At 39.4% G+C, this 1153433-nt stretch overlaps 6 protein-coding genes, 2 long non-coding RNA genes, 6 other non-coding genes and 2 pseudogenes across 26 annotated transcripts; 7 read left to right on the forward strand and 9 right to left on the reverse strand.

Moving 5' to 3' along the window:
* The first annotated feature begins 13481 nt into the window (after window positions 1-13481).
* LOC105081401 (large ribosomal subunit protein uL30 pseudogene) lies at window positions 13482-16708 on the forward strand (annotated as a pseudogene).
* A 9906-nt stretch (window positions 16709-26614) lies between these two features.
* LOC141579404 (uncharacterized) lies at window positions 26615-54162 on the reverse strand. Of its 2 annotated transcripts, none has more exons than XR_012510655.1 (2): window positions 53353-54162; window positions 26615-27142 (listed from the first exon to the last, which is right to left on the reverse strand). It is a non-coding gene; the product is annotated as an uncharacterized LOC141579404 (long non-coding RNA). The 2 variants fall into 2 exon arrangements; XR_012510656.1 differs by lacking the exon at window positions 53353-54162 and adding an exon at window positions 39954-42799.
* Window positions 29356-29461, forward strand: LOC123612987 (U6 spliceosomal RNA). Its single transcript, XR_006720314.1, has one exon. It is a non-coding gene; the product is annotated as a U6 spliceosomal RNA (small nuclear RNA).
* A 67872-nt stretch (window positions 54163-122034) lies between the features above and the next one.
* LLPH (LLP homolog, long-term synaptic facilitation factor) lies at window positions 122035-126554 on the reverse strand. The gene is made up of 3 exons (XM_010970508.3): window positions 126400-126554; window positions 124355-124566; window positions 122035-122402 (listed from the first exon to the last, which is right to left on the reverse strand). The coding sequence occupies exons 2-3, from the start codon at window positions 124557-124559 to the stop codon at window positions 122224-122226; spliced, it is 384 nt and encodes a 127-aa protein (XP_010968810.1). The 5' UTR covers window positions 124560-124566; window positions 126400-126554; the 3' UTR covers window positions 122035-122223.
* A 4503-nt stretch (window positions 126555-131057) lies between these two features.
* TMBIM4 (transmembrane BAX inhibitor motif containing 4) lies at window positions 131058-150993 on the reverse strand. The gene is made up of 7 exons (XM_010970507.3): window positions 150793-150993; window positions 141913-142021; window positions 140735-140840; window positions 139615-139648; window positions 137675-137792; window positions 131860-131905; window positions 131058-131325 (listed from the first exon to the last, which is right to left on the reverse strand). Exons 1-7 carry the CDS (start codon window positions 150887-150889, stop codon window positions 131119-131121), a joined length of 717 nt encoding a protein of 238 aa, XP_010968809.1. The 5' UTR covers window positions 150890-150993; the 3' UTR covers window positions 131058-131118.
* A 9457-nt stretch (window positions 150994-160450) lies between these two features.
* IRAK3 (interleukin 1 receptor associated kinase 3) lies at window positions 160451-207775 on the forward strand. Of its 2 annotated transcripts, none has more exons than XM_074375080.1 (12): window positions 160451-160848; window positions 173134-173313; window positions 177686-177750; window positions 178376-178430; window positions 179846-179997; window positions 183625-183689; window positions 187020-187134; window positions 187969-188087; window positions 200196-200394; window positions 200716-200778; window positions 200873-201037; window positions 201775-207775. In XM_074375080.1, exons 1-12 carry the CDS (start codon window positions 160704-160706, stop codon window positions 202288-202290), a joined length of 1839 nt encoding a protein of 612 aa, XP_074231181.1. In that variant the 5' UTR covers window positions 160451-160703; the 3' UTR covers window positions 202291-207775. The 2 variants fall into 2 exon arrangements, with proteins under 2 accessions (XP_074231181.1, XP_074231180.1); XM_074375079.1 differs by having other exon boundaries at window positions 160452-160848; window positions 173131-173313.
* Window positions 207776-236666: 28891 nt separating this feature from the next.
* Window positions 236667-236739, reverse strand: TRNAA-AGC (transfer RNA alanine (anticodon AGC)). Its single transcript has one exon. It is a non-coding gene; the product is annotated as a tRNA-Ala (tRNA).
* Window positions 236740-242401: 5662 nt separating this feature from the next.
* HELB (DNA helicase B) lies at window positions 242402-272510 on the forward strand. 4 transcript variants are annotated; one of them, XM_045507010.2, is made up of 13 exons: window positions 242402-242884; window positions 244317-244727; window positions 245619-245788; window positions 247747-248625; window positions 251382-251556; window positions 252705-252846; window positions 255335-255489; window positions 258765-258846; window positions 259218-259277; window positions 260451-260679; window positions 261478-261621; window positions 265535-265620; window positions 266608-266824. In XM_045507010.2, the coding sequence occupies exons 1-13, from the start codon at window positions 242698-242700 to the stop codon at window positions 266684-266686; spliced, it is 2799 nt and encodes a 932-aa protein (XP_045362966.1). In that variant the 5' UTR covers window positions 242402-242697; the 3' UTR covers window positions 266687-266824. The 4 variants fall into 4 exon arrangements, 3 of the variants coding, with proteins under 3 accessions (XP_045362966.1, XP_045362967.1, XP_010968807.2); XR_012510657.1 differs by lacking the exon at window positions 265535-265620 and adding an exon at window positions 266274-266493 and having other exon boundaries at window positions 242403-242884; window positions 266608-266742; XM_010970505.3 differs by lacking the exon at window positions 265535-265620 and adding an exon at window positions 272122-272510 and having other exon boundaries at window positions 242405-242884; window positions 266608-267102.
* Window positions 272511-278426: 5916 nt separating this feature from the next.
* On the reverse strand, window positions 278427-893565 carry GRIP1 (glutamate receptor interacting protein 1). 8 transcript variants are annotated; one of them, XM_074375088.1, is made up of 25 exons: window positions 892793-893565; window positions 460968-461048; window positions 432290-432425; window positions 430060-430205; window positions 423486-423569; window positions 418103-418178; window positions 415769-415914; window positions 388031-388178; window positions 386189-386358; window positions 380276-380431; window positions 379432-379584; window positions 369788-369974; window positions 368961-369106; window positions 357234-357314; window positions 349416-349485; window positions 347479-347624; window positions 338114-338258; window positions 335875-336014; window positions 335507-335701; window positions 324937-325093; window positions 323863-323974; window positions 323687-323731; window positions 318939-319172; window positions 293168-293314; window positions 278427-280381 (listed from the first exon to the last, which is right to left on the reverse strand). In XM_074375088.1, exons 1-25 carry the CDS (start codon window positions 892848-892850, stop codon window positions 280154-280156), a joined length of 3387 nt encoding a protein of 1128 aa, XP_074231189.1. In that variant the 5' UTR covers window positions 892851-893565; the 3' UTR covers window positions 278427-280153. The 8 variants fall into 8 exon arrangements, with proteins under 8 accessions (XP_074231189.1, XP_074231188.1, XP_074231193.1 ...); XM_074375087.1 differs by having other exon boundaries at window positions 379432-379587; XM_074375092.1 differs by lacking the exon at window positions 380276-380431.
* TRNAA-GGC (transfer RNA alanine (anticodon GGC)) lies at window positions 387043-387116 on the reverse strand. The gene has a single exon. It is a non-coding gene; the product is annotated as a tRNA-Ala (tRNA).
* On the reverse strand, window positions 483628-483785 carry LOC123612992 (U1 spliceosomal RNA). The gene has a single exon (XR_006720318.1). It is a non-coding gene; the product is annotated as a U1 spliceosomal RNA (small nuclear RNA).
* On the reverse strand, window positions 666430-666536 carry LOC123612993 (U6 spliceosomal RNA). The gene has a single exon (XR_006720319.1). It is a non-coding gene; the product is annotated as a U6 spliceosomal RNA (small nuclear RNA).
* Window positions 777734-777806, forward strand: TRNAA-UGC (transfer RNA alanine (anticodon UGC)). Its single transcript has one exon. It is a non-coding gene; the product is annotated as a tRNA-Ala (tRNA).
* A 45844-nt stretch (window positions 893566-939409) lies between the features above and the next one.
* Window positions 939410-940385, forward strand: LOC105081400 (DNA repair nuclease/redox regulator APEX1 pseudogene; annotated as a pseudogene).
* Window positions 940386-1030647: 90262 nt separating this feature from the next.
* LOC123612983 (uncharacterized) lies at window positions 1030648-1058684 on the reverse strand. The gene is made up of 3 exons (XR_006720310.2): window positions 1058086-1058684; window positions 1035859-1036007; window positions 1030648-1031072 (listed from the first exon to the last, which is right to left on the reverse strand). It is a non-coding gene; the product is annotated as an uncharacterized LOC123612983 (long non-coding RNA).
* A 73-nt stretch (window positions 1058685-1058757) lies between these two features.
* CAND1 (cullin associated and neddylation dissociated 1) lies at window positions 1058758-1105229 on the forward strand. The gene is made up of 15 exons (XM_010970502.3): window positions 1058758-1059149; window positions 1069073-1069216; window positions 1082370-1082524; window positions 1084275-1084398; window positions 1085664-1085920; window positions 1086006-1086111; window positions 1087318-1087463; window positions 1090674-1090966; window positions 1092489-1092630; window positions 1092982-1094475; window positions 1095245-1095340; window positions 1097644-1097813; window positions 1097898-1098062; window positions 1099161-1099268; window positions 1100271-1105229. The coding sequence occupies exons 1-15, from the start codon at window positions 1059082-1059084 to the stop codon at window positions 1100493-1100495; spliced, it is 3693 nt and encodes a 1230-aa protein (XP_010968804.1). The 5' UTR covers window positions 1058758-1059081; the 3' UTR covers window positions 1100496-1105229.
* Window positions 1105230-1153433: the final 48204 nt, after the last annotated feature.

The following is a 1153433-nucleotide window of genomic DNA, read 5'->3' on the forward strand; positions in this document are numbered from 1 at the left end:
AATTCACCTTTCACAGTCTGACATTTAACTCTACAAAGATGACCTTAGAAGAAATGTCAAGGAAGAACAGGCGAGAGTTTAAAACTAGACCGTTCCACGTCAGGCCTGTGTGTACGAAGTTTGTAAGGGGAGTAACTGACACATCAGTTACCTCTGAATTAACATCTGTAGAGGTCTGACTGTGTGGTGAAAAGAGTAAGAAATGAAAGGCATACAGTGTCAACTGGATAGGAATATTTTCATTCTATAAAAACCATAAACAGTCAGAATTACTCCACCAAGTTCAAGATCATCTTTACGCCTCTGCTGCCGATCTTGAATAAATCCAGGATTTTTAAAAGCTAAATCCTCTGGGTTGTGCTGCCACCTTTGTCACTGAAACCCTCTTTGTTTAGTTTCTTAGGAAGGACTTGCTCATTTTAAGACATCTCCTGTCAGGAAATTTATTGTCAAGTGTGCTACTTCGTTCGTGCATTCATTTCTTTTCACAGCCTATATATTTTGTGAGTGCCTATTTTGTGCTTAAGCCCCAGACCAGGAGGCCTTTCAAAATATTATCTCCTTGGGAGAAAAATCATGCAGGTGCAGAAATACAGGCAGCATATGAAAAGAACCAAGTCAATTGTTCAGGCAACAAGTTGCAAGAATTTAGAGGCGGGAAAGCCATTTCCTGCTGGGGTGGATTGTTAGTTCAGCCTAATAATAGACGGGCCAAATGCCTTTAATATAACCCATATTTAGCTCTTCGTTTTTATTAATAGAGAAAAGCACATAAGAAGAAATTACTTCCTGAAAATGAAAATAAACAAGCTAAGAGAGAATCTTTGGCTTGAAAAAGAAAGAGTAAGAAAGGACATATTACGTCCAGAACAGGGTAAGTAGACAGACAGGGTAACAATTTTACCATATTTTGGAGTGGATGCTCACTAAACGATCTCTGAATGAGGTTTTCTTCCATTTATTTTTAGAAAAGTTAAAGGATTGTTTTCACACAATAAGGAGTACATGTGGGACAATTATTATGGGAAGAAATCTCTTATGTTTAAACCTAAGTTCATCTTACATTTAAATCTAGGTTCAAGGAGGGTGTCCAAAACACTCAGCCAATGCATTCAAATAACAGAGGAGCCTCTTAAGATGTTCTGGGTATGATTTGGGGCAATAAAGGTAAATGAGATGTCATCCCTGTCTACAGAAAGCCAAAACTTCTCATGAGGGAGCCGGACTTGAGGGAGAGCTGTGTAAACAGAACCTCACTGAGTTACCCTGAAAGTGGCTGGAGGCATCCTGAACGCTGCCAGTCTGAGACAAATCGCAGGTCCTCTCACAAAAGGGCTGTAAGTGCCACCAGCGGAGAGGGATCCTGGAGCTGCAGGGACAGTGTGGCTTAGCCAAGGGCTAGGGGTACTCAACTCTGGTGAATTCTGGAATGGTAAGTGGTTTGGGTGTCTGGGTAATAAGAAAAACAGTACTACAGAATGAAAAACATTCTCGTCAGTGGGCCGTGATGCAAGCTGAGACTGCAGATTAGTGAATGAAACCTCAGAAAAGGAAAACAGTAAGAAGCCTGAGAATAGACACAAGGCAGCATGTAATCTGCCCTAATCCTAGATTCAGCATACATTCCTGGAAACCCGCAGTAACAACATTTGGGGTAGGGAGATAAATTGGGAGTTCAGAATTTGCAGATACTAACTACTATGTATAAAATAAACAACAAGGTCCTACTGTAGAGCACAGAGAACTATATTCAATACCTTGTAATAGCCAATAATGAAAAAGAATATGAAAAGGAATACATATATGTATAACCGAATCACTATGCTGTACACCAGAAATTAACAGAACATTGTAAACCAACTATTCTTCAACAAAAAAAGAGAAAATGCTTCAGTACCAGAACCTAGATGGGGTGGGGCGGGTACCTACCCAGGAAGAAACTTGCTACTGGAGGAAAATGGTAGATGCCCTTCTGGCCCTAATGGTCTGCTTCCTCTGAGAACCCAGAGAGGTGGGAGGAAAGAGGGGTCCCGTAACAGACGGCCACAACTTCTCCCTGAACACTCAAGATCCCAGAAGCTCCAGTGTCCTCGCAAGCCATGTCACTGATCATTGTCTGCTGTTCTTCTGGCCATGTCAGCCAAGTCACAGAGGAACCTAAGGAAGAGAGTTGTCATTTAAGCAGCATCACCGCAGGGAGGTAGCTCAACCTCCCTTCAAAGGCAATGATGACTAGGGACACAGGACAAGATATTCCATTGCCCTCATATGATGCAAAAGGTGTAGACTCTGTAACTAGCCTGCCTGGGTTTGAATCCCTGCTCTGTCACTAACTGGCAAGTCACATAACCGTTCTGGGATTTTTTTTTTTTTCATTTCTAAATAGAAATAACAGCATTTACCTTAAAGGTTGTTGTGAGGATTAAATAAGCCAATATATGTGAAATGCTGAAAAGCACTTGGCATATAGAAGGTGCTGTACAGGGTTAGCTGTTACTTCTGTTACCTGGTCTCCAGCTGCTGAGTGGGAGAAAAGCTACCACAGTTTCCTTTAGTTTCTACCATTATTTGATCTTTGCATGGAGGGGTATCCACAGATCATGGTCAGAAAGCTATCAAGGTTTTCAAACACCATTTTGGTTGTACATTCCATGCGTGGGAATCATTCACATGTGTACAGACTCCTTTTTCCCCTTGTGGTTTGCATTCTGTTTGATCTCAACGGATTTGTTTACTAAAAGGAATCACTCCTGAAAAATCGGAAAAATGCAGATTGCCTCGATTACAGTGATGGTCTTAGGGGTCCCCGATGCCCTGCAGCTTCATTCGCTTGTGGGGACGCTCAGTGGCTGCCCCTCAGTCCAGCCCTCAGCCCTGGCTGCTCCAGGCTCCTGACTTTGTTCTTGGTTGGAATTATCACCGTGTTGGAGTAGCGTGCTTCTTGGTGGTCTTCCTCCCCCTGGACCACAGCACCCGACCCTGGTTCTTCCTCCAGATTCCAGCCTCCAGCCGTAATGAAGCTAAACTAAATGCACTCCCGCAGCCAGTCTTTGTCCCCTTCCTTCTCAGTAGCACACTTCAGGCTGCCTAATTGTGCTCTCCGGCCCAGTCCTCTTCCACTGAACTCTGTATCCCCTTAGATGTCCCTTTGGTCACCTAAAGACACCAGTCTCCTTGGACCAGTCAGGAATAACTGACTACTTAGTGGAATTCTAGAAGAGAAAAAGAGTAAACAAGGAGACTGTTTGCGATTTTCCCTGCTGACTGAGCTGGTGATGTGGAGAAGAGCCAGTCCTGTGGGAAACGTGAAATGGGTGTTGGCCCAAGGAAAAATCCTCATGCACTTCTGGAAGGGAAATCGGACGCAGGAGGGGGGAGAGGCAGCAGCCGCCTGTTACCGTGGCACAGCCAGCAGCGCTCACTGAACAACCGGAAAGCGAAAGGGGGGCAATGTGAGCAGGGATCCGTCAAGTCGCACACTTCATCATCAGCATGAATCCAAGAGCAATACGCTAAGAGTTGCCCATCAGGCAGTAGGCTTCGCCAGAAGGGGCAAGAAAGAGACCTTGTTTCAAGGCACTGAATTGTTGCTATTTGTCACCACGGCACAATTCAGCCTCTCTTGACTGAAGCAACTAATGACAATTCTTTTAGCATCCTCATTTTTCACTTACAAAGCTCTTTCACAGATTTCATTTTTTTTCGTCTTCAGCATCCTGCTGGGCGATGAAACAGGTATTATTATTATTATTAATTATAATTATAATAATAATAATAATAATAATAATTATTATTATTATTATTATTATTATTATTATTATTATTATTATTATTATTATTATATTTACTTTACAAATGGGTTAACTGAGGCTCCGAAGGCATAAGTGACTGGCTTGGGAGACAGAGGTAATAAATGGCAGCACCGTAAGCCCCCGACTCGAGTTCCACGCTCCCTTCTCTAGACTCTCCTACATCCTTAGGCCATCCTATCAATCGATGATCAGTATAAACCTTCTGTTGGATGCACATCCCTGACATATTTAATTCCAGCTTCCCAGGCTCAAATTCAATTTTGCAAGGCTGGTTCTCCAGGAGACCACCTTCATTACAACACACTCGGTCCAGAGTCTTCGCCCCCACATCAGTTGGAATTCTTCCGCTGCATTGCAGAGCGTCTAAACCTGGCTATTCATCCCATTCATCAATCCAAGAATGTAGTTCCGGAGTCCACTTGTATAAACTCTAACAGATTTAAGGGATTATCTAAATTGTAGCGAGCAAGCCGGCTGGGGGACCCAGAACATTCTGAAGGGCCACTAGAGTTTAAAGTCCCATTCCTTTATCTTTAGTTTAGTCACCAAATCTGTAGGCTCAAAAAAGTTCCCTGTGGCCTTCCGCTCTTAAATCAGGCACTTGGCAGACTGATACGTGGTCATTATTTATTACAATGGGATACATGTAGCCATAAAACAATTATATTCAGCCTAATCCCCAGCCAATTTAATACTGTCATGGAAAACCTACAATTCAACCAGCTAATGAAAATGTGAAACTCTCACAAATCCACAGGTGTACTGTACTGCCCGTCCAACTATTGACAAAGTCATCTTTCCAAACCTAAGAAGTTCATATTCCTCTTGAACGTGGCTGCTTTCTCTCCATCTCTGTTGCTACTTCTACAGTCCAGGCCATGGTTACCTCTCTACACTCTGGCTGTGTAGTCTCACCCCACCTCAATTCCTTCCATACCCACAGAAAGTGAGATCTTTCTAAAAACACAAATCACATCACAAATCTAACGCTCTCTGATGAAATTCAGCATCTCTCCAATGGCCTGAATCGTGTGGCCTGGCCCGGCCCCAGCCTCGTCCTCCAGCCTAAGCTCTCACCAGCCTTCCCCACATGCTGCCCCCCGCCCCCACCTCACTGGCCTTCCTGGGAAGGCTTGGAATGCACCGTTCTCTTTTCTATAACTTTGAGCACCTTCTCCCAGACTCTAGTACCCTCTGCCTGGGGTTCTTTCTTTTCTCCTGGCTCCTCTTCCATCCTAGCAAATCTCCTCCTCGCATTGCAAGTCTCAGTTTAAATGTCACTCTAGGCGCCTTCTCTGCCTTTCTCGTGGCCCACGTCCTCCACACAGTCAGGTCCTCTGCGGACACTCTGCACTGCTCCCTGGGAGCAATTCCTGCAGCTGTCACTCACCTTTGTGTCACGAGCCTGCAGTGGATGATAAGGGCAGATCTGTCTTAACACCTCTGCATCCCTAGCACTGGGCACAGCAGCTGGCCACAGCAGCCCCTCCCAAAAATGTGTGAATGAATGAGCCAACCATGCAGGGTCTCCACCAGGCTGAGCAGCTAGCCCAGTGGAGACCGGCGGCTTCTCTTATGGACTTTGCCTAGATCTCTCCCCCACTGAAACTTTGTTCAGGCCTCATTTTCCTCCCCTGCACAGGGTTCTGCCCCCTAAACCTCTCCCTGTTGCCTTCCATCACTCCCTCAACACATCCGATATAATCTCTCCTTGACCCATTTCTGTCAGTTCAACTTTTGGCCAACATGTTTGTTTTGAAAAAAAACCAACTGGTAAGCCAATGAATTAACAATAGATGCTACCCAGGCAAACATCTAGCACGGTGTCTCAGACATAGTACGCACCTGAAGCAGACAGTGTGGCTTAAAACGACTCGGTATCTGTCTTACCTTCCTTGGGCAACAGTGCTTGTTCTTTTTTTTTTTTTTTTTTTTTTTTAATTTAATTTTTTTGGGGGAAAGGTAATTCGGTTTATTTATTATTCATTTTAATGGAGGTACTGGGGATTGAACCCAGGACCTCGGGCATGCTAAGCACCCACTCTGCCACTGAGCTAGAATCTTCCCCTATTTTTCAATTTTTTTTTTTTTTTTTTTGAGTGAATTCCTCTCCCTCACTCTCAGCCTATGGGATTCAGCAGGGGCAGCAGACATCCACTCCAGGGGCAGGGGAGAGCACACGACTTAGGGGAGGCCCTGTATTTTGACCCTCTGATTGGGGTTCAGGCCCAGGCACTTGACCCAAGGCAAACCCATGAGGCTTAAAGCCAGCAGTTTTCTGGGACTAACTAGGAAAGCGCACTTTTCTCACGCTGGTGAAATTAAAGCTAGTAGGATGCATGCCTGTAAGTTCTGAGGGAAGGATGGTGACGAGGAAGGCATGTGGCCACAGCACTGGACGAGCCCACCCGAGAAGGAAGCCAGCACAGAGGACACCAAGACAAGATGTGGAGACAGTGCAAGAGTGGAAGACATTATTTCAGCTCCTGGATCCTCCTGTGCCCAAAAGCGAATAAAATTTCTTCTTTTCTCGAAATATGTCAGAATTGGGCTTTTCTCACTCTCACCCAGAAGAATCCCAACTATGCCATAAAAAGTGAATAAATGAACGAACGCAGTGAGAGTCAGAAGTGACCTTCAGAAGGTCTAGATTCCCCGGGTCTACAAATCTCAGAGTGTGAACCCTTGAACAGCGTCTGAGTTCCAGTTTCCTTATCTGTAGACGGAGTATGGTGGTTGGGACAGATCTTTACTATTCCTAGGTTTAAAATGCTAGGATTCTGTGATCCTAAGATGTCCACAAGCCTAAACACAAAGGAATTCATTCCAACCATGGAGAATTTAGAATAAGAGCCTGTGAAGGAAGTCGTGCTGGATGAGGGGAAACGTCCCCGCTCTCCCAGATCTCACGTGTGCACCATCTCCTGTTATATTTCCAGGTCAGAGAGACAAGGAAGTTCCTGGACTGATAACAGAACCTACTGGAGTTTGAAACCAACAGGTAGTAAAATAGCAACCTCATAGTCAAAAATAATTGTGCTAAGCCAAGACACGGAAGCAACCTAAATGTCCACTGCCAGATGACTGGATAAAGAAGTTGTAGTAAATATCTGTACAATGGAATACTACACAGTCACTGCAGATGTATGTGTGTGTATATATATAATCATATACGCATGTATATATGTATAACATGTATATGTGTAACTTTCAGTTAAACATGTCCTTCCTTAAATTTAGAGACAGTCATTCATAATTAAGTGTAAATAATAATAACAACAACATGCAATTCCAACTAAGGTCTAGTAAACAAAGTAGAGCTAGTGAAGACAGCAAATGAATATATCACATATTATCACACATGGATAAATGAAAGATAATGTGGCTGCTACTCTGGTAATAGATTTGTGACCAACACTGCTTCACCTGGTAACTAAATATGTCTAGGGAACACCACTCAAGTCAAAGATACATTCTGCTTAACAGAAGTACTTATTTTTTACAAAAGAAACAACTGCCATGTGAAAACAGACATTGAGCCAGAGCCCAATCTTGTATAAATCAATGAAAATTCTCCCACAATTATTATCAATAGCATCCTGATTTATCCATTTTCCCTCAGACTAACATAAACTGAAAATCTAGCATCACACATAAAACACAGAAGCCATCAAAGTAGAGTAATTTTTTCTCTTTTCTCTTTGATTTGCTGTTCTTTTGCCTGAGGTAAAACATGTCATCTTGCCCAATTTCCCAATAATCACAGAACGGCCTTAAACAATCATCTTTCAACTAGCCTTAGATTAAAATTTTAAAACCACATTTAAAGTTCTCTTTCAGCTTTTTCATACCATTTTTGAGGGCATTCTGTGCATATTAGCTCAGGTCCAACGAAGAGCAGTAGAAAAAGCATGAAATAATAACTAGGATTCTTCCTGAGCATCTCATGCCCCAGCTGAGGAGGGGAGGGAGGAGGGGGCGGTATTGAAAACATTTTTGCCTCACATAATTCAGAACCCGATCTCATGAGTGATAAGGTAAGTTAAATTTTCAATGTGGTCTTTGTTAACTGTTATTCAAAGGCTCTGAAGAAATAGGAAGACATAAGAACGTTCCCTCACCTATTTGTCAAGCCATAAATAAGAGGCTGGCTTATAGCATGTGGCACAAACCATTCTGAAAGCATTTTACTTTCTTCTTTCATGAGGCTATAAAATTATATGGTGCATTCTCAATTTCGGAAATTGCTGGAGGAAGAGAGCTTGGGAGAGATTCATTTCCTACAGAGCACAGGAAATATGCACAGCCCTCTCCCTATCTCTAGTTCCCTTCACTTCTGGATGGAGGCCAACAGTATTTAACTCCTTAGCCTTTGATTCAGTGATTGTTAAGCACAGCTGTGCAGTTGTTTTGGTCGTTATTTTTCACACATACTCAGTAGGTACAAACAAATGGAACTGTATACAGTGATGGTGGCTTTCATTCATTCATTCATTCATCCACCAAATGGTTATTGAGTGCCTACTGTGTACCAGGACATGATGCTATGTGCTGGAGCTAGCAAGACAAAAGGTTCAGTCCCTGTGCCACTGGAGCATAAGGTCCAGCACAGGAGACCAGAAATAAATGGCAGCAACAACGCAGTCTATGGAGTACGTGTCAGAGGGACCCTCTGGGAGCAGCAGGAGGGGTGGGATCCCCATTCAAGGGGTGTCACTGTGAAGAAAGGCTTCTCCAGGGAACAGCTAAACTGAAGAGCAGAGAGATAGAAAGGAGTTTAGCCAAGCTAAAAGGAAAAGGGAAGGAGGCGTTGCTCCCATCAGATCCAGAGCACAGTCTAAACACAAGGAGCATCCAAACAAAAAAAAAAAACTGTGCTAAGCCAAGACACGGAAACAACCTAAATGTCCACTGACAGATGACTGGATAAAGAAGTTGTAGTAAATATCTGTACAATAGAATACTACTCAGTCATAAAAAAAAAATAATGTCATTTGCAGCAACATGGATGGACCTAGAGATCGTCATTCTAAGTGAAGTAAGCCAGAAAGAGAAAGAAAAATACCATGTGATATCACTCATATGTGGAATCTAAAAAAATGACATGAATGAACTTATTTACAAAACAGAAACAGACTCACTGACATTAAAAACAAACTTATGGTTACCAGGAGGGAAAGGGGGAGGAGTGCAGGGATAAATTGGGAGTTCGGGATTTGCAGATACTAACTACTGTATATAAAATAGATAAGCAACAAGGTTGTACTGTACAGCACAGAGAACTATACTGAACATCCTGTAATAAACCATAATGGAAAAGAATCTGAAAAGGAATACAGACATACGTACAACTGCATCACTATGTTGTACACAGAAACTAAGACAACATTGTAAACTGACTATACATCAATAAAAAAAATTGTGCTAAAAGGATTTTTTTTTAACAACTATCAATGTTTCGATTTCACCTCTGCAATTATGGAAGAATGATTTGCAGTGGCAATGGCTCCGTGTGTTCCTGAACAAGTGATGGATGACGTCCCAACAGAATATCTGGGCACAGACAGGAGGAAGCAGATCAGAGCTGAGGGCCAAAAATGACTCTGTCAGAGGCCACTTCATGTTGTGAAAATCCCATAAATTTCCTGAAACAAAGAGCACTTACGCTTCAGATGAACAGACTGAAAGAGAAATATGGAATGGAAGAAGGGTGGCGGGAGAGCCAGCAGATGACACTGACAGATGTTTCCAAAAGAGCTTGTGCACATTTTCCCTTCACTTTCTACAGTTCCTGTTGACAAGCACTTCTGCAGTTCTACGAGGATTTCCTAATAAATAAAAACTTTAAACAATTATTGCATGATGCTTTTCTTCTTGCATTTTAAGGACATGAGGAGGCATATCACATTCATGTCTTTGTTATGAGCATTGAGAAGCAGAATGTATTCAGTTGAGCTTGCGTGACTAAATATACCTAGGGATCGAGGGTTTTTTTTTCTCTTTTTAGGTTAAATCCAGATGTTTTCAATCCATATAAAAAAGATAACAGATATGTAATACTTTGTTCAATAATCAATATAAAGCTTAGCACAATGCCTAGCATGTAATAAGTGCTCAATAAATGTTAGCTATTATTATTGTTGATACGATATATTTACAGTAAATACAAAATGTTTTCTAAGACATATACACTCTTTAAAAAATAAATAAATAGTGCAGGCGCATATGAAAAAAGCAGAGTCTGCAAAAACTTATAATGAAAGTCAACAGGGACTTGCCTCTTCCCTCCCCTGCTCTCCCATCTGATTTCTCAGATGAAATTAAGTGCCTGTAACTTGTAGCCGCTGCTTCAGGTGACTGACTTACATTTCTAAATTATAGGCTTATATATCATTTTTTTGAGAATCCAGTTGGAGGCATTATCAACTGACTTCTTTCCACAGCAGATGAGGATTTAGAACTCTAGAATCATTTACTTCTTCATTCACTCAACAAATAATTATTGAACACTGATGGTGCCAAGCAGTGAGCAGGCGATGAGGATGCCACATCAGGTGACACAACAGACAACATTCCTTGCCGGCAGGGAGCTTACATTCCAACCGGAAGAGAGACATTAAACAAACAAGCAAAATACATTGGATGTGGTTGTAGTTCAATGGAGAACTGTTAAGGAAGGAGGGGCTGGGTGGAGGGGCTCCAGTTCACATGGGTTGGTCCGGGAATATTTCACTGAGAAGTTGATTATTTGACTGTCATCTTGGGAAATTTTCTTATATTGTTTCTTTGATAATTTCTTCACCTTTGGTTTCTCTAGTCTATCTTTTTGGACACCCTATTGATCAGATGTTGATTCTGCTGGTTTAATCTTCTACACTGCCTGGATATTTTAAATATGTTTTTTAAATTCATCTTTTTGTTTTGTTCTCTGGGAGACTTTCTTGATTTTACTGTTATAACTCCTCATACACAGGTATGTGGAGCTCCTTTTTTTCTGAGAGTCTTTAGGTCTCCTGGGACGTCACCTCTGACTTCTAGGCTCGGAATAGAAACCCAAAGGCTAATAACATTTTATACCCTAGGAAATGAATGGCAGACCCATTTAGTCACCCTGTTTTCAGCCCTAAACCTACATACCACCCACTACTCTATTTGGCATCCCCGAATCCTAAGCCTTTCTGGGATTCCTCTGGGCAAATCTGATTTGTCTCTATCTCCCTGTGTGTGCAGTAGAAGAGGCAGCTTCTGCTCTGCTAAATTTGTTAAATCTGTATCCCAGAAATATGTGGAAATCTCTTATTTTCTATTGACTCCAGTCACATCATTTTTTCCCTTGTGGACCTATAGCTTTTACATGCCTTTACTATGATTCTGATGGGATCTAGGGAAGAAGAGGAAATCAATGCATTGGCTAATCTGCTGTCTATGGTTGGATATCCATGTACAATTTTTTAAAGCATATATTGTTGTAATTTCCACCATATGTATGTATACATTTCTGTACAGTTCCCATACATTTTTCTCCAGTATATTTATCTGTGTGTGTGTACCCACAAACATACGTATGTATGTGTGGGTGCGGGTGCGTATCTATATGTATTTGCGTTTGCATGGGTATACTCTTTTTCCCATCATTCCACTCTTTTGGAATTAAGAAACGTAAACTCAAGAACTATCATCAATCTCAAAGATGTAAAGTCCTATACATTAGGTGTCAAGGTGAAAAGAGCACGGCATGTTTAAGGCTTGCAAGAATGGCTGGAGTGTGGGTTTGTTTTGGGAAGAGGGCAATGGTCACAGAAGGCACTGGAGGAATATTTTTTAAAACAGCGCCAGATCCTGAAGGGCCCCGTAAGCAAAGTTAAGAAGTTTGAAGTTTACCCTATGATCTATAGAGAACCACTGAATACGTTGAGCAGAGGATGATGTAATCAGATTGATATTTTAGAAAAACCACTGACTACAGCAGAAAGAATTGAGTAGGGGGCAAAACGGAGATAAGGATCAGCCCTCTGGTGGTTGCAATGATGTAAGCGAGAGATAAAGGTGGCCTGAACAGAGGCAGCGGCAGCAGAGAGGGAGAGAACTGGAGCCATCTGAGAACTATTTAGGAAGTAGAGTTGATGACTCTTGGTGTTTGTAGACTTGAACAGCCGTAAAAGTATTACATATAAGAACGTACGGGGTATAGCTAAAGTGGGTCTTAAATATAAATTTATAGCCTCAAATATTTCTTTAAAAGAGAATTGAAGTGAATAAGCATTTACTTCAAGAAAGTGCATTAAGTCACTCAAAAAAAGACACCAAAGTAAGATCTCATCTTTTTTTTTTATACAAAACATTATTGGGTGTATTTTACCATAATAAAAAATGGGGGGAAGAAGAACATTATTGGTTATATAAACAAACACCCATTTGCCCAAGTAAAATTTCTATCAGCCAAGTAGTAAAAATGCTGATTTCATTCAGTCTGCCCTCTTTGCTTTTTTATATCTGTATTGATCAAAAACTTCAATGGGTTAGTAGAAATTCGGCTTTCTCGTGGATATTATGTATATAAACATCTATATGTATATGCAATATGATTCTCTGTATGTATATATCATAGTCCAAAGTGGACATTTTGCCTCTAAATAGAAAACAGCTCTGAGAGAAGCAATATATCAGGAATAAATAAGGTCATGCGCCCGGGGTCAGACAGCCCTCAATTCGTCTCCACTTTTCCTCGGATTACCTGGGTGACTTTGGCACATCTACGTCACCTCTGAAGACTTCGGTCTCCTTCTCTGCAGATGACAGTTGTGATGACATTGATGCCAGCCACTGATGACTGTGGTGAAGATTACCAGTTCCTGTGTCCTCAGTGCTGACCCTGCTGCCCAGCAAAGCCAGCGACCCTTAAACAGGAAGCCACCGGAATTATAAAAGGGACAACCATACTTTAATGATGGAGGGGAACTTTCCATTTTGACGAGCACTGCAATGTACACTTTCCTTGGGCTTTTGATGTTTGTAATACTCCATGAGATAGGTCTGTTCAGGCCTTATTCCCATTTTATAGACAGAGCAGCTAAGCCCTAAAAAGCTGAAGTGTTTTGTCTAAAGCTGCAGAACTATTTAGTATCAGAACCCTGATTTCATGACTCCCCAGTTCCCTGATCTTCCTATGATTTATCACAACAGGGAAGCTACTTAGACAGCTCCTGTGGGAAAAAAACGAACAAAAAAAACCCCTTTATTTTATTAGTTTAAGTGGGACACGGGTTCTCTTAAGACAGTAGGATTAATACTCTATAAAAATATAGACCTAGGATGGGACCTTTGGAACAAAAAGACCTGTAGAATCTGTGCACATTCTTTTTTTAAATTAATATATGATCTACATAGAGTAAAAATTTACCCTTTCCAGCTCAGCTTCGTGGGTTTTGACAAACACCTGCAGCTGTGTAACCATCACTGCAATCAAGATACAGAACAGTTCCAAGAGCCCCAAAATGCCCCGTGTCACTATGTAGTCAACTCATTCCCCCATCCCCGGTCCTTGGCAACCACAGATCTGCTTTCTCTCCCCATAATTTTGTCTTGTTCAGAATGTCACAAAATGAATACAGTCTGAAGCCTTTTGAGTTTGGCTTCCTTCTCTTAGCATTGTGCATTAGAAACTCATCCATATTGGTACTTACAGCGGTCCATTCCTTTTTTGTTCCATTTTGTGAGTGTCCCAGTTGAGGAATATTTGGGTGGTTTGCAGTCTTGGTGATTACAAACAAAGCCACCATAACCATTCACGTACAGGTTTTCATGAGAACATCAGTTTTCCTTTCTCTTGGGTAAATACCTGGAGGCAGGATTGCTCTACGTTAACCTTCCGAGGACCGTCAGCCTGTTTTGCAGAGTGGCTGCACCATTTGCATTCTGACCAGCAATGCGTGAGAATTCCAGTTGCTCTAATTCTTACAAGCACTTGGTATTATGGGGGGTGGGGAGGAAGGAGAGGAAGGGTTGTGTTTTCTTGTTTGTTTGGTTTTTTTAACCATTCTAATAGGCGTTAAGTGACATTATGTTATACTAAGAGACGGCTACAAACTGAAGCTTTGTGTCCTCCAAAATTCATATGTTGAAAATACTAGCCCACAGCATGATGATATTTAGAGTTGGGGCCCTTGGGGGTGACTAGGTCACAAAGGTGTAGCCCTCATGAATGGATCAGTGCCTTTGTAAACAGACCTCAGAGAGATCCGTCGGCCCTTCCTCCACTGTGAGTTCATAGTGAGAAGATGAACGTCTCTGAACCAGGAAGCGAATTCTCTCTCATCAGATACTGAGAATCTGCCAGCACCTTAATCCTGGATTTCCCAACCTCCATAATTGTGAGAAACAAAGTTCTGTTGTTTATAGGCTACCCAGTTGATGGCATCATGGTATACAGCCCGAACGGACCAAGACAGAGACAGTAGTAATGACAACAACCCAAGGATCCCTGTTCAAACAAATAGCTCTTCTAGCTGACGAGACCCTAGGCAATAACCTCGCTAGTTGTTTTTCCTTCTTATCCAACTAGGTGTATCGCTTAAGCGTACATGTGGGTGCACAAACATACACAGACATGTGAGCAAGTCTCACCGCTTTTGTCAAGTGCACCCTTTTGGACTATCACAGGAGATTTTCTTCTAGTGCCTGAAGAACAGTGTGTGCCCTTCTACACTTTTCCAAAGAGGAATAAGCAAGACTTGTAAGGTTTGGTGGGCAGAAATATGACTCCCAAAGATGCCCACGTCCTAATCTACTGAACCTGCGAGTGTGTTACAATATGTTACGTTTCGTGGCAAGGGGGACTTAACGTTGCAGATGGAATTACGGTTGCCGATCTGCAGGTCTTGAAATGAGGACAATTTCCTCAGTCATCCAAGTGAGCCCAATGTAATCACAAGGGATCTGTAGAAGTTAAAGCAGGAGAGAGACTCCGTGTCAGAGTGACGCAGCCTGAGAAGAACTCAACTTGTCATTTGCTGGTTTTGAAGATGGAGGAAGGTCACACACGAAGAAATGTGGGCAGCCTTTAAAAGCCAGAAAAATGCAAGGAAATAGATTCTCCCCTAAGCCTTCAGAAGGCTTACCAATGCCTTAATTTTAACCTAATGAGACCAATTTTGGATTTCTGACCTCCAGAAACTCAAAAGAATAAATTTGTGTTGTTTCAGGCCCCTGAGTTCGTGCTAACGTGTTACAGTGGTAGGAGGAAACTAATACATAAGAGTCTTTTCCATGAAGAAAGACTGGGTGGCCACGAACTGGATACATTTCTGAAAGGACTTTCTTCCCATTACTCCACAAAATCCTGACTATTAAATGTTTGTGATCCTTGCCTTTGTTACAGTTTCTCAGGATTCGGTCCGGCACATCTTCTCGGCCCTCTGTGTCCTCCCTGTCTCTCTAACTTCATCCACACTCATGGAATCAGATACTGTTTTTATATGGGGCTGAGTCACAGGTTTGTGTCTCTCACTTATCCCTCCTTTCAGAGCTCCATTCCAGAATATCCCCCCTTGAGTATCTCACAAGGATCTCAAACTTAATGGGTCCAACACGGAACTCTTCATTTTCTGCCCCCCACTCCCCATCCTCACATCCCCAGCCTGCCTTTCCCTAGACTCCCCCAATTGCTCATGATAGAAACTAGTCAAAAAACATTTTGCACCTTTTCTCAACCTTTGATTACCAAGTTTTGTCAAGTCTGTCCTTAAATCTGCCTCTGATTTATCCAATTTTCTCTACCTTTTGTCACCACCCGAGACCAAACTATCATCATCTCTTCCCTGATGCACTGTAACAGCCTCCTAATGCCACTGCTTCCCCCAGCGCCCCTCTGGTTCAGTCTCCACACTGTAGTCAGAGCGATCTTTTCAAATATGAATAAGTGGGGAGGGTACAGCTCAGTGGTAGAGTGAGTGCTTAGTATGCACAGGGTCCTGGGTTCAATCCCCAGTACCTCTATTAAAATAAATAAATAAATAAATAAACCAAATTACCGCCCCCTCAACCAAAAAAAACATTAAAAAAAAAAAAAACATGAATGAGATGATCCATGCTTCTGCTTAAGAGCCTTTAACGGCTTCCTGTTGCTTGTACAAGGATTCCACATCCGCTCTTCTCGGCTGGAGTCATGGAGGGTGCAGAAGAGAGGAAAACGGAGGTTCCTGCTGTACCAGAAACCCTTAAGAAAAAGAGAAGGAATTTTGCAGACTGAAGATCAAGCACCTGAGAAAGAAGTTTGCCCAAAAGATGGTTTGAAAGGCAAAGAGGAAGCTTATCAATGAAAGACCTAAGCACCATTACAAGGAGTACAGGCAGACGTACAGACGTGAGATTTGAATGGCTAGGAGGGCAAGAAAAACCGGCAACTTCTGTGTGCCTGTAACCCAAATTGGCATTTGCCATCAGGACCAAAGGTATCAATGGTGTAAGCCCGAAGGTCCAAGAGGTGTTGCAGCTTCTTTGCCTCCTCCAGGTCTTCAGTGGCACCGTTGTGAAGCTCAACAAGGCTTCAGTTGACATGCTGACAACTGTGGAACCATGTATTGCATGGGGTACCCAACCCTAAAGTCAGTAAATGAACTGATCTCCAAGCGTGGTTATGGCAAAATCAACAAGAAGTGAATTGCACTGACAGATAACACATGGATTGCCCCATCTCTTGGTCATTATGGTACCATCTGCACAGAAGGTCTGATTCATGACATCTATTCTGTTGGAAAACATTTCAGAGAAGCAAACAAATTCCCGTGGCACTTTGAATTGTCTTCTCAACAAGATGGAATGAAGAAAAAGACCACCCATTTTGTAGAAGGTGAAGATGCTGGCACCAGATCAACAGGCTTATTAGAAGGAGGAACTAAGAAGGTATCTACTGTGATTATTTTTGTAACCTGGTCAGTTAATGAACAGTGACTGCTTTCAAATTGGAAAAAAGAAAAGAAGAAGAAAAGCAAAATCCAAATCCTTGAGCATGGCTTAAAAGGCCTGCCTGATCCTCTCCTATCTCTCTAAATCTATCTCACGCCACTACCCCTGTGCAGCCACACTGACCTTCTTTGAATTCCTTGAACATTCCAACCTCCTTCCAATGTCAGGGATTTCATACAAACTGTTCCTTCTGCCTGGAACACCTTTCTCCCAACTTCCCACACGACTCTTCATTCTCCAGATTTCATCTTATCAGAGAGATCGCCCCCGATTTAAAGTAGTTCTCATAACAACCTGCTGCAGTCTTGCATAGTTCTTATCAAAATCTTTAATTATACGTGCACTTGTCATTGAATTCCTGTAACCCTTACTAGTCTGCACGTTCCCTAGACCACATCTATTGTGTCCATCTCTGCATTGCTCATTCCAGGCGCAGCGTCTGACACATAGTACATGCTCAGTGATGTTTGATAAAGGAATAAATTCATAAATGAATGATGATTTGGGGGCAAACAGTTTTAAAAACTTCCCATCCTTTCACCTTCTAGAAATTATTTCTCCCTCTGTTCTCCCACCAAACTATCTTTGCCACTTCCTCCTCCCTTCCCTAGCCAGTGCCATATACTAGAAAACCTTTCTGCAATATCAAAATACATCTATCCTGTCACATTCCCACAGGGACTCTGCCCTCTTCTGGCCAATATGGGAACCAATTCCATTTTAACGGAGCTTGAGGACTATTTTTTTTCTTCTCAGATATTATTTTATCAGCAACTTCTGGAAAACTGAAAGCTTGCCCCCAGATAAAGACACCAAATCCATTCCTGTTTAGTAAAGTAGATAAATTAAGTCCATTACTAAACTCATGAGCAATGAATCCTAAATATAACCCTGGCAGATATCTTTTGTTAATTCAACACCTATTAACTATCTACTCTGGCTGTGAAGCTTGGGACTTTTTTCAAGGAGCTCCAGAACTAGTGGGAAGAAATGATATTATAAAAAAGATATTACTAAAGGAATGAAGCTGTCCCCGGTGTAGACAATGTCCATCTCACCTCTCCCAGACCAAGACACCGGGGAGGCGGATGATCCCTCGCTAAAAATGTAATCAGCTCCTATACATTACGCAGGTATAAGACCTTCTCATATTTCCATCATACTTGAGAGAATGTCATTTCTAACAAAGGGTAGAGGTAGGATCAAGGAAAAGAGCTAATATACTCTGCAAGACTCCAGGGGGATGCTTGGAAAATCATTTCTTTCTTACAGGCCTAGACGACATTGTCTCCAGAACTGTTAGTACTTATATGTGTGTAATCCAACAGTTCATTGTGGGACAAGAGGAAACGCTTGCTGGACAGGGTGTCTGCCACTCACCCAGCAGGGTGATCAGAAAAGTGGTCTGGACTTGAAATACCCACATCTACCTCGGGCTGCTCTGAGGCGCTCGGAACATCAGCGGCCACCTCGGACTGCCCTGCTGGTGCCACCCCTTCTCATCCCTCACTCCACCCCAACCCCTGAGTAACTCATACTTGGGGAAATGCAATGCTAGGGAAGTGGACCCAGGAATAAAACCAAATCCTGTGTGTAAGGGTAGGATTTCCCCAAAGGTGGATAGAGTTTCTCCCATAGGAGTTTAGAAAAAAGAGGCATATTTTTTAAGAGAGGCACAGAGGCATAAGGTTGGATGTGGAACATCAATGAGGAGCACCCTGTGAATTGCTCAACTTCTTGGACTGTTTTCTCTTAGACTGTGGGAAATGTATTTAGTGTACAGTTTTAGAGTATTTACTATTAAATTATTATTATATTATATAATTGTCATGTTACATTAGCATAAGAATACTAAAGGGGTCAGGGTATAGCTCGGTGGTAGAGTGTGTGCTTGGCATGCACAGGGTCCTGAGTTCAATCCCCAGTACTGTAATTAATAATAATAAAGTAAAATAAATTTTAAAAAATAATATTAATACATGATATCAGATTATTACCATTACCCTCCATGTGGCAATTCTTTTTAGATATACCAAATCTTCAGTAGAAGTTGATTGACTCGTAAATCTTTGTATGAGAATGTTGGGTAAATATAGATGGTAATGCAGAATAATTCTGTTCATAAGAATCTTTTGATGGCTACAAATCAAATTGGCTTTACGGGAAAAGTGAATTCATTTGCTCGTTGGACTGAAAATCCAGGTGCTCAAATAAAATATTCAAGAATCTCTCTTTCCTTCTCTTAAGTGCAGTTTCCTCTGTGTTGTCTTTATTTCAAGCAGTTTCTCCTACAAACGGGTGGAATGGCTACTGATAGCTCCAGTTTAGCAACTCCAACAAAATCAGAGCTTCTATCTCCAAAATGACTCTGAAATGGCACTAGGTAGATATTTGTTCGCTCCACTTGTCTAATCTCAAACCACGCACTGTGGACAGCACCCATCAAACCTGGGTAAGATGTCCATCTCCAGAAACAGGGGGTTAAGTCTGACTTAGGCCCCTGAACTACATAGACCAAATCTAAAAAAACAGCTCTGGATGACAGGCACAAAGCATTAAAAGATAGATTTGTTAGATCAGGATTGCCAAGTCTTCTAAATTAAAAAAAAAATACTGTCTACAGCCATACCATCCTGAACACATCCAATCTCATCTAAATTTTTTTAAAAATTACTTATTTTCTAAATAAAAATATAACGAAGTAAAGGAATAGAGGAGGACAAAGTTTTCTTTTTAGAAAAGGTCAGTAGAGAATGAGGTTGGGACTAGTGGTCAACTCTCTGACACAGAATGTTCCAGGTTGGAAGAAGGAGAAGGGCAAATGCTCTGAGGGCAGCTGGAACACAGCAAGCAAGGAGTAAATGGCAGATGAAGGAAGAGAGGCAGAGAGGAGGCAAGTGACGGACAGACTTCGAGACCATGGCAAAGACCGTAGAATTTATTCTCAATGTAACAGGAAGGCATTGAAGTAAGTTGAGCATAGGAGTGACATACAGTTACTTGTATTTTAAGAGGATGGCTGCCTACTGTTATAGACTTTAGGAGGCATCAGGGAGGGGAGAGAGGAAGCAGATGAGCGAGGAGGCTCAGAGCACCAACAAAAGATGAAAGGTAACAGTGGCTTGCGTTACAAAGGTGGTGTAGGCGCTGGATGCACAGTCAGATTCAAGAATTATCTTTGAAGTTAATGCCAATAGGATTACGGGATGGACTTGACATAGGATGTGAGAGAAAGAAAGGAGTCCAGAATGATTTCAAGGTTGCATGCCCGGGGAAGCGAGGGTTCTATGGCGGTAACAATACGTAAGGAACACTGGCAGCATCTCACAACACCACACACACACGTTTGCTTGAAGAGCTCATGAACTCTGTTACCTACGATCTGATCCTTGATGCCTGCATGTGCCTGGCAATCCTAAACACTGCTCTCGAGACTGTCATCCTTCAGGCCCACAGGGAAACACCTCTTCGTATCTCTTGCCTCATATCCTTGAGCCATAAGCATATGACTGTCCTGAAGATGTCTAGGTTGTGCTCTTGCCAGTGCCGGAGATGAAACACTGCTTTGAGTGAGAAGAGGATTTGAGCAGTGGAAGTTCTCAGGTAAGAGAGAAGGACAAATGACCTTGTCAAACCTCCCCTCTTATGTAGAAATAGCATCATTTCCCAGCAGTACTGAGCATCACTTTTCCTGCTTCTCTTGATGTTCCAATTTGTGGCCTGGGAAATACCCACCAATTATCTCGTTATTCAAAACTTTTGCATATGGTTTCTGAAAAAAACAATTTGCAACATTTAAAAAATTGACATTACTTTTAAATTTATTTATGTAGACTGAGAGCTAACTAACGCATGAACTATAATACTGATTTACATTGGTAATTCAATTGAACATTGAACACTAGATTTGCAAGTCGTTTTACTTTTATAAAAATATCTAATAAGCTTTCATTAACTTTTCCAAAAAAATTAAATTTAAATATATGCAAACTAGGCACAGAGCCCTGCAGAGGTAAGCTTTGAACTTTAGTTCTGTACAGTGATCAGCTGCATTTCTTTATCCATGCTCAATCCGATAAGGGCACCCGAGCACCAGTCCACTGGGTATGAACATTTTTTAGAGATGGACCTGTTTTCGTTTAATAATTTTGATTTTAAATGTTGATATGCATTAATACCATATATATTTTTCCCTTTTGATTTTATAGACAATTTTAACTATTTAGAAGAAATAACTTTTTTAAAAATACAAAAATAACTTTAATTTTTAAATTTACACTAATTTTAATATGCACTCATGAGATATATCTAATTTTGTACCCATTGAATACAGCCATATTTTATTGTTTAATCCTTTAGAGTCTAACTGCCAATATAACACAAATGAAATGAAACTCTTTATTACAGCATGATAAATGATTTTGCTAAGCCAAGAAAACTCTATTTTATGGAATAACTGTGTAAAAATGTACACAATAATATGTAATAACGGGTGAATTACGTACATCTTTTTTACTACTCATCTAAATATTTCCAGCCTTTACATTAAATGGTGTTAGTAATGACAAATTGAATTCAGGCATCTTCAATGTTTTGCCAAATTTCAGTCTTACAAAAGTAATGTTTTATTCTGTTATTACTATAGAACATTTGACAAGGAAAGAAGATAGAACATATTTTATTCAACCAGATTGGTTCAATTTATAACTTAAGCATTTGGACATTTGGACATGTGGTATGTGGGTGTCCATCGGGGCTCTTGCCTGGGTCCTGTAAATGATAGGGCAGCTTTGTTTAAAACACCAGGAGAGCACCAAGAAGAGTGTGATTAACTCTGGAAGGTCAAGAAAGGTTCCACTGAGGAACTGGCACTTGACTGGACCATCAAGGATGGTTAGGAGCTCATTAGGCAAAGGAGGAAGGAAAGGCATTCAGACAGTAGGACCCACACATGCAAAGCTGAGTGATCCTGTGCTGTGACATGCAGTAAGCTTGACAGGTTTGGGCACAGTTTCATGGAGATAAGGGAATGGTTAGGCATGGAGCTAGGTCTAAGACTTGGAGAAGGACTTCTAGAACTGATATCTTTTGTTGGCACTCATCATCCACTGCTTTTATTCATTCAGAAATATGTGTCAGGCACTAGGCTGGATGCTGGAGGTACAACTACAAAACAGGCACCAATTTTGCTCTCCAGGAGTTCATGGAGAGAGTCTAGTGGAGGAAGATGTTCTGTAACAGTCACTACGCATGTCTTAGGGAGCACCTTAAGTAACGGATCCTGGTACAAATATCTTTGCAATTCTACCCAGCCCAGGATCTTATATCAAGTACTCTACAAATAATTGCTGAATTGAAGTGAAAAGATTACTGCTGGCATATTTGAATTTATTCTTAAGGCTACATTGGAGGAAGCACACTTGTGAACTAGTCTCAAAGGTCTCAAGTCTGAGTGATGTAGGGACTCCACAGCTCACTATTAGAAATGCTTTGAGGGAGTTGAAGTCTTGCAAACAATAAAATATTAATACAATTTAAAATAATAACAAATCATGATTACCAATCAATAGTTGCCATTCATCAGTCATTTAGTATGTGCTGATCACTATTTTAAGTGCTCTGCCTGAATGAGCTCTACCATCTCTTGATGCTCACACCAACCCTATGACATAGATGGAGACACTGAAGGGCAACAGAATGAATTAACCTGCCCTGATACAGCTAATAAGCAACAGATCAGAAGTTCAAATCCAGGTCTGCCTGGATCTAGAGAGACCTGGAAGGTGTCCTTTACACACACACACACACACACACACACACACACACACACACACATACACAGAACAGATAGAGCTTTTAAAATAGTCCAAAGAACTGTGATCACCCTCAAAATGCACCGCCTTGTGGTTTTTTTCTCTCCTGGCAATTTTACAAGATTTGGACAATGGCCACATCTATATAATAAACAGATGGAACCTGGACCTTTTCCATCTGGCCCATCTCTAAAACATGCTCATCTCAGTGGATTGGTGCTGGGGTTTCTGTGGTGGGTTAAGGGACCCTCCAGCCAATAAGGAAACACAGTTACTCAACTGACAGAGCTAAGTGATAAGGGTTTCCTTCTGCAGAGTTCTTAAGTCCTGTTAGTGTGAGTCTACTTGTCCTACCAAGAAATAGTTGAGAGACACATTTTTCCCCCAAATTGGAAGCATTTGCTTCTGCTAGAAATGTTTAGAAGAATGTAAATATTCAGAGAAGGGAAAGAACTACTTCTCAGGATCCAAAAGCTTAATGAAGAAATTTCCCTACAGATGAATCTTAATCACTAAGAGCCAGAAGATGACGGGAGAGTTTGCTGAAGGAAGTAAAGCTGAGGGAGCTAGGCTGCCATGTACGGCTGTGCAGGTTGTTCACAGGTTCTTATAATAAGCTTTAATGGAAAAGAATCTGAAAATATATGTATATATGTATGTATATGTATAACTGAATCACTTTGCTGTACACCACCTGAAACTAACATTATAAATTAACTATACTTCAATAAAAAATAAAATTAAAAAAACCAAAAACAGCACAAAAAAAAGGTGTAGTATATATATATACACAATGGAATACTATTCAGCCATTACAAAAAATGAAATAATGCCATTTGCAGCAACATGGATAGACCCAGAGATTATCATATTAAGGGAAGTAAGTCAGAGAAAACAAATATCATATGATATCACTTATATGTGGAATCTAAAAAAAGATACAAATTTTATTTACAAACCAGAAATAGACTCATGGACGTAGAAAGCAAACCTGTGGTTACCAAAGGGGGCGGGGTGGGAAAGAGGATGGAGAGAAATAAATTGAAAGTTCAGGATTAGCAGATACAAACTATAAAATAGATAAACAAAAGGTCCTACTTGATAGCACAGAGAACTATATTCAATATCCTGGAATAGCCTATAATGAAAAAGAATGTGAAAAGGAATATTTATATATATATAAAACAAATCACTATGCTGTACACCAGAATCTAGCACAAAATTGTGGATTGTCTACACTTCAATTAAAAAAAAAGAGGGAGAGAGAAATCTAGACTCAGTTGACTACCCTAATCCATGCGAGTTCTGGAATTACCTAACACAGAGCCTAGCACACCGTACTTGGTCAAAAGGCTTCTTCCTTGTTCCTCTTTCTCTCTCTCCCTTCATCACCCCAATCTGTTTCCAGGATTCTTCTGGCTAAAAAATATTTTATTTTCGTGTTCTGATAAAACAGGGAGGCATGGTCTTAAGCCATAGGTTGTTCTTCCCTGAGAAAAAGTTTAATGAATGTTTAATAAGTCCAGGACATTGTCCAGAAATCAAAGGAGATACAAAGACAGATGAGCCTTGAGTGTGCCTTCGACGAGTTTCAGTCTAGAGGAAGACCTCAGACGGGTGTTCAATCATTGAACAAGTATTTATTAAATGCCTACTATATTCTAAACATCGGGGAAGCCACAGGGAACAAAGTAAAGACATTGCTATCATGCTCAAATTCTGGAGAAGGGAGATTGACAAGAAAGAAATAATTATTTAATGTGTCTGCTATCATAGTGCCAACGTAGTGCTGTTCCCCAAATAGCGCTGGTTGTCTGCCTGCTGTGCACATGGTGACAGCACTCTTCCCTTCCCCTTCTGGATTTAGATGTGGTCATGTGACCTGGTAGTGCCAAAAACACAGGAGCAGAAATTACTTGTGTCACTTGCCAGCAGAAGCTTTAGGAGTCTGGACACAGACTACCACATTCCCTTACCACTGCTACCGTAATTGTGGAAGCAACATGTTAAACGAAGCCTCATCACCCTGAGACCCTGAGTGCCTGCCACAAGTGGAGCCCCCTGCTGGTCTGCAGTGACACGCTGCATGAGTAAGACACATTTTTGCTATGTTTAGCCACTAAACGTTTGGGGATTATCATTACCACAGAATAATCAGAACTTTTCTGAAAAGAGGGAATGGCTCAGTATTCTGCAGAAAAATCAAGCAGAATTAAGGGTATTTTTAAAATGAGACAAGAAGAAGCGGTTTTTATTTCAGATAGAGTAGTTATAGGAGTCCCCTCTGATAAATTGATTTTTGGTCAGAAACACTGAAAGAAATCAGAGTGTCAGCCATGAGGATATCTGGGTGGAGAGCATTACAGGCAGATGGAACAGGTAAGTGCAAAGGGCCTGAGACAGGAGCGTGCTTGGCGTGTCTGAGGTGATCAGTATGGCCAAAGCACGAGGAGCAAGGGGAGAGTGGTAGGACATGAATTTGGAAAGGTTGGTTGGTTGGGGGGGGGGGTGTGCAGACAAGGAGGGCTTTGTGGTCCACATGGATTATATGTAGGGGTCAGGGGCAATGGAAAGTTAGAGACATGAGAGACGATAGCAGGTGGATGAATGGTACTTGAGCTGGTCATCTTTGACTCTTACCTCTACCTCACCTCTCATATCTAACTCATGATCAAGTCTTAATTATATCTTGGATCTCTTCATGCCCTGCCCCAACCCCAATGCCACTACTTTGGTTCCAGCCTTCTTAGCCTTGACGTGAACCACCACCGCAGTAATTTTCTAACTGGCCAAGTCCTTTCATTCTCATAGTCAAAATGAATAGTCTATGTTACAGACACTCCCTCCAGGAACTTAGCCTTCAAAAACTCCAACATGATGAAGTCACACAGCTTGGTTATAACACATCAGTGGCAGCTCCTTAGCATGAAATCTGAGGCCCTCCAACATACGTCAGCCCATAGGTCCTCCTTTCCGTTCCTGACTCTCACCTTCGCCCTCTCCACCTCTCTTCCAGAATGACCTCACTCCTTATGGCTCCCTAAGCGCCATGTTGTTTCACATCTCCGTGTCTTCGCACAGCCATTCTCTTGCCTTTCCCACATCCTTATCTGCCAGCATCACTCTAAACCCTGCTTAATCATGACTTCCTCTTCAAAACTTTTCACGACACTGCCCCCACAGTGGGTGCAATGAGGTGAGGTTCCTCTCTCTTCTACCTTAGCATTTTGGAGATTACATCCACAACTGTAGCTAAGATGTAGTATATATTTATCTCTTTATGTGACTGTCTTTTCTTCTGGTGTAGTTCATTCTTTGAGGATGAAACCTTGTGATTCACCTCTCTGATCAGGGCTGGGCCATGTACAGCTCTCCCCGCATCGCAGGGTCATTGCGAGATCTCCTTCAAAGGCATTCTCTGAAGGCTTTTCCCAGGACTCGCCTCCTAAACCTGTTCTGGGCCCAGTTGCTCACTCTTCTTCCAACTCTTAGTTTTAGTCTTCGTTATCTGCTTTGGGCTTCATAGTTTATTGCTGTCCATGTTTCCAGCCCCAGACTTTGCTTTGAACACAAAAAACTTACCGTCTTATGCCTGCTTGGATCAATCCTGGTAAATGGACAGCCACCAAAGCCAGGGTCCTGTCCCCTAATTCAGCCAGTAGGTGGGCACTGCTCACCTCTGTACACAACAGCTGTTCCATGCAGGGTGGCAGCGTGAGCTGACCTCCCCCTGCAGAAGGGGCTACACCTTCCTTTTTCTTTGCTGTGTACCCCTCACCCCTGCCAAACTCTACCTCAATAGGAGCAAAGTTTCAAAAGGTTTGTAAGGCATGAGGCGGCAGCTGCCCTCAGGAGCTTGGGTGGCCTCTCTGGAGCCCACCAGGCTTATCTAACCCCCTCCCCACTACCTCCCCATCTCTTTTCTCCCTCAAGTAGCTGGAAATGCCTCTGGAGCCATCACTTAGCAATAGAATTAGTAGAATTTGTCCAAGCCTGCCTGAAATAGGGGTACAAAAACCACAAGAATGAAGTTGTGTGCTTTTTTTATTTAATACTTGGCAATTCTTCTCAAACAGGCATCCTGATATGGGTGAGGGGTCGGAATGAGTTGTACTCCTTGTCAGACTTTGTTATGTTAGCACGAATCTCCTCCTGGGGCCATTTTGCCTCAAAGAGTGTGTTTTGAATCTTCTCTGTCTTGGAAAAACCCACAGGAGCTGTGAGTAAGGATGGTGGCATGCAGGGCCTGGGTGTGGGCTGGGATGGCTTTTGCCTGCCAGCTCCAGAGTTTCTGGGAAAGCATAATTGTGGTAGGAAGAATTTCTAGGCAATACTGATTTCAGAGAATAAAGGTAGAACTGAAGAGAGAATAAAGCTCAGAAATGAAAATTACAAAAAAAAAAAAGGAAGAAGAAAGAAAAGAAAAGAAGTGAAAATGAAGGATCAAGGGACCCATCCTCTTCAATGGCCTGTTAAGGTCATTACTTCCTGTTTGATGCAAAGAGGATCCAGTGTAGGGGTTCTGAGCTTGTGCTGTCCATGGTGGCTTCATATCTAGACGGTAAAAAAAAAAGTTGTCAGGTCCCCAGTTGGAAGAAAGGGCACTTAAGCCGATCAGGGATCTCACAGTTAGATCCAGATCTCACAGAAGGAAGAGAAGGCCTGGCCGTGTCCACGCAGGCCTCTTCTATTAATAGCCTTACCGTGGCCTAAAAACATATACGAGGAGACTTCAAATGGCAGATGACCGAGCACTTGACATCTTCTCTGCTGTCTTATCCTGGCATGGATTAAGGGCTCGTGATACTGTTTGACAGTGCTTTATTAAAACCAGAACTAACTTCCCTTGAGTTCTGGCTATGGGTGAGGTTTGTTCAGGGACCACTGAGAATGGGAAGATTCAATTGGAAAGGTGTACAAGCTTGTTTTCACACAGGGCCTCGTGCTCTCAATATTTGAAATAAGGTCCTAACCCCAGAGTAAAGTGATTTCCAGGTCACCCCAGGGAGCACGGGAGAGACAGGAGAAGCTAAGGAGAGAGCTCCTCTGAGACTCGGTCAGGAGGCTGGGCCTGTGTTTCATAACACATTGAGATCACTTGAAAGTGTTTAAGCTCCCAGAGAAGAAAGATCAGCTCAAGAGGTTCCTAAATGGAAAACTGGAGCAATTACTAGGGTAGCTGCGATACAGCTGCTGCCTCAACTGGAAGGTGAAAGGGAGATATGCAATATCAAAATTTTAATTTATATTCACTTAATATAAGAAATACAGTAAATTAATAATTTATATATTAATATATCATTAATATTGATTTAATTCTACAAAATCACATTTTTATATTAATATAGCATATTAATATTAATTATATTAATTTAATATTTAACATCGACTTTATTAGATATATGTTTAATCTAGTGTGTGTGTATGCGTGTGTCTGTGTGTGTGTATATATATGTGTGTGTGTGTGTGTGTATATATATATATATATATATATATTACTGGATCAGATGTCACCAAACCTTCAAAGACCATATAACACCAGTTCTGAAGACTAAAAATAAGGAGAAGCTCCCCAATTCCTTTTATGAAACTAAAAATGCTGATATTAAAACTCCACATGGGCAGTATATCATGAGAGGCATTATATGCTAAGCATAGCTATGAACATAATCGCACAAACTTCTGGTAAAATGTAACATTTATTCATTAATTTTTTACAAAAGAAAGTAGAGAAGAGAAAGAGGGAAGGAAGAGAGAAAGAAAAAGAGAGAAAAGGGAGGAGGAGAACAAAAAGGAAGAAAGAAAAAAAAACTGTAAATGCAGAATAAAATGTTCTTAATCTGATATAGGTACCCGCCAACAATCTAAAACAAACATCATACTAAACGTGAAACATTAGAAGCATGCCCTTTTTTTAATTGAGATGTAATTGACGTATAACATTATATTAGTTTCAGGTGTACAACATCACAGGCTCATTACCTCTAAAGTCAGGGACAGAGGAAGGATGCTCACTATTACCACTTCTATTCAGGACAGAAATCCAGAACAGGGAGAGAGAGAGAGAAGACTGGAAAAGTCAATATTGGCCAATGATATGGTTCTCTACAGAGAAAGCTAAAGATAATTCATAATTGGTTCAATAAAATTAACGACAGCTCATCAAAGTTGCTGGATATAGAAGTAATATTTTAAAATAGTAGCTTCATTATACCTAATAAACAGCCATTTAGAAAATGTAACCAAAGGTAAGACCCCATTCACAGTGGCAGCAAAAAGATATAAGGCAGATAATAAGCTTAACCAAAGATGTAAAATATCTTAAGGAAAATATAAAAATGTGTTCAAGGACATAAAACCAATCAATGGGGACGTATAAAACGTTAATAAATGGAAAGAATATTGTAAGAATATTAATTTTTCCTAAATTAATCTATAAATTTATTGTAATTCCCTATTTTAACAGGTTTTTGACTAAATTTGACAAGCTAATCCTAAAATTCATATGGAAGGATAAAGGACCAAGAGCAAGCAAGACAATTTTGAAAAATAAAAATACAGAGGGGGACATCTTGTCCTCCCAAATATCAAGATGTATTATGAAGCTTTGGTCCTAAAACAGAGTGATATTAGCTGGAGGACAAATAGATGGACTAGCGGAACAGGATAGAAAACCCCAAAATAGACATTCACATACTGGGTACTCAGTATATGTACTTCTGGTGCCAAGGGGCCCATGAAAGTAACATAGTAAACAGTGGGGGAAAGTGTTCGCTGCTGCAGCACATATACTAAGATTGGAACAATACAGAGCAGATAGCATGGCCCCTGCACAACAACGACATGCAAATTTATGAAGCACTCCATATTAACAAAAAAATTGTGGGGAAAGAATGGGCTGTCTAATGAGGCAAGAAAACTGATTACCTTTATTTTTAAAAATGAATTCCACATATAAAAATGAACTCCAGGTTAATAAAAAGCCTAACTATGAAATGCAAAAGTTTAAAATTATGAGAAGACAATGTGGAGAGTATCAAGAAATATAAGAATGTCTTTATGACCCTGTAGTAAAAGAATTTCTTAAATAAAACACAAAATTTAACTCATGAAAGCAATTGAATTCTTCTATATGACAAAGATCAGCTAAATAAAATGCAAAGACACACTACTGGAAGATGTTGATGACATAGTTAAGAAAACATTAGTACAAGAATGCACATTTTAAAAATCTATAAATTAATAAGAAAAAGACCATAAAATAGAAAGATGGGCAACGATCTGAACAAGCCATTCACAAAGAAAGGAAACCAAATGGCAAGTAACCACATAGACTGTTCCACTTCCCTGGTAATTAGGATTAAACAAAAGTGAGATAGCATTTTATGCTAAGTAATTTGGCAAAGATTAAGAAATCTGACAACACAGGTGTTATATAAGCCCCAATCAGGCATGAGTTACAGTGCCGTTGCTGTGAGTTCAATGTTAGTGAATCAACAACATACATTAAATAAGATGTCTTTAAACAGAAACACATAAGACAGGTGATGCACTGATTGGCTGATAAAAATGTAACCAGAGGATCACAGGAACGTTACCCTATATTTCACCTAAGAGCAATGGTTTGATACTCATTAACTTAGTGTTTCCAGGAACATTATAGAGCATAACTACTGTGGACAATGAGAACTAACTGTTTATTTTAAATCTAAGGAATGGGTATGTGAACATATTTTTAAATTTTATGTGTGTAAAAAGCATAAGACTTTTTTGTGTATAATAAATATTTCATAATTGTAAAACACACAAAAAATAATAAATAAAAGACCAGTGGGGCCAAAGCTAGTGAATGAGGAGACTGAGGAAGCAGGAAGGGGCATGGTCATGAAGGAGCAGCAGGCAAAAATATTAAGTCTGAATTTTATTGAGAACTAGAATAAGTAACTAATACTAGCAAAAGATTGTGCAAGATAATTTGTTCTTTTCTTCTCTAGTCTCTCTTCCTCTCTCTTCCTACAACTTTCCCACCCAGCTCTCAAGAGGTCCAAATAGCTGGAAAATCATCTTCAGTGTGACTTCCCAAGGATATACTACTTTAATAAGGATTCTGACTTTGTTTTTTGGCCAGCCTGCTGACAGCTTGTAAGCCTCGCCTCTCTCTCTTTCCCTTTGCCCCACGTCTGGGCAAGCTGATAAGAAAGCCTGGGTGTCCTCTCCTTTGGCACTGATGGGAGTACAAACTACACAAGTCCCCACTCAGGCACAGAAACCCTCAGCCTGGACCTGCCCCTAAACACCCAACCTAGTCTTCTTTCTTTGCTCTCTCGAGACATTTTCAGACCTGCTTGGTGTCTCTACCCTGCTCTCCCCAGAAAAGCCTCTGTTGGGTAAATAATAAACCTTTTCATATCCTCTTGGTGTTCCTCCATATTGGAACCAAATTATGGGAGGGGGTCATTCTTCTTTTTACAAATGGCTAAACACTTTTAATTCAGAAAAATTATTCCAGGATTAAGAAGGAATTAATATGCTTGAGGGCCTTGGGGAAATAAATATGTCGAGAGACTAATAAGACTAAGTACAAATTTTAGAATAACCAAAGCAAAACAACTTCTTTGGTGAGTGATGTATAAATAAATAAATAAATAAATAAATAAATAAATAAATAAATAAATAAATAAATAAATAACAGACATTTGTTATTTGGTCTTATTTTAAACGCATTGCGTTTTAACCTGGATAGCATCTTATTCTTGTGTTACAGTTAAAGATAAATAGGAGTTTAAACTATTTATTACTTGTCTGGTGTTATTATTTTTCTTACTCATTATAGAGTCCCGTATCTGTGGACAGAAAGACAAACACCATTAAGCACAGGCGTAAAAGGAAGATTTAAAGCTGAGAATGAAATAGACATTGAGAAAAACATTCCGGCAAACCGCTCCCCATCCTAAACACAAGGTAATGCTACCAGCTGACGCTCGTGGTACAATGAGGGCAACCATAGCAAGAAGATAACCCAAATCCAGCCCTACTGTCTAGGTTGACAATCTCACACTGGCAAAAATAGGAGGCATGCCTATTACAAGGCACACTGTTTACTTCAGTCTACATTCCTCTACATAAAATATCCAGCTTTCAACCAAAAACTGCAAGACACACAGAGCAGCAAATAAAACCTGTACACTATTAAGAGACAAAACAATCAAGAGAATCACATTCAAATAATAAAGAGATGTTAGAACTATCAGACAGCGACTTTAAGCTCCCTTAAGAAGCTCCCTCAGGAAGAAATAGGTAACTAGTCCTGTATCGTTTAAAGAAATTGAATTTCTAATTAAAAGCCTTCCAAAAAGGAAAATTCCAGGCCCAGATGACTTCATGGCAAGTTTTATCAAATGTTTAAGAAAGAAATAATAACAGCTTTGTACAAACTCTTCCAGAATATAGAAGGGATGGGAAAAATTTCCAACTCATTTAATGAAGCAGGCATTTTTTTCTATACCAAAACCAGATGAAGATGTTGTAAGAAAAGTACAGACCAATATTTCTCTTGAACAAAGATGAAAAAGATCCTCAACAAAAACTGAGAAAACTAGGAATAACAGGCAACATCTATAACCTAACACAGGGCATCTACCAAAAACTTATAGCTTATATCACAATTAATGGTAAGAAATTGGATGTTTTCCTCCTAAGACTGGGAACAAGGCAAGGATGTCCCCTTCTATCACTCCTATTTAACATCATATTAGACATCCTAGCCAATGCAATAAGGCAAAAAAATAAAAGAAAAAGAAATAAAATGCATATGGATGGGAAAGGAAGAAATAAACTGGTCAAGAGCCATAAAAAGGGTCTGAAATTTGACCCTACTTGCAAATTAACAAGTTAGCCTGCTCCAGTTTATGGATACTGGCAGAGGGGACAAGATTCCTGGGTCAGAGAAAAGAACTTTATTACTTACAGCAATATGAGCATTTTCTTGTGCTAGTAATTCTAATCCCACAGGGCAGCCTGAAGAGGGCCAGATGATATCTGCAAATGGTTAGGGAGCCCAGATATTTTATACTGGTTGTCACTGATTTCCAGAAACTGAGGTTGAAGGGAGAATTTGACCACAAAGAGGCACATAAAAATTTTCTGGTGTGATGGAACTGTTCTATATTTTTAATATGCTGGAGTTACATGACTGTATTCACTTGACACAACTCATACAACTTCACACTAAAAATGGTAAATTTTGCTGTACCTAAACTACACTATTTTTAAAGAAAAAAATTATGGAGGGGGATACAGATAAAAGTGTTATCTAAAATAATACGGACCCCCATTCCAGAAGTTGTTTAATTATTTCACATTAATGGTCATCATTTTCTATACTTGCTTCAGTTTTGACTCTTTGTTCTGGGTTTCATAACTATTTGATTTTTGTATGTGAAGGCTGGATTTTTTGTGTGATATACCTAAGTAATTATTTTTAGATATAACTTAACAAAAATTTAGTAAAAATTATTTTTGTTGTACTAACTTGACTTCATGAGCATTTTTCTAACGACTTTACAAGCACCATTACGGCTGTCCCCACAACTCCATGAAGAAGGGAGGAAAATGCAACCTGAGACACAAAAGTTAAATAATTTTCCCAGCCTCATGCTAAGTTGACCAGTTCAAATCAGTTCAACTGTAAGTCGAGGGTCTTGAGTCTCATGTGCTGTACTCTTATGGTTGGATTAACAGGATCCAGCTACTATTCAAGGTCAAAAATACACAACTCCAAACTGCCAGGCCAGGAGAGAAAGTCGGAGTTGGAGTATGATTACCAGGCCAGTGCTAGACAAAGATGAAAATCTGAGATAAGGCAGACACAGCCAACGGGAAGCAAGGAAGGCCAAAAGCTTTGGGAATTTAACCAGGCCTTCGAGCCATGGTGGGACAAGCCAGTGGTCAAAGGGGACACTTGGAGAAAATGCAACCCTTTAGACTTTCTAGCTGAAAAAGGACAGGGTCAGGGAGTCCAACTGCCAGGTGAGAGGAGAGAGCCTGAGGCTGAAAACCCACTTCAGCTTGGGGTATCTTATGCCCTTTCCAGTCCAGGTTCACAGATTAACTCTTGCATGCTCGCTTCACCCACCTTGTCCCGCTGCAAGATCCAGAATTTATCAGTCAACTCAGCCAGCTGATTTTGCAGAGTGAAAAAGCCAAACCAGTTGATTGAATTGATAATGCCAGCAATTTATCAGGTGTTCTGGTGCCTTTGGGGCAAGGCTATACACCAGTAACATTGTTGATATTTCAGAGTAATCTTACGCTACAGGAGTCACAGACCCAAAGGCCAACGGAGGTCTATGAGTAAATGAGACAAGTAGCCCAGTGTCATGGTTAAAGAGTGGGGAAAATTATCACGGAGGTCCATGAGTAAATGAGACAAGTAGCCCAGTGTCACGGTTAAAGAGTGGGGAAAATTATCAAAATTTAAACTGTCTCTATAAAATGTGCAACCACCACCATTTCCAGCTGATGTTGCTGGAGGACGTGTCAATGTGAACAGATCTGATTTTTCAAGAGAAGCTGAAATCTGAATTTTGACATGAAATCAAGTGATTTTCCAGATAAAATGATGCCAATTCTGCCTAGGAAACTTCATTGTGCATGTCCTGGAGGGTTTTAGAAGATTCCATTTTTAAAAAACAGTAGCAGAAACAACCCTTAATCCTTTTTCACTTTCTAACTTGAAGATATTTTAAGAATTGCAAAATGCCAAATGGCAAAGATTTCTAACTTTTTTTTTTTTTGTAACTACAATTGTTATCCCACATCAAAGAATTTAGAGCTCAGCTGGTAGATCCTGTAATTTGTGGAGAAGCTACAATACGGCTGGAGTAAGGATGGCTTAGAGGGAATCGGGTGCACTCACCCTTACGGCTTCCAGCCTATCTCACCAAAGCACTGCCACAGTTTGCTGGGGCAGATTTTGCATTCTCTCTTGACGCAGCTGAATGAGACAGCACATCTGTGAAGTGTTTGCCAGCATGTCCAGAGTAACAGGACTCTTGAAGCCATTTCAAACGTCATGCCAATCCTTGTGCATAACATCTTTGAAAAGATTGTTGCTCAAGAGATCTTAATATTTAAAAAAAAAATGAAATGCAATACTTTCAGCCACTTAAATGTGGAGTTATTTTTCATGAAGCCAAGTTGAACTTTTCAAACTTCTTTTTACCAAATAAGCTTTATTTTTATTTTATTTTATTTTTTTGCTAGGGAGCAAATACGTTAGCATGAGGGTTCTAAGTGCTCTTAAAATCATTTTGCTATAGATCTGTGCACTGTTTATAATTCTTGAATAAAGCTAAAAGTAAAGAAAGCCTTTCTCTGAAGGTTTATGAGCATTTTTCCATGAAGCAGAAGTCAAACAGATCAAAGAGACCTAACAAAATGTTTTAAACTTGGGATAGGGTGGGCTGAAGGCCCATGAATAGAAACCAACCTCTCCAGATAGCTGGGGAGATATCTCCTGTTATTTCAAAATAAAAACAAAACTAAAACATGATAGTCTGAATGTATCGAACTGACGTTTCTGAACAATGTTGTTTAAAGCATCAGTCTTTGATATTTTACCTACAGCATCAAAGACATTTTAAAAGAGGCTAGACAAATGTTTTACCAAGTGGCAAATATGAATAAAATCAAGTAAATTCCTGATCCTCTGCTCCTAATAGCCATTCTTTCTGGGCTTCTCTGAGTCTTTCTGCAAAAAGGTAGACATTACCCGGTTCACAAAGAATTCATGTACAGTCTTGAATTGTCTCAAGCAGTAAAATGTATTCTATATATTTTGAATACTTATTAATTGAGGCTTTAGCCTTTGATCCACTACCAATTTAAATGCCTACTAACCATTTACTTTAAAATAGAAAAATAAACAAAAAAAAAATAAAATGAATATATTTGCTGGAAAGGCATGAATCTGTCCAGCCATAATTAAACCCTCAATAAATCTGCTTCTAATCATCCATTGGTATTTAAATACAGAGTAACTACTCTATGAAATTTAATTATCTCTATTTAATGACAGTTATTTTAAATTTAATGACAGTTATTTGAAATATATACCCACAGATTATAAACAACATTTTAACAAGATTTTTAAACCAAGGAACGCAAGTATGAATCCATCAAATGTCAATAAATCAATTATTACTTAATGTAGACTGTCTGAATTGTTAAATCGAAGCATACCCAAGTGAGAATGCTTTGAAAATATTTCAATGAAAAATAATTTGCCAGGGGGGGAGAAAATCCATCTGTGAACTCCTAGGACTATTTCAGCATAAAATTAAGGATATATAACTTTAAAACATATTTATTTTGTATGAAAATATGCATTTGGTGAGGTGCATTAAATTTTCTTGATTAGGAGTTGATTTTAACCAGAGTACCATTTTAACAATATAAGTCAAGTGGTTTTAATTTTTCTGTTGCCAATTAAATATGTGCTAAAAATATTACATACTATTTTATTCCGGGGATTCACAACCAGGTTTTTACAAAACATTCCTTTATATTGAATGTAAGAAAAACCTTTCTCAAGTAATGGTGCCCACCAAGTCACCATCCCTCAAACAAAACATGGTTCTTAATCCAAATAATTCTGTTTCTGCCTATTGGCTGGTGTGCTTCCCGTCAGAAGGACCGGCTACCATACATTTCTGGTGAGTATGAACGGCCCAGGCCATTCTTGCATGGCCTTGCCCTTCCAGTCATCCTCTTCCACATCACTGGGGCATTTATTGGGATCAGAAACACAGACTGGCAAGTTTGTGTGACGTAAGAATCCCAACCTATAAAGCACATCAGTAGACACTTTGTAGCATGTGCCGTTTATTAGGGTTTCCATTAAAAGTATTACGTTTCCATACTTTACAACCATAAAAGAGTAAATAATTTCAAAGGATTGCTTGATAGGAGACTTCTGTTTTAAATGGAACTTGGAAATATCTGGGAAATCACTGGAATAAATGTACTTAATAGATCCAATGCTGTGAAGTTCTTTTTAACTGTTTTCTTAAGCACATAAAAAGATACACCATTTCCTCCAACATTTTTTGAAATAGGTTTTGGTTTGGGGTTTTTCTCTGTAACATCTGACTTATAAATATTTCTTACAATGCTTCCATTGTTCTATTTCTTGCTTTCTTTTTCTTCTAGTGCTGACGCTGACTTCTTAACACCAACAGATTCTGCCTCCCTCCACTACTCTAACCTGTAGGATAAGTTAGAACTTAAAACCAGAAAACCTGCCACACCACTTGATAAGTTGGAAAATGTATAACAAATGCCCCTATTGAGATATTTCCCTTTTTAGAGGAAACAAATTCCATCCATGGGACAAAGCAAATATTTCATCAATCTGGGCTGTGTGAGAAGTCAATACACCATTCACTGTGTGGAAAGATTAGATCAGGTCAGTTTCAGACTAAGATCATTTTTTAAAAATATTGCTATTATCAAACATTTTAAGAAAAGTTCAGTTGTCTATAAAATATTAACATGTTATAATCCAATTAAAATCGTCCAGCTTGGCTGTCTCTACAATCTTATTCCCCAGGACACTACATGAACTTCTCTTGATTTTGTCTATGTAGATATGGCATTAGATAGAACACTGTGTTTTTTCAGGATTGTTGTTCAAAGGATGAAGTGAAACATTTCTGAGCACTAACAACACCACCCATCAGAGGTGAGCTGATGAGCAGATAATGTTGAAGGTAAAATCATTTGATTATCTAACTGTACAAATGAGAGGTCTCAAAAAGGTGGAGATCAACTTTTTTAAGCCCAAAAATGTAAGCCTCCAGTAACAACCCTGGGAACTGTGAGTGAGCACAGTATTCTCAGGTAGGTTCCCTAGACTTGGTGAAGAGGACACCAGCCCTTGAGAATAGTGACTCCCAGAATCACATGCCGGGCTCTATACTGAATTCTTGGCCCACCTCATATCACTTAATTCTTACCACCCCTCCTCATCTTCATTTGACAGAAGAGAAAACTGAGGCTCAGAGAGGTTAAGTCACTTGCCCAAGCTCACAGAGTTGGGTAGCACGGTTGGGAATGTTAACCCAAGTCTGGATGAGTCCAAAGTATATGCCCTTTACTGTAATGCCCAATATTTATCCTGCTTCTGAGTCAGACAGGGCCAGGGGACAGAAGGCAGAGCCATATGTAGAGAGAAGCTTGATTCTTAGGAGGTGATAATGCCCTGAAGTCAAGAAGGAGGTCACTCATTGGCTGTTCACAGAACCAAAGCCTCCTACTGCAGAGCAGGTCTGGCTGGCGGAAAGAATAAATGGATGATGGATGCATGGACAGCCTCTTGCATCTGGGCTCAAGACTTTAATTTCTGAATATATGCAAATGATGCAACTGACAAGGGCTTAATTTCCAGAATATGCAAAACAGCTCATACAACTCAAAAACAAAGAAAAAAAAAAACCACCCAATCCCAAAACGGGCAGAAGACTGAAACAAACATTTCCCCAATGAAAACATACGAATGGCCAATAGGCATATGAAAAAATGCTCAGTATCACTATCATTTTCTTTCTCAGAGAAATGCAAATCAGAACTACAACGAGGTATCACCTCACACCAGTCAGAATGGCCATCATTCAAAAGTCCACAAACGACTTTTCTCCATGTGGAGAAAAGGGAACCCTCCTATACTGTTGGTGGGAGTGTAATTTGGTGCAGCCATTATGGAAAAGAGTATGGAGTTTCCTTAAAAAACTGAAAATAGACTTACTCTATGATCCAGCAATCCCACTCCTGGGCATACACCTAGAGGGAACTCTAATTTGAAAAGATACATGCACCCCAATGTTCATAGCAGCACTATTTACAACAGCCAAGATAATGGAAGGAATCTAAATGTCCATCAACAGATAAAGAAGCTGTGGTGTATATATATACACACAATGAAATACTACCCAGCCACAAAAAAAAGAGTAAAATAATGTCATTTGCAGCAACATGGATGGATCTAGAGATTGCCATACTAAGTGAAGAAAGCCAGAAAGGGAAAGAAAAATACCATATGATATCACTTATATGTGGAATCTAAAAAAATGACAGAATGAACCTATTTACAAAACAGAAACAGACTCACATAGAAAGCAAACCTGTGGCTTCCAAGGGGGAAAGGGGAGAGTGGAGGGATAAATTGGGAGTTTGGGACTTGCAGATACTAACTACTATATATAAAATAGATAAACAGCAAAGTTCTACTGTATAGCACAGGGAACTATATTCTATGCCTTGTCGTAGCCTATAATGAAAAAGAATATGAAAAGGAATATGTATAACTGAATCACTATGCTGCACACTAGAAATTAACACAACATTGTAAACCGACTAAACTTCAATTTAAAAAAAAAGACTTAATTTCTGTACTCAATTACATGGGAGATGAGTCAAAGTTACCAGCCTCCCTATGGTACTGAGCTTGGGTGGTGGAGAGCTGGTGGATCTATCCAGCCGAGGGAGGCAAATAAAGAGGAATAAAGTCTGGAAATGACAACCCATGGCACATCTTAAGGTGACCTGGTCCTTGCCCTTCCCATCCAAGTCATGCAGCCTCACTAAATGAGGACACTATTTGGAAGAGGCTGGGAAAGGGAGCCGAAGAGGAATCCAGGGCAATTAATCACCTTGCCTGCCGAGGAGGTGGAACTGAGAAGCAAAGGGGAAAACAGGGCTTGCTTCCACAAAGCACTTCAACCTCCTGAAAGAGCATAAATAGAGTCATGTTTGCCAATGAAGGTTTCTAAATGTTTAAACTAGCCAGTAACGCCGCACAGATGGAGAAACTAACGCTTGCGGAAGTTCATGATTTGTACCGAAGTCACTCAGCGAGTTGGAGATAGAGCAGATGTGAACCCCCAATCTCTTGACTCCCAGATCTGCACATAAACCATCAAAAATACAAACCTTCTAGCCCTGAAATCTGCCCAGCCCTTTGTCTACTGTGTGGTCCCCTGTCAGCCTTCAACACTGCACTACACAGAAGGGATTTCTTTCCCCGTACACAGTCTGTAAGTCTTAGTGAGCTACATAACTGTGTCTTCATGTTTTTCTTTTATCCTTTCATTCATTTAACAAATATTTATTGAGTGCTTACTACGCGTCAGGCAGTGTTCTAGATGCGGGGATACAGTGATGGATAAGACAAAGACTTTGTTTCCTGGAGTGCAGCTCTTAGGAGGGGCAGGCAGACTGTGAAGAACTAACAAACAAGAAAGTATCAGAGCATGCCATGCAGAAAATAAAGCAGCAGGACGGGATGGAAAGTGACAGCAGGAAATACCTTAGACTCAGTACACTGGGAAGGCCTCTCAGAGGAGAAGAATCTTGAGCTGAGACCTTAATGATTAAAAAAAAAAAAAAAAAGGCAGCCATGTGAAAACCAGAGGAAAGCAGATTTTTCAGCCAAAACACACTCTTATAGGCTTCCCCCAGTTACGCTATTTTTTTAAACCTGTTTGTTCCTTCTACCCAACATAACTTATTAGATCGCAAATAGGTGAAAGTGTCATCCTACTAAGAATAAAGCAAAATGTTTTATTCTGAATTTTAAAGTTTCATTAGTTAGCTTTGATACTCTGACTAACGTTAATATTTATTTTGATTAATATGAAATTCCCGAAATGCTTCACAACAGATTAAGACACAGCGGTGTCCTGTATCAGAGACGCTGATGTACAAAGGAATCCAGAGGTACATGGAAGAGCTCAACGGAATGACAAAGGCCACATCCAGAGTATTCTCAAATTCACCTGCACAGTAGTTCACCACCATCACCATCTCTCCCCATTTTATGTGGCAGCCTTCTAACTGGGTTCCCAGCTTCTCAGCAACCAAAGTGATCCTTTCGAAAAGAAAGTCTGATCACATCTCTCCACTGCCCACCTCACTCTGACAAATACCCGAGATTGTGGATTGTCATGGGTAGAACTGTGTCCCACCGAAATGTATACATTGACGCCCTGACTCCCAATGTAAATTTATTTGGAGATAGGTCCTTTAAGGAGGTAATTAAGGCTACAAGAGGTTAGTAGGGTGAGCCCTAATCTGATAGACTGGTGTCCTCATAAGCAGAGGAAGAGACACCAGAGATCTCTCTCACCCCAGGGCGCACAGAGGAAAGGCTATGAGGAGTCACAGCAAGAAGGTCGTCACCGGCAAACCAGGAAGAGAGGTCTCACCAGAAATCACCCCAGGCAGCACCGTGATTGTGGACTTCCAGCCTCCAGAACTGGGAGGAAGTCAGTTTCTGTTGCTTAAGGCTCCCAGCCGCTGGCACTGTGTCACGGCGCCCAGGCGGACAGGTCCACGGATGCTCCCCGGCGGCCCACCTCACTTTCCCCTCTGACTCAGCCCCTGCTGGGCTCCCTCTCCCACTTTGGACAGCCACCCAGCTGTCCCCCTTGGTCCTCGTGCTCCAGACGCTCCTCCGCAGGGATCCGCATGCCTCTCTCCCTTCCTCCTTCAGGGCTTTGCTCAAACGTCCCTTCCCAGTGAGACCCTTTCTGACCACTTCTATTTAAAATCATAAAACGCCCTCTCCCCCGTGGCTCATTGCATTTCCTTGCTTTATTTTCCCTCATAGCACTTACCACCCTCCAACATAATAGTTAACTGACAGGCTCGTTTTGGTGTGTTATCTGTCTCTCCCCACTATTATGCAAACTCTGAGAAGGCAGGGATGGTTCACTGTTTTATACTCTGCCAGATGGGGACAGGATGGGGAGTGTGGAGTGTGCGGGTGTGTAAGTGTGAAAAAGTGTTGGGGCAGAGAGAGAGAGAAGAGCATCAGTCTGATCTTGCGCCCACTAGGGGAGTTCTGTTGTGTTCTTTGACCAAGTTCCCTAGACTTTGAGTTGTAAATGCTAACAAAATTAAATAATAAAAATAGTGTCAAGAGTTAAAAATGCCGTGCAGAGGTACTACTCACTGCATAGCACCCGGCAGAGGGCCTCTTGCAAACAGATATTCAGTAATTATTTTTTGAACCGAATAGTCACTGTTACTATGACCATTACCTCCACAATCTAGTAACCCTCCCAACTACTGTCTTCTGATTATGGAAAACATTTTTTTTTAATCATCTGAAAATGTATGTGCTGACAGTGCCTAGAACAATGTCTGACTTGTAGTGGGTGCTCAGTAAATATTTGGAATTAATTGAATGAATTCTAAAATGATAGAAAAATCTAAAACTCCTTTTAGAAATGAGCTTTCTTCATTCTGCTTGGCTCCAAGCATAATGTTTAAATCAATCTATGTACAAAAAGACACTAGACTTTGACCTTTAGAACTAAGAAAACGCAGTTTCTTATGTAATGGGATAGGAAAAATGTCACCACAAAACGTAGGAATAGCAGTTCACAAGTTGCAGAAGACACACGAAGTACATCTACCAAAACTCTGTTCTAAAATTTAACTTTTTAAGTGAAATTTTTTTGAGATTTTAATCTGTTTTATTTTTTGCTTTTTTTTTTCTCCAGTTTTATTGAGTGAACTACTTTTTAATGCAATAGAAAAGATTATTGACTTAAACAGCAACAACAAAGAAAAAAAGATTAAGAAGGAACTTGGGTAAAACAAAAACTATCTGCAAATAACCATCCTTTAATTAGTCCTCAGGACTGAGGAAGATTTCGTTTGTTTGTTGACTTATTTTGTTGCTGTTTTTGTTTTATGTTAAGTGATTTTTAAATTGTGATATACATACAGCATTATATAAGTTTTAGGTGTATAACATAATGATTTGACATACATATAAACTGCAAAATGATCACCACAGTAAGTTTAAAGGCTATACCGTACAGTTATAAATTTGTGTGTGTGTGTGAAATGAGAACTTCTAAGATCTACTTTCTTAGTGACTTTCAAATATAAAATACAGTATTGCTACCTGAAACTAACAAAACATTATAAATCAACTATATTTCAATTTAAAATAAAACTACCATAAGCATAAAGAAGAAAATTAAAAATCAGCATAGTGTAAAAAATAACAATAATAAAAATAAAATATAGTATTGTTAACTAGAATCGTCAAGCTGTATATCATACTTATAACTGGAAGTTTGTACCTTTTGACAACCTTCATTCACTTTGCCCACCCCTCCCTGATCCTCTGCCTCTGACAATCACCAAACTGTTCTCTGTTATCTATGAGTCAGTTTGGTTCTTTTTAGATTCCACATATAATTTTTCTTAGATTCCACACAGTATTTGTCTTTTTCTGTCTGTTTGACTTATTTCACTAAGCATACTGCCCTCAAGGTCCATCCATGTTGTCATAAATGTCAGGATGTCTTTCTTTTTTATGGCTGAGTAATATTCCACTGTATATATGTGTGTGTGTGTGTGTGTGTGTATCACATTTTCTTTATCCGTTCATCCAGTGACAGATAGTTAGGTTGTTTCTGTGTCTTGGTTTTTGTAAATAATGCTACAATGAATACAGGAGTGTAGATAGCTTTTTTCCTAATAAGAATTTAAATTGTTTTCTTTAAAAATCTTCAAGATATACAAATATAGTATTTATTTTCTTCTTAAATGTCATTTTTAACCTTTAGCTATTCTTAAAATTTTATTTCAGTATATTGTTTCTAATCATATCTCCAATCTACAATTATTAAAATTCAAATTAAAAAATACTAGGAAAATGTTTCTCTGGATTCCAGTGGAGTTTTCTAAAGTTCACCACTAGCAACAATATGCTGAATATTATTTCAGAGTTTTCCCCTGCATATTTTAAATTTATCTTTTTTGAAAAAGTTTTATGTAATACAAATCTTTAAGCAGTCTTACAGAGAATACAAATTTGTGGGTCCCAGAGGGGAGTGGGGTGGGAAGGGACAGACTGGGAGTCTGAAATTTGTAGATACTGACAGGTATATATAGAAGAGATAAACAAGTTTATACTTGCTATACAAGTATAGCACAGGGAAATATACACAAGACCTTGCAGTAGCTCACGGTGAGAAAGAATGTGACGATGAATATATGTATGTTCACGTATGACTGAAAAATTGTGCTCTATGCTGGAAATTGACACAACATTGTAAACTGACTATAACTCAATAAATTAAAAAAATTTTTTTAAGTCTTATAGAAGGAATAAAATTTTAAAAAAAAGTGACTCTTTCATTACCTCATTTCTTCATTTGTGTGTCCTTCTAGACATTATCTTGTATTATTCAGGGACGTGTGTGTATGTATGCTCTGTGTCTTTATTTTCTGCAAGAATGGTATCAAACTGTTTGGAGGACTCGCAAAGGGACATATCTTGGGTGGCTATTCAGGTCTTCTGTAATTAAAAACAAGTTTGCAGAGAAATATGTATTATACTTCCACACATGTGTAAGTTAATTTGTAGAGTAAATTCCAAGAAATTGCTGGATCAACAGGTAAACATTTTAAATGTGGGGAATCACTGCCAGTTAACAAAACACAAAAACATGGACATGTTTCCTCAACCCTTGTATACACCATGTGGTTCTGGGACTTTTTTTTTTTCCTGCCAATTTGTTAAACACACATCTGCTTTTAGGGTTAGTAATTTCTTTTTCTTCACATAAATACCCAGGAGTGGAGTTGCTGGATCATATTGTAGTTCTATTTTGAATTTTTTGAGGAACATCCACACTGGTCTCCATAGTGGCTGCTCCAATTTACATTCCCCTCAACAGTGTACAAGATTTTTCTCTTCTCCACATCCTTACCTACACTTGTCTCTCGTCTCTTTGATAATAGCCATTCTAATAGGTATGCAATGATCTCTCAAGCGATTTCTCTTAGATAAGTTTAACATTGGAATCAGCTTCATTGCCTACATCACGGTCAATTATCAGATAATTGCCTGCCTGTTAGATTAGGGGCTTTTATTCTCTCCACACCTCTCTGCAAACCCCACCCACTGCCAGTGCCTGAATATGTTCCTGAGCATCTCCACCAGAGAGCAATGCAACCAGTGAACACAAATCCAAGGGAGTGAAAAGCATAGGGGTCAGCAGTCAAAAACTGCTGACCAGAAATGAAATGCTCTGATATTTCTCTGTGGATTCCCATGAACCTGGGGATCTAACCCATTGAGCAGGAAAACTGAGTTATACTGGTATACACATCTTTGCAGAGGGTAGAGTGGTTTCTCAGTAAATCTAGTAGAATTATATTACTAAATCTGCAACATGATAAATATAACAATTTTATATTTTCTACTTTGAGAGACTGCAGGTTTAGATATTAATGTGTTTCCTGTTTTGTGTGTTGTTTAAGCAAAATCAATAAACTGATTTTATTGACATAGTATTTGTTGGAATTTTATCTATCTCGGGAACATTTATCCAGTGGTGTTAGTATTAAAACACCAGAAAAAGCAAAATAAAAATATATAAACACTCATCCTTGAGACATTGGTTTTAAGTAACAGAAAAAGCCAACTTCTGCACCTAAAAGCAGAGAAATGAAGAAAAGAAGTAACAGAAAAGTGAGTGTGGGCTGAGACCACTTGAGGGCACATACACATTTTAGCTGGGGAAGTGGCGTAGGTAAAAAGTTGGCCTGTCTTTGAAGACCAGAAAACCACATGAATCGAGGAGGCACCTTTCACACCTGTCAGAGTTTATTTTGGAATTTTTTTCACATCCTTCTGATAACAGTTTAGAAAGAGATCAAAGTTGAAACTATTAGGTAAATAATCAAAATAAGTCAGGAAGTTATTAAATATCACATCCCAGTTATTAAAAATTGAAACACCATGTGAAAAAAAGAAAGGAAACGCAATACACAATGGGATTATATGAATCTCCAGACTCCCATGTTTGCAAATAGCTCTCCACATATTCTTAAATCTAAGTAACCTCCTAGCAAGACATCTCCCAAACAAAGTGAGACTGAAAACAGAAAGCTGAAATACATAAAAAAAAAAAAAAAAAAAAAAAAAGGCTTTGGGTATTTGCTTTGTCTGGAATTTATTAAGAAGCAGAAATGCCACCAAAATGGAAACTGCACACAGGGAAAAAAAAATCCCACCATCCTTTTATCCAGATAGGTTGGAAGTGATGTAATAAAGGCACCATAATTTATGTACATAAATGTGTGGGTAACTCATTCAGGGAGTGACAAATGCAGAATTCTAGTGGAAAAAAAGCAATGGACATCAAAGAAATTTGACCAGCTGCCAACAACCATGAATCTCTTCATGACCCTTTTAATATAGAGATGCCAAATAGAGCTTGTCATTTTATTCCAACCTCAAAGCAATACATTCTTATTACGAAGTTCTGAGAGTATAACATTATATTTCATTTGATACATCCAGAAAGTGTACGACAACCTTGAGAAGATTTCATTCTTAAAAATGAAGACGTTGATAAATCAACAGCCATACACCTCAGCGATAATGGTTTAAGTCTGACTATAGTCCCCGACTTAATGTGACTGTGATCTTCATTCATCTTGCCGTGATCAGCAAACCACATCACAGAAGCCACTGTATGTGATACGTCACCAAGAGCCAGCTCGCTAAGCAGGAGAGACTTCAAATAAAGATAGCATTGAATTGTTTCAGATGCGGAGGCATGAGAAAAATCTTCAGAATTATGACAGAGTATATTAAATACCACACTAAAAGAAAACATTTGTGTAGTTGTATAGAAAACCTAGGAGTTGTTGGCTGTAGTTACCACAGAATTATAGCATTCCACGTGCTAACACTTTTAAGTGATAAACCTTTCCAGTGATGTGGCTTCACCAGAAGCCGCTAAGCACTCTTCTTATTCACAGCTTGATCGGTTTCCATGGAGAGCTTCCCTTCAAGTCATTTCCTTCTCTGGACTTCTACAATTCTATATCTTACACACCTCAGCAATAAAACACAATGTGTTACTTAATACTTCTTCTGAAATGAGTAACCAATATTTTCCACCTTGAAATGCTACTTCAACAAAGTCTAGGTCAAATTATTTCTGCTTCTTTGGACATGAATGGAAGAGGCCTCACAAATAATAGTTCAAAATTCACTCAAATCATGGTCTAGCTGTGTTATTGTCCCTCCCACTGCAACCTCAATAAATATTTAGAAGGAGAAGTGTGTGTGGGTAGGTGGGTGTGAGAGAGAAAACAGAAAGAGACAGACAGAGACCGTAAATCATGAGATCAAGATTTTGCCCACTGGAGGAAATTCTATTGAGTTCTTTGATCAAGTTCCCTAGACACCAACTTATAAATCCTAATAAAATAAAATAACAAAAACTACTTTAAAGGTTTCACAATGCAATGAAAATATACTACTCCTCAGTACCTGGCAGAAAGCCTTTCACAAAGTGGAGTTTCAATAAAAATTTTATGAACCAATCAGTCATTGTTAGCATAACCATCTTCCTAATCTAGTAACCCATCTCCCCTCAACCGCTATCCTCTGATCATGGAAAAGTTTTTCATCATCTGGAAACTTCACTGGCCGAGCAGAGCAGGGTCTGATGTGTTAACATTGGCCTGCTCTTAGTAACCAGCCCTGCTGGCCTTGAAAAAATGAATTTCCCTGTCTTCTTCAAAATGATCCCAAAATGATATCACTTAAAACCTTGTAAGAAAGTTAGGAACATAAACAATGAGCCATATTCTCCCCTTGTTTCCATTAGGAGAACAGAGCAGAGTCAGAGAATAGAATCTGATTCCAAGCCTCCTAAAACACTCTAATCTTGGATCTGCAGAGAGCAGACAAGGTGACGAAACTTGCTGTCACCCTTCCAGGTTCGACTCTGCTGGAGCATCAACCAATTCTCAGTGGTCACCCTGTAGAGCTGTATCTTCCAGGAGGCAAGAGGAAAAATGAGGCCAACAAAACCAGTATCACCTACCAGTTCCTCAGAACTAGTCCCTGCTCTCTTTCTCTTCGTTAGTGACTATTTCTGACAGTTCCTAAAACCAACACAGCCGATGTCATCACTGTGGAAATCTGGCACTCAAAAAGCATCCAGCTGGGGGCTATATATTAGCAAGCACCAGGGACAGAAGACAGAGACCCAGAATGGGCCAAAGATGGCAAATCATGCCCTGGAGTCAAAAATGGATCTAACAAGGGACTGAGAGAATGATGGCCTTCTCCTGGGAGCATCCTCTCTCAGAACACAGGGCCCCTCAGATTTATGCATCTGTTTTGACAAAACTGGTTGGTTCCTGCCATCCAGGGCACTGGAAGGGTCCCCCATGGGAGGCAAACAATTTAGATAGGGCAAATTTTAAGAGGTTTCAGCAGCCTGAGATGTTCAAAGTGCAGAGTCAACAGTCATACCTCAAGCCCTAGTGCACCTGGACCCACAAAGACTCCCATCCAAGCTCTGACACTCTGCCATGGCCTCTAATTCAGCGTTAGGAGAGTCAGCTCCTCTACTGGCCACAACAAAGCCAGTTGGTGTCAATTTGCTGCTGCTCACTGGATTTTAATTCTGTTTTTAAATTATACATTTATGTGAACTCTTTTCATGCTCACAGCCCAAAATTTACTTACTCAGTAATTTCTTAATATCCCAGACTAAGAGAGCAGTGAATTCACATGGTTCAATTACCGAGTAATTCTTAAAATCTCATTACTAGAGTGCGACATTTATCTAAACTTAAATCTACAAAGAAAAAAAAAAGATGTGATGGTAATAAACTACTACTGAAACAGAATCGTAAAGTCGAACGTCAAACAATAGGGTATTGTAAATGATACCCTCCCAAAAAGGTTCTCTCTGATATCCACAGCTAAGGAAAACATATGATAACAATAAATACGATTTCCACAACGCCACAGTCCTTTCAGCACTTGGTCCGTGTGGGGATGATATGCGATAGTTCTGCTCTGCATTTTTGGTTAAAAAAGAAATTCTTTCTTGCAAATAATAAATTTATAGCAAGAGAATGTCTTTGTGACTCAGGCTTCTATTTCCTTAACTCACTGGTTTTATGGACATAAATTCTATTAGCCTACGTGTGGAAAGTTCGTTAGGGCAACTTGGGATCTTTGGGAATTGGTAAATGTCTTATTGTTTAAGAGAAAAACATACCATTCACTTCAGAATCTTTTCAGCTCTCCACAATATTCCTGGCTATTTCAACCTAATATGTGTATTAAGACTACTTCAGTCCACTCTGGATTAGGCAATAGTCCACATGAATTCATGATATTTGGGTAAAGAAAGAGCAGTTAAAAAAAAAAAAAACACAGCATACATGAATGTGTGCATCATATCAGTTGCATATGGATTTCAGAATCCCATGCCTTTATTTAGATTTTAGAAACTGTTTCATTCTCAAAATGATTTCAGTGCAAAACAGATTCATTCTTCCAGGGTCTGAGTACAAACAGGACCCATATGATACCAGAGATACTCCATGTCTACAGTTTATTTTACTTAAGCAAACACTTCAGTGATTTTTGTAAATCAGCAGTACACAGCCAATTAAATATATTCTTTCAAAAGAAAAGAACACATTAATTATACAATGAGACCAAATTATTTAAAAAATACCAGAATTGATCTCCCTGTCTGTATTTCAAGAGTACATTAATGGCTCTGAATGTAAACAACTGAAACTATTTTCCTTTTCCTTTTGTTCCTCAGCACACAGACCATCTAAACTGGTGCTGCCTGATGGACAGTGCTGGTCCCTGAGCTGCCTGTCACCACACTACAATGAGTTAAGCACAGAAACCGACAGCAAGCACTCAGATACTTTTAGAGCAGTTCGATGGGTCATTTTTTGCATATTAAATCTAATATTAAATATTAGAGGCTTGCATTTTGCATGATTCGGGGTGTTTTTTAATTCAATTTTTCTTGTAATTCATTTTTGTTATATTTCACAAAAACATCAGTCATGACTGGTTGGAAATTTTCAAACTGGTCCTTTGCCACAGGTGGTTTGAGAAGCATTGTTTTAAACTACAAAATGATCTGGATAGTCAGGTAACTGCCTTGTGAATTAAATGTACAACTTTCATGCATATATATATTTAAATTATATATATACACACATATATATATACATATACACACACACACACACACACACACACACACAGGCCTTATCTATACGACAGAACAATCAATTCAGCAAAAACAAAGCTCAGAGCTCTGTGAACTCATTTCCTCAGTCTTTCCAGATGTGCCACAGCTGAGGAGATTGTTCAGAAAGAGAATGATTTGATTAGATGATTGAAACAACTGAATTTGTTATCCCTTAATTCTTTTTCTCCCTTCCTTCCTTCCTTCCTTCCTTCCTTCCTTCCTTCCTCCCTTTCTCCCTCCCTCCCCTTTCTTTTTTATATAGAGACAATGTCATCTTCTTCTCTCTCTTTAGAGAGTAAAACCAAGAGCCTGTGTTCACACATATCAATAAAATACATCAATAAAACTCACTGAGGTGGAAGAAGGAGAAAAAGCCCGCAGGGACACATGGAGAAGCAAAACCACGGATGGGAAGCTCGGGTATGTCAGGATCTAGAGAAAAGCGTCCACAACAAACAAAAGGAGCATTCCTCCATGAATCCCCAGACATTTTTTTCTGAATTAAGTCACCTTTTACTAATATGTTTTAATTGTCTAAAAAAGGGATTTTCGATCTGAATTTTTGAAGAACTCTTCATTGTTCACCCGTGAAAATCCAAAGAAATTTCTTCTGAGTCATTAATAGACATTCCTTTAGACTCTTTTGGAAAGAGAACTGGTGAAGCCATTCCCCCTGCGGCTCCCCCCTCACCCCAGCTGAACTGCTGCAGACCACAGAACTTTCATTGGACCAAAGTCATTTCTCCTAGTCTCTGAAATATTGATGGTTAAAAACAGGACGCCAAAACAACCGTATTTCCTTCCACCATGCTGCCCTTTTATGTACTCAAGACAATGCAGATTTGTTCTGCCTCACCTGTGTCTAATGTTAGACACTTGCCCAAGAATCTCTGACAACTTCTGCGTTTCATTTCACAATCAAGGAAATGTACTGCCCAGGCTCACGAGAAAACACAGAGAAATGAATCTAGATCCCTTAAGCTTTGCAATTCATTTTTCTTCTTTGTCTGTTCTGAAAACTGAATTCCCTGGGTCAGAGTTTTATACTACAATTTTGTCTTCTGCCCTTTTCTCTACTCCCCCTTCCCCCCATGGGGTCTTTGGCTCCAAATCAAAACAGCTTTCAAGTGGCCAGGACAAAGTTCCAAAGCTACTACGTTTCCTAGAGATTTTCCTTCTTTCCCAGATTTTCCTAAGCCCCAATCTTTGTAGGAGGGCATAACTCCAGGTAGGGCTCTGACTGTAAGTATTGTGCCTGGGCCCCCATCCTGCCTGCAGAAGTTTATTTGAAGTATGTTACTCTTTGCCTGCTTCTTAACTTGAGGCCCGATAGTCTTACAATGTCATTTTTTCCCCCATACTGTAATTCAAGAGACAGCTGTCTTTGGAATAAATTCCAAATAGTTGGTCTGGAAATGAACTTCGCAGTGGGTCCCTCCTCCATTCTGGCTGACATTCCCCCATTAATTTCTTTTTCTCTTTCATCCATTCATTGGCTGATGAGTCTATAAATACACCTCATCTGCTTTTACTTTGCTTTTTAAGAATAAACTGATACCAAACACACTGTCTTAATTACATCCACAGGCAAAAGCATAACAAGTTTAAATGTTGTCACAATATAGTTTAAAAACTTGACATTGTTAATTATGCCAGTGGTGATTAAGCTGGCAAATGAAAATCCTAATTTGAATGTGTAAATGAGTAATTCATCTGAAAAGGCCTTTTTAACATTAATAAACGAAAATACCCAGAAATCTACTAAGCAAAAGGAGAGAGCTGGGCAGGAAACTGCTAAGTGGATTGGTAAGGAAGCAGGAAGACATGGCCCCCATGTCCCTGGGTCACCACACTTCTGAAATTAAGCCAATCAGTCCTCCCAAATTCAAATCAGACCAGGGGAAACATGGTCCCTGTTCCCCTGAGTGTCCACATTATGAGATGGCTCCTCATTCGCGAGGGTCTGAATCCTAGGGGTACAACAGGAAGGAAGGCCTGGGACAGATTCTGATTCACTCTCAGAAGATAGTAAGTTTTGAGATGCAGACAAAATTAAAGAAAAGCATTAGGTGAAAATTTTGACAAGGTATTCCCAGAGAATCTGCCCTATACGCAAGCCAGTGTCCCAAGCCACCTTCTTTCTGTGGTTGTATTTCTTTTCTATCCTTTTTTGTTTGTTCAAGTGCCGTCTATAAATTTATCCACAAAAATCATTATCTCTTCCTTTTCCTCTTCCACTGGATGCAGAAAGGGGAGATCTCACTACCAGTCTAGAAGAAATGCTTTTAATCTTCAATCAGGTTAAATAATTATGATTTATTGTATGTCCTATTTTTCATTCAAGTTAAAAACCTTTCAAGTTATTGACCTCAATAGTATTTATTTCTTTTTCTGATACAAGAGAAATGCAAATCAAAATTATAATGAGATATCACTTGACACTGGTCAGAATGGCCATCATTAAAAAGTCTACAAACAAATGCTGGAGAGGATGAGGAGAAAAGGGAACCCTCCGACACTGTTACTGGGAATGTAGTTCGGTGCAACCACTATGGGAAACAGTATGGAGGTTCCTTAAAAAACTAAAAATAGTTACTATATAATGCAGCAATCCCATGCCTGGGCATATATCCGGAGAAAACTCTAATTTGAAAAGAGACACACACCCCCAATGTTCACAGCAGCACTATTTACAGTAGCCAAGACACAGAAGCAACTTAAATGTCCATCAACAGATGATTGGCCAAAGAAGCTATGATATATATCACACAATGGACTACTACTCAGCAATAAAAAAGAATGAAATAATGCCATTTGCAGCAACATGGATGGACCTAGAGATTATCATACTAAGTGAAATAAGTCAGACAGAGAAAGACAAACATCATATGTTATCACTTACATGTGGAATCTTAAAAAAATGAGACAAATGAACTCATTTACAAAACAGAAAGAGACTCACAGACATAGAAAACAAACCATGGTTACCAAAGGGGAAAGGGTGAGAGGGATAAATTAGGAGTTTGGGATTAGCAGATACAAACTACTATTTTTTAAATAGGTAAACAACAAGGTCTTACTGTGTAGCACAAGGAACTACATTCAATATCTTGTAATAACCTAGAATGGAAAAGAATATACATATGTATGTATAATTGAATCATGATGTTGTACGCCAGAAACTAACACAACATTGTAGATCAACTATACTTCAATTAAAAAATTAATAGATAAAATGTTCTAATATAAATAATGATCATAAAAGCAAGTATCACTCATACGTTCTTGATAGAAAATATTGGTTATGATGGTATAGCTGATAATTTTCAGATAACAGTTGGCCATTGTGATAAATTAATATTCTGAATGTTGTAAACAAATCTTTGTTTTCCTGACATATTATCACATAATACACATTCTTATTTGAGAGAGAGTACTTTGAAGAAATGAACATCCATTTTTGAATGGGAAATAAAAGTCAATGGAAGCTTTCTCAAGAACGAGATTATTATAATGCTCAATTTTCACACACAAAAATCCACAAGAAAATAGCAGTTAATACACTTAGAGTCATATGTGAAAACCGCTACACATACCATAAAAGTTTTAAGTGAGCTTAAAGAAGAAAAGACTTACAGATGGTCAAATGGTCTTGACATTGATGGAGAAGTATAGGAAGAGAGACAATCAGATGTTTCACTCTCTCTACAAGGAAAATTCAAAATGAGTATGATGAAACTGTAAAAAAATCAAATCTGGCAACCTATAGGAAATTTCAGAGTAGCTGAAACCCATTCATCACTAGAAAAGTTTACTAAAGGAGACTGTGAAAGAATCTTTTTCTTTGAAAAGAATATTGCTTTTCTCGAGAAAAAAGAAAAGAAAAGAAAACCAGTGTCTGTGCTGCCAGTTCTCAAACTTCATTGCATCAGAATCACCTGGAAGGATTTGTTAAAACACAAATTGCTGGCCCCATCCCCAGAGTTTCTGATTCAGTAGGTCTGGGGTGAAACCCAATCATTTATCTCTGCCAAGTTCCAAGATGATGCCAACGACGCTGGTCTGGTTGTTGCACTGTGTGAACCACCAGACAGTGAAAACTCAGTTCTAGGCATTGTAACTTAACTTTTCCCTGGCTCTTTGCAACAACTCAGACGTAGATGTAACTTTGAGAGATGGATATACAGATAGCTCACAGTTTTCATTCAGCTCTCATATATCATGCGTGGATGGCAATAAACTGCTTACTATACACCCAAACCACCCTTTCGTACATCAGTTGATGAACAAACTTTTTGAGAGACCCCCTGGTGGCTACCTACTGGCTACAATTCAGTTTGGTCAGCAATGCTGTCAGGCAGGGACAATGTGATGGGTTCACCAAACCATTCTGTTTCTCTCCTGGACAGAAAGGAAAATGATATCTCTTATTCTTCTCACATCTAGATGAGATCTTGTGACAATTTATGGACAATGGAATATGAGCAGATGTGATGTACAGACTTACAAGCCTGGCCCTGAAAAGGCCCAGGAGATTCTCCTCATTCTTTGTCTTTGTGGATCAGCTAGCTAAATAGGAACAGATCCAGCAGAGGACCCCCAAGGGGGCCCAAATGGGTGACAGAGCCACCCAGGGAAGATGCCAGGACCCCCGAGTCCCATCTCGGAGAAGAACTGCTCAAGCATTGGACTCTAGGTGAGCAAAACAATAAACCAAGCCACTGAGGTTGGGGGCTTCTGTGTAGCAACGGCTAACAGTAACTAACTACCCCAATAAGTAACTTCTGTGGATAGAGCAATCCAAACAAAGTTCAGTATTTGTGCAGTTATTTATAAATTTGAATATTTTATTGCTATATATCATTATTTTCTTTTAAGTGGTGAAAAATAGAAAAAGTATAAATACCAGTAAGTAATAGGAGTATCACAAACTTAATATGACCCAGAAAAGGATGAAAAATTGCTCAGCCTGTTGAAAATGATACATCTCTAACCTCAACCAGATTCTCACTTGAACAGGCTACTTGTTCAGTTGCAAAGAAAAACAAAATTAAAGAACACAGGCGAGAGGCTAGAATTTAAATCATTAAATATTGTGTCTAAAAAGCAAAACTTACATGGAAACAGGATCCCTCACCTGTTAAATCCATTGTTTCACTATCATACAATCGACTTACGGCTATGTTTTAAGGATCAAAAGTGCAAAAGCACCTATTTCCTCATTTTTGAATATGAGAAAATTAGGAATCAGGGAGCTTGAACAAGTCTCTCCAAGTCATGTTAATAAATAATAGAACCAAAACTCATTCCAAGATTTGCGTCGGCCTACAATACAGCCTTGCTTTTCTTCATTGTATCTCACTGCCTCTCAGCTCTGTAAAAATTTGGATGTCTGCCTATCTTTGAAGAAGAAAAGACATAAAATGATCTTAAAGTGCCCCCTTTGAGCACTTTGATTCTAAAGATATTCCCATAACTTCCTAATCCTGTGAACGCAGGAACCCTGTGAAAAATGTCCCTTTGCTACCCAGGTGGATAAGGCCCAGAGATAAGGCCCTGGTTGGCTATGCCATGCTGTCTCTTCAAAAAAACATTTCTAGAAAGTGTTTCTGTTCATTTCACATGGAAAACAAAGTTACAACAACGTCGACGAGCACCCTACGGTCTCATACTCTGACAGTGTGAAACTCGGCCTCTGTTCCTGCATTCTGCCTCAAACACATCTCAGGAGGAAGGAATTCTTCCCATCACTCCACAGCAGCCCCTTCTGCTTAACTCAGACTCCTACAGATGGCTGATGAGGAGGACAAAAGGCTTCCAAAGACAGAACTGGCAAACAAAAAGCCTGGAGACACCCCAGCTCTTGAGGAGAAGAAAATTAATTATTTATTTATTAACATAATAATGATGCTTAGAAGAAGGTCATAGAAAGCATCCGTTGTCACCAGTGCCATATCAAAGCAAATGTGTATGCAATACCGTAATTGGAAAAAACACTTTTCATTGACCATCCAACAACTTTGACGTCATACAGTATTTTGAGAGCCCACTTTTACAGTAAATCAGTGCCATAGTCTTTTGGACCCAATAAAATGCATATGCAGTGTAGTGGTTAGACTTCTGCTTGTGAGTGGTACTGATGTAAAAATAAGCTTTAATAAAGTTACTAACATCCATGTACCTCTGCACCCACAACATGGAAACAGGATCTTCCATGCCTCCAGTCCTGCCAAGATTCTTGCTTCAGGAGGGTTTCCTGTGAAGGTTCCCCTGTCCTCCCACCCATGACACTTGCCTATGACCTGCACAGGAAGAGAAGCAGCCACTAGGAGAAATTATTAGTCAAGTGGCCCTCCAGAGTCAATCAGAAGTTGGAGCTTAGGGGAAAAAAAAGTTATGGGTGGGAATATGAAAAAGAATATATACATGTAAAACGAAATCACTATGCTGTACACCAGAAACTAATCAACATTGGAAATCAACTATTCTTCAATTAAAAAAAAAAAGAAGTCGGGGCTTTTGTTTATGGTATCAGTGCCATGCGAAAGCCCAGTGGCCCATCCACTTCTCCGCAAACCAGCTGGCCCTCCTTGCTCACGTCTTTGAGCTGGGTCCAAAATGGGAAAATGAAACATGATGATGGATGGGAGGAAAGGAGAGTTCTTGGGGTGAATATTCATATCAACACAATGGAATTCTACAAGTGAAAATCTTGCTGCTTAAATCACTCCTGAAGAGAAAGTTGGGCACACCAGGAAGTGTGTTAGAGATCATGGACACTAGCAGGAAGTGTGTACCCAACAGGAAGTGGTGTCATGTAAACCAGTGTTTCCCAAACTTTAATATGCATGAGTCACCTGGGATCATACTAAAATGCAGGTGCTGACTCAGTAGGTTTGGAGTGAGATCTAAGATGCCACCTTTCTAACAGACATGAAGGTGATGGATGATGCTTTGAAGAGCAAGGGTATAGTAGGTAAGACCACAAAGTCCGATTTCAGAACATATGAGCCATGAGACCTTAGGCTTCAGTCTTCTTCTCTGTGAAATGGAGATTATTATGAGCACTGAATGGGATGATAGCATCTACCTGGCACATTAACAAGGACTCAATGCATTGACTACCATCAATATTTTATTTTTACGGCTCTGAGCATTAGGGCAGCTTGCAAAAAAAAAAAAATGATGCCCATTGTCAACTTGGTTTTTTAATGGTGAGACCAAGGTGTGCAGGGTGAGGTGAAATGTTTCTGAGTAAGGATGTGGTGTGGGTGGGTGGAGAAGGTGGGCTAAACAGAAAACCCAGGTAGAAATAAAATGAGGGTCCCCACCCATACCTCCATTCATGCTTAGATACAAACTAGCCCAGTAACAAAAGCATCTTCGTGAAATTACACTAGGATAGTTATTTCCTGGAGAAGGTGAAGGACAAGCTTTGGGTTTTTTAATTCCAAAACCAAAGACACTGAAGTAAGACTGCAGCTACCAAAACGCCACATGGCTTTAATCCTTTTACTTGTGATTCTCACAGGACATTTCCACCAAAGGGAGAGCCTAGACTTATCAACTGAATAAAAGAAAGTTAACCAAATTATACTAATGCCTGCCCAGAGTACACCACCAAAATTTTAGTCAGGTGCTTAATGCTTAAACCTTTCCTCAGTTCTCAGAGAGGCAGAGAGTAGGAGCTCATTTGTGAAAATAAGGCATCAAAACGAGCTCCAATTTAATAAGCATTTGTGAAGTGCTTCCTATGTCAGGCTATGTACTAATCACTCAGATATAAGACATGGTTCTTTCCCATGAACAGTTTTAATCTAGTTGGGAAGACATATATACCAACAAAAAATCATAATACATTTTAGTAAGTGTAACAAAGATACCCACTGAGTATTATGAGAGCACAAATGAAGAATACCTAAAATACTATTTGTATCCTGGTGGCCCAAAGGCCATGGGTATAATACACACAGGACTTTTTGGTTCAGTTTGATGAGTCGATTACATCAAAATAAAGGAAGAGTTGTGCTCAATTTCCTCCCCCTAAAAAAATCAGCCAAAGCTGAGTGATGGATGTTCCTTTTAAATGAGACATACATTCTTGAGTTTATCACTGTCCCCACTATTTCTCATAATCATACACAGGCTTCACTCACTTACCTAATCAATCTGGCTCATAGAGGGTGTTGAGTTTGACCTAAGGAGACCTGGTAAAGAAGTACAGAGTTTCTTCTTAGAAGGATGGATAGGTGTGAAAGAGATGAAAAATGAGAAGAAAAAAAAATGTCTTTTTATATTTACCCACATATTTATCATCTGGATTGCTCTTTACTTCCTTCTGTAGATCTAAATTCCCATCTGGTATCATTTTCCTTCTGCTGAAAGAGCTTATTTTAACAGTTCTTACAGTGAAAGGCTCTTACCTTTTACTGACCTGAAAAGGTTTTCATTTTACCTTCATTTTTGAAAAATACCTTCACTGGGTATAGAATTCAAAGTTGGCAGTTTCTTCTTTCAGCACTTAATGATACCATTGTACTGCTTTTAGGCACGTATGGTTTATGACAGAAGTCAATTATGATTATTATCTTTGTTCCTCTTTGTTCCTACTTGTACATAATATATCTTTTTTTTCCTGCTAGTTGCTATTTAGATTTTCTCTTGGGCATTGGTTTCAGAAATTTAATTATGATGTACCTTGAGGTGGCTTTCTTTATGTTCCTTCTGTATGGAGTTTATTGAGGGTCTTGGATCTATGGGTTTATATTTTTCATGAAATTCGGATAATTTTCAGCCTTTACTCCTTCAAAGACTGTTTCCATTTCTCCAACACCACATTTCTAGGACTCCAGTCACACATATACAGCATAGCTTAATACGGTCCCAGAGCTCACTGAGGCTCTGTTTCTGTGTATGCTTGTCTTCAGTTTTGTTTTTAGTCTTTTTTTACGGGTGCTTCATTTTGGGTGTTTTCTGTTACTATGTCTTCAGGTTGGGTGATCTTCTCTTGTGCATCGTATAATATGCTGCTAATCCTAGCCAGTGTTTAAAAATTTCATATATTTTCATCTCTATAGATTACATTTGGGCCTTCTTTATATCGTTTAGCCTCTTTTTATCATGTTTATGTTTTCTTTTACATCCTTAAGCATAAGAATAACCTTTGTAACAGTACTGTGAAAGTCCTTATCCACTAATTCCATGATCGCTGCCTTTCTCAGCCTGTTTCTATTGACTAATTTTTCTTGTTATAAATACTATTTTCACACTTCTTGGCATGTCTAGTAATTCCTTTCTGAATTTACATATTATGAATTTTATTTTGTTGAATGCTGGATTTTACTCTTTTCCTTTAAAAAATGTTGGATTCTATAGCAGATTAGAGATGTTGGCTTTCAAGATTTTTATGGTGGGTCGGCAGCAGCTTTTCTTCAAGGACTAATACAGCCCGCCTACTAAGGCTTGCCCCTTCTGAGGATTCCACCCAATGCCCTATGGATTTTGAAGTTTCTTCACACAGGCTGGTGGAAACAGAAATTCTTCCCAATTCTCTGTGAGCTCCAGGGATTGTTCAGCTCAGTGCACTCTTTCCCCCATGTTGGTGGTTTCTTCACATGCACGTGCAGATGATATTCAGCCAAACACTTCGGGTAAACTCTGCAGATCTCCAGAGTCCCCTTTCTATTTAGCTCCCTCCTTTCTGGAAGTGTGCCTTGCAAATACTGGCCTCCTTGGTCTTCCCAGACTTTGATCTCTGCCTGCTCAACTCAGTGAGACCACTGGGCTCTGTTTTGGTTCCCCCACCCTGGGGAAGTGGCTTGGAAGCTGCCTCCAAGCAGTAAGCTCTGGCAGTAACAGGGCTCACCTTATTTGCTTCCTTATTCATGGGGATAAAATCTTGTTGTCCAATAGCTGACATTGTGTCTGATTCCTAAATGTTTACAGTGGGATGGCAATTGCTAGTAGCTAATCTGTAGCAGAAGCAGGAGTTAGCATAGTTGCAGAAAGCATGTCAGGCAGGAATGGTCACAGAAGCCAAGGAAAACAGGTGAGAAACAACAATCATGAGTTCGGGGGAGTAACAATTTGGTGTTGCTGTACCATAAACTAAATGCAGGAAGGGACAAGGCTGATGCTGGGATCCAGGGCCTGAATCTGGGGCCTCAGAGATCTTGTTACTGAGAAGTGTGGGACAGGAAGGAAAACCATGGACAAAGAGTTAGGAGACCTGGGTTCGAGTGCTAGCCTATTATTAGCTGTGTAACCTGATGCAATTTTTTTGGGTTTTAGTTTTCTCATTCATAAAATAAGAGGCCTTCACCAATTCTTATCCATTTTCAAGGCTGAAAATAATTGAGCTTAGTGGAGGTCAAGGACACTTCAGGCTGAGATCTTTAGAGAAAATAGGTTATTGATAAATAGTATTCTTGATCACCCACCACATGCCAAGATTTATGCTTAGAGTTTTAAATACAGTGTCTTTAATCCTGACAACAACCCCATCTCACAGATGAGAAAAGAAAGAGGTTAACAGCTTGTCAAATGGTATATATCTAAAAATGGTGCAGACGAGTCTGGATGACTACATTTTGCTGGGCCCAATGTCTTTAAAGCCTTGTCTTTAAAGTTCTTCTGGGTGATTCTAGTGTGCATCTACGGTCACGAGACACCTATTACAAAGGTTAAAAGTAGGTTTGAGATATCCACCTTAATAACAAGTAACGCCTTCCACAGTGTTTCCCCTCTCCTGTTACACCAGTCTAGACACACTGTAATCAGACCTATACTACATCTCAACCCTCTAAGGAGCTGGGAGGTGGGTGGATGAATAAAGCTTTAATTTTCTGGAAAAGGATGCATTCAAGAGGTGATCTCTTCTTGGACCTTCTGGTCAGTTTTACCATCTAGTCTTCTAGTGCTCTTTGCAACAGCACAGATTGACTGAAAATATATTATTTATTAACATTGGAGTAAACTGACCCCATATTTTATGCAATTTAATTTTTGCAGCATATTGATGGCATTAAGGCGAGATTGTACTGTACTCAGAGCAAACAAATGAAATTTTCCTAGGGTCTACGTACCAGGTTGAGCACTCTATGTGTGTTATCTTGGTTAATTCTCACAACAATCTCATGAGGTCTGTACAGTGACTATTCCTGTTTTACAGGAAACTAAGGCCCAAAGTTAAACAGCGGATCATCCAGAAATGAGGCCAAGCAGTCTGGCTCCAGAGCCACAGGTCTCAGCCCTGCATCGTGTTACTCCTCTCCTCGCAATGGTTCCTGTTGGGAGCGAGATGTTCTTTATTTCTTTTTCAGTTGTAAATAATGAAACTAGGACAGTCAAAAGGCTTAAAAAACGTTGTTGTATTGTCCTTTTAAAAGGTAGACTAGAACGGAAAAGGAAACTTTTGATACCCTGAGCCCAGACTCTTACATTCTTCTGGTCTATCGTAGGTGAAACCTCATTTTTGGCACACGGGTCATTGCTCAAAAGCAATGTGTGCCTTTATCTTTTTGATCTGTGTGTGGTCTCAGTCATGTACACGTGTTATGGGCCGTGCCACAAACCTGGCTCTCCCTTCGCTGGCAAGGATTTTACTATGCAGACCACGTTAACGTAGGAAACCTGGAACAAAGAGGAACTTTGACTAGCAGCACTGTGTTCACGGCTAAATGGGCAACGTGATGTATCATCCATTGATAAGAAAAACAATTTTAAAACGTTTTCTTTCAGGATGGGAATCACCAACATCTACTCAGAGTTGAGTGCTTAAAAGATCTGAGGAGGTGGGAAGCCGGTGAGCACGAGTGTGTGGCCATGTGTAGCTCTTTAATATAAAGCAAAATGTTCTCTAGAAAGCAAGTCTACCTGAGATAAGTCTAGACTATCCGCCAGAGAACAGGCTTCTGCAAACTTCAGGGGACAAGTAGGCATTTTTCCACCAGCATGTGAAGTGACTTTTCATACTCCTAAAAGAAAGAGATTGGGAAAGAAGCTGCTTTCTGAGGACCCACCAATCATAGATTTTTACCCCTCAGTAAGATTGGCAGTGAAAACAGCATGTATAAGAAAAATGCATAAATGACACTATTGTTTAATTTAGGTATTAGTCTCAACTTCCCTCAGACAAACAAAACTCTTTGAACAAGCTTATAACAAAATATGAAAATTAACATATCATTCCACACATACCCCAGCTCTAAGCTGGAAGAGCTAACAAAACCAACAGAAACAGAAGCCAGATCCAGCATAATATCAGATAAGATAACGGCCCAGAATAATAGCTGGTCAACCTTACATTTCTATCATTTTCTGTTTAAGAAGCCTTTGATCCAGTGTACAGATTATTTATTCTATCAAACCCTGAAAGCCGTGCCTGCTCTGTCCCAGGGCATACTCAGTGTCAGGATTGTAGAAGGAATTTCCCCATCGGGCAGGAGTTTGGACTAAATGATTCTGGGTGTTGGATTTCACATGCTGACTTTGCTGATGAACAGATCCATCCAGGGGCAGAGGAAAGCCTGCACCTGAGCAAGAGCTGTTGAAATACTTCTGATACAGTTTCCCTGCAGCCACTGGAGAGAAGCTAGTTCCTTCTGAAGTGAAAACAGGCATCTCAACAAAATATTAGCAAACCAAATCCAACAACACATAAAAACGATCATACACCACGATCAAGCTGGATTCATCCCAAGGACACAACAACGGTTCCACATACGCAAATCCATCAGCGTGATACACCACATGGACAAAAGAAAGGACAGAAAATCACACGACCATCTCAATAGATGCAGAAAGGAGCATCTGATAAAATTCAACATCCATTCATGATAAAAACTCTTACCAAAGTGGGGATAGAGGGAATATATCTCAACATAATAAAAGCAACTTACGAGAAACCCACAGCCAACAGTGAAAAGTTGAAAGCTTTCCTGCTAAAATCTGGAACAAGACAAGGATGTTCACTCTCATGACTTCTATTCAACATAGTACTGGAAGTCCTAGCCATAGCAATCAGAGAATAAAAATAAATAAAAGGGATCCAAATTGGAAGAGCAGAGATAAAACTGTCACTATAGGCAGATGACATGATACTATGTATAGAAAACCCTAAGGACCCCACATAAAAACTACTAGAGCTGATAAACAAACTCAGCAAGGCAGCAGGACACAAGGTTAATGTACAAAAATCTGCTGCATTTCTTTATACAAATAATGAAATATCAGAAAAGGAAAGAGAAAAATAATCCCTTTTAAAATCACATCCAAAACAAAAAAACAGGAAACAAACAGGAATAAAGCTGACCGAGGAGGTGAAAATCACCATGCACCCCCTGAGTGTGTCCCAGTGAACACCGGGGACACGGGGGGTCATGGGGCGTAAACAGCCCCAGAGACCGTGCTGAGGCTTATTCTGCTGCTCTCTGTGGTCTGCTGGCAAAGGCCAAGGTCCTGGGCTGCACTGAGGCAATAGCCCCTTCAGTAACTCAAACCCTCATATCCTCGTTTCCCATCCAACAAGTGGGAGGTCTTTTCTGGGTCTCTAATCTATGGAATCTGAAGCAAAGCAATGTCCACCTCCAGCAGAACACTGTGATGCTGTAGGCTGCAGAGAAGATGTCCCCAGGCCCTACCTGTCTGCGTAGTTTTAACAGCTGGGATTCCTATGGTGCTGTTTCCCACTTCCCATTGGAGATCAGAGAAGCCTGCCAGCAGGACCAAATCAGTTCAGATTTCCCAGATTAAAACCTGAAAACCCTCTGAATACAGTCCTGTGAATATTTTCTTTTGGTCTTAAGTTTTAAAACATTTTAAATCATTATTAAACTTAAAAAAAACCTAATAATGGCTTTATTCATCTAAACTGGTAGCTTGAGTTTTACAATTCCCTCTGTTACAGATGCAGGAGCTCCAAATCCTACTTGAAATCTAACTACGACCTGCAGAGAGCCCAGGACTTTGCTGCCATCAGAGGCCGGCTGGCAGCTGCACACATCAGAGGACACACTTCTCCTCCTTTCCCTGTGCAGACAGCGTGCAGGGCTGCGAGGGAAGCAGTATGTGTCCAAGCCGATGATGAGAGCTTTCCTGTGCGTTTCATCAAAACTGAAGCCAAGTCCAAAGGGTCATGTCAAGGAAATCACATTAGACAGTGCCCTTTCAACATCTAAACGCCTGCGCCTTTAAAACACTGAATAGAATTGATGATCCCCCCCCCCCCCGAAGCTATTTGTTCTAAGTTCACAAGGAACACAAGAAAAACCATCTCTTTTCTCTTGTTTGCAAGCAGCACTGGATGCAAAAGAAAGGCAAGAATCAGTAGGGGGTGCTCTGCTAGCAGACAACACTGAGACAGCACAAAAGGAAATATGTTGTGCTATTCTTATTTCCGGCTGTCAGTGGTAGCAATTGGAAATAATAAAAGTAAAATAAATGCAGTTGGTGGTGGTGAGAGTGAATGGGGGCCCAGTGTGGAAGGAATTCTCTTTCTGATGCTTTGCTATTGCTAAACAGCTAGAAACTGCTCCAGAACATTGCTTCTGCCTTTCCTGGCCACACCCTCTCTCCTTTTATAGGCAGCAGAGTGAGATGGTTAATGGAAAAGTCACTTCAGGCTTCAGAGAGACCTAAGTTCTAGGCTCAGCTCTGCCACCACACTGTTTATACTTGTGCTTATGACCTTGGGCAGTAATAAAAATAAGTAACATTTACAGAGTACCTACTAGGTGCTGCGGACTCTTCCCATGGCTTTGTGTCTATTAATTTAATCATCTCAATGGCAGTAAGTATTATTTTCACACCATTTTATAGATGAGACAGCAATTAAGTCATTTACCCAATGTCAGGCAGCTCAGAAGTGGGGGATCACAAGCTCTTAACAGTGACACTATCTCATCTATCTAAGCCCCTGTGTTCTCATCCATAAAAATGTAGACCATGAACCTCAGAGATGTATTGTATTAGTTAAATGAGATGCTGTATGCACTCATCGCAGATACCCCCGGGGCGGGCTATAAGCAACAAAAATTGCCAGCTGTTATTTTTTTGCTTATCTTTCCTTCTCCTTTCAGCCCAGAACCAAAGAGGTGGGACCAGCAGGGAAGACTTGAAGAAACCATGCCTGTTTCTAGAAAAGAAACTCCCTGTCCAGAGAGTCCTGCGTCCATATCCTATCGCGCTATACTCCTAATACTCACAGGAATGATAATGAGGTCACCGGGGGCCACGAACATGCTAGGCATTCTGCAAAACCTGTCACTCTACAGGACCTGTTTGCTTTCCAAGCCTGCCCAGTCTCTGCTGAGCGGGTTTAAGATTACTAGCAATATATCCATTGCAAACCCTTTTAGTCAAGAGGGTCTGCTGCTTTGTCTTTAAGGCTTTGTCTCTGCAAGAATACAAGACTCTTTTATTTCAGCTGCAAGGGTGTTTGGGTAGCAGCCAGAGTCTGTAACATTTGGGGTCCTTAAGCCTTTATGCATCTGTTGTTTGGCCATCACAATTGACTGTATTGACTTGGTTGGAATTACAACTCAATTTACACCCTATAATTTCCCTTTACTCATTCTGCATCATACAGGTCTTGAGATTTAACAGCATTTCTTTGACTTTCTGGCCTCCTCTCAAGACTTTATTTGATTTCTACAAGCCATATAACAGTGTTCTCCACAGCCAATAATAAGTCTTCAATTGGACATTCTAGCCAGGCTCTTTCCCTTGGCAAGAAGCTCTAGCAGCCTCCTCTTCTGTCCCGCAGGCAAAGACAGACAATTCCATTTTTAGAGCGAGGCAAAAGCTAGCTCAACAGGTGAAAGAAAGCTGACTTTCATCAAAGAGGGAAGGGCGGTTCCTCTGAGAGAAAACCCTACCCCTGTAGGTACTTGATTCCTTAGGAAGTGATAAGGCCAAATAACTGGGTGTAACCCAGGCATCGAGTGTAGTTCCTGCTGCTCACTGTCACGTGACTTGAGGCAAACCTGTTTGCTTCTCTAGGACTCAGTTTTCACATCTGTAGAATAACATTCTCTGGCATCCTTACCACAGAGCTTAAAGCATTTCGCCATATGTTACCCCTTTACTTCTCACAGTTCCGTAGTCAGGCACAGATTACTCTGCTTTAGGAAACAGAGGACAAAGAAATGCGTGGACTTGCCTACAGTTGCAATACAGCTGGGATAGGAATTCACACTGCTTGTCTTAGTGCTAAGAGCTGTCGTTCCTAGAAATGTCTTTGCCACAAAATGGAATTCTTGACATAAAAATAAATCACCTTGCTGGCAAGTCACTTGAATTGGGTATTTAAATAAACTTTGGGGATTTGAAAACTCAACCTAACAGAAAACATTATGCTTAACTGGGGGAAAAAAATAGGTCCAACAGAGTTTCACATTATAGAAGTATTTTAATACTCGGGGTCTACCACCTTGAAACTCTGACTACTTAATCCGCACAGTTACCTTGTGAAATACATTATTAGTCATTATTAGTTCCATTTTACAGCTGGAGGAACTAAGGAAGAGTGTTCAAATGGCTTCTCTGGGGCCTCAGAGGAAGTCAGTCCTGCACGGGAGAAATTCTTGGAGTTGCTCTCTCTCTCTTCCTCACGCAAATAGAGAAAACAGGTTGTCTGGAGAAATTCTCACAGCTGAAATCATTCCTGCAACTAGAGGCACACACACATCACGCCAGCTTTGGGGTACAGTAGCAGCTATAGGGTTTCTAAAATACACAATGAAAACAAATGTAAGTTCCATATTGGGAAAACACCCTTGAGGCTGTGTTTCTTTAATGGGAGTCACTGGGCTGCCAGGAATTCGGGAGGACCCTCAAGCATTCACAGACTCTGACATATGTTCTCTTATTCATGAATTAACAATATATTTGTTAATTCAATTAAAAGATGATGTCTTCTTATGCATATCTTAATCAAAAATAGTGCCAGACTTCCCACTGCTTTTCAAGATTTGGGGTATTTGTGTGTGGTGGTGAAGACAGTGTGTGTGTGTATATAATGTCAAAAATTAGGCATTTACTGAGCATTAACTACCTATCAAGCACAGAGCCTACCTGTTGGGAAACAGAAATAAAAGTATTCTCTCTCCCTAAGGAACTTGAAATTTAGGTAAGGAAACAAAACACAATAAACTAGGCTCTGATAAAACCTGGAGTTTAAATATATGTTATTTTTAATTTTGCTGAACTCCATATTTCTTTAACTTTTTGAATCCCGAAAAAGTTTTTTTTTCCAAAAAGCACCTAATAATGCCACTCTAATTCATTCCTTTACATTTGAAAATTATTTTTTTAATCTCCTAATCAATGTTCAAAGTTCAGGTTTAGAACTTCCTAAAAGGTAATTTATTGTACTTGAGCTCTCTTATAAAGCCATTACATCATTAAAATGCAAAAAAAAACCTGCTTAATTTACATTTATAGTCCATTATTTTAGATTAAATGGGGGCCTCCTATCCGCAAGGCACTATGCTAAACCCCTGATCGCAGCACAGTGAGGTGGACTCTGGATGACAATATACAATATATGACCAGCGCCTGGAGATCAGCCACACTACCACGTGGGGTACATGGGGTTGGACGGAGGGAAGGGAGGCTTTATGGAGGAAGTGATGTTTGAGCGGTTCTGAAAGAACAGAAGGTCCCCAAGAGGAGGATGAGGACTTTTCCAGGCAAAAGGAGAAGCATGTGCAAAGGCAAAATGGCATGATTTGGGAGTCTCCCGGGGGTCTACCAATCAAGAGAAAACCTCCTGAGAAGGTTGGGAAGTAGGGCAGTGTCTGTAGGGGGCTTTGCACGGCGAGCTGAGTCAGACACCAGACCGCTTCAGCTAATGAAATCTGCGGCCAGCATCTTCTCCCCTACCCTCGCCCGCAGTCTCCGGGACACCCCTAACCGCTCTTCTGTCTCTCCTTCTTTTTCTTGCAAATAATGGTAGTGTCTGCTTCTAAATTCTCCAGCATGTGATAAAAGACCTGAGCAGCACCAGTGGGAAGACCAGATAAACAGCAATAAGTCATAGGTGCTGGTGTCTTTATTAGCCTCACGAAAGAGCTTCGTCAATCATTTATAGTCCAAATTCCAGAGCCTGGTTCCTTAATGTGTGTATCAGCCAAGTTTTCAATATTTCTTCCTTATGCTATTTACCATTTGTCTATTTTCACTGTCTCTTGACATTTATGACCACAATTGGTCGTGGGATGCCACTCTGTCAGCTAATGGTACTTCTCAGGGTGATAGCAGTTAAAATGGAAGTGTGCAGTAAAATCTGAGAATAATCTGTGGACTTTCTGTTTTCAGTTTATTTCACAGGAAATCAAGATACTTGTTTTATTTTATGAAAAATTAATGTTACTGTCAAAATGTTCTTTTACAGTGTTTTTTGGTGGAAAATATTTTTAGCTGGTCTCCAGAGTTGTTGGATGGCTATAATTCTGGCAAAGACAAAAATCATAATATTATATCACTATGTATTGAGCAATTACTAAGTGCCAGGCACTATACTAAGTGTTCAACGTAAATATTATTTCATTTAATCCTCTTGGTAACCCCTTAGGGTAAGTTTATCATCCCCCTTTTTTATAGGGGAGAGTCAGAGAGATAAAGAAAATTTGTCAGAGTTTATTATAACTAACAATACATGGAGCCAAGTTTTGAACTCAGGAATGTCTAATTCCAAAGACTTGTCTCTTAGGTAATAAACACACTAACAGAAGAGCCACTTATAGCAGATACTCAGCCCTGGTTGATAATATGGTAACACATCATCTTACAGTTTACAAAATGTTTTTATATATATTAGAACTTGTAATCTCTGACAACAACCCTTAAGGTAGGTCCTATTAATTCTTTTTTAGAGCTAAGTACACTGAGGCTCAAAGAAATTAAGGCAATTACCTAAAGTTATCCAACCAGTATGAAGCAGAATGAAGGCTGGAAGTCAGGTCTTTCTTCTGGTTTTAAATTCTCTACTATTATGGCAAAGCCACTCTTACTCCAAACAGGTAGAAAGAGAAGTGATGGAAAGTTTACTCTACACAACATATATGCACATACACTCAACAAATGAGGTATGTGTCTTTGTGCTGCTAAAATGATCATTTGAATTAAAACACGTCAATTTTTTTTTTTAACAAAAATTTTGTCACAATTGAAAAGTTAAGCCTAACAACGAAGGCCAAAAGGATCAAATATTGATCAATTCTCATCAAATGTTAAGACTTTACTAATTGTAAGATATATTTTTCTTAGTTTGTCTACCTAATCAATTTTCAAAGACTGGAGACTTCTTTAAATTATAGAAAAGGACTTTAAATCATTTTCATTGTAGGTGAAAACCAAAACAAACCCCCTAAAAAGGAGTAATTCATTATCTACCTGTTCTAATCTGAAAAAGGGGAAATTTTTCTAAAATGAACTGTTAATGAAAAGTCCGAAAAGATAATGAACCAGCAGACCTTTGGATCTTGTCAGTTCTTGAAGTTGAAATTTTTACATTTAAAATGGAGAGGAAAGAGTAAAAATGTAGCCCTCTGAAGGATGCTTAGAGGATAATATCATTCAAAAAGTCAGTGCCAACAACAATTTATACACAGCATGAAGAGCAACAAATTCCGCTTCTGTGGTTTGTATCTGGAGAGGAAAACAAGTCAAAAGGAAAAATTCCAAAGAAGGTTCAAATTTATTCTCCAACCTCAGAGTCTAGTTCAGGTTTGCCTGTGTGGTTTTATTGCTTAGTTCACACACACAAATTAGCACTGCAGAGCCTTAAAGCCAGCTTAAAAAAAAAAGAAAGAAAGAAAGAAAGAAAATCTTTTGCTCCTGGTGTTGATGAAAGAAAACACTCTTTCTCAAAAATGTGATTATTTGGTTCCTCACAAATTCAAGATGTGTGAAAAGAGAGAGGGGCGTTTCTTTAAAAAGAACTTCCTTCTACCACGTTTTAAAATGTTGCTCTTTGCCAATGATGGGCAATCAGGGGCTTCTAAAAGCAAAGAAACATAATGGTATCTTTCAAAATAGTCAACAGGGAACCTGGTGTCAAATTATGGATAGAACCAGAATACCTCGGAGTTGCTTTCCATAGTTACTCCTTTAGAGGGGAAAAAAATACAATAATTTACATTTTTTTCGTTGGAATTTAACAGTGACTTTTACTACAGTAAAATCCCATTGAAAAAAAGATCGTGCTACAACATTCCCTCAAGAATAACTTTTTATAGTTACAGCCAGATAAAATATGATTTGCCTGTAAGATGAAAGCTACTACTATGCCCTAACATCTGCATTATATATTACTATGAGCTTATACTGAAGTTATATTGAAATAAGTATTAGAATAAGACCAATTGTCTAACCAAAGAAAACATTCACAAATCTAACAGTTTAAAAAAGGATATGAGAAATGTAAGTTACAAAATGTGTATTTTGCTTAAGTCATATAACACACTGATCAGGGAGAAGTGTGCAAATTGCCTAAAAGTCCAGGAGTTTAATTTCCCATGTTAAGCTCCAGGATGGGTAGAGTCAGTCTCTATGCCCTAGTAGAAGCGTGTGAGTTACTTGTGTACACACCATGTGCATTAGTGCTTGAACTTTATCTAATACCTTTCAACACTTCAGAGGCCACTGCCAATCAAACTAGTTTTTAAAAGTACCTATTGACTCTTTTTTTCTTGATCAACTTAGTAAAGTATTTTTGTTTTTGTTTCTGGTAATTTTGCACATGGTGACATTCACAGTGTTGCATGGGTTTGAGATAAGGAAAAATCTTAGAACTCATTTGTTTCCTCCTTAAAAGAGTTGTTCATTTCCTCTGATTTTATCTTAGACCTTTTTCACATTTTGTAGCTGAAAATTCTCTTCGTGATTTAACATTGTCAAAAGATAGAACTTCTGTTATATATGAGGATTTTGAAGCTGCCCTCTAAATTAAAAAGTATGATTTACATTCCCAAGAATGTTCTAAATGTTTTTTAAAAATTAAAAAGTTAAAAAAATTCCAAGATGTACCAATATGCCCACTTTAAAGTATTTTAAATAAATCTAAGTTTTAAATGATTAAAATACCTAACCAAGTCCCTTTGGCTGAACCTCATGTGACCACCTACTCTGGGTAGATGTAATGAAGTTGAGGTATTGGGGTACGACATCTGGCAAGGACTTGCGAATTACAATTTTCTTTTACAACTGAAAACCATATCCTGGTCAGGTCTCAGTGGGGTTTAATGCTGTCAGAGCACACAAGGTTTGTTTTGATCTGTTATGGAGTAACACACATAGCTTTCAGTTCACACTAATAACATCCCTGTGTCTGGTATACACCAATCCAGAGGCTACTAATTAAAGGTTGGAATTAACCAAACACAGTTTCACTACAAAACATGTGAAACTTATTAAAACTTAAAAGTAACTGCTGATTCTCAATACAGGCAGAACTAAAGAATGTGGGAGTCTTGTGAGGTTACTTAAGCAAAAATTTTAAAGCACATTCAAGATGCTTTGGGTCTGCCTATTCAGTACACAATGTGTTAACATAAGAGAAAAATGTGCTAAACTTTTGAGATTACTGAAAACTAGACATGAAAAGGATTCAACAAGGAAACAGACCATCTCCCTCACCAGGGTTAAATCCTACTGTATCCTTGGTCTAACAAATAATTCTATATGCAGTTGTTGGAATAATTACCTTACCATTTCCTCACCAGAAAACTGTTTGTTGATTTGGAAATGAAAGGGGGCGCAGGGACCAGAGGAAGATGGCAGAGAGGAGGTAAGTTTCAGCAGCTAAGTTATGTAATTCAATATAAGACTACAGCTTTTTTTTTTTTTTAACTATGTGTAACATACATACAGAAAAATTTCAGGAGTATACAGTTTGCTGAATTTTCACAAACTGGATTTATCCACATAGCAAGTACCCAGATCAAGAAACAGAATATTCTCAACACTCTTACAGACTTCTTTAAACTTAGCAATGTGTCTTCATCCACAGCAGACATTTAGATCTTTCTCTATATTGTGATTTGAAAGAATAGCGAATCCCTGAAGCTGGAAAGCAATTGCTGGAAACTGACAATAGCCAGCACTGAGTTCCTTCTGTTTGTGGTTTTGACAAGGCTTCTGGGTCCCACCATGGGATGTGTGGCACCAACTGCTCAAGCTGGAGCCAAGCAAGGCACGGAAGACAGGAAAAACACTTCAATTAAGGCTCTTTTCCTCAAAACTGAGGTTTATAAAAGTTGTAAAAGCACTGTGGTTTGGGGACTAAGATCCCAGATTCTGAAATCAGAGACACCATCTCAACACACTAGAAGGAAGACCTAGTCCAAGTTATTTTATCTCTCTGAGCCTCAGGGGCTCCATCAATAAAATAAAGGTGAGCCCATCTCACTGAGTTATTGAGAGGATCAAATGAGATCTCCTACAGCTGCATGTGGCAAGTGCTGAACACAAAGAAGTAATCACAAGATGGCATTTATCATTATTATTGTTATTACAATGCCCCAAAAATTGATTCATCCATTGGGGAAGAGACCTCCTGACTTTCTCCTCTGTTGAATATCAGTTTACCCTTGGCATGTGGATTTTGTTTTCTCTTAGCCTATTAGAACCAAATTTAAGACTAAAGAGTGAGCGACCCCTATTGGTGAAAGAACCAGTGTATTCCATTCTATCCCTTCATGTCTGGACTTGTCTAAATTTTTAAACAAATACCTCCAAATAATATTTACTGTACACAAGGTTTTCGAACTCTGGTATGCTTAAATGTCACCTGGATTTAGGGGGGCCCATACCTAAATATTCTCTTTCAGTAGATCTGGGGTTGGGCCCAGGAATCTGCATGTTAATCAGTGCCTACATAATTCTTACATAGGTGGTCTCTGGACCACCCTTTCAGAAACACAGAACCTCTGAGTCTCAGGACCTCAGAGATTATAAAGAGCATCTGTTGAAGCAGAGGAACACTCACTGATTCTATTTTCCATGCTGAGTAGACAGTATCCACAGTTGACACTTCCAAACATTAAAGGAATTTTCCAAGGGAAAAAAAAAAAATCTCCAAATATGTGGGTTTCTGGCCTTCACTTCAGATAGATGATTTGCATATCATTAAAAGTTCTAAGAAGAAATAGGATGTTAATGAAATTTGTTGAGTCAAATCAATGCAACATTAAAATTCATGGAAGCAAAAATAAGATTCATGCTAATGTATAAATGTAACATTTTTCTCATTATGGTTTTTTATTTCTTGAGCATATTTCTTGGCATCTGACATTCCCTATTTTTTGGCATTTTCAGTTCCTCCTATTTTTTTCTAAAAATAAGTCCATCAGCCCAAGACATTTTTGTGAAAAATTTCATTTGCACATAGACACTCAAAGACATGTATTTATATGTAGACTAATATATATATTCATTGAGATAAGCATAATGCTTTGTTAAATGAATAATTCTTCCTGGTCTTCACATTTTGCTACTTTCGTGTTGTCATCATCATCACTATCTCCTCATCCAGTACATATTAAATCATGTCCACATTCACTTAAAAAATATACCCCTTAACTAAATTCAATTGTAATTCTTCCAGGATAACCATTTGATATTCTTAAATGAGATTTCAGTCCAGATTATAAATTTGGTTTTCTTTAGTTGCACTCAATAAGCATTTATATAGGACCTACCATGTGCCCAATTCTATTAGGCGAGGTTGGTTATTTTCACAAGTTGATAGGGGAATGGAAACCACATTGTGGTGGAACACAAGTTGGAATAAAGACAAGGTACCACTTCTCTCCACCAAAGAAGCCCTGGAGCAAATCTGAGCTACAGATAGATAGATCATTTGGCCCCTGATATATCTGAATTTGCTTTTATGGAACAGATCATTTTCATTTCCCTTCTGAGACAACCCCGCCCACAAATTCCTGCCCAGAGAGCAGAGTTGTTGGAAATTCTTCCCTTATACAGTTCTAGTCTACTCAACCCTGTCAAATGCGCTTGCCTTTCTAAGAGGACGTGAGCCAACCCATTTCTAAGAAAGCACCTGCTGATGTGAGAAAGGAAAGATTTGGGGCCAGATGAAAATACCAACAACAGTGCTTGTCTTCAGAGGCAGGGGTCATTAAGAGTGATTTTTTTTTCATGTTCTCAAAATTTTCCATTATTGAGGTGTTACTTTCATAACTGGATAAAGTAACTTAGAAAAAGAATAAGGAAAGGGTCTCTTAAACTGGGCTGCCCTACCATTACAAAACAAAGCCATTGTTACTGGTGCTATTATCAGATATTCTCATTTATATTTTAAATTCAAGTGCAGATTCAGTTCAAAAATGTAGTCACTTTGAAAAAGGACCCTCAACAGAATACACAATTGCTTTTTTCTCGGATGTCAAGATGTCAGGCATGAATAAGACTGAAGATGGTTTTGCTTTCTTTTTTTCCCTTCAAGTTTTCTAAAATAAGCACAAACAATGTTTATAATTAGAAACATACCAATAAATGTTATTATTTGAAAAGAAGATTTTAGACTTGAAGTCCACAGATATTCAGGCTTTGCCCAAATTTATTTCTACCCTACAGGAATCCACTTAACTGCTTCCAGTGTGGTGGACAATTTCTTAGAATAACATTCAATAAATTCATTTGCTTTAATGATTTTATAATTAGATATCTTGCAAATATTCTTAATTTTTCAGTTTGTCTGGTGTGGTTATGAACTGAATCCAGGAAATGGTACAATCAACAAAATTCAATCTCCTTTCGATAGGGTCTTTTAAATAAACAAGCATCAGATTTATAATGTGGGACTTGTGAAAATGTCTCATTACCTGGGATTATCATAATCCTGGAAATTACAAATTTTTAAATTTGTAGATTCATTTTAAGACCACAGAGAAGGCTGAAAGAAGGAGCCTATATTTATTGTGACCAGGTGTTCCTGGCCCACTATCTTTAATAGCCAAGACCACATTGCTCTATCCCCAGAGCTCTGTTCAGGAAGGCATAAAAGATATGAACGTTTAAGAGGGCCTGGTAAACTCTTCACCCTAACTGCTCAAAGTGTACCTCATTCTTGGGGTAGAATTTAGAGGCTTCCAACTAAAGGTGAGAAGTGCTAAGATTTCTAAAAACAGATGTTGCAGTCAGTAAACTCAGTCTATGTCCAACACACCATCTCCCCAGACCAAACAGGAGTATAAGAAATTGAATTCACTCAAACAAACAAACATGAGAAGGCAAACAGACATGAAAAGACAAATAACAGAACTGGCTAATTCTAGCCTCAGCCTGGGTAGATTCATCATAGAAATCATTTTTATTCTTATGTTTCCTCTTAGAGGCCCATATTTAATATTGAAAATAAATTTAAGACATCTCATACTTTAAAATAATACCAATCAGAAAAAGGAGGAAGAGGCATACATCTGTCTGGATTCATTTACAGGGTCCATATTTGAAAGCTGAAAAAGAGATTATGGGTTTTAAATACAACTAAAAATGGTTTTCTTCAATGGAACCATCACTGAAAAGAAAGCTTTCTTATTGTTTTATCCTGGAAACAACTTTTTTCCCCATCAAGATTGAATGGAGCTCTGAAGGTTATTACTTTAAGCAGCAAAGCGTCTAGTGAAGGGCACATGGGCAGACTGTTCTCTAACACTGAGATCCAGAGGCCACCACCGGCTGCCTTGCAAGGTTCTCCAATAATGTGCACATTCCTTGGCTTTGAGCTGTACAGGTCCTCTCTGTAGTTCACTCTGCACAGACTAGGGCTTGATGCGCAGTGGAGCATAGCAGTCAAGGGCTAGCACTACTTGGGGGCCAGAATGCTGGGGTTCAAATCCCAGCTCCCTTGTTTACCTGCTTGTGCCCTTGGATGATTTATTTTAGTTCCTTCTGCCTGTTTCCTTTAACGATGATACTACTACTCTATCATAAGGTTATTGTAAGGTGTCAATAAACTCAACCCATGTAAAGTTCTTAGAGCAACGCAAGGAACATAGTAAATTGTAAGTATTAACTGTATTCATAAATCCAGTCAGCGTGAAGATGGAAGTAAGAGAAAATTCAAGAAGGAAGAAAGAACAATTACCAAATGCTATTGTGAACATTGTTTTTGAAAAATTAGAAATTATGTGCAAAGCTTTCATCGTTCTGTGTTACAGTTTTGGAGTTTAGTTTTTTCTTATACCTGGATGATAGTCTCCTGGAAGTGTGAGGGGAAACTTCTATATTATCATCCAAACTTTGCCATAAGCAAAAATCAATCTCCCCCAAGGTTGAGATTGTGTTTTTAAAGAAAGAGCAGTCACTTGTGAAACATTTTCACCTATAAAAGTAACGGCCAAAACTTGTTCTCAATTTTACTTAGAACCCATTGTGTTAAGAAGTGAATCTCTTGGGGAGCAAACATCAATTGCCTGCCTGTGGAAAAAGTGTTTTTTAATCGCAGGTGGCCAGTGGAAAATGGTAGAGAAGAACGAGGAGGTTATCTAATGAATGGGAAGCACAATGATGAGTCCAATTCAACAGATTTCTCAAAAGGTCTTTCCAACAGCTAGTACAGCAGCCAAATGAAGGGGGAGGTAACAGTGGATTATTACCTTTCACTCAACACTTCTCCCGCTGCCAAGAATTTTTTTAAATGTCACAGGAATATAATTCACATGCTTCACAGGTTGTGAACAATTTTCTCTAAATCTTCCACCAGGTATGCATTGGCAGCACCTAAGCTCCACATCATTTGAGCACAACAGCAAATGGCCAACACACCATCTGCTCCACCACTCCAGCGCCCCCCGGGGTATGGAGGAGAGGACACCGGGCGGCTTTTGCTTGCAGGGGAGGGAAAACCAGTGCTGCTGGGGAGGAGGCACGGTGAACAAACGGCAACTCTGCCAAAACACTGGAAAAGCTGGGAGCCATCACACAGCGTGAGCGCAACGAGAAACTCCCACTGACGGGCATTTTATCAACTTGGTGGGCTGCAGGAGGGGTGAGGTACCCTGGCGCATTGCAGTGCCCATCATTCACAAGCCACGGACTCGCCAGAGTGAGCACCACCTCTTTTTCATCTTTGGATGGCCAGAGTTTGACACGGTTCCTGACACGTCAAAATAAAGATAATCACTAACATGGCTGAAGGCTTACCGTATGCCAGGCACTGTGCCAAAAGCTTTACTCCAAGTATTACCTCATTTAATCCTTAGAACCCTATTTTACATTTATGGAAAGTGAGGCACATGGAGGTTAAGTGTTTTATCCAGTGTCATCCAAGGGCAATTGTGTCTTACATAATCAATACTCAACATGTATTTAAATGAATAAGTCAACTGAATGCATTTCAAGGTAGGAGTCTAGCTTCCTAACACACAAATTCAGTAGGTATGCACATGTTACTCGAACTGAAGGAAAGGACACCAAAAAAAAAAAGGGGGGGGTGGGATGAGGAATCTTTGAAAATTACTAGGATTGCTTAACATAATCAGGAAGAAGCATTATTGCATCCTGCAGAGAAATACAGTTATCATCACACACTTTTCTTAGTTATCTTTTTTTTTTTTAAATGTCCCATGAATGTGCTTAAGGTGGCTTTTAACTGTTCTGAATAACCATGATCATTACTGCTGTTTTGTTGGAGCTAACAGTTTACTGGTCTCCAATACAAGGTAGCAACCCCCGCCCTCCTCTAGCAGTACCCATCTAGTGGTCATCCAAGCACTCATTTGTTCATTCATTCATTCTGCAAATATTCATGGAGCATCTATAGTGTGTCAGGCTCTGGGGATACGGTGGTGAATGAGACACAGTCCTGCTCTAAGGATCTTGCAGTCCAGTAAGGAAAGCCTAATGGTAAATGAGGAATTGCCCAAACAGTGCAAATTATAATCAGGATGCATGCTCTCAAGGAGAGATACATCATACATGAGAACCTTTGCGGTGGTACTTGCCCAGACTGGAGGAATCAAGGAAGACTTCACTGACAGGATGTTTATGCTGAGACCTGAATAGAAAATATGAAAAATGTATGGAAGTTTGCCCTGGGAAGGGGGCTGGGAAGATAACAGGTAAAAAATTTTCCAAGTGGGGCAAACAGTATGTGACAGCACACATAAAGGCCCTGAGGAGGGAAAGAGCTAGAAGAAGTATGGGTATTTGTTTTAACTATTAAATAATTAACACTTCATGAGTTGGTAATAGAGGAGTACCTTCTAGAAACTGCGACATAAGCTGAGCACTAGAAAGTAGGATACTACAAGGCAGACCAAGAAAAGTATTCAAACCCTCAACAATCACACCATTGGCCATTCTTTGGAAACTATTTGGAACTAGGAAATTCTTTGGAACTATTTGGTCCAGGAGCAACCTCTGCAGTGTTCATGAGTCTACCCTAGAGATCCTATTGTGTCTCTCAGGCCCTGCCTGCCCCATCTCCCACCATACAGAATGAGAGAGAGAGAGTCCTACAGAAGAGCCTCTTCCAAAACCTTCATCTGATGCCTATTCAGATCTCCCAGCAAAGCAAAACAGGGTGGCAGCCGGCCCCACCGCATTTCCATTTTCTTTCCCCACACACTTCCTTCCCTGAATGCCTCCACCCACCTTTCACTTAGACTTATGCATCTGCCAAAGCAAACAGAGATGCCTTAGAAAGAGGGAAAAAAGAAAAAGAAGTAGAAGAGGGAAAAAAGGAGGAGGAAAATAAATCCCTTCAGGACTTTCTGCACTTTGGGATCCACACAGCAAAACTATCTGAATGCCACCCTGATTCCCATAGCTTTTCAAAGCACACAACAACCCGGTCACCCAGCTTAAGTGGCATAAAAAGCAGACCCACCAACTGATTGCATTCACAGTGTGTGGTCCAGAAAATCAATCTGTTTGGAGGACAAAGCCCACACCTCTACTTTGCAAGTTCATTTGGTTTCCTCACTTATTGTTTTCTCCAGGTAATGCCTGCAACCTAAGTAGGATCAGTAAAGTAAGTAGCCCTGATAAAGTACAGGAAACACGGGTGGGAGGGAAAGGGTGGAGGGGAGTACAGAGGGGGAGCAGGAGAGCCTCCATTATCCTGGGACCCAAGGGAAAGTCTGAACAGAGCCTTCAGGTGCCTGAGTGTCCTCTCAAGGTATGGGTAGCGTAGCACAGAGCTAAAAGTTACTCCATCTTTACTTATAAATTAATATAAAGCTCAATCACAGATTACTCGGCATTCTCCTAATTTTGAATCCATAGAGACCTCTCTGGCTAAAACACTCCCTCTCTGGTGTGGAAATGGGGTAAGTGCCTCCCAGAACACGTGGGCTTTGTGACAATCTCAAGCCTTTTCAAGAGGCTGAGCAGGGATTTCATTTTGCCCATCTCTCTACACAGAACCAATCACCGTTTATGATTGGTTTTTAAAGGGGAATTCTGAACAAACTGCACACTGTTTAAGCTTATCCTTAGTTCTATTTTGAGTTTTCGAGCATCTCACTGTTTTAACGAAACAAAAAAGTTTTGATTTGAGCAAAATAACTAAGTGCCACTTGAAAAATAGATGTAAGCTGTAGATCGGATTTGCTCTTCTTCAGATTTCCTCTCTGTCCATAGCTCCTAAAGCAGGAAAAGGCAGAGCCTGCTGGGTAATAGTCTCATTTGCATTTTGCCCTCCCCTCAGTCTCCGCAGGCGATAGAGCCAAGCTGCTAGGTGGCACCGACTTTTTGGAAACCATAGTGTGGACGGTGCAAGGTAGAAGAACTGTCCCAAAGGTCTACCAAGGTAAGGGGCTGCAGAACATTCAAGAACATTAGCCTGATGTGCACCCACTTCTGCGTTTACCCAGTGCATCTTCTAACCACTCTCCAAAATGATTCTTTGGTCACAAACGTCCCATGGTGGGAGGGGAAGCAGGGCCAAGCGAGAAACGAGTTTATTAGAAACACACATTCAGCTATCCTGCTGAGCCACCATGGCCTTGAAGAAGCCTAAAAGCCACTCCTCCTTTGCATCTTCTTAAAATGAAGTACTTCTCACTGAGTGCCATTTCAGCCACCCTCCTTGTGAGCATCACGCAAAGATTCACAGGACTCTCCGTTAGTCTTAAACAGTTGAGACCTTGGGTTTCTTGCATCTCTTAGTTTCTTATTTCCCCTAAGCTTTTGCTGTTCAGAGAGGGACACCTCTTGGGCAGCAGCACAACTTCTACTGATAAAGTTAAATTGACCCTATGATACAGGGCAATCTGAACTTAACAAAGAACTCAAACTAAGCAGGATAAGGTAAGGTGCTTGGAAGCTTAATGGCTTGGCTTTTGAACGCTCAGTTCCCAGGCTCTACTCCCGGGAGTATCAGACTTCCAGGACACTTAATATGCTAGCAAAGGTCCACTGCGTCAGCAATGGGCTGTTTACTGTACAGGGAACCAGAGAAAAACAATTTTCCCCGGAAGTGTGGGGGAATGCAAAGATACATTTAATAATAATATTCAATGGGGGTGGAGAAAGAGCCTTTTTTTTTTTTTCTAGGAGAACTTTCCTCGGCACCAGAAAATTAAAGGATTTTCTAACCCTGTCTTCTTTTCGTCTTTCCCAGAGGAGGAAATTGTAAAGGCCGACCCTTGAAAAATAATATAGTAAAATCTAACTTTATTCCCCTAATCTCTTAATAATGCTGCAGCTGGCCATGATCTATTTAGCATAACACAAAAATAATGTATTTGTACCAAGCAGATTTGAAATGCTTTCAAATAGTGAAAGCTATTTACTTGATTGATTAAGTTAAAGTGTTTACATAAAAGTGTCGTATTTTGACATCAGTCATACAACACCACATCTGGTACTTCTAATTAAATTGTGTGAAAAAGACGACATTTTTTATTCAGTCACAACAATATGGCTAACGGAAAGTACAACCGTATTCGTCATGCCCAGAGCCTGGGATCCGCAGTATGGCATGTGGCTGCGAAAATCCCCAGATTTGGATTTTGCAAAGCTTTCATAGCCTCCAACACATGTTTTGCCTGAACAAAGACTAAGAAACTGGGCCCCACCTCTGTGAGTCAACGGTTATTATTTTTCCTATTTTGATTTAAACCTCTCCAAGCGCCATCAGTGAACTAAAATGTAATGAGAATTAGAATAAAGTTATCTTAAGGAATTGGTGCTCCGAGCCCAGGTAAGGCGCTTTGTTTTGTTAAGCTTTATTCCTGCAGACTAGGAAATAAACTCGAGAAACTTTAATGGGGGACCAGGGGAGCACAGCCCTATTATTCATTCAGAGCAGAAGCTCATTTGTATCTTCGCTGAAGTGTGGAACTCAGACCTACCTTAGAAATGGCCTGCTCCTGACTGAAAGCACTTGATTTAAACCACTGATCTTTTTTTTCCTTCCAAAATTAAGATGAAATATTTTTAAATATAACAAATAAAGGACAAAATGGCTTGGCTTGTTAAAGCATGCTTACTTCACTTTTAATATACAAATAATACTTCAAAATCCTCATTTAATTTTTTTAAGTTAAATTATGTCCACCCCATGTGCAGATTCAATTTACTGACTAAGTACACAACCAAATCTAGCCTCCCTGGGAACCATCCATTTGCTTAAGAAGGTGGAGGAGACACTGCTGTATTTTCTTAAAGAGATTCCTGGCATTTTTTTCCTCCTTCGTTTCGCCTTAAAGACTACCTTGAGAAATGTTGCCCAGCAGTAAAAGGAAAATGAGTTCAAGCTTCAAAATCAGGAAATTTGGGTAGTAAAAATGTAAGTTATAAAGTCAATGTTGATCGGAAAATAAATCGAGCTCTTTTAAATGGGTTAAGTGTCAGCCCTGAGAAGTAAAGGCCATCCGACCTCCTATAGAATTATTCATCCTTCCTCAGGCGAACGCCGCCTCCAAAAGGCTCTTAAGCTGCAAAAGGAAACGTTAGACCAAGATGGTAAAGTATTTGAACACGCATATGGGGTATGCCACTTATTTACCATGTACTATGTTCAATTTAAAGAAAATAAACGTGAAGGCAGGAACCATGAACAAATCGAAGGCCCGGTTTCCTATAATTGCAAGGAGGCTTAGGTAATGCTCTATGCGGTGTTTGATTTAAAATGTTAAAATATTAACAGAAGTTTTCTATAGCAGAGTGTTCCTATCACAGTGAAATGACTCATAAGAATGCTAAATTCAAACCAGATGGGCACAAACATTAACTTAAAAAAAAATCAGATTTTTATTTTAAGGGTCAGCGTGGGTCTTCATAAAAATGAAGACCTTGTCTGAGTTAGTGAAAAATGAACTTTCAGTGATAAAAAAGAAAACAAGAGAAAATATTAGTGACTTTATTTTAATTATGCAAGCCACTGTCAATTAGATGAACTAACATTTACAAAACTTTACATTGCCATTTTAATTTGAAAAAGATGACTATGGTAATCTTGAGACTTAGGATAAACAGGGACTTTTGTGTCTCCTGTACAGCCCTAGTCAGGGACACATGAGTTCAGCTGTGTGCCACACTAATATTCTGCAAGGATCTCCTTGCTTCCACCAAGAAGTAACCCTCACTGAAGATTTGTGTGGTATAGAAACCTCCAACCTTCGGCCCACGGCATGCTGCCAGCCTCTGTTCTTCTTTCAACAGACCACAGAGGAAAATTCTCATTGCCGGGTCAGACACCCCACCAAACCTCTGCTCTCTTGTTAAAAAATATGTTCCCTTGCATTTCTTCCTTTTTGTTTCTTTCCTCCAGAGCTCTTTACCATTTGCAGATTGTCTGCAACATGTGCTGTGTTTAAATGTGTACATACCCTACAAGAAGAAAAATATGTGGGCTCAGAATTAATATTGTTTTTGACTTATAGGGAAATTCCAGTTGTGTTTAACTTGGACTGTGGGATCCAGGAACTTTACTGAGAGGAGAAACGAATGTGTTTTGAGCAAAAAAATGTGTATGGGGAGTTCCCTACTGTTTTGTTGCTGGAATCTTGGACAACACAGGGAAAAATGACAAGCACATAATTTAGTCTGGCAGCCACACCACTTGGTGCTGTGAGCCTGTCAGTTCTGACTAGCTAAGTAAGGACTGGCCTGCTTTGGTGCAAGGCTGAGAGACCTCCCAGGAACAAGTAGGTACTTCAGGAAGTGGTGTTTCTCATTCAGTAGGTGGCCTCTCCTCTCCGGGTCTGTGTGAATCGATGCCCCGCGTGGTGTTGGGGCACTGTGCTACACTGAGATGTTTACCTTCTGGATGAAACCTAAAACCACAGACCTAACCATTTGTGGTCACCAGAGATCCGATGGCAGACTTTCTAAGAGCAGTTGTGTTAACTCCGGAATCCTGGCCCCGGTCCAACTAAAGTAATTACATTCTGCCTCCCGAAAATTCCCCCTGCAGTTTCAATTGAACATGATAGTCTCAACCCTCCACCTCGCCGCGTTGCTGGGCACGGGGGTTAGCATTCCACGCAGGCGCGGCCTGGAACTCCGCGCCGGAAGATGTGATCCCCGGTCCCCACCAAGGTGCGGTGACGCTTAATTAATTAGAGTTCATAAAAGCAAGTGGAGAACCTCAGTTTAAAAGTGCTCCTGGTATGCAAAGGGACAGGAATGTTCATTTGTCCTTTTGTCCATTATAGCCAGCGGTCAATATGCTATCAGACTGTTTTAATGGAAGTACAAACTCAGGACAGAAGAAGTAGAGTTAGGGTCCCACTGCCCTCCGACCTGGTAATATCACACCTGGGGTACCGTATTTCAATTCTGGAGACGCATAGAAGACGGACACCTTATCCAAGTGCAGCATGTCTTCAGAGGCCACCAGAATGATGAAGGGTCTAGAAATGACGCTGTGACATGCCTAAAGGAATAGGGGATGTTTAACCAAAAGAGAGGAAGGGAGGGAGGGAGAGAGGGAGAGAGAAATGAAGGAGGGAAGGAAGGAAGGACTGACGTTTGAAGAGCAAACATATTTTGCAGCCCCACAGAACAGAACCAGGACCAGTGAATGGAAGTCACAAAGAGGCAGAGAAAAGCCTTTCCTCCCAGCCTGAGCCTAGAATATGTTTTCCTACTACCTCTGGGCATCACTTCAACTCCTACCCATTCACCAAGACTAAGTTCAAGCCTATCACCAGATGAAATTCATGCCACCAAAAACTTATCTAATACCAAACTCACTCAGTACTTACTGTCTGTAGCACTAATTTGGCCCTTGTCACAGGCTTTCAGTGGTTATCTCATTAATTCTAAATCTCTTTTCTTATCAATATATCTGTAAGATTTATCAGAGCAAGAACCACACATTATATCTCTCCACATCTGCAATAGTGGTAAGCAAAGTACATTCAGCCTAGTTCTTCACAACAGCTATTCATTAAGAGACTATGATGTGTAGTGGTGTACAAAGATGAATAAGACAAACCTACCATCAGTGGTGAACTCCCACTGTATGACATAAACTATTTTTTAAATAAAGGAAGAAAAAAAAACCCCATTAAAATGGAAGGTTCAGGAAAGATCTTCAGGTAGAGGTGGTCTTTGAGGTGGCTCTTGACAAAAGAATGTCTTTTTCATAGACCACAGTGTTATGGGAAGACATTTTACAGGGAAGGAAAGTTAAAAGCAAAGGCTTGGAAATGAGGAAATGTCTTGGAACTAAAGATGTTTCTTTAAATGAGATATAAATTAGGGGGAAAGCAGGAAACAAAAGGAATGGCTAGTTGGAAATACATTTTGGAAGACCCTATGAAATTAATCAATTTGTAAATAACAGCAGGCTACTGAAGATTTTACCTTCATTTTCAATGGGAGAAATATTAAAATGAGACTTATGCTTTAAAATGTTGATAGCATAAGGCTGTGTTAGGTGAATTCCAGGGCTGAAGGCTGGAGTCTAGGTCAAGATAATTACAAATCTAACCAGGGAATGGGCTATGGTGCTAAAGATCACAGAACTTTAACAAGTTTGCCATGGGGATATAAAAGGAGATCTCTAGGTTAGAAACTAGATTTTAAAAAAAAAACAGAAATAAAGTAATCAGGAGAGGGACCTGGTTTCCGTGGGGGGATGATTAATTTATTTTTTCACATATTAAGTTCAAGGACTTGTGCTAAATCCAGGTAGAGATTCCTAGCAGGTAGTTAGCAATGCAACACTGATCCCACGGAAAAAGGACAGAGTGAGATATGGATGTATATAAATACAGACTCTGTCCACGAGGGGGAGGTGCAAGGTACAGAGCCTATAGGAAAGAGGAATCCTCAAAAAGCAGAGGCAGTCAGCAACGCCATCTGGTGCATGGAGGTCAGACATGAAAACACAGCATATGACTTGATGATGAGAAAGTCACTGGTGACCTTCAAGAGTAGATTTCAGTAGACAATTGAAGGTGCAACATCTCAGGAGAAAGTAAAATGGGAATTCATATAAATATCAGGTTCTAGGAGATTTAGAAAAGCTGCCATAAAGCATATGATCAAAATAGAATCAACAAGAGATGGATTTTGAAATGCTAAGCAATAGTGAGTGACATTTGGAAGTTATCCTAAAGATACTGTACACACCAAAAACAAAACAAAAATGTAAAACGCTGGCTAATGGTTTCTGACATAAATCTCAGCAATGTTCTCCGAGGGCAGTCTACCCAGGCAGTAGAAATAAGAGCAAAAATAAACAAATGAGACCTAATTAAACTTACAAGCTTTTGCACAGCAAAGGAAGCCATAAACAAAACAAAACAACAACTTCGGAACAGGAGAAAATATTTGCAAATGATGAGACTGACAAGGGCTTAATTTCCAGAATATAAAAACAGCTCATACAACTTAATAACAAAAAGCCAAGCAACCCAATCCAAAAATGAGCAGAAGACCTAAACAAGCAATTCTCCAATGAAGACATATAAATCGCCAATAGGCACATGAAAAAATGCTCAATATCACTAATTAACAGGGAAATGCAAATCAATACTACAATGAGGTATCACCTCACACCAGTCAGAACAGCCATCATGCAAAAGTCAACAAACGATAAATGCTGGAGAGAGTGTGGAGAAAAGGGAATCCTCCTACACTGCTGGTGGGAATGTAGTTTGGTGCAGCCATTATATATATGGAATATTTCTCAGCCATAAAAAATAAAATAATGCCATTTGCAGGAACATGGATGGACCTGGAGATCATCATTCTAAGTGAAGTAAGTCAAAAAGAGAAAGAAAAATACCATATGATGTATCTCATATGTGGAATCTAAAAAAAAAAGACACAAACTTATTTACAGAAACAGACTCACAGACATAGAAAACAAACTCATGGTTACCAGGGGAGGTGGGAAGGGATAATTTGGGAGTTCAAGATTTGCAGATACTACTATATATAAAATAGATAAACAATAAGTTTAGACTGATAGTACTGTATATTCAATATCTTGCAGTAACCTATAATGAAAAAGAATATGAAAAGGCATATATATATGTATACATATGACTGAAACATTATGCTGTACACCAGAAATTGATACATTATACACTGACTATACTTCAATTTAAAAAAAGCTCTCTGCCTTCTAGGTTAGAAACTAGATTGAAAAAATTTGAAAATAATAAAAAAAAATGCTGAGTAATAGTGATTGATGTTTAGAAGTTATCCTAAAGATACTGTACACACCAATAACAAAACACAAATGTAAAACACTGGCTAATGGTTTTTCTTAGCAGCGCACTGCATCCTGTTAGTTCACTGAGAAGACAGTAAGTAAGGGTTGAGCTGGGTGCAACTTGGTTATTAGGGAACCAGGAAGTATGAGTTACTAGCAGGTGCAACATGAAATTGACTCTCTAGGATGGACTCTTACTCTGGTGGTTAGCCTGGCCACATAATCAGGTTAAGTAGAAATAAGAAGGAGGGAGTGGCAGATGCATTTGCAGAACCTATCCAGCACCCTGGGAAGTGCCAGGGGTATAGAGATGGAGATCCACGTTCAAGGAGGGAATGTTCAAAGTGGAAGAGCAGGAAACACTGGCACTGATGATGATGTACAGGAATGATGATCAAACCCAGACCGCCACTTACCAGCTATGTCACCCTAAGCAAGTAACTTAACCTCTAAGCCTCAGTTTCCTAGTCTGTAAAATGAGGGTGGCAACCTACCTCACAGGGTTGTTACAAAAATTAAATAAAATAATCCACATGCTTGGCTCAAAGTAAGCACCAAATGAATGAATTTCACCAAGTTGCCATGTTCTCTTTCACCTGCTCCAATCTTCAGCATCCTTCACCCTCTCCCCTCGTCGTAGGTGATTCCATGCTGGGTCACCAGCCTCACCCTCTGTGAAACCCACTCCCATCCCAGACAGGCTAACTGTATGGTACACCCAGGCTTATAAGCCTCAGCCCTACCGAATCTTGGTGAATTTTCCAGCCTTTTATCTCTGTCCCTCCAACCAGAAGCAGATGAATAGCTGAGGGACTGTACCTAAGTTGGGATGGGGGAAGTGGATTCTCTCTTTAGTTGCTGGGCTTGGCTCCAAGATTTCTCTTACCTCAGTGGGACACCTTAGCTATGAGTCATTGCTCAGGACCATTTCCTTAGGGAATCTGGAGAGGAAAGAACATGAGAAGAAAGCCCCTTAGAGATGGCTGTAGCCAAAGAATAGAGGAGGAGGAAGAAATCCACACATGGTGGGGGATCCCAGTCCCTCCACTTACTGCTTCTCTTGGGTCTGGAGGCTTTTCCTTCACAAACAGTGCCATCTATACATCAGGAGGGTAGGAATCTAGCTCTTCACTGCACTTTGAAGAGACCATGGTGTATTTTGCCTTAAAAAGAAGTCCCCAAATTTTACCAATCTCACAATCTTTCTATTCCACTTTCAAATGAAAATGAAAAAAAAATGTTTTTAATTGAATGAAATCAACAAATGTTCCTACTTTTTTGGCATAAGTTGAGACTTGTCCCAGTGATTTGGCAAATTACTATCTCTAAATTCTAGGAAGCTGTTTTTACAGCTCCCCTGTTTTTTTCTGGAGATTATAAATAGCCCAAAGATACAAACTGACTAAATGTCTTATCAAGAGAAGAGACAGAATAAGGGCCCTTCAAAAAGGGTTCAAGACCAGAAGGAAAAATAACCCAAAGTTGTATTCTGCCTTATACCAGCACTCAAACTTGACCAGCTGTAAGCTTCCTTTTGAAGAGCCACAGGCAGGCTGGAAGATCCCCTTATGCCAACACCTTCACTTTACAGGTGAGGAACATAAAAGTGAAAGAAATTTTCTTAAGCTTCATTATAAAAACTAGATTTGTAGGGAGGGATTAGGCACAATACGACTTGTATAGTCCTAAGGGTTAGTTCATTGAACCTATGTTTTGTTGGCCTAGTAACTATAAACACAAATGCAAGACAGCCAGTACACACTAGATCCTTGAACATGCAAAAGTATTTAATGATAATGAAAGGAGAAGAGGTCAAGATTTATCCATTACAAACTGTTAGCATTATCTCATTTTAGTCTCTTAGTATCCTTCTGAGAATGGCATGATCGCCATGTTATAAAGATGGGAAAACCTATTTGCCTAAAGTCACACAACTCATAAAACATGAAATGAAATATATCTGGCTTCCAAGCCGAGTTTTTGTTTGTTTACTCGTTTGTTTGTTTGTTTGTGTTACAACACATTTTTTTCCATGTTGATTTCCCATCAATCCTGGGTCTACATGTCAAAATTCCATTTTAGGAACAGTTCACATCTTGAACTGTGTGTGTATGGCCTTTGCAACATGGATGCTTCTGCCTCGCTTTTGATGAGGTTGAACTGAAATGGGCTCCAGTTCTTGAACTGTCTGCACAAGGCTTATTAAGCTATAGGATTTTTATAAGGATGACCTTGAATGCATTATATTACTTGATTAACCATTTGATTCAAATATAGGGCATGTTCAAAGAGAATCAAAACTATTAGCAACCTGGTAACTTTGGTCTTAAGAGGGCTCCAAGAGAGTTCCAAGAGAGCTCTCTCAGGTTAACAGCTAGGCTAAGAATAGCTCCAGCTCACTGGTTTCCTGGAGGGTTAGTTTACAACAGACCTGACTGAAAGGCTAAGCCTTAGAAACATAGCTTTGGCCCCTTGATGCTAGATACCCTAGCCACAGCATGACCTTCAGAGCACTCTAGAATCTGACCCAACATACCTTTCCAACCTTGTGATTACATCCTAACCTCAAACTTCTGCTCCACTTTTCCTCACCTTGCACTGGCTCCTGTGCTTCCTTTTTCCCTTAAAGGAAATGTGATGAATAACAGTTCTAAATCTCTTTGGTTCAAAAGACAGAAACTGACTCAAATTAGCCTAAGAAAAAGAAAAGACATTTGATTGGCTTATAGAAGTGAAGTGTAGTCTATTATCAGGCACAGCTGAGTCCACAAACTCTGATAATAACATTAGAACTGATTCTTGCTTTTAACTCTATTTTATGTATCTATATAACTCAGTGTTATATCTCCATTCTCACAAACTCTGCCCTCATGACAACAAGACAGTTACCAGTATTCCAGGAGTACAGTCCATCTTCTCTACCACCTCAGTGGAAAGGGAGATTTTCTCTTAAAGCTGCTTTGGTAAAAGTTCTGAAATTGAGGTTTATAGATCTGATTCGGTTGTGTGTCCCCCACCAACAGCATTCACTAAGACCGAAGCAATGCAATGTTCCGACTGGTAAGTCCTGAACCACTTGCCCACCCTGGAAGCCAGGGATTGCCCATCCCACAATCCACCTGGGATAAGAAGGGAGATAGGAAATTAGGGCACTGTAGTCAGGAAAAAGGAGCCTGGATGCTGAGAGGGTGAAACAAAAACTGATGTCCACTACGAAGATAGGATATACATACAAATAGATAATGACCAATCTTGGAAGTCCTACGGTTCTTAATATTTCTCAAAAGGTACATCTGTGCAATAATTATTACCAAGAATTTATTTTATTTCACTGCTATGTTATGAATTGCTGCTATTTGAGGCAGAAAAACAAAAACTGGTTTCTTGGTGTCCAATTCAATAATAAAAAATTGTTTTAATTTGAGGGGAAAAATACACATAATTCCAACCCTGAAAACTATTTTCTTTTTTTGTAATTTTAGGTCCTTGTTTTTATGGATAAATATATTTTATAGTTGAAATCTTGGTGATAAAACATTTTGTAGTCAATCTTGTAAAAGTTATATAATTATAAGCATCATTCTGTGTTTTTACAAAAACAACTTAATGATCTGGTTCAGTGATTGCATAGTGTTCCACTGAGTAAATCTCTGATGGTTCCCTTAACCATTCTCCTATTGTAAGAAATACATAGTTTGGTTTCCAAATATTTACTATTATACATTCCATTGCAATAAACTTCTGTGTATATGTAGCTTTTTTCTAAAGAATTGCTTCCTTAGGTTACATTTCCTAAAGTAGGATTACTTGGACAAAAAGTTAAAGTATACAAAGAAGGTTAAAAACATGGTATTTGGAGTCAGATATCCTTGAGTTCAAATCCCAACTCTGTCACCTGTACGTGACCTGAGACATATCACCTAGCCTTTCTGAATTTCTGTTTCCCATATAATAGGGATGAAGATATCTATTGTCTCAGGGTTGTTTGATCATATAAAATAATTCATATAAAGTATTTAGTCTGACACACAAAAAACACCTCCCGAATTGCAGCTGATGTTGGGACTGTTGTCATATATTCTTGATAATATATTGCTACTGATGGAGAGGATGATGATGTGGTACAGTGAGAGATGAAAAGCTCATTAATACTTGGTCACAGAATAATTGATTTCTCCATCTCTTCCCTGATCCAGTGATAGAAATGAACTACAAGCACACAAGGCCATGGATGGCGCCAAACTCAAAGGGCCTCTTTTCACATAGAGTCAGTGATTAGGCCCAGGTGAAAACAAAGGAGAGGGTTCAGTAAATTAAAAGCCCAGTGGAATGAGCAAGAAGTAGGAGAAGAGCAGCTCATGGGAGGAGGGAGGCAAAGGGCTTCCAAGCAGAGTAAAACAGTGTGAATCACTGAGGGAAAAAAAATAGGTAATGTTAGTGCCTTTTTGTCCATTGCCATCCCAGAAAGAGAAATCTATATTGAGTTTCTAAGTTAATCAACTAGCCTTATAACACTGACTCCCCAACACTAATACCACCAGCCTTCATTCAGGATGGGGAATAAGCAGTTAATTTCTGTAGATTATACACAATGAAGATTAAACTGGGTAGCCCCTGAGGTGGAAGCGGAGTTGAGATCTTAGGGGACTTTGAGCTTCTCTGAGACTGGGGAATAAATGAGGGACAAAGTGGTAGGGGTAGCACTGCTCTACATAGAGGGATGGCTAATTGAGATGCTGAGTCTGTGGTCAGGGGAGGATTACTGGGAGAAGCATCTTTAAACCTGGCCAGAGCATCATGGCTGAAGAGACAGAAGGCAGAGCCTAGTCTTCTGACAATTGCATGTTACTCCTCATTTATATTTAGTTTTTGGTTTACAGATAACATTTTCTGAATTGAGCACATATCTATACCCATTTTCAGAATCAAATTTATTATAAACTAGAGCATTAGGAGACCTCCAAAGATGAGAAAACTAAGTCATTAGATCAATCTTCCCACTGAAGAAAAACTAAAAGAGCAGAAGTATCTTCTTGAAAGCATCAGAGAGCTAACAAAATAAGGGAGAATCACTGGACCAAAATCCAGGTGAAGACAAGAAGACCCCAGAGAGGTGAGCCCAGCACACAAAGCTGCTTTGCCCTGAGGACATTTGTTGATAAATAAGAAACAGTTTTGAAACTAAGCTGTGCTTTGAGTGGGCTTCAAGGATGGAGAGGATAAAAATAAAAGCCTGGGGTATGACTGAAACATTATGCTTACACCAGAAATTGACACAACATTATAAACTGACTATACTTCAATTTTAAAAAAAGAGTGCAAACAAACAAACAAACAAAGCAAAAGCCTCAGACCTCCCAAAGGCAAAGACTCTGATCAACTCTCTCTTACTTTAAGGTCAGCATAAAAATGAGCTGGAAGTAGCCCAGCCTTCACACGGATTTACAGCCAGCATCATGTGGGTTGTTTAGGAAAGTTTAAGTGTTGAAAGTAGATTTTGATGTCCCCCGATGTGTAATGCCCCCAGGCTCCTGGCTGAAGCAAAATAATATGCCTCTAGAGGAAGAGAGATTTTTAGCCCTCAAAAGAGTCCTAAATGTGGTGCCTAGCACATAGACAAAAATAATCAGGCACCCGAGAAAACAAGACACTTCAAATGAAGGCTGGAAGAAATAACAGATAACAGATGCATAAACATTTGAGATATTGAAATTATCAGATGACAACTACCAAACAATTATGCTTATGTTGTACAAAGAAATAAAAGCTTAGTCTGAACATTTTATCAGGGAGCTGGAAACTATAAGAAGTGATAGAGAAGATCTGAAAAGGAACCGAGTCGATATTTTACAAATTAAGAATATACTACTAAAAACAGACTAAATCAAGGCATTAGACAAACATAAGGAACTATCTGTATCAGATGCAGGAAAGACTATGGTACTGCCCTTCCTCCAGATTAACAAATTTCTGCAGCAATAATTCTTGCAGCCAAAAGAATTCAATTAATTCTTCCAGCTATTACTGATAGTTGGTACACAGCCAAAGGCCAGCATGAAAAAATACTGCCTATGTGCAACAGGGAATGTACTCTGTTGAACAGCAGAACTTTACCTTACTTTTGTTTGAATTCCTCTCTTTCTCTCTCTCTCTCTCTCTCTTTTTCCCTCAAATAATAAATTATTTCTGTTAACTAGAGTAGAAAGCCAAGTCCACACCATTGAGCTGTCCTCTGACCAGAGGCAGTGGCTGGCAAATGTAGAACCCCTAAATACACAGTCATTTTAAGGAGCAGTTCCATCATAGGATGTTGGGCCAAAGTCCCTGCTAATGACTTGTTTCTATAAGGCATTTTATTTTAGAAGGGTCCAGAAGAAATATAGAAAGAATAACAATGAAAACACACAAAAGAAATCCAACAGTATATCTCTTCCCTTCTTTCTCTTTAAGATAATAAGGATGATCTTTCACCATGTTTTTGCTGAGGGAAGAATAAGCTCTGTGTTCAGCGGACCTTGCAGATTATCTCTTGCACATTGCCTTCCTCAGTCTCTGAGGAAAACAGCTTCTCCCCCATGACACAAAGTCCTGAACCAGCACCTAGGGCATAAATAACTATGGAAAAAATTGATAAGCCATGCATAGAATATAGCAGGCTTTCAATAAATATTTTTCAGTACAAATGATAGTATTTCTACATTCATTGCTAACATACTTTCATTTGATCTTTGCAGGAGATATGATTGTCCAACAAAGGCTCAGCGAAGTTAAACAACTTGTTGACAATCACACAGTATTTTTTGGAGCATCAGCTCAAAGCCAGACCTGATACCACTAGCTAGAACTACACAAAGACACTTCTTTGTTGAATGAACTGAATAAACTCCCAGACTTCCCAACATCTCTAGCTCCCCTGTGAAGTGGAAAGAATCAGACTTAGCTTGTTTTAGCCATTTAGAAGCAATTAGGTATGTTTTCTCTCTGTGCTTTCTCCCCTTAAAAATCTTAAACATTCCTGTGGACACTAAAGCAATATTGCTCTCATGATTAACTGTTTGTTGGAACAATAGCCTGGTCCCTTTTTGTGTGTTTCAGGCAATTCCTCAACAGTCTTCATATTACTTTTTATGGTTTGCCATTTGAAATATCTTGGAAGACTGAAAATAAAACTGCTTCTCCCACAGACAAGTTTCTGTTTCCATTTGGTAAACTCTAATATTTCTTTCTCCTCATATTTTGAATTCAGCTAAAGTTAACATGGCTTCGCTCTTGGTCTCTATTTTCATCCTCGTGCGCCAAGATCAGTGAGCTCATGAAAATGTGCCTGCCTCAGGGAAGGGTGACATAAAGACCCCTAAAGCCAACTACATTTGGCTTCCAAATACCACATGCAAAAGTGCTTCCCCCAATAGATCAGCCAGTAGGTCCTGGCAACACGCGAAACCTCTATCACTGCTAACATTAGGCCTTGGGCATGATGCCTTGGACTCGGATTTCTCTCCTTCTACAGGTCCAACCTGTCCTTCTCTTCCACTCAACTTCCTGAAGGCTTTCCCCAAACCAACCTGCAACCCAAATGACTGAAATTCCCCTAGGAACCCAACACTAGCTCACCCTCTCTGGACATCCAGGATTCCTCCTCCCCCTCTATCCAAAGTTACCTCAAAGAATAACTATTTTATTTTCTGCAAGATATAACTATGTCAAAGCTGGAAATTAAGTAGGTTCTGAAGTCAATTTTTGTGATTAAGAAGAAATCAATGTCTGTCAGACACATGTAAAAAAAAAAAAAGAGTGCCATTTAAAAAGGGCAAAGAGGCATCCTTGAAGGCAGATCTTACATCTTCATTTACTTATTTATTTTTGGAGGTTTTCCGTTAGCGGGGAGAGGTAATTATGTTTATTTATTTATTTATTTTTAATGGCGGTACTGGGGATTGAACCCAGGACCTCGTGCATGACAAGCACATGCTCTACCCCTGACTATACCCTCCCCCTCAGATCTTGTATCTTCAAATGGAACATAACAACAGTGTTCATCCCAGAAGCTAATCTTGTACCCCTGCTCACAAATTCTAGCTGCCATGTGTGTGCACCTTTCATCTTGAGTCTTGAATGTTCCCAGTTTCTCCTTTTACATGTGCCTTTGGAACTCTGCTCTCTCATTAATACCCTTCTGATAATTGACCCCAAATTTGCTGCTGCTCCAAATACAGTTTTGGCATTTGACTTCAGTCTTAGACCCCTTAATCTGCCCTGTGGTTTTTCGCCTGTCTCTATCACATTTTGTTGGACTGCTTATCCAGCACGGAGAATATCCACGAAGAGACAGTTGAAAGTTTTGTTTAGACTTCCGCCCAAAGCAATGGCTTGTTTAGTTAAGGGATAACCACTCTTCCGAATGCTATACCTACAACTGAATTCTAAGAGTCATTTCCTACTCGGAAACCTTCAGGTCTGGGGGTGGAGCAGAGTCTGAAACGGGGGTGACATTCCTATTCTAAACCATATCCATCTATTTCTTAATCTTGATCAAGAGCTATATGTGTTTGTGTGCATATCTTTGTGTGCATTACAGATGCATTCGTTGAAATAAAAACATTTATTTATGTTGTTCTTTTAAAAAGTACACAATGTGTTACACTGCATTTCTATGAATGAGTTTCTTTCACAGGGGTATTGGATCGTGAAAAATATTCTCCTGAGTTTTACTGAGCAATGGTATGACAAATAACCACTAAACCTCACATTAAGAAAAAGTTAGCTTAAATAAGAAATAGAAAAATCTGCCTGCAAATAATACTGTAAAAGTTTACAGTCCATCCTAACCATCAAGGATACTTTCCGTAACTTTAGGGTTTGATAGTAAAATATATACACACACATATGTATGTTTCTAATAACAAAGCACTAAAGTAAAATAAACCTGCTTGTCCAAATACGGCTGCGTTTCAGTCAAAGTTTTGCTTAATATTTTGAGAAGAGCTTTGAGAAGATAAATATTCTCAGCCTTGGATCTGATATCAGATGCTCATGGTGCCATCTACCGGCCATTAGACTGAGAAACCTGGCTTTGGAAAGTTGTGTTTTCAGGATAAAGCAAACTTCATGTTGCCATATATCCACAGCTCTAATGGTGGCCCGATTTTATGACAAAATGCCCAGCTGGGTTGACTTCCTCTTTCACAAAGAGACATCCAAATTGTTGAGTGTCAGCAGAATTCTTGGGCATCTCGTTTTTGCACAGCAATATTTCTAATAATACAAAGTTTAAGCTACATTCTGCACCAGAACTATAGATGGCCATCTATCTGTGGCAAAATGCCTTGCTGTGTCTAAGCTTCAGGTTGAGGGAGGGGAGCTGTCCTGGCCAAATGCGTCTTCATGGAAACAGCACAGAATGTTCCCAGCAGAGTGAAGCTGATGAGACGAGAGGGGAGGTGTTGGGTGTATGTGCTAAATGATTATCTCTCTGTAAGGAGGGAGGAGCTGACAGATGTTGTTCCTCCCTTCAGAAGTCACAAGGTTCCTGCGGGTCACAAGAGGTGGCTCACCTCTACCAGTGACTTTCTGAGCAAGTTCTCTTGGGGCCCGTTCCTGGAGAGCAGGTCCAATGTCTTCTTCCTTCATCATCTCCCCACTGAGTGTGTGTTCTTTTCATGACATCTTTCTACTTCTCAGCAGCTAAGCTTGTTCTCCTCTCTAATGTTTTCTGTGTCTCAAGAGCAAAAGGCCTTTGTGGCTAATCCACACATCACTAATGAGCCCATTTATCATTCTGCCCGGCCTCTAGTGGAGCTATTCTGAGTTTGGAGCTCCCAGGGGCCTGGATGATTTCAAATGTAAGCCCACATCAGCCACAGCAGGCGGGCTTCAGAGCCACCTCTGCTGTTGTTTAAGGCCGGGACTGAGCAGCCATGATTCTTTTACACAAATCATGAAGTGTCCCATAGGTTTCTGCTTGGAGACCACATGATCAGACTTCCGAAATCTCTTTTTTATTAAAAAAAAAAAAATCTATGAAAAAAGTATTTTCCAAGAATTAAGTTAAATTCCTAACCTGATGTATATTTTGAGGCTAGAATCCAAGATTCTGGGAGGAGGGTAGGGTCCCTCTTGAACTAAATATCAACCTGGCCCCTTTCAAATGCTATGGTTATCTGAGATCTCTAAAAAAGATGGTGTGGAAAATTCGGTAGACATTAGGAATCAAAGACAATTCTTTACCCCTTCACATCAAACACAAGTCTAGCTGTATGTCCTCAAATATACTGGTATGAGTTAATGCAACAATACTGGAAGTATATTGATGATTTTAGCAATCAGCCTCTCCTGAGAATCAAAAATGGAAAACTGAAAGACTCTAAGTGTTTACAAGAGCACACAGCACTAAGTCCCAGACCACGACAAGAGTTTAAAACAACAGGTTCTACAAGCATGAGTGATTTTTAAAATAAAGGTTGTACCCAAACATTGTTTTATTTTCAAAGGCCAGTCTCACTTCAGTTGGTATAGAAAAGGTCCTAGGGGAAAAAAAATGGTTGTTTCTGAAAGAAAATCTAAAGACATTCTGCTAAAATCCAACTGATACCTGTGTACCAGTAGATAAATGGAAGATTCATTACCCAAAACACAAGTCATTTTTCTACCTGAGATATCCAGATTGTACATACAGGAAGCCTTTTTTAGGAAAGGATAAGTCCTCAATAATATAACTAAAATGAGAGGATAGAATATAGATTTGTGACACACAGAGAAAGAATACAAGATAAAATAGTGGCATCATTGACAGTGTCTGTTCAGGGCCCAAATCCAGCCGACGAAATTTGTGAATTTTCTATTTGATATACTCACAGAGGTATAAGGTTTGGTCTTGGTTTTTTGAGGATCAACTGTCTTGTTTCAAACCAATTTGTAAGTGCTATTTTTATTATAGGAAGGAACCTAGATGATTCTAGAAGGGCACCCAAAACACGGCACACCCAAGAAACACAGCATCTATTGAATCAGAGCCTCAGTCAGATCTGCACCGATAGAGATGAGATTATCTTGCATCTCAAAGAAACTGAGATAATTTAATTTCAGTGCCAAACTCCTAACTATCCCAAATGTTCGTGCCTCTTCTTTAAAAGACATATACCACTCCATTCCGAATTTCCTCTGATCAATCCTGTTATTTTTCAAGGATCTACTTGTATTCAAACAGTGCAGCACAGGGAAAATAAGAGGTGATGAGTTCAACGAAACAAAGAAAAAGGAAAGGGTGAGGGAAAGAGGGAGAGGAGAGAACATTCAGAGAAAAGATACGGAAAGCGAGAAGTGGCAGAGAAGAAAGAGGGTGACCAGAAGGGGTGGGGGTGGGGTAACAAGAGATTGAACGGACAGAGACAGGAAATGGAAGGATGGAGGAAGGGAAGTAAGGGGTGGAGGAGGCAGGAGGGACTAGAGCACAAGAAAGGTGAGAAAGGAAAAAGAAAAAGAGCAAGAGAGAAAGGCTAGAAAAAGAGAAAAGGGGATACAAAATTACAAAGGGGGAATTAAAGAGTCATAGAAGGGAGGTGGGGGACAGATTCCAGGAGAGGTCGAGGAACAAAGATAATAACCTGTCACCCAGCCACTGAGAAACTCAGCAGGTCTGAGCTGGAAGGAATATTCGAGAACAACCCGAATACAGAGTCAGAAATGGAGGGCCGGGGAGGAAGTCACACAGTAAGATATCTCTGTCGAAAAAAGTTACAGACACAAAATAAATAGTCACTTAACCGCAGCTTTTCAGTAATGAAATAAATGTTTGAGCAGCCTCTCCGCGCTGCAGGCAGAGGTTGGGCCAGTCCGAGAAACGGGACAGAGCAACCGGCAGCAGGAGGCGGTCCGCGTGCGGGGAGGATGCAGAAGCAACTGTGATCCAGCATCCTCTGAGGTCATTACTCGGCTGGAAGTGAACTCCCAGTGCAACCGGCAGCTCCACAATCAAACAGAAGTATCAAAAACATAAGAGCAGTAGTAACAAAACTCTAATCCCTCTGGTACTTAGAGGAGGATACGAGCTTGAACTCCAGGGTCAGGCTCCCTCCGTGTGAATCCTCGCTGAGCCGCTGTCCAGTGACCTTAGCAAAGTATTTTCTTTACCTCAGTTTCCTAGTCCATAAATTGAGATAATAATAGTATTTGCCACCCAATATTGCTGTAAGGATTAATTAAAACAATCCGTTTAGTGTGTTGATGACAGTACCCTACACACCAAACACAAGTCCTTTGGGATTTCTCGTTGGACTATTTCAGCTTCAACGCCACCCAGCTGTGTCTAAAGCAAGGAACTGACTGTATTTCATGTTTGTAAAATACTTGATTATGAAATACCTTTGGCATTTCTTTTGAATGAAGGAGGAGGGACAGCACTAGGCTGGCATCAAGCTGCTTAAACCTCTCTCCGAGAGGACCACTTGATGAGGTCTGCCCAGCACTAGTTACCTATTTTTTAAGACTCCAATGTCCAGTGTCTTCAGTCTTAGTTATGAAGGATAAACCTAATTTGGCATTTGACTTGATTGGCTGGAGACCTGCTGAATGCTGTTTGTTTTGAAATGAAAACGCTAAACTTAAACAAAGGCGGGGCTTATTAACTTACAAACATTAATGCTGATCTGTTGCTTTCGCTATTAAAATAGCCTCAGATCGATTTCAGCAGAGGTGCTGATCCCTGTGTGACCACCCCCACAACTTTAATGTCACTTCTGAGTGCTCTTTTATTACAGGAAGTGAAGTAAATCAGTGGGGAGGCTGACTAGAATCCCTGTTAGAGGCAAGTGGATAAAAATGAGATTACGGAATGTGAATGCATCCCTCAATCACTGCACTTGACCAAACCAATTACATTTAAATATGCCTTCTCCTTCATTCCAAAGGAGTAAGCAGTGAGTGACTCAGGAAAAAAAGAGACTCAAACTCTGAGAGGTAAGCTGTAATCACTGGCTTCACACACACACACCACACAACACATACACACACACACACACACACACACACACACAGAGTATGCATGATTTTCCTCACGTGAAATAGTATTTTCCCTCTGTAAAACTTCTCCAGATGTTCCTAGATCTGCTTTCCAATAACAATACTTCCTATTTATGGTGCACATTCCTGGGCACTGGGCTGGCAGTTTTACATATGTAATTTCATTTAATCTTCACAATAACTCTGTGACATGGATAGTGTTGCCCCATTAGAGATGAGGAAATGGAAGCTCAGAGAATAATAATATTAATAATAATAGTTACTTTTAAAAATATTTACACATGCTAGAGGTTTTACACATACTGCTTCATCTAATCTTTAATGATTCTATGAGAAAGATTTTTGTCCCCATTTTAAAGGTGAGGAGATTGTGGCTCATAATTATTCATAATACCTATCATTTATTACATACTAATTGTGCACCAGGCACTGAGTCACATCTCTTAAATACAGCACATTATCTTTTTAATTCTTACAACCTCGTAACATAAATCTTATCATCTCCACTTTACAAATGAGTAAATGAGGGCATGGCAAGGCAGACAACTTGCCCAAGATCATTCAACTAAGAGAGGATAAAGCCAGGAACTTAATCAAGATCTAGGTAATTTCAAAGCCTGAATACTTACCTTGCGCCATGCACTATCCCTACTAAGTTGATTTTCGAATTTTGCATTTATTTTTTCCTTATCTCTATTTAACATAATGTAAGTGATGTAATGAAAGAAACTTCAGATCCAGAAGACATGGATTCAAAACCAACTTGAAGGGGCTCCTACTGTCCAAATCTGGGATAATCTGAGCATCAGAATAAATTATGACAGTAAAGGGTTATAATCCATTTGGCAAGTAGGAATTCGTGAATCCACATTGATATGAATGAATAAATGAAGAGAAGGGAACGCTTTTCCCTAAAGTCAAAAGCCAGCCAATAAATACAGATAGAATGATGGGGTTAGAAAACCGCCGTAGTGGCAGTCACCGCGTAAGTGGAATGAGAAACACAGTACATACAGTCTCAAAGTATCTCCCCACAAAATATTCATTAATACAAGGGGGAAAATAATTTTACAATAGAGAGACGGACACCACAATCTTAATCAACAGGTCAAAGTTAACACCACCAGTCACAGGACAGACAGACACCACATGCCTCTCAATAAGATACTATGAAAAGCACACAGCACCCATGATATCTTAACCAAAAATGCATACTGGGGTCTTGTCATGAGAAAATGTCAGGAAAAAAAACAGAGGGCCAGTCTACAAAATGGCAGGTATATAATCTTCAAAAATGTCACGGTCACGAAAGGACTGAGGACGTGTTCCAGAGTAATGAGACTGGAAACAACTGAGTGCAACAAATGTTCTTGGATTCGATTCTTTACTGGGAAAACAGGCAACATTTACACAGGGTCTCTGGGTGAAGAATATAGATCTCTTTGTACCACTCTTGCAACTTTTCTTTAAGTTTGAAATCTGTCAAATAAAAAATATTTTTTTAAGAAACTCAACCGCTTTCTATATGACCTTGGGCAAGTCAATGAACTTTCCTGACTTTGTTTTTTGTTCTGTAAAAGTGGGGAAATAATTCATTAGTTTCATCAGGACCATGAATAAGATGGTGCATGCAAAACACTCAGCATTTATCAGGGGATCTATAAATACTTGTTTCCTTTTTCTTTTCAACCTGCTTATCTAATACGTTGAACTTGATCTGTTGGGGGTGGGGCTGGAAGGAAGAGCTTATGCTTTATGCTTTGTTTTACAAGGTGAACTAGTAACAGTGTTAGAAACATCACAGACGCTTCAAGCTCAGTGCTTTACTTTGAGTGACCTTATGAACTGCTTGGGAATTATCATTCCCAAATTGGAGTCCAGGGATGTCTTCTGGGAAGTCCAGAGAGTTTTCTGGAGCAATTTTTGTGTGTTTTCATTTAAATTAAAATTAAAAAATAAGTTAATCTTATCAGCATGATCATTTTTAACTGAGTGACTTCAGTGTCCATGTTTGCGACTGTTTTTGAAATTTCAAAGCCCACATTTACAATAGTGTTTACAGTTGCTTAGAAAACAAACAGTCCTGCTTTTATTACCATGGGCTAATGAGAAAAAGAAGAGGATTCTATAAGTAGTTTATGAATTTGCACCAAATGAAGGCTACTGCTAGCAAATACAGAGCCCTTGTGTGAAAACAAAAAAGATGTCTCTTCCCTAAGACATCTTATCTCCATCTGCCCAACAAGTTTTCCTACTGTAAACAGTAAGCATTATAAACTAGCAAATGATATACTGTTAGACGGGGACAAGTGCTGTGGAAAAAGAAAAAGTAGAGCAAGTTAAGGGGAATCAGGAGGACTGGATCAGGACTGGGAGAGGTTATCAGGATCAGTATTAAATACACTGGCCAGAGTTGGTCCACTGGGAAGGTGGCATTTGAACCAAGACTGGATAGAGGTGAGGGAGATTCCTGGGGCAGGTGTCTGAGAGGAGCAGGTATCTGGAGGAGGAGTTGAGAAGAGAAAGCCAAGTCACCAAGACAAGAGCACGCCTCATGAGTTCAAGGAACAGGGAGGCCAGAAGGGGGAGAGGAGAGTGAGAAAGAATGGCAGGAGACGACTGTCAGAGAAGGGCGGAGGGCAGATGATGTACAGTGTTGTAGGTCACTGCAAGGATTTGGGCTTTCAGTTTGGGTGAAATGGAGTTTTGAGCACAAGAGTAACTTGTGGTGAGTTACATTTCGAAAGAATTACTCTGAACAGACTGTAGGTGGCAAAAGCAGAAGCAGAGAGACCTGTTAGGAAGCTGGCTATCTTAGTGGTCCAGGAGAGAGATGACCATGGCTCAGAGATCCAGGGTAGTCTGTGACAGTGGTCAGAAGTGGCAAGATTCTGGGTCTCTTCTGAAGGTAGAACCAACTGTATTTGCTTAGAGACTGGATGAGGATGTGAGAGAAAGACAAGACTCAGTGATGACTCAGAGGTTAGCAAACGGAAAGACTGGAAGGTGGATTTTCCAATCACTGAAAGAGAGAAGGCTGTACGTAGAGCAGTGTTACAGAGGACATACTGAGTTTGAGATGTCTGCTAGGCATCTGGAGCTCAGAACCGGTTGGAGATGAAAGTGTGGGTGTCCTCGGTAGTGACAGCCCTGAGTCTGCAACATGGTGAAAAGGGAATACAAGCAAACAGAGGAAAACACAAAGGAATGAGCGCTGGGAATCTCTGACACTCTATGCTTGGGGAGAGAAGGAGCCACCAAAGAAACTTAGAAGGAATATCTAGTGAGGCAAGCAGAAAATCATGAGTAAGATGGCTTGGAAGCAGGATGAAGATAGAGATTATTGGTCCAATTTTCACTCACCTGTAATAGGACCGTAAGTCCATACCACTTGCCATGTAACCCTGTAGTGCCCTCCCACTGTGGGCGGGGGTATTTCCCCACCTCCACTGGGCTTGGGCACATGACTTAAATTCGGTGGGTGTGACTGAAGCAGAGGCTTGAGGTGGACTTGCATGGTTTGTTCTATCCCTTGCATTCCTGGCATTTTCCATGAGAAAAACATGTTCTGCACGGCTGCTGGTTGAAGGAAAATGAAAGACTCATGGAGCACACCTGAACCCAACCTACAGCCCAAGCGGATCTACCCCAGCTAGCTTGCAGACCTGTGAGCACAGGAAATAAACTTACTATTACAAGTCACCAAGCTGGTGACACAGCATCACTGCAGCAAAGGCTGACCATCACAACCACACACAAGTCCCCAGGAACACGTATGCAACTCAAAGGGAAGGGAGTCCCCTGACCTTGGGCAGAACTTTCATGTGATTTAGATAAATGATGTGACATTTCTTGCACCTGCATGATGTGGTGTAAATTCATCCCTGCTTGTGTGCGTGTGTGTGCACGGGTGTGTATTTTAATATTTCTCAGTCAGTGTTCACGGCCCAGCTCAGGAACCTCTAGACTAAATGACCTCTAAGGTTTCTTCTGAATCTCAAACTTCATGATGCTAAACAATCCAGCTGGTGCCATTTGTTCACTGTGTCACATGTAGCCCCTCCATTCTGGCAGCTTCTGCTTTGAGTCAAGCAGAGATCACTGGGTGCGCCTATGTTTAATGTCATTACTTCTAAGGTCCTTTGCAACCAGCAAATACAAGAGGCCTCCAACTTTCCAGAGGCTTATGGCACAGCCTTTAGAGGAGGGGGAAGGAGGTGAGTACAGAGAGGGAACGGGATGAGGTGTGAGTTACTGTGCAGCCCCGGAGGAGCAGTGAAGACAGTGAGTGCTGCAGGATCCCTGGGCTCTAGATCAGTGGGCTGTTTGCAGTAGATTGGGAGGTGGGTCTGGAAACAGGGCAAAATTTGGTTAATAGCACAAATGTGGAACTGAAAGTACCATACTGGACACATTGGAGAGATATTAACACTTAACAGATACTTGGTCAATTTGTCATTTAAATAGAAAAACCTAAGATAAAGGAAAAATGAAACTATGTGGAATATTTGAAAGCCTCATCATCACAGATATTCCACTGATGTACTGGAAATTCCTAGACAGGGCCTGACCTTAAATGTGGGTGAACAGTGGGGGGAAAAAACGGCTACATTCTCTCCCTCTTTGTCTCCCTGAAACTTCTGGGGAGCGTACAAAGTTAACAGGAGGTAAATTCCATCATTTGGGGAACTCTCAAGCACTTTTAAAGTTGTAATTCATCTTAATAAGGTGTCAACATAGAAAGCAGACCAGTAATCACATCAGCCCTGAAAGAACTCTTCCTATTCAAAGAAACTGAGGTTTACTGGATTAGAAAGGAATTTCCCTCTTTATCTTTAGAGATTTTAGAATTTCTTCTTTTATTATTATTTCCTTCTCTCTCCTGGGTGGCTACTCTGTTTCTACTTTTTTCTTACTGACCCACCCATTTCATCCTACTCCAAATAAAGAGAGTTGAGGTTTAGACAGACCACAGACTACATTTCATGGCTCAACTACTGTAAAAGAAGCAAAAAGACCCTGTAAGCATTGCTAACTTTTCTTAAACATCTTTAGTAACTTTCCTAGGTAACTTTTAATTCTAGTTCAAGTGGGATGTGTGTGTGCAGGCACATGTGAGAAGTGGTAATATACTTTCAAAACAAAACAACTTTCTTCAAAAATGTACCTACTGTGAGGTGACTCTGGGAGGCCACACATTTATTCCCGGTTTGAGGCATCTGTTCATCTAAAGACTGGCCATGTTGATGGGAATATAGTCATTTGACAATGTTATCTCTGTTGGATTCATCAATCTCAGTTAAATAAATACATCAGTTAAATAAATCAATTTCAGCTAAACAAAATTATGGTGCAAAACATACAATGGAAAGTATTCCCAACTCAGTAGCTGTTAAAAAGAATTATTTAGCTCACTTCCAAAATACATTATTAAGTGAAAAAAGACAGACGTAACTGTGTGTAGTGTGTTACCATTTATATAAGGGGAAAAAAGATGTATACGTTTATAAAAGCACAGAATATACATCACATCAACAAGAGAAAGGACAAAAACCACATGATCGTCTCAATAGAGGCAGAAAAAGCATTTGATAAAATTCAACACCCATTTATGATAAAAACTCTCACCAAAGTGGTTATAGAGGGAACATATCTCAACAGAATAAAAGCTATACATGACAAACCTACAGCCAGCATAGTACTCAACGGTGAAAAACTCAAAAGCTTCCCACTAAAATCTGGGACAAGACAAGGCTGCCCACTATCACCACTCCTATTCAACATAAACTTGGAAGTCCTAGCCACAGCAATCAGGCAAGAGAGAGAAATAAAAGGGATCCAAATTGGAAAAGAAGAGGTAAAAGTGTCACTATATGCCAACGGCATGTTACTATATATAGAAAACCCTAAAAGGTCCCCACAAAAACTACTAGAGCTGATCAAAGAATTCAGCAAGGTAGCAGGTTACAAGATTAATGTTCGAAAATCAGTTGCATTTCTTTACACTAACGATGAATTAACAAAAAAAGAAAGTAAAGAAACAATCCCCTTTAAAACAGCACCCAAAGTAATAAAATATCTGGGAATAAATCTAACCAAGGAGGTGAAAGAATTATACACAAAAAACTATAAACCATTGATGAAGGAAATTAAAGAAGACTTTAAAAAATGGAAAGATATCCCATGCTCCTGGATTGGAAGAATCGATATTGTTTAAATGGTCACACTGCCCAAGGCAATCTACAGATTTCATGCAATCCCTATCAAATTACCCAGGACATATTTCACAGAACTAGATAGAACAAATCATAATAAAATTTATATGGAACCATCAAAGACCTAAGATTGCCAAAGCATTACTGAAGAGAAAGAAAGAGGCTGGAGGAATAACTCTCTCAGACTTCAGACAATACTACAGAGCTACAGTCATTAAGACAGCATGGTATTGGTACAAAAACAGACATAAAGACCAATGGAACAGAATACAGAGCCCAGAAATGAACCCACAACTTTTGGCCAACTAATCTTTGACAAAGTAGGCAAGAATATACAATGGAATAAAGACAGTCTCTTCAGCAAACGGTGTTGGGAAAACTGGACAGCAGCATGTAAAGCAATGAAGCTAGAACACTCCCTTACACCATACACAAAAATAAACTCAAAATGGATCAAAGACTTAAACATAAGACAAGATACAATAAACCTCCCGGAGGAAAATATAGGCAAAACATTATCTGACATACATCTCAAAAATGTTCTCCTAGGGCAGTCTACTCAAGCAATAGAAATAAAAGCAAGAATAAACAAATGGGACCTAATGAAACTTACAAGCTTCTGCACAGCAAAGGAAACCATAAGTAAAACAAAATGACAACCTACGGAATGGGAGAAAATTTTTGCAAATGAAACTGGCAAAGGCTTGATCTCCAGAATATATAAGCAGCTCATACAACTTAATAAGAAACAACCAAACAACCCAATCCAAAAATGGGCAAAAGACCTAAACAAGCAATTCTCCAAGGAAGACATACAAATGATCAATAGGCACATGAAAAAAATGCTCAGTATCACTAATTATCAGAGAAATGCAAATCAAAACTACAATGAGGTATCACCTCACACCAGTCAGAATGGCCATCATTCAAAAATCCACAAATGACAAATGCTGGAGAGGCTGTGGAGAAAGGGGAACCCTCCTACACTGCTGCTGGGAATGCAGTTTTGTGCAGCCACTGTGGAAAACAGTATGGAGATTCCTCAAAAGACTAGGAATAGACTTAGCGTATGACCCAGGAATCCTGCTCCTGGTCATATATCCAGAAGGAACCCTACTTCAGGATGACACCTGCATCCCAGTGTTCATAGCAGCACTATTTACAATAGCCAAGACATGGAAACAGCCTAAATGTCCATCAACAGATGACTGGATAAAGAAGAGGTGGTATATTTATACAATGGAATACTACTCAGCCATAAAAACCGACAACATAATGCCATTTGCAGCAACATGGATGCTCCTGGAGAATGTCATTCTAAGTGAAGTAAGCCAGAAAGAGAAAGAAAAATACCATATGAGATCGCTCATATGTGGAATCTAAAAAAAAAAAAAAAAAAAAAAAAAAACCACACAAACAAAAAAATACAAAACAGAAACAGACTCATAGACATAGGATACAAACTTGTGGTTGCCAAGGGGGCAGAAGGTGGGAAGGGATGGACTGGGATTTCAAAATTGTAGAATAGGTAACAAGATTATACTGTATAGCACAGGGAAATATATACAAGATCTTATGGTAGCCTACAGAGAAAAAAATGTGACAATGAATATATACATGTTTATGTATAACTGAAAAATTGTGCTCTACACTAAAATTTGATACATTGTAAAATGATTATAAATCAATAAAAAAAGTCATAAAAAAACCACAATATTTCTGAAAGAAAACACAGGAAACTTTGTGGTGGGGAGTGGGAGTGTGGCCGGCGGAGGAGGCATAGACAGACAGAAGCCTATTTGTGACTCTTTCTTTGAATTTATCATGCATGTGTTTCACCCATTAACAACAAGGCAAAATGATAAGAAGGAAGTCTCCCTCGGTCTCCTTTCTAGTAGTCATTCGGTAGAGGGTTCTACTGACACAAGGTTGAGTTTTGGGGTCAGCCAGGTTAAGACTTGAATCCACATGCTCACTGAGAGACTTCCTGTGGGTCCTTTAACTTCCCTGAAGTTCTCTTCTCTGTGAAATGGGGGAAATAACAACTTTAAGGGTTGCCTTGGGATTAAAGAAAACATGGAATTACAAAGCACAGTAGGCCCTCAGAAGACCTAGCCCCGATATGCTCCCTGCCTGTAGGACAGGACCTGCTTTGGTTATCAAATGCTCGTAATCATTGTTAAGGAGCTGACTGCAGCCTGTTCTTGTCCATCTCTGCCACACCCACAGCTGTAACCAAACCTTTATGAGGAACGGCTCACTATGCCACAGGGAGCAGACCTCAGCGCCTCAAAATCAAGATCCTGACTGAGGCATTTCCGTGAGGGGATGGTGGGTTTGAAAAAAAAAAGAGGGGAAGGAATAGGTGCGGGGTACAGCTCAGTGATAGAGTGCATGCTTAGCACGCATGAGGTCCTGGGTTCGGCCCCCAGTACCTCCATTAACAAAAAAGAGAGAGAGAGAGAAAGGAGCTTTTATTACTCGTCTTGGTACATGAAATTACACCATTAAGTTTCTCTTTTATATCCCAGTGGCTAGTAAATCCCTAGCAGCCTTGGTGTAGATGATATTTAAGCCTCACCTGCTAGCATTTTGCAGGGAATTTGTTTAAGTAATTAAAATCTTTCCCTTCCCCAAACAACACCAACCCATAAAAGAGGGCCGGTAAAAGGCGAGGCCAAGCAGCCTCTAGTCCAGTCCAAACTGCAAGCGAATGCGACCTAAGAAGTAACTCTCTCTTCAAGACCCTTTACTGCCACCTGTTGGATGGCAGGTATCAACTGTCCAGGTTGTCCATGACTACGAAACAGCACCCCCTGGAACCGTAAGACACAAAGCCAGCACAACTGTGAGCAACACCCCCAAGCAGGCTTCACAGTTTTGCCAAGGCACTACTCCTGCAGCACAGGCACCACTGACAAGTGGCTAGCACCCTCAGGTGCGTGTCCCGCGTGAATTCTTCCCTGCAAGGACTCTTCTGGCCCACCCGTGGTACTGGACTGAATGTTGCTCCCTTTTCCCAGAACCTCTGGACTGGGAATATCTGCAGGGCCCCTTCAGATCATTCTAAAGACCCCTTCAGGGGTCCATGACCTCCACAGGTGAAAAAGTTTTTAAGGAGTGTGAATTCATCCTTCCATCATTGCTTGAGGCAGCACCATAAATTGTGACCATCAAGCAAGGTCCAATGGAGTGCAGCATTGCATGCAAGCTCTGTGAATGGGAAACAGATCTGACTAGGTGCCATCAAAACCAGGAACTGGCCATTAGTAACTCTGCTGAGGTCTCGGGTGCTGGGGAGCAGGGAGAGGAGAGAAGGGGAAAGAAGTCCTGTGGGGCTCACACAGCCGGCCAGCTCCTCATCTCAAAGACAGAAATGAGGTTTGGCTTCATTTCAGCCCACTGATTGCTTTATTTCAAATTACCCTAACTACTTAGCATGGTAAATTAAGTTGAAACCCCCAAAACTTTGCAGAGGATGTCATCTAATCTGATTAAAAGGAATATTCCCGTCACAAGCGAGGGAGGAAATGGAAATTACTCTGAGTGCACTGCTATTAAATAATTTGCATAGACTTGCATATGCTATACATAAGAAAAGCATATGCTGTTTAGATTTAATGAAATAATTTTCCCTCTCTAAAGACTGTTATAGTCTCTGTCCTTCCCTTTTTTTCTCTTCTCATCGGTCTCTTTTTGAATGTTAAAATTATTTCATGGGAAGTCATGGGAAGAGTACATGGCTATGCACAAATTACATGAAATATGCTAATAATCTTCCTGCTGGCAGGGCTGGGAGGTCCTGAAACTGCACTGCCAAACTTCCCACGTGCCCTCCCTCTCATTCCCCTCATACAATTAAAGGCTCCCTTTACAGCTCTTAAAAGGTTCAACTTGATTCATCTGGGGCTTCCACTGATGGGGGGAAAAAGGTTCAACTTGATTCATTTGGGGCTTCCACTGATGGGGGAAGGTGGTTTAAAACCAATCCTTTGGCTCTACTTTCCAAGTGATGTCTTCCTAACCCTAAGGAATAGCATCTAAATCAAAAGGAAAACGAAAGGAAAAATCTCCAACCAGCTCGTATCATCCCTGTCTGTTGAGTCTATGATGCTGCCATTGGGGTTGCACGTGTACAATAATCATCCTTGAAAGATTTTTGTGCTTGCTCTGCTTCTCAAGGTCCAAAACCCTTGACGAATGTTGGCTGCTGTTAAAGCATCACCCCCGTTTTTATCAATGGAGACAAGGAAGCCCAGTTGGATGAACATGATGCCTTAGTGGCAGAGGGGTGGGAAGCGGGATGAAATCTATCTATTTTTGTAGTCTCTATGGATATTCACTAGTTTGGGGTAATATTTTAGCAGATCTCATGTTCGGTTGTAATGTAGCCAACAGTGGAATTCTAGTGAATTCCCCAACAAAATTACATTAGGATCAAATGTGATCGTTATAAACACTATCCAGATGTTGGGGATGGACTGGATATAACTCTTTAAGCCCCAAATTACAGTATAATAAATGCAAGCATGGGGATCTGCCAATACATCTGAACTTCGTGTCGGAAACCAGGTCTGACCTTAATTTAACTCTATAAGGAACTAAGAGTTTCCCCACTTGCATAGTTAGGATGCATCCAAATATCTCCAAGTGCTATATTATCACGAATTTTATCACTTACTTGAAGAATGACCATATCAGATTCTGGAGACAAGCCAATCTTAATGCAAGCATTTTATTAACACATTTAGAAAGGAAACAGAATTGCAAATAGATATTACTATCGAGGTTATGAAACAAACCTGTGAAATGAAATACAATATAATATTAAGATCACATTTGTCCTTGGTAAATCTCAGGGAGTTAAGATGCTATAATAAGCACTCAAACATTTTACAACATAAACCAGGGATGCAAACTAGCACAGCTCACAGAGAAAGAAAATTTAGCAAGGAAAAACTTCATCCTCTGCCCCCGAAATTTTTTTTCTATCTGCAGAGCTGATATAAATGGATAACTCTGTATTATAGCTCAACATCAGTATTGAATGTATCCTAATTAAAATGTCAGTGGTTATAAGGGAAGATGGATATTTCAAACATTTTAGTGTCAATTTTTTTTCAAAAGCAGGCACTTTGGAAAGATGGAATCCATAGACTAACCAACTTGTTAAACAGTAAACTATAGCATGCCTACTAGCTGCATGATATTGTGATGGATGTTGCTGGAAGAAACAGAAAGTAAAAGGAAATGACTTAAGGAGTGCCAAGTATGCATCAAATTCTTTAAGAAATGTATGGTCTTTATCTGGATCTACAAAACCACAAAAATGGACTCCTCTCTGGAGAAACTTAAAATAGAGTGCCAAAGACATGAGATATGCAACCCCCAAATTCAGAAGTTAGATCACCAAACAAAATAACAGATGTCACAAGTCAGCCTAAGTACAACACTGAGGGGCTCTGTGTATCTCCTACCATGAAATTCCCAAACAAAAAAAAAAAAGCTATATGCAGCAGCCAAAAAGTATTCAAAAACACATGAAATCAGCTACCAAAGAAAAAAGTGAAGCCTACAGCATTATTATAACTGTCAATTAAGAATATTTTTAAAAATCATACATGTGTTTGCAAAAAAGAAATAAAGATCAGGAAAAAAAAGTAGAGAAAAAATGAATTGTAGATTTATCACTATCACATTTATACGGTCTGTGAGCTCTCCCTCTGCTCCTTCCCCACCTCCTTCCCCAAGATTTTCATCACTCAGTATATGACTTTGAGGAAGACAAAGGATATAGACAAAGGAGTTTCAAGAGGGAAGGTTGTCTGAGAATGGAGAACTTAGTTGCACAGGCACCATGGGCCTCAAGATATTCTCAGCAAAACAACCTAAATGTCCATCAATGGATGAATGAATAAACAACATGTGGTACATCCATACAACAGAATATTATTCAGCCATTAAAATGAATGAAATCCTGACACATGCCACAACCTTGAAAACATCATGCTAAGTGAAAGAAGCCAGACACAGAAGGACAAATGCTGTATAACTCCACTTGTATGAGGTATACTTAGAATAGGTAAATTCAGAGAGACAGAAAGTCAAACAATGGTTACTGGAAGCTGAGGGGAGGGTGGAGTGGGGAGTTTATTGTTTAACAGGGACAGAGTTTGTTTAAGACGGTGAAAATTTTCTGGAAATGGACAGTGGTGATGGTTGCACGACACTGACTGTACTTAATGCCACTGAACTGTACACTTAAAAATGATTTAAATGGCAAATTGTATGTATTTTTTACCATAAAAAAAGATATTCCCAGGGGGCAAGCCAGTGGAAGCCAAGAAGCCTGGCGGTGATAGGCCCGGAGCACACCAGGCAAAGATGACTGAGTGTGGGTAGACCAGGTTTGCAGGAAGCAGTCAGGAAACTGTGGAAAACGATGGGTTGTAGGGATGACTGTGAGAACTCAGAAGTGCCTGACCCACCTAAAAGCAATATTCAGTTAAAAACCAAAGCAAAGTATCTGCAGAGTGAGGGTACCAATTTTTCACTCCTCATATCAAACATCGAGGTGATGTTAAACCTACAACAAATACCTATTATGAGGCTTCTACTTCTAGGCTTATCTTACCTGAAACTGGAGGTAGAACTTGGGGAGTGAAGGAGAGAGAAAAGATGATGTGTAACAACCAAAGCACCACTACCATTTAGAGCAAGCTTCCTGTGTCCCAGGTAGGCACTAGAGGTGTTCTTACATATATTTTTATTTAATCCCCACCACCACCTATGAGGTAGGAACTACAATTATCCCCGTGTTACAGATGCAAAACAGGCATAGAGAGGTTAGGTCTCTTGCAGGCTGACAAGCGGAGGAGCCAGTTGGCCGCCTGGTTCCAGTTCAGGGTCCCTGCCTTTGAGGCATAAAAAAATGGGTAACCAGTAATCCTCAAACTGGAAACCATTTTCAAACACACAGGGTTAAAAGAGACATAATATTTAAAGCTGTGAGAGAAAGCAAAGTTGGCAAAGGTAAGCAAGTAACAAAGGAGAAAATGAGGTCAGAAGCTCATTTTATATGCATACTGAGTGGAAAACGAAGAAAGAGAATGCAGTGGAGACTGAGGATTTTTAGAGATAGAGGAAAATACCAAGAGTGTGAATGGCAGCAAGTCAAAGGAAAAGAGGGTTTCAAGAATTTTAATAATATCAAAAGCTACAGAGAAAGACAGACCGAGGCTGGGCTCGTGCCACTAGGTGAGAGAGCAGTAACAAACCACCCCGCACCTTGGGCATTAGAAAAGCGAAGTCTAACTCTTGTTCACGATACACACCCATCACGGGGTGATTGGGGATTCCTCTCCACATTTTCTTTCTCTAGGACCCAGGCTCGTGGTACAACCATCCGTAGCTTTGCCCTTTGAACCTGAGAGAGAACAGGACAGTGGCTGACCAAGGCCTACCTCTTAAAGAGATTTTGCAAGTAAATGCACGGCTCTTCCACTCATAGCTCATTGGTGGAAGTCAGTCACGTGACCACATTCAAAGTCAGAGGGTGAGGAAGTGAAATTCTACCATGAGCCTAAAAGGAATCAGCACTATTTGGTGAGCAGCACTAATAACTACCACACTGCTCCAACAGGAGCCTCAATGACAGTACACTTCCTAACGTTTACCCAGTGTTCCACAGATTAAAAGCACTTCTTACCTATGTTATCTCACGAGAGCCCCACAAATCAAGGTCTGCTTTATTATTTCCATTTTAAAGCTGAGGCAACAGGCTTAAAGAAATTAAGTTACTTGCCCAAGGTCACATACTATTAAGTGGCAGGGCTGGGATTTGAACGCTAGTTTCCTGACACTTAGTCCATCTAGGACTGTTTCCTTGATGCCTCCAGGCAGACAGACAGTGGCAGATGCCAAATTGCAGTAGTTGAGAGATCAGTTGGAAGTGAAAAAATGGAGCGTCCACATTAAGAAGCTTAGATCTGATCTTGCAGCCAAGGGAAGTTTCCTAGCTGGAGAGTGACATATAGAAAGGAATGTTTTAAAAGCTTAATTTACAGCCCTTACAGTGTGCCCCAGACAGGCAGTCACATGCTCCTGGAAGGATTTTTAATTGTTTCAGCCTTTCAGTAAAGTGGGTTGGCAATATGGATCAGGAGTCTTTTTAAGAAGAGTTCATTCTCTTCTAGAACTCTTCTATAAGAATATAGCGAATAAGGGGTAGTAAGGCCATTAATATTACAGGAAAGTAATTTAATCACACACACAATAATAGCTTGGAAAAAACTTGTGAGTCCAAAGATAGGCAAACAAGAAAATGCAGTTTACCCACAAGACAGAATACGAGGGAACTTTTTCAAACACTTTCAAAGATTCTTCAGTGGCTTGGATAGGGAAGAGCCTCACCATGTAAAGTTAAGAAAGCAGAATATAAAACGATACAATGTTGAGACAATTATGAAAATATAGACACATATACATATTCTCTGGGTAGTTGGATTATGAATGATTATATTTCATTTACTTTGCTGGGTTTTCTAATTTTCTACAACATACATGTGTTACTTTTATGAGAAAAAAATGACGAAATGTAAAAAGAAATTGATAACCACACAGGGTGAATTAGAAGAGAGTAGAAGCAAACAAAATCCATCCTTTTATGAGGGCACAGGGCAAAATAAGTTTGTTATTGGGTTGTTTTAACTAAAAGATGTTACACTGCCTGTGAGGTAAGGAGGCCGTCACCAGTGGGGAAAGCATGGCTATTAGCCACAGCAGAAACAGAGCTGCAAAAAAAGATGACTCATCACACCATCACCTTGTTAAGCAGCCACTCTTTTTATAGGAAGAATAGAATTACTCCTGACAGTCAGAATGTTACATTTGTGTGGCTGGTTGTCATCGCTTTATGATTTAGAAAACGACTGGTCTGAGAGTAAAGAGATCTGCACTCTGGATGGTGTCATGAACTCCTAATACCTTGGGAAAGCTGGGACCTCAACAGTTTCCTCATCTGTTAAAAAGCACAGGGTTAAAATAGGTGAACTCTAAAACATTTTTCAGCCTTAACTCTTCTGACTATTTTAGCCCATATTAATTTCATGCTAATGAAACCAACCTGTCAGAGTGTTTGTGTAAAATATTTTCAGCTAGGCCACCCACCAAATAAAAATAAGTTAGAATGCTTTTTCTATGTACCAGGATTCGAGGTGCCATATTAAATTAAGAGTCCTTTCTGCAAGATCTAACATTTCCAAAAATGGTTTGTAGACTTAAAGGAAAAGTTAGCTATGAGATTTTTGAAAAGTCTTATAATGAATTGTCTTTTTTTCCCCCCCAAAACTAAAGAGTCCAGTAGGAGGTAGAAGGTGGGGAACACATCTAACACACAGACATTCACACCACATACAACAACCTTTTGGTGTTTCCTACTTTGCTTTGATAGTCAGGAGGGTAAGCTTAATTGTCTTTTTTCTTTTGGATAACACTGCCTTTTAAGTAAGAAATTTGGGAGAAATTTGCAAATATAAAATGCAACTTAATTTCATTAAGTAGGGAAACAACAGATCAAACTCACCTGAATTTCCAGATAAAGAACAAAAGCCTTTGTTTAAAAAATACAGAAGATATTTTAAAGCAGGATTTAGCAAACTTTTTTCTTAAAGGCCAGATGGTAAATGTTTTGAGCTTTTCACGCCAGAGAAAGGTCTCCTTCATAAGTATGCAACTCTGCCTTTGTAGCACAAAAGCAGAGAAAATACACTAGTAAGTGGGTGTGGCTACATTCCAATAAAGCTTTATTTACAAAAACAGATGTCCAACCAATCGGCTTGCCCCTGTTGTAAAGCATATTTTCTCTTTATGCACTCAGTTAAGGTTAGAAGATGAGGGTGGAAAGGCAGAGGAAGAAAAACAGTAAGTGGAAAGACTGAGATGAACGGGGAAGAGCCAAGTGAGGAGGTAAGAGACAAAATGCAAGAAGGGCAGTGATTTAAACTAAGGAGAAAATTGAATATCCCCAGAAGCCAGTGTGGAAACTAAAAACAAAAAAACAGGAAGAGAGAAAGACAGGGATGAAGAAAAGCAGGAAATCTATTTCTAGCATTGTCACTAGACCACAAACAAAAATGCCAGGGGTCAATTATAAACAAAAGACCTTACAACTGAACTTGGTGGGATTTCTGTTCCCTAAGAAGTAAATAATGTTTGACTCAGAGCTCTATGTTTTTATTTAAAAAAAATTTTTTTACATTATATATGCAAGAAAAACAGACTGAAGGAATTCAAAGAAAAGGGAGGTGTAAAAGAGTACCAAATGGGGACAGGACAGGGTGGTGACAGCCAGGAAAAAGAAGGAAAGGGTAAACTTTCCCCGTCCTCTCAGTCTCTGCTCTCTGGAATTTAAAGAGCCAAGCCTGATCTGCAACCCTCTGGTCTTGCTGGAGATTTCCTGGAAAAAATATTTAGCTGGCACATGCCCAGCAGTGACATGGTGGCCATACCCTTCCCCCACCTCTTGAACCCATCCCAGGTGGTCTCAGCCTACCAACCACTTGCCTTTCCAGAAACTGCTCAATGTCAAATTCCTCCCTGGCACTATGAGCTCAATGTGCACACTGGGCTTTAATAACGGGTGGAAAATCAACCCTGGGTCAATTTCCTCATCCACTGGTCACACCTCAGCATTTCCTTTCAATTAAGAATTACACCAAAAGGATCTCCAGACCTAGGGGTCCTCTGGAACTTTAGTTCTCATGACTAAAGTACACTCACCAGGGCTGACCTTTTAAACCTCAAAACCTGAGACGTGAGAAAAGAGAATAAAGAGTTCATACTGTTGGGCAGAATTACATTTAAACTACCTCAACTAAGTGGGGATCTCCCACTCTCCGCCCTCTTCCATTCCTCTCTAGCACTCTCTCTCCTCCAGAGAGACAGTTCAACAGCATCTTCTCAATCCTTATCTGGCTTTAAATAACTCACATTCAGGAAGTTCTTCTTTACATTTAACCCAAATCCCTTCTGCTACAGTTAAAACCCATTTCGTCAATGGAGATTTGGAACAGCTGGTTCCCATTCTCTTTATGGCAACTCCTCTTAAAGATTCATAGGCTTATAAAGGACATCCATACCAACTTCACCCAAGGCATACAGCTTCCTTTGCTTAAGTGTTTTCCAAAAATATTTTACTATACAGTTATCAATAACCAACTGCCTAGTTTGTGGAGGGCTTACCCACTGAGCAAATTCCTACCGCTGAAGAAAGACAATAGCCCCTATCCAATTACTCAAGGGATTGCCTGCATTAATAAATACCTATGCTTTTGTGAAGACAGTATTAGTTTGAAGTTTGGGACAGAACAAAGACTAAACCTAGAGCAGAATGTTTATGTCTGAGTAGGGAAGCATGTAGGAATGACCAATCTTTGGCCAAATGCCTACAGCTCTGCTCAAAAATATCACCTCTTTGTGTGAGCAAGATGAGGCATTTTAGAACTTTGACAAATAGCACCCAATGTTGGTCTCCCACTGAAATTTGTAATTCTATCTTCCCCCATTACATATCTCAAACTGTTTCTTCTCTAAAGCATTAAAAGGGGAAAAAAAAAAAAAACCTGGAGCAATACAAAAGATCTTCAGCTGACTTTAGGAGCAAACAACATATGTTCCTGAACATCTGTGCTTTTCCCAAGCTATTTTTTTTCCACTATTGTCAAGAGAAAAGAAGTTTAGTGGAATGTTTCTCCACAGAGGCACAAGTCTACAATACTCCTTGTTGATTACATATAAAAGACACAAAATATTAGTTTATTAAAAGCAGCTTCAACAATTGCTGTACAAAGCAGTTCTCTGATGGAACAGATTTATGAAGTAACAGCTGAAAGGTATGCAGATCACAAGATACATGACAAATGTACTTTATTACACGGATCAGAAATACCATATGTACTAGCAGTTACTGTACAGTGATCCACAACACCCAACCAAGACTATTTAAAGGTTTTGCTGATATTGAAAACTATAAAGACACTATGCGAGAGAAAGTGTTTCATAAGATAGCATAATGCCAAGGCAAGTCATCGCTTTAGGAAATTAAATACACTCTGCATATTATAAACTTAATGTGTTGTAAAACTATGCCATTCTTTAAATTAAAATGCGAAGGACTTTACCCATTCATTGTTTAAAGCAGATGTTTATAACGTTTTTCCATACTTCCAAGTGGAACTTCACAGAATGAATGCCAGACTTAACAATATTAACAAATATAAGATTTCAGATCTTGTTATTTCCACCAGAAAGATACTTAAGTCTGCAATCACGGGGTGCCAAAAGACTATAAGGGCAAAATAAGCACAATACGTTTCAACATGCCAACTTCCTGCAAGGCACTTCTTAGCTGGAAAGGATTTCTGCCTGAAATTCCAAGTGTTACGTTCCAACCAAGTGGCCATCTAGCCTTAGCTTGAGAGGACAGTCCTCCCAAGGCTGTTTGTTTCATCTCCCAGCTTCTTGGTTAAAAGGGTCTTCCTTAGACTGAATCAATAGTACCTGTGTCTGAAGCTTCCCATCAGAGGCAATCATCCTACACTACACTAGTGGCCTCGCTCACTACTTAATACTTGCATAGCTTTGTGCGAGTTTACTTACCTCTTCAAAGCTGTTGCCTCCCCTGAAAATAGAGATAAGAGTATTGATCCCACAGTATTGTTTTAAGGATTAAATGAAATAATACAGGAAAAGCATTTAACTCAGTAAGCATTCTCTAAATGTTGGCTGTTATTTCTACTATTTTTAGGAAATGAGTCTTGACATCACATCCTTTTTTCCTCCTGCTCTAAAATAGGTGGAGATTCTTGGCGTTCAACTATGTAAAATTAGGGGTTTTCGTCAGCAGGACAAACTTGGTCCAGGCCCACCTGGGACAGGGCCCTAGGAACAGGAGAGTGGCCTTTAACCTGGCATGAGTATTAACAGTTTCCTACTCCCCCTCAACACTTCCTTGTTAAAGTGGTATGTGTCTGCTGCAGTGGCTGGCAAATACAGGGAAAAAGCATTATATTTTGTGCCTAGCATGAATCTTAATCACTCTGCCACGTGGCATCAGAAGTTAGTCATTTAGCTAGTAAGCTTAGTCAACAACCCACCATCTGCATCTCAATTATAGTATTCATAAATTTGGAAATTTAAATCGAGTCATCTATAGCAAAATTAGCAAACTCCTAAAAATCATATCCCAGATACACTAGTCCAAATTTTGAAAATATTCGTATTTCCTCATAAGCAAATGTATTCTGCTGCATATTTATTCTAGGCAGCATGTCAACCAGTCGGGGGAGAAAATGTATCTACAATGTGACATTAGAAAAAAAAAGATGTGGTCAAAACTACTTGATTCTACCTTTAGAGCTTCAACTGCAGTTCACACTTCTTCTCCAATTAGTAGCTTGGGCACTGCTGACTGTGGGCTGAAGCTTTAGGATGGATGGGGTCAGCCCATTCAAAGGGGTGCTACCTAAGGAATTCCAGTCTGGTTTGGGCCCAGAGATTTGAGAAGGGGCCTATAAACTGAAACCTACTCTTTATCTGATCCTGAGTCCACAAAATGGACTGAACCAAAAATAGGTATTTACCCTAAAACTACCATTTTCTCTTAGCAAGAGTTTGCAGATCCTTGAGAGGCAGAGTGGCAATTACAAGGGTATAGGCTCTGAAGCTTGACTGTATGAATTTGAATCCCACTTCTCCTGGTTTTAGTTATATGGCCCATGTGCCTCAGTTTCCCCTTGTGTAAACAAAGATATTAGTACCAAACTCATAGGATTGCTGGGAGGATTAAATGAGTTAACACTTCAATTAGAGTTTAGGATTAAATAATTTAGACCAAGGCCTGATATGCAAAGCAACCGATAAATGAAAGCATTTTGATTATCCTTAGATATTTTAATTTTAAATTTAATTTCTTAAAAACAAAAATGTCACATTCAGTTCCCGATATGCCCATTCCATCTAATTCTAAAAAATGATTTGGTGTTTAGCTTGAGCTCCATCTGGTGGCTTTACAGAATTCTCGGGAAAACATCCCTCAGATAAAAAGATGACAAATTTTACACAGGCAAGCTAATCATTTAAGAGATTAAAGGGCTATGCTACACTTCCTAATTTACAATCTTTAGGAAAAAAAGCAACAAAGTGATCATATGCTGCACTCATTTTGGAACGCTAGTCTAAATTTCCCACCAAAATTTTGAGCAAAATTTGGAGGTGGGAAGAATCCTGCTGGCCATGCAGGTCAGGAATTCAGTGACCTTAGAGACCTCAATCACAATCTATCCATGACAGTTTCTCTTTAATAGCCACCCTGCCAGAGGCCATAGGACACTTGAGAACATGTCTCTCAAATACATTTTTGACAGTGGTATTTTGATTTTTGACCCTGTTAACTTTTAAGTTAAATCCTGACTGTATAAACTTCATGACTAGACAAAACATAAGTGAACTTCCTAACACTACCGACAAGCCTTGGATGGAAGCTCAAAGCTACTACCGTTGGAGTCAAATCAGAGGTTATCAGCCTCAGAAAACATATCCCTGGCATTGACCTCTGACCTCAACTTAAAGAAAATCCAGCAAAGACATACCTGACAACGCTGCCAAATTTTAAATAAGCACCAAGTGTATAAAATCACTGAGGTAGACAATTCCTATGATGGAAAAAAAAAAGTAAATAATTTAGCTGTTATGTTTAGCCTAATATTGTCATGGCTTACTTGGATAATGTTGGCAACTTTTTATTTCATTAATAAACATTTACGTATTTGCCTTTTCCTCACAAATTCTATTTGTTGTTCAGAACTATACCAAAGGGCAAAAAAAGGCCATGAACTCTTCTGAACTTTTCAACTCACACCTTGTTAGCTTCCTTAAGTATTTAAAAATAACCCACTTTTTGGTGAACTAACCGAGCAAACTGAGAAAAGTCTATTATATAAAATGATTCTAAGATTTTACTGGCATTAAAATTCAGATTCAAATCTCCTAAAAGATTTGAGCCGTGTCCTACTTATCTCTATATTGTGTCCTGGTCTAGCAATGTGCCCAATACAAAATTTGTGTCCTGATGACTAAGTGATCTTATTCTAACAAGTCTCACTTTTAACTTGGTTTTCCTCTGAAGCTAACAGCCTCTTCTGGGTAGATACTCATGAGAGGGCAGACACTTCATCTTATTCCCTGGGTCCCTAGCACCTGGAAAAGTCCCCAGCACACAACAGGCACTCAATAAATACCTGTTGTTCTAGTGAACACATAATGATGCTTAATATGATTACAGTGAAATTTTAGAAAGAATGCTAAGTTTAAATTGCTTACCTAAAAGTAAACTTAAATAAGCATGAAATTAGTAAACTGTAGCAAGACAGATTTAACAAAAATCATTTCATTATACTAGCATTTCCAACAGTATATCCTACTCTTCAGAATACTAATTTCAAGGGGTCAAGGTTAAAAAGGTCTCTTTATTGCTAGATCTCAGTAAAACTATATACATATACCTGGTTTTATTACATTTTGCACATACTTTTTTTTTTTAATAAACTGAAGGTCTGTGGCAACCCTGTGTCAGTCTATCAGCACCATTTTTCTAACAGCATTATTTTTTAAGGTATGTATATTGTTGTTTTACATATAATGCCATTGCACACTTAATAGACTGCAGTATAATATGAACATAATTTTTACATCCACTGGGAAACCAAAAAACTCATGCGACCCGTTTTACTGCAGTGGTCTGGAACCAAACCTGCACTATCTCTGATGTATGCCTGTACTAATACTAAGCTGGTATTTTTTTTGAATCTTCAACTATGTAGCATTTCACAAATTGATGGGGCCATGGATTTCTTCACCATGCATCCAGAAAAGCTAATTCTGAGAACCATACTCTGAGAAGTGTTGCATTATTTTAGGCTGCAAATATAAAAACTGAAGAACATAAAACTAGTTTGCAGGATGTTCTATACTCCTAAAAAGATGGAGCATACTAATTTGTACATGTTAACATTTTACCTAAAAACTTTGAATCTTCCAAAAATTAACTGAAGAATCTGGTCTTCTCTAATACTAGGAAACCTTAAGGATATATGAAAGAAGAGATCTTCAGGATTTAGACAGACTCTCTTTTACTCTGAATTATATAAAATCAAAACTCCAAACAAGTACTGCTTACATATCATTTGAAAATATGTCAGTGGATCATGTAACAGTTTATTTTAAATCTGAGTTAGCTCAAATTTGTCAGTATAATATCATGTTTTATCTTTACTAAGACCGAACAATTACAACCACACTAATACCTGAGAGAATTCTGATGTCTGATGATCCCTGAATATTGGACGGCATTCAATTAAACTATCAGTATAGCTCTCATTCATCAAAAAAAAAAATTTTATTCAGGTTACTGAAACAAATTTTGAGGAGTTGCATTGAGTTTGAATTGAAGAAAAAGGCCAAGCTAAAAAAATGGAAACCAAGTTTTCATTTGGTGGAAGCTGAAATCAAGGTATACATCCAAATTAAAGATCAGCCCCATGTGGGGTTTTCCAAGTTTTGCAGAGTCTACCAGGCCAAACCCTTCGCTGCCTTCATGGCTTTTGCTTTGCTCTTCCCCTTCTTTTTCTCTCGAGTTGCTTTCAGCCTTTTTCTTTGCCTCTGGTTCATCCATATAGGGTACTGTCCATGCTGGTCTAGAAGAGTCTTTTTGTTTCTCTTAATATCAGTCTCCATTTTCATGTCATCTAAATAAAAAAGGGAAAAACTATTGCTACTCACAAATGAAGAAACAACCCCATGAAAAAGCGTATTAATGCAACAGGACATCAGATTTAAAAGTGGCATGAAATTGCAAATGCAAAAAAAAAATCTATTTGTGTAATGTTGTTTGACTAACATTCGAAAAACTCCTTACAGCACATTCAGTGCAATCACATACATGCTGCCATGTGTTCCTACAACATGAAAGACCTAAAAAGTATCTATGAGGAACTAGAGACATCATCTATTTAGTCACTAAGAAACTTTCTAAAGAATGTTGTTATGATTGATTGTCCTCTGGAAGAGTCGAAGTTAAACTGGAAACATTTAGGAGATATGGGTTTGAATTACCACATTAGGGATAACTGTGTGGACCTGAACACATGAGAGTTAATAAAGCACTTCTCAGGTTAGGTGCTTTTTTGGGCTAAATGAAACAGCTGTGCCAATGAGAAGCACACCCGCACTTCTAATAGACAGGCCTTAGACTTAAACTATTAGGATAATGACTGGCCACTTTCAATGAAGTATACTTGGAAGAGCCACAGTAGTAAGCAACAAGCTTCTGATGACAGAGAAGACCTAGATATATCCTGGCGCCGATACATTTTTTTTATCCAGGTAACACCCAGAGATCCAGCCCTACTAACAGAAGACTCAGCAGGAAGCTCAGAGCGGTCATGCTGCGGTCCATTATCATGGACATGTCCAGAACACCCCTCTCTGGGAACTTACCAGCGTATACAGGTCTCCCATGATCTCTGCTGCCTGACATTACATTAATTCATTTACCTGGTTTTCTTTCTGTCTCTTCCAATATGATGTAAATCCCACGAGGATGGAGGCCATTTCTGTTACTCATCACTGTTGCCTCAATACCTAGACTAGTCCCTGGTATACATTAGCCATTCAATAACTGGTCTTGAATGATTATTTTAGGTGCTGTTCTAGGTTCTGGGGATACAGTTGCCCAAATAAACTGCTTGCTTTCATGGAGTTCTCAATGTTCTCTTGAGCAGAGAATAACAAAGCAAACTTCAGCCTGTGGTCAGAGGCTTTTTAAAGAAAAGTATCAAAACCAGACTAAGTAGGACTAGGAACGCTGTGATAAGCAATGTGTTGGTTTAAGCAGAGGAATGACATCACTGATGTGTTGATTTAAGCATGGGAATGACACAACTGATTTATATTCTGAAAAGATTATACTGGGTGATATGTCAAAAATAAATCAGAAATGAGCAAGAGCTGAAGAGAGAAGTAAAATGACTACTACTGTGGCTCAGGCAAGAGTTAATGGTCACCAAAGTGAAAGCACGAAAGCAGGAGAAAAATGGGTAGATTCCTGATGTATTTTTGGAGATACTCAAGAAGACATGCTAGCGGTTTACAGGCAGGGGGATAAAGGAATGAGGAATCAAGGATAATGACTATTACACACATTACACAGCCTTCAACTTTACACTATGATTAAAACAGAGGTACCTAGAATCTGTCAAAATCAAATACAAGGAAACTGATCTTATCAGGACAATATAAGGGCAAAGGACTCTCAAAATAAAATCTGGATCTTACAAAGGGTAAAATAAAGAAAGATCTCCTTCTATCCTGCCTAGTTCCTGACTGCAGTGTAGCCTTCCAATGAGACAGTGTCTAGGTTTGCCTCCTCCTGCAGTACTATTTTCTGAGACACTTAGGCTACTGTATAAGCACCAAAGGCTCACTCTTGATAATCCAAAACATGCCTATTCACATGAACAGGCTTTGAAACGGCATAGGCACAGAATCTCTAGTAGCATCTCCAAAGAATTATGCGGGTATGACAGGAGGTTTGTAGAGAAGCATGTGTAAGAGAGAATGGAAGGCAGTCAAAAAGGAGGAAAGAGTCAAAAAGGAAGTTGACATACATATATTTTTTAAATGAAACACATGAACTCACCTGTTTCTTCTTTCACCAAACACTGCGTTTTCTCTTGACAATGTTTAGGTTCCACCACAGTTACTATCTCTTGAACGTCTTTCATTAAAACATCACTATCTACTTTAAGAATACTTTTAAGTCTGCTGAGCTCCTTTGGGGCATTCTTTTTTCTCTTTTCAGCACGCATCTTTCTTTTCCACTTACTCCGTAAACTTTTAGCCATATTTTACCTAGAAAGTTAACAAAAATACACATTCAAAAGCAACTTTATTATCCAAAAAAAAAAAAAAAAAGTGGGGGGGGTGAGAATCCTTGGAAAACCACATCAAGAGGTTTCTCTACAGAACATGAACAAACGAAGTAAACTCTTCACTCTGTTCATGATTTATGACGGCATAATGTGCTAATTATGTGAGGATCAACATGGCATACACAACCACTCAGTAACAATTAAGAACACCAAACCAAACTCCCTGTGGCCACTGACACACTGTAAGTCAAGCCAATTCTGAAAGCTCCTATAGTTTCCATACAAGATGAAGAAATTTAATTTCCTCCCAAATGCAAAGAGCACCATAACCTTACACTGATGCAACAACTTAAAATTACAATGTTTTATAAATCTTTTAACTGAACCTTGATTTCCCCTAAGCCTACAGGAGACCCCACCCACCTCAATCTTCTTCATTATCCACCCCCTCAAGTCAATCTAGCTATTTTAAACTTGTCTATTCCCACCCTTGCTTTCTCTCTCCCCTTTAGTCCCAGCCCTAAGTCCTCCACAAGGTGGTCAGTGTGAGCTTTTAAAAACGTAACTGGGTGGGGGGGGGGGGCGGTTAAGACTATAGTTCAGTGGTAGAGTGCCTGCTTAGCAGGCATGAGGCCCTGGGTTCAATGCCCAGTACTTCCATTAAAAATAAACAAATAAACCTAATTACCTCCCCTCAAAAAATAATTTAAAAGAAAAAAACACCTTAAAGAGCATATCACTGTCTTTCTTGGAATTAATGACTTTCCACCTCATATATTCAGACTCTACAAGGTTATTTGTGACCTGGCCCCTGCCTCCTTAAACTCTTGTCTTAGCTCCATTCCATCTGAAAAACGTCCAATCAATGACAACCTAGCGACAGTGTGAGGATGTGATGAGTGGTGGGAAGGAATTATAGGGATTATAAAGAGTTTAGAGGGAAACTTTTGGGAGTGATTTATAACATCTTGACTGTGCTGATGGATTTACGTCTGTGTGATACACACACATACATAATCTCAAAACATTTTACACGCGGTTTATTGTGTTAAATATACATCAATAAAGCAGTTAAACAAACCATTATTTAGGGGGAAATTATTTAGGACATTATTTTAGGGGAAAAACAAAGAAAAACAAAAACGTCCAAACAACGTCCCCTTCAGTACTTTTATATTCGCTGTTTCTATGTCTGGGAACTGATCCTTCCCTTCATTACGTCAGAAAGGGCTTCTCTGACCCCTGTAAACTCCCCTCCTTTTACTCTCTGCCATATCACCTTTTTCTCCCCTTTTTAATACGTGTTACAATCTGAAATTATTTAGTTTATTTTCTGTCATCCCCCGGGGACTGTGCGCGCCACAAAGGCAGGGGCTAAATAGGTCTTATTCACCACTGGCTTCCCCCAACGAGTAGCGCTTTGCACATCGTAAAGTTTAAACAAACACTTGCTCAACGAGAGACATTTTTTGGACGCCAGCAACCGCAAACTAACTCTGTTCCCCTGGGCACAACAACCTAAGCCCTACGAGGGTAAGCGAGAAAAAGGCCGCGGTACCCAACCTTGAGGGCCGAAGTCACCTGAGCGAGGCTGACCGACCAAGGACTCCACTTCCCATACAGCACGGGGAAGCCCGAAGGCCGCCACCAAGACCACGGGATACCCTGGCCCTTGAGGAGGCCTGCGTCTCTGCGCCGGGCTCAAGCTCCCCCAGAGAGGAACGAGGCTGAAGACGAGACTACCCTAGGGCGGCAAAATCGAGTCCCGTGTCCCAAGCCACACCCGACTTGAGCCAGGAGGTACAGAACTCACCAGACAGCGGGTTCGGGAACTCAGACGCCGCAAGCCACTCACGCCGCGAGCAACCTCCTCACTTCCGCCTTCCTGAAGCGACAGGCTCCACTGCCCCCGCCCCCTGGGCAGCGCGCTGCACGCCGGGATCCAAAATGCCCGGATCTCCTCGAGAGGCGGGGTCATCTGAAGCCCTGAGCTGACGCACTTCCTGCCTTCGGTGAGAGGGCGGACCTAGAAGCTTGGCCCCTCCCACATAGGTTCGGAAGTCGGACTTGCAGAATGCGGAAGAGAACCTGGGTGGAGCGTCCGCTAGGCCTACTTCCCGATTGTGGGCGGGGTAGTCCCCCGACCGACCCGAGGAGTGGTCTTGGCCGGGCGACCCTGTCTGGCCGGTAGGGAGCTCAGAGCCGACCTTTACATTTCAAGTAAAGTCCGGCCTTACAGTTCCTACGATATTCGTCACCCGACGTGTTCTCCTAGAAGCTGAATTAAGATCATTATTTACAACCATGATATTTTCCCATACTGGGTGATGGTCTCACGGTTGTATACATATGTCAAAACTTGTCAAACTGTATCTAAATATGTGCAATTCGTTTTATGTCAGTTATACCTCAAAGCTGTTAACCAAAAACAAAAAACCCCGTCCCAAAGACAGGTTCGTACTAATGTAGTTCAACCAGTGTTTACCTGGCTAATCATTTAATATACACCAGACACAATGCTAAGCCTAGGACTCTTAGATGACCGTCAGATTGATCACAAATAACACCAGTTCTTTTGATAATTATTTTACATGTGCTCCTAACAGCACGGGGTTTGGAAGCAGACAAGTCTGTGGTATTTATGATTCGAATACTTCTTGTGAGTGATATAATCTAATACTAGGTAGGGGATATAAGAGCTTAAGGAATGGTTGCTCTTATCATTTTTACATAATAATTTCAAACATGCATAGGACTATCTGTAAGCACTATTTTCTAGAAATACGTAACATATACCAAAAAACAGGAAATAAATTGTCTTTAATCATGGTCAAGAAAACTCATCTTATTACTAGTAAGAGAAGTTCTTCCAGAGACAATTTGTGGGTATCTTTTTTCTTCACATTTGTGTCCTTGAAGAAATCGTGCATCATATGGAAATTACTAAACTCAGAATACAGCAAGTTTTTTTTTTTAAAGAGGCTGAAAAAAAGCTCATAACGTGGTATATTTTTTAAAAAGCATGCATGAAAAACCTGCTTTCTTTAAATTGGAGATTAAGTTCCTATAGAGCAAACGAATTTCTATTTTACACATTAACCATATATTAGATTTTAGCTAACCTCTCCCAAAAATCATGTTCACATTACATTTTAAATTAAAGAAAGCTCACTTTCAGATAGTCCAAACTGACTGCATCTTACTTAAAACACTAGGCCAAAACTTTTGAGTAGACACCTGGCACAAGAAAAGAGAAAAAAATTTATTATGAAAATGTCATAGTTAAATATATGCCATAATTCTGCATTACTAAGGCTTTAAAAGGCTGAATCCTAGATTGCACAGAGAAAAAACCTTTCTAACTTACATTGCTCACCAGTTTGTATAAAAGCAGTTCTAACAGAATAGTTAAATGACCTTGGTATATTTAAAAATCCTTAATTCATTCCTTCAATCATACATTTGAGTATGTATTCTGTGAGAGGTACTATGCTAGGTATACAAAAATGTTGGGAACTAACCTACTGTCTTCAAGAAACTTTAACCCTTCAAACCAAGGACAAAGCTTAAGCATTAAACTGGACATTGCTTCAGCTCCATCACAGAGCTAGAAGCCTATAGGATTGGAGGCACAGTGGGTAGCACTGAATACCTGACAGGAAGCAGAATGGTTCCCCATCACAAAACTATGCACCAGCTACCAGCGTCAGCTAATGGGGCCTCTGCAGCCAGGCCTCACCTAGGGAACTCCCTATCTGAATAATCACTTTGTAACCTGCAGGAAGACACCTGAGATTCAAATGGTGACTCCATGTTGCCCAGACACTAGGTGATGGGGACTTAAAAACAAAGATTTACAAAGATGAATAAGCAAAAAGAACCTAACTTCCCAGCTATTCCAAAAATGCCTGCAGTTGGCTGATAATACCACTAATCCCCAGAAGTGGAACAAGTGGATAAAAGCCAGGTGTGAGGTCTGCAGAAAAGAATTGAAGGCAGGTAGTCATTTCTTTCCCCAAATTACATCCAATAAAAACAGTTCTCAGATACTGCTCTTTCCATTTTCCTCCTCCCTCCCTGGCTATACTGTGTACGTTGCACATGGAATGGCCTGTTACTCTACCTAGTCTTGCTAATTCCACTTTTTAAAATATTTGTGGACTCCACATATTTTCACATTTACCTGATGCAAAAAAATTGAGGTTGCTCGGGCCCTTTTACCCAGCAATCCTGCTTCCAGGTATATTCCCTACGCAGGCAAATTCTCATATCTGTGCACCCTGGGACACACACAAGGACGTACGTGGCAGTACTGATTGTGATAGTAAAAAAGGAGCGACCATATAAAATGCATTGTAAGAAGAATGTATGAATAACTATGGTTGATTTACAAAATATAATACTCTGTACCAGTAGTTTTCAAATTTCTTGGTCTTGTGATCTCTTTACACTCTTACAGTATTTGTCATATCAGAAGTAAGTTTTTAAAGTTTGCCTGTCATTTAAAAAAGATTAATTACATGTCATATATGATTTTTATTAAAGAAACTGTATTTCCCAAACCAAACAAAATTTTGCTGGAAAAAGAAATGGCACTGCTTTACATTTTTTAAATGTCAAATCTGCATTTGCTTATTTAATATCTTTAGTCACAATTTGGACTGACAACAGTAACATTAATTAATAACAACATCTGACATTAACAAAGCACTTATTTTATATGATGTATCCATCTCATTTAATCCTTGTATCAGCTCAATAAAGTAGGTGTCTTTATTCCCATTATAAAGATAAGGTAAAAGATCTAAGAAGGATACGTAACTTGCCAAAGATCTCATAATCAGTTGGTTGCATAGTAAGGATTCCATTTATATGCTCTTACCTGTGATGCTATGTTAAACTTGAGTACATCATCATGCATTTGGTATTCAATAATCAACTGATAGTGATGGAATCAAATTTACATCTAAAACTCACCAAAGGCTAAATCTATATACCACTAATTTATTTCTAAAGTTTAATAGTTGGGAAATGATGCTTAGTGAATGTTATGGGCTGAGTTGTATCCCCTAAAAATTCATATGATAAAGTCTGTCTTAGTCTATTCAGGCAGCCATAGCAAAACACTAGAGATTGGGTTGTTTATAAACAATAGAAATACATTTCTCACAGTTCTAGAGGCTAGTAAGTCCAAGATCAAAGTGCAGGCATATTCTGTATCTAGTTAAAGGTCCTCTTTCTGATTCACAGATGGTGTCTTTTGGCTGTCACCACAAGTAGCAGAAAGAGTGAGAGATCTCTATGGGGTCTCTTTTATGAGAGCACTAATCTCATTTGTGAGAACTCTATCCTTATGATCTAAGTACATCCCAAAAGCCCTACCTCCTCACACCATCACAGTGGGCATTAGGTTTCAACAAATTGTTCTGGGGGACACAAACATTCAGACCACTGAAAATCCTAACCCCCAGGACCTGAGGATGTGACTGTATTTGGAAATGGTCTTTAAAGAGGTAATTAAAGTAAAATGCGGTCATTAGGGTGGGCCCTAATCCAACAGGACTGGTGTCCTTATAAGAAGAGGAAATTTGGACACAGACAGGTGCAGAGAGAAGTCCGTGTGAAGATACAGGGAGATGACCATCTACCAGCCAAAGAGAGACCTCAGATCCAACCCAGCTGACACCTTTGACCTCACACTTCTAGCCTCCAGAGCTGTAAGAAAATTAATTTCTGTTCAAGCCACACAGTCCGTGATACTTTGTTATGGCACCTCAGCAATCTAATGCAGTCAGGAATTGGCCAAAGTTTCCCTGGCCACCAGTATACTGCTATAATTTTTATATGAAACCTGTACTTAAAAAAAAACTAATAATGTTAAATTAAATTTTATGTCAAAATATGACTGTCAAGCAGACTTCATTTTATAATGAAATGTCATTAACATTTTAATATAATTTTATTGTAATACTGAATAATTCTCTGTGGAATTTCTTTTATACTTTTTCCTTTCCAAGTAAGATCAAAATCTCCCAGTAAAAGGAGACTTACACTTTATAATGGTAAGGACACAAGTACTTTAAAATCAAAATCAAGTCTAATATTACTTAATTAAGGGAAAATTTAGATAAAATCACTAGACAAAGAAATTGACAGTCTTAATTTTATCTACTCATAACATTATTTTTGAATTGCAAATGAAAATCTATATATGGCAAGTTTAGGATTGAAAAAAATTGAAAAACAGAATTTTGGTATCTCTTCAGATTCTAAATGAAGGATTTAAAACTAAGATACCATAAAAAACAGTAAGATTTATATTACTGTCATATAATCTAGTTATTATATATTTAATATAATATATATTACAGGTAATTATAACTAGTATTATATAATACTAATACATGTATTACTATGATATTGTAGTAATAGCTCAGAAGTACAAAGCATACAAATAAAATCATAAAAGTATTCGATGGTTAATTATATCTCAAACTTTATTAGTGAATCCATTTCTACATACTGCTTTCAATCACTTTTTATTAACTGCTTCCAAAATCCGCAACAGATGCAGGAACAGATTGATGATATCCAAGTAGAGGCTGATGGCAGCTAATACGTACTCTTCGGGTGACAGCCTGTGCATCAGTGAGTGGGTGTCATAGATGATGAATCCGCAGAAAAGAAGGGCTCCTACACCAGCCAAGAGCAACTCCACCGTCTCACTGTAAAAAAATAACTACAGGCAACAGATTAATAATTTTATATTTAAGAACAGCATTATGGATACTTAAGTTACTTGCTCTTAAGTTACATGTGCTACATATATATTTAACAATGCTGAACAATTTTTAATACAAATGTTAAAAGCCAAAAAAATAAGGCAGCTCCACCCTCACTTCTGTTGGATAAGAGAGTAAATGGGGGAATCAGTGGATATCTTCCTTTTCTATTAAATTACCCACCTGACTTTAAACAGTAGCATTCCAATCATAAATTTTTTAAAAATATATTTCTTTTCCAGAATTACATGTGCCACTTGAAGGTTAGCAATTACAAGTGAGGGCCTCTTTCTATGTAATTTAACTCATTGGTTCATTTATCTTTATTTCAATCAAAAATAGTGATTAAAATAAGACCTTGATTTTTAAAACATAGCATTTTAAATCATTCTATATACAATGTTCCTTAAGTGTCCTAACCTAAGAAGCTTCTTACAGCTTTTTGAGATTATTTATATTATATTTCAAGTTACCATTCCAAAAGAACTTACCCTCAAGATTCCTGATAAGCACAAAATCCACAAAACAGCAAATAGTCTGTAAAAACAAAATATTAACAATTTAGAATATTGTTCCTAACCAAAAAACTTAGTAAGCCCATTCAACGTTTTCTAAAGAAATAAACCTATCTTGATATTTGCCAAAGAATAACTGAATAGTAAGAATTCTTAAATATACAATGAATACTGTAGAATATCCAGAAATTGAGAGAACAGCTATCTACTCAACACCTGCTTTTATGGTATACAAAACTAGTTAAGAGTATCATTTTAAAGCTTTCACAACTGGAACACAAAGAAAATACTGATGTAAGCTAAATATCATTAGAAGTATTTTAATTCAGAGCTATAAAACTCCTAGAAAATAGGTAAATGAACAAATGAAACATAATTGCATTTTTACTCCAAATAACAATAACAAATTACTCTGTGAACATGCACATTCATTATAGTTCCCAATATACTCTCTATTTTATTCTGCTATATTAAAAAACTTATTTTATGTACATAAATTTGCCACTACTATAATTTTATAAATTACCATTCATATTTATATATATATAAAGTATAATTATAAATTATTTATAAAATTTAATTATATGACAAAGTCATATAGAAGTCAATCTTTTGTTATCTGAGACTTGGGAACCTGAATATACATCTGCTGCCTCAGGCCAAAGGAAGTACATGGACAAAATTTACCCTCCCTTCTTGAATAAAAACCAGGCAAAATACATGAAACAACATTTTCCAGACAATGGACAGCAAGCAGCACAGGACAGCGACTCCTGAGAAAAAGGAAACACAGGAGGTGAGCTCTACAAGTAACCCAGCTAGAGAGTTTCCAGGCCGCAATGTAGGGACAGGAATCCATATGGAGCCTTGTGGTTTCCTTGAGTTGAAGAAACAAGAATTTAGAGATCAGAGAAGCCAAAGTGGCTAGAATTTGCAGGACAAAGATCCAGAGAGGAGAGAGCTACACTGAGAGCTAGCAAGCTCTGGTGGTATGCAGAGGGTTCCCCTCGAGACTTTTTTTTTCCTTTTTAAAAAATTTTTTTCATTTTTCAGTTTTATTAGGTAGAATTGTTTCAATTAGACTGCACGTATACAATGTATTGCATGTAAATACATATACACAACACACTGCACGTATTTTTAAAATTTACATAAATGTACTGTTCATTGTTTCTAAGAACATTTAGAGCTTTACCTTTTTAAACTTACATAGTTACCAAAGGGATAATGCAAACCACAAAATAAGAATTAATTCAAAAAGATACATACACCCCACTATTAACAGCAACATTATTTATAATTACCAAGATATAGAAGTATCATAAGTGCACATCAATAGATGAATGGATAAAGAAGATGCAGCATACATATGTCATGGAATACAACTCACCCATAAGAAAGAAGGATATTTTGCCATTTGCAGCCCTTCATTCACTTTTTTTTCCACTTCAAAAGCCAGAATTTTACAACTGGCATAAATATTTCCATTGCATCGAAAAGAACAAAATACCTAGAAATAAACTTAACCAAGGAGGTTACCTATACTCTGAAAACTGTAAAACACTGATGAAGGAAATTGAAGATGATAAAAAGAAATGGAAAGATATCGTATGCTCTTGGATTGGAAGAATCAGTACTATCAAGATGGCCACACTACCCAAAGCAATGTACAGATCCAACGCAATCCCTGTCAAAATACTCAGGACGTTCTCCACAGAACTACAACAAACCCAAATTTTACATGGAACCATAAAAGACCCTGAACTGCCAAAGTAATGTTTTGTATGTCTTTTTTTTTTCCTCTTTCTTCTTTTTGTTCTCTTTTCTTATGGTTTGAAGATTAGAGAAGGTCCTTTAACATTTGTTGTAAAACTGGTTTGGTGGTGCTGAATTCTTTTAGCTTTTGTTTACCTGTGAAGCTTTTGATTTCTCCATCAAGTCTGACCGAGAGCCTTGCTGGATAGAGTATTCTTGGCTGTAAGTTTTCCCCTTTCATCATTTTAAATATAGTGTGCCACTCCCTTCTGGCCTGAAGAGTTTCTACTGAAAAATCAGCTGATAACCTTATGGGAGTTCCCTTGTATGTTATTTTTTGCTTTTCTCTTGCTAATTTTAATATTTTCTCCTTATCCTTAATTGTTGTCAATTTGATGGCTGTGTGCCTTGGTGTGTTTCTCTTTGGGTTGATTCTGTGTGGCACTTTCTGTGCTTCCTGGACTTGGGTGACTATTTCCTTTCCCCAACTGGGGAAGTTTTCAGTTATTATCTCTTCAAAAATTTTTTCAGGTTCTTTCTCTCTCTTCTCTTTCTGGGACCCCTATGATGCAAATATTTATGTTCTTCATGTTGTCCCAGAGTTCTCTTAAACTATCCTCATTTCTTTTCATTCTTTTTTCTGTTCTGCATTAGTGATTTCCACTAATCTGTCTTCTAGCTCATTGATCTGTTCTTCTGCCTCATTTAGTCTATTCTTGGTTCCTTCTAGTGTGTTATTCATTTCAGTGATTTTATTCTTCAACTCTGTTTCAGTATTCTTTATATTTTCCAGTTCTTTGTTAAAAACTTCACTCTCTGCACCTATACTCATCTTGTGTTCTCTGAACATCTTCGCCATCATTACTTTAAACTCTTTCTCAGATAAATTGCCTATGTCCTCATCACTTATTTCTTCTGGGATTTCATCTTGTGCCTTGGCCTGGGAGATATTAGTCGGCTGCCTCATATTGTTTATCTTTCTATTTGTATTTTTAGGTAGGTAAGTTATGTTTCTCAACCTTGGGGAGGTGGTCCTCTGTAGGAGATGTTCTATGTGTCCCAGCAGTACACTCCTCTCTTGTCACCCAAGGGCGAGGGGCCAGCCAGTCCTAGTGTAGAGTCTGGCCTGTATTTGTGGATTCCTTCCACAGGCTTTGGGATTACTGTTTTCTTATTTCTGGTATCTGCCCCTGGTGCATCAGGCTGGACTAGAGGCTTGTGCAGGTTTCCTGGCAGGAGGAGCCAGTGCCTGCCCATTGCTGGGTGAAGCTTGGTCCTTAACCTCTGGTGTCTAGAGGCGTTTGTGGCGTAGGAAGTCTGCTGATGGGTGGGCTGTGTTCCCACCCAGTATATTTTGCCTGAGGCTTCCCAGCCCTTAAGCCTACAGGCTGTTGGGTGGGGCTAGGTCTTGGAGCTATTGATCCAATCAAGATGTCAGCCTCCAGGAAAGCTCATGTAGATGAACACTCCCAGAATGTCCGCCACCAGCTTTTTTATGTCCCCTGGGTGAGCCACAGCCGTCCCCTACGTCTCCAGGAGACCCTCCAAAACCAGCAGGCAGGCCTGGCCCAGGTTCCTATGAAATCACTGCCTGGGCCCATGGACCTGGCACATGCGAGAGTCTGTGTACACTTCCCAAGAAAGTAAAGTCTCCATTTCCCCCAGTCCCGTGGGGCTCCCGGAGCCAAGACCCCCTGGCCTTCAAAACCAGATGTCCGGGGGTCTCCTCCTCCTCCCGATGCCGGGACCCCAGGCTGTGCGTGACGTGGGGCTTAGAGCGCTCACTCCTGTGGGAGGGCCTCTGCGACTTAATTACTCTTCAGCTTGTGGGTCGCCCACCCGCAGGATATGGGGCCCAGTGATACCACAAGCACGCCCCTCCTACCATCCTGTTGTGGTTCCCTCTTCATGTTTCTAGTTGAAGATGATCTTCTTTGCTAGGTTCCAGTCTTTTTTCGATGGTTGTCTAACAGTCAGTTGTGGTTTCGTTGTAGTTGCAAGGAGAGGCTTCCCTCAAGACTTTAGCTGAGTACTTAATGCATACATGTGAGGAAGTGATAATGGCGGGAGAAAGAAGTACCATGGAGAAGTAGGCAGAACAATCCTCAGAGCTCACACAGGGCCAGGAATAGTCTGCATTCGCACCAGCCAAAGTGGAAAAACCTAAGACATAGAACTCTGAGTAATCCTCAGAAGGCTACTGTCTCAACAGTGGGGCCAAATTAGCCCTAAACTAAAAGCTGTTCTGGACCCAGTTAACAGAACTTAAAAGCAAACCTCAAAAGGTTCAGAGAGTTTCCAAAGAACTTAACTGCTTCCTAGAAGAACATAGCCAAACATATTTAATATAACACTCCGATCAACAATGTAAAATTTACAATGACCAGCATCCAATCAGAAATTATAAAGGCATGCAAAAAAAAATCAAGGAAATATGACCAAGGAGAAAAATCAATCAATAGAAACAAATTCAAAAATGATACAATGATAGAATTAGTAAACAATGTCATTAAAAAATATATTTCTTAAGTTCAAGGAGGTAGAGGAATAGTAGCTGGGTGTCAAGGGAGTAAAGAAAGATAGAGAGATAGAAGGACAGGAGGTTGAAGAAAGAGAATGAGACACTGACATCTGAGATTTCAGCAACGGAACAATCCCTAGTGATGACAAGGGTCCACAGTGTGGCCATGGCAGGGAGATGAAAGTTGCTGGAGTAGAAGGGATCCAGAGATATTGAGAAGCTAAGGTGATGGATGGGACTAACGTGGTTTGATGCTCAAATCTTTATAAAGCATGAGGAAGTTTGACCAAAAACAGAATGAGTGACATTACTGAGAAAGAGCAGGAAGTACACAGCCAGACAGCATAAACCTTAAAGCAATGAATGTTCAACATGTTGAAGGAATAATGAAAGAAGCACAAGGGACTGAAGCAGTTTTCAACACTAAGTCCCACACAAACAACACAGGGTGTGGGAGAACGAGCAGCTAGAGAACAGCATTCTCAGCAAGGAATCGAGTTTCAGCTGAGATAAGGAAGAAGAAAATCTATTCTGAAGAGGCTGAAATATAGGAGAGATTGTTTACTTGAACAGTAGTTCTAGGGACTATAGCAGAGTGGATGGGGGAAGGAATACAGCTGAAGAAGCAGCAGAGAGCAAATCCTTCATTATACATACCATACAAATATGTATAAAACATCCCTCCCCCACACATACACATACAAAACAGGAAACAAACAAATAAAAAGTTGCCTCTCCCTAAATCAAATTCCATTCTAATCCAACTATGTAAGCATCTTGCACAATTGTCAGTATTGGGTGACTAACTATATTTTATCCCAGTAGTGACTTCTGGTAATCTAGATTACCAGGGGGAGGAAAGAAACTTGTGCAAGAGTAGACCATTTGTAAATTTTTAGTGTTGTAACAGCAAAAAGAACAGAAAATGTTTGGGTGATTATGTGCCAACAGGAAGCCACTGTGAGCTTATTAGGAAAGTCTATTCATTGTTTCCAAGGTGAAGACAATACAGTACCATTACTCAAACAGAAAAAGGATCGTTCCCTATGTTTATTAGTTTGAAGAAGGATACAGGTTAATTTGGATGGATCAAGAAGATTTTAAAGTTCACACAGACATCGCCAGCACCTTGGTCAATTATCGTGCTTTTGCACAAAGATGTGGATGTAACATTTGGTAACATTTACATCAAGACAAAGACCTTAATAATTTAGGTAAACTTCATACCATCTGTAAAGCACGCAAGCCTCGCTTCCCTAAAAAGCTTCCCTAAAAAGCTGATTTTTTTGGCATTCACTTCTTTTTTAAATACACAGGGGAAGCAAATGACTCAAAGCCACTTTTCATCTCCTAGTATGCTCCGGGAGAGTAGGGCCTGGCCCTAGTACTCAGAGAGATGACCTCTCATTATCCTCCAGTTTAAAAGTATCCAAAGCTAACAGTATAGCACTTCTCTCAAAACTAAGTAGTATTAAGATACCTACCTATCATAGCCATGACATATATATAACTTACCCTCCTCCAAACTTGCTGAAGTCTCTCTTAGATTGTAGAGTATATACAGTCAAACCAAGAAATACTGCAGTTGTCAGTATAAAAGCTTGCAGAACAATATTCACATCATAGAAAGTAACTGTAAAATTATAAAACACTGATTAAAGATATATATAAACATACTCAATATAAAAGTTTGTTTCTGTCATTTCATAGAAGTGCTCTATTTTTTGTCATATACTACTTGCCAATAAAAACAATTATGAAAAGATTCCTTATTTAGCCTTGAATATTGATACAGTAAAACCACACTCATAACACAATAAACAGGCTCCAAAGTATATGACATAAGGGGGTCACATTATTATGAAGTTAAAGGAATGACTGGAGTGGTATTACACAGCTAGCTGGTTAGGGGTTTGGGGGATCTGGTGAAATGATTCTCATCCTTCCCTGTCCCAGCTGCAGTTTATCATCAACTGTGGCTTAAATATCAATAGGGGTGATTCTGGGTCCTGTGGCTGGCTGGGAATTCCTGGGCCAGAAAAACACTGGGGCTGTCTGGGGTTGTCTGCCATTCACCAACCCCAAAGGGAACAGAGAGAGAGAGAGAGAGAGAGCGCGCACACGCAACCATTGATTGCTTCATACCCAAATCTGCATTTATCGTGGAGTACCTTATTGGGGGTTTACTGAATATATACCAAATTCCCTTCTGTAATTTTAGAATAATCATCTGGATTGACTATGGCTGTTGTAATACAACTGCTTAATATTTTAACAAGAATGTTAAATTATAACCTCTTAAAGGAAGTTAAGTGCTTTGAACCCAAAACCATTAAGTAATTTTTAATTTGGGGGGAATTATTATCCAAGTTTTTTCTATCCCTAAATGCTAAACAGTTGGAATTTCTCTATGCATTACAGGATTAGGAAGGTGAACACAGAAAAGATAAAACATGAAATCATTTTTGCTTCTTGTCAGAAATTTGAGTGTAAGATTAGGTGGATTCCAATTACCCTGAAATAAATCTCTCTCGTACATCCCTTACAAATGGTGAGAGCCAGGGAGGACAGAGATGGACCAGATAATAACATTAATAGTAAGTAACATTAATAGAGAATAACACTAATAATAAGTAAATATTAATAATACCTCTTCTCTGTGCTAAGAAATTTCAATGCTATTTATTTTAGTGGTTATTATTATTTATTCATATTCTTATTCTTTTGTAAAAGGAAGAGATAGACTACCAAACAACATAGATTCTATGTAACTGGCATAAAAAAGTTAAAACCAGTAATGACAAAACAGGAAGAGACAAATATATTAACCATAAGGATTAACAATTTACTGTTATTGAGAGTCATAGTCAATTCCTCTCTATTTGGTACCCCATATTAATCATTTTGAGACAATTAGAATTTTTACTGTTAATGAATCACAAAATTTTTTATGTGAGTCATTACATAGGTACACCAAGTGATTATAACAGACATTTCCTTTCAAATACATACGTAATACAAAATACAAACCAGAAATTGCCACTGTTTCTTGTAGTGCCATGTGACAAAATATGAGGATATAATAATAAAGCAGAGTTCAATGCAGGCAATTAGAGATGCTGAGCTCATGTGATAAGTACATGGCTCAAAACATGTTATCAGTTCTTCTAAGATCCCTTTAAATTAGGGAAAAGATTAGCTACTGCTGTCTTATTTTTACAAATGGATAAACAAAATGGATACTGTTCTCCATTTCTACTGTTTTCCCAATTCTTCTCTACTTCCTCTGAACTCAGCTGAATTACATAAACATTTAATTTGTGCTTATATTTCAGGAATTCCTCATTCTATGCCACATTTTTGAATATGGCATTCCGTGATATTAAGCTTTAGCCCCAACATCTTTTTACCCAAACAATTTATCCACATTAAAAAAAAGCACAATTATAGCTTACCAACAAAGGCCACAGTCAGAGCTTCCAACAGTGTCTAAGAAAAAGAAACTGAAATTACATAAATGCAAGTAAAGTTTACACTATGTCATGTACATGTTCTAATATCCAGGCGTTGAAGGTGATTCTATATGCATGATCTCATTTTAGCTTCAGGGGCAGCCTTGGGAAGTATATGACCCACCATAATGAAACGGAAACTTCAGTGTATTGAGTAAGAATATTTAGATTGAAATTGTGATCCCATCACTCCTTAAACTCAACTAGATTTTTCATATCTATAACAGGAAGATTCTAGAAATAATATAGAAAATTCTATTTTTCTCACTCTAATAAATAAAAATGAAATTGCAAATTACATGCACATTAATAAAAACATCACTATCTCACACAAACAAATACAGGAGGAATAAAATATCTAGGTAGTATTTTGTGTGGCAGTCTTGAAACTGTCTTCCAGTATTTATCCTCTCTTTCTTCCCTAGTAACAGAATTTTTACCTGAACACATAGCTGTTCAGATTAAACAATACATTTTTCAGCCTCCCTTGCAGCTAGATCTGGTCACAAGACTGCATTCTAGTCAATAGAGTAGCAAGGCAGGTACACAATCTCAAAAAGCAAAGAAGCCTACTCTCCTCTTTCTCTTTTTGTTTTTTAAAATAAATGGATAGAATGTGGATATGGCAGTGAGCTCTCTTGTACTATGCAAACACTTAAGAAATGTCTTAACTATAGTAGATGTCTGGGTCCCTGACACTTCATTAAACCTTCAAATTTTTACCTGAAAGAGAAGTTAACCCATCCTGTTTAGGCCATTGTTATCTTGTCATTGTTTAAGCCATGTCATAAGTAACTGAACTCATATGCTAAATAAAACATTTAGGGATATCAAGCTTCATCCTCTAGGTTCTCTTTTCCTTAATTACATATCTTTGTTTTATGTGCTTACTCTAGTTAGATTTTATCCACCAACTGATAGGCCATTATAAACGTAAAGCCTTGAATTTTAAAAAAAACTCATTAATTTTGTTCTGTTACATATGTATATGCATTCAACTAAATAAAAAAGTTTAACACTCAGGAACAAATGTTAAAGGAACAGATATTGTCAAAGTACTCACAAATCCAAAAAGCAGGTACAGGTTAAGGGGATGCTTATGTCTGTTTAAAGTCAGGGCGAAAATCAAACCCAAAGATCCAAGGGCAAACACCAAAATTAAGGCAGGACTGAAAGACAAAACATTAAAACCATTCCCAAGTTTAAAAATACCATAAATAGTATTATCCAATTTAATAAAATTTATCTGTGTATTTATGAAAGTATAGGGGGAAAAAATCTGGAAGGCTCTACACCAAACTATCAAAAGAAATATTTTTCAAAAAAAAAATTATTTTTCCTTGTAGAAAACTTGAGGAGTGTGAGATGAGGAGGAGCAGGACAAAGAATCTTCCCCACAATGAATGGGGAAGACTTGGCCTTTTTACTTCATGAACTTCTATCATATTTGAATAATGTTTGCAATTACTGCTTTTTTTAAACTAAAATACAATAAAGAATAAGTATTCAAATAATAGTTATTATTAAAGAAATAAAGAAAAACCAATAAATTAACAAATTTGATACATATTTTTTAGAGTATTTACTATCCAGCTGTGATTTAAGTTGAAGAACTTTACTTCAAGTAGCAAACAAATAGTTCATGACTTCCCTTTTGTAAAGAGACGTAGGACAGAAAGTATCTACTGCTAAGAAAATGTTCATTCTTTATTTTTCCTTTCTTTGAATACAAAAAAACCCTATATTACTTTTAGCCATGGAAATAATTATTTTGGAGGTCAGATCTTAAACAAATTAGGGATGAATCATACGGAATTCCTCTGAAAACTTTTCAGTGAAATTTTCCTCGTTTGAGTCAACCATAAGATAAATTAAATCTTTTTTTTTTTTTTAACTATCTTTACTTTTCAAGTACTGTCTTAGGCTTTGGAGACAGGGCATAAGTCTAATATATGCAAAAAAATGAAGACTTAAAAAACTGCATGCACTGAAAATTCTTAATACTACTCCATGAGATGAGAGTTGAACCCTATGAAACTGTAAGCTAAAATGTTCAGAGGTAAATACCATGTTGTAGAACATTTTCCTTATCAAAACTTATTTAGAAGAGTTAGTAATGAACATTTTTTACATTCTAACTGCAAAGGTTAATAGAAAAAAAAAACCTAACTTTGCTCATATTATGCCCTTTCAGTCATATGCAGTGGCTGAAAATGATTCAGAATCACATCATTACCTTACCTTTCATGTACAAATGTCCGTATGGAATCAAAGTATAAAAAAAATGCAGATGTCACCGTAGTTAAGAGAACTTGCAGAGAAAGGATGCTGTAGACTTTTCTTAGAAAGGCTGAAAGAGAAAAAAATTACACATGACTATTTTCTTAAGCATTTACCAGAGAACAGCAAGATCAAATTTCTTCTTAGAAACATTAAACTGTTGTATGTGTTCCTTCTTAAATCTCAATCCCAATAATGTAGTCTGCAACTAAAACTGAAAAAACGAAACGCCTCCAAAGAAATCCAAAATTGTAAGTGGTAACTATCCTCCTCCAGGAAGCATGAGCTTAAAAAACATTAAGAGGCCAGAATATAAATGTTTTCATCAAAATAAAAAGACAGTGTTGAATGCATATTTGTACAACATAAAATAAAGCAAAAGATTAAAAACAGAACACTTTAAAGAACAAATCTATCTTGAAACTGCAAAGCTGGAATAGGAAGCATATGGTCAGATATAAATTTTTAAAAGAAATCTTCATTTCCAAGCAGTACAAATGTCTCCCCAAAATGAAGTTTATCCTTTCAAGGCAAACAATATATAAACTTACTTTCACTCACCTACTTTTATTTCTCACTTCTACAACCTCTGCTTCTAGTTTCTATGTGAGAAATGCTTACCAACATCCATAAATCAACTCCAAGGCCTAATGATTAAAAAATACTTATTACGGTCTTCTGATATGCAGATGATAAAAATAATACAGCAAACACCCAACTCACCACCAGCTTCAGAAATAAAATATTGACAACAGTTCCCACCTCCTCCATGTACACAGACTGATAATATCCTCCCCTCACCCCCTTAACAAACTGCTCATCATCTTTCAAGACTTTGCCTTTCTCAGTTCCTCAGTCTGAACTAGATGGTCCTCCTTATGTTCCCAAGGGACCCTAACATGCTTCTAATCACTTTATTTCCTAAGTGAGAAGTCTACTTGCCCTTCACTCCTATTAGACTATACAGACTAAAAAGGCTCCTAATAATAGGGAGCATGACTTATTCATTCTCAGGCTCCTAGCACCCAGCCAAGAGGATGGCACAGAATACTCATTAAATTTTATTTGCTTTTAAATAAATTTATATTGAATTAATGAAAGGTGAATTTTGCCAGTCAGGGAAGAGAAAGAGCGTTACTCTGAAACAATAATGGAGCCACATAACTCACATGGAGTACTGTGCTTAGGTAGGCAAGAAAACTACTGCTGAATGACTTTTACCCAACAAAAGGTATGATATTGTCTCTTGCTCCTCATGACAATGTGCATATAAAAAAGGTTCTCTTTGAAAAAAATTCCTACTGAAGACCTAAATTCTCAAGAAAGGATGAAGTACATTGATAGCACGTCTGCCAAATTAATAAATATTTTATAAGAATAAGAGAATTTTCATAAATACTGAAGATTTACTCCTTAAAAGGCCCCCAATTTAAATCTTAATCAATGTTTCCTTCTGGCACCCTTTCCATAACATCCAGGGAGTTGTTCCTAATGTCCTAAACAGCTTTTACTGAACATGTAAACCAATGACTCAGTCACAGGATCAGTTCTGTTTTGGCCTAGGCAGAGGTATTTATCTTGAACCAAAAGCAGACAGTGTTCATCTCCACAGCACATCTACAACGTACTTTCTTAAAAACACCCTGATATCTGCAAGCTTTGGGAGGTCATTTCCACCTTTTTCACAAAAGTAGAAAAAAAAATATATTACTGCCATGAACAACATTTTTTGGGCTACCTTTCTGCAACTTTAATTACTAAACCAGAGGTCAAACCATTATTCCTCCAAGGGATATTTCTGGAGTAAAAAAAAAAATCACATATTTTAATTTGATACCCTACTCTACACCTTATGTAACTCAAACCCATTCCACATAATATATATTCTCAATTAAGCAGCGGAAGTCAGTGTTAATACTTACCATTTTATGTTTATTCATACTTGTGTGTGTGTACAAGCGCATATGTGATAAAAGACTGAAAGAATACACACAAAGGTGTTAATAATGGTTTTTTCTGAGCAGTATGACTGAGGATGATTTCCATGTTCAATTCTTTGCTAATCTGTGTTTTTTTAATATAACACCAATAAATACTTATTACTTTTGTAATAGAAAAATACTTTAAAGAAACCTACGCTAAGCCAATAAATTCATCATAAAAATAATCCTTATGCAGATACTCTAGATCACAACTTTTAAAAATAGGGACTTAAATCCCATGAAAAAACATTTGATATCCACTTTGAATAACTTATATAACAGGTGGCATAAGATATACATATGCAGCTCACAGGGAAAAATAAAAGATGGGACATGAGACGAATACAAGCCAAACAGCAATCTTTCTATTTTCTTCTCGAGCCCTTATTTCTGCCCTTCTACTTCCCCCTTTCTACTGCTATTTCTCCCCTATCTACTCAGACTTAGGCTAAAACAGGAGCTCTTCATTTCTACCTAAATGTGTCACCAGCACCAACATCCCCCAAGCCCAAAACGTAAGGAGTCATCTCCGCTTCCCCTCCCTTCTCCCAATCCATCAGCAACTACTGTAGCTTCCACCTTCAGAGCCCAGCATGCCCACTCTTGGGTCTCCTCTGCTACCTCCGCAGTCAGTCTGTGTGACCTCCCACCTGGCCTATGAAAGCAGACTTCTAATTGGTCGCCATGCTTTCACTGGTCCCACCTATTGTCTCAATTCACTCTCCACACAGCTGTCAGAGATCTTTCTCTAAAGTAATCCATATTGTCTGACTCCCTGCTTAAATACTTTTATTTCCCTTACACTTAGAATAAAATTTTCAAGGTTTTATGGGCCCCACAAGATACAGAGCCTTTCTAACCTCATCTCACACCACTCTTCCCTTTCCTCACTGTGTTTTACCCACACTAGCTACCCCTCGTTCCCCAAACATGCCAAATCCTTCTTTTGCCCTTGCTGTTTCCTCTGCCTGGAGTGCCCTTATCGTTCTTTACATGAACTGATGGTTTAAAATAACTCCATAACTTTTGACACTCCCTTCAAGTGACTCACCTCTAACAAAAAGAGTAACGCAGAAGTAACAGTGTGTGTTATTTCTAAGACTGTCATAAAAGGCAGTACCTGTCAATTATAGCTCAATTTAAAAAAAACTTTTAAGGCACTGTGACTACCTACTTGCTCTTTCTTAGATCACTTGCTCTAAAGCAGTATTTCTCAACCTTTTTTTCATCACTGCCCATCTAAGAAGCCTTCTGGATATTGTTTTCCTAATAGCTCTCCAATAAAATTTTAATGCCACTCATACAGTGTACATCTGTTTATGTCCCACAGACCTCTGAAAGGCTGAAACCATTGAAATATCAGATTTCTGCCCTCCACCTCAAGAACTAATTTTCACCCTCTTGGAGGCCATACTGTCCCCACTGAGAATAAATGCTCTAGGAGATGCCATGTAGTGAGAAATCTCAAGTATTCCTAAGGAAAGGTCCATGAGGTGGGAGAGTGAGGTCTTCGGCCAAGAGCCAGGGAGACTGAAGCCTTCTGCGAACAATGATGAGTGAATATCCCTCAGCACCAGGCAGGCCTTCAAATGACTGCAGGCCCAGCCAACATCTTGACCACAACCTACGACAAACCCTGAGCTAGAATCACTCAGATACCTGGCTCTTAGAAACTGATAATGAACATTTATTCAAGCCACTAAGCTTTGTGGTAATTTGTTACACAGCAATGGAAACTAACACGGATTTTGGTGCCTGGAAGTGGGGTGCTGCTGTACCAAAAACCTAAAATGTGGAAGAGGCTTTGGAATCAACGAGTGGGCAGAAGCTGGCAGGTCTTTGAGGCAGAAGTTTAAAGAGCCTTAAAGAAACTGGAGAAGGATGATGCCTTTGAGGAGGCTGCAGGTAAGGACTTAGAGTGAGGAAAATCTTACAGAAACTGGAAGAAAAAGAATTCTCATTAAGTACTGGCAAAAAATTTAGAAACACTGTCACCTGTGGGAATACATGAAGTAAAAAATGTGCCTAATCAAACGGGTGATGAAACTAAGGAGATTTCCAGACAGAGCATGCACTTGTTGGCTTCTCACTGTTCATACTAAAATGCAAAAGGAGACAGAGGATGTGATTATAAAATCCTTTGTTAAAACCCCACAAATATTCAACATTGCCCCTCAGAAAAATCATCCAAACAACAGGACTTCTGAGAGGCTTGAGGAAAGTCACCCATCAGTCTTGGCCAAAGCTCACTCTAAGACATGTGGTTGTGGCTTTTACCTATTAGAGTGAACCTCAGTAAGAATTGTAGGATACTCAACACAGTTTTCTGAATGATTTTACTGGAAAAAAACACCACCAAATTACATCCATCCTACCACTGGATGTCGTGTGTGTGGACACAGGTAATTAAAAAATTCTTTAGTTTCACAGTCTGTGAGAGAAAATGTACTCAGAGGAGCTACACTTAAGGAATCACACCCAAGGAGCCTCACCCATCCCTGAATTTGATTTAGATCACAAGATTCTGAACTTTGAGCTGATTTAAGGGAGATGTGATGATGTGTGTGATTACCATGAATAGGTCATAAAAGACACTACACTGTGGCTTCCTCGTTAGTCTCTCATGGATCACCTGCTCTTGGGGAAGCCAGCCACCATGCCATGAGAACACTCATACAGCCTATGGAGAGGGTCATGTGGCAAGGAACTAAGGCCTTCTGCCAACATCCACATGAATGAGGTTTCCAGGAAGGAGATCCTCCAGTCCAGTCAAGCCTTCAGCTGACTGCAGTCCCAGCCCACCCACATCTTGAGTGGACACTCAGGAGACACTGAGTCAGAACCAGCTAGCTAAGCCTCTCCCAGATTCCTGACTCTCATTAACTATGTGAGATAAGAACTATTTCTTGTTTTAAGCTAATAAATTTGAGAGTAATTTTTAATAAAGCAGTAAGTAACTAATACACCTGGCTAGCTCCTCCTCCGACAACATAACTGACAGCTCCTTTAAGAGTTCTTTCCCTGCCTACTCCTTAACTAAAATAGCTGCTATTCTAAACCCTAGTCTTTATTCCATCACTGATTCTTTTCTTCAGAGAACGTATCACAGCTAGCAGTCTACTTATTTGCTTACTACTTTAGGGTCTGTTACCCCCCACTGCCCCACCCAAATAGCAACTCTTGAGGACTGAAATATTATCTGGTTATTGCTATATCCTTAATATCAGTAGGGAACCCAACAAAGTTTTGTTAAAAAAAAAAAAAAGTTAACCATCACACACCTAGCTAAAGGAATGCAGATTAAAACAAGATAACATTTTTATACCTACCACAAGAGTCAGCAAACTATGGCCAAGAGCCAAATCCAGCACGTTACCTGATTTTGTAAGCAAAAGTTTTACTGGGCATGGTCGCATTCTCTCCTTTATGTGTCCTCTACTGCTTTTGCACTATAATGGCAAAGGTGAGTAACTGGCATAGAGACCTTACAGCCCCACAAAGCTGAAAATATTTACTATTTGGCCCTCTGCAGAAAATGTTTGCCAACCTCTGATCTACCAGATTGCCAAATATTAAAAAGTTTGATGATCTCAGTGTTGGTGAGGGTGCAAAAAACGGTGCCCTCATATACTGTTTGCTGGAGAGTCAACAGGTGCAATCTCTTTGGAAGATAGTTGATGACATCAAATTTTAAATGCACATACTCTTTGGACCCTATAATTTCACTTCTAAAAATTTATCCTAGAGCAATACTTGGGGAAATTCACAGAAATATGTAAGAATGTTCCCTAAAGCACTATTTGAAGGAATAAAAAGAAACAAAAGTACTAATCTAAATATCCGTCAGATGATTAAACAGATTATGGTACATACGTACTATGGAAGATCACTGTAGTTTAAAATAATATGATAAAACTGTATATACTGCTGTTTTTTAAATGCAAGATATATTAAGTGAAAATACATGGTTGCAGAAAAGTATGTATAAAATAATCCCACAGATCATAATGCTGTGCTTCTGAGTCTACAAAACAGTATGTCTCAGTGTTTCAAAAAAATAAATTAGCATATTGCTAAAACAGACTAGTTTAATAGACTATTATACATTATATATACAACAATTATATATACTAGCTTAATTGGCACCATAAAAATGTTCAAGGTAGAGGCTGTACTCAGATTCCATTCTCACATAATTTTTCTGTAGCTTCATGATTTGTTGTTTTCTACCAATGAGCCCTGACATTTTAAATGTATAATATTTCAAAAGTATTTTCCAGAAAATGTACATTTTCAAAGCAACCCCTTTTTACTACATGTAAAGGCAACGAGAAAGCAGAAGTCATAACTGCTCTCCTTAAGGCATTAGGTTAGCCAGCACAATTGGCTTACAAAACGGGGGGGTGGGGGGGGAGCATTATTGTTTTATCTTTTAATTAGCAAAAAAAAAAAACAGAGACAGATGAGACATTACTTTCCTTATTTATCTATTTTATTTATTTTTTTTTACTGGAGGTACTGGGGATTGAACCCCGGATCTCATGCATGCTAAGCATGTGCTCTTACCACTGAGCCATCCCCTCCCCTAGACATTACTTTCTAATACAGGTTGGGCTTAGTTACCAGCCCAATTTTCCTGACACAGGGTTCCTGAAACCCTTGTAACTTCCTGGGTGATAGAAGTGTCTTTTGTTCTAATGAGGTAACTCTGGGTGGACTCCAGGAGAGCTGCCTTTGGAAAGAAGGAGCCATGACTAGAAGCTTGGAAGTTTCAGCCCTGCACCCTACTCTCTTGAGATGGGAGAAGGGTTGAAAATGGAGTTAACGATCGATCATGCCTATGTGAAGAAGTCTCCATAAAACCCCAATAATATGGGACATGGAGAGGGTGATGCACCCCAACACCATGAGGACAGAAGCTCCTGTGCTTGGGACCCTCCCAGACCTCACCCTCTATCTCTTCATCTGGCTGTTGATCTGTATCCTTTAATAAAATGGTAAACCTAAGTGTTTCCCTGAATTATGTGAGCCACACTCAAAAGGAATCAAACCCAAGGAAGGGTCATGGGAAACTCCCATTTATAGCCAACTCTGACAGACGCTGTGAGTAACCTAGGGACCTACTACTTGCAATAGGCATGTGAAGTAGCATGGGCACAGTCTTGTGGGACAGACCTTGACCCACGGGGATTTGACACTATCTCCTAGTGCTCCATAGTGTCAGAGTTGAGTTAAATTGTAGGACACCCAGCTGGTGCCCTGGAGAATTGCTTCAAGTGGGGAAAACTCCCCACACTTTTGTTGACCAGAAGTGCCAGAAGTGGAGTACCCTGTGTGAGTAGTAAAGGAGAAATACAGGAGGGAAAAACTCAGGTTTTTCACTAAAACATACATGATCCAGCAATTCCACTTTGGGGCATATTATCAAAAAGGACAGTAGGGTCACAAAGGGATATTTGTACACCCACGTTTATGGCAACATTATTCAGAGTCAAGTGGAAGCAACCCAAGTGTCCACCAACAAATGAATGAATAAACGAAATGTGGTTTATACATACAAGGGAAATTATTCAGCCTTAAAAAGGAAAGACATTCTGACAAATGCTACAAAATGAATGCACCCTGAAAACATGCTAATTGAAATATGCCAGTCACAAAATGACAAGTACAGTATGACTCCACTTATGTGAAGTATCCCGAGTGGCCAAATTCATAAAAAAGAAAAGCATAATAGAGACTGCCTGGGGCTTAGGGGAGAGGAAAGCAGGAAGTTGATGGTACAGTTTCAGTCTTGCAAGATGAAAAAGTTCTGGCGATTAGTCGCAGAACAATGCGAATATACTTAACACTGCACACTGAACTGTACACTTAAAAATGGTTAAGAAGGTAAAATTTTAATGTTATGTGTATTTTACCAGAATTAAAATTTCTCTAATTAAAAAAACTAAGCTCACTTGCCAAAATAATTCCAAAATTCAATTCCAGAAATATAGATGCTGGGGGATCAAGATTCTTAGTGCATAAGCGCTATATAACTCCTCTTCCCAACAAGTTCCAGCTGTCGGATACAATGAAAATCCGGGGCAGCTTTTGCGATCAATTGGCTAAACTAGAGCGGACAATGAATTCCACTTACATGAAGCTGAGCATTTTAAATTCAAAATAATTTCTGCCCACTGCATACTGCATAACTTACAGCTAACATGGCATGTTGATTGACTTGGGAAACTTCCATTCCCAACAACCGCCTCAGTAACCCACCTACGTTGAGTCCTGCAGTGAGAAAAGAACTATGAGATAGATAATGGTCCCTGCCCTCACTGAACTTACAATCCAGGGAAGGAAACCGACAAGGACACAGAAACTTGAAACGCGTCCACATCCCCCTAAACCGAAAACATTCAAGCAGTTAACTCCATTCAGATGTACGTCACAATGATCGTATATTAAACTGATTTTCACCGAAAAATAACCCGTGCTTTTTTTTTTCTTTTTAATTGAAAGATGCCAAATTCAGGCTGCTGAGGTTTTCAGCCGTCCCCTTCTACCCCGAAGAAGACACGGTTCCGGCAGGATGGGCTCCAGGTTAGGTTTCTGAGCGCACAGCTGGGGTACCGTTCCGCCTGTCCCTCTGAGCTCCTGCCTGGGGACGACGCCCTTCCTCCGAGCCGGAGGGCCAGCAGGAGTCGGGAAGGCTGCCCTCTGAGCCCCAGGAGACCTGCGCTCTCCCACGATCCCCGCTGGGGAGAGAGAGGTCGGCTCGGCTCGGCTCGGAAGCCGGACACCCGCCCCCAGGGGCCAGCGGCGCGGCGGGACCGACCAGCGGCGGCCGGGAGGGGCCGGACAAGGGGTGTCGTACCCATTCGGATGTGCACGCTGGCGGAGGCCACGCAGCTGCCATAGTTGAAGTCGTCCTCGATCGAGGAGCAGGGGTAGCGGGGGTCCTGGTCAGCCATGTTGGCACAGACCCCCACAAAGCCGCCCCGCGGAGCTAGGGACACGACGCCGGCACAACGGCCTCCGAGCCACTTCCGCAGGAAGCAGCCCAGCCCCGACCAGCCGAGCGGCCGCCGCCAGGAAGCCGCGGCTAATCGATGGCCCCGCCTCACAGCTTCAGTGAGGCTGCGAGGAAGGCGATCGCTTTAGGTGAGGTGGGAGAGACAACAGGAAGGTGAGGTGTAGATATACGCAAAGAGCCCAGGGCCCCTTGGAATTTTTTTGACGAGTTTACTTTGATCTACCCACAATTGCCATCCCCACTTTAACCATAACATTCAAAAGACTTAAAAAGTGTAACTCAGAATAGCTGTGGAACTGCCTATTGTGAAACTAAGTCCTTAAACTTGATGTTATTGGAAGCTTTTGTCAAGAGAACTAACCTAACTTCCATAAAGACAAGCAAAAAACTTACCTTTTATGATTTTACACACATTTCAAAAACACGTGACTAATTTTAACATAAAGCCACAATAGGATTTATTATACAGAACAAACTGGAGTTGGACTGGGAACCCATCATTTTACTGACTGAAAACAGCATTAGCAAAGTTTGATCCCCCACCGATTATAAAATATGTAAACTTCAGATGGATTGTGGATCTAAACGTGAAAGATAAAACAATAAAACTCAGATGATGATATAGGAGAATATCTTTATGATTTGGAGGAAAGCAGCTTCTGAAAACAGACATAAACTAGCAGCTAACCCTAAAGGAAAAGACTGACAAAGTAAACTATTTTAACATTAGGAACTTCTGGTAATCAAAATATACTATAAAAGCATAAAAAGCAAGTCATTGAATGGAGGAAGTTATCTGCTACATGTTTCCAGAAGAATATAAGAACAACTGTTACAAATCAAGAAAAAGAGAAGAGAGACAGACAGGCAGCCAAGAGAAAAACAGACAAACAGGAATATCACACACATACACATACACACACCCCAGATGACTAATAAACATAAAAAGATGCTTATCCTCATTAATATTCAGAGAAATGAAAATAAATACCACAATGAAATATCACTACTTACTCACCAAATGGCTAAAATCAAGAGGTTGACAATACCAAGAGTTAAAAAGCTTGTGGATTAACTGGAACTCTTAAACCAGAACTGGCTTCATACTGTAACCTGTGCAATTGCACAAGGCCCTGCTTTCAGAAGGACATTGCACTTGATTAAATGCTCAGTTGTCACTATTTTGAAATTCTTAATAATTTTGCCTTTGAAATTGTGTTTTATAGGTGAAAGCACAGCGAAGCATAAGCAGAAGAGGTACACACAATATATGAGTGTGCACACCCTTCCTTGCCAACCATTTGCATTTAGCATTCAGGATGCCCCAGAAACACAGAATTCTATTGGACCTGCAATGCATGGAAGTTAGCTAGATTCAAAACCAGTACAAGATAAATGTGTTACATCTACAACTTAGTAAAGGGAAGGAGGAGAAAGGGTGCAGACAGCCTCAAGAGGCCAAGCTTTCCTTACTAATCAGAACACTTTGAATGCAGAAAGAAGACAATGCTGTTCTAAGAAACATGAATAACGAGAGAATCCCATCATAACTTCTTATATTTTGTGTTACTTCCCAGCATTAGCCAACCACTTACACAAAAAATGAAGGTTATAGAAGGAAAGGGAGAGCTAGCACAACCATAGTTTCTTTTTTTTTCAGTCCATCCTTATCAGAAAGCTCAAGGTAGAGAGTGTCGGTAGATTGTGCACATACCAGGAAATGAAATAAAAATATCTGAGTTAGTTTCCTGTAACTTTTCCACAGTTGTAGTAAGAATAAAATACATATGTATGTATGAGTTATGGAATACAAATTGTGTAATTTTGGTGATTTCACACATGAGATTGCCTTTAGCTTTTTTTTTCTTTTGTTAATGGAGGTACTGGGGATTGAACCCAGAACCTTGTGCATGCTAAATATGAACTCGACCACTGAGCTATACCCCTCACCTGAGCTTGCACATAAACTGTCATTGCACAATGGAAAGATCAATGGTGAAATGTGTGCTAACACCTTTAAATAGTATATGTATTTTTTTTACTTAAAATGATATTAAATAGCAAGTTAAAAAATCACAGCAAGCCAACATACTGCAAAAGAAATGAAAAAGCTTTATGTTTTAGTACTTGTAGTATTTAGACTTTTCCCTGCTTTTTAAATGAGACCCCACATTTTTATTTTGCACTGGGCCCCACAAATTATGTAGCCAGCTCTGCTAGTGGGAATGTAAATGGAGTAACCCCTTTGGAAAATTGTTTGCCAGTATCTACCAAAGCGGAACATACACAACAAGGTCTACGACTCAGTCATTCCACTCCTACATAGGGTATACACCCAACAGAAATTCTTGCATATGTTTATAAAAGATACACACATAGCAGCAGTATTCATAATAGCCAAAAAAATAGAAACAACTCAACTGTCCACTATTGGCAAAATAGATAAGTATACTGTGGTATATTCATATAACTGCTTGCTTCCTACAATGAAAATGAACAAATTACCACAACACACGACTTGGATGAACCTCACAAACTTAATGCTAAGCAAAAGAAATCCAGACACAAAGAACATATACTATAAGATTCCATGTAAAGTTGAAAAGCAAGCAAAATAAATCTATGGTCTTAGATACCAGGAAATTATCTTTGGAGGGAAGAAGGGATAATAATTGGGAGGAGGCACCTAGAAGGACTTCTGGGATTCTGATAATGTTTTAGTTCCTGGCTGATTACATATGTTTATTTGTGATAATGTAGCAAGCTGTTTGTGCTGAGGGTTTGTGTACTGTTCTGTCTATTGTACAAAAATTTTAAATTGTGTTTTAAAAAGTGAAAAAAAAGTTATTTTTTGCTTCCTTTCAGTTTAGATAAGAAAGTTATGACAATAAAGCATTTACTTACACATATGGAATCCAGTAACTCAGTATCCTCTATTTATTTAAAGTTGCAGTTTCAAGGACATTGTTTTGTAAATAAACTCATTAATCTGAAGAAATTTTAGTGGTTTTAAAGACCTGTCTGCATCTTTCCTCTTCCTGCTTCTTTCCTCTTCCTTCTCACTGTCTCTTCATCATTCTCCCTCCTTTTCATCTAAAACATTTGTTCTACCCAGACTCATAGACATAGAATACAAAATTGTGGTTGCCAAGGGAGATGGGGGTGGGAAGGGACAGACTGGGATTTCAAAATGTAGAATAGATAAACAAGATTATACTGTATAGCACAGGGAAATATATACAAGATCTTGTGGTAGCCCACAGTGAAAAAAAAATGTGACAATGAATATATGTATGTTCATGTATAACTGAAAAATTGTGCTCTACACTGGAATTTGACACAACATTGTAAAATGACTATAACTCAATAAAAAATGTTTTAAAAATAAAAATAAAATGCTTTGGAAAAGAAAAATAAATAAATAAACAAACAAATAAATAAATAAAACAATAAAACATTTGTTCTACCAACTCCAGACCAAAATCTCCCCTAGACTATTCTCAGACTATAATAATTCTATCCTTATTCCTGGATTAACTAGAAAAACTTTTTTTTTGCTTGTTGATAATCATCTGCATTCAATGTTGAAGGAAATGGAGACTTACGCTACTATCTTTAATCTATTTTTCATCTATAGAGCTTTATCTACAACTTATCTTTAGGTACCAGAACAGTAGTGGTTTACAAATCTCATGGATTACTTAAAAAGAGCATGTGCTTTTTAGAGCTAAATAAATGAGTCTGAATTCTAGTTCACTCATTCACTAATTTTCTTTTTTTTTTAATTCTCATTTTTTATTGAAGTGTAGTTGATTTACAATGTTAGTTTCAGGTGTACAGCAAAGTGATTCAGTTATATATATACATACATATATATTTTCTTTCAGATTCTTTTCCATTACAGCTCATTACAAGGAATTGAATATAGTTCCCTGTGCTATACAGTGGGTCCTTGTTTATCTATTTTATATATAGTAATGTGTATCTATTAATCCCAAACTCCTAATCTATCCCTTCCCCTCCCTTTCCCCCAGTAACCACAGTTTGTTTTCTATGTCCAACTCGCTAACTTTTAAGCACCCAAATTTGTACCTCCAGGCCTAGGTTTTTTTCTACTATAAACTAAGAATAAGAATACCTAAACAGTGGGGTTGTTGGAGTATGAACATACGCAAAGTTGGAGGCAACATCTGGAAAGCACTTAGATCTGTGATAGCAGGTGCTCTACTATCTCTCCCTTTAGTAAACATGCAAGGACAGGTGGGATTTGACAGCTATTGAGGAACTGGGAAAATACTAGAAGGAGGAAGGAAAAGTAGGCGACAAGAATGGCCAGAGGTAGGAATGAATGCAACCACCATGGAATGCACTTTAGAGAACCCTGAAGAGCAGAATTTTATTATGTGATAGACAGCAATAAAGATTTTGTTTGTGGATAAAGTAATGCGATGAAAACTCTATTTAATGTAGATTAATTTGGAAATAAAATGGACTGGGAGAAGGTTGGGCTAGAGAGGCAGCATAGTTCTGAGCGTAAGCCTCGGTTTCCTTATCTGTAAAATGCAGATGACACTGATACCTACTTCAAAGAGTCCTCATATGATAAAATGTATGGTATAATACAAAATGTTGTGTCTTTGTGCCCAGTTCCAGGCACAGAGTTTCAAAAACTCTGGTAATTCCTGGAGAGATCAAAGCGTCTTTTATTATTCACAATGAGCCCCTTTCCTCTTTATTTCAATTTATTTTAATTCATGAGGTAACTTAAGGTGAGCTTTGAGATTGTTATAATGAAGGGGCTGGCCTGCCAGAAAGACCAAGCATGTGATTGAAGGGTTGGAACTTTTCAGCCACACCCTCCTAGTGACTGAGTTCAATCAAGTGGTCAATGATTTACTCAATTATGCTTATGTAACAAAGCCCTAGATAAAAAGTCTGAAACAGTGAGGCTCTGGGAGCTTCCTGGTTGATGAAAGAATCAACTAGCTGGGAGGATGGCACCCCTGGAGGGACTAGGGAAGGTAGTCATAAGTAAAGAGCTTTCCTGAGTTCTGTAAGTCATTCGAGGGAATCATTGAATATGGGAGACCAGATCGTGGGAAGCCCTAAAGGTGTAGTCCGACAAGCATAAGTACAGGTAGCCTGGGGATACCTGAGACTTGCAGCTGTCATCTGAAGTGGGGACAGTCGTGAGGGACTGAGTCCTTACTTTAGAGGATCTGTATTAATTCTAGGTAGTTAGTGTCAGAAATGAAAGCCTTTGACCTTATTTGGCAGTGTCTATGCTAACTCCAGTAGTGAGTGTTAGAATCAGACTGAATTATAGGTCACCCAGTTGGTGTTGGCAAATTATAGTTGAAACATAGTACGTACAGTGCCCAGTACAGAGTAAGTCCTCAATAAATGACAGCCGTAATTATTATTGGCTAGAGGCAAAGTCACTACTTTTTTTATTCACTAGACATTTGTAGAGTACTTACCTGTGCCAAGCAGTATGCTAAGTACTCAGAAATGGCTAGGACTCCCCCACACTTCAACCGTCAACACGCCTGTGGGGAACTAACAACAAGAAGATATGACAGAAATAAGTACTGAGTGCTATGGAACCAAGAAAGAAATGGGTAACTTTGGGGAGATTTTAAATGGCTTCACGGCGTGTTTTAGCTTCCTAGAGCTTCTGTAACAAATTACCACACACTGGGTGGCTTAAAACAAAAGAAATTTCTTCTCTCACAGTGCTGGAGGCCACAAATCTGAAATCAAGTTGTCAGCTGGGTTGGTTCCTTCTCGAGGTTCTAAGAGAGCATCTGTTTTTTGCCTCTCTGGTGCCTTCTGGTGTCTACCAGCATCCTTGGATTTCCTTGGCCGTGGCTGCATCACTTCAGTCTCTGCCTTCATTGTTGCTAGGCCTTCTACCCTCTGTGTCTCTATGTCCAAACCTCCTTTTTCTTATAAGGACACCAGTCATTGGATAAAAAGGCCCACCCTCATACAACATGACCTCACCTTTCAAAAGTTCAGAACAATGAAAGGATAAGTCTGGCTGCAGTGTTGAGGGAAACCTGTAGGAAGCGACAGTGGAAGCCACTTTCAGTTAGGAGACAACTAGAATGACCCCGACGAGACGGGGTGATGGCTCAAACCAGGGTGACAGCAGCGGAGGTGGAGAAAAGTGTCAGATTCTAAATATATCTGAAATAGAGTTAGCAGGATTTGCTGGTGTGTTGAGCATGGGCTGTGAAGAAACAGAAGAGCCAAGGATGACCCTCTAGTTTTTGGTTCAAGCAACTGGAAGGATGGTGTAAACTAGATGAGGAAGAATGCCAAAGAGCAAGTTCAATGGGGGCGGGTATGGTTCAGTGGCAGAGCACATGCTTAGCATGCACAAGGTCCTGAGTTCAATCCCCAGCACCTCCATTAAAATAAATAAATAAACCTAATTACCTCCCCTGCCAAAAATAATCATGATAAAAATTAAAAAAAAAAACAAACCAGAGCAGGTTCAGGAAGCACAATTAAGGGTTTGATTCTGGACATGAGTCTGAAGTTTAAGAGAGAGGTCTGGGCTAAATGTGTATATTTGGCAGTTCTGGGTAGATAGTTGGTCTTTAAAGCCTTGAGACTAGCTGAGATCACCAAGGGAGTAGGTGTGGATCGAGAGAACTGTGGACTGAGCCCCAGGGCACTCCAATAGTAAGAGATGAGAGATAAGTAGAAGGACAGCAAGGGAAGCCGAGGAGTGACCAAAGAAGCAGGTGAAAATGTAAGAGAAAGTGGGAGACAATTGAAGAAAGTATCCAAGAAGGAGGGGGTGATCAGCTGTGTCAAAAATTCATAGGCCAAGTAAGACAGGGACTGAAATTTAACTATTGTATTTGGCAATAACGTGGACATAGGTGACCCTGAAGAGAGCAGTTTCCATGGAGTAAAGTGGGACAGATGGCTCCAGTTACAGTCACTTTGAGAAAATAAAAGGAGAAAAAATAGTCAACTCTTTACTACAAAAAAAAGCAAAGAAATGGGATGACTGTGGCATAAAAGGGGAAAACGTCATCAAACAAGTTTTTGGGTTTGTTTTAGGATGGAATAAATAACAGCATATTTGTATGCTAATAGAATTGATTCAGTGAACAGTGAGAAACTGATGATGTAACAGACCATGAGAAGAGCTGCCCTTAAGGTCTCTGAGTAGGGGACAGGAAATGGGGTCTAGCGCCCAAGTGAAGGGATTAGATATAGGTGCCTAGACAACTGAGCCCTGGAAAAGTCGGGGGTTGGGCGGGGTGTGAGTGTTGGTACAGATGCTAGTAGGTAGGCTGATGTGGTAATGAGACTCTGTGGAAGATTTTCCCTGGTGCATCAGTATTCTTAAGATCATCAACTGAGCATGAAGATGGAGGGGAGAAGGTGAAGGGATTCAGGAGAAAAGAAAAGGCATAAAACGGTTGTCAAGGAGATCAGAAGAGTAAATGGACTAAAGGTCCATGGCGTGACTGCCGGCAGTGTAAAGAATCCACTTGAGAGCCAGGGCTTTGATTTTAAGTTGAGTCCAATTAACAGGGTTTTTCCCCCACCCTGTCCAGCTACACACAGGTGCGTGGGTACAGAGTCAAAAATCGGAAAATTAGATTTCATCAGGATGATAGATTTGCTAAGAGAGTTCAACAAAGTGAGAGGGGAGCAGGGAATGGAGAGCATATGCAAGGGAGGGACTACAATAACTGAGTGTGGACTTTATGGAGAAGGAGAAAAGTGAGAATGTCAAGAGGGTGGGGCCAGAGAGTAGGTGGCAAGATTCTGGATTTGGTATCCCGGTGGGGGGTAGGGCTTGTTGGGGTCAGAGTACTAGAGGGAATGCACTAGAAGAGTATGAGATGAGGTCAGAGAGCAGATTCATGAAACAGAAATTACAGATGGGGTGCAGTTATCGATAATGACAAGTTCTACCGGACGAGTGAGCGTCTGAAATAGAGTGGGGCATAAACTCACTGGAGGGGAAGACAAGTCAAGGAACTGAGGGTCTAGGGAATTAGAAAGATCATCATCTATTCTACGTATATTTCCAATCACCAAGGATTAAGACAGAATTAGCATTGGAGAGAATTACAGTCAGCAGGAGCTATAGAATCTAAAAATGAGGAAGAGGAATTGAGGTGGGGGAGACCAGTGGATGATGATGGCAACAGTAAGGAGCAGTGACTGATACAACCTGATGACGTAAAAGTCAAAAGTCAAAGGCAGTTTAGGCAACAGGGAGGAAGCATGGTCTGACACAAGAAATTTCACATGATCTATATAGATTTCACATAATCAGGCTTTCACATAAAATTCTTGCTTCTCTGTAAATCAGAAGATCTGGCAAAGCAGGCCTTGCTGACTGCTTCACTCAGCCAACGATTTCCTGGCTCCTTTGTGTATATGAGTTTGGCTTCCCTGTTCCAGCAATTCAAGAGCTACCAAATAATTAGATTTTTGCCTCTATGCTAGGCTTATTCAGGTAGTCCCTTTGAGAAGTACAGAGCTTCTTAAACTTGTACAGATTGACAATAAAATTTAGCCATTTGAACAATATGAACACTGGAAAAATGGAACACAGAAACTCTGCCCAAATTATAACGGGCTTTATCAATTTTCAAATATATCCTGTGGACTACCTTAGTTGAAAAGGGCTTGGCAATTCAGGTAGGTACGAAACGACTGTGCATCATCACTGTTGATCCCCAGGGGGCGCCATTCCCAAAGAGTACAAATCTGAATGGTTTCAAGTAGGTGCTGATATTTTTCAGTTGATAGCCATTGGCCACTCTTCAGTCCTTAAGGTTGGGATTTGTCTCACCCCTTTCGAAGCATCTCCTCTTTTTTGTCAGTGTCATTTGTGTCATGCCTGCGGTGGGATATTACAGCATAAACAGTAGAAGATTTCAAAACAATAGTGCATTCTACTTAAACCTCTCCCGTTGACAGCAAGAGGAAGAGTCTGGAAGCACTCTGAGGAAGGAAAAAGTGGTCGAAGGATGTTTCGTCAGGGAAGCCCAGGGAGAAAAGAAGGCAGTAAAACCAAACAGCAGTATGGAGAAGGGATGGTCTCGTGAAGAAAACGACCAGTTTTATTCCACTTCATTCCTTCTTCTGTTTTTGGTATCTACGTTCGTCTTTTCGAATTATTTCAGACATGCACGTTTAACTTCAGTAAAATTTGGGAGGAAAATGTGCCCAACGTTTAGAGCGGTTGTCCTCAGCTGAGTAGGGGCCATGAGTGATTCTTTTCTCCTTTCACCTTTTCTGGGTTTTCCAAGTGTTCCTCAAGGAACAGAATAAAATGGGGAAAAAATGTTTTTAAAGAAGTCGTAACAGAGCATCTCATATTCATCCAGGCAAGGCCGAGGGGGTGGTGGACTCTGCATCAGTTCTGCGCTTCTGGTCTTTCTCCAGCTCTCACTCTATGCTTTGCCTCTTCAGTCACGTCCCCAGACTCAAAGGACTGTTGAATACTGAAAGCCAACGAGAAGGCAGAAGCCGCGGCCGGCGAGCCCGCGGCCAGGCCGGCGTCCGCGGGGCCATCTCCGGCGAGCGGCGCTGTGCGTCACGGGGGGCCCGCCCCCTGCACGGCCCGGGCTCGGCGTGTGCGGCCGTCCTGGCCGCCGTCGTGGAAGCAGGATTTCCGCGGTTGTGTAACGGCACCGCGCGGGCGTGGAGAGGCCTGGGCGCCGCATCCCTCCCCGGCCCGGCCCCCGGTCTCCGGCAGCCCGGCCATGGCCTGGACGGCGGCGGGGAGCGCCGAGGCCCGCGGCGCGCTCTCAGCGCACACGCTCCTGTTCGACCTGCCGCCCGTGCTGCTGGGCGAGTTCTGCGCGGTCCTGGACAGCTGCGACGGCGCGCTCGGCTGGCGCGGCCTCGGTGAGTGCGGCCCGGGCGCGGGGCGCGGGGCGGCGGGCGGCGGGGCGGCGCGCACGCTCCGTCCGACGTCCTCCCGGCGCGGCCTCCGGGCTTCCGACCGCCAACCTGCCCTTTTCTCGCTCGCCCTGGGAAGGGGCGCGGATACTCCCCGAGACCCACCCGAGAGCTCCCCCTCTTTTGTCAAGGAAACTTAAGGAGTTGCTACAAGATTAAGTGAGCGGAGCCTTGGGAAAAACCAGCTACCGGCGTGAAACCGTCTAATGTTTCTCCACGATTCCTGTCTTGCTTGGTTCGAAATAATTTGAGTAAGAACGCCCACGGTGTCTTCTGGTCGTTGTAAAATGACCCCTTGAATATAAGTTTCATATGAAGACATTTTTATACCTTTAAAATGCTTATCCCGTAGTGTTTTCAATGCACTCACCTTAACTTCAGGTGAAATGCCCAAGTGCCCACATTAACTACATTTCATGTGAAATGCTAAAATAAAATATCATTTGTAGTTAACGTGGCTCCCAGTTTTCTTAGTGAAATATATCTTGATTATTTACCCAATCTAGTGGAATGAAGGTTTAGGCTAGAGTGGCTTTTTGATTTAATCTAGAAAGTTGGCTACAAAACTCCATTTTATGGAGACTTTGGAAAATTAAGCAGCTGCCTTTTGGAAGCTTTGAGTTTGATAATCAGAAATAATTCGGACAAAGTAGATAAACAACAGGGTCCTACAGTATAGCACAGGGAACTACATTGAATATCTTGTAATGGCCTATAATGAAAAAGAATATTAAAAAGAATATATATGTACAACTGAATCACTATGCTGTATACCAGAAAATTAACACATTGTATACCGACTATATTTCAGAAGAAAAGAACTCAGACAAAAATCAATCTTAACTACACAGGTTTATGGTTAGATTTGATATTCCATGTTGTCTGCTTAGTTGAAAATAAATACAAACATGTCCAAACAACTTTGCTTTAGTTCTCTGAAATAGCTATTATTCTTACCAAGAATAGCAGAAGATCAAGGAGGAAAAAAGTTTTGTTGCTGGTGAAGAATATGGCCACACTTTCTGGAATGTGGCATTGGGTTTCTAGTTACATAAAAATGGTTTATGTATTATAAGCTCTGTAATTTTAAATTATAGCCTTTAAGTAAAAATCAGAAAACTCTGATTTCTGGAAAGCATGGAGATTTCCAGTATGCATTTGACAGATAAGATCCCTCCCACACCATATCTGTTTGAAATAGATGATACATGGCAGTTTTTGCATCCATTGATTTCCTGGAATTTGTAACTCTTTCTCTCTCTCCCCTCTCTTTCCCTCCCTCCCTTCCCCACCCCTCTTACTTAGCACTGAAAATTGGATATTCGTGCTTTACATGGGTTGTCTTACAAACCTTTCCAACCCCCCTGTCAGGCAGGTGCTATTACCAGTATCAGTGTTTGGACAGGTGAAACTGTGCTGCAAGTTGGTTAGGTAAGGGGCCCAAGCTGACAAACGTGCATTGCATAGCGGTCTGGATCCAGGGCCTGTGCCCTTACCCACAGCCACTCTTCACTTCCCCCCGTGACTTCCTCAGGGTCACAAATACTATTGTGTCCTTTCAGCTACATCTCACAGCCTCCCTGAAGTACAGCCAGTTCTACCATGAAAGAACCATTCAGTGAGCCATTTCAAACATGCAGCCCTATTTTCCTAGTAGTGGAAATAAATGAGGGTCACCCAGATGAGAACAAGCAAAGGCTACTTATTCAAAGCAAGAGAGTGAGCCCCCATCACTTGCATTTGACAGAGATGCAAAGGCAAGCAGAGGATTGGAAAAGCTGTATAAAGGAAAAAGAGAAGGCTTCGGGAATGCCCTGCTTGGAGGCTGTTGGCTTAGGGAAGCTGTACGCAGGCCAACTAGAAACGGGGTATTCTGTGTGATTGCTTAGGGTACATGTTTGGCTTTCTCTACTTGGCTCTAAGTTGGAATCAGGGGCAAAAATTAGGGAATCTGTTAGTTATTAATGAAGCCCTGGCCATTTTGGGTCTCAATTGCTGTAAGGGTTATTGTTTGGCTTCCTGGACTAGTTCCTACAGAGAGTAATTTGACTTTCTGGACTGGTTACTCCGCATAGTACATTGGCTTCCTGGGCTGGCTGATGCACATTGTGGGTCAGAGTTCTATTTTTATATGTAGTTTGGTCATTGTTCCTTTGTATATTTCTTCTCTCATAGGGGAGGAATCTAAACTGTTTACTCCTTCATACTCCACCTGTAATTCACCGTGCAGGGGGTTGTGTCTGCCCCTGACTCTGGACCACAGCTTTGAAAGGAGACCTGAAACGGACCAGCTGCTTCATGAATTGCTGGCCCAGCAGGAAGGAAAGGCTGGCTAGCTTCTGGGTGGCTGAGGGTGACTGCGTGTGCTACATAGGCCGAGTTCCCCTATTGGCACAGTGAAAGGAAAAAGGAGGGAAAGAGCTGCAGGGAGAGAAAACTTGACCTTAGGGGAGAGAGTGTGGAGGACTGAATCAAGGAGACAGTTTCTTTTATGCTCAGGACAGCCAAAAGCCTGAAAATACAGAGGGTATCAGAAGATATAGAAAGCAACTGTGATAGTAATAGGCAAGAGAAGAGAAAAGCAGTAGGAAAGATTAACCAAACTCAGCGTTGGTTCTCACTTGAGCTGATCATGATTCTTGATGGTGGTGAATATCAAGCTATGTTTGCAAAGGCAGCTCCGACAAAGGCATATCATATGGCAGTGAGTATGATATGATCAGTGTATACAGGATAAGGTAGACTGGTCATTAACAAATGGGAATCACCTGTGCAATCTTTTAAAGCTACAGATGCCCAGGCCCCACCCCTGGAGCTGTTGATTCAAGGGTCCAGCAGCTTTTGGTTTTTTCCCAAGCCCCAGGGGTGAATCGGATGCGCAGTCTGGTTTGGGAGCCATTTGTTTAGACCAAATTCTCTTCTTTAATAGCATGTTAATATAACAGTTACTTTAGTTTTTCACTACTCCATTTAATTCTTTTTATCTTTAAATACATTCTACATCTTTCTTTAAATCACTTTTATTGTTATTAAAAATAGAGTAATTACAAGATAATATATTCTCTGGTTGATATTGATAATTTTATGCCTTTAAAATGAAAGTTGGAACCCAAATTGGAGAATACTAATTATCTTATACTACTTTACAGACAAAATAACATATACACAAAGCCTCTGGTGACAATTCATTATGTTACCGTGAGCTAGTATTTAAATTGTTTGGAGCAGCTCGCCCTGCAAAACTTTTCAACACTTATAATGCAATGAGCAAGAAACCCTTCTGACAGATACTATGTGATAGATTGTATTCAGTTTTTTTCTCTCAAAAGAGGGAAAATTATCATAGAAATTATTATTAATCACTTTAAGACAAATTAAATGTAAAATCACATTAAATGTGTATTTGAGTATTTAATCAAGATTTAAAATAATAGTAATACTACTACTAATAATTGCCACGTCTGTTGAGTGCTGACTGTTTGCCAGAGACTCTGTGCTAAGTACTTTTCATGAATTATCTCATTATTTATCACAAAAATTCTGTAAGATAGGCACTCTTCTTATTTCCATTTTATAGATAAGAAAACTGATTCTCAGAGAATTTAAGTAACTTACTTTAAATCATAGTCTAGTAAGTCACAGACTAGGATTCTAACCAGATGATCAGACTTCAAAGTCTATGTTGTTTTTTTTAAATTTTAAATAGACTTTATTGTTTAGAACAGTTTTAAATTTATAGAAAAATTTAGAAGATAGTGCAGAGAGTCCTCATATACGCTATCCTTCTTGTATACTCTGCACCCAGGTTCCCCTACTATTAACATCTTACGTTAGTGTGGTTCATTTGTTACAGTGTTGATATATTATTATTAAATACCATCATATGGTATTCAGAGGTCCTTCATTTTTACCCAATGTCCCTTCTGTTCTTCCAGGATCCCGTCCAGGGTATCACATTACATTTGGTCATCATGTAACCGTTGGCTCCTCTTGGCTATGATGGTTTCTCAGACTTTTCTAGTTTTTGATGACCTTGACAGTTTTGAGGAGTACTGGTTAGTACTGGCCTGCTGTTTTATAGAATGCCCCTCAACAGAGATCTGTCTGATGTTTTTCTCATGACTAGACTGAGAGTGTGGATTTTGGGGAATTAGCCCACAAGAAGTAGAGTACCATTTTCATTACATCATATCAGTGGTACACATTATTTACATGATTGGCACTGTTGAGGTTAGCCCTGGCTGGAGTAGTCCCTGTCAGGTTTCTACAGTTTTTTACCCCCTCTTTCCATATTGTGCTCTTTGGAAGGGAGTTGCTATGTATGGCCCATACTTAAAGAAGAGCTCCCCCTCCCTGAAGGTGGAGTAGAGCCCATGTTCCTTTGACCACCATGTTATTTCTCCCATCTTACAATGTTCTGTCTAGATCAAACTTTCACACTTAAGTTTACCACCCCTTTCTCTGTTCTACTTTTTGGTACAATTCCTCAAAAGGTCTGTTTATACTCCAGTTTCTCCATTCTCCCTTGAACCTACGCCAGACGGGCTTTCATTCTGGCTGCTCCTTTGAAATTCTTCTTGACCAAGGTCACCGTTAGCTGAATTCAGTGGTCAGTTCTCAGTCTTCATCTTATTTAACACAATTGATCACTCCTTTCTCCTGAAAGCTTTACTTCTAGAACAGTACACTCTATTTTTTGCTCTTCTTACGGGTTCTTCTTTCTCTGTTTGATCTCTTAGAGTGCCCCTCGGATTGGTCCATGAATGTCTCCTCTTCTGTTGATCTACTGTACCCACTCTCTTGTCATTCCATCTATATGCTCATAAAGCCCAGATTTCTCACCTGGGTCTCTCTCCTGAACATTAGCACCATCCACCTATTTGCCTAGTTGATAGACATATCCAATTTAACAGTCCAGAAGTGCTCTCCTCCCCTAAAGTTCTTCCCCAGCTCAGTTAATGGGAGCTCCATCCTTCATTTGTTCAGGCCAAAACTATTCGTTTTCTGTGACTTCTTGTTTTCTCTCACAAACCACATCCTGTCTCTCAGTAAATTCTGTTGACTCTGCCTTCTGGATCTATCTAGTAATCTGACCACTTCTTACCACTGCCACCACAGCCATCCTGATCCAAACCACCATCAGATCCAACCTGGATAATTTCAGCAGTCTCCTAACTGGGCTCCCTGCCCCTGCCCCTGCCCTGGTTGAGTTCTTTTTCAACACAGCAGCCAGTGAGCCTGTTAAACATGTGAACATATTTACCATTATTCAATTCAGAGCCCTCCAGCAGCTTCCCATCTCACCAGTCCTATAGTGCTTTTCTCATTTCCTTCTACTTTGCTCAACTCTAGCTAAACTGGCCTCCTTGGACATGCAAGGAACCTTTTCCCTTCAGGTGATGTGGAGGCTTAGTTCTTCACCTCCTTCATATTTTTGATTAACTATTACCCACCCCAACTACACTTTTAAAATTGATACCCCTTTATGCTCCTTTACTGCTTCATTTTTCTCTGTATCACTTATCCCTCATATACTTACATACATATATACACTTTGTTTATTTGTTTATTGTCTATCTAGAAATAAGCTTCATGAGGGTGAGGATTTTTACTTGCCTTGTTTCTTGCTTACTCCTCTAACATCTAAACTTCAACCTGGTACAGAGAAGTTATTCAGTAAATATCTGTTGATTGGATAAATTAATGAATGAACAGATGTCTGTTAAACATCCAGAAACTTGTTGGGCAGAATCATAGGCAAAACATTGTGCTAGATACAACATCATGGTCCCTGCTTGTAAGGATTTTCCAGTGTAATGCAGGCAACAGACCGATTCAGATGCTATAAAGTTGAACAAGGGAAGGAAGTATGTGGAAATAGTTCTGAATTACCAGAGTATGGAATTATACAGCTTCTGAGTTCCAGACTGAAATGTTGGTGTTGTGAGTGAACTGTTCTTAAATTATCTCCCAGAGGTAGTTAATGTTAGGTCCTTTCCTGGGTCTCGGGTTGTGAGAGCAGGACAGATGGAAGGATCCCTGAAAAATCAAGAATAGGCCTTCCCAGTTCTGGAATATGAATCCTACTTAGGTATGGGGTAAAAACATGTAAACTCAAATATGAATGAATATTATTTCTTATAAACTGTGTTAGCTAGTGGGTGTAAATGCTATCGTCTTTTAAGAGGAGTTGAGCTAACTTAAAATTTTGAGTTTTGTTTTACTTCTTTTGGAATTAAAAATATCTTTTCAGTTGTAAAGTTTTTTTTTTTTTTTTTTTTTGATTGCCTAATTTGTTTGTGTGCTTTGTGGGAAAAGAAGAAGAAAGGCGTCTTCTCCTTTTCCCATTTTGTTATCTCAAAACAAACTTTGCAAGAACACAGAATTTCCTAGGGGTTTTGGCATGTGGTCATATGCAAATATTAAGATTCCAAATAAGGTATATTGCGTTATTCTGAAAAACCCCTTCAGAGACATATTTGCATATAGAGAGTGATTTCTGCACCTGAATTCCCCAGTGGTTAGCACTACCTAGATAGTCCTGCCTTCTGAAAACAAAGCCTCCAAGGACCTTTGAGCACTGAATAATTATTAATCTATCAATATCTCCAGATTGATTTATTTCTGAACCTCTCAGTGGACTTTTTTTGGCTTATATTATGCTGAGATGGCTTTCAAACAAAAAAACTGCGTTCCAAAAAAATGGCTTTAAACAGTGTTTAACTGTAGCATTTTTTTCCTTATTTATCTTTTCATTTAGAATGCGCTTAACTTTAGCAACACAGCAGTCACTGAGAAGTTCATTCTTTGTTTAGTACTGTTACACAAAGTTCTGTGTTCTGCAAGGAAGCAAGGAAGGATTAGAGAAAACTTTGTTGCATAATATAACAGGAATCAAGAGTTTGCTTTCCTGTCACATCAAATTGAAGCTATCCTACAGGATTTGATCTAAATGAATTATACGTTTTATGGATGCTAATAATATTTGTTACTGGTGTTTCTATTCAGAATGCATCATCCTTGGAGAAAAACTATTAAGGTTGTACTGTGAATCACCAGTTAGAGAAAGAGAAAACATTTCATTTCCAGTCCTGAAAGCAACCCATGCTTTCAGGATCCATTTAAACAGAGCTGGATCAGTTTCAACACCGTCACCTATTTACTGTTCAAGAAATGCCTTTGTCTAATCTAGCTTTCCTTAGACTTGGTGCAAACACAGAAACCTTTGCCCCTGCAGACAGTGTCAGGGAACTATAAAAAGCCCAGCTGATTTGGCATTCGTTCATTCAGCCTCCAGCTAAATCTCAGAAATGTGCTCAAGAGAGAGCATCTTCTGTTAGCAGTTTCTCAGCCAAGTCACAGGATGGGAGAGCACAGAATCATGGCCTGTTACATTTTTAAAAAGGAAATTCAGGAGTTAAAAAAAAAAAAAGAAAGAAAGAAACGGGGACTAGAATTAGGTGGGAAATCTGACATCCCCTGGAACTTGGAACATTAACTCCAGATAGCCTTAATAGTTATAAGGGTTTCTTTCCTGCTGTGAGAATTGTGAGCTATAAAATGTTTATACCTTTTCATGTGCAAATACTGTACAAGGGACTCCTGCTACTGTTACCGCCAGATTGATCTTCTAAAAACAAAAGCATCCACCTTTGCATCACCTTCTTAGAAATCTTAGATTGGTCCCTTTTACTTTGATGATAAAGTTCTAAATTCCTATGCTAAGACTCGGGGCCTGTCTGTCATTCAGGAAATACGTATTGAACATCTGCTGTGTGCTCAGCACATTCCTATGAAGGTAACATGGAAACTTCACAGAGCTCGTTCAGCTTTTCTCTAACTTAAACGCTCTGCCCTGGGCAGACCGGTCTCCTCTTTGCCCCCTCATGCTCTTTTCTTCATTTCTGAAACAATTCCCCATCTGACAGGCTCTTCCCTCATCCGATTTAAATCTCACTCCAAAATCCATCCCTGTTGCAAACTTAGCTGATGTCCCACCACCCCATGCTTCTCCCTGGCTGTGGTAGCCCATGTGGCATCTTCTTTCTTCACCCCTGGTAAGTTACGTGTGTGTCTTACCCCAGAGATTCAAAGCAGAAGGGGAACTGTTTTGAAGGAAAAAAAAAAAAAGAAGAAGCCTGTTGTATGTTATATAAATATTAATTGTTAATTTATATGAATGCCTAGTACTCTCTAAATGTTAGCCAGTTGATTTACTAATGGATGAAGTAGAAATCTAAACTTGGTCTTTGCTGAAATTTGATATTTAGCATTTCCTTATTAGAATGCTGCTTTGGAGACCGGGAAGTATTTCAAAGACTGGAGATGTCTTAGGCTCAGTGCTTATCTAATTAGCAGGCCAGGGAGGGGCAACCAGATTTCATGTCTGTTTTGGGAAGGACTGTTGGTCAAAGGACATTCACTTGGAAGAGAAGTCTGAAATTGCTTAGTGAGGCTGTGACTTGTCTGGAGTTGTACCAGAGGTTGGCGACAGAGCCACCACTAAACCCACATGTTCCAACACGAACCCAGGGAGGGGAGAGGCCACGATGCTCTGTCTGGACTGGTGACTTTTCTTCTTAGAAGAGAGTCTACGGGGCTCAGAGTTCATTCTTTTGTCTTGTTTTCAAACCAGAAGTTTAGTGGTTTTTTTCTCCCCAGGACGGTGTACCCTATACGGTTATTCCTTAAGAACTGTCCTCTCTTGAGAAATACTCATAGTTTTAAACTTGGCTCAGTCTCCAGAAACCACTCCTCTAGGAAGCCTTCTATGATGGCCCCGTCTTTAGTTAGGGACCCTTCTTCATGCTCTACTTATACTTTCTGTGTGCGGTTACAGTACTGCTGGCACACAGTAGATGCTGAACAAGTGTTTGAACTACACTGATCTACAGAATTTTTTTCCAGGAGCTTTTAGAAATAAAATGTTTATTAAAAAAAATGTGCCTCAACCAGATAGGTAGATTACATCATCAAAAAAAAGTACATTAAAATAGAGTTACCATGTCTGGATAAACATTTTTGCTTTGAAGTTCCCCTTCAATTTTTTTTTTTAGTGATACTCTATCTAAATATATTTTGGCATCTGGATAGTCCTTGCCCCTTCATAAGACATCATCTCTTCAAAGAGATGTAAAATGGAGATATTCTTGCCAAAACTTAAAATATGGAGGAAGGGTAAAGACATTCCAACTCAATGAATGTGTCGATATTTTGTAGCAACTGTTTTTCCCCCATAGCCTTAGCATGGATTCAAATTGAAGGTTTCAACTTTATTATCCCTTGTTTGATATGTGCTCACCAGAGCTGCCACTTTCCTTTCACTCTTTTTAGATACAGGATGTGACTGAAATAAGAGAAATTCAAGATAAAAAAAACTTTGTGTGTATTGGTTAGGTTAGACTAAGATGTACTGCAAAATCTCAGCGGTTAACATAGCAGAAGCTTACTTTTTCCTTGTAGGAAAATCCCTGAGAGTCCAGGACAGCTGATCTCCATGTGGTGGTCCAGCATTCCAGGCAGCTTCCATCTTGGGGCACCCCCTCCATCTCAACATGTGCTTCTACCATTACTGTGGCAGAGATGGGAACCTGGTGAATTACACCCTGGCTGTTCTGTATTTCTGGCTGGAAGAGACACAAGGGCATAACCAACCTAAAGCAGGAAAATCTAATCCTCTCTGATGGGGTAGAGGACTGGAAATATTGGTGGGCACTAGCAATGTCTACCAAGTCATTTTTTACTCAGAAAGAGGGGCAGTCATCATATCATAATGTGATCTCTTTCAGCTTTCAGGATTTACTTATAGGCTCAGCAGGAACATAAAGTAGAAGGAAATTGAATAGTCCAGCAAACCTTTGTAGGACTGAAAATGTGGGGGGATAGGATAACATATTAAACAGAAGACATTGCCTTTCTGATGTCTTGATTCATATACTATAACTGGTGTAGTAGTTCATTAAGAAAATTTTAAAAACCAAGTATTCTGAAACAGACTGAACAAGAGATAATTCCCTAGGGCTTTTTGCTTTTCTCAGACCTGAGTGCCTGTTCACCTTTTAAAAGGACATCAACCTTTGGTGAACATCATTGGTGAATAAGTGAGTCCTTCAATGAGGTTACCTTAGTTACTACTGGAAAGCAGCTTCCAAATTTATATGTGTGAAAGAGGGAGAGGGGGCTGATGCCCATAACCAGATATGGTGATGTGTTGGGGGAGTCCCCATGACCACTCTCAGGTGACAGCTGGATTTTAATCTATAGACCTGTATCTGTCTTCCCAAATTTTTTAGACTTTCTGGAGGATAAACGTATGAAGGGTGCTGCTGTCACCATCAGTGGTCCCCAAACACATTGCTAATTTCAGTGCTCAAGATGACTGGGCTAATCCAGGGACAAGAAAGCTATGCTTTTGATTTGTCATTTGCTTTCTTTCTCCCTCCTTTGCCTTAAGATACACTTCAAAATTTGGAAGTTATGTGGAAAGACCATAATTTTTTACCTGAGGAATCCTCTTATCTCAGAGTGAGATTAAAGGGTCATATACTTTCAGCACAGCTTTAAGATAGTTATACCAGACCCTAAATAAGTCATATACACTGTTTTTGAGTAATTAAAATCCTATCAGCCCAGTAGAACATTTTCCTGACCCCACCCAGATATCAACTTTTAATTGCTCAAAAATGTTCAGCAGCAAGACAGACTAGAAAACATTTAAAACAGTATTCCGTAAAAACTTGAGCAAATGAACCTGCACGCATTATCAGTGAGTAACCACACTGAAGAGAATGAAGAAGAAAAGAACGAACCTACATAACTTTGGAAAACAGGCTCTTGCCAGAATACTTAGGCTGAGGACAGAAAAAGTTGTCCCTAAGTGCTTTAATTTGGTTAGTTAATGTGTTTCTCACAGGGGTATGGGTTAGTCATTCTGAAAGGACCTTATGTAGAACTGAACAAACAAGTAAATATGTCATAGATAATGAGAGCAAAGTTTCTCACTGTCAGAGAATGAAGTTGTAAGTGAGGAAGGGCTAACCTGTGCCGTATGGTATTGACCTGGATTAGAGGTTTCAGTAGAAAGCCATGGCATTTAATACGTGTACAGACAGAAATACAGATGCATAGGTGAGAGCACATACTTATATTTCTAGCTCTGTCTGCCTGGAGGACCTAGAAACAATGGAATCCTGGCAGCAGTGAGCACATCTAGTATCTAGATCTTGTTTTCTAAACACCATTATCCAAAAAAAGGAACCAGGACTCCCTGGAAAGGTGATTAAATCAAGGGCTAGGGCAGGGGAAATACAAAATGAGTGTGGAGCATCTTGTATGGCCAGAAATAAGGAAGTGTTATCAAAAATGAAAGGGCTTGTCAAAACAATGTAGAAGCCAGCCCGAATGGACAAAGTTGGGGCAATTTTAGCAACAAAATAAGTACAGTATTGGGTTTTAACCTATAGAATAAAATAAATATCCATGAGTCCACACTGATATAGACAAATTAGTTACCTAAATAAATGAGAAAGAAGAGATGGCACTTTTTTTAGAGAAGAATTATAGTTAAAGAACACAGAAGGAAAAAGGGCAAACAGAAAGACACCATTAAGCAAACCCCACAGTAATAAGTATGATAAACGAGAACCATTGATAGATGCAAATATCTGTAGGCAAAATCTGAGGGGCAGGATATTTCCATAGTCTCAAAGTACCTCCCCCAACATAGTTATTAATTTGAAATAATAATAATTTTATAGTGACAAAGCCTGCAGACACCAGGTTAACCAACGGATTAAGATTAACATCACCCGTGGTAAGACATGTTGTGAACCTCTTCATATTATGCGCTGAGAAGGGCACAGTAGCATTTCACTGCCCTGAAAGATAAGGAAAGACTGAGGAACATCAGACTAGTGCAGACTGAGGAGAAGTTATAACTAATTGTAACGTGGGAAACTGGATAGGATCTTAGGAAAAAAAGACACCACTAGAAAAACTGGTGAAATTAGAATAAGTTCTGAAGTTGAGTAATCACTGGGTCTGATCATTGTATTGTGGTTATATAAGATGTTAACAGTAGGGGAAGTTGGGTGAGGCGTACATGCTAAATTAGTTCAAAATAAAACATTTTAAAATGTTTAAAATGAAATAAAACATAGAAGGTACACAAAAACAAGGATCCAATAAACGTTAACTACTTTTTGGTTCTCCCTATTTTAATTTCCACAGCAGAGCGACTTTCAAGCAGCTGGCTGGATGTTCGTCACATTGAAAAATATGTAGACCAAGGTAAAAGTGGAACAAGAGAATTACTTTGGTCCTGGGCACAGAAAAACAAGACCATCGGTGACCTTTTACAGATTCTCCAGGAGATGGGCCATCACCGGGCTATCCACTTAATTGCAAATTACGGTAAACATTGATTCTTGTGATGTGGCTCTCAGTTCATTTTATAGGATTGTAATTTGTAAATGTAAAGATTGTATTTTATTCAGGACATTAGCTGGTACTGCTATATATCAGTGATTCCTTACCTGTGGCTTTTATCTGAAGGGGGTTTAGCAGCTTCACATTTTTGTGTGTGACACTTAATTTTCTTAATGCCTAACTTATACAGTACCTTCCTTTCCACTGCTTTATGGTTGGGTTTTAAAAAAATATTTATTTACAGACTACACTTTATAAAATGTTCATTCCTAGCTAAGAGAATTAGCTCTTTGTCCAAAACTCTGAAACTCAGAATCATAAACATAATCCGAACCACAATATGAGTAAAATATAAATAATGCTATAATTTGTTTTGCCATATGATTAGAAGTTAAAAATAAATTGGATTTCCCTGTGTTTTAGTGCAAATGATACCTCCACAATAACCCTGGGATTTCTGTTATTGTCACTGCTGTTTTTAATGCCATGGTCTCTAACTCTGTCTGCCTTGTTTACTGTCCGTTTCGCAGTGGCCTGACTCTTCTCTCTGTCATGTCTCTTTCTGATGCTGTGTCATGCTTTACACTTAGAGTATCCTCATAAGTAAAGCTCATGAAGTTTTTTCCATTCATTCTTTGGCAATCCCCTAGTGTCACCCATTCTGTTTATTCCACTTTATTCACTTCAACAAGGATGATCTTGAGTGATCTTGGGTCTTATGTCATAGATGCAGGTCTTCTGATTGGAAACTTTTAAATCAGCATCTTTATTCTTTGGCTTTTTCATCCAGACATATTTGTAGTTCTGTATATTTGCACATATGCTCTTCACTCAAGCCTCTGCCTCATCACCCAGAGAAGCTTTGCTCACACAGAGAAGAAATCCTGTGAGATTTGTACCAGAAGATTAGCTTCAGATTGACTTTTAAAGATTTTCCATGTTAATGAGATATTAGACAGTTGCCAATAGGTTTCTACCATGATATTATCTGTATAACTTGGCTAATCCCTTTCATCTGTTGAACACCATTTCTTCACTTAGTTTCATACAGCAGAATGCTTCTCTAGGAAGCTGACAGATTGAGTAAAATGCGGTGAGTCTCTGGGAACTGTAAATGTGGTGCCTTTTTATTATCTGAGCCTTTTCCAGCCACTGAAAACACCCACATGACTTGTTCACAATATAAACTCACACCAATTTGATGGGACACAGGGGTATATTTAATACTTCAGTGTTCTGAAGGCTGATTTCAGGGCATTTTTTCACACCCTAAGTTGTTTATTTATGCAGCAGGGAATTACGTGGACAAAAATTCCACATTCTTGATTGACTCCTAGTCTGTTGCATATGCAAATTCACTTCCTTTTTTTTTTTAAATGAGAGATTTGTTGATTGGTTGAAAGACAGTTATTTACTGCCCTAATGCCAGGAGATAGATAAATCTAAGACAGGAGGATAGTTCCTTGTTCTGAATCCTTTGCTAAGGAAAATAGCATTATTTAATTGCAGTTTTTTGAGTTAATGCTTTGAATTATAACCTAAAAAAAACTAATCATACAGCTTATTAAAAGCAGCCACAGTGGTGGTTCATCAGAAACATTTAAGTGTAACCCGCTGCACAGGTGTCTCCTGTGATAGCTACTCCCTGAATTAGGAGTTGGAGCTCCTGATTGAAAGTGCATACAGATTTTGTCTTTCTTGTTGCTGCTGTGAATAGAGTTGTCACTTAACCAAATTATCTGTTTTTGCCTACCTTTCCTTAAAATTGTTCAGTTTGGTGGGATGTTTTTCATTTTAGAGGATATTTTGCCTTTCATATTGCAGCAACCAAAGATCACTTTATAAATGTGGGTTTTCTTATGAGTGCTACTAAGAAAGACCTTGTATTTCCTCCCAGAACTATTCCTGCAATTCAGGTGGCTGCCACTAGGTAATTTCTTCACATCCATAAAACATTCCCTCAAATCTTGGGACATAACTAAGTTGTTCAAGAAACTAGAATCTTTACTTGCTGTCATTATATTTCTGGTATGCATGTCCTTACATACCACATTTTGCATATGTATCTCAGTGATTAGCAATTGGTTTCTGATTTTGACATGAAATCCACAGCATTCTGCTGGCTTCTCAGGAGAGCCATTTTGAATCTTACATTTTATACAACAATGAAGTATTGTCTCTCTTTTTATGAACAACAAAAGGACAATAACTTTCAATGCCCTTGCAGTCCCCAGACTTCAAATTTTGTTCTACACAACAATACCTTATTCAGGATGTTTGTTACTTCTTTTTCTTGCCTAACTGCCCTGGCTGGAACCTCTAGAATAATGTTGAGTAAAAGTGGCAAGGCCAGACATCCTTTTCTTGTTCCTGATCTAAAGGGGAAACATTGTCTTTTACCATTATGGATGATGTTAACTATAAGTTTTTCACAGGTGCCCTTTATCAAATTGAGGAAAATTTCTTCTAGCCTGAGGGGTTTTATCATGATTGATTATTGGATTTTATGGATTTTGTTTATTTTATTAATGTGGTATATTACATTATTTTTCAGCTATTAAGCCAACCTTGGATTCCTAGGATGAATCCCACTTGATCATGATATCTAATCTTTCTTATATGTTTCTGGATTTGGTTTGCTAATATTTTGGTGAAGATTTTTGCATCTGTATTCATACAGGATATTGGTCTGTAGTTTTTTTGTGATGCTTTGTCTGGCTTTGATATTAGGCTAATATTGGCCTCAAAGAATGATTTGGAATTTGTTCCCTCCTCTTCTATTTTGGAAGAATTTGTGAAGAACTGGTGTTAAATCTTTAAATGTTTGGTAGAATTCACCTGTGAAGCCATTTGGGCCTGGGCTTTTCTTTACAGGAAGTCTTAAAATATTAATTAAATCTCTTGTTACAGATCCATTCAGATTGTTTATTTCTTCTTCAACTAGTTTTGGTAGTTCATGTCTTCCTAAGAGTCTGTCTATATCACTTAGGTTATCTAGTTTTTTGATGTATAGTTGTTGACAGTATTGCCTTATAATTCCTTTTATTTCTGTGGGGTTGGTACGTCTTCTCTTTTGTCTTAATTTTAGTAATTTGAGTCTCCTCTTTCTTTCTTGGTCAGTCTAACTAAAGGATTATCAGTTTTGTTCATATTTTCAAAGAACTAACTTCTGTTTTATTGATTTTCTCTTCTATTTTTCTTTTCTCTATTCATTCATTTCTACTCCAGTCTTAATTCTTCCTTTCTTCTGCTTCCTTTGGTTTAGTTTTCTCTTCTTTTTTAGTTCCTTAGGGCAAAGGTTTAGTTTTTTTATTTGATATCTTTCTTCTTCTTAAAGATAGACACTTATAGCAATAAATTTCCCTTTGAGCACTGCTTTTGCTGCATGCCATAAGTTTTGATATGTTGTGTGTTTTTCATTGTATAGTATTTTCTCATTTTCCTTGTGATTTCTTCTTTGACTCCTGATTACTTATGCATTTGTTGTTTAATTTCCCTGTATTTGTCAGTTTCCCTAATTTCCTTTTGTTACTGATCTACTTTAATTCCATGTAGACAAAGAATATGCTTTATATGATTCAATCCTTCCAAATTTATTGAGGCTCATTTTATTGCCTAACATATGATCTATTCTGGAGAATATTCAGTGTATACTTGTGAAGTATGTGTGTCTTTGGATAGAATGTTCTATAGATGTCTATTAGGTCTAATTGGTTTATAATGTTCAAAGAGATTTGTTATTATATTTTGTTGCTAGTCTTCTAAACAAAATAATTAAAGAACATTAGAATATAATCTAAGGAAAAATACAATTTTTCTGAAGTCTGAATCAAAATTTTGCAGAGTTTTAATTTTTTTGTAGGAAGCTGCATACTCTTGCTTAGTTCAGCCAAAACTGTAACAGACAGAAGTAATAGTCTTCAACTGGGGAGGAGTGGTGGGCATTTGTGGTTAACACACACACACACCTCTAATACCTTATGACACAAGATGGAATAAAAAATAACCCAGAGAAATCTAACCCCATAATTATAACAATTTAAAATACGTGTGAAAAAACTTGACAACAGTGTTACTTTTTTCCTGTTAGTCTTCTCCTTCATACTTTAATGTTTTTAGTGAAATCTAATAATAAGTGTTCATGTTTTGAGTGAACAAAAGTATGTTTGTATAATATTTGATCATTAGAAAACTATTTCACTTATGGAAGTGTATAACCATTCAATGGGAATGAAACTGAGCTTTAAAAATGAACCTTACTAGCGAGGTATTTATTGTCACAGTCTAAGGGAGAAAAAAAAAAGTTTATTAGAGACATAACATTTTTTGTATCTAGCTCCCCTTATTTCTCTTTCAGGAGCAGTCTTGAAGCCTTCAGAGCAGAGTCATCAGAGAGAAGCATTTCCAAACGTGTTATCCAAGGTAGAGTGTGTATGCACAGATGATGACCCTTGAACTCTGCTGCATATGTAACTGAGCATAAGGGATGAAGTTATCAGGCAGAAGGATGCCGTATTTGTGCTACTTTTGTGAAGCCAGGAAAGCTTTAGCTCTCATTATGCTTCCTTTATTTGGGGATTCTAGAAATTGGAGATTCGTTAATGTTTGAAGAGTCAAAAGCTTTCTCCTCTTAGTGGTCTGTCAGAGGTGAGACTTTGAACTATTAAGAGTGCTGTGGGTTACACATTTATCTTAACTCAGCTTTTAATTTTCCTGTTTTAGTTGGTGTTTTGCATGTTAATGTTAGTTTTAGTTAAAGCAATTAGTGGTGATCATTTTTACAGCAATAGAATCATTTAAAATTGACCGTGAGTGATTATGACATTGATACTTGAGTTTTACTGTTAGTATGGAAGCCTTATATATATATGACAGTGAATACTGTTGAATAAAATAAAGTAACTTTGCCTTCTACTAGCTCTCTTCTAAATTAGATTCCACCCTATTGTACTCTATAGTCCCAGGGGAGCTTCAGATTTCTGTTGAGGTTCTGTTTTTTTCTAGACTTATGAAATCGAATTACTTTAACATGTATTTCTTCTCTTAGGAAACAGCCAGTGTCACAGTGGATAATGTTCTTATTCCTGAACGTAAAGAAAAAGGTAAAAAAAAAAAAAGCCCAACTTTTCTTTAAATCATACTTTCCTTTAAGTGAATTTAAAGGGAGAAATAGCCAATAAAAATATTAACTATTTATTAATATGCAGATTCAGGATAAATTCATAGCTGTCAAAATATTCTCAGTTTTGACTGACACGTAGTTCTGATGGATGATACATTATTGTCATATTAAAAATTCATTGGCCAATAAAGAGCGTAATTGTAGTCTCTTCATTTTGGAGTATTTCTCATTTTTCTGTCAGTCACATTTGCTATTTTTATGTGTTATACGAAGACATTTAAAAATTATGTTGGGTTTAATATAGTGTTAAAAATTTTCATAGAACTTGCAGAGAAATCTTTAGAGATGATTGTAGAGTAATGCTGAAGGTCACTATGAAAATCAGTTACTTTCCATACCAGCTTTCCTGCTCTATCAGCAGGGGGAATAATTTAGTTCTACCTGGGAATCATTCTGATCAACTTTAATGGCTATTTAAGGCTGCTTTGCCTAATCTTCGCCACTAGATCTGCTGCTTCTTTGATTCAAAAGAGAATTAGAAAAGTTAGCTAAGGTTATGGTCCTTTAAGATTTAGCAAGAAGGTCTAAATCAAACACTAAATGTGGAAATGCAGCCAACATTGGTCTCTGAAGGATCCAGCCAGGCTTTTCCCTTTGAATTTGTACTTGATTACCTTTGAAGTCTTTCCTCCCGATCTCTTCTTCAGGTGACTTTTTTTTTTTTTTTTTTTTAAAGCTGAAGCATCTTCTTAATTTACTCTGAGAAAGTAAGGTAGGAATTTAGAGGCTTTGGCTCATGAAAAACATTTCTACCAGTCATGCTTTGAGAATATTATTTAGTCACATCGAGATTTCCACTTCTATAATTTCTTTCACTGGTTTTAGGCTCATAGTGGGTCAACAGCAATCCATTGATCTAATGACAAGAAAACGGAATCTTGGAAAAGTTTCCCCAACTAAGTTCTCTGGCTGATCTCTTTAGAAACTTGATAGAATCACAGTGCTGTTCTTTGAATATCTAAAAAGCCGCTCTGTGGGATGGTGGGAGCCAGGCCCAAGTAAATGCACAGGGAGCACATGATGGGCTTGGTTCCTGGGCCTTTCTTGACTGACTTTCCACTGGGCTCTGGTGTGTTTCTCTTTTGTTTGTTTGTTTAATCTTTTTTTGTTTGGTTTTGGGCGGGAAGGTAATCAGGTTTATATTTATTTATTATTTTTAATTAATGGATTGAACCCAGGACCTCGTGGGTGCTAAGCATGTGCTCTGCCACTGAGCTATACCCTGCCCCTCTGATGTGTTTTGAATGTGGAAGTCTTGTCTTAGTTCTTTATCATGGTGGTTGATTCTTAAAAAGACCAAACGTAATTTGTCTTCTCTCTACTTTCCTTCCTAAGGAGTATTGCCTAAATCCTCCATCAGCCTTCAAAACATCATAGAAGGAACCAAAAATTTCCACAAAGATTTTTTAATTGGAGAAGGGGAGATTTTTGAGGTATACAGAGTGGAAATCCAAAACCAAACATATGCCATTAAATTATTTAAACAGGTATGGAAAGAATTACTATCACAGGATATCGATTCCATTTAGTTCCTCATATTTCATATTAAAATGTGTCATTTTTCATCAGCATTGAAAGGAGGTGTACTTGAAAGTAAAATTTCATAAATGGAAATAAGATATATGACCTCAGGTGACTGGAAGAATGACTGAGAAGTGAAACCTGTCTTGCAGGCATGTGGAAGTTGAAGCCTTCCGATCCCCAGATGTATGGCCTGAGAAAGGCTTTTTCTGAAAAGCCTCACAGGACCATTGGAACTTTGCTTACGACGGTCAGATTGTGCTGGTCGGCTCTAGTGTTCCTGGCTTTTTAGGATGGGCAGTGCCCTCTCCAGGCAGCTTCACAGGCTAAGCCACAGACTGATATTCAGTGCTACTTTATGTATTGCCTTCAGTCACTGTCCAGAGTGGGAAAAACGAGGCTTCCAGTAGGAGCAGCAAGGCAACAATCAGAGTAGGGGGTTAGAATACAGCTGAGTGGTTGCAGCCAGGAAAGCAGTATTCACGTTCTTCATTGGTGGTCAACGGCCAGCAAACATTTACTGAACTCCTTCTCTGGGCTGGGCACAGGGCAGAGATGGACAAAGCGTAGTTGCATCCTCCAGGAACTCACAGTCTTGTGGGGAAAACAGGTAGAGAGAAGGTTAAACTGCAGCATGATAAATACTGTAGCAGAGATTTGCCCAAAAGGTCGTGGGAGCACATAAAAGATAGCCAGAGTGGGGCTGGTACCTCCAGCACCCAGAAGAGTGCCTGGCACAGAGTAACCACTCAGTAAACATTTATGCAGTAAACAAATGGAAAAGTGGATGAACAGAATTGTCCTCTCAGCTGAATTTTGAAGGATAAGTAGAACTTCGGCAGGCAGCAAGGGAAGTATTTTTTGGATAGAGGGGATAGCAGGTACCAAGGCCTAGAGGCGCATGCATGAAAGCACACATCTTACTCATGAATAACAGGTAGTTTGATGGAGGAAGGTTTAGTGTGGGAGGGTGGGTATGTAGTGGCAGAAGATGATACTGGCAAGATAGGTGAAGTCCATGGATGGTTTATTAATAGAATAATGAAAGACTAATGTTTTGAAATGTAACTCTGAATACAGGTTAGATGATGCGCTGGAAATTGGCAGGGGCATTGAAGGGAAGATAGCAAGGACTAGACTGGAGGTAGAAAGACCTGGTAGAGGGATATTTCAGATGTGTAAACTAAGAAATGAGTAGGGCTGGCACCAGTGTTCTCCACTCTAACATTAGAATCACCCAGGAAGTTTTTTTAAAAATGAGCCCCATAGCATCTGGCTAGGTCAGAGGAGCAGTGGTGGTGACAGGCATCGCCAGGTGGTTCAGAAGCATGGCCAGTGTTGATAACCACCGTAAGCCAGGGCAGAGGCGGTAGGGATGGCAGGGAGAAAGTACTGTGTCTAAGAGGTGAGGTGAAATGGAGCAAATCCAGTGATCTGGTAGACGGGTCTAGGGAAATAGGGGAGAAGGGGGGATCTCAGTTGGTTCTGATTTTGCAGCTTAGATTACAGGGCCTTTTAAAATTATCATTTCCCCACGTTGCATTTACCCCACTGATTCTATGCAGACGTCTCAAGATTCCTGAGAAGATGAATGATAAGAAAACGAAACAACCTACGGGTACAGCCATTCAGCACAAAGAACGTGTTGACTCTAGAGGTGGCCTGACTGAAGCCTGCTGCTCGGGGCCAGCGTGTCCCTGGCGCCATTTGGGTATTCTCTTATGGTCGAGCCCCAGGGCCACCACCTCAAAGACTCCATCTGTCTACTTTTCTTTCTGCAGCTGCCACCAACTCACACTCCCTCTTGGGAGTTGTCCTTCTAGGAGTCTGGCTTCAGAATGAGATGTCTTTTCCTCTATTTCTCGTTCCCTTCTTTTCCCAAAGACAGTGATCATTTCCTCAGTTGCTTCCGACCCCTCCAGGATGGTTTTGGTGGCCCTCCTCTGTGCAGCCACAGCAAAACAGCACCATCTCATAGTATTGATTTCTTCATCTACCTCTCCCTGTGGACTGGATGGTTTTCTTTAAAGAGCTCTTGTTTATCTTTGTATCCCAATGCCTTATTACAGAGCCTGGCCCAGAGAAGTTGCTCAGTAAATGTTTGTTGGGTGAATTGAATGAAGTACACATGCTCTTTTCATGAATTTAGTTGCTATTTACTATTAGTAAAAAGACAGGAAGTAGCAAAGTTACCTAAGACTTAGAGATTATACAAAGTCCTACACACACACACACACACACACACACACACCAGGAAAAATGAGATGATTTAATGAATCCTTAGCCACAGAGCATTTTTTACAAGAAATGTGGTTCTGTAACATTGGGACCCTCATAGAGGGACTGAGGCTGGGAAATGCACTAGAGGTGTTACATTAGCACAGCCAGACCACCTGGACGCCTTCCAGCGCAGGTTCTGATTCAGCACATTTGGTTTGGGACCTGAGATTCAGCCTTTCCCACCCGCTCCCCAAGAAAGCTGAGGTTCCTTGTGCACACAACACACTTTTGAGCAGCAGGAGCGCTAGGAGAGCATGAACACAAAAACTAACCCCTTCACTTTTTCAGATTAAGAAAACTGCCACCCCAGGGAGGGTGAGTAAGAAAAAGCCACAAATAGTGAGTGTTAGAGGTGGGCCTGAGACCCAATCTACTTGGCTCCCAGGACACTTTTTTAAAATATAAACTCTCATAGTATGGTCCTTGAAAAAGATTTGTTAGCCTAGTTCATTGTTTCTGACATCTTGAGTTAACTTGGAAAATGGCTCCCAGAATTCCTGTTGGATTTTTCTCCCTATATTCCTGAGGACAGAGGGCTCTAAAAACTGCCCTGTCTAACAATTTGCAAATGACAGAACCTTCTAACCAGTGGGACCTAAGAGCACTCTTAATTTAACCCTTTTGTGGTAGAAGTTAGAAATTTGAGATTCAGAGATGTGCAGCGACGTAAGGTGTGTGAAGCCATCGAGAACAGTGTCTGATACAGTGGAGGTGCTCAGAACAATATCATTGAATTCACTTAATTTATTCATACGTCAGGCATTGGGCTAGCTTCTGAAGCTGCCTTGAAGTAAGGAGTTATATTTTTCACTTTCTTAGTGAGCCCATCTTTTCACAATTAATACAAAGGTAAACTTGAGCCGACATCTAAATAACCCAGGTCATAAATGCGAAATTATTGAAATCACTTCTAATCAGAATACAACCATCCCAACCTTTGAGATGGTTCTTTGAGATCAAGTGAGGAATTTCTAACTGTCATGGGATTTTCTTTGGATACATAAAACATCGTTGAATTCATGTAAATGTGTACAAAATATGGTGAGAGGGTTTGAATATAAAATATGGCAACATGATACATTTCATGAAAAACTTCTAATTCAAGAGCAGTGGTTCCAAGTCTGCTTTGCGGTTAGTGGATTTTTGAAAGTCTGATGCAAGCTAAGGGTCCTCCCCCCAGAAAAATGTTCATATGCATTTATACCAAAAAGTCTATGTAATTTCAGGGAGACTAGAAACCCTAGGTTAAGAATCTCAGAAGTAGAGAGATCCTTTCTTTACTTTTTTTTCTTGTTTTTCTCTATGATATTTAGGAGAAAAAAATGCAATGTAAGAAACAATGGAAGAGGTTTTTGTCTGAGCTTGAAGTTTTACTTCTGTGAGTATTTTGCCTTGGATTTCTCCCCTTGGCCTGCTTTTCATCTGCTCATCTTTGACTCTACAGCACAGAGCTTGGCGTAGTTGGCATTTAATGAATGTGGGTTTGGATGTTAGAACATGGGTAAATTTTTGACATCTGCTTTAGTATATTCCTTAGAGTACATTTTAAAATAGACCATTTACATAATTCACTTGAATGTATTTTAAGAAGAAACCGTCACAAAGAAGTGGGTTAAATCATGTGTGACTAACATGACTGAATGTAAAATAATTCTTAGAACATTAGACTTGTGTATGTTTCACCGTTTCCCCCCCTTTCTTAGAGACATTCCAGTCAAGAAACCATTTCATCAGTATAACCCTCTTCTGGACAAGAGTTTTAGACAAAGAAATCGGGTGCTTTTGATGTGCATGTTATTTTCTGGAAATCCATTCATGAGCCTGAAAGTCCTTGGAGACAAACTAAAATGCCTCCTTTTTCATATATATTCATATCTGCAGCTGTGCACAGCGAAGCCTGCCCTGTAGAGTTCAGTCATCACCCTTTACAAATAGAAAATGTTCTTTTCAGATGTTTTCTAAACCAATATGTGAGTTGAGGGGAGGGAGGTATTATACTAAATCCTTCTCCTTTTATACCCAGGACCAGAAATCAAAATGTTAGAGGCTAAGTATAAAAACAATTTATCATTTAGTCAACGAGAAACTAAAACCAACATTGTAATAAGAAGGTTGTTATATTCAAGCTTTATTTCTTTGCTTATGCATAAGGATTAAGTTCAAACGCTTCAAAATTCCAAAAGTGCAAAAGGGTAAACCAAGAAAAGATTTCCTTCCATTGTTCTCATCCAGCCATGCAGCTGATTTTCCCAAAGGCAGCAGAGTTTTCAGTTTCTTGTGTATCTTTTCAGAGATATTTTCTGTGTAGCCATCTATGTATTTTGTTTTCTTACTTTCCTCTTCTCGCGCAAGAGGTAGCATAAATACATTGTTCACTTTGCCTATGTTAGTATTGCGTTGTGTGCCATGCTGTAATTTAATCAACCATTTTCCTATTGATGCATTTTTAGATTTTTTCCTAACCTTTTATTTTTAAAAAATAATGCTACAACAAGAAAACCTTGTAGATATGTTATTTCATACCTATTGGAGTATATCTAATAAAACTTCATTTTTATTTTATAAATAAAACTGTGGAGTCAAATGGTTACATAATGGTATGTTATATATTACCAAATTGTCCTCCAGTAGAAGTTATACCAATTTATGCTTACACTAGTCGTATATTAGAGTGCCTTATTCCCCGTATTCCTGCCAACATAGCATTTATTCTTTTAATTTTTTCTGATCTGCTAAGTGGAAATGGTTTAAATTTCTTTTTCTATGGTGAATGAATCTTCTCATATTAAGAGATGTATTTCCTTTTCTATGAAATATCTTAATATTTCTTTGTCCAGTTTTTAAATTATGTTGTTGGATTTTTTTCTTAGTGGTTAGTAAGAGCATTTTATATATTAGAGAAAATTAGCCCTAATTTTTGTTATGAGATCAAATCGATAATTTTTTTTTAACCAGATTTTTGTTTGCCTTTGCTTATTTTAGTTTTTGCCACGTGGAAATTGTTTTCATATAGTTGGATTTAATCTATGTTTTCTTTTATGAGTTCTAGGTTTTATATTATGGTTTAAGAGGCCTCCACCACTGAGAAATTATAATTCTGCCCTTTTTTTCAAGTACTTTTATGGTTTAACTTTTACATTTGTATATCTGATCCATTTGGACTTACTCTGCTGAGGCATTTGTGTGTTGCTTTGGAGAGAATGAACAACTCTGTGACGTTGAATGTTTCTGGTGTGCCATCATTATCATTTATGTTGCTAATATTTCTTTAGTCTTTTAGTTTTACTACAGAATTGACTTATATTAATTCTTTATTCCTTACAACAATCTTTTGAGATGAGTCCTGCTATTATCCCCATTTTGCAGATGAGGAAACTGAGACAGAGCCTGCTGTTTTTTCATAAGATCCAACTTTTTTCCTAAATCATCCTCAGCCTCTCTCTTCTCAGACATTTGCTAGTAAATAGGTCAGAGACAGCCTTCTCGTCTTAGAATGTAGTTTACAGTAGGGTTAGGAGAGAAGTACACAGCAAACAGGCAATTGCAGTAAGTTAAATAATAAGACAGAAGTACAGAGTGCTGAGGGAGGAGGAAATGGTAATTGGAGGGGGGTGGGCGGCAGAGTAGGCGTCTTGGAAAAAGTAACATCTAAGCTGAGACCTGAGTATGAGTTTTTTTTGGTTTAATATTAAGGAAACAACTTAAGGGATCGTGTAGTGTTTATGTACACACACACACACACACACACACACACACACATGCATTCTCTTTCTTGATGAAGGAGGAACAGAGGTAAGTTTTGCGACTGAAGAAATGAATAATAGGACTTTCTATTTAGCACCCTTTTTTGAAAAATATATTTATTTCAATATCCTCAAGCATGCTTAAGACATAGGAGGTGTTCAATAAATGATTGTTGAATTGAACTGAGTTCACAGTATGTGAATTTCATGTGCTTTATATTTCCTAGTTGTTACCTGGGTTCTGTTGGTTTTCACAGTAAGGACACATGCATCTAAGAAATAAGAGGTTTTCTTTAAAAAGGAGCCTGAAAAATGTATATGATACTGACATATAATTCTGTGATTAAAAAATCAGTAATATGTTTTTCAGCATCAAACTTTACTAGTCACTTGGAGTTTGGGTAACAATACAAGGTTTGTGAAGACATTGAATGTCTCTTAGCTGTGTGGCTGGGGCCTACTACAGTACCTGATATAGTAACAGTCAGTAAAATGGATGAATGAAAACAGTCTTCTGTTCTCTTCTATTTTGGTGACTTTAGTTACACATGTATAGCTAAAGCAATGAAATAGATAATTTTAGTTGCATTATCGTTATTTATTTAATAAATAAGTCATACTGGGTTTCATGTTGATAAAAATAAGTTAATATCAAATATTGTTTTCTATTTATTATAAAGTTCCCAATACACCAAATCTTAAGAACTGTTTACTTTCTTAAATTTTCTGTCATATATGTGGATATTGGCCAACATTTGTTAGAACACTTTAGACCAATGTAGAAGGCAAATCTGTGTCATGTGTCCAGTGAAAGTCCTTCTCCCTTGGCCACATTTCTATTCTGTTTTAAACCCATTCCCCAGCCCACCTTCCCACCCACAAAACAGAGTGTTTTTCGTTTCCCATTGGAAATGAAATTCATTGGAATAAACAATTTGATGGATTTAAAAATCTTTTGTTTTAAGGTTTCATCATCCAAACATACTGGAGTTGATGGCATATTTTACAGAGGGTGAGAAGTTTTGCCTGGTTTATCCGTATATGAGAAATGGATCACTCTTTGACAGATTGCAGTGTGTAGTAAGTCATATCCGTTACTCTGCCTGATACTCTGACCCTCTAAAGCCCTGGGGAGGTGGTGCTGCCGAAACCTTCCAAGAGAACCAAGAGGCCAACATGTGTTCACATGAAGGGACAGCCAAGAGTGGGTTCACAAGGAAATAGAGGACTTCTCCATGAATTAATTTCTTGCTTTTAGAAGGCTGCATAAGTACTAAGCTATTGTGTGTTGTGCAACATGGTGGCCACAAGAGTGGCTGGGTCCTCACTCCTCGCTGATAACATGTCTCATGTGAGTTCACATCAGCTACCCTTATTTCTCAGATAATTGTTACTTGCATAACCTTACACAAAGTAACCATTCAATACAAAGGATAGACGTAAAAGTGATACAGACTCTTTAAAGAGAAGGAGGGTGAATAAATGCCCTGGTTTCTTTTGTGATTTTTTTTTTGAAAGAAAAGTTTAAAAATTGATTCCTCATTGGTTAAATTTCAGTTAAGATGAGAAAAAAACAGATTATTCTCAATCCCCCACACTGTTGTGCCACAAATAATTTAAAAATCTTATTTAGTGAACTCTGAAACATAGTTATCTTATTGGCCATATTTCAATTAAGCTAATGTTAAAAATGCTTAGATATTTTCATTGCCTGTAAAGGGACATAGAACCAGCATCGGCAGCACAGGAAAACCTGTCTGGAATTAAAAATAGATTATGGTCAACTCAAATGTTGATTCACCCACCTCTCCCCACCTCATGAAAGTTTATTCTGACAACATCTACGTGATGAATACAAACATGGATTGTTTTTCTCAGAAAATACAACCAAACCAACTACTCTTGTCTTTTTAGGGTAACACAGCCCCACTCTCTTGGCACGTTCGAATCAGTGTATTAATTGGAACATCCAGAGCCGTGCAGTACTTGCACAGCGCCGAGCCGTGCTCCGTCATCTGTGGCAGTATATCGAGGTAAATCATCCCAGGGCTTTAGGTTACACCTGGAAGCCCCTTTTGTCATCACAGGAGGGTCGGACCTCACCCCATTTTCTGTCTAGTTCCCCTGGCATGTTTCTGCGTTTGTTAAGAACTCTCATCAAAGTACTTAAAATCTTAACCTTTTTATTAATGAAAACATGTCTACCAAATTTTTAAAGCTACATTTATGTTGCCAATGGGAGAGTTTATGTTATCTTTGGGGATTATTAATGAACAATGTAGGATAGACAGTTTTGTGTGTTTTATTAATTTTATCTCATAGCACACTGCGAAATGAACCTGTATTCATCTCATGTTTTAAAAAAAAAGAAAGCTGAGGTCTAAGGAAGGGCTGAGTGGCTTATACGGGGATTCCTCACAAGAGGACAGTAGTAATGGGCGATTTAAATCCTTTGTCCTTGAGTCTCCGGTGCCTTTCGAGTCCAGCGAGCCGGCTGCCTCGTAGCTTTATGTGTTCACCTGTGACAGGCCGGGCAGCAATTACTGTGCATGTTTGAGATGTGAGAAAATGAGAAGCAACGTCTTCCATCTCTCTTCTTCTTTAGCAGACATAAAGAATCCCCCAGGCGGAGAGTAGGTACCCTGTAGCAAAACCCCCCTGTGAATATTTCCCGTGTGCCCTGCGTCATGAACCTGTCCAAAAGTGCGTAAATACACCTTTGCTGAACAGCAGGGAAGACTGCATTTAAAAGGCTCTCCCTCTTCTGAACCATCACCCAGTATTTTGAAAAAAGCTTTTAGTGTGCTTTCAAGTTGAGCAGGAGAGGGACTGATTGCTTTATTTTTCTGGTGAAATGAACTCCATGTAAAAAGACTTCTAGGTTTTACTTTTTCCTGGGGGGATGGGGGTGCAGGTGCGGGGGGAGGTGGAGAGGGGAACCACCCGTGCATATCTGCTCCTGTTGCAGTGTGGTTAATTCATCAACTGCTAGTGGCCTTATAGAATCAGCATAAAATTTGTGTACCCTCATAGGACCTGGGACAAGATGGACAGTCAGAGCCTCAGGGAGCAGTGGAATCACCCATTGGGGTTGCTTCCAAAGGGCTGAGGTGCCACCATCAACCTAGAACAACCCCCCTTCCTCCTAGCTCGCAGCCAGCTCAGCACAGCGAGGTAGTGCCAAATGTGCGTTCTAACTGAGTAAATAAATCAGTAAGTATCTGGAGTTTGCTGTGCCTGTTCTTCCTTTGATTTAAACTTAAAGTGAGCATGAATTTATTTTTAATCCCAAGAAGTAATCTATTAGTCTTTAAAAATTTCCTTTTGTGTGACTGATTTATCAAGTCCTTTCCTGAAAGCAGAGCTCCAGGCAGAGGTTTGCCTGCAGGGGATTTTTCTGAGAGTGCTCTCAGGAATAACAGTAGGGAGGGAGGGTGGAGGAAGGCAGAACTGGGCAGTTGGGGAAGCTGAGCTGGGCTGTTGCAGTGGAGGCCTCGGCAGACGCCACGAGGACTGCTGTAGCTGGGGTGGCCCGTCAAAGCTGGTCCCTCGGGAGGCAGGGCGCTTGGGGTTTTGCTCCCCTGTATCCAACCAGCCCTGAGTGGGGCTGTAACGGGTGAGGCAGCTCCCTTCTGCCATGGGCAGTTCCCAGGCTGGGGCTTAGCTGTGAGCCATCAGCTGCCACCCCTCCCCAGCTGGAGGATGAATGAGTGCCCCCCTGGATCCTGAAGGGGCCACAGCACTGCCCCACCACCACCACCAAGATTAGGAGGATGGCTCTCTGCAAAATGTGACCACATGATTTTTCTGTTTCATATACTTCCCTCCCCGCCCTCTTGCTGTCCTTTCCTTTTAGTTCAGTGTCCACAGTTGTTTAAATCAGAGAGATCAGGTTTAAGAAGCGAACTTTCCACTTAAAGTGTGATCCTGAGCAAATTGCTTAACCTCTTTAAGCCTTAGTTTTTTCCTTCTGCAAAATGCTAATAAAAGAATAGTAGCTTCTGTCTCTTGGGGTTAAATGACAGATCGTATATGGTGCTTGGCAGAGAGTGTTCACTCGTTCGATGGCCAGTCCTATTCTAATGGTCAAGAAGTGGTAGGAAGCAGAGGCAGAGGCTAAGAGAGGTGATGGCCAACCAGCCTTTTTACTTAGCCATTTGGGCTGCTGTAGCAGAAATAATTTGAGTAGCTTACAAACTACACACATTTATTTCTCACATTTCTGAAGTCTGGGAATTCTAAGATCGTGGCAGTAGCCAATTCTGTGTCCGGTGAGAGTCACTGTCTGGTTCATAGACGGTCGTCTTTTCTCTGTGTCCTCCCGTGGTGGAAGGGATGAAGGATCTCTCTGCGGTCTTTTTTATAAGGCGCTACTCTCATTCATCACAGGGAGCTCTTATGGCCTAATCACCTCCCAGGGGACCTACTTCCCAATACCATCACTTTGGGGGTTAAGATTTCAACATACAGGTTTTGGGAGAACACAAATATTCAGTCCATAGTACTTATCTCTGTCTTCAATTCATTATGTTTGAAAAGTGGACCCACAAGCTAAGCTCTATTTTAATAAAAATCGCTTCTATGTTAACATGTTTACAGAACATTCTGAAAACCACATTCATCTTAGTTCACAAATATTTATGGAACGTCTGTTGTGTGCAGAGCGTTGTCTTAGACCACAGTTGGGGGAAGACACTGACGATCATAGCCTTGACCTTGAAGCTTCAAGCTGGTGATTAGACAGATAAGGAAAGCATGGAAAATACATAGTGCAGCTCTGAATACACACAGTGTGTGAGTGGTCTGAGAAACCTACTTCTAATTAGATAGTCCTAGCCAAGTCTTGCAGGAGATAGGTCACAGCCATAGATTGGTTCAAAGAAGGGAAGAGAATATTCTTGGTGGAGGCTGTATGTTTAAAGGGGCCGAGGAAAGAATTGCCAGGTGTATAATGAAAGCAGGACAAGTTGGTTGGTTGGAGAGGAAAGGATGAGGTTGGAGAATAAGGAACAATAAGACTGGAGAAAGTAAAGAAAATGGTGGGGAGGGAGTTGGATGGAGCCCTGATTGCTTACTAGGCTGAGGACCTGAGTTTGAGAAGCTAGGCTCTTGCAAGGAACTCCGAGGCTTCTCTCTGGGTACAGAGAGAGCAGGAAGGTTCTGGAGTCTCCTAGGTGTTCTCACAGTTTAAAAGGAGGCCATTTCTTCCAGGCCATTATCCCAGGTACTTGTCTGGATGTGCAGATTGATCAAATCATTTAAATAACACTGCTAGACAGAATGGCCAAGAGGTAATATCAATACAGAGTCCCAAGAGAGAGCGGATCAGAAGAAGGGAGAATTTCATGGAAGAGGCAGGGTTGGAGCTGGAAATCCAGCCAGCAGTGTATTTTTTTTAGTGGGTGAAAAGGCTGCTGCTGATTGTTGCCTTTCTGGGTTTTCCAGAGGGTTCGAAGACTCAAACAGAACCATCCACAGATGACACCCACCCAGGCCTGTATCAGGGCGTGGAGTTCTAGGACTATGGACAATGATTCGAGAACTGTGGTTTCAGAAGTGTTCATCCGTGTTTCCCTGTCTGTTCCAAAGCAAATCAGCCCCCTCTGCAGCCACTGAATTCTTGGCCTTTCTGCTGGGCCTGCCAGGAAAAGATGTTAATTAGTGCCAACTATAGCAGTAGACTTCCCCCTATGCTTTGCATACCTGCTCTCCAGAAACTGGAATGAGACCAACTCATTTCACTCAGGGCACTGAACATCTGTCAGATATTTATGACGCTCAGTCCCCAGCAGTCTTGGCCAAACGTGAATTGGCTGACCTAGATTACCCTCCTGCATCTCCTTTAAATGAATCCTTTACTTTGCTCTAAACTTGGGCCTCCCTGATTCTTGGTCCCTTTGTGTGCAGCCTAGTGCTTTCAGGAAGGTCGGAAATCCCTACTCTTCTGCCTTTGTCATATTAATTTTATCATTCTTTGCAAGGAAAGGAAACTTGTAGGAGAGAGGTTATTTTATCATGCAGCCCTGATAATTGGCTGAAAAAAAGGATCTCAAACTGTGTTAAATGGTGACCTTTTCTATGGCTAGGTCAGGGCTCTGTTTTTGTTGAAGTGAGAAATGGAAAATAGTATTACCTTTATTTTCATTTCTGCATTTGGGCCTCAGACTGATGACTCACAGAAGGGTTTATCATGCGTCATTTGACATTTTTAAACGTTTTTTTAATTGTATGAAGCAATATGGAACAATGTACATCAAGTGATAGTAAATGAAAAAAGCCAAACTGTAAGCACACAACAATAATTTTGTAGACCTACAAATTCCTGAATTAAAAAAAAGAGATTAAAAGTGAAATATGCCAAAATATAAATAAGGCTTTAATTAGGTGGAGAGACTGTGGATTTTCACATAATAGCTTATTTTTTTTTTTACTTTATGTTTTTAAAATTCTTGCTTAAGGATTATGTCTACTCTTACAATAAAAATAAAATTTATTAGAAGAAAATAACTTGGCATCAGACCTTTCTACCTCAAACCAGGGAATCAGAAGTTCCAAGAAGGAGTCTCTGGTTACTGAATGGTATCCCAAAGTTTCATTTCAGTCATTCTCTGTAATTAATTCTGTCTACAGAGAAGCTTGATAATCTTACACCTCTGTGGTTTTTGGAATAATTTGTGAAGATTGTACAGTTATTCTTCAGCAGGCTGGTGCCCAAAGTATGAGCAGCACCTTTTGTCTCAGTGACAGGCAGTGCTGTTACTGGGGGTGACATGCAGAGAGCACAGGAAGTCTGGGGTCCAGCCCAGGTCCTGCCTCACGCTCTCAGGCCAAGTTTCTCACTTGTACATTCAGAGCCAACTAGGGTGACCTGAGGCTGGACCTCTTCTTGCTTTCAAATGCTTTGCCATTACAACTGCCTATTTTTGTACTGTGCTCTATACTTGCCGACCTGGGAGTTGTGCAGGGGAATGACGTGGCCCCACATTTTCTTAAACCTTGGCCACGCTTTACCCTGATTAGCTTTGGGGTGAGGATGAGCCCAGATATGTTTCGGGAGGCACCTCCAGACACCTGCTCACCCTTGAGCAGGTTAGCAAAGTCCTAACAGGCCTGTTTTCCAGAAACATCCCTCCCCAGTCTCTTCCCTGTCCTTCCCCTTTTCCAGCAAGCACCCCGTGATCTCATTGCTGCCCCCACCCCGCCCCCGTCTCTTGTCACTGGTTAAGGGTGTGGCCTTTGGGGTCTCTCAGATCTCAATACAAGTCCCCGCTTTACCACCTTCCAGCAGTGTGAGCTTGGGTAAACTACTTAAACCCCCTGAGGCTGAGTTTCCTTGTCTGGAACTGAAACCACTGCACTTCTTCCCAGGGTCGTGAGGGTGAAATGAGATCATCTCCGTAAAGCACAGCCCAGGGTCTGGCAATGAGTGTGGTTCCTCCCGCCTCATGGAGACTCAAGTATCTCATCCAGCCTGTGCGTGGACCCTTGCACAGCACGTATTAGAGCTCTACTTGGGTGCCCCCCGCCCCGTGTTAAGCTAAAATGCATCTTCGGGTGACTCACCCATTAGCCACCACTTTGCCACCAGAATGATCTATGTACAGCTAAAGAGAAGAAGGGAGAAAACTCATTTCATTTCTGCTTTGTAATTGGCAGTTTCTTAATCTTTTATGAGTAGCTGAATAAAAAGATGTTTCTTTCAGTTACCTGTAGTAAATTGAAAGAGCACTGAACAGGGAAATAGGAGGGCTAGGCTTTAGCGCGAGCTGTTTTGCATAGAACAAGTCGCTTCAACCAGCTGGGGCTCATTTACCTCATCTGAAAAAAAGCGATTCTACTCTAGCAGCGATGACAAATCACTTTCGTCTCACATTCCATCTTTGATTGTTTGGTAACGGCTTTCCATGTGCTGTGTGGAAAGGGAATCTGGGGAGGGTATGTTCTAAGCTCAATTAGTGATGTCTGTCAAGAATGGGAGGGTGTGTTGGCAACATTTGGGCCACATATTTGCCATATGTTGGGTGCTCTAAGGCTGCCTACAGGCTTCAAATCCTCTGAATTTACCAACTGATTATATCATCAGATGTTTACTTAGTATCTTCTGTAGATTCAGCATTATGCTTGTGTAAACAGTGTAAGCTGGTCTTTGAGGAAGTGCCAAATGGTACAGTGAAGGGCGTACAGTAGGCACTTGGAAAGGAGTTCAGCGCAGTGGACTGAAAGCTTCGTGGAGGAAGTGAATCAAGCTGCATAGAGGAGTTGGGTAAAAATAAGTGGGAGGAGAGTGTTCTGCAGGTAAGGGAACAACATAAAGAAAGCCCCCAGACAGCAATAAGCAGTCTGGTAAATGTTAATACAGTCAAGGTTGCTGATAGGCTGCAGACATATTGGGGAGCTTAGTGAAAGCCAGGGGATGTCAGGCTTGACATGACAACCCACTGAATAACTTACCAATTTCTCCTAACAACCCTGAGTTTATGCATCATTGGTCTTATTGTCGTTGTGACAGAGGGGAAAGCTGAGACTTACAGAGGTTAGCTACCTGCCTCAGTCACAGGTCTGCAGGTGGAGGAGAGCAGGTGGGGTCCATGCTCTTGTGGGTCCAACAGACATGCTCTTATTAGGAAATTAAGCGTTCCTGACCAGGACTCCTACGAGCATGTTGCCTTCATCAGCAGAGACAGGGAAATGGGGCAGGAGAGGAGGACATAATTAGTATGTGTAAATTTGGAAACACTGACATCGGACTCCTAGTGAAATGGCAGCAGGTGCCCGACTTTGAGGGGGAGGTTAGGCCTGAGGGTCTGCCTTCAGAAGCCTCACCTTGTTCAAGCAGAGAGAGCAAAAAGTCTTCTAAGGAAGACACTGTCAAGGATGCAGCTGCAGAACACCCAGGGAGGGAGCCGTGCCCACAGTTCAAAGGTATTGTTGAGAAGTCTGCTGGTTTAGTTAGGCCAAAAATGTCTTAGTAATCTGAACTCTTCAAAGAGAATATCATAAAAACAAAATTCATTTCCAGATGGTGGAATTTGAGGAGGAAAAGAATTTAAGGGAAAGACTCTTGAAGAGTTGAAGTCTCTGTTCTTGGCAAAGGACCCTTACATTTTTATTGGGGAAACGAGGATGTTTTTGAATTACAGGATCACATAAAAGCATCTGAAAGCAGTAATTTGTTATTTGCATCGTATCCCTTAGAGAGCTTAATTGTTTTCACATTTATGAATAATTTTAAGTTGAAATGCATTTTTATCCTCGACATTTTTCATCCCAGACATTCTTGTTCTTGTTAATATTGCCAAAGCGAGGAGATAATCTTGGTGAACACTTCTAACGTTTCCTATAAGATCGTGTCCTCTCATCAGTACGGCCGTCTCCTGCCAAATGAAACAGTCTTTCGTACACGGGAGGTGGTCTAAGAAAGAAAGGAAGGAAGAAGCCATTTGCTTAAAAATGAATTTTTTTAAGAGTGGAAATTGATCAGAGATGTGTGGTCATAGTAAGGCAATGGAGAATTTCCTTTGTGGGGAAGAGTGGGAGAGCCACAGATTGGCTCCTTCCCATGACCCTGTCACCCTTGCGGCCAGCCCCAGGCTCCTCCTGTCTTTGCCCCCAGACGTGATGTGTGTGGCGAGGCCACCGGGCTCCAGCTCAGCGTTTAGCTGGGACGAACAGCCTGCAAGGAATGCAGATGTTTGTCTGACTGATGGTTTGATTAACCAGTCTCCTCCCTCTCCTTCTCCACCCACAAATACTACTTTTGTCTTTCAGAAACAGTTTAGATATAAGCAATTGTTTTTCCTCAGATTTTCCTATTTTCCCATCAGTGCCTGCTTTCTTCTAAAATATCCAGATATGTTCATTTTTCCCCTAAGGGATACCAAAACAAATAGTACATAAATTAAAATTTCCCCTATCAATTTTACTTACCACTGCTGTCTCTAAACCCCAATATTCATTTATTTATATACACGGATAAATGCATATATGCCAAACAATATGTATATTTTTTTCTCCATGTCTTAAAACATCTGGGAATATTAGTTCGGTCAGGTTCTTCCAGAACTTCTCTGGAACTATTTTGAAACTCAATTGATGCCTTGAACCCAAGAGTCCTCAGATTTCCAGGGTTATCCTGCAACCCCCTGTACCTTTGTTACATCCAATTGGGTGTTCTTGGACTTCTTGAGACACCCAACAAAGTCCTGTGGGACTTAAAGTTGCGGTGGTGGGTGTAGGATGGATGATGGCCAGCTGCATCCTTCAGGGCACATTTCCAGGCCCTCTCTGTGCATCAGGCACTCTGATTATGTTTTCTCATTAACCCTTATAACAACCCTGTGAGGTAAGAGTCATCAAATGTTTTTATCTACAAGGAAACTGGGGCTTAGGGAAGCTGTGCTAGTTTGGTTAGCGATAAAATTTCACAATTATTGGAGAAACACTCCTTATTGACTGGGACTTCACGCAGCCTAGGACTCATAAGGCATCAGTAAAGCCAAAAACATGCTATAATACTATCTCTGAGTGCTGCCTGGGTCCAGTGGGAAAGAGAGAGAGAGCTGCGCGATCCAAGGGGGAATAAAGGGTTTCAGCATTACTGCATGCTGAAGTGGGGAGGGTGTGTATGCCTTTCTCCAGCAATCTGCAGGTTCCTGGAGAAATCATGTCTTGCCTCATCTGGTGAGGGGTTAGTATTGCGACAGCATTAACACAGACAGCAAGCTGTCCTGTTGCTTCAGGCTGTCATGGAGAGCACAGTGGGTGCTCTTTATCTCTGGGGCCAATTGAGTGAAGTCTGGATTTTTCCTAAGAGTTGCCAGGCATTCGGGGGCTAGGCTACTGAGTACCAATAACTCTCCCTAAAATTAAAAAAAAAAAAACGTATATATATGTATATACGTATGTGTGTATGTGTGTGTATATCTTTAAAAACCAATCATGCTCTTACATGTCAAACATGATATTTGCACTTAAAGTCAGATCCTGCATTATAGTCTGGGTGTATCATCTTGCTTTAAATCCAAGGCCCTTAGGCTTCAACTGTAATGAAATTAAGAGACAAACGTGAACAAAGAAACCAATTCTCATATCCTTTGGGGGGTGTTTAGGTTCCCAAAAAGAATTGTCCTAGAGACCCCTAGCAATAGAGAGATGAAGTAACACCCCCATAATCAGAGTATAGAGTCACCACTTTGTGTAGGATTTTCCCCATTACCTTAGTGTACCACTGCTAGTCCTTCTGCTGGAAGAGTTATCTAGAGAGGTGATGGTCTCTGCTGCAGTAAGCAGCCTTGTGGGAAAGAAGAAAAGACACTGGTTGTAGAAACACTAAACTGAAGGTGTAGGCCATTGGATGTTTCTCTTCTGTCTCTTTGGCTGCTGCCCTCTTGTTGCATTATATTGTTACATGATGTTAGTTATTTGATGCTGCCTTAATTTTGTTAGTCTGTTTTTATGCTCCCCCTCCAGAATAAATATATTCAGTTGACCTGCATGGTAGCTGAAGGCACTCTGTGTTTGAACATTGTATTTAAAGTTGAGGCAGAGGCAAGAATTCGGGTAGAATTCATTGTTGAAGGGCCTTTTGCAATCCCCACTTTCCTAAAACAGAACATCCTTCTTCCTCAGCTACCATTAACCTTTATTTAGGACAGAGTAAATCTCTGGTCTCAAAATTTATGTTACACACTAAAGCTTGCTAGTAAACAACTTGTCTTTTCACCAAGTATCATTAGTCAAAGTGTAAATCAGTGCCCCGGAACAATTTCGCATTCTTATTGATGGCCTCTCACTGACCCGAAGTCGTCTGTGGGTTTTATTGTGTAACGTGCTGTGGTTACTCAGCTCCCCTCTGCCCAGCTCTTACAGAAACATGAGTCACCAGTGGCTGAAAACTTCACACCAGTTGTAATCAAGGTCAGATACATGGATTACATTATGAGTGTTGCTGTTTTTTTCTGTACTCAGAAAAGACCCATTCTTCAGGGGTTCTATGTATTTCAAAAATTCAGCTTTTTTGCATTCTCAAATTTTAAGTTGTGGCTTTATGCCCTTTTTAAAGCTGGGATTGAGGAAGAAGAGGACAGGATGTTTGACATTGAAAATCTGACATTAAGATCTTTGCTATCCTCCTCTTATGCCAAAATAAAGTGGCAGAGGGCAGTGGGGTGGAAGAGAGCCAGGCTCTCAGGGTGGCAGAAGCTGGAGGGGCAGAAGCTTGGGTCCTGGTAACAAGAGTTAATGAACTTCTCTGCCCACCTCCTTTTCTGGCACACCTGGCAAAGTCCTGCATTAAATACCGCAGGACTCTGAGATGGTCAGGGCATCTCCAGAAGCCCCAGCCTTGACGTGAACAAGTGAGGTGTACACCTGTGGAAGAAGTCACCGTGAACTAAATGTCTGTTCTTATCTAGAGCTGCAGCGAAGGTAGATCTGGCTCTGGCGTGTTCCTCACCTTCAGAGGTTCAGGATAGCCAGTACTGTTCTCCAAGCGAGAACACAACAGAACGGGCAAGGAGTAACATAGACGGCTCCCTGTGAGACCCCAGCTGGCCTTAGAAGCTGCTAGGTTTAAAGTATCCGGGGAGGAAAATGAGGACTGTGCTTAGTGATACAAGCCTCAAGGGCCAGGCCCTCTCTGACTTTCTCTTCCTAAATGCAAGTGTTGCACAACAGGTAAGGGCCCTCGGGCTTAGGCATGTGGTAGGCTCTTTGGATTTTGCAATTCTCCTGCCACTTGTAGAGCGGGGAGAATGAAATCAAGTTTAGAGCACATCTTTCTCTATCCTTAAGGGCCCTGGAGCGTCCTGTCATTTTTGTCTGTTATCAACTCAGTCTTGGACAAAGTCTGGACTAGAATTCTCAAGGCCTTAGTGTCAGGTCCTCTAAATAGAAGTAGGACTCAGAATAGTCTGAATCATAATAACACCTGTAGTTCAGACCTTAGAACTAGGATCTGCTGTGGGCCTACTAGTGTGGGGACAGCAGGAACTTCTGGGACTTCCATGAAATCGAGTACTTGTTCCAGATTAAGAATATCTTGTTCTTATCCTGCAGCTATTACCACGTTTAATAACAATGTGTGGTGCTGCAAATATCCCACGTGGCATTTTGGATGGGTAGACCTACTGTTAGAAGCTTCAGTTTCAGGGGAAAAAAAGCAAGCTCGGAACAGCCCTAAGTGGAAAAGTTGGTGACTTTCTCACGGGTCCACCCACTTCTTTTATCAGTATCCATCTGCCCTCTTACGACAAGCTGCTGGTCTTCATCTCAGCTACCAGTACTGAGCACTCCCATGTGCCAGGCTGTCTACATGCCCCCGTATCAGTTCTGTGAGTTCTGTTGTTTTCTTCATGTCCTGTGTGAGGAAAGATGACATTGAGGTTTGCAGGATGAAGCAACTGATGGGCCAGGAAAAGGCAGAGCTGGGACTCACCCCAGGTATGTGCCCTGTGAAAAGCTTATCCCTTCCTGTCCCTGCTGAGACCGCCCTTCGAAGATTAAAGGAGCCGCTGCTTACTCTCAGCAAAGATGTCAAGTGATTATGGCGGCTCCTGTGTGCCAAGGAGCAAAAACCGGACTTCGAGCACTTTGCCTTTGCCTCTGCGGGTTATTTGTATTTTAAAAAAGACTCAAAGGTAAAACAGCTGTAGGGCTGGAACAATGGAATAGGGTCATCAGGAAGGCAGAGGCTACCAAAAATTCCTCAGATAATTGCAGGTTAGCGGCTCTAAGCGGAGCATTCCACAACACAGCCCTGTGCACATAACAGACAATTGTTAGCTGATTAAAACTCAGTTAATGTCCTCACTACAAGTAAGAAGAATGCAAGGAAAGCGGCGTGCTTTAACTTTCATTTCTCCTGTTGACAAAGCATCAGCTTTATCCATCACCTCCTTACACGTGCCTGTAAATTGGAAATGCCTGCTGTTCCTAGGTCAGGTTTTTGTTATAGGTTGCATACAATACTTGGATTTATATTTTAAGAAAGGTGAGGAAATGTCCTGAAAAAAGTTCATGGAAAATTTAGGTAATGGCTTTGTTTGGAACTAATCAGGTATGAAGGTGAGCTTATCCTGTTGCTTTTCACAGAGGTGCCTCTATGATGTTTGTGTCTTGTTTGTCCTTGATCACAATTTCAGTGCAAACATACTTCTGGATGATCAGTTTCAACCCAAACTAACTGATTTTGCCATGGCACACTTCCGACCCCACCTGGAACATCAGAGCTCTACCATAAGCATGACCAGCAGTAGCAGTAAACATCTGTGGTACATGCCAGAAGAGTACATCAGGCAGGGCAAACTTTCCGTTAAAACCGACGTCTACAGCTTTGGAATTGTGAGTACCAACTACCAGTTAACAAAGGAGGGGGGCTGATTGCCAGGAAAGCTCTAAATTCTAAGAATGATTTTAAAGGCTTTAACTTTTAGACCTATTAATTTCTGGTTGCTCATTGTCTTACACGTTAATTTTGTGTAATCAGTCAAGTAATAAAATATAACATCATTAATTAGAGTGAACTAAATTCATTATTGAAGTTAATAGTCATAACTAATTATGTGTATGTATTTAAGATTTTAGTAATATTTGTAATAATGTAATCATTTTGTGTGTATAATATTAATGGCATTGGGCTGACTTTCTCTATGTCCTTTGTAGGTAATAATGGAAGTTCTGACGGGTTGCAAAGTGGTGTTAGATGACCCAAAGCACGTCCAGCTGGTAAGAACTGTCTCCATTTCTGCCCCTGTCTCTTAGTCACTTATCTGTTAGATTCTGAGTTCTAAATAATGAGGTGGTTTTCCTCTCTTCCTAGAGGGATCTCCTTATAGAATTGATGGAGAAGAGAGGCCTCGATTCCTGTATCTCATTTCTGGATAAGAGAGTGCATCCCTGTCCTCAGAATTTTTCCACCAAGCTGTTCTCCTTGGCAGGCCAGTGTGCTGCGACACGGGCAAAGCTAAGACCGTCGATGGATGAAGTGCGTATACAAGTGGCTTTATTAAAAACTGACTCCATGGAACCATGGAAAATCTAAATTGGATAAATTACGTATCTAAATGAAATCTTTGCCAGTGAGACAAGTCTAGCCCCTAACGGAGAATTTCTCAAATAACAGCTTTTCCAGGTCAAAAAGCCACATCGTTTGGTACTCTGGTAGAGGGGATTATTGGGTGGAACCAGGGCAGCCACAGAAAATTTAATGAAAAGATGTGAGTAACTTGGAGAGAGTATTTTATTCAACATTCATTATGAGATCTGGCATGTTAAAAATGCAGCATGTATTTCCCTTATTGATTTTTTTAAAATTTTACTCATTTGTCCATCAGTTTAATTATCTATTCATTTATTTGCTTATCATAAACAAATATTTATTAGTGTACCTCCAGTCCTCCACATAATAAGGTTGAAGTAAAAAATGGTAAGAGATTCATCCAAGGTCACAAAGTAGTTGGTGGCAAATCTAGGCCTAAAGTCAGGTCTCCTGATAGTTAATTCAGTGCGGTTTCTTTTCTACTTTGCTTCAAGTCACTGAATTTGCTTATTAACATAAAGAAGTTTAGCTAATCCTTAATTCCTTCTCATTCTGAATTCTATGGTTAAATTTATTTCATGAGAATAAGAGAATATTCCTTAATGGTAGACAGGAAAAAAAAAAGGTAAAAGGAAAGATGATTCAAGCTTCACTCCATGTTTATTTGCTTCTTGGTTAATTAGGTCCTAACTATTCTTGAAAGTACTCAAGCCAGCTTGTATTTTGCGGAAGATCCTCCCACGTCCCTGAAGTCCTTCAGGAGCCCTTCTCCTCTGTTCTTTGACAATGTACCGAGTATTCCAGTGGAAGATGATGAAAGCCAGAATAATCAACTGCTGCCTCATGGTAAAGATTCAAGGGAAGATGAAGAGACTCAGAAAACTCCCTTTGAATGCAGCCAGTCTGAGGTTACATTTCTGGGCTTTGACAGGAAGACAGGGAGTAGGAGAAATGAGGATGTTTGCCACATGCCCAGTTCTCCTTGTGGAGAAAGCTGGTCTCCAAAGCATGCAGCTCCAGGCCAGGACTCGGGGGCTCCTGGGGTGATTCTGGACCCTTCTGCAGAAGCTCCAGGCCAGCCCCACCAGAGCAGGCCAGTGGAGACAAGCTGTTCTTGCAGACTTTCCTGGAATGAGTGTGAACAGTACAAAAAAGAATCAGTTTCACCAAGAGATAAAGAAGAAAGCGAGGATCGCTGAGGCGCCTAAGTACAGGTCTCATCTTGGGAAGACGCTGTCTTCATAAGTCATGCCAAGAGGGTGACTGATGGTGAGTTTGGGTAATGCAGATTAACAGTCTCAACAATTCCATTCCATCCCTTCCTTTCCAACTCACAGAAAAGAGTGGCTTAAAACTTTGTTTTAGCGGGATCACTGCCTCACGATCACACATGGGGTAAATTAGAACCATCCAAAATTACATAAGATCATGGACGCTGACTTCAGACAATCAACACAATGAAAATTTACCAGAAAGGAACTGTTTTCCAACATCTTCTCCATCAACATCCATGTAAGTCCTGGAGCCTCCAGTCTGCTAAGTACGTTCAGTTCCGTTGGGTTCCATTGCTTTGGTTTAGCTTGCTTGCAGAGGTTGTGGGAAATGTCTTATCTGTAAATGTTAATAGATGCCTTTTTAAAGAGTTGCCATTTTGCTTATTTTGATTGACTTTGAGGATATTTCTGTTCATCCCTATTAAGTCAGCCTGCCTGAACATGAGCTGGGGTTACCCTTGGCCAAGACATGCCCAAGATCTGTATTTTTGTATTTAAACTCTTAGGATAGTTTATCTCATATAATGTAGTTGTTGACTATTATTACAATTTTTTTTACATACTTAGATGCTATTATATCCTGAGTAGAATGTATGAAATACATTGGTTTTAAAACCAAGTAATTTTTGTTCCTAATGGCTGGTCATAAAGGCCTAGGTCAGCTTTTTGTTTAATTCTGTACCGTCTAATTCTGTGCCTTTATTCCTGCTGTGTACTAGATCTCCCCCTTTTGCACCCGTACTAAATCTTGCGGGGCCCACCACAACTACCATCCTCCAGGAAGCTCTCCTAATCTCTCCAGCCAACATTACTCACTTTAATCAGCATTTCCATAGAAATTTCTTTGTCTTTCTGTTTTATACTTGTCACTTTCTGAATTATATCAAAGTTGCCTATGTTATCTGTCTTACTAGATTGTCAGCTCCCTGTATTAGTTTCCTATTGTTGCTGTAACAAATTAGCACACATTTAGTGAGTTAAAACAATAAATTAACTCATGTTACCGTCCTGGAGGTCAGAAGTCCTCGGCATTCCTTCTGGAGGCTCTAGGGGAGAATTTGTTCCCTTGCCTTTTCTAGTTTCTAGAGGCTGTCTGCATTCTTTGGTTCATGGCTTCTTCCTTTACCCTTAAAGCCAACAACATAACATCTTTAAATCTACATCTCTCTCTTTCTCTCTCTCTGAACTCTTCTTCATCACTTCTTTCTCTTCCTTTGGCTTCCAAAGAATCGTTGTAATTGCTTTGGTCCCACTCAGATAATCCAGGAAAATCTCTGCATCTTAAGATCCTTAATGTAATCACATCTGCAGTATCCCTTTTCTCCTATAAAGTCATATATTCACTAGTTTCTGGGATCAGGACATGGACATCTATGGGGAGCCATTACTCTGTCTCATTCTTTGAGTGTGTAGGGTCCATCTCTTCAGGGCCTAGCATGTTATCATATATAGAGCAGGTGTTTCCTTATAAGTTAAATTGAGTTACATTATCTCTATGAACCCACATAATCAAAAATTCAGCTATAGTAAACATTCCTGAGTAAATTAACAAAGTAGGGACAATGACTGTCTTTATGTTGATGGACAGAAGTACTCCACAAAAACCATTCCCAGAGGATTTACAGTGTCTCCCTCTCCAGGGTGTTTATAATAAAAGGGCAGACCTCTAGTTTTCTGTGCATCAAAGGAATAGGCCTATACCTTTTTTTTTTTTTTTTCTGGTGAGTCAGTATGGTTGGGTTAATCACAATCAGATTGGGGTCCAGATTCAAAAACAATTAATCTAAGAAGGAAGTCATCAGAAATCCGGGTCAGGTTACAGACCAAAGTCAGAAACATGGAGCTACGATTCTGGGAAAAAGGATCTTATGGCAGGAAGTAAGGTTCAAAACACAATAAATAATCTGATTGACAGGCCAAATAAAAACTCCAGGCAATAAGTTGGGAGAGGCCCAGCCTGAGGGCTGGTCTGGGGGGGGCCTGGCTGCCCATTGCTGTCTTTCCCATCTGATCATGAAGTGTGTGTTCACAATGTTCCAAAACTACTGATGTGCGAAGACTATCGGGAGAAAGGGTTGCACTGAACTTCAAGTGATTTTACTCCTTGTGACCTGTCCTAGTTTGGCAACTCTTGATTATGCATGTTAATCAAAGGAAGCAGTAAAAGTCTTCAACATTTGGCTTTATATATCGCCAACCATTCTGAGGCCGATTTAGCTTATGGAATCTGAAAGTATTTCATCTGAATGGGGCAAATTAGCCTGAAATCGTGTGAAGTTCCACTAATATTGCAAACGAGGAAATCAAGGTAATCAAGAACTGACTCTGTTCAACTGTTCTTCACTTTGAATCTGGGTCGCCCAGTACCTCCAATGCAAGATCATTAAGACAGCTTTGATTGACGCCAGGCCCACACCATTATTCAGCACACGTGTAATCTGTTGGTATGATGTTGATTTGAACTTGCGTAGTTGACTTAAAGCAGTGTTTCTCAAACTCAACGTGCATCAAAATGATGTAGAAGGCTTGTTAAAAACACAGATCGCTAGCCCCCACCCTATTACTTAGGATTTTGCTTAGCATTGAGTAGAAGCCCTAGAAATATTATTCAGTGGTCTTTTTGACTAGATCACCTTGGTAGGGTGTGACTCTTCTGGACATCTTTAAGACAGAAGTCAGATTAGCTGGCAATAACCTGGTTAATGAGGTGGTAAGCAGATACCACTGTGGCTGGAAATTACCAGAATTTTCTATTGAGTGATCCAGTCCTCCTGACTACATCTAACTTCCAGTGCATTCATTACTAAATGTCATTTGAGAGGAGTTAAATCTTGTATACTGTCATGGGCAATAAGAGGATACCTCTGTGGCTTCAAGGTATGAAGACAAAGGCACATGAAGAGACCAAGAATGAGCCCCCAGGTCCTTCCTCAGATTAGCAAACATGGATCAGTCAGCAACTTCACACATCTTCACCCTTATAACAGCGCGCCATGGGCATTCCCCCAGGCAGACCTTATTTACTTGACAGGTTTTTTTCCCCATTTTACAGTTCCCCAAAACATGGAGAAGGCGTTTTGTTGACTTGCAAATTAGGTATGGAATCAAGGAGAATGAGGGTCGGAGAAGTCGACTCTTACCCTGAGTCACACTGCTGATGCAGCAGGGCTCCTCACTGAAAACTCTTTACTTAAGCCCAGGAAATGTCTGTTCTGAAAAGGAGTAACTTAAAAAATTAAAAGTATCCCCTAGTTGAAAATGAAAACAGCTAATAAATACATGTGTGTGTTTATTATTTTTAAAATATTATTAACTTTGGCCTCCCAGATGGGCAAAGATTAAAGCCATTGGCAGGAATATAAGCAAATGGGCATTCTTATTTACTGCTGCAAATTCTTATGTACTGTTGGAGGAGTGGAAATTGGTACAGCCTTTCTAGAAGGCGATATATACCAAAACTTTAAATGGTGATACACTTTTACCCAGCAATTTGTTTAGGAATTTATCCTAATGAATAAAAATTTCACAAGTGTGTAAACATGAGGGCCAAGATGTACTTTTTAATGTTTATGATATTAAAATATTAGAAACAGCTTAAATATCCTCCAAAGAGGATGGGTTAAATAAATTATAGCCCAAATATACAATTGAGTCGTATGCAACTGTCTAATTAAAAATTGTTTAGATCTGTGTTTATTGCTATAGAAAATTTGTCCCTGGAATATTATTGAATGAAAAAGCAGACTACAGAATAGCATGTTTAATATGGGCCCATTCGTAAGATTAGATATTTTTAAATAATATGTGTTTCATAGAGAGATCTTTGCTAAAAAGTTAATGATGGTTTCTGGGCTGTGATGTTTGCGTGATCGTTACTTTTTTTAGACTTTTATGTATTTGAAAATCTTATAATGAGCATGTATCACTGTTATTATCAAAAAACAAAGCTATTTTTATTTTGGAAAAAAAAATTCTCTACATTTCTACATTTGCCCAGCTCTTTGCTCAGCTGTGCCCATGGTAACAACTGGCAGCTGGTAATAATGCTTTTATTCCAATGCCCTTTATTATTTCTATCTCTAAGCTTAGTGACTGACGCCTTCACATAGATCTGTCTGCTGTATCCCCTGAGTAACGTATTTTGAGAGGGCTTATGAAAAAGCAGTCCAAGAGGCAAAAACCAGACAAGCTGAAATGCAAGAATGGAGATGAGATCACAGTACACAACTGAGAATATTTGTAATTAAGTATTAGTTGATTTTGGTAAAATCCTTAAAAGTTACCCTTAAGATCTGTACTTACAAACCAGTACTTCAAGAAGGAACTTATACTTAAAGATCTTTGGGGAGATGAATTTATCACCCTAAAGTATCCATACCCCAGACTTGTCCCCCACTATCCCTTTTTAGCCTACATAAAATTTTTTAACTTGCTGAATTTAGTAGACTCCGGTTACAGTTATCAATTGAAAGTAAAACTTGCAACAGTGCAAAGAAAGTGTGACTGAATACAGGGCTTTTCTCTAACAGGTAGAGATGGAGGCTATGTAACAATGCTAGTGGGATCCACAAGAATGCATTAATTATAAAGGGAAAAAGCAAAGTATACTCAGGGTAAAATTCTAATTCTAATGAGTTCTATTCGGAAGGACTGTTGCAGACATAACTAAGTTACAGAGTTTGTAAATACAAAAACACTAGGCAGATCCAGCTAAAAGATAAATGAGTGCTGGCTTCTTAAAAGCATAACACAGCCACAAAGTTGGTTCTTTTGATGCCAAATTAATGTGTTGGTGCAAACATTTTTATGTTTCCTAGAAGATAAATGCCAGGTAATACCAAAGTTACCATCATTGCAAAGATTTCAGCAAAACAGAAAGAAGGAATCCAGTCTATAAATACAGTGTAAAATGGAATCGTTCTGAACAGCATGTTGGAGTGAGGTATAAATGACTTCTGGTAGTCTTCTTAATCCTATTATTCACTAAATGATAATTTCATGTCATTTGAAAGTGTCCAGGTGAAGTATACTATACTTGTGGGACCGTGAAACACTGGATTTGTGATTTTTTTCTTTTATGTTTGTAACACAGGATTTTAAAAAAGAGCTGCAATGACTTCAGCCAAGGGCAAATATTCATCAATGACCTTTTATTGTTTCTATTTTATAAACCTGGAGGAAAATGTGTGCTTACCTTCCAGTCTGCTTACAAAGCCAAACATGCGTGTTTATATTAACTCACTGCCGGCAGCTCTAAGGCTAATGCTTGTGACAGGAGGCAGAGCAATCTCTGACATTTTCATTATGCATTTGTCTAGCAGTTTGAAGAGGGAGAAATAATTCATGTGATTACTAGTACTCTGTCTTGGGCATTCAAATGTATTTCCCTAATAAAAAAATTATTACCATATTTTAGAAGATGTAGTCTGACATGTCTTCATCTTTTCCCCCACCTCATATCCTGGCATCGTCGCCCCTGATTTCTGTAGTCATGTGAGTGAACCAAGTTGCATCACTGCATCACAGTTAAAAGATCTCATCAATTATAGTGAAACTATCCACCACTTCCCTTCACCCACTGTCCCCAAGGCCACACAAGTCTGACCCTGTCACACCTGAAACTGCTACACATCAGAAATCATAGGATGCTGTCCCTGACTTCATAAAAAATCCCATTATCTGATCTCTCCATTTCATCCTAGCCTACCTATGACCATCCTCTTCCTCTCCCATCTACTCCATTTGCTTTTTCTTTGCACACCGTGGACCATGGGTTTGCCAGTATCAGTGATTGTCCTTATGGAGAAATAGAACCCCTACTACGAGCTTTGAACAGATAGAATTTAATATGGGAACTGTCTATCAAAGGGTTGGAAAGCCTAGAACAAAAAGAGGAAAATGTGAAGTTATCCTGAGATGAATAACTCCAGGAAGCCATTCTCACTCTTATGGATGAAGGAAAACAAAGGGAACACTTGCAGTAAGTGTCCATGACCACTGTCTGCCGAGGCTGCTGAGAACTCACTGCTGATGCTTCTGGAGCAGTGTTGCCAAGGAGAAAAGCAGGAACGTGGACTGGACCGGCACCTGTGCTGCTGCCGCTGTCACTGCCAGGGGCCCAAAAAGAAGCAGAGAAAGAAAAAGCTCCGTTTCTTCCACATTCCATAATGAGAAGTTAGCTGCCGAGGGCAGCTGGGAAATACAGTTTTGTCTGAACTAGAGAGGAAAGCACAGAGGGGTGAGAATGGGGCTAAGAGCCAATAGACAAATCCTATTTCTTGGCTCCCCAGCATTTATTCTCACCCTTCTGCCCTATATTTAAACTTCCAGTAACAATAACAGTATCATACAAATATCTCTAAAATAATTCAAGATGCTGTCGCTCTCCCTAAAGAGGAGACACAAGATCTCATCAGTCATCGTTTCCATCTCTAGGTGGTCGTAATTTTTCTTCCACCTGGATTTTCTAAGAATAAAGGTAATCGTCACCAACATTTTTTCTATAACAATAGGAGAAAAGAGAGGGGAAAATAAATAATTGGTTAATTAACACAAATAAATACAAGAGAAATATACGTGGTTGCTACTGTCTTTGTTTCCGTAACTTGTCACAAGGCTGCAATTTGTATTCATAATGTGCTTTTTTAAAGTCTCCTTCCGTGTTCCCTTGGCTCTCAGCCAGCGCCCTGGTTGTCTGTGTTTTCTTCCCTGATGGTGTGCACCAAACCTTCATTCCTGCAGGGCTGAGTCCTCAGTGGCCTTGCCTTTATTGGCATGTGATGACTACACATTAACTCTCACCACTGTGGAACTCTTAGCACACAGAATTCTCTGGATTCCAAATATAAACCTTCCTGCCCTCCTTATGCTCGCCAATCTGATTTCCCCTTGATGACTGTAATCAGTACCTAGAGCCAGTATAACAACCCACTTCTTTCTTCCCTGGTTCAGTGGCATGAAGCCCCCAAAATGCAGCCCCTCTGCTTCCAGTTCAGTGAAACCCTGGTTGTGTCCATATGGGATCAGTTCTCACTTGAGACCTAGGATCTTTCAATTGGCAGAGCTCAGAGTTAAAGTTTGGAAGCCAAAAACATATGTGAGTGGGTATTTTTATTTTTCACAGCATCCTGGTCATTGAAAAATAGGGGAGAATTTAAATCACCAATAACCCTCTCAAAGTGTATCATACTTTGTGTATATTTAATACTTTAAGTGTGGTAGATAAAAAAGAATGTTAGTTTTTTTCTGGCATTTAATTTGGGTATGTTACTGTTAATTTAGTCTAAGTTTGTGCCAAGAGCAGGTACATGCATGCCCATATGTGTATGTATGTGTGTGTGTATGTATGTGTGTGTGTATGCATCTGTGTCTGGAATTCATTTTAAAGTAGCTCTTCTTGAGCTTGTGGGTCTACCAACACCTTGAGTTTTTTGGGTTGTTTTTTTTTTTTTTTCACATAAACGACTGATCGCACACCTCTCTTTCATCCTTTCTTTGTGTAATTGGTTTTTATGAAATAAAACCAGAGCGTATTACATCTGTATTGTTATAACACTATCCAGCCACTTTTAAATGACTTTGTATGCATCATGGTTCAATACCAATTTGTTTGTTTTGATTTATCAATCCCACCTTTTGGGGTAGCCTCTGGCCAACTCTCCATTTCTCTCCACCCTTGGTTCTTATCCCTCTCAACAGTCAGCCCCAGCCTTGCTAGCCTTCTTGCATGCCCAGCTCCTTCCCATCATGGGCTTTCTTATTTGCTGTTCCCCTGCCTACAACTCTCTTCCCCCAGAACTTCTCCCTGGGCTGTTACTCTCTATCACCTTTTGCACTGCATCTGTTTCCTTCAATTCATTTGTCAGTGCGTGACATTACATCATGTATTTACTTGTTTATCATCAATCTTCTCTAGAATATAAAATCCTCAAGGCCAAGAATGTTCCCTTGTTCACTGCTGGATCCCCACTGCACTTAGAAAATTTCCTGAAACAAAACAGATGCTCTCATAAATGTTTTTAAATATATGAATCAGCTAGTGTTTAACATTTTAATTTAATCATCTGATATTTTACTTCTGTATCATTGGCCAATTTGATGAGGTTGCTTTCTCCATTCACTAAACTGTTGGTAAGAAGTGCGCTACAGAGTAAGGCCAGTTTCAGAACTATGTGACACTCCACCAAGTACTTTCTTTAAGGTTAATGTCTTTCCAATAATTTTTAGAAATTTAGGAATATATTCAACCAACTGATTTCATCTTAATTTCCAACATATATTTTTCTATCTTGAATGCAAGATATGATCGCTCTAAAGTTATTTTTTTATTTATTTATTATGTATTTATTTTTTGGTTTATTGGGGAGGTTAGGTTTATTTATTTATTTACTTATTTTTAATGGAGGTGCTGGGAATTGAACCCAGTACTATGCATGCCAGGCACACACTCTATCACTGAGCTATACCCTCCCCCCTCTAAAGTTCTTTAAATTAGTGCAAGAGGCCTTTGCAAACTGGTCCCAAATTATTTTCCCGTCATTTGTATAAACCATCATTTACCCGCTTCCTGCCTCCTTTCCACAGACTTTGTACTCTTTGTTCTAGTTCCATGAAATTTGTTATGGTTCTTGAAGCATGCCATGTCCCTTCTCATGTCCATGCCTTAGCGCGTGCCGTTCCAGCTATCTGGAATGCCCTCCTCTCCCCATGCCCACCTTCAGGTAGGCACATCCTTATACACCATCCATGACCTAGCATCAGTATCCCTCTCTCCATGAATCCTTCCCAAACTTCCCTGAGTGATTACTCACCCCCTCCCCTGTTCTCCCTCAGTAATTTAGATGTCTGTCTGCTTTTGCATTTTGCCTATTGTTTGTAATCATTACTGTATTATTTATAAGTCTCTTTTCAGTGTTAAGATAGTGATTTCTTCCAGGTATGAAGTTACTCACTGATATCTACTGAATAAATGAAAAACATAATGAAATATTTAGTTCATTGCTTGTTGCAGTTCAAAGAAAGCAGGTCATGCCCAAGAGAACTGGCTTCCATCAAGGTGGCACTCACCTTGGTGAGTTTTGGGGATCCATCTTAGACTTGCCATTGGACAGACCTCAATTCCTTAGTCCCTTTGGAATGGACTTACTCTCAGTGGCAGAACTGCATTGACCAAGTTCATGGAAGTTTATAAAAATCAGCATGCTAGTTTTCTACTTTCTAATGAAAAATATACTGTCCAGAGAACTGAAATTTTCAAGTCAACCTATGAGTGCATTGTCTCCCTGGAGGCAAGTTCTACATGAAACAATATGATATGGCCTGGGGGAATTCATTGATCTTAAGTGTTTCTCAAAGGAGGAAGCTTGAGACTGTCTCATGCCCTAGATTCTCTCCAGGGGACCTTGACTCTTAACCAAGACTCCCATCCCCTGGGCAGGGCCAGAGGAATCACTTTCAACTTGTCTGCTAACTCTCCATTTCCTTTGCAGCTGTGGTCAACCAACATCTCTTGGTCAGGACAGGGCTTAAAGAAATTTCACTAAATGTCTGGTGACCAAGTTATGTTTGTATCTGAGTTCCCATTCTTCTCATTTATATAATCATGGACACTCTCCTGGTTTGTTCCTGTTCATATTTATTGTGTGTACATTTAACTAATTTAACTCCAAGGACAATTGTATTTCCGCCTTATTGCCAACCCCGTTTAATGACAAGACCTCAAAGGGTTGAGCGACTAATGAAGGTCTTATAACTTGCCAGTGAAAGAGGCAGAAGTTTAACCCTGGTCTTGTTGCTCTAATCTGGCATGCTTTCTCTTATTCTTCTCATGTGGAAGTCCCTAATAATCATTCAAGCAGGACTAGTTCTTAGCTTTTCCCACCTGATTAAAAATATTTTTTTCAAAAAGCTTGAAAACTTTGACACATTATTGACAATTTATGAATCTATCCTATGAAAATCATATCCTATGGAGGTACAAAAAATTATAGCTAGAAGGATATTCATTGCTACATGGTTTATAATAGTAAACAGCTGAAAAGTACCTAGATGTTCAACAACAGGAAATTTGTGAAATAAATTATACCTAAATATAGTCATTAACATAATGTTATAGTGTTCATCCTACTTTGTTAAGTGAGAAATGGCAGATGGCTAAATATTGTGTAAAATAGGATCCTACTTTTTGCAAAAAGAAAATGTATGGCTACATAACTAGAAAAAGGACTAGAAGAAAATAAACAAAAATACTAAAAGAAAGCAAGTAGGATTATATTGATGCCCCCCTCACCCCTGGAGGTTTTCTATTTTTTCTAAATTTTCTACAATGAAAATGTATTACTTAAATTTTTTTAAATGATTCCCATTATTAGAATAGTTAAAAATTAGTTTTTGTAACCTTATTTGATGGGGTTTGAATAGAAAATAAAAACCATATGCAACAATATATCAGCATTTTCATTATGTAGCTTTCTATGCAAGAAAGCTGCTTTTTTCTTTCTACTTCACATGTTATTAATTTCCTGTAGTGATATTCCACTACAGGAGCTATTTAAACTTATTAATTGCCTGTATTTCTCTCTGTATAAATGCAGACAAGTCTTTTTCATTGTTGTTTGTCTGTGGGAGAGAATATTAAAAGATAGTGAGGATAATGACCCCAAGCAAATATTCAAGGGACTGGGCTGAATTTGTTGCACTACTACTGTGATGTGATAACAATTATGATTTTGTTTCCAGTGTGGGAGGGTGGGCTGTATATGAAAGCTGCAGAATGCACCTCTTCCTAGTCCGTCCCCCACAAATCTTGTGTCGAGTGGAATGGAGACCACAGGAGAACACGCAGACCAGCATGAAATAGCCTCCCACTGGTCAACCAGTCATACCATGTTTGTAGGTGAAGTGCAGTAGCAGTTGCATCAAGGAATGTTAATATTTCATTGTAAGTCAATTAAAATTTAATTTAATTTCTAAGTTCAGAGGATTTAAAACCAGCATAATGAACTGGAATAAAATGTAAAGTCCTCTAGTATCTATTCTCTCTCATCTTCTCGTCCTCACACACCTGCCTTCCCTCCAGGGTTTGCTTACTCACTGCCGACCTCTCTCCCAGACAGCTCTGCTCTGTCCAGAGGAATGTTGATTTGCTTGCAAGGAAACGTCTCTTCATTCTCAGCCTGCCCTTTATCTTATGGAAACCTGGCTCTCATCTAGAACACTGCTTTGCTTCCTTTACAGTTCTGCCCAGAGCAGAGTGCTCATTCTTCCATGAACCTTCCACGAGCTCCTCTAGAGATGGGAGGAGGAGGGCTGACCTTCTTAAGCTGCATGTCGCGGCTCCTACACCAGTCACCTCCCAGCCCAGGCTGGCTTCGTGGGCATCTGTCCAGTGCAGTCACACGGGGCCCCGTGCTGCACAGAAGTGTCCCGTGCTTGGGGGTTTATGCTCTGCAGTGGTCATCTTGAAACTCTTGATTATTATGAGCTGAATTGTTATGTCCCCCCCAAAATTCATATTTTGAAGTCCTAACCCTCAATAACTCAGAATGTGACTATATTTGAAAATAGGATCCTTTAAAGACCTTTTACTTAATAAGATTAAATGACATTATTGGTGTGGGCCCTAGTCCAATAGGATTGGTAAGAAAAGGTGCCTAATCTTATAAGATTCATGATAAGAAGAGGAGATAAGAACACAGACACAGAGGAAAGTGTATGTCAAGACAAAGGGAGAAAACGGTCCCCTTTAAGCCAAGGAGAGAGGCCTCAGGAGAAACTAAACCTGCCAATATCTTGATCTCAAGCTTCTGGCTTCCAGAAATATGATGATATAAATGTCTGTTGTTCAAACCGTTCAGTCGGTAGCTCTTTGTTACAGCAGGCCTAGCAGACTAACGTAACAGTTTTACCTTTTAATTCGTATTTTCTAAGTGAGGTCCTATGGAACAGTGGCACCTGCAGCAGGGGCTTGGAGCTCCGGCTCACAGTGGGTTCCACCTCCCACCGCCTCCCACCGCCTCCCATGCTCCCCTTCCCCAACTTCCAGCACCCTGGGGCCCACCCAGCCTTCCCCTTTCTGTCCCCTTCTTGGGACAGTGATTGGGTCATGTCAGCGGAGTAAGCCTATGTGTGTCCCGCTGCTGCCCTCTGCCCCTGGCGAGGGACTGGATGCAGGCACAGGCAGGGTCAAAGTCAGGGGAACACCACCCTGTGCCGTCTTCAGGGAGGGCATGGAAGCACCATCTCCTCTCCAGGCTGGCAGTGCCACTCTGTGTGTTTGAGTCTCCTGCCCACCCTAATCCAGGCACCAAGTATGGGGGTGTTCCTTCACGGCTGCCCTTCTGCTCTGGCTTGGGGTGGTGGGCTGATTTCTTTGCCTTCGGCTGGGGTGCAGCATCTCAGGGAAGGTTGGAAGCTGGTGGGCCATGCCCTGAGTCATTGGACAGAGCCCCCCAGGTGTCTGTAAGGGTCTGCACTCTGCAGGATTTCCCTGTGTCCAAGGAATCAAGACATGAAATAGTAATAAAAACACCATGACAGGTCAAGAGAGAGCAACTGCAGGAAAAAGAGAATTTTTTTTTTTTTTTATATTTCAGTACCATTAACAGCACTATATTTGAACAAAGGCCTTCACATTTTCATTTTGTACAGGGCCCCACAAATTGTATAGCTAGCTCTGCCCAGCCCCCCACACAAAAAGTCAGAACTTTTAGGGCTCATACAGTCTGGCTATTTCACCCTCTCCTCAATTCTCTTGCTTCTGTATATAAAATTTACTTCCTTGGTGTATGCTCAGGCCACCCAAGATGGCTGTCCACTTGCTCTCTGTACCTCCCCTGCTCGACCAGCTCCTGCTTCACCTGCACCTACTCACAGGACTGACCTTCCTACTTACTTGCCCCAGGCCACAGCTAGTGGTTGTTCTAACCTTTCAATCAGAACATCTCCACCATGGTAGCTTATCAAAGGGGCAGTGAGGGGCAAGCCCGGCTGTTAGTTTCCCTGGTAACCAGACAACCTGAAGTCAATTCTCTCTGTAACTGGTAACCCCCACCTCCCAAACCCCTCGCCCCCAGTGAAGATTGCCACCATGTCCTGCCTGCCACCTGCTGCACATGGTGCTGTGTCGCTGCAGGATTTTGCTTCAGATGTGTAAGATCCCCACCTCCGAAGGCCACTAAACCATTGATGCCTCTGTCTTGAAGCTGGGCAAGTACAGGCCTTGCAGGCCTGCGGGGCACAGCCCAACACTCGGCTAGTATCTTTATTCCTGCTTCTAGCTATCATGGTGTGGTAATCCACTGCTAACGTGTGGCACCCATCTACACCTAGCTCTCTATTTCACTGATCTTCACATTCGGTCTAGGGGAAGGAATTCGCCCACCCTGTGCTTTGCATCACCCAGCTGCTCCACCTCTCAACATCAGCGTCATGATTTGATCCCTAAACTTCGGGGCAAATCAACTAGCTGGGTGATAACTGCTGTATCTGAGCCTCAGCTGCTTCACCTGCAAAATGAAGTAATGTTAACTTACTAGGGTTGCTATACTGTTAAGTAAAATATCCAGGATGTGCTTTGCATGGTGCCTGGAGCACAGGTGTTCTCACTAAATGGCTAGCGTTTCCCCCTCGGATCACACATGCCTATCTTGCCGGCTCTCACCGGCTTACTCCGGTCAAACTGGCCTGCAACACCGAGATCTCCAGACTCTCAGTTTCTCCCTTTTCTGTCAGTTTATCATGACCACTCCTCATCCCCAGGCTTCCCTTCCCTTGAAAAAAAATATCGTGTAGGCATTCTCGTCCTTTTCTACTATATCTAATCTGTGAAAAAAGGTCTGGCTCCTCCCCGGTGCCCCGTGATCTGCTTTCTCTGCGCCTGCAGCCAGGTGAGCCCGGTCAAGGGCCCCGCGCCACCGCGCAGACGCGGGCCTGCGCACCAGCGGTCTCCGCTTCGGCCCGCCCCTCGTGCCGCGCGCCATCTTCAGTGGGCTCGGGTCGTCCGTCCGTCACTTCCAGGCCCAGCAGCGCTTGTTGGAAGGCTTTTCTCCAAGCCACCTTTCCTGGCTTCTGATTCTAAGCCACTGTCTTTGCTTCCTGCTTGCGAGGGAAGAAACAGGCAGCGAGCTTGCCTCCGCGCTCCTGACGGGCAGCCCGGCGTATCCTGCGCTCTCCCCCCCCCCCTTCCTCCTCCTCCATCTGTCTTCTTGGCCTGTTCCTTCTATGCTCTGGACCCCCTTTCTCCCCTTTACTCGGTCAGTTATACTTTGTACTTCACCTTCAGCCTCTTGCTGTGTCGGCTTCTCTTCAGCATAGAAACTTGTTCATACATTTTCCCCCCAGTGTTTAGGGGGGAAACCCCTTAGACCATGTCTTCTCTAACTTCCTGTTCTTCTCGGCCAGGCTCTTTGATAAATCAGATTGCACTGGCTCGCTCCCTTCCTTTATTTCCTGTTTGTTCCTCAGTTCCTTGAAGAGAGGGTTTGCCCTCCTTTCCACGAAAAATTCTCTCGGACAATCAGTGGCCTTCTAACCGCCAATTCTGGTAATCAACGTTGACTTCACACACTTGATTCCTCTGTGGCGTCCGACATTGGAATTCTGCTTCCTTCTGGAAAGGTCCTCTCCTTCCCCCTCTCTCCCTCCCCCTCTCTCCCTCCCCCTCTCTCCCTCCCCCTCTCTCCCTCCCCCTCTCCCCCTCTGTCTCCCCCCTCCCCGTCTCTCTGCCCCCTCTTCCAAGGTATGGCTCTCTCCGTTATATTTCTACCATTTTATCCTCTCCCTCTCTGCTTTCCCCTTCTCCTCTCCCTTCTCCTCCCCCACCTCCCTGCTATTCCCTCAGGTGTTGCCATTCTGGGCTTCCACCTCTGCCCCTCTCACCACCTCTGCCCCTCTCACCACCTCTGCCCCTCTCACCACCTCTGCCCCTCTCACAGCCTCCCTTGATGAATTCACTTGCTCTCTTGGCTTTAACCACCCTCGATTTTCTGATGAGCCCACAGTGCTGGGCTCCAGGCCCACTGGACCAGAGTAGCATGGTGGATTCCACATTGATCAGTGACACCGCGTACCAGCTGAATGGACTGGGATCCAACTGGTTAACCCAGGTAAGTCTCAGCTTCCTCATTTGTACCATGAGATGAACGATATATATCTTAAGGGCTTATTGTGAGGATTCAGATAACCCAGTAACAGCACAGTTCCTGGCACGAGTAAATGGCAGCGGTCCTGCTGCTGCTAACGGTGATGCTGTTTAAGGGTAACAGCTGCTCAAACCCTGCTGGCTGTCTATAAGACTCACCCATACATGCTTCCTCCTATCAGTTCAGAGCATTAAGTGTGGACACTTTCGTAGCACACTGGCTCCTCTTCCTCTCCTTGATCACAGCTTCTGAAACTGCTCTGCGCTTTCCACTTCCTCTCATGTCTTCCCTGTCTTTACTTCCTGGCTTGAATAATCTGTCTGGCTCAGTCTTTCTAAGATCTGCAAACTAGAAGAAGCCCATTTTTTTCCCTAGTCTTTTTTGGGGGGTGGGTAGGTAATTAGGTCTATTTATTTAATTATTTAATGGCGGTATTGGGAATTGAACCCAGGACCTCATGCATGCTGAGCATGCGCTGTACCACTTGAGAGATGTCCTCCCCGACCAAAGAAGCCTGTTTTTAAACAGCTTCCGATACTGTGTAAGGCCTAGTGAATACTGACATTCTCTGCATGTTTCTGTGCAGTATTTGTTACAACTCTGTTTATCTCTGCCAGTGTGGGGGACACTATCCAACAGGATAAAGGCGGGTCCTTGCCTACTTCTTTTACTCACCTTAGCCACTGTCCTGTAAGAGCTCATGCCTCACCAAATGAAACCACTGACAATTTCCAGAAAGTAGGAGGCTGCTCCAGCTTCTCCATCTGAATAGCCCATCTCCACCTGTACCCTCCTTTGTGCAGCTGCCCCTGTCTCTCCCCAGCCAGCCCCTTGCCAAATTAGGCATTTCCACTTTGCCTGTCCCACAGCTCTGATCAATCTTTTCTATAAGTGTTTGCCTCTCAGCATTTTTCAGTCGTGTTTTTGTCCCTAGAGCCTAGCACAATGCCTGGCACACAGGTGATCTTCAGCATCTAGTCAGGGATAGAGATGAAAAAAGTTGGAGAACTGCTTCATCAAAATTCCACTAGAGGTCACTTTCTCTACATTTTAGGAAGAAACACTGTAGGCACTTAGTAAATCAATTCTTTATGAAAAATTCAGCTATGTGTTTAAATTTTTAAAGTCATTTGTTGTTTATTTAATGGAAACTGAAATTCTGCCGTGTTGTACAAGCCTTGAAGCACTGTGTGGTCGCCAGCTCTTTCTGATCCTACGGATAATGTCAATATTCATGTTTGTGTAAAAAACAAAATTGCACATGGCATTTAATTTTACACATTAAGAATTCAGATCACTGAATAAATTATGAAAGTTGATTCCATATTTTTTGGTTAATATCCTTGGATAAGGTTAACATTTATTTAGTTCATTTCAAATATGTTTTTTAAAGATTATCCCAAAGGCTTCTTCTTCTAAACCTTTATTTCTTTACCACACTTATTCTCATTCAACCTCAGTTGCAAGACTAATGATATATTCCTACTGATTATCTTGATCTACCTCATACCACAGAGATCTTAAGAAGGGAAGCTAAAGGAGGAGAAACGGATTTTACTGGCAATTAATAGCCACTTAAATACAGTGCAGATACACCTAGCATAGATATAATGCTTTAATATTTTAGTTACTCTTTCAAACATAGTATGTTTGACTGCCCTCCAAAGCAGCCATGGCTTCAAGATTCTATTCTTAAGGGAAAATACTGTTCTTAGCTACACTGAAAGCATAGAAGCACAGCTGGTGGTCAGACATTGAGTTTGTACTGGCTGTCAGCCTTCTCGGACACAGAAGCATCAACAGATAATTGAATACCAAGAGATAAGTACATGGACAGTACCTGCAGCAAGCGCATGGGAGCGCAGGGGAGGAGTTAGCTGAAGGACACGTTCTTGATCGAAAGGGTTGTGAGGAGTCTTTCCGGTCGGCTTGGGGAAAGTTTATGAAAAGTCTCCATCCCATAGCAGAAGTTTCCGTCTCTGTGACTGCATAGAGGTGTGGGCCTTTTCTCCATAGTATGTCAGGGAAACTTGACGTAAACTGAGCATGTGTGAAAGCATATTTCATAGGGTTTTGGTATCGGGAATGGTCACACCACTTTGGAAAACCCTCAGCATTCAGTGAGCTGGAGGAAGGCCTTGCTTCTTCCACGTGCCTCTTTGCTGGTCCCTAAGCTGATTCTGGAAAGAATTCCTGGACTACCCTGGCCTACATGAGCACCTCTTACCAGCTCTACTCTGAATCATGAAAGCATGTATTTTCTTTTTCTTTTTTTAATTGAAGTGTGGTTAGTTACAATGTGTCAATTTCTGGTGTACAGCACAATGTCCCAGTCATGCATATACATACATATATTCCATATATTCATCTTCATTAAAGATTATTACAAGTTATCAGAGTTCTCAGTGCTATACAGAAGAAATTTTTTAAAAGTTATAGTGGCTAACATTTGCAAATCTCAAACTCCCAAATTGATCCATTCCCACCCCCTTTCTCTCAGTAACCATAGATTGTTTACTATGTATGCTAGTCTGTTTCTGTTTTGTAGGTGAGTTCATAGTGTCCTTTTGTTCCTTTTTTTTTTTTTTTTAGATTCCACATATGAGTGATAGCATATGGTATTTTTCTTTCTCTTTCAGGCTTCACTTAGAATGATGATCTCCAGGTCTATCCATGTTGCTGCAAATGGCATTATTTTATTCCTTTTTATGGCTGAGTAGTATTCCATTGTATAAATATACCACAACTCTGGTCTTGAAGAGATTTTTTTTTAAAAGATGATGTGTTCCTGTGTAGAATGTGCACCCCTGATAATTTTGTTGTGAGGTCTGTTTTTAGTATGGATGGTTTCCACATCTTTCTTCCATGTATGTTGGCTTTTAAACCTTTGATTGGGGGTATTGTGACCAGAGCCTTGCCCTGGTTGTTGAGTGGGACCTTCTTTATGTTCGGTTGTCACAGCCCTGACTGGGACCAGGTCTGTTCCTCTTTTGTTGGAATGGAGGCTTCCAGACCTGTTTCTGATCTGTGGTGCATAGTACACGGTGTTGGAGTGCTTTAAATACTCTGTTTACTTTGCCTTTGTCCCTGGTTTAGCCGTGGGAATGTCAGTGCACTGCTCTGGTGTCCCCTAGGTTCTCTGCCCTCAGACCTACCAGTGCAGTTCCGCCAACTTCTGGGTCACACACCTGGATCATGGCACACCATTGGGTCAGCGCTGTCCTCAGCACCAAATGCTGCCCAGAGCATGTATTTTCTCACATGATGGGAGGCCATTTCTGTGTCCTCTGCCTGGAACGTTTTACCTGCCCACAACGGAGTGAACTCTTCTTCTTCTGGACATAAACTGAAGAGTGACTGAGATTTTGTTTCAGTCTTTTCTTCAGAGAAAACCTTGCCTGACCTCTCAGATTAGGTCCAACTTCTGTTTTTAGTCCTCTTTTAGCTCTAAATACTACTCTTTTGCAGCCCTTATCACTATTGCAATTTTGCATTGCTTTTCTGGTGTTCAAGGATGAATTGAGGCATATTAAAAATTGTAAGAGTTTATTCAAGCAAAAGTAGATGAGAAACAGGCAGCCACAAACCCTAAGTGGTTAGGAGAGCTCCACCTACAGGAGGTAGAGAAGACATTTTTATAGAAAAGGTGGAAGCAAATGAGGAAATTGATTGGTTATGGCTTAAAGCTATAAAGTTGGCTGTTTGTGATTGGTTGTCCTTATGTTTCAATTTTATAACCTTGAGGCATTTATAGGTTGGAATTTTATTGACGTATAGTTGATTTACAGTGTTTCAGATGTACAGCAAAGTGATTCAGTTATACATATATATGTAAATCTACTTTGGATTCTTTTTCCTTATAGGTTATTACAAGATATTGAATATAACTTCCCTGTACTCTACAGTAGGCTCTTGTTGGTTATGTATTTTATATCTGTTAATCCAAACTCCTAATTTATGCCTCCCTTTAGACTTTGGTTTACTTATGCAGGCCACTCGACATTAGAACCCCCTCAGTCTAATGGCCTCTTGGTTTAGTTAATTTAACAGTAATTATTTGGTTAGTCACTGACTCTCAGACTCAGCTCCAGGAGAGCTCCACTACCCAGCAGTGTCTGGTGTGAAATAAGCGTTCAATAAATATTTGTTGAGTAAATAAATGCACTTCATTTTAATTTGGCTACACAGTCCCAGACTTTTATTTCTAAGACACTGTAAGCCTACACTGTTACCTGTAACTTCCTTTATTAAAGGCTGGAAGGAAATAGAGCAGAATTACTAAACAGAATAGGAAATTTAGACTCAGATATCAGATGTTCCCTTCCTCCCACTGGTCTGACTGGCCAGCCTCCTTGGCCTGGCCAACTGGTAGATATGTTCTCATGTACAGTACATCTTACCTTGCTCCTCTCGCCATGCGTTAAGACCCCAACCCTCTGTCCTCAGCCCCTTCCTCAAACCACTTATCCAGAAAAGTCCCCCAAGGACCCTGCCCTTTTCCACTTGACCTACAACAGTCTTATGTCCTTATGTTTAATATTTCTCATTCTTGCTAGTCTCTGCATTTTGTCTTTGCATAGCCAAGAATTTCCCCAAAGCTGTTCTGTCTCCCAGATGAACTCTGTTGCACTTTTCGAACAGTAATTTTTTTCCTTCCTCCTATTCATACTCTTTTTGATGAGAAAACAGAAGCCCTCCTATCCTAAGTGTTTTCAAAGTTGCATAGCCTTTCACTGATAGATTTCAGATCAGAATTTTTTTTTTCTGAGACTTACTTGAATTCAGTATACTTTTGGTATAAATCTGTCTCATCTTCTAGCCTGGGAGTTCCTTAAGGGTGTGGAATTGTTAGCTGGCTCGGCACAGTGCCTGGAACATAGTAAGATTATGTGCCATGACTGTTGAGTGAACAAGCTTTACCACAATCCCTCAACATTTTTTTTAGACTCAAGCTATCTGGCCTTTCCCTCTGGCGCCAGTGACCAACTGCGACCATTAGAGGGTAGCAGAGGTGCAAAAAGCATCCTGGAGGGGGTGGTTGACATGTTGCAACCAAGTCAGTCAGAAACATCAGAAACAGAAATGTTATGGAGTGCGGGGTTGTCAGATTTAGCAAATAAGAGTACAGGACGCTTTGTGAATATTCATGTTAAACAGTATTCTTAGTTCGTGTGAAATGTGAATTATGGTGTGTCCTGTATTTCACTTGGCAACTCTAACAAGTGCCATTGCACATGAACCTGATGCTCAAGACGTGGCCTTGGTCCTTATTCGGAACCTGTTGGAAGGAACTTGATGGGGAAGGTGTTGGTGAGTTTCAGAAATTAAATGCAAGTGCTCATCATACAGGGAACTGGCTAATTCAGGGTCAGCCAATACTAAAGTTTGCCCTGGAGAAGACTCTGGAATGGAACCTGGAGTGATCAGGGTGACAGGCCCTTCCTCTGTCCCTTCTTGCCTATGATGGCAACAGATGGTGACAGTTAAAAGAGGATGTGCAACATCTCAATTTGTGGGCATAGATTGGGTAACAGTTGTTCGGCCCCACACAGTGACGGTTGTAACTTGTATCGCCCTCCCTCCTTGATTTTGTGGTCTGTCAACTTGCATCACAATCCAATTCTCTTATTCCAGAATCTGCCATTTTTCACGTATTTTTTCCTATAACATTTCTTCTCCTCTAAGGCTCATTTTCTTTTTAGAGATCTCCTGAAATTTCACTTAAGTGTACCTTTCTCTAATTAAATGGAGACATCCATTCTTTTTTATTTATTTAAGTACAGTTGGTTACAGTATGTCAACTTCTGATGTACAGCACAATGTCCCAGTCATGCATATATGTATATGTATTCATTTTCATATTCTTTTTCTTTAAAGGTTATTACAAGGTATTGAACATACTTTCCTGTGCTGTACAGAAGAAGCTTTTTAAAAAATCTATTTTTATATATAGTGGCTAACATTTGTAATTCTCAAATTCCCAAATCTATCCCTTCCCACCCCCTTTCTCCTAGTAAACATAAGATTTACTATGTCTAAGAGTCTGCTTCTGTTTTGTAGGTGAGTTCATTAGTGTTCTCTTCTTTCTTTCTTCTTTTTTTTCAGATTCCACATATGAGTGATATCATATGGTATTGTTCTTTCTCTTTCTGGCTTACTTCACTTAGAATGATGATCTCCAGGTCCATCCATGTTGCTTCTAATGGCATTATTTTATTCTTTTTTTATGGCTGATTAGTATCCCATTGTATAAATATACCACAACTACTTTATCCAGTCATTTGTTAATATACATATAGGTTGCTTCCATGTCTTGGCTATTGTATATAGTGCTGCTGTGAACATTGGGGTGCATGTATCTTTTCAAATTAGCATTCCCTCTGGATATATGCCCTGAAGTGGTTTTGTTGGATCATATGGTAAGTCCATTTTTAGTTTTTTGAGGAATCTCCATACTGTTTTTCTTAATGGCTGCACCAAACTACATTTCCACCAACAGTGTAGGAGGGTTCCCCTTTCTCCACACCCTCTCCAGCATTTATCATTTGTGGACTTTTGAATGATGGCCATTCTGACTGGTGTGAGGTGATACCTCATTGTAGTTTTAATTTGCATTTCTCTGATAATTAGTGATATTGAGCATTTTTTCATGTACCTATTGGCCATTTGTATGTCTTCATTGGAGAATTGCTTGTTTAGGTCTTCTGCCCATTTTTGGATTTGTTTTTTGTTGTTATTAAGTTGTATGAGCTGTTTATATATTCTGGAAATTAAGCCTTTGTCAGTAGCATCATTTGCAAGTATTTTCTCCCATTCTGTAGGTTTATCATTTTGTTTTGCTTATGATTTCCTTCGCTGTGCAAAAGCTTATAAGTTTGATTAGGACCCATTTGTTTATTTTTGCTCTTATTTCTATTGTCTGGGTATACTGCCTTAGGAGACCATTGCTAAGATTTAGAGACATCCATTCTTAATTCAATTGATAAACATGAACATTGAATAATTTGAAACACACATTCATTTCAGTACACATTTATTGAGGGCCTACTACGTAGGAGAACAGCTTCAGCCCTAAAAATCTCATAATATAAAGGAATAAAACATTAGAAACCAGAGGGGAGAGCCTTCCTCTGAGAAGGGATTGAGCCAGGTTGCCAGAGAACAGCAACCCTTTGTAAATCACTTTTCTCATATTCCTATGAATTTACTTTTGGAAGTAACCTAAGAATAATAGAATTCATGAGTATGTTACAGTTGATCTATGAAATTGGGTAAGTTAACAGTAGGGTCTTCTTTTAAGTTCCTTTCTCAGAGAGCAGTTGTTTGCTTCTTTTGATGTAGGATGAAGTGATAAAATCTCAGTTATTCTGTATGTAGAAGTGATTGAAATACACCCCCCTCTCAGCGCACGCACACGCGCCCACACACACACCCACCCACCCCCGCTGCATGGCTTCAGGAAGAACAGGTAGTAGTGCTGACCGGCTGGAGGAGGAGGCTTTTAAGAATCCTAGGATGTTAGTACTTCAAAGCCCTTAGGGATCATTCACTTGGTCCAACCTTCTTACTTACAGATGTGGTACCTGAGGCCCAGAATTTAAAGACTTGTACAGGATCACACACTAAGGTTGTACAAGGGCTGGGATGTGAGCCCAAGATTCCTATGTATGTCTAAGATAAGGTTCAACGGACTAAATACGGTTCTCTGTGATGTTTGGCTAGTAACCATTTTTTGCCTTGGCTTCTTGGTCTTCTAGGTCCTTGGCTTCTGTGACCATTTTCCCTCTGGGCTGTCTCCTCCCTCTCTTGATGCTCCTCCTCAGCCTCCTTTGCTGGTGACTTCCTCTGCTGTAGTCTAAAAAGACATGTTTCTTAGAGTTCACTCTCACCCTCCCTCCCTGCACTGTCGCACCAACTGTCAGTGTTTTGGTTACATTAAAAATTACCACTTTGATTCACAAGTCTTTGTCTTTAGTTCTGTATCTGTATTTACAACTGTCACCTGGAAATCTTTTACCCTGGTGTTTGATGGACACCGCCAACAGTCCCAGACTGAAACCTTATCTTTTCCATCATTTCTCCACAAACTGGGTTCCATGTCTTAGATAGTGACGTCATCATCCATCCCAGCCTCCTTGTCCCTGTCCCCCCTCACTAATTGGTCACGAAGCCCTCTCAGGTCTGCCCCCTTCACACCTCTGTGAGGTCATCACGTTTTCTGCATCTGCACAACCCCAGCCTTAGTTTAGACCAGGAGTCACGGGGTCACATGCCTACAGGACATAAACAAGTGAGATAGTGCACAGGCCAGTAGTGGGGCAATGAGGGCTGTGACCAGCTGGAGACAACAGGCCTCGTTTATAGGGGACACAACATACTTAGTTTAAGTAGATTCTACCCATGAGGGAAGGCAGGTCCCATATTGACAGGGATTCTCAACTTAAAAGGGGTCCTGCATTTTTTTTTAATGTGAGATATTCTGATTTTTAATTGGAACAAGTAATTTAATTTAAAAAACCCCCAAATATTGGCAGGAAAATAAGATCACTGTTGCCCCCCCTCCCCACACCGTCCCCACCCTGTGCTTTTTATCCTTCCTCTAGCTCAGGGGATCAGGCAAATACTTGAGTGAAAATGGACAAGGAAATCATACTACACAATCTATTACTGAGTTGTTTGCAGGGTAAATTAAAAAAAAATTGTAATCACTGAATTGTTAGGTTTGCATTTTAGGAAACAAAACGATGGGAACATAATTCAAGAGAAGGTGAGTTCTCCTGCCATTATCCCATAGCTTTAGATAACTGATGTTCACAGCTTCGTTTGTATCCAGCTCCACTGTTCCCATGATCTTCAAGTGGTTATATGGAGTTTTGCTTCTGTTTTTCAAAAAGGTAACAATACACATTACTCGGCAGTGTGCCGCCTTGGCTTAATTATGCAACGTTGCCATCTCTCAGCTTAGTGACTGTATCTAACTTCATTCTTTTGAATAGCTGCACCAGGTTCTTTAATATGATTTACCATAATTAATTCAACCATTTTTCTGTTGATGAGCAGTCAGATTGTTTCCAGCTGCTTTTTAGCCTATGAAAAATGGTGCAATAAGCACCCTTATAAATGGATACGTACACAGTGCTGCTTCTATGCTTTCTATTTCTGTGGGAGCAATTCCCCCCACAACGGAATGGCCATATTAAAGGATGTGGCTATATATTTTAATAGGCACTATGCCATTATTTTCAAAAGGTTCCAGGAATTCATATTCCCACTAAAGGTCTTTGGCAGAGTGGACAGGGAAAGTCCCATTGAGAGGATGATATATGAACAAAGTCTCAAAAGATGGTAGAGGAGTTAGCCACACAGACCCCTGGGCAAGACGATTCCAGACAGAGGGAACAGACAGTGCAAGGTCCCTAAGGCAGAAGCATGCCTGACGTATTCAAGGCGAGATCAAGTGCATCAAGAAAGAGGCCAGTGTGGCTGAAGCAGTATTGCAGAATGTCTGTGAGATTGATGGGCAGAGCCTGGAGGAACTTACAGGCTTTTGGTTTCATCATGATGGTGATGTGGAGAAACTGGGGGGTTTTAAGCTGAGGCGTAACACAAAAAAACCCCCTGATTTTAAGAGATCACTATGGCTACTGTGTTGGTGAAAAGGCTACAGGGAGCAAGATCGGAAGCAGACCAGTTAGGAGGCACTTGCAGTTAGCATGCCCAGAAACGAGGGCAGAGATGAGAGTAGGATGAAAGCACTGGAGGTGGTGGGAAGTGCCAAGTTCTCTGTATATGTTAAAAGTAGTGTCAATGCAATTTGCTGGGGAAACGAGATATTGGAGACAGAGAGGAGTCAGGGATAAATCCGAAGAGTTTGGCTGAAGCAGCCAAAGGATGAAGTTGCCATCAGCTGAGATGGGGAAGATGGAAGTTGGAACAGATCTGAGGTTGGGAAAAAGATCAAAATTCATATTTGACCATGTTATGTTTTATTTATTTTTTATTGAAGTAGAGTCAGTCACAGTGTGTCAGTTTCTGGTGTACTAGCACAATGTCCCAGTCATGCATATACATACATATATTCATTTTCATATTCTTTTTCATTAAAGGTTATTACAAGATACTGAATATAGTTCTCTGTGCTATACAGAAGAAACTTGTTTTCTTAATCTTTTTTTAAACTTTTTTATTGATTTATAATCATTTTAAAATGTTGTGTCAAATTCCAGTGTTCACAATTTTTCAGTCATTCATGTTTTTAATCTATTTTTATATATAACAGCTAACATTTGCAAATCTCATACTCCTAAATCTATCCCTTCCCACCCCCTTTCCCCGGTAACCATAAAATTGTTTACCATGTCTGCAAATCTGTTTCTGTTTTGTAAATGGGTTCATTAGTGTCCTTTTTTCCTTTTTTTTTTTTTTTCCAGATTCCACTTATGAGTGATACCATACAGCATTTCCCTTTCTCTTTCTGGCTTACTTCACTTAGAATGATGATCTCCAGGTCCATCCATGTTGCTGCAAATGGCATTGTTTTATTCTTTTTTATGGCTGAGTAGTATTCCACTATATAAACATATCACAGCTTCTTTATCCAGTCACATGTTGATGGACATTTAGGTTTCCAAGTGTTGGCTGTTGTAAATAGTGCTGCTATGAACATTGGGATGCATGTATCTTTTCACACTAGGGTTCCCTCTGCATATATGCCCAGAAGTGGTTTTGCTGGATCATATGGTAAGTCTATTTTTAGTTTTTTGAGGAATCTCCATACTGTTTTCCATAATGGCTGCACCAAACTACATTCCCACCAACAGTGTAGGGGGGTTCCCTTTTCTCCATAGCCTCTCCAGCATTTATCATTTGTGGACTTTTGAATGATGGCCATTCTGATTGGTGTGAGGTGATACCTCATTGTAGTTTTAATTTGCATTTCTCTGATAATTAGTGATACTGAGCATTTTTTCATGTACCTATTGGCCATTTGTATGTCTTCATTGGAGAATTGCTTGTTTAGATCTTCTGCCCATTTTTGGATTGGGTTGTTGGTTTTTTTGTTATTAAATTGTATGTGCTGTTTATATATTCTGGAGGTTAAACCTCTGTCAGTAGCATCATTTGCAAATATATTCTCCCACTCTGTGGGTTGTCATTTTGTTTTGCTTATGGGTTACTTCGTTGTGCAAAAGCTTGTAAGTTTAATTAGATCCCATTTGTTGTTTTTGCTCTTATTTCTATTGCCTGGGTAGACTGCCCTAGGAGGACATTGCTAAGATTTATGTCAGAGAATGTTTTCCCTGTTTTCTTCTAGGAGGTTTATCATGTCTTGTCTTATGTTTAAATTTTTAAGCCAATTTTGAGTTTATTTTTGTGTATGGAGTGAGGGAGTGTTCTAACTCCATTGATTTACATGCTGCTATCCATTTTTCCCAGCGCCACTTGCTGAAGAGACTGTCTTTTCTCCATTGTATGTTCTTGCCTCCTCTGTTGAGGATTGACAATAGGTCTGTGGATTTATTTCTGGGCTCTGTTCTGTTCCATTGATCTATACGTCTGTTTTTATGCCAATACCGTGCTTTTTTGATGACTGTAGCTCTGCCTAGTATTGTCTGAAGTCTGGGAGGGTTATTCCTTCAGCTTTGTTCTTTTTCTTCAAAATTGTTTTGGCAATTCTTGGTCTTTTGTGATTCCGTAAAAATTTTAGGATTGTTTGTTCTAGTTCTATGAAAAGTGTCCTGGGTAATTTGATAGGGATTGCATTAAATCCATAGATTGCCTTGGGCAGTATTGCCACTTTAACAGTATTGATTTTTCCAATCCAAGAGCATAAGATGTATTTCCACTTCTTTAAGTCATCTTTAATTTCCTTAATCAATGTTTTATAGTTCTCCATGTGTAAGTCTTTCAACTCCTTGTGACCATGTTAAGTTTTAAATATCTATTGGAAACATAAATGGAGGTGCTGTGATTTAAGAATCATAGCACATAGATGACAGTGAGAGACACAGGAGTGAATGAAGGGAGTCTGGACAGAGGAGAGAAGACCAAAGACTGAGTGGTCAGGGAGAACAGGGGAGACCAGCAAGGGTGCTACTCAGAAGCAGCAGCCACAAGAGGGGGTGACCCCCAAAAGGTTGCAGTGTCCTAGAAACCGAAGGATGGAAGTTTATCAAGGCAGAAGGAGAGATCAAGTGCATCAAATAGTGCTGATAAGTCAAGTAAGAAGAGAACGTGGTAGACTGAGTAATGGCACCCCCCCCCCCCGCCCAAAGATGTTTGTATCCTAATCCCAGAACCTTGACTGTGTTCCCTCACATGGCAAAAAAAGACTTTGTGGTTGTAATTTTAAGGATCTTGAAATGGGAAGATTATTCTGGGTTGTCCAGGTGGGCTCAGTGTAATCACAGTTGTCTTTATAAGAGGAGGTAAGAGGGACAGAGGTTGGAGTGATATGACAAGGAAGGAACTGTCCCCTAGAGTCTCCCAAAGGAAATCCATCCTGATGACTCATTTTGAACTTAAGACCTCCAGAACTGTGTGAAAAGAAATTCTTAAGCCACTCGGTTTGCAGTGATCTGTTACAGCAGCATAGGAAATGAATACGCCAACCTTTGGATTTAGCTACATGAAGGTCATTGGTGACTTTGTGTTTTGGGGTTTTTTTCCTTGAAGTATGGTCAGTTTATAATGTTGTATCAATTTCTGATGGACAGCATAATAGTTGTCATATGTATACATACATATATTCATTTTCATATTCTTTTTTTTAATAAAAAATAACCTCTTTAATGTTAAGTGAGGAAATTGCTTTTTAGGCCAATAAATAATTGAACCCAGAGAGAAACAGAAAGAAATACAGGAAAAATAAAATAGAAACCAAACAAATCAAAACAATACTTCAGTGCTACTACTGTCACCGTTAATAGCAACAGAAAATAGATGCAAAAAGCTTCACTGTATATATCTTTACATTCTCCAGTTAAAGCACAATGGCCAGTATATTTGCTTGCCAATTTTACTCTTTAATTTTTCTGAAATTTGAAAATTAAAGAATAGTTAATAGCTTTTTTTCATAGCATACAATTGTGATGAGTAATGTATAAAAGTCACCTAGAGTATATACTAAATTGATTTTATTTTAAAGTCAATCTGCAAAGTATCCATTTTTAAGAAGTTATTTTAAAAGTTTACTGTTACTATGAATTACTTTTATCATTTGGACATTTATCTGCTAACTAGGTTTATGTCTATTATTTACCATGTTTTTTAAAGAGAAATTAGAATGGGTTTTATTAGCTTTATAATAAAATTTTAGTCTTTTTATTTTTTATATATATTTTTATTGAAGTAGTCAGTTTACAATGTTGTGTCAATTTCTGATGTACAGCACAATGCTCCAGTCATATAGGAACACACATATATTCATTTTCATGTTCTTTTTCATTATAGGTTACTAAAAGGTATTGAATATAGTTCCTGTGCTATACAGTAGAAAATTGTTGTTTATTTATTTTATATATATAGTAGTTAGTATCTGTAAATCTTGAACTGCAAATTTATCCCTTCCCACCCCATTTCTCCTGTGGTATCCATAAGTTTGTTTTCTATGTCTGTGAGTCTGTTCCTGTTTTATAAATAAGTTCATTTTGCTTTTTTTTAGATTCCACATATGAATGATATGATATTCTTCTTTCTCTTTCTGGCTTCACTTAGAATGACAATCTCCAGGTCCATCCATGTTGCAGCAAATGGCATTATTTTATTCTTTTTTATGGCTGAGTAGTATTCCATTGTATATATGTATCACAACTTTTTTATCTGTCATCTGTCAATGGACATTTAGGTTTTTTTTCTTTAATAGACTTTATTCTTTTAGAGCAGTTTCAGGTTCACAACAGAATTGAGCAGAAAATGCAGAGTTTGCACATAGCCCTCCCACCCACACAGATATAGTCCCCTACCCTCAACACCCCTCATCAGTGCGGCATATTTGGTACAATTGATGAACCAACATGGGCACATTATTATCAACCAAAATCCATAGTTTACATTAGGGTTCACTCTTGATGTTGTACACTCTATGGGTTTTGACAAATGCATAATGACATGTAGCCACCACTATAGTATCATACAGAATAATTTCATTGCCGTAAAAATCCCTTGTGGTCCATCTATTCATTCCTCCCTCCTTCCCTCTCCCCCAAACCCTGTGCCTTTTCCGGAATGTCATTTGGTTGGAATTGTACAGTTTGTAGCCTTTTCAGTCTGGCTTCTTTCATTTAGTAATATGTCTTTTAATTAAGTTTCTTCTGTATCTTTCATGGCTTGATCTTTTTTTTTTTTTACTGCATATATATTTTATAATTTACATATATGTACTGTTCATTGTTTCTGAGAACGTTTAGAGCTTTAGCTTTCTAAACTTACATAATTATCAAAGGAATAAAGCCAACCACAAAATAAGAATTAACTCAAAAAGATACATACACCCTGCTATTAACAGCAACATTATTTATCATTGCCAAGATATGGAAGCATCCTGAATGCACATCAATAGTTGAATAGATAATGGAGATGCAATGCATGTATCTATCTATCTATCTATCTATCTATCTATCTATCTATCTATCTATCTAGATAGGTGGATAGATAGATAGACAAACAGATAATGGAATGCAACTCACCCATAAAAAGGAAGGCTATTTTGCCATTTGTGGCCCTTCATTCATTTTTTTTGTTTCACTTCAAAAATCAGAACTTTATAACCAACAGAGACATTTCCATTACACCAAAAACAGCAAAATACCTAGAAATAAACTTAACCAAGGAGGTTACCTATACTCTGAAAACTGAAATGACTTAAAGAAATGGATTTCTTCTGCTCTTGGATTGGAAGAATCAACACTATCAAAATGGCCACACCACCCAAAGCAATCCACAGATCCAACACAACCCCTATCAAAATACTCATGACATTGCTCACAGAACTAGAAGAAACAATTCCAAAATTTATAAGGAACCACAAAAAGACCCCAAGTAGCCAAAACAATCTTTTGTGGGTCTCTTCTTCTTCTTTTTCTTTTTTCTCTTTCCTCTTTTTGTCTTTTCTTACGGTTTGATGACTAGAGAAGGGCCTTTAACATTTGCTGTAAAGCTGGTTTGGTGGTGCTGAAATCTTTTAGCTTTTGTTTATCTGTGAAGCTTTTGATTTCTCCATTAAGTCTGAACGAGAGCCTTGCTGGATAGAGTATTCTTGGTTGTAAGTTTCCCCCTTGCATCACTTTAAATATATTGTGCCACTCCCTTCTGGCCTGTAGAGTTTCTACTGAAAAATCAGCTGATAACCTTGTGGGAGTTCCCTTGTATGTTATTCATTGCTTTTCTCTTGGTAGTTTTAATGTTTTCTCCTTATCCTTAATTGTTGTCAGTTTGATGACTGTGTGCCTTGGTGTGTTCCTCTTTGGACTGATTTTGTGTGGTACTTTCTGATCTTCCAGGACCTGGGTGACTGTTTCCTTTCCCAAGTTGGGTAAGTTTTCGGTTATTATCTCTCTAAAAGTTTTCTCAGGTCCTTTCTCTGTCTCTTCTCTTCCTGGGACCCCTATAATGCGAATATTAGAGCGCTTCATGTTGTCCCAGAGTTCTCTTAAACTATCCTCATTTCTTTTTATTCTTTTTTCTGTTCTGAAGTAGTGATTTCCACTAATCTGTCTTCTAGCTCACTGATCCATTCCTCTGCATTTAGTCTGTTCTTGGTTCCTTCTAGTGTGTTATTCATTTCAGTGATTTTATTCTTCAACTCTGGGATTTTATTCTTCAACTCTGTTTGGGTATTTTCCAACTCTTTGCTAAAAACTTCACTCTGTGCATCTGTACTCCTCTTGAGTTCTCTGAACATCTTGGCCATCATTACTTTAAACTCTTTCTCAGATAAATTACCTATCTTCTCACTTATTTCTTCTTCTGGGATTTTATCTTGTACCCTGGGAGATACTCCTTTGCTGCCTCATATCGTCTATCTTTCTGTGTGTTTGTGGATTCCTTCCACAGGCTTTGGGATTGTTGTTTTCTTTTTTCTAGTATCTGCCCCGGTGGATGAGGCTGTACTAGAGGCTTATGCAGGCTTCCTGGCAGGAGAAGCTTTCCCACCCTGTACGTTGTTTGGCCTGAGGCTTCCCTACAGGCTGTTGGGTGGGGCTGGGTCTTGGTGCTAATGATCCAATCAAGATGTCAGCCTCCAGGAAAGCTCATGTAGATTAACACTCCCGGAATGTCCACCACCAGCTTTTATGTCCCCTGAGTGAGCTGCTGCCGTCCCCCACATCCCCAGGAGACCCTCCAAATCTAGCAGGCAGATCTGGCTGAGGTTCCTATGAAATCACTGCCTCTGCCCTTGGACCTGGTGCACGTGAGTTTCCGTGTATGCTTCTCAAGTGAATGGAGTCTCCATTTCCCCCAGTACCGTGAGGCTCCCAGAGCCAAGCGCCCCTGGCCTTCAAAACCAGTTGTCCTGGGGTCTCCTCCCAATGCCAGGACCCGAGCTGCAGAGCCTGACGTGGGGCTTAGAGCTCTCACTCCTGTGGGAGGGCCTCTGTGACTTAACAAATCTTTAGCTTGTGGGTTGCCTCCCCAGGGGTATGGGGCCCAGTGATACCACAAGCACGCCCCTCCTACCATCCTGCTGTGGTTCCCTCTTGATGTTTCCAGTTGCAGAAGATCTTTTTTGCTAGGTTCCAGTCTTTTTTCAATGGTTGTTTAGCATTCAGTTGTGGTTTTGTTGTAGTCGTGAGGAGGGGCGATCTCGTGGTCCTACCACTCTGCCATCTTGACCGGAACTCCACCCATTTAGGTTGTTTCCATGTCTTGGCTTTTGTATATAGTGCTGCTGTGAACATTGGGGTGCATGTATCTTTTTGAATTAAAGTTCCCTTTGGACATATGCCAGGAGTGGGATTGCTGGATCATATTGTAAGTCTGTTTTTAGTTTTTTGAGGAATCTCTATACTGTTTTCCATAATGGCTTCATCATTGGTGACTTTGGACCAGAGGAATTTCAGGGGAAATGATGAGGGTAGAAGGCTGATTGAAGTGCGTTAACAAAGGCCAGGAGAATAGGGATATCATTAGGGTACACAGGACCTTTGTGCAAATCAGGAAAAGAAGCCTTCCTCAAGCTGGTCAGTTGGAAATGATGGTGCCTCTGGGTTGATCAGTGTTCCTTCCTCAAGGATGACGAAATCTTGTGCCAAGCTTCCCACTTGGCAGGCAAAGAAGGGACTAGATTTCAGCCTTTACCCAAGCCTCCTCTACCAAATGCCTTTGTGTAGAGCACAGCGTGAATTAAAGGCCAGATCAGTCCTGGAAGAGAGGAACAGGGGATAAATAAATATAGACAAGCTTCAGGAGAGCAGAGAAATGGCATGGTTGCTTGACTGGGGACAAGTGAGAACAAAGAAAGGATTTTTAAAGATGGCACATTTGTACACTGATGGGCATAATTCAATAGAGAGAGAGAGAGAGTGAGAAATGAATGATATAGGAGGGAGGTAATGTTCCTGAGTAGATGAGGTGTGATAGGATCTAAATCTACAATGGAGAAATTCATATTTGATAACATCAATAAGAAAGAACAGGGTGCAAAGTAAGACAGTAAAATATTGATAATATTAATAGTATGTTTGTACATATGAAGACAATGGACACAAAAGGAGAGGAAGTGGAGGTTGGAGGCTAACCATAAGGAAGCTGTGATGCATTAGGTGAAAAGGTGAAATATGGTGTTGGTATGACTCAGACTTGGTCAAGCAGGGCTCCTAACAAGGGCTCCAGGCATCAAGGAGGTCTCATTCTTTGAATTGACTTCCTCAGTTCTTTTTAGACCCTCTCTGGTACTTACCTACCAGGAGTCTGGATTCCTGGTTAGAGAATTTTGGAACTAGATGTCAGCTGTTTGTGCGTACGTCTTTTGGCTTCTTTAAATCCATGTTGGTACTGCACAATGCTATCATGGTGTTGGAGCTTTCAGAGCTCCTCTGAATCAGGCCCAGAGTGCAGTTTTCCAGTCCTGTATCTTCCAAATCTACATACCTTTATGAAATTATTGAAACTTTTGGCAAGGGCCATTATTGTTTCCATAGATCTCTCACTGTAGTCACCAAACGCAGCCATCCTGTGATCGAGATTGTGTTAGGAAGGGTAGGGTAGGTTCTGATGACTTAACTCCACCCTCTTAGCCGGTTAACACAACAAAATATTCTCATTTATTCAAATAAATAAAGTGACATGTTGCTATCATTTTGTTGGCCCAAGCAAGACAGATGGCCATGACTAACTTCAAATAGGTGGAGAAGTACAGCTCTACTGTGTGCCTAGAGAGAGATGGATGCACAGTCATTCTGCCTGCCTCACACATACATATCCGTTGACTGAATGAAATTGAACACATTTTTTTAATTATAATTTCTGCTCTGTGTGTAATCTTCGACCTCTTTGGTAAGCCTCCTATTTTATTCATTTCTTGTCTTAATTCTCCTGTTCCCCTTTCAATCCCAGTTTAACAAACAAAACAAAGTAGTTATTTAAACATTCACCAGGATAAATTAATTCTAAATGTTTTCCCATAACTGCTAAACCATCATTATCATGGCTACATCTTAATTGCATGCTTTACCTTATCACATTAATTAAGCGGGTCACTAAACCTTATTCCCTCCCCACTCTCCCAGTAAAATGCATAGGTTTTACTAATAACTTCACAGGGTGTTAGCTGCCTCGATACCATCTAGGCACACCAAAACAAATGTATTTCCAATAGAACCAGAAAACACATTCTATGTAACTTTGGGGGAAAAACTTCTACATGAGGAGCAATAGGAATGAGATACTGAAATTCTTTGGTTTGTGCTTCAAGTTAATTGATTTATTTAACCAGCACTGCCTAGATTTCAAGAAGACATAGGAATGAGAGCTTGGTTTATGTGAGAGGAAGAGCCATGTTTTCAAAAGAAAACAGTTGAGCTTCTATTGACAACCTTTACTGGCTTCTCACTGGGGCTCCCAACCCACCTCTCTCTAGAATCAACTCTTTATTTTTTTTTTTTTTTTAATTTTTTTTGGGGTAGGGAGGGGGAGGTAATTAGGTTTATTTATTTATTTTAATGGAGGTACTGGGGATTGAACCCAGGACCTCATGCATGCTAAGCATGTGCTCTACCACTGAGCTATACCCTCCTCTCTCTTCCTACCTTTGACTTCAGCTATTGGCCTCTGTCAATTCTGAAATCCCTCTTCTTTCCTGCCTTTTTGCCTGTGACATTGACTTTTTGGAAGATCCAGGTCAGTTGTCTTGCAAAATGTCTCATATGCCAGATCAAGTGTGTGCATATTATGGCCTGTTGCTGTACTTGGGGGAGAAGGAGCAGGAGAAGGGGGAGAGGAATTATGTGGCTTGAAAAGCCTGAAGTGTTTATTATCTGGCCCTTCACAGAAAGAGTTTTCTAACCTTTGTTCTAAATCTTTTTGTTTCCACATAGTAGTATTCAGTTTGTATCTCAGTTCCTTGGATTTTGGGAAAATTGAAAAATAGGTCTAGAACTGTGCTGTCCAATATGATAGTCACCAGTCACAAGTGCCTGTTTAGCACTTGAAGTATGGCTGGTTCAGACTGAGGTGTGCTAAGGATAAAGTATGCGTCAGATTTCAAAGATTTAGGGTTAAAAAGGAGTGTAAAATATTTCATTAATAATTTTTATATTGATTACCATGTTGAAATAGTAATATTTTGGATATATTAGATTAGATACAATGCATCATTAAACTTAATGTCACCCTTTTTTTTTTTATGTGGATACTAGAAACTTAGGTGCTTCACAGTGTATTTCTATTGGTCTAGACCCTTGATTAAAATCAGATTAAATATTTTTGGCAAGAAGACTTCATAGCTGATCTTATGTACATAATATGTATCACAGCATGAAACACACATCAGTTTGTCTGATTATGAATAACACTAATTTTGATGCATTAATTAGGGGGTGACTGACAAGTATCTCCACTGTAAAGGTACATTTTCCCCTTCACAATTTGTAGTTTCTTCCAAGATCAGACAAGATCGGGCGAGTTCAGGGTAATGTGGCCGTAGACAAAATTCGTAATTTCTTGCAGCCACAGGACTATTGGTTTCCCAATGACTTTTCACATAATAGTTTTAGTATCTTTTGGTGATACTTCCTTGAATTAGTTACTAAGTTGGAGATTGCAAAATGGTGTCTTATATTTTTAGAATTTCTTCTTAAATTTCTTTTATTTTTTATTTTTTTACCAAAACAACTTTTTTATTGAAGTATAGTGATTTACTGTGTTGTGTTAGTTTCAGGTGTACAACAAAGTGATTCATTTATATATATATATATATATTCTTTTTCAGTCTTTTCCACGATAGGTTATTACAAGATATTGAATATAGTTCTCTGTGCCATATAGTAGTTCCTTGCTTATGTATTTTATATATAGTAGTATGTATCTGTTAATCCCAAACTCCTACTTTATCCTTCCTCACTTTCCCTTTTGATAACTGTAAGATTGTTTTCTACGTCTGTGAGTATTTCTGGTTTGTAAACAGTTCATTTGTATCACTTTTTTTAGATTTCACATATAAGTGATATCATATGACATTTGTCTTTCTCTGACTTACTTCACCTAGTATTATAATGTCTAGGCCCATCTTTGTTGCTGCAAATGGCATTATTTCATTCTTTTTTTAATGGCTGAGTAAAATTCCATTGTGTGTGTGTGTGTGTGTGTGTGTGTGTGTGTGTGTGTGTGTGTATACACCACATCTTCTTTATCAGTTCACCTGTGATGGGCATTCCATGTCTTGGCCATTGTAAATAGTGCTGCTGTGAACACTGGGTTGCGTGTATGTTTTCCAATTAGAGTTTTAATCTTTTTCGGTATATGCCCAAAAGTGGGATTGCTGGATCATATGGTAACTATTTTTAGTTTTTTTAAGGAACCTCATACTGCTCTCCGTACCATTTTCTTATTTACTGTCAGTTAAATTTCTCAACTGATATTTTCTTAACTACATTTTTTTCTTCCTTTTCTTAAAAAATTTTTTTTAGTGATGGACACATCAATTTTCATTTACTCAGTGTATTACAATCAAGTGCAGTCATTATTCTTTTTGATACTCAAATCTCTCTAAATTTGTTTAGTGGGAAGGCCTTCCAGCTGGCTCCTGAACCCTTTTATCATAACCTCGTTAGTTTTTGAGTGCTTCCTTGCCTTCTGATACAGGAAGTCCCAGGTCCAGTGTACTTCCTGTCCCAGAGGTGGAATCCGCCATTTCTTAAGACTCCTCCATTTCTTATAATAAGAAATGGTATCCCTAAACCAAGATCAGGGTGGTAGATGTGATCAGAGTTACTGGGTGACATTGCTTTCAGGCTCTTTCAGTAGACAGAGCTAGAAAATACATTTTAAGAAATTATAAGCTGATATTGATATCTCTAATTCAAATTTAATATTGTTGGAGATTTTCTTCCTTTATTTTATGTTTGAATTTCTTTTCATGTACATTAAAAACCTCCACTTGATAAAACACAAAGACATCTACTTATGTTTTATCCTACAATACATATTGTTTCCAAGTTACAATATTACAACTAACATTAACTGAGTTGTGCCATAAAGTTTATTACTTTGTATACCGTCTGTCCTCAGAAGGGTATATAGTCAGAGTAACTTAGAATATTTATTCAGAGTATTCCAAAGTAACTTGAAGTAAGTATGTTCCCTGAGAGGTTGTGTTAAACATTTGATAGACAGGTTCATTTGTTCCTGTTTGTGTTCAGTTTTAGGTTTTGCTTTTTGTTTCTTTATCTATTTTTGAATATATGGAACATTCACCTGGTTCAGAAGTCAAAACCGTTATAAAGAATTACTCACAGATCTTGTTTCCATCCCGTCTTTTATCCTGCTTCCACTCTGTGTATAGGTAACTATTTTCATTAATTTCTGGTTTATGTGTCCTGTGTTTTTGTTTTTGTAAAAGCACATACACACACATGAATAAAACTATTTGCATTGTTTTATGTCTTGCTTTTTTCTTATTTAACATTATATCCTGGAAAGTCTCCCTATCAGTTCATAAAGGTATTCCTCATTCTTTCTTTTTTTAAATTGCTGGAGAATTCTCCATTGTGTGGATGTACCATAGTTTATTCAGTAAGTCTGTAACTGATGCACATTTCTGCTGTTTCCCATCCTTTGCTACTACAAAAGTTAACACAGTGAATGACCTTATGCCTAAGTTGTCTTGTGTTTGTGGAAATGTAGCTTCAGGGTAGATCCAGGAATCTTATTTTTAGAAACATCCCAGGTGATTCTGATGCACAGCCAGGTTTGAGTATTGTTGCTTACTGTGTATGGTAAAAATGGTATCCAGGAACCTGGAATTGTTAACGTTTAAAAAATGAGGAATCAACAAATACAGAAGCAAAATTCTCACCATCCTGAATCCTTCCCTACACTGCCTAGAATACAATTGAGTTATATGAACAGACACTTAATATCTGGAGTCTTAATGCCCAAATCATCCTGTTGGTAAAAAAGTTATCTTATGTTAGACACATAAGTGGCCCACATTTGGGCAACAGATAGCTTTCAGTTTGAATTCGCTGAGTCAGAAGTAGCCAAGGGGCACCCAGTCCTGGCATCTTATAGGCAGTGTTTTGCACAGGTTTGGAGATAAGATTAGGAGTCATTAGCATATGGCAATGTGATAGGCAAAAGGTGATTTGGAGCAGGATTACAGAGTGAGAAGCTGCTTGGGGTGGGACCCTAGGGAATGCCAGTCCTTAAGAGGCCTGTAGAGGAGCTTAAAGAAACTATAAACAGCTAGAGAGAAAGGAGAAAAACCTGGGAAGACAAGTCATAAAAGCCAGAAAGCAGAGTGTTACAGGAAGAAAATAGTTATCACTGTCAAATACTGTTGAGAAGTGAGGCAAGATAAAGGCAAAAAGGTTATCTACTGGATTTAACTAAGAGACCAGTGGTGAGACATTTGTCAGAGCAGATTCCATATTGTGGTGGAAACAGAAGCCACTTAGAGTGTTAAGGAAGGCACTCAACCTCATATAGATGATCCTTGGAAACAGCAGTGCAACAGAGTATTTCTTTTTCTTTTTTTTAAACATTTTTTATTGCTTTGTAATCATTTTACAATGTGTCAAATTCCAGTGTAGAGCACAATTTTTCAGTTATACATGAACATATATATATTCATTGTCACATTTTTTTCTCTGTGAGCTACCATGAGATCTTGTGTATATTTCTGTGCTTTACAGTATAATCTTGTTTATCTATTCTACAATTTTGAAATCCCTTGTCTATCCCTTCCCACCCTCTGCCCCCTTGGCAACTACAAGTTTGTATTCTATGTCTATGAGTCTATTTCTGTTTTGTATTTATGCTTTGTTTTTGTGTTTTAGATTCCACATCTGAGCAATCTCATGTGGTATTTTTCTTTCTCTTTCTGGCTTACTTCACTTAGAATGACATTCTCCTGGGACATCCCTGTTGCTGCAAATGGCATTATGTTGTCAGTTTTTATGGCTGAATAGTATTCCATTGTATAAATATACTACAGCTTCTTTATCCAGTCATCTGTTGATGGACATTTAGGCTGTTTCCATGTCTCGGCTATTGTAAATAGTGCTGCTATGAACATTGGGGTGCAGGTGTCACCCTGAAGTAGGGTTCCTTCTGGATATAAGCCCAGGAGTGGGATTCCTGGGTCATATGGTAAGTCTATTCCTAGTCTTTTGAGGAATCTCCCAGAGTATTTCTAAAAGCAATGAAAGTCAACATTTATTCCTAAAGGAAAAAATTAATTTTAGTATTTTCTCCTATAAGTTAAAAAAAAAAACTTTGGTGGTGGCTGTTTTTTCTATGTTAGACTCTAGAATAAGATGCTTTTGGATTTAGCAAACAGCCTATGCTTAGTTATTTTAGGTTTAGTATTGAGTAATTTCATAATAAATAGTGTGAAAGTAGTAATGTAGTAATATATTTTATGGTGTTCTTCAAAAAGTACCATGACTTTCAAACAGTTTCCCCATTCAAATATGAGAACCATGGTCCAGAATAACTTTGTAAACCACTGTCCTCTCTCCTACTGGCCTTCCCCCATTCGCGTCTATACCCTGGGCTGTAAGTAGACGTGCTTTTTTGCCCTGCTTGTGAGCAGGCAGCAGCCTGGCTTAAAGAAGTTTGTGAGTACACAGAACAAATGATGAAGAGGGCTTTGAATGTCATCTAATCCAGCGCTTTCCAAGCCTGGCTGCGCATCAAAATGGACAACTTGGGACATGCATCAGAAAGAATCCTGGGTCCCTGCCCTAGATCCCCCTACAGTGGGTATGGAATGGGGCCTAGAGAGCTGTACTTGGGATAAAGTGCCTTTGATCATATAAATTGAACTCCTGAAGAACAGAGAGGCCCAAAGCAGTCACGACTAGGTGGGTGTCCGGATTGGAGATTCGCGATTCTGTGCTTTGGGTGGTAGCCAAAGGGCATTTGGGTTGTCGTTTTGGAGGTGCCGGGGAGGGCTTGCTTTTCCCGGCACATTGGATGGGCCTTCCCCCGCGTTTCTTTCTACGCAGGAGACGCCTTGTGTTGGCGATTCTGCAGGTGCCACTTCTGCTGCCCAGTTACCTAGTTTACTCCAGGCACCTGGCGAAGCTTGGAGCAGGGCTGCGGGGCGGAGGCGGGAGGCAGTGTCCTTCTATGGCCCGCCCATCGTCCTCATCCTATCCCCGTCCTGGAGGCTTGGGGCGGGGCTTCGCCGCCGCCCCTCCTTTCCGTGCACGCCGGCTGCGGGGAGGGGAGGCGTTCCGGGAGGCATTCGGGAAGGCTGACGGTCTTTTTTTATTTAAAAACAAAACAAAACAAAACAAAAAAACGTTTTAAGTGCACAGCATTCTAGTTCAGCATCTGTGTACACAAGAGCGTGATCACCACCACAAGTCTAGTTCCCATCCATTCCCCTACAGTTAACCCTCTTCACCGATTTCGCCCACCCTTCTGGAAGCTGAAGGTCTTAGAGTCTTGGAGCTGATTGGCTGATCCTGACCGTCTACGCCTCCCGGGTTTTCCGGAATTCGGGTTGAACTCAGGAGACTTGAGTATGGCCTCTCTTAGTCAGCCCTTGCGCGAGCTACTGGGACCTCTGCTCCCACCCAAGGACGTGGTGGAGGCGGAAGATGATTATCTGCCGGAGGATATGGAGGAGGATGAAGACGTTGTGTTTGTGGACGCCGAGGAGCTCTGCAGTGGGGTCATAAAGGCTGGCAGCCTCCCCGGGCGGCTCCGCGGTGAGGAAGCACCCCCGCCCCGGGGTGGGGGGTGGGGTTGGAAATGTGTGGTTTCCTTTAAAGACCTCGTCCTAAGCAAGGCAGGCGCCTCGTCGCTGCAAACAGAGTTCCTCTGGGATGACCCAGAGGTTTGTTCCTGTTTAGAATAAAATAGTAACAACAATAGCAGTAATAGCAGCGACTTGAGCAGATACTGTATGTTAAACTTGTGCTCCACGTGTATCTCATTTAAAGTTCATAGCTTTTTGAGATAGTTTTATAGTCGAGGAAACAATCGATGTCCAACCAGTATTCACACCCAGAATCAGGGCTTTTAACTATTTTCTTGTCTTTCCCGGAGTCGAATATGTGATTATTTTTTGGTTACTTACACATTCACGCATGAGAAATACTTAAAGGCACTGTTGATTCATAAACTTTGTGATCCCTGTTTACCTTTTAAAGTTTCCTGTGCTATGAATTATACCTATTATGTGTACCTTGTGCCTGATATTTAAGAATGTTTGATTGTTCAAACCAGTGCTGTCCAGTAGAATTTTCTGTGACGGCCTTGTTCTGTATTTGCACTGCCCGCTACAATAGCTGCTAGCCATGTGCGGCTTTTGAAGACTGGAAATGTGGCTGGTGCATCTGAGGAGCCAAATTAAAAATTTTAATTTTAATTAATTTAAATTTAAATAGTCACATGTGAATAGCCAGCACAATTTTAAACAGAAAATTTTCAGGTGTTCGTGGAGGGTTTCATTATTTACCCTAAAAGTGTTAGTGACTGGTTACCATGTTCCAAGCAAGGTATGTGTTGCTGGGATACCCTGCAGAGATTAGATGCTGAAGTTGCTGTCTTAATGGAGCTTACGCTCTATGAATTAAACAGACATTCTGTAAGTAATTATACAAGTAACTATAATATTACTTAGTGCTGGAAGGAATAGTAAGTTGTGCTAAGAGAGGATATATTCATGAGATTCAGGGAAAGCTTTCCTGAGGAAGTGACAATTAAGCTGAGGTCTGTAGTAAATGGGGTAAACAGTAAGGAAAATATATTTAAGGCAGGCAGAACAGCTTACGCAAAGGCCCTGTGATCAGAGGGACCGTGGCACTTTTTGGAAACCCCATAAAGGTTCCCAGGTGGTTTCTATTGGCTGAGATCAGAGTAGCAGAGAGAGGGCTGCTTTCAGAAGAGGAACAGTAGACCCTAGGCATATACCATGCTCACCTCCTGGAATACAAAGACAAATGAAACACTGTCTTATTTGAGAGCGCTTACAGTGTAGTAGGAGACGACAGATCAACAGACAAGTGGAATATAGGCATCCTAATAAACATCTGTACGGGGTGCTGTCTGGGGATTTGAGAATGGTGGATTTGATAAAGCATTGGGAAAGAGGCTTTAAATTATCCTATATTAAACTTTTCTTTTTTTTTTTTTAAGTTTCAATTTTTGATGAAAACACTAAAGAGCCATGTAAAGTATTTGGACGTTTTCCGCTAACGGGTGCTTGGTGGCGAGTGAAGGTTCAGGTGACGCCTGTAGGATCAAGGAGCTATCAGGTTCAAGGATTTCCGTCTTACTTTTTACAGTCTGACATGTCACCGCCAAATCAAATACAGATCTGTTCCCTCTTTCTTAAAGACTGTAATGTACCCGCTGATAACAGAATTAAATTTTTAGCATGGGTAAATGATGGATCAAGCCATAAAGACCTCAAGTTTGAAAATCTTAGGGAAATATTAAGAACTTTCCAGAAGGAAATTGGAATGAACGGTCAAAAACAACCTACACAGAAAACACAGGAAGTGTCACCACCAGGTTACGCGATGCCCTTTCCTCTGGAAAACACACGTAAGTGATTTTTATCATCGAATTTTGGTGTGATTGAGATACTTAATGACTAGTGTGTTTAAGATATTACTACTGTAGTACCTTGTCCTCATTTTCCATTTTTAAATCAGTTTGATAAAATGTGTTGATACTGCCTTTGGAGGATGTCATTGACATCGCAGGTTCCTCACCTGTAACTTGAAGAGGTTGGGTGAGATGATCTGTGAACACCTTTCCATTCCTTTCCAGCTCTAAAAGTGTGATTCTAGCTCACTCTCTAACTTCTGCATCCATTGGATTACCTCAAGTCACTAAGAAAAAATTCAATTGCGGGTTATTCTGTTTGAGAAGGCAAGGAAGAAAGGCGTGAATACGAGTGATTCGTTTTGGAAAGATTTCAGTTCACAATAGTTTAAAATAACTTTTAATTATGATTTGTTATCTGGATGCTCACGTTCACATAAGTGGGATATTTCAATTTCTTAATTCTGTCAAATGAATTTGACAGTACTTCATTGACTTCAGTGACGAAAGAATCATGATTACAGTAAGAAAAGTGATAATACAGATTAATATGTAAATGACTTTTAATGTCTAGCTTTAAATTCTATCATTGAGTCAAATTTTATTCTGATTGTATTTCAAGCAAAAGAAAACAAAAGACTAAGAATTAGTTACCTAAGCATTTGAAGAACATAAATTTTTGGTGTTAAACATGATGAAAACCATCTTGGTACAAAAGCAGCTGTTATAATATGATCAATTTTCTTGTTGGTTAAAGTAAATTTATTACTTTCTATTACCCTCTTTGATTTGGATTACTTAAACTGTACTAAATGAGAAAGTCCATCAAATACTTATTCTGTGAGTTCATTTTTATGTCTTGATTTGTTCTTTTCTGATATCCTGTAGTGCCATTTATAACTGTAATGAGAGCTTTGCGGTTTCCAAAAATAGTGGAATTCCTTCCAGTTCTTCTGCCTCGACACTTTAAACGGCTCATAAGCTCAGATTCTGAAGAGGTGTTGGAGAAGATAGAAGAGATTTTAGGTACACAGCCATGGAAACTTGGATTTCGTAAAGTAAGACATTTGCTTAGCATTTAATAATCTTGTATAAGGCAGGAATTCTCAGTCGTGACAAATTTTTTGCATCTCTTTCCAAGGAAAAAAATTTGCATGGATTTCAATATTGATTAATTTATTTTCAGTGTTACAACTAAATATAAACTTCTTAGACCTATATGTCTTAGGAAATAAAGTTATAGAGGAAAACAGAATAACAAAATAAATGACATTCAAAAGATCAATAATTTAGTTATGTAATTTAGTTTAACATAACATTTTTTTTGTAACTAAATTGACATTTGCAACTTGAATGTAAATCCCATTGATGGCACAAGTTCTTGGTAGTTCGGCAAGTCCATTCTTCTCTGCAGCGAAATTCCTCACTTTCCTGTTTGAACTTTGGAAAACTTTCATTAGTCATGTGGTACATCATGATATCATTTACAGTTTCTTTGGCACTTCTGTGCTTATTATTAGAGACCAGGTGTAGTGAAGTGGCACTGAGAGGCTCCAGAGGTGTTGAAAACCAAATGTAGCACTTAAATCTTGGCAGTACCGGGTTGTAGGTGGTTTTCTAAATGAAAATACAATTTAAAAAATTCTGAGATAATTCCTGGATCACCAAGAATATGTATAGGTCCCACCCACCCCTGCCCCTGTTTAAGGAATACTGGAGTAATGAATTTGTTCCCTACATGAAAAGACTATGATTTCAGTGTGCTTAGAAAAAGAAGATACTGTTCAGTAGGAAAGAGAAGCAGAGCAGTGAGCATTCTGGGACTCAAGTGAGAAAAGGAGGCTTGAAGCCCCTGTTCAGCATGTGGGTCACCACCCAGAATAGACTTCTTTGCTTGTTTGCTAGGGCTGCTGTCACAAATCGCATCAACTGGGTGACTTAAACAACAGAAATTTATTTTCCCACACTTCTGGAGGCTCTAAATCCAAAGTCAGGTTGTTAACAGGGTTGATTTCTTCTCAGGCCTGGCTCCTTAGCTGGTAGATGGCTGATCTTCTTCCCATGTCTTTGCATGGCCTTCCCTTTGTGCTTGTCTGGGTCCTGATCTCTTCTAATAAGGACACTTGTCACATTGGATTAGGACCCACCCCAGCGACCTCATCTTAACTTAATGACCTCCTTAAAGACCCTGTGGTCTTTGAGGGTATGGTCACATTCTGGGGTACTGGAGGGGAGGTTAGGATTCCAACGTATGAATTTTCTGGTGACACATTTTAGCCCATAAAATATATGGAGGGATCCAGGGGTGATGTCTCTGTGGGAGAAGCAAAGAAAAAATGGAGCCAGTAGATGACCTGAGTGGATTATGGTGAAGGAAGTTCCATACCTTTACAGTAGAGTGTGGGCAGTCATTAACTTAACAACACACACGGGAGTTCAACACAAAGTTAATGTAATCACAGTATATCGTGTCACTCAGCTGTGAATCCTGTTAACACTGATTTAACCAAAATCAATTTTCAAAATGCACTGTAACTTTTTTCAAAGATGGGAGGAGGAAAACCGTGTGGGGAGGTGGTGGTATAAAAGGGCAAGAGCTTCCATGAAGAAAGACTTGCCGTAGTAAGGAGTTAATACTAAATATCTTAAAAAAAAATCAAGGAATAGTTAAAATAGTTCTTAGAAATATGGAGATAAATTCTCAAGAAGCATGAAAATGATAAGTTAGAGGATTCCTGTTTTTTTTGTGATAAGCCACATAGTGTTACTAGACTTTTAAAACTGTATATGTATTGCTTTGAGAAAATGTAATTTTAATTAGAAATTATATAGATCTCAAATCACAGTGCAGTTGATTAAAAAAATTAGTGATGTATTAGGTACCTAGTTTTTTCTCCAAATTTAGTTGAAACAGATGTCATCTGGGACTTAAAAAATTATTAACAAACACTGCAGTTCTAATTATAGTCAATGTGTATAATTTTTATAAAGCAACTTGAACTTTCTTTTCTTAAAGATAACCTACAGTGAACTGAAGATTTTGCGATGTGAGGCAAGTTGGACATCATTTTGTCAGTGCAAATCTCTTCTTCAGTTGATGACTGATTTGGAGAAGAATGCTTTAGTAATATATTCTCAGCTGAAGCAGTTCTGCAGAGAACATGGGCACACGTGTGTTGAGGAAGCTGACCTAACTTTACAGTTGTCAGACTGGATGTCTTTTCATGATGCTTGGCAGTCTCTGAAGTTCTTGAAGGATATTGGGGTGGTGACGTACGAGAAGGGCTGTGTCTTTCTCTATGACCTTTACTGGGCTGAAAGAGGCATTGCGTCTTCCATATGTGACCTGATGACAAGGCCACCGTGGCATTTAAATGTCGACGTCAAGAAGGTGCTTACATCTATTCACACCACAAGATCCGAGAATTCAGGAAGTGATGATACACTGAATGAGGGTAAATCTGATGAAACAGGATTAGAAGATTTGGTGGACATTCTGGACACTCAGGACATTGGTGACCTTATTTGGGATAATGGTGAAAAGGAAGTTGGTGCAGAAATAAGTGAAGGTCAACTGGATCTGGGTCAAGTGGCTGCTCTGGAGATGATTTGCACCAATGCTGTGACAGTCATAAGTGGGAAAGGTGGTTGTGGGAAGACCACAATTGTTAGCCAGCTTTTTAAGCATATAGAGCTGTTGGAAGAAACAGAAGTGAAAAAAGCTTGTGAAGATTTTGAACAAGACCAGGATGCACCAGAAGAATGGACTACCTTCACTGAGCAAAGTCCGCCTAAGGCGGACAAGGCTATAGAAGTTTTACTTACAGCACCTACAGGGAAAGCAGCTGGCTTACTGAGACAGAAGACTGGTTTTAACGCTTATACACTATGTCAGGTAAAACTTTTTACATTTCTTCTTTAGATAAAGCATTTGCCTTAAACACAAACTTTGAGTTTGTTTTTCATTTCTCCCTGATGACAGTCAGTAGGTATTGACTGAAGGTCTTCTAGATCCTTACTTTATGTAGCTAATCATTTAGTAGATCACTGCCACTTAAAACAGCAAGTCTATAAACTGTTACTGGTTTGCAGTGAGATAGAAGCTGGTGCCAGAAAGTAAATCAGTGCATTGCTTCCTTCATTGAGAAAATCTGATTACGAAAAATAAAATTGTCAGCTAAACTAAAGTGTATGTTTAATGTTATAGTTAGTTTCTATTTTGGCATGTGCTCTGTTTCTCACTGGGACTGGTTACAAACATGTCAGAGTCCACAGACCATATTTTGAGAAGCATTGTAGTTGGAAGAAAAAGGTTGTATCTTATGGAATGAAAGCTCCATGAAAGTGAGAACTTGGATCATCTGGTTTAGTTCCTTATCTCTTTTGCCCACAATAGCACCTGGCAAATAGTAGTTGCATAGTGAAAATTTCAAGTGAATTAAGATGCTGGAAGAAAATAGTTTCAGCTACAGTTAAGAGTCATGAAGTTTTAAACTTGTAAGGAGTTGGAGAGTTTCCTCTAGTCCTGACCTGCCCTGTTACAGATCAAGGAACTTGGTCATTAGAAGATTTCTGAAGGAAAGGATAATTGAATTGGACTCCGATGGACAAGGAAGCTCAGATGAGAAGGACATTTTATTTAAGGGAAAGGCCTTTCCAAAGGCGTTAAGGAGAATGATGAAGAGTGTGTAGAGGGTTTCGAGGTGACTGCACTGATTGGAAGGAAGTCTGTGTGTTGTAAAATAATGGAAATTACACTTGGTTTAGACCGGGGGTTTGAGCTTTAAAGTTTGAAGTATTTTGCCGTTTCATTAAATCTTTGACAAACCAGTGACGTGGGTAAGTGATATTATCTGCATTTGACAGAAGAGCCAGTTGAAACCTGGGGATATTGAACAGTTGGCCCCAAACCTTAACCAGACACAGCCCCAGCACTTGGATTCGCGTCTCTGACCTCCCAGCTTGCTGCTCTTTCCCTGGTGCAGTCTTTTCCTCATTTATTACAGATCTTGCATACCTGATCCTGAAACTTGGACTTGATTAGTGGGAGCCATTTAGGTTCCCAGGCAAGAAAGTGAAACGAGAAAAGCAGTTCTAAAGAAGGTTACCTAGAATCATAGAGCCACAGCCACCTCAGGAATTACTTTTGCACTACTTGTATTTGTCACACGAGTGAACAGAGACGCAGGGAAGTTTAGCGTAGCTCGGGAGTGGAAGAGTCTTCTGATCAGTTTGTGATTTTTTCCATTATACTTTCATGTCTGATTGATTAGCCTGAACTCAAATAGGAGAGGCCCCAGAAGGATCATCACTGGATTTCATCTTATGTTCCAACTCGGATCAACGGGTAGTGTCTCAATATCTGGTTGGGATGCCAGGAGAGCGTTTCTGAAGCCCCGTTCGGGCTCAGAGGTGTAAGGGCTCAGGAAGAGCACTGAGGTGGCACTCATGCCACCTACCATCCTTGGCCTTGGGATACCAGGTTTACCAGATAAAAATACAAATTTTTAGTGTAAATGTACACCGAATATTGCACTGAACATACTTACACTGAAAAGACCTTGATTTGATTATCTGCAGTTCCAGTTTAGCTGGGTGTCCTGTATGTCATCTGACAACCCCATCTTGTGTTTGTATGTGGGGAACTGGCTGTAAATCTTTTGGAGCAATCTAGGTGCTCAAACATAGAGCCTGTGTAGAGTTGATGGCATTAGAAATCCAGGGGGAAAAGTGTCAGTCAGGCATTTCTAAGATAACTAATTGAATGTATAAAATAAGGAAGAATAATTAGTGATAATTATAATGGTCTATTGTGAGACAAGGCCACTGAGAGAGAATGGTGGGTGCGGCGGAGGATTTGTTGAAGAGAGTTCTGAGCATTTGGTTGAGAAATATGAAGGCTTTTACTGAACAGACATGTTGGATCTAATTTTAGTAGAAAAAATAAGTAAAGATATGATACCATTAAAATCTGTATACGTATATGCTTGCTTACAGCATGGAAATATTTCTGGAATGATAAATACCCAAGATGTTTAACACTGATTATAATTTTACACATTTTTTTCTCTCATCCATATTTTTTAAATGGTAAATATTATTACCTCTGTAATAAATTGTTTTTTAGTTGTTCTGTTGGTGGTGGTGGTTGGGGAAATAACAGAGTTTAGAGTACTAGACGAAAAAGTAGTATTTTCTTAGTTAGTTTGGGAAGGCGGCCCTTTATTTCCAGAATGGAGGATTGTAGTTGGGAGGAGAGTGGGGCTTAAGTGATTGGGTGACCTCAGAAGGCTAAGAGAAGGTTTACTTGAGAATGGAAAAGAATAGTGGGCTCTCTCTGGTCAAAAGTGATAACAGTTGAGCTTTTTGCAGTTGGAATAGTGCTGTGTGCGAAGCTTGTTAAATGAAACACAGTACTCGTTAGGAAACTTTTTTTTTTTTAATCTTTTTTTGTTTTTCGATTTACTTGCTCTGTCTTTTCTATATATTCATCCTATAACTTGGGTTCTGTTTCCCCTGTTACTGCAGCTGCATCATTCCGCACCCACTTCCTATTTAATTGTATTGTTCTAAAAGAACATGTTGTTTAAAAAAATTCCGGGCCAGTACATTTTATAACCTGAACTAAGAAATGCCCTGCTTTGCTCATAGGTCAATTATAGCTTCTATTTATGGAAGAAAAATACGACCAAGGATAAGCCATGGAAATTTTCTTTGGTTAGAGTTCTGGTTGTGGATGAAGGAAGTTTGGTGTCTGTAGGAATCTTCAAGTCGGTTTTAAATTTATTGTGTGAGCACTCCAAGCTTTCAAAGCTTATCATCCTCGGTAAGTTAAAATACTGTTGGTATCCTGATTGTTTGGTTTAAATAATTGTTGAGAGTGGGTTGTTTATATCATTTCGCTGTTTTAATATTCACATCCTGCAGGTGGGAAGCCATTTCTCAGAAGCCACACTGGGTTCAGTCTGACCACTTGCTTTATCAGCTTGGGTTCTATGTGTTGACCAGGATTATTAGCAAGCTAGGATGTGAATAAAATAGTTTGCTGTGTGGGGTTACTGCAGCCACCTAGATGATGACTGTTACAAAGTAAAAACATCACAGGCTCAGAGTAACAGGATGCAGATCATTTGGAAATAATATAAAGTCTCAACTATAGACCACTTTAGTCATTTTATGATGCTAAGCTAATAAAGCAGGTTAGACCTCACTGGCCTCTTAAGTCCTTCCAATTCTGGTGAGATTCAGTTAGATTCTGTTGGGTAGTACTGATATGTCGACTATATGAGACACTAATGGAGAAAAAATAGAATTGCTATGAGAGGCTCAAAATGTATCTGAAAAACTGTAATGAGGGTATTTTATAAGTAGTTGATTCTGTTAATAGCTTAAGCATTCTTCTCGTTTCTACCCAGAAAATAGTTTGTCTCTAGAGTTTGCTTGTTTGTTTAAAGTAAAAAGATTTTTAATAAAGCAAAACATTATCATTACTTTACTGGAATATGTCTATTATCAAATGCACTGGGATTATTTATTTTTCATTTTATATGTTTATTTTATTTATTCAAGGCCATAGATTCCTTCATATTTGGTAAGATATTGAACAAGGTTGAATAAATGACTAAATTCTAGATATCTAAACCTGTTTTTTCTTTACATTGTTAAAAATTTTTGCCCCTACACAGTTTGCCTGTGTTTAAAGGTATGAAAAAATTCAATTCATATTTTACCTGATTGTGTTATCACTTTTTTTTAATGTTGTATTGTTTAACTGGAATGGTTTTTTTGCTGTTGATTATTTTTAAAGACTTAATGTTCTTAATTAATTTTAAACAAAGACTTTTAGGGGATTTTTCCCCCCTCAAAATAAGTCTTTATAATTATAGCATATATCAGTAGGGAGAAATAAAAATAATTTCTAAAGTTCAAGATCCCAGTTACCTAAAACTATATCTTTTTTCTCCCCCCTTTTAGGTGATATTAGACAGTTACCCAGCATTGAACCTGGTAACTTGCTGAAAGATCTTTTTGAGACACTTAAGTCAAGGAATTGTGCTATTGAACTAAAGACCAACCATAGAGCAGAATCTGAACTAATTGTGGACAATGCTACAAGGTAAAATATAACTAAAGGTTTGCATTTTCCCTCTGTTGTATTAGCAATAAAAGATTAAAAAAAAATACTAGCTTTTGAATTAGGGTGATTCAGTGCAGTGTGTTTACTATGCCCTTTTCAGAAACCTATTCTTTCCTTCATATATATCTGTATAAAGATACATACCTTTGCTTTACAGTTAAAAGAGCAAAGTTAATACCTTTCATTATTGATCCAACATAAATTATTTTTTAAAATATATTTTTATTGAAGTATAGTCATTTTACAATGTTGTGTCAGTTTCTGGTGCACAGCACAATACCTCAGTCAGATAGGAACATACATAACGTTCGTTTTCATATTCTTTTTAACCATAAGTTACTACAAGATATTGAATATAGTTCCCTGTGCTATACAGTATGAACTTGTTGTTTATCTATTTTATATATATTAGTATCTGCAAATCTCGAACTCCCCATTTATCCCATTTATCCCTCCCCCCCCCCGGTAACCATACGTTTGTTTTCTAAGTCTGTGAGTCTATTGTTGAAATTTAAGAAAGAATGTGTTTTCCTGATTGGAAAAGTATGTATGTGAAATCAAGTTGCATCAAGCTTAAGGACCACAATAAGCCCAAGGGGAATGGAGACTTGGAAATGAGTTCATTAAAGTTCGAGGGTGAATTGGGAAAGAAATTTCCCTTAATTTTTTTTCCCCTCAGTTTTTATAAGGGGAGCCAAAAGAGGGGGAAATACCCATCAACAGCAGTGTTTCACTCCTTAGTGAATCCTGGTGGCCCCTGTATTACTCTCCTTAAAGTAGGAAAGAATCCTCCTTTCTCCTTAATCTTTGCATAAGCCTTTAGAGTCATCCTCTGTGATGGGTATGATGGAACCACAGAATATTAAGAGACTATTTCATTCATTGGGCCAAAATTTATCTTTTTTCTTTTTTTAGTTTTTAAAAATTTTTGTGGGGGCAGAGGGGTGATTAGATTTATTTACTGTTTTTTTAAATGGAGGTACCAGTGATTGAACCCAGGACCTCATGCATGCTAAGCACACACTCTACCACTGAGCTATACCCTACCCCCTCATCTTTGTTTTTGACTCTCTTTTAAAAGATGCTGTTTTTATTGCTTAAAACATGTTCTTAGTTGGATATCAGCAGAAACTAGAATATTCAAAACCTACAATCTCTCATGCCCTGCTACCTTGGCTGGGATAGTGGGAGTAGAGTAAGAGCGGACAGGAGAAGCGTGGATGATGTAGGTCAGAACTGAGATGCTAAGAAAAATAATGCAGCTGGATGTGTAATACTCTTTACGTAACTCTTCTGCTCCTACCTAAAGGCCACCTCAGTTTTGGATGTTGGTAGGCGATTGCTCATTTTAAAGTCTGGAAAGAATCTAAAGCACATTAGATTTCTTAGAACTCAATTTTATCTGAAACTTAGGAATTCCTTTTAGTAACTCTTTCGATGTCATTTGGGCTGAGCTGTGCTGCTTTCATCATTTCTTCTTGGTCATCATCACCATATGGTGAATGACAGATGGATCCCGGTGATACCATGGAAAAGCTCCTAGAGGTAGAAATATGTTACATGATCTTGGGTCTGAAGCAAAGCAGAAAATCCATGGTGATTCTCAGTACCCCCCAAATTAAATCTGGGATATTTCCAGTAGGGGCAGCCGCCTTTCCTCTCTCGTCTCCTCTCTTTCAGCCCTGCTGGGAAGGGTTGAAGATGACACAGTAGGGTACCTTATCTGTGACAGCCAGGCTGCCGGTAGGTCTTTCTAGGGAGTCAGGTTTCTTCCGGATAACAAAGGAGGGAGTCTGTTATGACAAAGCACCTGGCCCTTACTGTGTTTGCTGATATGGTTTGCAATCTTGGAAAATACAAGAACAAAAGAAGGATGAGGAGGGAATAGAAGCAAAGAGAAGATGTGAATTCTCGGTACAGTTGGGAAGATGAGACCATGTATATGATATATACAGAAGAAGGGAGAAAAGGAAGAGTATGATGTAAATGTATGGAAAAGGCCCCAAAGAGTCTAAGTTAATTTAAATAGAAAAGAATACAGAGCCAAATGGGCCCAGATTTCCCTCCTACCTCGCCTGGTTTCTACCTCTGTGAGCTTGGAAAACCCCTCATAGTTGACTAACCCTTGTGTTGCTCACCTGTGAAGTGAGGATAATACCTGCCTTGTATGGTTCTTTTGGGGTCTGAAGAAAAGTAGGTCAAGTTCTCAGAATGGTGCTTAGTAAATTCCCTAGCAAGTTTTTCTAGTGCTTTCAGTGTGCTAGGGGTAGGGGACTGATTGATGAATGTAACATTATGGCCTTGCTAAGTCTATTTTAAAACTCATTCACTATAATGTATATATGAGTAGCCTTTTCACCCTACTTGTGACCTATTCACAGATTTTAATTATTGTAATGACATTATCTCTGATTATATATGAAGACAGATTTTGGAATACTAATTGGTGTATTATTTTATCTTTAAGAATCTCAAGACGCCAGTTTCCAACATTTGATGCAGAGCTGAATATCTCTGATGATGCAACGTTCCCTGCCTCAATACAAGATAAATCATTTGTTTTTGTCAGACTCCCAGAAGAAGATTCCAGTTCTCAGTTCTCAAAAAGTGATCATCAATCTTGTAAGGATAAACGTTTATGTTATATAGGGTTAAGTATTTCAGTTTTGTAATATAGTTTCAAATGACTGGTAAAGATAAATATTGCTAGGAAAACATTAGGCACTGGAAATAGACTATTAATCATCAAAGCAGATTACTTTAGAATTTTGTAAAGAAGTAAGCTCTTGACATGTGCACACTAAGGGCTCGGTAAATATTGAGTGAATAAGTGGACGTAGATGATTAGTTTAAAATAAAGCAAAGCCCAAGGAATCCAAGTTCATTCAGGAGAAAACATGTCTTCATGGATGAAGCTCTTCTTTGGCAGCAGTTGGAACCGTAAATACCACATTCTTTGTTTTGCGTACATTTCTTTCTTTTTTTTTTTTTTCAATTGAATTATAGTCAGTTTACAGTATTTGTCAGTTTCTGGTATACAGCACAGTTTTTCAGTCATACATGAGTATACATATATTCGTTTTCATATTCTTTTTCACTGTGAGCTGCTATAAGATCTTGAATGTATTTCCCTGTGCTGTACAGTATAAGCTGGTTTATCTATACTGTATTTATCTGTCAGTATCTAGAAATCTGTTTTGAGTACATTTCTGACACAGAAGTAATGGCTGTCAAGCTCTTGCCAGGCTGAGTTCCTAATATCTCTGTTTCTTATAACATGGACAGACAGTGCTTCTCGTTGTGGGGGTTAGCGTGACAACAGGATGGGGCTGAGAAAGTGCACGGGATAAGGAATCTCCCTTAGGTGTATGATCCGTGTTACGTCACCCTGCCATTTGTAACAGGGGGGTCACGGTGGCAGTGCCTGTGAGGCAGCTGTGAGGGTTGAGGGCATTCCTCAGTTTTGAGGAACTATTATAAATGTTAGTTTTTTGTGAGTAATAGATAGCAGATTATCTACTGCAAATGATCTTATTTCAATAGATTATACCTTTTGATCTTTATATTATAAGCTTACTTAGCAAACTTTTTTTTTAATAGTGTAATGATTTACCCAAAATTGAATGAAGATTTAAATGATTATTACTGAGGGTTTACTGTTGTTACCACAGTTCTTAAAGATACATCCTTCCTTCCCAGCAGCTGTCACTCTTCATGTGAAATTAACTGACAGCCAGCTTTACCTGTAAGCCTCTCCTCCTCTGTGTGTTCCCACCTCAGTTCCCTTGGGTTAGTGTTCATTCCTGTGATGGTATTCTTTTTTCTTTTTAAATGAGATCGTATAATAATAGAATTCTATAAGTGCCTTTTTGGTTTTTCTGATTATAGAAGTAATTTATATTCCTTAAAAAAAAAAAGTCAAATGGTACAGAAGTACTTGAAGTAAAAATGAATATTTCCTTTAATCATCCTTTCTTCTTCCCCCAAGGCAATCCCATAAGGTCACATCCATAGGAGGAGCTTGGTGTTTCTCTTTTTAAACCTTATTGTATCCACACACAAACATGTATTTATTTATTTTAGTTTTACATACATTGGGTTATAAGCTACATATTGTTTTGTGATTTGTTTTTTATTACACATTATGAATAATGTGCAGATAAGGATTCTTCTCACCCCAGCTTAGTTCAGAGTAGGTACCAGCGCAGGTGAAGAAGGTGAGACTGAGATGGTTAAGAAACTTGCTTTCTTCACCACTCCATTTAGATCTTCCTAAAATATGGTTAGTTTTATTTCTGACATACATTCTTTACATTAATGTACTTAAAAAAAAAAACAAAAAAACAGTGGCTTCAGAATGGAGCAGAGCTAAGCCGATGCTGTTTGCTATCTTAATTACAAACTTCAGCTGGAAAATGAGTCTCCTTTAAGAGAATTGAATAAATACTCCTTGGAGAGGCATATAGTACTTTTTCATTAATAATTAAGTAGTATTGCTTAATGCTTAAGTAATAAATATTACTTAATAAATTACTCAATTATTCCCATTATCACAAGATACAAAGACCTAAGACAGGCTTCAGAGCTGCTCTAGAATTGCAGAGATGGTAAAATGTGAGGTAAAAATGTGAATCTTAGAATCAGTGAAATACAGTGTACGTCTTGATCTACGAGATGCAGAACCAGACAAAGCAAGGAGCAGGCAGCACGACCTCGTGAGTGTGAGAGAAAATAATGTTCTGTGAGACCTTCGGCAAGCACGGTGCGGTGGGGGTGAGCTGAGCATTGGCTATTTTTTAGTGATAATCCTCCCTTCCTCTGAAAAATGAAGGGCTCACCAAGCAAGCAACTAATTTAGCCTTCTTAGAGCAGGGATCACAGGCCTGGGTTTTTTCATTCCCGGTGATTTATCTGCTAACAGGGGGGTGGCCCAGAAGCCTGGAATGTTCTTACCTAAATTGTTACATCTTCTCTCTTTCATGAGAAACGGTCCTTTATGTCTAACATTGCTAAGAAAGATTAGAGGAAGCCTGCTTCTCAGTTCCCAGCGCTGAGGAAGGACAGGTTATAAGTGGATTCACTGTTGGCAATGATCTGAGCTCTAAAAGAGGGAGGCTGGCCACCCTACCCCACTGAAAAATTTCGTTTACTTCCAGGAACCTGAGTTTCTCATTGGTAACTAGGATGGAATTTGTGGTGATGGTTCAGTTGTTTAATAGCTGGTAGGATCTGGTCAGTCTTAGAATGGATGCCTTTCTGGGTGTCAGGGTTAACCTTTTCTTTGCTGAGTCATGGGGTGATCTGGGAGTTCTGGGGGAAGGAAAGTCATAGTTGGGGTGGGAGGTAGGGCATAGTGGTATTAGGGGAGTGGCTATTTTCTGGTCACTAAAGAAGTACCTCCATATTTTATACTGGCAGTGTATCAGCTAAATGTCAGCCCTGGATATAATAATGTGTGCATCATACATGTCTTGTGAAGATTAAATGAAATAACATATGCAAAGCATACAGATTTTCATATTATAACTCATTACCACTAGTACCACCAGAACTTAAAAATAGCAAAGGTTCACGTTAGTTATCCTGTTACATATTTTGTCCTCTTGTTCATGTTTTAGATTCAGCATTCACAAATCGTGAGTAAATATGCAGTGATTATATTGCAGATTAGAAGCTGCCCTGGCTAGTGGCTGACCTCCCTGTTGAGGATGGGGGGTTTGGGACTCTTGCCTCTGTTCTCTTTTCTCTTGCTCTGGCTGATGCTCCCCTGGTGAATTTGAATCCCGTTTGGTGAGATGTTTTCCTGGGCCTCTTAGCAGGAATTCTGAATTCTCCGTTGAAACAGTGTTGTAATATAGTGCTGTTCCGTGCTTAACTTTTTTCTCTTGAATTATTAGGTTTATATTCTGTGGTTAAAACTTTACTCAAAGAAGAGGACCTACAAGATGCAAAAACATCACAATTTATTGCTTTTAGAAGGTAAAGCATTTACTACAGTATAATGTTTTTAATGCTGCTTGTAAAACTCATGACTTATTAATCTGTATACTGCTGGAATGGGAGACTCTTGCAGTTCATTACTGAATTCTCTTACTCTGAGGCGTTTCTTTGGTGGATGCAGCAGAAGGCAGTTTCTAAACAGGGCTCTTTTTACCAAATATTATATTTGGCAACTCATAGGAAATCTGAATGGAACAGAGGTTTATGTTCAGATCAAACTTACAGAATCTCTTTTCCTGGCGAGCGTCCTGGAAGCTTTGTATAGAATCCAGTATCTCATTATTGTTGGTGACAGAGGTAAGCACAAAATAGACTCCATCCGGTGACTCTTGATTTCTCATGTGTTCCAGGCAGGACTGTAACGTGATCAACGCCTGCTGTTGCGAGCACTACACCGACCATCTAATCAAGTGAGCACAGAGAACCGGAACCTTGAGGAGGGCCTTCCTGGATCCGCTGTGGTTTTGTTTGATTTGACATTTAATCCCTGCAGCCGCATATTTAAAGATGATTTTTTTTCCTCCTTGGTGAAGTCAGATGATCTCTTGAATGAAATACAACGTAGATCCTTAGGAATTGACTTTTTGGTAATCAGTGTAATAAGAAAAAGAATAAAATTGTCTTTAGGGTTTCCAGGTTGGCAGCCTCTAGCTTCTCCAAGATGAGCGTGGGGATTTCAGGAGAATGTTTCAAAGTAGAGCATGTGTGGAGTGTGTCCAGGAACCTTAGCATCAGGATGCCTGCAGAGAGCACCTTAGGTGAACATCTTTCAGGGAAACAGGAGTAGAGAAGGGAAAAGCCACTCTGTTTACACACAGGACAGATGAACTCACTTCTCTTGCATCTATCAACACCTACTATTTGTTAAGCACAGAGAACCCAGAGATGTGTTAAGTTACAGGAGGAGTTCCCTGTCTATTGAGGGAAGACCCAAAAAAACATGACAGATAACAGGACAGAGGGTTAAAAAGCATGAGACTGGGGCTGTCCAGCCTGGGTCCCAGCAACAGATCTTGGGCAGGTCATTTTACCTCTCCATGTTTGTAAAAGAGGATACTTGGCCAGATTTTCCCTCATAAAGTTGTAGCAAAAATGAAATAACATTCCTAAAGCACTTATCACGGTAACTAGTCTATCACCAGCATTTATTCAGTTTGCTATTATTCTGATATGATGTCGTAATTATTATAATAGAAATATGTCCAAGTGCTAGAACACTTGAAATAGGGCCGCGATGAGGGAGATTGGAGAGGATGGATTTGAAAGGTAGAATCAATAAGATTTTGGGTAACTCTTAGGATGTAGAGGGAAAGCGAGACCATCAGCCTTTATGCCAAGATTTCTAACTTGAAACGATTCGGCTGGGAAATGTCATTGAGTTTGAGGTGCTGCAGAGCATGTCGGTAACCAGACCACAACTGTGGGAACCTGATTTCTCGTTGAACTTTGGCGAACAAAAGCAATGTGGAGAGTGTGGGAGTTACTTTGAGACCTGCCTCCGATCTGAGTGGGAGTTGCTGCTTCAAGAAAGTGAAATTGAGGTTTTCCAAACTCTGATGCTGTGCTTTCATTTTCTAACCCAGAGACCATCAGAACAGAGTTGAATTTGGAGTTGGGGATAAAATTTGTTGCACCAGGAATGCGTACCTCTCAGAGTTACTCCCTGACAGTACCTCCAACAGCCAGCAAGAGAGTGAACTAAAGGCCAGTGGCAAGGACTTTAATGGTGCTCTTTGTGGTTTTGCTAAAAATAAGCATGACTTTGAAAGTGGACTTCGGCTCTGCAATGGAGAAATATTTTTCATAACAGGGGTAAGTGGTAACAGAAAAATAGCTTTTTACCTTCCAAGGATAGATTTGGTTTTCTCTTTGTGGCCCTAGGATTGATTCAGAATCTAGTATCAGAGCTGATCTTCTTCTGTAATTTTTTGTTAAGGATTTTTGCATCCGTGTCCGTGAGGGATCTTGGCTTGTCGTTTTCTAGGGAATGTCTTATCTGGTTTTGGTGTCCAGCTAATACTGGCCTCGTAAAATGAGTTGGGAAGTGTTCTTTTCTCTTATATTTTCTGGAAGATTTTGTGGAGAAACATATTTTTAGTAAGTTTGAAGTGCTTGAGTAACAAAAAAAACAAGGGACAAGTGACACATTATTGTATTTTACAGAGTATCATGTCCTTGGTTGCTGATTAAATAAACTATACTAGTGGTCACCTTGAATTTGTCTTCATTGTATAACCACCCTTAAATTTACAGGCTTATTCTTTAAAAGCTGTGAGGAAAAGTGAACTCTTTGCAAAAAACATGTGCAGACTTAACATAGTGCAAGAAATGAAATGTCGAGTCTTTTAAAATAATACAACACAGACTGTTCTCCAAAGAGTCAAATTAAGGTTAATTTTCAAGGACCAAAAACTTGCATTTGTGTTTATTAAAATATTTGGCTTGTATATATTCTCAAGCATAGATTTTTAAGCCTTTTGAAGTTCTTCACAGTTATACTTACAATTTTATTTACAAGGTACTTGGATTTTATGTTTAACCCCCAAATAGAATATCTTTACAATGTACATAGTTGAAAACATACAAAACAGTTACTTGTTTTGGTGACAGGATAAAATTGATGTAACCTTTGGAAAGAAAAGATTTTTGACCATTAATAATATGGCTGGCTTGGAAGTAACGGTGGATTTTGGGAAACTAATGCAATATTGTCACATAAAACATGCATGGGCAAGAACTATTCACACTTTTCAGGTAAGAATGGACTTATATAAGGCCATTTAAATAGCTTGCTTGCTAAGATAGAGTACTTTGCATTATTTTCTTCCTCATTTTTATTGCTTTTATTTTTTATTGATTAGACAAAATGTACAAAAATACAGAAACTAGTGTACAGACAGTAATGCTTTGCTCTTTTTGCTTCAGAGTTCTCTTTATTTTCAGGAGCTACGACGGTATAGTTAAAGCCTCATCCTGCAGGCCTTCTCCTCCCCCCAGGGAGAGGGGTCAGGGTCAGGACGACTGAATTTCCTTCTTGCTTCTGTCTCCAGTGTCACTTGGTGTGGCACTCTTACAGGTCTTTTTTTTTTTCTTTAATTTTGATATTTTGTTCATCGTGGAACTTTTTTGCTCTAAATTTTTATTGTTTTGAATTTACTTAAGTTGATTGCTTTGTTTCTTGGCATCCTCTTAAATTTTGGGCCCAAAGTAAGTGCCTCACTTGCCCGCCCCTGGTCCCAGGCCTTCCCACCCTCTTCAGCGGTGATTTCTGACCTGAATGTGTCCATTCAGACAGAAACAGGATAGTCAGGTTTTACATAAATGGTATGGTAGTGATTGTATATTTTTTGCAACTTGCCTTTTGTTTATTTAACCAACTTTGTTGGAGTATGATTTACATACACATTTTAATTACAAAGCAGGATGAGTTTTGATGAATGTATCCCCTTCTTCACCCTTGTGAAGTAACTACTTTTTATTTAGGAATAATTTTATATTTACGGAAGAGTTGGGAAGTTAGTACTGAGAGTTCCCATATACGCTTCACCCTGCTTCCCCTAATCTTAGCATCTTATATAACCATGGTGTATTTGTCAAAACTAAGAAATTACTATTGGTACAATACTGTTAAGTAAGTAACACATTTTATTTGGACTTCACCAGCTTTGCCACGAATGTCCTTTTTCTATTCCAGAAGCTCATTCTGGACACCACACTGCATTTGGTGCAACTTTTTTTTTTAATTGAAATATAATCAGTTTACAGTGTATCAGTTTCTGGTGTACAGCATAATGTTTCAGCTATGCATGATCACACATATACTTGTTTTCATATTCTTTTTCATTATAAGTTACTATAAGATATTGAATATAGTTCCCTGTGCTATACAGAAGAAATTTTTAAATCTTTTTTATATGTAGTAGTTAGTATTTGCAAGTCTCGAACTCCCAGTTTATCCCTTCCCTGGTGCAGCTTGCTTTTAAACCTTAATATTCTTGAATTCTCGTAAGTTATTTGTGGCTCCGTTATTTATATCGGTGTTCTGAGCCCCTCTCTCTGATGTTATGTTGTTCTAATGACAAAGCTGCATCGACCCTCATTTTTATGACAACATGTTATGTAGCGTAGCCTGTATCGTCTAGTAGAAGATAAACATTAATTAGCAGAGGTGGGTTTTTTTTTTAAGTGAATGTGTTTTGTTTATTACCTCATCTTGGTTCCAAAAAGAATTTGAAATGGCTTACAAAAAATGCCCACTATTCAGCATGATTTTTTAAAAGATAAAGAAATGATGTCAAGTGGAAAATAAAGGTAAAGACAGTAGAAGGATTCCGGCCGGGAGTGGGTTGGAATGCCGGTGTGCACACTGTCCTGTGTGCTTGCTAATGTGGACTGCAGATTTGGCTTTTAAGTTCCCTTAAGGCCAAAGTTCCCAAAGCAAAGAGAGAAACGGTCAATTGACTGTGTCTACTGAATTCAAACAAACAGTTGTTAAGAAGTGCAGATATTCCCATCTGTGAGATCCTGGAGAAATTTCTCCCCTTTACGATGGGGACTTTGGAATCCTGGAAACTCATAGCCTTCAATTTGGAGACGTTTTCTTAAATAATTTCATTATCTCATCTTCAGCTTGCTGTTTTTTTCTTTCTAGAATTTCTGTTATATGGCTATAGGACCTCCAGAACTGGTCACTTGAATTTCTTACCAGTCTCTCCTATTTTCCATCTCATTAGCATTTTGGCCTATTTTCTGGGAGATTTCCTCATATTTATAATCCAGTCTGTCTTTGCATTTCTGATGAATAAGTAGTGAAGAGGTCTTTTATTATTACCGTATGGAGGTTGGAGTAGGTACCTTGGAATGTTATTTTCAATGCCTCTGGCTCTTATTTCGTTGAAATAGTATCACTTACCTCGGAGAACATTTGTGACTGTTCTATCAGCATGGTTTGCTCTTCCGAGTTCAGTTCAACAGATACATATTGTCAGACTCTCTTCTCTGTCTGTGAAATAGTCAGATACTTGCCAATGTGAGGCTTCCATTTGGTGAGAAAGGGTAGTGACAGACGCAATCTAAAAAAATAAGTAAACTGTGTATCATGTTGGAAGGTGGAAGATGCTATGGAAGAGGGGTGGGGGTGAGTTGTAATTTTAAATAGGTGGTCAGTGTAGGCCCCACTGAGAAGGTGGTATCTGAGCAGAGACTGGAAGGAGGTAGTGAAGTTAAACCATATAAATATCTGGGAGAAGAGCGTAGTAGGTAGAGAGGATAGCCAGGGCCAGAGTTCTAAGGTGGGAGGCCATCTGGCAGGTTTGAGAAGCAGGAACAGCTAGGAGGCCAGGGTGGGAGAATGACAGGAAAGGAGGTCAGAGAAGTCATATGGGCCAGGCCGCCTCCTAGGGCCTTCTAGGACCGTGTTATCCAATATGGAAGCCAAATCTGGCCCTCCACCTGTTTTGGTAAAAAAAAAAAAAATTTTATTGCACCACAGTCACTCATTCATTTACAGATTGGTTAAGGCTGTGCCTGCGCTAAAAGGGCGGGTTGAGTGGTTGCCATGGAGACCATCTGGCCTGCAAAGCTGGAAGTACTGATTCTAGGTCCCTAAAATCCCGGACGGTATTAATGGTGTGTGTCTATTCATACAAGTTGTTGAATTTCAGAGCAAATTTAGGGAAGTAAATAAAACTTGCCTCCTTTAAGACGTTTGACAGTTCTTAATGATTTGAGGAAGATTTAAAGACATGAACAGATGATTTATAGCAGGTTGTTGAGGTAAAAGTAGGTGCCTGGGTCCCGCTTTCTGAGCACACCTTTGGCTGACAATTTAATTTTTAGCCTCCTTCATTCAGTGAGACACCTGATAAAGGACAGTGAGCAAGACAGTCCTGCCTTCACAGAGCTTCTAGTCCAGTCAGTGCAGCTAAGGAGGCAGATGGTGACATTCCAGTTGGCACAAATTCTGTGACACAGGAAGTACGTGGGGGGAGGGTATAGCTCTAGTGGTAGAGCGCATGCTTAGCATGCGTGAGGTCCTGGGTTCAATCCCCATTGCCTCCTCTAAGAATAAATAAATACTAAATAAACCTAATTACCTCCCCTCACCAAAAAATAAATAAATAAACTTAAAAAAATATGTGAATGTGTAGCTAATCCGGAAGTGGGTCAGATGGAGGCCACGTACTGGGGGGCACAGGCAGGACCATGAGGAAGTTCCTTGTGCTGGTGGAGCCTGGCCGTGGGAAGGGAGGCAGGAGGGAGGGGAACAGGACCAAGGCTGACTCTTGAAGGACTGTGTAAGAGTTGTACTAAGGAATTAGATGGGTTTTTGTTTTGTTTTGTTTTTTGAGAGCCTGGGAGCCATTAATGGGTTATAAGCAGAGTCTCATGTGACTGGATATGCGTTTTACAAATACCCCTGTGGCTGCTGTGAGGACAGCGTCTTGCAGTAAGTGTGGGTTCAGGGAGACCAGTGGTGCGGCTGTTACATTTTTCTCAGTGGTACGTAATTGATGATTAAGAACTCAGTTATCTAAGTTTAGGTAGACACTTCCGTGTTTAGGAAAACACAATATAAAGTCCAGGGTGAGGGGAAGTGGTGCTGTGTCTCTGGCAAATGTATTTAGCACTTCTATAATTATTATTTAAGTTCATTTCCAAAATTCAGGAGCTTTGGAAGGAAGTATTTATCCAGCTCTCATCGCCTGAACAGTTGGTTCAAACCCTCTGTGTCCAGGAAGGTGGACATACATGGTGTGTACAAGTTGATTATTTTCCTCGTGTGGATTTGTATTTTCTGCATGCCTCATCTTGTCATTTGTGTCCCCACAATTCTTCCTTCAGCAGGGGGACTGTAGGAGCATTGGGAGAGAGAATGATTCAAACCCCTTCTTAGTTTATATTGGCACTAAAAATATGGGGACTGAGAATAGCCCCAATTTGTTACTGTTTTCTCACAGTTACTTGGTGACACTGGGCATTTTTCTTGCCCATACAGCTCTTGGTTTGCTAAGCCCAAAAGACAAAGTTTCGTCATTCTTTTTTGTTTATCTTGATAAAGTAATAAATGGTTCAACATTGGGAAAAGATGGAACGTAGAAAAAAAAAATGATCCATAGGCTCTCCATTTGGCAACAGGCTGGTAAAGTTTTTGGTAGAATTTTCTTCTTGCTTCATGATTTGTTTTTGTGACACGTTTATGTTCATTTTGTATTTTTTGGATCAGAGTCATTCTATTTTGTGTTCCATGGTTGTGATCATTCTTTTATATATATGTATCAAGTTTTAAAAATGTTGTCATAATATTTTAAAAGCATCTTTGATGTTTGCAACACATAGAGATACTTGAGAAAGAGAAATATCTGTTTATTATTGGATATTTCATGTGTCCGTTTTTTGTTACATAGGTAACAGTGGGATAACACATTTACATGAAGCCTGCACATCCATTTCAAATTCTCTTATTAGGGAAGATTTAGCGTGCAGTCTAAAGTGTATTGCTGGGTTTGTACAAGCCAGTTGTGGATATGTGACACCACACTTAGCAGCATGATGAGACAACAGGAGTTCTGGGATAATGAATGAAACGGAACCTGTAAGATGGGTTCATACGGACACTCCGGCCAGGTAGAAGGCACTTGAGAGCCCTTGGGGGACTTGTCCTTCCTCCTTGTGTAAGCTGTCCGAAGACATGAACCCACTGTGCAATGTTAATCTCCCTCGTGCATTGTTCCCTCTCAGGGGTCCGAGGAGAAGACGGTGGTGTATGTGGTTGGGAAGGCGGGCCGCCAGCACTGGCAGCACGTGTACACGGCAGTGACCAGGGGCCGCTGCCGAGTGTACGTCATTGCAGAAGAGTCTCAGCTTCGGAGCGCAATTATGAGACACAGTGTTCCCAGAAAAACTCGTTTAAAGCATTTTTTGCAAAACGAGCTTTCCATGAGTGGTGCGTCTCCAGCAGATTTTGTATCCCCGCCAGAGAGCACTGGAGACAGCAGGAGACCCAGCACACAGCCGCCAGCACCCCCACTCCCTCCCAGCACGACTGCCGTGGTGACCAGTGACGTCCCCAGAAGCGGGGCCTCTGCGGCTGACGACAGGGTGTTGACCCCCACGGAAGGATGGAAATGCTCTTCACCCGATGAAGTGGATACAAAGGAGGATCCATCAAAACCGAGAGGGTCCAAAAGATCATGTTGCACGCATGACGCTGAGAGTCCAAACAAAATGCTTATGGTAGGACTGATGTGGGGGGTTACCGCAACGCTGCTGGCCTCAGTGTGCTTGTAAATGACTGTGTACTTTTGTTAATGACGCTCCGCAATGCTGTAGGACTTACAGTCAGATTTCCCTTCTCCTGTGCCCGGTTGATCTTATCTTGATCTTGGTTGATGCTCCTCATGCTGCTTGAGGCTGGCACCCTGGACCACCTGAGTGGGACCATTGAGGGTGGGGGGCGGTGTGCAGGAGAGACTTCTGAGTCCTTCTGCACCTTCTCTCCTCATCTTCCTCATCAGTCCCCTCTCTTTCCTAGGCCGTAGTCACGCTTTGTCCCCCCTGCTCCCCTGAAGCGGCTGGTCCCAGTCGTCATCTTGTCAACTTCAGAGGCCTTTTCTTAGGTCCTATTCTGGACTATTCCTCCTGACAGTTCATATTTTTGACTGCAGTTGTTGTTTCACTGTTTCCTTCCCTCGGTTTCAGTGTTACCTTGCCTACCACCTCCCCTGCCTCTCTGACTCCTGGGCGCCGGGCACTCAAAGCGAAGTGACAGTTCCCACTCTTGCACGGGTGGCCCACGAGACAGCCAGGCTCTGTAGGTAACTTGGTCTTTGACCGAATGCTCTTAACGCCGAACAGGAGGTAATGAACCACCCCCGACACCACCCCCATCTATGTATTTGTTCCTTAAAGTTGCCTTTCTGGAAACTTTCTGGAACCTTAGCCCAACATCTTACTCACTTTTTTGATTTCTCCGTTTCAAACTTCAGTCTCCCACTTAACACAGGTTTAAAATCTCGGAGTCACTTTAGATCACCTTGTTTTCACTCTTTATCTCTGGTTAGTTGCTGGGTTTATTGCAAAATGTCTCTCAGGGATTTCTTCCATCATGTTTAGTCTGTGCTGTTTTAGATACTTATCTTCTTGGATCATTGCTGACCTGGCTGCCTTCCCCTCCCTTGTTCCCATTCTGCTAATGCCCACTACACACTTATCAAATTCCCCCCCTCCCAATTGCCCAGCTCATTCCTTTGTTCACAAGCCTTCAGTGGCTCCCTAGTGCCTACAACATAAATTCCAGACGATCCAGCTTGGCATTTGAAACCTTTCTCCATTTAATTCCATCTTTCCCAGCATCATTTTATTTTCTACTATTCTTTTTTTGCTTTGCTCAGCCTATTCTGTTAATTCACTAAATTGAACCAAACTTATTCTCATCTCTTCCTTTTGATTTAAAGTTGCAACTTGACTAAGATGCCTTCTCTCTGCCTCCCCTCTTTCAGGATGCGAAAAGAAAATTTAGGTCCTTTGCTAGTCACTGATCTAAATATTAGAGGGAGAAAAACAGACGGGTCCTTGGCTTCATGGACATTACATTGTCCCAGTGGGTCATAGGCAGTAAATACCGGAGAAAATAGTTTGCAGATCAAGAAAAAGTGCAAAGAAAGTAAAGGTAATGAGGTAGGGATGGTGAGGAGGGGCAGGAGGTGCTGCTTGGCCACGGTGGTCAGGTCAGGCCTCAGTGAGGAGGTGATATGTGAGCTGAGCACTAAATGCTGCAAAGCAGCCACCAGGTGAGGCCCCGAGGAAGAGCACCCCTGCAGAGGGTGTGGGAGATGAAAGCCCGCAAAGGGCGTGACCTTGGTGGCTGAGGAAGGGGGACCAGTGTGCCTAATAAACGAGGAAGAGAGTACAGCTGATGATTTTAGAGGGCTAGGTAAAGCCACAGGGGCAGCTGGGATTTTATTCTACTTGCATCAGGAATCCATTTTGGGGGCTTTAAGCCAAGGTGTGTTATCATCTAATGTATGCTTAAAAACCAGCCCTCTGGCTGGTGTGGAGAGTGGCCTGTGGGAAGGGAGCTGAGAGCAGGAATCAGGGGATTGTCCCAGGGAAAGCAGTGAAAGAGCCTGGAGGGGGATGAGAGGTGGCTGGATGCTTGACGTGGTTGGAGAGGGAGCCTCTACGACTTGCCGATTGGGCGTAGGGGGTAAAACAGTGTAATCCAGGGCGATTCCCTGCTTTCTGGCTGAAGCAAGTCGGTGAACTGCAGTGCCATTTCTTGAGATGGGAAAGATGTGAGGGTTTGGGGAAGCAGAGGGTTCTCTTCTGGCATGTTATGTTTACCAGTTATGTTACAAGTCAGTGGCTGGTAGAGGTGTTTAGGGTCTCAGCGTAGGTTAGGATGGGAAGTGTCCAATTAGGAGTCAGTAGCTTATAGTGGTAATTAAAGGACTAGCTGGGTTAATTTCCAGAGACACCACAGATAGAGGAAGGGGCCTTAAGACAGTTCTGGGGGTACTCCCAACTTCTAGCGGTCTGGCAGAGGAGGAGGAACTGGCAAAGGAGACTGAAAAGAAGTATGAGTGAAAGAGGAGGGAGACTGAGGTGGTGGGGAGGGGACAAAAGCCAGCTTAGAGTGGACTGGTCAGAGAATCAGAGGTGAGAGTGGAGGAAGCAGTAGAGGCAGAATTCTTGAAGAAGGTTGCTGTGAAAAAGAAGCAGAGAGAGGGGGTTGTATCAGGTTGGCGCACTTGGGTCAAGGAAGGAATTTTCAATCGATTGATTTTGGATGGGTACATTAAAGCATCCTGGGGTATTGCTCCAATGGAGAATGATCCAATGGAAAACAAGAAATTTGTGATTCAGAGAGGGGATGATTGCAGGAATGGAGTCCTGAAGTGGGTGAGTTGGAGAAAATCAAGGGCATAGGTAGAGGTTTCCCTTAGGTAGGATTGGGGACAGGGGACCCATCTTCCACTATAACCAGAAGGAAAGGGGTGCGGTATGTTGGGTTTAATGGCAGGAAGATGAAATAGTTCTCAGCTGATTGCCTCCTCCCATCCTGTGTGGGGAAGGTGATAAAAGTGGACCTAGCAGAAAACAGTTTTTCCTTTTTTTCTTTTTCAAAGTAGGAGGATCACTGCTGATGCTAAGTCTCATTCTGTGCTCCAGATCAACTCTTTGATATGGACTTCCCATCTCAGCAAAACATCTTTTTTGGAAATTAATTACGTTACCTCTTGCAAAGATCCTGGGATAGACAAGGCTTTTGACCTGGAGCAGAAAAGATAGGCGATTCCAAGGAGAGTTTTTCTAAAAGTTTCTTGCTCTCTATTTCTTAGCACCAGCATGGGATGGGGGAAGGATGGTTTATATGATGGTACAAAGACAAACTGGCAGCGCTGTTCACCTTCAGTTTTGAGCTGGCCATAGCTTTGAAGCTCTGGTGGAGACCAGCGACACAGACTGTCTGTGAACACAGAGAGATGATGGGGCTGCGCGCGCTCGCCGATACCGCTGCATAATGGCAGCGGCACAAGCAAAGTCCTCTAACTGAAGGGGGTGGTTTGCCAAAAGCATGTGGCATTTACAAGAATCCCTAGAAATGAGGAAACTAGAATTCAGAGCTTTGGGACTGATAAGTTAAGAATTTCTGGGTTTCTGTAATTCTACACATTCAGGTGCACTGAGATACGTCATTTGTAAGAGACCACAGCCAGTGGCAGGGGCTGCCCATGTGCCCGTCCTCCACATTCACATTGCTGCCCGAGAGCAAATCTGCATTTAAAGTCTACAGGCACCAGCAACCGAAATGATGGAGCGCCTCCCTTCTAGATGAGAGCTTTTGCCTTTCTATCAGTTAATAGCTTTGGGTTTTGAGAAAAAGTCCTAAAAGAAAATGCTGACCTGATTTTTTTTTTTCCCCTAGCCTCCCAGCACCAAGAAAAGGGGGAGGGGCGAGGGAGGGAGAATAAAAATGACCTTTAAATAAAAACGTGTGTAAAGTATTGCTAAAATTTATCATATATAAAGCAGTGATTTCCAAAAGTTTTGAAAGAAACTGACATTTTCACTTGAAAAACAAAAAACAAAAAAACTAGAAAGGACATAATCACATGGTCCCTGAATAAAGAGAGTCCTTATTATTACTCAGGGTTCCCTAGAGAAACAGAACCAGTAGGATGTGCCTCTGTCTGTATGTCTGTCTGTCTATTTATCTATCTAGTCTGTTTAATCTATCTGATCTACCAATCTGGATTTATTTTAACGAGTTGGTTCATGCCTTCTGAGGGCTGGTGATAGTGGAGTCCAGAGTCTGCACACAGGCTGGCAGATAGGAGACCCAGAGAAGAGTTGATGTTGCATTTCAAGTCTGGAAGGTGGTGCTGGCAGAATTCCTTCTTTCTAGGGGGGAGGCCAAACTTTTTTCTGTTAAAGCTTTCAGTTGATTGGATGAAGCCCATCTGTGTTATGGAGGGTAATCCACTCTACTCATAGTCTGATTTAAATGTTAAAATCTCATCTAAAAAATACCTTCACAGAAACATCTGGACAGTATTTGATCAAATATTGGGGTACTGTGGCTTAGCCAAGTTGACACATAAAATTAACCATCCCAGTCCTCTGTAAATGGAACAGATTTAGCATGGAGAAGGACTAATTGAATTGTGCTTATTTTTCTCTTTACCTGTGGTGGTTAATCTTCCTCGTGACTGTACTGGTCCACTGGCTTGTGCTTGGCAATCACTAATGGTACCAGGAGTACACTTGTGGACTTGCGGTGTTTTGTCTTAACCACACCCGTAGTTGATGTTGTGGACATGCAGTCCAGGCAGTCGGTTATATACGGCTTTATGCTTAGAAGGAATCTACGCTTGTTTTAATGTTCTGTGGTTGCCATCTTGAAACTCAGTTTTTGAACAAGGGGCCCACATTTTAATTTTGCAGTGGGCTGCCAGATTATGTAGTGGACCCTGACCATGCCCTTAGAAATGAGCTGTATGTACTCATTCAGCAAGTAGTCACTTCTACATGCCAGTCGCAGAGCTAGGTACTGGGGTTACTACAATGAACAAAAGCAGACGTGATTCTGCAAGGATGACATATGATTGCTCTGGTCTGCTCAAGACTTCCAAGGGGTGGGGAAAATGTATGATGTCTTCTGAGAAGCAGTCAGAGGGAATAGGAGAACACAGGGTAGAATGACTACATTTTAAAAAAAAATTAACTTTATTTTTATTGTTATTCCAACAGGTGGAAGAATCATCTCCACAAGTGTCTTCTAAATTTCAGAATTTGAGACTAAATAATTTAACCCCCAGGCAACTTTTCAAACCTACAAATAATCAAGAAAGTTAATTTTATTTCAGACTGCTCAAAATAATTGTTTTTTTCCATTCAACACAAAATGAACATCATGGCTTCAAAGGATCAAGAGAAAAGAGGATGTCTTTTAACTGGAGTTTTAAGGCGTTTGTGTTAGCAGGTGTTTTCAATTAATTTCATCAAAACCGTAATTTCAACATCTGTCATCATGAGAACTGGTAACACTGGTCATATGTATGAGGGAAAAATGTTATATATTTTTAAAACTCTGTACTTTATAAAGTGTTTTATTTTTAAAATAATGCCTTACTAACTTCCATCATTGTCGGTGATCTTTGCTAATGCGTTGAAGCAATGGTAAAGATAAAATCTAATTGTTTCTCAAATTGACACACATTCTAGGACATTGTGTCTTCTGCAAAGCGGCATCTCACAAGGCTGCCACTTGCTCTGTCACTGCTGCCTGAGCCCACTGCACGTGGTACGTTTTCTTGGAAATTCCTTCTGAGCTGGAAGCACACTGTGTTTTGTTTTTGTTTTCTTAATTTGAGATATTCCTGGCATTACTGTTGTGTAAGTGTACGATGTGCATCCTGTTGATGCAGTACTGCTGTACTGCAGTGTAATTACCACGGTGGCCTTAGCTGGTGTCTGTCAGGTCGCGTAATCATCATTTCTTCTGAGAGTGCCTTGTTTTGAAGATATTCCACTTTGGGATTTTTTTTTTTCTCTCACAGTGATTTGATTTTTTTTTTTTTGAGTTTTATTTATTATTAAATGGTAAAAAGAAAACAATCAGGAAAAATTTACCTGTTATCCCAATGTTTTAAAAATAGCCTTAGCGAGATATGATTCACATACAACTCACCCACTTACACAACTGCGTGCCTTTTAGTAAGTTCAGAGTTGTGCAGCCAACACAATTGATTTTAGGACATTTTTATCATCCCCCAAAGAAATCCTTTACCTCCTCACTCTAATCCCGTTATCCCCTCCAGCCCAGAACTGCTGACCTGCTTTGTCTCTGTTGATTTGCCTCTTCCAGACATTTCATGTAAGTGGGTTCATACAATATATGATCCCTTGTTACTGACTGCTTTGATGTCACATGTTTTCAGACTTCATGCTGAAACTTACATAAAGCAGTGTTGCATGTTAACAGTGCTTCATCTTTTTTTTTCTAAGATTAAAAAAATATATATGTACAAAGAGCTAGCACTATTTCTTTTACTGGGTAGATGTCTTGGATAATCCAGTCAAGGAGGATCGCTCCGTCCAACTTGATGAAGCCATATACCTCATGTACTGATGGAAAACTGGCGGCATATGTTGAGGTTGTTTTTCCAAATCAGGCCATGCTGGTTTGGGCTGATGCAATGAGATCAGGAGCCTTGGCTGAATTTTTGCAGGTGGCTCCAGTGTTGCTGCTGGTGGTCCACGTTACTTTCAGTAGCACAGTGAGGCGGAAGGCCTCCGTCTCCTTTTATTACCAGATATTCCATTGTATGGATATACTGCATTGAATTCATCCATTCATCAGTTGATGGACATTTGGGTGGTTTCCACGTTTTGGCTATCACAACTAATGCTTCTGTGAACATGTGTGTGCAAGCTTTTGTGTGGGTGTATATTTTCACTTCTTTCAGGTGTGTACCTGGGAGTGGAATTGCTGGGTCATATGGTAACTATATTTAATATTTTGAGGAACTGCCAAACTGTTTTCCAAAGCAGCTGTACCATTTTACATTTACACCTGCAAGGTGTGAGGGTTCTAGTTTCTCCTTTCTCTCCAGCATTTGTTATTGTCTGACTTTAATTGGAGCCATGCTAGTGGGTATGCAGTGACATATCGTTACGGTTTTGATTTGCATTTTCTCTCTTGGCTGATGATGTTGATCATCTTTTCATGTGTTTATTAGCCATTTGTATGTCTTCTTCAGAGAAATGTTTATTCAGATGATTTGTCCACTTAAAAATTGGACATGATATTTTTTTATTGTGGAGCATGTATTCTTATATATTCTACAGACACACAAATCTCTTATTAGAAACATTATTTGCAAAATTTTTCCCATTTTGTAGATTTTATTTTCACTTTCTTTGTGGTGTCTTTTGAAGCACAAGTTTTTAATTGTGATAATGCCCAAAGTATGTATTTTTGTAGTTAAGGTTGCTTCTATTTTTGGTGCTGTATCTTGGAAACCATTGCTTATCCAAAGTCATGAAGACTTACTCCTATTTTTTCTTCTGAGAGTTTGATAGTTCTAGGTCTTACATTTAGCTCTTTGATTCATTTATTTTTATTTTTTTATTTTTTATTTATTTTTTTAGAGGTGGTACTGGGGATTGAACCCAGGACCTTGTGCTAAGCACATGCTGTACCACTTGAGTTATACCCTCCCCACTCTTTGATTCATTTTGAGTTAATTTTTTTATGTGGTGAGGTAGTCGCCCAGCTCTGTTCTTTTGCATGTGGATATCCAGTTGTTCCAGTTCCATTTCTTGAAGAGACTATTCTTTCCCCATTGAATTGTCTTAGCATCCTTTTCAAAAAATCAGTTATAAATGTGAGGGTTTATTTCTGGATTCTCCCATCTGTTCCATTGGTCCATACATCTATCCTTATGCCAGTGCCATGGGTCTTCATGAGCTTTGCAGGTTTAAAATCAAGAAATGTGAGTCCTTCAATTTATTTTTCTCTTTCAGGATTTCTTGGCTCTTCTGGGTCCCTTGCATTTCCATATAAATTTTAGGATCAGCTTGTCAATTTTGACAGGAGCCAGCTGGGATTTTGATGATGTTTGTGTTGAATCTGCATATCTGGGGAGAGCAATATTAACTTCCATAAACATGGATGTCTTTCTGTTTATGTCTTCTCTTATTTCTTTCAACAGTGCTTTGTAGCTTCAGAATATGTTTCATACTTTTTAAAAGTTGTAGTACAGTTGATTTACCAATACTGTGTTAGTTTCAGGTGTACTGCAAAGTGATTCAGTTGTATGTATGTATATATGTGTGTGTATATATATTCTTTTTCAGGTTCTTTTCCATTATAAGTTATTACAAGATACTGAATATAATTCCTTGTGCTATTACAGTAGGTCCTCGTTGTTTGTCTATTTTATATATAGTCGTATGTATATGTTAATCCCCAAATCCTAATTTATTCCCCTCCCTTTCCCCTTTGGTAACCATAACTTTGTTTTCTATATCTGAGTCTATTTCTGGTTTGTAAGTTCATTTGTACCATTTTTTAAGATTCCACTTATAAGTGATATATTTTTACTTCACTTAATAATCTCTAGGTCCATCCATATTGATGCAGATGGCATTATTTCATTCTTTTTTTTATGGCTGAGTAATATTCGTGTGTGTGTGTGTGTGTGTGTGTGTGTAAATGTGTGTAAGTAAACTGCATTTTCTTTATCCAGTAATCTGATGATGGACATTTAGATTATTTCCATGTCTTGGTTATTGTAAATAGTGCTGCTATGAACATTGAGGTGCATTTTATCTTTTTGAATTAGAGTTCCCTCTGGATATGTGCCCAAGAGTGGGATTGCTGGATCATATAGTAAGTCTATTTTTCATTTTTTAAGGAACCTCCATACTGTTCTGCATAGTGACTGTACCAGTTTACATTCCCACCAACAGTATAGGAGGGTTCCCTTTTCTCCACACCCTCTCCAGCGTTTATTGTTATTTGTAGACTTTTTGATGATGGCCATTTTGACTGGTGTGAGGTGATACCTCATTGTAGTTTTGATTTGCATTTCTCTAACAATTAGCGATGTTGAGCATCTTTTCACGTGCCAATTGGTCCTCTGTATGTCTTTGGAGAAATGTCTGTTTAGGTTTTCTGCCCATTTTTTGACTGTGTCATCTGTTTTGTTTGTTTGTTATTGAGTTGTAAGGGCTCTTTATGTATTCTAGAAATGAATCCCTTGTTGGTTGTATGGTTTACAAATATTTTCTCCCAGATTGTCTTTTTGTTTTGTTTATGGTTTCCTTTGCTTTGCAAAAGCTTTTAAATTTAATTAGGTCCCATTTGTTTTTGCTTTTGTTTCCATTACTCTAGGAGATGGATCCAAAAAAGTATTTCTGCGATTTATGTCAAAGAATGTTCTGCCTGTTTTCCTCTAGGCGTTCTATAGTACTTGGTTTTACATTTAGGTCTTTAATCCATTTTGAGTTTACTTTTGTATATGGTGTTAGAGAATGTTCTAATTTATTTCTTTTACATGCAGCTCTCATTTTCCCAGCACCACTCATTGAAGAGACTGTCTTTTCTCCACTGTATATTCTTGCCTCCGTTGTTGTAGATTAATTGACCATAAGTGCGTGGGTTTATTTCTGGGCTCTCTATCCTGTTCCATTAATCTGTGTGTCTGTTTTTGTGCCAGTCCTATACTGTTTTGGAAACTGTAGCTTTGTAGCATGGTTTGAAATCAGGAGGCATGATACCTCCAGCTCCATTCTTCTTTCTCAAGGTTGTTTTGGCTGTTCAGGGTCTTTTGTGTTTCCATACAAAAATCTCAAATTTTTGTTGTAGTTCTGTGAAAAATGCCATTGGTAATTTGATATGGATTGCGTTCAATCTGTAGGTTGCCTTGGGTAGTATGGTCATTTTAACAGTGTTGATTCTTTCAGCCCCAAGAACACAGTATGTTTTTCCATAAGTTTGTGTCATCTTCAGTTTCTTTATCAGCATCTTACAGTTTTTGGTGTACGGGTCTTTTACCCCCTTAGGTAAGTTTATTTCTAGGTATTTTATTGTTTTTGATGATGGTAAATGGGATTGTTTCCTTAATTTCTCTGATAGTTCATTGTTAGTGTACAGAAATATAATGGATTTCTGTATATTAATTTTGTATCCTGCAACTTTAGTAAATTCAGGAGCCTACAGGTTGTTGGGTGGGGCCAGGTCTTGGCACTAATGATGCAGTATGTCAGCTGTGAGGAGTGTTCCTGCAATTAAATGTTCCCCCATATGTCTGCCACCAGTGCCTGTGTCCCCAGGTAAGCCACAGCTACCCCCACCCGCCACCCCTCCCAGAGTCTCCAAGACCAGCAGGTAGGTCTGGCCCACGCTTCTATTAAATTACTGCTTTTTCTTCGGGTCCTGATGTGCATGAGTTTTTGTGTGTGCCCCTGAAGAGTGAAGTCTGTTTCCTCCAGTCCTGTGGGACTTCTGCAATAAAGCCTCACTGGCCTTCAAAGCCAGTACCTGGGGGCTCGTCTTCCTGGTTCTGGGTCCCAAGGCTGAGGGACCTGGCGTGGGGCTCAGAACTCTCACTGCTGTGGAAGAGCCTCTGCACTATAATTATTCTCCAGTTTGTGGGTTGCCCACCCGGGTGTATGGGATTTGATTATATCGTGAGTCTGCCCCTCCTACAGGTCTTGTGATTCCTTCTTTATGTCTTTAGTTGTAGAAAATCTTTTCTCATAGGTTCCAGTCTTGTTCATTGATGGCTGTGCAGATAGTTATGATTTCGGTGTGCTTGTGAGAGGAGGTTAGCTCAGGGTCTTTCTACTCCACCACCTTCCAAACCTACTCGGTACTTTTATTAAATTTATTCCTAAAGATTTTACTTCTGATCCTATGAGAATATAATTATTTTTGGTTCATTGATATAGAATAGAAATACAGTTGGTTTTGGTATATTAATCTTGTATCTTACGACCTTGCTAAACTCATTTACTAGTTTCAATAGGTTTTTTAGTGGATTCCTTAAGATTGTATGTATACAAGATTATGTCATCTGCAAATAGTTTACTTCTGCCTCTCCAGTCTAGATGCCTTTTGTTTCATTCTCTTGTCACACTTCCCTGGCTAGACCCTCTAGTACACTGTTAAACAGAAGTGGCAAGAATGGACATCCTGTCTTGTTCCTGTGAATTTGCAAGGCCATTTTAAAAATAAAAATGTTGGGACCATAGGTGTAGTTTTACAGATAGCATGATTAAAATTTCTACATGTTAACAGTTTATGATGTTACAGAGTACATATAATGTTCTGAAGGCAGATGTGATCCTTGCGTTCAGATCAAGCTTTGTCACCTGAAGTAAATGTACATTAGTCTTGGAGGTGTTCTGTTTGCAGGCTGTTCTGGCACTTTGCATGTGTCACATCTGGCCTCGTGACAGTCGTGGAGTGTAGATACGACCTTCAGTACTTCAGGTGAGGAAACTGACTCACAGTAAGTACATTTCATACTGCCAGTGTGAGTACCAGCGCTGGAATTCAAATCCAGATCCAATTTCAAAACCGGTGTTCTTCCTACTTTCATGTTGCTTTTCAAGTTTATAGAGAAACTTTCACCCTTTGAAAAATTATGTAACCATAAGTATTGTGTACAGCTCAGTCCAGAAACACACACACAAAACCTGTCTTTTTTTTTTTTTTTTTTTTTGGCTTTTTATAATCACTGTTTATTCCATTTGGTAGAGGGTTTTTTTTTCCATACAAATATTTGCAACAATTTTGAATTCCCCAAAACCATACATAGACGATAAATACCATGCTATTAAAGTATTAAATTTGTACAAAAATACTTTACAGTTTAATACTTGTTTGTTACAAATAAAAATACATATTTAAGTGACTCATGACCTTTTTTATCTTAACATGATTCTGCTTTATACTTTCTTGCCCTGGCGGTTCTGAGATATGATTGAAATAATATATTCCTTTGCACAAAAAAGAAAGGTGAACTTTTTCCTTAAACAAAGGACACAGTGTTCAAATGCTTTTACCTAAGCGGTTGTTTGAATTATTAACCAAAATAAATGTTTGGAAAATAATTGTTTCAATATGGAGATTCTACAGTCAATATACAGATCTATTTTTTTATATTCACCAAATAACAGTTATTAGTGTAACTATTCAAAATATCTGAACAAATGAAAACAGTTGCTGACAAACAGTAAAAGCAACTGTCACAATTTATTGCTTTGAGGGATGGTAATAATTGGCAATGCATTTTGTGAAAAATGTATTTACAATTTCAGTAAGTGGCATGGCTCAGAACAAAAGATAGTCCAGTGTCATTACTTTTAAGTACATGTGCTGTACACCCGTCAGTGTAACCAGTTTTCCAAACATGTCAAGCAGTATGAGTTTGATTTGCCTCCCATTAAGAGAAACCTCATGTTTATAGACTCTTCATTCTCTGTCAGATTCTTAGTTTTCAATTTTAAAAATAAGATAATATAACTAATTCTGTGTTACTAAACACCCTAATTCATTATCAGATTTTTTTTTTAGCTATGAAAAGTGTGTCCTTAAAAAAGAAAAACAGGTCACAAGACATATCCTGTTTGATAATTCGTTGCATAGGGAAGTAGCATACATCTTAGTTAAAATCATTCCTATACTTGGGCAAACATTTACCACCACCTATTATGGTCTCCTACGTGCATCGTTGCTGAAACATGGTAAGATAACTCAGTGTTATGCCTGTTCCCCTCCCATAGCAGCAGCCTCAGCAGTTCACCAGCCTAGATCCCCTGGTAGAGCCAGCTTCATGAACAGCCTTGTTGGTTAAGTTCTTACATTGACTTCGTAGTAAGAAACTGATTTCAAAGTGATTTAAGGAAATTACCATAGAGAATACTTTCAAAGAGACACTTCTCTTTTTAAAAAGGAACAGGAAGATGAACTTGTAAAAAAAAAAAATTTCCTCCAATGTTGTGGAGAGGGGTGACCTGCCTGTTTTTCTTGTTCTCTACCCCTTGGGCTTGGCAGGGAATGGCCTGTCATAGACCATAGTGATCACCAACAGAGAAACCGCTTCAACTTGAAAAGGGACGTGAACATGAGCCATGAGAGATTTAAAAGACCCCTGTGCTTGCAGTTAATGCTGTGTGATTATCTGTGCTTCAAACGTCACAGAAATCTTAAAGGGATTTTTTTTTAGCACCATGTAGATAGTCTTGTCCCGCTTTAAAAAAAGCGTTGCTATAATGTATTAGTGGGCTCTCGTATCTCCAAATTACCACCATGACTAGGCTGTTGGAAGAAAGCACTGTTCTGTTCCCCCCATTCTCCTCCAGGCAGAGTCTGCTCTATGGACTTCTGTGGAGCCAGTGGGTTCCTACTGATTACCAGGTCCAGCTTGTTACCGGATTCTGCTATGAGCGGCACGACGAGGCAGCAGTCGAAGTCTCTCGTTCGGACATGATTCACCTTAAAGGTAAAGAAGCGCCGTTTTGAATGATTGTTACAGACATAAGGTAATTCCCCAAACCCAGAGTAACATCTCAGACATGACGGGTTGCTTAGAGTCTTGAAAGTATGTAAACGAGCAGCCTGTAAAGAGAGGCCTGTCCTTGCCGTGGCCACATTAGAACGTGGGTGTCAGCTGGCTGACTCTGCTACTAAACCGTGAGGCCCTTGAAAGCAGGGAACAGGGACACATCCCAACATCCCCACGCCGAGCAGACCGCCTCTCTCGCGGCAGGTGCTCCAAGTGCCGAGCAGTCCCTCCAGCTTACAGATGAGGAAAGGGAGGCACAGAGGCTCACCTTGGATCAGCTGCAGGAAAGCGGGCCAGCCAGGATGTGACCTCAGGCGGTCTGGCTGACCCCACAGCCCGTGCTCTTGACCACGATCCTCAACTGCTGCTCACTCGTCGGCCCACCCCCTCCTTCAGCTTGCACCTGCGCCCTTCTTTTACTTCTCCTTATTCTTCACCAACAAGTTTTTAAAAACCATCTACATGCTGCTTCCAGTCCTTGACTTTCTGCTGTTTCCTGCATCTTCTCATGTCTGGGACCTGACCCTTAGGCTATGCAAATGGCCCCAAGTGTCCAAGACAGGAAGGGTGTCTCAAGTTCTCTCCCCTTTGGCCTTCGGCCACTCTTGACGCCTCCTCACCCTTAAACCTTCCTTGGCTCTTATGACGCCACTTTGTTTGACCCTCTGACCATTTTAGCTGCTCGCTTTCAGTCCTTTCCCGCCTTGACCTCTTCGTATCCTTTCAATTTTGTTTATCTTAGAATTCTATTTTTAGTTCTCTTCTTTTTATTTTTTTAAACTATAAATCCACCATAGGCAACTTTATCCAAACCCATGCCTGCAGGATCCCAAGTCTTTAGCTCTGGCTCTAACCTCTCTCCTGAGCGACAGATGCAAACTGCCTCGCAGACTGCTCCAGCAGGATGCGCCGAAGGCATTAAAGACTCTGCTCTGGTGCAGGTGTCTTACCTTCCCTCTCTGTTCTCCTTCCTGTGAGCTTCCCCTTCTTCACCCTTCCCTAGTCACCTATGAGATTATTGTATTACCATTCTGCATTACAAAGTGTGTCATCCTGCTTAAGAAATTAATATACCTCCAGAAAAAAGGTCGAAGAGCTTTATCTTTGCCCTCAAGACCCTTCACAATCTAGGTCCAGTCTACTTTTTTAAGCCTCATCTTCCAGGAAAGTAGGTATAGCTCCAATTTATAGAAAAAGAGGACACTTAGGTCAACTTTTGCATAGTTACTTATTAAGCAAAAATTAGAGTATCTCTGGAAAATAAAAGTGTCCCATACTCTTAGGACAAGATTAACTGTTCAACTGCCATGATAAAAAGGATCGCCAGAATTGGTTTTAAAACTAACGGATCAATGACAGCTTGCTTTGGTGAACACATGTCTAAAAGCCAACCAAGCAGTGTGGCCTCCTGCTTTGAAAGTTAGTTGTTTGGGGACAGAGTCATTCTGGTTGAACACACTTTTCCAGACTTGATGTCAACCCTCTTCTCTTCCTGCTAAATGCTCCTAAAACTGCACAGGAGAGAGGAATTTGCTTTGCCCAATGAAACTATACCTGACCACAATGGGACTCCATGAAGTAAACAAGGGTCAGCTTTTGGGTTTTAGATACAGTGTGAGATACTGAGATATAAAACCCTGTGTAATGGGAAATGGGGGAATTAAGTGCTAGCCCTGTTCTCGAGCAGTTTATAACTTGCTGGAGGATATATACAGGGAAACAGGAAGTTTCAGTAACTGGTGAATTCTACCAAAGGTGGGCCTCTAATCTAGTCTTGAGGCAAAGGAGGCTGGGTGGGCACTGTTGGGCCCACTGACAGCCTTCAAGTCCCATTCCTGGGCTCTCAGATGTCTGCCTGCTTTCCCTCAACAGAAAGTACATTCTTTACTGGATATGTTCCCCTAACAAATTAATAACCCTAGGTAATGCCTCATCTCACAATAGCTCTGGCAGGCTTGTTTCAGTCCACCTCATCAGTCATGAACCCCACCGCCCTTCGCGGACCCTAAACCTCTTATCTCGCCTGCAACCAGAGACTTGTGAATGAAAAATACTGCAAACCCTATCAGTAAACAAAGAATACTGAAACCATCAAGTCGTCAGTGGCTGCAACCCCCACCCCCCCAGTGAAGACGAGTCTGCAGCCCAGCCTCTACAGCCACTCACAGTGGTGCCCTCTGAGGGGACTCAGAATAAGAAAGGACAGGATGCGGCCCTAGATAGCGAGGTGCTTGTCAAAGGAATGAATTCAATGAGCCCAAATGTTTGCTTCCTCCCAGACATAGAAGAGTGCTAAAGTCTTTAACTTGAGATGCCTGGTTTAATTTCCACTGACCTTTGTTGTAAAGCTCCTGTATATCCTGGCTCCTCCCCTACCTCTTCGCAGCAGTCCCTCAGAGTGATCTGGGAGGCTGTCATCCCAGGCTCAAAGCGGTTCCAGTCTTCAGAAATATCCACTGAATAAAACGTAACTCTCAACTTATAGGCCGTGCATTTATGTCAGTTGACAGTTTTGGCGACCACTATGAAGGGACCCAGAGCAGACTTCTCTCCTTCACCTGAATTCGACAAGGATCCGGAGCCTCGGTACCAGCAGAGGCCTCTTGGGCCCACCTGACACCTCGGAGAGTCCAGAGGAATTTGGGTGAGTCTCTCCTGGTTCTAGGACCTGTTACTGGTTGGTGATCCTGAGTTTCATTCTGTGGTGTTACACTCCTCTCTGGGGGAGTACGTTATCCTTGAAACTTTCAGTTTCAAGAAGAGGTACCTGGGTTACCCTCAGCGAAAGCCACTGGGAAGAGTTTTGCTCAGTTTAGACACAGGGCGGGTTATCCTCAGTAAAAGCTACTGGGAAGATTTCACTCAGTTGAGACACTGGTTTTATCCTCAGTTGAAAGACTGGGAAGACTGTTCAGTTAAGAGAACACTGAGTAGGCTTGGACTGGGTAATTAGGGGGAGAACTGATCTGTCATTTTTCCTTGAGTTGGCTACCTTAATAGAGTTTGTCAGAATAAACTGAAATCTCACGAGAGCCATTCGGCTCCCTCCTCCTGGCCAGCACCGGCTTTCTCGGGTGACTGAGAAACACGGAGGCAGAGATCTCATGCCGTGCAGCGTCCCTGTAGGGAAAGCCACTAGCAATTTTATTCTGACAAACTGACCTTAAATGGGGACTAGATCTTTCAAAACAAGACAAGGGAACGACAGACTGCCAGCCTCCAACTAACACCCCGGCCAGGTTTATGTACGTACAAAACTTTAATTGAGAATTAAAGAAAATCCCACCCTGAAAATAACTGAGCCAGGGCTGCTTTATTGCTTAGGGAACTTGGATTTCTCCTCCTGTGTTCTTGAAACATAAATGTTGTATCTTTCTTGGGCACTTTATGTGTTTGTGTTTATGCAGGTGTTTAAAAACCTTGGTCTTTGCCATCCAAAAGGTAGAAGTAACTAACACGCACGCACACAATTTTTTTTTAATAAGAAAAAATAATAAGGGACTTATCCCAAATGGGTTAAGTATTTTTCAGATGGTTATTTAAAATGGGATAAATGAAATGGACATTTATGGATTAAACAAGTCAGCTCTATTTACCTAAGTTTAAAATATATATATTTATAGGGCTGGAAAAAAACCCCAGATACTTGATCAACTATTAGGGAAATAAGTAGACCAATTAATCAAATTTAAAGACTGACAAGGGCCTAAGTCCTTTGGCGCAAACTCATCTGGGGATCCCAGAGAATTTTTATATAAAATTAGATAAAATGGACAAGAGATAAAAAAGGCTTCTAGGACTCCTAAAAACAAGACTTACTGATTAAGCCTAATGAAAATATTAAAGGTATGCATTGATAATATTGAGATAAAAGTTTTTAAAAATTGGTATATTTAAGTGGACTTTATATAAGCCTCTTTTGCTTAATTATGTTGTGGGATAGACATGGTTCAGTGGGGACTGCTTCCCCTGCTTGGTATTGTAAGACTGGGTACATAAATCTGCCCCTCAGGAAACATGAATTAAACGTACTAGAGGAAACCAGTAGTTACCTGAGCCAGACAATATAAAGTAAAACTAAAAACTAATGTCCAGGGGCTAATAAAAATAGTAATAGAGATTTACCCTGGGTTTAACTTGGAACTGAAGGAAGAGAGACCTTATTAAATGCCTTATTAAGCAAGCCTTTGAAGACATGATAAAGTAAACCTTGAAGTTTTAAAACATGGAACTCTTTGTTTGGAGGTCTTCTCACTGACACTGGGAAACTAATTTAGGAGGGGAAATTGCCCCTGGACCTGGGTGACAGACCAGTTCTTGGGGGAACTGGAAGCAACTGTCTTTGTCTTGCAGATCAGATCTGTAAATACGACAAACAGTGACCTGAGACAGAGCCTAATTAGCTCAATGAGGTAAAGCTTAAGGCCAGGGACATTTTTGGCACTTTAGAGCTCAGGACTCTAACAGGTCCTTCAGACTTTGTCAAGGATAAATACAAACCTTGAAAGTCTTTTCTGTAAGTAGTAAGCCTTAGTGATTTGAACAAGCAAATTCCAACTGTTATTTATAAGCAGTAGGTATTGTTTATATTGTAATACCTAACTCAAAACTAAGTTTTAAAGTGAAGCTATGAGATCTCTAGTTTTGTCTGTTTATAAGTCTGTACACATTATCGATGTGAGACGTCTCTACTGCTAAAAAAAAAATACCAAAAATTAAGTTTATAAAAGAGCTTTGACTGACTTAAGTAAATGCTTACAAATTAACTATTTCTGAAATAAAAACTGGCCAACTTGATTTTCAGGTTCACGTGGACTGGGAGATATTCAGTATTAAGTTAATACCTGGTATTAAGTTTACGTTTGTTCTAATTAATATAGATGTCTTCAGTCATCAATATTGAGTATAATATCTTTACTGTACCTAGGTTTAATGAAAGTCAAATAAGATCTTGTTTGATCTGTTGCAGATTTATCAAAAGAATAATAGTAATTTGATGTGATAAAATTCTTAAACGAAACACAAATGAGGTAAGAGCTTTTGGGTAAATAGTTTAAAAATAAGTATATTTTAGAAATGTATGCTTAAGATAATCTCTACAAGTATTTGGCATCTTAAAATTCTAATGTGCTAAATTAAGTTAAGTGATGGGAGTTTATAAAATCGCTATGCCATTTTCAGATAAAATAAGATTGAAAAATGACTTGCTGAACATTGACTTCCTCTTACAGAGAAACTAAAGGTGTTTAGAAATATTAATAAATGTTTGGTGCCACCCTGAAATATTCTCTACTATTAAGGGAAACATCTCAGTATGCTAGGAAAGATGAGTGTGTAAAAGAAGGTATGAGGAATAGAATTATATTTTGTTAATGGAAAAATAGTGACTGTCCTGAAGCTGGTTACTTCTGAATGGAAGAGAAAATAAGAGACAAAATAATATGAGTATAGAAAGTTGTGAAGGCTTGGGGAAGACAGAGCCTGATAAAAAGAGTTTTGTACATGGTCGGGATTGGCTAAGTTCAGAATAAATTTAGTCAAAGTAAATGAATCTTAGAAGTAAGCTGGTACAAGACTAGATCTGGTTGTCTCTGTTAAGAGGACAAAGTTTTCTTAAAATGTTAATCCAGCCTTTAGTAACAGATTGTAAAGTTTCTTTTACCCCTGAAGTGATCTGTTCTGCATTTACCTTTTAAATATCTTCTTATTAACGAGTAAGTACTGTTTCACAGTGACCTGTGCTTTTATCTGACCAAGTATTTTAAAACTTTTTAACAAGCTTCCCAAATATCAAATTTTAATCAGAATTCTTTTGACCTCCACCTAAATCTGGAATGCCTCAGAGGGCCCCTGAAACATCCCAAAGAGAGGTTTTTAAACTAGTAAGTTTCATTTGGAATGTTAAGTTACATGGGAAGTATTGTCAAATAAATAAATCTTCTTAGGTTATATGGTATGAGAAAATGTTATTAAGAAAGATATTATAGAAATCATGTAAAATCCCTAAAAATCTGATAATGTCTGAAATGTTACCAGTCATAATTCTGGTTATTGTGACCAGGTTTCTTTATCGATTACGGTGTAACTAGGTGTTTAACCAGGCTTTAAACCTTTTGTCACTTATGGACATTTTATTCTGATGCCTTTGGAAAATGCTTTCTCAAGGAGATTTGCTGTTTTCTGGTAAGTTTCAGATTATAGCACTGAACTGGGTGAGAATTTTAAGTCTGATGGAGACTCTTATTTCATAAAACTTAACAGCAAAAAAAGGATTAGTTACATTAAACTGATTAAACTGATAAATATGGTTATAATTTATTTTGTCTGAAATATTACTGGCTTTTAATCTGTTTCCCAGATAAAAAGAAACCCTTCTCCTTAAGCTAATTATGACTCAGCAATTTGATAAATTATACCTATGTAAGCAGACTTGGAACAGTTATCTTTTCTCTCTGATCCCTCCAGAGACTGGAAACTCTTAGGTCCCCAGTGGCTCTATCAGATAATAGGAAGATCATCTCCTAACAGATACAGGAATCTCAAGGTATTTTATGGAACTTGAAAAGAAAAGAATTCACCTAAATCTAAATCTGTACGGCAAAATCTGTGACAAGCCCATAACGTGGTTTTCCTGGCCTTAGAAGACCTTATTAAAATTTCAGCTTGAGATTCCTTATAAAAAGTTCCAGCACAGCCAATTTAAAAGAGCCTATATGATCAAATAATCAGACTTAACTTGCAGACAAGTTAATCTTGATTTGGCTATATTTGATAAAATGAGGGTAACCTTAGAAAAAGATATTTCAGTGGATATTAAATTCTAGTTTTGTTAATTGAGGTCTGTATTTACTACGACTGACCAGATCATTCCTTGCTGTTATGTTACATTGCTGCAAAGTTTAATTAAATTATTAAAGGGACACTAGGTTTGTTTCTGAAGCTCAGTAATCCATCCTTGGATGAAGATCAGATGCCCCATGATCTACAACCAGGGGATTATACATACGGGAACAGACATGACTTAAAGAACTATCTCTAACCTGGATGGAAGGGCCCTTTATCAGGTACTCTTAACTAGACCATGCACAGCAAAAGCTAAAGAAAATTGACTTTTGGATTAATTTCCAGTTAGAAAGAGCCCCTTCACTGGACTGGCCTATAGAGGACTGCTCACCTTGAAACAATGCTCAAATGGAGAAGAAGCTACCAGACCAGGATTAGAAGAAGACGACATATGAGGTAGACAGCTGACCCAAGACACCGGACCAGGCCTGTGTACCAATTACTTTGATAATTGCTCATACCTTTGCTTATGAACTAATCCAATTGTTAGGTTTATGGTCAGTTACCTATATCTAGCACTTCTGTGTTACCTTGGTGGGTTTCCCTACTCCAAGGCTCTAACTAGATAGCCCTCAGGAAATTAATTCTGGGAAAAAAAAAATTATAGTTCTATTTAGGCCGCTGTTGACATTACAAGGTGAGAGCCCTCACCTGGCCAATTACTAATACCTGCTCTGAGGCTGGCCATAAATACAAACTTTCTTATAAGGTCACTCAAGCTCAATCAAGCCAACAGCAGAGTTTCAGCCAAAGAATATAACCTCCCTCAATTACGGAAACGACTTACATGGTTAACACCAGGTTATGGACGTTTAAGTTTAAAGGCTCTCTTACGTTGGAAAAAAATTAAACTATACTAAAGATAACCAGCCTAATAACACTAGGAAATTTGGCTGGGAGTCTCATGAATAATGCCGGTATAACGTCTTCCTTGAAGATAAGGATTGGTACAGAACAGACCTGGGGGTCAGATGACCTGGGAATACACTGAGCTGCACCTAATGGAAGTTTTCAGCTTAAATTACTTATGACCTTACTAATACTGCTAACTATATTTGAATTTTGCCGGTTTTACAAAATTGTTGCTTCTTGCATTATCAACAGTGTGACTGAGCCTCTGATAAAATAATGACTAGGGAACTTGAAACAGTAGACCAGCTACATACTTCTGTATGAGACCAGTGATTGTAATGGTGCAACTCTAGATATGGGAAGAAGCAACAAGAGGGAATATTTTCCTGGATCAGGATACATTAGTGATTAGTAATCAACAGGGCCTGATCCCTGTTGCCACTCATAATTGTTACGTCAACAGAATCTTCCTCCTGATCTAGGAATGAGTTTTCCTAGCACCATAGGACAAAACTGGTCATGAAATGTCTCCCAAAATTACTGGTCGAATTTAGGACGAAGGGGGAGCGCTGTAAACCAAAAATACTGCAAACTCTTATCAGTAAACAAAGAATACTGAAACCATCAAGCCATCAGCGGCTGCCGCCACCCCCCAGTGAAGACAATCCTGCAGCCCAGCCTCTGCAGCCACTCACAATGGTGCCCTCTGAGGGGACTCAGAATAAGAAAGGACAGGATACAGGCCCTAGATAGATAGCTGCTTGTCAAAGGAATGAGTTCAGTGAACCCAAATGTTTGCTTCCTCCCATACACAGAGAAAGAGCTAAATTCTTTAACTTGAGATGCCTGATTTTCTTTAGTTAACAACTAATCTTTTAATGTTCCACCAACCTGGTCTTTGTAGTAAAGCTCCTGTATATCCTGGCTCCTCCCCTGCCTCTTTGGAGCAGCCCCTCAGAGCGATCTGGGAGGCTGTCATCCCGGGCTCAAAGGGGTTCAAGTCCTCAGAAATGTCCGCCGAGTAAAACATAACTCTCAGCCTCCAGGTTGTGCATTTATTTCAGTCAACAGCTTAGTCAGGTGGACCTTATATAGACCTCTTTTGCTTAATTATGTTGTGGGATAGATAAATTTCAGTGGGGACTGCTTCCCCTGCTTGGTATTATAGGACTGGGCACATAAATCTGCCCCTCAAGAAATATGAATTAAACGTACTAAAGAAAATTAATAGGGTTACCTGAGCCGTACAATATAAAGTACAACTAAAAGCTAATATTCAGGGGCTAATAAAAATAATGGAGATTTACTCTAGGTTTAACTTGTAACCCAAGAAAGAGAGCCCTTGTTAAATGCCTTATGCAAGCCTTTGAAGACATGATAAAGTAAACACTAATGTTTTAAAACCTGGAACTCTTTGTTTGGAAGTTTCACTGATACAAAAAAGCAAATTAAGGGGATACAGTTGGACTTAGGTGACAGACCAGTTCTTTGGTGAACTAAATGCAACTGTCTTTGTCTTACAAATCAGAAATGTAAATACGACATTGACCTGAGACTGAACCTAATTAGATCAACAGAGTAAAACTTAAGGCCAAGGAAATTTTTGGCATTTGGAGCTCAGAACTCTGAGGGTTCCTTCAGACTTTCTCAAGGACAAATACAAACCTTCAAAGTCTTTTCCATAAATAGTAAGCCTTAGTGATTTGAACAAGCAAATTCAACTTATTCCAACTATTATTTATAAGCAATAAATTTATATTGTAATACCTAACTCATAACTAAGTTTTAAAGTGAAGCTATGAGGTCTCTAGTTTTGTCTGTTTATAAGTCTGTGTACACATTATAAGTATAAGATGTCTCTACTGCTAAAAAAAAATCAATTAAATTTATAAGAGAGTTCTATTTAATTGACTTAAAAGTAAGAGCTTACAAATTAAATATTTCTAAAATAAAAACTGGCCAAATTGACTTTCAGGTTCACGTGAACTGGGAAATATTCAATATTAAGTTTAATACCTGGTATTAAGTTTAGATTAAGTTTCTTGATCTAATTAGAGCCATCAATATTAAGTATAATACCTTTACTGTACCTAGGTTTAATGAAAGTCAAATCTGCAGCAGATATAATAACAGTAATTTGGTATGATACAATTCTTATAAGTACATTAAATACAAATGAGATAAGAGCTTTTGGGCAAATGCTTTAATTATATTTTAGGAAGGTATGCTTAAAATAATCTCTGCAAATATTTGGTATCATAAAATTCTAGAGTTGTGCTAAATTAAATGATGGGAGTTTATTAAATAACTAGGTCATTCCCAAATAAAGTAAGATATTAAAACATTACTTACTAAACATCGGCTTGCCTTTACAAAGAAGCTAAAGGTATTTGGTCCTATTGATAAATGTGTTTGGTGCCACCCTAAGAGATTTTCTATAAGGAAGCACATGATTTTATAAATTATTTATTGGCTACAGAACGCTAAGAAAGAAGACAATTCGTAATTGCTTATATCCTCGTTTTCACAGGAAATCAAGGATTTTAAGAGTTAAATGTTCTAATTTAGATATGTAAAGCTACTATAAAAAATTAAATATTTTGGCATACAGTAGAAAACCTGTTTTCAACAAAAGAAGGTATAAAAGATAAGACTGCATTTTGCTACTTAGAGTTGGTAGTTTCTAGATGGGAGAATTAAGCGATAAAATAATATGGATACAGAAAGTGATAGACTTGAGAAGGAATCCTAAAAGAGTTTTTTGTTAAAAACTGGTACGAGACTGGGTTTTAATTCTATATGTTACGAACAGTTTCTTAGAGTGCTACTTTTGGTACCAGATTGTGTGAGTGTGCTGCAAGTTATTTCTGTCTCTAGAACCATTGTCACTTCCGTAGAGTAGGCACTGTTTCACAGTGACCTATGGTTTTCTCTCACCACGTGTTTTCAAGCTTTAACAAGCTTTCCCAAATACCAAATTCTAAGGTTCTTTTGGCCTCCAGCTAACTTTGGGGTGCTTCAGAGGGCCCCTGAAACATCCCACAGAGATCTTAAACTAGCTAGACATATTTGGTATGTTAAGTTACTTAAAAAAATTGTCAAGTAACTGGAGATAAAACTTAGTCACTAAGTTAAAACCTTTTAGCTCCACAATATAACCTAATACAGTTATTTTAAAATTTGTATAAAATTCCTAGGAATCTAATAATCAGTATCAGTCATAATGCTAATTATTATCTTAAAATGTTGTATGTCAAAAATATCCAAGTTGCTTGTTAACTGCAGTATAATCAAATCTTTAACCTTGACATTTTAAGTCATTATATAAACATTTATATAAACAGTCATTGTTTTACTCTGATGCTTTTATAAAATGAAGATCCTCAGGAAGATTCATAAACAAGGGACTTTTAAAAAAGTTCCTGATAACTTTTAGATCATACCAGTGAGCTGGTAAATTATAAAACTCTAATGGAAACCTGATGACTTTATCCAGATAAATTAATTACATGGAACTAAGTGAACTGATAAATATGATTGATAAGCTTATGATTTTTGAGAAACATACTGGCCTTTATTCTCCAGGAAAACCTTTACTCTTACTCAGTGACCTACAACAAGTTGGTGAAGTATGCCTTTGTAAACAAGGATGAAGCATTCGTCTTTTTCTCTCCAATCTCCAGCTGGCTCCCCTGTGGATTTGAGGGTTACTGCAACCAGATTACAACTAGTTATACTGATCATTGTTGTAATTTGTTCTTTGTTTCTAAATTGTTATGCTCTGTATGAATTTATTAATACTCCTAACTGTATTACTTACTCTATTTTATAAGATTGTCATCTCTCACATTTCCCAATGTATAACTAGGCCTCAGACAAGATGGCCAAACATCTTGGAAAAACAGATCACAGTATAACCCTGTATAAAATAATTGTAATTAGTGTGATTCTAGGTATGGGATTGAGCAACAAGGGGAAACATTTCCTGGATCATAACAGACTGGTGAGACAGGCGATCCAGACAATTTTTGAGTGTCAACAGGGCCTGGCCCAACAACTAGCACTTTGAGTGGCATGTCACCACAGTCTCTGCCTGACCTAGGAATGAGCCTTCCTAGCGCCCAGGGGCAAAATTGGTCACGAAATGTCTCCCAAAATATTGGTCGAATTTAGGGCCAAGGGGGAGCAACCCTATCAGTAAACAAAGAATGCTGAAACCATCAAGTCCTCAGCGGCTGCCGCCACCCCCCAGGAAGACAAGCCTGCAGCCCGGCCTCTGCAGCAGCTCACAGTGGTGCCCTCTGAGGGGACTCAGAATAAGAAAGGACAGAATACTGGCCCTGGATAGCGAGGTGCTTGTCAAAGGAATAAATTCAATGAACCCAAATGTTTGCTTCCTCCCAGACATGGAAAAGTGCTAAATCTTTTAACTTGAGATGCCTGGTTTTCTTTAGTTAACAAGTAATCTTTTAACCTCCACTGACCTGGTCTTTGTTGTAAAGCTCCTGTATATCCTGGCTCCTCCCCTGCCTCTTCGCAGCAGTCCCTCAGAGCGATCTGAGAGGCTGTCATCCCAGGCTCGAAGCGGTTCCAGTCCTCAGAAATGTCCACCGAATAAAATAACTCTCAACTTTTAGGTTGTGCATTTATTTCAGTCGACAGACTTGTGCCCAAGCCGATCAGGCACCTTGGGGCTTGACCTTATAAATAAAACACCCTAACACCTGGCCCTCGGTGCTCACACAGCTACCCCTGGCCTGTGTGGCCCACTGCTGTCTGTGGCAGCGTAACTGTTAACCTTTCCCCTCGTCCCTTGCCCTGGCACTCACACAGCCATCTCCCATCGGTGTGGCCTGCTACTGTCTATGGCAGCATACCCTAATAAACCCTTCTATTCTTACACTTAGTCTCTGGTAAATTCTTTGTCAGACCCACATCTGTGGGTGGCCCCGCTGTGTCCCACAACAGGCACTGGTTGAATAAGACTGAAGAGTTAATTAAAATTCCACCTGAGGTCTTACCTGTAAGAGCCTGTCATAGGGCTTTAAGCCACCAAGATCTCCTGGCCCAGCTGGGCGAATGTTTTTGACGTAGACTCCTTTCTCCAGCAGGCCGTCTGCTACACTGAACCCGAAGTCCTCCATGTCAGAGCCCTTGTACAAGGTCACCTGGAAAGTGAAAAAAGTGGGAAAGGGACATTTAAGTACTTTGAGGACTTTTGCTTTTGGAGCTTTTCAAACTGATTTCAGTAACAATGGATTTGCAATGTATTAGGCAGCTCCTCCCATCCCTGAAGCTTTTTCCATTCTCTAAACATCCTTGGAATTTATAAAATCCAACCCAGAACTGGAAAAGGAGAAGAAGAAATGCTGGGGAGTTCTGGTCTTTTTAATATTTTTTAAATTGCAGTCATCAGGTATATATAGGTGAGAATTTCCCCAGGGCATGCTGACTTCTCCTGAAGCAACCCAAAGGTTTTGGGAGGAGACCGGGTTGGCCCTTTGCAGCTGCCAGATGTCAGAACTCAGCCAAAGGCCTTTCCTTCCTGCCACTGTGCCCGGTGCTGTGCTGGGAACAGCGCTCAGTAGATCTTCTGCCTCTGAGCAAGTGGCAGGAAGTCCCCAGTGCTTCAGTACTGTGGACAAGATGGGACTTAAGAGTTCTGAAAGCGTTCCTGTAAGGAACACCCAGCTCTGGGGCCTGGCTTGAGTGTCTCTCTCAGTCCTTGTCCTGGGTTTGGTTTAGCAACTCAAGGCATTCACCCTTCTCACCTATGAGCCTGGGGTGGCCCTCTGTGCGAGGCCAGTACTGCCAGCTAAAGCTTCTCCCAACCACCGTTCCTCCACCTGACCATCTGCAAGTGTTAGTCTGAGGTGTATACATTTATCAAGTCATTCATATGTTCGTCAAATGTGTACTGCGTCCCTCCATGTTCTAAGCATAGTTCCAGGTGCTGGGAAACAGCAGTGAATGAGAGAAGACCCTGCCTTCCAGCGGCAAACGCATTTAATACGTAATGTTCACTGCGACCCATGGCGCTGGATGCCAGGCAACGTACTCAGTGCATCACACTCACTTAACACTTTAAAGTGACTGCTGTTTTTAGGAAAAGAAAGTAAAGAAATAATCCCTTTAAAAGTTGCATCCAAAAGAATAAAATACTTAGGGATAAATCTGACCAAGGAGTTGAAAGACATGGAGAACTACAAAACATTGATTAAGGAAATTAAAGAGGACTTAAAGAAATGGAAAGATATCCCATGCTCACAATAGCCAAGACATGGAAACAGCCTATATGTCCATCGACAGAGGACTGGATAAAGATGTGGTATATTTATACAATGGAATATTATTCAGCCATAAAAACTGACAATATAATGCCATTTGCAGCAACATGGATGTTCCTGGAGAATGTCATTCTAAGTGAAATAAACCAGAAAGAAAGAAGAATACCGTATGAGGTCGCTCATATGCAGAATCTTTAAAACAAACAAAAAACCAACAGAAACAGACTCATAGACATAGAATACAAACTTGTGGTTGCCAGGTGGACGTGGGGTGGGAAGGGACAGACTGGGATTTCAAAATGTAGAATAGATATAAACAAGATTGTACTGTGTAGCACAGGGAAATATATACAGGATCTTGTGGTAGTTCACAGCGAAAGAGAATGTGACAATGAATGTATGTATGTTCGTGTATAACTGAAAAATTGTGCTTTACACTGGAATTTGACACAACATTGTGAAATGACTATAACTCAGTAAAAAAATGTTAAACTTAAAAAAAAAGATATCCCATGCTCTCGGATTGGAAGAATCAATATAGTTAAAATGGCCATACTGCTGAAGGCAATCTACAGATTTAATGTGATCCCTATCAAATTACTCAGGACATTTTTCACAGAACTAGAACAAACCTAAAATTTATATGGAATCACAAAAGACTGAGAATTGCCAAAGCAATATTGAAGAAAAAGAGGAGGAATAATCCTCCCAGACTTAATATAATACCACAGAGCTACAGTCATCAAAACAGAATGTTACTGGCATAAAAACAGACATATGGATCAATGGAACAGAATAGAGAGCCCAGAAATAAGTCCACAGACCTCTGGTCAATCTTCAACAAAGGAGGCAAGAATGGAGAAAAGACAAGTCTCTTCAGCAAGTGGTGTTGGAAAAATGGGACAGCAGCATGTAAATCAATGAATTTAGAACACTCCCTCACTCCATACAGAAAAATAGACTCAAAATGGCTTAAAGACTTAACTATAAGATAAGACACGATAAATCTAGAAGAAAACATAGGGGAAACATTCTCTGACATAAATCTTAGAAATGTCCTTCTAGGGCAGTCTACCCAGGCAATAGAAATAAGAGCAAAAATAAACAGATGGGACCTAACTAAACAAGCTTTTGCACAGCAAAGGAAACCATAAGCAAAACAAAACAACATACAGAATGGGAGAAAATATTTGCAAATGATGCAAACAACCCAATCCAAAAATGGGCAGAGGACCTAAACAAGCAGTTCTCCAATGAAGATATACAAATGGCCAATAGGCACATGAAAAATGCTCAATATCACTAATTATCAGAGAAATGCAAATCAAAACTTCAGTGAGGTATCACCTCCCACCAGTCAGAATGGCCATCATTCAAAAGTCTACAAACAATAAATGCTGGAGAGAGTGTGGAGAAAAGGGAACCCTCCTACACTGCTGGTGGGAGTGTAGTTTGGTGCAGCCATTAAGGAAAACAGCATGGAGATTCCTCAAAAAACTAAAAATAGATTAACCATATGATACAGCAATCCCACTTCTGGGTATATATCCAGAAGGAACTCTTAGTCGAAAAGATACATGCACCCCAATGTTCATAGCAGCACTATTTACAATAGCCAAGACATGGAAGCAACCTAAATGCCCATTGACAGATGACTGGATAAAGTAGTTGTGGTATATTTATACAAGGGAATACTACTCAGCCATAAAAAAGAATAAAAGAATACCATTAGCAGCAATATGGATGGACCTGGAGATCATCATTCTAAGTGAAGTAAGCCAGAAAAAGAAAAATACCATATGCTATCACCTATATGTGGAATTTAGCAACAACAACAACAAAGGACACTATGAACTCATCTACAAAGCAGAAACAGACTTACAGAGACAGTAAACAATCTAATGGTCACCAGGGACAGTGGGTGGGGAGGAATCAATTTGGGAGTTTCAGATTTACAAATGTTAGCCACTATATATAAAAATCGATTTTAAAAAAAGTTTCTTCAGTATAGCACAGGGAACTATGTTTGATACCTTGTAATAACCTTTAATGAAAAAGAATATGAAAACAAATATATGTATGTACATGCATGACTGGGACATTGTGCTGTACACCAGAAGCTGACACATTGTAATTGACTGTACTTCAGTTAAAAAAATAAAGGCTCAGACTTTAGCCCCCCATCCCCTAGGAAAAAAAAAAAAAAGTGACTGCTATTTTTACTAAGGTTTACCAGATGCCCTCCGCAGAAACTGTTGCACACATCAAGCAATGATTTGGGTTTGCTTTTTAACTAATTGTTTTAAAATGTATATTAAAAATTTTTTGAATAAAATTTTTTATATATTTCATTTTTTTATCACAAACAATATATGAATACATTCTCATAAAAGAGTCGAAGAATTCAGAGCTATACAGGGCAAAATGTGAAGATTAAAACCTTCTAACAGGTTTATTTTTTTATACCTAATTGTTTTACTTCAGAGAAGTATGGAATATTGAAGGAAATACAAAAGTGGTCATTTGTGGATTTTTATTTCACTGGACCGAGAACTAAAATACCAAGCTGGCTGGGTCAATCCTAATCACCAGGCAGCCCTAGTGGTTACTGCCATATTATAGGTGAAGAAATTCAGTTTTATAAAGGTGAAGTAACTCGGCCAAGTTCTCAAAGGTAGTGAATGGTAGGGCTATGTCTGTCCGACTCCAGGCACTTAACCATCATACTCTTCTGCCACTCAAAATGCCTTATTTCATAGCCTAAGATGTACTTTTTTTCATACTTTAAATTCTCTGAAATCAGACTTTTATAGTCAATTGCATCTTCAATCCTATGAAAGAGGGTGCATCAACATTCTCACCCCTACCTGCCTCTTTCCCACAGTACACTTTAGAAGGGACAGAATTTTGTTACATATTTGCTTTGAGGAAAAACAAAATGTGTCTTGCCAATTAAAGAGTGATCCTGACCAGAAGCATCGACACCTCTGAGGAGCGTCTGAAGATACGAATCTCAGACCCTGCTCCCAGTTGGCACCTGCCCGTTTCTCTGCACACTTAAGTTTGCCCTACATGGTACTTCACTCACCAGAGGGGCTAGTGCGTGTTCTGGAGAAGGAGGTGAGGGAACTCCAGCTTAGTGAGATGATGCTTTTTGCAAGCCCACTCTATTATCAGAGTGTGTCTGCGAATGCACGTGCGTGCGTGTTTGGACACGTGCGCAGTGGACCCTATGGTGTGCCACAGGCACTGTCTGAAGGACTGAGGGTATATAGCAAGTGAAAAAAACAAGACACAGCTATAAACAACACAGCTGTCACGCGTTCACAGTCCAGTGAAGATACCTGACTTAATCATCATCATCACCCTGCCAGATGGGCCAGAATCACAATTTTAAGTGAGGTAGTGTATATAAAGTTTTAAAATCTGAAATGACCTGGTATCTGTAGAGGTGAGACCGGAAGGAAAGGGGCAGAGCGTGAACGCAGGTAAATGAAGGGGGCACAACTGCTGGGATGACAGAGACCAGCTGAAACCAAGGCGGCCTTGAGAACAGTCGAGCCATTGACCTTCAGCTCATTCCACCTTCACTGTAATACTAAAAACCCCTCCCCCCTACACCACGACTGTTCCCAAATGGACCATGAAAGGCCATAGCTTGATGGGCAGATGGAGATTATGCCTTTGAGGTCCCTCACAGAAGGGATGAAAAGGTATGTTAAGCCCGTTAATGATGACAAAGTCTGAGAAGGAAGATGAAAAGGATGAGGATCCAGCGCTCTTCCAGGGCCTCCTGGCGGAAGCCTTTAGTGTACTAGTACCGATCTCAACACCCGCAAAGGGCGAGTACCAGTAAGCACCAATCTTACCGCTCAGTCTGCACCAGACATTGGGGGAAAGTTACCAAAAGCAGCTGTGGGGCCCCAAGCCCTCACGGATCAGCTCATATACTTGGCCACTGGAGAATTTAACAACCGAGATAGGGTTGAGAAGGCAGAAAGGATTCAGGGACAACACCGAAAGGTACAGATACTGGCGGCAGCCCTACCCCCTGCACCACCTCAGGGTTACGCCCCCTTGTGAAATCCCATGGTGAGGGCAGCTTCTAGAAAATCTGGATCAGAGCCACTGCCCCACTGAGAAGGGACCCATTTTAAATGCAGCCAGGAGGGCCACTGGAAGGACGAATAGCCCCTGTATGGGAAAAGTCCACCAGGACCTGCCCCGTATGCAAAGGGCCACTGGAAGTGGGATGGTCCCCAGTCCTGAAGGGGACTTGGGGCTCCCAAACCAATGACAGCTCAGAGGACCAAAGACTGACAGTCCAGGGAGCCTCCCTGGCTCCCAGAAGACACCTGGTGCTTTTCTTGAAGGAACCTCAGGTAACCCTTGATGTGGCAGGTTGGGAAGTTATTTATTTTTTTTATTAGATACTGGGGCCACCTACTCTGTGCTGATTTCCCTGGACCCTTGTCCTCCCAACCCTGTATAATAACGGGGATCAATGGACAGTCCAAAACCACGCAGTTCACTGCCTATCTCAGCTGCTTCTAGGAAGTTTCACCTTTACACACCAATGCCTGCCTATGAATGAATGCCCTGTCCCCTTGTTGGGAAGGGGTTTGCTCACTGAATTCCAGACAGTAGTTCAATTTGGAGACGCCCTCGGAGAAGCCATGCATTAGGAGAAACAATTGCTCTTGGCCTTGGGAGCCTGCCTCAACCTCAAGTAAGAGGGGTGTCTCCGTCCCACTCCATATTGTTTCTCACGTAAACCTCTCTGTCTGGGACACTGAGGTTCTGGGTGGAGCTGCTAATGTGCCCTCAGCTCAGATTTCATTGAAACCCAATGCTGATTACCTATAGAAAAGACAGTATTCCTGGAGGCCCAAGGCCAAATGAGGCATCCAAACTTTAATAGCTACGTTCTTAAAATACGGGCTGTTACAACCCTGCCAATCTCCATTTAATACCCCCATTCTGCCCATAAAAAAGCAAAGTGGAGAATACAGGTTTGTTCAGGATCTGAGGGTAGTTAATGAGGCAGTGGCTCCAGTTCACACGATAGTCCTTAATCCATAACCATACCGACCCAGTACATGCAAATGCATTCCAGAAAATGCATGCTGTTTTACAGTGCTGAGCCTAAAGGACGCCTTCTGTTGCATTCTCCTGCACCCAGACTCTGAATATCTGCCTTGGAGTGGACAGATCCAGACACTCGTAACAGTTCCCAGCTAACCTGGACAGTGTTGTTCCAAGGCCCGCACCTGTTTGGGAACGCATTAGCAAAGGAATGAAGAGAAGCGCAGTTGTGGGTGGGACCCTCCTACACTACATGCACGATCTCCTCATTTCCAGTCCCACTAGGGAGGACCCAGATAAAAATACCATTCAGGTCCTCAGCTTCCTAGGGGACTGAGTGTACTGAGTCTCTCTACACAAGGCCCAGATTTCTACCCAACAGGTAAAGGACCTGGGATATGTGCTCATCTCTGAGACAAGGACTGTAGTCCAGGACCAAAGAGAAGCAATCAGAACCCTTCAACAACCTCCTCCCCCAGTTTCCAGGCTGAGCAGCAACCGAGGGCCTTTCTGGGGATGGCAGGATTTTGCAGGATCTGGATACCTGGATTTGGGCTCATAGCAAGTCCTTTCTATGAGGACCTAAAAGGAGGTGACCATGAACCCCTCAACGGGGATGGAAACTGCCAACAGGACTTCCTAGCTCTAAAACAAAAATTAGGGACTGCCCTGCATTGGGTCTCCTGAACTTAGAAAAGCCTTTACCCTCTATATAGCCAAGAGACAAGGGGTAGCCCTGGGGGTTTTCATCCGAAAACCCAGGGACCTCTGTAGACCAATAGCTCGTTTCTCAAAACAGGTTGCTCAGGTGGCCACTGGATGGCCAGGCTGTCTTAGGGCAGTGGCCACCACTGCTCTACTAGAAGAGGCCCATAAGTTCACCCTGGGACAGTCACTGGAAGTCCTAAACTCCTCCCCAGGTACAAGGAGTCCTAGAAGCAAAAGGACACCGATGGCTGACAGGTGGACAACTGGCTAAACACCAAGCCCTCCTGCTAGGCACCCCAGGCGTAACTCTCCAGGTCTGTCAGTCCTGAACCCAGCTCCTCTAACGCCGCACCGCCATCCCACGGGTCCCTTGCTCACTCCCGTGTGGAGACAACTGACAAGTTTAGCCCTAGGCCTGACCTCAAGGATGACCCCTGACCAATCCCGAAGCAGAACGGTTTACTGATGGAAGCAGATTCATACCCAAAGGGGTGAGAAAGAAAGGCCGGCTACACCACAGTCAGCCGCAGACAGTCGAGTCTGGAGCTCTGCCCTCTCACACTCCCGCCGAGTGGATTGCCTTGCCCAGAGCACAGCAGCTGAGAAAGGGATGCGAATATGAATATATATATATACCGATTCCAAGTGTGGCTTCCCGGTGCTCCGTGCCCATACTGTCTATGGACAAAAAGGGGACTACTAACAGCCAAAGGGCTCCCTATAAAACATCAAGCAGAAATTCTAGGCCTCCTAGCAGCGGGCTAGCCTTCAAAGCAGGCTGCAGTCATTCACCACAGAGGCCACCCAAAGGGCAGCACCTCCCTTATATGGGGACACGCCCTGGCCGACAAGGCGGCTGAGACTGCAGCCAAAGCACAGCCGGTCTTACCAGCTGCAGCTCCCACGCCCACGGTCCCCCCCCCCCCCCCCGCCACCAGCGGTGCATCTTATTCACCTGAAGACCTCAGGTGGGCTACACATACGGGGCTGGAACGAGACCTCTCAGGGTGGCTGGCAAAAGATAACAAGCTTCTCGTTCCTGGGGCCACGCAATGAAAAACAAGCACTTCCACGAAACCTCCCACTTAGGATGAGACTCTGTATGCAAACTGGTTACTCAGGTGTGCCTGGGTGAGGGCCTGCCCCAAACTGTTAAAACTGTCACCAGAGCTTGCGAACTTTGTGCCTGCAGTGACCCAGGAAGCCACCCCATACCTCAGCCCATACAACATCGGGGGACGAGGGGCCGACGGACTTGACCCAGATGCCCCACGCAGGGGATGGACATACCTACTGGTATGCACAGACACCTTTACAGTTGGATAGACCCTTCCCCTAGCACTGAAAAGACCACAGAAGTATCCAAATTCCTGCTTAAAGAGAGAATTCCAAGATTCGAGTTACCAAGAAGACTGCAGAGTGGTGGTGGACCTTCCTTCACTACCAAGGTGACCCGACAGGTTTCCTGAGCTCTGGGTATTAACCACTACCCCTATTTTCCTGGAGGCCCCAATCCTCAGGCAAAGGAAGAAAAAGCAAATGATGATGTAAAAAGAATGCTTGCTAAGCTGTGCCGAGAGAAAACCTGGGTCTCCCGCCTCCCTTGTGGCCCTTCTATGGACCAGCATGGCCCCAAAGGGAATTTTAAAAGGTAGCTCATTGGAAATGACCTACGGGAGGCCCTTTTTTGACTTCAGATCTCTCGTTTGACGAGGAAACCCACAGGCTGGTCTCTCACATTGTTAGCTTGAGCTGAGTTCAAAGGGCCCTCCAAGAATATGGAAACAAAGGGCTGCCCACCCCCACAAAAGAAAAGGCTGAGGTCCTCATCTGGTCAGGGGACTCTGTCCTACTAAAAACTTGGCAAGAAGGGTCTCCTGAGGCCCAGCCACAGCCAAAATGGAAGGGACCACACAGCAAGTGTTACTGAGTACCCCACCTGCAGTCACGCTATGGAGGGTTTCTAGTGGGCACCTCTGTCTAGAATAAAGCCCATATAAGTCCCAACAGGAACCAGAAGAAGCCTCCCGTGAGCCAGTGGAAGACCTCAGATAACTGTTCAAGAGAACAGATACGTGACTTCATGTGGCCGTGGTGATCTTTTTGTTTCTGATTGTCATGCTCTTATTCTGCTGCTTTTCAGAACCCTCTCTTCCTGGTAAACATCTGCTTTGGCCCTGCTGGGTCTGAAAAAAAAAAATCTAGTAATATGATGTCGAAAGCCATGATACTCCAAGTAGGGCAGCGGACGACAGTTGTGGCTCGGGGGGAGGGGAAAGTAATGCTTTAGTACACATATCTGAAATAGTCAGCTGGGGAGAAAAACTAGCTCATTGTTGATTCTGCCACAATAACTCTGGCTTACAGCAATCATTACAGGTGCAAACAGGTACGTCCAACAGGAGCTCTGCCAAGTCAAACACATGGAAACCTCCTCCCCCACCTACAGGACTGCAGTGGGCAGTACTTTGCCCAATACTTTGCCTATGTTTAACTCTCTTTAAAAAGTGACATAACCTTCCTGTTAATCACGGCTACTTTTGTTATCTAGAGAACGAGTCATACTTCCAACGCCACGGCACTTAGCGGTCCTCTAGGCTGTGGTGGCCCCTCTGAACAGTCCCCGGCCACCAGGTAGTAACAGCACCATCCAGTGAGTGTGTTTTAGGACCTGGACCCAAACCACATTCCCACAAATGCCTCCACTCCGTGTGCTTATAATGAAGCCCGGGTCCGCAGTGCCTACGGGACAGGGATGGAATGGCCTCAAGGTTAGGCTAGAAATTGTTGGGCTCTGTGGAAGCAGTGGGTCAAACCCTCTTACTGCACCACCTCATTCAAGTCCAGGGCATGGAATACTCCCACACGGAACTATTCTGAATGTACGAAGGGGCCCTTGTCCCCACATTGCGTTCATAACCCGTCCTTCCACGGACCCGGACGGCTGCTTCCTTGTCAAGCTCTTCTATTCCCAGATTGCTTACTGCACCTTCAGGCTACGTGGCGCTCCCCAGAATGAGGGCCCAAAGACAAAGACAATCTGGCCCCAACGTAAATGCTTATTTCCCCTCATATCGATAAAGAATGGCACGAGGGAGCCTACACATTAGGACATTTGGTCCCACTCACAGGCACAATATACAATAATACTCAATACAGTCCCAGGGGCCGTCAGATTAATACCGGCAGGAAGAGGACTTGTGCGGGGATGGCAGCTTTGCCTACCATGAAGTAACCCTAGAAATCTAACCAGCACTTTAAAGACACTAGCCCTGACCACTGGAAATGCCCTAAACAGACTTTCAACTTCTTGATTATTCTTTTCCATTTTTAGGGGGGGAGGTAATTAGGTTTACTTATTTATTTATTTTTAGAGGAGTACTGGGGATTGAATCCAGGACCTTCTGTGTGCTAAGCATGTGCTCTACCACTTAAACTATATCCTCCCCGTGAACTTCTTTAAATTCACTGGCCGATGTGGTTATGGACAGCAGATTGGCCTTGGACTACTTGCTGGCCAAGCAGGGTGGTGTTTGGTGGTCATAAACAAAACCTGCTGTACCTACGTCAATAACTTGGGCCAGACATAGATGGACGTCGGAAAGACTTATGAACAGGCACCACGGTTACACCAGGGTCAGACTCTAAGGTCGCCCTGTGCCCTGTTAAGAGTGCCCTGCCTAGCCTTGCCTGGGTCCTGCCCCTCCTGGGCCCACTGCCTCTTTAACCACTTGGTAAAGTCCACGTCTTCCAGATCACAGCGGTTCCATGTCAAAATGATGGCTATGCAAGAATTCCAGCCCATAAGCCCTCGGACTTAAAAGAGAAGCGGTCTTGCCTTTGGGACCCCCAGACCAGGCATCCAGAGATCTTTATCCCCTGACAGGCAGGGTTGATACCCAGCCTTGAGGCAGCTACAGAAGAAGGACCACCCCGCTTTGTTTCCCATAAACACGAGACTAACATCTCTGAGTAGGGGAATGACTCAGGAGGGAAAGGGGCAGGACACAAACGCCAGATCAATGAAGAAGGGGGCACAGCTCTTGGGGTGGGATAAAGACTGGCTGGAACCAAGGTGGCTTTGCGAATAGTCCAGTCATTGACAGTTAGCTCGTTACACCTTCACTGTAATGCTAAAAAATCACTCCCCTTACTCCGTGACAGTGCTGAGATGGCCCATGAAAGGCCAAAAAGTGGGCAGTGGCCTTTGTAAATAATATAATTTATTATTTTAATGTTATATATTATAATATTTATATTATATAATACACAACATTTTATACTATATATTTACATTGTTATATACATTATAATTACATATTTATTTGTAATAAATTATTTTTAATAAATTATATTTAGGGAAGGGCCCCCTAAAGAGCAGGGATATTATTCCCATGTATGAAATTACTTCGCCCATAAAACCCTACGACACCCTCCACCCCCCATGCCCCTTGGCCTCTCTCACTTTGAGACAGCCTGCATTCTGCCAAGGAGTAAGTATCCCCCTAAATAAACTTGCTTTTGTTTTTCTTTGACTTACTCTTGAATTCTTCCCTCCTAAAAGCCAAGCACCCTCGCTTGGCAGTCTATCCTGAGGACTCCTGCGGGTCCCTAGACGTGACATTTCCCTCTTCTGCAGCAAAAGGATGACTTTTGTGGCTCTCAGTTATACAAGCAGAGAGTAGAAAGTCCTACCTCACTATAGAAGTGTGTGTGTGTGTGTGTGTGTGTGTGTGCGCGCGCGCATGTGCAGCTTAGTAAAATCTAGCCCCCACACCACATATGATGGGCACGGGGAGAAGTAAGTTAAATGGCATGAATGAGAGAGTATCCCCTCCCCTCAAAGCAAAACTCATCAGGAAGGGAAGAGACATCTCTGTTGCTGACCAGGGCTCAGGCAAAGGCCTGAGGGGAGTATGAGGGAGATAACCCAGCATGCTCCTTGAAGGGGGGCAAGGATCTTTGTTTCGTTCACTGATGTATCCCAAACCCCTACGATGGTGCCTGCTACAAAGCAGGGTATTTTGTAGAATAAATGAAATGACTGGTTCTGACATGTCATGTGGTTGAGTTTGGAAGCTAGTCAGAACTGGCCATGATGTGCTGTGTGAGTGTGAACCGAGAGGGATTTAATTCTGAGGTTCAAACCACGCCCCACCTCCCCAGCCCCAGGGTCTTGCTGGAAATTAGCAAGGCCTGAAGCTCCTGGGTGGCTGAGGCCTGGCAGGACAAAGCTCCATGGTGACACCATGTGGCCATGAGAGGTGAGAGCACTTCTGACCTTGGAGCCAGACCTGCCCTACCCTGGAGCTAAGGAAGCCCCATTCTTGGAAGAGGAAGGGGGTGGGATCTCCAGCCTCCAGCTGGAGATGCTGAACTTCTTAATAAGGCTTGTGGGACTTGAGAGAGGAGATTAAAAGTTTGTGCAGCAGATCATACAGACATGCAAATAGCTCAGAGAGGGTTAGAAACTTGCCAAAATAAACCATAAGCAACAGAGAAGTGGTTCTCTCTCACCACTTCTATTCAACATAGCATTGGAGTCCTAGCCACAGCAATGAGAACACAGGCAACACCTTCTCTGACATAAACCGTAGCAATGTTTTCTCCCAAGACTGACCTAAGGCGATAGAAATAAAAGCGAAAATAAACAAAGTTTTACCAAATCAAACTTACAAGCTTTTGCACAGCAAAGGAAACCATAAACAAAAAGACAACCTACAGAATGGGAGAAAATATTTGCAAATGATGTGACCCAAAAGTGCTTAATTTCCAAAATATACAAACAGCTCTTATAAGTCAATAACCAAACACCAAACAACCCAGTCGAAAAATAGGCAGAAGACCTAAACAAACAATTCTCCAAGAAGACACACAAATGGCCAATAGGCACATGGCAAGATGCTCAACATCGTTAATTATCAGAGAAATGCAAATCAAAACTTCAATGAGGTATCACCTCACACCGGTCAGAATGGCCATCATTCAAGTCTACAAACAATAAATGCTGGAGAGGGTGTGGAGAAAAGGGAATCCTCCCCCACTGTTGGTGGGAATGTAAACTGGTACAGTCACTATGGAGAACAGTATGGAGGTTCCTTAAAAGACTAAAAATAGGCTTATTATATGATCCAGCAATCCCACTCCTGGGCATATAACCAGAGAAAAAAATATAATTTGAAAAGATAACATGCACCCCGATGTTCAAAGCAGCACTAGTTACAGTAGCCAAGACATGGCAGCAACCTAAATGTCTACTGATAAACAAATGGATAAAGATGTGGTATATACAGATATAGATATATACATACAGACATACGCAGACACAATGGAATATTACCCAGCCATTAAAAAGAAATAATGCCATTTGCAGCAACATGGATGGACCTAGAGATTATACTAAGTGAAGTGAGACAGAGGAAGACAAATATCATATGATATCACTTATCTGTGGAATCTAAAAGAAATGATACAAATAAACTTATTTACAAAACATTCACAGCCAGAGGAAACAAATTTATGGTACCAAAGGGGAAAGGGGGAGGGGAGAGTCATAAATGAAAAGTCTGGGATTCACAGATACAAGCTACTATATATAAAATAGATAAACACCAAGGACCTACTGTATAGCACAGGGAACCTTATTCAATACCTTATAATACCCTATAATAGAAAAGAATCTGAAAAAGAATATATACATATACACAACTGAATCACTTTGCTGTACTCAGAAACACATTTTAAATAAACTATAAACAAGGGGTTTTGATCGCAGAGCTTGCATCTTTGCACAGCATCTTACCTCTTTACCTAGCACGTGCTTGCTTAATAAATACTCATTGCAGAGCAGAATTTTAAGCTCTTCTATAATTATAACTTAGCCTTAGGCCATAGGACAGGAACGTTCTCCTGTGACAAAGGGAGGGTGGTTATTGGAAAAAGCTATTTTCGAAAAATTAAAAGAAAATTTCCCAGTGTCACTGAGATAGAATTGACATACAGCTCTATAGAAGTTTAAGGTGTATCACATAATGACTTGACATACATATATTGTGTAATGATTATCCCAATAAGCCTGGTTAGGAGCAAGCTATTTTTTTTTTAAATGAAAAATTTCAAACATATTCAAAAACAGAGAGGCCAGAACAATGAACCCTCATGTACTCGTCACTCAGACCCAACAAGCATCAGCAGCTGGCCACACTTACTTCATCCCCCTCAACTTTTTTCCTCTTTGGGGGAGAACTTTAAGACAAATGCCAGTCCTCATGCCACTTCACCCTTACAGACATTGGTATGAATCTCTAAAAAACATGACAACTTTTTACACAACCTGTGCCAGGAATTCATTCACAACATTAATTCTTATTCCCTGGGATACTCGAATACCTAGCCTATAGTGAAATTTCCCTGATTATCTCAAAAGTGGTTTTTAGAGTTGGTTTGTTCAGACCAGGGTGCCAGCCAGGTGCACATTTGTGTTAGGTCCCTTAAACGTCCTCGTATCTAGAGTCTGCCCCCACCCTTTCCCCTCTGCTACTGACTTACTGTGGAAACTGTGTCATCTGCCCTGCAGCGTGCTCTTCCAGCCCCCCACTTCCCTTTAAATAGAAATTAACTCTGGATGCTTGATTTGAGTCAGGACCAGCTTTGGGGGGAAGGGCATGAATGGATCACAGGTGGGACCACGTGCTTCCTATGACTTCACATCACTCAGTGTCTAGTTGTCCTACTCGGGCGGGTTCCGGGGGTGACTGCTTAATTCTTTCATTGTAAGCTTCCCCATTCACCTTTAATCTAACTGTTTCACCCACTGATGACCACTGTCTGAATCAATTTTATTAGGGGTTGCAAAATGATAACCCTTATCACCTTTTAACATCTTCTGTATTTATTAGCTGGAATTCCTTTGTGAAGAATTCTTTCTTCAATTTAGTGCTGTTTAGTTACTCTGAGGTACCATTTGTGAAAGTAAGGCAATATGAATGCTAATTCTTTCATTTTTAGAATAGGGAAGCAGTGCACTAGTATTTCCAGTGGGGTCCCCATGAGGTTTTGTGAGGCGGGGGGAAGGGAATGACCTTTTTAAGGTAACGTATCAATATGAACCTGTGGGTTTATATACATATGATGTGTCACAATTAATTGCATCATTTTTCTTTTGGGCGCTCAAATTTCCTCATCTTTGGGCAAGGGGAATCCTTCATGTTGACTCCTATGTCCTTTTGATATGATCCATTTGCTCTGATAACTTCTTTGCTTTCTGGCACAAGATAGCATAGACTCACCATGCATATTTCCTGCTTTGATTGGGGGAAACACTCTGGTTTAAATTCTAGTCCCTTTCTTCCCCACCTCGTGCTCTTTTCTCAAAGGGAGGAAGGAGAGGAACAGAGGGAGATGGGTACGGGGGCGGGGGGTGGTGGCGGCTGCAAATAGCTAAGATGATTGGCGATAGTGCTATTCCGGGACTCGTTTATTAGATGAAATTGCTCAGGGTCCCTGCGTATGTGCCCCTCTTTGGCTTCGTCTGTGCCTTGTCCGTGGGGTCTCTTGTCCTTATGTCCCTCTTCCATCTTTGCTCCTGGTCACGTTCTCCCCACAGAACAAGCAGCACACCTAGGGCAGAGGGGGGCGCATCCTAGTTATCTCTGTTCCACTAGGTGTAAGGCTGGAGAACAGTCCCGCCCACCCTCTGCATGTGGCTGGTCGGGTAGGTGGGTTGGCACCTACTCTGTAAGTCTAGCCACTCGTGAGGTGTATCTGAATGTGAGGGTCGCAAAGCCTGTGCTTGTAATGGACACTAGGAAGCCCACTTCCGCCTTAGCTCTGAGATGTTTCTCAACACAGCGAACTGGACTCCTTGCATTTGGGGTACATTTGACGTGGGCCTGAAATAATAAAGCTCTTCATCACTCAGCTGACCTGTGATTCTTGGGTGTTTGCTCCACAGGACAGAACCCAGAAGGGGCAGAAGGATGAGTGGCACCAAATACTGCCAACACCAGACAGTGGTGATACATTAACCGCAACTTTAGAGATGGATGTCCACCAGAGCGGGTTAGCAGATTGGCTCATTAACTGTGAAGTCACGGTTGCCGGCCAAGAGGCTTTGCTTCGCCAGCCTTAGACTTGATGTATCCATGGCAAACTCTCAGGATGAGAGGCTAATAAATGTTAAGTTTGAAGTAATCTGTTTCTCTAGAAAGATTTCCTAAGGTTAGAGGAGACTGAATTTTAATAGCCAGCTCTATGATTCTCCTGGAAATAGCAAATAACAAAATGAGACTATTTTAAAATGATCAAATGTAAGATTCTAGGAATCAATTCACCAAAATGGGGCACACAGTTGGCTGCTCTCAAAAGCAGCAACAACAAATTGTGCCATGTAGCTGCTGCCCTCCTGTTTAGCTGGAGATTGGTAGTGGTTACTTCTGATTTATTTCCTGTCCAGAAATAATTCTAAGGATTCTAAGGTTTAAGTCACAATCTCTCCCACTCAGTGCATCCCTTATTCAGGCATTTCCTACACGATTGCTTTTGATGTCCCGACAACTCTGTGCAGCAGAATTATTCCCTTCCTAGTAATGACGACACTGGCTCAAACTTGATAAATGGGCTTGTCCAGTTAGAATATATGAACTCTAGGATTTCAGTACTAGAATATCTGGCCTCATTTACTGTGTTCCTTCCACCAAATCATGATTTTTTTTTCTGGATGTATAATCTCCTAGCTGGCCAGGCAACTTTTATCCATTTCCAACTGCCCAACCCACTCAAGATCAATAAGTTATCACACCCGCTGTATTTCTTCTCATCAGAGCCCTTTTTTGGCTTTCCACGAGCTTCTGCATGAACTGCTCCCAGCTGCGAGAGCTCTCCGCGTCCCACCCTCATCCAAGTCAATCAAGACTTTTCTTATAAGATCTCTGTTCTGTGCTGACCAGGGGATGCCTCTGGGGAAATCTGGACTATGAACACAATGCTCAAGATGGAGGGCCAATAAGCTTCTTGGAAGATAACACTCTGGGCAAGGATACAGTTCTACAAAGCTCAGCTCAATTGTAACTGTGCATCCGCACGTGCTGTGATTGCTTCTAACCCTCCCGAGAACAGAAGCTTGAACAGGAGGCGGAGGAGTTCACCAGGATTCAAGTGCAGCCTGGCTTTGTATCCCTAAGCAAGTCTATTCATACGTCTGAACAATGTCCTCGAGGCAAAAATCAGAAACCCAACGCTTGTGTTTTCAGTTTCAACACCTGTGAAAAGCCTCAGCCATAGCGCAGACTCTCCCCAGTGAGATTTTTAAGGGCAGCTGTGTCTACTGCCTTGAGCGTGTCATGGCAGGTGACAGTTCTGAAGCCCTGGCAGCCTCCCTCTGGCTCAGCCCCTTGCCTGATGGCCTTAAGGACCAAACCAACACCTAAGTCTCAGAGATGGCTCTAGTTTTCCCAACAAATCACCAGGCACTTGGGTTTATTCTTGCAGACACCACCGGGGTAGCTCTGCTCCTTTAAGCCTGAGGATTTTGAGGCCGATCCTATACTACCCGTGGGGCTGGAAGGGAAAAATGAAGTATAACTTTGCCACCAGCCCGAGAGAGAGCCATCTCAGTTCCTGGCACTCAAACACGTGGGTTTTCAGATGAATAGGGTCAGGAAAAATGGCTGCTGCCCTCCAGTCAGGGGAGTCCCCTGGGCAGAGGAGCGAGCAGGAGGGTCAGCTGTGTCAAACGCTGGCCCCTGCAGCCCCCTGGCCGGCATGTGTGGCACCCGAGGCTTGACAAATGGAGGCTCCACAATGGGAGAGGCAGAGCTTGGATGGTGGCTGTACATCTGAGCACGTCAGGGGCTGATTTGGCCCTTGGAAAACTAAGTCCTAACCAAGGAAGCGGCACAGTTTTTTAAGATCTGTGGCAGATTAAGGGCTGTTTTCCCATTTCATCTCAGAGCAAGCACCTTTGCAGCTTTCATTTCCCATCATACCAGAGAGGAAAGAGCCAGATCATTCTCCAATTCTCCAGATCAAACCAAGCCACGGGCAGCTGACAGACACCTAGTTACTGTCAGCTCTGCCCTTGGCCCCTTCCACTTGCCTAGCCACCATCAAGTCAGCCGGTTGTGGCCGGAACTATTCCAGCATCTCAGCTCAGGTCTGCCTGCTGGTTACTCTCAGTGCCTGTCCCTCTCCACACCTTCCTCTGCTCTCTGGCTCCCAGGTCTGCTCTGGCCTGGCTCCCTTCCAGCTCTGGACCCTTCCCGATTCCCTCTGCAACTTACCGACCTCCAACCTCCTGACCCTGAGGCCTCTGTGGGTAAAACGCCCTCATCACAGTTCCACCGTGTATATGTTGGGGGTAGGCGGGTCCCTCACATGACCAAGCAATCCTGCCACACCAGCTGCTGTCCTACAGTTCAACTCAATTCTGACACTACCTTCCTGGAGACAGCGTCAAACCACACAGGTTAAGGGTTCAGTCTTACAATAGTACCCCACCCCCCGCTTCAGACAATGGTCTTCAGACACAGACCGACTGGCTATGGATCAGAGATTCCAGTAGCCCTTTCTTTGGGTTTGACTAGTTTGCTAGAGTGGCTCACAGAACTTACCAGCTCACTGGTTTGGTATGAAAGGAACAGCCAGAGGGAAGAGCTGCCTTAGGGCAAGGTACTCGGGAAGGGCACGGAGCTTCCATGCTCTCTGAGCACAACTCTCTCCCCAGTCTTCCTGTGCTCACTAACCCGGAAGTTCTCAGAGACACATCCTGTTGGGCTTTTGCAGAGGCTTCATTATACAGGCACGATGGATTAAGTCATTTGCCATTGGTGATTGATTTCACCTCCAAATCCTCTCCCCTCCCTGGAGGTTGGGGGTGGGACTGAAAGCTCCAATCCCCTAATTACAAGATTGGCTCCACCGGTAACCAATCCACCCTTAAGTGTATCCAAAAATCACCTCATTAAGATAAGAAAAGACACCTGTATTGCTCCCAACATTTAAATTCCAAAGTTTGAGGCGCTCTGTGCCAGCAACTGGGACCAAGACCAAGTATATATTTCTTATTTAAATTATAATATCACAATGGGCCTCCTTGTGCCAGGGGCCACCTGTAACTCTGGGTGGGAGGCATGCCCTTCACCCACCCCCTGGGCCCATCGGAATTTGGGGCCAGGCTCATTGTCATTCAAGAAGGATAACAAAAAATACCATATGGTATCACTTATATGTGGAATCTCAAAAAAAGACAAACTTATTTACAAAACAGAAACATTCACAGACATAGAAAACAAACTATGGTTACCAGGGCAGGAAGCGGGTGGGAAGGGATAAACTGGGAGTTCGAGATTTGCAGATACTATTATATATGAAACAGATAAACAAGTTCATACCGTATAGCACAGGGAACTATATTCATTATCTTGTACTTACGGTGAAAAAGAATATGAAAATGAATACATGTATGTTCCTTATGACTGAAGTATTGTGCTGTACATCAGAAACTGACACACTGTAAACTGACTATACATCAATAAAAAAAAAAATATATATATATATATAAGGATGACAAGTTATAACCAACCGAAGTCTCCCGGCACTGAGTGCTAACAATGTTGATTTTATTTCCTCATTCCAGGGAACATGGTGGTTTGACACTACAAAGATCCTCCAGCAAGAAAGCTCTGTGCTCCATCAAAGGGGAAGAAAGAGACCAGCCCTGGGCTAGACCGTTACCCATGGGATCCTCACCACAGCCCTGCACTAGAGCAGAAAGATGGTGAGGGAAGAGGCCCAGCAGGCTACTCTCCGAGGACTTGGACTTTAGGGAAATGGAGTAACCCTCAGGGAGCTACCTCATTTGTAAGTGAACATGCCATAGACAACAGAGTGTTTTACAACCTACAAATAAACACATCTGATCACAAGAGACAAGCAAAGACGGCAGAAAAAGATGAATGATCCCCGGGCCAGGGCTAGACTTCAGGGAAGCTATTAACATTTCTGGTGCATCCTTGAAGGAACTGAGGGATCAAACCCTGAGAAATCAGGCACACTGGAGTACCGCCCAGCAAGCCTGCCCGAGGGTCAGCTGAGGCTCGCCCGCAGCTGGGTCGGATTTACCATTTCTGTTGCTCAGAGCTCAGACTCTGTAAAGGTGGATGGCCACTTGTAGAGAAGTGATAGGATGCAAACTGAGTCCTGACCCTTAGGGAAGATAAGCTCAAAGGTTTTGCTTTTATTTCCCTACAAGTCATGGGATAGCTTTCATTTTAACTTGGAAATCTTATTCCGGCATACTCCTCCACCCACCGACCCCATGGACTGAGATATAGTTTCTTTATCTCCCTCTCTGAACAAGCTTTGTCATCTGGCTCTTTCCTTCTTAATGACATAAATAAACATTTTTTCACATGAGCCAATCATCTGTATAAGAATGACACTTTTTACATTTTGAAAAGTATGTTTCAACACAATCAAAGACAAAGGAAACTGATGGGAATAATACATTTTGAGGATTGTCAGGGCTGGATTCATCACAGATAAAAAGTACAACCTAAACGCCAAGCCTTGTTCTGTAATTCCATGTTCGCCTAGCAACATTCTGGTTGTTAGCTGCCCCTGGTTTTACAGGGAGAGAATATGATGTAGTGACTAGTAGCAGCCACACGCCCATCTCTCTTTGTAAACAGATGCTCTTTCTGGTTTATATTTCCATCTCTGGAGGCTCCTAGGTTGGCTGCTTGAATTTTTTTAAGGCTGGGATCCTGAGATCTCATTTTCTGGGTTTCTGACACCATACAGCTGAGGCAAGACTCCAAATGATGGTGACTACACCAGGGAAATGCTATCTGTGAAGTTTTCTCTCGGGATAACAAGCGATCCTGCCCCTTCTCTGCTAAGTGAGCCAACTGAGGTTCAGAGAAGTCAGGTGGCTTATAACAGTCAGACTGTGATCAAACCTCCATCTGCCTGACAACTCATCTGATCTTAAGGAGTACCACCTGCAAATACCTGGTGACAGACGATGCATGTGCTGGATTAAGATATGTATTTCCATTTTATATTTCCTTCTAGGGCCGAGCCTATTCCTGACTTGGGGAGAATATTGCAAAAGATGTGGGCTTTAAGTGCTGAAAATGACACTCCTTCCAAGAAGGAAAACAACTTTATCATATCAGGAAGAACAAAGGTCCACTCTCAAAACACTGAAATATATTGAAATAGCAAAGTGAACTCAGCTGGGAGAAAAGCTGATGGTAGCCAACGCAGCTACAAGAAATAAAGTGGCTCCTTGGGAGTGACTCAAATGTTGAAGGGTCGTGCGCATTAGGAGCCATAAATAAAAGATACTGGAAAATGATTAAAAAAAAACAAAACCAAAAAACATTTCTGTAAAACAAAACAAAACAAAACAAAACAAAAAAACAGCTGCATGCAATTAAGGAATACAATTTTACTGAAAAACACAAATGACGGCAAAAAAAAATCCAAATGCTCTGAATGTGGAGAATAGGTATTTTCCTCTCTACTGAAAAAATTTTTTAGACTTAAAGTATGCAAAGAGAAGTGAAGCTAGAATTCATCTCAGAAATAGATTAAGCGGACACCAAAGAGTATTTAAGCTTCAGAAGGAAAAGAGGGGTTATCAGTGAATTGATAGCTAAGATCATAGGCTCCTTCTCTGCAAAGAGAAAAAAATCTGTGATAAGCTTTGTACAAACCAGAATTCATTTCAAAGATAAAATTCAGAAGCTCCAGGGCCAAAGATGCAACCTCATTTTCTCTCTACTCTGCCACAAAGCTGTTGACTCTGATTTCATTGACACAAAATAATCACCTCCCGTTACCAAAACTTAAGGGAGTGATTCTCAGTCTTTAAGGTGCAAAAGTATCCATTAAGAAGTTGCTAAAATGCAGATTCTTGGCCCCCACTCCCAGAAAATGCTGACCTGGCAAGTCTGGGTTGGGTTTAGGAACCTGCATTTTGACACGCATACCATGCAATGATGGTAAAAGTCATCAGAGGTTCTCATGCCAAACTCTTCTCTAAGGCTTCAGTCCCCATACTTTGGGTTGAGACCCATTAGTCTTGAAATCAACTTACTGGGACAGCACGTGAAAAGAAACAAAACAGAAAATGCTAGTGTATACCGTGCAGTAAACTTTTGAATACATTCTTACACGTGAGTGTGGGTGTATGTGTGTACTGAACTGTGAGGTTAAATGTATTCTGGACTGTGTCTCAACCAAGAAAGTTTGAGAGGCAGTGGCCTCTGGAGTATCACTTCCCTGTGACCCTGTCACTGTCCTCTCCCCAACCCTCAGCTAAGTACCAAATCATCACTCCGGCTCCAACTTCCTCCTTCTGCCACACGGCCAAAAATGGGAAGTGAGACTGTGTTTCTATGTTTGTTCTCAAGTGTCAGGAAGGACACTAGCCTTTTGGGTTCAGGGATGAATGCGGACAATTTGATGGAAGATCTTCTGGGATGTGGCAGAGCCTCCAACACAGCAGATGACGTGAAATGAACAAAAGCCATGTAGACTCTCACCTACCATTTTCTGAAGTTCTGAAGGAAGGAAAGGGCTTGGCGAGGAGGACTGGATGGAAAGTGAGGGGCAAACAATGGACAGTAAGCTGAAACTCAAGAAACTGGAAGATGAGCCCACACTTTATTCTTTCCGTATGAAGATGATGTTAGTAATCCATCACCAGGAGATGGTGATGTTTTTGCCTTTTGTTTGTTCTCCCCAGGAATGGGGATGGATACCAGCCCATTCATTTCTATCCTCCTGATACAGCTTCTAATAGTAAAGAGTTTGTAGGAACTGGCTTGGACATGGACAGATCCACAACTTGTTCTCATGGAAATAGCTTTCACCAAGTGGCACACAGCCACGAAAAAGAGGGCAACTGGAAGATAACACCAAGCGTGTTCAGAATGGTATGCTATTGACCCTGCCCAGCCTCTCCACTCATGTCTTTGCAGCCCCTTGGGAATTCCTCCACTAGGTCTATTTAGTAAAGTCCACCCACGGGGCTCAGGGAACTGAAAACCAGCCTTCAGTCCACTTGCCAAGCTGTGCAGTCTGGGTTGGGATTATTTGCAATCTGAGGAAGGGATGTTTTTCTATTTCCCTGGCCCCCAAACCATGCCACCACTCAAAAGAGTACCTTTGTCGTAACTCGTGTGAAGGTTTAATACAGGCTCGTCGCACCCCAATGGGAAGATAATTCTATCCACAAGGCAATGTGCTTTTTCCACGGTGTCAGGGAGTCATCCAGTGTTCTAAGAACACCCACAAGCAAGACACAAGCACAATTACCAGTCTCTGAGTAAAGTGACTCTTCTAATTACCATTTCTCCTCTCAAAAACTTCAAAACTGGAGCATGTATTTAACAACAAACATGTGGACGAACTATCAGGGTAATTGCATTCACTTAAAAAAGAAAAGGTACCTGAGATGTGAGCATAAGTCACTCCCAGAACCCATGCTGTGAGCCAGCAAGCTCCTCTGCTACATTTTCACTTAACAAGACCATTTCAGGTGCCTTATAAAGGTCAGGACACCATGTACTTCCGAGCATCTTATTTTGTTTGGTACCAATTCAGAAGAAAAGTAAAGCCATGCGGGAAACACACTTCCTGCTACCACTGAGGGGAAATGACTGATGTGAAGGAAGAAAGCTAAAAACCTCAGCTATAACAACTTGCACATCTAATTCACCATCACCATCTTTGCTAAATGCTTTCGGGGTGGGAGGGTTGGGGAGACAGGTCTTTTGCATTGCTGGGCTATCGATAATCTTCCTTTGTTGAGACCGCTTCACTCCAGAAGGAAAAAGGGCTCTATTTTATACCTGCTATTTCCCTATCCTGTCGATGGGGATAAGACATGTCTGCTAAGAAAGGCAACTGCAGTGGCTAAAAGTAGCAAGCAGGCACTCGTGGAGGTCCTTTCCCTTTGGTGCTGAAGGACAGTGGGTTATCAAGCGTGCTCCTCTCTGCCTGGGCAGGAGACCCAGAGAAGAGGGAAGGCAGTGTTCCCAAACACTGGAGGGAATCGGGAGGGGCCCGCCCGCCTCTCCCTATGGCAGAATTAGCAGTGACTATGCAGCTCCTGCAATTTAATCACCAAGGGAGTCCTCACAGCCTCCTAATGGCGTTTGTCAATTAGCATATTAGAATATGTGACAGGTGGTGAAGGCTGGTGTTTACCAAACAGACACATCAGTCTAGGGTAACTGGATAAATCAGCTAACTTGTGGCAGGGGGCCAACCCTGCACCCCCACCCTAAAATGTCAGAAGCTTCTGAGCTTTTCTGAAAAGTCTGTAATGCCTCTTAGCGCACACGGCTCTCTGGTCATGTTAAGATAGCTGCACTCCTTCAGTGCACCACAGCCTCTGACAGCCCTTTGCACAAGTTTGCTTTCAAATGCCTTCCCATCCTCCACTTTCCTGCAGAGTCAACACTGACTTCTAGGAAGCCTTTCTCATTCCTCTGTGGCGGGTTAAGTTCCCTCCCCCGCCCCCCCATCCCCCAGCGCAGCCTAGTTTTGCATCTGTCATTGTCCTTATCCCACGATCTGCCCACTGTTTTCCAGTCTCCCCATTAGACTATGCGCTCCCTGGGGATTCATAACACATCCTTACAGTGAATGAATGCACAGTCTATGTATTGAATGAATGAATGAGTGAGTGAGTGATGAACTAATGAATACATGCTTCAGAACTCAACTTCCCATACAATCCTTTCTTTCACCATATCCTATGTCAGCTGCAAAATCAGTATCTCCTTTTAATAAGTGGTTAGGGAGACTGACGTCTTTAGAGTTTGAAAAAGGGGGTAGTTGGCCTGTTACCTTCTCTCAGTCTGATATTTATTTGCTCTTCTGGGTAAGACAAGTAACTCATCTCCAGTTAAGAGAGTATTAACTACAGAGAGGGTTTTGGCTCTCAGAATAGTGGAGTGAGATTATTACCATCTAGACATCTTTATGTATTAAAGACAACAACAAAAAGCATTAGAGTTCTTCCACAGAAAACCAGAGAAACCTCCCTCCACTGCGTTCCTTGGCCCAGGCCTCTGCAGACACTGTCACTGACATATGCCTTGTTTAAACTCTGCCAGCAACTCAAATTCAGCTCTGTTTGTGATCCTAGGTTTTCTTCCATGAAGTGAGGCAACTATCACGGCAGAGATGGAACATAACCAGGGCTTACCCTGTCCTGACCCAAGACATCTAAATTATGTCTCGAAGAGAACTGCACGCCCCCTGAATAATACAACCATCTATTGAGAGGCTGGTAATTGACAATTAAGCCGCCACATCACCCCCGAAGCCCCCTTTTCAGTGAAGCTGGGAGTATACGAAATCCTTTCCCTTTTAACGAAGTTGGAATAACAGACCAACTCTTTACAGCACCACGTGACACTGGAACCTCAAGCTTCTGCAAGATTTTGGCCATAAATGCATTTTTGATCAATTCATTTGCTTGAAAGCCAGCTTTCCCTGTTTTATGAGATACCCCCTCAACGATCACGTTTTCCAGAACAATCAGTCTCTGATGATCTGCCTTTAAGCTCTGATTTCTCTCCTTGGCTGAGCCCACAGAGGAATGCCATTGTGACCCCTGCATCAGGGCGCCTGCGCGGTGCAGCATGGCTACGAAATGTGACCCTAAGGGAAGAGAAGAGAGCGTTCTGACCTTGTGCAGCTCCACAGGAGTCGGGGACATGATCTCCTTTATTTCCTGCTTCATTTTTCTCAAGGTGACAGACTTCCTGCCCACGTCCGAGGGCAGAGTGTTGCTCCGAGTGGTTTGGCTATAGTGTGGCCGCGAGCTGCTCCGTTCCTGGAAGCTGGCCTGTCGCCCCAGCTGATTGCGAGGTGTAGGGGCCTCGTGATTCAAACTCATCGTGCTCCCCGACATAATTGTTGCCTGTGGCATTGACAATTTTCAAAAACAATTAAGCCATGGACTAACAAAAGGGTTTGGTTGCTCAACATTAAGCACATTTCCCTTCTGCCCACTCAAAATACAGTCTCTTCAGGGCATAACCAAAGGCTGGAGAATGGACGTACTAATTGCACTATGAAAGTCTTGGAAAAGTGCTTTGCAAGTGACATTTATAATGCACATCTCAAATCCAATTTAAGTACTTAAGCCATTGGGTTTATTTAATCAAATACCACCCCTGGCAGTTTCGAGGCAAACTGAAACGCTCTAACATCTGTTTACTGCAAACGACATTTTAAGCATTAACTTTCCACTGAGTGGGCTCTAAAGATGGGATTCATGAGGCAACCTTCAAAATATCTTACAGAAATGAACTGAGAACTTCTCAGTGGGGCCCAGGCTGCCTCTATTTGCAATGCCGCCTCCAGCACCACCTGGAAGTAAAAATGGGCTGAAATGAGGCCGCTGATACAAAGGCAAGGGCTTCGACCCAGTGCTGCCTCCCTGGCACTGGCCTGTTGTCTTTCCTTTGGCCAGGCGGCCTGCCCCAGGAGCTTGGAGGTCAGCTAGGTCTCCACATCATTTGGCGTAGATCAAGTTTCTTAGAAATGCCTTTGTGTGAGATCCTCAGAGAGGTTATCATGTATTAGGTGACTGGACTCAACCCTTTGCTCAAAAGCTGTGAGACTTGGATCGGATTTTACCAGTGAATTGAGAAGTTTGTTCAATTTCAAATATGTTCCCCGCATAATACACAAGGAATGGCAAGATCAGATCCCCAGAAGACTGAATCTCAGAAATGGAACAACAACAAAAAATGCATTCAAAACCAGTATCGTGTTGGGAAGTTCCATTTCTCATGGTTAGAGGATGCTAAAATTGTGAAAATATGCCTGTAGCCAGTTCTGTATTCCTCGCGATGATGGTTAACTCGTGGTACACCAGCATCAGCGAATCTGCCTGAAATCATGGGAACAGAAGACAACCTCCATATGCCATGTGACTGGCTACAACAGAATCTAGTGGTTTATATTAATATCAATGCTAAAAGTAACAGAGGTCTAATTTGTTGAGTCTTTTGAACGTATTTACCCATTCAAGCCTCACGACAACTTTATGTGGTAGGTACTGTTATTCTTCCTGATTTACAGGTGAGAAAACTGAGGCACAAAGAAGCTGACTTACCCAGGGTCACACAGGCAGTAAAGGAGCCAAGGGCACTATGTAAAATCATTGATCAGGAAGGAACACTGAAAAGTGAGTAGAGTTTTCATTTGTTATCTAAGCTGTTATAATTCCAAGCTTCACCTGGTGTTCAGCTATACACATGCCACTAACAAGATCTTTGAATGACAGCCAAGTTGTGGCAGCCATGTAGGTATGGCTACAACTCTGTTCAAAAAGAAACAAAACAAGTGAACTTATCAATGTCCTGACTAGATCAGTTATCTTACTGATAACTTTGAAAAGAAAAATAGTAAAAAAAAACCAAGAAACAAAACAAAAAAACCCTTCCTGGTCATTGAGCATTAAAACAAACTGAGTACCATATATACGTGCGTATGCAGAATACCATTAAATACTTGCACTATCTCTGGACGGTAGGTATTATAATTACTGTACCTCCTCATTTCAGTTAAGGAAAGGAATGCTTGGGTAAGTGAAGCAAGTTGCCCAAGAGTCTGGGATTGCAACCTTAGCAACTGACTCCACAACACTTATTCTTGACCACCAGGTTGTATTGCTTCTCGGTCAAGCATAAGGTTGAAACATATAAAACTGACTTTTTTAGTAAACAGGAAAAAAAACACTTAATATTTATCCACTGTGGATTATCCATACTATGGTATATTTCAGATAAATCCTCTTTAAATTGAAACCTTTCTATTACTAGCTTTGCGGGTGACATGGGACATCCTTTTATTTTATGCCATTTTACTCACATATATCATTTCCTTGTTTAATCTACTGTAACTGACAGTATCTGATGATTGTTTTCTTGCTGTGGTGACCATCCAGCTATTGTTTTTACCTACACAGACTAGCTATTTGCTTTGTTAACGTTTAATTTTTGTTCTCAGTTTTCATCTGACCAGCAGGAAGCACGCTGGAAGTAAAATAATCACTACAGCTGGGAGACAACAGTCTGCTGTTGATAAGCCTGAGCCACGACAGAAGTCACAGTCTGATCTAGAAAGGGTTCTGATGGAAGCAATGACATACCATCAATAGGTCTTCAGATCAAATTTTTAAAAGGTGGGTTGATAGCTTTGCTTAATGCAAATGTCAACTGAATTAGTGACATCTCTGAAGGAATATTAAAATTAAGGCACAAATACAAAAACTAAAATAAAAAGTTAAAAAATACTTATTTAGAGTTTTCTAGGATTTGTTTTTGCTTCAGGAGTATTTCATTTTGCATAATTCATAATTTATAATTATACTTTTTCAAAATTATCAGTGAGATAACTGGTATACATACAACCTAGCAGGAGTATGTTTAAGAGTTCTCTGACAACTAGTTAAAACTTCTTCCTATGTTATAGTGAGGAAAAAATAGTTAAGGCAGTATTCATTACTCAAAAAAGTGGCAAAAATAATTTCTACTGAACATTTATTAAAGTGCTATGTTCTGTGTTAAGCACCATATCAGCATTAGTCATTATAATCCACATATTTAAAGAAGAAATCTCTGATAAGAGAGAGTAACTTGTCCAAAGTCTTAGTATGAACTTTTCTCCTCTATTAAAACTATGCATTTCTCAGTGCTTAAGCTGAACCTAAATTACTGCTAGCAATGGGGAAAATGACAAGTATAATTTTCACTTTCATGTCAGTTGTAATCATTTTTCTTCTTAGCTAAACATCTACATTTATTACAGTACTAGTATGCGTTAACTTTTAATACTGGATATAAACTTCATACGCAGGAACCTAGAGCTCCAAAGATATTTTTTGCAGAGTAGCATTTGCAATCAAGGGATCAGAGTTCATCCAAACTAATACATGAATAGTCTTTGTGATAAAACTGTCACTAAGACTCTAATTCATGCATTTGTCACTCTCCCTCGTTGAAAATTTTAATTTCTCTTTGGCATATAAATTCAACTCCTTTTTTCCTCCTGGATTTATAATCTCAAGGGGTACACCTGCCCTAAGTGACATCAGAGAAAATCTACAGGTTGTTACAACATACCTTCTATGCTGATGGAGGTTGCTTTCGTTAGATAACTCAATTTCTGGGCGAAAACAGAACCTCTTTGTATTACTTTTTACATCATCTTTGTTTAAGCTAATGCAGAAGAAGCTATTAGAATAGCTCCTTCTTGAAAAGAGAGAAGTATTTCAAAATGCAAAATGAAAAAGGCATATGAGCCAAAACATGCTTTTTAAAAGCAGGAATATGTTAAAAAATTGTGAACTGAGCTCTTTTTTCAGTTTGGTCCCCTTTTGCTGATCATTCTCCATACAGGAAGTGGTAAAAGTTTAAATAAGCCAGCTGATACTTAAGCATTCTGCTTTTTTGGAAAGTTGCATTAAAAAAAAGAATTAATTGCTAACATCTTAATATATTTAAGCTTTACAGGATTATCCATCTCCAGGTCCTTTAACTGTGCTCTGAAGCTGAAATTCATGCCAGGAAATACCATGATGTTTACAAATTCAAACTAATATTTTTCTTTATAATTCTCTTTGCAGATTCACAAACATTAGAATCACATAAAATATCCACACATGCAATCGAGAAGCAAAATAATATAAAGATGAGTCGTCATTTTAGAATTGCAAGAGTTCCACCCAGTTAGGCCATTCACATTCCTTATGGTGACTTGGGAACCTCATATGACATCAAAATAAAAAAATGAGACTTTGCCACTTTATTTTTTACAGCTCAGAAAATTTAAAAGAACATAAAAGGAAACAGTCCAGGACTTCCCAGACCAAAGTGTGAATACTGTCAGCAAATTTATGGCTTTGATGAAAGAATTCACCAGGAGTTCTGCTATTACACTCCATCTCTCCACAGCGCCTCGAATTCACACGAAGTTACCACAGAATCAGGATTTGCAGTTAACAGCACGTACTATGTAACTGTTTGTCGAACAGACTGGCCTTTTTCACCAGCTGCAGTGTCATGAACTTTAAAGGCAAAACAAAATGATATTTCCTCTTATGTTCCTCTGCACAATCAAATTAATGTCTCTACCAGGTACAAATGAAAACATGCCAAAGAAACCCTTCTAAAGCAAATAAGAGAAGGAAAGGCGCCACTGCTGGGAGGCGCAGCTCCCCCTAGCGACCCAGTGGCAAACACGGACAGTCCGGGTTAGCAGGGAGCAATGGCAGAAGCCACAGGTCAGTAAGCTCGGGTGGGGGTGGGAATGGGGAAAGAAACACTTCCAACTGCATTGGATAAAATCAAATCACTGTCCGGAAGGCAAGGGGGCAGGGAAGGCAGCTTCACAAGCAAAAATATAAACATAAAGGGTAGCTACCAAGAGAGTCATGTTTCTCAAAGACACACGCCTGTCAGCTTTCTCCTGTGGAAAGGGGTTAAAGCTTTTAAATGAACTGGTGTGATCAATGCAAACTTAAAAGGACCAAAAAACAAAAACAAAAACAAAAAAATGAATGTAGAAATAATAAAAGAAAATAGCAGGACAGAGGCTACCTCGAGCTCTCTCAGAATTCCTGACTGTCCACAGGTTTCCAAATCCTCCAGCGCTTGGGACCAGAAGTTCTCTTCTTGCTCGGCCTCCGTACTGTCAGGAGCCCCTGTAAAACTGTTGCCAAGAAGCACAGTCTGGGTTAGGAACTTGCCAGACATTTTTTTCTCTTTTTTGGTATCCAGAATCTCTCTCTTCTTTATTTCATACACAGAATAGCGATTCATTTTGTTAATTCTTTTTTTTCCCTTTACAGGGGGAGGTAATTAGGTTTATTTATTTATTCATTTATTTTTTTAGAGGAGGTACTGGGAATTGAACCCAGCACCTTGTTCATGCTAAGTATGTGCTCTACATTTGAGCTACACCCTCCCCCTAAAGATTCATTTTGGATCTGGCTTTCTTGCAACTGTGGCCTCCAAGTCAGGCCAGCTCCAATGGAAGGATGCTTTAGGAAACCCAAAGTGTCTCAAACACCGGAAGGAGGGACCATGGTCTCACTGACTGAATGTCCGAGTAGTCACGGCTACTGCGGAATGAGCTGCAACCACATGGCACCCGTGGGGATATCTTTCAGCTGCTCTGTCTCCAGGGAAAGAGAAATTGAACTTTTCTCTGAGAGAGGAAAACATATTTTCTCCAGTCATTATACACATCAGTATAGATCAGTTAAGTGCTATCACTTTTTATGAATTTCCTTAAAATAAAATTTTGGTAAGGAACAAACTGCTAAAACAGACCTGTCAGTTAAAAACAGGGAACCCTAATGTACCTTTTTTTTTTTAATGTAAGTTAATGTGAAACTACTTTCTAAATGAAAGGAGAGGGAACTAGTCAGTGTGAGGACATGGTTTATGGAAGTAGGTTTTCCCCACGTGCTACTGTTGTTTTCCTTGGGGGAAACTGAGCTCTTGCCCTGTTGTGTGGGTGTCCAGGCTCCCGCTGGGCAGGACAAGTCTTAGGGTCCCACCGTGGGGCTGGCATGACGGTCACCGCCGCTTCGTGTGAAGCTTCCATCACATCTGGCCCAAGTGACCTGGAGGCAGCTGGGACAGGGCAGCAGTCGGTGAGAACCTTACCCGCTGACTGTGGACCGCTCCCAGTCTTCGTTACTCAGCCCCACATCTGGGTAAGTCTGGCTTCGCGGCTTAGTGACTGGGGACAAACTGCCTCTCTGTTTGGGACTCCTCCAGTCATAGGTGTTGAAGTTGTAACCTGAGGCCTGAAGGCCAGTGCCTGAAACAAAAACAAGGCGTTATATTCTGTTTCTAGAATACCTCAAGAGAGGGCAGTTTGGTAACTTGTCTTTTCCTGTGGTTTCTGTGAGTTTGTTCAAAGGGGCCTGACTTAGAGCTGAATTTGGGATCACAAAAGCCGTTAAGACAATACTCAGGTCTTATATCAAAGACACATTCACACCTATGACCCCAACTGATTCTAACAACAACCTGGAGGAAAGAGGACCCTCAGACCCCAGCGGCGGGGCCACAGCGCTGCGCCCGTGGTTTCCAGGGCTCGGGCCCAGCGCCGGGCAAGAGATCTGCTAGCCCGAGGGGTACGCCCAGACCTGTATCCAACCCTTTCTAGAGCATGCCCCATAAAGTCGGAACCCTGACTTCGCTGCCCAGACACCCTGTGTCCACCTCCAGGATGGAGGAGGGCTTCTTGCCCAAGTCAGTCCTTCTGAGAGTGGAATTTGCCACCACATACGGGTTCCAGGCCCAAGGAGTGGCGAAGGGGCACTGGCTGCAGGGGTGTGAACCGGCCAAGACTCTGCTGGCTGGGCCCACAGATATCAGGGATGGGCCTGAGGATAACTTGATCCCATGGGAAGTGACACTGTGAGCGAGCAGAGGGTCGAATGACAACAGTAACAATAACAAACACAGGGTGGGCCTTCACTATGCACCTAGAACTTCACTACGTGCTCCATTTGTGCCTCCTCATTTATTCCTCATAGTTGCCTTTGAAGGTAGGTGCCGTTATTATCTGCACTCAAGTACTAGGGGTGTTCGCAGACTTTCTGGGGGATTCCAGTCCTAATTTTAGGAGAATCAGCTTTCAGATCCTCAAGTTCCACAAAAACCAACCTCGCTGAGAAAGCTCCGGGGGTCTGAGATCTGTCAACGCTCCCTTCTCACTTCCCTGTTCACAACTGATTTTGTGACCCTTTACAAATGAAAGACATATTTCTCATCCATCTCAAACCTTTGAAGGAGCTTGGCCCTGGGATATAAAAACTCCCAGGCGCCAAATCAAGGGATAATTAGGGAAAGCCCCGTCCCTGAGGGAACAGACCCAGCACAAGGCTCTTACCCTCTCTCATCATCTCTCTCTGCATCTCAGGATCAGAATTCAGAAGGACGGTTGTCAGGTTTAGGAGGTGGGCACATTATGATATTTATTTGAATTCCAAAACAAAGACTGACTTCCTTTCTGACAAGGAGTTATGTCTAATTAGCTTGATGGGTGACAGTGAGGAATGGCTTTGACAATTAGGTTATATAATGGACATTTTCCACAGATCTGGGCTTAATCTGTGGCTCCATATTTTGACAAAAAGATATTTCAAGCATCTTTGCCACACACTGAAAATGACAGTTTTTCCAAATATTACAATTTGGGGAGAAAAATATTAGGATGACAACTTTAAGTGTGTGGTGGGGTCAGCAGTTTTTCAAAATTCTTCTGGGTTGGGGGTTGTTCAGATGGGAGAGCAGGGGCTGTTGGTAGGTCTGAGTCCATGGTTCGTGCTGTCACCACCATCCATGGCTTCATCTACCACTTCAGGCTGTGACCCATTGTGTGTGTGTGTGTGCACTGACATGTGTGTACTGGGTTGCAATATAGTATGTATTTCTTACTATGTTTAAAAACACATAATATGGCAAACAGGCCAAGGGCCCCATTTTCACATACAATTAAATGACCCAACCACGTAAGATGACTATCTTCACGTCATCCCTTGTCTTGTCCTTCCCATTCACTTTCCCTCCACTTGTTCCGTCCTGTAATGCCATCCTCACTATCAGTTAGAGCCCAGAGAGAGCAGGGTGTCCAAGGAGAATGCTCTCTGATCAAAGAGATCTGATCTCCAGAACGCAGGGGAAAGCCCACAGCCGCAGGATGGAGAAACTCTACGGAACCTTCTGTTTCAGGAAACCAAGGAATAGAAGTCCGTATAGAATAGAAATATTTACAGTTCAATATCTTGTTTTCTTCCCTGGGTAACTGCAGAGTGTGGCTGGGTACCTGGGAAGAAATCCTGTGTGAGGAACGTGCAGCTTTCTGTCTAAAGAGCTGAACTACAAGAACACACGAGCCTCTTCTTGAAGGGGAGCAACCGAGCAGCAGCTGCATTTCTCCCGGCTCTGTCTGACAGGCTGCCCATTTTCCCCTTTGGAACCTAATAAACTAACCCCCAAATACGTGACGTCTCAGTTCTGGTGATTCAGAAAGAGTTGGGGAAGCCCACACCTCACTGCCCTTCACTGGCTTTAAACTTGCTGAGAGACAAATGCAAAATGGTGGTGTGCTGGGAGAGGGGGGCGGCGGCGGTGGCAGTATCCTTTTCTGAGACGCATTAACCCACCTGACCATTCAGTTCCCAGGGGAAATTCCAACATGTTTTAAACTGGGCAGATTAACTTTCTGATCTGCCTTCCAACTGTCGTAAGTAGTTCTTGATGACTCGGTCAAGAGTCTATCTTTTTGGCTCCCTCTGGCCCCATTCTCCCCCACTGCCGCTGCACTGTGTGTCAACAAACTGGGTCCCACTCCTGGGATGCACTGAGCTCTAAGGGGGCAGGAGGCCAAAACTGCACAGTTAGCTGACTGTAGCAGACCACTAATTGCCTATCAAAACATCCATTCTTCTCTTCATCCTTTTACCAGAAACCCAGTTTTTAGGGTGGGCATATTACTGCTCAGGATAAGGCCATATTTCTTAGCCTTCCTTGAAGCTAATTGTTAATTTCACTACGCAAAAAGTTCTGGCCTATGGTATGTAAATGAAACTTCTGGAAAGGTTCCTCACAACCCTCTTTCCTGATGCCTGGAATGCAGATGAAATGGCTGGAGCCCCAGTAACTATCTTGGACCAGGTGGCAAAACCAAGGTCAGAAGCCAAGTGCTAAGCATAATAGAGAAGAAATATTTAAGAGCATGGGTCCTTGATGGCACTGTGGAGTTACATACTAGCTCTGAAATGCCTACTTCTTGATGATTTAAGTCACTGTAATATTAGGGGTTTTAGTTCTGTTCAGCTAAGTCAAATCCAACTGATTTGCTGGGGTTACAGTTTGCTTTGTAGATCTGACTTCCTCCTCATTTAAGTCCCAGCATCAGACTTGGGTTGGAGTAGAGAAATGACAGTCCTGATTCTGGCTGTGAATTTAATCCAGCTTTTCTAACAACCCTCACTGGTCTGCCAAAAAACATACAAAACGTTGATATTTTAATTTATTGCTGACCCCAATTTCGATTTCTCAACTGATTTAGAATTGATAAAGGAAGGGACTTATTATCATCAAAAGACCTAGCGCTATTGGTACGCTAAAAAAGACGAAAGCTTGCTTAGAGAAGAGTGAGACGTTCAGGGTGTGGAGTAAAAGGTACTGCAAAGAAGTGTCAGGACATGAGATCAATAAAGTAGCTGGGGACTAGATTACAAAGAACTCTGTGTTTTAAACTGAGGCCCTTTGACTTTATCCTACAGCAACAGAGAACCATCAAAAGTTTTTTTTGTTGTTGTTGTTAGTGGCATTGCTTTAGTTTTTCTAAAGCTCACTGATAGTAACGTGGAATGGTAAGACAAAGTAAGATAAGCGAGGAACTAAATACCTCAGGCCTGAGAAGGATTTCTAAAAAAGGCAATGGCAGTGAATGGAGAGACGTAAGATGTTGGGCTGGTAGAAAGCAGGAAGATGCCAGGGTCCTGGTAACACTGTGCGGCCACCTGCCTCCTCCAGCCCTTTCCTACAGTGGGAGCAAAATACCTTCCATCTTGTTTAAACACCATCTTTTGTATTTTCTTTTATCTGTAGGTGAATTTAGCCCCTAACTAACGTAGGTGGATGATGATGGCATAATTTTAAGTAGGGAATATCTGAGGGAAACAAGGTTTGGGTAAAGGCAAGCTGGTTGACATAGCTGAGATGCTAACAGGCCCTGAGGAATACCCCTTCATACCAGGAATCAAACTTAAAAGCCATGGAAAGAATAAAGTATATGAGGCAGCCCAGGTGCCAGAAAAATCAACTGCCAGAAGGTTGATTCTGAAAGTACTTCTGAAAGTTGATGGAATCTTGGCATAGTAATTTTTATTTTTGGGTAACTACACCTCAGATATTTGTAACATTCTGATACTCCAGTATTTTCGTATTTTGTTTTTAGTACCACAATATTGTGAAGATAAGTATCTTCCATTTGAGCTCTTAATTCACATTCACTTTTAATTTACAAAAGTGAACTAAGCAATGCTGGTTCATATTCATAAAGTTTAAAGTCAGAGAATGGTTTTGAAATTCAACCTTCAACTCTAAAATTGTGATTGGAGCTCCTGCCATTACTTAGTTTCATTTTTGGAAGCCAATTTTAGCATAGGAGAGTGAGCCAGATAATTTCCTGCCAAGTTTATTTCTTAAGGACCCAATTTTGTTAAGAATAAGAAAATCAAATCATACATTTATGTAACTATTTGTAATTGGTCTTGCCAAGAAACATTCGATGTGTTTAGATGAGACTGTGGTTTTAAAATGGCCAAGCAAAGAGAGTTCTATCTTCTCTTAGAAATCACCCCGAAACAAAAAGGGATGACAAGTAACAGAATGTAAATTCCGTCTTCGGCAAAACTCGAATCTGGAACCATAGTATGTGGGGGACGTTACCAAATTCTGCGAAAAGTCAAACGGGGTGTGGGGGCTGGTGGTAAGAAGCCAAGAGGAGACACCTATAGGCAGAGATTTGGGAGAGCGCCCGGTCCTCCATCCAAAGCAGGGGTCGTGGCACAAGGCAGGACACTCATGCTTTGCTTGGAACACTAGGATGGACTGTATTGATTGGCGGCAGGAAGTGCCCTAGACGCAATTTGGCGCCAGGGAAAATCCAGGGAGGTGGGCTGAAAGACACCTCCAGAGGTGCCACAGACTGCTCGATGCCATCTATCCGCGGACAGGCTGGCAGAGCTGAATTCAGCACTGTTGGCAGCCAACCTCTGCTGACCTCTGCTGGCTGCAGAAGAATGCACTCATCACGAGTACTGTGAACGGGGTGGGGGTGGGGGGTAAATGTTGCACACTTCCAATTCAGGAAGAAGTCATCTCACTTAAAGAGAAATTTAACTTAATTTAAAAGGGACTGGCATAAGATATATACCAAGTTAGTAAAAAAAAAAGGAGGGAAGGAACAGAAAAACAAAGCAATAGCAGATGAAGGTCACTCTTGAGAAAAAGACTGCCATGGAGCAAAGGATAAATCTGACCAAGTATATCATCACAGGATTAAAGAGTACACATTGAAACCACCATCTCTATAAAACAAGAGATCAAACAGAGATATAAGCGCTCAAGGAAAGTTGGGCAAGGCAAGATCATAGAAGGAGATGAAACACAAGCCTGCAGAGATCAGCAAAGAAATGAAAGAGAAGCTCCCGCCCCCCCGTACCCCCACGGGAGAGAGTACAGCTGAGTCTCCTGCTCTGGGACGCACTGTGTTGTTCTCTCTAACGACATTAAAGGAAAGTTAGACTCTCTGACTGTACATACTGGTGTCTTTTTGATCAATCACCCCATCTTTTATGAAAACTACAAGGAAACATGGAAATAAATTATACATTCAATTAAATTATGCATTCAATTAAAGTCATAAACAGAACAAAACCTAAGAAAAACAGAATAAAGTTAATCAAGCTAAAAACAAAAATTCATTTTCAAAAATCAGAGTGGAACGAATAACTAAATCCAAGTCAGTTCTTTGGAAAAAAAAAATGTAAAAATAAACCACTACCAATGTAATCATGGGAAAAAAGAATTAAAGGATAAATACACCAAATACTAAACAGTATTGGGGATGTAATTACGGAAACCAAGAACATTAAAGGAATCAAACAGAAGATTATGTAATTGTACACAAATACATTTGAAAATCTGGATGAAATGGAGGGTTTTTCTTTTTCCTGAGAGAATACAGATGATCAAAAGACCTCAAAAAGGACCCAGCAATCCCACTTCCAGGTATATATCAGAAGGAAGTAAAATCTGTATCTCAAAGAGAAGGCTTAACTCCTATGTCGTTGCATCATTATTCACAATAGCCAAGATATGGAAACAACCTAAGTGTCTGCCAATGGATAAACAGATAAAGAAGTGTGGGGTAGACACACGCACGCACACACACACACACACACACACAAGGGAGACTCTTCAGCCATAAAAAAGAAGGAAATCCTGCCATTTGCAACAACATGAATGAACCTGGAGGAAATTACGCTAAATGAAATAAGCCAGAGAGAAAAAGACAGATATTGTATGAGCTCACTTACCTGTGGAACCTAAAAATAAAGTCAAACTCATAGAAACAGAGTAGAATGTGGTTGCCAGGGGCTGGGAAGTGGGAGAAATGGAGAGATGTGGGTCTAAAGGTACAAACTTTTATTTATAAGATAAAAAAGTTCTGGAGGTCTAATGTACATCCTGGCAACTACAGTTACTAGTACTGTACTGGCTACGTGATGCTAAGAAAGCAGCCCTCAAGGCTTCTCGCCACAGGCACATACAAATGGTAACTATGTGAGGGGATGGATGTGGTGATCAACTTGGTGGTAATCATTTCACACTATATGTATGTAGCAAATCATCACACTGTACACTCCAAATACATACAATTTTATCTGTCAATTATTACTCAATAAAGCTAGAAAATGAATTGAAAAGAAAGAAATATCTAAAGATGACATATGATGGCATAAGACTACGTCACTTGAGTCGGAAATTGCAGACATCACAAGAGCCTCCCCGTCCATGAGTACGACAGAGTCCAGGTAGCACCAACGTGTCAGTCTCCCCTTGTATTGACTGATCTTTGCAAACGCAAAGGGAAGTAATTACAGGGTTTTCTCAGAGTTTGAAGGAGTGAATAAATAAGACAAGGGGGCCAAAAGCACAAGATCTTGATAAGACAGAAGGGCATGGATGTAAGGCTCAAGAAAAAGGGGAGAAACAGGGAAATATATACAAGATCTTGTGGTGGCTCACAGAAAAAAAATGTGACAATGAATATATGTATGTTCATGTATAACTGAAAAATTGTGCTCTACACTGGAATTTGACACAACATTGTAAAATGACTATAACTCAATAAAAAACGTTAAAAAAAAAAAAAAGAAAAGAAAAAGGGAAGTAGAAGAAACTAACCTAGAGGCAGACTAGACAAAGTTTGCAACCTCGCGCTGCACAAGAGAGCAGAGAGTCATCCCACTGTGAGACTTCTTTAAATAGCGTCCTTTCTCTGCCAGCTTTGACGACTCCGACCCTTTTCCCTTTCCATTAACTAAGTAACACTTCACACTGTTGGTACTTGGTAATTGTCTGGCCCTTCAGCTGGGTAACCTCCACCACAAGAAAAAGGACCATGTCTCTTTTGTCCAACATTGTATACCCACCATACACTGGCCCTAGAGTGTGCCAGGCAGGCAATGCCTATTTGCTGAATGAATGAATGGGCCAAGCCTGACATTCTGAACTATAGAAGCAGCGAGCAATAAGGAATGTGGCTGCAGAGACATTAATTCCTGGCCTAAGGAAGAAGATGTGCATGGTGGAGGTACAACATCCTACTGGCAATGGGGCAACTATTCTAGACTTAAAGGTAAAAGTCTCCCTGAGATATGGTAGACAGTCTGCTGAGAGGCTGCGGGGACGAGATGGAGAGGCAATCTACATCTCACAACACGATACATAATAGAAAAAAAAAAGTATGGTTCTATGTTTTGCTTTTCAAAAGTCAACTTCACAAGCACTACCTGGAGAGATCTGGTTTAACCCAATACCACAAGTAAATGGGGGATACACAGACCGAGGTCTTGGAGAACAATAAGCTCAAGATGAGCGACAGATAGGCTGTGACCACCGAAGTGCTCACGTCAAGCTGGGCTGCACTGATGGGTTCTTTCGTCTTCAGTGGTGAAGGTGACAGGCCTGAGGTGCTCTGGGCTGCCAGACTGTGGTATGGCTTTCCTTTCTGACTGCTACAATTTCCTAAGGAGAGAGTTAAACTTGAACATATGCAGAAGAGAGGCTCCCAGGATGGAAAGCTACTCAAAAGTAAGTTACGTGAGGAACAGTGAAAGGAACTCAGGCTATTTTGCTTTGAGAAGGAGAGACCCAAAGGAGGCATGAGAGCTGTCTTTGAGTATCTGAAGGGCTGTCAAGTGGAGGAGGCTTTAGTCTAGTTCTGAATGACCTTGAGGGTAGAATTAGGAATAAAAGGCAGAAGCTACAGGCTGACAGATTTCCGCTCAGTACAAGTCAGAACTCCGAGCCGTCAGAGCTCTGCACAGGGAGACGGGAGCCTTGGCAGCTGGGAGGAGCTGGTCGCTGTGGGCGCTCCAGCCCGTGCAGCGTGACGGCTGGACAGACTGCCAGACATCAGACTAGCTGACTTCAAATTCTCTTCCAACACCAAAATCCTGTGATTTTGACTTCTGTGTTCCTTACGAGAATCACTTGAGATTACTTATGTGAAAGTGCTTTGTAAACGCTGTAGTGTTTTGCAAACACGAGGTACTATTACTAATTTCTCACCACCTTGGAGGATGTCAACTCCATCCATCCCAGTGGCCATTTTCTCTATTTATTTCTTCTCTCTTTTCAAACTCGTACCGATTTTTAATTTATAAATGCCAAATTTATTGCTATTATGACTATTATGTCCTGTCTAGGATTTCAAATTTTTCAAAATCCTTCATGAATAACAAATGGTCCTTCATCTTTTACTAATGAGAGAAAGGCCTGATATTCAGTACGCTAATCAGGGGCCTGATCTTACTGAGGAAAGGGACAGAACAGCCAAGTCTGCACCCGTCACCAGAGGGGCAGAACTCGTTATAACCAACAGCGAGCTCACAAAAATCTGTGTCACCAAAGAGTCTCCACATTAACAGAAACACCACAAACACACACACACATGAGTAAATAAACCTCGGCATTTACTCTGATAGAACCTGACTTGTGCCCTTTGTCCACAGTGTCCTCTTGGGGGGGCGCACCAACTCTCTGGGGATAATCATATCTGTTATTTTGTGGCATAACTAACTTGTTACAAGCTATCACGGTTTGGAAGTTTTACTTGCCAGATAAATGAAAGTCCCAATTCTGTTTCGGCTGTTGAAAATATTTTCTCCACTTAACTCCAATATCATCTCTAACAAGTAATGACTTGATAACTTTGAAATAACATTTCTTTTCATTTTTCTCTGCCCTTTGTGGGATTTAACAGAAAGTAATGGAGGCAGGGGCCGACAGAAGAAAACTAGGAGAAGCAGGGAGACAGCAAACTGGATACAGACCCTCCTCAAAAGTGGTTAAGTGACAAAGCAACCCTTACACCCAAACACGTGTTCTCCAAACTGTCTATTTTATTCTCTGACTTAAACTGGCAGCAGAAAAGGGATTCGGAGGCTGCAATGTATACAAAGCATCAGAGAGACAGTAAGGCTCAGATAAGGAGAAATACAGAGACATTCTGACACACTTGTCTTTTGATGCTATGTATCACTGGGAAGGAAACAGATGTTTAAAAGAAGCATTTCGTTTATACTCTGTCATCAGTCTAGTACTTTTTGTGTGTTTATATTCTGTTAGTGAGATTTAACTCTTTTTTTTTTTGAGAATTATGTCTTATTTGGCGGACTTTCTGAGGACTTTAAGCCCAGGAGATAGCCTCTCAGAGAATTCCAAGGGACTGCTCCAAAGAGGTAAGGGAGGAGCCAGGATATGTGGGCATTTTTGCAACAAAGACTAGGTAGCCAGAACATCAAAAGATTACTGTGAAATCAAATCGAGGTTTAACTTTTAATATAGGTTATACTTCATCACATGAAGATGATGTCTGTGAAGAAAAATCTACCATATACTTTTAATACTTTTTAATATCTTCTTATATATATTGTGATTACAACTCTCTAACGATGGGTATTGGGGGAATGCCCTCCAAGTTTCAGTTACCAGTTAGCAAGAGGCAGGAATAAATGGGGTCACAAGTCATTGCTAATTTCTCTATACACTTCCAGCACTCCTCAGTCCAACTTTGCAGAAAGCTTGCTAAAAATGTAAGACCACGGTGCTGGTCTTCAGCGAACCACTTTATTAAACGGTTTGCCTCATATTCATCTATGTTTAAAAGATAAGATCTGGCTTGAACACGTGGACAGCACTGGGTCTAATGGGGCCTGCTAGTGTCTGATGAACGTTCACGACCTATCAGCATTAAGCAGGAGAGAGTGCAAAGCCACCACATTCCATGTGCTCCATAGGGTCGTACTGACGCAGACACAAGTGAAATAAAGATATTCTCAGGGAGGAGAAGGTGGATCTTTGAGAAACGTGAGCTTTACCAATGACAAATTTCATCTTCCTCAAGGCTAGGACATACCTTGACTCCCATAGCTGGCCTCGATTCCAGAGCCATCCCACGAGTCCACCGCACTGTCCACACTGGGCACAGTGGAGGGGTAGGTGTCAGTGAGTTTCCCTGGCTTCTGGGCGGGAGAGGAGTCCTCCTCCACATCTCCCAGGTCACTCACGTGGCTGGGAACGGGGAATTTCTTGGGACTCGATGCTGGCTGGGCTTTAAAGACAGGAAAGGAGCTTAAGTGTCAGAGTAAGTTGAAAGAGAAAGATACTCCAACCCTCCCTGGCTGGAGAGTCATTTTCCTAGAAATACACACGTAGACAGTTGCTCATTCTTTTAGGGCAAGAAATGCACTGGAAATCCTTAATTGTGGCTCTCGCCCCACTCACCATCTGTCTGCTTCTTAATTTTCAAGGTGACAGTCTCTCCTGCCATCTGTAACAAATGGATGGCTTCACTCAGAGGCTTCCCTTTTAAGCTGCTGCTGTTGATGGCTAAGATTCGGTCTCCTATGTGGATCGCGCCAGTTCTGAAACACCAAACAATAACAAAAAAGGTAGACAGAATCCCTGAACGCTACTGAATATAAGTTCTCTGACATATACTGTATGTTCATAATAATAAAGATTTGGCAAGGGTCTCTAGAAGCCACACCTTGCTTTCTCCTGGGCAATGTTATAAGATAACTGTATCTGTTGTGAATTACTTTTTAGTTTCCAATAAAATCAGAAAAATTGTTTTAATTAGTATTTAAAATGGACTTGTTTGCTTTTTAAATTCCAAGAAAGCTGAGTCATTTGATATCCCTCTTAAAAATCCTAAGGGTATGAACAATGTTGGACAATAAATGTAGTGATGTTTACTGTGGAGCAGTGCTTCTTCCTACAGATTTAAGACACTGAACACAATTGGCATCCCAGTTTATCAGAAGTGAGGCTCAGACCCAGGACACTGTGTGGCAGGGCTCCCCCTGGTGGCAATTCCAAGGATTGAACTCAGGAATCTGAGTCCAGCTCTGCCACCCATCAGGGCTGTGACCTGGGCAGCTTCTTTTCACCTCTCTAGGAGTCAGTTTCCTCATCACTACAGTGGGGACAGTTATTTCACGGGAAGCTCTGAAGACCAAACAGGAAAACACTTCTAAAGGGCCTAATACACTGCTTGAAACACGGAAAAGGAAAATTATTAATCAATACACTAATAAGCCTTTGATCTTCTCCTTTCTCTTCCCATCCTCTCTTAATTCTGAACCAGCAGGTTGGGATTTATAATTCCGATGTTCACCATCTTTGTTTGGAAGCACTGGGTAGGGGAAGGGATACATTCACAGCAGTCAAACTCAGGAACGGTTTAAAAACTCAGATCTCTCCACCCGGGGTTGAGGGACAGAGTGTGGGAATCCCACGTGCTGGCCTCCGTTGTCCTGGCTCTTTTTAGACACCCGGAGTGAAGGAAGCCCACCTCACAGGCTCTTGTGACTGGGTGGCGGGACCACAGCTTGCTTGCTCCTGGGCAGCAGCCACCAGGGCAACAGAGGTGACACCGGGTCACACAGATTATGAGGGGCTGGCCTAACAGGTCGACCAACGCACCTACTCTCAAGGGATTTTTTTTCCCCCTAAAAGAAAGAGATTGATTCATTCTTTCATAAAGAGACTCTGGTTTATCAAAAGTCCATGTTGTGAGCTCTAGAACCACTGGCCTGCTGAGTCAGCTCAATATTCATCTCTCCCTCGCTGTCTCTCTGACAGAGCTGCCTAGAGCTGTCTCTCTGACAGAGAAACCTGGGGCAGGAGGACCCCCCGAGGAATACCATATCACAGGTGTCTCTGCTAATATCAGAATCTGCTATTCCAGTAGGGCAGCCCTTTTGGAGCTACCTCAGAGCCCTCATCTGACAGATGAAGATGCCGGATCTGCTGATTTCTAAGGTACTTTGCAGCTCCAAAATTCTGCGATGCTGCGTCTCTACTTCATAAGCCGCTGTCTTCAAGTGTCAGCATGAACACGGAGAGTGCACGCCTGAGCTAGGTTACTGGCAGACAGATCTGGTCATGGGGTTTGGAATATGTCCTACCACGTGTCTTGGAAAGAAATACAGAGTAATGGGGTGGGGGAGTGGCAGTGGGGGGTGCATGCAAATGGAAACAAACTGCCAAAGGGACACATGGGCCTTTCAAATTACAGGATATGATTAAGTCACTACACTGTTTCCTGACATCTCTGGGGACGAAGCTTCTGTCACCCTCTCCCGAAAACGTGGCAGCTAGGCCCAGTCCCTGTCAGTTAACAGGCTCAGCAAATGCTGGCTGAATTGAATTGGACAAGCCTTTTAACCTCCCTGAACTTTAGTCTCCTCCTCTCAAAATGGACACAGTATCAATCTGCCTCTAGTTGACTGCGGTCGGTTTATACCTTTCTGGAGACTGATATCCACGCTAAGCCTATGAAGATTTCTGCTTCCTGTAAGATGCCCTTCAAAATCAAGTCGGAACTCTGCCCGAGAGTTCTCAAGCTCTAAAATCAATCCTTTGTGCACACAGAAGAGGGGAGCATGTTTGTATGTGGCTGTGAGGACGGAAACCCATCTCAGACACAGGTAACTGCAGCAGTTCCTTCGAATGTTACCTTTCAGCTAATCCCCCTTTAGTGAGGCTTGAAATGATTATCGGATCAAACGGCTCTTCAGTTCCTGAAATCGTGATGCCAAGGGGCCCCCCATAGCGCTTAAGCTCCACGGTGTAAATAATTGCTCCGGAACTTTCTTGCTCATCTGCAATAGATGCCAACGAGTCATAATCGGTTTCTTCGGAAGATGCAGAGTAACAAGACACGCATATTCATACATAAAATAAGAAATTCAGAATATCGTCAAAGCATTATGTCTCAGAAAAGAACTATTTGGGGAAGCAGCACTTCCTTCGTAGGATACGACAGTCTGATGTAGGGAGGTAGCTGTCACCAGTGTCAGGGAAGGGCATCTCTGCCTGATGACTTAAAGCTGTGAGTGGGCCACTCAGCCGGCACTGCAGGCCCTTTAAGACGATGTCCCTGCCCAACAGGGCTTGCCCAGCATTTGTGGGTGTGCCACAAATATCTGGGGACTGAACACATGGCGGAGAAGGCAATACTGGTGGAGAGAGTCAGATCGGGCCACACAATTCCTATTTGCAGGCTTTACAAGCAAGCTCACTTCCAGTGTAGAAGAGTTGACTTTACTCATGGTTGGAGTGAACTTTAATATATCCATGGTTAAGTGGGGCTTAGAGAGGTTGGCTCGGAAATCTAGAACCCCTTACCTATCACTCCACCGATTGTGTCTCACCAAGTGAATCTGATTCACAAACACATGGATGTTAAAATAGAGCGCTGAAGGATTGCCTCCCCTCTGTTCTTGAGATGAGGAGCCGTGTAAGTCATGTTTTACTAGCACAGATCAGGCTGTCGCACTGTCATGAACTAATTTTCACTATTTAATGTAAGAATGAAGGAAAACACCTCTAAGTGTAGTCTGCCTAAAGCAGTGACTGGAAAGATGTCATGGGACACCTTCAACATGGTTGGGTGTTTTGACTGTGTCAAGGTTGCAAATAGGAAGTCTCAGAATTCCAAGGATTTTGTTTGCTTATGACATACTTAGAGTTCTTGAGCATTTCTTGTTTTATTCCTCAGGTCTGGGAGCTGTGAATGGTTAAGGAGCTGTTTCATTTATTGTTCCTAAAGATACAATGAAATGGTTCGGTAGATACTTAAAACAAAATAGTCAGTTTTTATAGTTAGGCAGTATTCTAGTGAAGCATTAACACAGTCCCATTTCTGCCATGAGCAGCTGTTCATTTATGATATAAGACCCTAAAATAAGGAGGAATGGAAAAGCTTGAATTAACAATTCAATTATCTTTGGGTGTGCAGTGAAGAATTATAACGAATATAAAATGAAAGGTCTACGGAGGAATGTGGGAAGCGGTGCGTACCCTCCTGCCAGCACTTACTTCCCTTCTGGCAGTGGATTGGGAGCTCTGGAATGTACCCATTGCCTCCACTTCCTCAAGGCTCTAGCTACTCTTAAGAAGCTCCATACATACATTTTTCACAGAACCAGAACAAATAATCCTAAAATTTAAATGGAATCACAAAAGACCCAGAATTGCCAAGGCATTACTGAAGAAAGAGAATGAAGCTGGAGGAATAACCCTCCCAGACTTCAGACAATACTACAGAGCCACAGTGATCAAAACAACCTGGTACTGGTACAAAAACAGACATATGGACCAATGGAACAGAACAGAGAGCCCAGAAATAAACCCACAGACTTTTGGTCAATTAAGCTTTGACTAAGGAAGGAAGAATACACAATGGAGAAAAGACAGTCTCTTTGACGAGTGGTGCTGGGAAAGCTGGACGGCGGCATGTACATCAGTGAAGTTAGAACACTCCCTCACTCCATACACAAAAATAAATTGTGATGATATTTAGTTATGCATTTTAGAAGTCTTTTATAAGAGTATTATTTAGAATATGTTAGTAGTATTTGCAAGATGGAATGATGTGATATTTGGAATTTCTTCAAAGTAAGTCAGTGTGTAGGTGAGGGAGTGGAGCTGAAGCAAGACTGATGCTAGGTGATGTATGATGATTCATTATACCTTCTCCCTCTATTTTAAAATATATTTTCACAGTAATTCTTTAAAAAAATATATTAATTCCCTTAGATACCCCATACAGATGTCTTGAGTAAACAGATATTTAAGTAGTCCGGCTTCTTCACTCTCACAGATGATGGTGGTGGTGGCTGGCCGTCCACTGTCTCACCCAGACCCTCTGACCCATCTGCCCACGGGCAAGTTCCCAGAGCATCCCACTGCCGCTGCTCCTGAGGAGGCCCCAACTCCGCTCTGCCTGGTTTTTCACAGCAACGGTTTCTTCCTAAATTGTTTTCCTACGGGGCACCCAGCCTTTGTCCCTCTCCCCCAGTCCTGTCAACACTTAACACTTTCTCTTTTCTTCCCAGAATATTTTTAAAGCATACATCTGAACGTGTTACTTTCTTACTTGAGGCTTTTCATCACTTCCCCAATTCCTGAAGGATAAAATGCAACCCCTTGGCAGGAACTAGGCTGGAGCCTCTACGTCCCCAGAGGCTCCACCATCCTTTCCCATCCCAATCCAATCTCCCAATCTCTCTCCCCACTGAACCACCCATGGTTCCTTCAAAAGCACTTTTCTAACATCTTTAACCTTCTGCATCTTACTCCCTGGGCACAAACACCTTTCTTCCCCTGGGGAATTTCTATTCTCACTTTAAAACTTGGCTCAGATGTCTTATCTTTCAGGAAGCCTTCCTGGCTCCTCAGATGTGACTAGAGACCTTTCCTATGAGATCCTGCAGTTCCTGTGTATCTTCAAGTGTTTCTCAACTTCTTTTTTTAAAATTGTTGCCTCCTGTCTTCCCGCCGAGGAGAAAAATTAAGTTAAATTTAAATTCTCCCTAACAAGACAAATTAAAAATGAAGGATTTGGTCAGGGAGAGCTGAGCTTTGGAGGGTCACAAACCATAATAACATAATATTTAAGATTCTTTGCTTCCTGAGAACCAGTTTTTGCCCCTGTCAGGAATGCATGTCCTAGTATATATTTTTCACTCCATGTTTTGATGATCTTTCTGTGTCTCCTTCATTAGAATAGGATTGCCTTGGAAACAGATTTTTTATCTTCACATCCCCGGAGTCTAAAACTATGCCTGACGCCAAGGAGACTCCAGGAAATGCCCAAATGAGCAAAAGGACAAACGACTGTTAGCACTGCAGTCAGTGGTTCCCCGCTTTGTGGGTCACCCTCCTCCCTGCTACTCCAAGGTCTAGTTTCCTTCTCCAAGGTGGACGCAAACCCAATCAAGATCATTTAAAGAGCAAGATTAAAGCCTGGGCTGTCACAGTGGCGACCACGAATCTAGCACATGCTCCCTCCATCGCCCCAGGAGGGTCTGAGCCAGCTTCAGGCTGCACTTCCAAATCCATCTGCCTTCTCAGGCGTCGGCCCAGCTGGCAGCTGTAAGGCCCTGAAGCTTAGGAGGAAAGTGCTAACTGCCATTTATGCTCAGACCATTTTGGAGGTGGAAGCACTCCAAGATGCTCTCTCCTTGAGGCTGCTCCAGCTCAGAAAGGAGCAACTGGAGTGTCGAATCAGCACGGAAACTTTCTGAGAAGGAAAAATGCAGGATCACCAGTAAGTTTCAAAGTGAGCCTCAACAGATGTTAATGATATTATGAACAGCTTGTATATTACAACAGAAGGTTTACCACTATTAGTGGAAGACAGGAAAGGGGGCCAGCCGACTTGTTTGTTCTGCTCAGCTCTAGTTAAGAAAATTAATGGGACCACGGAACAGATGCAAAATTGCAGCATCACTTATCTGCAACGCTATTTTCAGGCTCCTTGAGTGCCGCCTGTTTAACAAAATGGATGCTATCTGGCTTGAATCCGCAACGGCAGCTGCTTCTGTGGCCAAATCGGAGGCTTGGATTTGGGAGAGAGCCTTTGGCATGCATAAATGTACAGGTCAAGCAAAGTTCACTTCAACTAAAAGTGATGGAACTCATTTCGCAGAGGATGGCACCAATTCTCGGAGGTGGACAGACCTGAGAAGATAAACTGTTTAGAACGACACCCTCTACAGCTTCCTCACTGTTGTGAGGTCATTCTACCTGGCCATCTCAAGATAATGTTCCAAGGCGTTGCTGAGCATGTAAGAGTAGAATTTGCATTTCCTTAGGTAAGTGATCATTTATACATCTCCAAGTCAGGCTGCCTCATGACAGTGCTTTCCCAAGGGTAGTCTTAGGACCAGCAATTTCAGCCTTATCTGAGAACTTGTTGGAAAGACTAGTCCTCCGCTCCATCCCAGACCTGTAGGAATCTGAAACTTGGGGGGGGGGGGGAGTCCAGTCACCTGGGTTTTAACTGGCTCTCTGGGTGACTGTGAGGCTGACTTGAATTTAAAAGTCATTACCACTTTAGAAGGGAAGAGTACTTTTTTGGAAAAAATTTCGTATCATAGGTTCTTGCAGCCATGCTCTTGCCAAAACAACCCGTCACCACTCCCAGCACAGCCAGGATGGCTCTTGGTTGCTTGTGATGAGGCATTGCTGCCACTTCAATCTAGATTTGAGGGGGAAAAAAAGCAGCTGCAAATTAGCTGGCTTAACACTGATGAACTGAAAGAAAATATGAAAGCCCAAATCTTTGGAGGGCAGATTTAACTGGTACTAAGGCTAAAACTCTGTTTGGAAATGTGAAAAGGTAATTTGCTTTGGATGGGACAAGCTGCAGCCTAGAAATGTTTCTCTATGCAGATTAGAGCCCATGAAGGGAAAATACTGAATTTATAGTCTCTGCAGACATGCTATGTATTAGAAGTGAGGGGCTCTGAAGCAAGAGAGAAATCATTAGCAGCTGTGTAGTTGACTGGCACAAAGGCAGTGATACAAAGCAGGCCCTTAGGAATTATCTGGGACAGACTTGGAAGCCTCCATCTCTTTTCTCCCCACAATTCTCCCAAATTCTCTACTGTTTTGCTTCAAGGCTCCTTCTCAGATCTCCAAACTCCCCCCTCTTCATCTGCATTGGATCTAGATGCAGTCAAGGCAAAACTATAGATCTTATTTCAAAGGGGTTATTTGCATCTTTGGGGACCTGGGGATTAGCGAGCAGCAACTGTTCTGGAGGCTTGGACCCAGACAAGCACCATTTGGTGCTACTTGGTTTATGTTCCTGTGGGAACATGAATTTGAATTTGGGGTGGGGGGCAGATCCCTACAATTCCAAGTGCTCCAAAAGATTTGGCCATTGTGAAAAATAAAGCTAAAATTAATTTTAAAGGCTTCCTAATAATGGTTGTTGATAGCATTCATTGCGCCTTACTTGGTGCTGTACATAATTGCTGAATGCTTAAATATATTGCCTCCTTTGACACTTAAAACAGCCATGTGAAGGAGGCATTAAGTGGACATGACGGATGAGGACACCGATGGTCACTGACCAAACACTGTGGCCTCACCCCCCTGCTTGAAGTCTTTTAATGGCTCTCCATTGGCTTCTAGGGTAAAGTTTAAATTTCTTAACATGGTTTAGAAGGACCATAATGATCTGTCTTCAGTACATCCATCTACTCACCCACTACCAAGTCCTTATACATACTTTTCGCTTCAGCTGTGTTGCTACCAGGACGTGCCACACTCTCTGACTTCCCTTTGGCTCACACTCTTCCTGTGGTTAATTCTAACAACACTTCCCAAGTACATTGAAGACCAAGGTCGTTAGAAGCATTTCCTTGAGCTCCGAGGCTCCAGTGGATACCCTTACATTCTTAACATTTTGTGTATAACCTAGAACATGCATCATATTGTTAATCAGTGATTTTCTTCTGTTTCTCCTACGAGGTGGTAACTCCTATAAGGGCAGAGATTGTGTCCCTTTTTGTCTAAGAACTCGCAGTCCCGAGCACCTTCCAGACACTAAATAAACGCTGACGGCATGACTGCATGGAAAACAAAGACTTTAACAGCGTTTGAGAATGGTTCTGCCGTCTCCTTGCGTAAAGTACAGGCAGAGCAATGAAATGAGCGCAGCTGGACGATGTGCTTACAGTTTGAAGCAACATCTGTTAAACTCAATTGCAGTATTAACCGTCTTAGGAAACCAAGTTGTGTCAAATACGGTTATAAACTTTCTGTAACTGATGAGTGAACCGAGGATGGAGAGGAGCAGACGCTTAAGGAAAGAACTGGAAGACTCCTGGAGTAGGGAAAAGTCCAACACTAGCATGAGCAATGTTTTAGGGAGTGGGGAGTATGTACTGAATACTACCATCCTAAAGTACTGAGACAAAGGATGGCAGCAATTCAAGCCACCAGCTTAATTTCAGATTCAGCACAGTATCAAACTCCCACAATCAGTGACTGCCGTACGATTAATGCTTATTTCCCACTCACTGATATCTCGACCAAGGACCAGAACTAACCTGGGGAAAGGCACTTCAGGATGCAATAATAATAAAAACAGTTCCCCGTTACTGAATACTGACTGTGCCAGTAAATCTCTCTCTCAATAAGCCCCAACAGCTCCCTGAGGTGGGTATTACTATGTGCACGTTACTGAAAATGGAACTGAATCTCAGGCAGGTTAAGTAATTTGCCCAAACTCGTGCAGCTCGGATGTGTTAAGAGCTGGACTTTAAACGCAGGCCTGATTTTAAAGTGTGTGTTCTTTATGACTACTTAGTCTGCCTTGAACTAATCTGTACCCAGGTTTTACATTTTGAGTAACTTCCCCTCTTTGCTTTGCTCAATAGAAAAGCATTCGGTTACTCAAATTATACTTACCTTCTCAAGGGGGAAGAGGATATAGAAACACTCAGATTCTTCCAAATCAATGATCAGATTATAATTTTCAAACCTGCTATGAAAACATGCCTGAATGAATATATATTTTAGTATGCCAACTTGAGAAAATCTGGTTTGGGTAAATGTGTCTCTTGCACTCATATTTACAGTCTTTTAAAAAATTATTTATTATTTTTTAGTGGGGAGGAGGTAATTAGGTTTTTATTTATTTATAATGGAGGTACTGGGGATTGAACCCAGGACTTTGTGCCTACTAGGCACACACTCTACCATCCTATTTATAGTCTTATTTTGGGTAGGTGCCTGGTTTTCAATGGAAGGATTTAGGATTTTTAAAACTGGACCTCTTAAAAATCAAAAAAAAAAAAAAAATCTAACAAGTGTGATCATTACCATAATATTAGGCATAGGGACTATCGGGGGGAAGATCCAAAGGGGAAAAAAATGAGCCAAAGGAACAAAGCAACTGAAAGTAAGAGCTGGCTCTCCAAGTGCTCAGTTCTTGTTTCTGAAACCTCTCCTAGTGTCTGCACAGCCTGGCTTTGGACCTGGGAACGTCGCCAACCACGAGCACCATGCATATTCATCTCTGGCTTGACTTTTTCACTCTGCAAGGAAGGTAGCTGAGATCTGCTTAGCTTGGCAAATCATGCAAAAGGGATTTCTCTGCAGGGCTTTGCCTCTTCACTAGGACAGAACCCAGCCTGATGCTGGAGGCTTTATCCTTCTTTTTAAATACATCCCCCAAAGAAAGTGCCATTGAAACATGCTTGTAAGGAGAGAAATGCAAATGTTGGTGCAGGGCAGTAACTAGTGGAAATCTAAGCATATTTTAAAACAGTCATTATAAACCAGCTGTACTGATGGGTCTAACTACCAAGTTGTTTTGACTTTGAATAGGGCTCATGAACGCCTGGCCTGACACGACCAGGAACTCTGGATCTAGAGGATTAGATTCCACGAGATTCCAGGATATTGACGATAGCCCATTATTGGTGGGGATGACATGATATCCAGTAGAAGCACTCTTAATCAATCTCCCTTTAACCAATCTACTGGATTACTTGTGACTCTCCATCCTCTTTGTAAAATATACTGACCAATGCCTTTGAATGCTCCAGAGTAACAGGTTTCCCTCTCTAGGACCCCTGTGCACCTCTGTTCCTGCTACCAATTGAGACATAAGCTTAAAAATTTAGAGTCAATTACGTTTATTCCCAAGCCTGTTTATGCCAGTTTTACTTGTTATTGTAACTATGTAATTTAATGAATCTTACAAAACCTATAAAAGTATGAGTATAATGCATCTATGAAAACAAAATCAAGTGCTTTGGAAAGATCTGATAAGGGGGATTATTAGGCAAAAATCAACTGTTAATTACCTAGAGGAAAAACTGGAAAACACTGGGGAAATGAAAATCTAACTGGAGTAAGCATTCAGATTGCTTTAAATTCTTTAAATTCACTGCATTAAAACAACTCACAAGTCAATCCTGGAAATCACAAGCTGTATATTATGGGTACAGCTTAGGCAAACAAGTAAAAAGACTTGTAACTACGATCAGCAGAAAGTGTTGGCTTTACCCATAAGATTGGCAAACTTTGAAATGAAATGCTTATGTTTAGATCTATGGCACTTCCTGTAAATCCCCACATTAGTTGACTCTTTCAATTCATGGATTTTTTTTCAGTTAGCTTGGGTTCTTACCACAATCAGATAAAAGGGCTCCTGCAGGGGGGCTACTTAGGTTGTTGGGCCTTGGCCCCCGGCAGGTCACGATTAAATTTGCTAGAAACAAGAATCTCAGGCCCACCTGGGGGTAGTGCTCAGGAAGGGTGTTTTAACAAACTCTTCAGGTAATTCGGAGGCCTTCTACACTTTGACAAGCACTGCTCTCCTGCATATATTCACACATTACTGGGAGCACTGAAAATGGATACAGCCCTTTTAGAAGGCAACGTGGTACAAGACTCATCAGGAACCACAAAAATTTCCTTTTTATTTTGACTCAGCCATTCTACTTCTAAGAATATTTCCTAAGGAAATATATTCAAAAGAAGAAAAGTTGGATGAAGATATCCACGCATAAAAATACCCACAGTTGTGTCACGTGCAGTAATGAAACGACTGGAAGTGATCTCAGTAAGAATGAAAGAATGGTAAGTAAGTTACGGTCAGTAAATGAACATCATAGATATTAAGGGCTTGTACAATGATAACATGCTTCTTGAGCTAAGTAAACAACGTTAATGCACTGTAGTCATAATTAAGTAACATAAACGTCTACCAGAAAACGACCAGTTCCATTGTATTAGGGTGGTATCAGGTGATGATTTAGTTTCATCTTTAAAAAATTATTTCAATACAGTTGTAATAATGTTTCTATAATGAAAAGCTCTATCATTTAAAAGCACCATTATTTAAAATTCATACTACACTCTCGATGCGCAGTTTTAAAGCCCCTCTTAACTACGTAAAACACTGCAGCGATGTCGCCAGCCAGCTGCTGCGTGTGAAACACCGAGATCTCACGTCTCCCGTGACAGATGGGCGGTTAGAGGAATCAGTCTTAACTAGGGAGGCCACCATACCTGAGTTGTCCTCATCCTTGCGGATTTTGAGCTTCACCAGGTCTTCACACTGCTGGAGGATCTGAACGGCGTCTTCCATGGAACAGTTGTCCAGTCGGATGTTGTCTATGGCAAGTAGTTTATCCCCAAGTTCCAGGGTCCCAGTTCTGTTAGTAAACGCAGAGCGATGCACGCTTAATGATGAGCACGTCACGAGAACATTTAAGAGGCACTTAGCATAAAGTGGCATTACAGCAGTCTTTAGAGGAAATAAGGGTCTTCAAATTTTTAAACTGTATTTTAGTGACAAATCCCTTTTTTCCAGTCTGATTTTGGATGGCTGCCGTGACATTAAAGTGCAGAGTATTAAGAAAATTTTTCTTATGCTTTTTTTTCAATTAGACCAGGACAACTATATAAGCTTCGCTCAGGAATTCTAAGGTTCCTAGGAGGGCGGGTAAAGGGCCTGGGTTTACAGAGACCAGGTGTCCTTATGCTTCTCCACGTTGTTGCACCTCCTTTGATCCCTGGCGGCCCAGATAGTAGGAGAGGGTTGAGGGAGTGAGGGGAGTCAAGGTGGGATGGGCTAGGATGGCAGGGGAGTCTCTGAGTCTTGGTGTGTCTGTCATTTCCACCTGCACTGGGAAACTCACTGTGGGGAGAAAAGGTGACTTTATAAACATGACTATAACAAAAGACAATATGAATAGGAATACATGTATGTATACGTATGACTGAAACATTACGCTGTACACCAGAAACTGAGACAACATTGTAAACTGACTGTACTTCAATAAAAAAAAGCAAAGCAAAACAAAACACCATGTTATCAGTGGCCATTGAGAGTCTAATACTGGCTGTGGACTGCTTCAGGTCTACTGACAGTTTTTAAGGTTCATCATGAAATGAGAAAAACAGTAAGAATGTACATGTGCTTATATGTGCTTCTTATGCATATGCACACATATTTGTAAGGAAGGTTAAGTTTTGGGTAAGAACCATCCTTTATGCTTTATGTCTGTGATAGAGATTGCTAATTGCTTCCCAGCCTCCACTCTCCCCGTCCTTCTTCTAGGTCACCCCCTAAAGATGCACACCCCTGACTCTCTCGGCACCACCCCTAACTCCCTTCTGATGGCTAGAAAATCACAGCGACTGGAGAGAGCCGGTGGGGACGGCAGAGCTGCCTCTCCAGCTCTGCATAGCCCGCCCACCTCCCATTTGCTGTACGAAAGACAAACTTCTGTCTTGTTGGATCCACTCTATGAGTCTCCTTGTCACAGTATCTGAGCCAATACCTCTGTATCTAAACTCATACAACGTCCTTCCTACTTTTTGAGTATTAAAGTATTTATTTAATGAAAAGACTGTGATAATAGGTGGGATTTTTTAAAAGTCCTTAATTCAAAATTTTAAAAAGTTAACAGTATCATCAATATTCCCAATCGCTTAAAAATAGTTTTGGTCTGTGAAATTGAAAGTCTGAGACTCCCTGATTTTGGTGGTCTATGGACCACATAGGAGACATAAACACTGTTCAAGGCTCAAGGACCCGGCTTGACTAGGGAGGACATTCTGACATCTAGCAAAGCTCTCCCACAAACCAGTATCTCCTTGTGGGGCGACTCTCATAATTGGGACCACTTCTAGTTTTTCACCTGGAAAGTGAAGGATGGAAGATGATCAGTGAAGGAGAGGCTATGCTGGACTCGAAAGACTCTAAAAGTTTTTCGAATGATTGTTGTCTGCACTGGGTGCAGAAATAATTTGACATGGGGGGAGAGCTCTACATGGCCACTGATGTTAGGAATGTCAAATATGATCGATTAATAGTGGCTGCCTGGAAAATATTGAGAACACCATGATCCACTAGCAAGGTCGTCTTAGGTGTGGAAGGGGTCATTTCTGCTGTAATTAAGACATGCCCTGGGATGAACCAGAAAATCCATCATTCTCACCTGTGCGCCACACTGCCTTTCTTGATATCTGATATGACAAGGGGGTCTCCTGGTTTCCTACTGGATGGTGCTGTAATAATGAAGATAGAATAGTCACAACTTCATATCTGTGATTCACCCACTACTGTACAGGTCCCGTTCTATAGCAACTGTTAAGGCAAGTACAGTTTGTATGCACGGCAAAGATGATCAGCAAATGAATTAAAAAATGTGCACACTACCCTTTCTTGATATAAAGATATGTTTGTGTTAAGGTGCTTGTAAACTTGAAAGCTAAAGCAAAGTTATTTTAAATTTGCAACTGGAGAATGCAACTGGAAAGCTGTCCAGCAGGTTTAAATCTGTTTCAATCTGTGACTCTCAAGAGAGGGAGGTGAAGGTGCATAGCCCAATAGGAGAGCATTAAAAGCAACGAGGGGGCTCCCCTTCCCTTCTCCCATCCCTTCTGTCACTCCTTACCAGGGAGGAGACACCACTCTTCATCGGACCCTGCCAAATTACTCAAGTGTACTGGGTGGGAAAGTGGATGAGAATCACTGATGTAAAATTGTTCTTTATTTTCCATTAGGAAATCTTCTGCTAGACAGACTGTAAATCTTAAGATTTTACTCACAAATTCCTACTTAGAATGCTCTGAAATGTTCAGGAATGTGACTGATGCTGTTTACTTATATTTTTATGTATATTCACATTCCATACACGTACATGTAACTTATATTGCATTTACAGATATCCTGCACAGTGGTTAGTTCGGGGCTTTATAACTTTTCTTAGGAATATTTCCATTTGGCAATAAGGACATAATAATAATGAAAAGCAATTAGTAGTGAGTCTACTTGGAATTAATCCTGAAAATGAACTATAGTCCATATAAGTACAAAAATATCATCTTGACTGAGAAAGTTTACATTTAATTTAGAAGTTCAATAATTAAAATGAATACCAGCATCTGTAAACAACAGTTTGCTTCCAAGAGATGTTTTACCAACCTGAAGCCTGGACTGATTTTCTTCTAAGGATCATTAAAAGGCCCCTAAAGTAAGATTTTATTATAAACTGTTTAATAAAACCCCATAATAATAATAGAACCATATCATATCCTATAATCCCATCTGAATTTCAGGGAAATGTTTATGCACAAGAACAGATGGTTTAATATCTCAACACATCATTGAAAGAAAAAGCAAACACATATACCAATATCTTACCCACTGTCTGAGTCAGTCCACAGTAAATGTTAACGGGACTTCAGTCAATCATTACTCTTAGCTTCTAGCAAATAATGCCAAACATTCTGCTCACTACAATTAATTCATAATTTAAACCTCCACTCAATGATCTGATATAATTCCACGAGAGAAATACAAACATCTAGCATTTTTTACTCATGTTACATTTCAGAACAGCAAATTGTTCTGGGCATAGGGCACAAAAATAAAAAACTTTGTTATGACCGGCAAATACAACTTTTCTAGCATCTGCCAATGAACTTACACGATATTTTCCCGAGCTTTAGTAATCATCACAGAGCAGTCAATGTTTCCCTTAGTTTAAAAAAAAAATCATGTTCCACTGAAATGGTCTGAAACAAAAGAATAGTAGAGGCAACAAACTATGTCAAATCTATCTCTTTCTTGTAACAGAGGAAAACAACATTGTGACCTCTTGGATAAACCTGCATAGCTTTGCAGAGAGGTTTGAAACTTACGTTCTACAGACATGTCAGGTGGCCATTTCACGTTACCACATTCTTGTTTTTCTCCTTTAACCAAAGTCCATGCTTGAGGCTTGAAAGATTCATCAAGAGCTCTCTGTTCCCCTCCAGACGCTACTGTGTAAGTGTTCAGTGCCATCTCTGAACCCCACCCTCCAGGGATACAAATGATGTTAATGATCTTTTTTTTTTTTTTTTTTTAAAGTTTTCTTCTTCCTGCATGTGCTGTTTCTCTGCTTTTCTTCTTTGTTTTTGGTAATAGTCTCACACATTAGATTCTTTCTTCCAAGTGCCTGTTTTTTCTGTAGCTGTCTGTTCACATTAAAGATGGCCCTACAAAGATGTTTGAAACCTTGGTGCACCTGAGTGGGGCTTGTGGAGTATGATCATCCTGCATAATTCAGGCCAGGCTGTTTCTTTGGGTCAGATGACCTGGATTCTTCCTCCTACTCAGAGGGGATTAAGCCTGGCAACCTGGCATCTTTGAGCTTCTGGGAGAAGACCAGCAGTCTCCACATTCAGTGTTTCACTGAATCTCTGCTTTCGGAGCAGGACTGGTACACTCAGCCATGCCCTCTCAGTCTAGAGACTCTCCCTTTCACACTTCCCAGAGGATAAAACCAGGCTTTTGCCAGGGAGGGGAGGGGTGCTTGGTGGTTCTGAGTTGGGGAAGGCATCTAAGGGACTAATTCATTCCTAACAGACTTTCAACTGATCCTCCTGCCTTCTTAGCGCTACCATCCCTCTCACCTCCAGAAGTTCCCAGTTCCAGGACCGATCCCACCATTTCTCTTTTTTGGGAGTTTAGGATGCAAATCAGGCTCGTTGTCAGCTTTCCCTTCTGCTTCTTCAGTCTTTCTCCATCTTCTTTGCCACTTGCACATTTGGTTGCTGTTATCTATTTCCCTTTTCCTCTTCTCCTTATGAGTTTCTGCCTTTTGAAAAATCTTATACTGTCATTTAAAAATAGAGCATGGGGTGGGAGCAGAGCTAAATGCCTGTGTTCAAGCTATCATCTTTTAACTCCTGAAGTTTCAAAATCACTGGTCATCCTTTGCTATCAGAAACTTGTTCTCAGCAGGGAATGGCTCAGGGGTAGCATGAGGTCCTGGGTTCAATCCCCAGTACCTCCATTAAAATAAATAAATAAACAAACAAACCTAATTAACCACCCCCCCAAAATTTAAAAACAAACTTGCTCTCATAGTGAACATGGGATTCTTTTCCTCTCAGTTGTTGGAAGAGGTAGAAAATGACAGTCCCCAACCTTTGTTCAAAGCACTTTTTCTGTATCTGAAAACAGGTGAAATCTTCTGAATGTTGAAGCTGAGTAAATGTGAATCATTCCAAGAACATTCTATAATGTCTACCAATCATGGAACTAGCTCTGCCAGTCAAGGTACTTTGCTCAAAGGGCCTGAGAAACTGTCCAAACTGCACTGGAAAAGCACACACACCCTATCCCCACCCCCACACTCACAATCATTCAGTTCTACTTTAATTGTAACCGTATGTATATATATACATACACACACACACACATACACATATATGTGTGTGTGTATATATATACATACACACACACACACATACACATATATGTGTGTGTGTATATATATATATATACACACACACACATACACCACCTGGCAAGTAAGACTAATTATTTGATTTGAAATGGAGCAGCGAGTAGAGTTCTTATTGCAAAGTTGGCAAAAAACCAGAAAACAACAACAACAAAACAACCAGGAGCCATTCTCTTCTAAATATGTTTAAGACTTAGGGTGAAAATGTCAAATTTGTTGTGCTTGTTATAAAGGCTGCTTCATGATTTTGTATATATATAAAAAGCAAACCTTTTGTTCCTGCAAACAATTCAGTCACAACTGAAAAGGAAAGCTAACAAATGAACTGCACCCAGAAAATGCTGTCTTTTGCTTTTCTCACACAGGATTTGGGAAGATTCATCAATCAGACGGCGTCAGAGATGGGTGGTGGTGTGACAGCACAGCCAATGCCAAGTCAGACAGAACACGGTTGAATCCCTGCTTAGCCTTGTATTAGCTCTGGGTCTTTGGGCAGGTTATCCAGCGAAGCCTTACTTTCCTCGCTGTGAAATGGGCACAGAGGTTATAGGGCCACTTTGAGAATTAAATGGGAAAAAACATATAAACTGCTTAGTGCCATGCGTGGTACAAAGTGACAAAACTCCCTGTAGTAAAACCTCAAAAGAAAACATCGATACCAAAAGTCGGCTTTCCTGCCAACTACACACAGCACAGACAGCCAGGGTTCTCTGACCTGAAAGGCAGGCGGGCTGTGTTGGAGGGTAGGGGCTCTGGGTTCTGGCTGGCTGAGGGGTCCGAGCTTCTGGGTGCTGCTTCTTGTCCCCAGCTGCATCTTTCTGCTCGGCAGTTCCACTTTATTTGCTATAATAAATTACTCCATATTGTAGCAGTAACATCAATAAAAGGAATGCCTGATGCTAATGTGCTATGAAGGTCTCATCAGGAACTTCAAAAGATTAGTCTAAAACTGTTCGCCACATCCAAAATCAGAGGGACTCATTTCTCACTCAGTTAGGTATGAAGAGGGAGCCTTATTAAGCCAAGTGTGAAGGCTCTGACGGAGGCCCTTTTCTCCCTCCTCAGGGTCTTCACAAGATGAAGGTACACAAAGTGGACTTTGTATAGCGTGAGACACACCCATAAACCCCTGTGCTGCCTCAGTTTCCCTAACAGTACGGGTGTGTGTATGTGTGTGACGAGGGTCCTTTCATGTTCTACTTAGGTGGTATAATTACGGTTGGCACTAAAAGTTGTGGAGTAGAGCTTTGCTTATAATATTTCATGAAACTCTATGTGGAGAATAAATAATGACTGTTATAATAATGAACACTTCTTGGGGTTCACAATGTGTTCTGGGCCCCTCACATATGCGAACTCATTTGATCTTCTTGACAATGCTACACAGAAGGTAATGAGGACGCCGTTTTACAGGCAAGGAAACAGCACAGAGAAATCAAGAGAGTCGGGACGTGGGGCAGTCTGGGCGCTGGGGCCTTGCTCTTCATCATTTTCCACGTTCATGCCTCTTCAGTTCACACAAGTTTTTGCACGAACATCCATACACATCAACCCCCTCAGAGCTGATTTCCTGGAGCGCACACTGGTTAGAACACTGTTTCCAGATAGACTCCTTATTCATTCACTCAGCAAAGGCAGAGATTAAACCAGCACCTTGCATGTGCCAGGAACACACCCAGGAACTGACCATTTCATGACAGTAAAAATAACTCAAAGCCCATTGTGATTATTAATTGAAATTTGCCTTTAAGCAAAATGTTATTTGTGAATATAAGCTTTGTGTTCAGAGAATGTACGTGTTTCTATCTTCCAGTGTGGGAGAAGGTAAATTCTTTGCATCATTAGTGAATTTACTGGATATGTAATCCTTTGCAAAATATAACTATAGGTATTAAAAAAATTTACAGAGCAGTAAGATTCTTCAAGTTTTAATGGGTTTCTCTAAGAGGCAGAGGGTTTACATTTACTACTAGGTATTCACCACGCTTACTGGCGTAAGTCCATCAGTTACACGAAGTAAAGGTCAAGAGAAAGCTTTCTTCGTGTGCCTTAGCTGAGTAATCTGAGGGATGTGCAGTCCATCCTTTAGTGAGATGTGCCATCAAATTCAATCCCACATCTTCTCTGTGCTGAAGCAAAGCACTGGTGCAGATATTCCAAAGGAGATGCTGATTCCACTCCCAACATTCTGGTTTTCCTTCTCTTTAGCAAATTCTGCATTCTCAGCTGGCAAAATATGAGTATGCATTTTCCACGAGGACGCGCAAACTCAGGATGGTGAAGATGAGCTGTGTAAATGGTGCTGTAGCTCTAGAAGGGCTGACGGGCACGTCTGACAAGCTTATGCATCTTTTCTCCACCCAGGAAGAGCACCAACCTTTAGCTTACAGCTGGCTAAAATTCAGGCCATTCTTGTGGGGCTTTGGGGCTCATTTCCATGACTGGTATTAAAATTAGTGTTGGGGGGAGGGTATCGCTCAGTGCTAGAGCATATGCTTAGCATGCATGAGGTCCTGGGTTCACTCCTCAGTACCTCCACTAAAAAAAAATAAAACTAGTTTTAGAAGTAGTATTTCGTACATATGTAACACCATCGTAAAGCATAATTTTAAATGATTCTTTACGTGAATAAAATATTTTGTAGCTGTGGGTACATGGCTACACCTAAAACAAACTGAACATACAAATATAGACTTTGAAAAAGGACTCTATCGCAGGATTAGTTTTTGAAGGGATACTCTATAGTTAAATTGTACTTTTATGCATATTAATTTTTAAGAATAAATCTATTGCATTAAAAAAGATCATTTTCTTAAGTAAAATTTGAGAGTGAAATAACTGTGGGAAAACGTGCGGTAACAGAAGCTTCTGAGGAGTAACCGCCTTCAGCACACGCACCAGCAACAGCATTTCCAAGGACTCAAAACTTAGCGCCAAGCGCAGGGCGCAGGCGCGGTGAGCACTCCATGCATCTACTGAGTGAAGGCGGGAGGAGGAAAGGATGGAGTGGAAGCAGGGCCTCTGCGTGCAGCCAGCAGGGTTACACACTGCACAAGTCCAAGAGGTGCCGCTTTCCCAGCGAATTCTGATGGAGTCAATGAATGGAATGGAAGACACAGAATAAACGAGAGCAGGGTTAGAGTTACTGGGGGTTGCAGAAGCCACCAGGAGCCCCAGATATTTCTAGAACAGTGAGTTCTGACGCGTGCTCTTAGGAAGCACAGCTGTTGGCAGAATAATGGCACTCCGCCTCTGCTTCACAATGTGCAAACCCAGAGGGCAAGCGACCAAGTCAAGGCAGACACGACTTCAGCAGCACCTAGAATAGGCCCGGAGTCTCCAAGATCCTTTTCACCTTTCTCCTTACTACGCAGAGGCCCATCAGATGCACCAGTCCCACTGTTCTCCCCGTGTTGGGGACTGGGCGGGGATGCAGGCTCTCATACAAATGGCTTCTTGTTGTGAACACTTATTCCATATTGTAATACCATTATTTTGGCGTTGCATGATATGCATGACTTATTGGTTATAAATAAAACTTCATTTTCGGTGTTAAATGTGTGTCGTTGAAGTTGAATTGGCCAGCCCCTAGTTCATACTGCTCCAGTGAGAACTCCTTTTTTCGCCTTGGCCCCTGACATAACTGCTATGCGACAGAGTGCAGTGAGGCACCTTTCTGTGGCCTCATCCCTCTGTCTGGACGGGACCACCCCGCGGTCACAGATGTTGCTTCTTGGTCTCCTTTGGTCTTCGTGCATTAACCATTTGCTTCATTTTCTTGGGGCACTGATGGCTGAACTCAGTTTATGGGTATTAGAAGTGCAGACACCTCAATTTCCATTCTATAAAACTCCACTGGGGTTGAGCACTTCAAAGCTGTTTCACCAAAGCAGTTATAAATCTAGAGCCTGAGGAAAGGCGGGAACTGAACACATTTATATGTTCTGCTTTTCCTTTTGGCTTGGTTACCCAGGCACCTTGTACCATGGAGGAATTCAGTAAGTTACTAGAGTAAGAGACATTATTTTATTCTTGCAAAACGGATTATAGAGGCATAGTGGTCAGATGGGAAGATGGTCTTAACAGATTACAGTGAAAACTTAATCTACAAGATACTAAAATGTAGAGAACCTGTATGCATTCATACGCTCATCTAATTATTCCTGTTCGGGGTATATGAGACATATTTTTTGAGTACTGATTATTTTCCAGGGACTATACTAGGTATATAAATACTTCATTTAACACTTTGAATAACCTACAAAGTGAGGATTTTTGCGGATATCCTTAATTCCATTTTACAGGTGAAGAAACGTAAGATTGAAGAGGGTTCCGTAACTTGCCTCCCTGACACAGCTACTGAGTGCGGGAGGGTGACTGGCTCCACATTTTTGTATCATTACACAGAAGCCTGGCAACGACACCTAAAACACCTGCTCCACCTGGCACCACTCGACAATATAATTTTCTAATGTCGTCTTAAAATCCTACATCTTAAAAGAAATCACTTCTACTTACAACTTATGGTTATTCCGAGTTCCACACTGTGCTTCTTAGGGAGCTTCACATGAAATGTTCCACTGCTTGGGATGACAGACTCTGTAATTTCAAAACAAACCAGAGTGTGTTTATAGAAGACCAGGAAGAATGGAGCACCAATCAGTGAAAATGCATCAGCAATACTTGTATTAAAGCCTTAGGAACTGAAGTAAAATCCTGATAAACTGAGCTTCTGGTGAAGAACAGACGTCCTGCCCACAGGCTGCGGTGCGTAATTTACAACAGAACAGTTCGGTATTTTTTAAGTGTGATTCAGACGTGTTTCCATCAAATTTACCTGGGATGCAAGTTAAAAACATAGATTCCTGAATTATCCCTGATTTATGGAATCAGACTCTCTGATGATGAAGACTAGAAATCAGCATTTTAAACATACTCTCCAGGTCATTGTTAGGTATGCTAAAGTTTTAGAACCAAAAGTAGTTACTTTTCCCCCAACCATATTTTTTCAGAGTTTATTATTCAGCAGTTTTTTGTGTCCCCACCCCCGCCACCCCTCATTCATTGTTTGAAAGTAGCTGGGGGAAATAGACTTCAGGAAAGATTTCAGTTAGCTATGACGGTTGTTGATCTGGAGGGAGAGGGAGGTGCCCTAATTTGTAAAGTAAATGGGGAGAAGTACCCTTAAAGACGTAGAAGCAGGAGTGATATTCAGAATATCTCACAACCAGAATGGTCCTGAGCACCACCGACCAGAATGGACGCTGAGCACAGAGCTGGAACAGGGGCCCCAGAAGGTCCCAGCTGCACCTGCTGGGGGCGAACAGGTTCTTGCCTCGCGCAGGAAAGAATTCAAGAGCAACGCACAGTAAAGTGAACGCAAGTTTATTTAGAGAGACACACACTCCATGGACAGAGTGCGGTCTGTCTCACTCAGAAGGGAAAACAGCTCAGGAGATACACACACTCCACAGGCAGAATGTGGGCCATCTCAGAAAGGTGAGAGGGAGAGAGGGGTGTGGGAGTGTTTAGTTTAAAGTAAAAGTAGATACACATTCCATAGACAGGGTGCGGGCCGTCTCAGAAGGTGAGAGAGAGAGAGCGACCGTGAGGTGCGGAGTTGCTAGGTTTTATGGGCTCAGTAATTTCATATGCTAATGGGTAGGAGGATTATTCCAAATACTGTGGGGAAGGGGCAAGGATTTCCAGGAAACGCTCCCCCACCACCTACTTTTTCACCTTTTATAGTCAGCCTAGGAACGCTTATGGCACCTGTGGCTGTGCCATGAGGCTCAAGGTCTACTGGACGTCGAATCTTCCGCCATCTTGGTTCTAACCAGTTGGTCCTGTCCTCAGTGGCTGTGTCATTCCCTCAGTGGTTGTGCCCTGCCCTCTTTCCACCCACTTCACACCAAGGACTGAAACAGAACAGGACCTTGTGGGGACTTCCCAGGACAGAACCCACCCTCTCTCCCACCCATGTCCTCCACCTGCCTCTTGTCTGTAGAAAAGCTTTAAAGAATAAGTTTAATCAGAGAAATAAGAAAATACAGAAACAAAGGGAAATAGTTAAGCAAAACAAAATAATAAAAATTTAGTCATCAAGCAAAGTCAAGGACCTTTAGTTCCTCAAGGCCTACAGATAATATTCTGAGCCAGATCCTTTGACTGGTCTTGTAGAGACCGAAACCCCCACCAGGCGGAAGCAGTTAGTGACATGCCGACCAGACTGTAGGCATGACATAAGCCGCCACAACGCCAAGAACTGGCCTTGAAGACACGGGAACAAACCCACCCTGGAACTGAAGATTAACTGTACCTAAAACAATCGGCCAGGTGACTAACTGCAAGATGACTGTCAGAGCTGACTGTGCTGTTTTGCATGTACCCCCTCCCTCTGTCTACACACCCCTGAAACTCCCCTTTAAAAGCTCTTGCCCACTGATTGGTGGGGGGCAGGGAGGGAATGGCCTCTAGACAGGAGTTCCCCCACCTCTGCCGGTTGCCAGCCTGCAAAATAAAACAGACTTTCCTTTGCACCAACACTTGCCTGTATTGGCTTTTGAGTGGTGAACAGCCGGACCCCGTGAGAAGGATGTATGTACTGGCTGACTCTCAACTTTGGATAGAGTTATGGTGATTTTACCAGGGCTTGACTAGTATTTGAGAAAGGAAGGAATTGGTACCTATCCTTAAATATATCTTCTTAAAATTCCTTTAGCAGTCTGGGAGACCTTCAATTAGATATAAGGTTAAAATGGAAATATTCTCTGAAGAGATAATATCTACTCACACTAAATTGCTAATGACTATCATCCTTTCTTGAAGGGTTTAGAAAGGGGTGGGAAGGGGCAGCAGGAAGGAAAGGAAACATTAGCATAAGGCTTCTGGGCCGGCTGAGTGAAACCACTTTTTCTGCTTGATTTTGCACACAGATAGTTCCCCTGACCTGCATACAAAGAATTAACTGCAGCTACCGTGATGCGGGTGGAACGCTCAGGCCCTCAGGGCCCTAGTCTGATTTGTTAATTACATGTTTAACACATTTTGAGTTCCCCCGCAAAGCAGAGGTGGAAGCTGGGATGGCCTCATGGAAACAGAGTACTTTATTGTTCTGCCTCTGGACTTATCTAGTTTCCCATGAAGACTTTAGGCAGCAAACCTTTTACAAGACCAGAACCTTGTAACCCGGCAGGACTCTGCAGGGCCTTCCCGGGACAGATCGCTCCCCCATAACCTCGGCTTTAGCTCCTCTCTGAAAATGGTATCTCATGCATATTTCCTGAGTTTTTCAGATGCTAAAAAACCACCACCAAAGGTAAGAAATGAACTACTTGATGATCCGAGAGAGCACATAGCCCCCAGACCTTCTGGCGCCTGGGGGTTGATAGTGCTGACCGCCCTGTTCGCTCAACATCAACCAATCAGAGAACTGCACGAGCTGATCCCGTACCTGCGACCCTCCTTCCTTATCTGGCCTTTAAATATGCTTTGCTGAAACCTTTGGTGAGTTCGGGGTTTTCTTGGGCATGAGCCACCCCTCCCTGCTTGCTCAGGCCTGCAATAAACCTTTCTCTGCTCCAAACTCTGATGTTTCATCTTGGCCCTCATGGTGCGTCAGGCGCACGAACCTGCCTTCGGTAACAACCTGATCTTCCAACTCAGAATATTTGCCACAGACAGTTAAGCTGGAGAACACACTGAAATTTTGATGTTCGTGGGCCCTCCATGCTTCTAGAAAGTCATCTGTGAAAAAGACTTCCCAAGCTGCCCTGTCAGCTCCGGCTGGGGCTGCAGGATGCGGCTGGGGCTGCAGGGAGAGAGCAAGTCTTCCCTGTCTGGCCTCCTCCCTCCTCCCAGTTCTTTCCTCACTTCCCTGGGGACTGAGGGAATCTGTTGCCTTCTCCCACTTCCTCCCTCTCTTCTTAATTCTCCTGTCCAGTCAGGTGTGGCCCGGTGAGCGTCACAGACCAGTGAGCTTGTATCTTTGGCTCTGCTGTTGTCCTCACCAAAGACTCAACTAAGATGTGCCAGGAAAGAACAACATATATGCATTTGTTTATTTATTGATTAAGAATTTGTTTCCTCCTCATTTCCCAATAAACAAGACAAACTTGTTTATTCCCCCAGTAGATTTCATAAAGACTGGATAATTTTAATAAATTGGGGCAGAAAAAGAGAAATGAGGTTAGTAAAAACCACCTCAGTGTGCTTTACTTCCTTGCTTCAGGTGCTGCAAGTATTACAAACATTTACTTCCAAAAGGTTTCTCAAATCTGCACCTTTCTTTCGTCTTCTGAGTCTTTGCCATTCCCCGTTCCAACAATGGAAGGCTAATTGCCACCTTCTTCCTACCCACAAAGAGAAAGCTTAAGAATTTGGAATTAGCAGGCAGACTGAGGGCAGAGAGGGCGTTTGGTGAAGAGATGATATATATTTTTTTTAAGCGGAGGTATTGAGGGTTGAACCCAGGATCTCATACATGCTAAGCATGGCTCTATCACTGAGCTACAACCCCCCCCACCCCCCGCCCCACAGGTAAGGCATTTGGAGTGGCTAATTGGGCCCATATGCACCAACAGCCAAGCTTCACAGAGAGTGTGAGGTCTTGGAGATAGCCAGTGGTTGGCCATGGTAGCCCCTGGTTCTAGCCCTTCTCGGGGCTGCCAATGCCCCCGTCCTCAAGGGCTGTGAAACTCCTGTGTGCTTCTGGTAACTGCCTCTTTTCTGTCTAAAGTAGCTTGAGTGCATCAGTTCTCTGTTGCTTGCAACTGAAACATCTCTGATGAACACAGTGATCCAGCAGAGGAAATGGGATGGGAGCCAAACAGGAAGCCCCACACAAGTGTTCATGGGTGTAGCAGGAATCAATTATTTGATTACTTGGATAAAGTGCGCCAAGTGGTCCATAAGTAAATGTATCAGAAGCTTCAGAGGAACAAACAGTTTCTCTGTTTTGTGGAACTCCTTTCGTGTATGTTTTAGTGTTCTCTGTTTTACAATCCGTTCTCCGTGAAAGGGGAGAGAAGCCTATTTGTATTGTATTGTATGCTCGCATGCATGTATATGTGGATCCTTGTATCTATATGACATCTTGCCCAGGATGCTGTACAAGTGAGATTCTCAAGGGCCTGGAAAATACTGACCTAGAATAGTTAGGATAGCACCTTTTGCTTTAATTTTTAATGCAGGGAACCTTAACTAAGATTAACATTGTTAATGGCACTGGAGGAGATGTTATCACTTCCTGGAAAACAGCAATGGATCACTTTTGACTACATGAGATTTGAAATATTCATAATGATGAACAAGTATCAGCAAATGAATCTCTTTGATCAAGCTGTGGCCTCATTTTAATCTTTAAATGTCAACATGATTTATTTTATATTTGGTAATTTCTTCCCCCTATGCAATTATTTGGTTGTTAAAGCAAAGGCACGTTTAATTTGGGGTTTTGTAAGGAAATACTAGCAAAGAGGAAAAAGATTCAATATTTGGAGAAACATAGGTTTATAGTCAGTAAATAGAATGTTTATTTTCTTAAGACTCCCATGTGATTATTTTGGGTTTCCCTGGTTTTGCTTTATCTTTGTTAATACTACAATTAAAAACACATTTGGATAAGCAAAGGCTTCCTTCTTTCCAGCTGGTCTGCTTCTTCTGCCCGAAGCATTCATGGTTGGCACAGTACGATTACCACCACAACATAATTCATCAACCTGGACAACCTTGAGAGATTTGAAAAACGTAAAGGATTCTAAGGGGTAAATATAAACGTTTAACTCCCACTCACTCACAGAAAAACACAGGGGGCTCCTGTAATGATGGCAAACACCATTTGACAGGATTTTTACTGAGATATCTTCCCAGAACAAAGCTGTATTTTTTTTCCCAACAAAATAACTTCAGAGTTAAAGTAGAAACTTCAGGTATTCATAATATTGTAGGTTGGTATTTACAAGACAGTATTGAAAAAGGCAAAATGTAAATTGTGCATGTGTTATGATTATAGCTTTATAAAATTATATGTATGGTAAAGGACTTTGGTAAAGAAATACAAAAAGATCTTTAAAAATAACAGAGTGATGGGGTTATAAGTAATGTCAGCTTTAAAAAAACTTTTCATGTTACTACAATTTGGACAGTGGTTCCTATTTAAAGGGACAGATTTAGGCAAAAGTGTATTCACAGTCAAAGGTTTTAACCACTCTACATGTCACTCAGAATGTTTATAAAATGGAGAAAGCTTATCCCCAAGATCCAATAGTGTGGTAATTAGCGTAGGTATAATATATTTCTGAGGAGGAAGTGGAAATGGGTGGTGGTTCATATCCAGACAGTTGGGAGTGAATCCAGAAGGGCAGGGCAGCCTTGAAATTACTTCATGTCCAGAGATTTCCTACCAATGTTTCAAGTTCTCAACTAGCTAAAAGAGGTTGTTTCTGATTCCAGCAGTTTTCAATAGATTCCAGGAGATTAGTAATGACTTGCTGGAGTGTTTTATTGAGGGCTCTGATGCTGTGTCTAGGTTCAACAGGGGGATACTGAAGTCAACTAGTGATGTCTGCCATGAGCAAGGGAGCAGGGAATGACAGGATGGGAGCTTATTTTTCCTGGCCCTATTTTACATCACATCTGTCCATTTGAAATGGTTGATTTCCGGAACAACTGAGGGCAGAGGGAGATGATTGTAGGTCCCTTTTTCCTGTCCCTTATTCAAGCAAGCTTGGTGCTGAGAAAGTGGGTTTAATAGATATAGTTTCTATTTTTTAGGAGCTTAAACCTAAGCTCTAAAGTATTTAATCAACATATAAAATATATATATGGTATAGGTTAGACAAATAATGAACAAATAGTAAGATACCCACAAAATAAAAATGCATTTACACTATAAGTAAATACTTAGATATTGCTATGAAGAAGGTCACATTGTGCTGGCCATTCCACCACTAGCATGGAGTGAGTAGATTCTGCTCAACCTTGTACAGTGCACAGGAGAGCGACCTCCCCTCCACAAACCACATCAGTCAGACAGAGACTCAGAAATCCTGCTGTTTCATGCTGGGAAGTGTAATATGACATGGAGGAGATACATGTAAGGCAAGAGACCCACGCACTTTGCTGTGGGACCTTGAGTCTCCTGGTCTGAACCTCAGTTCCCTGTTTATAAATAAATGAAGGTATTGGATTATAACACTTTTTCCACTGTGAATGTTATGATTATAGTAAGTACATCCTGGGGCCACTGGACAGCCTTCTTTGAAAGCCATACCCTCAGGGCCATCTGATCCTTACAAGGTCTTATTACTAGATTCTGCTTGGCCACAGCTGAAGGGGAAGATGCCACTCCTAAGTTGGGCCAATTAGATGCTTTCTCTCGGGAATTGGAAATTGGAACTGGCTGGTCCTGGCTGGGCACATAAGCAAGGATGGGGCAATTATTTACAATCAGAAGTTAGAGAAAACACGTACAGAGACAAATGGAGCAGATGTGTGGAAACAAGCAGCCCCGAGAGACCAGGAACCTCAGAGAAACAGTGCGTGTGAAATCAAGTCTTCATGCAAACTTTAGTCCTGATCCTAGTCCCTCAGGGGAGCCAACTGTACTTCATTCATTCATTCACCAAGTACTGGCTGACAGCTTCCTATATTCCAAGTACTATTTTGAGTGCTGGGGTGCACGCGTGAACATAAGGCACAAAGTCCCTAACATCATAGATTCTTCTACAGGGGAAGACAAGACAATAAACAAACAGATATACTACAAAGCATGAGGGCATAAGAAGGGCTATTAAGAACCATAAATCTGGGCAAGAGGTCAAAGTGACGGATGGTCATGGAAGGCTTCTTTGAGTAATTAACAGTTGAGAAAAGATCTGGGTAATGTGAGCAAACCATCCAAAACATACTGGGGAAGAGCTGCCCAGGCAGAGGGAACAGCTCCCTGCAGTGATCCTTTGACGGGATTGTGCTTGGCGGTTCAAGAGCAGCTAGTTCATACTCCTCCTCGTTCCAAGTCTCGCCCTCCCTCTGAGAGATTTCACTGTGTGGGCACTCCGCCCATCATCCTGCATTCCCAAGTCCCAGACCTCCACTGGTTGAATATTTGCCTCCACTCCTAAACACCAACATGCCACTTTGACCTCAGGCTCCAAGCTGTTAGCCCTCTCATGAACTTTCTCCCATGACACCCATTTTTCTTCCTGAAGACTCTGAGTTCCTGAAGCCCTCCCTTTCCTTCTGGCCTCTCATCTTGATATTTCATTGATTTCCATCTTTCTCTCACCTAGATTCTTTCAAGCACATGCAGTATGTGTAGTGTTTAAAGTGTGGCCTTTGGAGCCACACTGCCTGTGTTAAAAGCCCAGCCCTACCATTAACATGATCCTCACTTTTCCGGGGGGCATAATAATAGTAAACTTCTCCATTGCTGTATTAAGGATTAAATGAGCTAATGCACACACAGTGCTTAAGGAAAGTAACATGCCACAGAGTAAGCATTTGATAAATATGATAATTTTGATAGTATTATTTGTTGCTCTTCCTGCAACAATTTGAACTTCTGTGACTTAAGTTCTCCCTCTTTGAATCTTCTCTGCAAATCTCCGTCTCTGGCTCAATCTAATCATCTACTGTCTCTGCTTTTATTCTTTGGCAGCTGAGGTCTCCTGACAAAAAAACTACCTGACCATGCACGCTGATGCTGCTATAAACTTAGAGCTTCCAGACTCTGCTTGGGCCACCACCCAGCTTTACATGGGTCTTTACACGGGTCTGGTTGGTTTTCTCACTCATTCCCCCATTAGCTATTCTAAACCTTTGTCCTTCATTTCTGTTCCCCAAGATGCTGACCCTTTCACCCTTGCTTGACAGTTCCAACGTGATCTTCCTAAACACAGCTAAAAAGGTAATTATTTTCTCACATCCTTCTCTTCAAACCCCAAGGAAGAGCTCCTCTACTTCCTGTCTCAGACTAGTTATCTACCTATGTCCTAGATAACTTCCCTTCTCATCCCTTTGGAAACCCATATCTACCAACGATCTGTTTTTTCTCTCATTTATTTCAGGCCCCAAACATGCTCAACTCTCTCCAAACAAACAGCAAAGCACGGTTAACACCCCTGTGAACTCCGACCCTCTCTATCTGTTGTCCCACCACCTTTCATCTACAGCTAAATTTCGTTGACCTTGACAAATGTCCCCTGCGGCAAAACTGATCTTGGCTGAGAACCACTGATGAGAAGATAAGATGATATAAATTAGAGCGCCGAGTGTGTAACTAGAGTAACTCAATGCTGCAAAAGTTCTAAGAAGGGAAGCCTCCAGTGGCCTCCAGTCCCTTTCACCTGTTTACTGCATTTTTCTTGCCAAACCAACACCCAAAACCCACTTCCTTGGCAGACAACAAGCATAGCCTGTCTGTACTTCTCCACCCTTCCTTCTGTCACCCCTCAGCTCCCTGCAATCTGACTTTGTCCTCCAATTCCTTGAAACTTCTCTGCAATGTCTTTCTTCCTAATTGCCAAATCCAGTGGACATTTCCTTTCCTGCCTTGATTGCTTGAATTCTCCCCAGCACTTTTATGCTATTGACCATGACTTTTGCCTTGAAACTCTTGCTTTGGCTTCCAAAATGCCACTTTTTGGTTCTCCTCCCACTTTTCATGTAGTGTCTTCGTTACCTCGGTTGCTAGCATCCTTTCCCTTTAAATCTCAGTATTCCTCAGGCAGAATCCCCTTCTTACTGCCACTCTTTCCCTGGTGTCCTCTATTCTGATGACTTTAGCAGGCACCCCCACGTTGGTCACTCCTCAGTCTACCCTGTAGCGCAGACCTGTCCTGGGCTCCAGGAGGCACTGCCTGCAGTGTCCTGGGCCTTTCCTACTGCATTCCAGTGCAACACACAATCAGCAAGTCTATTCTTTTTCGTTTTTGTTTGTTTGTTTTTTGTTTTTTATAATCATTAAAAATAAGCAAACATATATTGTAACATGTATTCCATTATGTATAACACATGTATATTCCATATTTTGTTTACCCATGCATCCACTGATGGGCACTTGGGCTGTTTCTACCTTTTGGCTATTTCGAACAAGAGTCCAAGTTTTGTTTTAACACCTTTTTTTCCTAATCTTTTGGGCAAATACCTAGGAATAGAATTACTGGGTCACATGGTAATTCTATGTTTACCCTGTTAAGGGAACATCAAACTGTTCTCCACAGCAGCTGCGCATTAAGCAAGGCTATTCTTATCTTTCAGCAGTTCTTTCTTGTGTCTCATTGGCTACCAGGTTCTTGAAGATATTGATCCTTTCCATTTTTCCTTTCAATGATCTGAACATAGCACAGTGCCTAGCACCTGGTAACTGGTGTCTGGTAACAGTCTTTTTTTTTTTTTTTTTTTAAGCATAATGGATTTTATTTGTATTTAGCAGACAATTTTCCCCCATTATTATTATTTTTTAATTGAAGTATAGTTGATTTACAATGTTGTCGTAGTTTCTGGTGTACAGCATGGTAACTGTCTTTTGAGCAAGGAATGAACGTGCTTGTCTTTTTTCCCTAGTATTGGCAGTGGATTTGCCTACTCACGTCTAAAATAGAACTCTTTTTGTTATCCCCAAATTTCTACTCTTGAAGTCTTCTTCTCAGTGAAAAGTAACATTATCTGCTCAACTGCTCGCTGTCATAATCAGAGTCATTATGATCTTCCCTTTCTCTCATCTTCCATACCTAATCGATGAGCAAGTTACGTTAGCTTTGCTTCAAGCCAGGTCCTGAATTTCACTGTCTGTCACCACCTCTAGAACTACCACCTTGTCTAAGAAACCATCATCCCTTACCTGTCCAACTGCTACAAACTTCTGTTTTTTCTGCTTTTGCTACTGTCCCCCTACATTTCATAAGATCTCTCCGAAACGTTCATTAGGTTATCTCATTCCCCTCTGTAAAATGATCCATGACTTCACTACACTTGGATACAGTCTAAAATCTTCCAAGGTACAGCATCACTTGGCCCCTTCCAACTTCTCCAACCCCACCTCCAAATCCAAATCTGATCCCCATCCTCAACTCCCTTATATGCTCTAGCAAGAGTTATTTCTGCTGTTTCTCAAACCACCTAGCTTATTATTCAGGCTCACACCTTACACACTGGCTGTTCCCTCTGCCTGGAATGTTCTCACCCCAAATTCTGACACGGCTAGCTCCTTCTCAACCTTCAAATCTCTGCTCAATGTCTCTTCATTAGAGAGTCATTCTATGAAAATGCCCCCTCCAGCCTTTCTCTAACCCCCAGTCTGTTTTACTTTCCACAAAGCACTGTCTAAATTTGTATTAATTACTTTACAAATTAATTTACTGTACTACTATAATATAAGCTTCATGAAGACAGGGATGTTTTCCCCTTCCCTGGCTGCTGTTGCATCTCCACTGTATAGAATATGAACAGACCCACAGTAAACACTCAGCAAATATTTGCTGGGATAATTTGATCCCAATGTCCAAAGGGATATCTTTAGTCATTGATAAAGGTAAAGGTTATCGGGTCTATGAGATAGAATTTCACTAAGAGAAGACAATTTTCTTAGATGGGAACCGGCACCAACCTCTACAACCTGTACTCCTGTTAGCTACTGACAAGGACTCTCTCCATGACCAAACTGAAGTCATATAAATGCCCCTGCTGGTTTTGATGTGAAGTTCAGTCTCTCTCCTATTGCAAGTCTTGATCGCTACTGAAATAGTCTCGAATAAAATCTTCTTTGTCATCTGTAACAAGTGTCCAGTACAATTTCTCTTTAATACGAGAAACCAAGTATTTACCTACTGGGCTGGCATAATTCCATCTAATGAATTTTCATTGTTCCCCACAGAACTTTTTTTTTTTTTTTTTTGCAGTGGGAAGAGTCAAAGAGAGGCATTTCTTGTCCCCATGACCGAAGAATATGGTTTCTCTAGCATATAGGGGAAAAGTCAAGAAGAATAAAGGCTACCTGATTTTTTTAAATCACCTTTATAGTGGCTATTACTTATTCATTTTGTCACATTTATTTTCAATTGTTCTTGTGGTGACACTTTAATGAATGCAATGCTCAATTCAAAATGACACTCCGAACTTCCTAAACAAAAACATGTTCAGTATATAAAGAACTGTCGTTCCTCTCCCATCCCCTGCCACATAATCGACACCATTCACATGCTTCCAGTTCTGCCTTTGCGCTGACTTGAGATTATATGATCGTACCTGCAACATCAAACTCAATTTCCAGTGTGACCTTGCTTGTGATTGAAGAGTCACGGAGGAGCTGATTGGCTTCCTCGAAGGTGCTGTCTTCAGTTGGAATTCCATTAATGGCCATCACTCTGTCTCCAATCTGCAGCACCCCACATCTAAATTTAGAACCACATCTTAGAAGTTGTAGATAGAGTAAATAATTATCAAGTTGACGTCGCCAAGATTCTTGCAAAATAGCATTTGGTCTTGTGTGTTCAACACTGTGGGCATCCTATTAGGTCAATTGCAATGCCCTACATTCTTTTTTTTTATTGCAGTAGAGTTGATTTACAATATTGTGTTAGTTTCAGGTGTGCAGCGAAGTGATTCACTTACACACAATGTACAACATTCTTGTGTTTCATGGCTACAAATGTGAGCCAGGGAATCCTGAAGTATCCCAGAGAAGTAATTAATAATTCAGCACCATACTGTTATAATCTGATCTGAACCAATATACAGTAATGATCCAATATACAGTAATGATGAATGTGCATTCCCCCTTGGCAGGGCAATTACTATGAAGTCTGGACTTCAGAGATTTTTTTTTCATGGATGTTTTTCCTTTTTAATTAATTTGCCTCTAGTCCCTGACAGACAAAAATCTGCTAAAGGCACCCATGCTTGCAATCCTTCTCAAACCTGATTGAGAACATAAAATGTTATTGTCAGAACAGAATGTTCACCACGTCTCGCGTTTCCTGCATTGAGCTCTGTTCCATAATTTATTAGCTGTTCAAAGACAGCCAGCAAGAAATGCAGAGCAGAAAACGATGCTGTGAAAGAAAGTGGCTCACCTCTCTGCCGGGCTGTCAGCTTCAATATAGGAAATCAGAGGTGGAGAGGAGAGGGTCTCTGTGGCAAACACACTGCCCTGCAGTTGAATCCCAAATCCTGTGACAGGATCTGCCGTCAGCACAACCTCGGTGGTTTCTGTGTGAACAACCTGCCCAGCCAAGCCCACTGTGCTAGAGGCTAAAGACACTAGAGGAACAAACACAAAAAAGAATGACTTTAGATTAGAGCAAGCACCAGGAAGGCCAGCATGTCTGAAATAGATCATGTTTCTGAAAACAAAAGACAAAAAAACAAAACAAAACCAAACCCCACAACTCACTGGCAATAATGGGACGTGAGATTTTGATCTTTAAGCAAAAAGTTTAGCCAGAGCTGAGCAGGATAAATGAATCTCCCAATATGTGTCACATTTAAGTCACAGCACCAGTGTCGCCCCCTCCTCACACCTACCCCTCTATCAGGGACAGTTCTGGGAGCTACCGGAACAGGACGGTCTTGGGGTCAGGTACCCGGGGTCCAGTCCTGGCTCGACCATCAAGCAACCACCTGGGTGACCTTGGGGTAAGTCATTAACCTCCTTCTTATTGAGGAGAAAGGGGATTGGGCTAACTGGTCTAATCCTCCTCCTCCACTTTAGCCATTTGTACCTAAGTTTCAAGCTTTTTACAAACAACCTGCCCTTCAGCTTTGAAGAAGCAGTTCACCTAAGTGTGTGCGGCTCCTGGGTGGTGAGGACGTGCTGGTCGTCAGCCTTACCCTAGTGCTGGGCTTGTGCGACGGAGGCGTTTAAACTCTACAGGCCTCCTACCCCCAAATCTGGTCTCCTCAGTCCTTGTTCTTTCCCACTGGGTCTCCAGCCTATGTTGTCATCTCTTATTTCATTCATTCCTCTGATATTCATCCCAGCCCCCAGGCACACAGCTCTGTCTTGATCCCATTCCCAACCTGGGTCCTGAAAAGGCATCCTCCTAGCCTCTCAGTGCTGCCCACTGGGTCCTGTGCTTCCTCTGCTCTCTGTGAGCAGCTCTCTGCCTGTAGGGTCCTGTGCTAGACTGCTGTTTCCTCCAAAAAAGGTCTTCTGGCCTCCTTACTTAAACTGAAACCTGATGACACCATACCCCTCAGGACCCTCTCCAACCAGACGCTCTTTTTCCTCACTCCCCCTGTGCCGGGCAAGGAGAGATGGGTTTATAATGCTCTTCGCTCCCCATACGCAGTGCTGTTTACTTCAAACCACTCCTACCAGGAGTTCCACATTCTGTACTTATTTCTGCTTTGTCTCATCTGCAAACCCATAGTTTTCTACTCTTAGAAAATCCTCGCTCTTTTCTCACTGACTTAAGGACTTGGCTCCTCACTTACCTCCTCTAACCTGCAGCCCTTCCTTGTCCTCAGCACCTCTGACATCACGGCCACGATCTCCTAACACGCTGGCGAGATGGTTCTTCAGCTCCCTCCATGCCAGTCACTAGCCATCCCATCCTCCACCTCCCTGAGAGCAGAGCCCTATGCTGGACCCCATCTTCCTTCACAATGGTGAGAGCCTCCAGATCTCAGTATCCAAATCCCCCTTACTGATCGCGTATCCTTATCAGCCATCTTCCCCAGTCCCTGCAATCTAACTTTCTCCTCTTTATGACTTCCAGTCCCATTTTCTCTCACTTGTCTCCTAGTCTAACAGCTTTCAAACAATATTTTTAGCAACAGATCCCTCCCCACCACCACACACCCTTCATATGAAGGCATGTAAAGGAGGCCCTTATGTTCCAGATAAAAACAGCTACTGCAGATACTGAGGTAGAAATAGGGAACCCCAGACGCCTCTGCCCCCGTCACGTGAGAATCTAGTGAACCCCGTTTGCAAGCCGTCTTCACTCGTTGCTTGTCTAGCATCATTTCCCTCTACCTCCACCTGGAAACTCTGGTGACCGTTTCAGTGATGCATCTGTTAGTATTCTTAAACCTCACGTGACTTCCTATTCTCCAATACACTGTACTCTTTTCGTAATGGCTAGTTCATTCCGCTGCTGCTCCTGAGTTGCTGAAGGGTGCTACGGAAAGTCATGACAAATTCACATGATTCTCTAGGGGGCCCTGGAATCTTTTGTGGTGTAATATTTTGGCATCTTATTTGATTCCTCATAGGATTTCTCACAAACAGTTCTATCCTTTTAAGGGTCAAACTTTACTCTTACTTAATTTCCTACAAGACTGAAAAGATCCAGCCACTTGACAAGAGTTCCTTAAACAACATTCTTCCTCTCAACCTCAGTTTCTCTGTATCTTCATCTGCTCTCCTTTTCCCCTCTCCTGTTTTAGGAGGATGTATCCTTTTCATATCAAGGCTAACTCTTCCTTTCTGTATTTTTGGTACTATCTCTTTCCACTCCCTCTGTGATTTTGTGCCATAAAACATCTCTCTCGATATTTTGTCCAACTTTCCTACTCACTCCACTAGCTGTCTGACCTTTCTCTATAGATTTGTATGGATTCCCAAACTACCTAAAATTTGGCTTCTCCCTTCACCCTTTACTGTAACCATTCTCATGGGTGACTTCCTGATTGCCAAAATCAATGGCTTCATTCGCTCTAACCAGTCTGCGGTAACTGGCTTTGGGAACCACCGCTTTCTAGTTTCTCTCTCGGTTTTGATGAAGCTTTGTTCTTAGTTTACGTTTTCAGCTGCTACCAGTTCCTTTGTCTTGGTCTACACTCCAAACATAGAGCTGACCGTGGCTGTGTCCTAAGCCTTTTCTACTCTCATTCTTCCCCCGTTCACTTCCAACACCACCTATCATATGACCTCTTGTGTACCTTCTCACGTCTACCTCTCTGGTTTCTCACAGGAGACAGTGATGAATTTTCTTGATGTCCCACCCACAAAGATATCTCAGTGACTCGTCACACTCAGCATCTTCAAACTGAGCTAACCATCTTCTCTTTCTCATTGCCACCCCTATTCCTATGAATGGGATCATTGTGTTTATGATCCTCTAGGCTTGACATCTCAAAGTAGCCTTTGATTCACAACTCCTCACAGCCGCAAATTCAATCAATTGCTAAGTTCTTTCAGGATGATCACTAAAATATATCTTGTATAACCCTCTTCCCCCTTCTTATTGCCAATGCCTTAATTCAGCCTTTCATTACTTTCATTACATTCAATTTATTATTCCAATTATGCTAATACATATGTTTCTGGGCCCTCTCATGTCCAGTGCTTTTTACGTATTATTGCCAGATTCACTCTCTCGTTATGATGAGGCCCCAACCTATCTACTCCCCTAGAGTGGAACCTCATCTTTGCTAGGAGATATTATTATCCAGGCTTCCAACCAGCGTCCTCACCTCTTGTCTTACACTAACAGCCTCCAAATTGCTACCAGAGTGGCTTTTCTAATATGCAAAGGTCACCTCCCCATTTAGAACTTTTTTAATGGCTCCCTCTTTCCTACAGAACAAACTCCAATCTAGCAGAGTATGCAGGATCCTTCTGAAGTTCACTTTCTCCTGCCCGTCCGGTCTCATGTGCCTCTGTGCTCGGTTCCTGGGCTGTGTTCTCCAGGTCCGCTATTGTACCTCTGCGCCTTCATACCTGCGGTGCCCTCTGCCTCGTTAGCCCTTCCCCAGGGTTTTCAATGTCCCTTTCCCCAACTTATCGAGATGGAATTAGTTACTTACTTTTCTGTACTTCCACATTTCTAATACATGGTCCTGTTTCAGCATTTATCAGGTTTGTGTTTGCCTGCCTGTCTCTCCACTTAACCCTGAGTTCTTTAAAACTGGGACCAGATCTTTTCCTCTCTGAAATCCCAGCACCTGGAATATTCAATGGATGCTAAATACATGAGCAATGAATACATTCTCGTTTTTGGAACTAACACTTGATATAGATTCTGAAATTAGATGTTGTTAAGGAACTAGACGTTGTTCTTCAGGCCCCCAGGTTTTCTATCACATAGATCATTCTAGCGTTGAAGCTGACATGGCAGAGGATGGTGAAGTGGATCACTTGTCCAGGGGGAGTAAGGAAAATCTACTTCTGAAGAAGCACCGCCACTGTGCTTTCCCAGAAGGATTAAGGTCACTGAGGTTAAAGCAGCCTGCATGAGGGGGTGAAGGTAGCCTCCTGTCCTAAGCTTTTTACAGATGGTGGCCTCCAGTTCCAAGACCTGACACATGAACTATCACATACTAACTCAGATCGTGTTTTCTATTGTGACTTTACTGATACCAACTGTACTTTGATTGCTCTCTAGGTCATACACTTTGTTGTTGGTGGTACAAAACCAGTAGAAAATACCATTTCCTGTCAGTAAGGATCTGGAGAGTTGTAATTCCTTCCAGTTAGTACACATAGGAGGCAGGAATATAATATTGGAACATCACCTGTTTGACAGATGACTGCCACTCTTCTTCATAGTGAAACTTTTTGAACTTCAACAGGAATAATTTACTTTCTATGAATCTTTCTACAGATTCACATTAATATTCTTTTCCATTGGTGATTCCAATTTGATATAGATTTTTGGACTACTTAATTGGAGTTAAGAATTATTTTTGAATATTAAGTAGGCTGATTACCCTCTCCACTAAGAAAGAATCAAGAAGGAATAAACCAACTTACTAGTACCAGGAGGGAATAGTTTAGATACAGTGAGAAGACCCTCTCAAAGAAGAAGCTTGCTCCATTTTTCTGGAACAGTTAAAGAAGATAGGTGAGAAATTTCATTCTCTAGAAGGTTTTAAAAGTAGGAATAAAGTATTAATTCACTATTGGTATTACTAATCTATAAATTCTATCTGGAGGCAAGTTGAGGTGAGAGAAATTATTAAGACATTTAACTTAGAATTAAAAATGTATTAAATATTGCTTTTATAATTTTATGACGAATATAAGATTATATTTAAAAAGTCTAGGATTTTACCACGAACTCTGAAAGTCTTCTGACATACTAGAATCTGTTCTTAGAAACAGTAAAATTTCATTTGAAATTGCAAATACTGAATACTCACACACGTTAAAATCTTGAAAATTACCACCAGATATGAAAAAGATAAACCGCAGATTTAAAGATGATGGGCCAGAAGGAAAAACCACCAGTATTACTTGGAGGAGAACACGATGAGCTTGATTATCCTGCCTCATTCATGTGTGTGGTAGACCAGCAGAAGGAAATAAAAGTGATCTATGAAATATAACCTTGTAGTTTAAAAGTCTGTATGATGAATCCCCTCAGGAGCAGATACTTCTGCAAGGTCCTGGCTCTGGCCTGAGGAGTGCCCCGTTCTGCTCACAGGCGAGGATGGAAAGACTAACTGCTGACATGCTGTGTCTGAGTACTGCTAACTGGCGTGCGCCCAGGCTGTGCTCAGGATTCACATCTGCTCTGTCCTGTTTCCACTCCCATTTGGAGGCATCTGCAGAAAAATGGCCCTATGTTTTTGTCAATTCTTGTTTTTTCCTACTGTAAGGAAGGGAGAGGAACCAACGACAACTTGTTAGCTCCTAAAGTTTAAAAATCTGCCAAATGTTTCCTTAATTTAGACAGCTGTGAGGTTTACTGTCAGATATGAAAAGTATTTAAAAAGTATAGAGAGAAATGGACCTCAGAGACTTATTAATATGCTGTGTTTGCCATGATTTGATCCTTTCATCTAAGACCTGTCTCTCATTAAAGTGTTCCACATTAGAGTCTACCTGCTGTGGCCCCAACACACTGTGCATCACATGTTTCGGTTCAGGAGACAGTGGGAGCGGCCAGCAGCTCCCTTCTCCAAATTGCAGGATCCAAATGGCGTGAGGGGGCAGCCCTTGAGCTGTCCCCTGCCAGGGCTCCATGCATGGTCATTTATAAAAAGCTTACCGTGGTGGGGAGAGTATAGCTCAGTGGTAGAATATGTGCTTAGCATGCAAGGGGTCCTGGGTTCAATCCCCAGTACCTCCACTGAAAAAAAAAAAAAAAAAAAGCTTACCACGGGCTGCCTTTGTCTTCCATTCTTTTTTCAGGGGTCGGTGGAAGGGACAAAAATTGTTAGGTTTTTTCATTCTCTTCCTTTCAGCTCTTTTCAGTGTTGCCCTCGCTAGCTGTACATGAGGACCACAGAAGAGGCAAAGCTCATTCTGGGAATGTGTTCTAACTTCTACCCGTGGCTGCAATCCAGACAGACTGGGAACAGGCAAGAGTCTGCCCTGGCTCTGTGCACAGGAGCAGGAAGCAGGGGGGACCAGCCAGATCCGCTGCTCAGTCATGCAGTCATGCCCCGCCACCACAGGGGATGAGGGGGTTCCAGAAGGGGCCCTGGTCTCCATGGCAGAAAAAGGGGCAGATCAGGCTGCGGGGGAAAGGTCAGTGAGATTCTGGAAGAGGTGACAAGAGGGTTCCCTCTGTGACACGGCTCTGCTACCCTCCCAGGGCTTTGTGACACTCCTGAAAACCCAGTGCTGGGGTATGTACCATGCTCCCTGTGACACAAACATGGCACCTCCCTCATCTAATCCTTGTGACATGTTGTTACAGACTTCCTATATCTCCAGCCTTGGTCAATGACACAGAATGTCTTAATATTTATGTGAGACGATTTCATTCTTTCCCATGTCCTTCCTTTGCACTAGAAACATATGCAAGAATTTTTTCTGTTTTGTAGGCTCTGGCCTCAACTCATCACCAATACAGCAAAGAGATTTTTTTATATTTGTTGTGACTTTGCTGTGATTCACCACCCATACAAATGGCCTGGTTGCTATAGAAACATAAGTACTAGAAAGAGGGCAGCAAATGGTGGCACAGAATAAAGAAATGAAGTGATGGAAATAAACCACGGCAGAGAGAGTGGCAATAAAGGTTTTATTACCAGTTATTTGGGAAACCTTTATGTCTAATGTGACCATACCAGGCTTAAGCAAGCAAACAAACAAACAAACAATTCAAAACCTCCAAAAGCTAAACCCTCAGTTTTTTCCTGACTTTGGAGAACTATTTTTTAGGTCTTTCTGAAGTGAGCAAAAATGTGTATAGGTTTTTGGACCTCACTGTTCAATTAAAATATAAATTGATCTTCTGAGTCACGTTTACAAATTCTGGTAGGTATATGGTCAGTGGAACCCTAGTGGCTAATGTCCACAGCAAACACAAGTAGCAAGAATTTTCTAGAACCAAGTTTCTCTTATATTTCTACTATGTGGGAGAGTAACGTGCTGATTTAAGAGAGAATTTATGAGTTGGTTACGGGTATCGGTGACAGCGCGGCCTCAGCTTTGTTTCCTACTACAAAATTCAGGACGCATAAACATCAACCTGAGATAGCCAAACGGATCATCACTTGTAGTTGCTCATGTCCCCGACCAGCACGGCAGCCTTACCTAACACAAACAAACGGTTCGCCATCCAAGCAGGAGTACAAACGTGAATGCATTTGTTTTAATTGCTCTTCCCTGCTGAGGGCTGCTAGCCTGTCCCCTCTCAGGAGGCAGTGCTGCACGTGATTTTGCATGACAGATTTCATACACAAATGTTCAGCACGAATCCCGAGGCCTTAGATGCAAGACTCAACCTACGTATTCTGCCGAAGTGTAACCACTGTGGAAAACGCCTGAGTTCGAGCCCAGTGTTAACAGATGACACATGACAACTCAGAGTCAGGCATGATAATAGCAAACACTTATACTATTCAAAACCGCTAACAATTAAACAGTGCTTACTGTTTACTTAATGCTATCAAGTACTGGTCTAGCATGTATATGCTATATGTAGTATATATATAATTACAGTACTTATTTCCATTGGGTAATTGTGAAGATTATATGAGACTACATCATTATTCACATATATATATGAATATGTAGTCTAGAGTGTGTTTCTCCTCCTGTTTGTTCCTTTTGGTGGTAAGAATATACATACATTTTCATATAATCTTCACAATTCACCAATGAGGTAAACTATAATTACCCCCACTTTGTAGCTAAGAAAGCCAAGGTGTAGAATCCTTAAGAAACTTGCTCAAGGTCCCATAGCTAGAAAGTGATGACACTGGGGTGAGAGCCCACACAGGCTGGTTCCAGAGTCTGTGCTCATAACCAGTTCACTATGCTGCCTTCAATCAATTTCTCCCAAGAGTAAATAATTTACTCTCTAGTGTCAGCTAAGAAATACATGACACTCTAGAAGGTCCTTGTTCTTTTGACTACTCAAGCTTCCTTCCATTTACATGGACTGAAGATGACAAATCTCCTTATATCTGAAGGGATATGCATGTCAAAATCCTGAATACACCATAATGGTGGTATGCGATGGTTTTCTTTTTAAGGAAACCTTCAGGTTCCTGTAACATGAAGGGACCCTTTCCCAGTGTGGGTGATGGCTGGTCTCCCACACTAATGGTGGCACTGGTGGAACTGGCGACAGATCCACCTGTGAAGATGAATCTCTGGCGAACAAGCTGCAGAGCCAACAGGTCCAACCACCCCTTCTCACAAGAACATTTTCTCCTTAATACCAGCCTCGGAGTACCTGGGTTTTGTTCTGTTCACGTAACTTAAGAGTGTTCCTTACTGTATCCCCACGGTAAGCACAGGAGAGACCCCATCTTCTTTTAGCTTCTTTCCGGGAAACGGCTTCTTCCCAAAACAAGAAATACACCGCTCTACACTATGATTAGGTCTGGTTGGAAAGATAGGTGTTCTCTTTCTTCAAAACTTATGTGATTATGATGAGAGATTATGATTTGCTCTCCCACCCCCACAAAAGAAAAATCTAGCAGTGATGTGTGCTTCTTCCCCTTTTCCCTAAGGCATCCAACCACCCTTTTCTTTAGATGTACAACCAGCTATCCAGAAGCAAGTAGCCAACCACATCTTCCTAGTATTGCCTAGTCTGTAATGCACTTGGCTGCCCCAGAAGATTGTATTTCTAAGAATCATGGTCGAAATTCCTAGATTCTAGGATGCTTGTTGTAAAGATGAGCAATCTTCCTGAGGCTGGAGTGGGCCACAGAAACACATGTTAGACTAGTGATTTTCAGTAGGGTAGGTTTCAGGGGAAAGCATTAGAATCTTGGGGAATGAGATATAGTCTGAAAAGACCCATTTTCAAGGGGAATGAGATACAGTTTGAGGAGACACGTTCAAACTTACCATTGCCTTTTTTGCAGGGGGAGGTTCATGAAATATAATTTAATATTAAATTTATAATAATATTAAACAAATGCATGGGATTCTTATACTTATCAAAAGCAGTACCTAGTTTTCAAAAAAAAAAATTGCTTTAGAGTGAATAAGAAACTAAGAACAAAGGTTTCATGTCCAAATGTACCCAAAATATAAGGAAGGAATCTTAGAGAAAAAAAATCACATCTTTGGTTATTTTATCAGATCAAAAGAGCAGGAAAAAAATCTCAATGAAAAAGTTGTAGGTAAAGGTAGTATGAACAAACCAATTCAATCTAAAATTGTATTTGGTGCAAGCATTATCACGCAGATAATGGATATCACTTCAATGGTCCTCAGCACATGGCAGCGGCTGTGAGCTACTTAGCGTCTACCTGATCATTTGGGCCCCCTAAAACATTCTTCCCATTGGATTCCTTATATCAAAGACTCCAACACACCCACCTGCCAAATGACATTGGCTAACATTTCACTTACATGAGCTTTTGAAGTCCTTCTTTTTCAGTCTCCTCCTCATCATGGTTCCACGCGGGCTAGTGGAGTAGAGGCTTCGAGGTAAAGTCCCCATGTTCAGGGAACTCAGGCTGTATGCACTCATGGAGGTAGGAGAGAAGGATGAAGACACCAGAGCTGCTGTAAGAGAGCGAAGACTTGGCATAGAGCATTCGCAGGTGGGGTGTGAGCCTGCCACACCTGCCAGCCAGTAACAATCCAGAAAGACAGACAGGATGAACAGCCATGGCTAGTAAGTACCCCAACCAGTCAGAGGCCAGGTGTCAGCAGCCATGGAGACCACGCTTTAGAATCTGAGTTAAAAGTGCCCAGAAATGCTTGAGAAGCAGCATGATCCTTATAAATACCAAGGAACAGAGAGGCTCTAGGAATTTTGCTTTAGACAAAAAAAGTAAACATTAGGTTTCTCCACAGGCAACTTGATGCATCAGATACGTAATCTCATTTTCACAGATATTTTCTGACATGAATTTCACAAGTGGTTCCACATACACAAAGAAGATCTGATAACACTGTACTCCCTATAATATTCTGCAGTGTTATTTCCCGACCCCACATAAAGCATTCTGAACATTTACAACCCTTCCTAACAACAAATGCTTTTGGATGGAAAAGAAAAACTTACTAGACATCAGAAATGTTAAGTTGCTAGTACAAAAAAAAAAAAAAAAAAAAAAGAAAAGAAAAGAAAAAGAAAAAGAAAGCACACAACACCCCATGAAGCCAAATACGGTATGAATCAAATAAAGAAGGAGTGAGAAGAATATAATTAAACAAAAGAGCAGGAGGAGAAAGCCTGGAACATTACGAGGGCTGTTTGGAGGAGGCGCTTTCGGGAAAGTCAGGGCGGGCGCTCTGCAATGGTCAGGGTGGTACGTGTTATAGTGATGGTAGGTGTGAAGGCTGTAGTGGCCGCTGGCCCAGGAATCCCAGGTAAGTTGCCTGTCGCTCCTCTGAATTTTCACTGCCCATATGATGTGATGATGAGAAATCAGAAAACAAACAAACAAACAAAGAACCAAAAAAAGGAAAAAGTAACTGAATTGCACAAATAAAAAGCATAACAACAACAAAAAATAAAAGCTGCTTGCAAAAAAAAAAAAAAAAAAATACTGGCTTTGCCCTTCTCTCAGAGGTCAGCAAAACCAATGATTAACATCAGGGATGGAAACTTTTCATCTTCCCAAGAAGAACGCATATTTCTCCCCAGCCCATTTGGTCTCCTTTTAAGATGACGATTGAATCAGTCTCTAATCTCCCCCCGTGTTTCACAGCAGAGATTAAAAAAAAATTTTTTTTAACTTAAAAGTCACCCCCACAAAGATCTATGGCACAAGATTAGTAATTAAAGATTTGCAAATCTTGGTCAGTTAGTATCACTTGTTTTGAGAAAAAGAAAAGATCAGTAAATCACACTGGCTCCTGATTCAAGTCCCACGTCACGATTTACTGCTCTGACGTTTTAATTACACTATTATTCATCATCGGAACTTGATTTTTCTCAACAATAAACCACTCTAATCATCTATCAATATCAGGATCTTATCTATACCCTAATAAGAAAATAAAAGTCTCAATGATTTTGAGGGTATTTTTTAAAAATGTATTTACATTTGAGAGCTATTTCATTATTAAAATATTTCAAATGTTTTTATATTTCCTTAAGATACCATGACATTTTAGTAAAGTTAATTTCAAAATTTTGATGTCCCTTTTATTTTTAAAAAATGTACATCATGTTTCCATTCTAATTTCAATATTGTTTAGGTTTGATTTTCTACCTGGTGTTCTGAAATACGAGCACTTGTATGTTTGTTACTAGGTCTGATATGAAAGTTTTCATTGACCTACATTAAAGAATGAAAAACAAAATACGAACTTATATCTCCTTCTACTGACATGATTCTAATGTTAGATGCCTTGCGTGAGAATTATTTTGCAGTATTTATTCAGGTAGTGAGCGCAAATACTCTCTAAGTAGTTAAAGGAGGTTTATTTAGATGAGTTTAAACTATACCATCCATGGTATCAGCCTCATCAACCACTTCAGAGCCTTTCTGGGATGAGACAGAATGAGAACAAGAATGCTAGCACGGAAAGACCCCTGTGGGCTGAGGCAACCTGGCTTCTGTTCCAGCTCCAGCCCGTCTTCTCTATATGACCCTGGCCAGTTACTCAAGCTCTCTAAGCTTCCATTTTGTTCTGTGTCAAATGGGGATCATGAAAGCATCTATCCCACTGCTCACCTGTGCGAATTACGCACCTAAGGTGCTTAGCATGATGCTAGTACACAGAATAAAAACCAATGCTGTTATTAATAGCATCGATTCTGCCTCCTTTCTATCTACTTGCCAATGAATAACTTTTTAAAGGAAACAGAGGTATCTCTCATGCTACAAATTTCACTCACTGGACGCTTAAGTTTAGAGAACATTTCAGAAATCTGCAGCACACTTGTATGGCCACCATAATGTTGTAGCTCTAAGCCGTCTGGCCCTTTCCATCTACCCAGTGCTGTTTCTAGTTTTGAGTTCATCTCCTACATACCCATCTTCCAGCATCCAGAACACAGAGTGATCTTTCAAATACATAAGTTAGGTTATGTGACTCCCATCTACCATTACAAAGAGAATCAAATGTGAGCCCTACTATCTCTCCAGCTTCATCACCTAACACTCCTCTCATCATTGCCTGCTTTAGTCATGTTGGTCTTCTGTCCTGTCTTAGAACCAGCCAGGCTGCTTTCTGCCTCAGGGCATTTGCACTTCCTAGTCTTCCTATCTCTAATATTCTTCTTCCATTTGTATGCACGGCTGGCTTCTTCCCATCATTCAGGTCTCTGCCCAGGGGCCACATCCTCAGAGAAGTCGTTCTGACCTCCCCAGATGAAGTAGCTGCCCTCTCCCATGCTATCCTATTGCTGTTTTATATTCTTCATAGCACTTACTGCTGTCTGAAATGGCTTTATTTATTTAATATACTTTCAAAAATAATTTTTAAATTTTTTTATTGAAGTGATTTATATTTATTTTATATACTTGTAATGTTTATCTCTCTATACTGGACTGTAAATTCCATGAGAACAGGAATCTACTTTGTTTGTCCTGCTCACTAGGTAAATCGTAGCAACTAGAACAGTGCCTGGTATACAATGTAATGACTGATGAACAAATGAATGAATGCATGCATGAATGAATAGGAATATCGGCCTGCAAGTCCATGTCTACATTGCAGCAGCATTTTCCTTTTGAGAAAGAGCACTGCAGGGGAGGTCCCTGGTGGATTCTCTTTCACCATCCCCATTCCACTCTGGGGTGTACAAGAAGACTTGGAGCAAGATACCAGCATTGCTGGGTCTGTCTAATCTGCACCCACAGCCACAGCCACTCCATCGTACTCTTTATAAAGTACCATCTGGGTTTCAAATGAGGTCTAGTGAGTGCACTTCAGAATCCTACACTCACTTTTTGGCCCAGTACTTTACGGAGTGCTTTGAAAATTACTGTGCATTTCTGAGCACTGTCAAGCCCAATTAATAGCATAATAAGAAAGGTGTTATTGACCACTGACTGTGTACCCAGCACTGCCCCATTTCTGGCAGGCAGGCAGGTCATGACACTTACTTTGACTTTGAACTACTACTGGGGTCTAAATCGTCATACGTACGAAATAATTAAGAGACAAAATTTATATAAGATAATGCACAAAACCGTATGCCATGGATAACGAGTACAAAGGCGTTCAGCAAATTATGTTGGTCAGAGAAGACAGCTACTGCCTGTTTTGAATGTGCACCTTAAATCTATTGTTTTATCGTGGTGTACTCGATACTCATATATTAGGCAAGTATTTCAGTTTAAAAATGTTACATTTTTGGCATGCCCTTTCATTTTGCAAAAAACATTCATTTGCATTCCCCCATTTAATGGTCCTGATAATAACAGTCATTATTCACTGAGTACTCACTATAAACCAGGCATTGTGCTAAGTGCTTTTACATTAATTATCTCAGAAAATACTTGTAATATACCTGTGAGGTAGGTATTATTATAACGCCCATCTGCAGACGAAGAAACTGAGGCATAGAAAAGTTGGGTAACTTGCTGAGTTCCCAAGTGGTGGAGCCAGAATGAAAGTTCTGAGAGTCTGACTGTGAGTCCCTGCCCTCAGCCAGCACACTACACTGTGTCTTCCCAAGTCCTTTGTCACAGATAAATGAACAGCAGGTGAAAATAAAATGTCTTCCCTCTCAGTCCATGGTGATATCATGGCTGAAACTGTAAGAGGTATGGAAGGTACTTCTGTTTGTTCTCCCCTCTAACTGCACCCTCTTGTCCTGTCCGGGAGGTGAAGGGTGTAGGCAACAGCTACTCTGATGGTTCCTCCCAGAGCTCAGGAATGGAAGTCCTCCTCGTTCTGAATGTATCCTACCTCATGACTCTGCTCACATTTTCTTTTCCAAAGTCTCAGTTTCCTTCAGTCATGACTATGTCTCCCAAAGACCCTTCATGGGAACAATTTCTGACTTCTTTAAAAACTCATTCTTGCTGGTTTTTCACATGCTGCTACTCACCAGCAACTGGCACAGTTAATCTATTCCTGATTGATGTGCCCATTTCTATATTTCCCTGAAAATACTTTGTGAATGCTTTGTTGCTAAGCAAAATCTGGGAAATGTTATATCTCCATCCACTCATAGGATGAGAGATGTGCTGTTTAGCCATCAGAGGTCTTGAAAAAATAACCAGCACTTTCTTGTGGAAAAAGGGTAGAACTATGTAAACCAATTCTACTACATACCAAAACAGAAGTTTGAGAATTATAAACATCCTAACATTTTGGGGGTATTTTTTTCTCCTTCTTAACTGGGATTTAATTATGTTTAAGAACCAATATTTACTCCTTCTTGGAAATACAAATCTGATTTTAACATGAAATGTGGGGAGATGCCTGTATGTTAGATAAGGAAGATGGTGAACAACTTTCAACAAAAGTGGATGATAGGGTCAGAAGTGGAAGCTAGAATCACTTAAACTACCAGCTCTTCACCCCTTTGAAAAATAAAAAATGACATGAGGTTTTCCACAGTGAAGACAAAAAAAAATTAGTTCTTGGTCTCCATCCATTTTAGTATATAAATTCATCTTCTCAAACTGTCTTGGCAGGTAAAGATAGTTAATATTTCATGAGTGGAAACTATCTGAACTATTTATGATTTGTATGCAAGGCAAATAAAAGGTGGGGGAAATGAGGTTGCTAAAGACAATGACAGCTTTATAGGGTCTATTCACATTTCTGATTCGCTGATACCAGAATTTACCAAACAAAATCTCATGCTGAAAAAGCACTGTGCCGTGTGCACCATGACACCTGCTGTGCTCCAAGTCCAGTCATGACTTCAGATTAATTGAGAAGGAATTTAACAGTTTTAGAAATCTCTCTCCTCAGCCAGTGAGTGGGAAAGGCTCCCACAGCCCCCTGACAGGAACTGAACATCTCCACGAATCACACGCCTTATCATTTCCACTCAAATGAGGCTGAATTTCTGTCTATAACCTGCCCAGGCTGCCTCATTTCTTTACTCCAAAGTGCAAAATTAAAATCTGATAAAGGGAATGCTGTACTAGAGATTTTCATTAGCTCCAGGGCTGTCTAAGCTCCATTTAATTAAAAAAGGTTGCATCCAGCTGACTCATTCAGTATGAAAATTATTTGGTCCCTCTTTCTTTTTCAAACTGTGGAAAAGTGCGCTGTGTTTTAGTCGGTGGGAGACGTAGGATACAAGTGACCTCCTCGTCAGCAAAATTTAAGTTCCAGAGAAAATTCTTCTCTCCAGCTAAACATACAGAAATGTGTGTGTGTTTGCCTCTAGAATGCCCTGGTAGTACTAGTGAGGTTTCAAGGATTTGGTCTCAAGGAATAAAAAAGGACGGTGCTCAGTTTAAGGAAAAGGAGGGAGGAGGGGCTGGAACAAAGACTCTGCTGGAGAGTCTTTCTTTATTTGACTTTGGGCTCAAAGTCCTCTCTCTTGCACCAGGCTTTATTTAAAGATGCCCAGGTGGGATGCTATACAAATACTCAACGAGCATATCTGTGAGCTTCAAGACAGTGAAAATGCAGATTCCCTTGGGTGACACTTGTTATCGCATGCGTGTAGTCAAATATTCTGATACTCCCAGGAAAAATACTTGGCCAGAAAGGTTGTTCTCCATCCTATGGTAAAAACTACTCTGGCAAGCAGTGAAAATGTAGAGACAGTCATCCCTCATGCAACTGTGTTTTTGCTCCAGATATTTGAAGGGTCTGCCATTAATACTCACTTTATAGCTATTTTTAGAAAGGGAGAGTTTTACTATTTGCCTTTATTCTCCTCTAAGCAGAGTGGAAATGTCATAGAAATAACAGGAAGTCAAATGATTTCCCTTCTCTCCACACTCAATTTGCACCAAAGGCTTGAAAAAAAAAATCAAATAGTACAAGCCTGAAAATTCTATTTCAAACAATGCTTCTTTCCTCAATTTGGGGGTTTAAAGTAAATTACCTGCGGCTTGGGAAAAGGGATTTGGAAGATGAAGACGAGTTAACAAAGATCACCTGTTGTTTTAAAAAGAAATGACAAAAGCAGAATTAAACTCAGTGTCTCGCTGCCTTCTAACTCTGCTGCAGAAGCAATCATTGCAAGGGGAAGATAAAAGAGATTTATCCAGATGGATCCTCTCACCATGATCAGGTCCCTTCAGGGCCAGGCGGGTCTGGTGATGGGGCAGAATCTCAAGCTTGACCTGGTCGGTGGTGTTTGCCAGGAACTGGGTGGCTTCTGCGAGCGTACAGTACTCCATGCTGGTTCCGTCGATGGACAGGATGTGATCGCCCACATGTAGAGCACCACATCTACGGGAAGGGTAAAGTGTCAGTACGATGAAATGCCTTCCTCTTCAGATCACGACTTTCATGCCCTTCATAGTGAAAACTTCACACAGTTTTCATTTTACTTAAGAAAAAAGGGAAGGGTTTGCATATTATAGGAAACTCCACCTGTCAGATGTTTAAGCACCTTGCGTATGAACAGGAATGTAAAGCCTTCTAGAAAATACAGAAAAAAATAAAGGAAATGTTTTTCTCTTCTCCTTCATAAAGATATATTATTTGGAGGAGGGTAGTGTCAAAAGTTGAGGGGAAGTGAGCAGAGCAGAGGGAAGAACAGGAAAAGGTCTCCCCTTGACTATTCTCTGTGATTTTTCCTCCTAGGTTTTTATATCAATAGATAGGAGTTGATAAATAGCATCCTGACGTACTAGCCGAGTGGACAGCTACTTAAACTGCTTACCTCTCTGAAGAAGGGAAAAGAAGTGGAGGGAGATGATTAAACCATCCTGCACCATTGAACTGGAGAGCACGCCTGGGCAGGGGACATCACTGTTCAAGGGCTGAACGCAGTTAAGACCACAGTGGAGCTGTAGACTGACCACTTTAGGGGATGTCACAGGTGATTGCACTGGAGTTGTGTTTGGTTTTTTCTTGGGGGGGGGGGGAAGGTCTTAAGGTTTTTAATTAATTTATTTATTATCTTTTTAATGGAGGTACTGGGGATTGAACCCAGGACCTTGTGCATGCCAAGCACACACTCTACCCCTGAGCTACACCCTTCCCCTTCCATCGGAGTTGGAGGTTCACCAGGCAGAGCCAAGGCACATGGAGAAGAGGACTGGAAACAGGCAGGGGGTTTGGGCGTTCAATAGTCCACAGTGACAATAGTCTATTTCTCAAGACAAAAAAAGGCATTTCAAGCCATCCCTTCCATCTAAAAATAAGATTCCATGTGGATGCACTTGGAGTGTTTCAGCCATGGGAGGTGGGGATTTTCTCACCAGAAGCTGTAAAATAACCTATTAGGTGGTATGGTAGTCTTCCCCTCCCCCCTTCTTGTAAGTCTAAACGATTAATTAGGAAAAAGAACTCAGCGTAAAGAACGTGCATTTTTATCATGTCGTGGGAATGAATGATGTTTTCAGGGACTCTTGAAGAGTGTGAAACCCTAAGATGAACATACAATGCAGTGGAGGGCTTTTCTTTAAAGATCACATTATTTTAAAAACAGGTTTATTTATTTAAGAAAAAAGGAATATGATTTTATGATGGCAGGATTGAACTGTTCACAATTCAAGAAAACCCATGACTTCTCGGCATGGAACACAATAAAGATCTGCTTAGCTACCCTAAACCAAAAACAGGCTACCGCCCTAGGACACAGCAGGAAAATGTGCTCAGCCGCTTGACTTTGTCCCCCCTCCCCCCATTTTTAAAGGCCACAGCAAATATCTGGGTGAGGCAACATTACAGCATAGCGTGGCTGATGAGATAGGTGTATTTTTAAGCTCTAGAACAGTAACTTGCTTTGTGCATGAAACTTATATAAACTAGCAGAGGAGCCGTATTTTGTGTGTGTATGTGTGTGTATGCACATGTAGGAGTTACGTATTGTGTATATACATATATAACTGTATCTCTGTACATTTTAACACACAGGCAATTTTGAAAAGCAGGCACTTTCTATGACACTCACCTGTCTGCAATACTTGCAGATTTGATTTTATCTATGACAATGACCTGTTTGTTACAGCACATCGAGGTAGTTAGGGCCACCCCAAGGCTGGCTCCAGGAGTTTTGGCAACTTCAACTAGTAGTGGTCCGGATGCTGTTGCCACAGAATCTGTGGAAGGACAAATTTCAGAAAACAAAACAGAATGAAGCAAATAAGCAAACAGACACACAAAAAAGGTGGAGAATGTTCAAGTCTGGTGTTGTTCTGTTAGATTTCCCTCCATATAACATCCCCACGTCCAGTGAGTGGTACCTTCTTAGGGCATCTTTTAGGACCCTGGCTCTATCCAGCTTGGATTACAGTAATATGTACATGGATTTGTCTCTTCAATTAAAACATAAACTTCACATCAGTTAGGATAATGTCTTGTGCATCTTTATGCTCTCTAAAGTGCCTGGCACATAGTGGGTCTCTCAAGAAAAGTTTTTAAAGTGAATTAATTAATTCAATAAACATCTTAGCACTTACTATGGATGGATGGATACATGGATGGATGGATGGGTGGATGGGAGGGAGGGAGGTAGGGAAGGAAGGATGAACAGATGATTTCTCTAAGTAGCCCAGCAAGAGGAAGGCTTTACACTAAGTTCACTTCGTAAATCCTTTGGGTTTTCCCTACTTTGGACCTGATCTAGGGCACCTCTCCCTCAGAAGCATCTTCACCCATGCTTTATTTTCAGCTTAGACCTAACTCTCTTCATTCCTTCAACTTGTACTCACCCTTGGGCACCCCGTGTGAACATCAGTTCCCCTGGGAAGCCTCTCCTGACCATGTTTTGGTGAGATCCTTCTCTCATGTGCTCCCACAGCCTGCTACACGCCTGCTGTTGTAGCACACACCTCAATGTCTCTCAATTTAAGTGTAGATCAAACACCTGTGTCCTTCGCCAGACTGCAAGCTTGCTGTGACGGATGTAGATCAAATGCCTGTGTCCTTCGCCAGACTGCAAGCTTGCTGTGACAGCAGAGACTGTGCCTTGTCCCTCACAGCATCCTCAGTGTCCGGCATAATGACTGGCACAGAGGAGTTGTGCAAGAAGTGGTCGTTCAATGAATGCATGAAACAGTGAGACTCATGACATCGTTCAAAGCTCAGAAAAGGCAGAGGTCATACAGGAAAGAGCCCTGGACATGGATTTTTAACCCCTGTGTTTAATTCTTCTTTTGGACATATTTTGATCATGGTATCCTAGACAAGTTACTAATACTTTCTAAGGCTGCTTGCTTACCTAGAAAATGGTACCTTTTCCTCAGCGTTTACTACAGTGGAAATCAATGTATAGTTAAAGCATTTTGTAATTAATAAAGTGCTATACACTGAGAATATTATTATAATTATTGATATATTATGACCTCAAGACTTTGAGTCATCTCATTTTTCAAGACTGCATATTGTCTGTAGTACTTTTATGACTTTCTACTGCTTTGGTGTTTGAGACTTCATTAATACAACTCTGTCTTTCTGCAAACTACATCTTTAACACCAAGCCACCACCCAGATAGGGTGAACTAGGAAATCTGCATTCCTATTGCTAAAGTGCAGGCAGTATTCACTGAGTCATAAGGTTAAAAGTTCCATGGGAGAGAACCATCTTCAGTTCAGATGAAGCAAGATATTTCTTAAATAAGGTAAAGATGAGAACAGTAATGCCAACAACATTCATATTCCAGGTATGCACTATGCACTTGTATGCACTATGTTTCTTAAATGATTGGATCTTATTTACAAAACTGAAACAGACTCACAGACATAGAAAACAAACTTATGGTTACCGAGGGGAAAGGGTGTGGGAAGGAATAAATTGGGAGTTTGGTATTTGCAGATACACACTACTATATATAAAATAGATAAACAACAAGGTCATACTATACAGCACAGGGAACTATATTCAATACCTTGTAATAGTCTATAATAAAAAAAGAACATGAAAAGGAATACACACACACACACACAACTGACTCACTATGCTGGACACCAGATATTGACACAACACTATAAATCAACATTTTATATGTCAATTAAAAAACAAGTATATGACATTCTGAAAAAGGCAAAACTATGGTGATAGTAAAAAGATCATTAGTTTCCAGGGGAAGGGGAGGGATGAATAGGCAGAGCACAGGGGATTTTAGAGCAGTGAAATTACTCAATCTATTAATTACTTGTATCTATAATGGTGCATACATATCATTAAACATCTGTCCAAATCCACAGAAGGTACACCGCCAAGAGTGAACCCTAATGTAAACTATAGATGCGGGTTGATTATGATGTGTCAGTGTGGGTTCATCAGTTGTGACAAATGCACAGCTCCGGTGGGGATGCAGATAAGGGGGATGTTGATAAGGGGGAGGCTGTGCCTGTGCGGGTACAGGTAGTGTGTGGGACAGCTCAATTTTTTTGTGAACCTAAAACTGCTATAAGAAACAAAGTCTATTTAAAAAAAAAATGATTGGTGATAGTTCTAAAAAAGGTTAAGAGACCCTCAGGGCCTGCATCTCTTCTTATCAATTTCAGGGCAGAATTTCATTAAAAATAGCTGGAAGAAGCCAAAGGTCTTAGTCCACTAAGAGGACTTTGTGGTTCTGGGGTGTTAACGGCTATAATTTTCCCCATGAACCTAACTTTGTGGTCCTGCTCAACTTGCTGTGTTAACATCTTGATCTTCGGCCACTGACAACATCTGGCTTCTCTTCCTTCTCCCTCATTTCCTGCTTTGTTTCTCTCCAGTGCCTGGCTTGGTCACGGTGCTGTCCAGGGTCCTGCCGCACTCTCACTACGGAGTTTACAGTGAGTGGCCCCTGTGTCTATTTGCAACGGTGGTTATCACCTCATCTGCCTCAACTGAGACCTCCTACTAAAGCATTCTGCTTGGCCCTCGAAGATTTTTTAGTTGTCCCTCCATCACTAGGGTAGTTGATTCTTCCCACCTCTCAACTCTAATAGCCCAAGTTCTGCTGCTAAGCCAAGTGCACATAGCCTGATGCCTGTGGCTCCACCCCCAGAAGTCTGCTGTCCTCTTCTTCCTGGAGTTTGCTCCCCAGAAATGCCTTTTTCTGCTCAGGTTGAACCTCATGTGACCTCTGGCCTAGTGCTGCCTTTTCTCACATTGTCTTCACAGAATTTTAGAAGGGCTCATTTCAGAAGGACTGATTTCCCAAATCACTTCACACAGACTTGCTAGATTTTAATAGAAAGGTTTGTGAGGTGACAATCACATATTTTCTTCCACATGATTTTCTCAGGTCTAGAGATAAATTTATTGGGCTTAACAGATGAAAGTAATAAAGTTTCTCTGTTAGCTCTAACTTAACCTCTTACAAATGACAGAAACTGACAGTTGTTCCTTGGTGTCTCATCTTCCTTTCTTTCTTAGTAATAAGCTTTCTATGTTTCAGCTGAGCAAACGGCTGCCCAGCTAAGGACAATGCTTCCCAGTCTCCTCTGCAGTGAGGTGCAACTATGGGACCAAGTTCCAGCCAACAGGAAGTGAGTAGAAGTGAGATGCGATGCAGTCTTAAAAGAATGGCTGTGCCCTCCTCTACCTCACTTCCCCCTTCATGCTGATGCACTGTGGCCCAGAACGGGTGTGGCATCTTCCACCATGCAGACAAGGGCAGGGACCACACGATAGAGGACACGTAGATTCCTGAAACTGTATCCTCAGAGGTTGCTTAGTCTCCCAAGAAATAAACTCCTATCACATTCAAGATAGTAGTGTAACTTTTGAGTTTTTGTTACCTGCTGAATCTATATCCTGACAGACCTTTCCGCATGAGTCTATTCCTCCAACATTCCTTTCTTTCTTGAATTTTTATTCTAAGAAGCAGTTATTTATAGTTATTTGCAGATGTGAATTTTATAAAACCACAACCAACCATTACCCAGGATGCACATTAGGTTTTCATTTTTCTTAAAAGCATTACATCATGAATAAAGATCCGAGTTTTATTTTTATTTTTATTTTTTTAAGATCCAAGTTTTAAAAGAGGCTATTAGCATGCACAAAAGTTCTTTAAATATAAACACTTATATTACTATTTTTTTGGTGGCCTCTATATTTGGTAAGGTATTAGAAATTATATCCTTGTACGGTTCTACTATTTCAGTTAAAGTGAAGAATAAATGCCAATTTATTTATTTATTTTTTTATTTGTAGAAAGAAATGACAGCACAGGGAAAGGGTACCACATCTTCTGCCAGCATTAGTTTAGAGGGAGAGAGAGAGCACTCGCAGCTGCCCTGGCACATGTCTCTGAATGGAAACTAGGAAACAGTCTCTCTGTAAGCAGGACTTTCCCATTAAGGCTTTAAAGGAACAGCAAGTGCAATATTTCTATCTGGGGGAGCCTAATGGGCAGTGAATGAGTTTCTTTTAAAATTTAAAGTAGAACGCTTCAGGACCCTGAAAAGAGAACTGTAGACTCATGGTTAAGGGAAGAAGCAGCGTGATTCTGAGCTGGGCTCAGGTCTGGAGGCCTGGAGGGGGTCCTCGCCATGCCACCTCCCATGTGGCCCAAGGCACCACCCCCTTCAGACCTCATTTTCTTCACCTGTAAACTCAGGGGACCTCAACGACAGTTCACACAACTGCTTAGGTAGGTGTGTCCCAGCCTCCTCCCCTCTCCTCTCCCACTCTCAGGGCTATTTGAAAGGGTGCTTCTGGATTTTTTACAGCAAGGGAGGAAGAGGATGAGGCTGACGTAGCCTCAAGGAGACTGAACTCAATGATTAACCTTTTTAATTTTGTTATTTTATTTTATTTTATTTTTTGAGGTCTAATTTCTAATGTGAACTTGACTCTCCACTTTACTACCTTTTAGAAGTTAGGATGTCTGAACCACTGGGCCAACTAGAGATCACAGAGGCACTCAGGGAAATAATAATACTTAAACAATAATTGATAATTTCCCTCCTGTTAAAACTTTCCTTTTGCCAAATAATGTATGGTGTTAAAAATCAGGATAGAGGTTACCCCTGGGGAAGGGAGAGGCTGCATGGAACAGGACCTGGCCCATAGGGAACAATGTTAACTATTACTGTTATTACTACCATTATTATTAGTACTGTCAGACTGTTTTGAAATAAAAGGAAAAAGTATCAAAAAAATAGAAAATTTCAATAAAAGTTCTCTAACCCTCATAACCTATGACTGTTCAGAAAAGTAGCAATGTCAGGCAAGTAAGAGCCTAGTGGGAACTGGAAAATTAGAGGTTAATAAGCTTCATAAAAATACACAATAGCTGAATTTAAATCCCAGTTTCCTACCAATGAGTAGAAGAGGTGAACTGCTACATATAAAAGTAATTCTAGACAATTAATGTTTGTCAAGATGGGATGCAAAAACTTGCATCCAAAAGACTGCGTTTGAGGAATGGTCCCCCACCTTCGTACCCTCGTCACATAATATGACACTTTCCCATTAAAGAGTTTCCAGGGCACAACTTTAACTTTTTAACAAGACTGTGTTGCAAGGAGGTCCTAACTTAGGCAGAAAAAAAAAATGATGAGGAAAAGAAGGCACTTATTTCATGTAAAGATGATCAGGGATTGCTGACAAGAGCTTACTGAACATGAGCTAGCAACAGATGATTCCCTCAAATCAGGATAATCTGATGAGATTTTTAATAAAGGAAGTATTAAGAAATGTGTGGGCAGGTTATAAGGAAACCACAAGGGATGCCATACTCTGGGTTAGAAGGAACAGGGCATCTTACTTCACGAGGCCTGAAGGACGGTATGGAGAGGGCTACCTGACAGGAGCTGGGACCTTCAGTCAAAGGATGCAGTCATCCTCAGGGAATCCACAGGGTGAAGCCAGGCAATGACACTGGACATCACTGTCCTCCCTCCCTCTGATCTCTGCCATGATTCCCTCTTAGCTAAACCCAACTAGAGCCAGAGGGCATGGGAGCCCATAATGCAGGTCACAGCACAGAGTAGCAGGGAGGAGGGCGGTGAGTGGTTCTGGAGGTAAAAAGAAGGACACCCTTATTTGTATATATCTCCGATCAATTTCTTTCCACAAAAGTCTGGACGGTGTTTGCTTTAAAAAAAAAAATGTAATATAAAGAAGCAATCAGGAAGAAGAAAAAGAGCTTACAAATGCCTTGCCCACAAGGGTTAACAGAGATGCCTTGACTGAATTGCAAAAATGACTTTAAATTATAGGTAAATTCACAGAGACAGACAGTAGATTAGTAGTTGCCAGGGGTTGGGGGCAGAGGGGGCTACAGGGTGACTGCTTAAGTTCTGGAACTAGGCAGAGCTGATGGTTGCACAACATTGTGAATATACTAAGTGCCACTGAATTTTATACTTTAAAGTGGTTAATTATACATTATGTGAATTTTGATTCAGTTAAAAAAATGTGACTGAACTTCTCAGAAACCAGGACAATATCGGAAACATGGTCAACGATGCAGTTCTCACTGTTGGAAAGGAGGACGTCTTCTAGTCCCCATAGTGGAAATAAGGATTCTTGCAGCAGGGCTCTCTAAAAGGTGGACAAGTGTATAAAACATATATGATGAGTTAAATACAGAGAAGACACAGAAGATGCTGATTCTAGCACATGATCAGAAAAAGTAACTATGCTAAAAAATGAAACTGCCTCAAATGCCAAGGCAAAAATTGTATCTTTGTAGCTAACCATTTTGGTAAATAAGGCAAATAAATTACACTTAAAATTTTTCTACAATATAAAAAACATCCCTCCCATGGAGTTCTGTATAGAGATGCTACTAACTGATATAAGGGTAATGTCCTCAATGCATTTTTATAATAGGACACAGGGGTGGTTTTCAATGGCTGTTCCTTGATCAAAGTTGAGGCATAAGATTAAAAAGCAAATCAAGGATGGTGTTTCTATAATGGGACAAGCTAACGTGGTGGTCAACTTGATCTACAGACAGATCCTAGGGTGTACAGACTGGATGTGTCCATGGGGATCTTTCCTAGATATCAGCCTTTCCCCTTACTTAGGTTTCTAGCAGAAGCTGGGCATTAGACAATTCAGGAAGGTCCTCTGGGAGGGGACCTGGTGTGCTGGCATTTTATGTACATGCCTGAGACCAGATCCAAATGCTTTTGACATCAGGTGAATCAGTGGCAGGATTAACATACTCTCAGGAGGCTGGAAAAACCTAACTAGATTCTTGTCAGGGTAGAAGATCACCCACCTCACATTCCCACAGAACTGGGCTCTCTAGGTCTGCAGGCTAAGTCATCATTCCTGCGGCAGCATGAATTTAAAAATACATTTACTGAGTGCTAACTATATTCCAGGAACGTCAGAAGGTATCAGAGACTCCAAGATGAAAATGTATTATCCCTTCCTTCTCATAAGCCCGTGGGATCCCTTGCCAAGAAGGCAGGGGGAGTGCGATAGAACCCAGGATTCCACTATGGAAACTTACTCTGTTGAACCGCATGAAGTCTCTAGTTAGTTTTCTTTATAACAGCGGGACACATAATGTTTGCAATCTGCATCCCACCTAATGAAATAATGAAATCTTTAATATAGTAGGGTCAAAGTGCTTATAAAAACATTGGGATATCTTTCCAGATTTCTAGGAAGATTACCCAAGTATGTCAAAAAGTATGTCAAGTATGTCACGATCCACAGAAGGAGACTGAATCTCCCTGTCCATAGGACTGTCTGCAGGAAGGTAACTATCGTTACCAAGTCTCTATGGTACATGTCAAGGGAGTGATGTGAGACCTACGGGGACCAGAGGAGGTTGAGCAAGGTGAGCTGGGATGGCTGGGATGAGCTTATTCGGTGAGACAGAATTTGAACTGAATGTTTCTCAGCTGCTTTTATTTCAATGGGCTCCAGGAAAAGAAAACTATTTTAGCAAGCACTGCTTTCCAGCATTACCCATGTGGCAGTTATCTCCACATCACAGAAGGGGATCTACAAATGCTAACGCTTAATTGATCATTAGCCTTCTCTGGCAATTGTTTTCCATAATAAATGTTTCCGCACTACAACATCAGGAAGCGCACACTGCCTTGTGGTGTTAAGCCTATGTCCCCAGCTGCCACCCCGTTCTATCCACAGAGAGCCTTCTGAAAAGCCCGAGTCCAAAAGCCCTGGCCCAATTCCAAGATATCTCATAAGATATATAGGAAAAATAAAAGCAAGCAGACAGGGCAGATGAATGGGGCACCCTTATTTACGAAAGTGTAAGAGAGAAAAATGGACTGTGTCAAAATAAGAAAAATAAACAGAAGAAAAATCAGAAAGAAATAATCAAGAGCCCATCCCCTGACAGAAGATTAGTTTATTCCACTGAAGTGAAGCAGGGTTGAGAAAAATGGATCATGCAGATATAAATTATTCATGGTTAAAGACATCTTAGTCATTAAGATATTTACACCCTCACAGAAGCCCTTGCACACTGTGTTGATTTATGGGCTATGTAATTACATAAGATACACTGATGACTGTTTGCATGGGAAACATTTTGGGTTTTTTATTTTGTTAATCAGTTTTCCCACTTTGAGCCTGCATTTCAATCAGAGCACCAGGCTTGATTAGAACCTCCGGGGTGGGGGGTGGGGGTAGCAGAAAGACTAGGCTGGGTAATAGCTTTGCCTGCCTTACATTCCTTCAGATAAAAAGTACCTTTGGGAGACTTTTCAACTTACCCACTAGTTAAAAGTATTTTTATTAGTGATAGCCTATTCAAATAATGGTATTAATAATTTCAGCCCTTGTCAGAGGAGCTAAACTCCAATAAATATTTTTTTAACTCTAAACAAATGCTGGTTTATTTTTGTCTATTGAAATACACTATTCGGAACATATTCCCATAAAACAAAAAAAATGTACCTTCCATATTTAAATAAGCCTATTTGAAATCCTAAGTTTTTCCTGGGCAGCTAAAGGGGGAACTTGAACAGCTACTGTATTGGAAGAAGGGTCCAAACAGTGCAACTGAAATTCAGTAATACGTCCCATGTTAACTTGAGTTTCACTAACGCATGATTTGTGATTGACTTTCATTCTCTGCAGCAGCCTCACTCTAGTAATTTTATTAACTTTGGAATATCTTGACACCCTCCCTCCTCTTCCATTTTACAGGACTGATTTTTCTTTTGTACCCTGATAATAAGGTTTCAGTGTTTTAAAATTTTTCATTTAAGCATAACAAATATATGGAGAAATGCATAAATTGTAAGTTTAAAGCTTGATAGCTTTTCATAAACTAAACAGATCTAACCTAGAAATAGAACAATACCAGCATCAAAGAATCCCCACACATGTTCCTTTAAATCACTCCCCTGACTCACAGGTAACCACTGTCTTGACATCTAGCAGCATAGTTTAATATTACTTACTTCCTAACAAGACTCTGTACTCTTCTGTATCTGGCTTCTTTTGCCTAATACTATGTTTGTAAGACTCATGTATATGGTTAGGGGTAGTTTTAGATCATCCATTCTCATTGCTATATAATATTCCACTGGATGAATCAGCCATAATTTATTCATTTTACTACTTAGGTATTTTCTGTTTTCTGGCTAATACAAATATTGATGCTATGAACACTCCAGTATGTCTTTTGGTGAACACAGGCATGCATTTCTATGGAAGTCATAACTAGGAGTGGAACTGTTGGGCTGCAGGGTGTGAATATGTTCGGCTTAGGTAAATACTATCAAAGAGCTTTCCAAGCATTGTATAAATTCATCCTCTCATTAATAGGGAATGAGAGTTCCAGTTGCTCCATATGTTTGTCAGCTCTTGCTGTGGTCAGTCTTCTCCATCATAGGCATGGAGTGGCATCACTTTGTGGTTTCAATTTGCATTTCCCTGATGACTAAAGTGTCGAGCAATCTTCCATGGCTTACTGGCCATCTGGATACCTTCTTTTTACAAAGTGTCTGTTCAAACTTCCCCACCCCAACTTTCTGTTAGGTTGTCTGGTTTACTGATTTGTGGGAATTCACAAAAACTTATTCTGATATCAGTGCTTTATTGAGTATATGTTTTGCAAATTATTTCCCCCCCTCGATGGCTTACCATTTCAGAATCTTAATGGTGTCTTTTGATGAAGATAAGTTCTTAGTTATTCTTTTTTAAATTTTATGGTTAGTATTCTTTGATATGTTTAAGAAATCTTTGCTTCCTGTACAGTCATGATGATGTTCTCCTATGTTTCTGCTACAGGATTTATTATTTAATTTGCACATGTAGATCAGAAGTCCATCTAGAATTGATTTCTGTATATGATGTCACTATATATTTTCTTCACATGGATATAGCTGACCCATCACCAATTTTTTTTGAAAAGACCATTTTTCCTCACTGTATTACAATGCCACTCATGTCATAAATTGGATGACTACATATGTACAGTTCTGTTTCTGGACACTGTTTTGTTCTACTGGTCAATTTGTCAGTCTTTCTTATGCCAGCAGGACACTGTCTTAATTACTTTAGCTTGTTAATAGCTTGGGACAGCTGGTAGCATAAATTCTCTGGCTTTGTTGTTATTCTTCAAGACTGCCTTGGCTTTTCTTGGCCCTTTGTAGACTGATGTTTTTATTGTATATGTAGCTCAGGGGAAGCTAGAACCCATTAGCTAAATAAGTGAGGGAGCTTAGGCTCCTGGCTAAGGAATGACAACGTATGAAATAATCATGTTAGGATTTACATGGTGGGTTTCATTATTAAATTTGGTAGACTGCCATAGTTTTCACAGACATTTAAACATGTTTTTTAGAATACTAATAGAAGTCTTCCCACTTAAATTTCTAGGGCTCTGATCTTGTCCCATGGAGATACATGATAAAGAGATTTTAAACTTTTAAAAGAGGGGGTGAGAAAAGTAAGGTCACAGAATTCCTTAAGGAAGTTTCTGAGCACAGGCACAGCGACCTGGGGCACATTTTGTAGACAAGGCTGTGTTCCTTACTGCAAAACCTCTGGAAGCTTTCATTTCCATTGTCAGTACCAAGGTGAGGACTTAAAAAAAAAAAAAAAAGAGGGGGCATGATTCTGTCTACCAGGAGCAAGCTTTCAGGAAACTCACAAAGTTTATGTCCTACTTGCTGTAAAAAGTGTAAAAGCCAAATGAATCTGGCATTTAAGTGACTGATACGAATGGGAAGGTAGAAATATCGGCCACAAAGTGAAAAATCCTTTGGCCTGACGGTTAAAAAGATTTGGCATATACACATGATTCCTGCACAATCATCATTTTCCATATCATCATTTTCCAGAAAGCCTGACTCCCCCTCAGTCTAAAAATAGTCAGTGTCAGGTTTTTCTGAGTTGGATAAGTGATCCACACAGAAAATGGAATGAATCTCCATCAGGTTCTGCTGAGGCAGAGAAACTACTTAAGTAGGAGTAAGTGCCTGCCAGCCTGAAAAAGAATTCTTACTACTCAGGGTTCTTAACCTCCCAAGACTGGGAGGGAACGAACGCTCTGTCAGGAAGAGTTAATGGCTTAATGGCAACATGCAGACTCTCTCTGGCATCCTGGGCTAGGTTCAGCTTTATGGTTACAGTAAAAAAAAAAAAAAAAAAAGGATATCCTAGTCCTCTAGGAATAGATCTGCAATAAGATAAATGAATACCAACCATGCAGAGATCCTAAAAGCCAATTTACTTGTAAGTTGCCAAAAATATACTTAGAAATACTTAAAGCACCTATATTTCTGACTGACCTTGTGGTTTTACAGGACATAAACACAATATTTAAAACAAAACAAAAAACAAAACCAACACTGGGCCAAGTACAGGTCCAAAGACATGGCTGGATTAAAAAAGGAAAACAATTTGACCACTATGCATTCAAACCACTGATGCCTCGTCAATGAAGATGCAAAGAAGCAGGGCATCAACAGAGCAAGGGCACGAAGACGGCCCCCAGCGTGGGCCAACGTGACTGCTGGATAGGAAGACTAGGCACATTGTCCAGTGTCTTGAACCCTGTGGGTCCTCAGTAACACTCATTTATTAATCACAAAGTAAATGAAATTTTAAACAGAAAAGTTTGACCTATTGCTGGAAGGGACAGAAAATAAGCTGGACATCAGAATCAGGACCTAGAGGGGAGGGTATATAGTTCAGTGGTGGAGTGCATGCCTTGCATGCACAAGGTCCTGGGTTCAATTCCCAGTACCTCTGTTTAAAAAAATAAACAAATAAATAAACCTAAAAAAATTACCTCCCCCTGTAAGATTAAATAAAAAAAAAAGAATCAGGACCTAAGAAAGTTTAGACAGGTTGGAATGATGTGAGAATATTTAGAAGTTTTTTTTAACAGGATGAATGAGGATGTGCCTTACGTTTTTACTGTAAGTTTACAAAGTGCTTTGTCTATCATCTTGTTTCTTTGTCGCAACCACCCTGTGGGATGAGCCCGGGCATTTTAAACACTCTCCAGGTGACTCCATTGTTCAGTGAGGGTGCAGAGCTCTTGCTTTATGCGGCAAGCGTGGTTGGCAGGAAGCTGTTTGTTACTAGAGATGTTCAAATAGAGTTTGGTAAGGGAAGTCCTGAAGAAATTCCTGCATTAGATTGTGGTCCAAGCAAATGATGCTGAAATTCAATTACTGCGGTGTTATCAACTTCAGAGAACACTGTCCCCCAGGGGGACTTACATGCCTTCAGAAGCATGTTTTGATCATCTTGCCACCTATTGGGTTAGATGGGTCTTCTGCAGGCATCTGTTTCTTGACAAGGGAGGGCATTTGAAAGTGATAAATAGCACTTTATACTTCCATGAACAGAAATGGAAACAACTCCTGAAATACTTCAAAATACAGAAAACTTCCCTAAACCAGTACAAACAGCAGAAAGTTGAGCCCACTCTTTTGGTGGAAACTTGAGAATCTGTGGAGACCAAGGACATTCTGGACAAATCTGTAGAATGAAGGAAGGCGAGACTCTCTGCCAGAGGGCAAGAGATGGTTCCACTTTGAACCCTTCATCATGGAACCCTGACTTTGATGATGGTGCTGTAATATCACTCAGGGTGTCTTTATTACCTTAAGAAATGCATATAGACCCTTACTTTGGGAGTACACCTGTGGCCTTTTTCCTTGACTATCTTTTTCTCTCCTCACTTAGGAGACAACCTAGATCCTCATACTTCTGATTCCCTATGGAAATCTGGGCTGCAGATACAGTGCCCAGGAGTCTGTGAGAATGTCTGAGAATACTTGAGATGTTAAGAGAGGGAAGGAAAAAGAGGTCAGAGGATTCCTGGAAAATTATGTCTCACTCCTTTAGTCTGAGTAATTTTACCATAACCTGAATCAATAAAAATGTCTGAATGATTAAACACCAGTAATTAACTCAGTGTCTCACTTTCTTCCCTCATACTCAGAATTCTCTTGGGTGCTTAATATTAAATATTTGATGTTCTGGGATTTTTTTTTTTTTTTGGTTCAATAATGCCCTTAGGCCTAACACAATTTTATTTTAAATGACAAGATTTCACTTTCATTTTTAAATATTCTCTGTAAAACTTTTTACTTTTGAAGGGATATTAACTGAGTCTTGCATTTCATTTTCAGAATCTTAAGTTTAGAGCAAAAGACATTGCCCGTTACTTTTTCTGCTGCTTTCAAAACTTTCATCCATACTTAAAACATTGATTGTTTCATAGATTAACTACAATTATTCTCAGTCTTCTGTTCGGTATCATATTAGATTTGTGAGGTTGATTCTAGGTTTAACATGATATTATCTGTGTGATCGTGGGCAATTACTATGACCTCTTTGAGATATTACTTTGTGAAAAACAAGGATAAGGATGTATATGTCACAGGGTGGCTATGACAATTAAATTCTTATTAATAATAAAATGTATAAAGTACCTTGCACAGAGCTTGGCAGACACTAACCACACAAATTGTTAGTTCTCTCCTTCTCCACTGTTTCTTTAGTTAAACCCAGGACATGCTGATGTCATCTGCGCTGCTTAATTTCTTAGTTGGTAAATAAATTACTTTCTTTACTTGACCAGAAAAAGCTAGAGAAAAGTCTCTCAGGTCAAAAAATTAAATTATTATTTATATGCCCCCAGAAGTTTAAGTTAGTGTTTGCACCTATGTAAGAAGTAATGATGTTGTGGTCAGGAGAAAGTTCTAACGGAAAGAGAAAGGATGGCGGGATGAAGGAGCCAGACAGCTTTGTGGTGTATCACTAGTTCGATTTTCATGCATTGTTCCACTTACTTAGCTTTAAGTATTGTAAATGATTTCAATATTACTCTCTCTGCAATTTCAGATTATCTACACTGCTATGGATTGAGTTTTATAATCTATAACTAATGAATCCATATCTTGGACAAGGTACTAAAAAAAACACCTACACATGGAGCCTCTGAACTACACAAATTATGAAAATTAAATTAATTTTCTTTTTTTTCCACAGGTGGGATATTTAATATTCCTGCCAGATGATAACTTCAGCTTGACTGACCACACTAAAACATCTTAGGTCCTGCATATGCCCTCCCAAATGTGGGAGTTCTGCTGGAAAGGCTGCCAAGCTTTTACTATAATTCTGATTGGATACTAAAGCTTAAGTGAAGCAAATTGCACAGGTGAAGGTACCACTCAGCACAAAACTGTCCTTTAAGGAACTCAACAGATGTGTTCAAGTTACGGAAATCACTTCCGAGAAGTAGGAGGTAGCAGTCACCCAAAGCAGGTCTCCTCGGTGTGAGCCATCTAGACAATCTTGTCTGTACCAAAACTTCAAAGGGTCCTAAGAAGCAGGCAACCTACAGTGACGAACCCAAGTGCATACGGCAAAAAGGCTGGTGGGATTTTACATGAGTGCTGCTGAAATATTACTTGATTACTTGACCCATTTCTTGTGAATTAATAATTACCATTCCTTACTACCCTCTGAGACAGTGTGTGAGGCTTAATTTTTTTCACCTCTTGAGAGGTACAAACTTAAACCAGTGAGCTGAAAGTGTCAGGTCTCAATACTCTGATGGTTCAAATAAATGTGCTGGTTCAAATATCTGATGCTTATCTGAAACAACACCTAGGAGAGTCTAAGAGAATCTTCCTTGTACCAGTGCCTACAAAGCTGAGGCCCCTCTGGACGGTCTGGAACATGACGGGGGATGGACAATGAGTATGGATGATACAATTGATTTACACCCCCAATTAGCAGCAACAGCTGTAACTATAAAGAAGCCCGGGGTCCTCAAATGACCTACAGAACACCATGCTTTCAACCAGCCATGACACCACAGCAGGGCACAACTTTCAAAAGCCATATAATTAGGGGCTTCTTTCGTAAAGACTCATATTTGCTCTTTGGTTAAAACAAGGGTCTTGTAAAATAAGAGGGCTGGTCTTTAGCAAGTGGTGTTGGGAAAGCTGGACAACTACATGTAAATCAATGAAGTTAGAACACTCCCTCACACCACACACAATAAACTCAAAATGGCTTGAAGACTTAAACATAAGACACTGTAAACCTAGAAGAAAACATAGGCAAGACATTTTCTGACATAAATCTCAGCAATGTTCTCCTAGGGCAGTCTACTCAGGCAATAGAAATAAAAGGAAAAATAAACAAATGGGACCTAATTAAACTTATAAGCTTTTGCACAGCAAAGGAAACTATAACCAAAACAAAAAGACAAACTAAGGGAGAAAATATTTGCAAGTGATATGACTGACAAGGGCTTAATTTTCAGAATATATAAACAGTTCATACAGCTGAATAACAACAACAAAAAACCCAATCCAAAAATGGGCAGAAGACCTAAACAAGCAATTCTCCAATGAAGACATACAAATGGTCAATAGACACATGAGAAAATGTTCAATATCACTAATTATCAGAGAAATGCAAATCAAAACTACAATGAGGTATCACCTCACACCAGTCAGAATGGCCATCATTCAAAAGTCCACAAAAGATAAATGCAAGAGAGGCTATGGAGAAAAGGGAACCCTCCTACACTGTTGGTGGGAATGTGGTTTGGTGTAGCCATTATGGAGAACAGTTTGGAGATTCCTCAAAAAACTAAAAACAGACCTGCCTTATGATCCAGCAATCCCTCTCCTGGGCATATATCTGAAGGGAACTCTAATTTGAAAAGATACATGTACCCCAATGTTCATAGCAGCATTATTTACAATAGCCAAGACATGGAAATAACCTAAATGTCCATTGACAGATGACTGGATAAAGAAATTGTGGTATATTTATACAATGAGATACTACTTAGTCATAAAAAAGAATAAAATAATGCCACTTGCAGCAATATGGATGGATCTGGATATTGTCACACTAAGAGAAATAAGCCAGAAAGAGAAAGAAAAATACCATATCACTTACATGTGGAATCTAAAAAAAAAAAAAAAAAAAGACACAAATGAACTTATTTATAAAAGAGATAGTCACAGACCTAGAAAACAAACTCATGGTTACCAGAAAGAAGAAGGAGTGGGGAGGGATAAATTGGGATTTTGGGATTAGCAGATACCAACTACTATATATAAAACAGATAAACAACAGGCCCTACTGCATAGCACAGGGAATTATATTCAATATCTTGTAGTAGCCTGTAACGAAAAAGAATATGAAAAGGAATATGTATGTGTGTGTGTGTGTATAACTGAACTACTATGGTGTACACTAGAAACTAACACAACATTGTAAACCAACTATACTTTAATTTAAAAAAAGTAATAGGAGGGCTGGACACAAGGTGAGACAGTCCACTTTGTACTCTGATTCCAGTACTTCCCAATCTTCAAAGAACCAGAGAGAAATAATTTGTTGCTTGAATACCACTGCCCCTTCTTTGTTATTTCACTTTATTTTTTAACATATTTTTCCACTTGTGGGCAGTTTATTATGCAGGATTCTTCTCAAGTAGCACTTATCCGGGATGTTTATGTTTGTGTTTAGTATTACTATTATTTTTTAATTGAAGTATAGTCAGTTCACAATGTTGTGTGAATTTCTGGGGTACAGCATAAAATTCAGTCATACACACACATATATTTGTTTTCCTAAAAGGTTACTCTAAGGTATTGAATACAGTTCCCTGCCAGTGCATCTTCTTTGGGGGAGTCTGGGAGACTCCCTGCAAGTCTGGATTTCCAGTCTAATGTTTACTGTTAGACTCTGGAGCTATGGTGCTCCAGAATCACTGCAAATAGCTAATGAAAAGTTAGGCAAAAAATCAACTGTGGGGATCGGCCAATGAGTGACAGAAAGCCCTTCCATATAGCCCTGTGGGATTCAGGCACTCTGATGCTTTCATCTATAACCTGGAGGAAATGCTTCTTCAAGGGAAGAGAAAGGAAGGGAAGGGGGTGTCGAGGAAAGGGGAGAGGAGGAGGAGGAAGGGAGAGAAAAGAGAAGGGGAGGAAAGAAAGAATGAATAAGATTATCAAGATAGGAATACAAATTGGTTACTTAAGGCTTTACTGCATCTTTTACTACTACTTCTGGAGTTCTTCAGAGAAGAGTAAATATTTACTCTCAATTTAGTGAAATAAGCTGACATGCTGTTTTTGAGCTGTTTGCATTTCGTTCATTCAACAAATATTTAATGTGCACCTTTTCTGTGCCTCAGACATACACTGTGCATACAGTGCTATATATATATATATGTATAATATCCCTGTCTCTGCCCTTATGGTGCTTACAGTTTAGTGAAGGAGACAGCAGGTTAGCTCACCAGCAAATCAGCATTTTAACGGTGATAATTACTGGTAGGAAAAATAAGAGTTCCTTGGGTAAGTAAAACAGGGAGACCCAGTTTAGATAGGGTGTCACGGAAGTTTTCTCTGAGGGAGTGACATTAAGGATATGCACAAAATACTGGGTAAAGAATGTGTGTTTGCCCATGTGCGGGGGTTGGAGAATTACTTCTGAGGCAGAGGGAACAGAACTTGCAAAGTCCCTGAGGATAGGAGCCTGGTATGTGGGAAGAGCTTAAAAAAGAGCCTTGGGAGTCAGAGAAAAGAGTTTCTAGAAAACCGTGGAGAGCTGAGATTGGGGAGGCAGCTCTGGAAACAGCATGCAGGGATTCCCAGGCACTGAACAGAGCTTAATTTTATCTGGAATTTAGTGCATGACACTGAATGAGAGTGACATGATTCCATGTCTGCTCTGTAAGGGTCTCTGGGGCTTATGTGTGAGCATGGATTTGGATGAAGTGGGAATGAAGAGTGGAGACAGGCCCGGGCTGGGAGGTGACTGGGAGCAAGAGGGTGGCATCTGGGAGTAAGAGGCAAGTGACTCAGGAAGGAAGCGGGCAGGGCACAGCCATTCCAGGAAAGACACAGCAGTTCACACCAAGATGGTAAAAGGTTCAACTCCCATTAGGCCTTGAGGCCCAAGATAGTGGGAGATTTGACTTCCAGTAGACCTTGAGCTTCATTACACACTCACTGTAATATATTAGCATGGTGAGGTGCACGTCCACAGGTGCCATGACAGTTTCAAGGCTGGCCATAAGAGGTCAAAAAGTGAGCAGCGGCCCAATTCCTGGAAATCTCAGCTCCTTCTCAAAAGTAGTTGGAATAATCTTCCCACTTGTTAGCATGTGAAATTACCGAGCCCATAAAAACTAACAACCGGCACGTCTCGTGGCCGCTCTCCCTTCTGAGTGAGATGGCCCACACTGTCTAGGGAGTGTGTGTCTATTGAGGACCCAACCCCCACACCTCATGGTCTTTCTCTTGCCTTCTGAAACAGCCTGGACTCTGTATATGGAGTATGTATCTCTCTGAATAAATCTACCTTTACTCAACTGTGGCTCCCTCTTGAATTCCTTACTGTGCAAAGCCAAGGACATGCACTTGGCAGGATGCGTTCCAGGGACTTAACCGAGACCTGGGACACGTCCATCCCCTCATGCCACATTCTTTTTCCTGTATCACAAAGACAACTGTAGGGAAAGTGAGAATGGAGATGAGCAGGGTGACTGGCAGAGGAGAGATGGACCCTCTGGCAGAGCGACGTGTGAGTCAGGGAGGGAAGGAGGACCCAGGGTTCTGATCTGAGAACTGCTCAGACAGAGGCACTAATGCCTGAGATGGGGAAGATGGGAGGGGAACAGGCTAAGGGGAGAATTCAAGTTCAGTTCTAAACATTTAGCTTTAAGAATTGTCATGTAAATGTTGCAATAGACTGTGCTAATGGTTAAATTGCTTTAAGCAAAGGTTCTGGAATCAGACGTAACAGGCTGAATTCTGGCTCTGTTCTTTTCTACCAGGGTAAGTTCTTCTTTTTTCTAATTCCTGAAATGGGGATACCTATGCCTCTCTTTTATGGTAAAAATACAATGAGATAATGTTTATAAAATGCCTTGCACATAATAGGCACTTAGTAAATGGTAGTTACTATTACTGTAATTTGCTAATAGCAGCATATTATGTTAGAGAAAAGACTGAATTTTGACCTTTATAAACTGTGTCATCCAAGCATATAAGGAATCTCAGATTTCTATTTTTTAAAACAGCCTAAAACCCTCCTTTCCGACCTCACGATGTATATAAAAACAATAATTATTACTCCAACGTCTTTGACTTAGTCTTGAACCCACAGGTCCCACTGATAGGTGATGAGAAGCCCTGGAATGAAAGATTCCTTTTTGTACCACAAGGAGGAGAAGATCAGACATGTTCACAGTCTGTGACCACAGGAGCTCTGTAAAAAAACAGCACTGGGAAGAGAATAGTGAGTTAGGGGAAAGGCTTTTTTAAGGCCAGTCTCATGTACATTCACTGAGAAGGAACAAAAAGTTCCCTAAGAAGTTCAAATGTTAACTATGAAGGTCTTACCTAATATTCCAGAACTGCAACCTTCAACGTTCAACATTAAATGTGTGATGACCATGAAGCCTGGAAAACCCTCTGTGTTTTCTAAGAATGTATTTTGGTTTGTTCAATGAAATTGTAAATGAATTCACTAGCCTCGTGTGAACTGATCTATCATGGAAATTGTGTGGATTCTTATATTAAAATCAGTAAGTGTCTGACTCCCACGGTCCACATAATCCTTTCCAGCTTTCTCAAAAAACAAGAGGAAACTTGGTTTCCTTAACAGGTAATAGAAGGAGAAACTAAGATGTTGTGAAGTACACTAAAAACAAAAAACGCTCTAAAAACAGGAGACATTATTTTGAACATTATTAAGTTTAGGGGAAAGATAGGTGCAACATCAAAGACTCCTCATTTACTTGTTCATTCATTTACTCAGTCAACCGAGAAATAAACCGCATCTTCCACTTATAGGGCACTGCAGAGGATACAGTGTGGGCAGGAAATAGCCCCTGTCCTCGAGGAGATTATAACTCATCAGGGAGCGATAGTGATATATACAAATAACTAGACTACCACACTGATGGGGTAAAGACTAGTTTTTACAAAAGAGACGTTGTGGGAGTTAAGATGATACAGGGATTGATGCCAGCTGGTTTTGCCAGTCTAGCTTCAAGAAGTAGGAATACATTTGAAAGACTGACATAGGAGAGTGAGAAAGCTCACATAAAAACAATAATAACAACAACAATGAAGCCATATTTTAAAATTTCTATGTGTTCCAGGAATGCACCAAGTACTTTAAATGTATTAGTAACTTCAAACATCACAGTTACCATAGGAAGAAGCTACTATGACCAGTTCCCATTTTACAGATGGGGAAACTGAGACTTAGAAAGGTCATCCACCTAGTAAGTTGAGAGCCAGGAACCAAGCTTGGGTCCTTTACATCACCACACTACAACGTCTCTAGGTAGGATGAAAGTCATGAGGAAACACAGTAAATGTGGTAAATACAGAAAACATGGTAAAACACTGGTCACAAATTATTAAATGTCCAGTGTGGCTGAAGCACACGGTTTTCTAGGAATACAACAAAAAACAAACCTCGAAAGGTAGGTCTGGAAAAGCTTGGGTAAGATCTTAGTGTCAGACTAAAGACTTGGGACTTTATTTTATAGCTAACCGGTGGGGAGATGCCCCAAAATTGTAGGAATAGGTGATAACATTGGGAGAGAGTATTTTCAAAGAAAGAAAAGTAAATCAGTTGAGAGAAAAATTTTGGAATGGTTCTCTGCATTTTACTTGTTCTAAAATAAAACAATTCTTCAAGACGTGTGGTCCGCTGAGTAGTTAATTATTGGATGTTTCTTGCGAATTAGTCTATTAGATGTTATAGTATTTCAAGTGGGATTAATGCTGAAATACCCCACAGAGAGCAGGTGAAAACCTACTGGCTTTTCCCTTTCTTATTTTACTGCTACCGACACAACATCTTCAGGTGCTGACAGCTATATGTTACAGAAGGAGGATGTTGGGTACTGGTGTGTTCTCAAGGCAATTTATATTCAAAGTTTGACCTCAATCTGCTTCAGAGAATTCACAGTAGAGAAATTCTTCATTCATCTTAAATTAAACCAGAGGGTCCTTATCAAAATGCCCTGACCTCCTGACTTCATGAAGACAGATTCAGGGCAGTTTCTACCATTACCCTGTGGTTATGAAGCCTGTGTCATAAATACAATCCAGGAGGCAGGGGCGCTTAACAGTGAGTGTTATCATGTGAGCAACTGCACCCTAGCCATCTTCAGTGACAAGCAGTGATATAGTTTACTCCCTTGCTTTAATGACTGTTGGAGTTAATCTGATACCCTAACACACTACTATACCAAAAATGATCCTAAAAATAATAATTTAAATAATACTTTTACTATAGAGCAGGCACTGAAGTGGATGCTGTTGAACAAAGATAACTAAAATCTGGAGAAAAGAGTTCGTAGAAGAGTTTCATGCCTAACGGGGAACCTAAGGCCTTCTGTTTCTTTAAGGTTATATCCTATAGTTGTGCTATAATGATTAATGGAAGATCTAAAGAAGGGTAATTTTTCCCCAGTGAAATATTGTTTGAAGCTCATTTTACAACGAGGAATATACAATTAGTATCCAACCACAGAGGAAAGCAATCTTGATTAGTACTTTGGTAGTACTCTAAAAGGATGGCCTAGAATTGACCTCATAATCACTCGAAGTGCTTGTCTGCAACTCCTCTCAAAAGGAAAAGCAACTCTAGTCTACCTAACACATGTACCCGACCTCAGAGAAACATATCGTGTGAAGAGAGATTTCCCCTGATAGGGTTCAGTCAGTTTTTCATCTTTCTAAAATACACTAGATTAAAGGGCTAATTTCCTCCTCAAGGGACATGTTTAATTTTAGAAGCATAATATACAATCTGAAAACGAGGGAATGTTAACCAACTTCCCATTAATTTATTAAATGTCTCAGAATGCTGAGACCAAGATTCTTAGACAGTGATCTCACAGTGGTATGTTGGCCTTATGCCTACTCTGGGAACGCTGGAAAACCATCTCAGGAAAATTTGTAACTGTCAACGGGACTGCCGGGGTTGACGTGATTAACAAAGGAAACAATCAACTTTCCTTTTTTAAATAGAAGGAAGGTCCCCGACTAGGAGTTCCTGTTCCGAGTAGTCAACATTCTTCTCTATTTACCTTCACATTTTCCGAAACAACAACATGAGGGCCTCTGGGAGGAGTGTGAAGACTTCTGGCAGAGTATCAGAGGTGAGAGCTGAGATTCTCCCCATAACCCATTTGCACAGCCCACTCACTCGGTCCCTGTCTTCTGAGCCATGGCGGCCCCACACTCTGTTCCCTGCTTGCTCATGCTTGTTACACCCTGATTGTTTCTTGGGGCTAGAGGGGCAGGCAGGTACCTTGAAGGCTCATCCCTAATAAGTTAGTTTTTAGTTTCTGGATCCCTGAAATAATTTGGATAGTCTGACTCTAGTGGAAGAGGTACTCACGGACATTTTTAAGTACCTGAGTAACACTCATGTAAGAATACAGAATTCTGTAGGATGTCATTCAGGCACTCCTTCTAGAAGTTTAATATTATTTTTGGTGCAAAGAGGATGAGTAGTGGTGTTGGAATTGGGGTAACATGGACTAGTAATTTAACATCTTCCTTTTCCCTAAGGTCCCATTTGACTATATTTTAGGTGATATTTATTGTGATAGAATCTAAAGGGTCTTTTCAATCTACAAGTGAGAACCACTGTTTCTCTCTTGTAACATGAGGGGACTAGACTTAAACAGTGGTTTAAGCTGTAATCATTTTAATTCAGTATGAACAACAGTTAAATGTTATTTGAAACTATTTTTATTTTTAATTTTTTGCTTTGGAGTTACAGTTACATCAATTTTTAAAAAACGGAAACTTCTGAAATCTTTTAAGAGAAGTTACTAAATTCACAGAGTCATTGGATATTAGAGCTGGAAGGACCTTTGAAAAATGAAATGCAAAGCATAGCCAAGAGCCAGTTATGATAACACCAATAAACCTGCATACTTTTTGGTTGCAATGAAATTAATCATCTCTTCTGATGACTCATCACATTCAAATTCATCCCTGATAAAAACAATTGCTTGAAAATGACTATTTTGTGTGTGCTTAGGATTGAATGTAAGTAAGGCCTATCCATACAGCTGGGCAAAGATGTAATCCATTTGGGCATTTCTAAGAAAAGGGTAATATTTTTCTCAGTATCCTTGGTTTTGCTTGCTGGCTTAGTCCAGGAAAATTGAAAGAAATAGAAGGAAAGGTTTGAAGCCAAACAAAGAAATAGTCAGAGAGAATCACAGACTTACAGGAATTCATAAAAATACCACAGGTAGATTAAGAGGTTTTGTGACTCAAAGATGCATAAGGTCATTCTGCAGTGTAAGATGATGTTATGAAATCACTTCATTCTAAACCTACAGCATAAACCCTGGTGTTTTGCTATACTGTATGCATACCCACTTAATGACGATTAGTCGTAAGAACAGCTAATCTATGGGTGAACGCACTGCTCAGTCCACCGTTATCATTAAGAGCCGCCTATGTATATCTGAAGCCTCCATGTGAGGGGCAATAGAAATCAGCCAGGAAAAAAAAAAAGACGTTTACGAACGTCGCCACTGAATTTATGGAACCCAGCCGCACAAGAGAAAAATTCATCAATAACTAAGACAATGTAAATACCCTCAAGAGTTGCCAAGAAAGTGAAATAGGAGTTCAAAAGGGAGAGAAAATGAGAGACTGAGGACACCAAATAGCAGCAGGGTGAGGAAGGGAGGTGGACGGACTTGAAGAGATATATACGTATGTACAGTGTATTTCTGAAAGGTTTATGCATGCGAACAGTAAATATTGGGAACAATAGTGGGGGAAATTCGTGACATTTGGGAGAAGTATTTCAAATGTTATCTTTCCATCTTTATTATCAACCACAATAGTTTGTAGGTTACATTTGACCTCTACTAAAATGACCTAGATTTCTGTCTCTTAGTAAGAAAGCTTGATAAATTACACTACAGTTAGCCTTGTTTAATATGGCCAACAAGAAATCCATAGGAATTGCAGGACCAGCAACCCCCCTCCCAGCTCTTCCCATGGAAGAAAGTGGAAAGTTATAAAATAAAAAATTGATGGAGAATCTTGTAATTGTTAAAAATCCTGAGTTAAGGTATAAGCCAGCACAGATCTGGTATGATCTGCCCCTCCTGACTCCGTAACACTGGCCTAAGGATTGATGTTTCGAACGATGGCCCTGAGAACTGTGTGCTCCTCTGCCCAAGTATCTTTAATTTAATATATATTCTTAAAAACATATTTTAGAAATATTTTCAGCAAAGGTTTAAACAAAATAAGTTTTCTGAGGAATTCTAGAAAATAAAGTCATCCAGACACATCATTTATCAAACATTCTTTCTAAAAAGGACATCAGATTTCTCCTGCCTCTCCCCAAATGTCTGCATTTCTCACTTCTCCCACTGAAGGATAAGAAACCCTACAACTGAACTGAAAGGCTTGAAGTCAGCCTCAAATCACTAAATCCAATTTTCGATGCCAGTTGTTTATAATCCTTCTTTCTCATCACATTTTGCTCCCCTTCTGCCCAAAATTTAAACTAACTGAAGGATAAACCTGAGAGTAAGGGCTGTTTCCTTTACTTTTTTGATATCCCCTAAAGTGCTCAACATGAGGCTGGGCACATAGCTCAATCTTTCGTCAATCTTTCTTTAGTTAGGTTCTGTTGAGCTTTATTGTCTGGGGCTCTTTGCTTTATAGGTTGTTTTATCTGGAAAATGCATCACTGTAGCTTGTGGAGAGGAGGGAGTGTGGAGGAGACGCTTAAACTAGGAGTAACTTCTTTTGTAATTCAAAGTCTTTCCCAGTCTCTCCAGGAAAGACTACAGCATCAAAATAACCTCATTATCCTTTCTCTCTTGCATCTGTGGGACAACCCTCTCAGGCTTGTCCAAGTTATTGAAATGAAAATTGCAGGAGAGCTCCTGGAGGAAAGTGGTCATTTCATATTTATTCTTGTACTTCCAGCATCTCCATCAACTTAAATCACAGATCACAAACATTTACTAAATGAACAATTTGTTTTTTGAAGGAGAGACCCAATAGGCACCTGAAGATGTCTGTTGAGGAAATTCCCTCTGTGCCAAAGAAGAAATAATCCTCAAGAACTGGCAGCCAAGAACATCCAGAAAGATCTCAGACCCAGAGTCTGCTACTGTCTCCAAGTCAAGTGCCTGCAAACATGTTGGTCTTTGCCAATGCTGCCTCCAAGCTCTAGCAATCCTGTCAAACCTACTTAATTCTACCTTTCAGCACTTTTCCTCACCTTTTTGCCCAACTCATTGCCTCTAGCACAAAACCTAAAGCAAGTTTAACGAATATGCTTCTAAGCAACACTCAGATACTCCACAAAGTAGACAAGCTAGAAACAGAAATTGGCAAGAAATATGCTAGAAGCCTTGTCTTTTTCTTCTTAGCCCTTTCTTGGGAAGGCAGATGTAGGCAGGGCCAAGTCCTCACCATGCCTCTTGGTGATCCTTACCCCTGGCTACCACTGGGGGCTCTGCTGGTCTCAAGGCCTTAAAACACACTGGGCCTCTTCAAAATGCCAATAGTGGTGTGGGAAAACAGGAAACACTTTCGTATCACCCCCCCAGCATCAACCCAGCATCAACCCAGCAGCCACCCAGTGGTCAGAGAGGAAGGGAACGGAAGGCTGCACGGGACTCTCCCTGAGGTGGTTGCCCAAGTGCAGAGGAAGAGGTGGTGGGCGAGTGGGCGAATTCTTCCCTGCGAGGCTGGCTCATCTGCAGGGGCTCTGCCTTAACCACGCTTCCGCCTCGCTGAAGCCCAGACTGAGGGAGTTGGAGTGGGCAGCATCATGGCCCTTCCAGGGCTACCTTCCCCGACTCTGTGGGTTCCACAGTCCTGCTTTTGGTGGACCCCCAGTGCTGACCCCACCACTGCCTCCAGGCCGACCCCTCTCCCCACGGCCTGGCCTGAGGATGCTGTCAGTGCGACCACCAAGGCCCCAGGAGGGGAGGGCGCTTGGTGAGGAGGGAGCATGCCTGAATCGGCACTCTCGGGTCTGGGTGGTTGGTGGCACTGATAACTGCCTTGTAATAGGCACTGCTAGTCTCCATTTGACAGATGACGTAACAAAGGCACAGGGAAATCAGTAACATGGTCCAAAGTCATAGCTAGAAATCAGTAGAGCTGAAAACAGAACCCAAATCACCTAACTCAAAAACCCTATAAAAAAAAGTAAAAAGAGAAAGAAAAGAAGGAGAAAGAGAAGACAAGAGAAAGGAAGAATGGAGGGAAGAAAGTTCACTCGATTCCTGACCTTTCCATGTCAAGGGCATATCATACCACTTAGTGTGCTAAGGACTCCTTAACTCTCACACTTTAAGGCTTGCAAGAAACCTCACACCTCTCTAAGACATTTCAGGCCAGCAGACAGATTGGGAATACCTTCAAGCAACGTTGTTCTGCATGAATCATACAGAGTGGGAAATAAAGCTGTTTCCAGTTACAGAGTAAGTGTCTTTTTCTCGGCTACATTTCACCAGCATAAAACCTGCTGGTAAAGTCAGGTCACACAATCAAGTCTGATCATTGTAACAAGTACTTACAACGTGATTTAAGGTTCAATTTCAGGTCCCAGTTCATTCTCTCATAATTTCTCTGCCTTAGTCAACACTACACAAAACTTTGGCTCTCCCTGCACACTGACAGGCCACATGAGAGAATCTTTCCAGTGTGATGGTAGAAATAGAATTACTTTCTATTGGAATCATTATTTAAAGAAAGAATACTGCACTCAACTTCTTGTCTGAATCAATGTACTCCCTTTGCTTTCTTTGCCCCAAAGTCTCAGGATAAAATGTTAATTTCCCTTGATTTTGATTACTGGCTTCATATTGTAAAGTTATAAGAAGGAAAGGAATCCCCTACTGTTTCCAGTTTCCATGTAGTAAAGGAAAAAGCACCAACCCCTAAGTTAATAATACCATTTTTGTGATTTGGAGGGGAAAATACTTTCCGGCCAAAGGGTAACCCACACAGAAGAGCTGATTACTAGGTGAAACACGCTGACAGAATGAGATGTTATTATAGAATCTATTGACACAAGAACTCTAAATCGCTGAGTATACTTCGCCTCTTCCTGAACTCAAACAGAGTAATAAGATAGTATTGATGAAATTCTGTCTGCTACAGGAGGACGTAACAGTTCATTCTTAACCCAAAGGGGTTTATCGGGGATGGACAGTGACGTGATGGAGAGCTTAGAGATCCCACCCTCAGGGCTCTCACATACCCATGACTGAGACGTCGTATTCTATCAGCAACGTCGCTTCTTGTCCACACTGCTTAAGAATACTCATGGCTTCAGCATGCGTGCTTCCAAGAAGCCGAATTCCATCCACACTGAGCAACCTATCGCCAGGTTTGATTGTGCCCTCTCTGAAGGGAGAATAAAGAAACGGTCTTATTAACTTAGCCTCATGGGGCTTCTCATTGATAGTCACTTAGCCAGAGTGGTTCTTTCACACACATTCTACCAACCATTTCATTTGCATTTCCTCTGAAGCACCAAGTGTGACGTTAAGAAAGTAAAGAGGTAACCCTGAACAGAAAATTGCTGCCATAGGAAAATCAGTAACAAGAAAATAACTATACATCAGCAAATAACTAAGTTACCCATAATTAAGTCTTGGGGTGCAAAAGTAACAAAGGCACATTTTTCCTTTTCTAGATTTTTGCCAAAATGTCTAAAATTTGATTTATTGGAGCCCAGGAAATAGCATTAATCTGTTTCTCCAAAGCCAGGTGAGCAGAAAAGCCTGCTGATTCCAATCAATTTATTACCAGTGAACTCAAGCAGGAGAGGGAACGCTGGTGAACAATTTCCCTAGTCTGTAAATTTTTCTACTGATTTATATGGCCATTTGGTGATCATTAAATTGATTCAGTCTCATGTTCACTAGAAAAGCCAGGCAGATACTACTCTCTTTTCTGTGACCGAAGACACTCAAGGCACTGGGAGAAGATGCCCCAGGACAGCAATGACACCACTGAAGTCTAGCCAGGAAGGCTTCCAGGTTATAACCCTCCTGCCTCATGCAGGGTCACAAAGATGAGATAATCAGATGTAGGGATTACAAGTCTAGGACTTGAAAAGAATAAAAATGATGTTTTAAATATCTTTCACCTAGATAACCCTCTAGGTATTTTGATTCTAAATCTTTATCTTAAATTCTTAGATTTCCTTTAGTCCTACATTAATTTGGTACTACATCACTCACAAACTAAAGCCTGCTTCTGAAATTTCTGTCAATTCCAGATCTAAATGTTAATAAGAAACAGAAATACCCTCATTTGCTTCAGGAAAAACAATTTACAAGAAAAGCAAGGGAAGGAAAAAAATGGCAAGATTTCCCTGGAAATTTTGACTTTGTATTATCCTCTGCAAAGGCAAATACACTTTAGCAGAGGGGAGAAACCAGTGTCTTCATATCTTCTTATTTTACATTAAACATCAACATTTTCAAAAAGTGAGCCAACAGTATGAGCTTTGAAGGAAAATAAATCTGAATTCCTCTCTTACTTCATTCATGTACTAGCTGGCGAGTTATTGAAACAGAATGGGTTTCGGTTTTGTCCCCTGTAATGTGTATAAAAACACCTCATCTAGTGGGTGGTTGTGAGGATACAATAAGACAATGTCTGCCAAGCACTTATCACAGCTCCTGGCACATAGTGGATGCTCCATAAGCAGTATTTATTATTAGGACTATTTCTCCTGCTTATGAAAAGGTTTCAAACATTCATCCTAGTCTGAAACACAGTGCAGAGTCAGGGGTAACCAGCGCATTTCCTCCTCCCCTTCAACAATACAGAAAGGCGGGAGTTGTGTTCTCCCATCACGATGGAGTGGACTTCTGCTGTGGGAAATGAACACAAAGATAAGCATCTCCTGGGAAATCTAAATTGTGAGTCTACTGGAGACCCCACAATGTTTATGGTGGGACAGCTGAAGGGGCTTCCTTCAGATATTCAAACTAGCAAGGAAGAGAAAGCTCTAGACACTAACACCAACAATACGCCTTCACTTTCACTAAAAGTCACTTCCATTCGGACATCCATGGTCACCATCAAAGGGCAGTCATAAGGATAAGGATGTTGGCAACAGTAAGAGTCAGAACACCACGACCTCTCTTTCCAGGTTAGGAGATGAGCAGTTGGAGAGGATGTGTGTCAAGGGCCTTCCTTAAAAGAGCTGGCTGCCTTTTATCAACTGCCTCTCAGGTATGACAGGCCCTCTGCAAGGCACCATAAATCTCCAGGCTTTGATAAAATGAAAAAATGCCTACCTTGAAAGGTAGGCACCATTATCTACATTTTACACTGGAGGGAACTGAGCTTAGAGCTGTTAAGTCACTTGCCCAAAACAAGGTAGTAAGAACTTGAAGCTGGAGTTAAATTTTCTTTCCTCTGATTCCACAGCCTGAACTCTTTCTGTTTTCACATTCCAACATATTTATTTAATATCTATCTGTTGCTGTGAAATTTCTAATTCATCCACTTGTATGCCAAAGTCCCCAGCTTTATTTAATCTGTTTGGATGGGGACACAGAAAGATGAAGCTTACCTGTCGGCAGGCCCTCCAGGACGAACACAGGTTATTACCACAGGACGAGATTTATTCCTATCGTCATGTGCTCCCCCTAGCAAGGAGAAGGAATGCGGCTTACAAAATGCTCTCATTGCTGCCATTAAAAAAATTCAGTTACAAAGTATCAGCTGAGAAAGTGAGGTTCATTTTATTGTTGTACATGTGAAGTTTTCCTTCTGGCATGCAACAGCCTTAAACATCTTACTCATTTTATACAGACTGTATGTTTGAAGTCAACATTTCTCCACCTCTCAATAAATATATGACTGTAATCTGCGGTGATACATACATAAACTGTTTAATAGCTAGTGTGATAAAAGCATCAAGTAATTACAAGTTCTAGTCCAATTAGAACAGCTGCTGGCTGTAAACAAAGTGTAGGTAGGTACCCCTGGTGTTAATCAACCTGGACTATAACATAGGTGAGTCTACAATCTGACATAAAGGAAGCAACAAGTAAAAGGAAAAAAATCCAAGTATTAAAAAAAAGAAAAAAGTTCGAATGGCTGAAATGATGGAAATGTCAGCTACCTTGATGGTGGTAGTGGTTTCGCTGGTGTACACATCTATCAAAATTCATCAAACTTCCATGTGAAGTATGTGTAGTTTATTGTACAGGAATCATACCACAATAAAGGTGTTAAAAAATTTTTTTAAAATGAGGGTGTTAAAAATATTAGTGCATTTTAAAATCACGACATTTTTAGTACCCCCACCATGTTTTGTTTCTGATGTTCATTTTGTACCTTTTTGTGTATCCCTCAACTAGTTACTGTAGTTATAGCTAATTTTACTAGTTCTGTCTTTTAACTTCACACTAACTTTGTAAGTGGTTGATCCACTACCTTTACCATATATTTGCTTTTACCAGTGAGACTTTTTCTTTCATATGTTTTCTTAATTATGTTTAGGGCCTTTTCTTCACAGCTTAAAGATGTCCCTTTAACATTTCTTGTAAGGCCAGTTTAGTGGTAATGAACTACTTTTGCTATTGCTTGTCTGGAAAATTCTTTATCTCTCATTCAATTCTGAATCTTAATCTTGCTAGGTAGAGTATTCTTGGTTGGAAGTTTTTTCCTCTAGCACTTTGAATATATCAAGTCACTCCCTTCTGGTCTGCAAATTTTCTGCTGAAAAAAAACCAGCTGACAGTCTTATGGGGGTTCCCCCCTTTTTTTTTCTCTTACTGTGTTCAAAATTTTCTTTAACTTTTGATATTTTAGTTATAACGTGTCTTAGTGTGGATCTCTTTGGGTTTATATTGTTTGGGTTTCTCTGCGCTTCCTGGATCTGGATGTCTGTGTCCTTCTCTAGATTAGAAAAGTTTACAGCCATTATTTCTTCAAATAAGTTTTCTGCTCTTTTCTCTCTCTCTCTCCTCTTTCTGGGACTCCTAAAATGTGAATGCTAGTATTCTTTATGTTGTCCCACAAGTTCCTTAAGTTATCCTCTTTTTTTAAAAATTCTTTTTTCTTTTGGCTACTCTGTTTGAGTGATTTCTACCACCTTGTCTTCCAGGTAACTGGTCTGTTCTTCTGATCCATCAATCTGCTACTGAGCCCTCTAGAATGCTTTTCAGTTCAGTTATTATATTCTTCTGTTTGGTCCTTTCTCATGTGTTCTTCCTCTTTGTTGAAGTTCTCACTGTGTTCATGCATTCTTTTCCTGAATTTGGTGAGCATCTTTAATGACCATTACTTTGAACTCTTTATCAGGTAAATTACTTATCTCCATTTCATTAGGGTTCCCCTCACCGTTGAAGTTTTATCTTGTTCCTTCGTTTGGAACGTTTTCCTCTGTTTCCTCATTTTGCTTGACTCTCTGTGTTTGTTTCTATGCATTATTTAAAACAGCTCTCTCCCAGTCTTGAAGGATTATTCCTGTCTTGATGTGGCCTTTTTATCCTTTGTTAGGGAGCTGGAATTCAGCATTTTCTTAGGTTCTTTTTAGAGGAAATTTTTTTATGTATAGCTGTATATTTGTTGCATCTGTGGAAGGAAGTGAGTTCAGGATCCTCCTATACCACCATCTTGAACCATCCTCCATCCACTTCCAGTTTCCTAATTATTGTTTGTATGACCTGATTTCCTCATATATCACTATCGTGGCTGCCCATCTGGATGGTCTCTGGTTTGCCAGTGTGTAGTAAGTATAAATGTTGCCATCAAGTATTTTTTCTTTAACATTTATGTTTGTCTGGGAGGACAGACTGACATTTCCCAAATCTGGCAGAGGTAGAGAGATCAACTTAAAGAACCTAGCCTAAGAGAAAAATTAAGACATTCACTGTTCCTGATGAAAGCACATGCTTCCTTTATGCTCATTTCTTTACAAGTGATTTATTCAGTCTGGCTGATTGGTAAAAGCTCCATTTCAGTATTTAATTTCTTTCATTCAGTTTGATGGCTTCTTTTAAAATTCTCTCTTACTTAAAATAGGAAATTTGTAACGTTCAGAAAAAAAATTTAAATGGAAATTGACAATAAGTTATAGCACATGATTGACTATATTTATGTAAATACCATTATGTAACTTCTCTTTTGAAAGGTGATCCTAAAGAGAGAGGTTTGGCTTTCCCCTGAGGGTTATTGATTTAGAAAAGGATAGGGGCTGAAGACAGTAAGAAACCTTTCCATTATTTTGATCTGGAAATATAAATATGCAACAGTGAGTGTACGTTAAAGTGTGAGAATTTCTTGATTTGTGATGTTTTACCATTATTGGAAATAATGAACCAAGTGTACTTTGTGATTCACACTTAGGTTCTGGATGTTTGGAGCTGTAAAGTAAAAGACGACTTAGAGCCCACTGATATTTTCAACCCTGGTTGCTTATTAATATCAGCCACCTGGCATGCTTTTTAAAAAATATCAATGCCAGGGACCCAGCGCAGACTGAATCTGAATATTGGGCTCCATGTGTTAAATCTGTACACATACCTACAATTTTACAGTTGAGAATGACTAGAGAAACTTCCTCAGCTAAAATAAAAAGCAACTTAGTGGCAGAGTGATTTTCCTGTTAGCCCAAACCATCTTCCTTGGTTTGGTGGCAAAGGAATTAACAGAAACTTAACTCTTCATTATTTAGGCCAGAGCATCATTTTTCATTTTATTGATGGAAGGTTCTATTGTTTGGGCAGTCAAGATTTTTTAATGTTACACATAGCATTAGAAATGTTAATTCCATACATCAGCTAAAAGCCTGGCTTACTGTTCAAAGACCTGTCCTAATTGGGTAAGAAGAAATTCTCTAGCACTAAATGAACATGCTTCATCTGCAGTATCTACCCCTCCCTCCTTCCTGAATGTCCTGATATTCTCCATTGATCTAAATTAAGCTCAAATCCCATTTATGCCATAATGTCTTATCTGCCATGATAACATTTATCCACAGTGCTTTCTCATTCTGCAGCTCTTTTTGTGATGACCCAATGGTTCTCAGAGGATAGGTGGTGGCCACTTGAGCAAGGAAGATCCTCCAGATGGGCTTCAAACTGATTTGAACATGTAAGTTCTTTATTGAGTCCCATTAAAAAAGTATGCAAAATTAGACAAATTTTTATGTTCAACCAATGTACGAAGGGAGTTACTAAAGCCTACAAAAATGTGGTACTCATAAACTGGAATTGGCTCATTATTACTAAGGTTTTAAAATCAGTGTAATACTAAGAAATCTGATGTCTACACAAATCTAGGCATCATTCATTCATTCATCCATTTATTAATGGCCTATGATGTACCAGGTAGGAGTCGAGGCTCATATTAAAAAGCTCTTACTACACATGCACACGTGGATATTTGAAATTCCTGCAAATTGTGGGAAGGACATTTTGTTAACATCATATCAGCAGTTGCCTCGAGGTGGTTGTGGATTTCAACTGCTTCTATTCTTTTTAGTTCTTAATGATAAATTACTGTTGGTTTAGCTCTTTCATTAGCAATTGGATTTGCTATTGATTAACCGTACAGCAGCTAGTGATGAATATCTGCACCAGCAGTATTTTTTACTGCAGCATTTTAGTAATTAGGCTTGTAGGCATGCAATTCAAGCACACTACTCTTTCATATCTATACTGCAAAAACAGTAAATACTACCCTCTGAGGTAAAATCACTTGTACACTGACTTTTCATTACATTCATCTAGCTTTTTATATAGAAACTCGGCAATGGTTAAGGTAAGTGATCTTGGGATCTGTCATTCCACCTAAAAATAGGACTTGGTCAGAAAATAATTACTGGTGTAAACTACTCAGTGAGTTTCTAGTTGCCCATTTTCTCTCATACTCATTTGGGCATTTTATCAACTTATGTCTTAAATTCACTGGACTGTAATTCCCTGTAGACAGGGGTCTTGTCTCCTGATTCCATAGTACTCTGCCTTATGCTGATATGTTGATGTGTCCTTAATGAGTATTTGATTGATTAATTCGCTAAATGATTGACATAGAATTAAACCTAATGCCTAAAGCTTAGTGATTTAAGGCAAGTCTGTGTAAGTGAACATATCTCTTTTATCCCTTGATGCATGCATATTTATTAAGATGCTTAGTTAATTTTAATTAATATTTTAATAACTTTGACAGAATTTGGACTCTAGTTAAATACAAAGTGTAACAGGTAAAAACAAAAAAAAAAAAGTCAAGAAATGTTAAAAATTCCTGAAGCTTCCCTACTATCCTATTGAACCTAAGTGTCATACTAGGAATTACGAGTTGTTAATGCATGTGTAGTCTTTAAGGGGTGAAATTGTTAATAAGAAAACTAAAATATTAAAAGCCAAAACTGCAGCTCAGAATGAATGGTTTTGTAGACAAGCTGGAGTCACTTGAAATTTTTATTATTAATATCATTTGAAAATGAGATGAATTGAGCTGATGTATACAGGTGCCCAAGGGACTAGATTGGCTGGAATCCATTCTTAGGACAATACAATAATAAAATGTATTTTAAGATAAAACAAGATAAAGTTGCTTAATCCTAGTCTTTTAAATCAAATCAAGATGAATTCATCAACATTTTTGACTCAATGACACAGAAAGTATGAGCGGGAAGGCAAAAGATATGTTGAAAAGTGGCAAATCAGTAGGATGACTATGAATTGACAAGCTTTACAAACAATGGCTTCTTTGCTCAGTATTAACAAACTGAAATAAATTAGCTAGATCATTTGGATTCCATTTTGATTCCCAATTATTGCTTTGTTTCTTTAAAGAAAAATGGGTACAAATGTTATAAGGTGACTTTAGGCACTGAAAACATCAGTTTTTTGATGATGACTTTCTAGTTCCCTCCAAATATTTCACTGACAAAATTCCCCAAGAATATCTGTTGGTTCTATTTTCTAACCATCACCTACCTCGTATTACAAAACCAAAGGTATTGCCTTCTTTGTGTAACGTGACCTCCACAGTTCGGAAAATAACATTCGATCCTTGGACAGCTGGATGCAGGGAAGAGAGAGGGAAATATAAGTATTACGTCATAATAACATTTTTAAATTTTTTGATAGACATAAAATACTACAGTATTTGCAAATAATTCTTGTTGAGTAAAAAAACAGCAAAAATTTCTTTTTAAAAATGTTAGAAAAAATAATTGGAATGACATACAAATATCATAAAATAGTTATCTTTGTGAGTGACTTATATGGTTCCAGGTAGAATCAAAACCATAGGTACTTTCTTTTCTCCTGTGTAGCCAGTTTTTAGACAGAGCATAATATTCACATTGTTAAAACTCTGTATTACAAGAAAGATAATCTTCATAGGATAAATAAAATTGTTCTCCTTTTGTAAAATGCAAAAATAATATGATTTTTGTAAAATTTATGAGATAATTAATGTCTTTATTTTTGCAGATAGCGCAAGAAGAAAAAGCATTACTCTCAGATGGCCATTAATAGTTTAATCTGATGCAAATTGATTTTCTGACATGATGCATAGCAATTAAACAAAGATATCAGCGGCCCAAATGAAACTTGGAAGGCAAAATAAATTCTAACTACATTCAAAATATTACTACTGACTAATAAAATGAAGATCTACTTAATTTTACTTGATACCATCATGCTTGGTATATGTTTGCCTAGTTATTGCTCTCATTTCACAAAATGAAATTGCATTACCAAGCTGCAGTTTCTAATTATATTACACACAGTCTGAGGGTATGAATTGTATGAAGAAATAGTCATAAACTATTCCTTAAGACTTTTTTTTTTTTTTAAAGAAACTGGTGAGTAATTCTGGTTATACAGTACACTATTGCTAGATTAAAAAAAAAACCCAAATTTCCCCAAATTAATATTTTATCATTATGGATACAAGGATATTTTTATTCATGGAGACAGAAGAGTTTGCCATCTACAGAACTGATGGTCTTTGCTCCATGTCTTGAATTTGTACAACAATATCTAATTATCTAATGCTGTCTTCATGATCAATGACCCAGTTTTCACATCGTTACTAGATCCTGAAGGGTTTATTATATCAAGCTATCAATAAGAAATACACACAGAATTTAAAGACATCTTTGAAAAGAATGTTTCCTGCCATTTACAGGAATAGAAAGTAATTTTAATTAAGCATTAATTACAATTGTTTTTTAATTATTAGAAATCCTGAATCCTCAAAGGAATAGACATGATTATGAAAAGTACACAGTTAAATTCACAAAACTGCACATACCCTGGGACATAAACTACAGTAAGAACTTGGGTCTGCTGAAAAACAATATAAACCTACAGCTGAACAAAATGTTTTGGTACACTGCTGATTTAATTAAATGTCATATTCTGGCCATCAGGGGACTTACAGTTTATTCTAATCATCTAGGAACAGTACATGCAAATAGATGAAAGTGTTGAGGTACTGTTTTAATTAAATTTTAAAAATTGAGTTCAAACCAAAAGTTTTCTTATTTCTATGACCCAGAAAGCCACTTAATGAAATTGGTTAAGAACATGACCTTTTTGTTATATGGGTAAGGGAGGGGAGGAAAAGATATGGGGAGAAATAATTAATGAGTAGCGTGTGCCAGGAACTCTGCAAAGTGGTTTACAAATATTATTTCATTTAATCATTAAATCAACTTTCAATTACAGACAACCAAATTCCAATTCTGGGCCACCTGTCCTTGTTGGCTGAGTGGCTGTTCTGGGGATGCAAAGCCCTGTAATTTTAATTTTGCTTGAACTAAATCTTACTGACCACAAAATCTTACAATCAAATCTAAAGTCAATATAAAGAACTTGGGGATTATCTGCAGCTTTAGATTATCCACACTATTGCTCTTCATCATTGACAAAGATAAATGGGAATTTTGACTACATTTTAATACACTTAGTGAAACAGCTTTGGTCTTTATAATTTTTATTTGCATGACTGGCTCTCAGTGACTGGGTTTTCACATGAGTTTTGCCACACGAATTTTACTCATTACTTTAGGGGTGTGTATGTGGACACAGAGATCCAATTAAAGGGCTTACCCAAAGAATCAAACAGGGTACACAGAATGGCTAGGTAAAAGCCACTTTTACAATGCAAAAAGACTCCTGCTTAGTATTCTAGTTGTACTGTTGTCCCTTATTTCCGTATGTGAATATGCGTGTACTTCTATACCATGAAGTGACAGTCTATATTTTACTACGGTAGAGCTGGTTTTTCTAAATTATATACTATTTCCTGGCCTCCCCAACCCAAATATCTATAGGAGAACAGGAGTTGTGCACTTTCCCACCTCATTACATTGGTTCTGCACATCTGAGTTGCTTTGGTCAATGGGATGTTAAGAGATGTGAGTAGAGCCTGGAAATGTGCTCCTGTGGTTGGGCTTGTCCTGGTTTCCCCCTGCCACTGCCACAGGGAAAGCTTTCCCTGGGTAGCTGCTGCTCCTTCAGACTAAATCTCAGAATGCAGCACGTGGAAGAGACCCAGGACGCCCACCATCTCTCCCCTGTCATCATCATCATTATCCCCACCATCATCTCTGTCTCTCTCTCTTAGAATTAGAAACGAAAAGTAATAAGGCTGACATAGGGACATGCTTTAACACATTTATCTGAATTAAGGAAAGACTCCTTTAAAAAATATTTTTTGAGGGGGAGGTAATTGGGTTTGATTATTTATTTTTGGAGGAGGTTCTGGGGGTTTAACCCAGGACCTTGTGCATGCTAAGCCCGTGCTGTACCACTTGAGCTACACCCTCCCCCAGGGAAGGACCCCTTCTGATAGAAAGCTAGTCTGATCGCTGATGGTTTAATGGTGAGCACTGCCTTTGACAATAAGATTCTGTGGCAGATATTTTCCATTAAATAAATGAGGTAAATTTGTAACTCCAAGGTTTGACTGGAAATGGTATTTAAAGACATATAAAATAGCATCATACCAAAAGTTATATCCTTTCCATCTAAGCTTATCATAAAGGTTTTTTTAAAACTTTTTTTATTGCGTTATAGTCATTTTACAATGTTGTGCCAAATTACAGTGTAGAGCACATTTTCTCAGTTATACATGAACATACATATATATTCATTGTCACATTTTTTTCACTGTGAGCTACCACAAGATCTTGTATATATTTCCCTGTGCTATACAGTATAATCCTGTTTATCTATTCTACATATTATTAATTAATTAATTAAATTTTTAGAGGATGTACTAGGGGTTGAACCCAGGACCTTGGCATGCTAAGCATGCAGCTCTACCACTTGAGCTATACCCTCCCCGCTAAGCTTATCATAAAGGATTTTAGGTGTTAACTAAAAATTGGATGGTGATGTAATATCTCAAAATTCTTTAGGGGTTATGTGACCAAAACATTTGAAGGCAGTCCTCTAAACCAACTTTTGATATACAAATACCCAAGACACAGTCTGGTAATATTCTAAATACAGTCTCAAAACACCACATAATTTTAAAATCAAAAAGAAATTTAGAGCTCTTGTAGATGGACTATTTCATTTTCACAAAGAAACTGAATCTCAGAAAAGGTAAGTGACTTGCTCAAGGTCAAAATTTCATTTTCCTTCTATCAGATCTCTGTCTCTCTCTGTCTCTGTCTTTGTATCCTACCCCCCTAAACGCCTCGCCATCACACATACACATACCCTTCCTCCAGTTCCTTCCAGACTCTGGGGTTGGCTGAGCCTCATATTGCTGTCATTCCTGAGAGAGCTACAGTCTGGGTCTGGGGTGGCCTGTCTTTCAGCAGACAGCTCTGTTCCCGGGGCCTCGCTGCTGGAGGCTTGCTTCTGCTCTAGCTGTCTGGGCTCAGTGAAAGGGAGGCTTATTAATCCCTTCAACCTCTCTGAACTCAAAGATCTTATTAATTTACCTAAATGTAATAGAAAGAGTCAGAGATAATCCCTGGAGAACAGACCTCTTCTATCTGATTTCTACCAAAAAATTCACACTTTTGCCTTTAAAAATATTTTCCTTTTTCCCATCAGCTTCATTGCGTGAAGGAGGAACGGCTGGTATAACCACCCAGTCATGACAGGTTTTAACCTCTGAATATTTCTGATACCCACCCTCTCCTCTGTAACCCTACTGATGCTATATTTATTCAGGACACTACCTCTCTTTTGGAAAATTGTAACAGCCTTGGGGCTTCTAGCCTCTGATCTCTTCTCCATTTGACTTGTTAAAATAAATCTAAAAACTCTGATCTGATGATGCTACTCCTCAGCCTTAAAAGCCTTTAAAGGCTCCTTACTGCCCACGTGACACCATCCGCATGCCACCCATATGGCTCATAAGGCCCCCTTCACTTGGTGCCTGTTTACCTGAGTGGGTTCATCCCTCTCCAGGCCCTGTCTTTCCCTTTCTGCTCCAGCAGTTCCAAACCATTTGCAGTTCAACCTGTGCTCTGGGCTATCATCTTACCTCCTTGCTGTACCCTGTGTCTGGAATGTTCATCTTCCTACTGGGCCTGCATAACCTCCTTCAAACCCACCCCAAAACTTCCAGCTCTGGATCATCCATAATACTTGGCAAATCTCCACCAGTGGCCTCACCCTGAGTTCCTCTTAGAAAGAGATTGTGTTTTGTTGATATTCATGTCCCCGGTAGAATAAAAATGCTTAATCGAAGAGCATTAATTAGCTCGAGATATTTGACTCCTTTTAACTCCTTGGCAATGGTTTGAGATAGTGAGTTCAAGAAAACACAGTATTTTCAGTGTAATAATAATAATAATAATAAGGCTTTTTGAGTATGTGATTATGACCTAAATGCTTCACATGGTTATAGTCTTGAATTCTTACAAAAATTCTACATCCACTACAGCCATTTTACAGATGACAAACCTACGGCTCAGAGCTTAACTGGCATGCCCTAAGTCACAAAGCTAGAAAGGGGCAAAATTGACATTTAAATAATGACACAATTCAAGCTCCCAATACCATATTTTACTGCTCCCTTTTATGAAAATGAAAAATGTAGCAAGGTTTCGGGAACACAGACTCCAGTTGATTTGGTTATAAAATCACCAGTAGATTTTCAGTGTTAGATTTTCTGTTCATAAGAACAAGTAGGTACACTCACTCTCTGAGTGCTGTCATCTGGTCCCAAAGCACCATCTATATCCCCATTGCTCTTAAATTTACACTTCTAGTCCAGATCTTTCTCCCAAACTCCAAACCAGATATCCAACTCTTTTCCTGACATTTTCTCCTGGCAGGTCAAATAGGCACCTCAACTGTAGGAACAAACTTCTGATCTTCCCCTCACAGATCAGTTCTGCCCAGTCTTAACCACCCCCTTTAACGGCAGCTCCATTCTTTCAGTTGCTCAGGCTCAAAGCCTCTGGGGGTCTTTGACTCCTCTTTCTGCACAACCCATATTAAATCCATCAGGAAATCCTGTTGGCTCTGTCTTCAAAATAGATGGGGAATGTGAGAGCTTTTCACCATCCTCGCCATTGTCTTCCACCTGGGTGACTGCAATAATCCCCCAACTGGTCTCCAAAGCTTCTACCCTTGCCCCTGCTGTTCTCGCCACAGCAGCCAGAGGAGCCTTTGAAAACACAAATCAGATAATGTCACTCCTCTGCCTCAAACCATACCATGCCTCCCTGCTTCATCCACCATGTTAAGGCCCCTCCAGTAGCCTTCGAAGTTGCCTCTGTCCTTTATACTGCTGACCGCCTCCCCTACTTCTCCTCATGCTTCCTCTGCTCCAGCCACACTGCCCTTCTCAGTGTTTCTAGAACAACACCAGATACAGTCCTGCCTTTTGACCTTAGCATTGGCTTTTCCTTCTCTCTGGAATTCTCTTCCCCCTGAAATCCATACAGCTAACGAGCTAACTTCCTGACCTCCTTCAAGTCACTGATTAATGTCACTTTCTCAATGAAGCTGTTCCTGGTCACTTCATTTAAAACTGCAGTCCCGCCCTCAGCCCAACAGTCCCATCCCTCACCTTGCTTTACTCTCTTTCTCTCACAGCCTCACGACCCAAAGCATTTACACTACATACAGCTGACCCTTGAAGAACAGAGTTTTGAACTGCGTGAATCCATGTCTATGTGGATTTTTGCAATAGTAAATACTGCAGTTCCACACAATACCCCCTTGTCGAATCTGCAGATATGGAGGAAACTCAGTTACGGAGGAACCGTGCATACGAAGAGCCGACTATAAGTTATACGTGGATTTCAACTGTGCAGACAGTTGGCGGCCCTAACCCCCAGATGGCCTTAAGGAAACATGAGTCCTAGATAATTTTTACCATTATCTATTCTCTTTCAAATTCTTCCTGAATAGGCTATAAGTATATCAGTTCAAATAATTTTTACATGTCAAAAAAAAAAAAAAAAACGTGTTCTGCCATTCCTGTAGTAAGACAACGATGGTGAAAAAGAAAAAACAAAACCTGATTGTCTCAGGCAACAACATGGTGTGGCGGCTCTGCCTCAGGACTGTGATGACTTACAGACTGGCGGCAGCTCATACTCGACTTCGAGGACCACTCTTTCCCCGACGTTCTTCAGCAAACTGATGATCTCGTCGTGGCGGAATTTGGCCAGGTTGATGCCATTCACTGCTTTGATATAGTCACCTACATCCAGCTGATCACTTCTGCAAAACAGGGAACATCGCTTCAGTGGACCCCTCCTCATCCCAGGCTGGTCTGACCATATTTTGCACTTTCCCATCATGGGTAAGCATGCAAGTTCAGAAGCCGGACACAGCAGGAGCCCTCGCCTCCCAGGATACGGCTGGTTCCTGGGAGCAGGAGTGCAGCCGAGGTGGATGAGGCACTCAGCGGATCCCTTTCACTCATGCTGTCTGGACACTTCAGAAGTGGGTGGGCTCCTGCTGTCTCTGACTTCTTCCTAACCCTTTACCTCTTTTATTTTTAAAGAGCACCATACAACAAAATAAAAAAAAAATTATTTTTAGCTGCCTTGCCCATAAAGAGATGATTCTCTGAGAGCAGATTATCTAGATCCTGGACACACTTGAGCTTTTCCTTTCTTCTCATTCCTTCTCATTTTTTGCTGCCTGCTTTTTTGGACATTTCACCATTTTGGACATTATGCTTTGGATATCTTCGCTGGGAGTTTGCCCAGAGCCAGTAAGAGGGTCAGTTTGTTTTGCCAGTCACTGCTTACAGCAGGGCTGATAAAAGAGTACTGGTAAAGAAGAAATTACAAGAAAGTACTGGGTTTCAGGAACATTCTTCTCTCTCTTCACCAACATACCAGAACCTTGCCTACTTTGGGGCTTTTGGTCAAACTGTACTTCTAAAACAAGGGCAGGGAAGCAAGACCAATGATAGGACTTAAAATTCATATCACTGATGAGGATCTTCAACAGTATTTTATCCCCAAATGAAAATACGGAATTCATTCATTTCACGTAAGCCCAGCTCCAATCTCTCCGCCTCTGGAGCCTCGCTAGTCTGCTCCAGCCTGCAGTACGTGCCGTCACGATCACCTCAGATCTACTGACTCACATTCACATGGCAACTTAATTGCCTGGTGCTCTGTGACAACGCCTAGGTTACTGCTTTTTACTAAAACGCAATGTGATTACTGCTCCCAAGTTTTTCGTGTTTTTTATACCTTATTTCCTCTAATAGATTATAAGCCCCCAGGGGGCAGGGATCTTATCCTTAATTATTCTGGCTTACGACCTGTGAAACGGTAGTGGAGTAAACAATGAATATTTGGTGATTGGTGACACTCAATATAACTGGCACAGCATCCACACATCTGAATACGGCACTGCCCTCCCTCTCAGCTCCAATCACATGCTTTAGGGGCTACACGTGAGAAAGCCCTGGAGACACAGGAAGTCCTAGCATCACAGATCAGCCATGACTGCCAAAATATAAAGGAGCCTATGGTGTGGAAGGAAGTATCTTAAAAAACCTGAAGAAAGAAGATTAGGGTGCTTGAGTTGACATCAGTGTGTTTTCCAAACAATATCTCAGATCATGGAGCAATCCACTGGATTGAGGTTATAATTTGTACAAACAGGTTGATTATCAAAAGCCATCAGTATTTCAGGTGACACTTTATAAGACAAGAACTCTAAAACTTAATTTGGGATGATGTGGACAGGACTGCTGGTGTCCAGGACTTAAGGAACATTAACCTTACTTTGAATGAAAACTGAACATTCCACCCCCTCTGTCTGAGGTAGATTTAGAATTTGTCCACATAGCCAGCCCACCCCTGCCTAGCACCCAGGACATTCCATCTTCACCGACAACCAGTGCAGCCTGCAGTTCATTCGTAGGAAAACTGAGAATATGCAAACAAGTAAAATTATTATTTAGATACATGGAGCTGGGCCTCCCACACTTCCTAGGCCTGTCTTGTCCTTCTACGGGATATGGGTCATCTGTTCCCCTGAGATGATCGGAGCATCTCACCCCCACTGCAGACCGTCTGCGGTCGGCGGCACACACAGGTGTCTTACAGTGAAAATTACTTGAGGACGTGGGTGTCCCTGAGATGACATGAGAGCTCCCTGGTGACTGTGACACAGGCCAGAACAGCCACGCTTCTGGAACGTGCCCCTCACCCCACGCTGCTGCCCAGCAGATGGCAGCTGTCGCTTATTTAGTAGTGACCTTTTCCTGATGAAGTTTTAATTTTTCCATTAATGACACCCTGTGCTCCTTTTTCTCCATCTACCCAAGAGGCAGGTACCTGGCAGCAATTCCTCCTTGCCGCAGGTTGGATACCCTCGGCTTCCCATCCTTGTCAATTCCTCCCGATACCGTCAGCCCGAGGGTGGTGCCTTCCTTCTTCATCAGCTCAACCACGGTGGAGCCCTTGAACTCCTCTGTTAAAAGAAAAACATTTGCTTTAGTAAATGAGAGTAGAAGCACAAGGGGTTGTTTTCGTGGGTGGTGAAGTGACTCCTCCCCGTAAACCGTTTGTACTTCTTCTTTCGTGGGAGAAGATCTGTGGCCTCTTTTCCATTGCAATTTGCAGAGTATCTCATAAAGATGAGCATGTGGATACAGGGAGGTGGCTATCCCAGTGTAGTTTATGAAAATGGGTACCAGTGGGGTAGTTTGCACTAGGTTCAAAATAAATAATCCGACATGACTTATGTACAAGGATAATATTCGCCCTTTGTTTTCTGCCATTCTGAAGTGGCTTTCTCTGGTTTTTCTCCTTGCAACTCCAAATGGAGCAATTGGGAGTTGTAACATAAGGGGCAAGAACAGAATTTTAAATAATACAAAAGCATATGGTGCAGCAGCAAATTCCACGTTCCTGGCACATTTTCGCTGACAAGCCAACCAACACAAGAGTGATTTCCACAGGTTTAGGAAAAATATTATTATTTTTTTTAATTAAATTTTTTTTTAATTTTGGGGGGAGGTAATTAGGTTTATTTATTTATTTATTTTAATGGAGGTCCTGGGGGTTGAACCTAGGACCTCATGCATGCTAAGCATGCACTCTACCACTGAGCTATACCCTCCCCCAAGAAAAATATTACTGACTCTCTAATGTGGTTTTTTTTTTGGTCTTTCAGAAAACAAAGTACAATAATAGCATCATGTTACAACTTATATCATTTCTTACAAAATGCATCACAATGTTAAGGCAGGGTTGGTCTTCAGAATTCCCAGGGAGTGGCTATTAATCATCTCCTTCTCTACTTTCAAAATTTAAAAATCTCACCAATCTTGTGGGGATAATGTCTGTGCACCAAGAGAGAATGCAAATCTTTTGATTTTAGGCACAACAGAAAGAAAACTTTAAGAATATCCTTCCTTTCCCAAATGAAAATGCATGAACATTTACCTACCCAGAGGCTAACTATGACAAACACTTTCCAAATTCTCTGATATGCTATTTTCCCTCCTCTGCATACACTTTCTGGGGTGGGGAAATTGGACAGTTTTCCAACTCCTGAATCAGGTTACGAATTTCAGGGATTATGACCTTCTAGGACATCAGAGATGCTCACATTAAAATGCAAGAACACACTTTCTTTTTTCAAAGTCAAAAAAACCAAAATCACTATTTGCACACCTCTGCCCTTTCCTTGATTACATGTGACAGAGTTAATTATCATTTCAAAAATTTTATGAATGCTTATCATAAAGGTTTTTAAATGGTTGCTGCTGGTCTATTATTCCAACAGCCAATAAAAAAAATCAAATCTTGTTAGGGAAGGAAATAGTCTTTCATCTGATCTAGTGAGGAGAACAGAGCACTTGAGGAAAGAAGGCAAGGGGGACAGGCCACTGATCTCCTTAGCGATATATTAATGTGAGTCTAGGCAGGTCTTTCGAGATTGCCAGGTCCTGCGACCTTAGCAGCACAGCATATACTTCCTTTTTCCTGACAGTTTCATGACACAGCATCTGTGAGTTGTTACTGCTCTTTAAAGTAGAAGCCGAGGAAGAGTCTATGAGTGTGAATGATGTCAGCTTCATTTACTACATTTTGTATGAGAGACCAAACATGATTGAAATTCAAGAAGCAAAATTCTTGTCAAGGGCACAAAAGTGTGGGCTTTTTTTTTTTTTACATCATTTACCAGAAGCATTTGTAACAACAGTCCATCACTGTGTGCATTTCACCCATGCCCCCACAACACAGAACAGAACAACCCCCTATAGCTCCCATAAAGACACACACAGGCCCAACCAATAGTTGAAGAGGTCAACTTAACAAACAACCCCTATCAGTCCTCCGTGGCAGAAGGCTAGTTATAATTATTTCAAAAATAAGGTTAATAACTAAAGTAATGAAAATGACATAATAATGACTATTCATATTATAGAGACATAATGTGCTCAACAATTTTGCCCAACAAAAGAACTGTTTGCATTTTCTTCAAATACGTAGATTGATCCTGTATATCTAAGCACTTAATATAGAGCTTTACTTGAAGAGTTGGGAGCATAACTTTTTAAGTGTTTGTCTTAAAGGTCAATCAGAAATGCACAAAGAAGAAACTATGAAATAGTAATAACAGGCAACTGAGAAATAAGTTTCAATTAATAAGAACTTCATTCCTATGTTGGTTTCAAGAGCATGTTTCCTGAGCAAAATGGGATCCCAGGACATAGGTGCAGCTTTATGGGATGGGAACAATGCAGTTTTTCCAGAAGGACCCCAGGTCTTTCCCAGGCTTCTGGCTGAATCCTGAAAATCTAGAAAAGCTAAATTTGATTAGTTTAATTTGATCTCTGTTAAAACATAAATCCACCTGGGATACTTTTTTAAAAATTTTTTTTATTGATTTATAATCATTTTACAATGTTGTGTCAAATTCCAGTGTAGAGCACAATTTTTCAGTTATACATGAACATGTGTATATTCATTGTCACATTTTTTTCTCTGTGAGCTACCGTAAGATCTTGTATATATTTCCCTGTGCTATACAGTATAATCTTGTTTATCTATTCTACAATTTTGAAATCCCAGTCTATCTCTTGCCAACCCCTGCCCCCTTGGCAACCACAAGTTTATATTCTATGTCTGTGAGTCTATTTCTGTTTTGTATTTATGCTTTTTTTTTTTTTTTTTAGATTCCACATATGAGCGATCTCATATGGTATTTTTCTTTCTCTTTCTGGCTTACTTCACTTAGAATGACATTCTCCAGAAGCATCCATGTTGCTGCAAATGGCGTTATGTTGTCGGTTTTTATGGCTGAGTAGTATTCCATTGTATAAATATACCACCTCTTCTTTATCCAGTCATCTGTTGATGGACATTTAGGCTGTTTCCATGTCTTGGCTATTGTATATAGTGCTGCTATGAACATTGAGGTGCAGAGGTATCATCCTGAAGTAGGGTTCCTTCTGGATATATGCTATCCAGGACACTTTTTAAACTGGTAATAGTCAATTACCCTGTTTAAAAAATGTTTCAAATTTTCCCCCAAGAGCTAGTTTTAATAGTACAAAAGAAAGGAAATATTCACATACAAGTTGACTGAGTAATTTGTGCATTCATTGAGTCAAGCATTTATTGAGTGCTTACTATGAGCCAGACAATGAAACCCAAAGATGAAAAAAGTCAGAGATGTTTATAGCCTAGTCACAGAGGCAAATGAGTCACAGACCATGATGCCACAGTGTGGGTTGTGGGGAAGGTGGCCACAGAGGAGAGGGTCCTGGCAACAATGTAAAATGAAGATTTGCTGTTTCAAATGCAACATTATCTCACAATTTTGTCTTCTGTCTAATCTGTCTGTATATATCGATCAGGATTAGTGGAGCAGAATAGACCAAAGGAGGAATCTAAATTAGGCAAAACTCAGGAGTAAGGATAGAATATTGTTGCAAGAAAATGTGCTGAATCACAAGAATGTTAACTGCCAATAAGCATCTCTAGTCCCTAAAGGACTGACTAAATCATTAATGGGTGTTTCCAAAGGGAGGAGGAGAAAAGAAGCAATTTGGAGAGGGTAGAACATGCTTCTGGAATTTGCTTCCTGCTAACCTGCACTATCCACTAGACTAATCAATCATTTTATGTCTTTTTTGGTGTTTAATGTTTGCATAATGATCTAATGGCAAGGAGAAATGAAGACAGATGCATTCATTTGCATGAGTTCACTTGTATACCAAGGCTTACTGAACAGAGCTTGCAGTCAAACAGTGGAACTTGGGCAAGTCAATATATACTGACAATTTCTTTGTGATTTAAATTGCAAATATCCTTCCCCAAATTAAGAGAACCTTGTAGTAAAGATTGCAGTCTCTCTGAATTAGCAAGCAGCACAGGGAACAGGTGATGCCCAACCGGCAAGAAATGAGATGGTTCTGGATGTGACGTTTTCCTTAATCACCATATTTAATTATCGTAGAAAGGAAATTACAGGTTTACATCTGTACCAGTACTCTCTCAACATAACCAACACAAATCTCACTGATAGAATGGGATTTAGTTGTTTGCTGTTTTTCTTTGGCTTTGTAATTCAATCCTCTTAATTACTGAACTCCAGAATTTTAAGGAAAGCAACAAGGATGCCTGGCAAAAACAAGAGATGTATGAAACATTCTTGCAAACAAGTAAGAAAATTCAATAACACAGATGATTAAAAAATTATTGTGCAGAAAACCGTAGCCTTTTATAAACAAACAACAACCAGTTAGAAGTTATCATAGAAGAAAAAAACCACATTTATAATAGGCAAAAACTAAAATCTCTAAGAAAAAAATTATTGAAAAATATATGAGATCTATAGGAAGAAAACTTTAAAACACTTTTGAGAGTTTAAGATCAGAACCAATAAAAAGGCATCCCATCATTCATTGAATAAAAACTGAGCATTTACTATGTGCCAGACACCATCCTAGGCTTTGGAGATACAGAACTAAACAAAAAAGAGAAAATCCTTGACACCTAGGAACTGATATTCTAGTAGACAGCATAACCCAATGTAAAAAATGTGACAATTCTCCCTAAATTAATCTATAAAGTTCACAATATTCATACAAATGTCAATAGCATTTGGGTGTCACAAGATACATTTTTTTTACAATTGTAAAAATGGAACATGCATCCTTGGAAAGATTCTGTGAAAAACTGTATTCCTAAAGCCTGTCAGCTGACTGTTTAATGTTGCTGTGAAAGAATAGAAAGAGCCTACCCAGGAAGCCCACCTGAACGAGGTGATGGAGTTATGACTGGATGTCACACCACCAACTGTATCTCCTCTGAGAGAGACTACAAAAACAACCAGACACCCTGGAAGTAGGGACCTATAGTGGGAAGGCTGGCAAAGTCTCTGTGTTTACACCCCCAAACATTGCTCAGAGTCTGGATCTGTCTGGATGCATGAAAAAAAAAAAAAAAAAGAAAAAAAGAAAAAAGAGAGAGAGAAGAATGGAAAGAAAAGAAGAATCATAGGCATGGGGCATTCAGAACCCATAAGAACATCTTAGTGCTCTGTAATACTCAGATTGTAATGTTTTATATAGAATAAAGGTACAGCATGATAATCTTACTTTGCTCTGAGAAACTTCTTGTGTCTGGAAATTCTGGCCTCATTGCTTATTTTAAAAGCCTAGCTAGGCTTAGACCAGATAAAGGGAGTTACTTGGAACTTCTGGGAGGTCCCTGAAATGAACAGCGGATTACAAAGCGAACAATTGTAGCAGCAGTTACTGAAAGCAGGGAGACAGACAAAAAATGATGATCACAACAGTGATAAGAGATCCGACGAGAGGAAATAAAGGCCCATCGTGGTGCAACCTGGGAGGGTACTTCATCAGACTGGGCAAGTCGTGCTCACTCTGGATAGTTCCTCGGAGGGGTCATTCCTGAGCTAAGTCTTGAAGACAGTCTTGGCTCAGCAAATGGAGGGAGAGGAGGTGTTATAGGCAGAGGAACAAGAAATGGCAGGTGATTACGTGGGTTCTGGGGAGTGCAAGTCTATCAGTTCAGTTTGCACTTTCCCAGTCTGGCTGCATGTCAGATTCACCCGGGGACTTAAAATATCAACGTCTGGGTCCACCCGAGATCAAACCAGAATATCCCTGATGAGATTTTTTTTTAATCAAACTTTTAGTTGTGAGATAACTTAACTAAATCTTTTTTTTTGTTTTGTTTTGTTTTGTTGGGAGGTCATTAGGTTTATTTATTTATTTAATTATTTTGATGGAGGTGCTGGGGATTGAGCCCAGAGCCTCGTGCATATTAAGCATGTACTCTCACCACTGAGCTATACCCTCCCCACCAACTTAATTAAATCTTAATTGTGAAATTCCATGCAGTTGTAAGAAATAGTAGAGAGATCCCTGGTAACTTCTGCCTTGTTCTTCCCCAACGGTAACACCTTGCAGAATGATAATACAATAGTACAAGTAGGATATTGACATTGATGCAGTCAAGATACAGAACATCTCCATCACCACAAGGATCCCTCATATTGTCCTCTACAGACCACCCACTACCCTCCTACTCAACCCCTTCTTTAACCCCTGGCAACCTCTACCCTATTACCTATGTTTATAACTTTGTTATTTTTAAGAAAGTTAAATAAATGCAATCACACAGTGTAAAACCATTGTGGTTGGTTGATTTTTTACACTCAGGATAACTTTCCAGTGATTTATCCAAGTTGTTGTGTGTAGCAATAATTTGTTCCTTTTTATTGCTGAGTAATACTCCATGGTATAGATATACCACAATTTGTGTCATCATTTACCAGTTGAAGGACATTTTGTTTGTTTTCAGTTAGGGGCTATTATGAATTCAGCTGTTATAAACATGCATGTGCAGGTTTTTGTGTGAACAGAAGCATTCATTTATCAGGGATAAATGCCCAGGAGTACAAGTGCTAGGTCATACAGAAGTTGCATAGTTTTCTAATAAACTGTGAAACTGTTTTCCAAGATAGCCGTAGTTTTCAGTGAACAAGTCCTATACATGTTTTATTAGTTTTACACTTAAGTATTTCATTTTGGGAGAACAACTGCAAATGGTACTGTGTCATTAATTTTGATGTACAAGTGTTCATTGTTAGTATATAGATATACAATTGATTCTTGTATATTTATCTCATGCCTTGTTGAAGTCACTTAATAGTTCTAGGAAGTTTTTTTTTTGTAGATTCCTTAGGGTTTTCCATATAGACAATCATGTCATCTGCAAGAAAGGACAGTTTTTGTTTCTTTGTTTCCTATCTGTATATCTTATTTCCCTTTCTTGCCTAAAGCACAGGCTAGAACTTTCAGCATTACGTTGAATAAGAGTGGTGAGAATGGATATCCTTGCCTTGGTCCCTATCTTAGAGGAAAAGCACTTAATGTGTCATCAAGTATTATGTTACACGTAGGTTTTTAGTGGATATTTTTTATTATGTTTTGGAAGTTTCCCTCTATTCCTATTTTTCAGAGAGTTTTTATCATGAGTTTGAATTTTATCACTTTTTTTTTGCACTGATTGAAATGATGATGTGATTTTTTTTCTTCTTTAGTCTGATAATGTAGAGGATTACATTGATTGATTTTCTAATATTGAACCAATCTTGCATCCCTGAAATAAACTCTACTTGCTTGTGGTATATAATTATTTTTAAATATTGCTGATATTTTGTTAAGGGTTTTTTGCATCTATATTCATCATGGATATCATCTGTAGTTTTCTTTTTGTACTTTCCTTGGTTTGTGTATCAGAGTAATAATATCAGCTTCATAAAATAAATTGGGAAATGCATTCTTCCCTCTTTTGTTTTCTGGAAGAGATTGTGTAGAATTGCTGTTTATTCTTTTTAAACATTTGGTGTAATTTTTCAATGAAACCAGCTGGGTCTCGGCATTTCTTTTTTTGGAGTTTTAAAATTCACTTCTCTTAATAGTTACAGGACTATTGAAATGATCTATTTCAGATTCAGTGAGTTGTGGTAGTTTGTGCTCTTCAAGGAATTGGTCCATTTCAATTAGATGAAAATCCTTGCAGGTGGGCAACTGGATTTTTTTTTTTTTTAAGCTTCCCAGGTGATTCTAACATGCAGACAAGATTGAGGGACACTGACTTAGAGTCTAGTGCATGAGGAAAGATTGGTGAAAACTAGACTGGGAAGCAAACAAAGGAAGTGCTCAAATTTGAGTTTTAGAAAAGGTTTAGCCTGTTGTTAGTGTAAAGCAGTAGATTTGGTAATGATGACATGAACTGTCAGGGAGAAAGGTATTAGGTTTGAGTCAAGGAGACCATTGGAAGGTCACTGCAGTAATATAACGTATTAAGCTAGGCTAGGTTGAGTCAACAAATCCAAAAATCCTCAGCCACAACAGGAGCTTATTCTGCTCATATCCAAGTCTAAGGTGGGTGTTCCTGATCAGAAGCCAGCTCCTCTTCATGTAGACATTCAGGGATCTATGCTCTTTTCCATTTTGTGGCTCTGTCGTCCTCTGGGGCTCTGGTTCCCAAACTGTGCACAATGTGCCTCAGGGTTCTATAGTGAACTCACAAGACCACCATGGACTATCCGAACATTCTGAGGGATTTACAGCCATACTTGGTATCTGTTGGATACACCACCATCTACGAGCTAGATGCAGCTTTGTTGCACATCAGATCACATTACACTGCCTTTGTTGATAGGCTGTCTTTCCAAAGCTGGGGTTTTCTGGTGATTGCTGTGATGAGAAGGAAGTTCCATGTGAAAATCAATGTGGAATAGAAAATGAAGTTGTTAATGTTTAATTTGATTTGAAGGTTTGAGAAGTTGTGCAGTGCCCCCAAAGCACACACATACCATTACTAAATACTGTGGTTCTTTAAATTTATATGAATGATATTTTTTCAAACGGCTACAAAATGGTTAGGAGATAACACATATTAGGTTGTTAGGAACCTGACTACTTAATAAGTGGAACGACTGATATTCCATTCAACCTGGAGGTGATGTGAAAAAAGTACTGAAACATTAAGGGCTCTGAGAACCGAGAAAATTTGGAAACTTCTGCCCTCAAATTTTATCTTGTCTGCATTCACCTAGTGGAAGGGGAAAAAGAACTCTCTTAAAAGCCACCACTGGCCTGATTCTGTTCCAAGAACTTGCTCCAAGTCCATATCTAACTGCAAAGGAGGCTGAGACCCTCCCCTAGGGGCCCCTGAAGGTCTGTAAGACTCTCACCTGGAGCTGAATCACAAAAAGATAAAATGCATTTTAAAATTCAGCAATATACGTACTGCAGAGGCTCTTTACTTACTGAAGTTCCATTTACTATGTACATTTTTTAAAATGTCATAAACAGTAACACAGAAATACTATTGATGAAAACTTTATACAAGTCACCAATTTTCCGATGCTAATGATAGGGTGTTTTGTTCCCGTCTGCCTCTCCAGTGCCTAGAATGGCACCTGGTGCTTCCTGGTAGCTGCTGACAAAGGAGCACATCAGTCCCAACACAGGGAATTAGGACCCGAAGGTGAGCATCGGCTTGGGGCAACAGAACTACTGCTGGATGGTGCCGAAGCAAAATGATATAGCAGCAGAATTTGAACAGCAGCAGACAGAGTTATTTCCCTAAGCTTCTCTGGTTGATTATTTTTACCATTGCCTTCGTAAGGGGGATTGAGGCTCATACCAGCACACTATAGCTATTTCTGTGTATTACCTTTGGAGAGAAGATTATTGCTCACACTACAGTTTTATCTGTGTATTACTTTAAGTGATGCCACTAGGAAGTTTATCCCCCTCAGGAAATAAACAAATGCTTTTTCCAATACTCATTTCAAGTTCCTCCTCGCATCTCCTGGTTCAGCAAAGCCGCTGTGATCAAAGCTGGGTTTCTGTGATGAACAGCTGCATTTTCAGTTTCGGTTCTTGTCACCCAGACTAGCAGGGAAAGGTCTTTTGCTTTCCACCTCTGTGTAGTGACATGAGGGATGTACCAGAATTTTTCTTATCCCCTGGGAATCTGAACATAAGTTAGCTTTGTGGCAGGGATGTACAGCACATAAATATTACCTCCCACAAATATTCATGTGAAAGAAAATTATGATCGGTATTTATCTCACACAGTGACGGGAAGGGTTGGATTCATATCTGTACATTTCTTAGATCACCTCAAGAGAAAGAGGATACACATATATCCAGTACCAACCACAAAAATCTGAGCCCCCTGAAAGTATGTGATATACAGTTCAGTATTAAAAAAAAAATAGATAAAGCAGAGATGTGGACTCTTGGTGTAACTGACTCAGATATATTATGTCTTGTATTGTATATTTAGAAAGACTGTCACTGCTTTTAAATTATGGCAATACTAGGATTCTTTCGGTTTTCCACTTCTTCAAAATCAGTGATTTAGCTGTCAAAATTTGCCAGTAAACTTCCCAGGGTTGCAACTGATTCATAAGTTATTTAATATCTGGGGGTCTTAGTTTCTTTATCTGAAACAAGGATAATAAAAGTAACTGCTCTTTGGGTTTTGGAAAGATGAAGTGGTAAAATTCTTATAAGGAACCTATTCTAGTACCTGCCGCATGGTAAGTATTCACTATATATGTTAGTCATGGTATTACTCGTCTCCTCATTATTATTTGGATATAGGAAAATTTCCAGGTATGCAGGTTGCCCATCTTCTACTGCATTTTGATTGTTATGAATAGAAGACAAAACAATTCGCAGTGGTACTTAACCATTTGTTGAGTCATAGATTCCTTTGCCAATGAAAGCCATGGGCCCTTCTCCCCAGAAAAATTCTCTATATAGTTTCAAGGGAATTCACAGATACCCTAACCCTAAATTCCATCCATGTTTCTACTTAAGAAATCCTGAAGATCTTACATCAGATTTGAGCAAGGTGAACATCAAAGAACATCCCCTGCTAGGCTGACATTTTATAATCTGTGTGCATGTCAGGTAGGGGTCATGAAACAGAATCAGGAAGCAATTCACCTCGGTGAAACTTTCCCTATTCTGAGCAGGATGGCCTGCGTGGTAGACATTTACATCTTGAGAATCCATAAGGACCAGCAAAAGGCACTGGACAGGCGATCCAGTAATTGAACCTGTCTCAGGGGCCCCAGGCAATTTTCCTTTGGGGGAAACTCTCCATCTGCCACTTTTTACTTGCAGATGGTTCTAATCACATTTTCAGTGCTGTTGGCAGGACTGAAACCTGGATTCCATAAGTAAAACTTAAGCAACTGGCATGGCTAACTTTGAAATTATTCTGATCTTTAATGTTCTCCTGGAGAAGCTAACGGCATTCTTACTGCTACTTGTGCCATTCTGGTCCAAAAATATTTTTTTAGCATCTGCTATTGTCAGACTCTGTGCTAGGGGCAAGCATTTCCAAGATCCATAATCACAGCCTCAACCTTTCTGCAGCTCACATTTCAAATGTCTAAGAGACAAACATCTACACTAATAATCTCAAAAGTGTGGTTGGTGTAGTGTGGCCTGGGAGCCTGAAGAATAACAAACGTTTCAACTTGTAGTCCTGGGAGAGCCCCCTGTAGGCTATGAATGTGTATTTGGATGTTTAAATTCTTTCTTTAGGTGAAAGTAGGAAATTTACTGGCAGTATTACTATCATTTCTGTCTAATAGCTGAAGAAACAGAGGTATTGACATTTGCTTAAGCAAATCAATGAGATATTGTTGGAGAGAATCTTTTATTTTTGCAAGTCTTTTAGGATATCCTTTTGGCCAGTATCTTATGTGGAATAACTACTTAGACATGAAAAACTAGAGCTACCGTGCTAGGATCAGAATGATCAGGCGGTCTGGTCTGGGAGTCTAGCTGGACAACAAGGGGTGAGAAATATGTCTTGTCTAGCTGGGTGGGTGAGAAGAAAGGCACACGCTGGAAGTGAAGGAAAACACCAAGACAGACAGATACCAGGCAAGGCTGCATGAGCATCTAGTGAGAGCTAGTCACCAGGGAGTCAGGAGCTGAGCTGGTACCCGAGACTGGGAGCTAAACACTGCTTAGGGGCTGTTGCTTCTTCAAAGATACGGAAAGAACAATGCTTGGGGGCCCATGTTGCCTGAAAAGGAAATGAAGGGAGGTCACACGTCAACAAGAAATCAGACTTCTTAATCAGGACAAAATGGGACCTGGGTACACCTGCTTAGCTTCCTCCTTCCATAGAGACCTGAGTCTACCATGACTGAGACAACTGAATTGAAGAGCAAAATCAAAATGAAGAAGTCCCTGACCCCATTTTAGATTATCCATCCTTTTCAAGCAGTTAATAATTTTCAAAATGGTTCACATCCATTATCTAATTTAACCTTCAGGACAACCCTGTGATGAGGATAACAGTCCCATTTTATAAAGACTTGAAAACTGGCTCCTTAAGCAGAAGTCTGTATCTGTTTTAGGTGCAGGAGACTGCCTCCTCACATAACTGAATGCAATGAATGTTCGGACTCATCATAAAGTGATTGCTCAACAATGGACACAAGAAAGTGTAGATGAAATACTATTGAGAAAAGAGCTGAAAAATCAGGCCAGCCTCAGGCAGACTCCAAGCCACCAGGGCCACAGTAAATCAGTAAGTCTGTCCCTCTCATTTTGTTATAGACGTCAGGGGCACTTATTTGACTTTCTCTTTGTTTTATGAGACTTGATCCATTTCAAATAAAGTAACAGATGGAAAACTAATAGTGCAGTCATGGACTCTCCACGGAGAAGCCAGGCAGCCTGCTGCAGTGAGCCTCAGTTTTATTAGAGCCCTACTGAGACCCCACTGGAATTCAGAACTGGAGGAGGCTGTGCCGCTCACGTCAAGGACAGCTCCCACATCCACATCCACATCCTCCCTTTCAGCTTCCTCCATCCTAACAAGGAGGTTAGCCTTGTCTGCTGGCCTTTTTCCTGATCCAGCTCTTCTTTTTTCCTGCTCCATTTGGGAAAGAACCATATTGTTGTCCCAAGGGAAAGGCTCCCCATTAGCGTGAGCAGCAAGGGAATGAGCAGACAAACCTAGCAAGGCGTTCACATGATTTTGTAAAATTTTAAAAGGTATTTTTGTATTCTTTTTCTTCAAGAGCTGCCTCCCCTCCAATTGCATAAGCTCCAGGCACCACAAAACCTAGATTTTCCTTTGATAATACCATTTGACATTTGTCTACCACTTGAAGAGTTTCCTAACAGAGTCACATATTTTCTCATTCGATTCTCACAGAAACCTAGGATCTTAAAGATGAAAACACTGAAGCTTTTCAAGGTGAGAGGATTTGCCTAAGGACACCGTATCAGGCAAATCATTTTGCTAGAACTTAAAACGAGGTGCTCTGACTCTGAATTCAGTCTTCTTTTCACTACATCACCTGGATAACACGGGTTGGCTTGGCTTGGCAAGTTGCCAATGTGGTTCTCACCAAAAACAATTTCCAAATTCTAGTAAAAAACTCTAAGACGGTTTTTCTTTTCCTTCTTCAATGTAAGCATGAAACATTAAAACAACTCGTGGTTCAAGGGCATTGTGAAAGCCACTCACACAACAGGTAAAAGAATATTTACTGATTTGTACTGAGGTAGCAACCTGCCAGACCTTCATTTGGAAGGCCACACCAGTCCCAGAAAATAACAACTTTGTGTTGAAATTCATGAGAAATATGCCCTGCTGAATGTCAAAAGAAAAACTTACTCCTTTTTTGTTGTTTTGTTTAATCTTTGTTTCACTCAGTGATATACACACACAGGAGCATATTTTTCTCATATCTGAAATCTGGATACATATTTCCTGAAAAAATATTACTACTGTCTTTTTTTTTCATTGCATATTTCTCCTTAACAGATTCATCATGTGGTCTGAATGCAATATCCACCCATGTTATCAAGTATGAACAAAGTAGAGGACAGTTTCTTTTTAAAAGCACGATGCCCTACCAATGCCTTTAAAATCTATTAAAGAATATCTCACCAAGCCCAGGAGAGCATTACAATAATTGCTTCTCTTACCCAGGTGAAAAAGAACGTATCTGTCAACTACAAAAGTGCAGAAGCAATTAACACCTCAACACTCTACTGGGAAATTGCTTAAGTGAAAGAAACAACAGGGGTGCATCATGGTTATTGTATTTCTAATATTTAGTTACTAGCGTGGCTGTAGAGTGCCGCAGTCCCTCCCACCCAGCCTCCCCTGCACAGTAGGGCCAGGGGCTAGTGTGCGCACAACTCAGGGTGTACTTGGGGGTTCGCACGGGTGGCCCGCGTGGTTCTTCAATCACATTTTTCAGAGGCTGAATGCAGAAACAGGCGTATGCACTAGTGAGGTCCACGTGCAAGGCTATGTATGTCTGAAATTAGTAACTTCTCAGGCATAAAACACACCTTTCTGGATTCAGTAACACCACAATGGAACTGCCTTATTCGTCCTCTTCCAAGACTGGGCTACTAAATAGAAAGTTTCTATTTACCAACCCTTCGATGCAAACAGTAGAGGCACATGCCTAAGCTGGGGAGGTGGGGAGGAATTGAACAGGTAAAAACCCTCTTTTGTCTGCAGCAAGATCTAGAGAGAGCCTAGACGTCCAATCCATCAGTTCTCTCCTCCCAGCAATGTTATACGGCCTTGACTGAGTGCAGTCTAGGCACACAAACCTGATTAGGGTCTGAGAGACACAGAAGTTGAAAATAGGGCCTAGACTTCCGCAAAGCTTAGTAAAGGTAAAATGTACTGCTTTCCTTCCTCCTCACCCCACTCCTAAAGCTTGGCTGCTGTAAGAGGGACCAAAGTCACTCTCAGAATTCTCAGAGAAAATCATACAGGATGCTCCAGTTACTGCTTCACACAGATGAAGGCAGGTAAGAGTGAAAAAGGTGGCATATGCAGAACAGCAACCAACCCAGAAAGATGCTGGAGGAGACTCGGAAGGAGGCGGGCAGTGTGTTCACTTTGCCTGGTGGCTGAATTAAACCACAGATGATCTTAAAGGTCACCCGGTTCGAGACTGACCTCTGTTTGATTGTCTTTACTGTGTGCCTACACTCACCACCCAGTACCTGTCTGAATACCCCCGTGTGAGAAACTACCCTTCTCAGAGAGCTACTGATGTCTTCTTCCGACAGTCTGGATGGATAATGACTACGTATATTAAGCCCCTCCTAGGTACTGGGCCTGACTCAGTGTGCTGTGCCGGACAGACTCTAAGGTGGTCATTCATGATGCCTAACTTCTGACCGTGAGCCCTGTATTATCCCCTTTTTTGAGTGTGGGTATGACCTGTGACTTGGACCTAACCAGGAGAATATGGCAAAGGTGCCAGGAGGTATGTGATTACATGCACATGATTATGCCCAGGAGACTGTAGGCCCATTTTGCTGGAGACTTTCCTGCCCTTGTGGGTTCTGAAAAAGCAGGCAACTATGTTAGAGCTGAAGGCCTCTGGCTGACAGCCAGCAAGAAACTGAAGACCTGAATTGAATTCTGCCAACACCCTGAGTGAGCTTGGAAGCAGACCCTTCCCAGTCAAGTCTTAGATGAGGCTGCAGTCCTGGATGACACCCTGACTGCAGCTTTGTGAGACCCGAGACAGAGGGCCAGAGAAGCTGTGCCTAGATTAATGACCCACAGAGACTGTGAGATAATAAATGTGTTGTTTTTAAGCTGTGGAATTTGCAGTAGTATTGTTACACAGCAATACATGACTAATATAGATGCTTTATAGGCATTAACTCATTTAGTCCTCCTTACTGTCCCATTTCACACAATGGGACAACTAATAGATGAAGCACGAAACTTAAGCAAATAGCCAAAGTTCACATAGCAGTAGGTGGCAAGGCCATAATTCAAACAAGGCAGGTGAACTCCAGAGCCTGTGTTCTCAGCCAGGAAGCCTGCCTGTGCTTTTTGAAAGTTTTCCCTCAAGTTGCTTCCGAATCTGATTTCCTTTGACTCGCCCTTATAGCACAGGTGAAAAATCCAAACGCAGGTATGAATCAGATACACTAAATGAATGAAGCAGGCTGTGTGTAACCTGACCAGTAGGGTGTGGACATGAAATAGAGTGAAGACCAACAGGTGCTGCCTTATGGTACTCGCGGGCCAAACACACCTGTTGGCTGCCCTTAGCCAGCGGGATCCTGTTGGCTGGTGATCTGACATGTGAGGTCTAGTTATGCTTCTGAGATCATAAAGGACACACTGACCCCTCTTCCATATGATTGAAAATATTTCAAGGCAGTGATCACTTTTGTTTCCAATCTTCCATTTGCTCTTACTTACATAAATGGTGAGACTCTGACATTTTTGTTGTTCTCTCTTGCAGATGGTCTTCCTGACACATGTATACAAATATATTTCAGTGTAAGACTCAAATGACACAGAGGCATACGGAACAAAGCCTGAAAGGACCCTGCACATTCTCCCTCTCCTTCTCCTCTCATCTCAGAGGAAACCACTGTCAAAGTTTGTGCCCAAACTTCCATTCTCTTTTCAGATACTAATATTTAACCAAAATTGGGTTAAACTATGCAATGACAACTTGCTGTTTTCAACACAGCAATAGGTCTTTGAGACCTTTTCATGACATTTTCTATCAGTTTGCGATCCCTCCTAGAGTGGCTGCACCCTCATCTGTTTGACCATTCCTCAGCTAATAGATATGCCAGGTTGTTTCCAACATCTCACTAACAAGCAATGAGTACCTCTGCATATACTGATTTGCTGGCACACTTCATTCCCAGTCCTGCCCATTTTCAGGGCACAACAATACTGAAATTAGGCCAATTAATAACTACAATGTCCTCTAAGTGTTCAAGCGAAAGGAATCACATGTTTCTCACTTTAAATCAAAAGCTAGAAATGAATGCACTTAATGAGGAAAGCGTGTCAAAAGCTGAGACAGACCAAAAGCTAGGCCTCTTGTGCCAAACAGTTAGCCAAGCAGTGAAAGCAAAGAGAAAGTTCTTGAAGGAAATTATAGGTGCTACTCCAGTCAACACACGAATGTTAAGAAAGTGAAACAGCCTCATTGCTGATGTGGAAAACGTTATAGTGGTCTGAACAGCAGATCAAACCAGCCACAACATTCCCTTAAGCCAAAGCCTAATCCAGAGCAACTCTAAACTCCTTTCAATTAGATGAGGCTGAGAGAGGTGAGGAAGCTGCAGAAGAAAAGTTTGAAGCCAGCAAGGTTGGTTTGCGAGGGCTCCTTAATATCCAAGTGCAGGGTGAAGCAGCAAGTGCTGATGCAGGAGCTGCAGCAAGTTCTCCAGAAGATCTAGCTCGGGTAATTCATGAAGGTGGCTACACCAAACAACAGATTTTCAAAGTAGAGTCCACAGCCTTCTATTGGAAGATGCCACCTACGACTTTCATAGCTAAAGAGGAGAAGTCAAGGCCTGGCTTCAGAGCTTCAAAGGACAGGCAGACTCTCTTGTCAGTTAGGGGCTAATGCAGCTGGTGACTTGAAGCTGAAACCAATGCTCATTTCCCATTCTGAGAATCCTGGGGCCTTTCAGAATTATGCTAAGTCTACTCGGCCTGCATTCTGTATTTGGAACAACAAAGCCTGGACGACAGCACACCTGTTTACAACATGGTTTACTGAATATTTTAAGCCCACTATTGAGATCTACTGCTCAGGAGAAAAAAAAAAAAAAAGGTTTCTTTCAAAATAGTACTGCTCATTGACAATGCACCTGGTCACCCAAGAGCTCTGATGGAAACATACAATGAGATTAATGTTGTCTTCATGCCTGCTAACACAACATCCCTTCTGCAGCCCAAGGATCAAAGAATCATTTTTACTTTTAAGGCTTATCACTCAAGAAATACATTTTGTAGGGCTATAGTTGCCACTGACAGAGATTCCTCTGGTGGGTCTGGGCAAAGTAACTTGAAAACCTTCTGGAAAGGATTCACTATTCCAGATGCCATGAAGAACATTTATGATTCATGGGAAGAGGTCAAAATATAACCATTAACAGGAGTTTGGAAGAAGTTGATTTTAACCTTCATGGATGACTTTGAGGGGTGCAAGACTTCTGTGGCAGAACTGATTATAGACATGATGGGAATAGTGAGAGACATATAATTAGGAGTGAAGCCTGAAGATGTGACTGAATTGCTGCAAACTCATGATAAAACTTGGGTGGATAAGGAGATACTTCTTATGGATGAGCAAAGAAAGTGGTTTCTTGAGATGCAATCTACTGGTGAAGATGCTGGGAAGACTGTTGAAATGACAACAAAGGATTTAGAATATTACATAAACTTAGTTAATAACGTAGTGGCAGGGTTTGAGAAGATGGACTCCAATTTTGAAAGAAGTTCTACTGTGGGTAAAATGCTGTCAAACAGCTTTGCACGCTGCAGAGAAATCATTCATGAAAAACAGTCAATCAGTGTGGCAAATTTCATTGTCTTATTTTTAAAAATTGCCACAGCTACCCTACCCTTCAGCAACCACCACCCTGATCAGTCAGCGGCCGTCAATACCAAGGCAAGACCCTCCACCAGCAAAAGAGTATGACTTGCTGAAGGCTCAGATGATGGTAAGCATTTTTAGCAATAAAGTATTTTAAAATTAAGGTATGTACGTTGTTCTTTTTAGACATGATACTATGGTGCACTTACTACACTACAGTACAGTGTAAACATTAACTTTTACATGCACCGGGAAGTCCAAAAATTCATGGCACTCACTTTATTGTGAGAGTCCCTTTATGGGGTGATCTGAAACCAAACCTGCAGCATCTCCGGGGGATGCCTGCATGTAAAGACAATATAATGTATATACATATTTGAGTGCTTCAGGGGGCTTTGAGAAAGATCTCTCATGATAACTTGTGAACAGAACAGAGTACCCTGAACTTGAAGTTTGTGGCTTTGAAGCTCACAGAGGGTGATACTCAAAACCCATAAATCAGTGTTGATGGTGGAGTATTAAGGTTTATGGTGGGGGGTGGGTGCTGCAGAGCTCTGTCCTTGGTACTGCTATGCTCAAAATTCTTAACACTGTTAAGAATTCTAAACATTGATCTAACACTGTTAGATATTTAACCCTGTTAGTTCAAATTTGTGGCTAATTCACTGCTAAGAAGAGTGATGAATATATGTGATAAGCAGGAATAGAGACTATTTCCATTACGTTGGAAAGATGAGCTGAATCATTTGAGAGCTGGGTAAACAGCTGAAAAATGAAGGGCTTTGGGTTAAAATAATGCTAACCTCAAATATCAGCTTTGTTGTTGGAATAACTTGGGCAAGTTACTTGAGCCTTAATTTCTTCCTCCACAAAATTGGGATAATTAAATATCTCTTTTAAATAAGTAAGGCTGGCACATAATAGGTGCTGAGCAATTATTAGTACCCTCTACCCCCCATCCTCAAATCTTACTGACTGAAAATAATAGAAATAAATGTGTGGAACAGTGTTGCCCACCGTTATACAGAGTACTGCTGCTCAAGGGAGGGATTTCTCTTGAGAGAAATTCATGAGAACAAGGCCTACTGACTGAAAGTTCAATGTAAACAAACATCAGTATTTCATTTAAAAATAAAACCTTTCTTTAAAAATTGAAGTACAGTTGATTCACAATGCTGTGTTAGTTTCAGATGTACAGTAAAGTGATTCAGTTACATATGTATTTTATATATATATTCTTTTTCAGATTCTTTTTCCATTACAGGTGATTGCCAGATATTGAATACAGTTCCCTGTGCTATACTGTAGGTCCTTATTATTTATCTATTTTATATACAGTAATGTGTATTTGCTAATGCCAAACTCCTAAATTATCCCTCCCCTACCTTTCCTCTTTGGTAACAATAAGTGTGTTTTCTATGTCTGTGAGTCTATTTCTGTTTCGTAGATAAGTTCATTTGTATCATTTTCAAAGATTCCACATATAAGTGTTGTCACATGATATTTGTCTTTCTCTGTCTGACTTACTTTACTTAATATGATAATCTCTAGGTCCATCCATATTGCTGCGAATGGCATTATTTTATTCTTTTTTATGGATGAGGAATATTCCATTATATCTAATATATCTATATATCTATATCTATATCTATCTCACATCTTCTTTATCTATTCATTTGTTGATGGACCTTTAGGTTGCTTCCATGCCTTGGCTATTGTAAACAGTGCTGCTGTGAACATTGGGGTGCATGTGTCTCTTTCAATTAGAGTAAAAGTACTATCTTAATCTGGATTAATTGAGTAGAACATCCAGATCAGGGAAGGTAATGGTTTCCTTGTACTCTGTTCTCTTTAGCTGGAGGAAGGATTCAGTTTTGGCTGCTACATACTAAAGAGCATTGACAAACTGGAGAAAGGCCATCAGGATGTGAAAAGCATGTCACAGAAGGCGAGGCTGAAGGAAGGAACATGCTTTACCTGGTTAAACAGCAGCGATGACTCAGGGACGAGATGATAGGTGCATTAAAGCACCTGAAAGACTTTGGGGAAGTTCACAAGAATCAGAAGAGCCAATGGGTAGAGACAGAAGGTGGGAAACTTCAGCCCACTTCAGGCATAAAGAATAAGAGATTTTAAAAAGCTGGGACTACCTTATAAGATGGTAAGTTTCCTGTCTCAAAAAATACTGAAGCAGAAGAAGTTAGATGTGAAGTTTCCTATGTAGAAAGAGGAAAACAGAAGGAAAGATATGTGTGTGTGTGTGTGTGTGTGTGTGTGTGTGTGTGTGTGTGTGTGTGTGTGCAAGTGAGTGTGCTAGCTTTCGGTGTTTATTAGAGAAAGAACAGTAGGAGTACAATAAGTTATGCCTCATCATTCCACCTTGGTATTTTCTAAGTTTTGATGTGTAATAGTGATCAGATCCTAAAGTAGGTGATGAAAAGAGTCTTTGATACAACAACCATGGACTGCATCCAGTTACCAGCCCTGCTGGGCAAAGCTTGGTAGGAGAATTTTTAATAAAGAAACATTTTCTTTAATCCAAGAGACTGTAACCTTAAATTAGAGGTAAATGCAGAATCCAGGAAAATAACCGCAGAGCAACTTGAAACAGGATGAGCTACACTGCCAAAAGATTTCATAAAAACACATAACATTCTGGCTTTTCTAAGAAGAAATGATCACGGGAGGCAGAAGTTGTAGGAGCGCTCCCAGGGTAGATGGAATGTGATATATGGGGATGACATGGGGCAGCAGCATCAGATGCGTAAGTTCACTTGATCCCTTTATGATCTGAAGAAGTAGGGTTTGCAAGGGAGATGAGGACTCTATTAAATTAGGGACCTAGGGGGCTGCAGGGTAATCCTTGGACACTGCCCAAGGCAGTCCACTCTCCCAGCCCTTGAAATGACACCTGCTCCTCACTCTACAAAGCCTATATCAGTCTCTTCCCTTCCTTCTCTGTGATGACCTCACCTATTATTTCAAGAAGAAAACAAGAGCAATCAGAAGAGGACTCACGTATCTTCTTAGCAGGAAATCTACCATCATCCTCCTGACTTTGTGCCCTTGGACTCCACCTTCCCTCCTGCTGACACCTGCACTGCACGCTGGATGGCCCCCTCCAGCCTCTTCCAAGGCCTTGCTTTTGCTTTCATCCCTTCTCCCTCCTGCATCAAATTCTCCCGCTCCACTAGATCAACCACATCAGCACACAAACACTCTGTATCCTCTTCCGTATTTGAAGAGTCTCCCCTGTACCGCATGTCCCCTCTGGCTACTGTCCTATTTTTCTGCTCCTCCTGATAGATTTCTTTTTTTTTGAAATTTTGAAAGAGTTGCCCACATTCTCTGATTCTGTTTACTTAGGTCCTAGTTTCACCTCAACCCACTCCAATCAGGCTTTTGCTTCCACCCTTTTACTGAAACTTCTCTAGTTAGAGTGACTAAACTCTCTTTTACAGAATCCTGTGGTCAATTCTCACTCCTCATCATATTTACTTTTTTAATCAATATTGGTTCTTTCTCTCACCTTAATCACATGTGGTTCTTAACTTGGATTCCAGGGCACCACATTCTCCTGGTTCTCCTCTTACTAACTCTGTTTCTTCATGTCTTCTGCTGGAACTCCCTTCATTGCTGACCTCTGAAGACTGGTACGCCCCCGGCTCAGACCTTGGACCCCATCTCAATCTACCTAGATAATATCACTCATCCCCAAGGATGAATACTTACTGATAAATACCAACTGATAGCTCCAACATTTATATCTCCACCGACCTCTCTTCTGAGTTCCCTCCTCCCTTCTTACACTGATTCACTTCTTCCTCAGGGGGTCTCTGTCTCAGTAAATGTATACATATACTTATATATACAACAAAAGCCCCAAATGCCTTCCATGCCCGTTGAAATGCCCCATTACTGCGCTGTAAATCAACAACTATTTATCAATATACTGACCAAGAACAGAGCACTGGGGTTCTCAAAATCATTTTTTGGAGAAGAATCTCATTCCAAGCCAGTGTTTCCCACAGTACTCTGCATATAAACGCTGATGGATGGATTTGAGGGAACACATAAACCTTTTTAAAAAAAATTTCAGAGTTAAAAATTCTTTAAATTTATATTAGGAAAATATAATTAGCATATCAAATTCAAGGTAGTGAAGCATAGAATAAAGCTAAGTAAAAAAAGTGAAGCAATTTCAATTTACTTAAAGTCATATTAATTATAGTCGAGGTGGAACACAAATATGTAACCAGCACTGTGAAGATGACATGGGAGTGACTGAAACTGGGAAGCTGTTCTAAGTCACATAAGCCTGATGGATAAGAAAGGGGTACTGACGGGCCAACTGCTCTATTCTACAGTAAACCGTACGAGGGTTTTCTTCCCTTTCCCTAGTGCCAATCAATCAGTACAGCTTTCATCCAGCCTAATTCCCTAAAGTCACTTAATTAAAAAAATCTAGGCTGAAGGTCTCCCTAACCTGGGGAGTGAAAGAGTGAATTTTTCTGCAGTGCCAAAGTAGCAGACAGAAAAGACTTCCCCCTGGTAGCTCTTGTGCACGCATCCTTGGGCCTCCTTGTAAACTGTTCTTCAGAGACTGGGAGGCTGCGGTGGCCGTCTTCAGAGTCACTCTGATGACTCTGTGTACCTGGAATGTGACATCGACATTGACCGAATACCACCACTCCTATAACATGGGGGGAAACACGCAGGCACCGGACTGATTCTCTACAAATAATTTCCCCTAAATGGAAGGCTGGAAGAATTACTGTTTAAAAATCATTTGCTGCCCCTGAACCACTTCATGATATTTTACCTGTGTTTACTAAGGCGAGAGGGCAGTTCAGACACAGTGGCCTGTCATTTCTCTGAATCTCTAATGAAAGCGGCAGCGCCAAACACAAATCAGGCTGCATGTTCTGCCCAGTGCTGTCGGAGGAGAACGCCATACCACCAGCCACCTAGCAAAGGGGATCGGGGCTCTGGGGGAAGTCCTTCCTGTGCACCTGCCGTAAAAAGGGATAAGTTCTGCTTTGCATCACTCTATTTATAGACTCCAGCTATTTTCGCACATTTTTTTAGCCCTGTCTTCTATAGCAGAACACAGTCTCGAATGACTCATTCCCATCCTGTCAATTTCACTGTTACATCGCGCCCCAACCTTCTCTGTAGGTGTGCCAGAACTGCACAGACATTTTCTGTTCAAATGGAAACAAACGAGGCTGGGGCTGCGAGACCTCTGGCCTTTAAAATTCTCTAGCTTCTAGCTGACCTATATTTCATTCATTAGTCTTGGGCAGCAGATGATTTCCGTAGAAATGCCAGATTCGGTGCAGCCTCAAGGCCCCCATGAACAGCTGCTGCACGGCATATGATGAGTCAGAAAATGTATGGTGAACAGACACTGTGATGCAATTTTTTTTGGTAGCAAAGGATACTAGTCATAAGGTAACAGACTTTGCAGAGAGAGAAACTTCCTGATCTTTGCCTGCTCATTCATTTCACAAATATTGATTGAATCCTTACTATTTGCTACGCAGTGTTCTATGGACTGGAGACAACAGTAGTGAACAGGACATATAGAGTACCTGCCCTAGGGTATCTTATATTTCAGTGAGGGAACAAGAAAGAAAAAAAGTAATAAATTTATCAGTTTCTGTTAGTGATAAGTACTGTGGAAAAACAACTGAACTGGGGTGTGGGCAGAATCTCAGACATATTTGCCGTGGGTCTCAAATTTATGACCTTAGAAACTTATCTCTAAAAAAGTGATATCGTTTTGCTAATTTCTTAAACATTCAGTAATCAAGACATTTGTAAACACTATGGTTTTGAGTTCTTAATGCTGACTGCAGGGGGGGCTCTGGTAGGACAGATCCTGGACTGTGGTCCCCACTGTCCTCGCCTTGGCCCACTGGGATGCCTTCGAGGATGCAGGGCTGCCTGACTGAGTGGCAGAGAAGCTCACCCCTTGCTCTTTCCCCGGTGGGTGATCCCCTTACTAATTGCAGAGCTTGACTCAGCGTCTTTGGGCAGGATCTGTAGCACCCTAGCACCATTCTTTTTTCAAACTTTTAATTTTTGAAATAACTTGAAAATTGTATGAGAGTTGCAGGAACACCAAAAAGCTCCTTCCTATCCTTCAACTGCACACACACACACAGACACCTCTTTTTTTTTTTTATCCTTAGTCATTTGAGAGAACATTGCAAGTATAATGGCCCTTTACCTCTCCTTGCCCCTCCCAGTGCAGTTGGCAAAATTGTAAGATATTTAAAGTGTACAATGTGATGATCTGACACACACATACATTGTGCACCATGCTTTTGCATGACATGACGCAGACTTGCTTGAGTCAACTGACTTTGGTTTCTCATCCAGGAGACTCGCCCATTTCCTAGAGCAGCTCACTGGTGGAACTAAACAGAGGAAGAAGAACTAGGCCCCCAAATCAGACTAAATGCCCTTCTTCCACCTGCACAGTGTTGGAGCTATAAAATCCTAGTGTAAATGTCACACTATATACATGCTGTAATAATGAAAATTTAGACCAATGAAGCATCAAATTATGTGCTAACAAAGAGGAAAATGCTGAACAGAGAGGGCAGAACCTTCAAAATTCCTGCCCTTGCCCCTTAATTCAAGGTTGCCAGCTTCTCTGTGATGCCAAGGGCACTGTATCGTTCTCCATACTTTGATTCCTCAGTAGGTGTCGACGCTTCCTGGAGGTATTCTAAACAGCACGAGTGTATACATCTTGGGCTAATGACATTTCAAACTCTCAGCTCCATACTGCACACCCTCTGCAAACACCCAAATGTGAGAAGCAAGACAGACATGTCATCTTCATGTCATTATGATCAGATTGATAAACGTCTTTTCTCATATTCTAGGAGGAAAAAAAATTTCCATGCAAACTTCATGATCTCTTTCTGGCTACAGACTTAAGATAATTTTCCTGGAGCACCAAAGTTTGGAAATGCAATAGATGAGAATGCTTGACATCTTCCTGCTTTTGTGAATTATTGTAAACTCTGTCAAACCAAGAATCCTGCAATAATTTGGACAAAACCTTCAGGTGGTCAAACTTGGATTTGCAAGTAATTTGTAAAATAAAGGAAAATCAGATCAACAGATTCTTTTTAATAAACACAGACGTGTAGTAGAATCTGTTCAAAATAACTTTGTACTTGGAATTCATCTTCCCTTTGGAAAAAAAATGAGCAGAAGTGAGATTGAAAATATGTCTCCTTAATATTTTTTAAGAGAATGTTAAGTCTTTAATCTACATTTAAACTTCAGTGTCATGGGGACACTCATCATTTTTTTTTTTATTGTCATCACTACTAAAATTTTTACAAAATCTTATAAAAGACTAAGCAGGGTTTTTTTTTTTTTTTACACATTATGCCATAGAAGACATGATTAAAACGACAAGTTTCCAAATAACATGAAAAATGCATTTCCCCTTTATCCAAAGCAAATGCATTTTGCTCCTAAGAGATGTTTAATCCATTCCCTTTTTTTGTGAAGAGACAGGAGGGGAATGAAAGGATTTATAGTTAGAGTTGTCATTTAATGAAAGACACATATTTGACTTGTGATTATAACATAATTGCTGTAGCAATTTTGAGTTTAGACAGCAGTAGTGGATTTTGACATGAATGAAAAGCAAACTGTATTTCTGTTAACATTCAAGGTTACCTTTCTGGGTCAGAATTATTAAAAGTTACTCTTTATTATGCCAAGGAAATAGTGGAGCCCACGTTAAGAACTCTTATCTATGTATATGTGTACAAATATTTATTCCAGGAAGCATCAGGTCTATATTTACAGAGTCAGTTTCAAAGAACAGCTTAAGCTTTCATAAAATTCGTATAGAGAGGTTTAAAATGCTTTCCACTACCTTATACTCTTCCTCCACTACATCCCCACCCCTTCCATCAGAGAAAGTGCTCATGGCAATGGTCAAATACATCCACCATCACTGGATCAGTGGGGAGAGATGCGAGGAAAAGCCACAGCTTTTAAAATGTCATCTTCTGGGTGTCTGCTTACTCCTCAGTAATTGTGGCACCAAAACGGCCCCCGGGCTGCATCTGCCCTGAGAAGTGCCTCTGCACTGAGAAGATCCAGGGGCCAGTAGATGAGCCAAGCTCTCCTTTAGGCCTCTTTTAGCTCCTTGGTGAATTTTTCTCTAGACACATCCTTCCTTGTTACCAGAGTGGTAATGATACTTTTGAGGGAAGTAAGGTTGGGAGCTGAGCATAGGAGGAAAGAATAAAGGCTATAAACTTGCATTTTGCTTTTTTAGTTCCACGTGGTCCACCTCAACTCATCAGGAAGACAGTTTGGGATTTTTCAGCCGAAACTTCAGCAAATAATAGACTGTGCATTTTCCCAGCCCCGCCATCTCACTCACTTTCTCTCTCTCTCATGGACTTAATAAGGATAAAGGTGAACGGAGTAGCTTAACACAACTGGTTAAGATTTTTGGATGCTGGGTTAGATCTCTCTTTGACTTAAGTGACTTCTTGGCTAAAGATCAGGGGAGAGTTCCTTCTTTTTGCCAGAACAAGAAATAATGGGTACTTTTAAGTAAGACGGCAAAGGTTCAGAACCCCAAGTGTCAGAACCCTCAGTCAAAAAGCAGTTTCCAAGAAGTTCCCTAATTTCCTCCTTAAGGTAATAGTAAGTCATAATCAGCTATTAGCCATTTTGGTTTCTTAGCCTTCAGGCTAGTGCATTTTTTTTTTTTTCTTGAACTGTTCTAAATAAGAGGATTCTGAAGACCTGCAACCCCTCTGGCTGCCACCTTGTAAGAGATGAACAAAAAGGTGTTTGTTCATGTTCAAACTGCAGGAAAATAACCCCTGAAGCCTACAAAAAAAAGGGTTCCTGATTCCAGTGACTTTAAAACTGACATAAGGAGGAATAAAAGGAAAATTTCTGTTATGAAGAATCACTGTGTGTCAGAACTAAGGATAAGAATGAACAACTTCTGTGTTCCTAACATGTAACTTTAAAAGCTACTTATTGACTTTAAGGAAAAGCCTGGCCCATAAACATGTGTTATAATTTAGTATGTAACACTAGAAAACTCATGAAAGGAAAACATGGTACTAGTCAGTGCATTTGTTTAGTCCCACACAAAGTGGTTAGGATAGTGGGAAGTCTCCTCATTGTTCCCAGTAAAGGAGTACTGAGCACCAGCTAATCAGAGAAGCCAAGAAGGAATTGATGGATAACTGGCATTCTTGAACTTCAGAATTTGGGTACTTCCTTACTGCTGACATGGAGAAAGCTGAGAACACAGCCCATAGCTGACTGCAGTAATTTTTCTAGACATGACCCACACTAAGCATGACGTTTTACAGGATGAAATAGAAGAAATGTCAGCAGAGGCGATGCCCTCTAATCCCAGAATTCAAATTACTTTAGAATCCTCAAAGCACACAAACAAGGATGTATAACATATTCACAATGTGCCCCTTTATAAGCCATGTACTTGCACAATGAATCTAAGCCTTCAGAATATGAACAAAAATAACCACACGTAGTTCTTACAAAAATAAATAATAATCATGAACAGGAGTTGCTCAGCAACTGGACTCATCTTGCTCCTTATTCAAATGGAAAATCCCCCTTTTCACAGATGGATTTGCCAAACCATCCAACTCAATGTCAGAAACATTGCTCTGTTTCTCCTGAATTGTTAAACTACTGTGTTCTAAACTCCTGTCACCAAGATTTACCTGTACTCCATTTACTTGTATAAAATATATAAAGACATTATTTTTGATAAATGTCTAAATGTATTAATGCTTTTAACCCTTTTCTTAAGTACCATTGCCACCATAAGAGGTTTTCCATGAATTATCTAGTTTAGATAAAGTTTGGATAATATTCTGAATTTCCTTCCTCCTTTAATTTTAGAATGTTTTTGTCATTCTCAAATTCAAAGCTTCAAAATATTGAAGTTTTGGGATAAAGACATTTTAAGATATTTCTCCAAAATGTTTTGTTGATGAAACAGGTATCATTTACTGATTTATAAGAGTTCTAATCACAACTTCCTAAGGAAACAAAGTCCCAGAATTTTACAAGAGTTGTTGAATGGAAGTAAATCCAAGTTCAAAGAGACAAGAAGAAAGGAGTAATTTGTTATTCAGCATATACATATGATCTGCCACAGCAATTCTAAACCACTTTGTTCCGCCGGGTTTGTCTCAGTAAAGGGATAGATGCTGCTGTGAGAATCATCCTTTGAAAACAGAGGTGAAAGTAAGTCAACGAGTGAGAGCTGATACAAATTCAAGTCATTTTAGAAAGGCTTTGCACACAAGACGAATTCTCACAAGTTGGCAAGCTTTTTCAGAGTCTAGCTTTCATGAATATTGTTTGAACAAGTTGTGTAGAATGCAGTCCACACTCTATGAGATAGCATTATTATTATCATTTTTTTTTTTTTTTACCAAGTTGGAACTATTTAGGATCACCAAGTAACAGGGTTCAAAAGTAAAACAGCTGAAAAATCCAACAGTCTGGTCTAACCTGGGATGCTCTGTCTCCTCACAGCCAACGCTCCATCAGGCGGCTTTGTCTGGCTGGCGGATTTAGTGTAGGGACTCTCATCTGCAAAGGTACAATGAAGGGTTTGGTTAATTTCCATCCAGTTTCTAATGTAGTGAAGATTCTTCAGTGGATTGCAATCCTTCTGCCAGAGAGAGGTGATATGATATTGTATAGTAGAAAGAGTTGGTAGACCTAGGTCCTGACCTTGACTTAGCTGTGGGACAAGGTCAAGTCTTTAAAAAGCTCTGAACATCAGTTTCCTCTCCTATGAAAGAGGGATCGACATTCTCATCCACCTCTTAGGATTGCCAGGATCAAGCTACAATGCACATGAAGGCAGAGAATGGTGAGAAGAATGAAAATATAGGACACAGGTTATTTGTCGGTCATCTATATTCATTGATAAATAAATATCAGTGAATATCAGTAACAGGAAGACAAAGAAGGGATAAAATAGCTCAATGGGCACTAAGAATAAACAGGTAGAAGAACAAAGGAAATGAAAAGAAACGTGATCGTTCAGATAAGGGGATGACAGAGCATTAGTACTGCAGGGGAATCAGGACACGCAGAGTAAGTGGGTTCCTCTTGGAAGTGTGAAGTGGTATTAGGTGCAAAATAAGGGACAGGGACAGAGTAAGACCAGAGAAGTTAAGTCAAGAACAGGGAAGGAAGGATGGTTTGGGGAAAGAAGACATATATTGCAATGGGCTAATTTGCCCTCTTTTAGTAAAAGATGGAAATAACTTGCAGAACCATAAAAAGAGCAACTGAAGAGACAGAAGGACTAAAGCCCAGTGTATCTGTGACAGTCAGGCAAGAAGCTGAATGAGCAAAACACTGGGTGACAAAATCATACAACTGACAGAGCCACATCAAGTTCTAAGTAAAGTGATTTCTAAAAAAAAAATCTAGGAAAGGATTTACTCTGGCTTGGAATATGGGAGTAATGACGTAGGATGGCAAATATTAGGGTTAAAAGAGTAAGGAAGCATTCTCTCTAGTTTTCCTGGGACATCTGTACAAAGTAAAAGAGGTGTCTGAGTGACAAGCTTAAACATTTTCAAGAATAAGAGGTATGAGCCTGAGTAGACTTAACATAAAATAACTCAGCGAATCTGCTCAAGCCAGATGACCCCGAAGGTTACTCTGGCCACACTATCAGGTTGGTTTGTTGTCGCTGGTGTTGTAACAGGAAATCAGTAAAAGCATTAAAAAGCATATTATGCATAGCAAACCATGAAATACAGCAAAGATTGAATTCCGCAACAAAACTTCGTCATCCGAAAACATTAATTCTCCCAACTAAATGGTTTGTGTTGCAAAATTGAGGAACTCAATTCCTCTTTAGATGTACTTCTGGCTGAAATGATTCATGATGTCTTCATAAAACTAACAAGGGTTTTATAAGCAATGACAAAAAGGAAAGAGTAACACTGCTGTAAGCTGCAGTTAACTTAAAAAATGGAAGTCATGCTGTTTCGTGTTTATATTCCTTTTGTCACACAATTCTTTATATTCTTCCAACCATAAAGTTAAACTACTGACTTTCAGATACCAATATAATCAACACCATCACTTTTGCTTAGGAAGCAGTATCCCAGGTCTTGGATTCTTCTCTCTGCAAATGCAATTTTGAGGATAATCACAAGCCACAAAACAAAACGCAAGCATTAGGCTACAAAAGTCTCATTTTGCCATGCCATTCCCACCTGAATATTTGAGCACTTTTCTCCCAGTGTTGATTTAATAACCAGGCAATATGCTTTATACAGCACCTACTAAAACAAACTCGCTCTAGGTTAAAATCTGGATTCTTTACAAAACCAATTAAAAAATGTATTTCCTTTTAATATCTAAAACTTTGAAACTGTATTCACAGTACAGAGCACCGAGTCAGGAGATATAGCTCGTAACAACCAGTTTCAGGGACAACATATTGGATGCCTCAAGGCTTTTCTCAGTTTTCAATTTGTCTAGAGTCCAGCCAATTAAAGTCTTGGGTTGAATCCAGTGTTGGATTTTCTTAAAGGGCAATGAGAGATTTGACCAGGAGATGCTGGGGTGTTTTGCACTTAATGCTCTATTTTAAGGAGCCATTTCTTTAGAAATTTACCCAGTTTGCATTACAGAAAGAGTCAACCCTGGTAAAACTGTTTTCTCATTTATATTTGAAGACAATTTCCTTGACTTAGAGCTGAGAGAGTCTAGTTATGCACATCCTTAAAAGGTTGAAACTGAATTATAGATGGCCACCTGGCCAGCCTCTGCATATCCACTCCCCAGCCCCCAATGTCACTCCCAGGATTGAATGTCCTTACTGAGCATAGGCGAGAGTAAACAATTATCTAGAAGCCAAAATTTGTATTGGTCAAAGGAGCAGATTGAAATAAGTTCGATATTATCTAAGAATAGCTTGCCGAGGTCAATCAGGGTGAAAGAGGTAATTCCTACTGGAAGGGAGGCAGAATCTTGGCAACCTCCATCGTGTTGGAGAGTGTGGCAACAGAGCAGCATGGCACCTTTTAACATTTGTTTTTAAAGAAACGTTTCCTAAGACTGTCTCTTTCATTTAAAACCCCAGGAAGCATCCTGGGACTTTTATAAACACCTCCCTATCAGAGAATGGACATTGACTCTCTTGATGTGATTTACTTAAGGTCAATTTTTTTGGTGTATATATATATATACACACACACACACACACACATACATATACATATACATATTTTATTGAAGTATAGTCAGTTTACAATGTTGCACAAAGTCAACTCTTGATTCAAACTTTGAAAACACAAATGGAGGGAAGACACTGAATGACTCAGTGGCTGACGGCTCCATAGTGGGATATTAAAGGACAAGACTGTCTGGGGTACATTTTTAATCCAGGTGCAGAAAGCCATGGAGAACTATGGAATCTCTGTGGTGTTTTCTCACGTGTCCATTAATGGACATTTGTAGATATATCACAAGAATCTCATGATTATAAAGGATGATCTAAACACCTCTTTCATTTTAGAGTCAAGACTTGAGCCCAGAGAGATAAATTTACAGAAGGACATGCATCTAGAGTGAGTCTAGATTGAATCTCTTTTATTCCTGTGCTCTTTTCTCCTTATGTTATTTCCTCTTGGACAACCAGGTTTGCTATCAGCTGCACATTTCGGTATCACACAGGCAAGTGACCGGGCACACCACTCCAGTAAACACCTGGCATCATGTAAGTCAATTACTTTGGAGAAGCTTATGAAAATGAGCAATACTAGTCAATTCTTTCTGGGTGACTATAAATCTCACCTCCCTGTCCTACACACAGGTATTTGCCTAAAATAAGGAAATTTAAATTGTACTATAGAACCAATTTATACTTTTAAGTTCACTTTTTTGAAGACAAAAATTCAAAATAAATGCCAATACGCTTTACCATTCTTCAGTAAAGGCCTCAAAAGTTTCAGTGAATTATAAGATCTATGTTAATGCTTCTCCTTTGTTTTATCAGGGAGACATTAACCAGACTGTCAAGTTCCATCTAATTACAGAAGTGAATTAAAAAATGTCAAATTACAAAGAAAGGAATCAACCCCTAGATAATATCTCTAGAACAGTGCCCGACATTCATGAAATACTTGCTGATAGATGAATGAGCTGTGTTCAACCTTTCAAACTGGAGCATTTATTGTAAATAAGCCACCAAAAGAAAGTCAAACATTTGTTAGGAGTTATCCTCCCTCCTCTCGCTGATTTTCTTTTTCTACGTTTACAGCCTATTCTTTTCAAAGCCACATCACCACCCAACAGCTATTAAGAACTGACTTACTATATGTTAAAAATCTGACTCTTTATAAAAATATTAAAATATATTTCCCTTAATTTGTATTCAGATGACAGACAGAAAGGTTTATTGAACAACCTTTAAAATAATGTCTTTAAACAAAAGAATTCTGAACTTCATACCAGATTCCCAGCCTTGACTTTGATGGTGGGTCATATTAACCAGGGATCCTTACTGAAAGTCACTACAGGGGCAAAGGAGGCATTTAGCTAGTAAGCCGCTGCCCACTGAAGTGAATGCTGCAAGTAATCATTAAGGGCATCTCAGGGTATCAGAGATGTCAGCCTTTTAAAATGACATCTTAGCAACCAGATAATCACTGTCACACTTGATGGCTGCCCACTGCCACAGAGCCTGCACAGTGGTCATAACAAAAAAGAGTATGGGTCCCCTTTATGGTGACACGCCATGAGGCTAGGGGAAATGCCCTCCTTGAATGGAGAATCCACACTGACAGGCACAGAAAGGGCTTAGTCAAGCATATACTTGAAACAGAAGTGGAACAATGGGGGGGCCATCTGTCCCTCTCATTCCCCATAATTTGGCCAGTCTCCTTATGTGCCAAACACAGGAGGGGCCAACACAGATCATTTGTTTTGATTACATATTCCAAGTAAAGCTGGTGTTTACAAACTTGGAAAGCAAACAGCAGGCACCTAACAGGCAAGGCTTCATTCTGCATCACAACCCAAGCCCATGAAGGAGCTGGGAGACTCCTATTCTGAGGAACGGACTCACGTCCACTCACGTTATTGTAACCTTGAATGAGTGCCTGGTATCAAATAGCATCCCTGTGTAATCAGGCTGATCCTTGTCTCTCCACCTCTGCTTCTCCCATTCCCAGGATCTGGGCTTCCCAGAGGAACCAGATATGACTATGGTTTCAAGAATCTCTAGTTGTGTTCAGGGCTTTGTTGGAAAAAAAATTTAATTTCCTTTGGCTGAGACTAATCAGCCTATGCTAAACAATTCCGAGCAACTAATTATGCACAATTGAGGCACCTGCTAAGCCAGCAGATCCCTCAACTTCTTGATTAGGGAAAAAAAGGCATTTTGTGCAATTAAACATTACAACCATTTCCTAGCAGCAGGAGACAGCCAGTTCATGCCACAACGTTCATGCACATCATTACAAAAGCGTAAAAAAAAATCTATTTTTCACGAGTGAACAAAATGAAACCCATTGTAAAAGAAATAATCTGTCCCTTGAATTCAATTACATTCTACAAATTTTAGTGCCTACTACGCACAAACTAAGACTCAAAGTGGATACAAGATAGGGAGACTTTAAGTGGAATGGTGACTGAGGAATCCTTATTACTTCCTAGTTTAAGACTGGAGCATGTGCTTCATTAGCTGAGGGGGAAAATGAGCATGGGCTGGAGATCCTGCTGGATGTGGGGCCCGGGAGGAGAAAGCGAGCTCCACTGCAATGAATTTATGCAGAATTTTGCAAGCAGAAAAGTCAAGAAATAGGTGATTTAAATTTTCAGCTAACCTGGAAGTTTGTGTGGTGTGGGAACATAATCTCTCTAGGTGCTGTGAACATTTTATCCCAGCCCAGCATGAATGTATTGCAGGTTGGCTGTTTCCCTCTGACATTAGACTTCCAGTTCAGCTGGCTGCCTTGGTGGTTTGAAGGCACACTCTAAAATTTAAGCAAGATTTCCTGAAGGATAGCTGTCAAAGGGTTTTGACGATAGAACTTCCTTATGTTTTTCTCTACTTATTAAAACAACGTATAACTACCAGCACAGGGCCCTGCAGTTGTAATTTAAAGAAATGCAAACTCCGTGATACGGCCAAATATTCCTCTGCAATCCAAAAGCGTTCTTAATTCCTGATTAAAGTAACCCTGTTTTTCTAGGGCCAAACGAGAAGTCCACCCTTAGTCTTTGCTAGAGTCCAAGGCTTCTGGGTCCTACATAGGTTTCAGCTCTAATGCTTTGGCATGTTGAGGCAATGACCTGGAGAACTGCTTACAACTGATCATTAAGAATGAATTAATTTCAACTCCTTTCCTAACAGGATACAGTGGTCCACACTGCTAGGTTTAAACCAGAAGGGAGCCTCCTGACAGCAGCGTGCTGCCCCATTACAGTCTCTTTCCTTTTAAGAGATGATTTTCCCCTCTTCACCCTTCTCCATTCCCCCCTCTCTTTTGCTATTTGTTTTGTATCTGCACAGCATCTTTGTCTATCCTTGACTCTGCAGGTTGCCTTACAGTTTTCTAATGCAGACGCCAGTGCACTTTATATTCTTTAAGGGGACCAGGTCTTCTGCTTTGGAACATTAAAAAAAAAAAATCACCCAAAAGGAGCACAACCTCACTTTAAAAACAAATGTACGGTGGTTTCTTCACAATGACATGACAGAATGTCCTCTAAACTTCTATTACTCACAATCACATCACCATGCCAGGGATTAAATATTACAGCTACGAAGAATGCCAAGCACACAGTCCATATTGCTGTAAGGCTGTCTCATAAGACCATCTTTCTCCCTCCCTGTTGGATTATCTAAAGCCTTGCTGCTCAAAATGAGGCCCACAGACGAGCAGCATGGACATTATCGGGGAGATTGTCAGAAATGGAGACCCTCAGGCCCCACTCCAGACCTGTGCAATCAGAGTCTACATTTAACAAAATCTCCAGGCGATCTGTATGCACATCAAAGCTTGGAAAAGACCTGCTCGAATGAATTTGACCAACAGCAACAGCACAGGTAGTGAGCACTCATCTGTCCTGACTGTCATCTGATTGTGTCGGTGGCAGCCCACAAAGGAGCTGTCTACAATACTATCCCTGGACCTCAAACACTAATAATTATCAAATTGCTTATGGAATGAATTCCTCAAATGGAAATAAAACTGTTGCAATGTTATGATTTTGAAGTGAATTCCATCTTCTCTGGATCCTTTAAACCCTTTAACCATCCTAAAGTGGCTGATTTATGGGCAGGTAACTGGATCCATTTAAGTTCAGATTACCTGGAGAAGCTGCCTGATTGTAATAATAATCTGTTAGTCAACTTACACTTTAAATATGGAAACGAATATATGTATGTATATGCATGACTGCGACATTGTGCTGTACACCAGAAATACTGTAACTGACTGTACCGCAAACCCCCCCAAAACCCCAACCCCCACCCTCACAAATTTACACTTTAAAATGGAGAGAGAAAATAGCATTGAGTTACTACCCTCTAGGTACTAAAGAACAACTGAAGATGAAAACTTATGTCCTGACTCACAGTAGGGACACGGGGGAAGAATCTTCCATCATTCTATATCCCCTTGCACTTGTTGCAGACACAAAGTCACTTCCTTGCTCCTGCAAAGTTCTCTGGGAACCAGGAAAGCTCTTCAGCACAGAATCTGATTTGTGATCTTCACTTGTGGATGAATCAGATTGCCCTGGCCCCCAAGCATCTGCTCAACCTTGTGGAAGTGGTCTGTGGTAACTGTGCTGGAGCAGGATGCCTGCAGGCCCTTCAGAAGAGTAATATCTTGAGCCAGGTTAATTTGTAAATCCTCTCTGAAATTAATGAGCATGAAATTACACATTCTTTGCCTCTGGCATTCCTACGGCTCATGTGTCTGGATCACAAATGATAACTCCCAGGTTTTTTCCTAGGATCGTTTCCGGCAAGGACAGACAAGCAAGAGTCACAGCAGTCACAGACCAGCCTCTTCGCCAAAGAATCAAAATTTCTACAGGGCGGACTCTATGCCATAAAACTCACTTTCATTATCATATCAGACCTCAGTTTAAAACTTTAAAATCTTAAATCCAGGAGAGCATCTACATTTTCCATTTGTAGGGAGGCCTATCTGCCTTAAATCTTTGGTTTGACCATCAGATTATGCCAGCTGACATTACATTCTCCATACCTGAACACTATGAAACAGGCAGGATGCATTCAATAATAATGCCAGGATAATTATCTGGTAAAAAATATGAATTACTTCAGGGTAGTGAGTATTGGCTATTTAAAACTACAGTTAATTCTTATTTTTGAAGTGCGCTATGTGCATTCATGTGGGTATAAACAGACCAAACTGTATCTGAGTATTCTTGGTGCATCTTAAGAATCAATTATTTTATGTAATAGCAACTACACCTGGATGGTAGGATCAATAGACATAAATAAGATATTTGAAAAAATTCAGGTTCCCCCAGTTTTTTGACCAATGAATAATAGAAAATTAAGAAGTTACTTTGATACATATTGATCACAACTTTGACGAAGTAAACTTCGTCAAAAAAAATTTAACACAGTACATAGATTTTCTTGAGATAAGTCACGAAAAAAATGTTAAAAATGTCTTCATTGAAAAGATTGAGACCTTTTTTTTTTTTTTTAAAAAAAACATTCCAGTAACAATGGTCACAGCTTCAAAGCTGGATCATTTAAATAAGTATATCTCTTGATTACTTGAATCACTTCTTTTTTTGTCCCCTGTCTGGGACCTTTTTTACATTTCTAATGTAAACAGAGAAAAAGATAGAGCTTTTTGTAAAATCAAGGTGCTCCAGGAAACCTTCTTTTACATGATACTGCAAATGTACTTTCCACATTTAGAAAATTTCAGTATGGTAGTTTCTAGAATGGGGTCAAGATTGATGGAAAAATAAGAGGAAGCGAAACGCAATCAGGATGACTTTATTCTAAGAGGTCTAAATCTTGTGCCAGTGTGTGAATGAATGCTGGGTGTCATTACAAAAAAAGCATGATTCACATGGATATCTGTGGAGTGGAGCATTCCTGTCTAGGTTTGACAATCACGAAAATAGCCTTTAAAGCTCTCACCTGCTGCTTTGACAATCAGTGACGTGATGAAATTTTGCAACTAAGGCTACTTTCCAACCTGGTTCAGTGGCTCAGTATTTCTCCTTCTTTTCTTTCCTTTTTTTCCCCTGTTAACCAAGTGTAGTATAAACTGAAACAAATGTCAACTGCTGGCAAATTAGTAAATAAATAAATGATCAGACAGTCGCTACTGCTGACAAATTTCTAATGAAACTGGAAAAAAATATTACCACCTCTGTCCAGACTCAGTTTCCAATAGATAAGCTAGAAATCTGTCTCTGTTCCTAGCACCCTGGAGTAATAGAAAAGGCAAAATGAACAGTTCACATTTACAACCTTGAGTAATATTCTGGAGGTGGGAGCACAGACTATTCTCCCCTGGGTCATCGATCTGACTGCAAAACAAGGACCATACCTGTGTCCAGACCCACTGGGTGACTGCCAACTCCCTCCTTCACGGCTGAAGTGTGCAGTGGCCTTAGAGACAATACTCCAAGGAATGTTTCCAATACGCTGAGCGAAAGCAACGCTTTTTCTGGAAGTCTACGTTTCATAATCAAAACACTGAAACAAGAGGTGAGACTTTGTAGTAATGGAGAAAACGGATTAAGCCAGAAGTTATCAGAGCACAATGTAGATTGAAGGAAAAGAAGACTCAGGTTGAAGCCCTAGGTTGTAAGTAAGAGATACAAGTTACAGGAAGGAAAAAAAGCACACGTAAGTCAACTAGAAGACTTTTTTATGTTAATAACATTATACAGAATGATAGCTAATACCTATTGAGCACTGCGTACCAGCATGTGTCTCAGGCCTTTATAGTGTGAACGAAAATACTCCAATGTGAGTGAAAATACTGCAAACATATCAGTAAACAAAGAATGCTGAAACCAAGTCCTCAGCGGCTGCCACCACCCCGCAGTGGGGACAGGCCTGCAGCCCAGCCTCTGCAGCCACTCACAGTGGTGCACCCTGAGCGGACTCAGAATAAGAAAGGACAGGATACTGGCCCTAGATAGCAAGGTGCTTGTCAAAGGAATGAATTCAATAAGCCCAAATATTTGCTTCCTCCCATACATAGAAAAGCACTAAATTCTTTAACTTGAGATGCCTGATTCTCTTTAGATAACAAGTAATCTTTTATTGTTCCAACTACCTGGTCTTTGTTGTAAAGCTCCTATATATCCTGGCTCCTCCCCTACTTCTTTGGAGCAGTCCCTCAGAGCCATCCGAGAGGCTGTCATCCCGGCTCGAGTCCTCCCACCAAATAAAACATAACTCTTAACTTTTAGGCTGCGCGTTTATTTCAGTCGACAATAGGTATAAAATCTTTTTTTCTTCTCAACAACTCAAATATTTAAAATTGCAAAAAAAAAAAAAAAAACCCATGAATTCATTTTACAAAAGGAGTCCTGGGTTTAAGGAAGAATTGGCCATTGTTGATGCTAAATAGTAGATTCCATGGCGAATTTTAAATCTCACTACTATTACACCGAAGCTGAGAGCAGTGTGTGTGTACCACGTGCCTAGCACTGTGCTCAGTACTTCGTATACACTATCAATACTCACAACGATGTAATTGTACAGGTACAATTACACTTCTTAAAATATAAGGATACAGAGGCTTACAGAGATGAAACAATGTGCCTAAATGTTCCCAGGAAGCAAAGTGCGGATATAAAGCTTTAAGTTACATGCTCTTTGCACTGTGATATAGTACTAACCCAAATTTGATTCACATACTTTTGTATAACTGTGTGTGTGTATAAAGAGAGATACATCTTCATATAGCAGTCACTACTGGATGTGTTCCGGGTGACTATGTATCACTGATACAGGCTAAGGACTTGGGGCTGCATGTGAATATTTCCTAAAATTTCAGTTAAGAAAATATCATCTCTCCAAGTTTTCAGATCTTACTTCCTCATCATGAATTCGTGGTTTAATTTATGATATAGGATTCAAGTTTTTTCCCTGGCATGTAAACACATCACTGGAAACAATGCCTTTTAGCCAAGCAGCTCCAAGCACTTTAGGAGATGAAATCTGGCTGAATTTATCTAACTCCTCCTCTATGCCCACTGTTCTCACTGAGAAAGCATTTATGAACTGGTTCCTACAAATGGTTTATCATCTTAAAATGAATAAATAACGGGACCCTCTCTTTTCTCCTTTAGTATTCAAGATAACATGTTCAGAGCCTACTGCTTACAGTATTTCAAATCTTTCATTAGTGTTCATGCAGCTACAGTAAGGTAAATCTTGGACCAGGTGACAGGGAGCAATGCAGTGAAGAAATGGTCATATAGCTCGGGTGACTGGCAAAGGAGATGACTGAATCTGTCTTTCCTCTCCCCTGGCTCTCCCAGCCCACCTCCACAGCCAGGCTCCAGAGCAGACAGATGCAGACTCTTTGCTAGACTTAAGAATTTCACAGAGAGCTTTTGGAAACCAAGTGATTAACACCCATTAGCCATCTCTTTCGGCCCTGGCTCATTTCAGGACTTATCTCTGAGCTCCCTTTTTGATAGTTTTTAGTTTTGAAAATTCCCAGATTTAAGCCCAATTTCTAAGTATGAGCCAGTGTTGTTACATACCATTTTACAATCAACACCTTTTGGCGCCCAGGGTAGGGGGTGAGAATCACATTTGGACACCTTGGGAATAACGTATTTCATACGTATGCCTTGAGTTGTCACATATTTTGCTTTATTAATTCATTGCTAGGTCAAGCAATAGCAGATGACTGTTTATCAAACAGATGACACATTTTTAATGCATGATTAAAGCAGGATTTATTGTGGCTATCAGAAGCCAGGGAGTCTGTGATTTTCCTTATTTAAAGCTGCACTTTGGATACTCTCTGGTTTTACAGTGAGAGATGGTGATTATACACACAAAACCTTACCAGGGTGTTAGACCAGAAATAATTTTTGTATGGAAAACACAAAGCCCATTTTTAAGACCCTAGGATTTTACTATAATGCAGCTTTCATAGTTTATACTGCACTGACACTTCCTAGCTGTGTGACCTTGTCAAGTCACTTTTCCCTGAGCTTCAGTTTTCTCACCTATAAAATGGAAATGGTACCTTCTTGATAGAATTGCTGTGAGGATTGAATAAAATAGTGTAAAGAAAGCACCAGGACTGGATGAGTTCAAGAGGAAGTGGTTGCATCCCTTTATCTGGTGAGTCGGGGAGCTCAGTGAGAGACCAGACTTAACAGGGATCCCACGGCAATAAATATATGCTCGCACGACAGCACTCACCACCCTACCTTGTCAACATCAGCCTGCTCATCTCTACAGTGTGAACTCCTTTGAGCGGGAATTTACTTCTGTAGTCACAGATATTATAACCCCCATTTTTACAGATGAGAAAACGGAATCTAAGGGAAGTTAAAAATCTGTCTAAGGGTAAACAGCTAATAAGTGGCAGAGATATGATTCAAACCCAGGTCTACCTGACAGCAAAGACCATTCTTTCCCCAATATTGCACACCATCTCAATAAAGAGACTGCATGACATACAGTTCTTAGCGGAGAGGAAAGTCTGTTGTCTGACCACTGCAACCCAATCTGAGAGCTGCCCAAACCTATCCTTCCACTTTCTATCAAAGTAAAGACACAGACACTCAACACATGTCTCTTTCAATGCTATGGGCTACCATTTGCTGAGTTTTCAGTTGGAGAAATTCATTGATATTAAATGGTCTATTATGACTCAATTTATCAGTGGCAAAATAAAAATTAAAACCCAGGCACCTAGATTTCATAGTCCGAAGATTATCAAATTATCTTCATTGGCTTCTGAGACAAATTATTCAGACACACAATTTCCTAATGAATTACTTGCTTGTCTAACTCTCCTTAGGTTATGTCTACTTCATCAACTTCACTACTTTTCCCCATAAATCTTGCCTGCACAAAGATCCAGCTTTTATAGTTAATTAGGACAAACAAGGAAAATGCAATTCAACTCCACAAAATGTGAATGTTTAATTCTGAACTGATTTTGTAGCATTATACTCAGTAGGACTCTTCCAATTTTCCAATTAACGAGTTACTGACATTTACAAACATCTAGAATAAAAGAAACCTTTCCTTCCATCGCTGTTTGTCAGTTTCATTACTGAATTTTGGGTCTGCTTTGGGATACTTCAATCATGAAAGTAATCATATAAAGCTGTGTTGGATTCTATTAGCAATAATACCTTAGAGGAGGTTCGTTTATGATAAGTGAAACTTTCTCTGACTCACTTTCATTTGCCATGCAATTTGCCTCAAGGTATTTTAAAATCACATTGTCAAAGCTTTAGCAGGGTGATCCTAAGCATTTAATTCTGAGCTATAGTATATAGTATATTTTGAAACAGAGATTTTTTTATGAAGTCCAATATTGACATGCAAATCACTCAGCATTTTTCAGTGTCAGCACTGTTTAAATTTTCTAGATCAGGGTACATCAGTGCTGTATGAGAAAGACACAAACGTATACACATATGCATATACATACATACATACATATATACATGTATTTCATAGATGTAGTCATCCATACATACGTATCTATTTACGATCACCACTAGGAATAAGTACACACATGAACAGGAGATCTAAAAGGACCCCTCAACCCCAAGACATCCGCCCTTTCCTTTTCTGCAGGGCTAACTACAATGGGAGAAAGTTGGAGACCACCATCTTTATCCCAGTGACTTCTTATTTAGCCTGGCAATAGAATGATAAGGAGCTTAGAACTAAGGGCAGGACCCAAGATGAAAAAGCTTTTATAATATTCCAAAAGCTTCAACTTGTAGAAAAGATATGCAAAAGTGTGCTTTAATGTATATAATTCATAGACTTTGGAATTCTACATTTAGGATGGCCGCGTGATATCAAAGATGCTTTCGGAGAAACAGTAATTTCACTTGGAGACAGCCTACAAATCTGTAATGAAGGTACATAGCTTGTAGAAGAACAGAAGAGCTACAAGAGAAATTAGAGTATCTCAGAGGTCCACAGTGAGTAATTCAAGCACTGCATGGCAGACATTATAGAAGTGGGCATGGCTACCACCTGACATGTACTATCCACACCTCCACTTAAAGAAGTAGCTTAGAAAGGTTATGCATGTGTGTGCAGATCTATCGAACAATTTGGTACTGATTTCAAGCGTAGTCTGTCTTCACGTTTCTCCACCGAACAACTGTAGCCTTTCCTGGCTTCCGTTTGCCTCAAGACAAGCTTAATAAAACATCTGATACTTACTGTGACAGGAAGAGCAAACAACACATAATGGCTATTCCGGGTACCATAAAGCTCAGATATTTGCTTCTTTGACAATTAGGGATGTATTGCAAGCGTTTGTGCATTATCTGAAAAATGTCACATTTATGTAAACAGACATAATAAAACTGAAATATGTAGGCACTGCTGGTGCTACTCCTTGTCGGCATCTTCCCTCTAGGAAACAATGTCAAGGAATACTTTTTAAATTCCAATTATTTGAGATTTTAGCTAAAAATCTATTAGGTCAAAAAATTCTTTGTTAAACCAAGTAGAAAACTTTGCCCCCTTTGTTAAATATCTACAAACATAATTGAAAAAAAAAAAGATGTAAAACTAGTTGGAGAAATACCAGAAAGCCTCAGGCAACCTGCATAATTAAACCATCTTCTTTCCCATTTCCTTTATCTTGTCTTCTTTTGACCCCAGAATTTCCTTCTTGCTTTGCATATTTCTGTGTAATTGAGATGAAGTATAAAGCAAAGGCTGAACTGTCATCCTACGAGCCCTCAGAATCATCTCAGCTGTTCTGTGAGTAACATCTACCAAACTTAAGGGCTGGATGCACATTCACTAAATGACCCCTTCTCATCTAGACTGTGAATCACACGGGCCTTTTACAAATTTTATAAATATAAAGGAGGCATACATTTACCACGTTTGTTTTTTTTCTGTCATCAGCAAAGATAAGTCAATTGGAAACAGGTGAGACAGGCAATTCTCTACTTTTCCTCTAAAGCTTTTCTTTTTAAATTTTATGGCAACAGGGTGTATGTGTGTACTGTTTTATATTGCACGCATGGAATGTCTAATGTTTCTTGGCTAATACGATGGCAAATAACTCGAACTGGAGAATGGGGGTTCTTTTTTGAGAGTGAACATGGTAATGTGGAAAGCATACAGCCTTTATGCTCCTAAAACACATAACTTGGATTCTCCATTTACTTTGGGCAAGTTACATAAATTTCCCATCTCTTAAATGTGGATAACAATATCTGTTTTTCAAACTTAGGAGAATTAACTGGGAGAGTACATGTGAAGACCTTGGTTTATAAGTAATACCAGCTTCTCACGCCACTTTGGCTTGGTGTGATTTCACGGACCTCTTGGGCATTTGATATCTGTTAACTGATCATATTTGGTAGAAATAAAAATCGTACAAATGGAGATTTTTGAAAGCCTAGAATTTTTTTCAGGTATTTTTATTTTTTTTTTATGAGGGAAAAATAGAACCCAACAACAGAAAACAAAATCACTGCTGTTCACACATAACTGAATTAATTAGAGATGAGTTCTGAGAGAGATAAAAATGGCTCCTTAAAAGCTTAAAAAATCTGAAAAATACACACAAAACATATTAAGTATAAAACATATCGTTAAAACATTATATGGTAAATCCTCCAAGAGGCATAACTTAGTCCCCTAAACCAGACACATCAGGTAGGCAAATGCCAATTCTTTCATGGTACTAGGATGTCATCTATTAAATTACCACTTCTGTAGTGCTCTGATGGTCTCAGAACTAATGCTCCTTGTAAAGGTTTAAGTTAGAATGAAGGAGATGATTTGCTCATCTCATCCTTCATACATAATTATCAGTAACTGCACAAATCTGGTTTGTATTTGTTCCATTAAGTACCTACAATGACATTGTTTTGTATACAGCCTAACCGTAAGATGCACCCTCTGTCTACACATAGGAAGTTTCCTACGTGTTACAATTTAGGTTCAGAATTTTAATAAAATGAGAAACAATCCAAAAACAAGGCATCCCCAGCTTTTAAATAATGACCACGCACTAGACTCCTTACTTTACATGATACGTGATGACAAAGGACAAGCTGAAATCCTCATCCAGTTTGGCAACGACTATGAAAAAAAGAACTTTTAAATTTCTTCCTATAAAATTTTATTTTAAAAAGTGAAACATGGCAAAAAGCGAGTATTCTTGGGTATTAGAAATCATCTATCTCCCAGCCAGGAAAAGAGGTCTGCTGGAAGGCTGCCCAGGGCACACTGATTTGTTCTTTTTCCTGAATCACTATTAAGGGGCAATTACTTTTCATTGGAATTAGGTTTATTCTGTGCAAGTATTAAAAAAAAAAAAAAAAGGCTTCTATACACCAGAAACTAAGACAGCACTGTACATCAATTATACTTCAATAATAATAATAATAAAACCCCCCAAGGCTTCTGCATCTTGGAGTTTAAAAGCATAGAAATAGCATACACTCAAAATGCAGGATGGGTGGCACCCAATTCTGGTCAGAAGGTTCTCTAGAAATCATGTCTTAAGACATCTTATTACCACGAATATTATTTTAAAAATATTCCCTGATCTCTTGATTCTTGACATTTTGGCAGCATTACTGGAGTCCATGTCTCTGTCCTGTTGGCTTTGCTGATACCAGATAGTCCTGGCTTCCCCTGCACCTCACTGACCGCACCTTCTCAGCCTCTGTTGGCGCTTCCCTCTCTTCCTCCTTTCCCTCTTTCAGATCTGTAAATATGAATCTCCTTTCCTTATCTACACCCCTCTCTTCTTGTCTCATCCATTTCTGAAATGTTAATGACTCCCATGCTTATATCTGCAGCCATGACCTCCCCCTGGGCTCCAGACTCAGAATATATAACTGTCTACCTGGCATCTGTGCTTGAATATCAAAAAGGCATTTTAATCTTAACATGTCCAAAAGAGTACGATTGCTCTCCTCCCAACCGAACCCCATGGCATCCCCATTCAACCAGTTACTCAGGCCAAAAACCTCTGAGTCATCTTGGATTCTCTCTTGCCGTTACATTCTACCTTGAATCCCTAAGCAAATTCTGCTGGCTCTCCATTAGACTATTGCCTCAATGCATTTCCTTCTCACTACCTCCACTGCCGCCACTCTGGTGGTGGTTGAAGCCACCATCACTTCTCTGCATTATTAAAACAGATCCTGAAACTTGTCCACCTACTGCCCACATAAGTGCCAGAATTATCTTTTAACACCCACCACCCCAATCACATTATTCTTTGGCTTAAAGTTATCCAGAGGCTTCCCATTAAGAGAACTATCCAGACACCTGACCATGGTATCAGGTGTAATCTACCCTCTACCCATCCTTCCCACCTCGCCTGTCTTGTATATTTTTCCTCTCCATTCACTACACTTCAACCACATGGGCATTCCCTTCCTCCTGCTCCTCGACCATGTAAAGGTCATTCTCACCTTAGAGCTTTTACTTTTGCTATTCCTTCTACCTGGGACATTATTCTTCCAGGCCTTTGCACAACCAGCCTCTTCTTACTAACCTGATCTTGCTAAAATGCCATCTCTTTCTCCCTGAGCATCCTTTTCCAAGTCTTCTCTTTCCATCAACTTATTTTTATTTTCTTACCAACAACACTTACAACTGTCTGAAATGTCTATTTATTTGCATCTCTAGTGTCTGTCTCCCCTACTGGAATACGAACTCCACGAAAGCAAGGATCTTGCAAATACTGTCTATGTGTCTTGGCACATAGTGGTTATTCAATAAGTATTTGCTGAATGAACATTTTTGATGCTTTCCTGACCATCATATATATGTAATGTAGTATAGCTACACCATATACTAGAGTCAAACATAACAACTGAAATCCTTTATAATAATTTGAAATAATGAAGTCATGCTCCTGGTCATAGAGTTCAAGGACTGGGAAGGGTCTTAGAAATTATAACAGGTCCTCTTATTTCACAACATTGGGAGGCTCAGAGAAGGGCAGCAAGCCACAGACTGTTCACAAAGTGAAAGAGAGGTAGTCAGGCCTGGCCAGGTCCCCACAGCAAATACAAATTCTTCTACAGTACACATGGGGGATGGTACATACCTCACTGACTACACAAAGAAACCCAAATCCAGCACCAAAGTGCATGTTCACTATGCACAGCAAGTAAAAACACTATTTTGACTCCATAAATTTGATTTATCTTAAGTGAATAGGCTTCATAAAAAATGGCAAGCTTTTAATTAATAGTACGCTTGCATTAGAATTTAGAAGCCTGTTCAGGGACAACTGAATGACACACGTCTCTTAAAAATACAGTCAGGAAAGTTTTAACTGATGTTTATAGTTTCTCTACAAAAATTTCCATAAATATCACTTCAGAAAATTTGCATAGCTATCTCATTATCTGGGCGACTTTTATTAAGAGACATAATGATGTACGTAATACAGCCCTCTTGAGTGCTCAGGGATCTCCTGGAATTTGGGAGGGGCCTGGGCCACTTTAATATTTGAGACAATTTTTTTTCAATAAAGAAATATTTAGATGAAGTTACCAAAATTATGGATATTTTAAATATTTACATTATACGTATTAACACATTAACCAACCCCTCAACGAATGTCTTATTATTCACCAGGACTTTTTTAAAATTTTTATTCTTCATGCACTAACAGCTGTATGATCTACTGCAGGGACATACATTCTAAAATTTTAACAGGAACACCCACTCTTTGCAATGCTGTCCATGAATCTCTAGGACACATACATGCAAATCATGGTAAAAACCCAAGATTGAGGTTCTTTAAGAAGACCTGGGCCAAGTGAGCCTGCCAGCATCCAGGACAGACGATGCTGTATCTGATTTTCTTTGCTTTTTACCTTCACGCCAACTGCAAGCAAGTGGTGTGGGGAGAGGATGGCTGGGGTGGGGGAAACCTTAGCCACCAAAAGGCAGTTGAAATTAAGTGTGCAAAAAGTGAAGGGGGACACAATCTTTCTGGTCTCAGAAGTTGAAAATCAACCAACCAATCAAGGAAAAATAACTGACATGCCCATCTTCACCTCTCTGAATCCGCTGCTTCTCCGACTCTCGGGGGGGGGGGGGGGAGGGGGGCATGGGGAGGGTCGGCGGGAGGCGGGGTGTGTGTTGGGGGGAAGGAGTAGCTGCTGGGATTAATAGTTACTGCAGCCTAATCCTGAATGAGGACAATCTGCTCTGGCCGTGGTCAAATTCTGATTTGCACGTTCCAGGCATAAACTGAAACTAAAGCAAAATACCTGTTTACTAGAATGAATCCCCAAAAGCTTTACTGGAGTTGCAGAAGTGTGTTCTGAAAGGTCTGTTGGGTCCCGAGACGCAAGTTATAAGAGAAAGGAAACCAAGCTCATTTCCTTAGGGGTCAGGAAGCAATTTGACAAGCAAGAGGTAGAAGTGCATGTGTGTGTCTGTGTGTCCCCATCTGTCTGTCTGGGGAAGGTGGGGAGAGGTACAGCCTGAGGTCACTTTCTACTCCAGAAAATCAGCTGTACTGTGGGGCTGGGGGATAACGCAGCTCTAATTATCCAAAGGGACCCCATCTCAGGTCTGGTTCTTTCCTCCGCATAGCCAAAGGTGGGGAAAAAAGAGATGCTTGTAAATGACTGTGTTGGTGGTCCTATTCATCTTTTTTTAGTGACATTAACATCTAACAAGCTTTAGTTCTTAATTGTTTTTACAAGACTGATGTTTAATCGAAGCTAATGATATCAAGGTACTTGAATCATCACATGAATTAATTTAGCAATATGAATGCTTCATCACATCCTCTCTTTATTTCTCTCAGTATTAATTACAATCTTTTCCCAAAGAAAGTGAAAATCCCAGAGATGACCTAGATATTCCACTTTTCTACCCACAGTGGGCAGATTCCAAGAATCCGACAGACCACAGAAAGACTGGTTTGGGTTAGAGAACAGTTTCTAAGATTTGCCCAAATATGGGATACTTACACATACTGCACTGAAACACACCATAACCAAAACCCAGTAGAAATATGGGCCTGCGATATTAACAGAAATCCACAGAAAAGGAAATACAAATGGCTCTTAAAAGTAAGAAAATATGTTCAGTCTTACTCATAAGAAATGCAAATTAGAGCCGCACAAAATACCATCCTTTTCACTTCTAAGATTAGCAAAATTCTACAAGTTGGATTAAGTACATATTGGTCAGGTGAGGCTGTGGATAAACATGCAGTGCCATACATTGTCAGTGGGAAAATATGAACTAGTATAACCTTTAAACAGGGCAATTTGGTGATATTTATCAATGATATAAATGCAATAATCTTTGACCCAAATTTCCATTACTGTGATTTATCTTACAAATATGCTTGTACATGTATAAAATAATACATGTAAAAGGATATTCATTACAACAATTTAATAATAGCAAAATATTGGAAACAACTCAACTGTTCATCAATAAAGACAGAAAACAATTCATGTGTTCACAAATGAAGGACTGGTTAAATAAATTAAGATGTACTCATACAATAGAACATCATGAAGCTAAAACAAAGATTGATGAGCCACTTTTTGTGCCATTATGGAAATATCCTCAAGACTCCTTTTTCAGTGGAAAAAGCAACATACAGAAGAGTGTGCATAGAATGCTATGTTTCGTTTTAAAAAGGAAAGTTATGAATATGAGTTTATATTTGCTTATATTTGCATAAAGAACATCTGGAGGAATTCTAAGAAACGAATACTGTGATTTTCATTGTGTGTGCACAGTGGTGGGAACTGGCTGGTGGGGTTATGGAAGACAGTGAATCTTTTCACTATGTACTCTTTTATATGTTTTGTGTTTTGAACCATCTGGTTGTACCAGAATCTATCTTGTGTGAAGCTACCTGCTCCAAAAAATAAAAGTAATGCATTATTGATAAGAATATCACAATTTCTGGATTTTCCAAAAACATCCTGCATATATATTACTTAAAATTCTTTTCTGGCAGATTTTTTTTTTTATTTGCCAAGGAAGTCTAATAAATTTCAAAAGATAAACATTGAAAGACATCACATGAATGCATGGGCATAATGAAATGCTTACAGAGATCTACTAATGCCGGCAGCAAATTAAGTTTCTAGAGAATTAGCATTGATTAAGTGTCATACTTGTAAAACAATTAGGAACTAAAGCTTATTAGATGGAGAATGCTGAAAAAAGACAGGCACCACCATCACCTAGAGGAAAAGCTAAAAATGAAATATTCAGTAGCTATCGCTATCACATGTCATCTCAGTAAGACAAAGGATCTGCTTATTTTTCTTTTACAGGTTTCTAATATTGGGAAGTTAAAATACCTATTACTCTTTTTTTAATTGAAGTATAGTCAGTTATAATGTGTCAATTTCTGATATATGAAAATGAATACTCTTTTACTCTTAAAAAGTATATTCAAGCAGTATCTATGAATCAAGGGTATTTAAAATACTGAGCTAAAAGCATTAAGGGCATTTCCTCCAAGTTTGTTGTTGCTGAAGTTATTTGAGGTCTGGCCTGGATAATTAAAGATAAAATAAGAACCCAAGGTATCAGTATCGAGACATGAGACAAGATAAACTAAAATGTACACGTTAAATTCAAAAGAAACACTGTAATTAGAGAAACAGCTCGGGAGCCACAGGCCAAGCAATATTAAGAGTTGTATTTCTCTTTCAAAAGGCAGCCAAAAACTCACATAGAGTATTTTCAGATGGGCACATAATGTTCAAAATTCACAATTTTAAAGTGACACATTGAGAACGAGGTACCAGATCATGAGGCCGATGGGCCAGTGGACAGTAGGAAAAAGTGGTCGTCAGTAGAGACAGCCATTAGGGTGTGGTGGTTCTCCTTGGTCTCCCTCAATCAACAGCACACATTAGAGGATTTTTGCTCTCTTCCTGGTGGCATCTTTGACAAAAACAGCAGCTCACAGGATTTGTACTCAAGGCTGACTTCGAAAAGAACAGAGCAGTAAGTTTCTAGCATCTGCCAGGTTTTGGGGAAAATTAAGGAGAACAATAAATAAACACTGAGGGCGAAATCAACAAAGATGATAAAAGGGCCAAAACATTACACTTTGCATTTTCATCTGCCTTGTACAAGAAAACCTAAAGGGGAAAGAAAGAATGATTTGAGGGTAATTAGGTTGAAACAACCTTCTCAAAATGGTGACAGAAAGCAGATGACTAATTTTATTATGCCCAGTGAGAGAGCAAACATTCAAAGAGAATTCTATGTGTACAGAGGATTGAAAAAGAATGAGATTTTTTTTTTTTTGAAAAAGAATGAGACTTAAAAAATACTGGTTAACTATTATGTGGTTTTGATTGTTGAAGAAGAGTAAAAGTAATTCATTGCGGTTGAAATTACGGCCTCTTACAAACCTCTAATAGAAACAATTCTCATTTAGAAAGCACTTTACAATTTCAGTACAATTGTACATCCATTTTTTCATTTGCTGAACTGATATTATCATCCCTGTGATACAGATACTATATATAGAGACCAAAGCTCAGCGGCATTAAGCTACCTGATCAAGGTAGTACAGGTAGAAGGTAGTGCAGCAGAGATTCAAACCTGGTTCATGAGTCCACAAATTCTGGGCTCCACAGAGCCTCAAGAGTATGTGCAAATAATTAAAAAAAAAAAAAAAGACATTCAGTTCCTCTCTGTAGCATAACCAGCCAGGGACTAAAGATATTTTGACAGTCTGCACCATGGTGTGCTAAGAGAGTTCTCAAAAATAGGTTCAGTGATAGTTACAGAGATACACAGATGCATTGTCACCATTCGGGACCCTCAATTCCCTGCACCCAAAAGGCCAATATAATTTTGAGTCATCAGTTGAGCAAGGAATTGATTTTCCTTTGATTCAAATATTTCTTCTCTCTCTCTCTCTTTTTCTTTTTTTTTTTTTTTTTTTTTAGCACAAATGCAGTCCCCCAGTACCACAAATTACACAGTGGAGTTTCCCGCCTATGGGGAAATTGCAAGGGTCAGCACACTGGAATGCAATGGATAAGCCTCGCCCTAGAAAAAGCACCTTTGTGATTATGGTATCTCCCCTGTCAGGGAAGTATGAATATTTCACTGAAAGCATTTACCATATTTTGTTTATCCATTCGTCTGTTGATGGACATTTGGATTGTGTCCACCTTTTGGGTATTGTGAATAATGCTGCTATAAACATCGGTATACATGTTTTTGTTTGAGTCCTTGCTTTCAGTTTTTTGGGGTATATGCCTGGGAATGGAACTGCTGGATTATATGGTAACTCTATGTTTAACTTTATGAGGAACCCTCAAACTATTTTCCACAGTGATTACATCATTTTATATTCCTGCTAGTAGTGCATAGAAGTTCCAGTTTCTCCACATCCTTGCCAATATTTAATACTTGTTATTTTTCTATTGTTTTGTTTTTGAATAACAGTGGGTATGAAGCAGTATCTCATTATAATTTAATTTCATTTCCTTAATGACTAGTGATGTTGAGTATCTTTTATCTTTTGTTGTATTTATCAATCATTTGTATATCTTCTTTGGAGAAATATCTATTTAAGCCCTTTGCACATTTTTGAATTCGGTTGTTTTTGTTGTTGTTGAGTTGTAGGAGCCCTTTATATATCTTGGAATATATATAAATATATATTTATTTTTTATTTCTATAAATCCCTTATCAGATATATGAATTACAAATATTTTCTTCCATTCTGTGTGTTGCCTTATCACTCTGTTAACAGTGTCCTACAAATTTTTTAATTTTAATGAAGTCCAATCTATCTATTTTTTCACTTTTGATGTCAGATCCAAGAAATCATGAAAGTGATTCCATTTGACTAAGCTCTGATACCATCTTGAGGTAGCATTCTTGGGTCACTCTACAAGTCACCTACAACAAATTGCTTTGTTCCAGATAAATTCCAAATACATTGCAATAGGCTAAAAAGCAAAAGATGCATGGGTGACTTCATATTGGTTTCCCGTTGTCCTTAAGGTTCAAACTCTATGGCACGAGTTTTACTTTATAACTTGATCCCTGACTACTTCTTTAGCCTCATCTCACCTTCATTTTCTAATTGCAATAATCTGGAATTTCCTGTGCTCTGGAATATTGTACATATGCCCTCTTACCTGCCTTACTTATACTCATCCTTCAACTCTTAAACCAGTCAGCCCTTCTTCCAGGAGCTTTCCCATGATCTCCCTCATGTCCACCCAGCATCCATTTGGCCAGAAGGTTAATGTACAACACCCCACATGGTGTCTATCACAGGTTTTGCTTATGAAATTATTATTTATTTAGCTGTCTCCACTCTAGATGATAAAATCCATGAGAACAGTGACCCTACCTATAATTTATTTTTATCACCATGTCCTCAGTGTCTAGAATAATTCCTGGCATACTTACAGATGCTCAGTAAGTATCTGATGAATGAATGAATAAGCCAGACTAATGGCTTTTCCCACCCAGTGTTCTATGCCTATCAGTAGTTAGAGAAATGTTTGCATGGGAAGGCATAAAATTTAGAGATATGTCCTAAGTTTCCTTGCTTTTCTCAATAATTTCTCTTTAGTGAAGTTTACTTAGCAGACCTTTAATTACAGTATTATTCTAGGCACTTGATAAATTTTTAATTCATTTAATATTCACAACAGACTGATGAGGTGGGCCCCATTATCATCTGTAATTTTCAGGGAATGAAACAAGAACACAGAGATGTTAAGTAACTTGTCCATGGTCACACAGCTACTGACTGGGCTTGAGCCCATTTAGAGTTGGCCAGCCTGTACCATATCTTGGCTGTGATGAGTTCCACCTACATGTGAAACAGTATATACTTGAACATTTCAGGCTTACAAGGATGGTCAAGTTCATAACATTTATGGTGTTCTAAACTTGGCTCACATTCTCCTCAGATTTAGGGTCTGATTTACCTCCTGGGAGTCCCAAGTTTCCTAACTGATGCTCACACACACTTCATCCCTTAACTCTTTCAACTTCCTCTCTCAGAACCTGAGCTCACTTCCTCATTCCTTCTGGAGGCTCAGCTGATGGAAACACAGTATTTCAAGTACAGATGGGCCATATTCATTGTCAGGATTAAAAACAAAACTAAATTTTTTCAGTGTATTTAAATAACTATCTAAAATAATCCTCAGGCTCTTTTCTCAAACTTGGCTGGCAGTATCACCCTAAGGGATGTTTGAACTATTTTCTTTAAAATTTATTATTTTTCTGTTGCCTTCAAATAAAACTAATCTTCAGCCACATTACTGTTATTCTGTTTAAAGAGATACAGAAAGGTACCTCTTTAAAAACAGTTACTTTCTTCATCCCTCTCAACCTTCTTTCCTTCCTTCCATCCTTCCTCATTCATTCATTCTTTCATTTATTTGAATATTTATTCCACATTTTCATGGTGCCAGGCACCAGGCTAGATGATGATGATGGAAATTCAACTTTCACCCTCAAGGAGTCAGTATCTTTCCCATTTAAAAAGGTTTGCCCAATATCATGGAAATTAAACCATGCTATTATCTGGAATACTAAAAAAAAAAAAAAAAATTGTAAGACAATAAATGATTTCAACTGGTTCCTCTTTTTCCATCTTCATATTCGCCCTCTCAAAAGGTTAGAAGAATACAGTTGCATGGAATTCAGTACCATTATTTTGGTTTGAATAATTAAACAGAACATCTCATTTCAGAAAGTACAAAAGCATGTAACAAAAGGATTTACAACTTTAAGTCAAAGTATATAATAGGCTGCTACAGTTGTGAGTTAATCCCCTTAAAGAGAGAAAAAAAAATGTAGAAGCAAAGTAACATTTTAAGGCAAGATGGATGTATTAGAAATTTACCATTGGATGGATTGCAAAATGTCTCTTACACCTGAATAATAAATATAATTTATTGATTCTCTCTGAATGTACTAGAGAAATAAAGCATGTAAAATAATCATTTATGCTAAGGACACACAGTAAAGAATCAAAATTATTCTCTGCAGCAAGCACTAGGCTGATAGTTACTAGCACATACGTTCATTTTCATACCTCTTGCCCTTTTAAATATATCTCTGAGGAAAGACAGTGGTTATTGTTTGGTTTTCCCCATGTAAAATTTCTCATGCAGTAAATCTTTAAAAGTTATATGAAAAGTACATTTTTCTTTCATGGATTCTCATTCATAGTTAAGAATGCTTGTGGGTGTATTTCATTTAGCATGGACAACATTTCCAATTTAACATGTCCCAGAAAATGTAACATTTGCAGCTAATTTCCAACATAACATTTAGAAATAGCTCAAAGTGAAAACTCATTATTGGTTTTTGCCATGTTTAAAAGCCAAATGCAAATGAAAACCAAGGCAAGATTATATTTTACTTTTAGATCATGTATTTTGGTTCTCTTTTCAGAAAACAAGTTTGGTGTAGGTGGTAAGCTTGTAATGTTATTCTTTGTTTAAAACACATGGCAGAAAGGTCTCAGGAAGGAGAGGACAGATGTTCACACCTGTCATGACCCGAGAATTATAAATCTGCCTTTGGAAGACAGGCCTTCAAATGGCCAGTTGGGCGGTCATGTTCTCAAAGTCACATATATTATAATAGCTTCATTTTTTTGTTAATTAATACAGCTCAAATGTTGTCTTTTATATTTCCACAAACTTTTCATCATCGAGGGCTCACATTATGTTTTGCCCAAACTGAACTGACTCCCTGATTTTGCTCATGCATCAGACTTGCAAATGAACAGATGTTCACATATGTACTTTCCCATGTGAACTGGTGGCCAACAGGTCTTATCCTCTTTTGAGTATTTATAATATTATAAACTACGACACTAACTTTCAATGGGACTCAATAAAGTAATGAAATATTTATAAATTTAGATTGAAAAATGGTCATTTGTACTATTACTTAAGGAAAACCATAGTTGGTCTTAGTGATTTTTTTATATGATTACTCTCTGACAATATGCATAAAATGAAGAAATTCAAAATGACGGAATTCACCTTAAAGTTTGAGCCCATGCAAGTAGTTTTTTAAAGTATTAGAGCTGAACGGAAAATGTGACTGAGGTGGAAAATTTTTGCAAACATAAATTTTAAATGGAGCTTCCAGAAAGGAATAATTTTATGATAACCTATCAAATTTGAGGGGTTGTTTAGATAAGAATTTAGGGATTATTGAGATAAGAATTTTGCCAAAAACATAAATAGCATAAAGAGTATACAGAGGCATTTGCAAGCGGCTTCCACACAGGATTTAACAAATATCTTTCATGCCTACTAAGAATTCCAGATACCGAGAGTTCCTGAATGGGAGGGAGGAGGCACCTTCAAGTAGGAAATGCCTCTCTGTGGAAGTGACAGGGGCTGAGACCCAAATAAAGACAGGGAGCAGCCCCATCTCTGGAGAGGGTGGTTCCAGGCAGCGCCCAAAGGAAGCACATCAGTCTCAAATGCACTTTGAAAGTATATTTATTTTTAAATCAAATGCTAAAAGAGTCAAATAAAAATTAAATTACAAATTAATGTATCTATAAGTAAGGTGCATATATATTGTGTTCTGACAACATACATGTATATATATGTATACATATGTGTATATATACATACTGATAACTGAATAGATCCATGTAGATAAATAGTATCTCTACAGAGAAAATGATACATTTCTTAAATGTTTTGAACCATAAGCCAGCGCAAGCTAGGAGTAGCTGGATAGCCCATACCTTGACAACATCGACTCACGGTTTGTCCTAATACTTTGCCTTGTCTTTAAGTTCTCTTGGCCTCTCTGCCAGTGACTCATATTCTGTCCTCCTCTCCTGTGAGCTGGGGTAGGTGAGAAGGGCTGACTGTCTCAATGAAAAACAGGTATAGTCAGCAGTACAACTCCATGTCCCACCTTTCTGAACTGAGCACAGAAGCCTGATGAGAGAGAGACCTGCTACCTTCTGCAGAGGTGACTCTGCAGGTGACAGGAAGACAGTGAGCGGGGACACCCAGGGACTTGGCATGGATGCTACTTTGCCAGGATTCATACTCTTCTGCTCTCTGACCCTCTCTGCCTGGTGTGAGTAATTCATTTGCATGGATATTAAGTGCCAAATGTCATTGCACACTATGCCTTCCCAGGTTCTGACCACAGATCAGGCTCTTGCCCAATCTGTCACTGGCCGTTGAGCTATTATCTGTCCCACAGAGCATGAGGACGGCCGTACTCTTTCCTCTGATAAAGAGTACTCAGGTGATCTTCCTCATCTCTCAAGACAGCTCAATGCTCGCCTTAGGAAGACAGTACTACTACTGGCTTTTTGTCAGACGGTTTCTTCGTGGCAAGATGAGTGTCTAACCTTAGGATGGTATGTTCCGTGCTAGGAACAAGATCGCAACCCTGAAACTCAACACAATGACCAAGTCACCAAACCTCTATCTTGGATTACCAGGCTCCTAACTGGTCTTCCTGACTTTTCTTCAATCATCAGAGCTCTCTGTGTAACACAAAATGAAAGTATCAGTCCACTTGCGTATTCACTCATTAATTCAACAAAAATTCACAATTTATTTATTGAAGAGCTACCAGGTGTCAAGCACGTGTGTTACAAGTGTCAGTGTGATGGTGGCAGGGCTCAGAGTGCAGTCACAGCATACTGCTTGTGCTCAGCACTGCATCTGTTAGACTGAATACACAGTATGCCTTCAACGAAGATTCCCTGAGTGCCTCTACATGCCAAGCCCTACACTGAAGGCAGGGGGCTCAAACCAGAGAGAAATGCTGGCACTGCCCTTGAGGAACTTGCCAGGATCACCATCATGCTCAGAGAACTGGCCTCCAGAAAGGAACCTAAAATAACTTGTTCTTTTTCTCCTTTTCCTCCCTCCTCCTGCCCGTGTCCTTTTCCTCCTCTCCTAGCATTTTAGTCTTGTTAACCCCCTTATCAGAGCTTAACACAAATGTTCCCCTGTCACTTAACAGAAAGCCTTGCCAAACCACCCCCCCCAACCCCCAAAGAAAGAAAGCCTTGCCAATATAGGACCAGTTTCCCTGTTACGTGTTCTCAAAACACCTTGTCTTTCTCCTTTATATCAATCAGTGCTTCTCAAGCAGGGATGATTTTGCTCCCCTTCCCAAGGCCATCTGACAACATGTGGATACATTTTTAATTGTTACCACTGGGAGAGAGGTGGTTGCTGGCACACAGTGGATAAAGGACAGGGATGCTATTAAACATCCTACAAGGCACAGGACATCTCCCCGCAACAGAGAATTATCTGGCCTGAATGTCAATAGTGCTGAGACCGAGAAACTCTTTTATAAATTGTCACAGTTTAGAATAACTGATCTATTTTTTGTCATTACTCGATTAATGTACTTTTTGCCACCAAACCGTAAGTTCCAAAAAAGCAGGGACTAAGTCTGTTTTGCACCATTATATTCCCAAAGACTCACAAGGAGAGGGTCAACAATCATTTACTGAAAGTTGTCTTTAAAGCAACGTTAAATCTATTCTCTGAAACAGATTACAACATTCAAGTGATTTCTTTTTACTGCAGATATGTGCATGAGCAAGACAAATTTAATTCTCTGTACTCAGTGATCATTTTCTAGAAAATGTTGGTTGTGTGCTTTGTGTTGTAGCTTCAACTGAGGAGGCACCATTCCAAAATGAAAGTATTCCAGATGAAAATATTGGTTTTAACATATTAGGAAATTCTTGGGCAGTGGACAAGACCTATATAGCACGTATGGCTCCGGCTGCAGTCATCCCTCATACTGTGCGGTATGTGGAACTGACAAGTCTTCATGACACAAACAGCAGGAAACCTAACGTGTGCGAGGACCGGCAGGTCACAGAGTTAGCACAGTGACACCATCAAGACATCTCTGAAGAAATGTTAACACAGCCTCCTCTCCTTCATGTCTGCTACCTAAGAACAGTGAGCTTGGCTTCTACTGAGCCAAGTCTTCAGTGGCTGCTAGATCTAAAGCCTCTAATTATCATCTTGAGTCATAATATTTGCTTTGAACTTTAATTCAAGTGAACATTCAAACGTGATTTTCATAGAGAAGTCAATTTCTGGAAGTGCTGCAACGTAAAAACACCGGGGAAAGGACTCAGTTAATTATTAAAGTGGATCTAAAACAACGCACTAAAACACACTACTTTATAAAAATAAAAAAGTCACTAGTTTACAGACCTAGACGGTCTTAAAAACATGCTACAAATGCACATGGGGCCTGTTTTCATCCAGAGATGTTCCCCTTCTTCATGAGGCAGTGAATTTTTTAAGTACACACAGAGCCTGCATTTGAAAACATGCAATTTATCTGTTATATTTCCCTGTTGAAATTTTGTATTAAAAAGGATTCTAGTTTTAAAGGATACGAGCTTAATATTGACTTTAGAAAGGTGTTTCTCCCCCACCGAAAATCTTTGAGTTTCTGGTTCCCACTCCATCAAATATATTTGGGGGGACTTAAGCCCCTTTTCTTTGGTTTTTTTTTGTATTTGGAAACTCCAATATACAAGGCCCTTTTGACTAGATAATGAAGAAATATAAACATTTCAGCATTCTTGTCCTCAAATCCCAACTTAGAGCCTCTTTGGATTTTTTTTTCCTTCTGCTATCTGCCCTCAATGAGCTTATACTCTTGTGGGACAGGAAAAAACAGACTTCTGAGCTCAATTTGTATAAAGACATTTTTTGAGTGAAAGAACAGATCTCCTTTGACCAGTAAGAAAAGTAAGGCTTAGAGAAGTTAGTTTAAAAAGCATCTTAAAATAGAGGATTCCTTCCTGGGTCTTTTAAGGGCACACATTGAAAACTTACTTGTTCTATCATTATGAGACGCATGGTCCAAACAGGTGGGGAGCAGAGACTCTTAGAACAGTTTAGTTACAATCTTACGAATCACAGAGCAGTATCTGCTTCTGCATCTCATTTTAGATACAGTAAAAGATGTTCTTCAACAGATGAAAGTCACTATTGGAGGAGAAATGTCCACTCCTAGCATTTTATTTGGACTGCCCTATAGAGAAGAAAAAGCCAAGAAACATTCCTGCAAAACCATATTTCCACATATGCTGTCTGCCTTTATTGGGATAACTTTGAAAGTAGTGGATGAGGAGAGTAAAACTTCCTATTACTGTAATGATGGCAAGATAACTGGGAAAGCTAGTATTTCCTTGGGCATGGACTTGACTGGAAAGTCACTGGATCTGGGACTAATTTTTTATTCATTTTTGTTCCCCACGTAATATCTCGTACACTTTAGGTGCTTAATAAGCATCTGTTCATTGACTTTGCTTACTGCTCAGATAAGGTGGTATTCAAATAGAACCCGAAAACTTATGAATAAGAAAAAGAAACACTACCCATACCAACCTTTTTATGACGACAACAGCAGTACTAAAGACACACAAAGTACAGCGCCGTTTTTGTTGTCGTCTTCCTTCATTTAGTAAGTATTAGAGAGTGGAAGTTTTTTCTCTTCTAATATAATGCCATCCACTGGGGCCACCTACTTTCTAGGTTAACACAAGAAAAAGGACAAATGACACTATCCTGTCATTATTCTGGGAGACTGGTGACAAACTGTAGCATGGTGGTCCCACCATATGAACCAGTTAAATCAGAAATTTCTATCTAAGCAGAGGATTGTCACAGGTGAGTGTTTTATAGTGACAGAACTAGAGGAAAAATGGAACAAATGTGGATTAACATGAAACACTTGTCAAGGGCTGGTTAGTATTTTACATGTATTGTTATTATTATTACTATTTTTAGTTCTTGTATAACCTTACGAGGTAAGTATTGGTTCCTGGAGAAGTTCAGCACGGGAAATGACATATGAAGCGCTGCACAGGGGCAGTAAGGAGACCGGGATCTCAGCTTCCTGTCTCCTGTGAAGCCCTCCAAGGTGGCATGCAACTCCTTGGCGATTTCACCACGGTTCTCCTTCAGACTCTCTACCTCGCAGGTCTGAACACTCACTTTATTAGCTCACCCAGTGTGGCCCCATTTCTCAGAGGTGAGAAGGTGTTACCAAACCAGAGAGACTTATGCGTATTGAGATAGATGTATAATAAGAAAGTTGTCATGTGCACAAGAAGCCTGGGCTTCTCTAGTTTAAAGCCCTCTAGAGCCTGGGCCTTAAACACAATGCAACACTGCTGCTCTCTTGGTATGCCGCTGGAATCCAGGTCTCATGTTCCTACTTCTACTTTCTGCGGATGGGGACCGCCTTCAGCACCCTGGACTGTTACTCCTTCTACACACAAACACTGGTCATAAGATTAAAAAACTCAAAGCTGGCTGTTTACGGTCTCAACCCACACTCAGCATTTCCCAGGCTTGCTTTCTCCTGCTCCTTGCTGCTACTTATGAGCAAAACTACGTGGGAGACAAAACATAATCAGAAGGTTGTTGGGTGAATAGAAAATGAGAACAAAAAGGAACTCTATCTAAAGGATGGCAACGCTGTTGAAGTAGGAACCCTGGGCAACAAGAACAACTTGACAACACCCCTCTCTGCATGTTAAGGATGATCCAGGTATTGGTCTTGAATCACTTGAGAGCATTAGTTAAGATTTCCTCTCCACCCTGGACGGTACCAATATTTACTTCTGTGATCCTCCTTTCTACTCTGCTTCCAGTGAGGACCAAATCCACTTCTGATGAACCTGTTCCTTATAGATATATACTAACACATTTGTTAGGTTACAGTAAAGTCTTGCTTTTTAAGTAGTTATTTGGTCTCACATTGAGGAAGTGGTTTTTAACCTTTTTTGAGTCATCAACTCCTTTAAGAATGCTTTGAAAGATAAGGACTATCTCTCCAGAAAAAGCCATGTACACAAATACAAATATATATTATTTCCAGAATTCTAGAAATTCATAGTTGAATCCAAGGTTTAAAATCAGATAAATGCTTACGATAAATGTGCATATTCTTGCTCTGATCCATTATGTATTGATACAGTGTTACACTCAGAGTCCATGGGACCTATGATCCTTATGAACCGGTATCAATTCCACTTCATAAATAAGAAAACTGAAGCTCAGGGAGGTTCAGTGACTTCCTCCAGGGCCAGTAAAGGGCAGAATAAGGAATTTATCTATGTCTACAGCAGGTATAAGACTATCTTTAATTTTTAAGATTACTTTTTATAGATGAAAATGTCATCTTAAACTCAAAAATATCAAAAAAGAGGGAGTGGAGAAAGAGGGACATGGGTAGTGTTATAACTTTGGAGTATCTAAAGGTACTGGCCACAACTTTTTTTTTTAATTAGTGAAGACATGGATTTTCTCTCTCCCCATTTTATTGAAGGGTAGAAATTACATGAGGTTAAATAACTTCTCAGGTCTTCTTCGTGCTGAGTAGACAGAACTGGAATTTGAACAAGGAGGCTGTGTCCTAGAGGCTGAGCTGTTAACTACTCTAGGAGACGTCTGGCCACAGCCTAAGCAACCACTGGCTCCATCCATCTCTGCTGGCAATGTCTCAGAGTGACGTTGCCAATGGCAGTCAAATAACATACTTTAAGCACACTTGAGGATTATTAACCTGAAATAACTCTGAACCTTCAAGTTCAAGAGGGCCAGAGTCCAGGGCAACCCTCAGATTATGGCAAGCATGAGATGCATATGCTTTCATTCAGTATTTGAAAAAGATGTGAAGTGGTTTATGTTTTACTTCAAAAATGGTCCCTTTCTGCATTTTCCTTTTGCGTTGTGTTATATTTTATTAGGCAACAAAGGCTTCTTTTCTTCCTCTCCTAGTAATAAGTAGTGATTAATCACAATCACCTGTCACACTTAATTTAGCATTCATTCCATGAAAAGATTTTCCATGCGCTCCAAGGTGAAATTTACATTTTAATGTCCATAGATAAAGAAGTATAGCAGTATGTATTACATTTTTTCCCCACTATGAAAACCATTTTTGGGAATTTAGACTGTTAAATAATCATTCCTTTTATGAGGCTAGCTCTAAAGATACATATAAATTTTGAAATCTATAGTATTACTTAGCAATTTTAGTGCTTTACTTTTTGCAGCCGACCATGGAAGACTTGCTTTTATAGCTTTCTCTGCAGAGTCATCTCAATTATGGGGAAATCCCTTTATAAATGGCTCTCCATTTACAATGTTTCAGTTGGAATCTAACATTGGTTTTACTGGAAATGATGAAAAATTACTCTTCCTGGAACATAGAGTTACAAATTAGTATTGGAAATGAGCTGTGTTCGTTTAGCTTTGGGAAAATTTAAACTTATTCTGTTATTTCCTTCTAAACAATTTATCATGAGGAGGTTTAGTAAAGCAAAAACCTTTAGGAGTCTAGAAAATTTTTCAAGGGGAAAGGAGTCATACCAGTTATGTGATTCATTCATTCACACATTTATCTAATAAATGAGTTTCACCCAACTTGCAGAAATAGTGACCAAGCCAGGATTAGAAGCCCTGTCTATGCACTGCCATTGTACCCTTTCAACCTCACTCTGCTTTGAATGTTACACCCTTCTTCTTTTGTTTTGCAAACAGCTCACATGTCTGGGAGTGTTCTCTGGCCCCAACGACAGGAGTTTCTTTGTGTCTTCCCTCATAGCATTCATGACAACCTGGCACCATGTTATATACTCATGTGGCTATTGTCTTTCTCCTCAAAAGAAAGTAAAGTCCATGAGGGCAAAGAATCTGTGGCCTCTAATAGTGTCTAGCACTTAGTAGGACTCAATAAACAACTTGGCCGTAAACATTATTCCATAGTTCATATCTTATTCCCTAAAATATCCATGTTTGCTTTAACTAGAATTTTAGAAAATTACATATCTTAATGTCCTCAAGTTACAAGACTTCTTAAATAAGAAAAGAGGTCCTAGAAGAAAACAGGTTCAATGCTGCTACACTGAAATTGAGGGCTTCTGCTCAACAAAAAGCCACCACGAAGAGATCATAAATACAAGTCTACAAATAAGGAGAAGAAAACTGCCACACATATAAGCCACAAATAATTAGTACCCAGAATAGATCAATAAATTCTAAAATTCAATAAGGAAGATAAATACAAGTTACCCATTAGATAAACAGAATGGTGAAAGATATGAACATACATTTTAAAGAGGAGTAAATATACGTGGCTAATAATGGTCAATAATGACCAATAAAAATAAGATCAATATTCAACCTCTTTAGTAATCTGGGAAATGAAAACTAAAAGTCACAATGACATATACTCAAAAAAAAAAAAAAAGCACAGACTCAAACTTATTTTTTATATACTTATTTTTATACACTTATTTGCACACCCATGTCCATAATAGCATTACTCACAATAGCCAAAAAGTGGCAGCAATCTGTGTCCATGGACAGATGAGCAGATAAACAAATTGTGTTTTAATGACACATGGAAAACTTACAATAGAATATTATTCAGCCTTTAAAAAGAGGGACATTTTGATACATGCTACAACAATGATGAACCTCGAAGATATTATGCTAAGTGGCAACAGGCCAAGCACAAAAGGACAAGTGTTGGATGATATCACTAAATGAGGTACACAGTCAAATCCATAAAGCCAGGAAGTAAAATGATGATTGCCAAGGGCTGATGGAAGTGGGGGATAAGAAATTATTGTTTAGTGGGTATGGGGTTTCAGTTTGAGCAGATGAAAAAAGTTCTGGAAAAGGACTTTCTGGAAAAGGACTGCAGTAGTGGTTGAACAACAATATGAATGCACTTAATGCCACTGAACTGTACACTTAAAAATGGTTCAAGTGGTAAATTTTGTTATATATGTTTTATCACAATAAAGAGAAATCACAATAAGATATTAATTTATATTCACTAGACTAACAAAAAACCAAAAGCCCCAAATTTCTGACAGTAGCAAGTATTTATAATTGCTATGAACTAAACTGTATCCCCTAAATTCATATATTGAAGCCCTGATTCCCCGTTTGACCGTATTGGAGACAAGGCCTGGAAGGAGGTGATTAAAGTTAAAGGAGGTCATGAGGGTAGAGGTCTGATCTACCAGTATCATCATAAAAGAAGAGGAGACACCAGAAAGCTTGCTTTCTCCTTCCACCAGTGAGGATACAGTAGAAGGCTGCCGTCTGCAAGCCAAAAAGAGAGGCCTTGCTAGAATCTGAATCCTGCTGGAACCTGGATCTTGGACTTTCCAGTCTCCAGAACAGTGAGAAAATAAATCTCTGTTGTTTCAGCCAGCCAGCCTATGGTATTTTGCTAGGCATCCCAAGCAGACTAAAACAACAACAGTGGAGCAACACGAGCTCATATGTTGGCTGCTAAGAGTGGAAATGGGGACAGTTGGCATGGTCCAGCCAATCCAAAGAGTTGCACACTCACAACTTGGCAACTCCACTGCCTGGTGTGCACTGGAGAGAAATTCCAGCATGTGTGCAACACAAGATAAGACCATGGACATGCCTGGTCCAGCTTTTGTATTCACAAAATCTGGAAACAACCAAAATGCACACTGAGAGGAGAACAGAAACAATAAATTAAAATAGGTGAATAATGAATTGAAAAACACAGGATGACATTACATCTGGAAACATAAAGAACATAGTATCTTTGAGGGGAGTATAGGGTCATGGTCACCAATATTCTGTACTTTAAGCTGGGTAGCGGGGCACGTGGAGGTCTTATTATTGTTTTTTAAAACATACATGCCCACTCTGCATACTCTTATTTTACATATTTAGAATACTTATTAAAAATGAAATAAATGAAATTAATGCCAAAATGCAATATCCAAAGCATATAGCTCAACTACATTTCATTCATTTTGCTCCAATTTTTTTTGTAAATAATTTTAGGTCTCTCCTCTTGCTATGTTCTTATGCTTTTTATTTAACTTCCTCCCCCTTCTCCAAATAATAAAGAGTTTAAAAAAGTAATTGTTCTCAATTTAAAGATTTTTAACTTTTTATTTTGTCCATGAAAAAACTGAGCCCCCTGGGAGCCAATTTTCCATGCAGACCATGGAATCTGATCTCACAGCCTTCCCGGTCTTGCTCAGACCCATCGTACAATTTCCCAGCATAAGTGTCTCTCATATGATAATGCAGGAGAGAGAGAGAAATGGAAGATCATAAATAAATAGAGTATAAAACTTCAAGTTTCAGGGCATAACTGGAACAGATAACTAAGCAAGCACAATTCAGATACAATAAATTATTCGAACTGCCTAAAGGAGTTGGCTACATAAATCACAATTTTACCAGAAATGCTGCAAAAATCTATGCCAACTACCAACTGCACTGTGAACAGTAAAAAAATCTTCAGTGTGCTCTAACCAGGACTCCACATCAGATGTAAATTCCAAGGGCCATTTAGATACACACCACAGGCGTACATACAAGAGCATCAAGAACAAATTTTTCCCCTCAGGGTGAGAAGGTAGCTGTCCATATGAAAACATAGAGCTATTTTTGTTATGGCCGGGAGGTGGGAGTGATGGTAAGAGGTCAAGAAATAGTGAGAGCCAAGAGTTAAAAAAACCAGCATCAAAACCACGAAGACATACCATATTTTACATTTTCCTCCACCAGGGTAAACAAATTATTCTGGGGACACTGACGATGTGACACATAACTATTTAGGGACATTCACATATATCATTTTATTTAATCCTCGATATATCATCCTTGATAGGTACTGCTTTTCCTATTTTATATACGAAGAGAACGAGAGAAAGATTAGATAACAGTGCAGGTAAGCAGGAGTGCTGGAATTCAAATCTAGTTTGTCTCACTCTAGGTTGGTACTTTGGCCATCATACTGGTTCTTTATGACTGCCTTAAAATAGATTTTTTAATGACAACAAACTAATTATCAAGTCATAGTGGTATCTCCTACCGTTAGTATACTGTAATAGTAGTATACTGCTAATAAAGGTTAGGTGTTATTATCACTATCACTATGTAATATATATATTACATATATAATACATTATATCATAATGTAATTAGTTATACATATCATTAGTATATTAGTGATAGTAACACCTAACCTTTATTAGCAGTATACTACTATTACAGTATACTAACGGTAGGAGATACCACTATTCATATACTCAGATGCCATGTGGGTGCAGGGGGGCAGGTAGGAGCATGGAGGTTAGTCATCTGGGAAGAAAAGGATGAGGAAGACCCTCTGGAAGAGGCCGGGCTTGAGCTGGGTGTCTAAGGGAGGGCAGGGGTTAGGTATGTGAAGGAGGAGTGTGTGTTGGGAGAGAGGGCACTTCAGGCACGACAGAATGGCATCAGTGAAATCACACTGCATGAAACAGCACAATGTAGAGGGTAGACGGGTGGGGCAGGACATCAGCGTCATGGCACCAACTATAGAGCAGCAATCAAACTGGGGATCAAATTGAGCTGAGCCGACAGGGACTGGGTAGCAAGTAGGAAATGACTCAAGTAGGCAGGCTGTGAAGAGATTAAGTACCTGTTCTAGGAGTTAGAAGGAACCACAGAAAAGACTGCTGAATAATCCAGCGTGAAATGTCTACTTGAACTGTGATCAAATCCTTATTTAACTTTTCCATTTTTGTACTTTCTGGTTATAAAAGTCTAACATTTCAAAGATAAAAGTGGTAGAAGGCATCTGCATCCAGTATCCCCGTGGTCATTTTTCCATAAAAAATCGCCAGACTTGAGAACGAACAAGATCTATTTCTTCATGACACATATGAGGCACTGGATGAATTCTGTACAAGCACAGTTATACCAGTAGAATTAAAACTGAGGTTGAGACAAACTCTAAGAAAACAAAATTAAATAACATCAGTCTTCTTCCTAGCAGTCCTGAACTGCCGGTAACCTTTGAATGCATGGCGTGCACTCACACATATCCATGGGTGTCTCTCTCTAGAATGTTTTCCCTCGTCTCTTTTTGGCCTGATATCATCTACTTGGCCTTTAAAATTGAGTTGAAGGGTCATTTTTTTTTTTTCTGGGAGTCTTTAATCTTCCAACCTGCTCTTGTTGCATGTTCTCTTGGTCCCAGACCTCATGCATACTTCCATCTTAGCACTTAGCACGCCGAAGCGTAACTGCAGGTGTTATACTGACTTGAACCACCAATAAACTCTAAGGTTCTTGAAGATGGGCATCATGGTTATTCAGAACAGAGACCATGCTTAACTCTATACCCCTTATTCCAAACACATTACTTAGCACATATCTGGCACTAAATAAAGGCCTACAGTTTGTCGGTTCAACATCAGACAAGCACAGGTTGAAAACTAAATGTATCATTCGTAGAATAACAAGATGACTTGAGAACAGATTCTTTATTTTTCCACCTCAAAACTACAAACAGATTATGTGGCGAAATGCCCCGAGATACGCAAGGTGGGACAGAAGTCGCAGACAACATCTCTCTCAGAGTTGCTTTGGGGAGTAGCAACAAGAATTTGCTTTCTTATATCCACTGAAACTCCTGATCAGCCCACCTTCAAATCAATAGTTAGGATTTTTCATTATTGTGAAAGAAGAACAACTCTCTTACCCACAAAACAGACTGTTACAGCATTGCTGGATCATTTTCTCCATATATGAGCACAAAAACTAAAACAGGAGCATTCAAGGGATTAATGTTTCAAGTAAAAGAAGCTATAGAGGGCTCTGCCATAATCTTTCAAGAGAATCTTTTCTCTGGTTCTCACAAAGTACATTTTCCACACCAAGGGAAATTTGTTATTTGACTTTCAAGCAAAAAAGACAAAATATTGCCTGGCAATAGTTTTAAGCCCCATTGTGGGCAGAAAGTTCCTTATTCAACAAGAAAAGAACATTACAGTGAACTAGACATAGAAAAAAATCCAATGCAAAGAGTGTCAATAACTTTTTTAGAGGAGCAACCAAGTTTCTGTGCAATGCCTAAGATACGCTCTAGCAGGCTCAGTGCAAGAACATCCAGTAGAGAGTTATACTTTTTCCTCCTTTTAGACAGATACAGCTTTATCTGAAACATACAGTAGTAATCCTTAGGGTTACTTTTCAGTTTGGTTCAGTTCACTTAACTCTGCCAGACTCTGTGGAAACAGACATAACTGAGACAGTGCTGATGCTTCACAGAACTAACTCACAGAAACAGACGCACGCAGTCGAACATTTGTGGTGAGCAAAGATCTGCACGGTGCTACTGCCACTCGGGGCAACAGCGGGTGGGGGCTCTGAGAAAACTGCAGAGCATCTGAGGTGAGTCTTCCAAGTGTGGCACCTCAGGTGAGTCTCACATGTTAAAAACCTGAGATGAGTCTTACAGGCCGAGTCTAAATGAGCCCCATCGATTGAAGAAGTGTCGGGCATGGGTCTCAGGGAGGCTGACCAAAGAATCATCAGCTGAGAATTTTGTAAAGACCCGAGGGGATTCCCAAAGGTGTTAATGTCACGGGCCATATCTCTCCCTCACTTTGGACCTATCTTAGGAGGTTCTCAGTGGTATTGACCCCTGGCCCTGTGCAGATTATGCTCAGGGCGATCTGATGATGGGGGAATAAATAGTACTGATCTTTATTCTGAGTAAGGAAATCATACATTAGAGTAACAACAACAACAACAAAAATGCAGGCGAGGGTGACAGTGTAATGGCCATATTCTCAACAGAATGAATACAGCCCAGAATGAAAAAGACAACGATCCTGTAGTCACGGGTGATACACGACATGACCACAGCAGCGACCCTTCATTCACTTCTTCGTTCTTCAATCAGACTTGACTGGGAACCCTCAGTGCCAGGTTTCTGGGGGTTACAGTGGTAGACAAGACAGTTTAGAGGGCCTTCCATCTAGTGGGGGGACAAGCCAGAGAACAGGTTCTTACAGAACAGTGTTAAATGCCATCCTTGGGGACGCTACAGGGAAGACACAATAGGAGCACCTACGCTGGACTTTATGGAAAGGAAGAAAAGTGATGTCTAAATTGAGGCCAGAAAGAAGAGTTGACCAGAAGAATGGGGTGGTGAGGAGGAGGGAAGTCCAGTTAGAGGAAACAGCAGGTGAAAAGGTACAGAAGCAAAATGTGTGCTCCGCAGGTGGGGGCAGCTCTGGACAACAGGGCCAGGAGCGCAGGGGGAGGGCAAGGAAGTGTGCGAGTATGTGTGTGTGGTGTGTGTATATGATGTATGGTGTGTGTTTGGGGGGTATGTGTGTGTGTGGTGTGTGTGTGTGGACATTGTGTGGGGTATGTGTGTGAGTGTGTGTGGTGTATGTATAGGGTATGTGGTGTGTGAGTGTGTATGGGGGCTATGTGTATGAGATGTGTGGTGTGTGTATATGACGTGTGGTGTGTGTGTGTGTGATATGTATATGGTGTGTGTATATGGTGTGGTGTGGTGTGTGGTGTGTGTGTGAGGGTGTAGTGTGATGGCAACAGAGATGAGAAACGGAAGCTAGATTGTTAAGTAGGAGCCAGATCACCAATTGCCTTGAGCCCGCATTAGGGAGTTGAGCCGTATTTCCGGGCCACTGGGAGCCATTACAGCACCTGCGGCACACAGTGACAGCAGCAGATCTGTGCTTCAGGAAGCCCCTCGTGCCGCAGGGTGGGGAACAGGCTGGATGGGACCAGGCAAAGCCCAGGGGGGCGGTTAAGAATCTAACCTGCACAATCCCAAACCCAGCATCTGGAAGTTGTGAAGAATGATTTCAAAGTCCGTTTGGAAGAATGAATGAGAACAGGCACGGCTCCTTCCAAGCCTCCACCCTCCATCCTCACCCGGATGCTAAATTCATTTTAAAGTCACTGTAATTTAAATAGAGTGATAATAATGTAGAAATGGTGCGCACAGATGAGCAGCACAAAAAGTCAAGAAATAAGCCTAAGCATACACGGGAATTTAGGTTACGATAAATGTGGCAAGTGGAATTGTTTTCAAAAATAATTAGGCTTTCATCATACCTAACAACAAAATAGGTTCCAGGTGATGTAAGAATTTAAGTGTACACAATGAGAACAGGTAAAAACCATTACTAAGCAATTCACAAAAGAAGAAAAACAAATGCTAAATAAACATTCCAATTTTTACCCAGCATATTGGCAATGATTAGAAAAATCCATAATAATACCTGAATCACTATGCTGTGCACCAGAAACTAACACAACGTGGTAAATCAACTATACTTCAATAACAAAATAAATCAAATTGTAATATTTGAATAGTAAAGATACTGACAACTAAAATGTCGCGACAGAGACAATCAAGTATTGTAGAGCCATTTAATGTAAAGACGTAGAGCTATTCGAATGACACAAAAAGATATTCATGATATATTGGCAAGAGAATAAACAAGGCTATGGAAGAGTGTGGATATTACAACTCTGTTACATATTTGCATGTAAAGAAGGGGCAATAGATTTGGAACTATTAACAGTCATTTTCTCTGGTGTTGGGATTACGGTTGGTTTCTGTTTTCTTCTTAGGTGGTTTGTGAAATTTTCTTGCCATGAGTATATATTACTTTTTTAATCATACGAAAGTACAAACTCTACTCCCCTTTACGGAGAAGTGTCAAGAATAGTACTGATAGTGGAGTTAGTGAGTCAAGAGGAAAGAGCAAGTGCCTGTATCATTCTGAGTCATTGACAAATGTCAGTCAGACAGTCTCTTCTCTGTGGATTCAAGGAGAAAAACCAACACAGAAAAACTCTACTACTGAACCTCAAAAGAAGAAGGAAAATCCTTGTCACGAAAACCAGCAGAATTACTGAATAAGTTACAATATATTTTGCACTTCAATTGCATAGATAATGTAGACACTCAAACCTCACTTTCAGACTCAATCCCCGTATCACGGCTGCCTATTCATCAAACCGTGTCAAATGCCATAACCAGTACAACTTAGCTGGGAGACCATGCCTCTCTCTTGCGTGGGACTATGTCACATTTGTCCGAATCCTCATGTCACTCTCTGTTTCCTCACTTATGAGACAAGGAGAAGCTGTTTTGTGTACTCTAACTTTGCATATCAAATATAGCATGCAATAATACGGTAAATTTCATTTTCATCATAATCTAATATAAAAAACACTAAATACCACCTTACTTTTGTAATGCGGTTTTCCAATATTCTTCTGTGCATACTAACCTATAGTCTCAAAAAAGACCATGTTTCGTGGAGGAGCAGGCATTTAAAGTTATTATTAAATTATAGCTTGAAATAATATAATATTTAATAATTTTAATAAAATTTTATTACTATATCAATACTTTTTATATTTAATTTAATATGGGAATGCTATTAAATATTTCATTTAATTATTTATTAAAATTATTATTATTCTCATTATCCCTACTTTTACGGAAAAAGGAAGTAACTATGAGTTTATTTTCCCAAGGGTTTTACAGGCAGTCACAAATTCAGATTGACACCCAGTATTGCCTGCGTGGCGGTATTTTTTTTCAGCTTCTTATACGAATGATGCTTTTTCAACGAGAACAGGAGTTGACTGATTTGATTTTTTCCACCGTCTATATAATACAGAATTTAATAATTATGGAGATGGAGAGTTCTCTCTCCTCATCATACTGACAGAGAAACTAAAGCCCAGGGAGAGTAACTCTTCTATCTCAGCTGTCACTGGCCGAACGGGAGCCAGACCTCAAGTCCCTACCTATGTGGCTGTGCTCACGGTGCTACAGAGAGATCCAGAGCCCCTGACAGCCACAGCCATTTACCGAGTGTGTTCACACACCCCGAGTTCCCACTGTAACCTCGTGAGGTATGATACTGCTGCTGAATACTATCCTTATTTTATAAAGGGGTAAGTGAATGCCACTTGGAGAATTTAAGTGACTTTAAAACACTTTCAGTCACAACGCCAAAGGCTTTATACCAAGGCCAGAACTTCTTTGCTCTAAAATCAAGACGGGGTTGTGTTTTCTCCAATTAATCCTCAATTTGAAGGAATCCATTGCTGAAAAAGTTTTGGAAACTTAAAATTATATAGCAATCTGATAAAAAGTTCATGAATTGGAAGACAATTATTTCCCAAGGGGGAAGAAGTCTTTTAGATCATATATCTTCTCAAAGCACCAGCTGTCTGCAGATAATTAAAAATTGAACTCAGAATAATGAAAGCTTACCAGTGTTTAGTTTAGCAAGAAACTCAAGAGGGCTCAGGTCCAGGTTCACCTTTGTGTCATGAATACCAGGAAGCTCACAGCTTAAATGAAAATCATCAATGTAAGCTTCCAGGGCTTCGGAGGCAGAGGAATATGGCTTCTCTTTGTACTGGATGGAACCATCAACATTAAAGGAGATGCTGTTGAGGATTAAAGACGCTGGAACAGAAGGTTCAGAAGCGCTAAAGTGATGTTTCTTAACTGACTTTTCCATGGCTTTCTCAAAATGGGCTGCAATGTCCATTCATTTTCCAAAAACTCTAAACACAAAAAAGGTACACATGGTTTCAGTTGATAGGAATGGATGATAATACTCAGAATCCTTGCTAATCTTCATATCCCACGTATTTCCTTTTTACAAATGAAATTACCTTGTATCCCCCTTTATGTGCTTTGGATATTGAGCGCTCCAGCAATGTTTATTGATTGACAGTCTCACTGACATGGCCACAAGTGTAAAAACATACTGGGGAATAGCTCAGTGGTAGAGTGCATGTTTGGCATGCACGAGGTCCTGGGTTCAATCCTCAGTACCTCCATTAAAAATAAATAAATAAAAGAGCAAATTCTAACCTAAGCGAAAAAAAAAAAAAAAAAAAAAGAAAATATATTAGGGAGCTAAGAGTAGCAGCCTTGCCAGGTAAAGCATAAAATAGAGGGGTTGCTTTTCTTTGTTTTAGTTTTGCTCAATGAAATAAGTAGTTCTGTCATCCTGAGATCTTCTTATTTGCTACATTAAGGCAGGGCAAGCCTTCCGAATCATGTCATAGTTTGTACTTCCTACACCTGTTCCCACCTCACTGATGGGACAGGGAAAGCCACATGTGAAGACAAGAAGACAGCAACAGGGGATCCTGGCACAAAAGTGATGGCAAACAGGGACAAGGGAGTGAGACGGAGTGAGTGCTGAAAGGAGTAGAATTTAGTGGGGACATTGGGTCCTCCGATCTTCTGCCACTCTGGCCTCAGTGCAAGAGTTCATTGGCTGTGGACCTCTTTGGTATCACCTTGCATCAATCACTGACTCTCCATGATAACTATTAAAAATAGGCATGACAAGTACCCTCAGTTTCAAAATGAGAATATGGCGGCACGTGGAGATGAAGTAACTTGTCCAAAGCTATAGAGCAGGGGAACAGCCAAGGCTGAACCCCAGCAGTCGGATTCCAAGCTTGAACTTAACCACTGCCCTGGACCCACCAGACTACCACTTCACAGGGTGCTGGAACTGCCCGTGTAACCTTTGATTTCTAAATGTCAGCCACATCTAATGTGCCAGCAACGTCCACCAAGGTTGGGTGCCTAAATTCTATGGTCTCTTATTTCTCTAAAACGCCTGGAGTACGCGGGGGCATGTGCAAGGGGAAATCATCATATATAAGTGCCAAAGAGAGAGTACTCACTTTTCTGGTCTTTGAAATTCAAGTGGATATGCTGCATTTTCAGAATGTTAACATTATGTGACATCATAATCCCTACAATTTTCATCTGTGGAATGTTTTTTAAGTTTCCTCTCATGTAATGGAGTTATACAGAAGCCTTTGACAACCAGAAGAAAACTACAAATTTTCCTACAAAAATGTACGTTAGTAGACACAAATGCAATGGGTTCTAGGATGCCTGAAGCTCATTCATGCCCCCCCAATCTAAATTTAAAACTTTCATCTAAAAAAAGTGACAGATGATGGAAGAAAGGAAGGGAAAGAAGGAGAACTAGGAAAAGCACCTTAAGAAGATCCTTACGAGGGATGGAACTAAATAAACTGAAGTCACACATTCTTGGAGATATGATAATAAAATGTCTTTTGACTTTAAAGGTCCAGCTAAAAGGCACTTTCTTTGTAAACCATGATCGTGATCCTCTTCCTCCTTGTCCTCCTCCTCTGGATTTGTCAGTATGAATTAGTTACCGTTACAGACAATGGGCTTTAGCATGCGGGAGATGTGGGTTAATCTCAGGTCTATCTTTTACCAGCTGCATGCCTCAGTCTCCTCCCTAACATGCGATTTCTTCATTTTAAATTCTGCTTGCTTAGCTCATAGGATGGCTGTGTTTGATCTTCTTTGCACCAGGATGGCCATATCAGTGGTAACACATTGACATACTTTCAAAATAGCTGGAAAAAGCATCCAGCCCCCCAACCCCCAACATACACCCCAGTGCCTTCTTGCCACTCCAGCCCTAGCCCACTTCACCTGAAGCCCTCAGACCTTTCCGTGATCCAGAAACTTAAGGGATACCATCTGGCTCTGCAGGACTCTGCTCCAGCCTACGACTGATGTCCATTCTATCTGGTTAGTGTCTGGCCATACAGATTGTTAAATGTTTTGAATATGGTCCCTGAGAGGCTGTGGCTGCAGTACAGGTGAATGTTCTTCCTTTTGGCATCCTTGGTGCTTCACCCCTCCCGTCTCATATTTATCATGGCTTGACCTATATGATAGCTGGGGATGTCTCTTCTTCCCTCTTCTCTTTCCATCATGTCCCAGCATCCCCTCTCTGTCTGTCTTTCCCCCAAAACAGCTGAGTGACACAAGCCCCTCCTTCCCTGCACCCCACAGTGGTGAGCTCCACATCCAAGTGAGAGTACCCCATCCCACTTGTGCAGCAACCGGAAACTTGTACCCCCACTTAAGTCATTAACAGACTAATGCTTTTACATGTTGGCTTGAGTCATCTGGCCAATGGGATACCTCACTGGCCAAGGTCCATCTACAGCAGACGTACCTCAAGATGCAACAGGATAGAAATATGCCTTAATCTGTGGGCTTTGTCCAAGAAACTTAGTAAGCAAATAAAGCATATCTCACTAGAGAGATATTATCTTACTGGCTGCCAGTCTGACTCTTGAGGAAATTTTGAGCCTTTAAAGATCAAGCTATGAACATGCTATGTTTTGGGATCTGAATTTTTGTAAAAGACAGAGAGATGCAACTGAAGTTTTCTCAGTAGACAGTACCTAACGGAAATACTTCAAATGTTATCTTAATTGCAGACACTGTTCAAGTAACATCGTCTTTGAAGAATAGTTTACATATCCTGGTCATTAATATTTACTATTTGGAGTTTAGATCACAGGCTAATCTTAGTTATTGAAAAAGAATTCAAGAAGAAACAAATGTCTGAAACACATAGCACATTATGGATCAAAAAGATTCTCTTTGAGATTTGTCTGCTAGTGATTGGGTACATGGTACGTAATGAGCACCACCATGTACTGGTGTGCCCCGTGTGTCTTGTGTTTGGGGTATGTAATACTGCAGAGTAACAGACTGCAGTGTTGTGTAACATGCTTCTACAAACCCACTGGCAACCCCTATACACTTGAGGATGAAATGCTTTCCTCCAAGTCTTCCTTCTCATTTATTCAACAAGTATTTACTGTAAATGTAGTAGTAAGGTGATATAGAGCAGAGGTTACGAGTCAGGCTCTCGTACCATGCTGATCAGTTCCAAATCGAGCTGCATAACTTTGGTCAAAATACTTAACTTCTCTGTCCCTAAACTTCCTCATCTCTAAAATAATCATGACAATAATATCAAACTCACAGGACTGCTATGGGGATTAAAGGAGATAATATGGGTAATGCTTAAACAATGTCTACTAACATGGAAAGTGCTCAGTAAACACAGTAGTAATTATTATTATTATTGCCTAGTATGTGATAATATACTACATATGTTGGGTCCTCCCAATACTGCTAGAACATTCATTTCCTAACAGGATGCACATACTCTGTGGTTTTATTGGATTCCACCGTGCCCAGACAGCCAGTGGCATAGCAACTCTGGAATATTAAACACCAAAACAAGAAACCTAGAATTCCACTCAATGTGTCCATTAATCTCCTTAAATTCACAGTCTATAGATGAAAGGATTATCCTAAAGCAGGATCGATACTTAACTCATTTCACATCCTAGAATTTTCTGTAGAGCCCAGGAAAGTTGGAGCCTAGAGGAGAGGCATCAGCAAAATTTAAATTATTTCCTAAATCTTAAGCTTTAAGAGCTACTGTGTTCTGCTCTAGGGACTGCTTTTCTCCCTATGTCATTTAGCTTTTTTCTCCTAACATTTTCAATTTCTCTTTATTTCCAAATTGCAATACTCACAATTATTGTTCTTTTTTTAAAAGCATGGATATGAGCACTTCAACAAAAATAGCTGCCAAAAGACTTTAAAAGATTTTATTCACTTCAATACAGCATGACTAATTGGGGAAAACAGCAAACAAGCATACTAGGATTTTATCTGTAGGCCTGTAACCATTCACCAGCACACTGGCAACATGTTAAGCAGAATTTTACAATATTGGGTAATGAGCAAAAAAAATTCCTTTGCTTGGTAGAAATCTCTATGGACATAATTTTAAGGAGGGAGGGGAGCTTTTACTCATTCTTTCTAAACTGAATAATATGATCCATCACTTCTGAATACATTGTTTTTATTAAGAAAAAGGTATTAGAATAAGGATAGAAGCTCATGGGGCTGCCGAGATGCATTTCCCACTAAAATGCACATGCATTTTCCACTAAAACCTCAGCAGAGGTTGTGGCATCTGGAAATATTGTGAGAAAGATTAAAATACTGGGAAGCAAAAGGGGTTCTGGGTAGTATGTTCAAATCTAATGGAAGAGAAGTATTCCACTTTTTGGGAAAGGTGAAAAATTTTCTTAATGAAGAGTCCAGTGATGTGAAAAATATTTTTGTTTCATTACTTCTATATACAGGTCCTATAGTGGGAGTTATGGAGGAAAACAAGGAAATGGAGGAGATAGTTCTTTGCCTTCTAAAATAGCAGGAGAGAGAAAATATGAGTTTGAAAGTTAATTGGCCTTGGGCAGTTAGTGTTGGGTTGTCAACAAGTAGCGTCTACAACAGGGGGAGCCCTTGTGCAGCGGTGCTGGGGAAAGCATCTCACCGGGGAGCTGGTGTGCCGCACCCACCTGCTCTCCACGTGCTTTTCCCACTCTGTGGCCAAAGCTGACTTGACTTCTTAGAATGTGATGAAAGATTTCCACTCTAGAGACTCTTATTTGGGACTTTCTTTGGGTCCTGTGTATACTTTGCAAATGGCGGGAAGGTGCACACAAGGACTATGAAACAGGCTACAGTTTTCATCCCTAGTTTGTTTGATCTATAAAATAGGACCATCAGTTGCTTCACTTGAAAGATTCCGGAGGTAAATAAGACCATCTCGAATAGTCCAACATTACAGTATTCTAATTTGGTTGTTCTGGGATAAATTCTATTGTGCTTACAATTCTATTGGGCCAGAAAAGTTGTGGCTGGTGAGAGTTCTACGATCAGAGCTGAATCCTTGGATTCCTTGACATTGGTTCCTAGATCTCAGGCCCTCAGTTTCCACACATAATTTGCACAGTTTCTAAATTTAAAATGGCATAATAATAAAAAAAAATCTCTTTTCCACAAGTATGAATATGTAATCGATCTAATTACTACCCTGTTATTATAACTTTGCAGGCATCTGTTTGCCAAACACCAAGTAGCTAAAACCAGTCACTTTATAAATGTTCGGTATCCCTGTAAGCTGAACAGCTCACACTGTCACAGGGTATTTAGCCATTTTATACTAGCCCACCTATTTCCTGAAAGCATCATCTAGTATGAGTACTAATACTAATTTGAGAAATAGAATCATGAGCAACCTAACATCTCTGGATGAGCAATTCCTCCACTTAGTAATCTGATGTAGTACAACGGGGGCTTCATCTCAGTATTACCTTTCTTCATTTTCTTTTACACCTTAATTGAGCCTGTCAGCATTTATGTCACTGAGAGGATAGGAACCCAAGAAATTGTTGATCCATGCTAGAGCAAAAGGAAGAAACGATTTGCTATAAGAATGTGGCAGATCTACTGGAAACCCCACCCCAAGAGAATCATTCCTCTGGCTCATACCAAACACACAGCAATGAAAATTTAAAACAAAATTAGGAGGGGTATTGCCACACTTCAAAACAAGCTAAGTTTCTCTGTGGACTGAACTTTGAACTGAAATAGACACCACTGGGTAGAGACTGGAGTGGCCTACTGGCCTCAGGACTAGACACAGACGGTAGTGATCGGATGTACACAGGCTTAGAGAGAGCAGGGACTAAAAGCCCTTCACATGCAGAAGTCAATAGATGTAGGATCACCACATGAAATAGTGAGCTGGAGTGGCCATCCCCGCCAATGAGCAGAGGCTAAAAATTCTGTGACTGGCACCCAGGACTGTCATCACTGCCTGATTTGGGTAGAGGGAAAAAGCAGAGCTATGAGGCACCCAATCTAGTTCCAGATTTAAACTCTCAGACGTAGGAAGGGAACCCCTAGCAATCACAAGAAGACCTACCTCTCAGTGGTTGACCCCAGGAGGACACAAGGGGACAACTACAAAAATTTTAGGCAAGGAGAGGTGATCTTAAGGAAATGAAAAGAGAAATCAACATAACAAAACCCAACAAAAACAACCAAACCCAAACTTCTGCCTAAGATAAACTTGCAAAGAAAAGGCCTAATAAAGTACCAAAGTGAATGCAATCAGTGCCCCAAATATAACAACAACAAATATAGGTCAGTTCTTACAGAAAAGGTGGAATTTGAACCAGAATTGTAGGTGTAAGTTTTGGAACAGTAGAAGAGGTAGGGGCGTTTTGAGAAAGAGAAATGTCATATGCAAAATCATGGAGGTTGAACAAGGAATAATGCTTGGTTTCTGGGACACACTGGAGGGTTGACAAGAAAAGAGTTAGAGATTACGGGGGAGGAAGACGTGCTTTATAAACTGAGACCAGGCCAAACCACAGTGATGCCTAAGTGCCAGGAACAGAGGCTGAATTTGCTTTGTGAACAACGGGAGTAGGATAAGGATGTAATGAACAAAAAGTAACAGCATTACACAGGATGGAGAAGACGGGGAATGTGGAGGTCGTCAGACATCTGGGGAGGTGATGAGAGTGTTAAATGATGATGTCAGTGCTGTAAGGATACAATAAAAATGGAGACAGACGTTTTGAAGGTAGATTTCGTAAGTAACAGACGGGGTTAGCCCCCGGGGATAAACAAGAGGGAAAATTTAAATATTTCAAGTCTGGGAGGCTAGTGCCACGAAAGCAATGGTGAAAATTAGAAAAGGCATTCTCTTAGGAATAAAGAAAAAAATCTAGTTTAGTCATGCTGTGTTTTACATTTTTATTTTATTTTTATTATCTATTTAAAATATTGTAAGCAGGACGATGGAGAAAACATGAGATGCCTAAGTACCCATCATCAAGATTTAACAAATGTTTCTATTTTGTCAAACTTGCATCTGATATTTTTAAAGAAATAGTGTTGCAGATACAACTACAGACCAACATCTCTATCTCATTTCCCTCCCTCTTCCCCCAAAGGCAACCACTGTCCTCAAGTGGGTGTTGTTACATTTCCCCTGTGGGTTTTTTTTTTTTTATACTTTTCCTACAGTTGGATGTTCCTATAAAACAGAGTATCACTTTGTGTACCTTAAAAGAATCGCATCAAATCATTCTGCATATTTCCTTGCCACTTAAAAAACTCTGTCTTACTATTATGCTTTGAACATGTATTCATGTGGATGATACAAGCAGTCTTGGTTTATTGAAATGTTATAGTCGAAGGAGAATAGCTAAACTGTAGGTCAGGTGAGAGACCAGAAGTGGTAAGTGTTGATCCGAAGTCGATAAACACAAAGGGAATAACTGAACGAGGAGTACGGATTTGTTTTCCAGACTAGGAGGAGGCATCAACAAGACTCAGTCCTTTCCGCATAAAGACCTGTATTTTACTTACCTTCGGAAGCCCCAAAGCGCTAATCATGATGCAATACTCAACGTTTGTTGAAATGAATAAATGAATGAATGGATGAATAAATACCCTTTTCGTTGTTGTTTTGTTGTAGAATACGCAATGCACAGCTTGGAAACTGACAACCACATGCAAAATCTGAACTTATAGAGAATTTTGTTTGCCAACACAGTATTTTTTAAAAAGAATCAGCATTTTAAAATCGGGACATTTCCTATTTTAAAAAGCCAGATTCCTGGCCTTTATCACAAAATCTAAAAATCTGGCAATACCAGGCTTGTGCATCTGCCTGGCAACAATCAAGGTGAGTAGCTGCAGCCACCTTTAAGCAGACCATATGTTTACAGGTTGACACCACCATTTCCTCCCCATCGCCATTCTGACACCAAGGCCAACTGTCAGTTACCACGGACCGTTGTTTTCCTTATGGTAGGAGATATTTCATTGTATTCTAGCCTCCAAGAAAAAAGAAAAAAATACAGATGGACTGAGAGGGCGCAGTGTCTCATGCAAAATTAGAGAGAACATATTTCTTTGCAAAAGTGAAGACTGTCCTTAGGTATTTAACATGCAAACAGTGTGTCCAGGTCAGAGAGTCTAGGTCATGGGGAATAGCACTTATTTATTTATTAAATAAACATGAAATTCCTAGCTCCTGTACAGCATTTCAGTTTGCAACCCAGTCTTCTCTTCTCAGATTCTTTTAGGGACGCAGTATTTACGAAAGGCACCTCCTCTTTGGCTTTTTAGTATTTAGTCTCACGTGGCTTTCATTCCAGTAGAAAATGCTAATAACCTGGAAACCTTCCTAATCTCTCTACCATCTCTACCACAATGACCCAATAGGACCAGCCATGATTCTGGCAGAACTTATCAGCACATATAATATTCCTAAAAATTGAAATTGTAGTTTGGTTTTGATTTAAATAAGAAAATATGGGAGTGGTTCATTTTAACTCTAGTCTAGTACTGCCAGCTGGAGGGAAGTAATCAAAAGGTCAGATCTGCCTCGAGTTGTCATCTTTACATGATGTGAGACAACTCTCTAGTGACATTTTCTCCATCACAGATGCATCCCCCACAAGGGTCCTGAAAGGAGGAAGATGATGAGCTGACAGCATGTGGTGTGATCCCCTGGAGAAGGCCCTTTCAGACTTCAAGAGGATCCCCACGCAAAGCAGAATATTTCTTTCTTTGAAAGTCACTTTGGTGCTTAATCCTCATAGCTGTACAGAATACAGCATCAGAAAAGGTCGGTGGGGACAGTAGTGTCCTTAAGTGGAGTGTCCTTAAGTGGGGTGTCCTTGTGGCAGAAAATTCAAGTTCTACTCCAATCTTCTGCTCATGTGAAATAAGTCCTTTCAGGTCCTTTATATCGACAGAAGGTCATTTTTATTGAGATAATGGTCTTTGATTAGAAGGTAATTTTTTCCAGTCTTCTAAGTAGAGAACATCTGACTCTGGTTGGAGAAGCAGACTCTCTGAAAGCAGCTCTAGCCCATACCCTCTGTTTAGATGGGCTTTAGCTGGTTTATTTCCAGCTACAACAGGTTTCCTTTTCACTGCATTTTAAAGATCCCCTCCACCTCAACCTGTGCCAAACTGCCATCGTCATAAGATTTTTCTTGTGTGGATAAGAGAAAGACAATACACAAGCATGCTAGCCGTCATGTCTTCCAGACAACAGGAGGGAAATTTACGTGATTTTAAAGTTTACTCAAATATTTGAAAAAGTTATTTGGGAGATTTAACTTTCATAAGTGAATAGTCTTCTCTCACCCTTAGAAGATAATTCCTTCCTGATAAACCCCTGGGAAGGCAAATTCTCAAGTTTAAAATGTACTTTTTAGTGAAATTAATGGTACACAATGATTTCAATAGTTAACAAACAACATACATAATGAAGAATGATTATTCAATTGACATGTTAATGCAAAAAAAAAAACCAAAAACCCAGAGAGGTAGAGACAAAAGAAATCAATAAAAACAATGGAAACAATACACAAGATCAATGCTACTATTAATTGGCAAATTACTCTGAGAACTTAATGTAGTCTATGCTGACTGTGGATCTGGAGGAGGGCTCTCTTTGCAGCTAGAGTCGATCCTTATAAACGTGACAAAATGCCTAGTAAGTAAAGTATGGTACTAAATAAACTTGTCTTTATTCTTGTAATCTATACCTTTATACAGCATCTCAGGGGGTGTGACTGCATATGTATATGGTAAGCAATCAAATTAAAATCCCTCATTTAAATCAATATCATTAAAATGGACATACTGAGCAAGACAATCTACAGATTTAATACAATCTCTATCAAATTACCCAGGACACTTTTCACAGAGCTAGAACAAACAATCCTAAAATTTATAGGGAAACACAAAAGACCCAGAATTGCCAAAGCAATATTGAAGAAAAAGAATGAAGCTGGAGGAATAACCCTCCCAGACTTCATTCAATACTAAAGAGCTACAGTAATCAAAACAGCATGGTATTGGCATAAAAACAGACATATGGATCAATGGAACAGAATAGAGAGCCCAGAAGTAAACCCACAGACCTATGGTCAGTCAATCTTTGACAAAAGAGGTAAGAATATACAACGGAGAAAAGACAATCTCTTCAGCAAGTGGTGTTGGAAAAACTGGACAGCAGCATGTAAGTCAATGAAATCAGAACACTCCCTCACTCCATACATAAAAATAAACTCAAATTGGCTTAAAGACTTAAATATAAGACAAGACATGATAAATTTCCTAGAAGAAAACATAGGCAAAACATTCTCTGACATAAATCTAGCAATGTTCTCCTAGGGCAGTCTACCCAGGCTATAGAAATAAGAGCAAAAATAAATAAGTGGGACCTAATTAAACTTCTAAGCTTTTGCAAAGCAAAGGAAACCATAAGCAAAACAAAACGACAACCTATGGAGTAGGAGAAAATATTTGCAAATGATGTGACTGACAAAGGCTTAATTTCCAGAATATATAAACAGCTCATACAACTTAGTAACAAACAAACAACCCAATCCAAAAATGGGCAGAAGATCTAAACAAGCAATTCTCCAATGAAGACATACAAATGGCCAATAGGCACATGAAAAAATGCTCAATATCACTAATTATCAGAGAAATGTAAATCAAAACTATAATGAGGTATCACCTCACATCAGTCAGAATGGCCATCATTCAAAAGTTCACAAATGATAAATGCTGGAGAGGCTGTGGAGAAAAGGGAACCCTCCTATACTGCTGATGGGAATGTAGTTTGGTGCAGCCATTATTGAAAACAGGATGGAGATGCCCCCAAAAACTAAAAATAGACTTACCATATGATCCAGCAATCCCATTTCTGGATATATTATCTAGAGGGAACTCTAATTTGAAAAGATACATCTACCCCAATGTTCATAGCAGCACTATATACAATAGCCAAGACATGGAAGCAACCTAAATGTCCATTGACAGATGACTGGATAAAGAAGCTGTGATATATTTATACAATGGAATACTACTCAGCCATAAAAAGGATAAAATAATGCCACTTGCAGCAACATGGCTGGACCTGGAGATCATCATTCTAAGTGAAGTAAGCCAGAAAGAGAAAGAAAAATACCATACGATATCACTTATATGTGGAATCTTTAAAAAAAAAAAAAGGGGGGGGCACTATGAACTCATCTACAAAACAGAAACAGACTTGCAGATGTAGTAAACAATCTTACAGTTACCAGGGAAACAGGGTGGGAAGGGATCAATTTGGGAGTCTGAGATTGACAAATGTTAGTCACTATGTATAAGAACAGATTTAAAAGCACAGGGAACTATGTTCAATATCTCATAATAACCTTTAATAAAGAATATGAAAACGAATATATGTATGTATATGCATGACTGGGACATTGTGCTGTACACCAGAAATGGATACATTGTAACTGACTGTACTTCAATTTTAAAAAACCCTCATTTAAAAAGCAACCCCTCAACACTTTGCTTTGCTGACTCTGTTCTAATAATATTGCCCCTCAACGAGTCATATATGCCAAGCTCATTCCTACCTCAGGGCCTTTGTACTTACTGTACCCTTCATGTAGAAACAACACTCTTCCCCCAGATAGTCACATGACTTTCAGATCTTGGCCCAGATGTCATCTCATCTCATCAGAGGCTATCCCTGACTACTCCACCTCAAATAGTGCCTTCTCCCTCACTTTCTAACTCTATATTCTCCTTTAACTTCTGCATAACATGGAGAGTGTGCACTTATTTATATATTTGTTTACTGTCTGACTGTATCATTAAAAGTTAAGTTCCATGGTTTAAGAGCAATACTTGTTTTGCTCACTAATGTGTAAACCGCCACCACCCAGAGCTTTATCTGACATTTGGGTGCTTAATAAGTATTTGTGAAGTAATGAATGAAGCTGTCATTGTACCTTTGTTTCCTTCAAAACAAAACATTTAAAAGCTACACTTCCACATGCATGTAATACATGACTGTGTCCCACAGTCTCTGAGGCTGTGGATATTAATGTACTATTTTCATATTATAGGCTACTGAAAAAGAACATATGGCTCTGTACAGATTCTAATTTAATATAAACTATATATACATACACTGAACTCAATCTATGAGAACAATTCTTTTTCCTTTCAAATGGTTGCTCATTCTGACATCTAGTATGTCCTCTAAACATGGACATTGAAAAGATGTATTTCTGGAAGGACCCAGTTTTGCACCACATAGTCACTAGAGGCTCAATATCTATTAACTCCTCGTGAATTGCTGCCATGTAATTCTCCTGTAAACTCTCTCTAGTGGAAAAGAAAAAGAAGTTCTACCTGGATTTCAGACCAGAAAAATGGCCTTTTATAGTGCAAATTCCCCCAATATATCTCAAGTTAACACACAGGTTCTAGACACAAAATAAACAAAGGATTGTTTTTCTATTAAAATGATTCTGTTTGCTGTATAAAGATAGCCATCAAAATAAATCAATGTTCATGCTTCTCAAGAGAGAAAAACTAAACTATCTATTGCTTCCATGATTTTCCTGTTAGTGCCTACACCGCATACGATTCAACAGCCTCAGCCCAACTCTTCTCCGGTGAACTGCTCACCATCACTGAAGCTAAGGAATCAATACTGCGTCCTCATTAGAATTTTCGTCATATACCTTCAGATCTTAGTTCTGCTGTTAAAACAACCTCCAGCACTCAGAGCCTAAAATAACAGCTAAATATTAAACATTGAAACCCATATCATTACATATCACCCGTTATAATGATGTGTCTACATATTCAGATGAATGACAGCATCCTAGTATCAGAATAGTTATCAAATTGTTCCTATGTCACAGCTAACATTTAGTGCTGTTTGAGGCAAGGAAGAAAAACGATCAAATCCATGAATTATCCTCTTATTGATATTTTAAGTCAAGCACCTATTCCTCAGCTAATGATCTTCTCTCAAAGATTAATTTAGGGCCTATTACTATAATCTAGACGATTATTAATTTGGGGCTTATTACTAAAACTATATGTGTATTGTACAACTATAACAGTTTGAATGCTCATATTTCATGGGAACATAGCACTGCACAATATTTATATAAAATTTTACAAAGACTTTCACATACATTTTGTCATAAGTCCTTTTAAGCCCACTATTTCATACGGTGACACATACTAACACATTTCTGATTTGGGACGAGATGTGTGAACAGAGAATAAGTTACTAATTTAATATCAATCTCATTTCATTTGTTTATGTATTTATTTTTATTGTTTGCCTGCTGTATTCCAGGCATTTTTCTAGGTACTGGAGATACCAAGAGGGTAAGACATGAGCCGTGCCCATTATAGTAGTGGCTGTTTAAGTATGGGAAAAAAATGTATTTTTACACAGCATCAAATAAATTTGTGTGCATGTTTGTATGTGTATATATGTGTATTCATGTATATATTCTATATGTAAAATTTATACATATATTACATATATGCAAATATATTACAGATTACACATACATATATCTTCTGATCTATGTAAGTCACTGGTTGTACTCTGAACACACATAATTATTGAAGTTGGAATGGACGCTATAATTTTTAGGAAAATGAAGGTTTAATATGCAGATAATGGTAGCTTTCCTGGAAACACAGAAATATGCTCAAGTTTCCAGCTGTGATGAAAGAAACTGAGTAATATTTGGGGAAAAAATGGCTTCTATAGAGTCATCTGAAAGCAGAATTATCTTTAAGAGTAGGGAGCAATTTACACAGCTGATTTGAACTTCCTGGGCTAAATATCAGCTAGCCAGACAGTTCAAAGTGCTTCCTCTGGAGATCTGAGTCTTGGAGAGTTTGCTCATCTGGAATTCCCAATGAAAAAGGTCAAGTGCCAGAGTGATGAAACTACCGAAGTCCCTAGGAGTTAATTTCTCAAAGCAAAGACCACTTCTCTCCAAAACAAACAAACAAAAAACATTAGCTCTGAAAGCAGGGTCCTGTGAAAATGAAACCCTGCTTAGATTCTGGAATAACAGGGGAGGTGGGAAAAAAAAAAAAAACAACCCAAAACAAAGCATACCTACTACTATTTTCAATTTGGTTTGGAGACAACCCCGTCTAGAAAATTCATCATAATCTTCATTAAAATCTCAGATGGACTTCATTTGAATATCAGACATTTAGTATTGTCTAAAATTTCACTGCAGTGATAGAAAAGATATTCGAAACATTTTCTTTTCCCCAAGCTAATATTGTTCAGAGTCCTCATTTAGTTTTACTTTAAACATGACTAAAAAGCACCATTTCAAGCCTTTACAATGGCCAGTGTCCTATTTATATAATTACCAACCTATTTTTTTCCATCTCTACCCTTAAGATATTTTAAATAAATCATTAATTCATCCTCAAATTAATCTTTAGCATTAAATCTGGCTATTCTAAGATTTTACCATAAGTATCAGTTGAACAGTGAAATGTGGGGCATGTAAGGTTTAGATAAAGCAAAACCTTTTCTTTCCCATCAGTAACACTGCAGCCTTTCCCACTCTGGGTTCAGTGAGAGAATTTAAGCCCTGATATTCTAAGGTATCCATACTCCTGTGCATGTCGAATGACACTAATTGTGTATCATCCTTGTAAGAATTAAGAGAACAACCACTCAAAAAATTTTCGTTTCTGTGTTTCAAACAGGGAACCAGGTTGAGAAAGATCCAGTGTTACTCCATCCAAAATGTCCTTCTGGAGAGGCTGTCTTTGTAATCACGGCTGACTAATACCTACCCATCTCAATGGCCCTTTGTTGTTCCTCAGTTCACTGTCCTCTGTAGTCAGGAATCCTGCTTCCTCGCTCTCCCTCTTCCTTACCAGGATCTCTGCCCATTTCCCCACTCTACCCTCCCACCAAAAGTCTGTACAGGTTACATACAGTCTGGAGGAAATCATGCACAGATTGTCTAACTTCAAAATCTTTTCATAGTGACACATTCCTTTAGGGGCGGGGGAAAGATGCTAGTAAGTTTGTGTGAACGATTTTGGCTGACAAGAGCTGACGTTCTTGTGCATGGTTATCTGAGTCACAACGGCCCCAGGAGGACGAGGAGGAGAAGCACACGTTCCTTTAGACGGTTGGGTGAGTTATTTCGTGATGCTTTTCCCACAGCATGTAATTTACAGACCTGTTTCTTCCAAGGCTTTGGTTAAAACTAAACAAAAAGTAAACAAACCAAAACCTCTTTTATTTGTTTATAAGTTAATTTCTTTTTCATTGAGATAACACTGATTTGTAACACTATATAGTTTTCGTGTGTATAACATTGTATTTCGACTTCTGTACACACTGCAGTGTGCTCACTACCAAAAGTTACTTCCCATCCATCAACATACATATTGATCCCTTTTACCCACTTCTCCCTCCCTTGCTTCCCCTCTGGTTCCCACTACTCTGTTCTCTGTATCCACATGTTTGTTTTTGTTTGGTTTGGTTTGTTCACCTGTTTTTATTGTTGTTGTTTTATCTTCCATGTAAGAGTGAAATAATACAGTATTCGTCTTTCTCCATCTGACTCACTTCACTTAGCATAATACCCTAAGGTCCACTTGTGCTGTCACAAATGGGAAGATTTTATCTTTTTAGAACTGAGTAATATTCCACGGTGTGTGTGTGTGTGTGTGTGTGTGTGTGTGTGTATGTATGTATATACATCTTCTTTCTCCATTCATCAACTGATGGCCACTTAGGTTGCTACCATATTTTGGCTGTTATAAATAATGCTGTGATGAACAAAGGGTGCATATATCTTTTCAAGTTACTGTTTTCATATTTTTTAGATAAATACACAAAAGAGGGATATACCTGGATCATACAGTAGTTCTATTCTTAATTTTTGAGAAAACTCCATACTGTTTTCCATAATGGCTGCACCAATTTACATTCCCACCAACCACAGTGTAAGAAGGTTCCCCTTATCTCCACATCCTTGCCAATACCTGTTATTTCTGGTCTCAAAAACCTCTTTAAATATTTCTATCACTTACCTAAATGTTCAAAAAGGTCTCAGGAAAATACCTTTTCCTCCAAGAATTATTATAATTCTGTCCCACGTGCCTGGGCCTTTTCTATCAGGCCACTTACGGTAATGACTTTCTTTGGCATCTAATTTCTTCATGATGGGCTCTCCTTTCAAAGCAGGAAACCGTCTTATATTTCATTCAAAGTGCAAAACTATGACTCGTTTTCTTCATAAGAACAAAGAAAAATGGTAAGTCTGGGCCCCTCAATCTACTATCTTGTATTACGGAGCCAGTTTTCCATTGCTGATTACTGCTCTCGCCTGGTTTTATCATACTGAGAAGAGGGAGGACTTTTTGTTGTGTTCATTGATCTTTTTTATCTTTGATTCCATAAACAGGAACTATCTCTGAGTCGAGCTGTACACTCCAGGATTAAAGCCCAAGCTACTAACACTTTTTCAAAGGGTATACCATAATACCACTGTCAGAACCAGGGCGGATAAGAATGCTTGCCTGACAGATCAAATTCTAATTCTAAATGGTAGCGCATCCCCTTTCCTGTTAACCTTTATCAAGATCACTTGATAATGTTTTCAGCTCAATTAGAATTATGCCCACGGGTTCTGCCAAACTAAAAGTTGACCGTATACCATTGTTTTATTATCAGGATATATTGATTAATTCTTGCTATAAAGAAGGTAGCATAAGATATACTTACAATAAAATGTTTATATTTGGCAGACATTCTCATATATATATATATATAAATGAAAAACTGTACGTCCACCCCAAAGTTTACTCATTCAGCTACCAGGGGTGAGGGCATACTTTGCAGAGAACTCAATTTGCCAGGCTCCCCAGGAAGCAGTTGCAGCCTAAACTGAACAGTGTCTGAGGGTCATTTCATTCTTTCATTGTCTGGGTGGCCAGTTTGTAACAGCTGCCTTTTAAATGCTATGGATCAAATCATCTCTTTTGTGCTTCAATGGCACAGATTCTAGAGGTTTTGTAGAACAGACCTGAAATAATTTGAAAGATCCAAAATGCAGAAAGTCCTGCGTTTTGAAGAAGTGGGGGTAGGGGAGGGGGTCTCACCTAGCTGCAGACATCCCTGCAGTTTATTTTCGTGTGGAAGTGGGAGGTGTATGTCTGGGAAAGAATTCGTCAGATTCTTCAAGTTTTTGTAACAGGACACAAACTTCGTTTTCTACACTTCCAAACTCTGTTTCACATGGGTGCAATTTTATGAATGACATCAGAGACTAGCGGCACTTGAAGCAATTCTCAGAAAATTCATCTTTCAGTGCTTGCCAGAAGTGGGCCTTGAAACAACTACTTTTGAAGGCTACTGTCTAAGGATTTACTAATGACTGGTGTCATTTCTGTGTTTGCTATGTTCCAACCAGTATCTAGTAAACTAATGTTTCCCAAACTCTGGTATCTGCAGTGTTAGTGTTAACTTGAAGAAAGGTTCCATCGTCAAATAAATTGGGGAAATACTGGGTTAAACAAAATTAATTAGCTTTATTTCCTATTGGACTTCTACGGTTCCTGAATATGCTAGTATAGTGTTGAGTCTACAAAAGGGAGATTGCAGTCTGTTGCATTTTCCAAGGTAATTTAATGTGAACCCATTTTTGATGAAGTAACTATTAACATCCAGCATAATTAGTTTTCTGAAGAACAAAGGTTGAGAAATGCTCCAGAAATCAATACGTCCCAACTTTACTACCTGCATTTCCTGAAGAAATTACTTCCCTGCATTATGATATAATGTGATGCCCCTGGCTTTTTATAGCGAGTCAGTAAGAAGAAGTGTTTTTAAAATAACTTTTCTATCGTTTTTCATAACATAATTTAGCATCTATCTATACACTTTAGACAAACATTCATAGTGTACATTCCTTCCAGAATTTGTCACCAGGTATTGATTATCTCTCTAGGTTTTTTAATGGGCAATGAGACTTACAAACACAGTAAGAGCTTTTCTTTTTTCCCTCCTCTTGACTATGAGGGAGCTCAAACTCAAATGTATGTACTTTAATATTATAACAAACATATTCTGGGTTGCTGAGAGTTTTTCTTTATAAACAATGTTTTATGTCTTTTGTATGATAATAGGTATCTTGATGTTTAGCTTATATTGTTATAACTGAGTTAATAAATTCCACCCTAATAAATGTAGTGAAGAATGTCAAGTGTGAAGGTGTAATTGAGATAAATTACACAGAATACCTAGTTCAGTATCTCAATAATGGTCACCATGAAATAAATGGCAGCTGTGGTTACTACTAATGTTAATATTACTTTTAATTGTTTTGTCTTTCTCTTTTTCATGTTACTGGTCCAGAAGAATAAAAGATAAAAAGTAAAAGTTTCTTTCCTCAGTTCTCATCCTCACTCCCATTCCTCAATAAGAAACATTTTTTTTTTACTGTTTCACTTTACAAACTTCTGAAACTACCAAAATACATGTTGCATTTCTTCATTTATTATTTTTAAAGTGTTTGTCAAAGTCATCTGTGAAAGAGGGAAATCTGTTTCACTCCCTGTCCGCTCTTTCCTCATTTCATAATGGTAGTTCTTCTATTAGTTATATTTATGAAGTATAAATAGTGTATGTCAAACTTTGCTTTTTTAAAATACACTTTTTGGAATATAGCATATACACAAGAAGTGCATGAAGTAAAAGTGAACAGCTAGATGAGTTTTCACCCAGTAAACACATCCATGTAACCACAGCTCTGATTAGGATACAGATTTGTACCAACATCCTGTAAGTTGCCTCCTGTCTCCAAATTATCTTGATTTCTATCCTTATAGTTTGACTGTTTCTAAACTTTTTAATAAATGGATCATATAATTTGTGTTTAGCTTCTTTCACTCAACATAATTCTTGTGAGAGTCATCCATTTTACTGAATGGAGCAGCAGCTCTTTCTTTTTAATTACATACAATGTGCCATTAAACACCACAATATATTTATCCATTCTACTGTTAAAGAACTTCCGCGTTGTTTCCAACCTTATGCTAGAGTAAATACTGCTGCAATAACCATTCTTGTGCAACTCCTTTGCATTATATACATGTTATGCATTTTTGTTGGGTATAAAACCAGGAGTGGTATTGCTGGGTTATATGATAAGTTATGTTACAGTTCAGTAGGATATTACCAAACAGTTTTCCAAAATGGTAATACCAAATTATACGTCCATGAGAAGTGCATGAAAGTTTCAGTTGCCTCATATCCAGGCCAACATTTGATAGTGCCAGTCTTTTTAATTGTGGTCTCTTTTTCTTTAATATGTCAACTTCACATAGTACCTTAAGATATATTCCACATAAACTGAGGAAATTAGCAGCCCATACTTCCCTCCATTTGACTTCCCTCCATAAACCTCCAAGCTTATCAGGTATATAATTATCTTTATATGATAAAAGTTTACAACATTTACATTTTCTTTCCTAATTATAACTTAGTTTTGTGCTTTCTCTGTATAGCTTGACTATAAATTAAAAAATCCAATAAATGACAATTATAAAACTATGCTTATATAAATATTATTTATTGCAAAATAAAATGATGTGATGGAACTTACAAAGCAGGGCATGCAATTCTGTTACTAAATCTGTGATACTCAGTGGAGAATCTTCCAAGTATAAAGGTCAAGTTCATTCTCCAACAATTGTTTAAAAACATGACATACTGTACACTGCTTCATATTTGGATTTTTACTTTTTTGTCTAGCTTTTGTGCTCTTTAGGGTTTCTAATTGCCTTTCTTTTTTCTTGCTGACAGCAGAACACTTACATCACCACTTCATCATTAATTTTATTTAATTTAGTCATTAATAATTGTAAGAAATCCATGTTCTTTGGAAGATATTATTTTTCAGGCCCTCTGACTCTGGCGCTGTGTTCTAATATAGACTGAAGGCTCACTACTACGTAACTGCCATTCTGGGGTATCGTTCTATCGCACTCTTCAGTCAGATGCACGGCTTCTCCACTTTTACACTTTCCTCTCTCCTAGGTGCGTTCATTCTCTCTCTCTACATATATATATATTTATACACACACACACATATAAACACACACATATATATACATATGTGTATATGTATATAGTTCCTTTTTTTTCTCTGCTTAAGTGTATTCTTACCAAGTTTTTTCTAAAAGGCTCAGTGTTGTTTTTTTTTTTCCTCCTAAAAGTGCATGCTGGATATAAATCATCTGAATCACTGCATGCCTAAATATGTCTATTTTATGCTCACCCTGGATTGACAGTTCTAGGATTAAAAGCATACCTTCTCAAAAGTTTGAAAGCATTGAAAAAATGTTTCTAGGATCTAGTGTTGATAAAAAGACTGATACCAAGTTGATTCTCATTTCTTTATAGGAAATCTGTTTCTGTTTCTCTTGAAAAGCTCTTAGGATCTTCTTTTTTCATAATGTCCTAGAATTTCAGGAGAATCTGTCTAGCTCCTTCTTCAGTCACCTTGCTTAGGGCTCAATGAGCCCTTTCAATCTGAAAACATTGTTTAGTTTCAGGAATTTACATCAGTCGTATCCATTCTAGTTTCCTTCCCCCTCTGCTCCCTCAATGCCTTTTTAGGTTGTTGCAGTGTCTTTCCAACTGATCCTCTTATGTACTTACTTTCTCCAAGTATCTGCCTTTACTTTATCAGCTTTTTCTTTTAGTCAATATTTACTTAGCAGTCACATTTTTATATTCTAAAAATTCCATATACTTTTCACTATAGCTGGTCTTGTTTTATGTATGTAATACCTTCTTGAACGTTTCTGAGGTTAATACTTAGAATGTTTAAGAATGTATCTTCTGTCCTCAAATAAACTCTTCTTTCTACAAGTTAAGTTGCTAGTCCTCGAGTGTCAGTGGTGATCACTTTACATTTATTAATAGAGAACTAGGTTGCTAATGCAAGTAGCTAGCACGAGGTATATAGATACATGTCTTTCCTCAGAATGACAGGACATGGTAACTGGCAGGCTTTACCTGAAGGCCTAGGGCTGGGAACAGACAGTAAGGTAAGCAGCATGTTACACCTGCCTGTTCCTCACTAACTTCACGCCAAAATGGGGTGGGTTTTACTCTGGGGGTCATCATCACTACAGATCCACGAATATCTTAAAAGACTGGTTTTCCAGTTTTCGATTGGGGAACAATACTACAATGAAGGGTGATTAGAGGAAAGTAGGGTTGAGTTTCCCAAGTGCTTCATCCTTCAGAAAAATCACATTATTTTCTACCCTCTTCTTCTTCCTGATCTCCCAAATCAGCACAAAATTGGAGCCTATCTGTGGCCCCACTGACAGGAAGCATGACTCATCCTTCTATTTTTCTTGTATTTGTCCTGAACTGTAACATCTGCTCTGGTTTATCTACTTTCCATCTTTTGGAAATTTCTGAAAATCTCTGGTCTCTTGATATCCATTTTAAGAACTACCCTTTTTATTTTCATGTTGACATTCGGGAGGCAGCTGAGGGAGTTTTTGGTCAGTGGGCCTCGGGCCCATAATCCTTATACAGATTTTTAACATTCGGTAGGCATACACCTAAGACAAATAAATAAATATCGACATAAAAATATCATTAGAAATTAATACTCCTGGAAACTGCCTTGAGTCTGAGATTTTATCACTGAATCTTCACAGTTTGTGAACCAAATTTACCAACAAAGCATTTAGACAACAAAGGCAATAAATGCAGTTCATTTTTGATCTGTCTGAGGTCACCCAGCTTTACAGAATGGGAGAGACTCAATTCAATCAGAAACTCTGTGGGGTCCTAGATATTCTGCAGATTGAATTCGACTGGGAATTTTGTCATGCAGAATTTAACAAGAGTTTTGTCCTTCAGCCTCCAGCTCCCAGGTGCTGTCCCTGGCCTCCTGCCAGAATCTTCCTCCAGACAGCCCCCGAGCGAGCGGGCTTCCAGGGGAGGAGGGGAAGGAGGAGGGCACGGAACACCCCCCGTGTTAGGAGGGAAACTGGGAAATCAGCAGGTGTTAGAGGGTGCTGAAGCTCCTTGGAATAGTCCTAGGGCTTACTTCCTCATGTGATATGAAAACCGGAAAGAATAATTTCAAAACTCCAGCACTCTGGAGAAAGGGAAGGAGTTACTTGAAATATTCCAAGTCCAAAATGAACATGTGAGATTGGTAAATCCTGGAGAGCTTGCAGTTAACACAATCCCTTCATCAAGGCATTTTCTTCACACCAAATACTATGTATTTGTTGGGGATATAATGATAAGTAAAGTATGTATCCTAATTTTAAGGGATTCATAGTCTGATGGTTGTACACAGATAAAGAGATAATCACAATCCCATTTAGCAAGCATAAGGAAAGACATCTACACAGGTTTTATGAACATACAGAGCAGACGTATCTATTCAGTGGTGTGTTGGTTAATGTTTAACAACTGGCTTCCTGGGGTTTATGGGGAAGTCCTGATTTATTGCATTTGCCAATGTCCCTGGTGTAAGTACACCATAGCCAATTTCAAGCGAATAATGTGATGTCACTGTGGAACTGGGGAGAGACCTGAAGTAGCACACCACTATATAGTATTTCCGCCATATCGATACACCAGACCCTGAGTATAGATAATAAAATGTTGTAAAATAATAATTAGGTAATGATTAGGAAGTGATGAATTTTGAGTCTTTTTTACCTTTTTTTAGTATCATTTATTTAACTATAAGTTTATATAAAATAATGTTTAATAATAGATGTGTTTAACAACTGGCTCACAAAACTCTTGAAAATTTATTCATTGGCTCTTTTAAGCCAGTACAAGCTGGCTTCAGTATGCAGCTATCTCTGTCTGAGGGCTGGGGTGTCAGACTTCCTGCAGGATGTAAATGAGGGTGGAATCCTCTACCATAAGTAGGCCTGGATCTGAATTGGAAGGAGAAAGGTAACAGAAGGGAAGAGGAGGTAATGGGATGATGCCCACAGAAACAGTCCGTTTCGTATAGTAAAAGCAGCATTACTTTAAAACGCTGCTTTTAAACTATGCTCTCATTAAACAATCATTTTACTTCGTGGGGAAGGGAAGGGAGGAATTCGCTCCTGGAAAAGTAAAGAGAAAAACCACATGGAAATGAAACATTCCTTTCCATCCCTATCCAGGCACTCTTTCTGGTTTAGGCTGATGTAGACCACCAAGGTGGGGAGGGGGTGCACTTAATCAATGATCTGCTAAACAAAATGATCCAATGCTCATAACTCAAAGCAGAGGCAAGGGACCAAGACTGGCTGAGGCTGTGCTGGTGTTTTGTGGAATGTGAGTGATTCACAAGTCTGCAAGTGGTTGGGTCAATTGCCATTTTAAAACTGTATCTTAAAAACTTTTATCAAAATGTGTACACTCAAATGTGTTATCACCCAGATCAGGCTTCTTTTGATTGCAACTGACTGAAAACCTGGCTGTAATGAGCTTTGGTGTTGGGGGAAATTACTGGCTGATATACCTGAAGAAGTCTAGGGATGAGTCTAGGGGAGTCTCTCAGAGCTCACTTAAGGTAGGTCTTGACCAGAGGCTCAGGTGATGACACTGGGACCTGGTGTCTCTTTCTTTTGACTCTATTTCCATTTTCAGATGGGCTCTGCCTTCAAACTCCCAGGAAGCCACATCTGCTCAATTTCTCACTCCCAGCAGTTGAATAAAATTTCAGGCATGTTTCTGGCTGAACATGTCTGATTCCCAAGGACCAGTGTGGTGTCCCTATAGAGCTGCCTAAATGGTCCCAAAAGCATCTGCACAGTAGAATCACCTGGGAAATTTTTTAAAATTCCAAAGCACAGACCACATCCCCAGTCAATTAAATCACAAGCTCTGGGATTGACACAGGTATCATTATTTTTTAAGCTCCCAAGTGATTCCATTGCAGAGACAAATTTAGAAATCCCTGGATTAGGAGCTCATAAGACTATGAGTTTGTAGAATTTTCTAATTTATTAAGAAAGTCAAGTTAGGTTAATTTTCCTTAGTGTCAACCTCAAAAGTTTTCTTCCCATGTTGTCCCATCTCCGTGACAGAGGCATGCCTCTCACTGGAGCAGGATGGCGTCCATATGCGCCCTCCATCCGCATTTGGTTCTCACTCTCTCTCACCTTGCCTTGCCTTGCTCTGGAATCATCTCTCCTCTGATCTGCACCTTGGAGTTTCACCTCCCTGCTGACTCTGTCCTCTAGACCTAAAAAATGCTCACATCTCTCCTATCTCATAATACTCTTCCCTTTTCCCTATGGCCCCACCCTCCACCCTCAGAGGCTCCACCCCCCAGCCCCTAACCCCACATGGCTGCAGCCTCGCCTTCACTGTCCACCTCCAAAGAGTGGCGTGTACTCACGGCCTCTAGGTATGTCTGGAAACCCTTATAATCTGGTTGTGGCCATCACTACTCTGCTGAAACTGTTCTCTCAAAGGTCAGCGATGACCAACTTAAAAAACTGAATGGCTGTTTCTTTCTCACTGAAGGCAGCTCTCTCTACCATTTGGAATATCTTTGCTTTGCTTTTTGGATATTAAGGCATCCAAATTCTGCTTCCTTCACTGTTTTTCTTTCTGCCTTGAGAACATATGCCAGGTATGTATCCCAAACATAGTTCTCAGGAAATATGAATGGGGAGACTTTAAAGTGAACATATACTAAGGCAACAATTTAGAACATGGAAGAATTATTTAAGGATACTCAATACTATCATTTATTAGAGTGAAAGTTTGGAAACAAAGTTTGAAAACAAACTAAGGAGATACATTAAGCATGGTAATCCACATCACAGATACTATAGAGGCAGTAACATTTTCTTATGACTGCAGTGTCTTAATATACACAAGTAGAATTTTAAGAAAAAAATGTGTGGCAAAATGTGTATACACATATAGTATAACTTCCACTTATTAAAAAGCACAAAGAATAGAATAAATTGTAAATCAACTCATCCCCTCAACCAGGTTTCCATTATAACATTGGCAAAATATTTTTAGTGACATTAGATTTTACCTTTTCTCCTAATTCATCTTTGTTTTGAAAACTGGGTAGTAAATTTCCTTAGTACAAATTTTAGTTATTGTGCTTTTCTTCATATGATCAGCTATTTAATAATCTAGTTTGAATTATTAATAAGAATTAATAATAGTAATTATTCTCATTATAATAATAACAAATTAATAATGTTTCCCATTTTCTAATAGCCTGAGAAGCTTTGTCTGAATTTAGGTGGTCACCGCTGACTTGAGAAATATGAGATCATTTTGTTTCTACTGCTTTTGTAAGGGCAAGGTCAAGGCTTCTCTTTGTATTTGAAAGGAGTAGTTACATCCTTCAAGAAGCTAAATGTGCATGACTTTTCTTTCAGATATATATGGTATTGAAGCTTTAATAAAGTAACTACCAAAGAAATTTTGCAAAAATATATTTTCTTCTGTAGATTTAATAAGGCATAGGTGATTAATTTTTAGGTTAACATATAATTTTCATGTATTTGGGCAGAATAATGCCAAGAGACTGAAAAAGAGAGAAAAATAAGGAGAATCTAAACATTGACTGCTCCTATAAATATTAATTGACTGAATATCCTTATAAATTTTCAGAATACGGTATTTTGCCTTCTCTCAAATAGTGGGAAATTACCAAAAATATGTTTTCTGGCAGAATAAGGTGAATTTACCAGGATAAAAATTCAAATAAATTGCAGTAGAAGATTAAAATTAAACAATTTTTTTCTAACTTATGAACATAAAACCAAGTTGGTTGATTTCTCTTTAATATTCTAGGTGGACAGGTATATGGTTCCCATCCCCTTCTCCTCTTCTAGAAAAAGTGGGGCAAAAATGAAACATTGCTTCTCATTTTCCCAAAGTGTACAAGTGAATACACTAGAATACTATCCTCAATTGACCTTTCTTTTACTAGTAACAAACCAGCTTTTCCTCCCTGAACATTCACAATCATATCAGAAGGGCCTGGACTCCTTGTTCATAGCAGGTTACGTGAGAGATAGCCAGAAGGATGCATGGCTTCTAAGAGGAGGCAAAGCATTTCTAGTATGCAGTTCCCATCCAGAAGATGCAGGAGAAATGAGCCTGCAACTATGACAAGTCTAGCCAGTTTTACAAAAGAAAAGCTTCAGACTGCTAGGAGTAATGTGGTCCACGCCATTGTTTATTATCAGATCCCTCAGAGCACTGGACAAGGAGCACAGCAAGAAATCTATCCTCATCACCACCATCACCACCATCAGCAGCATTTATGGGAGAGCAGCAGGACCCGCCTGAGGTCTGGTTGCAGAACTCTCCTATGCAATAGGGGTCTCTCTATTTGTGAGAGAAATCTGCCCCATGTCCTAGCAACAGATGAAACTCCAACACAACAGACAATCATATTTTGTGCAACGGCTTTTAAGTGCTTGGTACTTTTAAAAGTTTATGGGCTGGAATGATAAATAAGTAAACTAGCTTTGATGGGATAAAATTAAGAGGTAGAGGCAAAAGAGAAAGGAGATGTTTTCAGGTGAGACTTGAAAAGGGAAGGCAAGTTAATGAGGTAGAGAGACACAATCAAGCGGTTCCAGATGGCAGGATCTGACAGAGGAGGCCAGCATAGGTTAGCAGCAGAGATGAGGATGGGGAGATGGGAGGAATGAGGTCCAGCAGAGAGCACATTCTTAACCCAGATGATAATAAATTCTGAATCATATCATGGAGTGGACGAGGAACCATTAGAGGAGACTGCTGGAGGAGCTGTGAGACCAGACACAGACAGATGGCAAAGTGCACAGGGACCTGAGCAGGAAATTTCAGGCTCTCAGAAGAGGAGCATCATGTTCAGAACAATGACACTGAATTCCATGGCTGCCACAGACTTCTCGGATTAAAAGAATGTTGCAGGAGGGAAGAGATAGGAAATATTTTTCCTCTCCATTAAGACACACAGAAAATTAAACATATTGCTGAATTTGTTGGAGGCTATATAGAGAAAATGAATTTCTGAATAGAAAAAATGTTAAACATTGGATGAGTGTCAGAGCACTTAAAGGGACTCAGAGGTCACTTAAATAGTCCTTTGAAAGACGATCAGACACATTGTGAGACTGGTCTTGTTGGAGAGAATTAAGATAAGACTGCTGGCTGTCTAAGACGGTTGAGTTTCAGTTCCCTCAGGAGGCAAGTCCTAGATTAATGTCTGACCTTCCCTTTCAAGCAATGAGTCCACGATTTTGGGAAGTCTAAGGAGCAAAGACTGAGAGGGAGAGAATGTGGGTGTGATCAGAGCAAAGTCTTTTAATCCTGCTCAGTGCAGGTGGATAGAGTAGGGCTCATGAATGCCCAGGCAGCAGGAGAGAAGGGGTATCGAGGTTGGGAGGTGAAATCAGGAAGGAGAAAGAATGCAGAGCAGGGGGCAGTGGGATGCCGGCCACACACTCAGATACCTCCTGGGGCTCAGGTCAACAGGGCTGCCTGGAGTAAGCCCATGGGAAAGGGCAGGGGTCTTCATTCTATTCTAGGCCTTCTGTGTGTCTGGGAAGAGAGAGGAAGAAAAGGGAAGTAGAAAATAAAATAATGAATGATTTTGAAGTCTCTACTCAAGTGAAGGCAGAGATTTTTGGACATGAGTTCTGAGCCAGTAGACAGAAGATGGGGAGATAAAGTGAAGGGAGACAAAAACCAAAAGGTGACCAGAGCCACGCTCCCTGGGGAGTGGCAGGAACTATTTACTGGCTGATGTTGACTTGGGTAGTCAGAGGAAAGCCTGTGAAAGAAAAACTTCATTGGCAGTAGAGCCTGAAATTCAGATCTCCGAACTAAAAGCAGTGGCACCTGAGAAAGAAGTGGGTTCATACTAGTTGTCACTACAGAAAACGATTCTTTGCATATGAGGCCAACCAATTTCAAGGAAAGAGAAACGACACCGTTCTGACAAGAGAGAAAGAACAAAGGCTGTAGAAGCTGTGAACATAGATTCCCTTCTCCAAGAACACATTTGCTTCTCTGAAGGTACCGCAGCCCCTGGCAAAGAAAGCAGGACTTGGGAGGGGAGCGGTTGTGAAGGTAGGTGTCAAGGAGCCTCGCTTTACTTGCTCAAGAAAATTCCTTTGTCAGATGTGGCCGGAAAGCTGAGAAAATGCTATTTTGGGATTTGGCTCCAAGGCTAGGAAATCAGTAGACAGTCTCATTCTGGAGGAAGGGAGGAGGAACAGAGGCAGGAGACAGTATCTCTTCTCTCAATTTCAATATTCGATGTAAAAGAACACTTTTGACACTTTTGGTCTCTTAATGGCCCAAAGTTCCTATCTTAACAGTAGGGGCAGGCCTTTTGAGTAAAGGTAATTTTCTTGCTCTTGTTCTTCCGTGGTAGAAGGCCCATAAGGCAAGCAAATGGAAAAGTTGCTTGAGGCCTTAATAAGAAAACAGACTCAATTCCCAAGTCTGAGAAGTGCTAAGTTCACCTAAAATATGTTCTGCCATAATACCACGGCTCATGCTTCTATGAAGAGGGAGCAAAGGATTTGTGTGTAAAAGTGTATTTCATACATCTTTAAAAATTATGTCACAAATAAAGAAAAATTTACTTATTGTTAAAAATATTTTAATTTAAAAATGCTTGATTCCCTTATAAAGTGGCCCAGCCCAGGATGTTAGTGCAAAAACAGCAGTGCCTGGAACACATAGTAGGTACTCAACAGGTATTTGTTAAATGGACAACAGATGGATGAAAGAAGAAACCTAAAACACAAGTAAAATACTAGGAATGTGTGTGTGTAGAAATAGTTTACCTTTAATTGCGTCCTTTTCTCTTCAAGAAAATTTTAAAAGATATTGTAAGTGCCATATTGTTTTTTTCCTGTGGTTGGGTGACATCAACCGCAAATAGCAAGGTGGTTTCAGAAACACAAGGCAAATCACCCCTGCCCCTCCTAAGAGCTGGATAGGGCTCTACTACCAGGGGGCCAAGACAGAACTTGAAGCATTCATGAAGAACTCACAGAAAATTCAAAAGTCCTGCCTCTTTCAATGAGGCAAATCCGATTCTTTTTAACAAAAACTTACTGAGCACCTACTAGGTGCAGGGCACTGGGGTAACTATCTGGAAGAAGTATATTAGATGCAGCCCTTAATGGGTATAAAGAAACATGTGTGTTTGGGGGCTGAGGGGAAGGGTGTGGGAGCTGTGTGGGTGGGGAGGATGAGGTAGGAAAGAAACTTCAGCCAAGTGCATATCCCAAAAAAAAAAAACCAACCAAAGAAGGGTCATTTTAAGATTGTAATTACATAAAGTTCTTACAGCGTAAGACAAACAGCACAACAGGTAGGGGTGGGTGTTGGAACTAACGAGTACAGTTTGCAACAACAGGTAGCACTGGTGGGACGTGAACTCTGCCAGGACTGTAAGGAGATGATATGGTGGTGGTGCACGACTCAGACACATTCCTGACCAACATCTGAACTTCCAGTCAAACGCACAGAGGAGCCAAATGATGGCACATTGATTCCACACAGAGTTTATTTCAATCATCAATTGGCAGTCTTTAGCCAAATACCGAATAGGAAAGAGCAGATACAAAGATTTTTGGGGAAAAAAAGTAAAATAGCAACCATAAAGAAGGTATCAAAACTTTCCTCATTTATCTAGATTTTTAGTAACTACTTTAATAAACATTTAAACCTCCTTTTGCTGCAGGAGATCAATGTTTCCATAAGCCACAGAAAACTGGAAAAAGTTTAAAAATATTTGTAAGAACTAAAAATTGCTTAGGTTCACTCTCATCCTAGTATGTGAGATTTATAAAAGAATTTCTGACACACCCGAATAGAAAATATTGACTGTTTCATGATTATAATGTAAGAGGAGCATCCATTTCTCAACATCAAGATGAGTAAATGCTAAAAATCAGCTAAGAAAAGAACTTGTGGGAGTAAGAGACCTTCTATGTCTTAGCCAAAGCCATCACGTAAAAGAGAGTCTTTTAATAGTGATACATAAACAGAAATTGTACATTTATACCAACTGCAGAGGATAAAGTCAAAACAGAATTTACTACCCCATGCTAACAGCTTAATTTAAAATGGATAGTCTTTCCTATATTTTCCCCAAAGTACCTTTTAAAGGACTTGCTCTGCTATCCAAACGACTTGCAAATGCATTTGGTAAGTTGGGCTATAGTATTTATTCTTTTTCCTGTTATTGACTCAAGATCTATTTCTCACTATGTGCTTTGTGCTCATTCTTCTGCCAAATAAAATATTAATTGCATTTTTAGCTGCACTGCTGGTGATCAAAGAACTCTGATATGTCAAGTTAAACTGATAGAAATAGCACCCATTAACATATTTATAGGTTCAGAGCTTCTAGAGGATAATTATATCCATTAATTACTTGACAGTACTCTTATGTTACAGGCTGAAAAAGAAAAGACATTTGCAGTTACACACTTTTACTCAGAGTGAAGTTTTTTTTTTTTTAAATAGCACATTCTCTCTAAAGAAGACTGTTATCTAAAGGAAATAAGGCAAGAGAGCTCAAATATTTAACCGAAGGCAGGATTTTTTTAAAGCAACATTCACTAACTTTGCAAAAGAACGCATGCAAAGTGAATGAGATGGCATAGATAAAGTAGTTTCAAAGAACAGCATACTTAAAATGTTAGAGAGATTTAATTAATATTTTAGAGTTTGAAGTGAGAAAATCTCAAGCCAGGAATTCTTGATGAAAAGATACAGAGCAATGATTTTTTTTTTTTTTTTACTTTCAAATAAAGTTCAAATAGCACATAGGACCAAAGCATTTCAAATTACCTACATTTCTGAACATGCAATTCTAACATGAAGAAAATTTTAAAAAAGCTGTTCTGGGAAAAGGCTCCTGAGATGTTGGAAATTAACAGAATAAACAATGATTCTGTGGATTCACCAGCTGTGCGGGTCCTGATGCTGCCAGCTGCATTTAGCACATGTATCATGGAAAGGACAGTAACACGCACTTGACTTCTCCTGCCCAGTTCATCAGCATGCACAATGACGGTTTCCCATAATAACTTCAGCACTGGACGCAAATGCATTTTCTTTTCAGCAATGAATGAAGTCATTAAGGAAACACACACACACATACACACACAATACACACAAGCCAGGTTCATGATTTCAGCATGAACACAACCGGGATGTAAGGACAGAAAGCAATGCCAAGTCTACCTGTCCATATATATCTCTCTCTACATATCTCCCTGAGTTCTTTGTTGCCTGACAATAAATTGGAAAGGCAGTCATATTTGAAAGTAAAAACCATTAAACTGTGTTTATAGGCTGCTGCAACAGACTCGCGGAGTGAATAACAAGGAAATCACGGTACCTTTAGTGAGTCGCCTTAGAATTTGACAACGGCATTTAAAAGAGACGGCTATCATTCTTGCTCACTGCTTTCTGTGGCAAAGTGTACTCAGGGCTCTGCTCTGGTGGCTGCAGCAGCAGCGTCTGAATTCCTTGCGCACATACCAGGAGAAAGGTAGTCCCAGCGGGGAGTGACAAAGCTTAATTCCTCCTGGCTGATGCAGAGGTCCGCTACATGTCATCTGGCAAAGCTGTGTCATTCACAACTACTAGCACCCCTGCCCGCCACAGCCTCCTCCCCCTGCCACAGTCACAACGGCTTAGAAAGTAAGGATGTCTTGATAGCAACAAAGCACCAAATCGTAAAAAGCAGGGACAAGGCTGGGAGAGGAGCCATTCCGTAAATCTGATACTAAACACTGAGCAATGCCTTCAGTTTTAGGCAAAGGGCTATGTTTTCCAACCAGTTAAGCCCCCCGCCCCCACTTCCCTTTCCGTCTGAGCATCAAGTCAGCGTGCTTTAGGGGTCTCATTTAACTGGAAATGCAAGTGAAAGGCTTGCACTCTTACTTTAGGGGGAAACGTAGGTATCATACACTACGTTCTTTGAAGAACAATAAAGAAAGGCAAAGGAGGGAGGCAGTCTATCTTTGGGATGCAGTAGAAAATAGTTACTTTAGTATGCAGAAGAGAAGCAGCTCTCTGACGGAGTCAGACAGACAGAACTATGTGGCACTTTACAAATCTATGAGAGTCAAGCCAGTCTAGGTGGAGAGAGGGAACACAAGAAGGGCTAAGGGAAAGGGTGCAGGCAAGGCGGATCATCAGGCAGATGGAGTCCCAGCCCCTTTAATCACCCTTTCCAAAAAAGGACTTGGCTGGAAAGCAACACAGTCAAGACAGTTTCTAAAGATACCAGGAATAAAAGCAAACAAGGCCAAGTATTTCTGTTTTGAAACTCTCTTATTACCCTATTTCCCAAACAACCCTCCCCCAAACCATTCTTTGCATTATGCCAATAAAACAGTCTTGCAACCTAGCAGATATTTGGAGGTATCCACTCCAGTGGAGTGAAGAGCAAATTAACAAACCCTTCACAATCCATTCAGAAAATGACAAGAAGGCGGAGCACAGCTCTCCATCTGCCAGCACCAGCCTACTCACAAGACAGTCAATACACACTAACATTTGGTATGGAATTTTAATCCAAGAACCTCGGCAAACACTCAGAAAACCAAAAAAATAGAAGAAAAAAAAATCACAGTTAGCCAGGAACTCAAGTCAATTAGTCAAAATGAAAAGATGTATCACTCTCCAAACTATTTGATGAATATGTCTAGGGCTATATAAATTATTCATACAGTCTTATTATCTACTCTAAGGCTATATATAAAAAAAAAACTCTTTCAAGTTGGTTTTTAAAATAACTCCCAATACTCCAAATTTAATGATAGAGCCTTTTTCCTTTCCATTCATAAATTCCACATAAAGTCACAAAATTTCAACCCACTGACATTGAAATGCATATGCTTTCTACTAGGGAATCCAACAGAAAAAGAATTTCTGTTGGAAAAACAGCTTAATATCCTAAGTATCTACTTTAAAGGTCTTTGGAAAGAACGGAATTCCCTTACCAAGGATGGGCTAGCTAAAGCAGTCAGTCAGCACTAATCAATAGGAAAGTATATTAAATGGATTGTATTGTAGAATCAAATTTTTATAACTCTTCCAATTAGTATAAATCTATTTTTGAATTTTGACCCACCTCATTTTCATCTCTATTAGGTCATCCCCTAGTAATATTTTAGCCTCCTTGATTCTTTTTTTTTTTTTTTTTTTTTTTTGCTTTAAATAGAGATGTACCTTTGTGGCAGAGAATTGGGTTATTAGCTAAAATGAGATAAATATTTATAGTTAGCTCTTTAAAAGTGCCTTCCTCAAATTTAACATCTTTCTTTAAATCCAGGCACTCAGAATATGCAGCTGTCAAATAGCATTAGTAAAATCTTGCCAGTGGAACATCACCACACCAGCCCATTTTATTAATGTCTATTCAAATAAAACTCAAAATCATACCGAAATCTCTTGCCCCCTGCTACTATGCCTACTCAGATCTAATTTGCTTCTTCTTTAAGGCTAAAGTAATCAAATATTTCCTCTTTTACTAGAATGCTCTTTTTTATTTTTTTATTTATTTTTTTTTTTAAGGCTCTGTTCTGGTCCTAGAAAGATTTTCACTGCTGAAAGGTCCTGTTTTTCTGGCAGGAGAAATAACCCATACTAGAGCCCCTTTTAAAGGTTCCCGAGGGCTCAAATGAGGGGATTTTTTTTCCCCCTTTGCATATTGTGTTTGCTAGTCCAGCTGAGCTCATGCTCAAAGCTCCAGGAATCTTATAGAAATAGAGCCATCCTGGAGTAAGTAACCCTTTCCCAGGAAATGAAGCAATCTGCCATGTGTTCCCACCTTCTTCCATTTTTGGCTTCTCTAATCCTTGGGGATTTCCCTGGGAGCCATTTCCAGCTCAGCCTTCTTGCCCTAAGCCCCTCCTCCTCCCGTTACCTAATTTGAGCCCAGCTTCAGATCCTGGACTCTGATGCTGGCAAAGTGCCTTCCAGCAACGCAAATCTTTTTTTTTTTAATCTCAAAATTTACTGACAAAGGTCTCAAGTGGCTAAAGGCAACTGGTGGAACTGGACCACAGTCTCCTAGCATAGGCCACCACTGGGGCACAGGAACCTACATTTCTCAGCCACCAGACTAATACAAGCATGTGTCTTTGAAGCCCTGTAATCAACCGTGTGAGTTATGGTGGCTCAGCTGTTTAGGTAACTCAAACTTAACAACGTGCTCTTTGACGGTCACCAAGTAAGGTCTATGGAGATACAAAGCAGGCAGAATTCTACAAAAACATATATCTGATTAAATTCCAAGGTGATCTAGAGAAGAGTTGGTTCATGAAGTTTACTCCTTTTTTTAAAACTCAATATATGAAAATATGGGCTTGCTGGATTCAGGGCTGATTATTCCCTTAAAATAATTCTTATTTCAGAGTTAAAAAAAGTTAGTTTTCCTAAGGTATAATACAAAGATACTCTGTGTGTATGTACGTGTGTGTGTATTTTTTAAAACAGATTACAAAACACATCTACACACAGTGTATCACTGGAGTGACTCCATTATGAGCTTTTGTTCCAGATAAGGAACTTGGTTCTCAGAGCATTTTTCATCACAGTCACTCAGCTAGTAAGTGGTAAAGAACAGGAAAGAACCCAAGGCTTCTCACCCTGGCTGAATATTCTTTCTACTCTTTGCTTTTTCACTGTGTCCCTTTTCTACTGATAGAAAAGGTGATTCCCTATTACAGAGGGAAAAATCCAATTAACAAAGAATCTTTAAGTGCAGCTACGTTTTATGACAGAAAGCAAATCTAAAGTCGATCACTTCAACTCCCCTTCTCCCCACCTGTGCCCATTCTTCCCTGGAGCAGAGGTAATGTGTCCAAAACCACAGTGACCAGAAGGAACCAGAAACCGGAGGCAGTTAAGACAGGAACCTCCAGGTTCCAGACCCTTACACACCATGTGTTTATCGGCGGAGACCATTCTGACTGGACAGCTTGTACCTTCTGACTGGTTGGTGTCTTTGTCATGCTTGTTTTAAAATATTTAGAATATCACTCACTGCCAATGACAGTATGGTACTAATTTTGTCATAGGATGGGGGTGAGAAGTGAGCACAAAAAAAAAAACCAAAAACCTTCAGACTGGCTCAAAGATTCCAATATATTCTCAAAACCAGTCCACAGCACCAGCAGTAGGTGTGACCAACCCCCCTCAACCCTGCCACCACACACATGATCTTATTCTGCTATTTTCTCCTCATCTCTTTGATTCTTCTCCATTGCATTCATCCTTTTATATAACTTCCCCACCCCCCAAATAAACACTGCTGCCTGCACAGCCTCCTGCTTTTCGACAAGAATCATCATAAACCACAAACTTCCTGCCATATACCTACACCTGGGGAATGCATTTCAAAAATAAAAACCGGAACAATGGGCTTAACTCCAGACATCTCACTATTTCGTATCATTAGAACCAATTTGATAAACTTACTAAAATAATTTGTACCTTCTTCCTTGTTTCAACTGATTGTATAACTCTGTTACAAAATACACTTGAGAGAGTTCATTTGATTGTTGATTTAAATATCACCTCTCTTTTCCTTTGAATGCAGTTGATTCAAAGATGCTGAACATGTTTAGGTCATTATTTAAACAGCACAGGACATCCTGAATTGGCTGGTATTCAATATCCTGACTTTTTCCCCTTCATGGTTAGTAACTATTAGGCATTTTCCGAGACTTCAGGGTATTTTAGAAGCGTGTTTATGGAGATTCTAAAATGTGACCGGTATCCCTTTTAGTTTCTTATGGACAATCTCACTGACTCATCAGTAGTTCTTATAATCTGCTGCTTTTCATTTTCTTTTTAAAGATGTTAAAAGCAACAATGAGCCTGAAACATGTTATAATTTTTGTGACCAGTGTCTGCCTAATTCATGGAGTGTGTCAAAGTGAGACCAAATATTAGGATCAGGCTCCAAAGAGAACTTGCCTCTGCCCAGCTAAGGCTGAGGGCGACTGTGAGAAGCAGGAAGAGCAAGACCTCATTTGCTGACTGTGGTGTCAAGGGTGTGGCGATTTGGTGTAATTGCCCAAAGCAGGATTTATTAGGCGCTTTTTTTTTTTTTTAACAAATATTTTATGAGAAAACATTTTTGTAGAAGTAATGATGTCCTTTAGGAAGTGTCATTAGGACAGACTTGCAAATCTGGGGTGATTAAAAAGCACTTAGTGGCTCTGAGCCTCTGGTGTGTTGTGATGTAAAAGGGAGGGTATAATGCACACTCCGTGCTTATGTCGTCCAGGCTCTAATGCCCTTCACAGCGCCAGGGGAAGAAGGCTGCTTCCACTTAACAGGAGGAGGCCAGGAAAACTCCCATGAAGGTAAAGACCTTAGACATTTGTTAGCTAAAAGCATCTGGTGGAAAATGTTAAAGCATGGAATATGTAGACAATGAGAAATGCGGTGCAAGAGGAAACCCGCCAGGAAGCATTCTCCTACAAGCCCAGGTTAAATCCAACTATTTACTGGGGCGTTATGTAGAGAGAAGATGGTGTAGTGGCCAAAAGCCCAGGCTTTAGAGTCAAACTGCCTGGCTCTGAATCCTGCTTTTACCACTAAACGGCTGTGTGACCTTGAGCAAGTTTCTTACCCTTTCTGCCCTTCATTTGTAAAACGATGCAAATCACTTCCAGGGTTGTTTTAATGATTAAACTGTGTTATTTGTGTAAAGTGATTTGAATACAGGATGGTAAAATCTTTATGAGTCACTAGGTATTTGGTAGAGAATACAATCATACAATCTGGCATTTGGTTACAGAGCCTAGATTCTTGAGATGGGGGCTGGGATTAACAACGAAAATGATCCCTTTCCCATGAAGTCTTCCATGATTACAAAGGCACAAAGTGATCTCTTTCTCTCAACTCCCACAGCTTTTTGCTGCTCTCATACCTCTTCTTTCTCCTGCTCTGAAATGATGGAATCCCCCCACATTGGGTCACAGCATCTTGGCCTCTTTACTCGGCATTTTATCTACTCCCAGGGCTCTAGCAGTCACCTCAGTACTTTTAACCCCAAACCTCCATCGTCAGCCCCATGTTGCTCTCCTCCCATTCCAAAGCCACCTTCCTCTCTATCCTTGACTCCCAGATCTGTGGGTGCCCTTCAGCACCATCTCAAACCAGACTTGAACTTGATCTAGCTCCTAATTTTAACCCCAACAGGATGCCTGCTCTTCCTCCATCAACTCACTGGCATCACCGCCCTCTTCCTCAGCAGTCCATTCCTTTCAAGGCCACCTTTAAAACCCCTCCTAACATATTCCCCTTCTGATCAGCTGGTATCCAAGTCCAAACCTGGACGGTGTTGTACGCAGGAGCTGTCTCTTAAAACATTTATTGATAGTTTTTTTCTGGGCACTGGAGCCCTGGGCCCCATATGGGAATACTTCCCAACTCATCCCACAATCAGTGGCCAACACCTCTTTTTATTTTTATTAATAACTACATAGTTCTTTGAGGACACCATTTCTCTTCAAATTTTGTAGTGTTCGTCAAAATTTGTTCTTTTTAGGACTAGAGTAAAGGGTAGTTTCATCTAAATAATCTCATGCATCTGGACAACATACAGCCCAATTTGTATCAAATACCAGTGACCAACAATTTGCAGATCATCTGGGAGATAAGGATGTTATCTGAAGAATAAAAAAAAAAGTGTGAAATCCAATAGGAAGAAGTTCTATGATTATCAAAGTTTAAAAAAAAAAAAAGGCTAATTGTAGGGGAACAGACTAAAGCTGACTTGGAGGAATGGTTATATTCTACAGCTCCAAGATGCGTCTATAGCTTTACATGCTACTGACAAGGCAAAACCACCATCAATCCAAAAGCCCACCCAGAAGGAGTGGTGGTATGTGCACAGAAGCAAGTTTAAAATAAGGCAAGAAATGAGATTTCCGAAAGAGGGCAGGTTGGATGAAGTGGTTCTTCTCAGTACTCCCTCGACATCCAACCTATTGTTTATTTTTCCCCAGATCTAAGTACCATCTAACACACTACTTTAATTATTTATTACTTGCCTTCCCTTACCTAGAGATACTTCTTTCTTTTTTTTTCCTTAATGAGGACAGGAGTTTTTGTCCATTTTTTCCCCATTACTTAGAACTGTACCTAGCATATGGCCAATGTTAAATAAATTTTGTGTTGAATGACTAAATTCAGGGGACTTTCTCCTCTAGTGGACTTCTTTTTTTTAAAAGCAATACTGTTTCTAAAGCTCTCCTACAAAAGATGAAGTTAACAAGTTACTTAAAAATGAAAAGCTCTGCTACCTTAAGTGTATATTCTTCCAAATAACAACATTTCTTGAAGACTGCCTGTTGCGGAGGGAAGAAAAAGAGAGGCACCATGTGCCCTTCTTTTCAGAGCACACCTCAGATTTATTCCTGGTGCTTCTGACAAGATGATTCATAAGAACCCTGTCCTTTTCCAAATATGAAGAAACACACAGTCCAGCTAGTCTGTCACTGAAGTCAGAGGCAGCAAGAGCAACAAAGAAAAAGGCAAAGTAGAAGATGCTAAAATTAAAAAGAATTCTCTCTTTGGCTTGGCTCTGTGAATAAAGAAAGTAGCAAATACACACTCCTGATAGTAGATTGTGGTGTAACAAGAATAATTATCTCCTGTCAGGGATGTAATGTGTATCTAAAGTAATGAGATGTGTCTGTTTTAAAAGTTTCTATATCCAGTGACACTTGGTTAAAAAAACTTTGTAATTCCATCTTTAGCAGGACTCTGTACTATAACAATTAACCTCCAAACTGACCTTGTTGCTATTTTAGCTGCTATTTTAACTTCTTTTTTAATTGAAGTATAGTTGACTTACAATATTTTGTTAGTTTCAGGTGTAAAACAAAATGATTCAGTTATATATATATATTTCAGATTATTTTCTATTATAGGTTTTTACAAGATACTGAATATCTCTGTTAAACAGTTAATATTTGTTGCTTATTTATTTTATGTACAGTAGTGGATATGTTAATAGCAGCACTATTTACAATAGCCAAGACATGAAAACAACCCAAGTGCCCATCAACAGGCGATTGGTTTCTTTTAAGAATATATGGTGTGTGTATGTCTATATGTGTGTATGTATGTGTGTGTGTATGTATATATACATATATATATAATGGAATACTACTCAGCCATAAGAAACAATGAAATATTGCCATTTGTAGCAACATGGATGGACGTAGAGAATATCATGTAAGTGAAGTAACTCAGACAGAGAAAGGCAAATATTATATGGTATGATATCATTAACATGTGAAAAATAAGAAATTATACAAATGAATCTATATACAAAACAGAAACAGACTCACAGACATAGAAAACAAACTTACGGTTACCAAAGGAGGAAGGTGGTGGGGAGAATAAGTTAAGAGTATGGGATTAGCTACTATTTTGACAGCTGTCATTTTGCGGATATAGTAGGTAAACTGTCCATAGTGGGAATGCATGCTCTGAAAACAAGCTACAACAAAAGCCCCCTCAGTTCTAAGACAGTTGACTTATTCAAATAAAACTGAACTGACAGTATCTTAAGGCATCATATAGATACATAAAAATCTAAAGAATTTTAATAAAGTGAGGGAAAGGTAAGTCTGGATATAATTATATATTTGATACAATGAAGTGGACAAATGTTTTACTTCTTCAAGCAATGTGTATTGTGGGTCATTAAAACACATGCAATCGGGTGACAAACACCACCAACCACTAGAATACTTTAAGCAAATAACATGGAAATGATGGTGAAAAGTATGGACAAAAATTAAACAAAGGAAATCGGATGGCAGGACAGAAAGACATCCTAAGGGGTCAGAAGTCTCAGGTTAAAGTTCTGACACAGTTAGTTGACACTGGCCATTTGATCTTAGGTAAAAATTCCTGGTTCCTGCTTTACGCCAGCCACCGCCATGGGCCCTGTGAGTACAAAGGTGAAACAGATACAACCTATTTGCTGGAGAAGTCCATTAGTCAGGGTAAATTCCAACTCAGAACATTATATGCATAGTCCAGAATTTCAACCAGCAAGTTACAAAACCACTTTACAGAAAATGCCATATAGCCTTATAAATTGCTCATGTCTAAGCAGCATCAAAACCTTCCTTCCTTTTAAAGAAGACTAACACCTTCATTTTCTTTTGAGGACCCCCTCTCAGTCCATGCAGTGTGAGTGTGGCACCCCTTCCACCTGTCCCTCTAGGGTTGGGCATCAAGTCTGACCAAGTACACCATCCCCTTAGCCACACAGATTGGTCCAGAAATAGGCAGTCATACAAGCCAAGCTGATGCAATCCCAGGATTTTTCCTACAACTACAAAAAAGAAGATACTCTCATTCCACCAAGAATGGCAGGTTATATGTCTATTGCTACTGTTTCATCACCACTTTGGGAGAAGCTGTCTTTGAACCACGTCAAGACAGAGGGCAGAAGAGTCAACGGGATGATTCCTGGAGATGTTGCTGGAACATCTGGATCCATCCACTCCTGAAGCTATACAATCCTGGACTTCTTGGTTACATGTGTCAATAGTGTCCCCCTTCTGCTAATCCAGTTTACTTGAGTTACTGTCACTTTGGATCAAAGATGTCTTGAGTAACTAAATGTCTTTCTGAGCTTCTGATTCTTGATCTGTAAAATAAGGAGTCTGTGTCTCTAAAATCCCTTACCGTTCTGCCATTCTATTACAATACTGAACTCACCTATCTTACAGGATTGCCGTGATCAAATGAGATAGTGAATAGGAAAGTATTTTGTCAGTTGAAAGTGCTCTATAAAGAGTATGAGGGTTTATGAAAATAATAATATTCAAATGTGTGTGTGTGTGTTGAAAAAAATGTTAGGAGGCTCTGGAATCTACCCATCAGCAACACAGTTATATAAGGAGAATAGATTCAGAAAACAAGGGGGAGAAAGATCTTCTCTCATAGGAAATCCACATTTTATCAAATTCAAAGGTTTCCACTAACCATACCCTGTCTTCCTAAGCTCATTACCACATCTCTCTCCCTTAAAAAAATAATGTCCATTACTTTTCACCTTTTTTCCCCATAAAAATAACATTAAAGGGCTCCTTGGGGATGCTTTGCAAACACTTTCAATCACTGACCACTGACTGTGAGGAAAAAAAAAAGTCAAGGTGTTTCTTTAGGAGGAAACAGCCCTCTCGTAATTCCTAAAGCGGAAAGAAGGGCTTCATAAAGATGGAAGGAATACAGAAACGAGGAAAAAGAGAAAAGTCTGTGTAGAGGGTCATTCTAAATTGGGTCTTTTTCTCTCATTATCATCCTAAGATCCAGTTATGACACAAATATGAGAAGAATTAACATACAATTAAAAAAAATATAAAGACCCAGTTCTGTGAGGGCCTTGTGGTCCAGCAAGAGCAGGGTGGGCTCTGCGTGCTGGTGACTCACTGGGGCGAGGGGCTACAGAGGGCGGCACAGAAATGGGGGTGCAAGGCTCAGGCAGGCTGGCTGGAACTGACCAGGTGACCAAACTGAGGCCAGTGGCCTAGAGCAGACCTTGGCCCAGCTCCTCATCGTAAGACAGGGAGAATTACCTTGCAGGAGCCCCTCAAAGTTCTTCTATAGCTCATAACAAAGCCTTTGTTGATGTAATGGGAAGACTTACCTGAGCACCCAGTAACAGAAGCACAAGTAGAAAGTCACCAAGAAACCAGGGGTGGGGGACGTCATGGGGGAGCCAAAGTCAAGGGAAGGTGGGAAGGAGATTAGGGAGCCTGGCTTCTGGCTTAGAATTCAGGGAACCCATTAGGTCAACTGGTCATGATGGCTGCCGCCATCTTTCCACCAGCACCGTCATTACCAACAGCAGTAGAGGCGGTGGCATGGCCAGCACTTACGTGCAGTTCCCTGTGTGCTGGGCACGGCCCAAGCCTAGACCTAGATGTCCCCATTGAATCCTCACAAGAAGCCAGTGCAGGGGGAACTATGATTACCCCAGCTGGCAGGTGAGGGAGTTCTTTATCTGCTCACTGTACTTTGGAGCAATGATGGTGAATTGGGTCAACTGAAAGCTTCTAGAGGTCAGAGGCAGTCTTTCCATTTTGAGGATTTTAGGGTCAAGGACTTGAAGAACAGTAGGTTCTTAATTTTTTTTTTTTTCCCTGAATGAAAGAATGAATACATGAAGCGGAGCAGAAGAAGCCTAGTAGAGCAAGACTGTCCTACTGTGAAGTGTAGTCAGTACATGCTGGGATGTAAGAAGTCAAGGACTAATCACAAGAGCTGCAGCTCTTAGACCTGTGCCCAGATAGCAGCCCAAACAGAGGCACCTCAAGCCCAGGAATGGGGTCTTGGCAGGAAAATTCACTTTCCTCACTACCTCCAGACCTTCTCTTTCTTAGGCCTTTTCCTATACTAGAGAAGCTGAAAAAACAAATGTTTCAGGGTGCATCACCTGAACCAAGAGCTGGGCCTTCAGGTGTCAGGTCATCTGAAGGCTCAGGATGCTTCCGGAACATCTAGGGGACCTTGGCTAAGGAAGCAGGCTCCAGTCTAGGGCCTCTCTCCCCATTTCTCAGTCCTTTCGTGCTCCCAAATGCTTCCTGTGCCTTTTGCCTCTCCTCCAAGCTTACTTCTTGGACGTATGATATCCAGTCTCTTGGGAGCTTTAGAAAGTTTTAGAAGCACACCCTGGCTTCAGAATATGCAGAAGTACTTCAAGGGCCAGCAGATTCCAAATATACCCAGTTCACTCTGGCCACAGAGAGCTCCTGAAATGATCCTGAGGGACAACGGGAAATCAGCTTCATGTATGAGGTACCTCTGGGAGGGGTTCTAAGGTGCTGCTCCCAAATTCCTGCTGCTTTAAGTCTTTGAAACATCTATTGTCTACTGATTTTTAAGGCAGTTCTATTCAATATAAATGTAATGAAAGCTACAACTGAAGGACCATATATAACTTATTTCTTTCAGTAGCCACATTAAGGAAGTAAAAAAGAAATAGATAAAATAAATTAATAAAATATTAATTAATAATATATTTTATTGAACCTACTATATTCAAAACATTATCATTTATCATGTAATCAATAGAAAAATAAGCCATGGGACTTTTTACATTTTTCCCTCTTAGTTCTTGAAATCTGATGTGCGTTTTACACGTACTACACATCTCACTTCAGGAAAGCTCTCTTTCAAGTGCTCACTAGCCGCATGTGGCTACCATATTGAATAGCACAAGCCTAATGCACTCTGCATTAAAACAGTTATGAAAAGAACTTCCACGAGGATGCAACATTTTGTTGTGGGCCCAATTCTGCTTCTGTCCTCCCTTGCGTTTCTTGTCCTGGTAAATGACACATTATCCTTCTAGTTCCCCCAGTCTAGACAACCGGGTGCCATCCTGGTCTCCTTCAGTCCCCATATCCAACTGCCCACCAACTCCTCCAAGTGCCAATGGCCACTGCCTCCCTTTGCAACACATCATGTCTTGCCCTAACTTTTGCATTAGTCTTAGTGTTAACTTTGCTTTGTCTTCTGTATTCTCATCTCATACTCCTTTGATCCATCTTTCTGACTTTTGCTTGAAAAAAAAAAGGTTGATGATTCTTATCTTAATTCTTCTCAATCTCTGTAGCACTGCTATCAAGGATTTTCATGACGTGATCTGCAGCTTGCTTCTCCAGCCCTGTCTCACCACTCCTGTTCACAGAGCTCCAGCTGAACAGAATGACAAGGAGCAGAACACCCAGTCTACTCCAAAATCCATGCCTTTGCTCCCTCTACCACTCCTGCCTGGGATGCTGTGGACTGTTCTCATCAGTTTACCAGTTAAACTCTCCTACTGGACTGGGAACTCCTTAAGGAAGAGATGGGTCTTGTTTGTCTCTGAATCTGCATCACTGAACATGTAGCTGGAACACTGAAGGCACTTAATGAATGAATGAATGGATGAACAAATAGTAAAATTTAAGAAACTTTCATTTGAGATATGACTTCATCATTTTCCAGCTGCATAACCTCAGAGAAGTCACTTAACCTCTCCAAACCTCTGATTCCTTGCCCATAAAATCCGAATTATAATACTTGCCCCACCAATTGCACAGGCTTATAAAATCATTATATAAATTATTATATGTAAGCCTGTATAAAATTTGTAAAAATATTTATAATATATAATTTATATATACTTATATATAAAATACGTGTATATATATTATATATATATATAAAATATCCAGACGAATCTTTCAAGCCTTTCAACCCTTTCTCCTTCCTGTTCCAAAAAAATGCTGAGATTTTTGTCAAAAAAGTTAATCAACACCAGTTATAAGATGCATTAGCCATCTGGAACACTTATCTGTTACAGACAACTTTTCTTCAGGTCAAGAGATTTCCCAATATAATTCTCAGCTTATAAACGGTGAATTAGAAGTCAATAAGAAGTTTTCAGACACAGAATATAGTCTACGTGAAAAATACTAATTGAAGCAGGAGCTGGTGGGGGGTAGCTGAAGTTTAGTATTAAGTCTTTGTAAAATTGTTAGTTCAGTGACATACATTGTCTTGTGATAAGCATGTTCTGGATACCGTTCAAGATGAAAATGAGAAGGAAGATAGGGGTATCTGCCTTGAGGAGCTTAAGTCATGATCCAAATAAATAAATCATGAAATAGTTCTCAGCAGTATATGTGCTGTACTTATTCATAGTGGAGAAAGTATGAGTGAGGTTTCAGGTCTTTTAGTCAGGCTTCATGGAAGAAGCAAGCTTTGGAAGATAGCACAGTTTGGATTTGTTGTAAGAAAAAATAAATCACTATGTGCTGTGTCAAAAATGCAATATACAGAATAATTAACTTAAAATGGATTAAAGACTTGAATGTAAGACCTGAAACCATAAAATTCCTAGAAGAAAACAGGCAATAACCTCACTCACATCAGTTTTAGTGATGTTCTATGGATCTGAATCCAAGGCAAGGGAAACAAAAGCAAAATAAATAATATGACCACATCAAATTAAAAAGCTTCTGGACAGCAAAGAAATCATTTTTCAAAATGAAAGGCCAATCTCCTGAATGGGAGAAGATATTTGCAAATGATATATCACAAAAGGCATTAATATTCAAAATATATGAAGAACTCATAAAGACAGTCTCTTCAGCAAAGGGTGTTGGGAAAATTGGACAGCTGCATGTAAATCAATGAAGTTAGAACACTCCCTCACACCATACACAAAAATAAACTCAAAATGGCTTAAAAACTTAAAACATAAGACATGACACTATAAACCTATAAGAAGAAAACATAGGCAAAACATTCTGACATAAATCTCAGCAATGTTCTCCTTGGGCAGTTGACCCAAGCAATAGAAATAAAAGCAAAAATAAACAAATGGGACCTAATTAAGTTTATAAGTTTTTGCACAGCAAAGGAAACCATAAGCAAAACAAAAGGACAACCTACAGAATGGGAGAAATGTTTGCAAAAGATGTGAATGACAAGGGCTTAATTTCCAGAATATATAAACAGCTCATACAACTTAATAAGAAAAAAACAAATGACTCAATCCAAAAATGGGCAGAAGACCTAAACAAGCAATTCTCCAATGAAGACGTAGAAATGGCCTATAGGCACATGAAAAGATGCTCAATAGTGCTAATTATCAGAGAAATACAAACCAAAACTACCATGAAGTATCACCTCACACCAGTCAGAATGGCCATCATTCAAAAGTCCATGAATGATAAATGCTGGAGATGGTGTGGACAAAAGGGAACCCTTGTGCACTACTGGTAGGAATGTAAATTGGTGCAGCCACTATGGAAAACAGTATGGGGATTCCTCAAAAAATTAAGAATAGAACTGCAATATGGCCCAACTATTCCACTTCTGGGTATTTATCCAAAGAACGTGAAAACATTAATTTGAAAAGACATATACACCTCTCTGCTCAATGCAGCATTATTTACAACAGACAAGATATGAAAACACTCTAGTGTCCACTGATGGATGACTGGATAAAGAAGATGTAGTATATATACAAAATGGAATACTACTCAGCCATAAAAAAAGAACAAAACCCTGCCATTTGCTACATGGATGGACCTAGAAGTCACTCAGATGAAGAAGGAGGAGAAATGCTGTATGATTTCACTCACATATAGAATCTAAAAAAAGGAAAACAAAACAAATGAACAAACAAAACAAAAGAAACCAACCCATTGCTACAGAGATCAGACTAGTGGCTACTAGAGAGAAAGGGGGTTGGGGGTGGGGTGGGCAAAATGGATGAAGGGAGTCAACTGTATGGTGAGGAATGGTAATTAGACCTGTGGTGGTGATCACTTTGGAGTGCATACAGATTTCAAATTGTAATTCTGTACTCTAGAAACTTATATAATTTAAGAAAAATGCAATACAGTGGAGTCAATTTATTCAAATTTAACTTACATGATTTCAGCAACTCTGGATTTTGTCTCTCTCTCTTTTATTCTACAAGAGTTGTTGCTTAATTCTTATCAGGTGAGCATTTGGCCAGACTGAATATGATTCTGTATCTGAATACAACCCAGCCCCTATATTTTGGCTGGTTATTCTATCTGCATAGAGTTGTAGAGATGGTAAAAAGAAATACAAGGACTGTCAGGGTGTACTGTTGACTTTATGAGATTTCTGCCTCAGCTTCTAACTTTAGAACTAATCTCCACATGCTCAACTCAAGGGCAACTGCAACTAAAGTTACCCTTTCTAAACCAAGTCTGATAATGTCATTTCTCACAGGAAGGACTTTCTTTTAAGATACATACCTTCAGCTGTTTATACCTGTGGTCCTAGCTGAGGACAAGGGCACAAACTACTAGAAACATAAGGTTTGTGCAAATCTTGTGATTTCTGTTTAGGTCCGATAAAAGAAAGTATCAAATGGACACATCAGATTTTCTTTCATAAAACAACAACAGAAAAAGTCCAGATATTTAATTAAAAATAAAATAGGGGAAAATTTACTTTCAAGTTTTTATAGGATATTAAAAGAATACATGCACTTTTCAAAAGGTAGTTAGATCCATCAATTTATGCCTTTCCCAACGTATAGACCTCTGAATGGTTTTTAATGGTTGGCTGTGTTATCAAGCCTATAATCCTACCATGCTCCCAGAATGCCCTTGCTCACTCATTCTTCTATACTTTTGGTTGTGAGCCTGGTGGTCAATGAAATAGTTGTCTTTACTGGCATTTTCTTCATTCCAAAGCTACCTTCCTTTTGGCTTCATATCTGACATTTTATTTCAGAACTGATGTTAAAACTAGTCCCAGTAAGAAAGGTCTTCTGCAGATCCACTCTCTGCACTTGTTTGGGAGGGAATTACAGGAGCTAAATTGATCAAAAGGGAGTCACAGGAGGAGGAAATGTTTTGCAGAAGCATAAGCTACTGGAAGTGCACCAGCCGCTAAGACCCACTGCTTACAGGAAGCAGCATAGACTGAGCTGATGGAAATGCCAAGCTGTAAAGTAACAGCCAAATCTGCCCACCCACCCCCCATTATTTTCAATAAGGGGCATCTTCTAAGCAGGAAATTAGAGACCCATTGATATAATTGATGGTACGTGATATCACTGGAAAAAATCCACACCCTGTCCTTTCCTTCTCCCAGATTCCCCCCTCTGTTTTCCATTATCAGTCTCTCAGCAGGGTTTGGATTTCAGCGCTGGCACCAACACACAGAACTGGAAACAATTGCGTGTGGCAAATCAACGCGTGCTCCCTTAATCGTAATCCCAGCCTCGTTCATCAGACACAGATTCCGTGTTGCTGCTGCACTTGAAGTCAATTCTGTCGTCACAACTGTAATTTCTCACCCATTTCAGGAGTTAGTTTACTTTGTGCGAACCTTTAGAAAGCCTCACTCATTCAAGGAAGTTCAGAGGAAACGGGAATTTGGGCAGAGAACTAAGTGGTCGCCCTCTTTTCCGGCGCTGCAGTCTCACTCTGATCCCACCCCTTCCAACTGCTGCAATGATGTCAGTTGGGGCTAAACTTGTTGAGAGACAAAAGACAAGGCCATCTATCACTGTTACTTGGAAATCTCATCTGCAAAGGATTTATGATCTGCTCATTTCAGAGGAGATTAAAAAAAACTCCAGAGATTGAATAAAGCATGTCTGGTGATGCATGAAAATGAGGTGGGTTTCACAGAAGACCCAGGGCTGACGACATTCATTCAGAAATGCCACATCGCTGTGCCAATGTGGAGAGGGTTTGTCTGGGACCAGCCCATTAGGAATGTGAAGAGTAGCCAGTACCCAGAGCACCACAAAGGCAGTCAGAACAGCACAGTGGTTAAGAGTTGTATGTTCTGGAACAAGACTGCCTGGGTTTGAATCCAGGGCATGGGGTAGGGCAAGTTATAAACAGCCCCGTGCCTCAGTTTCCCTAGCTATTCATAGGACTGTTATAAGGATTAAACGAGTTAAGGCTTGAACCAAGAAGTCCCAATAGCTGACATACAGTAAATGCTATATAAGTGTCTGCAAAACCAGCAGTAACCCAGCTCACAGGGTTGTAGAGATGGTAAAAGGAGTTACTGTGAATGACGTCTTCAGGATGGTGCATGGTACACAGCAGGTGTTGGAGTGTTAGCCGTTGCTATTAGGAATACAGTTACTAGAACAATACAGTAACTAGTGGTAGTACTAGAATTCCCTAACATGATGTGTTTCCCCATCTAAGAGAGTCAGATTTTTCAGCTTCTCAGCTGCAGGCTGATGTCTTAACTCAGTTTGTCAGACTGGCAACTCAAGAGTCACACGTGAACCGTAGGCACATTCGTTTGGCCTGAATTATGTCTACAGATGTTCCAAATGAGCTCAGAAATTTCTGCAGTTCAGTTAAAATATTGGATTTGTGGCTTCTCTTAGAAAATCCAAAGGTCATCCCACACTGGGTCTACACTCCTGGTGACTCTCAGCTGGGGCTGGGTAAGGGCGGCCTCTTTTGAGATTCAGGGGTTCATTAGGCAGCTCACCCCAGTCCCCACCAGGTTTACTTCATTTATTGTGTGACCTGGCTGGCCCTTGCCCACACCTGTGTTTGCTGGCCCTGCCACCTCCTGAATCTGTACTAGGTCTCCTTGGGTGCTATGCCCACAGAAAAAATGTAGTTCTTATCTGAGAATCTAATGAAAGTTAGGGAAACTCTCCCCAGTAAAATACACACAGATTCATATGCTCACAGCACATGATCATTCCAAGGGGATCACGGATGCCCTAAAACCAACTCATGGGAAAACTCCCAGCTTTAAGGGTTTACTCACAGACAGGAAAATCCCCTTAATCCTCACTCTTCCTTAGATTACTATTGTGTGTTACCAGGGGGAGAACATGATTCAAATAAGGTAAGTTATACAGATGGGTAAACAGAAGGACTACGCTTAGGAAGATTCAGTGCTTTGAATGGATGATCAAATTAGTGGTTGATTTGGTTTCAGTCAAATTTGGCATCTTTAAAATGAAATTATTCTATGAGTTTGCTATCTCATTTCACCTCCTAAACACTTTTCAATTCTGTCACCTTTTCACGTTTCCTCATTGCCAGGGTCAGTGCCAGCCCAAAGGGTACCATTGCAAGCATTAGAAAAAGGCATTCCTTCTTCAAGACCATCTACTGCCATCTGCTGGGGGAAAGTGCCACATAAACTATGTACATACATTAACCACGTCTAAGACGAGAATGCACTCCTTAGACATTGGGTCCTCGAGCTCTGTACAGCTGCACAAGACTTTCCAGCAGGACCTGAGTGGTGAGCCTCCCTAACTTGGACTGACCATCACTACAGAAAGCTGTTTGTTACCCAGGTGAGGCAGCAGAGAGCCGTGCTGATGAACTGTGTTGAGTTTTAAAAAAAACCTTTATTTTGAACTACTTTTGGATTTCATGAAAAGGTGCAAAAATAGAAAAGAATTTCCATGAATCCCTTACCCAGACTCCCCTCAAGAGTTCTAGCCATACAAACCAGGGTGCTAATCACAATTCTGACAAGATTTGGCAGATGGACATCATGCCAGTCAGTACACAGTAAATGCCCAATACGTATTCTGTATTATATGCTGTTATTATCATCTGCTAGCATTGGTTTCCTTGACCATAAATAAAGATAACAAAAATACCTAGATTAGGATTATATTAAATTATATGGAGAGTGTTTAGCACAGTGCCTGACACCCAGAAATGTGAATTGTTGATATAGGTGGTGATGTTGACTGTTGTTATTTCTGTGGCCTAATGTTCCCCCTAACCCACAGTTATCTGGTGTACTGTCATTCCAATTTTCTAGGTATGAAATCATAAGTCACTACTAATGAGAGGCTTCCATATCCCAGGAGGTAGATGATGGTGACCAATTCTTGCATACTAGGCAACTAAATGACCGGGAAATGCCCAGAGCTAAGGGCAGAAGCAGCTCCAGGCTGAGGGTATGACTAATAAGGACCTTCTACTTTTAATTTTTTTAATTAATTAATTAATTTAAATGGAGGTACTGGGGATTGAACCCAGGATCTTGTGCATGCTAAGCACGTGCTCTACCACTGAGCTATACACATTCCCGGATCCTTTTCTTTTATATCTTAGCTGAGAGTTGACACCTCTCTGGAGCACTGAAGTCTTACCGTTGTTGTTATTTCAATTTCATCAAAGAAAGGGAACTTTTTTTTTTTTTAAATAAAAGGAAAAGGCTTTTTATTCCCACTTCCAAGTCATCTGTCCCTATGCAAATCGTAAGGACCATCAGGCTCCCAGTGCAGTGAGGGGTGCTAGGTTTTCAACAGGAGGAATAGGCAACATAAAAGAACCTGATTCCTGGCAGAGACTCGGACTCCTGGGGGATGGAGGAGGCGGGCAGGGCACGTGTGAAAAGGAGTCTGGCTCTTAGAAGGGAAGGCATTGGTAAACTGCTGACACAGCATGCCATCTAAGCTTCTTTACAGCATCTGTTTACACAAATTCTGACCAGGTGGCAAACTCTTCCCCTCTGCTCTCAGTAACAGTATGCAGGACAGAGAACACCTGTTCTAGAAGTGGACTGATTAGCCCAAGGTTGGCATACCCAGCACGGGCTCGGGCCACACGTGGCGAGGAGATCCTGTTGCCTTGTCAGCGTTTGGCTCTACTCCTTCTCTTGGCTCTAGTCCACGTCTACCACTGATGGGACTGATCCATGGGCATCAATCTGAAAGACCTTGCTAGGCACGTAAGAGGTTATTCTACCCCAAACTATTACTATGTGCTGTTACTGGCCTAAAAACAAATGTTTTAAGCGCTGGGTAGTGTACTGGAGGGACAAAATGAGCAGGCTGATCCTTGTCTTTAACGAGTTTCTTAGGGGTTGCTGAAAATTATAGAATGGAATGGACCATTTAATGAAAACCTTTTCTGCAATGTAATTTACAGTTGCAGGATCACTTTAAACAAGTAATGGTAATTCAATCGGATACATGTTATATAGGTACTATCAACAGAAGGTTGTAGAAGCAAAAAGGAAGGAACAAATTAGTGAGGTGAATGGATAAGTGAAGAAAACCACGGGAAAGTTTCCCAGAGGAGGTGGAACTGGAGCTGGATCTTGAAGGATAAGCAGGAGTTTGTTCACAGAAGAGAGGAAAATATTTTAGGTAGAAGGAATAGCAGTCAACCTGGAGCAGATGGGGAACTAAGCTTGAAAGAAACCAAAAGAACTAAGTGAAGAAGTAAAGAGAAAACCAAATTGCAGTTTAGCTAATACATTTGGGGGAAGCTAATGATAAGCAAAATTACTGTTATCTGAAAACTCCATTTTATTAAGAGGCCCACACACACAATACAACTCCCATATAAGAGGCTCTTTACAAATTCAGGTTACTTTTATGTCTCAGGAATGGTCCCATGATCCAGTAAACGTACAGAAATACAAGGCAGCCCATTCAGCTGTCTAAATCTATGGAAAACTCTAACTTTGCATACTCCTGGCCATTTAAAAAATTTGTTTTCTGAGTAGGATGCTAGCCTAAGGTCGAATACTAATCTAAACATTATTATGGATGGAGTAACAAAAAAGAAATTCCACAAGTTCTTTATTCCCAATAGTCATAAAGAGCAGATGCCAAAATGATCATAAGTTAGAAAAAAGTAAGAGATACGTAACATGAAAAAGAAATTAAGAAAAATAGCTATACAGTTACAGAAATTTAGATCTAGGAGGGATGTTACACAGCCTACCCTAAGAGAATATGGTAGATGCTAAAAAAAAAAAACAAAACAAAACAAAAAACAACTGGTTGACAGAATGATTAAATGATGATTCTACTTCAGTGGTTTACAGACTGTGCCTTTTGGGAGTGGCTTGGGTTCTGTAAACTTCAAAGTTATTTCTGTACAATAATGAAGGTTTAAACTGCTATGTAGATATGTTTGACCTGGTGTCTGATGTACAACAGGTGCTTCCTAAATATTTGGCAATGAATAAGGAAAAGAGTAATGAACAGAAGGATGGCATTCTTTGAATGTTATCAATCATGAAATAAGGGTGCAAAATTTAAAGGGAAGAACATAAAGACTGAATTTCATTCTCTACTGACCTACCCCAAACTTCCCCTCTGCCATCCCTTACTCTCCTTGGATCAAGAGAAGCACAAAAATGACCTTTTTCACACATCAGAGGGATGTGGGAAGAGTAAATACGTTAATATGTGCAAAGCGCCTGGAGTTGGTTGAAGATGGCCACAAAGGGACTTATTTCATCGTTAGAAGCTTCCTAGGAAAACACAGCTGTCCCACCTTTAAACGCATCATTTCTGATGACTAGACATCAAATATCTTCAACTAGAACGGGGAATGGGTTATGTGGCCATAGGGCAAACTGCCAACAAAACACACCCACCTGGTCTGCCCTTGGACTCACTCAGGGCTCACTTGTGGGGGAATCACAGATTGAAGGAAGATCTCACTTCGGGTTGTATGAGGAAGTGCTTGGAAGTGCGCTATCAGCCTGCACTGAACTAAGCGCGCGGGGAGGAGGGAATGAATGCGCCTTTCTCTGTCCATTAAAAGCCTTCCTTTTTTAAAAAAAACTGAAATATAGTCAGGTTTACAATGTTGTGTCAATTTCTGGTGTACAACATAATAGTTCAGTCATACATGTACATACATATATTCGTATTCATATTCTTTTTCATTATAGGTTATTATAAGATATTGAATATAGTTTCCTGTGCTACACAGTAGAAACTTTTTGTTTATCTGTTTTATATATAGTAGCTAGTATCTGCAAATCTTGAACTCCCAATTTATCCCTTCCCACACCCTTCCCCCATCAGTAACTATGTTTGTTTTTTATGTCTGTGAGTCTGTTTCTGTTTAGTAAATAAATTCATTTGTCTTTTTTCTTTTTTAAAAAGATTCCACATGTAAGTGATATCATATGGTATTTTTCTTTCTCTTTCTGGAAAGCCTTGATTTTGAACTAAATTCCAGGAGAGACAGTGTAAGGAGGATGAAAAGCAACGGGTCTGAAGGTATTTTAAGTGGGTTATTCTCTCTGTAGGAAGCACTGACCCCATTCAAACTATATTTCTCATGTCAACATTGCAGATAAATTGCTCCAATCAGCAAATGCAAATCAAGACCCCTTTCAGTAAAGGGAAGTGTAATAAGAATAAAAGCTTATCGATCTTCTAATTGATCTGCACCAAAAATCTAGATGCATCTGGATCTTATAACTAGAAAAAGATCTTCAATGTACAGAATTAAATAGAGAAAATATCACAAGCAATGGTTTCCACAATATTTAAAATAACCAGACATCAGGAGCTTGAAAAGGAATGAAACACATGGATAAACGGGACTTGTGCATCAGGTATGCAGGCTGTGCCCCACCTGTGTCAAAATTCTTCCATTAATCACCCTGGTATCAATATGCACCTGACTTGAATATGCCCTGGAAGGAATCTATGCATCAAAATTATAAACAGGAGTGAGCAAAGGTAACTAAGATCGCAGGTAATTGCAAATGATTTAGAAAGAAAATTTTACTTGTCTACAACATCATCTTCTTTATATATAAGGATGTCTGATGCTTTTAAAACATGAATCTCTGTTAAATAGCAAAGGTGGTACCTGTTCCTGTGCCGCATTCTTAGGTGCATGCAGGACATCGACCCTCCACAACTCCACTATCATCTCAAACTCCGTGTATGCAAAGCAGAGCTCCCCAAATCCTCCCCAAGATAGTTCCCTCTCAACTATCTCCTGTGTCAGTCCCACCACCGACCATCTAGTCTCCTAGGCCAGAAATCAGGCCCACTTCACTTACTCAGTAAGCCAGCACTCATTGACCAAGCCCCATCTTGGACCAGGAGAGTTCTGGATGCTGGGTACACAAAGATAAGGAACGGTCATTAGTCTTAAGGAGATAAGTGTCCAAGACACACACAAATGATTTAAACGCAAAAAGTGTGGTCAGTTAGTACTGGTGGGCCTTGAGCGGTTCAGTAACTCGAATTTCGTTTTCTCCATCTGAGGTCAGAAACAAGAGAGATGTGCAATAGAGTCAGGCAGACGGAACAAAGCATCTCCTCTGTAACCAAGACAGCTGGTACTGGAGACGTGGCTCAGCATGAGAATCCACGGGGCTGGCTGGCGCGTCCGGCGTCAGACAGACTTACATGTCAATGTCACTAGCAGTGCTGAAGAACCACAGGCCCCTGCAGGAGGCCTGTGTCTGCAGGATGGAAGGCGTGGATGAGTCAGGAGCACCGGCTCCCAGAGGGAAGAGGGTAAGGAGCTGAGGAGCACATGCTCAATTTCTTTCCTAAGTTAATCAGATCCACCAGTCCACCTCCAGAGAAAGCGTAAGTCAGGGGAGAGTCATGGAGCCCGGGCAGAAGCTCCCCTCCTCCTGCCCAAGGAATGTTAGAGACGTGCACAGAGCACTGCTGCGGCAACAGAAGAGAGGACGTGCTGTGGTGGGGATTAGGGGAAACCAGAGGAAGACTCTGGGAGGTGTTTCAAAGGTTAAGCCAGAGTTAGGAGAAGGAGGGGAGAGGGAAGGAAGGGATGTCCTAGGAAGAGGTAAGAGTGTCAGCGAAAGTTCGGATCTCAGGAACAGCATGGCACATGCCAGGGCGACAAGCTGGCTGGTGATGCTGAACTTGTAAGTTCTGTGTGGGGTGGGAAACCACGAGGCAGGGGAGGGAGGTGGGAAAGGGCTGGGCTGCGGAGAGCCTAAGGGGAGGAGACTTCATCACAGGTGATGGGAGCCACTGAAGGCTTTCCAACACGGCATGACTAGATTTGTGGTTCACACAGACTGCTCTGGGGGTTGCTGAGGATGACCAGGGAAACGGGGATGTCAGGTCAGCTAGGGGGATGTTCGAGTACTTCCAGGAGTCTGAACTAAGGTAACAGTGCCAGAGACCAAGAGGAAAGGATGGATTTAGGAAATATTCTGGAGGTATGATACAGAATGTAGGAAATACTGTTGTCTGAGTCTTTCTGCCTCCAAGCTGTCCCTTTCCCAACCCATCTGAACCCTCCACAGGCTGCCTGAGGTCCTGCCATGTGCCGGGGTCCATGCTGTGGCCTGACCGTCATGTTCATCTTCAGATCGATCCCCATGAGGTGGGTATTAATAATTCCTGTTTGGTAGAAGAGGAGACTGAAGTTCAGTGAAGTTAAGTCTAAAAAAACCAGTGAAGTAGATGATGGAGTTGAAATTCACACCTAGGCAGTCTGACTCCAAAACCTGTGCAACTAACCAAAATGGTCTGTCTACCCTTCCACCCACGTTCACAGGGTCCCAGGCCTCTACTGTTATTGCCCAGTGTCACCCAGGCACCAAAGTGGTCTCCCTGGCCTCCTCTGCCTCACCCCACCCGCTTCCTCCTTTTTCCTGGCTGCCTCTTGGCCAGTGCTTCCTCTGATGCTTTTCCATTGAGTAGCTCCTTGAGCTACAGATTTTAATTATACAACAGCACACGTTTTACTTTGTGAATAGGAAATATACCCACAAGGTAAGAAATCCCAACCATCTAGTTGAGAATACAGTAAAAAGTAAGTCCTTCCCCAGATCCTTTCTCCAGAAGCAACTACTGTTATCAGTTTACGGACTTCTGGAAAGACATACAGGACGTATATAAACAAAACTAGGTACATGTGCTTTAGGCTGCCCAAAGTAAAGTTTCTCCAACTCCTGCTTCCTTCCTCCTCCAGGTTCCTCCTGTCGTCATCAAGCAGTGCCCCAGAGTTCAGCACACCATTAACCTCAAGTTGTTTCATAAATATTAGCCTTGTCTCCTCGAGGGCAAGGGCTATCACTTACACATCAGAGAGTGAGACACACAGTAGGTGTTTAATAAACACCTGCTGATTAATGAAACCTCCTTGAGTTAACTTCACGCTAGCTTAAATGGTGTGTTTCCTGTCTTCCTTTAACAGAACCCATTCACGTAGCTTTTACGGGGTTGCTTTTGCAATAGCTGTCAGCCTAATTGGTCATCAATCTCTTCTTAGAACTCCACTTGTACATGCAGTTGAAAAAATTATTACCGTGGATGCTGACATTATAGTGAAGGCAGTCATTCAAAAATCTAAATCTTAGGACATTGAAGGCATCACAGGGCTGGTCATGCAACACAAATTCCAACTCCAATTTGAGGAGTCTGGGTCGTAAATGATGGGGAGAGGGGAGTACAGATTTCTCCAGCAGTACCCCAACAAGGTATTATTTCTGCCATGTCTGGCTATTTACACGAGGCTACATACTCCGTCAGGCTAAATTTTAAATGTTGGCTCTATTATAATCATGATATTCCATTAAAAAAAAGACCACCAGGCTCATTTAACTTACTCTGCAAGGGAATGCATCTCAGATACCCTGTCAGGGAGAGACTGAATGTTTCTTTTCACTGTGATTCAATATTTTCATTTAATAATGCTCAAGAATCATGTTCCCCCCCTATTTTGGGATCTCTTATGCTAAATTCACTTTTTTCGTTTTCTCAACAGTTTCCAATCACAGTTTAAATACCTAGAGATCGGCTTTCCGGGTAGTAATTTTTGATCCTATTTTTAATGACAGCGGAAGTTCTATGAAGGGGTTTATGTGCATGGCTTGCTCGGTGCAGTTTACAAGCGCAAAGAAAATTACATTTCAGAGAAGGTACATATCCAATTACTCGGAAATGAGTTACAACAAAGTGGCCATAAGAGGCAGCGTAATAAAGACAGCCTCAATTGAAAGTCACCATAACAAAGCAAAAAAAGAGACACAATACAATGAACGTTAATAGCTTATTCAGAAGCTAAACCCAGAGTGGGTGGTAGAAAAAGGAAGTTTCCTTCACACACAAGTTAATGAATCATTCTTCTTAACACAGGTGGACTAGGAAACGGTAGGGGTCTCTTCTGTGACCAATAGGAAGTGAGAGACTTCAAGGAAGAAAACAACTCCCAGAAACGTGAAAATTATTTCAGACAATTCATGTTAACTTCAATCTGTTTTAAAGAAACACGATGAGATGAGGGATGTGGAAGTGAGCAGGGACAAACACACACACCCTCACTCTGCTTCTGTGAACACTGCCTGTGTCCTGAACGGTGCTGATGGGAGAGGGAGGGCCCATCTGGAGCCCCTGGGGAGCAGACACTTAATTGCCTAGCAGTGTGGTGGCGTGGCCAACTGGCCGGGGAGAGGAGGCAGCAGAGCTTGAAGCTCAGCAGGAGACCCAGGAGCCCGGAGGCAGTGGTGTGGATGGGGAGGGGAGGAAGGAGGGAGAAGCAGAGGAGCTGGCGAGGTTTCTGGACTTGAGGGAAGATATGGAAACTTGACAGAGGTTTTGGCCTTCCTGGAGTGTGAATGCAACTGAGCAAGGCTTAAGCTTGCTAGCTGTGTTGTGTGTGTGTGCACAGCACGCACGTGCATGTGTGTGTGTAGGGGAGAGTGGAGTTGAGGTGAAGGAGAGGTAGTGGATTTCTAAGTTCTTGCCAAAGAAGCTGAACTTGATCTGAAGTCATGAACTTCCCGAAGACTTTAAGATCGTATTTGCACGAAGCAGGCCATGGGGTGGCCCCAGTGAGGGGTGTGGATGGGAGAAGGCACAGAAGAGGCAGAAGACCTCCTAGGAGGACGAGCTGTAATCCCTGCAGTGGGTGACAAGGACCTGAACAGCAGCACCCGTGTGGGGTAGAAACAAAGTGGAGACTCGACGAATACTTATAACAGATGCTCAAAAGGACGCTGATGGATGTGAGGGGAGAGGAAGAAAGAAGAACCTAGCATGACACCCAAATTTCTTGCCTGAGTGACTGTGAGAGGGTGGAGCCACTCACGGGACAGGAGGTAAGGCAGAAGAAGCATCCTGAACAACACTACACATAAGTGAGTTTAAGAGGACCAGCTTTAAAGAAAAGCCACGGGCTGGGTGATATTCTGCCTATCAGACATTGAACTATATTACAAGTCTATGACAAAACCATGCTGGGGGAGACAGGAATGAGGAGTTATTGCTTAAAAAGTACAGAGATAATGCGTGCAATGATGAAAAAAGTTCTGCAAATGGACACTAGTGATGGTTGCACAATAATGTGAATGTACTTCATGCCACTGATGTGCACTTAACGCTTGTTAAAATGGTTTAATAAAAATGTGACAAGGTGTGAGAAGTACACATATGTCAATGAGAGAGGAACAGGATCTAAAGCAGATCCCAGTATATAGAACGCAGTAGGTGACAAATGGTAACACCAATATCGAAGAAATAGAGGGTGAAATTGGCTAACTCCTCCCAAAAGTCCACTTAGATACACTGCACAAACATCAAAATAAATTCCAGTTTGATAGGTGTAATATGTAAATAAAGAACACAAACTACCTAGGAAAACATTTAGGTGAATATTTGATCTGTGGGTAGGGAAGAATTTTTAAAGCATAACAGCAATGGAAGAAATTATAAATAAAAAAATGAACAAATTTTCACATTTAAAAATACTACTGTTAAAAGAAATAAAAGGTCAATCAGATTGGTAAAGAATTTGACACAAATATGAAAAAGGTGACTATTATTCCATGAAGAATACACAAGGATCACTAAGATCCAAATAGAAAAATGAACAAGAGACGTAAAGAAACAGCACATTAAAGGACAAATACAAATATCCAGGAAATTTATGAAAAACTCTTCAGCATCACAAATAATCACAGAACGGCAAAACAGAAAAATGTTTTTCACCTATGAAATTAAGGGTTCTCCAATGCTCACAAGCACTCTGCAGAATACGTAAGCCTATGTACCACGTCAGAGGTCAACTGGGTACCACTTTTCCAGAGAGCTCCCTGATGACTTGTATCAAGGGCTGAAAAATATTCCCGTCTCCTGACCAAGTAATCACATTTTCAGGACCCATCCTAATGAAATATTCAGAAACACAGCCAAGATTTTTGCCTAATATCACAGTCTCCTTTTTCCTACTTAAAAATAAAGGAGTTGTTGATTCTTTTGCCTGTAACATTGTCTCCCATTATTTCTCTAAATAATTTCTTCTTGTCCTTCAGGTCTCAGCCAGCCTCTGAACCCCGACCACAGTGCTATCCCTGCTGTACATTGTGATAGCATCCTGTAGTCCCCCCAGCACGGCTCATCACACTGATATTAGTTGTCTTCCTCTGCCTAGAAAACAGTAAGCTCCAGGAAGGTCTTCTTTGTTATACATCCATCACCTAATAAAGCCCTTTATACAAAGTGCTTGTTGAATGAATGCATGAATAAATGAAAAAATGATTGCTGAGAAATAATCATTTCTACTTTTCAATCATTTTTACTTTTCTTTTTTCCCTAAAGTTCCAGGTTGATCTTCCGTGGCTTTTCTATTCAGAATAACTACAATGAAAGCTTTTTTAAAAAAACAGCGTGCTTTCATACAGTTCACCAACTGCACTAAAAGTTAATACTCTATGAATAAACTGTAAAATACTACATAGGATTTAAAACTAGCGAAAACATTTAGTTTCAGGTTTGTTTTTAAGTTTTCAGTCGGAGAAAAAGGAAAACAAAGTGAACCACCTTTCAGCTTGCAAGCTGGTTCCCGTGCCTGAAGCTGTTCATGCTACATCTACTCTGGAACCTTCACTCTGTCCCCAGAGTCCACACGTTCTTGAAGATGTCCAATGTTACAGTTTTTGTGCTACAGTTTCTAGGCAGCAGCTGCTGCTCTGAAAGCTTCCTGGATTTGCCTATCTCAGGAATTATTTATTACTTCTGCAAGTTTACACACTTATTTTGACAAGTTAAAACATACCATGTAAATAAGCAATGTGGATAGAACTGACCCACATGCAATCTCTAAAGTCTGATTGAAAAGAGTAAACACAATCTTTCTTCTCTGAGAAGCAATCTGTTATTTTACTACCTAAGGCAATCAGTGATTTAAAAAAATATGGAAACGTGTGCTGTCCTATTTAGACGCATTGATAATGTCTTTAATGATCCTCTTGAGCACTTTAAGTAATACTTCTTTTAAAAAGTGGTAGTTTTTGTGTATGTGTGTGTGAAACTCCTTGTTTATTTCTCCTTTACAAAATTGGAAACTGGTAAATGTCCTCATCATTCAACCACTCCTAAAATGCCTTTCAGTACCCTGTAATGAGTGCTATGTATTGAAAACCCATGCATTTTTGCTAAAACAGCCTTCCACCAGTTTTAACATATTCCACACATCAAAGTTGTACTGTAGTGTGTGCCTTTCTGTGTCTGGTTTATTTCACCTTGCATAATGCCCTCCATGTTTATCCATGTTGTCACAAATGACAGGATTTCTTTCTTCCTCATGGCTGAATAATATTCTATTGTATGTGCATATACATACATACATATAGGTATATATGTGTGTATATATTATATCTTCTTTTTTCATTCATGCATTGATGGACATTTAGGTTGTTTCCATCCCTTGGCTCTTGTGAGTAATGCTGCAATGAACATAGGAGTACAGGTATCTCTTCAAGATAATGTTTTTGTTTCCTAGGGATATATGCCCAGAAGTGGGATTGCTTGACTCCATGGTAGTTTTATTTTTAATTTCTTGAGGAACGTTCATACTGTTTTCCATGGTGGCTGTACCAGTTTACAGTCCCACCAACAGTGTCCCACACTGCATGATGTCACTTATATGTGGAGTCTTAAAAAAAAAATCAAACTAATAGAAACAGAGAGTAGAAAAGTGATTACTAGGGACTGGGGTGGAAATAGGGCAAGGTTGGTAAAAGGGTGCAAACTTTCAGTTTTAAGATGAATAAGGTCTGAGGATCTAAGGTTTAATACGATGACTATAGTTGATATCACTGTATTGTATTTGTTGAGAGAGTAGAATTTAAATGTTCTCCCCCCTCCAAAAGGGGAGGGGTAAATATTTGAGGTGACAGACTTGTTAACCAACTTGATGGAGAGATCCCTTCACAATATACATGGATATCAAATTATTGTGTTGTACAATTTAAATATCTTACAATTTTATTTGTCAATTATACCTCAATAAAGCGCAAATAAAGAAGAAACAGAGAGAAGCAACGGCTCTTTGTGTAACAGTCTCTGTTCTAACAAAGCTGCTAACAGTCTAAAAGGGCATGTTTTCAGGATTCCCCCATTACTGACTTTTGAATATTTAAAGTGAACTATACTTCAAAAAAAAAAAAAAAAAAAAGCGAACAGGTTCATAGAATCTTCAAAGCCCCCAGCAGCACTGGGGTGTATCTTGGGACAAACAGCACACACAGCACAGAAAGAATGTAACGATGGCGTTCAGAATGCTCTTTTACATGAATATTTGATAAACAGAATTAAACATAGCTCCCCACAGACTTGAATGCAGCAAATTAAAGGTAATTTAAAAAAAAAAAACAAGAAAGGAAGAATCTGTCTAAAAAAATCTGTAATGAAAAGAGTGTCTTTGAAGACTATTAATTCAACATGATGCTAAAGGTTTAGGCACCGGTTATGTTTTGTTGGTTTACTCTTAAATTCCATCAGGAAGTTTTAACTTGGGCTGCTTATTTTCTTAGTTCAGGCTTAGGTAGATGTTAAACCAGTGCTTCTAAGAAATGACAAAATAATTTTAAGGATAGAATAAAAAATAAAACCAATCCCTCACTGATTCTCTCATTGAGTAAACTTTTCAGTCATCTTTTTCTTCTCAAAACTAAACAGACAACAGAAACCTAAGGGGAAACAGTCTGTCAGGTGGAACAGCAGTCTCTGGTGGGTTGGGCTCAACCATGCTGAAGGATTAAGAGATGGAGGCAGTGGGTGCTGGAAGACATATTTAATTGTGTTCCCTTAGTGCAAGCCTCTGGAGTGGAAAGATTTTTGATGTGGAATCAGGGATGGGACCCTATACCTTCCTGATCACTAGATTTGCTGGAGAAATTGCTGCATATACCTCCCCATCAATATGGCAAAGTAAAACGAATTAACCTTGAGGAGGGCTATGATGTAATAAGGGACAGGTACCGAGGAGAGAAGCAGTGGGACAGGGAGAAGATGCCACAGAACATCTTTTCTCACTAAAACGTCTTTTCTCAGCGATGCTAAGCGGGCAGGTGCTTCCTGGTGCAGCCTCCGGTTACTATGCATGTCTGTGTAGGACGCGTGATCAGTTTCTAAGGAAGACTGAGGATACTATTCTTTTTTTACCTAAAGCTCTTGTAACAGTTTTAAAAGTTCCTTTGATAATGATAAACCATGGGCTCAAAAATACAATTTGATACATTATACTTTAGGCTATAACATTTTTAATTCTTTGAATATTAGGAGAAACTAGTTTTTACGCAGCTCTCAAATATTAACACATTTTATAGGTTCATTTAATGTTCATATCCTTTTTATACTTTGTATTAAGAGAAAATTAAAACAGAATGTCAGTCAGAAGACCCGAAGATCCAAAGAATATAGATAACTATGTTTATGGAAATAAAAAGCCAAATAGTAGTCTGTCCACAATGAAAATACATGAATTTAGGTTATATTTATGTTTAGATTATGTGTATATGCTTTAAAATTGTATGATTATACATTTTAAAATCTAGAATTTAGGGTCTATACTCTTGTTCTTTGAATGTTATAAACTACATTTAGTTGTAGTTGACGCCCTCTACTGGCTGAAAATGATATTTTTTTTGGTGAAAAGACATTTTGTCAAGATTTTGACACATGAAATAAATACAATTTGTAAAATCTGACAAATTAATAACATTAACATGCAAGATGATTTTTATAACCAGAGGGAAATTAATATAAAAGATAATATACCATCATGAATTAGAACAGGAAGAAAAATAAGAAAAAAGCTCTTAGGAGCATTAACTATAGGGTAAAAAGGAAATACTCAAAACAAAGCATTTTAAAACAAATTTTAGAATCTGTCCAAGTACTTGGTAATCACATTCAAGGGCAAATAACTTTTTTAAATGAATGAAAAACAAAACATCTCAGGATCTGGTCAGATCTGTAAGAAGAAAAAAGCTTATGCTCACTTTGTTTTTTATCAGTCACGAACATTTAAAAAATTTTTTTATTTGGGGGAGAGGTAATTAAGTTTATTTATTCATTTATTTTAATGGAGGTACTGGGGATTGAACCCAGGACCTCATGTATGCTAAGTATGTCCTCTACCACTGAGCTATACCCTCCCCCCTCAGTTTTAAGTATATTTATAAAATTGCTCATAACTCAGAAGAAAGGGGGAACACTCATGTCCTGTTGGTGAATAGACTCAGAACTCAAAGTGAACTTCAAGGGTAACACCACGGATTGACTACAGTTAATCTCTTATCTACAGTCCCCAAACCAAAAGCACCCAAAACTGAGAGTTGTTTTAATTCTTTTGGTGGCAAAATCTGACCTGAGCTAACAAGAGGCTATCTAAGTCTTTATTAGTCCCACTAAGTGTGAATATCCATACTTTTCATTGCAGAAGGATTAACAGACTTGACTACAGGCAGTTATTGCAGGATAATCCGGCAGGGGCCATATTTGGTAACATACAGATAATACTGGGGCCGCTGCGTTACCTTCTGAAGGCTGACAGCTCGAAACACACCTGCCTTATGGGTTTCTGATGAGGGATTGTGAACATATAACAAAACTAACCTAAAACAGGTAAATGTCAGTACGTACAAAGGACCAAAAGTTCAAAGGTGCAAATGCGTAAGTCAGATTTATCAAAATAATGAGCATAATACAGCATAATAATAATTTCCTTAATAAAACATCAGCCAGTTTATAGTGAGTTGCTATTTTTTTTTTTAACACCTACTATTTACCCAACCCTTTGCTGGTCTTTTTATATAAATTATCTCTTATCTTACAATAATTGTGCAAAGTAAAAGTATTACTCCTATTTTACAGATAAGAAAACCAAGGCTCAGTATGTTCAAATGATGCAGGCAAAGATCACATTATTATGTGGCAGAACCAGGATCTGACCCCAGTTCTCCCTGACTTTTCAGATTGCACCTTCCAACTACACTGCCATCCAAAAAAAACGGAGGAGGAGGAAGAGGAGGAGGAAGGGAAGGGGGAGGAGGGGGAGGAGGAGGAGGAGGAGGAGAAGAAGAAAAAGAGGGACTTGAATCTAGATCATGTTGAGAATATTGGAAGGAATTGGGAAAGTGTTATCAGGAAACAGTATTTGCTGGGGTTGGGGTTGGGGGTGGGATTTAGAGGCACAACAACTATCTTGAAGTATGAGACTCTTATGTGGAAAAAAATAACTTTTTTTTTTCTAATGGGAGCTATAGGAATTCACATTTCAGCTCAAGATGAGGTATTTTGTAATTTTCAAAGACTGTTAAGTTCAAGAGTGCAGGGGTATCGGTCTGTGATGTTCACTGATGAACTGACAACTAGAACACAGTCTGTTAAATAGTAGTTATTCAATAAACATTTGTGGGATGAGTGAATCAACTGACAAGAACTGAGAAGTAGTAAGTGTGCTGTCAGTGGTGGCTCCTGCAAGAGCGGCATAGCTCCTCATAGTTTCCTGGACTCTTACAACCAGCCTTGTATAACTGTTGACTTTGTCCCCCACCACTAGGGTGAGCTCTTTAAACAGGGGATCCTTTTATCATTTTATCCTCAGCATCTAGGCCAATGCTAGCACAGAACAGATATTCAGTAATACTAGTAGAGTTAAGGACTATGTAAATGAATAGTGGATAATGGTTACCCAGGTTTGCTGTATAACATATTGTGTTTGAGTAAAAAAAAAATTGTGCCTTAAAATGTGCACATAACCCAATTTCTTTATGTACAATAGAAGGGCTAATACCTGAGACCACGCTAGAAGTAGAAATGAACCCTAAGGTTTTACCTCTTGGTCTAGAATTATAAATTTGGATAATCCTGGGCTCAGAAATGACAACATCACCATCCCAAGATGATGCTGGTCATAATATACAGAATACTAATTCTGAGCAGCTAGAACTAGACATGGCTCCCTAAAAATGAGAGAAAAATCCAATAAACCCTATATAAATATGATTCCTCTGGGCACATAGTGGTTATAGTACAGCTAATTCGATACAACTTTCTAGGATTTTTTTTTTGGTATAAAATTTTAATTTTAGAATAGTTTCAGATTTATAAAAAAAAATGAAGATTGTCAGAGAGTTTCAATATACTCCACACTCACTTCCCCCTTTTAACAACATCTTACATTAGTATGGTATATTTGTTAAAATTAATGAACAAAAACTGACACATTATTACTAACTGAAGTCTGTATTTTATTCAGATTTCCTTAGTTTTTACCTAGGGTCCTTCTGTTCCAGGATCTCATCCAGGATAACACATAGCATCTAGTTGTCTTATCTCCTTGGCTATAACATTTTCTCTGACTTTCCTTGGTTTTGATGAACTTGACAGTTTTAAGGAGTATTGGTCAGGTATTTTGTAGACTGTCCCTTAATTGGAACTTGTCTGATGTTCTTCTCATGATTATGAGACAGTTGGAACTTGTCTGACGTTCTTCTCATGATCATGAGACAGGCAGGGAGGGGGCAGGGCACAGCCATTCCAGGAATGACACAGCAATTAACACCAAGGTGGCGGAAGATTCAACTCCCAGTAGACCTTGAGCTTTATTACATGTTCCTTGTAACATATCAGCATGGTAAATAACATGCCCACTGGAGCATGACAGTTCTGAGGCTGGCCATAAGAGGTCAAACAGTGGGCAGTGGCCCAATTCCTGGGAATCCCAGCCCCTTTCCCAAAGTAGTTGAAATAATCCTCCCACTTGTTAGCATAAGAAGTTATCCAGCCCATAAAAACTAACAACCCACACACCTTGTGGCCTTTCTCTTCCCTTCTGAAACAGCCTGCACTCTGTCTATGGAGTGTGTACCTCTCTGAATAAATCTACCTTTATTCAACTGTGGCTCACTCTTGAATTCCTTTCCTGCATGAAGCCAAGGACCTACACTTGGTGGGGAGCATCCCAGGGACTCAACTGAGACCTGGGACGCAGCCCTCCTCTACCCCACGTTTTTTTCCTGTGTCAATTAGACTGGGGTTATATATTATTGGAAGGAAGGCCAAAGAGGTAAAGTGCCCTTCTCAGCCCATCACATGAAGGCTGCATACCAGCAACATGACTTGCCACTCCTGATCACCTCCTGGCTGAGGTAATGTTAACCATATTTCTCTGCTGTTAAGTTACTTTTTTTCCCCTTTCTATATTGTGCTCTTTGGAAGGAAGTCACCATCTGTGGATCACATTTAAGGATGGGGAGATTATGCTTCACCTCTGTAGAGTGTTTTTAAAAGTAGAGGAGGGTAGAATTATGTCTTAAGCGAGAAGAGAAATAGTTCAATAAAATTAAAAAAACACGCTCTGCTCTTTGGGAGATTATAAATTAGCCCTGGGAACTAGTAGAATAATAATCAGTCTCTTTTAAGCAGTAAGTAGAGCGTCACTGTCTAAGACAGTTCCAGCTGAGAGGTGCTCTATGGTTTTCCTTTTCATTGGAAACAAGCAGGTCAGCCATGATGCTTTTTCCATTGTTGGCAAATGTGTCTTATTCTTGCAGGAAGTTAATATCTGTTAAAACATATACATGTGGTACATGGGTATTTCTGGAGACAATCAATTTGGTTCCAAACCTTTATATGAACTTTCGCACATCTATAAACAAAATGCCAAGAAACAAATGCACTTACCTTGAGAATTCACTGTTGCTATAACCCTTGAGTTAATGACCCCCAAATACAAAGAAGCAATTCAACCCACTCCCCTTGTCACTACTTTGCAAGTCCTTATGATTAAAGAGAATCTTAACATAAATAATGCATGATCAATAACATAGTACACCAAATTGCATTTAAAATATTCATGCAATTCTTTTAAAAAATAAAACCACAAATTGCAATTCATACTGAGGCTTCGGAAGGGGAATGGATACAATATGTGACTGAGTCTGAATAGCTCTGAAATGAATTATAGAAGAATCTTCTGTAGGTTTCTGCCTTTCTGGACCACTTCAGCATAGTTTATGACAGTAGTACAAAGCACAAGTTTCTGAAAAGCCTCGATAATACGGTGTGTTTGGCTCAGATACGGTAGATTTGTCTTCAAGCAATCTGCTGTGACTTTATAGAGGATATCTTTTCCTTCATTCTTCAAACATAGTGATATAATTTACTAGACCAGGAGAGAAATAGCTTTGGGTATTGATTTAGAGCTGAGTTAGACAACCTGCTTTTGGAGCTTATTTGGTCTGATTCCCACTTTAAGAACAAGTATTTTCAAAATGTTTGGTTAAAAATGTATTCAGCAGGAAAATAAAAACATGGGATTTCAATAAAAGGTATTGAAAGCTTCCATTTAAAAATGAAAAGCAAACTCCCTAAAAATGGATTCAAAATTGATGCATCTCAGATGTCATTAGTAAACGCATGTCCATGAGAAATGGAATTTTGGAAATGTTTATACAAAGAAAATCGAGAGATTTCTAAGAATTTATGAACGTAATTAAATCATCAAGGAAGTGTTCTGAACATGGGAAATTTTATCTCACCATAGATCAAGAAAAGGTTTTGACATCAAGAAAATTAAACTTTGCTTAAGCCTTGACATATATCAATAAAACAATATTCACTGTGCTTTTAGATATTAAAAAGCCTAAAATATGATAGGTAAAACACATCTTTATATTCAGCATTGGGATTTTTCTTTGTACAATAATTGAGTTTGCACTGCTCCAAACCTTGGTGAATTTATATGTCTTATAAACTGAATGACTGTAAATCCAAGGGCATTACACAAGTAATGAATAAAATAAAAACCCACCTACCAAAAATGTTCTTTTGGAGCTCAGAATTGACCTATTTGGGTCTGCCACAGTGGGTTATACATGAGAAAGCTCGATTAATAACATTACTAGTTTACAGACTGAATTTGAGAATACACAAACAGTTATTTGCCAACCTACACAGAGCACAGATTCTAAACGGGTAAATCAGAGCTAGACCATTAGTTGGTAAGCACAGAAAGAATCCCAAGTGGTTTAGCACTAGTATCAATTAAAAAAATTAATATTCATGTAAAACTATCACATCAGTAAAAAAATCAACTGAATTCAGTTATCCAAGAACTGTAGTTTATTTTTATTAGTGCCAAGTTTTTAAAAAAGTAATGTCTTTTTTTTAAAAAAAAGAGTGCTTTCAAACCATGAAATTTAATACAATTCTATACATCTTTTACTTAACATGCAAGGAGATGTCCAAACAGTCTGATTTCTGAGCACAATTTATGCTTTCATATTTTAAGTTAACCTTGGTAACTTATTGGAAGAATATTTTATATTAATAAAATTGTCATGCAGAAAATGGTATTTTGGCCAAAGGAAATGGACATAATTTATGGCTAAAACCTACTAATATTACTAAGATTGCATAAGGGTTGGGGACACAGCAAAAACCTTAATTTTCAGCATGAAACAAGTTAGGACACTGAGTATAGGGACTTTGAATGAACGACTAAGGTCAGACAGCACGTTGAGCACACTGGGATGACACAGAGATTCTGTTTCTTCTGGGATATCTTTCAGTTTTGAACTTGACTTTTCAGGGTACTTAAGATGTTAATGCATTTTATACAGCACCCTTTTATGTCCTGATTATTTGCACATAAACAAATACAGCCAAACATTAGCAAAAGGAGAGTATAGTGAGTAATAGGGACACGTTCTTACAGATGTTGAGTTCAAATTGCAGTTTTACCCCTTGCTATTATGTGAGGGGGGGTGAATCACTTAACCCCAAGACACAGTTTCATCATCTGAAAAAAGTATTTGTCTTCCAAGGTTCTTAGATTAAATGAGATGATTAACATATGGAAAGTCCTTGACCCAGTACTCTGGCACCCACTCTGCAGTCTGAGCACAAGTCACCCTGTGGAGTAGCTGAGTTTTGCTTTGTTTGCCTTCGCCTCTAGGCTGAGTGCTCACCAAGGGCAGTCTTTTTCCTCCCTATATTCCTAGTCCAAAAAATGGTGGCTAATGCAGGCTGAGTGAACACCGCCTACTCAGAAAGTTGAAAGCACTTTCACAAGCCACTTCTCTATCTTTATTTTAAGCTTTTGAGGCAGAAAAAGACAGAAAATAAGCCAGCAGCCTATTTTTTCTCCCACTACGATACCCTGATATCCTTCCATCAAAAATTTCCTAATTTTTGCCTTTATGACAGTCAACCCTCTTACTTTCTCCAAGTGGAATGGGGCAGAAATCAACACATCTGCTCACAGCCAGAGCAGAAAGTAGCTAAGAAATTGGGTAGGAATTATTTCTCATGATTCAAATGTTCAGCAAATGGTTGCGTTTCTCAAAATACATTTGCTGATCACCTACCATGGGCCAGACAGGGTGCCAGCTACTGTGGATCCAGTGATGAGTAAAACAATCTCCACTCAAGGAATTTAAAATTTAAGAATGCACTAAGGTAGACTGTAGTCTGCTCAAGAGTCATCTGGGGCACTTGTCAAAAATGTAGATTCTTGGGTTCCCTCTCAGAGCACTGCAACCAGAAGTCAGCAAGCTTGTGTCTGGAACCTCCACCCTCAGTGCCGTTGCCCTTACTGCAAGGCTGGTCTGAAATATCTTCCTCTCCTGTCACCCGCCCCACTGGAGTAGGGCAGTGCTGCCTCCTCTAAGGAGCTTTTCCCCAAAGAATTAGTTACAAAGTTAATTTCTTCTTTCTCTCTCTCTTTGCTTACCTTGGAGCCATTTCTATCAATGACAAACCTGCCACGCTGTTGTGTAGTTTACTGCTTTACACATCTGCTTCCCTTACTGGTCTAGGGACTCTGTCAACAAAAACTAGGCTGGTTCATCTCTGCTTCCTGGCACCTAGCATGGAGCCTGTGTGCAGTGGATGGTCAGGAAACATTTATTGAATTATAAATGGAAAAAAATCTTAAAGCTCCCTGATAAAGCTGGGAATGTCCTTAGTCAGAGATTAGTATAGGTGAAAAAACTTAATTTAAACTTAATTCACTTAAATTCATCCTGTTGCCAGCTCAATGACCCGACATAGTCAAATTCCCCAACGGCAGGAATATTTTGACAAGACATAGAATTTTATTATTACTTCAAAGTTTCCTACAAGGTGTCTTTAGTTGGCATACTAAGTTCAGGACTTAGTATTGTAAACCAATGTGAAAATATATCTTTGTTTCACTCTCTAAATCTACCCAACAGATCAGCCTGATCTGATTTAAATCTAACAAAGACTTCTTTTAGAAAAGACAACTAGAATACAACTCATAACTTAAGGATTTTGTGCCCTCAGGATGTGAAATATTTGAAGTGAACATTTTCTATTCACACTATATTTCATTGAACATAAAAATTTAGTCCTTTGAAATAGTATGAGCCCAGGAGACTATAAGAATTAAGGGAAATACACACACAGAGAAGTAAAGAAAATGAACTGGCTTAAGTCAATCTGACTGCCGAATGTGTCCTCTAAATCTTTTATTTTCTATCTGCTACTATAAAAGTTTTTGTCAGATTCTATCTAAATAAATATATCGCATAATCTTAATTTGTCCATAATTGTAGTAAATAATCTCTAAAGGAGAGCAGCATAAAATGCTTACCCCTTTTACAGTTATGGCCATTATTAAATAATCACTGCATTTTCATGCATGGTTTACAATGAACATTACCTTATTCAGCATACTATGAGAAAATTGCATGTCATTAAGTTTTATTTGATGAGTGTTTATATGACTTCTTTAAAAGTGTTACTTCTTCTGTATTTACTTGGTGAATGGTGTTCCCAACCTTCTAGGTGACCAAGCCAGACAACGGGGAATGAGCCTAGATTATTCCCTCACCATTCATCCAATTCATTCATTCACACAACCAACCATCCACCCATCCATCTACCCATTCATCCATCCATCCATCTATCCACCTATCCATCCACCAATCCACCCATCAGTCAAATCAAGGCCCCAGAGATTGCACTCCATCAATATCTCATATAATGCCTGTCTCTTTCCTATGCCACTTCTACTGCTTTAGTGCAGGCCTTCTTGTCAGCATGTTCTCCTCCCTCCTCAGCTGTGGCCAGTAATTCTTCTAATTTCCCACCTAAAAAGCCTTCAATTATCTTTAGTCGGGAAGGGCACAAAAATCTGAATTCTTCAGCAAGGCACACCAGGTCTTTAATGCATCTGCTTCATGGGCCAAAGGTACACTTGGCCCTAACCCCTTAGACAATACTCGCTATACTTCTTATACTGTCTGGAACCTGTCACATGGTCTCACTCCTCCTTAGACAGTGTTCATAATCCCTGTCCCTAGAACCTTCTTACTTATTAGACCAACCAACTCCTATTTTATCCATAATGCACAGCAACCTTCTAATTGTGGTTTGATTTTTGTTCATTTGTTTCTGTCTGTCTCCCCTCTAGATTAAACATCTTAAGGGCATGAGTCCTTTTTTTCACCTTTGTTGTCTTCATGTCAAGAGGCATGCCTGGGATAAGGAAGACAGCCAGCAAATATGAGTTGAACAAATGAACAGTCGTCTACTTCACCTATGCCTAAGACTGGTCCTGCTCAGAGCTGTGCCAGAAACTATGAAAACATCAAAACATATAATAAGTGGGAACGCAGGCAGAGCTATAAAGGGCTTAATTCACATGCATGAATTGCTGCTGCCTCCACCACCCCACCTCTTGTCATCTCTCCCCTCTCCTGTCCTCACTGATTCTGCATGGGAGCTTTGATGAAGACACTTTAGATCTAGAAGTTTCAGAAGGGAAGAAACTGCAACAATTTGGAATGACTTAAGAGGGTTTTCCCACAGAGGAACACTCAATCAGGCCCAGTCAGTCTCTGGGTACCCCTTTGACAAAAGATGCGTCGCTCAGCTGGCATGCAGATTTTATCACCATCTATAATTCCTCTCATTGATGATGCTTTTGAGATTGATTTATACTCACTTTGTACTAAGGAGGCTTTGCCACAGCTGATCTATAAGGTGAATTTCCTTATCTAAAAATAGATAATAACCTCCCTTTTTTCTCCATTATAAAGTTCAAATGTGATGAAATGAAACTACTTGGAAAAGCCTTAATCAAATCACTTGATTTATTATTTTTACTCCCAAGCTTATGTGAATCCATTTAATTTATATTTTTCCCTTGGCCGAGTTTAAGCGATTTGAGGAGACAAGATTTTTGATTAGGAGGGAAGGGATTCAAATGTTTTGCTTATTGATTCCCTGACCCGGCTGTTCATTACAGGCTCCTGGGGACATCGAGATGCCCAGGCCCACCTCTGATATGGGAAGTCACGGTCTCCAAAGGAAGAATACAGGGGCTGCAGGTTAAGAAAAGCTCCCTGGGGGACTCCAGTAACTGACTAGGTTGAAACATTCTGTTTCAGGCTTACAACCTTTAAGAGGTGCTCCTCAAAGTGGAAGCATGTATTAAGAACACAGACATTTGGAACCAAGACTGACAAGTAAGATCTGAATGCTAAATATGCCTCCCCCACTCTTCATGACTTTGCAATCATGGGCATTTGCCTAAGAGCGATGCCACATGGGAGGGGCACGTGGGTGGGGAAGAAAAGTGACAGCCTGGTAGACTCCATAGTCCCAGCTCTCAGGACAGGAAACTTGGGCTTGTCTTAAGTATTCTAATTCAGCTGTTTCAACAGTTTCCCCACCTGACCCTTCCCACTTCCAAACACACAGCCCAGGCAACTGCTGAGAGCCCGTTTACTATTTATATAACTCTGTTTTTAAGACAGAATATGCTTCAGGTTCCAAAAACCTTAGTTAGTCACAGTGATCTTTATAGAAGCACCACTTATTCTTAGATCGGAAACAGTCTCTGTTACCCCGCAGAGAAAAATCCAGCAAGTTACAGAACACACATGCTTCTAACAGCCTGTTCTTACTACATAACTTACAGCAGAGATGTACTTTTCCTGAATTTTGTAGACAGAGGGCAGCATGCACAAGCCAACTGCACAAGCAAAATCCTGTGTGTCAATTTTACAGAAAACGCTCTAAGACATCTTTGTGTAATGGTCCTTTTAAACCTCAGAATATTGTTTAGTTAGTTAGAGTGGGCTGGCACTTTTTTTTGCTCACCATTTAGAAAAATCGCTCCATGACCCAGGGAAGTGCTCATTCCTTCAGTTCAATAAATGTATGCATATGATGTGCGTATCACCATGGCCTTGGAAAGGGAATGCACACAGATGTGATGACAAGCATCATGCCAGAAAACCCAGTAGTTAAAAATGATAACTCATCTTGTCATGCTCTGTCATTATGCAAATCCAAGAAACGTATTGCCAAAGTGATTTATGTCAGTGCAGCTGAAAGACAATTAAAAATGTAATCTTCAGCAGATCATTTTAAAATTGACTCTTTATGGCTGCCTAGGCCTTACAATGGTGATGCAGATTGAACAGTAATTGTGTTGGTCTTTTCCTTAATTATAAATAATACTGCACTTACATCCAATACACCCAATTGACAAACAAAATTAAATTAGTGGACTTCAAAAGGTATTGATTTTAAAACCAAATAAGGTGTCCTAGAGGAAGTCTCTTTCCCATTTTTGTTTTGGTTAACACAGCTGTTCTTGGACTAGACAGTAATAAAGCTGTGGTTCTCGTGTGTAGGAGAGGACTGGTAGATGGTACCCTGTGTCCTGGGAGGATGTGTTCCTGGAGATGGAAGCACCAACTAAATCAGTGCTAACGAGGTCATCACAACACAGTTTCCATGGAGATCTGTCTCTGGCACCACACTTGGGCAACTGATCTTCAATTTTCTTCAAATCCCCCGACTAGTTTCCAGCTACCATTCACACGAAGGCTGGTCAGTCCTCCCAGGTTGCAATGATGCCTTTCAGTAATGCCACAGGATTCCCACCACCCCTTATGTCCTGATTCTGAGTTGCCACGAGTCACCAACACTGGAGAAATAAGATGAGGGAGGTTCTCCTAAGATGGTTGCCAAGGTTTTTTCCAAACTGTTGAGCTTCAGAGCCCACTCTAATTCCCTCACTTTACAGACAGGAAACAAAAGGCTAGTGTGGTTACCATTCAGAGGAAAAAAAAAATCTGACTAACAGTTTCGGGAAAAAAACCTTAAAATAATGGGAACTAAAATCAAAATTAAAAAAAAAAATTCACCCAAGCTATTTTCCTAAGAGACAGAATTCCAAGCTGTCTTTTTGGAACAATAGGTATTTCTATGATTTTAAAAGTTTGAAAAACAAAAAGTAAAGCAGATCTCCTTTCTGCAGAAATTGTCACTAATATTCGTTGTGAATCTATAGGAAAGATAACGATACATACAAATGTTTCCTAAATATGACTTCCTCGTTGCTCATAGAGCACTCTTGAGATCCAGAGATCTGCAGAATGAATTTGGTAGACACTGTAATAGAGCAACGGAGTGACTACATAATTTATAGCCCTATTCGGAAAATTTTGAAAGTGAAAGGAAATGCCATTAATGTTTACGCTGAGAAAAGAGGCATAAAGTGGGACTGTCCTGAAATGGGATGTATGATTATGGAGGCATAAAACAAAACAAAACATTTTGAGGCTAAAGATAACAGAAAGGCAGTCATAATACTGATCCCCAACCTGAAGGTTATAATATATAAAAAAGGTAAGTATTATTCTGTTTTGCTCTTGAAGGTAATAATGATAACAATAGTAATAATAATAGTAATAACAGGATATTATTATGTGAATTAGACGGAGAAAGATTTTTACACAACGTAAAAAGGAACTTTCTAGAAATCAGAACCATCCAAAAAGGGAAAGAATTGTTTTGAGAAGATGTACCTCCTCCCTCTCTCCCAAGAGGTATTCAACAGAAGCTAGATGTTAATGAGTGATGGATACTATTTGAGGACGGAGCCTATGCCGTCTAGGCACCAACTGATATTTTTATGACTCTATGATCCCACGAATTTTCACTAATAGGATCTTACGGCAAAGTCCTGAGATATCACCACAATTCAATCCAAGTAAACATGTTTCTTTCAAGGGAGAACTCAAAAAGTCTTACAGTCTAACTTTTTCCACTTAACCATTTGCCCAAAGGCATATGAAGAATAAGGTACTGAACAAAAGGAACATCATCCAACTTAAGTAACTGAGTTTTACACAAGTTAAACCACAACTGAACACATTGTCCTAAGGCATTGGTCTTGAAGAAGCCATTGCATTTATGTCCAAATGAAGGCTCTGAAAATTCCCAGGGGCAGTGATGTTAGAATGAAAGAATTGAGAGGTTCAGACTGAGGTACAATTTATAGGTGAACAAGACGTAGAGTGGAGGGAAGACTGCAGGTCATCCTAGCTCAGTTTGTTCACTTCCTCATAAGGACACATGCTTGGGGACATACAAAGTGCCTTGCCCAATATCACACAGTGAATTAGGAGCATAACTGAAATCCTCATCTGGATAGGGATCTGAGCGGGATATGCACAGAGGGTTAAGATTATTTTACCTATTCTCACATAAGAAAATAGTGGATATTAACAAATCAAGGTGAATTTTTCACACACTGGAAGGCACTGAATTCTTTCATTCATATCTATCTATCGAGACTGCAATAAATCTTTAATACATCTAGTTCCTAAAAATGGAAATTCAAAATAAAGATGATACAGATGTAATTAGTCATTTTAGCTTTAATATTCTTTACTAATGGTATGTAGTAATTGTTGGATCAAAATCTCCTATTTTACAGGTGAGCAGGTAAATGATATGACCAAGATCAAATAGGTAAAATGGGAAGAACCAGAATTCTAACCCCAGTCACATCACTTGAAGACAAATGCAGTAGTATTTCCACTATGTCTGCCTGTCCCCGTAATAATTTTTGTTTTTGCGAAAGCTATCTTTGATACTTCACTGTACCAGAGCACTTTCATCAGATCTGTAAAGAAAAACAAAGTAGAAAATCATACATTTAAAAAATCCATTTGTCCCTAGGCCTTCACTGACCCTAAATCAAGTCACAGGAGCCACAGGTCTTTGGGCAGCATATCTTTTGGAAAACAGATGAACAAATGAAAGAACATAATTAGCTGAATTTCTATATGTGGGACTCCTCCATCCAACTAGAGCTTCTCATTTGCTTTTTGGCTTGAGAACACAAACAAGAATTCTGCACACACACACACATCACCATGGAGTTTTCTGAGGCACTAGAAAGTCACATGATAGCAAGGAGTCTATGAACAAAACAACTGGAGATGCTCCATACTGAGAAAAAGGAGGAGAAAAAGAGAATTAGCAGTTTTCTGGGATAGCTTCAGCACAAAGAATTAAGCACAGCTACTCCTTTTGGGAGTCAATCTGCAAACAAACATTTGATAAATAAAACACAGTGGGTCAGTGACAAGAGCATTTCTTTTATTAGGTCAATGGGTTACAGATTAAGCCGTGACATGGCAGGGGTAAAATGGGTTAGGAAACAGACACACATAAAACAGGGAAATGGTGCTCTGTAGAAATGCCAGGGTAGGAGAGCATCAAGCCCACACATCGTAACACCCTGACGTTCCTCCAGTCCCAAATCAGAGTCTGGGAGTTAAACTAGTGCACGGTTACTTTTAGGAAAATCTGTAATTCACACGAACAGTGAGAGAAGATGGCTGTATGGAGCTCTGCTAAGTTGGAAATAACTTTTTTAGTTTTTTGGTTTTGTTTCTTTGGTGGTTGTTGTTGTTTTTGTTTGTTTTTTATGGAGGTACTGGGGACCTGGGACCTCATGCATGCTAAGCAGGCACTCTACCACTGAGCCATACCCACCCAGACATAGCTTTTTGGAGATCTTGCTCTGGTTCTCCCACAGTGAGAAATTTCTAGCACATCTGAACAGTGTCAGGAAAGAGGAGCAGATGGGGTGTCACTGATACCGAGAGGAACAGACCAGGAGTGTGACCTTTTCTCAGTCAGAGCCTGGGCAGAAGGCTCACAGGTGCTGAGCTGCACTGAGCATAGTTATGCTGTGTATTTCAGGCAACTGAGGCACAGAGGAAACGGCAGCATCCCAGCTCCTGATTTTTCCTTGTCCAACAACACACTGGTCATTTAAGCATAGAACATTTCAGTGAAAAGCTTGCCAGCCTTCAACTGTTTCCCTTAAACACCAATCTCTTGATCACTTAGGGGGCTCTGGTCGGCTGATGTCCAAAACGGACTCCAGGGGCAGCACTAACACCAGGGAGCCCGACTGTCTTAGGCTGGTGACCATCCTGTGCTCTGTACCCTAGAACTTTTCCTTTAGACGTTATTTCCTTTTTCAATGCCCGTCTGTTAGGACAGATAAATAAGGCTACCGGCAGCTGGGTTTCTCACATCATCATTTCCTGGTGTAGGGAAAAACTGGGGGAGTTCAGAGAACCTTTGCCTGCAGAAGTGGACAGGACCTCGTCAAGGCTGAGTCCCCCTGAGGGCTGACCCTGTGTTAGACGCACTGGGAGGGCAGCAGGCGTGTCCGGCCCCCAACGGCAACACTCTTCCCAGACTGCCCACCCATTTCTCTCTACTTGGTCGCCCAAATGGAAGCTCACTTCCTGGGGATTCCTTGTAGAACAAAAGAATCTTTTAAAAGTATATTCAAAAAAGTAGACGTAATACATTGAATATTATATAATGTAAAGGCCAAGAAACTAACAACAATTTTAAAAACATCATCCAGAGCTAATCTTGATACTAACTTTATGTTCTCTTCTATTATACATATACATATTTTTTACTATGCGCACACACACATGCGCACACACAATATATATGTACTGCTCTTATGAAATAAGATTTTTTTCACTTAGTATATTATAAATATCTTTTACAATCACTAAATTGTGTGTGTGTCTGTATATGTGTGTGTGAGAATTCACAGAATCAAGGAATACTAGAGCTGGAAAAAATGTAAGAGATCATCTATTCAGACTGTGACTACAAGATACTAAAAAACACATTTTAAATAGAGACTTAGTACACACATTCATATTTGTTATACACACACACCAGAAACAAAATTCCATGTACTAACACTCACTCTTACCAAGCACTCTAATAATTTCTATTTTACTTTTACAATAATAAAAAAGTGCCACTGACAACACCAAATGCTGGTGAGGATATGGAGCAACAGGAACTCTCATTCATTGATAGTGGGAATGCAAAGTAGTACAGCTACTTTGGAGTCAGTGTGATGGTTTCTTATAAAACTAAACTCTGCCCATATGCACACACTCCAATAATCCAGCTGGATCCAGCAATCCTTCGTATATACCCAAAGCAGTTGAAAATTTATGTCCACATAAAAATCTGTACTCAGGTATTATAGCAGCTTTATTCATAACTGAAAAAAGTTGGAAGCAGCTAAGATGTTCTTCAGTTGGTAAATGGATAAACTGTGGGCCATTCAGACAGTGGAACGTTAATCATACTAAAAAGAAATGAGCTATCAAGCCATGAAAAAACATGGAGGAACATTACTAAGTAAAAGAAGTCAGTCTGAAAAGGTTACATACTATATGATCCTAACCATGGCATTCTGGAAAAGGGAAAACTATGGAGATAGTTTAAGGACAGTAAAAAGTTGTTAGGGGTTGTAGGGGCAGGAGGGTGAAAAGGCAGAGCACAGAGGACTTTTAGGGCAGTGTAAGCACTCTATAGGATATCATAACGATGGATACACGACATCATACATTTGTCCAAACCCGTAAGACATGCACAACCAAGAGTGAACCCTAATGTGAACTACGGACTTCAGACAATTATGATGTGTCAATGTGGGTTCATTATTTGTAACAAATGTACCACTCTAGTGGGGGATGCTGGTAATGGGCGAGATTATGTGTGTTTGGGGGGAAGGGAGAATATGAAAAATCTCTGTAATTTTGCTGTGAACCTAAAACTGCTTTAAAAAATAAAATCTTTCAAAAAAATGCTTATAGCGATCTTCAGTAGATTTATAACTTACCGCTTGGTTAGGACTCACAGTTTGAAAAACAAAACGAAACTGTCATCTAATTAAACTCCTTCTTTTAAGAAGAAAACTGAGGCTCAGAAATGAAGTGATTTCCTAAGATCACACAGTGAATGAACGGCATTGTCAGGATCAGACCTCCCTGTTCCTATCCCATACTATCTCTGTTTCTCCTGGACTGTAAGTCATTAACCATTGGAAGATAGAGGGTGTGTGTGTGTGTGTGTGTGTGTGTGTGTGTGTGTGTGTGTGTGTGTGTGTGTGTGTTAGAAGTGATGAGGGAGCACAAATGTATGTAGAAAATGACAAACATTTTCCACGAGTAAAACAAAATTACTGTAACAGCTAACATGATTTATGAGTAAGTTATCCATGAGTAAAACAAAATTATTATAATAGCTAACTCATGATGTACGAGTAAATTTTCTCACACAGTTTTATAATCTTCTAAGGCATCAGGTCCAGCAAACGTCTAAAACTGAATAAAGATCAAGCTGTTATAGACGCAAGTCAGTAGTCAGGATAACTGTAAGCTACCATGCTGTAGAAAATGTCAGATTATTACTCTATGGGTTGGCAAAATATCTTGACTTGATGAACTTCAGTCACTTTCTTTATCTGTAAAATGGAAATAAATGACTGCCCTACACACCTGAAAGAATACGGCCATAACTCAAAAACACTTAGTTTCTTGTTTGCCAATTCTAGTGCAGGCTGAGTTAGCATCCAAGGTGACTGTACTCCAGGTGGTAACCCCATGACCCAGGCTGCTTCAAGCTTGCGTATCACCATTTCCGCTTGTGGCTTCCAGGTCAATCCGGTAGGAGAAAAAGACAGCTAGAGGGTGGCATGCTGGCTTTTAAATACACCGGCCGAGCAGATCACAGTAATACCCATTCACAGATCACTGTCTAGATCCAGTAACTGGTCCTACCAAAGGGCAAGGGAGCCAGAAAATGGGGGGAGCCCAAGGACACGCCAAGAGCAATAAAGGTCTCTCCTCTCCCAGGGAATGATGCCAAAATTGTTAGAAACCAACTAATCACCTGTATTTGTGCACACTTCTCCGCTTCACCGCTATAAAACTGTGGAACCCGACAAATCATCATGATTAGTGTTTCTGTTTCTCAAATTGTGATCTGGAGGGGGCATGAACAATACATTTTTAAAAGCTTAAAGCACCTAGTTATAATTGGCTTGACTTGTAACAACCAATGCAGCAGCCTGTCACGGAGCTATAATATTTTATGTCCACAGAGGCCTCAAAGTATATTGCAATCCTACATAGAAACTACACTCTATTGAGCAGGGTATTTTTAGCCCAGTTCTCAAAGCATCACTGAGCTGGAAGAATTTGACACGGTAAAGTTAGCCACTATCTTCATTTTGTCCATTAAGTAAAATCAGCTGGATCCTAAAATGAAGTGACACCAGTTATCAGAGGCAAAAGCAAATTTCCTCAAGAGACCCAACGTGCCCTTCAAGATACGGGCCGACAGCCTTGGCCTTTAGAACTAGTCAAACACATACTGCATGTAGTTTGGTTAACTGACCAACCCATTTATATTTTAATACTGTAAAATGTAAAATCTCTCTCTCTAACGACTATAAAAAGAAAGAATTCTCTAACTACAGCTCAAACCTCCCAATGTACATACATTCCTTTTGGAACTTTTCTCCATCTAGATCTTAAAGTCAGAATTAGATGAGTCTGTGCTTGTGTGTGTGTGTGTGTGGGTAATGCTGGGTATTAAAGGAAAGCGTGCATTCACTCACAATGGTATGGCAAAATGAAGTACTGCCTCAAAGTTTCAGTTTCCTATAACAGGATTATAGATCTGCACCCTTCACCACGTAGCTACAATGCATCTCGGTGGAGCAGGCGGGACGGACATCTCTGCCTCACTGGCTTTGGCCAATGGAATCTGGCAGAAGTGACAGAAGGCCTGTTCACAGGTAAGGCCCACCATCCCACAGACCCAGAACAGAGACAAGTAAACAGAGGTTGTTATAAGCACTGAAATGTTGGGGTTGTCTATTATGCTATGTTAATGGAGAAAAATCTGAATGGTACAAATGAGGAAAATACAGAACCAGAATCTTTTTTAAAAATTTATTTCCAAAACTACCAAATTCTCCATACTTTAAACATACAGCCTCTTAAAGGAAGGTGAAAAAGGACAGAAATGCCGTAGGAATTAAGGATGGTTGTCTTGTGAGGATCTGTAAGATAGATAAAATGGGTATAGAAATGTGCACATAAATTCTGAGGAGCTGCTGATATGCTCAGAGAAACTTGGGGAAGTTCTATATAAAGAGAAATACAAGAAAAATTTTAATTTTTTTTCACAGTGCTGTTTTTGATGATGCTAAATCTTGACCAAAGTTAAGCCCACAAATTCAAAAAGGTTAACGAATACTTACAGGTGTTAGGACGTTGTAGAAGAGACTAGGCACTTGAAAGATGAAAACACCAAAACAGACACACTGCCAGGACAAAAGATCCACCCTGAAGGCTGACTTATCAAAGTGAAGTGTTCGAAGAGAATTCAGATTTTAATGTGGTTCATATTCTGCAATCTATAAAAAGTCCTTATTTACTTAAATTTTTTTATTTTCTGAAGGGAGGTAATTAAGTTTATTTATTTATTTAATTATTATTTTTTTAAAAATTTTTAACAGAGGTACTGGGAATTGAATTCAGGACCTCGTGCATGCTAGGCATGCACTCTACCACTGTGCTATATCCTCTCTGCTTATTTTTAGCCTTTAGGATTATGTTGGTTACGAGTGACAGATAATTTAAATTAATACTAGGCTTTCTTCTATATTGTAAAAACAAAAAAAGGTCAGAGGCAGTAAGCGCAGGGCTGGAATGGCTCATCACAATGCCCCAGGCCCAGGATCTTTCTGCTCTGTTGCTCCAGAATTCTCAGCATGTAGGTCCCCCTTTAAGCTCTAAGATGGCATCCTCATCTCCAGCCATCACATCCATATTCAGGAAGCAGAACAGAGGAAGACATAAAGAAGACAATACTCTTTCTCTGCAGGGCACTTCCTAGAAGTGCCATGTTACATTTTAACTTATGTCATATTAACCAGAGCCTAGATTCACAGGTAGCTTTAAAGGAGTGCACCCAGGTTAAAACCAACCAACCAAACAAACAACAACTGGGAGTTCTGCTATTAAAGAAGAACGGAAGAATGGATTTAGGGGATGGGTAGCCTCTGCTTCAATTTTGTTGTGTCAAGAGTACAGCATACAGGCAAGAAGCATGCAGTCCTTCAACACTCTGCCCCAAATCACTATGGCAAGCCAAGACAAGAAATTTACAGAAATAAAACAACAGCATTTCATTTTGAGACCTAAACAAAACACTAGCAACATCAACGCACAGAATCCCAGCACACATAAAACTCAGGTGACACCTACAAACTTTCCTCCCTCCCTCCTTCTGATCCTTCCTTCCTTCCTTCATGCTGATTAAAATCCAAAATCCAGTAATCTTTAACATCATCCAAAACATCTTATCAAAAAAGGTTGGTGAATTAACTGTATTAAGAGAAAGCCTTCTTCATGAGGAGCAAATATAAAACATGGTGACTGTAGTTGATAACACTGGATTACATAATTGCAATTTGCTAGAGAGTAGAACTTAAACATTTTCACCAAAAAAAAAAAAAAAAAAAGATAAATACAGGAGATGATGAACTTGTTAATTAACTGGTCAGGAAGACTCCTTCCACAATGTACACATACTGCAAACTTCCTTGATGGACACTTTAAATATCTCACCATTTCACATGTCAATTATACCTCAATTAAGGTGAAAAAAGAAGAGAAAGCTTTCTTCAGGCAAAACATGTTCATTTTGATCGCTAGCATTAATGGCTTATATTTGATGAAAAAGAGGTACATATTACCTTTTGCCTTCTGATATTTGAGTTTATGGGGAAAGTTTGTGGTTAACATTAAGATAAACCGTTGACACTAATCTTTTTATGTATATAGAATATTTCTTTTGAATGTGTGTAATTATTTGCATATATTATATGCAGCTTTTCCCAATTAATAGTATATGGCTTATCTGTAATGACCATATACGGGTCAACAGTGAGCACGGAGGGAATACTTGTTACGTGCCAGGTACTGTGCTCTGCACCTGCCATTACTTGACTTCATTTCATTCCTTTCTCAAAAATAAACCTAGGAGGGACTACTGTTATCTTCCAAATTACAGAACAGGAACTCTAAATGCGTAACTAGTTTATAGTCACACATTACTCAGTGACGAAGGTGAAACCAGGATATGAGTTTGTCTCTCTGATTATAAGACTCAAGTTTAACCACTGTTTTATTGCAGCACATACCTTAAGGAAAACCGTACGCATTTTAGAGATAACTAGATAATTACAAATTTGCCTTTACTTTTATAGTTCCTCTTTGTCTTACCATCTTCTAGTTAAATGGATATTCAGAAAATTCTGTCTCTAATTCATCACAAAGTCAGCATCCAGGAGAGTAACTTATAAATAACAGCCACAGGATGGTTGTGGAATGACTGAATGAAATGTGAAATTATTACACTTCATAGTAGTTCTGTTTTTCATCCACTTTCCAATACATATATGCCATACTAATGCTTTCTGTTTTATAATAACACTTAAAAGTCACAAACATTTCCCAACATCATATCCAATTTTACCACTGTGAATTCCTACTATAAAATATCATCTATCACTAATGGCTAGTAGGGGTTTTAGAATACTGCAAATAATTTCATAAGCAGTTATAATTGCAAATGTCTTAATATTTGAACTATGTGTATAGAGTTTGCTGAAATATTTTAGGAGAAGAATGATTGGCAAATGCATTATTTATTGCTGATGATTATATTTACAATTCCTGTGATTAACTTAAAAATCAACAGCAATCTCCTGATTTTACAACATTTACAACTATCTGCCCTAAAAAAGCTTATTACTTTCAAAAATATACGTAAACTACACATCCTTTTCCTAAAAGTAGGTTATCCAAAGAAGACACAAATTGTTCAAATATGTTTGTCCCTAGCAAGGCCTAACTGGATGCTATCCCAAGAATAAGGTGCCCAGAGGGTCATCAACAAAGATAAGCCTTATACAGCGTATTTCCCCTGCCCGGAGCACAGCCCCGAGCTGACATGCAGAGAAAGCAGCTTCTTATTTCAAATTTGCAAAAAAAAACCCCCCCAAAACTTGTGTATAACTTCTATTTCTCTTTGTGCCTTGGACTGCCCTACCTATCACTGAAAATTTATGTCAAAATACAATATTCTGTACTCTTGGGAAGAAAAGGCACTAAGTAAGTGTGGAAACATGATTCTTAATGTTACAATTAAAGTCATTTTTCTCATTGTTTAAACAACAAAGGGAGTTGGTAAGCCCACCCTTCTAGCTCTGGGGTCTTTTTATATAAAGAATCCATGAGGTCTTCTACAAACACACGTTTTTCTTAGGGAGATCTCATTAGATACTTTCTCTGCTAATGGACTTCATTATTTTAAGGAGAACCATTGGATTGCCACAGAAGAAAAGAATATATTCTATAGATTAAAGGAAGACAGAATAAAACAGAAAAGAGTCCTTTGCTATTTAAAAAAAAATTTTTTTAATTAAAAATGAGAAACATTTTTGGACTATCATTAAGTTAGTATTGTAATGCAATGGACTCAGAAGAGACTTTAAACTATCCTTGTCATAAAGATGATTTTAGCCGTTTGGAGTTTTTCATGTCTTCAGTTTAGTTTTAGAGATCATGAAATGAAGGTTCTGTAACTGCATAAATCTTGTGCATTGATTTGGATAAAAAATTCACTGTTAAGAAGTACTCTGTCCATGTAGACCTGTTTATGGTCATTTACAAAATACCTGCCTTATTTAATCACTGGAATTCCAAGTAAACATGCTGGGAACAAGTTATCTAAAAACTCATCTGCATGAACAAATGTCGATAGAGCATTATTTTGCGGCGGATACTATGGTAGACAAGAAAATAATCGGGTCACGATAAAGAAATAGAAACACAATTGAACTACTGTGCGCTAATAATAGAGACAGAACTTATTTGTATTAGTGCATGAAATGTGTTGAGGAACTGACTTTTAACTTTTTAAACATTTAGGTACTGGATTTCAGTTTTATAAGAAACTTGCTTTAATTCAAAGGATTGAGAACTGTAATGTGGATGAGAAGGAAACATTCTTTTTAGCTGGTACTCGAAGTGCTGTATGCAAATGGCCCACTATCAAATAACTAAAAACACTAAATAACATGAAACTTATACTTTAAAATATTTGATGATTCAAAAAAAAACCATTAAGGATTGTGCTGGGGCTAAATTTTATTATGATGCAGAGTAATTTTTTCTATCGAAAGAAAAAAATCGCAGCTTTCTGATTATTTATATGCCAAATAAACAAGAATGTGCTGTGGAAAAACAGCACAACATGAAGAAAGAGGAATCTGTTGTTTATTTTTGTTTTCATACATTGCCAGTTGTGGCAGACAGCTAACTGTCAAAGCAATATCCCTTCTCTCCTCCCTCCTTAATACAGAACACTGATTTTTTTTTTTGAGAGATGGTAATATATTCTGCTGATAAGCTATGTATTTTCCATGTGACTAAGTTCTGGCTAATAAGACATGAGTGAAAGTTTTTGAATGAGACTTCTGGTGAAAATCTTTAAAAAGAAGGCTGAGTTAGCTGGGATGTGATCCTTTCTCTTACCCTTCTTCCTGCCGGGGACTTGGATGAGATGGATGAACTCTGGCAGCTGTTTTGAGGCCCCAGGCAACAACCACATGATGAAGATGTCCAAGCAGAAAAAATGGAAGTTGCCTGGATTCCACCGGATGTTGTGGAATCCTCATATTTGAATTGTCACCTCTAAAAAATTGTCGTCATGGGAGAAAAAGAACCAATTGATTTTTTAAATGTCACTCTCTTTGGGTCTGTATAAGTAGCAGCTGTATACAATTTCTAACTAATCTGTCAGGTAAAATAGGAATGAAATGGATAAGACATCCCACAGAAAGAAGAGAGCCCTCTTCAAATTGTAACCAAAACATCCCATAGGCTTTTAACCTCACAGAACAATAAGTAAACATTGAATTCTAGGAGAATTCAAAGAAGAAAGAGTAACTGCTTTCGTGACATTTCAGAGTTTAGTGCTGAAAGCCATGGCACCATCACCGCTGGGCATCATTCTGAACATAGATGCTTATCTGCTGTTTGCCAGGAGAAGAGAGAAGTGGTTTTCTGTACAAGCTACAACTCGGAGAGGCACAAAGGAAACCCACGTAGCAAAAACAGCAGGAATCAAAGTTGCCTGCTCTGTAAATCCTGAGATATGAATGGTATGTATGTGACGCTCTCAGAGATCTATGATAATAAAATTCCTGTTTTAATTATAGCAGCATACTCAAAGTGCTGTCATTAGGGTTGTGTCAGCAATTACTCTGTTACAACCTTATTTTCCAGAGAATAATAAAAATGTGTTTGGGACTGGTACCTGGGCCTGAAAGGTAGCATTCAACTTTCCATCTCCAATGCCTTTTCTTGCTTCTGACAAATTGGAAAAGAGCCTGAGCTGTGAAACTGTGAGAGAGCATTCTAAATGAACAGACCTCCTAATCACTTTGCCTTTGATGGTCTGAAATTCAGATCTGTGAACTGTCAGGGGTGGTCACTACTGTCATGTTTCAGGATGACAACTGTGGTTTCTACAGTAACAAAGACGCAAAATGATTAGTGCTTGGAAATTAAAATCACCTCTCTGAACTGTACTTGAAAGAGGGAAACCAGAGTCATCATAGAGGGGTGTTAATTTTCTTGGTGCACAGACCTATGAAAGAATGACTTGTGAGGAACAAAGTCAGCAAGAGTTTAAAGAAGGGATTAACTCAGACCAATGTGAGGAGAAAAATCACTTTAGAAATGGAACTCTCCCTAGATGGGTGGGAATAAACACCTAACTTTTGTGAATAGTGGGAAAAGGAGTTATAAAAACACAGCAAAAAGGCAGTATTAGGAGGTTCTTTAGAGAGAAGTATCACTAGATGAAGTGAGGTATAAAGAAGAGTGAAATCTCTTTATAAGACTGATAGTATGTCAAAGGCTTATATTTGTCAAGCCTCAATACTAATAATAATAAGTGTAATTAATACAACAACTAAAAGTTTTGAGCATTAACCGTGGACAAGTTTTTGCTAGCATTTTACATGCATGACCTCCTTTAACATAATGACAATCTTATGAGGTAGGTACTTTTATTATTCCCATTTCACAGATGTGGAAACTGGAGTGAAGAAATATTCAAATACTTGTCTTGGGAGCAGGTCTGGGCTGTAAGAGGTGGAGCCGCCTGTGTTCTTCCCTGATCCTATTTCAGAGAGCATGATTTCCCTGGATTGTGCACAGATCTATTGGACAGTGAGCTTTATTAGAACAGGCCTCCATGGTTTTATGAAAGAAGGATAAGCAGGTTTTAAGATACTCATACAGATCTCAAAAGCCATAAGTTCATAATGTTGACATGACAGTAAGAATTTTCTGAGGCACAGCCAAGGGACTGGGAAGGAGGAAGAATTCTGGAGGAAAGATACATTATAGCCACTGAAACAAAGTCACTGAAAGGGACTGCGGAGTCAATAACAAAAACCCAGTGGCAGTGGTGATGGGGGATTCTGGCAGGATAACAAGCCCAGAGTCCGGGTATAAATTTCTGATTTGCTCTGTACTGCCTGGAGTTATTCTAAGACTCCTTTATGACAAAGGGGAAAATCTGATCAAACTTGGTAGGAAGATAAAAAGTTTAAATGGCAGCAGGAGGGGAAAAAAAGGAATAGAGGTAACAAGAGAGGCAAAAACCTGAGAACAAAGGTGGCAGGAAGGGGAAAGGAAAGTGTCAGGGGAAAGAAACCATCAAGAAGGTATCTGACAAAACAGGCCACCTACGGAAGGCTCCAGGAAGACAGAGGCAATCGATCACAAGTGGCAGGACTTCCAGATACAAAAGCTGCCATTAGTAAGACAAATCGTTTCATAATCCCATTCCTTATCAATTTCAGCATGAATCCATCCCCCAGGGAACATGCTTCAGCATGAAGCAGAACCTACAGGCTCTCTCCTCCTCTCCCCTCTTGCCAGTAAGCAAAGATGGCCCTTAGGATATGACACAGTTAAATAAGAAGAGGCATCTTAAGACAGACATGCAATTTGGCACCCAGGAAAAGGACACAGAAGGTGAACTGTATTCTAAGTATCTGAGTGGATACTTATCTGCTGCTAAAAATCTCTGAAAAGGAAAGTTATATGAAAATTTTAAGGAGCTACTGGGAAAGGGGTTTGCTTGGCAGATGGATTGGTGTCGTAAAGATGCATCAGAATTGGATGAGGTCCATTACGGCATTTTCTGGGAAGGAAGTCATCAAATTGAATATATATCAGTGCTTATTTGCTTTGGGCTTTCCATTGCTTTGCAAGTCTTTTTGATGTTGTTGTTGAAACACTAATATCCTAACATCCACAGAGCTTTGCAGACTGACTATTCATCAGGAATGTTCAGGTCCAGCGGCAAAGCAGCAAGGAAGACTAATGTTTAAAGAGTTGGCCGTAATCATGTGTGCATCTTGGTGGATTAAATAAAGCTCAGGGCTAAACAAGGGTCAGTGTCCTTCCCTTTGGTACCAGAAGGTTACTAAGTCATTATCTAAGCTGCACAAGATGCTTGACTGCTTAGGCTGCAGTCCACTGTGACTGACTGACTTTTTCCTTTAGAGGTTCTGCAAATCATCCTCTATTTCACCTCTAGTGATTCCCAGGATACTCTCTGTCTCTTTTACACACTCTCACCTCATAAAATCACCTCATTACTCCTTGTCTGTCTGGTCTTTCCAGCATAACTTCTTCCTCTGTCTTCTTCTCTCTTCAACCTAGTAGCCCTTTGAGATGATCTTTAAAAGTGAACAATATTGCCACATCTCTGCTCTGACTAGGACCCATTTCTTTACTCTTGTGTCCATCTTTTAACAAATATTTCATCACTAACCATCATGTACCAGGTGCCAAATTAGGCACAAGGAACAAGGCAGATGGATTTTATGTCCTTATGATGTCTAAATTCTAATTGAGAAGGCAGACACCAAACAAGTGATTATTTAATAAAATTGGGATGACGTACTGCAGAGGAGAAGGGCTGGGTGCAAAGACAGCCTTTAACAACCAGCTCATAGGAAATCAAGGAAAGTTTCGCTTGGATAGAAGCACAAGAGAAGGGAAAGGATGGGTGAGGGGAATCCATTTCTGGTACCCAGGACCCCTTTGCTGGAAGGTCTAAAGGCAGTGGGAAACACAGATGTTTGAGGACTGGAGAGAGATGCAGAGATAGATGGACTGACGGGAGAGTGAGCAGAGCAGAAGAGCTGGTGAGGCAGGCAGGGGCCAGAACATGAAACCCTTGTAAGTTAAAGATCTGACTTTTTTATTCCAAAAGCAATGTGGAGCCATTGGCTCTTCTAACAGACACCCCTGATGAGAATGAAACACTGCTAGTGTCAAGAAGCCCGGTAAAGGGGTGTGGCCTGGTGGTTGGATGTCCCTGTTATAATGCTGTGCATGTGGGACCTCGGATGATGAATCTAAGTCTACCTGTTGCCACAGCCTCTGATTTGGGCCTGCCTGCCCTTCCTATCCCCACCTCCACCCTATAATGGGAAAGGTCTACTCCCGGGTCGTGTTGCTCTAGGTTTGCTCTAGCCATCTAAGTTTAACTGGGTCATCCCCAGCCCTGTCAGTGCCTAGGAGGCATGAGTGATACAAATACAGTGTCAGCATCGATGCAAGGTTCCTGACTTCAACACAGGGGTGTTAGGACTCCCAGAATCTGAACCGTGGCTGGCAGTACCCTCTGGCTGCTGGCCTGAGGCATAGAAGGGTTGAGACTTGAGTTCTAACGCCAACAGTGCTTTTAACTCATTAAAGTTGTTGGAAAAAAAATCACTTAGCCTTCTGTTGATTCATCCCATTAGAAGAATACAGGGCCAAAACACAGAGAGGGAAATGAAGACGGTGCTTTCGCAAATTTAAATTTATAAGACCAGTTAATATTTATTGAGCACTAACGTGCCAGCCACTGGGCTAAATGCTTTGAATAATTACCTCATTTAATTCTCACAACAAGCCAATGAATAGTTATTATAATTATCTTGCTGTCACATTTGAGAAAAATTAGGCTTGGAGAGCGAAAGTAACTTGTGGAAGATCACAGATCTAGGACACAAGTTAGGAACCAACAAAGTCCTCATGCTCTTCAGCTCTAGATGGGAGGATTCATATTATCTCTCAGCATAGCCACATGTACCAAAGACATAGATATGGATACATATATTTTAAGTGTATGCAAATTTAGAGGGGGAGGTATAGCTCAAGTGGTAGAGTACATGTTTAGCATGCATGAGGTCTTGGGTTCAATCCCCAATACCTCCTCTAAAAATAAATGAATAAATAAACCTAATTACCTCCTCCCACAAAAAAAAAGTATGCAAATTAAAACTTTAAAGCTAGAAATGTAATTAAAGAAAACAAAAAACATCTAATTTGTCCAAGCCATTTTGAATCTATGAGAAAGGGGCTTAGTGGTGAAGAGTAATGGTCAGAAAAACAGCTCCCCACTCTTTGACAAATCGTTCACAGTTCTCTTTTTCAAGAAAGATGCAACATCTACTCTTACTGGGAGGAATAAAAGAGAGTTATTCTAAATCAATTTATTCTCTTAGGTGCTTTTGTGCGGTGTATCTAACAATCATGAGATCTGACAGGATTTTTTACTTAAGAAGTGCTTAAAAATCCTTTATTTCAGAGGATTGTCTCCAGGGCCTGTCCATAAAAATAATTCTCCAACTACGCTGTTCATTCTCTTTCCTCATATCTACCTCCTATTTGAAAAATAAGATTTCCAGTTTTATTGGAAAAATAAAGTTTATCCAACAGATAAAACAACTACTTAAAAAAAATGAAAACATTCCCAGGGAAAATGTGAGGAGAAAGCAAAATTCATCACACAAGGAAGTCAGCTGTGGTTAAAATGCCAGAGATACAAGATAATCATACTAATATGGTATAGTCCAATAGAAATACCATGTGAGTTGCATATGTATATTTTCTATAGTTGCATTTTTAAAATAATAAAAGCTAGTAAAGTTAATTTTAATAACATTTTGTTTAACCCAAATGTATCGAAAGTTATCATTTAAACATGTACTTGATCGAAAGAAGAGCTCACATCTTATTAAAGATTATTTTAAAATATACATATGTATATGATGCTAAGATGGAATCTGGTATGTATTTTTTGCTTATAACACATCTCAGTTTGGACTAACCACATTTGAAGTACTCTAGCCACAAGCAACTAGTAGCTGTGGTATTGAACAGCACAGAGCTCAGCTGTGACAAATCTGAATATTCTAAGTTTCAGAGCATCATGGTGGCCCACCTTAAGACACTAGCTAGTTTCCTCCTCACCCTTTTCTTTCCTGGCACTTTTCCCTTTCATTGTTTCCATCATCTCTACCAATTCTTTCCTCAACTCATCCTAGAGAAAACAATTTTCCGTCAACAGATCACAATACAGATGTGCAAAATTATACACCACTGTACCTTTTCTTCCCTCTGTTTTGTACAGTATCGAGGTTATTTCCCTACTTTTGGATTATTTTCCTTTCACATATCCTGTCTTTGATTTATGAGGGCTGCCAGTTTTTCAGAGGTTTATTGCTAAAAACTCCACGAAGAGTTTCTTCTCTGAGAGGTCTGATCTTTCTTTGTGACGGTAACTGTCCTGTTCCATCTGCATTTTTACTGGAAGCCTCAACTCATCTGTTCTTTCAAAAACATTGGGATATGTGTTACAAGTGAAATATTAATAAAACAGTTTCCTGAGGAAAATCTGAGAAGGGGAGAACAGAGAGAGAACAGAATCCAAGTGAAAAACAGACATCAGATAGAAATGTTGGCTTGAAATCATCACAGAACTGGTATGACATTGCCTAAAGCAGATACTCTGCCCAGAAGGGTGTCCTGACAAAACCACCAAACCCTTCAGAAGTAGAATACATTCTTACAGGAAGATAATTAGAAAGTCAAGAAAATACAACAATAGCATTTCCAAGAGCATCCAGACGAATGGTGAACTGGAAATGAGGTGAGAAACAGATTAACACTATTTAGATAAGAGGGATCTGTGGTCATGTCTGGTGAATTGAACTATACACTTTTTACCCAGAAAAAGTATGAAAACATTGCATTGTAAAGTTGCTTCAAGTGAGAGATGGAACAGGAAAGAGGACGAATAAACATTTGAGGAAATGGCTGCTACTCCCCCAGATGATAATAGGAGACTGCAAGCTGAAGGAAGAAAAAGGCTAATGAAACATGATGAGGCAATAAAAAAATTAAGAGAGAATGCCAGTCCGGTCTAGTACCTATATTTTGACAATTAAAAATAATAGTTAATTCACGGCAGTTAATGACTAGCAAAATTAGGAGGCAAAATAATCAAGAATTAAATTCATTTTGAAAAAAAGAGCGGTATCCACCTCTCTGTGAACAGAACAGTTAACGTCTAGCTGATGAAGAACCTTTTCAACACAGCATAGTGCCAGCAGTCTTTCCCCATAGGGCTGAGCAGATACACAGGCCAGTAAGAGAGGTCTACCTCTCAAGGCAAACAGAGAGCCCCTGAAAATCCACTGACAGAAGACACGGAAAAGCAAACGGGTCTGGAGCAAGAATGCAGAGACTGCATTTTACTCACCGAATAATTCACCCCAGGGGTTAGAGTAATGCCTGGTACACAGCAGGCACTCATCAAATATTTGCTGAAAATATTTCAGGGCCATGGTTATAGCTGCAGGTTACTAGCAGGTGTATTTATATCCCCAAATATGTAGGGCTAGAAAAAATGTTGAGAACTGTTGGGTTGGTGATAACCTCTCCAAAGCGGAAGGGTTAAGACTGAGTGGCAACAGGGGTCCTGCTATTATCTGAGCTAGTGGGGAGATCAAAAGGATCTTTATTATGAATCCCAATCAGAGTAGGGGTCATGAGGAAGGACTGATTTAATTAGACCCCACAAATCAGGAGTCAGCTGGTACAGAACAGTGGCCACGCTCTCCACGGGACAAGCAGAGTAACTGACATCCATAATGACTGCAGGCTTTTTTGTAACCAGGCACTTGACCTTCACCAGGACATAGAAGGAGCCTGCCCGGGAGTGTCTAGGATGTTGTAGAAGCCCCCCAAAGGACGAGGTAACAAGGAGATGAAGGAAAGTTAACGTTCTGTGAAACCAGACAGGCTTAATGCTGTAAGATTAGTGTGCCAACAAATTAATCTACCTTCTATTCAAAATCATCAGTTCCCCATGGGTTACCCCAAGGGCCACAGATACAGCAAGACTGAAATCTTTGGAGGACCTTTTCTCCATTTGCATGTTTAAGGGGAAGTTGGCAAGTTCTCATTACCAATAGCCTCTTTATCTTCCAGTCAAGATACAGACCCTAGAGCTTTGCAGACTTCCTTGCCTTTATCTATGATAATAGTTATTTCTTTCTCAGATGGTGCCTTCAGTGTTTTTCCATTGCTTCCTATGTCATAATTAATATAATACCTTCATTCCATGAGCATGTTCCCTAGAGAGCCATCTAGTTTTTATTCTTCCAGGGTAGCAGTGGAAAGTTACCGAAGTAAGCAACGTAGTTAATTAATACACAAACAAATACATAAAAACATTAAAAATATTGATAGAGATCAAACATTGCTTAACTCTAATCTTTCTTTATGTCCCTCTTTCCCCTCTATTCCTCACCAATGCATTTATCAAGATGGTCCTCTATTCCTAAAAAAAAATGGTCCATTCCTATAAGAATAGCCTTTCCCTTTACTCCTCCTCCAATCACTCAATTCTTTGGGGACTGGTGCCTGGGAGGTCAGAAAAGCACGGTGCCTCATTGCTCCTGTACAGATTTTTTTTGATGGGTTTCTGGTTCCTCTTGCCCCTTGACTGCTCAGAAGGATCCCTGCTGCCTTGTGTGCCTTCCTTCCTGGGTTTGGGTCGTACTGTGCACTGTGATAGCCAAGATGTCAGAACAAAAGTCCCTGATTGTGAAGCAGCCTGCTCTGGACTGTTAAACTCATGGCCAGACCTCGATGCCACCCCTGTGTGCCCAGACCTCCTAAGCCTGGCTCACCACCCTATATATCTCCTGTCTGCACTGCAGCCCAGCCACCTGTGTCTCAGTCCCTGCGCCGCATTCCGCACAGACCACCCAGCGCCATCCAGGCTCTGATACGATCTAAAGGTGATTTTCTCTCACCCTTTGCGAAACTCATCATCATAACTTAGTTCCATACACAGAAATCCTAGCCAGTTATGTTACAAACAGCTCTATTAGCACTGCTGACAATGACTAAATTCATAGTATCGCATGGTTATGTTATATATCACCAGCAGGAGATTAACGAATTGGGCTCCCCATTCTAACAAAGTCACTTGGGTCCTATAAAGGGCAAAAGTAGGAAGCGCTGCATCGCAGGGGCCACCTGCACGTCAGGGACAAAGCAGTTCATGCATCACCTGACAACCATAACTGAAAGCATGGCCCCATCACATGAGGTCCATGGATGGTGAGTAACATCCAAAGCTTCTATTGCTCCCAGGTGGCAAACCTGCCAAATTAGCTCTACAGGAAGTCTGACTACAAGGCATATAAACAGTCAGTAAAAAGGACTGCCATTTTACAGAATCAGTATTCAGGAATAGTCTGTAAAACCCAGCAGAAAATAAACAAATGACTTACGGATAATTTATGTAAAGAGCAGAAAGATCTCTTGATTTGGCCAAGACTGTTGATAAATCAAAGCCGAGGAAAGGCAAATTATGCAGGGTAAATGATAAATGAGGAATCACAGAGTAAATGATAAGAAAAAACAGACTGATCAATAAATGTATTCATCCATTCAACATTCATTCTGTGCCCAAAGGTCCTAGGTATTGCCCTAGGAGTTACAGAAATAAAAATGAATAAGATAATGTTTTTGTTCTTGAGAACCTCACATTCCAGTGCTAAGACAAACACATAAATAAAACATTGTAATAGCTGGTGAGTGCTATAGTAGAATTACGCAAATCCCTTTACAGAGCAGAAGGAAGTGATTAACTGCATAGAGCAAGCAGGAGTAACCTTTGAATCGTATCTTAAAAAGGAGTCAGACGTGACATGTAGAGAGAGGTGCAGAGACACTGCAAAGAGAAAGAAAAGGTTGGAAACACGCAAGGAAGGAGGTTAAGATAATAAAGTGCATGAACAGGACCGTTTAGAAACAGGATACAAAGGCTTTCCAGAAGCCAGGAGAGGACAGATGTTCTGCGATCAGTGTGGGCAGCAGGGCCAGAGGTGGCAGAGCTGGGGTCCAGCACTCAACCACGTGGACCCAGAGACACGTGGCACTTTGGCTGCTACAGAGTATATGGAAAGCTTACAACTTAAGAAGAGTAAAGTTATTTTTTTAATTTTTTTTCAACTTTAAATAACCTGAGAAGATTTTCCTTTTTTTAAATTTTGTTTTTATTGAAGTGTAGTTGATTTACAATGTTAGTTTCAGGTATACAGCAAAGCGATTCAGTTATACATATACATATACATATTTTTCAGATTCTTTTCCATTATATGTTATTGTAAGAAATAGAATATAGTTCCCTGTGCTATATAGTAGGTCCTTGTTGTTTATCTATTTTATATATAGTAATGTGTGTCTGTTAATCCCAAACTTCTAATTTATCCCTCCCCAGCTCTTTCCCCTTTGGTAACTATAGTTTGTTTTCTATGACCATGAGTCTATTTTTGGTTTGTACATAAGACTTGTACCATTTTTTTTTTAGATTCCACATATAAGTGATATCAGATGATATTTGTCTTTCCCTGTCTGACTTAATTTTACTTAATACGACAATCTTTAGGCTCATCCATTGTTGCTGTAAATGATATTATTTCATTCTTGTTTGTGGTAAAGTTATATTCCATTGTGTGTGTGTGCGTGTGTGTGTGTGTATGTGTGTATGTATGTGTGTGTATACACACATAAGAAGGGTAAATTTATTCACTTGAAGTTAGTTCTCAAACATACATTCTTAGAATATTTTACAAAATAAACATCAATATGAAGGGCAAGTCCAGGCGTAAGAAAAGATAAATTCTGCACTGGCAGAATTTGCTGGCTGTCACAGTGATTGAATTTTTTAAAAGGGAGAAAAGGGAAGGAAACACCAGAAATCTTGTTGCTTTAAAAATAAAAGAATGCTGCTGAGACCTCAGACGAGAAATGAATCTCTGTAAGAGGAGCAAAAAAGAACTTAGAAAATGAAAGACATCCAAAAAGTCACTTAAAAGGTTTCCAAACTTTTCATGGACACATTTTTCAGCCTGGTGATTCAAAATGTGATACTCCAGCAGCAGCAGCAGCATCTCCTGGAAGCTTGTGAGAAATGCAGAATCTTGGGCTGCACCCCAGATCCACTGAATCAGAATCTGCAGTATATTAAGATCCCTATATGAAGCCCATGCACACTGACATTTGAGAAGCACTGCTTTATAGAATTGAAGAAACTGTCCATGCTACAGAGGGCATGGAAGGTACTAATAAGGCACTAAACAGGGACACGCCCTTCTCCATCTCTGCTCCTCAGCGCCCCCTTGTTGATGTCTCAATTGAAATCCTGCAGGTCTACAGAAGTTTCCCTGGAAAGCCTCAAATACCTACATCACCTACATGTCTCTTCATTGTGACTGAGCTCAATTAGGTACTAAGAGAAAAAGAACATGATTATCTCAAAGTAAAATCTCATGCACTAATGTGTGAAAGGCTGGATGAACATTCTCAGCAAGCACTGACATTTTAAGGGTATGGGTTAATCCAAATGGATTTCTAATTGGTAGTCTAAGGGGAAGAGTTTTTGTGCTTGGAAGGCTTCAAGTAGGTATTGTCTCTGTCTACCACAGACCACTGCTAGCAGAACAATACATTATTAGAACCCACTTATGAGCCAAATGGTGCTATAGTAAATTAAATCATATTTTTCCAAGTTATGGAAATAATGGTGATGACAGCTAAACAGACTAGCTAAGATTAGATTATATATTATCATAAACAAGAGATCATGGATAGACAGATGAGTAAACTGGGTTTAGGATTAGAAAAACTGCAAGAATATATTTAGGTAGGTGCTGAAAAGAAGTGAACTGAGAAGGAAATTAACATATTACACAATCTATACTAAAAAATAAACTTTAAGATAATCTCTAGAAAAAAATATAAGGGATAAAAAAAAGCTGAGTAAATAAGTTATGTCCAGATTACTTGGCTGTCTAAATTATTTAAAAATTGAAACTAGAGAAAAAGGGGGAGATATCAAATGAAGGCATTTTTAACTTGAATAATAACCACAGCATTACTGCCTACAAGATCCAAGAAGCAATTGTGCACATGAAAAGAATGTATTTCAGTAGATGTTTCTAAAATCAGGCAAGTTACATGTTCTTGACAGGGGTCCAAAATTTAAATTATCTATGATAAATGTGAAGCAAAAAGAAGCATTTCTTCCTGTGCTTTCACACTGGGTGACTAAACAAGGAGATTAGGCTCAAGGGAAAAATAAACTCATTTCAAAAGGAATTTTATTTTTGGACAACAGAGAACAGAACAGTATATGGGATAGCAAACAAAGTAAGAAAAGCTACACAGGTAAAATTCTGTCTAGATTTGAGCAAAAGCTTATACACAGCAAGAGCCAAGTTACTTAACCTTTCTGATACTTGATCTCTTAATCTGAAAAACGAGTTTAATTAATACCTACTTTTGTTTTTTAGGGCTGTCACCAGCACTTGGTGAAAAGCATATATTGTCTCGCTCAGAAACATTCAATAAGTGTCTGATCTTTTGCTGAATTCCACAGAGAATGAAATCTGGGTTACAATAATATTTTGAATATAACAAGCTATCATTCACATTCAATAAAAGTCCAAAAATTATAAAGAAGAGAGGAAGGGAAATTCATACATACTTATATTATATTTAAGTATGTATATGTATATACTTGCTTCTTGGCTATATATATATTTTTTTTTCCTTGTGATACTCTACAACTTCTCCATTATGCTAAGCCATCATTATAAAATACCTGTTCCAGGACTACAAGCAATGAGCCAAACTGCCTGGGTGCAACCCTAGCATCACCATTTTATTTTTAACGGAGGTACTGGGGATTGAACCCAGGACCTTGCGCATGCTAGGCATACACTCTACCACTGAGCTATATATCTCTCCCCCTAGCATCACCATTTTAAAATGTAGGATCTTGGAAGGATTTAACTCTCTGTGCTCACTTTCCTCATCTGTAGAATGAAGGTAACAGTAATCCCTACATCTTACATGTTTCTTAACGGTATCTGTTCTTGCTTGGTCACCTTTTAACTCTCCCTACTCAAGTGGCAGTAGGACACTCCTTTGCCTCTCAGTTGTTGATGGCATGTACCCCAAAGTTCCATCAGCAACTAAATATGTTGAGAACATTGCCTAGCAGCCTTAGGATCCAGAGAGACTTAAGGTCCAGTTCCATCTTTGCTGTGCAGAAAATTTTAATTTCTTTGTTTCACAATGTCCTGAGACCCCAAATGGTCTGCTGCTTCTTGGCTGTGTGGACTTTCCATGAGGTTTTTCTTATCCGAATGTTCCTGGGTCTTTTGATATTGTACGTTCCAATCTGTTTGCTACTATCATTTTCAAGTAATTTTTAAAATGACATGGATAAAACATGCATTCTATAAAATATTTATACCATATAGAATTGTATCCATCCCCAGAGGTGATCACTCGTGTAGACTTAGTATGTGTATAAACCCTAGACTTTTCACTGTGCATACATTAGAAAGAGAGAGAGAGGGGGTCACTAACCCTAACACCTAGAGCAGGGCTAACACCTAGTAGACAATTACTAAACATCTACTGGATAAATTAATTACTATACCAACTGTATCTGAGACGGCAAGTTGCTCACTACTATCTTTCCTTTCCACTCTCCCCTTCTTTTACAGAATCCCTGATTTTGTCTGGGTATATCCATTATAATATTTTAATCACATGCTTGCCTCTCTCATTAGAATATGAGCTACTCAAGAACAAAAAGCTATCTCTCCTTCAATCTCACTGTCGTAATTCCTAACACAATATCCGGCACCTACTAGGCACGGAGCAAATGCTGAATGAATGAAACCATTTTTGGTCCACCTGTTTTTCCATACTGTTCAGTAGCCGACTTTCTGAAAGAAACAACTCAATTTTCAATGGTCCTCACTTTGTCATTTATCCCAGATGACTTGCCTTTTCCCAGCCATATATTAGGCAATGGCTTATCTATGAGAAAACTGATGGGGCTATTTCTGTTCCCTGATGGAATTTTCCAGAAGCAATTAGCTTATTTTCTGCTGTGTTCTATGGACCCTTCCTAGATGACAATTTTGTAAAACTTTAATCTTTTTCACCAAATAGTACAATCAGGCTCCCCATGGAGGTAAATTTGGTGGTGGGGTGGGGATGACTTCGCTTCGCAGCCTCCCCTGCAGCACCTAGATGTGGGCAGAAGCCTTGTGCGCATCCTCTAAACGCCTCTCCCCGGCTCTTTCACCCTCCCGTTGGCTGAAATGCAGGTATAGCGGTGGTGAGATGTCTTGGATAAAGGCAATGCCCTGGGGATGAGAGGGCAGCAGGGAAGAAGGGTCGGGTCCCTGCTGCCACAGACTGCTTCCTCCCAGATGGGCACATGAGAGAGAAATAAATTTCTATACGATTTAATGTCTTAACTAATATAAACGCAGATGACCTCATTGGATTCCCCTCTCATATTCCTCACATTTCTCAGGCAGACAACCAAGTACCGACAGAGGTATCCTTTATGGACTCCACCACAGCCACAAAGTCAGCCCAAGCAAACCAGGGACAATGCGTGGCAATTTCTATGTCTGTACCACAGAGAATGTCCATGGCTTTTTCTTCTCTCCTAATGGGCAGAGATTGTATCAGCTTACTTTTTTTTGCCCAGTACTGTCATACAAGGTGAATCCCATCCGTCAAGCCCTAGGATTTGAGGAGAATTATACACCACCACATGGCATGGGTTAAAGAATAGGCTTTATTAAGAAAATTTATATAAGCCAAGGGTCCCCTGATGCTCCCATCCTCCCACAGAGAAAGAAGCATGCTGGGCAAGGTGCTGCTGTTGCCACAGTTTGAACCTGAGTTCCAGCAGAGGAATCCCGCTCCCCTGCAAACCTCCATTTTATAGGGCAAGCATGGAAGCAGCCTCATGAATGCTCAGGGCTCACTGTCAGGCAGCTGCAATGCAGGACGCCAGTTGTCTAGGGGAACGGTCAGAGAAAGACAAGCATCTGGATGCTACAGCTGACTTGTCTAGGGGAGGAAGCCACAGGTCCTGTAGGAAGCTGAGCTTGAGCTTGGTATATAACCTCACCCACTGGGAAAAGGAGGCATACTTCTTCCTCCCCCAGTCCCAGCTGGCTTATTGTCCAGAGGACCCAGAGTCAACAGGGTCAAGCCAGGGCTGACTCTCCCTGCATACCTGTAAGGACATAGTTGCTTTTGGATAGCAACTCTGAATAAATCTGTTAAATCAGAACTGAGGGCCAAAACACCTACAGGTAGTAAAGGGAACATAATTTTAAAATCAATCTCAAAGACACATGCTAACAGCAGTAGAGTTTCGTAGAATTCGCCAAAGACTTATGAAATAGGGGTTAAGTCACCAAACTACAGACATCAGAAAAATTAAAATGAATTCTTCACATGTGATCATTAAAACAGCATAGGCAATGAACAGTAATGCATCTCCAAAAGTCATGGGAAGATTGATTTAAACTAATAAGGACTAAAATATTCTAAGGTTGCTATAACTTCATTTACTTTCATCTTCAGATATTTATTACAGCCGCCTGCTTTTGGGAGAACAGCACTGATTTTCAAGAAAGGTTTTAAATTTAAAAATATACTTTTTTTTTTTAACAAGGACCTACTGTTAACACAGAGAACTATATTCAGTTTCTTGTAGTGAGCTGTAATGGAAAAGAATCTGAAAAAAATATATACATATGCATGTATATGTAGAAAATATATATACCATTTAAGTGAGAAATTGAGAAAGAATTTCACGTGCAGCTTGTGGAACCCTCCAGAGTTCTTATTCTTAGACTTCAAGGTAGGGACACTGGAGTTGTTGCCCTCAACAATTATTCCATTATGGAACAACTTTACCTCCATCACTTCTGGCCATAATGGAGAAGAAAAGAACTGAAAAAATAAAAAAGATTAAGGAAACCAAAGCACATAGAGGAGGCAGGTAAGCAGGGAAACGAGGAGAGATGTGACTGTTGATGGATTCACAAAAGTATGGACAGAAAAGAAGTAATCAGTGGAACTGGGAAACTATTCTCTCTTCCCACATTCTGCACTCTGTTCCTACCTGAAACCCCGACCTAGTCCACACACTTCGGAAATTTAAGGTAAAGAAATATTCAGGGCTACTTCTTCCATAAGGGCCGGGTGGAGCCCATGGAAGAACTACTGATTGCTTGGTCTGCTGTACTTCAGTTCTGACCTGGCTCAAAAGTCACCTCCTCCCCGAAAGCCCTCCCCACCGGGTGAGCACCTCAAGGGCAGCAGTTAGAGGACTTCTTGCCACTCATGGCTGGTTCTCAGGCAGATGCTCCGTGGAGGAGGACTGCATTCAATAAGAAGATCAATTCTGAGTGGTGCTTTCATTAACCCCAATGAGAAACAATTCACAGTTTGTTTAGTTAAAATGAATAGATTTAGATTCTGTACCAAATTTGCCTCACTCATCAACCTGGCAAATTTGCTTGTACGTTTCACATGTAATCTGAAAGTACTGACAACACATGTCACCAGCTTAAAGTTTCCATTAGGATCCAATGGTGGGAAGTGAAATCTAAAGCGGCTTAAATCACCCTGCTGCAATTTCAAATAAAAGCAAAGCACAGAGCCATCACGAGGAACCGCCAATAAGGCAAGCAAGCGATGTCACAAATCCAAGAGACCGAGGCAGCAAGCACAGAGGGGAGCACACCGGGTTATCACTGTCACATCAGACCCTCAACTTCTCAACAAGTCACTAATGAAAATGCTTCTTGTATACAGGAAATATTTACCCATATTACAAAACCATAACAAAGTATGACATAACAATTTATTGTGGATAGAAGCTTCTATTTAAGAGACAACTGAGACTGTGCATGTAAGAGCCCTGGCATGGAAACGAACAAAGTCAACTGGTTGGAATATCAGGTATTTTTATAAACACCTGCATTATCCTCCATCTGAGACCCCAGTAATCTACCATTTTCAGAGACACTAAATTCATATATCTGTGTTATATATTTTCTAATTTGAAACAAAATATTTAGTTTTACAGTAAATTAAACTAGTGTTCTGGCAGAGGACTAAATGTTCTCAAACATGTCACAAAGATTTTCCAAGGACAATATACATTTTTTAAATTACAAAATATTATTTATTTATTTTTTGTTTGTTTCTTTATTCATTTATTTATTGGCTGAGGGGAGGGTAATTAAGTTTCCTCATTTATTTTTAGAGGAGGTGCCAGGAATTGAATCCAGAACCTGGTGCATGCTAAGCATGCACTCTACTGCTTGAGCTATACCCTCCCCCTCTAAATTTCGAAATTTTAAATACTCAGAGAACAAGAAATTGTTCTCACTATTCTGTCCCAACTCAAAGCCTTGGACAGATGGGCAAGTAACATGTTCGGTCTCATGATTCAATACAGATGCTGCTTTGTTGCTAGTCTGTGTGAACTCCTGAATTACTTAGAAAGAGTACGTGGTCTACTGACGCTGCTTTCTTATACTTACTTAAATACAAGCCACTTCTGTGAAGCTGTTATTGAACTATCAGATTAAACGCTGCCTGAGTACTTTTCAACCTCAGTGGTCTAGGGAAACGATAGGGAAATATATGAAGTGTAAAAGTGGTCCTTACTGTCCAGATTATAATCTTACTGAAAAAACAAAGCTTAAACTTAAAAAAAAAAAACTGCATTCTCAAAATGTAATGCCTCCAACCTGAAGTAACAAATATGAAGTCTACTGCAAAACAATTTTCAACTCAGCAAATCAGTCAATTAATACTTACTTATAATGTTAAAACAATGAAGAGCAGTAATTATAAGGCAAGAGGGAACTTCTCAGTAAAGTATTTATGAACTTTTATAATCTAGCCCTGAACCACCTTCCTCGTGTCATTTCTCATCGACCCCGACCTGCCAACTAGGCTGTGCATGGAGTCAAACTAGAACGCTCCTCCTTCCGAAACTTCTTCCCGCTCATGCTCTTCTCTTCTGTTTATATTGCTATCCAACCTCACTTTTAATCTCAGAAATCTCACTGGAGGAAGATGACTAGCATTTACTCATCCCTATGCTTTCCTCTTCTATTTGGACATATGGCTAAAATACATTTTCCATCTCCCTTGCACTCTGATGTGACCATGTCTGAGTCCTAGAAAACAGAATGTGAGTGGAAGGGATAGGGACCCTTTCTTGGGCTGGCCCATAAAAACTTCCATCTGCAGAAGTCTTATTCTAAAGGCCTGGGAGAAAGTAAAGCAACAAGTGGAAAGGAGCCGGGCTCCCCAGATCACTCTGTGAAGCAGAAACACCCTCCATCACTGCGTTGGGTCGCTGGCCTGTGACGTGAGTGAGAAACTGTTGTGTTAAGCCGCTGAGATGTGGGAGTTCAGCAGCTAGTGTTATTTACCTTAACAAATACACCTACTTATCTTTGAGTCATAGATGAAAGAGTCTTCCTCTGCAAAGTCTTTTCCGCCCCCCCCCCCCACAGGCGGAATTAATCACCCTCTTTCTTGTGTTCCCAGAGCATATATTATGTATATTTATTATTTATTGCTGTCCAGTTCATCAGCTAGCTTATGAGCATCCTGAGGGTAGATCCTGTATTACTTGTCTGGTAATCCTTAACACCTAGGTCATAGTAAGTACCCAACCAACGTTTACTGAAAATTCTTAAACAGTTGATGGTGTCTGACAGTGTTGTGTTAATTTACTAGAATGTTTACACATGAGTTTGACTTACAACACAAAAGAAAACACTTTTCTTTTATAATTGGTGATAAAACACTCCTGTTGGATCCAGCAATGTATTCAACTTATGCTTGAATGACACGCTTGAACAGTAACATTTCTTTGGATAAATCTGGTTCATTCATCCTTTTCCTTTATGATGCTAAGCAGTGCCAATCATCAAGTACAACTATCACAAACGCGTTTCCTCTTCCTCTGACTCTTAATAGCCCCTCAGGGTTTAAGTGACAACCTGCTGGTAAACAACAATGATCTGTTGCAGTTTTAAGAAAAGGTTTACTTTTCTTTTTGACAAAAGAAAACAGATCGTTGGAAGGATACCTCTGGTACTCATTCAAGAATAATCTAGCTAGAAATAATTTTAAAGAGCCTGAAAAACAAAAGTTAATGGAAAACCGAAAATATGCAAAGGTTCAACTTATAGTCTAGAAAACCAAAAGTTAAAACAAAACCCATACATCTTTTAGTTCTTAAATATTATGTGCCCGCTTCTCTCCCCAAGCTGCATTACCACCCTGCAGGATTTCTTGGAGATATAAATGGGATGGAGAACACACATGCAACACTCACTCATCTGCACAGACACAATATGATTGGATTCAATCTCTGGTTTAATTAATGAAAGAGATAAACTATTATATCTCCATGCAGATACTGATGGTCCTCAGGAATCTTAGCAAGGGCAGAGAGCCCACTCAGGGTAGGGTCGCACAGGATCCGAGAGCAGAATTCTTCCTAAACCACTGCCTTTTGAAACTCCGGCTTATGTCACCATTCCAGAAAAAGCAAGCCTAACATGGAGGTTCTCTTGAGTCTCGAATCAGTATCAGCTTGAGGGCGGCCCCATCTGAGGGTGGAAGTGGAAGTCAGAAAGTAATGGAAGGAGGAAAGCCCAGATGCCCCTAAAAAGAACTTGACATTCCAGAATTTTTGGAAAGCCCATCTCCCAGGGTCTGCCTGCCTCATTCGAATATCCCTCTACCTGGTCGGTTGTCATATGAACTTGCTCTGAGGGTAACGCTCAAAACTCCATTTCCCTACACACAAAACTACGCCACTATTTATCAAGAGGTAAATAAGCATGATTTTCACATTTTCTACATGTGAAATTTTTTAAACTGTGAAATATTTCCACATTTTCTAAAATGCCACTACATTTAACTTTTTTTCCGAGGAAATACTGACTGACCTGACTTCATAGTGGTTTTTCTAGTAAAGCAGAAGAAAGTTGGGCCAAAAGAAAACACGAGGGAACCTGTGATATTTATCAGGAAATTTTCCTATGAGAAAAAGCCCAGTGCAGGAATTGAGAATACAATTTCTACATGATGCTTGCTAATACTGAGAACGTTGAAAAGGCTCTGGAAAATCAGGACTTAAGTATTTTTTAGAAATAGGAAATATCCTGAAACTGTCATTGCACTCTGTGATAAATAGGACTTCCTTTATTTCTAAAGGCAAAGAAGGCAGAGAATGTGGGGAATGATCTTAAAATCATTCTCTGCATCCAGCCAAGTAATAATGATATATTGGCTTCTAACATGAGGCATATTGACTAACAGCAATGCTTTTATGTTATTAAAAAAGAAAAAAAAAAAGAAAGGTAGAGTGCAGTAACAATTACTTCATTAACACAAAAAGGGATATCATTGCCATCTTCAGATTCCCTTGGCCATGCCTCCTCCCACGTGGGTAGCTCAGTTTACACCACCAGCATCTCTTGTCCTGGTGAATGTTCCCTTATGGCTGCTACTGGGCACCTGAGCCCATCAGTCACCCACTTGGAGCCTCTGGCTTCTCCTGCCACTTACAGATGTGGGGGCTGGCATCCCACACAGCAGCTGGAGAGGTCTAGTGAAATCGAGAAATGTGAGGAGGTCAACTCCCCTACAATTGAGCTGCCAGAGATGGGAGGGAGCTTGGCAGGTAACTGTCCAACTCCTTTCCTTTTTTAAAATGGTGGTTTAAAAAAAACACACAACATAAAATTTATCATCTTAACCATATTTACACATACAGTTCAGTGGTGTTAAGGATATTCACACTGTCATGCAACAGATCTCTAGAACTTTTCCCTCTTGCAAAACTGAAACTCTGTATCCACTGAACAACTCCCCCTCCCCTCTCCCCTTGGCCTCTGGCAACCGCCGTTCTACCTTCTGTTTCTATGAGCTGTCTGCTCTTGGTACCTCACTTGTCTCTTTTGTGACTCCCTTCCCTGCTTCTTCACTTCACTGACCTGGATTTGTGTACCCCAGATCAATATTAGTACTTCAATCTCTGCCTCAGGAGAGTCTCTAGAAAATTCTAGCTAGAACACAGTGTTCTACAAAACTGAGAGTTAACTCACTGGAGCAAGTTAACTCTTGAAGTCAGGTCCTTGACTTGGACATCGGAACTAGTATAGAAAGTTGTATCACATAATAACGTTTCATTTCCTAAGTACTCTTTTTCAGCTAGTACCTGGTTTTCATCTTAACTTTTTATATAGATATTAAACCAGCCACAGAAATCTAATAAAGGTGGTGGTAGGGTGTTGGTGATGGTGGAGGTGGTAGCAGAGATAGTTAACCATTCCTGAGTTTCTTGGGCCAGGCATTTTTAAAATCCTGTCTGCAGTGAAGTCAGTCATATCATCACCACATGACAGACAAAGAACTGAGGACATCAGGGTGAGCTGAGAATTTGTCTAGGGCCACAGAGCCCGGAAGTGGCAGAATCTGGATTTGAATACAGCCTTTGTGCCCTCAGAGCCTGGTTCTTAACCATGTGTGTGACAGAGCCCGCCTCCCTTCCAAACAGTTAAGTCGATCTGAGTCCTCCTATATACCAGGAACTTTGCCAATGCTTTAGATGCATCTTCTCATTGTGTAAAATCCCCAAAACGATTCTGTGAAATGAAAAAGCCTCATAGATGTATAAAATCCTCTCTCTCATTTCCCCCCAAACAAATCTAGAAAGAAAATAAAACTTTCTTGTATACTTTATTATAGGAATAAAACAGAAAACTTATGGAATCTGTGAAAAATAATACATTCTTACAAAATGCAGTTTGTTTAGGAAAATAAAACATAAAAAATATTTCTGGAAACGGGAGTACTGTGAAATTAAATGGGGAAAAAGATGCACACACAACGAAGATGATGTACTGTTGATATTTTGTACATCCTTAATTTGATCTGCAACTTGTGTCAACATTAGTGCCTCATCCTGTTAGTGAGTATCCTTTATTGCTCCCTCCAAACAGTCTGGGGGTACCTTTGACTGTTGCTATGATTCTGGTCAGGATGTCAGGTAGGTAGCATAATTCAATGAAAGCTCTGAGCTCTACAGAATCCCCCAAATTACCACCCTACCCAATTGAAAGCTTCTGGATGACAGGCATGTCATCTTTATTTTGGCTTTTCCTTTGGAGCCTAGCACAAACCAAAGCTCATTAAATATGTTTTTAATGAAAGAGGAGCTTTAAGACATCAATCTCAAGGGGCTTTGGTGTTTATAGGCTGAGTTTTAAAGGAATCCTAGAGCTAGAAGATTCCAACCTCAGCTGCCTCAAGTCTTTGTGTTTCATTAAACATCTGAACAAAAGACAGGCAACCCAGTGAAGCAGAAAAGGGCACAGATTCTGCAGCTACACTGCCTCGGGTTGAGTTTCGACTCTGCCACCCACAAGCCATGATGTGACCTTGAGCAGGTTTTATTTTATTATTATTATTCTTTTTTTAATGGAGGTACTGGAGGTTGAACCCAGAACCAGAACTCAGGTTGAACATGCTAAGTATGTGCTCTACCACTGAGCTATAACCTCCCAAGGTTTTATTTCTTTATTTTTTATTTCGCACCGCCCCAGTTTCCTCACCTGTAAAATAAGGATAATTACATTGCCTATCCTAGAAGGCTATGAGGAAAAACAAATGAATTAATATTTGGATAGGACTGAGCTCTGTGCCTACACATAAGAAGTTAAAATACTATTAAAACTGGCTCTCCATGCTTTTGCTTTTTCTGTGCTAGTCACCTTCCATTTTGAGAGCATGGGTTTGTGAACTTGGAGAAATTTTCTGGCCATTTATATTGACTTAGTATGGGGTTTACTTAACATTAAATGTCAAGGTGTAATTGTCAACAAGGAAATTCTAGAGGAAATTCACCTGGCCTGGGGGAAGAAGCTTCCTGCTACACAACTTTGTCAACAGCTGCATTTCCCGGGGTCAGTGCAGGCAGTAAGGGCAACCCCCAACCGCCTTCAGAGTTGCTGACAGTGAAGGAAAAGGGGCTGCGGGCGGGAAGCACGTCTACTGTCTTCCAGTTTCATTGTCCTATTATCCACTGTTAATATCCTTCCCAGGTTCCCCTTATTTTTACTTTGCGGTGTGCACTGTAAAACTTAAAATCTGTAGCTAAATATCTGCTTAAATTTTTCAGCAAACAGATACAACGTTTGGTTTGATATTTGGTTCAATTCAATTCCCCAAACACCACCGGCGCTTTTCTGTGCTGGGCACTACACTGTGGAATCAGAGAGGAATGAGGCAAAATTCTGAAGGAGACAGACAGGAGAACACAACAGTCAGGTAATGCGTTAAGCACCTAAACACGAGATCAGATGATAGAGGTTACACAGCTTGATTCTGCCCCAGGAATCGGCTTTATTAAAACACCTAACAAATTAATAAACAATACTGGTCAATGTCGTTTCATCATTACTTATGTTTCCTGTGTTTTGTATATGAGGTGGTTACCAGGGACTATTCAGTTGAAGTACAGAGAACACTCACTGGTCATCACACTCTTAAATATTCTGTTGACAGAAGCCATGCTGACATAGTTTATTCTGTTACTGCAGAATGTAAATAAAAGTCATACAAGATACTTTTTTAAAAATTGGAGCTTTAAAATTTTATCATTAGGTCTCCACTGCTAAACTCATCCTTGCTGTCCTCAAAACAGGCCCTGGTGCATTTGTTTCCCTCTGGGCTCCCATCACCAGATTTAGAAGTTGACCCCTGAACTACAAAGACCACTGCAACTTGGTGGTGTCTCCAAATCAGTCCCCCTGGCGATCCACTCTTTTGTTCCAAGATTCCCACACATCAACTGGTCATTTGCAGGCTTAGGTTGATGTTCCATCTAGCCTACCCCTGGGCAAGCGATCTAGTCTTTAGGAGCAAGTTCCATCTCAAAAATGTGTCCTGACATAAAATTACAAACGACTATCGACTATCGGTCTGACCACAGTCAATGTTAATTCCCCTGGACTCAGCCTGACAAGGAAAAAGAATGAAGTGGAGGAAAACTAGATGCTTGCCAGCGTGACTGTTAAATGTCAGCTATTTTGGAGTTTATCCCCACATGAGATATTTCTTTTGTGCTGGGAGGACGATCACTGAGAAAACATGACAACATAATAAAGCCACAGAAGACAACCCCATCATTACTGCCGCAGGAAGTAAAACACAGACTAATGTCACCAAAGCACACGTCAGGAGGGATAATGATGATGTATACAAATGAGTCTTCGCATCCTGGACAAAGGGCTTAAGTACCACCTAAAACTGAGTAATAATTATACACAGATCAGCCATGACAATGCTATCTGCTAAGCCTGTATTATAGTCTCACATTTTCAAAGAGTTTGTTTTTGTATTTTTCTCTGAAAAATTCTCTAAGTCTTCCCACTTGTATTCAAGTGACAGAAATTACAAAGTGGTGCAGCAAAGCACTTACACTGCCTAACAAGGCAGATGCAGCCTGGCGTGGACAGCTCTGGGCCACCACGCTTCCTCATCCTAGTCCATGTGCCAAGAGGACCGCGCAGCTGTGGGTAAGGAAGGCAAGAGGGATGTGGACCATGCAGAGAGTCATTTGGCCGTCCAAAGGAAAACCGGATATAAACAATCATTGGGAAAATAGGTTCCATTTGTGCTTCTGGCCACAGAAAAACTGGGCGGAGAGTGAAAAATAAACGGGAAAGAATCAGAGGACAACAGCTCATCAATATAAGGAACATAAGATCTAGTGCGAATATTAAAGATGAAAGGAACTAGAATTCCTCTATCTTGGCTCTAGGCTACAGCCATTCACCATTAGTAGTCTCAACATGGCTTGGCTAAGAGCACCTTCATACGCAAATCAGCCTACTGCAAACTCAAGGTATGCCTTAGGAAAACATAATAAATGACAAAACAACTGTGCTCATGGTTATTACTTAATTTATTCTGAGATCTTTGACCAAAATTTAATTTAAGCTGAACTCTTCAGGGATGTGCTTGATTTTATAACAAGAAGTTCACCCACAGCTCCCAGCAAATGGAATGGGTCATAATTACCGAAATCCCATCTAGTCATGGATAGATTTTAGAAGGCTGATACGCTTATCAAAGCCTATTATTCACAGTTATTTGAAAGAATGAGGGGTGGGAAAAGAGACTGTGTTGTCTTTCTCCTTTCTTTATATTCTTCCTTGTTGGGATCAAGTGTAATCTAACACAAAGACAGTCACTTGAACTTGAGCAAAGCCCTCCATCTCTTGCCTGGTCTACAGAGTCACTGCTATGTTCCCCTACCCAAGAGAATGGGGGCAGCTAACGTAGATTGCAAAATACAGCAATACAACAAGAAGACAAATAATGGCTACTACTTATTTAATGCTTCCCTTGTTCCAGACATTGTTCTACAGCGTTTTACGTGAATTAACTCATGCGATCCTTACATCACTTTCAGAAGTAGGCTGTATTAAAATCCTTATTTGATAGAGAGGGAAATTGAAGGGTATGCATCGATATTTTATTCTCATAAAGAAAGTTACTTCCTTGAAACTTCGAAAGGGCACATGACTAGAAAGGAGACGGAATTCCTTATCTCACTGAATATACTCATCACTGAAAGCACGTCTGGTCTTAGTTGCTTATGGGACAGGTGCTGGCTCAGAGTGTGTTCATCTCATCTGGTGATGATACTTCAGACTCAGACACTCTTAACATTGAAAAAGATGTTGGAGTCACTTAGGCCAATGTTCAACCTACTGCCAGAACCATCAATTTTGTGTGGATTTGCAGCTATCATCTGAGCACCTCCAGCCTATCTTGTGCACAGAGAGCTCTGTCAAAGCTCTCCCGTGGATTCACACTCCTGACAATCTTTGAGATGGCTTTTCTTTAGACTTTTCCTTTGCAGTGTGACTCTATGCAAGTGAAATAGTCAGGAGCCACGTCATAATTTAAAAAAAAAAAAAATAGACCTTAGCTAAAATCGGGAGTGTGATATTACAGAATTCCATATAACAAAATGAAGGAGGCTGGTCGCCATCGGTGTGTGGGGAGATCTGACCCTCATTCCTGATGGTCACACTCTCCTCGCTTTCTCTTGCTTCTCCACTGCTGAATGTGCCAAGATGCCTTCAAGAAAATACACTAAGATTTATGTTGAGGAGGAAGCACTTTGTAAGTGAAGTTGAAGCAGTTTTTTTTTTTTTTCCATTTATAAATGGTGTGAAGACTCACTACTCCACTCTATTTGAATGAAATAATTATACGCTGGGTTTGAGGGGAGAGGCAGGAGGAGGTGGCAGGGGAGGAGGATGAGCAGGAGGAGGAGACGACTGCAGAGACAGGACCTCCTAAGGGAAGGAGTGGATAGATGTACTTATCCTCAGAACTTCCAGACCACCCAAGTCTAGTCTTCCAGTGCTGCCATCCAGCTTTCTGAGCCTCTTTATCCATCCTTCTCCAGCACTCACAGTACTTACTGCATCTCTAGTTTTTTCTCCTTACACTGCGAAAATATCCTCAGAAAAAAATACCTGAAGCTCATCCAAGCTAAGATGTAAATGACTGATGACAACTTGAAATATTAGCACCATCAAAAGAATATTTTTAACAGGAATGAAAATCTCTATATATTAGAGAGTGGAAGGGCCAGGTCTTGAATTAAGCGTATCAATCAGCAAGTGGCAGAGATATTCTGGAGGTCAGCAGTCCTTTCCAGGACTAGCCTAAATTCCTTGGCTCCCCTTGGACTCTCTATAAAAGCTCATCCAGGTGTCTCAGATCTCTGTACATGGCATCTCTTCTGAGAAGGTGACTGGCATTCTAGGCAGAGTTGTCACTTGTTTCTTTGAGCTTTTACTAGCACACAGCACACACACCTCCATTAAAGCATCCACCCTGTCATACTTTGAGTTCACATGTCTCTCTCCCCCCACCAGACTGTGAGCCCCCTGAGGGCAGAGACTGTATATTGGTCAACTTTATATTCTCAGCACTTTGTGTCAGGCCTGCCCATCCCTCCCACATGGCAGCCCTGCGAGAAATCAAACACACAGGAACAGTTGCACAAGGGCCACCTTTCATTCAGGGAGATGCAGTAACAGTACAGGCAGCTCTCCAGGTATGGACAAGACCTTGACTTAAAGATCAACCATTAGGGCCAAGACTGGCTCATCTTTTCATTAAAGTATAAACTTGCTAATGGCATTCCTGTGATGGGTTTTTTGGTTTTTGGTTTTGGTTTTTTATTTTTTCCCTGTGATGTTTAATGGAATTCCTACTTGCTCTTTCTAATTCAGTGTTCATGACAAGCCTCTTCCCAGTGACTGAAGTTTTGAGTAATATCTACTGAAGAATCCATCCACTGTTAAGTAAGCACCGACTATGAATAAGAGAACGAACATGTGGATGAGGGAATCACTCTGGTTTCCCTTTTCCACTGGAATTTGTTACCCATGAAAAACAGGCTGGGTTTGATCACCTTTAAGTTACAAGACACTCAAAATTCTATAGTTCAAGGGTTTAGTTTAAGTCATTTAAACAAAAACTGAAATGACTTCAAAGTGAACAAGATACCATTAACTAAAGGGAGATAAGCCTGATGAATGAGCAGTAGATCATGTGACCTAAGTGCTTTGAGAATTATCAAAAAAAAAAAAAAAAAAAAGACTAGCAGCTCAAATACTGAAGACTGAAAGTAATTTAGCATGCCTATGCTTACTTAGGTAACAACTGATGGTGGAAAGTAACGTCATTTTTAATACTAGCCCCCAATTTGACATGAATCAAATCAGTTATTTTTAAATGAAAATCATGCTTGGAATCCATGTTTATCTAATACCAAGAACCCCCAAAAGATTTTAGAATTAATCAGAGGCACAATACATTAATTGCAGCCAGCACACTTCCTGTATCAACAGGAATGCTGATTTTTAATTGAATTTTATTATGAAAAGTGAATGTATAAAAGCAAAGCTAACAAGTGAGCCTTAAAACTCTTACATTCCTCAAAGAGTAAAAAAAATCCCAAATAAAACCACAACCTAGAAATCACAGACTCAAAGGCAGGTCATAACACACCTTTGCCTCAGTTTCTTAGTCCGTGAAACAGGAGACACTCTGACAAAATTTGAGGTATGCAGAATTTAGCAAGCAATGGCCCGAGGTGTGCATGCATCACAGACTATTCACTGAGCCTTTCTTTGGTGCATTTTCAAGTAACATGCATTAAACAAAGCAGAGGTTTAAAGAATGGCCCATGGTTTTCTGGATTTATTTCTTTCATCCTGCTACCAATCTAATCATCTTCAAATCTCAGAAAGCCACCGTACAGCTTTTGAATACAAATGCTCTAATTTGATTTGCTTTAACAATTCAGCTTAAAATACTCTTATTGTTACAAAGAGGCACCTTTGAATTCCAGATTGCGCTGACATTAAAAGTACTTCATATTAACAAGGTACCTCCAGACACACTCCCAATCAGAAGAAGCCAATCACTCTGGGGGACGAGGAGTGAGAAGGAGGGGAAGATGGAAGGAGGGAAGGAATTCTCAGAAGATGCATCTTAAGATAAGGAACTTAGGAAAACACACAGAAACAAAATGACTTTCATGATTTATATCCTCTGCACTTAGATGTTTAAAGAGTTATTTCAACTGAAGGTCTGGGATAGGATTAGAGGCACTAGAGTTTTCTGATACATCTAATTAAGCAGTAGAAGCTGAAGAAGAATGGTGCACATCATCACTTTTGCCTTCCCAGCAAGTGGCTGTCTCTATGTTAAAAAAACACTTTCATCGGAATAACTGACTTTTGACGGGCTTCATAGGCTACCAGGCAGGAGTTCTCACAGTAGGCTGAAAAACTGCAACCCACAGGAGAGAAAATTACATAATCACTGAAGCAGAAGACAAGCAAATAATTTATACATGAGTCAATTGAGACAGAGCAGCTCTGCCAGGATGTCGGTCTGCCTCAGCTTCATCCACCGGGGACGTCACATGTGCACATGTTTTGGTGCCATATGAGGTAATGTCTTACTATAACAACGCTGAGGTCCAGTGACTCATTTGTGATGGGCCTTGTTAAAACAACCACAGACCTCACAACAGGAAGAGAGCATTAAGAATCAACACGATTCCTGTCGAACGTTTGTATCCTGCAGGCTTTATAAAAGGTAGAATCAATTCATTCGGCGATGAGTAATAACTTCTATGCCCTTGAAGAAGCACTTTGAGAAATGCTAGAGTTACAGAACTATACATCCAGTGACACTGATTAAATGCCCTATTTGCTATATATTTTATTGACGGTGGAGGTGGGGCAGCACATTAATATTGCTTGCCCGGGCTCAGAGGAGAAAACTAGGTGAGGGTGTGTTCCACCAGGGAGGGCCATTTGCAAATTGCTGGCACTTTCTGATGAACTTCACTGAAATTCATATTTGATATAAGCACAGTTTAGAAGGCCTCCACTTCCTCAAATTACATTTTTTACTGTTGCAGTCACTGAAGTGTCTGTCTACAAACGCACATTCACATACAGCCACATGCAGCTGGGGATGCTACAGATTTTGTTGGTTCGGACTTGCAACCTTGCTAACTGCTTCCATGGTAATAAAAATGAGATTCTGCCAGCACTTCCGAGGGAACTGAGGAAGTCAGTAATGTGAGAGTTTATGTGGACTGGCCAGCGGGCTGAGAGCATGCAGGCAGGAACACTATGTGTTTACTTCACCCTCGGCTCTGATTCCCCAATGGCTTGGAGGAAGTTACGTACCTTTTTCATGCTTAGGTTATAGTGTAAGAGTTATATTACTGAAACAAGTCAGCGAGACACTGCTTATATGTAATCACGTTTATCCATTTCTTGATCAGTGGCATTTCATCACTGGTGACTGGGGACAAAGGCAATGCTTGTATTAAAGAGCTTTCACATTACACAACAAGAAAAACAACTCAGGTAACCAGAGCTATAGGACAGTGGTTCTCAAACTTTGCTGTCCATTACAGTAGCCTGGGGAACTTGGGAAAACTCCTGGTACACAGCCTACATTCCAGACCATCTCAATCAGAATCTCTGAGAATGTGACCCAGTTTCTAAACCTCCCCAGGTGATTCCAATGTGCAGCTGCGTCTGAGAACCAATGGTATAGGATTTTACCGCAGTGCTCTGCTTCCCTTCGCCCAGCAGCTCTTGCTCAGAATCCCCTGGAGCCATTGTTAAAACACAGATTGCTGGGCACCACCCCCAGACTTTCTGGCTTAGGAGGTCTGAGTTGGCATTCCCAACAAGTTCCCAGGTGATGCTGATGCTGTCCAGGGACCACACTTTGAGGATCACTGTCTCAATTAAATGTATTCAGTTGCATAAATGATTCTCTGGCTACAAATGTTCTTTGACATTAGCCTTTCTGTCAGTGTGGCCCTCAGACCACTGCCATCAAATGCCGCCGTGTGCCTATTGAAAATGCAGATTCTCAGTCCCCATCCCGGATGTACTAGATCAGAATCACTCTGGATGAGGCCCTGAAACTTCATTTTACTACCCCTCCCTTTGTGATTATGCTCAACGAAGTCTGAGAGCCACTTCTCTACTTCTTCTTCCTGTATGCATATGAAACAGTTCTCCCCTAAGTAAGCAAAATGACTCGGGCATGGAAAGGCCACCATGTCCCAGCCTAGAAGTGGGAAAGAGTGAATCCCTTGAAATGTGGTTTTTTTCATTTCATTATTCATAGGTGCCATTTTCAGAACACAGTGTCACAGAAATGCTCTGTCATAGAGAGAAGTCTCCAGTGTTCTGAGCACTTCATTATCTTTCTTATTGCTGCAAACCCTCTGAATGTAGGAGGGAAAAAACCATCTTTCCAGAAAGTTCACCATAACAACCAATGTGGGGCTTTTTTGCAATATCTTTTTATATCTTCCTGGCCGCACGAACCCCTATCTCTGCATCCACTCCTGAGCTCACAAAAAACAACAGTATTAGGAAAGGAAATGTTTCCTTCCCCAGCCCACCTAGCTGACATTCTCAGGTTTAATTAATAAGGACAAGAGAACTGGATCATAGAACAGTTTAATTGTTTCTAATTTAAAACTACTCTGGTAACTTGGTTAAAGGATGGATGATGGAGCCATTCAAATATGAGACTCACCCCATTGAGAAATAAATGGATAAACAACATGTCACACACACACACACACACACACACACACACACACACACACACACACACACACAGCGAAATATTACACAGCCATAAAAAGAATGAAATGATGCCATTTGCAGCAACATGGATGGACCTAGAGATGATTATATTAAGTGAAGTAAGTCAAACAGAGAAAGACAAATATCATATATCACTTATATATGGAATCTTAAAAAAAGTGATACAAATGAACTTATTTACAAAACAGAAACAGACTCACAGACATAGAAAACAAACTAATGGTCACCAAAGGGAAAGAGGGGGTGATAAATTAGGAGTTTGGTAGTAAAAGAGATCCACACCACTATATATAAAATAGATAAACAACAAAGACCTACTGTATAGCACAGAGAACTATATATCTTATAATAACCTATAATGGAAAATAATCTGAAAAAGAATATATACATGTGTATGTATATATAACTTAATCACTATGCTGTACACCTGAAACTAACACAACATTGTAAATCAACTATACTTCAATAAAAAAACATAGACTCACTAGCTGGTCACGTTGGGGGGAAATTAACCCCCATGCCTCCATTCCTCACCTGTAAAATGGAGGTAATAATAATGCCTAATTCATGGGAACCACTGAAATGAACTAAAGCATATAAGGCACTTATAAGCACAAGTGCTGAGCACACAGTAAGCGTTCTATAAATGTGAGCTTTTGTTTTTATTATGACACAGTGGACACTCAGCAAATGCTGAACAAGAAAGATGGAATAAATGAATAAACACATGACTCACCAAATACACAACAAGAAAGGCAGTCCTTTAGGTCGGTCAAACTTCAAATTCAGACTAAGTTATTGCTTGGGACATCTACAATTTCAGAGTGCATGGATGGAGAATTTGATTCAGTATGAAGTTCATTAACAGAAGTGCTTTGAAATTTCTTTTTTATAGCTGGGTCAGGCCCAGGTTTATTCTGCAAAAGTAGCTTTTGCCAAGAAAAAATAAAAGAAGAGGGACTCAGGCCTTGTATTTGACAGGGCAGAGAGTTAACCCGAACAAAATGGCAAACAGCAGGGCTGGAGGTGATGTCCCGAGGCTGACTCACTGGTTCTGCCCTGGGGGAAGCTTTTCAGGGCAATGGAAGAGAGCCATCAGGTGGCCAGAGAGAACAGGGGACCGAGGTGTAAACACATGCACAAAGAAGCTGGACAAGACGAGCTGGATGGATCAGAGTCTGCTTTAACGTTACTGTGTATTATGGATCTTCTCCCCTTTATGTTAATAAATATAACAAGTTCTGCTCTGTATCTCATGGTCCCAGCAGCCCCAATTTAAGTTATTAGTCAATCCCACAATACGAAACTCAGCAGTTGGCCTATGTGTTGTGGATTATTATTCAGAGACCTGCCAAAGCCTCAACACCACAGACCATTTCATCTTTTAGAGTCCCAATATGCCACTTAAAATCAGAAAATGCTTATTTAAAGAAAATTCATTTTTAATGATGATACTTTTATTCTCATTATTATATTTTTCCAACCTGATACTCAAATCTAAATAGAGTAACACAATGCACCATTAAGTTTCAACTATATTTAAATGTATATATTGGGCCACGGGCATACAAGATCTTGCACTCACACGCATGCAACACACACAGACGCAGCCACTCCTATCGAAGCAAAGAACCAAACCACAGAGTACATCATAGGATAAGATCCACTTATTATCTGTTGCTACATATCTGTGGAGGGGATATTAAGGCTGAATTAAATTGGAGGTTCATTTTGGTCTAAAGGGCTTTGGCTACAATCTGCTCTCGGCTAGTTCCAGACCAGAGTTGCCCTCAAAGAACAGATGAATTCTAAGACTCACTCAAACTGGCTTAGAAGGTTACACAATCTGGCTTTTGGAGGGGCTACTGGGAACAAAGACCATCTCAAGGCCAGAGAGTCTCCTCCTGATTAGTTTTGAGAGAGAAAAAAAAGGAATTCCTTTAAACCTGAAGTAAACAAGAAAAGTTATCTCGCTAGCTCAGGAAAGAGCCTAAGTCCTTAGAATGTGGGTCACACACAGCCAAGCCGAGGGTCGACTATGGAGGGGAAGTGCCTGGAGATGCATTGCATGCACCACAACTGACAGAAGAGTCCTCAGCTTATTCAAACAGGACCTACACATATAAGTGACACACAAAAATGACTGAATGGCAAAGGGAAAAATCATAATGAAAATGATAATAATAGTGGTGATAACCAAACCCAAGACTCACTGAGAGCTTAACAAAGTCTCGATGTCATGCAGCTATTTTAGAGTGTTATCTCCCTTGGTAACAGCCCCATGAGATAGGTACTAGATCATCATCCCCACCTTATAGTTTGGGGAGCTGTGGCTTAGTGACACTGAGTCAGTTGCCCGAAGCCACGTGTAGAGTCAGAATGTAACTTGGGCCTTGGGTGTCCTGAGCTCGAGCCCTCAGCCCCACCCTAGTTCACCTCAGCAGAGAGCGATTACACAGGGAACTCCTCAGTGGTTTTAGATCTTAAATGAGAAATGATACAACATGGGGGAATGGGCACATAATCAAGAAAGAATACAAAAGGGTGATCCCAAAGCACAGTGTGGAACTGAAACCCTAAATAAGCCAGATCCTTTGGAATATTACTAGAAATGACTCAAAGGAGATTTTATTGATGGCGTTCAAGATGGAGAGCATAAATCCTGTGAGCGCCAAGCTTCAGCCACAGCTGAGCAGTCTGCAGGGTTAACGGGGTATGTCTTTAACAGAGGAGTGAGAAACCACCAAGGGAATAATATATCCTAAGAGAGAGGCTTGCTGCCGCACAAAGGCTTGGTCTAAAAGGATGATGGCGTCAGGTCGAGGGATGCTTGATTCTGAGTCATTAGCTTGTATCACCCCCACCCCCTAGGCTAGTGCCAGAGCTCTGGGGACTGGCCATAGAAAACCACTGCTTCTTTAAAGCCCCTTAGGCCTTGAGGAGCACAGAGCTCTAAGGTCTCTGTAGCAAAGTACAGCATAAGTGGGAGGGAAAGCGCTTTTCCCATTTGGGCTGACTCATGAAGGCCACTGGCGGCTCGAATGGGGGCTGAACACAGGCTGAGAGCCGTGCCTCGGAGCATTAGGAGTGGCAGGAGACCCATAAAGCCACAAGAGAGGAAACCCTCTCCAACACATGGCAGCTGGGAAAATAACTGCTTAGACCAAGGGGACAAAACAATAGCAAAATGAATTAGAAAGGTGGTATGCAGAGGAAATTTAAGAGGAGAAGGAACTCCTGCAATTCTGTTAGGTTTGGTGAACATACAATGGAATCAGGACTGGAGGCCGAGCCTCGAAATAACGTTTTAATAGTTACCGAGGCCCCGTTTAACTCAGGTCTGGGGACCTTCAGAAGCTGATGGTGGTTATATCAGATCAGGTCTTGGAAAGAAGAAAGAATGGGACCAACTCATTGTTGGTCATCTTTTTGCTTTTGTTGCGGAGGGGGTGTTTGTTGCTATAATGTTAAGAAAATATCAAAATCAAAAATAAGTGCTGAGTTCCTTTTCTTGCATTCATATTACATTCAAGTTTAGCATGATTAACAACAGAAGTTCTTGAATCCAAGAACTACTCGGTCAGTGATCCAAGAACTACTGTGGTTAGTCTCTGCAGTCATGGTAAACTTAAATGGTACCGGAAGATGGGAGTAAATATATATATAATAAAATATAGAAAATATAAAGTAAATATATATAAAAATACAAAATAAAATATAAAAAACATATATACATAAAAGTTCAAAAAATAGAGAAGTGTGTATTAGAATAGTCAGTGAGGTACTGTCATGTAGTAGAAAGAGGGTAAAACTAAATGCTTAGAGAATGGTTCAGAGTCACCATTTATTCATAAACTCGTTACCTCTATTTTGCCATGTGTAGAAATGAAGACCATTAAGATTAGCTCCATATCCCCCACAGTTTGAGGGATGTTCAACTGAGCTATGTTTTCTTGTGAAAATGCTCTGAAAACTGAAGCTCTTAAAGCTGCCACGCCCGATTTCTTTCCAGTTTGTATAAACGCACAGAAATAAAACTAACCCAATATGAAAGTGACACGACTGAGTTAAAGCTAACATGTTGAACAATGATTAAATGAAAATTAATAAAGCACTCCATTTGCATGAAAAATGAGACAAAACCAAATGAGGTGGAATGTAACAAAGATACAGTGTTCATTCATATGAAACATGTTAGCTGCACAGAAAAGTGGGGGCAGAGGTGCAGCCCTAACCTTGGAGCACTTGATGTAGGAAAAACCTTGGAGGTTTCATCTTACCAGGAGCTGAATATGAGTCACCAATAAGATCTGGATGCGAAAGGGAAATGCAGTCATAAGCTGCACTAATGGAACTACCGCTCCAGTAGAAGAGCAGGACTGTTACTTCTCTTCACCAACGCAGCCGCCATGAATTAAGTGTTTGTAACATGATTTAGATACACTAGGGGTTAATGGGTTTTTAAGGGCTGGTCTGGAATCGTAAAAACCATGAACAACATTTTTCGGTAGGAGGGAAAAAAAGTGTTCCAAGTCACAAACAGTCTATTTACAAATATACTCATCCACAAAGCAGGGTGGGGAGTGAGACTACAAGTACTGGGGCCGTGTCTCAGGCACAGAGCCACCCCTCCCCAGAGGGGGCCTCTCATTTCACAGGAGGTGCTTGCTCTCTCTCAAAGATGATTTGAAAAGATGGAGGTAAATTAACATATTGATTTCCCAGCACTCTGAAGGCCAGAAGCAGCACACACTCGGTCATGTTTCAAATGATGGAATGTGAAATTAAATTAAAGGCTGCATCTGTGCTCAGCCCCTAATTGCCAGTCTAGTGGATGTTTTTAAGGAGCACAGAAAGGGAACAGAGAGAAATGAGAAGAGAAGGAAGAAGCAAGTTGAGTGCATCAGAGAGCCTGGAAAACACGAGCTGTAACAAAAGGAGGAGAGAGCCACTTAAGAATTTTTATGCACAGATTAAAGTTCTCAGTGCCTTTTAAATAAGTTTCCATAATTTAAGATACAAGCAAGACCAGTCATCAGTTGGCACCTTGGATAATACAGAGAGAAGTTTTAGAACCATTTCTCTGACAACATTTCAGGTATCTGAAGATGTCTTATAATTAGGAGAAATTATATTTGGTTTACTTTTTAGAATCATCACTTTCGTCATATACCCATTTTCAGGCTTATACCTGTTCCAAAACTCTCAGGTTAACTTTAATGTTCCTAATCAGTCCTAGGATGTAGTCTGTTAAATAAACAGATTACTAAATTAAAATGTTCAATTCAACTGTAGCCTATTTCCGTGGTCAGTGGCTACAAACCAGCCCCTACCAGGTAGCAACTCTTCATTTGACAAACACATGCTAGGAACTGAAAATAGATACACTTAGTGATAAATATTTATAAATTTACAGTTATCTCTATTGGTACAACATAAAAAACAGGGAAAAAAGATTTCTCTTGTTTTCCTCCAACTCTCTTCTGTGGAAAACTGGTATTCTGTGATATATTGATAGGCATTACTAGGGGGAAAAACAGTTTTCTGTGGTCAAATCAATTTGAGAAACACTAGGATAAAGAGTTCTCAGAACCCTTCATATGCGTATGTGCATGAAGGAGAGCGAGTCAGGATAACATTCCCAAAACGGAACGTTTGTTATTCTCTCCAGGGACCCAAGTGTACAGGGAAGCCCAGCCAGGGAGACACAGCTGATCTCCCTGAGCCCACACACACTCCTACGCCCAAATCCACTTTTAAATTGCATTTTCGAGATTCTCAAAAGTAAGTGACGGTATAGCCATCGGCCTCGTGACCTCAGCAGACAGATGCCCAAGGCTGGCTACAAACCAGAAATTGCTGCTCAGTTTCAAGATGACAAACCAGAGAGAAGCAGACAAAGCTACCGAAATCTGATTGAACTGCATAGACTGTCACCTGCACAGGTATCCAATTTGGTCCTACTTAGGTTTTGGTATATTTAAAGAAATGCTTACTTTGGGGATTAGAAATAAGACAACACATTGACCATTTCCATCCTGACTACTACAGATGGAATACATAACTGTCTCCACTAGCAGGCAGAAACATGCAACCCAATAAATTAAAGTGTTTCAGTGATAACTATTGTTGTCACTTTAATGATCAAATGCATGACACAAGTATAAGATTACATAGCGTAATTCAAACAGAATTAAGCCATTCACTCATCAGTCAATAAAGATATAATAACTGCTTATTGTACATCAAGAAAAGTTCGAGGCACGGGGGAGGGAATGAAAAATAAGAGGGTAGGGTATAGCTCAGCGGTAGAGCACATGCTTAGTATGCATAAGGTCCTGGGTTCAAGCCCCAGTACTTCCATGAAAGAAAATAATAATAAATAAATGAATAAATAAACCTAGTTTATTTTTTAATAAACTTTTTTATAATAAAATTTAATTTTTTATTTAATAAACTTTTTATTTAGTAAAAAATTTCTTTAAAATAAAGAGTAAGCCAGGCTCTTGAGAAGCTTATAATAAAGAAACGAAACCCAAAACAGAAACAATGAATATACAAAGCAGTAAATGCTATAATACACGTAAAGTGTTGGGAGCCCTGAGAAACAGAAGCGGAATGGGATAGAGTCCACATCGTTCTGTGATTCAGCGTGCAGGAGGATCACCCCAAAATCATGCCAGTGAGTGAGCACTTCCACTTACAGAACTGGCAAAAATAAAAACTGCCGATTAACTGCTACAGTGATAACAGGAAAAGAAGCACTCTCCTACACTGTGGATGGGAGCATAAATTTGTACAACCTCTTTAGAGGGCGATTTGGCAATATCTAGGAAAATTAAAAATAAGCATCTTCTCGATGAGTTATTCCATCACTAGGAATTTATTCTACATGAAAGGAAACGCATGGAGATTAAAGGAGAGATATATATTTAGAGAGAGAGTCATTGTTTAGACTATCACACAGGTCAGAAATGACCTAAGTGTCCCTCTCAACGGGAGACGGTATGTGGTACCTGCAAACATCGGAATGTTTTGTGGCTGCTGCTGAGAACCTGGCAGACCTCCTTACTCTCAGAGCAAGAGTTTGGGGAGCCTCCCAAGCAGACAGGACCCATTGCCCTCTCCAATCGCCTCACCCGACTCCACTGGCCTTCTCACTGCTCCTCAGACGTGCCAGCAACCCTCCCACTTTGGGCCTCTGCACTGCCCTCCTCCTGCTTGGAACACGCTCCCCCTAGAGTCACCAAGGAAAACCCCTCACCTCCTTCAAGACATTGAGCAGACCTCACATGCTTAATGCAGTCTCTCTCCCCAGAGCACCCCATCTGAAATGGAAATTCTCGCCCCCTCCCACAACTTTTCTTTTTTTTTTCATATTACTTATTACCTTCTAACATACTGTATAGTTTACTCATGTAGGTGTTTATTGTCTATCTCTCTCTTTTAAAATGTAACATCCACAGGCAGGGGTGTTTCTCAATTTTGTTCACTCATGGAACCGAAGTGCCTAGCAAAGCATGTGGCACATAATAGGCTGTCAATAAATATGTGTTGAGTTTAACTGAATACACACAGAGATACACACATGCATACCTTCACACACACACAAACACACACACGTATACTACTAAAGAATAACTTCCAAGTTACGGTGCTAAGTGAAAAAAAGAAGCACTACCTGATGTATACATAGAATAACTCTGAAAAGCACATAAGAAATTATTTGCCTTTGAGGAGAAAGATGGAGGAACTGAGGATTAGAGGGTAGGGAGTCTTATTTTGCACATTTTATTCATTGTTACAACCTTTAATCTGTTATTACTTCTCCTTCTCTTTCTCTCTGTACAATACAATGCTGCAGCCACTGGCCACTTACAGCTAATGAGCATGGACATGTGGTTAGTCCATGCTGAAACATACTGCAAGCATAAAATAAGTACCAAAGTTTGATGAATCGTACAAAAAATAGACTGTAACATAGCTCATTAATAATTTTTATATTGATTGCATGCTGAAATGATAGTAATTTGGATTTATTGGTTTAATAAAATATATCATTAAAGTTAATTTCACCTGTTTCTTCTGACTTTTAAAAATATGGCTACAATAAAATATAAAATCATGTATGTGACTTGCGTTTGTGACTGATTTCTAATGGACTGTGCTGTGGTCTCTCCAAAAACAAATAATATAGAAGAACAGATACCCACAGACACACACACATACACACAATCCAACACGCATGGGCACACATGACACAAAGACACACACTAACAAGGATGGTAAAGAAACTTTGAGTTAGTCAGACCTGTAACTTGGCTTTTACTTAACTTCCCTGAGTCTTAAGTTTCCTTTGCCAGTAAAAAGGGGATACTATCACTTACCCTGCAGGGTTATGGTGGAAATTAAATGAGATAAATGTATATAAAGTACTTGACACACAAAGGTGAACCATAAAATGGAACTGGGTACAGCGCTGGAACTTTTTTCTCCAGAGGAAGCAGTTTATAAGGCTAGGATGAAACCATGAGCTCTACCATTAAGAAGTGGGGTGATATCACTTCTCTGCATTGTTGTGCAGACTGTATTACCTATGGGAAGGTAAAGACACCCAATAAAGATTTGCATTTTATGCAGAAAAACATAAGCAAGAGATAAATGAAGGAAGGAAGGAAAAGCTGAACCGTCAGTGCAGGGTTAGTGTCATATTTCTACGTGCAAATAGTTTCAGAGTATTCAGGAGGCGCCAAATCCCTCAGCAGGGAAAACCGTAGCAGGGCCAGGAAAGGAAAATGAGATCAGTGGACAGCCAGGAGCGTGTCCTAACACCGGCCCAGACACGAGGGCGGGGTCTGAACTGGCCCCACCCCCAGCGAGAGCCCGTTTGGGAAGGAGAAGTAGAGCTCCGTGCAATGTAAGGTTCAGCTGACCACATCACTTCAGAAGCCTGTCTCCCAAAACAAAGGAGCTCCTAGCGGAAGAGAGGGAAAAACCAGAACACCTGTTCAGGAAGGATGCAGTGCTATACTCGAAGAACATGCCTTGGTTAACAAATCGTTTCAAAGAGAAAAAGTAGTATCAGATTTCAGGAGCCCAAGGACAGTTTGTCCTTCCTATTCCAGGTCAGTGGGGCAGGTTTTCAAATTAAGCTGGACTTCACTATCTGCCAAAGCACAGGGCATCCGGGAGAATAATAAGCTCTTGAAAATAAAAAGCTTGCATAATGTAGTGTAGCATTTATGTTAGTGGCTGGGCTTATTTAAAGGCTTTAGAAATGATTTTAGTTCTATGTTCAAAGAAACATTAAGGGGGTCACTTAATTTTTTCGGCTATACTTTACTGCATTTTATGGAAGAAATTTTCGGTTATAATATTTGTGGATTTGTGGAAGTAAGAAAGGCCCCTTGGGCACCCTCCCCATGAATGTCACAGGTTGACTGGATCAGACTATTAGAGATGGGAGGGCTCATCAGTAAACTGAGGTCCACAAGACACAGCAGGCTGGAGATCATATTGGGGGCTATCACAGAATCAGGGAACCTGGATGAGCCATTCATTAGTGTGGGCTGAGCACAGGCAATGGAGGAGGAATGAAATCCTGATATGCTGATTGCCCATGGTAAGATGTCTGCATCGTATTCTGGATGCAGTGGGATGTTACAGAAGGTTTTATAGCACTGGAATGATCTGATTCACATTTTCCAAAGATTATTCGGGGTGAATTCTGGTCAAATGGTAGCAGTGGCAGCACAGTTTTGGATCTTCCCAGATCCCCACCTGAAAACAGAGAGTAACTAGGCAGCCAAGTCAAAACCTGAGGGACAACATTTATACCAAACTAGGGGATGATGTAGTTCACAGACTCAAATTCCAAGCTGGGAGGACAAACTAGAAAGAGGCACAGTACCTGCATCTGTGCAGGAGAAAAGAGAGAAGCAAAGAGGTCTCTGATGGACCTGAGAACAGGAGCACCCCCAAATAGCCAACAGGTATTCACTGGAGAGTGTTGCACACCAGTTCAATCATAGTGGCTGAAACTGCCCAATCCAAAAGCCAGTGAGGGCCCAAGGCATGGTCCGGAGCAGGCTGGCCCTGGAGAACTTTTGAATCTGACTCAGCTAGGAATCCCTTCCAGGACAGGACCCCACACTGAGAAGAAACTACTGGTGGTAGGATCAAAATCGAGCGGCGAAGGAAAGAGAAGATCCAGAGAAGTGGGAAGCATCTTTTCCAAAGCTGCACCCCACAAATAGCACTCATTCGACACGTTCTTATTTCACTGTGACCTTGACACCCTTCCCATCAAATGATTAGGTCTATGTCCCTTCCCCTTGAATCTGGGCAGAATTCTGCAACAAACTTAACCAACAGAGTGTAGCAAAAGTGACTGTGGGTGACTTTCAAGACCAGATCAGAACAATGCCATGCACTTCTACCTTGCCCTGTGGGGATGCTTGGAACCCAGCTGCCACATCGTGAGGAAGCCACGACTAGGCCACAGGTAGGTATTTGAGTTGACAGCTGAGCTGAGGTCCCAGCCAACAACAAGTTGAGGTGTCAGAAATTGTGGAGTAGACAAGCCACCTCTGCTGTGCTCTCTCTGAATTCCTGACCCAGAGAATCCAAAAACATGGTGAAATGGTTTTTTTTAACACTGAGTTCTAGGGTGGTAAGTTACCCAACAATCGTAACAGAGATAGCATAATTTGAATTAAAAGTTTTGACCTCAGGGCCAAACTTCTATGGCATATTTATTTTAAAGTCTTTATTTTCGGTAAATTGTAAAATAACCTCAATGCCAGTGGAAAGGTTCCCCTTTCAAAAGAGTAGCTTAATGGATTGGTGCAGCAAAATCAATTTTCCTTTGCTCTGGATGGTACCTCTTGTTAGCAAATGCTTCGAAAACCATGGGAGGTTTGTTTTTTACCCCTAAAGAAGCAGCCAGGCATATTAAGTTTCTTTTCTTTTTTTTCTTTCTCTCTCTTTTTAAAACTTATTTGCAAATGGTAGAAACGGGGTCAAGCAGGATGACCACATAATTTATCATCCAAACCAGGACAATTTTTCAAAGCAGCTTTATTGAGATATATTTCACACATCATAAAATTGCCCATCTAAAATACATTTCAGTGTTCGGTTTTTTTTTTAAATTATAGTCACAGGGTTCTGCAACCATTACTAAAATTTAATCTAGAACATTTTCATTCCCACCTGTCCCAACCTAAGACAATCTGAAAGTGAGGGAGCACTAATAAACATTATGCAAGGACTACACATATAAACTTGGGAGGGTCTGTCCAGGGCAAACCAGAGTGTGTCCTCATCTGAAGTAGAGGTGTTAGGAAGAGATCTGTATAACCTAATTCAAAACAGTAGCTTGCTTTAAAAAAAAAACATGGTTTGAAAATAGACAGATAATCAGAAATGGAATTCTCATTCCCTTTTAGGGTGGGGAGGTGTATAAATTGGCAGAAGCGTTTTCAAAAACTGTTTGGCAGCATCTATAAAAGCTGCACACATGCACACACTATGACCCAGCTATTCAACCCCAAGGTATGTACTCGATAGAAATGACTACTTGCTGTATGACTTCATTGACATAAACTTCCAAAACACGGAGAAGTAATATACAGTACAGGTCAGGACAGTGGTTACCCTTGGATGGGAGTTAGTGACTGGAAGAGGCATGAGGGAGACTTTGAGGTGCTGATAATGTTCTGTTTCTTGATTTGGGTGCTAATTACACGAGTATGTTCACTTCGCCAAGATTCCACAAGTTGTTTATAATTTGCGCACTTTTCTATATGAATGTTAGACTTCAATAATAAGCTTATTTAGAATTGGATAGAATTATGTTTGACAAAGGAATATAAAGAACCTGTACTGAAATAGGATTTCCATTAACAGAGAGCCATTTTAAAGACAGCAATTAAGACCACAGTTAGTGTTCACACAGTAACAATAAGGTGTTAATTTCCCCCTTAACACCTTTCTCTTGAACTTAAACTCCTCAGGAAACAGAGGTGAGGAAAAGCAAGAGGTCTTCCCCTCTCATAAAGGAATGTTTAAGTAAAGACTGAAACAATGAACTACCGCTTAGGAATAAAGGAGGCTTTTTTTGTTTTAGAGTTTTTAAATGGTTCTGCTAACAAGGGTAGTATGTTAGAGTTGGAAGCAATATTCAAGATCATTCAGTCAATGTCTTTCACTTTACAGTGAAAGGAATTAAGGTCCAGAGAACTGATAGGATTTGCCCCAAGTTACACAGCGAGTTAGTGTTAAAGCTGGGTCCATAATGCTGGGCTCTTGACCTATAAACTGTTTTTCCTACTAGTAATGATAGTTACTCTCTGGCTTACCAAGCTGCAAACTCTGTGATAAGACATTCCTTTTGATCTAATTTTATCTCCACAAGAGACAAGTGTAATGGTTATCCCCATTTTACAGAGGGGAAAACTGGAGATGCTTAGAAAAGTACATACAGTTTGATAAGGTTAAAAATCAATAAAGTAGAGGCACCAGGATTCCAATTCATTCTCACTGTAGCGTCTGAGATATAACCAAGGGGTAATAGTGCTGCTTTGAATTAATAGTACATCACCATGTTTCTAAGCTGAAGGGTAAATGAGTAAACAGATGTATTGTTCCCTGATCATTACATGATGGAAAAAAAAAGAGTACATAATATTTCTATGTTAAAATCTAGTTGTTTTCACTCATTCATTCCTGAGAAAAGTACATTCATTGGATTAAGGCTGTCTTCACTCACATTTTCCTCTTGGCAGCCTTCTCTAAGTGAAGTGACCATCCATAGCATTCTAGGAGTTATTTAACACCCAGAGGGATGATCTTGCAACATCACCCTTTTAATGACACATCTTTATGTCCTTAGCAACATCCTTGACAACATACAATAGGCAGGGTTAAAGATTCATGGCCAACACATCAATTTTACAGTTTTCTTCTAAACTATCCATGAATATTTAAGACAAAGTCTTCCAAGTAGAGTCTAAGTAACTATTCATACCCTAATGTGTGGAAAATACACTATTTTGAGTTCAGTACAAATATAAGAAAAGTATAGTCAGATAAGACATATTTGATCTGTCAAAGAGAGCTTGTTTTCAGATTTGATTTCCCTCACATTCTCTCTAAATAGCTAATCTATAGTAGGACTAAGACATTTAAGCAGCACAGGCTCATTCATTATGCTTTGTAAAGTGTATTTCTTCCAATTCATTCATGTGGCAAAACTAGCAATGTTATAGAACAGTAGAACAAAAACTGTATTTCCCTTCCATGTAACTGTCATAATTTTAAAGTGATGAAATACAAGTAGAGATGGAGGGAAGGAAAGGAAATATGCCTGGGAGAAGGTCCCTCTTTTAAGCCAATGCTCCCTCCAATTTATTTTATAAGATGTAAGTAGATAACTATGTAACATAAAAAATAAAATATGACTAAGTATACATGGTCGTTTCACTCTAACTACACTCCAAAGATGATAAATATACGGCGTACTTGCTTTCACTCCCCTGGCAGACATCACTGATCAGGGCTTGCTTTCCCACCAATCTCCTTATCTTTCTTTATCTAACATCATCTTTTTCAATATTAACGTGCAACACTTCTCACGTGTAAGACGCTGTACTAACTGCTTTACACACATCATCTTCTTTTATAGCCTCACTAGTGAGAAAGTAACACTATTATTCCCCTTTTAGAGATGTGGACACTGACAATCTGATGTTAAGTGACACAGGTGGAAGGAGCTGAACTGGCATTCAAAGCCAAGTTCATTGTCCTCCTATGTCCATGGCCAAACGGATTCTACTCTTACAGCCAGCTTCCACCAACTGAGTGAAGTCAGCACCTAATATACAAGCTCTGTGGCATCCTGGTTCTCCATGCATACCTTCCTTCATAGCACTGCCAAGAGTGGTCACAGAAAAGATGTGGTTTTGTTTTCTAAAAAAGAATCTTTCCTCAAATAAAAAATATGAAAGTGAATATATGTAGATATATGACTGGGCCATTGTGCTGTACACCAGAGGTTGACACATTATAATTGACTGTACTTCAATACTAAAAAAATAAAATTAAATACATAAATAAAATTAAGAAGCAGCTTCAAAAAGTAAAAAAAAAAAAAAAAAAAATCTTTCCTCAAAGCTACACATTGGTTTTAGCCGTGTTTCTAAAGGCCACACAAGACGAATTCTGGGGTTGCACATGTTAGCACTGCTGTACCTCCACCCTCCTCTGCTATTTCTCTGCAAAGTCTCCTCCTGACTAAGGTAAACACCTTCTGTTCTTCCAACCCGCCCGTATGTGCCCTGCATGAGTCTAGTCACTCTTCTCGGGCCCTGCTCCAGTTTGCCCGCACCTCCCGGAAGCAAACACAATGCCTCCGGTGAGGCGTGGCCAGCGCCGGTACAGCGAGGCCGTCCCTCCCTTCCCGGCTCTGGCTCTCTGCCCTATCACACCCGAGGACTGACTTTTAAACCAACCTCACAGCTCTGTGGCTGATACTATTTAATATTCTACTAAGTCAGCATGAGGCCTCAAACTCCAAAGAAGAAGCTGGATACGAGAAAAGGAAAGTTACGGGCTGGCGGAAGGAAGGAGGTTGTGGAGACGGAAACGTTTCTGACAGGAGGGGCGGCGGATTCCTCATATCAAGGTGTCCTTCATATCTAAACAGAACACGCTCAGAAGCAAGATTCACTGAAAGCAATCCAGTCCAAATGCTCTCTCCTACTCTACCGAAAGTACCACCATTTAAAGATTTATTGGGGTTAATAAGCAAAAACAAACATAGAACTCATCTACAATAATCGAGTCACCAATCCCGCACCTTGAGTGTCTCAAAAAGAAAGTAACAAGGTTTAGCAAGGGACAATAGGTTTTGGTGTTAAGATGATAACTTTTTGACTGGGATAAGTGTTAGGGAGAAGGTAAAGAAGACTTGGAATTTGGGGATGGTTGGGGGGGGGAAGGGGAGAACACCAAAATCACTCTGGAGGATGGATACCATGATACTGTTTCACAAAATAAAAATCAGTACTCATGGATGAACAGAGGACAGAGGTTGTGAACTGGTCCAGTTGCCAAAAGCCTGAGACACAGGGAGGCTGTTAAGTACTTTGTCTGGTGGGTGGGCGTGGCAGGAACATCACCATGTGTGCCTTGCAGCCACCAGTGGGCAGCAGAAGGGCTGTGGATGGTGCTTTCGGGGGCAAGTTCACCTTCATGGCCATTCAACCCAGGACCAGTTAAGCAGCCGCTTTCTTTTGTCCTGAACCCAAGCACAGATGGGATTTATTTCTTACCACACATGAACATGGACCGTGTCTTGTTTTTCTCAGCATCCCCAGTTTCACCCAATGTGTAGTAGTAAGCACTCAGGAATGAACATTGGGAAACAGTCTCCCCACCAAATGTCCAGCCCATAAGGTGCTGCCACTGGAAGGAGAGTAGTGGGAGCCTCAGTTGGCTGGCTCTCCAGGTCGCACTGACTCCGGGGTCTTCACGGGACTAGGAAGAGGAGGAACCCACAGCCATGCTTATGCCGAGCAGGGTCCCACTTAAATGTATCCACAGGGTTCCAAGGTCTGACAAATGAGCTCTGGTTTTGCTATCAACCTCACACAGTTTAACTGACTCACAATGGCACTCTACTAATTCCACTTTCTTTCTGAAAAAGAGCCATGGCCGACCCTCAGGTGTATTCTTTTAGATACCGGAAAGTAGGAAGGGGGAAAAAAACCAAAACAAAACAACAAGCTGCTATAAACCCATGACTACAGCTTATTAGGTTTAATTTTACACACCAGTGACCCCAGATACCTAGTAGTCGACCCCTCAATGGCCCCAGCTGAGCCCAATTAATATCCGGGCACACACACCTGTGTTTTCTGTGAGCCAACACATTAATAAGGCTTTGCATTCATGCTAAAGTCCAGATGGATGAACTGGACTTAGCCCTAGGGCTGTGCTCTATTAATGATGAAAGGTTACCCAAAAAGGTTTAGGAAACATTTTACTTCCGTAGGACACACACTGCAAAACTATGGATTACTTTTTGTTGTTAGTTTGAAACAATTACTGAGCATGAACTCTTTTGTTCAGGAGGTTAGTTCTCATTCCTGCCACCAAAGGAAGATATACCATCTTGTACATGTTTAGGTCCTCATCAAATATAGTAAACTGCATAAATGAGAACACGCAGGAGCATAACGGGGACAGACAAGTGCAGTGGGCAACAGTGATCTGCTTGCCCATCAGCCAAAACCCTTACCGTGGGAAGAGCACCTCAATCTTGCTTTCCCCTAATCTCAGTTCATATGATTTAGATTTCTGCTCCCGTCACTTCCCCCCAGGTTCCATGGGTGGTGGATAACCCAGGACTGGTCATTTGGGGAGCTCCATTCCCAGTGGCCATAGGGATGGTCACGAAGCACAAGACAGGTCAATAGAATCTGCTCAAACCATTTAAGGGAGCAGAGTTGGGTGTTGGGAGAAGAGAACAGAATCCTGCTGAAGTTAAAGTCAGGACAACCTTGTGACTATTTTGCTAAATAAACAAATTGATTTTGAGGGTGCAGGGTGGTTCTAATGGTAGTTTAGGTTGGGTTTCTTTAACTTTTTCCTTGAAAAGTCTGAACAAGGTGAAAGTCAGTCTACCGGAATTTTCTATCTTCTGATTTAGTCTATTTGAACAACGGCATTTAATATGAACGGGCTCCACAGCCTTAAGACAGCGGCAATGATTCTGGCCCCCGAGTATTCACAGTCTGGTGTAATCTCATCCTCCTCAGTGTGGGCTGACCCAGTGACTCGCTTCTAATGAACAGAAGGCAAGAGTGATGGGTTGTCAGTTCTAAGATTAAGTTACAGAGACTAGCTTTTGTCTGGCATGCCCTTTCACACTCTCTTGGCTCACCTGCTCTCAGGGAAACCAGCTGCCATTTTGAGCTACCTAATAGATGGCCCACTTGGGAAAACAATGATGTGTCCAACCAAGAGCCAGCAGGGACCTGAGACCACAGCCACATGAACAATCTTGAAGGGCATCCCCATCCAGTCCAGCCTGTGCCTTGACTGCAGCTTTATAAGACACAGGGAGCCCGAGGACGCAGCTAAGCTGCACAGGATTTCCAACCCACCAGAACTATGGTATAATAAATTGCTTGTTGTTTTAAGCTGCTATATTTTGGGATAATTTGTCAGGCAGCAATAGATAACTAATAGAATGGAATTAACCCCAAATAGATTAATGATAAAATACTTATCCTTTGCCTCTTTGTTATGCTTCCCATGACAACTCTCAATTTATAAAAAAGCACTTCATTTAGAGGACTTTAAAAATGCAGTTTCAGGGTTTTCAAGTGCACAGCAGAATTCTATTAGGTTGATAAAATATCGTATTTGAGCAGTAAGATTCTTTAAGAGACTGACAGTTGAAATTCCATTCTAGCGTAGACTAATCTATTCAGCGAATACACTTTGTGCATCTGCTGTGTTCCTGGCAAAGGAGGATAAATAGGACAGGGCAGTCTGTTTCAAAAGAGATCAGAGTCCATTCAGGAAAGGAGAAAAGCCCAGAAGAATCAAGGGGAGTGCCACTACTCACTAACTGTGTGACCCTGGACAGCCATTTAATTTTTCAGTGTTTTATTTTCCCTTATCTATAAAGTGGGGAATAACATAACAATGGTTAATTATCAACTCATAAGATTGCTAGAAGGACCCCAAAGTAAAATATGTATCAAGGTATTGTAAAATTCTAAAATAAAGTAAGGGTATCGTTGTTGAAAACTTATTATCAAAACCATAATATCTGGGCTCTACTATAGAAATAGACAAGAATGATTCATAATTAACTTGTTGCTGACTAGCCTGTGAAAATTCTTTTCTATTAACTATTTAAACATATCTTAAATTTAAAATTTGCACTCTAAAGTTTGCTTGGTCTTGATCGTTCTTTGCAAAACCATGCAGTATGAATTACTTCTCCCCTGAATTTAAATTTCTCACACTTTCACTTAAATGTATTCCCTGTGAGAAAATAGTTATTATAATTATTTTAAATAACAGAGTGAAAATTACAAAGACATGAAAATGCTAATCAGTTCGGTCAATTACTGATTTTTGTAAGCAAAAACGTTTCTGTTCTATAAAAACGAAACAAAAATTTTTTGACGTTAAATTTAAACAATGTTTAGAGCTACCATTTAAAAACCAATTAAGTGTTCTTATTACTTCTATTGCCTTCTTCACTAAACTTCTTCTGTTATACTCTGTGATTTATTAGATCAACATTTTGAGAGCTCTGAAAAACACTTTATTTTTCGTATTTTCAATATGCCCCTGCACTTCAATTCATTACTCTAGTCCAAATAGCCAGTCCATTAATAAAAATGCATTGGCAAGAATAATTGATTCCATTTTAGGGGAAAGAGATCAACAATAAACTGCTCTGGACTGAGGCAATCAATGGTTATTGAATTCTAGACTCCAAGCTAATATTTCCAGCTACACAGGTCCTTGAGACTCAAGCTGCCCACTTTGCTTTTAATGAACAAGGTTGAAATCATGAACTGAAATACTATGACACTAATAGAACATGTTACCTCAGAAAAATTTTAGCCTCGAGGCATCATAAACTGCCAACTATCTTTCCAGTGGGCCTAAATATTCATATATACATCAAAGCTGAAGATAGATAAGTCCCTTGGAATCCACTATTCTAGTTGTCTACATTTTGGTGTGAAATAAAATAAAATTAAACATTTATTAAGCTCTAACCATGGGCTAGCCTAGGTGCAGAGGGAATACACAGATGAAGTATAAAGTTGATGAAGTAGATAAAATACAATTGAAAAACGTCAAGAAGGCAGGGTGAGGAATGATTCTGAGCTTCCTATTTGGGACAGATTGTTAGAGGACTCTGCCTTCAAAGGAGAGAAGGAAGGTGATGTGAATGTGTTGGGTGGGAGATAAGGTACTGCGTTTAGGAAATGTTGAAATCTGAGGTGATGGAGTAGCCAGATGACTGCTGGCAGTATGGATCTCAGTCGGGACATCTAAACTACAGAGAAGAGGGAGGCAGAGATTGCCTGGGAAGAGCTGACAAGAGCAGGGAAAGCAAAAGAGCCAGGAAGAGAGGTAGAAGAAATGGGTGATCAGAAAAGAGGAGAAAGAACCAGGGAAAAAGATGAACCATAGAAGCCAAGAGAGAAGAGAATCAAAAACCAAAATGATGACCAACTATCAAAGATCAACAATGTCAAGAAAGTTTTAAAGGCTACTAAGTATACACTCAGGAGGCCACTAGTGATCTTTGCTGGATCCTTTCACCGAAGGGGCAGGAGAAATTCAAAGGACCCTGAGACACTGTCCTTCAGTCTAACATTCACTGAGCACCTTCTTTGTGCTTTGGGGATGACAAAGTCCAAGCTGTATATAAGGAATTCCTTTTGTAAAAGATATCTGGGAGGTAGAGGAAGGCAGGGAAGCAGAGACAAGAGAGCTGAGAAGTAGTCTATGTCTTTGGTTGCAAGTGGGTTCAGGGAGGGGAAGAGTAGGCTGGGACTTAAGAAGAGTGGTCCAATTGGGGAATAACTGCTTGGGGAAGGGGTAAGAGAGTGACTAGAGATAAAGACAAAGACTGATGACTGGTGTTGAAAGCCAGCTGTGGCTGGAACTCATCAATGCGCGAGGCAGCCAACTTCCGGGGTTGTACAGCTTTTCCTTCCAATAATGATCAGTAACCTGAGAGCAGGCGTAAAGACCACAGATGGTTTGATGGCACTAAGGCCAAGCACTGGCAGGCACGCGAGGCTGCAGTCCAGGGGAGGCAGATACTCAAGGGACCTGTGATTACACAGGGAACTGGATGCCTAATGAAAGAGTAAGTCATTGACATTCTGACAGGTGGAGGGGACAGGTAGGGACTGAAGGGCCTGCTGACATTCAGGTGTGATGGTGACAGAGGGGTTGAAAGGGAGATTTAATGAGATTTCTGAAAAGAAAAAGGATATAAAAATATATAGAGAAAACCTGATAACATTAAGTTACCCAATGTCTTAACAATTCTAAATAATTGATTCATCATCTTAAGATATGACAACTTCACTATTTCTTTTTTCTATAGAACTTAAAATTTATACTTCGCTTTTGACATTACATAATGCCAAGTAATATCAGGTGATTTCTGAGGCTTGCTGTTATATTTCAAACTAAGAGATCCCTGTCAAGTTAATAGTATTGTAATTTTTGAGTATTTGGGAAACTTGCAACTTTAAGAAAAAAATCTTAAGTAAAAAACAGAAACCTTCCAAATGAAAAAAAAAAAAAAAAAGAATAAACAGCAAATTGTTTGAGACATTTACAAAACCCCAAGGAAGACACTTGATAGAGTCAAACTCCAACTGGATAGTATAAATGACACAACCTGATACTAAGAGTTCCTTGATCACTGCTGTCAAGTATCACAATACTATTCACTCTCAAAATTTGTACCTTATAGTAAATAATTTCACTCTACTTGATGAATACTTCCCATCAGCAAATTTTTGACATGTGAGTATTTTATTTGAGTGGCATATGATTCATGTCTGACTGAGTAATAGAAAAAATAAATAAAGCAAACTAGTTCCTATACCATTTGTTAATTCTCATAAAGTCTAGGATTTGTTTGGAACCCCTACGAGAACTCGTTTTTGTGACAGATTTATACCAATATTCACATTTTCTTCATATGGATGCCTCAGTGTGGATGTGGACAGTTTAACTTTCTATAACTTGCATTTAAGGTAGCACAGACACAACACACATTCTTGTTCAGATGGCCAGAGGTGTCACTGCCCTCCTGCTCCTGCATCTGTGTTGCTGCGGGATTACGAACAATGAAGGCTTGGTCAAGGTCCCCTCCCTAAATTGGACTTGTTTGCTCACTTTGGTGATCATAAGTTTTCTTCTAGTCCAAATATGCTGTGAATTATATACATCACTTCCTAATTCTAGATTCAGTGGGGAAGAATACACACATACACACCCCACAAAGTTACACCAGAATGTAAGGTAGCAAACTGTCCTGTTCAAAGCACAACTGGTTTCAAAATAATTGAATGAACAGGATTGAGAAGAAAATTTATATCGTTACAAAAATGTTTAGACATAACAGCAGTTGGTTTTGCTGCCTTTTTGCCTTTGGAGACTTAGAATTATGTCCAAAATGACTCAGGAGTCCATCAACCTGTCGAGAGGGTAGAGGTTCCTATCGTGATAGCATCGGAGAACACCACCCTGGGGGAGGAAGACACCCAGCACAGTAGCTGGGAGATGTGATGCACTTGGGACCGCTCTCAGCACACAGTAAGTGCTTAATGAATATTCGCCAATAAGATCTAACAGCTCAGATAATTAAGCTCATTTGGCCCTAGTTTTATGGAAAATAAGGATGATAATATCTGTCTCACAGAGTTGTGAGAGTGAAATAAGATAACTCACGTAAAGTGCTTAGCACAGGATCCACGAAGCACTAATCTCAGAGGATCAAGCATCCAGAAGCGTATAACAAACTACTATGTACAGAATAGACAAATAACAAGGTCCTACTCTCTATATAGCACAGGGAACTATATCCAATGGCTTGTTGAAACCTGTAATGAAGAAGAATATGAAAAAGAATATGTACAGATACATATAACAGAATCACTGTTGAACACCAGAAATGAATACAACAATGTTTTTTAAAAAAATGTGCAACAAGAGAAGGTAGGTCTATAAAATATTATAAAATACAAACATTTCCTTTCTCCTTCTATTTTCTTTGCATTTAGATTCTCTTAAAAATCTGCTATAAGGTCTGTGTTGTCTTATGCTATATGGAGTAACAGGAGGAGAGGGGTAGTGTCAGAACTAGGTACAGGGCAAATGCAAATTCTTCCCACCAAAGAGTATTATTTTCTAAACTTCCTAATCATTTCAGATATGTGAATAAGTGACTATAAAGTAATGAGATGGGTTTCTGTGGGTGGCTCATGGAAATCAATCTCCAGAGATTTTTTCAAGCAAGAAACATCTATTGATGGCCCAGAATGTGCCAGGCAGCCAGGCACTGTCCTAGGTGCTGGAATATAAAGAGGACAGAGTGGTGCTCACAGGACAGACTGACATCCAGGTAATTACAAAACAACAGAGTAAGTGAAGCATCATTCATGTGCAGAGGTGCCCCAGATCTAACCCTTGGAGGTGGGGTGCGGTGGAGAAGACTGTCACATGAAGACTGTCTTTGAAGCAATGGGGAAGGTTTGGAGGAAGATAAGATTAAAATTACAGCAAGTTCAGAGATTCAAATGCTTTATTCTTAGCTGACTGTGATGCTGAGTTAGATATTTTCTCTCTTTAAGCCTTGAAAAACAACTACTGAGCAAATTACTATACTGTTAAGGACAGTCATCATATGTAACATTGGAGGGCTGGACTGGAAGATCCCAATAGTTTTTCTTAGCTCTAAGGTCCTTTTTATGCCTGATCATCTTCCAGATGGTACTAAATACACCATTACACAAAAGCTTTGAGATTTTTAAGAATGAAAGAGGTGCTTGTCCCTGTAAATCATGAAGACTTGGTATTGGGAGATAAAACCAGCCATAAACAACAGTTCTTAGGTGCTAGGAATTCCCCAACTCTATTCCAAGACTGAAAGGCCACTGTAAATCCACAAAGCTGGAAATTTATAACCAACAGCTGAGCACCTGTATTTCTCACCCGAAATTTTGACAGCTGCTGCCTTAAAAGTGATCATGATTCCAGGCAGGGTGTCATGCACTGAGCACCGGAAGCTCATATTCATGTTTTCAAAATACCTGCAGAAATTAATTTCTTCCACACACGTTCATTTCTTTTGCCAATCACAGTTTACAAAAACAAGCGTTAACCATCACTGTGACCCCTTGCAAAACTCTCCACTGTGGCTATTTGTTAACCTACATCCACCTTTTAGAATCAGCAAGTCACTGCTGGCTTCACATTCTATACTGGTTACATTTGACATGTAACTGGTACATATGAAATGTGCCTAGTTTTATCTGGAAAAATGGGGCTTCACAAATCAAATATTGTCTTCTACACCTGCAAATTCATGAATCACACACTACCACCAGCAGAAGAGAGGCGTGAAAATATAAGACCAGCTCAGCAGTAATCAGAAGCACCTGTTTTCACAAAACGCTCACCACAGTACGGAAATCAGGCATAATTTGTCTGTTGGCTAGACACAGCTCCAGAAAAGCAATTCAGATGATCATCAGAAAACAGAAATTTAAAAAAAAATCTTATACTGGATTTATTTCTAAATATAAAAGATTAAGTAAGCCTTTAAATTAAACAGTAACGATCTGGAAAATAATATTCCAACAAGCCATATACAATCCCCTGGTTATCTACTACTAGTAAAATAATCAACAACAGAAATGTAAAGGTCCAATTCTCCATAAAACACAGAGACTGGCAATGCTGTGGGCTGTAACCCAAAAGACCGTGGACAACTCTGCTCACTCTCCGGAAAACATTTCTTTGACGTATAATCTCTCCTATAAAATGCAGAAGCCATTAAGAGTCTCTGTACCGTGGTGATTTTCAAAGACCAGGGAGAAGTCGGATATAGTTTTATCTTACAGAAAAAAATAAGAAACTATAAAAAAAGCATATGTTTCAGTATCCTCTGACTACACGGCAGGTGCACTTTTAGCTTAAGAAATGGGCTAAAAGTATGTTTCAGAATCAAGTGACACTAATCTAAAGGTAAAGGAAACCATTTTCTCATTCCTCCAAAACACCACTGCCCCTGCAGGCACCCCCCAATCTGGCAGACATCTTCCAACAGAAGACAACATATGAATAGCAACTGCAGCTGTATTTTTTTTTTTTAACAAAATAAAGGTTTTCCCCAATAACTATGCCTCCTTTGGCCACAGTCATATTTTAACTGTTAGTGAAATATTGCAAAAGCTTCTATGGTCAGGCTTAGCTTGAAATCTAAGGAAAAATGCATTCGGAATTCTGAACAACTGAAGGTTAAGGAAACAGCCCACTCAGAGGCTGTCAATGGGAGTGCTATATTAAAATGAATAAATACATTTCTAACTCTGGTTATCACACAGTGGCTCTGTCTCTCCAATCAGAGTCAGCCCAAATACCTAGTTCCCGAAGGAAGATCACCTTAGCTAAAACACTCACCACCTTTCACCACCTCTGACACTCTATCCCATAAAACCCTAACTTTCTCCATTGCATTCACCACTGCCAGTATTCTTTATTTCCTGTTTCCCTGTTAGATTGCTGGTTCCAGTAGGGCAAGGACCTTCTCTGTCTTCTGTACCACTCAATCTCTAGCACCTAGAATGAGGCCTGACATGTGAGGCGTATCATCAAGTCTTTGCTGAATGAATAAAAATCGTGGGATGCTTCCCATACATTGAATCTTCCTATTCTAGACAGGGTAGGGAAGTAAAGAAGAACTCTCAAGCATTACACTGTATCTTATCTCTTACTTAATTTAAATAAATTTAAAATTATTTAACTATGAGTAATTTATTTAGACAGAATCTCATAATATTTTGGAGTCAGTTCAAGCAGTTTCTAGAACTGAGATCTTCAAAGATATGTTAGTATGTTATCTAATACATTTCAAAGGTATATTAGTATGTTAACTGAAATTTGACTCAATTTCTACATAACTATAGATCTAATTGCTGATATTAAGTTCAAATCCACTGAGCCAAAGAACTCAGTTCTGTGGTTCAATGTTTTCAGAAAAGCTTCTTGGCTCTAAGCTTATGTAATAGTTAATGAGATATCGGAGTGGAATTCTAACACTTCAAATAAAAAAGGCATATAATCAATTCTATTATATATTCTAAAATATTACAGGGAGTGGTTCCCTCTGGCATCATGGTAAATCATTCTGTATTCCATATTTTATTTGACTTTTGCTTTTCTGAGTTGGTACTTAATTAACTCTTCTTGACTGAGCTAAATGCCTAGGACATTCTATAGAGGAGAAAAAAACTCTGACTTGTGAGCTGCTAAAACAAAAACAAAAACCTGACACATATCCATTTGACCACCTATCCCTTTATCTTTTTAAAAAAAAAAAACACCTTAATGATTCTTGAGTAAGTTTACAGAAATTGTGCAACCATCATCACAGCCTAATTTTTGAAACATTTCTGTCATCCCATAAAGAAACCTTGCACCCACCTGCATCAGTACAGTCTTTTGAACCTGTTTTTTTTTTTCATTTAGCATACTTACCAGGGCCTTCCATGTGGCAGAATGTACTAGTCCCCTCTTTCTAAACTCATATAGAAGTAGATTCATCTCTAGGACACCGTAAATAACTGAAGGGACAACACTAGTAAAAGTCCTAACACCTATTTTGAGTTGCCTTTCCTTTTGCCTAATGAGCTTGCATTTAATCTTTTATATCATCATTACAATAAATTAATCAAATGGGCAATCCATTCAGTCCTCATTTCAAACTCCCTTGTTAACCGTATCCAGGACTGATTCCACTATCTATTGAAATTCTCTCTTGCATCGTGTGAATCGTACGCTTAATCAGTTTTCCTGGTTTGGCCCCAAGAACAGTCAGCATGAGACAGAGTCAAAAAACCTCTCTTTCTTACCAAGCTCATCTAGTCCCATGATTCATCTGTCAAATCTATATACACATCTTCCAAATCTCCTGAATCCTACCCTCTTTCCACAACTCCAGCTTCCACATTTCAAGCTGCCTCCTTTACAGTTCTTGGCAATTCAAACTCAAGTGTGTCAAATCTATTTTTTTCTGTTCACACCTATGGCAGTTTCCCGCAACTGCCATATCTGCCCTTTTATTTATGTCTCTACCTCTAATCCCTTTTATACACTAACACCACACTAATCTTCCAAAATACAGCTTTTTGCTGGCTATACCTCTACTTACAAGCCTACAATAGTGCCCCAGTGCCTGCACAATGGACTTAAAGCTCCTTAGCCTGCCAGGCATAACGACCCAACATGCTTTACTTAATACTTTATGAGTAAGGCTTTCTTCTATTAACATTTACTAAGTGCTCACTACGTGTCAGGCACTTAGTGCTGTATTATGTCATTTAATTCACAATAACCCAAAGAGGTAGGTAGTTATTGACCCATCTCAATTTCAGAGATGAGGAAACTGAGGCACAGGCATTTCCTTGCCAAGTTCACTTATCTATTAAAAGAGAATTCCTTTGACACAACACTGTAAAATGACTATAACTCAATAAAAAAATGTTTAAAAAAAGAGAGAGAATTCCAACTTAGGTAGTCTCATCCTGTCATATCCTTAAACTAGCAGGGCACGAGCTGCCTAGAGAAACAGATACCATTTTAAGGAAAGGGTATTGTTTTTGATCTCACAAGTATCTATATAAGTCCCGTGTGTGTCTGTGTCTCTGTGTGTGGGTGTACACACACCCACACACACATGCATGTTCTTTTGGGGGTTTCATTGTCCTGCCCTTGATCTTGTAAAGCACCTAGTTTTGGGGCACATCCTGATGAGAAAGAATTGCCTGGTGTGTATCCAAATACTCTTTTATATAGCTGTAGATACTGGTGGCAGAACTCTGGGGAGATGTGGATGGGGAAGTTGTGTGGCCCTCTCTCAAATAAGATTTAGAGAGTGAGGGCAGAAAATGTTAAATGCACAACAGTTATGCTGCTAAGAAAAGCCATGTCTTCTGCTCAAATCTGTCCGCTGGCTTTCTCCCTCCTCCAGCTGCTTTGGCTGTGACGCCCTAAGAGACACAGCTCTAGCTACTGCATCTAGACCTGTCAATGGTTCCTCTCTGAGGGTCTTGGTGCTCTGCACTGGGATGTAGTGCCCTCATTTTACAAATAAGATCCTGAAGAAGCACAGAGAACCAAGTGATTTCTCTAAGTCACAGAGTTCCTTAGTTCCATTAAGAGAATTACATTTGGGGGGAGGAGGCTTTAATTGAGAGAATCTATCTTCTACTTCTGGCATTTATTTCTATCAAATGAAAACACCCAATAATAATATTTTCCAAATTTTAAAAAATTACCCACATTACCACACTAGAAATGAGCTGACCTGAGTTCCAAGTTTGGTTCTGGTCCTTTCTAGCTATGTGAACTTCAATCTGGGCAGCCCAAGAGACCCCAAGGTCTGGACCAGTAACTATAAAACTGTGAGAGGTCCCTTGACCTTTTATCCCCATCTCTTTTACATGTTGATTTGATTCTCTCCTATTCCAGACTGTTTTTTCCAATGTGGTAGAGGGCATTGAGTTGAATTTTGAAACTGGTTTATGGGTCCACTGCCAGATCAATCACCATAGCCAAGGAAATGGTATAATAGAATCATGTCTGTTTTGATGAAACAATAATGACAAAACTGGAGGGGAAACAGGGATATTTTAAATATGAGAACTGTTCTTCCCAGGGGGAAGAAAAGAGTTTCAGGGCAGACAAGTAGAAGTCCCCTACATTGTGCAAACACAAAGCATTAGAATATGATTCTCATTAAATAAGTGGGGGGTTTGGTGACCTTTTAGAAATTAAAAAAGAAAAGAAGGAAAAAAGAAAAATTACCAAATGGATGTGGACCCAATACAGAGCTCTTCTGGGTTTGTATAGTTAAAATAAAAATAGCACTGAAGGAATTACTCACCTCCACATACCATATGTTACATCGGCAAAAGAGTGATATGAATAGAGAGGAGGCCTGAAATCTTACTGCGCATTAAATCTAATGGAGTCTGCATTTATCTGGGTCAAGATAAAAATCTGAGCATATATTGTATTTGTTGGAACGCGTAAACAACTTGACATAAAACTTAGAGCTTGTTTAAAAGAGACATAGGCTTATTCAATGACTTGCCTTGTCTGGAAGTGAATGTGTTCATATGGGAATAATTTAAATAAAAGCTGGATATCCATATAGCAGGGATGCTGAGAAAGGACTTCCTATATTGAAGAGGAGGCCTCCCTAATTGAAATCCAAGGGTCCTCCTAATTCTAATATTCCTGATAGACTAATGCCATTTTAAGTCTCCTGAAAGGATATTCATTGGCAGAAGGAACTGTATTTACAAACCACAGAGCAAATGGGAGGTGATATAAAAAATATCATTGGTTGTTTTCTTTTTTTGAGTTAATGACAATCACTGTTATTAGCATCATCTATAAATAAGACACTATGTTAATTTGACTCATAGTATTATATTGAGTTAGTTTTTGTTCAAGAGTTTAGTTTAAGATAAGATGACCCACTGTCAAAAGAATAAAGTCACCTACAAGGGAAATTAAAATTCTAATTCATTTGTAGGTGGATCTGAGCCCTTAAATATCAGGAGAAGAGTCATCAGAGAACTAAAAGATGAGTGTGGAATAAAGGAGGAAGAACAGACTCTCTCTATCAGGTCTGCCTTCCGCAGGATGGGTGGGGGCTTGCATAAGTCACTTACCTCGTTTGCATCCTAGTTTATTCATCTAAAAAAAGACTCAGGTTGGACGAACAGATTCTAAGGTTCCTTTCAACTTTAAGATTCCTATTCCATGTGGGAAAAAAATAGTTTGAGATAATAAAATTGATGATACAAAATGCCCCAGATAAATGGACCATGGCAGCCAAGCAATTTTCAACCAAACAACCACACTAGAGATGGAAAACAATTCTTAGGAAAGGAAAATAAGCAGTGCAGTCATACAACAAGCAAGCTTGCCTTGTTTCTACATAATCGATGTTTCTCATTTAGGATTTTATGAATCAAACTAAATACAGCTAAGGTTTGAATCATCTAGTACTTCACATCCAGGACCTTCTAAGTTAGATGATCATTGTCTTTAACAGAGAAAGAAATGGCTGTGATGTTTGTAAACCTTGGAGAGGTAAGAATGACTATGAAATGCCCCCTCTTCTCCCTTTTCTTCCTTCTTCCCCCCTGCCCCTGTGATTGTGTGTTCAGCTTTTGCACACTGAGGAATAGGGACCAGTCATCTTTCCAAAGAATATGTAGAAGTTCTCATTCTATCCCATGGCACACTGATCAAGAGAGAGAATCTGATTCAATGTCACTTCCAGGAAGCAGAGAGGATGTGGTGACATGAATTTACAAACAGACAAACTTGTAAAAGAAACTAGTGAGAAGAGACTACTTGAACTAATTACACCAATTCCTAAAAATGATCACACTACAAACACCCACTACCAAAATGGTTTTTTCTCCAAGAACAAACACAGGACATCTTTTGGGGAAATAAAAGAAAGTGAGCAGCCTTCCTAAAATGCAGTTTGAACATCTCAGGCAATTTAAAACCTGGACTGGCTAACTAGAGACTTTAAATGCATACACTGTCTAATAAAGTAACTTAGCTAACAGTGATCTTATATACACACAAGTGTTGCTCAGTGTCTATCAGAATAGGCAAACAATCACAACAACAAAAGAACAAAAAATTATCTGTAAATATAGGTGACACTTTTTTCAAAAGTTCTAAGCATATTCACATTCCTGCTTTCTCTGGTTTTCCTGAAAGGACCTCAGTGGGAATGGTGAATGGGTCGCTAAGAACTGCCTTGAGCAGCTTTCCCACACATCTTTCTCCTGGCCAGGTGAGGCAGGATGAAAACTGAGAAGAGTGGTTACCCTGGAGAAACTCCATGCCTAATTCAAACCCATCACACATGTGCAAAAAGGTGCCAGGGCCATAAGTGAAAGTCGCTCACATAACTTTCATATTTGTAAGAGATAAATCTCTCCTTTTCAAGTAGTTCAATAACCTTGTCCTGCATGGACAACAGCAGGTCAGGGTTTCTATCATGGATATGAACAGTGCTAAGAGAATTCTTATAAAATGCAGTTTATCTGTCTTAGAACTTGAACATTATCCAGTGTTAAAATATACATTAAATAGGGTCAGAAGGTTTATTTTCTGTATGACAGACTGATCAAAATATGACCTGCTGGAGTCTTTGAAACGGCATTGCTATAACTCAGTATTTAGGGAAAAACAAATAAAAGCATTGAACATTATGAAATTGAATTTCAGGATCCTTTTTCAGCTTTTTGTTACTTTAAGGTTTATTAAATCAGTTTTGTAATCAGTGCCAGGTTTTCTTAAGTAGAAATACCAAATGAATCATCCATGTGAGAATTTCAGAGTAAATGGTGGTTTTTGGCAGATAATCTTACATAAAAGATGAGGTCTAGAACTTACCAACATGTTCAGAATTTCATAGGTTTATAAACATTTTCCAAAATTCCTTAATATAGATTATTATCTTAAAGAAACAAGAATCTCCTTACTGATGATTCCTGCCAGAAAAACAATTCCCTCAGACACAGGTAAGTGTTTTAGTTTAAATCCTTGTTCAAATTCTTCAGCCGATACCTTTACTTGAATTGTTTCAGAAAATAAAACAAAGTTCAGAATTATAAAGTTATAGAACTTGAAAAATCTTAAGAAATAAATCCACCTCATGTCACATTTTAGGAAACAAAAACCCAGAAAGGTGTAGCGATTTGCCCAAAGCATTTGTTTAGTTTATTTGAACTCTAACTCTAGACTTATGAAAGGATAGAAGAATGGGGAAAGCAGATTAAAAAAACTAAAGATAGTCATCTGATGCATAATGACATTCATCAAGTCAACATAAAATCAAGGAAGATTTAAAATCAGTCTATCATCATCATTGCTAAATTCAGTTATGATAGAGTTACAGAAAAATCATCCATTTTTAGAATAACTTTTCTTTCATAGCATCACACCGACTGACATTTTAATTCAAGTTTTGGCATTTCGTGAGATTATAAGCTGTGTTGTACTTAAGACGAAATAGAAGATGGTAAAATTCAAAACCAGAACCCTACAATAGAAGAGACATTATCTAGAATAAAGTTAAATGCCAGTAAGCACTTCAGAATGTACTAAAGAAAGAACAGATTTATTAGGGAATTTTCTGGGAAGGTCTTTCTAGCTCAATTTTTCATTATTATATGTATAAAGTCCTTGTGATAATCTGAACCACGGGTAAATTAACAAAACAGACATGTAAGTTTCTTTCAAGAAAGAAACAATAGGGATAAAAATAATAATGACACTTCTGGTTTATACCATTAACTCTATTTACTGAATGTCATCAGTAAATTTCACCAAGTTTTAAGTCTCAGTGCTAACAGTTTTTCTAAGCATCTAGGGAAACACTGGGCATAAAACTTTCAAATTATGCCAAAGACTAATTAAAATAGATATGTTGTAAATGAAATTAAGTTCAACCATATTACCCATCTGAGGACTGATTTTAAGGTTGTCCCACTCTTAATATTTTTCTATAGCTGTAAAATATAAGGGGATGTCTCTCCTACACAATTCAGACAGGACTCTGAAACTGAAGCCAAAGGTGCACTGAGAGGTCATTATGTTATATGACATGGCTTCTTTAAAAGTCCTGGCTATCTGACATTTGATGAAAGGGCCTGAGCCCTTTGTGACGTGTCTAGATGATTATGTAGCAGTCTGAAGTTGTGGATTTGATATACATCTAACTCCACAAAGTTATATATTACATAACATATATTACATTCTGATAAATCACTGGGGAAAACATGTCAGTTTTGCTTCTAAAGCAAATGACTTTTGATGTTTAGCATCTTATTCTTAGCATGACCTTGACAAATCTGATAAGACACGATTCTCTTTAAGTTACTGCACTTAATGTATGAAGACTACTGCTTTTGCTTTATCATTCTCCTAACTCTAGTTTGGGGATATTTCTTAGACACCTCCATACATATTTCTCCTTGTAGGCACATTTTATAAACTTACAAAGTATCTGCGTTGTTCTTAAATTTTTACCCAAACTAGTAGGATGTAGGTACTTGAGACTGTTTGATTCTATCTGTACAAACACATCACGATGTAAACTCAAGGAGGTGTGAAATTTGACTCAATATATATTGGTTGTAAGAAATGTGTACAATGTACAAACACCAAGATAATTCAAAGTTCCTAAGCTTCTGGTTTTTTCCAGTCTCCAAGTTTTCAGAATTATGCATGCAAACTGACAGTATTTTTTGGTGTGACATAAATCTTAGTTAAATTCAACTGAAACTAAGTTTAGGAAACATAGACTGTCCCTGCAATAGAACAGATTATTCATGTAGAAGCATTATAAAAGAGAAACATGTCTAAAACTCAGGAATTACTCTGTAAAAGCAACACAGCCACATTATGCAATCAAATAGCAAAGAATTATCATTTTGCATTGTTGTGTTATTGCCACCACATGCATTTTCAGCCCTCAACTTCCATCAATCACAACAAAATTTCTGGCATTTAGAACTACTTCTCTTGGATTTCAATACCACAGAAATGGAATTGAAATTACTTGTCAGTCAACACTCAGAGGTTGTAAATGGTCTATATTCACGGTTAGATGTCAAAAGGCCAGGAAGAATTAGAATTGAAGTACAGTTTATAAAGATCCTTATTCAAGACGATAATAAATAATTTTTAATTTTGTAAATGCAGAGCATGCATAACTGCCATGCCCCCCATTTAGGATAACCTCCTAAACCTCAGGGACTTCAGCATGTAGCTGCTTTCTCTCTGCGCCCTTAGGCATTTCTGGACATTTTAAATCTATTGGGACAAGTCTAAACCTTACCAGGAACTTAAAGCAATGATCAGTACAAGAAAAATTCTAATTCTCTGCTGTTTAGAGGCTCATTTGCAAATCTCTTCATATAGCTATATCATTTTATTCTACAGGTATCACTGTTTCCAGTTGACAGCAAATAAGACTTCCTTAAATTTAATAGTAAAATTATGAACATGCATCAGAAAAAAAGCATCTGAACTTCCTTCTACAAACAACACCGGGGACTAATCAGAGATAACTATCTAGAAGTCCGCATCAGGAACATTAATCATCAGCACCAACTTGAACATGAACAATTATTTCTTCCAAATGAACTGGCCTCTCCTAATCAGAAAGAAAACACAATTATCTAAACACAACCATTACAACAGAACATATTCTACCCACAGACTGCACTGGCTTGCAAGACACTTTTTTGACTGGCTTGTTAAAATGCTAACATAATCAATTAATTGCACCTAAAATATTAACCATGTGTCTAGATCTGGGCAGGTTATACCATCTTGATGCTATCTGATAGCTATTCTTGCAACAAATCAAGCAAAATGTAGCACTTCAGTACTTACAGACAGCTCACAGAGAACACCATCTGGAAAACCTTTTGCAATTAAGAGTAAAGCTCCACACAGGGTTTATTGTTAGCCCCAGCATGGGAAAAGGAACAGGAGGGTGGAGGGGAGCGCTTACTTCGAAAATGCTCTGAAGCGTAATAATAGACATCCTCATAGCCCTCGTGGTAATCCTCTTCTGGTCGGTACTTTTTCCCCTTTCTTCTCCTAGATCTTCTTATCTGCTTGACAAAACCCAGGAAGCGGTCCATCTCTCACTCACCGCACAGCCTGGCTCAGCCAGCACCAGAGCGGAGCCACAGCCCAGCTGCTTGGAGAGCTGGTGGAGCATGAATGCTCAACACCAAACCTGGGGCTGGGGACGCTACCCTTCCATCTGCCTCTGTGCTACCACCAATGCAGAGATTTTAGCCAGCGGAGAGGAAAAAATAACAGCGATGTGGGTTTACCTTGACAAGATTTCTTATCCTGCTCGATAAACAGTCAAGTGTGCAATTTAGAAAGAATTTTTTAAAAAGAAGGAAAAGAGGGAGAAAGTGAAATGATAATAAAAGACTAAGAGAAAAAATAAACAGCAAAGCTTTGGACTTCAAACAGCTTCTAAACAAAACCAAAAAAGTTCAACAAGAGATTCAGCTGAGACGCGAGGAGTCCCAGCACTAGAATTTCACTATCCAATGTCTCCATCATCACGGGCGGGGGTGTAGGAGAAGAGAGGGGCGGGGAAACTTGTTAGTCAATGGACTAAACCAAAGCTAGAGACTCAACCGACTCTTACACACCTGCTAATCTCACCCAGGAGAGCCTAGCTCCCTTTCTGGCAAAGCACGCGCTAGGGAAACGTCTGGGAAAGCTATTGTTTTGCGACGGGCAGACTGATTAACCCTTTGTGCTCTCCTGCATATCATATTAATGAGCTGCAAAGTGGTTTCATCCATATGCACTGCCTCTTGCTGACAAAAGTGTGCGGTATGTGTTAATTGGAGCAGCAGGGAGAAGGCTCAGCAGCTGCGTTCAAATGGCACACTTACCCACTGGGCATTAATGTATTCCAATCGCTGTTTGATCTAAATATTAAAATGCACTTCACAGAGAGTTTTCTCATAGGCTTAGTAACAGCATACCATAATCAGCAAATAAAGGAAACTGCATGGTTCTGGAGAAAGAAATATAAAAAATCCAACTCTGCTTACACTGAACTCAAATATAAATCTAGCTGAGTTGTTACACTTAAAAAAAAGGTATGAAAACAAATGGGCTAAACAGAAAATAAAATTTAGTTCTTCTTGGAGAAGATGGAAGGAGGGAGAGAAGTTTTGAAAAATGCTCCCACCCTTTCCTTCTTTGTCTCTATAATCACAACCCACCCCCCCTTTTTTAAGTAGGACAATCAGAAACACTTCAGACTAGACGGAAGAGGTACTCTAAAGTCTAGACAGGTCAATGTTATTCAAGACTAATCTTTTCCTCTCTGGTTTCTTTTGCAGGTCTTTAAATGAATATGAATTTTTAACACCAGGAAAAATTCAACTTGTTTACAATATAATTAATCAAACATGTCAGCATATTACCGACTAAACTAATAATATTCTGCAGCTGCATAGTCCCAGGAATGTAATTTTTAAAAAAGCTTCTTTCTCTATGAAGTTCGTTCAATATCTGTGTGATCTCAAGTTTGTAGGAACATCCCAGAGGGAAGTGATTGCACTCTGCATTATCTGTTCCTAGATTTGCAGGCAATCTGTCTCTCTTCTAGCTTTCCAGTTCTCTATTTTCAGATATTAATTGCTAAAAATGGAGTAGGGAGACATTAACTCAAAGAGGTAAAAATTCATCAAACAAGAATATTTCAGCTCTGAAATGTGTAAAGTTAGACTCAATGATTACATGAATTTCTTCTATTCCTAGATATCTCCTTTTTTAAAAATGCCTTATGAATGAGCCTGAGAAGAGAAACAGAAACTTAACGATGCTGACAAAAAGATACTATAAAATGTTTTACGAACATCTTTAAACAAAAAAAATCACTTGTCTGTAGGTTTCAGATCATTTATTATTCTGACTCCCTCAACCAAAATAAACTGGAAGAGTTTAAAAACAGTGAACTAAAAATATAAAGATCTGGAGTTTAGGTCTTGTATTGGTCTCTTAAAAAAAGGATAATAGAAATACATAGCTGTTCCTTTCACTTAATCCTAACAATCTTTATAATGAGGTGATACCTCTATGGATGAGGAAACAAGGTTCAAAGGTGTTTTATTGGTTTATCCAAGATCATGAAGGTAACACAGCCAAGTATTCCCTAGTACCAGGTAATTTTTTCATACAAATTCAGAGATTATCTTGTCTATCTAAGAACTATTTGCATTGAGTGATTCACTGTTTCATATGTATGTCTGCAATTGAAATGGAGTTTGAAAATAGTTGTTGACTTTCATTTTTAACTGGGACTTATTTTTTAATATATCCTGATTTATGTAATTGATTTGTCCAATACACTTGTCCTCCAGAAATTATGCAGGCAAAAAATTTTACCCAACTACACCAGAATTATAAGAACTCCTAAATTAGTGGAGTCCACATTATTTAAGATTTATATTATTAGCTCCCAGTTCAACCTGAAATGGCTGACATTACAGAATAGACGATGCTTTAATACATTTTTGCATAAACCAATCTTAAAACATTCCACTATAGTTTACTGATTTTTACTTTTAGTATTTGAAGAGACTGAGAGTTTCCCAAGCAGGGTAAGCAACCACTTCTCAGGAACCAAAGCAAAGTAAAGTTACCTACGTACCAAACTGTTTTCAGAAATACACAAAAATTATGCTTAAGCACCTTTCTATTATTTTCCGAGTTTTGAGGGATTTTATTTGAGAAGTTAACACTTTGGTATGTGGTTATAATGACAACAATATTACGCAAGATGAGATTTGGTGGTGCTGAGGTAGAGTGTAGAGTTCAGCAGTATACTTGGAGGGGCACGGTGACGTGGAGGAGGTAACAGCCCATTGAAACAATCCCAGATGTGTGGGCAGCAGGAACAGGGAACCTGCTATTTAGAGGAGGTCTACCTGGGACTCAAAAAATGAAGCAATGTGGCCATGTGTGATGTGAGGGAACGGGAGCACTGTGTATGTGTCACAGCCTGAAAGACAGAAGGCAAGACACCTGCTGTCCTGCCCAAGGGGTGGGCGCGAGGACAGGATCCTTTCCTCAGTCTTCCTAGGCCCAAACCTCTGAATTTTTCCCAAATTCTATCCTACATCCTCCATGTTTAGCAACCTAAAATCTTAAGGACTGATGCCATGCAACAATTAGCTAATTCCCCACGACAATGGGCAAATTAGTGGAGTCGAGTTCAAGTCCATTCGGTCCACTACTGTCTCTGTAGAGAATCACTCTTTCACCTCATAACACAAACACTGGGAAGCGGTGCTATTCCCCAGTCACTGCACTCTACAGTCGAAGCAGATGGGACAGTTTAGAGGTTGCAAATGGCACTTCATGGAACGAGTAACCCCACAAATGTGTTTTGTTCGGTGCATACTGGTGTTTTCTTTTTTTAACTGGGCCAACATCTAAGAGTCAGGAATTTCACAAATAAATGAGACATTTGACTTTTTTTCTTGAAAAGTCAAAAGATCTGGCAACTCTGGGCCCGGTTCCAACATGGCAACTATTGATTAGAGCGGAGTGGTGACTTCCATCCGTAAATAAACATGTGCTTTCCACTTAGCCACAGTCCCCTCCCCTGGGCCCAATTCTCTCACTCACTTACCACCTGGCCCCTGTAGGCATTTATTCTTGTGAACCTTGGTTGAGGTATTATCCTGCCACTTCGCAAACACCAATTTCTTTAAGATAAATTTTAGCTCTCTTGTATTTTCATGTAAAGAAAGCAGATTATTATGACAAATTGGTTTTAGTTAAGCTTAATGTTCACTAAACTATAAAATTAAATGTCTCAGAAAAAAACTTGTTCACATGGGAAAATGGGAAAATAAAACAGATTGAATTATTCAACAAAATGTGCTTCAACCAAGAACAGCAAATATATATGTTAGCAAATACTTTTAAAATAGCTAATTCTTTTCTTCCTGGGAAGTAGGCAATTGCCTGAATAGCATTTACATGGTTTCCATGCCCTTCTGAAGTAGATTCTCCATCCCCCCCTAGGAAAAGAGGAAGAGACCAACTATTGAGATTAAATCTTCGATTTACAGTCTTCACTGGATCACTGGGGCCCTTCCTTACATGTTTAGATTGAGTAATGGTTATAGTATTTTCTGAGTAGTAGTATGGGACAGCCAGTCTATCAGAGAAGTCTTTGAGACATTAAATCAGTCTGGCCCTTTTAGATGCCTTGGTGTTTGCAAGGGATGCCAAAAACTGAGGCAGACTCCATGTGACCATAGGGAAGACGCTCAGACATACTGAAGGTAGCAGAGAGGGAAAACACCCTGGTCTCTGGAGGTAAGCCTGTCAGACCCAACGCCACTTCACTGTAGCAAATGATTTGTAATACGCCCTTTTAGTAGTCTAAATGAAATTTATAGATCATGTGGCCCATGCATGCATAATTTCAACATAAAATGTCTTAATATGTGTAGATACATATTTAACAATAGGTATTTTGTCAATCTGAGGACACTGAGCAGAAGATAGATCCTTGCACCTACTTCTAATGAACAATTTCAAATTTAAGAGATGATCAGAAGACATTCCATACAACGTACAAAGAAAAAGGGTAGAGTCACCAATAGACACCACAGTAAAAATGAGTATGTTCACTGTATATTAAAACTGTGAAAAATACCTTATGTCAAGAGCATGAAAAGACAAGTTACAGACTGGGAGAAAATATCTGCAAGTGACATATCTCATAAGTGACTGTTATCCAGAAAACACAAAGAGCTCTTAAAATGCAACAATAAGCAAACAAACTACCCAATTAAAAAGTGGGGCTAAGACTTTAATAGACACCTCACCAAAGAAGATAAACAGATGACAAATAAGCATGTGAAAAGATACCCACACCATATGGCATCAAGGAAATGCAAATTAAAGCAATAATGAGACAACCATTATTCACCTATTAGAATGACTCAAACCGAAAACACTGACAAAATCAAATGCTAGCAAGGATGTGGAGCAACAGGAACTTTTATTCATTGCTGGTGGGGATGCAAAATGGTACAGCCACTTTGGATGACAGTTTGGTAGTTTCTTACAAAACTAAATATACTATTACCATATAATTTACCAGTTGTGCTCCCTGGTATTTACACAAAGGAGCTGAAAACATACGTCCACACAAAAATCTGCAGTTGGGTTTCTACGGCACCTTTATTCACAATTGCCAAAACTTGGAAACAACCCAGGTGTCCCTTAGCAGATAAGTGAATAAATAAGCTATGATACATCAGATAATGGAATATTGCTCAGCACTAGTGAGAAATGAGCTATCAAGCCAGGAAGAGACATGGGGGAAACTTAAATACATATTGCTAAGTGAAAGAAGCAAATGTGAAAAGGCTATATACTGTATGATTCCAACTGTATGACTTTCTGGAAAAAGCAAAACTCTGGAGACAGTAAAAAGATCAGTGGTTGCCAAAAGTTAAGGGGGAGCAAAGGATGTATAAGCAGAGCACACAGGGTTTTGAGAGCAGTGAAACTATTCTGTGTGGTACTATAATAGTAGGTACATGTTATTATACATTTGTCCAAACTCATAGAAAGTACAACAACAAGAATGAACATGGATGTAAGCTATAGACTCTGGGTGATAATGATGAGACAATGTAGGTTCATGGCTTGGGGCAAATGTTCCACTCAGGGCAGGGGATATGCTGATAGCAGGGAATTCTATGCATGTGTGAGGGTAGCAGGTATATGGGAAATCCCTGCACCTTCTGCTCAATTCTGCTGTGAAACCAAAACTGCTCTAAAAAATAAAATCTATTAAAAATATATTTATGCCTCTTTATATACAGTATATGTCCCTCTGCATAACAGTATTAGCTTTAGGCTCAAATAATTTAAATAAATTTTCACTTGCAGTAATATTTATTCATATAGATATATGAACGTTGTACAGGTGCAGGACACTTTGTGAGAATTTCTTCCTCATTTCAGTACTTCTAGCACTGCAGGCCTCCATCTACAAAATGCTGGTAGCCCCCTCTTTCCCTCCAACCTTGCCCAGCATTGGGATAATCCAGAATGTCCCTGGGATGGGGGTATAGCTCAGTGGTAGAATGCATGCTTAGCTGGGTTCAATCCCCAGCACCTCCTTTAAAAGAAAAATGTCCCTATAAATTTCCAGTAGGGACATTTTAGGTTGGTTCTTCTGACAACCGCAGAGCTAAATGGTAAATGAACCAAGCAAATGCTGCCCTACCCTTGGAATTTTTCCTGTGTCTTGTAAGACCCCCACCCCCACTTTGCTCTCCATGTTTCAGACACTTTGAACTGTGAAGACTAATTTATCACTCAGGTATTTCAGCGGTTGATATTCAAAGACAGGTAATACCCTAAGAAATATGAATGGTATAATATCAATTCTTCCAATCTTCTTGCTCTTCATGAATTTGTACAAAATTTGAGAGAAACTAAGTTTCAAAATGAATGCTTTAAATTAAAAATAAGTTCTTCACACCAAGTCCTAGGCATTTAAGTCATTATTCTGCCAGTAACTACGCTTAGATTTACTAGAAGGAGAACACTGTCTGTTGGTGTACCAGAATTAAGTCATTGTAGATAAAGTCACCACAGCCCTGCAATCAACCAGTGCTCCAGTTCTCACATTTATCTAAGTAACGAAAACACTTGTTTTCACTGTTAAAAAAATAAATAAATAGCAAACAATAGCTCATGGTCCAAACAGGGCATATTAGAACCTGAAGTAAAATGCTTTCAGTGTACTAGTAAATGTATTCCCAAGCCTCTTCAGGCATAGATATCTGCGTGTAAGGAGACAGCCTCACAGAGAGACATTCGTTGTTCCTGCCAGATAAGAATGCTCAATAAATCTCTTTTGTTGCATTCCTGTGATAGCAATGCCCAGATAGCTTAGTTAACAAAACATACATAATCTACCAACATAAATTTTTTAAGAATTTAGATTCACAAGATTTCCGTGTTAGAAAACATTTCAGAGATCATTCCCAGACCCTCTAAACCCTCTCCCCTACCAACATTCAAACCTGAAGTTCCCACCAGATTCCAGAAATCCCACAAGACTCAGCCTTAGAGCTATCTACTCTGGAGCAGAGTAAAGGCTTCTTCTTCTGCACCTGGATGGTACTTTTGCTTCTGCCTCTTTTAAAGTAACTCCTCCCTTCACAATGTCCCTGGACTCAAAAATCTACTTAGTTAATGCACGGTAGCCATTATTGCTAATTTGAGATATGTAAAATGGTATGCATATTTTTTTATTATCTGTTGTGCTGTCTTTGTTTTATTTCAGGGAAAATTATAAATATATGTTTCATTTACTTATGACTTTTAATTTCCTTTGCTCTTGTTTCCTACAAGGTTCTTTTCAGCCAATTAATTAATAGTAGTAGTAGTAGTAGTAGTAGTAGTAGTAGTAGTAGTAGTAGTAGTAGTAGTAGTAGTAGTAATAACAACAAATTTAAGCATCTCTTGCTATGAGCCAGTCTCCAAGAGCTTCATGGACTCATTTAATCCTCCTGACAATTCTGTGAAGTTGGTAATGTCATTTGATCCCTACTCATGGATGAAGAAAGGAGATACAGAATAATTAAGTAACTTGCTCTCACAGCTGAAGGTGGCATATTTACTAGTCTGAAATGAAATGCATAGATGATACAACTGTTACATAGATAATTGAAAATACATATAAGCTCCTAATAATAAACCAGGCGGTTTAGAGTTTATGCTCTTAACTATCATGCTCTGCTGCCCCTCACGAGTTATTCTGCTTTAACAGTATTTTTGAAATGATGATGGTAACAAATTGCTATAGAATTTTAATGTCACTGCATACATGCAAATGAATGATCTTACAGATTTAAAGTTTATAATGTGCTAGAAATGATCTATTTTATAAATATAAAAATGATGAAAATTATGATGAAATGCTTTAGATGTGAAGTTAAAAGTCTGTGAGGGAAATACATTTGATTTTCAAATTCCCTTAGTGCAAAAAAGTTTGAGACCACTGCCTAAACGCAGTAGTGATTCCTTTTCACTTTTGTATCCTTAGATTGGAGAACGTGTTATTTGTCTGATGAATGGATGAAAGATGGGACAAAGTATGAATAAATGGATGAATGAATAACTGATGGAATGATGGCCAAAGAGACAAGATTCGCCTAACCTTGCTCACCGAGAGTGGGAGAGCTGTTATATAGTGGAAATAGATCTGTGTCCAGTCCCACTGGGCTAACAGGTCGTGGAGAAGACAGGGATGTGAGTGGAGGCATGAGAAACATGAATTTGGGCTTGCTGTCATGACTTCCCAATGACGCTCCAAGAGAACATGCCCAGGAAGCCACTGCCTCTTTACAGGGAGACAGACCTGAAAGGGAGACGTGCAGTGGACCTAAGGCCACTGCTGCAGCCAAGCCCACATGTCTTGCAGCCTGAAGCAGAGCTGCCAGGTTGGACTCAGCCTTGGTTAACCCAAGTGCAAACTCCTTGCAGAACAGTGATCAAGAGAATAAAAATGATTGCTGCTGTAAACCACTGGATTTGGGAGGGACTCGTAATGCAGCTGTATTAGTGTATGCTGACTAGGGTACAACTGCCGATTCACCTAGTACAGTTCATGTTACATTAAAAGGATTCTTTTTTAAAATCTGTCTTTCTATCTAGAGTGGGAGGTACATAAAACAAGAGCCATATCTTATTGACAATTAGATCTTTGGTCTCTGGCACAGTACTGGACACAGAATAGATGTTCAATACATGTTTAAAGATAGAATGAATGTATATCCAGAGAAAACTCTAATTCAAAAAGATACATGCACCTTAATGCTCATAGCAGCACAATTTACAATAGCCAAGACATGGAAGCAACCTAACTGTCCATCGACAGATGACTGGATAAAGAAGTTACGGAATATATATGCAATAGAATACTATTCAGCCATAAAAAAGAATAAAATAATGCCATTTGCAGTAACATGAATAGATCTAGAGATTATCATACTAAGTGAAGTAAGCCAGACAGAGAAAGACAAATATCACATGATACCAATTATATGTGGAATCTAAAATATGACACAAATGAACTTATTTACAAAACAGAAACAGACTCACAGACAGAAAACAAACTTATGGTTACCAGCGGGGCAGGGGGTAGGAGAGGGATAAATTAGGAGTTTGGGATTAGCAGATACAAACTACTATATGTAAAATAGATAAGCAATAAGGTCCTACTGTATAGTTCAGGGAACTATATTCAAAAGCTTATAATAACCTATAATGAAAAAGAATATATACACATACACATATATATATTATTTTTTCAAGAATGACAAGAAGTGTAGAGTTTGTTGCTAAGTCTTTGAAAATAACCAAATAAGTTTTGTAAGTGTTCATAATATCCAGCAGGTGCTTAAATTAATTTTTTCTGCACCAATGTTACTACGTGGGTACACAGTATACTGAACAAGTATGTAGTTCATATGCCTTTTAAGTATCTCAGCATTGGAGGATGCTGCAAGTAAGGCTAAATAAACACAGAAAAGTATCTTAGTGAAATTTATAATTGTGTTAATTTACTATGGCATGAAATAAAAGGAGAATGCTATTCTGTTTATAGTTGCACCCATATACTACGACCCTACTAAGCTCCAGATTCACTTAACAACATTCAGCTTCCTACCACGAGGCATAATAGGCATCTCCAAGATAACAAGGTCAGAAACTCTAGACACAGCCCTCAAACCTGTACCTCTCATCATAGTTCCCATCTTAGTCAACAGTATCATCCTTCTGTTTGTTCAAACCAAAAGCTAGAGTCACCCTTGATTCCTCTCCGTTAGACCACCCACATCCAATTATCAGCTATGCCTTCAAAATGTATCCCAAACCGACCCACCTTCCTATACTCCATTGCCGCCCCAAAGCCAGCCAGCATCCTTTCTAACTAGGCACCCTACTTCACTCTTGCTCTATTTTCCATACAATACCCAGAATGATCGCCCTAAACATATATCAAACCCTGTCACTTCCCTTCTTAAAACTCTGCAATGAGTTCTATGTGCTCCTAATGCACATACAACAAAACTCCACAACCCTTACCAGGGCTTTTGAAACCCAAGCTGAGCTGGTTCCTGATACCTCATTTTTTTTTTTTTACATTTTTTTTATTGAGTTATAGTCATTTTACAATGTGTCAAATTCCAGTGTAGAGCACAATTTTTCAGTTATACATGAAGATACATATATTCATTGTCACATTTTTTTTTCCCGCTGTGAGCCAGCACAAGATCTTGTATACATTTCCCTGTGCTAAAAAATATGGAACGCTTCATGAATTTGCGTGTCACCCTTGCACAGGGGCCATGCTAATCTTCTCTGTATCATTTCAATTTTAGTACATGTGCTGCTGAAGCGAGCACCCCTGCTACATTTTTAGCTTCTGCTCTTATTACTCTCCACAGGGACCTTTGCCTGTCTCTGGGAAAATGCCAAGCCCAGGGCCTCTCTCTTCCCGTTCACTCTGCACCAGAGGTAGTGTCCCGAGATGTCTGCACGGACGGGTCTTTTTGTATTGCTGAGGCCTCAGCTCAACTTCTGTCTCTTCCTGGTGAGGCCACCCCAGATCCTTCCGTTGTGATACAGCCCCCCAGTCACTTTCCCTCACATCCCCTGTCACTTCTCCCTGTGGGAAATTGCTTTGTTTCGTGCTGTGCTTACATGTATGTTATGTTTTTTCTCTTCTAGGAGAGGATCTCTGCGAGAGGAGGGTCTTTACCCTCACAGACACTGCTCTGTCTCACGGGTGTGAACAGTGTCTGGCAATACAGACAAACGTTAAGCATTTATCGAAGGAATGAATCAGATTTAGTGTGAGATGAGCACATACTGTCCAAGGTTCATGGAAACATCCTAGTTAAATTATATAAAGGCCTTTAAAATATCCTTCCTAAAAGTGTATTAAACACCAAGATCAGCCAGCAGGAATATAAAATAGGGCCAGTTCTAATGACTGGTCGGCACAGGCATGGATTACGTAGTTTGCATGTCACCGGTGCTAAATACACTCTGCAGAGTGAATAAATGAAACTTTAAAGCTATAGACATTCCAAAAGCCCTTTTAAGCTAATGGTTTCAAACTTTTCACTTACAACTAAAGCTAACTGCAAGCAGAAAGATGGCTTTGAATTTCCCCTCTCCTGTGGCACACCCACTGCTTAGTAAGTACTGAGTGTGTAACACGTAAGAAGGGAATAATTGAGCGAATAAATGCACAAATAAGTGAATGAACCAGCCAAAGGTTCAATTACGAAAGTGGAGAGGCAAGAACGTAGGTTAATCCAAGTTGCATAAACAACTCTTAAAAAGTCAACAACTCATACGAACTTTGATAGCAAACCAGACTAGCGTGCCTGTAAGTGACAGCTAGAATTGGGGTTCTAAGGAACCGCTGTAAGAGGAAAAGGTCAAGAAGCTAAGGTGAATGATATGGCAAAGCACGTACAGGAAAGAAGCGGAATTTTTATTAGTCATCACCACTCGAAAAAGAAGTGAGACTATATAGGACATTGTTTTAAATACCAAGAAAATGTTCCCGTAGCCAAATGAATCGGTTTAAAAAATAAAACAACAACAAAAACCCTTAAGCTTTCTGACATGCAATGCTCTGGTAAAATGAATCAACCAACCAAGAAACATAAATAAACAAACAATGTATGCCATTTAAAAATAGACTTTTCCTGCTCTCTCATAGCCTGGAAGGATAAAACGGAGGGAGGGAGAGAGAGGAGGAGGAAAGGGAAGGGGAGGGGGAGCACTTTGGGGGGAAAGGAGGAGGGCAGAGGGGGGATTGGGAGGAAGGGAGTATGGGAGAGAGGGAGGGCAGAAGGAAGTATGAATGAATTCCCAGGCAATAGAAGCCACTCGGTCATACATTGTTCAGAACCATCAATATGGTGCTTAAATAGATCCTAAGAATTCCCACAATTACCTGTAAGGACTTCATAATCCACACTATTTTTCCTTCATCACTTGAAAGCATCTGGCTGTATAAAAATAATAACATCTTGCAGCTAGAAGAGACTTTCCAGTCTAAATCTTTCTATCTACATTACATCTTCAGGGGAAATACTAATTCTGATCCTTGGCAAATTTTTGAAACACCTATAATATTCAGATCGCACATTTAGGATTGCAAATTTGTAAATTATTTTTAAGTTTTACTTTTTAAACTCTCATATACTTCTTCCACACATAGCTATTGATTGAATATAGTAATTAATTTTACAAGGTGGAAAAAAATAGGAAAAGTCTTTAGATACTGAAAAGAAGAATCTCAGATATCCAAATACTTTAAAGCCCAATATATTTGGAACCTCAGAATGACTGCCTGACATTTCATTTTGCTAGAAGTCTAAACAACCACAATAAATTTACAAATGCAGACATGCCACAGTTAAATTTCATTTCACGCTCAGTAAGCAAACATTATCAAACTGAAAGCACTGTCCTCCACTGTCTTTTTAACTCAAAATCTTGTAGCCAATGGATGGTCGACCTTGAAGTATTTCACAGATGGATGAATTGGCTTAGTTTATTCACCAATTTGCAGACTAGCAAACCTAGGCTGTATGTATTACTGTTTAGGCAGGTGGCTCTATGTTTTATTTAATAAACAACACAAATAATTAGTGATTAGACAGAATCAAATTAGAGACCCAATTAAGAATTATTCAAGGGAGAAGCCTTCTAAAAATAATGAGTATATTTTCCTGCATTCAAATTTCTTTAGAAGCTTGATTCCGCTTTCATTTGTTAATGGCAAATTTCTTTTCTGCATCAGTTTCAATGCATCAGTTTCAATGAAAGCAAGAAAATATCTTCATTGAAGAAATCATCAGATTATACAAGGGTTTGGAAATTAAATGAGGATTGAGTGCTATAGCGTGCTGGGTAACCACTGTATTTATCAGTATTTATCTTCATTTTTAGATTATACATAAAGAGAAAGCTTTCTTTATTTAAACATACTTGGCTTTATAATACTGCTCCTTCATTTGTCATCTGCATTTATCACTCAGTAAATGCAATAAAGATACAACATTAAAACACATAGGAAAAAACCCTACTTGTAACGTACTTTATAATTTTGATGCCAAATTCCCACTTAGTATGTGAGAACCTTCTGTTGCATTTTTATTTATTAAGTTTTAAAACTGTCACATAATAACTTCCAATTACAAATTATTGAAAAGGCAAATTATTGATGCAGATTTTACATCAGGGATAAAATTTCTTTGACTAATTAAACATTAAAACTGACAGATGTGAACTAAAGAAATTTTCTTTAAAGTTGCAATACACTCTACTCCCCAGGACAGAAGCTTTATCCTGTAAAACCCAAGATGTTAGTTTTATCATGATTTGCATCTAATCCTAGTGGGTGCTGCAAGTCAGTTATCCATATCCATATTGACTTTTCTTTCATATCTCTGGTGCACCACTGAGTAAACTTCTTTCCATAAGCAGTAGGTTATTCAAACTCTCAAGAAGTGATGTAGCTATTTTAGTGACACAGTTAAAATTGAACTGTTCAAAGCCCACCTATGGGCAAGGATATCTAAGTATGCACTCTTCTGTAATGCATTATTAAAGAAATAAAATTCAATTATTTTTGTGTAGTAATGACTGTCAAAGTTTAACTGGCAGAAAATATTCATTAACGCTATCACAGCTGCTCTTTGCACAAACTTGTAATCATCAGCTTACTTAACTGTAAGTTCAAGGGCAAACCTGTCCTTTTCACTGCTGTGGACTGAATGTCTAAGCATATATTACTCCCTTTATTCATTGGTTCTTTCAACAAAGAATTCATTGAATGCTTACTATGTGACTAGTGGCACTGAGTACTACTGATACCTTAAAATCACTGGAGTGCTTGTAACTTTTTGAATTAAGGTTCCCTCTGGATATATGCCCAGGAGTGGGATTGCTGGATCATAGGGTAAGTCTATTTTTAGTCTTTTGAGGAATCTCCATACTGTTTTCCATAATGGCTGCACCAAACTACATTCCCACTAACAGTGTAGAAGGGTTCCCTTTTCTCCACAGCCTCTCCAGCATTTATTGTTTGTGGACTTTTGAATGATGGCCATTCTGACTGGTGTGAGGTTATACCTCATTGTAGTTTTGATTTAAAAAATAATAAAATAGTGCCATTTGAAGCAACATGGATGGGCCTGGAGATCATTATTCTAAGTGAAATATGCCAGAAAGAAAAAGAAAAATATCATATAATATCACTTATATGTGGAATCTAAAAAAAAGAACACAAAGGAACTTACTTATAAAACAGAAAGAGACTCACAGATATAGAAAACAAACTTATGGTTACCAGTGGGGAGGGGGTAGGAAGGGGTAAATTGGGAGTTCGAGATTTGTGGATACTAACTAGTATATATAAAATAGATAAACAACAAGTTTATACTTTATAGCACAGGGAACTATATTCAATATCTTGTAGTAACTTATGATGAAAAAGAATATGAAAATGAATATATATATGTTCATGTATGACTGAAGCACTGTGCTGTACACCAGAAATTGACACATTGTAAACTGACTATACTTCAATAAAAATAATGTTAACAAAATTAAAAATAAAGGCAGATTATCAGAGTAGATTTAAAAAAAATTAAAAATTAAATAAAAAACAGACAACGACCACATCTTAATGAAGCTTAAATAGGGGGAAGGGGTGACAAGTTTGCAGAAAAAGTAAATAAAGAAAAGTGGTAAAAAGGATCTACAGATCAATATTTATATCCTCTATTTATATACATAGATATATATAGTAAGTGCTCCAAACACATTTGTTTTAAGAATGAAGCAATTAGGGGAGGATATAGCTCAGTGGTAGAGTGTGGGCTTAGCATGTACCAAGTCCTGACTTCAATCCCCAGTACCTCCATAAATAAATAAAAACCTAATTACCTCTCCCCAAAAATTTTTTTAAAAAGAATGAAGCAATTACTATTTAATTCAATGAAAAGTCTAATCTTATTATAAGGCATCACGTCAGTGATTCTCAGGGGAAGGGATTCATAAGTGGGAGAGAGTCAGAATCATCTGGGGGGTAGTTTTTTCTGATTCACAATGACCCTTCAAAACCCAGGTCAAGGAGTCCTTCCTCCAGGAAGGCTTATCTTTTTTGTGTGATTTTGTTTGTTTGTTTGTTTTTAATTGAGGGGGAGGGAATTAGGTTTATTTATTTATTTATTTAAACTGGGGATTGAACCCAAGACCTCATGCATGCTAAGCATGTGCTCTACCACTGAGCTGTACCCTCCCCAGCTCAGGAAGGTTTATCTTATGTGCACCCTCCCCCCATCTCTTCCAAGGGGTCCTGTGCTTACCCTACTAGTTAGGACACTGGTTCAGGTGCTTTAGCAAATCAGTAAGAGTGCTTAAACACGATGAGGGGTTTCTTTCTTTATCATATTAGGATCTGAGCTGGCAGATGGTGGGCTGGGGTTGGGAGAGAGTAGGTGGGGCTGCTATAGGAAGTCATCCAGGGATCTGGGTTCCTTCTATCTGAAATGTTAGAGCTTGACGCGCTATCCTTACAGCTGTGAGTGTGACCCGTCACCACCATGGCCAAGTTCCAGCCCAAAGAAGCAGAAAAGTGGTCAAGTTCCCTTTTGAGAACAAAACCAGTAATTGCACATACTACTTCTGCTCGATGTCATTATTAATATGGCCACACCTTACTGCAATGGAGCAAGCGAAATGCAGTTTCTCCAGCTGAGTGGTCATGTGCATAGCTGAAACATGGGAGTTTCTATTACCAAAGAATGGGTGAATGAGTACTGGAAGATACCCAGTTTGTCTCCCCTCACTTACTTTATTATAGCATTATTATTCTCTGTTGTACTTTAGACCTTATTTGGTCTTCCCTGAGCTGCTCTCAAAGTCCATTCAGCAAAGACCAGTATCCTGTTCCTCTCCATTACCCTGGTACCTAGCATGGAGCCTGGCCTCTAACGAGCACTCACTCCTGTGTACTGACTCTACTACAGGCTCTCTCAAAATTTCATTTTCTTTTTCAACAACCTAGTCAGCTAGGTAAAGTAAGCCCACTTTATAGGTGCTGATCTTTATAAACATTTCCGTTTAAAGGCTCAATAAATTATGGCTTCAGTGTTTGAAATCAAACTTGTATGACTCTTCAAATCCTTTCTGTTACAACAAACCATGCTGGTAGATTTTAAGTAAACACCAAAACTTGAGGCTATTATTTTAAAATCTGACCTCAAAAACCTTTCATTAGAGATGTCTTAAAATCTTCAGGTGCTTATTGTAATATTAACAGCCTTAGTTTTAATCCTATACCAATGCAAATTTTCTGAATGACAAGAAACAAGAATTCTGATGGTTAAAGACTATGAAGTTCTTATAGAATTTGGAATAAAGAAACTAGATCCTCAGCCACTTGTGCTCATTAAATATCACTATATCATTTGTCTCATGATTAAGCTGGTTACTCTTTATATGCTGTACTAGAGAACTGTGGGGTTTATACTAAATTAAAAACACAACATGTAATCTATCCTGTTAACAGATTTTTATTTAGTTAGTTAGTTGAAACATAGTCAGTTACAATGTATAATTTCTGGTGTATGGCCTAATATCCTAGCCATGTGTGTATACATACATACATATACTCATTTTCATATTCTTTTTCAGTAAAGATTTTAAAATATACAATACAGCATTATTAACTATAGACACAATGATATACAGCAAGCTCTATAACTTATTCACCTTACACAACCAAAACCTGTTGGTGGGAACGCCAATAGTGCTGCTGCTATGAAAAACAATATGAAAGATCTTCAAAAGATTCAAAATAAAGCAACCATATGATCCAGCAATCCAACTTCTGGATCTTTATCCAAAAGAATTGAAATCAGAATTTCAAAGAGATATCTGCACTCCCATGTTCATTGCAACATTATTCACAATAGTCAAGATGTGGAAACAACCTAAATGCCCGTGGACGGGTGAATGGAAAAAGAAAATATAGTATATACCTACAATGGAATATTATTCAGCCTGAAAAAGGAATTATATTCTGCAATATCATCACATCTTAACCTATTCAAGGCACTAGATCTTTGAAGCAAGATGTAAATGAAGCAACATTTGCAAAATATTGTTCCTCACAAACACTTCTTCCTCAGAAAACAAACAGGATTTTATTCAAGAGTTTGAGAATCACCAAGTAAAACAAAATGAAGCATGTTTTTCAACTGAAGGACTTCTTAGGGCTTCTAAGTCACTGTGCATCATGACTCTCTGATAGGGAGTAAACTTATTCACCACAGTATATGTTTTTTCCCCATGGAACCTCATCTTAAGTGGGTTCTCAAACTATCTGGTCTCAAGAACCCTTTACCTTCTTAAATATTATTGAGAACGTCAAAGGGCTTGTGTTTACATGAATTACATCTATTGATATTTACCATAAGTAAAATTGAGAATTTGAAAGTATAGTTATTACTAATTTATTTTAAAATAACATGTTAACATAACTAACATATTTTATGAAAAATAACTACATTTCTCAAAACAAAAAAATTTAGTGAGAAGATTGGTACTGTTTTATATTTTACAAATCAAATGCATAGCCGAATGAGAAAGGCTGCATTTTCATGTTGATGCTGCATGTAATCTGTTGTAATATGTTGTCTGATCAAAGCATACAAACAAAATCCAATTCACACGGACATGGAGTTGGAAAAGGAAGGAGAATTTTAATAGCTTTTTCAGATAATTGTGAATATTCTTTGATACTACACCAGAAATCAGCAAGAGGTAGTTTCTTAAAGATTAGTTGCTATGTGGAGCCTGAAATTTTGTCAATGAACTTTCTGTGTTCTCTTACATTAAAATCCATTGGTCTTATCCTTTGAGTGAATCTTTACATATGATTTTTTTAAACTTTTTTTTTTATTGAGTTAGAGTCATTTTAGAATGTTGTGTCAAATTCCAGTGTAGAGCACAATTTTTCAGTTATACATGAACATACATATATTCATTGTCACATTTTTTTTCGCTGTACATAAGATTTTATAGCACCAGGCATTAGTCACTTGGAAAATATTGCTTCAGTGAGTACTGTAGGTCTTCCAAATGTAGATATGTTTCATTATACTATATCAAAACATCACATTAATTATCACCACTCATCTCAGAAAAGGCATTAAGTATTACTGGGAAACTGTCAAGCTCATGATGGTGGAGGTGGATACAAGTGTCCCAAACTTCCAATTTTCACTTGAAAGCCTGAATTTTATCCTTGGCAACAAATGTTATCTGTCGTAAGCCTTGAAGTGACAGGTTCATTTTGTTCATTTTCAAGATACTACGTGCCGAATACACAAGTCTGAATAACCATAGTTTGCCTGTCACTTCTTTCAGTAGAATGTTATTCCATGGGAAAGTGGCTAGTTCAGTTCACAGTTCAAACAATTTGGCAAATGCTTTTCCTCGAGACAGCCATCATACCTTGGTACGCAACAGAAGTGCTTTAAGAGTACTTCCCATTTTGTAGCACAGACTATTAAAACATGTTTATTATTTCATCAAAGACATTCTAAAGTGAAAGCTGCTTTTTATTTTCAATTGCAAGTGTGTAGTGGTGACTAATAAATGACGACTAGTGCACACTGATGCCACTGCCTTGGAGCAAAAGCCCCAAAGGTGTCATCCACCATCGGGTAACAGCAAATAATACGGACTGCGGGGTCCGTGGACTGCATTTTAAGAACCTGCTACACAGAATCACTAAGTGAAACTGATAACAGCCTTGGTTTTCTGTTATTTGCTCCAAGTTCTGACACAGGATTTCCCCAAAATTTTAGTGCAACTTAAAGCTTTAATAATTCCAGAAGTATAAATGCCAACAACTTAGTTGAATGTCTCCTACACATACTGAGTTTAGTACATTTGAAAGAATAAATTTTTATTTTAAAATTTTGTCTGCAACTGTTTCCACATGGATTGGTGGAGGAGGCCCTTTGCTCAGCCACCTCAGTTACTAGATCTGCCTCCATTTGATGGTTTATTTGTTTATTTTTTGGTAGGTAATATCCAAACTGTTGTGTCTGTATCAAAACCTTGTTCTCTGGGTGACTTTTAAGGCTAGGATTATAAATGCAATCCTTTCCATCAGTGAGCTCAGCTGGTGAAAACTTTTTTCAAGGTTTAATTATCAGCTAGAGCAATGCATAGCATAAAGTGGTAGTTATGTTGAGTTGTAATAGAAACATCAATATTTTAAGATGTTAAGTAATCAACCTTTCAAATGTTGTCTTCTGTAAATAATTGCACTATACTATTCTTAGGTTACTGGCCTCACAGAGCAGTTATGGTAAAAATGTATGAATTAAACCATTCACTCAACAGTTAATAAATATTTATTGAATAACTATTACGTACCAGGAATTGAGCTAATAAATATTTACTGAATAACTATTACATACCAGGAATTGAGCTGGACACTACAAAATATTTAATAAAGACATTTTAAAATAACACACATTGCTATATTGAAACTATTCTTTATAATACCAGTATCAGTCATTTCTGAGATTTACATGCTCAAAATGTCAAACTAAACTGACAGCTTTTAATATTCACCATTAAAATTCAACCTAAACCTATTCTAGCATTTATAATAAAATTATGAACTTGGCAGAGAAGCATTAAAATTCAGTAATAACTCTTACTTGACATTGTTTTTAAAATTTATCATCAGATAATGAGTACTGTAGAAATGGTGCTAAGATTTTGCATTTCAGCCAAAATACAGAGTTACAGGTGAATAAAGGTCACTGATGACTGTTTTTTTCTTTATAGATGCCATGAGCACTCAACTCAGAAGCACCACAGCATAAATAATTGTGGTTCTCTCCTGACTTCTTGCTTACTGACATAGGAAATATAAGATATTCTGTAGATTTTGTTTGCAATTTTTAACTTGAGTTCAGAAAAGTTTAAACAAATGTCAGCCTACAGAAATAAAAACACTATCTTTGTCAACACAATTTAGCCAAAGTTTTTTTTAATTTTTGGTGATACTAAGAGAGAAACTGAACCAGTAATTAAAAATCTCTCTAATACACACTCACTCTTCCAGGTTTTAGAAACAAACCACTGAGATTATCAGCAACTGCCCTCTTCTGAAGGAGTCTCGTGAAAGAAGGTAGTCTCTGATAGAAAAGAGGGGGACTGAATATGGGATCTGGACCCCCCATTAGAATGAGGGGGACCTCTGCGCACATTTCATCGAGTAAGAAAAAGAGGAGGTTCTGCCCCAATCAGTTCATGATCTAAGAGGGGCTGTGAGCCTCATCCTTGTACAACCACATTCATCCCAGGACAAACACCCGGATGATGGGATGACAAGCATTTCTCACCTTGGACCAGCAGAATGGGAACTAAGTGATGGTGCCATGTCTACCCTGTGTGTGTATGTGCACAGCATCCAAATAAATATGCCTTCTTTTCTTTTCAAATTCTTGTTATTCAGAAAGCATCATGCAGTTGAAACATGTAGCTGGACTAGGAAGAAATGAATTAGACTGACTGTAAGTGCCTTAACAAAAGCCTGGAAGCCACACTGCAACATACAGAGAAGCAGAATTCGTGGTAGAGGGTGGATTCATCATTCTGTTTTCTTATTTTCACCTGTGATGCTTTATGGCTAACAAAACCTTACACTTTCTCAGCACACCTATGAAAGTTTCTAAAGGTCACTATGCCATTCCATTTACGAAGCCAAAGCTAGTGATGCAGAATTAGGTCTCTTTACCAAAAAAAAAAAAAAAAAAAAAAAAAAAACCTGGTTACTAGTCCTAGCAGAGCCTGCTAACTAACAGCATGACCTTGAGTAAATGACTTAACCTCGCTAGACTTGTTTTCTCATCGGTGAAATGAGGGGACTGAACAATATGATGGTTTATTTGTTTGGCAGCTCTAAATCTGATTATATATCCTCAGACATGTAAACATCTAGAATATTAAAATTTCCTAGGAAATTAAGAGAGTGTTGCAAAGAATATTTTTTTTTCTTTTTTTTTTACAATTATGTGTTATTTGGTACATGTTGGTTATGGCTGGTCCTCAAGCTGCTAGCTTTACATTTGTTGCAGGAGATTAAACTTCCTTGAGGACGGTGATCTCTAGATTTCTCTGTGGTTAATTACCCAATAATGTCTAATAAAGTGCTTTGCACATTAACATTTTCATGATAAAAATGATCAATGATCATTTAAAGCTTCTCTTGCTAAAGTATTGGGTTATGAGAAAATTATACCTTCATTAAGATTCATCTTTATCCTTCATCAGCGTTTAGTACATACTCTGGCATCTAACAACCACACGTATCAATGTGTCAATCTCTCCAGCAGACAAATTAACATTTTGTGCTTTGACCAAAAACATTAGCGACAGTTAATGGAGGCAACACTGGAAATCAAGTATTTACTCAGTAAACACCACCTGTGATACTTGGGAATTATTTCTGTACACAATGCTTTCTAAACCTGAGACTCCTGGCACTCGCTTAGAGTAACCATGGCATGTCAGACTCATGGGAACAGTCTGAAAGAATTTCAGGGAGACAGCACAAGACTCCCTCCCTTCCAAGCCCCAAACACCAACACACGTCCAGGCACTTTTATTGCCACTCATGGACTAAATTCCTTATCCACTGGACCATAAGTAGAAATGAAAATGCAACACCATCCCCAACTCTAAGACAGCCTAATAATTTCCAAGTGTACCCAGATCTAATTATGCTCACAGCTCTGTCCCTTCCAGGAGAGTACATAGAAACGGGCTCCAGCTGTCCCAAGGACCTAACGTTTCATTCTTTGTACAAGCCTGACAAGTTTTCAAATGTTAATAGCCTTAGCAATGATTTCCATAATGTAACCATGGCAGAGGTGCCTGGAGTCTGCCAGGATTTTAAAAAGGTGGGTGGGGGGACAATTCCTAAACACTAAGAGGTTCAAGGATAAGGCATTTTAATTGTCATCAGAAAATCAGACACATGCGTGCGTGTTTGCGCACACACACACACACACACACAGACAGGTAAGGAGCAAAGAAGCAAGAGTTACTGGTTGAAATGTGCTCTCAGAGAGATTGTTTTGGAGTTCCTTTTTGCCCGACAGAGAAGAAAGATGAATAAACACACAGCACGTGCTGCTGAAGCCCCATGCCCAGTTGAGGCCTCTCTACCAGGGCTCCCTGGGAGGATGAGGATCAGCCACTCCTTGAAAGGCAGCAGTTACAGCTCACCAAAGGCTTTGATCGGGTCTTTCTGATTTGCCGTAACTCAGCGGGTTTCACAGGGCTTTGGCGTTGCAAGCGGTGAGCCTTGAAGGTCACAAAGTCCAACACCACCTTCTCCGCATCAACTCTGATGCCCTCCGTATCATGGGGACAAGTGGTTGCCCAGTGTCTCTCCTGGTCTGTCCAATGATGAGAAGCTCATCTGAGTCCAATAGCCGTGCTTTGTCTATAGGAAGCATGGGGGGCTCATTGTTCAAGGATAGCTGGTCCCAAGAAAAACCCACTCAAAGTGAATCCACTTAAAACAGAAGTTAAATTTCATAGTATAGAGCAGAAACAAGAAGGCTGGAAAACTGAACTTCCCCACCCCCAAATGAATCCATTATTGGCTTTCATCGTTTTCAAAGGGGTCATTATTTTAAAAATTTTACTGGAAATGCATATGATAGCACAAAATTATATGACAGCAAAATTTAACACCCTTTATATTCCATCCTTTCATATTGGACTTTCACGGCCCAGTCTACAAAAGGTCATTTCTGTAAGTTTTCAAGGGCTTTATTAATTTTCCCAAAGGGCTCACTTGATCTTTTGATACACCCTCTTTTGGAAGTGCCTACATTACCACTATTCTTGTCTATTTTCACCTTCAATTTTTTTAGTCCAGTTCTATCTTTAGGTTTGAGCAGCTTGTCCACATCTCTTTTCCCAACTCATGAAACTCTGAAACTTTGGTGAGGTTTTCAATTCATACTGTTCTTCATTGTCAAAAAGAGTAATCAGTAACAGCATATACTTATGGTTCTCTTAAAAAGGAAGAGAGAATGACTGAAAAAACCAGCAAGGCAAAGGTAGATAGTAAACACACGAGAAAGGTTTTCATAAGGACAAATTTTAAAGTAGTCAGTTCCTAAGTGAATTTTTTCATGTCATGACAATTTTTGCTTTGTGATTCATCTAACAGGGGGTTTAAAATAGCGTTATTATTACTATTACCTTCCCAGTGTAGCTCTACACACAAGGCATGAGACGTTAACTAGAGAGTCTGCTTATATTAGGGATGAGTCTATATTATTTAGTATAAATGGCATTAGCTGCCTTTTCTCCTGGGAAGGCTTGTTTGATACAGAAATGCCTCCATCCTTATTTTCAGGGATTAGTAAGTAGTGAGAGCTTAGCTTTTGGAGTCAGCTTGGTTGCCATCTTACTCTGCCAATTACTACATTTGAGACTTTAGGTAAGGCACTTACCCTCTTTATCCCACAGTTTCCCCATCTGTAAAATGGGCATAATGGCAGCACCTACTTCACCATCTGCATGTGAGGATTATTGCAAGTAATCAGTACCCACAAAGGTCAGCTGTTACTCTGCTGTTAATGCTAATGTATTAAAGTAAGGGGATCCCTTTGGATGACTAATAGCAGACTTCTTTTTCCTTTTTTAAGGAACAAAACTATATTTTAAAATGTAAAAAAAGAAATCCTGTCTCTGGAATAAAAATTTTGATTAAGAATTAAGGAACAAAACTTTCGACTAATATTCAGAGTCCCTATGATTCCAAAGCACGTATAAAGAATTAGGCAAATTGAAACAAAAAGTTAGCAAAATGTTGTTTTATGTCATTGAATCTAAGTCCTCAGTTCCAGCCCTCCTCAGATGCTACTGGAGTTAGAGATTTAAAGTGTCATCTAGAGAAATCCCTGTACTACACATATTAGATGAAAATAAAGCCACTAAAAAGAAAAAAACAATATTGTGTTACATTCTATTATGAAAAAAATAACTTAAAAGTGAGGAAGAAATGATTTTCCTCCAACGCTCAAAATTTGAAATGTCACTGAACTAAATAAAAATTAGGGTGAAGGTGGGAATAATTCTCATGTTCTGAATATATCATTATCTCAATTCCTCTTTTCAAAATATTCACCTGGAATAGTCTGTGTTTGTTGTTCGAAAATGCATAAGAGAGAGTGTGCGTAGAGGGAAATCAGTAAATAAACAACATACATCTTAAATATATCGAAAAATTTCCAAAACGATTAGCATCTTGTTTACTACCTATGGCCTGCATTTCTCTATCTCTTCTCCTTGAGATAAGCTTTTGAATATAGAGAGAAAAATCCAAATTCATTTTATTAACATCTCTTGTTACATGGCAAAACGATGTCACCCAAACAGTGGCTTAGAAAAACACACACTTATTATCTCATAGTTCCTGTGGGTCTGAGTTGAGCAAGGCTTAGCTGGGTCCTCCGCTCACAGTCTCACAGGCTGCAATCAACATGCCAACCTGGCTGAGTTCTCATCTGAAACTCAACTAGGGAAGGGTCTGCTTCCAAGCTTGCTCAGGTTATTGGCAGGATTAAGTTCCTTGCAGTTGTAAGACTGAGAGCATCATTGTCTTGCTGGCAGTCAGCTGGTGGCTAATCTCCATTTGTAGAGGTCACGAATAGTTCCTTGCTACATGGGGTTCCTCTATGCGCCTGCTTGCCTCCTCAAAACCAGCAAAGGAGGGAGTAAGAGAGAGAGGGAGACCCCAGCATGATAGATGCTACAATCTTACATAACACAATCACATAATCACACACACCTAAACACATAAATGCTGTCATTTCTGTTCCGTACTATTGATTGGAAGCAAGTCACCATTCACAGTCAAGGGGAGGGATCACACAAGGGCGTGAGTGCCGGCAGGCAGGGATGTGGAGGCCACATTCAGAGTCTGTCTGCTACACTCATATATTTTAATATTACTAGCAGATTCACTTTTAGTGGAAGAGAAGGATGGCAATACTGATTTTAAAAGCCTAAAAACATCTACATTCCACATTTTCCCTTTTGTCCCCTCAATAATTGAGTTCTGGCTCTTTTGATGTATTATTTTGAAATGATTGAGAAAACTAGCTATACATTTGCCTATGATTCAAATTTTAAAACAGATTCCTTTTCATAAAAACATATCTCATTTGGCCAAGTACAGAGTAAGTGTGCCAGGTTCTAGTTTTCTCGGTGGTTAGAGTTCTGGTTTTCTCAGCACTTGGTCAGCGGCTGGAGGCTACAAGAAGAATTCAAGTATGACACAGGCCTTTCATGTCTCTTGCACTGGGATACCCTTCGGCCTGTTCCAGGAAGCAGACATCACTGTCAAACACTGTGCCTGTCCTGCATCTGGCACTCCTATGCCTCAGGATCTAAGATGGACCAAATATTTGTCCCAAGATGACACAACTGACCAGCATCATGATGAGACAGTGATTTCATCTTAGTTCAACATTCATGCAATAACACGCTTTCTAGGGGCTGAAATACAATCAAGACAGTCCTGTGGAATTGTAGATGTTGTGATCACAATTATAGACGATACTGTATGTGATTGTATAAGGTTAAAGAGGCTGCCAAAGGCTCTGCTAAAAAGAACTCTTGACGTTGTGTTCACCCTTCAAAATGTAAGGCCATACCGTCCATTTTCTAACCTACTGATGTGCAGTACTTATGCAATATGATGTGGAGATGACCGGCATTATTAATAATCAACACCTCACATCCCCAAAGCTTTTACATTTTCAAAACACATTCATAACTATTACCTCACTTTAGATAAGTAAAAATGGAAGCAAGGATGATATACTCCTACCACTTTTCAGTCCGACTTTTATTCTATGTAGTGAGTTTTATCTCTCTTTTGCAGTGGAAATTATATTACCATCTTTTCTTTAAATCAGCTCCAACTTTTCCTCGGGTGAGGAAGCTTCCCAGAGAGCCTTCTGCCCTCTGCTAGGGCATCCTTCTGCCTCTGCTCCTCTGCATGGAAGAGCTGTGTTTTGCTCAGTCTCTCACTCTAAACTTTCAGCTGTTTTCCAGTGTGTTTTATATTTCATTTGCTGGATGGGAACGTCATCAAGAGAAGGGATTTCACTTGTTTTTTAGTTTTGGTTGGGGTTGAGGTTGCCCCATAATTCGTCATGGTAGTACTGTTGCTTACAGAAGTATTTTAAAAAGGTACCAATGATCTCACACTTAGCTGATGACTGAAGGACCTTCATTTCAGAAAGTGATTCTCCTACTTTTTTCCCTCTGCCCCTGTGATAGGTTAAAAAAAAAAATGACCACCTTTTTCCACCACTGGTTACTAGTACTCATTTTACAAAACGATTTGAAGTACTTTATTCATAGGGTAAAGCAATACAGCTCAGCATATGTTCTGAAAGGTGACTGTCAAAAAAATTTTTTTAAACAGCGTAATTGTTTTTTCAAAATCTTACATGGAATTTTCTATATTTAAAAGAGATCAATATATAAAAGAGATCTTCTCAATATATAAAAGAGGTCACCTCTGATGGAAGGTGATGGGGAGTGAGGGGTGGGAGTAGGTCTAGCCTGCCTTCCCACCTGCCCGCCACATGCCCACCCCAGGACCCCCTAAGACAGAAACTCTGGCTCCAAGGCAGTAACGTCGGACTCACTCCCACCAACTACTTGGGAGTAGGCCACGTGGCCAGGTTCAGATGTCCACAGCAAACTGCTGTTTAACCTGTACAAGGTGACACTTGGCTCTGTTTTTCCAGGAATGCTGATTAGTTCATGTTGATGTCTTCCCATTAGCATTATGTTAATGTTATTGATATTTTCAAGGACTCTGGGATACCTTACATTAGCAATTTCTCTCAAGAATGACAAGAGAAACAATGAGATGGCTCGGTCACCCCAAGTTTAAAGGTAGAACTAATCAAGGTCCTTTCAAAATGTCCTATGCTGACCCAACCAACTGCCCTGGACATATTTCAAAAATTATAATAGCTAAGAGTTTATGGGTACTTCAAAGCAAGTATTTCATCCTCCATTTAGTTTTCCAAACTGAGACTCAGAGACGTTCAATAACTTTGCTGAGGTCACACAGCTGGAAATTGGCAGTGCTGGAGGCTGAACCCAGGCCAGTCTATCTCCAAGTCTAGATTTCACACCAATGAAAGGATGTGTTGCCCTTTTGGAGGAACATGTTATAAAACCCAGATTTCTCTTAATTACCAAGTTACTTAACCTCTGGAAGCCTCAGTTTCCTCACCTATAAAACCAGGACAACAATAAAACCTATCATATAGGCCACAGCTTAAATTAAATGAGTTAACACATGTATAGTGCTTGGAAAAGTCCCTGGGATAATGTTAGGTGTGCAGTACATATTTTTAACCATGATTATTATTTATTAATAAATCCGAGTTATAAGTCAGGCTTTCCCCAGGAGTTCTGCGCTACTCTTCATTTTACCCAGAGTCATATGTGGAGAAACCTCAGCTACAGCAAAAGATCAGGACAAGCTGTGAACTGAGATAAGTCACCTCTGAGACTCGCTTTGTTACACTTAAGATCTGTACATGCCTACTGAATTAGTTTCATGCTTAGAAAATACCAAGAGGTCACTTAGCTCCTCTGCAAGCTGTGGCCTGGTCCTTTCTGAAATTATCTACCTCAGTTGGAAATACCTCCAGAGAAAGAGGTTTTATTGCTTCCTGTGGTAACTGATTCAAATGTCACATGTGGACAGACCCAGCACCATGAGCACCATGCCTCGTGCTTCACTTGGGGCACGGGGTTGGGAACATCCAAAATCTTCCTATACAGACCCTGGCCATGTTACAAACGGCTTTTTGAACTTTAGCTGGTATCCTTCCTCCTAAATCAATGTTTAGTCCATTCTTCCTTCCATCTGTCCCTGGAGTTAATGAATATCTCAGTTTAAAACCTCGATCATCTGTTTATGGAAAAGTTATTTTCCTTTTAGAACTGCAGAACTTGGTAAGGAAGTGATTTTTTTGTAAAGTGGGCTCCATTAATGGAGCGGACTTGGAGGGGAGAGGGTGAGTACTCAACTGGTTATAGTGAGGTGTTAAGAAAATCTCTAGACTGGAAGTAAGGAGAAACAGATTCTACATCAGGCTTCTTCGTTTACTGTGTATCTGGCCTTAGGCAGACCCATAAAAAGGGTATGATAGTAATTATCCTGTTTATTTTACAGGCATGTGTGACAATCACATGAGATTATGTTATGCAAAGTACACCAGTAAAATACTGTGTAACTGGTAGTTCCTTGGGGAAAGGGCTTTGACATCGCCAGTCTCTGACCTGCAATCCTAACAGCATGACCACAGGCACCCTGACTTTCTGATTCTTTCCACCTTTGCTTTGAGATACGTTCCTCCTGGTGGCTCTTTCATAAGTCAGTCTAGGGTTGGACAAGGCTGTATATTTTATAGGGGCCCCTGGCCAGAACTCCAAAGCAGAGCATGCACTCCTGGCAGTTTTTCTGGAATACTCAACACCTACCACCCTCTTTATTCTGGCACGAGAGCAAGGCCGCTTTGCCTTCTCTTTAGAAGCATCACCATATAGTCAACCCCTCTCTCTGGGCCCCAAGGGAGACACATAAAACCCCCATCTTCCTCCCCCGAGGGATCCAGGGTGTCCTCATATCACTTGGGGACTCTCTACCAAGTGGTCCTCTTTCTCCCAGGGGAAACGGGACCCAAGCTCCTCCCATTTCCTCTCCCCTTCTCCTCCCCGCCCATGTCCTCCCCTAGTTCACCCATAACCTACAGACCTGCACCCCTCACCCCCTCCACGGGACCCTTACCATCAGCTTTAAACTTATGATTCCTCATTATTACTGTCATTTAAAAATCGTCCTGAAGTTGGACACTGTGTGTGGCTAAGTAAAACAAACCACAACGCTATTTTCCCATCTCCTACATTTAAAAAAAAAGGAAGCTCAAGAAGTGGGAGTGGAGAAAAAAGCCTTAACAGATAAGAATAGACAAAATGTATCAAAGGCTTACTAAATGCCCAGCATCAAATAACAGTTTAAGAGGATTATATCATTTAATCCTCCATACGGACCAACAAGTTAGGTTATTTCCCTCACTGGCTCCATTTAACAAATGATTACACTGAGGCTTTGGGGATTTTCTGTCACTCTAAATTACACACTTAGTAAGGGGCAGAAGCGGGATTTAAACCTTATATTGCATTGCCTCTGTGAAATAATTAAGTAATGGCCTTCTACTCCTCACAGACAGCTTAGTTTATGCACGAGGAAACAGTGACTCTGAATTAATACAGATGCAAGATAAAGCAAGATAAGGGCTTATCATCCTACAGGGAAGGTGAAATTAAAGATCTTCCTTAGGATCCGGGAGAAACTAAGGTTTTGTTCAATAGCAATAAATAATAGTCAAATTAGCAGCCCAAATGTTAGCATTTCTCTATATCTTGTTCTCCATTGTATTTACCTCAAATAGGCTTTAAAGTATTGGGGGGGTCTGTTGATGACATATCATTTTAGTAGAAACATGCAACTGGCTGGCGTGTATATGTAGGTAAAAAGAGTTCTTTTATAGAAGCCTGCCACTGCTGTTGGTAAGGAGTTAAGGCTCTCAGGAAATAACAAATACGACATGATGGTTTTGCCATCCTGATGTGTCTAAGACCCTGCACTGATCTAAGACACAATGAGTAAGTATTCTAAATGCTTGGAAGAGCCCAGCTCTGGGAGCCCCACGACTTCACCTCCTCCAGGAGGTGCCTCCCACCCACCCCTGCCACCCGCCAGTGTCTTCGCTGGCTTCGGGACTTCCTGGAACTTTATCCACGGCCCTTCTATAGAAGCCTGCTCCTAGTTAAGGGAGCTTTCAGGCAGCGACATAACAGCGATTACATTAGCATGCTCTTTCAATACATCTTTTAAAATAGGCTATAGCTCTTGGAGTAGAAATGCCTTCAGAAGGATCTCCCACAACCACCCTCCCTGAAATTGATTTCACTAAATTTGGAGAGAAAAATATAGCAAGTATAAGATTTTTTAACCTCTACTTTTAAACACACATACCTTTTAACCGTAAACAATGAAACCACAAGAACGCCTTCATTAGAAAGAGGAGAGACTGGCATTGATAAAAATGCCTCCATTAATATCACGGGCTAATGGCCCGCAGGAGCCCTTGGGGTCCTCCTTCCCTGTGTTCACACTCACAGACTTGAAATGAGTAGCATCACTAATAGGCCTCATTCGCAGGCTGGTAGCCGACTGCCCACCAAAAGGATGAGTGATGATTAGTTTACTTGAGGAGGAGGATGTTTATGGCTCACAGTTGGGAAGCTGGACCATCAAAGCAGCCCACTGCTCTTTCAAAGAAAGCAAGAGTCCATTCATGTTGTTCTTCTCTTCAAAGCCCATCCTTCAAATGAGGGTTACAGAGGAGGAAATGCATGCTTTTATCCAAATGATAATTGCTGTCAAACAGCCTAGTAGGAAATCAGTCCCATTGTGCACTGAATCGTCAGACTCTGTCACTTTCCTTATTTCTCTAGACTCACTATCTGTGCTTTTCTTTTTCCAAGAAAAAGACAGTAATGCCTTTATTCTCTCATTCACATTAACTTAACACATATTTACTGAGTGCTTTACTATGCGCCATATCGGGCCAGCAGGATGCAAAGGTAAGTAAGACATTGTTCCAATCTTGCAAATCTCACACTAGGGCTAAGAGAGTTAGAGAAGAGTTGCATTAACAAAGGTAGTTAAAACATACAGAGAAGCACAAAGAAGCAAGTGACTGGCCCTACCTGGGAGGGTCAAGGAAGGCTTCAGAGCAGGGGTGTCTGAGCCAATCGCTGATGTGCCCTTTGTACACTTTCAGAAAAGAAGAGCATTCCTGCAGCAGTGGCAACAGGCAGCAATGCCCAGAGACCTACTGTACTTATTGTAGCGCGGTATGCGTGCAGGAAAAGTAAAAAGAGGATGGAGAAGCTGGCAAGGCAAAGTCATGCAAGGGCACATTAAGGAGTTAAGATTTGATCTTGCAAGCAAAGAACAGCCACAGACCGATTTGGGCTTTAGAAAAATCATCGATGAGCAGTATGCAGAGTGGCCTGAAGCAGGGTGGTAGAGAGACAGTTCGAAACCTACTGCAACTGTCCAGGTGGAGGGGGCTGAGGGTGGGAAGTAGGGCCGGAGTGGAGGGGTAAAGAAGAAATGTCTAAGACTTAGAGGCAGAATAAAGGGGAAAGCTTCAGGGATGAGGAACCAGTTTTAAGGGCGGGTTCTTTGAGAACGAGGATAAAGAATCCAGCAGGAGAGCAGTTCTGGGAGAAAGGCAGTGTTCATCCTTCCAGAACAGCAATAGTCGAGGTAGAAGAAATACTGTTCATTCATTAATCTTTCTGCTTCTATGTTTTTTAAAGCACTAAATTTAAAACCTTATAAAATGCTAAAATACTTCAAGTGTTTCAAAGTGAGGAAGCTTAGTGGGTAATGGGTAAAATCGTTAGCAGATCGAGAGATGGGGTTGGAACATCACGATTAAATTAACAAAACAGGGCTCTGCTTGCCCAGAGCAAACGCAGGAGATGCAGGCTCTTATCAGACAAGAATCCTCCCAGGAGCAGAGGTGTGACATGCTCACTCATGCATGGGGACACATCAACTTAGACATAATAAAGCCAAAGGATTTGATTAGGAAAGGTTGGGATCAGTGACCAGGTTAAAATAACAGGAAAGGGAGGCACAAGGACAGAACAGCACCTGACGAGGGGGCCGGGTGTACCTTGGTTTGGATTGATAAAAATAGGGGAGAGTCAGGTGGTTCTTTCTGGTTTGGTAATAGCAGTGATTGGGCAAGGGAGAAAATAGAAAAGGTTAAACAAAGAGAAGCCCAGTGAATAAGAAAGGATGACCAAAGAGGCACCAGGATAACGGAATTGTCAGAGTGAAATATTGGGGTCGCCGATAAGGGCAGCCTCCCATGGATAAAGGCCAGCTTTAAACTTAGCAGTGAATAAGACATTCTAAAGGGCAAGTAGAGGGGAGGCAGAAACGAGGAGCTGCCTGGGTCACAAATACAACGGGTACTCCGGCACAGACCTGGATGTTTTCTAGCGCAGCAGTGAAATCAAGACACTAAGTGGTGGTCACCGCAGTAATGAGCATCACTGTCAGATGACTACTGCTACAAGAGAACATTAGACTAACTTGGGATTTAATTCCCAACAGGCTCATATTCGAGGAAACAGAGAAAAATGGAAAGAGTTGCATTTACTGAGCAGAAAGAACCCTCCCCTTCACTACTGGTAAACAATGGGCAGGTGGAATAACTCAGCAGGCAAAACTGCCCCATCAGGTGATTCCAGAATCTCTGATGTACTTATTACAGAGACCACTGTGGGCGGTTAATTCACGTATAGGCCCAGATGTCCCCTATGTCACCTGCTTATGAGGTCAAACTGTAACAGACACAATTCTATGGGATGAGACTCTTCAACAGGATTTAACCCTGTGAGCTAATGCATGAAATAGTCATCTGTGAGTTTATTTTAAATATGTATTTGCATACACACGTTAATGCCTCAGTCCATGCATGTATGCATCAGACTATATGAAGACTCACAGTCTCATTAGAAACATCTGAAAAATTCAACTCAGTCTCAATTCAGTTTCAGCAGCTGCATAGCGTGAGAAACAATGAAGAGGTATATCCCCAAAGGGACAAGCTTGGGCTTCACATGCCAAAAAAGAAAACAGGAATTCACGGCACAGTGGATTCCTGATACAGCATAGATGGTAGTCAGCTAAGTGACAGCTTACTTAGGAGAATGGGTACCCTAACCGGTCAGATGGGGAGGAAGGCATAGAGTTCACCTCAACAAGTGTTAATTTCAAATCTGCTCTGTGCAAGTTTCTCTGCCAAGTGCTTTAGGTCCCACAGAGGGTCCCATGAATTCCCACTCATTTGCACCCTGTACCAATCTCATCTCTTACCAGCGTATTATTACCACTTACAGTTGATTGTGTGTTTAAAAGATATCCTAGTAGTAAATATGATCCCTAAGGTTGCAGATTCAATACAATTTAACCCATGAACAAAATGGAAATTAGTTTAATTTAGATATTGGTATTTCCAGGCTTTGGTCCTGCATTGCTGTTTCGTAGTTGAGACATACAAATCCTCTCCCATTCTAGCCCATAAATGCCTCAAGCTACAGCCACCCCAAGCACCGGGGTAAAACAGCTCTTTGGTGTGTAATTATAGGAAAATCTCTACTACTTGGGGATTTAAAATAATAATCATAGTAATAACAAAAACAGGTTCCTGGTATTGATAGTCAACTAAAGCAAACTTGAGGTGCTTTTAACCTCCAGGGTTATATATAAAGCGATGGAAGTTATTCTTACCAAGGAACAACAATGAGCCACAAGTTTGGGGTGGTGGCTCTTAATCGCTAACGAAATTGTGAAAACTCCACACCTTCCTAATGTTAATCTACTAGGGAAATGACTAGAAAACAATGTAAGAGGCAGCTTGAAAGGGAGGAAATTTGTATTAGACAAGGGCAGGAGAGGAACAGGATCATCAGACAGTAACAGTACGGGCCGCACTATTAATGAGGCAGATGGAAAAGTTTCCTGAGCTGACTGGCCAGCGTTTCTTCTTGCCAGTGATGTTATAATTTGCCTTGTAAACCAAAGTCATTTCACAACATCAGGGTGTGGTATCAACTCTGAAAGACCTTAAGGTTTTTCATACCACTGAGAAATCTACTGTTTATACTGAAACCTACTGAACTCCTACTATGTGTCAGACATGACAGAGCAAGAGACACCAAGCCCTCTAACTGGTCATCTTGGCTGCCAGGGGAGGCATGCAAGGGTAGGAGTCATGTCAGTCTCTGGTCTTCCAGCGCCTGACTGACGACACTACTGGTAAACATGCACAGACAAGCCCAGTGAATATTTTTTAGTTTAACCAGCTGGTCATTCATCATCCACTTTTTTCTAACTATCTAAAATATTTTAAAAATCCTTTTAAAAGAGTTGCCAGGTAAAACACAGGGGACTCATTTAAATTTGAATTTCAGAGAGCAATGAATAATTTTTTAATATAAATATATTCTAAAGCACTGCATGGGATACACTTCCATTAAAAAAAAGAACAGTATTTGCTGCTCTTCTGAAATTCAAGTTTAACTGGACATCCTGTGTGTTATTTGCAAAATCTGGCACAGCTGAGCTCTCAAGGATACGAGAGAAATCCTCAGGGTGGGAGCGGGAGGCAAAAAGGAACCAAAGCTGAAGATCTATCTGAGTGACTGGCATATAGTAGATATGCCCTATGTGCTTATTCCTTCTTCCTTCCTCTTTCCCTTCGTTCCCTGCTAGGCCTTAAAGAAATACCAAGAAGCTTATGTCCCTGTCCTCAGTGAGTATACCACTAATACAACAAATAGTCGTATAATGAAAGATGACATGTGCTAGGGCCAAAGAGGAGGCTAGGAGCCACCTCCTATGGAAAGAGAGAGAGATCAAGTCCAGTTAAACATGCATCCTGATTTAATAAGCAAGCATCCCTTAAAATACTTCTAACATACAAAGACATGACATGACATAGGGCATTTCATGGGGCACTTCCACATCTGTCACATTCCTCAATATACCTTTTCAGGCTTACCCTTTATTCCCTAAATTATTTTCTGCAGGTACTAGCTCAGTCTCACACCTGGGGCTCATTTAAGTTAGGCTCAACTCTCAGCCCTCAACTGGAATTTCATGAAGTACGTCCATAAAGGTGGCCATAGTCAACTGACACACAAAGCACCCAGACCAGAGAAACTGAGGAACCATTCTAGCAGCCAGATGACGCCTTCATTACTTTTGTAGAACTTCTTGGTTTGCTAAACATCCTCCTTTCACAAATGCCACGTACCAGGTTCTTATACTTCCTAATTCTGCAAATCACATTTACAAAGGCAAGAAGGTAAAATCATTAAACACACACATGTTCAAAATACAGATTTTATCTTTTAAATATTTACAAAACCAAAGTTTTCAATAATCTTCATAGGCCTGGTTATTTTTGCCAAAATTAGATCACTGTTGATTTCTCTACTCTCGCTCACCTGTATGCCCCTCTGAACATAGAGAATAATTTCAAGTGCTTTATTATTAGTCCTCTCATTGAGAATAGCCATATTTAAAAACGTTCTTCTAAAAATAAAAATACATGCCCACTATAGAAAACATTTTTAAATGAATAAATGAATTACCCAGAAAAAACCAAACATCGAGAGTATTTGCTGATAACTCCTCCATATTTCTTATTAGTTTTTAATATACATAACTTATGCAACTGAGATCTTATTGTACTTATAATTTATCCTGTATAAATATTTGAACATGCACTATTGAATGTATGTTACACATATGATTTTTATATTGAAAGATACTTACTACATGATTCATCACTTGTCTATATTTTAGTAAGTGTTTCTGATCAAGACCTGCCTGGGTTGGATCCCAGCACCTCCAGCTACTCTTGTGTGGCCATTAGCACTCCTGCCTGGGTTTCCTCTGGTTGTATATAAGTATAATTATATAAGTAAGTATAGCACTTATATACTACCTGACACATTATGAGGGCTAAATTATCGTTAGCTACTAGTATTTTCGTAATGATGACAAAATTATTTTGCCTATCTTTTGAAGGTGAGAAGCTAAAATCATCATAACAAAAGAATGTAGATAAAACAAAAAATTCCAGTAGGACTGAGAGGAATGTCTCTGATAGTATTAGAAATGATATCTTGTATAGATTTCTAATGTTTGGCACGTAATGATACCCAATTGATGCTGCTGAGTGAACTGATCAATGGCTTTTGGCTTAGAGGCACTGGTTACATTGTCATTTGCTTCCATGTATGTGTCTCTGGAAACTAAAAAAATAAAATATAGAAAGTCATCAACTCTTCATGACCTTGAGATCAAAGAAAAGATTTAGTCTGTAGAACCATTTGATATAATAGAATGAAGGTTGTTAAAGCTGTTGAAATATTACATAAATGTGTATTTGGGAAGATATTTAGCCATATGGTTGAAAAAAAATTTAAACTAAAATTGTCAAAAAAAAAAATCCTTAGAAAACTCTAACAGAATACTAAGTAATAGTGAAGAGAAAACAACAGCAAAATGGACTGGTTTGGGGGGCAAAAGCTCCTAAACCAATCCTTGAAATATGAGCTACTATTTCTGAATTAATAACAAAATGTTTAAGAATTAAAAAAAAGATTCAATTTACAATAGCATCAAAAAGAATAAACTACTTAGGAACAAACCTAATCAGGGAGGCAAAAGACTTACACACTAACAACAGAAAAACATTGCTGAAAGAAGTTAAAGACACAAATAAGTAGAAACATATCCCATTTCATGCATTAGAAGACTTAATATTGTTAAGATGTCAATACCACCTGAAGTGATCTTTAGATCTGATGCAATCTCTATCAAAATTCCAACGGTGTTTTTTGCAGAAATAGAAAAATCCATCCAGAAGTTCAAATGGAATTTCCAGGGACCTCAAATAGCCAGAACAATCTTGAAAAAGAGGAATACAATTGTTGGTCTCATATTTTCTAATTTCAAAATGTATTACAAAACTCTAGTAACCAAAACTGTAGCACTGACATAATGACAGACATGGTAACTAAAGGAATAGAATAGAGAGCCTAGAAAAAAACTCTTGCATCTATTATCATATGATTTTCAACAAAGGTGACAAGTCCATTCACTGGGGAAAGGACAGTCTTTTCCACAATTGGTATTGGAAAAGTTCAATATCCACCTGCAAAAGAATGAAGTTGAACCCTTACCTTACAAAAATTAACTCAAAATGGATCAAAGACCTAAATATAAGAGCTAAAACTACAAAACACTTAGAAGAAAACATAGAGGAAAATCCTCATGATATTGGATTTGGAAATGGTTTCTTGGATATGCCACCAAGAGCACAGGTAACAAAAGTAAAAATAAATAAATTGGATTAGTTCAAAATTTAAAACTTCTCTGCAGAAAGGATACAATCAACACAGTGTAAGGATACAATCAACAGAATCAAAAGAGGAGAAAATATTTGCAAAGCATACATCGGCTAAGGGGCTTGTATCCAGGGTATATAAAGAACTCCTACAACTCAACAAGAGCAATAAAATAACCTATTTTTAAAATGGGAAGAACCTGAACAGACATTTCTACAAAGAAGATATACAAATGGCCGACGAGCACATGAAAAGATAGTCGATGTCACTAATCTTTAGGGAAGTACAAACCAAAACCACAAGGAAATACCACCTCATATACATTTGGATGGTTGTTATAAAAAAACAAAACAAAACCCAAACAGCAAGTGTTAAGGACATAGAGAAACTGGAACCCTTATGTGCTGCTGGAAATATAAAATGGTTCAGCCTCTATGGAAAAACAGTATGGTGGTACCTCAAAAACTTAAAAATAGGTTTATCACATGATCCAGCAATTCCACTCTGGGTATTTGTCCAAAAGAATTGAAAGTTAGATCTTTAAGAGATGTCTGTACACTCATGCTCACAGCAGCTCTATTTATAGTAGTCAAAAGATGGAAGAGGAATGGATAAACAAAATGTGGCATACACGTACAATGGAATATTATTGAGTCTTAAAAAAAAAAGAAGGAAATTCTGACAAAAACTACAACATGGATGAATCTTGAGGATATTTTGCTAAGTGAAATAAGCCAGCAAAAAGACAAATATGGTATGATTTCACTTATGTGAAGCACCTAGAGTAGTCAAATTCAGAGACAGAAAACAGAATGGTGGTTGCCAGGCACTGGAAAGGGGGAAGGGAATGGGAGTTATTGCTTAACGTAAATTATTTCAATTTTGCAAGATGAAAAGAGTTCTGGAGATTGGTTGCAAAACAGTGTGAATGTACTTAACACTATTGAACTGTACACTTAAAAAAGGCTCAGATGGCAAATTTATGTTACATTGTGGTTTATTTTACCATAATTAAAAAGAAATTACACAATAAAAATGTTTAAAGATAAATACAGAACTATTTCAGGAGATATTCTTTCTGGCTTTAAATTTTAGTTCCACTTCTCTCTTTTTAAATCATTATGTAAGTTTAAGTTCTGTCTTCCCAACAAAACTGTAATTTTCATGGGATCATGAGCTAGGCTCCCTGATTTGGGCACATAGTAGACTTGTAATAAATCTTTGATCGTTGGCTCTAATAAAATTAACATAATAATGTTTGGTTAATCTTCTTTTGAGCCTCAGACATTAATACCTTCTACACTAGCTGAGCGTAATCAGCAGGCAAAGGAGACTCTCCATCCTGCAGGAACATCTATTCTAAAAGACAGAAAAGCCTGAACAAGAGAAACTCTATTTAATTCTCCTAATGAAGTGCCAGGAGACTGCTGGCACTTAATAAACTACCTACCTTCCGGGCCTTCAAGGGTGGAATGATTTGGTATCAAGGTACTTTACTCCTCCACCATACAAACTGTCCACTTTCATAAGCTGGACTATATTCATTGTTGTCCAAATTTGCAACACACATTTTGCTTCTGAATCTTTGTTTACACTGTTTATTTCTCCTGCTTAGTCTCCTCTTGCCTCCACCAACCAACACTCACGTCTCAGTCCTTGCAGGAAGTATTCCCCGTGATAAGTAGCTTGAAGTATGTTACCTTTGGTAACTGCTACCACCAATAATTCTTACTTGCTAGGATTTTTTAAAGTCTATTATTTATACACCTTTTTTTTTTTTTTGTCCATGAGATCAAGTCACCAGTTCTGAACTGTCTACCTCCTTGATATTTCCACTTGAATATCTCAAAGTTACTCCAATATCAACATACCCCAAATTGAACTCAAGACTATCCCACAACCAGGGCCTCTTCTAGTTTTCCTGGGCTTGATGAATGGCTTCTGTTCCTCGAGCCAGAAGTCTACAAGTCATCTTCGTCACCTACTTTTCTCTCATCCTCAGTATCAATCTATCTTGGAATAACATTGTTATCTCCTATATATCTCTGCATTTACAAACTTCTTGCTGTCTCCACCCGCAACCTAGTCCAGCTTTGTTTTCATAGGTTTTATTACTATTTAAGCATGGAAAAGCCAACAGATCAGATGACTGCTATTGTTTACTCTACTCACAGCTCCCAAGAGAGGGAGTACATGGCACACCTTGGGGAAGCCACACAGGGAATCACTGGGAGTCTGTCCTGAGACAGAAAAAGAGGAAGGAACTGTGGGCAAGAGCCTTTACTGTGGTTTCCATGGGGAGGAATGGGTGAGGCCAGGTAAGCCAGTGTAGGATTGGCTCGTCTGAATAACATCAGCAGCTCCTGGGGCACTGGGGCTGTGCCTGGTAGTCTGGTATCCGGCCCTGGGGTGATGAGGGCAGGTGAATAGTGGCCCAGGGTGTGAGAGCCTAAGACAGGAGGTGGTTGGTGCTGTGGCTCTAATCAGCTGCTCCATAAGGGGACCTGACCAGCCTCTAGCCAAAGCCTCCAAACAGGGTCTAGACAGCATTTAAACAACTATGTTATAACCTTCCATCAACAGATGACTGGATAAAGAAGATCTGGGGTGTGTGTGTGTGTGTGTGTGTGTGTATGTACACATATAAATAGATAAATCATGTGTGTGTGATGGAATATTACTCAGCCATAAAAAAGAATGAAACACTACCATTTGCAGCAACATGGATGGACCTAGAGATTATCATATTGAGTAAAGTCAGTCAGACAGAGAAATACAAATATCATATAATATTACTTATCTGTGGTCTAAAAAAAAATGATACAAATTCTCTTTACAAACCAAAAACAAGTTCAGGGACACAGAAAACAAACTATGGTTACTGAAAGGGAAAGAGTGGGGAGGGATAAATTAGGGGTTGGGGATTAACAGATATACATTACTATATAAAACAGACAACAAGGACCTACTGTATAGCACACGGACTATATTGAATTCCTTGTAATAACATATAATGGAAAAGAATCTGAAAAGAAAAAATACATGTATATGTACCACTTTGCTGTACACCTGAAACTAACATTGTAAATCAATTATACTTCAATAAAATTTTTTAAAACAAACAAACAAAAATACATAGGCAACTATATTACCAGCATAGCACCCTAAACTGTTACAGCAATAGTCCCCTGAAGTCTCGTGTCTGCCACTCTCTTCCATCTCTAACTCCTCTAGCCTCCCCTAAAACCCTTCAGAGGTTTCCTATTTCCTCAGAATTAAAACAGAATTCTCTGTTACGGTTTATGAACCCCTGAATACTCTGGTGTTCTCACTTCCCCGGCACATGTTCACCTTGCTTCCTATAACTATATATTTAGTTCTTATCCACCTGTATACATAACTGTATTTGTTCCACAAGAAAAGGTACTTTCCTGCTGAGAAGGCATCAGTTGCAAGAACTTTAAGGAACACCTTAAGTCAATTCCACTTACATGATTTTTTTTACTTGGCAAATTAAATAATGCTGTTTAACATTATTTAATCAGATGTTGCTGTCCATTATACATACTTCTCTGCATCATTAATATGGACACTGGAGGTAAAGTGGTTGGATTTTTCCCATATAAAGAATAGGTTTCAGGTAAACATTTTAAATTTGATGACTGAATCTTGCAATGAAAATATTCCATTCGGAAAATCCTTGTTTTTAAGAACTTTACAAGATAATACAGGCACAAGCTTTACTTGAGGATGTGTCTGGCAATTCCATCAGACTCATAAACATCTTCGGGATCCAATGGTAGCACGTTAAAGACTCATTTCAAGATGAATTTTTTGATACAGCATTTAAATTATGGAAATAGGACATGAGAATGTGTTTTAATTTCTTCCTTATTAATGTATTATCATCATTTAAAATACAATATTTAAGAGGTAGCAAGAAAGTTTATCTGATCCCTGGGTTTGTCGTAATTTCCCTCACTAACTTGAAAATTTTGATTCATTTTACTGAAGACAGAACCATTCACAGGTGCTGTAATTTGCTTCATATGTGACTTCCAAAGACCACAATGCCAACAACATATTAAATCAGTGTTAATGGGCTTTGTGGAAAGACACATAAAGCCTAGCTGAAAACAAAGTTCTTTTGCATAACCCTAAATTAGGTTTTTTTTTTTCAAATCTCTGAATTTTTGTTTCTCCTGTTCCTTCCTTCCTTTCTCTCAATCTCTCTCTCTCTCTCCCTCTCTCTCTCTCTCTCTCTCTCTCTCTCTCTCTCTCTCTCTCTCTCTCTCTCTCTCTCTCTCTCTCTCTCTCTCTCTCTCTCTGTTTCTCTCTCCTCCCTCTTGTCTCTCCTATTCTTTGAACTGGTCTATCACCAGTTATTCAACAACAAGCATTTTCTCTAGGATGGACACCACACCAGGTTGTAGGGATAAAACAGTGAACAAGACAGAAAACAGTCCTGTAGTTGGGAAGTTCACAGTCCAAAGGAGCAACCAACTATGAGACAACTCCAACCTAGGCTGGGGGATGCTATGGCAGGGAAAGTGCAGGGGGCTGTGAAAGCACACAAGAAGGAAAACAACCTGAAGCCAGGGGTCCCAGGAGGTTTTCTGAAAGAATGGCATCTAAACTATGGTATAAGAGAATCAGACAGATGGACATTCCAACTAAATTTCAATTTATGTAGAAAGAACACTGATTAAGAGTCTAATTATAACCCAGTTCCTTCACTAACCTCTGTGCCAGACTGAGGAAGTCACCTCAGTTTCCTAGGACTTGCCCCAAATCTATAAATGAGGGTTGTCAATGAACGAACTCCTTTCCAGGACAAGATTCTCATTCTAAATCTGGGAATCTTACTAGTCAAAGTCTTCATTATCTCTTGCCTTGTGCCCGCCTAGCTTCTCCCAGCTCCCACCCAACCTGCACAGTGCTGCCAGATTCATCTTCCTCGGGCATGCCTCGTGTCACATGTCTGCCTGCAGGATACTCAGTGGTCCTCGGGATGGCATCTCCTCTCGCCCCGTGTTGCCAGGCCCACCTCATCTCACCAGGGTTAAGCCGTCCACCTTCAATAGGCTCCTGATACCTGCTCCTTCCTGCTAAGGAGCCCTGGGCCCCTTCTTCTATCTGGTCACTTCTTATCTGTACTAGAAAGCTCATCTCACACCCTAACCTTCCCTGCGAAGCCTTTGCGGGTCACTCCAGCCTGGGTTGATTCCTCTTTCTCTAAACCCCTATTGGGCCACTTATTTTGAAACCTCCTTATTTGTACCCAACACTACAATTTGTGTAGTTTCCATTTCCCTAATGATGTTAAAAATTCTTTCAGATCTTAAAAATCCTTTTATTTACCTCTTCTCCTTGTCACCCTGTCTGTAGTACTGTTAGACCCATCCTACCTCCTGAATTGCATGAAAATGAAGACATACATTTTTACCTACTTCCTAAAAGGCACGTGGGCTTGCCCTACAAAAACAGACCTACAAGAAACAGAATATCCCTCCAATCTATGTCTCTTCTTTATTTTCAAGGATCAAGTAAGTACTTTCTGGCTAATAGATGTAGTCTAGTGGGGAAAGGCCTTGATTAGACATCCAGCATTCCAAGTTCAGTTTCTGGCTCTGCCAGTCTCCAGCTGAATAACTCTGACCTAGTTTCCCAATCTCTCTGTGCCACAATTTTCTCATCTACAAAATGAAGGCGATTGGTCCAGATAATATTTGAAGTACCTTTTTAGGCTCCGCTCTGTCCTTTGAACATATTATCTCTCTAGGAAGTTAGCTTACAACTCTGGTCAATCATCAAGCAGTTTAAACTACAGTTCTATCGTTCAGCCCTTCTTGTGAATACAGATCTGGGTTCTTGAGGTAACTGTACAATTTTCAAGATCTTGGAACAGTTGTGGATTTACTATCAGGACAGCCCTCTGCTGAATGATGAAACTGTATTGTAAGACTCTGTAAAATATCACCTGATTGGATTTGCAGGTTGCAAGGTTTTTGTGTTAGTTTTTGTGTGTATGTGTGTTGTTTGTTTGTTTTCTTTTTTACTGAGGTATAATGGACATAAAATATTATAGTCATTTCAGGTGTACAACATAATGGTTCAATATTTGTTTTGAATTTGTTGTGAAATGATCACCACAATAAATCAAGTTAACATCCATCACCCAACATGTTGTCTTTGCTTTAACACCTCGTAAGAATGGATTTCAACTTTGTATCATGAAATCATAGATCATGATGCAATACTAGCCAGAGAAGGAAAAGTGATACAACAGAAATAAAACATTTTCATGAAACCAAAGGGTATTCTCAGGGACACTGAGAGGTGCCCCTTGGATGCCTAGGACATGAGGAACATTCCCGCAAGAGTTACTGAACATAGTTAGCAAAGAAAGTTAGAGCATATTGTCTTAAAAGCACATCTTTCTTATATAAAAATATATGTAAGTATATTTATTTAGTATTTTCAGATAGGAGCAGCCAGCATATAATCACCTTCCTCCCTCCCTCCCTAACTTTCTCTCTCTCTTACTCCTCTTTTTAATTAATGAGAAAAGGAAAATGTACCCTCTCTCCTTTTGGGTTTCTTGTCTTTTTAATTCCTCCCCCTGACTTCTTGAACATCTCTGGGCCTTGATTTATTCAGCAATTAATAACGGGGGTACGGTATCAAGCATGATATCTGGGAATTTTTATTGATTTATTTATTCATCCTGACCTCATGCCAAAAGCGATTTAAGGCAATACTTGGCAAACAGTAAGTGCTGAATAGATGTCAAGTCTTCTTCCTTTCTTTCCTCTACTTAAATTACTCCTAATTTTCTTGAGAGGGAAGGATTAACTGAAAAGCAAGAGGAATTTGGGAATAAAGGGTAAAATACTAATCAGTGATATCTCTGTTCCTTTTAAAAAGTTTCCCCATCTGTAAGAATGACATCCTTTCACAAGACACAGGACATCTGGAAGTGGAAACAGGAGGCTGCACACGCCAAGTCGAACACTGACTAGTGTCTCTGTCTCCGATAAAAGAGGAAGCTATCAGCAGGAGGATGTCTTCACCACCAGAGCAGCTGTCCATCCACGAGCTCAGCTGCTCAAAGCCAAAATAGAGAGTTTTTAATTACTACATTTGAAATTTATATAGCCTTTTTATACTGCGAACAGCTAACCAAATCTTCATCGTGCAGGGCCACACAGCCATCCTGTCAATTTGACCAGCTGGCCATTCTAGAAGTGACTATGACGCAATGGAAATCAGAAGCTGAGGCTACAGTGTGCTTGGGCACGCCAACTTCACCTCTCCGGACTCAGTTTCTCTACATGTAACACGGGCTAATTTCAGTTCCCTTTCAGCTCTAAAATCCCTGCCATGGAAACTGGATAACATCACCAAGGACTCACTAGTACCTGGTTAAGCAGGATCCTGGATCCTCTTTCTTTATGCTCTGAATTTCAGTCTCTTTATACAATTTTTCTCCTTCATATGAAGCAAGCAAACTGTTCAAAGACTGAGCATTCTTCCGTTAATCATGTGCAATTTTTAGGTTGATTCTGTCTTTACTGAATCATAATCGTAAGACTTGATCAAAAACCAACCTGTCACAACAGGTCACAGCACCTACAATTCAGACTTCCTCGTGACAAGCATCTCTCTCCTCATCTTATCATCACCATGCATTAGAGTCATAATCTATAAATAGAGGAGATACAATTTCAAATTAGAAATTCAATTGCAATGCTGGGATATTTAAAGTCTTCCATAAATAGAGCCAGTAACTTTGGTCGAGAAGGACCAGGTCACAACTCTGAAAAGGGCTGTCTGTGAAAACACAAGTTCATCCTTCCTTTTCTGGACACTTTTTGGTACCTACTTTACTCATGAAAATTAGATCTCATATGAGCTGCGCCAAGGGTTTTTTTTTCCCCCCAAAGTAAATTTGATGCCTTTCCAAAATTGCATATGATTAGCTTTAAATTGGGAAAGATGCCAAGATTTACTTACTGTGTTAAGAAAGCAGCCCTCTAAAGAAGTTAAATTTGAGGTCAAAGAAAAAGAAATCCCATTTAGAATGAGACCACAGTAGAAAACAACCTCTTTATATCTCCTGAGTTTAAGTATAATTTTTAATCACCCCATAAAATAAGCAAATAAAAACTGCTTAAACACAAAGAAACATAATGTAGTATGTGTGGAATATTATATATATTAAAATAAATTTGAATATTTCTTCAAATCTGTAAATTTATATAAATTTTATAAAGGTATAGTTTGATAAATAAAACATATTTTTCCAAATACTAATTAAATAGAGATATCAACTCTGATGATTTTGAAATATTTACTTGATACATTATTAATGGGAAATCTGGGCCAGTTCCCATGTATTTCAACTAATGACAAAAGATATAAAATGATCCCATTTATAATTCAAAGCTTGGAGTCACTGCAAGTAAAACAGTTTTACTGTTAAATATTGAAAATCATTAGTGCTATCAGCATATATGTCTTTGGAGAATAGACTCACATCCTAACACAAACCAGCCTCCCATTTATTGCAAGCATAAGAGCACGTAAAACATGCCTCGCTGGCAGAATGCATCTTCACCCTCCCAGGCAACAGCTCTCCTTGTTAAAGTACCCCTTGATAAACATGAAAAGGAACAGATGACTAAGATGCTAAATAGATTTTTTTTTTAAAAAGTTTCTTCTGTATAGCACAGAGAACTACATTCAATATCTCATAGTAACCTATAATGAAAAAGAATAAAAATGAATATATGTATATATGTATGATAAACACTATGCTGTACACCAGAAATTGACACTGTAACTGACTATACTTCAATAAAAAATAATAATAATAATTGCGATTTTTAAGACTCCATAGTATTTTATTGCGAACAATGATTAAAAATGAAAAACAAAATTAAAAAAGAGAGATGCTATTAGCTCAGAGTTCATATCTCATGTGTCAAATGTGGGGTCTTTTTCTTCTGATGGGGAGTGCTCTCCAGTAACCATGAGAGAACTCACAGGAAAAAGAGATTTTAAGTCTCCTTTCAATTGTCGTGGAGCTCATGTCCTTTGAAGATGCTCCAATACTTCTGTAAATATCCCCAAATCTTTCTGATGTGAGGCAAGTGGTTTTTTTCCTTAAGACTTTATCATTACCTGTCAAGCAGCCAGTGACACATTTGATATCTGGCTTCTTTCCTAGACCAAATGTAAACGTCGTCCCCACAATGAATTATTGAGTAACTGGCTGTGCAAACTGTGTGACTGAACTTCATTTCTGAAATTTATCTTTTTTTTCTCCTTACATAATCAAAAGCCTCAAGTATCTGAGGGAGCCATTCTAACAACTCTGCTCTTAAGTAATAATTAGAGCCGCTGCTACACAGGAGTTTTATGTCTTTATAAATGTCAGCTCAGTTCCAACGAGTCTGAGCTTCTTGGCGGCTCTACACCACATCCATGAATATATCAAATTTTGAAATGTCTTTTTGCCATTTATACACTTTTAAATCATGAGCCAAAGTGAAAACCCCAATCAAGTGTCATTAATTCTTGAGCCAACAATTACTGGCATGCCTTCTAGTAACAACTCTTCCCCGGTTACTGACAGTAAACATGATGCATGAGGCTAGAGAAAGATTTAATACCTGAAGTTCAATTACACTTAATTCTATACAAATATAATTTGAGAATTCATAACTATGATTGGTTCCTGCCGCTGGAGTTTTTTACTTTAAACTACATACAAATCTTTTTTTTTTTCTAAATAGATACTAAAAACAACAGGTTATTTTTCAGATTCACAAAATTACTGAACTATGCCTGAATGAATCTTTTCACACTCTTTAGGTTGACAGGGATCAGAAAAACAAAGTGAGAGAGGAGCCATAAAGCAGAAATTTATTGAGCACTTGCTGTATGCCAGATATTGTACACTGGGAATATAAATACAAACAAGGTACGTGGACCCTTGATGTGCAATCTTGTGAGAATAGACAGACAAACAAGCTGTATTAAAATGAAGACGTGCAACAAGATAGAAAGCACGGATTTATATTCCATGTTGGTTACACCAGGCGTGGTCTGAAGGAGGGCTTTGTGGGAACTAGCATTTAGCAAGTGGCGATTAGACACCAGGTTCTCTATTTACATTATCTCATGGAATCCTCACAACAATCCTAGATAACACTGACTCCATTTGATGGCTAAGGAAAGGAGCCTAAGAAAATTAAATGGTTGGGCAAGCTCACTTCGCTGGTGAGTGGTCACACTGGAATTTAAATGCTGCCTTGGTACGTAATCTCCAGTTTTTTCCAGTCTCATCGATGTGTTGCACAAAATGCAAAATGAAACATGAACAGACTCTGGGCAACTTAAGCTTCATGGCCAATTCATGGATGTTGCTATAAATTAAAATAAAAGTTATAGTGCTGATGCAAAAGAGGGATCTGTGAAATGGGACCAAGACAGGAACCCCTCCATGCTACCTAGTCAACATGGAGAAACCCCAACATGTTTTCCTACAGAGTTCCTATCCAGGGGCACTTTGTTGAAAGAAATTACTTATTCTTAAATTACAGTGTCCATCTTTGCCAACAGTATCATTGATGAAGTGATGTTTTCAGGCTATTTGTCCTCCATCTGCTTTTGGTTGGGGGGGGTGTGAAGGCAGGAGGAGGGAACAAAGTTAGGATCTGGGGAGAAATGACATTGGTTATCAAATGTCTCAAACTATGTTACTAAGTCATTAAGACTGAGTTGGAAATATGAGGTTTTACCAGCTGCTATTGTACACAAGTCACGTTATATACCTGGTCAGGTGCTGTTAGTCATTTGCAAGGACATCCCTGTCTTCTGGAAATGAAACTACTCTCTAAGCAAATTAGTTTAGAAAAGCATTAAGGGTGTTACATGTGGAATCAAAATGGAGAGCAAAAATACACCTTTGCATTGTTTGTTTGTTCTGAGCCTGTATTCTCAAGTCAGGGATTCAATAACCCCACTTTATGGGTGAGAAAACTAAGGGTGTGAAGAGAAATGACAAGTATGCTTTATCACAGAGTTTGGGAAGGTCAGACTTGGTTCCTGAATCCAAGCCTGTTGATACAAATCACTTAACGCTTTGTCTTCGTGCTTCAGAAAGTTTTTTTTTAAAAACTAATCGTATATTTTTAGAAGCCAAAGCATTTATAAAACAACAAGAAATTAGGGGAAGGCATCGTTTTGACACAGTTCTATGAGAATTACAGCATTCTAAGATAGCAAAAAGAAAAGCCTGGGGCACTCATTATCCTCAGTACTAGTTACTTAATATAAGTACAGAAAAACGCAGTGCGCGGATGACATGAACAGAACTATCTCGAATCTGCTGCAGCAGTGTTCCCCAAACTGGGTTCTGAGGAACACTAGTTCCATAAAACACTCCCTCATTGTTCCAATAAGTTTCTGAAACACTAAATATTTTATTCTCTTTATGCAGATTCCTAATGCTCTCTGGCCTATAAAGGATTTGACAAGTCTTACCAAGCAAAGAACCTGCTCAACATTATTTAACTCAGAGTATTTTAAAATAATGAAAGTAAAACAAAAAGAGTGGTTAGATCTCAGTGACTGAGATCCTGGCAAGTTTCATAACATTTCTAGATTAAACTCCAATGGAATAGTTAAATCAAATGCCAAATAAAACATGGATTTTATATGATTTCCATTTCATACCATTTTTCACGTACAAATCATGCCTGCCTGCTATGAAGCAGGTGCTCTCCTAGGCCAGTGGTAGCAAGGAAGTTGATACCAGCATGTCAACCACGATGAGTCTGTAGTAAGTGGCTGACTGAAGCGTGGTGCTCAGAAACACTATAGGGCTGTGCCTAGTTCCCGAAGAGAAAAGGCGCCATGATTGACCGGTTTGCATCTGCCACAGATGCAGAACTGAAGAGTGGAGGCGTGCGTGCCATATATTTTCCACCTATGAACTAGGCAGTGAGGACATATAAATGGATGAAATGTGGTTCCCGACTTCAAGGAGCTCCTCCGGGGTGGGGGGAGGCGAGGCACGGCATCATATAACTCCAACGCAGTGAGACAAGAACAAGCACAGGAGGCTGCAGTAGAAAGAAGACAAGAGGAGTGGCCAGCTAGCTTCAAAGATCAGGGGAGACCTGGTCTGAGTCTTGAAGGGTGAGTGCAACTTCATCAAGTGTGCAGAGTGTCACAGCTGCCACTGCAGGTGGAGGCAGCATTAAGGCAGAGTGCGGAAGTGTGAGATCCCCTAGACGCTCGCGGGGCTCCCGGGAACGCAGGTGGGCTGGAGCACAGGGGTGCCGGAGGGCACGCTTTGTAACTTTCCTTTCATCGGATTCTCCAGGGCAACCCACGCCAAAAGTCTTTATCGTGTGTTGTTTGTTTATTTGGGGGCTTTTTAAATGTGTTTTTTCACTGAGAAGTTATTTAGCATGGTAAAGGAACAGATAGTCTGTTTAATGAAACAATATGGTTAGGAGAGGATTACTATATATACGAGAGGTAATTTTTATTCTAATTTTCAAAACAGTCTGTATGCTCTTAACTAAAGCAAAGCTTTACATATTTTAAAACACATGTGGCACTCCTGTTCCTCCCTTGTGATCATTTATTCTCACCACCATGGAAAGTTCTGACTCTTGAGCTTTATATGTTTAAGAAATCAAGATGAATGTGAATCTACTTTATATTATGTCCCAGAAACAGTCTTAAGCATAAATCACTCAAATTGACTTTTTTTCTTGGCAGTTTTATCTCTGTTACAGACTGTACTACCCTGGTCTTCCCATGGATGGAACACCAGGTAACAGGGTCTACTGTTTTCCTCGGAAACAGTTCACTCTCTTACAGAGAAAGGTGAGGGTGAAATGAAATGGTCAAGTGCCTACTCTGGAAAGTGTCTTGAGACAATCACCAGCCATGATTCCTACAGTCATCTCACGTCTACCTTCTTCCCATTTAAAATGAAATCCTCAACTCTGAGGACACTTGGAGTTGAAGCAAAATTAAAAATGAAAAATGCACTAGTGGCCTTTACAGGACATGATGGGAAGCACAAACTGAAATGGAGACAAAGCTCCTCCCTAGGAAAAAAAAAATCCAGTACTTAAGCATTAATTCAGTGTCTTTTGTTGGTGGTGGTTATGGAAAAAATTGGTGTGTCAGAGCCATTCTTTTAAAGAATAAGATAACTCCGCGCACTGACAAGGTGTCACTATACCCATCGTGACTGACTGACCACTGTCTTATTTTCCCATCTCTGACCCCGTGAATCTGTGCAGGTACAGATTTTCCCCTAACAAATTCTGCTACACCCTCCAGCACTTCGTATATACGGGGGTATGAGCCATATTCAGAATGCCTTCACCACTGATACCAGACAAATAAGCCAGAAGCAAAACCAATTTTGACTCAAGATAAAATGCAACAAATTGCCTAGAAATAACAAAATGAGGCTTAAAAGACTAGGATAACTGCATTTTCTGAAAAATACCGACACTAGCCATCACAGACAGCTGCAGGCTGGGTAGTTCCTTTAGTACTGTTGAGTGATGCAGAGTTTCCTCACAATAAGCAAGTTTTATTTTGCCAACTACGGATGATTCTGCTTCTAAACCATTATTCAAATTTAATATTCATCTCTGCTTACAGATATGTTTAATAGATGAAGTAATAAAAGATAATACAGAAAGAAAAAAGGCTCCCAGTGAAAGAGTCTTCTCAGACTGAGCAACAATCCTCCTACACACAGTAACGAAAAAATAGACGCAACTTCCTTATCTGACTGCAATCCCTAATTCTGTTCTCTGTGGGAAACTCATCAATGCACTCAGCTTAAACAACCAGGATCATTGTGAGTGTAGGTAGTTACAATTGTATTAACCCCTGAAAATGGTTCTGAAGAGATGAGCGCCAATCTGGGCAATTCCTAAAAATAGTGCTCTGTGTGCGGCGCAGGGCTCCGGGTTACTCACTGTCCTCATAAATGTTGATCTGCAAGTGGCACCTGGTTGGATTTGAGAGAGAATACTTGGATTCTTAGTTCTCCTAAGCTCAGCATCAATGTATCCCCACTCTATTACAAATTCTCCATGTAAAGGTCCCCTATCGCCACCCACCCACCGCAGTCAGTCCCTACCTCCCCAGGATGGCAAGGCTCCATTGGACCCCAGTGTCCTGATGGAGGAATTAAGATGACCCTCCTACGAGGTGTGAGTGATCACCGCCCTCGCCTGGGAAGTCACTCTTCAAGGCTAAACTTACAAACTTTCCAAAACTGATATTCTAATATAAAGTCCGCAGATCCTTGGTCTGGAAATCAACATTTTCCTTTGTTATCTATCACAGAAGTTACAAGGATAGATAACTAATTGAAATTCTAGGATGCAGTTTATTCAAAAACCTTGGCTTTGCAGCCTGACAGAGCTGGGTTTATGCTTCAGATCCTCACTGACCGGCTGCGTGAGTGACTGCCTAGTTTTCTTCTTCTGGAACAGTTTATTTCTCTCACTCAGAGCTGTTACAAAGATTAAATGTGAATCTCAGCCCAATGCCTACCAAATGCATGCTTGCACTTAGTATATACCTCTCTGAGTACCTACACTGTTGTTTTATTTTACTTTTTTTTAACATGCTATCCATCCACAGACTGTAAGGTCCCTGTTGGCTGGTATCTGACTTGGCCACCTCTGCCCACAAGCCCAGGGTACACTGCCAGACAGAGAGTAGCTCTCAAAATCTGCTTTGCATTAAAGGAAGAGGAGACACCTAATAGTCAGTGCTTCTCCAAGTTTAATATGCACATGAATTACCTGGGAATCTCGTTAAAAAGCATGTTCTGATGCACTACATCTGAGGTGGGTCCCAAGACACTGCTTTTCTGACAAGCACCCAGGAAGACCCATGCTGCCAAGACCCCTTTGAGTAACTATGCACTACTTTCCTTTCTTTCCTTCCTTTTCAGCCATCACAATATTCCATGAAGTGGTAACTGCAAGCTGTTTGTGAGTAGCAATTTGAGGGTCGACCACGTTCTCTCCTCTACGCAAACACAGAGGGCAGGGGCACTCATAATCGTATTCTATGGAGATTATTTGCTGATATATCTCTATCCTATTAGGACAAGCTATTAAGTAAATTCCAATGTTAATCGTCAGAAAATAAAAAGCTCCTTGAGGAACAATGAACTGTTGCACTGTACTTCTAGAGGGCAACACTACAAAATAACGTGCTGGTATACAATACCAATTTACAAATCTCTGACATTTAATACCTTGCATTTCAAAGAAGTGTCATGCGCTCCCCTGTAATGTTAACAGAATGAGTATTTATAAATACACATACCAGAAATGCACACAGCCACATTTGCAAAACGGAAGCTGTCATCTGGTTACCACACAGTGCCATCTGCTGGACAGCTGCTGACATGCAACAGAAAAAATGCAAGATATCCGCTGGGAGTAATATAAAATCTCTGCAGCTTTTCAATGAGATTTATGCAAACCAAAAGCAACCTCCTCCCGTTCTGCAGTGGTTTATTTGGAGATAATGCTGTACAGCATCGATGCCCTTTTGCTGAGAAAAACAGAACATTTTTATAGAGATAGGTATATTAATGCAGGACTAAGGGCTGAATTCAGAAATCCCATATGGCCATGGAGAAGAAAGAACTGCTTGTTTCTCCCAAAGAAAACCTGGTTTTCTGGGCGCCACTGGAGTTTACATGACTCTTAGTCAGTCAAATATTAATGCTCGCTATTTTGCAGCATCCGTCTCAAGCCAGAAATAGACATAACTTAAGTAGAAAATATAAATCCTTAATCGAGTTCACTTCTGGACACAGGCTGCTCTTGAGCCCGAAAATTGGTCAAATTCTTTAGCACAAATGGCAAGAAAGGAAGAAGTGGGAAGGACGGGAGGCTTATGTAAGTCCTGCTTACTGACATATTTCAAGGAAAATGCAACTTGCTCTAGCAGAGTGGTGATACAATTTTTAAATGATTTAACAATTTCCCACCTGATGTGCAGCAGGTCTAATTGCAAGAGCTGACCTTGTAGGTCTCAGGTAGGCTTTGATTTTAAAGAATTAACCAGATGGGTTTAACTGGACATATTAAAGAATAATGATAAGTGCTGTGAAATATCTACTTTGGGATGTTAGAAAAAATATATATACATAACCAGGCTCTTTTAAGCAAATTTCTATAAAGGATCTCAAAGAGCATTACTGGCTTTCACTCAATGACCCTCAGAATCACTCTACTGAGGTTTTCCTAAGATACGGAAGTGGAAACGATGAATAAAATATGGATCAATAAAGTATCTTATAGGTACTTGAGAGGAACATTAAGTGAATTGTCCCCAAAATCCTAAGTGAGGGGAGAAAAAAAAAGAAACTGGGACTCAGATTCTAACTTAAAACACGTAAAGCACTTCCCCTCATGGAATACTTCTTGGGGGACAATCCCATAATTAATTTAAACATCTTTCTGGGGCACATTAATTATGTATGCTATCTGCACACCAGGCCACTCCAAAGGAGAAAATGGCTTCCTTGCTACCCATAAATGGGACTGCTTTCCCCTTACTGAGACCAAGATGCTCCGAAAGGCACCTGGAAGGAAAAAGCAGCAATGCGAAGAGGACTGGGAGCTCAGGCGGGGTGCAGGTTTTTCAGCCAGCTGTCTCATCTCATCTTGTAGGATCTCCTCAATAGGAGGGAAAACTGACCTTTCTTTCCAACCGTCAAGGCTCACCCCACCCCCACTCCCACCCCAGGCCTTCATCACCCACAGCGGGAGGACTTCCAATGGTAAATGCTCATGAACTAAGCATCGCTGGAGGGCCAGCCTTACAGGGAGGGAGGCTGCACCGTGCATTTCATCTCTACCAATGGTTAAGGAAGCATTTCTCCTCTTCCTGCATCCCTACGAATTTCTATATGTGGCAGTTTCAGTTGAACCAGAATTTTGTGAGCAAACTCTCACATGCAAAGGTGATGAAAATTAAGATGCAGAATGCTAAAACTGAAATACCGAGACAAAACAAGCACATCCAACTTGGTCAGGAAAAGGATCCTTGTTGGTAATATGGCATCCAGTAAGGCTCAGAAAAAGAGAATGTTCTCTTATTTTAAGTGCTGAAGTCCAGAACAGCTGTTCCAGGTGGTAAGAGAACAGCACTGTACAAGATAAACCATTCCCTGGACTGGTGGAGCTGACTTCTAGAAGGGTGAGACAGACACTAAACAGTAAACCCATAAATATATTAACTAATAATGGACGGGAAGAAAGATAAAGCAAGGTAAGGAGGCAGAGTGAGGAGGCAGGTGTGTCAGGCAGGTCATCAGGGAAAGCATTTCTGATAAGGTGACAATGAACAGAGGTCTGGAGGAGGTGAGGGAGAGAAAGGTGTCATTATATGGAGGAAGTGTAGGCAGAGGGAAAAGCAAAAGTGCGACGTGTTGGCCTGGCACATTCAAGAAAGAGCTAGGAGGCAGACTGGTGCCCCGTGGGAAGACAGAAGAGACAGGGAATAAAGGGGAAAAACAGAAGATGATGCGGGAAGACCCCGGAGGCAGGGGTCCTCCAAAGCTCTGCGGCAAAGAACCACTGGTGTGTTTTCCACAATCCATTGCAGGTTGGTCATTTTATAAAATACGATTCAATGTCAGGGCACTAGCTACTGCTATAAAAGCATCTGAATTTGTCTCCTCACAGACCCATAGCTGCTCTCAGAGCAGCAGGGATAGGTGGGGTGGGGGTGGGGGTGGGGGCCACAGTGCATAGCCCTGAGGTGGGTCGGGACGCCAGGGTCAGTGCTTTGAATGTCTTCTGAGGGAGCTGCACCACCACTACAAGGTGTTGATCAAAGACCTCTGTTCCTTCCCGCACCGCCACGTGGCAAGAGCTCACTCAACCACAGGAACCATGTCCACCATTTACAGAGAATACCTTCCACCAGGAGCCCTCCAGGCACTTGCTGTTCATGAACTGACCTGATCTCATGGCTCCTCCTTCACCCCCACCAAAAGTAATCAGTTTCAATGAAAATTCTTCTCATTCTTTCTTTTTTGGGGGGTGGAGGGATGTCTTCGCCTCATGGCATTCATCAACACTGTATTATGATTTTTTTTGTACAGGCCACATCTCTCCAAACAGTCTGTAAACTCTTAAATATCAAGACTGTTTCATAAACCTTATATTTACTATGTTAACCTGACACAATACATGCTCTAGAATTGAGCTCTAAACTAGATCCGTAAAGATCAGCCATCAATAATATACGACTATATGAAACAATCTTTTAAAGACCTGTTTACAGCATTTTGAAAAGTGCTGACATTTTTCAAGCTCCCTGTAACTCTACAGATCAAATCCAGAAAATCATTATTGGTTTGAAACTTTTGTAGTTCAAATCTCTTGTCTATGGCATATTTCTTGAAGTATTTGGCCCATTGGCTGGAACTTGTACCATTTTAGTGCTATGTAGGTCTCTTCTCTAATGAAATGTGTTGTAATGCAGTTTGACCTGCAGGGCTGAAGAATTTAAATGCCTCCTTAAAAGTCAGTGACCAAGAAAGAGCATTGTATATATATGTCCCAGACCTATAGTTAATTTTCAAATTAGAAGTAATGGTCTGCCATGTTAAATGAGTAAGGGGATAATCAGACATCTGGATTAGGGAACTAGAAGATAAAGACCTAGCAGCAAGTTGAAAATTTAGCCTTTCAATATTTTAGCTCAAAGAAGCATGGCAAAAAGCTGATGGCTCTAAAATCCAAAATGAAAAAGTTCATGGTCATTTTAACTTTACTAAGTGGAAACAGAGTCATCTATACATTCTCGAGTGTTGGCATCTTTGGACCGAACCACAATTTGTGATTAAATTTCTGATTAAAAATGAAAACACCATTTCTAATCACAGAATGTTATTATTTTTCTCAAAATTATGGCTTTCTCCCTTATAAAAGAGGAAAATGTCTTAGGAGTAGGAGGGTAGTAAAAAGGCCGACGTAAACAGAGCAGATCTTTGCTGTAGAATTTTTCACATGGACAGAATTATCTTCATTTCTAGCTCAAAGGGATCTTCTTAATTTGGTACGTAAAGTTTTAAAAGGTCTTAGTCCTTCTGGACAGCTACAGCAAAATAATCATATCTTATAAACAATATAAACTTATTTCTCACTGTTTTGGAGGCTGGAAAGTGCAAGATCAAGGTACAGGCAGATTTGGCATCTTGTGAGCCTACTTCCTGGTTTACAGATGGCATCTTTTTTCTGTGTCCCCACAAGGCAGAAGGGATGAAGGATCTATCTGGGGCTTAATTTATAAGAGCACTAATCCCATGCATGAGCGTTCCACTCTCATGATTTAACAACCTCCCAAAGGCCCCATCTCTCAATACCACCATCTTGGGGGTTAAGGATTTCAACAGATTTTGGGAAGACACAAACATTCAATCTACAGCAGTCAGCAACAGTCTATTCTATTCTCTACTTTATCTGTCCATCCACCCATCCACTCACCCATTTGCCCACCCATTCATCCATCTGCCCATCCATCCACTCACCCACATTTCTCTCTATCAGTTTTTCACTTGATCTATCTCTCCTTCCTTTTTGTAGCCTTCAGAGTGAAACAAATAATATCTTCTTCCCCAAGATCCCAAGATTTAAAACAAAGCACTAGGCATATCTTTATGTTTATCTTTCTGTATTCCTGGATGATCATCTGTCTTCAGCAATTTTCCTATTTCTGCCTTTTGCCCAATCCACTTTTCTCCTTTACCTAAATTAACCTTTTTCTTTTGTGTGTAAGTCTCCATTTCTTTCTGTCAACCCACAGAAGAAAATTTAAATGCACATCATAGCTTTGGCTCAGGGGTGTTTGTAAAGCAAGAAAAGAATAAGGAACTGAGGTTTTCCTTTGCTGGGTCTTCTCTCGGGACCCCCTCCCCTCATGGGGTTGTGACTTTACTTGCTGCCCCTCACAGACTTCTCACTTGCTGGCTTTTGTGTCAGCAACTCACCCAGAAAAAACATAGAAAATAACCTATAATAATTAAAAAAAAAAAACCTATAAGAAACAAAAGAAAGATCTGCTCCTAAATGACTTTAAAAAGAAAAGGCTTCATATTGTTCATTAAAAATCCATGACCAAAATTTGACATTCTGAGACTGACACTGGTGCCCCTTAACTGAAATGACTCAAGACACATAAAAGCTTGAAACACTGAGTGAGCACCATTGTTTTCATTATCAGTTTAAAAAATATAAAGTTTAAGCGTTTAGAGGTTATCTTTGGGCAGGGCTGAGTAGGCAAATGGCACACAGGAGCTTTTAAACATGATTGCTATGTTTGTTTCTTAAACTAGTTGGTGGGTATGCAATGTTATTTTTTAATTTTTATACATTATACATACATATAGTTATCTTGTATGTGTTCAATATATAATAAAAACAAAATTATTAAAAGCCCATCCTTTGAAAAGAACTAATTCATAATGTTATCTCTTTAGAAGAATGGCAGAAAGACACCTATTTTCTGTAGACACCTTTAAATAAAAATAAATCCACCAGAACACCACATGCGGTGCTAGAGAACTTTTTTCATGATAGGAGTACTTCACAATCTTTTGCAGAATTGTGAGATAATAAATTTAAGGCACTCAGCACATTTCTTAGTATATGACAGGTACTCAGTGAACCACCTTGAAATCAAATACAGATTGCAAAACAGAAAACAAAAATCTTCTGTAGGAGAACATGCAGAAAAGTTTGACTTAAACGACACTGAATTTTCAATTCCATGTGAAAATAAAAATATGCTTCTTTATTTTAATACAAATGCAGGAACGGGACGTAGTGACTGGTAAAAGATGAGATAAGGAGTATCGCATAATTAATCTCGACATGTGGGCTACAGCCAGACACGGCTTAAAAAATCCAACAGTGGTTCACTTAACACTATGGTTGTCTTGGTCTGTTCTGCCACTGTAACAAAATACCACAGACTGGGTAGCTTATAAATAACAGTTTATTTCTCACAGTTCTGGACACCAGAAGCCCAAGATCAGGGGGCCAGCATGGTCAAGGTCTGGCGAAGGCTCCCTTCCAGGTTGCAGATTTCAGACTTCTCACCGTGTCCTCACACAGTGAAAGGGACAAGGGAGCTCTCTAGGGCTACTTCTGTAAGGGCACTAATCTCATTCAGGGAAGTTCCACCCTTCATGACTTAAGCACCTCCTAAAGCCCCCACCCACTAATACCACCACCTCCAGGGGTTAGGATTTCAACATGGGAATTGCAGAGGGGAGGGCACAAACATTCAGATGGTAGCAATGGTAAAGTATGGAATTAGTGAAAATGTTACATTAAGCATACATTATCAGAAGACAGAGGGGAAATATATGCTGTTGATCAGAATGACCAGGAAGGGGTTGGGGGGGGGCTGGAATCTGTGCTGGTAAACAGTGAAGGAACAGAAGCCACTGCTGAGACAGAGAAAAAGGAGATAGAGTTCCTCTAGAAATATTATCTAAGTGAGTTAGATGAACAGGTTGGGGAGAGGATTTGCTGAAAAAATATTTTGGCAATCATTTTAGGTCATCTCAATGAATCTTCTCAAAACTCTGAAAAGTAGATGTTATTATCCTGCCTGTACAATGAGGAAATCGTAGCTCTGTGACGTTAAAAAGTCATCCATAAAGACACAAAGTTACAGCAGAGATTTAAATCCAGATATATTTGACTGCAAAGCTTATAATTTTATACCAAGCCACCTCACAATAGAAAAGTCTACAGAATATAGCTGGGGTGGAGGGAAGAGAGGGCAGTCACCTACGCCCCAAATGGTGAAACTAAAGAATACAGAAATCAAGCAAAAATAATATTTGAGTCCTTTCTTCAGCAGTTATTACGGAGATCTGAAAGCTAAAACCACCTTTTGAAGCACAGCAGTCATCTTAATGTTAAGAATAGGTGATGTTCTGAGTCTAAATGACACAACGGACATAAATAAATCACCAGGAGTGGTTGTAATACACGTCAGAGGCCTCAAGGAACTTGAGGATGGAACAGTGAAACACGGGGCCAAAATGTACAACTTGTCATTTACAAAATTATCCTCATATGAGGTGTCTGGAAGACTGCCAGCATGCTTTTAACACAGAACATGGGTTCTGGAGGTCTAGATCAGTAACTTGAACTTTCACACGTGACTGGCAAGCAGGCTGTACAAGTACGATGCTTCAGACACCTGGAGACTGGATCTCTTGTACACATACATCTCTTTCTATAGTATGTTACTGTTATTTATGTACATATCTTACCACCCCTAACTAGGTTTTAAGCTGTTCAGCAAAGACTATTTCTTATGCATTTTGTATGCCCTCACAGCCTGGCATATAGACCTATACGGAATAGATACTCAGTATTTAATTGAATCAACCCCTCTCCACATCAGAACACACAACCACTGAGTGGAAAGGCAACTGTGGTTTCTGTTAGGGGAAATGCTACTCTGCTGATCTAGAATTCTTTAAGAGATTGACGTCAGTTTGTGGCCAAGGAGAACTCGTGGGCATGCTTTTCCAACTGAATTGTGTGGTAACTGGGAAAATGTTTTGTGTTAAGGGAAGAATGGTTCAAAACTACAAGCAAGAAGGAAGGATAGATGTATAATTTCTCTAAGTGAAAAGGAGTTAACAACAAAGAGTCTGTTGTAGCTGATCTTAATCAACCTTTTTAAAAATATAAATCATCTGGCTGGTGAAGCCATAAAGTGTTCCAGATTGCAGATGAGAAGTCAAGCCGATGAGCATTAATGGCAAAGAGTTGAGCGGAATGAGAAGTGACAGACGTGCTTCATTGAAGACGAGCACACACTAAGGATTAAAATACAAAGGAATCATATGGGATGATGGATTCAGAGCTACTGGTAACAACTTTGGAAAGCAATGAAGGCCATAAGCTCAGCATTTTCTAAACATACAGACCAAAAACTTCCAAGTATTATCAAGCAGGTTTAGAAAGACAAAGGGCATTATTTTCCCTTTGCATTAAATCTAGATTCTGTAACTATGTCTGAAGAGGGACAGACACACATTGTAAAAGGATCCAGAGAGAGACATCTGAAGCAGGACACTCAACCTCCATCTACATTGTTGACATTGTAGGTGGATAATTTAATTCTCTGTTGTTGAAGTTAGGGGGTTCTGTCCAGGGTACTGCAGAATGTTTAGCAATATCCCTGACCTTTACCCATTAGGTGGCAACCAAAAATATCTCCAGGCACTGCCAAATGTTCCCTGGGGGGCAAAATTATCTGATTTAAGAACCACTGCTCTAAAGTGTCTGAGGAGAGTCCCCAGCTGGAGATAAAATCTGATACGTGTATGACAGAAAGAAACATTCCATGAGAGAGTTGGTGCAAATATGCCTGTTTGCCAAATTCCAGGACTACAGGTATAGCTGAAGGGAGGCACTTTTAAGTGCCTTTTAAATCATAAAAGCATTGTTGAATAGGATGCAGACTTGTGAATTCTCACCCCAGGAAGTGGACCAGGGTTGAAAATAACAGGTTGGAGAAATTTTGACAAAGTCACATCCGGACAAATCCCAAAGCTTTTTTCACCTTAATCTCTTAAAGGGCAATGCTATTCCTCCACAAGATATTTCCTGGTATAAGGAAAAACAACATCAGTGCAGTCTAATGTAAAAGTTGATAAATGTTAGGCTGAAATTAGCTGTATTCTGCAGTTCTGATTTTGAAGTGTTGCGGTACTTTGAGGCTTGATACTATCACAATACTCTGTATCTGGTTTAGGTTCCAAGCAGATAAGCTGACTTTCTCAATTTTGCCTTCTATTTTTCATCCATCAGTACACAATTTGAATGTGGAATATACATCTAGAAGAAATCTGGTGACTACTTACATTCTGAACACTAGAAACTCCCAAATTAATACAGAGTCTGTGTTTTCTTCCAGCTTATCATAATTCCCTGGTGCTACAATTCCTATGCAGAATAGTTAAGATCTCTTGAAAAATCTTGTGGTTGCTTTCAGAGCAATGTCATGAATATAAAGTCCTTTTGATGGTAAAAGGATTTTTATGATGCTCATGTATTTCCTCTAGTTTTATAGATGGAAGATGGTGTTGATAATGGCATGATAATTTATATCACACTCACTGAGCAGATCACTGCAACTGAGTTTTCCACTGAAAAATTCAATTACATCTCTCTACATTCTAACACCACTGCCAAAAGATGCACTGAAATCTTTCCTGACTCTCTTTTAGGCAAAAACATGTTCTGCTAGGAAAAGTCGCTTTAGATCCTTGAAGGCCACTTTTCATCAGTATGTGATCTGGGGGAGAGCTATGCTGTTTCAAGATATATGCTCATCAATTCTTCTCTCCTGGCGTGTTTAAAAGTTTTGACTGTCTGATTGCAAAGGTAAATCTGAAAGCCATTACTCTTAAGAGACCAAACCTTTCCAGAGGACAATATACCCAGCATCTTTTTTAATGGAATGTGTGTTTGTTCCTCAAGGCCAGGGCTTGGGTCTTATTCACAGATACCCAGTCCATTTACACAGTGATTCTTCAACAAAAGTTTGTTGACAAGAATCAAGATTATATATAGCTTCCATGACTGTATGGTTCATGTACCACAATGCTGGCTCTTTTATATTTGGCTGGGAATTTAAATTTTTAAATTTCTGCTGGCTGACCTTCCATAAGATAGTCATTATATTTACATTCTAAGACATATTACACTTCCTGTGTACCTACCTTGTTGTATGCAACAAAATCAAGTCATCAGAACTGATAATCAGATGTACAAGGATAAGAACAATGTCTACCTTACATAGTTCCTGCACCTAGCACAGTGCCTCATTCAGAGCAGGTGTTCAATAAACATTCATAAAATGATACAATGATTAAGTAAATGAAAGAATAAGATATGCTTGGGCCTTAGGTCAACTTGTCTTGTTTATTCATTATCTCCTGAATCCATCTCATTCTCAAAATAAAGTTGGTAATATCCGCATTGTTGCAAAATGGGACCTTGGCTTCTTAAGAAAGCAACTGGCTCACATCCTGAACTGTCATCACCAGAAAGGATTTAATTTCCATGAGCAAACTATGTAAATTGAGTGAGATTTCCAGGAAGGATTCTGGATTGGACTGAACAATTGGAAATCTTGCATTTATGTGCTCCTGTTTGTTAAACAGGAAGTGAGTAGGATGGAGTTAGCTAGCTGCAAAATTCCACTTTCATTAAGCTTCTCTGTAGCGCTAGGGCTCACCCATTCCACACGCTGCTTTACAGACATTACACATCCACCATAAAACTAAAACCCTGGCATCGTTTTACAGTAATTACATTCCATGCACATCCAGAATTTTGCTAGTATGTACATTTTAATAATGAGGTTGTCTTAAAGGCTGTTGAAAGGTAGTGGAAGTCTTCATTGCTTAACCAAAGTCTGCCAATTATCCCTTAACTTTGCAGTTTTACTAGGATCAACCATCCATCATATTGTGGTGTTTCAACTGGTTACAAATTAAACAGGAAAAGTAATAAGAAAAGAAAACTAATTTTCCTAGATTACCCTAATCTTGCCAAACATAAAAATGCACTTAACAGAAAACTGCTGAGAGATTAATATAGAATTTGTGTGTTACTAAAGAAATCATCACAGTGCTAAGTTCTGGGAATACAGCTTCTGCAAAAGTGAAGGAAAATACCTTTTTCAAAAACAGTGAGTGATAAAGTTTAGGTATCTGTTCTCTACCAGTGTAAAAAGGATTTTATTACTATAACTTCATTTAAAGTCAGGTAAGCAAATCTCCAGTGTGTCAGTGAAAAAACAGATTTCAAGTATGAGGTGATTTAAATGACAGTATTAGCTAAAAGGAAAAGGATGAGCATTTAACTTAAAGAAATCTGCAAGAGTGATAAGAAGGATCAAAATAAAATAAAAATCAGACTAGGTGATCAAGCTGCTTAAAAAAAAATTCTAGTTAAGTTAGAAAGAAAATTAAGGATAAGGAACCTTTTTATCTCAAGTATAATTATTTTTCATTGTCACTGTCCTTGTCATCATCATTATAATCATCATCATCATCACAGCTATAAACATTTACTCTATAGCAAGTACTTTATACACACTTCCTATTAATCCTCAAAATAACTCTATGATTTAGGTTCTATTATCACCTGTGGTTTACACCACTGAAGAAACTGGGGCTAAAACAGGTTAACTAACACAAGTTATTTGCCCAGACCTTTTAAGTGGTAGGTTAAAATTCTAGGCAGTCTGATTTTACATTTTCTCATAATTCATCAGTCTAGATATTTCTGACAGTAGATCTGGGCGACACTGTAGCTACAGACAGCACAAAGCTGTCAGCAGCTCATAGGCTTCATGAAGCTTAACTAGTTACATGACTAGTCTCAAGTAACTGAAACTCTCTGGTTCTCAAATTCTTCAAGAAGGTGGTAGGACTAGATGAGAGATTTGCAATGGGGTGGCACCAGCTGCTAGGGAGCAATCTGGACATTTATAGGGAGGTGGGGTCACAATGACTTTGGACCACTCCTATGGGCATTTAGGGGTCAAGGGTCAGTCACAGAAGCTATAAAGGGTAGAACAATTCCATCAAGGGAAAAACTGTCCTATGTCCTATGTGATTTTCCAAATGTTCCACCACACATTCAGATATTAGATAAACCCTTTTGATAACTATCTGAGCCTACACAGTAATTCTTTTTTCACATGCAAACATAAAGTATTTTTTTGTTTCATGCTATTTCAATACACATGGATGTTTCCAGGAAAGCAGCTAAAATCTATGCATATGTGTGGGTGACTGAGTATGGATGAGTGAAATTGCTTCACTTTGAACAGTTTTTAAATTATAGTTCACTATCTGGGAAAATCATACCATTGACATAAGGCGTGTGGTGTTTGAGTTGACAATACCACATACCTGTATCCAAAGGCATTTGTGGCTGTAGCCTTCATGATAATTCTATGCACAGGTGTAAGCATCTGACTACTTCGTATGTTTCCATGGAGTCATGCTCAAGTGTTTATATACTGATACTGATGCATGGATATGTGCATATATAATTTTATATAAACATACTTCTATATGTAAATTATATGTAATGTTATATTATGTATACACATAACATTTATGTACATATATTTAATTTTATTATATATTATTTTCTTTGTATTTTTCCTTTATATTTCAGTCAGAGTGTTACATTGATTTTTTTAAATATATTTGTTATTTATATTATTGGTGAAATTTATTTTACGCCAGTAGGGCACTATTACTGAATATTTGTCAAAAAAAGAGTGCATGAGTTCTGACAGGATAAAGAAATTCTGGACTAGGAGTATCTAAGGTCTCATCCAGCTTTAAGATTCTCCTCTTCCCTATTAAAGCCATAATCAGTGATTTTCTCTACAAAAATGGCTAGAGCCAAAATCAAAAGGAAATTACATACTCCCTCTTAGCATTACTGCTCACAGAACACATATATTTTTGGAAATCCCCTAATTTGCACATTTTTTATGATGGGAAGTGTCTTTCTAAGTCCATGAAGCAGAAAATGACATTCCACACACACCCCCACATATTCATTCTTTCCTTTTACCCACACATTAAACATACCTGGCAAAAAATCAGCTGGATTAGAAACTGAAATGAGACTCTGCTTACAAATTAATTTTAAATGAAAAAAATATTTAAAAATTAAGTGAAAGCAGTAACAACAGGAACAATGGATGGCACATGAGAGAAAAAAGTGGCATGAAAGTAATTTGATTACCCTGCGCTGTGGGCCAACATTATGGAATTATTCAGAGAATTGCAATGAAGGACTATAATTTTAACTAAAGAAGAGCTTAATGTTTCCTCAGTGCTTTGCCGTCTAGACAGGCCACTTCGTCAAGCAATCACTAAACAAGAGTTCTGAATTCTTTTCTGAGGGATGTGATGGCCTTCCTGAAGTCCATCCTCACACTCAGGTTCAGTTGACTAGACAAGAGGTCCTGAGCCCCCACCAAGCAGACGGGCAGAGCACTGCGCTGGTGCTTTGAAGTGTGATGGAAACGAAGGGATTCTGACACTCCGCAGTCCTGTAGGACACACACACACATAAATAAATCGGAAACCAAGCAGCCACGACACAAGATCTAAGAGAGGAACAGAGTGCTAAAGTAGCCTGCAAAAGGGAGAGGTTCATTTCAACTGGGGGGATCTGAGAAGGCTTCCTGGAGGAGGAAGGATTCGAAGTGAGCTTGAAGGAGGAGAAAAGCTTTGATGCACATAAAAGAATAGAGAGGGGGGGTAATTCTAGAAATGATATGGATTACTGATTTGCAGGGTGCATTGTGGCCAGGTAACTAGAGGAGGAAAGAAGGAGGAAAAGGTGATACAGGAAAGGGTCCTAAGGTAGCTTTTACTGTCTTTTGTTGATTTCTTTCTTAAACTGGTGGTAGGCACATGGGTATTTGCAATATTAATCTCTATCTTCTATTTGCATGTCTGAAATAGTTCACAAAAATAGAAAATAAAATTATAAAAGTAGCAGCTAGGAAATTAAAATAGTCCATATGTCATTATCATTTACTGTGTACCAGGCACTGAGGGCTACACAGGAACTACCTCAGTTAATCCATAAAACAACTCTATGCAAGGGATGTGATTACTGCCTTTCATTTATAGGTAACAAGGCGTAAATGAGGCACAGCGACGAGGTAATCTGGAAAAGGTCACACAGCTGGGAAACCAAGCCAGACAGGCTTAAAACCAAGGAAACAAGGCTCCAAAGATAATACTTGAAACCACTGAACCAAACTGCCTCCCCCAAAATAAATAAAATCTTGAGCTGGAGAAAACTGAACAGTAAAGGAGGGCTGACAAAATACCAATGGACTTAAGAGGCATTGTCAAGGCAGAATGGATTGAATGGCATCAAGTTTATAAGATTCATTCTTTTTTTTCATTGTTTAATGCATTTTTTAAAAAAAGTTTTAATTGAAGGTAGTGTATTTATAATGTTAGTTTCAGGTGTACAGCAAAGTGATTCAGTTATACATAAACATACATATATATACATACATTTTCAGATTCTTTTCCATTACAAGAAATTGAACATAGTTCCCTGTGGTATACAGTAGATCCTTGTTGTTTGAAACTTACGTACCAAGCACTACTCTGGAATACAAGACTAGATAAGACAGTTTACAGGCAATTGGAATATGATGTGATTAGTGCTATGATAAAGATATACACAGACGGCATGGGAGCCTGTGGGTGGCATATCTAAAATCCAGACTTGAGAGCCAAGTTCACATGAGGAAGAGTGAAACCAATTCAGCAGAGGTGGAAGTGTCTGTTCACAGTAGACAGAGGTGTTTACAGCAAGGCTTACCTGAAGAAAATGCAAGAGGTTAATATAGTGGGGGAGTCAAACCAGAGTGTGAGTATTTGCAAAAGATAAAGCTGGGGCAGGAAGCAGAGGCTAGCTCCAGAAGAGCAGAGACAGAATGCTCAGCCCTGCAAAGGTAGGAAGGAGCAAAGGATGGATGTAATTAAGAGCAAACTGAGGGGCCAACGGAGAGAGCAGTTGAAGCCTGAGAACCTCACATTTTCTAGAGTTGTGAGTGGTCAGACCATCTGCTAAGACAAAGGGAGGTGGGAGGCGGGTGAAAGCTTTGGCATAGAGAAGATCAGAGATAGCCGTGTTAATTAAACTGATAGGAAATTAAAAGGGGATCCGAAATAAACACATCAGGACAAAACTGAGACGCAGTGAAGGTAATGTGCCTTGGCATTGTGTTCATGGGTCTGCACGCACATGAATCAACACCACTGCTGGGAGATCTCGATCCATTCTCAACCACGTGGGAATGGGACTGGAAACCAGAGAGATCGCAGCAATGACCAGGGAATGAAGACCACCAAGGTGGACAATGATGGATTCTTAGACTAATTTTTAAATTATTTATAAGGATTCAATGGCCAGTAGCCATCAGGAGCAAAGACTATCTTGCTTCCAACTCCAAGAGTTTATAAATGTAATTAGAACAAAGCAAAAGCAGCAGGAAGAAATCGGCAACCATCTAATTTATAGTAGACAAAGATTAGCCAAATGACTCCCAAAAGAATGTTGCCCCACACCATTCAGTAGGAAAACTCTTAAAAATTAAGTGGACTTCTGTTAACGTTTCTCAAGGTTCATTTAATATGCGTTCCCTACAGACACCATTTCCAAACAAGAGGTGAGGCGAACAAGGAAATCTCTGGCTCCTATCTGGGGCCCAACACCAGAAGTCAGGTTTTCAAGCAGAATTTCTGCTACTCTTCTGTTCTTTTCCTTTCCTGAAATTAACAGGTTTCTCAACTGAGTGAGAAAAGGAGGACTACAGGGAGTTTCCACTTCTTCTCCCTTCATATTAATTCCTGCAGAGAGTGCTGCAAATGGGCTATTTGATGAGTAGTAAATAGAGTTAAAGAAAAAGGCCCCAATGGATAGAAAAAGAGAGAAGAAGCTTCTGTGCATGGTAGTGAAGGCAGGGGGCAGCAGTGCAGAACTTCCTTTTTTCCAGACACTAATATCAAAGGTCAGTTTGAAGCCTTAGTCTGTGAAGATGTGATCTGGGGTTCACAAGGGAAGTAAAGGGTAAAAGACTTACAGCTCTGCAGGAAAAGCTGAAGCTGCTAATTGACTCTAACGATCTGAATGCAAATTAATAAATCTCTGTGCTAAAAATTACACGCATCTATAATTGTGACTTTTATAACTTAAGAGCTCTATTTAACCCATTACTCTCACTCTCTCCTTTGCAGGACCTGGCAGGGATGGAGAACTTTCTTTTTACTACCTTTCCCGCATCGTCCATCACATGCACCATTGAGCTTTACGGCTTTGGAAGGCCTTGTTAAAAGGATCTAAGGATCTAAGGCATGAAACTCGCAGACATTTTTACGAAGGAGGGGGAGAGGGTCAAGCACAAAGCCATGGAAGGCCGAGCAGCTGGAAAATTCTCAGCCGAGTCGTCTACTCAAGAACCCTTGGACCCAGCCAGTAGAAAAACCTGACACCGCAGCAGGTGGCTGCAGGCTGTCAGAAATAAAAGGTGTGTAAGAACACAGCCGTAACAAAAATGATCAGACTGCACTTTCTTCAGCAAAGAGTGGAGTTGTCGCCAGGATTAACTGAGATAATTGGTGGGGAAAAGCCTCAGCATGCCTGGTACTTAGCAGGCACTTAAAATTTTGTCTTTCATTCATTCATCCACTCAATCAGTCAGAGAAGCACATCTAATTCTTATTTCTAGTCCTTATTTCATGTTTTCCTTGTCCTCCTCTCTGTGGTTTTCTCCTTCCTGTGCACTTGTTCCTTTCCTTCCCTGCCCTTGTCCCTCCCTCCATCACAGGCAGAGGCACCATTTCGTTCCTCTGGGGCCACATGGTACAAACAGGTATTGAATTTCATTGTGAAACACTCACCAGAGACCTAAAGCTTGGGCCCTGCACCCCCAGTGTAAACATAGCCCCGCCATCACTTAGAGGACCACACTTTCATCAACGTAGATGTTAGAGCACTTGAGTCAACACAGGGCTAATATTAAGAGAGAACAAGAACTATGCCTGGAAAGCTGGCAGCGAGGGCAGTGCACACAAATCTCCAAGATCACCAGAGAAGACGTTGGTGCAACTAATGGCTAGATTGTACTTGGATTCTGACAACGATGGTACAGGAGGAAAATGAAGAAAGAGGGGCCAGTAGACCAGAACCAAACCCATTTTAGGTCCCTAAATAGCTGTGACCTTGAATCACTGTCTAACTTCTCTGTGCCTCAGTTTCCTTCTCTCTAAAATGAGGTTATTAAGGGGAAGAGTATAGGTCAGTGGTAGAGCGCATGCGTAGCATACATGAGGTCCTGGATTCAATCCCCAGTACCTCCATCAAAATAAATAAATAAACCAAATTACCTCCCCCTTATAAAAAAAAAAAGAATAAAATGAGGTTACTGTGAGAAGGAAATTGGTCAATACATCTTAAGCCTTGAGAAGAGTGTCAGGAATGCCAAACAAGGTATTAATTGCTGTGACCACCACCATCCTCATTTTATTTCAGAGTAAGTCCAGGATGAATATGATAATCATTAATATTCATTGTAATAACAGGATACTGTTTATTTTTTACTTTGTTTTTTAGTTTCAAAAGCACCTTCTTTTGTTCCCATTTTAGCTCCCCAGCAGTCCTGTGGACTAGGGGTTACCATTGCTACTTCACAGACAAGGAATCTGAGCTGTTTTAAATACTTGCTCTACCCTGCCATTCTCTGCTAAATTCATGACTAAAGAACTCCTGGATTCTGGCTCCAGAAAAGGGGGAGACAAACACACAAGCAAGGTAAGAAACCAAACCTGGGAGGAAGGGTCCTTCCCTCTCACCCCTCATGTCCCATTCATCCCCAAGCTATGTGTGTTCTGCCCGCTCTGTTTCCTTCATTTCTGTTCTCTGCATTGCAGCCTCACTGCCCCAGCCTCTCTCACCTCTCCCTGGGATAACTCAAACTACCACCTGATGTTCATCCTGGCTCTCCAGTCCCTGCTCCTCCTAGCCATTCCCCACAGACGGACCCATCACTCTCTTTCAAGTGCTTCTCTCATCTGCCTGACAGACTCCTCCAGTCCTGGTCCCACTGCATCTCTGCATCCCATCCCCCTCTTCATCGCTCTGTTCATCCAACTCTGTTTAATTGTTGGCTTTTGTCTCCACACTTGATTCTAAATTCCTTGAGGGCATGGACCATATCTTTTCATCTTCATTCTCCCACTACCCATCAAAATACCCAACCCATGGCTAATGCTTAACAAATATATGTTGAACAAACAAACCGAAACTCTGTAAATACAGAGATGGACTGGGATACAGCCCTGACCATGTTTACACAGCATTGCATCAGTGGACACATTCATGGGAAATTGCCTCATTTGAGTAAGAATCTGATTAGAAGCTAGGGACTTTCCAACCTTGGGAAGAGGAACCTGGAAAGGACCCGAGAGTCTTCCTTTACTGTCTCAATGATTGAAAGCTCCCCACTGAGAGGGCTGATAGTCAGGGTAAACATGGGTCCTAGTCTGCACAGAAAAACTCCGATTTATAACTGTCATCCCAGTGAAAGTAGCAGTAGTGTCTCATTTCACTCTCAAAGATGTCCCAGTTCAGACACTGTATTAGTGTGGGGAAAAGGACAGACCTGGTTTAGGCTCTGTCACCTTCCTGATGTGTGGCTTTGGTCAATTGCTCTAAATTTCTGTCTTTCCATATGCAAAATGGGTATCTATAGCAAAGGACTGTGAAGATTAAAATGAGATGATGTGTTTAAGTGGTTTGCATAATGCCTGGCACATTGTTCAAAGATGTTAGCTACTATTATTATCACTCAGTTGGAGAAGCTGATCACTCCAGTGTACCTGCATGCGTGAATGAAAAAACTGCAATTGTGAGCGCTCCACCACATTCCAACAAATTGAGTCAGGTTCTTACGTCAAACTATGTGTGAGTGCCTTTTGTGCAACATTACAGTCATGCTTTTAAGAGCAGAGAAAAGCGGAAAAGCAGGGCAAAAGGCTGCATGCTTGACCTGTGTATTTTGTTAATAATTTAAGTGAGACCACTTAGCGCTTTTGCTTACTACAAAGAGCAGAGAGATCTGCACCTCCCACCACTGTATCCGAACTCTTGTCAGCCACAAGGGAATAGAGAACTGTCTGAGAAACTGCCTCTCTCCAACCTCTAATAATTATATAAAGCACATCACTGAGGATCTATAATTGGTAGAGAAGGCTAAGACTAGAAAATGAGACTATTACCCTCTGGAATCATCTTATGATAAGTGATACGTTTATTTTAGAGGACTAAGAATCAAAACACACAGAAATAAGAAGGAAAGTTAATGTAGCTTAAAATATTACTATTCAGCAGCGTTAACCTGAATTGGAAATGGATAGTCATGAAAGGTAGAAGTTATAAGAAACAAAAGCTTTAAGAGACAAAAATTGTAAATGGATTATAAAAAGAGAAATTGCAAATTTCATGTAGATAGAGCTTAGTCTTGAAAACAAGAACTGCACAATGAATATCTGACTTACAATTTCTCAGACCAAAAGTCAAAAAGAGAAACTGAAGGCAAAACAGAAAAGAAAAGAATAAAAACACTACTTCTGCAGGTAACAGAATATTTTGAAATATCATCCTAAATATGCATCATCCCTGGCAATTATTATTTCAAAGTCCTCTGTTCTTTAAAGCTGAGGCTTCCATTGCTTAAAAGAGAGGTTAGGGCCGGGCAATAAAAAGAAGCCACTGCCCATCTTGGATTTTAAAGCTACCTTGTTTTAAAACAGGTCATGAATTCACAGCAGCACAATTTACAATAGCCAAGACAAGGAAACAACCTAAATGTCCACTGACAGATGAATGGATAAAGAAGATGTGGTGTATATATGCAATGCTATATTACTCAGCCATAAAAAATTGAAGTAATGCCATTTGCAGCAACATGGATGGACCTAGAGATTATCATATTAAGTGAAGTAAGTCAGACAGAGAAAGACAAATACCATATGATGTTGCTTTTTGTGGAATCTAAAAAAAAAAAAAAAAATACAAATTGTACAAACCAGAAATGGACTCACAGACATAGAAAACAAACTGTGGTTACCAGGGGGCAAAGGGGGATGGAGGGATAGATTAGGAGTTTGGGATTAACAGATACATATGACTGTATATAAAACAAGGACCTACTATATAGCCTAGGGAACTATATTCAATTACTTGCAATAAGCTGTGATAGAGAAGGATCTTAAAATATACATATGTATGTATATGTAAAACTGAATCACTTTGCTGTACACCTGAAACTAACACTGTAAATCAACTACACTTCAATAAAAAAAATAAAAATAAAAAAAAAAACACTAAAGGGAAAAAAAAAAAACCAGGTCACGAAAATTCTGATTTTCCCTTGTAAGAGCTGGGTACTTAAAAGGGGTTTTTCCATGGACTCCAAAGATGTGCTTTAAGTATGGAAAATAGCTTGAAGAACTGGGAATAAAATTCTACAATGAGTCTGGTGGACTTTGCCCACTGTGATCAAAACCCCAGGAGGGTATACAGGAACTCTTCAGAGAAACTTAGCATTCAAAAGCAGAGGACACTCATGGACTCCGTTCAACTGACACTGTCAGTGGTGCCAACACCCAGTCAAGAAGGCTGCATCAGAGTAGGATTTAGAAAGTGCAAACTAGCCACTCCCACTTCCCTCCATAGCAGTTCCCACTGGCACCAGCAGGGCATGGAGGAGGGCTGGAGAATTCCCATGGCCCTGAGAGGGTCACAGAGGGCGGCTGTGAGCTGCGGGCCAATGTGCTAGCCTATCCACATAGGGTGTCTGGAGACAAAGAGAATCTGGAGCAAAGACTGTGGGTAGACCACAGCCAGGATTTCACCTGGGTGTAGCTGAATCTCAAAAAAGCAAACAGCATCAGTAAAAAGCCAAAGTGATGGCAAAGTCAGCAGAGAAAGAGCTCCAGGTACCGACTGTGCCAAGGGCAGATCAGGGACACTTCCATAGCAGATGCAGTGAGGGCAGGGGCTACAGCCCAAAGACGATGGAGGATGAGCATCTCAGAGAAGGCAGGGAGAAACAGAGGACAGCGGCTGCCTCTCCTCCAAGGTCTTGAGATGCATAAACCACACCCAATTCTGCTATCTGAAAGACTGTAAGACTTTACACGAAAGAAGAATAAGTTAACCTAGAACTGATCATGTTATCTTGAATGGGGAAAATTATGAGGAAATGGGGAAATGGAGACTTAAAGTGCTAGTTAGAGAAAAATAAAGTTATGGTATGTGACTCCCAATTTAAATTCCTCCAATAAATTCTATGCCTAATTTATGGAAAATTAAACTGATAGCATCTTTGAGTTCAAAGTTAACACTAGAAAGAGCCAACATAGAGCAAAAGTTAGTTCCACCTGTCCCCCTAAAAAAAATTCTCCATTTTAAAGAAATAAATTATGGGGAAAATTGTAGAAAAAGCACTGTGGTGTGGGGAGTGGGGGGCAGTGTAGTTAAAATGTACTGAAGACCTCTACAACCCTGGTATGTAATACACACTTAACTCAATCCTCCCAACACTCTCACAACATGACATGGGCATCGGTGTCCCCATTTTGTGAAGGAGGCTAAGGTTCACGGAAGTGAATGAACTTGTACAAGGTCACACAGCTGGTAAGTGGCAAAACTGGGATTCAAACCCAGTTGTTCCTAACTCCCCAAAGACCAGACTCTGTTTTTGCTGAAAGCAGAATCAAACTTAATGATGTTAGCACCTGAAAACTAGAGGGAAAAGGCTGAGGAATAGAAATCCAGGGTGTGATTTGCAATATATACTATGAACATGCTTACCACAAATTTAGATCTCATAATACCTAAAAATTGAACTTTCCAAATCATAATGAAGCTTATATTGGAAATCAGATTATATCTCTTTGCAAAGATTAGAGTTTGTTGGCTACCTTCTCAAATCAAATAGCGAGCTTGTGTGAGTGCACCACAATGTATTGGTAATATTTGAGCGTGGATTCTTTCCAACTCAAGTGAAGATACTCACTAAATAAAATAGTAAATAAATAAATAAGCTGAGAGTTAAGTTCATACCTGGATATAAGCCTTAATATGGAATAATTTTTTAAAGAAAAGATTATCCTTAAATCATATATTACAGAAGCTTTCAGGCTAAAAATGCTCATAACAAATAGAATAAAACAAGCAGTGCATTTGGATAGATAAATTAACAATGATCTGTATCTTGAGTGCCTTCTACTTTTCAATTTCTGTTTATATCCTCAAGCCCGTTTATGACCTCTCTCATCTTCTCCCTTATTCTCTTTTCTGAAAACAAATCTAAGAGATTTCCCTATTAAAATTACTCTCAAGTTCCCAAGCTGAAAATCTCCTGATGATCTTACAAAGGTGGACTCCTGAGATTAGCTCCTGTCTCCAGCACTCATTCATCCTACCCTCCATCTACTCTGGAAAGATGGGACCCCTTTTGGTTGATGGTAAACATGAGCAAAAATAAGATAATAATAGTCACAATGATGAGAAGGTAACAGTAACAAGAAAACCTAGTATCTATAGATCATCATATTGCCAAATGCACTCTTCAAAAATATCTCATTTGATCACGACAACTTTACAGTGAAAAGGCTGCGGCAAATGCTGCTGTTGTTAATTACTGCTCTTACCACCACGGTTCCCTCTATTTACTGGCAGGACATGAAGTTTCAACAGGTCCAAGGAGTTTTGCAAGATCACCCGACTCAGTGAGAGCTGGACCAGGAAGTCCCAGTCTCCCTGTGTTCTTTCTCCCAGTGCTCACTATCTCCAAGCATCACTCCTCAGATAATAAACAAATTTCACATCTTGAAAGCTGGGAATTGAGAAAGCAAAGCAATTAAAATTATGGTGTATGAACCACTTGATCTTCCCTTTTGTTTTTCTGGCTTGTTAACTGTGCCAACCAAAGAGATTCAACTGCTTTGAAGACTTTGCCTTCTGGCTTTGCCTTAGGGGCAAAACATACTCTAATAAAGGCTGGTATTTCAAATACCAGCAGTACTTAGAAATCATAAGGACTACTAGGGCACAGAAGTTTTTGAGAAAGAGGGGTTAGAATTCAAATTGTAATTACTAATGACAATATATACATAATATTTATAAATGTCAAATTGCTCACTGAACCTCAGTGTTCTCACAGGTAAAATGGGGTGATACAATATGTGCCTTGTGGATTGTTGCGAGGATTGAATGAAATCCTGACCTAAGGTGCTTAGAATACTGTCTGGCACACCTGGAGGACATAATGTTAGCTTGTAGCATTACCATTTCTAATAATAGAACAATAAACTATACTAACACAATATTGTAAATCAACTATATTTCAATTTAAAAAAACCTATAGATATCTTTAGCCATGTCTTTTGTTTTTCCAGAGGTCAAGGATTTTTACCTTGCTATTCAGTTGCCTTTTAAATAATTTGAAAATTATATATATGTTGCTATAGACCAAACGTCTGTATTCCCCCAGAATTCACTCCAAAGGTGAAGGTATTAGAAAATGGAGCTTTCGGGGGTGATTAGGTCATGAGGGTGGGACCCTCGTAAATGGTATGAGTGCTCTTATAAAAGAGATCCCAGAGGGCCCCTTCTGACCACATAAGGAGACAGTGAGAAGAGAGCCATCCATAAAAAATGGGCCCTCCCAGCCCCCAAATCTGCTGGCACCTTGATCTTGGACTGCCCAGCCTACAGAACTGTGAGATAAATTTCTGTTATTTATAAGCCACTCAGACTGTGTTACTTCTGTTACAGCAACCCAAACAGACTAAGACCTATGTTTTGACACTGCCTTTGGATGATCACATTTTACATATTGCTATTTTAAGATAAAATCTCTTAAGGAACTGACCAGTAAGTTATGATTAAGATGATTTTAAAAGTTTCTTTATAAATTTTAAAGTTCATTTTACTAAAAGAAACAGAGAGGCGACTCCCATGTTGAAGTACTTCTCCTTAACCAAAGAAGATATCAACAGTAAGTGTATGTGGAGGCACTTAAACATAACACAAGTTACCATACACCTCCTAGAAAAGAACATGGGCAAAACATTCTCTGACATAAGTCATAGCAATGTTCTCCTAGGGCAGTCTACCCAGGCAATAGAAATAAAAGCAGAAATAAACAAATGGGACCTAATTAAACTTACAAGTTTTTGCACAACAAAGGAAACCATAAACAAAATGGAAAGAACCTACAGAATGGAAGAAAACAAGGGGTTAATTTCCAGAATATACAAATTGCTCATACAACTCAATAACAAACAATCCAATCCAAAAATGGGCAGAAGACCTGAAAAGACATCTCTCCAATGAAGGCATACAAATGGCCAATAGGCACATGAAAAATATTCAATATCGCCAATTATATAAAATTGAATCACTATGCTGTACATCAGAAACTAATACATTATAAATCGACCATACTTCAATTAAAAAGAGTATGTGACAATATTTATTCCCAGATGGCCCCCACCAGAAGAAAAAAATCCTACTTTAATTAAAAGGAAATTTAATTTAGATAAGGATAAGCCAACTCTGTCCTCTGTGTGCACTGGAATCATTTAGATTCTGCAGAGTTTTTAACAAAGTCTCACCCCTGGAGATTCTGACCTCACTGGTCAGGGGTGGGGCCCAAGAATAGAAATCTTTTAAAGCCTATTAGGTTATAAGAATGTACAGCCAGGGCTGAGAACCATGAACCCAAAATCAATTTCCAAGTTCCTATTTTGCTAGTAGGAGCAAAAATTTGGGGAGGCTATGATGTTTTACAACTACAGAGCTATTATCATCAGACTTCAAAAAATTTAAATAATAGAAGCCACATTTTGACCTGAAGAATATAGTGTCCTACAAAGTTTGAAGACATTTGAAAAAAACAATCTGGTTCTCAATAACCACAATGGGATGTTAACGAAGTAATGCTAAAAAACACAGTTGATCTAGAGAAAAGTGAAGCTCTAAGAAAGTACATGATTTGTCCAAGGGAACAAAGCTAGCAGCAGACACTGATATCAAACCTTTCTTCCTACTCCGACACACTTCCTCTATTGTGAGTCTAATTATTTGTCTGTGTGCGCACATGTTTTATTTTTACTTACAGCTCCACAGATTTTGAAGTACTGTGATCCAATACTGAACGTTATCTATTACATATATGGAATACTTAAAAGTACGTTTATAAACAGTGCCAAATGGTCAGTGACATAAGCTACAATATATCCTTGGCTTCTGATCAGAATAAATATATTTACTTGGATTCCAAATTTTAAGAAAAATTAGATAATGCTAATTTTCTTAAGCTTAATTTTATACTTTTTGTATAATATTTAACACATAAATATGTGACACCTGGGCTGGGTTCCTGAATGGAGAATAATGGCAAGTACCATCATGTGTCCTAATGTGCTAACTTGTTATATTTTATACCGCTGACTTTGGGACTGCATTTGTAACAATATTATTATAACAATATTATTTTTATAACAATATTATTATAGCATAATAATCATTGCTACTTATTTAGTGCCCATTACATGCCATGCATTGTGCTAAGTATTTTACATATACAGTCTTTATTATATAAATTTCATAGATGGATAAACCAAGGTATAGAAAATTTAAAGTGCTCACAAGTATAACCATTTGGTGGCAAAGTAAGGATTCCAATCCAGATGAGTTTTGTTTCAAAGCTAATAGTTTTTCCATAAGTTTAGATGGCTGTAAAAATTGATCTGAGAATATTCAAGGTTTAATTTTGTTGACTATAAAATTGGACTTAAAATGTTAGATAAAATCAAATTTAAATATAATTTAGGTGGAGCAAACCCCAACTGTCAGAGAAAACACTGATGATGAGGATGAAGATTAACACTGATAAAACTTGAATGTAAGAAGGCTGAAGAGCTAATCCGAATGACAGAAAAACAACACAGGGTTCTAATTGATACACCTGTAACAAAATACCATTCTCAACTCTGTACCCGAGAGTGAGCACCAGGGAATATAAAATTAGAAAAACAGGCATAGAGAAAAAATTTTAAAATGCAAATAATTCAGATGATTGTAACTGGAATACAAATGAGTTTATTATACATGTTAATGGGTCAACCATCTTTAGATCTGAAAAACAAATTATCTGACTAAAGATAAATCTTAGCAGGAGAGCGGGGAAGGTAACAGGGTAACAGATGTGCTATGTCTAGAAAGAACTGCATCAATGCAGGAACTGGAACTAAGGCTTTGGATCTTTCCTCTTACAGGATTACCAGTGGTGGTTCAATGACTTTACTATCATGTGTTTCTCAGAGACTTAAATAACATCTCGGAAAACATGGATTTTAGGAGGAAATGGGTAAACAAGTAAGTGTTGCTATATTTTAATGTTGATCTAAAAATTAGATAGTTGGTTTCTTGCAGCAATTTTATTATTGTTATAAGGTGCCTAGAAGTCATGTATGCTTTGATTTAAAAAACTGTTCTAATGCAATAAAAGTGGAAAGATCTCAAAGCAAGCTAAAGCTTTTATATTTCTCCATAAAGGTTGAGTCTATATTTGGAAGCAACTGGCAAAAGTTCCAACCCTTTTTTTTTTAGATAATGTCAATGGTGATTCAAAATTCATACAAGGATTCTCATAACCTTACTAAGAAATACGTTGCAGTTATGACTCAGTGGTCCAGAACTGCTCGAGGATTTCATGTAAATGTTGTGTATCAAGAACCTGGCAGGGCTATCAGCCCTGGAAGAGTGTTCATATCTGAGCGGTCACAAAGCTGTCAGCATATGCTTCTAGGAGAATGGAATGGTGGGGCAACCGGCTGTGGCCAGGAATCTGTACGGAGGTATTTCTCTCTCGCCCACCAGAAGGATGTACTGGAAGGGTGTGGGCCAGTGTGCTGATATTAGAATGATGTCTGAATGGCTGGTTGCCAAAAACAGAAGTGGGGCAGCTTCATCCTCCACATCACAGCGGGAGGAAATTGGGATGACTGCAACCTTGTTTGGTAGTAGGATATTATCAAGCAAGAAAAATTGACATTGGTACAATATCATTAACTCCACTACACACCTTATCAGGATTCCACCACTTTTTTTCATGCACTTGTTTTTTTTAACTATATGGTTCTGTGAAAGAGAATCACACATGCAGATCTGTGTGACCACAACACGATCAGGATGCACAACTCTTCCATCACAGCCAAGAAACACTTGTGTTACTCCCTTACAGTCACTGCCTCCCCAACCCTCACCCCTCACAACCACTGACCTGTTCTCTATCACTGTAATTTTGCCATTTTGAACATATTATATGAACGGAATCATAGACTAAAACACCTTTTGAGATTAGCTTTTTCTCAGTCAGCAGAATGTCCTTAAACTCCATCCAAGTTATGTGTATTTAATAGAGCGTTCTTTTTATTCTTGAGTAGTACTTCACTGACTGGATGTACCAAAGTTTGTTTTCCCATTCACCCATTGAGCACTGAGGGGTTTTACCAATAAAGCTGCTATGAACTTTACTGCTATGAAATTTTAGCTGCCATGAAACTGTACGGGATTTTGTACCAACTTAAATTCCTATTTCTCTGAGATAAATATCCAGAAGCGTAATTGCAGTGTTACACAGTAAATGTATGTTGAACTTTATTGGGGATCGCCAAACTATTTTCAGGATCATTTAAAATCAAAAGTCATGTTATATCACTTTTTTGCTCAAAATTCTCCAGTGGCTTCTCCAATTAGAAGCCAAAGTCCGCTCAGTCATCTAAAAAACCTTACACAGTCTGGCCCCCATTACCTCTAGAGCGTCATTTCTTGTGACTCTCCTCTTTGCTCACTCTGTTCTGACCACCCTAGCTTCCTTTCTACTCCTCTCACCAACCAAGCTGCTCCCAACTGCAGCCTTTATACCTGCTGCTCCCTCGGCCCAGACCGCTCATCCCTCAGAGTCTATGCACCTTGCTTCTCCATTCTCAATGTCCAGGCTTTAGAATTACAGCACTTCCCTTTCCTGCTTTAGTTTATCCTGAGAGGACAGTCTCCCCCTGCCCCCTTTTTAAATTGAAGTACAGTTGATTTACAATGTTGTGTTAATTTCAGGTGTACAGCAATGTGATTCAGTTATATATATATATATATATATATATATATATATATATATATATATATATATATATATATATTCTTATTCATTATAGGGTATTACAAGTTATTGAATATAGTTCCCTGTGCTATACAGAAGAAACTTGTTGTTTGGGTATGGAGTAAGATCAAGTCCAGGTGAAGGGAAGGAAGACATGAAGGGGTTAAAAGGCTGCCACAAAGAATTGCTCTGGCAGACTGGAGAATAAGCCAAGAAACTGTAGAATCAAGAGAGTTCCAAGTTAACCAGCCATAATAAGTTCTGTATTCTAAGTTAAGCATCATGAAACAAGGATTAGGAAGATAGCTTGGCAGTTTTCTGGTTCCAGAATTTCAAAACCATTTCCACGATAAGGTAACAAATAATTAGAATGTGTCAAGGCATTTTCCAGACCCAAAACTCCTGCTTCAACAGCACTAGGAAGCTGCTCAAACTGAGAGGCAGTGTGCGGTGGTGGCTAGTGTGCACTCTGTTGCTGGCTTGCTAGAATCCAAATATTGGCTCAGTCATTTGCCAGCTTTGAGATCTGCAACGTGCTGCTCACAGTCTCTGTCTCCATTTGCTTCTCTGTAAAATGTGAACAATGATAAATAGTACCAAGTCCATGGTGCTGCCGGGAGGATGACATGAATTAATACATGTAAAGCATTTAGATTGGCACCAGGTGCCCAGAAGGCACTCACTGTGTGTTTGCTCTCTTTATTATATGAAGGAAACTGCTCACTGAAAGCACTCGAAAGCCCTGCCCTGAGAGCCAGGAACCACGTTCCCCCACTTAGTGAGAAAAGCTGGGGTCACAGCCTCAGACTCTTGGAGCCTTTGATGAAAGTGAAGGTCAAAGCAGAACAACGTCCAGAGTTTCTGCATCTTCTTGATTAGCCTCTGGCAATACAGAAAACAGATCTAGTTTCACACCTGCACGTGCATAAATATCATTTAGGTAAGAAAAATACATTCTGTTCCATTTGATGAAGACCCTGAGGTTATAGCCAATGCAGGCAAGCAGCAGCTTCCGAACACCTGCCTCAAAGATCAACACACACACACAAATCGGGGGAAGCCAATGATGGCGGCATCTGATCAAACAGGACAGTGTTCCCTCTATATGGAAATTTTCACAAAGAGTTGACGAAGTGGCAATAAACCCAGTAATGTGAACAGATCCAGTTAGAGCAAAACGGGAAATTAATACTGTGCCTCAGGCATAGAGTTAGACTGGTGATTTCTTTTTGTGACTTACAATACCTGATTTTTCTTGCTTTTGATCTTGAAATACCTTTCTTACATTGTTTTGCTCATGGTGTCGGTATAAATGCAAACACACGCAAACACACACACACACACACACAGACACTTGTTAGAGCTTTGTAAACCCCAGTAATAATAATCACCTGCCACAAAACACCAGGATCCATTTTTCTACAAAAGCCAAATCCTTTGCAAAACAAAGGAAGACAATACCAACAAGAATATACCGCTGACCCTTGTGCTGTAAAACCTCAAACAAATAATAGTTTGGAAATTAAGGGGGGAAAGTTATGTTTATTTATCGCCTTTATCACCCAAATGCTTGTCCAAATACTGTGTTCCATAATCCCTAAAAACCCTACAGAGTGGAGGAACTTTAAAGATCATCTTCTTCATATTAACTAAGGCAAGAACTAAGTTTCAAAACCAGTTCTCATTTCAGAGCCTGTGCTACGCCCACCACACTAATATCTTGAGACAAAGCTTCCCCAGCCTTCCTCAATAAATGATTACAGTTTGTGACATTCTTTTCTTTAATGATGCTCACTTTCAAGACATGCTTCCCAATATTTAATCTAAATCCCTCTCTTCTCCTTGAGTTTCAACAATTCCTTTGATTTATGTCTTCTAGGGGGAAAGAGAACATTGGCCAATGTCTTCCTTAATAACAGCTCTTTAATAATTACTACATTGCCTCTACTCCAGACTAAATTCACCCAACTCCTTTAACCTTTTGTTAAAGGCTGATTTCCCAACCTATGGACAATTGCATTTACTCTTTTCTGGAACCCTTCCAAGCTCTTGATGTTGCCCTAAAATGCATATACATTAAATATATATGTAAATGTGTGTGTGTGTGTGTGTGTGTATTCATTTCTCCTAAAATGAAGAATCTATGCCAAGTAAAATGGAAATAATCCCCTCCCAGTTTTTTTAATATAAGACAGAGAAAGAGAGAATGAGATTGACTCATAATTTTAATAAAAGCTTTATCTTGTTAGCATATTCATTATCAACTTACAAACCATTATCATCACAGATTTCTTTTTATGACACTCTTTCCTAGTCCAGCTTGTACCCAATGTAGTGTGTTTATTATCAACAATTATACCTTGAAATTACTCTCTGCAAGAACGCCAAGCACTTTGGTGCCTAGAGAGGGGACAGACTGGGCTGGTAGGGATTGGGCTGCTGAGCAGGAAAGACTATGTGAGGTCTCAACACCAAGCATTCTGACAGTGGCTGAGGGTGACAGCGATATGACATAGCACGCATGTGACAGCATCATCCCTTCCGGCGGGGCACGTGGCGTAGAAAGGGATCAGGTTGTCTTGTTTCTCTGTGTTGCATTTCTGCACCTCTCTTGGGTTTATGCCCGAGTAACTTACTCCACCTTCCCCATACATGTTCATAATGTTCCTTCAAGGTTTTATTTCCTTTTCACTGGATCACTCCTTTAATTATCCTTGGCTGAATGTGACCTCCATCGTCTTTGACATTAGCAAACCTACAGAAAGTTGCAGGAAGGCAGGTAAGAGGCCTCTGCCTCTTAGTAAAGGCTTCAAGGGAGCTCTCGTCTTCCTAGTCCATGAAACACTTACCCAGGGAGGTGCTGCTGGTGAGAAGACTCTCCTCCCTGAAGACACCACAGCAAAGAAAATACATCCCTGCCCCACGTGAGACTCTAACGCTGTCCAGCTCATCTGGGGCTGCAGGCTACATTGTAGACTTCAGTGGTCCATGCATGCAAAACAACTGCCCTGTCCTGAAAGCCCCACCCCACAACTACTGCGGAGAGTGCTGCTGCGAAAAGCCCCTGTGCCTCTGAAAACTCTGTGTCCAAAGGAGAACAATGGAAGAAACAGCAGAAATCGCCGTGAACACCTTCTCAGGCCAGACCAGTCTGCATATGTGATTTTCAGATAGGATGTCCTTTTAAATGCCAGTGATAAGTAGAAAAGGAGGGAGTTAGAGTTGGGAGAGAAGAGACCAGTGAAGTAGGAGTAGATGTTTCTGCATTACAGTCATGGGAAAGTTGAAGAAAACCTATCAGGTATGATTAGGTTTGTCTGCATGTAACAGGAACCTCAAATGTGTGGCTCAAACCAGTCGGAAATTTACTTCCAATTCAGATAAAGGAAGTACGTCAGCCCTTCGTATGTGCGGGTTCTGCATCTCGGATTCAACCAACTGAGGATCAGTTCTGATCAATAGCCCTGCCTGCCCTCCAGACCTGCACATGCGGAACCCCACGGATACAGAGGGCAGTCAGCACTGTGCCATTTTATATCCAGGGCTTGAGCATCCACAGATTTTGTTATTCATGAGGTCCTGGAACCAGTACCCCACAGATACTGAGGGACGACCATATAGACGTAGGTGGTATACACTGCCACATCAGCTCCAAAATCATCAAGGAAACTAGAATCTTCTCTTTCTATGTGGCTTTCAACCTGGAGGCCCACAGAGGCTGTGAGGCTCCAGACACTGGACTTCAAGCAGAAAGAGGAGGAAGAAGGAAAGGGCCAAAAGGGCGTGTCTCTCAGCCGAGTCAGTCTGCCTGACGCAGCCTTCCTGAAAGCCCACCGATCCCCTCAGCTGCATCTCACTGACCACCTGAGGGACTCTGGGAAACAACGGTGTTTGTCTAGGCACACTGCCAGCTGGGGAAGAAAGCTAGGTTTCTTGTGAGCTAAGGGAGAACATATATTGGGTAGACAACTAGCAGTTTCTACGTTACAAGCTGAGACAAAATACTTTTGGTCTTGACTTTTAAACTCCGCATGTTATTTCGAAGCAGAGAAGGCACACACCACCATTTCCCAGAACTCCACATTTCTCCCAGACCCAGGCATGAAAACAGACCAGGACATTTAAATCAGCTGCATGGAAATTTCTCATTCACATCTCTTAGAGTATTTTTAACTTGAAAAATGAAAGGAAATCTTGATTATACAAGCAAAATAACAGAACTTTACCATGTCAGAGGGAGCTATTCAAACTGGAACGGAGAGCTTTGTTTTGAAAACAAAAAACATCCATTAGAGGGGGAGTTAATTCAACAAAAGAATGAAACCAGTAAGCATCTGCTATTTCACGAGATGAAGGAAAAGACTACAAAGCGCAGTTATTTTAAGCAACAGACAAGACAGTGAAAACTGAATGGAGCCTACAACAACATTTCCTTCTTGCTCACACAAGGGATGGCTTCCCTCCACCACGTGGGTGTCACATCTGGTGGAGAGGGAGGTCCTAAATATTGCACCAGATAGTCCTTATGCTTCCCGATACCCTGTGGCTATAATAAACATAATCTCTGAATGGAAACCAGGCTATATGGTTTGACAGGCGACCTTTTTATTTTCTGCCAACGTACAGAATAGTCTCACACATAGTAAGATGGTATGCATTTAAGAGATTGCTTTTACGGCAAAGAATAGGAGCACTTCAACTCGGGGCTATCTAAAGAAAGTTGAGGTGTACGCTGGATGTAAAACCTGGACTGACCTTCACAATCAGCGACTGAGACTTCTTACCTGGAATAATGATTGCCCTGAGTAACACCGACCACAGATCCCAGTTTAAGTGCTGGCCCGAGGGAAAATGAGTATCAGACAAGAGACGGGAAGCAACAGGAGAGCAAAGACCCACTCTTCTCATTTCCTTGTTCCCATCACTGCAGTAACAAACCAAAGGTCCCTGCAGTGTTCTACAGCTGTATCGTACTGTTTGAGGAGTAATGTGGTACACAAAGCCTCCTCAAAGCTGCCATGGTGCTTTCAACAACAACAAAATATTTCTTCCTGAGAAAATCCTCTTGAGTATGTGTATATGTTGGGGGGAAATGAGCTTTGGAGCCAAAAACACCTGGCTGGCAATCCAAGATCTAGGACTCACAGGACAAGGGTAACCCTGGAAAAGCAGTTAACATTTTTCACATGCAAAACTGAGAAACTGTGGGTAGGGGTGTGGAGGGATAAACTGGGAGTTCAGGATTTGCAGATACTAACTACTATATATAAAATAAACAATAAGATATTCAGTATCTTGTAATAGCCTATAATGAAAAAGAACATGAAAAGAAATATATACATATGTATAACTGAATCACCATGCTGTACACTAGAAATTAACACAACGTTGGAAATCGACTGTACTTCAATTAAAATTTTTTCTAAACTGAGAAACCAGTTCCTTGCTTCCTTACAGTGGTGTGACAATGATTCGATAACACACATCAAACACCTGACACTTAGGAAGTATACTGCAAATGTTAGACTCTCTCCTTCTCTCCTACCTCCCTACTCCATCTCCTTTCCTACTCTCAAGGATTCCTTGTTTTGGATTTAGGGTCACATGTTTAGCACAATTTGATTATTTTAATACACTGTGAGGTTAAGTGGGATTGCCAATAATAGCAGAGCCATGGCTCCTTAGGTGACGTTAGGTGCCCACCTCAAAGAAACAGCTGTCCTGAGGGATGCTTTTGGCAAGAGTTCTAGGAAGGTACGGGGATACAGGAAGAGCATCAGCTTCAAAGCTTGGGTCATCTGAGCAGGTTCCCAATAGTCACTCTGCGGCCTTCATCCTATGCCAGGTCCTTTGCTCCAGGACTGGGCGACAACTTGTGAAAACGCCTAGTTCTGTTCATCAGCTCATGGTTGAAGTCCCCAGGTAAGGGCATTTTGGAACATTGCAAAAGAGATGCAGGGAGACAGTGAGGGTGAACTGTTTTGGGCACCAATGACCTAATGTAGAAAATAGTGACAGTTTTTTGGGAAAAGTCATTTAGAAATCACTTAATATATTTGGATATAGACACAGAAATATTGTTGTTGCTGTTGTAAGAGCCTATACATCAAAATGAAGTATAAAGATCCTAAGTGTATATTGTTTTTACTGCTTCTGAATTATTTAATAGAAAAGACACATGTTGTCTGACTTGCTCATTTCTTCAATGCTCAGAATCAAGCACAAGGGAAAGATCCACATCTATGTGAAAAATTAACTGCTGCACTTTATTTTTCCAACCATGAAGTTCTGATCAGTGTACCTTCAAACACTTATTATATATACAAATAACTAAGTTACTTTTTAGAGCAAACGCAAGAGAAAACTATAGAATTAAATAACTAGCTAAAATCTGAAATCAGATCAAAATACTCATTAAAATCCTTCCTGTTAATTCACATTTAATGACTGGGAAATCCTTTGCTTCTTACTATGCTATGCAAATCAACAAGCAAAAAAAAAAAAAAAAAGCATGAAAAAAATTAAGAGCACCGTACCACAATCCATAGTTACCATTTGTTTTAACAATTCTAGTTCTATTTTAATTATTCATTATAGTACTTTATGGCAGAGTATAAATGTGCAGCAGTATATTTTCTGAGTTAAAAAGTCTATGTACTGCAAACCTCAGGAGTACTTTTTCCCATTAAATGTTTTCTATATTCAGGAAAGAGACTTCTTTTTTAGCAAACTTCCAAGGTTATTTAGTGACAAAGAATAAATTATGTTCTACTATTTATCTGCTTCTACAATTTGGAGATTTTCAAGATAATAATCCTTTTTATTCTCTAAAGAAAATATATATTGTGGACCTCACTTAATGGAATTCTTGGGGTTAAAGTTTCAGTCTTTCAGGGTTTCCCCTTGAAGAGGAGGTGGAGGGAAAAAAACCACAGATAACAGTAATCAAAAAAAGCTTCTAGGAAATACTAAATTTGCTCTTTAAAGTCTATTTATTGAACTTAAACCAACATAGACAGGAAGGCTTAAATCTATGGATTGTTTTTCTTTCCCAAAATGATACGAAGGGAGAGAATGTGGGTAACAGACAATAATGCGTTCAGGATCAATGATAATTAAATAACACCAAGGACGCCTGCCTTTGCCACGTTCAAGGATAGTTTATGGATTGCTGCTCTTCAAGGGGGGAAAGCAGGAGAGGTGGGAAGCAGAGCGCTGCTCTGTGTTAACTCAATCAGGCAAAGGACTCCAAAGGTAGAGTCTTGAGACACAGGGGTGCTGTTTCTGCACCTGTTAACACCTTAGGATACTGCCTATTTCTTCCGCAAGGAGGCACTGGCTCTTCAAGAAAGTGACTTGATGATGTCTGCTATAAGAAAAAGCATTGTAGGGAGTATTCAGCAGAAGGTTAGTGCCTTGTATATAACAAATATATTTAGCCTGCCCATAGCTAAAAGGCTGTTGTGAGATAACGTACCTCCAGAAATGAACAGCAGCAGGGAGGGGAAAATTTTTTCTTCCTGCTACATAGGCTAGAGGGCACTGTGGTATAATCTTTGTAGATATGTCTTCAGCCTTTCTATAATCCAGACTTCTGAACATCAGTTATTGAACAAATACTGCAAACCACTGCATGGTGGTCCTGCCTGGGGGCCAACACTACAGTTTGAACAGTGAGGCCATCTTGAAGTGAGCAGCACTGTCTATTTGAGTATTTCAGTATATTTTCTTATTTTGTTGGCATGGAAAAAAATGGAATTCTTGAAAGTATTAGTCCTAATCCTAAGAAGCAAGGATCTCAACTGGAAAACCAGTTGATGTGAGAACTGGTTGATGTTACAAATTAAACAGTAAAAGTAAGGAACCTGTATGAAATATTGGAAGTTTATATTCTACAATTGTGCCTAAAAGGATACCTAATTAGGGCTATCATCATATATTTGCTTCTTTGTGTATGGAAGTTCCACACCCTTAAGTAGAGAAAGCTTATTAACAGGTAAGGTTGGTATTTGTTCATCTTTTTAATGGAAAAACACAAGAGAGTTTAGAAGAGAGGCCACTTCTGCAGTGTACCCAAGAAATGCGATTCCCCACTTACGGTCCTGAGATTTGGCACATGTTGCTGAGTCTCTACACATGCTGACTGTGCAGAAGCATTTGTGACATCTCACCAAGTGGGGAGCATTCGGGTATTCAGTAAATGTTTTCAAAATGGTCATATGTGAAAACTGAGGTCTTTCTTTTTTCTCTTTTCTTTTGAATTCTAGTTGAAACGGCTTCGTTCAGTTACCCATATTTTCTGCTAAAGGAACAAACGTGTGGCAAGCTGCCTTGCTGAATTGTCAAAATGTTCTCTGCAGGAAGCCTCTGCACGCTTTCCATCTGTGGATGTTTGTGTTTGTGAGGTGTGAATGCCTAGATACAGAGATGATAGATGCCACAGAAATACACAGGTAAGCTAGCTGTGCAGAGCAGAAAGCCCTAAGGGAGGATGCCGAGAAACAGGCAAGAGGGACTTTCCTTTGCTAAGACAACCTTAACTCTGTTGCTAGTAGCACACGGTTTGAGAGCAAATGATGGTTAAGTTATGGCTGAAATGTGTTTTCCATAGGATATAATTGCAAGCCAAAGGTTTTATGAGCAAGAGGAAAATAACCATCTACTGACCCTAAATTTCTATAAATGATTCAACCTTTAGAAAGCTTTTTTCTTAAATATCCAGTTGATTAGAAGGTCTTATTATAGCTCATATTAATTACATGTGCTATTATATAGTCATCCTAAGGTGATGGACCAAGTTTAGAACGCTCTTGGAAATACTCACGGATGTTTTTACAAGGATTCCTGAGGTTTTAAACTTATTTTTTCAACCTTTACAAGTTATCTTAAAAGCCACTGTGTTTTGGATTTCTATCACAATATGTTAGGATAAAGACTTTTTTTATATATGTTTAAGACATTTTAGACAAACATTTTCTACACAAAAATTGAGCTGAAATTTTGAGCTACTAGTAAGAAGTCAGTCCTCAACACGTAAAATAGGGATGTACTGAATCATCCAAAAAAAAAAGATGCTCAACTGGGAATCTGGCTGGAATACCTTGGCATTCAAAGATAAACAAAAAATTGAAATTAAAAGGTAAAATATATACAACTTAAAACCAAGGTAGAAGAAGACCAGATTCCCCATTTTTATTTTGTTTTTCTCTAGTATGACTCTTCTTTATTACCTTCAGTCCTGATGAAGGCAAATTACCAATATACAGGGTGTATGTAGCACAGTATCATTGCCACCAAAAGGTAGGATGCTGGCCTCTCAAGCACACGCACTCTGGGACCCAGTCCTCCCTAAGGGCGCCAAGCTGTTGCTAGGTAAGGCAGGAAGGGCAAGGAGAAAACAGAGACTGCAAATAACCAAAGTGGGAACAAGTGAGGGTAAATTAATTCAGTTTTATTGAGCATGTACTAGGCTGGGCACTGCTAGGGTCTAAGAATCTAAATACTAAGGCATACTTTCAGTCTACGGAAAGCTCCTAGTTGACTTTTAACTTTTTATTTGGAAATACTTTTAGACTTTGGGAAAAGTCTTTAAAAAATTGTACAGAAGTTTCCCATATACCTTTCACGCAGACTGCCCTAATGTTAACATAGCGTGCAGTCTTCATACTAATTAGCAAAACTAAGACACTGACCGTGGTATAGTACTACTAATTAACCTACACACTTCATTTGTACTTCACCAGCATTTCCACTGATGCCCTCTTTCTGTTCCAGGATCCATGGCAGGATCCCGTGTTACATTTACTCATCAACATGTCCCTTCAGTCCCCTCCATTCCGTGACAGTCCCTCAGTCTTCCCTTGTCTTCCATGACCTTGACAGTCTTGCCAGTTGACTTCTGAACAACCACAATGGATTGTGTAAATTCTACGAGGGATCTATGTTTTTGTCTGGGGTGGGGAGGCTTCATAGAAAGGTGACATTTGAACTGGGTCTGGAAAAATAAAGTGGGACTTTGTCAACTTATTACCTGTATCTCATCTGTTCAATTCAACCTATATTTATAGCCATGAGAAGACGGTTAGGTGTGGTGAACACAGCCTTGAACAAGACAGAAATGGTCTCTGCTCTCATGTATTTTATGAGGTATTAAACAAATCATGACAAGTGCACTGAGAATTACAAAGAGGAGGGGAGGAGGATGGGTAACATTCAGCAAGTGGATTTCACCTCCTCTTGGGGTGAGCAGAGATTCCCTGGAGGAAAGGGCAGTAAGCTAGATCCATCCAGGGGTTAGTCAGCTGACAGAAGGACAAGAGTATTCAGAAAGGGGGACCAGCATCAGCAAATGCCTGGAGTAGGGAGCACCTGTTCTATTCCAGTGACTTCAAAGGCTGCATCACTGACACACATGATAGAAGGCAGCAGTGTGAAGAGGGGCTCAATGAGACTGGAAAGAGTAACTGCAAGCTACATCTAAGATGAGAAGCTTCAAACAAGAACAAAGAAATAAGAGAAAACATGGAAAGAAAAGTAAAACAAAAAGAGATTCCTACATCAGATGCCTAACAAGTTCCATTCATTTTCTGCGTTGTTTGGGACAAGGGTGGCTGGGGCAAAGAGAAGGGAGAAAGGTCATGCCAATGTAAGAACAGCATATACAAAGGGTCAAGAACAATGTTGGACTGTCCTCCAGGATGACAAAGATTAGGGCAGCAGCAAAATTGGAATACCAAAAGTTAAAAAAATTTTTTTGGAAAATAAAGAGATTTATTATTTTCCCCAAAAGGCATCAACATCATGGAAACCGTAAGAATTTTGTTAAACTCCTTCAACTTATTTTGATGGCTCAGTAGTGGTTTTGTTTTGAATTACATCACATAGGAAATATAATTTCAGGGTTTATGGCTTCTAAATGATCTTGGCTGAAAATACAGGATTCTGATGACACTCAGTATCAAAACCCACAAGAACAGGAGATGGATGAAAGAGTGCAGAACACGACTTGGCAGGAGGGTAGTCAGAGACTGATCTGCAGGACTTGAGTGGCAGACAAGAAGCCAGTGAAGATGAGAAGCGGGTCCAATCCGAGGAGAATGAAAGGTCCATGAACAACTCAGCCACTGAAATCAGGGAAGGTGAGGACCTCGAGGAGGCATGCTTTCCCACAGAGGTGGGAAGCAGGAGGAGCACTGAATGATTGAGGTAATCTCGCCCTTAGCAGGTGAGCAGTCACAGGAGACCTTTGTTAGAACGGTTTCTGAACAGTCTTAGCATAGACACTGCATCAGAACAAGGTGAGGAGTAAATGTGATCTGAAGAAGCTGTACTATGCCTCGAAAACTCTCTTCCAGGCAGTTTGTCTATGAGGCAAAGGCTTGAGATAAGAGTGCACTGAATGTGAGGTGGGGGAGGTATTTTTATGGAGGATGTTGTGTTCTAAGACCAAATGGAAGGAGTCAGCTGGAGGGGGTCTTGCTGAAAGAGGTCCACACACCAGCAGGGCTCGTCTGGTGAAGACAACAGCAGTAATTTCCAGCCATGAAGCTGTATTTCTTTCAGGTCTAAAAGAAGTAGATCCATCAGGTCTGCCTGGACACTGACCACCTCCAACAAATCCCAGATTTAAGAGGATCCAAGGGAAGCCTGCAGCACCCACAAGACTGCCTCAGACACGGTATCTCAGCCCCTCAGTGGAGTTGCTAACTTTAAACTCCATACCTCATAGGTGCGAGCTTAGAGCCCAGCACTTTCTAAATACCCTTCTTCCCTTTAGCACATCCCTTGATCTTTCTGCTATTTTCCTTTATTTATTTATTTATTTATTTTTGCTAGTACTCTCCACTGACTTCTTTAAAAATTTTTTCTTGCTAACTCAGTGTTTTTAATCTTCTTTTCCTCAGTCCTTCTCTCTGCCCGCGATGTCATTCCTTTCTCTGTCAGTACATCATGATGCATTAACTTCTGGTACTTCCCTCATCTCCACCTCAAAGGGCCCCTCTACACCATACACCGTGCCTTCCAGAGTTCGTGACGTCTGAGAGAAGGTCATCTGCTGGGGGACAGCAGACCACATGAGCGCATGATCCGCGGTGCATGCTAAATCCATAATGGCTCAAATAAATAGGTTATTCACCTGTTTGGTACCGATAAGCATTTTGAAAACTGTTCCATATGCAAAACTAGTTTCAACCTAAAACCTGTTTACAGAATGTTTCAACGGGGAAGTTTCATCGTCAGCTCACATGGTCAATTTAAGGATCCTTATCATTTCCAACCTCGTTGCCAACCTCTTCACACGCTACTCTTTTACTCCTACCTACTTAAACCCAATTAGGATTTAGTGAGTGCCTACTGAATGCATTCTTCTGGTCATGCAAGTAGTTATACGTTAGAGCTGCTCTAATGGAGGTGTCTATACGGTGTATGGGAACAAGGTTTACAATGTTCTTCCAAACATCTTTTAGCTCCGTTTGTTTGTTTCTCTTTATCCCCTCCCCTAACTTCTCCTTCTCTTTACTCTAGACTAGTTCCATTCTAATATATTTAAAATACCACCTCTAGTTAGCAGACCAAACACAATAAAATGGCTCCAAGTTATTTCCATAAAAATGTCAAATCTCTTGAAAATAGGGTCAAAGACTTTCCATCAACTGATAATAACATCCAAAATATCTCATCCTCACCACTTCAATTTCTCACCTCATCTAAGCAAATCATTATCCCTGGTCAGTGCATTTAATCAAAGTCTTCTTTTAATGGACTCTCGAGGTTTAAAAGCACTATTAGGGGGATGAGTGGTACAGGAAGCACATGGAATTCCAGACACAGACACACCTGAATTATGAACATCCCTTGCTTGGAAGCAATATGCAGGTCAGGGACCCATCTCTCCCCTCTCTCCTTGCCATTCATTATTCTCCTTTCCCCTGCCTTCTCGGCCAGCTTGCTGACAGAGTCATCCCTAGCATTAATCCCCACTTCTCTCATCTCTCTACCTAAGGGCAAAAGGGGAAGGAGGGCTGAGGTCCAGACACCGATTTCCATCGTCAGGGTTGGGCGTCCCCTTTCCTCTCTTCTCCTGGCTTCTATCAAAGGTAATTTCACGTTTGGGTAAGGATCACGGGCTTCCACGCCAACCTTCCACTTCAACCGCAGTCAGAGACAGGACAGAACACGGAGGACCCCGGATATGTTGAAACCAAAAGCTCACAGAAGAAGTGTTTTAGCAGGAATCTGAGGGATGGGTCTTACAGCCTTTCCAGCCGGAGAACCTATGAAGTTAGGTCTGCGGGTGAATACAAGCCCAGGCCTCTCCTACTTAGCATCTGTCACTTAACCTCCAGAAACATTTTGAGGACAAGAAAAAGTCTGAACATGAAACAGAGAAAACGTGAAGTGAAGAGATTAAGAATCAAAGGCCTAGAGATCAAAAAGGAAACCAAAGAAGTCTTCTAAGTTCAACTTTGAAGATCAGTGATTCTTAAACGCTGTCCTTCAGAAGTGCTTCAAGGACTAAGTGGGTAGGTCTCCAGGCCCTAGAACTCCACTTAACCAGAGCAGCTCCATTTTTATCTCTTTTACATACCAGATCTCCGTGTCAGGCTTCAACTTGAAGGACAGGTTCTGCAGCTTGAAAAAAACAAGTTTAAATAATCTTATCTGGAACTGCATCCATTCATGCATTCATCCATTCAACAAATATCTATTGAGCATCTATGTGACAAGCATTGTGCTAAGGGATGGAGGTACAGAAATAAGTAACACCCAGATGCTGTCCTCAAGGGGTTCTTCCTGGAGATGAGGAGATTGATAAATGGTGCAAAACTAGGAGCACAGTGTGATTGGGTGCCACAATGAGGAAGAACAAGATTCCATAAAACAGATGCTTCAACATCTGGAAATGGGTTTTGAAACTCTGCTTAAACATATCCAATGGTGGGTGATTCTACAAGGTAGCCAATTCTTTTTTTACGCTTGTAATCTTTAGAAATTTTTCTTCTCCAGGCTAAAATCTGTGTTCTTGTGGCTTCAGTCTGTTGGCTCTAGTTCTGTCTCTAAGTCTAAACACACCAGGTCCATTCACTTTTTCCACGAGATTGCCTTTGAAGATTTGAGTTCAGTCATCATTCCCCTCCCTGGACTTTCTACACTCTAGGCATAGAGCCTTTTTTTAATACCAATTATATCGTGGTTTCATGGAACCAAGACAAAAAGGGAGACAATTTGGGGAGAATAGAGACTTGAAGAAATGGTTCTTTCTATGTGACAATTTTGTTTTACTTGACATGATTGTAAGAGTGGTCCTGGTGCTATCACTGAATCAAAAAAAATGTAAATGAAATTAGACATAATAAAATGTGACTACAGATCTTTAAAGCTCATTTTTCTTCATTATTAACATTCAAAACTAATGGAGTTCTAGAGCATGACAAAAACATGTAAGAATATACGTAAAAATGGTTTACTGAAGTTATGTTACAATACATGATACCCATTCAATGTGCTGTCCCTCATTAAAGTGCATAATTCAACATACTGTTTAAAGCTGGAATGAACGTGGTGCACTGACGGTTTCCATCAATGCATGCACAGCCATCTGAGATGTGTTGCCTAAGATAACTACGTCTCTGATTTTCACTGAATAAACCTGCACCAAGAAGTAATCAAGGAAGATCAATCTATAAAAAACAATAAAGTAATATTATCTACATTTGTAGATTTCATGGCCAGCATCTATTTTTCATTAAAATTTTAATGTTTCATTTCAAAATTACTTTTTAATTACTGAAATCTTTAGGAAATTACCATGCTTAAGAAAAATTCCAGACTATTCTATGTATGTAATTTTATAAAGCACTTCAATATTTCTTTTCTTTTTTTTTTTGTTAACCACATTTCTATGCATAGTAACTTCACCATCTAATCAATTAAGAAGGTTTGAAGGCCAGTGTGAAATCTGACACACATATAACTTTATTTCTATTAAAAAAATTTATCAGTTAAAATGGTTTGAAGATAAATTTTCTGAACACAGGCTTTGCATAAGAAGTATCTTTCCCAATTAACATAAAATTTAAGTACCACCTGCTTCTAAGGGAACTGAAGTAGTATATAAGCCTGTTTATATTTTAAAAAGCACATGTAGATATTACTATGACGTGTATTAAATTTGACTTTGATCTTTCTGGCATCCTAGGCAAAAAGGATAACATGAAAGAACACTTAATTATACCTTATGCATCTGATAAGATAAAACATTTTTCTGAAGGAAAAAACAAACATTTTTATTACTGAATTCCAAACAGAGCTTATCAAGAAGTAATAATTAAGGGAATTTAAACAAGGAACATTCAGCAATACTCTCTTCAATAAAAATACGCAATAAAAGGCTGGAAAACAATCCTAATAATGTTACATACTGCATAGATTGCCTGTAAAATTTGAGGGCACAGCATTAATGTCATTTAGTGAGGGTGTTTTTATGGAGAATTATCCTGAAAAGTCAAGAAATGCAGCTCCCACTCCTGGGCATATATCCAGAGGGAGCCTTAATTCAAAAAGATTCATACACCTCAATGTTCACAGCAGCACTACTTACAATAGCCAAGACATGGAAACAACCTAAATGTCCATCAACAGGTGACTGGATAAACAAGTTGTGACATATATATATATACAATGGAAATTCTACTTAGCTATAAAAAATAATAAAATAATGCCATTTGCAGCAACATGGATGGATCTGCAAATTGTCATTCTAAGTGAAGCAAGCCAGAAAGATTAAAAAAAAAAATACCACTTCCATGTGAAATCTAAAAAAAAGACAAATGAACTTATTTGCAAAACAGAAACAGACTCACAAACATAGAAAACAAACTTATGGTTACCAGGAGGGGAAGGGGAAGGGAGGAGGGGTAAAATGGGAGATCAGGATTTGCAGATACTAACTAATATATATAAAATAGATAAACAAGTTCATACTGTATAGCACAGGGAACTATATTCAGTATCTTGTGATGACTTACGGTGAAAAAGAATACAGAAATGAATATATATATATATTCATGTATGACTGAAGCATTATGTTGTACACCAGAAATTGACACAACATTGTAAACTGACTATACTTCAATAAAAATATGTATATACCAAAAAAAAAAGAAATGCAGCTATTTCACAAACTATGATCATCAATTCATAAGCAGAAAAAGATGACTATTGTTTTCTTTATTTCTCTTCCTCCACTGCAACAGGATACAGATGGAAGTTACCTTAAGTTTAAACTCCAAGGAAAAAGCCTGTAGTGCAGGTAACTGGTGTTCATGTCCAAAGGAAGAACTCAGGGTACCAAACATGAGAGTGCAAAGTTAACATTACAGAAGCTGAAAGCCTGTTTATAATCCCTGCCTGGGTAAAGGGTCACCTCATCTCCACACAAGTCTTCGAGCAGCACTGAGGACCAAAACCAGCCCCAAGATGCAGCTTTGGATCTGCTCAAGTTCCTGAAAAAGGTGCTTATTTGAAACTCCAAACTATCGCACCAAAGAATATTGTTTCTCCCAGTACTTTCTTACTCCATGACTTCTCAGAGCTGTAATTAGCTAACATGCATCATGGACCTTCCAAAATGGACACAGAATGGGCAGTAAACTTATCTGACCTCAATGCTCTCATTTCTTGGAGCATCTTGCAAGACTAATGTCTTATGGAACACAGTTTGGAAAATACCAAGAGAGAGGCCATAAGCCTGAATATTTTAGGAACAGGACAGATATCACCACCTCAAACCCAAAAAAGAATAAAAAGAAAAAAAATTCCTCAGTGCTAGTCTGAGTTTGGCCTTCAGTAGCACTGACTTTGCAAAGATCTTCCATGAGAAATTAATCTTAAAATATACCCTCAGGTCCCAGGAAGGCACTGCCCATCATTGTTGGAGAACTATTAACAAAATAACAGTAACTTTGGCATAGTTTATATAAAGTGACTCCTTAGGACAATAATGACAAGAGCAACTGCTTTCTGGAGCTGGAGATGGAAATTCAATGTCTTCAGTCTGAAGAGGAATATTTTCCTATTCAATTATGTCAGGAGGTCATTCAAGTGATAAATGTGAAAGCTGTAATAGTAAGATAAATTAAACTGAAAGTACATTTAAATATTAGACTGTTTATATCATTGATATTGATACCTAGTCTACTAGTAGATAATTCCTTTTCATTCTTGTCATCAAAAAAAGCATTTAAATCCTGGTTTTGAAGAATCATCACCGGCCTGAGCTGGGTAATGATAATAGCCAATACTTACTGTGCTGTATGTCATGCTATACTCGTGTTAAGTCATTAAATTCTCATAACATTCCTAAGAGATTGGTATTATTATTGCCATCCTTGTTTAACCAATGAGGAATGGTCTATGGACTACAGAAGGATTCTATTAGAAATAAGGAGGTCTTTTCTCTCTGAATTTTAACCACTTTTCTCACTGTGCAAATAGCAAATTCTGGGATTGTAGCTGCTTTTAATTTGATCTGTGGTATCTATCTCAAAGGCTGTGGGAGGCAAATAATCAACGGTGCTGGCTCCAGTAATGATAAGAGAAATCCTTCCAGGTTTGCTACCTAATTCTTTTGGGGTTGGCTGGTTTGTTGGTTTATTTTTAACAATATTGGTAAAGGTTATAAACACTCCTATACAGGTGTTTTCCCCTTCATTCATTCAGCTTATTATCCCTAGAAGTGTAGTTTTTGACCCTTATTTTCTTCACAGTAGACAGATGAGGTTCACATATGACACAGTCCCAAGACCCAACCTATTTTTGACAAGACCAAATTTGATCAAATAAACTGAGAGTAGGATAGAATTTTTGCTATGGTATTCAGAAAATTATTTAATAGGCATATGGGTCAAGAAACTACAATCCTCAAAATTTTGCTATGTTATGTGGGAAAAAAGTGAATAAATGTAGTTACTATTATTTCAAATAATTTTTTTAAAATGCGAGTCTCTTTTCCCAAAGCTATTCCACAGGTAAAGTTAATTAAGCAAAAGATATGCATTATTGAAGAACAAGTATAAGAATATATCATTTTATTGTTTCAAATCATAGTACACGGAATTTATAGATTTTTTTATCGTAATGAATGTGAATCATGTTACTGCAAATTCTACTTGCATCATCACCTTTTCTGCTGTTTTACTAATGACTGTGATGCAGGCATTAATATAATTGGCAATTATCAAAACTTCTACTGGCACATCAGCAATAACCACAGCAGACTGGCCACCCATGGTGTGCTGGCTACAATTCTAACCCCTTCTCTTCCACCTGAGAAAGAATATCATAAAGCAATTAGCAGTATCATAGGGATAAATGAGAATCTACTTTAGACTAAATAAAAAAGGAAAACGTTAGAAAATCTTGGGGTGTGTTAGTGCGTCCAGTATACTACAGAATTGATCAAATGGTATACCATGTCCCAATGTGTTAAGAAACGCCTATATTAAACAGCCCTTGGGAGAGGGCTTTCCAGCCCAACTATTTCTTGACGAGAAGGTAGGTGGGTCACAGAGTTTATAAAGATCATGACTCCGAGACCTAGAAACCAAAGAAGATGCATGCACCTTGGCTGGAGAAAAACAAGTATGAAGACATTGCAGGTGGGTCTAATCAGAAAGCTGAATTAAAATCAGACTAAAGCTGAGAAAAGAAAAACAAGCTTTCCTATTTTGTGAGACATAAATCATGCCTCTGGATGGCCCAGTTTGTATCTCCCAATTTACCTGATCTTGAGGGAATTCATTTCCTAAAATCCAGGCCCCCTACAGGCAAATGACAAAAAGTCCTAAGGGAACCTTCGCAGACTGGAACCTTGCTTTTGAGATGCCCACTCTGACATGTTCCAAGTAAAGGATCTTAACCACTGAAGGAATAAACATGCCAAAGAAATTCACTAAGTGAGAAAAAATACTGTCATTTTCTTTTTTGGCAAAGCCTTACTATTTGGCAAATGCTTACTAACTGGAGTAACACCACAAGCGTTAGACTAGCTTAATTGCCAGTGCATTCTGGGAAGGAGTTCTGGATAGTGAGATGGTGAATGGGTTTCCCAGACGAAGCCATCTGGAGATGCAAAAGGGGGCTGTCTAGACAAGGAGACAACCAGTTTTAGAAAAGGTAAAGAGTATATTGTGACAAAAGAGAGCGAGACAGAAAGAGGGTGAGAATCACACAGGGCCTGTGTTCTCAGCAGGCACTGGATGCGGGTGGGCATCGAACAGTATATGGCAGCCTGAGTACCACTCTCATTTTCCATCACTGCCAGCATCGACCAGGCAGGTTCCGGAGATGGCACAGATCTCCCAACTGTGAAGCTTCTCCATGTGAGGTTTGCAGTTAATGAGGAAGATATTAAATGGGGTGAATTAGAGTGAAGCCGAGGTCTAGCACGGTGAGTCATGAGTGTGCCAGGCTCCAATAGCCTGCTGTTTTCTCAGGATCGGTTCCTGCTGCTCAATAAACAAAACTAATGTGTGGCTCGGAGTGTGGGCCAGACACTGGGCTGAGCACTGGGGATGAGATGAAGAACACAGCACAGTCTGCCTTCCAGTGGCTCTGCACCTCTGAACGCTCAGTCAAAACTGGAGGCAGGTGAGAAGAAGGTTCGGCGCGCTCTTCCCACAGCAGCCCTTCGTGAGAAACTGATCGTGCCAGGAGGTACCCGGCAAGTCTTACGGGGGCAAGAGTCTTATGGGTGGTTAGGGACCTACTGAGCTTTGGCTGAACACCATACATGCACGCCTGTGTGAGCACGGGCCGACAGTGCCTGGCGTGGCCCCTCTGAGCCCTAAGAATGCCTGGCTCTGCCCTACCTAACAGATGACTTTATAAGTGAGCCTAGTACAAAGGAAAATGGTAAGTGAAATGATTCTTTAAACTTACAATTAAAAGACAAAGTGTCCTACATGATAGTGTAGGTTGGACCCCCACAAGTGACAAGCGTATATCTGTACATCTGCCCTCTCAGGCTGCAGTCCACAGCCGGGGGCTCTACAGGGCGAAGATGTTTCTATCTGAGGACCCTGAGAGAGCACACCCTTGTGTTCATGCTTGCCTCCACCCACCCACAGCCTAGATCTAATCAGGCTGAGGCATGTAGAGCTCTCCCCTCTGGGAGGTCCTGATTTTGTTCAGAGAACAGCCTCAGCACATTGTCCTCCAGCAACCACCCTTCGGAAGCTGCCCGTGTAAAGTGCCTTTCATGCTGAAGAAGAAAAAAAAAATCCCACCTTCAAATAACACATATTAGAAACATTATGTTTTTTAAAATGCAAAATGCACATACTTCAAAATCTCACATTCCAACAAGTTTTCTTAGATGATAAAAAAAAAAGAATATTTAAATTTTTTTCTTTTTGCAAAAATGTTAAGGGAGCCACCATCAGGAAAAAAAGTTAAGAAAACCTAGGAACTAAAGATTTTGGTAAAGAAAAAAAATCTTAACATAAAATAATTACAGTTTCTTCTACTATGCCCTTTGGCCTAGGGTCAAAAGGCATTTACCTTACCTAGAGGCCTGATATTCTAAAGAGATCGTTTTTTTTTTCCCTTGCTGTGTTAAAATTAACTATGTTCAGCACAAGATAGATATCACATAGCACTAGGAATATATCTTTAGAAAATACATCCAAATGGATTTTTGTTTGTTTATTAAAACTAGAAAGCATTTTTCTCCTTACAAATATCCCAAGTTTCAAGATCTATTTTTGAGAAATCTGTAACACATTTAGACGACTGACAAAATTTAATGTTGGAGAGGGTTTTCTCAGAATCTTCCACAATCGTCAAATTGTATTCCATATATTTAAAGAATACTTTCAAGTTCTTCACCTCATGTTTTATCTATGCTTATTTTGGACCTTTCTAAACCTTTATCAGCACTGCCCTAATTTAGGACACAGTCACATGCTGTCACTCTAATCAATAACAAAAAAACAACAGAACTCAGTAATCTCTACACTTGCCTAAGATGTGATTTCAAATACATTCCATCCCACGAAGCAAAGCATTTCCCAATATTGTGAAGGCACTTTCCTTAATACAGGAATGGACTGGTGAGTAACAGGAGAATTAGAAGAAAAAAAATCTTGTCAAAGAGGATCTATTCTTAATTGTTTATGGTAAAACTATGCCATGATGCTTATCAAGCATAAATTAAGGCTTATAACTGTATATGTTCATGATAATATAATTAAAGAATGACATTAATTGATAAATGGAAGGTAAAAACATGATTTCCTTTTATCACAAGCCAAGTGTACTGCTTCATTTTAATCATTATTTATCCAACACCTAAAATACACCAGAGGGGAAATTTGCTGCATTAATTTCAATCACTAGACATTTTAAAGAATGTTCTGAACCAAATTTAATACATTATTTCAATTTCCCCTGTTTTCTCAGAATCATTCTTTTTAAATCAGATATTCTAGGAAACACTAAACTGGACAAATTAAGTCATTTTATATAATGTTCCCTCTGGTGTTTGTAATTTTCAAAATTATTACTCATCTCTCTCTTTATATCTCTGAATCAAAACTACTTAGTTCGACTGTATTAGTCAGGTCCTCCAGAGAAACAAAACCAATAGGATGTGAATAGACAGTCAAAAAGGTAGAGAGACAGACAGACAGACAGCTATATAAAGAGACAAAGATATATTATAAGGAATTGGCTAACACAGGATGACGAATCCTGAGATCTGCAGGGTGAGTCATCACACTGCAGACCTAGCAGAGCTGTGGTGTGGTTCCAGTCTCAGTCTGAAGGCCTGAGAACCAGGACAACCAAGGGTATAGCTCCAGCCCAGAGGCCAGTAGGCTCAAGATGCAGGAAGAGCCAAAGTTCCTGCCTTTAGTTTCACTCTGAGTCTGAAGCCAAGGAATAAAACCTATTTTCCACTTCAAAGACAGTCAAACAGGAGCAATTCTCTCTTACTCATACTCAGGGGAGGGTCAGCCTCTTTGTTCTATTTGATGGGGCCCACCCACATTGGGGAGGGCAACCTGCTTTACTCTGTCCACTGATTTAAATGTTACTCTCAGTCAAAACCCCTTCACAGAACCATCCAGACTAATGCTTGACCAGATATCTGGGCACCCTGGTGGCTCAGTCAAACTGACACATGAAATTAATCATCAAACCAACCAATGATGCCCCTGTTATTCTGTACTTTCCCCTAATTTCCCCAAATTTCAGAGTTTTAGAGAATTAAAATGTTTCCAAACAACAGTTATTCTAAACTACTCAGAAAAAGTTTTTCAGAAGCAGTAAGTTTTCTTCTCAAGCCGAAAAAAATGATCCTTTCTTTTTCATATTTATGAGTTCCATATTATTTATGTTAGCTCTCACAATAAAGTAGTGATATCCTCAAGATAAACTGAACGAAAATGTTAAGCCTAAATTTAAATACCAATCTCCATTTGGAAACTTGTCCCAAAACTCCCAGAATATCATTAATGTTACAAGGTAAAGACATTTTATAAAAATGTAAAATGAAGAGTACAAATACATGAATAAATTAATACAAATGTCACAGAATCTGATCATTTACATTTTCTTTAAAGCATTGTAATAATCTTAAAATGTATATGGAAAAATAATCCACAAATATTGGCCATCCATCACGAACAATTCATAAATGGGTAAGGCCAGACGGCCATCTGAGCTTCAGGTTCACAAGGGGCTGTACATTTGTCATCACCGTGATTTAGGGTCTGACTTTTCAGAGTTTCAGAAAATCAGTCTCGTCCCCAAAACTTGAGACACATCCATATGGACCAGCTCATTCCTGGGGGTTGAAGGAAGGGGAAAGTGTTCACTTGGAAGCAAAGTTAGCAAATGGCAGCTGGACTGGTGAGAACAGAAGAGAGCAAAGATTATCATGCTCCTTAGGGAAGATGAACCAGTGTAGCCTGATGAACTCTCTTCTTTACTTTGTGGATATTTTTGTGTAAAAAGCAGGATGACTCATTAATAATCAGAAGACCTGCCCTCTGGGCAGTGCTGGAGAAAAACTGCAAATTCTTTCTCTGCCTCTCCCTTTCTTTTCTAGACTACACAGGAACTTGTCTGCACTTATCATTACATCATTCTCCTTTATTCTAGCTTACGTAATAGACTGCTGTCTGTCTCCTAATAATATAAAGGGAGGTACCTCAGTGACACCAGTGAAATGAAGCAAGAATATGTTTTGGGGCTTGATTTTGTCCCCAGAGAATTATTTCAATTATCCATTTCAATGAGAAGGATATGAAAGGGAAGTAAGCCAGAAAAATGTGTCACCATGTATAATGTTGATGCACCTTTCTACCAAAGTAGGCTAGAGTAGACAGCAGACATCTGAATAAAGAAAAGGACCATAGCTGTGTTAAGGAAAATATTAACAGATTTTTTTTTAAAGTCTTACCTACAAAAACACCTTAAGTAAATTTTCACCTTGGTAATAAAGCTAAAGTATTTCTGGGTGGGATTATTTACTTGTACAATGGTGATATTAAACAAATTTATTTAAGTAATGCAAATTAACTAGAAATATTAGAAAAGCAAACAATCATCAATAATATAAATCCAATGGAGATGATACTTTATAGGTATGTGAAGAAGATTTATATAAATAGGTTGTTTGCTGATGCGTTTAATTTTGGCCATTATAAATCAATGTGAATCATAAAGCCTAGAAGGATTATCAATAATTAGGATGAAGCAAGAAAAAATTAAGCTACCCCCTAAAAATGCCAGATTTTGATCAACCTGTATTAAATATGAAAATTTGAGTCGTCCCGCACTGTCAAGCAATGTTCTCCCCCATTAACGCAGGATGTCCGTGATTTCCCCTTCCCCTCACGTCTTCACTCTCCTGCTTACCCAGGTTCAAGGCTCCCGGCGCACTACTGTAATCACTCCTTTGCATTCACCCCTGGCCCTTCTCCCTCAACAGCATGATCATCTGGTTTATACCCAAACCTCTGCTTTCTTTCCACCTCCCCCAAGCAGCTGAATTAGCTAGAGAAAAACCCAAACACAATGACAAGGCATGGGTTATGTTCCTGTCCCAAAAGAGCACTCAGCACCAACCAGTGACTCTCAGAGTTACCGAGGAAAGCTGTCCAGGGTGAAAGCCCCATCAGGGAAATGATGGGAGAAACCCGACTACAAACGAGACCTGTTGGTGTCTGATTCAGAACTGTCTCCCTTTCACCGATCACTCCTAGTCAATATTATCCTGGTTCCAGAGGGGAAAAACCTCATGTCATTTGTACATATTTTAGTTACTGGGAAACATGAACAACCTTAATGTCTCCCAGTAACTAAAATATGGGGCCCAGATCCCAAAAGGCTTTCCTTAAAATGTCATAACCTTGGGGGGATCTCCACTCCTCACTCCTCATCTTCTCTCTACTTGAGCATCACACCAGCTGGGCATTCTGATCGTACCAATTGCTTATTAGTGTCCATGAGGACTGTATCTGCTGTCCTGCTGAGACTTTGGTGTAACAGTCTCCACCTCCCCAACGCCCCTACCCTGCCACCAAATAATGGGACTGCAACAGTGGATCCATTCATTCGGAACAAGGCATAAAAGGACTCTTCTAAATACTTTGTGGCAAACTGTAACTTGAGGCGAGGACGCTTCCTGTCACTCCCTTTCACTTGACATGGCACCATTCAGCCTCTGAACACTGGCACCCAGATGACAAGAAATTATCACACTAGGAGGATATGAGATGCCCTGATGTTACCATTAAAGACAAGTGATACATGAGCCTTTGTTACCAATCATGAGACATCACTTCCCACCCTGAGGGAAATAATAGATGAGTTCAGAAGCCTTTCAGCTCAGAGAACTGTTTATAATAGCAAAGAAAATGCTACAATAGCTTCTGACCTGATATATCATCCTGAAAGACAGACAAAATATCCAAGAGAACTGTTTTTCATAAATCCAAGATGTGTCAGCTGCCTAAAGGCCCATGCGATTCCACACACAGCACCAAGGAAGAGGACTGCTCCCAGCTCCTGACCTCTGAGTATCGACATATGGATACATAAGAACAAAACATCCATGTAGATCATCTGAAGGACTCTGGGCTGCCTCCAGCCTGGCTCCTAAGCAATTCCTTCCCCTGTTCTTTATTTCTAACTCCCACCTGCATCCACCTTCCCGCCCCCAGCCCCGTGCACTGATGCCTCCCAGTCCTGCAAACTCCTGCCACTGAGCCCACACACTGCAGAGCTCACGGGTGCCTTGCACCACCGACCACATCCAGTCACTCATTTGCACCCTGGCAGGACATGCCCAGGACTGAAAATGCAAATCATTCATCTGAATCTGCTTACAACCAGACTGGAAGCTCGATCTGGAGGTATTTAAATACTTGAAGAAATAGGTCTCTAGATCTAAAGGTATTATTTTTCCCTCAGCTCTGAATTTCCTCTTTTACTGGTCCTTATGATTTCAGTCCATCTTTAATTTCTTCCCTTTATCAACTATAAAGTAGCTACAGAAGCTCCTGCTAATTTTCCCACTTGCCTGCCATCGGAAAGAAAAGAGAATTAGAAAAAAAGGACCACTGTTTCCAAGAGCAGAAGTACAGAAAATTACTAAAATGAAATAAACTGCATTCATTTAAAACGTGTTTATTTTACCCTATCTTTTTTAGAACGGATGTAGCTGGTTTACATTTCATTTAGAAACCAACTGTTTATAAGAAGAGCCAAGAACTGTGAAATTCTCTTTGGGAAAGAATGAAGAAAACCAATTAATAAATACATAGAATAATCAGCAGTAAATACTTTTTTAATATACCCTGCTTCCCTGCCTCTAGAACACATTGGTAGCCCCAGAACAATTTACATGGTGCAAGGCTTGTCCTGGGGGAGACAAAAAAGAGGAGGCATCATTTTTTTCCTTGCCCTTCATTCCCCTCTAGAAATCATGACTCCATGCTCTCAAGACATCTTTACAATAGCAGCTATTTACATTAAACTTGTGAGAGAATTTCACATGGACCTAGCCAATGTCTAATTTTCATCTGAGGCTTCCAAATGTTGGGCGTACCACAGGAAATTCAGGGACAGAAAGGTGTAGCGAAGACTACAGTTGTTTTCAACATTCACTTTTCTTCCTTCCTTTTTTTTTTTTTTTTTTTTTGAAGTAAGTCCCTATATCGTTGTAGGTGACAATGTTCCTGGATCAAGAAAATAAAACCCTATAATTCCCAAACTCCCTTGTATTAAAGACTATCACAGATTTGAGCAAAAGTCATTGATTGGCTTCTGAAAAATGTTACAAAGGGAGCTGACTCAGTTGACAGCCTTTGCCTTTCTTCCTTTCTCCCTTCTGCTATTTGGAATGTGGGCATGATGGCCAGAAAGAACTCTAGCAGCTACCTTGTGAACAGAGGTGACCTTGAAGATGGAAAGCCCAAGAAGAATGGAGCAAAAAGATAGAAATAGCCAAGCCACTGACAGCAGTGTACACTTCTTTTGCCTAAGAGAAAAATCCACCTCTATCTTAAGTTCCTAGTATCTCAGGTGTCTACTACCAGCAGCTGAAACTAACTCAATTGATACAGTTATTAGAGACTATTTGATTTCCTTTCAAAGAAATTTGTCTTGCACCACTGTATATTATTTGGCCAATTGATACCACCACTAGTTGATGGTCCACAGCATTAACTGACTTCTCAGGAATGCCTGGCACTCTTTTCAGTCTCCACCATCATCTCACCCTCCTCCTTCCCAAGAGTTCTCCCAAATCTCTTCAATTTTCCACCAACCTCTACCCTCTTTTTAATTCCACTCAACTCTCAATGGACGATCTCATCTTTCACTTCAGAAAAAAACGTAGGAACCATCAGAGAAGAGCCAATACAGCTCCCCCGACCAAATCCACAAACAGGCTTGCGCTTATGAGTCACTATGGGTCAAGAGCCCAGTCTCTAGATTCAGAAAGACCAGGTTGGAACCCCATCCACTTGCTGAGAAATCTTGGGAAGATCCCTTACCCTGTCTAAATTTCACCTCCTCATCTACAAATGGAAATAATTGCATCTGCACTTTGCAAGCTTTTGAAAGGATGAAGCCAGATGAATTTTTAGCACACCATGCAGGGAACACAGGAAGCATTGAAACAAGGTTAGTTCATATTGTAATTAAGTCACAGTTGCCACAGTGCAAAGAGCCTCACACACAGGAGGCACATAATAAATATTTGCTGAATGAACTGTACCTTAAACAGATTCCATTCAAAATCCAGGGAAAGTCTCTAGAAAATAAAGTCCCATATTGCAGGTAGAGTGAAATAGATGTGTTCGTGTAACTTTTCCAGAGTTGCACCACCAGCCGACAGAGACCATCACATTCTCTGACTTCCTTTCATCTTCTCTAGGCAAAAAGCTTGGTATGGAAATGTGTTTGTCTGATTCTAACAGTGCTCTTATACTGGACTAGTTGAGAGGATGTTGAGAGGAATCACAAAGCAAAAGATGCCTAGCTCAGAAGAGAAGCTGGATAAAAGCTAGTAGAGCAAGACAAGGAGTTCTTCCTTCAAAATATGGATAAATTATGAGTGACGTTGTTTTAAAAGAAATGGTGAGGCTCACTTTCTGACAGATTTGGGGCACTTGGGAAGATAAGTAAATAAATCCACAGGGCTCTCTGAGTTCAAGAAACCATGCCAAAAGAATTTTTAAATTGCCATCCCGTCAGTTTTTTTTTTTTTAATAGCTAAGTTAAAGATCTATACATACACACTGATGCCAGTGAGTGACACCGAACGTGAGAGTACCAATGAGATGGACTTAGGGCAGGTCTCTGAGCTGCACGTAAAGGACCCAAGGTTGCCATGGGTTTGGTCAGGAATGACACTCTTGGAAATAATTATTTTGAAAAAGAAAGTAGAAGTACCTTCTCAAGTATGTGTGGTCTATGGGGAGTAGAATGCAATATCCCTCTTCTACCATGCAGAAGAGTGGATGAAGATGCATCACGTCTTCATTTGTCTGGGTCAGTTGGGGAGATGAAGAATGACAGGGAACCCTGGAGGATGTCCTCAAACCGTAGTGACTGTAGTCAAACCTGCTTGAGAAAATTTCTGAACAATAAGGAGACATAGCATGAAAGGAGGAGTTATAAATGAATAAATTGACTAAATGTATTAGACATTTTAATACAGGTGTAACGATAACAGAGATTCTAAGAGGTGAGCTGATAGACTCTCAACTAAAGCAGCAGTCCCAAAGGAACGCTTCCTCCTCAGTGTTAGCAAAGTCATCACCCTCCCCATGCACTTCAGAAGGAGTCACTGGGGAGTTTTCGTTTGAATTCTCAGTGTTATACAGTCAATGTTACCAGTTCCTCTGACAATGACTTCAGTCTTTTACATGTAATAATGTTCTCCACCACCTAAGGAGATTGTTACTTTAATTTTTTCCCCTTATTCCAAATGGCCCATTAGTGAAACAAAGGTCTATTCAAGACTTGCAAGCCCCCCACAGCTCGAAGCTAAGCTATTGCCTAAAATCAAACCTTGAAAAGAAGCCTGCTGCTCTCAATTCTCCTTCATTCCTCACATGGTTGAAGGACTGCAGTTTCGTGGAAAGCCAGAGTCCCAGTTCTGCCTCCCCACTCCCCAGCACTGAACAGCAGGCCATGACCCTGCTTGTCTGTGCTCAGGTTTTCCACCTATAGGATGGAAGAGTCTGATTTAATGGTCTTTCCAGTCCTTCCCAAATACACTGTCAAACTCTTCGATCTGATTTTAGACATCAATTTGCATAGTTGGTTTGCAGACCTTGAGGTTACATTAAGAAGGCAGTATGTTTGGGTGCAAAGTCTATGCCTGTGTGCTCCAAATAATCAGACTTGGTTGACATGGAATACTGAGTCAAAGCACATTTCACTAGGTTACATTTTTCCATTAGAAATATCACTCACCATCAAAATCAGAAAACACTAACATCACAAATCACACCAATAAAAGCAGAAAAAAAACGCAGGAAGGCACAGTTGAATATTAACTATCTAACGATAATATTCTTGTCAATCTGTTTAGAAAGCTCACTATTCATTCACTCATTCATTCTTTCATTTTTTTTACTTGGTGTATACTATGTGTCAAGTGCTGTGCTAAATATTCCACATGCAATGGTTCTTTTTAAAAGCATTCTCCGGTATAGATATTACCAAACATTATGTCAAAGTCTCAGCGCCTCCCTGACATCAGAACTCCTCTTTACATGCTAACACCCTCCGAGTGAGAAGGAATTAGTTCACCTCCTCAGACTTCTCACCTTACAGCACCTGAGCTTCTGTTGTACACACCTCTGTTATTCCACTACCCTTTCCAAAATCATTAATGATTCGGGCTCTCATAAACATTATTCCAATAAAAATGTGTGGCGTGCTCAGCATGTGTCAGGCAGTGTGTTCGGTGTTAGACATACGCAGTGGACGAAGCAGCGGAGAAGCCCCTGCTCCCACAGAGCTGGTTAAAGGTCAGTAAGATCAGTAAGATGTGTCCTACGCTCTTGGTCAGTCCCACAGCTATTATTTGTTTATGTGACTACCCAGTGGGTTTCAGTTCTTAAAACATGGTAGGAACTGGGTAAACATTTTCTAAATGAACGATTTCAGTCCTTCTCTGTCTCTGTTCACCAGAAGGACACTGCTGCTCCACCGAACTTGGCTACCACCAGTAAAAAACAAATCAGAACTCATTATTAAAACATCTTTAGTCATTTCTATACACTCCCACCTTACAGGAGTGGTTGCCATCTAGTGCCCACCCTCCCTTCCTCTTTCCTAATGGAGCCATGATTTAGTTCAGGTTTCCCCCTCTCAGTGCAGCCCACAGTTCTCAGGGGAAGAAGATCCCATCCCCGGATCCGAGGCTGAGTCTACACAGCCTGTTCTTCCCATGATCACCTCATTTGCCTTAGTGTTGACAGTTCAGAAGTATGCACATAACCCAAGTCAACCAATCAGACCAGAGGGAAGGATTTTTAGTCTTTGGCTGGAGAAGAAGCCCTTTCTTCCACTATAATCAGGGACAAGTGCTGGTAGTGGTGACAATGATCTTGTGACCGTGGTGAAAACCAGCTTGAGAAAAAGGTGACACAGAGAAGAGGGTAGAGCTTAGATGCTAGAAAAGTGGGGTCGGACTGCCCAACTCCTAGCTTCCAATTATGTGTGATAATATACCTGTTTATTGTTTATGCCAGTTTAAGTGGGGAGTTCTGTTACTTGTAGTTACTTACAGTATCTTGATGTAATCTTTTGGAAGCTATCGGCTGAAATCTTGATTAGGAGAGAAAAACTATGCTTTTAGAATACATGGATGTGTTCAAATGTAAACTCAGACCAGATGGGCGGTTATCTCCTTGAAGACCCAGCTGTAATGTAAGGCATCCCTGATTATTGCTGTAAAGTCAAAACAACATTTACCACAAATACTTTATAAGGGTCTTTTCTCTCTCTCTCAATTCGATGTTTAATAACCTTGATGTTTGATTTTAGAGTTCTTTTGTAAATTGAGAAGGTGTTCCCTTAAGTTAAAAGCGACATAAAACAATATACATGGGATCATGCATTCACTCATTCATTCATTCATTCATTCATAGAGAGGAAAAAGTTAACAAAGGATGGATCTTCAAGGATGAAGAACTTTTAAAAGAATCATGGTCATAGAATCACAGCTGGAAAAAAAACCTTAGAGAGCGTTTAGATTAATGCTTTCTAAACTTTTCCAATGAAATCCATGAGTGAAGTGTTTTTATGTGTATGGAAATCATGTCTACAGTGGCCTGTCAAAAGCATGAAATATCTTTGACATTTGACTTTTTAATCTTAGAAATGCAAAGGAATTTTATGTTCCTGTGCAGAATATTATTCACATATAATTTTTCCCACACCCTTAGTGAAATTAATAGCCTAGGGAGAACAGTGTCTATACTCTGTCTGTGGGTAGACCTCACTGACACACCACTGTATATCCTCAGGGGCAGATGGTATGTTTAACCAACCATGACCCTCATGTCACAGATCAGACGACTGAGGCCAAGAGAGGTTAGATAACTTGACCAAAGTTCTTAAGATCTTATGGGCAGAGCTGAGAACAGAATCAAGCTCACTCTAACTTCCAAGACCAGTACTCTCTCCAAATGCTTCTTTGGATCTTGGTATGAAAATAAGAACAACCCAAAGTAGAAGTTCAGCTACAGCTCTAACCAATTTCCTGAGGCTATGGGTCCTATCCTGAACATGCCCGGCCTCAGTGCCTTTGCACTCACTATGACTTTCTCTGGAAGGCTCTTAAGACTCCCTTCATTGCTGGCTTCATCCCAGCATTCCTGTCTCAGCTTAAATGTCACCACTTTACAAAAGAAGCCTTGTCTGACCACCTTATCTAAAGTGGTCCTCCCACCCTCAGTTATGCACTACCATATTGATCTGATGTGGTTCCGTCATAGGATATATCACAATATGAAATTATCTTGTTTATGTATTTGTTCCCTTTCTGGTTCCCTCCCTCTTGAACATAAGGAACAGACCTCTTCTGTCTTGTGCATTGCTCACACCCAAACTGGGGGTTTGCACACAGAAGATACTTGAAAAGTATCTTTTAATCATAAATGAGTACTCTATGCTGTCCCACCTCTCTCTTTTTCCGAGCTGCCACTCTCCTGCAATGCCTTTCCTCCTTCACCTTTGCCTGCACAAGTATTATCCATTCTAAGGACAAGTCAACTCTTACTTCTTTTAGGAAGTCTCCTCTAAATCTATTTACCCGACTAGCTAGTGAGGACATTGAAAACAGGAAACCTGCCTTAATCACGTTTATATTCTCAATCCTAACGTGGGGTGGGGGGAGACTTTGATCCCAGCCCTTCCCTCCTGCCACCTGCTCATTTGCTTTTCTCATCCCAGTGCACTTCTCCTCTGTGTTCTGGAAGATCATTTTAAGGTTATCCTATGCATGATTGATTACATTTTCCATTATGTCAATTCTGTTCTCTAAGTACTCCATTGCAAATTTTAATTCTATCATTTCATTTGTTTATTTTTCCCCCTTGCCTTCTTTTCCTCATGCCATCCAGGTTCTCTCTTTTCACCTCGAAGCATTCTTTCCTTGGACATTAGGCACTTTCAGTGAGCTTCTGTTTCTCTGTAGTCAACGTAGGATAACTGTGTTATTTACAACAGCATTTTACACTATTTCTTGTAATAAGTTATTTTCAGAAGAACTCTCTTCTTCTGATTCTTCAACTTGGTGCTTCTTCCCCTTAACTGCATTATTACTTTATGGGCCCCAAACATAAGGGTTCCTCTGTTTGCATCCCTAGAAGGAGGGGAGTTCTATCCAGACCCATATACTGATCAAACAAGTGATTCAGAGAGCTCTTACCCCTCCTCACTGTCTGCCAGGGAGCAGGTCTAATCCTGGATGTAAAGCAAAGGAAAGACAGGTGTGCCAGATCTCTCCTAGCTCCAAGAATCTAGTCTAATTTAGAGCATCTCTTAGGGACCTAGGTAGGATCTTCTCCCACATCTATCAAATGATGGAGTTCAGAAGTACAGGAAAAACTGCAACCACCAGCGTGCATGGGGTGAAATATTTTCTAAGATGCACTGCATTCTTCCCCCAGCCCCCTCTACACTGTGTTCCACCCTATTGTCTTCTGAATGTATTGCCTTCAAATGGATACAGAAAGTTGGGGGAACAGAATTTCAGCCTCTTCACAGGAAATAGAGTAAAAGAAAAAAGCAGGGGGCCAAGAATTGAACCTTACAATTTGCTAAATTTAAGGACTGGAAGAAGAGAGAGAGAAACAGCAGTCCAAGAGCTAGACAACAGCCATGCCACGTCATGGAGACGACCAGAGGCAGACGGAAGGAAGGCTGAAATACTGCAAAGAGGTGACCATCGGCGCCAGTGATTTCATCAAGGAAAGAGAATGAATACTGCATGATTAGGAGGTCCCTGACATCCTTGGACTTTTCAGAAGAATAACAAAGAAGATCACTCTGGCAGGTGATGAAGCAATGAATAGAATGATAAAGAAAGGAAAACCAGGATATGCTGGTTGAGAAAGACTGACAGTGAAATACAGGGGAGAAATAGGTAGTTGCTGTCTACTTCAATATTGTAGCAGAGATGTTAAAATCTGCAAGCACCGTTTAAACCTCTAAGTAAAAATAATTGGCCTAATTGCCTTTTTTTGCTTTGGGGAAGACTATCTCAAGTTTATGAAATAGTGACAGTAACCATACATACATCCTTTTTTAAATAAAGGGGCACAGGTGGGATGAGAGGAGAGAATTCAACCCCAGAAATTATAAATCTGAGAACAATAGATAAAATACTGGTAAGGAAAGGCTCCACAATTTTTCTAACACTGTATCTAATACCTTCTTCCTTAACTCTACTACATACCATGGAATTTTTGGACCCCCCATTTTGGTATTTTATAAATCGTTGTAAGGCCCCAATATTGACTACAGGTTATACGCCAAGTTCTGAAGGCTTCTTACAACTAAATAAAACAGTGAACCTGTATGATTTGATGGCTAGACATTATCACACTCATTGAATACAAAGATTATAACAGAAGAAAAGTGAAATTCTCTTGAATGGTGTTTAAAATAAATGTATTTTTATAGGTAAGAAAAAAGTCATTAAACGTTACCTTTCATAGCTTGCATGCTGAGAGCATCAAAGATCTATTCTTTTCAAACACAACCCAGCAAGACTAAGTGATATCTTACAGGCTCCTGGTCTCAAGCAAATTTGGTAAAGGCAGTGGAACCCAGGAACCAGGAGTACTGTCTCAGCTCTGATTTCAACCCCAAAGAGCACCTCAGGAAGATTCCATCCATCCATGAGCAACCAAGCACAAGCTAGCAGACATCCACCCCATTCATCTAACCAGCGATTAGCGCTTAATTGCTTTTACTTCATTAGTCATTTGAGAAACCTGACAAATCGGAAACTCTACCACTCTAAGAACTAATCCCTGCCCTGGAAAGGAATTCTCAGAATCACCTGCCAGCTGCTTAAATATTTTAATTTTTAAAAAGGGATTCCCTCAAGCAAGCATCCTTTGAGGACTCCTATGTGCCAGCTCTAAAACGGAAGCAAATGGGTCACTTATCTGGACACCAACACTGAACTGAGTCTCTCCGTCATGTGAGCAGAAGTGTAAAGATTATATATACTAAGAAACAATATCCAAGGGGCTCAAGGGGCTAAAATCAGACGGAGAAAAAAGACTCACAGATTACCAATGTGGTTTCATGACAGTAAACCAACCAAGGGATGATATTATTCTTCTAGGTGACAACTTCCATTTTTATTAAACATCTTTTCTGTGTGCGACATCTTTTGGCCTTTGGTCTAAGTTTTCTTCTGGATACTGGGCTTGCTGACTGAGCATAAGTTTCCAAAGCAAACTACCTTTTGATGATCCTTTCTAACCATTTTCTTAAGTACAGTCGACAGAAATGGAGGCTAGCACCACTTTTCCAAGTCTTATGCCAATACAAAGGCGTGACTAAGACTGTCCCTCTTCCCTGAGGAGCTGCACAGGAGTTCGAGATCATCAACATGTTAATTATCCAGAGAAATCTATAACATAAGATGAGATCACTTGTGTGTAATTAAACTAAAAATAAATTCTGTCTTATATTGTATGGAAATGGCTGCCTGCACTTTCCCCACACATAACTCTAGTCTGAGGATAAAATCAGCTTTAGCATTTTGAGTTTGAAATCCACTGATCCTACAAAAACACATATCTATTACTTAACTTCTTCCTCTACACAGTTTAACCAGGATATACATCTTAATTTCTGCATATTCAGTTCTTTCAACAAAAATTAATTGAAAAATTAATTGGTCTATGAGCCGGCTGCTATTATAGGCTCTGAGGACATTATGGAAGGAGATGTCATGAAGAAAATGACATCTCTACCTTCATGGAAATTACACGGCGTTTACATTTCAGGGGATGGATATATAAATGTACCACCTACATACACAGTACAGCAACGTTTCCATCAAAGTGAAATATGCTTTCCTTCTGAAATCAGGGAACATTTGAATAGTGTCAAGTATCTGAACAAGTCACTAAGTAACTTTTATTCTGCCCAGTATTAAACCATAGTTCAGACCTAAATTTTAGTGTATTTGCATGACATTCCATGGGCTTTTTTTTTTTTGTTCTCCCTTGCATAAGTTACCTTTAATAGAGGAATTCTTTTTCAGCTTTAACCCCACCAACCTCCCCCAGCAGCATTACTCATGCTCCCAAAGTGTACTAAAAATGTTCTCTTGCAGCTTGCATTCTGATGAGGGCACCTTGTTTTCAATGGTACTTTCTCGTCCTTGATCTCATCTTTGAAAAGATCTCCGAAGTCTCCTTAATGCGGCACACAGTCTGACCACTTCTTTCCTCTTCAGCTCACTTCTGACAACTCACTTTATAGTCCACAGAATGGCTTTTGCTTCTCAAACAGGGTGCACTCCATCGCACCTCTAGGCCTTTCCTCCTGCTTTGCACGCTGCCTGCAATAGGCTTTGGGCCACACTCTTTCACAGGCAAAAGGCTTACTCATCCTTGAATACTTAGTTCAGACACTACCTCCTCCAAGGAACTTTCTCTGACCCTTGCATCTCTACTCCCTGGGGGTTCTTTAAATTCTACTCCTCTCTGCTTACACAATACATATGAAAGAACCACAGTAACTGAACTGCTCCCGCTGGATTATAATCATCCAGAAGCCTACCAAAAAGAGGAGATGAAGTTTTGGTCATGTTTGTGGACCAGTGTCTTAAACAGTGCCCTCCGTATGCCAGACACTAAAAAACATGTTTTCCAAATAAACACTTTTTAATTTTAAAAACATGCTTCAATACATTTTTAACAGTAAAAACAGCAAGTGACAAAAACTTGTGAAATTACCAAGTCCCTGAAACCAAAGAATATTTCTTAACTTGGTCCAATGTTTTTCTCCTTTTTCAACACAAGCTGTCTATTTATTTAGCTTTTTGTTTTAACTGGATAGTAAACCCAAGGAAATGCTTGTTTAAACTTGAAAAATCCTATAGGGATGGTGGAAGTTCATGGAGGAAACACAGTAAGCAACTGAACAAATATCTGTTGTGAGATTTACCCTCTGCCCAGGAGACACCAGAAAGAACTTCATTAGCAAAGATCTTCCATCACCTATGAGGTAATGAAAGGGGAATTGCCAAAGCCCTCAAGTCAAAGAGTGGGTGACATCAACTTTATCCTGAGTAATTTAAAGCCATCTGCAATGCCATGTCCTCCAGAAGGGGCCCAGACGAAAATCAGGAGTTAACCATGCTTCCTTTAGGGTTCTTTTCTACCCTTAACAGCTGCCCCTCCAACAAAAAGATGAACTTGAGCTTTGGCTGTTGAGGTTCCCTTCACTGTGAGGATTTTTTTTTTTTTTTGGCCCCATTAGTTGCTACTTTCTTATTTCTGAGCCAGCTATCTTTGTAGTAAAATTCTTAAGTCAAGTAGGTTTTGAATTTCTGTCTGTGGTATAAAAGAGAATGTAGAATAAAGAATGTTTTTATCCTGGGTTCCTGGGAGGGAGCTTCCAAACTTGGAACTGCCCAAGTGACAGGAGTGTCTTTGTTATTCATGGTAGGTCCTAAGACCACACCTGAATTTATGGTAATAAAGCAACTCAAGGTGGGCCCCTAGAGAGGTTCCGGATGGGGGCCCCCCCGCAGTGCTAGAGAGAACAATTCTGTGACTGGAAGTGTGGACTTTGAGCCCCATCAAACAGCCCGATCTCTGGGAGGGAAGAGGGGCTAAGGATTAAGTTCAAGCATATGGCCAATGATTCGATCAATCACACCTATGCAATGAAGCCCCAGTAAAACCTCTGGACACCAAGGCTTTGGGGAGCTTCCTGGTAGATAAACAAATTGATGAGTCTGGAGGGCAACCTGTCCTGATCTAAGGAGGGAACACTTGAAAGCTCTGTGTTCAAGACCCTTCCAGGTCTTACTCTACATGTCTCTTCAGGTGGCTGGTTCTGATAAGCAGCCTTTATAATAAAACTAAACATGTAAACTTAGTGCTTTCCTTAGTCCTGTAGGTCATTCAAGTGAATTATCAACCCAAGGGGGTTGTAGGAACTTCTGAATTTGTAGGCAGTTGGTCAGCACTGCAAGTGGCATCAAGACCCCCGCCCCTCAAACTTGCAGCTGCCCTCTGCAGGAGGCAGTTGCAGTATTACACTGTTTCAGCATGGTAACTACACAATTACCATATTTATTCAGCATTAAAAAATGTCAGGCCTGGAGTCAGAGGTCCTGCGTCCAGGATCTAACCTGCCCTTTAACAAGCTGGTGATCCTGGACAAGCCACGTAACTGTTCTGAGTGTCAGTTTTCTCCTTAGTAAGTGAAGGAGTTGGAGTCAGTAGTGGCTTCTGCTATTTCCGTCCATACTGTTCTCATTAGACCTCCTTTTGGAGAAGCCAGTGATTGCTTTTCCCTCTGGGTGATTGTCCTCTACAGGCTCCTCTTATTAGCAACAGCTCGCAGACAGGTTTGAGGCCTCTGTATTTGCTATTCCCTCTTCCTGGAACACTCCTCCCCCAGATAGCCGCCTGACTTACTGCCTAAATTTCTCCAAAGCTTTTCTGCACATGTCATTTCTCTGTTGATCCCTGGTGGCCATGTCATCTACAGTTTCAACCCCCACTCCCAACACTTGGCCACCCCCTTCTCTGCTTTATTTTACTCCATGGCATTTATCATTAAGGAACATACTATATACGACAATGGCTTCTCGTCTATTTTCTCAGTAGAACGTAAGCTTGATAAAGGCAAGGATCTCTGCTGTGTGTCTATTGCTTTATCTTCAGCATCTAGTACAGTGAACGACAAATACACAGTATGTGCTTAATAAATATTTCAGATGGGCCAATGATTAGCTTTTCTGAGATCTGGTAGCCACGGCAGCTTAGTTAGGTAATCCACAGGCTCATACCTGAAATAACTGTAAAAATGATTCCCCCACAATTCAACAAGACTAGGAGGGAAAGCGTGATGATAGGCAACAACAAAATGCTAGGAAGTGCAGTCATAGAAAGGAACTGCGAAGGTTAAGAGATTTGGGGATAATAATAAGGATCAAGGAACAGAGATGATGGTGATGAGTGGAGATAGGGCATTGGGAGATGGTGAGACCACAGAATCTTCAAAGATGGTGACAGGGAAAGGAATGGGGGAAACTGTACAGTAGCTGATGCTACTCTAATTCCAAAAAGTGCTTATGGTCACAGCGCAGATTATGAAAAACAGGTGGTATAAGAGAAGGGCTCTGAAATACTGAGAAACTGCAGGGGAACAATAGTTTAAACCAGATGTCCAGTACAGTGGCTGCTGGACACAAGAGGCTATTAAGCACTTGGAATGCTGCTACTCTGAATTGAAATGTGTTTAGGAAAGTGTGAAATGAACGCCAGATTTCAAAGCTTTAGTACAAATAAAATGATGTAACATATATCATTTAAAATTTTTACATTAGTTACATGTTTAAATGATAATTTTTGGATATATTAGATGAAATAAAATTAATTTCATCTATTTTTTGCCTTTTTAATATGGCTAAAGGAACATTTAAGACACGAGGATCCAGAGGAAGCTCTAGTTTGAAAAGATACATGCACCCCAACATTCACAGCAGCACTATTTACAACAGCCAAGACATGGAAGCAACCTAAATGTCCCTCAACAGATGACTGGATAAAAAGTTATGAGATTATATATATATAATGAAATATTAACTCAGCCATAAAAAGGAATAAAATAATGTCATTTACAGCAATGTGGATGGACCTGCAGATCATCAATCTAAGTGAAGTAAGCCAGAAAGAGAAAGAAAAATACCATATCACTTATATGTGGAATCTTAAAAAATGACACAGATGAATTTATTTACAAAAGAGAAACACACTCACAGACATAGAAAACAAACTTATGGCTACCAAAGTGGGAAAAGGGATGGGAAGGGTTAAATTGGGAGTTTGAGATTTACAGATACTGACTGCTATACATAAAATAGATAAATAATAAGTTTCTTCTGTATAGCACAGGGAACTCTATCCAACAGCTTGTAGTAACCTATAATGAAAAAGAATATAAAAAGGAATATATGTATATATATGTATGACTGAAACAGTATGCTGTACACCAGAAATTGATGCAACACAGTAAACTTACTATACTTCAATTTAAAAGTAAAATAATGACATATGAGGGTGAGTAGTATATTTCTATTGGGAGCATTTGTCAACTGTCCAAGGGGTATATGAAAAACTTTGCAGGTCTGTTATCAGCCCCTAAGAATCTGGAAAAATGAGACAAAATGTGGCCTCCATTAGAGAAGTTTGCTAAAGAAGCAGTGTCATCAGGGGAAAGCAGACTTCCAACAGCAGGGAGGAAAGTAAAAATGGTTATTTGATAGAGGTGTTAGCTGATGCCACTGTGGTAATCATATTGCAATATCCAAGTGTATCAAATCAATATTCTATACACCTTATACTTACACAGTGTTGTATGTCAATGATATCCCAACTGAAAAAAATAAAAAAGTAAAATAAGCATAGCCCATGTGTCACAGGCAGGTTAGCAGATTAAATCACAGGAGAGGTAGGGACTTTGAAATTCACCTAATCCATGCTAGTTTCAAAGCTGACAGCATTTTCTTTAATCAAGACCAACTTCTTTTAGAGGTATGAGGTGGATGAATAATCATCCTATTAAAATATGGTCAATCAGCAAATATTCATTAAGGATTTAATATATCATAGGCTCTAGGGATCTAAAAATAAATAAATTCCTGGCCACAAAGTGTTCTCAGACTAGTAGGAGGGACAGGTATATAAAAATAGATAAATTCCAATAAATATCCTGGCAAACACAGTAACTGAGTGTAAACTAGGCCCTGAGGTCAGAGCCGAGAGCAAGATGTACACAGTTTAAGTCCCGTGTGCTGTTTCCACTGGGGCATGAGCTGTAGAAATAGCCCATTCAGCACAATTCTAATTCTAGCTACAAAAGGGTTATGCCTTCTTTTACTTAAAAACTTCAAAACTTTCGATTAGGGAAAAAATGTATTTTCCATAAGACTTTTACAGACAAAAAGGAAAATAACTGATAGTTTATAAATGTACTCCACTGTCTCTCATTTAAACTATAATTATACTCCATTCAAAAACTTTAAAAATGCCAACTTACCTTCTGCAATATTATTTTCAGAAGTCTTTATATAAAACAAAATATGCACCTAACTGCTACCTGTTTTCCCGATCTTAAGATGCCAGATAATTACAAAAGAGAGTCTTTCTTTCATTTGTCCTGATTTCTTTCAAAACACAAACTACAGTTTTTTTGGTATAATTAGTTCCTAAAAGGTATAATATGAAAGGAAAAATCTCCTTAGTAGAAACAAACCAGCCTGTCAGACCCTTTTGGTTCTTCTTGTCATCCTTCAAAGGCACCACATCAAGGTGAAGATGACTTCTAATAACAACTGGTGTGCACATCTGTGCCTGTGTGTTTGGGGGCGTTGGAGTGTATGCATGTGTATTTGGGCAAGAACTGACCATCTCTGAACATGCCCATGACAGAAAGAGAGGCAATGGACAGTAGAATCAGAAAAATCTGGATCCAACTCTCACCTCTACGGCTTATTAAGTTAAGAATCTTGAAAATGTTAACCACTTCTCAGACCTTCAATTTCATCACCAAGATCATGGAACTAATCTACTATATGCCCCCAGCGTTGTGAAAATTAAATGAACAATTTGGCAAACAGGAGGTCCTCAGTAAGTGTTCATTCTCTAATCCTTTTCCTTCCCTACAAACCCCAGTGCCCCTTCCAACCTGGCTGTGGCCACCTACCCCAAAAAGAATGACAAAACTATATCTATCAGCATAGTAGGTATCCCTCTCCTAAAGGTATGGATTCATCAGTGACAGCTGTCAACCACACCCTGTGTATTAAAGTGAAAGAACATGGTTCCAGAATAAAAACGTCATTAATTTCTATAAAAATTAACTGCTTGAAGACTTCCTAGTAAAATTAACCCAAGCTAATTGAATAGTCCTTAAAGAGCAGGAAAACCATTAGGACCAACCCAGACTATTGATTCAGTTTCTACAAAGTTCAAAAGCAAATTATAGAAAGTTGTGATGAGAATCTCCTTATCAGCATGAATAAAGGTTCATAAGCTTCACGCACTAAAGTCTAACAATCTCAAATTCAGTAGAAGAACAATGTCTTAAAATAACCCTAAGAGGGTGTGTTTTTATCAGAAAAATTACCTACTTTAAATCCTCTGTAAAAAGAAAGAAGACATGGGTGGGAGAGTATAGTTCAGTGGTAGAGTGCATGCTTTGCATGCATGAGGTCCTGGGTTTGATCCCCAGTACCTCCATTAAATAAAAATAAAAATAAAATAATAATGATAAATAAACCAAAGTATTTCTCCCCCCCAAAAAGCAAAAGTTAAAAAAAGAAATAAGATGTAAATTTATTTTTTATTTAGTAAAGCTTTCCATTTTTTTGATAGTAAATTCCCCCCCCCCTTTTTTTGAGTAAGTACAGTTTCCACAAAAATTTCCTAGGAAAAATAAAAATGCATTTGATTAAAAGAAATCACAATGCTGAGTACAGTCTTCAGTAAATAGAACCCCTAACAAATGTGCAGGAAATGACAGACAAGCAGAAAAGTACGCCATAACATATTACAACATGACTATATATCAAATCATGTAATTTTTTAAAATTTCATTTAGGATAGATAGATATTTTTAAACCAATTATGTGGGTGAGGAGGACCAGAGAGGGTGAGTGACTTGCCCAAGGTCACACTTCCTAAATGGACCAGAACCCAAATCAACTGATTCCTTTGTCAACCTTTAAAAATCTTAGTGTTAGAACAGCCCCATGGAGGTTAATCAGTTTCAGTCTCCCAGGGCACACAGGAATCCTACCAATAACATTCTTGACATGTGGTTATTTGGTCTCTATTTAAAAGTTCAAATGGCTCGTTCCTTTTATAAGGTCACTGTTGCCATTTCTGAAATGTCTTCTTTACAATGAATCTAAATCTTCTCCCCAGTTATTTTTATCCTTTGGTCCTGAGCTACACTGCATAAATCTAACCACTTCCCTTCCCGAAAAGAGCTGGTCCTCTAAAGCTTTCTGTATTTCAAAGCCAAACATCCCTTCCACCCACATGGTTTTACTGTTAGGTGCTGCACTGGGCATCACCAAGGTACCATGTCTAAAAGTCCTTGCTCATTTCTACCTTCTCGTTTCCTCCTGCTTTTTGATTTTCATTTCGTAACATCCCTGAGATGTTTAAAACAGAATGATAAATGGACTGTTAAATAAAACAACGTACAATTAAAAGTCAACCAGGAACATCACCGTGATCTTCCTGAGTTATTGATCTTCCTGAAATATCTGGCACTCTTCAGTGAAGGATTATTTATAATCTCTATCTGTGAGGCTCAACAGAGTTATCGAATCTCTTCACCTTTCACAGTCAAAGACAGAAATCATCCCATCACCTACACAAGAAGCACTTACTGAACAGTGACTACAAGCCACGTCCATGCTAGCTCTGCGGCAAGCACTACCCATCGAAGAATTGAAAAGACAGAGTTCCTAACCTCAAAAGGGCTAATCATACTATTATTATTATCAAGTAACTTTCATTGAGCATTTACTGAATGTTGAACATAATTCTAAGTGATTTGTGAGCATTAATCCACTTAATCCTCACAATGGCCAGACATAGATGCTCTGCGATCATTATTTTCTAACGAGGAAACTGAGCCCAGAAGAGGCAGGGGTGTACCCAAGGTCTCCAAGCCAGTAATGGCTGCCAACAGGGCCTCAGAATACCAAAGCAAGCAATTTCTTTCTTTTCCCAGCCTTCTTCTTCTTCTCTTTCAGTGTTCCTGTTATTTCCTGGCTGCCCACTGTCTTTGCTAGTGCTGAATAATGTGAAGTTTTCTTCATTCACAAATTTACGTTAGTATATATAGGTAACCACCAGGCACAGCTCGACCACCTTTCTTTTCCTAATTCCTCCCCCTGCCTCCTCTCCCACGCACACAAAGGACCCCAACTTTGACTGGACAGCTGAACTGAACAATGAAGCATATTTTAAGTAGCGGGGGTGGGATGTAATATTTCAAAGTATCTGTTACTAATCGTGCCTGACATCCTTCACTTCACGCAAATACCTGGAGTCAGCAAGGAGAGCAGTCAGACTCAGCAGTGTGTGCTGGGACACGGAAGACTTCATTTTTGGTGGTGCCTTATGAGCATGTGGATTGGAAATGTGTAAATCTGAAGATTCTTTTGTTGACAATTTTCTCTTCTAATCTTATATGGAATCTTTCCACTGTCCTTGCTGGCACATCTAAAATGAACTAATCTGGGATTTCTCTGGGTGCTGTCTCATCTGAAGGTCAAATACGGGTTATACTAGAGACGGAACAGGACAGAGAACAGGTAATTAGGGCTTCACAGAAGGGGCCCAGCATGTGCAAAGGCCTCAAGGTTGGGGGGGGGGGGACTGTGGGATTCTAAGAACATGTATCAGGTTGTGGGGAGGGGGTGAGAGAGGGACACTGTCAAGAAAGAACTTTCTGATGAGAAGATCTTTGAGTGACATAAAGAACCACAATATATTTAATATAACCGATATTCATAAATTGATTTCCTCTATTTAAATATTATAAACATTAAAGATATCTTTATTAAAAAGATAACATTACAAGCGTTTAGACTTTTAAAAATTATTTATTTATTTTGGTGGAGGGGGGGTCAGTAATTAGGTTTATTTATTTATTTTTAGAAGAGGTACTGGGGACTGAACCCAGGACCTCATGCATGCTAAGCACAAACTCTACCACTGAGCTATATCCTCCCCATACAAATATTTAGACTTTGATGTTACCTAGAGTCCTCTTTTCTGTGAAATTGCTTCAGTTCATAATAAATGCAGTAGGAAAGAAAGGAATTAAGCATGTCCCTAAGTAAATTTTTAAAAGGGAAGCAGCATTACAGTAAATGCATTTACAGATTATTCCACTGGTGAAGTTTCATTTGATAGATATCACAATCATCTTAATCTTCTTAATCTCTGGAACACAGAACACTTAGAAGGCTTTTTGGTTTGGGTGTTTTGTTTTTTGAATTAAAAAGGCTCTTCAGTGGTCCCTAAAAAGGCAATGTAACTAAAAATCTACTTAATCAATAGGAGCATTTAGTTCAACATATGTGTATTCTTAGTCTTTAAGTTCCATTTGTATCAGTTTGAAGCAGACAGTGGAGTTCTAGGTAATATCCTCACTGGCTAAGTATTTTTAAAAGATAATCTGAAAGAAAAAAAAAAAGCTGATATGGTTAAAATCTACCATCTCCAATATTTCCCTGATACCGTGAGCTGATCAATCATTCCAATTTATAGGCTTGGCAGGGTGACTGTTACGTTACTGTAGTCTTCCAAGTAGAGAGCTGGTGGCGGGGCCATTTGATGCCTTTCTCTACGTTGCAGACAGAAAGGACCTTGAGAGGCTATTTGCTGTGAAAGGGCACTCACTCTTCAGTGAGGCAGCTCACTTACCCATGATCTGTTAGATAAAGAGGTTAGCCTCTCTGACCTCGAAGGTCCTCCCTGCTCTCATGTGCTGTGACTGTGTGAACTGTGGACGACTTGGTTTCCTCCTTTACACACTTGGAGCACAATGGATAGCTTGACCCTAGGGCTACTTTAAAAAGTCTGTCTTTTCCATGTAATAGGCTATGTCCTTTTAAGTAAATGTGACATTCAGGCTGGAAATTCAAATTGATCAAGTGGCGTACTGATTCATTTTAGCCACAACACTTAACATTTTTGACGGGCCACTTGGCTGAACAGAGATCAGTCTGTCTATCGGAAGCAATGAAGAAAAAGGAAGGGTCCAACTCTAAGAGCCAGGGTGCAGCGAGAGAACTCTGACATGGATGAGAAAGTCCCATGTGTGGCCAGAGGAGCTGATGGGGGAGGGGGCCAAATGACAGGAGGGTAGCACATGGAGTCAGAAAGGGAAAGGCCACCTGCTTTCTCCCGCACGGCAGGGCCCAGGATGTCGCTCAGAAACCCACCAGTGAGGCATTTTGTACTCTCTCCTCATAACAGTTTAAAAGTCAAAATATGAAAGAGGTTTTGAATATGGAATTGCTGTTCTCTTTCACAGGACAACAAGATTCACTACAAAAACATTCCTCCAGCTATTACAATGAAACTAGAGCCCAAGTGTCCTCTTTGGCCACCACACCATTTGAAATCCAAAAACGTGTGGCTCACACACCCACCCAACTAATCCATCAGATGAATGGATGAATTAATCCACCAACAATCCTTCAGATTATTTCTGACTATTCTATGAAATAATCCAATATACTCCATATTTCAGCAAGCTTTGCAGGCTGCTGTGCTCTGGCTCTGAGTTCTGCTTCTGCAGAATTCTCATTCATTGCTTGCTACCCTGCAGCTATTCTTTTCCTCAACCTTAGCACAGACCTAAACGTGAGACTCCCCAAGACCCTACCCTTCTCCCTGCAGTGCAATGATTCTCAGCCCTTGCACTGAGAAGAACCTTTAGAGGAAGTTGGTGGGTCATGGGAGGGGTGACAGCCCAGCAATGCCCAGTCAACAATCGAACCGTCCCCTAAAAGACATTTCTACTGCCTTCCCTCCGAGAAGTCTCATGGGGCCATCCTACCTAGATCCCACACTATCTGCCTGCTCCTCTCCTCCTGTCTACTTCCCACCATGTCCAAGAAAATTCTACATAATCTTCCTTTATTATCGAGAGCATTAGACCAGTTCTGAGTAATGAAAGCCCAGTAGAGAGCCTGACATTACCACCTTTCCTTAAAAATAATCGACAATTCTTAGGACATGTTGTGTTTTAAATAATGACATTTTCCCATTACAAATATCTTCGAATATATGCCCTAAAGGATGGACATCAATTCTAAACAAGAGTTTGCATAAATGCATTACCATGACTTATAAAAGTGACATGAAGAGTGTATTATTCATTACACACTTTAATACAGTTATTCTCAAACTTGAGCACGTATCAGAATCAACTGGAGGGCTTGGCAAAACCCATGTTGCTGGGTCTCATCTCCAGAGTTTTGGTTTCAGGTGGTTTGGAAATTTGCATTTCAAACAAGTTTGGGGTGTTGCTAATACTGTCCCTGTAAAAATCCCTGCTTTCACAGAAGTTCCCACCCCCTCCACCGGAGAAGGGCAGGAAGTACATCAGAGTGTTTTCATGAACATAATGACTGGAGCTTTCTGCTGAAGGTCTAGAGAGCAAATACTTTCACCTGTCCCCTTTCTGCCCACGTTCAGTGATGAATCATGCTATTCCCAGAGTCTCTTCTATTTCCTGTAAGATCTACTGAGCGAGGGCTGCTTTGGTCTGCATATTAATCATCCCTCCCAGACCCCTGTCATCACAGTAGCCATGAGGATGTGCTGAAGCCTTACATTATACATGTGAGACTGTTTAGAAGATGATGCTCATTTTCCATCCCTGTAGCTTCCCCTTAATCACCGTGATTGTTGCTGATTACTCCTGAATCATGGCGGGGGGAGAATGTGTGAAGAAAGAGAACTTTGAAGGAGATGAAAACAGTTGATACGGTATACGATGCTCCATGTGTTTAGCTTTTCGATGTGACAATAATTTTTGTGCTCTTCTAAGCAGGTGACAGATGGGTGACTTCTGGCATAGAAAGGATTGATGCTCTGATTTGATGGCTGCTCCCACGACATCACTGACAAGGCATTGTGAACAAGAATCGTACCCCAAATTTTAAGCCACTGTTCAGCATCAACTATTCAGCATCTTTTACCAGTGAGATTTCTCCTGAAACAGGCTATTTCTGCAGGATTCCTTAAATTTACCAACATAATCAATAACCAAGTATAAGAGACAAAACCACACAACACAGTGACAGGCTCTGCCAGCAACATTCGTGGCTGAAATTAAAGAACCACCTTCACGGTTTTGTGTAGAAAGGGGAGCTGCTCCTACACTCTCTCTTTCCTGCCTCCTCTGTCGCACAGGACCTCACAGTTTACATAAGAATGGCCAGTAAAACCCCTGTATACAGTTGGTTCACCATCGAGTGTCGGATTACATCAAGAATACAAGCCCCTCCCGCTGTAGCAAAAAAAAAAAAAAAAGGCTTAAAAGGAAAAATCAGATGATGTGCTTATTTCCAAAGGCCAGGGTTTAAAGGTTTACATTAAATGTGTTTTTGGGGATGGAGAAGGCCCCCTTTTTTATTCTTACCAATCTGTTCTTAGAGATGCTGGAAATTTAACTGGCATGAGAACTAAATAGATCAGTTTATTTTTTACTTATTTAGTTTTTAAATAACAGATACGTTTTTCAGTCATAGTTAAATTTTGCATGGGTTACACCTTGAAATCTCTAATCCGTTAATGGGGGAAGGAGGAGGAGGGGGGCAAAACTAGCACCACAAGGTGGTTGCTCATGAAGATGGAAAACCTATGTGGAACAGCTGATGAACATGCAGTGTGGATTCGTGATGGTTACCTGGCATACATTAAAAGACTGGTTTATAAAATTGATGTTTCTTGTATATTAGAAATATTCTGACACTTGAAATTGCCATTATATAGCGTTCTTGGGGAGGGCAGACTTTTAGATCTGTCCTTAAGTAGTATGTAGTCCTTTTCTCTGACACTGGGTGTATTAGACACCTGTTTGCTCTTTCTTCTCTTCATTATTTTCTACTTCGTTTAGCCAAATGATTGAGGGCATGAGTAGGCTATAGAACTCCTGATGTGGAAATTTATTATTCAATCATCAAATTTCATTGGACAGAGACTGTTTTAAGGACAGTGTCATACAAAAGGGTACCCAAGATGAATAAGTGATGGTACCTGTCCTAGAGAAGCTCATTGTCCAGGGGAAGAGAGAGAAATGCAGCTAGATTAGATACTGTAAACCAGTGCATAATGAATAATACTGTATATGGGAACCTAGGTAAGGAGAGAGCCACTTCCTAGAGATAAAAAGGCGGCTTCAAATGGAGGCTCTGTCTGAGCTGGGTTTCCAAGGATGTCAATGGAAGAAGTCAATGGAAGAAGAGGAAAGGAGAGAAAGGAAAGATACTTAGGTTCTATCTTTCCTTCAATTTGCATCAAGGACAAAGCCCTAACTTCCTACCACAGAAAGTTAGAACTGCAGGATTTCACTTTACATCTACTTTCACTTCCATTTTTCAGCCAGTGTGAGGGAATCTCGCTTATAAATTACTAAAGATGTGTTGCAGCTAAAAGCATAAACTAGATGCACATAGCTGAAAAGAAGGGGAGAGAAAACTAAGAAGAGCAAAACAATCCAGCATTATTCCCTCCAATTCAGCATTATTTCCCTTTTTTAAAAAACCAAATTAATCTGATTAAACTAGCTTAAACTAATCAAAAAGCAGTTGCTTAAATTTTGTTAAAAATGTTTTTCATGGGGGCTTTGGCTCTTTAGGAACATGACTAGAAGACATAATTACAAGCACCCTATACCATAATTTCAAATTACTGATTATAAAAAAGCTGTCAGTAAGAAAAAAGTATGCATATTAACCTAGTTGCACCAGTTCCTAGAGAAAAATTCTTAAGCCTTTTCTATAAAGAAAAAAACCCAAAAAAAACAAAAAACAAAAAAATGAACAGAGACATCCTTCTGATTGGGGGAAAGAATCATGAAGCCATTTTCCTCCAGTTTTACTCTGAGCAACTAGATTGAAAAGTCAAATGAGAGGTCTATGTACAATCAACTCAGAAATAGCCTACGTGATGTGAACGCAAATCTATGGCTAAGAGGGGACTTAGTCAACCCAACAGCAAATGGTCACAGTGAACAGATTAAGGATAAATTAAAGATGAATGCAAAATGTATCTTCCTCTTTCTTTTAAAGCCTTTTCTAAAGGATGTTTGTTTTATTAAAGTTAAGCTGTCCTAATGACAAACTGTACATCTTATTCTAAAAAGAAGACATGAAAGTGCATTAACGCTGACCATCCTTACTTGTCTGGTTGGCCATGGCAGACCACCAACTTGGCGTTTTAAGCACTCCTCAAAAATTGGCTCTACAAATCTAAGGTCATCAACTAAATGGATGTAAGTGTTTCTGTTCCCTTTAAATTTTCTTTCTCTCATGTTTGTCTTTCTCCACCTAAAACTTCACCAAAAAACTATCAAAATCTTTCTGATCCTTGCTTTATGGACTCAAAACCAAATTTAATGTCCATATTACAACATATAGTTTTAAGATGCAAAAAAAGGAATTTCAAAACAGCCAATGTTCTCAAAACTAATATTTTAAAGTGCTAGCTGGAAAACAATTTTGATGTATGGACTCTCTTATACTTTAAATGAGATTGCCTAGACCCTCAAAAACATTTTCTTGTCTTTAATCATACTTTTCTTGAGTTAGAAATAAAATGTATATATAATATTAATCAATTTATTACTTGTTTTTAATATTTATATCTATTAAAAGCCACAGCTTTAAAAATACTCTCTAAAAAAAAAAACTTTTTCTAACTGTGAAATCAATTAAGTTAGTTCTAACCCATATTAACCAATAAATAAGACTCAACAGCATAAAATAGAAAAGACCAGACAAGAACAGAATAGAAATTAATAGAATATACGGCATGTAGCAATGGAGAATATTGGTTTCTGAAGTTCTATTTCACTTGTGTGTGTTACATGTGTCTCTATATAAATCATGAGGTAAACTGAGTCATGGCCCAAAATATTAAAAAAATAATGTTCTAAAACATGGTGCTATTTAATTGTATTACATTTATTAAGAAAAAGCATTGAATACTGATGAATATATGGTCATTTATTATATATTTAGAGACAGTGAGCAGTGTATAGGTTGGCACTGGGCTCATCCCACAAGATGAGATAAGTTGCTTCTAAAGAAATTGTTAATTATATGTTGAAACTATAGACTCACCAGCTCAACATCTGGCATCCGGAAGAATAATTTGCAAATATTTAAGCATCTCTGGCCTTCATTCAACCAAGTGACCTGGATTTCTGAAGATTAAGTATACAGGCCCCATAAGAGGCACAGGTAGAAAAATGATGAACAAAAAAGTCATGATCCCTGCTCTCATGGAGCTTATAGTCTCAGCAAATATGAATCAAATAAATACACAAAATAAGGTATAAGTGTAGATGTTAAATGCTCTTAAGTATGATTAAAAAAAAAGATGAGGAAACTTTACCTGGTTAAAGAAATACCAATTATAACTATCAAGATATGAATAACAATATAATGTCTCATAATAACACAATAATGTATTACTGATAGTAACCACAATTACATCGTATTAACTTCCTTGAGGAAATGATATTTAAACTGAGATCTTGAGGATGAGAAGTAGTTAACTATGTGCAGTGGTGTGCAGTGAGGGCTGGGGGGAAAGAGACGAATACTTCAGGCAGCGGAAATCGCAGGTGCAATGGTCCTGTGGCAGGAGGCAACAGGGCACATTTTGAGGAACTGAAAGAGTAACAATGTGGCTTTGGCAGAGACCACAGAGGGAGGCATCCTGTGACATGAGGTTGTAGGGGTCAGAGGGAGCCAGACCACACAGGAAGTTGTGGCCTTGTTAAAGATTTTCATCTTAACAAGGGGAGGCATCAAATTTCTGTTCTGAAAGGATGACTCTTGCTATGATGTAGATGGTGGTCAAGTGAGGAACAAGAATGAATGTGAGAAAACCAGCCTGGAGATTAGACTAGTCTATAACAGCAATCCCTAGTGTAGTCCATGTGAACAATTCCACTGCCTTAGCCCAGAGCGTCTGTCCAGGTGCACTCGTAATGAAGAGAAGCTGTTAGGGGGTGAAATAAATAGGTGACTAAGCAGACTTGAAAGAGGAAGTAAGAGAAGCGCTGTCAGGATATTGCCTCAGTTTCTCGTTTATAGACCTGGAGGGACAGTGGTGATGTGGAAGAGGGTTTTTTTATTGAGCAATGGACATGCCCTAGAGGCAAAGAGGAGATGTTCGGAGAGTCAGGTCTGGTGTTTACAAGAAAGGCACAGGCTGAAGATTTTGATTTTGGAATCAACAGCACAGTGCAGGTAATTGATGACAGAGAGGGTCATAGATGAGATTATCCAGGGAAAAAAATGTCTAAAGTGAGAAGAGATAGAGTGAAAGGGAGGGCAGGGAGGGAAAGAGAGGAAGGAAGAAGCACTGGGGCTGACTGGGCCTTGAGGAACTAGAGGATGAGGGGCTGGGCAGAGCAGACAGAGAAGGAGCACACAAGAAGTGTGAATGAAAACTGAGTGCCAGAGTCAAAGAAAGAGACAGTTCAAGGAGGGAGTGGCCACCGGGTGGAAGGCTGTTGAAAGATTAAACCAGATGAAGACTGAAACAGTCCTTCAGATCTTGGACAGTGAGGGCATCAGAAATTCCAGTGATCGAGAAACAGATTATATTATTAAAGCACTGACTTTCTCCTGTATAAATGTTGAGAGTTTCAAAGATCATGATTATGAACGAAAATCACTTACAGTATTATTTATCAATGGCTTATTAAGGAGACCTAATAACAGGGTAAACAACAATCTCCTTCTGTAACAAAAGTATAAACAACAACACCAGAGTTCATTCATTTCTTCCCATGATTGATCACACCCTCTTGCCCTGAGCTATGGTAAAACAGGACTTAAAAGCAGGCAGATAAACATTCACTTTTTCATTTTAATACAAAGCATAATGTTTCATCTCAATAGAGTTCAAATTTCTCTGACTCATTATAGTCAACATCTTTCACGACCACAATTCAATCTGATTTGACATCTCATTAAAGACATTTTCTATTTGCTGCCGGATGAATGACTTCATAAATTGCATACATGATCCAGGCCCCGGCAGGCTGAAAGGGACATGATTCTGATGAGTAAACATGTGCCATTTTTAGTTAGTTTTTATTGTGCATCCTTGCAGTGATTCAAGTTTGTGATTAGAGTTACATGAGGACTTTTATAAATATTCTGCATAGCTCTACTCTGCCACGCATGGAAATATAAATTCCAAAGTTGGTTGAGCATAGCTGCAATCCAAATCAGAAGAGGAAGTGTTATACTGGGGTGCATTTGCAGAGCATAGAAAGTGCACCACATCTCCAAAGAAATCTTTCGTCAGCAACAAATGGAAAATGACATTGTTTTGAGAATGCCTTTTAATCTAAAGAAAAAAAAACCAAAATAATTATGTATTCATTGATTCATTTTGTCAATACTTATCAAGTGTCCACCATTTTTGAACACTAAAGCACAGTGTGAACAAACAGATACACTCCTGTGTGAGCCCAGGCTCGAGGGAAAGGACTAGAAGGTAGACAGAGTTATCTGACGAGGTCTCGGCGGCTGGAGGATGGTGATGGTGACACTAACAGTCATCATTCACTCGACACCTACTACTGCGCCAGACCCTGAGGAAATACCACAAAGATGATCTCATTCGAACCTCAAAGCAACTCTATGAATTGGGTAGTGATGTCTTTATTTCCATTTTAAGACAAGAAAACGAATGCTTAGAGAGGTATTTTGGGTTTGTTTGTTTTTAGCATCAATCCTAATGCTCATAATGGTTAGCCTGAGACATCAAGAAAACTTGAATTCTGCTCAGTAAAATAACAGAGGAAACAGGCTTTTAGAAGCGGTGTCCCTAAAGCACAGTAGTGGTTTTGTTACCGCGTTGGTGCTCACAGGTATCAGTAGTTTCTTAGGAAGACTCCCCTTTCTCCCCAAGGATGACAGATTAAAGAGGCAGTACTATAAAAGATTAGGAAAAAAGTAAAACAGAAATAGAGAGGAAAGAATAAGAGTAAAGAAAACCAAGTAACACTGGGTAATCCTGTACCAACTACCATATGACAGACCAAAGGAGTGAATGCGACACGTACACATACCTCCCACATACACGAACACACACACACACATAAACATGAACATACACACACATACACATGTACACACACAAACATACACACACACACCTGCACACCTAACCTTAGCACCTAGGTAATGAGGATCCTATAATAAACCTTCTCACTTCAAAATCTTGGTCTCTTGCTCAGTAGATTCTTCCCACCCCCAAATCTGTTAAAAAATAACATTGTCAAAACCTAGCCCGTCTGCAGCCGTCACAACACTGGTGTCTCAGAGTCCTCTGTGGATTCCCCGCACAGACTTCACATTTCTCTTTCTGGGTTTCCAGGCCCTCTCCTCAAGTGGGCTTTGCCTGTGTCACCTCTCCTAATTTCCTGACCACGACCTGCGCTTCCCCCTAGTCCACCTAAATCCCCTCAGGCTCATCTCTTCCGTCTCCTAATTCTTTCCTCATGACATCTCTACCCAGCTCCTTCCGCCAGGAACAAGCCATAGCTCTTAACTGCCACCCTCACCAGTGACAAACGGCTGCAGAGTGCAGCAGTATTTGGGAAAACAACTCATTCTAACCTAACGGTATAGAGAAGTGAGTTTCAAACCCTTTCAGCGACATAGACCTTTGGCCAGTGAAATTACCCCCAGAATGCAGCCACTTGGGACTAGAGCCGTAAGGGAAGAGTGGGTGTCTGGGGCAGCCAAGTGGACTGGGACAATATCAACAACAGACAATAATATCAACCACTCATTGTGGAAACAAATATGAAAGTGCCTCCCATGTGCCAGGCACTGATTGTGGCACTTGTGCTCCATCAGTGAAAACAAAGATTCCCCGCCCTTGAGAAGTTACAAGCAAGCAGGGGGATACAAACTTTTAGGGATGCACACAATGAAAGTATAGATTATATAACTTATTAGAAGGTGGTAATAATATAGGGGTTGGGGGACCCACAAGGGAGAAAAGGAGGTTGGGAGTCCCAGACAGTGGGGCAAGGGGGAGAGGCATGTTGCAATTATAAAGAGGGCAGTCAAAGAAGGACTCCCTGATGAAGTGCCATTCAAGTAAAGCCCCGAAGGAGGTAGAGGAGTTAGCTGTAAAGATATCTGAGGGAAGGGGTTGCAACATCTGGCCTTTATTGTGCCTTTTACTGAACCACTTACAATATGCCAGGCAATTGCTACGTCGGTATGCATTGCACACTTGCATTTTACATAAAACCGTCAGAGGCTAGTAGTATTATTGTTTGCATTTTACAGATAAGGATACTATGATTTAGAGCAGTAGAATCATCTGGAGGACTTGCTAAAACACAGACCGCTGAGCCTGAACACCAAAGTTTCCACTTTAATAAAACCAGGATTCAGCCTGAGAATTTGCTCTCATTAATGCTGCTGCTTCCTGGCGCACATTACCAGAACCACTGATTTAAAGGAAAGAGATAATCTCTGCAAGACATGCCTCTAAATCCCTATATTCTGGTCTAAATTATGTTCTTCCTTTTTCAGACTACAGCACCTTCATCCAAATGTTTCCATTTATCATCGAATTAAACCTCAAAAGCAAAATGCACATTACAGTATATATTACATATTTACAAATACAGTTTTTTTTAAAAAAGGGACTAATTGGTTAAAAAAAAAAAGAAAGAAAGAAAGCTCTACAAGGGCAAGAATAGGACCTGTTTTATTCACTGCAGAATTCTTAGCACATAGAAGAATACCTGGCACATATTATGTACTTAATAAATAGCTTTTGAGTCAATCACTGCTATTATGTATACTACATTTTTAACCTCTTTTTAACTCTTTATTTTATAATAATTTTAGGTCTATAGTGGAGTTGTGAATATAGTATAAAGAATTTCCATGTACCCTTCAAGCAGCTTTCCCTAATGATAACATCTTAAATAACATTTATCAAAACTAAGAAATTAACTTTGTTTTTTTGTTTTTGTTTTTGTTTTGTTTGTTTACAATACTATTAGCTAACTGTTAGACATTATTTGAATTTCACCAGTTTTTCCACTAATGTTCTTTTCCAGTCCAGGATAACATGCCACATTCAGACATCATGTTTCATCTCCTCTGGTCTGTGGCAGTTTCTCAGTCTTTCCTTGTTTTTCATGACCTTGACACTTTTGAAGCAAACCGGTCAAATGCTTTGTAGAATATCCCTCAAGTTTTTTCTTTCTTCTTTTTCATGAATACACGGGGGCTATGGATTCAAGGAGAAAATGGGACAGAGGTGAAGTGCTGTTCCCATTTCATCCGACCAGTGGTACATGACATTAGAAGGACTTGCCACTGGTGATGCTGAACTTGACCACTTGGTTAAGGTGGTGTCTGCCAGATTTCTCTACTGAGAAGTTCTTATTTTTCTCTTTCTATAACTTTAGAAGTCGGGTCATTAAGTCCATACTTAAGGGAAAGAGAATTGAGCTCCACTTCTTGAAGGGAGGCATATAAAAGTGTTTGTGGACATACATAAAAACCACACTGGTAATTATTAAATATTTGGGATTGGGGAGACAGTTTGAGGTTATGTACATACCCTTTTTCTTCTTTAATTTCCTCCCAGAGTAATCTTACATTTTTCTTGTCCCAGTCCTAGAATCAGCCATTTCTCCTCTGCTTAGAGAATGGTGTTTAGAAACTATCTGGGCAGTAGGTATGCTTGTTGAAGGAATGTCACTGCTTCTAGGACCTCTCAGCAGATGAGCTGTGCAATATTTGCATATACACTAACCATGTGTACACAAAGAACTATATTTATTTCTGCATCTATATGCATATATGTTAAAGTAAACACGAGTCCCCACTAATATTTCCAGCCCTCATCTATCACCACAGAGTTGTTCTAGCCTTCTTATCTGTAACTTCTTTCTCTGACAGTGAGAAACCTGGTGTCATGAACTGAATTGTGTCCCTCCCCTCAAATTCGTATGTTGAAGTCCTAACCCCCAGTATCTCAGACTGGAGATAGGGTCTTTAGAGGTAACTAAACTAAAATGAGGCCATTAGGGTGGGCCCTAATCCAATATGACTGGTGTCCTTATAAGAAGAAATTTTGACACAGAGACACACAGAAGGAAGACAATATGAAGACACAGAGAGAAGACATCATCTAGAAGCCAGTGAGCAAGGCCCGGAACAGATCCTTCCCTGTGACCCCTGGAAGGAACCAACTCTGCCAACACCTTGATCTCAGCCTTCCAGTAATTACAATTAAATAATCAATATTGATGTGTTATTAAGTAAAGTCCATACTTTATTAAGATTTACTTAGTTTTAACCTAATGTCCTTTTTCTGTTCCCAAATTCTATTCACTCTGACACATTGCACTGAGTCATCATTTCTCCACGGGTCAACCTTGGCTGTGACAGTTTCTTAGATGTCCTTTGTTTTTGACGACCTTGACAGTTTTGAGGATTTCTGGTCAGATATGTTGTAGAATTTCCTGAAATTGAGATTTGTCTGGTGTTTTTCTCATGATTAGACTGGGGACTGAGGTTTGGATGAGGAAGCTCACAGAGGTAAAATGCCATTTCCATCACATTATGTCACAGGTGCACACAACCAACGTAACATAACACCATTGATATTTACTTTGGTCACATGGCTGAGGCAATGTTCCCATATTTCTCCACTGTAAAGCTATTCCTTTGCCTGCCCTCATGCCCCTTCCACAATGTGTTCTTTGGAAGGAAGTCCCTTTGTGAGGGCCACACTTCACAAGTGGGGAGCTATACTCCACTTCCTAGACGGTGGAGTATCTATGCAAATTATTCGGGATTCCTCTGCACGGAAGATTTGTCTCTTGCTCTCCATGTATTTATTCAAGCATTTATTCATATTAGTGTATGAATAAATACTCATGAATATTTCATACTCTGGATTAGCCAACACTTTATTTTGTTGCTCAAACTGTCCCAGCTTTGGCCACTGGGAGGTCTTTCAGTTGGTTCCTGTGCCCCTCTGAAACACTCCATCACTGTTTATTTGTTTGTTTGAACACCTCCTTACTTTTCTGGGACTATAAGATGCTCTAGGCTCATTTTGTATATTTCCTGAAACCATCCTAGATTCCAGCTATTTCTCCAAGGGTTCCTGATTTATTTTACTGGAGAATAGTATTAGGAACCAAGATCTGGGTGCTAGGTGTATCCTATATTTTTGACGTAATAATTCATCGTAAGTATTTTTTCAATGTAAAGACACACTTTAACTTATCATTTTTTTGAAAAGCTTAATATTCCACTTTACAGATAAATCATAATATCTAATGATGGATACTGTTTCTAGATGTTCTGATATTACAAACAATGTTGGGATAAACTTTCTGGCATCAAAATCATCATACTCATGACTAGTTATTTCCTTAGGATACATTCCTAGAATTCGAAATTGTGAGTTTAGGGCTTCTGAGGCATATTATGAAAGAATCCTCCAGAGTCCCATCTGCAGAGAATGACTGGCCATTTACTCTCATCAGGTATCTATCATTATTTTTTATTATCATTTCCTATACAATGGATAGAACTTGCTTTATAGTTATAAATGAGTCCTACCTAAGATGAACAGTGTTTTAAATATTTGCCACTTGAATTCTTTTTTAAACTTTTTTCTGTTCAAGTACTTTGCCCACTTTTTGATTGGTATACTTTTTTAAAATTGATATGTAACAGTGCTCTTTGCCTGTTTTTTATATATATATATATAAATATATATATATATATATTTATATATATATATGTAAATATATATATATAAATAAATTTTTTTTACCATCTTTCACCAGTTTGTCATTTGTCCTCTGATGTGGTTCATGGCCTATTACTTTTTAAACAATAACTTTCCATATTCTGTATTCTACAATTTAAGCTAATTTATAGATTTTTTTTTTTTTTTGGCCTAATCCACATTTACATTTTACAGTTTTGCTCATGGACTAAATGTGTTTGCTTTCACATCTTTGCATTATGTGAGTCAATCTAAAAAAGAGCTGATGATGTATTATTGATTCTGACACAGTCATGAAAGCAAAGATTATGCTTCTATTAAAACTTATATTTTATGACAGGTTTGTCAGGTTTAATTTATGACTCATACACATTTCTGGCTCAGTAGCCACAAATTATCTCCTGTGAATCTTTATGATATACTACATTTTCTTGCCAGAGCATTTTTTTCAAATATCTTAATACATTCTAACAACAACAACAACAACAACAATCAGAAAACAAGCACCAAAAATTCATAAGTAGGAAATAAAGTTTTTAAAGAGAATTTCAAATATACATATGTATCTAATTCCATCTCCTCTTCATTTCTCAGGCGAGTTTCATATTTTTATAAATATATTTTTCTCATTTTAAAAAAATGATGTAACAGATATTCATGTTATTATGTGTCTCTAATTTTCTGAATATAGGAAACATGCACATACACACAACATGGAACTGACGAACCATCTTCTTTATAGTAGCATGACTGAAATTTCAAATGAGGAGAGAAAGAAACATATATACATATATACCCCTGATACTAGGAATTAGCTAGGGCGGTGGGGCTGAGGAGGAGCTGGCTGAGAACATTCTAATCATGAGCAAAGACGTGACGGTGGGAAGATATATGGCAAGTTCAGAAAATGAAGGGAAGGTAGGCAGGGCCAGATCACACAGGCCATCTGGTCTTCTTAAGGCTTTGGGTCCTTAATCGAAAAGTAGATGGAAGCACGTGTTAAGTGACTCGTTCAAATTTATTGTTTTGCAAGATCCTCTGAGTGATATACAGAATGGATTGAAGGGATTCCTGAAATCCAGGGTTGAGGTTTATCGGTGGTCCAAGCAATAGATGATGGTGGTCTGAAGGGAGCCTGCAGTGGCGGAGGGGGGTGGGGGAGGATATATATGAAAAGAAGGGTTTGGATCTGGGACAGAGGTGGAATATGCACTTAGTGACTGACTAGAAACAGGCAGTGAGAGAGGTGGGTGGATGGCAGAGCCTTACCACCAGACAGGAAACACCAAGAAAGCATGTATGGTATGGAGATAAGCATTTTGACTTTAAGATTTGCCATCTCTTTGAAATATCCATGAAGATATATTACCAGAAACAGAAGGTCTGAACGGAGATTATATAATGAGCACAAGTAACATACAGACCACAGCTGAATCCAAGAATGTGGACAGAGTTGCTTAGGAAAAGAGTACAAAGCAGTGGTTCCCAACCAGGGGTAGGGAATTATTTTGACCCTCAGAGGCTATTTGAAAATGTCTGAAGACATTTTTGGTTGTCACTAATGGGGGCATTGAGTGAACAAAGGCCAGGGATGCTGCTGAACATCCTGCGATGCACGAGGCAGACCCTCACATCAAACACTACCCAGATCAAAGTATCGATGGTCCTGAGGCTGACAGACCCTGACATCAAGCGTGATGAAGTGAGGGCTTTAGGAACTCCACCTGAAGACCATGATGCGTCAGGCACAGAGACTGTGGAGGAGCAATCACAGAACCGGAAGGAACACCCAGAGTATCTGGTGCCACGAACACCAAGGGAAGACACGGGGAATAAACAGAGCTAAATGCTGCTACTGCAGAACAAACTACTGTATACACGAGTTCAGTGTCTTATTCAAACAGAGAATATTTTTTATAACCTCTGCTAAAATGTTTTGAAACTCATGTTATATTTCAACAGGCCACAACACAGGCATACACTTACAGAAAGAGAGATGGGCTTTTGCGTCACTTCTCATTAACCCCCCAACCATGGCCACCTTCCTAAATTTCTCTGCTTCTCAGATGCTGACCACACAAGGGAGGAAGCCAACTACTGTTTCATAAGGAGTAGGAATAGGAAAGGGAGGACGAGGCAGCAGGGAATTTGGGTAGAAGAAAGATGAATAACGTTTCATGGGAAAAAAAAGCAAGCCTCACTTACAAATATGAAGCATTCTAAGTGATCATGAGAGTCTGTCATTTGGAGTCAGTATGTGTCTTCCCACGATGTTCTGAGTAGTTAAGTTTAAGGAAAAACCACAAAAGCCTGTTGTCCTTGTAGTATCTTTTGATAATGATGATACCCCCAAGGGGTAGAAAAAAAACATGAGTTCAGGAGGAGTTTGAAAAACTCAGCCCTCTTCCCCTTTCTTGGGATCACCTTCAATCCCAATATTTTTAAGCTCATTTGTTCCTCAAAGATTTACTGAACACTTACCTAGTATTTGTTTAGTGTCTGTGTCTCCCACTAAATGATAACCCCCATGAGAGTAAACATCACATCTATTCTCCTCACTGCCAAATGCTCACAAACTAGTGTTACTGCCTGGCAACCTGAAAACAATTATGGATTAGTGAATGAGTGATGGCCAAATGAATGAATATATTTCTATTCTTTAAAATGACGTTTACCCTAATCTATTTCAAAGGGGCGAATTTTTCTGCAGAATTACCACACAAACTTTTTAGAAAATAGCCTGACAGCATGAAGAATGACTGAGACAGAAAGATCACCCATAAATAGGCCAGTCCTGCCTGAGAGCCTACACTCAGGGTCAGCCTCATCCAAATGGTATACATATTTATAGTCCTATTTCTCTCACTCCCTCTTGGATATTAAACATACATTTTTGCCATGGTTGTGGTAACAGTGATGCAAGTGTAGCCCAAGCTAACAGTTTTAACATTTAGGGAGAAAACAGTCCATTTTTAGTAATAAAAGGAAATCTACAGGAAAGGTGACTTTCTGAAATGTATGGAAACCTACTAACAGGATTGCCGTATTATGGTAAACAACTTTATGCAAAGAAACTTCCACACTGGACTTCAAAGGGGAATGGAATTAAGACAGGAAAAGTGGGTCAGGCAGGAAGGACTTTTCTGATGAGGAAAAGATAGTCCTGGGGGAGCTTTCTGCGGTGAACTCAAGCATGAGGCTTCTGAAACGTGCTTTTCTTATAGCTAAACAGTGCCATTTAGACCAATGCATATTAAAGAATGAAAGCAGCCTCTCCACAGAAAACAGGCAGGAGGCAATAAGAAATAGGCACCCCGGAGGAAGCCTTGCCATCAAGATGTCAGTTAAAGAAGACAACAGATAGAAAGCCACAAATACATGATTTAATGAGCCACTAAATGTTCAGGGGTCTGGGACTTTTAGATAGTTATGGTCCTAATATAAAGGTCCATCTGAAAACAAAAAGGAGAAGGGAGAAGACAGTAAGACCCTGATTAAATAAAAATGAATAAGGTTTAGTCAACAGCACACCTAATTTATTCTGGAGTTTGTATTTTTTTACATATTGCTTTAAATTTGATATCATTTAGTTTACAATTTGTAATTAGTAATTGGCAAGTATACTGTGTATTTTAATAACTGGTCACATCCACACACATTCACAAACACAACATAAAGGAGTGCTCCCTCCCACTCAACAATCCACACCAAGAGAAATCTTCTGTGGTGGATCTCAGATGCCGTAAGCACTAATGTTCCAAACTCGAAATTGATAATTAAATGATAATGATATGATAATTGAATGATAATTAAAAATGATAATGATAAGGGCTAACAAGTATTGGGTGCACATTATGTGCTGAAAGGTTTACATATTTCTCCTCACAACAAACCTATGATAGAGGTAGGTATTGTATTTGGGCCCATTTTACAGATGAAGAAGAGTAAGGTGTGAAAAGGTTAAGTAACTTACCAATATTATAGCTTCAGAGCTACAATCAGAAGTACACATTCTTCTTAGAGTTCTATAAAGTAATGACAAACACAGCAATTGGAATTCACAGAAATTTGGGGAAGGGCACTAACCTTCTCCCTGCTTGTTTTGATTCTCTGTTTCCATTTCACTCTCAGTGCTCCCTGTTCTTATCTTCTGTGTCTACATACTTTCCTGGAATAACTGCATCACTGCCCTGGCTTTCGTTTTACCTTGAAGTTGAAGGTTCCTAACTCTACATCCAGCCCAGATAAGTCCCCTTCTACAGTCACAGTCAAGTAGACATATTGATGTGGACATTATTCTGCTCCCCAAAGCCAAACATGACAAAAACTGAACTCAGTACCTCCAACCCACCCTCAAATCTACTGTACTTCATATGTTTCTTGCCTCAGGAAACGACCCTATCTTCCTTTCAGTGCTTAAGCCAGGAACTTGGGAGTGATCCCAAACTCCCTTCCTGTCCCTCACACCCTGTGTCCAGTCAAATTACAAGTCCTCTGGATTCTGCTTCCTGACTAACTCTCCCATCAGCCCAGTCTTTCCACCCACACCTGCCCCATCAACTTTAGCAAGAGTAGTACAATAGCCTCCTGACTTATCACTGCTTGGGGCCGCATTCCAAACATTTTCCACAGTGCTTGTTTAAGAAGAACAAATCATGATTTCTATTTATTTGCTGATTTAGCAATTTTTTAGTCGAACACCTTCTATGCACCAAGCGCCATTCTAGCTAATGAAAATACAACAGTGAACAAAAGACCAAAAGGCATAGCAGAGGTTTCACTCTGGAGGGGAGAGGCCAACTGAGACTAAACAAAATGAGTGTGTGTGTGGGTGTGAGTGAGAGACAGACAGACAGACAGACACAGAGAAAGGATGATAAAGCTTGCTACACTTGTGCCAGATCTTATTCCTTCGTTCACACATACCCTAGACCTCATCCCTACCGAGCTACTTTTAATTTCCCAAATATGCCAGGCTCCCATATCCCGGCCTCTGCACATGCTGTTTCTTCTACTCAAAGTTCTCTTCCCCTGCCCTTTGAACCAGGCTAATTTCTACCTACTTTCAGCAAGTCTTCCCTGAATCCCCCAGTTCTGATTTTGTTATCCATCCTCAGGCTCCCAAAGGAACTTGATCTGCCCCTTTCATACTCACCATACTATACTGTTATTGCATAACTACTCATCTGTATTCCCTCCTAATCTGCAAGTGCCCAGAGAGCAGAAAACATGGGCTCTGATGATGTGATAGGTACCTGTATCAGTCTGGTGGGCTGCCATAACAAAACACTTAACTGTTGGTGACAAACAACAGAAATTTATTGTGTCACAGTTCTGGAAGCTAGAAATTCAAGATCAAGGTGTCGGCTGAGCTGGTTTCTTCTGAGGCTCTTTCTCTGGCTTGTCACTGGTGCATTCTCCCTAAATCCTCACATGGTCTTTCCTTCTTGTGTGTGGTCCCCTGATGTCTCTTTGTGCCCAAATTACCTCTTCTTATAAGAACACCATTCAAATTGGATTAGGACCCACCATTAGGGCCTCATTTTAACCTCATCATTCCTTCAAAGGCCCCATCTCTAAATACAGTGATAGTGTGAGGTTCTAGGGGTCCTATCTGCAAACACAATGATATTGTGAGGCAAGGGGTTAGGGCTGCAACATATGAATTTCAAGGGGGACACAACTCAACCCATAACAATATTCTATAATCAACTCATGACCAATCTAGTTTTGTCTACAGCCCTAACCACTTCCCCCCTCCCCATGTTACTTTGAAGCAGATGCAAGATATCATATTCTTTCATCAGTAAATACTCTTTCAAGGTCTTTGGATAAAGACAACATATTTTTCTCTCTGGGACAAAAGAGAAAAATCCTACTTTGCTATCTGATTATTCTCTAACCTCTTTTCAGATTTTGAGGATCAATGATCTTTTAACAAGAGATTTTCTCTTTTTGGAAAAGTTTTCTCTTTATAATAAACATCTACAAAATAATTTTTTTTAATCTTCAGTATGGTAGATCTTCAGTCTACATTCTAAAGATGAAAGAGGAGGGCTCTCTGGGTGGTTTTAGTTGAAGTTTAATTTTTCTGCTTACTGCTCAGGCTACTGAAAAATGAACTGTGTGTGTATGTATATGCGTGTGTCTGTAAAGTATGATGCCTCAAATGAAGCTAACAGATTTTCAAGGTGCATTTTGAGAATCCATGCATGCTATTCCATGCATCATCAGTGAGATCCAAGAAGCTAGGCTATTTTCTCTTTCCATTATGGATGCTCTTTACAGCATCTCCACTCTCCTAACAGCTGTCATGGCAACACTCTTCTCTGTCAGGATGAGGAAGCGGAAAGGCTCATCCTCTTAATGCATGAATGAACCGGAGAGACTTCTGAGTAACAGAACTCCCCAGAGTTTGGATGACACCATTGCAAAAATGCAGTTCCTGCCAGGCAGTCTGCTTTCAAAGTGACACCTTCTCCATACTGGCACTTTAACGTGATGATAAAATAAGGAGTAGATGAAAGAGATGGGCTTTATTTTTCATTTGTGACTCGACATATTTTGTCCTTAAATAGCAAGTTGTAAAATGACAACAAGTAACACGAGCACTGGAAAATATACGGAAGACACAGGATTTTAACAACTAAAAGACAACTTTGTCCTTGCAGGTGTTTGTAGTGGAAAATAAAAGAAGTGCTGTATTCCAGAAATAAACTGCATATCATAAATACCAAAAGTTCTATTCAGCAGAAATTCTTGAAACTGGAACAAATGGTCTTGGGTAAGAATTCTACAAATGAAACATGTGTAGGGATACTTACATTGATTTTTTTAAAAAACAAAAAGTAGTTTTATAATGGTTTTAGATTTACAGAAAATTTGTGAAGGTAGTTGAGTGAGTTCCTACACCCCCAGAGCTTCCCATATTATTAATATCCTACATGGGCACTTGCTACAATTAATGAACTGATACTGATACATTATTATTAACTAACATCCCTACTTTATTCAGATTTTCTTTGTTTTTCACTAATATCCTTTTCTGTTCCAGGATTCCATGCAAGATAACACATTTCATTCAGTTGTCATGTTTCCTCGGGCTCCCTTTGGCTCTAACAATTTCTTAGACTTCCCTTGTTTTGAAGAGTACTCATTTTTGTCGAATGCCCCTCAACTGAGGTTTGCCTGATGATGAGACTGGGGTTTGGGGATGAAGACCACAGAGGTAAAATGCCACTTTCACCACATCCAATAAAGAGTATGTAACATCAACACCACTTATCACTGCTGCTGTCAGTCTTGATCACCTGGCTGAGGTACGTTTGTAACTAACATAACCACTGTAAAGTTACCTTTTCCTCCTTTCCATACTGTACTTTTTAGAACAAAGTCACTACGCATAGCTCACATTTAAGGAGTGGAGAGTTATGCTGCACCTTCTTGAGGGTCAAGTATCAACATAAATATTTGTAATTCTGCAGATAAGATTGCCTCTTCTCCCTCATTTACTTATTTTTTTTGCATGACTGTGCCAGTTTGTTTATCCATCTGCCTATTGAAAGACATCTTTGTTGCTTTGCTGGTTCTTCTTTTCTAATACAGGCATTTAATGCTTTGAATTTTTCTTTAAATGGTGCTTTTGCTGCATGCTACAATTTTTGATAAGTTGTATTTTCAATTACATTTTGTTGAAAATATTTTGTAAATTTATGTTGTGACTTCTTCAATCCATGTGTTATTTCCGAGTCTTGTTTAATCTCTAACTACAGTGGGATTTTCCTAATATCTTTCTGTTACTGATTCCTAGTTTAACTCTTATTACATCTTCGTATGTTTTTTAAATTGGTTAAGATGTGTTTAATGGCCCAGAATGTGATCTCTCTTGGTGAATGTTCCATGCAAGTTTGAGAAGAATGTGAATTCTGCTGTCATTGAATGGAGTATCCCATAAATGACAGTTAGATTAAGTTTACTGACAGTACTATTCAAGTCAACTATATCCTTGCTGATTTTTGCCTCCTTGATCTATCAATTACTAAGAGAGGGATGTTGAAGTTTGCAGCCACAATGGTGGACTATCTGTTTCTTTTTGCAGTCCCGTCAGTTTTGTCTCATGTACTTGATGCTATTATTAGGCACATACATGGTTAGGATTATTATGTCTTCTTGGAGAGTTAACCCCTTTATCATTCTTGAATGTCTTTTTCTACCCCATATAATTCTCCTTGTGCTGAAGTCTTCTTTGTCTGAAATTAAGGTAGTGACAATTGGTATTAACATGGTTTATGTTTCTCCATCCTTTTACTTCAATTTGAGGCTTTGTATTTAAAGTGGGTTTCTTATAGACAACAGTGTCTACTTTTTCATCTACTCTGATAATCTCCTTTAATTGGTTACTTGATATATTTAGACTATTCACATTTAATTTTTATATAGTTGAATATCTACTATGTAACTGTTCTCTATTTGTTTTCCTCTGTTACTTCTTTCAGTTTTTCTGCCTTCTATTATTTTAATTGAGCGTTTTACATGATGATATTTTATCTCCTTGCTGAACATGTTTCTTAAAAGAATTTATATTTTAAAAAAATTTTAGTGGTTCCCTAGAATTGGCAATATGCATTTTACACTAATTCAAGTCCACCTTCGAGTAACACTATGCCATTTCATGTATAGTGCCTGTATCTTAGTACAGTCATCCTTCAGTGTCCGTGGGAGATCAGTTCCAGGATCCATGGATGATCAAGTCCCTTCTACAAAATGGCCAAGTGCAGCTGGTCCTCCATATCTCTAGGTTCTGCATCCCCAGATACAGAGGGCCAGCCATATTGTCATTTTCTCCCTCCCATCTCTTATGACACTGTTGTCACTCATTTCACTTATCAACTTGCTGTAGCCATCAAATACATCATTACAAATACATCAAACAAATATTTTTCTTTTAGATCAATTTTTTAAAAAGATTATTTCACCTTCATTTATTTCTTCTCTGACACACTTTCTTTAAGTAGATCCAAGTTTCTGAACTTTATTCTCTTTTCCTCTGAAGAGCTTCTTTTAATATTTCATGAAGAGGAGGTCTACTGACAATGAGTTCTCTCAGTTTTGCTTTTAAGATAGTCTTTATTTCTCCTTTACTACCGAAGGACAATTTCTCTGGATATAGAATTTAAAGCTGGTGGGGTTTTTCCTTTCAATACTTTAAATATTTCATTCTACTTACATAGTTTCTGATGAGAAGTCTTCTGCAGTTTTTAGTCCTCTGTAGGAAAGGTTCCCCCCAACTCCACCCAACCCTATGGGGTTTCTTTTAAGATTTTCTCTTTGGTTTTCTGGATTTTGAATATCATATATCTAGGGAGGTATTTATATACTGCTTGGCGACTGCTGAGCTTCCTCTATCCAAGGCTAGCGGCTTGTCCTTAATTTTAAAAAGTCATCAGTCATTATTACTTCAAATATTGCTTTTGTTCCATTCTCTTTTTCATTCTGAAATTCCAATTACATAAATGTTTCACACTTTGGAAGTTGTGCCACAGTTGCTGAACGCTCTGTTTTCTTCATTAAGTTTTCCCTTTGTGTTTCACTTTGGGACGTTTCTCCTATCTTATCTCCAAGTTCACAGAGACTTGCCTCAGCCACGTCTAGTCCACCCATGAGCCTCTGGGAGGTATTCTCCATTTCTGTTACTGTGTTTCTGATTTCTAGCATTTCCTCTTGATCATTTCTTACATTTTCCATTTGTTAGCAAACACCACCTATTTGTTCCTGTGTGCTGTCTACTTTTTCTATTAAGAGTCCTCAATTTATGAATCATAGTTACTTCAAATTCCCTGTCTCACCATTCCAAACTCTCTGTCATTCCTGAGTCTGGTTTGGACCCTTGCTTTGTCTCTTCAGGTTGTGTTTTTCCTTGCCCCTTAGCATGTCTTGTAATTTTTTTCTTGAAAGCCCAGGCATCATATATGGGATAGTAGGAACTGAGGGAACAGGACTTCAGTGTGAGGTTTTACATTAAGCTGGCTAGGAGTTGGGCTGTTTAATGCTTGCTGTAGACACAGGTGCCAGAAGCTTTAAATTGCTCTCATGCCCTTGTTTTGTCCCCCCCTGTTATCTCTGGGCTTTCCTCAGAGCCCCTCCTCGGACAGAGCCTGCAATCCGCTGCTCTTTCAGCTGTAATCTGCTGTGATTTAGGGGAGCCCTGTTGGCGGTGGTGGTCAGGAATGGGGAAGGGGAAGCATTCTAGAATCTTATGATTAAGTCTCAGTCTTCTGGTGGGCTTGGGTTGCTGTGCTGTGACCTTTACCAGTGTTTCTTAGCTTTGTTCCTCCCACCTTAGGTGATACAGGAAAGCTAGGGAGGGCTTGAGTCAAATGTCCCTCCCCCAGATGGTAGAAGATTCGGCTAAAGTCGTTTCCCCTGGAGAGCAGACCTTTATTTCAGAGAATGCTCTGGGAGTATTTCACAGTGGTGACTTTTCTCCTCTCCTTGCCTGAGTCAGGAAAGGATCTTTCTCGACTCTTCCCTGTGAGACCCAGATGCTGTTCTAGAGGCAATAGCCACAGAAGTGTGAGACCCCCCCTCTAAAGCTGTTGTGCTCAAGGGTTTCTCAGTCTCAAGATGAACTTCACTTAGCCTCCTGTGAGTCAGCAAAAACACTATTTATGTCGTTCCTCCAATTTATGGCTCCCCTGCAGGAAAGCACATCTTGGCTGTGACTGTCTAGATTTACCTGCTCCTCCCGATTTCTGCTTGGTATTTGCCCCACAACCACTGATGGGTCTAAGTCACCGATTTTCAGTTTGTTCAGCTTTTTCTTCTTGTAAGGATAGAAGTGACGACTTCCAAGCTCCTTGTGTGGTCTTTTCATGCTCATATTTTTAATATTTATTTTTACGGAGAACAAAAAGTATTTACCGAGAACTCACGACAAGCTTAGCACAGTACTAGGTACTTAGAAAGTTAGAAATTCATTCACTCAACATATATTTACTAAGCACCTATTATGATGCCAAGCCATGTGCTGCACAGTAAGGATGCAGTCTTGAAGATAACAGCTCAGTCCCTGTTTTCACAGAACTTATATTCTAGTGAGAAAAACAGAACCAGGATGTACACCCCAAAACAGTAACCTCAGCCTTTAAGAAGCTGATTGGACTGACAAAACAAAATGTAGCAGTCATAGAAAGTGTGTATGTTTGAGGGCACTGTAATAAGGTGGTTCAGCGAAGAAAAGGAACTGTGTGAATTGAAGTTTCTGGAGCCCAAGTTAAAAAATAAGGAGAATTAAGGTTTTAAAGAAATGCCACTTTGATAGAGGGCACAGCAATGGGGAAGACTTGGAGCAGTAATGAGAATAACATGTTCCAATGCAGCCAATACAATGTAACACAATAATGTGTTCCGATACAGCGTGGCTGCAGAGCAGGATGAAAGAACAGCAGAAAAGGTGGCTGACACCAGAATCAGAAATGTGTTGCTCAACAAGAACCATGAGAACCTTGCTATTATAACATCAGACAGTTAGCGGAATGGAAAAAGCACTGTCTACGATCCATAAGGACACCCAGCCTCTGCCATTACCCAGTCATGGGTCCTTGGGCAAAAATCACTTGGCTCTGGGTCTGTCTTACTTGGGGGAAAAAAAAAAAAAAAAAGGTTAAATCACTGAGTCCTCTTGCCATTTAAATACCCTAAGGTTCCATGTGGGAATCTCTTCTACATCAATGCAAATAGGTAGGAATCCAGTCTCTGGACGAGCCCATCAATGGCAGGAGGCTCATTACTCCTTGTGGCAGCCAGTTCAACAGAACAGGCACTGGACAGTTAAATCAGTAGGATGCTTCTGTTCAAAATAAGCTGAAATCTGCCTTTCCATAATCCACTCTATTTAAAGTTTAAACCTCTAGAGCAACTCTGTCCAGCAGATCTTTCTGCAATGATAAAATATTCTGTATCTGCACTGCTCAATTCAGTGACCACAGAGCAATCAAAATGTGGCTGCTATCACTGGAGAATTGAATTTATTTTGTTTTATTTTACTTTATTATAAATAGCCAGGTGTAGCCAGTGGCTACAGTACTGGATCATCTAGCTCTAATGCAATCCAGAATAAACATTCCTTCCTCTTGACAGCTCCTCATAGATGTGTGATACTTCGTTACCAGCCTGTCTCCAGGGCTTTTCTTTTTCCAGCTAATCACACTGAGGTGCTCTAACCACTGTTTACATGGCATATTTTGTAGCCCCCATGTTGTTACTGACACATTCTAATTCACTCACAGTCAATTAAGGTCTACAGATGGTTTCCAGAAACCACGAAACACCCTGAATTTACATGTAAATCTGTTTTGTATATATGTGCATTTTTGATGAGAGAGTTTCCATGCTGCCTTCAGATTCTTAAAGGAATCCCTGACCCCCACATGGGGGCTGGGGTAAGAGAGGAAGATAAAAGAAAATGGGACACAATGGCACTATCAAAGTTAGCTCTGAAACATCACGAAACTATTAAAAGACTGAGATGAAAGCAGACCTTAGGACCCCCCAGCGCCTAGTCCTATTTCTATTTCAATACCACCTAGATATTTTCACACAAAAGTTGCTTCAACTTCTTTCTAAAACACAGCTCATCATTCTTCTTCTATAAACTTGGTAACATGTAATTTTTATAAATCTAAGTGTCCTGTAAAACTATACTATTTTCAGGAGAACTATGGTTTAAAGTATTTAAAAAAAAAAAAAAAAGCAATTCTTTAACACCAAAAAAAAAAAAAAATACACCATCTAGCTTATTCTGAGTCTTGGAATACCTATTTTAATTTTCTTTGACAGGCACAACAACTTTTTAAAAAAGGAAAATGCACTTCAAAAACCTTCTTACAGTCTGTTAAAAACACATATAATTCCCCTGGTTCAGACCCGGCCGCCTCCATACAGAAGGGTGTATTTTGAAAAGACTTCTGAATTCTGAATGAATTCACCTTACTAAATCAAAGGACCTGTGGTCTGTCAAAATAATCTGACCTCTATTGGCCTAAATCAAAATATCACAGTTACGCCACTGCTTAACCCATTTTTAAAGAACTCCAGGAAGGATATTCTATTACCTTAAGTAGCAATTCCATTCCAATGCCATTCAATAGAAGATGCAGTGTCATATAACACTAAAATAATTTTGTAGGTAGCTGTTGCTTCTTACCAAAGCTATATGTCAAGTAAAAGTACATCATCTACTTGAACAGTTGTGGCTTCTCTTTATAATCATTCTAATTTAATTCAGGCATTAAAATTATATAAGCGGACCCTTCGGCATATTAAATATTTAAGTCTACAGTTTTCCTATATGTCATCAGGGTTTGAGGGCATTCTTTATTTTCCCTTTCACTTCATTTCTTTTTCTCTCTTTATCAAACAAGAAATAGCAGTGGCTACAATATAAAAATGCTAAACAAGCAAACAAACAAAATCCCATCCTGACATTATCTGTAAGGTTATTTTTTAATAATAATTGACTAGAAGACAGAGCATGAAAGATTTGAATCTATCTCCAATTGCAATTAGGTCTTTCTGCACAAACTCTAAAACATTTATTTTTATCTTTCTAATTTCTCCAGTTCCAGAAATCAACATGAGACATGAACAAAAGTCCCTCTAAATCATCTTGAGTGGCCGACCCTGGAGTCAGTCTGACCACTGGAGTCTGGTGTTGGCCCTGAAGTGTTCTACTGCGACTGTCTTACAAGGCTGCACTCAGATACCTATTTGACTATTAAAGGCCAAACACAGAATCTGGCCCCTTCTCACCACCTACAACACTGTCTCCCTGGACCACAGCCCATGACTCCTCAGTCAGGTCACTAGAATTCCTGCTAACCCATCCCTCTATGTCCCACCCTTGACTTCTCTTGCTCTCAACCCAGCAGCCAGAGAGATACTTTTAAAACATAAGTCAGATCACGTTACTCTTCAACATGTCCCAGATGCTTTGCAGAGCACTCAAAAAAAGCTAAAATCCTTACTACACTCCACAAAGTTGCCTAATTCTTTCACTTCTCCATGAAATCTCAACCCCTACTGCCAACACACATGCATTTCTACCTCCTCGCCTGCTCTATTATTTTTCCGTAACACTTACAACTATCTAATGTATCTTGGACTTTACTTACTCATCTTATTTATTGATTTATTTATCTTGTATCCTCCCTATATAAAACATAAGCTTCACAAAGGCAGGGATTTGAACATCTACACTGTCTAGCATTCAATAAGTAGTCAGGGCATCAATTTAATGAAAAAGTTCATACACAGGAGGAAGTGAAAAGATTAAGTGAAAGTGACCGTAATTTCAACACTGTCTAAATCCAAACCTTTATTTAAATCGGTATTATTCTCTGGAATTTTTTAAAAATAGAAATACAGTTTTTGTTACAAAGTAATCAAAATGTTCATTATGAAAAAAATTAAAATCAAGTCCTAGCAGAGTGTCTGGCCCATGGTAAGCACTCAATAAATGTTTGCTACTACTGATTTTTATTACACACTTTCCTTAGGATAAATTCTTGGAAGTACGATTGCTGGGCATAGAGAGCGGCATATATATTAAGTACCCAATAAAGCTTAATCATCGGGGCCCTTTATTTGCTAGAGCCTCTTCCAAGACATAAGAAGGTCCTCAAAATATGTTCACATGGCCATATGTTTTGCAAAATTTATAAGAATTAGAGAGTTTAACTGCATCCATTATAACTGCTGTTGCCTTCCACGCCAGCTTCCCTTTCACCGAGCTGCCCCTGATACTGAGGGGCTATCTAATTGCCATGGGCATTTGGGGAATTCAGTAACGGTAAACTGAGATTAGAATTATAGTTTAGGTTAGTGGCCTTTACATATGGACTTGGAGGTCAATTCCAAAGATAGTTAGTGATAGCTACTCCAAACTAGAAATGGCCATTCCTACTGCCCATCATTCCAACTCACCCTCCAAGGCCAAAGGTCACACATCACAATGAGGATGTCTCTTGCCAAGCCTGAAACCAGAAGTATGTGGGTAAGAGAGGAGAAACAAGATTCGAAATGTCTAGAGCCAGGTGCTAGTCTGTAGAAAATTCTTCCAATCATCAGGAGTCTAAAATTGTAAGCAAAGGATTTGACTCCATTTTCAGTGCCTAGACTGAATGGAAGTTATCCTTCTATCAAGAATATACTCAGTAATGGAGTATATTCCATTATAAATACAACACACCTATAGGAGTACCACAAATAGCAAATATGTATGCATGTGAACTCTCACATTTTATGCATCCTAACTATTAATAAAAAGAAATTTCCATCTACCATGCCAGAGGACTTAATTATCTTTCCTGTGCCTCTGTAGAAAATACAAAACCATTCTCATATAAAAAGACAATCAAAGGGTAACCAAAATAACACAAGAAATAAATTATTATAGAGGAATGTCAGAAAGCTCGTTACTAAAAATGTTAATAAACGTAACATGTAAATTCCATTCAAGGATGAAACATAGGGACCAGTTAAGAAGCTACTGCAATGGTCCAGAAGAGACAAGTCGGAGGTTTAGACCAAGGCACCAGCAGTACAAGTGGTGAGAAGCTGCAAATATCTTCTGGTCTTCAGTCATCAACAGCCATATATGGTGACGAATTCTGAGGCAGTCCACAGCAAAGCTGTCATGACTCAGGCCCTGGAGTAGACTGACTCAGGTCTACCACTTAGAGATGAATTGGGGATGTTTGTGATATTTACCAAGTTTACAAAACTGTGTTATGATTTTTTCTTCTCAAAACTAAATATTTACTTTCATACACAATTCTGTATTCATAACTTTAGAATCTTTTTTTTAAAGAGCCCCCCTTCCTCTACCTCTCCACTCCCACAGTGTATAAAGCCTCAGGCTCCATAAACCCTCTGCCTACCTCTAGTCACAGAGTCTGTACATTTTAAATTTTGACACAGGCTTAACATTCCACTGGAAAGATTATACCAATGGACACTCCTGGTCTCCTTAAAATTTAATTAATATTAGCTGTTATCATTTTTTTCTCAATTTGGCCAAAATCTGATAGATAAAATTTTAAGATCGTATGATTACAAGGGATGCTGAACATATTTCTATATACACACTGATCATTTTGAAATCCTTCCTTATGGGTTACCTGGTCTAGTCCTTTGCTATTTTTCTATTAGAAAATTGGTCTTTGTCACTTGACTGGTACACAAATGAACACTCAGTAAGTGTCAAAGATTGTTACTGTATGTGTATATCATTTATTTTGCACACAGACATCATTTAAACATTTTAGTTCTAAATGCCTTGTTTCTCCAACTAGAGAATAAGTTCTTAATAGGCAGGAGAAGTTCTTAATGGGCAGACTTACATTCTACTATATCATAGGTTTTATTTTCCATTTGATACCCCTTACCTAGCACAAAGTATTTTAAATAAGCAATATTTAAAACAAAATCTAAATTCCTTCAATCACCACCACCACCCTTTCTTCTACAACTTGAAGTGCTAAGCCCATTCAAAATCAATAGGAGTTAAATACAAATGCCTCACTGGATGTGTCAGTCTTATGTCTGGTCAAAAAAATTTTTATTTTCTCACTTTTAAATGAACATCTGAAGACTCGTGTCTTCATTATTTCCACGTACCCTTCCTCTTCTTTAAGTCTTCTAAATCTCCATATTCTTAACTTTTCCCTTTTGTCCAATCCTTAGATTTTTAAACCCACATACACTTACACACACACACACACACACACACACACACACACACACACACACACACATTTGAGTTTATAAACTTTGGAGCTAATGAGGAACTTGAGAAACAAATTTTATCTTCTGAACTGAATATGAATTGTAGCTAATTCTGAGCCCCCACTCAAAATAAACTGTAGCTAATTTTAAACATGCCTACATGATTAAAAATACACTTTCAGAAACAGAAACAGGTTGCTAATTACAAGGAAAATCAATGGACAGCAACCAGAGAAAGATTCCTCAATTTTGGTGCAATTATGAAAAAACATTAGCATTCCCAAATCTGCCATGTTCAAGATTGGGTCAAATTTTCATCAAGAGATATCAGCAAGCCTACAAAATATAATTTTGGGGGGGGGATAAAATTATCTTAAGAAAAGTTCTGAATGTCCATTAAGTTCTCTAACATATCTTTCTAACTTTTTAAAATGCAAAATAAATGTAGCAGGAAAGAACACAAATGATTAAGTGTATAGCTTGACGAATTTTTCACAAAACAAATCCTCTCAAGCCATCAGCCCCCAGATCATGACACACAGCACTACTAGAAGCTAAGCCCCCACCCTCTCACCCATCTCCTCAAAATACACCTCTGTCCTGCTTTTAATACCATCGATTGGTTTTGCCTATGTTTGAACATAGTGAGAATCATCCAACACACACTTTTTTGCATCTGGCTTCTTCTCATAATTACATTGTTGCATGTAACAATAATAGCCCCAATACTCAAGTTTAGTAACATCACTAAAGAATGCCTTCTTCAGCCATTATAGTTAGTTCCAGAGTTGAGGCTCTTCTTTTAATGAAGTTCTACAGTTTAGACTTTAAATCCAAATCCAGAAACTATCTCAACAGGAGTTAATGAACACATTCGACCCAAGGGATGGGAGGGTTGGGATGATTTTTTGATCAGATAAAGTACATATACACACATATAAAAAAGGAACCACCTTTCATTACACTGAAAAAGGTAATAATAAAGTACTATCCTCTAAAAATTGTGGAAGTTTGATTTAAAAGCACTTCTACAGAAATAAACCATATTTTGATTGTGGATCAAATCAATGCATGTATATCAAAATCATGGAATTCTGATTTACCTGTTTTTGACGGCGTAATTTGAAATTGACCACTCTCTCCTCCACCCTCTCTTAAGCCTCTGTCTTTGGGTAATTATGTCAACAGCTCCAAACTGGCCATATTTTTTCCAAGGAGGCAACCCTACCGTATGAGTGACAGCACCTCAGGGCACCACACTTCAGCACTTCTCCCTTTCATCTGTCTCAGACCAGCTGTTTTCTACTTTTCCCCAAACATTAAATGCTACTTGATTAAGGCCAAAATTTATCTGCCTCAAAAGCTAAGATAAAAAGTAAACAAAAACAACTGAAGGAAAAACAAAAATGCTTTTAAAAAGACAGCATTTCCACCAGATTGTTCATTTTTCTCTTGTGCAATGACATTTTCATGTTCTCTTCCTTGATCTGACTTCTAACCAAGTTCACTCTTAAATTATAGGCAGCTAAGCCTTTGAAAATTTTATCTGCAGCTTTCAGGATCCACGGGGACAAATGGCAAAGTAGTAGACCGTGACACGGCCACAGCCCGGGTGCGTGGAAGCTGGCCAAGCGTGCTGCCTTCGGCAGTACACCCCAACCCCTGTGCTAGGTCAGGAGCTTTACGCCACCTGCGTCGCTGCTCCAGGGTGTATGATTTACTCAACCCGCTGTGATCCCAGGTGTGACCCTTCCCAAGGAATTAAAGAGAAATTACACTGGTCTCCCTAAACAGCAACAAGTCGTCAACACTTTGATCCCCATGACCCCACCTAAGGATTCCTACAACATCGCCAAAGCCACAAAGCCTCGCTTCTATTAAAAAGAAAAACAAAACAACAATCTGTCATCTTGCAGGTACCATCACCACTAGATAATTCTGGAATTACTTTTGCTCTTCTATGAATTCACACATTTGGGGAAGATGAAGAGAAACTCAATGAATGGATTCAGGAGTGACAGTGACTTGCTAATAAGCTAGTTTACGTACCAGCCAGCACTAAAAAGTTAGTCGGAGTTCTACGGCTCCTGCCTATCTTCAGGAACTCATCAAAACATCTCTCAATGCCTCCTAAGGTGCCAGATCTCAACTTTGAGAGACACTGTATTATAGGCTGAATTGTACCTCCCCCAAAGATAATGTTCCTGTACCAATGGATGTGAATACGACCTTGTGTAAAACGGAACCTTATTTGGAAACAGAGTCTTTGCAGATGTAATCAAATTAAGGTGAAGTCATTAGGGTAAGCCCTAACCCAATACAATAGGTGTCCTCACTAGAAAAGGCCATGTGAAAACGGAGGCACACAGGAGAGACTGCCCTGTGATAGCGGAGGCGGAGACCAGAGTGCAGCAGTCGTAAGGAGTCCTAAGCAGTCCAAGGAGCCCCGGGGATCGAAGGTCAACATCGGTAGCTAGGAGGAGGCAAGAAAGGATTCTACCCAGAGTCTCAGACAGAGGACGGCCCTGCAGTTGCCCGGATTTTGGACTTCTAGACCTCCCCACCCAGGACTCTGAGAGAATAAATGTTGTTTTAAGCCACCCAGTTTACAGCACATCGTTGCGGCGGCCCAAAGAAACTAACCAGGCTGTGATGAGTGTCTGAAGGAGAGCACCAGGGGGCTTCTCCAGGGCCCCTGCCGACTGCCAAGTCACAGCCATCACCATATGTCCCTCCCTAGATGCGCTCAATTCTCAGCCATCTACAATGAGATGAAATGCCAAAAACAGTTAATCCACTGGCTTTGGTTAAATTATTTTGTACTTTTATTTGAATGTGAAGGAGGGGCACTCTAGAAATTCACCACACTTCAAGCAACATGTAACAGCTAACACACTGCGAGCCTACTGCGGGCCAGGCCTTCTTCCAAGAACCCAGATGTGTTACCTCCTTCAACTAGTACAACCACCCTATGAAATATAGTATTATTATCCTTCTTAGATAAATGAGAGAACTAAGACTAGAAGGAATCCACTTGCCCCAGGTCACGTAATTAGAAACCAGCAGAGCCACAGTCTGACACCCCAGGCAGTCCGACCAGCATGCAACAGTCTCTCTGTCACTGGCTGAGGTTCTGGCCAGTCAGCTTACCCAGGCTACTGCTTCCACCTCCATCTTCCTCTGTTCTTCCTGCCAGGCTTTCCCTCGCCTGGTTTGAGGCAAGGGCCAAATCCCCATGAGGCGATATAAAGGACTCACACATAGCAGAGCTGAGTCCTTCCTCAAATGTGCTGTTTCCTACTCTTTCTAGGGCAGAGAGGGTAAGTATTTTGATTTAAAAGGTCTTCTATGCCAATTGAATTACAGTCAACAAAGCTCCCATTTATGTCAACCAAGCACTTAAGCAGAGACGGTGACAATGTCAGCAAGTCTTCCTTTCACACGCTTAATGTGCGTAATCTCTAATCAGGAGCTGGCCATTACTAGCGTGGATTTCCCAATGATCCACCAGCTGGAAGTGGTCCCTTCCTCTCTCTAAATCCCCTTCACATTTAGCGCTTCTTATGATGTTTATCAGAGACCACCCTCCAGGCATTATGCTAAGTGAAATAAGTCAGAGAAAGACAAATACTGCATGATATCACTTATCTGTGGAATTTAAAATATACCACAAACTAGTGAATATAACAAAGAAAAAGCAGACTCACAGATACAGAGAACAAACTAGTAGTTGCCTGAGGGGAGAGGAGAGGAGGCAATGTAAGAGTCGGGAATTAAGAAGTACGTACCATTAGATATAAAATAAGCTACAAGGATATATTGTGCAATGCAGGGAATACAGTCAATATTTTATAATAACCATAAATGGAGTATAACGTTTAAAAATTGTGGATCACTATATTGTACACCTGTACCTCATATAATATTGTACAGCAACTAGACTTCAATTAAATAAAAGAAACCACTCTCTATTATAATCATTGTGTTCATATGCTACTTTGCTTTTTTGCACTATAAATTTCTTGACATCAAAACTACATTTTATGTCTGTCTTCCCCACAGCAACTTCCTTGGTGCTTTGCACAAAGCAGGTCTTCAAAATACATTTGTTGAATGAATAACTGGATAAATATATAATGACCATCGCTGTAAGCTAGTGATTCAACTGTAATCATATGCTGAATTCTAGACACAGATTGATTATTCAACCCACTGAAAGTGACATAAAGGAATTTCACCTCAAGCATCAGTTCCTATCTATTCCAAAACCTGTAACTTAGATTTAAGGTTGAAAACTAGAGAAGAGAAAACTGTAGTTTTACAGCAAGGTCCTAAGATAAACTGTCTTTGGCTAGATAAAGGTAAAAGATAAAGACTCCATTTAAAAGGATAAACAAAAAACTATAATTTTCCAAAGACACAGGAAGCAAAGCGTGGATTGGTGCAGGTATTCTAACGGAACGTTTGCAGAAAGGACTCAGCTCTGCCACACACAGGTCCCTCACGCTGGCCTAGATGGGGAGATGGTGTACTCAGAAAGATGGTAATTTCTAAATATGGAAGGAAAGTGCCCAGATTTCAGGCTTCCTAACTCTCAATCTTAGAATTCAAATGTCTGGGTTGCACTGTGTTATAGTGGGGGAAGTCGCTCCTTTTACCTTTGGGAAAACTAGATTCTAGTTCTGGTTCCACTACATGTAATAAAAGAGCTACCACTCACTGAGAGTTTACAAAGCACACTTCTATGCTGTATTATCTTATTTATTTTGGACAATAACCCTGTGACATTTTTGAGGAAATAGGTCAGAGATATTATTTTATAGGTGGTGCAGATTCATTTAATAGGTGGTAGTTCCAGGACTCACGTCCAGTTCTTTCTATCCCTAAACTCTGTACTCCTTCTCTCCCTCTCTGTGGTAGTGACAGCTAACTGCCTACCTAACATCTCTTTTCTACTTCTTCCTGATCTTGTGTGTGACGGTAACATCCCAACTGAAAATATTCAGCCTCTAAGACGGTGCCCAATAATTCCCACCTGGTAGTGCTCATCTGCTCCCCTCCTGTTGAGTGTGGGTTGGACCTAGTGACACTTCTAATGAGTAGAATAGGGCAAAAGTGATGTGATGTCATTTCCATTTAAAAAAGACTGGGGCTTCCATTTTGGGCTGCCCTCTCTTCTCCTTTGTTCTCGCTGAGGGAAGCTAACCGCCATGTTGTGACCTGATCTGTGGAGAGGACCTCACGGCAAGAAACGGAGCAACTCTGATCAACAGCCAGTGAGGAACTGAGGCTATCAGTCCAACAACTCATTAGGGACTGAATCCTGCCAACAATCACGTGAGTGGGCTTAGGGTAGATTCTCTCCCAGCCAAGTCTTCATATGAAACCACAGCCTCAGATGATGTCTTACGAGAGGCAGAGACAGAGGCACCCAGCTAAGCCTCTGTCCTAACCTACAGCAACTATGAGATAATAAATGTTTGTGGTTTCAATTTCTAAGGTAGGATAATTTGTTATCCAATGAAAGATAACTAACACTATTCCTTTGATGCTGGTAGGGGCTACCTGATTTATGAGATTTAAGTAGAAGCCCAATAAATGGGACTACTGGAAAAGCTACTGTTTTCTTGATAAAAAGGGATAAACTCAGCTGTGGAGCTGTTGGCACTTGACCCTCCCCCTTCTTTCTTCCTGGAATATAGATATGATGCCTAAAGTTGGAGCCAGCGTCTTGTAACCACAAGCACAAAACCCACATGCTAAGAAAGGTAGAGAAGAAGGGGAAAAAACACATCATGTAACTGTCATCCCAACACTGGAATGCCTTCCTCTTGACATTTTGTTGCAAAAAAACAAGTGACCTTCTTTGAGTTTTGTTATTTAGAGTCAAATGCAATTCTAGCTAATTTAATCATTTTTCACCTTTGGCTGAATGTTCAATTTTCTCTATAAAATCAGAAGTTAATAACATCCTCCCTTTCTGTCCTGACAGGTGTGTTGAAGTGCTTTGTTCTCATAAAATGCAAAATAAAAACAAAACATTATTTTTTTTTATTTTAAAAACCTAAAATATTATTAACATTTAATGTCAAGACCAGGTATAGTGTTACTGACAATGAATAGATATGTTTAAATAATTTTAACTCTTAGCAATATTTTTAGTTTACTAATAAATTTTTGAAAACTAAAATAAAGGTATATGTAATCATTTTAATAATCACATCATTTAATGTAACTCAACAATAAAACCAATATAAAGTATTAAACCTCTCCCCTATGGATTTGATGAAGTTGTTTATGTATTTCCAAAATAATCCACAAAAAAAATCAGAAGTATAAGCCCAATAAGTAGCAAATTAAATTCGATGCCTATATGTCATCAGTCAGTATCACCAATGGAACTGACAGCACATTGTGCCTGGAGTGATTAAACAGTGTTACCGTGAGCTGCTACTACCCAAGGTGTACTTAATGGTGTTACCCAGGAAGTATACTGTTGTCTTTGTTTTTGTACAATGGGGTATCTATTTTCAAATCAGACTCCAAGCAAGAAGCACCTCTTCCCACCAAGGGAAATTTAAAACCCACCTCCTATCTTTGCAGCACACAAACGACATCGATTACAACAAAGAAAACAGATGGGGATGTTCAGGCTAGAGATACAGCATTACATGACCCCAGCCAGCAATCTGCAGAACAAACTCACCAGAAGCAAAGCCACACACAGAAATCCAAGATAAATCAAGACTATACTTAAAGACTATTTCAAGAGCATAAGCAAAGAGGAAGAACACATAGTTATAATGAGCCTACAGCAAAAGCAGACATCTTAGCAGATGCAAATGCACAGGGAAGATCTAGTCTGGACCCAAGTCATTCCCGTGTCCCCACTCATTAAAGACCCTCACCAGGGCTCCTTACTGAGAAGAAACCTGGGACTAATATCAAAAGCTATTACATGGCATAGACAACTTATCATATGTCAGAACATATAGAAAGCTACAAAATCGTCATAAAAAGTTGTGGTTCAACTGCTCTCAACAAATCCTTGAACTGTCTTCATAAAGTAATAGAATTAAAATGATGCTAACAGTACCCAACATTTATTGAGTGCTCACTATGTGCCAAGTGTTGTTCTGAGTGCTTTACATGTACTAACTCATTTACTTACAACATCTCTATGAGTTAAGTGCTTTAGTATCATCCCCAATTCATAGATGAAGAAACTAAGTAACCCATAAACTAGGGGGTGATGGAGCTGTGTAGACAATCTCACTCAACCACTACACTAAAAATACACCTAGATGTTGACTAGATCACATGGACCCTATCTGGCTATTGGAGTCATGATACTATTCTCTAGTGAGGGCAAACTAAGTAAGCAACCCCTTTTATAGAAATTTGATTAAGACTTATGAAAGTCTGGGTATGCTAGCCAGGCATTCTGATTATCTACTTTTGGGAAATAAAATCTCTCCAACTATCCCAAAATTAGTGGCTTAAAACTATAAGAATCATTTTTCTTTTGCTCATGAATCCACAATCTGGGCAGGATGTTCCACAGAATATCAACCAGGGTGGCTGAAAGGCTGTTGGGGCAGAGGGTGACTCTATGCCTACAGGCTGGAATCACCTGAAAACCTACTCACTCATTTAATAGATTGTTAGGACAGATCAGAGAAGATTCAGCTTGGTCAGTCAGCCAATATACCTACACATTTCCTTACAGCAGGGTGGCTGAATTCCAAAAGGAAGATTCCCAAAAGAGTAAGATGGAAGTCCATGGCATTTCTACACGACTTCACTTCAGTCACATGGCATCACTTCCAACTACTGATCAAGGCAATCTTAAATCAGCTCAGGTTCAAGGAGAGGAGACATAGACCCTACCACTCGTTGGAAAGGGTGCCAATGTCATACTGTAAGAATAGCTTGCTGTAGGGGATGGTGGCAGTCATTTTGGAAAATAAATCTGTCGCAACAGGGCAATTGAAGCTTTTTGAAAGCTAAATTTAATGAACCTATACAATAAATAAATGAATTAGATAACTGATGTCAACAACATCCTAATTAAATACCTCGAGATATTTTTAACATAAAATTTTCACTGTTTAAATTTCCTTCTGTTATAAAGCTCTAGGACATTTCAATTTATAACTTTATGTGATCCAATGTCAACTTCCTGGGGACCAAATTTTAGGTTAAATCACCTTCTAATGGGAAGGGTTAGGGAAACAGGACTGATACCATGAAAGATTAGAATTTTTCTATCATGTTAAGCTGGAAAAATGAACACTGCCACTCAGGCTTCAAAGATAAAATGTCATTTTCAGTAACACCTACTACCTCTGAAACATTTCATCCTGCCTGCCCTAAAAAACACTGTAAATCAAAATTTCAGTTCACTTTACCCAAATGCTATGTCATCTGTAGATCCTTCACCGAGGACACGAGGAAACAACGGCAGCTCTGTAATTCATGTGCCTCTGGTCAATGGTCAGCAGCAGTTATTGATTTCATTCTGATTACAAGGGCTCAGTAATTTCTGTGTCTAAAATTCAGGGTCATCTTTTTAAATGTGCTGCTTACTTTTCCTCCTCATCATCACTTTCACCTCTGAGATATACTGTTCTCCAGCCTGCGATGCCCTTCCCCCACCTGACCTAAATCTTATACATTACTTAACTCAGTCGCCAGTCTTGATTTCTGTACTCCCTCGGAATCCCCATCCACAATCCAGGCAGGAGATACACTTGTGTTAACAAATTTCTGATCTGAAAATGATATGGAGACATATGGAAATTCTACGAAGCTCAGAGACACTGTGCAAATGCACAGAGACACTATACAAGAGCTTTCCCTGCTTAGGGTCTGCTAGGCAAATAAAGGGTTCAGCAAGAGTATTTGAGCCTTCTGGCTTAACAGGATAAAGCTTACCAGGGGTCAGAAGAAGGTGAAATAAACTGGAATAGAGCTGAACTCCTGGCTGTTTCTAGGAAAGAGTGAGGAATAAGAACCTGGGAGGCAGGCTATCGAGGTGAGCAGGTGGGAGAGGGGAGAAATAGGATTTACTGTCTCCACTACCAGAATCGAAGTCCTGCGGACAGCAGATACTCAACCAGTATTTGCTGACTGAATGAATGTACGATATTGACAGTTTAGGTAGTAGTCCTGAAGATGCACTGCAATGAGAGATGGGAATTCAGGCTTGTACTCTTTTGATAGCAGACCCTGCCCTTTAGACCTCTGCCTGCGTATCAACCTGCTCATTCTCTCTTCCTCCTCACAAGTCTCAGCCAGAACAGGATGCTAACCTTGTTCCCTGTCTGAAGAGCTAGAGTGCAGAGCGATGTCTTCCCATTACCAATGTAAAGGAGTATCTGTCGAAAGAGAAAATCTACCCACATGAACTCAGTAGGTCATCTTTACAGTCCAACTGCAAGTACCTCCACCTTCTGGAAGCGAGCATTACGGAGCATGTTAAGCTGACCTTCCAGTTACAGGGTTGAAAGGCCACAGAGTAGTCACCAAAGTGTGATAATCACACATTTCTACTCTTGCTGAGCACATTGAAAATTAGCAATAGAAAGGGTTTTCCTTCATTTAAAGTCTTCTTTCTAGAAAACTTCCTTTCAGCTCCTCTTTTCTCTGCCAGTCTTGATAACCACCGTTGGTTTCCAGAATGCCAGTCAATAAATAGCACTACAGGTGCACAAGGCCCTGAGATGGGCTTTTTCTCTTCTTTTATGCCCTCAGTAAATCTACCCTGATTCCCAAGCCTGCTCAGCCACTAAGTAGCTACCTATGGCCAAGCCATTTAACCCCCAGGGCCTCTGTCTCTTCATTTATAAAACCAGAGATCAAGAAAAGATAAACTTAGCAGCGTCCTCTGGTCACAAATTCTTCAAATCAATAAGTAATTAAGAAAGGACTCCAAACAATAATCTTTCTGGTGCTGTAAAATAATGGTGCTAATTAAGTCTTTCTTGTAATCTAATGATGCCACTTATTTCTTTGACCCATAAAGAACTAAATGTTTACTAGGCAGTCACTGTATGCAAAGCATCGTGCTACTTCTCTGATGTTCCAAAACCTGTATTTATGAACGATATCTACTTGAGTTTTGATCAATGCTTTGGGAAATTTTTAGGTTCCTGTCCCCAGTTCTGATAAATTGTATGGCTTGTTCATTCTTCTAGTTATTCAAGAGACAGCTAAGAAGCTAAGTGCTTATTGATTAACTCTCAATAAAGGATTGATTTGGCTGCTTTGCAAGGGAAGATGTTTAGTTTTTGAGATTTGATTAACTTATGAACTAGAATAATGGATGAGCAAACTAACTGGTGATCAGAACCTTCGTTTATAAATATTCCCAGAAACTAAATGTCATCATAACTACCACTGGCTGAGCATGCCCTACGAACCTGTGCTTTATACCCCGTCTTCAAAATAGTCCTCTAAAGAAACTATTGAGTCCCACAGAACAGACTGTAAAGGAGACAAGAGGTTGTAGACAAGAAGACTGTTCTGTGAATCACAAGTTCCTGACTCTAAAGCCGTCATTCCCAAGGGTCATAGGCAATTTCTAACCAATGGTCTAACATTTCTAAATGTCTGTTTGAACATGAACTTGCTGCAGCTTCACAATTAAAATGCAAATGATTCACTGGAAAGTCTCTTCTTTGTTAACTCGGAGTAACTAATTGCAACCCAGTATGGAAAGTTGGTGCAGAATGAACGCTACTGAGGTCTTTTTGCCTTGTTGAATAGTATCAGATTTGAGATATTTTTACTGTCACAGTGAAGATCAGTGTGTTCTTGAGAAGGAGCCGTGGCCACAGGAATCTTCTTCCCCAGGCTATTAAAGGGTGTCTTATCTGCTCGCCTTCAGGGTTCAGAGTAAGACCCATCTGTTTGTACCTGAATACAAATGGCCTGATGGCAAAATTATCCTCAGGTCCTCAGGTGAATACATCTAAATAGGTTATTAATCATCATTAAACATAAAACCTTTATCTCAAGCTTAGAGACTTTTTTATTTTTTAAGTTGAATGTGGTCAGGCTGAAATGCAACGTTTCAAAAGTTAAGCTATAAATTGGCTTTGGAACAATAAACACTGTCACTACACAAGGAAGAAAAATAATGGGAGATACTAGTTTGTCAGTGGGAAATGGAATCTCTGGCTCCAGCATGATCTGGCTGGCAGCACCAAAACCTTTAATGGAATTTTAGTTACAACTGGAGAAATAAATACGATCAGCTTTAGTGATTGTGGCAATGGAGGAGGCAGTGGAAAAAAGTGTAAATGATTTTAAAGGAATTGCAAATTCCAAGAGAAAATGATAAAACCTGAAAATACACACTTGTTGTTTGGTAAGATTTCATAGAAAATAAAGTGTTACTGCTCGTTCTAAGATCATTATATTATGCCTATTCCTGACTAGCAATATATTAATATATTTCATTACAAGGCATGGTCCAGAGCAAAGATGTAGGAAATATTTCCTCAAATTCTGAAAAGTTAGAAATCTAGGAAGATGGGACTTGTCCTTGAAATTCTAGGGAAAGGTGGTTAAAGTTGTAAAAATATTGTATTTGACACTTAGTAGGTTCCAGCTCTGGGCCAACTTTGACAAATACAGAGTGAAGTAATGTGAACTTATCAGCATTAAGGAAGTCATCCACACTGGAGAGACAGGAGGGAAAAGGAAGCTAATGATAGTTGATGACTATACCAAGCACTGTACTAGGTGCTGGGCAGCCAAGGGCCCATTTAACCCTCACAACAACCTGAACAATTATTCCCGTGACACGGTATTTTCCCAGCGGCATTCCCATTTTACACTGGGCTCACCGAAGCTCAGAAATTTGGGGTATCTTTCCCAGGATCACATAGTAATGTGGTTAAGCCGGAATTTGAAACTCTTATACCTGCTCTTTCTACTACACACACAAATACTTCCAAATACAACATAGAACAGGCCTGGGGGCAAGGGTTGCTGAAAAGATAGACTATGCTCATGAATAATCAGCTCTGTATTTACACGAACTCTACAAAAAAATGTGCAACAGAAAATACGATTAGTCATGATTAGAGACGTGGCTTCATTTCCAAATTAGAGAGAATAAGGCATTGTCGTAGCAGGCAAGGGAGGGAAAAATATTTCTTCCATATGGCCAAGTGAGGGAGGGGAAAGCAAGAAATTGTATATAATATCATCAAGGGTCAAAGTTAAAAACAGGATTATTAGTCAAAATACTTTGTTTCTACAAATTATTATTTCTGAGTGAAAGAATTGTAGAAAAAATGAAGTCAGCTTGGGTACAAGCAACTTTTTCAGTAAGTGGTAACACAGTCACAAATTCATACCGTGAGAGCCAAATGATTTATCAATAGTAATGCTGAAATAGAGCCAGTTTGATATTTAATGGTGATACAAAACCTATGCAAAAACAATTTACTCCATCTAAAATGATACTTAATGATAATAAGTATATTTTAATCAATATTAACTACATCAATGAAAACACTGGAATTTGTCAAACTGAACAACTTTTGTTTTAACTCTCTAGGGTGTATTCGGCTAGAGCCCATCTCAATTTGGATTCCAGATTAACAGCACTAAATGGGAGCTCTTGGCCTCAATTTCAGCAGTTTCGTGAAAGAGAAAAGGCTTTCTCTTTCAAGAACAGGACATATTCAAACACCACTCAAAATATGCCTTAAATAGACAGAAATTTCATGGCAGCACTGAGATGCTTTTAGCCATGTTCAAATTCCCAGGAATACTTTAGGTATGTTTTCTTAATAGCGTTGACTGCACTCCATTGAACTTGAATCCCACCCACACTAAGGGCTGTAGTCTGCTAACAGAGATAACCAGCGTCAAATGCAGAAATGTAAGGCATGATTTGTGTACATCAAAACCTGTGAATCTCTTCTAAAACTGAGTTTTTGGTCAGTGTGCTGCATAATTCTTAGAGAAGCAATAGTCCTACTGATTTTAAGACAATTCAGTAACAGAATATGAAGAAGAAAGCTGCTTTTTGGAAACTGCATCCCTCACTGAAAGACTATTATCTGCATCCCAAATAATAATTTTAAGGGTTTTTTTTTTTAATCTTTGTTTCTGTTTTGCTATGTAATATGATTTCGATTTCAGTGTGTTTGGATATACGTCAATTCAAAGAGAAAGTGTAACCAAACAGGCAGCTGGCTCTTTCAGAGACATTTACATACCAGCAAGTCCCAATTAAACAGTCTGGTAAGTCGATTCAATGAGGGTTTACGATAAAATGTGCTGTAAACTAACTAGGCCTAACACACACCTAGAGGACACTCCACATAACAGGAGAACGCATATTTCTCTCAAGGGTGCTTGGCATATTCTCCAGGATGGACCATATCGCAGGCCATAAAACAAGCCTACAAATAGTTAAAAGGACTGACACTATACAGAGGATGTTTTCTGGCCACAGTAGCACGAAATTAAAAAATCAATAACAAATTTGGAAAATTCATAAATACATGAAAATTTAAAAACACTTCCAAATAACCAATGGATCAAAAAAGAAATCACAAGGGAAAATAGAAAATACTTTGAAGTAAATGAAATTTAAAATGCAGTGTAACAAACCTTATGGGATGCAGCAAAAGCAGTGCTTAGAGGGGCATTTATAGAGATATTAAGTGACACAGCAATTTAACTCCTAGGCATATGCCCAAAAGAAATGAAAACATTTGTGTACAAGTTCTTGTGTGGACATCTGTCCATTCCAGCATTATTCATAATATCAAAAAAAAATAAAACAAACCAAACAAACATCAACTGATGAATGGATAAACAAAATGTGGTATTATCCATACATTGGTAATAAAAATTATTTCATATTCATTCATTTTTTTGAATTTCAGCATTTTTCATTTTCAATTTTTTCAATATTTCATTCATTTTTATTGCCAAATAAAATATTCCATTGCATGATATACACATTTTATTTATCCATTCATCAGTTGATGTTCATTTGACTTGTTCCTACTTTTTGGCTATTATGAATCATGCTGGTATTAATATATGTATACAAGTTTTTGTGTGGACATATGTTTTAATTCACTTTAAGTATATGTCTAGGAGAAAATTTACTGTATCATATAATACCTGAAATATTGATACACACTACAACATGGATAAACCCTGAAAATATTATTCTAAGTAAAAAGAAGTCAGTCACAAAAGATTACATATCGTATGATTCCATATATATAAAATGTTCAGAACAGGCCCATCTATAGAGACAGAAAGTCGATTAGTGGTTGCCTAAGGCTGGGGACTTGGGTGTGGGGGCAGGAGAATGAGGGATGGAGGGTGACCTCTTAATGAGTATACAGTTTTCTTTTTGAGCAATGAAAATGTTCTAAAATTGATTGTGATGATGATGGCACAACTCTGAATATACTAAAAGCCACTGAATTGTACACTTTAAATGGGTGAACTATATATGTGAATTAGACCTCAACAAAGCTGTTAAAAATGTGAATGATCTAAAACTAATAATTTTTCAAAAGTGAGACATTGGACTGCATACAGAGGTTCTAGAAGCCAGCCACCACCTCAATCAAAGCAGTGGGACTGAGACACTCTGACTGCCTCTAGGTTACCTAACAGTCTTGGAGTCTCAGGTGCGAGCCTACTGTACCACCCCTTCTACACCACCATCACCTCCACCCCAGCAAGAACTCACTTGGTACTTGGATGAATAGAAGAGCCCAGACCAAACTCATTGATTCCCATGCTCCTGACCACAGCTGGGGGCTGGGGGTGGGGGGAGATGGCATGAAGCAGAGGAACCTGTTGCTGGTGGCTAGGGACTGGTCCATCCCGGAAGACACAGCAGAGAAGGATTAGGTCGTTTTCTTCTGAGTATTTTGGAGTTGTGTAGATTTCTCTCATCTTCCCACTCCTTTGAGTGAAACTCCACATACTGAAAAAGGTTCTTTCACCTCATTTACCTCCCACACCTCATTCCAAATCTGAGAAAAAGCTTCACTTCCATAAAGTTCTGCTAGAAGCTGCTCACTTAGAAGGAAGAAGGAAGAAACAACATGGTCAGCATGTCCCAGGAATTGTGGCAACAGTTCACCACACAGCTGCTAACTGATGCCCTTGGCAGTCTCTGGACAGAGAGACTGACAGAGAAATAAGCGTACTCCTTAAATCTTGGCCGTTCTCTAATACTGGAGTTCTGCCTTGAAGATTCTTTTAAATGAAACCTTTGAAAAAAATCTACAGCACATGAGTGACATTTCCCTATGATTTTAATGCAAAATGCTCCTCTTGAGTATTTTTACAAGGCATGTAATACATAGAGCGTAAGTGTTTGGGGCTCACACTAAGGTTGAAGAAGCTATTGTCTCTATTAAATAAGAACAGGCAGAACAAGAAAAGTGGGTAGGAAAATAAAAAGCACAGCAGAAGAGATTGAACTCACACCGGAAGCAAAACAAGACAGACTTTATATGACAGAAAGTGGAAGAAGGATGGAGAACAAACTTGAGGAAGCACCCAAAAGAAGAAATAAAGAACTGAAAAGGTTGAATCTGCAGGGAACCATTCTGAAGGCACCATTCTGATCAGACTTCCTGACTGTGAATAAGAGGTATTCTTAAAGTAGAAACCAAGGCAAATGAATTGAGCAGAGCAGGAAAAAGGAATGAACCCTGTATTTTGATTCGATCTTTCTCCTGGAGGAAAATAACTGGGAAAGCTGAAGGTATTTTCCAAAGACCACACAACTTGTAATTTGTGGAGCTGGGATACAAACCCAGGTCCATATGGTTTCTAAAGGTATGTTTTCATCAGTCACAGTTTCCAAAAGATATGCTAAAAGAAAACTTTCAAAATCCGGGAAAGGACCACAAGGGCCCTGTGCTCATCAAGTTACATTTTTAAAATCGAGACACCATATTCAACATTCATAAAATTTCAATTTTTCTAAAAGTAAGACAGACAGAGTTTGTATTCTCCTCTGCAATAATAAATGCCAGAAGGCAGTGGGAGTAATATCTACAACTGTGCTGTCCAGAATGGTCATTTAAATTAAGGGAAAGCAAAAAATAAACATAAAAATTTTAGTTTTTCAGTGGCACTAGCCACATTTGAAGTGTTCAATAGTCACATATGACTACTGGCCACTATACTGGATGGCACAGGTACAGACCATTTCTGTCCCTGCAGAAAGTTCTATTGGACAGGCTGGACCATAGAGTTTTGAATTAAAGCTCTTGACCAAATAACTGCATAGGAAGTTGGAATTTCTGTCTGAAGGTTAGAGAAGCTATTTTCAGTTCTGTATAAATCTCAGAAAATATACTATCCCTGTACCTCTCTGAGAAAAATGCTTGTTTATGCATGCAACCCTGCTGACTAGTCTCATTTTAAATTCATGACCACAAATCCCAAATGGGCACCAAGAACAGCCTAGATTTCCACAGCACGTCCCTGATACCTGCATTTCACACATTCTTCTTTCAAACGTGGTTTCTCCATCATCTTCCTTGTCCATCTCTCCCCTTCCAATCCCCACAGGTCCCTCTCAACTCAAGACCTTACCTCATTCGTCAAAAGGAAAATAAAGCGGCTGAACAGAAACCCACCTGTACCAAGTTCACGTGCATTTGTAAATGAAGAAGAGCCCCAGCTCCTAACAAAGACCTGCCCTGCAGCTGTACCTGGGTCTTCTGTCTGTTTCAGAGACTGCACTTCTGCTGTTACTCCTCCCCACCCCACTGCCTCCAGCAGTACTGAGTCTCCCTCTCTAGTGGGCCATGCCCACCAGCATGAAAACATGCTCCAAAGCGTTTATTTAAGGGTCTTTGGACCCTAAGAGTCTCCAGCTATAACCCCATTTTTTTTTCTGCTTCCCTCATTCCAAGCTCAGCTCAAATGGCATCTTCTCAAGGTGTCTTTTGCTGAACACCCTCTCTCTCTGAAGCTGCCCACGCCTCACACCCACAGTTCCTATCACTTTAGGCTGTTTTCTCCATAACACTTACATCGGTAGGAAAAACAGTTCCAAGACTGCAGATCTTGTCTGCCTTGTTCCTACTCCACACCTTCAACTGGAGCAAAAATAAAATATCAGTAGTTAGGATGCCATGGTCTGAGCATGAGTTATTTCATTCAATTTTCACAGCTTTGAGGAACATCCTATTAATATTTTATTTTGCAGCCCAGAAAACTAAGGCCCAGGAAGGTTATGCAAGTTGCCCAAGGCCACATAGCTAGTAAGTGGTAAAGTCAGGGCTGAAACCCAAGCAGGCTGTCCCTACAGCCCATGCTCTCAACCATTGTATTTCACTGACTCTCTGTACAACAGGTCCTCCAAATACACTTGTTTGTTCACTGAATGAATATTTTAGCAAAGTCATCAAGAAACAAAGCAAAACCATCATTCAAGAATGAGAAGTTTAAGGAATTGAACACTGAAACCAACTACAGGTCATAGAGATAATGAGAAATGGCATCAACCACCAGTAAGGAAACGGACAACACAGAACTAGCTATATAATCAATGCGCATACGGGAGCAAAATGAGAAGGCCAAAAGGAAGAAAAGAGGATTCATAGTGAAAACAGCAAAAATAAAAAGAAGAGAACTGAGATATAATTAAACATGGTGGCTCTACGCACACATGTGTTCATTTTGGGCTGCAATGTGAGATGAGCTGTTCTGATAATGACAGGTGGTCACACGTGCCACACTGGACACTCATGTCTCTGAATGTTGGTCCAGTGCTTTCCTGCCCCCGTAACTTTTCTCATGCCATTTTTATTTCAAAGCCCCAACTTTCCTTCCTCCCTGCCATTAAGTTGTTCCAGCTTGAAGAGCCCAAAGATTTCTCTCCTTGGTTTCAAAATCTTTGCTACAACACACAGAGTATCAGGCTCCACGACAGCACGCATTTATACAATGTATTACTCTATCTTTTCCCAAGTTCACTGTCCCCTCAACTAAACTAGGACCTTTGGGGAAAGGCAGTTCTGTATTGTACACCTCTTTTTCTCTCCAGGGCCTATCACAGTATTTTATTAATAAATTAGGTAAATACAAGAAGGCAAGAAGAATACTACATATATTCAATTATCTAATACTTAGCACAGTTTCATCTAAGAATAAAAGAATACCATGTTTCTATGGGACATTTAACAATGTGTAGGAATTAGCAATATTTCCCTCAAGTCTTCATTTCTTTTCTAGCCAAATAATAGGGATTAGATATTAGCCATTACTAATATCTCATCACTTTCCATGACTGTGTAGCTGCTAATATGTCTAACCAGTCATTTCTATTGACCTTCAAAGCATCCTTAAAATTGTCATCTCTTTGGAGAGCCTTCAGTCAATGTATGGATAAACATCTGAACTGGATTCTCCTATAAATGTCCATGATCGTTCTGTACACACACAGATCCATCTGCCTCCTCACCTGCAGCAATGCTAGTAAAGGTTATTATAAAATTCAGCAAGTTCATAAGGACAATTCAGCGTCAGACAATCAACCCAAACACTACTGAAAGAACTTCTTACAATTTCTCACTATATTCTGGCTTGTAAATTTCGGGTAGTCTGGCCTAGACTCTGAATTTGGCCCAGGCTTGTGATACAGGGTTGCCAGATTTTGCAAACACAAACAACACGAAAACAAGATGTCAAATTCGATATGAATTTTATATAAAGAACAAATAATGTTTTAATACAATTATGCCCCTTGCAATATTTGGGGCATACTTATAATTTTTAAAATATTGCAAAGGACATATTTAAACCTAAACATTATTTGTTGTTTACCTGAAATTCAAATTTAACTGTATGCTATCTGGCAGCTCTATCCTAGAGGACAGAAATAGGACTTCTCATATTTCTGGAACCATCTTCTCTTAGCAGTGATGTCACATTGCCTGAACCGGCATCTCTGTAAAAGTGCTTCCTGGCTAATCCAATCTCTCTTCCTCTACTTGCTTATCCTAGCTCTGTTCCTACTGGAGATTTCTGAAATGAGTTCTGATTATCTCTTTAGATTTTGCTCTAACTCAGCTTTCTGCTTTAAAAGAGCCAAGTCTCCACCAGTATTTCCCAACATAAATTACACTGAGGGCTTGTGAGAGATCTAAATTCTCTTCCACGGGCTCCAGGAGTGAAAGAGAGAAGAAGAAAATAGTCACGACACATCTGCAGTCACGGAGGAGCGGGAGGCAGCAGATGCGAGGCAGTAAATATTTTCTGCAAGCCCCTGGGGCTGGAGAACTCCGATCAGTGTTGACCAGAGGTCACATGCTCACAGCACCAGTTATGTTTTATTTGGCCCATACAGTATAACCCTTGGTTTTGGGGGGTTTTGGGGTTTTTTGAACTTTCTTTAATTACTCAAACTTAATAATCAGGATTTACCTAAAAAATCCCTTTGTGTTTCTCTTGAAAAAGAAGACCTCGCAACTCTGGGCTTGCATTCCTAAATGATAACCAGACACTGGAGCCAAAGGCCCCCCAAGAATCCCTGAAGACCTCATTCACTATTATCTCACTTGCATCCCACTTTACAGACAAGCTGCCTTGGAGTCTGTGACCCTCTCAGACAAACCCTTCCGTTTTCACAAGTCTACACAATCAACCATCCTAGCTCCTACTTCCCAACCACAGAGCTAGTCAGTCATGTCACACGTAGCGCGTCCACTGTCCCTATTAGCCATCTGTACAATATTCTACCCAGATTGGAGAGTATGTTTGCCCAGATATAAAATAAAGCTGAATTCAAGCCAGGATGGAGAGTTTTGCACATGAGATAAGGGAAAAATACCCTGAGGAAAATATGTAACAAGTTTAAATCAAGAGACAAGTGTGAGATTTAGACTCATCTGAGTTACTGCATGTTAAGTGAGCAGTACTGGATTCAAACTCAATTGGAGCAAATGTAGTACTTCCACTATTATTAGAGCAATGATACAAGCAGCCAGCGCTCCTTATTCAAAACAACTGTAGCACAACTATTTTTTTCTCACTCAAGACAGGGTTTGTAAATTGTACAATCTGTCAAAAATTGCAGACCACATGAAGGAAAGTGTTCATATCAGCAAATCTTCATGTTGAAATTCACTGACCTAAATATTAACCAAGAATCTAAAGGAGACACTGCCACAGATTATACCAATAGAATAATTGGTAAATGCTGCACACCAGTAACAGAACAGTCTGGAACAGAGAAGCCTGATGTAATACCTTATCTCACATTTATTTGGCAAACTTCCTAAACTTGCAACCTCACAAAGGTTCTGTCATCCAGGGTGCTAAATAGGAGATGATATTGGTCTTTTTCACAAGTCAATTCTTAACAACAAAGTAAATCAAATTCTCTAATCAGTTTAAAGAAACAATCATTTATTTTCTTTTGTTATAATAACCATTTATGATTAACTGGGTTCAGGATTCAGGACATAGTATGTGTACCTCTTTTCTTTTCTCATTTTTAGATAGCCATGCAAACATTTTAAAAAGAACTCAGACAGAGCCTGTTCCTGTGGAACTATAACTATACCAGAATCATGGTTTTCTACTTTCTTTTTTTTATGAGTTTCTTTTGCCTTTCCTTTCCCTTTGCCTTTGCATTTCCCTTAACATGTAACTCCAGAGATGTCTCTAAAGCAAAAGGTCCTTTGACCCTATCAGGGTTAAATCAGAGTTACAGTTTGCTTTTTGCCGTCAAGGAAGGAAGTTTGGGGAATAAAGAGTCAGTCCTCACTCACACCTCCATTCTGCCCATCAGCACCTTGGTTTCTCCTTACTGTTTGCTTTCTACTCTCCCTGGCTGAGAACTGGCAGGAGCCAGGTCCCTCTGCGTACTATGTCCTAGGAGGACATGGTAGCCATGGTCTGGAAAGGCAGCCCCTGCTTTCCTTCTCCCTTGAGGAAATGTGCTACAATCCTTAACACGCAAGTAAAATGTAAGCAGAAACACTACCTTTCAGTAATTTAGGTATCATCTCACCCTCTTTTCCTCCTCTTTCCCTTCTTTCTGCTCCAATCCAGACACTACCAGGGAGGTGGAACAGTTTCACATTCGAAGTGGCAACCTATTACTAAAGAAAGAAACACGCTGTACTCAGATTATCACATGTTACGTATGGCAGTACGAGTCCAATTAACTTCCTGAAGATGTGGTTCTGTACTACTAATTCTGAAATAAAGATTGACATCTCACAAAAATGATCGTGCCTATCATTTTCCCCCCCTCTTCCTCATCTATTCTGGAATGAAAATACCGAGAGAATAGAAGAGCATTAGATTCCTGAAGCCTCTATAACAAATGACTTGGCATCTTAAATCAACAGAAATGTATCCTCTCACACTTCTGGGGGCCAGAGGCCGAAAGCCAGCAGGGCCACACTCCCTCCAGGGGCTCGAGAGGAGAATTTTTTCTTGCCTCTTCCGGCTCCTCGTGACCCCCCTGGCAACCTGGGCTGCAGGCTGCTTCATTCTAACCCTTGCCTCCACCTTCACATGGCCTCCTCTCTGTGACTGCCCCCTGTGCGCTCTCACAAGGACACTTGTGATGGCAAACAGGGCTCACCTGGATAATCCAGGGCACTCTGCCCGTTTCCAGAGCCTCAACTTAATTACATCTACAGACCCTTTATCTAAAGAGAGTAACATTTACAAGTTACAGACACTAGGACTTGGTATCTGTGGGTGGCCATTATTTAACCCACTACAAGATGAGTTCAGTGTTCCATGTAAAGTGTCTTAATTGGCTGAGAAGCACTAACCAGCTACATGCTGTCTTTCCATTACACAGTGTATTGTGGATGCGACACTCTTACTGAACGAGCTCCAGTTGTAACTGTCACCCTTAGCACTTAGCAGCTGAAAAATTCAAGATTCTTAATCTGGAAAATTCACCCGATGGCAAAGTGAGTTGGACTAAATTAAGAAATTATTTCAGTGAACTATACTGCTCAGAAATGATGAGGGCCCAGCTTAGAAGGCACTCCATGAACAAGACAAAGATCTACTGTTACAAAACCAAAGAGCCTGGCTATGAAGAGAATATAATGTGTTGAAATGTGATCCACCCATGACACTCTGGTTGGATGAAAATGAAAGGAAAACAAAGGCAACAAAATATCCTTTTGGGGACACCACATGAAAACCCATGAGCTAAATACATGACAGCAAAACCTACCACAAATAATTTTTAAGTTTAAAGGGAAGGAATAAAAGTATTACAGAGTTGGGAATGAAATTCAGTTTTAAGCAAATTGAATGAATATAGAGTATATGACTAATTTGGCCAAGCTTTATCTAAGATAGGACACAGTCATAGACAAACATTTGAAATGTGTGCATACTGGAAAGAGAGATGAATTTAATATATTATCAAAGGATTGAAAGCAATGGGGAAAAGCTGTCTTCAAGTGAAGCCATGGGAGCATTTTTCAAAGGTCATAAGCTAGCCTTATTGCATTAACTTCAAAAGAAGACAAATAAAATACCAATTTATTTTCATCACTGTGGGCAGGAAATATGAAAGTAAGTATTTTTTTATTTTCTTATGAACATCTGACCACAGCAGTCTTTTCAGAAGCAGGAGGTGGGGAAATATTCTTCATCCTACCTGGAATGTTTACAAAGCATCTTGCTGTTCTCTGCCCTTCATAACAGTCCAGGAGTACCTCAGAAAACAAATTCAGGTATCTCAGAAACCAAGTTCCCACCCCTTCTACCTCTAATCTGACTGTGCAGGGTAGAGAGAAAGCAGTGTGGTGAGAACACCTTCAGCCATCATAAACATAGTGTTGACGATGCAGATGCTATGAGCTGAAAGTCCTGAAATATAAAGACAGTCAGAGGATTGTCAGATTATTCACTACAATGATAACTTTACTTGCCTTCGAGTGCTTACTATCGGCCAGGCACTGTGCTATAAGCACTTAACTTGGATGATTTAAGTCCTCATAAAAATCTGATGAGGGAAGTACCATGTGTCTGGAAATTTTGCAACAAAGGAATATAAAGTCATGATCCTAAGACTAAAAACAGCTGAGCCAAGATTCAAGCCCAGAGTCAAACTCCAGAGGGGAACTCCATCTCTTGCTGTTGCCGTGCAACAGCACCAGTCGCTTCCGGAACGCTCACGGCGTACCAGGCACTGCGCGAGGCAACTACACAGGTGAAGATACTCCTCCCAATCTCCCTGGGAAGTGGGTACTATTATTAAACCCAGCTAAAGAAACGGCCACCCAAAAAGATTATGCAACTTGCTGATGGTCACACAGCAAACAGTAGATCAACATTCAAACACAGCAAGGAACATTTTAAAGGCAGCATCCTTGACAAGTGAACCAACAATAAAGACCAGTGATTTATGTCACATTTAATAAGACTTTCTCAGCCCAAGTACAGAAAGGGAACCCAGGAATCTAATTCACCTGTTGACGGATGACGACCTTAAACCTCCACCTCCCCTGACTTCTAAGCATCACATCCACTTGCCAGTTCCTCAGCTTTCCAAAGGTGAGGATTAGGTGGCATCACCTCTTTTAATACATTTTGATGGGGGAAATGGTGCCAGGTTTTCTAATGACTCGATACTCTAAGGATAAGTATATACGAAAAAGGAGTGGAAAGAAGAATCCATAAACAAGTCAGAAAAAAATACAAGCACCAAAAAGCAAGTCAAAAATCACTTTCCCACTACTGCTTGTGTCCAGCCGTGTAGGCACCGACATTGAAAAATAAAAGCCACACTGCCAGCCTGCATTGGAGGAGACTTTTGGGAGCATCTAAGAGGGAGCAACCTCCAAAGAGAGGAAGAGAGGAAACAATTTGGTCCAAAGCAGAGATAAACAGCAAATAAACCAAAAAGGGCTTTTTGTTTGTGCATGTGTCGTTTTCCCATTTACCGTGAGAAACTTCATCAAGACAATCCGTGGCCTCGGTTTGTAAAGCCAAGCACGTGCACAGGTGACGTCTCCTCTTGTTCCTGAATCCAGAGCTAGGGTCCAGCTGGGCCACTGGTGCTCACCTTTTCAGTTTCCTTTTAATGTCCACAATGGGAAAGAAAGCCCTAGTAGGGAGAGCATGGTTGTGACAGGCGGGGGGGAATTACTAATTAGGAATTATTATGTTCTTCCTGTTGTCACATCCACACACACATGAAATACAAAAGGACACTCTGTACCAATGTTCAACACAACTACAGGCATACCTTGTTTTACTGCACCTCACTTTACTGCATTTTTCTTATAAATCAAAGGTCTGTGGCAACTCCGCGTCGAGCAAGTCTACCAGCACCATTTGTTCAACAGAATTTGCTCACTTTATGTCTCTCTGTCATATTTTGGTAATTCTCCCACTATTTCAAACTTTTCATTATTATGATATTTGTTATGGTGATCTGTGGTCAGTGATCTTTGCTGTTACCATTGTCATTATTTGGAGGCACCATGAACCACATCACATAAGACAGTGAACTCAATGGATAATGCTGTGTGTGTTCTGACTGCTCCACTGCTGACCATTCCGCCATCTCCCTCTCCCTCTTCTCAGGCCTCCCTGTTCCCTGAGACACAATAATGTTAAAATTAGGCCAATTAATAACTACAATGTTCTCTAAGTGTTCAAGTGAAAGGAAGAGCACATGTCTCTCACTTTAAATCAAAAGCTAGAAATAATTAAGCTTAGTAAGGAAGGCATGATGAAAGCTGAGACGGCTGAAAGCTAGGCCTCTAGTGCCAAACAGTCAGCCAACTTGTGAATACAAAGAACAAGTTCTCGAAGGAAATTAAAGGTGTTACTCCAGCGAATACACGAATGATAAGAAAGCAAAACAATCTCATTGCTGATAGGGAAAAAGTTGTAGTGGTCTGGATAGAAGGTCAAACCAGCCACAACATTCCCTTAAGCTAAAGCCTAATCCAGAGCAAAGGTCCCAACCCTCCAATTCTAAGGAGCTGAGAGAGGTGAGGAAGTTGCGGAAGAGAAGTTTGAAATTAGCAGAGGTTGGTTCCTAAGATTTAAGGAGAGAAGTCGTCTCCATAACATCAAAGTGTAGGGTGAAGCAGCAAGTGCTGATGTAGAAGCAGCAGGAAATTCTCCAGAAGATCTAGCTCGGGTAATTCATGAAGGTGGCTACACCAAACAACAGATTTTCAATGCAGATAAAACAGCCTTCTACTGGAAGACGATGATAGCTAGGACTTTCATAGCTAGAAAGAAGTCAATGCCTGGCTTCAGAGCTTCAAAGGACAGGCTGACTCTCTTGTTAGGAGCTAATGCAGCTGGTGACTTTGACTTGGAACTAATGCTCACTTACCTACCATTGAGAAAATCCTAGGGTCCTTAAGACTTTTGCTAAATCTACTCAGGCTGTGCTCTGTAAATGGAACGACAAAGCCTGGGTGACAGCACATCTGTTTACAACAATGGTTTACTGAATATTTTAAGCCCACTGTTGAAACCTACTACTGAGAAAAAAAAGATTTCTCTTAAAATGTTATTGCTCACTGACAAAGCACCTGGTCCACTCAAGAGCTGGTGGGAATGTACAATTAAATTCATGATGTTTTCATGGCTGCAAATGTAGCATCCATTCTGCAGCCCCATCTCCCACGTGTCAAGGAGAAATTTCAATTTTCAAGTCGTATTATTTAAGCAATGGATTTTATAAAGCGATAGCTGACATAGATAGTGATTCCTCTGACGGATCTGAGCAAAGTCAACTGAAAATCTTCTGGAAAGGATTCACCTTTCTAGGTGCCACTAAGAACAGCTGTGATTCATGGGAAGAGGTCAAAGTATCAACATTTACATGAGTGTGGAATAAGCTGGATCCATCCTCCTGGATGACTTTCAGGCGTTCAAGACCTCAGTGGAGGAAGTAACTGCAGATGTAGTGTTAACAGCAAGAGACCTAGAATTAGAAGTGGAGCCCAACAATGTGACTGAATTACTGCAATCACATGATAAAACTTGAACAGATGAGGAGTTGCTTCTTATGAATGAGCAAAAATAGTAGCTTCTGGAGATGGAATCTACTGCTGCTGAAGACGCTGTGAAGACTGTTAAAAGGATGACAAAAGATTAAGAATATTACACAAACTTAGTTGGTAAAGCAGCGGCAGGGTTTGAAAGGATTTACTCCCAACTGTGCAAGTTCTACTGTAGGTAAAACACTATCAAAGAACATTGCATGCTACAGAGAAATCATCTGTGAAAGGATGAATCAATCAATGCAGTAAATGTCAGTGTTGTCTTATTTTAAGAAACTGCCACAGCCACCCCAACCTCCAGCAACCACCACCCTGATCAGGCAGCAGCCATTAACATGCAGGCAAAACCCTCCGCTGACATAAAGACTATGACTCACCAAAGGCTCAGATGATGATTAGCATTTTTTAGCAATACAGTATTTTTAAATTAAAGTATATACATTTCTTAGACATAATGCTATTGCACACTTAACAGACACCAGTATAATATAACTTTTTATACGCATTGGGGAACCAAAAGATTCATGTGATTCACTTTATTGCAACATTCATTTTATTGCAGTGGTCTGGAATTTAACACACAACATTACCAAGGGATCCTGTATCTTCCAAAATTCAGGGCAACAAGACTCCTGTGAGTGAGGAAAAGAAATCTATTCAGCATTTATTCAGAAAAGTAATACCTAAAATACGTGTGACCTATCTTAGATAGATACAACACATCTTCCACTTTCATAATTTTTAATAATCCATTGCATTTGTTGTATGAGCAAAAAGCAATGCAAAGAGGTACGCCCCCCTTCAAAAAAAAGAAGAATGAGGCAAATGAAAGAAGAGCAACCAGCAAAGATGATACCAGTGTCCAGACCTAGGACAATGTACAATGATTAAAAGTTTATTAGACAGTTGCATTCATTTCCCATCCCTTGCCCCTCTGTTACTATTACTAGTCTCATCTTTTATTTGTGACGCCTTCCCCAATAACATACCTGCCACCACAGGAAAATTAAGGTCATGGTATAACAGCAGTTTTGCCACATAAATCAAAGATAGAATTTTCTTGCACAATCCATGCCTTTGAAATCTATACTTTAAACTCATGGGGATTTAACTGCAGTCAACAATCATTAAGTTTTACAAACAGCTGGGTTCTAGCCCTACAATGTGCATTAACATTTCAGAAATAACATTGCCTATATAAGGATAAGCTTAACAAAAAACCAAATCATGGCATATTCAGCCAGGGGAAATGAAATAGGAACCCACAGTTTTTGCAGAAATAACAATTCATGAATAAAACATCTGCATAGTATATAGCTTCGGAAGGAATCAATCATATTAAAGGCTTCCATGACGTAGGATAATAGGCACGTATTTAAACTTTTCTTTCTCACAAATGACAGAATATCAACAAATCCTTCCACAGTCACTGAAAAGATATTGCCAGTCTAAATACTGACAACATCCACTGTCTCTTCGTATGTATGGTAGAGAAAGGGGGACGAGGGGTACTGCTTCATTAATGCTCAGAGTACAGCTTTCCACACGTACAAAATGAAAGTTTTTAAAAGTAAAAGAAAATCTGCAGAAATAGCCAAATCTGGAGGGGGGTGGGATGTGGAGTTTAGATAAGGAAGTCTCAAGTTTATTCACCATATTGCATATAAAGATTTATATTAAAGACTTACAAAAATAAGGCTAGGAATTCATTTTAACAGAAGGCCACTCAATACATTAGTATTTACATTCTGCTTACTTTCAAAAGGGAATTCGATTTAATGTTCAATAAAAGACACATCAAATCAGAGCTGATAACATAGCAGTCTGGCACAGTGCTTACAAGCCCAGATTCTGGAGGCAGAGAGGAAGGGGTCTAAATTCCAGCACTGCAATTTATTGGCTGTGCGATCTTGAACCGTTTACTTTACATACCTAATCCTCAGTTTTCTTGCCTGTAGAACGGAAACAATACCAACCTCTTACGGGGCTGTGCAAAATAACACGTATAACACACATCAAGTGCTAGCACCAAGGAAGTACAGATGCTGTTAATTTTGTAATAGTAGTAAAAGATCCTAGAAGAAGACTCTCCAAACTGCCAGGCTGTCTTTATTAACCATTTAAGAAAGAAGAATCTACATGGTTTCACTAACGAATATTTGCATGCCATTAAAGTTATAAAAATTAAGGAAACTGACCCCTTCCTGTCTCCAAGGAAAAAGTCATTTCACCTTGACACAAAGGTGGCCTAGGAGAAAACCTGCAAACACGAGAGGAAAATGTGGTTCAAGAATCAATTCTGCATTTATTTCAAGGGCCTAAGCAATTGAGTCACTAGAGGGTCATATCATAAAACAGACAGCAATAACTTGGTCCGAAGTATTTTAAGAGCCAGAACTACCAGTTGGCTACTTTAATCATGAGTTCCATTTTTAAAAAACTGCATCCTCTTGTGTCCCTAGACTGAATCAGCTACAAATTGTTCCTCTTGAGAATCAAGCAAAAAAAAAAAAAAGTTATTTAATATTGTACATCTAATTGATGAAGATTTTGACAAAGGGAATTATTTAGCTTTCTTTTTTTAGAGTAAAGACTCCCTGGATTCACCTGCCTTGCTAACAATATGGTGGAAGATGCTTATCTTTCAATTAACTTTGACAGGAGGGCATGCACACAGCTCATCTAAAAACTATGTGGACGTATTTGGTGCTGTTAAAAGTCAAGAGAGCCAGAAGACAGTACTTTGGCTTTATGTTATTGAGGATTGGAACGTAACTTTCAAAGAGCGTATTCTTACCCACCATCATCCTCAGAATGGCTTTATATGACACAGACTCTTTAGAAGTATCAATGGTTTGTGATTCATGCTGTTGGCCTCAAAATGGTTCCGCCTGTGGATTAAAGACTGATCACAGATTGATCAATGGTATGAAAGTCCCTCATGGCTCCTGAACATCTGACTGAAACAGACTACAGCCTATTGATCCTCAGCCAAGACAGATTACAGGACTCAGTGAAGGCTCCTGTACCTCTTGAATGTGCACCCAGCAAGAAGACAGATCTGTACTGGGGAAAACTAAATGCTACTCTTTTTTAAAAAAAAAATACTGTATGATCCAGCAATCTCACTCTTGGGCATATATCTGGAAAGAACTCTAATTTGAAAAGACATATGCACCCCAATGTTCATAGCAGCACTATATACAATAGCCAAGACATGGAAGCAACCTAAATGTCCATTGACAGATGATTGGATAAAGAAGTTTTGGTATATTTACACAATGGAATACTACTTAGCCATAAAAAGAATGAAATAATGTCATTTGCAGCAACATGGATGGACCTTGAGATTATCATATTAAGTGCAGTAAGTCAGACAAAGAAATATCATATGCTATCACTTATATGTGGAATCTAAAAAAAAGATACAGATTCTATTTACAAATGAAAAATGGACTCACGGACATAGAAAACAAATTGTGGTTACTGAAGGAGAAAGGACGGGGAGGGATAAATTAGGCGTTTGGGATTAGTAGGTCCACATTACTATATATAAAATAGGTAAACAAGGACATACTGTATAGCACAAGGAACTACATTCAATTTCTTATAATAACATGTAGTGGAAAAGAATCTGAAAAGAAAAAAATATATGTATGTATATGTATAACTGAATCACTTTGCTGTACACCTGAAATTAACACTGTAAATCAACTACACTTCAATAAAAAATAAAATTAAAAAAAAAAAAACAAACAAAATCATTCAGTCTAAACTTTGAGTCCATACTAAAGAGATTTTAGTTGAGGAAAAAATATTAGGATCCATCATTTGGAAAAGAATTTCAACAGTTCTCAGGATGTCCTCAGAGAGTAGTTACTTCTTTTTTGACCTTCAAAAAACCTCCACATTGAGCTTTTGCTAAAGGGAGAGGTGTAATGAATGCAAGTAGGCACGCTGAACCAATGCCTCAAAAGTTTTCAATTGTTTAGTGACAACCTAGACAAAGTTTCCATGGGTATACTACAGCACTGTCTCCAAACATCCCTTTTCCAGGTTTTCATCAGTGATTCAGATGAAGATAAATGAATGTGTGTATATATATATATAATTGATGATTGGAAACAGTATATATACACTTAAGTATACACACACACACACACACACACACACACACACATATACTTAAACTTGTGGATAATGCAAAGCTAAGAGAACAGGTAATATTAAAAAAAAAAAAAAGGATTCAAAATGATGACCATAGATTCAATGAATAAGCCAAAACACAGCAAATTAAATTTAATCCTTCATTCCAAGGTTCAAAACATTGACTGCACAGGTATAGGATTTGATCTAATAGCCATTGTGTTACGGAAAAGAAAAAGAAAAAAAGACGATACAGGTATTTTAGTAGTCTTCAAGCTAAACATGAGTCAACAGTGTTACAGCTTTCCCCAAAGCTAAAGCAATCTGAAATTACATTAAAAAAAAAAAAAGGGGGGCCTAAAGCAAGAAAATGCAACAGTCCTCCAACCACACCAGGAACTGATGACTTCAGCTATGGGTCCTATATTTAAGAAAGCCATTGACAAGCTGGAATATATCTGGGGAAGATGATAAGAATGTTATGGAGTTTCATAACCACATAACAAAAAGGATTGAAGGAAATTAAGATATTAGCCAGAAAAAATTCTTTGGTAGAATAGGCCAGAGGTGGTGTGTTCACCTCTTCATCGTAGCTAACCTGTCAACAAGAGCTGAGAGCAGACTCAGGAAATGTATGCTCCACACCACTATTTCGGGAGCCTGTGGTCCAGGCCACAGCTGGTTACGTCCTAGGGACCCCCACATCAAGGATCCACCAGGACGCCTTACATTCTCTGCTCTCCTTGGTTACCTCCTCATGCAGGCCTCTGTACTCAAACAGCACTTCAGTCATGTGCTGCTAACAAACCACTCCAAAACTTAGGGGCTAAAATAATCTTTTTTTCTCATTATTGTGCAATATGGGCTAAGCGTAGCTGGACAGTTCTTCTGTTGACCTTGCTAAGTGGTCACTGGTTGGCTGCAGTCAGCTGGCAGACTGGCTGAGGGCTGGGCTTGGCTAAGATGATCTGGGCTTCTCTCTCCCCATGTAACACTGAGGCTTCTCCCTCTCCACATAGCCTTTCCATGGGGTGTCTCCATGCAATCTCTCCAGGGCAGCCAGACTTCTTTAATAGCATCTAAGGGCTTTCCTGAGAGTAAAAGCTTAGTCCTAGAACTCGCATTGCCTCACTAATGCCATCTCACCCTTCTGCCTACTCTACCCTTGTGCTTCTCAGTCTATGAATTCAAGCATCTGAGCTCACCTGCGGGACAATCACAAAACTAGAGATGAGGTGACAATAAAGTTATTGTCGTCAACCTCAACTGACTAGCAATCCTGCTGGCTTTCTCTGGTGGACATGCTCTCCTCTCAGCAACAACCATGTGCCATGTGTTCTTCGTGTTCTTGTTATTTCCTTCCTGAAGTCTGTCCTCTCTCATTTTTAGAAGGCAACCTTGTTTCACATTTTGGAGAAGACAGAAGCCACCCATGGACACCTCCACAATCTCCTGCCAGCATATGAGCAAACCTCTCTGCACCTGCATACATCCTATCCATCCTCCTTCCTGTTACAATGGAGTGTCCACCCCTCTGTGGAAAGCCAGTCCTTCCATGTAGGTTCAAGGTTCTCTCCCCTTTTGGAATATCAGAGGCTTCCTCTATCACCCTTTCCTCCACTGTCCCTGCCCTCCTCCCACCTTACTCTTTCTTTCCCATGGAGGCTCAACATCTTAAAAACAAACACAACTTCTTCTCTCCATCTTCCCTCCCCATCTAGCAGCTGCCTTCCCTCTCCTATCCTTCACAGCTGAACAACTTGAAAAAATGTCTCTTCATCCTCACTTCCTACTCATGTACCTCTCCACCTGTCCTCATCTGGCTCCTGCCTTCACCACACAGCTGAGTCCACCCTTACTAGGGTTACCAGTGCCCTTCATGTTTACAATCTACAGCACCGTCAGTCTCCACCTGACAGCAGCAGCACAGGGCAGAGACCAGCCCTCCCTCTTGAAACACTCTCTGCACTTAGCATGAGGATGCCAGTTCTACTTCCTGCTCCCCTGGCCGCTCCTCCTCAGTCTCCTTTGGAGGCTCCCTCTCCTCTCCGATGTCGGAGTCCCTGGGACTTAAGCCTAGCATTCTGCTCCCGTATTCAACTCCCCAGGCAATCTCACACACCAAATCAGCTTCTAAGAACCACAAATGCTGATGACTCCCAAGTTATCATGACCCCCCATATCTTTCCTCTAAGCTCCACACTGGCGCATCCAACTGTCTTCTTGATATTTCTACTGAGATAACTCAAAGGCATCTCAAACTAAATTGCTCCAAAACTCGAATCATCATCATCATCTCCCACCAAATCTGCCTCTCCTCCAGGAGTCCCCATCTCATAAAGGGCAACTTCAATTCACCCAGTTGCTTAATTCAGATGACTGAGAATCATTTCAGATTCCTCACCCCGACCCTTTACTTACACAGCAAAGCAACCGCCCAGCAAAGAGCCAATCCAACCACTTCTCCCCATTTCATTGTAATTGCTTTCAAATGCAAATCTATTTAAAACCTTTCTGGAATGTCCCATGTCCTTAGGAAGAGAACAGTATTTTCAGAAGGCACTGCCAGATCTGGCCCCTGCCTACCTCTCTAGCTGAACCTGAAACCAAAGATCTTTCCTCACTTGGCTCCAGCCACACTGGCCTTATTTCGCTCTTTCAATTTGCCCAAGCCATCTTCCCTCTGCAGGACTTCATACAAGTTGTCCCTCTGCCCATGTGCTCCTCACACCCTCACAATCTTCTAGCTCTTTTTTTATCCTTTAGGGCTTAAGTGTCCCTTTCTCAGGGAGGCCTTACTTACTGCCCAACCTAAATGAGATTCTCCCCATTCTCCCTTCCCTAGCACCTGCACTACAGAAACGTGCAATGACATATTCAGTGATGCATTCAAGAATTTGAGATTTGCAGATACTAACTACTATATATGAAATAGTTAAACAACAAGTTTCTACTGTATAGCACAGGGAACTCTATTCAGTATCTTGTAGTAACCTATAATGAAAAAGAATATGAAAACAAATACATATATGTTTATGTATGACTGAACTATTATGCTGTACACCAGAAATTGACATACTGTTGTAAACTGACCATATGTTAATTGAAAAAAAACAGAATTTAATATCTACCTTACCCAGCATGCCAGGGGGCAGCAGATCTTTTCTGTACAGGGACAGAAAGTAAAGAGTTCAGACTATATAGACCACAGGGTCTCTACTGCAACTACTCAGCTCTGCTGTTGTAGCACAAAAGCGGGCACAAACTACATGTAAAACAATGGATGGAGTTGGGTGTCAATAAAACTTTATTAACAAAACAGGCAATGGGCTGGATTTGAACTAAAGGCCATAGCTGGAGGCCCCTGCACTAGACTGTAGCTTCCACAGAGGCAGGGGCAGGAGTGTTTTGCTCACACAGCTATATCTCTATTGCCTAGATAAGGCCAGCTGCACAATAAACAGCAGTTGAATGGGTCCAATCTGAAAGACGGTCACCACAAAGCTCTACAAATCAGTAAGCACAAGTTAAAGGAAAGCAGGTTTGGGTTCAATGTAAGGAAACACTTCCTAAAAGCTCCTACCAACTTTACAGATTCTGCCATACAGATCAGCTGAAATAACGGATGTGAAAACGTTCTGTAAACTACAAACAAAATGTGCTGTTGTCATTAAGAATTCGAACTGACCAAAAGCATGTGTAGGCTGCCTTCTGAAGCAGTGGGGTCCCGGCGTTATTTAACAAGAGCCTGAAGACCCATCAATCAGGAGTGCTCCAGGACAGATTTCTGCCTTGGGAGGAGGCTGGACCAAAAGACCACCAAAATGCCTTCCAACCTGAAATTTCTAAAACCTTCATCACTTGGGACCTGCCCATTAAGAGCAATAACATAAGTACTAAGTCCCTACCTTGGGACAAGAGCTTTATGCCATGATTTGTCTAATTCCTGAAACAGCCCTTTAAGTGTCAATGGCATTATCCTCATTGCACAGAGAGGAAGCTGAGACTCAGAGACGCTAAGGTGAAGGGGCAGAAGCAGGACCGGGAGCCAGAAGGGACTGTGATGGTACTCTTGTCACATACGCACCACCTCACCCAGCCAGGCTGGTCCCTTCTCAATCCTAGACCCCCATATTCACAGACATGCAATTCCTAGCCTGTCCCAATATATTTAGGACTGAAAGATAAGCCACTCAAAAAGAAATTTGCATCAAGCTCATTATCGGGCTCTGACGGAATGATGAAGAAATGTGTGTCTCGAAACAGTCATTTTTGAAAGCGATTTTCCTTTGAGATATGATGAATAAACATAACAGCTTTGTAAATAGAAAATAATTTATGTCTAAGAGAAACATTTTCACCTTTGTGAGAAAACCTATTATTTTTCAATCTACATTTCATAGGAGGGAAAGCAGGTAGCTAAAGCACTAGTCAGGTGGCATTATAAATTACTACATCATATAATGCGGGTAACATTTGTTGGGGAAAGGAAATATCAGGTGCAGCACAGAATAAATATTGCTTTTTCTAATTTTCGAAGACAGAGCAGACTTTTCAATTCCTTACACAAATGCTCATATAAAAACAGGCATTTTTATTTCAGAAGGAGGTCAAAAGTTATTCTTGTTTTTAAATCAGAGCAAAGAGATTACAAATGCTTTTGATTATCTTCAAATTGCTTACCCATCTTTTCTAACTTTTTAATGATAAAGATATATTACATGTGTAATAAAACGGTCAAAAACAATCTGATTAGGGGATATATCCTTAGTATTTTCTCAGTAATTTATTGACAATCCTTCTTCATTACTCCATCTATCCACTGCTCTGTTATTTGGCCTCAACTACCTAGAAAACAAGTGAGAACTAGGAAGAAAGTGCAAAAGCCTCTGAAAAGCCCAACTTCTTGTGACAATCCCAGCATTCATGCACATTCACTACAGGAGGCCCTTCTGAGCCCATCTTACTATTTTATAGAAAATTCTAATAAACTTAGATATCTGATAACCCTCTCTCTTACGGAATGGGGGGAGACAAATAAGGAGTGATGTATAGTAGACAACATGTCTCTCCAGCATCCATTCCATCCAGCCTCCAGTGTGTACTGGCCATTCTATCTGGGTGGGCTTGAGTCCCACCTCCAGGGATATTCTCTGATCATCATGGTAATCTCAGAATTTCCCATCTCCCTTCCACACTAATTGCTGCATCATATCTAAACCAGTAAGTACTCAGAATTCCTTGGGGGTTGGTTCAGGAGTTTGTCCAATCTGCACAAAGCCCAGGATTTCTACTAATAATTCTGGGCAAAGATGCTCTTCTTTTCTGACAGCCAACTATGAGGCATGGGTGACCAGACGGAAAACCTGAAAACACTGCAGTTAGTGTTCACTATGATGCAGACCAGCACAAGGATAAACTGTACACTTGGAACCAGGAAAAAGAAGCCAGATCTCTGATCAAGCCACACCAGCACCAACTGACCCTCTGAGATTTTTCAGTTACATGAGCCAATAAAACCCCTCTATTGTTTAACTAAGTTAGTTTGTTCTGATTTTGTGTTAGTCATAACAATTTTGGTTTGCCCTGGAGAGTCAGAGTCTACTGCACAGAGACCCAGTATAACTATAAACAGAGTTTCTCTTCACTTGCAAAAGTATTCTGGTTTGAATAACCATTTATATGAGAACCCAAATCATAACTGATGTGGGGTGAGGGGAGGGTATCAGACATTTAGGAGAGGCCAAAACACTCACAGTGACAACTGAAAACAGTAACAACCAAGAATGCACAGAAAATGTATTTTAAAAAGAGACACAAATATTCAGCAGCAGTTTGAGTCATTCAATATAGAGGCAAATAATCCCATATATATGATAGCCCTAGAGGCCTTTCACATTAAAGCAGCATTTTCCCCAATATTTTTAAAGATCTTCTTCAGGAACTATAACACTCTTAACACAAAGAGGATTCTCTGGTCCATTACACTTGAGAAAAGCTTCATTCTCTAACTCTCCTTGGAGACTTAGAATACACATGAATATGGTAAAAGCTTTGGGTATTCCTGAAAAAAAAATTACTTAATTTTGTTTACCCAGTATTTACCCCATTTATTTGATCACAGAGCATTGTTTTTCTAAGACATGTATTAATATGCAGTAGATAACTATTCTGCTGACAGCAATCTGTGAAAAGCTGCTGTGTCAGTAATTAATGACTTTGAATAATCAAAAAAAAGTCACCAAATTACACTGAGTGTTCTTGGTCTAAAAAGTTGGAAAGTATTTAATATATTCTAGGAAGATTTCCTTACAAAATGGTTAAAATTTATATGGGTGAAAATAATTAAATAAACGAAAAAAATAAAAACTCACCTCTTCTAGTGATTAAGCGTGGGGAATCACAGAATCTCTACTATGTAACTAAAACAGCATCTTCTAAGGTGCTGTGAGTTTTTAAAGGGTACACATCCTATTACCCAGAAGAGAAAAAAGCTACAAAAAACTGCACTCATACACATCGGTAATTATGTCTAAGCAGAGTTCCACCCAAAAAAATGTGTACACTGATATACTTCGGTACTTTAAGATGTGTATTATCCCAGGGGTCAAATCAACCATAATGACTTTACAAGGGACTTGAGAAATTGCAACCTTCGCTAGATAAATTCTTAGCACGCTTAGGGGGCTCTTTCATGCTGAAATATAAACATGTGCTCAGGAGAAATGTGCCAGGGCGTATTTCACTGTCCTCAAGAGAGGTTCTCCTGACTCTGAGTAGAGTAAAACAAAAAGCTTCAGAGATGCCCTACAATCCATCCTGCTTACAGCAGACAGACTGGCATCTTCCCTACCAGACCGGCGTGGGTCTGGTGAACTCTTAAAATTCAGGGAGTCCTCGGAGCTTTGGAGAACCACTCTGAAAAGACTTCTGACAGGAATTCCACGTTGGGAGGCTGAAATTGAGAGACTGAGGAGGGAGGGAGAACGTATAGCTTGACAAGAACATCAAACACCCAAAGCCTTGCAAAGAAGGCAACAAACGACCCTCAGTGGATGCCAAGTGTAAACAATCTGGCTTCAGGGCCGCAACCACGTTGTGATGGTGAGAGAGCAATTTCCCTTCAGTTCCTACAGGAGGAGGGACACACGATACATGGTTCAGGAGGAGTCTCAGCAGCTGACAACAGAACAGTTGGCACAAAATCAGAAAATGCTGCTGGGCTTCAGAAACAACACCCCTACACAAGACACCAGAACAAAGTGGCATTAGCATAGAGCAAGAAGTAGAAATGACCCTGAGGGTTAATTACAGTGAGTTCTGGTTACCAAGACGCCCAGCTGTGGTTTACTGTTGGCCCCACCACTGGCACCATCATTATCTGCTTCTGTGGACCTCTGAGGAGGCTGGAGTAAGGATCTAAGGGAACAATAACATCTTACTTAAATCCAGAACCACGGTAACTATGGGTTACTGGGAGGTCGGAGGTCCTTCATGCCATCTGTGCCACAGTGGTTTTAATTGTCTATATATTGGTTTAAGATGCGCATGATACCCTCCCTTGAAAGAGAAGAGGAAACATTACTTTGCTTCATAGTTTGCGTTTGTGTAAATGTAAGAAATTAGCTTAAAATGGTTAGTTTCTCTAAAGATGACAGAAGAAATTCTGAACACCTGAGAAACACTTGAAAAGCACTGAGACACTAAAAAATTCCAAATGTCTAATAATTTCAAATTCACACATACAGACACAAAGATAAACACACAGAAAGAATGATTTAAAAAAAAGAATAATTGATAGACAAATAGATAAATAAAATGACATACATAGATGCATGGACAGGTAGATAGAAAGAATGGTTGATAGGTAGATAAAATGATAGATATAGATAGATAATCAAACAGAAAAACAGAAGGCAAGAAGTCTTAGAACAAAGGAGTATGCTGAAATAATCACTAATAGCATGACCCTTTATACTTACTTCAAAAGGATTTTCACATGCACTTGATTTGAGCCTCACACTATCCTCATGGACAGAACATGTATTGTTTCATTGTGAAGATACGGAAGCAGGCTCAGAGAAGCTAATTGACTGGCTCACATGCTCAGCAGTAGGTGGAAATGTCTGGACTGAGACTGGTTACTCCCGACCTGCTGTTCCCTTCACCTTATTTTAACCAGAGTGAGGAATTTGGAAAAAAGGAATTAATGTCTGAACTTCTACTGGACAGAACAACTTAACAACTGATGAAGAGGTTATCTGGGCCACTCAGCTGGAAACAAATAAGCAAACTGAAATAATAATACTGCCTTGTATCTATAGAGGCACTTCCACATGTAATATTTCAAAATGCTTTTGTATACATCATGTCCTTTGCCTTTACAATGTCCTTATAAAATATGTAGCACAGGCATAATTTCCCCCATTTTTGAGATGAAGAAACCTTGGTGCTCGGATATTAAATCACTTTCCCAGGGTCATATGAAAGGTTAGGAAAGGATGTAGAATGATTAGGACTTAGAGCAGATGATGGCTATTCAATTCTGCAAGACGTTTTTAAGGACCTAAGAACATCCGAGTTGCTCTTTTTCTGTTTTCCACTCTCTTCTTCAGTTCACAGCTGAGTACTTACTATATGCACAGCTCTGGGCTAAATGCTCTAAGAAAGGCAAATAACACAGTGAATCTGTCTTCCAGGAATTTACAATTTAAGAGAGCGTTGACAGTTATTTGCACCCAAAATACCAGGAAGAATAAAATGTGTCCCATCAGAGATATGAACAAATTCAGCAGAAGGGAATTATTCACAAACAGAAAAACCAGGGAGAGGCTCGTGAATAGCTATTATATGCCCCAGTTTGCCAGGAAAAATCCCAGTTTATACTTGTCCTTTAAGCTGCCTCTTCCACTTTCAAAGCATCCCAATTTGTATGACAAATTCTAAGAATCAGCCTTTTCATGAAGGTGGTGGCATTTAGGTTGGGCCTTGAAGGGTGGGTTATATTTTAATGAATGCAGATTTGGGGAGAGGACAGTATTAAAGGAAGAGAACAAGAAAGTCAAAGACAGAGGCAGGAAATGAAAACATGGCATATTTAGTATACGGAGGTAATCTACAAAGCAGACCACCATTGATTCTCTTCCTCCCTATATAGGCACAGCGCTCCACCCATCAAGAGGTGGACTCTCTTTCCCTTGAATCTGGCCCCCTAACTTGCCTTTACCATAATGCACTGAAAATAACATGGTACCAGCTCCAGGTCTAGCCTTTAAGAGGCCAAACAGCTACTGCCTCTGCTCCCTGAGAAGACCAGCCAAGAAAGCCAAAGGCAGCCAAGAATGCCCAAACCAGCCTGCAGCAGTCCCAGCCAACCCTACCCAGGGGCCACCCTATGATTGGAGAAGCCTTTACAGCCATCTCCACACCAGCAGACACCAAGTGGAGCAGAACTGCTCAGATTACCCAGATTGCAGAATCCTGAGGAATAACAAACCGCTTATGTGTTAGGCCACTAAATTCCAAGGTGGCTGGTTACACCATGACAGACACCGGCACAGTAAGGCAGTAGAACGTGGGCTTTCAGCGTGGCTAAGGTGTGTTTGGCGGGGTGGGTATCCTGTGTTGTCCAGACCAGCCTCCATCATAGGAGAGCTCTGTGTCCCTGTGTCTGAGAGGTGGGCTTTCTCAGTGAGGACTCTGTCCCTCCTGCAGTGGTAGAAGACCATCGTCGGTCTGGGCCCAAGCCTGTTTCCTCTCCTCCTGCGGGCCTACATCACTGAGAGAGACTTTCTCGGGTCTCCTTCCCTGGTCTCAGTCTTTCTCACAAGCCCCCAGTGAAGCCTGTGGAGGAGAGTCTTCAAGCGGCTACACAATCCTGGGGGTCCTACATTCTCACACTATCCCACCATCGGCCTTTAGCAATTAATGAACAACTGTAGCTGAATTCAGTTTACCTGTTCTACAGCAGACCTGCCTTCCTCCCTCATTAGTTCTGCAACAGATGGGCCAAGGCCCACATGCAAGCTCTCCTTTGAGGTGCCTGTCTTTCCTTGGATTTTAGGCTAGTTGTTGCCCCTCAATCTCAGCTCTCTGATGGGTTCAAGAAAAGCGTGATTTTCGATATGACTTCTTGGGTCAGGTTTCTCCAAACCAGGGGAGGCAGAAGCACATAGCTGCTTTTTAAACTGGGGCCCAGCAAACTCTAGGAAGTCCCCAGAGGGGCCTCAGTGAACCCCAGGAAAAGGGGAGGCTGAGCAAATGGGCCTCTGGACCCTCCTCTCCTGTCTCAGCCAGTCATCTCCACTTTCTAAAACCAACTTCATATGCTGAGCTTCCACAGGAAGAGATATGGGGCTAAGCACAGGTGGAAAACCCCTGGCCCACAGCACAATTTCAGCTGCACCAATCAAGCTGTCCCTTCCCCGAACCGCCTCCTCTCTCCCTGTTTCCCAAAGCCTGAAATCCTTCTAAGGACAGAAAAATTTGCACATCACACTCAGAAATAAAAGTTTAAAATGCAAATACATTAAGGGAAAGTTGACTTAGACTCATATTAAATGGAGCTCTTAAGAGTGTTGGTTTGTTTTTTTTCTTAAGGGCAGGTTTTAGTAAGAACAGAGCCAAAAAGTGTGTACCTGAAGAGGGGCAGAAAGCGGTCCTGGTTGCGGAGGAGGGTGTAGCTCAGTGGTAGAGTGTGTGCTTAGCATGCATGAGGTCCTGCATTTGATCCCCAGTACTCCCGTTAAAAGTTACAATAATAAAATAAAAATTAGTTTTTTTTAAAAAGGGGGTCCTTGTTGGGGACAGGGAAATGATTTCAAAAATGAGGGTTCAGGCACAACAGGCCAACTGCCTACTTCGCAAGTGTGCCCATCACTGGTACACACACAGCCGTGCACACAATCTACAGGAGAAGCAGGCAGTCCAAGAACCCGCTTAGCGGCTGCACAATGCAAGCGACCATACTTAGCACCCAGGGGCCCTGCGTGATGACAAGACGTAAATACAGACTCTTCCTTCTCAACCAGTTGGCCTGGGAGCCCGCGACAGGCACCCGGCAGCCCCTCTGGCGCCGATCGCACAGAGCTGTAATCCTCAAGCATGAAATACGGAGGAAGGAAGGGAAATATGTTAACGACGGACGACACCATGAAAAATGGTCATGGTAAAGCCACTCAAAATAAGAGCTGTAGGAAAACTAAGTGCTTCTGCAGGAAGAACCTTCAGTTCCCAAGTGTCGCATGAATCATCGAAGGAAAATCTTCACAGCTGGAGAGGTAGCGTCTAGAAAAAATGCTAATAGTACTGATGTTGCCGCTGTCATTTCGAGTGAGGGTGGTGAGGCCAGCAACAGCGTCGGGGATTTATCCAATCAGGTCTTGGGCAAATATGTTTAAAGGAGAATAAATTTTCCTATAATCCTTAGATGTAATTACTAAAATAAAGACAGGCAGTTTCTGGTAAAATGTGTGCCCATGAAAGATTAATGTAAAGACCTGAAACATGAGAAAATGTCATTATTTCCTGCAGAAATTTAGAGCTCTCAGTCAATACCTGAAAGGGTAAGTATTACAGGAAACAAGTGTCAACCACTGCACTCCCGATCTCAATGAATAGCTAGCCTGCTTTAATTGTTACCTACTTAAGTACATAAATCTCACCTTCACAACTAAAATAAGAAACCTGCTGTAGGTCAGTTCTTTTTTTGTGACTTCTTTTTTTTGCACTCTATGTATTAAGTAATAAGCAAAAGGCACTTAATACAGAAATACTTGAGGAACGAATGTATAAATGGAGAAGACAGAGTTTTCAACCCTAGTACAAGGCTGACATTATACTGCACTTTCTACAATGACATGTGGAAAAAGTTTTGATTTAATAATTAATCTTGCTTTGTTTCACGGTATTTCTCAGACTTGCTTTATTTCACAGTATTTCTCAGAAAATTTCGGCTCCAATGTTGGTGTCATTTTAAGCCTGTGCATAACATTTAATGTCTAAATGTTTAAATATCACAAATGCTAAAGGAATCATCCACTTAAACTGTCAGTAAGTGTTAACCTAAGAGCAGACACTTTTAAAAAGCACATTTAAACCAGTAAGAGTAAATCCAGACTACTGGGTCAAATGTAATTCCGGTTTTTTCCTTTTCTTTTCTTTTATCAACTTTATTAAAGTATAACTGACATACAATAAACTGCATACATTTCAAATACACAAGTCAATAAATTTTCACTTCTGCATACACCCAAGGAACTATCCCCACCGTCGTAAATAATAAATATGTCACCCCCAAAAGTTTCCTCATAACTTTTTTGCTAATCCCCTCCACCCACTGCACCCTGTCATCCTGTCTCTGGGCAAACAACCATCTGCCCGCCTGTTTTCCACATTTTATACAAACGAGACCACACAGCACACACTCTTTTTTGAGGAGCGGGGGTAGTTATTTTCAGGTTCGTCCATGTTGTAGCAAGTACTAGTAGTTCATTCCTTTTTATTGCTGAGTAGGGTTTGTCGGAGGGGTACAGTTTGTTTATCCATTTACCGTTGATAGACCTTTGGGCTGTTTGCCTTTTTGACCGTTACAAATAAAGCTGATACGAATATTCATGTATTTGTGTATCTGAATATACACATGCTTTTATTTCTCTTGCACAAACACCTTGGAGTGAAATGGCTTGATGATTTGGTAGGTAATATTTTAACTTTTTAAGAAATTGCCAAACTATTTTTCACAGTGGTTGTACCATTTTGCATTCCCATCAGCAGTGTAGTAAAGTTCTGGTCCCTCCACTTCCTTGCCAACACATGGTATGGTCCGTCTTTCTCATTTTACACCTATTAGACAGGTGTGCGTGGGTCTCTCACTGTGGGTTTAATTTGCATTTCTCTAATGACTAATTTTGCTGAGCATCTTTTCACGTGCTTAACTGCCATCCATACCTCTTTTTTGCCTAAGTGTCTGTTCAAATCTTTTGCCCATTTGAAAAAATTGGGTTATTTGTTTACTTATAATTGATTTTTAAAAGTTCTTTATATTCTGGATACAAAATCAGATATACACCTTAGAAATACTTTCTCCCAGTCTGTCGCTTGTCTTTTCATTTACTAATAATGTCTTCTGAAGAGCAGAATTTTTTTTTCTTTCTGAAGAAATTCAATTTATCAATTGGTTTGCTTTTAGATTGTGCTTTTGGTGATGTATATAAGAAATGTTTACCTGACCCAAGTCACAAGGGATTTCTCCTATGTTTTCTTACTTAAGTTATTTTTAGGCCTATGATACACTTTGTGTCAATTTTTTATGATATAAGATGTAGATTGAAGCACATATTTCTACATATGGATACCTAATTTTTTCAGCATCATTTGTTGAAGACTATCCTTTCTCCATGGAAGGGCCTTTACATCTTCATCAAAAAGAAGCTGTCCATGTATGTGTGGATCTACTTCTGGATTCTCCATTCTGTTCCACGGATTTATTCACCTATCTTGATACCAATACCACACTACCTTGATTACTACAGCTTTTTAGTAAATGCTGAAATCAGTTATCTAGTCATGTAACTTTGCTCTTTTTTATTTTTCTAGTTGTTTTCAGCAAAGGCCTTTGCATATCCATAGGAATTTTGAAATCAGTTTTTCAATTTCCACAAAAAATGTCTGCTGGAATTTTGACTGAGATTGCATTGACTCTATAGATCAGTCTGGGGAGAAGTTACCTAGGGCAGTGGAATCTGGACCTTCTAGTCCTATGCTGCCCTCTCTCCTCCTCGTCAGCCTCACACCAGTAGTGCACTAGGGGCCAGAAGGTGAGAGCCTGAGATCAAACCAGAGGGTAAGGTGTCTCTGCCCAGCATGAACCCACAGGGGACCCAAGGCTACCTCCCTCTTTCACTTTGTCTCTGCTTTCTTTTCATTTTCCTTCCTTTATTTTTCCTCTTTTCTCCTTCCTTCTTTCCTTTCATGAGGATACTACAGATTAGCCCCTCACCACACTGCCTTTTCCACTGTTAACCCCAGAACCTTCCAGCCAGGGCTGGAAATCAAAGTTTCCCAGCTCTCAGGCCCCTGAAACAAGCAAAAAGCCCTCTGAAAATGTCCAGATTTGGGGATCTCAGGGTCCTTTCTGAACAAGTGGTTATAAGTCATCAAAAACAATGCTTTCCTCCCATCACACATTTCAGAGAAAGATGAAATACAGACAAAGGATTATAACCACGATGGCCCCAAGGACTGAAGATTCATGTGAACATCCTTCCTGAGGAGGAAACTGTCTCAAAAGAGTTCTGGCTGGGGACGAGCATGGGGAAGAGGAGGAGGAGGAAGGGCAGACCTGCAGCCACAGAAGCTGGGGAAGCAAGACAAAGCTCCGGGGAAGCAAGGGGAGTGCGGTTACACCAGGGCCACGAGAGGGACGGGAAGGAGGGAGGAGACACAGCCCTGGCAGAGGCAGCACCTCCAAAACAAAACCGACGTGGTCACTGTTCCCACAGACCTTTGGCCAGTCACAGACCTATTTGTAAGTCTCCGTTCTCCAGAGTCTCAGTGAAAATTCATTTCCTTTTTATACATCTTCCTGACAAATATACACACAGTGGCCCTGACAAGAAAAATAACTGTCTCATGAGCTCCCATCTCTCAATACCATCCCCACGAATGTTAATGCCATATTTATTACGGCTTAACTAGCACTGTTAAGTGCACACGTGACTTAGAATGATGGAGCGTGTCAACACAAAGAACAGGACCTCGGCCACTGAGTAGGGACCCCCCCACCCCGTGCAAAAGGACAAGAAGGTGCATCATTAGCTAAAGACCCAAGCTAGCAAGTATCACCAGCAGGAAAGAAAAATATATGTATCTGTAAGAAAAGAGCATTTAAAAAAATCTTACCATCATTTAATTTGTATCCTAAGTACAAAGTCTACATCATAAATTGTACAGAGGAAAAGTATTAGGACCCTGATCACCTCACATATGGAATCTTTCAGATCTCTATTATCACCTAGAAACTTTACAAAAGATCAGAAATACAAATGGCTACTCTTCCATATTTAATTTTGCTTAATTCCTCATATAAAGAAAGAAAATGATCCACACACGTGTATTTTAATCAAAAGATCATTACAATAATATGTCTTTCATAATTATTCCTAGTCAGTGGTTCTCCCACCAATAGTATTCAAAAACATATTTCAATTTAAAGAAACTATAACGTTTTTCTCATTGCCATTTTTTTCTTTAATTTAGTCTAGGGGATGCTGCCAAAAGATGTGGTTGAGAACCTGTGCTCATCTCTACTTGTCTATGAGAAAGCATAAAATCTCCTCTGTAAGAATAAGCAAAGGTTGGGTAGTATAGCTTAGCGGTAGAGCATGTGCTTGGCGTGCAAAAGGTCCTGGGTTCAATTCCCAGTGCTTCCGTTAAGGGAAAAATAAACAAATAAATAAGCAAAGAGAACAATCACACAGCCTGTGAAAAAAAATTCTGCAATTCAAAAAACAGAAGACTACTATTAGAAACTAAGAAAATAAGAGATTTCAAATTCCATATCCATTTAATTTACAATTATATTTTTCTTCTAGGCAAGCTTACACTTTAGCCTCCTATTTCCATAGAAATATGAGCTAGAAGAAATAAATGTGCATTACAAAGATAGTCCTAGCACTTTTAAATGTTCATTACTTTTAGTATCACCTCATGGACTTGAATTTCTAAGGCGAGACTAACTCATGTTTATTTCTCCCCAGGGTTTTAACTTGCAATTTCTACACCTGCCACCAGGTGGTATCTTGGGTCATGATGGCACGGGTCAGTCAGCTAGGTTTTTTACACCCCAGGTGTGGATAAATGAAAGAACCCGTAATCCAGGCAATTATGCACATTGTATTAAAATAAATAAATAGATTACAGACATACATTATTAACTAGCTTCTCATTATTGTGTACAGCAGTGCTTTCTCAGCAGTCTAATCTGAATTCTCAAAATATTCTTAACTAGCCAGCGCTGTTCTTTTCCTTTTTTTTTTCTTTTTTAGTTGAAAGAGTGTAAGTGCATAGTCACCATCCTTCAGCAACATGCGTCTCTCTGGTCTTTTTTTTCTTTTTACCAATGAGGAAGTTTACTTCCTAGCTGGCTGCTTCACTCTTGCCTGACTCCCTAAACACTATCTCTAGTGCAATTTCATTTTCACTGAATTACTTAGGCTTATTTAATGAAAACCTTAGATGCTTTCTGCCAACTACGCTGTTTGTTCAAAGAACAGGGTCTTTTAAGAAGTTCCTGCTAAAAATACTGAAAAGTATAAAGACGTTTATACTAAAAAACCATCCCTAATCTCACCATCCAAGTATCCCACCACTAAAAGCTACTATGCCCCCCGCCCCAGTTCTCCTGTTCCACATTTTCATCCCTTTTTCCTTTATGTTTGAAGTTCCCTTCCTCAAGTTTGTTTTCTACTTCACTTTCTTGTGATTATTTCTCAGTGTCCGATTGTCTATTGACCCCGTAACATAGGTTTTCTAAATGGAGTTAATAATTGTATATCCTGGCTCAGTGCATGCTTAGCTCCTGAGTTAGGTCCTGAGTTCAATCCCCAGTTCCTCCATTAAAAAAAATAAATTATAAATAAACCTAATTACCCTCCCCTCCAAAAAACTGTATCTCCCTCACAAAGTTGTTGTGAAGATTAAGTGAGTTAAAACACACAGGCCCTTAGGGAAATGCCCAGCCTCTGGGAAGTGCTCCATAAACTTTAGCTCTTACCACCATTTCTGAGGCTGGCTCTCACGTCTTTCAGCCCTGTGTAATCCCTCCTTCTTCTTTCTCTACCTCATGGCCTGCTTAGCCTGCTTCATACCTGCAACATCCCCTCAAGTGTTACTGAAAGCAGAAAAACATATTTTCTAAGATTGTCTCATATCTCATGGTCAATCTATTACAGAGGAAACAATTCCTCTGAAGCCTTAGGAAAATGGTGATCCTTTTCTTTTGAATAACAGAATCACTTAATAGCATCCCTGAGGGAGCCTTATTTTTCTGATAAAATAATCTCCTAATAGGAGTTGAGCTTTTTTCTGGCAGAATTTGTTGTGGATTCCCATCCACATTTTTCTTCAAGATACATCCTTATACAGATTGAAGAGAAAATGGTCCAGAGCAGAAGAGGAAGAGGAAGGAGACTGCTTTATCAGTTAAGGACATCCAGCAGCCCACGGGGACAGTAAAGGAACCAGAATGAACATCTCTGGGTCTCCAGAGTGGATCCTATTCTTTGGAAAATGCTCTGTTTTCCAAAACCTCTGCCTGATGTGGCAGTCACACCAAGAGCTTCTCTGTCACCATGCCTGGTCCTTTGTTTGTGGCAGTTGTCTGTGTAGCTGCTGAAATCCAAATGCGGCCATCCATCCATCCATCCATCCACCCATCCAACCATTCCATACATATTTACTGACTCTCTAACACGTAAAAGGAATGCTAGGGCTACAATGGTGCACAAAGCCAGGTGGAGCTCACAGTCTAACAGGGGAGACAAACACTAAGTAAAGAATCATGAAAACAACTGTACAGTTAGAATTGCTGGCTGCCACGAGAGCACAGATCTCTGATGATTCCTAAGGAAGCAACGAAGAGCCAAGGTCTGAAGGATGATTAGGCATTAATGAGTAATGAGGGGCAAGAAGGAGGTCCAGGTGGTAGCAGCAGTTCAGAGCCCGTGCAAAACCCCAGGGCCAGTGGTGCCCACAAGATCAGTGTGGCTGCAGTGTGGAAGGCAGGGTTGACACCACCTGGAAGGCAAGAGAGGTCCATGTTCTGGATGTCTGCCTTGACCCTAAAAACTGTCGAAACTTGTGGTGGCACTGAAGCAAAGGGATCACATGACAGATCTACCTCTCAAAAGGATCAGAGAGTCTAGTGAGGAGAAGGAATTGGAAGAGGGCAAGATGGATTTGGGGAGACACGCAGAGGCAACTTCAGTCTCAAGACGCTCTCACACGCTAATCAGCCGCCCCTCCACCTGCCCTCACCTCCAAACGCGGCGTCACTCAGCCATCTGCCTATTCTCTGGACCCAGCGACAGGGAATGCCTTTGGGACTCTGGTTCCTCAGATCCACTGAGGAACCACTAACAAAACTTCCCCTCACTTTCTGCCACAAGGGCTGTATCCTTCCTTATTTCTGGTTTCTCTTGCTAATCAGATTCCCTTTCCCCTTTCAGCCATTCCACGAGGACTTTGGGGAGAACTGGGGTCTATGCTCATACCCACCACCAAACCCAGATGTTTCAAATACTGCCTTCTGAAAACTGAACATTCCAATTAAAGAACGGTATTTGAACAGAAGTGCTTTTAAATAGATGGTATTTTTAGTAGTCTCTTCAAGAGCATATTTTGGATCAAACGGATACTTGTAATTATGTCAGCAATTTTCAGTATTCATATAAGGAGAAACTGTTGTGAAAAGACTTCTGGAAAAGGAAACATCACCCACACCCCTATTATCTACTATAATGCAGAACACAGCGTACTGGATAGGCATTTATGCATAATTTTTAAGAACTCACTTTATTCAATAGTTTCCATTTCTTTAATATCTTTGACTAATAAGATTAAATACTGTGACTGCCTCTCCCTTTTTCTCCATACCATGTTTTTAATGTCAATAATTTAAGAAGTAATATTTCCCAAAAGCAGAGACCAAGGAGTACTATGAGTAATCTACGTGGTAGCTGTTTACTGCACTCCTAGTAACATGTACTTTTCACATTTTACATTGCTAATATTTTACAAGTCAACTTTTAAAGTAGTTAGTCCATCCCATTTGTGGAGGACACTGGCTACAGAATTTCTCAAGTTAAAAAAAAAAAAAGAATTTCTCAAGTTTTTGTAATTGTTATTTATCGTAGCACTTAAGACAGCACTGCAGACCTAATCACTGGGAAGCTGATAATGAGATTCATTGGTATTCTCATTTTATAAACATGAAATCTTGGGCTTAAATATTAAATAGGTTTACATAAAACTTAATCAAGGTCAAATAATGAACCTTCGGCAAATTCGGAAGTAAAGCTGATATATTTTGATTATCACACCAAAATTCTGGCAACCGCAGAACACTGCTTTGACTTCTCCATCTATTTTTAACAGAGAAGTTCCACAAAAGCAGTAATTGGCATCTGCCAGTCATGCTGACTGAGACCTTGACTATTTATACTGCAGGCAATTTCTAGCAACCATGTTTCTATTTTTGCATTTTTCTGTATTTTTGTCTTTTAAAACATTTAAGTTCTTCAAATGAGAACTGCTTACATGTTTTTATTTACTTATTTCCAATAACAATGATATAGGAAAAGATCGAAATCTTATCCAATCTTACTATAAACTTTCCTTATGACATCAAAAGATTATCACTGCCAAAAGATTATCACAGGGATGTAAACCTTAAGATGAAATATAAATACATCCCCTACCCAGTGTGGACTGAGAAACACCCACCTCTTGGGGTTACCGTAACTCTAGCAATGAGGTACATGTAGAAAAGACCAAGAATAACCCTTTAACACTTTTTTTTTAATATTCAAATGGCAAAAATTTTCCAATTTGTAACTGTATTTTAGAAGTATTACTTTCTCTCTTTAATTCATAAAAATCTGTTCAGCTATTTCTCATATCCCCCTCAGTAATAAATATTAAAATGAATCAGTGAGGCCTCCAGTTTCATCAAACCTTCTGGAAACAGCAGATAAAATTAAAAATTAAAATTACTTCTAACTATGAAAAGGTGATTGGTGCTAAGATGAGGGTTTTTTTAAATATATTTTAACATTCCGCCCCCCATCATTTCCATTTTATTTGTTTTACCAGAAACATTCTTCCCTTAGCCCAAAAGCATAAGAGCATCTAGAATCAGACACAATCCCTTACTTAGGATGTCAACTCTCAAGACTATCAGAGCTTTGGTAGAAAACAGCGATGAAGTTCTAGGATTGAGGGTTCTGATGACTATGAATTTCCTTCTGCCATTTTTTTTTCAAGCAATGGGCTTGTTAGCTCTGTTTTCTTGAGCCCAGAGGTGGACGTGGCAGTAGAGATTACATCTTAGCTGTCTTTGTACACACCTAATTACTCACCCAGTGGTAGATAAAACAAAGAGATACATGCTCAATGAATATCTGTTGAAGGAAAGAATGACCGAAGAGAAAGAAGGTCACAAAATTAGCACGTGTGTGTTCTCACACCAGAGCCCCTGGGACAGGGGACATTCTAGGCCCCCAGAGGTAGTCTGCCCATTTCGTCGTTCCTCGCCATCAGCTTTCCACGCCTTACGAGAGGGCTACCAACTCCTCTGATGGTGAAACCCAACTCCCAGAACTGGTTCCAGCCTCAGCCTCCACATTCTTGTTGGTACTGCTGAACACTGTGCAACACTCCCCATGGAAAGTCCTCTTAACTCCTATGATGCTCAATGACACAAAATACTCTTTCCGTGTCTCTTCCTCATCCTTATTTCCTTCACTGACTTCTCCTCATCTCATCACCTAAAGACAGTCACTCTAAAGGTGTGTCCTGGCCTTCCCACTGGATGGCACCTTCCTCAAGTAACCTTACCCATCCTCAAAACCTCAGTGATCAGTGTACTTGAGATGACCCCCCAAATCCATATTTCTAGTCATTATTACTCTTGGCCTCAGATCTGATTCTCAGGGGCCTCCTCGACCTCTTTTCCATTCAGATACTCACTATTATCTCAAGCTCAACAAGGCAATCCTGAACTACTCATCTTTCCATTCTTGCCAAACAAACCCATCCTCCTGGCCTCTATCCCTACTAATGTCCCCAGAAGCATCTCTGATTCCTTCCTCTCCTTTATCTACCTACCTCCAGTCAACTGCCTCATTCCAGACACTTTGTCTCTAGGTGTCTCTCCCCTCTCTCCTTTTCTTCACCTTACCAATCTGTTATAAAAGACTTCAGTCTTGCTTGTGCTTATTTCTTTCGTTTGGAGTATTCATTTTTCAGTCTCATTTCCAACTGCTTCCCACTGGGATTCTAAGTCAACTTGATTAGTGAATATTCCTGGGACACTCCCCCTGTCTCCCCTGCCCTCTGCATTGGGCCATGCTGTTCCCTCGTGTGTGTGTGCCTTTCCGTCATTTCCACGCGTTGTTATCCTGCCCACCAGGGGTACATATCAAACAGGACAGTCTCATGAAGCCTTTATCTGATTCCCCCAACCAAAACTGGCATATTTTCCTTTGAAATCCATAGTTCCTGTGGTGATTGTTCTTCCCACATCTCTCACCATGTGTTTCCTTACAAGAAAGACCGTGTACCTCTCATGCCATCCCCTCTCAGCCTGCAGGCTTTTCGAAGGCAGGAATCAAATGCTGTTTATTTCTATTTTCCCTGTAGAAGCTTTGCATACAATCAGATTTCAGTATTTGTACCTGTTTATAAATATATGTGTTTATTCTTCTCTCGTCTTGTTCCAAAAAGGGTTTGTAGTCACTCAATAATATCTGTTGGGATAACTAACAAAACCTATAGCTTTTATGCTTTCACCCCAACCATCTCCAATTCCTTACTCTTCCCTACAATAAGTCATTATTTAATGCTGCTCAATATTTACTCAGTCTAATATTTCAAATCAAATTAACCTATCAGCAGTTTTAGCTCCCAATCTTTTTTCCCTCCTTCCCCTTTCTGAACCATCTATACAAGGAGTTCTCAAACTCAGCACTCCTGACAAGGTGGACCAGACAATAGTTTGTTGTGGGGAGGGAGTAGCTGTCCTACACACACACTGTAGGATGTTCAGCAGCATCTCCAGCCACAACCCACTAGACACAGGAGCATGCCCAGTGTGATAACCAAAAATGTCTCTAGACATTGCTAAATACACCTTGGAGGTTGTGAGGGGTGGTGAGAATGAGGGATTGCTTGTGGCTGAGAATAATCTCTACTAGCACTGTGATAGAGAAATAAAATGAAAGTTACAAATGCAAGCCACACTTACAATTTTAAATATTCCAAAAGCTACATTAAAAAATAAATAGAAACAGAGTTGTTTTGGTATTATATTGTATTTAACCTGACATATCCAAAATATTATCATTACAACATATAACCAATATTTTCAAAAGTATTAATGAAGTATATTGCTGTTCTTTTTTCTTACTGGCCTTTGACCAGCACATATTAGTTAAGGCAGTCACATTCCAATTACTTAATAGCCATTTGCAGCCAGTGGCTGCTGTGCTGGACAGCTCGGGTTTAGACAGTTTTCCCTAGGCTGAGAACTCATTTTTCAAGAAGAATAAAGAAATCTTCTCTTTTCTCGCCTCCTAATTATTCATAGCTAAAATCAAATATAGCAAGGTTCAGGATCAGACATAAAGTTAGAACATATTAAAGGAGATGGATGATAGCACATCTCAGATAGGAAAGTAGATGTGGACAAAGAAAAGGAAAATCAAAAATGTCTGTAAGAAAATGCTGCTCCTCCGCTAGCTCAGTGTATTGATCAGTAGATTGCAAAGAGATGACAGTTTTTATCTGTATTCCACACCCCAAATCCCCAGCCCAGGAATAATATCTCTATTACTATCTAACAATGTCTCTGTACTCTACAGAATGTGCTCTCACAGTGTTCATGAAAACTTGTTCCCTAAGTACTGACCCCTATCAAGTTCCCCCTGGGTCATATGTTACAGAGGTGGAAGAGAAACTTACTCCAAATCTTCTCATTCCAACACCTTTCCTCTACAAATGGAGAAACTAGAGTCTAGACAGGACCTGGAATTGGCCCGAGATCTCAGAGCTCATTAATGGCACTCTAAGCCAGTATCCAAGTCCAGAGTCCTAGTTCCAAGCCCCTCTCCACACTCCTTCTTAGCTGTGCAATTTTCAATGAGTAACTTCACTCCCCTAACTGGACCCTGGGTTTCTTCATATCAACAACAGACGCAATGATATGTCCTTTGTTTTTGTGAGAATTACCTCAAAAATACATATATTTGAAAGTATCAGGCTCAGGGTTCCTGTGTGCTTGTTGAATCTGAAAGGGTAGCACGAAATAGAATCAGAAGGTAAGAAGCACCTGGAGATTTATTTTAATCCATTCTTACCCCTCAGGAGTATTATACCTAATCTAACAAGGCTGATGAAAATATAAATGGTTATGTAGAAGTTTTAAAGAAAAGATTGTAAGACCTCTCTCAACAGTATATTCCAATAAGGAACAACTCTTATAACCCAAACGTTTTCCCAAAGGTTTAAATTTTTCGGTTGATGTTCCAAGAACCAAAAAAAAATGAGCTTAATTATTAGCGTCAATCCACCTGGGCAGACGGAACCTGCCAGAGGTCGCAGGTCAATCCTGATGGAAGAATCCCCTACTCCCTCATGGGGTTAGGGTCACAGCCTGCCTCCTGCACTGAAACTTACCGTGGAAGGAGGATTCACTACTATTTCCTAAATACTCCACTTTCCTGGTTTGGATAATAGGCAGACTTACTGTGCCAGGAAGATAAAACCAATTTTTACCATTTATTTCCTCTCTCAATAGAAGAGCATAAACTCAGTCACTCATGGAAAATAGAGCCTGCCGTTTCCATGAGATAACAGCACGACTGCTTCAAATATCTAAAAAGCATGACTCAGTTATCCCTAGCCTTCTGTCCACAGAAATGTTAAATACTAACTCTCTGGGTTCTACAGAAAAGTAGGACACATTATTAAAGCCTTGTCCCAATATTCTGTTGTATTTTGGTCCAGAACGTAGTCGCAGTCTCCTTTGGGTAAAATGAAAGAAAACTACTTTTTGCCTCCATGCAGTTCCATGAAGCTCCAGTCAGGCAGGCTCTTTTATCTGCAGACATCTCTTTGGATGAGATGCTTCCGGGTGCCGCCTCCCCTGGGCAGGGTGTTTCATGGTGTGGTTTGGAATTCAAGTCCTCGAGTTAGGGAACAAAGTCTGAATCTGCCTGTCCTTCAGGACACAATGGAACAGACAGCTGTTTGCTTAGACATTTGTCTGAGTGGTATTTTATCAGGCTATTAATAGTTTTAATGTTGTAATTAGATGTGCAAATGTACCCTGAGGTAAGTTTGGATGGGAACATCATACAAATCAGAATTGACAATGATGAACACAGCTGCAATGCTGCCAGTGATTAGGCATTTAAATAAGTGCTCATGGTGTATTTGCTGGAAAATGTGATCCTGGGGAGTGGAGACGTTAACAAGGACATAAGGCTGCCAAGGGGACATCAAAAATATCATGCAAACAAGAGAGGGGATAAACTGGATTCCCCTTGGAAACTAGAAGCTATCTTCCCTGATCACCCTACCTTCTCACTTCTCCCTGACATGTTATATACGCAAACAGATTTTTTAACTTGTGTGCATTGTGCTTCCTTTCCCAACAGAACAAAAGTTCCAAGATAGCCAGGATGATGCTACGTCCTCACCACTAGGACACTGCCCAGTTTCTCCACATACTGTTAGGTTTTCCAAAACTATTTCCTAAAGAAGTAAATGGATAAAAATAAATGAATTATAATACACATTGAGAGTGGGTATAAACAAGACTTCTCTTCATCTAAAATTTTCATAAAAATCATTTAACATTTATTTACAGCTGGATGACATCAAGTTCAACCCCCTCTTTCCACCAATGGACTTGAAAGTTTGTGTTGGTTAAGTGACCTGTCCAAAGGCTTATAATTAATTAGCCTGGACACAGACAAAACACTTAGAAGCCAACTTTACACTTCAGTGCACTTTCATGCTTCTACCAGAGTAACCATCACACGAATAGATTCGTGTTCTATTTACCTTATGTTCTACTCAGTGAGACTAGTCGTAATAACAGAGAATGAAGACATCAGCGCTTGGTACCTTCACAGCGCTCTCAGCTGTGGCATCATAATCACATCTCTTTCATAAACAGCTGGCCGCTAAAATTTTCCCTTCGTCTTGAAGCTCCAAATTACTATGCCTTCCAACTCAAAGCTTCCGACCCTTTCTACTTACCACTTCAAGTCCCGAAGCCTCGACTTCTCTTGGCAAAGCTTCCAAGTTGTCTCCGGACCCTCTCTTGCCCCTTTCTCCTTCCAGATGTCACAAAAATGTGAATCCAAAGACATAAATACACTAAATAAATATCACCTCTATTTCTGGAGACAAGAAAATCCCACAGTATTTAACAAGTGTGTAACCCAGGATTGTTTGGGGGATATCAGCACATAGTTAAATACTGTACCAATGTTCTATGAATAAGAATAAAATATTCTAATGCTGATGTTCTACCAACATAATGTAATTGAAATTCAGAAGCCAATTCTTGCAGTGCCTGGAGGGCATTATTTTGAACATCAATTCTCCTATACATTGCTGCAGAAAGAAAGTATGATTATTTAAGCTCTTGGATTCTGAATAAATGGAACTTTATAGCATTGTGACAAAGAGGAATTACAATGTTCTTCCCACGAAGCAAAAGCAGACATAAAGAAAATGAGCTATACTTCAAGAAAAAACAGTTAAATTAGATATTTATCATTTCCTAACATGTAAGAGACTAAATCTAGGTCCTAAACCATTGAAGTATAATTGCATTTAGCATGGGTTATGACCAAAAAAGTTGACTCAACCTTTTGCTCTCAAGCAAATGTTAAGGTTATGAATTTCATTTTGTTTTATGTTTCAGTCTATCAGTGGGACATTAACCTGGACTTCAGCAAGTTTGATCTGATTGCTAAATATTAAGTTATCTACAAATTTATGCAAGTTTTTCTTTAAATAACTTTTCAACAGAGGGGGGCTTGGTATGACTAAAGCTACTTTAAGTGATATACTATCCTAAATATACTGAAATTGACAAAAGTTATTTACCAACTTTAAAAATTCAAGTTGATGACAAACATCAACTCTTCAGTACAATTCACATTGGCCATCTTACATCTGCAGCTATTGTCTGACCACCCAGTACTAACCCAGATAACGAAGGACTAACCAATAACTTTTTAAGAGCTTTCTATATTGTTAATAAAAGAAGAAGGACCACCAAGGAAAGTCACTACAGAAGGCTAACAAAGGAGAAAGGGAAGAAATTGAGCAGAAGCACTGAGAGAAACAGAAATAAGTGACATAAGGAGAGGATCCTGAAGGTCTTCCAGCCCATTCTGGTGACCCGGGCTCCATCCCCACCATCATATTTCATAAGACATCTCTGAATACTTACAATAAATTCTTTCTCTCTTTTAAATTGGATTCCAATAGGTGTCTCTGGCTTGGCATAAACATCTTTAACTACTGAAAGCGTATACTCCATCCTTAAGAGTTTCACAAGGTGCATTAATATAAAAGCAACAGAGAACTCTCACAGTAATTTAGAAACTAAGTGCCCCAGCAGAACTTTTTTTGTTTTCATAATATCTACTAATAGACTTTGAGCTCCTGCACCACAGAGCTTATCCTGAAAAACAATGATGTATACAGTAGTATAAACTGATACAATATGTTTTCTCAACCAAGGCATTTCATATTTAACTTCAAAACACTGGTAGTAAAAGGGAAAGCTGGAGGAGGAAATCTCAGAAATATTACACAGGCATCTGCCTATTCCTTCTTCGCAAAGGCAGATTCTATACAAATCAAAAGGGCATTTTCCCCCGCTCAGAATTAGTTCAACTGCCACAGATGCACGTTTTCCCTTAGATGATCCACCGCTGACTAAGAATATGCTTGGTCAATACTCTAATGTAGCATAATGATGCACTCACTACAAATCCATCCCACACACATAGCCTGAAGTCCTAGGCAGGGCCTTAACAGGCACCATGGCCACGTGACCAAACTCATCCCCAAATCTCTATAAACCCATAACCAGAAAAAGCCACCAACCACTGACACATACGTCCACTCTTAATGCTTATTCCCAAAACAATCCTAAAATGAAAAATAGAAGTCCTGACAACTTAATGTTACAAGCAACTTCACTGAAAATCAGAAGTTAGACAAGATTTATATTTGGGTCAGGTGGGATGTTTCATTTTTAACTGTTTGGGAATTCCCCAAAGCGCGACTGGTAAACACACCATTTGAATTCAATTACTGCTTAAACATCAGGCTTACTCTCAGATGTTCGAGAAACACGTTTAGATGAAAGGAAATGGGCCCTGGGTCTTTTTTACATGCCACATTCTACCAGACATGGGCACCAAAAAATAAATTCTCAACGGTGGATCTTCCAATTTGAGTATATAAAATGAAAATAAGTTTGTTTCAGACAGCATAAAAGGCAGTCAGGCTAGCTGCACAGTCAGTAGGAATTTGGGCACTAACACTGGAAATGAATTCCGCACAGCTGGGCTCTCTAACTCTATTTAAACTACAGCCAACATGGGTGCTAGTCAAAAGTCAATTAAGGCTGACAGCTCCATTTCCAAAACAGCACTGCAACACTGGTTCTGCACCAACAGAAGGAATTCAAAAGAGTCTCATAGTAATGATGATTGTTTCATAAAGAACCCTAGGAGTGCAAAACATAAAGAAATTTCTTTTTAGATAAATGAAGGCTAAGCACTAAAAGATCTTACCGATTTTGCAAGGGATCCTTCTCGAATGTAATGCACACTTCTAGGCCTCCTTAACTGGAGTACTCAAAACCGGATTTGAATTCCTGGCGACTCATTATGAATGACAATTACTATATTGTGTCAAATGGTCTTTGGTGTGAAAGGATGTTTCAATGTACACATAGTCCCTGGTTGTGGTATATTTTAGGTTTAGGTTTGCTTTTATTAAGTGTTTCTCTGCCATCCAGTTTAGTCAGCCAGCTGTATAATTTCCTACTACTCTCAAGCTGTCTGCCCATTGCAAAGTTCCTCCCCCTCCATCCTTTCTGACTGACAGCATCTCACCCTGCTCTAAACTTAAAAACCAGTGCTTCCAGTAAGAGCAAACAGACTGACTTGAGGCCTGGGTTACAAGGCATGATTTTTATGGCATCCTATGGCGCTTTTTCACATACTTGCTAGTTATTAGCCAGATAAATGCAGGGTAGTTAATTACAGCCCATGTAGATCCTACCCCACACACTGTCCTTTTCCAGCAAGGTGAGGTCCTGTGGCATGTAGCCAGCCCCCACACCAGCAAGGTGAAAGTCTTTGATTCCATGTAACTAGAGAAAGTCTCTGCCTCAACCTCAGACACAAATACACCATTTTTAAACTACACTCCTTTGTCTGGGATCTTTCTCAGCATTGCCCTAGGATCCTTCCCACAAAGACATAAATCCCTATTTTGATCACTATGGTGGAAATGAGTCAGTCTCAGTGAATAAAACAATTTGCTCTCACTGAGAGTTCTCTGGAACTCAACTTAGATGTCCCTTCACAGGACCCCACAGGTCTCAGCCATCTGTCCTTTTTGCTTAAAGAGCGAGACAAGAAACATGAATTCCAGTTAACCACTGAGTACCTGTGTGCCCTGGAGCAGAGGACAGTATCCACTCCATCCCTAACATACCCTCAGCTGTCGAGTGGAGCTGTCCGACTGATGGGGTTAACTGAGACTTGAATGAGATAATGTTTGGAAAGAACTGGCACTAAAAACATGTTCAGTGAAGGTTGGTTGCTGTGATGGTTAATTTTATGTGTCAACTTGGCTTGGCCACATTGCCCAGATATTCGGTCAAACACTATGCTGGATGTTTCTATGATCGTGGTTTTTGGCTGAGAAAACATTTAAATTGGTAGACTTTGAGTAAAGCAGCTTCCTCTCCATAATGTGTGTGGGCCTCAGACAACCAGCTGAAGGCCTTAATGAAACAGACCCCCCTGCAGCTCCTCCCTGAGTCTCTAGCCTGTGGGCCTACACCATCAGATTCTGTACCTGCCAAGTCTCCAAAATCATATGACCCAAGTCCTTAAAAATATCAATATCCCATTCTTTATCAGTTTCCCCCCATTCAGTGCCCCCCACCACCTTCATACATATATGGAGAACCCTGACTAACACAGTTACTATCATAATTATTTATAATCATCATCATTATTACACTATTAAAGCAGATACACTGGTTATCCTCTAATTTCAGCTACAAAGCAGATAGGAAGGAAGAAAAGCTTAATTACCTCAAACTTCTTCAAATCAAACAAGGACTGGATAATCCTCAGCAAAACCAGATACCCAAGTAAATGTCCCAGAGTAGTTCACTTAGCATCCAAGAATGACTTGATATCAAAATATCAGTTTGGATCCATCCTTAGGAATTGCAAATAAATTGAACGACTTTAATCCTTCTCTTTTTTGTAAGAATTTTTAAGGAAGAAAAGCCACAGAAAAAGACCTACAATTAGTAAATTAACTGTTTTATATGTTTTTATGTGTCTTACTGCTGAATTTATGTTACATCATAAGCTCTTTAAGAGTGTATACAATGCCTGCATCTTTCTAGTAAAACCATCGTAATGTTAACAACATGATTATTCACTATTGCCTACTGATTTTGTAGGCATACGCTTCTATGATCTGGGCTTTGCTCATAAAACTATCATGAAGTGAAATCCCCTTTTCTATGAAAGGTAATAAAATAAATCAGCCTCATGTCTTTGAAGTATGGAATTTTTCACAATCTCTTCGCCTACTTTTCTTTAGCAGAGGGTCAAAGGATATCTCAAAACCCTGTAATTTCATTCTATTTCAGTTCACAGAACATAAATTTCTTTATTTCTGTGCCAGGCATTTTACTTCTTTCCTTGTTCATGCCTCATGGCTTGTGTGTCCTAAATTTCCAGTCTTCTACCTGGTATTTGGCTTTAAATGTCTTTACTTCTTTAATTATCAGAAACCCTACAAGTCTGTGAGAGGGCTAGGTTGCAAGTGGTCGGGAGGCCAGGAGTGAGGACAATTCAGTGCTGAGGACAATTAGGGTGAAACCAGGTTCAAAGACTGACGTTTTGATGGCCAGGGGGATGTATCACGACTGTGAGTCGTGAGAGTCTGGGTGAAGTCAGAGCAACAGAGCTGGGATGGGGCAAAGCACAAAGGGTTAGACTCTTAAGCATGAGTGAGAGGACAAGGGTCAGGGTCCAGAGGAACAATCTGGACAGGATAGAGCACATCCTTCAGGCAAGCTGCAAGGAAGCAAGCAGAGAAGAGCTTCGCATGGGGTAAATGGACTTGTCCACATGACAGCACAATTTGGAATGACAAAGGATCCCAGGGCAGGGCCATCTGCCTGCTATCTTGGCTTTAAATGGCCTCACTAGTGTGGGGCGATAAAGGCTGGCAGGCATGTGCTGTTCGCGGACAGACGCCAAGGCTGGTTCTGCAGGTGCCAGAGACTGTAGCTGAGAGGAAGGTCCTCCAGGAGCCCCTGAAGGTCTACTGTCACCACTGAAATGCACACAGCATAGACTCTTCCTCTGGTGTTCATTCTCTTAAAAGCCACGGATGAAGTATTCATTTTTATTACATAGAAGTATCTCTTTGGAGCCTGCTGATGGGAGGAATGGTTAAACATTGCGAAAAGTCCTGAAGTCTGCTAGGAGAACATGGAAAGAGCTGAAAACCTTCCCACTTTCACTAAAACTATAATTGTCCACTCCCCAAATATCTTCTTTCTTCTCAGAGGACAAGAGTGATGCTAAGCTCTTAATCAAATCGAAACACATCAGCCCCTCTTAGAAGAGATACAATGAAAACTATTGAGGCATAAAGTTAGAGGGGGTTTTTTGCCTGCTTACTCAAAAATCAAAAAAAAAGGTCTATCTCAGAACAAAAGAAAGAAGCAGGTAACATTTGGCTTCCAGCCCCCCTCTTATCTTTTATGCACCACCCGCATCACAGCTGGGGAATCCCCTTCCTCTCCCTCCCCTTCTCCGCACAACCAAGAATCAAGGTGCATCCTCCCTACTCATCATTATTTAAGGCCAAACAAAAACCCCATAATCCAGAAAAGAGTTTATAAAGTCACTAACACATTACTGGAAGGCTGAACATGTTATTATTTAGTCACGCCTGCGATATTTGCATTTGCAGGAGATACAAAACCTAAGGTTTGAAAAAAAAAAAAAGGAGAATCTAATGTGGAATTTCCAGCAGTGAACAGATAAAGAAGCTATTTGGAAGGAATTCAAAGGCATTTCTCAGCTGCTGAATTGAAACAATTTATTTAGGACCCACTCCACCCACGGGTTAAGACTGACCCTGAGAGAACCTTTCATAATAGAGTGATGAGTTTTAATCTTAAGAGATTTGCCTATTAATTCTGAATATTCAACTCTAAAAGAACTAGAAAAACACACTAATGCTTAGAGAAAAGCTTTATGATGCTTCCCATTTCCCCCCAGAACTATTTCCATCAGTTTGTTCTGGGGAAGTGCGAGGGGGATGTGGTGGGTAATAGGAGCATCTCTTTGACCAGTTACACACCTTTGTGGAAGGAAATCATGTTACAGTCTCCTAAGGGATTTAGTCCCAAGAACTTTTCTCCTAAATTTCACATGCAAATTGCTCCCATCTTGAGATAACTAGGATTTGTAGATACTAAAGAAGTAAATCAGAAATTAAGCCGCTTGGATTCAGCACTTATTGATCTGCTATTATTAAACCTCTCAACCATTTTCTTGCTCACATTCACCTTTAGCAAATTCAAGTGATTAAAATTTTTTCATACAGATTTTTCTAAGTGTACATTTCCCTTGAAAAATCTTAGAAATTAAAAGCGCCTGTGAAAACCAAGTACAACTGTTGTCATAATCATAATTCCTGTAAAATTCACAATGACTCCCAGGATGTGCTATGTATCACAGTTGCTCTTTATCTCACTCTGCTGTGTTCAAGCTGACACCAGCTACTTCTAATTCTCCTCTGGTGACTGTCATAATGTTTCTGTTTTAGAATTTAAACAGATTCTAATCCAGAGTCATGTAATATACTATTCTACACCATTAAAAAAAAAAAAAAAAAAACTCAAAGAATTCTACAGCAAAATCAGTGCCCTGAAGACATTGTTTTTAAATGCTCTTTGCATGTACTAATCCAGAAGGAGGGTCTGAGTTGGCCAACACCGTGATTTCTACTATGTCCTTCTTGTGCACTGAGATTTTTATGTACGTTAGTTCATCTAATTTTTACAATAACCAGACGAGGGAGGTATCATAATTATCCCCATTTTAACCACTGGCAAACTGAGGCACAGAGCCATTAAAAGCTAATCAATGGCAGAGCCAGAATTTGAATGGAAGTAGGCCACTTCTAGGGTCTGTGCTCTCAACCTTACTTTAGTTCTGCCCGTGGAGGAAAATCAAACACCACAGAGGATACGGGATTTCAAATAACATTGTTTAGGGAATATAGTTTGGTGCAGCCATTATGGAAAACAGTTCGGCGATTCCTGAAAAAACTAAAACTAAACTTAGCATATGATCCAGCAGCCCTACTCTTGGGCATATACCCGGAGGGAACCCTAATTCAAAAAGATACCTGCACCCCAGTGTTCACAGCAGCACTATTTACAGTAGTCAAAGCATAGAAACAACCTAAATGTTCATCAACAGATGACTGGATAAAGAAGCTGTGGTATATTTATATAGTAGAATACTACTCAGCCATAAAAAATAAATGCCATTTGTGGTAACATGAATGGACCTGGAGATATCATTCTAAGTGAAGTAAGCCAGAAAGAGAAAGAAAAATGCCATATGATATCACTCATATGTAGAATCTAAAAAAAAAAAAAAAAAAAAAAGACACAAATAAAATAGCATTGTTTAGGAAAAAAATCAAGATGTGTCTACACTAGGAAGAATGGGCTATTTCATTCTCAGATTTTTTTTCCTTTAAATTAATTAGCAAGTAAAATACTGTTGTCAAGGGAGAGAGAAGGGGACAGGGAAAGGGATGGAGAAGAGAAAGAGAACAACAGAGGAAGAAAGAAATCCTACATCAACTTTCGCTGAGTTTTGAGGAAGCAGGAAAATCCAGATCACACTACTCTTAAGAGTCCAAGTAAGGTAACAGGAAATGCTGTATTACTTGAGAAAATTTTCTTTCTGTTGTGTGACTCTTCCAACCCCACAGCATGTCTGTTACAGGATACAGCTTTCTTGTAAGGGCCATTATGAAGGGTGGTGTCCTTCTGTCTGAGTTCCCTGGGGGGATGGAAGCCACCTGCCCACGGTCTGGGTCTCGGGAGGACAAATTCTACACTGGGAATAGACGGCTGAGTAAACCCGTGTGAGAGCTAATGAAATTCCCAGCACACTAAGGAACTGGTCTCACGTTTCATTTCACAGTTGTGACTCTATGAAGAAAAAGACTGAGAGGAAGATGCTCGTTGGGGCAGCGGGGCAGTCCAGACGGCCCGTTTGGAGGCTAGACTGGCACATGTGACACATCACTCTGGCTGAGAGCTTTGTCCACGAACACCAACATTGGTCAGATGCCAGCGACAGTGCCAGGGCTGCCAGCACAGCCAGGACAGCTGTGAGACCTACATCAAGTAGAGGGATGGCTGGACTCACAGGGGCCAAGCTGAACGAGTGGATTCCCTAGAAGGGGAACATTACGCTGAAACACATATAACTAACCTCTCCAATTCGGGGACACACATTTTGATGTCTGAAGCACAGCCCAGTAGTGAAGCTGTCTGGACTCAGCTCTTTGGAGAGAAGAGATGGAGGCAGAGGGGCAGCAGCCATTTTATTACGTGATGAAACTGGAAAGAACGCAACCTGAGTTCTCTCCATTGACTTCTGCTTCCCAGCTGAGTGCAGAGCCCAAGTCAAATCAAGCAAGCCTTCACCTCCTGCCCCGCCGAAGGGGCAGGAACGTGCGCAGCATGGTGCTGAGAGCAGGGGCTGTGGAGACAGAGCATCTCCACCCTCAGCTCTCCCCTCCATGATGGAATCTCATGCGGAAAAGCAAGGATCCAACCCACAGGTCTTCTGGTCTACCCAAGACTCTCAACACAGCTTCAGTTCTCCAGTCAGGCTTTTTGCGCTAAGGCTAACTAACATGACTAAATTTCAGGTTAATTTTAACAATTTTGAGCCCAGAGTTTTAAATCTTTTGTGGTGCATTTACATAGGACATAATAAATGCTGATACAACAAAAATACTGAATTTTCTGACCTTTGCTCAACATTTTAAGCCATGATTGAACTCTCATAATTTAAAGTAAAATTTAAAATATCTTTATTTTTCATTCAAATCAATTTTCAAACACAAAGTATAAAAACAATTCCTAAACTTAAGGGACTCTATCTAAAACATTTCAAAACACAAATCAATTACACAAAATAAATTTACGAATAAGCATGGAACATAATTAAAGTTTACTTAGAATCACAGTAGTGGAATCTTTCACTACAGGAAACAATCCTTGAATGGAAATTTAAATTCCCTCATCTCACTTTAAAAGAGAAAAAGGAAAAAACACACCATTATCCTAAATAGCCATTTTCAGAATTTTAATTATATTATTTTACTCTTTATGGCATGCAAAATAAGAAGACTGAAGAATTACTAGGCTGTTAAATTTGCATTTACCTAATCAAATTGACATTGTGTTAGACTTTTTGATCTGTTGAATGTAAGTTTTTATCTATTCAATACACAATTAACATTTACTACAGAAGCATTTTAATGAAAGTAGCATCTTAAAGGCTTTTAAACATGTCAGTAAAACCAAAGATGTTTTAGGGGCTCAATAAAATCACAAATTCTAGTAGTTTTAATTAGATCTATTAAATTCCCATCATAGCTTGGATATAAGTTCCTATTTTCCTATTTAAAGAAAGTATTGCAAACATATAATAAATAATGGCAATTAAGTTTTATGTTTATTTTTCTAACTTAAGAAGCAATATATTTTTATTGTAGAAAATTTGAGACAGTGAAAAAATATAAAGAAAAAATCATTCACAATCCAATTGCAAGATAGCTGTTAATATTTTCACACACTTCCTTTTAATCTTTTTTCTGCCTATTTTTTACATGGTTGAGGGCAATATATTTACCATTTAATATCTCACTTTTTATACCTAACATTCAAAAAGACAGCATTTTCCATGTTATAGAAATCCTCTTTTTAAAAATCACTTGGGGAGAAAGGTTTTGTTTACTACTGTGTCCTCAGCACTGAAGCAGTGGCTGGCACAGAATAGGTAACCAATGGATATTTGTCAAATAAATTAATCAATGAATGATTTATCCTATTATTTATCACCCCATGACCGAAGCTCTGCACTTTTAGGTTGTTCTCAATTTTTCACTATTATGGGTAATGCCATGTATCTTTGTGCCTAAAGGTTTTTCAGGATTTAAGATTATTTACTTGGTATCAAGTTCCAGAAATTGAATTCCTGGATCAAGGCTTGTACAAACAATTGTAAGACTTCTGATACTCATCATCAAATTGCTTTCTCTATTTCAGCACTCTCCTTGAAAAAGCTTTCCTGCTCTCATAGGTTAAAAACAGTTACCTCCCACTAGTTTTACTTGCAGGTCTTTAACTACCTATATTGACTATTTCTCCAAATACGTATTAGACACGTGTGTTTCCTGTTCTCTGAGTTGCCCCGCCACACCATTTACCCATTTACTCAGTTACTCTGTAGTCCCTGCACTGGCAGCCATACTCTTCTATTCCTGTTTCCTCTTTCATCTTCTTTTGGGGAAAAAGTTGGTTCTGCTAACCTTTTATATAAACTTCAAAACATTCTGTCATGTTCACACATTGACACACACTCACAAATTTGATAAAACTTTAAAAATATTGTTGCTTACAACACAACATATATATACACTGTAGAAAAGTTAAAAAATAAAAGGAAAATACAAGTCGCAGATAAGCACTGTTCACATTTTAGTATGTATCTTTTCAAATTTTGCTCTACACTATATCACTTTTAAAATCATTTAAGATTTTTCAAATGTGGGATTATACATGCATACTGTTTTGTGATTATTTTTTTATTTAACTCAACTTCATGAACAACTTGCCATTTCATCAAATGCCCTTCATGGTATTTCTAATGCTAACAGGACACTATGGTAGGTAAGAGCATGGACTTTAGAGGTGTACAGGTGTGAGTTCAAGTCTTGCCTGCAGACTCCTAACTATAAGACTTAGTTTCCTCAAGCTCTTTACTCATTGGTAAAATAAGGAGAACAATACCATATCAGATGAATTGCTATTTAGATTAAATGAAATAATAAAATTTATAAAGCACTTTAACAGCATGGTGATAACAGGTGCTTAATAATCATTTATCAAATTAATGAAGTATTGATTAAAAAGTTATTTTCTTTTCATTTGCATTTCTTTGCTTTTTTATTTATTTGGATTTGTACTTATGTATGTCTGTGTGTGCGTGAGAGAGATTTGTGCTATGCCAACTCTGTGCATCTTTTTTCCTAGTTCTACTGGGGTGCTTTTTTTCCTTATTGTTTTGAATGCATTTACTCATTTATTCGCCAACTCATTCATCCAACAATCACTTACTAAAAGCTACTATGTGCTTTACTATATTAAGGATAGTAAACTTTTGCCTTTTATGTTGCAAATGTTCTTCCTAGTTTACAGTTTACCTTTTAATTTTGTTTATGGTAGGTTTTGATGTAGGAAAATATAAAATTTTCATGCACTTCTTCAATTTCTTATTTTTTGTAACAAACTCAGAAATTCCTCTTCTCTACCCTAAGGGGATCCTTTATTATTCGGAGTGAAAAGAGAATAAAGCCCTGTTTTAAAAAAAAAAGTCTGAAGCCCGAAATGAAGGAAAACAAAATAATTGGTTTGATGTAGAACCACCTATATAAAATGTTCATTGTACACTAAAATTTGCTTCTCAAGAGCAGGTCTAGCTTATTTATATTTGTGTTTCCGGCAACTAGAACAGCACGCGACACGTAGTAGTTTCTTCACAAATGCTGAATTTGCTCAGAGAGAACAGAGCAATCAAGCAGGGCAAACTCAGTCACGAAACATCAGAACTGAGAGGAAATGTTATAATTAGAGTGACACTACAGTACTACAGAGAAAACATCAAGAAAGTCCAAAATCAAACATTTACAACACTGATGTTCCTGTTGTTGAGGGGATAACACCTGCTCTTAAATTTTTTTAAGCCCCAAATATCACTACTACTCTATGTGGCCGCATTTCTCTGTGTGCCCTGAATACCACCCTCCAAGATGCTCCAACAGCACAAGTCTGACAAGCAAATAAATTTGGCAACCACTTCACACTGCTTTACCCTTTTCCTCAGCTCACCCACATACCAGAGACACAATGAACTTTTTGCATAAATAAATCTCTGAGAAATTCTAATCTTCAAAGGAGACAGAGAGGAAGGTGAGTTGAGAGTTAGTCTAGGGTAACCAGACCGAAAAGAGGAACCAGGGAAGTGATGGGTCCCAGTAAAAAACTGAAGTCAGTATCTGGGACCCAAGAAGATCCTGGACAAACCACAGACCTGGAACATAGAAAAATATCAATGACCAGAGGAGACACAGACCCAGCAGGAGGCATTCAAGGGTGCTGGCAGGATGCAGGCTATGTGGAAGAGAGGGTGCCAAGTCAACATCAGCACCATGGAAAATCACGAAGCAGGGACCCAGGCAGAGCCTGGAGACAGAACAGAGGGATTTGTCAGTCACGTCAATCCCAACCAAGAGCTGGGCTGGGCTACAGCGTGCAGGGGATCCCTATGGATGCCAATCATTTGCTGCCCAGAAAAGCTAATTATTCCACACTCATTTACTAGGGGCCGGGCAATGCACTCTACAGAGATTTTTTTTAATTTTCCACTTGATGACCTGTCCACTATGGTAGAGGACTTGTGTGTGTGAAGGTTTGGATTATAACCAGCTCCCTACCGTTAGGGGCAGAGGGGAGGGGCTTCTCTCTACAATGAGTGTTTTTTTCTTTTTTTTAAGAAAAATAATAAACTTAGTTTCTGTATGAGCAAAAACAAAAAAACTGATAGATTTCAGTGATGTGCAGCATCCATTTAGACTGGTACCCTGACAGCAGATTCCTTAAACCTACTGTCATGGGACAGGGTACCAAGCGGAAGGGGCCATCAGTGCTGACTTCAACAACAGATGGAGTTCTCCCAGGCAGGGTTCCCCTGGGAGCCTCAGAACCGGCTAGACTATGAACCGAGTGGGTCAAAGAGGTACATCTAGTTGCCAGTGGAATGGGAAGCCAGGCCGCTCGCAGGGGCTATTAACAATGCAAGGTTCCAGTGGCAGAAGGGGTCTGGGCGAGCAAAAGAATCCCCTCAGATCCCAGGTGAGTTTTGCCACAACCTTGTCACAGAGCAGCTCTTGCTGGTTTTACTTTGTTTTGCTTTGTGTTTATCTGTAAGCCTTTAACTGCAGTGTCGAAACAAAATCTAAATCATCACATCTTTGTAGTTTCTCTCCACTGAAGGATAATAGTTTACTTGGTGTGTTTAGTTTATTGTCTTGGTCTAACGTATCTTGAAAGCCTTGCATTGAACAAAGCTATTCTTCAAATGAAGTCACTGACAGGAAGAGAGCTGGAAAATCTGTGATTCAAGAGATTGATGTCAGGCTGAGCCAACAAAATAAACAGAGGCATGTGGTTTTAAAATCAGTCCTTCTATCCAGATATGTATAATTCTATAACGAGTTTCAGGCCCTTAGATCTGACAAGAATTAGCCTAGATTAGTTTTTAGGTAATATTCATAATCACTTTTTCAAATATTTTTAACCAATTGTTACTGTTAGCAAATATTTAATTTCAGCATGAGAAGTCTGTGAACGACCCCCTAACTCCACTTGAGATACAGGGTCCAAACATCGTGTACCCCACCTTAAAAAACAATCGTCAGGTAACTGCATCACCCACAATAACAAGAAAACCTGGACTTGTCTTGTATATGATCTTGTAATTAGTACTCTCCTCCAGATTTTACTGACAGGTACTTTTACAGCTACTCTTAAAGTCTACTACAACCCTGCAGAGTAGGTGTTGTTATGGTCCTTTCACAAAGGAAGAAATTGAGCAGTCAAATAATTTGTCTACGCCATAGAGTCAGTTAGTGTAGGAGTGAGTATTCAAATTCAATTCTGACTCTAAAAGCCCAGATCTCTAATTATCCTGCAGTATAATCAAGTTTCCTAAATTGTTTTCCCATAATAGGAAGTAAAATTTTGATCACCGAATATTTTTTTCCTCATCCATTGCATACATCCCAAATCCAACTGACATGATGAGGAAACCCTGAGGGGCCTCTGATTCACTGAGGAGTCTCCCTTAGGTTTAACAGTGCAGGAGGAGTACGGCTTTAGATCAATCAATCAGCAAGTGATTACGGAATGCCTGAGACTCTTTTGTACCAGGCATTACAAAAAAAAAAAAAAAAATAGGGAAGTATTAGAATTGATCGTTAGTCTGATACTGTAATGTTGGGGAATGAGGAGGGAAACCAAGCAAACACCTTGGGAATTTAGAAAGAGAGTAGGGATCTGAATCACTGATACACAAGCAAATGACAGTTTACATGTAACAGGAGCCTGGGAAAATTAGTTGTTAAAGGGGTGCTTTGCAGGGGGGAAACTTTTGCATTACACCCATTGCCTTAATTTAAGTATGATTCATGGTTATGTTGAAATTTGAGACTATCCACCATGCAATCAACCATATCTAAAGAAAAAATTATGTACTAGTTAAGAGTGCATGTACATATGAAACACATCCTTAGAACAAAGAATGATGCCATATAATAACATTATAAATGTTTTCCTAAAAAATATATAAACATTCCCTAATAGGTCTGTCATATAACTATGCAGCCCTTTGGTTTCAGTAATAAGCAAGGAAATTGATTTAGTACTACTTCCTGTGTTTCATATTAAGAAAAAAACAAATGACATAATAAATTATTCAATTAAAGACTTTTTTTATTCCACTCCATTAGAGTACAATGAATTGGCTTAGAAAAATTAAGGCAAAATATACTAATCTTCATTTTACTGGCATGTTATTATACACTTAGTAAAACCAATTGGACTTATCTAGGGCCAGAGGAGGCTGCTAGACAGGCACTGCCTTCAGTTCTTTTCTAAGGATCAAGAATGAAAAAAAAAGTACAGATAAGGAAATATGTAAACTATTCAGATTTGTTTTTTAAAAACACCTTGTCTTTGGCCTAACTTCTTCAAATGCCATGCGTAACAAAACTTATTTTTTCACTGGAAGCAACTGCATGATATAATGCAATGAGACGTTCTGGGTCTCACTTTGAGAACTGCAGGCCTAGGATGTGGCCATGTGGCAGATGAAACAATTGAAGGAGAGGTGGATACAGGAATGAGAAACGAAGAAACGAGAGAGACACTTTATGTGAATATTGAAATCCCCAGGATCATGTCACAAGCAGGGCTGGAACAAATAACAGTGAGCTAGGAGTTCAAAAGGCCAAAGGCTGCAGGAAGTGACTGCAACAAGGAGGAACAGGGGTCTGTGCCGTCTGATGGCATGAGATTCAAAAAACAGGATTTTCAGAAAGAAAGGAAGAACAGTCTGCAAGTAGCATCGAAGAACAGAGAGGACCTTACTCCTCCTCCAGGGGTCTGTGAGAGAAAACTGCCACCACCGAGAGGGCACAGAGGAGGCAAGGAGTATATCCTCTTCTGTTCAAAAGGAGCAGTTTCCAAACACTGAAAGATGAAATGTATAGGAACATGATACAAACCATTGATTAATCTTCTGTTCCCGCCTCTTACGCCCCCCTGCTCCGCCCAATTCATATGTTAAAGTCCTTACCCTCAGTGTGACTGTATTTGGAGATGGGACTCCCCTCCAAGGAAGTTATTAAGGTTAAATGAGGTCATTAATGGTGGGGCCCAATGCCACAGGATTAGCATCCTTAATAGAAGAAACAGTAGAGAGTTCTCTCCCTGCTCCCAACCTCAAGCATGCTCCAAGGGAAGGCCATGTGAGCACACACAGTGAGAAAGCAGCCACTGGCAACCCAAGAAGAAAGCTCTTACCAGAAACTGACCATGCTGACACCTTGATCAATGACTCTGAGCCTCCAGAACTGTTAAGAAAATACAATTCTGTCGTCTCAGCCTCCCAGTTTGTGGTATTTTGTTATGGAAGCCCAAATAGACTGATACACTGCCTTCCCTCCTTTTCAAGTATTCACAGTAGAGGCTGAAAGGGTTGTGTTTTTAGTAAATGCAGTCACTGAATGCAGAACCCAGATCACACTTGATAATTTTATATGATTGTTGGTGATAAAACTAGAACTGCTCTTTGATGGTAGGATGGGGATTACCTGTATCTACCAACATTCAAGTTCACTAGAAAACCAGATGAGGTGACTTCTTAGTAGATGCAGCACTGCAGGTGTCTGATTCTAGCCTGGCAAATTTTCATTCTCCTAACTAAAATTATAGGAGGTGGGAATGAAATAGTAACAAAGAAATTTAAATTTATATTCCCTTGTTCCAGGTTTTCACTTAATGAAAATGTGCTCTGCATATACTAGAAAATGATATATTTAAAAAGAAACACTTGAATTCATCTGAAAAACCTACTTTTAAATGTCACTGTCTTGTAATCAACAGTCCTGACACTTCAGAGGGCAAGGCAGAAATCCTTATGACAATCTAAGTCGAGGATATTCATGCATTCGTCCCAACTCTTTCAATGGAACTTATGATTATTGGTAACAGGAGAAATACTTGACATCAGAAGGTACCAAGGAGGAAAACCATTCACAGATTATATATCAGAATACACGAACAAATAAATACCTACCATATTATCATCTGAATGTCTGTCTATGTTATTTTCCGCTGTTTTGTCGTTATTTTTTAATGTGCTAACAGGTGAAAGCTACATTCATTAACTTTTTCTCAAATGGTGAACTATACCTAAAAAGATACAAATTCTAGTAATTTATGCTGTCAAACTCTAAAAAATTTTCATACTGCCTGCTATACTCAACAACTGTGATGGCAAAATAAATGAACATTTTACCAGTAAAAAATATATTTATTAATTCTAACATCAATTCATACAAGAAGTCTTGAGTATACCTAGTGATCTCTTCTCAACATCTTTATTCAAAATCAAAGTAAACCTTTAAAATATATCAATATCTAATAGAAAATGCACACTGCAATTAGACGACCAACCATGAGATGAAATATGTCAGTTCTCATATTCACACATTTGCTAATGACATACAAAGGGCAGATTTCTAATAAATCTGTTAAGTGAGAAAGGTCTGTGTACAAGGTAGACTGGGAGAAGGTATTGGTCAAAAATCACTCACCAGCCTCAAGCTATATTACCTCTGGGCTGTTTGACAGTTCTTCTCTATTACTTTCTCCCTTGATGTTCAGATCTTAGGGACAGGTGTCCACCTAATGATGACTAGGACTCTTCCCCCTTATCATTTATTCACACTTCTGACACAAGAAAAAGGAGAGAAAAACTAGCCCCTGTGCAGTTTTGAGGGCATCAGTAAACACTATGACCAATGACCCTCATCCAGGGCGTGAAGGTCCCTCACTGGGCATGGGCAGAATTTAAGGAGGCACTGGAACTATGCAGTGGCGCCATATGCAGAAAGCGCCATTAACTGGGTAGAGATGATGGCACCTCCCTAGATCCCACAAACTCCATAAGCTGTTGCACCCTCTGGCTCCCAGGGGAAAGAACAACCCTTCACCATGAGTACCACGTAGATCAGCATGCTGCCTAGTACTGCCACCCATCGCACTGCCAATACTGGGGTTGGTATCTAGGATCATAATGGTGCAAAGCAGACCAATGGGAATAGAGGGCTTCACAAGCAAATGATGTGTTCACGCCCAGGAAAGACCAGACGACAACAGACTGTTAAGACCAACGTTCCATGGGCGTTCAACTAGAAATGGTGACGAGACTGGAACCTACAAAAGGCCTGGATTTTGACAAAAAGGTCACAGGCTGTAGGGAATCTCACAATCAGACTCAATGGCAAGGTCCAAGAAGCCCAGATCAGCTGCCAGGATGACAAAGACCAAAAGGGAACAGTCTCATTTCAGTGGATACCAGGCCACAACGTCCAGTCACCAAGTGCGCCAAGTCCAGAGCAATGGACGCAGTGAGGGTCACATGTGGAATAAAACACCCTCCGCCCAGGGCCAGAAGGACACTAAGCCTTCCTGTTCACCCGGCTGCCATCCTGGGAATGAGGGAAGGGAAAACCCTTGAGAAATGAGAGAAATTACCAGAGTTTCTAAACTGGGGACTAATATGCTCTTAACAGACAAGATCAGATGTTTTCTATCTTCAGTGGGGATGGGAACTTGAAGGCAAGATGAAAGCAGCTCTAGAGAATAAGTTATGTTTTATTTGTATATCTTAAAAGTAATGTGTCCATTTTTGCACACACACACACCCATTCCTCTGAACTCTTTTTCCCAACTCTAACTATATAAACATATTCTAAGCCAGTAATATTCAAAGTGTGGTCTGTAGATGGTGCCAATCCGGAACCTGTTTTACTACCTGTCCAGGGTTTGGTGAATACTGAAAATAAGGGGAGGTGTTTAGAAATTGCTATAGCAGTTTGGCATTGCCCAGCATCTAAGTCTGTGAGAATGGGCTCATCCCATTGAACAGGAGGTAGACACGTGCAGGTGTGGTCAGAGTCAGGCGAGGAGCTTCACACGGTGTATTCACTACAGGGCCACATATAAGACTGGGGGGGGAAACAGCCCTTCACCACGAGTAGTCCAAGAACTATAATGCAGATCGGCATGCTGCCTAGTACAACCACCAACTGCCTTGCCAACACTGGGGCTGGTATTTAGGATCAAAACAGCGTAAAGCAGACTGATGAGAATAGAGGACTTCACAAGCAAATGATGCGTTCATGCCCAGGAAAGACCAGACGACAACAGACTGCTAAGACCAACGTTCCACAGGAGTTCAACTAGAGAAAAAGTGAGGACACTACTTTCCACAGCAGCAAGTACCGTATTCAAAATGCGAGAGGCAATTCTGTTTCTGGCAAACAATATCAAGTCTCATGAAATAAATGTTAACTTGAAAGGTATTGATCTTTTGGTGCTTTTGTTTCCATTTCATTTGTAAAATCTGTTTTGGCTTTGTGGTTGCAAGGGAGCTATAAGCATCAGGTGTTTACACCAAGTTTTATGTTAGTACATATTTAAGTAGCATAATAGAAATAAATGAAGTCAGCAGTGGACATCTGCAAGAATTTTTTCTCGCATTAAAAAGGTTCCATTTCAATTTGAGAAGTCATGGTATCTTGGACATCGCATTGAGGTCAGAAGCCTGGACTGGAGAGAAGCAGAAAGTGAAGAGGGAGCAGTGGCAAGGTGCACTCAGCATCTTGAGCTAGACTTCCAAGTGCAGCAGGGAGGCTGTACTGAAGAACGGTGCAGCCTGTATGTGACTGTAATTTAGTTACATCTTTTGAGTTATTTTGCTATAAGTAAGAGCCTAAAGGGAAGGCCTCATAACATATCTGAACTTCATTTTGGAAGATTAAGAATTAGGATTTTTTTTAATGAAAGTTCCCAATTTATGAAACAGAAATTATGCAAATAATGCCTCCATCCAGAAATGGCCAGCTAAAAGACAATGTACTTGAAGAATCTCAGTCCTTCAACATCTTCTTCCCTTTGTAATGTAACCATGTAGCAATAATAGCTTCTGCCCCACAGCAACATCAGGAGGTCAGTATGCCAGTATGCCACCAACCATCATTGCTTTCAGATGAGAGTATGGAGGTTCAGAGGGGCAGGCTGTGCCCAAACCAGATAATCAAGAACATGGCCAAGAGAGGACTTTAACCCCACTCTTCTCGTTTTGAATCCAGTATAAAAAGTATTTTAAAACTTTATTCACAGAGCATTTAGTTGTTTTCAGAAAATAATAACTTTTTAAAACCCCACCCAATTCGGTTACTAGGGAAGACATTTCTATAAAATAATAACTACCACTTTTCTCCTTTCCAGTTTTAAAAAAATCACTTTAAATTCCAGATTAGTATTAGAAGATCAGTGCACAGGATAATGATTATTCTTCCTTTAGGATTAGATAGTATACAAATTTTGTATAATTAAAAGGAAAAAACTAGTGCCCATTAAGCTATCATCATGACCCAGCCTGGTACCCAATCACTTTGGTGGTCATCTGTTTTTACATTATTCTACCAGATCATGTTTATATTCCCCACACACACATAAATTTGGGGAGGGAGTTAAAAAAGGCAACATGTGGTGGAAAGAATACCAGGCCTTGTATCAAGGCCCTGGGTCTCAAGATACAACTCTGAATCTAATCACTGCCTACACCAGAGAGCCTCCGTGTTTCCTGCGTTCACCTGCTCACCAAGTCCTCCTCCTGAGTATCTCTGCATGGCCTGCGACAGGGCAGCAGCCTCTTACCTGATTCCCACCTCTCCAGTCCCTCCTTTTTCTAATTGGTCCTTCTTGTTCCCCTGCTGACCTTTCTAAGATGCAAATCTGATCCTGTCACTTCTCTGTTGGAAGTCCTTCAATTAACTTCTCGTCACCTGCTGGGTACACTCTGAACTCTGTCACCTGACATACAAAGTCCTTCCAAATCTGGCCCTGTCTAGTCTCATCTTCTCCCACCCAGTTTCCCCACCTTGTGGGAAAACACATATTCCTATTCTACAGTCCAAATGCACGTTCACATTCTATACTTCAGCCCCTCAAGAAATCAGCAGTTGTTCTTGGAATATTTTATTCCATAATGCCTTGGAACACACCATGCCCCTTGCCTGAAATATCCATCCTCACAGCCCCTCCCAACCTTCTGAACTCCTCTCATTCCTTCAAATCTTTCCCACTCCCCTTGGGCTACCTCCTTTGAGATCGTCCTTAGAAGCTTCCTTCTTCCCACCTGCCCCAGGCACAGCCAACCCCTCCTCTCAGCCCCCTCAGCACTAATCTGTGCAGGAGGAGAGAGGCTGTTACACCTACAACTCCACAGTACATAGCAATCTCCTTGAAAACGGGAACACCTGGGCAACAAGAAGGAACAATTAGAAACCTCTTCCTCATGCCCAATGCCCATCATGTCAGTTAGCTGTCAATATACGTTTACTAAATGTATGAAATGTGGCCTTAGGCACACTTCCCTCTACACTGGAGTTTATTCTTCTTCCTGAGAGAGTCAGACTAGAATATATCAAAGACCTTGGCCTCATAAAGCTCTGTGTTTAACTATAGCTTTTCATGAAACACTAGACTTTTTTTTTTTACTGCTCTATGAAGTTTTTAAAGGATAAAAACTTATCATTTCATCATCAGGACACCTGGAGGTGTCAAGTTTACAGATCTGTATCAAGATACCACAAAAATCAGACGAGTTGTCCTTACTGAGGTCCCAACTATGTGTAAGGTACTGACAGAAATTCCCCCACATTTGTTAACTGCATTTACTCCTCCCAGAAGGTAGACGTTACTTGTCCACACTTTAAAGAAGAGAACACAATGACTCTGAGAAGCTAAAAGATCACAGAGCTAGGAAGGGCTGAAGTGGATTTTTAAACCCACCTCTGTTTGACTCCAAATATCTCGTCCTCCACCACTCTGCGGGGTGGGTCTATGGAATCTATCTGGGATACTAGCCATGTCTTCACATTCTATTCAACACCTGTTTGGTGCTTAAAGTTTAATCACTGTTGAAATGAAAGAAATTCAATCAGGTGCATTTTAATCAGCAGATGTACTTAAAGAACGTTAACTTTCCCATAAAACTGACAGCACCCTTTGGCCACTGACATGTCTAAACAAGTAGGTTTCCTGAATAAGGAGGTTTGTGTGGATAGGTTTTTATATTTATATTTAGAATATCTTTGAATTTAAGAAAAAATAAACTTTCATAAAAGATAAAACAAGAAATTCAAACCCAGCTTTTGCTTTTGTGTTTGAATAGCATTCTGTTAGACATGTTACTCTGAATTACTATTACTTATGTATTTTGTATTACTAAACTACTATTTCAATTTAACTGAAAATAAACTGATCAAATCCCAAATGCCTTAAACCATCAGCCATCACACAGCATTTAATATAACCATTTTAAAACTCATGATTTTCAATTCTCAGTATCTTTTACCAGTTTAAGTTGGTATTTCTTTCTCTTCATGAAAAACCAATCAGGCTGTGGCAGAAGAAAGTGTATCTGAAGTCCCTTTGGCCACTGGGCCTTCTGACAGATAACCAGGCTGAGAGTTCAGATGGATGGCTTTAATTAAGTAAAATGTTGGCAAAAAAGCAAATGCACAACGGCTATTAACAACATAGTGGTTTCTGACTTCACTACAGTGAGGGAAAATGCCTAATTCTCGTTAATCCTTGCCTTCATGGCAAATATTCTGAAAAGAAGGAAAACTATGTAATAGGTCAAGTCCTTGGTGACAAAGCCGTTCACTTACATGAGATTCTTTAAGTTTAGTCAAATAATTCCACTTAAAAATATGTTGGCATGCCAATCCTTATAGAGTTATTAATAAACCTGTCTAACAAAGTCAGTTTGTCAAAAGCCCAAAATATACTTTGGAAGCTGTTCCCTAGTACATATAACTAAAAAACTCTACTGATGAATTCTGATGAAATATTTGGTGGCGGCTTATTAAAATTCTGTCCATAAATACCGTAAGACATTATAACGTTAATATAATGCTCAAAACGTCATCTTAGGAATGGAACAACTTCTTTTTTGAATTATCTCTTTATAAACAGGTGCTCTAAGTCTTGGCTTTGTAACTTAAAGAAAATGTTTTCATTCTCTGAGCATCAGTTTCCTCATCTGTCAGGGGAAACAACAGTACCTACCTTACTGGCATGAGGTCAGGAAACAACGCACATGAAACATGGACACAGTGTCTGACACACAGGAAGCTGTCTGTGCATTTTGATTACTTCTCTCTTCCTCACAGCACTCCCCAGTCAAAACTCAAATTGCAAACTGGACTTTTTATTAAGAAGCTTATGTGGGGTAGGGTCACCAGATCTCCTTGTGATGTGGAAAATGAAACAAACCAAAAATGTAATAAAGGCACACCACTTAAACCCCCCTGTGCTTTATCATAGATATTTTATAGAAGCTAATTCTTTATGTCTAAAAAGATCCAAATACTCCCATTTGAAAAAACAGAAGCCAAACCTCAGACAAAATAATTCTTACAGGAGTCCAAAGGGAAGTTCTCAACTTCACTTGTAGACCTCCAAAACTTGAGAACAGAAAGGCAAGGGGGAGGGGAGCTATACAAAATGCATACATTTTCCCTTGGTAAATATGTACACACACACACACACACACACACACACACACACACACACACACACATTTACTAACCAAATCCACACAAATCAGAATGGAAGCTACACGACAAAAGAAAGGCATCATTAATTACTGAGGCATCTGTCCCTTTATACTGAGATCTTTCTGAACAACTATATTCCTCTAACACACAATCAGCTAATAAGCAGATTAAAACAACCAATAAATTACTAAATTTAATTTGATTGGAAGGGATATGAAATAGAACTGTTTTCAGAATCATTTCTCTTCTCCTAAAACATTTACCCAAAAGTGTATTAGGTGGTTTCTAAATGGATTGGGTTTATCAGCTCAGGCAGAAAATTGGGGGGAGGACAGAGAAACGTGCCCTGAATTTTAATAGTATGTCACCGTACATGGGTGAATCTTAACATGTCATTTTGGAAGTGACTGCATTTACTGCAACAACCCATATGTTACAGTTTCTTTGCTCAGCATTGCATGCAGTGGCAATAGTTCACTCAATATCATCTTGACAGAGGCCTTCAAGATGAACCCTAGTTATGAGTGGTTTTAGGTATGGCATGAAATTATACAGACTGGCCAAACATCTCCTTGTATGTGACAATACCAAGAAGACAGTTTCCCTAAATCTTTGAGTTGAGATTAGCATTTTTTTTAAGAATAATGCTAAGAAATACTTGTTCAAATATGTGGTCCTTAAAGAAGCTAGCAGCCTGTATTAATTTGCATTATGTTTCAGAAAGAGATTTCGCTAAATAAAATCTACATGAAAAATACTATGCTAGAGTAGTCTCCATAATGAGTTTTAGAATGTTTAAATGTAAACTGGAGTTGGGCGAATGTGGAAAGAACAATGGTTCTCTGAGCACAAGCAATCTTAGAATTTAATGGTAAGATATTAGAAATTGACTTTTTGCTCAATGGTATCCTCAGACAACATTTAAAAAGTATTTGTTCCCTCTATGTTCACTATTTTCCTGACCAACCTGATAGGTCAATATGTCTGTTTATATTTGACAAGAACCTAATTCAACACTATTTGAATCATTTAAAAGGAAGAAAGCTAAATACAATCTGATTTCAAATGCAAACAGAAAATTGCTCATTACAATAAAATTCTCCCAAAAGGATAAGACAATCTCAAGTAGTGTCCTCTGACATAGGCACTATAAACCATGCAGGCAGCTCAGTTCATTCAAATATACATATATATATGTATATATGTACACACACACAATTGAAACACAAACACCAGGTAGGAGATTTTGAAAGAAACAAAACACACGTTTGTGCATTCCCAATGAAGCAGGACCTCAAAAAGAAATGCCACAACCAAACAAAAGCTATACTAATTAGAAAAGCATCACATAATATAAGCAAGAAGTAAGAAACCTTTAAAGTGAAAAAATACACAAAGCAACATTCTTCTATTGGAGAAGATAAGGCAGAACACCCAACTTCTGACTCAGATTTTTATGTTCTGGAGGAAATTCAGTCTTATCTCCACCAAGCAGATTAGGCGATCATCTTTCAAAGTTACCATATATTTCTAAAAGACATACAAGTACATTTTGTCACAATCCAAAAATCTACCCATTTCAGCATTCTGATAAAACTTGTTGGCAACACTCAATGTTCTTTTTAGCAAACGGATACAGTTAATACGAAGTGCACTGTGACATTTAGTTGATAGGACAGACACTCCACGCTTGACAGAATGCTTTCATTTAGTGCTTTTACCTGGTTATAAATTATTGGTGCTATTTGCACCTTTTGAGATATGATTTACTAAAGAGAAAAGCATAAGCATTTCTAAAGCAGGAATGCCTTTTTAGTGGGTAAATGTAAGTTCCGTCACCAGAATGTGTGCTGGAAAATGAACGCACATCTCTAATAAGGAAGTGGTTAAGAAGGGATGAATTCCCTGAGTCATTAAACAGGATATAAACCGGACAGGTTGTGCCACCTAGAGAAAAACTGGAAATCGTACATTGGTTCTTCAGTAGTAGGCATTATTTTAAAAGCCTGAAACTTTTGGCATGCCCAGTCACCAAGCCACCTTCCATACCAACTCATGACTCTACTGGATTCAGTAACCCTGACAACTCTTCTCCACTCACCAGATTGGCCTCCTCCTGCTCTCCTCACCCACCCACTCACGCAGCACAGTTTAACCTCGGCCCTGACGGTTGCCACAGCCCATGCGGACCCAGCATCCTGAAATCCTTCCAATTCTAAAGCCTTTTCCTCGAAGCCAGGGCAGGCCGGGGTGGGAGGAGCAGAGGAATAAACCCTGGTGGACCTTGCCAGCCAGGGTCCCACTGAATGCTAGAAGAGCCACGGCGCACACCCCTCTAGCCCCGCGGGGCCCTGTATAGGAAATTTTGGTGCATCAGTACATCACATCCAGGTTACGGAGCTGAACTCCCGGGCCAATCTCTGCACAATCCAAACACCACGAAATAACCTCAACAGAACCGAGCCTTCAAGGTGCAAAAGGCCTTCAACTTTGCTCTCCGCAAGTCACTTAAAAGCAACGTGCCCTGTACACTCGTCACGCTGAAGCACAAAAGGTCTACAAGCCACCTGGCAGAGAGAGCCGCCTTTTACAAAGAAAATAGACAGCGATTATGAAAAGCCCGCAGTCCTGCGGTATTAACTTGACAGCGGGGACTGCGCTGGGGCATAACTCATCTCCGAGGCATCACTTCCAGCCCCAGACCCTAAGCCTAGGGACAGCCTTCCCCCTCCTCCCCTTCCCCTACAGAGACCTGCGGCAGCGCCCACTTTCCGCCCCCACGTTCTTCCTCCTCCTCCTCCTCCTCCTTGCTGATTCTCCAGCAACTTTGGGCTTGGCAGCACCATCAAAGCCCAGCCAGAGGCGCGGACACCGTGAAGGCGGCCGCGGGAGGAGGAGGAAAGTTTGAAAAGTCACTTAAAGCACTGCAGGAACCCCCCGGTCACCCCTAGCACCCACCTTGCAGACGGCCGCCCGGGGCTCCACGTGCGAGCCGGCCCTGGAGAAGCTAGAGTTCTCCCAACGTCCTCTCCAGAAAAATCGTGGCCCAACCGAAAAGTTCCCTGCTGCAGCACCCTCCTTCTTTCCCCTTCCCCCACCCCCAAAAAAGAGAGAAACCGAGAGTTCGCACGCCGCCGCCCGGACTCGCCCGCGGCCCCCGAGGGCGAGGCGCCCCTCCCCCATCAGCCGCGGACCCGTCGGGAAGGAGCCCGGGGAGAGGGAGGCATCGGGGCGGCCCCCGGCCCGACCCCCTCCCCGGCCCTCCCCGCCCCGCGCCCCGCTCACCTCGCTCCTGTTCTTCCGCCTGCAAGCAGATGGGGATATTCTTCTTCCAGCCCGGCATGGTGTCTGCTCCTGCGCTCGCTCTCCGGCTCGCTCCTCCTCGCCCGCTGGCTCCTCGTCTCCGGGGCTGGCCGCGCCTCACCGCTCGCCGTCACGGGCCGGCCGCGGCGCGCTCGGGGCTGTTCAGCGGAGCTGAGGCGCCGAGGCGGCTCCTGGGCACATCGAGGCGGCGCCGCGTGCCCCGCGCTCGCCTCAAACTCGCCGGCGGCTCCGGGTGGTGGCCGGGTGGGCCGGGCTGGGCAGAAGGGGCTGTCGCCGGGGGTGGCCGCGGTGTGGCAGGGAGGCCGGGCCGGGCCGGGCGCGGGGCGGGGGGCGCGTGCAGGCCGAGAGCTGGGACTGCGGAGCCCCTGTGAGGTGGGCGCGGGGGGCGGGAGTGGGCTCGCGCCGCCGCCTCTGTCCCCTCCTCCTCCTTCTTCCCCTTCCTTGTCTCTCCGCCGCCAGCAGGTGGGACTTGGAGCCGCCGCCGCCGCCGCCGCCGCCGCTGCCGCCGCCGCTGCCTCACAAAGCTCCGCCAGTGGCAGGACTGAGGCTGCCGGCTCCCCGGGCGCCTAGTGGCGGAGCCTCCCCCGAGACGCGCGCGAGGCTGAGCGGGCACGGGGGGTGGGGCGCGCTCACACCCTCCGCGCCCCGTGCGGCCGGCCTGCCAGGTACCGAGCCTGGCGCCCAGCCCACGCCGCTCCTGCGCGGCCGCCGCGCCTCCCTCCCAAAACCCAAACTGGCGGCTCCACAGGCTCGGGCGACGACCTCGTTGAAATAGGGGGCAGTGTCCTTCCCTCAAGTCCCTCCTCCTCGCCGCTCTCCCTCCGCCCCGGCCGCCGCCCCCTCCCCCAAGACGAGACTTTGCAGCTACGGATTCCCTAACTTCTCCCTCAACTGAGAGAAATCCCAACTTTCGGATGGTCAGCGCCGGGGCCAGAAATACATTTTCTGGTCGGGTGAAAAGGGCGTGAGGAGAGAACCTCTTTTGTTTTCAGTGAAGCCGGGAGACCTTGGCTGTGTGAATGTTTAATCGCTGTCTTCAAGTATAGGAAGGGTTTTATGATCAGGTTTTACGATTAGTTTCTTCCCCTTGTCATAGGCTTATAGAATATCGGTGGAGGAATGAATTAGGGGGGAGAAGGGCAGCTTTACCGCAGAGCCTGGAAGATTCTGCCCAGACTTGGGGGTGCTTGCTAGTGATTTCAAAAGAATCATGCTAGGAGGGGCTCCTGACAGTTTTCCTGATGACACTTGGCAACTGTCTGTCCTGCGGGGTTATGACATCCACCTGCCTTGAGGCTGGGGGCCCGGCTAGATAACACCTGTGTCTTCACCTCCTGAGTGTCTGATGCGGACTGAAGAATTTGGGGCCCCTAAGGCTATAACCACTGGTTTGTAGTTGTCAGAAACCAATCACTGCGCTGTTATGACTCCCTCTGTCCTGCGGTTTATTTTGGCTTCTGAAGGAACGAACTGCAGTTTGCTCTCCCCAACCGAGGACATTGGCTCTGGCCAGCATTCTCTCTCTTCTCTTGGAAACATAATAATACAGCTAGAGGAATGTAATAGCTACAAAAACAGAAAGATAGAATCTTTTTTTCTCTGCCACTGCATAAGCAGTCTTATCAGGCTGGGCTGTTTGCTCCTGCTGCTGCCCCTTGGCCGGGTGGCTGGCTGTCATTACAGAACTTCCCAGCTGCCAAAGACAAGTGGCTGTCTCTCCTAAACAAAGGAGAGGCCCAGGCTCAGAACCTTCAAGGAGTAAAGGAATGAAGGGCAGAGTCAAACCATCCCAGGGGGTTATCAGTAAAAATCCTGTCTGAGCTGCTCAAATCTTCTTTCCAGACTCTTTAAGAAGTAAAATCCAGAAAATCAATCTGAATGTCGCTCCTGTCACCCTTAAATGGCCTACCCTCCATCCTGAAATTAACAAGACTCCTTGGGTACTTTCCTCTCAACCTTCTCTTGTTTCAAGATCTAGTCCAACCTATCTTAAGTGGAGAACAGCATTTGTCATCAGTTCTTCCAAAGGGACAGTGCAAACCCAGCCATAACCAGGATGGCTGGTGTCTGTACAAAGGCTAAAACTTAGGTTTTGACAACATAGAAATGACTGTAGCATCAGCGAGCTTGCTTTTTGTTTTAATAGCATCTTACATAGCATTTTATAGGTATGGGGTTGTTTTGACAAGCATAATTCTAGAAGACCTCCACACTAAGGTAGGGACTAAACCATAATCTTAGAGTTACATTGCAATCGGTGGTACAATTGTCCTGCCAAGATGAGTGACAGGTTACAATTGCTAAGGAGTTTCAGTTCATAACTGTTAAAAGAATAGTATTTTAATTGGGTAGTTAAAATTCCTACTGTGTGTTAGACCCTGGGCTGAAAGCTAGAGATAAAAGAAGAATATCAAAGTTTAGTCGTGGATGATCAAATTAATACATTCTCCTGTGTCAGGGTGAGATATTACCTCATAGATTATGCATCTGAGACTGGTAAAGAACGGATTCACATCTTTCCCAACCTGAAAGTACTTATTGTCTAAACAATTGTTCAACAATATCCAATGCCTCGTATCATCTTTGTATGCACATCTAAGTCATAGGTTAGGCTCTAAGCTGTGTCAGGGGGAAATAGGGCTTATCTCTTTGTATCTCCAGAGCCAGGAACAATAAGCTCTCAGTCAGTGTTTGGTTGATGAGAATGGTATTTAATCTTACCTGGGGTACCTCTAGCATATTATCCAAGGGAAATAGGCCCTAAATGAATTCTTTTCATGACACTATGAAATCACTTGATAATATCAAACCAAACCAAAAGAAAACAAAGAAAAAAAGAACAAAATCATTTAATATTCTGTCTGATATATTTGGTTCCATTGTCCAAAGTCATATCATATTCAAAGCATTCTATAAAAATCTGTTCCAAGGAAGTTGTAGTGCTACAGGGACCTAATGGGGAAGCTATCTACTAATCAGTAGGATATAAGATATATTCTTTTCTCCTTTACTAAATTTGAAAATCAATGTTCTTTAAGGACTACAACTGTACTACTCTCTCAATGCCTGTTTCTAGACATTGGCTCACTTAGATGAAGAATTTGTGCTCCTTTTCCGAACACGAATTCTTCCAAGTTATGCGTGCAGTTTGAATGGCTTAACTGGGTTTACAGAATGCAAAGTTTAATTTAAATTAATTGCTTTACCTTGACTGGTACACAGTTGACTGCACAGGCCATAGGACACAATCCTAAACGTGGCTTCGCTTGATCTACTTTTCTATTTACAATTTTCAAAATAAAGTGGGGAAGAGACATCTTATACTACTAGTGCCTCCCTCATCTGGTAGAAAAGGAAAAAACCTGTAAACTAAAAGCTTTAATTTTCCGTTTGATCCCCTTTTCCAGCTTACGTGAATGCACTCAGTTCGTTACAGAATTAAAAACGTGTATGAAGGAGACAATGCAGAGCTGCCCTTCCATTTCCTTTGTACTCTGACAACTGAGCCTCCAGTCTCTGGCTCACAGGGCCTTTCACTCTAACAGAGTGTTCAGACTTCTTGGGACTGAATTTCATGAGTTTGAGGGGTCCCCCAGGAGATGTAAAATCCCAGCTGTTATTGTGGATTTGCTCCAGGGCCTCAAAACATCCACAATATATTTTTTTAAATCGTGCATTGACTTTTACCAACACACACACTGCATACTAAACAGCCACCTGAAAGTTTCAGTTCTGCTACCAAGACCCAGCACTTCTTTATTGCATGCAGTGAATTTGAACACTTTTTTAACACCTGATATGCACTCCTAGTGGGTAGCCATGGGTTCTTTTAGACATTGTTAACTCACTTTTAGCTGCAAAATCTCTGAACATTTAAAATGAAAGTAGAAGCTTCCTTGGATAGTTTATCTTCTTAGGGAAAAAAAATAAAGAGGACAGAAAGCAAACAGAATGAATCCAAGTGGTTTTCCCTTTAAAATCTTCAGTTAGGAGAACGTAAGTGGGGAAAGGGGAAACATGGGAGAAGCAGCAGCTCTAACATGAATAATTTAAGTAAGGCATGTGTGGAAGATCATCTAAGAAAAATATCAGAGTGTATTTTTAAATGATGGTACCAGGCACAGTGGTTGGAACTACTGGTGATTGATCTTATGTGTCACCTTGACTAGGCTATGGGGTGCCCAGATATTTGATCAAATGATATTCTGGGTGTGTCTGTGAGGCTGGTTTGGATGAAATTAACATTTAAATCCTTAGACTAAGCAAAGCAGATTGCCGTCCCTCATGTAGGTGGCCATCTAAACAGATGAAGGCTTGAACAGGACACAAAGACTGACCCTCCCTAGAGGAAGTGAGAATTCCTCCTGCCTGACACTCTTTGAAGAAGGACATCAGATTTTTCCTGCCTTTGGACTCCAACTGAAACATCACCTACTCCTGGGTCTCAAGCCTCCCAGCCTTTGGACGGGAACTACACCATCAGTTTTGGTTCTCAGTACTTCAGACTCGGACTGAAACTACAGCATCAGTTCTCCTGGGGCACCGCCTTGCTGACTGCACATCTTGAGACTTGTCAGCCTCCATAATTACATAAGCCACTTCCTTAGAATAAATATCTTTACACAGACACAGACACAGACACAGACACACACACACACACACACACACACACACACACACACACACGTCCTACTGCTTCTGCTTCTCCAGAGAAACCTGACTAATACAGAGATCTAGATTCAAATCCTGCCTCTACCACATATGAACTTTGTAACACTGGACAATTGACTTAACCTGCCTAACTATGTGTTGCCCCATGTTTGAAATGTAATACCTACATGGCAAAGTGATGGTAAGGATTAAATGAGCTGATAGAGGTAAGTCACTTAACATAGTACCTAAATTGCAGTCAATTATAGTTGGAAAAAATATCAATGCATTGGTTAAAAAAGAAGTCATGCAGAACAGACTCTTGAGACTTAAGGGCTGGGCTTCTAACAGTACAAGACCTCCCTAAAATTGTATGCAAATTTTTGTATGTTTATGATTCCATCCCCCACTACCCCTCAACACACACACACATACACACTTGAGAATACAAGAAAGTCTATAGTTTTCATTAAGTTCTGACCAGAATGCCTAATCCAAAAAGACAATAAAGGTCCCTGATAAGAATGAGAAGACTCCATGATATATAATGAACTTTTGGTCTTGTTAAAGAAAAGAGTTAATCCAAAAGAGATTTATCTTCCTAAATTAGCTTCAGGATTACTGACACACTCTACACTCTCTCTTCCCCTTTGCCTTCAAACTTTTCACAGAGTCATCCATACTGCTGACATCCAAGTTTTCAGTTCTGATTCACTCCTGAACTAACTGCAATTTCTCTCTGCAAAAGGCATGATCATCATTTCAGGCCCCTGGGGCGAACACCAGAGGAACATTTTGACTTAGTCCCAAATCCCCGACTGGTTACCATGTTCTTTCAAATCTACGTTTGGAATTATTCTGGAATCTCTCTCCTTCCTTTCCACAAACGTTGCCCTGATTCCCGCCTTTATTATCTTTCACCTGGACAATCCCAATAGCCTCCTATGAGTTCACTTCTTCAGCCTCTCCTGACTCTGAACCACACTGCCACCAACCTTGTTGTTTCCCTTTGAGTAAAATGACTAACCCTCTTTCTGCTGTCTCAAGTCTTCCAGCAATTCCTCATACCTGTTTTATTTTGTCTTCGGCTACAACTGTTCCTTACATATGCCTGCCCTTCCTTCCTTCTTCCCCTTTCCCTCCCTTCCCTCCCTCCCTTTATTTCTTCCTTCCTTCCTTCTTTCCTTGAACTACCCCCAATATCCCCTTAAACCCCCTCTACCTTGCATCACTTCCATTCCCTAAACGTATCATCCACTTCCAAACTTTTATATCTTTTCTCATTAGAACTAACATAGGTCAAGCTCCCCAGGCCAAGAGAAGTTGTCCTACAACTAGTATACCCTGGGGTCACAATGCAAACCCAGGGTATTATCTTTTCACCCCATGTGGAACCCTTCACTTTCATTTTTACTCAGAATAATATTGCTTATGTCTTTCAAGTCTCATTCATATTCTACCTCATCTTGTGATCTCGGTTTCTCTAATTTCCCAACCCCCTGTACTACTGTATTTTCTTGGTTGAAGTATTTTATTGCAAGTTATGTTGTGTAAGTCTGAGATCTATCTTACTGTACTCTTAAGTTTTTATAGGGAAGTATATGTTAGGCAAGTTGACTCTGGAGTAAGATAGACTCTGGAGTAAAATAGTCTAGGTTCAGATCCATCTGTGTGGTCCTGGGTAATCACTTTGTTGTCCCTGTTTCTGTTTCCTTATCTATAAAATAGAGATAATAATAAAACAAATCTCATATCGTTGTTGGGTGAATTAAATGAATTAGTGCATGCCAAGCATTTAGACTTGTGCCTAGCGTAATTATTATATTATTATTATTATTATTATTATTATTATTATTATTATTATTATTATTATTTTATCATTATCATTATCATTATCATCATCATCATCTTAGGGCCAGGAATGTGCCTTTTGCTTCTTGGCATTGCCTCTGGTGTAAGTATTGCACCTTATAATGTGTGCCCTATGGATGCTTGCTGAAAAGAAGAATGTTAAAAATAGTTTTCATTTCCTAAATAAATCTCCAATGATCATGAAGACTTGGCCCATAAATGTGCTAGTAATGGAAATTTCACTTATTTCAACAAGACTTGACAATATTTCTGGAAGAAACCTTTAAGGTCAGAATGGAGAGCAATGAACATTATTATTATTATTATTATTATTATTTTTATTATTATTATTTTTATTATTATTATTTTTATTATTATTGTGATGATGATGATGATAATGAAAAGAGCAAAAATGTCTAATTGAATGAAGGACTAGACATAAATAAGCATTTCATCAGGAAAATTAAATAGATGGTTCTTATCTTCATGACAGAAAGCTTCTAATAATAAATTCAGGTTTAGCCCCTTGAGTATCTAAAAAAATTAGAGCAGTGAGGTGATTAAGGAAACTGACTTCAGAGGGAAAATTAAGGTAGCTAGCTACATCTAGTATAACTTGGCTAAGCAATGACTGAGAGAGCTTTCTTGGTTGAAATTCATGGGCTCAGTAAAGGAGTAAATACCAAAAAGGGAAAGGAATTATTTATCATGTTGGTAGATGATAAATAAAAATAAAGGAAGAAATGAAAGAAAAGGGTAAATTGGTCAAGAGGCTAGATTTAACTTGTACATCCTGTTGGTGGATAGTGAAAAGCACGAATCAGAAAACACTGTGCCAACATTTTCTACTGGTTAGCAAGCAAGCAGATAAGAGATGTTCATTTTGGAAACCAATGTGGCAGTGTATGGAAGTGCAAACTGCATATCATTTTACCTGTTAGGCTATTTTTGGAACTCTCTCTTAAGGAAATTATCAAAGATCTGGACACAAGTTTATGCTCAGAGGCGTTTTTCACATTTTTATTTATGATGGCAAAAATTGGAACAGTCCTAAATGCGCAGTGATAGGGAATTGTTTACATAAATTATATTGACTGTTGTACAGCCCTTAAATATTCATTTAAAAGACAGCGGTAGGGGAGGAGCCAAGATGGCGGAGTAGAGAGACTCACAGCTCGCCCGCTCCCACAAATACACCAAGAATTACACCTACAAACCCACTGAATCACACAGAACACCTACTGAACTCTGACAGAGTGTCTCTTGCTTTGAGATACAGGAAGATTCTCACAAAATCCAGTAAGAGAGAAAAAGAAAAAAGAAAGAAAAAATTGGTGTGGAACCGGTCCTGTGGGGAGGGAGAGGCAAAGGAAGAAAGGCAGCCTCACGCTGGGACGCCCCCTCTCCAGCTGGGAGGTCAGCGGGGACAGAAGAGGAGCTTCTAAGCCTTAGAGGAGAAAGTAGCAGCTGCTTGACAGACAGAACTGGCACAGAGGGTCCCTGTGAGCCCCATCCCTGGATGAGAGCCGGCAGGGACGAGCTGGAGCTGCTGGATACAGGTAAGGAGCCGGGGCCGAGGGCTGGGGTCCACTACAAAGAGGCAGCCTCAGGGGACTGGAGGGCAATGTGAGCTCTGGCTGGGGGTGTGTGTGGAACAGACTAGCCTGGGACCCCCATAAAAAACCGCTACAGCTGGTGTGCGTGGGGGGGAGGGGCGCAATGTAGCCCCGCCAAAGCCGCTTTGTTCCCTTGTCTCCATTGTTGGCGTGTTCTCGCGAGAAGAGAGGTGAGGCTCAGTCATAGCCATCCCTGCTGCGCAGAGGCAGGGCTGAAGGCTGAATCCATACCCTGCAGCACTGCAACTTCACAGGTGGGACTGAGGTTTGTTTATAGCCCCAGGCAGAGAGAGCAGAGTTGCTCTCTCTGGACCCTTTGTAGAACCCTCACCTCTAGGAACAGGCAGTGAGCGGAGTTCTGGTGCATATTGGGGGCAAGTACAGGTATTTAAAACAGGCTGGCATACGGTGCACGGAGGCAGGGCTGGGGTCTGTGCTGAGTCTGTGGTGCACCACGGATTCAGGTGTGTGCATGCTCGCTACAGTGGGTCCTAATGCCTGACGTTGGTGGATCTGCACTGGTGGTCCTGGGGTCCAGAATCTGGGTTACGCCACAGTGGGTGGCTGACATTCTCGCAGCTAAGGCAGGGACAAAGGCATTGTCAACAAAGAGTTCTTTGTAAGCAAACCCACATAAAGTGACAGACAACACCACAGAGGGCACCTCCCAATGAGACATCTCCTGCGGAGGTACTCAGTGACTCTTCTTTCCAGCTGAAGCACTCTAACCCTGCCTACCACACACCACAGTGCAGATATAGGTCTAGAAGCCTCTATTCCAACAACAGAGGAGCAGACTCGGCCCCTGTCAAGGCTGTGATAACCACAGAACTAAAAAGGAGGTCCAGCTCAACAACAACAACCAGGGCAGGCTCTGACCACACCACCAACCACACCCCCAATCAAAGGGATAACAGCCAACACTCACAGAAGAAAGAGGTGGCAACCATCCATAGTAAGAACAGCCTTTGCAACAAAAGTATTAGATGCACATAGTCTACACAGGAATGCTCCCACTTAAAATAAAAATAAACAAACAAAAACCAGCCCTCCAAGACCACGGCAGATAACTGATACTCCTAAATCCATAGAGCCAGAGAAATATAAGTAAAAAGAAGAAGCAGAGGGACCACTCCCAATTAAAAGAACAAGAGAAGTCCCCTGAAAGAATGAACAATGAGATAGATCTCGACAGTCTACTGGATCATGACTTCAAAAAGGGAGCGATAAAAGCACTGAAGGAAATAAGAGAGACTATGAATAGAAACAGAGAATACTATGAAAAGGAAATAGAAACTATAAAGAAGAGCCAATTAAAAACAGAAAACTCAATGGCTGAGATAAGAGCCAAGCTAAAGGCAGTCAAAAGCAGACTAGATAATGCAGAGGCATGAATACATGCTTTAGAAGACAGGGTAATCAGAAAGGCATACAGAAAAGCAAGTAAAAACCAATGAAAGCAATGTAAGGAACCTATGGGGTAATATAAAGCATGATAACTTATGCATAAGTGTCCCAGAAGGAGAAGAAAGAGCAAAGAGGATTGAAAAGGCATTTGAAGAAATCATGACTGAAAACTTTCCAAACCTAAAGAAGGAAACAGATATCCAAGTACAGGAAGCACAGAGGGTCCCAAACAAGAAGAATCCAAGCAGACCTACACCAAAACATATTATAATTAAGATGGTCAAAGTTAAAGACATGATTCTAAAAAAAAAAAAAAAAAAAAAAAAAAAAGATTCTAAAGGCAGCAAGGGAAAAACAAAGAGTCAGTTACAAGGGAACCCCCATAAGGCTTTCAGCTGATTTCTCTACACAAACACTGTTAGCCAGAAGGGAGTGGCATGATATATTCCAAGTCCTGAATGAGAAAAATCTGCAGCCTAGGATACACTATCTGGCAACACTATCCTTTAGAGTAGAAGGAGAGAGAAAGAATTTCACAGACAATCTAAATCTAAAAGAATTTAGCAATACTAAACCTATGCTAAAAGAAATATTAAAAGGTCTACTTTAAATAGGAAAGAAGGAAGCTATAGAAACGAGAAAAACCATCAGTGGAAACGTGGTAACTACAATGAGTTGCAATAATGCAGAATAAACATGAAGATAAAAAAAAAGGACATCAAAATCATAAAAGGTGGGAGGTGGGAGCAAGAAAATATAGATTTTTTTTTGTCTCTTCTTTTTTTCTTCTTTCTTTTTTTCTTCATTCTTTTTATGATATGTTTGAGCCTACATGACTACCAGTCTAAAGCAAACAGATATAGTAAGGGGTTAGCATACTTGAAAAACAGGATAACCACAAGTTAAAAGCATGCAATAGAGTCACAAAAAGCAAAAAGAAAGCAAGCTAATACAAAAGAAAATGATCAAACCAGAAAAATACCATATGATATCACTTATATGTGGAATCTAAAAAAAAAAAAAGAAGACAAATGAACTTATTTACAAAACAGAAACAGACTCACAGACATAGAAAACAAACATGGTTACGGGGAGTGGGGGGAAATGGGTGGGAAGGGATAAATTGGGAGTTTGAGATTTGCAGATACTAACTAATATATATAAAATAGATAACAAGTTTCTACTGTATAGCACAGGGAACTATATTTAATATCTTGTAGTAATTTATGGTAAAAAATATGAAAATGAATGTGTGTTCAAGTATGACTGAAACATTATGCTGTACATCAGAAATTGACACAACATAATAAACTGACTATATGTCAATAAAAATATATATTAAGAAAAAAAGGCAGCGGTAAATTCTCATGATATAAAGTTCAGCAGAAAAGAAGGTTGCATATCCTATATTTCATAAATTTGAAGGTGCATAGTTTTTCATATTTTTACATGTCTAGAATCATCATGTTTCTTATAGTTTTATTGCCTGTGCACGTATATTAAGACTTGCAGATAGGGGACAGCAGCGTAAAGACAAGTTCTGAAGACAGCAGCAGAACCTTTGAAAAATGCTGCATCACCAACACCCTAGCAGGGACAGAAGACAACTGAGTAGAAAAACACAAACATTAAAAAGTCTGAATCAGAGTGAGTCATACATAGGAGCTGAAGTTTGAATACAAAAAAAATTTTAGGAATATCTACCCAATTAATTTCACTTATTTTCTATTTATGTAAGCTCAGGATATTTGATAAAACCCAAGTCTAGTGGATTTCTTTCAACAAGTATAAAATAATCATTCTGAGTGGCTAAGTATTGTTTCATATTACCAGCAAAATTTTCTTGTTTCTTAATAATACATAAAATAATGATAGGTGCTTATATAATACTATGATTTTAATATAATAGATGATCTGCTAAATTAATGAAAAGTAATATGTATATATATATATAGTATAAATTTAACTTTTTTAAGAGGGAAAGAGATATATCAAATATTTTCTCTCTGAATATTAGCATTATCTTTGAGTTTTATTCTCTTCTTTTTATACCTTTTTATTTTTCAGTTTTTCTAAAGAGCAGTACTACATTTTTAATAGGAATATATTAATAAATGTTGTTTTTAAAAAGAGTAGTGAAAGCAAATGGTTGCAGATTAGATTCTTTTCCCAGTTACTCTGGAATTGGAATACCTATCAGCAATTCTGCAGTAAATAGGCTAAGAAATTGAATTCAAGAAGTTTGAGTTTCATTCTTGCTTCCACCAGCCTAGCCACTTACAAAAGGTTTGAGTTTTCTAGAATTTTCCTATTCCCATGTGCAAGAAATACACAGTAATACTTGCTCGCCTACTTCAAAGTAGCAGTGAGTGAACATCTGGAATGAAACAAATAAATTATATCATAATTGCAGGGAGTCCCAGCAAAGAACATGAACAAAGCATTTTGTGAAGACAAATCTATCTCCCCTTTAACTTATCCCTAAGCAGCATTCATTTCTACACTGGCTGTGGGGTCCAGACCAGCCAATCTATTGAAATCCCAAGGAACACCAGCCTCAGATCAGTTTCTGTCTGATGTACCAAAAGATTTTTTTTTTTTAAGATGCCCCTTAGGGATTTGTAGGCTTATTTATTTTTACAACCTGAAAATTTCAGTCTCAGCATTGAATGCAAAGTGCCTGACACATATGTATTATGCCTGTATGAGCATTTGTTTATATTCTCTTTGACTTTCAAAAATCTGTTCAATGAGCCTTTTTATTCCATACTTATTATATACAATGTTTCATTAAGATCCATGGATAGAGTTGCTCTTAGTTTATATTTACATTATTTAAGCTCTGCAAGTGATATTTGCTACCAGTTATGTAAATAAAAGATAACTAAGGAGATTTATGACCTGATTTCCCTTCTTGTGCTTGGTGACTGGGTTACCTCCTGATTTTTATTTATGTCCTGAATGATAATCAGCCCCTTCCTTTTTTGCCCACCCACATAGCAGCCTAAGCTTTAAGAAACTGTGACTGAAAATGAAGACTGGGGAAGACATGGCTGCACTTAGTTCAGAATGACAACAGCTAGCTCCTCCTAGAAACCGTGAGGCAGCTCAGCTTCCAAGAAGAAATACCAATCTGCTTTCTGGAAGTGGGGAAGCAGGAAGTCCCAGAGCTTGACTGAGAAGCTCCCCAGCCCTGCACTTTGCAGTCAACCCCAGGGGACATCAGAAAAACCTACTCTGGAAATTCCGATAGATGATTAAAGGGTAAGCAAAGGAATTCTTTCAGAATGCGAAGAAGCAATAGACTAGTTGAGCACCAAGAAATGGGACTGTCTACAGCCACCCTGAAATCTAACAGGAAACAGCAAATTGCAGTTTAGTCTGTTGAATGGTTGTGAGTGAGGGAAAGTGTCTCCTCCTTGTGAAGGAACTATAACAGATCCAATCTTGTGAAAAGAGACTCAAATAAACACGATCAAGACGCTTCAAAACAACTCTCAGATTCACTGTTATCGAATGAGTTTTACATGCTAACCCAAGTGAAGAAAGAAATAAAGCCAAAAAGCCAAACAAAAACAGAACAAAAACTGGAAACAGCCCCCAAATGGAACGCCATGATGGCATTCTCTCTGGGTCACAGCAGATTTTCTCATGACCAAAACAAAGTGAATTTTACCAAGCCAGTCACATCACTGAACTTGTACTTAGCAAAGTACAGTGCATATGCTACTAGTGTAACTAGTGTAAGGATGAGGGTATCCTTTTCTCTGTGAATTCCATTCTATTTTTAACTCATTTCACAATTCCAATGACTGTTCTAGTGTTTTATTCCACCTAGTCATATTCAGAGCAGCCTGAAAGAAATTTTACTTTGGGTTGCCCCTAGCTTTTTCAAATTCTGACCCTTCTCAGCATTCTCTTTTCCCTCACTGCTGTTTGTTCTCTTTCTCTCTGGAGTCTTTCATGTCACGTCAAAATACAGACCTCGTCTCCTCTCCACCCTCAAACTGCACCTGTCCCAACTGTGATCGCTGCTTTCTAGGTGGCGATTGACTACCCTGATGAACTAATCCATGCTAATGTACTGTTATTCACTGTTGTGCAACAGAAAACATGTTGGTTTCCTATTCTCTTTTCTCTTCCAGGAATTTTTACTGCAGCCCTCTAAAGAATGCCTTATTACAGCAACATGGATGGACCTAGAGATCATCATAGTAAGTGAAGTAAGTCAGACGGAGAAAGACAAATATTACGTGATATCGCTTATCTAAAAAAGTAGTATCTAAAAATAGTGCAAATGAACTAATTTACAAAAAAAAAAAAAAAACAACAACAGACTCACAGACAACAGAAAACAAACTTATGGGGAAGGGGGTGTAAACTAGGAGTATGGGATTAACAGATATACAATACCATATATAAAAGACATAAACAACAAGGAGGTACTGTACAGCCCAGGGAACTATATTCAATATCTTGTAATTAACTATGATGGAAAAGAATTGAAAAAAAGAACACAGATATATACGTATACGTATGCGTAACTAAATTACTTTGCTGTACACCTAAAACTAACACAATATTGTAAACCAATTGTACTTCAGTTTAAAAAAAGAATGCCTTATTGCAAAGAAGTAATATTAGCAGTGTGAATTTTAGGTAAGATGTGAGACCTGTGAGGGAAACTAGGACAGCCCTTTTTGTTTGTGAGTCTTTAAATCACAACACAGAGGAATGGTGTCACATGGGTCGTAGCTGAGGCATTTGACTATTATATTATGGATGATTCTGCAACACTTCTGTTCAGAGCTGCTGTGGATTCAGCATTAGGTTAAACTCTAGAAAAATGCTATGTAAAGCGACTTGCATTTTCATTTCCATGACAAAGGTTAAGACATTTGAACTCTCTATTTAATTGGTATATATTTAAATTTTTCTTGCAATAGTGAAAAAAAGGCTTTTTGGCATTAAACTGCTGTGGGGTAGATCCTAAATGCCTGAAAAATTCATTAAAATAGCACTTTAATTTGGACAGAGTTGAACTACTGGGAAAATTAATTGATTGTTTCTCACTTGAGCTTTGGAGAAGTCATTAAGGTTTTTATGGTTTATGGAAAATTGAGAATTGAAGTACACTGAAATCAATATGTTATCTGATGTACAGAGAAAATGGCACTTTAGATGAAAGAAAGCATAAACAACTCCTTGGAGCTTTTCTTTCTTTCTCCTGATTCGGCAAGCATATTTACATAGAGCTTTTATATTTACTTGAATTCAAAGTCCTTAGTCAGTCATTTCGTTGTGATGCACATTGTGAGGACAGAATAATGAGGTCTGAGAGATGAATCACTACATTTTAGGATCTGTTCTTTCCTGGTTATTTAAAAATATATATATTAAGGACATAATACAAAATGCTAGAAATATTCATATAGGTCTGTGCATTTTGCAATAAACTTTAACAAGAAATTTATAATTGGACTTCCATGGTAGGGGCAATGGAAAATACTTTAAGTGTTCTATATTGTGTTTACATGCATTTTGGCAAAAATCATCATGCTTTGTGGAAATAATGGGCAATGAAGTGGGTATTGGCTGCTGCCACCAGCAAGATTTAAGAGTTCATCCTGTGAGATTAACCTAGATAAAAAGCAAAAAAAAAAAAGGAAGAATGGGTAAGAGAAAAGATCATCATGTAACTTGTCTTTAGTTTATTTCGTCTTCAAAACATGTTATTTCAGATATACACACCAATAATTCCGGAGCAGAGTGGGAAGAGTTGGCCTATTCAGCTTTTGTAAACACCAAATGGATTGGGGGTTTTAAGAATAGCCATTTCTGCATTTACTCACTTCCACCACCTCTATTCCAGAAAGAAAATGATACTTTCCTTTTTGAATATTCATTGCTGCTTCCAAACTCCTCCAGCCTAAGACTGACCCTTTCCCTCCTTGGGTAGATAAAATCAATTCAATTCACCATCCTTCCACACAGTCATATCCACACTAGACCATAGTGGCATGTGATGTGGTGGAAAACCCGTAAGAGTGCATTAGTGATAAAATATTTGCTTAAGTCAGCCTTATCTCTGAAGCACTAAGCAAATAAAGTAGCCCTATATGTAGCAGATTGTTTTTATTGGTTATCATGGGATGCTTGAAAACTAGGATGGTTGTCTAGTGAGAATTTACCCTAGACCAGGTATTTTGAGGTAATCAAGAAGTTGCATGCCAAGTGTGTGCTCATTAAGTTAGGATTTGATACTTGGCATGTTCAGTGTTCACTTGTTTATGGTTTCAGACTTTGTCCAGCTGGGTTAACCATTGTTTTCACTATTGGGAATCAATAATCCCTAAGGAATATTCCAGGTATAGAAACACTTTTTAAATATCTTTTTATAAATTATATTCTAAACTTCTTTCTTTTGCATTTTTTATTAATGAAGTCTGTGGAACACTCATAATTTATTAAGAAATAGGCGCCTACCCAAACCAAACTGGGTGCTGGTTCATCTCGCGGTTGTCAGCCTGATGGACAGCCCTTTACCTGGTCTTTATGCTGCCAACTTGTGAGTGACTAATCCCTGCCTTCCTCTACCACAGTCAATTTAGTTTCTTATATGTTCCAATGATAGGCATCTCCGAACGTGTTTGTACAACTTGCTCAGAGGAAGCCTTTCAGTTGGACTAGAATGCCACCAATTTTTACCACTTCAATGGTTGCTCATAAGATTATAATTTGTTAAATTCTATCTACTAAGCCAAGAATAAGAATTTCTTATTCATGATTATACTATAGCTATAGATTTATTAAGGCACCAAAAAGAAAGACATCTTCTCAAAAGATTCACTATAGCATGTATCCCTTAAAGGAGGAAAACTGTTAACCAAAGTATAGATTGGGATCAGGAGATTTAACTGTTGTTAATGTTTTTCCAACTGATCTGTTCAGTGATCCCAATCATCTGTTGTAAGCACCAACCAGTGCTCTTTTCTGAGCAATAATTCTTTTTTCTGCCTCTTAGTTTAATCCAACAGACTCTGACACCACTGTGGTGTTATTGTTCTACATCCATTCATGATAAAAACTCTCACCAAAGTGGGTATAGAGGGAACATGTCTCAACATAATAAGGGCTATTTATGGCAAACTCACAGCCGACATAATACTCAACAGTGAAAAGCTGAAAGCCTTCCCATTAAAATCTGAAACAAGACCAGGATGCCCACTCTCACCACTTCTATTCAACATGGTATTGGAAGACCTAGCCATAGCAATCAGACGAGAAAAAGAAATAAAAAGTATCCAAATTGGAAGATAAGAGATAAAATTGTCATTGTATGCACGTTACATGATACTGTATGTAGAAAAACCATAAAGACTCCACATAAAAACTACTAGAATTGGTCAATAAATCCAGCAAGGTATCAAGATACAAGATTAACATACAGCTATCGCTTGCATTTCTTTACACTAATCATGAAATATCAGAAAGGGAAAGTGAAAAAAAAATCCCTTTTAAAATTGCATCCAAAAAAATAAAATACTTTGAAATAAACCTGACCAAGGAGGTGAAAGACTTACATGCTGAGAGCTATAAAACATTAATAAAGGAATTGGAAGATGATTCAAAGAAATGGAAAGACACCCTGTGCTCCTGGATTGAAAGAATTAATACGGTTAAAATGGCCATACTACCCAAAGTAATCTTCAGATTTAATGTGATCCCTATCAAATTACCCAGGACATTTTTCACAGACCTAGGACAAGTAATCCTAAAATTGATATGGAACCATAAAAGAACCAGGATTGCTAAAGCAATCCTGAGGAAAAAGAAAAAAGCTGGAGGAATAACCCTCCCAGACTTCAGACAATACTACAGAGCTACAGTAATCAAAATACCATGGTATCGGCACAAAAACAGACATATGGATCAATGGAACAGAATAGCGAGGCCAGAAGTAAATGCACATACCTACAGTCAATTAATCTTTGACAAAGGAGGGAGCATACACAATGGAGAAAAGACAGTCTCTTTGGCAAGTGGCGTTGGGAAAGCTGGACAGCTGCACGTAAATCAATGAAGTTAGAACACTCCCTCACACCATACACAGAAATAAACTCAAAATGGGTTAAAGACTTAAACATAAGACAGGACACCATAGAATTCCTAGAAGAGAACATAGGCAAAACATTCTGTGACATAAATTGTACCAATGTTTTCTTAAGTCAGTCTCCCAATGCAATAGACATAAAAGTAAAAATGAACAAATTGGGCCTAATCAAACTCGTAAGCTTTTGCACAGCAAAGGAAACCATAACCAAAACAGAAAGATAACCTACAGAACGGGAGAAAATATTTGCAAATGATACAACCAACGACGGCGTAATTTCCAATATATACAAACAGCTCATACAACTCAATAACAAAAAACAAACAACCCAATCAAAAAATGGGCAAAAGACCTAAATAGACATTTCTCCAAAGAAGACATACAGATGGCCAATATACACATGACAAATGCTCAACATCACTAATTATCAGAGAAATGCAAATCAAAACTGCAATGAGGTATCACCTCACACCAGTCAGAATGGCCATCATTAAAAAGGCTACAAATATCAAATGCTAAAGAGGGTGTGGAGAAAAGGGGACCCTCCTACACAGTTGGTAGGAATGTAAATTGGTGCAACTACTGTGAAAATAGTTACAGAGGCTCCTTAAAAAACTGAAAATAAACTTACCATATGATCCAGCAATCCCACTTCTGGGCTTTGGAGAAAAGTCCAATTTGAAAAAAAAATGCATGCACCCCAATGTTCATAGCAGCACTATTTATAGTAGCCAAGGCATGAAAGCAACCTAAATGTCCATCAACAGATGATTGGATAAAGAAGATATGGTATATATACACTGTGGAATACTACTCAGCCATAAAAAGAATGAAATAATGCCATTTGCTGGTACATAGATGGACCTAGAGATTTTCATAGTAAGTGAAGTAAATCAGAAAGACAATGACAAATACCATATGATATCACTTATGCGTGGAATCTAAAATATGACACAAATGAATTTATGAAAAGGAAACAGACTCACAGATATTGAAAACAAATTTATGGTTACCAAAAAGGGAAGAGGGTCGGGGAGGGATAAATTAGGAGTCTGAGATTAGCAGGTACAAACTACTATATATAAAATAAATAAACAGCAAGGTCTGACTGTATAGCACAGGGAACTATATTCAGTATCCTGTAATAAACCATAATGGAAAAGAATCTGAAAAAGAACATGTATGTGTATGTATGTATATGTGTGTGTGTGTATATACATATATATATATACACACACACACATATAAACCTGAATCACTTTGCTGCACACCAGAAACTAACACAACATTGTAAGTCAACCATACTTCAATAAAAAGTAAATAAACAAAATAAAATAAAATATGGCTGGAGTGTATAAAACATTAGCTTATGAGTATTAGTCGTAACATAATCAGAGATGGATTTATTGCATTTTAACCAACTAGCTAGCAGCTCAGCTGGTTAAAAAAAAATTGCTAGGAGATTAGGGAGACAGAAGAAACCTGACATGGAGTTGGTTGTTTTCTGGAAGACAGACTATAATGAGGAGATGGGAAAGGTCTCTGCACAGGCAGCAAGAAAACACTGCCCAACAGGGAATGGGGAATCAGCTAAAACTGAAGAGGCTCTTCAGAAACTAACCCCATCCCTCACAATTCTTCTGAGACTACTGTTTCCAAGCAGTTCTTTAAATAAAATATCTAATCTGCACCAAAAAGGACAAAATATTAACAGCTACAACATTATAACTTTTCTGAGGATTGTTTTGGGGTTTTTTGTTTGTTTTTTCAGCTCTATTTGTAGCTTTGGGGTTGAGTTTGATTCTGATAGTAGCATCAGTAGACTATCTGATTTCTAATCTGATAAAAATCATTGGTGTTTGCTCGGACCCAGGTCAAGCTGAAAATTAGCAACCTGCTCTTCCTTGGTTCCCTCTGAAGGCACTGATGAGTAGCCGTTATATTCTCAGGCTCCTTCGAGATGCAGACAGTAACAAAGATGAAAAACACGTCAACCCACGTGGGTGGGCATATAAATTTAAGGGATCAAGGACAACTGAGCCACCGCCTGCTTTCCCCATTTAAAATCTTTTCCCATAACAGCTCATCCTTTTTTTTAATTGGAAAAACTTAAAGTTGAAAAATAGACATTTAAGTACAGAAGGCTCACATTAAATATGTAAATGTGGGAAAAGGAGTAATTTAGTGTTTAACAGCATAGAATCCAACGATACTGCATTAGAATCCCATCACTTACTATCTATGTAAACTTGAGCAATCTTGTTGAATCTCTGTTTTTCTGTCTGCAAAATGGGCATAATAATAGCCCTTATACTTTGTGGAATGTAAGTACCCCATAAGTTAGCTGTTACTAATTTTTTTTAATTAAATGTTGTTCTACTAGAATTTACTTCTGTAATTTAAAGGTATTAAACGTAATTGTAGAAACAGCTAACATGGAATATTTTAAACAAATACATTATAATTGAGGGACCATATATCTACAGGGTATTCAGTGCTGGAAAAGGTACTTTATGAATACAAAGGAAATATAATCCCTAGGTTTTTTTTTTTCCTTAAGTAATATACCTCATAGTTAGGGAAACAAGACTAACTTGTGAATTTTTGCAGTATTTATTTAAAAGCTCAGTTTTGGTATGATTATTATGAAATCACATGTAAAACAATCATGCAACATTGCCCTTAGTCTTCCAAAGCCTCAAAACAAGTATATATAGTGATCAAATAGAGTAACCAATGAAATAGTCAGAAGTTGCAGTGAAATAGTAGCCTATTCAATTTTACATTTCCTAATTTTACTTTCCTCATTGCATGAGTGGATAAAGCATCATTTTAACTTTTGCCATGGGTCCTAGCAGATCTGTCCCACTGGTGCTGTGAATCCAGAGTGAAAGGGATGGACTCATTTCCATGTTTTGTGTATCAGCTAAATCCTCACTGCTGGACAGAGACCCAGTAAGCATAAGTAGGTTGGGAGAAGGTGATTCTGCTAGCCAATCAGGATTCAAATGTGCAACTGGACCAAACCTCAGGCTCCACCCCCATCAAGTAGACAGCAGGAATGTATTTCCTCTGCAGCCGTACCTTTCACATCCGTCAAACTAAGCATTGCTACATGATGATACACAGTATCTAGAAATGATAATGACTACATTAAAACAACAACAAACATTGGGAAGGGGGTCTTTCAGGCTTTACCTTGGACATCACACTGCTTCTAAGATGAAGAGGAAGAGGAAGAGGAGGTTATAGAACTGAGATGCTAACATAGGCTTGCTTCTATGGGAACATTTTCTTTTTTCCAAAATGAAGGCTAGAATTGCCTGACTCTAGGAGGTACCGCCTGGGAGTTATTTGTTTCATGGTTCAAAAGTTTGTTTACTGAGCTTTTGTTCTGATAATGATCTGAAAGTCAGTTTTACTTTGGAATGAATGGCAAGTCTAACTTGTATTTTTTATTATTTGAGTTGTGCTGCAAGAGGTCAAAAATGACCATATCACTGATCCATGGAGAAACACAGAGCTATTTTCTGTAAAATAGCTAAACTTATCTCCAGTTTAAAGTAAACTTTCTGGAATACAACATCACACACACACACAAACATACACAAACAAACACACACACACACACACACACCCTTACTCTATCTTTGTTTACAAATCTTGCTTCACTCTGCAGAAGTAAAGAGGGGTGGGCAGTTTGAAAGAATCAATAATTCTTATCTAAAGCAGGTCAGTTTTTCCACACCAGTTTTACTTTGACAAATAATGTAACAATTATTCCCAGAGTGAACAACTTCTAAGGTTGCTACCTCCTTTGGTTAGGACAGTGCTGGGAGATGGGTAGTGGTTACAGAGTAACTCCGGTCTTAAGAAGTGAGTACAATAATAAGATGTGTTTTCAAGCCTGGCTGATGGAATTCATGCAACTATTTTGTTGTCCTTTCTCCTGTAGATATCTCATATCTGATTTAAGAACTTTCATATCTAAATAAACCATATCTCATTTAGATAGGAAAAATACCTCAAAATTATTGGCTCTTGAGGTTTTAATATCCCCATGAAAAAAAGTATATTGTGATTTCTGTTAAAATAAGAACAACGAGGCATTCAGAATTTGTCTTTTTACTGCCTGAATAGAACATTCAATTTATGGCTTAGTTTTCTGACACATGATACAAGGACAGCATTTGGTTCATCTAAGCTCACAAGTGTCTGCACAGCACAATTAATATTGTATTTTAAACTATTGTAAGGGAGAAGAAGGTGACTCCAATTTTTGCAGAGACTGGTTATGGAATTCTTCATTTATATTCTCAAAATAATACTTCATGACATTTAATGGTTATACTGGTATCATCTGGGGACACACACACACACAATTTAAAGAAAAAATAGTGCCCTAGGAGATATCTATTAAAATAGTTTTCCAAAGACATTCTTTTGAATAATGTGTGTTATGTTTAAACACTTATTTTCAGATTTATGTGTGCATTTGTTGATGTTCATCTAGCTTTTCCTTAAAGAACAATAGATTGAATGTTTAGGGAGGAATGTAGTGAAGAGGGAGCTCCAACTTCATATGTGAACTTGTCCTAAAATACGCGATAGTAATAATGAGGATTTACCTTGTTAAGAAAGTGAAAATAGTTTCAAAAGTCAGGTTATGCTTTCAACCATTAAATATGATTTTTAGAGGCAATTTTAGAAAGGGTGCTTCCTTTAGCGGCAAAAAAAAAAAAAAGGGAAAAAAAGGAAAAACATGCTGAAGATAAGGCTATGATCATTCTGTCGTAAGACATGTTACAAATGGTCATAACAATTTAAGTGAAACTGTACTATGTTTGATAAACTTTCTGTTTTTCAGAGGTCTTAATAGTGTATTTCAAATAAAAGGAAGGATAAAAGAAGGCCCCCCAAATAAGCATCTTTTAAAAACATAAAATTTCTTTCTTCTACTTAAGGGTAGGTTACTGAAACTACATTCAATAAAAAGAAAATTATCAAGGAAATATAATCTTCCTGAAATCCATGTTTGATTTTGTATTTCAGTTCAAAATACTTCCATATTTATTCTAAAACCTGGTCTCAATGTTAATCTTTTGCAGATTAGCTTGAAACTACTAATTCTAAAAGGGAAATCGAATAGGTAATTTACAATTTCATAAAGAATGAGAATACTTCCTTTAAGAAAAATTTACAATGCTTGTGAGTAACATTTGTTTTGCTTGTTACTTTTTATTATCAAAACTCTTTCATAAAACTGTTATTTCCTCCATGCCCGACAGGCAAGAGCTTGGCCCTCTGTTGAATTAGTTCATCTAAATGTCACCTTTTTTTTTTTTAATGGAATGAGACTTTTGTCTTTTTCTCATTTAGGAGTACAACTATACGACCTTTAAGATCCTTTCCTACACTGTGATCTCAGAAGATTTTTATTAGACCTTTCTTTAAAATTAATGGTTAAAAAATCTTTATCACAATTGTTAAGTGACATTCATTATTATATTAGCTTAAGGCAAAATAAGAAAATATTTACGTCAGCCATGGCTTTCTGTTGGAATAACACAGATCCTAGGCAATCTCCAAAGAATTTTCCTGGTGTCTTTGGGTTGTTGCATGAGAAAAGGGGGCATTGAAAGATATCTGCTCCAAAGATTATATTCTTGAATCCTAGTCTTTCCCCTTCCTTCCTCCTGTTATCACCTCTGAGGTGTAATACATGCCCAGCAGGACTGCACAGCAATAGAAGTGAGCACATCTTAGCACATCTTAGCTCATATGCGGTTCGTCAACCTACAGATGCACAGTTGCTTTTGCTTAAATTAGGTTGTTGTAGTTGAACTCCAAAAGCTATCTCTCAAGGTTCCCTGCTGGGTTTGCTGGTTCACATTCCTCCCTTTGATCCCAGGTTTACTCAAGCCTTTCCTCACTGGCTCCCAGCTCCACCTCTTTGGTTCCAGATTCAAAGTAGGACTCTGACTGCGCAGCTGCCCCAGGGCTGACTCCGTGGCTCTGCCCTCTCCTTAGGCTGCCTATCACTGCTCAGACTTCCGCTGCCCCGGCTCTCCTGCCTTGCTGGGCTTACTGCCTTGGACAGCTCTACACAGTCCTTTCTGTTCTGCTTCAATTCTTTTAGGATTTTTTGTTGTCAGTCACTTTTCATAACTTGATCAAATTTCTGCCAACTATCCTTTATATACTTCCCAAATTTCCTGATTTAGATTAGCATATAGCCCTTGCCTTTTCATTGTCTATAATTCTATAATTGCACATCCATGCCTACAGTCCAAAGAATGTTATTTGTGTAGAAATATTAACATTCAATGTGATGAAATGTATCCAGCATGTTAAAAATACACAAGTTTATAGTGATACTTAAAAATACTCATTAGTCATCTTTGGAAACTGGTGACCAAAAGAAGAGGAGAGACAGAATCAAGCACTTATCATGCTTTTACCATAAGAACCATATCTCAGAGTAACCAAAGAGTTGATGAAGACAAGTTTGTTTTGATGAATTTCAGTTAATACATGCAGAAGGGATGCTAGAATTTAAATATCACCATTTTGTGATCCCTAATGAAATAAAGAACCTGGGCAGTGACTTATCAACAGGTTCTAAACCATTAGGTAAAAAAACTAATGGAAAACTTTATAAAAAATGGATCAAGCTGACAATATCAGAACCCACTGATCAAGTTTAACAATACAAAGGGAATCAGTCATGCACTTTGTGCCTCCTCATATGATGCAAAAGAAAATATACAACAGTAACTGTAAAATACTCATAAAAAATGGAATGAGAGTCTTATCAAGGCTTCTAGAGCTGTCACTTTTATAGGAAATACAGGAGATAGAGGATATCACAGGAAAGCAATAAGCAAAATCCAGACTGTGGGAAATTCTAAAGGACAAAATATCTTTCTTCAATAAACTGCAGGAAAAACAAAAAAGGAAAAGATACATACATATTCCAAAGAATTTTAGAGATGCATTAATGTGCAGTATATGCTCCTGTATACATTAATAATATATCTGTAATTTTGGCTCCTGATTTGAGCAAAGCGATTGTAAACAAGTGATCTCTTAGGTCCAATGATCAGAGAAATCTGAAGACTGGGTATTTGATAATATTTTGGAATTATTATTAACTTTTAGGTGTAATAAAGGCATTATAATTATTTTTTAGAAAGAATCCCTATCTTTAAAAGATACACTATAAAATATTCATGGATAAAGTGATATAAATTCTTAGATTTGTATAAAAATAATCCTAGAGATGGAAGATGTGGAATGGGATATAAATGTAGGAAGATTGGCCATGAATTGACAATTATTGAAGCTGATGATGGCTACATGGTGGTTCATTATACTATTCCATACACTTTTGAATATATTTAAACTTTATCATAAGACAAAGTAATGAAAGATTCAATACCTAATACATTTCTCTGCAGATGCAGTAAGAGCTCTAATGTCAAGAGAGAAGCTTATTCTAGAAATTACACCTTGTCAAACGGAATCAATTCTGTAGGAGTGTAGCGATACTCTCAACCCACTTTCTTCTCTCCTTTCCTCTAAAGAGCTTCAGAAAATATGGTGCTGTCTGTTCAAATGTAGACATGAAATGATGGGAGGGTGGGAAGAAGGTGTTTACCAGGAAAGTGGCAGGTTTAGCTTCTGGTTTTGGAGAATCTCTGCTTTGTCCTCCCCATTCCAGAGAGGGATGTGGAGATCCTGGCTGGAGGTGATTTGCACAAATCCCAGGCGAGCACAAGTCCCCTTAAACACCCAGGGCAGCCCAGCAAGTGTTCCCGGGCTACCTCTGAGGTGATCCAGGGGCCGCAGCCATGCAGCATGTTGGTGGTTCCCTGCTGGGACTGGGAGGAGGGAGCAAGGTGCTGCTAAAGCAGTGGGGTTAGAGGAAACAGAACAAAGGGGCCAGGAGGTTCCCAGGGAGGAATATATTATCCATTAGGGGGTTCAAACCATAACAAGTTCAATTCTAAACCTGATTAAAAATTAGAGAATGAAAACTAGGTAGCTTGGGGATAAGATACCACCACAAAAACTTCTCAGGCCTGGCAGGATGAGGAAAGAGGGGTCAGAACCCACTGGTAAACATTTTAATGTGCAGGGAAGGAATCAGGAGTCAGGAACATACCCTTTGGAGGGAGAGGGAGAGGGAGAGGGAGATGCAGTGGATTTAGCAGAGAGGTTGCAAAGCACTGATTATGTGTCTCCTTGGAATCTAGTGTCATATGTAGTCACACTAATTCCAGGCGGTAGACACCATTTATTAATGGTGGAGATGGAATTTGAACCCTGGTCTGAGTTCAAGATCTACTGTTTTTCTGTCAAGCTCTCTGCCTCCCATCTCTTTGAACTGACCCAGCATAAAGGAGGGTCTTCTAACAAGCAGCTCTGTCCCATCCGCTTGGTGGCGTTGGTGTCTTGGCATCCCTTCCAAGCCCTTGTTAAATGTCAGTCCCTCACTTAGGCACTGAGGTAGGAGAAAGCCAGTCTGGCACGGAAAGAAGAAATGGACGAGTCAGTGGGAAAGCTTGGGGCTCTTGAGGCAGACTCACCTGGGTTGAATCCTGCTTTATTTCTTGCCAGCACACTGCTTCTGGCAAGGTTCCTGTCCTTTTGAATGTTTCATCTTCTGTAAAATGAGCAGAGTATTACCTATCTTGAAGGATTGTTGTAAAGCTGAAGTAAAAAATGGACCAGGAAATACACTGTTAAAATAAGCAGGAACACCACTCCCCCTTTTAAAACAACCTTTGGCTACTTGGAGTCCTGGGATAAAAGGAAACAAGACACATTGAGAAGTAGCAGAATCTTGGGAGGTTTTATTAGCATGTGACATCCCCACACCAAGAAAGGCAGGTACTCAATCTGTCCAAACTTGTTTGGGAAAGAGTTGTTTTTGTGAACATTTTATGAGTCAAAATATTACAATACCTTGCCCAGTCTCTCCCCAGTCGTTGCCCATCCTACCATTACAGAAGTAAGGGAGCTGGAAGGGAGTTTCCCACTGATGCCATCTTGTCAAATGACTTTTTATTTTTCCTAGTCCATGATTCTCAGCATTACCAGTGGATTGGGCATCAGACTTCCAAGAAGCAAGTAGCCTAAGTGAAACATATCAGAAAGGTTGATTCCTTTGGGCTGGGACAAGGATGTCATTCTAAAACGGCTAGCAGGAGCATTGTGTCAAGTAAATCTAAGATACTTTTTCAAAATCGTGGAGGATTGGAGAAGAAGGTAATGATGAAGAGTTTATTTCCCTCACACATTGTAATCCTTAAGTGAGCAATCCAGGTTGAGGGGTGGCTTTGCTCGGCATGGGCTATAGTAGCAGATAATGGGGGAAGATAATAGACTGTAAAAATATTTTGCTTATCTACTGTAAAGTTCTTCATGCTTTTAAATATTATTCCTCAATATATAGCCATGGATCACTAAATGTTAGATCCTTTTTTCTTTCCATAGCATCTCTACCAAGTATTTTGGAGATGGCCAACTCCTTTGCTGGTACATTTACAAAATATTTTTAAAAATTTGCAAATACTGTTTAACTTTGCCACTCTTCAAAAATTGCCTTGCTTTTCACTAAAACAATTTATAGAATTGTTACTGACTTTGAGCCATGGGTTTTTATGTTTATTTTTTAAAAGGATCACTTGACTAATGTTTAATAGAAGAGAACTTTGTTATTGAATTTAATTTTAAATGTCTTGCTAGGTTAGCTGTTGACAACTCGACGTTTTGGCTAATTAAAAAAAAAAAATCACCAATAGTGAAAATGCAGAATTTAAGGAACAGGGGAAATAAATGTTCCACCAAGTAGCCCCTTTATCACTTTTTCAAGACCACCTTTAATCAGTAGCCGTCCTATCAAGAACGAGTCCTGAGGAGAATGCTGTAATTTTGTTCATTTCAAGTTAAGTCGCTGAAGATGTTTCTACTGTATTTGTTGTCTCCACTTTATGAATACTTTTGGGTTACCAGAAGATCATTTGTAGAACCTTCCCAAACATTCATCTTTTAAAGCCATTCTCTGGCACAAATAATTAGAACTTTTCTTTTTTCCAAGACTCATTGAACTTATTTTAGATCCACTGAACAGCTTTTATTATGCCTAAATTGTGTAGGTTTATGCTACTGTTCTTTCATTGGTGATAAATTTTTATGAATCATATTTTTCCCCTGTTTGCATGATTCCGAAATATCCAGATGAATACAGAAACTCATCAATTATCTGCACCTTTTGTTTTCCCAGCACAAAGCACCAGGTGAAGATGACCACCTAGAGCACGGATTTTTTCCCACCTCTTAAAACCTAGTAGTTTGTGCCTGTAGAGAGAGCTTTCGACAACAGATGAAACAAAGCCAGGCTGAAAGGGTCATCTAGTTTTCTTGAATTCTGGGCAATGTCCCAAGATTGAAATGAATTGTTCTCCAAGCTGTGGGGAGTAGATATCTGAAATCACTCTTTTACAAGCTGCAGGAGGCTTGGGACTATAAAACAGTGAAATGTCAACTTGAAGGAAATTAAAGATTTCAAATCCTGAGCTTGACCTGAAAGAAAAAGTTGATTCCTGAGTAACCACAGTGGAGGAAACCATTGCTGCAGGGGATCTAGGCGGGAAGATTATCTAGAGCACAAAACGTCAGGGGTCCTCAAACCAGATGCTGAAATAAGAAAGAAGCAGGACAAATTGGTCTTAGTTTCAGTGCTACTGGTTACTGGTCACCTAGGTTCTGTAAAGGCCATCGAGCCAGTGTAGTGAGTTAGCACCTGTGCCTTGGAGCCAGACTGTCCAGGTTCTCAGTGCTGATTCTGCCACATCACTGTGTGAACTTGGGAGTGTCGACCTCTCTAAGCCTCATCTGTAAATTGGGACTAAAAAGAGAACCTAACTCTTAGGATTGTGTGAAGAGTCGGTGAGTGAGTCCATGTAAACTTGGCACACAGCAAATGCCCAGTTGGAGAGCTTCCATTATTGTTACTTCCAGGAACATCTCAGATAAAAGATGTGAAGTGTTGTGAAAAGTGGCCAAGCAAATTCAAGACAATGTTAATTTGTTTAATGCTCAATTAGACCTACCTCAGGAGCTCATCAGAGGTCTGAATAAAGTCTCAAACCATATTGCAAATGATCACCCCTTCTATATCCTGATAGTTACACTTAGCTTGTGTTTTCAGAAGTTTAGAGGAGAAAGATATTTCTTCTTTGTACATATGCACCTGATCATGGATGCTACTGGCAGCCATGCTCCTCACCCGAATGATTGTCTATTATTTTAATAAAGCACAGGTCCATCCCTTGCCCTTGGAATTGAGAAATGTTGGAAAAGAAACAGGAGTAAGAGTCAGACTCCTTACTTCTTCCTTATCCTGCCTTAGAGTTAGTTCATCCTTCTTTGGTTGTCCTGTCAGTAGATTAAACATACTTTGAGCCATTCCATAAGGTCATGACCTCCCTTCTCACGTAAGACTGCCCTAGTCAGGAATTACAAAGACCAGCTTTCTGCCCTTGCAGAGATTGAATTTAGTGCATGGAGCATTGAACCATTAATAGGGATAGGTTAACTGGAAGTGAAATGGATTCTGCTACTTAAGAAATAGTCTCAGGAGGAAAAAAAAAAACCCTAAATATTGCTAATAACTAAGTGTCCTGTTTGCTGTGGGAGTGTATCACAGAATAAGAGAAGGGGCTAATAATTCAGGCAGATACTTTGAGTTCCTTTATAAAAGATGTTATCAGAATCTAAGACCATTTGCTACTTGATAGCAATTCTATCAGAAGACCTATTTTTTTTTTCCTCCAGGCCTGGTGGTATCATCAACTTCAGCCCAGAGAAAAGAGATTAGAAACAAGTCTTGTGGATGAAATAACACGTGGAGTTATATACAGCTAGCAAAATACGTGATATTTTGAAAAATATCCTTGAAGCCGAGCTCTACCCTTAGAGGAAAGGAAATAAATGATAAGATTCTGTGACAGGAATTCTGAAAATTTGTGAGCAATGTTCCCTTTTCCCTTAAAATGGAGGACTTTGCATGTATATACTCTGATTGACATCATTAACATTTATTGAGTGACTCTTCTGTTAACAATAAGATTTACTCTCCCTGTATCTCTGTAAAACACCCGTCCGCCTGCAGTCTCTGGGGGAGTGTCAGCACAGGGACGTTTTGATCAGCCTAATCCTCTAAGAAAATCTGAAACTGCCCTCCTTGCTTTTCTTGCCAAAAGTACAATGCTGTCCAGCAGTGCACAATGCTCTTAGCCTGTTGGCAAATAACGGGGAAATGTCCTGTGTCCTGTATCCTGTATACTATCTCTTCCTAGAATCTTCCAAAGGGGGACAAGATGAGGGATAGAGAAATGCTCGGCTGTGTGTGGGGAGGGCTCTGCCTTCTGCTTTTTTATTGTTCCCCTCCCCTGCCACCCCAGCACTGGGTCACAGGTGAGGATGGGTAGGTGGATAAAACTCATTGACCAGAACAGATTTGTATCTGTTTGTAAAGCACTAAGAAGAGCACACTCGATTATGAATGGCAGTAATTAGCAGTGAGCAGTCCGGTCGTTGTTAACGTAACAGCTAACCCAGGCAGAGGTCCACATTGCCTCATGAATGAGTGAGTCAGCCTTACAGAACTGTGAGGCACCTCCGCTGCGGTCTAATGTGTCCCTCTCTGAAGTCATCAAAACAAAAGAGCTCAGCAGGAAAGCAAGGCTGGAGAGTAATTTGGTGATCTATCACAGCAATTATTATTTTATAATATTTGTGGTGGAGGCTCCTCCTTGTTAACCAAAATCCATTCTCCCCTCCTAGGCATATGCTTAGTGCACCCCAAGAGTGCATGTCCTTCTCTTCTTTGAGATGCAGCCGTAGGACTAAATTCTCAAAAATGGAATGGGAGTGCAAGTGATGAGTATGACTCCTGCATCATTTGCTGAAGGTGAAGTGGCTGCTCTGGATCTGGTCTCTCTCACTCTTCCCAGTATGCCCAGCACCTGGCTTTGACCATGAAGGTGAGGACAGGGCTCTTTTGGGGTGGTGGGTGCCAGAGTAACAGATGGGAGAAATATGAGCACCTGAGTGCCTGTGTAGATGAAAGCCAGCCTGGACCTGCACTGCCCACTTCAAGTGTGTGAGGGAAATAAACGCCTGGATTCTCTAGTCCATTGTATTTTGAGATCTCTCTGGGAAAGCATCTTATAATTTCCCTTGTTGCAATATATTACGCAATAGATCCTCCCACAAAATATTGTGTGTGTACATATATATAATTATATTCATTTTCTGTAGCTGCATAACAAATGGCCATAAACTTAGGGCCATGAAACCAGAGAAATTAATGAACTCACAGGTGTGTAGGTCATGCTTAGGTGAGTTCTCTGCTCAGGGTCTCTCCAGGCTGAAATCAAGGTGTTGGCTGGGGCTCCCATCGCATCTAAGGCTCAGGGTCCCCTCTTCTAAGCTCATGTGTTGCTGACCGAATGCATTTCCTTGCTGCTGTAGACTGAGGTTCCTATTTTCTTGTTGGCTGTAGGTTCAGGCCCTCTCCTGATTCCTGGAGGCTGTCTGCAGTTCCTTGCTATGTGGCCACTCCTACCCCCATAGGTAGTTCACAGCATAGTTTTTACTTCTTCTTTCAGTCAGGAGCATATCTCTCTGACTTCCTTCTCAGATGCTTACAATCCGGAGGGAACTCTGCTTTTAAAGAGCTTGCCTGATTAGGGCAGGCCCACCTCGATGACCCCCCTTTTGCCATATTAGGTAATATAATCACAGGAGTGATGTATCATCAAATTCAAGTTCTTCTTTTATATTTTACATATCAGTATACACAATATATATATCTCTAGGAAACCTACTGACTCACAACATAAAAGAAGTGTTATACTATTTAATTAGCTCATTATTTACACATATTGATAAAATGAACTTTATCTGAAGTGAAAAGAACTTAATTTCATTAGCATATTTAACTGAACAGCATGATAGCAAAAAGAGCATAAGCTTCAAGCTGCAAGAGAGACTGGGAGAGTGAGATTTTGCACAGTCTAAATTGGGGGAGAAAGTTGTAGTGGATATCTGGTAAATGAAAAACACTTTCTGCCCTAAGCAGAGGATTGTTTCTGTATTATTCATCATTTTATCTCCTGCACCCAGTTCAATGATTTGCCCATAGTAGGTTCTTAATCAGTAGGCTCTTAAACATTGTTGAATGAATGTTTGCTGCACAATGCATGCAAAATGCTTGGTCTATGGGCTTGGCATACGCCAGGTAGTTGATAAACTTTGACTACTAGTAACTACGTTGTTTAGAGACTCCAAATTTGTGTATGTGTGGTCGGTGGATGCCTTCTAACACTGGACTGGTGGATTCATGATAAGCACTGACAGCTAAAAGCTCTCCTGGGTGCATTAACCACAGGTGGGCTGGAGGGGGTCTGCTCTGGGGTGAGGAAGTGGGAAGTCATGAATCTCCTTCTAGCCCGGTGATACTTTGTGGGCTAAGGTGGCTGAAAGGGGATGGCCCTGTAGCAACTGCTCAAGCTGCTGCCGCTGAAACTCATTTTATGCAGCTAGTGGAAGGGTAAATGCTTAAAGCTTTCTTTGTTTTAGCAAAAAGGAAACAATACCCGCCCTAATGGTGGCAAAACTTCGCCTGAAGCTGAGATGGGGAAAGAACGTTAAGATCTCTGAATCAGCACCGTCTTTTTGGCAACATTTCAGCCAGCTTGCTTGTCTTCTGCTTACTTGTCTCCCTTTCTGGCCCATGGCCAGGCAGCCACGTATGCTTAGATTGCACGGTGAAATATACACTCCAGACTCTGCTCACCTTCTCAGAACTAGAAGCTGAGCACACTGATGTAGCAACAAAATTGGGAGTTGCAAATATGCTGCCTCTCTCTTCCCTGGACAGCCACCGAGTGACTTGGGTGGATATATGACTTTGCTAGGGTTGCCATAACAAAGTACCACAAGCTGGTGGCTTCAACAGCAGAAACTTAGTGTCTCATGGTTCTGGAGGCCAGACGCCCAAGAAAGGTATCAGTGACTTGGTTCCGTTCAAGTGCCATGAAGAAGGGGTCTGTTCCAGGCATCTCCCCTAGCTTCTGGAATTTTGCTGGCAATGTTAGGTGTTCCTTGTTTTGTCTTCCTTCGTTCATAGAAGCATCACCCCAGTCTCCGCCTTTATCTTCATGGGGTGTTCTCCCTGTGTGCTTCTGTCTCTGTGTTCAAATTTCCCCTTTTTATAAGGACACAGTCATACTGAATTAGGCCTAATCTAATGACCTCATCTTAACTTGATCATCTGCAAAGTCTCTATTTCCAAATAAAATCACATGCACAAGCACTTGGGGTTAGGATTTGACAGCTTTTGAGGGGACACAATTCAACCCAAATAATGAGAAATTGGTACGTGTATATGTCCCTTTGCTAAAACAAAAACCAGTAGTGGTCTACTGGCCTCCTGAAATGTTAAGATTACTTCCAGGATCTTGGGCAAGAATCAGGATCTGCAAAGACAGTGATTCTATGACCTGGATTTTTTAGGATAACCCTAACTCCATGTAATGTTTTTTGATAAAAGCAATTGATTGAACACAATTAAAAGAGAATTACACATGTGCCTTTGTGAGATTTCCAAGATAAACGAATGATCAAGTCAGAAAAATCAGTGGTTATGATTATAGTTACGATTTATGGCAGATAACCTCTGGCAGACACTGTATGGAGAGTTTAAGCACAGTGACATTGCAGAGTGAGTGAGTGTTAATCGGCTCGCTATACGGATGAAGAAACTGAGTCTCAGGATGGTTAAAGAACACGCCTAAGGTCTGGCTCAGCCTGGGAGGGGTGCCTGCAAAATACTAACCAACGTGCGTTTGATCTTCACAACTGTTTAGCACACTGCCTGTTTTGATTTCAGAAAATAGGGTCTCTATGTACATTTGAGGCTCAAGCCAGCTGTACAATTTATGACTGAATGTGAAAAAATGAGACTCGGGACAAACTAGACTTTTAATAAAAAGGGAGAAATGTGACTCACAGTGCTGAAATGGCGCTTCATTGGTTTGCTAATACCAGTTTCATCAGCTCCAACATGGTTAGACCTGAAGTGAGCAGGCAGTGTTATACTTCTCTTGTTATTAAGAAAAATGTGGATTGGTGTTTTAAATAATTCTTCACATTTAAAAAAATATTATTTTTACCTTCTGAGGTCACTTGCATGTGAAAATTAAAGAGACAAAAATTCAAATCTTGTGTACATCACTACTAAAAGCACTTCAGAAAGACAGGAATTATTTAGAGTTTGATAATGCAGAGTTTAGGAAAGTGTCATTTGTTTTAAATTACTCTTGTGGTCTAGAAAATGTAGACTCCTCATCAAACTATTTAATTGAAGTCTTCTTAATACGCAGGTTAAGTTACATTAAAGAGAAGATGAAGAACCTCTTTAAGTCACTTTGCTGTAATAGGATTTTGTGGTTAAGAACCTAATTTAAAATAAATGGGCTATTGGCTAGACTCAGACATTTCCGTCATACAAATTTCTGCTCCAAATCTATTTGCAGTAATGGATTTTTATCTGTTGTAAAAATGGCCAATCACTTTGGACCTTGTACGTTCATGTGCATGTAGTAATCGATGAGCAACTTTTGAAAAATTTTGCTAACTACCAATAGTCTGCTTTTATGATGATAAAGTGAAAGAATTTTTTTGTTTGTTTTCATATTCTTTTTCATCTTAAGTTACTACAAGATATTGAATATAGTTCCCTGTGCTATATAGTATAAACTTGTTGTTTATCTATGTTATATAAAAATCTGCAAATCTTGAACTCCCAATTTATCCCTTCCCACCTCTTTCTCCCCCTGATAACCATGTTTGTTTTCTATGTTTGTGAATCTGTTTTTGTTTTGTAAATTAGTTCATTTGTCTTTTTTTTCTTAATATTCCACATGTAAGTGATACCATATGGTATTTTTCTTTCTTTTTCTGACTTATTTCACTTAGAATGACAATCTCTATGTCCATCCATGTTGCCGTAAATGATGTTATTTTATTATTTTTTATGGCTGAGTAGATTCCATTGTATAAATATACCACAGCTTCTTTACCTAGTCATCTGTTGATGGACATTTAGGTTGTTTCCATGTCTTGGCTATTGTAAATAGTGCTACTGTGAACATTGGGGTGCATGTATCTTTTTGAATTAAGGTTCCTTCCAGATAAATGCCCAGGAGTGGGATTGCTGGATCATTTGTAAATCTACTTGTAGTCTTTTGAGGAGTCTCCATACTGTTTTCTATAATGGCTGCACCAAACTACATTCCCACCAATAACGTAGGAGGGTTCCCTTTTCTCCACACCCTCTCTAGCATTTATCATTTGTGGACTTTCTGGACATTCTGACTAGTATGAGGTGATATCTCATTGTGGTTTTGATTTGCATTTCTCTGACAAGTAGTGATATTGAACATTTTTTCATGTACCCATTGGCCATTTGTATGTCTTCATTGGAGAATTACTTGTTTAGGTCTTCTGCCCATTTTTGGATTGGGTTTTTTTTTTCTTATTAAGTTGTATGAGCTGTTTATATATTCTGGAAATTAAGCCCTTGTAAGTATCATTTTTCTGCAAATATTTTCTCCCATTCCGTAGGTTGTATTTTTGTTTTGCTTATAGTTTCCTTTGCTGTGCAAAAGCTTATAAGTTTAATTAGGTACCATTTGTTTATTTTTGCTTTTATTTCTAGTGCCTGGGTAGACTGCCCTAGTAGAACACTGCTGAGCTTTATGTCAAATAATATTTTGCCTATGTTTTCTTCTAAGAAGTTTATAGTGTCTTGTCTTATGTTTAAGTCTTTAAGCCATTTTGAGTTTATTTTTGTGTATGGTGTGAGGGAGTGTTCTAGCTTCATTGATTTACATGCAGCTGTCCAGTTCTCCCAACACCAGTTGCTGAAGAGATTGTCTTTACACCATTGTATGTTCTTGCCTCCTTTGTCAAAGATTAATTGACCAAAGATTTGTGGGTTTAATTCTGGGCTCTCTATTCTGTTCCATTGATCTATATGTCTGTTTTTGTACCAATACTGTACTATTTTGATTACTGTAGCTCTGTAGTATTGTCTGGGAGGGTTATTCCTTCAGCTTCATTCTTTTTCCTCCGTAATGCTTTGGCAATCCTGGGTCTTTTGTGATTCCATATAAATTTTAGGATTATTTGTCCTAGGTCTGTGAAAAATGCCCTGAGTAATTTGTTAGGGATGGCATTAAATCTGTAGATTGCTTTGGGTAGTATGGCCATTTTAACAATATTAATTCTTCCAATCCAAGAACATGGGATATCTCTCCATTTCTTCAAATCATCTTTAATTTCCTTAGTCAATGTTTAGTAGTTCTCTGCGTCTAAGTCTTTCAGATAAAGTGAGTGAATTTAGCACAGATATAAGATCTCCTTTAAGCCAGTGAGTACCCTTTAAACTTTTTCTGCCCCAGAAATCCAGGCACAGAAGCCTCACATACTTATTAAACATGTATTGTGGATGAGGCACAGTTCTAGGTGATTGAGATGCATCAGGAGACAGGCTGATACAGATCCCTGAGTTGTGGAGTTTTTGTCTAGTGTGGGATTGGAGAGGGGGAAAGGCAACAAGCAATAAGATAATAAGAAAGAAGTGTCAGAATAAAAATCAGAATAAAATAGTTAAAGTGAAAGAGATGGTGATAATGCCATGAGAAAAAGAAAAAAGGATACCAAGGCAAGAAGCATTGGGGATGTTGAGAAGTGATGTCACAGTTTTAAATGGCTTGATCGGGGCAGGCCTCACTGTGAAGATGACACTAGAATCTCAGACTGGAGAAGTTGGAATCAGTGTTTCCCCTAGATGAAGCTCAGCTGAAATTGATGAAGAATACAGCTTATGTATATTGAAATCACAGGTTTTCCCTAAGAGGTGATGGGAACAGGGATGGAAGTAAATGGTAGTGAGATGGTTGTACATTGGTGTAGCAAGTTACTCAGAGGTGGCATTCTTAAATCAGCTCAAGACAAGATGGGGATGTTGAAAATTACCTTGAAACTTCCTGGGGAAAGTGTCCGTTGGCGATCAGACCATCTCTTATGAACTTAGCACTGCCAGGTTTTCTTTTGGCTTTGGAGTAGATGCTGTTTCTTTGGTTGAGTAGCAGATAACATCAATGATTTGCATGGAAGGGCCACACTGAATACTTAAATATAGTAAAAGGGTCACAAGGGAGCTGAGACTCAGGTCACAGCAGATTCTTCTCTCTTGTCTCGCTCACTCTGGGGAGGCTGATCATTGAGGGGGGTGGCGGGCAACTGCTATTTTAACACCTCTTTCTTTCTCTCCCAGGCAAGCATAGTTGAATTTGCATAAATTATTTAAAGTAATTATTTAACGTGGTGACACTTTCTACCTACCAACCTCAGCTCTTGTGTTATCAGCTGCTATCTGTGCCTCCGTCTCTCTCTGCCTTTCGGACACTGACCTTCACTGACCAGTTTTCTACTGCTTTACAAAGCCACTGAAGTTTAGGGTCATGTGGCATTTGCCCTTTGTATATTGTTCAATTGGGCTATCTCTACTAAGCTATTCAAACATATATATCACCTATATATTTTTCTTTTGGTCTGTTCCATTTAGTTCAATAAAAATGAGTCAAATGAGTTAAAGAAAAAACTTAGGCAACATAATCACAATTCATTTCTATACACTTAACTTCATATAGACAAGATCCAAATTAACTGCTGGAGACAGTGAAAGAATTTAGGACAAGTTCACGATATCATGAAGCTGAAAGACCCTTAGCTTAATTATTAGTCAGGATTATTCTGATTACATATACGTAAACTCCTTGGGGATACGAAATAAGAAGATTAATTTGTCTTTTTCTAAGCAACATATTACAAGCTTAACCAAGATTAACCACATTATAACAACTAAGATAATACATTCAAGATTCCACTTACTTAATTTTAAAGATTGAAGCTAATTCTTCAAAATGCCCAAACTGAAAAAAAAAGTTTTTTTGTGTTTGTGATTGTTTCACATGTTGTATTGTGTTTAATCAATTAAACACAATTCTAAATAAGTTTCTCTCTCTCTTTCTCTTTTTTTTTTTTGGTAGCAAAGATGTTAAAATTATAGGAGAAGCAACTAAAATTTACCTTTTCTCTCAGTAGAGTTCCTAAAGTGGAGACTTTTTCAAAATTACCAAAAGATAATTACACTCCCCAAATTTTCATCTTGTCCTCAATGGGAAATATCATTAACCCTCCTTCAGTATACTTTTGAAAAATATGCAGAGTTTAGAGGTGGGTAGCATGGACTTTATTCCAAAAGAATGAAAAAGTAAAAGGCTTAAAATGTGCTGCTCCATTCTGGCTGACTGTCAAGTTTCCAATTTTCCACAGTTTTTCAGTGAATAGGATAACCCTTACTAATAGCTAATTTCACATGTATTTAGGATAAAGTAGTTAAGCCACTCCAATGGATTTGACATCAAGGATTAGTTGCTAAATAATTTATGGACTCATTTTTTAAATAAAGATTTAGGAAGGAAATAGCTTTATAAACAGGAGTCTGAGGATGTAACCTGAAAAAATTCCAAACCCAGTTGTAGCTGTGATGCGGGTAAAGGGGGTGAATGGGGAGTGATCTTCCAGAGAGCAGTGCTGGTGGCACAAAAGAAATTCCTTAGAATCCACTGTTCAAAGTCACCAAAGCAAACCAACGTGTAGTAAAGTTCTGGAGGGAGACCTAGGGTCTGGGAAACCACTGCAAATGCTGAAACTGCACAAACACGTCTAGAAGATCTGTCAGGCAGTCCTGCCTGCCTGGGAGTTATTTGCGAGAGGAAATGTGGAAACTTGTGGGAAGGAATTCACTCAAAAAAGGTTGAGGTGTGCAAGTCTGGTCCAAGGACAGTGGGTCATTGTCAGAAGAGAGGGGCAGCCTGAGGTTAACGAGGTTTATGGTGCTCAGATTTCCCTCTGGTCCTCGCTGTATCCACAGACCAGTGCCCAAGTCCAGGGGGGAAGAGTGTCGGATAAGAAGCTAATCACCAGTATCTTGTGAAATACAGGTTGTGCAGCGTGGCTCCGTGGCCTGTAACAGAATACAACCCAAGTGGGGGTGGGGTAAGCTCCTCAGTTCAGCCTGAAGGCGGCTGGCACAGGCGCAGTGGTTACACACGGGAAATGCCGTTCAGGTCTGCCACCTGGGATCCCCTGGGCCATGTTACCTGAGTAAAGAACAACCTGGCTGCAACCTGACACCCGAGCAAGTACTACAGGGGAAGAGGAGGGCAAAGGCTCCCGTGTGGCAGCCAGGAGGATCCAATCCGGGAGCCCATGTAGTGACACACCCTCTGAGGATTTCCTTAGCTACCCCAGGAAGCCTGGGAGGGGGCTGGAGCTTCCTGTGATTCACCCGGAGGGATCAGACCAGACAGACACTCTTGTTAAAAATCCCTTGATTTTTTTGAAACAATCTCCGAAAGGCTGGTGTGGCTGGTGAAATACAGATTACATGTGCAAGTGCTTTTACTCAAAAAGCCCAGCTCTACTCACCGCATTTTCTTCTCCATCCCCCGCTGCCACCCCCAGCACAGTCACACTGCTTTACAAGTGAAAATACTGCATGAGCACCTACATGATTCAGCCTGATATCGACACAATGGGGGAGAAAAAAAAGCTTTCACATTAAGGCTGTTTCATCTGGTTTGGGAGTCATCATATGTTGAAAAAAATGAAGCAGAACGAAACTTCTTGTATAAACTAAGACAAAGCATCCTATATAGCTACTGTGTTAGAATGAACAACTTGGTAGATTCATTCAGGACCGGTTTGTTGGAAGAAGTGAGGTGATATAAATATTGGAGAGGAGTATTGCTCTGTTTTTACTGGTGCCTGGGAAGCCACATTCCCCTCTGTGCACATGTGCACGCGCCACACACACACACACACACAGGGAGTTATCTGAAGTGGAGCAAGGTCATTGAGTAGTACTTCCAACAGTCCCCCAGAGCACAATCCAGAGTTCCATTGCCCTCCTCAGGAGATGCCCAAGTAAGTAATAGCCATGAAGACTGTAAGTGCCCATATTTGAATCTCTTGGGCACTGGGAAGAGGGAAGCAGGCCTATGATTCATGCAAAATTCAAGCTATAAAAGCCGAGCACCTACACAGTGTGAGCTGGATACAGCCTGTCTATGAGTCAGTCACCCAGGATGAGATCAAGTGCTCCCCTGTGTAATCATGGAAAAGGTACTTCTCGTCCTCACCTGTCAAATGGGAATAGCACTCACCTTAAAGAGTTATGAAAGTGGGATATATACATGAAGCCTAGTAAGGGGTCTGGCGTATGGAAAGAACTCAATTCTGGACAGGTAGCAGGTGTCTCCCAACCACAAAAACTGGAGAAAGACCGTGCAGTGTGGCTACAGGAAATATAAGAATTCAATGAAACCAACAGTTAGTGACTGTCCCCTAGAAGAATCATTCTGGACTCAACATACCCTCCTATGTCCCAGCCCTGGACCCTTTTGTTTCCTTCTGCATCAAGGGATAAGTTATCCACTCTTCTTGCAGCAGCCAGGAGCTGCTGTCAAGGTCTTGTTCACTGCACTGAGTGCCTGGAAGTTGGGAATCCGAGGAATGCAGCCCTATCTTTGGAATCTTCGCTTCTTGGGTGCTGTCAGCCCTGCTGCTGCTCTGGGGCTGGGGGCAGCTGTCGTGGCTTTTTCCTCTTCAGTCCTTCTTTCAGTCAGTGTCACTATCAAGTGCTTGCCACTACTGCTGCCACCTCTGGGCCTGGCACCTGGGAAGACTTTGGAAGGAATAAAGGAGTGTCTCCCTCCCACTTGTGTTGGGCTGGCCTCTCCTGGTTCTGGGCTGGGGTCTGGCACTGAGACCACTTCCTTGGTCTTTGATGCTGCTTGGTAGCCCCAGCCCTTTCATTTCCAGGGGAAAAGGTGGGTTTATAATTAAAATAGAGAGAACTTTGGAATTTTGCAGACCCCAACTCTCCCCTCCCTAATCTACCATTTAATGATGCTTTGAAAAGTATATCATGTAATCCAAACAACAACACTGGAACGTGGATATAATTTCCCCCATTTTACGTATGACAAAACTGACCTGACAGGTAGTTGAAGGTGAAGCCAGGACACAAACTCAAATATTCTGGCTCCAAAGCTTATCTGTTTTCCTTCTATCATTACACACAAAACTCTTGGTGGGCAAAGACCCAGCCCTAAGAATTATACCCTCAATGTCTTAATAGTTCCTAATCCATGTGAAGTACTCAATTATGATTTGTTGCATGAATGAATGTTGAGTACAAGCACAAGGTAATCATCAAACAACTCAGTGGTAACAGGGCTGCTCTCATTTCTCTAAACACTGTTCAGGTATATAACTTGGGGAACATGTTGGGTGTTAATGATGGAGGTTCCTGCGAATTTTGCAATGCACAGTAGAAGTCTGGTCACGTGTTGTGGATGGGGGCACATCTAGCACACAATATACATGAAAGATTTGAGTGAAAACAGGCATGGCTTCATGCAGATCGGCTTGGACTTAAACCAATAATGAGAACAAACAGGAGTAATAGTAGCAGGCCAGCCCAACAAGTGACTTCCGCAGTTAAGCACATTGATATTCAGCAGTGCAGGAGAGCTGACATAGAGAAAGAGCCAGTGCGCTAAATTTTAGGGAAGAAATGAAATATACCGTGGAGGGAGAGGGGGAGAAACAGAAAAAAGCTCACTGTGTGTGAGGTGGAAAAAGTTAATAGATTGCTGTATGGCTGAGGAAATGAAAAGACATTGTTTCAAGAGGCTTCTGTTCCTCTGTCCCCACTACAAAGAAATGACAAATTCCCTCTGAACATTGCGGACCCAGCTTTCTCTTTCTCTTCTTTTTTTTCCTCCTCCCTAATTAATTACTTGTTTGTAAAAGATACCTTAACAATGACTAGAAATTAAAAAGTGTTTCTCTACCAACAGAAGACCTGCCTTATGAGTTGGATTACAGGGACAAAAGAGCTCAGGAAAAAACCCATAAATCTAAGTAACAAGATAAAAAAGAAAGCATCATACTAACTCTGGTTATTGGCAACTGTATGTCTTAATATTTCACCCTATTGTGTGACTTGCAATTCATTCATAAACTCATCAGTCACCCAGGATTTTTCTAAATCTTACTGAGTAGCAGGTACAAGGCTGGGGACAATGTGGCACTGTCCTGTCTTCAAAGAGCCTATGCCCATTAAGGAGTATAATTATGTATCTTATTACAAATAAGTAATTTGTAATATTATTTGTAATAGGATATATACACAATTCTCTGAAAGCATTCTACCTGAGGGATGGGTGGGGGCTGTAAGATTTCCCCTTACAGATCAAAGAGGCTACCTGTGAGTTACATCTTGACTAATGAGTAACAAAAAGGGTGTGTGGCAGGTCCAGGCCGAGGGAAAAACATCTGCGAAGGCTTGGAAGTCTTCTTGAATAGAATAAATATATAAGGGTAGATTCCGAATAGGTGGGACCTGGAGATTGTATACTTGGGGGATCTTTAATAAAAATAGTTAATCTTTATAATATGAAATTAAAGTGAAGATTTATTTAGAATGGGAAGGTGGATGACAACTTTTGAATGTAAAAGCTCACAAATATCACAAAGCTCACAATATCCAGAAAGATAAAACTTAATATTGAATGAACTAGCTGCCTAACATACTCTATGATACTTTTCCTTAGAATTTTGGTGGTGGCCAGAGGGACTCATACTCTTTGATAGCCTCTCCATATGGCAACAATTTTGCAATATAGTATAAATTGGAAAAAGAAAGAGAATTCATTCATTTTTCTGGGATGGTTGATAAAATTTGATTTTTATTATTACCAGGTTAGAAAAAGTTTGTTTCAATTTCACAACCCTTTGTTTTTAATGCCATGTTAAATTTTTCAGAATGTTTTCAAATTTGGGGAACTAGTATCAAGGTTCTTTTATGCATAAGCTGTAAGATTCCAGGGTGTTTGAATTTATTTTTGGTGGTGACTCATCTTCAGTTCTCTTTGAATTAATCACATTATCATCCTGTTGTCATTAATGTTTTCATTATAGTGACACATCACATGTGTTTTTTATCTTCCTTGATGTTAGTTATTTTGTGTCAAATCTAAAGAAATTGAATATTTTTTGCACTGTGTTCACATGCTTCACTCCACTTCAACTAATTGCATTATCAAACAATATCTATGAGCCTTTTTATTACGTTTATTCAAAATTTACCTCTTCCTATGAGTGAGTTTTCAGCATCAGGATAATGTCTATACATTTTATCACTCATCTTTACCGTGTTTGATATTTCATTAATTTTATCTGAATATTTTACATTTTTAATACATAAATTTAAGTATAGTAAAAGGAGGTCCCCTTCAACTACATCTGAATCAGGAATCTGTAATTTCTCACTAGTTCTATCAAAATGACTGCCAAATTACAGTCAAATTGTAGTTTTGAGTTTTTATTAACTTTTAAGTAACCTTTTTGCATCTCACTCTTGTCCATGTTGCAAATCTTGAACAGATTTATAATGGGTATATCAAACAGTTACATCCAGACAGGAAAACAAAACAAAACAAAACAAAACAAAACAAAACAAAACAAAAGTCATCAACAACCTCAGGAACTGCGGGTCCAGTTCTTCTCCGGCAGGATTAAGGAATGAGCTGCACATAGTATTTATTCTATAAATTTACTAATGATCAGTGCTAAGACCGTCTCACCTTCTGTAACAGCTGCATTGTCACAATGTTTAATTGTAAATGTAGCTTAGTGGCAGATTACAACTGAACAGATTTATTCCACTTTGTTAAATAAAATCACACATAAAGGCTTTTCTGGTGGCAAAATAAAGTTAAATATTTATTTCTTCCACATAAATATATTCCACTATATCCAAACTAAATATAACTCTAGTCAGCTTCTCCTTAACTGGATCCGCAAAATGCTGATGGCCACTCCAGTGCCACTCAGCACAAGGGATTGTCACCAGAAATAATCAATAAATCCATTATAAGAATAGAGGAGTTTTATCTGAGCCAAACTCTGTTTTATACTATAGCCTAAGAGACACAGATTCAAGAAGCACTTGAATTGTGTTCCACTAGACTACAAAATGAGGGGAGGGGACTTATAAAGGCAAGAACCACAAAACTATGCAAGTTGTTTGTCAAGAATTAAAATTGGAGCTGGCAAGAAGGGCACTTGTTAAGTAAGAATTGGTTGGGATCCGTAATGGTTGCATAGTTACAGGGAAAGAACTTGAGCCCAGAAGGTTGCAGCTGGCCGCTGCTGGCAGGTATTGTTTTGAGAACAGCTGGTGGTGTCCTTGGGTTTGATGCAGTTCAGAAAATTCGAGTTCTCAGTGGTTCAGGATCATGTCTGAAACCACATCCACAGTGGCCAACTGGCTCTGTTTTTGATACCTGAACCCTAGTTATTCCATTTTGATTTTCAAATGTGTTCTTTTCTTTAATGGTGGAAGCAGGCATACAGTGCATGTTTGACAGGTTGTAAGACAGGCTGTCCTAGCTAGCATCGGGTTTAAGTTACTTCATGTATAAGCCTGAATGACTTGTCCATACCTTAATATGTGAAAGTGTCTTTCATTGGGATCATGTGACTGAGGGGAGGCTGCAGTGGGAAGAGACAGTGTTCTTAACTGAGTGTGGTTAAAAATATCTTATTTCAGGGGGTAGGGTACAGCTCAGTGATACAGTACATGCCTAGCATGCACAAAATCCTGGGTTTAATCCCCAGTACCACCATTAAAAAATAATGACAAAAAATACAAATATTTATTTTTTAAAAATTAAAATAAATAATTGAATATTTCATGCAAGAATAAAGCCTAGTTTATAATAGTTTAAATAAATAAGTAAATTACCCTGATTACTCCCCTACCAAAAAAAAAATACTTTGAAAAAAATCTTATTTCTCCAAATGTATGAAAGCATAAATATCCTAATTTTATAAAAACATAAAAATCCTCCTGCCTCCCTTATTTTCTGAATAGTTTTGTCCATAAAGCATTCATTGGGACCAAGCAAGGTTGGTGTCAGGAGTGGCAGTGGCAGTGGTGGCAGCATGAAGTATCAGAGCCCAAACAGGGTGAAGATAAGGGACACCTGGGTGAGGAGGAAGAGGACATGGATAAAGGTGGGCTATCAGAGCCCAAGAAGAATGAGGAGGGTGTCCATGAGGCCCAATGCAGGACACTGAAGTCCAGCAGTGGTAAAGAGGGAATCTGAGCCGCAGTAGGGTAGGAATGAGTGGGGAGGGGTGGTGGCAGTGGCAGCTCAGAGCAGGGTGTCAGGACCTGAATTGGAGGAGATGAAAGGTAATGAATGCATGATCAGGTGGTCTCTGGCACCAGGTGAGGGGAGCGTCTAAGTGGCAAGGGTAGGTGAGAAGACTGATTTCATAAAGGAGGAACTGACCCAAAAGGTAAATAAATTGAGGTTTGGGAGCCAGGTTTTTCACTGTCAAAGAACAGAGTTCTAAATATGCTAAGGAAGCACCTAGAAGGAACCTTGTGATGTTGGATTGCAATAGGTGGTATAGGTTGAACTCATATATGGAAAGATAAAAAAGTAAATACAGATGTAAATGTGTGGATATCAGTATGTTTCTTAGCTTCTCCAACAAGAAGGCTTGGGAATAGCAACACCCCCAAAGGAATGAGCACCCCTAGTGCCCCCATTTTGGTTTGTTAATGCCATGGGAGCTTTGGGTCAGGGGAATTACAAGATAAGCTTGAAGATATTGTTATTCTAGGAATCAAAGATGCTGGGGACATATCAAGATTCACAGAAGCCAACTTGAAGGGGTGCCCACTGGCCAAATCTGGGATAACTTGAGGTCAAAATAAAGTATGATAATAACAGATTATTGCTCATTGAATGAAATAACAGTCATGAATTCATACCGATGTGAATTAATTAATGAATGATAAGTGGGGAGAAGAGAAAGCTGTTAATTGTAGTAGAATACCAACTAATACATGTGGAAGGAATGAGGAAATTAGAAAATCATCTTTGGGCAACCGTTATAGTAATAATTCAAGTCATTAGTGAATGCTAAAACCAGTGGGTGAAAGAATAGGAAATTCTCATGGTCTCAAAACATTTCCTCACAATACATTAATTGAAAAGGGAAAAAGAGTAACTTCAGACTAGGGAAACCCAGTAAACACCACCTCAGTCATGATCAAAGTTAACATCAGCATGAGTAGGACAAATGGAAACCATGTACTCCCTGAGGAGATTCAGTGAGAACATGGCATTACTTCTGAGATGTTCTTGCTAAAAAAGCAGAAGCTGACTCTAGTCATGAGATATCAGATGAACCTGAACGAGGGTTATGTTACACAATAACTGGCCTGTAATTTTCAAAAACATCAAGATCATGAAAGTCAAGGAAAGAGTAAGAAACAGTTCCACACCAAAGGAGTCTAAAGAGACTTAAAAGTAAATGCAATACCACCATGCAACTAACAAGGAATTAATTTCCAAAGTATACAAACAGCTCATACAGCTTAATATTAAAAAAAACAACCCAAATAACCCAATCAAAGAATGGATGGAAGACCTAAATAGACATTTCTCCAAAGGAGAAATACAGATGGCCAGCAGGCACATGAAAATATATACTCAACATTGCTAATTACCAGAGACATGCAAATCAAAACCACAAACCGGGCGTGCTTGGATAAGGAGGAGCCAGGCTGCGACCCGAGCAGGCAATGCGGTAAAAATACTGCTTTGGTGGGACTGGTGCAGAAAGGCGTTCCTTACAGTGATGTTGAAGCGTGGGGAAAAGGGAGCGGTGGCAGAAGACGGGGAAGAGCCCAAGGCTGAGCCAGAGGCCAAGAAGAGTAAGATGGGAGCCAAAAAAAACAAAAAAACAAAAAAACAAAAAACCCGAAAAAGAGGCAGCAGGAGAGGGAGCAGCCCTGTATGAGGACCCCCCAGATCAGAAAACCTCACCCAGTGGCAAATCAGCCACCCTCAAGATATGTTCCTGGAATGTAGATGGGCTTCAAGCCTAGAATAAGAAGAAAGGTTTAGATTGAGTAAAGGAGAAAGCCCCAGATATCCTGTGCCTCCAAGAGACCAAATGTTCAGAGAACAAACTGCCACCTGAACTTCAAGAGCTGCCTGGACTACCCCATCAGTACTGGTCAGCTCCTTCAGACAAGAAAGGGAACAGTGGTGTGGGCCTACTCTCCCGCCAGTGCCCAAAGTCTCCTGTGGCATAGGTGAGGAGGAACATGATCAAGAAGGCCGAATGACTGGCTGAAACTGATGCATTTGTGCTGGTAACAGCCTATGTACCTAATGCAGGCCAAGGTCTGGTACGCCTGGAGTACCGGCATCGCTGGGATGAAGCGTTTCACAAATTCCTGAAGGGTCTGGCTTCCCGCAAGCCCCTTGTGCTATGTGTGGACCTCAGTGTGGCTCATGAAAAAATTGACCTTTGAAATCCAAAGGGGAACAAAAAGAATGCTGGCTTCACTCCCCAAGAGTGTCAAGGCTTTGGGGAATTGCTGCAGGCTGTGCCACTGGCTGACAGTTTCCAGCACCTCTACCCTAATACGGCCTATGCCTACACCTTTTGGACCTACATGACGAATGCGCGATCCAAAAACGTTGGTTGGCGCCTTGATTATTTTTTGTTGTCTCACTCTCTGGTGCCTGTGTTGTGTGACAGCAACATCCGGTCCAAGGCTCTGGGCAGTAACCACTGTCCCATCATCCTCTACCTGGTACTATGACACCTCCCCTAAATTGCTTCAAGCCTGGGAAATAAGCCCACCAAACTAGCTTTACATTTCTTAACCCCCAAACATCTTTGAAACTGCTCTCTAGAGAAATCTGCTCTGTATTTCCCTTCTAAAACTACAAATCTTTTAACTAGGCTTCTAGTAACAGACTTAGGTTTCCTTCAGGCCCAAGGATTTTGTGTATGTGTGTGTGTGTGTGTGTGTGTGTGTGTAGGTTTCCTTTTTTCTCTTTTTACATTAAACAAAAACTACTGATGACTTCCTTTGAGCTGTCCATGTGAAAATAAAGAGCCATAGTTTAAAAAAAAAAAAAACCCACAAAGAGGGGTCACCTCACACCAATCAGAATGGCCATCATCAAAAATTCTACAAATAATAAATGCTGGGGAGGGTGTGGAGAAAAGGGAACCTTTCCACACTGTTGGTGGGAATGTAAATTGATGCAACCACTATGGAAAACACTATTGAGATTCCTTGAAAAATGAAAAATAATTACCACATGATCCAGCATTCCCACTCCTGAGCATATATCTGGAAGAGACGAAAACTCTAGTTCAAAAAGACATATGCTCCCCAGTGTTCATAGCAGCACTTAGCCAAAGCATGGAAGCAACATGTATGGATAAAGAAGATGTGATATCTATACTTTTTATATATAATATTTACACATATATAAAATGGAATATTACTTAGCCATAAAAAGAAATGAAATAATGCCATTTGCAGCAATATGGATGGACCTAGAGATGATCATACTAAGTGAAGTCAGACAGAGAAAGACAAATATCATATGATATCACTTATATGTGGAATCTTTAAAAAATGACACAAATGAATGTATCTACAAAACAGAAAGAGACAGACATAGAGAATGCACTTATGGTTATCAAATGGGAAAGATATGGGAGGAAGGGTAAATTGACAGTTTGGGATTAACAGATACATACTACTGTATATAAACTAGATAAACAACAGGGACCTACTATGTAGCACTAGGAACTATATTTAATATCTTATAATAACCTATAATGGCAAAGACTCTGAAAAGGTATATATGTAAACTATATAAAACTGAATCACTTTGCTATACACCTGAAACTAACACAACATTGTAAATCAACTATACTTCAATTAAAAGAAATAGAGATAAAAAAAAAAAAGTACATGCAGTACGTAATCCTAAATTTGCTATAAAGCACATAATTGGTACAATAGGCAATAGTCAATTGTATCCTTGCAATTTTGCTGTCACATTTCAATTATTAAAAAATAAACAGCCACATGAATATAGAGCTTTGGCCCTACCATGAACTCAGAAAAGGCCTGTACAGGTGGGGTCTTGATGCTTAAGCTTAATTAGCTTCATAATATATCAGTTTCTGCCTGTAAGTACTCAAAAATGGGATGCATTCCTAGAAATAAAGCACTGACTAAATCAATAAATGTGGGTTATTATTACTACAAATTTGGGGAAATATTTTCCCAGTATCATCCCCTGTCTGTTTCTCTTTATTTATCTTCAAATCCCTGGAGTCATGATGTGTCTCCAACCTAAGCATCTTCCAACTTAAATAATACATGGTTAATCCCTCCTGGTCTGCAGTAGCATTTACAGTGCTTCTCAAATGTCAGCGGACTTTCACCAATCTCTTATTATCTGATGATTGCTACTCTTTTTTTCCCCCTCTTATCTCCTTGAGGATATCTTGAGCCTCCTGAGAACCTGTATTTTATACTATATAATCTCACTTATATGTGGAATCCAAAAAAACCGTACTCAGAAGCAGGATAGATTGGTGATTGCCAAGGGCTGGGGACATGAGATGTTGGTCAAAGGATACAGACTTCCAATTACCAGAGGAATAAGTTCTGGGAGTCTAATTACAGCATGGTGACTATTGTTAACAATACTATATTGTATACTTGCAAGTTGCTAAGAGAATAGATCTTAAATGCTCTCTCCATAATGACAACAACAACAACAAAATGGTAATTATGTGAGGTGAAGGGTGTGTGAACTAACCTTACTGCAGTAGTCATTTCACAATATATATGAGTCTCAAATCATCACATTGTACACCTTAAAAAATATTGTATCCTTGAAATTGGCTAAGAGAATTGATCTTAACTGTTCTCCCACACGTGGAAAATCGTAACTATGTCAAATGATGGATATGTTAATTAGCTTGTTTGTAGTAATCATTTTACAATGTATACATATATCAAAACATGATGTATACCTTAAATGTATGCAATTTTTGTCATGTATACCTCAGTATAAATATAAAAAGCTGGAAAAAACTAAGCAAACAAAAACCCTTCCTTTTAAGTCAAGGTAGTTATTTTCCCTTTGCTCCTTTTCTGATCAGCTCAGGAACACGATGTGCACACCTTTAGTTAGCCATCATGGGTCCAAACTGTTTGCCAAATCTTGAACATAAATGACATAGAGGCCAGACATATTGCAGTATATCCATAACTTAGGAAAGCACATTGAGATCTCATTGGCTGAAAGCATTTGGCAACCTTTGGAGCAAGAAGAAAATATAAATTAATAGCATATTGTAATATATTATCAAAAATGACTAAATGAATCAGTGCTACTTGAGTGGCTCTAAAAGGATGTGGTCTGATGTGACTAAAGTGCAGGGAGTAGGGGGAGGTTGGTGGGGGTCACAGTGTTGAAAGTTTTGATGGGCACACTGGGTGATTTAATTTTATTCTGTAAGCAGTAGAGCGCTGTTGTCATTCTTTTAATAAATCAGAGGCATGTTTAAGAAAGAACCTGAAGGTAGTGTGGGGAAGAGACTGCTATAAGAAGTCTGGATACAAGGGGGATTGGAAGCTATTACAAGGGTCCAGATATCATGAAGATATGATCTAAGGCAGTGGGAGCTGAGATAAGAAAAAATTTGCTCAAACCATTGCAGACAAAATAATTGGGGCTCAGTGTCCTATTGAATATGTCAAATGATAGGAAACAAAGAAGATACTTGGTTTCTAGCTTGGATGGCTTGGGGGAATGGATGGTGAGTGTGGCAGACACGATTGACTGCCTGTATGACAATTCACCCCAGAGCAGATTTGCTGGTTGCCTGCCAGTAGAACTTGTTCCTTGGTAACAAAACCCTGGACAACGTATAAAGCTGCAAACGACATTTACCAGCCTTCTTTGCAACGAGGGGAGAAATCTTACCTGGGACCTCTGGATAGTCTCTTTAAAGGAGAGAGATTGGGTTCTTCTCCTTCATTTCTGAGACCCTATCACCTAGAGCGAAGATGCTAGCTGGACCAAGGCATGAAAGCCTTATACAGAAGAGCAGAGTTTAGAGGAAGACTGGACCCCTCATCTCTTCATGGAGCTAAATACAACTGTCCTGGATTGTCTGCCTCTGGATTTCTTCATATATTTAAACTGCTGTTGTATTGGGTTAAACCTAATCGTAACTGATTCAACGACATGCTTTCTTGCCTAACAGAACCATGACTTTATTCAGACACCCACTATCCTCAAGGAAACCATATGGTACAAGAGAAGGAAGCCTACTACAGTGGTCCCTCTCTTTCCATTTTACAGTAGATGATTTGGCAAGTGCTCGTGACACAATTCTGGCCGATGGGAGGACAAGTCTTGTCGTGGGCTCCTAGGGAAGATTTGTTTGTTTGTTTTTCTGATATAAAGACAAACAGGAAAAGAAGTAGCCCCCATCTTCTTCTAGTGGACACTGCCCTGTCTTGATATGATGCCTGGAACAGCAGCAGTGATCTCATGGGAAGCTAGCCTGAGGATAAGCTGATGGACTGAAGATGGCAGGAAGTAAAAATAAAAGCAGTTGGGTCTTGCTTGATGTCATTTAGCCTCTGAGTTAACCGATCAAGGGACTAACCTATCTCCAGAGTTCTCATTATATGGAAATGTACATTTTCCTTGTTGTTCAAACCAGTTGGGTCTGGGTTTTCTGATACTTAAGTTAAAAGCATCTTCACTGATATCTTATTAACTCAAAAATGGAGAAGGAGGTTGGAGGAGGGGGAGGAGGGGGTCTGGAGAGGATTCTGTTTTTTAAATGTTGACTTTGGTAATTTGCTAGGAAGCTTGAGCTGGAGGTGGAGCAAACCGTGGGTCTTGGGGATCCAATCCTAGAGCTGTAGATGAGAATTGGAGCCATGGTTTAGAAGAACTCCTCAGGGAGCACACAGAGTTTGAGAAAAGGATCATGGATGAATGTCCACGAAGTAGTTTCATTTAAAGCATGAGCAAATGAAGAGTCAGAGAAAAGGACAGAGAAAGGGGAATCAAACACCAAAGAGTGGTGACTTCAGGAAATGAGGGGATAGAACTTGAAGAAGGGTTAGTTGCTGCAGGGATGAGACTGTGGGGTTTGTCAGTGTGGAGTTCATGACGCCCTTCGAGGGCACTGCTCTAGTGGAGAGGTTGGGTGGAGGCTTGCTACAGTGGGTTGAGGATACCGGGAGTATTGGTTACTTCAGCAGTTCTCAGATCTTAGAGCTGCTTCATTTTAAAAGAAAAAAGTGATAGACTATCACAGCTTTTGTTAGTTCTGAAGTTGGGCCCAGGAGACTACTTTTTAAACAAGGACTTGGGTGACTCTGTTGTGAGTTGTTCATGAGCCACACCTTAAGGAGCATTGGGTGACTCTTGCCATGAATTACTTATGAAACGAAGAAGAAATGTGGCACTTGAGGCCGAGCAGGGTTGACGGAAGGCATTTATGTTGGGGAAGACTCAAGCATTATTGGAAGGATACCGGAGAGACAGAGATACAGAAGATAACAAAGGTGGTAGCTGGCAGCATAAGGTCCTAGAGGAGAATGTGGTTGGTAAAGGAAGAAGAATTTTCTAAGACATAAAAGAAACAGATAAGGATGGGTAAAACTGTCTACCCCAAACTGCTTGCAGCTGGATTTTCTGTGCTTTTTCATCAACTGTCTTTCTGCTTTTTCTGCCCAGCTGGAGATGTGGACATCCTCTCTTCTTCTGGAAACCCTTAGAGTTACCCTTAAAGATTCTACCCAACTGTCTCCTCCTCAATAAAAAAAGTGAATAAAATGCCTTACATAGAAACTAAAGAAGGATTTTGATTCAATGAAAAAAATATTCTTTTAATCAATCTGATAATTTTTTTTAAACATTTACAATAAATGGGCTACCTCCAGATGTAGTGAATGTCTCATTTTAAGAGATTTCAAGCAGAGGCTGGAACATACTCTGAGGAGCAGTGCGGGCACAACTGATGCACTGGCTAGAGGTTTGAACCGGACAAGACTGTGTCCTTCTCCAACTCTGAGATTCTAGGATTTTGGTAATATTGGACTAGAAAAACCTGCATGGGGGAATAGAAATGAACAAGCAGGGAATAGAGCCAGGAAGAAATTGGAAACTGGAAGAAATTGTCCATTGGAACTGTGAACAGCATGAGAATACTGGGATAGAATAAAAATAGAAGGGAGGAGGATGGCATTCAAAGTAGATTTTACCTTTTATATGGTTTTTGCCTTCAGTTAGCTCAATATTTCCCTAACCTCCAGCTAAGTGATGGTGCCAACGTTTGATGTAAATTCCAAGTTGAAACTTGAAACTGCCTCAGGCTGTGTCTGTACCTCAGTCTTGTAGTGAAGAGAATTTTCAGTCCATCATTAAAGCCAATCCTAATGTTTTCAAGGTGAATATATTGTTGCATAAGGCATGAAAAAGGTGACCAGATGCTGTTGGCTTTCAGGCTCTCAGCTTTTCTTGGGTAGAAATGGCAGGAACAATTATTAACAGCCATGGTATTAAATCTTGGCGGAGAGTAGACATTTTTTGGGAGAGTGAATATTTTTTTTCCTCAAAAACAAAGCAGTTTATTTTATGACTCATGATGATTAATGTGTTGTGTTTTTTTCCATGAGTAAAGTATGTATGATTACTGCTAAGTAAAAGGCTAAATGCAAATAAGAAAAAAACAAGAATAGAGACAAAAGAGGTGCTGTGCTCATTGTGAAAGACAAAGTTGTGCACTACTAATTACATTAATTAGTTGACATGAATAATATATCAAGAAAAAAGGCTGATTAATATCAGTAGTGATGAACTTAAATTATATGGCAGTCTCTTCAAAGCATTCCACGAATTTCGCAGACACTCCTATAGGCACATACCTCCCAGAGCCATCAATTTCTAGTTCCTGGTGAAAAAAACAGGTGTGAGTGGGCTGGTGTCTTGTAGCAAGCGTGCCACAAATGACTGGCAGAATCCAAGCTCAGAACCAAGTTTAACCACTGTCTTGTCTAATCTTTCAAATGTCAATTGGTATCTTAAATCCTTTTCAGAACAGACTGTACTATTGGAAGAATAGCAAACATTTGGCTGATATGGGAGTGATGGCAATACTTGAAATGACTTCACAGTGCCTGATTGACTGAAGGAAATGATTTCCTGGTAGAATGGCTCATTGAGGTAGTGCTGAAAACGCCTGGTTTGGTTTCTCGCTCATCATTAATGATGTGAAGCACAAGTACATAACGGGCACAGTGGGACTCAATCTATTTTATGCACCCATGCCTGACTTTACAACGAGGGACCCAGATGCTATTTTAGAATATGTTTCAAAGTCTCCAGCACACTTCTCCATCTCAATGGATTTCAAGCATCCCCAGCGTCCTTAAGGGAGCCATTGATGAACTTCCTTGAAGCAAATGATTGTACCTTAGAACAACAAGTCCAATAAGTTACTTTGTGGATTACAGACTATACTGTGCGGTCGGTCGTGGCTGAACAGCAGAGTCTGAAATAAGTTTAAAGGAGACAAACCAGTTATAAAATCAGCCCAGAAAAACACGGCTCCAAAACTTTGTGGCTAGGCTAGAATGAACATCTCCCCAGCATGAAGACAGTGGTCTTAGAACAGTGTAGAGAGCATTCAGCACAGAATACACTCTTCATTTGGTTGGAGAGTAGGGTATGCAAGGGGGAGTAGCAAACATACATTAAAAAAAAATGTAGGTGAGATTAGAAGATGGAGAGTTTGGAAGAAAAGGAGTTTGGACTTTTCTTCCTTTGGTAATTTTCCTCTGATCTCCCCATATGAGATTAAATGGTCCAATTAAGTGCCTGCATGATATCTTCTACCAAATACATATCCCAATTCATTGCTACTTCTTAATGTATGTGATTTCCCCATTAGACACCAAAGCTCTGAGGACAGCTTCCTCTCCCTAAGCAGCCAGAAAAGACTTTGGCACACGTAAGGGCTCAATACATGTTTGTTAAATTAATGAATGAGTGGGCAATAAGAAGCCATTGACAGTCTCTGAGTTAGGGAGGCATGTGATTTAGAACAGTTACGGGGCAGTGAGGTTGGAGGATACCTGGGTGCCAAGATTGGGACATCTCCTACCCCTTCTTCAACTACTGCGCTAGGGGTATATCTCGCCTGGATGTAAGCCACCAATAATTGTGTTGTCGCTTTGGAGAGTGTGGGATCTGAAGGAGAAGCAGGTTACTTCCATCCCTTCCACCACTGGGGAACCTTATTGTGCTCCTACCACAACTTGGTCTTAAAAAAATCACAGAGGAGGAAACTGAGTCTCAAAGGAGCTTGTGGTTTTTTCTGAGGTCACACAATGTGAAGCAGTGAAGCTGAGACTGGATCCCAAGTTCCCACATTCCTATCCACAAGCTCTTTCCGCAGCTCTCTAGGAAGATCTATCTTATAAGATTATTTAGGATGAATTTAAGGAGGAGCTATTGCAATTAAGGAGATTATCTCTGGATATGATACGTTGAGGGTCCATGTAAAGGTAATTATAATGTGAGTGAAAAGACAGTAACGGCTCTGAGAGATTTTACTATGGAAGAGCCTATTGTTTTAACATTAGGTTAAGTCTAGAAAAGAGATTTAGGGAGTAAAATGAGTGAAACTAGTAACTCCTGAGCATCCTGATAAGTGTGAGTGAAGAAGATGTTTTGCCCCCAAACAATAATAACAAGTTGTGACAATATTTATATAACAATAATACATGTGGAGTTTTCTGTTGAACAAAGGGTTTAGAATGAAGACTCTTGTAGAAGAAGAGAAAGGATGGGAAAAGAAGCGGGGGTTGTGGGGTGAAGGGAAAACTGTCAGTATGGGTGGAAGAGAACTCTAATTATTGCCAAATAGTGGCAAAACCCCTTCTTTTTTAGCATCAGAATTCTGAGTTTTAGCTGAGTTTATTCCTATACAACCAAAAGCTACATTTCCTAGACTCCCTTATAATATCTGTGGCCATGCTTTGGGTAGTGAAGTTTCGTGGTAGGCAGCTTCTAAAATGGTCCCCATTGGTCATGCCTCTGTGAAATCTCCTCCCCCTGAGTATGAGCTGGATCTAGTGACTCACTGCTAATGATGGAATATGACCAAAGTGAGGGGATGTCACATCGAAGGTTAGGTTGCAAAGGGATGGTGGCTTCCATCTTGGGGTGTCCTCTGTCATTCTTTTGCTCTGAGGGAAGCCAGTTGCCATGTTGTGATCCAGACTACATGTTTATGGAGAGACTCGTATGGCGAGAAATTACTGATGTCTCCAGCCAAGAGTCGGAAAGAACCTGAAGCCAACCAACAGCTTCATGAGTGATCTCAGATCTCAGTGATCTCTGACCCACTGAACCTCCAGATAACTTAGACCCAGCCAACACTTTGATTGCAGCCTGTGAGAGATCTGAGCCAGAAGCACCCAGCTCAGTTGCACATGGATTCTTGACCCACAAAAACTGTGAGATGATACATGTTTTTTTTTGTTTGTTTTAAGCTGCTAAGTTTTGGCATAATTTATTACATAGCAGTAGATAACTAACACAGATATTAAGGAAGTGCCATGAGGTACATCCAGAAAGTCTCCTAAAAGGAATACAGCACAGCCATCATGCGCCATGCTGCCTGGAACATGGCTGTGCTGGTTGGAGCTCCATCAGCCATCTTGGCTCATGGAGTCAAGGACGCTCAAGAACACCCTCCAGGCATGTCAGAATGATGGGTTGGAAGAAACTTGTGGAAGTTTCTGAAGACCTTATGGAACTCCCTTACTGGCCATGGACTGCCTACCTCTGGACTCCTTAACTTAAACTTCTCTAAAATAGCCAGTAGTATTTTGTGTTGTGTTTTCTGTTGTATTGAACCAAACCTAATGTTAACTGATATAGGTGGATAGAAATAAGAACAGTGATAAGCAATATGAACCGGACTCTAAGAGAATGAACAGTGAGGACAGGGGCTTTTGCAGGATGGGCAGCAAGTGCAGGGGTATTTATTACAAAAGGGAGAAAAAATTGTCACTAATTGCTGTTGTCAAGGATGCCCTGAGTAACACACCCTGGTGACAAAGTCAAATATGAGTCCCCAAGTTACATGTGACCTGGGTCCACAAAGCTAAATATGGGCCCCCTGGGCAAAACTTCATAGACGTCATCTGTCCACAAGTAGTGAAATACTCATCTCTGAAATTTATGAACAATTTAATAAGCTCCATATGAATGTTGTGTACACAGTGCCTAATACCAATTTCAGTTCTATTTTATTAAATAGATATTTATTGATCATATATTATGTGCCTGACAATGAAAATATTATCATTTTATCATCATCATTATTATAATTAACATTATTTTATATTTATTGTATAGGCAACTTAGAATAATTAACACAAAAAAGTGCAAATAGATGCTGTGTTGGCTTTATTTTTCACAAAGGAAAAAAATTTCTTCTGAATATTGGCAAATCAACAATGGGCCATTTTGTCTGTCGCCTTCATCACATCAGGGTCCAAAGGGAAAAAATTAGCCACCACTTTCAATGTGCCACTGGCATTAAATCAGCTATAACCAGGAAAATACATTCTTGACGTGCCTTCCTGATAATTCTATCTGCCAAAAGGCAAGGAAAGCAGTGAAGGGGGAAAAAAAATTCTACTTTGGATCTAATCATAGCCCACACGAAAGAATTTGTTGATCAAGTTCTAGAACCCTGGAAAAATAAAATAATGTGGCATAATATTTTGTGACAGTCAAGGAGAGGAAAGCTGCATATGTTCAGTTGGACATATATCATATTACATTTCTATTGATGCTAATCATTATTTTTTATTACAAAATAAGTGTTCATTGCAGAGGAATGCAAAAAATGTAAAAACTGCAAAGGGAAAAATAGTGTAGTAATCTAGAGAAAAAGCTGTTAACATTGTGATGTACATTCCTGGCTTTTTAATACCTGCATTATGTTTCTCTTGTTATACAATTTGTATCATACTTTACATAAAATTTTACACCCTGCTTTCTTCCATTAACAATACATCATAAACATTTTCCCATTTTATTGCATTGTCTACTGAGACATTATTTTAATGTCTCCATGATACTTTGTTAAAAGAAAATACTGAGTTAATTTTCATCAACACTGTGTTCTAGACACTATGTAATGAGTACATTATTGGATTATCTCAGTTAATGCTCATGTCAATCATCATGTTAAGCACTTTTAGGATTCCCGTTTATACTGAGATTTAGGGTAAATAAATAACTTGCCCAAGGCTCTGAAGGTAAGAATTATAAGATTCAGATTTGAGTCCAGCTAACTTAAAACTAGATTCTGTGCTTTCAGCTATTATCTTATAATGTATCTCTTATTGTAGGAATTTATCAATTTGATTTAACCCAATCCCCTATTGTTGAACTTCTAAAGTCTTTCCATTTTTAGACAGTTACAAATAATGCTGCCATTAACAACTTTAGCCATACATTTTTGTGAATATCCATTGTAATTGCCTTAAGATAAAGTTACAGAAATAAACTTGTTGAGTAAGAGAATATGAACAAATCAAAGATGTTTGAAATAGTTAAAAATATATTTGCCATTTGACAGAAAAATATATTTTTCTTTAAATTTATGTTTCTTAGATTACTAAGGAGGTAAGATGTTATTGGCTTTAAATTACTTTTAAAATACCTGATAATATTTTTAGCATAATTTCTACTGACTTTTATATTTTCATTATTGATTTATAGGTACTCTTTACATTTTAATAATAGTCAACATTTTTCATAACTTCTTCAAGTTTTTCTTCTAAAAATTGGCCTTAAGATTGTATTTTTGGTGACTTTTCCTGTTTGAGATTTAAAATTTGGGGTAATATATCAATATTTTCCATAATTATTTTTTCATTTGCTGTCGTGTTCAGAAAGACTTTGTGCTCTCTGAATTTGGACAAACATTTAACCCTATTTTGAGAAAATTTAAAAGGCTTTCTTTTAAAAATTAAATCCAGTCTTTAGCTATGTAAATCTTACATATTTTTAAGTATATGACCTGCAAGTCAAATCATACACAGCAGTCTAGGCTATAAGAGAATTGGTTTATATGTTATGATCTCATGGTACCTTTGACTTTTTTTAGTGGCTGGTGAAACATAATTAGGGTTATGTTGTTATTTGGAGATCGTTCATTTTCGCATCTTTTGTTTGTCTCTGAGAAACGATACGTTATATCCCCGGCAGGATTGCCTGTAATGCAGCTCTAACTGTGTGCAGTGCAGAGTGGGTGTCTCAGTGGGTGACAGACCATTCTCTTTAGTGAAATCTCTTTCTTCATCTATTGGGACTGCCTTAAAAGGAAGTAAATAATTCCTGTTCCTCAGAAGCATTATGGTATTTCTATTGGCATAATCTTTTCATTCTTTCAGCTGCCATTCTACAGTTTCATATATGATATATTTAGCATTGTTATAAATGACAAGGTACCCATTTCTCTGTGGTGGTATGCAAATATTATAGCTCAGTATGGCTGATATCCCACTGAATCCTCAATTTGTACCTTTGTTTTTTTCCCATCAACCTGGATGTGTCTTGTTGAAACCCTTCCAATAGATCTCTTGATTTGCAGATTAAGCTCCTTTAAGTAAATTGAAAGAGGACTGTTTTCTCTATCAGAGTCCTACTTGTTGTCATGGATGCCAGCATGTAGGGTGGTGTTGGAAGCTGGTGGGACCAGGATGAATTGGTGCAATAATAATTAAAGGGTCAAGCTTTCTGAAATTTAATTTTTTAAGACATCTGGGGTTTGTTTTGGTGTATGGTGTGACATGGAAACCTAATCTTATGCTAGTTTTCTTAACAAGTAATGATGTATTTTTCTCAATGATTTGAAATGCCACCTCTTTCATATATTAAATTTATACATTTATGTATACACATTTATGTACATATATTTATACACACGTATCTTCTTCTGGGCTTTTTATTTCCTTATTCTTTTCCATTAGTCACTTTCTTAAGTCTTGTCTCATATTGTTTTCATCATTATAATTTTAAAGCATATTTTAATATCAGATAGTAGTAATCCAAATCACCTCCTGCCAGAAATCAATTCATTGCCTCTCAGCTCCAAATTTACCCTTCATTGAGTGCTCTGGGAAAATGGAGCTGGGTCTTTTAAATATTTTCCCTTGCCCGCTGGCATGATATCACTCTTTGCCAGCAGAGAGCGTAAAGAGACATTGTAAGAGAAAGATGCCTTCCTTCTCAGTCCTGGAGTCTTCTCCCTGGGCAGTCCGCAGTAGGCATGGTTTCTCTAGTGCCTCGCTCTTGCAGTGCACAGTAGTCAGACATAACCAGCAGTTAACAGACTCCCCCAGCACTCCTTTTGGGCATTTTTGTGGGAAGATGCTGTTAGTGAGATATCATTCAAAGAATAGCTTTCCCCAGCACCTAGAAGGCAGATTTCAAGCAAGTGCCTTTGGTGCAGTACCACAGTGACTTCTTTGCCATTCTGTGACCCATGGGTGTGCCGTGAACAAGATGTAGATCTCAGCCCCGGGAGAGCTTCACCCTTCTAGAAGCCCTAGAATGTATGGCTGCTTAGTTTATATGCTATTTTAAAATTCTTTAGCTCTCTCTACTTCTTACTGATGAATCCTTCATTACTCGAATCCCCCTTTACAGTTAATAATTATTACTATTAAATTTCCCTGATTGAATTATTGTTTCTTTTCTGTTTCCTGGTTGGACCCTAAATGATACTATTCTTTTCCCAAAATTTCATAAATCCTCTTTTTATTTTTAGATGAATTTTAGAATATATAAAATTAAAGAAAAGTCCTTTTAGACTTTCCATAATAATTACATTAGTCCTATACATTAATTTGTGATAATTAGCATGCTTTTAATATTGAATGTTTTCTTATAGCTAAACCAGTCCTCCTCTGTGTTCTTCATGGGAAAAAAGTCATTTTCTATATTTAGGTCCTAAACATTTCTTATTAATTTCCAGATATTTTGTTGGCTGTTATTATAAATGTGATCTTTTACTGTTATGTTTTCTATTTGACTCAGAGGTAGTGGTTAACTTGATTGATCCCTGGAAATTTGGCTTTCAGGGGATTAGCCTTCTTCAGAACTTTATGGAACTTGGATAAATCCAAGCATTAAAACAATCAATTTTGGTGTAATATTGAGGTGGTGGATCCGGCCACTGGTCACATAAGGTCTAAACATAAGACTTAAACTCTTATCACTGTTCTAGTTGCTGTGGTTGCATAACAAATTACCCCAGTGTTTAGTGGCATAAAGCAACCATTTGTTCCACTTAGAGATCAAGAATTTGGGTAGGACACAGTGTGTACAGTTCTCTCTTCCCTTAATGACTGGGGCTCAGCTGTAAGACTTGAGGTTGGATACGCAAATCATCCGAAGGCTTGTTAACTCACTTGGCCCCTAGTTGACATCTGTTATTGGTTGGGGGAGCCTCACTGCTTCTCCACATTGCCCTCTGCCTGTGGTCTCCCCATGTAGGCTGGTTTGGGCTTCCTCACATCACAGTGGCTAATTTCCCCTATGCAAGCTTCCCAAAAAGAAAGCACCAATTATAGCTCGTCCTATGGTTGCACTGGCCTTGAAAATCACATAATATGACTTCCTTTGTATTTTATTGGTCAGAGAAGTCACACACACACACTCTGGTTCCAAGAGAGGCTAGATAGACCCTACTCTCGATGGAGAGTGTCAAGGTTCTAGAAGAGCATGTGGGATCAGAAATATTGCTGTGGCCATTTGGGTTAATAGAATCTGCCAAGTCCCCAAATAATATCAAAGGAAGGGCTGGTGCTTCCCAAAAGGAATGCTGAGGTGGCAGTGCAGTGATGAAGGTAAGTTCTGTCATAATCTTGATCATGCTTGGTGATGGACCAGTGTTTCTCTAATTAAACAGTTTATAAGTCCTGTATCCCTATGGCCAGGATCCTTCTCTGGACATCAGATTGCTGGCTCTACTAGATTTCCAGGTGCTTTTTCTGAATGTGAAGGGCAATACTAAACTCACAGACCATGCTACTGCCTCAGTCTCTGTAAGTTTCCTTAATAAATGTTGTTGTAGAGGCTGTTAGTGTACAATTTGCCTTCATTTGCCCAAAGTTGGATTTTGCTAGCATATAAAAAATCTAACTTTTATTTATTTATAGTTGCATTGCTCATCTTTTTTATTGCTTCTAAAATCTTTTCAGCTGATGCTCTTGAGTTTTCTAGGTAACAGATTCTCCAAATAATGGCATTGATACTTTCTTTTTCCTTTTTTTTTTTTTTTTACTGTCTTATATTGGCCAAAATTTGCAGAAAAATGGTAAATAAGAGTGCTGATTGAGGAAATCTTTGTCTTTTTATTACTTCTAAATAAGGAATCTTGATGTCATCATTAAGCAAGATATTGATAGTTGGTTTGCGATAGATTTTTCATTATAATTTTAAAGAACCACCTTCCTAGTCCTCATTTGCTAAGAGTTTTTTTTTTTTTTTATTAAACTGAAAGATTTCTGTGCAGCATCTTTGGAGATTATTTTTCTTCTTTAAGCTTTTGGTGAGAATGCTTAGTAGATTAGTAGATTTCCTAACATTAAATCATTCTTGGTAAAAGCTTATTTGTTCACATGCATTTTCTCGTATTAAGTTCAGTCGGCTATTTATAATTATGTGCAGAGAGGTTTTGCAGTATCCATATATTTTTATGAAATGTCCTCCTTGTCATTATTTCTTAAATAGTTTTAATAACATTTTTCTTTGCTTCAAAATTATTTTGAAGAGGTGTTTAAAAAATTATTATTATTATTTCCAAGATGTTGACTTTTGTTTGCAATTCTGTTACTACAACTTAGATGGTAAGAAAATATATTTGTCTGTAAAAAATATGTATATTATCGTAGAATGTGTTAGTCAGATTAGGCCATGTTTACTGCATTAACAAGTTAACTCCCAGATCTCAGTGGTTTCACACAACAAATGTTTATTCTGGTCACACTCCATGTTGAATGGCAGGTTGCTAAGGAGCCAACCCAGACTGATGGAATGTCCACCATCTCTCGGTCCTGCTGTCTCAGCGTGGGATTTCAGCCTTCCCTGTACCAGTGAAGAGAGTGAATGGGGAACTCACTCTTACTTTTAAAAGCTTTGACCTAAAACAGTACGTGTCACTTCCACTCATAGCCCATTCATTAGAACTAGTCTCATGGCTCTGCCTAACTACAAGGCTATGTGGCTAAGCAAATGGAAATTCAGAGGACAGTAAATGTCTACCAACATGTCCATGAATCTAAATGGAAGACAAGTCTCAGATATTAAACTGAGATTATAATGAAGTTAGATTAAGTGTTAGAATGAATATTTGCATTTACTATAAATGAGGAAGACAAGTGGGAGGCATCTAGAAAGACCAGTGTAACTACAGAGAAGTTTCTTTGATGAGTTTTCAGAGAATATTTTAAAAATATGAAAAAAAAGGATGGAGTAAAAAAGACTTAAATTATTCTCTCACCTGAAACAGTCAAACAAATGGACAAAATATATGAAAATATTGTTTTCAAGGATTTGAACATCAGAAGATGAGGAGAGTGATTCCTAAGAGACGGATAAAATATGAGCAGAGCTCTACCATTGCCCCAGATTGCTGTCTTGAGAGCATTTCCAGGTTGTAGTTCAGGAAAGGGGAACCCAGGTCAAGTCTGAATGGAGGAGACAGAAGTGAGAATTTGGGAGACTTCCAGTGGCTAGAATTCACATGACAGAGTAACAGAAGGGAGAAATGTGCATAGAGATTGAACTCTGCAGGTCTTCAGAGAGTTCCCCTTTAGTATGCAGCAGAGGAACTGATCAGCACACACATGTGAGGAAACTACATGAGACTGAGGAAAGAACCACTCAAAAGGATTAGAGGTAATGATGCCCAGTACTAACACAGGACTGGGAATAGTGCCTGTTTCCATCAGCCAGACTGGAAAGCCTCATCATTCATAGGCATTGGTAGAGTACTCAGAAGAGTTTGCTTCCATAGTGGGGAATAATTAGCTCTAGTCTAAATGCTGTTCTGGTACTGCCTAACAAATCTTAAAAACAAGATCCAAAGAATCAAACTCTTTCCAAATAACTTAACTGCATCCTAAACAAGGCTTAAGAATTTCTATAGGGATACAAAAATATCCGGCACCCACAAGATAAAAATTACAAGGTCTGGCATCCAATAAATAATTACCAGGCATGTAAAAGCAAGAATATATAGACCATGTTGAGGAGAAAAAAATTAATAAATTGAAACTGACCAATACAGATGTAGATGCTAGAATTACCATAGAGGACCTAAAAAGTTATTACAACTGTATTCTATGAGTTCAGAGAGTTAAGTAGAGACAGGGAAGGTATAAACAAAAGACCCAAATAAAATTTCTAGAGAAGAAAATACAATGTCTGAGATGACAAATACACTGGGTGGGATTAAGGGTAGATCAGACACTGGAGAAGAAAAGTTCAGTGACTTTTAAAACATAAAGCAATAGAAACTATCCAAAATGAAATACAGAGGGTCAAAAATTCTTTAAATGAACATAGTATCATACATTGTGAGATAGCTTCAAGCAGCCTAATGTACACGTCAATGGTGTCTCCACGGGAGAGGAGAGAGATGGAGGAACAGAAAACATTTTGAAAAAATAACAGTCAAAAGTTCTCCAAGTTGATGAAAACTATAAGCCCATAAATCCAAGAAGCTAAATGAACCCCAACACAAGAAGCATGAAGATAACCACACCCTGACACATCATAATTAACCTGCTCCAAACCAGTGACGAAGAAAATCTTAAAAGCAACCTGAGGAAAAAGACACACGATGTAAGAGACACAAGGATAAGGATGGCAGCAGATTTCTTGTTAATAGATGCGAGAAAACGTTGAAGAAAAATCTTTAAAGCAGACTGAAAACTTTCAACCTAGAATTCTATACCCAGCAAAGTACGTTTCAATGATGAAGATGAGATAAAGACTTTGCAAACATGGAAAAGCTGAAAGGTTTTATCTCCAGTAGACCCACACTACAAGAAATGTTCAAGAAAGTACTTCAGGCAGAAAATACAACATACAGAAACATAAATTTAAAAGGAATGAAGAGTGCTGGAATTTGTTAATTATTCTCAGGGACACAAATATCTGGAACAGTTCCTTGCATCATATTCAGAAAAGATAAAATCCAGCCAAAGTAAATGACCTTTACTTTTTAAAAAAATCTTTTCCAAAGTGATTCTTTAAAAGTAAGAATACTTTCCCAGGAGCAACCCCCATACATACACACCCACAGACTTTTCCTTAAGTCACACTGGCCGCAACTGTAAGACGAGAACCACCATGATTGGCTTAAATTTAAGATTTACTCCAGAGTCAGGATGAAGAGGAGTGGATGAAAGGCTAGCTGAACGAAATTAGGAGTCTGCCATAATAAAAAGAGGAAAGTGGTTGTTAGATAGGCAAACAACATTGTCTGCTATTGAACATTTATGGAGAAACATAATTAAATGTTTTTCTACAACAACATTTTAATAGATTTATAGAATTGTATAGAAAAGATGTACTCACTTAACCTAATGCATAACCCCTGTTGTTAGACATTTATATTGCTTTGAATTACTAACAGTCTTATGGTAAATATCCTTCTAGACATAACTTTAGGCACAGAACTGACTATTTCCTTAAGAAAAATTATTTGAAAGGGAAGAGCCAGATCCAAGGTGCCCATCAAATGGGGCCAGTGGCAAGGTTATACAAGTTTATTTTCCAGCCATCAGCATAGGATAGGGGATACCCCACCCTTACCTCTACTAGCTATTAAACTTCTCCAATTTGATACACAAATGTGTCTTCATTGCTTTAATTTGTCCTACTTTGATTACTAGTGAGGTAAGCCATGTAGTCTCATGTTTTGTCCACATTTCTATTTCTCCTTTCATAAACTGCCTATTCAATATCCTTTGCCTCATAAATAAAATGGCATTTTGGCATCTTAATGCAAACGAATGAATAAAAATGAAAAGAAGAATACGTCATTTATGACACATTAAAGAAAGGCATGGACCAAACTATGATATTATCAGAAAGATAAATGGCCATAAAGAATTAAAACTTATAAAAAATAATAAAGGCCATTCTTATTGAATCCAGCCTGAAGAGAAGAATAAGAATATATCGATTTTACTTTATATTCTCTGTGATGGAGATTGATGGCCAGACCAGAAATGGAGATCAGACATTGGTAGGAAAAAATTGAAATCCTACCTGGATTAAGAGTTATCAGAGAGAGTTTACTTTCAAATGAGTTTAACCTTCTGGGAGGTTAAATGAATTGAATTAAATGTCAAAGTACTAGTACTATGAATTAGTTTGCTAATCTTTAAAGAATCATGTAGAATAGGAGAGTTCTTGGATATTTGAAAACTGGTAAATGTTGCCTTTGTTTTAAAAAAGGGAAAAAGAATTTGTATGATAGACTAATGATGAAGGAGGTATGTAGATTCTCACTTGATTAAATGAGTGATACCAAGTTTTCATGACACAATAGGGATATAAAAGATATGCAGATTCCCATCTGATTAAATAAGCAACCCCAGTATTGGTCTCTGGTGGAGTCCTCAGGACTCAGTCTTCAATTTATCCTTTTCAAAATATGGATGACAAGCTAACATGATGAAATTTAATGAGAACATATGTGCTAATGGAAACAAATCATCTGATTAATATAAAATACTTATGTACAGGATTGGGGATAGAATGTAAACTACAATTAGAAAATTTATGTTTCCTATTCAATTTTGTTTTAGTCTTATATGGTAGAGATTGTTTGAATAGCAAGAAAATCTTTAAAAAAGATTTTAGAGCTACAAATAAGCAGCTCCACTACAGGATGGGAAAGAGACTTCAAGATTATCTTGTCTAAGCCTTCATCTGATAGTTGTCAAAACAGACATCAAGAGAGAGAAAGTGCCTTTCCCAGCCTCCCCAAAAGTTAGCTGCGTGATTTAATTCTGCATCATCTGTCACTGGTGTCTCTCTCTTTCTCAATTACTGTCTCTCACGATCCACTTTTCAGAGAAAGGCTGAAGTTTCCTCTGCTGAACATAGGGGTCTTTACAGAGGACAAATATTGTAAATATCTTAGACTGAAACACAGATTTCCAGCTTCTGATTTCCAATTGGATTTAGGATTTCTATGAAAGAAACCTAAATCAATGATTTTCCCAGTTGGCATGACAGTTGATGTCACTTGACCCCACACCTGTGACACACTTGGCTCTTCCCAAGGAGAAAGAGCCCTGCCCCGGAAGCATCTTCCCTGCCTCATGCAGAAAAGGTGTTCTTCTGTCCAGATGGACTCGTTGTCTGGCCAGCTCACCTCTCTGACCTCAGGTCCGAGAGCTCCACCAGAATTCAGTCCTCTGTGGTGGTTTTCATTCTCTTCCTCCAACACACAAAGCTGTCTAGGAAAACCTTTCTTTGTACATGCTGCCCCCAGTTGCTTAAAAGTTCTGCAACTAATACAATAGCCAAGTCATGGGAACAACTTAATGTCCAACAAAAGGTGACTGGATAAAGAAGCTGTGGTATATTTATACAATGGAATACTACTCAGCAATAAAAAAGAATAAAATAATGCCATTTGCAACAACATGGATGGACCTGGAGATTGTCATTCAAAATGAAGTAAGCCAGAAAGAGAAAGAAAAATACCACATGATATCACTTATATGTGGAATTCAAAAGAAAGAAAGAAAGAAAGAGAAAGAAAGAAGGAAAGAAAGAGGACACAAATGAGCTCATCTACAAAAGAAACAACTCGCAGACATAGTAAACAGTCTCATGGTTACCGGGGAAGAGGGGTGGGTTGTGATAGATTTAGGAGTTTGAGATTTGCAAGTGTTAACCACTATATATAAAAATAGATAGAGGACAGATTTCTTCTGTATAGCACATAGAACCATATTCAATATCTTATAATAACCTTTAATGAAAAAGAATATGAAAACAAATATATGTACGTACATGCATGACTGGGACGTTGTGCTGTACACCAGAAGCTGACACATTGTAACTGACTATACTTCAATTAAAAGGAAAAGAACCTGAGACTATATCTTTATGTGACTGGCCAGAGGGCTCAGTTTAGCTGTGACCTCCCCAGAGAAGCCTTCCTTGATGCTTCATTCTCAACTCCCTGCTCACCTTCCTGGCTCCTTTTCATTCCATGTTTCTGTTTTATTTTTTTTTTCATAGTATTTGTCACTATTTGAAATTGTGTTTTTAAAAAATATCTTTATGTCTTTATTGTTTGTCTTGCCACCCATTCCAACGTGGAAACTTCCCCAGAACAGAGTCCTTGAGCGGTCTTGTTCACTGCTGGGTCTAGAACAGTAGCTGGCTCAAGGAAAGATCTCAGTAAATACTTGATGTCTGAATGAATGAAGTTCCTACTTCAACTCTCTGTCCTGCTTCCTCAGTGAGAATCATCAGACTCAGTTTCCTCTGGGCTCCCTATTTATGTGCTTACAGGTACAAAACAGAATCAAGCCGAATGGAGGGATTCCTCTTGTTAAACTAGTTACCATCAAACTAGCATATCCATTTGTACTTAAAATAGAAGCCAGGGTTTCAGAGCATGAAGAACTTGAAGGAGGAGGAGGATGGTGGTGGTGGTGGAGAACTGAAATCAAGAGAAGTAAAGTGAGCTGTATTCAATATCTTGTAATAACCTAAAGTGAAAAGAATATGAAAAAGAATATACATCTATATAGCTGAATCACTATGCTGTACACCAGAAATTAACAAGACGGAAAATCAACTAACTTCAATTTAAAAAAAAAGTAAATTGACCAGCTCAAAGTGACACAGATCTTTCTGGGTAAAGTTGAGACATGATCCAGGCTTCTGACTCCCCAAACCATGCTTTTCCTATTGAACTGTGCTCCCTCTATAAGCTACAAGAGAGAATAAATATGACTGAACCATGGAGGAGAGAAGGTATCTAGAAAGGATGATGAATGGTTGGACAAAATCAGAAGAAACAATTGACTAACAGTGTCTGCCGGCGAATCAGGAAGTGGTGATATACACGACCCATAGTCTAAATGGGAGGCAGAAGTGCCAACAGCCCTTAATATCATCAAACAGGAAGCCCTAACAGAGCTCAACTATTTCAGCTACAAAGGGTCTGAGGTATTTTTCCCCCTCAGAGGAGAGCATTAAGTCTCTGATAAGCAAAGCTACTCTGTATAAGAAGCTCTGAGGGGTTTTGTGGTTGTCTCATTATTTAGGTAAATCAAATCAATTTTCTATGCTCACAGAAGATCTCCTCTTAGGAGAAATGTAATGCAAATATAAGAAGTCATGATCTTTCACAACTGTCACATAGAATTCTCTCTTTTGTGTATGCGTCAGAATTATAAAGCTGGAGATAAACGTGGATAGAGGACTGAGTTCATTCAACATGACTTGTGTAGAGAGAATAACATTAGATAAGATAGATTCGTGTTCTCTATAGTAACACTGTGCTCTAAAATTATCATTTCCAAATATCCAGGACTCTTCTCAGAAAATAACATTCTCATAACTTGCATTTTTTGGCAGAAGTTCCTTAAGTTTGTAAATGATTAAACATGGAATCTTTCTGATAAGATTTTGTGAGGAGGCAGACTGCATTTCCATTTTTGCCATATTTTGATTAGCTGTAGAGTGCTTTGACTGTCTTCAAAATGATGCATCTCATTGTGTTGCATGCTTACCACTTTATTTTGGACAGAAACTAAGGAGGAGAAATTGTGTTGCTCAACGTATGCTCAGAAATAAAACAGCTCAGTTCTCTCACCCATCACCTGCAGAGGTGTGGGTTAAGCTGGGCATTGAGTGGTCACGTAGATGGGAAGAGAACTCCTGATTTCCCTCTCTTACCTGTACTGAGAAAAGTGTCCAGTCATGTCTGAGGACCAATGAGCTTTCCCTTGTGGAAGGTGAGTTATAATGTAAATGGCAACAGACTTGGGATTTTAGCAGAGAGGGTAATAGCTCAGTGGTAGAGCACCTTCCTTTCATGCACAAGGTCCTAGGTTCAATCCCCAGAAGCTCCGTTACAAAATAAATCTACCTCCCTCCTTCCACCAAAACAATGACAACAAGACTTGGGGTTTTAGGCCCTTATTAGCAATGTGACTCTGAACATGTCACTTAACTTTTAAGAGTTTTAATTTTATCATCTAGAAATCAATGAGAATGATATTTCCCTGGCTCTGTCAGAGAGCTGTTACGAGGATCAAAGGAGATACTGTCCACCAAAGTGCCTCATAAACTGCAAAGTACTATATAATTGCATTTATGTAAGTGGGAGGACTGGGCTGGGAGATACTAGGGCCAGGTTAAGAATTCAGAAGTAAAGCGGCATTAGAATTGACAGGAAGCCCTGCTTGTTGAATGTTGTTTGTTGCAGGACCCAGCGGTAAGGCAAGGTAAGAATCTGGGGACTAGAGATGTCGTACAATATCCTACCAAGTGCAGCCAACATTCAGTTCACCAACCACTCACTGTATTGCACACAATCAGCACATAACACATGTTAGTCAAAGTAGAGAAAAGAGGGTCACGAACCACTCCAAGGAGAAGGCTGGGAAGGAGGTATCCTAGCAGGAGCTGCAGACTCTGGTCCTGCGATGGGCCTCAAGACAACTCATCACAGGACCAGAGCAGGAAGTCCCCTCTGCTCCGACAGGGCCTCCAGCAACATCCTCCAGAACAGCTCTCATCAGCGTGGAGTCGGGCCCTCCGGCCAAGAGCCTCCATTCAAGTCGTTGAGCTCAGTGGTCTCATTTTAAAGGAGTCTGTCAGTAGAGTGTAACAGTTCTGCCCAGAGGCTCTTGTCTTTATCGGTTGCCACTTCTGTTCCAGTGACATATGTTGTCAAAGAAATTTCTTATCTAAAGTCACTCTCAGTTTATCCGTCTAAGACACTCACAATCCTACAGCAGACACTTCAGAACAACTAATATGGAAGTTCACATTGGCCACCGTGACTCCATTTTGAACTACTTAACAGAGCTTAGATCCTATATGTTTCATACAGGATAAATAGGAGTGATAATACAAAAGAAATCACATCATAATTATTATGCTCTCTCCCCTAGAGATGTCTGTGGGACAGCTATGTATCTATATAGCTTCATCACTGTCCCTCAAGAGGGCTAGATAGAAGTAAGTCACCCAGTAACAGTGACCACACCTGGGACCTAGATTTTGGTATTTAATATCATTTTCCACTGAAAGCAAACAGAGTACTTGGAGAAAGCCTGAGTTCAGAGCTAGGGCAGGGAAGATAAATGTGAGCCTACTACCTCATGAGAGAAGATGAAAGTGCTCAAGAATTATGGATCATGGCAGAAGGACACAAAGACAGTTTGAGAGGGACCTACATTGGCCAAATCTGGAGAAACTGAGCATCAAAATAATTAAGAATAACAGTGAATTATATTAAGCATTGAAAATCCATGAGTTCATACTGATAATAGATACATGGAGCAGAAGGGAAAAAATGTTAGAAAGCTTATTACTGAGAAAAGTGATAAAATTAGAATATGGACTGTGACTAAATAAAATCATTGCATTCATGTTGAATTTCCAGAAGTTGATAACTATACTGTGGTTTATATAAGAATATATTTTCTTAGAAAAAAACACACTGGATTATGGAGGGAGACAAAGCCATGCTGTACACAGCCTACATCCTGTTCATTCAGAACTGTATGCCTAAAAGAGCCTGAAGTCTCTTATTAAACAAACGTGGGACATGGGTTTGCTTCCTGGTTTTACCACTTATTACTATTTTAATTTTTTCCTCTATCTCTTTCTTCTTTTGCACCCAAAGGACAAAGGGACAGGTGAATTGGAGGCATAAAAGGTTTAGAGAGGCTGAATAGAGAAAATGTTATCGTTAGGTCAAACTTTTAGTTAAAAAGTATAGTATTCTTGCAGAGAAGTACACACATAGTAAGTGTGTAACTCAACGAATTATCACAAAGTGAAAACACCCGTGTCTCAGCATCCACATCAACAAATAGAACATTACCAGCCCCCAGAAGCCCCCTCACCATCCCACCAGATAATCACCATACTGACTTCCAATAGTACAGTTTAGTGCTGCCTGTTTCTTGAGCTTAATATAAACTACCAGCTCTTTCTCACATTATGTTTGTAAAATTGTGTGTTGTATGCATTTGCAGTTCATTTATTTTCATTGCTGTATATCATTCTATTTGTGAATAAATCACAATTTATTCTTTCATTTCCTGATGATGGGTATTTGGGTTGTTTCCATTTTGGGACTATTATAAGTAGTGTGACTAAGGACATTATTGGATATGTCCTTTTTGGTACTCATGTTTGCATTTATTTCAGTCGTGTATCTAGGAGTGAAATTGCTGAATCATAGAATGCAAATACATTCAGCTTTAGGAGATGCCTGCGAACAGTTTTCTGAAGTAGCTGAACTAATTTACACTCTCTCCAGTAGTGTATGAGAATTTCAGTTGTTCCACATCTTTACCAACACTTGGTATTCTCTGTGTTACTTTTGTTTTTTCTCCGTTTTGGTGGGTATATTAGTTTTCTGTGGCTGCACAACAAATTATCACAGTTGCTTAAAACAATACAGATTTATTATATCACAGTTTCTGTACATTAGGAGTACAATTAAACTGAGTCCTCTGCTCAGAGTCTCACCAAGTTGCAATCAAGATGTTAGCCGGGTTGCATTCTCACCTGTAGGCTTGACTGGGCCAGAATCTGCTTCCAAGCTGCTGCAGGTTGTTGGCAGAATCTGTTTTCTTTCCTTTATATGACTGACAGCCCTGGTTTTTTTTTTTTTTTTAACTGAAGTATAGTCAGTTACAGTGTGTCGATTTCTGGTGTACAGCATAACATCCCGGTCATGCATGTACATGTACATATATTCATTTTCATATTCTTTTTCATTAAAGGTTATTATAAGATACTGAATATAGTTCCCTGTGCTATACGGGAGAAATTTGTTTTTTATCTATTTTTACATATAGTGATTAACATTTGCAAATCTCAAATTCCCAAATCTATCCCTTCCCACCCCCTTTCCCCCAATAACTGTAAGATTGTTTACTATGTCTGAGATTCTGTTTCCGTTTTGTAGATGAGTTCCTTAGTGTCCTCTTTTTTCTTTTTTCTTTTTCTTTTTTAGATTCCACATATGAGTGATATCATATGGCATTGTTCTTTCTCTTTCTGGCTTACTTCACTTAGAATGATGATCTCCAGGTCCATCCATGTTGCTGCAAATGGCATTGTTTTATTCTTTTCTCATGGCTGAGTAGTATCCTATTGTATAAATACTCCATAACTTCTTTATCCAGGCGTCTGTTGATGGACATTTAGGTTGTTTCCATGTCTTGGCTATTGTATATAGTGCTGCTGTGCACATTGGGGTGCATGCATTTTTTCGAATTATAGTTGCCTCTGGATATATGCCCAGGAGTGGGATTGCTGGATCATAAGGTAAGTCTATTTTTAGTTTTTTGAGGAATCTCCATACTGTTTTCCACAGTGGCTGCACCAAACTACATTCCCACCAACAGTGGGGGAGGGTTCCCTTTTCTCCACAACCTCTCCAGCATTTATCATTTGTGGAATTTTTAATGATGGCCATTCTGACTGGTGTGAGGTGATACCTCATTGTAGTTTTGATTTACATTTCTCTGATAATTAGTGATATTGAGCATTTTTCATGTGTCCATTGGTCATTGGTATGACAGAACTAGATTTTTGCTGGCTGTTGGCTGGAAGTTCTCTCAAGTCCTAGAAGTTGTCCACAGTTCCTAGATGCCACCTTCAGTTCCTTGCTACATAGGTTCTCTACTTAATGCCCCACACTCACAACATTATCTCCAGCATGTTAATACTGAGTCTCATATAACATGATGTAATAATAGGAGTGACACCCCACCATCCTTGCCCTATTTTATCAGTTAGAAGCAAAACACATGTTCTACCTGCAGTCAAAGGGAGGGGTTACACAAAGAGGTAAACATCGGGAGGTGGGGATCCTCAGGGGCCATTTAGAGTCTGACCACCACAGTGAATATATGGTGGTTTTACACTGTAATTTCAGTTTACACTGGAAGACTATTTTCTCTTTATCAGTTAGAAACACAACACATGTTCTACCTGCAGTCAAGGGGAGGGGTTACACAAAGAGGTAAACATCAGGAGGTGGGGATCCTCAGGGGTCATTTAGAGTCTGACCACTACAGTGAATACATGGTGGTTTTACACTGTAATTTCAGTTTACATTGGAAGACTATTTTCTCTCAGAAATAACAGAATAAGAAAATACTATTTACTTGGAAAATTTGTCCTGAAATATCTAAATTATTTTTTCCTCTCCATCTTGTGGATTGAATTCTCCATCCTGCCCTGCCAGTCTGAATATGGGCTCAAAGTACAGACTTCAGCTTTCATGTCCTAGATAAAGCCTAGCTTATATATAGGTTTGACATTCTGCCAGCTCAAGTATCCAAGCCATTTCAGTTGGAAACAGAGGACAGAGACCTAAGTTATAGCCCATGGTACTCCAGAGATTTTTTGGATACGTTGCTAAAACATAAGGAATTCCTACTGCCTGGAAATGTGACTTGGCCTCTTCTTTCCTGTTTACTTCCTCTGAAGAGCATGAAACATCACTCTGCACTATTAAGCAGTGGCAATTTCACCCTAGGGGAGATAGCATTTCTGGAGTTAATGCTGTGATCTCTGAGATTTGTTTATCACTTCTCTTCACTCTATAGAGTGGCTGGAAACTTCCCTAGGAGGAAAATACGGAGTAACTCTCAAACATCATTATGGTTAATATGTTTGCTGTGTCACATATTATAATGAAATTGTCGACCTTGACCACAAAGAAAAAAAGTAATCATTATTCTTTCAAAATTAAGAATTTATAAAATCACCCAGCTAGATAAGAACTGAATTTTCACGTTTTATTCACTGTAGAGAACACTGTCACAGATTAAATAATACAACCTACTACAATAATACACAACAGAGTGAGAGTTTTTAAACCAAATTATACCAAGGAAATTTGAGAAAATACTTGCTGGGTAAGCTTAAGGACTCAATACTTTCCTAAATCCAGAAAGCATGAAAACTCTTTTAATGTAGAGATTTTTTTTTACCCCTAATGATCTTTAAATCTTTAGGAACCTTATTAACAGCAATGTATAGAATGAAATTGACATTGCTGGAAATAAATTTTCCCAATATAGCAATATATTCATAAGAGAGTGATTGCATTTAACACAGAAAACATTACAGGGATAATTCCACCTGAGGCTGCCTTTGAGTCATCTTTATAATAAGGCTAAAGAAAAATGCATTCAGATTTGAATTCCCTTGCAAGGAAGTAGAAAATGTATGACAAAATATTCAGAGCTCTGAAAGAAACACCTGGAAATGATTTATAATGAATAAAGTTCAACTATGATGAGCAGTGAATTTGAATTTATGCTGAATAGAGAGATTTTTATTTCTTAAGTTTAATTTTATAAGTAAAAGGCACAGGTAACTGTTTATCCATGCAACAGATTGGAGGGGTGGCATGAGTGATGGCCGAGTTCTAACATATTTATTTTAAAATGCATGTAGCCAATCCATTCTAGATTACATCTTTTAAACATTTTACTTTCTTTTTTGCTTTTTTGCAAAAAGTTCCTTGGAAATAATTTTTCAAAATCTATTTATCCTATTCTGTTGGATATGCCAAAAGCTAAAATTTTCCTTTGAAATAACACTCTTAAGCAAGACTATAGTTGTAGAGCAAACAATTTTGAATTAACTGGAAAAAAGTCATATCTCTGGGGAATAAGATGAATATCAAATAATCAAATAGAAATGTCTCTTTTAAAATAAAGGCAATTTTTTTAATCAGAGAAATGCAAATCAAAACTACAATGAGGTATCACCTCACACCAGTCAGAATGACCATCATTAAAAAGTCCACAAATGATAAATGCTAGAAAGGATGTGGAGGAAAGGGAACCCTCCTACACTGCTGGTGGGAATGCAGTTTGGTGTTACGGAAAACATTTTGGAGATTCCTCAAAAAACTAAAAATAGACTTACCATATGATCCAGCAATCCTACTCCTGGGCATATATCCAGAGGGGACTCTAATTTGAAAAGATACATGCACCCCAATGTTCATAGCAGCAGTATTTACAATAGCTAAGGCATGGAAACAACCTAAATGTCCATTGACAAATGACTTGATAAAGAAGTTGTGGTATATATACACAATAGAACACTATTTAGCAATAAAAAAGCATGAAATAATGCCATTTGCAGCAACATGGATGGACCTGGAGATCATCATTCTAAGTGAAGTAAGAAAGAGAAAGAAAAGTACCATATGATATCACTTATATGTGAAATCTAAAAAAAAGAGGCACAAATGAACTTATTTACAAAACAGAAACCGACTCACAGACATAGAAAACAAACTGATGGTTATGAGTAGGGTTGGGGGAGAGAGCGGGGAGAGATAAATTGGGAGTTTGAGATTTGCAGATACTAATTACTATATATAAAATAGAGAGACAACAAGTTTATACTGTACAGCACAGGGAACTATATTCAGTATCTTGTAGTAACCTATAATGAAAAAGAAGATGAAAACAAATATATGTATGTATACGTATGACTGAAACATTATGCTATACAACAGAAATTGATACAACATTGTAAACGGGGTATACTTCAATAAATTTTTTTTAAAAATTAAAAAATAAAATAAAGGCAATTTTTATTAACCCTGGCATAGTGTACTGAGGGTTCAGCCACCATGATATGGGGCCTAGGAATTTAAACCCTCTCATTTTCTAGTTGAAGGTAAACTAATATTTTTGATAATCCAATACACCAGAATTATATATATATTCTCATTTATTTTATACATTTGTGTTTATATTCTCATGTAATATTCTCAAGGATTTTTCCAAGATAAATGTTATCTCCATTTGCTACGTGAAGAAATCAAAGCTTGCAAAACCCCAGATTCACATGACCAGTCAGTGCTAGAGTGAGAATTCAAACCTCGCTGTTTGTGGTCCTAAGGCATTTTGCATTCCTCTGCTCAGGAAGCTCTTTATCATTGGTGTATATCAGATGAGGTCCCTGTGCAGGTAATTCTTCCCACTCCTAACCCTGTGGTCCATCATCTTATTCCTAGAAGCCCTTGTGATTGGTTTAAATCAATGAGTGTAAATTCCGACGTTGTTACCAAAATGCACTCGCGGCAAGCTTCTGTTCACCAGATCCTTAAGGCTGGACTTGCCAAAAGACATGCCAACCTGGCTTTGAGAATACTCTTCCATTCTGCTCCAATTTCTGTTACCCCTATTTAAATGTAGTGGACACCAGGTGTGAGATAACAGAATATAGGTGCATTGGTCTCTGCCTCTGCTTCCTGGCAGAGAACTCCTGAAACCTTGTAATTCTCTAAGTGGTAAGAGCACTAGAAGCATCTTTTGTTCTAGTGTTTGGCCTTTGAGCCCAGTTTCTGACACAGTGCTCCTGAAACCTTTGTAATTTCTTGGGGGATAGGAGTGTCATTTTTTATTTTTTATGAGATGACTCTAGACGGGCTCTTGGATGGCTCTTGGATAAGAACTGGTCAGTGGAAAGACCAAGCCATGATTAGAAGCTTGGATTTTCAGCCTTGCCCTCTCCTGCCCATTGTCTTAAGAAGGGAGAAGGGCTGAAAATGGAGTTAATGATTGATCTTGCCCATATGAGGAAGACTCCATAAAACCCCAAAAGTACAGAGTTTGGAGAGCTTCCAAGTGGGTGAACACATACATACTGAGATAGTGATGCACCCCAATTCCCTAGGGATGGAAGGAGGCTTCCGCACTCAAGAACCTCTTATTCCTCATCCTATGTATCTCTTTATCTTGCTGTTCATTTGCTTCCTTGATCATACCCTTTAATAAACTGGCAAAGTTGTTTCCCTGAGTTCTTTGAGCCACTCTAGCAAATTAGTTGAACTGAGGAGGAGGTCATTAGAATTTTTGATCTAGAACCAGTCAGTTAGAAGCACAGGTGATAACGTAAGTTTTCAACTGGCATCTGAAATGGAGGTTGGGGGTCGGAGGTCGGTGGGACTGAGCCCTCACTGGTGGGGACTGATGGTATCTCCGGGGGACAGTGTCGGAGTGGAGTTAAATTGTAGGACACCCAGCTAGTGTCAGAGACTTTCTTGTTGTTGTGGGGGAAACCTTCACACTTTCGGCTACCAGAAGTGAAGTGTTCTGTGTGAGCAGTAAAGGAGACACACAGGATAAAGAGACTGTAGGAGGAACTGTGGTTTTTTCCTACAGAGGAGGTGGAAAACTGGAGGTTTCTCCTTTACACCAGGTCTGTCGCCAGTTGTGAGAAGGTCATCACTTGGTCCAGCCTCTCCCAACACTTCCTCTTCTCCCATCCATTCCTTCTAAAACCAATGTGCAAAATCCAGGTAAGAGAGATTCCAGTGTTTTTTAGTATTTTTAAAAATCTTTGTCTTTTATCAATTTGCTTATGATATGCCAAGATGTAGTTTTCTTTATTATTTATATTGCTTTGGATTCACTGAGATTCTTGAGTCTGCAGGTCAATTTTTTTTTTAACCAGTTTCAGAAATTGCACAATTATTTCTTCACATATTGCTACTGCTAAATTCTCTTTTCTCCTTGTAGAACTCCAATCACATATATGTTAGATCTTCTGGCCTAATTTCACGTATCTCTTATAGCCTCTTATCCTTTTAAAAAATATTCTTTGTGCTTCATTTTGGATATGTTCTATTGACCCCCACATTTTTTTTGCATTCACTAATTTTGGCTTTTGCTGAAAACAATACGCTTTACAAAAACCAAACAGCTTTATTGAGATATAATTTACATGTGGTAAAATTGGCCTGTTTAAAGTGAGATTAGCTAGGGAGAGAATATAGCTTGGACCAAGCCATGTTCGTAGGCAGAGCTGGAAAGCCTGGATCCGCCAGTGAGTCATGCCCAGTGACCCATCCCTGCTCCCATGTTCAGAGTCCACATATTTCTTGCACCTTTTCTAGTTTCTTCACCTTTCTGATCCACCAAAACTTCTCCTTTCCAGATCCCTCTCTGCCGAGTCTTAAATGACTAGCTAAACTGATAATTGAGTCCCATTAATGTATAATGTGTTCCCCTGATCAGAGGTGTTTAGAACTCAACAGGAGATTCCTAGAGATGAAATAACATAACCTGCATTTTCTCAGAGACTCATGGACCATCTATGATAGGAGTGCATGTGAAAACGCAGATGTGTGGCTGTCATTCTGGACCTATTAAACCAGAACCTTTACAAAAGTTCTCCAGCTGTTTCTAATGGACCCTAGAGCTTGAAAACAAATGCCTTAACCTGTTGGTATAAAGCTCAAACGTCTGTTGGTAGGCCTTCAAGCCCAGGGCCGACTGGCACAGTGTAACTGTGGCGGTCATGGCTGTGTCCTTCCCATCACACCGTGGTGCTCCCACTGACTTCAACTCCAAGCAAAACTAACCTAGGTTTAAGTAAACAAGTATTTATATTTTACGTGCACAAAATTCCACTTCATGTGGACCCCGGGGTGAGAGATGTGGCAGCAGATGAAGACAGGCGTTTTTATTTGAGTGGCAGAAAGAGTCTGCGACACCAGGCTTCTATTCAGGGCCAAACCTGATATGGAAGAAGTTTGGAAATGATTAATTTAAAACGACACAATCCATTGCAAGCCTCTGCCGAGAGCACTGATGCAGTGGCAGGAGGACGCCGTGCTGACCAGGAGCAGGGCTAGAGCAAAGCTGCTGGCAGCTTTAAGCTCCCAGAGCTTTTCCTCTGCTGCTCCTTCCTCCTGTCCTTAACCCTTTCACCCTAGAATACCCTTAGGGGAAATTAAAACTCATTTTAGATAAATTAGGAGATTGGGATTAGCAGATACACACTACTATACACAAAGCAGATAACAAAGACCTAATAGGTAGCACAGGGAACGACATTCAATACCTTGTAATAAACCATAATGGAAAAGAATCTGAAAAAGAAAATACATCTGTGTGTGTATGACTGAATCACTATGCTGTACACCAGAAACTAACATAACATTGTGAATCAACTATACTTCAATTAAAAAAACTCACCTTAGTCTGACAAAAGCACTGTTTCCTGAATTGCTGACCTCTGGTTAGTCAGCTAGACAGATCTAAAATATGTGTGAGGCAGGGGAGGGTATAGCTCAAAATGTCAGAGCACGTGCTTAGCATGCACAAAGTCCTGGGTTCAATCCCCAGTACCTCCTCTAAAAAATAAATAAATAAACCTAATTATCTCCCTTCACCACCAAAAAATAATAACAAAAAAAATACGTGTGAGGTGTGTTTGCATGTGATTGGAAGGGCTTTAGAGGCAAGATAGTGTATGGCTGCCTTAGTAAGGCCCTAAAAAATGAGACTCTCGTCAGCTTACATTATCAGTCTTTCCTCAGAGTCGACCTCTTTGCTTCCTGCGTCTTAGTAAAGTGGCTCTGCAATTTCTGAACAGACAATCCTTCCTGCTGCACTCGCTGCTAAGCTCACAGCTGAAAAGTAATGGAAAGTTACTATCGCTATAAACTTTTTCATAATTTATTTTTAAAAATAATGGTCCAAATAGTATAAACACTGAAATGTTAAAAAGAAAAAAAAAAGAATGCTTTCAACCTCTTAGGAGAAAAAAATAGGATAATATATTTATGACCTCAGGATAGGAAAGAATTTCAATGAGGCACAAGAAGCCTAACTGATAAAAGAAAAGCATAATAAATTGGATCACATCAAACTTTAAAACTTCAGCATGATAAAAGACACTATAAACAAACATAAAGGCAAGGGACAGACTGGGAGAAGATATTTGCAGCTCATAAAGCAAAGGTTTAGTATCCAGAATATATAAAGACAGCCTACAACTCAATAAGAAAAAGAAAAATAACCCAGTAGAAAATCCACAAAGGCTACTAACAAGCGATTCTCAGAAAATGAAATTCAAATGACCAATAAATGTGAAAAAAATGCCTAGACTCACTAGCACTGAGGAAAATGTAATAGAATTCACAAGATACGATTTCTCATCCATCAAATTAGAAAAAAATAAAAACATCTGAATAGATCAGACATGGTTCTGTAGTGCAAACTGCAGAAACCAACTCCAGTTAGTTTAAGCAGGAAAAGGAATGTATTAAATCATAGCAGCTAACATTTGCCCATTGCTCACTGTGTGCAGGTACAGTTCTAAATTAAATGGTTTACATGTATTTTCTCATTTAATCCTCACAATAACCTTATAACATAGGGTCACTTAGTTCTCACATGCTGTAGAAGAGGAAGTGGAGACTGGTTAATTTGCCCAAGGTTACACAGCTAGTCTGTCAAGAAACAATGGCTTAAACATAGCAACCTGTTTCCAGGGTCCATCCTCTTTAGAGGTACGTTCAATTTTCTATTAGAAAACTCATGGAGTCCATGGAAGGACCTGGAGCCACGCCCCAAATCACACTACTCCAGGCCGCTGAAACTCCACAATCATCCAGAAATCCCAAATACCGACCACTGTTTGTGTCTCCAATACCATCAAAGAACGTGGCTTCTGGAACCCCTGAAAAATGAATGTACCTGCCTTCAACAAGAGTAGAGCCCAAGGAGCATCTGTTTCCTGTTAAGTCACTGGTTTTCCATTCATGATTTGGTGTCAGTGAGTCTTACTGGCAGTCTAGAGAGAGTGGGAAAAAGAGTGTTGATGTCTATAGTGGGAGGTGGAGATTCATATTACAGGTTCTCCAAATATTGGAGGATGTTCAGGGTACTAGGTAGTCAAAAAGAATGACAAATGTTCACTACACTGACAATACCGTGTCCTGGAGAGGATGCAGAGGAACAAGAACCCTCGGGTGGAGCTTTAATTGGTACAACTGATGTGCAGAATGTTTTGGTAATTGCACCCACCCAGTAGTATATATTTCTGGAGAAACTCCAGCACATGTGCACAAGAAGTCATGTCAAAGATGTCAACTGCAGCATGTTTAAAATAGCAAACTATTAGAAATGACCAAACTTTCCATTAGTGAAAAAGTAAATTGTGTTGTGATATGAAAAATATAAGGGAATTAAAGTGAATGACCTAAATCTATACTAATCAACATGGATAGTTCTGAATAACAGGATGGTTTTAAAAAAGTTTCAGCAATGATAGACACTATGTGAATGCATTTATGTAAATTAAGAACAAATAAAAGAGCACATAAATATTGTGGATGAAGACTGTTGCCTGCCATATTGGTAAACAAAGGGTGATGTGGTCATCAAGCCATCAGCCGCTGAAGCTGCCCCTGACTGTGCACTGTGAGGGGATTCAGGATGGAGCAAAAACAAACACAAAAACAAAACATGGATACTGGCCCTAGACAGTTAATGTGCATATCAAAGGAATGATTTCAATGAGCCCAGACTCTTGCATCTTCCCATACACAGAAAAGTGTTAAATTCATTAACTTGAGATGTCTTGTTTTTCTTTAATTAACAGTAATCTTTTGATGTTCAGACTACCTGGTTGCAAAAGCTTCTTTATATCCTGGCTTCTCCCTTACTTCTTCTGAACAGTCCCTCAGAACTCTCTGAGAGGCTGTCTCCCGGGCTTGGGTCCTCAGTATGTCTGCCAAATAAAACGTAATTCCCAACTTTTAGGTAGTTTTTTTTTTTTTCAGTCGACAGTATAAAAACATGAACTAAAGGATACACATCACATTCGTAATCAGTGAAGTAGAAATTTCCTCTGAGAAGGAGGAGATTGGAACTGGGATATGGATGTGGAGGGGGAGACAAAGGGAATTTTAACTATATTTGAAATATTTTATTTCCTTTATTAAATTTTAAAAACTGAAGCAAAAATGTAAAGCTGTTAACAGCATTTGTTAATTTTTGGTGATGAATAATACATAGGAGTTGGTTAATTATTTTCTGTATTTTGATAATTTTAAAAAAAGGGGAAAATCATGGATATTCAACTATATTATTTGCATTTTGTGGGCTTGCTCATTTAATCCATTTTTTTTTGTTTATTGTTTAATATGCTTCTCTTTTGGACGAATAAAGAGCACAACTTTGTTACTAATACTGAAGCTATATAATTCATTTGATTAGCATTCCACTCTGATGACTACAGAGATTTGTACATTTTCCCAGTTATTTAACATTAAAGGTTCAGATATAATCTTTCTCAAGGGTATAAGCTATAATTAAGTTTAATCTTTGTATAATCTGCCAGAAGTGATTTGTCTGTTGCATTCTGGCCAATGAAGATAGAATCCATTTGGTAACAGAGACTGAAACCACTTTTCTTTAATATGGGGGGAAAAAAACTTTCAAAATTAGTTTTATTTCAGTTGCAACAGCATCTAAATCAGACATCAAGGGAGGAGGGTATAGCTCAGACGTAGAATGTGTGCTTAGCATGCAGGAGATCCTGGGTTCAGTCCCCAACACCTCCATTTAAAAAATAAATAAATAAACCTAATTACCTCTCCCTTGCCCCCCCCCAATCAGTCAAACATCATTTCATTGAAGAGTCTGTTTAAAACAGCAGGAAATTGGAAACATTTCCTTTTAAAATATATATTCATAATATTCTTGAAGCTATAGTGTTAAAAACAGATCTTGATCTGCCTATCACCTCCCTCGGTATTTACTGATCAAGTCCTTCGAATAATTTGAGATTTCAGTGGAATCAACAGTCCCTAAGCATGGTAAAATTTAGTCAATTCCTACTAGCTTTGGAACAGACAATATGTTATATGTGAAATCACTTAAGGCTCTTCGGGAAAGCTCACATAGATATCTGCTAGATCCAGCTTGAAGATTAACCTATTAATAGACTTCCAGGACCAGAGATATGGGGGAAAATTTAATCTTCCCAAGAGAGGCTCAGACTCCAAACTAATATCACCTCTGATAATGGGAAGAGATTACAGTTTTTAAGGCTCAAACTTCCTGAAAGGAAAACACAAAGTAGTCTTATTTAGTATCTACCTAGATTGGTGAAGAGATATTTGCATAGAAAATATAAAGCATGTCTTCAAATTATATGAAGGGATTACATCAGAAGATGTCTTCACTGTTGTCAATTCTAGATTTAATTGTCTTAATAATAGTAAGAATTTAAGTTAAGCATTTAAAAAAGGCACTGGGATGAATGATAATGAAAAGCTGGACATAAAGATTGAGAGCTATTACTTATACTTTTTTTTCTTCTCTTGTGGTTTGATTGATGACTATCTTTAGTGATATGTTTAAATTCCTCTTTTTTGTGTGTGTATATCTGTTGCAGACTTTTGGTTTGAGGTTACCATAAGGTTTTGGTACAGCAGTCTATATATAGAGCTGATTGTTGTAAGTTGCTGATCTCTTAATTTTAAATGCATTTTAAGTACTCTGCATTTTTACTCTCCTCCCCTCACGATTATTGGTTTTGATATCATATTTTAAACATCTAATTGTTTTGTGAACTAATTACACTTTCTTCTGGAAAGTTTATGAAAACAAGATTGATAGTTATCAGCTTGAGATGGCATGGACAGTGTATAGGATAACTTCAAATGGTCTTTGGTGGTGTACAAAATACATTGTAATGGTAAAGAATGATTACCAATTTCTTTATGCTATGATACCCTCCAGTGATTACCTCTGGGTGATAAGAAGAGGAGGCTGAAGGGGAGGTTGTATAGGAAGCGTCATCTATTTGGTAATATTCTGTTTAAACTAGGTGATAGGTACATAGGTGTTATTTATAATATTCTTATGTACTTTGTCTGGAACATTTCATAATCATAATTAATTAATTGATTAAATGATAATTTAAAAGAAAGATGTGTCTTAAAGTCCTAGAAGATCATGTGCTATTCTGGTTGCTATACTTAGGAGAGAGTTAGGCTAATGAGAAGTATTTAGAAGGTGACTCTGATATAAGGCTGAAAGTTGAATGGGCAGAGGAGGTTTAACCGGATGGAGAAGACTTGGAGGTGGGAGGTAGTGACTTGGCACAAGGAACATGATAGGTGATAGAAATAGTTGACTAACAGTGTTATGCAAAAAGGAATAGATTTGTTCCATATGACCACAAACAGTTAAGAAACAAAACAACATAGGACAGATTTAGTAGAATCAGTATAATTAAGAGTTATCCAGAGATGGAATGGCCCACATTTCCACACTGATTGTGTAAACGCTTGTGTTGGAGGACTTCTTAATATGATTGTGAGCATGTTAAATTCAAACAAAGTTGAACTACTATAGAGTTTTCCAGAACAATTAAAAGTGTTTTTTAAATTTTAATAATTTTTAAAATTATATAATTTCTTAATCTGATCATTGCTTTTCCTGATGGGGAGGCTGATCAAAGAGTTGGCCAGACTACTCAATCCTACTGTACTTAGGCTCTGGAAATGTGACTTAGTCACTGGCAAGGTGCTAAGTGCCTGAGGACAAATGCCAAGATCTGAGGGAAAATGCTAGTCTAGCCAAATTCTATTATTTAAAAGGGTTTTCAGATGATATGAAATGAAACAAAAGCTGGAGAAAAAAATTAGTTGAGTTGTTGATCCAAATAGATAATGTTAAGACTAAGTCTAAATAGTTCCACCCCTATAAGCCAGTGAGGTTGTCTTCTTCATCTAATGCTTAGTTATACCATGACCTTGAACTCATTTAAAGGGCCCATGATAGGATGGAGTCACCATTCTGAGAGAAAGGCTGAACAAATTCCCATCACTAAGAAGTGGAATGGCTTGTAAGAGTAGCCAACACAGTGCTTTATGACATTCATGAGCCTTGACCTCCAAAGTCTTTCCATTACCAGCTATGTGACGTTGGGAAAATTACTTATCTGGGCCTTAAGTGCCTTCTCTGTAAAATAAAAATATTAATTTTACATGCCTCATAGTTAAATGAGAAAATGTACGTGTAGTTGACCCTTGAACAATGCAGGGGTTAGGGACATCTACCCTGTGCACACTCAAAAATCCACATATAACTTATAGTTGGCTTTCTGTATCCTCAGTTTCTCCTATTCATTGTTTGGAATCTGCAAATTCAACCAACTATGGATTATGGAGTACTGTAGAATTTACTACTGAAAAAAATTCTCATATAAGTGGACCAGTGCAATCAAACCTGTATTGTTCAAAGGTCAACTGTACATGTATATAAATCCATCACCCTAGTGCCTGGTACTTAATAAGTGCTCAATAAGGGCTCAAAGCTAGGGTGGGGCAAGAAGAAGACATAATTATTTTTATTTATTGCTATATTTTCAGTGCTGGGTGTATAGTAGGTGTTCAACAAATATTTGTAAATTATCACTGAGAAGATAAACAAAAGACTACGAGTAAGACCCAGATAACTGAGCACCAAGAGTTAGAAAATGAACAAAATAGCAATAGTTAGTGTTGTGCAGGGCCAGGAGTATTGGGTGGGGGAGGTATGCAGAAAAGGAAATGTGTCATTTTCACAGAGAACGTGCCCGTCTTTAGGATGGAGTTGTAGCTAGGGAAAAGAAAAAAAGAAAACTGAGGTTAGAAATGAAGGTGATGATATTGCAGTGACATTTGAGTTTGTGAGCAAGTCCAGTGGTCCCTTGACTCATGACAGATAAGGCAGGGAGGGATGTGCTAGAGGATTTCAAATCAATTTAGAGACCACCAAAAATCCTGATGGGGGAGTGGAGGGTAGGAAGGGATAGACTGGGATTTCAAAATTGTAGAATAGATAAACAAGATTACACTATATAGCACAGGGAAATATACACAAAATGTTATGATAACTCACAGAGAAAAAAATGTGACAATGAGTGTGTATATGTCCATGAATGACTGAAAAATTATGCTGAACACTGGAATTTGACATAACATTGTAAAATGATTATAAATCAATAAAAAATGTTAAAAAAATCCTGATGGGTTGCATTATGAATTTTAAACGAGTTTTATGCACTAGACATATTTGGTCTGCATGTAGAGGTTCACCAGTACTCCATGACTAAGGGCCATTGGAGAGTAGACTGGATTATCTTCACTAATTACCTTCACTAGTTACCCTGGTGTCAGTGGATTTCCTTGGGTTGTATCTTTCTTCTGTCTCCTGATACTCTGGCTTTCATAGAAAAGTTAGGCCAATCTGTTTGCTTAGCCTGTAATGCAGATATCAGTATGATTGGGTCCATTTCAATTAGCATGAACTGAGTTTACATGTTTGCCTCAGTTATTCATGATCATCTAGGAGGGTCCCTTAGGAAAATGCCCACATATTACCTAATACCACTTGTCCCCACACAGAGTAATCGGCCTAGGCTGAGATCAACTTCTAGGAGAATCATAGCTTGGAGGCCACCAGAGCTTAGCTCTGCTTCTGAAAGAATATGCTTTCCTTCACAGATGTTTGATGTATCATCAAGGCTAATGAAGAACCAGAGCAGGTAAGGTTTAGAGCTGAAAGGAATGTGATTTTTCAGTGACTGTGAAGTGACAGTCACGTCTAGGTACCAAGAAAAACCCTCTTCCTTATGTAAAGAATTCCAAAGTATAGTCAGGTTAGTGGTTCTCAAACCTAAGCAGGCATCAGAATTATCTGGAGGGCTTGTTAAACACAGATTGCTGGCCCTGCCCACCAGACTTTCAGATTAAGTAGGCCTGAGATGAGGCCTGAGGTTGTGGGTTTTCTAACAGTTTCCAAAATGATGATGCTAGTGTGGGAAATACACTTGGAGAACCATTGGATTAGAGAAATAAAAGATAAATCATGAGAAAACCCTAGAAATCTCTTGAAGCCACAAAAACTTAGAATAACCTGGCATTCTTCTTTTTTATAAACATTTTTTATTGAGTTATAGTCATTTTACAATGTTGTGTCAAATTCCAGTGTAGAGCACAATTTTTCAGTTATATACGAACATACATATATTCATTGTCACATTTTTTTCGCTGTGAGCTACCACAAGATCTTGTATATCTTTCCCTGTGCTATACAGTATAATCTTGTTTATCTATTCTCCATATGCCTCAGTATCTACAGATTTTGAAATCCCAGTCTGTCCCTTCCCACCCCCTGCCCCCCTGGCAACCACAAGTTTATATTCTATGTCTATGAGTCTGTTTCTGTTTTGTATTTATGTTCTTTTTTTTTTTTTTAAGATTCCACAACCTGGCATTCTCGATTCTGTAGAATGCCCCCACATTAAAGTAGCAGTCACTTTTTCTGATATCATTGGATCATCTATTTTAGACAGACTATGAACCAACTATAACACTGAACAAAAATTCATTAAAAGTCATGTGCATTTAAAAAAAAAGTCATATGTACAAGGAAACTTTCCCTTCCAGAAAGTCATGGAGTATCCCTTTTATGACTCATTGGAAAGCAGGGATGTTGGATCAGCTGAACAGTGTCACCAAATACGTTAATTGGTTGAGATGTTTCTGCAAAGCTGTGGTCACTTTTACTCTGTCTGGTTTGCCCAAAGCTATAAATTCCATGAAAGTCTTACTTTGTCAAGCCCAAGGTTTCATAGAGCTAGTTTATAATAGGGACTAGCAAGAGTAATTGTTTCAAATGGTATTGTTAGCACTAGTAATCCTAACAGGACCCCAACGTGCTTGGGGGAGTTGGCCCGAGGGACCATCACCACAGTTAGTGTCTTTGAGCTTGCAGAAAGCCTTGGTGTCAATCAATGAGAGTAAACATGTCTGTTTTGCTGGAACCAGGTATCAGATCTAATGCTTAGTTGCACATTCTAACTAACTAGGCAAAGGTTAAGTCTCCTAGTTTGTTGCCAACTTAGACAACTTTTAGTGAATGGGGAAGAAGTGAAGTAGAGGCTTAATGAAGGTGTAAGTAGTGCTGGTGACAGGATTTCAAGGTGAAGAAAAGGATATGGGGTGCAAGGGTCAGTAGTCACTTATTTAACAAATGTTTATGTGCTGATCTTTTTTCTGGGACAGAGAATACATGAGCGAACAAGCCAAAGTCCCTGCCCCGGAGTGGGTAACATCTACAAGCAGGAGAGGGTGGAGATAAAGGGGAATTTTGATAGTGGATAAAGGACTGCATTTATTTTTTGATATCTTGATAGGCTTTCAACCTATAGCTCATGAAGGGGGTGGGGTGAGAGTTATCTATTTACATAGGAAAGGCATTTACTCAAGTGTGCCTCTTAGTTTCCCGGATATGGGCACAATCCATGAAGCTACACAAGGTCCTTGAATCTGTTGAACCTCTGACATCAACTAAATGTAGGAGGGAGCTGCTTTTAAATCCATAGGACACAAACATCCTTTTTTCTAGCAGGGTTCAATATGGATATGGGAAGTGGGGCTGGGTGGGGGGATGGACAGGGCCCAGAACTGGAGGTGCATGGTGCAGTAGGGCAAACATCATCCCTGTGTTCAGCAGGTATAAGTGCATATTTAGTATGAAAGATGAGAATTTGAAGTAAAAATCAAGGGTGGGGCAGTAGAGTGCCCAGTGGGGGTTGTTAGTGAGAGAGGATAATGACAGAGATTAATGCACAGGAGTGACTATACTAGGATATGTTCTGGATGAATTCCAGAGACCAGAGCTAATATCCGAGGCTAGCTTTAATTAGCTTTTAGTGCATTTTTACTTGGGCAAGGAAGATCCTTTTAAGGAGGCAAGATGGAGCAAATATTCTCTGCCGCATAAACTAGGAGAAAAGCAAGCAGAAGTGCAGTAGCAGAAAAGAAAATAGGATTTCACTTTTGCACTGAGAGATAGAATAAAAGCATATTTATTGAACAATTAATATATGTGTATTACTTGGGGTTCTCCAGAGAAAAAGAACCAACAGGACGTGTGTGTAGAGAAAGAGATTTAATACAAGAAATTGGCTCATATGATTATGGAGACTGGGAAGTTCCAAGATCTGCAGTCAGCAAGCTGGGCATCCAGGAGAGCCAATGGCACAGTTCCAGTTTGAGCCTGAGGGCCTGAGACCAGGCAGAGCCAAAGATATAAATTCCTGTCTGAAAGCTGGCAAGACTGAGATCCAAGAAGAGCTAATATTTAAGTCCAAAGGCAGGAAAAGACCAGTGTTCCAACTTATGCAGTAAGGTAGGGGGAGTTCCCTCTTACTGCTGGAAGGGTGGGCCTTTTTCTTCTACTCAGGCCTCCCAGTTAGGGAGGGCCACCTGCTTTACTCAGTTTACTGATTCAAATGCTAATTTCATCCAAAAACACCCTCACAGACATACCCAGAATAACATTTGACCAAACATATAGGAACCCTGTGGGCCAGCCAAATTAACATGTAAAATCAGTCATCACAATATTCCAGGACTGTAATAAATGCTTTACCTCATTTAATCCTTCCAATAATAAAGAATCTAAGAGTTATTATAATCTCTGTATTAGTTGGAGGAACACCAGGTACCATAAGAAACAGACTTAGAGATTAAAAATGGTTTAAATACCATAGGAGTTAATTTCTCACTCATGTATCCATACAAGGCAGGATTCCTGATCAGCAGGCAGCTCTTCTATCTTACGGTTTCATCGTCCTCTAAATCCTTGTTGTTATTATCTGCCTCCAGCCAACAGAGGGGGAAAGAAAGGGAACAGAAGGCATGTCTATATCTTATAAGTCCTGGCCCAGAAATAACACCTATCATTTTCACAAACGTTCCTTTGGTGAGAAGTAGTCACCTACCCACACAATGATATAAGAGCAGCATCCTAGGGACCACTCCATGCTCTGAAAGGGAGACTCAAACATGTGTTCATCTCTGCACAGTCTGCCCCTCCAGCACTAGATATCTGTGCTCACCCATCCATCTTTGAGCCCACAGGACATGCTTATTTCTCCCCCAAGGAAATTAAGCCTCAATACCATCTTTCTGCAACCGACTCAAACTCCATGATCTCTTGTTGATATATATTCCTCTTCACCAGGGAAAATAGTCTTCTTTTGGCCTGGCAACCCATAAACTGAAAAAGAAAATATGTAGTGGTAGGAATACATGCAACTGAAGCCCTCATTTGAATAAAGAAAGAATGGGAAATACACAGTAGTCAGAGGCTCATAACAGTGATGGAATCCTACTGGGAAGGCATTGTGAAGAACCCCTGTCTTGGGAGGAAGTTCCTTAATTGAACCTTGTATATGCCTTCCAGGAGGAACTCTCTTGTTCACATTTGGCTCTCCTAGGGGTTCTTCCCTCCACGACCACATCTGAAATAAATGATGGAGAGTATGCCATCCTGATAGTTGTCCAATTTCATAGCTCTCCTCCTGTCCATGCAATTTTGGGACCTGACATTCTTTTAAATTTTTTTTATTTGAAGTATAGTTGATTTACAGTGTTGAGTTGGTTTCTGGTGTACAGCAGAGTAATTCAATTACACATAAACATGTATTTCTTTTTCATGTTCTTTTTCATTATGGTTTATTTCAGGATATTGAATATAATTACCTGTACTATACAGTAGGACCTTGTTGTTTATCTATTTTACATATAGTAGTTTGTATCTGCTAATCCCAAACTCCTAATTTATCCCTCCCCCACCCCTTTCCCCTTTGGTAACGATAAGTTTATTTGTCTGTTTTGTAAATAAATTCATTTGTGCCATATTTTAGATTTCATATGTAAGTGACATCAAATGGCATTTGTCTTTCTCTTTCTGACTTATTTCACTTAGTATGATCATCTCTAGGTCCATCCATGTCTCTGCAAATGGCATTATTTCATTCTTTTTTTAATGGCTGAGTAGTATTCCATTGTATACATATATACCACATCTTCTCTATCCATTCATCTGTCGGTGGACATTTAGGTTGCTTCCACTAACATTCTTTTTTAAGCTCAAATGATCACAGATTTTGGGCCAGGGTTACCGGTTTTTTTACATAACAGTCATCTATTGCTGAGTTTTGTTTTGGTAATAACACTCAGTAGCTTACAACAATAAAGATTTATTTTTTGCTCACATCAAGTGTCACCTGTAGTTTGGCAGAACTTTGTTCTATGTAATATTTAGGATCCAGGTGGAAGTATCAGGTTCTATCTGGAATTAGCAAAGCAATGTAATGACTCCTAAGGCATATGATAGGACATGACGGCTTTCCTTATTTTTCCAATTCCAGTGGCTAAAGTCTGATATCCATAGGGTAGGGAAGTATATTCCTTAAGGCAGTGGGCAGAGCTGTATAACATTTTTAAAAAGAGGGGGCAATAGTACAATCTCTCAGTTCCCTCAGAAACTTAGTAGGGTTCAATCTATTTCCTCCCAGTCAGTTCCATTTGTAGCCCCCCACGTTTTTTCCTTATATTGCTCTTAACTCTGCTTTGTTTCTTTGTTCCCTTTCCCATAGTCCTTTCTCTCTCAATTTAATGAGAATTGTCCTGGGGTCTCTGAAGTCTTAGGCTTAAATGAGGGGCAACACCCCCAGTGGTATCTCTGCTGTGATTCTGAGTCACTTTATTTGTCTTAGGAGTCTTATTGGACTCTTTTGTCATTCAAGACCTGTTTCACAAAAGTAAAAATAAACAAATGGGACTACATCAAACTAAAAAGCTTCTGTACAGCAGAGGAAACCATTATCAAAACGAAAAGACAACCTACTAAGAAAGGGATAATATTTGCAAATTATATATCTGATAAAGGGTTAATATCCAAAATATACGAAGAACTCATATAACTCAACAACAAAAACAAGCAACCTGATTAGAAAATACACAGAGAATCTGAATAGACATTTTTCCAAAGAAGACATATAGCTGGCCAAAAGACAGATGAAAAGATGTTCAACATCACTAATCATCAGGGAGATACAAATCAAAACCACAATGAGATATCACCCTACACCTATTAGAATGGCTATTACCAAAAAGACAAGGAATAACAAATGTTGGGAGGACGTGGAAAGACGGGAGCTTTTGTATGCTGTTGGTGGGACTGTAAATTTGTGCAGCCACTGTGGAAAACAAGAGATTCTTCAAAAACTTAAGAATAGAACTACCATATGACCCAGCTGTGTATTTATCCAAAGAATATAAAAACACAAATTCTAAAAGATATATGGACCCCATGTTCATTGCAGTGTTATTTACAATAGCCAAGGTACGTAAATAACCTCAATGTCCATTGATGGATAAATGGATAAAGAAGATATGGATTTATACACACACACACACACACACACACACACACACACACACACACACAAAAGAATACTACTCAGCCTTAAAAAATGAAACCCTGCCAGTTGTGATGGATGTTGAGGGTATTAATTACACTAAGTGAAATAAGTCAGATGGAGAAAGACAAATTCTGAATGATTTCACTCATGTGTGGAATTTAAAAGAAAAACCAAAGAACAAGCAAAATAAAATGAAAGCAAACTCGTAAGTACAGATAAAACTTCACTACTTTCCAACAACTCTATGCTCTGCAGAGAAGAGGAAGAATGTTGGTGAACAGCAGGCAACTCCACCATAATGCCCAGCCTGTGGCTTTTTTTAAAAATAGGCTTTTAAAAGTTGGTAACTTGAGTTAAACCTGTTTGGAGTCACCAGATCAAAATCGTTAACAATTCAGTCTCTAGTATCAGAGAGACTTGGGTTTGAAGAGCAAATGCTCAATAAATATTATCAATATATTCTTGCCTCCATGATACTAGAAACTCTTGCTAGACGTAATCTGTGGCTTGAAAATTGTGAAACATTGGTCTGAGGATCTTTAAGTTCCCTTCCAATGCAGAAATCCTTTCATTTCGTATATTTCACTCTAGCTCTACTGTGTACCTGAGACTGTGTGAGTAGTGCAGGACAGAGATAAATAAAGCAGTGCTCCAGCTCTTGAGAAATGTACAGTCTAAAGAGGAAAGCTGGCATGGTATCAGTGCCTATTCTTAATACCTGGAGGTGGAAACTCTGAACTAGAAATTCCCCAGTGAGCTGAGAGCCACGGTGATTCCTCCCAGTCTGACAGCATTCACGCTGTACTCCTAAGCACCTAGACCCTGCTTGGCTTACCTGTCAAATTCCCCCATCGGTTGGGTCCTTTCTTTGGAATACATTCTTGGTCTTTAGCTTTTGACTTTCTCTTTGTTTATAGTCTTTGCCCTAGGAACCTGTCTTTCCCTCTATATTTATTTTCTATGGTTATATCACCCCAACTTTGTTTTTCTGCTTTTAAATTTTAAAGTGATTGACAATTGATGCTTTATTCTAGAAAGTCTGTAAATGTCCCCAATCCTTTTATTTCATTGGGCTTCTTCCCTTCTCTATGCCCTGAACCAGAATTTTCAAAACTAGTCTTTGGAACCTGGAGCAGGTTACAGATTTGTTCTGTGGAATCCCAATTTTGGCCAAAGCTGTTTAACTTTGTTATTTCACTGACAAACTTAAAAATTAACATAAGCATATTCTGGCTTATCAAAAAGATGACATTCTAACTGACTAATGCCTTGTAATCCAAATGTGTGAGTTTGTGTTTGCATTTATGATTGTGTTTGTGTCAAATGGCATCATGGAATGCTGCCTGGCTGAAGGCTTCAAAGTCATAAGAATAGAGTAAAATGTTGGGAGAACTGGGTGATCATATGGAACATGAGATTGCAGCCATAGAGAATTTTAAGAAAAAGAAAACAACCTGTACTGTTTATTTTACAAGTTCAGATCCTAACTAGGAAAAATCCATCAACAATAAATATGCTATGAAATATTTATTATTTTAATAATTGGATTAAATACCCATACAGAGATCCATTTTTAATGCCACAATGTTAAAATTATCTTAAACGTCTTTAGAGCTGACACTCCATGAAAATTATTCTAGGACTATTATTCACTGGAAGAGCTTTGATTCTACAGGAAGATTCTTTATCCTGAATTAGGACATAAAATCATACTTAGGAGAAAACATATTTTTTTTCTTGTATTAGTATGGTTAAAGTCAAAATATAAAAATTGATTATGTATAGAACTTGACCTGAAGCTGCATTTGTATATGTTAAAGCCTACATCAGCAATGCAGTTCCAGTAAAACAATACTATGTTTTGTATTAAATTAGTGCTATCAATTTGAATTTTAGTTAGTATTAAATTTGTAAACTTGCTTTTGTTTTTAGTTGGATAGAAGCTGTGAGCACACATTTCTTTTACATTCACATAAAATATGTGCATATTTATTTTACATTATAATAAAATAATGTAAGGCAACCTGGGGAGGGCATGTCTGTGGACATGCCTTTCCATTTAAAATGAGAATACACATTATTCAAGTTTAGAAACACTGCATTAAATAGTCAACACTCTTAGGAGCTCAAAAATTCCAGTCTTTGAATTAGCACAGATTGTGAATGAAGGTTTGATGTAGTTGAGGCAAAATGTGCAAAATAAGGACAATGTAGTAAGTTCTGAAGCATACTAAATAATATTACATTTAAAGAAGTGTCTGTAAAGGGAACTCTGCTACACTGTTGGTGGGAATGTAGTTTGGTGCAGCTATAATGGAAAGCAGTATGGAAATTCCTTAAAAAACTAAAAATGGACTCCTTGGCATGTATCCAGAGGAAACTCTAATTTGAAAAGATACGTGCACCCCAACGTTCATAGCAGCACTATTTACAATAGCCAAGACATGGGAGCAACCTAAATGTCCATCAACAGATAATTGGATAAAGAAGATGTGATATATATCTATATACACATACATACACACATACATACATACATATGACATATACATTGTATATCACATGTATGATATGTGATATTGTATATATATATGTCATATATATGATATGTGATACACACACACACGATGGAATACTACTCAGCCTCTGAAAAGAAAAAAATAATGCCATTTGCGGCAACATGGAAGGACCTAGAGATTGTCATACTAAATGAAGTAAGCCAGAAAGAGAAAGAAAAATGCCATATGGTATCAATTATATGTGGAATCTTAAAAAAAGACACGAATGAATTTATTTACAAAACAGAAACTGACTCACAGACATAGAAAACAAACTTATGGTTACCAGGAGAAAAAAAGGAGGGGGAAAAATAAACTGGGAGTTCAGGATTTGCAGATACTAACTACTGTATATAAAACAGATAACAGATTCCTTATTTTTAAGTGGGACTAAAAACAAAATAGATTAAAACAGGGATACTTAAAGTATGATACACACAAACTATAATTATTTTTTCTCACTTAATACAAATGAATGTATGTTAATTCACCAATATTTTGATGTTGAGTCCCTAAAATATGGGCCCATCTGTTGGTATATAAATTACATCAAATTTCAAATTCTTTAAAGTGGAGAAAGAATTCATTTTTTCCCCATAGAAATGACTCTTTTGTGTCTATCTTTTATTAGCATGTACAATTTTTAAAATATAATATTGTGATAACAAGTACAGTTGAATTTGTTAACATAAAACAATGAACAGCCAGGGGCTGTTATAAACAGAAAGTCCATTGGAGGAAACTGTGAGTTTGAAGTGTAGTGGCTTTTCATTGGCTGAGTTGTGACAGTGTCTCATTGGCTGAACTGTTCCCAGGCAAGGAGAAATTTTTTTCTTCCTCCAGTATGTTTCTTCTTGTTGGGATCTGGTATTGACCTTGAGTGGTACCCGTGTGAGAACTCCCTCTTCGTTTTAATGAGGTTTCCCTTTATTAACTTTCACAGATTAAAGGGCTTTGGGAACCAGCCTGACTCTTGATAAGCAAACAGCTCAACTGATGTGAGTAGTATGGAGGCAAATTGAAAAGTAGAATCTTTAAGAATAAAGTGTCATGAGCATTAAGTAGTCAGCATGTTTTACAGACTGAGTGAATGGAGAGCATGATCTACTTCAGGAAACTGGTTAAATGGAAGTCAGTTTAAAAATCAAAAACGAACTTCTATTGCACAATATAATTGGTGTGAAAAAAGATTTAAGTACAAGATGCTAGGAAGGACCTCAGGAGGGAGCAACTAACTACCTGTGATTCCAGATCTTTTTCAACTATTTATTAAACAATGGCAGAAATCAAAAATAACTTTTAAAATTTTTATTTTGGTATCTTCACTAATTCAAATACTAGTGAGTTATTTGAACATAAAAGTTTAATCAGGCTTTATATTTTCTTAAATTCGGGGGACAATACGTACTATATTGTTTTGAATGATCAGTAACTAATATGTCAATTACTGTTTTAAATTATCTGATGTCCTGTGTTGTGAGGAGTTAGAATTCCCAGCAAAGGTTTTTCATCCTGGTAGAAAGGGCAGATTCTGCGCTGTAACCACACGGGTCTCATTGTGAATGGTTTCTTCTGCTCAAGTATCCAGCTACCTCTCCTCTTCTTACCCATCTCTGACACAGACCAAGGCTTTTCACATTATTCTCTCCTCCTGGCTCCAGTTCTTACTGGTCTCTCCCTTAGAACTCCTAGGGCCCTGTACCATTTCATGATAACCTGTCTTGGACCATTCAATGCCCATTCCATGTGTCTGTGCGCAAGTCTCTTGGCAGAGGACTGAATCTCCCATGTCTTTTTTCTGTTCACAGCATCTTTACGTCACAGGTACAAATAATTGCTTTTTAAGTTGAATTAAAACAACTAGTAGGCTGCCAAAAGAAGAGTGCAGGTATATTTAATAAAGTGACTAGACTTTTCTGAGCAATTATAAGTATTTATTCTGTAGCAAATGATACATAACAGGTCAGAAGCACAGGTAACAACTGGCATCTGATGTGGGGGTGGGAGGCAGTCTCATAGGATTAAACCCTTAACCCATGAAATCTGATGTTTTCTCCAAGTAGACAGTGTCAGAATTGAGATGAATTCTCAGACACCCTGCTGGTATCTGAGAATTGCTTCGTGTTGTGTGGGAACCCCCCACCACCACTTTCACCCCAGAAACCTTGGAATTGGTACCAGAACTTATTTAATTTCTCTTTTCCATCTGGCCATCTAGTTTTTTTTTTAATTAAAGTATAGTCATTTTACAATGTTGTGTTAGTTTCTGGTGTACAGCATAGTGATTCAGATATATATATATATTCCCTTTCATATTCTTTTTCATTATAGGCTATTACAAGGTATTGAATACAGTTCCCTGTCCTATACAGTAGGACCTTGCTGTTTATCTATTTTATTATATAGTAGTTAGTATCTGCAAATCCCAACTCCCAATTTATCCCTCCAACCCTCTTTCCCCTGGGTAACCACAGTTTTGCTTTGTGTGTCCATGAGTCTGTTTCTGTTTTGTCAATAAGTTCATTTGTGTCATTTTTTTTAGATTCCACATTTGAGTGATACACCATACGGTACTTTTCTTTCTCTTTTTGGCTTTCTTCACTTAGAGTGACAATCACCAGGGCTGTCCATCTTGCTGCAAATGGCATTATTTTATTCATTTTTATGGCTGAGTAGTATTCCATGTATATATATATCTACATATATATATATATATATATATATATATATATAAAATAACTTCTTTATTCAGTCATCTGTTGATGGACATTTAGGTTGCTTCCATGTCTTGGCTATTGTAAATAGTGCTGCTATGAACATTGGGGTGCATGTATCTTTACAAATTACAGTTTCCTTCAGATATATGCCCAGGAGTGGGATTGCTGGAACACAGGGTGGCCATCTAATTTTGAATCTTTGTAATTCCACCTCCTCTAAGGTTTTCTAAGACCATCATCCCTCCCCACCCCCAACACCCACAAAGGCACACCATGGTTTCCTCTCTTTCTCTGCCCAGGAAACTCTCATTGGAGGTTTTCAGAGACAATATCATCCACCTCTCACTCCTCTCTGTTTTCTTTCTGTTTTCTTATTGCTGCAGGCTGGGTACTGAAACTGAGACAGTGTGCAGAATGTTTATTAGGTGTGTCCTTTTGGGATCCATGCTTGTGGCGAGGAGGTGGGATTTGCCTAAAAAGTGAAGTTGAGCCACGATGCAGCCTTGATTCATGCCCCGGGGGAAGCTCTGGATCGGAAATGGCTGGTCTAGGGGTCCTGCGTTGGGACAAAAGGGCCAGGCCTTATCAGCCATTGGATGTGGATTGTCTCCCAAAGGTCGTGAGGTGAGGCAGCTCTCTGCAGCTGGACAGTCCCTGAAGGAGCTGACAGCTGAAGGCTCTCTGCCCACAGCACTCCCAGCTGCAGGGGCAACAAGTCCCTCCATGGAGAGGGGATCTAGGGCACATCCCAGGTCCACCATGATGGTTATCATTTAAATGTTATGACCTATTCTCCTTAGGAACTTCTCTTTTCATTCTCAAAGTTCTTTTTTTTTTAAGTTAAAAAAGAAAAACTAAACATTTATAATTCCTTCCTGTTTATATCCATGCCATAGCAACAATTTTGTCAAGGCAGTATGAACACCTCTTAATGACCAGAAGAAATATCTATATAAGGATGCACTCAAAACAGCAAAAATTTACCAGAGATCAGTATTTCAAGATATAGTATAGAGAAACAGTCTCTTTTATAGTCAAAACAATTTGGTTTAATTTGAGTCCCAGTTTCTTTTATATTATTTACTTGCCGGTTTGCTATTCCCAAGGCCCTGATATGCCTTAATTTTCATTCTAAACTATGAAAGAATTGAGGGTTTTATGAATTTGCCTAGAATCTATGACAGAGCTGAGAGTCATGTTAAAATGATCTCCATCCTAGATAAAAATCTAATCTCCACAAATAAGAACTTCAAATCTTCCATTTAGCAGAGTCACCTAACCCCAATGCCATATCTGACCTGATTCGTGAGCAGACTCAATTTAGGTTTCAATTCCAGATGTCCTGCTCAGTAGCAAAAAGAAGATATCAGCCAGTTAAATTACATTTTAATATTTTCTATTCATATTGAATACTTCAGGTCTAATAGCAGAGCATAAAAGCCCAACTCAGCTGAAATATGAACTACCATTTGTTATTATCAATGCTGTGTGTCATCATTACCAGCCTCATATTTCAAGAGGACAGCTGGTACTTGCAAGGTCAATGACAGTTTTATATAAAAAACCTCAAATGAAAGGACTACAGAGATCAAAGATTTGGGACAGTCATATAGAGGAAAATTGCCATATGCTAACTCATCCATTCCAAAAATTGGGTTTTTATTTTTGGTATGTATGATGGAGATACAGGAAGGGATTGAAAAGGAGGATTTAGTAAAAGCTATCAATACAAGACTATAGCCTCCAATGTCCTAAGTCAAACATTCCATAAGAGAAGTTGCTAGGGAGAAATATACCCAGATAATTGTTACTGCTGAATGTCCACTCCCTGTTGGTAAATGCATTTTGAGAAAGCTTGATGCTAATACAGAATGATTCAATTATACAGCAGGATAGTAATGACCTCACAGACTGATGAAAACAAATCAAAATTAGCTCAGTGGTCCCAAGGAATAGATGTGGACATGCTGTGGCAGGCTTTCAGTGACCTTGGTGTATTTACATTAATGGAAAAGGGATACCAAATTTTCAAAGCTTTTTGACTATCAGAACTAAACAGCAATCAGAATTATAATAGTTGTGCCTGATACATTTCACTTTTTCTTGCTTCAGGGGAATAATGGAGTTATGATGAGAAATTATCCAAACCCAGGATATTCCACCCAGATGATGCCAGCATATATTTCAAAGATCTTGCTCTTTTCCCATGAATAAAGTCAAATGATGCAGGCATTTGGAAGCAGTGGGAGGAGATACAGGATGTTCCCAATCAAGGCTTTCCATGCTGCTCACTCCACACAGTTACCTCTATTTTGAAGTCATGAGTTGAAGCTGTTTGGAGAACATTGTGGAAGGAAAAGAGTCACTAAGCTAGAAAAATGGAGAACATTGTCAGGAATTAAAAAAAAATGTAGTAAGTAAAGGTTTACTTCAAGCCTCCAGATTTTCTCTACTGGTCATTTTCTTGTCTTGATAATGTCTGGTCCCTCCTTTCAGGCTTCATGAATATTTGTGCACATTCTTTGGACCTCTGCTCCATTTTCTTGTCAAACTGTATGTTCTGGTTAGCTGGGAAATTGGAGGGACACACATAACACAAATCTACTTTACTGATGAAAGCAATATTTTATTCAAAGCATTGAATAAATGGGTTGAAAACTGAGATATTCTCAGCTCATGCCAAGGATTCAGCAGTCCCAAACCCAGCTAAGCCTGCTCTGGATTATGGCTACTTTATTACTGAGATTATGATGACCTTGGCCCCATATCATTACACCTGGAATATGGGAGCTCACGGTGGAAGGCGGTCAGGAGTTCTCCCAGTTAGGCAGTAATGGGCAAGATGCCTCAGTTACTGCAGATAACTCCTCCCACCCTGAAATTTCTTCCCCACAGCTCCTTTTTCTACCCTCCTGTCAAATTATCCTAGAGTAAACCGGGATGCCCTGTTTCAGTTTCCACCTCAGTCCCAGCCCCATCATGTACACCATACACCATTCAGCAAAGGGACAGACACTTACCTGCTGAGGATCCAGGAACTGTAAAAGGCATATGCAGTGTTTTCTGTAGCCCCTCTATTCATCACCCTGCACTGCTGATTGCAACGCCAGAAATCAGTTCTTACTTGTCTCTTTCCATATATTCCCAGGGAAAATAGTCTAAGATGGATAATTTGGAAATGTAAATTCAATACAGTGTTAACCTCTCTAAGATGTCTTTGCATTTTTAAAGTAAAAGCTTTGTTTCTTTTTAAGGAGTTGGATATAACTACAAGCAGAAGAGTGAAATATGTGTGTGTGCACAGGGGAGTGTGTGGAGGGGGAGAAGGAATGCAAATGGACTATTTCCCCAAGCCTACGTAGATCTTAGGGACGGCCAACTTATCCCAGACTCAGAACACTCAAATATGAATGAGTGACAATGTATGTGTATATTTATTGACAACAAATTTGGCGCCCCTTTGCTGTTTTTCTCCTTGGCGTTAATCATTGTTTAACATGTTACATATGCCTTCTCTATTTATCTACTTTATTGTCTCTGTCCCTGCTAGGATATACTACCATTGCCTAGACCAGTGTCTAATGCATAGTCTATTTAAACTTTTGAATAAATTATTTCTATGAATACTACAATTTTCCATATGCTTTCCATATGCTTTTATCAAATCTATGTGTTGTAATTATATTTCCCTACTATGTGCTCATCTTTTCATTATTTCTATGGTGTTTTTGGTAAATAGAAGTTCTTAATTTTAATATACAGTTGGCCCTTTTTTTGAAGTATGGTTGATTTACAATGTTGTGTTACTTTCTATTGTATAACATGGTGATTCAGTTATACATTTATGTATATATCATTTTTCATATTTTTTCATTATTGGTTATTACAAGATATTGAATATAGTTCCCTGTGCTATACAGTAAATCCTTGTTGTTTATCTTAATACAAACACTTGTTATCTCTAGTCTTTTTGATAATAGCCTTTCCAACAGGTATGAGGTGATGTCTCATTGTGGTTTTGATTTGCATTTCCCTGATGATTTGTGATGTTGAGCACTTTTCCACGTACCTGTTGGCTATTTGTATGTTTTATTCAGAAAAATACCTATTCAGGTTCTCTGCCCATTTTTAAATCAGATTATTTGTTTTCTTCCTGTTGAGTTGTATGGGTTTCATATATATTTTGAATACTAACCCCTTATCAGATACATGATTTGCAAATACATCCTCCCATTTGGTAGGTTGCCTTTTCATTTTGCTGATGGTTCCTTTGCTGTGCAGAAACTTTTTGGTTTGATGTAGTCCCACCTGTTCATTTTTGCTTGTGTTGCTCTTGCTTTGGGTGTCGCATCAAAAAAATCATTGCCAAGACCAATGTCAAGGAGACTTTTCCCTGTTTTCTTCCAGGAGTTGTATGGCTTCAGGTCTGGGTTAAATCTTTAATGCATTATGAATTCATTCATTTTTGTGAGTGGTGTAAGATAGGAGTCCAATTTCATTTATTTTTTTGCATGTGAATATACAGTTTTCTTAATACCACTTATTGAAGAGATTATCTTTTCCCCATTGAGTAGTCTTGGATCCGTTATGAAATGTTGGTTGACCAAACATGTGTGGGTTATTTCTGAGCTCACAATTCTGTCCCATTGGTCTATGTGTCTGTTTTTATGCCAGTACCATACTCTTTTTATTAATATACCTTGTAATATAGTTTGAAATCAGAAAGTGTGATTTTTCTTTCTTTCTCAGGATTGCTTTGGCTATTCAGGGTCTTTTGGGGTTCCATGTGAATTTTAGGATTTTTTTCTATTTCTGTGAAAAATGCCATTGTAATTTTGATAGAGATAGCATTGAATCTATACATAACTTTGGGTTGTTTGGACATTTTAACAATATTAATTCTTCCGTTCCATTAACCCAAGGTATCTTTCCATTTATTTGTGTTTTCTCCAATTTCTTTTAGCAGTGTCATAATTTTCAGTGTGCAGATCTTTCACTTCCTTTGTTAAATTTATTCCTAAGTATTTCATTATTTTGATGCTATTGTAAATAAGATTTTCTTTATGTCTTTTCCAGATAGTTCATTTGTTTTTGTTTTGTTTTTTTATATATACAATATATTTAATGAAGAAAATACACATTATTAGAATGCTGTGCACAGTGTGATCCCACTTATTAAAAACAGTGATGTGTCTTTGGGGATAAATAAATTTCTAACAGTGATTATCTCTAGATAGTTCATTGTTAAGGTAGAATTGCAACTGATTATTGGTGTCTTCTTAAATGACTTCTGTGATATCTATGTCTTCTTGAATCTCTTTTGATAAGATCTGCTTTTATCTGGTATTTATCAATCTTGTTATAAAGTTATTTATTAAATGATATTTATTATCTTTTAAATGTCTGAAGCATCTGTAGTGATCGTCACCTTTTTAGTCCTGATATTTGTTAATAGCACCTTCTCTCTTAATTTCTGAATCATTTTCACCACAGTTTGTAATTTAATAGTTTTTTTTTTTTCTGAGAAAATTGATTTTGGCTTTTTTGGATTCTTTCTCTTGTATGTTTATTTTCAATATCATAAATTTCTGCTCTTCATTCTACTCTGGCTTTCTTCTTTCTTTGGGTTTATTTTGATCTTTTAAAAACTTCTTCAGATGTATGCTTAGCTCATTATCAGCCTGTTTTTTTTTCTAATACTTGAATACAAGAGAACAAATTTCCCTCTTGTGTTGCTTTGGCTATCCCACAATTTTTATTATATAGTATTTTTTATTATCATTTAGTTCAAAGTATTTTCTCATTTCCACTATGATTTCCTTTAAAATAATATTTAGAAACATATTTTTTAAATTTCCAAACATCTGGGGATTTTCTAGTTCTCTTCATTTTCATTTCTGGCTGAGTTGCAGTGTGGTCAGAGAATATACATTGTAGGATTTCAATCCTTTAAAATTTGAGGGATCAGCCATCAACCCACACACTTCCCTGTGCCCTTAGAAATGAATGCGTATCAGCAGAGATTGATGCTGTTTTCTACATGCCCAGCAGGCCAAGTGTGTTAGTCATATGTTCCTTTTCATATCAAATGTTCTTTTTCTTTACTAAACTCTTGTCTCTTTGTTAAACAGGTAACTAAAAGCAGCGTACCTAAATGCTCCTAATATAATCATAATTTTATTAATTTTTATAGGTATATCAATTTTTGTTTCATGAATTTTGGCATGATATTATCCACTTCATATAAATTTGAAAAAGCAATATTTCTGGTATATTCTGATCTCATGCTCTGGTAATGCTTGTTTGTTTTGAAACCCAGTCTTTGTAATATTAATTTCTTACACAAAGCTTTTTTGTGGGGAGGAAGAGTTAAAGTTTTTAGATGGTATATATTTTTTAATCCTTTTACTCTTAACCGTTCTGTGACCTTGTATTTCAGACATATTTCTATATATAGGAACAGCATCTAATTAGAATTTTTTCAGGCCATCCTTTATTTAGATCCTTTTTTATTTTGTCCTTTATTTAGAGCATTTACTAATAAATTTAATTTTTTTATCTATTATTTAAAATTTTTTTGTTCTGCCTATTTTATTTTTCTCTCTGTATTGCCTTAATTGGACTTGCTTTTTTCCCCCATAAGATGTAATGTTGTTTATATCTATTCATTTAGTTGTTACTCTAGACTTGCAATATGCATACTTTAACTTATTAATACATAAAGTAAATAAATACCTTTACTTTTGTCATGACTTAAATACTTTAACTCCATTTAACCCCATATGATTTTATTTTGTTTTTTAAAAATGTATTTTAATGCCATCATTAAGCATGTTATAACCGTTGTTTGTGACATTTAATGGACATTTAGTTTTACCTCCTATTTAACACTTTCTTTGCTCTTCATTTCTCTTTGTATCTCAGAACTTTGCCCTGGGGTTATTTCCTTTCTGCTGGGAGTATTTCCTGAGAATTTTCTCTTGAGAGGGTCTAATGGTCATATACTCTTTTAGTTTTTGTTGAACTAAAAATGTCTTTATTTTTCTTCATTCTTGAGAGATCATTTTGCTGTGTGTAGAATCTGTTGACAGTTATTTTTCCCCCTGCACATTCAATAAATCATTCTCCTGTCTTCCGGGGTCTAGTATTACTCTTGAGAAGTCTGTCAGTATAACTGATGCTGTTATGAAGGTAATTTCTCTTAAAAATTTTCTGTCTATTTTAAAATTTATTTTGCTTGGTTTTCTGCAGTTTTACTCTGGTGTATTTAGATGTGAATTTCTGTTTATTTATCCCACTCAGGAATCACTGGACTTCTAGAATAGGCTGATTGATGATTTCCATCTCTAGAACAACCTCTGCCATAATTTACCCAAATATGCCTCTGTCTCATTCTCTGTCCTTCAGAACTCCAATTAAATATATATTCAACCTTCTCAGTTTATTTTTCATGACTCTTAAACGCTGTTCCATATTTTCCATTGTTTGCTCTCTCTGCTCTGCATTTTGGATAACTCCTTCTGACCTGTCTTCCTGTTCACTAATTCTCTCCTCTCTGTCTGTATCTGCTCTACTGTTAAACATACCCACGTTTTTAAAAAAAGTCTTTTAGATCACTTTTTATAATTATCTGTTTCTTGCAGATATTTTGAAGTTTATTTTCCACTTCTTTAAATATGGTAGACACAGTTGTTTGATAACTTCTTAAGATTTATCTCTACATTGAGGGTGTAGTAGTTTGGGATCCACGTTTCATAAGCTATGGATAGGTTCTGGGCACTCACCTGCTCCCCTGTGTCATCCAGGCCGTGAAAGTACATCTTTTTTCTGCTGAAGCAAATGCCCTCAAAACAAAAAAGGACTTTGTCCTTGGCTTACCATTCTCAATTGCTTCTTGCACTTAAATTTTAATCTGATAATTACTTCTATCTTTTCCATGCTCTTGAGGTTTATTTTTAAAAAGCATTTTAAAAACATATCCATCATTTTTAGTTGTTTTCAATGGGAGAGTTGGTATGAATAACTTAGTCCTATCTATTACCAGAATGATACACACACAAACACACACACACATACACACACCAGGCTTATTGAGAATTTGCAACTCATTAGGGCATAAATGTGTGTGTAGTTGCTCCTTCAGTGACATCTCAGCTAGATTTCATGACTTTTCAATCACTTTCAGTTTCTAGAAGAATCTTATTTTTGTGTTTAAGAAGTAATCCTTAAGTCTTGATTCAAATCTCGGCCTCTCCCCTTCCCCTGCTTGCTTAGAGCAGGGAGTGAAGAGATGGTAGTATGGTTAGCTTCTAAGATGTCTCCTTCCCCTTCCTCTCCCAGGCACTAGTTCCTCTAGTGTTGATGATACAGAGGAAAGAGTGGGCAGGGACCTCCTCACGTAACTGTCAACTAGAACCTGTCTTTGCTCTGGCCAATATGGTTTGATTGGATACTGGGGACCTCAGCTGATGTGAAGAGGTTCTCACAGGCTGTGAGTGTGATTGTTTTTGTGGGGATGGTGACTGGTTTCACCTAGACACTTTCCGCTGCTCAGGAGCCTCCTCCAGAGAGCAGGAGTGTCTCCTCTTGGCCCACCTGCTATGTGTACTCCCATTGCCCTCTCAAAGTTGAATACCTCATTACTTGACCTTCAAAATACACATCTGAGCAGCCTCAAGCTTCCTGTCTTCGGATACCCATGCTCCTTTTTATGGAGCCCGAAAAATGACCAGGGTCTCTGTGCCCTACAAGACACCTAGAAAATAGGAATGGGATAGGAGTTGGACCACTCCTCTTTCTGAGTACTTTACACTCAAGCACCACTGATACAGCCTTCCAAAGAAGGTCTCCTATTTTCAGAGCTCTCCAAACCAAGTGCATCTCCAAACCTCAAGGGACATATGGCAAGCAAACCCTCTTTCCTCATAGATGGAAAGAATTGCTAAAATCACACTACCATACTCCTAGGTTCTGAGCCCAAAATACCTTCCCAAGAACTCCCTCGCCATCTTCTGTTCCTGTATATGATGCACGTGCAAGAGTCTGTCCTGAGGCAGCATCCAGCTAGAGAACACAGTGCTGGTACCCCACTTTACAAGCTCCTCTAATATTTAGGGGTCATTCTTTTAGAGTTCCCCTCACTGGGCTTCAGGGGGAGAGAAAACAATCTCTTCTTCTCCAGGTGGGAGAAGAAGAAGGATTCTTGTGACTTTCTTCTTCATCTTATATAAACTGTGCATGGGGAGAGAGCGACATTGGTGCTGGGTGCTGTTCTGGTACTTCCTAGCAAGGCTGCAGGAGGGAGGCTGGCCCCAGAGGCTGGAGGTCAGAGTGTAAACTAATGATTGGTCTTCATCCTCAACTGACTTTATTCTCAAGTGTGGGAAAACAGAAAGGATCTAACTATCACCTGGTTAACAATATACATATTCTTAATGGGTAGACCCCCAGGTGTCAACAATTGTTCTCTTCTATGGGGGAAGGCTCTTGGATGATTTAAAAATATTTCTTCTCTTTTTTTTTTCGCTTTTTCTTCATCTACCTTTTCTAATTTTCCCCTAAAGATGATACATTCATTGCATGACAAAAATAAATTTCTCTGCAGGTTTCCCTTTATTAACAGACAATTACTAGACTCCCTTAAAAATATTCATCAATTTTTACTAGTCAAGTTTTAGTTTACAGGCAACTTGCTTTAATTTCCAGATGTGGAAATGAAGTCCTTACCTTTTGACTCTTTTTATACTCTTGAATTTCAGACTCTGCCACCACATTTTGTTTTGACTTTCAGTTCAGACTTTAATAAAGGTAATTTCTGTTTCAAAGCTGTAAAGGAAATAGAAAACTGAAAATTAAATTAAATGTTCCACTTAATCTCTGACTTAGCATGAAATACCTCCTCCAAACAAGAGATAGGTGGAAATGATCATTGTTCTGCACATATTCGAAGAGAAAAATTAAAATATGTATGTGTAGATTTCCTTGAAGTTGGCAAGCTCAGACTTTGCCTCCTGTAGGTAGAAAGGAACTCACTGGCATTCAGTTGAAGTACTTTTTTCATTGGACTGAATGAATTCTTTGGTCAGTGAAGGAAACAGAGAACCTGGAAAAAGGTTCTTGACCAGCCTGGTATTTTTCCATTCTGTCTCTGGCTAGCTATGTATTCTTTTCAATTGTACTTGTTTGCCTCAGTGCATCAGGTTCATTGGGCAGGCACTTTGAATTTTAAGATGAAAATTCTTTTTCTGTGTGAGTCATAAGGAATGTTTATTGTTGCTTTAAGCTTATACCAAGGTTACACGTGATCTGTTATGCAGCAATGAAGAACTAATACATGGCCTGTGAAATAAAGGTGGGCTGTTAATGCCCAAACCATTTTCACAGGTATATGGAACAATGCAGTTGTGCTTATGTTAGTAATACACAACACATAAATACAGTTGGAACATGAAATGTCATGCAAGGGAAGTTTGTTGTATTTGCAGGAGGAGAAGAAGGCTTCACAGTAGGTACGGTTGATGGAGAGGGACGCAACAAAGCTGTTCTTTGGAATGACTCTGAAACGTAAATTCTTCCTTTTATATAATTTTCTTCACCAAAATTTCAATTTGGGGGGAGAATGCACTCAAACTGAACTGAAATAAAGTTACAAGACAGGAACGCTAAACAAGAGAACACTTTAACACAGACAGAGGTGGCCCTGTAGACAATAGACCAGAGGATTGTAGAAGATGCCCCTTCCTTCTCACCGCCTGGTGTTTGTACTCAGAGTGCACCACGCGGACTCACCCAGCTGAGATGTGCGGTTCAGATTTGTGCCATTGGATGAAAATTCTTGATTGGCTATCATCTGAATGTTTTTCATTCTGGCATCATGACCTAAACACAGCAAAGAGTTCTCAATTTCATGCAGCATGTCTTTATTCAGCATCTTCTCTGTGCCAAGTTCTGTGCTAGACATTAATAGAGATTGGGGGATGGGAGGAGCAACCCGAGTTGTGCGGAGTCTAAAGCAACAAAAATGTTACCCTTGTGTGTCTCACGTGTGTTGTTCTCACTTGGACATCCCTTAAACAATGTGACCTGTTCCCTCAAGGGAGTAACATTTTACTGCAGAAGGTAAGAATTCCATGTCAAAAACAATGAAAAGGCGAGATTAGAAGGAAATTCTGCAGTGCTGAAAAGTTTAGAGTAGTTCACTGATAGGGGAGTTCAGGTATAGAAGAATCTGTGAGCAGCGTTGATGGAGAATGGTTACTGTACACTAGAAATCAGATGAGCTTGAAGAGGAACAAATGGGCTTTGAGTAGCCAATGCTGAGCTGAAGCTTCACACTAGTCAGAAGATTCCCTACTTTCCCCCTGATGATTTTATACCTTCTTACTTCTTCAAAATCTCTAGTCCATGGGTAGTTATTAATTTAATTTGCCTTAATATTTTGGAAGAGACTACTAGATGCTCCCTAGTATCCATCATTTTCTTTCTCTCTCTCTCGCTCCCTCTTTTTTTTTTTTTTTTTTTTTGAGAAATAGAACTTCATGAATTTCAGATGAGCTAATGGCCTGTATTAGCAAAGGACTGTATTCCCAACTTCCCTTGCAGCAGGTATGGTTATGTGACTATGTTTGGGCCATTGGGAAATGGGCAGCAATGTTGACTGCAACTTCCAGATCACATTTTTATTAGGAATTCCCACTCCTCTCTTTCCTACTCCTACATCCTTAAATGCAGATATGGTGCTGGTGCAATAGCTTTGTTCATACAGACGAAAATAGTGGAACAATCAAACCAAAGGAGCCTGGCCCTTGAATGCCCTCCTGGATCATAAACATCTACATGCCTTGGATGGCTTCTCTTCTGTTGTATGAGAGAGAAATAAGTTTCTACCTCATCCGAGTCACTATTTTGGGTTTCTTTGTTATAGCAACTGAGTTTATGCCCTATTATTGCAATTGTTTTATTTTTTCTAAAATACTTCTTTTTAAATATTCTCTTTTTAATTGAAGTGTAGTTGACTTACAATATTATGTTTCAGAAGTACAACATAGTGATTTGATATTTTTATAGATTACACTCCAGACAAAATTATTATAAAATATTGACTAATTCCCTGTACTATACATTATATCCTTATAACTTACATTATTGTTTGAACATTTACTCTGTACAGGTCACCGTGCCAGGTACTAGTGGGCTTATTGTGAAACATAAGGTGCAATTGGGCTTGACTACAGGGAGTAAACCATCTGGTTGGGGACATGAAATGTTTACACATTAAATGACAGCTAGTAGTGCCAGGCAGTGTGTAAGTGCAGGTCAAATGAGAGATAGCAGATGAATGCTTTAAGTGCTGAGAGAAAAGAAAATTCTCTTTAGGCTAAGGAGATCAGGGAAAGCTTCATAAGACAAGAGGAAATGGATTTGATCCCTGTGGAAATTAGGACAGTCGAAAAGAGATGAGAGGTTTCTTTAGGTGGAAAGATCAAAGTCACAGCAATGGGAGACTACTGGACGAATTCAAGAGATGGTAGTGGATGTCTAGCTAAGATAACTGGTTAGTAAGGAAAAGGAGGGAGGAGTGAGGCTAGAGAACTAGTTTGGGGTCAGATAATGGAGCATCTTAAATGCCAGCGAAGGAATGTGGACTAGAGATACCTTTGGATTTTGTCTAAATTGCCCATAGGATTTAGAGCAGCACTTAATGAAAGTCCTGATTTAAAAGGAGTAACTCATCTTGTAGTAACCTACAATGAAAAAGAATATGAAAAGGAATATATGTATGCATATGTAGGACTGAAACATTATGCTGTACACCAGAGATTGACACAACATTGTTAACTGACTGGGCTTAATTGCCATTTATAGCTTTGTCTCTGGTTTATGGGCCACATAGTGGTTTTCCTTTCCTGTTCTTCATTCCTGAGTGTTGTACCCAAATCCTTTTGGACTGAATTATCCAGATTAATTTTTCCTTTGTTCAAATCATGTGGCAGGGAGACAAACTGTCACTCATGTTTGTGTTCTACACGTACAGGGTCTAGCTTGTACCATCTTTCCTTGTTCTTTACAGTCAATTGATAAAATGGTTTCTACGAATAGTTTCACTCAAAGCCCCCAGCCCATCTTTTTATGACACAAGAATGTATACAGCAGGTAAATTGGTGTGAGATTTTTGGGGACATAGATTTGCTTAGAACAGTAACCATGGCTTACTCTACTAAGAAGGGAAGTTTGATAGAATTCAGACGTAAGTTTAAATTGGCACAATATCAAACGAAGTCAAGTTTTATTGATTTCCGGGACAAGTTTCTGTGTGTTCTGTGCATCGTATTTCAAGGCATAATTTTGAAAAGCAGGGTATTCCTTAAAAGATAGGGCATTCACAAAAAGGCATTGTATTTCTTTCCTCTAGTTCTCAAAATTTCACCGCTATAGATTTGAGATCAAAATAGGTGGTATCTTTACGGATCTTGTTATTTAAAATTCACAGCTCTTCGTATTATTCTTCTGTTCATCATTTTCCCTGTTCCCTTTCAGAATGTCTATAAAATGACGGGTTATTATTTCCGCTGCTTCAGTTAGTGTTTATGCCAGCAGGGGAAACATTATTTTATTATTTTTAGAGAATAAGAGTTATTTCTTGAACCAGGAAATTGAGCTTGCTATTTTAAAGAAATAAAACAAAGACATCTTTCTCATCCAATCTCTGGTTGATTTCCTCTCAGGAGCCTCCCTCATTCCCTAAAACTAACCCCTTCATCGGTGAGAAGACTTCCCCATCATATAAAGTATAAATGTATTTATTGACATATTGCATTAAAATACCTATTTCTATTTCTGTCTTCTCTCTAGACAGGGCACTCCTCAAGGACAGGGACTGTGGTCATTTCCTCGCTTTATGCACGTATCCTAGAGCACTAAATTAAAAGGCATGTTAAATGAAGAAATGTCTAACTTGGAATCAGTCTTAGAGCTCTGAGGGTAACTGTGGACTCAGTTTCAGTACCAGTGTTTATCCATTGGGTAGTAAGACTCATCACCAAAGTAGATTTTAGTTTCTCAGAGCAGCACCTGCAAAGTGGCATGCACCACTTAGGTAATAATCTGCTAGAGACACTTATAGGCACATATTTACTTAATATTAGGCTGGGCTAGAAAAGAAACCAATTTGAAATTGCTTCCTCAGCTGAAAGCTCTATGCTAACAATAAAGTTTAATTTCAGCAGCTGTAGTTCTCAAATCAATAGACTGCAAAGAGGGTAGCAGAATTTCAGTTTTTGGTTTTGAATACTAAGCAGGTCAGAAGTTGCATTATTTAAGAATAAATTTACTGGATTTTAAATGCAGCTTTTGGAAAATTAGCCATGTGGATTTATATTATTTTCAATAATAATCTAAATTTCCAGAGTAAAAGAATATAGTGTCCAACCATAAGCCATCATAATAATTACACGAATATGAGGAGTCTTAAGCATTTATAGCTTCAAGGGAAAGACTTATAGATAAATTTGTAAATGATAGACATTAAATCACATTAGACAATTGGATATTCTTACCTGAAAAAGAGTTTTCAAGACATTTTCTTAGGTCTCTCCTGTCCTTTCTTTAGACAGAAAATATTATAGTAATACTTCCTGGTAAGTAGACTGTGTTATGCTAATATCTGTTTCTTCCTTCTAGTAGTATTTGTTCTAGTATGGGAACATGTGTGTGATGAATAGTGACCATGGCTATATTGTCCTTTTAATCTTGACCTTGTTTCCATGAGTGTGTTGTCTTACTTTATCTTTTAATAACTAATTATGTGGGCAGCCACTGAGGGACAAGAATATCAAATCATGGATATTTTTATAACCAAGAAATCCAATTTGGGAATACAAATAAAATATAAATAAATTGTCCTTAGGAAAAATGAATGGTCTTAAGTCTCTCCAGGGTCATCAAAGCACGCACTTAATCCAGAGGTTTCCAGGCTCCCTATCCTGGATGTCCATAGGTAGAGGGGAAGAGAAAAACACATCTGTTAAGAGCCTCTGTAGTCAGGTTGTACAGGAAGGTCTTGAAGTGTTCTGGAGTAGCGGGCAAGAGTTGTCAGCATTTCTGAAGGAATGTGTTTAAAAGAGACAGTAAAGGGACAGAGGGCCACAGATGGTGCTAAATGGGGTCAGAACCCTGGACAGCTCTACTAAACTTGATCTACTGCTGGACTTTTCTTGTCAGCTTTTGGAAACATGGAATCATCTCTTTCATAGGCTTTGACTCCCAGCTGTGGAATTTTAATGTCATGGTCTTGATATTTTAGGCTCTTTCCTTACTGAGGGAATAGGAAATAGAAAATGAATTCCATCTACCTTTCATATCCACTGTGGGTTTCCAGCCTGAGACTTTAGCAACATGGAGGCATATTGTGTTAACTGTGGAGTGGAGTGATGATGGGGTGTAGGCTATCCTCATACTCTGTTGTATTTTCCCACCATGCATTTTCTCTCCTCAGAGATACAGACTGATACGAGCAGAGCCCAACACTATAAAAGAAAAGATGTTCCCAATTCAGTTTGTGAAAGAGCCTGAAGGTATCCAGTTAAGCACTTATTTTGCTCTCTCATTGAAAGGAAGAGAAACACAAGTTTCCTCTCTTTAATAATTTTGTGTAATTAAACTTCAGGCTTTTAGATGTGATGCATACTAATAAATTCTCCATGGAATCTTTTAGAAGTAAAGCACAGCTGTTAGATTCATGAATTTATTTTGCAGTGTCTTAATAGAATGTTTTCCTCAAAAAGGATTTTATTCTTTACATGGCTCAAATGACCTTCTGTATTTTATATTCTCTCTTATCTCTTTTAGTTTTGACCTGATTCTTGATTGAAAATACTTGTTAGCCTTAGTATGTCATGCTTCTGTTGTCAACTCAGTTCATATTCCTGTGAGCTGCATGCCCTTGTTAAAGAGTCATCATTTCACTTCACCCTCCTCTACGCCAAGACTGTACCTGCTGCAGGAGCCTTTAAATTCAGTGAGGTTAATTGGGATTTTATTAAAGTATATGATCTCTGACTCCTTTCTTAACTTAGATGTTTTATAGATTAAGTTATAATCTGAATTCGTGAAGTATTCAACAAAATGATTTCTGATTTTAAAATATGGCTAAAAACAGAGAAAGGAAAAAAGACTGGTATTATATTTAATCTGAATCCACAAGGAGAAATTTGCACACCTTCATTCAATATTTTACTAACTTAAACTAGGTCATATTGACAATAAGGTGGCCTTTGAAAAATTGTTAGAGACTCCCTCCTCCTCTCGGAGGTAACAAACAACATTGGATTGAGTTGAAATCCTTGAGGTTTTGAACTTTCTCTCATATCTCACTTACACAGCCTTAAACTGCCCACTCATCTCATTCTCCATCAAGTGTGTCTCCTGGCCACTTTCAATACCAATCTCCCATACCAACCTGAGAGAGGGCATAAGACAGGAAAAATGAGGGGAGTGAAGGGATGATGAGAAACAGAAATGGAAGAGGGAGACTGTCAGTGTGCTTTGAAACAGGCCACTTTGTGGCCTTCATTATATTCTGTGTATTCTGTGTGAAATTCTTTGGCAGTCCTATTTGGGGTCATTACCAAAAAATGTTTTTGGATAAATTTAGAGCATAAAAAATCTATAACAAGATAACATCTTGCTTTATCAGTCTTTCAAATAACTATCTCCCTTCCTATGGCTGATCAGTTCTGGTAGTTGAGTTCATTTGACCAAGACAAATGAAGATAGCTCCAAAACTTTGTCGGAAACCTAAGAATGTTTTGTCAAGGTGTTTATAGGTTTTAAAGAATATAAAAACACTGTCTGATATGTTCTGATCAAAAATCATTCCTTGCATCATTCAGGTGACTTTCATTCAGGGGCATTTCAAATGAAAATTTCTGAATTAATCACTAGGAAAGGGAATATCCAAGTGATAAATAAAAGTGTTCACCATTCAGAAGGTAATACACAAAAATGTGAATGTCCACTCTTTGTCACATATCCAGAGAAAACTCTAATTCTAAAAGATACATGCACCCCAGTGTTCATAGCAGCACTATTTATAGTAGCCAAGATGTGGAAACAGCCCAAGTGCCTATCAACAGATGATTGATTTGAGATGTGTGTGTGTGTGTGTGTGTGTGTGTGTGTGTGTGTATGGAATAGATCCCATACGATGGAATATTACTCAGCCATAAAAAAGAATGAAATAATGCCATTTGCAGCAACATGGATGGACTTAGAGATTATCATACTAAGTGAAGTAAGTCAAAGATAAATATCAAATGATATCACTTAAATGTGGAATCTGAAAAAAATGATACAAATGAATTTATTTTCAAATCAAAAATAGACTCACAGACATAGAAAACAAACTTATGGTTAACAAAGGGGAAAGGGAGGGAATAAATTAGGAGTCTGACATTAACATATACAAACTACTATATATAAACTAGATAAACAACAAGGTCCTGCTGTATAGTACAGGGAATGGTATTCAATGTATTGCAATAACCTATAGTGGAAAATAATCTGAAAAAAAATATATATATATATATATATATAAAACTGAATCACTTTGCTGTACATCTGAAACTAACATAACATTGTAAATCAACTATACATCAATTTTAAAAAGTGTAAACATCAAAGATCCAAGAAATTTAAAAATATTTAAATAGACAAAAGTCCATACTTTCCTCAATTCAAGAGATTAAAATTAAAAAAAATTTTTTTATGTTGCCTACTTAGAAGCAATTTGGGTCACAACAGCACTTGTCTCAACCATCTGGGCTCTTCCTTGACCTCTTTACTCTTTTGTTTATCTTTTCCTTTTGTTGGGATGGTGCCCTTTTTTGCAGGAGCCTAAAATGGTAGCATTACATTCCCAAACTTTGCAACATCTATGGGAGGTAATCAAAGAACAAATACTACCAATTTTCACATACCAAACCAAGTGATATTTGCTATTTGTTTAGCAGACACGTACTAAAAGTATTCTGCTCTGGTAAGCAAGGTAGTTAGGTCCTGGCCTCAAGGCATTTATAATTTTTTTTTAATATTCTTTTTTTTTGAGGGGGAGGTAATTAGGTTTATTTATTTCTTTATTATTATGTTTTTAATGGAGGTGCTGGGGATTGAACCCAGGACCTCCTGCATGCTAAGTATGCACTCTACCACTTGAGCTAGACCCTACCCCCAAGGCATTTATAATTTAAAACCATCAATAAGGATAAACATGCTGAAGCACATATCAACAAATAAAGGAATGTATAATAAATCTAGAGGTAGAAGCCAAGCTTCTAAAGAAAGCAATATTTATAGTTTAGAGTTTAAAAGAAATATTTTATAAATTTTTTTTAACAAAATGTGGAGAGAAGGAAGTATAGGCATATTAGCCTTTTAGGGATGCTTTTAAACAAAAACATGACGTTGCTGCTAATTTGGGTCATCTCAGCTCATTTCCCCCTGCCCTGCCCTTGCCCTTTGTGGCATCCTCTAACTTCTGACACTTTGGCCATAGAGTGACTTCTATTCCATACCTATTTTCTACCAATCAGATCTGATTAGAACAATAACATACATCTTGGAGTCCAATCTATTTATCTAGCTTCCCTCTTTCAAACAGTATGTGTCCTTAAGTCTCATCTCTCTTGTGAAATGAAAGGCTTTACTCCCTGTTAATAGAATTTTAAATGTTAAAGTTAATAGAAATTTGAACACCAGCAAATATACCTGTGGGTAGGGGGTAATATTTGAGAAATAAAATGCCTTCTTGGACCGCTGTGATTACGGCACACAAACTATACTTATTCTTCTCATCCTTTTTGATTTTTAAGCCATGTTTAAGGTCTTTTAAAAAATGTTTTATTGGTGTCTGAGTCAACTGCCAGTGCGTCAGTAACAGTGATGATGGTGGAGGTAACAATTATAATTATCTTAATTGCTGAGAGTATCATCAGGTAAAGAACTCTGAAGTTCATTTTCTTTCAGAGCAGTACTTACATGCAAAAATTTTTCATCTAGGCATATAAGACAGTATTTGAATGAAGAAATATTCTCAGGAACCTATTAAGAAAAAAGGATGGTAATCTTCCCAGTATCTTAGTGACAGCTTTTCAAAATCCGAAGCATGACAAAAGGAAGAGGCAGCATAATGACCTCTGTTAGAAAGAATTTGGCTTCATTGTGACCTTAAGCAAATTAGTGAACCCCTCTCAGGCTCAACTTCTTCACCTGTAAAATGGGAACAATAAAGCCTCCCACACTGGGACTTCACCCTCTAGCTCAATAAATCTTATTTCTTCATCCTCCACTGTGGGAAAAAACAGCAAAAACCGTAAGCCTAAAAACAATACATGAAATGAAACCAGCAGTGACCAACAGTGGGCAGAAAACCCTTGCATACTGTATGTCAATGAATCCAAGTGTCACAAATATGATATATTACTACTATCAAATAGGCACAGTTTTGAAACTTATCTTAAACACATGAAATATGAGAAGAAAATTCAGAGCAATCCCCCAAAACTTCATAGAAATGGTATTGATTTTTCCATTTCTCCTATGGGAGGGTCTTCTATCAAGCCAAATTTCTCGCTCTTATAAAACTTTATTTAAATTCTATTTTTAAGGGGGGAGGGTATAGCTAGGTGGTAGAGTATGTGCTTAGTATGCATGAGGTTCTGCGTTCAATCCCCAGTACCTCTATTACAATAAATAAATAAATACTCCCTGCATAAAACCCCACAAAACAAACAAAAAAGACAAAAAATTCTATTTTTAAGCATTTCTATAATAATTACATGAAATGTGACTCAGATCATTTAAATTCTCATGTGCATACATGCTTACAGAATTATTTTACATGTTCTTATGCTTCTATTGTGTCTTCCCATGTGTTTGTTATGCCAGTTCCTTACCAATCCCATGTAAATCACAAGAAACTTGAGGACCAAGTCATTGGTGAACTTCCACGGTTGCTAAACACAATGTGCTCCTTTTAGTCCTCTTACTTGACCTCTCAGACGTGTCTATGATTAGTTCCACGTCTTCCTTCTTGAAACGTTGTCCTTGATCTCTGTGATCCAGTACTCAGCTAGTTCTCCTATCTCAAGCTGCACCTTCTCAAATTCCTTCCTGGGTTCCTTTTTCTGACAACCTCTTAGAAGTTGATGTTCCTCAGGGACCAATCCCTTACTTCCTTTTCTCTTCATTCTACAGATGCTTCCAATATGATTTCAGCTGCTCTGTTGTCTCCAACTAACATTCATATATACTGAGAATTCCCCTATCTGGAGTTCCAGCATATTCTCCCTTCAGACCCTCAGGTACACGTTATCAAGAGTTGCTAGACATCTCCATTTACATGTCCCACGGGCACTTCAAACTCAGCATCTCCAAAGCAAAAGCACAGCATCTTTATCTTTCCCTCCCAGTTGCCCTCCCTTCCTGTATTCTCCTCTCTGTGAAGGCACCTCCACCTACATCACTGCCCAGTGCAGACACCAGAGAGTCATCATCAATCCTGTCTCTCCCCCATCCCCAAATCAAGGTAGACTCCAATTCCTGTGAGTTCTGCCTCCTAGATACTTCCTTGATTCTCTTCACTTCTTTGTGTCATCATGACTACTGACTTGGTCAACATCCACCAAATTTTGGAACAACTTTCTGTTTTCTCTGGGTCTCCTTACAAGATGCTGGCTTATCTGGTACTGCCCCATTCTCCATATTGCAGTGAAAGTGGTCTTTCTAAACTGTAAATCTGATTCAAGACACTCATACCTGCTTTAAAGTACACAAATGGCCTTCATAACCCTCAGGATAAAAATCCATTTTCCCTAGTGAGGCCAACAAGCTCTTCATGGCAACCCCTTTCCTGTCCAGCTTCATCTCTTGCTTTACTTTCTTTCTTTACTCTCTTTACTTTACTTTCTCATCACCCTCATTCTGAATTATTTTAGATTTTCCAAATGTGACATTCGCTCTTGTCTTTTCAGCCCCTGTGACTCCATTTCCTCTGCTTAAACTTCCCTCTCCCCACCTTTAACTAAGTTATATAGAGTAGCATTTAAGAATGATGTAAGGGAAACCCTACCAGAGGGGGTGAGATGGGGTGCTCCCTTGCTGCCTTCAACGCGTGACTTGCACCCTCCCCAGAGTCTAGCTACTCAGGTAAGTCCTAAGTAGGGATGCTAGGAGGAGTGAATAGGCCTAACCTCAGTCCCCCGCTGCGATGGCCTGGAAACTGCTTTCCCGAGGGCTGGAGGGAGCTGAGCCAAGCTGACTCAGGACCTACCCAAGGGTTGGGACCCAGTAAGGACCTGGGTCCCCAGTGTGTGAGAGGCCAGGCACAAAAGTCAGGCATGAATGAGATGTGACTATTCTCCAAGCTACCTGGGTACTGATTATTCCATATAGTCTTATCTTCATAGACTATACATAGATTCCTAGGGAGCAAAGTTCGTTTTTGTATGATTTATAACACATATTGGACAGTAGATGCTCAATAAAAATAAAACGTTGTCATCTTCTGAACACAAAAGTATTGATACACATGTGGTAGACATCCCCAGTTTATAACTGTGTAAAATTAAACTCATGGGAATGAGTCACTTTCTGAGGGTCATAGACAGGATAAGGTCCTAGAGTACAGTCTTCCTTTCTTCTCTTCGTCCCTCCCTTCCTTCTCTGTCCTCAAAAATGGATAATTGAAAAGGAAACTTGTTAATCAGAATACCTACTGTTGTTTTAACTATAATTTAACTATAATAACCACATTGTTTTATGTGGTAGTAAAATCGACAGCAGAATGTTATTTAAATGACCACAAATCTGAGTATCTGTGAATTGGGTTTTCTCTTTCACGAACTGACAGTGGGAAGTTCTGTTGTATCTGTCAAAAGTAGAGACACATTTTCCCCACGAAAAATTGTTTAAAGGAAAAATGTCCACAAGTTAAAATGTAAGTCCCTGAGGTCAGGGTCTTATTTTCTGTTGTTTCCCCAACACCTGCATCTGGCACATTGGAGCACAGTAAGCCTTTACTGAATGATCTCTTTCTCTTTTGTTAAAAAAAAAAAAAAAAAAGAATGATGTAAGTGATGTAATGTACAAATGATAAATGTAATTGCTGTATGTTATATATCCAAGTTGTTAACAGAATAAATCCAAAAAGTTCTCATCACAAGAAAAAAAGTTTTATTTCTTCAATTTTATAGCTATATGAGATGATAGATGTTCACTAAACTTATCATGATAATCACTTTATGATGTAGGTAAATCAAATCATTATACAGTACACCTTAAACGTGTACAGTGTTGTATGTCAATTACATCTCAATAAAACTAGAAGAGGAAAAAAAAAGAACGATGCAGTTTCAAAGCAACTTCTCCCCTTCCAAAGTTGAGCAGTTCACCTTGGAAAAGGTCAGTTCTAAGAGAAGAGGTCTGATAAATTGTTTCCTTGTGATCTCATCACGTTAACTCTGGTAGAAGTTAACTCTGTAGAAGGCTTTTAACTCAGCTTATTTAGGTCACTGATTCTGGATACAGATACCGTCCATTTATTTCCTTTCTCACTTTAATTGAGGTAATGTGATAATTTGATATATGAATACATTGAGAAAGGACTGCCTGCATCAAGTTAATCATCACATCCACCACCTCACACATTTACCCACTTACCCCCACCTTTTTTTGATGAGAACATTTAAATTCTACTCCCTTAGCAAATTTAAATTGTACAATAAAAATGTTATCAACTATAATCACCATATTATACACGAGATCCTCAAGTCTTATTCTTCTTATAACTGAGTTTGTACCTTTTACCAGTCTCTCCCTATTTCCTCCCTCTCCACCCCCCAGCTCCTGGCAACCACTTTTATACTGTTTCTTTAAGTTCAACTTTTCTTTTTAGATTCCATGTGGAAGTGATACCGTGCAGTATTTGTCTTCCTCTGTCTGCTTCATTTTACTTTGCATAATGCCCTCTCGGGTCATGCAAGTGTCCCATGTCTCCAGGGAGGATCCTAGGCAGTCTCTAGATGTATGCTAGAGTTCAAGCTGACCTTCAGGCAGCATCTTTCAAAGCATGCAGATGGAAAGACTGGGCAATGGGTGGTTCTGCCTGCTCCCTTTGTGCTGAGCCCTGAGGTGATAATCATGCATCCATTAACAGCTGCTCTTTTGTTTGCTATAGTTGGTGGGAGTTATATTTTTTTTAATTGAAGTATAGTTGGTTAACAATGTGTTGATTTCTGGTGTACAGCATAGTGATTCAGTCAGATTCTTTTCCATTATGGTTTATTATAGGATATTGAATATAGTTCCCTGTGCTATATAGGATAAACTTGTTTACTATACTATGCATAGATCTACAAATCTTGAACTCCCAATTTATCCCTCCCCACCCCTCCCCCCCGTAACCATAAGTTTCTTTTCTATGTCTCAGTCTGTTTCGTAAATAAGTTCATTTATGTCATTTTTTTTTTAGATTCCACATATAAGTGATATCATATAGTGTCTTTCTTTCTCTTTCTGACATACTTCATTTAGTATGATCATCTCTAGGTCCATCCATGTTGCTGCAAATGGCATTATTTCATTCTTTTTTATGAATAAGTAGTATTCCATTGTATAAATATACCACAGCTTCTTTATCCAGTCATCTGTTGATGGACATGTAGGTTGCTTCCATGTCTTGGCTATTGTAAATGGTGCTGCCATGAACATTGGGATGCAGCAGTCTTTTAGAATTAGTTTCCTCTGGGTATATGCCTACGAGTGGGATTGCTGGATCATAGGGAAAGTCTATTTTTAGTTTTTTAAGAAGTCTCCATACCATTTTCCATATTGGCTTCACCAAACTACATTCTCACCAGCAGTGTAAGAGGGTCTGAGGGAGTCACCTTCACTGGTAGTGACCAAGCCTCTGTGTCCTTCCACACCTGCTCAACAGGTGGTAGTATAACCCTGAATTACCTAGCTGATGCTGCTAAGTCACCTTAACTTGTTCTCAGTTCTCTCCTCGGAGGACCTGGATCATACAAAGCAAGCAACAGGCACATATGAAGCAAATAACTCTCAACCACTGCCACGGGATATCTTATCCTCTCTCCCCAGCCAAAACATTCAGATCTGGAAATAAGTAATCAAACTCATTACCTTTTAATAGGACAAATACAGTGGTTTGGATAAACATTTGGACATAACAGTTTATTTGGGACAACACAGACATGGTCAGAATTCCCACACATATGGAGAGAAATCAGTTTTCTAGTCTATAGATTCTACATCTGTGATATATTACTTTGATATTCCCATCTGGTTTCCATCATAATAAGCAAATGAATGTTGCTTATTTTGCATCCATGAGATCTGAAGTCCCAGAACACCAAAAATTAGCTTCACTTCCATCAGAATCTTACTTAATGTTACTTGAAGAAGGCATTTGATTGTGAGGCAATAGTCCATCTGTAGTTTGCAACTGGATGTTCATAAGCCCACTCTCTGTCACTAGATTCTTCTTCGTATGTTATTTGGCGTTTTTCCCTTGAGAACTCCTGGTTCTTGGTAGGTGGGTTCAGGATGCAGGCACACATTATGAAAATTAAATGTGAGATGGAAGTGACCCATAACACCAGCAAGAAACATGAATTACATGGAAATCTGGCTACCAGAACCTTATATGATGATCCAGATATCATACGGTTATTGCAAGGTGGAATTAAATCTTTTCCACACCAGTCTTGAGCACCATGCTTCTCAAAATGCAGCACAAGTTTGCAACACTGCTTCTCTGGCTCCTAGAGAACTTTCAGTCAATAAAATCTCACAGCCTGTCTTCCATGAATGGTTGTTAAATCAGTTCTCCCACATCCTGCACTTTTACCATTGATTTTTTAAAAAATCTACCCTTTAACTTTATAGTTTTTCCCAAATACATTCTGTCTTACTAGTTTTAAGCACTTTTTCTGGCCCACTTATCTTTGATGACTTCACCAAGAAAAAGAATCACCACTCATTGATTCAGCCCTCCTTCTGAATATTTTACCTCAGGATGTTTACATCAGGCTAAATTGGGACATTCTGAACTGATGTTATACTGAATGCCTTTAACAGCTTTGCAGTCAGTTCCTAGGAATGGAGGGGTCATGGGGGAAAGGCAAGAGATGTAGGGTAAGAGATAAGAATAAAATTTTGGAAGATGAGTGAATTTTTAAAACATTGGAATCAAGAAATTCATTATAAATATGAAACACACAGCTGTAACTGGCATAGGGAGTGATTCAGTCTTCCACCCTGGCAGTCTTTTAACTTTGGCAGTGTGAATTGGACCTGAAAGACTTCGACTGCTTTGGGTTCTGATTTTCATTTAGTCTTACCAGCAAGAAAAATCACCCTGGAGCAAAGAGCATGCTGATTTTGTTAATTCCCCCAAATATGTCCCTTGTTTAAATCACTGCTGATTAAACATTCTTGACATCTTTCCTTTCTCAGTGTGCCATGACTCATCAGGTGATCCCAGTGGAAGGTAAAAGTTAAATCTGTTTCTTGAAAATGTTTACTGAAAGTGAGCAGTGGAAAAAACAATAGGAGATAAGATGGTGAATGCCTCTGGTGGGCTGTGTATCTTTTAACTGTTGATAATTTTCGAAAAAAATGGAATAGTAGCTGTCAGGAAGCATCACCAGGAGCTGAGTCAGACCAAAGATGTGAGCTACTGCAAGCCTGAGCTTCTGCTGCCAAACAAGCATTTCCTCGGGGTTGGGTGGGTGGGGTGTTGATTGTGCTGCTACTATAGAAGGCCACTTAGAGGTCGTAAATTCGGCAGTGATCATGGGTTTTCTCTTTGCCTTACCGGACATGGTGTTCAAATTCACTCCAATATTTGATTCTCTACTTCCATAATAGCTTGAATTTTAAGATAGTAAAGTTACTTGCCATGAAGAAACCAGGCATGTGTAGAATGTGAACTGCAAGTTCATTTATACTGTACTATGCTACTTTTAGCATAAAAAAAGTTAGACTTTCTGTTCCACATGTGACAAGAACAGGAAGAGGATGACTACCACAGCAAATTACTTCCTCCCACCTACCTAATAATCCGTCAGACTCTGTCAGTTGTGTTCAGGGAGGAAGTCATCATATTCAGTGTAACACATTAGAAAAAGCACTGCTCTGGAAGTTAAGAAAGCAGGTTTTCTATTCTTGACTCTGCCCACAAACTGTGTGACCTTGGATAAGTTGTTTAAATTCTTTGATCTTTTTTTTAATTGAAGTATACTCAGTTTACAATGTTGTGTCAATTTCTGGTGTACAGCATAATGTTTCAGTCATCCATATACCTACATATATTCCTTTTTATATTCTTTTTCTTTATAGGTTACTACACGGTATTGACTATAGTTCCCTGTGCTATACAGTAGAAACTTGTTGTTTGTCCATTTTATATATAGTAGTTAGTATCTGCAAATTCCAAACTCCCAATTTATCCCTCCACTCTCCCTTCCCCTCTCTCTGGTAACCATAAGTTTATTTTCTATGTCTGTGAGTCTGTTTCTGTTTTGTAAATAAGTTCATTTGTGTTATTTTTTAAGATTCTACATATAAGTGATATCATATGGTATTTTTCTTTCTCTTTCTGTCTTCACTCCATATGACGAACTCCAGGTCCATCCATGTTGCTGCAAATGGCATTATTTTATATTTTTTATGGCTGTAAACTCTCTGATCTTTACTTTCTCATCTCTGTAGACATTGGACTAGAATAGGCTCTTGGGTTCAAGTATTCCATGACTTCCCCAACCCTAGCAAGAATATCTTCCTGGAATGTTCCTAGGACTTATATGTGTACGTCACTCAGTATAGTCTGGGACATTAGTTTAATTTAATTATCACTTGGAAAATAATCTGAAGAAAAGATCAGATATCAAATCATATATTTTTCTTCTGCCAAGAAAGATCCTGTTTTAGGGATTTGGCTTTACAGCTTCAGGGATCATTTTTTAAAAATACATTTAGATAGATGATACATTAGTGTAATGTATCAGAACTGCTGTTTTGGGATCTGGGGATGGGGTAGGTTTAAGTGCTATTAGCCATAGACTCAATACATTCATACATATGAGGTCTTGCACTGACTTTTCTCTGGGATTCAGGCCAGTCATCTCCGATCTTTGTATCTGAACGTCTTTGTTTCTATCCGGGAGTTATTCATTTATTTAAGCTTGCTTCAGGAAACTGTGAAGCACAATCATCTGGGAGCACATGCTTATAGGACAATGGCAGAAGAATGTTAAAAATTTAAAAGTAAGTTAAAAAAACCAAGAAGTTGCTTCCTTTAGGCTTCGTTATTGACAATATAAGTGCCTCGTGATTTGGAGAACTCTAACATCATCTCAAGGTTGTCATGGCAACAGCTACTGCTATTACCAGCCTACCTGGAAGAATCCAAATGTAATAATTGAAAAGTCTTCCTCTTGACTATGACTTATGAAGTGGCAATATTTTCCTCCTCTGGTCTATGTACCTTTCCCATTTCATACTTTCTGCTGCATCAAAGGCCATTTCTTGCTCTGTGTTTCTTTTCTGCAGAGCTACATGGTTCCACTGGCAAATAGTCTGGAATAATACTCTTTTTCTTCCTTGGCAGATCTAGAAGGGATATGAACTGCAGGGTAAATAGGGTTTGAGTCATGACAACTATTTGCTTGTGGGGAATCAGAAGGAAGACGTTGTCTTTTTCTTCAATTAGGAGTAGATAATGGAGGCCTATGGAGTTACTCTCATGTAAGTCAACAGTAACTGTTCGAGTGACTCAGCTAAAATTTGGTCTTCTTATTTCATGGCAGAGAAAGAAATGATGATTGGGGTTAAGTAAGTGGTTACATAAGTTTAGCATACTGTATTTTCATGTATCCATTGTATACTGTTTCTTTTTCTTTTTTCTTTTTAATAAGTTCTGGTGACTTCCAGGTCAGGATGGTGAATGGAACTATTGCTAAACTCCCATCTTCAGCTCCTATGTAAATTCTACACAAAATAGATTTTATACATTGAAAAGCACATGGCCACACTTAAAAATAAGAAGGGGAAATATGTGATCCAGAAACCAACATAGTACCATAAAAATGGCAAAACAAAACAAAATCAAACAGAAACGTAGAGCTGGAGTCAAGGACCTGGCATAATCAAACAGGAATTCCAAAAGGAGGACTAGAGAAGATGGACTCAAAGCAGTGTGACAAGAGAGAATGCCCAGAATTTCTCAGAATGAAAGACAAGGGTCCTCAGGCTAATAAAGTCCTCCAAGTGTCAAATGGGGTAAATAGATCTTTAAAAATTAACATCTAGACCCATTAGAGTAAAACTGCAGGATATTAAGATAAAGAGAAAAATCCTACAAAAGAAAAATAAAAATTAGACTAACTCTAGACTTTTCTCACTCTAGGGAGAAGGAATGCCTAAGGAAATAGATTGCTATCTGTAAGCTTTCTGAAGAAAAAATAACTGTTTTGTAATTTTGCAGCTAGTCAAGCTATATTTTAAAGCATACATACACCTCTAAAACAAAGATTATCATTAGGAGAACTTTGAAGGTCTATTTTTCAACTGACTAGCTAATTAAATTTATGGTGATATGCAAGAATCAAAAGTGGGCAAAGAATCAGGAAACCATAATGGAAAATGCAAATCAATGTTGTCTGTAAATAAAAACAAAATCATATTTTTATTTTTAGTAAAAAGATGTATCTAAAATTTTAGGCAAAAATTGTATAGGAGTTGGGGAAAAGTTTGAAGAAAAATGAAGTGTGCTAAGATTCTTATCTTCTTCAGAAGGAGGAGAGAGATGCTGATTAACTTTGGACTGTAAGAAAGTGTAAATATATGTGTGAGTGTTAACATTTTCAAGGGTCAACAGAGGAAGGAAGGAAACTTCATATCCAAGTAAGTAGAGGGGAAGGGAGAAACAAAATCTTAATCAGTTAAAGAGACAAGAAAAGAAAACAAGAAAAAATAAGCAAACAAAAATGATAGATTAAAAACCCCAAATAATATGGCAGACACAAGAACAAATATATCAGTAATCATAGAATGTTTAAGGCATCAAATTTATCTTCTAAAAGATAGAGATTCTCAGAGTTAATACATTCATCTATGTACTCTTCCCAGAATTATCCAAAATAGATAAAATTGATAAAAGTGGATAAGAAAATACATATTTTGATGAATGCCAAAAATCTGATATATCAATACCTAAATCATAGTATAGCTTGGTGAACAACATTGAAAGCGTCAAAGAAAAGATACTTAATACCAGTAAAAAGAAGTAATTCTCCCAAACAACAAAAAATATGTTCTAGAATGTATTCTTCCTATCTACACTGTGATCTCAAACTTAGCTATGTAATTTAATTTGTTAGATATTTTAAAACTTCAATTTAAAAAAGCATTTTAATGCTGGAGAGGCTATGGAGAAAAGGGAACCCTCCTACACTGCTGGTGAGAATGCAGTTTGGTGCAGCCACTGTGGAAAACAGTATGGAGATTCCTCAAAAGACTAGGAATAGACCTACCATATGACCCAGGAATCCTGCTCCTGGGCATATATCCAGAAGGAACCCTACTTTAAAATGACACCTGCACTCTAGTGTTCATAGCAGCACTATTTACAATAGCCAAGACATGGAAACAGCCTAAATGTCCATCAACAGCTGACTGGATAAAGAAGATGTGGTATATTTATACAATGGAATACTATTCAGACATAAAACCCAACAACATAATGCCATTTGCAGCAACATGGATGTCCCTAGAGAATATCATTCTAAGTGAAGTAAACCAGAAAGAGAAAGAAAAATACCATGTGAGATGGCTCATACGCAGAATCTTAAAAAAAAAAAACAAAACGTAAATACAAAACAGAAACAGACTCATAGACATAGAATACAAACTTGTGGTTGCCAGGGGGACGGGAGGTGGGAAGCGACAGACTGGCATTTCAAAATGTAGAACAGAAAACAAGATTGTACTGTGTAGCCCAGGGAAATATATACAGGATCTTGTGGTGGGTCACAGAGAGAAAATGTGACAATGAATGTATGTATGTGCATGTATAACTGAAAAATTGTGCTCTACACTGGAATTTGACCCAACATTGTAAAATGACAATAACTCAATAAAAGATGTTTAAAAAATAAATAAAAAAGCATTTTAAGAACAATGACAGTTTTTTACTGATCGTAATTAAAATACACAACTCATTTCTTAACACAATGCCTATACTTTTCAATGAAATCAAATAGAAAAGGTATTACCTGAGAAACCCTTCACACTTTGATCACATTCTCTGTAGAGTTTGCATTCCTGATTCACTATTGGGATCAATGAGTTATGTATGTTATAAATAAAGTTTAGGAATGTTCCTCTTGCCTGCATAGTTCTGAAATAGAAGTATTTAAATAGTAGCTCTGTTTTTATATGTAGGTGTCTCCTGCCCTTTATCCTGTTTGTTTCTTCCTCTCAGTTGAGGACATTAGAGTCACCTTTAATAATGATTTTGTTCAAATATTAAATTTTTTTTATTAATGCTTATATGTGATTAACAAATTATTGCTCAATCTCATGTTTAAAAATCTAAATAAAACATTCAAGATTAGGAGTTTGGGATTAACAGATACACATTACTATATATAAAATAGATAAACAACAAGGACCAATGGTATAGCACAGAGAACTGTATTCAATTTCTTTTTAAAAAATATTTATTTATTTATTTATTATTATATTATTTAATTATCTTTTTGGGGGGTGATTAGGTTTATTTATTTTTAGAGGAGGTGCTGGGGACTGAATCAAGGACCTTGTGCTTGCTAAGCATGTGCTCTACCACTTGAGCTATACCCTCCCCCCATATGTTCAATTTCTTGTAATGAGCTATAATGGAAAAGAAACTGAAAAAATATGTGTGTATAACTGAATTGCTTTGCTGTACACCTGATACTACATTGTAAATCGACTATACTTCAATAAAAAATAAGAATAAAAAAACTCCCAAAGTTTATCTTTTCCCCTATAATTAAAATACAGAAAAAATCAAAGTGATTGATATATAATTACAAATAGAAGGAAGCCCAAAAGTCAAGACAAATTAAACTGTTTATATCATTTAAATAATTTAAAAAGCACCCCTGATGTAAGCAGAATTATTGACTGAAATGTAAATTAATTTTTGTGTTATTTGTTGCCTCGATTGAGACGAGGATTGGAAAGAAAAAAAAATCCCTTGAGGAACATATCTATGTAAGCAGTTTGTAATTGTTTGGAGTCAGTATATGGTTTTGGATCAAATATTGTTTTACGGCTGTTGTGGTTCTAGTAGGTTGCTGGGCTAGGAGAATGATTTTCTCTTGATATTATGCCCTCCTGTGTTAATCAAGGCATCCTGACTCCTGAGATTAATGCTGTACAGCAAAAAATTTACTCTATAGCTTAATACAAAGCAGGGGAATGCTCATTTATTGTCATGCCCTTAACACACCGTGTAAAGAAAACATGCCTTTTAACGACAAATATCCTTCCCCAGTGCCCATTTCTTGTCAGCAGACACAGTTTAATCTTTGAGAAGCAGATGGACACATCTTTTGGCTGAAAATACAGAGAGCAGTTTTACACCAAACACTTCAAGAGGGAAATTAGGAACCGTTGCAAACACTCTAGCGCTTAGTTTCGGAAACCCTTTTACACTCGGACAAAAACTGGCTTCATGCCGGCTCCCAAATTCCCCCTTTGGAGTGCCATCTCTTGAGAGGGTTTTCATAATTGTCTTTACTGCTTGGATCAACACCAGGCAGATTGAGTGAAAACAGCTCTTCAAATCCATTTTTAATCTTTCAAACAAGCAAATTAGTTGTGAATTATTTATCAAGAACATCCAGGTGGGCGCTAATCAGTTAAATCAGCTTTCTGCATTCCTGTAACCTAGAGTTTTTGAGCCTTGGAAATACTGCTGTCACCACTATTTCTTTTCTTTTACCAATTTTAACTTCTTTTCTAAAAATAGTTTGATACGCCATCAGCGTACTGAAAGATATTTGCTGCTTTGTCCTGAAGTGACATAGTCAAATCACTACAAAAAAATCAAATAGTACCTGGACTAACAAATATTTGGGATTTACAAAGCTATCTAAAGAAGGAATTGGGGCGGGAAAAAATTGAAGGAAGAACTTTTGAATTGAAGAAGAATTTTTTTTTTTAAAGGATAATTACACTTTTTGGACTAAGAAAGACGAATGTGGAGTATTTATTGTACTAATCCTCACACACCTCTCAGTGAACTTGTTTTAAAGAAGAACAAGCCAACAAAAATTCCTTGATTTGCAACTTTATGAAGTCAGCATGTGTTCTCTTTCCATCGATCACCTAAATGTTTAGTCAACCCAAATATTGTCATTTTGTTTCATAGTGTGTAGGCTTAGAGATAACATCAAGCTTTGTATTACTCTTACTTCTAATACACAGTCAAATTTCCTGGCTGCTTCACAACCTGAAAGTTATAAAGTCCTGGACAAAAACCGTAGAATTAACTCAAGCAAAACTGAGGCATGCTTGGGGGAAAAAAACAAGCAGCGAATATGCTATTAGCAATGAGAGTAATATTATTTGTGTAGTTAGACAATTACAATGCTGTTAAATCAGATAATTTTTTAAAGATGGTCATAAACTTTAAGTTTTTTAAATGAGTTGCATGAGTTTTAAAGAGTTGCAAAAGCTAACACTTATTGAACACTTATTATATATCCAGTTAATTCTCATAAAAATCCAAAGGGTTAAGAGCTAGTAATATCCCTATTAATTGAGGAGGAAACCAAAATAACAGAGAGACTAAATAGCTTGTTCAAACTTCTGTAGCTGACACGCGGGGCCAGGGAAGGACTTGAACACAGCCCTTCTGCTTTCAGAGCCCTGCATTTTAACTATTTGATATTGGGCCTCTCTTCCATTCACTATGCCTAATATTACTAAAATGATCATTGTAAAGCATTGGGATAACCCTTTACCAAAATAGCAACATCTTTACAGTGTCTTGTACAAAATTTATACAAAACACTTGAACTTTTGCAAGGCTGGTGAACATAGCAAAACTGATGACTATGTCTTCTTATAGTATTCTTTTCTGACATGTGTGCTGTCTGCTCAAGCTGGTGTTAAGTAATATGTGGGAAGGATGCCAAAAAGTAGAAGACAGAGAATAAGTCAAGGATGTGCATCAAAAATATCATGCATTTTGAGTGTGAGAAAAACAACATTAAACTTAAAATACATAAAAGAGTAAAAAAAAAAAAGTTTAGCATCAATGATGTGCTGCATACTTTCATAATAACTCTATGATATAAGTATTATATCCCTTTTGTAATTCGAGGGACTGGAAGTAAACTAATGTAGAGACAGAATTCAAACCCAAGTCTTCTCTTGCCAAATCCTTTGCTCTGTCTTCTACTGTTCATCTACTCTAGGGCCATGAAATGCAACGGTAAAGACAAGTTCTGGAGTCGGTCCAAATCCTTGATTTCCAAATTATGACACCTCTGCTTATTTGCTGTATAATCTTGAGAAAATGAGTGTCGCTTTCTGCAGCCTAATTTCTTTACTTGTAAAATGGGAATGACCATGACCCATAGGAGTTGTTCCGAGGACTAATGAGCTGACACACACAGAAGTGTAGAGAAGAATGTCTGCTGGGCACATTGTGAAGGTTCAGTAAACTTTTAAAATATAAACATTGTTCTTGTTTTTATTATTTTGAGCTGTTGCAACAGTGGTGCCTTTGGAACAAGGCAAATATATTCACTTTCACACTTCTTTTCAGCATTGCTGAAACACTGGAGGTCTTTGCCAGAGCCATAAAGCAAGAAAAAGGAAAAAAAAAATACAAATCTTTCGAATTGGAAAGGAAGAAGTACAATGATCTTTACTGATATGGTAGCAAATGTTGAAAATCCCACAGAATTGATAGAAACAACCAGAGGTGATAAACGAATATTATATAATCATGGATACAAGGTCAAGAAGTAAAAATCCATTGTATTTTTCACACTAGCAACAAAAACTAGGAATAGAAAATATGAGTTATAAGAGCTTCAAAAGACATGAGATATTTGTGAATAAACTGAACAGTATCTGTGAAGACCTTGTACACTGAAAAATACAAAAACTTTGCAAGAAAAAATTAAACAGAACAAAATAAATGAAGAAACATACTATGTATTTGAATCAGAAGACTCAATATTGTTCAAAAATAAGTTTCCCCCAAGTTGATCAAAGCAATTGCAATTAAAATCCAAGCAGACTTTGACATAGAAGTTGACAAGCTGATGTTAAAATTTATATGGAAATGCAGAGAACCTGGAAGAGCCAAAACAATTTTGAAAAAATGAGAAAGAAAGAATGGCTTAATTACATGATCTCAAGACTTGTAAAGCTATACTAATCAAGACAGTGTGAGAGAGGCATGATCATAGACATATAGATGTACAGAAAAGAATTAAGGATCCAGAAATAGGCTGACACATGTATGTTCAATTGATTTTCAACTACTATGTTAAGATAACTCATTGAGGGAAAGGGTAATTTTTTCCCAAGAAATGCTGTTAGAATAATTAGATATCCTTACTAAAAAAATACACTTTGACCCATACTTCACACCACACTAAAAAGTTAACTTAAAATAAATCATATGAGAAAAATTTTGTGATTTTTGGGCAGAAAAGATTTCTTAGAAGAAGCAATAATCATTTAAAAATTGAGAAACTGGACTTTATAAAAATGTAAAACTTCCAGTGTTCAAAAGACATCTCGAAAAAAAATGAAAAAGTTACACACTATTATATATAAAACAGATAAACAGCAAGGATCTGCTGTATAGTTCAGGGGACTATATTGCATATCTTGTAATAACCTGTAATGGAAAAGAATCTGAAAAAGAATAGAGATATATAACTGAATCACTTTGCTGTTCACCTGCAACATTGTAAATCAACTATACTTCGATAAAAAATAAAAAACAAATAAATGAATAAATAAGGAATCATATCCCCATTCCAAAAAAATGAAGAGAGAAGCTATTTACTGAGAGAAAATATTCACAACCCATATATCTGATAAAAAACTTGTGTATAGAATATATAAAGAACTCTGACACCACAATAATGAGAAGACAAAGAACTTAGTGAAAATAAGGTTTTAAAAAGTTTGAACACTTCATCAAAGGATATATACAAATGGCTAATAAACACATGAAGAGACGTTCAACACAATTAGTCGTGAAAGAACTGAAAATTAAAATGACAATGAGATACTCCTACAAACTTAAAATGACAGTGTGATGACTACAGTTAAAAAGACTGACTACATCAAGTGTTGGCAAGTATGCAGAACATCCAGAACTCTCATATATTCATGGTGGGAATGGAAAATGCTATGACCATTTGGAAAAGCACTTTTCAGTTTCTTACAAAGTTAAACATACCTTTACCACACAACCTAGCAATTCCACTCTTAGATATTTTTCCCAAGATAAATGAACACATATGTTCACAAAAATGTGTTCATGAGTGTTCACAGCAATTATTCATAATAGGCCCATATTGGAAATAGTACAAATGTTCATCAGTTGATGAATGGATGAACAAGTTCATGTATTATACAATATAGTACTTTTCAACAATTAAACGGAATTAATTACTGATATCTCTATAAGATAGAAGAAGTTTTTAGATGAAGCTAGACAAAAAAAGTTCATAGTGTATTATTTCATATTTTCATATTTTATATGAAATCCATACATAGTGGGATGTACACCTGAAACTAACACTGTAAATCAACCATACTTTATTAAAAAATAAAAGTAAAAAAAATCTTGCATGTACCTCTGTAAAATTTATTATATTGTTGATATTTACAATTTATAAGCCTGTTTTACCTGTAAGACTTTGAGTAAATCAAAGGCACTTAACTAGATGAAGCCTGGCACGTAATAGGAGTTCACTCTATGTTTCGCTTATACAACGTAACCAACTACGTTTTACTGAGACTATCCCAGGTACCCGACTCTACGCTAGACTGTAGATTACAGAGATAAACGAGATAAAAAAAAAAATTCCATACCCTCATAAAGCTCAATTTTTGTCAGGAAGACAGACATTAAATAAGTAAAGATGTGAATAAATAAGATCATTACAGCCTGTGATAAGTTTTATGATGGAAATAAAACAGATAAGGGGATAAAGAGTAACAGGGGAGGCAACTTTAGATAGGATGGCAAGGGAAGGTCTTTTTAAGTAGGTGGACTTCAAGCTGTCAATGGAAGGATGAGAATGAATTAGTCATACAAAGAGCATGGAGAAGAGTATCCTGGGCAGAAAGAAAAGTGTGTGCCCTCAACAAATGTATGCTTTATAGATGAATTAATAGTATACATTGGTTAATAATATTTCAATGTACTTTGCAATCTACCTTGCAAGTTTTTGGATATTTCCCTTTCTGATGCTTTTCTCCACTTACCAAGCAAGTGAAAATATAAAATTCAGAGTGCATTTTCCTTCTTTAAGAAACTGTATTATGCATCTGTCATTTATACACATAAATTCATAACCAGGCAAGCAGCCCTTGGCAGCCTTATTAAATTGTATACATGTGAGTTATGAATGAGTTTGTTTACTAGGTCCAAGAATTACACATATCCCCTGGGCTAAGATATTCTCAGGGAGTCTCTGCCAACTCCACAAAATTATAGTCTTATGTGAATCCCACAAGGAGGGGAAAGGGATTATCTTATCATCCCTCTACTTTCCCCCTAGCATAGAGTAAGCAATTCCTGCTAGAGCAGAGAAGAAAATTGATCAAAATAACACTCATACCTCACAGATTTTTTTTCTCCCTCAGAAGCTCAGAACTATATTCAAAATGGAAGTGTATAGGTCACATTGAGAAGCTGAATAAATAAAAAAGTTGAGGGGCTCGTAATGAGAGATACATTAAGTAATACCTGTCTCTTGATCTCTGCCTATTGTGATTGGTTACATGTAAGTAGTTCGACTGGACATGGATGTCTGGCCAGCTGAGTCTAGAGTCTATCTTCTACAGTGTATCAGCTTCCCAGAGCAGACTAGGGAAACAGAGCATCTCTATGGTGATGATATAAGCCAAAATTAAATAGTACAGTTTCAGAGAAAGGGCTGAAGGAAAATTGCAGGTAATTAATGGGAGCTCCCCCAGACATCACCCTCTGATTCTGAATTCAAGATGGAGGCAGGTTTATGAGCTATGTATTTATCACCTTTCTGAAGCATGTATGAAAAATCTACTCATTAGCTGAATGCATCTTTCCCACTTGAGTGCAAGCTCCTATACAGATAAAATTTCAAGAGAGTCCCCTGCTTCCCTGCAAAAAACCTGGCAGTATCTGATGCAATGGAAATGTTTATGCCAGTTATAAAATTTTGGTTTTTGAAGTGAAAAAAAAAGTGAATGAAGGGCCACAAATGGCAAAATATCCTTTCTTATGGGTGAGTTGTATTCCAATATGTATGTATGCTGCATCTTCTTTATCCATTCGTCTATTGGTGTGCACTTAGGATGCTTCCATATCTTGGCAATTATCAGTAATGTTGCTGTTAATAGCGGGGTGTATGTATCTTTTTGAATTAATTCTTATTTTGTGGTTGGCTTTATTCCTTTGATAACTATGTAAGTTCAAAAAGCTAAAGCTCCAAACATTCTTAGAAACAATGAACCATACATATACGTACATTTTTTAAAAATATGCAGTGTATTGTGTATATGTATTTACATGCAATGCGTTGTATATGTGTAGTCAAATTGTAACAATTCTACCTAATAAAGTTGAAAATGAAAAAACAAACAGAACCCAGTAATAAAAAATGAACTACTCCTTAATATCTTCAAATGTCTTTGCCACTGTTCATATTTCTGATTTTATTTTACACTGTCTCATTTTTTAAATTGAAGTATAGTTGATTATAGTGTTGTGTTAATTTCAGGTATACAGCAAAGTGGTTCAGTTTATATATATATATAATATATATATATATATATATATATAATATATATATATATATATATATATATATATTCTTTTTCAGAGTCTTTTCCATTATAGATTATTACAAGATATTGAATGTAGTTCCCTGTGCTCTATGGTAGGTCCTTGAAAAAATCCTGGTAATTTTTTTAAAGTTACCCTACTTCCTGAAAAATCCACTATTAGAACTTAATTTCTTTAGATAAAAGCGCCAATCCTTGTTAACATGAAAATAACCCTAGTAAATGAGTTTTGGATCTTTTCTTGAAAGCAATTTTTCATAACAGGGAGATTGAGAGTGTGAAAGCACTGAGCATTTAAGATGGTCGAAAAATAGATAAAAGACATCAAATGATGAGCTTTAATCACCACAGGTAAATTTCTCCTACCTCAAAATTTTCTTAGTGGTAAGTTTTGTCTCTAGGTGTTGGTTTAGGTTTTGAGCAACTTGGCAAACTCAGTGTATGAGATAGAATGTTTCAGAGCATACACAGAACACCTCCAAGTGATGATGACTTAAAGAAGTTAACTGATGTTTATGCAAAAGGAGTTTCATACTCAAGCTTCTGTGGTGGCTACTCAGAATCATCAAGAACCAGCCATTCATAGTTTTCTGATTAGTTATTAAAGATACACAAATTTCCTTTATGGACCAAGATGGTTACAAGAGCTCCAGTCATTCCATTTGGCTTCTAAGCAGCAGAATGAGGGGAAGGAATAAACTAGGGAGAATCCCAGAAGTCCAACACATTACTGTTTACAACTTTATGAGCAGCACTTGGCCAAATACACACACCTAGAATCAAGGGAGAATGAAAACTGTGTGTCTTAGCGAGGTGCATCTTTAATCAGTGTTCTGTTACTGAGAAGAGAAGGGAATTTGGGTATTGGAGAAGGCAACTAGCAGATGTCACCACTTTTAGAAAATATGAAAATCCTTAAGCTACAAAATACCTGTACATTTCAGATAAAATTTCAGATAAATAATACATTTACTCAAAAGTCACTTCTGAGACTTCTCTTTCCATCCAAGATGGAGTAACAGGAACCAGATTTCTCCTCCCACCCAAAACAACCAAAAAATAATACAGACAAAATATATGAACATTGAGGACATTAAGCAATGAAGGACAGCCGTCCCTAAGAGACAGAATAGAAATGAGGTGAGCCCTATAATTGCCCCAAATTATTGCTTTGTGTTTCCAGGTCATAGCACCAGGAGGATAACCCAGACAAACCCTGGTGGACACCCACAGTTGAGGAGGTGAAGCTGAGAGTCTGAGTAGACCTAGATAAGACTGGTGTACTAGAGATGAGAGAGCTTCAGAGGGAGGGAACTCTGAACATCTGCAGAATCCCCCTGAAGCACTCAGGGGAGTACTCATCAGTTCATCAATGTGAAGGCATCATCCAAGGTTAGGATGAAAATCAAATAAAAGCACTAGAGAACAGTGTCTGGTACTCACAAAGTGCTGGCAGTTGTGCCTAGTCCCACCAGACAGAGTGGGAAAAACCATAATCCACAGGGTATGGGTCAACCTCAGGAAGTTGCCTCAGTAGTTGAGAGTAATTCCATTGAGCACTCCTCTGGACCTGAGAAATAAATCATAAAAGGATCAAATTGTTTGTATCTTTGTCTCAAAATTCATTGACTCCCAGAACAAATCTCAAAAATATTTAAAAGAAAATGAAAGCGTGTGCTATACACCAGAAATTGACACAACATTGTAAACTGACTATAACTCAATAAAATTTTTTAAAAAATAATATGAAAGCAGATGCCTAATAAGGTAAAGTTTCAATATCTGTCATCTAATCAACTAATGAGTGAGTTTAGCAAGGTTGCACAGGATAATAAATGTGAAAATAAATTGTATTTCTCTATAATTGTACACCATCAGTGTACAACCAGAAATTGAAATTAAAACACCATTTTGAATAAAGTCAAAATGTGAAATACTTAGGGATAAATCTGTAAAAACATGTGAAAGACCTGTGTGCTGAAAACTGTAAATGAGTGGATCACAAGGCCTGAGTGGCAGAGAAGCTGACATCCTAACCTGGACCTATCTCAGGGCCCTCTCTTGCTCTGTCTCTCAGAAAATAGAGGATTTCCAAGTCATCCAATGAATGTGTCAAAGAGGTATTCTGTATTGCAGTATGCACTTCCTCCGAACTCCAGAGGCCCACAAAGCACAGTGCTCATTTTCTTGTGGCACGAGGTGTGAAGCACAACAGTATATTCATTCATCTTAGAAGGAGGTATCCCAGTAGTGCCCTGTCTGTTGACTCCAGAAAACTCTAAATATGGCAAGCTTTTGAATCTCCATGGGGCTTTCCTTCCACTTTCTAGTGTTGGCTGTCATCCAGGGTACTTGTCACTTCTTGCTCACAAGAGTCAGTTAACATGATGTCATCAATATAGTGGACCAGTGATGTTCCATGAAATAGCAAGATGACTAATGGCAAGCAAACACATTATGACAGAAAGCTAGAAAGTTAACACAGGTCTAGATCAAGACAATAAGTTTGTCTTTGCTCTCTGCAAGCAAACTGCTTTGGATCCTTTCTACTGATTGCGATTGATAAACACATTTATCAAATCAATAGTTGGATGCTGAACCCCAGTGGTGATGTTAATGTTCTCCAACAAAGCTACCATATTTGGCATGGCAGCTGCAGTTGGAGCTACCACCTGTTTATATTTATGATATTCTAATGATATCCCCCATTGTCCATATTTTTTTTACAGGAGCCAGAACTAATCCTTGAGATGAGAGAGAGTACCATTCCTGCATCCTTTCAGTCTTACAGTGGCATTAATCTCTGTAATTCCTCATGGATGGTATTGCTTCAGACTTACTATCTTTGCCAAAGGTGGGTGACAGTTTCAAGGACTTTCTCTTGGCTCTTTACTAGCATTATGGTACTTACTTTGAAAATCTATGGTCAAAGGTTAGAGTTCTCTTTGTGCCAAGAATCTTTATTTCAATTATACATTCAAGACAAGGAAAATTACCACAAGATGGATCTGTGGACTCACTGAATCAGCTGTAAACTGGATTTGGGCCAGGACTCATCTAGTAACTAGCCTGCAAGTAAGCTATTAGAACCACTTCACGCTAACACACTGCTTCCATAATCTCTGGAAAGGGTACCCCTTTCCATTTATTTGACTCAGTTCAGTTATGTGAGAAACAATGTATCATAAAGAATTGGTTAAATGGATATCAAAAGACTGAAAAAGCAAAAGGAATACATAGAGATTACACAGAAATAATGGCATCGAAGCTAGGGGCTGGGGAGCAAAGGAAAGATGATGGATTTATTGAAACCTCGAGGCTTGGAGAGCCTCCACACAGCAGGAACTCAGGTCTCTGAGGAGGGGTGCTGGAAGCGGGTATCTCTGAGGGGGTGACTTTGACAGGTGCAGAACACAAAACGGGAAGGAGCTGGTCATTTCTCCTCCAGGCTTTCAGTCTCCCCCTAGTGTTCCCTTTTGGAAAACCCTAACAGGGAGCCCGCTGCTACAACAGAAACACAGCTCAAAGAGCATCAGAAAGCAAAGCATAGAAAAGCAGGACTGGAGCTGAGAAACGATAGCTTAATAGGCAGCCTGTGCCCCTCAGACCATCTGAGTGGCAGCTGGCTCATCGTGGCCTTATCTGGGTTGCCCAGTGCTGTGAACAGGACCCAGTCTCCTCCGTAATCCTCGTGCTTGCCATTGTTCCCATATCCCTGATACATGAGATGTACTACAGCCGCAGCACATGCCAGAGCCTCAGTTTCTCCTGTACCCCATCCCAGTTCACCCTAGATGAAAGTCTTAGTGATTCTGATCCTACTGCAAGCGGCAGTTATTGCCACCTCCACTTACCGTCAGCAGTAAGGTCCCTATTGGTATCAGACTGGAGAGAACAAACAACTCCAAAATCCTATGCTGAGAAGTTTGCTTTCAAGGGTTAGTCTTGGTTCCAGCAGCCTTAGTCAGAGAGCTCCAGAGCATAGAGCCAGAGGCAAACACTTACATGTTGCTACTTTACCGGAGAGTGGAAGACCAGGAGTGAAGGAAAGGAGGAAAGAGGCAGGGACGGCAGCACAAGGTATATTACTGAGCAGCCTACCACCTGGTTTCAAACAAACTCATTGCTTGATCTTGCAGGATCCTAAGAGCCTATGAACTACTGCATGTCAGGACAGTCTGAGGGATGGAGGGAAGGAGGAAGGGTGGATCACTTTTCTGCTGGCTTCCATCTTCCGTTGTTCTAAGATTCACTCTCTGTGATTCTCTTTGAGATCCACTTTCCTGCAATTTTGGTTTGAAGGCATGAGTCCATGCCCTGGGACATCTCATGCCTCAGGAGCAACAGGGGCACCCTAAGTCAGGAGGTGGAAGTCTTGGACAAGGGACAAGGCACAGTCTGGTTGTAGTGAGCCATAGCTCATGCTGGATGGGTCACTACAGGAGCACGAAGGGTAAAAATAATGAAAAAGGTAAAAGTAATGAATAATGAAAAAGGAGAGACTGAAAAGATCCAAGTGATGTCTGTTACAAACATCCTTTATAAAAACAAAAAATGAGAAACAACCCAAAGACTATTAATAGGAGAATGATTGGGAAAAAATTCATCTAATATTGTGCAGGTATAAAATATTAGAAATTATTTTATGGAAAAATCTATAAAAATATATTATTAAGTGAAAAAGAAAGGAGAGGATGAGCATTTATAATATGCAACCTTTTACTAAAAGAGTAGGGAAATGATATACCTTTTAGTATATGCACGAAGACGTTCTATGATGACATGTGAGAAACTAAGAAGAGTATTCACCTGTGGATACCACAGTAAGAACTGAGCTTATAGGGACACGGATGGGTTTTCACTATAAAATGTTTTGTACTTTTGGGATTTTGAGACAGGAGCATGTATTAACTAGCATTCAATTAAAATGTTGCATGGGGGAAAGCAGTAGAGAACATCTAGAAAAACAAAAAGTAAGGAAATACTACTTCTTGTCTCATAGGCATAAGTAACCTTTTGAAATAGACAAAAATGACAATGATAATAAAAATCAGCAAAGGTTTTTTAAAACCCCAGACCTCGTTCTTCAAAAAGTTTAATTAGTCATGCAAGACTAACAAATAAAAAAGAGAGAATATGAAAATAAATGAAATACAGAATGAGAAAAGCAATAAAAATATAGATACAATAACACAAACATGTCCACACTAACAAATTTGAAAACTTTGACGAAATGGAAAAATTCAAAGAAACATAAGACGCTGAAATTAAAAAGTGAGAATTTGAAGAAAACACTAAGAATTTAAAAAAAAACAAAATGATAGTCAAAGACCTCCGCTCTACCCCACCCCACCCCCAAATTATCCCAGGCCTGAATGACTTTACAGTGACTTCTATCAGTATGTCATGGAAAGGTTAGTTCTTATTTGATCCAAATTTTCCTAAAGGTGGAACAAAACTGCCTTTGTTTTATGAGGCTAATGAAATCTTTTTTTTTTTTGTTTCTTTTGGTGGGGGTAATTAGGCTTGTTTATTTAATGGAGGTACTGGGCATTGAACCCAGGACCTCATGCATGCTAGGCATGCACTCTACCACTGAGCTATACCCTCCGCCCAGGTTAATGAAATCTTGATTCCCAAAACATAAGGACAAACCAAGAAAAGAAAATTCCAGGACATTTCTTTTATAAATATAAATGCTACTTTCAAAATAGGAGCCAAATCTGACCACTTATTACCTCCTCAACAATCCAAGCCACTATTATCTCTCATCTGGACTTTTTGCAACAGAGCTGTTTCCATTCCTGGCCCACTGCCATCTGTTCTCCAGACTGGCAAGAGTGTTTTTTTTTTTTTTTTTCTTCTTAAAGAGTAAGATACCACTTTCATTTCTTTTAGATATCTGCTCAAATATCTCTTGGTAAAAGAGGACTTCATCTTTTTCCACAGCCCCATCTCTCTTTATCCCTTACTGTGCATTATTGTTTTGCTTATTACCACCAGCTAGATTATGTATTGCTTCGTTTATGCTTTATTGTCTGTCTCCCCACTTCAGAATTAAATTTCATGAGAGCAAGGATTTTGTTCTGTCACTACTGTTTTCTCTGTACTTAAAAGAGCGGTTGGCACAGAGTAGATATTCAAAGAGCTGCTGAGGAATGTCATTTTTATAAGTATAACTACACAGAAATAATATTGTATATTGTACAGAATTTTCATATATGCAAGAAACCTAAAGACATGCATTTGAATGATAGCCATCAAATTCAGGAGAATGTAATCAGTACATGGGGTAATGTTGTATTTCATATGTTGAGTAATAGGTACATAGGTATTTATTATATTATTTTCCTTACCTTTTTAAGGTATCTGAACAGTCAGTATATTAATGATCAAGTATAGACTCAAGAGTCTGACCAACTGGGTTTGAATTCTGTCTCTGCCATTCAGGAGCTGTGTGACTTGAGAAGTTCCACTTAACCTCTCCAGGCTTCAGCGTCTTTCTCTGTAACATAATGATAATAATACCCATTATCATCAGTGAATATATGAAAAGTGGTTGGCATATAATCAGTTCTATGTAAGACTTCCCCTATTTCCTGCTATTGAGTTCAAATTCAACAGGATTCTACTCTAAGCAACAAAATAATAACAGCCTCTCTTGGCATGACCCATAAGGAGCACATAACAGAGGCATAGCTGTGTTTAATTTTGACCATGCCATTTCCTAATTATGTGACCTGCAACAAGTTATTTTCCTTTTATGATCCTCAGTTACTTCTCCTGAAACATGGGAATAATAATTTACTCTTTTATCAACTAAAATTGACCAAACATCCACTATATTCAAACACATGAGACAATGGCTCACATATAATAGGTTAGCTATTACTGTTGTTGCCTAGAACAGTGAGAAGCACTGTAGAACAGAGATGACAAACACATAGACCCTATTCTTAAGGAGCTTATATCCTAGTAGTGGAGACAGTCTGACACCTAGACAAATTATAATGCTGTGCGAAAAGTTCGACATTTGAAATAGTACAGAGAAGGGAGTGGTTAAAATATGACAGAGTCCGTTGTGATTCCCCAGTGACAAAACTCACTGAGAAGCCTCCCTTTAAGTGCCAGAGAAAGCTGACCATGGGGGATGCCACATAATTTTGACCTCTGCATCCTCTTTCTATGTGTCTCCAGGGGCCTCCACTGAGGAAGCTTAGCATTGTGCCACCTGTCAAGGGAGATATGTTCCAATATCACAGGCTTGGCAATGAAGGTGAGTGTGAAGCAGAAAGGCAATAGATTGATAATGGTATGAACTAATGAATCCCAGATTATATTAAATGTAAGTAAACTAAATGATTCCATTAAAAGGCAAAAATTTTGAGACAGTTACAACTAGATGCTGTACAAGAAACACATTTAGAAAATAAAAACATAGAAGGTATGAAAACAAAATTTTCTATTTCAATTATTAGAAATAAGGATAATAAAAAAGATCAATTTGCAAGAAATTGATAAAAAATGAAAAATTGTATGCATCTAATAACAGCTTTCAAATGTAGGAAGCAAAAATTGATAGTTACAAAGTGAAATAAACAAATTTACAATCACATTGAGAAATTGTAACATACTCTTTTTAGTAGCTGATTATAAGTAGATAAAAATCACTGTGGATATACAAGATTTGTGGGACTGTTACAATAATAGACACATAGATCAATGGAGCCATAAAGAAAATCTGCAAACAGACCTCTACATATATGGAAGCTTGATTTATCACAGAAGTAGCGCTGGAGTGCAGTGAGGCAAAAGATCTTCTAAAAAACCATTGTTAGGACAAAGGAAAGCACTTAAAATAAAGGAAAAAATTGATACCGTGGACTAATATTAAGATTGTGAACTTCTGTTCATCAAAAGACACTAGGAAGATACTGAAGACAAGGTTCAGAGTGGGAGAAATTATTTGCATAACATTTCTATTACATGTACTAACAAAGAGATTATATACAGAGCATTATGAAAAAGACAACTCAAAAAAGGTAGGGCAAAACCTTAAGTATTTCACATAAGAGGAAATGCAAATGGCTGATAAAGGTGCTCAGTCTTATTGGTAATCAGGAGTGTGAGATTTAATCTAAAATGAGATCTGTACCCACTGGAATAGCTAAAATTAAAAGTCTGACAATACCAAGAGTTGGTGAGAATGTGGTACAAAAGCAACTCTTACCTATTGTGGATTAGAGAGTAATTGATGCAAATACTTTGGAAGACAGACATTATGTAGCAAGAACAAAGATACATGTGTTCTATGACCCAGCAATTCTTCTCCTCAGTATATACTCTACAGAAATGCAAACTTAGATGTACCAAAAGACATGGACAAGAATTTTAATTACAGCCTTTTGTGTAATAGCCAAAGAGTGGAAACGAACCAAATGTTTATGGATGATAGAGTGGATTAAAATAGAAAATGTGGTATATTTATTCAAATGAATGTTATACAGCAACAGAAATGAATTAACTACAACTCATTTACAATGCGGGTAATTTTTAAAATAATGTGATAAGTAAAAGAAGCCAGCTAGAACAGATTGTATATAAAGTTCAAAATCAGGCTAAACCAAACTATAATATTTAGGATGTGTGCCTATGTGGTTAAAAAATTTATATGCAGATATATAAAGAAAACAAGACAGTGTAAAAGCCAAGGAAGTGCTACCTTAGCGGGTAAGAGGGGTTGTAAATTAGGTGGAGCAAGTAGGACTTTTGGGGTAATGGCAATATTCTGTTTCTATTTCTTGGTTTCAGTTACATGAATGTTTACTTTTTCATAATTCATTTAGCTGAACATACACATTTTTGCACTTTCCTGCATGTTCTATTTTGTAATAAAATGGATTCAAATACAAAAAGAAAGAAACAAATAATCCTAACATGGGTGAAACATTGTGCTCGGTGTTTCCAGTTTGTTCTCTCTTTTAGTTCTGATAATAACGCTATGAGAACAGTATTATAGTATTATCATCTCTATTTCAGGGGCATGCACTATATTTTAGTCATCTCTGTCTTTTAAAATCTGGTACTGTGTCTGACATATGACAATACCATACATGTTCATTATTAACCTGAGGGTCAAAGAAGTTAAATGCTTTTTTCCCAAGGCAGTGTAACTCACAAGGAGCGGAACCTGCAAACTCCAGTTTTCTGAGTCCAAGTTCTGTCCAACTGCCACATCTGCCTTCCACATTTCTGCTGTGGCAGGCAGAAGGGCTCCCTGATTCCGGTAGCCTACTGCACACACAACTATATAAAAAACCTGTTTCCAAAGATGGACTGCAAATAGATTGCAAGATTAGAGGCATCCAGAAAGCAAGGGCCTTGGCCACACAGAGTCTGGCCATGGTAGGACACAATGGAAATTGTGCACCTTAAACTTTGTTAAACTGTCATCAGGCAAGGAACCAGCATCCCTTCCTCCAGGCATGAGGCACTGTCCCTTTGTCCTAAGGAAAATATTGTAGTTGTCATTCTGGAAGCAGCAGAGATAATGCTAAAATTTTATTTTAAAGTGCTTTGCATTTACCCCCTTTTATCCCCCGTAACTCACAATGCATTTAACAAGTTTATCAGAATGGAGTCAGGAAGTATTGGTGTAAAGATTACTTGAATACAGTTAAACGGACCTCAGGCCTCAGTCTGTGGACTATTTGCCATTGTGGACACGACAAAAATCTGTTTCATACTGGTTTCTGACATAGAGAAATTATACAAACGTCTAGCAGAACAAAAGGGTTTTACCCAGCGTGCGAACAATGACAAATTTAGCAGATTCTCAGCAGGAGAAGCAAGTTCTAGGAACTCTCCTGAGAAGAGTTTTTTTTTTTTTTTTCAAACTGCAGGTCACAATATATTAGTGGGGGCCAATGTGTTAGAAAAAAATGAAATAAAATAGATTAGAAAATATTAGAATGTCTTGCCTGTAGTAAGAGTAAGTTACTGTTTCATGAAACTTTTGTTCCATATTATCTGTGTGTGTAGATACATGCTGTTTTTGAGTTCCTGACCCAATTTCAATGTGTGTGTGTGTGTTGGGTGAGGCGGTCCTTCCCCACACACTGCCAAGTAATTCTCAGAATACCAGTTGGGTGTCCCACAACTTAACTTAATTCTGACACTATCTCACTTGATCTACCTGGAGATAGCATCAGATCCCACAGGTAAGGGGTCAGTCCAACAACACTTCTCCTTAACCCCTTTAGATGCCAGTTGCAAACCCAGGTTATCACCTGTGCTTCTGACTGACCAGCTATAGTTGGGGGTTCCAAAGACCTCCTTCAACTCAGGATGCCAATTCCAAGTCCAGGTTGTTACCTGTACATCTGACAGACTGGGTATAGATCAGTGGCTCCCATGACCCCCTCCTTGGGTTCGATTAATTTGCTAGAGTGGCTCACAGAACTCAAAGAAACATTTCACTTACTAGAAAACCAGTTTATCATAAAGGGATTTAACTCAGAAACAGCCAGATAGAAGAGATGGACAAGACAATGTATGGGGAAGGGTATGGAGCTTCTGTGCCTTCTCCAGGTGGGTCACTCTCCCCAAATATCCATGTATTCACCAACTCAGAAGCTCTCTGAACCTCATTCTTTTGGGAATTTATGGAGACTTCATTACATAGGGATGAATGATTAATTCATTGGCCACTGGTGATTGATTCAACCACAAGCCCATCTCCCTCCCTAGAAGTTAAGGAGGTGGGACTGAATTTTCCAACCCTCTTATCACACGATTGGCTACCCTGGCAACTGATCCCCATCCTTAGGTGCTTTCCAAAAGTCAGCTCATTAATATAACAAAACACATGCTGATGGCTCTCATCACTTAGGAAATTCGAATGGTTTTAGGGGTTCTGGGCCAGAAATGGGATGAAAACCATATATGTTTTTTTTTACTATAAATCACAATACCACACATGCATGTATGTGTATATATACAGTCGTATTTATCAAATATATCAAATACATTTGATATATCAAAATTTTGATCCACAGGAGGTTGATCTGAGTGTTATAGGAAAAATGGGGCTACGGGAGGATGGATGTGTCCCAGGTTTCAGTTGAGTCCCTGGGAAACATCCTGCCAAGTGAGGGTCCTTGGCTTTGTGCAGAAAAGAATTCAAGTGAGCCATAGTTGGGTAAAAGTAGATTTATTCAGAGAGATGCACACTCCATAGACAGAGTGCCTGTCATCCAGAAGACAAGAGAGAGTGACAGAGAGAAAGAACCCACGGGGTGCAAGGTTGTTAGTTTTTATGCACTTGGTAACTTCATGTGCTAACAACTGGGAGGATTATTATAACTACTTTGGGGCTGGGATTCCCAAGAATTGGGCCATCACTTATCCTTTGACCTTTTATGGTCAGTCTTGAAACTGTCCTGGCACCTATAGGAGTGCCATTTAGTATGCTGTTGTATTTCAATGAGCATATAATGAAGCTCAAAGTCTACTAGGAGTTGAATCTTCCACCATCTTGGTGCTAATTGCTGTGTCATTTTTTAATGGTTGTCTCCTGCCCCCTTCCCTTCTGTCTTATAAGGATGCAAAACCAGAGGATATCGGTTAACTGTATCTATAAATTTGTATGTATTGAATTTTGATATCCTGGGTTTTTCTTAACGTGCAACATGCTAAAAAATATGTTTGAAAACCTCTGCTTTGGTTGATATTTTTCTTCTATACTATAAGATTCATGTTAAAATCCCAGAGTTTAAAGTGTTCACTTTAATGGCAATTCAGATTGTAAAAAAGAAATATTGGGGTGCATAACATGTCATAGCCCACAACCTATTTCATCTGAATCAGTAACTTGGTAGTGGCCCAGATGCAAAGCTAGAGAATTCTGTGACGTCACTAAGCTCAAGCAAGGAACAACTCTTCTGCACTGTTACTTTAACATGGTCTAAAGTCAACAAAGTGAGGCACAGCTGAGAGGAAGTTCTGTGCCAAGGCACACTGAAGACTGATCCTCTCACCAATCCTGACCGCCACCATCAGACTGTAGGACCACTCAGGTCACCGACCTTCAGCTACAGATGTCCACTGCAAAACCTGGTCAGGAAATAGAAACTTCTTCCTCATGTCTTCTAAACAGTCCTCCTTATTTACAGTAACTCCTCTTAGTTTAGTGTTTTCTGTTTATCCTTGCCCCTGACGGGACAGGGGTTAGTTTCATTTCATATAGGAAAGAGATTTTAAAGGTACTTAAACGAGTATTTCTCTTTTTGGCATAATGATCTTATTTATATATTGAATTATTTGGGGGTCTGTGGAAAAAAAAGACCTCTTTAATATTATTAAAACAAATTATAAAAAAGAGACCCAGAAGCATCCAGAGGTAAATCTGCCCATACTACATGTAAATAAAATTTCATAACTTGATTATTTTTCCATTGCTCTTTTGCTCAAGAGCTCCTGACATTTTAACTTCATGCCTCTCTGCCAGCACTTTGTTTTCTTCAAGATGAAAATGATAAAAAGAATTCTGATGTGAATAACCACTCACTAAGCTTTCTATCTGACCCATTGAATTTTATTGTGATCGCTAAAAGTGAAGACAAAGCTATATTTGATTATTACGTTTGTTGTAAGAACTGCTTGTCTCTTGGCCCAAAGCTTTACTGCAAGTGCAGAAGCATGTGTACATTATGAAGAAAATTTGTGAAATGATTTGGTGGAGACAAATAGGAATGAAGATAAAATTCTGCCTGTGAACATAAATAGGCCAGGTATTTTCTAATTTCTTATGAGTCATACCAGTGCAAGCAATAGCCTGACGGATCCTGGGTGGATGGGTGAAAAAGAGGGCAGACATAGATGGAAAAGCAATGAGTGCTGAATTTTATATCTGATTCTAACAAGATCGATTACCCTTGATCAGCATGACTTCTCAGAAGTTTCCACGGGGATGACATTCATAAAACATTTTAACTTCTGAGAATAGTTTGCTCCATTTCTGAACTATGGGGCTGAATACTGCTGATGAAGAGAGGATAAACTGTTTTTTCCCAAACTACAAACATTACTGCTAATTTCTCTCAGTCTTTCTGTCACTCTCTGGGAAGGGGGTCCTGTTTTAAGACTGTCGACAAGTTGCAGCCACTGTGGAAAACAGTATGGAGATTCCTCAAAAGACTAGGAATAGCCTTAACATATGACTCAGGAATCCCGCTCCTGGGCATATGTCCAGAAGGAACCCTACTTCAAAAAGGCACCTGCATGCCAATGTTCATAGCAGCACTATTTACAATAGCCAAGACATGGAAACAGACTGAATGTCCATCAACAGATGACTGGATGAAGAAGATGTGGTATGTTTATACAATGGAATACTATTCAGCCATAAAAACCGACAGCATAACACCATTTGCAGCAACAGGGATGTCCCTGGAGAATGAAATTCTAACTGAAGTAAGCCAGAAAGAGAAAGAAAAATACCACATGAGATTGCTCATATGTGGAATCTAGAAAAAAAGAACATAAATACAAAACAGAAACAGACTCATAGACATAGAAAACAAACTTGTGGTTGCCAGTGGGGGGGTGGGAAGAGAGAGACTGGTAGTTCAAAATTTGTAGATACTGACAGGCATATATAGAATAGATAAACAAGATTACACTGTATAGCACAGGGAAATATATACAAGATCTTGTGGTAGCTCACAGCGAAAAAAAAAACATGACAATGAATACATGTATGTTCGTGTATAACTGAAAAATTGTGCCCTACACTGGAATTTGATATAATATTGTAAAATGACTATAACTCAATAAAAAAGATGTTTAAAAAAAAAAGACTGTCGACAAATTAGCACAGCATCACTATCCATAACCCCTTCCAAAGGGCCAGACGCTGAGTGAAGTCTTGAATCTGCATGTTTCCATTTTGTCCTCATAACAAACATATGAACTAACTAGAAGTTGTTATTCTTGTATAAAACAAGGCTAGTTAAGCTCTGGACCCCGCTTTCTACCTTATGCATTTCTCTCCAACTTATTACTCCCTTATGCTGCCATTTGACAGCATTTTACTTCTATCCCACAGATGCTCTGTGCTACCAAAAATAATTAAGGGACTTCACGTAACTTACAGGCAAGATGATATTTATATCTAAATATCATAAACGGCCCATATATAATTATGTATTTGTTGGAAGATCATCTTGTCCCCATAACTATTACTTATAAGCTGTACAAATAGATGCAACATTTTAGATTATTACTCAAAAATTTTGTGAAGCACCTCATATACCAGTAATTTGTTGAACTAGTGCTCATTTTTGAAAAAAAATTACAAGGTGATTTTTTTCATGTTGAATTCTTGCTTACTCTTCAGGAAATAATTTGAGGAGTGACTGCTGTTGGGCAATATTCAAACAGTATCATAACCAGTATGGAAATTATATTTTTGAGTTCACCTTTTAAGGTGAAAATGCTTCTTTCTGGAAAGACTGCAAGTGTCATGGCTCACCACGACTGAGGATCCAACATAAACCGGTACTGTGTGTCTTCTTTCTTGCAGGGTGGATGATTTAAATCCTTTCATCTCTGAGATTATGTGTACTAAGCAGTGGGCTCATTATGTAAAACAAACTTGATAGCAGAAAGTGTTGGCAGAAATTGGAAACCAAGAAAAATAGTTACCTTTTTTAAAAAAAAAAAGTTACTTTTATACCTAAAACTTCCAAATGCTTGTGCCTATAGGATCTTTCTCTATTTTTTTTTTTTTTAATATTAGAGAATTCCTGCCCTTCCTGGTGAAAAAAACTTGAGAAATGGTCTCAACATCCTCCATGCTAAATTTTCACAGGCAGAGTCAGAAAACAGAATCAGAAAGAGTGTTCAATGTTTCTTTGGGCTAAATGATTATTCTCCTTCGATTTCTTTTTTTTAAGGCACTGGTCACACAAAAGAATGCTAAAAGTAAAACTAGACATACTAACCCCCTACCCCAATTGACCAGAGTCCTCTATTTAACCATAACAGTCTGACAGTGACATATTTTTCAGAGAAAGGGGTAGATGGTAAGAACTGGAAGTCAATTTAAGTATTTTGTGGAAATAATCTCTTAATGCTGGGTGTTGTCTTGAGATGCAGTACACGCTGCTTATTCTCCGTGAGCTATACTTCTAGAGATTGAACTTGCTATAAAGAACCCTGAAAGCTTACAAAATATTTGATCAAGAAAAAGAGAGGGAGGGTCATCTTTACTGTCAAGAAGTATGCTATAATATCTTGAAGGCATTTTTAATATAAGCATTGGTTAATAAGCATTTTTTAAAGATTAACCAAAATTTATTCCAGGGGGAAAAAATAACAACCAGAGCATCTTTCATTTCCCCTAATTGAGAGACTGTCTCATTAACAGCCTATTTTTGAGGGGTGAGGGGTGGGGGGGGGTGGTCTGGGGCTTCTCGTAACAAGCATTAACAATTTTTACATTCTGGATTACAGTCGTCCTCCTCTGGAGCCAAGGCAGGTAAAAGAAGCCTGTCACTGTTATCCATTATATTTTCTGTGAGATCCAAAATTATTCAGTAAACGACAACAGTGAATTTCATTATGAAGTTATTACTAAATATTTGTTATCGACAATCTCAGGCTGATAAATCAAAACAGTACAATGATCCTTACTAAAACCAGGGCCACAGGATACGAAGCACTTTTGTGGTTTAAAACAAAACCAAACCAAATACCTACAACAGGGAAGCAAGTACGAATGTTCAAATCTAGCAAGTCCATCTAGCCTCTGACAGAAGATATGCTAAATGACATCGTGGGTCAGGGATTTTCCTGCTGTGTACCCAGCCCTGGCGTAGTCCCCAGAGCATGAGATTCAAAGGGTACTAATTCCCCTCCAGCAGCAGCTTCTGACAAGAGCGCAGGGCTGGTGCCCACAGTCCACAGAACCAGGAGATCCAGGCTCTCTTGGTCCAGATGCAAAATGGGAAGAAGGGGGCATAATATTTCACCCCTACCCCTAACATTTAAAAATAATTGAGCATATCCCCCCAACATAGAGAGATATATTTATTTACAAATTGTATCCATATATTATTAAGCTAATAAATGATATGCACATAATAAAATCTAAGAGAAGTAGAATTTTTAAATAAAAATATGTGAACAAAATTTCCCCATACTTTCCGGCTGTATCACATTGGTTTGTTTTGAGCAATCCGTGGAGTGCACCCCACCCCCCAACCCCGAGGCCACCACTGGCATGCACTGAACAAGTACAGGCTGGCCTGTCCTTTCTTTCAAATGTACAAGTTCCCTGATTAGCAGCTATCTTGATGTTTTTAATTTTGAGGAACAACAGGAAGCAACATTTGAAAAAATTACCGCATTTATTCAGGAACAACATTTCTAGAGATCGTGTGCAATGGTGAAAAAAGAATTTCTCTGGGATCTAAGCTATTTGTCATATTGTGAAGCCTCCTGCTTAAAACAGAGTTAAACCAAGTTTGAGAGCAGCCAGTGAAATAGATTTAGGGCTATGCAAGATTTTAATACAAGTTTAGTAAAAAAAAAAAAATCTACTGGATAGAAGTGGGACTAATGTGTTGAAATTCCTTAATTATTTACTTTAAAAATCATTTTTGGTTAATTATATATAATAGTGTGTTTAAAAATGTATGTATTGGGGGTTATATCAGATCATAACATTTTCACTTGGCTATTTCATAAAATATAAACAACAAAATGGCATATTTACATATACAAATAGTCATAAAATAACATTTATATTAATTAGATGTTTAAGTCAAATAATAAGACAAATATTTTTAAACTTTGGGTGTTTTATTTATAAACCAAGGAATATTGTTTTTTTCCAGGTCCCGCCCCAGCTCCACCTTCTGTAGTTGTACCTATGTTTCAAAGTTCCCCTCTAATTTTCTTTCTTTGAAAGTACTTTGAAATGTCTCCTCACTGCAGTCAGAACTAGTCACTTCCCTCCAGTCCACAAATTGCCTATTGTGGCATTTTTCTTCATCAGCCTGAGTAATAATATCAGCTATTTTGCCCAAGATCACAGTTTGTAAATGGCAGATCTAAGAAGAGCTCAAGTCTATCTGACTGCAAAGTCCAAACCCTCCTGCCAGAGAGCGTCTTACGAAGAACCGTGACTACACCGGTGTCCCCAGAGTGCTGGTGTGGTATTGCCGCATCTAACACAGCATCCTGTACAAAATGAGGAACCACAAATGTTTGGTCATTTGAACTGATAAATGCAAAACAGCAACTTTGAATATATGTATTATATGCATTAATATATAATTTAGTAAGTAATTACATTAGCATTTAAAATTCATATTGCTCTTTGAATATATTTTTGTTCTTTTTTTAAGGAAAACAATATGGAAAGGAGTATGGGGAGAAAATCTGTGGATTACAATAATGTCCTATGCTAAGGAAAAACATTAGGAAACAAGAGAATACAATTTAGGTGGAAAAACACTGAAAAGAAAATAAATTCATTACTTGAGAGAGGGGGCTCATTTTACAATTGACGTCTAAAATTTTTGTTCTTCTTTCACTTTTCCTAGTTCACAGTAGATGGTTAATGATTCACAGGAAAAATAAAGAATTCCACAGAGGAAATTCACTGCCTCACAGTGGTATTTGTATACCCTTCACAAGAATTCTGGGATGTCAGAATAGACTGTCAGAAATCCTGTTTGGCTGAGGCTTCCCAGGAGATACAGTAAAGATTCCCTTGTCCAGATCCCTGGGGCTGCTGATGGAGGGGATAGCAGGGTGCTGGCAGATGCCCATCAAGATAGGAAGTCCCTCCTGAGACAGGAGAAAATTACATCGAGGAAGATGAGTCTGGCCGTGGGAGTCTGTCCAGCTTGGATAGAAAAGGGCTGTTTTGAGAATGAATCTGGAGTGTTTCTGAAGGCCCTCCAGGGCAGCTCTTGAGAACTTGTTCTAAATTTCCTGTAGAGAATTTCTAAAGCTGAAAGAGTAAGGCTCCTCTTTGGAGCCCAAAATGATTATTTTCATCATTTCATCCTTTAAAGTATGCATCAAAGTTAATTCAAGGTTTTCTAAGAGAAATTAAAAAAAAAAACCAATTCTTTAAACTTAAAAGCCACAAAGCTCAATAGGTTATGGAAGGTCTCAAAAAACAAACTTCGGATGATGAAATTATGAATGACCCTGATACAGAAGTACTGTTTTGAAATATCACCAGGTGTATTTTCCCTTCTCAACAATTAATCTTTAGCCTCTGTAGTCCTTCTGACAGGAAGAGTTGGCCATGGAATGGGACATACTGTCTCTGAGAAAAAGAGACATAGAACCTTGAAAGAAAAAGTCATTGCTCAGCCTTGAGTCTCAAACTTGACTTTTAAAAAGTCATAGGAAGACAACAGTCTTGAAAGATAGCTTTAAAGAGAGAAAAAAGGATTTCCTCCTTATCATCAAAGTTGGAATTTTATTCCAGAACCAAAGTTGAAGGATTGACCATAAGGTGAATACACAGCAGAAATGATAAGAATGTGATGTGGAAGAAGTTCTTGCCAAACAGTAAAGGGAATGGCCTGCCTGTTGCTGAAGGGTGGAACCGAGAGAGTGGCTTTCTCCATCCCCAAACTACGGGTGAATTTCAGAGGACGCATCAATAGAGATGACGAGATATGGTTAGGATTCCAGATCGGAGGCTGCTGCTGCCTGCACCGTCCAGCTTAGTACAGAGAAAGGAACTTAACTGAGAGTTCCTGAGCCCACAAGAGGAGAGTGTGGATACAGAAGAGATACCTTGCCCCCTCTGGCAGGGGCTGACAGACTACAGCCTACCTGTGAAGTCTGTTCACCCACGTGTCTTGATAAGCCGCTCTTCAGCATTATCAGTAGATGTTTACATTTTTAAATGATTTTAGACAAATCAAAAGGAGAATATTTTATAACTTGTGAAATGTATATAAAAACCCAAAATAAATAGTCCTATCAGAACCTAGTCACACTCATTTATTCATGTATTTTCTGTGGCTGCTTTTGTGCTGTAATGACAGAGCACGTACATACAGCAGAGACAGCAGGCCCCGCCAAACCTAAAATATTTTGTCTCTTTACAGAAAAAGTTTGCCAACCTCTGATGGGCAGTGATGAAGGTGAAAAAGGGAGGAATAGAAAGTGACGGATGTGAATGCATAGAGAATTCTCCAGTGAGTTCAGTGAATTCATATTTAAAAGACTCTTGAAAAAATGAGGGACAAAGTGAGGGAAAGGCTCATTAATAATAATAATAATAATAATAATAATAATAATAATAATAATAATAATAATAAAGAAGAAGGAGAAGAAGAAGAAAAAGAAGGAAGAAGAAGAAGAAGAAGACACAATTTGGAGAAGTAGCAAGGAATATGTGGAAATGTCAGTGAGGCTAAAAGCTCAGAAGATTCTTTCTGAAGCTTGTGACAACTATTAACAGCAAGAAAAAACACTTACTTGTATGTTAAGGAAACAAGAATGGCGTAAAAGGCCACCACCTGGGGTGAATGGCACAGAGCTACTGGACAGAGGAAATTAAGTTGAATTACATAACTCTCTAACTCTACTAACCCCTTAAGTATGTTCCTATCTTTTCTGTGAAGATTTATCATCACTTGGGAAGAACAAAATTAATAGTAATAAGAAATGGAGATTAAGGGAGTAAAATAGTGAGAAAATACTCATCTGCTCTAGTTCATCTCCAGGCTTGGGTGAAAAATACCTCAAGATGTGAAAAAGGTATCATCTCAAACTACCAAAAAGCTATTGATAATCTTCAGGAATTTGAAGAGAATTGAAAAGGTGCTTGAAATACAGAGTTAGACACGGAAAGCCGAAAAAATAAAGAAGAAAAAAAGCTGCAAACTATGGGATTGAGAGTTTGCTGTGACTCCCTGTTAGACTCTAGAATGAACTGTGAGTCTTCAAGAACCGAGAAAGGAAATTTATGATCGGGAAGAGAATAGGTTTACTAAGAAAATCATACCAGATAAACCTCATAGGAATTTTAGATAGGATTATAATATCTATATATCTATATATCTATATATCTTGATTTTGGAGAGTCCTCTGACAGGTTCTCTCAAAATATCCTTGGTAGAAGATTTACAAGGGTTGATGTTTACTGATTAAAAAGTATCATCAGGGCAGTTACGTGGATTTGTAATTAGAGTTACTTGATTAATGATATTCTCCAAAGTGCTGATTGATGAATTAATGCCAAGTTATGGAGAATTCCCCAGGATTATGTTACTGTCTTATTTTCTCTCTCTTTTTTAACAAATGATTTGGTTAAGGATATTGCTGCATGATACCTAAATTTGCAGAAACTCAGTACCAGCAAGGGATGGCTAGCATGTCTCATGGTAAAATCAAGAACCAAAAAAAGTCTTCAGAAACTGAAGCAAATTCTACAATTAGATCCCAAACCAAATAAAGCAAAACATGAACAACAAAACCAAAAGCAAACAGGCAAAACAAAATTGTGGTTCTCAATGCCAGTTGCACATTAGAATTACCTGGCGAGATTTTTATTTAATTGGTCTGCGGTGCAGTCTGAGCATCAGTATTTTTAGAGGCATTCCAATTGATTCTAAGTTCACCAGATTTGAGAATCACTTGGAATACACTAACTATGAAAGATGAGGAGGGGGTAGTAGGTGGAATAACCAAAGCCCAGTGCAAGAATGGAAATGTTTCAAGGATTCCATGGACTGTAAAATCAATGAAACAGTGAGATGTGGCAACTGAAGAAGCTAAAATGACCGTGAGTATTTTACAGAAGTACTTTTTTTTCCTAAATAGAATTAGGAAATGGTAAAAGTAACTCCCATTTGTCAGGCAATTACTCTTGTATCAGGCACAGTAAAAACGACTTTAAGTGCATAATGTATTCATCCCCAATTTGCAGTGGAGAAAACTGAGGTTAGTGAGGTTAAGTAACTTGCCTAAATCACCCAGCTAACATCTAGTGTGGCTAGGGTTTACTGAATTACTATATAGTAATGAATTGAAGAGGGTGTGCAGAGACTAACTGTACTGGGCATTTGTTAGAAAGGAAAAATCTAAATGCTATTTTAATGAAGAACTGATACTGAAGTGAATATAGATACATAAAAAATTCAAATATGTTTCCAAGATTTTCAGTCTATGAGACTAGAATTTTTGTGGGACCTATGAAAAGAATGTGATGGCAGGTAAGAGGGTTCATTTTTTGCAGAAAGATAATTTTGGTTTTTAATAATAATAGGTATTATTTATAAAGTATCTATCTGTGCCAAGCAGTTTACATTCATCTCATTTAAACCTCATACAGCCCTAGGCATAATTAGTATTATTCTCATTTTAGAGAAGTTGCCCAAGATTATGGAATAAGTGAAAGAGCCAGGATTTGAACCTAGGTCTTTGTGAGTTTTAGCCTGCGTTTTGAATCACCTGGCTATACAGTATCACATATTGTATGTAAGGTGACTGTGCTATATCTAAGCAGAAACATGACAGAACAACTGGAAATAGGGGAATAGGACACAGGCAAAATGACTGGGTTATATGTTCAGGTAACTAGCAGTTTAAAAATGTATCTACTAAGTAATTTTGAATGGAGTGTTAGCACATAAATGTTTTGATATGTCCTAAATATAGTGTCACTAATTTCTAAAAATTCTTATCAAGACTGTGTGTGTGTGTGTGTGTGTGTGTGTGTGTGTGTGTGTGTGTGTGTGTGTGTGTGTTTGTATGAAATATATACTCCCTTTTATACAAGTTCCTCCTTTGTAGCAAAAATCTCTCGCTCTTCAGCAGTAATAGTGAGGGGTTTTTTTTTTATGCCTTAGGTCAAATTTTTTTTTTTGAGGAAAATTTATGAAAGAAAACTAAAGTTTTGTACTCTCGATAAGTTTGTTTGTTTTTAGGTAACCTGGCTTCTGTTTTTATCATTATCTTGGCATCTTTACTGAGATGTAATTGATACTCGATAAACAGCACACATTTCAAGTGCTCATGTTGATGAGTTTTATCATATGTATATACGTGAAATCAAGACCATGATTAACAAAACAAACACTTCTATCAATTCCAAAATTGTCCTGGAGCCCTTAACAATCTGTCCACCCCCCCCATCCCCCCCATCCCTAGGCAACTACTGATCTGCTTTGTGTCCCTATGGATTGGTTTTCAATTCCTAAAATTAGGGGAAAATAGATTCATAGATTGTGTACTCTCTTTTATTTGCTGACTTCTTTCTCTCAGAATGATTTTGAGACTTATCCATGGTGGGGTGTGTATTAATGTTTCACTCCTCTTTAGTGCTAGGAAGTATGCCATTGTATGGATATATCACAATGTGTTTATCTGTTGTCTTATTGACAAACATTTGGGTTGTTCCAGTCTGGCACCACCACAAATAAATCTAATATGAACAAACATGTTCATTGTCTTTGTGCAAACATATGCTTTCATTTATTTCGGGTAGACACCTAGGAATGGAATACCTGGGTTACCTGATAGATGTATATTTAGCTTTTTAAGCAACTACCAAACTGTTTTACACCAGCAGTGCATGAAAGGCCCTGTTGTGCTGTATCCTCACCAACACTTGGTATGATCGCCCCTTTTGATGTTTGATTTTAACTATTCTAATAAATACGTAGTGGTGTCTCACTGTAGCTCTAAATTGTCTTTCCCTGATACTAATGATATTGAGCACCTTTTTGTTTACTTGTCATCCTGTAGCTTCTTTGGTCAAGTGTCTGGTCAAATCTTTTGCTCATTTAAAAAAAATTTAAAATATAATTTATTCAATTGTAATTTATGTAATTTAATTTAAAAATACTTTATTTTGCAATAATTGTGCATTCACATTCAGCACTAGGAAATAATACAGAGTGATCCCTTATACCCTTCACCCATTGATAACATCTTATGGTATTTACTCATTTTTAAGTAGGAATTTCTGTCTTCTTATTATGGAGTTATATGAGTTCTGAGTACAGCTCCTTTGTCCAAAAAAAAAAAAAAAAAAAAAAGTTCTGCAAATATTTTTTCCTGGGTTAAGCCTTGGTTGTACTGTGAAAGGTAATAGTTTGCCCCAATCAATAAATATTTTCTTCTAAACCAATTCTAGGTTGCAACATGTCTTAAGCATTAACACTTACATCCATTACAACAAAGCTCTCACACTTAGAAATTGATGCAAAATTTTTATTGCATTCTTTGTGAAATACAAAATGAGTTTTTTTACTTGGTTCATAAAGAAAAGTTTGCATTTTCCAAAATGATAAGCAGAGCAAAAACACATATTTTATATAATAGCAATCTTTTTCCTAGAATGTGATATTTTTACCACTTCATCTAATAGTATGAGTAATAATGATGGACTGATTTCATTGTATAAATATTCATTGCTGAGAGACTCTCAGCACCACTTCATTAAATTTATTTTCACTAAAATTAGTATTTACCCCACCCTTTTTTTTTTTCAATTATTTCCCAATCCCTGATTCTGTAGGCTCCTGATTTCTCTTTAATTACTCTTTCACACCTTTCCCCCTCAGAGTCAAAACTTTCACCCGGTAGTAGGCAGAATATCTTTTCAAGCAACGGGACAGGTCATCATCAGCAAATACCTGCATTTAAAGCAAAATGCAGCATTTGCTGAATTCTAGCCCTTTCTTCTGCATCCTCCTGCCAAAACTGATAACCAGCTTTACATTTATAAAGTTATGTTTTTAGTTGTCTGAAAACCCTGGACAGTGATTTTATAAATTCGTATCAGAAAATGTTATGATTTTAAAATGCCAAATGATGGTTAACAATGTTATAAAAGTCAAAAATCAGAGTAAAATGGAAGATATTCCAAAGGAAGCAACTTTGTGACTTAAATAATCTTTATAATTTTCTTTAATATGATGCAAATGTATTTCTAACTCTAAAAGAATAATTCCTTCATAGAATAACAATTAAATTTTGATTTAGAGTGTCACTACAAATTAACCAAGAGCTTCCAGCAGTTGTTTAGAAGAGAGTAGATCATAGGAAAATCTCTAGCTGTTGGGTTGTTTTCAGCCAACTGGAAATAAATCTTCTTAAGATTAGTCTTATATAGCATTTACGTCCTTTGCATCTGAGTTGAATTCAGTATTGACAAGTGATCTGTAACAAGAAGCATTTTGTGTCTGTTTATTTGTATGCAAAGCTGTCTACACTGAAACACAAATCAGAACTGCCCTTTCTTTCTTTATTAACATATCAGCTTTGACATTCAACAAAAAAATTACATTTCAGAAATTAATAACCCAGTTGAATAAATAGCTCTATTTTCTTTATTTCCTTTAACTCAATTTACAGCAAATATATGAAGTAAGCAGAGTTCACATTTGCGTGGCATAAAAGCTGTATTAAAATGAATGTCAAACTTATTTTCCACCAAGACACTCCTCCCTGTCACCTGTTCAGCATTCAATTCACGAAAAAAAAATTACTAATAGAAAAATGATTTCCTAATTATGTTTCATGGTACTCTCATCCCCTGAGATAGTACTAAGTAGGACCTTAAAAAATTCTATGCTTGTATGTGTCAGGTAGCTGCATACTTGTATTAGTCAGCTTTGCTGCTGTTACAAAATGTGATAGAACTCTCTTCCTGGCTTGCAGATGGCTGCCATCTTTCTGTATCTTCACATGGCAGAGGAAGAGAGTGAGCGACAGCGAGCATTCATACTCAAGGTACTTCAGAGGGAGTTGTCTACTTTGCCTGCTGAAGACTCATGCATCCTGGCCATACTAAATGGAGGGAGTTGTAGGATGACGGTAACAAAGTCACTTCTGAAAGGGGTGCCTGGCCCCTCTTGGTGGGTCTCTTTAAAAATAGGAGGGAGTGAAGCTGCCTCAATGCAATACCCCTCTCTATCCTCCATTTCTCTTCTTCCCTCCTCAAATGGGCACAGATCAGTAGATGGCCAACTGAGGGATGAATGATCTGAAGTAGGGGGGGGTACCAACGTAAAACGTTTCTTCCTTGTTTTTCAATCACTGCTTTCAAACATACTCTGTCAAATATTTTCCTTCACCCTGAATAACATCTTGGGCAAATCTCAGAGCTTTCCAGGCCCTTTTTTTCCTACAGGGATTCTCATTTCCTCTGAATGGTGGAGGTGGGGTTGTTTGTTTGTTTTTGTTTTTTGAAGTTGGAAGGGGAAGAAAAACCTAGCACCCAGCACTCTCTGCCACCTAATAACCACATTTCTCTTAGAATCCTTTCTTCCCATGGTGTGCCTGACACAGGGTAGACACTCAATAAATGTGAATTAAGCTAAACCACTGGTTGATATTTGAAGAACTTCCCAACAGCTTGAAAGACTCTACTTGTTTACTTTTATCAAATTTCTTGTCTCAGTTTTCCATTATAATCATTGACTAGAAAGAAAATCCTTAGAGGATAGTCTTATCTAAATTTATTTCCTTTTGTACTTACCATTAATTTAGCATTTACAGATCCTTAACATAAAGCATTTTCCCACTGTTTGATAACAAGCTATATTTAGTGATACACAAATCAAATCTCTAAGTGGTCAAGAATACAAAATAAAATTAAGCACTATTGAGTGCCTGCTACAAAATTAACACAGGCTGAGTAACTGAAAGAAGCAGAAGTGGTTTTAAGTTGGTATAAGCCCTTAAGGAACTTACACCGAAGTTGGAGGCTAGCAGATAAACAACTATGATTGGTTCAAGACCTGAGAAAGGGAGGTAGGGGAGGTGAGAGGCATTCCAATAGCGAGGTTTGGAGTATGAGCTCTGAAGCAACACTGTCTGGGCTTTAATCCTGACTGCCCCTTCCTTACTGGTGACCTTAGGTGAGTTACTTAACCTCTCTCCATGCCCCTTTTACTTAAAAGGTAGATTAAATGAGTTAACGCAGCACCTGACCTGTAAGTAAGTGCTGATTATTATGATGAGAGTGATGATGTTTAAAAACTTGGAGTTGGGTCTTTGAGGGACTCAAAAAAACTGATGGAAGCAATTCCTGTAACTGGGAGAAAGACCAGAAAGAAAGGGTTAGGGACAGATAAAGGAAGTCACTGATTGATTGCAAACATCTGAACTTTATTCAGTAGCAGAGACGCACTGAGCTTTTTAAACTGGTGAGTAGCATGATAAAAACAGTGTTTTGGAAAACCGTAAACTGGCTATGTAGGATGGTTTGGGATAGGGACAAGTAAGCCTGAGGAAATATAGTCATAATAATAATAGCCAACTTTTATTAGATGCTTTCCATGACCTTTGTGAGTGTGCAAGAAATATTAGTATAACCAAGCAGGACCCTATGGGCTTTCCTGGGACAGACCCCTCCCCCATATCCTCTGCTTTAGCTCCTCTCTTAAGTACCTAGATAACTGTATCTGATACACATTTCTATAGTTGTTTTTCAGATGCTAAAACCCCTGCCAAATGGAAGAAATTAACTAAGAAGATGATCACTAACATGTAGCCGCCAGATCTGCTGGACACTGAGGATTGATAATGTTAACCCCTGTGACATCACCCTGTTACCTCACCATCAACCAATCAGAGAATTGTGCATGAGCTGATCAGGTACCCTGGGACCCCTCCACCTGGCCTTTAAAAATGCTTTCCTGAAACCCTTCAGGGAGTTTGGGGTTTTTGAGCACGAGTCACCTATTCTCCTTATATTGGAACCAAAACCTGGTGTCAGTAGATTGGCTTTACTGCATGTGGGCAAGTGGACCCAACTTTGGTTTGATAACATTACTTATAAATAATTAGTATTATGTTCCAGGCAGTATGCCGACCACTTTATATGGGATATCTGGTTGTAGACTGAATTGTGTCCCCCCCAAATTCATATGTTGAAGCCCTACCCTCCAAAATAACAGTATTTGGAGATAGCGCCTTTAAAGAGGTAATTAAGGTTACATGAGGACACAATTAAGGTTAAATAAGGTTAAAAGGGTGGAGCCCTAATACAGTATGATTGGTGTCCTTATAAGAAGAGAAAGATGTACCAGGGGTTTGTGTACACAGAGAAAAGGCTATGTGAGGACGCAGAAGGTAGCATCTTCAAGCCAAGGCCTCAGGAGAAACCGACCTTGCTGGCACATTGACCTTGGACTTTCAGCCTCCAGAACTGTGAGAATATAAATTTCTGTTGTTGAAGCCATACAATCCATGGTATTTTGTTATGGCAACCCTGGCAGACCAAGACAATAGCTCATTTAACTCTTAAGTCAGCCCTATGGGAAATACTGACAATCATCTGTTACCCATGGAGAAACACAGGCTCAGAGAGCTTAAAGTGAATTGCCCAAGATAGCTAATAGGTGGTAGTATTCAGGATTTATAGTTAAGCTCCTCTAACTACAAATATAGTTAGAAAATTCAGTTCAGTTCTAAATTGATAAATGAAAAGATTTATACACACAAAAGGAACATGATTTGGTATCTGATTGGATTCAAGCTGAAAAAAAAAAGGGGTTATGACCAGATGATTGAGATTTTAGGCCGCGGGGTTCACACAAGATAAATGACTGGCTTGTTTGTGTGTGGTGTGTGTGTTTAGTTTATATTGACTATTGTGTAAAGGTTGTTCAGGGCAGAAAGGAATTAACTGTGGCTGAAGCACTCACGGAACCTAATGATAGCTGACTTGGGTAAAATGATGGAAGAGATATGGTATTACTGGGGAGAACCGCAGTATTAAAGTAAAAGGATACATAGGGGTAAACGAGTAATGAGGGAAAATTTAAATATGAATTGAGGCCAGATCATGTTTCATCTATTTTAATTGTTATTGCCTATAACTGTGCCTGCCTTTTCCAGGGCACTAAATAACATTTGGTAAAAACAGGAAAGAAATGTGGAGACTTAATACTTGAAAGAAAGGAGCTATTTAAATTGTGTCGTCCCTCCCCCCACCCCCAATACAGGAGCAGTAAGAAATTGAGACTGAATGAGACTGAATTTTCCTCGTTTCTTAACTGGGCTTACTAACCACCTCTCTCTCTTTTTTTTTTTTTTTTTTTTTTTTTTTCTTTTCTTTTCTTTTAAAGGAAGGCAGGTTAGCTCCAATACGAATGAAGCAAATAAAAACATGGATACTAAAATAAATGATTTGATTATCTAATCTCAGATTGTTCTGTGTATATGTTTTAGGGAACAATAAAATAGCCGTAGGGTTATCAATTCCACAAAAGCTGACTTCAGAGGGTAACTGTTTTGCTATTCTAAATAAAACGAGTAAGCCCCGAATACAATCATCAGTCATCGGCTCATTAGTCTTAACTATGGTCCTTCTTGCATCAGTGCACGCTGACTGTACCGAGCAGGGGCTCAGCTGGCTTCAAAGGATGAGGCTACCACCACGCTCACAGGTTAGTAGTAGGAAGTCGCTACTAGGCCTCTGCCAGGAACATCAACTCATCCGCAATGCGCCTGCCCAGACCGCAGCAGCCTAGCTCTGCAGACACCCCATAGCAGCAAAAAACAGCTGTAAGAGAAAATCCGACCTTGCTGCAGAAACCCAGTCCGCCGGGCTCCAAAGGTTTTTCTCCACCACTGCGGCCCCGCCAGACTACAAATCCCCACATTCACTCCTCCTACGGGAGCCAATGAGGAGGCTACAAATTCCTTCAGCCAATCACATCCTGGCCCAGTGTAACATGCCGACTGAATTCTGGGATTTGTGGTTTTCACGTGGCAACATTACACCATCGTGGTTAAGGCAATGTAGGCCACGCGTCCGATACCCAACGAAAGCTCCTTCTGATAATTCTTCTGTTAGTCACTAGGATAACCCCTTAATTGGCATTACTCCCAGGCCTTATACTCTTTAAAAGTCGTAAACTTTTTTTTCTTACTTGCGTATAGGGAAAAAAAATAGTCAAGTTATATTCGAATGAAGGCATGCTTGTCCCACTCTCCCCCACTGTCCTTTAACCGTCGGTTTCAAGTCTCGCGAGAACAGCCCCTTCCGGTCGTTGTCATGCCTCCTGGAAGGCGGGTCACGCGAAGACTGACACAGGCTTCAGCCAACAGGCTTGCCCTTTAACTAGCGTCTCCACAGCGTGCGTAGAAAGGCCTCCGTGAACTCTGACCTCAGCTTTCCGTAGCGTCCTGCGTCTACCACCTCCGCCCCCGGAGCGAAGGAGGCGGGTTTTGGCCTCTAGCCCGTAGGAGTGAGTGCGGAGGGAGTGGGAGTGAGACGGGCCCGAGTGGAAGTGTCTGGCTCCCCGAAGAGGCCCCGCTGTACTCCTCGCTGCCCATGCGCTCGTTCTCCAGCGAGCAGCGCCGTCGTTAGGCCGGTCCCGTCGCCTCTGCTTCCTCCGGAACGGGCCCACGTCTCGCCTGGGAGGGGGCAGCCCGTCGAGGCGCCTCCCTAGTCAGTGTCTGCGTCGCGCTGCGACCCTGGAAGCGGGAGCCGCCGCGAGCGAGAGGAGGAGCCCCGGCGGCGGCAGCGGGCGGCAGCACCAGCAGCGCCAGCGGGCGGGACCGAGGCCGTCAACATGGCGAGCGCCTCGTACCACATTTCCAATTTGCTGGAAAAAATGACATCCAGCGACAAGGACTTCAGGTGAGTCCGAAATCCGACCCTCAGCCCACCTCGGGGCCCCTCGTTCGCGTCTCTGGCCCTCTTACAGGCCTTGCCCCACCCCTTTGGTCTTAACCGGCTCTTTTGCTTTCCCGAGGTCTCCAGCCCAGCCTCTGCTCCCCGGTCCCGCCAGGCCCCTTTCCTCGTCCACCTTCTCACCCCCTCCCCCCATTCTTTTCTTTAGGCCGTTGCCCGCCTCGGGTCCTAGGCCCGGTCTGCGTCCCCCAGCGCCCCCACCGCAGTCCCTCCCGGAAAGTGACTTTCCCGCCCCAGGTAGCATGAAGGGGCAAGACCGCGCACCGTGGTGGGGAAAGGGGTCGCTCTAGGCGTGGAGACCTGGAGGTGGGGCCTACCGCCGGCCTGCCCGAGGCGCTAGGCCGCCGTGCTCGCGGCGCCCAAGCTCCTGCTGCCCACTCAGGGACCCAGCTGCCGCCTCCTTTCCCGCAGCTGTGAGTGGGCCTAGGTGCGTTCAGTTTGAACGATTTGCTTTTATCCTCTAGCTCTTCGGGGACTGGGTTGTATATAAACTTTTTCTTTGGATTATCTTTTTCATGAAGGTGGGAAGAAAGAGGAGGGGGAGCCAGGATGGTGGAAACTTGACTCGTAGGGTTTTCCCGCCAGCATCTCTTGTCATTTTCCGTTGTCAGGTAAAAACCCAAACGGGAACTCGGGGTTTCAGTCTCATTTCCTTTTATCCAAAATTACTGCCAGAAAGGTGAATTGCTGAACCATAAACAAAGAGGTACATCGAGCAAATGGATCTTACTGAAAGGAGGAGTTTTTTAATATGGGGGTGGTGAATATGGTTTGTATAGAAGTTCTGTTGCAGGAGACTTGGTTCCAAACCGTGGTAACATGCGTATTGAAGAAATGTTATATTTTCACGGATTATCTTGGTTTCTCTCTCTTTTTTTTTGGACTACAGTAATTGTTACATTCCTTCTTTCCCACCTCCTGTCGCCATCACAAAATAAGCACCCGATTTAAAAAAGCTGTTTATATTATTGATACTTGTTTTGTTCTCTGCTGGTTGTGTTTTGTATGCATTTTAAAGGTACGAAGTCTTAAATTTGAATTGTGGCCGAAGGGCTTATTTGGTGCTTTCGTATGAACAATACACTTTTAACACTTGAAAACATGCCCACACTTCATGTACTGGAAAAGAATTTTCAATTTGTGAAAGGAGAACCATTTCTAATTAAATTGATACGCTGGCATATTAAAATGGCAATGAAATAGAGTTTTGATTGTAACTTCAAAGCCAAAGATCATTTTCAAAAAGTTTTGCTACCTAGGACGTTTTTAAGTATTGCACTTAAAACTTAAAATCAGTTTGCTAATTATAAAGATTTTTAGTGTCACTTTTTGGAGGAGACATGTTTATTTTGGGTATTTTAGTATTTTTAGATTTGTGTAGTTGTAGGGTCAAAGTCAAGATTATTGGGGGAAATAAAAGTTTTTGTTTGTTTTTTAAATAATTAGAATGCTGTTTATTTTCCTTTGGAGCTTTGTTTGGTCCCAGTGCAAGCCCCTGGAACGTAAACATTTGACTGGAACTTACATTAAAATCTGTAAGCACTGTAGAGTGTGTGGTGTAATTCCCCCGCCCCCTCCTGTTTCTGTCAGTTGGGCTCATTTTGTAAAAATACTGAATTTCACTCATTGTATTCAATTTTAGTCTAAAGACAGGACTTTCCCTATAATAGTACAGTTTTGTTCCATTAGTTAGACTTGTGTATGGATATATTTAGAGTAAATCAAGTCGGATGATAATACTACATATGTGATTATTGACTAAAGCTTCCTTTCTTAAATTTCTTGGAAAGATAATACATACATGCTTGGGGTTTTTTTTTTTTTTTTTAATTATATGGAAGAGTAATGTGCTAATATTAAGCCATACCCACTGTTGAACTTGATAAGGATTATCTACGAATTTGGGCTAGAATAAATCAAAACATTGCTTGGAGGATTGGTTATTCTCCTAAAAGTGTGATATTGGTGTATTTCTAATACAGTTGGTAACTATGATAATGTGTTTAGGAACAGTAAGTGACTTCTAGTAATTTATCATTAAGATATTTTAATTAACTATTTTAAAGACTTGTAATATGCTTAGGCCATCCAGTAAGAGATAAGTCTTTGGAACCAAAGCACTATATATATTACATTACTGACATTTAAGAGATTAATTAAAATACGGATCATTTACAGTTAAGTATTTTGAGATTTTTCTGTGTATTTTCAGTACTTGAATACATGTATTCTATTTTTAAATGATGCTTTCTAGTTTCTCATTAGAAATTTATTTACTTTTTATTTTGGTGTGAATATCATAGTTGTTACATGTTTTAAAATACCTAGTGCTAGAAGGATCTTGAAGACAAGAATAGTTAACATTATAGAAAATCTAACATGCAAACCACTCTACCACTCTGCTAAGGGGAGAAGAAAACAATACATCAAAAAGGAAGAAAAGTTTATTTTTCTCATGGTGGACTCCAAAGAGAATATTTCTTGTTGGTCACAAGATGTGAGCTTTAGTCCTATAGGATTCTTTACTGTGAACTATCTGTGATACCTTGGGTAGGCTACTTAGTTCGGGATTAAATTTTCACTTTTGAGAGACTCATTCATGGGTTGCAAAAGGTCCCTTATAGGCCTGAAACTTTAGGTCTCTGGATGACTGCATAGTTTTTTAATGAAGAGAAGGTAAATGGGTGCAGGCTTCAAAATATGAGTGTCAGCATTTTTAAACAATCCCTTTATAGAACTTTTAAAATTGTAGGCTTAATTTATTGGGCAGAAAACTCAAAACCTGGTGTCCTTTTTCTTTCATGTTTCAGCATTCTGTATTCTTTGAAGGTAAGATATTATAGTTTAGTGCCAGTAAGTAGGTGACTCTGTAGATAACGGAATAAAACTTTAACGTGTGCAAAATGAATGCTTCATTTATAAATTTACCATTCTCTTATCTCTCTGTGCATAAGAGTTAATATTAATACTTCCTGTGGACTTTATACATTGATCCACTTTATCCTTACAACTCTGTTAAAGTGAATACTAGCAATCTCTATTACAGCTGAGGAAACTTTGATCTGAAGATAAGTACTTGCCCAGATAGACAGTAGTAGACAGTAGTAGACAGTAATAGATCTGGATTTCCAGATACCCCCAGAGCATGAACTCTAACTACAATATTCTGCCTCTCCAAGATTTTGACTAGGAGACATGAGGAGTAAGACCATAAGTTTTAGTTCCCTCTTAAATTAGGTTTATGGAATATTATGTACTAGAAGAAACTTTAAATAATTCCCTGAGAGGAACTTCAAAAGTTGAAGATTAATGCTTGTCCTCAGTATTATCTACATGCATGTTGAATGGTTAAGACACTTGTAAAGAAAAATTATACAGGGCAATATGTAGTTTTCAGGCTTAAGTGGCAGAGAAGATGAAAGCAAAGAGATTCATGTTCAAGGAGTAATCTGAACTAGGTCTGGAAGTTGTACTTAGAGAAAATGGGTACAGGTATGAAAAAACACTAAGCAAAACTCCATTGGGGGAGAGGGTATAGATAATTCTAATAGGAGCACATAAAGACCTTGTCTTACTGAACTTAATCCTCCACTCTATTCTGTGCCTTGGCCATGTGTGTTCTCAATAGTTACTTGTTTTAGTTGAATTGGATTTTAGTTCTGGAGTTAAGAAAAAAGCATGTATGGGTTGGGGAAGTTTCTTCAAGAAACCATTGTAAAGTATACCAGTCTATTCTTTTTTAAATTTTATTTTCATTTTTGAAAGGGGGAGATAATTGGGTTTATCTATTTATTTATTTATTTATTGTTTGAAGGGAGGTACTGGGGATTGAACCCAGGACCTTATTACCCAGTCTGTTTTTTAAATTACCACTTGATACTATCTTAAAATACTTTACTGTACTGTAAAATTTCCTAGCTTGATAATGGCTTATGGTACCAAATTTATATGTTTTGGTTATTGGAAGGCATTTGCTCTTAGAACCTGTCTAAAATGCTGGTGAAAATCTCAGGCCTGTTATGGAATCATCACAGAGCTGGAAGGGACCTTAGAGATCCATAGCTTTAACAGTACTGTGTGGGCATTTATAATAATGTAACAGGAGAGGCTAAGTTACCTGGTCTGCTTGTGCTTGAAGAAAAGTAGGTTTAATCAGAAGAAATAGATTTGTAAAGATTAAAAAGGTGATTTCTGAGCACTTTTTAAGTACTTTGTTGATGGCAGTAAATTACATGATCCCACTTAGGTATTTTGGGGGGGGTGTGTGGATACAGATAGAGTACTGCTAACTGATTATCAACAGTGATTAGGGCTCACCACTGAAAAAGAAGAGGGAAGGGCCTCATTGAAGGAAGTGGGAAGAAGAAAGATGACTAAAAATTAGTTTTATTTACATGAGCAATATGTAGACTGTCCCAAGTTAATTCATATCTCTAGTAAGAGAGTAAGTGAGAAAAGGTGAGACAGCAGTGGGGTGTGAACAAGATCTTTGAAAGATAATTGGTTCACTGGGTGGTGCATTTGGCCCATATCATTTAGATGTATGTTGGAAACAGGGTAAAACTGTGGTTGTATTTTAGAAGAAGGATTGTGAAAACCAGTCATTGTGCAGTAAGGCATCTATTGCTACCATTATTTCTGCTTCTCTACATTGAATTTACTAAAGATGAATAAGTTCTCCCCTCAGGAAACTTTCAGTCCAGGAAAATAAGCCAAGTGTGTAAGTTCCAGTCTGTCTTGCATACAACTTTTTGCAGAGGCTGGCAGTTTCTAACGATGGTCCCTGCAAAATACTTGAATAAATGAATGACATGGCACTGCCTGTAGGTTAATCTACCTGAGACTCCCATAGAAGTCAGAAAGTTAACATGTATCTTCTCCCCTCCCAGCTTAAGGCTTTTTTAGTCTTATTTTGTCTTGTTACATTACTAACCCACCAAATGTCCCAGTTGGAAAATCTTGATGTCACCCTTCTCCACCTTCTTTCCTTTAGTTCCCTCATGGGTATTTCTCAAAATAGTCTCCCCATCTCAGGCCTCTTTTTAATCCAGTCTGTTGATAACTCTTCCATTTGAATTTTCTTCCTAAATATCACAGCTGATCATTGCCTTCCATACTAATTCCCACTGACCGAGAAACTAAACTTTTTAGAGGTTGCCATCTAAGCTCACTGAAATTACTCTCCTTCAGATCCCTAACAATCTCCAGGTAACTAATTTAGTGGGTATTTTCTTTGCTCATTTATTTGGTATGTAATGTAAGCACTGTTTATCATTTTTTTCCTTCTTGAAATTCTCTTACACGTATAGATATCCCTCACACAGGTTGGGTTTACCATTATATTGAGGGAGAACACACTGTGGGATGTCTCAGTAAGAGGATGTTAGGACTTACTTGGATAATTTTGGGAAGGGTCTAAGGAAGCAGAGGTTTGCTTTAGATTGAGTGTTGTCAGAAAGTGGAGGCATTTCTATCATTTGACATCTTATAAAATGTTATAAGAAGGGCATGCTAAAGCAGAGGAAAAGCTAAAATCAGTAAAGAAATAGCAGTCACTCATTTAGTTAGAGGGTATTTGGTATTTTGTGTTGCTAAGTGAACTTGTCTGAAGTGGATGTTCTGTATGTTTATGTCCAGGAAAACAATGTGCTTTCACTGTAAGCATCAGATCAGTTTGGATTATTCATTTGGATGTTAACATGAGGTTTAGGTATGAGCCTCAGATCAGTTCCTGGGATGCAGGGGCTGCTAGGTCAGCTCTAGTCCTCACTTTTGGCCAAGGGCAGACAAAGTTAGGCTGCTGGGCACTAATTCCTGATGTTGACATCTTCTCTTTTGCTGGAATTTTGTTGATTAGGATCAAAGGAGTGACCATTTAGTATAGTCTGTAGTTGAACCAAGCTAGCTTGTTAATCCTTTCTTCCTCTGTTATAAGATGAGTGGTTGAACTGATGTGTGGCAGTGGTTGTTCAGTAACATTAAGATTCTGAACAGGATGCGTACCTACTAACACCCAAGTCCTGTGGTTTCCCTCCTACTCCTTTGTTCATTTCCTAACTCATCCCTTACCATCCCCGTATCTAATCCATTTCAAAGACCTATTAATTTTACCCTTGTAAATCTCAGATAGGGTTGATGCTTATTCACAGTACTTTCTATAAATTTGCAACGAACATTGAATTAGCAATACTGATTGTGAGGGAAATACAGGGTTAGGTTCCTGTCAGCCTCTAGTCACAGTATTTTTTTCAGTTGATCAGTTCAGAACCTTGTTTTATGCGTTTCTGTTTAAAGACACCAATTTAATATATGTTTCATTAGCATTGAACTCACAGCCAATGGTACTATACCTCATGCATGAGCAAAGCTTATCTACCTTGTGTTTCTGGAAGACATGTCACAGCCTTCTTGTATTCAGGAACACTAGGTAGCATTTCAGTACGACACTTGGTGGTCATTTTAAACAGCAAAATTACCAACAAATAGCACAAACGTGCAAAAAAAAGAAAGTGGCACCAGGTAGACTGGGAAGAGGATGCTTGTTTACAGTATGAGAGCTGGAACAAGGCAGAGCATCATCTTGTGTACCATCAGTTGGGAGTGTGTGTGTAATGTGTACATTGGATAATTCAAATGTTTCATCGTTCTTCACATGTCTGTAAATTACATGAAAGCACTGGAGAATTGATTTTGGGGGTTACAAAAAATTTTACTCTGTTAATAATGAGAATTGACTGTATGTCCGTTTTTCCATCTCGTTTGACTGTCCTAACCCTAACCTTACTTATAGCTACCATCATTTCTTTCTCACTTAGACTGCTGCAATAGCTCTCCTTATTGTTCTCCATTCAGTCTGCTAAGTGAAGTCTGGTTCTCTCCAAACTGTATTCCGCAGTGTAGCTGGAGTATCACTTCTGAAATGTAAATCTGATCATTCCATTTACTCCCCATCTCTATGCCAAATGCCTTTCAGTAGCTTCCCATCGCTTTGAGAAGAAAGACTAAAGAGATTTTTAAAAATCCTACTAAGATCTACAAATCTTTTTAATCTTTCAACCCTTGCACGATACACAACTTCCATTCCAGTCTAGGTCAGATTACTTTGTTATAACATTGTCTTGTCTTTGTGACACATTCTTTTTCTTCATAGCATTTATCTCATGTATGTAAATACTCATGTAGTTTTTAAAAATCAGTATGCCTTTATTTGACTGTTAAGTAAGCTTGAAGATAGTAGGAACCAACCATATTTGCTTTGCCAGTCCTTGTGTCCATAGCACCTAGTACAGTACCTTATAAATAAAAGGTTTTCACTACATAGTAGTGAGTAAATACAGCCTTTCTCATCTTGACCTCAGCCTACATTTCCATTTTCCTGTTAGGTTTCTATTTCCTTATGACTCAGACACACTGAACTGCTCCTTAGTCCTTCACTCTGGGGTATTATGGTCCGTACCACCACCTCCATGCACACATATAAATTTAATATCCCAAACCAGCTTTCCCTGTGCAAACCCCTATTAATCTTTTGAGATCCAAACTAACCATCAGTTCTTTGATATGATCATTGCCAAACACCTTGAGTATTTTAAAAAATTTGCTTGAGATTTGTCCTTTACCTGTCTGTCAGCCTTGTTAGATGAAAAAGCTAAGAAGAAGGGACTGAGTCTGCATCATCACGGCCCTTGGTACTATTCCTAAAACATTACATGCTTAAGAGCCATTTTACAAATTGGCTTTTGAATCTGCCATGGACGGCTTTCAAACTGGTCAGACAACTTCCTTATAAGATTTATAGTGCAAATTTTTAAACAAATTAAGAGAAGGAAGAAATTCTCAGAACTTTCTGGCTTCAGAGTCACAATTAAAAAGTAACTCTTATAACCTCCTACTATCTCAATCTAGTTTTTTTGGTTTATAAAAATACTCTCTATTGCTAATTTTGCAGGTGCTCATTTCAACTTTTTAAAAATCTAACCGTTAAGTATAGATTTTTGAAAATTGATAGACTTCTTTGTTAGAATATAATCTCTCTTGAGGTTAGGAGCCAAGGCTTACTTACCTTTTATCTGTCTTTTGCTCATAGTCCAGCCTTTGTAGCATAACAGGCAGTGAATTAATAAATGGTAAATAAAGGAAGAAATCTGTACATCAGTAGAATTTCTTCAGAACCATAAAGTAACTTTTTTATGTTGGGATTATATGCTTTTTTTAAAATTTAAATTGATGCTCAGTGTGTTTTCTCTTCAACTAGATGACTAACATTTCAGGGGTCCTTAGAGATCCTAAGTAGTATGGTTATATTATGGATTTTATCTAAGCAAAACAGTTAAGGTACTTTCCATGCTTTGTGTGTAGAAGTGCCTGCATTAGCATTCTTTTCAGTTTTGTGGGTTTTATTTTTAAACTGTCTGGAATATTCTGTGGTTTTAATTTCATTTTGTCATCATATAAAATGGGGAGGAGCTTCCAGTTAGAACTGTTAATTTTAAAAAGGCACATGCTTAATTTATCTTATCAATTTGAACATATGCTTTTCTTTATAAGCAGTTTAACAAAACTTGATAAGAATTGTACTTGTGTGTAGTTTAAACTTTATCAAATCAGTATTAAATGAACATACTAGTTACTGGAGTTCACCTTAAAATTACAAGTAATGGATTGCTAAATTAGTAAGTTGTTCTGCCAATCCTTACTACATAGTTTATTGCCTACATTGCCAGACTATCAGCTGTTTATCATTTCAGCTCCAATAGTTGTGTTCTAAGATTGATTTAAATGTGGATTTTGACGTTTCTGTATGTAACATGACTGTTAAAGTTTTACCCAAACTGGATCTGGTTCAAATAGAAGAGAAAGGCATTAATTTAAGTAGCCGTTATTTTGGTTAGATTATTTCAATAGCTGGAGGGGAGCCAGGAATTCTAAGGAGAATTCATTTGGCTTTTAAACAGGTTTTGGAGCTTTATTTCGATGTAATTATCTAATATTCTAAGAAATTTATTTTTAAAATGAATTTTCTGGTGAGGTATATGAGAAAAAAATCTGAGAGAAAAAAATTATTTACCTTATTTTCATCTTCTGTTCATCCTTTTCATTTAAAGCTGAGATTAGACAGCTGATCATAATGGAGTTTTTGTCTGGCCTTCCTTTGGCAAAGGTTCTTAAGGAGTGGGGGCTGGATGTCAGGTGGAACAACTTTCTGGAATCACCTCTTCATCATTTTGAACGTACACCTGATACTGGTGGTGGGCTTTGGGGTGGAGGTGAGAATTTGCATTTGGGAAGTTACCAGTAATTTGTAATATGTGACCCCCAATCCAACACAAAATATTACACAGGAAGGTAATTCTTAATGTTAGTTAAAAGCTTCTTAGATATAATTCAAATCACATGCAGAGAAAAAGTAAAGAGGAGCTTTTCTTTTCCTAGATGCAGTGATGTAATTACAGTTGATCCCTAAATGATGGGTTTGAACACTGTGGGAATTTTTTTCAATAAAAATTGAAAAAAAAATTTCAATAAAAATACTATATGATCTATAGCAGGTTGAATTCACAAATGCAAAACTGCAGATATGGATGATGCTGGAAAGTTATACATGGATTTTTTTCAGGGGAGGTTCGTGACACCTCCAAAACCCCTGTGTTGTTCAGGGCCCAACTTAGAATGAAAGAGCATTCGCTGTAGGTCCTGTCAGTAAATTTGAAATCAAGACTAACCTGGGGAAAAATAGTTGTGGTCAATGATACCTTGTAAGAGTAGATCAGGACTTAGATATGAGTAATAGCATTGGGTTTGAAAACTATGATCTTTTTTATTAATGCTTAAAAAATTTCATTACCAACATATTTTAATTTTTTTGATAGGTTTATGGCTACAAATGATTTGATGACAGAACTGCAGAAAGATTCCATCAAGTTGGATGATGATAGCGAAAGGAAGGTAGTAAAAATGATTTTGAAGTTACTGGAAGATAAAAATGGAGAGGTACAGAATTTAGCTGTCAAATGGTAAGTTGTTTTTTGATTGCTTTTCACAGCTCCCATTTCCTTTTAAAAAACTCAGTGTAATAATTGGTAAATTATTATAATCTTGTAGTATGTTTTTCTGGAATTTTCCTTTAGAATATGTAAGTGATTGGTGATTGTTTAGTGTTTGTACTTGGTACATGAGACACATTTCCTTATATGTAGTTTCTGTATTGGCTAGATGTGGCCTTCATGTTATTTTAATTCTTTTGAAGTACATACAGGAAACTCCAGAAAAAGCAGTTCTCTTATTCATTTGGCCAGGCTTTTTAGCTAGGTTAAAAGGCCTACTTACTATCCATCTCTCTATTCCAGTGGGGGAGATATTTAAGAACCAATGACAAGGGAAGTAAAAAATAATGACAAGGAAAATAAAAGATAAGAAGACTTAATAAAGGATAGCAGCTGTAATTAAAACCATAATTAAATCAACATGGATGGTACAGTAGTTATAAAGAATCTTACCTAAAAATTGAGAATTCCAGTTATCTTTGTGTGTACAGTACATTGAGAGTATCTTGTTAGGCATGATATTGACAGTTGGACTCAGGATTAGTAATAAGGTACAGAATTTGAGTTTTTGGTAAATTGTATTAATGCATCTGTTTAATTTATGCATACCAAATATTAGAAGCCCTGAACAATTTACATACTAAGTTAATAGTATAATCTTTGGTTTCATATGAAAATTAGATTCTGAAATTTTATGTCATTTTGTATGGCATATAATGTTTGATATCAGCTTAAGTAAAGCATTGTCTTAGTACCTTTGTTGGATTTTCTTGTAAAGATTTGAAATTTATTTTAGGCTAAGGTTTTATGTACCTGCTGTAAAAAACAGGCAAAAGTGAGAAATCATTGGTCAGCTAGAATTTCTAGACTGGTAGTACAACTTTCTTTAACTTGGGACATTTGCAAGTTTAAAATAAAACAGGTCCTAAAGGAGTTGCTGAATAATGAAAGTGAGTCTGGTTTTACTTAAATCATTATTTTTCATTTTTTAATTCTTTCTTTTGCCATATGCTTGTTAATAAACAAAGTTGTTTTGTTCAAAATATATGCTGAACAATTGTCAGCCTTTAAGAATGATGATTGAAAGTAGGCTTTGTCCTAGAAAGAGGTACACAAAGCTTTATTCACTTAACTTTGAATCTTTACTTGTTAGGAATGTGACCTTTTGATCTTTCGATGATCTTTTATACTTAAAATTTAATGGGTGGAGAGGAAAGTGACATATATTCAGGAAAAATACGACAGGAATTAAGATATGAACAGAAGTAATATATTAGGAGATAAAACCCAAGAACTGATTCTTGGAGGAGGGAAAATCCCAACACAAATTATTCAGTAGCCTTATCAAGAAATTGGAAGATTTATTACAGAACTCATCACCTGAAAGAAACTCATGTCTAGACATCTTTCATACAAGTCTTTGAAACCTCAAAGGACAGATAATTCCAGTACAGATAGTTCTAGTACTATTTCAGAACATACGGTGTGAAAACTTCCAGTCTTTTATTTAAACCAAATGCTGATAATAAATCCTGACTATAGATAACACTAAAAAAAGAAAGCTATGGACCAGTTTCATTTAAATGTTCAAAATAAAGTCCAACAATATATTAAGTGTAACATACCTTGACCAAGTAAGGTTCATCCCAAGAATATAGGAGCAGTTTAATTTTATGTGCTTTATTAATATTTTTATTTCATCATGTTAATAGATCAGAGGAAAAAAACTATCTGGTTAGTTGTCAAGGCACTGATAAGATTCAACTTTGATTATTGATTTAAAAAAATCAGAAGTGAAACACCTTCCAAAAACCAGCATCATAATTAATGTGTCATTAGAGTGAAAAATAGGTCAAGGATGCTTTATGTCTCTCACTAAAGTAAATTCATCATATATTTCAGTAAAACATTTAGTAACAAGGAATCAATAAGGACCTTTTTTAAAAAAAGTATACAAACAGATACTCATACCTCAACCCAAAAGCCAGTAAATTACCAGCTACTGTCACCCTGAAGTTAGGAACAAGGATGTGTCTCTATCTCCATTACATTTTTTTTGAAGGTATTAGCTACTATAAGGCAAGGGAGGAAATTTTAGACACAAAAGAATTTTAAAAGATAGATGGAAAAACCAAGTCAATCGAGGAAAATAATTAATGTAAGTAATAATCCAGTGAAGGAACAGGCTATAAAATTAATGGAAAAATCAGTAGCTTTCACATAAGCAAATAATAACCAGTTGAAAGATATGGAAGCAAATGTCCATTTATTAAAGCAACAGAATGACAAAATGCCTAGGAATAAATGTAACAAGAAATGTTACAATGGTGACCTTGGGTGACGATATTGTATGGTTTAAGGTAAGGTTACAATTTTTTACAACTTACAGAAGGAAAACTTTAAAATACTCTTGACCAGTAACACACATGTACTTGGAAACGAATGTACTAGAACAAATGGAAAGACATCCCGTGTCTTTGGATAGGATAACTCAACAAGATTGTCAGTTCTCTTCCAGGTTAATTTAATGCTAACTTATTTCTAAAAATCAGTAAGTTTTTTCCCACAAGCTACACAAGTTGATTCTGTATTTTGGTGGGAGGGATAAGGGGGACAGATCTTTGCTCAGGATAGCCATGAAAACCCTGAAACTTGCTAGAGTTGGACGTTTTGGTTAGCCCTACAAGATAAGAAAACATACTAGCGTGCTTATCTAATCAAAGCAGTAAGATATTAAGGCATTAATAGAACAGTAGAGTAAAGTAGAATGGAAAGTATATGATGAAGATAGTGTCATTATGAGAAAAGTTGGACCTTTTTTTTGAAAAACTGGATAACCATTTGAAAAAGATAAAATTGTATCCTTACCTCACAACTTTCCTACTTAAGGTCAACCTTGTTCACCTTAAATTAGTTTTATGTTGGGTCTATTAGTGTTTCATTATTTTTTATTACTAATTAGTAATTGTTCAGTAGTTGCGTGTAATAGCACAATGATATTTTTCTAGGATTTGGTTACTGTGAAGATACAACGAACATTCTTGTATAAACTCTTCTCAGGACATGTGTCTTTATTTCTTATGGAAGAGTGAAATTGCTTTTGTCCATTTAGATTTTTAAGAAATTGTGAAATTGTTTCCCAAAGTATTTGTACCATTTTACATGAAAGTACCAGTTGTTCCACGTTATCATCAATAGTTGGTTACCACTCTGTAGTTCTAGCTGTTCCAGTCGGTGTATCGGTGTAGTTTTAATTTACATTTCCCTGATGACTAATGATGTCTAATGCTATTTTGTTTGTTTATTGGCCATTTATTTATTTAATGATCATGGGCATCCTTTTTTTTTTAAATCTTTTTTTTATTGAAGTATGTCAGTTTACAGTGTGTCAATTTCTGGTGTACAGCACAATGCTTCAGTCATATATGAATATACATATATTCATTTTCATATTCTTTTTCACCGTAAGCTACTACAAGATGTCAAATATAGTTCCCTGTGCTATACAGTATAAACTTGTTTATCTGTTTTATATGCACCAGTCAGTATCTGCAAATTTCGAACTCCCCCAGTTTATCCCTTTCCATCCCCTTCCCCTCTGGTAACCATAGATTTGTTTTCTATGTCTGTGAGTCTGTTTCTGTTTTGTGAATAAGTTCATTTGTCTTTTTTTTTTAGATTCCACATATGAGTGATAACGTATGGTATTTTTCTTTCTCTTTCTGGCTTACTTCACTTAGAATGAGATTCTCCAGGTCCATCCATGTTGCTGCAAATGACATCTTTTTTATGGCTGAGTAGTATTCCATTGTATAAATATACCACAACTTCTTTATCCAGTCATCTGTCAGTGGACATTTAGGTTGTTTCCATGTCTTGGCTGTTGTAAATAGTGCTGCTATGAACATTGGGGTGCAAGTTTCTTTTTGAATTAAGGTTCCCTCTGGGTGTATGCCCAGGAGTGGGATTGCTGGATCATATAGTAAATCTATTTTTAGTCTTTTGAGGAATCTCCATACTGTTTTCCACAATGGCTGCACCATACTACATTCCCACCAGCAGTGTAGGAGAGTTCCATTTCTCTATACACTCTCCAGCATTTATCGTTTGTGGACTTTTGAATGATGGCCATTCTGACTGGTGTGAGGTGACACCTCATTGTAGTTGTGATTTGCATTTCTCTTGATAAAGCAATATTGAGCATTTTTTCATGTGCCTATTGGCCATTTGTATGTCTTTATTGGAGAATTGCTTGTTTAGATCTTCTGTCCATTTTTGGATTGGGTTTTTCTTTTTCTTACTAAGTGTATGAATTGTTTATATATTCTGGAAATTAAGCCCTCGTAAGTCTCATCTTTTGCGAATATTTTCTCCCATTCCATAGGTTATATTTTTGTTTGGCTTATGGTTTCCTTTGCTGTGCAAAAGCTTCTAACTTTAATTAGGTCCTATTTGTTTATTTTTGCTTTTATTTCTGTTGATTGGGTAGACTGCCCTAGGAGAACATTGCTGAGATGTATGTCAGGTAATGTTTGCCTAGGTTTTCTTCTAGGAGATTTATTGTGTCTTGTCTTATGTTTAAGCCTTTAAGCCATTTTGAGTTTATTTCTGTGTATGGTGTGAGAGAGTATTCTAACTTAATTTTTTTGTGGACTTTTCCCAGTTTTTAAAATCAAGTTTGTCCTTTTGTTACCAAATTATAAGAGTTATAATATAATATATTCTGGATATAGGTCCTTTGACACTTTTTTTTTTTTTTAGACCTGATTTTTTCTTTTTTTAATTGAAGTATAGTCAGTTTACAATATATTAACTTCTGGTGTACAGCATAATGTTTCATACATATACATACTCCTTTTCATATTCTTTTTCATTATAGGTTACTACATGATATTGAATATAGTTCCTTGTGCTCTACAGTATAAACTTGTCTATTTTATATACAGTAGTAGTTAGTATTTGCAAATCTTGAACTCCCAGTTTATCCCTTCCACTCCCTTTCCCCCTGGTAACCATAAGTTTGATCTCTATGTCTATGAGTCTCTTTCTCTTTTATAAATAAGTTCATGTGTCTTTTTTTTTAGATTCTACATATTAAGTGATATCATATGATACATGTGTTTTATAGGGATTTTCTCCCAAATTGATAAGTTTTAAGTTTTTATTTTTAAATTTAGTTTAGTTTGATTTAATTTATAAATTAATTTCAACTTTCGTTTTATGGTTATTGCTTTCTGTGTTATAAGAAATCTTAGTTTAGGTTGCAAAGATTTTTTTTCCTGTGTTTTCCTCTAAAAGCTTTATAGTTTCAACTTTTACTTAGTCCTCTCTTCTATCTTGAATTAATTTTTATGGAGTAGGAATTGTTTTTTTTTCCCCCCATTTGGCTGTCCAGTTGTTGAAGCATCATTTATTGAAAACATTTTCCTTTCCCTACTGAATTGCTTTGGCATCTTTGTCAAAAATCAGTTGATTATAGAAGTGTGAGTCTATTTCTAGACTCTAATCTGCTCCACTGATATATTTGTCTGTTCTAATGCCAGTACCACACTATTCTATTAGCATAGCTCAAGCTTTTTCAGTCTTGTGGAGTTTTGGGGCCAGATAATTCTTTGCTGTGGGGAGCTATCCTGTGTATTTTATGTATTATTGGATATTGAGCAGTTTCTATTTTTGCCAGAAGCATTCCTTCATCCTCTAGTAGTGACAACCAGAAGTGTCTCCAGACATTGTTAAATGTCTGTTAAAGAGCAAAAATCACCCTTGGTTTAGAAACTCTGGTGTAGGCCTATAGAAGTCTGAAAATAAGGTAATGTAAGTTCTCTAGCTTCATTCTTTTTTTTCTACAAGTATTTTGATTTTTTAATTTCTGTTGCATTTCCATGTAAATTTCTTTTTAATAGACTCTTCTTTTAGAGCAGTGTCAGGTTCACAATTGAGTGGAAAATACAGAGTTCGCACATAGCCCTCCCCACTCACACATATACCCCCCCCACCCTGAACATCCCTCAATCAGTGTGGCATATTTGGTACAATCGATGAACTAACGTGGGCACATTATTATCAACCAAAATCAATAGTTTACATTAGGGTTCACTCTTAATGTTGTTCATTCTATGGGTTTTGACAAATGCATAATGACATGTAGCCACCACCATTGTATCCTACAGAAAATTTTCATTGCCCTAAAATCCCTTATGCTCCATCTATTCATTCCTCCCTCCCTCTCCCCAAACCCCTGGAAACCACTATCTTTTTATTGTTTCTGTAGCTGTGCCTTTTCCGGAATGTCATTTGGTTAGAATCGTACAGTTTGTAGCCTTTTCAGACTGGGTTCTTTCATTTAGTAATATGTCTTTTAAGTTTCTTCTATGTCTTTCATGGCTTGATAGATCTTTTTTTTTACTGTACATATAGTTTTTAATTTACATATATGTACTGTTCATTGTTTTTAAGAACGTTTAGAGCTTTAGCTTTTTGAACTTACATAGTTATCAAAGGAATAAAGCCAACCACAAAATAAGAATTAATTCAAAAAGATACATGCACCCTGATATTAACAGCAACATTATTTATAATTGCCAAGATATGGAAGCATCCTAAGTGCACATCAGTAGTTGAATAGATAATGGAGATGCAGCATATATACATATGTGATGGAATACAACTCACCCATAAGAAAGGATATTTTGCCATTTGCATTCCTTCATTCACTTTTTTTTTTCACTTCAGAAACCAGAATTTTATAACTGGCTGAGACATTTCCATTACATCAGAAACAACAAAATATCTAGAAACAAACTTAACCAAGGTTACCTATACTCTGAAAACCAAAATGACACAAAGAAATGGAAAGATTTCCTGTGCTCTTGGATTGGAAGAATCAACATTACCAAAATGGTCAGACTACCCAAAGCAATCCACTGATCCAGCACAACCCCCATCAAAATACTCACAACATTCCTCATAGAACTAGAACAGACAATTCCAAAATTTGTAAGGAACCACAAAACACCCTGAACAGCCAAAGCAATCTTTTGTAGGTCTCTCTTTTTTTTTTCTCTTTCTTCTTTTTGTTCTCTTTTCTTGTAGTTTGATGACTAGAAAAGTTCCTTTAACATTTGTTGTAAAGCTGGTTTGGTGGTGCTGAAATCTTGCAGCTTTTGTTTATCTGTGAAGCTTTTGATTTCTCTATCAAATCTGAACAAGAGCCTTGCTGGATAGAGTATTCCTGGTTGTAAGTTTCCCCTTTGCATCACTTTAAATATATTGTGCCACTCCCTTCTGGCCTGCAGAGTTTCTGCTGAAAAATCAGCTGATAAACTTATGGGAGTTCCCTTGTATGTTATTCGTCGCTTTTCTCTTGCTAATTTTAATATTTTCTCCTTATCCTTAATTGTTGTCAATTTAATGGCTGTGTGCCTTGGTGTATTCCTCTTTGGGTTGATTCTGTGTGGTACTCTCTGCGCTTCCAGGACTTGGGTAACTGTTTCCTTTCCCAAGTTGGGGAAGTTTTTGGCTATTATCTCTCCAAAAATTTTCTCAGGTCCTTTCTCCTCTTTCTTGACCCCTATAATGCAATATTAGAGCGCTTTATTTTGTCCCGGAGTTCTCTTAAACGATCTTCATTCCTTTTTATTCTTTTTTCAGTTCTGAAGTAGTGATTTCCACTAATCTGTCTTCTAGCTCACTGATCCGTTCTTCTGCGTCATTTAGTCTATTCTTGGTTCCTTCTAGTGTATTGTTCATTTCAGTGATTCTATTCTTCAACTCTGTTTGGGTATTCTTTATATTTTCCAACTCTTTGCTAAAAACTTCACTCTGTGCATCTGTACTCCTCTTGAGTTCTGTGAACATCTTGGCCATCATTAGTTTAAACTCTCAGATAAATTACCTATCTCCTCCTCACTTATTTCTTCTTCTGGGATTTTATCTTGTACCCTGGGAGATATTCCTTTGCTGCCTCATATCATCTTTCTGTATGTTTGTGGATTCCTTCCACAGGCTTTGGGATTATTGTTTTCTTATTTCTAGTATCTGCCCCAGTGGATGAAGCTGGACTAGAAGCTTGTGCAGGTTTCCTGGCAGGAGGAGCCAGTGCCTGCCCACTGCTGGATGAAGCTTGGTCCTGGACCTCTGGTGGGTAGGGCTGTGTCTAGAGGCCTTTGTGGCTTAGGAAGTCAGGTGATGGGTGTGGCTGTGTTCCCACCCTGTACATTGTTTGGCCTGAGGCTTCCCTACAGGTGGGGCTAGGACTTGGTGCTAATGATCCAATCAAGATGTCAGCTTCCAGGTAAGCTCCTGTAGATTAACACTCCCAAATGTCCGCCACCAGCTTTTATGTCCCCTGAGTGAGCTGTAGCTGTGCCCCACATCCCCAGGTGACCCTCCAAATCCAGCAGGCAGGTCTGGCCCAGGTTCCTATGAAATCATTGCTTCTACCCTTGGACCTGGTGCACATGAGTTTCCATGTATGCTTCCCAAGCGAATAGAGTCTCCATTTCCCCTAGTCCTGTGAGGCTCCCAGAGCCAAGCCCCCCCTGGCCTTCAAAACCAGTTGTCCTGGGGTCTCCTCTTCCCAATGCCGGGACCTGAGCTGCGGAGCCTCACATGGGGCTTAGAGCTCTCACTCCTGTGGGAGGGCCTCTGTGACTTAACAGATCTTCAGCTTGTGGGTCACTGACCGGGGAGGTAGGGGGTTGGTATGGGGCCCAATTATATCGTGAGCACGCCCTTCCTACCATCCTGCTGTGGTTCCTTCTTTGTTTCCAGTTGCAGATCTTTTTTGCTAGGTTCCAGTCTTTTTTTGATGGTTGTTTAGCATTCAGTTGTGGTTTTGTTGTAGTCCCAAGGAGCAGCGAGCTCATGGTCCTACAACTCCGCCATCTTGACCAGAACTCTCTGTAAATTTTAGATTCAGTTTGTTAATTTCTATTCTTAAAAATAAGCTTGCTCAAATTTGATTGAGATTGTGTTGAAGCTATAGAAATATTTAAAGAGAATCACATCTTAACAATACTGAATCTTTTAACCATGAGCCATAGTATCTCATTATTATTACAGTACTTTTTGTTGATTCCTTGGGATATTCTACCTGAACAATTGTCATCAGTGAATATCCCCTTCTTTTAATCCTGATTTTGGTAACTTGTGTTTTCTCTCTCTCCTTTTTCCCCTCAATTCATTCAATCAGGGATTTACCAACTTTACTAATTTTACCAAACAACTGACTTTAGGGTTTTTTAATTTTCCCTGTTTGTTGCTTTATTTCACTGAATTCTTCTCATTATTTTTCTTTCCACTCACTTTTGTCCTTCCTAATTCTTAAACATTTAAAGGTATATATTCTAAGTAAATTTTGGTATTTTCATTATTAGTTTGAAATATTTTTAATCTCTGTTGTGATTTTTCTTTGATCCATGGGTTATTTAGAAGCAGTTTTCAAATATTTCAGATTATGTGGATGTCTATGTTTTATTTTTATTTTTACCGGTTTCAAACTTAATTGTGTTATGGTCAGAGAACCATACTCTTAAGATTTCAGGAAGGTTTATTTTGTCTGTTTTGTCTACTTACTGAGATTTGTTTCATGTTCAGCATATAATAGGTCTTGGTGGATGTTCTGTGTACCTTTAAAAGTGTATTCTTTGGTAGTTGGGTATAGTGTATTATAAATGTCAGGTCAAGGTAGTTGATAGTGTTGTTCAGATTTATATATCCTTTGTGAATAGTGTATTATAAATGTCAATTAGGTCAAGGTAGTTGATAGTGTTGTTCAGATTTATATATCCTTTCTGATTTTTTTTCCTTCATATTAAATTACTGAGAGAGGAGTGTTAAAATTTCCAACTATAATTGTCAATTTATCTGTTTTTCTCTTTAATAATGTCAGTTTTTGCTCCATGTATTTTAAAGCTGTATGACTAGGTGCATACACATTTATAATTATTTCTTCCTGATTGATCTTTTTATGAATATAAAATATTTCTCTTTAAATACATCTTATCTTTAAGTATATTTTATGTTAATACAGCCACTCCAATTTTTTTAAGATTAGTGTTTGCATAGTGTATCTTTTTATATTACTTTCAGTTTAATCTGTGCTTTCATTGTTAAATTATGTGTCTTGTAGACAGCAGATAGTTGGGTTGCGCTTTTTTCTTTATCCTTTTTTTCAGTTTCATAATTTCTTCCTTTGATGGGAGTGGTTTTTAGTCCATTGATGTTTATTGTAAATATTGATATAGTTAGATTTAAGTGTGCCCTTATTTCCCTTTTGATGCTCGTTGTCTCATAAGTGTACAGTATAATTTCCCACAGGCCATATGACGTGTGGTATCACATTAGATTGAATGCAAAAGCAGATATGAAAATCCAGTTGTTTTCTTTTATACCCAAACATTAATTTGCAAAAATGTGGAACAGCTATTTTTTCCCTTTTTTGAGAATATAGCTGCATTATTTATGGTAATATGTGAGTTTATTATTGTTTAATTTTTAATGTAAACATTGATAGATAGAACCCACATATAAGAAAAATTCTTTGGGGTCTTCATTTTTTTTTTTTTAAGTGTGAAAGGGATTCTGAAACCAAAAAAGTTGGGAATCACTGTTTTATAAATTTAATTTTGATTTCCTCTGTTGACTTTTCAGATATATCTCTGCATTATTTTTAAAGTTGTCATGCTAGGCTAGGGATTATAAATTGCATCTTAAATTTATTACAGTCTATTAATATTGTACCACTTGATATAAATTATATAAACCTTGAAATAACATTTTTCCACTGCCTTCCTCCTGTCTTTGTGCTACTATTGGTTTTTATTTGTGAGTGTGTATCCATAATATAGTATTATTGATATTTTGAAGAAAAAAGTAGTCTTTTAAATGTAGCTTTTTTAGGCATATACACGTTTACCATCTCTTGTGATCTTTATTCCTTTCTGTAAATCTGGTTTAATTTTCCTTTAGCCTAAAGAACTTCCCTTGGCAATTTCTGTAGAATAGGTTTGGTGGTGATATATTCTCAGCTTTTACCCGAAATTGTCTTTAATTTATCTTCATTTTTAGAAAGTAATTTCGGGGGAAGGATATAGCTCAGTGGTAGAGCACGTGCTTAGCAGGCAGGAGGTTCTGAGTTCAATCCCCAGTACCTCTATCAAAAATAAAATAAAATATAAATAAATAAACCTAATTACTGCCCCTCCCCCAAATATAACAACAACAAAAAGTAATTTCACTAGATACGGAATTCTAGGTAGACATTTTTTCCCATATGTTTTTAGTTCCATCATTACCATGCATTCAAATTGTTGTTTTCTAAAATACAGTTTTAGAGATTTTGTAATTATTATCTGGAGAGTTGGAAGCTATTTTGCCATTACTGGAAGCTAGAAGTCTTTAAATTCAGTTTTGGAATTCTTTTTATTTTTCACTCCCAATTTTTATTGTTTCACATTAGACCTCTCTACATATATGTCATTACTATCATTTTGTTTTGTTTTTTATTGACATATAATTTACAGTATTGTGTTAGTTTCGGGTGTATAGCAGTGATTTGGTTATACATACATGTATGTATATATATCTGTATTCTCCTTTTTTATTCTTTTCTGTTATAATTTACTATAAGATATTGAATATAGTTCCCTGTGCTATACAGTAAATCCTTGTTTATCTGTTTTATATATGGTAGTATGTATCTGTTAATCTCTACTCCCAATTTATTCCTTCCCTGCTTCCCCTTTGGTAACCATGTTTGTCTTGTATGTCTGTGAGTCACTGTCATCATTTTGGATTGGGCTGTTCTTGGATTTCTCCAGCCTTTTCTGTTTATTTTTCTTCTTCTGTTACTTCCCCAATTTTCACTGCTTGCTGCTTCTCTGTAGTCAGGCAGGCAGTCAGCTGTTACTTATCAAGAATGTATATGTGAAACATTGATCTGAGCATTTATCAAACTAAGTTATTTTCATCATGTCACTTATGCTTGAGAAAATGCATTGGTCCCAATTTTACCATATCACATTTAAATTCATTGGCCTAACTTTAAAGATTCTTCATAAAGTCCCAGGTGCCTGCCTTTCATATTGTGTTTTTCATCTGCCTTTTGTATCCTGCAGTTCTTCTGACTTCTCATCTCTTTCAGTATGTATTCCACTCATTCTAGTCTATGATCTTTCCATTTGAAATGCTTTTTTTCTAACTATATCCCATCAAAGCCTAGTACCTAAAAATCTGTCTCTGAGGTGCAGTCTCCTGCCAGTAAATAGATACTAACATTGAATTTAACAGTTTTTTTTTTAATTGTGCGGAGTAGTGAATGCCTTCAGTTAATTTCCAGAGTATTTATGTGAGTTCCTTACCTCATCATGTGGATGGTAAATTTTTGGAGCTAGGGCCCATACTCTTGTTACTCAATACAGTATAGAATAAAATGGCTCCTCAATGAATACTCATGCAACCAAACATTATCTACTGTGTGCTAAATTCTATAGGAAGGACACAAAAGAAGGGCTTTTCTTTATCTTCAACCAGTGGGCCTACATGCAGTCTTACAATAACAGTATAAAATACTAGTAAGAAAGGCATAGACAAGCTGCTTTGGAAGCACAGAGTAGTTCTAACTTGTTTGCTTTTTGCAACCAATTACTTTACGTTTTTAAAATTTGAGCAGGAAAATAAAAGGAATATAAATTCTTTGGTTCATGAGTTGGAGTTGGTGATAGATGTTAGGAAGGAAAGGTTACATTGGCAAAGTGTGATACATTAGATGGAATTTCTGTTGGAGGTAAATCATAGGATCCTTGTTAGAAGTAGACTGCTAATTAGCCTTACTATTTTTTTAGCTTTTTTATTATTAAAAGGTGTTTTGTGTATTTGAAGGGTTTGCAGGGGGTGGAAGCATCTTGAATTTCATACTATGATGGAAATAAGTGGGAAAAAATGGAAACTGCAAGGAACTTATTAATCATACATTTTTGTACTCTTATTCATATACTATGATATAGGCATAATGTTTACTTTGTTGACAGTTACGAGGCAGAAAAGTTAATGTTTCTACTTGTCTAATTTTGTGTTTTTGTGTTTATCTAGATTTAAATTTTTTTTCTTTTTTATGTTACAGTCTTGGCCCTTTAGTGAGTAAAGTGAAAGAATACCAAGTAGAGACAATTGTAGATACCCTCTGCACTAACATGCTTTCTGATAAAGAACAGCTTCGAGATATTTCAAGTATTGGCCTTAAAACAGTAATTGGAGAACTTCCTCCAGCATCCAGTGGTAAGCAAGAGCACTTTTTTCTTCTATTTCCCTTTTACTAATGGAAGAATTTCTCTTCTGCCTTTTTCCCCCCCTTTCCCTGGCCAGGGAGGGAGAGAAGTATCTATCCTAAAAGATCTTTATAAGCATCCCTTTGAACAATTAAGAAAGAAAAGTCTGGAGTCTTATTTTTGCTTAAAAATAAATCAGTTTTTAGTTTTAAATGATTTATTTTGATTAAATTTAAGTGTCTCTCAGGAATAGCAGTTCTGAAGGATTTTTATGTTGGAGCAAGGTTTTATATTGTTGTATGTACTGCGACTGCAGGATAGAGTTAAGCCAACCTATATAGTGAAGGAAAAAATAACCAAAATCATGAGTTATTTCTGATTAGCTTTCTATTGTCAGTATTAATTTTGCTTTGCATTAGAATTTATGATGTAAAACTTAACGCCATTAAGACAGCTGTGAAGTAGTTCAACTTACTAGAATCTTTAATTAAGGCTGAGCCTTTTACAGCTACTTGGTAATTTAAAAAAATTAAAACTACAATTAATGAATTTGTCAAGTTGTTAGCTTTTGGCCTCTGACAGAAATGTGTCGGAAATGTAAATTTTAGAATTGGTCTTGACTACTAAGCTGCTGGCTAAAATTATCAGGCTAAAAGTTACTGTCTCATCTTGGAAAGATGTAGATTGGTAATAATGTAGTCTTAGTATGTAGTTTTTGTTTACTTAATATTTATTCATCGTTCACTGTGCTAGCTATCATGCTAGATGGTGCATGTGTATTTTTTCAGTTTGTCTAAATGTCAGCTATATGGGACGTCTTAACGATGTAGATTGTTGATAAGGGAACTGAAATTCAGAGAGATTAGGTCAGTTCACTCCAAGTTTTGATTACCTGATTAGGTGAATATTCATATCCATTATCTTTTAATCCAAAGCTGATTTTTTCCCCCAATGTATCATGCCAGTGTTACTTTACCGTACTAATTCATTATTTCAGATATATTTTACCAACTCTGAAGTATATTATTTATAGGTATATTAGCTATATTGATACTTTCCTTATTTTTTTCCTTTCATTGAAACATGTTTGTTTTTAGCTGATTTCTGGTTCTAACAAGAATTTTTTTAACCAAGCAGATTTTTACTTTCATAGTTCCTTGTTCCTTTTTTCCTCTTACTTGTCAGTAACAACACTAATCTACTTTAAAATAGTAATAACCTTGGTTTATGAGTCCCTGGGAATAACATTTCTACTTTATTTGGATTGGAAAGGATCTTACTAGAAGTTAGAGCTACTTTTTTTTTTCCAAAGAAACCATGTTAGTTGTTGGAGCTCAGAATATATTTGGTTTTTAATTCACTGAAATTTAAACTAGGTTAATAGTAGAGAGGACTGCAGTAGAGGAAAATGTCATTGCTGCTTTCCAATCTAGAGATGTTAACACTTCAGCTACTGTCAGCTCCATAGCAGGCATTCGTGCCAGTCCTTAGATATAGTTGTCCAATAGAGTTTACTGAATCGATACTGTTTTCCCTGTGTGGTGTACTCTTGCATTTATTACCTCTGATTCTTGTTCATGTCTAATATTTTATTGAAAAACAACCTGTTTTGAAACACATATTCTTCTCATATAGATCTCTTCAGTCAGTCTCAAAATCAAGTTTAGAGTTGTTGAGTATTTGGTAATTATAATGAATATAAAATGGAATTCAGCATACTTGCCTTGAAATCATCATTGGTTTCTTATTCATGTATGTAGGCTCTGCATTAGCTGCTAATGTATGTAAAAAGATTACTGGGCGTCTTACCAGTGCAATAGCAAAGCAGGAAGATGTCTCTGTTCAGCTAGAAGCCTTGGATATTATGGCTGATATGTTGAGCAGGTAAACATGAGTGTTATTTATATTACTTGTAATACAAATATTTATACATTTATTAATAACCTTTTCTGATAAACTGATAAATAATAAAACTTGGTCTAAATTTATTCATATTTAAATTGTCTGTTTTACAAATGTGTTTGGTTAGAAGTAAGGAGAGAAATAAGCTAATTATATTTGTCATGTAATATTGCATAGTGAGTAAATTTTTGTAGTTTTGAAAAATAAGATGATCTGTGATTTAAATATTTCAGCAGTTTTTATATTTTGTTTTACTGTTTTGTATTCTTGAATACAATGATGTGCTTGGATAAGGAAATGTGCCAGTAGGAGTAGCAAGTTTTCCAGTTAAAAGAATGCTGGTATACTTCAGCAACCATATTTTTAAAGCATGTGTTGGGAGGAAGGAGCTTCGCTTTATATATTTGTTGCTTTTCTACTTTCCTCTGGAAAGATAGAAAGATTTAAGGAACTCCTGGGGGAAATAACCTTAAAAGGCCTGTCAGTTTGTCGCTGATTCTTGTAATTGTTACACATCATCATTATTTGTCTGTTATTTGTGGCTAGTTCACGTGAACTTGGAAGAAATCAAGTGCCTTCATGTGGTACAAATTTATGGTAAAAGTGAAGAGCTATCATCTTGGCACACAACGAACTTATACTTCTCTATAGGAGATAAGAATGCAAATGACTATAAGGCAGAGTTAGACTAAATACTAATGAGTATAGTATGTTTTGGGGTATAAACTGTGAAAGGATCTAAGAAAGCTTGTTATGGAAAGAGTGGCATTTGAATTTAGTTTTGAAAGTCGGTAGGGCACAGGTATATGTGCTCAAGCATAAATATATCAGAATATGTAAGTAGTCTTGGGAGTTGGAAAACACTGTATTCTAGTTTTCCTGAATATAGAATGAAAAGTAGTATGAGATCATCCTGATAGATTGGCATCATGTGGAGGAAGGTGAGGAATTTATACTTAATTTGATAAGAAGTGAAAATTCAGTTAGACCTTTTGTCCTATGTGTGACTTGATCACTGGCACCGTCCTGCCATAGGACACAGATGTTTGATGCTATTGACTCACTGAACTGCACGTCTGAAATGATTTGGAAGAGAGGGTTGGGTCAGCAAGATCATTGGAACTTTGTAGATATGTAGAGGAAAGACATTAGGGAGAAGGAGTAGTCAAGAGATGGTCAGAGGCCAGACATTTCAGTCATACTTGGACAGATTGAATTTATTTGTTTTCTTTTTATTTTATCTTAAGGCAAGGAGGACTTCTTGTTAATTTCCATCCTTCAATTCTGACCTGTCTGCTCCCCCAGTTGACCAGCCCTAGACTTGCAGTGAGGAAAAGAACCATTATTGCTCTTGGCCATCTGGTTATGAGCTGTGGAAATATAGTTTTTGTAGATCTTATTGAACATCTATTGTCAGAGTTGTCCAAAAATGATTCCATGTCAACAACAAGAACCTACATACAGTGTATTGCCGCTATTAGTAGGCAAGCTGGTCATAGAATAGGTAAGAAATGTTCAAATATTTTAAAGTTTTCTTTAATTTAAAAAATATTAATGAATGTTTTTAAGAACCAATGTGCTTTTCTTAGGTGAATACCTTGAGAAGATAATTCCTTTGGTGGTAAAATTTTGTAATGTAGATGACGATGAATTAAGAGAGTACTGCATTCAAGCCTTTGAATCATTTGTGAGAAGGCAAGTTTTTAAGATCTCTATTTTTCAAATAAAAATTTTTGTTAAGATTAGAATAATAAGATCTAAATTAGATGGAAGAGGAGAAATGAGTTATTTATTGACAGCTGGGATTGAGTTTTGGATTTCAAATGTGTTACAATTAGGTTTTTAATTAAACAGTAACTGATAACCAGTACAGTTATTTGAAGTGAATATCATCTTTATTTTAAGATAGTCCTTACATTTATTTTGAAATGTTTCCTTCTCATTGTTAGGGCTTTACTTTAAGAACTTGGGAAAGGTATTTATAATTGTCTTTTAGTTTAATTTAATGATGTAGTCTCTATCTTGAGAGAGTAGCAGGATTAAGTTAATTATCTAGCCAGAAATATATAAGTGAGTTTCATCTCTCTTCAGCAGTTTTTGAGCTCTGTTACATCCATTTTACTAGGGCACTGATTCTCAATTTGGAAACCCCAGTTCTAATAATAAAAACTACATTTATGTAAGAGAAGCCATGCTGGCCAAGTAATGAGTCTTTTTGCTTGTACTAGAATTGACAGTAGTAGTAGTACAGTGTCCTGAGACTTCATTGTTGTTGCTTGCAGTATTAGTAAATAGTTTTTCACTGTTTGCCACTCATGGCTTTTGGCAAATAGCTTTATAGTCATATGAGATTGTTAAGATCAGAAATTGTGGGGATTCATTTCTGTCCTTTTAATTGAGAAACACAAATTATTCCTTTATTGTTGGTCATTTATTATAATAATGTTCTGTCCTTACAACATACAGCTAGAAGACCATGCCTAGAGGAATGTGCATGGCATTTTCACAAATAATCCTAGTTACTGAAGGGCAAGTTCATGTGGGCTTGGTCTTTTAGTCATGTTGAGAAGATAGAGCATATACAGATTTCTGTCTGTATGACCCCATACTAACCATGACATACTATTTATTATAAGAATCATCCTAATTTCAGAGATGTTAAAATGGAGGGGGGATTCATCTTAAAACTGATTAAATAAGAGTAATTTGAAAAGTAAATCTTTTAAAACATGGAGTCAGTGGGAGGGAAGGATGAAGGGTCATTGGTGTTGAAAAGGCTGGAGACCACTTTCCAATGTTCAAGGGAAGAAAAAAATCTGGTAATAAAGCAAAATGTGACAGATACTGACTCAATGAGAAAAATACAGTTATTCAAGGCAGCTTTTGTTTTTTTTCCCTCAGATGTCCTAAAGAAGTATATCCTCATGTTTCTACCATTATAAATATATGTCTTAAATATCTTACCTATGATCCAAATTATAATTATGATGATGAAGATGAAGATGAAAATGCCATGGATGCAGATGGTGGTGATGATGATGACCAAGGTATTTCAAATTAAGTAGAAGGAATTTGTTAAATTTTCATGAAAGACCCAGTGTTACAGATGGAGATGATTCTTAACCCCAGATTGTTCCATTTGTTTGTTTATAATAGTGAAAATAGAAAAGACCTCAATATTTGACAGTAGCAGATTGATTAAATTATGGGACATGTATTGAACTGCTATGCAAAATTTTCAAAATCATGTTCTAGAAAAATATTTGTTAAAGCGGTTAATAAGTTGAGTGGAAAGTGGGTAACAAAAAGTACTCTGCCCCAGTTTTATTTTTCTAAATATGCTGAAAAAATGTTACTAGTGTTTTTCTCTTGGCTAGCAATTATAAGTGATTTTTGTTCTTTATTCAGATTTTCTACAGTGTTTTTTGTGAGGAGGGAAATGAATGCTATTTTAAAAATTATATTGATAGATAACATTCATAGCAGTTTGGTTGGTTTTATACATAGTTGCTTTAATGAAAAATCCTAAATATTGTTTGAGGCTTCATTTAACTTTCATGAATAATCTGAACATTTCTGAGGCTCCTGAGATTGACATCATTGTGCTGTGATTTGATTGTGGTATTTACTCTGGAAAGAAATAGCACTTCAAGGACACAGGGTTGCTCATGTTCAGTTGTTTCTGCTGGTATTGAAAGAATCATAATAGAAATGTTTAAGTGGGTAAGTGACTGGGTTTATGGCTTGGTCAATTTCCTGTTAATTTTCTTATACTTTTTAGTTTGATTCCATAAATAAATTTATGTAATGACTTTTGAAGTCTGTAATTTCATCCATCTTTAAAAAAAAAAGTACAAATAATCTTGGACTGTAGCAGATACTGCCTAATTTCTCTACACTACAACAGAACTGAAAAGAATGATAGCTCTCCAGCCCCTTTCTTCCTCTTTTCTCTTGAATTGTCTTCCAGTGATGGAGAAGATTGCCAGTGACCTCAAATGTTTGACTCTGCCTGTTACTTAGTCTCAGCAGCATTTCTTTAACTTCCAGGATACCATGCTCTCCTGGTTTTAGCCCTGTATTTGTGATTACTCCCTCTCAGTCTCCATGCTGGTTCTTCATCACCCTGACCACTTAGCTTTGGAGTATTTCCAGGGTCAGTCCTTGGACTTCTCTGTTATACTCTTAGATTCCTGTTGATCTCATCTCGTTTCTTGGCTTTCATCATATCAGTATGCTGAAAACCCAAACTTTATCTTTACCCTAGATCTTCCCTGTGAATTCCAGGTTCATATATGTAACTGCTTAATTGATTTACTGCTTAGATGTCTAAAATAGCTTCTCCCCACCCTTCCCCCATTGCCTGCCTAACCTGTTTCTTCTTTAGACTTTTCCATCTCAGAATGGCATCTCCATTTTTCTTAGTTTCTCAGGCCAAAAACTTTGGGGTTATACCTGATCACTTTCTCTCACACACCCCTCCTCATACAGTCTCCCATCTCAGGGCTTTCCCCTTACATCATATCTCTCCTTTTGTAGCATTTTAATTTTCTTCCATTATACCTAATCATTTTCTGACACATTGTAGTTATTTATGATCTGCTACGGTGGAAGCTTCATGAAGGCAGAAATTTTAATTTTAGTCTTTTTTATTAATTGCTTTATCCAAGTGCCTAGGACAGTGCTTGACACACATTAGACACTCAATAAATGTGTTATATTGATAAAGGGAAACATTAGCTTATAACAGGAGTATCCTTTGAAAAAGGCATTAGCATTTTATGTTCCACGTTTTTTGATTGTTGGTTTTTAGTGTGGTAAGTACTGATCTTGAATAATAAACCAAGTCCTTCAGCTGCTTTATCAGTTACATGGATTATACCTAATAAATATCTTTGTAGCGGTGTTATTGTAACTTATAAAACCAACATAATTTCAGTGATTAGGCTATTAACCTTTTTCAGTAAAGTGTATTTCTGTAAAGTATTTCTCATAGTTGGGTTGCCACTGGAAATTTTTCATTTGTTTTTAAATAGTCCATTTTGATACTACCCTGTAATTTTTCTTCATATAAGTATTGATGAATAAATCAAATGCCTTGGGTTCATGGAAAATCCAACCAAATATGCTGAAGTGCTAAGATGAAATTAAGTAATAAAGCTTTTGGAGATTGGAAAATTTTATCATATAGCGTAGATTTTTCCAAGACATGGTTACATTTAGCTGTCATTAAGCTAACTGGAATATAAGCCAATGAAGAGACATCATCTTTTTTCCCCCAGTGAGGAATCATTTCAGGGGTATAGTCTTATATCTAAGAATAACAGAGTTTATTGTCAGTAATTTTAGACTGTCCTGAGAACTGTTAATATGTAGGCCATCCTCCTGATTTTGTTGACCCAACTGATTCAGCCTGATAGTATCGGAAGGAAATAATTTTCAGAGATTTCACGCATACACACATTAGCAAGTATACATAAGTGAGATGGAATTGTTGATGCTTATACTGGGAATATTGTTTTCATGTTTTACAGGAGTTTAGAGAAGCTAGTGCTCTGTTGTTATGTGGGTAGAATTTTCTTGTTATAATTGAGAAGGTTTAGTTTCTTTAAACTGTAATAAGATCATACCTTAAAAGGTTGAAAATATGCATCAACAAATTTAGTGAACAATCTGTGGTCACAAAGAAAGCTGATGTCAGGATTCTTTTTCTCCCTCTGGAAAATTAGTTTCACAGCATGACCTGGGATTGGTCATCATTCCTTTCATTACATCATTTTTACCACAAATCTGTTTTATGGTTAATCTTACAAGCTCCCCAGTTTGATTTTCCTAGTGTCAAGTGGGTCTTTTGAATTGAACTTCTATTCATATTATTTAAAAAGACTAGGACATTTATGATTTTATAAATACTTATATTGAAGTTTAATGTATGAATTAATGATTTTAAAGAATTAATAAGCAGCTCATTACCTATAAATGTGAAAATGTTTAACAAATAAACAGTATGATCATTTTTCTTTAGAGGTTTATTTATGTGTAAATTTATGTGAGTAAACTCTACCTCTGGTTTAAGTATTAATTCATAACTCTACCTCTGGTTTAAGTATTAATTCTTTTCAAACTTATCTGTTGCTGTTTATCTTAGTGAAAAGTTGGAAAACCGTCTTAGTTTATGAATATCAATTCACTTTCTATATTAAACAATAAACTTTTCTTATGATTATTAGCATGTTAACATTAAAACTTCTCTTTAGGGAGTGATGATGAATACAGTGACGATGATGACATGAGCTGGAAAGTAAGACGTGCAGCTGCTAAGTGCTTGGATGCCGTGGTTAGCACAAGGCATGAAATGCTTCCAGAATTCTACAAGACCGTCTCTCCTGCACTGATATCCAGATTTAAAGAGCGTGAAGAGAACGTAAAGGCAGATGTTTTTCATGCATACCTTTCTCTTTTGAAGCAAACTCGTCCTGTGCAAAGTTGGCTGTGTGACCCTGACGCAATGGAACAGGGAGAAACACCTTTAACAATGCTTCAGAGTCAGGTCAGTTTAAAAGTGTGGTTTTGAAAATCATGATAATAAATTTCATCTTTTAAAATGGCATTTTTATATAGAAATATGAGTTCCAGAATAGCTTTAGAGAAACAGAGTTCTGGGATATGTTTGTATAGTCATTTATGGATGTTCATATTCTATTACTTATATAAATCTGATTATTTTCTTGATTTTTCTGGCTAAACAACATTAGCTTTAAGAGTTAGTAATCTTTATCTTTGATATTAATGGAGAAGTCTTAGGGCTGTGGAATCAGACTAGTTGTGTTTATAGTTTCCTTCCCTCCTAATTTAGCTGTGTGATCTTGGACAAGTAATTTAGACATTTCATTAAGCTTCACTTTTCTCATTTGTAATCAGGGTTTACTTAGAACTGTCTACCCAAGGTAGAGATGAGATGATCTATGTAAACATACAATGAAGTGCCTACTACAGAGTATTTATTATATATGCCAGTTCTCATTAATAAAACACTTAGTTTTTCACTTCAGGACATCTTTTCTAAGATCCTAAACATTAGAGCTGTATAGCCCCCATTTATTGAATAGTTGATACATGCTGGACATTTTCCTATCTTATATGTAATCTCTACAGCAGCCCTAGGGGGTGGGTACCTGTTTGTCCATTTTTATAGATCACAAAACAGTTCTTGAGAGGGACTGAACCAGGGGAGGGTATGTACATGTCATATCTATCTTGTTTTCAAGTAGTAAAAATTTTAAAAGTTTGTGGTGAACTTAAAGGTGAACACTTAAGATTAATTGTAGAAAAAAAAAGTGTATGGAGGACATAAGCAATTGAATAAGTATGTAGAAGGCAGGTAAAAATCACGAAATTTTGATGATGCTGTGATGAATTCACTAGATAGATATTTTCCTTTGCCTTTAGTTCTCACATCATTGTTCAATATGGTATATGTTTCTGTGACCTGACATCCATAAGATTTATTAGTAAATACCCTATTTAGGTTTTGCTGACTAATAAAACATTAGAAAGTTTAGAAGCAGATGTCTGGGTCATATTCTTGCTGCTTGTAACTGCATTTGAAGTGAGGTTGATTTCATTGCAACAGCAAACAAGCAAAAACAAGGACCCATTTAATAGTTTCTTTTCCATAATTTTTTGCCTTTAATTGCCTGTATGTGCTACTTGGGTTCCAAAAAGCCATTTATAAATTATTGCTCCTAAAGTTTCAGTTGAAAATTTTTATTTAGATTTCTATTTAGTCTTAATACATTTCCTAATTTAAATTAATCAAGGGAGACTGTTTTTGTTGCTCAGTAGAAAGCTAATGATAGCATTTATTTTCTTACTACAATCAAGCAAATATAGTTACAAGAGAACATACATAGTAGACGCAACAAAGTTTGTATCAAACAATCTTGTTAGCAGTTAGAGGACTTGGGAATTTGACCAAAAAAAAATTTCCATTTCTCCCCATCCCCTGTAATTTAAGTGTACTGAGGAAGTACCAATAGCTGAACCAGCTAATGAGCGCTTGATAATTACAGGTTCCCAACATTGTCAAAGCTCTGCACAAACAGATGAAAGAGAAAAGTGTGAAGACCCGACAGTGTTGTTTTAACATGTTAACAGAACTGGTAAATGTATTACCGGGGGCCCTAACACAACACATTCCTGTACTTGTACCAGGTATGAAAGAAATAGTAAGTCACTTTTGGGATTTACTATAGACTATCAAGACTTAGATAAGCTTAAATAATTGTTTCCTTGAAAAGGATAGTTTGTGACAACTTAATTTGCATGTGGAACTGACTTTTTTGTAGAACCATCCTGAATACCTAAAGTTAAAAGTATAAAATCATAACTGAACATTTTTGACTTTAATGTTTATCATAGCTTGTGGAATTTCTACTGCTTTAGACATAATAAGGTGAAGTGGAAACTTTAGCAATCTTTTAGGGATTAGTTTTAAATTTTTTCTTTCGTAAAGCTGCGATGCATAAAAATTATTGGATTTTTCTTTTTTGGTTGGGTTTTTAGGAATCATTTTCTCACTGAATGATAAATCAAGCTCATCAAATTTGAAGATTGATGCTTTGTCCTGTCTGTATGTAATCCTCTGTAACCACTCTCCTCAAGTCTTCCATCCTCATGTTCAAGCTTTGGTCCCTCCAGTGGTGGCTTGTGTTGGAGACCCATTTTACAAGATTACATCCGAAGCACTTCTTGTTACTCAACAGCTTGTCAAAGTAATTCGTCCTTTAGATCAGCCTTCCTCGTTTGATGCAACTCCTTATATCAAAGACCTATTTACCTGTACCATTAAGAGGTTAAAAGCAGCGGACATTGATCAGGAAGTCAAGGAAAGGGCCATTTCCTGTATGGGACAAATTATTTGCAACCTGGGAGACAATTTGGGTTCTGACTTGCCTAATACACTTCAGATTTTCTTGGAGAGGCTAAAGAATGAGATTACCCGGTTAACTACAGTGAAGGCTTTGACATTGATTGCTGGGTCGCCTTTGAAGATAGATTTGAGGCCTGTCCTGGGAGAAGGGGTTCCTATTCTTGCTTCATTTCTCAGGAAAAACCAGAGAGCTTTAAAACTGGGTACACTTTCTGCTCTAGATATTCTAATTAAAAACTATAGTGACAGCTTGACAGCTGCCATGATTGATGCAGTTCTAGATGAGCTCCCGCCTCTTATCAGTGAAAGTGATATGCATGTTTCACAGATGGCTATCAGTTTTCTTACCACACTGGCAAAAGTGTATCCCTCCTCCCTTTCAAAGATAAGTGGATCCATTCTCAATGAACTTATTGGACTTGTTAGATCACCTTTATTGCAGGGGGGAGCTCTTAGCGCCATGCTAGACTTTTTCCAAGCTCTGGTTGTCACTGGAACAAATAATCTAGGATACATGGATTTGTTGCGTATGCTGACCGGTCCAGTTTATTCTCAGAGCACAGCTCTTACTCATAAGCAGTCTTATTATTCCATTGCCAAATGCGTAGCCGCTCTTACTCGAGCATGCCCTAAAGAAGGACCAGCTGTAGTAGGTCAGTTTATTCAAGATGTCAAGAACTCAAGGTCTACAGATTCTATTCGCCTCTTAGCTCTGCTTTCTCTTGGAGAAGTTGGGCATCATATTGACTTAAGTGGGCAGCTGGAACTAAAATCTGTGATATTAGAAGCCTTCTCATCTCCTAGTGAAGAAGTCAAATCAGCTGCATCCTATGCATTAGGCAGCATTAGTGTGGGCAACCTTCCTGAATATCTACCATTTGTCTTACAAGAAATAACCAGTCAACCCAAAAGGCAGTATCTTCTGCTTCATTCCTTGAAGGAAATTATTAGCTCTGCATCAGTGGTGGGCCTTAAACCGTATGTTGAAAACATCTGGGCCTTATTGCTAAAGCACTGTGAGTGTGCAGAAGAAGGAACCAGAAATGTTGTTGCTGAATGTCTAGGCAAACTCACTCTAATTGATCCAGAAACTCTCCTTCCGCGGCTTAAGAGTTACTTAATATCAGGTGAGTACCTGGATTTTCTTATTTAAAAAATATATTAGCAGTTGGTTGCCCTGAAAGATGCCCAGTGTCAAAGTTAAAATATTTCTGTATCTTGTTACATGTAGAACCTATTGCCTTATGAAAGGAGCCATATTCAAGTGACATTTTGTTGTTTAAAAGGATGAAGAGCGTAGTTAGGTAATGATTAAATAAATCTGTTGTAGTTTCTAGTGTTCAGTATATTTTAATGTTACCCTTTTGTCTTAAAATGTGGAAAAGACAGGTGTCTCTTGAATTAATATAGCTGGCGGAGCTTGCTAGTTATTACAGTACTGAAATTGGTGAACTAACCTAGTTCAGTTGAAAGATTCTAGAGGAGTTTTCAGGTTTACCAGTGTCAACCCTTGTAGATCAAGGAGAAGGTATTAATGGCCATTCTTAGAAATTGCTTTCGTTTGAAAAAAAAAACAAACAAACAATCTTTAATGCTACTATGGGTTTAACCAGTTCCCTTTTGTGAGGGATAGATCCTCCACTGCTGGTCTCCCAGGCCACCTCCTTCCCAGAAGAAATTAATCCCATTAGATTTCAAAAGGAATATGTTTCGTAAGATGAGTAAACTTTGCTCCATTAGTGTCCTGAGAGCAGTAAGAAATACTGCTCTTGACCAAAAAGAATCTTAAGGAGTTAAACACACTGGTGTTATTTGAAGTTGTTTGAAAATGATAAAGATGTCCGTCGATTTTAGTTAACTTAAATACCAATAGACTTACAATTCATTTTTAAATAGGTTCATCATATGCCCGAAGCTCAGTGGTTACAGCTGTGAAGTTTACTATTTCTGATCATCCACAACCTATTGATCCACTATTAAAGAACTGCATAGGTAAGTGGAAATGAGGATAAACATACTGAATAACTATTAAGTAGTTAATTAAAAAAGACCAAATCATTTCAACAACTAAATACTACCACCAGGGAACTAAAATGCTTTTAAGGGACAGTAATTGTTTCATTAGAAAAAATAATTTTACAAATAGCTGAAATCAGTAAATATTGTAAGATATCGTTAAAGTCAACTATATATTTGATAATCATATTTTGGGGTTGACCCAAATAAACTAATGGATAAAGGAAAAAGATATGATCTTTCTGACCAGTCTGAAGTTCTTCCCAGGTGTAAATGAATCTCACTTGAGCTGTGAAGGCCCCAGTTTCCTGTTGTTACTTGTACCCTCCAGCTCCCAAGGGGATCTTTGGCGGCTTTTCTATTTAAGGTGGAAATTTAAGAGTAAAAAAGATAATTCTTCTGGTAATTAGCTCTCCCCAACTGAAGAAGAGATACCCAAGAAGGACAGGGGCTTTTTCTGTGAAGACAAGATTATAACTTCCTTGTGTTGTTTTCATCATCACTTTTCCTAGAGCTGTTAGTAGCTCAACTCTGGTGTTTTCTTGAGGACAGTAGGCTGGGGATACCGGCAGAGAGGATAGAAGGATATGGCAAATAAGCTTTCCAGTTTTGTGCCATTCTGCAGTAGGCCAGAAAGGGGGCAAAGCCCACAGTCTAAAAGAACCACAGAAAGATTAACAATTCAGAGTAAGGGGGACACAGGGATAAACGAGTGCCAACACTAGGACCTAGAAATGATTGAAAGACAGACTCTTATCAGTAGAGTCTTGCTTTTGTTACCCTCCCCTATTTTTGCTTTGATATATTTATTTATTCTCATTTTTGGCATTATATGAGATAGGACAAAGGAACAGACCTATGCCAGATCTCTAGACATCGTTCTAAATTGATAACTGTCAGCCAGTGTGCATCACTGGTATACTTAATCAGATGATTATTCTGGTTGAATTGTGATCTACTTCAGTATTACTTGTGACTACATAAATATCAGAACCACCACCTAGGAAGCTTTTTAAAAATTGAAATTCCTAGACCAAGTTGTTGGGGATCCTAGTCCATGTCACCATTTGTCTATAATAATAGCAGTACTTCAGGTTCTTTACTGAAAGCAGATACGTTATTCTAATTTACCATTATAGCAGTTCTAAGCAGAGAGTTGAGGAGGTTTAGTCTGGTACATTTAAATTCTTTTTGAACCTGAACTATTTCTTTTTGTAATCAGAACTTTCAGGGGTGGTCAACTTTGAGTTTACAGTCTAGGGTGTCTGAAGTATTTTTTTCCTCCCATTTCTTCAAATTGCTGCTGTGAAATGTTCGGATATTGTGGCACTTGTTTTTCCCCTGTGTATTCTAAAAGATGGTTATGGTAGGGTTGAGATTACATGATGAATAGCTCCTTGTGACTATCATATGTGTACCAGACACTTGTGTTTAATAGTATACATGCTATTTATTTTGCTCAGTGGCCCTGAAAGGTTTCTAATTCTTATTTCATAAACTGGGAAACTGAGGCTCTTGCCTGCAATAACTTGCCTGAAGTCTTAGAGTTGACAAGTGAAGCAGTTTGGATCTCCATCTGTGTGACTCCAAAGATTTTTGCACTGTTTCTTTCCCCCACATGCAAGAACAACCGGGCTTATCTCTGTGTTTAATTTTAAAGTGGCTAGGTACTTTCTTTAGCTTTTGTCCTGTTAGGTTTCATTTTCTTCCTTTTATATTCTTAAACCTTTTACCAATTGATATTTCTTGTTAAAAATAGGCTTTTTGGATGTACATTTCTGATTATTTGATAAAGATGGAATACTGTTAACAAGTGTATGGTTTATCAAGCAGTGGATCTGTTTCCCCCCTTGTTTATTTTTTGAACTCAGGCTTTAAAATTGCTTTTTCTTTTGTTAAATGCAGGTACTAATCTTGAACTCTAAGGAGAATCATTCAAGTTACTAGTTCTTGTGGTTGCAGGCTCCATCACTTCTCTTTGCCACCCCCTTTTTATCAAGTGTTTGTAAAAGTAATTGGGAGCCTTTGGGGCTCTCACTCCTTACCTTCTGCATTTAAAGGTGCTGAGAATAGGTTTATTAGTTAAATCCACTCAGATTCAAACATGATAGTCTACCTGTTGCCAAAAGAAATTAATAGATTTCACTTAATATTTCATCATATTCTGTGACCCATGTTGAAGAAATAATAATACCAGCAGTAATAATCAATTTAGAAAAAAATGTAATGCACATTTTAAGCTTACCGTTAACTGTGTTGCATCTCTTTCAATTTTTCAGGTGATTTCCTAAAAACATTGGAAGACCCAGATTTGAATGTAAGAAGAGTAGCCTTGGTCACATTCAACTCAGCAGCACATAATAAGCCATCGTTAATAAGGGATCTTCTAGATACTGTTCTTCCACATCTTTATAATGAAACAAAAGTTAGAAAGGAGCTTATAAGAGAGGTAAGTTAATTAGATTACACTGTTTACTCAAGCTTGTCGTTCACTTTTTCAAGTATATCTACACATTCTTTTTTATTTCAACAGGTAGAAATGGGTCCATTTAAACATACAGTTGATGACGGCCTGGATATTAGAAAGGCAGCCTTTGAGTGTATGTACACACTTCTAGACAGTTGTCTGGATAGACTTGATATCTTTGAATTTCTAAATCATGTTGAAGATGGTTTGAAGGATCATTATGATATTAAGGTAAGATGTTTGTGCCTGTTTATAGAATGTTTTAGATGATTTTGCTGTAGTGACTTTCACCCTTGTAATTTACTCTCGTTACTAAGTGAGAAAAGATTGGTTTGCTTGTCGTGACTTTAGTGTTATAAACTATAATTTGCAAAAGTAATAGTGATGCGATGTATTATCAGTTGATAGGTAGGAAAAATCCAGGAACACTTTCATTGGAGGAGGAATTCAATCAATATCAAGAGGTTTGTTAAAGAATAATATGGAAGAACTGTACATACATGCAAAGAATCTGTAGTAGCAACTATATAGAGATTATACGGCTTCTTAGGTTTAGAGCATAAACTGCTCATAACTGCTGCTTTGTTTTTTTGCCTATATCCATTTTGTTTATGTCTGTTTAAAATGTGAACTATAAGGGTGATTTGAGAAATCTACTCGGGGCCTTTAGTCAAGCAGTGGAGTTGGGCAGTAATTTAGCTGTACTGTGAGAACTCCAGCTTTCATGTTTCCATAATGTAATATGGAATGACCTGACCCTCCCAGAATTCAATGAAAAGAGCCCTGAAGTCATAGGATCCTTTTATTTCTACAGTTTATGGCATAAAAGACTGGGTTACTGGACTTTATATTATACGGATTTATCTGAATAACCAGGCTTTTGGGGGTTTTTTTAGGAAAATTTGCTAAGACAGTAGAAACTTCTTGTAAAGCTTTTCTTTTAGTTCAGTGATTTTGCATCTGGTACATATGAGCTTTTTAAAAAAAACTAAGTCTATGGCCCTATCCTGATGAGTGAAGTAAAAATAGCTGAGGAATAGATACAAAGACACACCACCCCCCAGCTTTAATGTGCGGTCAAGGTTGAGAACCACTTTCCTAGTTCTGAACTCTAGGACCACATGATAAGTAAGGTAACTCTAGTACCTGTAGCTAAAATTCCTTAGATAAGATCTGAGACAATTCTGTGATTCCAAATGGCAGATTACATTAAAATGAAACTTTATGGTACATGTAGTCATTTTCCTTTTAAAAGCTTTGTGAGAATTTGGGATTGTCATTAGAAAATAATGCAAAATCTAAATTTTGTCTTTTTTAAATTTCTAATAGATGCTAACATTTTTAATGTTAGTGAGGCTCTCTACCCTTTGTCCAAGTGCCGTCCTACAGAGGTTGGACCGACTTGTTGAGCCATTACGTGCCACATGTACAACTAAGGTAATTTTAATGTCTTTGACATGTCAGTTTAGGCTAGACTCAGTGTGTTCAGGATCCCTAGTTGATTCTGTACCGTGGTTTTCCAGACTTAACTGTGCTAGCACCATATATAAACAATTAGTTTCAGAAGTTAACCTGTTGAATATGGATGTTTTAGAAAGCTTAGCACTGTTCAGTGCTAGCTATTCTTAAGTTTTTGTTATAACAATGTGACACATACTTTTAAGTACTGATAAGGGTTAAAGTGTGATAGGACCACAAAAGAAATGTTTAGTTCTGGTGGAGGTGGGAGTCATAGAATGCTTCATATGTGCATGATGACATTTAAAATGGACCTTGAAGTATTTGGGATTAGCAGATACACATTACTATATATAAAATAGATAATGTGTGTATGTATAGCACAGGACACTATATTCAGTATCTTATAATAACCTGTAATGAAAAAGAATATGAAAATGTATGTGTGAATCACTTAGCCTGTAGTAAATCAAGTATACGTCAGTAAAAAAAAATATAAAGGACCTTGAAAAGTCAGAATTATTTTTAAGGTTCAGAAAGTGAACTTCATACAAAAATAGTTATATGAATTAAGGCACAGAGATGTCAGCACATTGAAATGTTTAAAGAATAATGAACAAACAAGGTAGCTAGTTTCTTGATGGAGGACAAAGTAGGACTTGCTAAGCAGATCCCACTCTTGGTTTTTATAATGGGCCTTGTGTAAAATATTTCCTTAAGGAGACAGCTACTGCTAGAAGGAAGTTTAAAGACAACTATGCTTAAGAGTATGAAAAAGAATATATGTATGTATATACATGACTGGGACATGGTGCTGACACCAGAAATAGACATATTGTAACTGACAGTACTTCAATTTTAAAAAAAGGTAAATTATGCTTGAAGAATAATGTGTCTTTTAGATCTGTGAGTGTACTTAAGTTTTGTTGGTATAAGAGCTATCTTTTAGGGCATGTAATATAAATTTACTAAATGTTACAGGTAAAAGCAAACTCAGTAAAGCAGGAGTTTGAAAAGCAAGATGAACTAAAGCGATCTGCCATGAGAGCAGTAGCAGCACTGCTTACCATTCCAGAAGCAGAGAAGAGTCCACTAATGAGTGAATTCCAGTCACAGATCAGTTCTAACCCTGAGCTGGCAGCCATCTTCGAAAGTATCCAAAAAGATTCATCATCCACTAACTTGGAATCAATGGACACTAGTTAGATGTTTGTTCAACGTGGGGACCATTACATTGACCATACAATGCACTGAATTGACAGGTTAATCATAAGACATGGAAAGAGAAGTGTCTAAAAGCTTCAAAATGTTCCACTTTTTTTTTTCCCTTCATGGAGACAGTTTGGCTTTCTTCCATTGTTGTTTGGTAGCATTTATTTCAGAAATATGTATTTCCATAATCCAGAGGTTGTAAGACCACTAATGTTTTAGTGGTTAAGGCAGCATTTAAAATGGAAACTAAAAGCTAGGATTTATGGAGTATGGCGATAGGGTCCAGTATCTATTTACCCTGTAATGTGTAGGATTAAAATGTTAAAATTTTGTGACCATGAATTTCTTTCTTTTATAAATTTTCTCTTATTTAAAAATCAAAAATTCTGCAAGACAAAAACCATGTTTCTTCTTCTTGTATAACTTTGTTTCAGCAACATAAATTGATTTTTAGCTGGCAGACAAGAATATCCGTGTAAGATTTGTTACATTTCAGAGGGTTTGACAGTTTAAAAGAAAATAAGGTATCTTTTTTTTTTAGGTATAGGGATTAACAATATCCCTGTTGCGCACACTAATTTTGCATGAGCAAGTTTACAAATATGTATCGTCTGTAAAGCAGCATGTGCAGATTATTCATAATACAAAAGGTAAAATAAGTATTATTGTATTAGTGCAATTTTCAGATATTTATTTTTGCACAGAAAACACGTATCTGAAGAGAGAGGGGAGTAAATTTTTGAAACTTTGGTTTTCTTAATGCCAGTGTGAATTTGCAGGTGTTTTCAGCAAATCAAGTCACAATAACAATTTGCCACTTTTTCTATTACAAATTTTCTTATTATACATTTAAAATTTGAATATTTAAGTACTCAGTTTTTCTCGGTTACATTTGTGTGAGTGTGTTTCCACTTAAAAATTCTTCAAGCCAGGTTTTTCTCATTTCCTTTGGACCTCTACATTCCTTATTGAAGAGTTAAATAACTGTCTGCTTTTGAATTTTAGTTTTAGCAAAATTCTGAAGCTGGCTGTTACAGGTTTATTAGCTAATAGTATTTTCTTTTTAGCTGAGTTAGATTCCCCCCTCTTGTAGCGCTAATTTACATATTGTATTTGGTAAGTGTTGACTATTTCCTGATTAAGGGGTATGTGCTGAGGGGGGAACAGAGCTTTGCAGTACCTTATATTGTAGTTAAAATTTTATTTAACATTCTTCAGTGAGCTCATTTCACACTGTAGCCTCTTCAAATTTGTGGTGCTCCTGTAACAGTAAGAACTAACTTCTGAAATAAAAGACATCTCCTTATGCTGTGCAAACATAGTTTACATGTATTGAAGGAGGCAGTTGTAAAATTGAGTGACCAATTTTAAGCATTCAGATATTTGAAAACTGCACCCTTTATTTTTGAAACTGTGAATTAGAAATATTTTTCCTGCTGTATTAACTTCCTGCTTTAACATCCAAATATGCAGTGGTTTTAACTGATAACATACTGTGGTTATTAGATTAATAGCTTGACTTCAAATGTCCAGAGGAAAATGCATAAGACATCAGTACCAGTAAGGATTTTGACTTACCATTCCAGAAGCAGAGAAGAGTCCACTAATGAGTCATTGACATGGACCATACCTGAAGGTGTCATTTCAAAATGTGGCAGGGGATAATCTTATACCATAACTCGCATAAAACTGTAATAGAAATTTATTTTGAGATGTTAGTATATTATGTACTATATGCATTTCCGTGGTATAGATGTTGTGGATATATTTAAGTATTTGGTTACATGGTTTCACAATAAATTACAATACTGCAGGCTCTAGGACCAAATAGGAGACTGACATGCATATGTTGTGTGAATGTCTTTGGATTTAGTTAACTGTCCGAAGTTAAATCCACACACTTTTCTTGTACTGGATTTCTCTTTTTAATTTCTACAGTGCATGTGGTTTTGAGTCTTGCAAAATGGCTAATTTTTCTAATGTAGCTGAAATTCTATCTTTAAACAAAAGAAATAAGATTATGCTCTTTTCGAGTAGTAGATATGGTTTTAGTGTTTATATATAATATAGATTATATGCATATATTCACATATATAATAAAATTAGTAAGAAGAATACTAGATTTTAAAAGAGAATACTCAGATTTTAAATGCTGAGTTGTACTGATTAACTTCATACTTCTAGTGGTGATGTTATGATACTGGACTGGAAATTGCAAAGTGTGGGGTTCAGTCATAATCTGCCACTCACACTGCTTACTGGTATTTAAAATACTATTCGAAGTTCTGTTTAACAATTCTGCATACGTAAGTTCCTTAGGAGATCTGTAAGTTAATAGTAAGAGAAAAGCTGTTTGCTAATTTTTGGGGGAGGACATTTAAACCATTTAGGTCTACTCGATTTCTTTTTAAAGAAAGCTCAATATGGGGTTGTGTTTTGAGGTTATTTTATGAAACTAAGGCAGAAGGAAATTTGGTATGGCAAGGCCTAACTTTAGAATTTATAAAAATTAGTAGCACTGAATGATAATTTTTTTAAATGGTGGTCATGTATTCATTAATAATATCTAAAGCTGCTTAACCACTGGGAAATTAGACTTCTTAAAAAGTTAGAGTATGGTGACTTCAACAAATGTTTGAATATGTACATAATTTTTTTGTAACCATAAGTAACCAAATTGGTCATTTTTTTACACTTTTTGTTAGGTAAAATGGTAAAGAAATAACATAGGGGCATATCTAATTTAACCAGCTTTAAGGGGTGTTCTGATATCTTTATATCTAGCTCAGTCTCAGATATGATTATACAGGCATGACTGAAGTTCAAAATAATGAAATGTACAAAATACTTGAAAGTCACTGAAAAAGTCAGTTAACGGGTTAATAAGCCTTGTAAGGTGTGTTTAGTCACATGACAAATTTTTAAGTTGAAGCAACATTTTCTGCCCAAACTAAATTTTACCAAAAATTTCAGTTGCTAAAATTAACTGCCAACCTCTACGTATTAATGCTTATTAGTAAGTGGTTTGATATTAAAAAGTTTAAAAATTTCAGCAAATTTGGATTCTAGCTCTATCTAAATTGAATCCTAGTTTTCAGACCACTGCCACCCCAGATTCAAATCTGTTTTTGAAATCTTATTTAATCTTCTGTGGAATGGAAAATGGACATTAACAGCAACAGTTCATTTTGTTGTATGAGAAAAGGATATTCTCGTAACTCACTTTTCCAGTTAATTAGGTAAAACTCCTCTGACACCTCTGGTTGCACGATGGAACACACTGGAAGTAGCTGGTGGCAAGCTGCCCAAAAGCTCCCCAGGTAAGGCCATTTTCTTAAACATGATGCACAATGAAATTAGATTTTTTCCCTTTACAGCACAGTAAGTTGCTTATTTTCCTATTAATACTAGAAAAATAAGACTTAGTGAACATCTGTAGTACAAAATTTAGGGGAAGAGTCACCAGCAACGTGGTTTGGCTCTTTGTAACTTAGAAAGTTAGCTCTCATTTCAAAATGGAATTTGTTTTTCATAGGATGTCATAAAAACCAACCTCACTTAAAACTACTAAGGGGTGAGTATTGCAGGTAATTTTACTTTATTAGATCCTATAATGTCAGTGTGTCAGAATGATTTTTAGTAGAGGGAGTCTTAATATACTGAACTCTTAATTCTTATCTTAAATGATTATCAGTGATTATTTTGGCAAGCTGAATTGTTCACTTAAATCTTAGGTGGGAAAGAGCTCTGCGAATTGAAATTCTTTCTATATTAGGATGTATTGGAATTAGTGTAACCGTTAGTTACTGATAATTATTATTAGTTACTGATTATTATCAGTAACTAATGGTTGATACACACTGAGTGATTTTATTGTACAATGCTCTCACACAAGAAAAATCTGAAGAATTGTGTTTCAGAACTGATTAATGTATACCATGATAACCTCATGATTTAGTAGCCTGTAATCTATTACTCTGAAAAGCTGTTTTACTTGTTTCACAGACATTTCACTTGTAATATAAATATTTCACTTGCTTACTTAGGTAAGGGCAGCTAAATGTGTGTGATCCTAATGTAGTATTTTCAAAAGACACCAAATGTGTACTTTGCTTGGAATTGTTACCATCCATGAACTAAATTAGGCTTTCCTAAAAGGTCTGGAAATAAACTCCTAGTTTCTTATTCTAGAAATAAAACCCATGCTTTCCTCTAGAATTTAGACTTTGGTAGAAAAACGCATGTTCCTTTTAGATTAGGATTTCTCAGGCTTAGCACTATGACATTTTGGACTGAATAATTCTGTGTCATGGGGGATTGCCCTGTGCATTCTAAGATTATAGCATCCCTGACCTCTGCGCACTTGGATACCAGTGGTAGCACCACCACTTCCAGTTGTGACAACCAAAAACTGTATCCAGATATTGCCATGTGTCCCCAGTAGGGTAGGGGGATGGGGAAGAGTACAAAATTACCCCAATTAAGAACCACTATTTTAGAGAGATTTTCTTGTTTCTTGTTAGCTGCTATAACCAAGATACATATAGAAGTTTTCAGACATTCTTAAGTGTCAGTTCTTCATCCTGCTAATAACTAAATTTAAGTACTGCTTCTCATCCACCAGTTAACTGAACTATCATGTTAATTTTAGTGAAAATAGGTTTTTGTATACTACTACCTCTTTTGATTTAAATGGATGGTCTTTATTAAATCCCTTAACATACTGTTTTTCTCTGACTACAGAATGCCGTCTCATACTTAAAGAAATCTGTATAAAGGGGGCTACTATACAGGGGAGTATGAGCAGTGTGCTTTGCAGTTGATGCATCACATTAAAAAGCAATTGGTACATTTTACTTGAAATCTTACAAAAAGTGGATTTTTAAAATTACTCATTTACATTCTCTTCAAGAAAAGAGTTTGTTCATTGACTTACTTTCCTCAACTAAGGACTTGTTTCCCAGTACAGGTAATTTCTTGTTTAGCTGTAATATTTATTTAAAGACATGCCAAATAGTGACATTTTATATACTTTCAAAACTAGATATTTGAGCTTTGAGATTAACTATTAAAGTTGAGCTGACTAGCAGATTTTTGCTATTTTTCTAGGATTAATGGATATTTGGAGACAATAATATGCTTTTTATGATTCTTCATACCCACATGTGACATTTTAAAGACTAATGGTGGTAGGCAAAGTGGCAGAAAAACTATCACAAATTGTCTACTCTTGAAAACAAGACCATTGAGTTGTCTTTGAAGCTTCTGAACCATTTTTGAAGTATTAATGAGGCTGATTGGTCAGCAGTTTTAGTAAGTCCAGAATGCTTAGTTTGTAAACCTTGAAAATCACTCATAGTCTTTAAAATCTACTTTTAAAAGATTAAGAAATTCGCTCCAGCATCAGTCACCCTCTAAAGTACAGCAGGCATTATCAAATGACCATGTGTGGCTGCCCCGCTGCAAGGCCCCACTGGTCTGTCCTGCCCTAGCCCTGCTCACAGTGCTCTACACAGCAAGGTTGATGTCAGATGTGTTAGCATGCCTCCATTCTTGTACTGGATCATCAAAGGCAAAGCTAATTACCTTTTCCCTCCCTTCCCTTGATACCTCCTACTGACATTGGGGACAGTATCTATGGGGAAAACACGCTATGTAATTGCTATTAAATAGTGTTTCAATAGGGAAAATACTGTGTGGGCTCTATGATTTGTGGCACAGAGGTTCCTGGTCTAGGGGTCAGGACAGGCCTAAACCAAGAAGTATACTGCATGCAGTGGGAACAAAATTAGCAAATCACAGAGACGAGATGTCATGGTGTATTCAGAAGGTGAGTATATGCCTACAGTTTGGAATAGGGAAAACAGGAAGAGTCTAGGAAGGGCCTTGTAAACATTTTGGACTTAATTTCAGGGATGATGGCAAGCCTAGGAGGACTCAAAAGCCAGCAAGTCATGCGATCAGATTTGTAATTTTGAAAGATGAACTGCAGTTTAGAGAGGATTGGAAGGAAGTCAGGTTAAGACGTGTCGAGTTAGGACGTTACTGGAGTAATATAGGTGAGATAATGTTATGCTGAACCAGTATATCTTTGGAGTGGAAGTCAGGGTGTTAGAGATGAAATTGAGAGGGCAATTGATTGGCTATTGGAAATATATACAATTATGCTGCAATACAAATAGTCCCCAAAAGAGGTGGTTTCGAACACATACTGCATGTCCAGTGCGTAGCATGGGGGTCTGCTTCCCAGCTCACTGGGAGCCTAGGTAACCAAGCTGCCCTTCAGAGTATGTTCTGTTGCTGTGACAGAGGGAAAGTGAGTAATGAGTCACATCTGTCTCCTAGTGCTTTTGCCTAACAGTGACACTACTGCTGATCACATTTTGGTTGGCAAGAAGTCATACGGTCTTACTCATAAGGCACTGGTGAGAACAGTAAGTTCAGCTGAGCTGTGGAGTGATTTTTTTTTTTTTTTTGAGAGGCAAGGTGGGCAGAAGTTAGGTCACACTGCACACCCCACTGCAAACAACTCAAAATTGGACACTTACCTGTTCTTACAAGTTCTTTTCAACCACCCTGCCACAGTTTCTCTTCAGCTGTTCCTCCACTCCATGCCAGTGTCTGGCTCCTCTTTTTCCTGCCTTCATCTTTTCTCTCTTCCCTATCCTTTACAACCATCTTCACCCCTCCAGAGTAACAATCCAATTTGGTTACCAACTGTTTTAAGCTGTGGCACTGAGGGCCATGGGAAATGGATCATCTACCTCAAGCATTCTTTTCCTTCACATTTCAAATACATTTTTCCAAACAAAAACAGCAGTCTCCTAAAAGTCCTAGGAGCAATGTTGATATTTTCTGAAATGTACTTACGTAGATAGCATTCAGTATTCAACCCTGTAATTCTTGGTTTTATCAACCTTAAACTGCTATTTCAGCCAACCACTCTGAAGGCTACAGCTTAAATAGTTTCATCCAGAGCTGTTTGAACTTAAACTCCAATATCCTACACTAACTACAATCTCCTATCCATCAAGTTCTATCCTCACCTGCTTTAAACTGGTTGACCTCACAGAATCCTGTAATCTATCTTCCTCACCATTTTCTGTTTCTCATAGTCTTCTGTCTTTGCCTAGTCTGGATCTCCTGGTTTTTTATAAATGGCTTACTCATAAAATTAATCGTCCTCTTATTGCATCCAGGGATGCTCCCTCTCCTGTTCTCTAAATCTTCCTTTGTTTTGCTTAACCCTGCCTCCAAACCCAGTGGACTACCATTAACCTCATTTTGTCAAAATTAAGGCCATTACTCCTGTCCTCCCACGTAAGAATTTCATATCCTTTCCCATCCTCATGTCCTCATCTCAGAGGCCGAGTTGTTGCCTTGTGCTCAAGTCCAGACATTATCCCAGAGCCCAGCTTCCTCCAGTGTCTCCCAGGTTCTGGTTAAGTTGGTCCTCCATCTCTTCCCTTTATCCTCAGTACCACTTCCAGTGGTTCCATCTGCTGCAGTCTCAAAAACACACTGGAGTCTCATCTAAGAAGACTTCAGTGCCATCTCTCTGTAGAGAATCAGATTTGCTTTCCCAGTGTCTTCCCTTCTTTTCACTTAACTTATTCTAATCTGGCCCTCTATAGATGATATAGCAAACCAATTTCAGTGAAGCCTTAGATGCTTCAGTGAAGCCTTAGATGCCACAATGGCTTTCAGTCTTTTTCTTGGTTGAACTCATTCATACTAAGACTGTTGATCACTCTCTCCATGAGGCTACATGTTGCTTTGGCTTCTAAGATGTTACTGTCTTCTGGGGGTTTCCTTACAGTTGTGAAGTGACGGCATCTTAGTTTCCCTTAAATACTGTTCACTAGGGCCTTCAGTTCATGTCTTCTCATTTTATATAATCCTAGTTGGGTCATCTCATCCATTTCTTGTGGTTTACATGTTGATTTCTAAGTCTATACCTAGCCTAGTTTATATTTCAGACTGTTCTATCAAACCACTTGCTGGACACCCAATAAAGGTATCTCAAACACAGCATAGCTAAAGCTGAACTCAGCAACTTCCCTTGGTTTTTCCCTGTCTTTTTGTCTTTGCTGATGGCATCCCATTTACCCAGCCACTCAAGCTGGAAATCTTAGCACAAGTTTGGAGGCAGAATAGCATAAATAAAAAAGAACATAAAGATGCATGCTGCCAGACATTGCCTGGGTTTGAATCTTGGCTGAATACTATCTGCTTGACTTGAGTAAGTTACTTAGCCTGAGTTTCTTCATCTAAATGCAAACTGCCTGGTACATAGTGCTATAAAATTGTTAGCTCTTATTAACATTCTGCCTATTTCCTAAATATTTCTCAGGCCCATCCCTAGCACTCTTTTAGTTCAAGACCTCATTTCCTCATCTGTTGACTGGACTACTACACATGCTCTTCATTGGTATTTAGGTCCATTCACTCAGCAAGCTAATTTGTTAAGTACTTTGCTAGGTCCTGCCAGGCCTACAAAGGCAGGTGAGAGACATACCCGACACAATGAAGTGCACTGGTCACCATGAAAAAACTGCCATAAGGACGGACCACAAAAGGCTACTGTATGAAGTATGTTCAGGGGACAGAATGGCTGATAATGGAGGATATCATTCTATATGGGTGAGGCAGGAAAGCTTCTTGGAACAGATGAAATGTCTGGAGAGAAGTGTTCCTTAGAAGAGTGGTTTTCAAATGTGCATCACAATCACCCAGAGGGCTTGTTAAGACAGACTGCTGGACCCTAGCTCCAGAGGGTCTGATCCAGTAGCTTGGAGTGGGGCCCAATAATTGGCATTTTTTTAAGCTCCCAAGTCCTGATGCCTTCTCAGACCGCACTTTGGGACCCAATGCCTTAGGGTAGCCAGAGAGCATTCATTTCCAAGTACTCTCAACTGCCAAAACAAGGGTCTTGACTATTTCATATTCTTGCACTACATCCTTCAGTGGCTTTTTGCCTATAGGGCAAGTACAAGCTCCAGATCTGGCCAGTCTGGCCCTCTAGCCTCAGCATCTGTCACACCCAGGGCTGACCTTTAACCTCAGGCAAGAATAAAATACTTTCCTCAGCCACTATGCCACTCCTAGTCTTTATACCTTCCCTCAAGTTAAAGATACACCTTTTGCCTAGTGTATCTTGTTTTTTCTTCCCTTTATGTGGCTGGCTGTTATCGTGTAGGCTGAGTCAAGGATTCCAAAAGCCTTCTGTGATGCCAGTTGACAAAGAGAACATAATCCAAGGGCCAACTCTCATCTTTAAAGCCTGTCCGCTTTTCATGCATGTGATATATAGTCCAATTTCTTTAAAAAGCACCTCTCTGTTAACTTTGTGCAGATCCTGCTCTTCCCCACGCCATAGTCAGTAGTTGCCAAGTGGGGAGGGTAATGGGACAAACTGACCAGGTCAACTGTTCAGGCAGCTCTTCATGTAAAGCTGAATACTGCTGGAAACTTGTCCCTCTCTGTACCTAATGCTTCACAGGCTGGAGTCCTTTCTGGGGCTTGGCTGGACTAAAAGGATGCCTGCTTTGTCTAGTCTGTGACTTCTTTAATGCCCCGTTTTCCTGTCGTCTAGAAATTTGTCAGAATTTTTGAACTATGTTGGCCTTCCCTTCTGATCTCTATATTTTGGATTTATTCCCATTTACAAATGTTTCCTGTCATTTCAGTAGAATTTTGAGACAATAAATAGCACATGAGATTTGTCTGCCATCTTAGAGCTTTTGTTATTTTTTGGTATTCTCTAATGCTTTAATGAGAAACATTATAATATAGTTGTTAAGAGTTCAGGCTCAGGGAGTTAAGCCAAGGTGGCAGAGTACAGAGACTCACAGCTTGCCCTCTCCTACAAATACACCAAGAATTACATCTACAAACCCAGTGAGTCACACAGAACACCTACTGAACTGGCGGAGTGTCTCTCACTTTGAAATACAGGAGGATCCGGTAAGAAAATCTGGTAAGGGAAAAAAAAATTGGTGCAGGACTGGTCCTGCAGGGAGAGAGTGGCATAGGAAGAAAGGTACCCTCACTCTGGGACACCCCCTCTCCAGCTGGGAGGTCAGTGGGGACAGAAGCAGAGCTTCTGAGACTCAGAGGAGAAAGTGGCAACCACTTGGCAGACAGAACTAAGAGAAACCGACACAGACGGTTCCTGCGATCCCCAGCCCTAGAAGTGAGCCAGCAGGGACAAGCCAGGACTGGCTGCTGGAAATTGGCGAGGAGCCCAGGCAAAGGCTGGGGCCCACTGCACAGAGGCAGCCTCAAGAGACTGGAGGGCAGTGTGCGCTCTGGCTGGCGGTGTGTGCAGAACAGAACAGCCTGGGACCTCCATAAAAAAGCACCACTGTTGGTGGATGTGTGTGGGAGGGGAGGGGAGGGGAGGGGAGGGGCCCAATGCAGCCTTGCCATAGCTGCTTTCTCTGCTTGGCTCCATTGTTGGTGTGTTCCCACAAAAAGAGAGGTGGGCTTGGTCATAGCAAATGGAAATAACAAAAAAGTGGGAGTAGCAATACTCATATCAGACAAAATAGACTAAAACAAAGGCCATAAAGATAAAGGACACTCTATAATGATAAAGGAGCAGTACAAGATGAAGATACTACATTCATTAACCTATATGCACCCAATATAGGAGCACCTAAATGAATAAAACAGATACTAACCAATAAAACTAATACTAAGTAATAAAAGGAACTATAATTACAAAATCAGATAAGGAATACACAAGATAAAGGATGTAAAGTGTAATGTTGAAAACAAAAGTGGGGAGGGGAAAGGGTAAAAATGTGGAGCTTAAGAATGAATTCAAATTTGTTATCAACTTAAAATTAACTGTTTTATTAAGTGTAGGTTATATGTAAGCTTCATGGTAATCACAAAGCAAAAACCTATGGCAGATACACGAAAGAGAAAGGAATTTAAGCATACCACTTAAAGTCATCAAACCACAAAGGAAGAGAGCAGGAAAAGAACAAAGGAACCAGAGGGAAAACAAAACGTCCAAAAAACCGTTATTAACAAAATGGGAATAAGCATATATCAATAATTAAATATAGATGAACTAAATTCTTTAATCAAATGACAGAACAGCTGAATGGATTTTTTAAAAAGCCCATCTACATGCTGCCTTCAGCAGACTCACTTCAGATATAAGGACATACACAGATTGAAAAAAGGGATGGAGGAAGATGTTCCATGCAAATGGAAACCAAAAGAAAGCTGAGATAGCTATTCTTATAGCAGACAAAATAGACTATAAAACAAAGACTCCAATAGGAGACAAAGAAGGACATTACACAAGTCTCAATCTAACTAGAGGATATAGAATTTGAAATACTTATGCACCTAACCTAGAAGCACCTAAATATATATAAAGACCTAAGGAAAGAAAAGGACAATACAGTAATAGTAGGGGACAATTAAAAAAAATATATATATATATATAAAAAGAATTTAAAAACCCAAATATATATATATGAGTTTTAAAAATAATAAGGGAACTTTATATTCCATTTACATCAATGGCTAGATCATCCACATAGAAAATCAATAAAGAAACATCAGCCTGAAATGACATGTTAGACTAGATGAACTTAACAGACATATACAGAACATCCTATCCCAAAGCAGCATAATATTTTTTCAAGTGTACATGGAACATTTTCCAAGACAGAGCGCTTGTTAGGCCACACACACAAAAAAAGTCTAGTAAATTTAAGACTGAAATTGTGGCCTCCATACCCTGCTTACTGAACTGAGACTTGAGGACAGAGTTTTGGATGAAGTAGAAAAGGCAGCTTTATTTCTTTGCCAGGCAAAGGAGGTCACGGTGGGCTAGTGCTTCTAAGACTGTGACCCTACTGGGCAGAGAAGGCAGGGGGTTTTATAGTTCAAGGGACAGAGCTAGTTTCCACAGACATTACATACAGGTTAACAGATTGTTGCAAAGTTGTTTTTTGCAGATGCAGTGGTCCCCTTCCCTCTGCTGGTTTTGAAGTACAACTCTGGCTTTGCGACTCTCTTAATATTGTTAGAATAAAGGATTCATAGGAAGGGGCTCCATGGAAAAGAGCTCTAGAGAAAAACTTGGGCAATTTAAAGTCAGATTGATAAATGCTTTTAGCCTTTTAAGCCAGGCTGAGGCCTAGGATCTCCTGCTGCAGGAGAACAACAGGATACATGGAAACCACAAGGGTCAAGAGGAGGGCACTGGGGTCAGAAGCAGGGCACTGAGGTTGATCCCTGCATGCAGCAACAGCACCACAAGAGGATTGGGGGGATCACCCAAGCCTCCCTCCTTTTCAGCCTAATCCTGGTCAGCAAGAGCATGAGAAAAAACCTTTAAACCATTATACAGTTCAGCAGTTACAAACACCATTATAGATTTCAGATGGTCACTAATGACAATAGGGTCCTGCTCAGTTACAAAATAATACCAGTATCTTTTCCAACCACAATGGTATAAAACCAGAAATTACACAAAGAAAACTAGAAAATCAACAAATGTGTGGAGATTAAACTACATGGACCTGAACAACAATGGGTCAAAAAGAAGTGAAAAAGAAACTTAAAAAATACTGTAAGACAAATGAAAATGGAACCAAAATACATCAAAATTTATGGGATATAGCAAAAGCAGTTCTAAGGGTGAAGTTCATAGCAATAAATGTCTACCTCAAGAAACAAGAAAAGTTTCAAAAAGCCTAGATTTTATACCTCAAGAAAAGAGAAAAAGAGGAAAAAATGAAGATGAAGCACAAAGTTAGAAGGAAATAAAGATTAGAGCAGAAATAAATGAAACAGAGACTAAAAACATAGAAAGGATCAATAAAACTAAGAGCTGGTTCTTTGGAAACAGAAAAACAAAATAGACAAATCTTTAGCTAGACTAACCAAGAAAAAAGAGGACTCAAAATTGGAAGGGAAAGAGATGTTACAACTGATACCACAGAAATACAAAGGATCGTTAAGAGACTACTATGAACACAAATTGGACAACCTAAGGGAAATAAATTCCTAGAAACTTACAATGTATAAAGACTGAATCATGATGAAATAGAAAATCTGAACAGACTGATTGTTAGTAAGGAGATTGAATCAGTTATCAAAAACCTACCAACAAACACAAGTCCAGGACTAGATAGCTTCCTAGTAAATTCTACCAAATATTCAAAGAATTAATACCAATTCTCAAACTCTTACAAAAAAAAAAAAAAATAGAGGAAGGAACTCTTCCAAACTCATTTGACAAGGCCAGCATTATCCTGAATCCAAAACCAGACAAGGACACCACAAGAAAAGAAAATTTCAGCCCAATATCCCTAGTGAATATACATTTTAAAATCATCAACAAAATATTAGCAAACCAAATTCAACAATACATTAAAAAGACCATACACCATGGTCAAGTGGGATTTATCCCAGGGATGTAAAGATGGTTCTACATCTGCAAATCAATCAATGTGACACATATTAACAAAATGAAAGATAAAAATCACATGATCATCTTAATAGATGTAGGAAAAGCATTTGATAAAATTCAACATCCAGTTATGATAAAAATTATCAACAAAGTGGGTACAGAAGGAATGTACCTCAACATTATAAAGACCATACATGACAAACCCAAAGTTAACATCATACTCAACGGTGAAAAGATGAAAGATTTTCGTCTAAGATCAGGAAAAAGACATGGATGCCCACTCTCACCATTTTTTTTCAACATAGTATTGGCATTCCTAGCCAGAGCAATTAGGCACAAAAAAAGAAAGAAAAGGCATCCAAACTGGAAAGGAAGAAGTAAAACTGCACTATTTTGCAGATGACATACTACATGTAGAAACCCTAGAGATGCCACCAAAAGACTGTTAAAACTAATAAACTTACTTAGTAAAGTTGCAAAATATAAAATACTCAAAAATAAGTTACATTTCTATACACTAATAACTACTAGAAAGAGAAATTAAGAAAATATCATTTACAACAGCATCAAAAATAGTAAAATACCTAGCAACAAATTTAACCAAGGAACTGAAAGAACTGTATATTGAAAACTATAAAGACATGGCTGAAAGAAATTGAAGACACAAATAAGTGGGAAGATACCCTATGCTCATAGACTGGAAGAATTAATATTGTTAAAATGTCCATATTGCCCAAAGCAAACTATAGATTCAATGCAATCATTATCAAAATTCCAATGGCATATTTTTGGAAAAATAGAAGAAACAATCCTAAAATTTATTGGGAACTATAAAAGACCCTGAATAGTCACAGAAATCTTGAGAAAGAAGAATAAAACCAGAGGCATCATGCTCCCTGATTTCAAACTGTATTATAAAGCTATATTTAGAACTGTAAGGTACTGACATAAAAGCAGACACACAGATCAATGGAACAGAACGGAGAACACAGAAATAAACCCACACAGATGTGTCAATTAATTTATGACAATGTAGCCATGAATATATAATGAAGAAAGAATAGTCTCTAATAAATGGTGCTGGGAAAATTAGACGGCTACATGCAAAAGGATAAAACGACCACTGTGTTACACCACATACAAAAATTAACTCAAAATGGATTAAAGACTTGAACGTAAGACCTGAAATCTTAAAACTCCTAGAAGAAAACATAGGCAGTAAATTCCTTGACATAGGTCTTCGTGATGATGTTTTGAGCCTAAGAAAGCAAAGCAAAGGCAACAAAAGAAAAAATGAACAAGTGGGATCACATCAAATTAAAAAGCTTCTGGACAGCAAAGAATCCATCAACAAAATGAAAAAGTAACCTACCAAATGGGAGAAAATATTTGCAAGTCATGTATCTAACAAGGGGTTAATATCCAAAATGTATAAAGAACTCAGAGAAATCAATAGCAATAAAAAAAAAAAACCCAAACCCAAACAATCTGATTAAAAAACAGGCAGAAGATGTGGACAGACTTTTTCCATAGAAGACCCATCGATGGCCAACAGGTACATGAAAAGATACTTAACATCACTAATCATCAGGAAAATGCAAATAAAAACACAATGAGCTATCACCTTACACCTGTTAATATGCTTATTAAAAAGAAAAGAAACAAGTGTTGACAAGAAGGTGGAGAAAAGGGAATCCCTACGCACTGTTGATAGGCATGTAAATTGGTGCAGCCACTATAGAAAGCAATACGGAGTTTCCTCAAAAAATTAAAAATAGAACTACCATATGATCCAGCAACACTATTTCTGGGTATTTATCAGAAGAAAATGAAAACACTGGACAAGATGTATGTACTGTCTGTCATGCTGAATGCAGCATGATTACAATAATCAAGATACAGAAGCAACTTCAGTGTCCTTTGATGGATGAATGCAGAAGAAATTGTGACATGCACATACACACACACTGAAATATTATTCAGTCATTAAAAACAATGAAATCTTACCATTTGTAATAACGTGAATGGACCTCAAGGGCATCATGCTAAGTGCAATAAGTTGGACAGAGATACACAAATACTGTATGCTGTTTCTCATATGTGAAATCTGAAGTAAAATAAAATAAAGCCAGCACATAGATACAGAAAATAGATTTGTAGTTGCCAGAGATAATTTGCAAATGAGATGTTCTTTTCTTTCCTTTTTAGTTTGTTCTGACCATGTTAAACTATCCCCATGAGAAGTACAAGACGTTCAGCCGTACCTCCTCATCAGCTACTATTGTTAGGGTTTGACTCAGATCAGCGTGGGTCAGGTGGTTTCTGCAGTTCGCCTGTCAGTATTTAAATTCCTTCCTCCCTAAGTTCTATCTGCCTCCTGGCGCTGGGACTGTCTGTCCTGCCTCACCAGGGCACCATCTTGCAGGCGGCTGTATAACCAGGTGGTTACTGCACTGCCATCCGCTGTTGTAGACAAACTGCACATTTTCTTTACCTGGAACTGTTTTTGAAAATTGCCTTAGTTCTCTTTTAGAGTTATTAATGTACATTTTTACTAATGAGTTGCTGCCTACTGAAACATTCTATTTTTCACCTGAAAATCGTGACAACGGACTCCAGATCCTAGGAGTCATGATACTACTGTCGACCTTCCTACAACCTGAGTGTGAGACGCCGGGGGCTGGGTATCTGGAACACAGTGTGATCCCTTATTCTCAAGTCTGGGTAGCTCAGACAATCCTCAGGTTTCCAACAGATAACTTGTTTCTCTAATCTGTAAACCTGCTTTATATTTAAGATTCAGAAATGCCTTTATAGTTGTGTTTTGGGGAAGAACTGTGACATCCTTGAAGGCTAACTCAGTTTTAACAGCCTTTAAATATATATATATATATATAGAGAGAGAGAGAGAGAGAGACATATAAAACATATATAAACATATAATTTATAATGGTAATGACATACTGTAAACAAAAATCCAATGGGAGGGTATAGCGTGGTGGTGGAGCGCATGCTTAGCACACACAAGTTCTTGAGTTCAATCCCCAGTACTTCCGTTTAAAAAAAAATTTTTTTAAAATCCAAACAATAGAGATTTGAGGAAAATAAGTCTCCTATAGTCAGAGCTGGGTTAATGGATGCAGTAAAAGTCAGTTAGCCTGTTTTGCGTATTATTATTTTTGAAAACTCAGAGATTTATATGTTTGGATGGGGCTATTTGGTTCAGGTATGTCAAAAGCGGCCTCATTTGTCAGCATTTTACCCTGGTGACTGCAGTAATAGCTTTAGGTGTAGGAATATAAGAACAAATAATGAAACAATTCTAATTAACTCTGGAGGGACTGAAGTGATTAATGGGACAGGAAGGAGTTTTCTCTAGAAATAAACATCAGAAATAGTTTATGCCACCCAATGTGATACTAAACTCTTAGAATTAATATGTTTTACATAGTAATGAAAATGGAAAAAGGATTTTACTTAATATATGATATTTAAAAGTTAAAATGAAGTAATTTGTAGATAAAGGAATTCTAGAACATGATAATTATATGATATTGGTATAATGTTTCAGAACTGGGAAAATCTTAAGGCTATTTCAGAATGTTTATAGACTTCTTAAAATTGTTTTTTAGATCTCTATACAGCTTTTGCTTATAGGTTTTAATTTTTCCTTCAAGGAAATGATAGTGAAAACTGTATATTTAATATTAGGCTTTTCAATACCTACAGGAAAAGAAATGAGTCACAATGTTGCTTATATTTAAAATTCTGTAATTCCATAAGATAAATAGGACTAAAAAATATAACTGAAATGAAACTTTGTGGAGGATGATTATAGCCTATGTTACTTGTTTCATTATAAAATCTGAATGGCATTTGAAGATATTTTTGAAATTTTAAAAACTTTAATTTTTAAATTTTTTATATTTTAAAATATTTATTTATTTATTTTGGGGGGGGAATTAGGTTTGTTTATTTATTTATTTATTTATTTATTTATTTATTTATTTATTTATTTATTTATTTATTTATTTTAACGGAGGTACTGGGTATTGAACCTAGGACCTCGTGCATGCTAAGCAGGCACTCTACCACTGAGTTATATTCTCCCCCCTGAAAATTAAGTCTTATCATTGACTTTTGATGAGAAGTTTTCATGACCATCTACACGTAAAAGAATTAAATTACAACATATTCTCACCCCATATACAAAAATAAATTCAAAAATGGATTAAAGACCAATGAAGACCAGAAACCATAAAACTCTTAGAAGAAAACATAGGCAGAACACTCTTTGACACAAATTGTAGCAATATTTTTTGGATCTGTTTCCTAAGGCAAAGGAAACAAAAGTACAAATAAACAAATGCGATCTAATTAGACTTAAAAGCTTTTACACAAAGGAAACCCTCAACAAAACAAAAAGACAACCTACTGAATGGGAGAAAATATTCGCAAAAAACCAATAAGGGGTTAATACTCAAAATACACAAACAGCTCATACAACTCAATATCAGAAAAACAGACAACTCGATTTAAAAAATAGTAAGAACTGAATAGACATTTTTCCAAAGACGACATACAGATGGCCAACAGGCCACATGAAAAGATGCTCAACATCACTAATTAGAGAAATTCAAGTCAAAACCACAATGAGCTATCACCTCACACCTGTCAGAATGGCTATTGTCCATAAGACCACACATAACGACACGTATCCTTATATACTGTTGGTGAGAATGTAAGTTGGTATATGTATTGTGGAAAACAGTATGGGGGTTCCAACAGAACTAGCACATGATCCAGCAGTATCACCCCTGGGTATATATCAGAAGAAAACAAAAACTTGAATTTGAAAAGATATGCACCCCCATGTTCATCACAGTATTATTTACAATAGCCAAGATGTGGAAGCAACTAAATTGTCCATCAACAGATAAATGAATAAAGAAAATGTGCTATGTATATATATATGTGTGTGGAGATATGTATATACACACACACACACACACACACACACACATTGGAACACTACCCAGCCATAGAAAATAATAAAATTTTACCATTTGCAACAACATAGATGGATCTGGAGGGCATTATGCTAAGTGAAATAAGTCAGACAGAGAAAGAGAAATACTGTATGTTATCACTTATATGTGGAACCTAAAAAATAAAACAAATGAATAAATATAACACAACAGACTCACAGATATAGAGAACTAGTGGTCACCAGTGGGGACAAGGAAGGGGGAGGGACAAGATAGGGGTAGTGGATTAAGAGGTACAAACTACTATGTATAAAATAAGCTGCAAGGATGTACTGTACAGCATAGGGACTACAGCCAATATTTTATAACTTTAAATGGAGTGTAACCTAATAATGATGAATCACTATGTCATACTCCTGAAACTAGTATACTGTAGTGCAACTATGCCTCATAAAAAATAAAACAAATTCCCTCCCATCAGCAGAGCACCCAGTCAGATGAGAATCCTACAATGCAAGACTCTAATAATCAAAGGCACTTACTGTCAGCTAACACAGGATTAGAACTCACCCCAGCTGCTTTTCCCCATCTCCTTCTCCACTGCAATGACTTGGTCTTATGGTTGGATTTCTCAAACTTCTATTTCCTATCGTGCTCTTCTGGGGAAAATTATAACTCTATGCAGGTGAATTTATGCCAGAACCCTTCTTTACACGTTTCCCAAAACCTCAACCCATCTTTATCCTTAGAGCCTTGTCCGAGATAGTTATCAATTTGGGGGAGATCTTACCTAACCCTGTTGCACCTAGTACGGGTTAAATATTTTCCTGGATTGAAAAAGCAAAGCACAACACAGCACAGAACAGCAAAGCACAGAGAAGGAAAAAGAGGCATAGTTCCAAATGCTTCCATTTTCTCTGTTCCTCATCTTTATTTCCGGTGTTGCCATCGACCTGGCCGGACAATCTGATTGTCTCCCACCTTCTCTCAAGTGTCCATCTCTAAGTGAATGTGATCTCTATAAGTTCTATAATTTTACTTCCTAGGAATACTTCTCTTGATTTCCCTTTTGTTCTCTGGACTGATTAGGTAACAGTCTCCTAATTGGTTTCTTGACTCTCGCAGCAGCGGGAGGGATAGATTGGAAGAGGAAAGAAATCAATGCTGTTTTTCTACAGTAAAATATTCAATTATATTAATAATCCCTCATTCAAAATCATGCAGTGATTCTCTACTGCATGAGATAAATACAAAGATACAATACCAAATACAAAGATAGATAAATACACAGCTTTAGGTTTTCTTAGTTTTTTGTTGTTGTCTTTAACAAGCTGCTCCCAGCCTTCCTGTCCTATTCCATCTCCTGCTTCTCCTAATCTAGATGATTTGAGCTTAAAGATTCACTGCAGTCTATGTGTTTTCACAGGCTATTCCTTCTTTGGATGCCCTTCTCTCTGTTTCCCCCACTCCTGGTGCCCTCACACTCTTAGCCAGACCTGTCTGAAGGGCCACCTCCTCTTTGAAACTTTCCCCGACTGCCCCTAACAGTTGCTGCCTCTACTGTTTTCCTACAGGCATGTTCTTCATTCAGTGCATGCTTACCTAGTGATTAATATGTGGAGGACATTAAGGTACAAAAATTAAAAAGATAAAGTCCTTGCCTTCAAAGAGCTCGGTCTAGTGGGGTTGCTTAAACTGAGTCTTAAAAAAAACAGTACAGTGGATAAATGTGTTTTAGTCATCTAGTAGCCATTTGCCTTACTCAGACTAACAGTCCCTGTTTTTCAGCAGGGGAGCCATCCCCCTGCCCTTCTTGGTCCTTGTGGTCTGGTGGAACAGTGGGATAGGCTCATGGGGGACAAATGGTGTGCAACCAAGATCTAAGCCAATAAATGCTTTCCATGTCTCTGGGCACAGCAGTTGAGTCTGGGGTGGCCACGTGACTTCAGTCAGAACTGCTTAGATGCCTGGAAAGAGAGATTCTCTCACCCTAGCTGGACCTGACCCCTCCTCAGGAATATGAGGTTGGAATTACCACAATCACATGGCTCTGCAATGGCACTGAGAATTCAATCAACACATGTCAAAAAGCAGGAACAAGCAGAGATGGAGAAAAACAGGGTCTCTGTAAACCGACTATAATTGTAAGAAAAGGAACTGGAAAAAAAGAAAAACAAAACCCCAATGACATATTTTGAACCATGCTTCCAGTTACTCCTGAAGCCAGCCCACCCTGGCTCCATAAGCCAATCAATTCTCTTTACACACTCAAGCCAGCTTGAGTTGTCTTTTCTCCCGCTTGTTCCCACTACACTCTTACACAGTAATGTTTTTCAGGTGGACAATGAAAGTAATGTAAAATGGAAATAGCATATGCGAGGGCATGGAGGAATGAAAGAGAAAGCTAAATTATAGGACGTGGAAGGGTGGATGGGAACGAGACTAAACGGTGCAAACGGAAGCCAGTCGGGATCAGTTTGATGGAAATTGACTGGAGCCTGAAGCAAAAAGCTAACCAGACTGAAGAAAAGAACTCTTCTGGGATCTGTAAGAGAGGTAAGGACACTGGGCGAACGACTGCCCCTAAGACTGGCGAGACAGTCAGGCAAATATCGGAGTCACAACTTACCGGAGTGGAGACTAGTGGAAGCGACCTCAGGAACCTGTGCTGGGGCAGGAAGACCTGAGCTGTAACTGACGAATCGCCGGAGGCTCGGTGTGGACAGCCCTCAGGGTTAAAAACTCCAGGGGGACTCAGGCAGAGAGGCGGCCTCCACTTTTGTGGGGCTCGACCAAATTCTTAGTAAATATCAGAGAAAATCGCTTAGTGCTTCTAGCAAGGCAGGGAAAAGGGAGCCATTTTAAACTACGCCAGAGCCCTCTGCTCTTAATAAGGCTGCCTTCAGGGGGAACTAGTTAACTAGAACCTAATCTGCGGGGGTGTTATTATCAGAGCCTAACTGGCCTTGGGGAGGGGACATAACCAACTCCAGCTGGCTCCAGCTTTCCACGTGGGAGAAGGGGAACACCCAACTTCAGCCCGACCGAGCCATCCTGTTCCACCTGAGAAATGCATGCGAAGTTCAGTCCAGAGGCACCGGCCCACTAAAAGGCGGAGACCTAATCAGAGGACGACAGAATGCTCTCTGCCCCACCTCACAACCACATGACTAAAGGCCTATGGATAGCAGTTCAATTTACCAGGTCCATCGTGTCCAACTATGAAGAAAAAATGACAAGGCACACCAAAAGGCAAAGCATATAGTTCTAAGAGACAGGGCAAGCATCAGAAGCAGGTGTGGCAGGGATGCTGGGATTATCAGACAGGAATTTAATCCAACTATGATTAACCATGCTAAGGGCTCTAATGGATAAAGTACATTAGAGAGGATGTAAGAATAGATGGGCAATGGAAGCAGAGAGATGGAATCCTAAGAAAGAACCCCCCAAAATGCTAGAGATCAAAAACACTGTAAAAGAAACGAAGAATGCCTTTGATGGGCTTATTAGTAGCCTAGACACAGCTGAGGAAAGGATCTCTGAGCTTGAGGATACAAGAGTAGAAACCTCTAAAACTGAAAAGCCAAGAGAACAAAGACTGGAATGAACAGAGAATATCCAAGGACTGTGGGACAATCACAAAAGGTGTAATGTATGCATTGTAGGAACACCAGAAGGAGAAGAGAGAAAGGAACAGGAGAAATACTTGAAATAATGACTGAGAATTTCTCCCCAATTAATGTAAGACACCAAATTGCAGCTCTAGAAAGTTCAGAACACACCAGGGAGGATAAATGCTCCCTGACTCAAACAAACAAAAACTGCACCTAGCCATGTCATTTTCAAACTAAAAAAAAAAAAATCAAAGACAAAGAGAAAAATCCTGAAGAAAGCCAGAGGAAAAAATCACCTTACTCATACAGGAACAAAGATAAGAATTATATCTGATTTCTGCTCAAAAACCATGCAAACAAAATGACAGTAGAGTGAAATACTTTAAATATTGAGAAAACTACTGACCTAGAATTTATACCCTGCAAAACAAAACAACCAGGTTTCAAAAATTGGCAAAGACCTTAACAGGCATCTCACCAAAGATATACAGATGATAAAGGAGCACATGAAAAGATGCCCCACGGCAAATGTCATCAGGGAAATGTAAATGAAAAGAACGATGGAGGTTCTGCTACAATCTATCAGAATGGCCAAAATCCAGAACACTGACACCAAATGCTGGTGAGGATGTGGGGCAAAAGGAACTCTCATTCACTGCTGGTGGGAATGCAAAATGGTACAGCCACTTTGGAAGACAGTTTGGTAGTTTCTTAAAAAACTAAACATACCTCATGCAATGTAGAAACCATGCTCCTTGGTACTTATGCCCACTCAAAAACCTGCACATGGATGCTTATAGCAACTTTATTCATACTTGCCAAAACCTGAAGACAACAAAGATGTCCTTCAGCAGATGAATGGATAAGTAACTATGACACATCTAGACAAAGAAATGTTATTCAGTGCTAAAAAGAAATGAACTATCAAGCCATGAAAAGAAACGGAGGAAACTTAAATGCATATTACTATGTGAAAGTAGCCACTCTGAAAAGTCTCTAAACTGTATGATTCCAACTATATGATATTCTGGAAAAGGCAAAATTATTTGGACAGGAGAAAGATGAGTGTTTTCTAGGGGTTATTGAGGTGGGAAGTGAATAGGCAGAGTATAGAGGATGTTTAGGGCAGTGAAAATACTCTTTATGATGCCATGATGATGAATACGAGTCATTTATATATTAGTCCAAACCCATAGGACGTACAGCACTAAGAGTGAACCCTAATGTGAACCATGAACTTGGGGTGATCATAATGCTCAGTGCAGGTAATCAATTGTGACAAATGTACCATCTGGTGGTGGAAATTGATGAGGGGATATGCAAGCGTGGGGGCAGGGGATACGTGGGGAGTCTCTACACCTTCCTCTCACTTTTGCTATGAACCCAAAACTACTCTAAAAAAAAGATCTTAAAAAGTATGTATGTCTGTATGTATGTACAGGTTCCTAGCATGAATGAAGCAATGGATGGTGGTGTCTTGGAAGAGACTGCAGGGGGAGGAGCAGGTTTTGTAAGGAAACACCCACTGTATTTGATGTGTTTTGTGGGACTGGGAGAGAAAACACTGGCAGTCCCCCCTGGAGTTACGTGAAGTCGCTGGGTTGGAATGGAGACACCCGAGATGGGTTATAGAGTGAGTTTGGGAGCCCCAACAGTTCATGAGCTGGTGGAAGAAGATTTAGTGGCTAGAGATTTCAGAGGCAAACCTTTTAAAACCTTGGACATTGAAGCCACAAAGGAAGCAAGTTTCAAGAATAAGTAACTGTTCAACTTTGTCAAATGGTAGCAGAACTGTAAAAAAAAAAAAAAAATTGAGGACTGAAAAGCAAGCGAAGATCTGATGATATGGTGAATAGTTTTAGTGATGGGTGTAAAAGCTAAAAGCAATAAACAAAACTGGAACTAGGAAGTGTGGACTACCCTATAAAAACTAGTCAAAACTAGGCCTCCAAAGGGGAGAAACCGCTATGTGATACGCCTAAAACTTATACATATTGTACATCAACTAAACCCCACTTATAAACATTTTTTAAAAAGAGGACAGAGAGATTAGATGTCAGAGGATTCTGTTTGAGGCAGCAAAGAATTAAGCAGCTTTATATGAATAAACAGCAAAAAAATGAGTAGTTAGGGAGACTATCTTAGGAATTTAAAAATTATATACAAATTTTTGCCAATCTCATTTAACTGCAATTCTGTGTGTTTATTTCTCCAATTACACTGTAAGTTCTTTTGAGGACAAAGTCAGTTTCTCATTCCTCTTCACATCCATGATGCCTGGCACATGGAAGGCAAACACATAATAACATGTCTACTACTTTAGCAATAAAAAGAGACCCCATCTTTCCCTTCTATATAGTACTGTTTAAGATGCTCAAGTATACAATGCAAGAGGTGGGTATCTCTGTGTTTTACCTGAGGCTCTCATATTTTCTTTGTTTAATGTTTTCCTTTTTTTGTCTCAGATTTTTTAAAAAAATATTTATATTTTTTATTACAGTAATACATGTCCATGGTTTTAAAAAGGCAAAGTGTACTTAAGCTTACAATAACAATGTCAACTCTTGGCTGCCCCTGAATCTTCAGGGGAAGTAACTTTCACCTCTCTTATCTCTTTCTTTTGTTATTTACTCCCAGATTTCTCATTAATTCGCTTAAACTGCCATCCCCTGATAAGCCAATTCTTGATCAATTTCTTATCAGGGAAGATGTGGATTTAGCATTTTTAGGCTACTCTTCTCCCCCATGTTCTTTCCCATTATCTTCCCCAAAACAGTTAAATCACAACTTTTGGACAAATAACTGAGAGTAATTCCCAGCCAACAGTCAGCAAGAAAAATGGACTTAGTGCTACAATCACAAGGGACTGATTCTACCAACTACGTGGCAAGCATTGTGCAAAACGTTTTTTATTTAATCCTTCCAAAAACCCGATCAAGTAAGAACAGTGACCTTCGAACAACAAGGGTGTGAATTGCAGGAGGCCACTTACATGCAGAGTTTTCCAATGGTAAATGCTTTAGTACTAACTGATCTGCAGTTGGTTTAATTCATGGATATGGAAGAAATAACCTTAAATATGCAAGGCCACTGTACGCAGATTTTCCACTAAGATGAAGGTCACCACTCCTAACCACCCCTCACCAACGGGTCAGCTGTATTATTATCCCCCTTTTAGCACTGAGGAAATATAGTCCTAGGGAATTTGCTCAAGATCACATACCTTGTGAATGGCAGATCCAGAATTCTCTCCCAGGCTGCCTAACTGCTCTGCCTGTGTATTTACAACTAAGTAATACTGCCTGCAGGAATTTACAGGATGTCACATTACTGAAAATAAAACAGTGGACCCTAAGCATCCTCACAATTACATCCCAGGCTCCATATATCCCAGGCTGCAGAACCCGTGGATACAAGGGCTGATGGTAAGGGACGAGGGCATCCCCGGACTTTGGTATCTGTGATTTTGTTGTAATGTAGTTTCATGTCATTTCAATGTAGGAGAGTGGGTAACTGGAAAAGGTGCCCAGCCAATGGCCAACTGGTTCTCAGCCAAGAGTGATGTGTGCTCTGATGCTCATTAAGGAACCCAAGAGATGGTTTCAGAGTTTATACTTTTTTTTTTTCATCCTGTAGGATGAAATTATATGGCACGGTGAAGTAAAAGGCAGAGTTTTAATAGGATTTGGCAGGAGGGACCCAGGAAAGCCTGGGGGAGACAGACTCAAGGACCAATAGCAGACAGGAAACAAAGGATCAGTTCATCATTGGGGACGGGGGACCCACTATGAATGGAGGGAGCTCTTGGCTTCAGTTTGCAGCCTAAATGAAACCTCCCAGCTCCCCTCAAACCTGCATTCAAAGTTGGTTATCTTTTACCACTACTGCTTGGCTTCCTGGTGGAGGAAATTTCATCAGTGACCAACAGGGTTGGGTACGTGGTGGGAAAGAGTGAGGCAGCTGGGCCCCAGGGGCAGCCCTGACTCAGTGAACATTCCTGCTGTAGAGAGTGAACAGGATCTAAGGATTTGCACAGGGCAAGTGGCTATTTAAGACATATTAATAGAAACATCCCACTGAGTATCCTGGATTCTGACTCATTCTGACTCATCAGACTAGCCCCTCCTCCTCTCCTGTGAATATCTAGGAAAGGCCTAAGAATATATAAACAGCTCCTATGACTTAATAAGAAAAAATCAACCCAATTCAAAAATGGGCAGAAGACCTAAACAAGCAGTTCTCCAGTGAACACATATAAATAGCCAATAGGCACATGAAAAAATGCTCAATATTGCTAATTATCAGAGAAAGGCAAATCAAAACTACGATGAGGTATCACCTCACATCCGTCAGAATGGCCATCATTTAAAAGTCCACAAATGATAAATGCTGGGGAGGATGTGGAGAAAAGGGAACCCTCCTACACTCAGGTGGGAATGTAGTTTGGTGCAGCCATTATGAAAAACAGTATGGAGATTCCTCAAAAAACCAAAGATAGACCTACCATATGATCCAGCAATCCCACTTCTGGGTATATATCTGGAGGGAACTCTAATTTGAAAAGATACATACACCCCAATGTTCATATCAGCACTATTTACAAAAGCCAAGACATGGAAGCAACCTAAATGTCCATTGATAGATGACTTGATAAAGAAGCTGTGATATATTTATACAATGGGATACTACTTAGCCATAAAAAAGAAGAAAATAATACCACTTGCATCAACATGGATGGACCTGGAGATCATCATTCTAAGTGAAGCCAGAAAGAAAGAAAAATACCATGTGATGTCACTCATATGTGGAATCTAAAAAAAAAAAAGACAGTATGAACTTATCTACAAAACAGAAACAGACTCGCAGACGTAGTAAACAATCTTATGGTTACCAGGGAAAGTGGGTGGGAAGGGATAAATTTGGGAGTTTGAAAATTATAAATGTTAGCCACTATATGTAAAGATAGACTTTAAAAAAGTTTCTTCTGTATAGCACAGGGAAGTATGTTCAATATCTTGTAATAATCTTTAATGAAAAAGAAAATGAAAACGAATATACGTATGTACATGCATGACTGGGACATTGTGCTGTATGTCAGAAATTGACACATTGTAACTGACTATTTCAATTAAAAAAAAGACATCTTTGCATCTCCAGTTTTCAGCATAGTGCACGGAATAGACATTTGAGTTTTAGTTGAAAGAATAAATGATATTAATGCATTAGGTTTTCATTTTTGTAGAGTAAGGACTTGGAAAAGTATAAATACACTTTTATATACATACTTGAAAATTATGTTTTTTTCTTTAAAATTAATGCAGCTCATAAGCCTTCATTTACAAAGGGTAATGGTAAACTGAGTCTTTCCAGTTCAAGGTAACTTAGTCTGTTCTGGTCTCCATTTCTTTGAGAATTCTCTACCCTTTTCCCCAGAGGTAGCTCAGGTGGCCCAAGTTCCTAGGGGCCTGTGATAGACAGCGTTTTTGTCTTCACAAAAGTCACATGTTGAAACCTAATCTCCACTGACATGGTATTAGGGGTGGGGTTTTTGGCAGGTGATTAAGTCATGAGGATGCAGCCCTCAGGAATGGGATTAGTGTCCTTATAAAAGAGACCCCAGAGAGCTCTCTCACCCCTTCTGCCATGTGAGGACACAGTGAGAAGACAGCCATCTACCAGGAGGCGGGTCCTCACCAGACACTGAATCTGTCGATGCCTTGATCTTGGACTTCCCAGCCTCCAGAAACGTGAGAGAGATCTCTGTTGTTTTTAAGCCACCTAGTCTATGGCATCTTGTTACAGCAGCCCGAATGGATTATGGCAGGGCTCATCCATCCTGCTGGCACTGGGAGTCAGTCCATTCTGTGGCCTGACCAGTCCCCGTGGAGGTGTGGTCTCTCTGCCTGACCCTGGGACTTCAGTTCTCACAGCCATTACTTCCCTTGAGTTAACTCGGATCCAGACGAGGCAGCAGGTGGTCACAGCCACTCCCTTCACTCTGCTTCCCTGAGAGGCTCTCAGGAGCTGCTGGCCGGTTCAGCCACTCTCCACGCTTCTTGGGAAACTTGGGAGTGCAGAGAATAGGACTTGGACTTGGTGGGACTGTCCTCAGGCCAAACAGCCTGCACATCTTCTCCATCGACTGCTGCCAGGCTAAATGTGAACGTTTGCACAAGACCGCTACACTTCTGGACAAGACTCTGAGAAGCTGGGCGCTGTTCCTTCTGCTCGGGATCCCTTCGCAGGTTCTACAGTCCTGCTGCCCCCTTGCTCCCAGGACTCTCCGTCCATGACCTTGAGGGCCAGACGGTTCTCAGGGAACTCCCAGCTGATTTATGCTGTCCCAGCCTCTCTGGTTCTCCCTTTTCTATTTTCTAGTCAAACTCTTATTTCATTTGAATAGTAAGATACCAATTCCCATCATCACCCTGTAGAGTTTACTGTACAGATTCTGTGCTCTAGGTCCACCAGGATCTGGCTAATGATATGTAAGGCTCAGGTTCTTAGAACTAAAGAAACAAAACAAGACAAAAAAATCTACTCCCCTCCCCGAGAAAAACAAAACAAAAAAATCATTCTTTCTCAATTTCCTGGCTTTTATAATTAGAAGGCATGGCTTTTATGATGAAAAGCAGTACATACAGAAAACTCCAGCTGCTGCTTGAGTGTTGGCATGTGAGACTGGGAGCCATGGCGGGGATGAGAGGAAATGAAAAAATATATAGTGCAATATTAAAATACTACTCAATGATCATAACATGGCCTAAGTGTAGTATTAAGAGAATACAAAGTAAAATAATTAGTTGGAGGCTTAAAAAAGGCTTTCCTGAAAGAGGGGATATTTGAACCATGTGTTAGTGACGAAGAGGCAGAAACTGACATTTTACAATATGAGAGGTGTACACATACTGACCTTTATATATGTTACATCTCTGTAGATCATCAAAACTGATCAAAGGAGTAAGCTGACACTTCACAGTCTAGAATATTGAGATCATAAGTAATATGGGAAACTATATGTCAAGTCCTTGTTCTAACCAGCCCAATATTCTTTCTGACACTGACACTAAAGCACATTGTTGGGGAGGTGGAGCTTCCCTCTGTTACATGGTCTTTAGAAGTTAAGGGGTTTGCCTAAATACCCTTTCTCCCTGGATAAAGTAAGGGTGCCTTCATAGAATCAGCAAGAAATTTAAAATATGAAGTGATTAATTACTTTCTACCCTGGAAACAAAACAGAATTCCCTTTATAGCAATGACTCGAGGAGTAAAAACAGCAAATCCTAGGTTTTGAATGAGTTGAGGTGGGAGAAAAGAGGAAGTTCTGATACCCGTGCTGAGGCCACGACTAAAAACCTCAGATCCATACAATACCCGAGTGCCAGCTGTATGCCTGGCGTAGTGCTACGTGACCACACGTTAGGGGAGGCTGTCACGTGAGTCGTTGCTGGACTCCAGTCAGCCAGCAGTTCTCCAGGGAGGCCTGGGAAAGCTGTGCTGTAACCTGCTTCAAGTAAAGTTTTGCTCTTGATGGATCTAAAACTTTGGCTGATGGGAAATGGAGCCATCTAGAGCACCAGACAGATGACAAGAGGGGCAGGGGAGAAAGTAAGTGGTCATGTCTTTCTGCTCATCTGAACTGGCCAGGAAGCCAGCGCCCTGCCTGTCTGCGGTACTGTGTGCCCCTGGAAAGCAGCCCCTTCCTTAGTGTCTCAACCATCAGGAATGGTCAGCCGTCTGGGCAAACATTTGCAGAGGGCTTGCTATGTGTTAGACTCAACCCTGAGTGCGAGGGACAGCGTCAAACTTTTCATCACTATCCAGAGTGAACTAACAGCTTGTGGGAGGGGAAAGTCATTTTACTAACAAGCAATGGCACTGTGATGGCGGTGTGAACCGGGTCTTTGAGGAGCACAGAGGTGTCAGGGTCTCCAGACTGCCTCGAGGAGATGAGAGAAGGCACCTCCTGGCTGAAGTTTAAAGGACAAGTAGGTATTATCCGATTGTCAAAGGGAAGGCATTTGAAGTAGAAGCAAGAGCATATATGAAGCGTGGAGACCCGAGGGAGCTTGGTACGTTTAGGGAAACTTCCAAGTGCGTCTGTGAGCTGAAAGCTGAGTGTGGGGTGGGAAAGTAGAAGAGAAATTGCCTAAAGTCAACTCATTAGAGACTGGTGAAATCTATACACAAAGGATCAGCGGCGGTTTAGATGTATTTCTGAAACTTTTGAAATGAATTTTTTGAAGGTCACCAGACTCTTGGTTTCCTTTGGTATCGTCTTACTGACAGGTTAGAGCGTGGCTATCTCATTTTGATGAGAGACTGCAGGAAGTTGAGAGATACCTGCTGCGTTGATAGCATGAAAACCTTGTGTGTCTTGACCAAGTGTTTGAGCTCATGGATGTCTTATTAAACCCAAACAATACAAGTGCTCAGCTGGAAACCAGCAGAAAGATAAACAGGAAAGTATCCAAAACTGCTCGAGCACCAAAGCAACCGAGACTCCGCAGTAAGGGAGGAAGAAGCATGAAGCAGAGGAAGGGATGGATTTAGAAGATCTCATGGTTTGGGTGTGGGCCACAAAGCATTTCAATTTTCTGGATATTTATGAAAACTGAACTTCTGACCCCAAATGCGGGTTCAGTGGGAGGCTGGGATGCTGCAACTTTATTGCTGATGCTGTGTGGGGCAGAGTTCCTGCCCCAAGAAGAAGTTTGGCAGTAACAAGGGTCATTTCTCCTCCTGGCCATCAGCTTTGGAAAGAATGTTCATGTGGCGATGAACTCTATCCAGTTACCCCAGGAAGTATCCCGTCACATGAGACACATTGTAAAGAGGCAGAGCCCAGGGAAGGATGAGGCGTCTCTGTAAGATTTCAACTTTCGTATTGAACCATGAGCCTTTCCCTTTCAGTAGCTTGGGAAGCTAAATTCAGACAACACAGTCAGATTTGGGGGAACAGAAGTTGTATCTTTTAGATGTTCCTTATGGTGCTGTTTACAGAGAAGGCCCTCAAATGAAGCTGAATTAAGGGGGAAAAAAAAGGCCTGCCCTATTTCAAGGCTGAGTTCAAACCTGCCATCTTCCAAAGCAGAACATCAGGTATCACCAGCAAATCACTTTTATCAGTTATTAAAAAACAGTTCTGTGGTGCCTTCCAGCTCCAAAGTCCTAAACCTGTGTTCCATTTTCTGTGTTTTATGAATAAGCCTGATCAGTATTCAGAAAGGAAACCAGCAGTCTCTGGTCACTTCAGGACATTGGTAAGTTGTATAAACTGAAAAACTCCCCCAAAGTCAGGACAGTGGGGCAGGATGGGGGCCAAGTATTTAGAGAGAACAGATGGTTTAAGTCGTCCCTCGTGGTGATCAGTGGGAGCTGACCTTAGGGTTTTCGCTGTGTGAAATCAGCTTGTGGTTTGGAGCCGTAAAGTGGTTGGACTAAAATACTTTCTAGAGTTTTATGATTTTTTCTTCACTCATTGCATGAGGATATTAATGGGAAAAACCTAATGATCAGAATAAAAGTGTGTTTTGAAATAGTATTTTAAAACGTTGCACAGTGATCCTTTGTTGTTATGTAGACCAAACCTTGAGAAATAAAGACTGCAGGACGTGATGTAGAGAAAGGCAGTCATTCCAGTTCATTTGGTTGTGTTTGTGCCAAATGTGTAAATAACTTCAACACAAGCTAGCCTGGGGAACAGAGTTAACCTGGAAAAATGCCTAGTCATGTTAATAATGTTTAAAAATCCTTAGAACTCTTTTGTCAAATTCTAAGACTTAAAAAGAAGCAAAGGTAAGGATAATTACTTTCGAAGTTGAGTGTGGAAATTACTCTGTGAGTATCTGTGTTCCTGCAGTACTACTGACTCTAGCAAAAATGGGATCTCCTATTCTTTACTAATGAGAACTCAGATCTTCTCTGAGGACTGGCAAGTCTAAAGGCTCATTACTCATTGGTTTGATGTTATCTCTTGCTCTCAAGTAACTGATTCAAGTACTGAACATTTGCCTTTTAGCTTTCTTGTTGCCCAACCTTATGTTAATTCATCTGGAATGGGATGCAAGTACGCTTCATTAGTAACTTCAGTCTTGACCTTTCTTGAGAATTAACGAAAATTATCTTCACTAAAGCCTGAAATCCTAGCACCCCTTTCTGTGCTCTTGGTCTTTTCTTCCAGAAGATGGCGATAGAACACCATAAATATCAAATTACCCTCTGCAAGAGGTTTGCCCCTTGAGGCCTTCCATTGTAAAGCCTGTGCCCAGGGTGGATTACTATTCAGGATCTGAGCCATGTGTGAGCTATTTCATTGCAATATTTAACTTCAACATCATACGTAAAGAGAGGACAGAACAACTTTCAGCTCAGTTGCTCACTTCTTTTTCCACATCACATTTTCTGAGTTTGCGTGTTGAGTGGAGAAAACAAATAGGATGGCCTCCAGTTGAAAGCTGCCGTGTTTTCCTAGCTCTGTTGTGGGCGGGGCCTTTGAACCTAGAATGATTGCTTTGCGGTGAACCAATATGGCGGCAGTGCTGCTTCCTAGAACCATGAACATACTACAGGCTCTATTAGAAACTAATTTTTGAAATACTCCCTGGTGTTCTTCACTCTTTACATTTAGCACTTTGTGTAGTGTTCTTCAAGTTGGTATTTGATAGTCCTCATTTCCCATTTAAGGGGCAAGTAAAGGAAACAAAAAGATGTTTGCCAAGAAACAATTTCACATGACCTTGGCTGGAAAATGGAAATTTCACATCCTCTTGTCCATCTACCAGCTGACTTCTGGTATCATTATTAAGAGAAGGAAGATGTTATCCCCAAGTCTATCACCAATAGCTACCTGTCTAAAACTACAGTGATCTAATTTGAAAATACCCATTGCTATTACCTTGGAGATTTTACTAAAATAAAAGTTTTTTGATTTAGCAAAAGCAATTCCAAACAAAACTGGAAAAGGAATGCAAAAGGGAACTCAATGGGGAGCCGCATATAAGAAACTAGAAGAGAGATAATGGATATCAAGAGAAGGGCGGCTTGGCAACTAAGAATGGAAAACTTCCTTAGGGTGGCACTGATTGCTTTTTTATTCACAAAAAATGTAACCATGCTGCAGTATTCCAGAACTGAAAAGTGTAAAAGAGAAATGCTTAATTCCAGGCCAATACTATTGTAGGTGTTCTTTCACTAAAGGTTTCACACTGAAGAAGTTTTAAACATTGATGAATTTCTTTTAAAGTATGTTTTTCTGTATAGGTAGAGTGGGAGCCAAGACGGTGGAGTAGGAAGACCCTGAACTCACCTCCTCCCACGGGCACACCAAAATTACAGCCACCTACAGAGCAACTGTCTACGAGAATGAAGACTAGCAGACGAGGTTTCCCACAACAAGACAAAGAAGGAGCCCAACGAGGCAGGCAGAAGGTGAGGAGATGTGGTATAATCAGGACGCAAACCCGTGGTCTGGTGACCCATAAGCGGGAGGAATATCACAATCGTAGAGATTCTCCCCAAGGAGCAAGGGACTGAGCCCCACATTGGGCATGCCCGCCTGGGGGGTCCTGCATCAGGGAGATGAGCCCCCAGAATGTCTGGCTTTGAAAACCAGTAGGGCTCACCTTTGGGAGAGCCAGGCAGCTATAGGAAACAGAGACTCTGCTCTTAAAGAGTATGTGCAAAATCTCATATGCTCCGAGTCCCAGCACGGAGGCAGCAGTGGTTTGGAAGGAGTCTGGGTCAGACCCATTTCCTGATCTAGGAGAGCCTCCCAGAGAGGCCAGAGGCAAGCAGGACTCCCTCTGGGGATGGAGACACTGGCAACAGCCATTTTCAGGAGCTTGTTCTGTCACTGTAACACTGGCACTGGCGGTGCCACTTTGGAGTCCTCCCTTTAACCTATAAGCGCCGAGGACCTGGCCGCAATCAAGAGTGAGCTGGCACCAGCCCCAAGCTCCACCCAAACGGTATAGATAGCAGCTTGGGACCGGGCCCTGCCCATCTGAGTGACGGCGCCAGGCTCACACCCTTCCGGGCCACACAGCCAGCCGCTTGGGAAGCCTACCTCACTCTCCAGCGGGCCCACAGTCACCGCATGAGTAATGACCTCTCAGCCAACTTGGCTGGGGGCTAGGCTTCCCTACCAGCTCACCCACCGTATTCCGCCCTGCTACAACAGAAGGGTGCCGGCAGCCCACATAGGGGGCACCCCTAGAGTATATAGCTCTGGTGACCAAGGGAGCATGCTGCTGGGCCCCATAGGATGTCTCCTACATTAGACCCCTTCTCTAAGAGCAGGAAATGTGACTGACCTAACTAACACATAGAAATAAACACAGAGAATGGGGCAAATTTAGGAGACAGAGGAATATGTTCCAAATGAAGTAAGATATAACCTCAAAAAGAGAACTAAATTTAGTGGATATAAGCAATCTACCCAATAAAGAGTTCAAGGTTATAAACATAAAGATGCTCACTGACCTCAGGAGAAGAATGGATGACCACAGTGAGAATTTTAATACAGAGTTAGAAAATATAAAGAAGAACCAAACAGAGCTGAAAAATGCAATAACTAAATTGGAAAATACAGTAGAGGGGCTTAACGGCAGGTTAGATGGAGTAGAAGAACAAATCAGTGACTTGGGACAACATCAAGCAAAATAATACGTGCATTACAGAGGACCCGGAAGGAGAAGAGTGAGAGAAAGGGGCAGAAAACTTAGTCGAAGAAATTATAGCTGCAAACTTCCCTAACTGGGGAAAGAAACAGACATCCAGGTCCAAGAAGGAGAGTCCCACACAGGATCTCCCCAAAGAGGTTCACACCAAGACACGCTATAATTAAAATGGTGAAGTTAAAGATACAGAGAGAATCTTAAAAGCAGAAAGAGAAAAGAAACTAGTTCTGTACAAGGGAACGCCTGTAAGACTATCAGCTGATTTCTTAGCAGAAACTTCGCAGGCCAGAAGGGAGGAGCACAATGAAAGGAAAATACCTATGGCCAAGAACACTCAACCCACCAAGGCTACCATTCCTACTCTAAGGAAAGATAGAGTTTACAGACAAGCAAAAGCTCAGAGTCCAGCACCACTAAGTCAGCTTTATGAGAAGTGCTAAAGAAACTTCTCTAAGCAGAGAAGGAAAGATCACAATTATAAATATGAAAATTATAAAGGGAAAAATTGTCACTGGTAAAGGCAAACATACAGTAAAAGTAGTAGAAAATTAGAGGTCAGTTTTCACTGATGAACACAGACCCAGAAGTTGTCAACAAGAGAATAGCAAACAGAATCCAACAACACATTAACAGGATCATACACCATGACCAGGTGGGACTATCCCAGGAATGCAAGAAGATGTCAATATCCGTAAGTCAATCAATGTGATACATCATGTTAACAAACTGAAGAGTAAAAATGATAGGATCATCTCAACAGATGTAGAAAAAGCTTTTGACAAAACTCAATATTTATCTTGTTAAAAAATCTTAACAAAATAGGTAGAGAGGGAACATACTTCAACATAATGAAGGCCATATATGACAAATCCACAGCCAACATCATGCACAACAGTGAAAATTTGAAAGTATTTCCTCTAAGATCAGCGATCAGGAACAAGAGGAATGCCCCCTCTCACCACTTTATGCACCAGAGTATTGGAAGTCCTAGACACAATAATCAGACAAGAGAACAAAATAAAAGGAACCCAAATTGGAAAGGAAGAAGTAAAACTGTCACTGTTTGCAGTCAACATGAATATTATATATAGAAAATCCCAAAGATGCTACCAAAAAGTATTAGAACTAATAATTCAGTGAAGTTTTAGTATATAAAATTAATATACAGAAATCTGTTGTATTTCCACACACTAACAACAATCTGAAAGCGAAATTAAGAAAACAATCACACGTACAATTTCACGAAAAAGAAAAAATACCTAGGAATACATATAACCTAAGAGGTAAATGACTTGTACTCTGAAAACTGTAAGACATCAGTGAGACATTGAAGATGACACAGACACATGGAACGATATACTGTGCTCAGGCGTTGGAAGAATTAATATTGTTAAAATGGCTATACTATTCAAGGCAATCTACAGATTCAGTGCAATCTCTCTCCATATACCAATGGCATTTTTCACAAAACTCTAAGAAATAGTTCTAAACTGTATGGAAACACACACAAAAAAAAAGCCCTAATAGCCACATCTATCTTGAGAAAAAGAACAAAGCTGGAGGTACCCGACTCCGTGATTTCAAACTATAATGCAAAGCAACAGTAATCAAAACAGTACATATTGTCACAAAAACAGACACATAGACCAATGGAACAGCATAGAGAGCTCAGAAATAAACCCATGCTCATATGGTCAATTAATCTATGACATAGGAGGTAAAAATATGCAATAGAGTATCTATTCAATATTGCTAGCCTTTTCAATAAATGGTGTTGGGAAAACTGGACAATTACAAGCAAAAGAATCAAACTGGACTGCTTTCTCACGCCATGTAAAAAAAATAAACCCCAAATAAATCAAAGACTTGAATGTAAGACCTAAAACTGTAAAACTTCTAGAAGAAAACATAGGTAGTACCCTTTTTGACATCAGTCTAACAATATTTTTTTGGCTTTATATCCTCAGACAAAGGAACCAAAAAAACAATTGGGACTATATTAAACCACAAAGCTTTTGCACAGTGAAGGAAAGTGTCAACAAAACAAAAAGGCAGCCTCCTGAATAGAAGATATTTGCAAACAATATATCCAATAAGGGTTAATATCCAAAATATACAAAGAACTCACACAAATCAACATCAAAGAAACCCAAAAAACTCGATTAAAAATTTTGAAAGTTTTTCATTCTATTTTGAAAATTTTCCATTTCCATGTCATTTAGAAATTTTCTATTTCCTCAGCATTTTTCTAAAGCCACACAGATGGCCAACAACAACATAAAAAAGATGCTCAACATCACTAATCGTCAGGGAAATACAAATCAAAACCACGGTGAAATGTCACCTCACACCTGCTAGAATGGGTATGCTCAAAAAAGCAAGAAATAACAAGTGTTGGTGAGGATGTGGAGAAAAAGGAACCCTCATGCCCTGTTCGTGGGATTGTAAATTCATGCAGTCACTACGGAAAACAGTATAGAGTTTCCTCAAAACAGTAAAAATAGAGCTTCTACATGATCCAGCAATTTCACTTCTGAGTATTTATCCAAAGAAAATGAAAACTCTAATTTGAAAAGACATATGCACACCAATGTTCACTGCAGCATTACTTACTATAACCCAGATAGCAAAGAAACCCAAGTGTCCACCAATAGACAACTGGGTAAAGAAGACATACAATGGGATATCATGCAGCTGTAAAACAAAACAAAACAAAACAAATCTCGCTACTTGAGACAGACAGACCCAGAGGATATTATGCCAAGTGGAATGAGTCAGACAGGGAAAGACAAATACCGCATGATCTCACTTGTATGTAGACTCTAAAGAACAAAACAAAACAAAATGAAAACAGACTCACAGATACAGAGAGCCGAGGGATGGCTGCCAGATGGGAGCAAGGTTGGGGTGGGGAGGGGGGAAAATAAGTGAAGGGGATTAAGAGTTACAAACCCCTAGTTACATACTGAGTTATGGGGGTGTAATATACAGTATAAGGAACATGGTCAATAATATTTTAATAACTTCAGTAGGGGAGAGATGGTGACTAGACTTCTCACAGTGATCATTTTGGACTGTATGTGAATATCAAATCACTATGCAGTACACCTGAAACTAACATCATTTGGTAAGTCAATTATGTATCAATAAAAAAATAAAGTATGTACAGGCAATCAACAAGCACTTATTTAATTCATTCACATATAAACATTTTTGCGTTCCTACTATACGCTGGGTCCTGCATTAAATAGTAGGAATGCAGACAAGGAACCCAATCAAAAAATGGGCAGAAGACCTGAATTGACATCTCTCCAAAGACATCCAGATGGCCAACAAGCACATAAAAAGATGCTCAGCATTACTAATTGTTACAGAAATGCACATCAAAACTACAACATCACTCATATCAGTTAGGATGGCCATCATTAAAAAGTTCACAAACACTGGAGAGGGTGTGGAGAAAAAGGAACCCTCCTACACTGTTGGTGGGAACGTAAACTGGTGCAGCCATTGTGGAGAACACTATGGAGAGTCCTCAAAAAACTAAAAAGAGAGTTGCCATATGATTCAGCAATCCCACTCCTGGGGATATATCTGGAGAAAACTCTAGTTTGAAAAGACACATGCACCCTGATAGTTCATAGCAGCACTATTTACAATAGCCGAGACATGGAAGCAACCTAAATGTCCATCAACAGATGACTGGATAAAGAAGATGTTATACACACACACACACACACACACACGAATACTACTCAGCCATAAAAAGAATAATGCCATTTGTAGCAACATGGATGGACCTGGAGATTGTCATTCTAAGTGAAGTTAAGTCACAGAGAGAAAGAAAAATACCATATGATATCACTTATACGTGGAATCTAAAAAAAAAAGGACACAAATGAACTCATCTACAAAACAGAAACAGACTTACAGACAGAAGAAACAAACTTATGGTTACCAGAGGGTAAAGGGGGTGGGGAGGGATAAACTGGAAATTCAAAATTTGCACCTCTCAGGGAGTGATGGAAATGTTTGCTATCTTGATTGTGGTGGTGGTTTCATGGGTGTACACATCTATCAAAATTCATCAAATTGTACATCTGAAATATGTGTAGTTTACTATACAGGAATCATACCACAATAAAGGTGTTAAATCTTTTTTTAATTAGAAAAAAGAATAAGTGTCCTTTGAGGGGCACAAAGTCATCCTAGAGAGAGCATGTAGTGGGAGTAACATATTACTATATAAGTGAATTATTTTTCATTCCTTTTTCCCTAAACTTGAAATCAGGTTTTCCTGCAGCCTTTCAGTCAGTCAGACTCCCAGGAGAGTGACGACTATAAATAATGTTTTGGGGGAGAAGGAAATAATTCGGGGCAAGTCCCTGTCAAATAGGACAAAGAAGTGAAAGAAAGTTCTTCTGATTTGAAGGGTGAAGAGGAGATGGATATATGGGAGGGAGGAAGAGGGGGTGGGGGAAAATGAGATGCCAGCATCCCTGCTTTATCCTCCTCTATTAGGGGTGGACTACGATGAGGCATGAGCCATAGAAACATCTGTGTGAGACTGAAGGAACTGGATGAAATGAATGGCCTCCATGAGCACAGCCTAGGAAAGGCTGTGGGCTTCTAGATGGCCTCTATTTAAATTGGCACCATTTGTAGCCACTATGGAGAAAAGTATGGATGTTCCTTAAATAACTAAAATTAGAGTTACCATATGATCCATCAGTCCCACTCCTGGGCGTACATCCATGAAAGATAAAAACTCTAATACAAAAAGACACATGCACTGTTCCTAGCAGCTACAATAGCTTACAATAGCTAAGACATGGAAGCAGCCTAAATGTTCATCGACAGATGACTGGATAAAGAAGATGTGGTAGATACACACACACAAAATGGAATACTACTCGGCCATGAAAAGAATAAAATAACGCCATTTGCAGCAACAGGAACAGACCTAGATATTATCACACTAAGTGAAGTAAGTCAAACGAAGGCAGATATCATGTATCACTTATATGTGGAATCTAAAAAATGATACAAATGAGTTTATTTACAGAACAAAAAGATTCGCAAACCTAGAAAACTTATGGTTACCAAAGGGGAAAGGGGTGGGAAGGATAAATTAGGAGTCTGGGACTAGCAGATACAAGCTACTATATATAAAATAGATAAACAACGAAGACCTATGGTATAAGACAGGGAACTATATTCAATATCTTGTAATAACCTATAATGGAAAAAATCTAAAAAAAACCCTGTATATCTGAATCACTTTGATGTACACCAGAAACTAACACAATATTGTAAATCAACTATACTTCAAAAAAAAAAAAATTGGCACCATATCTAAAATGGAGAAAGGGCAATAAAGAGGAATGGATGTGATGGCACGGAGAAAGAGAAAGAGAGAGTCCTGAGGCCATGGGGAAGCGCAGCTTGCGGGAGATCCCAGAACCCCTGTGTGCCCTGGTGAAGGGATTTGGAGCTGCTCAGAAGTCAAGAGAATCAGAGGCAGAGGCTTAGGATGAGAAGAAATAAGTGCAGAATTTGAGGACCTGTCAACCGGAGGTAGGTGGCTGAAATCACACACAGTAGTAGCATATGTCAGCTCAATGCCCCTTAAGACCAGAAGGGACACAAGAGACCTCAGAGGACACTGGAGGATCAGATAAGGCCATCCCTTCTTCAAACACCACCAAAAACTCAGAAAGCATGCAAATAGCCATTGTTGGGGTGTATTTGCATCAGCCAAGGTCTAGTCGGGAGAAGAGCATCTGTGACAGGTAGGAGGGGGTATTTAATAAGGACACTGGTTAGAGAGGTGTTGGAAGGGTTTAAAAAGCGGGAAAGAGGGGGTAACCCTGAGATTACCCACTACCTCTCTGGGTTTCACAAGTTGCCCAAACCAGCTACTCAGTGTTTCTCCAAAGGGCAGGGGGCACAGTTGGCCAGGAAGAGAGAATGGAGGCATTGGAGGAACAGAGGAGATTGATAATAAGAAGGGAGAGCCCATGCAAGGTCTGACCCGATTTTTAGGTCAAGGGTGACAGCAGCAGCCAGTGGAAACACTGAGGACAGTGGCCAACGGGGTGTGGTGTTGGAGCCGGGCCTCAGCTTGCCTAGGCGTTGGGTGGCCTACCGCCCAGGGGCTGCTCCACCCCAGGGAAATGAGGACTCAGGCTCATCTCCCTCACCTCAAGTGTGAAGGAGAAGCAGCTGTGTTGATTCCTATTTCTAGGGGATCGAGCTCTCTGGGAGGCAATTCTTGCCTCTTAAACCACCCAGGGGGTCTGGCACTGGCACTTCTGGGGCTGATGTTGCTGTTGGCAATTCTTACTCTTTCAACACACTTTTCCCCAGAGGGTGTCAGAGGCCCTAACTGAGGGAGGATGTGAAGCAGCTTTGAGGAAAAATTCTCACTGTGCTTCAGAGGAGTTCGTGCTTATTTTCAGGGAGTGATTATTCAAGAAGAAAGGCTGGAGTCCAAGAAATGATTCTTGCTTCCCCTGATACCTCAGCAAACTTTATCTAAAGGGAAGTCAAGTCTGAGCAAAGGTCTTCTGGTACTTTCTCAGGAAACTTTTCCACCATTTTATTTTCTGCTTTGAACTATCTGAATTAGGAGGAGAAAAAAAATCAGTAAAGACAAGAGAAACAGCAAGTTTTATGAACGGTAGATTGTCCTATAGCACTGATGTGAAAATACCATCTCCTGTACTGTAAAAGCCAAGGTCAAGGATTTTTATCTTAGGGAAATGTTGTCAATGATTAATTATTCAGAAATTATTCAGTTAATAGATTATCTAGGCCTTTTGATTTCCTCCTTTATTTATGCTTTAAGATTTTTCCTCATTGAAATCTCCACCAGTGTTGGAGCCATAATAATGCACTTGGAAGGGTGTATTATGTTCTAGTACCTGTAAAATTGGCTGGCTTTCTTACTCATTAACATCTTTGATAAAATACTTGAGGTAGGACAGGTTGAAAAGATGGCAAAAGTAAAATTCAAGTATTATTCGTAGGTTTCCCCACCCTAGGCCTACTCTCCATCGTCTGTAACCACCTATGATCATAACCCAAACAGAACTCAGTTTCTGGAAGTTAAATGACTTTTGCAGTTTGTAATTCACTAATTTCTTACCTGAAAAAAATATTCTTTTATCACAAATTCCTACCTTAGGACAAAAAAAAGCTCTTGAAGTTATTTAAATTTTTTTTTGCAGGATGAAACTGATTTTGGTACTTTTGACTGACGTTTCTTAGAGTCAGAGTGATGGTGCTGGGGGAGTAAAAAGTACAGCCAAAGGGCATCCAAAAGAAAAGGCCCCCGAATGTATGATTCTTCTGCCCACAAAGGAAGCCACCTGAGTGGGAGGGAGCACTTCGCTCATTGTACCAATTAGGGCTCCCCGAGCAGCTTACGTGTCACAATTCAAGGGCTGCAGGTCCTAAGTCTGTCCTGGATCCTAGATGCCTCTGCCACACAGAAGAATTTCTTGTGTTTATCTGTTGCCTAGAATTCTGATTTGTGTTTTCTTTTGAATTAACACCTTGGGCTTTTAAAAAAAAATGCAGCCGTCTCTAGGTAGGCTAAATGATCATTGCCAAATGAACATTGATTTGACCAGATGGCTTTCCAGCGGATCTAAGGCTTCTTGGAGATTATAATGCACACCAGTGAAGGGCAGAGCCCCTGGAGCCTCTGTGGAGTGGGGCAAAGGGGACCAAGGTACGTGCAGGCAGTTTGGAATGGCAAGGAAGGCACTGGGCTTATTGGAAATTTTGCCCGGAACTTGGCCTGTCGCCGACTCAACCTGTTTCTAGAAATGATATTCCTCATGTGCAGAATCAGGAAAAGTTTCTCTGGGCCTCCCATATTCAATTAATTGAATGAATATTTATTGAAGCACCATTATGGGCTGGATATTGAGTAGGGCGATGTTGGCATTTAATGAACACCTATTCTGTGACATGAGTTTTGCATACAGTATTAACCTTGATCTCCTCGTCAACCCATTTTGTAGGTGATGAATGTAAACCCAGAGAAGGTACGCCACTGGGTAAAGAATGGCAAAGCTGGAGTTCAAATCCAGTCTACGTGTCCTCCATCAGCCTTGAACTTTTAGATACCATGTTTCTGAGTTTTTATTTGGTCTGTGTGCTAGAAGAGAGCTAATACTGTGGCCTAATAGGATTAACCTTTTTTGTTTTGTTTTGTTTTGGTTTTTGCTTGATCATAGCATACGTGTATGTCTGTTTTTATTAAATCTACTGTCAAGCAGCTTTCTACAGTACTTACTCCAATTTCCACGCTCACTAGCAGTATATGAGAGTTCCAGTTGCTCCACATTCTTGCAAACACCTGGTATTGTCAGCCTTTTCTTTTTAGTTGAGATCTAATTGACATTTTTCATTTGTTCCAGGTGTACAGTATAGCGATTCATTATCTGTATATATTGTGAAGTGAACATCACAATAAATCTGGTTAACATCCATCACCACACATAGTTACACGTTTTTTTTCCTGGGATCATCTCTCTAGAGAATGCATAGAGCTTTTTAAAAAACATTGAATAATTACTTGATGGGAAGATCTCATGCCTGGTCTCATGTGTCTCCCTAGAGTAAAATTGTCTTCTGTAATAAGGTCAGGAGAATCATTTAGATGCAAATAACATGGACATGGGATATGAGAGGCTGCAGAACTCACAGCTGATGTACATACGTGCTGCTTTCTAACACCAAGGGACATTTTGTTAAAATATTGAAGATTATATTTTTTACAAGCAAATAAACTTAATGAAGCTGTGATTCCATTAAGTGGAATATGAAGAACCCATATTCCAGAACAAGCCTAACAAAAGACTAACACTTCCACGTAATTGAAGTAATTTTTTACTTTTTCCATAATTTCAGCATGCCAGTACACAACAGAAATAATTTGATAATAATTGGAATGTGTAATTCTGAAAAAGGCATAGATCATCTTAATTAGAAATAAGGTTTATGATGTTGAGATAATGGCCTTTGGTTTAATGGTTTGGAGCAAGTTAATGTAGAGTGGGGAACAAACCCCTGACCCTGGCTTGCTCCTGGTTGGGGTCTGTTAGCCCACCTTCCAAGAACAAGGCGGCTTTGCCTGCAGTGGGGGTAGAGTGTGGGCCAGCCCATGGCAAGACCATGAAGGAGGGAAGGAGTGGGCATGTTACCGAATGCCTGTCTTTTCCCTTTCTGAGCTGTGTCCCGGCCTCTTGGTGTGCCCTCTCACCTGCTCCACCAGGGGCCAGGGCCCTCCAGCAATCCGTGAGTTTGCCAATCACTATCCCTTGGGGGTAGCCCAGGCACGGAAGTGCCTACTGCCTTCTCCCCTCTTTCACTGCCCTCGAACTCTCTGTCACTGAGATACACAGTTTTCACCTAGTTAGGAGGAAAAGACTGTAGACCTTCAAAGCACGTGTATATACATCATTTCATTTGAAAATCGCAATAACTCAGTGACTTACACTGGGTCAGGGACCATTTATCTCTATGGTGCAGATGAGGAAGGGGAAGTTCAAACTGAGTGACTTTTCTAACGTGCTAAACCTTGATCTTGAGTCCTGTGCTTGACATTCATTGTTCTTTCTACTGCTTCTTTGTTGGAATAGTGAAAGACTAATAGTATTTTTAAAGCCTTTTATAATGAAAACTGTGCATACATATATGAAAACACAGAGTAAAATAATAAACTCTCATACGGCTATGATCCAGATACTCCACAATGACTAGATCTGGCCACATCTATAAGTAAATCTCAAGCATCGTGTCTTCTCACTGTATGTATTTTAATTTCTTTACCTTAAAAAATGTGGACGTATTCTTGTATAGCCACAATGCCATTGTCACACCTAACACAATTAATAACAATTCTGTGTCATTGCTTAATAGCCAGTTCATATTCAAGTTACCCCAGCTGCCTAAAATAAATTCTTTTAGAGGACTGTGTCCATATCAGGATTCAAAAAAGACTTTTATCGTCATACTAAGTGAAGTAAGTGAGACAGAGAAAGACAGATATCATATGTTATCACTTATATGTGGAATCTAAAAAAAATGATATAAATGAACTTATTTACCAAACAGAAAGAGACTCACAGACATTGAAGACAAGCTCATGGTTACCAAAGGGGAAAGGAGGAGGGGAGAGATAAATTAGGAGTTTGGGATTAGGAGATACAAACTGTATATAAAATAGATAAACAACAAGGACCTCCAGTATAAGACATGGAACTATATTCAATATCTTGTAATAACATAATGAAAAAGAATATATATATATGTATAATCGAATCACTATACTATACACCAGAAACTAACACAACACTGTAAATCAAAAATATTTCAATTAAAAAAAAAGTAGCCTAGGAGTAAGCCAGAAAGAGAAAGAAAAATACCATATGAGATCGCTCATATGTGGAATCTAAAAAAAAAAAAACAAACAAAGCATAAATACAAAACAGAAATAGACTCATAGAATACAAACTTGTGGTTGCCAAGGGGGCGGAGGGTGGGAAGAGATAAGACTGGGATTTCAAAATTGTAGAATAGATAAACAAGATTATACTATATAGCACAGGGAAATATATACCAAATCTTATGGTAGCTCACAGAGAAAAAAATGTGACAATGAATATATATATGTTCATGTATAACTGAAAAATTGTGCTCTACACTGGAATTTGACACAACATTGTAAAATGATTATAAATCAATAAAAAATGTTTCAAAAAAAAGTAGCCTAAGGATGAAGGGCAGGAATGGGATTGTTGCAAATGGGCACAAGAGTTTTTAGGGGGATGATGGAAATGTTCTAAAATTAGAATGCCATGACAGTTGTACAATTCTATAAATTTACTAAAAATCATTGGGGGAAAAAAAACCCCAAAAAACCCCAAAAAGCTTTTATCCCATATCTTATCCCTTCTCTTTCCTTATTTTTAACTTCTTTCTTGCTGCCTTCTCTATCATTTGAAACTTACTGAAATATTAACCACTTTTAAACACACACATATATATACATACACAAATGTATATATTTACTTTTAGTTATGGTCCTATGACTCTACCTTCTCAACCAAGCTCCACAGAAGCATAGCCTGCACTTGCTGATTTATTCATTCACACAACAAATATTGATCAACTGCTAGGTACCAAGTCTATGGAAGAGCTTAAGAAAACAGAACCAAAAGTTAATTTCCATCACCCCCAAAAGTTTTCTGATGTCCTTTTGTAATTTCTGTCCCTCCAGATCCCTTCTTCATTTCCCACACCCATCCCTGGTCAACCAGCCATCTTCCTTCTGTCACTATAGATAAGTTTGCATTTAAAATTTTTACATAAATGGAATCATACAGTATGTATTCTTTTTTATCTGGCTTCCCTTAGTCAGTATCATTTTGAGATTCATCCATGTTGTGCTGAGTATATTCCGCTGTATAGATATACCACCTCTGTTTATCTAATCTTCTTCTAGTGGACATTTGAGTTGCTACCAGTCTTCTGCTAGCACACATACAATCACCACAAGCATTAGAGACGAAGTCTTTGTACGGACATAGGCTTTTCTTCCTCTTGGGTAAATACCTAGTACAATGTTGGGTCATGGTATATGTTTGAATTGTTAAACTGTTTTCCAGAGTGATTGCTCCATTTTATATTACCACTGGCAGTGTGTGAGAGTTCCAGTTGCTCCATTTCCTTGGCAACACTTAGTATGATCAGTTTTAAAAATTATAACCATTCTAGTGGGTGTGTAGTGGTATCTCATTGTGGTTTTAATTTGCATTTTCCTAATGACTAATGATGTTGAATATTTTCCTATGTGTTTATTTACCACCTGTGTATCTTCTCTGGTGAAATGTCTGTTCAACTTGTTTGTTCATTTAAAAAATTGGGTCTTTTTTTTTTTAAATTATTGAGATATCAGAGTTCTTTACATATCCTAGATACAAGATATATGTTTTATCAGATATATATTTCACAGACATTTTCTTCCAGTCTGTGGCTTGCCTTTTTGGAAAGATGTTTTGATGAGAAATAATGTATGTGTGCAGCACCTGTGGAATGCCTGGCATCATGATTGTTATTATTAGGTATGTTCTTTGAGGAAAAGAAAATTTGTTTGGAGATGATATTCACTTTTCCTTGGTATTACCAAGAATAATAGGAGCTGAAAACAATGCAAAGTCCAGACCCTTGAGCTTCTCAAGGTATAGTATCCTTTTTTTGTATGCTGTAGTTGCTACTGGAGAATTAGAGAGAGCAGCAAGCATGGTCCTTGTCCTCAAAGAAACTGATAAAACACATCTATGGGAAACAGCAGTGAGACAGTCTTGAGGCAGCACTGCAAGGTTATGCAAGTTTTATTCACTCAGAAACTATTTTCCCGGGAACCTGGTATATATCAGATGCTGTGCTACGTGCTGGAGGTGAAAATAGGGATGAATTTTAAAAGGGAGTGGGGACAGGGACTGAGAACTGACATTAAAATAAACAGCTGTAAAGGGTATTATTGTATATTATCTTCCAATCACTTCTGTATGTCCCACCATTTAGTGCTGACTTTTTGTGGTAGCTTATCTCTAAATCAAGTGTCAATTCTTAGTGTATTGTAAAACTATATGATTTTAGATAGTTCTAGCTTTATTGAATAACAGAAGTACTGCTTGCAATCTCTTTGATTCACTAAAATGTGTTTTCATCTTTTATTATGTTTGTTTTCTTTTCTTGTGAAGGATAATTTGGATTTAGGCCAAGAGAGATGGCAGTGGGAGATAGAATACAGAATGCCAACTGCTTCCCTGAATGGTTTGATAACAGCAGTGGCAGAATATTAATTCTGGTTACTGTATTAGGTAATGCAGTCACTATAACAAACATGCTTCTTAATGCACAGACTCTTCATTTAGAGCCTCAGTTTCCTTCTCACATAGAAGTAAGTGTATAATAATGGGATATTATTATGTATTTGTCTTAGAACTCTTGTACAGAAATAATGTGTATTGACGCATCTTACAAACAGAGTGCTAAGAGTTAGTATCGCTAACAGCAGCAGTAATAGTTACTATGACTCTTGTCAAAATGGCAATAAATCACCCTTCTTAATCTCTGAACCCAGAGACGCTGTCAGAATGCAAAGCTAAGAAAGGAATGCTGATGATTTTGTTCATGTTCCTGATAAAGCAGTGGCTCTGTTCTTTAAGAGTCTGTGATTGGTAAGAATTAATGGCTTGGTTCAGGGAAAGCCTGGGGTAATGAGAAAACTCTTCTCCATTCATTGGCCTCACTCTGTTTACGGTAGAAGCTGCCCTTGGGAACATTACACTGGATATTGGACATTTATCATCTTCCTCTGTATTTGTTACTAGATATTACTTATGCCATAGGTTGTTTATTTTTTTCTTCAGGGGCCTCTGAATAGATTTGTATTTTTATAATGTGTGGCACTTAATAATTGTAACTATAAGCAATTTGTAAAAGAGTTTGTTGAATGTTTAAGTTCTACTGCAATGGCTGTGAAACTCGTGATTATAGGAACCACCAGAGGAAACTTGATTGAAATTTCAGATTACAGGGCAACCATTCTACTCTGATTCAGTAGGTCTGGGATGGGCTTATTAATCAGGTATATTTGTTAAACTTTCCTGCTTGATTAGCCTTTTAATTATATATTCTTGTATTCATTTTTTAGTAGCTACTGTAGAGATTTTAATATGCATTTTTGACCAATTATAAAACAATTTCTGTAAGTTGTACCCAAATAGTGAAAGAACCTACAGTAGTTTAACTTTACTTACTACCTCCTGCCCTTTGTGAGCCCCACAAGACATTATTTTTTAATATTTTAAAGCAAAAAATATGATTTTATATTCACTTTTCATTGCTTTCTCTTTCTGCAGTAGTAGCTTCCATCTGGGTTGTTTCCCTATGTCCTGAAGAACTTCCTTTACAAGATCTCATAGTGCCAGGCAGTTGGTGGGAAATTCTCTCAGCTTTTATTGTCTAAAAACATCTTATTTCACTTTTAATTTTTGAAGGTATAGTCATTGGGTATAGTATTTTAGGTGAGCAGTTTTTAATCTCCTCACCCCCCAACTCAGTACATTAAAAAGATGCTATTGCATTGTCTTCTGGCTTCTGATTTCCCTTGAAAACTTAGCTGTTCATGTAATTGTTGCTTATTTGTAGGTAATGTACTTCTATTCCTTAGCTGCTTATAAGACTTTTTCTTTTCTTTTTATTTGGTCTTCTACATTTTACCTAAGACGGTTTTCTTTGTTTTTTAAAGTCTTGCTTGATGTTTATTGAATTTCAGGGATCAGCAGTTTAATGTCCATCAATTTTAGAAAATACAGAAGTATTCTGTATTTTTCTGTATTGTTTCTGTCCCAATTTCTCTCTCCTCCTGAGGCTCCAAATACACATATTTAGCTACTACTGCTTTTTTTTAAACACTCTGTTCTGTTCTTTTCATTCCTTCTTTTCTCACTGTGCTTCAGTGTGGAGAAAATAAATTAACTTGTCTTTAAGCTCAGTAATTTTGTATTCTGTTCTGTCTAGGCCACTGTTAAAAACAGCCAGTTAGTTTTTAATTTTAGATACTGTAAATTTTTATTTATGTCTATTGAATTTTTTATAGAACCCTTTTCTCTGTTGATTTTCTCCATATTTTCATCTATTTTGCCCATAATTTCCTCTATTTTACTTGACATTTTAAACTTAGTTATTTTGAAGTCTTTGTCTATTAATTCCAACATCTGTATCACCTATGGATATGTTGTTTGTTGTTTGTTTTTCTTTCAATCATCAGCCACATTTTCCTACCTTTTCATATGTCTATTAGCATTTGGTTGTATGCTGGTCATTGTGTCTAAGAGTATAGTAAATGTTCTGCATGATGTCTGCATGATGGTCTGTACATATTAAAAATCAAGGCCAAGTTAAGTTTTGCCCTTCTCCATGAGTTTGTTCTTGCACCCAGGGATTGGGCTGAACCAGGGTTTAATAAAAATCCACCTACTGTTTATTTTTCCTCAGATGGCCCATCCAAGATTTTGATTTAGGTTTTGGTGGGTCTCAGTCTTTTTGGCCTGAAAATTTTGCTCTTTGAAGGTGCTGAGGTGTTAACCCTTTAACCTCCTGCCCTGTACAAATTCAAAGCCTGGGAACTGTCTTTAGGGGAGACCAATTGTATTGTTGCAGGCTTCTTTCTTCCCAGTGGGATTTTATCTTCTAGGCAACGGAAGTCTGTGGGAGATTTCACTTGCTTTTCTAGCCCAGCATCCCCAGGCTCCCAGCCTTCCATGCTGTCTGAGAACACAGCCAATGATTAATGGTAAAAACTAGTTTTGTGTTTGGGTCTCTCCTAGTTGTCAATCTGCCAGATCTGTGTGAACACAAAAGCTCTGCTGGTTTCACTCTGCTTGGGCCAACCTCAATCATTGACTGTTGACCAGTGCCATTCCTCTCTTGGCAAGTGCCCCCAAAGAAGAAAACAGGTGGCTATTCTCAACTCACCTAGGAAATGTTTTTCCCACTCTGGATTTTGCAGTTAATCTAAATTTCATTTCCTCCAGAAAACTCTAATATCTTAAATTTTTTTTTTTTTTTTTTGAGCTGGAGGCATAACTCTTCCAGACATCAGATAATACTACAAAGTTATAGTAATCAAAACAGCATGGTATTGGCACAAAAATAGACATATGGATCAATGGAACAGAATATAGAGCCCAGAAATAAACCCCCACACATACAGTCAATTAATCTGCAACAAAGGAGGCAAGACCATACAATGCAGAAAAGACAGCCGCTTTGGCAAGTGCTGCTGGGAAAGCTGGACAGCCGCATGCAAAATCAATGAAGTTAGCATATTCCCTCAAACCATACACAGAAATAAACTCAAAATGGCCTAAAGACTTAAATATAAGACATGACACTATAAATCTCCTAGAAGAGAATATAGTCAAAACACACTCTGACATAAATGGTAGCAATATTTTCCTAGGTCAGTCTCCCAAGGCAACAGAAATAAAAGCAAAAATAAACAAATTGGACCTAATCAAACTTATAAGCTTTTGCACAGCAAAGGAAACCACAAACAAAATGAAAAGATAACCTACAGAATGGGAGAAAATACTTGCAAATGATGTGACAGACAAGGGCTTAATTTCCAGAATATACAAACAGCTCATATAACTCAACAGCAAAAACACAAATATCCCAATCAAAAAATGGGTAGAAGACTTAAGCTGACATTTCTCCAAAGAAGGCATACAGATGGCCAATTGGCATATGAAAAAATGCTAAATATGGCTAATTATTAGAGAAATGCAAATCAAAACTACAGTGAGGTATCACCTCACACCGGTCAGAATGGCCATCATTAAAAAAGTCCACAAACAATAAATACTGAAGAGGGTGAAGAAAAGGGAACCCTGCTACACTATTGGTGGGAATGTAATTTGGTGCAGTCACTATGGAAAACAGTATGGAGATTCCTTTAAAAACTAAAAGCAGAGTTATCATATCATCCAGCAATCCCACTCCTGGGCATATATCCAGAGAAAACTCCAATTTGAGAAGATACATTCACCCCTATATTCACAGCAGCACTATTTACAATAGCCAAGACATGGAAGCAACCTAAATGCCCTTTGACAGATGCATGGATAAAAAAGATGTACATATGGAATACTACTCAGTCATAAAAAAGAATGAAATAATGCTATTTGCAGTAACATGGATGGTCCTAGAGAGTATCATACTAAGTGAAGTAAGTCAGACGAAGATAGACAAATATATGATATCACTTACATGTAGAGTTTTAAAAATGATACAAATGAACTTACTACAAAACAGAAACAGATTCACAGACATAGAAAACAAGTTTATGGTTACCAAAGGGGAAAGGTGAGGGGGGAAGGATAAATTAAGAATTTGGAATTAGCAGATACAAAAACAAACTACTATATATAAAACAGACAAATAACAAGGTCCTACTGTGTAGCACAGGGAACTAGAGTCAGTATCTTGTAATAATCTATAATGAAAAAGAACACGAAAAGGAATATATATGTAAAACGGACTGTGCTGTACACCAGAAACCAGCAAAACTACTTCAATTAAAAAAAATTTTTAAAGTAATTCTTTTGTAATCTGCTTTTCTTTTGGTTATTGCAGCAGGAATGCTGGCCCTCTGTAACCTGCTACATCCTACCTTACAGTTAATGTGCTGATGCTGTTGTTCAAAGGCCCACAACTTCAATCTCATCATAGTTTGTATCAGGAAAAGCAATATGCTTGCTTACAATATATACAATTTGTATTAATCTACAACCAAAAATTTAGGATTTAAATATGTTACTAGGGGATATACAAGAAGACATTATCCTGGTTCAATCAGCTGCTGAGAATAAAAATTTTTCTGTTCTAAATTCAGTATACCTTTGGTCATAAAAATGTATACACAGTTAAATCAAATTGTATGCATTTCCAAAAGTGTGATTCTTATGAGTGTCTTCATTTAAAATACACAAGTTTGGGAAGCATACTCTTTACTCTCCATTAGATTTTAAATTATATTTTTTAAAAAAGGAGAGAAAAAGAAAAAAATCAGCTTAAAGAAATTCATCTCCTGTTGATTAAAATCTTTAATTAAAAGAATTGTATATACCTTAAAAACATATACTTTATTGAGGTATAACTTACATTTACAAAAGTGCACCTATTTTATGTTTCTATTTCAACGAATTATGATGAATGTGTACACCTGGCAAGATACAGAACAACTCCTCAGATCTTCCCACCTTTTGTTATTTCTCTCATATACACCTTCCACAGCAGCTAGTACTGAATTCCTTCCTCTCCTGCACAAATTGCTGGTTCCTGACTCAAGCAATTATATATACCACTATTACTGCTTCTGAAATGTTTCCTCTCCCTCTGAGGGTTTTACTCAACCCTCAAAGACTCTTCTAATTGCGTCCCCTGATCTCTATTCCTTTCTTTTGAACTTGGAACCATCTAAATTCTTACGAGTGCAGGTGGAACTGTGTTAACTTAGGCATGTGGACAAGTTGCTCTGCAAAGCTGTTCTCCACTGGATTCATATTTCCCTGCCCTGACTGCCCTTCTTGGAGCCAGAGGTCTTCTATTTCTTT

The sequence above is a fragment of the Camelus bactrianus genome, chromosome 12, assembly GCF_048773025.1.
Source record: "Camelus bactrianus isolate YW-2024 breed Bactrian camel chromosome 12, ASM4877302v1, whole genome shotgun sequence".
NCBI lineage: Eukaryota > Metazoa > Chordata > Mammalia > Artiodactyla > Camelidae > Camelus > Camelus bactrianus.

Bases quoted from the DNA above. Each gene is read 5' to 3' on its own strand.
- LLPH (XM_010970508.3), bottom strand. From the start codon at position 124,559: ATGGCTAAAAGTTTACGGAGTAAGTGGAAAAGAAAGATGCGTGCTGAA. The intron at 122,403-124,354 runs GTGAGTTCATGT...TTTTTTATTTAG, and splicing joins TTTGGTGAAAGAAGAAACAG to ATGACATGAAAATGGAGACT.
- TMBIM4 (XM_010970507.3), bottom strand. From the start codon at position 150,889: ATGGCTGACCAGGACCCCCGCTACCCCTGCTCCTCGATCGAGGACGAC. The intron at 139,649-140,734 runs GTGAGTACTTTG...TCTTTTTCTTAG, and splicing joins TGTACCTGCTTTTTGGATTT to ACACTGTTGGAAGCTCTGAC. The intron at 131,326-131,859 runs GTAAGTTCTTTT...TGTTGCCTGTAG, and splicing joins GCTTATCAGGAATCTTGAGG to TTATTTTTTTACAGTGAGAC.
- IRAK3 (XM_074375079.1), top strand. From the start codon at position 160,704: ATGGCCTGGACGGCGGCGGGGAGCGCCGAGGCCCGCGGCGCGCTCTCA. The intron at 173,314-177,685 runs GTAAACATTGAT...TTTCTCTTTCAG, and splicing joins CCACTTAATTGCAAATTACG to GAGCAGTCTTGAAGCCTTCA. The intron at 188,088-200,195 runs GTAAATCATCCC...TCACAATTTCAG, and splicing joins ATCTGTGGCAGTATATCGAG to TGCAAACATACTTCTGGATG.
- HELB (XM_010970505.3), top strand. From the start codon at position 242,698: ATGGCCTCTCTTAGTCAGCCCTTGCGCGAGCTACTGGGACCTCTGCTC. The intron at 242,885-244,316 runs GTGAGGAAGCAC...TTTTTTTTTAAG, and splicing joins CCTCCCCGGGCGGCTCCGCG to TTTCAATTTTTGATGAAAAC. The intron at 255,490-258,764 runs GTAAGGATAAAC...TTGAATTATTAG, and splicing joins AAAAAGTGATCATCAATCTT to GTTTATATTCTGTGGTTAAA.
- GRIP1 (XM_074375087.1), bottom strand. From the start codon at position 892,850: ATGCCGGGCTGGAAGAAGAATATCCCCATCTGCTTGCAGGCGGAAGAA. The intron at 430,206-432,289 runs GTACCTGCCTCT...CCTGTTTTGCAG, and splicing joins CAAGGAGGAATTGCTGCCAG to AAGTGATCAGCTGGATGTAG. The intron at 325,094-335,506 runs GTATGTCCTAGC...TTTTTGTTTCAG, and splicing joins GGCCAGCTATGGGAGTCAAG to GCACTGGCCTTCAGGCCTCA.
- CAND1 (XM_010970502.3), top strand. From the start codon at position 1,059,082: ATGGCGAGCGCCTCGTACCACATTTCCAATTTGCTGGAAAAAATGACA. The intron at 1,087,464-1,090,673 runs GTATTTCAAATT...ACTTCTCTTTAG, and splicing joins TGGTGATGATGATGACCAAG to GGAGTGATGATGAATACAGT. The intron at 1,098,063-1,099,160 runs GTAAGATGTTTG...AATTTCTAATAG, and splicing joins AGGATCATTATGATATTAAG to ATGCTAACATTTTTAATGTT.